Consider the following 1,153,433-nt stretch of genomic DNA (forward strand, 5'->3'; position numbering starts at 1 on the left):
CATCAGGCTTGTTTAGATGTTCCTTTGAACCTTTTGAATAGAACTTTTTAGCCGCAATGAGCAAAGATGTTTGCTCCCCCTCCCACCTCCCCCTCTCCCTCCTCCCCCTCCCTCCTAAGGGAAAAAGAGGTGTCCGCATTTCACAGCAACAGGGGAGACATAACAAAGCAACTTGCTGATTTATGTTGTTAAATGTCTGTTATGTCACTTTTTCCAAGCTCTGTGCCCAAAGAACTCAGGTCTCTGATTGGAGAATCATTAAATCAACATTGTATTTGATGTACATGTGATTACCTAATCTCTCTTTACTGCTTAATCAGGGAGTTGGAGTGAATTCTTTAGTGACATGTAGTGCATCTTTATTGATAAATTCTGAATTTTTAACGGCTTGTAAGGACCTTTCTTGGTCCTTAACTGCATGGCAATCTGCTTTTGTCAGATTCCCTTCATATTTCACAGCAGCTTTCCCCACTTAGCTCATCTTCCTATTATGTAACTATTCTTCATTTCAAATATGACACTCATCTGTTCCAATTTAGTGGGTAGTTCATAATTTAGCCTTTTTTTGTAAAATGCTGGCTTTGATTATCATTATGTACAGTATATTGTACATAATTTGTGTGGCTATCTACAGTATTATTAATGAATACCTGGTATGTTTGATTACAGTTCCTGAACTGTGATCAGTAGCCACACTAAAAGTTCATGCTTGCCTGGAAATATGCTTTTGCTGGACTGAAACCTGGCTGTGTCTAGAACTAGTGTGAAATTGGAGTGGCAGTCAATATATCCCAGGGTTGGCCTGCTCAACTCAGTTGGGATTTTGACAAGCTCAATGAACACTGCTGTTTGTGCACTGTGGCTGCAACTTATTGTGATCTGGCCCAGAAGAGAGAAATTTAACCTGAATTACCTGTCAAAAGTGAATGTGCAGTAGGAATCCATGCATGACATAGAAAACAAAACTGAAACTTATTCCAAAATTAAGTGAAGTTCTTTTTAATAGTGAATATTATGCATTTGCTTTACGTTCTTGCAACACATAGTAATCATGAATGTACATATGCACTATCAAAGGAGGACCTAAAATAATGCAAATCCACACAATTGTATTTCCATAGAGTCCTCTTAAATATTTACTGAGAATCCATGCGATTGGAACCTGTGCAAAATAAGTCCAATAAAATATCAGCCAAGCAGTTTGGAAAAATCTTAAAATAAAAAACATAGCTAGTATTGGAAATAAATTAAAAGTAGCTAGTAGTACAACTAAGTGTTGAGGTCTACAGTCACAAATCATTAGAACACTAACTTGCATTTTGACTGCTTCGTTAATTCAATTGTATAAGAACAAATGACATCTCATGCCTGCTTTCCCATTCAATAACAAAGCTTGATTCTGCTTCATCTCATCTAACCACAATCGTCACTGATTCAATTCATGTTGACAAATCTTTATCAGTCATGAATAATTTCAGTGATGAAATGTTGGTGAAGCTGAGGATTCCAAAGATTTCCAATCTGTTTAAAGAAACTTAATTTCTTCTCAACCCAGTTTTAAATGGCAGCCACCTAATCTGAGATTGTGCCCAACAGTGATGCAAAACCTAAATTAACAATTTTCGCGTCACGTGCTGGTGATAATAAATCTGATTCTGATTCTGACTCTGGAGGTGGACCAAACTGGTAACCCGAAACACTTCTGATGGTAACCTGCACAAGCATGGAATCCCAAGCATCCTGAGAAATCCTCCCTCTGTCCTGTTTTAGGACTAAAGGAGTTCAATAGCAGACTCCCAACATGTCAAATAGTGTAGCGGTTAGCATAATAATGCCATTACAGTACCAGCAACTCGGGTTCAATTCCGCTGCTGTCTGTAAGGAGGTAGTATATTCTCCCTGTGACCACATGAGTTTCCTTGGTTTTCTCACACATTCTAAAAACATACGAGTTATTATGTTAATTAGTCATATGGATGTAATTTGGTGGTGGGGGCTTGTTAGTCCCTAAGGGCCTATTATAGTGCTGTATCATTAAATAAAGCATCCTGTCATTTCCCAGGATCTGGTTAGATCTGTTGCACATTTATTGACGCCACTTTAATAGAAGGGAATGATTCCAAAAATTTTCCCATCTTTTAGAATTTTTCAATGTTAACTTAAATCTACTTATTGCTAAATTAAATTAATATAAATGTGTTTAGTGTTTTCTGTTCTCTTATATTTAGTTGTTTTTTCGAATATATTTTGTTATTAGCATAATTAATTTCTAGTAGCTCTTGAATGCTTGTGCCAGAGACATTCACAATCAAAGACTTTGAAAATTCTATTGCTGAAAGTATTAATTATAATACTACAAGGTCTAACCAATAAGATGGCAGCATTCTAAGTAATTTGAATAGTTCATTAGCCTGTACATCTGTGACAGATGGATTCAAGTAACATTCCAGAGGGACTGAGCACGGAGAAAGTGTTACATTTTGGAGGTGAAATGTTAAACAAAGGCCCATCTGTTCATTCAGGTTAATGATCTTCTGACATCACCTTGAGGAAAAGTTAAATGGGGGATGTCCATCCGGTCTGTTGCCTCCTGGTGCCAAGGTCCGTGATATCTCAGATCAAGTTCTCGGTATTCTCAAAAGGGAGGGTGAGCAGCAGTCATGGTTCATGTAGGGACCAATGACATGGGTAGGAAGAGTGAGGAGGTCCTGAAGGTTGAGTTTAGGAAGTTAGGTGCCAAGTTAAAGGACAGGACTCCCAGGATAGCAATCTCAGGATTGCTACCAGTGCCACGTGCAGGCAGGTTTAGAAATAGTAAGATAGCGCAGATCAACACGTGGCTGAAGACATGGTGCAGGAGGGAGGGCTTCAGATTTATAGATAATTGGGCAGTTTTCCAGGGAAGGTGGGACCTGTTCAGGCGGGACGGTTTACATCTGAACTGGAGGGGGACAAATATTCTTGCAGGTAGGTTTGCTAGACAGGCTCCAGTGGATTTAAACTAGATACAAGGTGGGGAGGGGAACCAGAGTGTAGGAACAGATGTTGGGGAGAAGGAAGAAAAAGAAAATAGTAAAGTTGTTTGCACCGTTAGTGATAAACAGAGAGTAAGAGGTGGAAAATTTCTTGAATGCATTTATTTTAATGCTAGGAGCATTATAAGAAAGGTGGATGAGCTTAAAGCATGGATTGATACCTGGAAGTATGATGTGGTAGCTATTAGTGAAACATGGTTTTCAGGAGGGGTGTGATTGGCAACTAAATATTCCTGGATTTAATTGCTTCAGGTGTGATAGAATCAGAGGAACAAGAGGGGAAGGTGTTGCATTACTTGTCAGAGAAAATATTACAGCGGTGTTCTGGCAGGATAGATTAGAGGGCTCGTCTAGCGAGGCTATTTGGGTGGAATTGAGGAATGGGAAAGGTGCAGTAACACTTATGGGCGGTGTATTATACACCACCAAATAGGGAGCGAGAATTGGAGGAGCAAATTTGTAAGGAGATAGCAGATATTTGTAGTAAGCACAAGGTTGTGATTGTGGGAGATTTAAAGGTGAAATTTTGAGGGTACAGAAGCTTTATGTTCCTGTTAGGTTGAAAGGAAAGGTTAAAAGTTTGAGAGAGCCATGGTTTTCAAAGGATATTGGAAACTTGGTTCGGAAAAAGAGAGGAATCCAAAATATATATAGGCAGCATGGAGTAAATGAGGTGCTCGAGGAATATAAAGAATGTAAAAAGAATCTTAAGAAAGAAATTAGAAAAGCTAAAAGATATGAGGTTGCTTTGGCAAGTAAGGTGAAAATAAATCCAAAGGGTTTCTACAGTTATATTAATAGCAAAAGGATAGTGAGGGATAAAATTGGTCCCTTAGAGAATTAGAGTGGACAGCTATGTGTGGAGTCAAAAGAGATGGGGGAGATTCTGAACAATTTCTTTTCTTCGGTATTCACTAAGGAGAGGGATATTGAATTGTGTAAGATAAGGGAAACAGGTAGGGAAGTTATGGAAACTATGATGTTTAAAGAGGAGGAAGTACTGGCACTTTTAAGGAATATAAAAGTGGATAAGTCTCCGGGTCCTGACAAGATATTCTCTAGGACCTTAAGGGAAGTTAGTATGGAAATAGCGGGGGCTCTGATAGAAATATTTCAAATGTCATTAGAAATGGGGATGGTGCCAGAGGACTGGCGTATTGCTCATATTGTTCCATTGTTTAAAAAGGGTTCTGAGAGTAAACCTTGCAATTATTGGCCTGTGAGTTTGATGTCAGTGGTGGGTAAATTGATGGAAAGTATTCTTAGAGATGGTATATATAATTATCTGGATAGACAGGGTCTGATTAGGAACAGTCAACATGGATTTGTGCGTGGAAGGTCACGTTTGACAAATCTTATTGAATTTTTTGAAGAGGTTACTAGGAAAGTTGACGAGGGTCAAGCAGTGGATGTTGTCTACATGGACTTCAGTAAGGCCTTTGACAAGGTTCCACACGGAAGGTTAGTTAGGAAGGTTCAATCGTTAGGTATTAATATTGAAGTGGTAAAATGGATTCAGCAGTGGCTGGATGGGAGACGCCAGAGAGTAGTGATGGATAACTGTTAGTCAGATTGGAGGCCAGTGACTAGTGGTGTGCCTCAGGGATCTGTACTAGGTCCAATGTTGTTTGTCATATACATTAATGATCTGGATGATGGGGTAGTAAATTAGATGAGTAAGTATACAGATGATACTAAGATAGGTGGAGTTGTGGATAATGAAGTAGGTTTTCAAAGCTTGCAGAGAGATTTAGGCCAGTTAGAAGAGTGGGCTGAAAGATGGCAGATGGAGTTTAATGCTGATAAATGTGAGGTGCTACATTTTGGTAGGACTAATCAAAATAGGACATACCTGGTAAATGCATTGACGAATGCAGTAGAACAGAGAGATCTAGGAATAATGGTGTATAGTTCCCTGAAGGTGGAATCTCATGTGGATAGGGTGGTGAAGAAAGCTTTTGGTAGTATGCTGGCCTATATAAATCAGAGCATTGAGTATAGGAGTTGGGATGTAATGTTGAAATTGTACAAGGCATTGGTAAGGCCAAACTTGGAGTCTTGTGTACAGTTCTGGTCACCGAATTATAGGAAAGATGTCAACAAAATAGAGAGGGTACAGAGAAGATTTACTAGAATGTTACCTGGGTTTCATCACCTAAGTTACAGAGAAAGGTTGAAAAGTTGGGTCTTTATTCTTTGGAGCATAGAAGGCTGAGGGGGGGATTTGATAGAGGTATTTAAAGTTATGAGGGGAATAGATAGAGTTGACGTGGATAGGCTTTTTCCATTGAGAGTGGGGGAGATTCAAACAAGAGGACATGAGTTGAGAGTTAAAGGGCAAAAGTTTAGGGGTAACATGAGGGGGAACTTCCTTACTCAGAGAGTGGCAGCTGTGTGGAACGAGCTTCCAGCAGAAGTGGTTGAGGCAGGTTCGATGTCATTTAAGGTTAAATTGGATAGCTATATGGACAGGAAAGGAATGGAGGGTTATGGGCTGAGTGCAGGTCGGTGGGACTAGGTGAGAGTAAGAGTTCGGCATGGACTAGAAGGGCCGAGATGGCCTGTTTCCGTGCTGTAATTGTTATATGGTTATATGTATTGATTTTGCACTAGCCTACATTTATTCAACCATTAACTTCACCAAAAATAATTACATGGTTATTAAAACATTGTTGTCTGTAGGATTTGCAGTAAGCACTATCTATTTGCATTTCTAATATAACACCAATTACTTCAGTCCAATACAGAACACATATTGGCTGCTCTCACTTTAGGAGTTACGGAAATAATGAAAATACAATATAATTACAAATTATTTCTTATGTTTCATTTGTAATTATGCTTGTAGACTCATAGTCCTAGACTCCAAATGTCTATTAGTGGTATTGGTGAAAGCAATTTTGGTATAATTTACATGTGGAAGTTACTGATATTTACTAAAATAATGAATGATATATAACAAAGATAATGATATAGAAACAGGTTACTTAACCTTACCTGCAATATCATCACCAGAAAAAGCCAGAAACGGAACATGTTAAGTGGTGCTGCAATCAGATACTATGTCAAAAGAAATGTGTAAACATTAAGTCTAGTTACTGCATAAAGGAGAAAATATAAGATATATTTTATTCAGCTCAAAAACACAATTAGAAGAATATTTTTATATTAAAGTCAGCTCTTGCTGGTAATAATAGTAATGCAGAATTTTATTTATAAGAAAATCCTTAATGGTTCATATCACTGCTCTTTTAAAATTTTATTAGAAAAACCTCATTTTCTAGGTTTCTTATACTTGATAGTAAAATACACATTGACAGAGTATTAAGGACCATCACCATCAGGCTGATGCCCTTTTCTCATTACAGTACTAACATCAGGGAAGAAATACAGGAGCCTGAAGACCCACACTCAACACTGTTGGAGCAGCTTCTTCCCCTCTGATCAGATTTCCAAACCACCTATAAACACTACCTTGCTATTCCTCTTTTGCACTGTTTATTCAGTTTATTTTTTATTGTAACTTTTAGTCATTTTTATGCCTTGTTCTGTACTGCTGCTATGAAACAACAAATTTTGTGAAATGTGAATGATAATAAACCTGATTCGGAAGAAATTTGTGTTATGTTTGGCAGATGCATATTTAAAGTGATTTACAGAAGCCAAGCTCTAATGGTGAAGACAAAATGAGCAAGAGTGCTTATTATTTTACATCAGATGATTGTTCTCCATTGTTTAATCAGATACAGGACAGCATGCACTCTTACAAATAGCACTCCCTGTATTTATGACCAAAGTTTTTAACTAAACACATTGATGAAAGTAGTGATGATCAGCGCAGCTTTGTGTGCCGAAGGGCCTGTATTGTGCTGTAGGTTTTCTATGTTTCTATGTTATCTAATATTACTTGCTTGCTTATTTATTGATTGATTGATTGATTGATTGTGATACAATGCAAAATAGGTTCTTTCCTCCCTTTGAGTTGTGCTGCCCAGCAATTCCCCAGTTTAACCCTTGCCTAATCACAGGTCAATTTACAATGACCAATTAACCTACTAACTGGTGGGAGGAAACCCATGCGGTTACAAGGAGAATGAACAAACCCTTTGCAAACAGTGGCTGGTACTGACTGGTACTGTAAAGTGTTGTGCTAACCACTACACTACAGTATAGGTTTCTTAAATTAGTATGTGGACAGTTCAACAAGAGGAGGGGCTGTACTGGACTTGGTGCTGGGTAATGAACCTGGCCAGGTGACTGACCTTTCAGTGGGTGAAGAGTTAGGGAGCAGTGACCATAACTCCATAACTTTCAAGGTACGATAGATAAGGATATAGGTATGGTCCTTGTGGAAGAGTTTTAAATTAGAGTAGGGTAAATTATAAGTGCATTAGGCAAGAACTAAGAAGCGCTAATTGCAAACACCTTTACTCTAGCAAGTACACATCAGACATGTAGAAGGTGTTTAAAGATCAATTGCACAGGGTACAGGAAAGATGGGGATGGAAAGATAAGAGAATCTTGAATGTCCAAAGAGGTGATGAATTAGTCAACAAGTAAAAGAAAAAGTATGTAAAGCTTCAAAAGTCAGGATCAAATGAAGCACATGAGTATAAAGAAACCAGAAAAGAACTAAAGAATGGAATTAGAAAAGCCAGGAGGGGCTGTGAAAAGTCCTTGGCAAGCAGGATTACGGTGAATCCCAAGGCGTTCTATACATATATTAAGGGTAAAAGGATAACTAGGGAGAGGGTGGGACCACTCAACGATAAAGGGGGTAACTTGCAGAGAATGTGAATGAGGTACTTAATGAGTACTTTGCTTCAGTATTTACCAAGGAAAAGGATATGTAGGACCAGAAGATTGGTGCTGAGTGTATAAATATGTTAGGGTGTTTAGAGGTCAAGAAAGAGGAAGTGTTGGGCTTCCTAAGGAGTATGAAGGTGGATGGCCCAAAGACCTGATGGGATTTACCCCAGGTTATCGAAGGAGGCAAGAGATGAGATTGCTGGGCCCTTGACCAGTATTTTTGTGACCTCTACCCACACGCGAGGTCCTGGTGGACTGGCGAGCGGCTAATGTTGTACCTCTATTTAAGAAGGGTACAAGGGAAAATCCTGGGAAATATAGACTTGATGAGTCTCATGTCAGTTGTAGGGAAATTGCTGGAGAAAGTTCTTGGGGTTAGGATATATGAGCATTTGGAAACCTATGGCCTAAATTAGGGAGAGCCAGCATGGCTTTGTGTGGGGCAAGTCATGCCGTAGCAACTTGACTAAGATTTTGACAAGGTAATGTAAGAGGTTGATGATGATAGGCCAGTGGATGTTGTTTCCATGAATTTGAGTAAGGTATTTGACAAAGTCCCTCATGAGAGGCTAATCCAGAAGATTAAGATGCATGGGGTCTGCAGCGAATTGGCTGTTTGGAATCAGAACTGGCTTGTGCATTGAAGACAAGGGGTAGTGGTTGAAAGGGCTTATTTGAGCTGGAGTCTGTAATTAGTGGAATTCCGCAGGGGTTGGGGCTGGGACCTCAGCTGCTTGTAATGTATATAAATGACCTGGATGAAAATGTAAATAGGTGGGTTAGTAAATTTGCAGATGATATTAAGATTGGTGGAGTTGTGAATAGTGTACAAGACAGGAAAAGAATGCAGCACGATATAGACCAGTTGCAGATATGGGCTGAAAAAAGGCAGATGGAGTTTTACCCAGAAAAATGTGAGGTGTTACACCTTGGCTGGGCAATGCAAGGAAACAGTACACTGTTAAGGGAAAGATCCTTAGCAGAGAGATCTTGAGATCCAAGTTCATGGCTCCTTGAAAGTGGTTACACAGGTCAATAACATAGTTAAGAATATTTATGGAATACTTGCTTTTATCTGTCGAAGTATTGAGTTCAAATGTCAAGAGGTTATGTTGCAACTTTATAAAACTCTGGTTAGGCCACATCTGGAGTATTGCATACATTTCTGCTCATCCCATTATAGAAAGGTTGAGGCTTTGGAGATGGTGCAGAAGAGGATTTGCCAGGATGCTGCCTGGTTGAGAGAGCACGTGCTATCACGAGATGCTGGATAAACTTGGGTTGTTTTCTCTGGAGCTTTGGAGGCTGAGGAGGAGATCTGATAGAGGTTTACAAGATTATGAGAGGCATAGAATGAGAGGACAGAGAGTATCTGTTCGCAAGGGTTGAAATGTCTAATAACAGAGAGCATGCATTAAAGGTGAAAGGAGGTAGGTTCAAGTGGAATGTGAGGGGTCAGTTTCTTTTATTCATAGAGTCATGAATGCCTGCAATGTGTTGCCTGGTATGGTGGTGGAGGTAAATGCAATAGAGACTATAGTGCTTGGATGTTTCTGATTTGCTTTTTAGGTGGTCTGGCACAACATTCTGGGCCAAATAGCCTGTTCCTGTGCTGTACTCTTCTATGTTCTATACTCACAATGATTGCCATGTTTCCTATACTAAACAGGAGTTATATTCAAAAGAACTTCATTGATATGAAGTGCTTTGGTATATCCTGAGGTGCTATGTAACTGCAATTGTTAATTCTTTCTAGGTTTTTTTTAAAGAAGGGGACAGCAAGCTTCTCCAGGACTGCTGATGTTGGTACAGGGGAGAAGTAGTCTCATGAGTCTAACATTATAGTCTTTTTGTAGTGGGGAAATGAGAAGAAGTTGGTTTTGAGGCCAAGAGTGGATCAAAAGAAAGGAGGCACAAATATTATGCACCTTCACTGACCCTGTGTGTCTGTTCTCACTTACCTCATGATATAATGCTGATAATAAGAATACTGAGGCTTGGCCTTCCCATTTTGAATAACCCTTCTCAACCAGTGGTCTATAAATATGTCTGTTGAATAATACAGAGAATAAAATAATAATTGTTGTACCAAACTTATTGCTATGTTCATCTAACCACCTTCAACTAAAACTTACAATAATCAGCTTGTTGCTGAAATGTTTTGCTGATTATTTATTTATTTATTTATTGTATTGATCATATACTCCACTTCAACTGTGGATAGAACTTTTCATCCACATAAGGTAAAATTGCATGTTTCTTGTCTAGCTACAAAGCAAATTGTAATTGGCACGATGATAGAGGATGATGATTAAACAACTCCAACCTATGGTTATATTTTATTTATATTTATCTTCTATTTAGAAATACAGCACAAAACCAGACCCTTCTGGCCCAATTACACTCATGTTGACTAATTACATCTTTGGAATGTGGGAAGAAACCAGAGGACCTAGTGGAAACCCACTTGGTCACAGGGAGACCATGCAAACTGCTTATAGACAGTGGTGGAATTCAACCTGAGTTGCTAGCACTGTGATAACGTTGTGCCAACTGCTACACCACCATGCTGTCTTAAAGTGTGAAGTAGGGATTCAAAATATTTGATTGACTATTCACGGTATAGTTTTCCTAATTTCAATAATGTAGTTTGTCATGAACATATAGAAAACTATGGTTCAAAACTTTGAATAATGCCCTTTTAAGCAAGTAATGCTTGGTTTAGCCACAAAAGCCATTAAATTGACAGGAACCCAGAGAGAAAATGGTTGCAAGTAGCAGAAACTGAGCAGAGAAAAAGCAAAGAGGACAATGGAAAAGAATCTGAGATCACCAGGGTTAGTTTCAGGCACGGTATAAGCATTCTATAAAGAAAAATGTTACAGTTCCACAGAGAAGATCAAAGAATCATAGGATGGTTACAGCACAGAAGGGGACAATTCAGCCCAATATGTCCTGACAACTCGTTAGTTCCTCCATTTGGCCCCTACCCCATAGTATGCACATTTTTGTTCATGTATTTGTCCAAATACAGTCTGTTAGGCCACAATGAACCTGCCTTTGTCAAATCTAAAAGGCTGTGCATTCCAGGTTGTCTTTGCTCGTACACTCTTTTAAAAATTATGCTTTATTGTTTGCTGCTTCTCTTCATTTTTCTTAGTAAAATGCTTCACTTCTCATTTTCTACATTAAACTTCATCTGCCATTTGTTTATAGCCTGCTACAGTTTATCACCATCCTCTTCACAGTTTACAGCACTGCAGAAGTGCGTCATCTGCAAATTTAGGAATTGTAGCACCTACTCCCAAGTTTAGAACATTAATATAGCAATGCCCCTAATACTGGTCCCTGGAGAATGCCACTATTCAGTATGACGACTTCTATAGTCATTTTATTCAATGTACTTCAACTTTGCTGATTTGCCACATAGAGATGAAAAGAAGGATTTGAAAAATGTTGCACACTCGAGTCATTTGCCAAGAAAGCTAAAAATGACCTTGATGGTTGTCTTATTGCTTCTTTTCCAAAATGATAGCAAAGTGTGGAAAATCTCATACAATTGGTGAAAGATTAATAAGCCTGCTGTATCAGAAGAGCTCATCACTGTTCTCAAAATGGATACCAGTATTTTAAAATCAATACTCCTGTGTAATAACTCTGTAGCTCGTTGTATGATGAAATGAGTGAAGACATTGAGTATGAATTATGTACAGAGCTACAAAAATTGAATTTGGGATACAACTGGATCAGTCAACTGTGTGAGACAATGAGGCATTGCCAACGGCATATGTACAGTTTATCAAAAATGGAAAAGTTTATTAACAGATTCACATTTGTAAAAAGTTAAAAACAAACATCAACGGGGAAAAAAATCTACAATGAGCTCAAAATGTACATTGAGGACAGAAGTACTCCAATTAGGAATTTGATTTCTTGTGCAACAAATGGAGCACCACAGGTCATTATGCTGGTTCAGTGGCATTTAAGAAAAAATAAATTGTAAGTCTATAATCCATTGTGTAATTCATCATCAACACCTTGGAGCTAAAAACTTCAGCCAGCAACTTTTTTTAAGCATGACTCTTGTAATATCTGCTATCAACAAAATTAAAGCTCATCCATTAAATACGGAGTATTTCACCAGTTAAGTCAAGATAAGGATGATGAGTCTGAATGCTTGCTTCTTCACAGTGAAGTACTTTAGCAGTCAAAAGACTGCTACTTAAAACATTCCTTTGATCTTTTTGACACTGTGGTTGAATTTTTGCTCAAAGTCAACAAGAACTTAGGAAACAAGATTGAACTTCAATGTGGAGATGTGGCATACCTAACTGATCTATATGACAAAATCAACACTTTAAATATCAAACTGCAGGTGAGAATTTCAAGTTAATCCAGGCAAAAGTGCAGTGTCCACGTTTATCAGAAAATTGGAAATATATAAGCAAAACACTGAGAGAAGAATGTTCTCAGTTTCCCGGCATAGAAAGTGTGGCATTCTCTTTCACAGAGAGTGATTTGCAAGAGGACTGCTTACACCTGCAGTCACTGAAGGAGGATTTTCAGAATCGATTCAAGGATTTGAATGATCTGGAAATTTTGGACTGGGTAATTAACCCATTTCTTTGCAAGGCGGAAGAACAGGAAGAGACATTGCAAGAAGAAATTACCAAAATTCAGAATGATGACGGAGAAAAAATGCTTTACAAAAATGTTGTTTTTTGTGGTATGTGGCTACACTGTCATACAAAGTTTCCTGGTCTTTGGAGAAGAGGCAAACTGTCCTTCATTGCATTTCCATCCTCCTATATTGATGAAACAGGCTTCAGTGCAGTGAACCACTGACTAACAGAATATAGAAACCGCTTGTACATTGTTACACGTGGGAACTTGAGGCCTTTGCTGACACAACTTGAACCAGATATTTCAACTCTTGCTAAAAACCATTAAGCTCAAGATTCACATTGACATCGAAGCTGCTGTACAGCACATAGGTACAGAGTAAGCTAGGTTTAAAGACAAATTAAAACATAAAGCAGAATCATTTTTCTCATGTTAGCATCTGGTAGACATGTTTTTACACTACGGGCTGCTGGAAAGTATATTGTGCCTAAGAGGGGCGTTGGCATCTATAAAGGTGCTTTAGGGGTACGTTGAGCTAAAATACATTGGGAAACACTGGTCTATGTGGTCAAAATTACAGTGCCTCTCAGGACCACTGTCAACTGCCCCCGTTCTGAATAGGGAAGGTGAGTGTTAATTCAAGCGAAAAGTTCATCTCCACCAAGTTTTGGAATTCTGAATTTCAGTAGAATAAACACTGTGCTCCAGAGAACTTGCTGTTTTTCAGATGGCATTTGGCTTTTCCTATCCCTTGCCAGGCTGGGATAATGGCTAGGTTGAAGTAGATAGTGTGGCCCAGGGATCTTTTTCAGATGTAATTAAATAATGACAGATACAGAAGATTAGGGAATGGTAAGCTGTTGCCACTGACATAAAAGAACAAAGCTATACAAATGAAGAAGAATGGTAAAAGAGCCAAAAATGACTTGAGATTAGACTTCTTTATGTAGCAAGTAGTTAGGATCAACAATGTACCGATGGAACACTAATGAAAGCAGATTCAATTGTAACATCCAAAAAGGAAATGAATTAGCATTTGACAGAACTTGCAATGCTTTGGTGGAAGTTGAGGAAGTGAATAGGGTGGACCAAATGGTCTTTTTTCATGCTGTAATATTAGAAACATAGAAAACCTACAGCACAATACAGGCCCTTCGGCCCACAAAGCTGGGCCGAACATGTCCTTACCTTAGAAATTACCTAGAGTTACCCATAGCCCTCTATTTTTCTGAGATCCATATACCTGTCCAGGATTCTCTTAAAAGACCCTATCGTATCTGCCTCCACCACCATTGTTGGCAGCCCATTCCATACAATCATCACTTTCTGCGTAAAAAAAACTTACCCCTGAGATCTCCTCTCTATCTACCTCCAAGCACCTTAAAACTGTGCTGTCTTATGCTAGCCATTTTAGTCCTGGGAAAAAGCCTCTGACTATCCATATGATCAATGTCTCTCATCATCTTATACACCTCTATCAGGTTACCTCTCATCCTTCATCGCTCCAAGGAAAAAAGGTCCAGTTCACTCAACCTATTCTCATAAGGCAAGCTCCCCAATCCAGGCAACATCCTTGTAAATCTCCTCTGCACCCTTTCTATAGTTTCCACATCCTTCCTATAGTGAGGCAGCCAGAACTGAGCACAGTATTCCAAGTGGGGTCTGACCAAGGTCCTATATATTCTGTAATTCTATAATTTCTCTACTCTGTCCACCTACCATATCTTCCTGTGGTCATACATTTTTGGACCTCAGCTTTCATGAAGTTTCCAATCTGAGAAAGCCTGGCACTCGTGGTTGATTAGATCTTGGATCTTCTGGTTATTCTCAATAAAAAAAATCCTACTGTTTTCAGGCAGAGAAGCTAATTATTTGACTAATACTGCCTGATTTTGGCCAAGTAACTTTTCCCTTAGTCCAGGTGGCCAATTTATGAAAGAAGACTTGACTTGACTCTTAACCCGTCTGACCACAAGAGGCACAGTTAATTTCAAATGCAGTTCTTTCTGTATGTACATAAGCTGTGTTTTTATATAATTTTCTGTGCAGGTTAACTTGAATTTCAATTTGAAGCACACAGTGGAAAGACATCCACCTCCATCCATTCTTTATTTGCCCTTGAAACAGCAATATCTGTGAGTCTTAAGCTTCATTAATATTTGTGAACTTTTACTAGATATACAGTAGATTCTAGTTAATTGGGCCATCGGTTAATCAGGGCAGCCGCTTATTTGGAACAAATTTGAAAGAAGCAGCATTCAGGCTTCAAACATGAAATCTCACTATTTCAACAAGTTAGGAACTATAAAGAATTTGAAAGTATCAACAATCATCTTTGGTCTCCACCACTCAGCTCTCACAGTGGCTCCAAGTAGACATTTACATGCAACAACAGCCACACCCCGATACACCAATTCCACAGGCGGGCTAAACCAGGTGAGGGTAGCCAGCGGGTCTCATCCTCCCAGTGAGGTAGGGACATGACTATCATAGCATGCAAAGATAGCTCTGGCAGATTGGCTGGATGAAATCTACAGTGAGATCCAATGGCCAGGAAGGTAGTTCTGCAACACTCCATGGAGAGCGAAGAGCATGACGAGGTAGAGAAATCATGGTCATCCACTGCACCAACAAAGACCCCAGTTGTGAAGACTACTTGTACCACTGGAGCTGGACTTCCAAGGTTGAGGGAGCATAACTGCCCCAGTGTAAAAGTTTTTCCACTTTAAAAACACTCCCGCAAAGGTTTCCTGTCATCATTGGATATGATGGGCTATTATGTATTAGTAGTGTCCTAATTTATTCTGTACAGTATTTCATTTAAATATGTAATTTGTTACTCAGCTAAATGGTAGTTTGTCTTTTTTATATCTTTTTAACAATTTCTCTGAGACTTCAGCTAATTGAGACAGGCACTTAAATTGGGCCAAAATGGACTGGTCCTGATATGTCCCAAATAACTGGAATCCACTGTGTTTTGGAGTAAGTACTGTTACGTACCCCGTAACTGGGTTGCCAAACCAGCAGAAATGGATCACTCAGTTGGAGTCTGGAGTACTAGAACTAAGAAAGTTTTATTAAAGAAACAAGCAACACAGTAATCGAAAGGATAATAAATGCAACAGTTCAACGATGATAGACACACATGTGCACAGAATTAAGATAACAGCATCAATCAAGCTCTATCGTTGTCTAGGGGTAAATGACCAAATTTCAAAGTGACTCAAAGTTCAGTCCAGTTCAGTTCGCAGTAATCGTTGCCATGGCGATGGACAATGTGGGGGAAGAGAGAGATAGAACAGGAACAACTGATCATTCAGACACTGCTTCGCTCACTGTCCGGCGAGATGGCTCACAAGCAGCTTTTGGGCGGGTCCTTGGTGATGTCACCTGAGGTCACCGACTGTGACCCCTCCTCCAGATGCGGTCGATCCTCTGCAGTGAACCCGGCACCCAGGCAAGGGCGGACACACACCGGGTTCCCGCTGATCGTACCTTTCCACCCTGGTCGTTGTCTGGTACTTCTCACCCACTCGTGAGAGGCGCACCGCTTCCAGGGTCTTGTTACCTCGGGTGGCATGTCTCTGTCTTAGCGAACCTGTCCCTTTTTATCCCCCTGCTGGGGTATCGCCTGTCCATACTTCAAACAGTTCAAGGTTCAAAGGGGGGGAGCCGCTCCAGACAGCTCTTTCTCCCCCGTCCCTTCATTACACATCTCCAGACGCTGCTCCATTGTTCCTTATCTCTCCTTCCCCTGAGGACAGGTGGCAGACCACTTGCTGATGTCACTGATGCTAACCCAGGCCAGCAAACATCTTAATTTTATGTGTATTCTCGTCACAGTACTATGTTTATCACTTATCACTGTTATAGAATGTTACGTGTATTTATTACTTTGGTTAACACAATAGTGAGAATAATTGACAGTATTAATAAATTCAGGCACAAGACGATTCTGTATAGCTCCTAGGAGGAGGAGAAGATGGCAGCGCGACGCAGCTTGCAGCGGCCACTCCGGTGAATCTGTTATTTGTCAAGTAAGGTGCCGTGCACAATCCTGATTTGATGGAGACAGACGTGAGAGCACGGAGGAACATCTGGTGAAACTTCTGAAATGCCTGTTTCGCTGCCGTTGCTAATGTGTGATCCAGAATCTCCGGAGGGGAAGGCCCCGTGCCCTCGGCTTTGCTTGTTGCTCGGCGGCTGGGGCGGGGTCGAAGCACTCGGCAGAGATGGTGCTCGGTGCTCAGCGTCGGAGGCTTGAAGTTTTCGGACAGACTCAGAGTCAGCTGCGGTCGGGTGCTTCCAATGCATCGGCAAGTTTGCGGCGCTTCCGTCTGCGTGAGATGATGGGGATATCAGGACTTTGAGACCTTTTTTACCGTGCCCATGGTCTGCTCTTTATCAAATTATGGTATTGCTTTGCACTGTTGTAACTATATGTTATAATTATGTGGTTTTGTCAGTTAGTCTTGGTTTGTCCTGTGTTTCTGTGATATCTTTCTGGAGGAAGATTGCATCATTTTTTAATGTATGCATTTCTAAATGACAATAAACGAGGACTGAGTGTCCTCATAATCTAATCTAAAAAAATTAATACATATTTTACTTTCAGCAGTTTCACAAAAAAGATCTCATTTAAAAACCCCGAAGGAAGCTTCCATCTAAGATGATTTTTGAGAAGGTATTTAACTCACAGCATAACTTTGTATATCTGCACTGCAAGGGCAGTAGAGTGAAAGGTAACACATTCTTTAAAGGCATTGCTCGCAGACTGGAGACTCACCTAAACTCTGTACATGCCAGTGTCAGCTTCAGACCCAGACAACATCGAATGCCTAAAACCTGGAAGTCAGTTCAGAACGTGGTACATCAATCGCATTGTGCTGATGCTCAAACAAATCCACAATTAATATAATTGCAACACGAGCTTACGCCAGAGCTAAAGTAGCAAACATGAGAGCAGCTTATGCTAAATGGGAAGTTGAGATGTATTGTAATTGGAGAAAACTTGCATAGACATGGAGAGAGCACATGTAGAAGCTACATTCAGTGTGTTCAAGGAAGAGCGTGAAGCTGAGGCTGCCTCAACAGAGGCAAAGGTGTATGAAGCAGCAGCTGACTTAGACAGTGGTGAGTCTGCAACCAGATTGTCTTGCTTTGTCGTCACAACAGCCAATGCAGCTTACGAAAGAAAATGTCCAAAAACCCTATGGCTATGAAAAAGACCATGTTCCAGCTCTACATGGAGAAGCTGCCCACACCACGCAGCCAACATGCCTTTCACATAGTCCAGGTATAGACAGTCAAGGTCAACAGCAGCAAAGACCCAAAATACCCCTTTCTGCAGATGGTCACAGCAAAGACTTCAGGCTAGAATTGCCACTGATGTCAACCTTATCTAAACAGACATGGACAAACTGAACTTTCAGCCATCCTAGGACACACATTTGGCAAACCACTCTCCACAATGCCCTTCATTCAACAGCCACACGTGCATTGATTTGGTTTGGCATCTGGCTTATTGAGACCTAGTCACAACAGGACAAAAAGGTTTCGACAACTAATCTGTCAGTTATCTGTCCTGAAAGTCAAGCTTTTGCAATGATGTGGAAGGATTAAGTTACAAACCTAGCAGAGCTAGAGCTTCTTTGTAAATGGCTTGATGGGGAATCACTGCAACATGCAAGTAGGGTTAGGTCAGTTCACACAAATAATCCAGCTGCAGGTTTACAAATACGGTGTCAGAAACTGGACAAGTGTTATGGTTCTGCAGAGGAAATGATAGAATCTCTCTTCAGCAGACTCCATAACTTTCCAAAGCTCTAACACAAAGAATCAGAATCAGGTTTAATATCACCAGCATGTCGTGAAATTTGTTTTCTTTGCAGCAGCGGTACAATGCAATGCATAATAATAATAGAGGAAAGAAACATGAATTACAGAGTGTATATATATATATAGGCATCCGTTAGTCTCATGAGACCATGGATTTGCACCTTGGAAGGTTTCCAGGGCACAGGTCTGGGCAAGGTTGTATGGAAGACCAGCAGTTGCCCATGCTGCAAGTCTCCCCTCTCCACGCCACCGATGTTGTCCAAGGGAAGGGCATTAGGACCCATACAGCTTGGCACCGGTGTTGTCGCAGAGCAATGTGTGGTTACGTGCTTTGCTCAAGGACACACACGCTGCCTCAGCCAAGGCTCGAACTAGCGACCTTCAAATCACTAGATGAACGCCTTAACCACTTGGCCATGCACCAACACACAGTATATATAATATATAAGATTTTATATATATAGTTAAATTAAAAAATAGTACTAAATAAAAAGTAGTGAGGTAGTATCATGGGTTCAATGTCCATTCAGAAATCAGATGGCAGAGGGAAAGAAGCTGATCCTGAATTATTGAGTGTGTACCTTCAGGCCCCCATACTTCCTTCCTGATGGTAGCAATGAGAAGAGGGCATGTCCTTAGGTGATGGATGCCACATTTTTGAGGCATCACTCCATGAAGATGTCCTCAATACTACAGAGGCTAGTACCCATGATGGAGCTGACTACATTTACTTGATCCTGTGCAGTAGTCACCTGCCCAACCCCATACCAGACAGTGACGTAGCCAGTTAGAATACTTTCCATGGTACATCTGTAGAAATTTGCCAGCATCTATGGTGACATACCAAATCTCCTCAAACTCCTAATGAAATATAGCTACCTTCGTGACTTCTTTGTAGCTGGATTGACGTGTTAGGCCCAGGATAGATCCTCAGAGATATTAACACACAGGAACTTGAAATTGCTCACTCTAGAACCATGGAAGCTACTAGATCTACAAGGCAAATGAGGGTTACCTTCGAGGATAGAGTTTCTTGGATACAGCAAGAGGAAAAAAACCCTATAGTAGAGAGACTACTGAACAATATCCAATTACAGTGGATAACTGAACGGTTTAAGTATAAAACAAAGGATCCACCATTACATCCACCACTACCCATCCACCATTTTCATTCATTATGGAATTTGTCTGCCACCACACAGAAATGCGAAATGACCCAAGTTACCCAACTTCCGGTAACACGTCATTCAAAGCAAAAGCATGCAAAACCAAAACCCCTATCACGATCAACAAAATCAAAGTAGAAAACTCTGTCATGAATCCCGATATACAATACCATTTCCATAAGAAACGTCACCCCTAAGGGAAATGCAGAGGATTCAGAGAAAACCCACTTGCAGACTGGAGGCGCTTTTTAAAGGAGCACTCAATGTATTTCAAATGTTTTGCTTCAACAGCGCACCAAGCAAGACTGTGAAGCTACCATACTGCACTGAATACAACCATGACCAGCATATATCAGTATTTCATTCAGGGCCAGCACCTTGGGTGACTACTGGTTCCAGCACATTTGTAGTAGTGCATGGCGGGGAGCCACCTGAGCATCTATCAGACGTAGCTACTTCCTCGTCCACAGAGATATGGGAGAAAGGCTTCCAAGACAAATCCTGCTCGAGAATATGTATGTCTAATCAACATATATCCAAAAGGACCTCCTGAGGCATATGTGATATTAGATGATCAGAGCAATGTGTCATTGACAAAATCAACATTCTTTGACACATTCAGTATTCAAAGTTCTGTTTTTCCATATACTCTAAAGAAAAGTTCTGGAACATCAGAAGTTACTGGAAGAAGAGCCAGTGGAATTGTCTTGTAGTCAATTGGAGTGGAGGTCTTCTTATCCTTGCCAACCCTCATTGAGTATGACCATATTCCCAACAGCAGGGATGAAATCCCAACCCCTGAGGCTGTATGTGGTCATTCACATGTCAAGGCAATAGCTGATCCCTTGCACTTGACTCTTCTGCTGAGATTCTCCCGCTTCTTGGCAGAGACACCATCTGTGCATATAAGGAACGTGAACAGGGCAGTGGTCGGCACCAATGCACCTTATGGCCAATGACTGGACCTGGGTTGGGTCATAGTGGGTGAAGTCTGCCTCAAAGGTGCTCATCAGCCCGCTGTCAGCACATTTAAGACAAATATCCTGGAAAGTGAGGCCCATCGTTTCAAACCTTGTGAGAGTAGAATCTGTACAAAAAAAGACTGTAGGCAAGCAAACCAAGTGCCCTGACATACTTACTCCTGCTCAGACTTAGGCAAGCTGGTCTACAGTCTGTTGGAAGATGATTATAAGCTGGCACCTTCCATCAAAGATGAGGTCTTCCTTCGAATCATGAACAAAGAGATTAGCAAATATGAGTCAGTTAGGTAGCTCTCCTTCCTTTTCTGTTGGCATGACAACTCTGATCAAATAACAGAGAGCTGGCACTCAGTTAACATGCCCCTCAGACACACATTAAGAAAGAAATCAAAAGTAAATGATCATTACACAGAGTTCATAGAAAGACTCTTAGGAACAATAATGCTGAGTTAGCACCTCCACCAGATCTCAACAAAGAAAATTGGTATTATCCAATATTGGTGTTTACTACCCCCACAGAAACCTGCACAATCATGAAATGTCTTTGTTTCAAGTGCATAATTCAAAGGTGTATCTCAGAACAAAGTGCTCTTGCAGGGTCCAGACCTCAATAACAGTCTGCTCAGGGTGCTCAGGTGCTTCAGAACTGAGTTGGCTGCAGTGAAGGCAGACATTGAACAAGTGTTCTACAACTTGCTAGTGAAAGAGGATCATCAAGACTATCTCAAATTCTTGTGGTTTAGTGACCACCAAATTAACAACGAAATTCTGGAGTACCACATGAAAGTTCTTGCATTTAGTAAGTATGCCAGCTGTGGCAATCTATGGCCTTCAAAGGGACAGCTGTCAAGGAAGAGAAGGAATTCAGGCCTGAAGCATGGGGGTGCATACAGAGACATTTCTATGTTGATGATGGTCTTAAATAACTTTCTAGTGTGAAGAAGCAGGCAGTGTGCTGAAAGTGCTGTAAGACACATTGGCACAGTCAAATCTCAGACTGCATATTATCCCATACAACAGTGCTGAGGTCATTCATTGATTCCCATCTGAAGATCTAGCCAAAGGTCTATAGAATCTTGATCGTGGACAGGACATCCCTCCTATGCAGTGCAGTCGGGGCCTTTGACGGGACGTCATTACCGGCACCCTTACTTTTCAACTCCCTGATACCAAAAGAGCCTTTACACATTACAGCATGCTATCAACTTAGCCTATTCAATCCCCTTGGATTTGCTCCTCCAGTCAGTATCCAGAGAGGCTTTATGCTAAGAGAGTTGATCTTGGACACTTGTGGATGAGATATCCCACTCCCTAATGAGAAACATGAGCAGTGTTCCTCCCTTCAGGATCATAAAGAATTGAAGATTCCAAGAACCTACACAACAATTTTGCTATCTACAGCTCAGAAGGAGGAGCTCTGCATCTTTTGTGATTCATCAACCAAAATTTATTGTTACTGTTGCATACTTGAAGGCCACAGGTACTGCTGGATATAGCAGTTGGATTCATCTTGGGCAAGGCAAAACTCACTTCAGAGGAAACTCTCCCAACAATCATTCTGGATAAGCACCACGTCACTTCTCTGCTCATTAGACATTATCAAGATTAAGTATGTCATCAAGGCTGACATTTTTGAAACGGGAATGGTTAAACACTGTGCAGTAAGACATTTTTCAAGAACAGTCTATGAGATTGTCTTTCTTTTGCCAAAGATGCAATGAATTGATCACTTGACTTTTGTCTCAAAAGTTAAACCTGGCATCGTATGGATCTGTGAGTCTTATGCTTCGTTAATATCGGTAAATATTTAGTAGATATAGTTTGAACGAAGTATTATGTTCATCATTTATCGCTATTAAGTATTATGTTTATCATTGCGCTACAAGTTACTCTTATGTACACAGTATAGTTATGAAATATTGTGTGTGTGTATTACCTTGGTTGACACCGATTGCAATAATCAATCAATTCAAAGTACATTTATCATCTAAGTATGTATACATTATACAACTTTGAGATTTGTCTCCCAACAGGCAGATATATAAAGGAGTCTGTCTTAGCACCCAATGTGCAGAGAATAAAAACCACATCATGCTGCTTGAAATAAATATAAAAAGTAAAATAAAATAACCCATAAAAACGACCGACAAACACCCTATGTGCAATGAAAAAAAAATCATGCAAACAGTAACCGCAAGAAAATAGCGTTTCTGAAATGAAGTCCACAAAGAGAGTCTTATAATTTAGCGCAAAGTCAAGTAAATATCAGGGAGCAGTGATCTGAACTGGCCTAGTACCTCACCTCAAGCCCCGACACCTTAACTCTCCACCCGAACATCAGGTTTTGGTGCTTTAAGCAGCGATCTGAACCAGCCCATACTTCGCCTCGAGCCTCAACCCTGTGCTTAAATCTCCGTCAATAATTGACAGTATTAGGATATTCAGGTGTGCAACAACTCTTTATTGAATATGTATTTTACTTAACTTTCTAAAGTTTCATAAGTAAGATCTCTTTAAAAGCTCTGAAGGAAGCTTCTGCCTCTAGTGTTTTCTGAGAAGGTGTTTAACTCGCTGCGTAGATTTGCAGTAGACCCCCATGCCATCCTTTAAGACTCTTTGACCAAGTTTTTGCCTTACCCCATCCTATTTCCTTCTTTGAATGGAGTTCCTTCCCCCCCTTGTGTTCTATCTCCCTTAAATCTCTCAATAATACTTATTGTAGGAGCCATGTATCCTGAGCTTTATTATGGGCATTATGGTAACTAGTTACATTAATGGGAGCATGGTAAAAGCAAAGGAAATAAATTACATATTCATACTTGTTTTGTTTTGTGACAGTTGGTAGCTTGGTTCAATGGAGGCCATATCTTTGCTGACCACTGAGATAATGCTTAATAATGCTTAATCGTACATTTCCTAATTGCTAATAAGGATCAAAATAGGGAATTCGACTCTGGAGCAATTACTGGAGCTGTTGACGTGTCACCCAAGTATAACATCTCTGTGGGAGACTGGTAGCAATGGTTTTGTTTTGATTTTGGATCAAGTTTGCCGTTACATTTTGTCAGCAAAGGTTTTGACAGTTAGACCAAATGAATAGCAGCTTGTGGCAAGTACAACCTGTTTTGTTGTTCACACTGTGTGGGTGGTTAGAAACATAGTTTTGAAGTGGTCAAACGTTGTGGTTCAACTGGGTTGGACTGAAAAACTGTAGTGGTGGTTTCCTGAAGTGTTCGACCCTTGGTTCTGTTGAATGTTGAAGAAATGAAATAATTGAATTGCTTCTATTGTTGAAAAGCTGAATTGAACCTGCCATTGTTTTGTCTCATCTGCACACAAGATTAAATGACTTCAGCTCGAAGCAGTGACTTTGAAGGACAGTTCCCTGTGGGAAATGTAAATATTTATGAAGTCAAATAAAAAGTTGTGACGACTGCTAAGTTACAGGATGATATATGTGCTGAAGATGGCGTATCTAACATGTGTGGAGCATGTTCAGTTGCTAGCAGATCAACATCCTGTGACTGAAACCATATCAGTACGCACTAGAACACAGGTTGATTTAGCCGAGTTACATGAAGGACAACAGACATTGAGGCATAAGCATGCCTAGGAGGAAAAGGTGGGAAGGCTATGAAGAGACCAGGAACAGCTTCAGTGGAAGATGGAAGAGCTTAAGTTGCATGAAGAAATTGGAGCCAAGATAGCCAGAGTTAAAGTGCTAAGTGCTTAAGTGCTGTGAGTGCTAAACACGCTACAGCAGAACAGATCTCTGGTGAGAGTTCCTATGTTGATACGGAACAGAAAAAAATTCAGCTTTCTCAATGTCAAAGTGGATACATTTCAGAATCAAATGTGTATGAGCCATGAGTTTGAACCTCAAGGGGTAGTTCATTCTCAGCCTGCACCAAAGAGGTACTCTGAACCTATGCCATATCCAATAGCACAAAGTATGATGATACTCATGTTTGAGATGACAAAGACTACCCTAGAGAGCTTGTTAAAAGTTGCCAGCAGGCCGGACCAGAACAAGGATGTCTAAAGACCCAAATTTTACAACAGGAACATTTTGGTGATGAGCACAAAATTGCTGCAGACTACATAAAAAAGGCTCTTCTTGGCCACCTATCCAATCAGAAGACATAGTAGCTATTCAAAACTACACTCTTTTTCTTAGAAGTTGTTGCAATGCCATGGAAGATGTACAGACCATGCATGAGTTGAAAATGCCTGCTGATATGAAAATTGTCGTAAATAAATTGCCTGATAAACTTTGGACAGAATGGGGATCGGCAATGTATGAACTACAAAAGCGCATAACCATAAGGTTACTTTCACTGACGCTGTTAATTTTATTGAAAGGCAAGTGAAGATTGCTGCACACCCAGTATTTGGGAAAATATACAAGGCTGCATCACTGGCAGTAAGTAAAGGTATGAACAAACCTGAATCACAAATTCATTCTCAAGCTAAAGGAAGTAGCTTCGCCTCTACTGAGGCTACTGTGGAAAGTGAAACTGAACCCAGAGTTGATGAAAAGGGTGGAGATTCAGACAAGCCACGAATGAAGCAAACACAGTAGTAAGTATCGCCCTGGTCTTACAGGTGCTGGTGATCACAATGGTAAACTTCCTATAATTCCAGTTCAGCTCAAGTCTAAGAAGAGTAACAAGACAGTGGTTACTTATGCTTTCCTAGATGAAGAAAGTATAAAAGTGTTCTGCACAGACAGCCTCATGAACAAGCTCAACCTGACATGAAAAGGAACACACATTTTCTTACACACTGTGGGTCAAGAGAATGTTGTGAGTAGCTACATCATTTCAGAATTGGAAGTGGCTGGCTTAGATAGTGAAAGCTATTGTGAACTGTCTAACATCTATATACAGGAAAGTATGCCTGTCCACAAAGGAAACATTCCTTGTCAGAGAGATTTTCAGTAATGGTCTCACCTGAAGCATGTTTATTTGCAGAAAATTGAGCCATTGCAAGTGATTTGTAGTGGTAATGATGGAATCAGTACAAAGCTACGTTGGACTGTTAATTGACTATTGAAAGTAAACTGTAATGATGGAAGGGACTACGCTCAGCCACAGCTAACAGTTAATGGGACTTCAGTTTCGCACTTGGATGAGCTTTGGCAGCAATGTTTCAAGATAGATTTTCCCAAATACAGTCAAGAAAGACAACCTGGTTTGGCAGGAGAAGGTCATAATCCGGTATAGACTGCTAACTAAAAGAGGACATTTGTGCAAATATTGAGATTTCATGTCTCCAGTGTCTTGGTAAAATGTAGTTGTAATTATTACAGTGTAATAATTAGGGGGCTGGAATGTAACAGCCATGTCTCTGTGCTGTGCATTTATCATGTGCATTATGGTAACTAGTCACATTAATGGTGCCATGGTAAAAGCAAAGGAAATAAATTACATACTTATGCTTATTTCGTGTGAGTTTGTAGCTCAGTACCACAGAGGTCATATCTTTGCTCACCACTGAGATAATGCTCAATAATGCTTAATTGTATGTTTGCTAATGACTAATAAAGAATCAAAATAAGGAATTCGACTCTTTGGAGCAATCATTGTAGCTGTGGTCGTGTCGCGCATCTACAACAATTCTGTGGGACCACATGCTGGCGGCAATTGTTTTGTTTTGATTTTGGATTAATTTTGCATCTATACACATTTTTATAGTAATATTAAGACATAATGATTATTACTTGGGTAGAAGCAATAAAGATGTATGTGATTTCCTTCTTATTATGCCTATTTACGCAATACATTATTTATCTTAATACTCATTTACAGTTTGGCCCAGTGTTCAGATGTACCAATACATTATCTCATGACACGTAACTGAATTTTCTAAGCTCTGCTCAAAGTGGTGAGCACATACTCTAGTTTGAAAATGAAAGCAGTATTTTTCTTAGAAGTGCTATCAATTAGATGTAATATTAAACTGAATCCCTGTTCTAGAGAAGGTTTTTATATGGTACTAATAGGAAGTTCTACTAAGGAATTGACCGAAGTTACTTTTTTTAACAGGTTACCCAAAATATGTTGTTAAACCCATTTTCTGCTCAAGGGATCGTGCAATTGTGCTTTATATTATACATTTTATAATACACTGTGACTGAAGTTTTAAAGCAATTCAATGCATGCTTTAAAAAAAGCTGGAACAACCCTAAAGAGATAACACAAAAAAGCTCATTCCTACTTTTACAATAGCTATTTAAAAATGAGTACTGAGCAGGCTTTCAAAATTTCAGACACCAGATGTGATGCTGACAGTAATTGTTAGATCACTTGTAACTGTAGTGGGCAAACTTCAGTTCTAAATCTTACCTCATGCACCACTTGTGAAAAATCATATTTGAATTTGACCAGAAGTAAGTGAGAGTCTCTGAGTTCCTGCATAAAATATAGAAGTTTTGAAATCTTCAGATTTTCCTTGAGTTGAGAATAGTTTCTGCTACTATTCACAAAGGAAGAAATAGAGGTTAGATCATGAGGTAACAGTACATTTCAGAAAATTGCTTACTTAACTGATATGCAACATAATGACTTAAGAATAAAATATTTAAGTAAACCTGTTTAATACCATTATACTGCAAAATATTTTTAGGTTTGTCATTAAGATGTGATTTTTCAATGATCAACACTGATTTCTTGAGGCATGTTTTCATTAGGTTGGGTGATGGATATCATTGGACATCTAGCTATTACAAATGTTGAAGGCATATGGGCATCATACAGAGCCACATAAAAGAGCAGAACACAGAAAACAATGACAAAAAATCACAAACGAGAAAACACGCTTGTATACTAGTTATGAATTTTTCTCTCTTCTACTTTTTACATTGCTAGCTTCTGGAAAATTGGTCCAGTATTTTTGAGGTGACAGAGGAGAAAGATAAGTTTTAGTAAGGAAAAATTGGATACCACTAGAGTCATAGAGCACTACAGCACAGAAACAGGCTCATCAGCCCATCCAGTCCATGCGAAACTGTTATTCTGCCTAGTCCCATCAACCCACACCTGGCTCATTGCCCCCCATTCCATCTACAGTGGCATGCAAAAGTTTGGGTACCCCTGGTCAAAGTTTCTGTTACTGTGAATAGCTAAGCAAGTAAAAGATGAACTGATTTCCAAAAGAGGGTGTACTAAGTACTGCCATGCAGGGTGCCCAAACTTTTGCTTCGGGCCCTTTTTCTTTTTTGTTATTTAGAAACTGTAAAAGAAGGAAATAAAAAAGTTTTCTTGCTTAAAATATTAAAGAAATGTGTCATCTTTAACTTTATGCCTTTTGGAAATCAGTTCATCTTTTACTCGCTTAGCTATTCACAGTAACAGAAGTTTTGACCAGGGGTGCCCAAACTTTTGCATGCCACTGTATGTACTTATCTAAATTTCTGTTAATTGTTGAAATCAAACCCATATCCAGCACTTCCACTGGCAGCTCGTTCCACACTCGCACCACACTCCGAGTGAAGAAGTTTCCCCTCAGGTTTCCCTGAATTATTTCACCTTTCACCCTTAACCTATAAGTTCTAGTTCTAGTCTTGCCCAACCTCAGTGGCAAAAGCCTGCTTTCATTTACTTCATCTATACCCCACATAATTTTTGTTTTTTTTTTCAAATATCCCCTTCATTTTCCTATGTTCCAGGGAATAAAGTCCTCATCTATTCAACCTTTGTCTATAATTCAGGTCCTCAAGTCTCAGAACCATCCTTGTAAATTTTCTCTGCACTCTTTTAATTGTATTGATATTTATCCTGTAGGAAGGTGACTAGAACTGCACACAATATTCCAGATTAGGCCTCACGAACATATTATACAACTGCAAGATAATATTTCAACTCCTGCACTCAGTACTTTGATTTATGAAGGCCAATGTTGCAAAATCTCTCTTCACGACCTACTTTTAACACCACTTTCTAAGAATTATGGATCTGTATTCCCAGATCCTTCTGATCTATCACACTTTCCGTGCCCTACTGTTCACTACGTAAGTCCCACCCTGGTTTGTCCTCCCAATTTGCATTAAAGTCCATCTGCCATTTTCAGTCCATTTTTCCAGCTGATCCAGATCCTGCCACAAACTTTGATAGCCTTTCTCACTGTCCACATTGCCTCCAATCCAGATGTCATCCACAAATTTGCTGATCCAGTTTACCATATTATCATCCAGCTCGCTAACATTGATGACAAACAACAATGGACCCAGCGCTGATCACTGTGGCACACCACTGGTCACAGGTCTCCAGTCAAAGAGGCAACCATCTACTATCACTGTGCCCAGCCATCTAATATACCCAGCCCTCCATAATGCAATTGTCTTAGACCACAAGATATGGGAGCAGAAGTAGGCTATTCGGCCCATCGAGTCTGCTCCGCCATTCAATCATGGGCTGATCCATTTCTTCCAGTCATCCCCACACCCCTGCTTTCACTCTAAACCCTTTGATACCCTGGCTAATCAATAACCTATCTATCTCTGCCTTAAATACACCCAATGATGGCTTCCACAGCTGCTCGTGGCAACAAATTTCACAGATTTACCACCCTCTGACTAAAGTAATTTCTCCGCACCTCAGTTCTAAAAGAATGTCCTTCAACTCTGAAGTCGTGCCCTCTTGTCCTAGAATCCCCTACTATGGGAAATAACTATGCCATATCTAATCTGTTCAGGCCTTTTAACATTCGGAATGTTCTATGAGATCCCCCCCCCCAATTCTCCTGAACTCTAGGGAATACAGCCCAAGAGCTGCCAGATGTTCTTCATACAGTAACCCTTTCATTCCTGGAATCATTCTCGTGAATCTTCTCTGAACCCTCTCCAATGTCAGTATATCCTTTGTAAAATAAAGAGCCCAAAACTGTACACAATACTCCAAGTGTGGTCTCACGAGTGCCTTAAAGAGCCTCAACATCACATCCCTGCTGTTATATTCTATACCTCTAGAAATGAGTGCCAACATTGCATTCGTCTTCTTCACACCCTTCTCAACTTGGAGGTTAACCTTTAGGGTATCTTGCACAAGGACTCCCAAGTCCCTTTGCATCTCTGCATTTTGAATTCTCTCCCCATCAAAATAATAGTCTATCTTCCACCAAAGTGCATGATCCAACATTGTATTTCATTTGCCACTTTTTTGCCCATTCCCCTAAACTACCTAAATCTCTCTGCAGGCCTAACTCAACACTACCCACTCCTCCAACTATCTTTGCATCATTGGCAAATTTAGCCACAGATCCATTAATAATGTAGTCCAAATCATTGACATACATCGTAAAAAGCAGCAGTCCCAACACCGACCCCTGTGGAACTCCACTGGTAACTGGCAGCCAGCCAGAATAGGATCCCTTTATTCCCACTCTCTGTTTTCTGCTGACCAACCAATGCTCCATCCATGCAAGTAACATCCCTGTAATTCCATGGGCACTTATCTTGCTAAGCAGCCTCATGTGCGGCACCTTGTCAAAGGCCTTTTGAAAATCCAAGTACACCACATCTACAACATCTCCTTTGTCTATCCTGCTTGTAATTTCCTCAAAGAATTTCAGGAAACCGTGCTGGCTTTAGCCTATCTTGTCATGTGCCTCCAGGTATTCCGTAATCTCATCCCTAACAATCGATTCCAACAACTTCCCAACCACTGATGTCAGGCTAACAGGTCTATAGTTTCCTTTCTGTCACCTCCCACTCTTCTTAAATAGAGGAGTAACATTTGCAATTTTCTAGTCATCCATTACAATGCCGGAAATATCGATTCTTGAAAGATCATCATCCTCTGGTACGTTGGCAGCGTGCTTGGATACAGTGGTCTCTCTAGGTCCAACCACAGGTGCAATCGTTCGTCCTTTATATCTTCACAATTGTAAGTTACTGCTAGATATTAAGAACACAAAGTATGTCAGATCTACCCTCCTAGTGCGTTGCTGGATAGCGATGAAGCTGGACTTGTTGTGCACCGTGCCTGCTTCAGCCACCCAAGGAAGAAGGTACAAAATAGTGGTGTGTAATCCAAAGAATGGTGCAGTTTGTTTTTTTTTGTGATCACAAGTCCCTGTTGGACATTGGTAATATACAATACCATTAGTCCGATTCACTGGTTCATTGGTGAGACTGATGGTGGGGAGTTGCGAGGCCTCAGTTGTGGCACAGACCAGGCTCTTATTTACGCCTCGGTGTCACCAGTTGCGGCCACCGAAGAAGGAGACGCCAGAGCTGGCTGCGTGCCACTTGATTCCATGTTGGGTTGGAGGTTGGCCCTTCCAGTCACTGAGTGGGAGACAAGCTGAATTGCCTTCATCTGTGGCTGCACTGCATGATATAAGGAATTGCTGGGGGCTGTTAGCTAGTTAGAGATAAAGAGCGGAATGGGCCCTTCAAGCCACACTGCCCAGCAACCCCCGATTTAACCCTAGCCTAACAAGACAATTTACAATGACGAATTAACCTATTAATCTAGAGGAACACTGTTGTGTTTGGCTGTATTCATATGTATGGTTGAATGACAATTAAATTTTAACTTGAAAACTCTGACTTCTCCTTGCATTTAAGGGCTGTGAAACTGGATCACAGAGAACTGGGTGTATTAGATGGTTGGGCACAAGTGAGTTGGAGGGTGGTGGCGCTAGATGATGGTAGCTGGATTTATTATGAAATAGAGAAAGGGTGGAGAATAGTGCCTGCAATAGGTCAGAGAAGCTTGAGCCTGTCAAGGATGGCTTCAACTGCAATAGCTTGATCAGACTGCATTGGTCAGGGCTATTTGGGAGTCTGGCAACAGCTGGGGTACTGGCAACAGATGGGAATAGGTGCAAGAATGCCGTCATCTGAATGGACATAAGCTTCATCTTCCAGGGAACTACTGTAATTTAACTGGCTGGTGCTTCAACAATAGTTCAGCAAGAGTTCAGGAGGACAGACCACTGTAAAGCCCTGGAATTTCTTTTCAAATGTATCCAGAATCACAATGACAGCAATACAAGATTCCCCTGCACCATTCAGTCCTCTGTTGACCATTATTTGTACTGCAATGAAAGCTTTGTGATTGGGCATTAGATCCTGACCAAGCTGAGGACCACAGTTGTACATTTAAGGAATGGGGGTCCAAAGTTGTGTTCAAAGGCCTGTACCGGTTTCGGCAATAGGCTCCACCATGCTTCTTGACTTTTGGCAAGTTTTCCCATAAAAGAAGTTAACTAACTTCTCTGTAGCACATCTAATGCACAATCTCACCCTCCGGCACAATGCATTTACTCAGTCTTTTTATTCTGTACAATTGAAGATGTCTCATTGTGTTGGACCCCTCCTCTAGTGAGATGTTAATCTCTGTGCTAATACCAGCAACTGTAAAATCAGGATATGGTGTCATTTCATGTTCTATTTTTTTCACTTCATTGGCAGAGAAGGTTCCAGTGCTTGTGTAGGAAAAATTAAAAGGAAATGAAAGCTACATTGACATGAGAGGAATGGAGAAATGAGTGTGTACTTATGCCATCAAGGATTCAGAAGACCAATCACTGTCTCTACAACCACAGCAGTGTTCAGTGTTGCTAGTACTCATCATGGTCTTCACTGGAAAGAGAAGTGCATCAGTGAATGTCCTATAATACGTTAAAAATGCAGGGGTACTTGTATCCTATTTATATCTGGCCACCCTGTACATCAAGGGAGAACTGGGCCCATGAATTTCCAGTAGAATGTTTTGCATGATTTCATGGTTGAACTCGCAAATTTGCATGCAAGTGCTACCATGAGACTTTCAACATTGTTAACTTTATTATGGTGAGATAAAAAAGTTGAATACTAATTGACAAATTCTTCAAAGAGGGTAATTGAGTGTGATGAAATGAGCACTGGATAAGTAATGCAGTGCAGTCAGTAGGGATTTGTTATATAATGACAGATCTTATCCTGACAATTCATATTTTACTACACTTTTCTTGGACTGCTTCTCTTTTTTTGGAGTAGCATCTCCGGCATTTACATCTATGGCTCCATATACTCACGGCTTCCTAGGCACAGTCTGAAGACTCTTTTGCCCTTACTTGCTTACAGAGTGTCTTACTTACTGTGTCTTGGACAGAGACCTCTCGCAAACTGTCAAAAACATACACGGTGCATGCTGCCACACATCTACAGCTGTTCTATAAAGCACGGATTAATTTTCCCAATAGTTCTTGCAACTGCAGTGCACCTCCCCCTTTAAGAAATTCATGCTACTCTTAAGTAGTACTTGTTATTTATGATTGCTGGCTTCTGCTGAAGCATGAAAACTATGATCATATAACCACATAACAATTACAGCACAGAAACAGGCCATCTCGGCCCTTCTAGTCCGTGCCAAATGCTTACACTCACCTAGTCCCATCTTCCTGCACTCAGCCCACAACCCTCTATTCCTTTCCTGTCCATATACCTATCCAATTATTTTTTAAATGACAAAATCAAACCTGCCTCAATACTAACAGGGTTGTCACGCGGGAGAATTTAATTCCCCCAATATTCATTGGCGAGGGGTTTAGATGGGATGGAGTTTGTTAAGTGTATTCAGGAAGGTTTCCTGACACAATATGTAAGCAGGCCTACAAGGAGGCTGTACTTGGGAAATGAACTTGGTCAGGTGACAGGTCTCTCAGTGGGAGAGCACTTTGGAGATAGTAATCACAATTCTACCTGCTTTACCATAGCATTGGAGAAGGACAGGAATAGACAAGTTAGGAAAGCATTTAATTGGAGTAAGGGGAAATATGAAGCTATCAGGCAGGAACTTGGAAGCATAAATTGGGAACAGATGTTCTCAGGGAAATGTACAGCAGAAATGCGGCAAATGTTCAGGGGATATTTGTGTGGTTTTCTGCATAGAGTTTCATTGACAGCCTGCAACAATCAGGCCTGACAAAATGACCTCTAATGTCAGTGCAGTTCCATTATGTCCTATTCAAAGGTTCTAAGGTTCATTTTATCAAAGTATGCATGCAGAATACAACTCTTGAGATTTGTCTTCTCCAGACAGCCATAAAATACAGAAAACCAGAGTAGTTGAAAGAAAGGCATCACCCCCATTAAAAGAAAAAGAAACAAAACCTCCCCAAACCCCTCCCTCATACAAAAATTAGCTTATCACCCACATGGAGAAACAACAAGAGCATCAAACCACAAACCCCAGTCCACAGGTCAGCAACAAGGTATTCTCTCTTGCATTCTCTCCATGGTAGTCATTCATCCTGTCAAGATCCTAGAGAAGTTTCAGTGGTAGATTTATCACAGTCTAACATGACCCTGTGACCATCACAGGTATTTTTTTTAAAAAGGTGATTCAAAAATAGTGGCCAATAATGGAATCTCCAGCTTTTTTATTTCCCAGGCTTACAGATGTGAAGCTAGTAGTGCTTCTTTACCAACACTGCAAGCTGAAGAAAATCATACCCAAGACTGGGGATCAAAACTTTCACTACTTTCTAAATGTGGTGAAACTTTCTGCCTTAAACAATTAAACCATCAGAGGCACTAGTTAGCAATACTTAAGCATGGATGGAACAAGATCTTCACTTTAGGCAAACTTGACATTATATTTGGAGGGTTGTCTCCAAGAATGCAATCAAAAAAGCCCCAAAAATGGTCACTAGTGCATATATAATTACAAAAATTTTCTACAAGAAAACATCATATTTAAAAGCATCACAGGTTAGCTATTGTCATTTTTTTCAATTCAAAAAATATTTGGTAAATCCTCTTCATGCAGAATGTATTGTGTAACATGACACTTACCACCAGTCTCGATAAAATGACCGATCTCCAAACCTCATCAGCTCAGCAATAAAGTTCAAAGTTGAATGAAAGAACCCATGGAAAAATATGATCCACATGAAATGATTTGGTATCTGCAAGAGGAACATTCAATATTCCTAAACTGCTAATTGTATAATTTTCACTTTGTAGAGACAATTTTGGTCCAAAAGACAGAGTTGTAATTGTCAATACTTTCTTTTCCAGATCACAAGATATGCTGAATAACTTTTCACTTCCAAATGGGCATTCTTCTGTCTACGTGCTCACTGGTCCCTTGCCATGCCGTTTGGAATGTAGCATTCACTATCATTGTGTATGCTGGCATCGGTTTAGGATCTGCCAAAGTTTTTGTTCCCATCTTGGATTGCTGAATAGTGGGTGGGTGGGGGAGGGGGGAATGTCACGGAATTGATCCCACTGGATGTGTGAGACACAAAAACGATCAGATTCTCTGGCTCAGTCTAGCAGTCCAGAATCTTTATTACAATGTCTAATTTAATGAGGTGTACCAGTTAAGGTATCGCTACCAATTCAAATACTGCACCTACAGAGCTGTGAGACTCAAATTCATAATCAAATCTCTTCTAATTGCCCTATGAAATTTATTTGTAGGCAGCATGAATTTCTATTGTGTGTCTGATAGCTATGACTGAGCATTGTGGCAATTGATAGAGAATTCAGGGTCCAATTAAAATATGGACTTCAGAATCACTACCTTAAGGAAGAGATATTTGGAAAGAACATCTGAGTTCAATATAAAAGTTAACATAATTGAAAAATAACTTCCATGAAATAGATTTATACTGACAGGTACATTTCTTCTACAAGTACTATTATCATTCTATTAAGTAAATACAGAAATATAAAATTATAACTCTATTCAAAGGATTACACTATTAAAATTGATTATGAAAAAGGTGAGAAAGAATTAACTACTTTGTTCTAAATTATAGCCATTCTTGCCAGCAGGCTGAGAGTCCATCCTGCCTAATCAATAACACAACCTAGTTAGATAATTACAGATTAGAAGTGAATGGAGCAAGCTCTAAAACTAATTTTGATATTAGCAGGTACCAGTAAGAAGGTGGGAGGTGTACAAGCTAGAAGGCGATAGGTGAAGCCACCCACCTGGCCCCACCTTCTTATTCTGGCATCTTCTCTTTTCCCTTTAGCACTGATGAAGGGTCTCGGCCCAAAAAGTTGGCAGTTTATTCATTTCCATAGATGCTGCTTGACCTGCTGAGTTTGTCCAGCATTTTGTGTGTGTTGCTCTAGATTTCCAGCATCTGCAGAATCTCTTGTGTTTCTGATAATTTGCACACTATTTTGAGATTCCAATTAGCTCATAGGTTACTTGTGGGGATGAAATGCGTCAGATTTCTTTGTGATGATGGGGTTATATGCACACAGAGAACGTCTGCTTGAAAAATGCATGCAGTGCTAATTTGATGACAGCCTGACAGTCTGGAGCAAAACTATCACCCAATGCAAACTTTGAAAATGGTGTGATTCAATGCACATTTAGCAACAGCAAAGGTCCACTATAGGTATGGGAGAGCCATTTACATGTTAGCTACAGGTTAATTTCTTCTGATTGCTGCTGCACTATGTGTGCTTAACTGTTTCAAGCTACAAGTCTCAGGGAGTGGTGAAGCAGAACCTGCTTCTGCAGAAAGTAATGTGGCAGAATTCTTCAAGATCTCTATCTGAGGGGAAGTCTGATGTGAGATGTCTATGCTTAAATAAGGAGATCCTCACTGAAATCTGCCACTAACTGCAGTTACCATACTCTGCAATTAGAGCAGAACAAGGGGAAGGATAGCAATGACAATCTCTAATTGTGACAATGTGTTTAGCTCTTAAATGGCAGACATCGGAACGGTTTGGTAAGATGGGTCACTGTCACTCTTTAATCAAAGAAGGCAAAACACATTTTGTTCTCCTTTGCCTGAGAGAAGCTGCCTGAATAATCAAACGGCTTATAATAGTTACAGTTCCCCCCCCCCCCGTACAGGGTATCATTGACTTCACCCCCATTGCTTCACATCCATTGCATATCAACTCTGCCCTACACCAGAACAGGAACATATTTCACTGCATCAATGACTAACTGGAATGAAATGATATCAAATTGAAATATCTTTATTGAAATTGCATAGTACAATTTGTCATGCACCAATATAGCGAAAATGAGTTTGCAACTCTCATACTCAATGCTATAAAACAACAAATAAATAATAAATAAATAAATAAAATCACGTAACCAGCCAGTACAAGCAATGTCCAGCAGTACAAAAGTGCAACTCAGAAGCATGACAGCCATAAAACCAGTATTAAAGTAGCAATATAACAAATTTATGGATGATGCTTGATCGATTGGTTCAGAGCAATTATAGCCCTGGGGAAAAAACTATTTTTCAGTCTGGAAGTGCAGGCATAGAAAATCTTATAATGTCTGCCTGATGGAAGAAGTTCAAACAGATGATTGCATGGGTGTGTATTGTCCTTACAGATGCATGTAGCTTTCCTTAGGCAGCAAGAGCTGTAGTTGTCCTCCAGGGCTGGGAGCTGTGCCCCGATGATCTTCTGTGCGCTAGAGACGACCCGCTGAAGTGCTTTCCTATCAGCTGCTGTACAACTGAGATACCACAAAGAGATGCAGTATGTTAAGATACTCTCTATGGTGCAGCGGTAAAAGGTCACCAGCATCTGTTCAGGTGGACCAGCTTTCTTCAGCGTTCTAAGGAAAAACAAGCGTTGCTGTGCTTTCTTAACTATTGTAGTGGTATTAGCGGACCATGTAAGGTCTTTTGAGATATGTATTCCCAGAAACCTGGAACTGGACACTCTTTCTACTATGTTTCCATTAATGTAGACTGGAGCGTACTCGTCATCCTGTGACTTTCCAAAATTGATCATTAGCTCCTTAGTCTTTGCTGTATTAAGAGACAGCTTGTTCTCTGAGCAGCAGCTCATTAAGTTCTGTACCTCCACTCTGTACGCTGATTCGTCTCTGTTGGAGATCAACCCGATCACTGTTGTGTCATCTGTGAATTTGACAATGGTATTGGTGTTAAATGCAGGTACACAGTCATAAGTGAAGCAGGTATCTCTTCTAGCATCCTGCCATTTGTCTTTATTTCTTTACTCTGCATCATGTTGTTGTGTTAGTATTTGAAGTGACAAACTAGAATAGCTGAAAGCTGTCAAGCTCTATCAATGGGTAATGGGGCTCATGGCATTGGGGCAAAACTGCATAGCAAGTGTGCAGAATTCGTACAATGAAAAAAACATGACCCATATAATGTAACAGAGCAGTTTGTACACTGAAACATCTTTGTTGCTCAAATAATCTGGTGTCCTGTGACACTGTAAAAAGTGTAATAGTCATAGTCATACTTTATTGACCCCGGGGCAAATTGGCTTTTGTTACAGTTGCACCATAAATAATTAAATAGTAATAAAACCATAAATAGTTAAATAGTAATATGTAAATTATGCCAGGAAATAAGTCCTGGTCCAGCCTATTGGCTTAGGGTGTCTGACCCTCCAAGGGTGGAGTTGTAAAGTTTGATGGCCACAGGCAGGAATGACTTCCTATGACACTCTGTGTTGCATCTTGGTGGAATGAGTCTCTGGCTCAATGTACTCCTGTGCCCAACCAGTACATTATGTAGTGGATGGGAGACATTGTCCAAGATGGCATGCAACTTGGACAGCATCCTCTTTTCAGACACCACCGTCAGAGAGTCCAGTTCCATCCCCACAACATCACTGGCCTTACGAATAAGTTTGTTGATTCTCTGACCGGGTGCACGACATCCTGGTATGAGAGGGAGAGCAACCAGAAGTCGTGATACATGTTGGGACCAACGACATAGGCAGGAAGAGGAATGAGGTCCTGAAGTGTGAGTTTCAGGAACGAGACAGAAGGCTGAGAACAGGATCTCAAGGGTGGCGTTCTCAGGATTGCTGCCAGTGCTATGTGACAGTAATGGTAAGAATTGGAGGAGATGGCAGTTGAATGAGTGGCTGAGGAGTTGGTGCAGGGAGCAGGGTTTTAGATTTTTAGATCATTGGGATCTCTTCTGGGGAAGGTGGGACCTATACAGATTGGATGGGTTGCACCTGAACTCGAGGGGGAGCAATATCCTTGCAGGTAGGTTTGCTAGCATGGTTCGGGATGGTTTAAACTAATTTACGAGGGGGATGGAACCCAGAGAGATAGAGCAGTGAAAGAAATACATGGAGTAAAGCCAGATCTAACATACAGAGAGGCTTTGAGGAAAGAGAAGCAGAATAAACGGTGTAAAGACAGTAAGGTAGAAGGGCTGAAATGTGTGTACCTCAATGCAAGAAGCATCAGGAACAAAGGTGATGAACTGAGAGCTTGGATACATACATGGAATTATGATGTAGTGGCCATTACAGAGACTTGGCTGGCACCAGGGCAGGAATGGATTCTCAATATTCCTGGATTTCAGTGCTTTAAAAGGGATAGAGAGGGCGGAAAAAGGGGAGGAGGGGTGGCATTACTAGTCAGGGATACTATTTCAGCTACAGAAAAGGTGGGTAATGTAGCAGGATCCTCTTTTGAGTCAATATGGGTGGAAGTCAGGAACAGGAAGGGAGCAGCTACTCTATTGGGGGTATTCTATAGGCCCTCTGGAAGCAGCAGAGATACAGCGGAGCAGATTGGGAGGCAGATTTTGGAAAGGTGCAAAAATAACAGGGTTGTTATCATGGGTGACTTTAACTTCCCTAATATTGATTGGCACCTGATTAATTCCAAGGGTTTAGATGGGACAGAGTTTGTTAAGTGTGTCCAGGACGGATTCCTGTCACAGTATGTGGACAGGCCGACCAAGGGGAATCCCATACTAGATCTAGTACTTAGGTAATGAACGGGGTCAGGTCACAGATTTCTCAGTGGTTGAGCATCTGGGGGACAGTGACCACCTCTCCCTGGCCCTTAGCATTATCATGGAAAAGGATAGAATCAGAGAGGACAGGAAAATTTTTAATTGGGGAAAGGCAAATTATGAGGCTATAAGGCCAGAACTTGCGGGTGTGAATTGGGATGATGTTTTTACGGGGAAATGTACTATGGACATGTGGTCGATATTTAGAGATCTCTTGCAGGATGTTAGGGATAAATTTGTCCCGGTGAGGAAGATAAAGAATGGTAGGGTGAGGGAACCATGGGTGACAAGTGAGGTGGAAAATCTAGTCAGGTGGAAGAAGGCAGCATACATGAGGTTTAGGAAGCAAGGATCAGATGGGTCTATTGAGGAATATAGGGAAGCAAGAAAGGAGCTTAAGAAGGGGCTGAGAAGAGCAAGAAGGGGGCATGAGAAGGTCTTGGCGAGTAGGGTAAAGGAAAACCCCAAGGCATTCTTCAATTATGTGAAGAAAAAGAAGGATGACAGGAGTGAAGGTAGGACTGATTAGAGATAAAGGTGGGAAGATGTGCCTGGAGGCTGTGGAAGTGAGCGAAGTCTTCAATGAATACTTCTGTTCGGTATTCACCAATGAGAGGGAACTTGATGATGGTGAGGGCAATATGAGTGAGGTTGATGTTCTGGAGCATGTTGATATTAAGGGAGAGGAGGTGTTGGAGTTGTTAAAATACATTAAGACAGATAAGTCCCCGGGGTCTGATGGAATATTCCCCAGGCTGCTCCACGAGGCGAGAAAAGAGATTGCTGAGCCTCTGGCTAGGATCTTTATGTCCTCGTTGTCCACGGGAATGGTACCAGAGGATTGGAGGGAGGCGAATGTTGTCCCCTTGTTCAAAAAAGATAGTAGGGATAGTCCGGGTAATTATAGACCAGTGAGCCTTACGTCTGTGGTGGGAAAGCTGTTGGAAAAGATTCTTAGAGATAGGATCTATAGGCATTTAGAGAATCATGGTCTGATCAGGGACAGTCAGCATGGCTTTGTGAAGGGCAGATCGTGTCTAACAAGCCTGATAGAGTTCTTTGAGGAGGTCACCAGGCATATAGATGAGGGTAGTGCAGTGGATGTGATCTATATGGATTTTAGTAAGGTATTTGACAAGGTTCCATATGGTAGGCTTATTCAGAAAGTTAGAAGGCATGGGATCCAGGGAAGTTTGGCCTGGTGGATTCAGAATTGGCTTGGCTTGACTTTTCGTGATTTTTATTAACGACCTGGATGTGGGGGAAGAAGGGTGGGTTGGCAAGTTTGCAGACGACACAAAGGTTGGTGGTGTTGTAGATAGTGTAGAGGATTGTCAAAGATTGCAGAGAGACATTGATGGGATGCAGTAGTGGGCTGAGAAGTGGCAGATGGAGTTCAACATGGAGAAGTGTGAGGTGGTATACTTTGGAAGGACAAACTCCAAGGCAGAGTACAAAGTAAATGGCAGGAGACTTGGTAGTGTGGAGGAGCAGAGGGATCTTGGGGTACATGTCCACAGATCCCTGAAAGTTGCCTCACAGGTGGATAGGGTAGTTAAGAAAGCTTATGGGGTGTTAGCTTTCATAAGTCGAGGGATAGAGTTCAAGAGTCGCGATGTAATGATGCAGCTCTATAAAACTCTGGTTAGGCCACACTTGGAGCACTGTGTCCAGTTCTGGTCACCTCACTATAGGAAGGATGTGGAAGCATTGGAAAGGGTACAGAGGAGATTTACCAGGATGCTGCCTGGCTTAGAAAGTGTGCATTATGATCAGAGATTAAGAGAGCTAGGGCTTTACTCTTTGGAGAGAAAGAGGATGAGAGGAGACATGATAGAGGTGTACAAGATAATAAGAGGAATAGATAGAGTGGATAGCCAGCGCCTCTTCCACAGGGCACCACTGCTCAATAGAAGAGGACATGGCTTTAAGGTGAGGGGTGGGAAGTTCAAGGGGGATATTAGAGGAAGGTTTTTTACTCAGAGAGTGGTTGGTGCGTGGAATGCACTGCCTGAGTCAGTGGTGGAGGCAGATACACTAGTGAAGTTTAAGAGACTACTAGACAGGTATATGGAGGAATTTAAGATGGGGGCTTATATGGGAGGCAGGGTTTGAGGGTCGGCACAACATTGTGGGCCGAAGGGCCTGTACTGTGCTGTACTATTCTGTTCTATTGGTGTCTGCTACCCTCAGCCTGCTGCCCCAGCACACAACAGCAAAGATGATCGCACTGGCCACCACAGACTCGTAGAACATCCTCAGCATCATCCCGCAGATGTTAATGGACCTCAGTCTCCTCAGGAAATAGAGACGGCTCTGACCCTTCTTGTAGACAGCCTCAGTGTTCTTTGACCAGTCCAGTTTATTGTCAATTCGTATCCCCAGGTATTTGTAATCTTCCACCATGTCCACACTGACCCCCTGGATGGAAACAGGGGTCACCGGTACCTTAGCTCTCCTCAGGTCTACCACCAGCTCCCTGGTCTTTTTCACATTAAGCTGCAGATAATTCTGCTCACACCATGTGACAAAGTTTCCTGCCATAGCCCTGTACTCAGCCTCATCTCCCTTGCTGATTAATCCAACTATGGCAGAGTCATCAGAAAACTTCTGAAGATGACAAGATTCTGAGCAGTAGTTGAAGTCCGAGCTGTAAATGGTGAAGAGAAAGGGAGACAAGACAGTCCCCTGTGGAGCCCCAGTGCTGCTGATCACTCTGTCGGACACACAGTGTTGCAAGCACATGTACTGTGGTCTGCCAGTCAGGTAATCAAGAATCCATGACACCAGGAAAGCATCCACCTGTATCGCTGTCAGCTTCTCCCCCAGCAGAGCAGGACAGATGGTGTTGAACACACTGGAGAAGTCAAAAAACATGACCCTAACAGTGCTCGCTGGCTTGTCCAGGTGGGCATAGGCACGGTTCAGCAGGTAGACGATGGCATCCTCAACTCCTAGTCGGGGCTGGTAGGCGAACTGGAGGGGATCTAAGTGTGGCCTGACCATAGGCCGGAGCAGCTGCAGAACAAGTCTCTCTCAATGTAAAGGGTCTTTGTGATGTACAGCCACATCACTGTGAACTGCCAGTTGTACGATGAACAACAGAAATAGGAGCAAGAGGCAAAGGATACAGAAAAGGGGAAGAGTGAATCTAGACAGTCCCTTTTATCCTTGGCTATCTATGAAAAACCTATCTTTGCAATACTACCAAATGCAAACTCAATTCAATATTCACCAACCATTTACATCAAAGCCACTGCCAACTACAGCATCTATTTGACAACAATTCCAAAATAAGGGCAATTGCAAAATCAAGATTTTAAATTGAATTAATCTATGTGTTCTTCTAGTGCCAATTTTCTGTGAAATTTTGCTTACCTTGGTGCAGACTTTCGGAGTAGAATATTATAGGTTTGCTTTGGAGGACTACTTCAACCAACTGAGCTCTGGCTGTGAATTGTACTTTCATAGTGTAAGTAGTGTTAGTTTTACTGGCTGGCTGGCTGATTGATAGGTAGAGTAAGGGCTCCGGCAAACTATCTCTGGAGTTAGCTACCACATCCATGCACGAAAAGATGAGCAACACACTCTGTCCAAAGGCTAATGCTAATTCTTCTATTCTCCTTGATAAACAATATACAATTTTGATAAGATTTCCAATTTTTTTTTATTGTGCATTCTATCATCTCATAGCATTAGGAATCTACCTAGGAGTACAAGTAATAAGGAAGGATTAATAAGAAAGTTTGTGGCTAAGGACCACAACGTGGTGACCACAAAATGACAGAATTTCAGATACAGTTTGAAGGTGAAACACTGGGTCCAAACCAATGGCTTCTACTTAAATGATGACAATTCCAATAGTATGTAGGTGCAGTTGTCCAGAACGAACCAGATGAATAAACCAAGATATAGGTCAAAGACTGAACAATGACAAATGTTGAGCAGCAGCAGATATTTAAAGAGCTAGTTCATAACACATAACAGAAATTTATCCCACTAGAATCAGGGATTCCATGAGAAAGAAGAACCATCTGTGATTAAAAAAGGTCAAGGCTACTGTAAATTAAAAGGTAGCATACACAGTGTAGCAAGGACTAGTGGTAGACAAGAAGTTTGGGAATTTTTCCAGGAATGTGCAATAGACAAAAAGGCTCATTAAGGCAAAGCTGATTTTGTGAAAATACTTGCAAAATGAACAATGTAAGTTTCTATAGATACAGTATGTAATTAAGTAGCTATGGTTCATATTAGATTCAACTTTATTGTCATTGTGCGGAGTACAGATACAAAACCAATGAAATGTATTTAGCATCTGACCAGAAATGCAAAGAATAGTGTTATTTACAAAATAACTGCGAATTAAAGAAGTGCTACAGCACACAAATATAAAAGTACTGAAGCAGTACAAAAAGGATGCAATACTGCTTAGCACTGCGATGGGAGATTCAATAGTGTCACAGCCTCAGGGAAGAACCTCTTTCTGTGCCTGCTGGTGTGGGAGCGGAGGCTCCTGTAGCACCTACCGGATGGGAGGAGAGTAAAAAGTCCATGGTTAGGGTGAGATGCATCCCTGATAATGCTTTTTGCCCTGCCCAGGCAGCATTTATGGTAGATATTCTCAATGGTGGGCAATTGGGTGCTGATAATCCGCTGGGCAGTTTTCACCACACGCTGGAGTGCTTTGCGGTCCGATACGGGACAACTTCCATACCACACTGAGATGCAGTTGGTGAGTATGCTCTCAATGGTACAGTGGTAAAAGTCCGTCAGTATCCTGGGACAGAGGTGAGCTTTCTTCATGCTCCGCAGGAAATAAAGGTGCTGTTGCGCCTTTTTGATCAGGATGGAGGAGTTCAGGGACCAGGTGAGATCCTCGGAAATGTGGACACCAAGGAATTTGAAGCTTGATACATGCTCCACTACAGTTCTGCTGATGTAGGTGGGGATGTGAGTGTGACTCCTGGCATGCCTGAAGTCCACAATGATCTCCTTGGGACCTCTAAAGAATGAAGTCGGGGAATGAAGGCAGAAAATTAACTAGCACCTGAAAGCCTCCACCCAAGGGTTTTAAAGGAAGCAGTTGCAGAGATGGTTCCTTAAGGTTGTAATAGCTAGGGGTGGTAATGGGAACAAGCTCCCACTACCTATTAAATGCTCCTAATGGTGTGCGCATCAAAAAGCCTATGACAACCAAGTGCAGCTCCTGGCCTTCCACATGGCTTAGCTACTAAGCCTGGCGGAACCGATTTTACTGACAGGAGAAGGGGCAAAGGCAGGTTTCTGGTGACTTAAAATCAGTTGCTTCAGGCAGATGGGGCTCGTTAGCCATGGTTGGCAACTCATCCAGGAGAAGGAAAACTCTCCGACTTCAAACCTCTGCTGCCTTGCGGCTATACCCACTCATGGGGAAGGGTTCAGGAGTAAACCCTGAGGGAAAATTCCAGAGCTAGAGTCCCAAAGTAGTCCTGCATTGAGTTCAACGCTGACTGACAACTCCTGCGATGTTGCTGGTACCAAAAAGTCTCTGCTGTTTCTTTGGGTTCATCAGATACGTGGAGAGGTGGCGCTTGCTCTCCATATAGTACTGCCCAGGCTTGTGCATCTAGACAGCTAAGATGCAACATCCATGGGCAACACTGACTGACAGAGGCCCTCATGGTTGCAGCAATAATACATCCGTGGTTTTCAAACCTCAATGAATTGCAGGGGGGTTGCAGAACCACAATTGGTTCCACATGTTCAAGAAGTAAGATCAAAGGTGGTAAACTGCAAGCCAGTTAATTTAACATCTACTTTTGGCAAGATGCTAGTGCCAATAATCAGGGTAGAAATAGATAATTATTTAGGAAAACATAATATGATCAAACTATGGTTTCATGAAATGCAGATCATTTTTCAAGTTCTCTGAAGATGTAACAAGCAGATATGTAGAGGGGTACTTGTAAATGCGATATATGTAAAAGACCGGTGCACAAGTTAAGGGGTCATGTGTCAGAGGAAGTGTGTTAGAATGGATTGAAAATTGATTATCACATTGAAAACAGTTGGAATAAACTGGCCCTTTTCAGGTTGGATGGATATAACTAGTGAAGTATCTCAAAATCAGTTCTTGGCTCCCAAATAGTAACTATTTTCCTCATGACCTGGAGGGGGTGGGGGCCAAGTGTAAGGTATTCAGATTTGCTGATGATATGAAGGTAAGTGCAAGGAAAATTTGTGATGTGGATACTGTGACTCCGCAACTTTTAGGGCAGCATGGTAGTGCAGTGGTTAGTGCAATTGCTTTATAGCTGGAACAATCATTGATCTGAGTTTGATTCCTGCCAACGACTGTAAGTAAACAATAGGAATTCTGCAGATGTTGGAAATTCAAGCAACACACATCAAAGTTGCCGGTGAACGCAGCAGGCCAGGCAGCATCTCTAGGAAGAGGTACAGTCGACGTTTCAGGCCGAGACTCTTCGTCAGGACTAACTGAAGGAAGAGTTAGTAAGAGATTTGAAAGTGGGAGTGGGAGGGGGAGATCCAAAATGATAGGAGAAGACAGGATGGGGGAGGGATGGAGCCAAGAGCTGGACAGGTAATTGGCAAAGGGGATATGAGAGGATCATGGGACAGGAGGTCAGGGGAGAAAGACAAGGGGGGGGGAACCCAGAGGATGGGCAAGGGGTATAGTCAGAGGGATAGAGGGAGAAAAAGAAGAGTGAGAGAAAGAATGTGTGTATAAAAATAAATAACGGATGGGGTACGAGGGGGAGGTGGGGCATTAGCGGAAGTTAGAGAAGTCGATGTTCATGCCATCAGGTTGGAGGCTACTCAGACGGAATATAAGGTGTTGTTCCTCCAACCTGAGTGTGCCCTCATCTTTACAGTAGAGGAGGCCATGGATAGACATGTCAGAATGGGAATGGGATGTGGAATTAAAATGTGTGGCCACTGGGAGATCCTGCTTCCTCTGGCGGACAGAGCATAGGTGTTCAGCAATACGGTCTCCCAGTCTGCGTCAGGTCTCGCCAATATATAGAAGGCCACATCGGGAGCACCGGACACAGTATATCACCCCAGCCGACTCACAGGTGAAGTGTCGCCTCACCTGGAAGGACTGTCTGGGGCCCTGAATGGTGGTAAGGGAGGAAGTGTAAGGGCATGTGTAGCACTTGCTCCGCTTACAAGGATAAGTGCCAGGAGGGAGATCAGTGGGGAGGGATGGGGGGGATGAATGGACAAGGGACTCGCGTAGGGAGCGATCCCTGTGGAAAGCAGAGGTGGGGAGGGAAAGATGTGCTTAGTGGTGGGATCCCGTTGGAAGTGGCGGAAGTTACGGAGAATAATATATTGGACCCGCAGGCTGGTGGGGTGGTAGGTGAGGACCAGGGGAACCCTATTCCCAGTGGGGTGGCGGGAGGATGGAGTGAGAGCAGATGTATGTGAAATGGGGGAGATGCGTTTGAGAGCAGAGTTGATAGTGGAGGAAGGAAAGCCCCTTTCTTTAAAAAAGGAGGACGTCTCCCTCGTCCTGGAATGAAAAGCCTCATCCTGAGAGCAGATGCGGCGGAGACGGAGGAATTGTGAGAAGGGGATGGCATTTTTGCAAGAGACAGGGTGAGAAGAGGAATAGCCCAGATAGCTGTGTGAGTCAGTAGGCTTATAGTAGACATCAGTGGATAAGCTGTCTCCAGAGATAGAGACAGAAAGATCTAGAAAGGGGAGGGAGGTGTCGGAAATGGACCAGGTAAACTTGAGGGCAGGGTGAAAGTTGGAGGCAAAGTTAATAAAATCAACGAGCTCAGCATGCGTGCAGGAAGCAGCGCCAATGCAGTCATCGATGTAGCGAAGGAAAAGAGGGGGACAGATACCAGAATAGGCATGGAACATAGATTGTTCCACAAAGCCAACAAAAAGGCATGCATAGCTAGGACCCATACGGGTGCCCATAGCTACACCTTTAGTTTGGAGGATGTGGGAGGAGCCAAAGGAAAAATTATTAAGAGTAAGGACGAATTCCGCTAGACGGAGCAGAGTGGCGGTAGAGGGGAACTGATTAGGTCTGGAATCCAAAAAGAAGCAGAGAGCTTTGAGACCTTCCTTATGAATGACTGTAAGTAGTTTGTACATTCTCCCATGACTGAATGGGTTTCCTCCAAGTGCTCTGGCCTCCTCTCACATTACACAGACGTACAGTTAGGGTTAGCAAGTTGTAGGCATGCTATGTTGGTGCCAGAAGTGTGGCGACGCTTGCAGGCAGCCCCCAGCATAATAACTTGATGAAAAATGACACATTTCATTGTATTTTGATGCACACGTGACAAATAAAGCAAATTTTTAATCCTTTAACAGAATAGGCAATGACTGCATAGGTGGGCAAAAATGCCTGCAGACTGAGTTTAATGTGGGAAAGTGTAAATTGTTAAGAGAAATCAAAAAGCAGGTTATTATTTATATGTAAAGTTTGCAAGTGAATGAAGTACAAAGGGATCTAGGTTTTTCTATGCATCACTCACTGAAACTTAGCGGACAGGTGCAACATGCAGATAAGAGGACAAATACCATGTTTCCCTTTATTGCCTTTGCCTTTATCTGTCCTTGATAACTACAAGCTGCCCTATGTGTATTCTTCCATTCAGACAAGGTCCAAGTAGAAATTTAAAGTTTTGTTTCAGAAGCTAATTGCACATAAGGTCTTTTTTTCCTTTTAGAATGTACGTATTTTGTTACAGGAACAGAGGGATCATAGTCAAATGAACAGAACTACGCACACTATAAAATGTTTGGAGTTTTGTTGGCCTAAAATATGCCAGACTGAAAATGCTCTGGCTTCCTTCATATTTGCTCATTTTCATCCCTGGTATTGTGGAATATAGGACTGGCCCTGTTACTGCACAATGCCCTATTCAGCTATATATTGCCGCATTGTCTGTTATTTGTTGAAGAGTACTTCTAAGTAAACACTTTTGACCATAAGTCTATCAAAGCAGTGGTCAGTGCTAGAATGTGCCGCAGACAGTGTGGGATCAGGACATTATCGATTTAGTGGGTTTGTGTCCTGAGTAAACAGTCCATACCATCTGGCAGAATTTCACATACCACATAAGACCAATAAGCACCAAGCCCTCTCTTGGATGGAGTGAGAAGTTCCCTTCCAATTCAGAGCTTTCTTCTACAGATGACACATTACCCCCAGTGTTCATTGCCTTTGGGACAGCAGTGGTGGGAAAGAAATGGTCACCCACCTTTTTGCAGACTGTGGATTTGCTAAAAGGGTGTGCAGACAGATTGAAGGATTCACGTCTTAGTTCATCCGCAGCAGCAGTGTAACAGAGGACTCTGATGTACAGCTGTTTCTAGAGACACACTCTGTCACAGACATCAAGTGGTACTGGAAGGTCATCATCTGAGAGAAGGACACTATTTGCTTGTACAGAAATGCAACAGACTGGCTCAGTACAGACTGCATGACTACGTGCTTAGGATGCTTTGAATCTTAGTGCAGCCAATGCTAAGGCTCTGTAGGAATGACCACAGATTAGGCTCTTTCCCCTACTGCACATGGAGGGGCAGGGATGAATGGGGAAACCCTTCAACGAAACATTTGTCTGTGTTTTTCTTTTACTTCAAAAGTTTACACGATTGAGTGTAATGACCATGAATGTAAAAGGTCTTTGCATTGTTTCTACCTTAGTATATTTTTATTATGAATTAATTCTATTTTTAAAAACAGATGAAAGATTATAGAAACAGAAATACTACAAAGTAAAAGCTATGAGCATAATCATGTATCTTATTTACAGTAGAGACACTTTTGACTTGCATCTATTCAGAATAAAAGCACAATTAAGGATGGTATTACCCACCGCAATCATCAGCAGTTGGTCAATTATTTTAGTTAGCTTCATCTCCTAAAATTAGTTTAAATAACAAAGAGTTAATTAATTTTTAAAAGCTATTAACAAATTTATAAAAATAACAAACAAATTTTGAAAGGCTTACTCACAACAAAGGGCAGCATTGAATTTTGAGTCACTGGTAAAACCCACTAGGTGAAAAGACAGTGTACATTTTATGTGTTTGTTGTTAGACAGAATGAAAAACAGCATATTATTATGCTTAAAATTTAGCAATATAAACTGTATTGAAGTTTTAAACTGCTGGATGGGAAACATGACATAATTACCATCAAATACTAATTCGTATAAAGTATTACTTGATACATAATACATGTCACTGATTATGCAACCTTGCATTACCTCTAGAAATCAAAAGCTGCAAGGAAATTTTTTGGTCAACAATTTCATCAATTTGCTAATCTAATTACAAGTACAAATTATTAGATTGTTTCTACTATTACATGTTAAATCATGTCTAATAATTTTTAAATACATGGATTGTATTTCTACCAGCATCGGATAAATTTTCCAATAGCTAAAGATATAGAGCAGTGGCCAAGCACTCAACACACCTGAATGACACTCTTTCATTCAATACTTTAAGTATTAACATGTTTTTTTAAAAAATGGAAAAAAAAAATCAATGGTCATATGCACTAACACCATAATTTAACAAGTGCCTTAAGGTTAATTAAATACATATAGAGACAACATTCATATAACAATTTACTATTTTTGGTGTTAGAGTTAAAATTTCTCCATCGAATTTCTTCCACTTCTCTGCCCTAAAGTCCTGGTTCCACAGGTGCCAGCAATGTCCATTTTGTAAGTGTGTTAACAGTGCATATTCACAGACTATCAATAATACAGGAGATATTAAAGCTAAGCTTAATCAAAGCTTTTTCCAGCAGGGATAACTGGAATTTATCAAATAAAGTGTTCTTGGGTGGAAATGTTTATGAATATTGTTGTCTCCTCTTATAGACTACCTTCTATTGAGGCTCACAGCTGCTTAGAAAGAATGTCCCTTTGTGGCAGTATTTTGTATAATTATTCGGTGCATTAAAAATATTTACACTGTAAATTTTTGATGCACATTGTATAGCCATGGCTGATACAACACGGAACAAGCAAAGGTTTATTTCTAGGCTTGAAGTTTTTTCATAGATTCAAGTGATAAGGTCGTGAGACCATAAGGCATAGGTCAATCGACTCATTCAATCTTCTATGCCATTCCATCATGGTTATTTACTATCCCTTTCAACCCCTTTCCTCTGCCTTATCCCTGTAACCTTTGATGCTCTGACTAATCAAGAATCTATTAACCAACCGTGGGAATGAATTCCACAAATTCAACACCCTCATCTCTCTTCTAATGGACATCCTTCTATTCTGAGGCTGTACCTTCTGGTCCAAGTCTCACTCATCTCCATGTCCACTCTACCCAAGTCTTTCAATATTGAATAGGTTTCAGTGAAGTCCCCTCATTCTTTTACATTCCAGTGAGTACAGGCCCAGAATCAACAAACATTCCTCTACGTTAACCCTTTTATTCCAAGAATTATTCTCATGAACCCTCTGGACTCACCTCCAATGCCAGCACATCTTTTCTTAGATCAGAAAAGGTCTGGGGCTCAAAACTGGTCATAATACTCCAAATGCTGTCTGACCAATGCCTTATAAAGCCTATAATGCATTACATCCTTGCTCTTATATTCGAGCCCTCTCCAAATGAATGTTAATATTGCATTTGCCTTCCTTACCACCAACTCAACCTGAAAGTTAATGCTTAGGAAATCCTGTACAGGGACTCCCAAGGCCTTGATACCTCTGATTTTTAAGTTTTCTCCCTGTTTAGAAAATAGTCTACATCTTTATTCCTTCTGTCAAAGTGCATAACCACACATTTCCTTACACTATATTCCATCTGTCACTTTTTGCCCAATCTGTCTATGTTCTTCTACAGACTCCCTGATTCCTCAACACTGCCTGCTCCTCCTTTGTATCATCTGTAAACATGGCCACAAAGCCATCAATTTCATCATCCAACTTGTTACCATACAACATAAAAAGAAGTGGTTACCATACAACCAGAATTTTCTTTTATATTATGTTAATATAATATTGAAATTATGCTGAGATAATGTTGATATTTATGTTAATATAACTGTGAAATATGTTAATGAATATAATCCATAAATTTTCTAAATAATAAAAATATCACAATCTTTTAGAGCTTCAACATATTTATTCAGTGTTTCAAGTTACAACACTGTTACAAATTGTAACAATAAGCACAGAGCTGAAGTTGGTAGCTCATTGTTAATAAATCACCAGCTTGCTGAACACTGACACTGTTTACAAAAAAAATTTAAGTACCATGCAGTTTTCAGGCCAGGTAGAAAGAATACTTCTTCTTTGGGTGCATCAGTCCTGCACCTTCCAAATTAATCCCAGAAACTCCAGCCATTGCTGTTCTGCAATGCTGCTCTGCTTGTGTCCCCTTCCAATCAATTTTGGCCAGTTCCTCTCTCATGCCTCTTTAATTCCCTTACTCCACTTTAAGACTGATACTTTAGCTTCTCTCTCCCAAACTGCAGGATGAATTTGATTATATTTTGATCACTGGCTCCTACGGGTTCCTTTATCTTAAGCTCCCTAATCAAATCTGGTTCATACACAACACCCATTGACTTTCTTGTAGCAGAACCAACCACAAGTTACTCTAAAAAGTCATCTTGTTAGCATTCTACCAACTCCCTCTCTGGAGATCCAGTACTAAGCTGATTTTTGCAATCTGCATGTTGAAATCTGCCATCACTATTGTAGCATTGCCTTTACTACATGCTTTTTCTAACTCACATTGTAATTTATATCCCACATCCTGGTTACTGTTTCTGATTAAGTTGGTTAGCCATGCTAAGTAAGCATAGCATTAACCACTTCTTTCAAACAAATGCAGGACTACAGTTGAAGTCAAATTGAAAAACAAATTAACTGATTATGCTGTCAACTGAATGATAAAATTTAGAAACCACTTACAAACTATCCCTTTGAGGCCTACTCTTTCTGCTGACAAATAGACTACAGTGCCTAAATTCCTGACATTCAGATGACAAGAAATTAACAAGCCTATGAGTCTGAATCTCATCATAACAGGGGAATATAAATTGAAGTAAATTAAATAAATATGGAATTTAAACTAATACCCTTGACACTATTGAGCTGCTGTAAAATGGAATCACCTTCATTAATATCCTGGAATCAACAAGGAATATATTTTCATAAATAGCTATAGCAAAGTATTAAGCTATAAAAAAGTTTAAACTATTAAACTTACCATATTTCATCAGAAGTTCATAATTAACCTACCTGGAGATAACTCATTCTGCAATAGTACATGGCAAACATTTAAAAATGTGACACATCACACTAATAAGATTAACTTGAATGTTATATAGCTGCATTGGGCAAAGCTATTGAAGTAAGAGTCCACCAGCCAAATTCACTGAACAACAACCCCTCCCCAGATTGCACTAGAGTATTTATAAACAGAGCGAGTCAGGCAATATCTGTGGAAAGAGAAATGGTAATTATTTGGGACTGTGATTCTTTTCAGAACTGAAAGTGCAGCTTTTCTTAGTTTAATCCAGACATAACATTCTTAGGTGGGTCGGGGGGGGGGGGGGTGAAACAGAAAACGGTTAAAAGCATTTGCTTGAACATCCTGTGAATCATTTTCTTGACGTACAGTACATATTTTGAATAATCCCATCATTATAAATCCAAGAGACGATACATCATTTTTCTTAAGAATAAAGATTTTGAAGTGAAAAAAACTATGTGGGGGTCATTGCTAGTTGAGTAGCTTAGTTTCACATTTCTGCACACAAATACAACGTATCATCAGATAGTGGACTTGGGATATATTTGTGCACACACACCTTGTCAGTTGTAGAAATGAACATAGTCTAGTTGTGATTATTATGTACTCAATATTACAGTTTTCAGGTTTGTAATATTTACCACTGAAGTTTTCTGATAGATGATAGTGTTTATTCTTTTCACTTAAGTCTTCAGTACCTTTAATTTTCCCTCCAGGCTACACTTTCAAATTCAATTTATATGCAAGCAAATGCAAAACAGAATACTTACCCTCCTTACGTTAGCAAGTAAGTGCAGGCATATGCTATAAAATGGTTATTACTGTCAGTTGTAATACCTTCCTTACTAACTAGTTTTATATTGAAATTTGTCATAAGATTTAAACATTAGTCTAATGATTGTCTATATATACATGTACCTTTATAGAAAGAACTCCTTAAGCACTGTTTTCATATGAAATAACTAATTATCAAACATAGAATAATAATCATGAACTACTTGATAGATTTTTGCCTTGGTATTTTGATGCAGAAACTGAAATTCATATGACAGCTTCTGCAATGCCAGTTTAGCTCCCAGGTTGCAGAATGATCATATACATCAATTTAAGAACCTATCTGTAAGAACACCTGTCAGACACCTTCATAGCATATACAGTATTTGTAACTTCAATCCTACCTGCTGAATCAGTCCAACAAAAAGATGAATCAAAAAGAACTGTAATACAGGAGAGAGTTTGTTTATCAAATTACTATAATATCTTCTGATGAAAAAAAGATACCAGTAATATTGTACCCATTCACCTCACTAATCTTACTGCTTTTCAGAAGCACACTACTATTAATACAAACTACCTCTTCTCAAAAAGAATAAAGCAATCATTTTGAGTTCAGTGAAGTAACACTTATAAAGCTATTGTAAAACTATTAGAATGTAAAGCATCAGCAATTAGAATAACCTGCAGTATTTTCAAGGTACCTGAACCTTCTCTGGCACTTGGAAGGAGGATTTAAAAAACAGGCCTTGATATTAAGACACAGAAGGAAAAGTAAGGCAGGCAATCATTACTTCGAAGGGACAGGTTTCAAGAAGTATTTTCAAGCAGGAAAGAAGTAGGAGCAAAGCAAAAGCTCAGCGTTTTAATAGCTTGTGGCTGATCTTACTGTGAGTTCACTCATAATATAAACAGCTGATGCTCTGTGTATCATATACGTTCAGTAGTTAACTGGGTTAGTAGAATATTACGAGGCACCAGCAGTTTTGAAATGGTGGTACATCCATTTGAAAAGAATCGATACAAGGAAAATGCTGCATGAAAATCCTCATCCTCAGTAGTGGAGAATCAAGAATTTGAATTCAGAAGGCAAATATTAAAATGGATGTAATCATCTTCAGCTAGTTGAGTCAACTGTTTGATCTAAATCAATTTCTCTTGAAGACAGTCCTGCCAATTTGATTCCCCTCATTTGGAATTGGGAAATGCCCAACTGCAACAGATACAATTAAGGTTTTAGATATTGATAACATTCCTGTAAGAATACTTAATATTTGTGCTACAGAACTATCAGTGCCTCTAGCCAAACTGTTCCAGTACAGGCTCTTAGTTATTATAACACAGGCTATTCAGCCCATCAGATCCATGCCAGCACCCAACAGAGGAAATCCCATCAGTTCCATTTACCCACTCCTCAATACTCTGCTCCAGTATCTTATTCCCTCTTACCCACCCATCACCTCTTTGATTCTTTTTGCTATCTGCTAATGCTACAGAGTATAGTGGCCAATAACCTATTTTGGAATGTGGGAGGAAATAGGAGAACCCAGAGAAGACCCACAGGGCCAAGGAAAGCTTGTGAAAATTCCACTTATAACACCTGATCACATCCATTTCCCTGGAATTAACTGAAAGTCAAAGTCTAAGTAAATTTTTAGAAGTATGTATATGTCACTATATAATACCTTGAGATTAATTTTCATACAGGCACTTACAGGAAAATAAAGGAATACAATAGAATTTATGAAAAACTATACCTAAACAATGTCAAACAACCGATGTGCAAAAATTAGTGCACATGGCTACAAAACTTGGGGGGGGGAGGTGGTGGTGGAGGAGGAAGCAACCTGACAATGTGGATTTGCTGTCCACAAAACACAGAATTAACTAAATTATCAAAACATTAACAGAAGAGCAAATCCAAATAAGTGAAAGTGAGCACTTAAAGTAGTGGGATCATTTCTATTACCACTTCCTTTCCAGTGCAAATCTCACTGATCCTGACAGTGATTTCCATGGTGCAAATATGCAATGAATGTTGGAAGATCTTGTGCTTAGCTTTGTATAAACATGTTAAACAAATGAACAATGCAAGTAAGTGTTTTGAATCACAAACAGTTCCATTACTTCCAAGGTAGATTTTGAGGTGTACATCAGACTCTTCCATAGATGGGGCAGGTGGGATCTTTCTGAGGCAGCACACTCCTTCACTGTTCATTCAAGACTTCTGCATGATTCCCATACATAAACCCAACGTACTCAACATCAGCCCAGATGCTCTTTCTTCACTTTGAAAGGCCATGACTCAAGATTCCACCAAGTCAGAGGGGATATTCCAATCAATGAGGTTTTGAGCACATTCTTGGATCCCGTCCCACTGGTGTTCTCTCCGGTGACAATTCAAGGGGTGTTGGGCATGTGAACAACATGATCTGTCCAATACAGTCACTGAGTATATCTGGAGCTTCAGTGCTGGGAATGTCTGACAGTGAAAGGACTGTGATGTTGATTTGCTTAATTTTCCAATTGTTTTGAAGGATGACATGAGTGTTAACAGTGCCTTAAGGTGACTGCTCAAGTCATATCAAGTGATAGTTCAACAATCAGAAGCAAAAAGCAAGGCCCAATATTCCAAGAGTTTTGTGCCGGGTCTAAGGCTTCATAGCTATAGGTTGACAGTGTCTCATTAGTTCTGAAGACACCCTCTACTCTTGTGGAAAGTTTATCATGGATGCAACATTGTGACAAGAAAGATTGAGAAAAGTGTTGGAGAAATGAAAGGCCTAGAAAAGGGCAGACAGGAGCCTCATTTCTAACAAAATACCAATGTCATTTTCACCTGAGACAGCCAAAGAAAGATTCAGTGCTGGATGAACTGAGTAATACTAAATAACTCCCTAATTCTCTAGTCCAGAGAGTTGTGAAGGCTAAACCATTTGATGTAATTAAAGAGGAAGTAGTTAATTTTTTTGAAAGATCGCAGAATTCAAGGATATTAAAAATTGCTAGAGGAAAGGAACTGAGATGTAGGCAGATCAACTGTGATCATATTGAATGGTTAGATAACCATGAGAGACCATGTGGCCTACTCCCATGATTTCCTTGTGTTCTGGTACAAGCTGGAATCATTTAAGGTACATTTTAAATCGAGTCACCCCAAATCAACTGAATCTATCAAGAAAAGTAAATTTTAATATAGAGACACAAGGGACTGAAAATACATGAATGTATAGCAACAAACAAAATGCTGATCCTAATGAAGGGTCTCAGTCTGAATCGGCTGAATTTGAATTGTTCATTTCCCTCCATAGATTTTGTCTGAGGTGCTACATTCCTCCAGATGAAGGATCTGAACCCAAAACGTGCACAGCCCATTTTCTTCAGCAGATGTTGCCTGATGCACTGAGTTCCTGCAGTATCATGTTTATTGATACCTATGTATTTTTTATGATTGAATATCACTGCATTTTTACCAGAATTTACATCAAATCCTCCAGGAAATGGGTATTTTATTACCAAGGTGATTATTATTTTATTCAGGATATCTTTTTGTCAACTACTTTTTTTCTTTTAACGCTTTTCAAGGATCATAGAATTAGAGTTGTAGAATTGTTACACTGCAGATGGGCTAGTTAGCCCTCAATACTCAAGGTTATCTACACAACTGACAGTCCCATCACTTCCTTCTTTCAACTAAAACTGCTACTGTATCTCAATTTACTTATTACATGAAAACAAAGTTATAACACAAGACAAGCAAACAGTTCACCTGTCACCTCCTTATGCTAAATATTCAAGCGAATGATCTTTGTAACATACCCAATATTTCACACATTAACCAGTGGAAATAACACTGAAATATTTAAATGAGATGAGCTCACATAAATGTACAAAACTAGCTTATTTCTGTTCAGGTGAATAAAAGATGTTGGTCACTGGGCAAAATCTCGGGTATTGTTCTCAATATACTTCCATTTGTGTGGCATGCAATAAAATTCAATTGCAAAGTCAGGTGTATCTTTATAGCTGGGAAGGTAAAGTTAAAGAAAGATTCATCAGGTTGTTCTTGGTTATACTGAATAGCAGCTGGTTACAGTACGTCAGATACATAAACTTGAATGTTAGTCCTTCACTACCCACTTAGCAAGAAGTCTTGAAATGAAATATCTATATTTGTTGTTGCACAGCAGCACATTCAGATTCTCACCATTTCAAGTAGACGTCTCAGAAGGAATCGTATTCGTACTTTTGCAGATCTTGGGAAATTCATCTGGTAACAGAGTGTTGGTGCAAATAAAAAATAGTAGAGATCTAAAAAGAAGATTCACAAAAAATAACATTTCATTAACTAGTGATAACAATTGAAGATATATTACAACTAACTACAGTTTTTCTTCATTATGTCTTTTGAGCACTACAGTACTATATGACAAATTGAGAAATGTACATTTAATAAAATCAATTTACATTGTGATAAATATACCAACTTGGCAGCAAAAAAATTCTTTGTTTACAGTATCAATGAAAGTAATAACTCAAATACTAACATAACAAAAGGCAATAAATATTTTATGCAAATTAAAAGAGCGAAAAGAATAAGTGCCAGGCCTGTTAGAAGAACATCAAGTATTCTAAAATTGCCTTTTATGTGATGAGTTTTGATCTCATTTTTTTTTTAGATTATGAGGACACACAGTCCTCTTTTATTGTCATTTAGTAATGCATGCATTAAGAAATGATACAATATTCCTCCGGTGTGATATCACAGAAACACAGGACAGACCAGGACTGAAAAACTAACAAAACCACATAATTATAACATATAGTTACAACAGTGCAACAATACCAAAACTTGATGAAGAACAGGCCATGGCATAGTAAAAAAGTTCAAAGTTTCTCGAAAGTCCCACATCTCACGCGGACGGGAGAAGGAAGAAGACTCTCCCTGCCATGCCCGATCACAGTCTGACTCTGAGTCGTCCATAAACTTCGAGCACTGATCAGCCCTCCGACACCGAGTACCAAGCACCATCTCTATCCGAACGCTTCGACCTCAGCCTCGGTCACCAGCAGCAGACAAAGCCAGGGATTTTGGGGCCTACCCTTCGGAGATTCTCGATCGCACAGTAACAACAGCAGTGAACCAGGCACTCCAGAAATTTCTCCAGATGTTCCTCTGCTTCTCACATCTGTCCTCATCAAATCAGAATTGTCCATGGCCCTTATTTAACAGACACGATATCATTTCACCGGACAGCTGCGCGCGCTGCGTTGCTATCTTCTCCTCCCGTCTTATGATACAATGATACAATTTACTACAATGATGATGAGGAGAATGGAGTTAAAATTTAAGGCAGAAAGGTCAAGTTGGCATCAGTCTTGTATGAGATGACGACAATTATAGTAATTTTGTTCTCTCAGACATACTCGGGAAAATACTTCTTTTTAAGAGACATCTCAATGTACCCTCTTTCTCTTGGTATGAGCTTTTCTTGTCTCTATTCTGGTAGCACTATGCTGATAACTTACTTGAAACATTATTACTTCAAATATATTCTACTTAGAGTGTGCAGCTCTTTGAGGATCAAACTACTGGTTGAAGTTAGCTCCAATCTCAGCAGCGGGTCCTGTAAAACCCTTCACAAAGATTGTCCAGCTCCATAAAAAACAAACATTGGCACGTAGTAAATAAAAGCCCTAAATAGTACGTGGCACTGGAATTTTCCTCATGTGCTTGACAGCTGTCAAACACATAAGGAAACTCTAGAACCATGTGTCATATCTGGCAAAACACTGCCAATTGAAAATAGCATTTGATGGTCCAGGAAGAGGAGCAAGTTGTCATATAGTGTGAGGTTCTGAAGCAGCAGAAGTCTCGGTAACAGGAGTAACTCGGGCTGCACCAATTCAACATCCACAGCCCTGTCTCCTAAATGAGCAGAGGCAACAGACATGGTTTTCACAGCAGCCTACAAAATCACAATATAAACCAAGAGATTTTCTCCAGCACTGGGGCTCTAGCTACTCTCAGTCAGACTAGGAAACCACATTGTTCGCAAGGCTATGACCAGACTTCAAAAGTAGACAGTTATCTGACTCTGGAGATTTCCATGAAGACTGAGGAAAAGTTTGAAGGATGTGTCCGAGGTTTCCATGAGGAATGCAATATGTCCACTTTCTCCCTCTAAATATACCTAATTTTCACAAGAATAGAGGTAAAAATAATTCCACTTAATTCAAAACTACATTCTATGTGTAGTTTCCACTACACACAGAATGCCAAACATATCAGAAGAATGCTTAATAAAAATAAGTAAGGGTTAGGTTTCAAGATAAAAAGTTATTTCTATCACCTTTTTCTTGACCTTATCATTTTTCATTGGGAAGCAGCTTTTAAGCTAAAATTCCAACTTACTGCTGAAAACAAAATCTAAATCAATATAGATTTAAAAAATGGGAATTGGTAAATAAATTAAACCACTCCTCCTCTTTTCTGTAACAATAGTTACATTATATTGCAGTCTTCACAAAAGGAAAAAATAAAAACTTATACCTCTTACTGTCAGGTTGTCTGGATAATTAATTATTTCATCTATATTGTTCCGATTACCGCTGGTTTCAACATTTCCAAATACACATGACATAATGCCTGTAAAGATGCATTAAGTCAGTATCACAAAATGACAAACAAATATGAAACAACAATTATATGAAACTATTTGCAAATATTTAATATAGATATACCTGGTTGTTTCATGGCTGTCCTTAGACCTAGAGGTCCCCATTCTTCACGAAGCCACCTATTCACCTCGTGATAAGAGTACAACTTCATGAAGATAATGCTGTGCACTGTTAATACCATTCCTGATCCAACTGCATCAATAAATAACCCAAAAGGGAGAAGAAAAAAGCAATGATAAAGTGAGTAATTTTTGAATTAGTTATTTCAGTATTCTGTGCCTGTGATTTGACATTTTAGTTTCTACTGCTCACTTCCACATCATTACATTATTTTCATTAATTCAAATAAGATAGGACCAATATTTATGTATTTTTATCTAAGACCAAATGAAACATTAGTAGACACAGAAATAGAGAAAACCACATGAATGAAGCAATTCTTGATGAAGGGTTCCGGCCCAAAACGTTGACTGTTTACTCTGTTCCACAGATGCTGCGTGGCCTGTTGAGTTCCTCCAGTATTTCGTGTGTCTTACCTTGATTTCCCACATCTGCACATTTTATCTTATTAATGAATGGGGCAACTGCTGGAAGCACCATTTGTGGCTGGTGTAAAGCTGAGGACCAGTATAAAGTGCATCCAGCTTCTCAGCTAAATAGCTTATGGAATGCTCTATAAAATCCCTGGAGTCAATGATGAGTAAAGAGGCAGGATGAGACCATAAGGCATAGGAGCAGAATTAGGCCATTCATCCCATTGAGTCTGCTTTGCCATTGTGGTGGCGTGACTCTGTTGGTAAGAGATGGAATTGCATCTTTAGAAAGAAGTGAGAGGTCAGAGTATGTTGAATCTTTGTGGGTGGAGTTAAGAAACTGCAAGGCTAAAAAAACCATTATGGGAATCATATATAGGCCTCCAAATAGTAGCCAAGATGTGGGATTGAGATTGCAAAGGGAGCTGGAAAGGGCATGTTAGAAGAGTAATGTCACAATATGCAAGGGGATTGGGAAAATAAGTTGGTGCCAAATTGGAAGAGAGGGAATTTGTTGAATGCCTACCAGATGGCTTTTTAGAGCAGCTTGTGCTTGAGTCTACTGGGGAAAGGTTATCTTAGATTGGGTGTTGTGTAATAACCCAGTTCTTATTAGTCAGCTTAACGTAAAGGAACCCTTAGGAAGCAATGATCATAATACGATTGAATTCATTGTGCAATTTGAGAGGAAGATAAAGGGGATAAAGGGAATTACAGAGACATGAGAGAGGAGCTTCCCCAGGTGGATTAGAGGGGATACCAACAGGGATGACAGCAGAACAAAGGTGACTGGAGTTTCTGAGAATAGTTCACAAGGCGCAGGATAGATACGTCCCATAGAAGAACAAGTTCTCAAATGGCAGGGCTAGGCAACAATGGCTGACAAGGGAAGTTAAGGACTGCACAAAAGCCAAGGAAAGGGCACAGAAGGTAGCAAAAGTGAGAGGGAAGTTGGATGATGGGAAGCTTTTAAAATCCAACAAAAGGCAACTAAAAAAGCTATGAGAAGAGAAAAGATTAAATATGCGGGCAAGCTAACCGATAATATAAAGCAGGATACTGTATGTTTTTTCAGTTATAAAGAGTAAAAGGGAGGTGAGAGTTGATATTGGATCACTGGAAAATGATGCTGGGGCAGTAGTAATGGGGGCAAAGAAATGCAGATGAACTTAGTAAATACTTTGCTTATGGAAGACACTAGCTGTATGCCAGAGGTCTATGAGTGTCAGGGAGCAGAAGTGAGTGCCATCGCTATTACACAAGGAAAAAGTGAGAAGCAAACTGAAAGGTCTTAAGGTGAATAAGTCACCTGGAGCAGAAGGACTATATCCCAGAGTCCTGAAGGAGATTGCAGAAGGGATAACGGATGCATTGGTCATGATCTATCAAGAATTGCTTGATTCTGGCATGGTCCTGGAGGACTGGAAAATTGCAAATATCACACCACTGTTTAAGAAGGCAAAAGAGAGCAAATTATAGGCCAGTTAGTCTAACTTCAGTGGTTGGAAAAATGTTGGAGTCTATTATAAAGGATGAGGTTTCAGGGCACTTGGAGACCAACGATAAAATAAGTCAAAGTCAGCATGGTTTCTGTAAAAGGAAATCCTGCCTGCCAAATTTGTTAGAATTCTTCGAGGAAGTAACAAGCAGGATGGACAAAGGAGAGGCGGTGGATGCCATTTACTTAGATTTTCAGAAGGCATTTGGAGAGGGGTTCTTTTCATGAAATTCTGCACCCTTTTTTCTCCAAACATACCTTTGTTCATTGCGGCCAAAAAGCTCTATTTTAACTTCATCAGTCCACAGGACTTGTTTCCAAAATGCATCAGGCTTGTTTAGATGTTCCTTTGAACCTTTTGAATAGAACTTTTTGGCCGCAATGAGCAAAAGTATGTTTGGAGAAAAAAGTGTGCAGAATTTCATGAAAAGAACCCCTTTCCAACTGTTAAGCACAGGGGTGGATCGATCATGCTTTGGGCTTATGTTGCAGCCAGTGGCACAGGGAGTATTTACTGGTAGAGGGAAGAATGAATTCCATTAAGTTCCAGCAAATTCTGGAAGCAAACATCACACTATCTGTAAAAAAGCTGACGATAAAAAGAGAATGGCTTCTACACAGGATAATGATCCCAAACACACTGCAAAATCCATAATGGACTACCTCAAGAGGCGCAAGCTGAAGGTTTTGCCATGGCCCTCACAGGCCCCTGACCTAAACATCATCGAAAATCTGTGGATAGACCTCAAAAGAGCAGTGCATGCAAGATGGCCCAAGAATCTCACAGCACTAGAAGCCTTTTGCAAGGAAGAATGGGCAAAAATAGCCCAAACAAGAGTTGAAAGACTCTTAGCTGGCTACAAAAAGCGTTTACAAGCTGTGATACTTGCCAAAGGGGGTGTTACTAAGTACTGACCAAGCAGGGCGCCCAAACTTTTGCTTCGGGCCCTTTTCCTTTTTTGTTATTTTGAAACTGTAAAAGATGGAAACAAAAAAAGTAATCTTGCTTAAAACATTAAAGAAATGTGTCATCTTTAACTTTATGCCTTTTGGAAATCAGGTCATCTTTTACTTGCTTACCAAATCACAGTAACAGAAATTTTGACCAGGGGTGCCCAAACTTTTGCATACCATTGCAGGGAGAAGCAACAGAGCCTGGTAGAATAGGGGGTGGCCTGTCAAGTATCTTTGACAATTGTGTAGCAATGGTCATGGTTATTTGAGCCACTGATGAGACAGCAGACACGCTGGCAATATTTAGGTTAAATACTCCAGAGGTTGGCTTGTATGAAGATGAATTTTAACAGCTGTGATGAAGAGAGCATGGCTTCCCATTTCAAGCCTGTTGAACATAGCTATATTCAGTGAGTTCAGCCTTTACTTCTGCCTGGGGGGGTGGGGAAAGTGGGGAGTACATAGACTGCCATCAAGAAAGTAACTGAACTCCCATAGTAGGTAGCATGGAAGGCATTTCATTGTTAAATATTCCAGGTTATGTGACCAGAAACTCATCAGGATCGTCAAGTCTGAGCACCATTAAGAGTTGATTAGGAAGCAGACCCTCTGTCTCTTGCTTTGCCCAAGATGCCATATGATCTAACCAGAGAACTGAGAAGCCCTGAGGTTGCATGCGCAGTCAGGTGGAATGGGTGTAAGCCATGTTTCAGTGAAATAAAGCACACAACTGTCTCTCAGTTCCCTTTCATGGGTCAGTTTCACTGTTAGTTCATCAACTCTGCTCTCAGTTGCCTGGATATTAGCTGGTAGTATACTTGCTTGTAGTATACTTGTAGTCATTTACTGCCCTAGCTGCCCTTCTTGAACAATGGAACAACATTAGCCACCCTCCAGTCTTCAATAACTTTGATGATGGCTGATAACAAAGCAAATATCTCTACAAGGGCCTCTGTGATTTCTTTTCTGGCCTCCTATATGGTCAAGGGTGTTCTTGGTCAGGCCCTAGGGATTTGTCTGCCTTAATGCTCTTTAGGGCTTCAAACACCTCTTTCCTCGTATGACGCATATGATCTAAGACCTCGCGACTTAATATACTAATTTCTTTGGGACCTAAGATGTTGTCCTTGCTAAACACAGAGAAGAAATAGACATCAAAAATCGCAACCATCTTCTGGTGATCCTGATGGTCTTTAACAGGACCTAGTTTCTCTCAAGTCGCCTTTTAACTAGAGAACTTATTGAGATTATCTTTAACCCCGCCTGCCAACTCCATCTCATAACCTTATTTTCTCCTTCTGATTTCTCCTTTAAGCCTGGTCTTTTACTTTTTGTATTCATCTAGAGTTTCATTCATACCCAGCTGCCTAAACAAGATCCATCCTTACCGGAGCCTCAACATCTCGTCAGCTAGGGTTCCCCTAACTTGGCATATCTTCTAAATATACCTCTTTGGAACTACTCTCACTGCAATCTACAGCATGTAATTTCCTTTTAAGCAATATACTTTTAAATCAATTTACTGATCTACAAATCTCACAATCTTATGTAGTACTTAGCAGACTTAACTCACAAACAAGCAGGTACAACTACTTGAGTGGATGAAGGTTCATTGCTATAGCCGGGCCAGGCTAAAACACTGAAGGATGAACCCCCCCCCTATCCAGCATTTTGTTAGCAAATGTGCAGTCACAAAAGAATAAAATTGAGGACCTGAGGTCAAAATCGCTGTATCAGAGGGAAATGAGAGATTGTTGTGTTCTATGTTTAAACGAGACCTGGTTTACTCCCAGCACAACAGATACATCAATCAGATTCAAAGACTTCTTGATTCACAGGATGGACTGATCTACTGATTCAGAAAAGGTGAAAAGGTGGAAGTGTGTAACTTATCATAAACTCTTGGCAGTGTTCTGATGTGACGGATTTGTCGAACTCGTGCTCCCACAACCTTGAAAACCTAATGGTCAAATGCCATCCATTCTATTTACCTAGGGAGTTCTCCATAATAATGACCACAGTTTACATACCACTAGCAGCCAACTACACATACCACTAGCAGCCAACTATAATCAAGCACTTGAGATACTGCATGATACCTTCTCCAAACAAGAAACAGTACATCCTGATGCATTTCAAATAAAAGTTGGGAACTTCAACCAGTCTTATTTGGAGAAGACCCTGTTTAATCACTATTAGCATATAACCTGTGCATCACAGGTCCCAACACTGTTATACTAAGATAAGGAATGCCTACCATTCCATGCTCAGACTGCATCTCGGTAAACCTGATCACCTAACTGTCCTTCTCCTACCTGCATACAGGCAAAGGCTACAGAACAAAGTTCTACAGATTAGGACAATAAAGCGATGGTCGGGGGAGGCAGCATTGGAATTGCTTCGAGTCAGTGGACTGGGCCATGTTCAAGGAATCATCTGTGGATCTGAATGTATACACCATAGTTGTCACAGATTTTATTGAAACAGTTGTAGATGAGTGTATCCCCACAAAATCATTCAGAGTCTTCCCAACCAGAATCCTTGGATGAACCATGAGATTCACAAACTGCTGAGGGCCAGATCAGAGGCATTCAAGTCTGGTGAACAAGAAAGTTACAAGAGGTCTACGTATGATCTTTGGAAAACCATCTCACAGGCAAAGTGACAGTTCCAAACTAAACGTGAATCAACAAAAGATGCTTAACAGTTGTGGCAGGGCTTGAATACAATCACCTCTTACAAAGTTAAATCAAGTGACACAGGCTTTGCCTCCAGAGGAGTTCAATGCCTTCTATGCTCACTTTGACTGTCAAAACCTGGAGGAACCATCATGAACTCCCACAGCCCCTGATGATCCTGTAATGTCATTCCCTGAGGCTGACATGAGAGCAGCATTCAGGAAGGTGTACCCACGAAAAGCATACAGCCCAGATGGGGGTATCTGGCAAAGTACTAAAGACATGTCTTGACCAACTGGCTGGAGTGTTCACTGAGATCTTTAAACTCTCGCTTCAGCAGTCTGAGGTACCCAAATGCTTAAAGCAGACTTCACTTATACCTGTGCCTCAGAAGAACGTAGTAACCTGCCTCATTGACTATCGTCCAGTAGCACTTACATCCACAGTGATGAAGTGTTATGAGAAGTTGGTGATGAAACATGTTAACTCTTGCCTGAGAAGAAACTTGGATCTGCTCTAATTTGCCTACCGGAGCAATAGGTCCACAGCAGATGCCATTTCATTGGCTCCTCACTCAGCCCTGGAAAATCTGAACAGAAAAGGTGCATGCATTGGGATGTTCTTTATTGATTAAAGCTCAGCATTTAATACCACTATCCCCTCAAAACTAATCAATAAGCTTCAAGGCCTTGGCCTCAATATTGAGGCCTCTGTAGGTCAGGGCCTCAATACCTCCTTGTGCAATTTCATCCTTGATTTTCTCACTTGTAGACACCAGTCAGTTCAGATTGGTAACATCTCCTCCACAAGGTATGACATGCAGGGGGCTATTTCAAGAGCGAAGAAACAACTGGAGGCAACACCGGATGCACATCAACTCTGGGAGGGTTTGCAAGACATTACTTCCTGCAAAGCGAAACCCAATAGCATTAATGACAGCGATGCTTCACTGCCAGATGAGCTCAACACCTTGAAAGGGAGAAGTAACTACAGCTGTGAAGATCCCTGCTGCATCTGGTGACCCTGTGATCTCTCTCTCGGAGACTAATGTCAAGCTGTCTTTCAGGAGGATGAACCCTCACACGGCAGCAGGCCCTGATGGAGTATCTGGTAGGGCTCTGAAAACTTGTGCGAACAAACTGGCAGGAGTATTCAAGGCCATTTTCAACCTCTCACTACTATGGTCAGAAGTTCCCACCTGCTTCAAAAAGACAATTATATTAGCGCCTAAGAAGAGTAGTGCGAGCTGCCTGAAAAGACAGTAACACTCACATCAACAGCGATGAAATATGTTGAGAGGTTGGTCATGGCTAGAATGAACTCCTTCCTCAGCAAGGACCTGAACCCACTAAAATTTGACAGACATAATCTCAATGGCTCTTCAAACGGCCTTGGATCACCTGAACAATAGAAACTCCTATGTCAGGATGCCGTTTGTTGACTATAGCTCAACATTTAACACCATCATTCCCACGGTCCTGATCGATAAGCTACAGAACCTGGGCCTCTGTACCTCCCTCAGCAATTGGATCGTCGACCTCCAAACGGGAGGACCAGAGTTGGTGGTGAGGAAGGCAAATGCCATATTAGCATTAATTTCAAGAGGTCTAGAATACAAGAGCAAGGACGTGATGCTGAGGCTTTATAAGGCACTGGTGAGGCCCCACCTTGAGTAGTTTAGATAGATAGATAGATATACTTTATTGATCCCGAGGGAAATTGGGTTTCGTTACAGCCGCACCAACCAAGAATAGAGCATAAATATAGCAATACAAATTTGGGCCCTTCATCTTAGAAAAGATGTGCTGGCTTAAGAGAGGATCCAGAGGAGGTTCACAAGGATAATTTCAGGAATGAAAGGGTTATCATACAAGGAACATTTAATGGTTCTAGGTCTGTACTCACTGGAATTCAGAAGGATGAGGGGGGATCTCATTGAAACCTTTAGAATATTGAAAGGCCTAGACAGAATAGATGTGGAAAGGATGTTTTCCCAATGTGGAAGAGTCTAGAACAAGAGGGCACAGCCTTAGGATAGAGGGACACCCTTTCAAAATAGAGATGCGGAGAAATTTCTTTAGCCAAAGGGTGGTGAACTTGTGGAATTTGTTACCACGTGCAGCTGTGGAGGCCAGGTCATTGGGTTCATTTAAGGCAAAGATTGATAGGTTCTTGATTAGTCATGACATCAAAGGCTTTGGGGAGAAGGCTGAGAACTGGGGTTGAGGAGGAGAGAAAAAAAAAATCAGCCACGATTGAATAGCAGAGCAGACTCGATGGGTCAGATGGCCTAATTCTGCTCCTATGCCTTACGGTCTTTACAAACAACGGCAGTGTGTAGTGAGATTCATTGCAAGTAGAGGCTGATGACCGCACAAAATTGCAGTCAACTCGATGAGTTGCAATGTAAAAGGGACACAAAATCAAAAAGGTGATGAATACAGCACTGAAGGCATTATACTTAAATGCACGCAGTATACAGAATAAGGTAGATGAACTTGTAGCATAGCTAGAGGTTGACATGCATGACATTGTGAGTATCACTAAGTCATGCTAAAAGAACATTATTGATTGGAGCTTAATGTCCAATGATACAGATTATATCAAAAGGACAGGTAGGTAAGCAGAGAGGGTGGGGTGGCTCTGTTGGTAGAAAATGAAATCAAATCATTAGAAAGAGGTGACATAGGATCAGAAGGTGTAGAGTCATTGTGGGTAAAGCTGCAAGGGTGAAAAGACCCTGATAGGAGTGATATACTGTACATACCTCTGTACAGTAGCAAAGATGTGGTCTACAAATTACAATGTGAGGTAGAAAATGCATGTGAAAAGGGCAATGTTATGATAGTCATGGAGGATTTCAATATGCAGGCACATTGGAAAAATCAGGTTGGTGCTGGGAGAATCAGTGGGAATTTGTAGAGTGCCTACAAGATGGCTTTTTAGATCAGCTCGTGGCTGAGCCCACTAAGTGATCAACTATTCTGGATTGGGTGTTGTGGAGTGAACCAGAATTGATTAAAGAGCTGAAGGTAAAGGAACCCTTAGGAGATAGTGATCATAATATGATAAAATTCACCCTGCTAAAGTCAGATGTATTAGTATTAAGATGAGTAAAGGGAATTAGAGAGGTGTAAGAGAGGAGCTAGACAAACTTGATTGGAAAGGGACACCAGTAGGAATGATGGCAAGGCAGCAGTGCCTGGAGTTTCAAGGAACAATTTGGAAGGCACGGGATAGATACATCCCAAAGTAGAAATGATATTCTAAAGGCAGGATGATATAATCATGGCCGACAAGAGATATCAAAGTCAACATAAAAGACAAAGAAAGGCCACATAATAGAGCAAAAATTAGTGGGAAGTTAGAGAATTAGGAAACTTTTAAAAACCAACAGAAGGCAACTAAAATGTCATAAAGAAAGAGAAGATGGAATACAAAGGCAAGCTAGCCAATAGTATTAAATAGAATACCAAAAGTTTCTTCAGATACCTAAAGTGTAAGAGAGGTGAGAGAAGGTATCGTACCACTGGAAGTTGATGCTGGAGAGGTAGTAGTGAAGGACAAGGACATGGCAGATGAACTGAACAATTTTTTTACATTAGTCTTCACTGTGGAAGACACTAGCAGTACGTCGGAAGTTCAAGAGTATTAGGAGACAAAAATGAATGAAGCTGCAATTACTAGGGAAAAGGTGTTTGGGAAACTGAAAAGTCTGAAGGTTGATAAGACACCTGACCAGTTGGTCTACACCCCAGGGTTCTGAAAGAGGTGGCTGAGAGATTGTGGAGGCATTAGTAATTATTTTGGTAAGAATCACTAGGTTCTGGCATGGTTCCAGGGGACTGAAAAATTGCAATTCTCACTCTGCTCTTCAAAAAGGGAGAAGCAGAAGAAAGGAAATTACAGAGCAGTTAGGGTGACCTCAGTGGTTGGGAAGGTGTTGGAGTCGATTGTCAAGGATGTGGTTTCAGGGTACTCTGAGGCACATGACAAAATAGGCCAAAGTCAGCAAGGGAAAATCTTGCCCGACAAATCTGTTGCAATTCTTTGAAGAAATAACAAGCAGGATAGACAAAGGAGAATTGGTGGATGTTGTGTACTTGGTTTTTCAGAAGGCCTCCGACAAGGTGCCATACCAGGCTGCTTAACAAATTTAGATCCTATGGTATTACAGGAAAGATACTAGCATGGATAGAACACTGGCTGATTGGCAGGAGGCAAAGAGTGGGAATTTAGGGAGCCTTTTCTGGTTGGCTGCTGGTGACTAGTAGTATTCCACAGGGGCTTGTGGGGACCAATTTGTTTTATGTTATATGTCAATTACTTGGATGACGGCACTGATAGCTTTGAGGCCAAGTTTGCAGATGCCACAAGGATAGCTGGAGGAACAGGTAGTGTTAAGGAAGCAGAGGCTGCAGAAGGACTTAGATTAGGAGAACGATCAAAGAAGTAGTAGATGGAATACACTGCCAGAAAGTGAATGATTATGCACTTTGGTAGAAGAAATGAAAAAGCTGACTATTTTCTAAATGGAGAAAAAAATTCAAAACTCAGAGGTGCAAAGGGACTTGGGCGGCCTTGTGCAGAATTCCCTAAAGGTTAATTTTCAGGTTGCGTTGATGCCAAGGAAGGCATGTTATAGCGCAAAATTGCAGTCAACATGATGAGTTGTAATGTAAAAAGGGGACCAAATTATTTTTAGAGGACTAAAATATAAAAGCATCGATGTAATGTTGAGGCTTTATAAGGCACTGGTGAGGCCTCACTTGGAGTATTGTGAGCAGTTTTGTGCCCCTCATCGAAGAAAGGATATGCTGATATTGGAGAGGGTTTAAATGATTCAGGAATTGAATGGCTTTTCACATGAGGCGTGTTTGATGGCTTTGAGTCTGTACTTACTGGATTCAGAAGAATGGGGGGGGTGGGGGGAATCTCACTGAAACCTACTGAATTTGAAAGTCCTTGACAGAGTGGATGTGAAAGCAATATTTCCTTTGGTGGGAGACCAGAGAACACAGCCTCAGAATAGAGGGACATCCATTTAGAATGGAGATGAGGAGAAATTTCTTTAACCAGAGTGGTGAATCTGTGAAATTAATTGCCCCAGGCAGCTGTGGAGGCCAAGTCATTAAGTATATTTAAGTCAGAGGTTGATAGATTTTTGATTAGTCCGGGCATGAAAGAATACAGAGAGAAGGCAGGAGATTGGGGCTAAAGGGAAAATTGAATCAGCTGTGATGAAATGGCAGAGCAGACTTGATGGGCCAAATGGCCTAATGCTGCTCCTATATCTTATGGTCTTACGATGGATGCTGCTTTCTTGTGACAGTGCTCCGTGTAGCGCATTAACTACAACCTACCAGACAATATTAACACACTTTATCTGCTCCTCTATCTTATGGTTTATTTGCAATGGTTGTAGAGGAAGTAGGAGGATGTAAGAGGTCTTCCTGACTGTGAATGTACATTCAATTATGTTTGATTGAAAAATGAAATTAACCAGTGTTTCTTTCCAAAGCGCTACGCTACGTGTTTTGTCATCGTTATGTCTAATAAGCATATTTACAGTGAACTTGAGCTGTGCATATTCTCATACCCTTACCCACACCCTTGCATCTAGCAACGCCCACATCATGCACACAGCTGTATGTATCAGCCTTCGTTTTGGAATTAAAATGAAATCCACTGTGCCTCAAAAATGAATACTACAGATTCAAATCAGTTTCAGTTCCTTGCTGCTGTAAAGCTCACAAAGTAAACAGTATACATGGTAATAATAGATACAATAAATCCTGCAATAAAACATAGAAACATAGAAAACCTACAGCACAATACAGGCCCTTCGGCCCACAATGCTGTGTCGAACATGTACTTACTTCGAATTATCTAAGGTTACCCATAGTCCTCTATTTTTCTAAGCCCCATGTACCTATCCAGGAGTCCCTATCGTATCTGCCTCCATCACCGTCGCCGGCAGCCCATTCTATGCACTCACCACCCTTTGCGTAAAAAACTTACCCTGCCATCTCCTCTGTACCTACTTCCAAGCATCTTAAAACTCTGCCCTCTTGTGCTAGCTATTTCAGCCCTGGGAAAAAGCCTCTGACTATCCACATAATCAATGCCTCTCATCATCTTATACACCTCTATCAGATCATCCTCCGCTGCTCCAAGGAGAAAAGGCCAAGTTCACTCAACCTATTCTCATAAGGCATGCTCCCCATGTGGAAAACAACTGAATGGTTCAAAGATTATAGCGCAATCAAAAGTAGTATAAAAAGAAATGCTTAGGTGACAATAAGGGAATTAATACAAAGGCAGAATTAAGAGTCCAAGAACATGGGAACACCACCAGAAAAGGATTGTGAAAGATGTGATTAAGAAGTCTTAAACATGTATCTTAAAATTCTGTGGTGCAAATTAATTCTGACTAATACCCTTAATGTCATTGTTGCAGTATGAAATGACTACCAGTTTTCTGGACAATTAACAGTCTCATAGATGTTAAATGTAGCAGGCACAGAGCATATGTTCATTATGAGAACATCATCTGTTCAAATCTAAGCATCCAAAGAAAGATTGATATATAGTGCCCATTGCTTAATCCAGTTTCTGTGCCTTTATCATTTTAAATTGATATAGCTAACGCAAATTTAAGGCCTTACCACAAAACAGGGAGGCACTCGGAGGCAAATGACATTTTGTTAATCTCCAGCTTAGAAGAGGAAGCATTTTCTTTCCTAGACTAGTTTAAAAACACAAACATGACTAGGCTGTTATATGGCTAATTTGAGGTATTATGACTAACTCTGAGCCTCATATCTAGGAAAGGATGTGTCGTCAATAGAGAGGGTCCAGAGCAGGTTTATGAATGAGAATGATCTGTGGAATTAAAGGGTTAATGTCTGTGAAACATTTGAAAGCGTGGGCCTGTACACACTGGAGTTTAGAAGAATGACTGGGGGGGGTGGGGGGGGTCTCTTTGAAACCTACCAAATATTGAAAGGCACAGATTGAGTGGACATGGAGAGGACGTTTACAATAGTTGTAGAATTTGGGACCAGTAGACACAGATAGAACGACATCCCTTTAGAACCAAGATGGGGTGGAATTTCTTTAGCCAGAGGGTGGTGAATTTGTGGAATTTATTACCATAGACAGATTTGAGGCCAAGTCATTGGGTATATTTAAAAAGAAGTTTGATACAGTAGGTACTTAATTAGTAAAGAACAAAGTTAATAGAAATCAAAGGAGAAGACAGGAGAATGGGGTTCAGAGGTAAAATAAATCAGTTATAATGGAATGGTGGAACAGACACGAAGGGCCATTTGGCTTAATTCTGCTCCTATGTCTCCTGGTTTTATTTGTCATGGCTGATGCTTTACCTCAGTCCCACTTTATTGCACTAACTTCAATCGTTTGATTCCCTTAACATCTACAAATCTATTATTCTCCACTTTGAATACATTCAACAAAGCTGTCGATATTAGCATTGATTTTTGAAAGACACTGTTTGACAAATCTACTCAAATATTTTGAGGATGCCACTGGTACAATGGATGCAAGAGAACTAGTAAGTGCGGTATATTTGGATTCTCAGAAAGATTCTGAAAAAGTCCCACACAAAAGGTTACATACAAAATGAAATCACATGGTATTGAATGTAAAGTATTAGAAGGAATTGAAATTAGCTGTTAGACCAGGAAAGCAAGAATAAATGGGTTGTGGCATTTTCAGGTGGCAAGCAGTAACTACCAGGGTACCATTGGGATCAGAGCATAGCCCTCAATCATTCATCTTATTATTAATAATATAGTTGAGGTTACCAAATGCAATATTTCAATGTTCGTAAATAACACAGTACTCGTGTAGATTTTATGAGTAGGTAGATTCAGGTAAAAGTGAAGTTATTCACCGTAGAAGAAAGAACAGCAAGATGGCACATTACTTCACTGATGTTAGATTGGAAATAGGTTAATATACAACAGGAGTTAGATGTCCTTGTACACAAGTCACTAGCAAATCTACCTATGTAGCAGGCAAACAGGAAGGCAGTTGGTTTCGGTGTTCATTGCAAGAGGAATTGACAAAAAGAGCAAAGATGTCTCACAATGTCTATAAAAAGTATTCACCCCCACAGTGGAAGTTTTCATGTTTTATTGTTTTACAACATTGAATCACAGTGGATTTAATTTGGCTTTCTTTGGACCCTGATCAACAGAAAAATACTTCATCCTGTCAAAGTGATCTAAATTAATTACAAATATAAATCACAAAATAATTGACAGCATAAGTATTCACCTCCTTTGAGTCAATATTTAGTAGAGGCACCTTTGGCAGGATTACAGCTTTTGTGTGGATAGGTCTATCGGCCTTGTACATCTGAATACGGCAATTTTTCCCTATTCTTCTTTACAAAGCTACTCAAGCTCTGTCAGATTTCATGGGGATCATTTTTAAGCCATTCTTGTGTAGCTTTGGCTTTATGTTGGAGGTTATTATCTTGCTAGAAAACAAATCTTCTCTCAAGTCGTAGTTCTCTTGCAGTCTGTATCAGGTTTTTCCTCCAGAATTTCCCTGTATTTTGCAGTATTCATTTTACCCTCTACTTTCACAAGCCTTCCAGCCTGCTGCAGTGAAGCATCCCTATAGCATGATGCAGCCACCACCATGCTTCACAGTAGGAATGGTGTATTTCTGATGCTATGCGGTGCTTGGCTTACGCCAAACAGAGTTTAGTCTGATGGTCAGAAAGCTCACCTTTGGTTTCATCAGACCATAGAACCTTCTTCCAGCTGACTTCAAAGTCAGCCACATGCCTTCTGGCAAACTCTAGCCGATATTTCATGAGTTTTTTTTTCCCCCCAACAGTGGGATTCCCTTTGCCACTCTCCCACAAAGCTGCAAATGGTGAAGTGCCCAGGCAACAGGCAGCAGCCTCTCCCATCTCAGCCACTGAAGCTTGCAACTCCTCCAGTGTTGTCACAGGTCTCTTGGTGGCCTCCCTCACTAGTTCCATTCTTGCACAGTCAATTAGTTTTTGAGGACAGCCTGCTCTAGGCAGATTTAAAGCTGTGCCATATTCTTTCCATTTCTCGAAGATTGACTTAACTGTACTCCAAGGGATATTCAGTGACTTGGAAATTTTCTTGTATCATCTTCTGGGTTGTGCTTTTCAATAACCTTTTTGTGGAGTTGCTTGGAGTGTTTTGCTTTTGTATTCATGGTGTCATTTTTGCCAGGATACTGACTCACCAGCAGATGGACCTTCCAGGTACTGGTGCATTTTTGCTACAAACAATTGAAACACCTTGAATGCACACAGTGATCTCCATTTAACTAATTATGTCATTTCTGAAACCATCTGGCTGCACCAGTGATGATCTGGTGTGTCATATTAAAGGGGTTCAATATTTATGCAATCAATTATTTTGTGTTTTATATTTGTAATTAATTTAGATCATTTTGTAGTCTTTTTCTGTTGATCAGTATCAAAAGAGCCAAATTAAATCCACTGTGATTCAATGTTGTAAAACAATAAAACATGAAATCTTCCAAGAGCAGTGAATACTCTTTACAGGCACAGTATATAAGGCCTTGGTGAGAGTACACTTGGAATATTCTGTGCAGTTTTCATCTCTGTACCAAGAAAAGATGCACTTGTCATAGAGGAAGTGCAAAGGTTCACCGGACAGATTGCTAGGATGACAGGACCGCTTGCCATTTAAGAAGTTAAATAAATAACATTTGTATTCATAGAGTATAGAAGAATGGGAATGGATTTAACTGAAACTTCTAACATTGCTATACAGACGGGCTATTTGGAGGATGCTTCTCCTGAATGCAGCTTATGGGGCAAGACTGAGGCAAAGAGAGATATTTAAAATCAAAGGATGGGAAAATGAGGAGCTCACTGCCAGAGACATCTGTAAAGGCCAAGCTGCTAAATAGTTTTAAGAAAGGTAGAGATAATTTCTAGAAGCAACAGGCATCAAATATTATGGTGGAGGGAGTGGGAATACAATATTAGGATAACTGACCAGCTATGGCCATACCAAGTGATACAGCAAACTCAAAGGATCAAATGACCTACTAACAGAACAGTACAACACAGGAACATGTTTCAATGTATGCATGATAAATACATTTGTATCTTGAAAATTGGACCTTCAGCCAACATCTGTGTCAACCATAATGCTAGTCTAATCTAATCTTATCTATTCACACACTGTCCATATTCCATTATTCCCCACCTGCACATAAGTAGTATCTGTCTAAATGCCTCTTAAACACTGTGTCATATCTGTTTCTTCTACCTCTCCCGGCAGTGTGTTCCAGTCACTCACCACTATCTCTAAAAGAAAACTTAACTTTTAAATCTCCTTCAAAATTTACTCACTCACCTTAAACTGTGGCCTCTAGTATTTAACATTTCCACCTTGAGATAAAGACTGTCTATTCTTCTCATCATTTTTAGGTACTTCTACCAGGTCACCACCTCCCTCCCTCAGCCTCTACTGTTCTGGAGAAAACAATCAAAGTTTGTCCAACATCTTCTTATAACTCCAATACACTCCTACTCATTTTTTCAATCTTTCTATATATCCACAACCCTCTGCAAAATTCCAGTGGTTCTATATCCTTAAAGACCTTTCTTCTCACTTCCATCTTCATTTTGAAACTGTGACCCCCCTGGTTACTAGCCAGTTAAAACCAATCCTATATCTATTTTGTCAAATCCCATAAGAAGTCAAGAGTCAGAAACAGAGCAAAACAGCAAGAATCAAGGGATGGAAAGAAAGGAAGGAAAGGAAAAAAACAGCCCTTTGGCTCAACGAGTCCATGCCAACCATGGTACCCACCCAGTTAATACCTATTTTCCGCAGTTGGCTCATTTCCCTTTAAGATCTGCCCCTGCATGTACCTCAACCCCACTTCCTCTAACATCTCATTCAATAGTCACCACCCTCTGCGAGAAAAAAATTGCCCCTCAGATGTCTTTTAAATCTTTTATCTCTCACCCTAAATTTCTGCCCCCTAGTCTTAGGCTTCCCTTCTCTGAGAAAAAAACGGTTATCGTGCACTTTATCTATGCCTCTCATAATTTTGAATATTTCTATAAGGTCACACCTCATTCTGTTACATTCCAAGGAATAATGAGTCAGCCTGCCCAGCTTCTTCCTATAATTCAGGTCTGGCAATATCCTCATAAAAATATTTTCTGCACTCTTTTCAGTTAACCGTGTCTTTCCTATAACTGGTTGACTAAAACTGAATCTCTCCAAAACTATCAAATCTTAAAAATTAATCTGGTGAATTTTTGCTGCACGCTCTCAACTGTATATATATCCTTTCTTAGGTAAGACAACCAGATTTTGCACTGTATTCCAGACGTGGTCACATCAGGGCAAAGTAACACTAGAGCAAGGTATCTGTATCATTGAACTTAAATCCTCATAAGTAAAGACCAACAAAGCATTTGTCTACATAATTGCTTGCTGTACATGCATGTTAACTTTAGAATCAGTTTTATTATCACTGTAATGTCATGAAATTTGTCATTTTATTACCGTGTTATACATAAAATTACTACAAATTACAGTGAGAAATATATTAAAATTAAATAATATAAAAGGAAAACAGAATAGTGAGTTAGTGTTCATGGACCATTCAGAAATCTGATAGCGGAGGGGAAAAAGCTGTTCCTAAAATACTAAGTGTGCGTCTTCAGAATCCTGTACCTCCTCCCTGATGATAGCAATGAGTAGAGGGCTTGTCATGGATGGTGAGGGTCCTAATGAGGAATGGCGCCTTCTTAATGCACCACCTTTTGAAGATGTCTTCAATGGTGGGGAGGCTTGTAACCATGAGGCAGCTGGCAGATTCTACAACTCCCTGCAGTGATTTCTTTTTTCCCAATCCTATGCATTGGAGTCCCCATACCAAGCAGAGATGCAGCCAGTCAAAATGCTTCAGATACAAGGAACCCAGGCCTGTCTAAACACCAACAACTTTTAATCCTTCACGAGTTCATTTTTCTATTTGTTCTACCAAATTGCAAAATCTCACTTTATAATCCACCAACCTTGTCCTTGCCCATTCAGTGAACCAGTTTATATTCCCAAAACCCCTCTGCATCCTCCTCATAGCTACACTGCAACCTAGCTATGTATCAACAGCAAACTTGGACATATGCATGCTTCCCTTATTCAAATCATTAATATAACATATGATGTATCAGCAATGATCCCTGGCACACCTCATTTATCAATTGAAAATTACCTGCTTAATTCTAGTTTTATGATTGTAAAGTATCCTCAATCCACACCAGCCATCTTTCACATGAGTACTGGCTCTCTCACCATTTTTCCTCAATAGTCACCATACACTTTAACACTGTTCATGCTTCAACTGTTAGATTGGGTAATAAGGTCTAAGATCCATTTAAGATATTTCGGGTTTTATCAATCAAGCTGTTGGGAAATTTACCCTCCACCCTACTGGTCCCTAACAATTGAAGCATATGAATTACTAGTCCAATGTTTCAATAAATGATTGTCTCAGTCTCAGATTGTCTCAATGATTGTCTAAGATCTTAAGATTTCTGAAGAAACTTAAGAAATGTTTGAATGTATAAAAACCATGCTCTGCAAACAATTACTATAACATAGATTGTCTCACATACATTGATCTAATTTCCTTTTTAAACCACCCTTGCATAAAGTCAATTCATGATATTGTAAACATTTCTTAATTCCAACAGTAACTGAACCAGTAGTTTTCAAAATGTTCAGCTGGCCCAGAAAAACATTTTTCTCCTAAATTTGCTCAGGATATAATTATCATCTTGGAAAGTAAGATCTTTCTACAGTAAAGCTTTTCCTTTTCACTTGCAACTGAAGAAAGGAAAAAAAGGCAGTTACTACCTACAATGTTAGACACTGGCCCTAATACACTGCACAAGCTTACCTGGGATTCATTAAGATCATGCATCTGACAGACATTCCCCAGAGAAAATTGGCACACAACTATTTTGTAATTATTTCAACAAATTACCTGAGAAACACCAATAAATTCCAACACATGGCATGTTTTAGTGATCATTTGGTTTCATTGCATTAGATCCTTTTGCCCGTTAAAAGTATAACAGCCACATATGAAAAAAATTGGTGTTATTGGGTCATCTGTCTGTCTTCCATTATCATCTAGCTATACCCTATTAAAGAGTTCCCTTACTGTAGTTTTCTTATTGTTGGTTGCCCTCCTACCAATATTACTTTTATTCCCCTGTTGCAACATCACTGATCATATTCTCCAGGTTCCCTATTACCTGTGTAGGTTCCATGCACCATCCAAGCTCCTTACTATCCCGGGATCCCTATTTAACCTTCAACACACACTCATCCCCAACTTTCAATCACTGATCTGACTAAATACCACCACTAACCCAATTACTTGCTCTAAACTATCAGTTCTGATCTTTATTAAACAATTAACTAACTTATGACTAACCTATCAAAGCAACCAGCTCTCTCCAGTTTGATACCTGACCAACCAATATGCCAGCCACCAACCTCCAATCTCTGACATAATGGCCAATTTCTAATCTGAATAATAAAACTTCAGTGTTAGGAAGCCTCATAAAAAACTGGCTCAGCACTCTTTTAATACGGCTTTTTAGACTCTGCGGTTTCGGGCCAAGATATATTGTGGAAGTGTTTCATGTTTTGTTAAGACTTTTTATTGTCTTTAAATCTGAAAGATGAACTGTTTATCTGCTTTAATTACTGAAAATTCCATTACTTTGTCTAAGTATTGACACAATGGTGGAGATTATGTGTTGTGAGCATTTAATAGCACCCTTTTCATGATATCAGTAGTTTCAGAGATAAAGACAATAGTTGTAAAGTACGTATGCAAGTAAAACTGACAGAAAGAAATAAAAGAAAACACAAAAATGAAAGAAATGAGACCAAACAAGAGAAAAAATGGGAAGGAGAGTGAGAATAGAAGCACAAGAAACAATGGAGGAGAAATGAAAAATAGTGAATTTCAACTCTTGGGGAAAAAAAACTATTGTAAAAGAGTTTCTAACCTGCAGTAGGTGTTGTCAACACTTTGAGCACAAATAGTGGTATAAACAGAATAGCTCCAAGATTGATTATCTGGATAGTATATCCTATTTTTTCACTCATTGCAAGCTGCAATATACAAATAAAACCTGTTAAGCTTAACCATATTTCTAACTTTTACCAATCTGCAAACTATAGTTACTTCTAAAGAAATTATTATTCATCAGAAAATCCACTTAAAAAAATGCATAGGTAAACATCTTACAATATATTAGACACATCCTAAAAGAAAAAAATCAGACATTTGCCATTTCTCTTCCATTGAAATAACTGTAATCCATGTAGTCTTTATAGCATAGTACCATAAATATTAGCAAGTTCATTATTTTAGGAAAAACGTGAGTATAATCACTTACCAACAGGACATTAAATTTTCAAATTTTTCAATTATACAGTGGATTCCAGTTAACTGAGACACATTGAGACCAAACACTTCAGTCCAATTTAAACAGCTGCCCCAATTAGACAAAGTTTTATGGAAATAGATTTTAAAGAAGTATAAAATAAAACAAACTATCAATTGAGTAACAAATTATGTATTTAAATGAAATGCATAACAAATTAGAACACTAGCAGAACTACTACAGCACTATAAAACTGTGATAGTACCTAATAGTTATCAATGGAGGAATTCATCCAATATCTACTGTCCTGTTCTTTTGATTAACTATAAATGAACAAAATCAGAACAGACACCTAGTGCAGATAATGGACTGCCTTCAGACAATGCTTTTGACAACTGTATCCTCCAAATCTTCATTTTCATTGTAACAATCACGATGATACTTTCAAATTCTTCATAGTTGCTAACTTTAAATGTAAGATTATTTCACTTTCACTTTTGCCATTTCTGACATCTCCAAGCCCGCATTCTTGAAACTAGTGAGCAAGACAGTTCCAAATTGTCTTACTGCTTATTACTCACCAAATATCAGTGAGAAAAATCACTGTTTTTGAATACACATGCAAGTGACACTTTGGAAAAACTATTCACTCTAAGCACCTAGTAGTATCTAACAGCCACACAAGTTCATGCGACTGACGCGAGCTAGAAACTATTCAGCAAGCCTCCTATCCCAATTAAGCGGCACACTGTCTCAAATATTTCTCCATCTCCTCCCTGCCCCATCTTCTTACTCTGACATCTCATCTTTTTTTCTCCAATCCTGATGAAAGGGTCTCAGCCCAAGATGTTGACTGTTTACTCTTTTCCACAAATGCTGCCTGGTCTGAGAGTTCCTCCAGCATTTTGTGTGTATTGATTAGATTTCCAACATCTGCAGATTTTCTCTTGTTTCTATTACTCTTAAAACATTTACAAAAACGTTACTGCATTAATGGGTGGTGGGGGTGGGGGATGAAGGCTGCACCCATGTGTCCTGGCAATGTTAGTAGAAGGTTTTCTTCTGCACAGTGCATTAATAAACACATATTACTGTGGATATCAACCTCCACTAATTAACACATTGTCAAGTCTCAAAGAAACCTAACAATTTAAATATCATCAAAGTTGCTGGTGAACGCAGCATCTCTAGGAAGAGGTACAGTCAACGTTTCAGGCCGAGACCTTTTGTCAGGACTAACTGAAGAAAGAGCTAGTAAGAGATTTAAAAGTGGGAGGGGGAGGGGAAGATCCAAAATGATAGGAGAAGACAGGAGGGGGAGGGATGGAGCCAAGAGCTGGACAGGTGATTGGCAAAAGGGGTATGAGAGAATCATGGGACAGAAGGCCCAGGGAGAAGGAAAAGGCGGGGGGGGGAAGCCCAGCGGATGGGCAAGGGGTGTAGTCAGAGGGACAGAGGAAGAAAAAGGAGAGAAAGAATGTGTGTATATAAATAACAGATGGGGTACGAGGGGGAGGTGGGGCATTAGTGGAAGTTAGAGAAGTCAATGTTCATGCCATCAGGTTGGAGGCTACCCAGATGGAATATAAGGTGTTGTTCCTCCAACCTGAGTGTGGCTTCATCTTTACAGTAGAGGAGGCCGTGGATAGACATGTCAGAATGGGAATGGGATGTGGAATTAAAATGTGTGGCCACTGGGAGATCCTGCTTTCTCTGGCGGACAGAGAGTAGGCGTTCAGCAAAACGATCTCCCAGTCTGCATCAGGTCTCGCCAATATATAGAAGGCCACATCGGAAGCACCAGACGCAGTATATCACCTCAGCCGACTCACAGGTGAAGTGTCGCCTCACCTGGAAGGACTGTCTGGGGCCCTGAATGGTGGTAAGGGAGGAAGTGTAAGGGCATGTGTAGCACCTGTTCCGCTTACAAGGATAAGTGCCAGGAGGGAGATCAGTGGGGAGGGATGGGGGGGATGAATGGACAAGGGAGTCATGTAGGGAGCGATCCTCGCGGAAAGCAGAGAAAGGGGGGGAGGGAAAGATGTGCCTAGTGGTGGGATCCCGTTGGAGGTGGCGGAAGTTACAGAGAATAATATGTTGGACCCGGAGGCTGGTGGGGTGGTAGGTGAGGACCAGGGGAACCCTATTCCTAGTGGGGTGGCGGGAGGATGGAGTGAGAGCAGATGTGCGTGAAATGGGGGAGATGCGTTTGACAGCAGAGTTGATGGTGGAGGAAGGGAAGCCCCTTTCTTTAATAAAAGGAGGACATCTCCCTCGTCCTGGAATGAAAAACCTCATCCTGAGAGCAGACGCGGCGGAGACGGAGGAATTGCGAGAAGGGGATGGCATTTTTGCAAGAGACAGGGTGAGAAGAGGAATAGTCCAGATAGCTGTGAGAGTCAGTAGGCTTATAGTAGACATCAGTAGATAAGCTGTCTCCAGAGATAGAGACAGAAAGATCTAGAAAGGGGAGGGAGGTGTCGGAAATGGACCAGGGAAACTTGAGGGCAGGGTGAAAGTTGGAGTCAAAGTTAATAAAGTCAACGAGCTCAGCATGCGTGCAGGAAGCAGTGCCAATGCAGTCGTCGATGTAGCGAAGGAAAAGTGGGGGACAGATACCAGAATAGGTTTGGAACGTAGATTGTTCCACAAAGCAAGGCATAGCTCGGACCCATGCGGGTGCCCATAGCTACACCTTTAGTTTGGAGGAAGTGGGAGGAGCCAAAGGAGAAATTATTAAGAGTAAGGACTAATTCTGCTAGACGGATCAGAGTGGTGATAGAGGGGAACTGATTAGGTCTGGAATCCAAAAAGAAGCGGAGAGCTTTGAGACCTTCCAACATATTATTCTCCGTAACTTCCGCCTCCAACATATTACTCTCTGTAACTTCTGCCACCCCACCAGCTTCCGGGTCCAACATATTCTCCGTAACTTCCGCCACCTCCAACGGGATCCCACCACTAAGCACATCTTTCCCTCTCCCCCCCCCACTTTCCGCAAGGATCGCTCCCTACGCGACTCCCTTGTCCATTCGTTTCCCCCCCATCCCTTCCCACTGATCTCCCTGCTGGCACTTATCCCTTGTAAGCAGAACAAGTGCTACACATGCCCTTACACTTCCTCCCTTACCACCATTCAGGGCCCCAGACAGTCCTTCCAGGTGAGGTGACACTTCACCTGTGAGTTGGCTGCGGTGATATACTGCATCCGGTGCTCCCGATGTGGCCTTCTATGTATTGGTGAGACCCGACGCAGACTGGGAGATCGTTTTGCTGAACACCTACGCTCTGTCCGCCAGAGAAAGCAGGATCTCCCAGAGGCCACACATTTTAATTCCACATCCCATTCCCATTCTGACATGTCTATCCACGGCCTCCTCTACTGTAAAGATGAAGCCACACTCAGGTTGGAGGAACAACACCTTATATTCCGTCTGGGTAGCCTCCAACCTGATGGCATGAACACTGACTTCTCTAACTTCCGCTAATGCCCCACCTCCCCCTCGTACCCCATCCGTTATTTATTTTTATACACACATTCTTTCTCTCACTCTCCTTTTTCTCCCTCTGTCCCTCTGACTACACACCTTGCCCATCCTCTGGGCTTTCCCCCCCTCCCCCTTTTCCTTCTCCCTGGGCCTCCTGTCCCATGATCCTCTCATACCCCTTTTGCCAATCACCTGTCCAGCTCTTGGCTCCATCCCTCCCCCTCCTGTCTTCTCCTATCATTTTGGATCTCCCCCTCCCCCTTTTAAATCTCTTACTAGTTCTTTCTTCAGTTAGTCCTGACGAAGAGTTTCAGCCTGAAACGTCGACTGTACCTCTTCCTAGAGATGCTGCCTGGCCTGCTGCGTTCACCAGCAACTTTGATGTGTGTTGCTTGAATTTCCAGCACCTGCAGAATTCCTCATGTTTGCGAATTTAAATATCATTACTGCTGGAAGTCACTGTAAAGAAAGTTTACCACTTCATTTAATGTTGTTGTGCCTAAGATTTATTACAGGGATAGGAGTGGGACCCCAAATTCACATATACCAACCTGGACACCATGTGGAAGAGGTCAACAGGAACAAGGAAGTTCATGTTAGAGGTTCAAAAAGCCGATAAAGGATTAAATAAAACAATTATGAGAAAAGGTAACAAAAGGGCTAAGTATCTGGTCAGGCATTCCCATTCCTCATTGCAAAAGTAAGTTATTAACTGTGTTTCATTTACCAAGATGAAGTGTAGCCAGACATAAAAAGCAAAACAGAAGTGTTGTAGCACTCACACTTTTTTGTACACTACGGCTATTTAGCCACAGTGCCCATGTCATACACACACAAAGTGAAACACATTCACCAGCATTTTTCCCTCTCTTTAGCAGGAAAAGACTACCTACAACTAGTACTCAAAGCACCAAACTGGAAGGAGCCCTTTTCAGTATCAGCAGTTCATCTTTGGAGAGGGGCCCAGCTATCATGGGCTCTCAAATCATACTGTTGATTCTAGTTGGAGGTTCAGAACTCCAGTCAACCTTTTTACCTCCCAACTTCCCTCATCCCACAATATCATAAACCTCTGACAATTAACAAGTTGCTTGACTTTTCCCCTTATCTGTTCCTCTACACACCAGGTGAATACCTTCAGTCATTTTATTGAAGATTCTCATGAGATCCCATCAAGACAAGTAGAAAGGGTGGAACTAGTAAATACTGTCAAAATTAGGCCTATCGATAATATTTTATTTCATCATACATTAAAGCAAACAGTACGATATGGTCCAAAGTACAAAGTAAATTTATTGTCAAAGTATGTAGACCATATACAACATTGAGATTCATCTTCTTGCAGGGAGCCACAAAACAAAGAAACATGATAGAATCCATGCGAAACCCCACACAACCACAAATGACAAAATATCCAATGTGAGAAGAAAATACAAATCGTGCAAACAATAAAAAAGTAAACAAATAATACACGGGATACCATGGATACAAGCATTTACTTATAAAGTTTAAAATTTTAATTTCTGTTAAATGGGGTGATCAATGCACTAAACTTCCTGGAGAGGTGGGCCCAAGATATGCTGTGGCTCATATTATCCAGACCATAAAACCCATGATTTACTGAGCAGCAGTGTTGGCGCGTGGCCAAGTGGTTAAGGCATCGGTTTAGTGATCTGAAGGTGGCTAGTTCGAGCCTTGGCTGAGGCAGCATGTTGTGTCCTTGAGCAAGGCACTTAACCACACAATGCTCTGTGCCAAGCTGTATGGGTTCTAGTACCCTTCCCTTGGACAACATCGGTGGTGTGGAGAGCATGAGCAACTGCCGGTCTTCCATACAACCTTGCCCAGGCCTGTGTCCTGGAAACCTTCCAAGACACAAATCCATGGTCTCACGAGACTAATGGATGTATATGTATATACACACACACATACATATATACACACACACATATATATAGTGATTCTCACCCTCCTTTATGTCTGAGACCTGATCTACCTACTTCAAGCATGTCAAAGCACTGAAGAAACACAACTAATGATGCCTCAGTAAATTCGTAGGCAAGAGAAGCAAAAAAAAGTTTATCTTCGCTAAGGTCACTCAATACTGAGAGCCTAATTACATTTAGTCAATTCTGTTGGGCAAGTCATATTGTTCAAATATTTGACACCAGAATTCCAAAAGCAGACATTCTATTCCCTAGTCTGTTACCTCCTCTGTGCTGATAGAGGAAAGTATCCCCAAAACCTCTTTGGAAGAAAATGTTAACAGCTGCCTAGAATCCTGGGAATCACTGAAAGTGGAAAAACACACAGAAGCCTGACATGAGCAATGAAAGGAACATGCAATTTCACGAACTATGACCATCTTGCCCCCTCCAAGCACTTCCTGCTTTCTCCACTTCTTTGGCCCTCCCGACACCTCAGAATTCACAGAACTGAAGTGAAAGGAAGTCATCCTTAGTCCCAAGGGAAGGTTAACAGGTAGCAAAAGCAACAGTAGCAATGACAAATTAAAAGAATTATTTTTAACTTCCTTTTGTATTAATCAACACATATTTTAACAGAAAAACTATTACACATTTATTACATGCTGAAACTCACAAAGCCATCTTGACTATTCTTGTTCTCACCCTGACTCTCCCCATTGTTGCCTCTGAACAGTACAGAACAGGATCAGGCCCTTTGACCAGAGATGTTGTGCCAAACTAATTAATGATACATAATCCCATATTCTCTGCAATATTCATGTGCCTCTCTAAGATCCCCTTAAACACGTCTAACTCCAGCATCACTCCTGGCAGTGCATTCTAGGCACCCACAACTGAGTAAAAAGAAACTTGCCTCATACATCTACTTTGAATTTTCACTCTCTCCCCTTAAATACATGCTATTATTAGTCATTTTAACCCTGTAAAAAAAGATAAGACATTAGCTATGCCTGTCATAAATCTTACAAACCTATCAAATTTCCCCTTAACCTCTGCTACTCCAGAGAAAATAACCCTACTTTGTCCAGTCTCTTCTCTTAACACATGCCCTCCAATCCAGGCAGCATCCAAGTAAATCTCTCTGTATCCTCTCCATGGCCTACACATTCTTCCTATAATGAACCATAGTTTCCTCTCCAAAGTCCTGATGAAGGGTCTCGGCCCAAAATGTTGACCGCACTCTTTTCCATAGATGTTGCCTGGCCTGCTGAGTTCCTCCAGAATTTTTGTGTGTATTACTTTGATTACAGCATCTGCAGATTTTCTCTTGTTCCTCTCTACCACAGTGGACAGAGGTGTTGACCCCATCTCATCTATTTCCTGTATCTTTGCTCTCACCCACTCTTCACCAAGACCATGCAATAACAGAGTTCCCAAAATCATACCCTTCAATCCCACCTGCTTCTGCATTCAACAGTCATCCATTACAATTTCTACCAACTCCAAAAAAATTCCATCAGAAAGCACATATTTCCATCCCCTCCCTTACTGCAAGCTTAAGCAGTATTTTGAAGAGATCACTCCTTTATCAACACCAAGGTCTGCTCTTCTGTCCCCATCAACTACTCTCAATTTTACAGTACTTATCCATGAAACTAAAGGAATTATAGCACCATATCTGTTCCTTCACCTCTTCCCTACCCAAGATCCAGGGACCCAAACAGATTTGAGTTGAAGCAACATTTTACCAGTGCTTCTCCCAATCTAATGTATCATAATTGGTGTATCCCAATATAGTTTCTTCTACATTGGAGAAAACAAATGAAGATTGGTTGATTGTTTTGCCGAGTATTTTATTCAGTCAACAGGAGTGAACCTGGATTTCTGGTTGCCTACCAATTTGGTTTTCCAACACACTGCTGTACGTGAACTTCTACATTTTTACAATGAAGCCTATTGCAAGCTTAAGCAATTCACCTTCTGTAAAGGAACTCTTTAGCCTTCCAGACTCAATATCATAATGACCAATTTGCTCTTTTCATTCACAACTTTCTCTTTTCATTCTATCTGCAACAGAACTGGCCCCTTCTGCCAGTTATTCAGCTGAGAGTTCAGCTCAGCTTTCCTTTTCCATTAGTGCAGTTTTTTTAGATTTAGATTATAAGGACACACAGTCCTCTTTTATTGTCATTTAGTAATGCATGCATTAAGAAATAATACAGAATGATATCACAGAGACACATGACAAACCAAGACTGAAAAACCGACAAAAACCACATAATTATAACACATAGTTACAACAGTGCAAAGCAATACCGTAATTTGACAAGAACAGACCTTGGGCACGGTAAAATCACAGAATCTCTCGAAAGTCTCATCATCTCACACAGACGGTAAAACCTCCAGCGCCACAAACTTGCCAATGCAGCATCCCGGAAGCATCCAACCACAGTCCGACTCCGAGTCTGTCCAAAAACTCCGAGCCTCCGATCAGCTCCCTGACACCGATGCATCGAGCACCATCTCTGCCAAACGTTCGACCCCAGCCCCAGCAACAGGCAATAGGCAAGGCCGATGATTTGGGGCCTTCCCTCTGGAGATTCTCGATCACACAGTAGCAGCGGCAGCAAAGCAGGCATTTCAGAAGTTACTCCAGATGTTCCTCCATGCTTCTTCACGTCTGTCTCTATCAAATCAGGATTATGCACGGCATCCTACTTCACAGATACGATATCAATTCGGAACGGCCGCACGCGCTGCGTCACGCTACCATCTCCTCCTCCTCCCTACTTGGAATTGTAATTCCCAATTTGGAATTGTAGTCCAAATTGTAGTTTGGACTACAATTCTGCTATGAATAAGATATATAGAATGTAGGATATAAAACAATATAGCGCAGTACACGCCCTTCAGTCCACAATGTTGTGCCACCCTTCTAACCTACTCTAAGATCAATCTAACCCTTCCCTTCCATATAGTCTTCCGTTTTACTTTCTTCCATGTGTCATTCTAAGAGCTTCTTAAATATCCTTAATGTATCTGTCTCTACTGCCACCACTGGCAGCACATTCCACACACCCACCACTCCGTTTAAAAAAAACATACCTCTGACATCCCCCTATCCAATCACTTTAAAATTGTGCCCTCTCAATCTATGCCCCTTATCATCTTGTACACCTGTCGTCATGTTTCATCCTCCTTTGCTTCAAAGAGAAATGCCCCAGCTCACTCATCCACTCATCATAAAACACATTCTTCAATCCAGGCAGCATACTGGTAACCCTCCCCTGTACTCTCTCTAATGCTTCCACAACCTTTCTATATTGAGGAGACCAGAACTGAATACATTATTCCAAGCAAGAGAAAATCTGCAGATGCTGGAAATCAAAGTAATGCACACAAAATGCTGGAGGAACTCAGCAGGCCAGGCAGCACCTATGGGAAAGTGACATCTCATCTCTTCTTTCCCCCCAGTCCTGGTGATGGGTCTCAGCCCAAAACATCAACTGTTTACTCTTTCCCAAAGATACTGCCTGTCCTGCTGAGTTCCTAAAAGCATTTTGTGTGCAACGTTCCAAGTGTGATCTGACCAGAGTTTTGTAGAGCTGCAACATTACCTTGTGGCTCTTGAACTCAATCCCCCAACTAATGAAGGCCAACACATCATATGCCATCTTAAACACTGTATCAACTTGCACAGCAACTTTGAGGGATCTACAGACGTGCACCCCAAGATTCCTCCATTCCTCTAAACTGGTAAGAATTCTGCTATTAACCCTGTCCCCTACCTTCAAGTTTGACCTTCCAAACCCACAGAGGGGATCGCCAGGGTCTCTCTACACAACCACCCCCCCCCCCCCCACAAGCTGGAACACTCACTGGGAGCATTGTTTGGCAACAATAAAGTATAAAATATAAAGCAATGTATATGAAGAGCCCAAAACATCGTTAAGTATCATTACCATCCACCTGCAACCACTGTTTCAATATTGTCAGGAATGAGGTACAGGAGCATCAGGACTCAGATTGCCAGGTGGGTAACAGCTTCTTTCCCTAGGCTGTGAAATTAATAATACCCTGCCACCACTGATGTCTCATCACTCGGATAGTGAGCTGTTTACTGTTCACTATTACTGCTTGCCTGTGCTGGGCACAACATGCATTTTGAATTATATTTTAATAAATTACTGTATTTGTGGGAAGATTTTGTTTTAAGTGTTATGTGTGATACATGTATTGTAGGTGCACCGTGGTCGAGAGGAATGCTGTTTCATTTGGTTGTATACATGTGCAGTCAGATGACAATAAACTTGAACTTTCCTGATTGAATTCCATCTGCCACATTGCAGCCCAACTCTGCATCCTGGTAATGTCATTTTGTAACCTACAACAACCTTCTATACTATCGACAATTCCACTAACCAACTTACTAACCACTTTTTCACTTACTCATCCAAGTCATTTATTTGAAAAAAATCACAAAGAACAGGAGTCCCCCTCCCGAATTTCTGAAGGAGCCTGCCATGGGGAAGCTTGTCAAATGCCTTACCAATATAAAGCACATCAATTTGTTTTCTCACCTCCTCAAAGAATTCAGAATCAGAATGAGAATCAGGTTTATTATCACCGGCATGTGTCATGAAATTTGTTAACTTAGCAGCAGCAGTTCAATGCAATACGTAACATAGAAGAAAAATAAATAAATAAGTACCAATATCCTGGCGGGGAGATTTGCGAGGGCTACTGAGATGACTTTAAGCTAGAATGGTTGGGGTGTGGGAATCAAATTAAAGAGACTAAGAGAGAGGAGGTTAGTTCACAACAGGGGGATGGGAACCAGTGCAGAGAAACAGAGGTGTGTAAAATGAGGGTAGAAGCAAAAAGTAGTAAGGTGAAAAGTAAAAGTGGCAGGCCGGCAAATCCAGGGCAAAAATCAAAAAGGGCCACTTTTCAACATAATTGTATAAGGGCTAAGAGTGTTGTAAAAGCGAGCCTGAAGGCTTTGTGTGTCAATGCAAGGAGCATTCGTAACAAGGTGGATGAATTTAAAGTGCAGATTGTTATTAATGAATATGATATAGTTGGGATCACAGAGACATGGCTCCAGGGTGACCAAGGATGGGAGCTCAACATTCAGGGATATTCAATATTCAGGAGGGATAAACATGAAAGAAAAGGAGGTGGGGTAACATTGCTGGTTAGAGAGGAGATTAACGCAATAGAAAGGAAGGACATTAGACGGGAGGATGTGTAATCGATATGGGTAGAGCTGCATAACACTAAGGGGCAGAAAACACTGGTGGGAGTTGTGTACAGGCCACCTAATAGTAGCAGTGAGGTTGGGGATGGTATTAAACAGGAAATTAGAAATGTGTGCAATAAAGGAACAGCAGTTATAATGGGTGACTTCAATCTACATATATATTTGGTGAACCAAATTGGTAAGGGTGCTGAGGAAGAGGATTTCTTGGAATATATGCGGGATGGTTTTTTGAACCAACATGTCGAGGAACCAACTAGAGAGCAGGCTATTCTAGACTGGGTATTGAGCAATGAGGAAGGGTTAATTAGCAATCTTGTCGTGAGAGGCCCCTTGGGTAAGAGTGACCATAATATGGTGGAATTCTTCATTAAGATGGAGAGTGACATGGTTAATTCAGAAACAGAGGTTCTGAACTTAAAGAAGGGTAACTTTGAAGGTATGAGATGTGAATTAGCTAAGACAGACTGGCAAATGACACTTAAAGGATTGACGGTGGATATGCAATGGCAAGCATTTAAAGATCACATGGATGAACTACAACAATTGTTCATCCCAGTTTGGCAAAAGAATAAATCAAGGAAGGTGGTGCACCCGTGGCTGACAAGGGAAATTAGGGATAGTAGCAATTCCAAAGAAGAAGCATACAAATTAGCCAGAAAAAGTGGCTCACCTGAGGACTGGGAGAAATTCAGAGCCCAGCAGAGGAGGACAAAGGGCTTAATTAGGAAGGGGAAAAAAGATTATGAGAGAAAACGGGCAGGGAACATAAAAACTGACTGTAAAAGTTTTTATAGATATGTGAAAAGAAAAAGATTAGTTAAGACAAATGTAGGTCCCCTACAGACAGAAACAGGTGAATTGATTATGGGGAGCAAGGACATGGCAGACCAATTGAATAACTACTTTGGTTCTATCTTCACCAAGGAGGACATAAATAATCTTCCGGAAATAGTAGGGGACAGAGGGTCCAGTGAGATGGAGGAACTGAGGGAAATGCATGTTAGTAGGGAAGTGGTGTTAGGTAAATTGAAGGGATTAGAGGCAGATAAATCCCCAGGGCTAGATGGTCTGCATCCCAGAGTGCTTAAGGAAGTAGCCCAAGAAATAGTGGATGCATTAGTGATAATTTTTCAAAACTCTTTAGATCCTGGACTAGTTCCTGAGGATTGGAGGGTGGCTAATGTAACCCCGCTTTTTAAAAAAGGAGGGAGAGAGAAACCAGGGAATTATAGACTGGTTAGCCTAACATCAGTGGTGGGGAAAATGCGAGAGTCAGTTATCAAAGATAACTGCACATTTGGAAAGCGGTGAAATCATCGGACAAAGTCAGCATGGGTTTGTGAAAGGAAAATCATGTCTGACGAATCTCATAGAATTTTTTGAGGATGTAACTAGTAGAGTGGATAGGGGAGAACCAGTGGATGTGGTATATTTGGATTTTCAAAAGGCTTTTGACAAGATCCCACACAGGAGATTAGTGTGCAAATTTAAAGCACACGGTATTGGGGGTAAGGTATTGATGTGGATAGAGAATTGGTTGGCAGACAGGAAACAAAGAGTGGGAATAAACGGGACCTTTTCAGAATGGCAGGCAGTGACTAGTGGAGTACCGCAAGGCTCAGTGCTGGGACCCCAGTTGTTTACAATATATATTAATCACTTGGATGAGGGAATTAAATGCAGCATCTCCAAGTTTGCAGATGACACGAAGCTGGGCGGCAGTGTTAGCTGTGAGGAGGATGCTAAGAGGATGCAGGGTGACTTGGATAGGTTAGGTGAGTGGGCAAATTCATGGCAAATGCAATTTAATGTGGATAAATGTGAGGTTATCCACTTTGGTGGCAAAAACAGATTATTATCTGAATGGTGGCCGATTAGGAAAAGGGGAGGCGCAACGAGACCTGGGTGTCATTATACACCAGTCATTGAAAGTGGGCATGCAGGTACAGCAGGCGGTGAAAAAGGCGAATAGTATGCTGGCATTCATAGCAAGAGGATTCGAGTACAAGAGCAGGGAGGTACTACTGCAGTTGTACAAGGCCTTGGTGAGACCACACCTGGAGTATTGTGTGCAGCTTTGGTCCCCTAATCTGAGGAAAGACATCCTTGCCATAGAAGGAGTACAAAGAAGGTTCACCAGATTGATTCCTGGGATGGCAGGACTTTCAGATGATGAAAGACTGGATCAACTAGGCTTATACGCATTGGAATTTAGAAGACTGAGGGGGGATCTTATTGAAGTGTATAAAATCCTAAAAGGATTGGACAAGCTAGATGCAGGAAGATTGTTCCCGATGTTGGGGAAGTCCAGAACGAGGGGTCACAGTTTGAGGATAAAGGGGAAGCCTTTTAGGACCGAGATTAGGAAAAACTTCTTCACACAGAGAGTGGTGAATCTATGGAATTCTCTGCCACAGGAAACAGTTGAGGCCAGTTCATTGGCTATATTTAAGAGGGAGTTAGATATGGCCCTTGTGGCTAAAGGGATCGGTGGTATGGAGGGAAGGCTGGTACAGGGTTCTGAGTTGGATTATCAGCCATGATCATACTGAATGGCGTTGCAGGGTCGAAGGGCCGAATGGCCTACTCCTACACCCATGTTCTATGTTTCTAACAGTATACATATATTGAATAGATTAAAAATTGTGCAAAAAGCAGAAATATATATTTAAAAAGTGAGGTAGTGTTTTCGGGTTCAATGTCTGTTTAGGAATCGGATGGCAGAGGGGAAGAAGTTGTTCCTGAATCGCTGAGTGTGTGCCTTCAGGGTTCTGTACCTGCTACCTGATAACAGTGAGAAAAGGGCATGCCCTGGGTGCTGGAGGTCCTTAATGATGGATGCTGCCTTTCTGAGACACCGCTCCTTGAAGATGTCCTGGGTACTTTGTAGGCAAGTACCCAAGATAGAGCCAACTAAATTTACCACCGTCTGCAGCTTCTTTCAGTCACGTGCAGTAGCCCCCACCCAACTCCCATACCAGACAGTGATGCAGTTCTCCACGGTACATCTATAGAAACTTTTGAGTGTATTTGTTGACAAACCAAATCTCTTCAAACTGCTGATGAAGTGCAGACACTGTCTTGCCTTCTTTATAACTACATCAATATGTTGGGACCAGGTTAGGTCCTCAGAGATCTTGACACCCAGGAACTTGAAATTGCTCATTCTCTCCACTTCTGATCCATGAGGATTGGTATGTGTTCCTTCGTCTTACCCTTCCTGAAGTCCACAATCAGCTCTGTCGCCTTAATGACATTGAGTGCAAGGTTGTTGCTGTGACACCACTCCACTAGTTGGCATATCTCACTCCTGTACGCTCTCTCGTCTCCATCTGAGTTTCTGCCAACAATGGTTGTATCATCAGCAAACTTATAGATGATATTTAAGCTATACCTAGCCACACAGTCATGGGTATAGAGAGAGTGCACACCCTTGAGGTGCACCAGTGTTGATCGCCAGCGAGGAGGAGATATTACCACCAATCTGCACAGATTATGGTCTTCCAGTTGGGAAGTCAAGGATCCAACTGCAGAGGGAGGCCCAGGTTCTGCAACTTCTCAATCAGGATTGTGGGAATGATGGTGTTAAATGCTGAGCTATAGTCGATGAACAGCATCCTGTCATAGGTGTTCGTATTGTTTAGATGGTCTAAAACCTCGTGAAGAACTATTGAGATTGCATCTGCCGTTGATCTATCGTGGCAACAGGCAAATTGCAATGGGTCCAGGTCCTTGCTGAGGCAGGAACTCAATCTAGTCATGACCAATCTCTCAAAGCATTTCATCACTGTCGATGTGAGCGCTACTGGGCAATAGTCATTAAGGTAGATCACATTATTCTTCTTAGGCACTGGTGTAATTGTTGCCTTTTTGAAGCAAGTGGGAATGTCCGCCCGTAGCAGTGAGAAGTTGAAAATGTCCTTGAATACTCCCGCCGCTGGTTGGCACAAGTTTTCAGAACCTTACCGGGTACTCCATCGGGACCTTCTGCCTTGTTCACTCTCTTTAAAGACAGCCTAACATCGGCCTCTGAGACAGAGATCACAGGGTCAGGCTGTTAGGCTGTCTTTAAAGTGAGTGAATCCTTGCAAGGTGGAAGGTCCCGATGGAGTACCTAGTAAGGCTCTTCACAGGGATATCTCACAGATATGCTATGGAGATCTTCACAGCTATAGTTATATTCTCCCTTCCAAAGTGGGCATAGAAGGTGTTGAATTCATCTGGTAGTGAAGCATCGCTGCCATTGGGTTTCGCTTTGCAGGAAGTAAAGTCTTGCCAGAGATGTCGTACATCCAATATCGCTGCCAACTTCATTCAAAATTGTCTCTTTCCTTGATTCCCATAGTAATCTGGGCCATAACATCCCGTCCAGCCCCAGGAACTCATCAATCCTAATGTTTTTCAAAACTTCCAACACATCCACTTGCTTAATGTCAATACGTCCCAGCATATCAGCTGTGTTACACTGCCCTCACATTTATCACGGTTCCTACTAGTGAATACCGAAGCAAAGTATTCATTAATGCCCCCCACCACACCCTCCAACTCCAGGTATACGTTTCCTTTTCTATCCCTTGATCAGTCCTACACTCACTGCTGCCATTCTCCTGTTCTTCACATAGATGTAGAACACCTTGGGATTTTCCTTAAGCCTACCCATCAATGCTTTCTAATCCTTGCTCTTCCAAGTCCATTCTTAAGCTCCTTCCTGGCTACATTTGTAAATCTCTAGAACCATGTCTGTTCCTTGTTTCCTAAACCTTATGTATGCTTCTTTCTTCCTCTTGTCTAGATGTTCCACTTTTTTTGTCACCTTACTGTTCTTTCACTGCCTCAGTGGGACAAACCTATTCAGAACCCCATGCAAGTGCTCCCTAAACAAACTCCACATCTCTGTTGTGCATTTCCCTGAGTGCATGTGTTTCCACTTTATGCTCCCAAGTTTACCTAATAACATCATAATTTGCCCTCCCCCAATTAAATATTTTCTTGTACCTCTGCTCTTTTCCCTGTTAAAGCTAGGTTAAAGGTCAGGGAGTTGAGGCCACTGACTCCAAAATGCTCACCCACAAAGAGATCTGTCAACTGACCAGGTTAATTGCTTAGTGTCAGATCCAGTATGGCCTCTCCTCCAGTTGGCCTGTCTACATATTACGTCAGAAATCCTCCCTGGTTGCACCTAACAAATTCTGCCCCTAAGCCTTTTGCACTGAGAGGGTACTAATCAATATTAGGGAAATTGAAGTCATCCATGACAACCACCTTATTTATGCACATTTCCAAAGTCTGTTTCCCAATATGCTCCCCAGTGTCTCTGTTGCTACGGCAACATCTATAGAATACTCTCAATAGTGATTGCTCCCTTCCTGTTTCTGACTTCCATCCATACTGACTCAGTAGACAATTCCTCCATGACATCCTTCTTTTCTGCAACTGTGATCTGGCCATCAAACTTTACAACTCCTCCCTTGGAGGGTCAGACACACTGAGCCAATAGGTTGGTCCTGGACTTATTTCCTGGCATAATTTACATATTACTATTTAACTATTTATGGTTTTATTACTATTTATTATTTATGGTGCAACTGTAACGAAAACCAATTTCCCCCGGGATCAATAAAGTATGACTATGACACGATCCTTGATTAGCAACGCTACTCCCCAAACAGTTAACTCCCTACCTGTACCTTTTGAAACATCTAAATCCTGGAACATCCAGCAGCCCTTGTGATACCATTGTCCCTGTAATGGTCGTGACATTGTAACTCGATGTAGTGATCCATATCCTAATTTCACCACGCTTGTTCCTGATACTTCCGGCATTAAAAAAGACACACTTCAACACATCCAACTGACTACAATTATGCTGTATCCACTTCCTATCTTTCCTCACAGACTCACAATATACTGCATCAACTGTCCCACCCTCTAACCTATCACTCTGGTTCCCATCCCTCTGCCAAGTTAGTTTAAACCCTCGCCAACTGCTCTATCAGACCCGCCCGCAAGGATATTGGTCCTCCTGAAGCTCAGGTGTAACCCATCTTTTTTATACAGGGCATACATTTCCCAGAAGAGATACCAATGATCCACAAATCTGAAGCCCTGCCCCCTGCACCAATTCTTCAGCCACACATTCTATAATCCTAGTCTTTCTCTCAGCACAATAAATCTAAAAACTGACTTATTTCCTCTCTTCTGAAGTTCTAATAAAGGGTCTGACATCTGACATGTTAACTCCATTTCTTTTTTAATGGATGCTGCCTGATCTTCGAGGAGTACCCATAATTTTCTAATTTTTTTTATTTTCAGATTTCCAGCATCTATACTTATTTCAATTTTCAACACAACTTACTATTCCCAAAAAATATCTTTATAAAATAAAGATGAAATTTAGTAGTGGAGATGCACTTACAGCTGACAGAGATCTTTCAATATGAAGAGCAATGAGGATAAATACATTCGACACTGTTAAGAGAGAAAAATGCTCACATTGATGATTTTGATTCTGGATTTACATTAATGAAACTACTATTTAACTGTGTAGACAGCCTCACACTAACATCTAATAATGTTAATAAATTCAGAAATTGAATATTTAATCTTTCACTATACAAGTGCTTTTACTAAATAAATCTTTTTTTAATCTTTTGCATTTTATTTTGTCTTGTTATCCTGTTAGTGCATTTGTTATGTAATATGCTTGAATATACAACATAATCAAAGTGACGCATCATCAATTCATTAATAGAAATATTTTTGATTTATTCTTTCAATATTTTGAACATATCCTTTCAATATTCCTGTAGCCCTTTGCTTCTGTGTCTGTGCGGCGTCTTACTGAAGAAAATAGTGTCGGAACAACCCTGCATATGATTTAAATAAACAGAAAGACAAGTTACTGAAGTTTTATAGTGACAGTGACTTTCTACATTTATTCCAATAAGTCACTTACCATGTGTTTGATTCGGTTTGTTTGAAGCTGTATATTTTTATGTTTTATTGAATGTTTTTGTTGGAAATAAAATTTCCTCTTGTCATTATTCCCTAAACAATACAGTATAAATTATTTACATAGCATTTACATTGTATTAGGTATTATAAGTAATCTAGAGATGATTTAAAGTATACGGGAGGATGTGCGTAGGTTTGGTGCGCCACTGGGTCCTAAGCTCCAGCACACTGACTTAGGTTAAATAAGCAACTTGAGCATAGGTGTTTTTTGGTATCGGTGGAGGGTCTGAAATCCGAAAAATTCTGAATTCCAAAATGCAACTGGCCCCAAGGATTTCAGATAAGAGATAGTGGACCTGTATTTTTATTATTAATTTTACATATAAGAATACAGAGTACAAGAAAAAATATATCAATACATTATACTAAATCACATATAAAGACTCCTTACCCTATATTCATACAGATTAATTAATAACATTAAAATATAGTAATATTATATAAAAAACATATAACCCACTACCAAGAACGAAGCTGATTAGTAAAGGCAAAAAGGAAACAAAAATATTAGTCGTCATCTGTGCTTTAACAGCAAATCAAAGGTTTTGAAAATAATTCAAAAAAAGGTCCCCACAATGTTTGAAAGTCTTGGCTAGATTCAGAGATTGAACATTGAATCTTCTCTAAATTTAAACATGACATCACATCACGTAACCATTGACCGTGAATAGGAGGGGCCGCAACTTTCCATTTAAGCAAGAGCGTCCTTCTGGCCAGAAGAGAAATAAAAGCCAAAATGTGCAAGTCAGATGACTCCAAAATAATATCATTTCCTCCAACAATACCAAATAAAGCAGTCAAAGGATTAGGCTTAAAGTTTACTTTGAAAAGTATCCTGTCAGTTTTAAACACTTCTTTCCAATATTTTCCAAGAATATTAATAAGTGAAGCTTCTCCATTATTACATTTATCACAATACAGAGGCATATCTAAATAAAAACAAGACAACTTATCCTTGGTCATATGGGCCCTATGGACCACTTTAAATTGAAGGAGAGAGTGACGGGCACATAACAATGAAGTGTTAACCAATTTAAAAATTTGATTCCAAGTTTCCTCAGAAATTGAAGTCTGTAAGTCTTGTTCCCAAAGATTTTTAATTTTATGTAAAGGAACACTTCTCATTCCCAACAGCTTATTATAAATATTAGATATAGATCCATTATAAAAAGGTTTCAAGTTAAAAATCACATCTAGTAGGTTCTTATCAGGACTTTAAGGAAATGTACTTATTTGAGACCGTAAAAAAATCTCTTGTCTGTCTGTCTGTCTAGGTACCATATCCGATGCGGACTTTGGTAACCATGGTTTTCCATATTGACCTATCCTTTGTTTTTTGGATGACTTCCATTTCCTCGATGTGTAGCCACCTGGCTATACTTTTGATGTACATAAGCCAAGGTTTTCCTCTAGGTTTGCTCCCCTCAATCTTTCCAGAGAGTATGAGTTTTTCTAGTTCATCTTTCCACATGATGTGTCCCAGGAATCTGAGTTGTCTTTCTCTTATTGTTGGTATGAGTGATCAGACTGAGAACTTCTTAATTTGATGTGTATGTGGTCCATGATATTTTTAACATTCTCCTGTAGAACCATAATTCAGCTGCTTCTAGTCTCTTTTCCATTGCTGGAGAAATGGTCCAGCATTCACTTCCATAAGTCAGGATAGAATAAATGTAGCACTGCAGTATTCTGTTTTTAGTGTACATGCTCATCTTTCTATCTGTTAATATGGTCTTCATTTTTTGGAAAGCTTCTATTCTCCATTGCTAACCTGTTTTTGATATCTGTGTTGCACCTGCCAATACTTGTTATTAGGCTGCCAAGATATTTGAATTTGTTGACTTGTTTGATGCTTATATTTCTGATCTTGATCACACATTGTGGGATGTTTGTCTTTCTGGAGATGACCATGCTTTCTGTCTTCTTGGTGTTGATTGAGAGGTCTCTGCGATTACTTTCTGCTGCCACTATAGTGAGTAGTTCTTGAAGTTTTGTTTCTGAGTCAGCTATTAATACAATGTCATCAGCTTATCTGATGTTATTTATATTATGGCCTTCCATTGTGAATCCTTTGATGTCTTTGATACTTCTCAAGATATTTTCACTATACAGATTGAATAAGTCTGGCAAAAAGACACAACCTTGCCTGACTCCTCTCATGATATTCACATACTCATTCACTTCTCCTTCTATTCTGATGGATGCTGTCTGCTCCCAGTATAAGTTTCTTAAGAAATGTATATCTTTCCCATCTATGTCAAGATCTTGAAGCATTTCCAAAAGATCTTGCTGTCTGACAGTGTCAAAAGCTTTTGTATAGTCAATGAAACATAGGTAGATGTCTTTATGTACCTGGATGGCTCATTCACAGATCATCCGTAGCATGAAAATTGCATTTCTGGTTCCAGTGTTTTCCACAAGGCCGCATTGTTCTTTACTGATTGCTGGTTTTATACAGCGTCTTGCTCTAATCATGATTATTCTGAGAATAATTTTTGCCACGTGATTCATCAGGCTTATTGTAAGATGTAACTCACATTCTGTTGCTCCCTCTTTCTTTGGAAGTGATGAACGCTGATTTACTTAAATCATCAGGTATCTCCCCGTGATCATAGATTTCATTTGCTATTTTTGTTATTTTCTCTATTCCAAAACCTTCTAAGGCCAGTATCATTTCAACAGCGATGTTGTCTGGACCAGTTGTTCTGTTATGTTTTGTTTTATTTACGGCTGCTCAAATTTCTGATTTTAGAATGCTAGGTCCTTCAAGATTCTTCTTTATGTTCAGGTTTTCTCCTCTTTGGTCTTCAAAAAGTTCTTATATTCTGTCCATCTGTTTAGGATTTCCTCTTTGTTCATAATTAAGCTGCCATCTTTTGCCTTGATGCATCCACTTGCTGAGCAAGGTAAGTTCCCCGTTAGTTCTTTAATTTTATTGTGTATGAACTTTGTTCCTATGGGTTTGTAGCATGTTTGTAACCCATAGTTTGTAACAAACTATGGGTTTGTAGCATTTCTATCTCTGAGCATTTCTCATTTAGCCATCTGTCTTTAGCTTCTGTGCATTTTCTTTTTATTGTCTTATCAAGTTGTTTGTATTCTTCACTGTCTCTTAGTTTGATGGTCTGTTTTTGTTGCATCAATTGTAATATATCTTCTGTTCCAACCAAGACTAAATAATATACAGTAAAAAAAAACAAGCTTAGACAGGTTTATCAAACAGAAAGAGCAATTATTCATACTGAAAAATATTAGTCATTTTTTTAATATATAGTATTTCTGTTTTTACAAGATTTTTAATCTATTCAATATATATATGTCATTTTTTTAGTCTAAAAATTCTTGCGCCTGCTCCTTCGTACAAAACCATTTAAATGATCCATCTTCCATTGTGATTCTCAGTCGAGCCGGAAAACGAAGAGAAGGCTTAACATTTTGGCTGTATAGCTCCACCATAACTTTTTGAAACTTAATACGTTCTGCCATAACTTCTGATGAAAAATCTTCAACAATACAAATCTTCTGATCTTGGTAGTCAATCATACCTTGTCCACGGCATCGTGAATCAGACGGTTCTTTATTTGAAATTCATGGAAACGTAATGACTGATCTTGGTTTTGATTTTGAAGTCGATCTGTAGATAGGCGATCTGTGAGCCGGATCAATCAAAGGCAGAGACTTTATAACATCAGGGAATAATTCCATCAAAAGGTTTCCAAAGAATTCTTTAGGATTATCTCCTTCTGTTTGCTTTTTAAGTCCCAAGATTCTTAAGTTGTTTCTCCTACTCCTGCTTTCCAAATCAATAATCTTCTGACTCAGTATTTTATTGGACTTGGACTGTTTTTCATACAGCTTTTGTAAATCATCCATTCTCTCGTCCAATATAGTAATAACCTATTCATGGACCTTTATCTTCTTATCATGCTCGGTTAGAATTGCTTGAATATCGTCTAATTTCGTACCTATTTGTTTAATTTCAGCGCTGATTTATTGCGAATCAGCCGACGCTTCTTTTCTGAACTGTTGAAACTCCTCAGTAAGCTTTTGAATAGCTTCCAAAGCTGCTTTGATAGTCATAGTAAATATAATAACCCATCTAACAGTAGTATTTCAAAAGGTTGGAGACAAAAGTAAGTAAGTTTGGAGAACCAGCAGAGAGCTGTTACTCCATCAGCGGCAACCAGGCAAATCCCCTATTTTTACAATGCAACTGTGATCAATTCTGGTGAGTCTGCATTGATTCCTTCTCATGGTAAGTACATCTTTCCTGAGAGAAGGTACCTAAAACTGTATTCCATTTGAGTTTTATGAAAGAATCTTGGTCTTGACTGCTGAAACAGAGGGAAAAATAACTTAGCTGCAACAGAAAATGTCTTTTCACTGAACTACAATAACAATTCTCCAATACTGGAGGCAAGAACCTGAAACCAAATCTCCTTAGAACCAGAAAATCCTGGCCCAAAAGGCAAAGATGTGCCACCTGTTAAGTAATCAAAATGATTTTACTTGACTAAGATAATTTCAAATATGAAAGCCTGTGTACAGGTACTGAGTTAGGCTTCTTAGTCATTGGATCCACAGGTAATAAAACAATTCAAAGTAGCTCTTGGAAACACATCAACTTTATTGAAATGAGTGTCACTTTATTCTTCTTCGGGGGCTTCTTTGGTATAATGTAATTACAAACCTCAGTGTTGATAGGCAAAAATGGGTTACGAACTGGAGAATGGGTAATCATGTTGCAATCAGTAATAGAGACAACCTTTTTCAGGAAATACTTTTTTTAACATTTTGTTTATTTATTTTTTGCTCAGCATAACAAAACTTTCAATTTCCAGATACACTTACATTTACATTTGTTCCCTTCACAGATATCAGGTATCCATCAAAATATAGACATCACTACAACATCCTATACAAAAGCCCTTATTAGTATAGCAGACAGGTTTACATCTATATACTGCAGAAAAGGTTGCCATGTTTTATGAAAACTATATGTTTTTGAGTGGACCATACATGTCAAAAAGTCCAAAGGAATGTATTCCATGATTAATTTACGCCAACCAAAAAGTCCAGGGGCCTTATCGGATATCCAACAAAGTAAAATGTTCTTCCTCGCACAAAAAGTCAGGATGTTAAAAAGTTTTTTCTGATGTGCATTAATAATATGATTGCTGGGTAAGCCTAAGAGAAAAGACACTGGGTCCAGTTCAAGCGCTATCTTCAGAATCTTTTCCATTTCACCCAAAGTATCACTCCAGTATGCCTGAAGTTTGGGACAAGTCCAAAATCAATGGGTGAAAGTTCCAGTATTTACCTTACATTTAGAACACATTGGAGAAACCCCTGTCTTAAATTTCGAGAGATGATCTGGAGTCAGCTGGGCTCTATGCAAAATTTTGAGCTGCAATTCTTTAATTCGATTACAAACTGAAATCTTCTTTGCATTATCACAGATGTTTTCCCATGTTTCAGCTGAATTTCTGCTTCCATTCTTCCTCCCAGACCCTTCCCAGCCGCACAGTCTCTCTACAAGAACACGCCCTCAGGATGCTGTAAAAAGTCCTGATGGAGACTTCACCCTTAGAACAAAACACCCTCTTTTCTATGTCAAAACTACAGAAATCAGTTAACAATGATGTTTTTTTTCTGTATATAAACTCTTATCTGAAAGAAACGAAAAAGATCTTTGTTGGGTATGTTAAATTTCTGCACTATTTGACTGAAAGACATCATCGTTCCTTCATCAAACAAATCTCCTAGATGGAAAATACCCTTAGAAATCCAAAGTTTAAATCCAGAATCCATTATGCCAGGCTGAAAATCTGGACTGCCGGTTATTGGAGTGTCGGGTGATATTTTCGCTGCATTGCCCTCCAAGCCCTGACAGTATTAATTGTTATTGGATTGCGACAATATTCCTTAACTAGTTTCATCTTATCAAGGAAAAGCAAAGTAATAAGAGGGCATTTTTCTTGTGAAGCTTCAATGTCTAGCCAAATTGAGGAGTCCCTGCAAACCCAGTCAACCACATAAGATAAAAAGGAACTTAATTGATATTTTTTGATATCTGGAAAATCCAGACCCCCTAGACTACTGGGAAGCTGTAACTTAAGACATTTTAATACAGGGTCTTTTTTTTGTGTAACAAGCCAATTTATGCTCTGTCCCTTTTATAGTAATTCCTCTGATATCCTCATTTTGTCTGATGTATTGAGCTAATGGTTCCAGATATAATGTGAAGAGTAGCGGTGACCACGCACAACCCTGTCTCGTGCCCCTTCCTCGGGTAAAACTACTTGATAAATATCCATTGATTTTAATCCTAGCAGAAAGTTGACATATAGTGTCTGTATAGTTTTAATAATTGTGTCATGGAAACCAAATCTATGTAAAACTCTGGAAGGAAAATTCCAATTAACTGATCAAATGCCTTTTCAGCGTCCACGCTTATCACTATTGCTTCGATATTATTTTTTTGTATATGATCCATAATGTGAAGTGTCCTTCGTATATTGTCTTGTGTTTGACGTTGTTGTATAAAACCTGTCTGATCCTTATGTATTGCTATGGGTAGAAACTCTTCTAATCATTTGGCCATGATGGGGGTAAATAATCTATAATCTACATTAAGAACAGATATTGGTCTAAATGACCCACATTCCATTTTATCCTTGCCTTCTTTTGGTATAGCTGAGATTATTGCTTCCTTCCAGCTGGGTGGCATTTGTGCCTTTCTTAAGAGCCCAGTTCAGTATGGGGAGTAAGACAGGAATTAACTCATATTTAAATTCTTTGTACCACTCTGCCGTATACCCATCTAAACCTGGTGACTTGCTTAATTTAAGCCTTTCAGCTCAACTTCAGTTATGTCAACAGTCATCGTTCTATTTCGTTCTTCGCTTAAAGTGGGTAACTCTAGAGAATTCAGGGAAGTGTCAATTTGGGTTATGCTTCCCCCTGGAATTTTGGAATATAGAGTTTTGTAACACACTCCAAAAGCTTCTTGAATTTCACTTAGCTTATTTTTTATATCATTTTTATTCTTAGATTACTAATTCTATGAATTATATTTTTTGCTATCTTTTTTTTCAGTTTCCACACCAGTATTTTCATAGGCTTAGATCCACTTTCATAATGTCTTTGTTTCAGAAACAGGAAATACTTTTTGATTCCCTGGTTAAGACAACACATGTTTGCAGATATTTAAATAATATATTAAAATTTGCTGAATACGACCTTAAATTTGTTTATCTTTTGCCAAAATACTGCAAGTTTTAAAATATCATTAATATTATTTTCAAATAAATGTAAGACCTATTTAAAATGCAAAAGTATTTAACACATTCAAGTACAATTTAAAACAAATTTTAATTTTAGTCCAAATGTTGTCACTCACCAATAATCAGATATGAACCTGGCCAAGTGTTGGGGTCACTCAAAGCAAATGCAATAATCTGAACTGGATCCACAAGAATTCCATACCTGTATAGATACTTTAGTTGTCATTAATATCACAGCTGAATCTACAAACTAAATAATGTTCATCAAGATAAACTGGGATAAAAATACATATATATATACATACACACACATATATATATATATATATACACACACACACACATACATAAATATATAGACCACATCAACAAAGGCTTCCATATTCTCATTAAAAGTAACAATACAAATTATTAGAAAATTACTGTTCAAATGTTAAAATTAATAGTTACAAAATCCTTACTGTTTACCTCAGTACTATTATAACTGCAGGTGCAATACATACGTGATCAAATTTTCATACACCATATGCGCATGTGTCAAAATCTGTGGAAAAATTAAGGTAATTAACACAAATAATCAGATTTACTTATTAAAATGACTATGGTAAATCTTCTGCAAACTTATAATACTATATACAGTAAGGCAATGTTGACAGTAGGCTTACAGAAATGGTTGTCCCAATTAATATGAAATAAAATTAATCTTGTATTCTTTCAGTGTTAAATATTCTACGGTTTACACTCAATTGTGAATATTTACCCCTTATTTGATGGCGTGATAGTGATATCTAATATCACTTTTAAACAAGTAAATTATTCTGGAATATTACAACACTTAATATCTACAAATTAATGAATTCTTTTTAGAAAAATTCAAACAGTTGAATTACTACTTCGCTGCATCAAAAATAAGTACCCTAAAAAATCTAATGCTTCTTCTACTGCTCTTACAATACACTGTGTACAAAGCTAGGCAGGAAATTAAACATCTTCTCCAAAATCACCCAAGCTGAAGTTTTCTTCAGGGTTTGTAGTGAGTGATAACAACAACTTCTCAATGTCAGCAAGACCAAGGAACTGATCATAGGCTTCAAGAGAGGGAAACCAAAGGTCCATGAGCAAATAATCAGAAGACCAGAGGTGGAGAAGGTCAGTAACTTTAAATTCCTGGCTGTCACTATCTCAAAGGATCTGTATTGGACCTATCTTATAAATACAGTTGCAAAGCAAGCAAAACAGCGCCTCTATTTCCTCAGGAGTCTGTGGAGATTCAGCATGTCATCAAAACCCTAGGCAAACTTCTATAGATGTGTGGTGGAAAGTGTGCTGACCGGCTGCATTATGGCTTGGTATGGGAACACCAATGCCTTTGAGTGGAAAATCCTACCAAAGGTAGTGGATTTGGCCCAGTACATCATGGGTAAAGGCCTCCCAATCATTGAGCACACCTACATGAAATGTTGCCGTAGAAAAGCAACATCCATCATCAAAGAGCCTCACCACCCAAGCTATGCTCTTTTCTCATTGCTGAATCGCACCACCACTTTCAAGAACAGTTACTACCCCTCAACCATCAGGCTCTCGAACAACCAGGGATAAATACACTCATTCGATATCTGGTGTTCCCTCAAGCAATGGACTCACTTTAAAGACTCTTTATCTTGTTAATTCATACTTGTTATTTATTGTTTTTTTAATATTTGCATTTGCACAGTTTGCTGTTCATTGATCCTGCTTACAGTTACCGTTTCATAGATTTACTAAGTACACCTGCAGGGAAAAGAGTCTCAGGGTTGTACGTGGTGACATGTATTTACTCTGATAATAAATTTTATTTTGAACCTTGCTTCACATCCTTCCCTGAGCACACTTAATACAGCCTCTACACGTGCTCTCTCCATGTCTATATGGGATTTATCCATTTGCATCTCAGCTTCGTGCTTAGCATAACCCACTTTCATTCTTGCTGCTTCATCTCTGGTGCAAACTCGTGCTGTGGCTTTCATGGATTCATGGATTCCTTCAAGCATTGTGAAGACACAGGCAAAATGCCACAATTTGACCTCACTTTTAGGTCTTAGTGATCGACACTGCTGGGTTTGGAAACTAACATTATAGAATATGGCATTCAGACACGTCTCCAGTTCACAGGCGATGCCTTTGAAGATGATTTAAGTTTTCACTCTACTGCCCTCACAGTGCATTGTGTACAAAGCTAAGCAAGGACTTAAACACCTTCTCAAAAATCACCCAAACCTAAAGCTTTCTTTGGGGTTTTTAAGAAGTAAACTTTGTGAAAAGATATTGCTGTTTCAAGGGTAAATAAAGAGTGGGTGGAGATAGATGCCTTTCAACCGTGTTTGCTCCAAGTCAATTTTATAAATATATATGAACCTTATATGTCACCTTCAGCTGGCTAGAACTGCAAAGAATTTGAAAGTACACATGCTGCTAAGCTATTGGACTGGATCATTGTGGATTGAGGAACAACTGCGCAGGTGCATGGATGTCAGCCAGTTAGACAGGTAGCAAGAGAATAAAAGGCGATCATTTTTTCTTTGGTGTTTGATTGAGGAACGACTGCGCAGGTGCATGGACATCAGTGAGTTAGACTGGTGGGAAGAGTATAAAAAGAAGACAGATTTATAGAGCGGGCATCAGAGAAGCGGGAGACAGAGTAGGAGGACTTTGACTCAATGGGGCTTCAGCAATTACAGGTCGAAGCAAGGTAAGTTACTTGTGAAGGATAGAAATAGGAAGTATGTCTGTAAGGCCGTTGTTCTGTATGGGTGTCAGATGTGGGAAGCCGGGAGACTCCCAGCCTCCGGAAAGGCCACATCTGCGCCAGGTGTGTTGAACTGCAGCTCCTTAGGGACCAGGTTAGGGAGCTGGAAATGCAGCTCGATGACCTTCATCTGGTCAGGGAAAGTGAGGCGGTGATAGAGAGGAGACATAGGCAAGTAGTCACACCGAGGCCTCGAGAGACAGATAAGTGGGTAACAGTCAGGAGAGGGAAGGGCAAGAGTCAGATACTAGAGAGTATCCTTGTGGCTGTCCCCCTTAACAATAAGTACTCCTGTTTGAGCACTGCTGGCGGGGGACGACCTAACTGGGGGAAGCAACAATGGCCGCGCCTCTGGCACGGAGTCTTGCCCTGTGGCTCAGAAGGGTAGGGAAAGGAAGAGGATGGCAGCAGTGATAGGGAACTCTATAGTTAGGGGTCAGACAGGCGATTCTGTGAATGCAGGGAAGAAATGCTATTTGCTTTCCAGGTGTCAGGGTCCGGGATGTTTCTCATTGCGTCCACGATATCCTGAAGTGGGAAAGTGAACAGCCAGAGGTCGTGGTACATATTGGTTCCAACGACATAGGTAGGAAAAGGGATGAGGTCCTAAAAACAGACTACAGGGAGTTAGGAAGGAAGTTGAGAAGCAGGACCTCAAAGGTAGTAATCTCGAGATTGCTACCTGTGCCACGCGACAGTGAGTATAGGAAAAGAGTGAGGTGGAGGATAAATGCGTAGCTGAGGGTTTGGAGCAGGGGGCAGGGACTCAGTTTCTGGATCATTGGGACCTCTTTTGGGGCAGGAGTGACCTGTACAAAAAGGACAGGTTGCACTTGAATATGAGGGAGACCAGTATAATGGCAGGGAGGTTTGCTAAGGTTATTGGGGAAGAGTTTAAACTAGAATCACTGGGGGGTGGGAACTGGACTGAAGAGACAGAGGAAGGGATGGTTGGCTCACAAATCGAGAAAGCTTGTAGACAGTGTGAGAGGGAGGAAAGACAAGTGATAGAGAAGGGATGCACTCAGACCGACAGTTTGAGATGTGTCTATTTTAATGCAAGAAACATCATGAACAAAGTGGGTAAGCTTAGAGCATGGATCAGTACTTGGAATTATGATGTTATGGCCATTACAGAGACTTGGATGGCTCAGGGGCAGGAATGGCTACTTAGAGTGCCAGGCTTCAGATGTTTCAGGAAGGACAGGGAGGGAGCCAAAATAGGTGGGAGCATGGCACTGCTAATCAGAGATAGTGTCACGGCTGCAAAAAAGGAGGAAGTCATGGAGGGATTGTCTACGGAGTCTCCGTGGGTGTAAGTTAGGAACACAAGGGGTCAATAACTCTACTGGGTGTTTTTTATTGACCACCCAATAGTAACAGGGACATTGAGGAACAGATAGAGGGACAGATTCTGGAAAGATGCAATAACCATATAACAATTACAGCATAGAAACAGGCCATCTCGGCCCTTCTAGTCCGTGCCGAATGCTTTTTTTTTGTAATATAATTTTTATTGAGTTTTCAAAAAGAATACATGAAAAGATAAAATCTACCCTCCCCCCTCCCCTTAACCCTCCCCCTCCCATATATAGTCCTACCTAAAAAGAAAGAAGAGAGAAAAAAAAAAAGAGCCGCCTGGGTATTGGAAGGTTTCGACATGCTCCATGGGATTCAAAATAAATTTGATATAATTATTCGTTACTTTCCCCAAGGGACCAAGATCTTTATCGGAGCACTTAAATATGCCATCCTATCTTTTGCAAATAAGGGCGCCAAATATTCAAAAATGTTACATATTTATCTCTTAAATTATAAGTAATTTTTTCGAGTGGAATAGAACTAGCCATTTCATTATTCCAACGATCCATACTTAAATACGAATCAGATTTCCAAGTAACTGCTATAGTCTTCTTAGCTACTGCCAATGCAATTTTTATAAATTCTTTCTGATATTTATTCAATTTAAGTTTCGGCTTAATCCCTTCAATATCACCTAATAGAAATAACCGTGCCGAATGCTTACACTCACCTAGTCCCATCTACCTGCACTCAGCCCATAACCCTCCGTTCCTTTCCTGTCCATATACCTATCCAATTTTTTTTTTAAATGACAAAATCGAACCTGCCTCTACCTTTACCTCAATAATAACAGGGTTGTCATGGTGGGAGAATTTAATTCCCCCAATATTCATTGGCAAGGGGTTTAGATGGGGTGGCGTTTGTTAAGTGTATTCAGGAAGGTTTCCTGACACAATATGTAAACAGGCCTACAAGGAGGCTGTACTTGGGAAATGAACTTGGTCAGCTGTCAGGTCTCTCAGTGGGAGAGCAGTTTGGAGATAGTAATCACAATTCTATCTGCTTTACCATAGCATTGGAGAAGGACAGGAATAGACAAGTTAGGAAAGCGTTTAATTTGAGTAAGGGGAACTATGAAGCTATCAGGCAGGAACTTGGAAGCATAAATTGGCAACAGATGTTCTCAGGGACATGTACGGCAGAAATGTGGTAAATGTTCAGGGGATATTTGTGTGGTGTTCTGCATAGGTATGTTCCAATGAGACAAGGAAAGTATGGTAGGGTACAGGAACCATGGTGTACAAAAGTTGTTGAAAATCTAGTCAAGAAGAAAAGTTTACAAAAAGTTCAAAAAACTAAGTAATAATAAAGATCTAGAAAATTATAAGACTATCAGGAAGGAGCTTAAGAATGAAATTAGGAGAGCCAGAAGGGGCCATGAGAGGATGATGTGAGAGAATAGGACCAATCAAGTATGACAGTGGAAAAGTGTGGATAGAACCGGAGGAGATAGCAGAGTATTTGCTTCAGTATTCACTACAGAAAAGGATCTTGGCAATCGTAGGGATAATTTACAGCGGACTGAAAAACCCGAGCATATAGACATTAAGAAAGAGGATGTGTTGGAGCTCTTGGAAAGCATCAAGGACCGGACGAGATGTACCCCAGGCTACTGTGGGAGGCATGGGAGGAGATTGCTGAGCCTCTGGCAAAGATCTTTGGTTGCATCAACAATGAGGATGGGAGAGGTTGCGGAGGATTGGAGGGATGCAGATGTTGTTCCCTTATTCAAGAAAGGGAAAAGACAGAGCCCAGAAATGAAAGGCCAGTAAGGCTTACTTCAGTGGTTGGTAAGTTGATGGAGAAGATCCTGAAAGGCAGGATTTATGAACATTTGGAGAGGCATAATATGATTAGGAACAATAAGCATGGCTTTGTCAAAGACAGGTCATGCCTTATGAGCCTGATTGAATTTCTTGAGGATGTGACGAAATACATTAACGAAGGTAGAGCAGTCAATGTAGTGTATATGGATTTCAGCAAGGCATTTGATAAGGTACCCCATGTAAGGCTTATTGAGAAAGTAAGGAGGCATGGGATCCAAGGGGACATTGCTTTGTGGATCCAGAATTCCCTTGCCCACAGAAGAGAAAGAGTGATTGTAGATGGGTCAATTCCACATGGATGGTGGTGACCAGTGGTGTGCCTCAGGGATCTGTTCTGGGACCTCTTCTCTTTGTGATTTTTATAAATGACCTGGATAGATTTAGAACATAGAACAGTACAGCACAGTACAGGCCCTTCGGCCCACAATGTTGTACCAACCCTCAAACCCTGCCTCCCATATAAGCCCCCAACTTAAATTCCTCCATATACCTGTCCAGTAGTCTCTTAAACTTCACTAGTGTATCTGCCTCCACCACTGACTCAGGCAGTGCATTCCACACAGCAACCACTCTATGAGTAAAAAACTTTCCTCTAATATCCCCCTTGAACTTCCCACCCCTTACCTTAAAGCCATGTCCTCTTGTATTGAGCAGTGGTGCCCTGGGGAAGAGGCGCTGGCTATCCACTCTATTCCTCTTATTATCTTGTACACCGCTATCATGTCTCCTCTCATCCTCCTTCTCTCCAAAGAGTAAAGCCCTAGCTCCCTTAATCTCTGATCATAATACATACTTTCTAAACCAGGCCCCACCTGTTACTTATTTTTATATTCCGCTAATGCCCCACCTCCCCCTCGTATCCCATCTGTTAATTATTTTTATACACACATTCTTTCTCTCACTCTCCTTTTTCTCCCTCTGTCCCTCTGAATATACCCCTTGCCTATCCTCTGGGTCCCCCTCCCCCTTGTCTTTCTTCCCAGACCTCCTGTCCCATGATCCTCTCATATTCCTTTTGCCTATCACCTGCCCAGCTCTTGGCTCCATTCCTCCCCCTCCTGTCTTCTCCTATCATTTTGGATCTCCCCCTCCAACTTTCAAATCCCTTACTCACTCTTCCTTCAGTTAGTCCTGACGAAGGATCTCGGCCTGAAACGTCAACTGCACCTCTTCCCAGAGATGCTGCCTGGCCTGCTGCGTTCACCAGCAACTTTTATGTATGTTGCTTGAATTTCCAGCATCTGCCGAATTCCTGTTGTTAGCATCCTGGTAAATCTCCTCTGTACCCTTTCCAATGCTTTCACATCCTTCCTATAGTGAGGCGACCAGAACTGGACACAGTACTCCAAGTGTGGCCTAACCATTGTTTTATAGAGCTGCATCATTACACCACGACTCTTAAACTCTGTCCCTTGACTTATGAAAGCTAACACCCCATAAGCTTTCTTAACTACCTTATCCACCTGTGAGGCAACTTTCAGGGATCTGTGGACATGTACCCCAGATCCCTCTGCTCCTCCGCACTACCACGTATCCTATAAGGAAGTGGAGGGATGGGTTAGTAAGTTCACTGATGACACAAAGGTTGGGGGTGTTCTGGATAGTGTGGAGGGCTGTCAGAGGTTACAGCAGGACATCAATAGGATGCAAAACTGGGCTGAGAAGTGGCAGATGGAGTTCAACCCAGACAAATGTGAGGTGGTTCATTTTGGTAGGTCAAATATGATGGCAGAATATAGTATTAATGGCAATGTGAAGGATCAGAGGGATCTTGGGGTCCGTGTCCATAGGACACTCAATGCTGCTGCACAGGTTGACTGTGTGGTTAAGAAGACACATGGTGCATTGGCCTTCATCAACCATGGGATTGAGTTCAAGAGCCAAGAGGTAATGTTACAGTTGTATAGAACCCTGGTCAGACCTCACTTGGAATACTGTGCTCAGTTCTTGTCACCCCACTGCAGGAAAGATGTGGAAACCACTGAAAGAGTGCAGGGGAGATTTACAAGGATGTTGTCTGGATTGGGGAGCCTGCCTTCCGAGAATAGGTTGAGTGAACTTGGCCTTTTCTCCTTGGAGCAATGGAAGATGAAAGGTGTCGTCCTGATGAAGGGTCCCAGCCCGAAACGTCGACTGTACCTCTTCCTAGAGATGCTGCCTGGCCTGCTGCGTTCACCAGCAACTTTGATGTGTGTTGCTTGAATTTCCAGCATCTGCAGAATTCCTCATGTTGGAGGATGAAAGGTGACCATATAGAAGTATATAAGATGAGAGGCATTGATCGTGTGGATAGTCAGAGGCTTTTTCCCAGGGCTGAAATGGCTAACACGAGAGGGCAGTTTTAAGGTGCTTGAAAGTAGGTACAGAGGGAATGTCAGGGGCAAGTTGTTTTTTTTAAATACGCAGAGAGTGGGGAGTACATGGAATGGGCTGCTGGCGACTATGATGAAGGCAGATGTACTAGGGGTTTTTTTTTAAAAAGAGGCTCCTGGATAGGACATGGAGCTTAGAAAAATACAGGGCTATGGGTAATCCGAAGTAATTTCTAAAGTAAGTACATGTCAAACACAGCATTGTGGGCCGAAGGGCCTGTACTGAGTTGTAGGTTTTCCATGTTTCTGTATTTATTCTTCTCTTAAGGGCCATTAGTGAGCCTATAATACAAATCAGCAAAATGATTATTACCATATTTTTTCTAAGTTCCAAATATATAACCTCACCAGCTGATTCCCCCAACAATTAAGTACTGCCATGATGTTCTTCCTAATCAAAAATACAGCTTCCTTCCTTCTCTTGTGCCTGTAACAGGTGTAATGGAGAGCAGTGAGCTACTAGTCCAGCCCATCCCTCAACTATATTTTTGTTGTGGCTATATGTCCCATGCACCAATCTATACCCTAAGCTCCTCTGCCTTACCTGTCAGACAATAAAATAAATTGAGTACTGTCCATAAGATCTTAATATCTTCCCGTCTAGCCCGTGCCTGTCCTGTTTACTCAGCATGCTTGCTTTAACATTTGTAATTGCTTTAACTATTCCATCTGCCATACTCCTACCAGCCTTGTATAAACACTACAAAATCTAGGATACAGTATTGGTTCTCCTCCAATTTAGTCAGAGGTCACAATCTTACAATAAGGAATTGGCCATTCAGGATAGAGATGAGATGACAATTTTTTTTATTTATAGTGTAGCAAATAATATACAATTCTCAAATAGCTTACTCATGCTTCTTTTTCGTTTGTACTTATGTATGTGACATAAAAATTTGAAACTTCAGGAACTCTAATTCAGAGACATTGAACAAAACAAAGTTGTCACATGAAGGTAGAGCCAAGGTCCGTAACATGAAAGAGGATTAAAAAAAAAGACCGAGATATGACATTTGTAACTACAGTGGAATTCCATTATTGTGCTATCAGTTAATTGGGGCAGCTGCTTATTTGGGACAACTCTTAAAGAAGAAAAACTAATTGAGAAAATAGTCAGGGTTCCCTTAGTTTATTTGGGAAATTATGCCGCCTAATTGGGACAGGAGACTTGCTGAGCAGTTTCTAACTAGCATCAGTTGCATGCACTTGTGTGACCATTAGACACATCATGCTTAGAGCAAACAGATTTAAAAATAGTGTCAGTTGTATGTGTTTGTGTTCAAAAATCAGTGATTTTTGTCACCAATAGTTGGCAAGAAATAAGCAAAATAATTATTCAGAACTCTTTTGCACACTGCAGTTTCAAACATTCAGGCTTGGAGATGCCAGAAACTGCCGGAAGTAAGATAAGTTTACTACTTCAGCAAATTAAGAAACATGTAGAGTTTGAAGGTATTAATCATCTTGAATGTTACAAAGAAAATGAAGATTTGGAGGATGCAATTATTGAAAGCATTGTATGAAGGCAGTCTGTTATCTGTACTAGGTGTCTGTGCTGATTTGTTCATTTACAGTCAATCAAAACATAGCGGCATACACTGGCTGAATTCCTCCACTGATAACTGTTAGAAACTAATACAATTTTATAGTATTGTAATAGCGTTGGTAGTATTCCAACTTATCCTGAATTTCATTTAAATACATAAATTGTTACTCAGTTAAATGGTAGTCTTATACCTTTTTAACTACTTTCATGAAACTTTGGCTAATTCAGGCAGCTGCTTAATTGGGCCAAAATGTACTGGTCCCCATGTGTCCCAATTAACCAGAATACAATGTATATCCATTCTGATGAATTGAAATAGTACATTGTAAATTCACACAATGTGGTATAATTCTCACAAGAGAGAATCTGCAGATGCTGGAAATCCGATCAACATACACAAAACGCTGGAGGAACTCCGCAGGCCGGGAAACATCTATGGAAAAAAAGTAGAGTCAACATTTTGGGCCAAGACTCTTCGGCAGGACTCAGTCCTGCTGAAAGGTCTCAGCCCAAAACATCGACTGTACTTTTTTTCCATAGATGCTGCCTGGCCTGCTGAGTTCCTCTAGCATTTCATGCATAATTCTCACTTTCATTTTCTCAGAAAGACCTCAGCAAAGTACCTACCAGCACAACCACAGCCCAATTCAAAATTCCACGGTAGTTAACAAATCCACTGGAGGAACTAAACAGAGATTCCCGTGCTCTGTGGCAACTGTAATGTGAAAAAAAACACAAAAATCCAATTTACTTAACTGACCTTATAAGAATTCTTACTATCTACGCTAATTTACTGGTATTTAATTGTGATTATCAGCCAGCAAGCTCAAATAATAGTCTTAATAGAGATAGAACATAGAATAGTACAGCACAGTACAGGCCCTTCGGCCCACAATGTTGTGCCGACCCTCAAACCCTGCCTCCCATATAAGCCCCCACCTTAGATTCCTCCATATACCTGTCCAGTAGTCTCTTAAACTTCACTAGTGTATCTGCGTCCACCACTGACTCAGGCAGTGCATTCCACGCACCAACCACTCTCTGAGTAAAAAACCTTCCTCTAATATCCCCCTTGAACTTCCCACCCCTTACCTTAAAGCCATGTCCTCTTGTATTGAACAGTAGTGCCCTGGGGAAGAGGCGCTGGCTATCCACTCCATCTATTCCTCTTATTATCTTGTACACCTCTATCATGTCTCCTCTCATCCTCCTCCTCTCCAAAGAGTAAAGCCCTAGCTCCCTTAATCTCTGATCATAATGCACACTTTCTAAACCAGGCAGCATCCTGGTAAATCTCCTCTGTACCCTTTCCAATGCTTCCACATCCTTTCTATAGCGAGGTGACCAGAAATGGACACAATACTCCAAGTGTGGCCTAACCAGAATTTTTTGAGCTGCATCATTACATCGCAACTCTTAAACTCTATCCTTCGACTTACGAAAGCTAACACCCCATAAGCTTTCTTAACTACCCTATCCACATGTGAGGCAACTTTCAGGGATCTGTGGACATGTACCCTGAGATCCCTCTGCTCCTCCACACTACCAAGTATCCTGCCATTTACTTTGTACTCTGCCTTGGAGTTTGTCCTTCCAAAGTGTACCACCTCACACTTCTCCGGGTTGAACTCCATCTGCCACTTCTCAGCCCACTTCTGCATCCTATCAATGTCTCTCTGCAATCTTTGAAAATCCTCTACACTATCTACAACACCACCAACCTTTGTGTCATTTGCAAACTTGCCAACCCACCCTTCTACCCCCACATCCAGGTCATTAATAAAAATCATGAAAAGTAGAGGTCCCAGAACAGATCCTTGTGGGACACCACTAGTCACAATCCTCCAATCTGAATGTACTCCCTCCACCACCACCCTCTGCCTTCTGCAGGCAAGCCAATTCTGAATCCACCTGGCCAAACTTCTCTGGATCCCATGCCTTCTAACTTTCTGAATAAGCCTACCGTGTGGAACCTTGTCAAATGCCTTACTAAAATCCATGTAGATCACATCCACTGCACTACCCTCATCTATATGCCTGGTCACCTCCTCAAAGAACTCTATCAGGCTTGTTAGACACGATCTGCCCTTCACAAAGCCATGCTGACTGTCCCTGATCAGACCATGATTCTCTAAATGCCTATAGATCCTATCTCTAAGAATCTTTTCCAACAGCTTTCCCACCACAGATGTAAGGCTCACTGGTCTATAATTACCCGGACTATCCCTACTACCTTTTTTGAATAAGGGAACAACATTCACCTCCCTCCAATCCTCCGGTACCATTCCCGTGGACAACGAGGACATAAAGATCCTAGCCAGAGGCTCAGCAATCTCTTCTCTCGCCTCGTGGAGCAGCGTGGGGAATATTCCGTCAGGCCCCGGGGACTTATCTGTCCTAATGTATTTTAACAACTCCAACACCTCCTCCCCCTTAGTATCAGCATGCTCCAGAACATCAACCTCACTCATATTGTCCTCACTATCATCAAGTTCCCTCTCATTGGTGAATACCGAAGAGAAATATTCATTGAGGACCTCGCTCACTTCCACAGCCTCCAGGCACATCTTCCCACCTTTATCTCTAATCGGTCCTACCTTCACTCCTGTCATCCTTTTTTTCTTCACATAATTGAAGAATGCCTTGGGGTTTTCCTTTACCCTACTCGCCAAGGCCTTCTCATGCCCCCTTCTTGTTCTTCTCAGCCCCTTCTTAAGCTCCTTTCTTGCTTCCCTGTATTCCTCAATAGACCCATCTGATCCTTGCTTCCTAAACATCATGTATGCTGCCTTCTTCCTCCTGACTAGATTTTCCACCTCACTTGTCACCCATGGTTCCTTCACCCTACCATTCTTTATCTTCCTCACCGGGACAAATTTATCCCTAACATCCTGCAAGAGATCTCTAAACATCGACCACATGTCCATAGTACATTTCCCTGCAAAAACATCGTCCCAATTCACACCCGCAAGTTATAGCCTTATAGCCTCATAATTTGCCTTTCCCCAATTAAAAATTTTCCTGTCCTCTTTGATTCTATCCTTTTCCATGATAATTATAAAGGCCAGGGAGCGGTGGTCACTGTTCCCGAGATGCTCACCCACTGAGAGATCTGTGACCTGACCCGGTTCATTACCTAATACTAGATCTAGTATGGCATTCCCCCTGGTCGGCCTGTCCACATACTGTGACAGGAATCCATCCTGGACACACTTAACAAATTCTTCCCCATCTAAACCCTTGGAATTAATCAGGTGCCAATCAATATTAGGGAAGTTAAAGAGATAAACTATTTGCAATGGTTTGGAAATCAAGGAAAAGGACACCTAATCTGAAAAAAACAAGTGACAACTCCCCCCCCCCCACCACCCCCAGGGGTGAGAGGTTACCAGAATTTACAGAAATCTAGTACAAGAGGGCATGACTTAAGGATTGAAGGGCACCCATTCAGAACAGAGATGCGAAGAAATTTTTTTAGCCAGAGGGTGGCAAATCTATGGAATTTGTTGCCACGGGCAGCAGTGGAGGCCCAGTCATTGGGTGTTTTTAAGGCAGAGATTGATTGGTATCTGAGTAGCCAGAGCATCAAAGGTTGTGGTGAGAAGGCGGGGGAGTGGGACCAAATGGGAGAATGGATCAACTCATGATAAAATGGCAGAGCAGACTCGATGGGCCGAACAGCTCACGTCTGCTCCTTTGTCTTATGGTCTTATGGTCTAAATGCCATCAGGTTTATAAGTTAGATTTTACTTAAATCTTACATTCATCCCACAATGTGGGAGAGTAAAAATCTTTGCGTTATGACTCCGTCCCAATGTACAGACATGCAAATTTAGAAGTCTAATGGCTTGTAGAAAGAAGCTGTCCCATAGCCTGTTGGTTCTGGCTTTAATACTGCAGTACAGATTGCCAGATGGAAGCAGCTGAAATAGTTCATGGTTGGGGTGATTGGTGTCCCCAATGACCATCCAGGCCTTTTTTTCTGCACCTGCTGCCATAAATTTCCTCAATGGAAGGAAGTTCACATCCACAGATGTCCATACCACTCTCTGCAGTGCCTGTAGCAGGCGGTGATACAGCCAGTCAGGATGCTGTCGATGGTACTCCTATAGAAGGTCTTAAAGATTTGGGGGTCCATGCCAACTTTTTCCAGAGGTGGAAGAGTCACTGTTGTGCTTTTTTTCAGAACCACAAAGCCCGTGTCTACAGTCCAGGTGAGATAATTGGAGATGACCCAGGCAAAATATGAGGAGCTGCTCCTTGAATCTGAGTATGGCCTCATCGTGATAATGGAGGAGGCCATGGGCGGACGTGTCACTGTGGATATGGGAAGTTGATGTGAAATGGCTGACCACCAGGAGACCCTAGCTGTTGCGGCAGACAGGGCAGAGGAGCTTGATGAGTCCTAAAATCTACGGTCTCACACCTTCAGGCCCCAAGCCCCAGTTTAGGATTTGGAGAGTGAGGATAGGGAAAGAGTCAGATGGACATTTTGGCCTGCACAGTCACCCAAGTTACTGATGCCAAAAATAATTTAATGAACACCCAATACTCCAAATTAAATATGGAATAGTTTCAACAAAATAACGTTTTAAAAAGAACTCACTGGCTTTCAAGTTGTAACTAAGGATATTAACCTTCAGTTAAGTGAGTTTGGGCTGTTCCCTTTGAATCAGAAAAAGTAATCCAGTAGAAGTTTAAGATGACGAGAGGTTAGAAATAGGGAAACTATTCCCAATGACTAATAACTAAGATATCATAGAGACTCAAGATCATACATTAAAGAAAACCGTCAGGATGTGAACCCAGAAAAGGTGGAGGAGGCTGACTACACAAATAACTTTAACTATAAATTGTACTGCAGCCTGAAGATAAATATAACACAAAGATTGAACAGTCGAGAAAATGATCTCTTTCAAAAATGCAATGACATCAGATCTTTCTTCCCCACAAGTTTTAATGATCCTCTAGAATCAGAATGACAAATAATTGTAAAGAATTTCTCAATGGAAAAAAAACATTAATGGCTAATTATATGCACGTACACATACAATATAATGCGAAGGATCAATTGGAAAATGTTTTCCGAGGGAAAGGGAAATTATTAAAGGTTATTAAAGGTGTATTATCATCAGATTATCATCTAAGTGATGTTGTTTCTTACTGAAAGTGGGACTTAGGCTATTTTTTGCTAACATTAGTGATGCTGGTTGACAGCTGGGGTCTGGCCCTGTTGAGACTACGCGTGTGTATACTCTCACCACATCTTCCTGCGCATCTCCTCCACCAGGTCCTCGTAGAACTTCGACCGCTCGCTGGTTTGAGGCTTCACCCGAATGTTAGAGTGTCTTTGCGTACTCCTCCTTGCTGTGCTTGACGATACGTTGGGGGTCTCCGTTTTCCTGTTCGTGTCATCCATTTCACCCCCTCTCCTCTCGCTATCCTTCAGTCGCCCTCCACACCTGCCGCCGCCGCTGCCTCCTCGATCTTTCCAAAACCCAACCGGCGCCCCGCCGCGCGCCTCGCGCCTCGCGCACGTGTCCTGACGTCACCAACCGTCCCATGATGTCGCTTATCTCGTAGAGTCCTTGTAACCGGCCCGTACGGAACTATTATTCTGCCTCGTTCCATCGACGTGCACCGGGACCATACCCCTCCCATCCATGTACTTATCCAAACTTCTCTGAAACATTGAAATTGAGCTCATTAGCACCACTTCCGCTGGTAGCTCTTTCCACAGTCCACACTCTCACGACCCTCTGAGTGAAGAAGTTTTCCCTCATGTTCCCCTTAAACTTTTCACCTTTCACTCTTAACCCATGACCATCCCACCAAACCTCTGTGGGAAAAGCCTACTTGCACTTACCCTATCTATAGCCACCATAATTATGGACCTGTATTCCCAGATCCCTTCTGCCACACTTCTCAGTGCCCTACCACTCACTGTGCAAGACCTACCCTAGCTGGCCCTACCAAAGGGCAACTCCTCGCACCTGTCTGCATTATATTCCATCAGCCAATTTTCCCAGCTGGTCCAGATAGTTTTCCTCACTATCCACTACAATCTTGATGTCACCTGCAAATTTGCTGATCCAGTTAACCACATAATTTTTCAAACCATTGAAATAGATGACAAACAACAACAAACCAGCACCGATCCCTACAACACACCCCCAGTCACAAGCCTCCAGTCAGAGAGGCAACCATCCACTACCACTCTCTGTCTTCTCCCACACAACGTCTAATCCAATTTACAAGCAACAACTTTCTTGACCACCCTCCCATTCAGGACCTTGTCAAGTGCCTTGTCCATGTAGACAACATGCCTTGCCTTCATCAACTTTCCTGGTAACTTCCTTGACAAAGTCTGTAAGATTGGTTAGACACAACTTATTAAGCACAAAGCTGTGGTACTATCCCTAATCAGTCCATGTCTATCTAAATAACCATATATCAAGTCCAAATAACTCTCCCACAGCTGATTTCAGGCTCACTGGCCTATAACTTCCTGGTTTATTTTTAGAGTCTTTCTTAAACAGTGGAACATCAGCTATCCTCTAATCCTAGAGTATCTCACCTGCTGAAAAGGATGATTTAAATATCTCTGCTAGGGCCCCTACAGTTTCTGCACCTGCCTCACACAGAGTCTAAGGGAATTCCTTGTCAGGCTCTGGGGATTTACCCACACTGATTTGCTTCAGGACAGCAAACACCTCTTCCTCTGTATAGGGTATGTGGAATTCATGCTGCTTTGCCTCACTTCAATAGACTCTGTGTCTGTCCCCAGGTAAATAAAGATACAAAAAAAAATCTATTTAAGATCTCCCCCATCTCTTTTGGCTCCACATATGGATTATCATTCTGATCTTACAGAGGACTGATTTTGTCCCTTGCAATCCTTTTGCTCTGAACATATCTGTAGAATTAGGATTCTCCTTCACCTTGTCTGATAGGGCAACCTCATGCCTTCTTTCAGCCTCTTGATTTCTGTCTTAAGTGATCTCTTTCATTTCTTATACTCCATAAGTACCTCATTTGATCCTACCTGCCTTTCCCTGCTATGTACTTCTTTTTTTAACTAGGGCCTCTATATCTATTGAAAACCAAGTTTCCCTAAACCTGCCACACATAAACTTTGAACTCACAAAATTGCACTTTTGAAGACTTCTCACTTACGAGTACACCTTTCCCAGAAAACAGCCTGTCCCAATCCACACTTGCCAGATCTTTTCTGATACAATCAAAGTTGGCCTTTCTCCAATTTAGAATCTCAACCAGCAAACTAGACCTATCTTTTTCCATAATTACTTTGAAACTAACGACACTACAATCGCATAATGATCACAATGATTGCCGTACGGAATAAGATCAATGAACTTATAGCACAGTTACAGTTTGCCATGTATAATGTTGTAGACATCACTGAATCATGGCTGATAGAAGAATGTAGCAGAAAGATTAATGTCCAAGGATCAAAAGGATATGCAGGAAGGCAGAGGAGTTGGTTTGGCTCTGTTGGTAAAAATGAAATCAAATCATTAGAAAGAGGATTGGAAGGTGTTTAATTGTTGTGGATAGAGCTAAGGAACTGCAAGGGTACAAAGATCCTGATGGGAGTTATATACAGATCCCCAAACTGTGTTAAGGATATGGTCTACAAGTTATAAATGGAGATTTTTAAAAATGCATAGCAAAGGAGCAATTTTACAATAGTCATGGGGGATTTCAATATACAGGTAGATTACGAAAGTCAGGTTGGTACAGAATTCCAAGTGGGAGAATTTCTAGAATGCCTACAAGAAGGCTTTTTAGAGCAGCTCATGGTTGAGCCCACTAGGGGATCAGCTATTCTGGATTGGGTGTTGTGCAATGAACCGGAATTGATCAGAGAGATTAAGGTAAAAGAAACCTTAGGGGCAAGTATTCATAATATGATCAAATTCACCCTGAAATTTGAGAAGGAGAAGCTAAAGTCAGATATATCAGTGTTTATAGTGGACTAAAGGAAATGTCAAAGGAATGAGAGAGGAGTTGGCCAGAATTGATTGGAAAAGAACACTGGCAGGGATGATGGCAGAGGAGCAATGCCTAGAGTTTCTGAAAGCAATTTGGAAGGCACAGGATATATTCATCCCAAAGAGGAAGAAGTATTCTAAAGGTAAGATGACACAACCATGATTAACAAAAGAAGTCAAAGCCAAAGAGAGGGCATACAATAGAAACAAAATTAGTGGGAAGTTAAAGAATTAGGAAACTTTTAAATACAAACAGAAGGTAACTAAAAACATCATTAAGAAGTTAAAGATGGAATATGAAAATAAGCTAGCCAATAACATTAAAGAGGATGCCAGAAGTTTCTTCAGATACATAAAGTATAAAAGAGGGGTGAGAGTGGATAGTGATCGCTGGAAAACAATGCTGGAGAGGTAATAATGGGGAACAATGAAATGGCAGACAAGCTGAATAAGTATTTTGCATCAGTCTTCACTGTGGAAGCCACTAGCAGTATGGTGAAAGTTCCGGGTGTAATAGGTCATGAAGTGCGTGAAGTTACCATAATTAGCGAGAAGGTTCTTGGGAAACTGAAAGGTCCGAATGTAGATAAGTCTGGACCACCTGGACCAGATGGTGTGCATCCCAGGGTTCTGAAAGAGGTGGCTGAAGAGTTTGTGGAGACATTAGTAATGATCTTTCAAGAATCACTGAATTCTGGAATGCTTCTGCAAGACTGGAAAATTGCAAATGCCACTCCACTCTTCAAGAAGGGAGAGCAGCAAAAAAAAAGGAAATTATAGGCCATTAAGCTGACCTCAGTGGTTGGGGACATTTTGGAGTCGATTGTTGAGGATGTGGTCTCAGGATACTCGGAGGCACGTGACAAAATAGACTGTAGTCAACATGGTTTCATCAAGAAAAAATCTTGCCTGACAAATCTGTTGGAATTCTTTGAAGAAATAACAAGCAGGATAGACAAAGGAGAATCAGTTGATGTTGTGTGCTTGGATTTTCAGAAGGCCTTTGACAAGGTGCCACACATGAGGCTGCTTAACAAGTGGCTGATGGGCAGGAGGCAAAGAGTGGGAATAAATGGAGCCTTTTGTGGCTGGCTGCTGGTAACTAGTGGTGTTCCACAGGGGTGTGTGTTGAGACCAATTCTTTTTATGTTATATGTCAATGGTATGGATGATGGAACTGATTACTTTGTTGCAAAGTTTGCAGATTATATGAAAATAGGTGGAGGGGCAGGCAGTTTTGAGGAAATAGAGAGGCTATAGAAGGACTTAGTCAGATTAGGAGAATGGGCAAAGAAGTGGCAGATGGAATACAGTGTCAGGAAATGTATGGTCATGCACTTTGGTAGAAGAAATGAAATGGTTGACTATTTTCTAAATGGAGAGAAAATACAAAAAAAACCTGAGGTGGAAAGGAATCCGTGTGCAGGATTCCCTATAGTTTAATTTTCACGTTGAGTCTGTGGTGAGGAAGGCAAATGTAATTTTAGCATTCATTTCAAGAGGACTAGAATCTAAAAGTAAGAATGTAATGTTAAGACTTTATAAAACACTGGTGAGGCCTCATTTGGAGTATTGTTAGTAATTTGGGCCCCTTATGAAAGGATGTGCTGAAACTGGAGAGGGTTCAAAGGGGGTTCACAAAAATGATTCCAGGATTGTCATATGAAGATGGCTCTGGGGCTGTATTCACTGGAATTCAGAAGAATGAAAGGATGATCTCATTGAAACTATCGAATGGTGAAAGGCCTTGACAGAGCAGATGTTTCCTATGGTGGGAATGTCTAAGACCAGAGGACACAGTCTCAGAATAGAGGGGCATCCTTTTAGAACAGTGACGAGGAGGAACTGCTTTAGCCAGAGCGTGGTGTATCTGTGGAGTTCTTTGCCACTGGTAGCAGTGGAAGCCAAGTCTTTATGTATATTTAAGGCAGAGGTTGATAATTCTTGATTGCTTTGGGGGGAGAGGCAGGAGAATGGGGTTGAGAGGAAAAATGGATTGGCCATGATGAAAGCCAAAGGGCCAAATGGCCTAAACTGCTCCTTATGGTCTTAGATGCAAAGTGTTCTCCTACACAAACTTCTGTCACCTGCCCTGTCTCATTCCCTAACAGATCAAGTATTGCACACTCTCGTTGGGACTTCTATAAACTGATTAAGGAAACTTTCCAGAACACAGTAGCCAAACTCTATCCAATCTAGTCCTTTCACAGTATGGGAGTTCCAGTCAATATGTGGAAAGTTAAATCCCCCTCTGTAATAACCTTATGTGTCTTGTGGTTATGTAACCTTATGTTATATGGTTATATGGTCTTGCAGCATCAGCGATCTTTCTACAAATTTGTTCCTTTAAATCCCGCGGACTGTTGGTCCATAACACAGCCCCAATTACACGGTCATACCTTTCTCATTCCTCAGTTCCACTCAAAACGCCTCACTAGACGAGTTCTCCAGTCGGTCTTGACAGAGCAGCGCCGAGACATCTTCATTAACTAGTAAAACCATCCCTCATCCTTTAATTCCAATTCCCCCCCCCCCCCGGCGGAACTGAAAGAACGGAACCCCGGAACACACATTTGACAAACTTTCCTCACTAAATTAAGTTAGACAATGTTTTTCGCCGATATTTTGGAATTTAACTGAGATAATTACATATCTAATAATTTAAAGCCAGAAACTAAATCTATCATTGACATAAGAAATTCTGCAAATGCTGATGATCTTGCGCAACACACTCTACGGGTCAGGCAGTATCTGTGGAAGGAAATGAACCACACACACACACACACAGAATGCAGGAAGAACTGATGAAGGGGCTCGGCCCGAAATGTCAGCTTTTCATTTCCCTCCGTAGAAACTCCCTATCCCGCTGTGTTCCACCAGCAGTTTCTGAGTTGCTAAATCGATCGTTCTGCGCCCGACTCTGTCGCTCGCAGTATCGGCTCTCGCTTGCTTTTCCCTAGCGAGAAGCGCGCGACGTTTGAGTGGCGGCGGCGGGTCCTCTACCGGTGGCCCGAGCTGCGCCTGCGAATATCGGATCCCAATGCCGCGCTCCGAATCGTATATTGTGGTGCCTCCGGGAGGGCTGGAGGAAAACTTCCTCAGTCTGGACGACATCCTGATGACCCAGGAGAAGGTCCCATGCCGGACAGAGACGGTGCTGCCACGTCTTGGCTTTCTGGATAAGGGCAGTGAGGCCGATCTCATCCCCGAGGTAAGAGAGGCCTAATGAAGGGTCTCGGCCGGAAACGCCGACTGTACTCTTTTCTGTAGATATTACCTGGCCTGCTGAGTTCCTCCAGCACTTTGTGTGTGTGTGTTGTTTTGGATTTCCAGCATCTGCAGATTTTCTCCGATAAGAGAGAGGGCCTGCCTACTGCTGGATGCGTGTACATCGGCTGGTGTAATGTTTGGCATACGTACAAGTAATTGGTGTGGACTCGGTTTTATTGGATGGATCTTTTAATTAAATACATTGGCATTTCACTCAATATATGGGCAGACACTCTGAAAGCAGGCTGCTATCTTATTTGTATAGGTTAGACTTTATTTTCTGATATATCGCCAGGGGCATCTTCTAATTTGTTTTACCCTTAGATGCTTATTCATAAACTAAAAACATAGGTTGCTGTAAAGTGTTGTACTAGCCACTACGCTTTCACGCCTCCCCATGTGTCTTGGGTTACAAGTCGGTAAGCATGCAGAGGAAGGCAACACGTGGAAAAGGTGGTAAAGCAGGCATATGGCTTCATTTGGAACGTCAGTTTAAAAATCAGGAAGACCTTCAAGCTGTTGGGCTCTATTTGGAATATTGTGTGCAGTTTTGATGCACGCTAAAGCATAGGTCTGTTAAAATGTCCCTTAAATATCTCAATGGTGTCTGCTTCTACCAACTCCCCTGCAGGGCATTCCAGGGCCCTACTGCTCTATTTATATAAAGAAATAACTTGTTTATTTCCTTTAAAAGAATCCCCCCTCCACTATGCCCTCTAGTATTTAACATTTCCATATCAGTAGAAGACTCTCTCTGCCCTATCTATGCCTCTCATAATGTTATATGGTTCAGCATCTGACATTCCAGCAAAAAACTTTCCAAGTTTGTCCAAACTGTTTTTACACTCTAATCCAGCCAGCGTCCTGGTAAAGCTCTATGGCACCTTCTCTGAAGTCTCCCTATCCTTGCTTTAGTGTGTGTCAGAACTGCACACAGTATTCCTAATGTAGCCTAACTAAAGTTCAAACGATGAAAGGGAGCATGTCATATGCCGAATTTACCATCCTTTTTACTTGTGTTGCCTGTCTCTGCATGCTATGGACTTGTACCCTACAATACCTCTCTACATCGATTCACCTAAAGGTCTTGCCATTTTCTGTATACCTTTCTCTTACATTTTGACCTCTCAAAGTTCAACAGTGGATTTATTTAGGCTACGTCCACACTATGCCGGATAATTTTGAAAACGCTGGTTTCGAGTAAAAATGACAGGCGTCCACACTAAGCGTTTTTCAAAATACCTCCGTCCACATTAGGCAGATATTTGGGCGAATCTCCTCCTACTGGGCACGCGCAGGACACACAGAAAACAAGCAAAGAGGGAACGGTATACTTAGTGCGCGTTTGTCAGGTAACAGTAGAAAAACTTTAAAGGAATTGCTCTTGGCTGTCGCACAGGAGGACTTAAAACTTAAAAAAAAACAAATACTGGAGTGTATGGAGGCAACCGACAGGGAGTTCACGGACAGTATGACCCGGCTGACGACGAACATTGAAAAACTGACTAACTCTGTTGCATTAATATAGCACCTTGTTAAATGTATAAAACGACTTCCGGGGTCGAGTATGGAGTGAGTCGGTGCGTGTGAGTGTGGCTCCTGATTTTATTGAAAATCTACCTGTTTATCTTTGCCGTATGCTCGAGATAACTGAATATTTACCATTGTGAACAACGCGGGACATAGCTGGACATTGAAATGGCAAATAGAATGTTCCTTCGAAGTAAAACTGGGGAAAAAGATAGCAAAGCCTCGAGCAAGAAGGCGGATGTTACAGTAATGGCGCCGTTGCACGCTGCTGGAGCTGGACCCGGACCTGCGCTACCCGACGACTTGGAGAGGCTTCGTTTAGTACTTATTACTGACATGACGCAAGCAGTGCATTCTGCCTTAAAAAGAGAACTTGAAGATGCTTTATCACCAGTGACTGCTACCATGGAACAAATTATGTCTGCTTACGAATCACATGACGAACGCATTCATGAGGTTGAAGACGGCCTGAATGATTACAGTGACCGACTGGTGAGCGCCGAAGCCGCCATTGCAGCGTTGCAGAGCGAAAACGCATTTCTGAAGGGAAAGCTAGATGACCTCGAAAATCGGTCGCGGAGATCCAATTTGAGAGTGGTCGGCATTCCTGAAAATTTGGAAGGTTCGGACCCTGTTAAATTTAAGACCGAGTTTTTTGATGAAGTGCTGGGGACAAATTTTTTCCCAAGTCCTCTCGTACTTTCGCGTGCTCACCGAGTCGGACATAAACCATCCGGTGTCTCTGGAGCCAAGCAAACGAGACCAAGAACGTTCCTGGTTTGCTTTCACTCCTTTCAAGATAAGCAACGCGTCATCAATAGATGGAAGCAGGAGCTGTATTTCTGTGGACACCGCGTGTTTTTTTACGAAGATTTTAGTGCGGAGCTGGGTAAAAAACGAGCGGCTTTCAAGGAGGTGAAATCCCTGCTTTACGGGAAAGGGGTCAGGTTCGGCCTCTTGTATCCTGCCCAGCTCTGGGTCATGCATGAAGGTGAAAAGCATTATTTCCATACACCAGAGGCGGCCAAAGAGTTTTACCATTCGCGCTGGGGAGAAGAAGAATGAGAAGAGCAATGACTTTTTTTTAAGGTTATTCATGCAGCATTGAAGGGGCCTCATGCCGAGGCAAACTGTTAATTTTCACAATCCACTTCTTTGTTCATTTTTTTCAGTTTAATTTGTGGAACGCGATCGGGTCGAACTGCTATGCTGCTGAAACTGATTAACAAAAACTTTCAACCTGCAAAATGTAAATATTTGGGATTTGTATCTCAGGCGTTTAAGTTGCCTAGTGTTTTTCTTTTGTTTTTAATGCTTAGCTTGACCTGTGTCATCTTTAGCCTATATGTTATATTAAAGGTAGTATAAGTGATAGGATAAATGTAAAGGAGGGGAGCCACCCTAGATTAGATTGAAAATTGGGTTGTATGAGGAACGCCTTGGAAGTTTTTTGTTGGGTACTGCCTGCGATCATCCTCAATTGGGGAGGTAGATCTAGGTTTCGGGGGTTAATTGGGTTTTTTTGTTGTTTGCGTAAAGGGGTGGGGGGAGTGTTTTGGGGGATTACCATGGCAATTTATTCTTTTGTGTGTTACGGATTGATCAGACTTTCTTTTCATTGTGCGTTATTGTGTGCAACTTATACCCTTGCACTGTTTTGGATTGTAGGCCCTGTGTGCCTTTTGATATGGTTAACGTGAGTGCTGCTGACGGAGGCCACCCTGTGAGGTTTATTTCTTGGAATGTAAAGGGGCTCAATGGTCCGGTTAAAAGAGCTAAAGTTTTCTCTCATCTGAAACAATTAAAAGCAGATATACTATTTTTACAAGAGACACATTTAAGAGTGGAGGACCATAATAGACTTCATAAAGCATGGATTAGTCAGGTTTTTCATTCCAGATTTAATAGTAGGTCCAGGGGGGTGGCAATATTAATCACCAAAAGAATGCAGTTCACACCATCTGATGTAATCAGTGACCCTAATGGTGGCTTTATTATAGTCTCTGGCTCTGTCTTTCAGATACCTGTTATTTTGGTAAATGTTTCTGCTCCTACTTGGGACGATGTCCAATTTGCAAATAAGGTTTTGTCATTAATACCTAACCCGAATACACATAAGCTAATCTTTTCCGGAGATTTGAACTGTGCTATTGACCCACTGCTTGTTAGGTCTTGCCCTAGAGGAACACGTTCTGGTATGGCAAAGGCCTTCTTGATGTTTATGCAACAAAATGGTTATATGGATCCTTGGAGATTTTTGAATCCATCAGTTAGGCAATTCTCTTTCTTCTCTCATGTTCACCACTCCTATTCCAGGCTAGATTATTTCTTTATAGGTAACTCCTTGATACCTATGATTAGACAAATTGAATACACTGCTATAGTTATATCTGATCACTCGCCCGTGAAACTGGACCTACGTTTTCCTTTAAACGTTAGAGAACGGCCTCTGTGGAGACTTAACCCCCTTTTGGATAAATGTGGATAAATGTGAAGTTATCCACTTTGGTGGCAAAAATAGGAAAACAGATTATTATCTGAATGGTGGCCGATTAGGAAAAGGGGATGTGCAACGAGACCTGGGTGTCATTATACACCAGTCATTGAAAGTGGGCATGCAGGTACAGCAGGCGGTGAAAAAGGCGAACGGTATGCTGGCATTTATAGCGAGAGGATTCGAGTACAGGAGCAGGGAGGTACTACTGCAGTTGTACAAGGCCTTGGTGAGACCACACCTGGAGTATTGTGTGCAGTTTTGGTCTCCTAATCTGAGGAAAGACATCTTTGCCATAGAGGGAGTACAAAGAAGGTTCACCAGATTGATTCCTGGGATGGCAGGTCTTTCATATGAAGAAAGACTGGATGAACTGGGCTTGTACTCGTTGGAATTTAGAAGATTGAGGGGGGATCTGATTGAAACGTATAAGATCCTAAAGGGATTGGACAGGCTAGATGCGGGAAGATTGTTCCCGATGTTGGGGAGGTCCAGAACGAGGGGTCACAGTTTGAGGATAGAGGGGAAGCCTTTTAGGACCGAGATTAGGAAAAACTTCTTCACACAGAGAGTGGTGAATCTGTGGAATTCTCTGCCACAGCAAACTGTTGAGGCCAGTTCATTGGCTATGTTTAAGAGGGAGTTAGATATGGCCCTTGTGGCTACAGGGGTCAGGGGGTATGGAGGGAAGGCTGGGTTCTGAGCTGGATGATCAGCCATGATCATAATAAATGGCGGTGCAGGCTCGAAGGGCCGAATGGCCTACTCCTGCACCTATTTTCTATGTTTCTATGTTTTGCTCTCTAATGAGAAATTTTGTAGTTATATATCGGCTAACATTGACACATTCTTCGAGACTAACAAAACTGAGTCGGTATCGTACTCTTTACTTTGGGAAACTTTAAAAGCTTACTTGAGGGGTCAAATAATATCTTATACTTCACATGCCAATAAAGAGCGTAGGAAGGAAATGCAAGTGTTATTGCAATCTATTTGGGACCTGGATAGAAAATACTCTGAGGCACCCACTGCGGAATTATATAAAAGCCGGGTTGATTTGCAAGGGAAGTTTATCAGAACAATTAATTCTTAAGACCCGTGGCCTCTATTATGAATATGGTGACAAGGCGAGCTGGCTTATGGCTCATCAGTTGAAACGTCAAGCTGCATCACGACTTATTCCCCAGATAAGAGACACGCACCAGAACTTGACAAGCAATCCAAAAGAGATTAATAACATCTTTGCAACTTTTTATTCCTCTCTGTATGCCTCAGAGTTCCCCTCAGATAAAACAAATATGGAACGTTTTTTAGATAATTTGGAAATACCAACTCTTGAACCAGAGGAGGTGGAGAACCTAGATCGGGCTCTTGGGCAGGGAGAGATTAATAATGCCATTATGGCTATGCAGAGTGGTAAGTCCCCAGGTCCTGATGGTTATCCAATAGAATGTTATAAGAAATTTAAGGATAGGTTCATACTGGTCCTTCTAGAAGTGTTTCAGGAATCTTTGGAGAATGGCTCCTTACCCCCTTCTCTTTCACAGGCAGCTATTTCACTACTTCTTAAAAAGGACAAGGACCCGACTCAATGCGGATCATATCGCCACATCTCACTTCTGAATGTAGATGTGAAAATTTTGGCTAAAGTGCTTGCATGTCGTTTAGAACGACCCCTTCCCAAGATAATTTCAGATGATCAAACAGGTTTTATTAAAAATCGCTATTCTTTTTTTAATATCCGTCGACTGGCTGATGTGGTTTATTCACCCAGTGATTCTCCAAGTCCAGAGGTTGTTATCTTCTTGGATGCAGAGAAGGCATTTGATAGAGTGGAATGGGTATTCTTGTTTAGTGTTTTGGAGAAATTTGGATTTGGCAGAATATTTATAGCTTGGGTTAAGCTATTATACCACTCGCTTTTAGCATGTATACAGACAAATTATTTTTGATCTGACTATTTCCCATTAACACGTGGCACTCGCCAAGGTTGCCCATTGTCCCCTCTTCTTTTTGCAATTGAGCCTCTTTCTATTGCACTTAAGTCAACTACTTTATTTCAAGGTGTTAGAAGAGGGGACATGGAACACCGTGTTTCCCTATGTGCTGATGACCTCTTACTTTATATTAGCGACCCTATAGGTAGTAGTCCTGCTATTGTGTCATTATTAGGTCAATTTGGAGCCTTCTCTGGCTATAAACTGAACCTTCAAAAAAGCAAATGCTTTCCCATTAATAACTTGGCCCTACAGATCTGACAGGAATCCTTGCCCTTTCCTTTATCTCAAGATGGTTTTGTATACCTAGGAATACATATTACTCGCTCTTTTACATCTCTGTTTGAAGCTAACTACAGGCCTCAGGTTAGCCAAATGAAGGCTGATTTCGAGTGATGGCGCAGTTTACCCCTTACTATAGCTGGATAATTCAGTCAGTGAAAATGACTATACTTCCTAGATTTCTCTATTTGTTTCAGTGTTTGCCAGTTTTCTTGTCTAAGTTATTTTTTAAATCAGTCGATCAAGCTATAACCTCCTTTATTTGGGAAAATAAGGTCCCAAGGGTTAATAAGCACACTCTTCAAAGAGGTCGTGACGTAGGTGGAATGGGTCTTCCTAGCTTTATTCATTATTACTGGGCATCGAACATTCAAAAAGTATTATTTTGGCTTCACCGGCCAGATATAATCTGGTGCCTGCTTGAGTCACGGTCTTGCCACTCCTAGTCTCTCCCAGCTTTGGTGTATTCTTCCTTACCATTGAAATCCTCTCAATTCACATCTAACCCGGTCGTGCTCTCCACCTTCAAAATTTTTAATCAATTTCGCTGCCACTATAAGTTCATATCAGCTTCAGTTTTGGGCCCCATTCATAAAAACCACTTATTTCCTCCCTCCACATTCGATTCAGCTTTTAGACAATGGGGTTTGAACGGTCTTATGCGCATTAAGGAATTGTATACTGATAACATATTTGATAGTTTTGATAACCTGCGCGGTAAGTGTGGCCTTCTGCATAATCATTTTTTTAAATACCTGCAGATTCGCCACTTTGTCAAGGAAGAATTTCCCTCTTTTCCTGTTCTACCGCCTGCTATGTTATGGGAAAAATTCACTCTTAGCTTTAACAATAAGGGGCTGATTTCTGAACTATACTCTCAGCTGATGTCTTTGGGAGTTCGAGATCTAAACAAAACTAAGAGTAGGTGGGGGGACGATCTCGGTATGGATCTTGCGGAGGAATATTGGGCAAAAGTATTGAATAGGGTTCATTTCTCATCATCATGTGCTAGACTGGGGCTCATACAATTTAAAGTTTTACACGGGGTACATTTGAGTAAAGCCAGACTTGCAGACATATACCCTGGGACAGACGCTGGCTGTGACCGGTGTTCCTTCTCTCCGGCTGGTTTAGTACATGCATTTTGGTCATGCCCTCGGCTTGATGACTATTGGGCACTGGTTTTTAAAATTATCAGTGAGGTTTTGGGGGTGACACTGAGACCTTGCCCGCTTATAGCTGTATTTGGTGTGGCAGATGATGATTTGGGTTTAAATGCAAGCCAGTCGGATATCATTGCATTTACATCGCTATTGGCCCGTAGGAGAATTTTGCTGGTTTGGAAATCTGCCACTCCCCCAACTGCTGCTGCTTGGTTAGAAGATGTAATGTTTTTTCTGAAATTAGAAAAGATTAAATTCACTTTGAGGGGGTCTGTGAAAAAGTTCTATTCGAAATGGGGACCTTTCTTATCATATTTTGGGAGTCTTAAGGAATTACCTACTAGTTGAGGGCATTTGGGAAGTTGCCTCCCATTTAACACGCTTATAATTTACCTCACAGGGTGGTTGATGAATTGTAAATATGGGTGTATTTTGGATCATCTGGCATGTTGCAGATGTGTGTGAGCCATCGTCTTGAAGTAGTGTGGGGGTATGGTTGTGAAATGTCCGTACTTGTATTTGTGAATTGTTGTGTTGTAGATATATTAGCTGCCATGATATGTTTGGGGAGGGCGGGTGGGGGGAGGTTTGTTTTGGGGGTAGTAACCCATTATATATTCTGTATTGTGTCATTCCTTCAATAAAAATTTTAAAAAATGTATAAAACGTCTGCATCAGTGTTATCTTGTTATTTCCATACAATGTTACATTAGGCTATTACACATCTATTGTCAGAGAAGTACTTGCATAAGTAGGTAAACCACCTTCATACAAGCAAGGACAGAAAACAGGGCAAAGTGAGTATACTTATTTATTCAGTAAGCTATGGGTCAAAGTATTTCATGCATATTTCTAACCCTTCTGGCTTCAGTCTCGTTGCCGTTTGTTCTGAAATTGTTAGGTGGTTGCGTTCAAGAAAACAACGAACATCTGTTCCGGCATGTCATGATGGCGTTTTTAAACAGTCAAAAAAGCTCACTTTACAATTTAACTCGCGCCGTTCACACCGACTGCGTGTTATAACAGCTTGCGCAGTACCAAGCAGAAGCAGTAAAAAGCATTGTTGTTGTGGTGTTGTCATGACAGCGTTTTTAAATCTCTCCGTTTACCCCGTACACACTATGCCGGTTATATTAAGTGTTTTCAGATTTATTCACTCTGGAGAGTGTTTTCGAAAATCTCCATTTTCGGGGGCTGAAAACGCTGTTTCAGTGTGGACGGGAGATCAAAACGAAGAGAAAAGGCTTCGTTTTCAAAATTATCTGGTGTAGTGTGGACATACCCTTAGATTAAACTGCATATGAAATTTATTTGCCCAAATTTCCAACTGATCTATATCCCATTGTCATTTAACAATCTTCCTCAGCAGCCTACCATGTGGAACAGCCACTCTACTTTCTATAACAGCCTACCATGTGATATGTTTTGTGAATCATGCACTTGAACATCCATGTCCCTGAGCAAATCCATGTTCTCTTTTCTTTGATTAGATTTTGTTAAAAATTAACTGTCCAAATAGACATTTTCACATTTAATTCCAGTTTCTAGATCTTTGCCCACTTGCATAATCTGTAGTCTCTTTCACAATTTACTATCCTACTTAACATGTTAAATCAACAGGTATAGACTTTGGTGCCTTCATTAAAGTCAATGTCCTCATCCAGCCAGTATCCTCAACATCAATGTTCAATTACATTTCATAGACATTCCAAGTTGTCTGTATGCCTGACACTGAGTTCCCAAAGCAAGCCCTCAAGCAACTTTCAGGACGATGTCATCAAAACAGCTTTGAGAAGAGGTTTCATCCTTGTGAGAATTCCAAGCCAAAGATTGGTCAAACTGCCAGAGGCATTGAAGAAGGCACCATGCACTTGGATCCCTTTGGAAGCACATAAAGGCCATGCACAGACAACATGGAATAAATAATCCAGTCAACTTCCCTGGTCATTCTCTCTAGCTCCTACTGCCCCATCTCCAGCAGAGTCTGCAGACATTGTTGAGAACTCTGACTCACTTCAGAACCTATGGTTCTGCAGTGGAAGCAAACCATCCTGAATTCAAGGAGCTCCTGCAGAGGTGGTTGGAGTTGCCAGTGGAAACCACATACTGACACTAAATGGAGCTTCAAGGTGGAGACAACTTTGTGTCAGAGGGAATTACTTGAGTCTATCAGAACAAGCAACAAAATGTGATGAACTGTTATCCTAAATCTCCTTTTGGAGAATATCTTGGGCATAGATACCAGATCCATTTCCAGAAATTATGGCAACAGTATCTAAAGGAACATTTATAGTTATATTAAACCACATGTTTTGGAAGTGCTTTCCCTATTAATTAAAAAAAAGTGACTAAAGATGACTCGGGCAAGAAAAATAAATTCTGGGTTATTTATCTATTTACTTATTATTTCTTCATTTACTGATACAGCGCATAGTAGGCCCTTCCAGCCCTTCAGGCCACATCAACCAAACCCTAACCTAATCACGGGACAATTTAGAATGACCAGTTAGCCTACCTGGTACGCCTTTGGACTGTGTGAGGAAAGCAGAGCAGCCATGGGAAACGCACACATTCCACGGGGAGGATGCACAGAGACTCCTTACGGAATGGTGCTGGAATTGAACTCTGAACTCGGGGAAACACCCTCTCACTGTCAGAGCATTGTGCTAAGTGCTACACTACCACGGCACACAAAGTATTAAGCAATTTAATTTGCATATTCCTGTGAAAAGCTTTATTAATCTGTTTTTTTAGCAGGATTTCTTCATGGGATTAAACAAATTATATTTTATTCCTTAAGCGAAATTTTATTTAAATTCATGGAAAGCTTTCATTTGGTGATGACATTCTCACCTCTGGTATTGGAAGGTTGAAGGTTCTTTGCTGCGCTATCAAAGGTATCATTTTGCATGAAATTCTAAACTGAATCTAGCCCATGCATTTAAATATTTATAGCCATAGATAAGTAAGAGCATGTGAGTTCTGATGTCCTGTCTAACACTTGCCTACAATTCCAATATTACTGCTGTGGATTATCAGATCAATTATCTCCTCCCTACTTGTGAGACAACATTGGTGCCATGTTTACCTAGAAACAGTGATTGTGTTTCTATTTCTAAAGTTTCTCATTGTTTTGGAATACACTAAGGATGTAAAAAGTGTTACCTGCTTTCCTTTTTGCTTATTGTGTCTAGTTTTCACAAGTGATGAACATCCCAAATTTCCATTTTTCCAAGAATTACCAACTGAACTTAGTTTTGGATTGAGTTGCTGCTACCTAATTTTTAGATGAGTTTATTTTTGTTTTAAAAGGGTACGAAGATAGAACTGCCTCTTTGGATGGCTAAAGGATTGTGTGACCCCAAACGCCGCATTGTGTCTGCCAGCATTCCAAAAGTGTATAGAGATGGTTGGCGGACTGTTTTCAGTGCTGATGCAAAGGTAGTGGATTTGCACAAAATGGGGCCGTATTATTATGGGTTTGGAACACAGTTGCTGCATTTTAACAATCCAGAGAATACAGAAATTGCTCAGACTATCCTACAGGTGAGTATTCCATTTTGCTGCATTTTAATATGTCAGTTATTTATTTGAACAATAACAAAATTCTGTGATTAATGAAAATAAAATTGGAATATTCAGCATGTTTAAGAGAAGCAGTGTTAAATATTCAAGCTGGTTTTCACTAGTGGCAAGAAGTTCAATGTGTAACATATTTCAAGCAAAAATTGAGGGAGGGAAAGAAAGTGGAGTATCTGATAGTTTGGAGTATACGGAATAAATGGGAAAAAAATGTCTTCCACATTATCATAGATATTCCCGCTTACTATTTCTTCTTCTCTCTGTCTCTCTCTCTGAGTTTTTGACTTGTTTTGCAATAATTTTAATGAGGTACGGTTGTTTTTCTAACTTTGTTGAGCTGCAGATCAGGTCACTATTCATCCTTTCTTTGCTAGTTTATTATCATGTCCTGTGTTTCTGAGCCAAATGTGCCTGAATATACTGTTCCCCAGCAATTTATGAGTGGGAAGGGGAAGATTTAACATGAAAAGCAACAATATAACTCGATTAGCTGTGTGACAGAAAGAGTTTCTTTAACATAGAATTTATCATATCTCATACTGTCCCAACTGATTTATCAGCAACTTATTATATTTACTCCTAGAACATCTTTGATATTTCTCAATGGCAAGTCCTGGCTTTTAGTGACTCGGGACAACTTGCTAACCAGAGTATTGAGGAAAATATTCTTTGAATAGAGCCATGAGAACTTCTAAAATACAGCTGAGTCATCAGAGTAGGCAGATCTCTTGGAAGGTATCTTATTGAAAAGAGAGCATCTTTGACTATGCAGCACTTCATTGGAGAATTGCTTTCAGCCAATGATTAGAGCTTAAAACCAGTCGTGGACATTAAGCAACAAACTTCCAGCTTAATAATGAGAATAATACCAATTAAATGCATCTTAATTTTCCTGATAATAGAACTTCCTTGCTGGGTCTCACCTGATTATCTACTCTTATCAAAACCATAATTAATAATGAAAGACAAACTTAAAGAATAAAATGATAATGCATGTTTAATAGAGCTGACAGTATATTCTTGACAGGTTGACCACGGTGGCCTGAAATTACTTATCAAGAATTGTATTTTGGGAGTTTGATTTCCTGCTCCTTTAGCATCCATGATAATAAAGCAATTAGCATTAGTAAGGGCTTTCTTTCCCTCCTCTCCCCCCCCACAATAAAAATTTGTTATATTATGCAGCCTGAGTGCAGTAAAACTTGGTTCTTGTCAACTGTTTTGAAAGAATTATCGTCTCCAGTTCTAGTATAGTAGTGAACGAGAAGTGATTTATTTGTATGAGTAGTTACTTTACAGTATAATTATTATTTTCAATTGTCTATTGCAATACTCAATTATTAGTGAAACCACAGCAGAACTGAGAAGCATCACTGCTGTAAAGGGCCCAGTGCCTTTTTGGAAGTTAGTTGCAAGAAAAAGTTTGTGAACCCTTTGTAATTACCTAGTTTTCTGCATTAATTACTCATAAAATGCAGTCTGATCTTCATCTAAGTCACAACAATAGACAAACACAATCTGCTTAAACTAATAACACACAAACAATTGTACTACTTCTCATCAATACTGAGTACACCATTTAAACAATCACAGTCTAGGTTCAAAAAAGAATGTGAACCTCTAGGGTAGTACCTTCTAAAAAAGCTATTTGAAGTCAGGAGTTCCGATCAATGAGATGAGATTGGAGGTGTGGGTTGTAGAGGTGTCCTGCCCTATTTAAAAAAAAGTGCACCATGACGCAATCAAAACAACTTTCAGAGGATCTTAGAAGGAGAATTGTAAAGATGCACAAAGCTGGAAAAGGCTACAAAAGCATTTCTAAAGATGTGAGTGTTCAACAGCCCACAGTAGGAGAAATTCTCTACGAATGGAGGAAACTCAGTACTGTTGCTATTCTCCCTAGAAGTGGATATCTTGCAAAGATCGCACCAAGAGCACAATGTGCAATGATGAAGGAGGTAAAAAAGAACCCAAAGGTAACAGCAAAAGACATGCAGAAATCTCTATCACTTGCTAAAGTCTCTGTTCATGTGTCCACTACAAGAAAAACACTGAACAAGAATGGTTTTCATGGAAGGACATCACGGAGGAAACCACTGCTCTCCAAAAAAAAATATATTGCTGCACATCTCAAATTTGCAAAAGACCACCTGAATGTTCTGCAACACTTCTGAGACAATGGTCTGTGGATAGATAAGACAAAAGTTGAACTTTCTGGGCAGAAATGCACAGCAGTATGTTTGGAGGAAAAAGGGCACTGCACATCAACACCAAAACCTCATCCCAACTGTGAAGCATGGTAGAAGGAGCATCATGGTTTAGGGCTGCTTTGCTGCCTCAGGGCCTGGACAGCTTGCTATCATTGAGGCAGCAATGAATTCAAAATCTTATCAAGGCATTTTACAGGAGAATGTCAGGGTAGCGGTCCGTCACCTGAAGCTTAGTAGAAGTTGCATGGTGCAGCAAGATGATGATTCAAAATGGAAGAGTAAATCAACAACAGAATGGTTTAAAAAGGGGGCCATAAGAAGGCCTTGGAGAGCAGGATTAAGGAAAACCCCAAGGCATTCTACAACTATGTGAAGAGCAAGAGGGTAAGACACGAGAGAATAGGACCAATCAAGTGTGACAGTGGAAAAGTGTGTATGGAACTGGAGGAGATAGCAGAAGTACTTAATGAGTACTTTGCTTCAGTATTCACTATGGAAAATGACCTCGGCAATTGCAAGGATGACTTAGAGTGGATTGAAAAACTTGAGCATATAGACATTAAGAAAGAGGATGTGCTGGAGCTTTTAGAAAGCATCAGTTGGATAAGTCTCCGGGACTGGATGAGATGTACCCCAGGCTACTGTGGGAGGTGAGGGAGGAGATCGCTGAGCTTCTGGCAATGATCTTTGCATCAACAATGGGGACGGGAGAGGTTCCGGAGGATTGAAGGGTTGCAGATGTTGTTCCCCTATTCAAGAAAGAGAGTAGAGATAGCCCAGAAAATTATAGACCAGTGAGTCTTACTTCAGTGGTTGGTAAGTTGATGGAGAAGATCCTGAGAGGCAGGATTTATGAACATTTGGAGAGGCATAATATGATTAGGAATAGTCAGCTTGCCTTGTCAACGGCAGGTCGTGCCTTATGAGCCTGATTGAATTTTTTGAGGATGTGACTAAACAGATTGATGAAGGTTGAGCAGTAGATGTAGTGTATATGGATTTCAGCAAGGCACTTGATAAGGTACCCCATGCGGGGCTTATTGAGAAAGTATGGAAGCATGGAATCCAAGGGGACCTTGCTTTGTGGATCCAGAATTGGTTTGCCCACAGAAGGCAAAGAGGGGTTGTAGATGGGTCATTTTCTGCATGGAGGTCGGTGACCAGTGGTGTGCCTCAGGGATCTGTTCTCCATGATTTTTATAAATGACCTGGATGAGGAAGTCGAGGGATGAGTTACTAACTTTGTTGATGACACAAAGGTTGGGGGTGTTGTGAATAGTGTGGAGGGCTGTCAGAGGTTACAGTGGGACATTGATAGGATGCAGAACTGGGCTGAGAAGTGGCAGATGGAGTTCAACCCAGATAAGTGTGAGGTGGTTCATTTTGGTAGGTCAAATATGATGGCAGAATATAGTATTAGTAGTAAGACTCTTGGTAGTGTGGAGGATTAGAGGGATCTTGGGGTCCAAGTCCAAAAGACACTCAAAGCTGCTGCGCAGGTTGACTGTGTGGTTAAGAGGGCATATGGTGCATTGGCCTTCCATCAACCATGGGATTGAGTTTAAGAGCTGAGAGGTAATGTTACAACTGTATAGGACTCTGGTCAGACCCCACTTGGAGAACTGTGTTCATTTCTGGTCGCCTCACTACAGGAAGGATATGGAAAATATAGAAAGGGTGCAGAGGAGATTTACAAGGATGTTGCCTGGATTGGGGTGTGTGCCTTATGAGAATATGTTGAGTGAACTCGGCCTTTTCTCCTCGGAGTGGCGGACAATGAGAGGTGACCTGATAGAGGTGTACAAGATGATGAGAGGCATTGATCGTGTGGATAGTCAGAGGCTTTTTCCCAGGGCTGAAATGGCTAACACGAGCAGGCACAGTTTTAAGGTGCTTGGAAGTAGGTACAGAGGAGATGTCAGGGGTGAGTTTTTTACACAGAGAGTGGTGAGTGCGTGGAATGGGCTGCCGGCGACAGTGTGGCGGTCTTTTAAGAGACTCCTGGATAGGTACATGGAGCTTAGAAAGATGGCTATGGGTAACCCTAGGTAATTTCTGAAGTAAGTACATATTCAGCACAGAATTGTGGGCCAAAGGGCCTGTATTGTGCTGTAGGTTTTCTATGTTTCTATGTAAAAGAAGAAAATTCGGGATTTGAAATAGTCGTCAGAGTCTAGACCTTAACCCAATTGAGATGATGTTGCGTGACCTGAAGAGGGCCGTTCATGCAAGGTATCCCAGAAATATTGATGAACTGAAACTGTTTCGGATGAAGGAATGCCCTAAAATTCCTCCTTACTAACTTGCAAGTCTGAGCAGCGAGTACAGGAAATGTTTGGTGGAGGTTATTGCTGCTAAAGGAGGTTCTACCAGCTATTAAATACAAGGATTCACATACTTTTTCCAGCCTGAACTGTGAATGATTAAACCATGTGTGCAGTAAAGATATGAAAAGCACAATTGTTTGTGTGTTATTAGTTTAGACCGACTGTGTATGTCTATTATTGTGACTGAGGTGAAGATGAGACCACATTTTATGAGAAAACTAGGTAATTGCAAAGGGTTCACAAACGTTTTCTTGCAACTGTAGGTCTGAGTAGAGGTGCAACTGCCTAAATGTCATATGTGGTAGATAACAACCAGTAAAAAGTTCAAGTTAATGGAGGGTTTTAAAGAATATTAGCCAATAAAATTTGTAACCTAAGCTACAATTAATAGTTACTAGTATAGCAGGTTCATTTTTAAACTACTGCATTCAGCACCATTTTATACTGCAAACTGTGCAAAATCAATGCATTCATTTACAATCTCCTGGAGTGATTAATTTGGGAATAACCTTAGTATTTCCATTCTGGTTGGAATTTGTACTGTCATCATATGCTGGTGTTTAGATGTACTGTTCTGTAAACTCTGACTAAAATTACTCTTGGCACAGACATTTGTCAATCGTTTCCGTCGGATCATGGATTCCTCACAGAATGCATACAATGAGGACATTTCAACACTAGTGGCTCATCTGGATGAACTGGAGCGAGAACTGTTTCGAGCTGGTCAAAAGGGATTGAATGACTTCCAAAAGTGGGAGAAGGGACAAGCTGTCCAAATCACCACTTCCAACCTAGTTCAGAGCTATGGTAAACGGAAATTTTCAGATATGGAAGCCTAAGTTCCTTACATAGCTGATCATAGACATGATAAGGAAACAGTATGAGGATTCTTTTCAAAAAAATGTGGATTTCCTTACTTTAAAAATAACTCATAAGCTGTGACTGGGTTATTCACAGTGATCAAAACAAAATTAAACAGTTGTACTGTAATGAAATGGGACAAAATCCTGTTGATTGAGTGATTCCACTGGTACTGTTCGCCACACACCTACACCTACACGGACACACCTTGTGAAGCTAAATATTGATGCAGACTAATGGTTTGATTTCTGCAGCGTATTGAATGGTTTTGTTAAAGGTCTATCTCTCTTCATTTTGAGCCATGTTAGTATCCATTATGGAAAACCTGAAGCATTGCTGTGAAATCAAATAGAATTTAGTTTTGTACCCATAGCAGCCAGGGAAGGATACAAGGTGAGTACATCCAGTGCCGAGTTTTCCTCCTTCACTTTATTATAGGTTTGACTTGCCCCTTAAAGCCAGAGAAGGAAGGTTTCAATGCACTTGGTGCTTGATAAGGAAGTACAATGTACGTGTCCTCTTGTTTAGATATTTAATGTTGTATCATTGGTTCTCTGCTCTCTGAAACAAACTTATAGGCAATTATTCTCCTATCAGCAGGCCAAAAAATAAAGCGTTGGGCTTTAAGTATCAAAACTTCCAGTTCCAGGCTCTTTGAATTTGACCAGTGTTCATCTCTTAAGAGCATTGTATTGTTTTTTCATTTGAAGAATAGACAGGTGACTGGAATAGCTTGTTTTGCCTTTGTTTTGATTGTTGATGTAATTTGGTTACTATTTGTTTCTTACCTCTGCTGTAGCACAATTTGCTCCTGAATTTCAGAATAATTGCATTTGGTAAATAGAACCATATATTTCTTATAAGACTTTGTAATACTTCTGCCACTAGAGAGGGAATGAAAGATGCAATTTGTAGTGCTGTTGAATGCATGAGAGTGAAATTTACATTCTAGATCACTAGTTTATTCCTCCGGACATTTTTTATTTTCAAGTCTAATTTTATATGGTCTTTGGGTTTAAATTGCTAGGAGTTGGAATGTAGGCTGTATTCTCTAATGCCCTTTATTAATATAATGTGTTTCACAGTAGAGAATGGGTTTGTGTTGCACTGACATCATCGGCTTCTGATGACACTAAAACAAGGGTAAATGATGGCTGCTGCCAAGGGCGGGGGGGAGAGGGAGGGAACGTCAACTCAGACCATGAGAGGCCTGCACTGAGCATTTTCATGCCTTACAAGGCGCAGATTGGAAGTCCGTGTGGGGCGCCACTCCTTGCACAGACAATAGAACAAAGTGTGGTTAAGTGCCTTGCTCAGGGACACAAACACACTGCCACAGCTGAGGCTCGAACTAGCGACTTTCAGATCACTAGACCAACGCCTTAACCACTTGACCATATGCCCAACAATGCCAAGAGATTGTGTTAAAACTTTAATAATGCATCCCTCTGTCATCTAAATATTCCAAGCATTTAATATATTTATTGACTGTTGTGTCTTAGAGCTGTGACTATACCATCTGTTAATCTTTTTGAAATTGTATTTCTTTCAATTCCTCTTTGGTTTTGTACTTTCAAGCTATTTCTGTGTTTTTAACATTAGATGTGAAAAGTTTTTATACTATAAATACTCATATTGATTTCAATGCTCTCATTATTTTATGAACAGAATGTGTGACAGAAAAGGAGAAACTATTTAGCCCATCATACCTGAGTAACTCTTTGAAAGAGGGACCAAATAATCCCACTTACCTGCTTTCATCTATCTCCTGGCCCCACAGCATTGTGAGTTTTGTTCCTATTCAAGTGTATATGAATTTCCCTTTTTGAAGTATGTAATTGAATCATTCCAATCACTTTCAGGAGGTAAATTGAAGTATGTAATTGAATCATTCCAATCACTTTCAGGAGGTAAAGTCCAAAGTACAGTAATTTAATGAGTCTAAAAAGAAATCAACTAATCTTCCTTCAATACTTTTCCATATTTACATACACACAGTTTTGGCAGTTGGGTTCTACTGGTTTCTAACTGAAGTACAGTACTGTGCAAATGTCTCAGAGATATATCTATCTGTCTATTTCTAGGGTGTCTGAGACTGTTGCACAGTACTGTGGTAATTTTATGTATTGCACTGTACTGCTGTCACAAAAAACAAATTTCATGACATACTGTATGTGAGTGATGATCAACCCGAGTCTGACATGGGTCTCTTTTGTGGACTGAGAGTGGGAAGGGGGCAGGGAGAGGGAAGGTATGGTTGGGAAAAGAGGAAGGGAGAGGGGAGGGAGTGGGAAGCACCAGAGAGACATTCTGTAATGATCGATAAACCAATTGTGTGGAATCAAATGAACTTGCTTGGTGTCATTGTGTCTTCGAGATATACAGTATATACACACATTTTGCTTGCCATTTTGACAATGGCCCGATTTTAAGTCTAAGTCAAAGTAAATTTATCAAAATACATATCTGTCACCATAAACTACCTTGAGATTTGTTTTCTTGAAGGTTTTTACAGGAAAATAAATACATTAGAATTTATGACAAACTGTACCTAAACCAAGGCTGACAAACAACCAATGTGAAAAAACACACTGGTTTCTGAGCATCAGTATATTTTATGGAGGTGAGATTTATTGGCATGAGGTTGTGCCATTGAGGGTTTTAAGGTGGTCAAACTGAATTTCTTTTAAGACTGCTTAGACTTTGAGGCTTTCTTTAAATATGCATTTGTCTTGCCATACCAACAATGGATGTCAAGAAATGGCACATTTTTCTTTGTCATTCAAAACATTTGTCAAAGGTAATTTCCAGCCTATACAGTAATGTGAATAATGCTGGTGTAACTGGAGCTGAAATTCTCTACCACAGTATTTAAAGGGAAAATGCTTCATTCGATAACTTTAAAAACATTTTTGACAAGATAAAGTTTTCTTAAAAATGTTGCTTCCTGATCATATTGAATTGTAAGATGAGCTAATTGTTTCACTGTCTCTCTTCACCAACTACGAGGATTCACTCTCTTCACTGTGTCCTGCGAAAGAAAAGGCAGTACCTGAATTCAACCAAGCTACGTGATCAGTATTAAATGGAGTAACCACATCTGTTGTACTGAGAGTTTTGCGTCATCACAAGCTGATTAAAAGGATTTATTTCTTTACTAGCAAGCAATATGATTATGCTTCAGCATAATGTATGCTGTATTTTATATAATTAACTGCAAAGTACTAGATGTTGCTGTGGTACCAATCACATATTGCAGCTTCTGGTTCGTTTCTACCTCTGGAGTACCCTTTCACCTTTGATAGCTGTACTTGTGGTTCCCTTTCTCCTTGATCTACCAAACAAACAACCTTCATATCTACTCCCCTGCATGTTCCCAATCCTTCCCATTTATGAGTTGTTCTCTTTCTGTCTTGTTGCAGCTGACCAAGCTATTAAATTTGGCAGAGCAGGGATTCTGCACCATTTGTACTGAAAAACTATCTGGATAAAGGTCAATTTCCATGTTCATGAAGCAAATAAAGAGGCTCTAATCAATCCTGCTAGGGTGTTTTTACCATACTTTATCTGAATTTTTAATTCTCTTATCCTTTCTCAAAATACAAAGTAAATATATTATCAAAGTACTGTACGCATGTCGCCTTTTACTACCCTGAGATTCATAATGCAGGCATTCACAGTAGAATAAAAGAATACTATAGAATCAGTGAAAAACTAGCAATCAATGTGCAGAAGACTAACCATGTAAATACAAAAAAACCCCCAAATAAATAATAAATAAATATGTGTAGACAATACGGACAACATGGGTTGTAGAGTCATTGAAAGTGAGTCTGCAGGTTCTGGAATCAGTTAAGTGTTGAGTGAAGTTATCTACGCTGCCTGTTCTTCCCATTTTTGAAGTTGGAGTTATTCCCTTTTCTGTATTCTCTATTTTACTTTGTCATCTATTTCTATTTCCTTCACCCTACTGTGCTGCTTTCACCTTGCCCCCACCTGAGTTATGTTCTTCTGTATCTTCATTTCTTCCAGAGTCCTGTTATCTCCTTCCTCTCCATCTTTCCTATCTGTGACGTTGGTATTTTGAACGAATTTCTTTGTAGCTTAGGATCTGCACATTCTCGAAGGTGTCTGAAGTGTCCCAGTTAATTCATTTTGTTTGGATAGAATTTTGTTCTCAGCGTGAAATGTGGGAACATTTGCTTCCACCTCAAATTAATTAGCTTTGACATATGCCTTTGGTTTAATATAAAAAAAATTGACTTTGATCACAATTGCTTTCCAAATATGGGTCACCTTGTTTCAAAGACAATGCAAATATTCAACATTCTTGATTTTCTGACTAACTTTCATTTCCTCAATGATATTCTATCAATAAAACCATTTTTCCTTTTGGGACATTTGTCATTTGACAGTGTGTGCTTCCTGATATTATTTAACAAAAATGTCTCCTGTTACACAAGCAATTAGGTATTTGTTCCGAGATAGATGTTGAGGTGTGTCTTAATGAAGGTTAAAGAGGACAGGTTGGTATAGTGGAGTTTTTGCTGTGACATTACCTAGTATTATTGAGGAAGATTTGAAGAAATTTTGGGTGGATACTCAAATTGCAAAATGATAGAAATAAAATCAAGACAGTGAGATAGCAAAACCAGTAAAATTGGAAAAGCAGGAGGCAAAGTGAGGAAGATTACAACAATGATAAAGTAGATACTAAATTATTCATCAATTATTATAAATATATCTCAATTGAGTGTTGCCAATGTTGGCATAAGCTGCTATATTGAAACCTAGTGTGATTACATTGTTAACCTAGTGTGATTACAATATTAAATGAACAAGTAGTCAGGGATGGGAGAGAAGCAAAATGCAGGTGAGTCCGACAGTATTTATAATGGATGCTATACTATACCAAGTGGAAATAACATTATAGATTGCAGACAACAAAAACATGGATTGCAGAGTAAATTTTGAATGTGGTTACCTCTGATGAAAACTGATGTGGAAGAGTTGTCATTATTCCATTATGTACTATGATATAAGTCTTTTTTTCTGCAATCTCTTATCTTGAGTTGGGGATGGAGACTACGAGGGAGAGAGGAGAGAATAAGGGGATATAAGAGGCAATTGGAATTGCAAAAGAGTAGGTAGGTGGGAGTGAACAATGAGGGAAGTTTTAAAAATACACCAATTTTAATAAGCATTTGCTAGCAGCTTCAGGTTGAGATGTTGAGTAAACATTGGGCACTGATGGTAGACATCAACAGAAATGGATTGTGTTCTACCAGAATCTAATTTTCTGGTCTGACCTGTCCCAGAATAACATTACCAGTAAGCTAGAGGACCTTTCCCAGTGCAATATGTCAGGGATATCTTCAACTGCAGTTAAAAATAAGATGTTAATCCATTTGAAGCAACAATAGATGAAGTCAAATGATTCATAACCAATTAGATCAAAATTTTGCGATTCTGCGATAGTAAATTGTAACTAGTGGTGCATAGTTAATTAGCTACAAAAATTAGACTTTGTGAACTTCCCATCCAGGTTGATGGTGGAACCACACACAAGTGGCAAAGACAAAACTGAAGCATTTGCAATCACCTTCAGTAGTTAAGTAAACTGTCTGTTCTGGATATTTGCTGTGAAACCCACCAATTATGAACCCAGATTTCAGCTAATTTGATTCACTCCTTATGATTGAGGAATGCATGACTATAATTCTGCCTGAAGACCTGTGCTTTGGAAATAACAATACATCCAGTCAAACTGTTACAATGCTGCTGTGTGACCAATGAAGTAAAAAATTATCCAGGTGTGTCTCGTCCAAAAAAAAAAGCGAGAGAAATCCAATAAAACAAATTTGTAGCTCACTGCTTCAGTCCATCTTTGGTAATCAGCAAAATGATGGAAGTTGTTATCAACAGTACTGCCAAGATATCCCTTCTCAGTTTGAGTTCTGTCATGATCAGAATCACTTTGGCCAAAAACATTTCCAGAGTAGGGGAGACTTTTTTTGTGTATAAGAATCACTGACTAAACGTGTATGATCAAGAGATTTGTTGTAGGACATTCTCATCCTTGAAGGTTACTATTTGCCATTGCTTAGCATATCTGGCCGCGAGGATACATGTGCCATGCTGTGAACCATGAAACTTATTGAATCTCGTACTGTTTCTCATTCCCGTTCCCTCTCTCTCCCCTCATCTTCTCCATTCCCCCCCGCTGTGTCTGAGTCCTCTCCCTCCCTCATATTCTCCTTCCCTCCCTCCTTTCACTCCCTCTCTCCATTCCCCCTTCTGCTCTCCTTTCTTTACCCTATCCCACCTTCCCACCCTCGTCTCCTTCCTTCTGCTTCTCCTTTCTTCTCCCCTACCTCCCTTCTCTTCTTTTGATCTTCCTCCTGCCCTCCTTCTCTCCCCCTCACTCCTCTACCCCTCTCCTCTCTCCTTCCTCCCTCCTCCCTTCCCAAACTTCCATCTCCACTCCTACCTCCCACCCACTCCTTTCCTCCCTCTGCCTCTCCCACCTACTTCCTCCCACTTCCTCTCCCTCTCCTTCTCCCCTCCCTACCTCATACACACCCCCTTCTCTCCCTGCCCCACTCTTATCCTTCCTCCCCTCCCGCAGTCCCTCCTTAACCTCCTCCAACCTACACGCTTTCTCCCTCTGCCTATACCTCCCCCTTCTCTCCCACTCCCTTCACTCCACCTCCACATCTTTCCCCTCTCTGCGTCGACCTTCTCCCCCTCGATCTCACACACACACCGTCCGGCCTCACGTGTGCCCCCCCTTTCGTCTCCCGAGCACACGCATGCACACACACCATCTCCCGCGCGCGCGCGCACGCCCACCCACCAGCCCTCTCACGCGCGCATGCAGCCTCTCCATCTAACACGCACACCCCACCGCGATGTCATTTGCGCATGCGCACAATCTCTCTCTCTCTCTCTCTCTCTCTCTCTCTCTCTCTCTCTCTCTCTCTCTCTCTCTCTCTCTCTCTCTCTCTCTCTCTCTCTCTCTCTCTCTCTCTCTCTCTCTCTCTCTCTCTCTCTCTCTCTCTCTCTCTCTCTCTCTCTCTCTCTCTCTCTCTCTCTCTCTCTCTCTCTCTCCCCCCCCCCCCCCACGGCTATACCCGCCGCTCCCTCGCGCCGCCCCCCATTCCCCTCTTCCCACTCTATCCCCATTTACCTCCCTCACACTATCCCCATCTATCTACCTCCCTCGCGCCCCCCTCTATCCCCACCTCTTCCTTCCCTCTCCCCTCTCTCCACACACAACTCCCTTCCCTCCCGCATTCTGCCTCTCTCTTCATTCCCTCCCGCATTCGCCCCTCTCTTCCTTCCCTCCCTCATTCCCCCCTCCCCGTCATTCTGACTCTTCCCCTCCCCCATCATTCTCCCCGTCCACCTCAACCTTCCCCTATACCCTCTTTCCATTTGTCCCACTCACCCCTCCCCTCAATCTCCCTACCCTTATTCCCCTCCCCTCATTCTCCTGTCCACCTCGCCCCTCTTTCTACTTGTCCCCCACAGCCCTCCACTCATTCCCCTCCCCCCTCATTTTCCCTCTGCCCTATTCCCCTCTCTCTCCCCTCCCATCATTCCCATCCCCCTCACCCCTTCCCTCTCACCCCTTGTCTCCCTCCCCACATTCCCCTCACCCCCTCATTTCCCCTCATTCCCCCCTCACATCCCACATTCCCCCTCTCAACCCCACGTTCCCCTTCCCCATCATTCCCCTTCCCCATCATTCCCCTTCCCCCTCATTCCCCCTCTCCCCTCATTCCCCTTCTTCCTCCTCATTCCCCCTCATTCCCCTCACCGCTCCCCCTCTTCCCACCTTATCCCCCCTCTCTCCCCACTCATTCCCCCTTCATTCCCCCTCCCCATTCCCTCCTCTCCCCTCCTCATTACCCCTCTCCCCCACCTCATTACCCCCTCCCGACCCTCCCCCTCATTACCCCTCGCTCCCCCTCATTCCCCTTTCTCCCCACTCTCCCCCACTCATTACCCCTCCTCCCCACTCATTACTCCCACTCATTCTCCCCTCTTTCCACACCTTATTCCCCTCTCTCCCCAATTCCCCTCTCCCCCTCATTCTCCCTCTCCCCCATTCTCCTCCCCATTCCTCTCTCCCCACCTCATTCCCCCATTCCCCTCTCCCCCTCATTTCCCTCTCCCCCACTCATTCCCCCCTCCCCCACACTCCCCCTCCCCACTCATTCCCCCTCCCCTCATTCCCCTCCCCCTCCCCCTCATTCTCCCTCCCATTCCCTCCTCTCCCCTTTTTCCCCTCTCCCCTTTCCCCCTCTCCCCCTCCCCCTCCCCCTCATTACCCCTCTCCCCCTCCCCACCCCTCTCCCCCACCTCATTACCCCCTCCCGACCCTCCCCCCTCATTTCCCTCTCCCCCACCATTCCCCTTTCTCCCCACTCTCCCCCACTCATTACCCCTTCTCCCCACTCATTTCCCCTTCTCCCCACTCATTTCCCCTTCTCCCCACTCATTCCCCCTCCTCCCCACTCATTCCCCCTCCTCCCCACTCATTCCCCCTCCTCCCCACTCATTCTCCCCTCTCTCCCCACCTTATTACCCTCTCTCCCCAATTCCCCTCTCCCCCTCATTCTCCCTCTCCCCCTCATTCTCCCTCTCCCCCATTCTCCTCCCCATTCCCCTCTCCCCACCTCATTCCCCCCTCTTCCCACCTCATTCCCCCCTCTCCCCAACTCATTCCCCCCTCCTCCACACTCCCCCTCTCCCTCTCTCTCCCCACCTCATTCCTCTCTCTCCCCCTCATTACCCTCTCTCGCCACCTCATTACCCTCTCCCCCTCATTACTCTCTCCCCTCCCCCTCATTCCCCCTCCCCCTCATTCCCCCATTCCTCCTCCCCCTCATTCCCCACCTCATTCTGCCCTCTCCCCACCTCATTCCCCCCCTGACCATCCCCCTCATTCCCCCTCACCCCATCCCCCTCTCTCCCCACTCATCACCCCCTCCCCACACATTCCCTCCTCTCTGCCCCTCCTCCTCTCTCCCCACCTCATTCCCCTCTCCCCTCCTTCCCCTCTCCCCCACACTCTCCCCTCCCCCTCTCTCCCCACGTCATTTCCTTCTCTCCCCACTCATTCCCCCTCCCCTGTCTCCCCACCTCATTCCCCTCTCTCCCCCTCATTAACCCCTCCCCACTCCCCTCCCCCTCATGGCCCCTCTCAACCCCCATTCCCCACGCTCCCCCATTCCCCTCTCTTCCCCCTTACCCTCACCTCCCCTCTCTTCCCCTTACCCTCACCTCCCCCTCCCCTTACCCTCACTTCCCCTCACTCCCCCCTCATCCCCCTCTCCCCCTCATTCCCCCTCTACCCCCACATTCCCCCCTCCCCCTCTCTCCCCACCTCATTCTCCTCTCTCCCCCTCATTACCCTCTCCTCACCTCATTCCCCTCTCTCCCCATTCCCCTCTCTCCCCATTCCCCTCTCCCTCTTCATTCCCCCCTCTCCCTCTATTCCCCTCTCTCCCCCTCATTAACCCCCCCCACTCCCCTCCCCCTCATGGCCCCTCTCAACCCCCATTCCCCACGCTCCCCCATTCCCCTCTCTTCCCCCTTACCCTCACCTCCCCTCTCTTCCCCTTACCCTCACCTCCCCCTCCCCTTACCCTCACTTCCCCTCACTCCCCCCTCATCCCCCTCTCCCCCTCATTCCCCCTCTACCCCCACATTCCCCCCTCCCCCTCTCTCCCCACCTCATTCTCCTCTCTCCCCCTCATTACCCTCTCCTCACCTCATTCCCCTCTCTCCCCATTCCCCTCTCCCTCTTCATTCCCCCCTCTCCCTCTATTCCCCTCTCTCCCCCTCATACCCCACTCTCCTCATCCCCAAACTCCTCCCTCACCTCCTCATCCCCGCACATCCCCCTCACTCCCCTCACCTCCTCATCCACCCACATCCCCCCTCATCCCCTGCTCTACCCCCTCTGCCTTCTCTCCCTTCTCTCTGCCCTGTCCCCCTCTCCCCCTCATCCCCACCCCTCCACTCATTCCCCATTCTCTCTCTCCCCTCCCCTCCCATCATTCCCCCTCTCCACTCCGCCTCCCCGATTCCCCTTTTTCCCTCCCCTCCCCTCATTCCCTCTTACCCTGCCCCTCCCTCTCCCACAATTCCCCTGTCCACCTCTCCCCTCTTTCCGGTTGTTCCCCTCACCCCACCCTACTCATTTATCCTCTGTTTCCATCATTCAACCTTTCCCCCTCACTCCTCCCCTCTCTCCCTCCCATCATTCCCCCTGTCCACCTCACCCCTCCCCTCTCTCCCCTTATTCCCCTCCCCTCTCTCCCCTTATTCCCCTCCCCTCTCTCCCCTTATTCCCCTCCCCTCATTCCCCCTCTCCCTCCACTCATATCCCTCTCTCCCCCCTCAGTCCCCTCTCTGCCCCTCATTCCCCTCTCTACCACCCTCGTTCCCCTCTCTACCCCTCATTCCTCCCTCATCCTCCCTGTCCCCCTCTCTCCCCTTACCCCTCCCCTCATCCCCATTCCCTCTCTCCCCCTCTCCCTCCCCCTCATTCCCCCTCTCCCCTCCCCTCATTCCCCCTCTCCCCTCCCCCTCCCGATTCCCCTCTCCCCTCCCCTCGCCTCATTCCCCCTCCCGCTCGCCTCATTCCACCTCCCACTCCCCTTTTTCCCTCTCCCCTCCCCTCATTCCCCTGCCCCTCCACCTCCCATCATTCACCTGTCCACCTCTCCCCTCTTTCCAGTTGTACCCCTCACCCCTCCCCACTCATTTCCCCCGCCTGCCCTATTCCCCCTCTCTCCCTCCCCTCCCATCATTCAACCTGTCCCCCTCATCCCTCCCCTCCCATCATTCCCCCTGTCCACCTCACCCCTCCTCTCTCTCTCCCTTTATTCCCCTCCCCTCTATTCCCCTCTCCCTCACCTTCTCCCTCCCCTCATTCCCCCTCTCCCTCCCCTCTCCCCCCTCATTCCCCTCTCTCCCCCCTATTCCTCTCTCCCCAGTTCCTTCTCCCCACCCCCGTTCCATCTCCACCCTTCGCTCCCCTCTCCCCCTCGCTCTCCTCTCCCCCCACGCTCCCCTCTCCCCCCACGCTCCCCTCTCCCCCTTGTTCCCCTCTCCCCCTCGTTCCCCTCTCTCCCCTCCTTGTTCCTCTCGCTCCCCGTCATTCCCCTCACTCCCCCTCATTCTCCTCTCCCATCCCCTCATTGCCCCTCTCCCCTCTCCCTCCCCTCATTCCCCCACTCCACTCCCCCTCCCATCATTCCCTCTCCCCCTTATAACCCTCCCCTCTCTCCCTTTATCCCCCTCCCCTCTTTCCCTTTATCCTCCTCTCCCTTATCCCCCTCCCTCTCTCCCCTTATCCCCTCCCCTCTCTCCCCTTATCCCCCTCTCCCCCTCCCCCACTCTCCTTATCCCCCTCCCCTCACTCCCCTTATCCCCTCCCACTCTCCCCTTATCCCCTCCCCTCTCTCCCTTTATCCCCCTCCCCTTTCCCTTTATCCCCCTCCCTCTCTCCCCTTATCCCCTCCCCTCTCTCCCCTTATCCCCTCCCCTCTCTCCCCTTATCCCCTCTCTCCCCTTATCCCCTCCCCCTCTCCCCTTATCCCCCTCTCCCTCTCCCCTTATCCCCCTCTCCCTCTCCCCCACTCTCCTTATCCCCCTCCCCTCACTCCCCTTATCCCCCTCCCCTCACTCCCCTTATCCCCTCCCACTCTCCCCTTATCCCCTCCCACTCTCCCCTTATCCCCTCCCCTCATTCCCCTTATCCCCCTCCCCTTATCCCCCTCCCCTTATCCCCCTCCCCTCTCCCCCCTTATCCCCCTCTCCCCTGCCCCTTATCCCCCTCACCCTCATTCCCCCTCTCCCTCCCCTCATCCTCTCTCTCCCCACCCCCACTCCCTCCCCTCATCCCCCCTCTCCCCATCCCACTCTCCCCCACCCTCCTCCTCCCTCCGCCCTCTCCCATCCTCTCCCATCCCCTCCATCCTCGCCCATCCCCCTCTCCCCATCTCCTCCATCCCCATCTCCTCCATCCCCCTCTCCCTCCCCATCCTCTCCCCTCCCCTCCCTCTCCCCCTCCTCCTCTCTCCCCCTCCTCCTCTCTCCCTCTCCCCCTCCCCCTCCCCCCATCTCCCATTCAAGGCTTTGGATGGGGTTAGAAGATCACCAAGGTGTGGCGTGGAATGGAGTGTATTAAGTATATTTGGGGGGTTGATCAAACTGGGATTGTTTTCTCTGGAGTTCAGAGGCTAAGGGGCAACTTAAGAAAAGCATATAAGATTATGATAAGCATAGAGGTCTTTCCCAGGGTAGAAATGTCAAATACAAGAATGTTTAGTTTTGTGGCGAGAAGAGGAAAGTTTAAAGGAGATTTACCTGACAATTTTTTTTAAGCAACACACACAAAACGCTGGAGGAACTCAACAGGCCAGACAGCATCTATGGAAAAAAGTACAGTCGATTTTTCTGGCCAAAGCCCTACTGCAGGACTGGAGAAAAAAATGCTGAGGAGTAGAGACAGAAGGCCATGGAAGAAAGAAAAGGAGAGAGAAGCGCCAGAGGGAGGTGATAGGCAGGCAAGGAGATAAAGTGAGAGAAGGAAAAGGGGATGGGAAATGGTGAAGGGGGGGCTGTGAAGGCATGACTAGAAGTTTGAGAAATTGATGTTCATGCCATTAAGTTGGAGGCTACCCAAATGGAATATAAGGTGTTGATCCTCCATCCTAAGTGTGGCCTTATCCCGACAGTGGAGGAGGCCATGGATGGACATATCGGAATGGGAATGGGAAGTGGAATTAAAATGGGTGGCCACTGGGAGATCCCACTTTTTCTGGCGTAGGTGTTTGGCAAAGTGGTCTCCCAATCTGCATTGGGTCTCACCGATATACAGGAGGCCACACCGGGAGCACTGGACACAGTAGATGGACCCCAACAGACTCACAGGTGAAGTGTTGCCTCATCTGGAAGGACTGTTTAGGGCGCTGAATGGTAGTGAGGGAGGAGGCATAGGGGCAGGTGAAGCATTTGTTCCGTTTGCAAGGATAAGTGCCAGGAAGGAGATCAGTGGGAAGAGATGAATGGACGAGGGAGTTGCATCCCTGTGGAAAGCAGAAAGTTGTGGGGTCGGGGAGGTAAAGATGTGCTTGGTGGTGGGATCTTGTTGAAGATGGCAGAAGTTTTATAGAATTATGTGCCGGATGTGGAGGCTGGTGGGGTGGTAGGTGAGGACAAGAGGAACCCTATCCTTGGTAGAGTGGCGGGAGGATGGGGTAAGAGCAGACGTATGTGAAATGGAAGAGATGCGGTTGAGGGCAGCATTGATGGCGAAGGAAGGGAGGCCCCTTTTGTTGAAAAAGGAGGACATCTCTTTCGTTCTAGAATGAAGAGCCTCATCCTGAGAACAGATGTGGTGGAGACAGAGGAATTGAGAGAATGGGATGGCATTTTTACAAGTAACAGGGTGGGAAGGGGTATAGTCCAGGTAGCAGTGAGAGTCCGTGAGTTTGTAATAGACATCAGTGGATAAGCTGTCTCTGGAGGTAGAGACTGAAATCGAGAAAGGGGAGAGAGGTGTTGAAAATGAGGGCCAGGTGGAAGTTGGAGGCAAAGTGGATGAAGTCAACAGTTCAGCATGGGTGCAGGAAGCAGCACCAACGCAGCCGTCGATGTAGCATAGGAAAAGTGCGGGACGGTCACCAGTATAGACTGGAATCATAGACTGTTCCATGTAGCTAACAAACAGGCAGGCATAGCTGGAACCCATGTGAGTGCCCATAGCTACCCCTTTTGTTTGAAGGAAGTGGGAAGAGCCAAAAGAGAAATCATTTAGAGTGAGGACAACTTCCACCAGGTAGAGGAGAGTGGTGGTGGTGGAGGGGAACTGGTTAAGCCTGTTTTTTTTTAACATGGTGATTGGTAGGTACCTGAAAGACCCTGCTCGGGGAAGTGTTGGAAGGAGTTACCATAACAATTTTAAAGAGGCAAATGAATAGACAGGGAATGGAGGGATACAGACCATGTGCAGATAGATGGGAGTAGATAGGACGAGCTTCCCTACCATCCAATGAGCCACCACATCCTACACATTATTCTCTGCAACATCTGGCAATGGGATATCTTCTCCTTCCCTCCATTTACCTCCCTTCCTCTCCACTTTCCACAGGTATCCCTCTCTTCATGATTCCCTTATCCCCTCATCTCTTCCCACCTATCCCCCTCCAGGCAGTTAATCCTGCAAATGTGCTAATTGTTACTCTGCCCCTACACCACCTCTTTCACCACCATTCAGGATATTAAACAGTCCCTACTGGTGAAGCAGGTTTCACATGTGAACCCATTGGTGTCATTTATTGCTCCCAGTGCAGCCTCCTCTACGTCAGTAGAGAACTAAAGCAGATTGGGGGAACCCTTCGTTCATCACCCATCTTAAAATCCTTATTGCCAACCATTTTAATTTTATGTTCCATTCTCAAACTGACATGTCTGTCCACAGCCTCCTCTACAGCCAAGTAGAGGCTAGACACAGATTAGAGGAACAGTACTTCCTATTCGACTTTCATAGTCTCCAGTAACCACTCCCCTCTGTCCTGTCTCTTCCCTCATCCCACCGCCCATTCCTTTCCCATCCCTTGCCGCCTTGATCTGCCCATCACCCACATATTCTTCACTCTGATTCCTCTCCTCACCACCTTCACTTTATTCTGTGGTCCACTGTCTTCTCCTACCAGATTCCATCTTCTTCAGCTCTTCGTCACTTCCATTTCTTGTGTCCATTCTGGGGCATCACTCTCAGCTTTGGCTTCCACCAGACACTCAACTCTCACCTTTGGTTCCAAGTAGCTGTTTGCATGTGACACCAGCCACACCCGGCACATCCCTTCAACATGTGGGACAAACCAGGGGAGGTTAGCCGGTGGACCTCATTCCCTTGTGAGATGGGGACACGCATGTGAAGTCAGCTCCAGCGGACTGGGCAGATGAGATCAACAGTAAGATCCAACAGTGAGATCCAGGAAGGCAGTTCTGCAACACCTCTTAAAGAGAACGAGCATGACTAGGCACAGAAGAAGTCATGGCCATTCACTGCACCCAAGGAAGACCCCAGTTGTTATAATTCTGGATGGTGAGTCCGTGTCAGTAAAATCCAGATTTGCGATGGAGTCACTGATATAATGTAGGAGTGCACTGGTGAGGGAGGTGGAAAAAGCACCTATCACTACCAGCTGATAGTTGGGTTCAATCCTGAACTTGGGTGCTCTCTTTATGGAGTTTGCATATTCTCCTTGTAGAACATAGTTTTCCTCTGGTTCCGTCCAGGCTGCTAAGAAATGCTGGCTGCTATAATTTGCCACTTGTGTTCATAAGCAGCAGGAGAACCAGTCAGGAGTTAGTACGCATCTGAGGATGAGTAAGTTGCAGGGGAACTCATGGGGCAGTGGGAGTGTTCTGAGAGTTGGCTAGAACTAATAGACTAAATGCTGGTAGAACTCAGAAGGTCAGGCAGCATCTATGGAAATGACTGTTTATTAACAGTCAAAGTTCCGGGCTGAGACCCTTTATCAGGACTGATGAAGGATCTCAGCCCAAAATGTCAACTGAATAGTCTAAATATTCAGCAGACATTATTAATCAGTAAATTGGTAAACAATTTATGGCATCCACACATGTGCAGTTGAATGCTAAACATAGAAACCCAAGTTACACTAATTCTCTGAAAACTGCGCTGTGCTGGATCGCACATTGTGCACACGTTCAAACAAAGGAAGGGCATAAAGTTGTGGCTCTTACCTGTGGGCTACCCACAAACACCAGAAATTGTTGAGTCTGCTAGTTTAAGTGTTTAACCTGTAATAAATCTTAATTACTGCCAATTAAAAAGTTTAAAATCATATTGCATTGGTTAATTATTGGAAAGGAAAGCAAAACAAAAATACCTTGTTTTTTAAAAATTTTATTTCACTTAATTATATTTTCTTTCCCCTTTCGTTCCTATTAGTGCTGTGGTTTTGAACTAAATGTTCTAATTTACAGTTCCTGGTATGTGTAGCTCAAGGTGGATTCTTTAATCTTCATGTTTAAGAAGACAGGTTTCAGATTCCCTGTCCTATTTTGACTTTTAAATTACTGCATATCATGTGTATATGTGAAGGATGATAAGCATCAATCTGTTATCATTGACTATAAAATCTAGAGCGTTGAGTCATGCTACTAATATTTCCCATCTAAACCCCAGCCTCTATCAGAATCAGCCACGTCTATTATCACTATCATGAAATTTGTTCTTTTATGGCAGCAGTACAGAGCAATACATAAAATTACTATAAATTACAATAAGAACTATATTTTAAAATTCAATTAGTGGAAAAAGACGGCAAAATGAGGAAGGTAGTGTTCATGGGTTGTCCATTCAGAAATCTGATGGTAGAGGGGAAGAAGCTATACCTACAACATTGAGTGTGTGTCGTCAGGCTCCTGTTCCTCCTCTCTGATGGTAGTAATGAGAAGAGGGCATATCCTGGGTGATGTTGTTTCTGAAGGACAAATGCCACCTTTTTGAGACATCGCCTTTTGAAGGTGTTCTCGGTGGTAGGAGGCTCGTGCCCTCGATGGAGCATAGGTGGTGTCCATGCGTGGAATCTAGTTTGAGAATAAGTGTGCAAAATTGTTAAATATGTTGCTCTATTAAATTATTATTTTATTCATAATTGCATAATTTTATCGGCAGTTAATGTGGGTAATGTGGTTAAAGTAAAGTAAAACTGCAGGTGGTAGAAATCTGAAATAAAAGCAGGCAACACAGTAAATATGCATCAGGTAGCATTTATGAAGAGAGAAGCGAAGCTAATGTTATCTGACCTGCTGAGTGTATTTAGCATTTTCTGCTTTTTGTACTGCATGTCAGATAGGCGACCAGCAACTATGGCGCATGCACTGTTGATGTTTGCCAATTGTTGATTAAATAATGGTAAAGTGATGCGTTTTGCAGCAGGATGACATCAGTGAAGGAGGAAACACCTGATTTATGCACTGGAACAGAAAATGCCCTTTCACTTCTAAATCCAATTTGTATCAAAGTCTGATGCAAGGCTCTTTCCTTGAATAGCATTAATACTAAAAGGTATTGTTAACAATACACTCAGGTAGCCTCTGCTCTTTTAGCAGTAATAAGTGGATAACATAAATGTGCCCACACTTTTCGTGTTACACTCTCAAGTGGAAATGGCACACTGGCAAGGTTAAGTAATGTTGCTGCTGTGTGCATTAATATTGCAGCAATAACAATAATAGTGTAATCATAAATCATAACAAGTAGTGAGGAAGACTTTCTTGATCCTTCACTTTATTAGGTCTCTTGTATGCAGCATTTCTGGAAAAACTCTACATCATTAGGAGAAATCATCTGATTTTTATATTCCTTAATGTGTGCGCTTCCCTCAATTGAATTGTCTGTAGATTCTGTGGCCAAATGATCCCATGCCACCAGAGACAGAAAAGTGTGCCCATGAATAATAAAACCCATGGCATTTCAGGATGATGTCCTATTATGCATTATGTGTCAATAGCCTTGTGTGCTGTGATACCCTGGGACTGTGCGGGTGATACCCTGGGACTGTGGCTGTGATACCCTGGGACTGTGCTGTGATACCCTGATTCTGCGGCTGTGATACCCTGGGACTGCGGCTGTGATATGCTGGGACCGTATCTGTGACATGCTGGGACCGTGTCTGTGACACCCTGGGACCGTGTCGGTGATACCCTGGGACCGTGGCTGTGATACGCTGGGATTGTGGCTGTGATACCCTGATTCCGCGGCTGTGATACCCTGATTCCGTGTCTGTGACACGCTGGCACCGTGTCTGTGACACCCTGGGATCGCGTCGGTGATACCCTGGGACCGTGGCTGTGATACGCTGGGACTGTGCTGTGATACCCTGATTCTGCGGCTGTGATACCCTGGGACCGTGTCTGTGATACCCTGGGACCGTGTCTGTGACACCCTGGGACTGTGGCTGTGATACCCTGATTCCGCGGCTGTGATACCCTGATTCCGTGTCTGTGACACGCTGGCACCATGTCTGTGACACCCTGGGATCGCGTCGGTGACACCCTGGGACCGCGTCTCTGACACGCTGGGACCGTGCTGGTGACACCCTGGGACAGTGTCTGTGATATCCTGGGACTGTGTCTGTGATATCCTGGGACCGTGGTGGTGACACCCTGGGACTGTGCAGTGATACTCTGGGACTGTGCAGTGATACTGTGGGACTACATCTAATGACCTCTCAATAGTAAAGTCCCAATAACAACACAACCGGATGTGTTAATAGAAGTAAACAACAGGAATTCTGCAGATGCTGGAAATTCAAGCAACACACATCAAAGTTGCTGGTGAACGCAGCAGGCCAGGCAGCATCTATAGGAAGAGGCGCAGTCGATGTTTCAGGCCGAGTCCTGACGAAGGGTCTCGGCCTGAAACGTCGACTGCGCCTCTTCCTATAGATGCTGCCTGGCCTGCTGCGTTCACCAGCAACTTTGATGTGTGTTGGTTGTGTTAATAGAAGTATTTTCTTACCAAATGTTTGCATATGTGACTGTAAATTCCTACAACAATTATGATAACACGCATTGTTGCCCTTGAGAAGTTTGCCTTTTGCAGTAAATTGTCAGGCCAGTTCTGACAAGATTAGATAAACAAAAGGTGGCTGTTTACTGAGAACCATGATGATGTACAGCTAAATCAATTAGAAAAGGCACAGCTTTTACACTGATGAACTGTTTGATATTCATGGAATCAGTGCAGAAAATGAGAGAGCCCGTCAAAGCTGGTCTTTCCTTGCATGTTTCTGATTCATTTTGGATCTTTCCAAACAGAACTGTATTTAATATGAACACTTCTACAGTGACTACATTTCAGATAGATTGAATCAACATGCACAACACGCTGGAGGAACTCAGCAGGTCAGGCAGCATCCGTGGAAAAGATCAGTCGACGTTTCGGGCCAGAACCCTTCGTCAGGACTGAAGAGGGAAGGGGCAGAGGCCCTATAAAGAAGGTGGGGGGAGGGTGGGAAGGAGAAGGCTGGTAGGTTCCAGGTGAAAAACCAGTAAGGGGAAAGATAAAGGGGTGGGGGAGGGGAGGCAGGGAGGTGATAGGCAGGAAATCTGAAGGAGGAATAGGGGAAAACACAATGAGTAGTAGAAGGAGGCGGAACCATGAGGGAGGTGGTAGGCAGCTGGGGGAGGGGGCAGAGTGACATAGGGATAGGGGAAGGAAGGGGAGGGAATTCCCGGAAGTTGGAGAATTCTACGTTCATACCAAGGGGCTGGAGACTACCTAGACGGTATATGACATGTTGCTCCTCCAACCAAAGATAGATTGAATGACACTGCATAGAATGGAAGCGTGTCGGAATTGAAATAATTATAGAGACCCAACGAGACAGCAGCTACTGTAATGCTGAGTAACAGAAAATAATACGGAGGAGTGATCTTTCAGGATGAGACTCTTCATCTGGCCTGATGTAAACCTAAAGTCCAGACAAAGGGTCTTGACCCCAATCTTAAACTGTTCATTTTCCTGTGCTGATACTGCCTGATCCACTGAGATCCCCCCTTGTGTAATTGTAGACACTTGCAGATTAAAGGCTGCAGGGTGTTGCCTCTGTGAATAAATAAAAGTTTGTTCCTCACGACTAGTGAATTCCCCTTTTCTGGTAGTATTCTTGTTTTATGATCTTTCAGGTGCTTTGTTCTTCACTTCTCTTTAAGGAAAATTACTTATCAGGTGTTCCCACTGTAACCTGCAGTACATAATTATTGACTTAATGATCTACAGATTTCACCATCTTATGAAGAACTCAGTGGACTTCACTTTCAGCCAAGCAGGAATGGCATCTTTAAGTGGATGGAGGTCTATCACCATGGCTGGAAGTGAGGCAGGCTGAAACACAGAGGGGACTCCAAGCCAGGCTGAAACACAGAGGAATGAGACCCTCTCTACCCAGCATCTTGTTAGCAAGTGTGCAGCCGCTGGAGAACAAAACTGAGGACCTGAGAGCAGGATTACTGTATCGAAGAGAAATTAAATTTACAAAAGGATCTAGTGCTTTCTCAAATAAGCCCTTCTTGGGCTTCCAGGCAGATACAGATATTGATTTTAGCTAACAACAAGGAGGAACCAGTCTCTATTTCCTGTCTTCCCTCTATTTCCTCGGTTTCTGGAAGGATTGCCAGGATTCTGAAGAAATACTGGATAAGTACCATCCAGAAACCCGTAAGAAAGCTCAAATCACAGTTTATGTGGGTCAAAGATGATCTGAGACTCGGGTCGGCTGGTGTTTACAGGATTCCCTGTGAATGTGGAGCAGCGTATATCGGCCAGATGGAGTGCACAGTGGAAACCCCCATCAAGGAGCACAGGAGGTGTATCTGTTTGGGTTACCTGGAGAAATCGGCTTTTGGGACCGCCTGGCAAAGAACATCATTGAAATAAAGCTGAAGGAAAAGAATTTTAACAAAGAGGAAGGTCTCACTCTAAGTAAGAATTGGAATTCGAAGATAAACAAGGTGGAACAGCAGATGAGTACTAACCGATCAGGAGGGACAGATAACGGGGGCATAAATACCACCAGACTGGACATGCCTTGGCATCATCCCTGATGAAGATGGTGGAGTTCGTTACTGAAACGTTAGTTAAAATCAATACCTGTACTCAGCTGGAAGCCCGAGAAGAGTTTATTCTGAAATGAAATGAATTTGTTATGTTCTATATTTGACCGAGATGTGGCTAACTCCTAGCATGCCAGATACAGCGATCAGACATGAAGGGTTTTGGACCAAAGTGCTGCTTCGGAAAGGCAAATTGTGGAAGTGTGTGTTTCATAATAAACCTCTTGTGGCACTCTGATGTGTCAGTTTTGTCGAACTCATGTTCTCCTGACCTTGAACACCTAATGATCAAATGCCACCCATTCTATTTACCTAGGGAGCTCTCCATGATCCTGACCACATGTTACATACCATCAGCAGCAGACTATAAATAAGCACTTGAGATACTGCATGATGCCGTCTCCAAACAAGAAACAATTCCTCCCGACGCATTTCATAATTATATTTGGGGACTTCAATCAGGCTTGTTTCAAGAAATCCCTGTCCAATTACCATCAGCATATTACCTGAAGCACCAGAGGTCCCAACACACTAAACCATTTCATGTACAGATCGCTCTATGGAAAATCAGATCACTTGAATATCCTAACTGCACACAGGCAGAGGCTAAGTAGCAAGGCTCCAGAGATTTGGACAAACAGGTGGTCACAAGAGGCAGAGGAACAGCTCAGGGATTGCTTCGAGTGAGTGGACTGGACTGTGTTCAAGGAATCACCTGTTGATCTGAATGAATACTCCACAGATGTCATGGATTTTATTAAAACAATTGTAGGCAAGTGTGTCCCCGCAAAATCCTTTAGAGTGTTCCCCAACCAGATGAACCATGAGATCCGCCGTCTGCTGAGGGCCAGATCAAAAGCATCCAAGTCTGGTGGTCAAGAAAGTTACAAGAGGTCCAGGTACAATCTCCAGAAAGCCATCTCACAGTTGAAGTGGCAATTCCAGACCAAACCTGAATCAACGAAGGATGCTTGACAATTGAGGCAGGGCTTGAATACTATCATCTCTTATAAAATTAAATCAAGCAACATGGGTGACAATAGGGCTTCACTTCCAGTTGAGCTCAAAGCCTTCTATGCTCACTTTGACTGTCAAAACATGGAGAAACCATCACAAGTTCCCACAGCCCTCAATAATCCTGTGATTTCAGTCTCTGATGCTGACATGTGAGCAAGCTGCAGGACCCACAAAAAGCATACAGCCCAGACGGAATACCTTGCCAAGTACTAAAGACTTGTGCTGATCAACTGGCTAAAGGGTTCATTGAGATCTTTAACCTCTCGCTTCAGCAGTCTGAGGTAGCCAGCTGCTTTAATAATACTTCACTTATACCGGTGGTTAAGAAGAAAGTAGTAACCTGTCACAATGACTGTCGTCCAGTAGCACAGTGGCAAAGTGTGTAACGCCCTGTAGGTATTTCATTTTAGCAGTTCTGTAAGAGCAGTTTGTTCTGCTTTCAGCCTGTTTGGGTTTGATCTGAGATATGGGGCTTTGTTGTTCAACTTAGGAATGTGGTGTCAGCCAATCAGGATTGAAAAATTTGGAGAAGGTTCTAGAGAACGCTGCAGGGCCGAGGTCTTTGTTGACAGGAAGGTAGATGGTGGAGGATGCCATCCCTGTTGCACGAGGTGCTTTGTGCAGACGAATGACTTCAAGGAGGAAGGACTAATACTCCTGTGGGGGGAGGGGGGGCCATTTGTTCAAGATGGATTTCGAGCGACATTCGGAAGATGGTGTGTGATTTCACACAGACCAGAAGTCCAGCGTATGTTTTACAGACAAGTTCAAGATTTGAGCTCCACCGTGCACGTGACTGTTTAAGTATAATGGGCACTTCTTGTTTTTTTTTCTTTCTTTCCTTTAATAACTGGTTGCTTAAGTTAACATTCTTAAATATACTTATTAATTGTATGCAGTGTACAATCTGTTATTTCTTGCCAATGGGCGATTGCTAGGGGCAGTAAATCACACAGCATTCATGCAAACTGGGGTTTGGGCGGGCAAGACATCCCAGCCTCACAGATTTGGTGGGACCAAAATCATATACACCCTGGACGTACGGAGCCTGAGGAAGGTAGGTTTCTCACTGCGGAATCCCTTAGCTGTTAACGAGAGACTAATGAGTCACATTTCCAGAGGCACTCAGTAAAAGGGGGCTTCAAGTGTTTTCAGAGCCTGGTGATGAAACATATCAGCTCCTGCATGAGAAGCGACTTGGATCTGCTCCAATTTGCCGATCTACCCCAAAGCAATAGGCACAGCAGATGCCATCTCATTGGCTCTTTACTAAACACTGGAACATCTGTACAGCGAAGATGCATATATCAGGATGCTCTTCATCATCTACACCTTGCAATTCAATACCATTGACCCCTCAAAACTAATCAGTAAACTTCAAGACCTTGGCCTAATACCTCCTTGTGCATCATTCAGTTCAGATTGGCAACAACAACCTCTCCACAATCTCCATCAGCACACGTGCTCCAGATGGCTCAATCCTCTGCTCTGCTCGCTTTACAACTATGACTGTGTGGCTAAGCACAGCTCCAATGCCATATTCAAGTTTTCTAACATCACCATTGTTGAAGGCTGAATCAGCAGATAGGAAAGAGATTGAAAATACGACTGAGTGGTGCCATAACAACAACCTCTCACTCAATGTCAACAAGATCAATGAGAAGATTATTGATTTAAGGTGAAGGAAACTGGAGGTCCACAAGACAGTCCTCATCAGAGGATCAAAGGTGGAAAGGGGCAGCAACTTTAATTCCTCAGTGTTATCATTTCAGAGGACCTGTCCTTGGCACAGCTCGAAAAAAGCATGGCAGCACCTCTCTACTTCCTTAGGAGTTTGCGAGGATTCAGCATGACATCTAAAAGGTTGACAAACTGCTATAGAATAATGGTGGAGAGTATATTGACTGGCTGAATCACAGCTTGGTATGGAAACACCAATGCCCTTGAATGGAAAATCCTACAAAAAGTAGTGGATATGGCCCAGTACATCACAGGTAAAGCCTTCTCACCATTGAGCACAACTGCACGGCGTTGTTGCAGGTAGGCAACATCCGTAATCAAGGACACCACCATCCAGGTCATGCTCTCTTCTCACTGCTGCCATCAGGAAGAAAGTACAGGAGCATTAGGACTCACACTGCCAGGTTTAGAAACGGTTATTACCCCACAACCATTTGAACCAAAGAGGATAACTTCACTTGTCCATCGTTGAAATATTCCCTCAACCTATGGACTCACTTTCAAGGACTCTTCATCTCATGTTCTGAATATTCAATGCTTATTTATTTACTGTTATTATTTCTTTCATTTTGTATTTGCACAAATTGTGTCTTTTGCACACTAGTTGAACACCCAAAATGGAGCGGTCTTTCATTGATTCTATTATGGTTATTATTCTGTTATGGATTTATTGAGTATGCCTGCAGGAAAATTAATAATAATTTTCTCAGGAAGAATTCCCGCTTCAAGAAAATTCTGACTCCTTACTCATACGTGCAAATATATAAGGAAACAACATAATCTTGTTTCACATTACCAAAGGCAGGTTGTCATGGCTGTATATGTGCTTAGCCATAGCTATTTTTCCTGATAAACATTTGTTCCCTGTTGTCAGGTGGTAGCTTACCACAAAGTTAGATCAGGATGAGCCAAGAGGAATGTAAATCAGTGTGGCTCAGAGGGGAGAGAAGCTGTGTAGGAGGGAGAAGAACAAGAGCTCAGAGTGGAAAGTAATGAGAAATGGATGTGAGAAAGCAGGACAGTAGAGTGGGGGGAGTGGAATAGGTGATTGGAATAAGGGAGAGGGAAAGAGGTCCAATGGGAGAATCACCAGGTTAATGGGGAAAGGGGACTGGAGAGTGGAGAGGACAGGCATTCAGGAGAGCATATCGGAGCAATGAGGAGACATAGGATCTTAATTAGATATGTGAGATTAGAGCGGGACAGGACAGTTAAGAAGGTGGAAGAATGGGGACATTACACGAGAAATGATCAGAGCAAAGGAGGAAGAGCAGGGTAATGGAGTGAGAGAGAGAAAAGGCAGCTTTCAGAGAGGGCTGAAGACAGAAACAAAGTAACAGTGCATTCAGTATCCATGTGCATAGCAGTAGAGGAGCTCTTTTGTGGCAGAAAGAGTGAAGCAGGAATTTCCAGTGGCTATCCATTCAATTTGGCTTCCAACTCCCATTCTGACATGTCTATCCATGGCCTCCTGTACTGCCTTGATGAAGCCAAACTTAGGTTTGAGGAGAAATACCTCATATTCCATCTGGGTAGCCTCCAACCAGGTGTCATGCACATTGAATTTCTAACTTCTGATAATTTCTGCACCCTCACTCTGTTTTACCATTCCTTATTCTAGTTACCCTCTCATGCTTTCTCTTCTCACCTGGCCATCACCTCCCTCTGGTTCTCTTCTTCCATTTTTTCCATGGTCCACTGTCCACTCCAATGAGATTTCTTCAGCCTTTAACTCTTCCAACTACCCCTCCCAGCCTCTTACTTTATCCCCCCCCCCCACCCAACCATTTTCCCCCTAGCCTGGTCTCACCTATCACCTGACAACTTGTACTCTTTCCCCTTTCCTTCACCTTGTTATTTTGGCTTCCGCTCCCTTCTTTCCAATCCCGTTGGTCTCAACCTGAAACGTCAATTTTTTATTCCCCTCCATAGATGCTGCCTGGCCTGCTGAGTTCCTCCAGCATCTTGTGTGTGTTGCTCAAGATTTCTAGCATCTGCAGAACCTCTTGTGTTTATGGTTCCTATTTTTGTTGGCAGCTAATCATTTCTTGTACGATTCCTTTGCCTCTTTCATGTTAGTTCTCACTTCCCTTTATGTTCTTTTTTTATTTAACTGTTTGGGTTCTTGCTGGTGTTCACAGCCTGACACATGCCATATGCAACACTTCTTTTTTGCCTTATCTTCCCCTCTCTTTCATAAGTCATCCAGCAAGTTCTGGGGTTATTTGCTCTGCATTCCACCCCACGTGGGGAGATTATCTCAAATATCCCTGGACCATCACTTCCTTTATGGCAGCCTGTTGTTTTGTAATGGTTTTCTCTGTCAACCTTTGGTTCCAATTTACCTGGAGTAGACCCACCACACTGACCTTCCTCTAATTAACTACTTTGGATGGCTTCTCTTTTTGTATAGTCATCCATAAGCATAATGATTATTATGCCCTACATTTCCCCTACTGAAATGTTATGCACTTGGCTCATTTCCTTCCTAGAACCAGATCCCAACAATGCCTCCTTCCTCACTGGACTAGAAACATGCTCCATTAGCAAATTATCCTGAACTCATACAGTGTTAGAAAATCTTCATCCTCCTTGTTCTTAACATAGTTAAACCTGCCTGTGCAGATAATGAAAGTCACCTATTAAACTACTGTTCACTTCCTAATGTAGCTGCTCCTCTACATATCTCTCATACAATGTACAATACACTCAGCAGTGTAATGCTATCTCCAATCTTTCTTAACTCTGAAGCAAACAGATTCTGTCTTTGACCTCCCTGCAGCATCTTCTCTCTAGGACTGTCATCTTCAGCTTCATCAATACTGTGTCCCTTCATTTCTTCCCCTCCCTAATCCTTCCTAGTCACTTGGTATACAGGAATATTTAATTTTCAGCCAAGTCCCTTTTTGAACCAAGTTTCTGATACTGCCACCACGTCATATTCTGACACAGTTATCACCATGCTGATTTGCCGCACATTCCGCGTATAGTAAATGAAATGTCATTATTTCACTTTCATTTTCACTGACCTAATCTAGCAAGAACTGTCATAGAGTCTTAGAAAAGTACAGCACAGTACCAGGTCTTTCGGCCCATCTAGTCCATGCTGAACAATTTAAACGGCCTACTCCCATCAATCTGCTCCGGGACTGCAGCCCTCCATGTACCTATCTAAACCCCTCTTAAATATTGAAATCATGCTTGCACACACTACTTGAGCACACTTGAGTTCCACACTCTCATGACCTTCTGAGAGAAGAAGTTTCCCTTCATATTCCCCTTAAACTTTTCACCCTTCACTGATAACCTCAGTGGAAAAAGCCTGCTACATCTACTTTTTTTTTTACAAAGTATCTTTATTACAAATTCAGTGCTGCAATATATACAAACCAGTGACTAACATAATTACTACACTACTAACTTACTAAAATGTTTCCATCTTTGTCAATGATGGCACTAATTCCTCCCCGTCCCCACCCCCTCATGGAGCTATGGTCGCCATGGACAGCACGTGTTCCTTCTCAATATTTAGCTGGGCATGAACATACCCCCTAAACATTGCCAGGCAGTCTGCCCAGGCAGATCCTCCCACCACCCGTTTCCAGGTCCCACAGATAGATGTTTTTGCCAGCCCCAGGAGCAAGTTGACAAGGACATCCTCATCCCTCCATGCCCCCTTCCTTACTGGATGACCGTATATAAATAGGGTGGGACTAAACTGTAACCAGGAGGAGAGAGGCAGCCCATGCAGATACACAAAAAGAGGCTGCAGCCTCACACACTCCATGTACATGTGGTACACGGTCTCTTCCAGCCCACAGAAATGACATGCGGCTGGGAGATCCGTGTACAAACTAAAGAACTTATTGCAGGGCACCGCTCTATGCAGCCGCGTCCACCCCAGATCCCCAAGGTGCATGGGAAGAACTCCCTTGTAAAGGGACTTCCATTGGGGACCCCCCCTCACCTCCAGGTTGAAAGACAGCCCACCATGGCATGTCAGGACGGTGGACAAGGGCTAGGAAAGTGAAGGGTGTGGAGCAGCATTCCATACAGGCACCTCCTACCTGCATCCCTGAATGGGATTGTGGTTGTTGAGGAGAGACGGCTTAAGTTGTGTGGGCTGGGCTCGGCTCTCAGATATGTTTCTAGGGCCCGACAAACAGCTCTGACGGTGCAGAGGTGAGCCCAGCCTGAGTTATTCCACACACCTGTCCCACATTGACATCCATTGAGGTAGGGCAAGGGTCGGCCAGGACTCTGCCCCCGCCAGAGAAGGGGATTCCCAGCCTGAGGCAACCATATTCCAGACTCTCAGTGGGTCCTGATAGAAGCTGGGCAGACTCCATAAAGCAGCACAGCTGATGTCTGCCGGTGGTAGCCACATCTCTTCATGAAGACAGAAGCCCCTCCGGAGGAAGAATGTCGCCAACGCATGCCACCTGGGAGGGTGCTTGGCATACAGGAATCTCTGCAGGGTCCTGAGATGGAGAGCCAAGGGAGACTCAAGACATAAGAAACAGGAGCAGGAGTCGGCCATCTGGCCTGTTGAGCCTGCTCCGCCATTCAATAAGATCATGGCTGATCTGGCCATGGACTCATCTCCACCTACCTGCCTTTTCCCCATAACTTTTAATTCCCCTACTATGCAAAATCTATATACCTCAAAATTTTGTATATTTCTATCAAATCTCTTTTACATTCCAAAGAATAAAGTCCTAACCTATTCAATCTTTCCTTATAACCCAGGTCCTCCAGACCTGGCAATGTTCTTGTAAATTTTGTCTGTACTCTTTCAACTTTATTTACATCTTTCCTATAGGTAGGTGACTAAAACTGCACACAATCCTTCAACTGAGGCTTCATCAATGTCTTATATAACTTCAATATAACATCCCATATCCTGTACTCAGTTCTTTGATTTAAGAAGGCCAATATGGGCTTCACAGCTGAACAGGTGAGAAGACAGCTGAAACGTCTCAACCCAAGCAAAGCTGCAGGACCGGATGGTGTCAGTACCAGGGTGCTCAAAGCCTGTGCCCCTCAGCTATGTGGAGTACTTTGTCATGTATTCAACCTGAGCCTGAGGCTCCGGAGGGTTCCTGTGCTGTGGAAGATGTCCTGCCTTGTCCCTGTGCCAAAGACGCTGCGCCCCAGCGGCCTCAATGACTACAGACCGGTGGCATTGACCTCCCACATCATGAAGACCCTGGAGAGACTTGTTCTGGAACTGCTCCGGCCTATGGTCAGGCCACATTTAGATCCCCTCCAGTTCACCTACCAGCCCTCACTAGGAGTTGATGATGCCATCGTCTACCTGCTGAACCGTGTCTACACCCACCTGGACAAGCCAGCGAGCGCTGTGAGGGTCATGGTTTTTGACCTCTCCAGTGCGTTCAACACCATCCACCCTGCTCTGCTGGGGGAGAAGCTGACAGCGATGCAGGTGGATGCTCCCCTGGTGTCATGGATTCTTGATTACCTGACTGACAGACCACAGTACGTGTGCTTGCAACACTGTGTGTCCGACAGAGTGATCAGCAGCACTGGGGCTCCACAGGGGACTGTCTTGTCTCCCTTTCTCTTCACCATTTACACCTTGGACTTCAACTACTGCACAGAATCTTGTCATCTTCAGAAGTTTTCGGATGACTCTGCCATAGTTGGATGCATCAGCAAGGGAGATGAGGCTGAGTACAGGGCTGCGGTAGGAAACTTTGTCACATGGTGTGAGCAGAATTATCTGCAGCTTAATGTGAAAAAGACTAAGGAGCTGGTGGTAGACCTGAGGAGATCTAAGGTACTGGTGACCCTCTGTTTCCATCCAGGGGGTCAGTGTGGACATGGTGGAGGATTACAAATACCTGGGGATATGAATTGACAATCAACTGGACTGGTCAAAGAATACTGAGGCTATCTACAAAAAGGGTTAGAGCCGTCTCTATTTCCTGAGGAGACTGAGGCCCTTTAACATCTGCCGGACGATGCTGAGGATGTTCTACGAGTCTGTGGTGGCCAGCGCTATCATGTTTGCTGTTGTGTGCTGGGGCAGCAGGCTGAGGGTAGCAGACACCAACAGAATCAACAAACTCATTCGTAAGACTAGTGATGTTGTGGGGATGGAACTGGACTCTCTCACGGTGGTGTCTGAAAAGAGGATGCTGTCTAAGTTGCATGCCATCTTGGTCAATGTCTCCCATCCACTACATAATGTACTGGGTGGGCTCAGGAGTACATTCAGCCAGAGACTCATTCCACCGAGATGCAGCACAGAGCGTCATAGGAAGTCATTCCTGCCTGTGGCCATCAAACTTTACAACTCCTCCCTTGGAGGGTCAGACACCCTGAGCCAATAGGCTGGTCCTGGACTTATTTCATAATTTACTGGCATAATTTACATATTACTATTTAACTATTTATGGTTCTATTACTATTTATTATTTATGGTGCAACTGTAATGAAAACCAATTTCCCCCGGGATCAATAAAGTATGACTATCACTATGACTATGACTATGTGGCAAAAGCTTTCTTTAGGTCCCTATGCACCAGTGATACCACTTTCCATGAATTATGGACCTGTATTCCCAGACCCCTTTGCTTCACCACATCCTCAGTGCTCTACTGTTCACTGTGTGAGACCTACCCTGGCTGGTCTTACCAGAGTGCAAAATCTTGCACTTGTCTGCATTAATTTCCATCTGCCATTTTTCAGTCAATCTTTCCAGCTGGCCCATATCCCACTGCAGCTCTGACAGTCTTCCTCGCTGCCCACTAAAACCCAATCTTGGTATCATTCACAAATCTGCTGGTCCAGTCAACCATATTATCATCCAGATCGTTGATATAGATGACAAACAACAACGGACCCTGCACCAATATATTGGGCATTCCACTAGTCACAGACCTCCAGTCAGAGAGGTAGCCATCTACTATCGATGTCCAGCTTCTCCCACAAAGCCAATGTCTAATCCAATTTATCACCTCATCTGGAATGCCAAGCGACTGAACCTTCTTGAATAACCTCCCATATGGGACGCAAACAACAGGAATTCTGCAGATGCTGGAAATTCAAGCAACACACATCAAAGTTGCTGGTGAACGCAGCAGGCCAGGCAGCATCTCTAGGAAGAGGTACAGTCGATGTTTCAGGCTGAGACCCTTTGTCAGGACTCCCATATGGGACTTTGTCTACCTTACTAAAGTCTATGTTGACAACATCCACTGCTTTGCCTTCATCAACTTCCCTGGTAACATCATCGAAAACTCTATAAGGTTGGTTAGACATGACCTACCATGCATGAAGCCATGTTGACTATCCTTAATCAGTCCTTGTCTATCCAAATACTCATATATCCAGTTCTTCAGAATACCTTCCAATAACTTTCCCACTACTGATGCCAAACTCACGAGCCCATCATTTCCTGGTTTATCTATTGAACCTTTCTTGAAGAGCGGAACAACACTGGCTATCCTCCAATCCTCTGGTACCTCTCCTGTCACTAATAATGATTTAAATATCTCTGCTCAGACCCCGATTTTTTCCCCCCAATTTCTTTGCGTTTATTTCTTTGTCTCTGAATCTTTTCTTGTTTCCTTACTCTGATTCTATTTGCTGGCACACTCTTCCCCTTCCCAATCCACTCTCATTTTCATTATCCCTGCCATCTTCTTTATAAATGAACGGCGAAAACTCAGCTAAGGAAATGGAACAGGATCAGAAGGGAATTGGGTAGCAGAGGGAATGACGGATCAGAGGGGCGGAGGTGGGCTAAGACAGGAAACTAGAGTGGTCAGAGGAAATCAGTCTCTGCAAGAAGACATAATCAACATTTCCAGCTCGAGCTTAAACCATGCACCTAACATCCACTGTGGTTGTCCTACCCAGTTCAAAGCATTCCAGGACTGTGTCTTCTCTCTCTCCTTTGCAGTCATAGATTATTTACTGAAGAACACTTGAATATCTCTGATAATGTGATGTTGGATCTGTTGTCTTAATATATACTTGGAAACATTAAAATATAGGCTGTGACAAATTGTTGCCTTAGCAACTGTATAACTTGTTTTCGCTATCCTGGTGACTTTGCCATTCTCCTACTCGGTAAATCCCTGATTTCAGATTGAAAAACATGGTCAACCTTGCATAATTCCTCCTATTACATTATGATATAAGAGAAGGCTATTTGGCCTAAATAGTCTATGCCAGCACTCCGAACAATACCACCTATCCCATTCTTTCACTTCCCTTAATGTAATTCACTCTTACACCACCCTGAGTCTCTTACCACCCATCTATACTGGGGGCAGTTATTTTAGGATGCACAGCAGAAGGAAATTTGAATAGCCATGAAAAAGCCACTGCAGTTACTGGGAGAATCAAAAGCTCAGCACAGAGGTCAGGTTCGCTGGATTGCTGGAATTCTGAAAGCAGCAGATACGCTACACTAGTTAATGCTAGTAAGAGTGGTGGTAGAATTTCTACCCATTTTATAATGTGAGCACACAATTGAGGATAACATTCCAGTGGAGAGCAGAACAAATTGTATGGGGCTTCAAAGCTTACAGGAATTTAGAAATAATTCCCATGACACTGCTGAAAAGAGAAAATTCAAAAGGATGTTGAAGATAAGTTCTTTTTTATTTCTTTGACTACTTTCATTCGATATTTCAAATATTGGAAATGGAGAAAAATATCTGTTCAACACTATCAGGATTAGTTCAATTGTATTCTAAAGAGTCTAGACCCTCTCCAGTTGAGCGTACAATTACCCCATGAGGACAGACCAGTATCAGGTGTGTGAGAGAGAGCTGGTTCAGTGAAGCCCCCATGCTTCAGGCTGATATTCCTGCACCTGTTAAAGATCCAGGACACTTTCAAAAGAAAAGCCCTTCTGACTACCATTTATCTTTCAATGAACAGTGCCTAATCTGATAAACTGATCAGATGTGTAATTCATTGTTTTTTGAACTTGCAGTGTTCAATTTGGCAGCAATATTCACCAACTCACATCACCTGCACTTCAAATGATAAGTCTGGCTGGAAAGCATTGTGAGACCTTGGGAATTGATCACATCAGTACTAAAGTGAAGCCTAGCGTTTCATGATATGCCATTTTATCAGTGACATCTCTCTAGCCCGACATTCCTCCTTAGAATACCTGGAGAATAAAGACCCATATATAAGGCTCCTTTTCATTGACTACAGCTCTGCCTTTAATACCATCATTCCAAATAAACTAATTCCTAAGCTCTGGAACCTGGGCCTTAGCACTCAGATCTGTAGCTGGATCTTCAACTTCCTCACAGACAGGACCCAGGCTGTAAAAATAGGGGACAAGCTCTCCTCTACAATCACTCTGAGCACCGGTGCCCCACAAGGCTGTGTACTCAGCCCCGTGCTGTAGTCACTGTACACCCATGATTGTGTAGCCAAGTTTCCATCGAACTCAATATATAAGTTTGCTGATGACACAACAATTGTAGGCCGTATCTCGGGTAATGATGAGTTTCAGTACAGAGAGGAAATTAAGAACCTGGTGGCATGGTGCGAAGACAATAACCTATCCCTCAACGTCAGCAAGATGAAGGAATTGGTTGTTGACTTCAGAAGGAGTAGTGGACTGCACAACCCAATTTACATCGGAGGTGCGCAAGTGGAACAGGTCAAAAACTTTAAGTTCCTTGGGGTCAATATCACAAATGACCTGACTTGGTCCAACCAAGCAGAGTTCACTGCCAAGAAGGCCCACCAACGCCTTTACTTCCTGAGAAAACTAAAGAAATTTGGCCTGTCCCCTAGAACCCTCACTAATTTTTATAGATGCTCCGTAGAAAGCATTCTTCTAGGGTGCATCACAACCTGGTATGGAAGTTGTCCTGTCCAGGACCAGAAGAAGCTGCAGAAGATCACACAAACCGATCTTCCGTCCTTGGAATCACTTTACACCGCACGCTGTCGGAGCAGTGCTGCCAGGATAATCAAGGACACGACTCACCCAGTCAACACACTTTTCGTCCCTCTTCCCTCCGGGACGAGGCTCAGGAGCTTGAAAACTCATAGGGCCAGATTTGGGAACAGCTTCTTTCCAACTGTGATAAGACTGCTGAACGGATCCGGACCTGCCTCTCGGTTTCTTTGCACTACTTTACTTTCTATTTTCTATTTTCTATTTTCTATTTATGATTTATAATTTAAATTTTTAATATTTACTATCGATTTGTACTCCAGGGAGCGGGAAGCGCAGAATCAAGTATCGCTGTGATGATTGTATGTTCTAGTATCAATTGTTTGGCGACAATAAAGTATAAAGTGTAAATATAAAAACTTTCCCTTCAAAGTCACTCCAACATCCCCCTTTGGTGTTAGAGTGGAATATTTAAAGCAAAGTTTTGATTTGTTCTTCAGAGATGTTGGCTAACTAGAATTCATTACTTTGCACAAGGAACAAGCTTTAAAATAAATACAAATGAATTACCAAAATAAATTACAAAATTTGGAGAATAAGGGCATCTGTATCATAAAGCAAACTGAAATATAGGATAAATTACAAACTATGAAGCTGAATATTTAGAGCAAATCATGGTTGCAAAGCAAGGTTTCCTATTATATAGAGTATTAAAGTGAGCACATTTATTACATTGTACATGATAGGAACACAGAAACTGGTGTGAGCTATTCTGATCTCAAGCCCATACAGGTCAATACCTTTGGATCAGTGTTGACTTCAGTTGACCTAGATCACCAACTCTTTTCCAGAAGATCTATTACCAGCTGTACCCTAAAGTTGCTGTACAGACATACTACTAACGTCTTTGACTCCAAACCCTTTCTCTGAGAACTCATTTCACAAAAACTCAACCCTACTTTATCACTTAATTTGATCAAAAATGATTCGGAGAGAAATCTATCCCATTTGTACTTTGTACTCTTTGACAATCTTTTCCTAACAAACATCTAAAGGCATAATGTCTTTAAGGTTTAAATTGGATTTCCATCTCGAAGGATTTTGGTATGGTCAGGATAAGTCTAAAAAGTTATTTAATACATGATTTTTTGAATGCAGACTTGAAAAGTTTTTTTTCGCAAACAAAATACAAGATTGAGGAGAGAATATTGTCCATATCTTTGCAATAATCAAAGGCATTGATAATGTGGATATAAACTGGTTATTAAGTTGGGATGAAACAATGGAACTATGGGAGGTAGGTAGTCTGCATTGACAATGAGCCTTGCTGCTCTGAAATGCTCAGAACCACATTATGTTGGGCATGCACCCACACAGTTATTCAGAATAAGAATCAGAATTCAGTTTAATATCACAGGCATATGCCGTGAAATTTGTTGCAAGTGGGCAATTACTAGAAGTTCAAGAAATCGATATTTATGCCATCAGGTTGGAGGCTACCTAGATGAAATATAAGATGTTGCTCCTCTAATCTGAGTGTGGCCTCATTGCAGCAGTAGAGAAGGCCATGGATTGACATGTTGGAATGGGAAAGGGAAGTAGAATTGAAATGGGTGGCGACTGGGATTTCCTGCTTTTTCTGGCGGACGGAGGGTAGCTGCTCAGCAAAGAGGTCTCCCAATCTACGTTGGGTCTCATCAATATACAGGAAACCACCCCGGGAGCACCGGATACAGTAGATGACCGGGTCAGACTCAGAGGTGAAATGTCGTCTCACCTGGAAGGACTGTTTGGAGCCCTGAAAGGCAGTGAGGGAGGAGGTGTAGGGGTAGGTGTAGCACTTGTTCTGCTTGCAAGGATAAGTACCAGGAGGGAGATCAGTGGAGAGGGATGAATGGACAAAGGAGTGGGATCCCATTGCAGATGGTGTAAGTTACGGAGAATTATGTGCTGGACACAGAGGCTGGTGGGGTGGTAAGTGAGGACAAGGGGAACCCTATCCCTGGTGGGGTGGTGGGAGGATGGAGTGAGGACAGACATGCATGAAATGATAGAGATGTGAGTGAGGGCAGCATTGATGGTGGAGGAAGGGATGCCCCTTTCATTGAAGGAGGACATCTCATTAGCTTTGGAATGAAAAGCCTCATCCTGAGAGCAGATGTGGCAAAAACAGAGGAACTGAGAGAAGGGGATGGCATTTTTACAAGTGACAGGATGGGAAGAGGTATAATCCAGATACCTGTGAGAATCAGTGGATTTGTAAAAGATATCAGTAGATAAACTGTTTCCAGAGATAGAGACAGAAAGATCATTCAATCATTCATTATAGAACAGATTTGTGTTAGGATAGAATGGTGCTTAGTAACTGTAGAAATGTATGTTAAAATGCATCACCACAGTTAAGAGATGGAGGAGGAGGAGGAAGTGACAAGTACAGAGAAAAATGTAACATAGACAAATAGGATAACATTTAGGAAACAATCTCTGTCAGAGGAGAAAGGAATTGTGAAAAAATTCTCAGTTGATATTTTATGCCAGTGCTGTTCTTTATCTTTTTACTAGGTCAAAGTGTTAAGTATTCATACACGAGTACTACCAGCACTAACCGAAGTTGTCGTAGGTGAATATGCCTCATGGATACCATTATAATGTGTTTGCTGTCAGAATAGAATAGACTACAAACAGACTCGTAAAACATATTTCCAGTACAGTTGGGCTTAGTATGGACTGCTGTGTACCAGTTTGACAAAATAAATTTCCTATTGATTGCAAACTATATATCAGATATATTCAATTGAATAGATTTGCATGGTTAATATTATTCATAATAGCATGGTCCTCTACTCTTCCTGTCTTCATAATAGCATGGTCCTCCACTCTTCCTGTCTTCATAATAGCATGGTCTTCCACTCTTCCTGTCTTCATAATTCTGTCAAGACTGAGATTCACATTCAAACTCAAGCCACTGCTGTGGAGTTTTGACAGGCAGGTTCAGTCAGCGTTATCACCTGGGGTATAGCTGTTGGGTCTGGATAGTCTTTAGACTGGCTTTAGAAAGGTTACCTTTCTTGTGCTATCGTTTTTTCCAAGCACAGACAACTTTTTGACTTAATTTGCATTCTTCAACTCGATGCTGAACAATATCAAATTGCATTCACATGCAAACATGCCAAGATCATCTATGTGAGCCTCTTCTGAAATTATTAGTCAAGTTTACAGTCAAAATAAGCTTGTTGTTGTCTTTATTTGGCATTTGCGCACAGACTTGAGTTGTGAACTTGAATTTACTTACCAGCCAGTGCAAAGACAAAATGGACGGAAAACATTTCATAAAATATTAAAATGCATTTGATATTCCAATTCCTTAGATAACAGATTCAACAAAGACGTCTTCTACCTATATTTGGAAATTGATCTCATGGTCTTATGATATGAAGAAACACTGTGTTGATCCTCATGTAATCCCCCCCCCCCCACTGTGTTCCTCTTGTAATCCCCCACTGTGTTCTTCTTGTAATCCCCCATTGTGTTCCTCTTGTAATCCCCCAAACTGTGTTCTTCTTGTAATTCCCCCCACTGTGTTCCTATTGTAATCTCCTCGCTGTGTTCCTCTTGTAATCCCCCACTGTGTTCCTCTTGTAATCCCCCACTGTGTTCCTCTTGTAATCCTCCACTGTGTTCCTCTTGTAATCTCCTCGCTGTGTTCCTCTTGTAATCCCCCCACTGTGTTCTTCTTGTAATTCCCCCTACTGTGTTCCTCTTGTAATTGCCCCCACTGTGTTCCTCCTGTAATGCCCCCACTGTGTTCCTCCTGTAATCCCCCCACTGTGGTCCTCTTCTAATCTCCCACTGTGTTCCTCTTGTAATCCCCCCACTGTGTTCCTCTTGTAATCGCTCCCCATTGTGCTTAATGTAAGCTTTCATAATGAAAATTAATTCGCTGGAATAAGCTGAATATGAGACCATAAGATAATATATGTGCATAATTAGGGCATTTGGCCCATCAAGTCTGCTCTGCCATTTCATCATGGCTGATCCATTTCCCTCTCAGCCCAGTCTCCTGCTTTCTCCCTGTTACCTTTCATGCTCTGTCAACCCCTACTTGAAATATACACAATGACTTGGCCTCTGCAGCCATCTGTGGCGACGAATTCCATAGATTCACCATTCTCTGGCTAAAGAAATTTCTCTTCATCTCTGTTCATCCTCTATTCTGAGGCTGTTACATCTGGTCTTAGACTCCCCCAACACAGGAGACATCCTCTGCACATCTACTCTGCTGAGGCCTTTCAACATTCAATGGGTTTCAATGGGATTCCTCCCCCCACCCATTCTTCTGAATTCCAGTGAGTACAGGCCCAGAGCCATCAAACGCTCCTCGTATGATAATTCTTTCAATCCTGGAATAATTTGTGAACTTCCTTTGAAACCTCTCCAATGTCAGCATGTAAGAGGCTCAAAACTGCTCACAATACTCCACATGAGACCTCACCAGTGCCTTATAAAGCCTCAACATTACATCATTGTTTTTATATTCTAGCCCTCTCGAAATGAACACTAATATCACTTTGCCTTCCTCATTACTGACTCAGCCTGCAAACTAACTTTTAAGGAATCCTGCACAAGGACTCCCAAGTTCCAATACACTTTAGATTTTTGAATTTTCTTTGCATTTGGAAAAATAGTGTACACTTTTATTTCTCCAACCAAAGTGCAATACTATACACTTACCAAAACTGTATTCTCCATCAGCCACTTCTTTGCCCATTCTCCTAATCTGCTTAAATCCTTCTGTAGCCTCTCTGCCTCCTCAACACTTACATCTGCAAATTTAGCCACAAAGCTATCAACTTCATCATCCAATCATTGACATATAATGTATAAAGGAGTGGTCCCAACACAGACCCCTGTAGAACACCACTAGTTACTGACAGCCAACAAGTAAAAGCTTCCTTTATTCCCACTCTATCTCTATCTTTATATGCTCTATCTTTCCTGTAATACCTTGGGGTTTTAACTTGTTAAGCAGCCTCATGTGTGGCACCTTGTCAAAGGCCTTCTGAAAATCCAAGTACACAACATCCATCAATTCTCCTCTGTCTATCCTGCTTGTTATTTCTTCAGAGAATTCCAACAGATTTGTCAGGCAAGATTTTATCTTAAGGAAACCATGCTGACTTGGGCTTATTTTGCGAAGTGCCTTCAAGTACCTCAAAACCGCATCCTTAACAATTGACTGAAACATCTTCCCATCCTCAGAAGTCAGACTAATTGGCCTATAATTTTATTTCTTCTGCTTCTCTTCATCTTGAAGAGTGGAGTGACATTTGTAATTTTCTAGTCTTCCGGAATCATGCCAGAATCTATTGATTCTTGAAAGATCATTGCTAATGCCTCCACAATCTCTTCAGCCACCTCTTTTAGAACCCTGGGGTGTACATCATCTGCTCCAGGTTCAGTTTTCAGTTTCCCAGGCACCATCTCCCTATGAAAGGCAACTTCACTCACTTCTGTCCCAACACTCTTGAATATCCAGCTGGCTGCTAGTGAAGACTGATGCAAAATACTTACTCAGACCATTTTCCAGTGGTCCGATATCTTTTTTTTTACTCTTTTAACTTTTACTCTTTATATATCCGAAGAAACTTTTGGTATGCTCTTTAATATTATTGGCTAGCTTGCCTTTGTATTCCATCTTTTTCTTCTTTATGACTTTTTAGTTGCTATCTGTTGGTTTTTAAAAGCTTCCCAATCCTTCAACTTCCTACTAATTTTTGCTGTATTATATGCCCTCTCTTTGGCTTTTAAGTTGGCTTTGATTTCCCTTGTCAGCCACGGTTGCATTATCCTGCTTTTAGAATACTTCTTTTTCTTTGGGATGAATCTATCCTGTGCCTTCCGAATTGCTCCCAGAAGCTCCAGCTATTGCTCCTCTGCCGTCGTCCCTACTAGTGTCCCCTTCCAATCTATTTATGGCTGCTCCCCTCTCATGCCTCTATAATGCCCTTTACTCCAATCTAATACTGATATACCTGACTTTCACTTCCCCTTCTCTAATTTCAGGGTGAATTCTATCATATTATGATCACTTTCTCCTAATGGTTCCTTAAGCTCTATAATTAATTCTGGTTCATTGCACAACACCCAGTCCAAAGTAGCTGACCCCTAGTACGCTCAACCACATTGCTGCTCCAAAAAGCTATCTTGTAAGCATTCTACAAATTACCCCTCTTGGGATCCAGTACCAACCTGAACCTGATTTTCCTAATCTACCTGCATATTGAAATCCCCCATGACTATCGTAACATTGCCCTTTTGGCACATTGAAGAGAAAACAAAATGACTCCATAGCCACATCCACTATGTTGTAAAGAACTTTTGAAGTGTCGATATTGTAGTAATGTGGAAAGCAGCCAATTCGTGCACTGCAATTTCCACACATCAATATGATAACCATGCTGTCCTTTTAACCTTTTCAAAGATCAATCTAACCTTTCCCTCCTACATTGTAGCAGAACAGGGTTCCCCTTACTAGTTTTTCACCTGGAACCTACCAGCCTTCTCCTGCCCACCCTCCCCCAACCTTCTTTATAGGGCCTCTGCCCCTTCCCTCTTCAGTCCTGACGAAGGGTTCCGGCCCGAAACATTGACTGATCGTTTCCACGGATGCTGCCCGACCTGCTGAGTTCCTCCAGCGTGTTGTGAGTGTTGCTTTGACCCCAGCATCTGCAGAGTATTTTGTGTTCACAAATTTACACACTGGCTAGAATTTCAGAAATGTGGTGTATTGTTTGGTACCTAAAATGCAATTAAACCTACACCACAAAATCATTTTGGGATAATAAATGCAAAGGTAATAATATAATATAATTGTTCTGAAAGTGGTGAAAGAAGGTGAATGTGAGTGGGAAAGGGGATCAGGAGAAAGCCTTTTGCTGCTCTGCTATTCATCAAGGTCAAGGCTGGCATTCTGTTTCAGTTCCATTCCCTAGAAATTCATTGATTTCTGTTTTGAATTAACTGAGCCTCCACAGCCTTTTCACGGTTAAGAATTCCAAAGATTTGCCATTCTCTGAGTGAAGAAGTTTACCCTCATCTCAGTCCTAAACCTCCCACTTCTTAGTCTCAAGTTTTATCTCCTGTCTTTGACTCTTCAGGCAGAAGCAATGTCATTCAGCTTGGTGAATCCTGTAAGAATTCTGAAAGATCCAATATGATCTCCTGCCATTCTACTAAACAGCCATCTTCCACTCAATCTCTCATCATGTGATAAGCACACCATTCCCAGAACCAACTTTGTGAATCTTTACTCCACTCTTTTGGCAAGGAGAACAAAACTGTACACTATATTCTAAGGTTAGTTACAACAAATCACTCTACAACTTCAATAGGACGTTATTTACTCCTGTATTCAAAACTTCCCATACTAGAGTCTTGCAAACCAGCCATCTGCATGATGGCTTTCAGTAACACAATTGAGAAAACATTTTTGTAACTAGAAACACTGGGTGGGAAACAATGAATTCATGCAACCTCTTTAGATATCATTGGTTAGGTCTCACATGGAGTATTGTATACAGTTCTGGGCATAGCAGCTTAGGAATGTTGTCGTGACCTGGAGAGGGTTACAGAAAGTGCTTACTAAGATGATACAAGCAATTGGGGACTTAACTAACTGGATAGAATGTAGGAAGATTAAGACAAGATGCAATTTCAAATTATGAAGGATTTTTATAGAACAAGTAGGATTGAAGAGTTTCTTCTAACAAATAACTAAAGGTCAGAGATATAAAATTCCCACCATTTATCTCACTATTTTGCTCTCATTTTGCACAAATTTTTTTTTAATATACACTCAGTGACCATTTTATTAGGTACATCTGGTCGTTAATGCAAGTACCTCATCAGCTAATCACGTAGCAATAACTCAATGCATACAAGCATGGTTAATAGAATCAGTTGTTCAGACCAAACATAAGAAATGTGATTAAGTGACTTTGACCATGAAATTATTGTTGGTGCCAGACAGGGTGGTTTGAGTATCTCAGAAACCCCTGGGATTTTCATGCACACCCACCTCTAGAGTTACAGAAATTGCTGTGAAAAATTTAAAAATGCATCCAGCGAGCAGCAGTTCTGTGGGTGAAAATGCCTTGTTAATGAGGGAGGTCAGAGGAGAATGGCCACACAGGTTCAAGCTGACAGGAAGGCACCTAATAAAGTGGCTACTGAGTTTCTAATTGTAATTTATGGTATATTTTATGTATTGCGCTGTACTGGTGTCACAAGACAAAAACTTCACGACCTATTGTATATCACTGATAATAAACCTGATTCTGATTCTGAAATAATTGTGACTGAAAGACTGGAAATGAAGAGGAGTTTCTTCTTTTGAGGTTCAGCAGAATCAGGTTCCATAGGAACCTCTACAGGACAGTTGAACATAGACAGCAAAGCTGGGAGTGTGAGACTAAATTGGGTTGCCCTTCAAAGGACCATTTTAGACATGAATGTGAGACGTCTGAACACCCCACTTTGACCTATTTAGGACAGCACCAGTAGCATTATACTGTTGCATGGTATATTTAACTATACATTGTACATGCAGTTTATGGCAACTTGTACATCTACAGAATATTTTATTGTCTGTTAGTATTATCTTAGTGCTGTATTTGATAGATGTATTGTGTTTTGCACCTTTGTCCCAGCGGAATGTTGTTTTTTTGCGGCTGTATACGTGTGTACAGTTGAATGACGATAAATTTGAGTTTAAACTTGAATGTTCTACCAAACACCATAATTATTAATGTTCATATTCTCATGCAATATAGAAGGGGGCCATTCTACCCCAAGATTTTCCACTGATGCTTGGAGTAATTCTACTAATCACGTTACCTGACTTAAGTTTCCTATAATTTATTCTCTCTCATTCCCTAGTAACTCTATCCCCTCCTACTACTACCCAACTCTTCTAGGGTCTTTTATAGCTGTCAATTAATTAACCTTCCAAAGAGCAAGTGTTTGAAACCAGTCACTGTTTCACCCTCTCCTCTCATATACCGTATATCCAAACTCTTGGTCCTGATGCAGGGTCGAGACCCAAAACATTGATCATCTCTTTGCCTACCCAGTTGACTCCTTCCAATAGTTAATTTTTTTTTGCTCTCTTCGTGATGTTGGTTGGGGGATGGATATTAGAACATAGAACATAGACATCCACAGCACATAACAGGCCCTTTGGTCCAGAATGTTATACCGACCATATAATCTCCTCTAGAAGCTGCCTAGAATTATCCTACCACACAGTCCTCTACCTTTCTAAGTTCCATGTCCCTATCTAAGATGCTCTTAAAAGATCCTATTGTATCCCCCTCCATCACCATTGCTGGCAGCCCATTCCACGCACCCACCACTCTCTGCGTGACATCTCATCTGTGCCTATTTCCAAGCAGCTTAAAACTATGACCCCTCATGTTAGCCATTTCAGCCCTGGGAAAAAGCCTCTGGCTATTCACACAATCAATGCCTCTCATTACATTGGGGAATAATGCTCTGCTCTCCTTGAAAAAGTGTCATCAGATCTTTTACATTTACTCCACAGAAAGAGTAGATGGCATCTTGATTCAGAAACTTATCTGGAACGCATAAGCTCCAACAATGCAGAACTCCTGAATTTCTGCAGAGAAGTATCAGCCTAGAATTATTTTAACTTAATTCTCAACGGAAGCAGGGTAGCAGAATTATTGGGGTGCCATGATAATGGCAGAAACAGGTATTGTACGTATCAATGAGGCAGAAATAGAATCAAAGTGGAAGAAATGCAAAATAGTTTAAGAACAGGCATTTTGATGGGGTTATTTTGAAGATCATGTAATACTAGCAGACAAGTTGAGAAAGAGATATGCAACAAGCTAAAGAAATTAGTAGAAAACTTGCAAAAATCACAGTACGATGAGGCATTTAAGCTATCCTTAAATTAATTAACCAGGAAAGGTGAGTAAGGGGAAATAAAGGCGTGAGATTCTGACTGTTTGTACAAACATTTCTTGTTAATCCTGCATGTAATAAATCCATCAAATAGAGATTTGCTACTAGATTTGGAATAAGGATTGGACTGAGCAATTAGAATAAGTAAAAGTAGGGGAACATCTGGGCAATACTGGCCAATTCAGTTAATAATTGAGAAGGACATACGCACTGCAGTTTTGAGGGGCTGAAGATAACTGGGAAGCTAAATTATTGAAAGAAGATATTGGCTACCTTCGGGAAAAGTTACACCCTACTTGAGAAAACAAAAAGAGCATATCTCTAAAAGGCAAGAACAAACCAAACTCCAGTGAGATATCACAGATGAATAAAGACACGAGGATCAGAAAAGAGACCATTTCTGACTAGTCAGTAATACAGAGCCTAATAAGAGAGAATATCACGATTAGGAGATCAACTGAAAAAGATTCTTTTATGTCAAAGTGAAAACAGATCTCTACAAAGTGATCCAAATTAATTACAAATATAAAACAGAAAATAAGAATTCACCACCTTTAATATAACAAGCCAAATCATCACTGATGCAGCCAATTGGTTTGGGAAGTCACATAATTAGTTAAATGGAGATCACCTGTGTGCTGTCAAGGTTGATTGATTGTAGCAAAAAATACACCTGTATCTGGAAGGTTAACTGCTGATGAGTCAGTATCCTGGCAAAAACTACACCATGAAGACAAAAGAATACTACAACCAACTCTGTGAAAAAGTTATTGAAAAGCACAAGCCAGGAGATGGATGCAAGAAAATTTCCAAGTCACTGAATATCCTTTGGAGTACAGTTAATTCAATAATCAAGAAATGGAAAGAATATGGCACAGCTGTAAATCTGCCCAGAGCAGGCCATCCTCAAAAGCTGAGTGACTGTGCAAGAAGGTGACTCGTGAGGGAAACCATCAAGAGACCTATAACAACTCTGGAGGAGTTACAAGCATTAGTGGTTGAGATGGGAGAGACTGTGCATACAATAACTGTTTACTGGGTGCCTCACCAGTCACAGCTTTATGGGAAAGTGGCAAAGAGAAAGCCACTGTTGAAAATATCTCACATGAAATCTCAGAGGGAGTTTGTCAGAAGGCATGTGGAGACTCTGAAGTCAGCTGGAAGAAGGTTCTATGGTCTGATGAAATCAAAATTGAGCGTTTTGGCCATCAGACTAAATGTTATGTTTGGCATAAGCCAAACATCGCACATCATCAAAAACACACCATCCCTACCGTGAAGCATGGTGGTGGCTGCAGCAGGCCCTGGAAGGCTTGTGAAGGTAGAGGGTAAAATGAATGCAGCAAAATACTGGGAAATCTGGGAGGAAAACCTGATGCAGTTTGCAAGAGAATTGCAACTTGGGAGAAGATTTGTTTTCCACAAGACAATGACCCCAAGCATAAAGGCAAAGCTACACAGAAATGGCTTAAAAACAACAATGTTAATGTCCTGGAGTGGCCAAGTCAAAGTCCAGACCTCAATCCAATTGAGAATTTGTGGCTGGACCTGAAAAGGGGTATTCATTCATGATCCTCATGCAATCTGACAGAGCTTGCAGAGTTTTGTAGAGAAGAATGGGGATATATTACAGTATCCAGATGTGCAAAGCTGATAGAGACCTATCCACACAGACTCAAGGCTGTAATTGCTGCCAAAGGTGCATCTACTAAATACTGACTTGAAGCGGGTAAATAGTCAATCAATTATTTTGTGTTTAATAATTGTAATTAATTTAGACCAATTTGTAGACATTTGTTTTCACTTTGACACAGAACTCTTTTCTGTTGATCAGTGCCAAAAAAGCCAAATTAAATCCACTGTGTTTGATGTTGTAAAGCAATAAAATATGAAAATTTCCAAGGGGAGTGAATACTTCTTATAGGCACTGTATACAGATGCTTTTTACTGGGGAGAAAAAAAAAGCCTTCCTGAGAAAGAACTTGCATTTCCAGGTCCTCTTTCATGGCATCAGGATATCCCGAAGTTAATAGACTAGCACTCAGTTACTCCATTGGACTGTTAGCACTGCATCCTCTGGAGTGGGACTTTAACCCACAGCCTTTTGAACTGGGGCGCTATGGCTATTAACAGGGCTAACGTTTTTACATCTAACATGTTTTGGTTCAGTCACTTCTTGCTTGAAGGCATTGACTTATTAATGAAAATTGTGCACATGTCATTACTGCAACTGGCAAATTTATCGAACGTCTTTTCTGACATGAATCAGTTTTCCTCAGGCTCTTCAGTGATTTGGGCACCGATTTTATTTTAGTGACGGCTTCATGATATTTGCTGAATTCCTTCAAAATAACAACTAGTTGTTTGGAAGTCATCATGATCCCTGCTTTGTTTTGTTTATCAAAAGTATGGTAGCAAAGTGGTTCAGGTGCAGGGGATTTAATGAGTCAGAGAGATGTGTTTTCATCTCACTGGGAAAACATAGAAATATAGAAAACCTACAACACAATACAGGCCCTTCAGCCCACAAAACTGTGCCGAGCATGTCCCTACCTTAGAACTACCTAGGCTTTACCCAGAGCCCTCTATTTTAGAAGCTCCATGTCGCCATCCAGGAGCCTCTTAAAAAACCCTATCATTTCCGCCTCCACCACCGCTGGTGGCAGCCTATTCCACACACTCAGAACTCTCTGCGTAAAGAACTTAACCCTGACATCTCCTCTGTACCTACTTCCAAGCACCTTAAAACCGTGCCCTCTCGTGCGAGCCATTTCAGCCCTGGGGAAAAGCCTCTGACTATACCACACAATCAATGCCTTTCATTATCTTGTACACCTCTATCAGGTCACTTCTCATCCTCCGTCGCTCCAAGGAGAAAAAGCCGAGTTCACTCAACCTATTCTCATAAGGCATGCTCCCCAGTCCAGGCAACATCCTTGTAAATCTCCTCTGCACCCTTTCTATGGTTTCCATGTGCTTCCTGTAGTAAGGCGACCAGAATTCAAGTCAAGTTTATTGTCATTTTGACCATAAGCTGCTGGTACAGTACACAGTAAAAACGAAACAACGTTCCTCCAGGACCCCTGGTGCTACATGAAACAACACAAAACTACACTAGACTAAGTGAGACAGCACAAGGCTACACTAGACTATGTAAACTAGGGGTCGCCAACCCGTCGATCGCGATCGACCGGTCGATCTTTGAGACTTTCCCAGTAGATCTCGAAGAAAAATCAAAAATGAATATACAAATACTGTTGTAATGTGAGCATTATAAAAGTAATACTAATTAGGATAATGGTAATATAGCAATATTTTTGCTAAAAAGCTGTTTGTAAAGAGAGGTTGTTTCAGTCTGAGACAGTCTGTGAGGTGTAGGGTTGCCAACTGTCCCGTATTTCCCCCGCTAAAGGTTCACCTTTCGTGCCAAAATGCTTTACGCCAAAGAAGTAATTACCATTAATTTATATGGAAAAAAATTTTGAGCGTTCCCAGTCCCAAAAAAAACCTACCAAATCATACCAAATAACACATAAAACCTAAAATAACACTAACATATAGTAAAAGCAGGAATAATATGATAAATACACAGCCTATATAAAGTAGAAATAATGAAAATTAAGCCAAAACCGATTTGTGGGGTTTAAAAATCGGCATGTACGCACATGCGGACACAGGTGCCCGCGCAAAGCTTCATGGTCATGGTAGTCTTTCTCGGGGTAAACACAAATGTCCCGGGATTTGACTGCTACTTTTGTCCCTTATTTGGGAGTGAGAAAGTTGGCAACCCTAGTGAGGTGTCTGTCAGTAAGTCAGCTCCTGTGCTTAGATTTAATAATTTTCATTTGTGAAAATGCAATTTCATATAGATAAGTTGACCCGAAGTAGGCACTGACGTTTAGTGGTATAAATCCAATGCGCACACCGTGCATTGCTCGGCCCCATCAGTAGTAATTGCCACCAGTTTATGAATGGGGATGTCATTTTCACGGACATATTTTTAAAAACTCATTGTAAATATCCTCACCTCTCGTTCTTTTCTTTCATTGCAAAAGAGTGAGGAAGTCCTCCTTTGTTGTAAAATCCTGGAAAGCCATTCTGACAAATACAACAAGCTGAGCTGTTTGCATTACATCCAGGGATTCATCGAACTGTAGTGAAAAATATCCACGTCCTCTGACAGTGACTCTACCCTCCTTGTCACTGTTGCAGGGCCAAGTGGTATATTATGTATTGCAGTTGTGATGCCGTTTTTGTTTTTAAAGTCATTAAAAACAGTCTCTGTGGTAATGGCCATTGCTTCCTTGAATAAATCGCCATCTGTAAAAGGCTTCTTGTGTTTAGTCAAAAGGTGACTTACACGAAATGATGCTTCAACAGCAGACTTATTTTGAGCAGCATGTTTTGTGGAAAACGATTGCTGGTCCTTCAACCGCGAATTCAGCTCAACTTTCCAGGCACGAATTGCGCTCTTTGGGGGGTAGGTGTCTTTAAATTCCTAAAACAACAGAAATTCTGCAGATGCTGGAAATTCAAGCAACACACATAAAAGTTGCTGGTGAACGCAGCAGGCCAGGCAGCATCTCTAGGAAGAGGCGCAGTCGACGTTTCAGGCCAAGACCCTTCAGTTAGTCCTGACAAAGGGTCTCGGCCTGAAACGTCGACTGCGCCTCTTCCTAGAGATGCTGCCTGGCCTGCTGCGTTCACCAGCAACTTTTATGTGTCTTTAAATTCCAGGTGGTTGGTTTTGCGGTGCCGCTCCAGATTCCCTCTTTTAGTCAGTGCTTGTGTTTGGTGGCACAATATACATACACACTTGTCTTTCACCAAGTTAATTAGAAATTCCTCTTCCCATTCTGGATGGAATTTGTATGTTTTTGCCTTCTTTCGTGGAGCCTCCGCCACGCTATCAGGATATCACGAGCGATTGCCGATTGTGTCGCCTCTGAGCTGAGTCAACATTTACGTGCCAGGCAGCACCTAATTAATTAGCTTCATACATCAAAGTTGCTGGTGAACGCAGCAGGCCAAGCAGCATCTGTAGGAAGAGGTACAGTCGATGTTTCAGGCCGAGACCCTTCGTCAGGACTAACTGAAGGAAGAGTGAGTAAGGGATTTGAAAGTTGGAGGGGGAGGGGGAGATCCAAAATGATAGGAGAAGACAGGAGGGGGAGGGATGGAGCCAAGAGCTGGACAGGTGATTGGCAAAAGGGGATACGAGAGGATCATGGGACAGGAGGTCCGGGAAGAAAGACGGGGGGGGGTGACCCAGAGGATGGGCAAAAGGTATATTCAGAGGGACAGAGGGAGAAAAAGGAGAGTGAGAGAAAGAATGTGTGCATAAAAATGAGTAACAGATGGGGTACGAGGGGGAGGTGGGGCCTTAGCGGAAGTTAGAGAAGTCGATGTTCATGCCATCAGGTTGGAGGCTACCCAGATGGAATATAAGGTGTTGTTCCTCCAACCTGAGTGTGGCTTCATCTTTACAGTAGAGGAGGCCGTGGATAGACATGTCAGAATGGGAATGGGATGTGGAATTAAAATGTGTGGCCACTGGGAGATCCTGCTTTCTCTGGCGGACAGAGCGTAGATGTTCAGCAAAGCGGTCTCCCAGTCTGCGTCGGGTGTCGCCAATATATAAAAGGCCACATCGGGAGCACCGGACGCAGTATATCACCCCAGTCGACTCACAGGTGAAGTGATGCCTCACCTGGAAGGACTGTTTGGGGCCCTGAATGGTGGTAAGGGAGGAAGTGTAAGGGCATGTGTAGCACTTGTTCCGCTTACACGGATAAGTGCCAGGAGGGATGGGGGGGACGAATGGACAAGGGAGTTGTGTAGGGAACGATCCCTGCGGAATGCAGAGAGAGGGGGGAGGGAAAGATGTGCTTAGTGGTGGGATCCCGTTGGAGGTGGCGGAAGTTACGAAGAATAATATGTTGGACCCGGAGGCTGGTGGGGTGGTAGGTGAGGACCAGGGGAACCCTATTCCTAGTGGGGTGGCGGGAGGATGGAGTGAGAGCAGATGTACGTGAAATGGGGGAGATGCGTTTAAGAGCAGAGTTGATAGTGGAGGAAGGGAAGCCCCTTTCTTTAAAAAAGGAAGACATCTCCCTCATCCTGGAATGAAAAGCCTCATCCTGAGAGCAGATGCGGCGGAGATGGAGGAATTGCAAGAAGAGGATGGCATTTTTGCAAGAGACAGGGTGAGAAGTATCTACTCTAATTGGTCACTTTGATGCAGCACAGGCTACGCTGAAAACGCGGTGCATGGTGGGGGAACTACACACATACGCTCTGGGCAGAAAGAACGGAACTAAACCCCTGCAACCTCTCCTTACAAACAGATTTTAGCGAAAATATTGCTATATTACCATTATCCTAATTAGTATTACTTTTATAATGCTCACATTACAACAGTATTTGTGTATTCATTTTTGATTTTTCTTTGGGACCTACTGGGGAAGTCTCAAAGATCGACCGGTCGATCGCGATCGATGGGTTGGCAACCCCTACTCATGCCAATGATGCCAATCAATATTTGGGAAATTAAGATCTCCCACTGCAACGACCCAGTTATTATTACTCCTTTCCAGAATTTGTCTCCCTATCTGCTCCTCAATGTCCCTGTTACTATTGGGTGGTCTATAAAAAATACCCAGTAGTTATTGACCCCTTCCTATTCCTAACTTCCACCCACAGAAACTCCATAGAAAACAGAGGAACTTTAAATACAAATCTAAAATTTAAATACAGAAGTAGCTGTTATCATGTTCAAAGTTCAGAGTAAATTTATTATCAAAGTACACACGTTACCATAGACCACCTTGAGATTCATTTTCTTATAGGCATTCACAGCAGAACAAAGAAACACAATACAATGAAAAATTGCACACTAGTATAGAGCAAGCATTAAAGATTGATTACTATGATAAATTGATGACTTTCTTTGTCTTCTGTGAAACGATTAGAAAGTTGACGGATAAGATCTTTCCCCTGGAAATTTTCCACATTCCTATGAAATGCACCTGAATATCAGCATCTTTTTGTCATTACAAGTTGTTAAAGCACACTAAAATTTCAGTATTACAGTACAGTAAATAGAATTGTTAGTCCTGAAATTCTAGGTTGTTTTCTCTGCTAGATTTCTACTTGGTGTATACACCGAAGGAACCTACTGGTTCTACTGGTAAAAAGATGTGACATAGGATCGGAAGATGTTGAATCCTTGTGGGTTGAGTTAAGAAACTGCAAGGGTAAAAGGACCCTGAAGGCAGTTATATACAGGCCTCCCAACAGTGGCTGGGAGGTGGACCACATATTATAACAGGAAATTAAAAAGGCATATCAAAAGGGCAATGTTATGATAGTCATGGGAGATTTTAACATCCAAGTCGAGTGGGAAAATCAGGTTGGTAACGGATCTCAACAGAGTGAATTTAATGAATGCCTAAGAGATAGCTTTTTAGAGCAGTTTGTTTTTGAGCCTACTAGGGGATCAGCAATACTGGATTGAGTGTTATGTAATGAACCGGAGGCGATTAGGGAGCTTAAGGTAAAAGAACCCTCAGGAACCAGTGATCACAATATGAATGAGTTCAACTTGAAATCTGATAGGGAGAAAGTAAAATCTGACATAGCAGTATTTAAGTGGAGTAAGGGAAATTACAGTGGTATGAGAGAGGAGTTGGGCAAAGTAAATTGGAAAATTGCAAATGTCACGCCACTTTTCAAGCAAGGAGGAAAGCAGCAGAAAGGAAATTATAGATCAGTTAGCCTGAACTCAGTGGTTGGGAAGCTGTTAGAGTCAATTGATAAGAATGAGGTATGGAGTACTTGGTTGACACAGGACAAGATAGGACAAAGTCAGCATGGTTTCCTTCAGGGAAAATCCTGCCTGACGAACCTGTTGGAATTCTTTGAAGAGATTACACGTAGAACAGATACAGGGGATGCAGTGGATGTTGTATATTTGAACTTTCAGAAGGCATTTGACAAGGTTCCACACATGAGGCTGCTTACCAAGTTAAGAGCCCATGGTACTACAGAAAAGTTACTAACATTGGCTGACTGGAAGAAGACAGCGAGTGGGAATAAAAGGATCCTTTTCTGGTTGGTTGCCAGTGACTAGTGGTGTCCTACAGGGGTCAGTGTTGGGACCACTTCTTTTTATGCTGTATATAAATGATTTAGATGATGAAATAGATTGCTTTGTTGCCAAGTTTGCAGATAATATGAAGATTGGTAGTGGAACAGGTAGTGTTGAGGAAACAGGTAGGATGCAGAAGGACTTAGACAGATTAGGAGAATGCGCAAGAATATGGCAAATGAAATATAATGTTTGAATGGTCATGCACATGGTAGTGGAAATAAATGTGTGGACTATTTTCGAATTGGGGAGAAAATCGAAAAATCTGAGATGCAAAGGGACTTGGGAGTACTTGGGCAGAACACACTGAAAGTTAACTTGCAGGTTGAGTCAGTGGTGAGGAAGGCAAATGCAATGTTCACATTCATTTCAAGAGGTCTAGAATACAAGAGCGGGGATGTGATGCTGAGGCACTGGTGAGGCTTCACCTTGAGTATTGTGAACAGTTTTGGACTCCTCATCTTATAAGAGTTGTGCTGGCATTGGAGAGGGTCCAGAGCAGGTTCACAAAGATGATATGACTCTGGGTCTGTACTCACTGGAATTCAGAAGGATGAGGGGGGATCTCATTGAAACCATTTGAATGTTGAAAGGCCTAGACAGAGTAGATGTGGAAAGGATGTTTCCCATGGTGGGAGAGTCTAGGACAAGAGAGCACAGCCTCAGGATAGAGGGGCACACTTTGAAAACAGAGATGCGGAGAAATTTCTTTAGCCAAAGGGTGGTGAATTTGTGGAATTTGTTGCAACATGCAGCTGTGGAGGCCAGGTCATTGGGTGTATTTGAGGCAGAGGTTGATAGGTTCTTGATTGTACATGACATCAAAGGTTACAGGGAGAAGGCCGAGAACTGGGGTTGAGGAGGAGAAAAACAAAGGATCAGCCGTGATTGAATGGCGAAGCAGACTGGATGGGCCAAATGGCCTAATTCTGCTCCTATGTCTTATGGTCTACCTATTTATGTGGGAAGCCTGTGAGCACTTCAGATCAGCGCCATTAAAGCACACTTGAATGCCTTCTTTGGGATGTCCACCAGAATCCTTTCTGAGATAAAGCAGAAGTAGAAAGAAACAGCAGAATTTCAATGCTACCATCTACATCAGATTTACTTTTATATTGAAGTGGGTGTTTAAGTTTATACTGGCATTAAAGATATCATGGTAGATTACGTGGGATTGCAGAGAATTTTGATGTCACAATTTTAAAAAATCGGGTAGCGGTAGGTGTAGAAAATTAGAATACCCTAAATATTATATGATATCCTACATATTAAATATACTTACAGCATCTGCAGAATCTCTTGTGTTAATAGAATATTTAGTTTTATGTGGTCCTGCACTTGCTGCTTATTACAGATCAAGGCATGAATAATCTTTATATCAAAATAGTTCTAGTAGAGGCAGACCATTTTAACTTACTCATCTAAAAATATCCCTCCATTTCTTCTGGCATCCTTTCTTGTCTCTAAATAATTCAGTTGTTTTTGCCTCTATCATTGCATCTGGAAGTTTTTGACCTGTTAGGTGAAGAAGATCTCCTGCATCAGCATGACATTTCATTTAAGTAGTTTAAAATCGTAACCTCTAGTGGCACTCCTGAAGTACACCCTTCAACAACCTTGTGCCCTTTCATCATGCCACCTCACTGAAAAGTGTGACCTCTTTGTCCTTGTTTACAGCATTAAATACACCTCATGATAGATATCAATAACTTTCCCACAGATAATGTTAATATCAGCTATAATAATGTTTTTATATACTGATGAAGGATCTCAGCCAAAACGTTAATTGTTTATTCCCTCTATAGTTGCTGCCTGACCTGCTGAGTTTCTTCAGAGCTTTGGGATTTCCAGCATTTGCAGAATCTCTCATGTTTATAATGATTTTTTCTTCATGTACTTATCAGTAAAAAAAAGATTATGAATTCTGGAAAATTTGAATATTTAAAAATAGCTTCTTAACCTCTTTCTTTTAATGTCCTGACCACTTCATTTGTCCATCTAAATTCAACTCAGTATAATTTTAAAATAACATTTAAACCTGTATATCTATGTATAATTACCATTAATATACCTCTGAATTTATCGTTTGCCAACACAGATGTACAATTCCCTATTCTTTCACCGGTGTCATTAATGTTTGCTCTGTAAAGTTTGGGCTTTACTCCCTGTGGAGTACTCTGGGCTAAAGTGGAGGAGCAGTGGTTAAATTGCTAGTTAATCTAAAGGTCTGGCCTGAATTCAGATGTGAGCCTGATGGCCGTGGCATGACAATTCAGTTATTAATCTGGATTATTTTAAACAAATTAGATAAAAGTCACGATGGCGCTGAATTATTACAAAACCATATCTAGTTCACTGGAGCACATCTGCCACCTTTACCTGTCCATGACTCCGAATCTCCCAAAGTGTTTGATTCTTAAATGTTTACTGTTCGAAGAGGGTGGACAGTAATTGCTGGCTTTGCCCGGATAATGAATATTTTTTTAAAAATAGTTTACGCAGAACAGGACGAGCCCTTTACCTCAGTAATTGTTATATAAATACTAACTCGAGATTATCAGTGTCAGTACTTTTCATCAACTGTATGCGAGACGGATGGGTCTATTTTTGCCACACTTGTTCCTGAGCATAGCAGGCATACCACTAGTTTGTTAGCAAACTCATAAATACCTCTTTGTTGTCCTTTAACTCTGGTCGACACTAACGTGCCTGATTGCTCTGAATCGTGTGTGTAGGGAACTGGAGACTGGCGAGGAAGCATCAGCGGCGGTGATGCTGTCAGCGTGAGCGGCTGCTTTTTGTGTCTCTGCCGCTTGCATCTCGGGTCAGTGGCGCAGGGCGATCATTCGGGCTGGAGGCCAATCACTGCCTTCCGCTCGGCCCTAATTTCTCCGGTGTCCCTGGGAGCGCCGAGCGGAGTCGAGTCGCCGTGAACGAGCCTCGCGCTTGAGGGCAGTCTCCGCCTGTCGGCGCGCGCCCCCGAACGAGAACAAGTCGGACCGAAGTGAGCGGAAGTTCCCGCGGGGCTGAGGTAGTTGCAATCGAGAGAGTTAGGGTTGGTGATTATTGCTGCAGATTTATTACATTTGACCGGTGAGCTCATTGGCAGGTAAATCTCAACAGCTTTGAATTAAAACCTTCAGTTTTGGTGTGTGGGGGCTGAAAGCCCATTTCTTTTGAATCAGTGTTTTTTTGGAGAATTGATTGAATTCATCAAGTTGAAGGCGATGGAGATGTGATTGAGCGTACGCGCGCGCGCTCATGTATGTGTCTGTGTGTTAACAGGACTTGCAAAGGTCTTGTCTTCCGTGTGAGGAGCGGTGTAACTACGGTCCAAGTACCTGTACCACGTCCATTCGGAGCCTCGGTTGCCCGCAGGCCTGTCGCCAATGACCCCTGTAGATGGGCGGTTGGAGGAAAACAGGATTGGAGTCAACCGTGTGCTTTCTCCGTGATAAAGGATAATCTTTACTGAATACTTCTCACGTTGACAAAGAAAAAAGGAGCTCGTGTAGTCAGAAAAAAGCAGAAAATGCTAGGAATACTCTGAATATCGGCAGAATATAGCTGCACTTGAGCTATAGGGTAAGGGGGGGTGATGGAAATGAAAGGGAAATCAATGGCATGTTTGTGTGTTTTGATTTGGGGGGGTCATTCTGAATAAACATCGCGAGATTATTTTGTGCAGATACTGCCGTTACCGCATCGACCCTTTTGTTATCAAGCAATACCTTTTGCCTGTGGTGGATATTCAGGAGCTAACGGGAAAACAACCGACGCTAATTTGTGGAAGGAAAGTTGTATATGGGCAATTGAACCCTAATGGGGAAGGTTGATCTGGTGTCGTCTAGATGGTCGGCAGAAAGTTGTCAGAGTGTCCACGTGATGGAATGATAAGTGCAATGGTTCCATTTAATGTCAGTGAATGTATGCAATATACAACCTGAAATTCTTACTCTTCACAGGCATCCACAAAACAGCAGAAAACTGCAACGAATAAGTGACAGAAAAACTTAGAACCCCAAAGCCTCCCTCCCCCTCCCATGCACAAACAGCCACAAAGCATCACTCCTCCCCTCCCCCACTTGTTCCAGCTGAAAGCATCAGCTCCCGCCCCCCACACTACCCACCATGCAGGCAAAAGCAAAGCCTCCAAAGAGACCATGATCTAGGGTCCACCAAAGAACACTCTTCATCCCAACAGTTCGACATCTCACAGGCTCTTTCTCTCACTAACGTGGAAGAGAGAGGGATCACTCCTGTTACAGCGAGAGGGGAGGCCAACAGCTCGCTAGCTTGAGTTCCCAGACTTGAGAATCATGGGGAATGGCGAGATTAGAAGCAAATTTTAATCGCTGATCGATACTTTGAAGTTAGAAACTGGAGTTCCACAGCCTCTGTGATACATCACCTGCTTTTTGTGGTATATCACAATGATTTTGACCAGTATCAGGGTTGAAACAACAACCTTACATTCCACATCAGTAAGATTAAGGGACTGTGGACTTCAGGGAAGGGGAGTCGAGGGAACTAGTCCTCATCAATGGTTCAACAATGGAAAGGGTGAGCAGTTTCAAGTTCCTGGGTGTCAACATCTCTGAAGATCCATCCTGGGACCAACATACAGAGAAGGCATGACAGTGGCTATATTTCACCAGGAGTTTGAGGAGATTTGGTATGTCACCAAAGACTCTTACAGGTTTCTACAGACGTACCAGGGAGAGCATTCTGACTGGTTGCATAACCAGTAGTATGGAGGGGCCACTGCAGAGGATCAGAAAAAAGCTGTACAAGCTTGTACACTCAGCCAGCTCCATCATAGACTGTAGCTTCCCCAGGACTGAGTCCACCTTTCAAAAGGTGATGCCTCAAAAGGGCAGCATCCGTCATTGAGGACCCCCATCACTGAGGACCTGCCCTCCTCTCATTGCTACCATCAAGGAGGAGGTACAGGAGCCTGAAGACAAGCACTCAACACTACAGGAACTGCCTCTTCCCCGCTGTCATCAGATTTCTGAATGGACAATGAAGACATGCACCATATCATGATTTTTTCCTTTTTTTTGCACTACTTATTTATTATATATGTATATATTGTAATTTATAGTTTTTTTTATTATGTACTGCTGCAAAACAACATAGTTCACGACATATGCTAGTGATATTAAACATGATTCTGATTCTTCTGCTTCTGAAAATTTAAAAAAAGTGTTTCTCGCACTCACTATCAAAATATAATAATAAGGAAGAAAGTTGTAATCTGGTGAGCAATCTGAAAATGTATGGTAATTTATCTGTAGATATCAGATGAGGCGAGAGCTTAAAAATATGGCTAGTTGGATACTGAAAGAGTAGATTTGTCAATATAGCAGGGTTGATGGAAACTATGCTTAAGAAAGCAGGTGACGTGAAGTTTTTTCCTTTATTGGACAAAGCACAGACTATAAGAGCGTTATTGTACTGAAACTGTGTAAAGCATTTAGACCACAGGTGGAGTACTCAACAGTTTAGTTTACCGCCAGATAGGAACGATGTGATAGCTCCTTCAAGGTTCAGCAAAGATATATAAAAACGTTGTAAGTGCCAGTTTTGAGAAAGGATTCACCAGGTAGATCTTGTTTTCTCTTGAACAGAAAATAAAATTTAATTACAGCATATAAAATAGTGACTAGGAAGTGGCTATTTTACCTTAGCAAATAGGTAATTGGCAAAAAAAAACATAGAATAATGGTTAAGAGGATAACCATGTCGGGTTTTAGCCCATCATACCCGTTCTAGTGATGGAGCCTCTTCAAAGCTTTCACGGCGAGAATAACTTATGGGTGAAGAGATTTCTATTTGCGTGTAAATGTTGAACTCCTCTTTTCTTTGATGTTTGGATCCTGATTCCATGCACCCCAGGAAAAAAACTCTGCATCTGCCATGTCAGGCCCCATAAAGACTTTGTACATTTTAACACATTTAACAAGAGGTGTGTTAAGAAACATGTTTGCATAAAAATAATGCAGGAATTCTGGAGGTGGCTGCATGAATTGCGTGGATTGAGATTGGAAATCCCATTATTTTTTTAAAAACTTACTTGTTTGTGGTGTGTTTTAATTCAAGAGGCCACTGCTAAGATGTTGGAATGGGTTTAGTCTCAATGGTTCTATTTGGACAAAATGGGTTAAAGGCTTCCTCTATGCTGTAAATTTCTGTGATTTTTTATGGAGCATTGAAGTATAAATTGGAAGTGATGTTAACTATAGAAATTGATAAAAGTACAAGCACACTCTGCAGAAGTGTGACTGTTATTTTTAATCTCAGGTACCCATAATGTGGTTAACAGGATGCACACAGGCTTGAAAAGTGGTTGTATATTAGGTCTGAAGCTGGAAGGACAATAATGAGATCGGTGGTTAAATATGAGTCTTAAATTCTTTATTCTAATTCTTTGAAGATGGAAAGAAAAGTTGTTCAGAAATGTCTAGTCTTGGAGCTGAAATGCCAACTTTGGTAGGTGGGCATGCAAATGTAGACATGGAGAACAATAATCTGACTTTAGTTTTATTTTCCTCTGGCTTTGCTTAGAAAGTACAGTTCTTCTTGAAAACACGAGAGATGCTGGAAATCCAGAGCAACACACACAAAATGCTGGAGGAACTCAGCAGGTCAGGCAGCATGTATGGAGAGGGATGAAGAGATGACATTTTAGGCTGAGACCCTTCATCAATCGTTGAAGTTTAAATTGTGCTGTGAGGTGGGCGAATGTGTAAATTTGTCTCTTGGTGTTGATGACAATAGGACAATCCAGCTGTCTCTATTTTGGTTCAAATGTCACAAAAGTGAGGAGGGGAGAGTGTATAACTATCAGAACATTTGAGTAATGATCATGCTTCAGTGAATGCTTAGTGTCAAGTAGAGCCTGAACAGGCTGTGGTAGGAAGAATGACAGCTCGGAGAGAGGAAGGAAAGTGATGTTGACAGATCCAACACAGAGTGCATAGAATGAGATTCCTTTGGAGATGGACAGCTAGTGCTGAAAGGAGAAACAATGATGGTAGGGGCAGTGGGTAGTTGGGGAGTTGGAAGAAAATAGTGCATTAAGTATTTTGGTGAAACTGATAAAGTGGTGGTGGGGGGGGGAGAAAAGCTTGAGCATTGAACACAGGACGGGAAAGTGAAATAGAAAGGGATTTGGTGACGTAAGTTTGCAGGGTATCGAAATAAAGTTTTAAATTCTCTATTCTGTATTCTAATTTGGAACATCTCAAAGTGCTTTATGGCATTTTATACTGTGATTATTGTTGTATTGTGAACACGATCCCAACTAGTTTTTATAGTGCAAACTCTCGCTATCAGCAATGTGATGATGGCCAGATTTTTTTTTAGAATGTAGTTTGAGGTTCTAAATATGGTTCTAAATATCATATCTGTTCTTCAGAACTTCTGTGCCAAGCACAAAGAACTACACAGGAACTGTGAAGCACTGACATAAGCTCAGTGGCTATTTTATTAGGTACACCAGCTCATTAATTCAAATATCTAACTAACCAATCATGTAGCAGCAGCTCTGCATAAAAGCATGCAGACATCAAGAGGTCCAGTTGTTCAGACCAAACATCAGAATGGGGAAGAAATGTGATCTTAGTGACTTTGACCATGGAATGATTGTTGGTGCTGGATGGGGTGGTTTGAGTATCTCAGAAACTGCTGATTTCCTGGGATTTTCACACACAACAGTTTCTAGAGTTAATGGAGAATTGTGTGAAAAACAAAATATCCAGTGAGCGACAATTCTTTGGGTGAAAACATCTTGGTAATGAGAGAGGTAAGCGGAAGATGACCAGACTGGTTCACACTGACCGGAAGGTGGCAGTAACTCAAATAGCAACACATTACAACAGATAACACACATCAAAGTTGCTGGTGAACGCAGCAGGCCAGGCAGCATATCTAGGAAGAGGTACAGTCGACGTTTCAAACAGAGACCCTTCATCAGGACTAACTGAAGGAAGAGTTAATATTTTCCTTCAGTTAGTCCTGAGGAAGGGTCTCGGCCTGAAACGTTGACTGTACCTCTTCCTAGAGATGCTGCCTGGCCTGCTGCGTTCACCAGCAACTTTGATGTGTGTTGCTTGAATTTCCAGCATCTGCAGAATCCTGTTGTTTACATTACAACAGATAAAACAGATAAAAGCATCTCTGAATGCACAACACATTGAACTTTGAAGTGGATGGGCTGTAGCAGCAGAAGACTATGAACATGAGATTATGTACAGGAGATGCCTAATAAAGTGGTCACTAAGTGTAGTTGACAGACAAAAAGAAGAATTGAGAGACATGCGTTAAAGAAACTATACATTGAAATTGCAAAATTCTTTTATAGCATTAGAACCTGACCCAGAAACCAGAGCAACATTCCAAATGAGATTCGATAGGTGAGTGAAAAGAAAGAGGGAGGAAATATAAGTAGAATACGCTGAGTAAATGTGTTTGGAGCTATTGGTAAGTCAGAAAGGTAAATGCCAGCAAAGAATAATTTAAGGTGAAAGGAATTTTTCTAGTTGTAATTTGCAAACACATAGTTAAGGGATGGTATTTAATGTATATATTTTTTAAACTTGTAAAGCCTTGGTTTAAGATGAACCCCCTCTCCCCAATTTTATTATACAAGCAAGGATTGGAAGAAGAATTGCAGCTTGGCATCCTTGATTTATATAGGAACATGGAAAACTAGCAGTTAAAGCTGTAATCCAATCAATAAATTGAGATTGTGAAGACAGAACAGTGGATATTGAGAGATTTGCAATGGGCTGGAAACTCACTAAGGGGCTTTAGTGATATGGTGAACCATAATGCAAAGCTCCAGTGATTTTAATTTCCATTTAAATTCTGATATTAGATGATTACCTTAAAATCTTCTTAGTATCTGTTGTTTAAATGTATAATTGGGCTTAGTCGTGTTTTGTGTTCATGCCACTTTTTTGCTGGTGTTCTCAAAATGGTATAAATTATTAATTTGTTCTAATGATAGGTAAACGTTACTGTGCAGGGTAAGGAGAAAGTTAGAACATCATCATCTGTTCATTATAGAATTTGAATCTCAAAATGTTTTTAATTGTCCCCATTCTGCCTTGTCCTACTGCCATGTACAGATGATAGGGATTATCACCCATTCTCTGCCCTCCAATTTGAGCAACTTGACTAAATTGACAGATGAATGTTACGTGAAGGGAAAACTTGTGCATAATTTTTCCTTTCTGTTGGGGACAGCCATACTGGGAACAGTGTGGCTGGAATTGAGAGATGAAGGGATCAATAAAGTTGCTGCTCCTTGCTGCCAATCCACTACTATTTATTGACTTGCATCTAAGAATACATTGCAAATAGCAAAGAAAATTTGCTAAAAATAATTTTAATGGGATTAAACTGGTAACTGTGGGCGCAGATCAAGCAGGGGGATTGTGGTCTAATGTATTCGATGACTGCAGTGGGAGAATACAGAGCTGCATATTTGCGCTTTCCTGTTGTGAAGTGCGACAATATCAGAGTGGTTTTTATCCTGTATCTAATCTTCCTACCTGTCCCTGAACAAGATTACAAGACAATGATGGTAATTTAGACTGTTCTATGAATGCTTTTTTTGGCTCTGATTCAGAAGTTCTGGATTCTAGTCCCATTTAAAAATTTACAACCTAATACATTGACTGTTCTATTTGGAATAGTTCCGCATCATATTCAGGGTATTTCATTTTCAAACCAATATGTAATTGCATTTGTTACATTGTTGGCAAGAGGGGCTATTTTATCAAAGTCGAAAGAGACCTCTGCTCCGACACTAATTCAATGGTTTTTCCAAGTAATGTTATGTCTTAGTTTGGAAAAAATTAGTAGAACTTTTGATCCTCGATTCGATTTTGAGAGAAGGTGGGGCTCTTTTGCCAAATATTATCATTTAATTTGAATTAATTTATATGGCTTCCTTCCCAGTTTATGTTATATAAATGTGATTTGGTTGTTGTTTTCTTTTTCTTCTGTTTTTTGTGTGTGTGTGTGTGTATATATATATATATATCTATATATATATATATAATATATATAATTGTAAGTCGTATTGCTCTGGGAGTTGGTTCCTAATGTTTTTTTTAATTTTTTTTAATTTTGTAGTTAGTGGGGTTTTTTTCAGTTAGTTGGGGTGCTCTTTTTTCCTTCTTATATAATTTTTTTCATTAGCATATATAAGTTTTTTTTCTTCAGCTTTATTAATTATAAAGGCAGGAGGAGAGAGAGCAGCGCGCCGCGTGTGCGCAGCCCTCCGGTGAAAAATGATATCGTATCTGTTAAATAGGGGCCGTGGACAATTCTGATTTGTTGGAGACAGAGGTGAAAGCACAGAGGAACATCTGGAGAAATTTCTGAAACGCCAGTTCGCTGCTGTTGTTACTGCATGATCGGGAATCTTCTGGAGGGAAGGCCTCAAAATCCCTGGCTTTGCCTTTTGTTGGCGACTGAGATTGAGGTCGAATCGTTCGGACAGAGATGGCGCTCAGTACTCGGTGTCAGAGAGCTGATCGGAGGCTCTGAGTTTTCGGATGACTCGGAGTCGGACTGTGGTCAGGTATGGCAGGGAGAATTTTTCTTCCTTCTCCTGTCTGCGTGGGATGTGGGACATTTGAGAGACTTTGAACTTTTTACTGTGCTCATGGACGACTTCAAGTTATGGTATTGTTGCACTGTTGTAACTATATGTTATAGTTATGTGGTTTTGTTAGTTTTTTCAGTCTTGGTCTGTCCTGTGTTTTGTGATATCACACCGGAGGAAATATTGTATCACTTCTTAATGCATGGATTACTAAATGACAATAAAAGAGGACTGCGTGTCTTCATAATCTTAAAAAAAATTATATATATACTAATTTGTTGAACTTCTGTATTTTATAGCTGTAGAAGATTATATATCAATAAAAAGATTTTGAAAATGAAATGAATAACCTGTAGCCAATATTTATTCCTTAACCAATACCTAATCTATTCTAATCTACCTACATCTATTCAATCTAAGATTGAGTGAGCTAGGGCTGGAGGTATGAGGGGCAACTGAGTGGACAGCCATCAACTTTTTCCTAGTGTGGCAGTAGGCAACACCAGAGGATGTTGGTTTAGGGGAGATGTCAGGGGTAGGTTTTTACAGAGTGGTGGGTGGCTATGGATGGTTGTAGAGAACATTTTAGAGACTATTAGATAGGCACACGTAGATGGTGGAAAAAGGGGTTATGGACTGTTTATGGTGGACGGGTTAGATTGATCGTGGTTTATAAGGTCAGCAGAGCATTGTGGGTTGGAGGACCTGTACTGTGCTGTGCAGTTCTATGTTCTATTCCTTTATCTTGATTTTATCATTGTTGTATGTGGAATCCAGCTATGTGCAAATTGGCTGTTGCTTTTCCCAACATAGTGTGACCTATATTTCATAAAAATTCTACTTTGTAAAGAGCTTTGAACTTGTTTCCTGGAACTTCCTATATTTAGCTCATTGGGTCAAAGTCTGAAACACATGATTTACAAAACATCAATGGCATAACCGTCTGTGCTTTTCCCCTGTCAAACACTTGAGCTTAACTTCAGCTTTACTATTCATCTCCATTTCTTTCACTAGGGTTTCACCAAGTCTACCATGCCTTATGGTTGGTCCAAACATGAACAAGTGAGTTAACTTCATGTAGTAAAGTGGAAGTGGACAAAGAGCATAAAGAAAATGTAGGACTAGTAGATCTGATATGTTAGAATACAAGAAATAGAAGTGACAGTTGAACACGAACCCCTGATCCACCATTTAATGTCATAGCTGATCTTGTGTTTCAAGTTCACACTTCTGCACGTTCAATCTCTTATTCCCAATAGTATTCCTGGTATATTCAACCCTGCCTTCAGTATAATGCCTGACTGATCAGCCATGGTACACTGAGCTGAAGAATAATCATGGTTTAGAATGATGAAGTAGAATCACTATGGGTGAGAGTGTAACAACTAGGGCCAAAAAAATGAGTAGATTCAATTTACTGGAGAGAGAGGGTAGTACAATAGTTGTAAAGAGCTATAAAATTTGTATAAACCAGGCACAGTTAGGAGGGTGTATTTGGGAAAGCTCCCTAGGAAAGCCAGAAAGCAAACTATTTGATCGATAATGCGACATAGTCAATTATTTCATTAAAATTAAGGGATCCTAGAGGAAAAATGGTATCAGTATTTATAGTGCTTTGTGTTGACTTTGAAAAGGGCATAATTTAGTTGCAAACAAGAGTTTTGAAATTAAGTAAAACTATTTATATAGGTCTTGAAGGGTACATGGCTAGGACGATTGGGAAATAGTTTTGTCTGTCCTTAATGGTAAAGGATCTAATTCTAACAAATCTATCCTATAATTTGGAATCTTGGGATAAAGTAATTTGGCAGGGGAATGGGAACTGGAGTGATAAAGCTGTTGGTTTACAAGAAGAGGCAATGTGTAGTAAGATGTTTAGGAAGGTCGGGCTGGTGATAGGGCAGAATTGCAGTCAGTGGAGACAGTTGCAGTGTAAAAGGGGGGACAGAATCAAAAAGGGTGTGAAGTGAGGGCCTCCGTCAGTCAGAGTGGACCATGGGTATTGCATCCTAGCTGTCCATCTTTACAAACCTGGGCAGTACGATATGGAGAGCAAGCTGTTGCCGATACAGCAAGCTCCCCCTCTTCACACATCTGATGAACCTAAAGGAATGGCAGAGACCGATACAGTTTGGTACCAGCAGCATCACAGGAGTTGCCAGTCAACATTGAACTCAATGTAGGACTGCCTTAGGGACTCTGGCTCTGGATTTTTCCCTTGGGGGTTTACTCCTGAAGCTTTCCCCATGAGTGGGTAGAGCTACAAGGCAGTGGAGGTTTGAGATCAGAGTTTCTCTTCTTCTGGATGAGCTACAAACCACAGCTGATGAGCCCCATCAGCGCCAGTAACCTGCCTTTGCCCCTTCTCCTGTCAGTAGAAATGGTTCTGCTGGGCTTAGTATCTAAGCCACATGTGACAACCAGGATCTGGACTTGATTGTCAGAGGCTATTTGAGGCGTACGCCATTGGGAGCATTTAATAGGTAATGGGAGTTTGTCCCCACTACCATCCCTAGCTATAACAACCCTAAGGAACCAGATATAGCACTGAAGGTGTTATAAGTGAATACACACAGTATATGGAATAAAGTAGATGATCTTATAGTACAGTTAGAAATTGGCAGGGATGACATTTGTGGGCATCACTGAGTGGTGGCTGAAAGAAGTGTAACCCTCAGGTTCTGTCGACTGCGTAAATCTAGGGAACACAATCTCTGGCCCCACCCAACGTGAGAGATTGAAGTGTACAACCTCCTGTTTGAGTGGATGCTGCATGATTTGTTCCCCTGTGACAAATCAGTACCATGAAATAACAGACAGTACACCATATACAATTAAACAATTTAGCTTTATAATTCTTAATTTGACTAAAGGACTAGTAAAGAAAAACAAAAAGAAAAGAGCCCATTTTAATGAAACAGTCTAATGTGCAAGTTGGAGCTCACGGTTTCCTTTCACCGATCCTCCATCGATTTCCCCGGGCTTCGTCAACTCCCGGCCCCACTCCAAGTCCACTCCTTTGTGGTGTCTACGACCTCTCCTTTCTGGCATCTTCTGTCTCCATCTTCCGCCGAACAAAAGACCTTGGGGTCAGGCACACAGCACAAAAACACACTCCCCTCATTGGATGCCTCACATTCCAAAGCACCTATTATTTTTAACCATAACCCAAACACTGCTTCTGCAGAAAGACCATTACATTAGCAGTGAAACTTTCCCCAGCGTGTTACAGAAGATTATAGTTGGAAGCTTAACATCTAAGGATACACGTATCGAAAGAACAGGCAGATAAGTGTAGGGGGTGATGTGACTGGTTTAAAAAAAATGAAATCAAATCCTTAGGAAGGGGAGGCTGTAGAATCCTTGTGGGTAGAGTTAAGAACCTGCTCGGGTAAAAATACAGACTGATGGGAGGTTTATATACAGGCCTCCAAATAGTAGCCAGGATGTGTGCTGCAGATTACAATGGGATATACAAAATGCATGTCAAAAGGGCAATATTACAATAGTCATGGGGAATTTCAATATGAAGGTAGATTTGGAAAATCAGGTTGATGCTGGATCCTAAGAGAGGGAATTTTTAGAATGCCTACAAGATGACCTTTTAGGGCAGCTTGTGGTTGAGTGCATTAGGGAATCAGCTATTTGTATCGGGTGTTGTGTGATGAACCAAATTTGATTAGGGAGCTTAAGGTAAAGGAACCCTTAGGAGCCAGTGATCATAAAATGACAGATTTCACCCTGCAATTTGAGAGGGAGAAGCTAAAATCAGCTATCAGCATTACAGTGGATTAAAGGGAATTCAAAGCCAACATAAAAGCCAAAGAGATGGCATATAATAGAGCAAAAAATTAGTGGGAAGTTAAAGGATTGGGAAGCTTATTTTGAAACCAACAGAAGACAACAAAAAAAAAGCCATAAGGGGGTACAAGATGAAATATAGAAGCTAAGTTAGCCGACAATATCAAAAAGGATGCTAGGAGTTTCTTTTTCCAGCTATATAAAGAGTAAAAGAGAGATGAGAGTAGATATTGGACTGCTGGAAAATGAAATAAAGGATAAGGAAATGGCAGACGAACAGAATTTTGCGTCAACCTTCACTAGAATACATGAGCAGTATGCCATAAGTTCAAGAGTGTCAGGGAACAGAAGTGATTGCAGTTGTTAGTAATGATCTTTTGAGCGTCACTAGATTCTGTAATAGCTCCAGAGGACTGTAAAATTGTAAATGTCACTCCACACTCCAAGAAGGGAGGGAGGAAGAGGGAAAGAAATTATAGGCCAGTTAGACTGACTTCAGAGGTTGTGAAGATGTTGGAGTCGATTGTTAAGGATGTGTTTTTAGGGTACTTGGAAGCATATGATAAAATACATAATAGTCAGCATGGTTCCCTCAAAAGAAAATCCTGCCTGACAAATTTATTGGAGTTCTTTGAGGAAATAACATTCAGGATAGACAAAGGAGAATTGGTAGAGATTGTGTACTTGGATTTTCAGAAGATTTTTGACAAAGTGCCACACATGAGGCTGTTTAACAGGCTAAGAGCCCATGGTATTACAGGAAAGATACAAGCATAGATAGAGCATTGGTTGAATTAGCAGGAGGCAAATAGAGGGAATAAAGGGAGCCTCTTCTGATATGGCTACCGGTGACTAGCGGTGACTGCAGGGGTCGGTGTTGGTACCACTTCTTTTTATGTTGTATGTTAATAATTTGGATGATGCAATTAATGGCTTTGTGGCAAAGTCTGTGGACAATATGAAGGTAGGTGGAGGGCAGGGAAGCTGCAGAAGGTCTTGGACAAATTTAGAGAGTGAGCAAAGTAGTGGCAAATGGAATACAGTGTCAGGAAGTCTATGGTCATGCACATTGGTATAAGGAATAAAACCATATACTATTTCTAAACAGGGAGAAAATTAAAATATCTGAGGTGCAAAGGGCTTGGGAGTCCTCGTGTAGGATTCCCTATAGGTTCATTTGCAGGTTCAGTCGATGGTGAAGAAGACTAATGCGATCTTATCATTCATCTTGAGAGGGCTGGAATATAAAAGTAAAGATATGCTGCTGAGGCTTTCTCAGGCACTGGTGAGGCCTCACTTGGAATATTGCGAATGGTTTTGGGCCCCTTATTTAACAAAGGATATGCTGTTATTGGTGAGTGTTCAGAGGAGGTTCACAAAACTGATTCCAGGAATGAAAGACTTATTGTGTGAGGAGAGATTGATGACTCTGGGCCTTTATTTGCTGGAATTTGAAAGAATGAGGTGTTGGGGGGGGGGCGGTGGGTGGGGATCTCATTGAAACCTACTGAATGTTGAAAGGCCTAGACAGAGTAGATGTGAACAGGCTGCTTCCTACGGTGGGGAGTCTACGACCAGAGGGCACAGCCTCAGAACAGAGGGACCTCCATTTAGAATGGAGATGAGGAATTTCTTTAGCCAGAGGTTAGTGGATTTGTGGGATTCTTTGCTATAGGCGGATTTGGAGACCTGTTCATTGGGTGTATTTAAGGCAGAAGTTGATACCAGGAGAAGGAAAGAGATTGGGGTTGAGAGGGAAATGGTTCTGCCATGATGAAATGGCAGAGCAGACTTGATGGGCTGAATGGACTAATTCTCCTATGCCTTATTTTCTTATGGTCTAACAAATGGAAAAGTGATCTCTTTACAGCTCTCTATGAAGAATAAGGAGAATTTTAGTTTAAAAGGGATATTTAAGGGGAAGATCAGCAAGACTGATGGTTGGGAAAACAAGACGATTCATCAACAGGTGACCAAAACATTGATCACGGGACAAGTTAAAGTATGAAGGTAAATTAGCGTAAAATATAAAAGATAGTAAAAGCCTTTACAACCATGTAAAAAGCAAAATAAATATGAATTCCTTGTAGGGAAAGTTAGGAGAAATTATAACAAGGATTTAAAAAAAAGGTGAGTCATCATAACTTCATGAAGAAGTTACTATGAACATGTTGGAAATGACGGGAAACCAAGAGGTGAATAATGCAGAGAGACGATGCAATCAGTATTATTAAAGGGATAGTACTGAGGAATTTCATCATCATCATTATGTGCTGTGTCGTATGACATAGGTGATCATGGTCTATGACCACGATTGTTCTTGGCAAATATTTCCACCAAAGTGCTTTGCCATTGCCACCTTCTGGGCAGTGTCTTCACGAGATGGATGACCCCAGCCATTATCAATGCTCTTCAGAGATTATCTACATGGTGTTAGTGGTTACATAACCAGGACTTGTGATATGCATCAGCTGCTCATGCAACCATCCACCACCTGCTCCCCTGGCTTCACGTGATCCTGATCGGAGAATTAAATGGCTGCTACAACTTGCCTACGGGTGACTTGCAGGCTAGTGGAGGAAACTCATGCCTCACACTTCCTTTGGTAGAGACATGTCTCCACCCTACCACCCACACTAAAGAATTTAAGGACTCTTTCAAAAGCAGACTGATTGTAGGCTACAGTGCCATAAATAGATTTGTGGAATTGGAAGTAGCATGTCAGAATGGTTACAGAACTGTTTATAGAATAGAAATGTGTAGGAATAAATGTGGTGTTCAAGTTAACGTACAATCACTAGTAAGATCCTGTGTGGATCAGTACTAGGTACTCTGCTTTCATAATCTGGGCCAATGACTTGGATGAAAAGAGTAATATATTGAAGTTTGCTGACTACTGAGCTGCATCTGAGGACACCATCTGCAAAGAGATAGAGGTACAAATGTTAAATGAGTGGGCAAGAAAATAGCAAAGAGACCTTGATGTGAGATTACATACTTTAATGAAGTTACAAATTTTAAATGATAGAAAATGATCAAGCATTGTCATACAAAAGGGTTCTTGATATTCTGACTCGTGGAACTGAAAGTATACATGTAGCAAACAATGAGGATGGCAAATGGTTTGCTGAACTCAATTGTAAGCAACTGAATTTGTTGTTGAAGTTGCTCAGATGCAAAATTAAATCCAAATCCAACCCATGTTATTTTTTTTCCATAACTGATTTTCAGGCGTTTGCAGGGAAGCAAAAAAGACTTCCAATCCTGCATATATACTGGTATTGAGGAAAATAAGTGGATGCCTGTGGTAATAATAGCTCAATCATACTGACTTTGATAAGGCTTGACTTGGGTTAGATGCTTCATTTGAATGCATGCTCAAATTGGGTAAATATAGTTGGGACTTTAGGCTCTGATCAAACTCCAGTTTTCAGTACAAAAGGATATTTTACCAATGTTTTGTGAGACTATATTTGGAACATTGTGTGCACATATCCTTTATGACAGATATCTTTGCTAGTGTGACATAGATTCACTGGAATGAGTTTGAGATGAGGGCCGTGGATTGACACGTGGAATTATGATGTTATAGCAATTAGTGAAACTTGGCTGCAGGAGGGATAGGACTGGCAGCTTAATATTCCAGGTTTCCGATGTTTCAGATGTGATAGAGGCAGAGGAATGAAAGTTGGGGGGGCGGGTGGTAGCATTGCTTGTCAGGGAAAATGTTACAGCAGTGCTTAGGCAGGACAGATTAGAGGGCTTGTCAACTGAGTCCTTATGGGTGGAGCTGAGAAACAGGAAAGGTATGGCCACATTAGTGGGGTTGTATTATAGACCACCCAATAATCAGCGAGAATTGGAGGAGCAAATCTGCAGAGAGATAGCAGGCAACTGCAGGAAACATAAAGTTGTGGTGGTAGGGAATTTTAATTTTCCACATATTGATTGGAACTCCCATACTGTTAGGGGTCTAGATGGTTTAGAGTTTGTAAAATGTGTTCAGGAAAGTTTTCTAAATCAATATATAGAGGTACCAACTAGAGGGGATGCAATATTGGATGTCTTGTTAGGAAACGAGTTAGGACAAGTGACAGAAGTCTGTGTAGGGAAGCACTTTGGTTCCAGTGATCATAACACCATTAGTTTCAACTTGATCATGGACAAGGATAGATCTGGTCCTAGGGCTGAGGTTCTGAACTGGAAGAAGGCCAAATTTGAAGAAATGAGAAAGGATCTAAAAAGCGTGGATTGGGACAGGTTGTTCTCTGGCAAGGATGTGATCAGTAAGTAGGAAGCCTTCAAAGGAGAAATTTTTAGAATGCAGAGCTTGTATGTTCCTGTCAGGATTAAAGGCAAAGTGAATAGGAATAAAGAACCTTGGTTCTCAAGGGATATTGCAACTCTGATAAAGAAGAAGAGAGAATTGTATGACATGTATAGGAAACAGAGAGTAAATAAGGTGCTTGAGTATAAAAAGTGCAAGAAAGTACTTAAGAAGGAAATCAGGAGGGCTAAAAGAAGGCTAAAAGAGGGCTTGGTAGTCAAAGTGAAGGATAATCCAAAGAGCTTTTACAGGTATATTAAGAGTAAAAGGATTGTAAGGGATAAAATTGGTCTTCTTGAAGATCAGAGTGGTCGGCTATGTGCGGAACCAAAAGAAATGGGGGAGATCTTAAATAGGCTTTTTGCGTCTGTGTTTACTAAGGAAACTAGCATGAAGTCTATGGAATTAAGGGAAACAAGTAGTGAGATCATGGAAACTGTACAGATTGAAAGGGAGGAGGTGCTTGCTGTCTTGAGGCAAATTAAAGTGGATAAATCCCCAGGACTTGACAGGGTATTCCCTTGGGCCTTGAAGGAGACTAGTGTTGAAATTGCAGGGGCCCTGGCAGATATATTTAAAATGTCGGTGTCTACGGCTGAGGTGCCAGAGGATTAGAGAATGGCTCATGTTGTTCCGTTGTTTAAAAAAGGATCGAAAAGTAATCCGGGAAATTATAGGCCAGTAAATTTGACGTCGGTAGCGGATAAGTTATTGGAGGGAGTACTAAGGGACAGAATCTACAAGCATTTGGATAGACAGGGACTTATTAGGGAGAGTCAACATGACTTTGTGCGTGGTAGGTCATGTTTGACCAATCTATTGGAGTTTTTCGAGGAGGTTACCAGGAAAGTGGATGAAGGGAATGCAGTGGATGTTGTCTACATGGACTTCAGTAAGGCCTTTGACAAGGTCCCGCATGGGGGGTTAGTTAGGAAAATTCAGTGCTAGGTATACATGGAGAGGTGGTAAATTGGATTTGACATTGGCTCAATGGAAGAAACCAAAGAGTGGTAGTAGAGAATTGCTTCTCAGAGTGGAGGCCTATGACTGGTGGTGTGCCACAGGGATCAGTGCTGGGTCCATTGTTATTTGTCATCTATATCAATGATCTGGATGATAATGTGGTAAATTGGATCAGCAAATTTGCTGATGATACAAAGCTTGGAGGTGTAGTGGACAGTGAGGAAGGTTTTCAAGGCTTGCAGAGGGACTTGGACCAGCTGGAAAAATGGGCTGAAAAATGGCAGATGGAGTTTAATACAGACAAGTGTGAGGTATTGCACTTTGGAAGGACAAACCAAGGTAGAATATACAGGGTAAATGGTAAGGCACTGAGGAGTGCAGTAGAACAGAGGGATCTGGGAATACAGATACAAAATTCCCTAAAAATGGCGTCACAGGTAGATAGGGTCATAAAGAGAGCTTTTGGTACATTGGCCTTTATTAATCAAAGTATTGAGTATAAGAGCTTGAATGTTATGATGAGGTTGTATAAGGCGTTGGTGAGGCCGAATCTCGAGTATTGTGTTCAGTTTTGGTCACCAAATTACAGGAAGGATATTAATAAGGTTGAAAGAGTGCAGAGAAGGTTTACAAGGATGTTGCCGGGACTTGAGAAACTCAGTTACAGAGAAAGGTTGAATAGATTAGGACTTTATTCCCTGGAGCGTAGAAGAATGAGGGGAGATTTGCTGGAGGTATATAAAATTATGATGGTATAGATAGAGTGAATGCAAGCAGGCTTTTTCCACTGAAGGGGAGAAAAAAACCAGAGGACATGGGTTAAGGGTGAGGGGGGAAAAGTTTAAAGGGAACATTGGGGGGGGCTTCTTCACACAGAGAGTGGTGGGAGTGTGGAATGAGCTGCCGGATGAGGTGGTAAATGTGGGTTCTTTTTTAACATTTAATAATAAATTGGACAGATACATGGATGGGAGGCGTATGGAGGGATATGGTCCGTGTGCAGGTCAGTGGGACTCGGCAAAAAATGGTTTGGCACATCCAAGAAGGGCCAAAAGGCCTGTTTCTGTGCTGTAGTTTTTCTGTGGTTTCTATGGTTTGTACTCCTAGGAGAGAGTAAGTAATGATGGAGCATAGGAGAATGAGAAATACAATACTCTTGGGAGATGGATGTTGTGAGCCAATTCTCTCAGGCTGTAGAAGCCGAGGCTAGAGGGATAGAGACAAAGACTTACTTCTTACAAGGTGGTAAATGTTTGGAATCCTTCAATTGAACTCTCACAGTTCTTTGAATTTATTGATTACATTCAAAACTGAAATTAGTAGATGCTTAGAATCCAACAGGATCTAGGGATATTGGAATTGGATATGAAGTAGACTTGATATGAAGATCAGTCATAATTTGTTGATGGGCTCACAATGACCTGAAAGCTTCTAATTTGTTCTTTTGTGAGGGTAGAGGGCATCTCTTAAAAATACTAAAAGAATCCCAGATCTATCTCAAAGTAACTTGGTTGGTTGTCAGTTTTAGCATTCATTCCGTCCACCGGTATATACTGTGTACACCTATCCACAGGCGAACAGCAGTAATGGTCTAACTATTTTCAGCAGACCTCCCAGACCAGTAACCTCTGTGATCTAGACTTGTGTGGCATTTGTTATTGGAGAACTTGGTTATTTGCAAATTTATTTCAAAATCACATGCCACTCTGACTTATCAATGATTCTTCATTGATCAAGGTCTTGCAGGTCCAACTCATTCTAGGTCTTCATTTCATGGACTGCAGTTATTCAAGAAATTCTGTTATCACCCTGTTTAAGGGTAGTTTCATTTGGTAATAAGTAGTGCTGTTGCTGATCATTCATGAATGAGAAGACTATTGTAGTATGTTTCTTGTTCCCAATTTGGGTAAATTTTTATTTTATTTGACATGATGGTGACCCTTTAATATTTTTGATCCCTGGTATTGGATTTTCCACCATGGATGATTCCTTACTTTGAATCTACCAAACTCCTGAGTAATAATTAAACATATTTTTTAAAAATAGGTCACAATTAATTATCCTTTTTAGTGCTGAGAGAGCCCAAAGGCTTTTTCAAACTGGAAGAAATGTTATCTTATCCTCTGTCCCTATTGATATGACTTCAAAGGAACTTTCTGTTGAAAGAGTTTGATATTATTGGATTATGAAATTATACTACCTACTAGGCTGAAGAAATATCTAATTCTTTGCATTTAGGGGATGGCTCCTGGACACTGCCATATTCAAAAGAAATTAAATGGAATAATGTGGTAATGTATTTCAAAGAACTGTAGTATTGGAACACAGGACACAGCCACTCTAACTTGCTGTTCCCATGTTAGTTCTAACAGGGCTATCCATTTGGTCTGACTCTTCTTGGTGGATAGTCTTGGTGGTGTACCAATGGTTGGAGGTGATTGTCTAACTATATAGACTTTATTTGCAATGACTAACACTGGTGGACTGCACTGGTGTATTACCCACATTGTAGGAAAAATGTCTCTGCCAGAGAGAATGCGGAGGAGATTTGCAAGAATATTGCCTGGAGGACTTGAGTTATTGAGAGAGTGTGATTGGATAACATCAACATAATATGCTGGAGGAACTCAACAGGCTAGGCAGCATTTATGGAGGTCTCAGCCTGAGCACACACCCCTCAGCATCAGCGGCTCCACAGTGGAGAGAGTGGAAAACATCAAGTTCCTTGGAGTGCAGATCTCGGACGATCTCACTCGGTCCAGGAACACCACTGGGATTGCGAAACGGGCCCAGCAGAGATTGCACTTTCTGAGGAAGCTTAAACAAGCATCACTCCCCACTAACATCTTAACTACATTCTACAGAGGCGTGGTTGACAGTGTGCTGACCTTTTGCATCACAACCTGGTACTCCAGCTGCAGTGCTGTCGACAAAAAAGCCTTGCAGAGGGTGGTTAGGGGAGCAGAGAAGGTTATTAGGGTCTCCCTACCTTCTGTCCAAGACCTCTTTCAGAGTTGATGCCTCCAGAAGACACGGTACATCATTAAAGACCCCTCACACCCTCTCCATGAACTGTTTGTTCTTCTGCCATCAGGCAAACGTTATAGGAGCATCAAAACTAAAACCACAAGGCTACTAAACAGCTTCCTCCCACAGGCAGTCAGCTGCTCTACCTGACTCTGCTTTGGACACTTTTAACTTGCACTGGACACTTATAACTTGATTTTAACTGACATGTGGCTGTTGTGTTTTACTATTTATTGTTATGTTTATTATTTAGTGTTGCGTTTGTTATGTTATGATTGCACTGCTCCTGGGAAACGCTGTCTCATTCTGCCCTGCAGAGCTGATGTACGGTTAGAATGACAATAAAGTTCTTTGAATCTTTTGAATCTTGAATCTTGAGTAAATGGTCGACATCTTGGGCTGAGACCCTTCATCAGGACTGGAGAAAAATAGATGAGAAGTCAGAGTAAGAAAGTGATGGGAGGGGAGGAAGAAGTACAAGGGAGTAGGTGATAGGTGAAACCGGGAAAGGGAGAGGGGTGAAATAAACAGCTGGGAAGTGGATTGGTGAAAGAGATACAGGGCTGCAGAAGGGGGAATCTGATAGGAGAGGACAGAAGGCCATGGAAGAAAGGGAAGGGGAGGAGCACTAGAGGGAGGTGATGGGCAAATAAGGAGATAAGGTTAGAGAGGGAAATCAGAATGGTGAAGGGGGTGGGGCAATTGCTAGAAGTTTGAGAAATTAATGTTCGTGCCATCAGGTTAGAGGCTAGCCTGACAAACTATAAAGTGTTGCTCCTCCCACCTGAGTGTGGCCTCATCGTGACAGTAGAGGAGGCTATGGACTGACATCGGAATGGGAAGTAGAATTTCAGTTGCCTGTTTTTTGCCTTTTTCAAGTCCAATAAGGATCAGAAGATCTCCAGTCCACAGACTACAGAACCTGCAGTCTCCAATGCCGGCAGCCACAGATGTCCCTAGACAGTTATTTCTGTTGCTGACCTCAGTGGTTCTATCAACCCCAAGCAGCTTCAGAACTCGGATTCTATTGCCATCAATGCAGGTTCCAGTGACCTCGGACATCTCCAAAATACCGATTGCATAACCTCCAACTCCAGCCTTGACCTCCGGGCTGGGTCTTCATGCACAGCTGCTGGGACTCCTGTCTCCCCTTTTCCCACCACCACTCTGCAATTCTGTCTCCCTCAGGTCCCACTGCCAGCTCTTGGGCCTTCGGAGACTCCACCTTCCTCTCACCCCACCATCCCTGAACACTGAAAACCTCCTTTCCCCTCAGACACTACCAACCCCTTTCCTCCCTCCGATCCTAGCTCTCATCCATGCCGGGTCTTCACCATTCCCTCCAACCTTCCCCTCCCTGAGGAAGAAGATTCAGTCCTCAGTAAGGGCCTCACCTTTATCAACCATTCCTTCTGACCCTACCTCTCTGAGGAAGAACATTCAGTCCTCAGTAAGGGCCTCACTTTTGTGCCCACACCTCAGTGAGTTCTGTGCCTGCCACAACACTGATCTCTTCTTCTGCCGCCTCCGTCTCTGAGCCTGTTTCTTTGGCAAGGAATCTCCAGCCCACACCGATAACCCTTTCTCCTTCAACCCTCCTCTTCTTGCACACCCCACCCTGGTCTTCTGCCTGCCCTGGACCTTTTCATTGACAACTGCCAAAGGAACATTGACTTTAATAGTCCTCTCTCCTATTCCAATCTCACCCTTCCGATCGCTCTGCTCTCCATTCCCTCTGCACTAATCTTAACCTCACCATCAAACCCGCTGATAAGGTTGATGCTGTAGTCATCTGGCGTACTGACCTCTACCTTGCTGAGGCCCAGTGCCAACTCTCAGGCACCTCCTCTAACTTACCCCTAGAACAGAACCCCACTAAGGAACACCAGGTCATCGTCTTCCACACCGTCACCAACCTTATTGACTCTGGGGATCCCCTATCCACTGCCACCAACCTCATTGTTCCCGAACCCTGCACCTCCCGTTTCTACCTCCTACCCAAGATCCACAAACCTGCCTCTCTAGGTAGACCAATATTTTCAGTTTGTTCCTGTCCCAGTGCACTTGTATCTGCATACCTGGACTCTGTTTTATCCTCCTGGTTCAGTCCCTGCCTACCTACATCTGCGACACTTCACACACTCTGGATCTTTTCAATGATTTCAAGCTCCCTGGCCCCGATTGTCTTATTTTCACTGTGGATATCCAACCCCTATATCCAAGCCTCCATCCCCATCAGGACAGCCTCAAAGCTCTCTGCTTTTTTCTGAGACGATAACATTGATGAATTTAAAGTTGCTGACCTCTCCATCTCTGATTCCCAATGAGGTCTGTGTCATGGACCTCCTGTTTTCTCCTGAAGTCAATAACAGTGGACAACAAATTTTTTTCAGAAGTGTTGCTTCGTTAGAATTGTTATTTGTTTATTTGTTGACCACTTGAAGCTGAACACAACTATAATTTTGGACTACTTGTATCGTGTAGGATTTGGAGAAGTAAGAAATAAACTTTTATTCAATATAATATGTTTAATTGAATAATGTTGCTGACGCTTTGCAATAATTGATTAATGTTGCTGATGCTTTGCAATAGTTCACCTAAGCTAAAAATGTTTTATTGATGATTTTCATTTGTGCTCAGTGTCTGGGGCTTCTCCTTAAGTGTCCAACAGTAGTCAGCTAGTATTGATGGATTCCAGTTGTCCTGATACCATTTCTCGATGACTGTAATGTTCTGGTGAAGCCTTTCACCCTGCTCGTCACTGACAGTGCCAAGATTTGCAGGGAAGAAGTCTAAATGGGAATGCAGAAAATGAACCTTTAGTGGCGTGTTGCACTTCATGGTTTTGTATGCTTAAAACATGTTGACAACCAGCTGCATGTAGTTTGGTGCTCTGTAGTTGCCAAGAAAAATTTCAACAACATCCTTAAATGGCTTCCATGTGATTTTCTCCGGTCCCGCTGGAAGTTCTTCAAATTGTCTGTCACTGATGACCTGTTTGATTTGTGGGCCAACAAAAATGGCATCCTTAGTTTTGGCATCAGTTATTCTGACTTAAGTTATGAATTGAAGTAACAAATATAGGTGATTTTGAAACAATAGTGCATAATAGGGGAATTTCATGGTGACTTTCACGGTCAGCAGCCCAAAATCCACAAGATGTAGCCAAAAGTATTCAGGAAGCAAAATCTTTGTTGTCCTGTGCAATCAGTTCCTTGGTCTTGCTGACATTGAGTGAGAGGTTGTTGTTCTGGCACCACTCAGCCAAATTTTCAATCTCCCTCCTTTGTGCTGATTCGTCACCACCTTTGATTCAGCCAACGACAGTGGTGTTGTCTCAGCAAACTTAAGACCATAAGACAAAGGAGCAGAAATAGGTCATTCGGCCGATCGAGTCTGCGCTGCCATTTTATCATGAGCTGATCCATTCTCCCATTTAGTCCCACTCCCCCGCCTTCTCACCATAACCTTTGATGCCCTGGCTACTCAGATACCTATCAATCTCTGCCTTAAATACACCCAACGACTTGGCCTCCACTGCTGCCCGTGGCAACAAATTCCATAGATTCACCACCCTCTGACTAAATAAACTTCTTCACATTTCTGTTCTGAATGGGTGCCCTTCAATCCTTAAGTCATGCCCTCTCGTACTACACTCCCCCATCATGGGAAACAACTTTGCCACATCCACTCTGTCCATGCCTTTCAACATTTGAAATGTTTCTATGAGGTCTCCTCTCATTCTTCTAAACTCCAAGGAATGCAGTCCAAGAGCAGACAAATGTTTCTCATATGTTAACCCTCTCATTCCCAGAATCATTCCGGTGAATCTTCTCTGTACCCTCTCTAGCGTCAGCACATCTTTTCTTAAATAAGGAGACCAAAACTGCTCACAGTACTCCAAGTGAGGTCTCACCAGCGCCTTATGGAGTCTCAACATCACATCCCTGCACCTGTACTGTATTCCTCCAGAAATGAATGCCAACATTGCATTCGCCTTCTTCACCACCGACTCAACCTGGAGGTTAACCTTAAGGGTATCCTGTACGAGGACTCCCAAGTCTCGTTGCATCTCAGAACTTTGAATTTTTTCCCCATTTAGATAATAGTCTGCCTGTTTATTTCTTCCACCAAAGTGCATAACCATACACTTTCCAAAATTGTATTTCATTTGCCACTTCTTTGCCCATTCTTCCAATCTATCCAAGTCTCTCTGCAGACTCTCCATTTCCTCAGCACTACCGGCCCTCCACCTATCTTCGTATCGTCAGCAAACTTAGCCACAAAGCCATCTATTCCATAATCCAAATCGTTGATGTACAATGTAACGAATATTGCATTGGAACTGTACTTAGCGTAAATGTAGAGCAGGATGCTAAGCACACAGCCTTGTAATGCAACTGTGCTGATAGAAATTGTGGAGGAGATGTTGTCAGTCTGAATTGATTGGGCTCTGCAAGTGAGGAAATCAATGATCCAACTGCATGAGGGGGTATTAAGGCCAGGGTCTTGGAGCTTATTGATTAGTTTTTAGAGGATAATGGTATTGAAGGCTGAGCTGTAGTTGATAAAGAGCATACTATGATTTGCATCTTAGCTGTCCAGATGTTCCAGGTTGAATGAAATGTCATTTGCTGTGGACCTGTTGTGACGGTAGGTAAATTGGAGTGGATCCAATTCACTTCTTGGGCAGGAGTTGATGTGTTTCATCACCAACCTCTCAAAACACTTCATCACAGTGCATGTAAGTGCAACTGGATGATGGTTGTTAAGGCAGATTAGCATGTTCTTCTTATTCATCGGTGCAATTGAAGCCTACTTGAAGCAGGTATGTACCTCAGACTGCTGAAGCAAGAGGTATGGTGAAAATGGATAAAATCCTTTCAGACACGTGCAGTCAGACACTTAACTAGACAAGGTATAGCAGGATACGGATCTAGTGCAGGTAAAAAAGGATTAGGGCAGCACAGTAGTTTAGTGGTTAACACAACACTTTACAGTACTGGCAGCCCGGGTTTACTACCTGCCGCTGCCTGTGAGGAGTTTGTATGTTCTACTTGTGACCGTATGAATGCTGAGTGCCGCCATTTCCTCCCACAGTCCTCGTACAGGATACACAGTCCAGTTTACCAACTCGTACAGGATACACAGTCCTCGTACAGGATACACAGTCCAGTTTACCAACTCGTACAGGATACACAGTCCTCGTACAGGATACACAGTCCAGTTTACCAACTCGTACAGGATACACAGTCCTCGTACAGGATACACAGTCCAGTTTACCAACTCGTACAGGATACACAGTCCTCGTACAGGATACACAGTCCAGTTTACCAACTTGTACAGGATACACAGTCCAGTTTACCAACTCGTACAGGATACACAGTCCTCGTACAGGATACACAGTCCAGTTTACCAACTCGTACAGGATACACAGTCCAGTTTACCAACTCGTACAGGATACACAGTCCTCGTACAGGATACACAGTCCAGTTTACCAACTTGTACAGGATACACAGTCCAGTTTACCAACTCGTACAGGATACACAGTCCTCGTACAGGATACACAGTCCAGTTTACCAACTCGTACAGGATACACAGTCCTCGTACAGGATACACAGTCCAGTTTACCAACCCGTACAGGATACACAGTCCTCGTACGGGATACACAGTCCTCGTATAGGATACACAGTCCTCGTACAGGATACACAGTCCAGTTTACCAATTCGTACAGGATACACAGTCCAGTTTACCAACTCGTACAGGATACACAGTCCTCGTACAGGATACACAGTCCAGTTTACCAACTCGTATAGGATACACAGTCCTCGTATAGGATACACAGTCCAGTTTACCAACTCGTACAGGATACACAGTCCAGTTTACCAACTCGTACAGGATACACAGTCCAGTTTACCAACCCGTACAGGATACACAGTCCTCGTACAGGATACACAGTCCAGTTTACCAACTCGTATAGGATACACAGTCCTCGTACAGGATACACAGTCCAGTTTACCAACCCGTACAGGATACACAGTCCTCGTACAGGATACACAGTCCAGTTTACCAACTTGTACAGGATACACAGTCCAGTTTACCAACTCGTACAGGACACACAGTCCTCGTACAGGATACACAGTCCAGTTTACCAACTCGTATAGGATACACAGTCCTCGTACAGGATACACAGTCCAGTTTACCAACCCGTACAAGATACACAGTCCTCGTACAGGATACACAGTCCAGTTTACCAACTTGTACAGGATACACAGTCCAGTTTACCAACTCGTACAGGATACACAGTCCTCGTACAGGATACACAGTCCAGTTTACCAACTCGTACAGGATACACAGTCCTCGTACAGGATACACAGTCCAGTTTACCAACTTGTACAGGATACACAGTCCAGTTTACCAACTCGTACAGGATACGCAGTCCTCGTACAGGATACACAGTCCAGTTTACCAACTCGTATAGGATACACAGTCCTTGTACAGGATACACAGTCCAGTTTACCAACTCGTACAGGATACACAGTCCAGTTTACCAACTCGTACAGGATACACAGTCCTGTTTACCAACTCGTACAGGATACACAGTCCAGTTTACCAACTCGTACAGGATACACAGTCCAGTTTACCAACCCGTACAGGATACACAGTCCTCGTACAGGATACACAGTCCAGTTTACCAACTCGTATAGGATACACAGTCCTCGTACAGGATACACAGTCCTCGTACAGGATACACAGTCCTCGTACAGGATACACAGTCCAGTTTACCGACTCGTACAGGATACACAGTCCTCGTACAGGATACACAGTCCAGTTTACCAACTCGTACAGGATACACAGTCCTCGTACAGGATACCCTTAAGGTTAATTGGCTGTCCTGTGGGATTAAATCGGGTGATAGCAGGACAGCGCAGCTCAAAGGGCCGAGAGAGCCTATTCTGTCTTGTAACTCATAAATAATGAGCAATAAAAATGCCAGCATGGACATGGACGGCCACAGGGCTCATTTTCGTGCTGTATGCCACTATGGCATTTGTGAAAGCTGTAAGAATTGAATTAGTATACAGAGAGATGATTAAGTGTTGTATAATTTACGGGACTTGATAAATAACCAGGCAGATGAAAATTGTTCACCAATTTATCGATCAGAAATAGAATGTTAGACCATAAGACATTGTTCACTGACTTCTTGCCATTATTTTTCCGATAAACTGCATGATGAGTTCATGTATTGCCTTTGACTTTAACTCTGTGTTTTTACTGCTTTTTCAGTGAGGTAAGGCCTGCTTGCCATTTTTCTCCAAGTTTTTGTTCTTTGAGCCATTAAGTAAAGGCATCCGTTAGTCTCCAGGGCGTAGGCCTGGGCAAGGTTGTATGGAAGACCAGCAGCTTCCCATGCTGCAAGTCTCCACGACACCAATGTTGTCCAAGGGAAGGGCATTAGGACCCATCGAGCTTGGCACCAGTGTCGTCGCAGAGCAATGTGTGATTAAGTGCCTTGCTCAAGGACACAACACGTTGCCTCGGCTGGGGCTCAAACTCACGTCCTTCAGGTCGCTAATCCAATGCCTTAACCACTTGGCCACGTGCCCACACCGGTTAAAGGTTGTGCAAAAACACTCTGGGTTAAACTTTGAGTTTGGCATTTCCACTGAGAAGTGTTTATTTCCCTATTCAAACAAATGCATTGATTGACTACCAAATCAAGGGATACAGAACATCACTGATATTTTGCATTGGTATACATTGATGATCTTCAACTTCTTGACTTAACTTTTAGACTTAAGGATTGATGTGATGGTGTATTTGGGATGGAAGTGTATGAGAGGCAAAAAATTCAAATAGAAGTGCCTTTAAAGATGGGTGTGATTTGTTCAGTTTTAAAGGAGACGTTCCTTTGTGCGTTGAACCTGATCTGATTTGTTTATGCACAGACTACCATGAGAGAGGTTAAACTGCTCAGTTAGTCATTGCACCTTACTGATTGCTTTGCAAAAAATGTAGAACTGTAATAATACCGGTCTCGAAGTCCAGAATGCTTTTTCCTGAGCATTTACCTAAATAAGCAATGAAAGAACCTCTGGAGTGACTGGTCAGTGAGGGATCACCATGGGGAGCAGCATAGTTCACTCATTCTCTAGCTGTACTGCTGCTAGTGTCCTGAAACTAGTCACTGGGAGATGTGAGAGAGCTCTCCAGTGACACCCTTCTCCTTGACTTGAAACAAGGGGCTTAATTTTTGCAGTGCCTTCTGTTGGCTCCTGTCAGATCTCCTGTTTCTAAGCTTCATACTTGCAATATGTGGCTCTACGTTACTTCAACTGACACCTACCCCTCTTGTTGATATGGATTGTCATGTCTGGAATGGTTATAACAACATCTAGCCTCTTGCAGTGGAAACTCTAAAGTGTTTATCCGGGCTGCTCCGGAGTTTGGATCTGAGCAATCAGTTTTGCTTTGGAATGCTGTTGCTGTTGTTCATGTCAAATGTTTGCATGATTTTGAATTTTTTTCTCTTTCTCTTGCGCATCACGTGTGGGTCTTTTATTTTTAATCTTTTTTTTTCTTTAATTGTGTCCTCTCACGTTTCTTGCCTCGTGGCTACCTGTGAGCAAGCAAATCTCGAGGTTGTATAATTGATACATTGTTTGATCATAACTGAATCTTGAATCAAGTAAGTAGGTCAGGCATGTAGCTAGGGTTAAATCTTGACTTTTTTTTCAACCCTCCAAACTGAGGAACCAAATTGACGAGAGCTCTAAGAGAAGCATTCACAAAATGAGTGGGGGAGGAAAAACACAAACTCAATTTACTAGACCACTTTCACGCCAATGAAAGTTAGCTGTTGCTATGGTGATGGTTCACACATCATTCAGTTTGTCAGCAGCACATTGCTGCAATTGCTAAGGTGTAAAAATGCTCTTTAATTTGTTCCCATATAATTTTGGTGACACATAAAACTCCTCCACTGCTTTGCCACTTTGATGTGAATTACTTGTACACTTTCCATCCCATACTCACTAAATCTTCCAAGTCACTGGAAGTAAAACGTTCTACTACTGGTGGATTTCATTGTACTTCAGGTATGATTAACTCCACAATGCACCAGTGTGTTAAATTGAAAATAGAACAGCTTGGTATTTGTTTACATCAGATTCATTTTCTGACGGTATTACTTCCTCCATATGAACTGTAAGATAAAAGCGGGATCTCCCAGTGGCTCACCCACTTCAATTCTACTTCCCATTCCCTTTCCAACACATCAGTCCATGGCCCCCTCTTCTGGGTTGGTTACTCACATTCAGGTTGGTGGAGCAACACCTTATATTCCATCTGGGTAGCCTCCAACCTGATGGCATGAACATTGATTTCTAAAACTCGGTAATTACCCCTCACCCCCTTCACCATTCCCATTCCCATTTCCCTCCTTCACCTGACCTGTCCATCACCTTCCTCTGGTGCTCCTCCCCCTTCCCTTTCTTCCATGGTCATCTTCCCGCTCCTGTCAGATTCCCTCTTCTCCAACCTTTTATTTCTTTCAACTATCAGCTTATTTACTTCCCTTCTCCCAGTATTACCAAACACCTACAAGAGAAAATCTGCAGATGCGGAAACAAAAGTACAGTTGACGTTTCAGGCTGAAACCCTTCAGCAGGATTGAGTCTCAGCCCGAAGTGTTGACTGTACTTTTTCCATAGATGCTGCCTAGCCTGCTGAGTTCCTCCAGCATTTTGTGTGTGTTGCTTCACATATCACCTACCACCTTGCAGTTCTTCCTCCCCTACCCCTTCCTTCTTGCTCTAACTTCACATCTTTTTTTTCCAGTCCTGATGAAAGTTTTTGGCCCAAATCATCAATTGTTTACTCTTTTCCATAGATGCTGCCTGACCTGCTGAGTTCCTTCAGCCTTTTGTGTGTGTTGCTTGGATTTCCAGCATCTGCATGCTTTCTTGTCGTTTTACACTAAAGCCTTGTTTTTACTACCAGAAGAATGTACAGTAAATGCTTGTAAGTATGGATGCCCATTTAGTTGACTTGAAAGCTCTGAAGATGATATCTATAGGCCCATAAATAGTTCACCTTCAAATTAATTGTTATTCAATGGTATAAATGTCTTCTGCCAAATGTATTCTGTTCTTCGAGACCAGAGTGCACAACACAGTACATATAACTCTCACAACAACATATAAGCTAATATTACCCCAAATGCATTAAAAAATAATAAACATATATTCCAGACGATTGACCATTACCATAAAGTGCATTTACTTCACAAGTTTAAAAGTAAGCGGTATAACACTACTGGCGCTTCATATGTGATGAGAACTGGGAGGGGGTTCAGTAGTCTTGTGGCCTGGGGGAAGAAGCTGTTTCCGATTCTAACGGACCTTGTTCTAATGCTTGCTCACCTCTCAGGATGCAGTTTTGGAATTGAGTTTTCTTTTGCAATAGTAGAATGGTGTATCGTATTTTTTTTATCGTATTTGATGTACATCAAATGGGCAGTATAAATTAACTTGCCACATAAATCATTTTGACATGAAGCTTTGACCTTCCCTTTAAATATTATTTGCCTTAATCTTGGGATGATTTTCCCCTTTAAGGCATGGACAGTGTATCAGTCTAGCTGCCCTGTCACTGTAACACATTGCAGGTTCCACCTATTGGTTAACTGGGCAGGCACTCCAGAGTTGGAGCCGTGGAGAAACTGTTCCCTAGCTTCCTCTTTCTCCTTAACAATTCTGCAATTCATTCACAAGTGAGAAATATGGGAAAGCACCACATTTTAAAGGGTTAGTCTTGTAGGGATCCTGATTTTCTGTTGATTTTCAAAAAGGAAGGGGCCTGCTAAATAATCAGCAAGTATCCTAGTTTGTGTCTGGTAATGTTGCTCTGTTGTTGCAGGATTTGACTGGCACCGATTGGAAATGGCTGGCCTGCAAGAGATCCGAATGACAGAGGAAAAGCCTCTGCTCCGGGAGCAGATGTCAATGGTGAGTCATTGTAGGATATGATTTTAAAAACAAATATTTCAATAGCTGTAAGATGGGCCGCTTTGCTGAGAGTCGTCAGTGCTTGCAAGTGTTGTCAATAACTGATTTATGATATTGAATCCTTTCCCTAGAGCTTTTTAGAGCTTGTCTGTTAATTATAATCCTCATCCATCCTAATTAATGCAAGTCCACATCTGTCTGACCGATTGTTTTAAGAATGCTTGCTTTATTCTTGCCCTAGTTTCCATCAATACAGCTCCAGACTGCTGTACTGGTGAACTTGAGAATTTAAATTCGTTTTGTTAAAGGAGGCAAGGAATTTTAATCTGTTGTCAGTTTTTAAAAATGATATTGTAAAAATCCATTTGGCTTACTTCAGTCTTTCTGACCCACCCTGTCTATTTTGGTACGCAGGTAACTTCATTCTTTTTTATATTGTGCCTGAACCTTAATTGTTCTCTGGGCCAGCCTATCAATTTTGCTCATTTACAGGGCAATGTTAGATTAATCCTGACCTTGCTCCTTCTGTGGTGGAAATGTTACCTGCCACTCATCAACAGTGACCTTTAGATCATGTTCTGTGTTGACACTGTCTGCTTTATTATGAGACCCAGTTTGGGGTGGTACTGATTTCTTTGGAATCCCACTGAATAGCAGGACAAGGCCATTAGTAAAGCAGCTGAATATTGTTGGATTGAAGACCCATGGAGAATTCCTGTCATAATGCTTAAAACTTTTACTTCTTTCCCACAATCACTTTTTCCTGCGTCTTGCCTGACTTCAGTTAGTGCATTGATTTACCGTTACAACTTTTGTTTTCTGTTTTTGTCCCCATTCGTTGTAATGCTGCCTTTGTGTCAAGGGCAACAATTACTCCCTATTTTTTATATATGTGATGGCTGAATCAAGGCCTGAGAAGAGAAATTAGTATGAATGTTTGCAATTAAGGAGAAGAGTTAGTGCCCCCACATAGGCACAATGGACCAAGTAGGCTCTTTATGATTGCTGTAATTAGTTTTGGGTTAGAGCTTCAGACCAACTGTGGTGAGGGATTTCTTGGAGCCAGTGGCCTCATTGGTGGAGAAAAGTAGGTGACGGAACAGGTGTTGGTGAGATGTGATGGAAATAGAAAATTTCAGGAAGCAGTGAATCATTTCAATGAGATTTTTCAAGCATTTAATTTTAGTTGTATTTCTTTTTATCAGTAGAGTACATGAAATTACTCTTTAACTGCAATTAGTCTTTAACTGCAACATTAGTAATATTGCTAAGGATATGTCATTGAATCCAAGAAAATAGAGGTGCAGATGATGCCGTGAGTATCTATTTAACAGCCAAGCTCGTTCTGTTCTTTGTCCTTTGGTCCTAAGATCTTCATTATCCTCTCCCACACATTCCTTTCTAAAATATAAATACCATGTTCTTTTTAATCACAAAGATTAAAGCAATTCCTTTCCATTTGTAAATATCTTCTTAAGCAACTGTAAATGCTGAAGTCAAATCCCAGGATGTTGTGTTTGGTCAGTATGTGTTGACCCTCACCAAGAGATAAAATTTCCAATATAATAATTGTAAAATAAATCTAGAGAGCTGCTCTGTCTATCTGTGTAAAAATATTGGCTCAGAGTTTCTTGGGTTCCTGTGCCAAGAATGCAGTATGAACTGAGGTATTGAGTGTACAAATGGGTGAGAGAGCTGTTGTGCTAACTTCTGGTTTCTTTCTTTCTTTCTTTTCTTTTTCAATCTTTTTATTAATTTCAAAGTATAGAAACAAAACATAGTAATAATACAAATAGTAGGAGAAATATTGTTACATTTGGGAAAAGTAATTATAAAATCAAATAGTGTAAGTTAACAAAGCTCCCAATCATGTGGAACTGACAACGGATAATACAAATCAAAAAAAACTGAAAAAAAAACATGAAAAAGAAAAAAACAAAACCAAAAAAAAAGCAAACCCCATCCCCAAAGAAAAACAGAATTAATCAACTAATCTAAAAGACTTGGGCAAAACTAACAACTTAAAAATGGAAAAGAAGAAAACCTCAGCGTCGACGACTCCATTCCCCTCCAACAACAATACAGAGAGATAAAACAAGTTTGGAAATGATCAAATTACATCAAGTGAAAATGCTGACTGAATGGCCTCTAAGTTTTTTCAAACTTAATGGAAGGGTCATAAACTGCACTTCTAATTTTCTCCAAATTCAAACACAATATAGTTTGTGAAAACCAATGAAATACCTTAGGAGGGTTAATCTCTTTCCAATTCAACAAAATGGACCTTCTAGCCATTAAAGTAAGAAATGCAATCATCCTTCGTGATGAAGAGGTTAAATTATTTAAGTCTATCATTGGTAGTCCAAAGATAGCAGTAATTGGATGAGGTTGTAAGTCTATGTTTAGGACCGTTGAAATAATATCAAAAATATCTTTCCAATATTTCTCCAACAAGGGACATGACCAAAACATGTGGGTTAAAGAAGCTATCTCGGAATGACATCTGTCACATATTGGATTAATATAAGAGTAATAACGAGATAGTTTATCTTTGGACATATGAGTCCTGTGCACTACTTTAAATTGTATCAACCTATGCTTAGCACATACAGAGGATGAATTCACCAACTGAAGAATTTTTTCCCATTTTTCAGTCGGTATATTAATCTCAAGTTCTCTTTCCCAGTCAGCTTTAATTTTATTAGAAGCATCAGGACATAGATTCATAATTATATTATATATAATTGCTACTACACTTTTCTGAGAGAGATTTAAATCTAAGATTTTTTCCAAAGTGTCCATTGGATATGGGTGTGGAAAATTAGGGGAAACAGTAATTAAAAAGTTTCTAATCTGTAGATATCTAAAAAAGTGAGATCTGGGTAAGTTATATTTATTAGAGAGTTGATCAAAAGACATAAAACAGTTATCCAAGAATAAATCGCGAAAAGATATTATACCTTTGGTTTTCCAATCAAAGTAAGCTTGATCCATAGTGGAAGGTTTTTAAAGAAAATTTGATATAATGGGACTTGCTAGAATAAATTGATTAAACCCAAAAAATCTTCGGAATTGAAACCATATATGTAAAGTATGCTTAACTATTGGGTTATTCATTTGTTTATATAATCTAAAAGAAGTAAAAGGAAGTGAAGTTCCTAAAACCGAACCCAAGGAAAACCCTTGTAATGAATTAGGTTCAAGATTTACCCAATGAGGGTTTAAAGATACGTCCAAATCTCGTAACCAAAATTTTAAATATCGAATATTAATTGCCCAGTAATAAAATCTAAAACTTGGAAGGGCAAGCCCCCCCTCCTTTCTAGATTTCTGTAGATACCTTTTACCTAACCTAGGATTTTTATTCTGCCAAATATATGAGGAAATTTTTGAATCTACGTTATCAAAAAAAGATTTTGGGATGAAAATTGGAACCAATTGGAATATATACAAAAATTTGGGCAAAATGATCATCTTAATAGCATTAATCCGACCAATCAAAGACAAAGAGATTGGCGACCATTTGGTAAATAAAAGTTTAAGCTGATCAATTAAAGGTAAAAAATTAGCTTTAAATAAATCTTCATATTTTTTCGTAATTGTTATCCCTAAATATATAAATGAATCAGTAACCAATTTAAATGGTAAACATCCATAAATAGGTACATGCTTATTTAAGGGGAATAATTCACTCTTATTAAGATTCAATTTGTAACCAGAGAAGTTACTAAATTGAGCTAACAGATCTAAGATAGCAGGAATTGACTTCTCCGGGTTAGAGATGTATAACAACAAATCATCTGCATATAATGATAATTTATGTATTTCGTTTCCACGGGTAATACCAACAATATTTGGCGAGTCACGAATAGCAATTGCTAAAGGTTCAAGAGCAATATTAAATAGTAAAGGACTAAGAGGGCAACCTCGCCTAGTGCCACAAAAAAGACGAAAAAAAGGAGATCTATAATTATTTGTACAAACCGAGGCTACCGGGGAGTAATATAACAATTTAATCCAAGATATAAATGTCAAATTAAAATTAAATTTCTCAAGAATATTAAATAAATAAGGCCAATCAATTCTGTCAAAGGCTTTCTCAGCATCTAAAGAGATAATTCATTCTGGGGTAGTAAATGAGGGGGTGTAAACAATATTCATTAACCTCCTAATATTAAAGGATGAATAGCGATTTTTAATAAATCCGGTTTGATCCATAGAAATAATTTGAGGTAACACCTTCTCCAGTCTAGTTGCTAGAATTTTTGAAAAAATTTTAGAGTCTACATTCAGAAGAGATATCGGTCTGTATGATGCACAATCAGTAGGATCTTTATTCTTCTTAAGAATTAAGGAAATAGAGGCTTCGTAAAACGATTGTGGTAATTTACCTAAACTGATTGCTTCCTTGAATATTCTAGACAACTTAGAAGAAAGAATGGAGGAAAAAAATTTTTAAAATTCCACTGTAAACCCATCCGGACCGGGTGCTTTACCGAAATTCAATGATGAGATTGCAGTTATTATTTCTTCCTCTGAAATGGAAGTTTCTAATGATAGGGACTCTTCGGTTGATAATTTCGGAAAACTCAATTTACCTAAAAAATCATGCATGAAATTAGAATCATGAGGAGAATCAGAGTGATATAGAAAGGTATAAAATTCTTGAAAGGTTTGGTTTATCCCAACATGATCAACTGTGAAAGTATCATCCTGTTTGCAAATCTTAGTAATTTGACGTTTAACTGAATCAAATTTCAATTGGTTGGCCAGTAATTTACACGATTTATCGCTATGAATATAAAAATCACTTCTAGTTCTCATTAATTGATTTTCGATCGAGGATGTTAATAATAAGCTATGTTCCAATTGGTGTTCAACTCTGTGTTTGTACAGCTCCTTACTGGGAGAAATAGCATATTTTTTATCGACTTCTTTAATTTTATCAACCAACAAAAGTATTTAATTGTTAACACGTCTTTTCAAACCGGCCGAATAGGAAATAATCTGACCACGGATATAAGCTTTAAAGGCGTCCCAAACAGTTCCATTGGAAACTTCTTCCGTAGTATTAGTTGAAAAGAAGAAATCAGTCTGCTCCTTTATAAATTTGACAAAGTCCTGATCTTGAAGCAAAATAGGGTTAAATCGCCATTGTCTGCTAGTACAAGAGGTGTCCATTAACTTGATGGAAAGTTTCATTGGAGCATGATCTGAAATAACAATACTGTCATAATTACAATCAACTACATATGGAATCAAATGAGAGTCAATCAAGAAATAATCAATTCGAGAAAAAGAACGATGAACATGTGAAAAAAAGGAGAATTCCTTATCATTTGGATGTAGAATTCTCCAAATTTCTGAAATCCCAGAATCCAACATAAAAGAGTTAATAATAGTAGCCGACTTATTCGGTAAGGCCGGACTACCTATGGATCTGTCCAACATGGGATTCAAACATAAATTAAAATCACAGCCCATTATCAACATATACTCGTTTAAATTAGGAAAGGAAGTGAATAAATGTTTAAAAAATTCAGGATAATCCACATTCGGAGCGTAAACATTAAGCATAGCGACCTTTTTATTAAAAAGTACCCCAGTAATTAACAGAAATCTGCCATTAGGATCTGAAATAATGTCTTGATGAATAAATGTAATTGAAGGATCAATAAAAATTGAAACGCCTTTAATTTTGGCCTGAGCATTTGAGTGGTATTGTTCTCTTTCCAAAACTTAAAGAAGCGTTGATTGTCCTCTTTCCTTACGTGAGTCTCTTGTGCAAAAATAATATGAGCATTCAGTCTTTGGAACACTTTGAAAACCTTTTTCCGTTTTATTGGATGATTTAAACCATTTGTATTCCAAGAGACAAAATTAATAGTATGAGCCATAATTGAGAATTAACCCTTTGGTGAGTAAGGGGTTAACCATAATGTGAGCTCATGAAATCGGAAGAGGAATACATGATTAGAGAGGAACCGGAAATCTCGACACTGCGGACATCTTTGTAGTTCTGAATCAGCCCAATAGAAAAAATTAGAAAAGAAAAAGACTATCCCCTCCCCCAACCCCAAGAACCCCGAACTAAGCCAAAAAAGGCTGAAGAAAGCTCTAACTAAAACTAATTCTAACCCCATTTCTGCAGGGGGCAACTCCAAAAATATATGTTAAATAGGTGACCTCCCAGAGACTAATATATGTAAAAAATAACCAGTATAATAATTAGTCTACATAGTAAAAATTACTAAACTATATGAAATAAAATACTTAGTCAATACGTATAATTAGTTATAGACGAGTAAATAAAAAATCACTTCCAAAAGGAAAAAAAGGATTATGGGAAAAAGAAGCATAAGAACATGGCGTCCCGAAAAAAAACAAAGGAGGTTATACAAAAAGAAAGACAAGTTGCCATTTTAATTATGCAAAAACCAAAAATAGGAAACATATAACTAAAAATGATCGTCGAATCAAATCATTAATGATAACGAAAAAGGAAAAGTTAAAACAAAAGGTTAACTAAAGGAAAATGATGTTATTCACAGGAGATAAGTATTCTATATAAGTTATAGAATAACAACTATAGTAATAAACAAAGAACAAAAATCTTGGACTTATAAAAAACCTTCATTGCACGGTAGTAAAAGGTTTATTTTAAAGAAACACCAGAAAGGGAAAAAAAATTGGTGCTGGAAGCACCAGACACAAATTAAGAGAGGGTGTCTGTATCAGATGGGAAGTTATCATCCAAAAAGCTTCGAGCGGCAGTTGTAGAATGGAAGACACGACGATTTCCATCGGGAAGAGAGATTCTGAGACGTGCAGGATACAATAGTGCCGGTTTGAGATTTTTTTGATAGCATTCCGACATTAGAGGTTTAAAAGTCAGTCGTTCCTTCATCACTTCAGGACTGTAGTCTTGAACTATCCTGAAGGAATGCTGACGATACTTGATCATCCCTTGTCGACGAGCAGTCTGGAGAAGTTGTTCTTCAACATTAACATAATGGAAACGAAGAATAACTGGTCTGGGTTTGGAAACAGCCGCTGCCGACTTTATCCACGGTATACGATGGGCGCGGTCGAGTAATGGAGGATCGTTGGGAAAAACTGAACCGAACGAATCCTTTAAAAGTTGAGCAAAGAATATTGCAGGATCTCCAACCTCAACATCCTCGGGTAAGCCAATTAAACGTAAATTTTGTCTTCTCGATCGATTCTCAAGATCAATAACTTTGGATTTAAGTTGTTGGAGCTGTTTAGTAGTCGAAGCTAGATTCTTCTCTAAAATCTCAACTTTTGTATCCGTCTTCTGAGATTTAGTATCCAGCTCAGAAATTTTTGCATCGTGTTTTTGAACATCAGAATCCAGGGATTTCAAAGAATCCATGATTGATTTTAAATCTTCATTGAGGCTTTGACGATGTTGTTCAAATTGAGCAGTTAAACTTTCAGATAGTTTTATCCGATGCTGCTCAAACATTTCCTCCATAAATTTGTAAGTTAATTCCGTTTGTTTGGAATCGCCTTTCTTCTTTCCTCCGTTCCCATCGGCATCTTTCCCATCTTTAGTTCTAGATCTCGTACTCATTTCTCTAAGCTCGAAAGTTACAGTTGACAAAAAGAAATTAATTAATCAGTAAATCAAGAAGATAAAGTAAATCTTCTGGTGTACTTAAAGTTGATTAGATCAAGGAGATCATAGGTTAAAAAAAGAATAACGGGAATGGAGCAAAACCAAAGAGACGACCTCACTCCATGAGCGCTCCCTGCAGAATCCAACTTCTGGTTTCTTTCAGGGCAACACTCACACCATGCTGGAGGAACTCAGCAGGTCGGGCAGCATCCGTGGAAACGATGAGTCGAAGTTTCGGGCCAGAACCCTTCGTCAGAGGCCCTACCTCTGCCCCTTCCCTCTACAGTCCTGACGAAGGGTTCCGGCCCGAAACGTCGGCTCGTCATTTCCACGGATGCTGCCCGACCTGCTGAGTTCCTCCAGCGTGTTGTGAGTGTTGCTTTGACCCCAGCATCTGCAGAGTACTTAGTGTTTTTAGTTTCGTTCAGGGATTGCACTTTCTGAAGGGTGGGGGTGGTTGCAGAAAATGCCTGCATTTTCAACTCTTCCTTCCCCTTCCCTCCCTGCATCATTATTTTATGCGTATCTCTGTATGGATCCTAACTGGCCAACAGTTGCAAGTTAATACTGCTATTTGCAATTAACAAATGGATTATTTTCTAACAGTGTCAGTTCATAAATTTGAAGGTGAAATCTGAAGTATTTGCTTTGAATTTGATTTTCTTCCTGTTCAAGAGCAGTTGATTGTTCTTGCACCTCTCATATCTGAAGGTTATTTTGGATGGATAGGGGGATGCAGCAATTTGCAAATTTGCTTAAATCCATTGGAAAAAGCAAGAAGTTTGCCTTGTCGATCCAAGTCCTCCAATTAATTGGATGATAAAATATGTGGATGTGAGTATCAGACATCCCTGTACTTTTGAGGTAAGATGAGACTTTCTTGTAGTCCTCAACAAGAATGTGCAGACTTTTTTGCCAATAACTACATCACATCAAAAAAAAATACTCACTTGCAAAATGCGGAAGAACTCAGCAGGTCGGGCAGCATCAATGGAAAGGAATAAAGGGTTAGCGTTTCAGCCTTCATTAAGATGCGAAAGGAAGGGCAACAAAGCCAGAATAAGGAGGTTGGGGGGGAGGGGAAGGAGTACAAGATAGAAGGTGATAGGTCAAGCTAGGTGAGGGGGAAGGTAGGTGACTGTGGGGAGGAATGAAGTGAGAAGCTAGGAGGTACAGGTTTCCCCCGCCATCCGAAGGTAGAGTGTTCCTATGAAACGGTTCATAAGCCGAAATGTCGTAAAGCGAAGAAGCAATTACCATTTATTTTTATGGGAAAATTTTGTGAGCATTCGCAGACCCAAAAATAACCTACCAAATCATGCCAAATAACACATAAAACCTAAAATAGCAGTAACATATAGTAAAAGCAGGAATGATATGATAAATACACAGCCTATATAAAGTAGAAATACTTCTCTACAATGATTGCCTGCACAGATCTCCGTAGCGAAAATCTCACGCAAGCGCTCTCGGCAGCAAATCTTATGCAAGCACTGTTGGCGTAAACGTGCTCTCCAGTAACCTTTAAACTATGAAGCTGCCAAATCTACAAAATAACACGTAAAAATACACAGCCTATATAAAGTAGAAATAATGTATGTACAGTGTAGTATCACTTACGGGAATTGGGAAGACATCGAGCACACTGATGATGGTGTGTTAGACTGAGTCGTCGCAGGCTGGGTGGTACAGTGGCACCCACCCTCCAGGCCGCCGACCCGATACATTGCCTCGAAGAACGCAGCAGTAGCCGGGAGGCACACAGCACATCATTAAGAAAAAAGCCAAGATAAACATGCTAATTAATTAGGTGCTGCCTGGCACGTAAATGTTGGCGCAGATCAGAGGCGACTGTTGATTGTATCTGAAAGGAGAGAAGAGTAGACCATGGCAGAAGGAGAAGGAGGAGGGACACAGGGAAGTGATAGGCGAGTGAGAAGAAGTGAAGAACTGGAATGAGAAATAAAGAGGGGGGGAGGGGGAAGAAATTAATTGAAGTTAGAGAAAATGTTTTGTATGTTACTTTAGATTTCAAATGTCTGCAAAACCTCTTGTGCTAATAGTCGCTTCCTTTTGAACTTAACATGCACTGCCGTAGGTGCAATGTGATTTCTGCTTTCTGCAGAGATCGCTCCCTACGTGACTCCCTTGTCCATTCGTACCCCCCATCCCCTCCCACCGATCTCCCTCCTGGCACTTATCCGTGTAAGCAGAACAAGTGCTACACATACCCTTACACTTCCTCCCTCACCACCATTCAGGGCCCCAGACAGTTCTTCCAGGTGAGGCGACACTTCACCTGTGAGTCGGCTGAGGTGATATGCTGCGTCCGGTGCTCCCGGTGCCGCCTTCTATATATTGGCGAGACCCGATGCAGACTGGGAGACCGTTTTGCTGTCCGCCAGAGAAAGCAGGATCTCCCAGTGGCCACACATTTTAATTCCACGTCCGATTCCCATTCTGATACACTATGTCTATCCATGGCCTCCTCTACTGTCAAGATGAAGCCACACTCAGGTTGGAGGAACAACACCTTATATTCCGTCTGGGTAGCCTCCAACCTAATGGCATGAATATTGACTTCTCTAACTTCTGTTAATGCCCCTCCTGCCCTTCACACCCCATCCCTTATTTATTTATTTAATGTATTTTTTAATATATTTTTTATTTTCCCCCCTTTTTTTCTCTCTTTTTTCTCCTGTCCCTCTCACTATAATTTCTTGCCTGCTCTCCACCCTCTGGGCTCCCCTCCCCCCTTCTCTTTTTCCCCAGGCTTCCCATCCCATGATCCTCTCCCTTCTCCAGCTCTTAGATCCACCCCTCCCCTCCTGTCTTCTCCTATCATTTTGGATCTCCCCCTCCCCCTCCCACTTTCAAATCTCTTACTAGCTCTTCTTTCAGTTAGTCCTGACGAAGGGTCCCGGCCCGAAATGTTGACAGTACCTCTTCCTATAAATGCTGCCTGGCCTGCTGCATTCACCAGCATTTTATGTGTATGTTGCTTGAAATCCCAGCATCTGCAGATTTCCTCATGTTTGCGTTTTAAAATTCATTCTTGGATTTTGTTTTATTAGACAAAGGAGAAATGAAGCATAAAATTATATCTGAAATAACCTTGTAAAACAGTGTAATCAGTTAAAGCCAAGGACTTTTGAAGGTACATCATACAAGATGAAACCTGCCAGATCCACTATCTTCCATGCATCACTTCAGTTCTGAACCTTGACCATAAGACAAAGGAGCAGAATTGGGGCATTCTGCCCATCAAATTTGCTCTGCCATTCCATCATGACTGATTTATTTTTCCATTGATGTCCTGACCAATCAAGACCTCATCAACCTCTACTTTAAGTATACCCAATGACTTGGCCTCCACAACTGTCAGTGGCAATGAATTCCATCAAATTCATCCTCATCTCTATTCTAAAGAGATGTGCTTCTATTTTTAGGCTGTGCCCTCAGGTCCTGGACTTTGAAACATTTTTTTCACCTCCACTCTATCTAGGACCTTCAATATTGAATAGGTTTCAATGAAATCCCCTCCATTCTTCTAAATTCCAGTGAGTACAGACCCAGAGCTATAAAATACTACTCGTATATAAACCCTTCCATTCCCAGGATGATTCTCCTAAGCCTCCTCTTGACCCTCTCCAATGTCAGCACATCCTTTCTTGGATACAGGGACTAAACTGAGAAAGCTAAAGAAATTTGGCCTGTCCCCTAAAACCCTCACTAATTTTTATAAATGCACCATAGAAAGCATTCTTCTAGGGTGCATCACAACCTGGTCTGGAAGTTGTCCTGTCCAAGACCGGAAGAAGCTGCAGAAGATCGTGAACACAGCCCAGCACATCACACGAACCAATCTTCCGTCCCTGGACTCACTTTACACCGCATGCTGTCGGAGCAGTGCTGCCAGGATAATCAAGGACACGACCCACCCAGCCAACACACTTTTCATTCCTCTTACTTCCGGGAGAAGGCTCAGGAGCTTGAAGACTTGTACGGCCAGATTTGGGAACAGCTCCTTTCCAACCGTGATAAGACTGCTGAACGGATCCTGACCCGGATCTGGGCCGTACCCTCCAAATATTCAGACCTGCCTCTCGGTTTTTTGCACTACCTTACTTTCCCTTTTCTATTTTCAATTTATGACTTATAATTTAAATTTTTACTATTTACTATCGATTTGTACTCTTGGGAGCGCGAAGCGCAGAATCAAATATCGCTGTGATGATTGTACACTCTAGTATCAATTGTTTGGCGATGATAATAATTGTTGAAGATTGCAGAGAGATATTGATAGGTTGCAGAAGTGGGCTGAGAAGTGGCAGATGGAGTTCAACCCAGAGAAGTGTGAGGTGGTACACTTTGGAAGGACAAACTCCAAGGCAGAGTACAAATTAAATGGCAGGATATTTGGCAGTGTGGAGGAGCAGAGGGATCTGGGGGTACATGTGCACAGATTCCTGAAAGTTGCCTCACAAGTAGACAGGGTAGTTAAGAAAGCTTATGGGGTGTTAGCTTTCATAAGTCGAGGGATAGAGTTTAAGAGTTGCGAGATAATGATGTAGCTCTATAAAACTCTGGTGAGGCCACACTTGGTGTACTGTGTCCAGTTCTGGTCACCTCACTATAGGAAGGATGTGGAAGCATTGGAAAGGGTACAGAGGAGATTTACCAGGATGCTGCCTGGTTTAGAGAGTGCAGATTATGAAAGAAGATTAAGGGAGCTTGGGACTCTTTGGAGAGAAGGAAGATGAAAGGAGACATGATAGAGGTAATCAAGATATTAAGAGGAATAGATAGAGTGGATAGCCAGCGCCTCCTTCCCCAGGGCACCACTGCTCAATACAAGGGGGCATGGCTTTAAGGTAAGGGGTGGGAAGTTCAAAGGGGATATTAGAGGAAGGTTTTTTACTCAGAGAGTGGTTGGTGCGTGGAATGCACTGCCTGAGTCAGTGGTGGAGGCAGGTACATTCGTGAAGTTTAAGAGACTACTAGACAGGTATATGGAGGAATTTAAGGTGGGGGGGTTATATGGGAGGCAGGGTTTGAGGGTCAGCAGAACAATGTGGGCTGAAAGGTCTGTACTATGCTGTACTATTCTGTGTTCTATAAAGTAAAAGAAAAAAGTAAAGTTATCTGCTCATGTACTCCAAATGTGGTCTGACCAATGCTTTATGAAGTCTCAGCATCACATCCTTGCTTTTATATTCTTATTCTCTTGAAATCAATGCTAAATGAATTTGCCTTTCTTACTGCTGACTCAACCTGCAAGTTAATATTTACGGAATCCTGCCCTAGGACTCCCAGGTCACTTTGCATGTTTGATTTTTGATTTTTCTCCCTGTTTAGAAAATAGTCTGTGACTTTATTCATTCTACCAAATTATATGATGATACACTTCCCTACACTGTATGTCATCTGCCAGTTCTTTTCCCACTCTCCCAATCTGTACAAATCCGTCTTCAGATTCCCAACATCCTCTAAACTACCTGCCCCTCTACCTAACTTTACCATCAGCCAACTTGCCTCAATGCTATTAATTTTGTCATCCAGATCTTTTAACATTTAGCTTGAAAATGAATAGACCCAACACTGATCCACTCGGAACATGACTGGTCACCAGCAGCCAACCAAAAAAGCACTCCCTTTTTTCCTTCTGTTTCCTTTCTGCCAGTCTGTCAATCTTCTGTCCATTCTAACATTTTCCTGTAATACACTACATCTTTTTCCTGTAATACATTACATCTTTTTCAGCAACTTCACGTGTGACACCTTGTCAAGAGCTTTCTGAAAATCTAAGAAATCAACATCCACTGACTCTCTTTTGTCTATCCTACCTGTTATTTCTTCAAAGAATTCCAACAGATTTGTCAGGTAAGAGCTCTCCTAAAGGAAACTATGCTGACTTCAGCCTATTTTTTCTTGTGCCTCCAAATATCCTGAAACTTCATTCTTAATAATGAATTAAAATCTTGCCAACGACTGAAGTCAGGCTAACTGGCCTATAATTTCTCTTCTTTTGAGAGTGGAATGACATTTACAATTTCTCCAGTCCTCTGGAACCATTCCAGAATCTCATGATTATTGAAAGATCATTGTTAATGCCTCCACAATCTCTTCAGCTGCCTCTTTCAGACCCCTGGATTGTAGTCAATCTGGTTCAGGTGACTTAACTGCCTTCAGACCTTTTGGTTTCCCAAGCGCTTCTCCTTAGTAATAGCAGCTACACTGGCTTCTGCCCCTTGACACTGTCAAATTTCTGGCATGCTGCTGGTGGCTTCCACAGCAAAGACTGACACAAAATACTTAGTTCGTCCATCATTTCTTTGTTCCCCATTTTTACCTCTTCAGTGTCATTTTCCAGTGGTCTGCTGCTGCCCACTCTTGCCTCTCTTTTACTATATATATATATAAAAATTGATATCTGCTTTTATATTATTTGCTAGCTTACCTTCACATTTCATCTTTTCTGTCCTTGTGGCTTTTTAGTTGTCTTCTGTTTGTTTTTAAAAGCTTCCCAATCCTATACCTTCCAACTGATTTTTGCTGAATTGTATGCCCCCTGCTTTGCTTTTATGCTGTCTTTGATGTACCTAGCAGACCACACTTGCCTCATCCTCCCTTTAGAATTGTGCTCCTTTGGGATGAGTCAACCCTGTATCTTCTGAATGACTCCCAGAAACTGTAGCCATTGCTGCTCTACAACCTAGCTCTGCCTGTTCGTGTCCCCTTCCAAAAAACTTTGAACAGCTCTCCTCTCATGCCTCTGTAGTTACGTTTAATCAATTGTAATATCATAGGTCTGATTTCATTAGTAAAATGTCAGTCCAGAGTTGCCTTTCCCCACTGGGCTTGATCACAAGCTGCTCTAAAAAGTCATCAACATTCTACAATTTCCTTCTCTTGGGATCCAGAACAGCCTGTTTTTTTTCCCCCTTATCTATTGAAATCCCATGTGATCATCGTAACATTGCCCTTTTTGCATTCTTTTTTCAAATCTCCTGTTATAATATGTACCCTGCATCCTAGCTGTTGTTTGAAGGCCTGTATATAACTTGCATTGACCCTGATCCCACTCCATCTTAAACTGGTCTAGTTCCCACCCAGCCTCTGTAGTGCTTCCACTTTAGCATTCAGTTCTAGAATTGTCTCCGAATCAGACTCGCATATTCTTCCTTTCTTGATTTGCCCTTTCTAATTCCTTCACAGTCCAAACACAACAGTCCTTTTCCTCATACTTATTTCCCACAAAACTACTACTGCACTGTTTCACTCTTGGTTTCACGCATTGGATTACTGTATCTTTGTGCAGCATCATGAAAATCCCCAAATACTTTTACAATTAAATATGTTGTCAACAAAATTCACTTTGTGCTTCTGTAGTTTGAGTGCTAAGGTTATTGATTTTTGTTCTTAATTGTCTGACTGAGACGTGCACATATATTGGATTGTTTCTTTCAAAAATCATTCAACTCCGGCATGGTACCAGAGGACTGGAAAATTGCAAATGTCACGCCGCTCTTTAAGAAAGGAGGAAGGCAGCAGAAAGGAAATTGTAGACCATTAGCCTGACCTCAGTGGTTGGGAAGATGTTGGAGTCAACTGTTAAGGATGAAGTTATAGAGTACTTGGCGACACAGGACAAGACAGGACAAAGTCAGCATGGTTTCCTTCAAGGAAAATCTTGCTTAACAAACCTGTTGGAATTCTTTGTGGAGACTACAAGTAGAATAGATAAAGGGGATGCAGTGGATGTTATACATTTGGACTTTCAGAAGACCTTTGACAAGGTGCCACACATGAAGCTGCTGACTGTGGTAGGAGCCCATGGTGTTACAGGAAAGTTACTAACATGGTTAGAACACTGGTTGATTGGAAGGAGGCAGTGAGTGGGAATAAAAGGATCTTTTTTCTGGTTGGCTGCCAGTAACTAGTGGTGTTCTGCAGGGGTTGGGTTGGGACCAATTCTTTTTATGCTGTATATCGGTGATTTAGATGATGGAATAGATAGCTTGTTGCCAAGTTTGTAGATGATATGATGATTGGTGGAGGGGCGGGCAATGTTGAGGAAATGGGAAGGTTGCAGAAGAACTTAAGACAGATTAGGAGAATGGGCAAGAAAATGGCAAATGAAATACAATGTTGGAAATTGCATGGTCATGCACTTTGTTGGTAGAAATTAATGTGCAGACTATTTTCTAAATGGGGAGAAAATCCAAAAATCTGAGATGTAAAGGGACTTGGAAATCCTTGTGCAGAATACCCTGAAGGTTATCTTGCAGGTAGAGTCAGTGGTGAGGAAGGCAAATGCAGTGTCAACATTCATTTCAAGAGGTCTAGAATACAAGAGCAGGAATGTGATGATGAGGTTTTATAAGGCAGTGGTGAGGCCTCACCTTGAGTATTGTGAACAGTTCTGGGCTCTTCATCTGAGAAAGATGTGCTGGCTTTGGAGAGGATTCAGAGGAGGTTCACAAGGATAATTTCAGGAATGAAAGGGTTATCATACGAGGGATGTTTAATAGGTCTGGGACTGTACTCGCTGGAATTTAGAAGGATGAGGGGGGGGGATCTCATTGAAACCTTTCGAATGTTGAAAGGCCGAGACAGAATAGATGTGGAAAGGATGTTTCCCATGGTGGGGGAGTCTAGGAGAAGAGAGCACAGCCTCACGATAGAGGGGTGTCCATTTAAAACAGAGATGCAGAGAAATAGTGGAATTTATTACTACAGGCAGATGTGGAGGCCAGGTCGTTGGGTGTATTCAAGGCAGAGCATGATAGGTTTTTGTTTGGACACAGCATCAAAGGTTATGGGCAGAAGGCCGGGGAGTGGGGCTGAGGAGGGAACAAAAAGGATCAGCCATGATAGAATAGCAGAGCAGACTCAATGGGCCAGATGGCCTAATTCTACTCCTTTGTCTTATGATTTGATGTGAGGTGATGTCTGTGTGGAGGATATTCTGATGCATTGCTGATTTGATGTGATATTGCCAATGATGACCTCAATATCAGAGCTACTGCTGCATTTTCAACTGTGATGTTACAGCTTGGCATTTAATATCAGGAAGCCTGCTTCATAATTGATTCATTAATTGATTGGAAGTTTGTTGGAAATACATTTTAAGCAGTGCTAATACGAGGAAATCTGCAGATGCTGGAAATTCAAGCAACACACATAAAAATTGCTGGTGAACGCAGCAGGCCAGGCAGCATCTATAGGAAGAGGTACAGTCGAAGTTTTGGGGTCCTGACGAAGGGTCTCGGCCCGAAACGTCGACTGTACCTCTTCCTATAGATGCTGCCTGGCCTGCTGCGTTCACCAGCAGTTTTTATGTGTTAAGCAGTGCTGGTTTGTAGACCACATCATAGTTTACTAATTATAATGTACATTTTGTAAGAGACACTGCACAGGGTTGAAAAAACTGGCAAAAAGTCACAAACTCAGCCAGTGCTATCCTGGGCACTCACCTCCCCAGCATCAAGGACATCTTCAAAAGGTGGCATCCATCATTAAAGTTACCCATCACCCAGGACATGCCCTCTTCTCATTGTTGCAATCAAGGAGGTGGTACAGGAGTGTGAAGACACACACTCAGTATATAAAGAACAGCTTCTGCTCCTCTGCCATCAGATTTCTGAATGGTCAATGAACCCATGTGCACTACCTCACTGTTTTCCACTGGCTGCCACAAAGCAACAAATCTCAGGATGTCTACCAGTGATATTAAATCTGATTCTTATTCTGAAACGAGGTGTGGCAGGTGTTAGAATTGCAGCCAATATTTTGGTTTTCATGCAAATACTGTTGTTCCTAGACATGGAGACCTTTGAATGTTGGTCTTCAGCGTGATGCGGAGAAGAGGAAGTGTAGGGCAGTCTATTGAAAGACTGAGTTAGAAGGAGGCCAAGATTTTCTAGCATTCTTCTCAATAAGGAGCAACGCTTGAAGTAGCTATGCTTTTCCAGAAGTGCTGACAGAAGTAGTGCCTTTTTAACTGCAGTTACTGATCAAAACCTGTCTACTGTGTCCTCATTTTTAAGCTACCATGTGAGAGGAAGATTTAGTTATACGAAGTGAATTCTTTTTTAATACCTGTCTTCTGACTTCAGACTGAAGCCCATACATGGAAGGAGAATGCAGGCAGAGTGGGAATTGTTTCATCACTGTGAGGGCAGCCACCTTCAGCTGCCCTGTTGATGCCTTCCACTGCTTTGATGGTTTGTAGTTTCTTGGACCCAGCTCAGTTCAGTATGAATATGCAGTCTCTCTGCTCCTCCATCCTACATCAGGATGGCCTAAGGTCTCTTTGCTGCTTCAATGAACAGAGGACCAGTGGACCCCCTCTACCATTGTTTTCTTCAGCTAGCTGAACTTGCTTTAAGATCACTCGCTTTCTGAAAATTAAAGATGTAGCTATGGAAACTTGCATTGGTCCAAATTGTCCCTATGGAACAATTGGTCCCCTTCCTGTCCTTTTTTTGGGTACATACAGTGGGGCTACAAAGTTTGTGAACCCTGCAGAATTTTCTCTTATTTCTGCATAAATATGACCTAAAATATGATCGCAAGTCCTAAAACTAGATAAAGAGAACTGCATTAAATAACTACCACAAAAACTTGATGCTTGTTTATTTATTTATTGAGAAAAATGATCCAATATTATGTGTATTTGTTAGAAAAGGTATGTGTACCTTTGCTTTCAGTAACTGGTATAACCCCCTCGTACAGCAATAACTTCAAGCAAACAGTTCTACACATCGGCTTGGAAGAATTTTAGGCCATTCCTCCTTATAAAACTGCTTCAACTCTGGGATGTTGGTGGGCTTCCTTACATGAACTGCTTGCTTCAGGGTCTCCCACACATTTCTATAGGATTAAGGTCAGGACTTTGACTCAGCCATGCCAAAACACGAATTTTCTTCTTGTTAAACTATTCTGTTGTTGATTTACTCGTCTCTCAGATCATTGTCTTGTTGCGTTATCCAACTTCTATTAAGCTTCACATGATGGACTGCTACCCTGACATTCTCCTGTAAAATGTCTTGATACAATTTAAAATTTATTGTTCCCTCAACAATTACAAATTGTTTAGGCTCTGAGGCAGCAAAGCAGCCCCCAAACCATGATGCTCCTTCCATCATGCTTCACAGTTGACATGATGCACATAAACAGACCTTTCTTGAGAAGTGTAGGCTCTATCAGTAACCTGACTTTGTGCGTCTTTTCTTATAGGGCAAAACACCTCTTCAACCCACACCCAATTTCAACTCATTGATTGGGACACCTGACTCTAAATAGCTTTTATGGAGGGCATTACCCCAGTGGTTCACATACTTTCTCCAACAAATACATGTAATATTGGATAATTTTTCTCAATAACCAAATTAACAAGTATAATTATTTTTGTTATTTATTCAATTGGGTTTTCTTTATCTAGTTTTAGATCTGATCACATTTTAGGTCATATTTATGCAGAAGTAGAGAAAATTCTACAGTGTTCACAAACTTCCTCTCACTACTGTATGTTGACTCACTGATGCTGCTCCCTGCTCCTGTATGAATGTTTCATCACAGTTTGTTCTTTTCTCACATATTTTACATGGTCCATCAGAGTATTTCCTTTGTTTTTTTTGATCTCTACCTCCTTCTCCGGGGATGAATTAGCTATCAATATTCATTACAGGTGTGCAGACTACCACAACTATTATAGAAACATAGAAAACCTACAGCACAATACAAGCCCTTCGGCCCACAATGCTGTGCCGAACATGTACTTACTTTAGAAATTACCTAGGATTACCCATAGCCCTCTATTTTTCCAAGCTCCATTTACCTATTCAGGAGTCTCCTAAAAGTCCCTATCGTATCTGCCTCCACCACCGTCACTGGCAGCCCATTCCACTCACTCACCATTCTCTGCTTAAAAAAAACAACAACTACTACTTACCCCTGACATCTCCTCTGAACCTACTTCCAAGCAGTTAAAACTGTGCCCTCTTGTGTTAGCCATTTCAGCTCTGGGAAAAATCCTCTGATTATCCACACGATCAAAACCTCTCAATATTTTATACACCTCTATCAGGTCACCTCTCGTCCTCCGCCGCTCCACGGAGAAAAGGCCGAGTTCACTCAACCTATTCTCATAAGGCATGCTCCCCAATCCAGACAACATCCTTGTAGATCTCCTCTACACCCTTTCTATAGTTTCTGCATCCTTCCTGTAGTGAGGTGACCAGAACTGAGCACGGTTCCCCAAGTGGGGTCTGACCAGGGTCCTATATAGCTGTAAAATTACCTTTCGGCTCTTAATCTTATGGTTGATGAAGGCCAATGCACCGTATGCCTTCTTAACCACAGAGTTAACCTGCACAGCAGCTTTAAGTTCCTATGGACTTGGACCCAAGATTCCTCTGATCCTCCACACTGCCAAAAGTCTTGCCATTAATGCTATATTCTGCCATCATATTTGACCTACCAAAATGAACCACCTCACACTTATCTGGGTTGAACTCCATCTGCCACTTCTCAGCCCAGTTTTGTATCCTATCGATGTCCTGCTATAACCTCTGACAGTCCTCCTCACTATCCACAACACATCCAACCTTTGTGTCATCAGCAAATTTACTAACCCATCCCCCTACTTCCTCATCCAGGTCACTTATAAAAATTATGAAGAGAAGGGGTGCCAGAACAGATCCCTGAGGTACACCATTGGTCACCGACCTCCATGCAGAATATGACCCGTCTACAACCACTGTTTGTCTTCTGTGGACAAGCCAGTTCTGCGTCCACAAAGCAAGGTCCTCTTGGATCCCATGGCTCCTTACTTTCGCATGGGGTACCTTATCAAATGCCTTGCTGAAATCCATATACACTATATCAACTGCTCTACCTTCATCAATGTGTTCAATCATGTCCTCAAAAAAAAATTCAATCAGGCTTGTAAGGCACAACCTGCCTTTGACAAAGCCATGCTGACTATTCCTAATCATATTATGCCTCTCCAAATGTTCATAAATCCTGCCTCTCAGGATCTTTTCCATCAACTTGCCAACCACTGAAGTAAGACTCACTGGTCTATAATTTTCTGGGCTATCTCTACTTCCTTTCTTGAATAAAGGAACAACATCTGCAACCCTCCAATCCTCCAGAACCTCTCCCATCCCCATATGATGTATATTCTTGACTGCATCTCTTCCTACTCCATTGCTTTCTCCCAATTTCTCTGGCTGTAGTTTATCTGTTCTGAGACCTTTCCTTCTGAAATGTTTCCTTTTTATCCTTCCTCTCCTCCATTATTCTCTCAGTTGTGTTCTATTTCCTGAATTTCACTCTTGCCCTTTTTTTCCTTCTATAAAGTAAGGGTAGGATTCCACATCCCTCACCTTCCACCCCCAGCCCCATTCAGTGGATCATTCTCCATAGTGTCTGACACCTTTTAACAAAGTGCCACCACGGACTCATCTCTCCTTCCCCTGTCCTTTTAACATTTCAGAGGGACTGTTCTCTCTTTGACTGCACCACATGCAGTTCCCTTCTCTCAAAACTCGAAGTAAATTTATTATCAAAGTACATACGTGTCACCATATCGCTAAATGAGATTCATTTTCTTGTGGGCATTCACAGCAGTTACAAAGAAATAAATAAAATCAATGAAAAGCTACACACAGCAAGATGGACAAGGAACCAATATAAACTAAGAATACAAAAAAAGGAAAATAATAATAATAAATACAGTATTGAGAACAGGCATTGTAGAGTCCTTAAGAGTGAACCAATAGATTGTGGAATCAGTTCAGTGTTGATGTGAGTAAAGTTATCCTCTCTGGTTCAAGAGCCGCATGGTTGAATATATTTCCCAAGCAATTTGTTCCTTTTTTCCCTCTTCCCTTCTCCCATGCAAGAGACCCAAACAATCCTTCCAGGCAAAGCAGTGATTCACCCGATTGCTTAGAGTACTGCATAAGGTGCTCTCAGTATAATCTGTTCTGTACTGAAAAATCTGAAGGGATGACAACTCCCTCTCGTCTCCATCTTTGGCCTCTTGCAATAGAGACTAATACAAGCTCAGGGAACAACACCTCTGCTTCAGAGTAAACTGAAATTTATTATCAGAGTACATGTATCTCACCACATACAACCCTGAGATTCTTTTTCCTGCAGGCATACTCAGCAAATTGTAGAGTGAAAAATCAAGTAGAGCATAGAAGACAACAACTGTGCAAATGCAACTATAAATAAATAGCAATAAATAACACGAGCATGAAATAACAAGATAAAAATAGTCCTTTGTGAGATCATTGCTTGTGGGAACATCTCAATAGATAAGTGTAGTTATCTTCTTTTGTTCAAGAGCTTGATGGTTGAGGGTAATAACTGTTCTTGAACCTGGTGGTGCGAGTCCTTAGGCTGTTGTACCTTCTACCTGATGGCAGCTGTGAGAAAAGAGCCTGGGTGGTGAGGATCTTTGATGATGGATGTTGCTTTTTGACAGCAATGTTTCATGTAGATGTGCTGAATGGTTGCCACGGTTTTGCCCGTGGTGTACTGGGCCAAATTCTTTACTTTTTGTAAGACTGTCTGTTCAAGGGCAGTGGTCCCCAACCACTGGGCCGCGGATTGGTACTGGGCCGCAAAGTGCATCTGGCTGCAGCTCCTTGAAGACAGTGTTAGGGATCTGGAGGATCAACTGGATGACCTTCAACTTGTATGGGAGAGTGAGGATATAATTGATGAAAGTTACAGGGAAGTAGTTACTCTTGAAGTTGCAGGAGGCGAGTAGCTGGGTGACTGTCAGGAGAAATAGAAATAGGCAGTTAGAGCAAAGCACCCCTGTGGCCATTCCCCTCAAAAACAAGTATACGGCTTTGGATACTTTTGTGGAGGATGACCTCCTGGGAGGATGCCACGGCGACCAGGTTATAGGCACTGAGCACGGGATCGTGATGCAGAAGGGAAAGAGAGCAAAGAAGGGAGTGGTAGTGATGGGGACTCGATAGTGAGGGAAACAGACAGGAGGTTCTGTGGATGTGAACGGGACACCCATATGTTATGTTGCCTCCCAAGTGCCAGGATCGGGCATGTCTCAGATCGCATCCACAACATTTTGGAGGGGGAGGGAGAGCAGCCAGATGTCTTGGTACATATTGGTACCAATAACATAGGAAGGAAAAGCAATGAGATTCTGAAAAGAGAATTTAGAGAGCTAGGTAGAAAACTGAGAAGCAGGACCTCTCAGGTAGTAATTCCTGGATTGCTGCCTGTGCCACGTGTCAGTGAGGGTAGAAACAGGATGATCTGGCAGATAAATGTGGGGCTGAGAAGCTGGTGCAGGGGGCAGGGCTTCAGGTTCTTGGATAATTGGGATCTCTTCTGGGGGAGGTATGACCTGTTCAAAAGTGACGGGTTGCAGCTGAACCTGAGGGGGACCAATATTCTTGTGGGCAGGTTTCTTAGAGCTGCTGGGGAGGGTTTAAACTAACTTGGCAGGCGGGGGGGGGGAACCCGAGTGAGGGGTCTCAGGATAAGATGGATGGTAAAAAAGTAAAGATAGTGTGCAGTCAGACTGTCAGGAAGGGCAGGCAGGTGATGGGACATAGTCACAGCCAACAGGCTGAGTATCAAATCATTAGGGATGCAGAGACAGAAAGGATAGGAAAATACAGTACTCAAGGTGTTGTATCTCAATTCACGTAGTATAAGAAATAAGGTGGATGATCTTGTTGCACTATTACAGATTGCCAGGTATGATGTTGTGGCCATCACTGAATCATGACTGGAGGATGGTTGTAGTTGGGAGCTGAATGTCCAAGGTTACATGTTATATTGGAGGGATAGGAAGGTAGGCAGAGGGGGTGGTGCGGCTCTACTGGTAAAGAATGGCATCAAATCAGTAGAAAGATGTGACACAGGATCAAAAGATGTTGAATCCTTGTGGGTTGAGTTAAGAAACTGCACGGCTAAAAGGACGTTGATGGCAGTTATATACAGGCCTCCCAACAGTGGCTGGGAGGTGGACCACAGGTTACAACAGGAAATAGAAAAGACGTGTCAAAAGGGCAATGTTATGGTAGTCATGGGAGATTTTAACATGGAGGTTGATTGGGAAAATCAGGTTGGTAATGGATCTCAAGACAGTAAGTTTGTTGAATGCCTACAAGATGGCTTTTTAGAGCAGTTTGTTGCTAAGCCTACTAGGGGTACAGCTACACTGAATTGGGTGTTATGTAATGAACCAGAGGTGATTAGGGAGATTAAGGTGAAAGAACCCTTAGGAGCCAGTCTATGTTCCCTTTAAGCTGTGCGTGTGTGCATGCGCACACACCATTTTTGAACCAGCGCACAAAGGAAATTAATGTGCGCACAAAAGGTTAGTTACCTAAAATAATGTAGTAATTAATAATCATACTTATTGAAAATAATCTTTTAGCTAAATGTTTTCTGTTAACTAGTCAGTCGGTTTTTCAAATACCACAATGCACGTCACTAATTTACATCATCTCACCTTTCCTGTTCCGGTTTGTACAGCTGCATCACGGGGGCAGCCTTCTTTGGCAGACTGTTCATATAGTAAAGATTACAAAGATCTGTTTCAAATCCTGTAGATAGCTTACTAAGTTTTTATTGAAAAAAATACTGATTCACTATGTCAAATTCAAAAGAAGTGAAGGGCGTGAAGCGCAAAAGAACTGCAAATTTGTTTAAAGTAGAATGGCTTAACAAAATAGTAGAAACTGCTACACCGAAAGCTCATGAGGTCATGAACGTTCAGCTACGAGAAATATTTATGTACGATTCGGAAACTGGAGTTATCTGTTTGTATTGTCGTGATGCGAAAGTTACTGGAGAATTTCCTAGTTGAAAGAAGTAGGATGATATTTGGAAACTTGACTTTTTGAAGCGTCATTTGGCAATAAATCGCATTTGGACGGTGTACAAAATCTCAGGCAACAGAACCCATCATTACCTGTTACAGGAGTGCTACGCATGTTACGGTTGAGTGCAGGTGAGCAATAACGAAAATTATCAAACCTAGAGGAGATCAAAGTTCTTATTGACAGTGTGTTGTTAGCTGTTAAAATGAATAACTCTTTACATTCAGTTTAACACATTAATGAACATATGGAAAAGTATGTTCGACTCCCAGACAGCTGGCAAAGCAAAAATTATGCGTTCAAATTTCTGGAGACTATCAAATATATTGTTCAGAAAAAAATGTTTGAAGAATTAGCATCAGCAGATTTTCGCACGTTAGCAGTTGATGAAACCACAGACATATCTGTCAACAAATGTCTCATTCTGTAGTTCAAATTCAGATCTAAAGATTGTACTATTTATGAATCGTTTTTTGGCAGAATAGTTCAGCTGCAGGCATGTGATGCTCCTTCTGTTGTTTCAGCGATCAAGCAGTTTAATGAAGAGAAGAAACTTGACCTCCATAAAATGGTGATGTTTACGTCTGAAGGAGCGTCAGTAATGTTGGGCAGAGTTAATGGTGTTGCAGCAAGACTTAAACCGGACATTCCACACTTAATTCAGCCACATCGTGTAGCACACCGAGAAGATCTGGGGATTTGTGATGCATGGAAAGAAGTCAAGTTCATCAGAGACTTTGAAACTTTGAACAATCTACAAGGGGTGATTGATATGTTCGTGGCCTAAGGTAGAAGGAGTCAATTTTAGAAAACCTAGTCCCCTCCTACATTTACACACTTAGTCCAAAGGTCGTGTAGCATATGGATCTTGGACCTCCAGAAAGTGTCCACAGATGGGTGATTGATAAGCTTGTAGCCTAAGGTAGAAGGAGATGAGTTATACAGCTCTTGTTACATGCACATGCAGTTTAACTCTTTGAGTGATTATGCAGAAAGTTTGAAGTTAATAACTTACCTCCTTCTACCTTAGGCCACGAACTTATCAATCACCCCTGATGAGTTAACTTCAAACTTTATGCATAATCACTCAGAGTTGACCTGCATGTGCATGTAACGAGAGCTGTATAACTCAGCTCCTTCTGCCTTAGGTCACAAACTTATCAATCACCCCTGCTATGGACACTTTCTGGAGGTCCAAGATCCGTATGCTCCACGACTGCTGGACTAAGTGTGTAAATGTAGGAGGGGACTATGTTGAAAAATAAATGTGCTAGGTTTTCTAAAATTGACTCCTCCTACCTGAGGCCACGAACATATCAATCACCCCTCATACACCCTATCCTTGTTATATGCGTCTTCAGACAATGTGGATTCATAGTTATGTGAGGAACCTATTTCTACCAACGTCTCCTTATATGCGTCCAAAACTCACAGTTATGCGAGGAGCACTGCTTTCCCACCAATACAAGTCACGTGCGCACGCCTCACAGTCTCACTGTTGGGACGAGAAGCACCGCTTTCCCGCCAATACAGGTCACGTGCGCACGCCTCACAGTCTCACTCCCGCCAGTCTCGCATTGGTTTTGGCAACGCGTGGATGTGCAATCTTGCGCTCTTAAACTTTTGTTGTTTTTACCTACGGTGCACTGATTTTGTGCTTGAAATATTCAACTATGCTTCCTAAGCGTCCAATGTCAAGTCTTGGGTCATCAGCCAAGCGGCAGAGAACTGCTTTAACTCTTGGGGAAAAAAAATTGGAAATTATAAACAGGGCGGCTTTGGGTGAAGGTAACACAGCTCTGGGAAGCCACTTCGGCCTGGGTGAGTCCATGATCAGAAACATAAAGAAAAATGCTGAGAAAATAAGAAGTGCAGTGATTGATTCATCACAAGTGTCTTCAAAGATTGTTACCAAAGTGCGTAACCTGATTAGGACAAAAATGGAGAAAATGTTGAGTTTGTACATTGAGCATGAAACAAAGAAAAAAACAACACTTAGTTCCGATCATCTTTGTGCGAAAGCTTTGGAAATTTATGGTCGCCTTTGTTCAGAGGCTAATGAGGGAAGTGTCAAGTGATATTGTTAGCTTTAATTCAAGTAGGGGGTGGTTTTCTAAGTTTGTTAATCATCACAGGCTTCACAACTTAGCTGTGTGTGGTGAGCAAGCTAGTGCTGACCACGAAGCTGCTGAACGCTCCCCTGTGCAGTTGCGGGCTTTGATAGCTGAGTTCGGCATCACACCAAAGCAGGTGTTTAATGTAGACGAGACTGGGCTTTTTGGTAGCGTATGCCGAAACACACTTACTTAAGTAAGGATGGAAAAAACTGCGTCAGGTTTCAAGGCAGCAAAGGGTAGATTGACTTTGCTTATGTGTTGCAATGCCTAAGGAGACTGTAAGATGAAGCCTCTCTTAGTTTACCATTCACTGAACTCCCCGTGCTCTTAAGGATTTGAGTAAGAATATGCTTCCTGTCCACTGGGTAGCTAACAAGAAAGCATAGGTCACTGGTCAAATCTTTGAAGATTGGTTTGCTAATCATTTTGGTGTTGAGGCTGAACGCTACTGCCGGGAACAGAATCTTACCTTTAAAGTTCTTTTGTTGCTTGACAATGTGCCAGCCCATCCTAAACATTTGGACAGCATTCATCCTAACATAATAGTGCATTTCCTGCTGCCTAACACAACATCGCTGATTCAACCACTTGACCAAGGTGTGATATCCTCATTCAAGGCATATTTTTTGTGGCGAACTATCTCTCAGATGCTGCAAGCAACAGACAATTTTGAAAATCCTGGGAGTTTACCAAAAATGAGCGAATGGTGGAAGTCCTTCAACATCAGACATGCCATCAACAACATTGATGAATCCTGGAAAGAGGTCAAGTCTTCCACTCTCCATGGAGCGTGGAAATCAGTTTGGGCGGAGTGTGTGCACACCCTCAAGGGGTTTCCTGCCTTCACTGCAGCTGTCCAGGATTGTGTGGCCCTGAGCCGTAAAATTGGTGGGGAAGGATTCTCAGATCCCGAGACTGCTGATGTGGTAGAACTCCTGGATTCTCATGATGAAGAATTAAGTGTGGATGATCTTCTGCGTTTAACTCAGACTGAAGGTGATAACGATGAAGTAGAAAGTGTCGAGTTGCGGGTGAAGGATTTTACGGTGAAGCGACTGGCAGAATTTTTTAAGGCTGCGGAACACTTGGCACAAATGGCGATGGACATGGACCCAAGTTTAGAACGGAGTCAGCATTTCAGTTGTTCCCTGCGGTCAAGCCTTCTTCCCTAAAAACAAATTTATGCTGAGAAACAAAATGCTGCCAAGCAAACAACCCTCACCACTTTCTTCAAACCGGTGTTATCTCCTGCTTCCGGCAGTACTGAGAGTTCTGTGAGTATTCCTTCACCCCTTGCTGTCCTTGATGATCCTGACAACACACAACCATCCACCGCATCCAGGTAAAGCTACCCAACACCACAACAACCACTCATCTCCCAGAGCGAACACACCTGCCACTCTTGTTGAGTACTGTACACCCTAGTATGTTAACTTTCTATAATTTATTACGTTGGATATTACCTTAAATTGATGAAATATAATACAAATGTTGCCTTGTGGTACTGCTTTTGTGTCGTATTGGTATGAAAATGTGAATAAATTACAGATAAAACATACTTAGGAAGTCCTCCAGAGTGCATCCCTATTTTCTCCATTTAAATAATTATTCGCATTATGCGTTTTCATATTATGCATTGACTTCGAGGAACGTATCCCCCGCATATAACGAGGATAGGGTGTATACAATGTTTTCTCGATCTCTAGTTAAGAGATGCGAATTTAAAGAAATTGCAGAGGCCTCTGAAAATGAAGCTGTTGCTTTCAGACCGTTTAATGAAGTCAGATGGTTATCTAGACACTTTGCATTGCAGGCAATAATAAAAGATTATGAAGCACTGATCACATACTTTGAAGAAGATCAGTCAAATGACCCTGTGGCTAAATACTGTCACAAGAAATTGATAAAAGTCACATACGAAGTAGCTTTACAGGTTTTAAGTGATGTATTTGATGAACTGGCTGCACTGTGCAAGATTCTGCAAAAGAGTGGCCTGACACCAATTGATTCACTTCATTTTGCGCTTGGCAAAATTAACAAGATAAGAAAGCAGTATCTGGGAGACAATGTTTCGTGGAGTGACAAAGTTTTGCTAAGCCAACAACGTGAAGAAAACATCACAGTAGATACAAATTCGCTGTTGACTTTTTTAAATAGTCTTTGTGTTCATTTAGAAGAAAGGTTTGCTGAAGATGAGGTACAAGAATGATTTTGATTTCTCTGCAATTGCAGATTGTGACTTCACATTTGGTGATGAACAAGTTAATGCCTTATGTCTAAAATATCATGATTTTCTAGCTGAAAATACTGTAATAGTTAGACAGTTTAATGGTATCAAATTTTCCGTGCAAGAAAAAATTAAACCCAAATTGATTTCAAACTTTGCTCAAATGGTGGTATTTGTACTTCAAAATGAACAGTTTTGCAACCTTGCATAGTTGATGGACATTGGGGGAACCTTTCTTGTGTCTAGTGCGGACTATGAACGAGGTTTTAGCCTAATGAATCAACTCAAAAACAAGCTGAGAAACCGTTCAGGTGAATGTTATTTGGATATGTTAATGAGAATCAAAAGCTATCAATTGGATGGAAGTTCTATTAGTCCAGATAGAGTTTACAAAGAATGGGTAAATGCCAAAGACAGGAGAGAGAAAAAAATAACTGAGTGACTTAAATATGTATGTTATTTTGTTGTTATTCTGTGCAGTTTAATGTCAAATATTTTGTAAACCTACATAAACTGTGCCATGTGTGCATTCAGTACACACATACTTTTGTCACAGGAAAAAAATTTGCACAACATAAGATTTTTGCACACACTGACTACTAAAAAATTGGAGGGAACATTGGAGCCACTGATCATAATATGATTGTGTTCAACTTGAAGTTTGATAGGGAGAAAGTAAAGTCTGATGTAGCAGTATTTCAGTGGAGTAAGGGAAATTACAGTGGCATGAGAGAGGAGTTGGCCACAGTAAATTGGAAGGAGCTGCTGGCAGGATTGTCAGCAGAGCAGCGATGCGTGCGTTTCTGGGAAAAATGAGGAAGGTCCAGGACATGTGTATTCCAAATGTGACGAAAGAGGGTTACAAAGAGTACACATAGACTAAGATGTTAACTGTCCTGTGCTGGCACCAGTGGGATCAGCAGTTGATGTGCCACCTGTCTTCAGGAGAAAGTGAGATAAGGAAGACAATGGAGCAGCATTTGGAAATGTTAATGAAGAGACGAGAGAGTTTAACGGAAGGAGACACCGGTCTGAGAACTGTCAAGATCGGCTCCTTTTTGAACCCTGAACTGTTTGAAGTGTGATGGATGGGTGATACCCCAGCAGGGGGATAAAAAGGGACAGGTTCGCTAAGGCAGGACACACACAACACCACGAGGTAATGAGACCCTGGAAGCGGTGCGCCTCCCACAAGTCGGTGGGAGTTTTTGGAGGGCTGATCTCGTGGGACCAAACCATAGACGCACAGGGTGGAAACGTACGATCGGTGGGAACCTGGTGTGTGTCTGCCCTTGCCTGGGTGCCAGGTTCACTGCAGAGGAACGATCGTATCTGAAATGGAAGGGTCACAGTTAGTGACCTCAGAAGACATTACAAAGTGCTCGCCGGAAAGCTGACTGTGAGGAATATCGAAGGTCTGTTTGGAATCCGATTTTGAATATTCATTCGCTGTCTCTCTCTCTCTCTCTCTCTCTCTCTCTCCCTCCCACGGCACGGCAGTGATTACTGTGAACTGAACTGAACTCAATTGAACTGAACTTTGCGTCACTTTGAAACTGGTCATTTACCCCTAGACGACGATAGAGCTTGATTGATCCTATTATCCTAGTTCTGTGGACATGTGTGTTTATCATTGTTGAACTGTTGCATTTATTTTTCTTTCGATCAGAGTACTGTGTTGCTTATTTCTTTAATAAAACTTTCTTAGTTCCAGTAATCCAGACTCCAACTGAGTGATCCATTTCTGCTGGTTTGGCAACCCAGTTACGGGGTACGTAACATAAGTGGGGTTCTCATCCGGGATTTTAAACGCTAAATTTGGGACGGAGTAAATTGATTGGGTTAAAATTCCCGAAAGAAAGAAAGAAAAGGCAAACAGCAGAAATGGAGATTAAGGAATTTCTAAAGGCGCCGACCTTGGAGGTATTAGAGGATGCCAGGAAAGCGGAATTGGCAGATGTGGCCAAACGGTTGAATCTTGTTAAGGGGAAGTCGATGATGAGGAGAGAGGAGATACACAGAGCTATCGTAGAGCACTATGTATCTAAAGGTGTGTTTCCCCAAGGGGAGCTGGAGGTGGTGTCTATTGAAAAACCTGCTGGAGACGCGGTACAGGTGCAGCTTGAAAAACTGAGACTCAAGCACGAGTTCCGGGTACGGCAGCCAGAACATGAAGAGAGAGAGAGACAGTTAGAACGAGAAGAGAGGGACAGACAGTTGGAGCGAGACGAGGAAACAGCTCGCTGTGAAACAGAGTTAGGAAGAGAGGAAGAGAGCCAGTAGGCTATGGTGTGAAGGGGGAGGTGCTAAGGAAGGAAGGGAGACCAGGTACCGCAGATGAGGAATGGGGGATGGTGCCAAAAATCTCTGGGGATGAGATTTTTAACCTGGCCCACAAGGTACCCCTCGGTGGACATTTTGAGGTGCTGAAGGAAACAGTCGGTGGAATCATGAAGAGGTTTACTGGCTGCACAGGAGAAAGGATGTTATTGATTATGGCAGACGCGAACTGAGACAGTCACAGGCTTTTGATATGCTGACAAACCTAGTCGGTGTTAGCGCGGAAATCAATGAAGCTAGGGTCCCCCTGATAAGAAAGAAAAAACATTTTGAAAAGATGAGTCTGGTATCGACCAGGTGGGAGAAGGCTATTGTTTTGGCCAGCTCTGCTGATAAGGTCTCTCCCTTATTCCCCAAACAAAGTGACTCTTTAGGAGAATTAATTAAATGGCTCGCACATGTGTGTTTGATTGTCCCGAGGCGATGCAAAGAACTGGGACGTTGGGTGGTGTTTGTCACGCTAGGTCAGCCTAGTGAGCAACACCCCTATAGAATGAGTAATTCAGTGACGAAAGGGCTAACGAACACAGAAGTGTATATTGGCGATGTAATACGGCTGTCTGAAGCCAGCTTGATAGTGAACCTTGAAAAAAATGAGTTTGGTCACACGAAGGTCACTTATCTGGGAATTGTGGTGACACAGGGGCAGCTGGCAGCGATGCAAGCTAAGGTGCGGTCTATCTCTGACATCTCAACCCCGACAGACAAGAGGGCCCTCAGAAGGCTCTTGGAGATGGTGGAGTACTGTAGGAAGTTTTGCAATAACTCTGCGGTTACTACCCCTCCCCCTCCTACTAAGCCCTTGTGAGAGAAAACTAAGTTGGGATGGGACGACCCTTGTTATCGTGGTCCGGGACGAAACCCAATGAGAGGTTACACTGATCGCAATTCATCAGTGTTTTCGGCCACTATGAAGTTTGCTAAGTTGGATCCTGGTTTAGGGGATTATTAATAACACATATAAAAGGAACAGAAATCAGGTGTTGACAACTTAAAATTATCTGTATTAGCCAAATAGCTGATGAAGATGTATATTTGTGTGTATCTAATAATGTATTCATGTTTGTAATTTTTACCCTGGTAAAAATCCTTAAAGGTAAGGGGTGTGATGAAAGAGGGTTACAAAAAGCACACATAGACTAAGATGTTAACTGTCCTGTGCTAGCACCAGTGGGATCAGCAGTTGATCTGCCACCTGTCTTCAGGAGAAAGAGAGATAAGGAAGACAATGGAGCAGCATTTGGAAATGTTAATGAAGAGACGAGAGAGTTTAACGGAAGGAGACACCGGTCTGAGAACTGTCAAGATCGGCTCCTTTTTGAACCCTGAACTGTTTGAAGTGTGATGGACGGGCGATACCCCAGCAGGGGGATAAAAAGGGACAGGTTCACTAAGGCAGGACACACACGACACCACGAGGTAACGAGACCCTGGAAGCGGTGCGCCTCCCACAAGTCGGTGGGAGTTTTTGGAGGGCTGATCTCGTGGGACCAAGCCATAGACGCACAGGGTGGAAAGGTACGATCGGCGGGAACTTGGTGTGTGTCCGCCCTTGCCTGAAGTTTTTAAAAACCTATAGAGAGCAACTAAAAAAATTATTAGAAAGGAAAAGATGAAATATGAAAGCAAGCTAGCAAATAATATCAAAGTGGATTTTCAAGTATGTAAAAAAAAAAGTGAGAGAGATGAGAGTGGATATAGGACCGCTAGAAAATGAGGCAGGAGAAATAATAACGGGGAACAAGGAGATGGCTGATGAACTAAATGAGTGTTTTGCATCAGCCTTCACTGTGGAAGACACTAGCAGTGTGCCTGATGTTGTAGTGTGTGAAGGAAGAGAAGTGGGTGCAGTTACTGTTACAAGAGAGAAGGTGCTCAAAAAGCTGAAAGACTTTTAAATAAGTCACCGAGACTAGAGGAACTGCATCCTAGGGTTCTGAAAGTGTTAGTGTCAGAGATTGTGATGGCATTAGAAATGATCTTTCAAAAATCTTTGGACTCTGGCATAGTGCCAGAGGACTAGAAAATTGCAAATGTCACGCCACTCTTTAAGAAAGGAGGAAGGCAGCAGAAAGGAAATTAGAGGCCAGTTAGCTTGACCTCAGTGTTTGGGAGATGTTGGAGTCAATTGTTAAGGATGAGGTGATGGAGTACCTGGTGACACAGGACAAGATAGTACAAAGTCAACATAGTTTCCTTCAGGGAAAATCCTGCCTGACAACCTAGTTGGAATTCTTTGAGGAGATTACAAGTAGGATAGATAAAGGGGATGCAGTGGATGTTGTGTATTTGGACTTTCAGAAGGCATTTGACAAGGTGCCACACATGAGGCTGCTTACCAAGTTAAGAGCCCATGCTATTATAAGAAAGCTACCGACATGGTTAGAGTATTGGCTGATTGGTAGGAGGCAGTGAGTAGGAATAAAAGGATCCTTTTCTGGTTGGTTTTCAGTGACTAGTGGTGTTCTGCAGGGTTGGTGTTGGGACCAGTTCTTTTTATGCTGAATATAAATGATTTAGATGATGGAATAGATGGCTTTGTTGACAAGTTTGCAGATGATATGAAGATTGGTGGAGGGGTAGGTAGAGTTGAGGAAACAGGTAGGATGCAGAAGGACTTAGACAGATTAGGAGAATGGCCAAGAAAGTGGCAAATGAAATATAATGTTGGAAAATGCACGGTCATGCACATTGGTAGAAGAAATAAATATGTGGACTATTTTCTAAAATCAAAAAATCTGCGATGCAAAGGGACTTGGGAATCCTTGTGCAGAACACCCTGAAGGTTAACTTGCAGGTTGAGTCAGTGGTGAGGAAGGCAAATGCCATATTAGCTTTACTTTCAAGAGGTCTAGAATACAAGAGCAGGGATGTAATGCTGAGGCTTTTTAAGGCACTCACCTTGAGTATTGTGAGCAGTTCTGGGCTTCTCATCTTAGAAAAGTGCTGGCATTGGAGAGGGTCTGGAGAAGATTCACAAGGATGATTCCAGGAAAAAAAGGGTTATCATACGAGGAACGTTTGATGGCTCTGGGTCTGTACTCACTGGAATTCAGAAGGATGAGGGGGGATCTCATTGAAACCTTTTGTATGTTGAAAAGCCTAGACAGAGTAGATGTGGAAAGGATGTTTCCCATTGTGGGAGAGTCTAGGACAAGAGGGCACAGCCCCAGGACAGAGGGGCACCGTTTCATAGAAACATAGAAAATAGGTGCAGGAGTAGGCCATTCAGCCCTTCAAGCCTGCACCGCCATTCAGTATGATCATGGCTGATCATCCAACTCAGAACCCTGTACCAGCCTTCCCTCCATACCCGCTGATCCCTTTAGCCACAAGGGCCATATCTGTTTCAAAACAGATGTGGAGAAATTTCTTTAGCCAAAGGGTGGTGAATTTGTGGAATTTGTTGTCACTTGCATCTGTGGAGGCCAGGTTGTTGGGTGTATTTAAGGCAGATTGATAGGTTCCTGATTGGACACGGCATCAAAGGTTATGGGGAGAAGGCTGGGAAGAGATTACAAAAACAGGATCATCCATGATTGAATGGCAGAGCAGACGTGATGGACCAGATGGCCTAATTCTGCTCCCATGTCTTATATCTTATGGTCTTATTTTCGCCGGGATCAATAAAGTATGACTATGACTATTATAACAGTGGTGTCATCAGCAAACTTGCATATGGCGTTGGAGCTGTAGTTATTAACACAGTTCTAGGTGTAAATCCAGAATCCAATTTCATCAGGAGGTATTTAGGCACAGTTCTTGGAGCTTGCTAATTAGTTTTGAGGGGATGATGGTATTAATTGCTGACCTGTAATCGATAAAGGGCATCCTGATGACATCTTTGCTGTCCAGATGTTCCAGGATTGTGTGAAGGGCCCATGTGATGTCATCTGCTGTGGACCTGTTGTGACAGCAGTTAAATTGGAGCGAATCCAAGTCGTCACTCGGACAGGAGCTGGTATGTTTCATCACCAGCCTCTCGAAGTGGACGTAAGTGCCACTGAGGCAGGTTACCACACGCTTCCTGGGCACCGGTATATGTCCAGTTCTGTTGTTTCATGTCTGACACATAAGATCTTAGCATTGAATTTTGTGATCTCAGATAACTAGCCTTTCCAGTTTGTCAGAGTTTTGATGCGAGAGCAGTGAGTGCTCAGCAGATCAGGCACCATCTGCGGGGAAGGGACAGGTGGTATTTTTGCTTCAATAGCCTGGCTTGCTGGCTCTGGTTCTGTCTCAGATTCTGCAACCCTGCTGAATATTTCTGTTATTTTCTAGTTATTTTCTGCCGCCAGTTTGTTTTCTGTTCCATAGCCAGTGTTCTATCCACTGTCTCTTTTATTGTATAGCCTTGAGTCACAAAGGCAGCCTATAACTTCACTTATCCAGACTGCTGTCCCCACATGCTTCATATCGGACACTATCATCCCTGTTGCAAAGAACTCTACACCTTCATAAGTAAATGGCTACCGCCTGGTGGCACTGGAGCTGATAATAGCCGCACTACTAACCACCTGCTAACCCACCAAGTGTCCTGTCCCTGTTTGTTGTTTCTTTCCACACAATTAAGATTAAATTAACAGATCAGTAGTTACTGAGTTTATTCCCACAGCATTTGTCAAACAAAGATGTAACATTCATAATCTTCTTGTCCTCATGAGCCAACCCTGAATCTGTAGACGTTTGGAGTCTTCTAATCCTTTCAGCAACTGGGCTGTATTCCATCTGTGCCAGATATAATATGAGCACAATTTCTAATCACTGCCCTAGTGGCTGTATTTTATCAATGTGGATGTCAACCACACCTTCCATTGCTGAGATTCAGGCAACATCATCTTCCTGGTGAAGACTAATTTCATTCCTTAACCATGCTCGCTGGATTCTCATGTTTGCTGTTGGTCTTTTTTCATGCTCTCATTGCCCCCCTTTTATTAGCCTTCCGAATTTTTATTATCATCCTGGTTGTGTTACTTGTATGTTCTCTTTCTGCTTTTAATTTTTCCATTTTTTTTTAAACATCCAAGGAGCAGTAACATCAAATATCCTAACCTTTTTCATAGGAAAATGTAGCTGGGTCATAGCTGAAAATAACTGATGATTAAAGCCGTTTCTGGCTGTTCCTTCTATTCTTTTTTCACTGATAATGGCTGGGGAATGAAATGCACTGCTTACACCTTGGTGTCACGTATGGCCAGAGTCAGCGTACCTGTGCCCAAAACATCCCTTTTATAAACTCTTGACTCTACCATACCTCTGCTCATCATTTGCCAAAGCCCTTTTCTCAGCCCTTGTTACTTTTTACACTTTACTGTTCCAGCGTTGTCCTTCCCCCTCCGCCATTCCCTCTGATATATTTCTGAATTCTCTCTGAATCCTGCTTTCACCAAACTTACTGACCTTCAGTGGTTCAATTTTTAAAATTTTCGTCCTCATCTCCAAACTCCTTCCCGGCTTTCCACACTTCTGTCTCTCAACCAAGCAATCTTTCAAAGTGTCCTACCCTTCCCCATTTCTGGCTTGAGTATTCCGGGTTTGATCACTCTGCCATTGTTGGCCACACTTTCCGCCACCACAGTTCTAAATTCTTCAAGTTCCTTCTTTAAATCCCTCTGTTTCGAGATTTTAAAGTGCTCCTTATCATACTAAAGTAGCATTTTAAAACCTCTTTATTCAACTAATTTTTTTGATCATGTCTTCTAAAGATGTGTGGTTTGATCATTTCATGGCAGCATCTTGAGATCTTGTATGGCATGATATGTACTATATTAATATTGTTGTGATTGTTAACTGTAGTTTTTCAAGGAGAAGCATAATGTCCATCAGGAATGTCCTTGAGCTTGAGAATAGGAAAACTTAGAGCACTTGTGTGAGTAATATTGCCGTTTTAGAGAGGAAGCTGGATAAATAAAAGTTGTATTATTAGGTTGAGTGGGGAAGTGCGGGTATGTTACATCAGCACTAGAAGAGATGAGGTTCATTTCTATTGTATAAATTTCGTGTAACATCTTGTCATGGTCTTTGGCCCGTGGCTTTGAATCCTACACTCTGATTGTATATTCTATCATTTGCTATGCATTGAGAGAGATGCAGTTATGCTCCCAAGACACTGGAATTCTGAACTAATTAGTTCCTTTAATTTTAAACTCAATAACTTGTAGTCACTCTGCTAATTCTCTGAGTAAAACAAAGTATTTTGCATTCATTAAAAATTAAAATCCTATTTATTGGGAGTTTGTTTAGCTCAGGCAAGTAATTACAGCACTATTTGTAGATAGTACACATTGCAACCTAGCACACCAGTGATGGTGGAGTGGGAGTGGGGAAGGGATTTTCTCGGGTGGTTGGTGGGGTGCCAATAACACGGGCTCTTTAGTCATGCAAGGTGTAGAGCTTCTAGTGTGGTAGAGGTGTGGGCTCTTCAGCCTAACTCATCCATACCAACCGTGATCCCAATCTATGTCGATATAGTTTTCTCCCTTTTGGCCCATCGTTTTCTACTGCTCCTTTTCTAACCAGGTACTCATCTCAGGGTGTTGGTGGAGCTGCAATTTTCTAGGCAAGTGAGAGTATGACCCATGGTTTATTTACGGTGGAAACGTTAATAGTGTTGGGAGATACACTGATTACCACAAGACCCTCTGATTTCCTGTTGCAGCTGCGGTATTTACCGAACTGATGTGGTTGAGCTTTTGATCAATGGTGTCCTGCCCCTCTATCAGAATATTGATGGTGAGGGACAATAGTAGTGCCATTGAATATGAAGGATAGGTGGTTAGATTTTCCCTTGTTGGAGTTGATCACTGACTTCCACATATGGTGCAAATGTTACCTGTCACTAATCAGTCCATGTCTCGACTGTTATCTATAAGCTCTTCACTTATTTCCTCCATCCATCTATCCACTGACCAACTGCTAACCTGCATCCCAGCCTAGACCACCCCACACCCTATTGGACTCTTGATACTCTATGGGCAAGTTGGTGAGTCTTAATATGGGATCTTGCAACCTGTGGAGATGATACATTCTTTAGGATACTCCGTGACCATCTCTTCCTCAAGTCACAGTGTGGGTTCTATCCATCTAGTGGTGCAGTGGGTATGGTTTTCAGTGTGTAACAACCCCATCAGAAATCCAGAGAGTGATATCAGCAATTGTACTTGGCTTTTTTTGAACTCACTATGTCATTAAAGAGTGTGGCTGCCTGTAAACATGTTTTCATCTTGCATCTGTCCCGTAAGGCATGAAAGCCCAAGATCTTCCTCAGTGAAAGACTGAAGACCCTATCTCCATGTGCACGAGCATCAAGAAAGCCTGTGTCATTGCCCCACCATTTTTTGCTCAGTACAGTAGGATTGGGAAGTGCAGTGGTGCTTTGCTACTCCGGGGGGTGGGGGCGGGCGGTCGCCTGCTAATTTTGGGCTGATCTACTGGACAAATGGGAAACCGTTTAGCCAAGGCCACCCTATTCAAACCCTCACTGCAGAGTGCAGATGGTGGTGCTTGCATCTGCTTACGTTCTGAGTTGGAGATCCAAGTTTCTGTAGGTCTGGGCGGCTTTGAGCATGGATATTGAGAAACAATGCTTTTAATAGAATTGGCTTCAAACATGGACTTAACAACAGAAGAGTCAGTGTGTGGAATAAAGTTGTAACAAACACAATTGATACTGTTCCATTTAATTTATCAGAAAGGAGCTTGACAAATGTGTAGCCATGAATAGAATTGAGGTGACATCAATATAATCAATTTTCCCTTTGTAAAGATAAATAATCTCCTGAAAATGGGACAAATAGTTGACCATGCAATCATAATTTTACTTCATACCATTATAGCCAATTGTGTCCATTAACAAATGTAAAAGTGTTGCCTGTATCCATCTCACCTTCCAGATCCCAAGTCACAGATGTTCATTTTACAGCACTTGAAATACTTATCCAAGAGAGATTTTTAAATGCAACAAGGCTTTCGGCTGTAACACACACAAAAAATGCTGGAGGAACTCAGCGGGCCAGGCAGCGTCTGCAGAGAGTAATGAGCGGTTTGGGCCAAGACTCTTCATTGGGACTTTTCTGCTGCCTTCTGATTTGGCAGAGAATTCTGACCTCAAATTGCTCTCATCTCACATTCATCCACCAATTATTTAAAATCTTTGTTGTGTCTTTATTCATCTCACAGGTAAAGGATTCTAGTGCTTCCCAGTGTGATTCCTTGTAATCTTACACACCAGCTTTTCTTTCTGTCTCCTTTATGTCAAAGAGAACAGCCCAGGCTAACCAGTTCTTTTCTGAAAGCTTGCTGTTTTCTGGAGATAATTGAATACAAGAGATTTGGAAACCATTTTTTGAAAGTTAAAATAAATGGACAAGAATACATGATGCATAGCTGGATCTTGGATGTACTGTATGTAGCAGAGTTCCATGTCAAAGCATTGCCATTTGTTTGACGCTATGAAAGACAAACTTATCTGGCAGCTTTCAGACAGTAAATCCATTAACACGCTCCACTGCTGGACTGCAAGCAATCGACTGGGAGGGTGCAAGGATTTTCTGATTCCTCAGAAGGATTTGCAAGCTCATTCAATTTGGTGGAATTTGATCCCTGTATAAATACAAGAACAGGGAATGTTATAGGTTTTACTGTATTGTGCCTATAAATTACAGTTTTTTTCTTGAATTGTTTAAAAGCTGTTACATTCAAAAAAGAACATTTCCAAAGTTTGAAAACTCCAACAGATTGTAGCGCCTCACACTTTGTTTTACTGAGGCAGCTCTGTGTGAGCAGAGTTTGTTCTGGCCTGTCCACTGTTGTGGTTATACAGCATTAAGTCTTCCTCCACCCAGGACCTTGCTGATTTCACGATGCATTCTTCTTGTATTTTTGAGCTTGTAGATGTGTACAAGATGATTATGAAACCATTGGCAATACGGGTGGTGATCATCACTCAGCAACATCCAGGCCCATCTAGCCCAGTGTGAACGCAGAGGCATACAAACATTAATCCAATTAAAATGCCCGAATTTAGTATTCATGCATACTAGTTGCCTATTGTGAGGCAATTTCTTATGTACATCACCACTGAATATCAAAACATTAAGTGGAAAAAATTAAACAATTTCCAGATATATAATAATTTCCGTCCTTTGAATGTGACCAGGACTCAGAGGCCAAATGCTCACCTGAACATAGTTACCATATTGACCAGGAATGTGACCAGGACTCAGAGGCCGAATGCTCAGATTGCAGCTCAGGTCATTTCTTTGGCAGTTTGAACGGGGCATGACTACGCAAGCACGTGAAGGTTGGCCTGTGAAACAGCGGCAGACTTTAAAAAGCGAACAGATTGAGAAGGGGAAGGTCATTTCTTCAACACACATTAAAGTTGCAGGTGAACACAGCAGGCCAGGCAGCATCTCTAGGAAGAGGTACAGTTGACGTTTCAGGCCGAGACCCTTCGTCAGGACTAACTGAAGGAAGAGCTAGTAAGAGGTTTGAAAGTGGGAGGGGGAGGGGGAGATCCAAAATGATAGGAGAAGACAGGAGGGGGAGGGATGGAGTCAAGAGCTGGACAGGTGATTGGCAAAGGGGATATGAGAGGATCATGGGACAGGAGGCCCAGGGAGAAGGAAAAGGGGGAGGGGGACCCAGAGGTTGGGCAAGGGGTATAGTGAGGGGGACAGAGGGAGAAAAAGGAGAGAGAGAAGAAGAATGTGTGTATATAAATAAATAACGGATGGGGTACGAGGGAGAGGTGGGGCATTAGTAGAAGTTAGAGAAGTCGATGTTCATGCCATCAGGTTGGAGGCTACCCAGAAGGAATATAAGGTGTTGTTCCTCCAACCTGTGTGGCTTCATCTTTACAGTAGAGGAGGCCGTGGATAGACATATCAGAATGGGAATGGGATGTGGAATTAAAATGTGTGGCCACCGGGAGATCCTGCTTTCTCTGGCGGACAGAGCGTAGATGTTCAGAGAAACGATCTCCCAGTCTGCGTCAGGTCTCGCCAATATATATAGAAGACTACATTGGGAGCACCAGACGCAGTATATCACCCCAGCTGTCTCACAGGTGAAGTGTCGCCTCACCTGGAAGGACTGTCTGGGGCCCTGAATGGTAGTGAGGGAGGTAGTGAGGGAGGAAGTGTAAGGGCATGTGTAGCACTTGTTCTGCTTACAAGGATAAGTGCCAGGAGGGAGATCGGTGGGGAGGGATGGGAACGAATGAACAAGAGAGTTGCGTAGGGAGCGATCCCTGCGGAAAGCGGGGGGGGGGAGGAGGGAAAGATGTGCTTAGTGGTGGGATCCCGTTGGAGGTGGCGGAAGTTACGGAGAATAATATATTGGACCCGGAGGCTGGTGGGGTGGTAGGTGAGGACCAGGGGAACCGTATTCCTAGAGGGGTGGCGGGAAGATGGAGTGAGAGCAGATGTACGTGAAATGGGGGAGATGCGTTTAAGAGCAGAGTTGATAGTGGAGGAAGGGAAGCCCCTTTCTTTAAAAAAGGAGGACATCTCCTTCGTCTTGGAATGAAAAGCCTCCTCCTGAAAGCAGATGCAGCGGAGATGGAGGAATTGCGAGAAGGGGATGGCACTTTTGCAAGAGACAGAGTGAGAAGAGGAATAGTCCAGATAGCTGTGAGAATCAGTAAGCTTATAGTAGACATCAGTAGATAAGCTGTCTCTAGAGGTAGAGACAGAAAGATCTAGAAAGGGGAGGGAGGTGTTGGAAATGGACCAGGTAAACTTGAGGGCAGGGTGAAAGTTGGAGGCAAAGTTAATGAAGTCAACGAAGTCAACATGCGTGCAGGAAGCAGCGCCAATGCAGTCGTCGATGTAGCGAAGGAAAAGTTGGGGACAGTTACCAGAATAGGATTGGAACATAGATTGTTCCACAAAGCCAACAAAAAGGCAGGCATAGCTAGGACCCATACGGGTGCCCATGGCTACACCTTTAGTTTGGAGGAAGTGGGAGGAGCCAAAGGAGAAATTATTAGGAGTAAGGACTAATTCCGCTAGACGGAGCAGAGTGGTGGTAGAGGGGAACTGATTAGGTCTGGAATCCAAAAAGAAGCAGAGAGCTTTGAGACCTTCCTGATGGGGGATGGAAGTATATAGGGACTGGACATCCATGGTGAAAATAAAGCGGTGGGGGCCAGGGAACTTATCGAAATCATCGAAAAGTTTCAGAGTGTGAGAAGTGTCACGAACATAGGTAGGAAGGGATTGAACAAGGGGGGATAAAACAGTGTCGAGGTATGCAGAAATGAGTTCGGTGGGGCAGGAGCAAGCTGAGACAATAGGTCTACCAGGACAGGCAGGTTTGTGGATCTTGGGTAGGAGGTAGAAACAGGAAGTGTGGGGTGTGGGAACTATAAGGTTGGTAGCAGTGGATGGGAGATCCCCTGAGCGGATAAAGTCGGTGATGGTGTGGGAGACAATGGCCTGGTGCTCCTTAGTGGGGTTACGATCGAGGGATAAATAAGAGGAGGTATCCACGAGTTGTCGCTGTGCCTCGGCAAGGTAGAGGTCAGTATGCCAGACTACAACAGCACCCCCCTTATCGGCGGGTTTTATAGTAAGGTTAGAATTAGTGTAGAGGGAGTGGAGAGCAGAGCGTTCGGAAGGAGTGAGGTTGGAATGGGAACAAGGTGCGGTGAAGTTGAGACGTTGATGTCCCGTTGGCAGTTAGCAATAAAGAGATCCAGAGCAGGCAGAAGACCGGAGCGGGGTGTCCATGAAGAGGAGGGTTGAAGACGGGAGAAGGGGTCATCGGTGGGGGTGGAAGAGGCCTTGCCGAAGAAGTAGGCTCAGAGACGGAGACGGCGGAAGAAGAGTTCTGCGTCATGGCAAAGGCGGAACTCGCTGAGGTGTGGGCGAAGGGGGACAAAGGTGAGGCCCTTACTGAGGACAGAGCGTTCTGCCTCAGAGAGTTGAAGGTCAGAGGGGATGGTAAAGACCCAGCACGGATGAGAGCTGGGATCAGAGGAGGGAGGGGGGAGGGAGGTTGGAGGTAATTTCTTCGGCAGTTTGAACGGGGCACGTCTGTGCAAGCACGTGAAGGTGGGCCTGTGAGACAGCGAGAGTCTTTAAAAAGCAAACAGATTAACAGAGTGGGCGATGGAGTAGTGGGAGACAGAGTAGGAAGGCTTTGGCTCAAGAGGCTTCGACGAGCAGAGGCTAAGGACGAGCTTCACTCCAAGTGAGGTAAGGCCGGGTAAGTTCCTTTAATTAATCTAATTAACTTAGAAGTGGGTAATGGAGGCAGCAGTTAGGGCAGTCAAGTGCTCCATTTGTAGTATGTGGGAAGTCTGGGACAGCACAACTGTCCCTGATGACTACACCTGTAAAAGGTGCATCCAGCTGCAGCTTGTGACAAACCGAGTTAGGGAACTGGAACTGGAGCTGGAGCTGGGTGAACTTTGGATCATTCGTGAGGCAGAGGCAGAAATAGACAGGAGTTACAGGGAGATGGTCACCCCTAAGGGTCAGGAGACAGATAGCTGGGTGACTGTCAGAAGAGGGAAGGGGGATAGGCAGAATGAGCAGAGCACCCCTGTGGCCGTTCCCATCAATAATAAGTATACTGTTTTGGATACTGTTGGTGGGGACGACCTACCAGGGACAAGTTACAGTGGTTGCGTCTCTGGCTCCAAGACTGGACCCTCAGCTCAGAAGGGAAGGAGGGAAAAGAGGAGAGCAGTAGTGATAGGGGATTCGATAGTTAGGGGGACGGATAAAACATTCTGTGGAAGAGATCGAGAATCCCGGATGGTCTATTGCCTCCCTGGTGCCAGGGTCCGTGATATCTTGGATCGAGTTCTCAGTATTCTCAAGAGGGAGGGTGAGCAGCCAGATGTCGTGGTCCATGTAGGGACCAATGACGTGGATAAGAAGAAGGAGGAGGTCCTGCAAAGAGGATTTCGGGAGTTAGGTGCAAAGTTGAAGGACAGGACCTCCAAGGTTGCAATCTCAGGATTGCTACCCGTGCCACGTGCTAGTGAGGCTAGAAATAGGAAGATAATGCAGCTAAGTACGTGGCTAAGGAGTTGGTGCAGGAGGGAGGACTTCATGTTTCTGGACAATTGGGCCTTGTTCCAGGGAAGATGGGATCTGTTCCGACGGGACGGGTTGCACTTGAACTGGAGGGAACTAACATCCTTGCAGGAAGGTTTGTTGTGCTGCTCCAGGGGGCTTAAACTAGATTTGCAGGGCGGGGGGAACTAGAGTGTTAGAGCAGATAGTGAGGTGGAGGAGGATAAATGTCATTCAAGAACTGCATGTATAGTGCATGGAGTAAAGCCAGATCTAACATATAAAGAGGTTTTGAGGAAAGAGAAACAGATTAAAGGGTTGTAAAGGTAGTAAGGTAGAAGGGCTAAAGTGCATGTACTTCAGTGCAAGAAGCATCAGGAACAAAGGTGATGAACTGAGAGCCTGGATACATACATGGAATTATGATGTAGTGGCCATGACAGAGACTTGGCTGGCACCAGGGCAGGAATGGATTCTCAATATTCCTGGACTTCAGTGCTTTAAAAGAGATAGAGAGGGGGGGAAGGGGAGGAGGGGTGGCGTTACTGGTCAGGGATACTATTACAGTTACAGAAAGGGTGCGTAATGTAGCAGGATCCTCTTTTGAGTCAGTATGGGTGGAAGTCAAAAACAGGAAGGGAGCAGTTACTCTATTGGGAGTATTCTATAGGCCCCCTGGTAGCAGCAGAGATACCGAGGAGCAGATTAGGAGGCAGATTTTGGAAAGGTGCAAAAATAACAGGGTTGTTATTATGGGTGACTTTAACTTCCCTAATATTATGATTATGAAGACACGTAGTCCTCTTTTATTGTCATTTAGTAACGCATGCATTAAGAAATGATATATTATTTCCTCCGGTGTGATATCACAAAACACAGGACAAACCAAGACTGGAAAAACTGACAAAACCACATAATTATAACATATGGTTACAAACAGTGTAACAATACCATAACTTGATGAAGAAGTCCGTGAGCACAGTAAAGTTCAAAGTTTCTCAAATGTCCCACATCTCACGCAGACGGGAGAAGGAAGAAAAAGTCTCCCTGCCATGCCGACCACAATGCGACTCTGAGTCATCCGAAAACTTCGAGCTCTGATCACCTCTCCGTCACCGAGCACTGAGCGCCATCTCTGTCCGAATGACTCGACCTCCTTCTCGTTCGCCAAAAGCAGGCAAGGCTGGGGATTTTAAGGCCTACCCTCCGAAAGATTCACGACCACACAGTAACGACAGCAGTGGATGAGCGTTTCAGAAATTTCTCCAGATGTTCCTCTGTGCTTTCACGTCCATTCTCCATCAAATCAGAATTGTCCACGGCCCCTATTTAACAGATACAATATCATTTTTCACCGGAGGGCTGTGCACGTGTGGCGCGCTGCCATCTTCTCCCGCCTATTGATTGATTGGGACCTGATTAGTTCCAATGGTTTAGATGGGGTAGAGTTTGTTAAGTGTGTCCAGGACGGATTTCTGTCACAGTATGTGGACAGGCCGACCAGGGGGAATGCCATACTAGATCTAGTATTAGGTAACGAACCAGGTCAGGTCACAGATCTCTCAGTGGGTGAGCATCTGGGGGGCAGTGACCACTGCTCCCTGGCCTTTTACATTCTCAATGAAAAGGATAGAATCAGAGAGGACAGGAAAATTTTTAATTGGGGAAGGGCAAATTATGAGGTTATAAGGCTAGAACTTGTGGGTGTGAATTGGGATAATGTTTTTGCAGGGAAATGTACTATGGGCATGTGGTCGATGTTTAGAGATCTCTTGCAGGATGTTAGGGATAAATTTGTCCTGGTATGGAAGATAAAGAATGGTAGGGTGAAAGAACCATGGGTGACAAGTGAGGTAGAGAATCTAGTAATGTGAAAGAAGGCAGCATACATGAGGTTTAGGAAGCAAGGATCAGTTGGGTCTATTGAGGAATATAGGGAAGCAAGAAAGGAGCTTAAGGAGGGGCTGAGGAGAGCAAGAAGGGGGCGAGAGAAGGCCTTGGCAAGTAGGGTAAAGAAAAACCCCAAGGCATTCTTCAATTATGTGAAGAACAAAAGGATGACAGGAGTGAAGATAGGACCGATTAGAGATAAAGGTGGGAAGATATGCCTGGAGGCTATGGAAGTGAGCGAGGTCCTCAATGAATACTTCTCTTCGGTATTCACCAATGAGAGGGAACGATGACAGTGCGGACAATATGAGTGAGGTTGATGTTCTGGAGCATGTTTGATATTAAGAGAGAGGAGGTGTTGGAGTTGTTAAAATACATTAGGTCGGATAAGTCCCCGGGGCCTGACGGAATATTCCCTAGGCTGCTCCACGAGGTGAGGGAAGAGATTGCTGAGCCTCGGGCTAGGATCTTTATTGTCCACCGGAATGGTACCGGAGGATTGGAGGGAGGTGAATGTTGTCCCCTTGTTCAGAAAAGGTAGTAGGGATAGTCCAGGTAATTATAGACCAGTGAGCCTTATGTCTGTGGTGGGAAAGCTGTTGAAAAAGATTCTTCGAGGTAGGATCTGTGGGCATTTAGAGAATCATGGTCTGATCAGGGACAGTCAGCATGGCTTTGTGAAGGGCAGATCGTGTCTAACAAGCCTGATAGAGTTCTTTGAGGAGGTGACCAGGCATATAGATGAGGGTAGTGCAGTGGATGTGATCTATATGGATTTTAGTAAGGCATTTGACAAGGTTCCACATGGTAGGCTTATTCAGAAAGTTAGAAGGCATGGGATCCAGGGAAGTTTGGCCAGGTGGATTCAGAATTGGATTGCCTGCAGAAAGCAGAGGGTTGTGGTGGAGGGAGTACATTCGGATTGAAATGTTGTGACTAGTGGTGTCCCACAAGGATCTGTTCTTGGACCTCTACTTTTTGTGATTTTTATTAACAACCTGGATGTTGGGGTAGAAGGGTGGATTCGCAAGTTTGCAGACGACACAAAGGTCGGTGGTGTTGTGGATAGTGCAGAGGATTGTCGAAGATTGCAGAGAGACATTGATAGGATGCAGAAGTGGGCTGAGAAGTGGCAGATGGAGTTCAACCCGGAGAAGTGTGAGGTGGTACACTTTGGAAGGACAAACTCCAAGGCAGAGTACAAAGTAAATGGCAGGATACTTGATAGTGTGGAGGAGCAGAGGGATTTGGGGGTATATGTCCACAGATCCCTGAAAGTTGCCTCACAGGTAGATAGGGTAGTTAAGAAAGCTTATGGAGTGTTAACTTTCATAAGTCGAGGTATAGAGTTTAAGAGTCGCGGGGTAATGATGCAGGTCTATAAAACTCTGGTTAGGCCACACTTGGAGTACTGTGTCCAGTTCTGGTCGCCTCACTATAGAAAGAATGTGGAAGCACTGGAAAGGGTACAGAGGAGATTTACCAGGATGCTGCCTGGTTTAGAGAGTATGCATTATGATCAGAGATTAAGGGAGCTAGGGCTTTACTCTCTAGAGAGAAGGAGGATGAGAGGAGACGTGATAGAGGTATACAAGAGGAATAGATAGAGTGGACAGCCAGTGCCTCTTCCCCAGCACTGCTGAATACAAAAGGACATGGCTTTAAGGTAAGGGGTGGGAAGTTCAAGGGGGATATTAGAGGAAGCATTTTTACTCAGAGAGTGGTTGGTGCATGGAATGCACTGCCTGAGTCAGTGGTGGAGGCAGGTACAGAAGTGAAATGTAATAGACTACTAGACAGGTATTTGGAGGAATTTAAGGTGGGGGCTTATATGGGACGCAGTGGTATAAGGGTCGACACAACATTGTGGGCTGAAGAGCCTGTACTGTGCTGTACTATTTTATGTTCTATGATAATTACCATATTGACCAGGAATCGGAGGCTGACTGCTCATATTGCAGCTCAGCACAGAAACAGGACTTTTGGCCCATCTAGTCCATGCTGAACTGTCATTCTACCTAGTCCCATCTACCCACACCTGTAACATAGTCCTCCATATCCCTCCCATCCATATACTGATCCAAATTTCTCTTTTATTGAATCCACATTCACCATTTCAGCTGGTAGCCCGTTCTACACTTGTACCACTCTCTGAGTGAAGAAGTTCCCCTTCATGTTTCCCTTAAATATTTCACCTTTTTCCCATAATATATGACCTCTAGTTCTAGTCTCACCCAGCCTTTGTGGAAAAAGCCTGCCCCTACCTATACCCAAATGATTTTGTATACCTCTATCTAATCTCCCCTCATTTGCCTATACTCCAAGGAATAAAGTCCTAATCTATTTAACCTATCCCTATAACTCAGGACCTCAAGTCCCAACAACATGCTTGTAAATTTTCTCTCTACTCTTTCAATCCTATTGATGTCATTCTTGTACATACAGTAGGTGACTAATATTGCACACAATACTCCAAATTTGGCCTCACCAACATTTTATACAAATTCAACATAACATCCCACCTTCTGTACTCATTTTCCAATGAGGCCTCACCACCAAGCACAGATTGGGACCTTCACTCTGTCCACCAGCAAAAGCTGATCTCCCATTGGCCACTCGTTTTTATTCTACATCCCATTCCCATTCTAACATGTCAGTCCATGGCGTCCTCTACTACTGTGATGAGGCCACATTCATTAGAGGAGCAACACCTTGTATTCTTGTCTGAGTATCCTCCAATGTGATGGCATGAACATCGATTTCTTGAACTTCTGGTAATGGCTCCCCCCCCCACCATTCCTCATTCCCCATTTCCCATTCCCATTCCCCATTCTAGCCTTATCTCCTGAACCGCCGATAATCTCTCTCTTGGTGCTTCTCCCCCTTTCCTTTCTTTCATGGCCTTCTGTCCCCTCCTATCAGATTCCCCCTTCTCCAGCCCTTTATCTTGTTCACCAATTGTCTTCCCAGCTCTTTACTTTACCCATTCCCCCTCCCCGGTTTCACCTATCATCTACTTCCTTGTACTTCTTCCTCCCCTCCCCCACCTTCTTACTCTAACTTCTTTTCTCTCCAGTCTTTGTAAAGGGTTTCGGCCCAAAACATCATCTGTTTACTCTTTTCCATAGATGCTGCCTGGTCTTCTAAGTTCCTCCAACATTTTGTGTGTGTTTCCTGTACTCAGTACTTTGATTTATGAAGGCCAATGTGCCAAAAGTTCTCCTTGAGACCCTATCTACCTGTGAAGTCACTTTCAAGGAATTGTGAATCTGCATTCACAGATCTCTCAGTTCCATAGTACTCTTCAGTGCTCCACCGTTCACTGTGCAAGACCTACCCTGGTTTGTCCTCCCACAGTGTAATACCTCACACTTGTCTGCATTAAATTCCATCTGTTATTTTTAGCCCACCTTTCTAACTGGTTGAGGTCCTGCTACAAGCTTTGATAGTCTTCTTTGCTGTCCACTGTGCAAATTTGCTGATCCAGTTTACTGCATTATCATCCAAATCATTAACGTACTATAGATGAGAAGCGACAATGGACCCAGCACCGATACTTTCTGGACACCACTAGTCACAGAGAGGCAACCAACAACCACTCTCGGTGTTGTCCCTCTAAGGCTAAGCCAATGTTGAATTCAGTTGACTACTTCATCCTGAAAGCCAGGCGATTGGCCTTCTGGACCAGCCTCCCATGTGGGAATTTGTTGAAGGCCTTGCTGAAGTCCATATAGACCACGGCTACTGCCTTCCCTTCCTCTCTTTGAAAATGTAAATCTGCCTGTCAGCTTAAAGAATAATTTTGGCTTTGGAAAGGTACTGATAGTGGTGCAGTTTGTGTGGTGTTCAGTTGGCCAGGTGAGGGGACACTTGCCTTTTGTTTGTGGGGGGAATATTCCCAGGTCTGTGTCAGTGCCCTATAATGTAATATAGTAAATCACAGAAACACTCAAACCACTGGACCAGTATTGTTATTTTCCACCCTGGCCTCTAGCTGGCGACCCACGAACTGGAAGATCATTTGTTCTGTAGATTTATCAGGAGTTGCATTATCCCACATCAAATTAATCCGGTACAGTTATGACACCCAATGTGTGGATTAGTGTGACCAGACATTCCCATTTTCTCTGATGCCCGGATGAGGTCCCACTGTTGTGGCTGGAAATATCCTCTGAAGACAACTAGTCCCTAATTCACAACATGGGAGCAGGAGTGTTGTTGAGTTGATTGGTGTTAGTGGTGAATGCTGGCACAATGGATTTTGAAACCTTCTGCAGGTTTCTGAAGTTTTGGACAATGTTCTTCCACCATCATCCAGTAGAACCATATCCAATGTTGTCCACGTGAGACCTCCATGTTTTCTCCAACTTCATGTCCTTGTGGCTAAAGGGATCAGGGGATATGGAGGGAAGGCTGGTACAGGGTTCTGAGTTGGAAGATCAGCCGTGATCATACTGAATGGCGGTGCAGGCTCGAAGGGCTGAATGGCCTACTCCTGCACCTATTTTCTATATTTCTATGTTTCTATGTCATGTATATTTCCTTGGATTAGGTAATAGTGAAGTAAAAGTGGAGCAAACTCTTTTGATTACTATGAAATAAACAACTAGAAATTATCATGTCATGTTAAGGTAGCTGCTGGGAATGATTCCATTTTAATAATTGGCTCGTGCATTCAGTTACGAACTGTTCTAGCACATCTGTCACATCTCCATCAACCTAACTTGTTAACATTTCCTTTGGGATCTCCTTCAAATAGAAAAGATTTCATATGGATCAGGGACCTATTGGAAATTCAGAAATGTTTGAATTATAATTGAGTCAAATGCTACTGAGAAATGGAAAAGTTTTAAATCTGCTGACCTTAGCTATCAATTGATAGCAGCTTGAACTGAAAATGCCGGATTACGCTGTAGCAGAAGAGCTAAACAAGTGCTCTGCTCTCTGAAGTGCCATTTTTTGAATACGATGCTAATTTGAAACCTCATTGACTCTCCTTTAAATTTAAAAAGATCTGCAGCTTTATTCTGAAGAAGAGCAGGCCTACCTGTTTCCTGAAATACTTTTGATATGAAAGTGTTTTGGGATACTGAGGTCATATAAAGCACAACTTGGGACCTGTGGGCCCTCCCGCCTGTCTTCCTCCTGTGACACCCCAGTATACAGTGTTATTCTGTTATCCCAGGGAGCGCTTCAGGCTGGGATGTTTAGTCAAATTGCAAACATTTTACCATCTTATGTTGTTAATGGGTCCTTGTTAAACCCAAGTATACTGAAGTATGTTGACAAACCAGACAGGTCTGAGTTTTGTTTCCCTTGATGATCAATAATTTTTATTTGTTTTTCTAGTAAATGTTTGGGAAATATTAAGCCTTACTTCAGTAGATTCAAGTGATCCTTTTTATCATTTTACCACTGGTGCAAATTCACAGCACTGCTACAGGGGAGTCTCCTTGATGAAGGGTACAGGGAAGCCCATTTCCCTGGTGCTCCTCAACTACCTCCCAGTCACCAAGTCTGATCCTTGGACTGTTGTGCAGATTCTTTCAAGCTAGAGACACAATGAATAATGTTTTCACCATGCTCAAGGTCTAAGAAAAATTCCGTTGGAGAACTGTGAGCTTTTCTCAAACGCCCCTGCCACAGAAACTCTATTCCCTCTCGCACTTGCTTCAAGATGGCATTCAAGCCATGAATGGAGCCATCTGATGTCAACAAGGCTCTGTCATCGCTCAGCCATTCTCACTGCAACATTGCACTTTGCCTCCAAGAAACCTCCTGTGGAAGTGGTGCTCATCTTGAGAACGCATGGAAAATTATTCAACCTATGAAACAGTACTCTAGAACCAAGGACACAATCCTTGATGGTCGAGCTTTAGTACACTGATGATGTTTATGCTTGCATATGTTCTAGCGCAGTGCACCAAGCTGCCATCTCTAAGGCCTGTGAGAGAGTAGACTGTGGCATTCAAACACAAGACCAAGACCCTGAGCAACTGACCCTGAATGTATGACACTACCCCCAACAATAAAAATTCACAGTAAAACCTCCAACCATCACTTGGTAAATTTTGGCGGGGAGATTCACCATCCATTTCAATGTGATAGCACAACCTTCAGCTGATCTGAGGAACAAGATGGCTGAAATTCAACTCTTTGGATCTGGCACAACAATTGTGGTCTATTGGCCACTGATTATCCCTGCCCTTTCTAACAGAAGGCTAGAAAGACACAGTTGCTAGAAAAATATCTCTTTCCGCAAAATCCTCTTAAATTCACAGACCGATGTTGGTGTCCTGCCCCAGGCATTACTGGCATCTGAATCTCTGATTGCACTCAGTCTGCCACATTGTTCTCAGAATCAGAACTTGGCTTGATATCACTGGCATATGTTGTGAAATTTGTTGTCGTTGCAGCAGCGGTAAAATGCAATACGTAATAATAGAAAAAAACATGAATTATAGTAAGTATGTGTGTATATAATATATATATCAAAAATAGAAATTAAAAAAGTAGTGAGATAGTGTTCATGGTTCAATGTCCATTCAGAATTTGGATGGCAGAGTGGAAGAAGCTGATGCTGAATTGTTGAGTGTGTGCCTTCAGGCTTCTGTACCTCCTCCCTGATGGTAACATTGAGAACAGGACATGAACACAGATTCCCAGAACAGAGCATCTGTACTTGGAGGAAATTGCTAGGAGGAAAGGAATTAAAGATGCATTCAAATATTCCTTTGAAATGTAACATGGAATCCATGGCCATGACTGTCATGGTAGTGGAAGAGAATGCAAAAGGTATTCAGAATCTTGAATCCTTGTATCATGAGCATAGAAGACTGGCGTAAATGATGAAATGAGCAAACTGCTTCCCGATCTACCTGCCCATATTGGCCGAATCAGTTACATCATAACCCACAAAATCAGAGTGGAAGCAAAGTTCTTGATCAAAAGAGGATTTCTAAAAAGTTGGTGTTATCCAGTCACTTGGTGCCAATGTTAGGGGTAGTTATCATTAAGACCAGTACAAACAGATTTTAATTGAGGGGGGAGAATGAGGAACAGTGTTGTAAATTGTAAGATTCTACCAGTACAATTTGCAATGACCAGGAGATAATTTTAATTCCTCTTTCTGAGTATGTTCTGTACATGGCCTATCACTTTGCTGTTGAAAATTCATTCAGGAGAGTGAGCAAGTTAAAACCTGAACAAAAAAAAACCTGCCTATCTTGTTGATTACCATGTAAATCAGAACCATAAATTGGTTTCAGAAGTATAAGGAGATTTCAAAAGCATAAAGGTGGATACAGTTGAGATGAGATAATTGATAATCTAGATCAACCCAGGTTTAAAATGAGCTTAGTTTATGAATTGGCTGTCTAAAGATTGCAACAACATAAATCAATTGTCAAAGATCCAAATTTGATATTTATGAAAGAGCAACTGAAACTGGATAGATAATGAACCCCTCATGCCTTCTCTGCCATTCAATTAGATCATAACAGAAATCAACTCCATTTACTGGTGTTACTGCATTCCCTTATCCAATGTAAGTCTTTCTGATCCCCAATATACGAGCTTTTGGAATTCGATATTTCAAATTTCTATCCTTTTTTTGTGTAAAACAGGGCATATGTCTCTGGGAAGAGGTCTTCTGGTAGGTAGATTAAGGATTAGGGGAACCATCTTCAAGGTAGGTCATTTAGGAGCAAAATGGGGAAGTTCTTCATACCAGAATAGAAGACATATCTACTTCTGTCCCATCAAGCAATGTTAACATTTGGCAGCTTTTTTTTTGTTATACACATCTTCCAATTTTATTTAATGCAAGCACCATTATTTTCACCAGGTCACAAAACACAAAAAAATGCAGGCCAGAAAGGGAGCCATCTTCCCAATACATTGTTTGTAGAGTTTGTTCTGAATACTGATGAGCAGTGGAAGGATATTTTTCTTGAATATTTGCCATGCCAAGATGCCACTGGAATCAGGAATCTTAAGTTGTGAGTGAAAGCAAACACTCATGGAAATGCCCTTGCTAGAAGAACACTTGTGATCTAAAATAATATTTCTAATTTACTACGACAATTGAAGTTCTCAGTAACTATTTAAAAATAGATAAACTTTGAAATAAAGAAGTGTGGTTTCTGTAAAACTATTTGATACACAGCAGAATTACTACATGGAATCTGTAAGGAGGAAGCTTTGAAGCAGATGGAATTGGGTGACATTGAGATATCCGATGGAGTCCAGAAGGTTTCAGAGAGACTTTCTAAAATGTGTCATTGGGATCAAAATCGGAAAGCAGTATGTTGTCCAGTCCTTAAGCAGTTTTAATGATCTCTGAGAGGATTGGGTTTATTGCAATGACATTGTTGAGGAGTGCTGCACATTATCTGAAGGCACAGACACAGTTCATCATGGTAAAACTATAGCATTATTTACTGAGGAAAGAAGATCCCTGTATGTAGAAAGTAACCTGCTGGAAGAACTCAGTAGATCAAGTAGCATCTGTGGAGGTAAAAGGGATATAATGATGCTTTGGCTGAGATACTGTATCAAGACTGGAGATTGGGATAGGGAGGAAAGATAATCGATATGTGTGGGAGAGGATCCAAAAAGAAACACGTAAAACCTGATGAGGACAAGAATGATGAACTAAGTTGATGATAGGTCAAATATGATGGCAGAATATAGCGTTTAATGGTAAGACTCCTGTCGGTGTGGAGGATCGGAGGGATCTCGGGGTCTGAGTCCATAGGACACTCAAAACTGCTGTGCAGGTTGACTCTGTGGTTAAGAAGTCATATATCATTGGCCTTCATCAGTCGTGGGATTGAGTTCAGGAGCCGAGAGGTAATGTTGTAGCTATATAGGACCCTGGTCAAACCCCACTTGGAGTACTGTGCTCAGTTCTGGTCGCCTCACTACAAGAAGGATGTGGAAACTATAGAAAGGGTGCAGAGGAGATTTACAAGGATGTTGGCTGGATTGGGGGGCATGCCATATGAGAATAGGTTGAGTGAACTTGGCCTTTTCTCCTTGGAGCGATGGAGGATGAGAGGTGACCTGATAGAGGTGTATAAGATAATGAGAGGCGTTGATCATGTGGATAGTCAGAGGCTTTTTCCCAAAGCTGAAATGGCTAGCACAAGAGGGCACAGTTTTAAGGTGCTTGGAAGTAGGTACAGAGGAGATGTCAGGGGTAACTTTTTTAAAGTATAGAGTGATGAGTGTGTGGAATGGCAGACATCCCACCTCTCCCGGAACTTCCGGGAGTCTCCCGCATATTAATAGTGGTTCCCTGATGTCCGCAAATTATATACAATATCACGGAAATCAATTTTTTTGAGAGCGAGCGAGAGAAAAGCAAGAGAGAGCACGAGAGCGACCATGAGAGAAAGCAAGCAAGACCGTGAGAGCGAGCGAGAGAGCAAGTGAGAGAGGGAGAGAGAGCAAGCGAGAGCACTTGAGAGCACGTGAGCAACTGAGAGGGAGAGAGAGAGCCATTGCAGACTGTTCCAAAAAAAATAAAACGTACGTCACCCAAGACTACACTAAAGTGTACCCCTGCCTAATAGGGGTCAAAATAATGACAGTGTTGCTCGCTGCACTGTTTGCAACAATGAATTTTCTGTTGCCCATGGTGGGTTAAGACTGTAAAAGACATGTTGAGGTGAGTTTAACAGGTGTCATTCATTCATTAGCATAGCTAACGTTATTTAAACTAGCTGGCTAGCTGCTAAGGAGCTACTCTATTGCAGACATCCCACCTCTCCTGGAAGTCTCCCGCAAATTGATGATGCTACCTCCCTGAAATGAGTTTTTTGCAGAGTGGGCTGTCTGGAATAGGCTGCCGGCAACGTTAGTGGAGGCGGATACAATAGGGTCTTTTAAGAGACTCATGGATAGGTACATGAAGCTTAGAAAAATAGAGGGCTGTGGGTAAGCCTAGGTAATTTCTAAGGTAAGGATATGTTCGGCACAGCTTTGTGGACCAAAGGGCCTGTATTGTGTTGTAGGTTTTCTATGTTTCTAATGTGGATCAAAAAATGAAATTAATTAAAAAATAACTTTATAAATGTCAAATAAGATGGCTACCTCATCCATTAGAATATGTGTGTTTTTGGTAATTGGATAACTTGAATAAAAGGAAAGTGCTTTTGGTTGCTTGACAGGCCAATCCCTGACTATGTGATAGTCTGTAGTGTGACTTTTTTCTTTAAAATCATAATATCACATGAAACTATTTTTTCTTCTATTTACAGGATAATTGTGATATATTCCTGCCTCCCGTGGACTCAAACTGGCAGGTACAGTGAACTTATTATTTAGAAAATTATAATACATGAGTATCCTATGCTATTGGGATTCTTTTCCTCAGAATTACAGTAAGAGCTGTAAAAGGTCCTGGCAACAACCATCAGTGACAGTGCAACCCCCTACTATTGTGTGTCCATTTCAAAACAATGATATGTTACATGGTAATAAGGAAATGATTAATATATTGAATAATCCTTTACTTTGAAATTAGAATATATTCCAGTTAAGTATGGGAAGCTAATATTGCATCAGGAATTGGGAATGAAATACGAGGAGATGGATGACAGGAAAATTTTCAGTTGATCGCTTTAGGGACCTTTCTGTTATTATTTCGATGAGATGGCTAATATATTAGACACCAGAATGTCATTGGATACTTTTTCATCTGGAAGAAGTTTGGATGTATGACGAATTTTTTTAAGCTGTAGAGATATACTGCACAGAAACAGTCCCTTCACTGAGTTGCAACCATTTTTGAAGCTTACCTTGTACTTAACCACTCATGCAGTTAATTACTAGAAATGATTCCTTACCAATACTGTTTAAAGAGATTGACAATATATGAATGGTGGTTAGTTGATTTTTTGACAATAATTTTGAGTCTGTTTAGGTCTGCTGCTTTTTTGAATTTGCGTTAAGAAGTCTACAGGGAGGGTTGTTGTCTGAAATCTCACGCCTTGTGCTCCTACAGTAAACAGTAACTCTCAGATGGTACTGGTGGGCAAACAAAAGACTACAGATGCTGGGATCTAGAGTAAAATAATTAATTGCTGTAGATAAAGCTGTAGTTAAAGTGAAATTATTGATTGCGCATGGAAATTGGATAAGCAGGAACTCAAGTTAATGGGATGTGACTAGTGGTAGCTCATGTCAATGTGTGAATTTAATTCAAGTTTAGATGAGGACATAATTATTGAAGCCAACGCTTGTTGGCCACATCATTATTGCCCATTAGAACGTGGTACTGAGTCATTTTGGCAAAGGTAATTCCAGAGTGTTGTTGAGTAGAGAGTGGATTTTGATCCATTGGTGATGCTATAGAATTAAGTCAGAGTGGTATGTGATATGGAGGTGCCATATGCCAGTTGCCCTTTTCTGTCTGGGTAGTAGAAGGTTTTAAGAGTAGCCTTCAGTAAATTGCTGAAGTATGTTTCGGTACTGTGATATTTTTCAATGTACTGTAACAACCATTTTGATGATACAGTGATGATAAATGGTTGGCGTGGTAGCATGGCAGTTAGTGCAACACTTTACAGCAGCAGCTGCAAGATCAGGTTCAGCTACCACCACTGTCTTTCAGGAGTTTGCACGTTCCATGTGGGTTTCCTCCGGTTGCTCTGGTTACCTCCCACATTCCAATGACGCACGGTTAGAGGTAGTGAGTTGTAGGCGTGCTATGTTGCCGCTCAAAGTATAGCGACACTTGCAGGCTGCCCAGCACAATCCTTGCTGAGTTGATTTGACACAAAGTGACAAATAAAGTTAACCTTTAAAAAAATAGCATCATAAGAAGTGTAGGCAGGAGCATTAAAGTACAAAGAGAAAATAATTTAAGTGCAGAGGTAAAATTGTTGCAAATGGAGTTAAATGTAGCAACACTGAGCTCATGATCTAAACAGGATAGTACATTTTAAATTATGAAATAATAAAAGCAATGGAGATCCGGAGGTGCTTATAAGTCCATATACATAGATCAATAAAAAGTTATTAATGTATAGACAATGAAACAGCAAATGGAATTCACACCTTGATATGTTCGAAGACTGGAATATTGAAGGATTAATTTTTATGTTATGGCTCAACAAAGAATTGATTAGGCAACACTTCTATTAGAGTAGTTTAGAACACCACAGCTTAAGGATATATTGTATTAGTCTCGATAGAAGGATAAATAGATTTTTTAATGACACTTGACTCTGGTGATAAGCTTATGAGAGGAGACTGTATAGACCAAGAATTTGGAAATACTTGACAAGCTATTTCCCATGGGACCACTGAAAAGTCTTTGACCTGAACTTTTAAATGTTTCTCTTCAACAGATATTGACTGACCTACAAAGTAATTCCTGCTGTTATTTTAAATTTCCAGCATCAACCACATTTGGTTCTTGTATTCCATGGAATTTAAAAGAGCATGTCTTTAAATTGTACTCTTAAAGAGAAGCTATTTCTGTTAATTGGGTCTGTTAAGTTTTTGAGAAATAAAGTTAGGAATCTTATGTACACAAAGGTAGAGGACATTTGAGATTTGTTTGCAACTGGCAACCAGTTATTTCCCTGTAATTTTTTAACTTTAAATTTGATATTTGGTAATTTTTTGTTAGAAAGGAATCTAGTGCTTTCCTGGCATATATGACGAATAAACTCTTCTTTGGCCGGTATCCAGCCGGAAGTCCAAGAACAGTTTGTCAAATTTTTGTTAGTCAAAGATATTAAGAGAGATATAAGTTAGCCATGATTTTGTTGAATATCAGGATAGGGTCAGTTACTGTTCCTTTGCTTCCATGTTTCTAAATGTATGGAATGCCTCAGGAACGCTGTCAGATTCAGATTCATTTATCACAGGCACATTGAAACATACACTAAAATGTGTCATTTGCATTAACAACCAACACACCTGAGGATGTGCTGGGAACAGCCCACAAGTGTTGCACATTCTGTTAGCCTTTCTTAATCCCAAATATAATTTATTATGTATGTTTCCATACTTTTTCAAGGTTGGTTTTGCTGGCATCTCACCAAATGTCAAAAGCCAATGAAAATTTCACACCTGTGGAAAGATAACTAATTGTCAGTGCACCCATACTTAAAGATATTCTTGGAGGAGTTGACCATCTCAAGACTGATTAATTAGTTTTTAAAGTTGATTTTAGAAGCTTTTGAGTCAAAAATATATCTATGATATTCATCCCCATCTTAGTTTCTGATTTGTCCTATTTTTACACTCCAAAAATAGCTGCTTCACCATGCTCAAATAAAAACTGAGTTTTTAACAAACATAACTCAATCCCTACTACTACATGGCCATTAGCCATATGCATAGACCCAAAGACATTTACTCCTTGATAAGCAGGAGAATGTGTTTATTTCCAGCTTGACATTTGGCTTTTGAAAATGGTCAGGGAAGTTCCTGAACATGTTCCTGGAAGAGATTTTTTTTTACCCCTTCCCGCATGTTTGCGATCTTGCTCCTTAGTATCTTTAGACTGTAGGTGTGTATGTTAGCTCAATTGGAAGCCTTGCTGTGCCAGCATTTTCTTGGGACATATTGGAATCTTTACATGTAGATGCTTGGCAGATCGTTATCCATCAGGACGTCTCACTGTAGTAGATAATAAATTAATACTGATACATTGTCACCTCAAATTATGAGCCAGAACTTAATAGAAAACAATAAGCTGAACATTCAGTCTGACAATCTAAAAATAATTCTGATGCAAGTGGCCACTGGTCTTAATTGGTAAGACCAGTGGCTTTCCTTACTGGAAACAAGCATTATTTTGAATTTCAATTCTATTTGAATGTAGGCTCATAAGTTAACATCCGCCTTTGATGTTGATATAACTTTGTCCCCGTTTACAGGTGCTAATAGGATCTTTTTATTTGGGTGGCACAAAGGGTACAAACAAATAATAATAATAAAATCAGTTGAAAAGTAACAGTGTTTTTTCTAGATAAGGAAATTGCCTGTGTTTATTTGAAATCTTGCAAGACTTCAGGAAAATATTTTAGTTAATGGAAACAACAGGGAATTCTGCAGATGCTGGAAATTCAAGCAACATACATCAAAGTTGCTGGTGAACGCAGCAGGCCAAGCAGCATCTATAGGAAGAGGCGCAGCCGACGTTTCAGGCCGAGACCCTTCGTCAGGACTAACTGAAGGAAGAGTGAGTAAGGGATTTGAAAGCTGGAGGGGGAGGGGGAGATGCAAAATGATAGGAGAAGACAGGAGGGGGAGGGATAGAGCCGAGAGCTGGACAGGTGATAGGCAAAAGGGGATACGAGAGGATCATGGGACAGGAGGTCAGGGAAGAAAGACAAGGGGGGAGGGTGACCCAGAGGATGGGCAAGAGGTATATTCAGAGGGACAGAGGGAGAAAAAGGAGAGTGAGAGAAAGAATGTGTGCATAAAAATGAGTAACAGATGGGGTACGAGGGGGAGGTGGGGCCTTAGCGGAAGTTAGAGAAGTCAATGTTCATGCCATCTCTAACTTCCGCTAAGGCCCCACCTCCCCCTCGTACCCCATCTGTTACTCATTTTTATGCACACATTCTTTCTCTCACTCTCCTTTTTCTCCCTCTGTCCCTCTGAATATACCTCTTGCCCATCCTCTGGGTCATCCCCCCCCCTTGTCTTTCTTCCCGGACCTCCTGTCCCATGATCCTCTCGTATTCCCTTTTGCCAATCACCTGTCCAGCTCTCGGCTCTATCCCTCCCCCTCCTGTCTTCTCCTATCATTTTGCATCTCCCCCTCCCCCTCCAGCTTTCAAATCCCTTACTCACTCTTCTTTCAGTTAGTCCTGACGAAGGGTCTCGGCCTGAAACGTCGACTGCGCCTCTTCCTATAGATGCTGCTTGGCCTGCTGCGTTCACCAGCAACTTTGATGTATGTTGTTAGAGTTAATGGACTTGTTTAAAAGTGTAGGCAACATGTATCCCAGTAAAAGCAGCGGCTGAGTTGGATACACATAATTCCCACATACAGCAAAGTATTAATGACTAGACAATCGATTTGATATAGAATTTAGAGATGCAACACTTCAGTGAGTTAAGAGGATTGTTTGGGCACAAAATGCCTTGCCACACACTGCAGTGGAAGCTGAAGTTTTAAAGGCTTTTACTCAGGAGGCAGACTGATTTAGGACAAATATATTTTTGCAAGAAATATCTTTGCAAGAGACTAACTGGACAGATTTCAACAGTCCGATACATCCCTACCAAAATTGATTGAGCTGCCAGGTTCATGAAAGCAGAGCTTCACGTGATGAATTGTTTTGTCTTTTGGCATCACTGAATGTTTCCTTCGCTTGTTGTTGAAGTATTATATCCAATTCTGCACAACACAGTTAAGGAAGGATGTGAAGTCTTTGGTGAGGTTGTGTAAGAGATTTACTGGAATAGTTCCATGAATTGGGGTTGGACTTGAGACATGTCCTCCTTCCAGCACGAAAGAGTAGGAAAGAGAAGGAAATTTCATATGCACTTAAAATCATGAAGAGTAAATAAAGGGAATCTGTTAATTGTGGCTGGGGGTTGTCACTAGCAAACGGACTAAAAATCAGGATTACCTGTAAATGAACCAGAGCTGATAGGAAGAAAAACTTCTCTCACACTAGATGGGTTAAGTAAGATTTATAATGCTCTTCCCTGCAGGCTGGCAGTAGTACATTTTCACAGGCAACACGTTTAGTGATTGGTGGAGAGGAGGGCCAGGAAGTTAAATAAACCAAATTTGTTCTTGAAAGGGCCAATGTTCACAATGGACTGAATAGCCTTCTCACTTCTGTGCTGATTCAATGGTGCGCACAAGGACAGTTTAATAATCACTGATAGTCTTCCAGTAGTTTTCAGAAAAAAATATAATTTGGGAAGGCTGTTTAAACTTTGAGTACTTTTACAATGCTCTCTTCAATTTTGCCCAATTTGACCACCCTTTAACCCCAGGATAGTTTATACTTCTGTACAGCTGTGCATTATGTTTCTGTTAAATCTTTGAGTAACACAGAGAGTATCTCCAGTGTTTAGAGCAGGGGCTCCCAACCTGGTTAATGATAAGGGGTCCATGGCATAAAAAAAAGTTGAGAATTCCTGGTTTAGAGACACATGGCTAGAATATGCAAATAAGATGCACTTGCTCCTTCAGATATTCAATGAAGCAATAATTTTTTTCCCAACCTTTGAACTAAGTGAATGCATTCCAATTGCCTTGTGAATCAAAAGCTTGTTTTTATTATTGAAATTATGGACAATAATTGAGGTTTTATGTCTTTGTTTACACGGTGTTCAGATCAATCATCATCATCATCATCAGGTGCCATGCCCAGTTTGAGCTTTGACTGCCATGGCCCACACACTCCTGGTTCGGGTCTAGTGGATCAATTCATTGGTATTCATTTCCAGTTCTCTGGCTCCTGTCTCCATCATCATTTGACTTTGTCTTCCTCTTGCTTTCTTCCCTTCAATCTTTCCCATAATTGCCGTGCATTCTAACTCCTCTTTCCTAATTACGTGTCCAATGAAGTTACGTTGCCTTTTCATGATCTCATACATTATTTCTCTTTTTGTGTTTGCTCTGTTCATGACATCCTCGTTAGATATTCATTTCGTCCATGATATTCTTTGCATCCTCCTCAAAAACCACATTTCTGCTGCTACAATTCGTTTCCTCATGTTACTAGATATTGTCCAACATTCTGAGCCATATAACATATCTGGATAAACGTAACATTTCAGTACTCTGAGGCGGGTTGTCATGCCTAGTTTAGTGTTGGTCAGTATACTCTTCATTCTCGTAAAGGTGTCTTTTGCCATCCCTATTCTTCTTTTGATGTCACTCAGCTTCCTAAGTAGCAAAAGTTCTTTACTTGTTTTATGTCTTCCCCGTTTATTCTCAGCCTGCAGATAGGATTCTCCTTTTTTTTGGATATCACCATACATTCTGTCTTTTTGCAATTGATAGATAGACCCATTTTTGTACTTTCTTCAACAACTATGTCAATTAAGTTTTGTAGTTCTTCCTCTGTACATGCAATTAACACAGTGTCATCTGCATATCTGAAATTATTGATGTTTTCACTGCCAACTTGATTCCCAAGATGTCTCTTATTTTTTGTGATATTGTTTCACTGTACACATTAAGTAAATCAGGGGAGAAAACACACCCTCGTCTAACGCCTGTCTTGATTTTCGTAAACTGACTCTCTTCTCCATCTATTCTTACAGCGGCAGTTTGTTCCCAGTACAGATTTCTGATTAGGCGGAGGTCTTTCGAATCTGGATCTGGAGTTTTCTGTAATATTTCAAATAACTTATTGTGCTTCACTTTATCAAATGCTTTTGTGTAGTCGATAAAATAAACAAATCTTTTTGCACTTGAATAGCTCGTTCTGATAATATCCTTCACATCAGTATTGCGTTTCTTGTACCTTTGTCTTTCACAAAACTATATTTCAGCTTGTATCTTACTTTTAGCTCTTGTCATCAAAATTCTTCGAAGTATCTTGGTGATATGACTCATTAAACTTATGGTCCTATGTAATTCACATTCTGTTGCTCCAGCTTTCTTAGGAAGAGTGATAAATACTAATTTTTTCATCTCTTCTGGTATTATTCCAGTCTCATAAATGTTATTGATTAAATCAGTAAGTTTTTCAGTTCCATAATCTTCAAGGGCAATAATTTGTTCTATTACTAATTCATCAGGACCTGCTGCCTTTCCTTTCTTCATCCTTTTTATTCCATTATGAACTTCAGATTTTAAAATACTTGGACCTTCAACGTTTTTCTTAATTTCTGGTTTTCCGCCTCGATCATCTTCAAACAATTCCTGAATATACTCAGTCTAATTTAGATCAATAGACTTTAAAAAAAAAAGTAAATTATTCTGTATATTCCAAATTGTAATGCATTTTTTAAGGCATTGCAGGGTTTCTGTAATACAAAAGGAAAATGCTATAGATAGCAAAGATGTACTTATGCAAACAGTTAAAAGTTTTATCTCTCCAGCAGCAAGGACTGGAAATTAAATTATTTCTGGCAGCTGGCATTTCTGGTATTTAACAGTATTTTGCTTTTATTTTTGTTTTTGTGATGGTCGCTTGTGTGCTGATAAAGAACTCTGTCTATCCATCTTTGGATCCATATTATATAATATCCATCCATATTCAAAAGCAGTTCACAGTCAGTTATTTAGTTCAATGTATGTAAAGAAAGCAACCAACTTTCACCAGTGGTAGTTACAGTGCCTTGAAAAAGTATTCAGCTCCCACAGCTATTTTCACATTTTACTGTCATATTTTCTGAATTTAAAATTTATTGAAGTAGGATTATTTGAGCTAATTTACAAATATTGTGCATTGTCAAGTCAAAAGAAAAATTCCAAAACCTGTCAAAACTTTACTCCAAGTTAAAAACCAAAATTGTGAGACTGAAGAAATATTCATTCTCTTTACAATTACTATACTAACTTGCATCAGGTGCAATACTGTATATTACCTTAACAAGTCACCCAGCTTGTTGATGTGGAAAATTGGGTGTCACTAACTTTCAATGAATTCATATGAATCAAATACTCCCTCTTTCTGTAAGGTCTGACAGTATGGTAGATTTTCAACAGACCAAACCAAAGTGAAAATAAAAGAGCATTTAAGACAAGTCAGGGAAATGGTAATAGAGTAGAACAAATCCGGGGAACCTCTCAAGACACTCTCAAAGACACCGTACATACCTTGGAGCTCAGTACAGTTCATCGTAAAGAATATGAATCCGCAGCCAAAGTGTCAGTTAGAAAATGCTGTAAAGAAGTGGAAGAAAGTTATGTGGCCAGATGAGACTAAAGTGAAACTTCTTGGCCTCAACATTAAGTGGTATGTTTGGCACAAATCTAATACTGTGCATCAGCCAGGTAACACCATCCCTACTATGAAGAGAAACCATGGAGTGGCTTCAAATGAAGAAAATTGATGTCCTTGAGTGGCCCAGTCAGAGTCCTGACCTTAACCCGATTGAACATCTCAAAATTGTTGTTCATGCACCCCCCCCCACCCACCCAGTAACCTGGCACAGTTTCAGCAATTTATTAAGGAATGGGCAATCCTTAGTCCATCACATTGTGCAAAACTAGTAGAGACTACTGACTGTAGTACCTGCAAGTAGTGGTTCAACTAGGTACTGAACAAAGGAGGATGAATACCTTTGAACTGGTGACATTTCAGTTTTTTGAATATTTGGTTCTTCATGCTTTAATTTTTTCCCTTTTATTTGGCTCTACTGTAGGGGGAAAAAAGGAGCAATTAACAAGGGCATGTTCCCCTGGAGAGGATGCTGACATTATTCTTACAATGAATTTGGGGGATTTTGCAGAAACAGTATATAAAGCATTTTTCCAGTGCTTTAAGATACCTACTGTTAGTAGTCCATGTCTCAGTAGCGCATGGGAGGAGAGAAATCATTAATCATGACTCTGGTGTTTTAAATTTCATGATACTCATTTTCTCATTCACCAAAGGATGCACTGGTGCATTGAAGGGGGTATTCGATCTCATTGTCAATGTCTTGTCTTTGCTCAGAAACAGCTCCCATGATCAAGTGGCCCACATTTCCCACAAATCCTTATTTTCAGAGCAGTGGGGACAGATAGGTAGGGGACCTCAATTGTACAACTGCTGAGTGCAAGGTCTCTCCTTTTGGATGCTTTAGTGAATGAGATGATGATGTCTTCGATATCAGCTTCTGAGCCTAGAGATTAGGACCAAGGAGGTGTCATGAAAACTGGAGGTTTGTGGGCTCTGGGTGGTTTTATCAGGATCTGTACTTCGGTGGCCTTGGGGGCTTTTAATCCATACAGTTTTCACAGGGGTGGGCACCATTCCAAAGATGGAAAGCGTTTTTGTAGGGTAGGTCCTTAAAAAAATCCATCGAACGAGTGGAGCACATACATTACTTGTGTTTACACTTCAAATGCGCAAGTATGTTAGACATCAGGGTAGCCATGTACTGTAATTTCTGTATTGATGAAAACTAAACTATATGACCCAATTTCCAGGCAATGATGGTTCTAAAAGGGAAACATGGAGCCCTTTCTTAACTCAGATGATGGTTAATAAATGGAACTTGAAAACACTGGAAGAGGTTGAATCAAATGATTTGGAAGCCTTCAAGAAAAAATTAGATGGATGCATAAGAGAAAAGGAAACCTCAAGGCATGCTAAAAGGTTGAGATAAAGCCAACAGGATGGGAGAGGGCTCGGGTTTAAATATGTGTATAGACTAGGTCGGCCAAGTGACCAATTCTATGCTATACATCCCATGTAATTACGTGGACAATGATTGACAAAAGGGAATGAATACTGATGAGAACACAAATATTCACACACAAGATGCACTCCCACCCTGAAATGCAGATATGCGATGTGACAAACTGCGTAAACTTACAGCTATCTAACAAGATGCAATAGATTGGATGTCTGTTTTAAAACTCCAATGTTATTTTTCTGCAGATTTCAGTGGAGGTGAAAATAATGCAGTTGCTATAGTGGGCAATGCCAGCTTAACAAATTTTAAATGTTCCTAACAACTCTGACAATTTTCATAGCTATGTGTACAGTGGCATGTAAAAGTTTGGGCACCCCGGTCAAAATTTCTGTTACTGTGAATAGCTAAGCGAGTAAAAGATGAACTGATTTCCAAAAGGCATGAAGTTTAAGATGACACATTTCTTTAATATTTTAAGCAAGATTACTTTTTTATTTCCATCTTTTACAGTTTCAAAATAACAAAAAAGGAAAAGGGCCTGAAGCAAAAGTTTGGGCACCCTGCATGGTCAGTACTTAGTAACACCCCCTTTGGCAAGTATCAGAGCTTTAAAACGCTTTTTGTAGCCAGCTAAGGGTCTTTCAATTCTTGTTTGGGGGATTTTCGCCCATTCTTCCTTGCAAAAGGCTTTTAGTTCTGTGAGATTCTTGAGCCGTCTTGCATGCAATGCTCTTTTGAGGTCTATCCACAGATTTTCTTTTTTTTTGCCGTGTGCCTGTGTGCATGCCAGTCTCTGCGTGTGCGTGCGCGTCTCTGTGTGTGCGTTTGCGTGTCCGTGCGTGTATCCATGATGATGGAGTTTTCATGGCTTTTACAAGGTGCTGAGCGAGAGAGAGACTGTGTGGGGCGCTACTCCTCACACAGACATTTTTTGCAGTGTTTTCCCTTTGTCTTACGAGGTCGAGTTGCGATCTCGACACTCAACCCGGCACGCTGAATGCTGAATTTTGTGGTGAGGATGCAGGAAAGGTTTTCTTCTGATGACTCTTCCATGAAGGTTGTATTTGTGCAGGTGTCACTGCACAGTAGAAGAGTACACCACCACTCCAGAGTCTGCTAAATCTTCCTGAAGGTCTTTTGCAGTCAAACACAGGTTTTGATTTGCCTTTCTAGCAATCCTACGAGCAGTTCTCTCGGAAAGTTTTCTTGGTCTTCCAGACCTCAACTTGACCTCCACCGTTTCTGTTAACTGCCATTTCTTAATTAAATTATGAACTGAGGAAACAGCTACCTGAAAACGCTTTGCTATCTTCTTATCGCCTTCTCCTGCTTTGTGGGCATCAATTCTTTTAATTTTCGGAGTGCTAGGCAGCTGCTTAGAGGAGCCCATGACTGCTGATTTTTGGGGCAAAGTTTGAGAAGTCAGGGTATTTATAAAGCTTTGAAATTTGCATAACCTGGCCTTTCCTAATGATGATTGTGAACAATCCATAGCCCTAACAAACTAATTCAGGTCTGAGACCTTGGTAAAAGTTATCTGAGAGCTCAAATCCTTTGGGGTGCCCAAACTTTTGCATGGTGCTCCTTTCCTTTTTTTCACTCTAAAATTGTACAAAACAAAAATAATACACTAATCTTGCAAAAATGTTGAAAAGAATGTTTCATCTTTAACTTTATGACTTTTGGAGATCAGTTCATCTTCTACTCACTTAACTATTCACAGTAACAGAAATTTTGACCATGGGTGCCCAAACTTTTGTATGCCACTGTATGTGAGCTTGGTTAAATACAAACGTAGACAAAATGGCATTCAATTTTAAACAAAATACCAACAGACTTTTAACATAGACTTGGTTAGAAGAAGAGGCATAGATTTAGCATTACAATGATAGCAGGGCCTATGGAACAAACACGAGATTCTGCAGATGAAGGAAATCCAGAGCAACACACACAAAATGCTGGAGGAACTCTGCTGGTCAGGCAGCGTCTATGGAGAGGAATAAATAGTTGCCGTTACAAGCCAAAGCACTTCCATCAAGTCTGGAAAGGAAGGGGGAAGAAGCCAGAACTAGAAGGTGGAGGAATGGGAAGGAGTACAAGTTGGCAGGTGATAGATGAAGCCAGGTGAGGATGAAAGTGTGTGGGTAGAATAAGCTACCGTATCCATTGGGGCCTTCAACCCTGAACACACAATTGCCTCAGTTGATAGCTACTGTAATGCCAACTAAGGGTTCAAATAATTGGGTCAATTGCCTGGCAGCACTAAAGTTGCTTTGAATGAAGTCTGAGAGAGAGCATCGATATGAGCATTTGTTCAATTCAATTTGCATCAAATAAAACCATAAGACACAGGAGCAGAATTAGGCCATCTGGCACATCGAGTCTACTCCGCCATTCAATCATGGCTGATCCTCTTTTTTTTTCCTTCTTCTCCTCCACCCCAGTTCCCGGCGTTCTCCCTGTAACCTTTGATGCCATGTCCAATCAAGCACCTATCAATCTCTGCCTTAAATACACCCAGTGACCTGGCCTCCACAGCTGCCTGTGGTAACAAATTCCACTAATTCATCTTCCTCTGTCAAAAGAAATTTCTTCGCATCTCTGCTTTGAAAGGGCGCCCCTTGAACCTGAGGCTGTACCCTCTTGTCGTAGACACTCCTACCATGGGAAACATCCTTTCCACATCTACTCTGTCTAGGCCTTTCCACATTTGTAAAGTTTCAGTGAGATGCCCCCTCATCCTTCTGAATTCCAGTAAGTACAGACCCAGAGCCATCAAATGTTTCTTGTATAATAACCCTTTCATTCCTCGAATCATCCTTGTGAACCTCCTCTGGACCCTCTCCAATGCCAACACATTTTTAAGATGAGTCCAAAACTGTTCACAATACTCAAGGTGAGGCCTCACCAGTGCCTTATAAAGCCTCAGCATCACATCCTTGCTCTTGTATTCTTGACCTCTTGAAGTTAATGCTAACATGGCATTTGCCTTCCTCAGCACCAATTCAACCTGTAAGTTAACCTTCAGGTTGTTCTGCACAAGGATTCCCAAGTCCCTCTGCATCTCAGATTCCTGGATTTTCTCCCCGTTTAGAAAATAATCCACTAGGAAACAACATCTCTGCAAGAATAAGACTAGTGGGGGGCTGGCACTACCCAACTTTATTTTTTATTACTGGGCTGCTATCATTAGCCATATAACATACTGGATAGATGATACAGTTGTACTTCCCGGATGGTTGGAGATGGAGCGTGAGGATTGCCTACCATATTCCATAGGGACCATCATTATGTCCCCTATTCGGGTAAATAAAGCCTGTTATAGAGGCAATCCCATTATCCATAGCACCATACAGATGTGGAGACAAATGGGGAAGCATTTGAAACTCAGAACATTATGTTTTCTTGTACCTATATCAGCGAACTCCTCTTTTATCCCCTCATGTATAGATGGGATCTTTTATGCATGGCCCCATCTATATTAGGGATTAGGGATACGCAGCTTTGGAGACTTAGACATGCAAGGGATTTTTGCATCATTTCGGCAGCTCCAGGACAAATTCAGATTGCAAAAGAGTCATATTTTCAGTTATCTCCAGCTAAGACACTATATAAGATCATGACTTTTTGGTTTTGAGACAGCAGAACCTAATAAATTAGATAATCATTTAAGATCATGTTTAGGGTCAGAACGCATCATCACCTATCTGTATGATGCCATATAAAACGAGTGTCATACAACAATGCATAATATTAAAAAAGAGTGGGAAAAGGAGTTGGGGACAGAGATAGAGGAGGTTGTATGGAATGAGGCTTTGGAGTATGTTAACTCCTGTTCCATCAATGCCAGGCATTGTTTAATACAATTTAAAATCCTACATAGACTACATTACTCAAAAGTAAGGATTCATAGAATATTCCCAGAGGTGTCCCCAATGTGCGAGAAATGCAAGTCCTCGGAGGCAAATTTGTTACATAGTTATGCTTTATGTCCCAGGATACAACAGTATTGGAAGCAAATATTTGAGGTCCTATCGAAGGTACTAAAGGTTCAGTTAATGCCAGACCCCATTTTAATAATTTCTGGAACTTCTGCGAGGTGAAATAAATTCCAGGCTACCCAGCAACAACTCCTGACCTGTGGCATACTTAATGGAAAGAAACTCATACTGATGCTCTGGAAAAAGGAGGAAAATTCTTCACTCAGACAATGGCTGGCTGCATTAATGGATACTCTGCATTTAGAGAGGATAAGATACGTTATCAAGGACAGACTCAAGGAATTTGAAAAAATCTGGCAACCGTTACTGTTGTATTCAGAAGAGACTGACAGTTGAACTAAATGTGGGGGGCGGTAGGACCTAAACAGCACATACGGGAGGGGTGAGGGGAGGGGAGGGCTGGGAAGGGGAAAGGAGATGGGATGGTAGGGTTTTCTTTGCTTTTTGCTTGTTTACTATACATACATTCATTTGACTTTCATTATGTTGTTAAAAGAAAGAAAATAAAAAAAGAAGCATTGTACTTTAAGACATTGTCGGTTGTGGTTAAGCTGATGTTGCTTCACAATAAAAACATTTGAAAACAGAAAATAGTCCACGCATTTACAACCAGTGTGCATGACCAAGCATTTTCCAACATTGTATTTCATTTGCCACTTTCTTGTCCATTCTCCTAATCTGTCTTAAATCCTTTTGCATCCTACCTGTTTCCTCAACACTACCTGCCCTTCCACCAATCTTCGTATCATCTGCAAACTTGGCAACAAAGCCATCTATTCCATCATCTAAATCAGTGGTTCCCAACCTCTGGGCCGCAGACTGATACCGGGCCGTGAAGAATACAGTGGTGCAGCGGTAGCCGGAACGCATCCAGCACATCTTTAAGAAGGGGCATCGCCTCTGAACTGGGCAGACGTTTACATGCCGGGCGGCACCTAATTAATTAGCTTGTTTATTTTGACTTTTTTCTTAAAGATGTGCTGGGTGCGTTCCGGCTACCACTGCATCGCTGCATTCTTCGTGGCCCGGTGTCGGTCCGCAGCCCGGAGGTTGGGGACCACTGATCTAAATCATTTATATACAGCATAAAAGAAGTGGTCCCAACACCGACCCCTGCAGATCACCACTAGTCACTAGCAGCCAACCAGGAAAGGATCCTTTTATTCTCACTCACTGCCTCCTACCTATCAGCCAATGCTCTAACCAAGTTAGTAACTTTCCTGTAATACCACGGGCTCTTAACTTGGTAAGCAGCCTCATGTGTGGCACCTTGTCAAAGGCTCTGAAAGTCCAAATATACAACATCAACTGCATCTCCTTTATCTATCCTACTTGTAATCTCCTCAAAGAATTCCAACAGGTTCATCAGGCAGGATTTTCCCTGATGGAAACCATGCTGACTTTGTCCTATCTTGTCCTCTGTCACCAAGTACTCCATCACTTCATCCTTAACTATTGACTCTAACACCTTCCCAACCACTGAGATCAGGCTAACTGGTCTATAATTTCCTTTCTGCTGCCTTCCTACGTTCTTAAAGAGTAATGACATTTGCAATTTTCCAGTCCTCTGGCACCATGCCAGAGTCTAAATGTGTACAAGCTCTCAGCTCCTAGTTTGTGTGAGGCTGGAGGTGGGTATGGAGGGAGTAGCCTGGAGGCATGATTTGTGTTGACTTTTTCAGTTAATTATTATGGTTATTCTGTCAACGGTCTAGCTAATTAATGTGAGAGTTTCCAATTGGTTAGTTTTCTAAAAGCACAGCTGCTAATCAGAGCAGTGAAACAATAACGTCTTCCAGAATCAGATGGATTCTGGCAGGTTGAGTCAGCACCAGACAAGCCAACTGCTGTTGTTATTAGGGGGAGAGAAGATGTGATGAAGACCAAATATTCTTGTCTGGTCTGTAATTGTTCCTTTTACTTAAAGCAAACAATATATTATTCTACCTTAACAACACGCTGGAGGAACTCAGCAGGTCAGGCAGCATCCGTGGAAACGATCAGTTGACGTTTCGGGCCGGAATCCTTCGTCAGGACTGTAGAGGGAAGGGGCAGAGGCCCTATACAGAAGGTGGGGGGAGGGTGGGAGGGAGAAGGCTGGTAGGTTCCAGGTGAAAAACCAGTAAGGGGAAAGATAAAGGGGTTGGGGGAGGGGAAGCAGGGAGGGGATAGGCAGGAAAGGTAAAGGAGGAATAGGGGAAAGCACAATGGGTAGTAGAAGGAGGCAGAACCATGAGGGAGGTGGTAGGCAGCTGGGGGAAGGGGCAGAGTGAAATAGGGATAGGGGAAGGGAGGGGGGAGGGAATTAACTGGAAGTTGGAGAATTCAATGTTCATACCAAGGGGCTGGAGACTACCTGGATGGTATATGAGGTGTTGCTCCTCCAACCTGAGTTTAGCCTCATCATGCCAGTAGAGCAGGCCATGTATGGACATATCTGAATGGGAATGTGCAGCAGAGTTGAAGTGGGTGGCAACCGGGAGATCATGTCTGTCGTGGAGGTGCTAGATGAAGCGGTACCCAAATATGCGTTGGGTTTCACTAATGTAGAGGAGGCCGCACCGGGAGCACCAGATGCAATAGATGACTCCAACAGACTCACAAGTGAAGTGTTGACTCACCTGGAAGGACTGTTTGGGGGCCCTGAATGGTGGCAAGAGAGGAGGTGTAGGGACAGGTGTAGCACTTACGCTTACAGGGATAAGTGCCGGGTGGGAGATCTGTGGGGAGGGCGTGTGGATCAGGGAGTTGTGGAGGGACCGATCCCTGCGGAAAGCGGAGAGGGGCGGAGAGGGAAAGATGTGCTCAGTGGTGGGGTCCTGTTGAAGGTGGCGGAAGTTGCAGAGGATAACGTGCTGGATCCGGAAGCTGGCGGGGTGGTAGGTGAGATCAAGGGGAACTTTGTCCCTGTTGTGGTGGTGGGAGAATGGGGTGAGAGCCGAAGTGCGGGAAATGGAGGAGATGTGGGTGAGGGCATCATTGACGACGGCAGAAGGGAAACCATGGTCCTTAAAGAAAGAGGACATTTGAGATGTCCTGGAACGGAAAGCCTCATCCTGGGAGCAGATGCGGCGGAGGTGGAGGAACTGGGAATAGGGAATGGTATTTTTGCATGTGGCAGGATGGGAAGAGGTGTAGTTGAGGTAGTTATGAGAGTCAGTGGGCTTGTAGAAGATGTCAGTGGACAGTCTGTTTCCACAGATAGAGACCGAGACATTGAGAAAGGGGAGAGAAGTGTCCGAGATAGACCAAGTGAATTTGAGGGCTGGGTGGAAGTTTGAAGTAAAGTCGATGAAATTGACGAGCTCAGCATGGGTGCAGGAAGCAGCACCAATGTAGTTGTCAATGTAGCGAAGGAAAAGTTGGAAAACTCTGCTTCATTCCCATTCGGATATGTCCATACATGGCCTTCTCTACCGCCATGATGAGGCTAAACTCAGGTTGGAGGAGCAACACCTCATCTACTGTCTAGGTAGTCTCCAGCCCCTTGGTATGACTATTGAATTCTCCAACTTCCGGTAATTCCCTCCCCCGCCCTTCCCCTATCCCTATTTCACTCTGCCCCCTCCCTCAGCTGTCTACCACCTCCCTCATGGTTCTGCCTCCTTCTACTACCCATTGTGTTTTCCCCTTTTCCTCTTTCACCTTTCCTGCCTATCACCTCCCTGCCTCCCCTCACCCACCCCTTTATTTTTCCCCTTACTGGTTTTTCACCTGGAACTGACCAGCCTTCTCCTTCCCACCCTCCCCCTACCTTCTTTATAGGGCCTCTGCCCCTTCTCTCTTAAGTCCTGACGAAGGGTTCCGGCCCGAAACGTCGACTGATCTTTTCCACGGATGCTGCCCGACCTGCTGAGTTCCTCCAGCGTGTTGTGAGTGTTGCTTTGATCCCAGCATCTGCAGAGTATTTTGTGTTTATGATTCTACCTTTCTTTCTCCCATATAAATTTCTAATCAAATCAGATAACCCTCCGTCACTCAGTGATCCTATTTGTTGGATGATACCTGTATGTGACTGTTTGTTAAATTTGCTGAATAAAATATTTATTTGAAAAGGTATTCCATTCAACTATGGTGAATAACTATTTCAGACTGCAGTTAAATATACGGCAGAAGTTGCCTGGTATTCTATTGGAACCTGCACTTGGTTCCATGGTATAAAAGTATGAGATGATATAAAATGTACCAAATAAAAGGGTACTGAAAAACTTCAGGAATACCTGGTCAGATTGGTCAAATGAGCAGAAGAACAGGGCTGGAACTTGCTGGAGAATATTAGCAGTAACAATTGCTCCCCCTCCGAAGTATGATGAGACTGGGATCTCCGCATTAACACAGAAACCTCAGAGAAATTGGTCAAGGTCCGCTGGTGATTTTGCCAACACCTTTGATGGTTGAGTCCTGTAATGGAGCACAGAACTTGCTGAATTTGGGGAGTTTGCTAATAGAATTTTTGCCTGTTTTGTTCAGAAAATAGTAATAATATATCAAAGTACTAGTCATGATTTTGCACACAGTTGACGGGATAGGGGCAGTAGAGTAACAGTGGTGAGACAAAACAGCGAGGCTATTAATTGGAGAGCAATAGCTGTGAGAGGACGTGGTTCAATTTGAAATTAAATTTGCTCTTAACTTTATCAGTTTGTTTCTAGAGTAATATCTTATTTTCAATAAACAAATTTGAGCAATTCATGAATGTTTCATCAACGCTGGTGCATTCAAAGCTTTCAGAGTCCTTGACAACCTGGTTAGCAGACAAGGCCATGGGTGTGACTTCACTGGTTGCCACCTTTATGCCTTTGCAGCTACTTTGTCATTCTGGTTTGTTCTGGCTTATCTATGTGATGCCATTGGGTTGCTTATGGTATTTAGAATTGGGACCTTATTTTCCCAAAAACTAACGTGAAAAATCCACAAAAAGTACGTTCATATTTTTTCCATATGTCAGTAGCAAGCATTGTGGGTCCGATAAAGTTATGCCCTTTGGAAATGACAATGAGGAGAGGCAGTAGTCAGTAAGTCATAAATACAAGTGATTCTGCAGACGCTGGAAATCCAGGGCAACACACACACAGAATGATAGAGGTCATGCAGCATCTATGGAAGTGAATAAACAGCTAATGTTTCAGGCTGAGACCCTTCACCAGTCCTTATGAAGGATCTCAGCCCAAAATGTCGACTGTTTATTCTCTTCCAGAGAGGCTGTCTGACCTGCTGAGTTTCTCCAGCATTTTGTGTGTGTTGCCACAGTCATCAAGTTGTAATCCTTTGACAGATTTTGCAGAGGCTCCCATGTCAGATTTGTGTCAATCCCGAGAAGAGATCATCTGTCACAAATGAGTAAAAAGGAAACTTACCGTGTAGTAGAATAGGTGTTGAATGTGTTGAGAGGAATGTGCTAAGACAGCAAGGAGAGAGCATTAAGCATGGGGGGGTGGGTGGGATGGGGATAAAGTTAGGGTGGTGGAATGAAACTGTTTGGTGGGAAGCAGGATTCCAGAGTTTAGTCAAATTGATAGGGTGCCTAGTGGTGAAGTTGTCAGGGAGCCATTGAGTGTGGGGATCCGGGCAAATGATGGGTATTAAGATGGAGTCAAAAGAGGTGTGATTAAAGATTTGGGCAGGGACAAATTTATCCTTGGGTGGTAGCCCAGGTAATGTCAGGTCTCTAAGTATTGAGGTAAAGGACGAGTTGTGTTTCAGTGCCTGAAAATCTTGCTATTTCGGGACCTAGCACAAATAATATACTCAGGCAAAGGAGCATCTGATAGGGTTATATGGAATAATGAGGGGCACAGAGGTGGTGACAGCTTTCCTCATTGGAGTAGTCTGAAACCAGAGAGCACAGGTTTAAAGTGAGGAATAAAAAGTTGAGGAGGTTTGGGGATTTGTTTCTTTTTACCCAGAAGTTTAATCCGGAGGTAATGGAGACAGTTATTCTGACAACATTTAAAATGTTTTGGGATGGGCACTTGAATCAATAAGGTTTAGCAACACCTTCTATTCCATCTGGGTAGCCTCCAGTATGATGACATAAGTATCAATATCTCCCTCTGGAAAACGCACCCCCCCTTCCCCACACTGACCTTTTCCCTCTTTTCATCTGCCTATCACCTCCTCCTGCATCCCCTCCTCTTTCCCTTTCTCCTATGGTCCATTCTCATTTCCTATCAGATTCCTTATTCTGCAGCCTTTGACCTTTCCCACCCACCTGGTTTCACCTTTCACCTTCCAGCCAGCCTCCTCCCCTTCACCTCACCTTTTTATTCTGCCGCTTCTCCCTTCCTTCTCAGTCCTGAAGAAGGGTCTCAGCCCGAAATGTCGACTGTTTCCTTAGATGCTGCCTGACCTGCTGAGTTCCTCCGGTAATTTGTGTGTGGATTTCCAGCATCTACAGACTTTACTGTGTTTATAATAAGGTCTTGAAGACTTCAGCTAAATTCTGGTAAATGGGATTAGTACAAATGTGTACTTAATGGTCATTCATTGGACATGGTGGGCCAAAGACTTGTGTCTATGTTGATTAATACTTATGACTCGGAGAGAGAGTTTGAGAGCTGATGGATCTGAGGGTATGTGAACACAATTCTATAAATTGCAGGGCAAGATAATTACAGCCATTAAGAAAGCACAGTGGATATATAGCTTTGTAAACGTGGACATTGACATAAACATTTCGAAGTCCCTTACAAACACTGCATTCTGCACAGTGCAGCAAGTGATGAACATAACATTCAGCCCTTACAGTGTAATCCTCCTCACTAAACACTGTAGATAATACAATACAGCCTTAATAAATAAAGATTTGCAGGCTAGAGTCTCTGATAAACCCTTGTGTGCACCTGGGTCATTACAACACACTGCATTGTATAGCCATTCATAATTGCTAGCTTCTGTCCAGGTAAGCATTCCCAGTTGCATTCAACACCTTGTGGTAAGCCCCACACAAACATGAGAAAATCTGTGATACTGGAAATCCAGAGCAACACGCATAAAATGCTGGAGGAACTCAGCAGACCAGGCAGTATCTTTTGAAATGAGTAGACAGTCTGCGTTTCTGGCCGAGACCCTTCTTCAGGACTAGGAAGGAAGGGGCGAGGTCAGAGTAAGAAGGTGGGGGGAAGGGAGGAAGAAGTACAAGGTGGCAGGTGATGGGGGAAACTGGGAGGGGGGAAGGGGTGAAGTAAAGAGCTGGGAAGTTGGTTGGTGAAAGAAATAAAGGGCTGGAAGAGAAGGAATCTGATCGGAGAGGGTAGAAGACCATGTGTTACGTACCCCGTAACTGGGTTGCCAAACCAGCAGAAATGGATCACTCAGTTGGAGTCTGGAGTACTAGAACTAAGAAAGTTTTATTAAAGAAACAAGCAACACAGTAATCGAAAGGATAATAAATGCAACAGTTTAGCAATGATAAACACACTTGTGCACAGAATTAAGATAACAGCATCAATCAAGCTCTATCGTTGTCTAGGGGTGAATGACCAAATTTCAAAGTGACTCAAAGTTCAGTCCAGTTTAGTAGTTCAGTTCGCAGTAATCGTTGCCATGGCGATGGACAACGTGGGGGAAGAGAGAGAGAGGGAACAGGAACAACTGATCATTCAGACACGGCTTCACTCACAGACCGGCGAGATGGCTCACAAGCAGCTTTTGGGCGGGTCCTTGGTGATGTCACCTGAGGTCACCGACTGTGACCCCTCCTCCAGATGCGGTCGATCCTCTGCAGTGAACCCGGCACCCAGGCAAGGGCGGACACACACCGGGTTCCCGCTGATCGTACCTTTCCACCCTGGCTGTTGTCTGGTACTTCCCACCGACTCGTGAGAAGCGTACCGCTTCCAGGGTCTCGTTACCTCGGGTGTCGTGTGTCCTGCCTTAGCGAACCGGTCCCTTTTTATCCCCCTGCTGGGGTATCGCCTGTCCATCACTTCAAACAGTTCAAGGTTCAAAGGGGGGGAGCCGCTCCAGACAGCTCTCTCTCCCCCGTCCCTTCATTACACATCTCCAGACGCTGCTCCATTGTTCCTTATCTCTCCTTCCCCTGAGGGCAGGTGGCAGACCACTTGCTGATGTCACTGATGCTAACCCAGGCCAGCAAACATCTTAATTTTATGTGTATTCTCGTCACACATGGAAGAAAGAGAAGAAGGGCGGAGCAATAGAGAGAGCCTTTGGGCAGGTAAGGAAATGTGGTTAAAGAAGGAAACGGGAATGGGCAATGGTGAAGGGAGGGGTGGTCGTCATTACTGGAATTTCGAGAAATCAACGTTGGAGGCTACACAGGTGGAATATAAGGTGTTGCTTCTCCAACCTGAGTGTGGCCTCATTGTGGCAGTAGAGGAGGCCATGGGCTGACATGTTGGAATGGGAATGAGAAGTGGAAATGAAGTGGGTGGCTGCAGGGAGATCTCGTTCTTTGAGGCGGATGGAGCATAGGTGCTTGGCGAAGCGGTCTCCCAATCTGCGTCACTGATATGCAGATGGCCAGAGTGTGAGGACCAGAGGGAGTAGATGACCCCAACAGATGAAGAGCCAGGTGAATAGGCGAAGTAAGGCCGCATCTGGAATTGTTTCGCTTGCAAGGATAAGGCCGGGAAGGAGGTTAGTAGGGAGGGACGAGTGGTCAAGGGAGTCCTGTAGGGAGTGACCCCTGCTAAGAGTGGGGGGAAGGGAAAGATTTGTTTGGTGGCAGGATCCCGTTGAATTTGGCGGAACTTACACGAGTTGTATGCTGGATGCACCAGGGAATGTCCTTTTCTCACTGTTGCCATTGGGTAGGAGGTACCCAATGCCTGAAGACACTCACTCAGCGATTCAGGAACAGCTTCTTCCCCTCTGCCATCCGGTTCCTAAACGGATATTGAACCCATGAATACTACCTCACTTTTTACATAGAACATAGAATAGTACAGCACATTACAGGCCCTTTGGCCCAGAATGTTGTGCCGACCCTCAAACCCTGACTCCCATATAATCCCCCACCTTAAATTCCTCCATATACCTGTCTAGTAGTCTCTTAAACTTCACGAGTGTATCTGCCTCCACCACTGACTCAGGGAGTGCATTCCACGCACCAACCACTCTCTGAGTAATAAATCTTCCTCTAATATCCCCCTTGAACTTCCCACCCCTTACCTTAAAGCCATGTCCTCTTGTATTGAGCAGTGGTGCCCTGGGGAGAGGTGCAGGCTATCCACTCTATCTATTCCTCTTATTATCTTGTACACCTCTATCATGTCTCTTCTCATCATCCTTCTCTCCAAAGAGTAAAGCCCTAACTCCCATAATCATTATGATTCTCTGATCATAATGCATTCTCTCCAAACCAGGCAGCATCCTGGTAAATCTCCTCTGTACCCTTTCCATTGCTTCCACATCCTTCCTATAGTGAGGCGACCAGAACTGGACACAGTACTCCAAGTGTGGCCTAAAACAGAAAGCTAGTGGACAGTGTGTGAGGGAGGATAGGCAGGGGACAGAGAATGGGAGCACACAGACTGAAGATGTAGGGGAGAAGGAAGAAAAAGATAACAAAGTGCGCTCCATCAGGAGTAAACAGAGAGTAAGAGGTGGAGAGTTTCTTAAACGCATCTATTTTAATGCTAGGAGCATTGTAAGAAAGGTGGATGAGCTTAGAGCATGGATTGATACCTGGAAATATGATGTTGTAGCTATTAGTGAAAGATGGTTGCAGGAGGGGTGTGATTGGCAACTAAATATTCCTGGATTTCGTTGCTTCAGGTGTGATAGAATCGGAGGGGCAAGAGGGGGAGGTGTTGCATTGCTTGTCAGAGAAAATATAACAGCGGTGCTTTGGCAGGATAGATTAGAGGACTCGTCTAGGGAGGCTATTTGGGTGGAATTGAGGAATGGGAAAGGTGTAGTGATGCTTATAGGGGTGTATTATAGACCACCTAATGGGGAGTGAGAATTTTGACTGGGAAGCCCATACTGTAAAAGGGCTGGATGGTTTAGAGTTTGTAAAATGTGTGCAAGATAGTTTTCTGCAGCAATACATAGAGGTACCAACTAGAGAATGGGCAGTGTTGGATCTCATGTTAGAGAAAGAGATAGGTCAGGTGACGGAGGTATGTGTTGGGGAGCACTTCGGGTCCAGTGATCACAATACCATTAGTTTCAATATAATTATGGAGAAGGATAGGACTGGACCTACGGTTGAGATTTTTGATTGGAGAAAGGCTAACTTTTAGGAGATGCGAAAGGACTTAGAAGGAGTGGATTGGGACAATTTGTTTTATGGGAAGGACGTAATAGAAACATGGAGGTCATTTAAAGGTGAAATTTTGAGGGTACAGGATCTTTATGTTCCTGTTAGGTTGAAAGGAAAGGTTAAAAGTTTGAGAGGGCCGTGGTTTTCAAGGGATATTGGAAATTTGGTTTGGAAAAAGAGAGGGATCTACAATAAATACAGGCAACTTGGAGTAAATGAGGTGCTCGAGGAATATAAATAATGTAAAAAGAATTTGAAGAAAGAAATTAGAAAATCTAAAAGAAGATACGAGGCTGCTTTGGCAAGTAAGGTGAAAATAAATCCAAAGGGTTTCTACAGTTATATTAGTCGCAAAAGGATAGTGAGGGATAAAATTGGTCCCTTAGAGAATCAGAGTGGACAGCTATGTGCGGAGCCAAAAGAGATGGGAGAGATTCTGAACATAGAACATAGAAAAGTAGAGCACAATACAGGCCCTTCAGCCCACAATGTTGTGCTGACCCTCAAACCCTCCCTCCCATATAAGCCCCCACCTTAAATTCCTCCATATACCTATCTAGTAGTCTCTTAAACTTCACCAGTGTATCCGGCTCCACCACTGACTCAGGCAGTGCATTCCACGCACCAACGACTCTCTGAGTAAAAAACTTTCCTCTAATATCCCCCTTGAACTTCCCACCCTTTACCTTAAAGCCATGTCCTCTTGTATTGAGCAGTGGTGCCCTGGGGAAGAGGCACTGGCTATCCACTCTATCTATTCCTCTTATTATCTTGTACACCTCTATCATGTCTCCTCTCATCCTCCTTCTCTCCAAAGAGTAAAGCCCTAGCTCCCTTAATCTCTGATCATAATGCATACTCTCTAAATCAGGCAGCATCCTGGTAAATCTGCTCTGTACCCTTTCCAATGCTTCCACATCCTTCCTATAGTGAGGTGACCAGAACTGGACACAGTACTCCAAGTGTGGCCAAACCAGAGTTTGAAAGAGCTGCATCATTACATCGCGACTCTTAAACTCTATACCTCGACTTATGAAAGCTAACACCCCATAAGCTTTCTTAACTACCCTATCCACCTGTGAGGCAACTTTCAGGGATCTGTGGACATGTACCCCCAGATCCCTCTGCTCCTCCACACTACCAAGTATCCCGCCATTTGCTTTGTACTCTGCCTTGGAGTTTGTCCTTCCAAAGAGTACCACATCACACTTCTCCAGGTTGAACTCCATCTGCCACTTCTCAGCCCACTTCTGCATCCTATCAATGTCTCTCTGCAATCTTTGACAATCTATCTCTACACTACCACCAACCTTTGTGTCGTCTGCAAACTTGCCAACCCACCCTTCTACCCCCACATCCAGGTCGTTAATGAAAATCACAAAAAGTAGAGGTCCCAGAACAGATCCTTGTGGGACACCACTAGTCACAATCCTCCAATCTGAATGTACTCCCTCCACCACGACCCTCTGCCTTCTACAGGCAAGCCAATTCTGAATCCACCTGGCCAAACCTCCCTGGATCCCATGCCTTCTGACTTTCTAAATAAGCCTACCGTGTGGAACCTTCTCAAATATCTTACTAAAATCCATATAGATCACATCCACTATACTACCCTCATCTATATGCCTGGTTACCTCCTCAAAGAACTCCTATCAGGCTTGTTAGACACGATCTGCCCTTCACAAAGCCATGCTGACTGTCCCTGATCAAACCATGATTCTCTAAATGCCCAGAGATCCTATCTCTAAGAATCTTTTCCAACAGCTTTCCCACCACAGACATAAGGCTCACTGGTCTATAACTACCCGGACTATCCCTACTACCTTTTTTGAACAAGGGGACAACATTCACCTCCCTCCAATCCTCCGGTACCATTCTCGTGGACAACGAGGACATAAAAATCCCAGCCAGAGGCTCAGCAATCTCTTCCCTCGCCTCGTAGAGCAGCCTGGGGAATATTTCGTCAGGCCCCGCGGACTTATCTGTCCTAATGTATTTTAACAACTCCAACACCTCCTCTCCCTTAATATCAACGTGCTCCAGAACATCAACCTCACTCATATTGTCCTCACTATCATCAAGTTCCCTCTCATTGGTGAATACCGAAGCGAAGTATTCATTGAGGACCTCTCTCACTTCCACAGCCTCCAGGCACATCTTCCCACCTTTATCTCTAATCGGTCCTACCTTCACTCCTGTCATCCTTTTTTTTCTTCACATAATTGAAGAATGCCTTGGGGTTTTCCTTTATCCTACTCGCCAAGGCCTTCTCATGCCCCCTTCTTGCTCTTCTTAAGCAACTTTCTTGCTTCCCTATATTCCTCAATAGACCCATCTGATCCCTGTTTCCTAAACCTCATGTATGCTGCCTTCTTCCACCTGACTAGATTTTCCACCTCACTTGTCACCCATGGTTCCTTCACCCCACCATTCTTTATCTTCCTCACTGGGACAAATATATCCCTAACATCCTGCAAGAGATCTCTAAACATCGACCACATGTCCATAGTACATTTCCCTGCAAAAACATCATCCCAATTCACACCCGCAAGTTCTAGCCTTCTCGCCTCATAATTTGCCCTTCCCCAATTAAAAATTTTCCTGTCCTCTCTGATTCTCTCCTTTTCCATGATAATGCTAAAGGCCAGGGAGAGGTGGTCACTGTCCCCCAGATGCTCACCCACTGAGAGATCTGTGACCTGACCCGGTTCAATACCTAGTACTAGATTTAGTATGGCATTCCCCCTGGTCGGCCTGTCCACATACTGTGACAGGAATCCGTCCTGGACACACTTAACAAAGTCTGCCCCATCTAAGCCCTTGGAACTAATCAGGTGCCAATCGATATTAGGGAAGTTAAAGTCACCCATGATAAAAACCCTATTATTTTGGCACCTTTCCAAAATCTGCCTCCCAATCTGCTCCTCTCTATCTCTGCTGCTTCCAGGGGGCCTGTAGAATACCCCCAATAGAGTAACTGCTTCCTTCCTGTTCCTGACTTCCACCCATATTGACTCAAAAGAGGATCCTGCTACATTACCCACCCCTTCTGTAGCTGTAATAGTATCCCTGACCAGTAATGCCACCCCTCTTCCCCTTTTTCCCCCCTCTCTATCCCTTTTAAAGCACTGAAATCCAGGAATATTGAGAATCCATTCCTGCCCTGGTGCCAGCCAAGTCTCTGTAATGGCCACTACATCATAATTCCATGTATGTATCCAAGCTGTCAGTTCATCACCTTTGTTCTTGATACTTCTTGCATTGAGGTACACACATTTCAGCCCTTCTACCTTACTGTGTTTACACTGTTTATTCTGCTTTTCTTTCCTCAAAGCCTCTCTATGTTAGATCTGGCTTTATTCCATGTACTTCTTTCACTGCTCTATCGCTCCGGGTCCCATCCCCCTTGCAAATTAGTTTACACCCTCCCGAGCCATGCTAGCAAACCTACCTGCAAGGATATTGCTCCCCCTCGAGTTCAGGTGCAACCCATCCAATCTGTACAGGTCCCACCTTCCCCAGAAGCGTTCCCAATGATCCAAAAATCTAAAACCCTGCTCCCTGCACCAACTCCTCAGCCACACATTCAACTGCCATCTCCTCCAATTCTTACCATCACTGTCACGTAGCACTGGCAGCAATCCTGAGAACGCCACCCTTGAGGTCCTGTTCTTCAGCCTTCTGTCTCGTTCCCGAAACTCACACTTCAGGACCTCATCCCTCTTCCTGCCTGTGTCATTGGTCCGAACATGTATCACGACTTCTGGTTGCTTTCCCTCTCGTACCAGGATGTCGTGCACCCGGTCAGAGACATCCTGGACCCTGGCACCCGGGAGGCAACAAACCACACAGGTGTCCTTCTCACGTCCACAAAATCTCCTGTCTGCTCCCCTAACTATAGAGTCCCCAATGACAACAGCTGTCCTCTTCTCCGTCCCACGCTTCTGCACCACCGGGTCAGACTCAGCACCGGAGGCCCTGCCACCATGGCTCACACCTGGTCGGTCGTCCCCGCCAACAGTATCCAGGACTTTAAACGTATTCAGGGGAATGGCTACAGGTGTGCTCTGCACTACCTGTCTGCTCACCTTCGCTTTCCCCCCAATTTCTTTTCTTCGGTATTCACTAAGGAGAAGGATATTGAATTGTGTAAGGTAAGGGAAACAAGAAGGGTAGTTATGGAAAGTATGATGATTAAAGAAGAGGAAGTACTGGCTCTCTTAAGGAATATAAAAGTGGACAAGTCTCCGGGTCCTGACAGGATATTCCCTGGGACCTTGCGGGAAGTTAGTGTGGAAATAGCAGGGGCTCTGACAGAAATATCTAAAATGTCATTAGAAATGGGGATGGTGCTGGAGGATTGGTATATTGCTCATGTTGTTCCATTGTTTAAAATGGGTTCTAAGAGTAAACCTAGCAATTATTATCGCCCTGTGAGTTTGATGTCGGTGGTGGGTAAATTGATGGAAAGTATTCTTAGAGATGGCATATATAATTATCTGGATAGACAGGGTCTGATTAAGAACAGTCAACATGGATTTGTGTGTGGAAGGTCATGTTGACAAATCTTATTGAAGTTTTTTGATGAGGTTACTAGGAAAGTTGACGAGGGTAATGCAGTGGATGTTGTTGATATAGACTTCAGTAAGGTCTTTGACAAGGTTCCACATGGAAGGTTAGTTAGGGTTCAGTTGAAGTAGTAAAATGGATTCAGCAGTGGCTGGATGGGAGATGCTAGAGGGTAGTGGTGGATAACTGTGTGTCAGATTGGAGGACGGTGTGTAACGGTGTGCCTCAGGGATCTGTACTGGGTCCAGTGTTGTTTGTCATATATATTAATGATCTGGATGATGGGGTGGTAAATTGGATGAGTAAGTATGCAGATGATACTAAGATAGATGGAGTTGTGGATAATGAAGTAGGTTTTCAAAGCTTGCAGAGAGATTTAGGACCGTTAGAAGAGTGGGCTGAAAGGTGGCAGATGGAGTTTAATGCTGAAAAATGTGAGGTGCTACATTTTGGTAGGACTAATCAATATAGGACATACATGGTAAATGGTAGGGCATTGAAGAATGCTGTAGAACAGAGGGATCTAGGAGTAATGGTGCATAGTTCCCTGAAGGTGGAATCTCATGTGGATAGGGTGGTGAAGAAAGCTTTTGGTATGCTGGCTGTTATTAATCAGAGTATTGAGTATAGGAGTTGGGATATAATGTTGAAATTGTATAAGGCATTGGTAAGGCCAAATTTGGAGTATTGTGTACAGTTCTGGTCACCGAATTATAGGAAAGATGTCAATAAAATTGAGAGAGTACAGAGGAGATTTACGAGAATGTTGCCTGGGTTTCATCTCCTAAGTTACGGAGAAAGGTTGAACAAGTTGGGTCTTTATTCCTTGGAGCGTAGAAGGTTGAGGGGGGATTTGATAGAGGTATTTAAAATTATAAGGGGAATAGATAGAGTTGACGTGCATAGGCTTTTTCCATTGAGAGCGGGGGAGATTCAAACAAGAAGACATGAGTTGAGAGTTAAAGGGCAAAAGTTTAGGGGTAACATGAGGGGGAACTTCTTTACTCAGAGAGTGGTAGCTGTGTGGAACGAGCTTCTAGCAGAAGTGGTTGAGGCAGGTTCGATGTTGTCATTTAAAGTTAAATTGGATAGATATATGGACAGGAAAGGAATGGAAGGTTATGGGCTGAGTGCAGGTCGGTGGGATAGGTGAGAGTAAGAGTTCGGCACAGACTAGAAGGGCCGAGATGACCTGTTTCCGTGCTGTAATTGTTATATGGCTATAGATTAGGCTAATCAATGTAGTGTTGTCATAAATTTAATTAGCAGATTAGAGCTGTGGGATTGGTCAAACAGCAAACATAGCATGCTGGACTAAATAGCTTCCTCCTATATCATTAGAAAGGTCATAGAAGCATGGCCTTTTAAAACTGAGTGATCATTGCGTCCATATAGAATCTAGAGGTTATGTGGTGATGCATGGTGCAGCTTGTGTTCATTAGCATGAGTCCTTGCGGCGATATTGGGCAATGCACCACAAATACCAGATGACTGTCAGTGGTGGTCTGTAAAATGCTTATCAGCAGGCTGTAAAGTGGAGTGTTGAGCTTCAAGAGCAATACCAAATATAACTCAGTGCTATCTACTGATATCATTTACAAACCCACTGATTCTCACAGCTACACACATCAAAGTTGCTGGTGAACGCAGCAGGCCAGGCAGCATCTCTAGGAAGAGGTACAGTCGATGTTTCAGGCCAAGACCCTTCGTCAGGACTAACTGAAGGAAGAGTTGGTAAGAGATTTGAAAGGGGGAGGGGGAGATCCAAAATGATAGGAGAAGACAGGAGGGGGAGGGATGGAGCCAAGAGCTGGACAGGTGATTGGCAAAAGGGATATGAGAGGATCATGGGACAGGAGGTCCGGGGAGAAAGACAAGGCGGAGGGGAAACCAGAGGATGGGCAAGGGGTATAGTCAGAGGGAAACTCGCAAACTTCCGCTAATGCCCCACCTCCCCCTCGTACCCCATCCATTATTTATTTTTATACACACATTCTTTCTCTCACTCTCCTTTTTCTCCCTCTGTCCCTCTGACTATAACTTTGATGTGTGTTGCTTGAATTTCCAGCATCTGCAGAATTCCTGTTGTTGCGATTCTCACAGCTACCTGGATTTTACCTCTTCCCATCCTGTCACTTGTAAAAATGTCATCCTGTTCTCTCAGTTCCTCCATCTTCTCCGCATCTGCTGTCAGGATGAGGCTTTTCATTCCAGGACTAGGGAGATGTCGTCCTCCTTCAAAAGAAAGGGGCTTCCCCTCCTCCACTATCAACACTGCCCTCACCCACATCTCTTCCATTTCATGCATGTCTGCCCTCAACCTGTCCTCCCACTGTCACACCAGGGATAGGGTTCCTGTTGTCCTCACCTACCACCCCCTGATAAGCAGAACATTTGTTTCTTGTTGCACCCCTCCACCCCAGTCTTGTGCTGTACTGTGCAATGGTTGCATTCTACTTGCTACATTTTCTTGACCCCTTCTCCATTACACAGGTTGCAGTTTCCTGACAGACACTACAGAAGTTTGATCCCACCACTCCTTATAGAGAATTTCAATTCAGTTAATTAATCTATATGTAGTTCGGATAAGGAGCTATTCTCAGTATCGATGGCCGACGATATATTAGATTGTCACAAAAACCCAACTGCTGCATTAATTCCTTTGGGGGTGGAATCTGCTGGTATTGTGTAATCTGATCTTGACATGACTCGGCCGCACAGGTTGACTCCTCTGTCCCTGGAATTGGCTAGCCAGTCACTTTTTTAATCAAATCCTTTTAAGATCTGAGATTAAATCTCTCTGTTTTGCTCCTCAGATGTGAAGCTGTTTCTTTCAATTAACTTGGTAGTTTCCCATTTAGATATTTTAGTCTGCTCATCCATGAGACATGGTGGGTGTTGTTTCATCCATGAGGGACTTCTAGTTTACTGAAGCACAAAGACCTTGACAACACTTAGATCATGGCTGAGTGTAACAATGGCCGTTGTTAAATGATGTCTGGTGCCTATAAAAAGTATTCAACCTCCCCCCCTCCGGGAAATTTTCATGTTTTATTGTTTTACAACATTGAATCACACTGGATTTAATTTGGCGTTTTTGACACAGAAAAAGACTTTTTCGTGTCAAAGTGAAAACAGATCTCTACAAAGAGATCTAAATTTTGTACAAATAAAACACAAAATCATCGATTGCATAAGTATTCACCCCCTTCAAGTCAGTTTTTAATAGATGCACATTAGGCAGCAATTAAAGCCTCACGTCTGTGCGGATAGGTCTCTATCAGCTTTGCACATCTGGGCACTACATTTTCCCCCCATTCTTCTTTATAAAACTGCTCAAACTTTGTCAGATTGCATGGGGATCATGAGTGAACATCTCTTTTCAACTTTAGCCTCAAATTCTCAGTTGGATTGAGGTCTGGACTCTGACTTGGCCACTCCAAATGTAGCTTTCTGTGCAGCCTTGGCTTTATGCTTGGAGTCATTGTCTCACTGCAAAACAAATCTTCTCGCAAGTTACAGTTCTCTTACAGACTCCATCAGGTTTTCCTCCAGGATTTCTCTGTATTTTGCCGTATTCATTTTACCCCCTACCTTCACAAGCATCCCCACAGCATGATGCAGCCATCACCATGCTTCATGGTGGGGATGGTATGTTTTTGATAATGTGCAATGTTTGTTTACACCAAACATAGTGTTTAGTCTATGGCCAAAAAGCTCAATTTTGGTTTCATCAGACCATGGAACCTTCTTCCAGCTGCCTTCAGAGTCTCCCACATGCCTTCTGGCAAACTCTAGCTGAGATTTCATAAGGTTTTCTTCAACACTGGCTTTCTCTTTGCCACTCTCCCATAAAGCTGTGCCTGGTGTAGCACCTAGGCAACAGTTGTTGTATGCGCAGTCTCTCCCATCTCAGCCGCTGAAGCTTTTAACTCCTCCAGAGTTGTTATAGCCTCCCTCGCTAGTCCCCTTCTTGCACAGTCACTCAGTTTTTGAGGACGGCCTGCTCTAGGTAGATTTACAGCTGTGCCATATTCTTTCCATTTCTTGATGATTGACGTAACCGTATTCCAAGGGATATTCAGTAACTTGGAAATTTTCTTGTATCCATCTCTTGACTTGTGCTTTTCAATAACCTTTTTGTGGAGTTGTTTGGAGTGTTGTTTTGTCTTCATGGTATAGTTTTTGCCAGGATACTGTCTTACCAGCTGATGGACCTTCCAGATACAGGTGAATTTTTACTACAATCAATTGAAACACTTTGACTGCACACTAGTGTCAAAAAACAGATCTCTGTTTAACTAATTATGTGACTTCTAAAACCAACTGGCTGCACCAATAGTGATTTGATCTGTCATATTAAAGGGGGGAATACTTATGCAATAAATTATTTTGTGTTTTATATTTGTAATTAATTTAGATCACTTTGTAGAGATCTGTTTTCACTTTGACACAAAAGAGTCTTTTTCTGTTGATCAGTATCAAAAAAGCCAAATTAAGTCCGCTGTGATTCAATGTTGTAAAGCAATAAGACATGAAAATTTCCAAGAGGGGTGAATACTTTCTATAGGCACTGTAAAGATTTCTGTCTTAATCCCACCTGCACCTTGTCAAGTTTATTCATTATTGACCGTCCACATGTTATATGTCAATGATTTGGATGATGAATGGCTTTGTGGCCATGTTTGTGAATGATATGAAGATAGTTTGCTGGGACAGGGGGTAGAGTTGAAGATGCAGGGAGCTGGCAGAAGGATGTAGACAGATGAAGGGAATGAGCAAAGAAGTGGCAGATGGAATGCAGTGTAGGGAAGTGTGTGGTCATGCTCTTTGAGAGAAGGAGTAAAGGCCTATACTATTTTCTAATTGGGAAGACAATTTAAAGATCAGAAGTGCAAAGAGATTTGGGAGTCTTCATGCAGGATTCCCTAAAGGTTAATATGCAGGTTGAGTTGGCGGTGAGGAAAAGAAATGCGTTTGTTGGCATTAATTTCGAGAGGACTAGAATATAAAAGCAATGACGTAATGCAGAGGCTTTATAAGCCATTGGTCAGAATGCTCTTGGAGCAGTTTTGTGCCCTTTGTCTCAGAAAGGATGTGCTGGCTTTAGAGAGGGTCCAGCAGAGGTTCATGAGATTTATCCCAGGAATGAAAGGGTTAAGGTCTGAGGAGCGTATCAAGGCTCTGTACTCACTGGAGTTTAGAAGCATGGGGTGCGGTTGGGGATTTCATTGAAACCTATTGACACTGAAAGGCCTAGATAGGGTAAATTTGGAGAGGATGTTTCCTATAGTGGAGGAGTCTAGGACCAAAGAGCTCAGAGTAGAAGGACTTCCCTTTAGAACAGAGATGTGGAAGAATTTCTTCAGCCAGAAGGTTGTGAATCTGTGGAATTCATTGTCACGTGCAGCTATGGAGGCCAAGTCATTGGGTATACTGTATATAAAGTGGAAGTCGTTACTTTCTTGATTAGTAAGAATGTCAAAGGTTATAGGGAAAAGGCAGGAGAATGGGGTTGAGAAGGATAATAAATCAGCTATGATGGAATGGTGAAGCACTCTTGATGAGCTGAATGGCCTAATTCTGTTCCTGTTCCTATTGTCTTATGGTCTTGCATGTTTAATTTCTTAGCCTGCCAGTAGTGTATTGGCATCAGCACTGGACTTCAAGGCAAATGGTCCTGGGTTCAAATCCAGCCGGCTCCTTACACTCTTTCCATCTGTGCTGGATTGAGCATTGAGCTGGCAAATCAGCCTTGTTTTAAAGTAAAATAGACAAATGCTAAGGTAACAGCAAAAAATGTCACCTGATGCATCACAGGGCACGAAAAGGAACAACAACACTGTTCAATTTCATAGACATCAGCAGTTTTCCAGTGCCTTATGCAATTCTGAACCTGGATAGGGTAGATTACACAGCTAATTTGCCATTGGGGTGTTTTGTAACACCAAAACATAAAACTAATTGAAAGAAAAACACGAATAACGTGTCTACTCTCAGATTTGTTTTTACTTTTAGTGAAGCTCGCATATGTGACGTGGTAGTGTAATAATGTATGCCATTCATGTTCTGTTACATATAACCTGCAACGCATTATATAAACAAAGAATGCTTACTCAAACAATATATTTACATTATCACACAAATATTACTGAAATATTAAACACACAACATTCCTCCCTGCTTAGCTATAAACAACCCAAACAGAATGCATCTCAACATTATGTAATCAAACAGAATCAAAGAAAATCCCAAGGCATTTTATACATGTGGTGAAAATAAGAAGGTACTGTAACTCAGGAAAGGATTGGACCACTCAGGGACAAAAGAAAGTGCTTCGATCTTCAGACAAAGTGGAGATATTAAACAAGTACTTCACGTTGGTATTCACCAAGGAGGAGACTGTTGAGAGTAGCAAGATCAGGAAGGGATCTGCTGATGTTCCAGGGCATGTTGATATTCTGTTTTTGGGGTTGCTAAACATTAAGATGGATTAGTCTGCAAGTTCTGATGGGATCCTTGATGGATTATTGAGTAAGGCAAGAAAGATCTTCATATTCTCTTTAGTCACAATGACGTCCCAGAGGACTAGGAATAGCCAATGTTTACCCCTGTCTAAGAAGGACAATAAAAATCTAGTCAGGAAGTTATAAACTGGTGAGTTTTATATGACTAATAAAGATATTGTTGGAGAAAATTCTGGAAGACGGGCTTGGATCTGGAAAAGACCAGATTTATTAAGGTAGTCTGCATGGCTTTGTGCAGAGAAAATTATATTGATGGTAGGATGGTGGATGTTGATTACAATGACTTGAGGAAATCTTTTAAGAATTCCCTCAACCAGTTGGAAATGTGGGCAGAGAAATGACTAATTAGAGTTTGATCCAGACTCTGTTGATCCAGGGTGCAGACAGCCCAGCACATCTGTGGATGCAAACTTCCCTCTGTTCAGGGCATCTGCAGCAGCAGGTGTGTAAAAAGGGCCCGGAGGATCATTGGGGACTCTAGCCACCCCAACTACAGACTGTTTCAGCTGCTACTGTGTGGCAAATGGTATCACAGCATTAAGGCTAGAACCAACAGGCTGCGGAACAACTTGTTTCACCAGGCCATCAGATTTATCAATGCACATTGATCTGATTGTGTGTCTGACTGTACATTGTATCTGATTGTGTATCTGACTGTACATTGTATCTGATTGCGTATCTGACTGTACATTGATCTGATTGTGTATCTGACTGTACATTGTATTTGACTGTGTATCTGACTGTACATTGTATCTGACTGTGCATTGATCTGATTGTGAATCTGACTACAGTGTATCTGACTGTACAGTGTATCTGACTGCATTGATCTGATTGTGAATCTGACTGTACATACATGTATACAAAACACTTATGTATACAATCTTAGTGTTTGGGCAACATTTCCCCTCTTTATTGCTTGTACATAGTGATGGAGATGCAACATAAAAAGTTTTACTCCCTTGGATTTAAGAAATAAAATAAATAAATAAATACTATGAGGTGTTGCGCTTTGGGAGATCAATAGACAACGGACAATAGACAATAGGTGCAGGAGTAGGCCATTCAGCCCTTTGAGCCAGCACCACCATTCACTATGATCATGGCTGATCATCCACAATCAGTACCCTTTTCCTGCCTTCTCCCCATATCCCTTCACTCCACTATCTTTAAGAGCTCTATCTAACTCCTTTTTGAAAGAATCCAGAGAATTGGCCTCCACTGCCTTCTGAGGCAGAGCATTCCACAGAACCACAACCCTCTGTGTGAAAAAGTTTTTCCTCAATTCCATTCTAAATTGTCTACCCCTTATTCTTAAACTGTGGCCTCTGGTTCTGGACTCTCCCAACATCGGGAACATGTTTCCTGCCTCTAGCGTGTCCAATCCCTTAATAATCTTATATGTTTCAATCAGATCCCCTCTCATCCTTCTAGATTCCAGTGTATACAACCACAGTTGCTCCAATCTTTCAACATATGACAGTCCTGCCATCCCGGAAATTAACCTCGTGGACCTACGCTGCATTCCCTCAATAGCTAGAACGTCCTTCCTCAAATTTGGAGAACAAAACTGTACACAATATTCCAGGTGTGGTCTCACCGGGGCCCTGTACAACTGCAGAAGGACCTCTTTGCTCCTATACCCAGTTCTCCTTGTTATGAAGGCCAGCATGCCATTAGCTTTCTTCACTGCCTGCTGTACCTGGAGTCCACGTCGGATCCCAAGCAGACCTTCCCCTGTTAAAGAGACTCCAAGTCGCGCACAGACCAAGCGACGTTTGTTGCCCTGCATGCAATATATCGTGCAAATGCTTATTTTTTTAAAAAGATGATGTTATGACAGATTCACATGGCTGAGCAGAATAAGTGTATCGTGCACAAGCACAAACAGCCCGGGTCGTACTCTCACTGACACAACGTCGACTGCGCCTCTTCCTATAGATGCTGCTTGGCCTGCTGCGTTCACCAGCAACTTTGATGTATGTTGCTTGAATTTCCAGCATCTGCAGAATTCCTGTTGTTTGCTTACTTTCAGTGACTGATGAACAAGGACACCTAGATCTCGTTGTACTTCCCCTTTTCCTAACTTGACACCATTCAGATAGTAATCTGCCTTCCTGTTCTTGCCACCAAAGTGGATAACCTCACATTTATCCACATTAAACTGCATCTGCCCACTCACCCAACCTGTCCAAGTCACCCAGCATTCTCATAACATCCTCCTCACATTTCACACTGCCACCCAGCTTTGTGTCATCTGCAAATTTGCTAATGTTACTTTTAATCCCTTCATCTAAATCATTAATGTATATTATTAATAGCTGCAGTCGCAGCACTGAGCCTTGCGGTACCCCACTAGTCACTGCCTGCCATTCTGAAAAGGAGCCATTAATCCCTACTCTTTGTTTTCTGTCTGTCAACCAATTTTCTGTCCATCTCAGTACCCTACCCCCAATACCATTTGCTCTAATTTTGCACACTAACCTCCTATATGGGACCTTATCAAAGGCTGTCTGAAAGTCCAGGTACACTATATCCACTGGCTTTGCCATATCCATTTTCATAGTTACATCCTCAAAAAATTCCAGAAGATTACTCAAGCATGATTTCCCCTTTGTAAATCCATGCTGACTCGGACCTATCCTGCCACTGCTATCCAAATATGCCGCTATTACATCTTTTATAATTGATTCCAGCATCTTCCCCACCACTGATGTCAGACTAACTGGTCTATAATTGCCTGTTTTCTCTCCCTCCTTTCTTAAAAAGTGGGATAACATGAGCTACCCTCCAATCCGCAGGAACTGATCCTGAATCTATAGAACATTGGAAAATGATAACCAATGCATCCACGATTTCTAGAGCCACTTCCTTAAGTACCCTGGGATGCAGACCGTCAGGCCCTGGGGATTTATCAACCTTCAGTCCTATCAGTTTACCCAACACCATTTTGTACCTGATGCGAATTTCCTTCAGTTCCTCTGTTACCCTAGGTCCTCTGGCCACTATTACATGTAGGAGATTGTTTGTGTCTTCCCTAGTGAAGATAGATCCAAAGTACCTGTTCAGCTCGTCTGCCGTTTCCTTGTTCCCCATAATAATTTCACCCGTTTCTGTGTTCAAGGGCCCAACTTTGGTCTTAACTAATTTTTTCTTCTTCACATACCTAAAGAAGCTTTTACTATCCTCCTTTATATTTTTGGCTAGCTTACCTTCGTACCTAACAACAGGAATTCTGCAGATGCTGGAAATTCAAGCAACACACATCGAAGTTGCTGGTGAACGCAGCAGGCCAGGCAGCATCTGTAGGAAGAGGTGCAGTCGACGTTTCAGGCCGAGACCCTTTGTCAGGACTAACTGAAGGAAGAGTGAGTAAGGGATCCCTTACTCACTCTTCCTTCAGTTAGTCCTGACGAAGGGTCTCGGCCTGAAACGTCGACTGCACCTCTTCCTACAGATGCTGCCTGGCCTGCTGCGTTCACCAGCAACTTTGATGTGCTTTACCTTCGTACCTCATCTTTTCCCCCCATATTGCCTTTTTAGTTATCTTCTGTTGCTCCTTGAAAGTCTCCTAATCCTCTAGCTTCTCACTCATCCTTGCTATGTTATACGTCCTCTCCTTTATTTTTATACTGTCCTTGACTTCCCTTGTCATCCACGGCCGCCCCTTACTCCCCTTAGAACCTTTCTTCCTCTTTGGAATGAACTGATCCTAGACCTTCTGTATTATTCCCAGAAATTCCTGCCATTATTGTTCCACTAGGGACCCTGCTAGGGTATCTTTCCAGTCAATTTTTGCCAGCTCCTCCCTCATGTGTCCATAGTCCCCTTTGTTCAACTGTAATACTGACACTTCCAATCTTCCCTTCTCCCTCTGAAATTGTAGATTAAAACTTATCATATTATGGTCACTACCTCCTAATGGCTCCTTTACTTCGAGTTCCCTTATCAAATCTGGCTCATTACACAACACTAAATCCAGAATTGCCTTCTCCCTAGTAGGCCCTAATACAAGCTGCTTTAAGAATCCATCTCTGAGGCATTCCACAAACTCTCTTTCTTGGGGTCCAGTACCAACCTGATTTTCCCAGTCTACCTGCATGTTGAAATCCCCCATAACAACTGTAGAATTACCTTTGCGACATGCCAATTTTAACTCTTGACTTAACTTGCACCCTATATCCAGGCTACTGTTTGGGGGCCTGTAGATAACTGCCATCAGGGTCTCTTTGCCCTTACAGTTTCTCAGTTCTATCCATACTGACTCTACATCTCCTGATTCTGTGTCCCCCCTTCGCAAGGGACTGAATTTCATCCCTCACCAGCAGAGCCACCCCACCCCCTCTGCCAACCTGTCTGTCCTTTCGATAGGATGTATATTCCTGAATATTCATTTCCCAGCCCTGGTCCTCTTGCAGCCATGTCTCTGTTATTCCCATAACATCATACTTGCCAATTTCCAACTGAGCCTCAAGCTCATCCACTTTATTTCTTATACTCTGTGCATTCATATATAATACTTTTAATCCTTTTAAAGTAATACTTTTACTCCCCTCACCTTTCACATCGATTCCTATTGCATTCGCCCATACTCTCCGATCCCTTCCTGATCTTTCTGCCCCTTTAATTCTGTTGTCTTTCTTAACTTTTCTTATTCTCTCTTTCCCTTTAACTCCACCTTATATTTCCAGTTCATCCCCTCCCGCCTCCCCCCCCCAACTACTCAGTTTACACACACCCGTGTAGCAGTGGCAAACCTGCCTGCCAGAATGCTGATTCCCCGTCTGTTAAGGTGCAACCCGTCTCTTCTGTACAATTCATCCTTACCCCAAAACAGATCCCAGTGGTCCAAGAATCTAAATCCCTGCTTCCCGCACCAGCTCCTCAGCCACACATTCAGATCCCCGATTTCCCTGTTCCTGTCCTCTCCTGCACAAGGAACTGGAAGCAAACCCGAGATAACCACCCTGGAGGTCCTGCTTTTCAGCCTTCTTCCGAGTTCTCTGAAGTCACGCTGCAAAATGTCTCTCATCTTCTTCCTGACGTCATTTGCGCCGACATGCACCACCACCTCTGGCTGATCATCTTCACCCTTGAGGATGCCCTGCAATCGATCTGTGATGTCCTGGATCCTGGCACCAGGGAGGCAACACACCATCCTTAAATCTCGCTTGTTGCCGCAGAAACCCCTATCTGTACCTCTCACTATGGAGTCCCCTACTACCACGGCTCTGCCTGACGTCTGTCTCCTCGGCTTTATTTCAGCACCAATTTTTGACTCGCAGACCCGTCCGCCTCTCAGACTGGCACTGACTTCTGTCCCGACGGCTTCCAAGTAGGTGAACCTGTTTTCAAGAGGTACATCCCCCGTGGTGTCCTGTACTCCAAGCGTCCATCCCTTCCTCATCGTCACCCCCCCTTCTCTCTTCCGGTATCTTCGGTGTAACGATCTCGCTGCAGGTCTTGTCCACAAAAATCTCTGTTTCCCGGATGAACCTGAGGTCATCCAGTTGCCTCTCCAGTGCCTCAACACGGTCCTTCAGGAGCTGAAGATCACAAATGAAAGGAAAGTATACAGCAAATAAAGTGCCTGTAAAAAGTATTCACTCCTTGGAGGTTTGCATGGTTTATTGTTTTACAGCATTGAATCACAGTGGATTTAATTTGGATTTATTGACACTAATCAACAGAAAAAGACTCTCTTCTGTCAAAGAGAAAACAGATCTCTAGAAACCGATATAAATTATTTACAAATTAAACACAAAATAATTGATTGCTTAAGTATTCACCCCCTTCAAGTCAGTATTTAGTAGTTGCACCTTTGGCAGCAATTACAACCTTGAGTCTGTGTGGACAGGTCTCTGTCAGCTTTGCACATCTGGACACTGCAATGTATCTCCATTCTTCTTTACAAAACTGTGCAAGCTCTGTCAGATTGCATGGGGATCGTGAGTGAACAGCCCTTTTCAAATCCAGCCAGAAATTCTCAATTGGATTGAGGTCTGGACTCTGACTTGGCCACTCCAGGACATTAGCTTTGTTGTTTTTAAGCCATTCCTGTGTAGCTTTGGCTTTATGCTTGGGGTCATTGTCTTGCTGGAAAACAAATCTTGTCCCAAGTCGCAGTTCTCTTGCAGACTGCATCAAGTTTTTGTCCAGGATTTCCCTGTATTTTGCTGCGTTCATTTTACCCTCTACCTTCACAGTCCTTCCAGGGCCTGCTGCAGTGAAGCATCTCCAATGCATGATGCAGCTACCACAGTAGGAATGGTGTGTTTTTGATGATGTGCAGTGTTTGGCTTACACCAAACATAACATTTAGTCTGATGGCCAAAAAATTCAATTTTGGTTTCATCAGACCATAGAACCTTTTTCCAGCTGAGTTCTGAGTCTTCCACATGCCTTCTGGTAAGCTCTAGCTGAGATTTCATGTGAGTTTTTTTCAATAGTGGCTTTCTCTTTGTCACTCTCCTATAAAGCTGCAACTGGTGAAAAACCTGGGCAACAGCCGTTGTATGTGCACTCTCTCCCATCTCAGCCACTGAAGCTTGTAACTCCTCCAGAGTTGTCATAGGTCTCTTGGTGGCCTCCCTCACTAGTTCCCTTCTTGTATGGTCACTCAGTTTTTGAGAATGTCCTGCTGAAGGCAGATTTACAGCTATATTCTTTCCATTTCTTGATGATTGAATTAACTGCACTCCAGGGGATATTCAGTGACTTGGAAATCGTCTTGTATCCATCTCCTGACTTGTGCTTTTCAACAACCTTTTTGCAGAGTTGCTTGGAGTGTTCTTTTGTCTTCAAGGTGTAGTTTGCCAGGATACGGACTCGCGGCAATTGGGCCTTCCATACACAGGTGTATTTTTATTACAGTCAATTGAAACACCTTGACTGCACACAGGTCTATAAAAACAGATCTCCATTTAGCTAATTATGTGACTTCTAAAACCAAATGGCTGCACCTGTGACGATATGGTGCGCCATATTAAATGGTGGGGGGTGGGGGTGAATACTTATACAATCAATTATTTTCTCTTTTATATTTGTAGTTAATTTAGATCACTTTGTAGACATCTGTTTTCACTTTGACATGAAAGATTCTTTTTCTGTTGATGAGCGTCAAAAAGCCAAATTAAATCCATAGTGACTCGATGCTGTAAAACAATAAAACATGTGAGCTTCTGGGGTGGGGGGGGAGTGGTAGTGAATACATTTTGCAGGCACTGTGGCGGGGCCCTTAGATGCATTGATATACCGAGTAATCTTGGGGTTGCGAGACCATAAGTTTCCTGAAAGTGGTAACGTGTTGCATTTTAAGGAAGGTGTAAGGCATTTTTACATTCAGAGATCAGTATTTTGAGTATAAAACATCAGGAAGTCATGTTACAACTGTACAAAACTTTGGTTAGGTCAAATGTAGAGTATTGTGTGCATTTCTGATTTAGAGTACGAATGTGCAGGCTTTGGAGATGGTGCAGAAGAGGTTCACCAGGATTAGAGGATATTGGCTGTCAGGAGAGGTAGAACAAACTAGAAATGTTTTCTCTGGAGAGCCAGAACCTTTGGAGTAACTTGGTAGAAGTATATAAAATTAAGACATTAGATTAGATGGATGATCAGAGTCTTTCTCTCCAGGATGGAAATGTGAAATACTCAAGGACTTTCAGGTGGGGCGGGGGGTGCAGAGAGAGCTTAAAGGAGAGTTATGAGACAAGATTTTTTTTACACAGAGTGGTAAGTGCCTCGAACAAACTGCTGAGGAACTGGTAGAAGCAGAGCAGATACAATATCAATCATTAAAAGGCATTTATACAGGCACATGAGCAGTGGAAGGAAACGGGCCATGTTCAGGCAGATGGGATTAATTGGAGTTGGCTGAATGGTTAGCACAGACATTGTGGGCCAAAGAACCTGTTTCTGTGCCACACTGTTCCGTTAACCTACACCAAGGGATCATTTATGAACCTATTCAAAAAGAGAAGTGAAGTGGCAGGAGGAGTTCAACCCAGACAAGTGTGAAGAGATTCGCTTTGGACGGTCCAATTTGAAGACAGAGTGCAGGGTTAATGGCAAGATTCTTAGCAGTGTGGAGGAACAGAAGAAACTTAGGCTCCACCTCCATGGATCCACCTAAGTTGTCATTCAAGTTGCTAGGGTGGGTAAGAAGGTGTATGGTGTGTTGGCTTTCATTAGTTGGTGGATTGAGTTCAAGAGCTGTGAGGTAAGTTTGCTCTACAGGAAACTGGCTAGACCACACTTAGAATAGTGTGTTCAGTTCTGGTCGCCTCATTATGGGAAGGAAAAGGAAGCTTTATTGAGGCTGCAGAGGAGACTTACCAGAATAATACCTAGAGTAGAGAGTGAGTGTTATGAGGCTATGTTGGCTGAGTTAGGGCTTTTCTTTTTGGAGCGAACGAGGATGAGAAGTGCAAACAACAGGAATTCTGCAGATGCTGGAAATTCAAAGTTGCTGGTGAACGCAGCAGGCCAGGCAGCATCTATAGGAAGAGGCGCAGTCGACGTTTCAGGCCGAGACCCTTCGTCAGGATGAGAAGTGACTTGGCAGACATTTACAAGAGGATAAGAGCATAGATCGAGTGGATTAGCCAGGGCAGTAATAGCTAATGTGAGGAGGAATAATTTCAAGATGATTAAAAGAAAGTATAGACAGATGTCAAAGCTAATTTCATTTTGCACAGAGTGTTGGGTGCATGGAACACCTTGCCAGGCGTGGTGATAGAGGCAGATATATTAGGGGCATTTAAGAAACTATTAGATAGGCACATAATGACAGAAAAATGGAAGGTTATGTAGGAAGAAGGGTTAGATTGATCTTAGAATAGATTAAAAGGCTGGTACAGCATAATGGGCTGAAGGGCCTGTACTGTATTGTCATTTTCTCTTCTGTAGGGAGCATGTAGACTCTTAACGACAGCACTTGAGGTCAGGATTGAATCTACTTTTTTGGAGCTGTGAGAGAATAGAATTAACTACTGCACCATTATGTTGTTTACCCTCTTCGCCATCATCATCAGGTACTGTGCCCAGTTTGAGCTTTGGCTGCCATGGCCCACACACTCCTGTTTCGGGTCAAGTGGATCAGTTCATTGGTATTCATTTCCAGTTCTCTGGCTGCTGTCTCCATCATCATTTGTCTTTGCCTTCCTCTTGCTTTCTTCCCTTCAATCTTTCCCATAATCACCGTGCATTTTAACTCCTCTTTCCTAATCACATGTCCAATGAAGTTAAGTTGCCTTTTCATGATCTCATACATTATTTCTCATTTTGTGTTTGCTTCGTTCATGACATCCTCGTTACATTATTCGTTTTGTCCAGGATATTCTTTGCAACCTCCTCAAAAACAACATCTCTGCTGCTACAATTCATTTCCTCATGTTACTAGATATTGTCATACATTCTAAGCCATATAACATAACTGGATAAACATAACATTTCAGAACTCTGAGGTGGGTTGTCATGCCTAGTTTAGTATTGGTCAGTATACTCTTCATTCTCGTAAAGGTGTCTTTTACCATTCCTATTCTTCTTCTGATGTCCATGTCGCACCTGCCATCTGTACTTATTTTATGTCTTCCCCGTTTTTTCTCAGCCTGCAGATAGGATTCTCTTCTTTTTGGATATCACCATACATTCTGTCTTTTTGCAATTGATAGATAGACCCATTTTTGTACTTTCTTCAACAATTATATCAATTAAGTTTTGTAGTTCTTCCTCTGTACTTGCAATTAACACAGTGTCATCTGCATATCTGAAATTATTGATGTTTTCACCATCAACTTTGATTCCCAATATGTCTCTTATTTTTGTAATATTGTTTCACTGTACACTTTAAATAAATCAGGGGAGAAAACACACCCTTGTCTAACGCCTCTCTAGATTTTCGTAAACTGACTCACTTCTCCATCTATTGTTACAGCGGCAGTTTGTTCCCAGTATGGATTTCCGATTAGGTGGAGGTCTTTCGAATCTAGATCTAGAGGTTTCTGTAATATTTCAAATAACTCATTGTGCTTCACTTTATCAAATGCTTTGTGTAGTTGATAAGACAAACAAACAAATCTTTTTGCACTTGAATAGCTCATTCTGATAGTATCCTTAACATCAATATGCGTTTCTTGTACCTTTGTCTTTCATAAAACCACATTGTTCTTTACCTATTTCAGCTTGTATCTTACTTTTAGCTCTTGTCATCAAAATTCTTAGAAGTATCTTGGTGATATGACTCATTAAACTTATGGTCCTATGTAATTCACATTCTATTGCTCCAGCTTTCTTAGGAAGAGTGATAAATAATGATTTTTTCATTTCTTCTGGTGCGCAGCCCTCCGGTGAAAAATGATATCGTATCTGTTAAATAGGGGCCGTGGACAATTCTGATTTGATGGAGATGGACATGAAAGCACAGAGGAACATCTGGAAAAATTTCTGAAATGCTTGTTCGCTGCTGTCGTTACTGCGCGGTTGGGAATCTTTCGGAGGGTAGGCCTCAAAATCCCCGGCTTTGCCTGCTGTTGGCGACCGAGATGGAGGTCGAATTGTTGGGATAGAGATGGCGCTCAGTACTCGGTGTTGGAGAGCTGATCAGAGCTTGAAGTTTTCGGATGACTCAGAGTCGGACTGTGGTCGGGTATGGCAGGGAGAGTTTTTCTTCCTTCTCCCGTCTGCATGAGATGTGGGACATTTGAGAGACTTTGAACTTTTACTGTGCTCATGGACTTCTTCATCAAGTTATGGTATTGTTGCACTGTTGTAACTATATGTTATAATTGTGTGGTTTTGTTAGTTTTTTTTCAATCTTGGTCTGTCCTGTGTTTTGTGATATCACACCGGAGGAGATATTGTATCATTTCTTAACGCATGCATTACTAAATGACAATAAAAGAGGACTGCGTGTCTTCATAATCTAATCTAATCTAATTATTCCAGTGTCATAAATGTCATTGATTAAATCAGTAAGTTTTTCAATTCCATGATCTTCAAGGGCAATAATTTGTTCTATTACTAACTCATCAGGACCTGCTGCCTTACCTTTCTTCATCTTATTTATTGCATTACGAACTTCAGATTTTAAAATACTTGGACCTTCAATGTTTTTCTTAATTTCTGGTTTTTCTCCTTGATCGTCTTCAAACAATTCCTGAATATACTCAGTCCATCTGTTCATAATCTCATCTTTTTCCATGATAATGGTACCGTCCTTTGCTTTCAAACATCCACGTAAAGAACAGAGGAGCTTTTTACCGGTGATATTCTTGATTTGTTGATGTAACCTTTTTGTATCAGTAATAGGGATTCTTTCTATTTGCTCACATTCCTGGTTTAACCATTCTTCTTTGACTTTTTGACATAAGCTTTTAACTTTTTGCTCTAAGGACTTATATTCTATAGGATTTGCTTTCTTCCATCTCCTTTCTTCCATTAGATTTTTGATTTCATCTGTCATCCATTTATTCTTTGTTCTTTTTCATTTTTAGGAATTACTGACTTTGCTGATTCGACCAAGGCATCCTTTAGGGAGTTAAATTTCATTTCTACATGATTGCTATCATCTTCAACAGATTCTATTTCTAGACTTGGAAATCTATTCCTTACTTCAATTGTAAATTTTTGTCTTAAGTTTTCTTCTTTAATTAATTGCAATTAGTCAAGGGATTGTTCGGGTTTTTGCTTCTTTAGTTTTTTAAGTTTTACTTTTACATGACATACTACTGGGTTATGGTCACTATTGCAGTCTGCTCCTGGATATGTTTTGCATTGAGTCACTGAGTTTCTAAATCTTTGGTTTATAGTAATAAAGTCAATTTGATTTCTAGTGTTATCACCTGGACTTTTCCAGGTCCACAAGCGTCTTGGATGATTTTTAAAGTAGGTATTCATAATGACCTGATTATTCATCTTGTACCATTCTACCCATTTCTCACCTCTTTCATTTCTTTCCCATAGTCCAAATTTTCCTATGCTATTTCCATCAGCACCTTGTCCTACTTTAGCATTTAGATTTCCCGTGACAATAACAATATCTTGAGATTTGCATCCATTCTTTGCTTGTTCAAGCTCTTCATAGAATTTATCTATATCCTCATTTGTTACATCTGTTGTTGGTGCATATACCTGTATAATTGCTAAATCAAATGGTTGTCCTCTGAATCTAACAAAGAGCACTCTTTCTGATATTGCTCAATGTCCTAAAACACTTTTTGCCATGTTTTCATCCATAAGAATTCGTACTCCATTAGTATGGGATATTTCACAAGAATAAATTAGTGTTTTATTTCTATTCTCACATGTTCCAGCACCTATCCAACGAACTTCGCTAATTCCCATGATGTTAATCTTTAGTCTTTCCATTTCATTTATCACATTGTCCAATCTTCCTGCTTGATATAGGGTTCTTACATCCAAGTGGCAATAATCTTCTTTTGTGTTACTTGAATTTTGTGAGCACTACCTTGATGACGGTCGGGGATCCCCATCTGACCAGAATAAACCCTATCAAGCAAAGCGTCTTCAGAATTGTCTTGAAGATCCTCTTGACGCTGTTGTTGTGTGATACATTTTGTGAGTTTGACCATGGTTTTCTCAGCAAATCGATTCTAGAAAACCTAGTATCTAGCAACGGTGGTTTGCTATTGCCTACCGTTGGGCGAACTAAAGAGATCACCATTTCTCTTCCCATATGTTCATCTACCTGTACTATAGCGTTGACATTTGAGGTCCTAGCTCATCTGCCTTCTCTGTCATAAGTTCAGTTACTGAACCTGCCGGATCTGCCGTTGGCCTTCGCTCGTACCCTGAGCAGGAACCCTTGCAGGTGCTACCGTTCCGGGTCAGAGTGGCCCTGGGAGCAATGAATGACTAAGGGGTAACTTCACTTTCCCCAAAGCTCTGGAAGTCCCCAATCAGAGCCTCATCACCGGTTGCAGTTTAAAGTCATACGCAGGACATTCTTCACCATATTCAATACAATAATGGAGTTATTTACTACTGATTACTATCAATTTGTATCAGTTTAGTCTTGCCATCACTGAGCTCTTCCTTGTGTGACACCAGAGTCTATTGTGAACCAAACTGACCAGGTATTAGCTTGTTTAGACTCAAAGCATCTGCTAAATCACTTAATTTTGCAGCCCATGTTTCTGGAAGACTTTTGCTGAAAAACTGTGGGCTTTGTGCCTCAGTGTAAATACAAAAATATAGCCTCCAAATTAGCAGCAACCTGTGAAATCAGAAGAGTTAAGGTTGATAATTCACCTTAGGATCTCATTTGGGCTTCAGTTCCACCAAACTGCAAACTGCAGCATCTGACCTCACTAAACGTGATGGCCTACTTTTTTACTGAAGCTGCTGTGTTTTCAAAGTGTGATGGGAATCTGAATTCATTGTTGTGGAGCAGACGTTATGCAACTGTTATTTTGTCAGGACGTTTGTGTTGTTTACTCCCAGATCTTTTTAAGCATCCAGTTTTCCTGAACTTTTCTGCAGTGGATTCATTGTTATTTAGTTGCATTTCTAACTCCTCAGAAAACGAAGTAGCCCCTGTATGCTTGCAGCAAGACAGAGACATTCAAGCATGGAAACTATTAAGTGGCAGGCAGCAGCTGCATTGTACATTTGTCTGGTAAAGACCATATTTAACAAGAGGTTCTGTCCACTTACTCTTGACAACTAAAGGTATTACCTTTGCTGAGGTAATCATGATCAATATCCTGAGGCGTCAACTGACAAGCTCCATTAATACTGTGAATACAAGGATAGAACAGAGAATGGACGTATGTATTCTGCATCGGGTGGCTTGCTCAGGCCTTTCCTTTAAGGCAAGCTCGGGAGTGTCAGGGATCACTTCCACTTGTCAGAGTGACTGCAGCTTCACAATACTCAGGAAGCTGGGCACCAGATAAACACAAAGCAGAGTCAGTTTGACATCTTGCTCACCGTTGCTGTGTCCTGGGGCTACTGTGTGTTCTACCTACAAAGTGCACTGCACAGCTTGTCCTGGATTCAGAATCAGAATTGGGTTTATTATCACTGACCTATGTTGTGAAATTTGTTGTTTTGCGACAGCAGTATGGTACAGTACATAAAGTATACTACAAAACTACAATAAGAAATAGGTTTAAAAAATTAATTAAGTAATGCAAAAAGAGAGCAAAAATATTGAGTTAGTGTTCATGGGTTCAATGTCCATTCAGAAATCTGCTGGCAGAGAGGAAGAATTGATTTGAATTGACTTTCTTACTTACATCCTTCATATACATGAAGAGTAAAAACCTTTATGTTATGTCTCCATCTAAATGTGCAATATGTAATTTATAGTAATTTGTAATAAATAGTATATACAGCAGGACAGTCAATATAACATAGAAATATAGCTGTATCAGCACGAGTTAAGCAGCCTGATGGCCTGGTGGAAGAAGCTGTCCTGGAGCCGTTGGTCCTATCAGTGCTGCGGTACCGTTTCCTGGATGGTAGCAGCTGGAACAGTTTGTGGTTGGGGTGACTCGGGTGTCCCAATGATCCTTCAGGCCTTTTTTACACACCTGTCTTTGTAAGTGTCTTGAATAGTGGCAAGTTCACATCTACAGATGCGCTGTGCTGTCTGCACCTCTCTCTGCAGAGTCCTGCGATTGAGGGAAGCACAATTCCCATCCCAGGCAGTGATGCAGCCGATCAGGATGCTCTCAATTGTGCCCCTGTAGAAAATTCTTAAGATTTGCGGGCCCGTACCAAACTTCTTCAACCGTCTGAGATGAAAGAGGTACTGTTGTGCCTTTTACACCACACAGCCGGTATGTACAGACCACATGAGATCCTCGGTGATGCGTATGTTGAGGAACTTAAAGCTGTTCACCCTCTCAACCTCAGATCCATTGATGTCAATAGGGGTTAGCCTGTCTCCATTCTTCCTGTAGTTCACAACCAGCTCCTTTGTTTTTGCGATACTGAGGGAGAGGTTATTTTCTTGACACCACTGTGTCAGGGTGGTGACTTCTTCCCTGTAGGCTGCCTTGTAAAAACAAGGAGATCAGGCCAATCAATGTAGTGCTGTCAGCAAATTTAATTAGCAGATTGGAGCTGTGGGTGGTGACACAGTCATGGGTTTGCAGAGAGTAAAGGAGAGGACTTAGGACACAGCCTGAGGGGCAGAGGTGAGGGAGCCCACTCTTACCACCTGCCAGCGATCTGACAGGAAGTCCAGGATCCAGCTACACAAGGCAGGGTGAAGGCCGAGGTCTTCGAGCTTCTTGTCAAGCCTGGATGGAGCTATGGTGTTGAATGCTGAACTGTAGTCCAAGAACTGCATTCTCACAAGCATCCTTCTTCTCCAGATGTGTAAGAAGCTATTCCTAAAATGTTGAAATGTGTTGCTTCAGGCTCCTCTACCTCCTCTGTGATGGAAGTAAGGAACAGAAAGCATGTCCTGGGTGCTGGCGGCCCTTAATGATGGATGCCACCTTTTTGAGGCACTGCTTTTTGAAGGTGTCCTTGATGGAGGAGAGACTGGTGCCCATGATGGAGCTGGCTGGGTTTACAACCCTCTGCAGTTTTTTCCAATCCTGTGCGATACCAGGCGGCGATGCAAGCAGGCAGAATGCTCTCCATGGTGCATATGAAGAAATTTTCTGGAGTCATACCAAATCTCCTCTCGCTCCTGCTGGAGTATGGCCACTGGTGTGCTTTCTTTGTTGGGCCCAGGATAGATCTTCAGAGGTGTTGACACCCAGGAACTAGAAACTGTCCACTCTTCTCACTGCTGGGACCCCCTCAATGAGAAATGGTCTGTGTTGCCTTGATTTCCTCTCCCTGAAGTCCCCAATCAATTCCCTAGTCTCAAAGGCATTGATTGTAAGGTTATTGTTGTGACACCGCTCATCCAGCTGACCCACTCCTGTATACCTCCTCATGTTTGTCAGTACTTTCTAAACCAGAGAGCTATACTACTGGATGGGCATGACTGGGAAAACACAACCTGCTCATTCCCCTCTAAATTTGTTTCCAAATTATGGAAACAAAAGGCTGACCAGTGACTAAGAGCAGGGCCAAAGCCTGGAATTCTCTAACCTTCTTGCTTTTTCACAGATATACTATGGTTTTTCAAGAAGGTGACACCAAACATCCCGGCCCCATAAAATATCATAAAGTAAAGGTGATATAACTTCTGTCTGTAAATTGGTTACTTTGGCACTCTTGTGCAGTATCCTCTCTCATAATTGACTAATCCTGCGTTTAAACAATGTCACTTTTGATTCATGAAGGAAAAGGTAACTGTTGCCAATACTATCTTGGGTTTTGGGAGAATCTTATTGATGGGGAAACAATACAATCCCTTCTGCTTCAGCTGTACTGTATGTCCATGGACTAAATAGTAAATTCATTACACAGGTAAACTCTCTTCATGTATGGGGAAAATAAAATCATGGCCTTGGGAACAAGCAACCATTATTCCTTCTCCAGCAGTACTGGATAGGTGATTGTGTACACAGAAAATAATTGATTCTCTGGAACAAGTGAGCTGTTAAACCTCCAGGACCACACAAAGGGGTCAATGCAAAAATTTCATTGCATATCTTCTTGTTCTAGGCACTTTCTGCTGTATTCCTTGTTCTAGGCACTCCCTGCTGTATTCATTATCCCAGCATCTCTTTCATGATTTAGCCTTGTTCAAGTGTATCAGGGTGAAGCTTTGCCCAGTTCAATGTTGTGAAGTTGTCAGCCACTGTAAAGCCATTTCCTGATCCTAATTAGGCATTATTTTCCAGATCCCAGCACACTCCATGCTGTCCTAACACTTAAGTTCTTGTTTGAACAGAGCAAGTATCTGGTTAGTGATTGGTCTGACACTTCTGTATTCCTCTGCCATACTTCATCACCCACAGCTGCACCTCATGAAGAGATTAATGAGGGCCACTGTTCTGGTCAACACTTGCTTTCGCTCCTTCAACTTTTTAGACAGGTTTGTGCTAAATTCCCAAGCAATAGTTTAATGTGTACGATTTGTATTCTTTAGTTATAGCCCTCTTGTAGATTATTGAAATTAGTTCTCTTCCTATTGACACAGGGCTGTGAAACATACTTTTATAATTCAAATTTGGAAGTAAGTCATCCAACAAGGAAAGTTATGTTCTGCCTATTAAAGAAAGTATTGATTGTGGATAGCTCTCCCTCAGTTGCCTCTGAAATGATGAAATGATTCTTTGATGGAATTTTTCAGCTGTCCTGGTGCCATTCTTTGGCAATGATACTAAGGGAAGATTAATCTCAAACTGCAGCCAGATGACCTCTCACACTGGTTTGATTTTCAGCATTGCTTTCTCTCTGTTGTCCCAGTCCTACTGGTTTCTGTGATACGTGCCATTCCTTTGCTGTTGAGCTGAGTACTGATTGAGCATCTTCCCGTTCAGATGGTGCTGGAAATGTTAACTAAAAATAAAGTGCTGAAAACACTCAGGTCAGACAACATTTGTGGAAAGAGGTTCAATTAATTTAGCAGATTATAGATCTAATGAAGGGATGAGTGTCTCCAGCATTTTTGTTTTATTTCATGAATTAATTAATTTTGGGGGTAAGGTGGAACAAGTAGCAAATTCTTCAAACCTGGCGGGTTTCCTGAAGGCAGTTGGGACTAAATTGTGCGGCATGGTAGTGTAGCTGTAAGTGTAAGACTATTACAGGGCCACAGACCCAGGTTCAATTCCCGCTGTTGTTTGTAAGGAGCTTGCATGTTCTCCTCATGACCATGTAGATTTTCTCCAATTTTCTCACATGTTCCAAAGACTTGTGGCTTAGGAGGGTAATTGGTCACATGGGTGTACTCTAGTGCGGGGGTCCCCAACCTTTTTTGCACTGCGGACCAGTTTATTATCGACAATATTCTTGCGGACCGGCCGACCGGGGGGGGTGGGGTAGGGTTGACAACGGACAAGAATAGCAGTCAAATATATTGTTTACTCAGCGAAAGACTACAATGACCATGAAGCCTTGCGCGGGCACCAGTGCGCATGCGTGTACCTGCTGATTTTTTTTTTGCTGCAAATTGTTTTTGGCGATTCTGTTCGGGATGTGGGGGTGGGGTGGTGTTAATCAAGACCGGAATATAGGTGATAAGTGGCTAATACACTCAATTTCGTTTCTAAAAGGGTTTATCTAACAAATTTAATATTAAACACACAGCGCATATTTTCCTCGCATGAATATAGTGATAAGTCAATTATCAGGGAAGCTTGAAGTAAACGTTGAATGAACTTCCAGTAGAAATGGCAGAAGCAGGTTCAATATTATCATTTAAAGAAAAATTGAATAGGTATATGGACAGGAAAGGAATGGAGGGTTGTGGGCTGAGTGCAAGTCGGTGGGACTAGGTGAGAGTAGCGTTCGACACGGACTAGAAGGGCAGAGATTGCCTGTTTCCGTGCTGTAATTGTTACATGGTTATATAATTAAGTCGATAGCATCATAACATTTTAAGTAACATTTGGATATTAAACACACAGCGCATATTTTCCTTGTATGAACATATAAAATCATTGCAACGCACCAATATTGCTGAATCAGTGGGAGCCCTGGGCTTGTTTTCCTGCAACAACGCAGTGCCATCGAGGGGTGATGGGAGACAGTGATACTCGAAGGGGGTTCCTTATGTCCAGTCTATTCTGCAATTTAGTTTTCGTTGCATTAATTGCAGAAAACTCCACTTCGCAGAAAAATGTTGGAAATGGAAGCAACGTTTTCAGTGCTTTCGTGGCTATCTCAAGATATTTAGTCTTGACTTTGATCCAGAATGCCGGTAGAGATGTTATGTCAAACATGCTTTTCAACCCGCCGTCATTTGCAAGCTCGAGGAGTTGATCTCCTTCCCGCGCTGACATGGATGACGCGCGAGTAATGACCTTGCATGCGTTCAAGCTCAACAGTGGGCTTGACAGGGAATGAGGAAAGGTGCAGCTGACTCGTATCGTTTCCTCGCGGCCCGGTAGCACATGCTTTGCGGCCCGGTGGTTGGGGACCGCTGCTGTAGTGTGGGCTCACTGGGCTGGAAGGGCCTGTTACTGTGCTGTGCTAAATAAGATAAAATAAATTGATGTTTAGAAGGTTTAGAAGGTTTAGAAGGTCCATCCCACCACCACCTTACTGGGCGCATGGTATTACAGAATTAACCCCCAAGTGTGCAGAGGTTAAAAAAAAAGTTCATTTGACTTGAACAGTAATGTGAGTGAACTGGCTTTGAAACGTTGTGGATGAATAGCTTTTTTTTCATTTTTTTCAGGATCTGTATAAGGCTGGCAAGACCAGCATTTATTGCCCAACCCTAATGACCCTTGAGAAATTAGTGGCAAGATGACTGGCTTGCTAGGTCATTTAACAGTCAAGCAGCTGGGGTGGATCTTGGGAGATACAGAAGCCAGGCCTGGTCAGGGTAACCAGATTTCATTCCACGAAGGGCATGAGTGAACCAGATGGATTTTTACAACAACGCATTCTTCATGGCCTTCATTAGTAAGTCAAGGTTATTATGTAAACACTTTCGACTTTTAAAAAAAAAACTGAACTCCGTAGATGCCATTTGGGATTTTACTCCAGTCTCCGGATTGCCAGTCCAGGCTTCTGGAAAACCAGTCCTGTAACGTACCAGAGGTCCACATCATACTCCAGTGATCAGATGAACTGGGATCTGTACATTCAGATCACAAACACAAGAGATTTTGCAGATGCTGGAAATCTTAAGTGTAACACTCAGCTCTATCAACTCACATTCGTCCAGGGGAAACTGCCATCTGCCCGCCAAACTGTGTCTACGTTTGCGGAGATGCTGTGTAATGCACCCCGGTACAAACCCACAATGTAAAATATCAGACAGTACACAATGATTACACTTTATAACTCTTTTAGGTGGTGTGGTTAGTAGAAACAAATAACACAAAGGCGCCACTCAGTAAGTTTATTAGTCTTGTGCACAAAATATAATTCGTTGGAGCTCACGCCTTCCCGATCAATCCACAATCGACCTCTGAACCTCCGACAGCATCCGAACCGTCGAATTTCGGTATCCACCGTCCGGGAACCGCCAGCCGCTCCCACACTCGCCCTTTCTCTTCACTTGCCTCGCCGAAAAGCCCGCTGACTCTCTCTCGGTTCCCCCCCCCATACCAGATAGCATAACACAGCGGTCCCCAACCACCGGGCCGCGGATCAGTACTGGGCTGCAGAGCGTGTGCTACTGGGCCGCGAGGAAGCGATATGATTTGGCGATATGAGTCAGCTGCACCTTTCCTCATTCCCTGTCATGGCCACTGATCAGCCGTTGCGCATGTGAGGTCATGACCCGCGCATCATCCGAGTCAGGGTGGGAAGGAGATCAACTCCTCGAGCTTGCAAATGACGACGGGCTGAAAAGTATGTTTGACATAACATCTCTGTCGGCATTTTGGATCAAAGTCAAGGCTAAATATCCTGAGATAGCCACGAAAGCACTGAAAACGTTGCTTTCATTTCCAACTTTTTTCTGCGAAGCGGAGTTTTCTGCAATGAATGCAACGAAAACTAAACCGCGGAATAGACTGGACATCAGGAACCCCCTTCGAGTATCGCTGCCTCCCACCACCCCTCAATAGGACCGTGTTGTTGCAGGGACACAAGCCCAGGGCTCCCACTGGTTCAGTGATATTGGTGTGTTGCAATGATTTTATATATTTATACGGGGAAAATATGTGCTGTGTGTTTAATATCCAAATGTTACTTAAAATGTTATGATGCTATTGACTTATAAGTGACCGTATAACTATTACAGTACGGAAACAGGCCATCTTGGCCCTTCTCGTCCGTGCCGAACGCTACTCTCACCAAGTCCCGCCGACCTGCACATAACCTTCCATTCCTTTCCTGTCCATATGCCTATCCAATTTTTCTTTAAATGATAATATCAAACCTGCTTCTACCGCTTCTACTGGAAGTTTGTTCAACACTTACTTCAAGCTCCCCTGTCCTCCCCTAATAATTGACTTATCGCTATATTCATGCGAGGAAAATATGCGCTATGTGTTTAATATTAAATTCGTTAGATAAACCCTTTTAGATACAAAATTGAGTGTACTACCCACTTATCGCCTATATTCCAGTAGTGATTAACACCCACCCCCATGAACAAAATTGCCAAAAAGGATTTGCTGGGGCGGGGGGGGGGGAGAAATTGGCAGGTCACAATGTGCATGCGCACTGGTGCCTGTGCAAGGCTTCATGGTCATGGTAGTCTTTTTGGGTAAACAACGCATTTGACTGCTACTCTTGTCCGTTGGCAACCCTACCCCCCCCCCCCCGGTCGGCCAGTCCGCAATGCAAAAAAGGTTGGGGACCCCTCGCGTAACAGGTCATCATTGGTTTGTTCCCTGTTATCTGTAACTTTAACCTAAGCATTGCAGCTACAGAGAAACATTACCTCATCACCTAACATTACAGAGAGCCATTTCATATAACACTATAGAGAAGCTGTTTTGTTAACTATTAACATTACAGTTAATATTACTGAGAACCCTACATTCTCCCCCCACCGAATTTAGTCATGCCCTCATGACGTTCAGATAATTCGCCAAACCCTCCTGCAAAACACAGAGCCCAGTCCAAGTGCAGAAAGCAGTACCGTAACTCCCCAAACCAGTAGAGATCACACCCTGCTCCCCAGGCACTACATAGGCCAACCTATCCAGGGGGTTCCTAACCCTCTGAGACCTCCGCACCCCCTCTTCTAGCTCCTCTGGCTCAGACACTACTGGAGACACTTTGGGGCTACCTGGCGAAACCTCCTGCGATCTGTCACTCAAACCCCTCTGCAACTCGGAGCCCCCTGTCTTGGGTTCAGACCCCACTTCCTCCCCTCCAGAGTCCTGCTGTACTCCCTGTTACCTACCAATAGCCCCCTTCACCTCACCTGACGCAGTGGGAGAAGGGCGTGGAGTCTCTTCCTCCGTCATGGGGAAGCTTGCGAATAGCAGCATGTACCACACATCCGAATCATCATCCTCCGAATCAGTATCCCTTTCAGGGGCTAGGCCTGGCCCAGTCTCTTTCGCGGTGGGCTGTTCCATCGCCCCTCGCTTCCGCAAAGTCCTCGTACTAGGTGTAGACTCCAAGTTGGGCTCTTGGTCTACCTGCACCTCTTGTCCCACGGGAAACTGGTGGTTCCGATAGAGAATCTAGACAGGCCCCTTTCCCTCCCTGTGCCTCACCCGGAAAACTGGTAGGTTTGGCATCTGACTTTCCACCACATAGGGTGTGGCCGCCCAGCAGTCAGCCAACTTGTGCTTTCCAGGTAATCCCAAATTCCTTATGAAGACTTGGTCTCTCGGCAGGAGTTGTGACAACTTCACTTTCTGGTCATACCTTCTCTTATTTCCCTGATTCTGCCTGAATTTGTGAGCCCTTTTCAGCTCTCTCCTCATATCAGACACATACTTCAGATAGTGCTTCGGCGGTACGTCACCTGCGTCAGTACCGAAACAGAGGTCAATGTGCAACCTCGCCTCGCGCCCAAACATCAGATAATAGGGCGAATACCCAGTAGCTTCATTGCGTGTACAGTTGTAACAGTGAACTAGATGCCCAATATATTGACTCCATCTGCTCTTTTTGCTCAGGCTGGGGATCACACTGCAGATGATAGGGTGTGGTCCTCAATTTCTCAACTCCCAGCTTGCCCAGTAACTCATAGATAATTTTACTCTCAAAGTCCCGTCCCTGGTCACTATGTATCTGCTGGGGAAGGCCATAATGCACAAAATACTTCTCCCTTAACACTCTTTTGCCACCGTAGATGCCCTCTGGTCCTTGGTAGGAAAAGCCTGAGCATATCTGGTGTAGTGGTCCGTGATGACTAAGACATTCGCCGTGTTGCTGGCATCGGGTTCTATAGACAGAAAATCCATACACACCAGGTCCAGGGGCCCTGCACTCTGCAAGTGTGACAGGAGCGACCTGCAAAGGCAGTTTCTTCCGGTGTATGCAGCAAATGCATAACCTGCAGTATTCTTCAACCTCCGACTTCATTCTGGGCCAGTAAAACTGGTCTATGAGCAATCCATAGGTCTTTTCCACCCCCAAATGTCAGGAACCATCATGCAGTGACTTCAACGCAGTCTTCCGATACTTCTCAGGCAAAGCCAATTGCCTGAAATGCGGTCCGGGGGTGACGTTACCCGGTATAAAAATTTGTGCTTCAACTTCAACTGAGGCCATTCCCTCAGTAATGGAGGCACCGAAACATGCTTCATCTACTCCGCCCGCGCCATATCCCCCTTTTCCACTGCGTACCAAATAGTGCCAATGCCTGGGTCATCTCGCTGAGCAGCTGCCACTTCCCCAGAACTCAATTCTGGCAGCTGTTTGGTCTTCAGAGCAGTCAGGTCACAGTAAACTGGGGGTAGGGCATCATCAGAAGCCCCCAGTGGGTCCACTGTGCAATCTGGCCTCTCCTTTTCCTCGGCCTTCATGGTGATAGCAAACTGACACATGGCCTTCACCCCAGGGGCAGGAATGCTCTCCCACTCCTCGTCCCTCTCCAGTTCCTCATGCATCCGTCGGGATAAAGTGTCCGCATCGACATTCCAGCTCCCCAGCCGGTACTTCAGGCTGAAATCATATACTGACAATGCCGCCAACCACCGATGGCCGGTAGTATCCAGTTTCGCCAAGGTCAGGATGTAAGTGAGTGGGTTGTTGTCTGTCCTCACCTCAAACTTGGCCCTGTAGAGATAGTCACTCAGCTTATCCACCACCGCCCATTTCAATGCCAGGAACTCCAACTTGTAGGTGGGATAGTTTCTCTTGGAGGGCGACAAACTCCGGATGACAAACACTACAGGCCTCAACCGGGTGCCCTGATCCTGATACAGGACGGCCCCTAATCCCTTTCGGCTGGCATTGGTGTGCAGTCCATAGGGCAATCGGGGGTCCGCAAAAGCCAGCACCGGTGCCTGGGTCAGCAACTTTTTCAGTGATTTAAGAGCCTCCTCACATTTTGTATCCCACCTCTGTCCGAAGGACTCTGATGGGTCCAGATATTCTCCAACGTCTCATCCCCTTTTCCCTTTCCCTTTCTTTCCCAAGGGAGGGTAACCACACAGAAGCTTGTTCAAGTGGTGACTCACTTTGGCATAGTCCTTCTCGAATCTCCGATAATAACCACAGAATCCCAAGAGCGAGCGCAGAGCGCTCAGAGACTGGGGCCTCGGCCAGATAGAAGTGGTCACCGCCTTCTATCTTAGCCAGGTCTGTAGCTACTCCATACCGTGAGATTATGTGCCCAACATTGCTACAGACGTCTTGCAGAACTGGCACTTGTCCAGGGAAAGTTTTAACCCTTCTTCCTTCATCCGCCAGTGACTCAGCTCGCTGAGCTCCGGCCCCTCCCTCCCTCCCCAACAGCTTGCAGACAGCATGGTCCCGCCTCCCCTGGGACGCCAATCTCCTCTGGCAACTCCGCCCCTTGGATGTCCTTGCTTGTCTGCACTAACACTAGGCCTGTGCTCATCTCAAAATCAAAGTTTCATGATACAATTTCCACTTTGCCAACAGCTTTAACCGTACTCAAACCTCGAAGTAACACTTCATCCAGTAGACTAGTCTCCACCCCCTTCAACACGCACACATTGCTCACTGGCACCCCCGCAGCCGCACACCATCGCTGGCATCTGCTGTCGCCATCACAACTGAATTTTAAACAAAGTGATCACACAGCATCCACAGAATTCAGTCGCCGGATGAGTGCCCACAAATGTAACGCTCAGTTCTGTCGACTCACGGTCGTCTATGGGGAACTGCCATCTGCCCACCAAATTGTGTCTACGTTTGCGTAGATGCTGTGTAATGCACCCCGGTACAAACCCACAACGTAAAATATCAGACAGTACACAAGATACGATTAAATGATTACATTTTATAACTCTTTTACGTGGTGTGGTTAGTAGAAACAAATAACACAAAGGCGCCACTCAGTAAGTTTATTAGTCTTGTGCACAAAATATAATTCGTTGGAGCTCACACCTTTCTGATCAATCCACAATTGACCTCTGAACTTCCGACAGCATCCGAACCGTCGAATTTCGGTAACCACCGTCCGGGATCCACCAGCCGCTTCCGCACTCGCCCTTTCTCTTCGCTTACCTCGCTGAAAAGCCCGCTGACTCTCTCTCGGTTCCCCCCATACCAGATAGCATAACAGGTCATCATTGGTTAGTTACCTGTTATCTGTAACTTTAACCCAAACGTCGCAGCTACAGAGAAACATTACCTCATCATTTAACATTACAGAGAACTATTTCATATATCACTACAGAGAAGCCATTTTGTTAGCCTTAACTGTTAACATTACAGTTAATGTTACTGAGAACCCTACATAAGCAACACACCCAAAATGCCAGGGGACTTCAGCAGGTCAGGCAGCATCTATGGAGGGAAACGAACAATCGACAGTTTCGGCCGGGCCCCTTCATCAGTTTGGGTCAACTGTGCCGTGTCTCTAAATGAAAATAAAATAAAGACATAGGAGGTGCATTCTTCCAAATGACACATGAAAATGAAGCTCTGTCTACACTCTTGGGAGATGTAAAAGATTTCATGGCACTGTTTTACACATTTAGAGAATTTTCCTGGCCAATCTTTATCCATCAGCCAGTGTCATAGAAACAGAAAATCTGCCTATAACATACTGCTGTTGGTACTTTAGTCTGCATATATTGGTTGGGTTTTCTACAATGCAACAGTGGTTATATTAGACTTCAAAGGATAAATTTCACAAGATCACAAGACAAAGGAGCAGAAGTAGGCCATTCGGCCCATCAAGTCTGCGCCATCACTCCACCATGAGCTAAACTATTCTCCCATCTAGTTCCTATTTCTGGCTTTCTTCCCATATCCCTTGATACCCTGACTAATTAGATACCTATCAATTTCTTCTTAAACACCCTCAATGATCGGGCCTCCACAGCTGTATGTGGCAATGAATTCCATAAATCCACGACCCTCTGGCTCAAAAAATTTCTCTCTCTATTTTCCTCCCTCTCCCCACCCTCTCTCCTTTCCTCTTTCACCCCACCCCTTCCCTTCCCTCTCCCTCCATCTTTCTTTTCCCCCTTCCTGCCTCTCTCTCTCTCTCTCTCATCCACCTCTCCCTTTTCTCTCTCTTTCTCCTTTCTCTCTCTTTCCAGCTCCCTCCATTTCCTCTTTCCCATTTTACCCCTTCTTCTCTCCCTCCCCTCCCTCTCCCCGTCCTCCCCTCTCTCTCCCTCCCCTCTCCTCTCTCTCCCTCCCCTCCTCTCTCTCCCTCCCCTCTCTTCCTCCCCCTCTCTTCCTCCCCTCTCTCTTCCTCCCCTCTCTCTCCCTCCCCCTCTCTCTCCCTCCCCCTCTCTTCCTCCCCTCTCTTTCTCCCCTCTCTCTTCCTCCCCTCTCTCTTCCTCCCCTCTCTCTCCCTCCCCCTCTCTCTCCCTCCCCTTCTCTCTCCCTCCCCCCCTCTCTCTCCCTCCCTCCTCTCTCTCCCTCCCTCCCCTCTCTCTCTCCCCCCCTTCTCACACATATACACATGTTATATGTAATTCCTCACTATGTTGCAGGGAAGGTGACAATTTACAGTGGAGTGCTGAGCGGAATAGAGGATTAGTTCGGTGGATTGTTGTGGTTGATGCTTTAGAACAAATTTTCAAGCAGTGTGGGGTTCAGTGAGAACTGCTGCACAGAGAGAGATGATGAGCATTGCTGTAACATTGTGTGCCTCTGAAAGCAATATAAATTCACATCAGCCGCAGGAGCTACACAAATGAGAAGGACTGGATTTGCAGGGCAAACGTGAGAGGGGCAGTGCACAACACACACACACACACACACGCACACACACACACACAGAGTGAACAAGGAGATGAGCGGTCTCAGAACCAATCAGAGCACTCAGCCTTGCAAAGCTACCAATGGCTGAGTTTTGCACACTGCCCATTGACTGCAGAACCCTGGGCTCCTATAAAAGGCATGGCTTCTGAGTGACAGGCTGTAAGACTGTGATAGAGCCTGAGCTTTTCTTTCGCTGCATTCGGGACATTTCTGTGGCTGCTGAACTGGAACAGTGCCCTTAATCTGATCTCAAGATGCCTGAGTGCTGGGATGGGGTAAGTGGATCTCCACAAGGAGGGGATGTGGGTAGGAGGTGTGCCCAGACGTGGACATGGAGTGTATCCATCTATCCATCCTCCGTTAGTGATTAAAGACTGGCATTCGGGAACTGGTCAAGCTGTGCAGGCAAACAGCCTTTGTTACTAGCTTTGAATGCTCTAGTAGATTGTGGGAAAGGGGGTGAGGTGCAAAGAGGTTTTTTATTTGCACTGAAAGCGTGAACCTGCTGTGATGTCAATTTTTTTGAATTAGTAAGCAAAAATCTGGAACAGGCTGCAGATCTTTGTGTGTGGAATAGAGAGCCTCGTGTGGCAGCTGTACTCTACCCCTCTTTAATTGGTTAGATGTGAGAAAAGCTAAACTGATTTAATTTTCAGCGTTTATAGCTTGCCTGCAGTGTTTGTACAGGAACAGCTCTTTGACCAGTCTGTGCAAAGTCAGTTTGCCATGAGGTTTGCATGCCCACACAGCACCAGTCACAGTACAAGGACATTCTGCAAATGGCTTTGCCTTTTATCCGCTGAGTGTGTGTTGCAGGGACTGTATGGTCCAATGAGATTGAACAGTTTGTCACACGAACATTGGTGTTTTGGAATTTATGTACTTTGTGTACAGATTGATGTGTATGGGTTTCTACATGTAGCTGTTTGTCAGCGAGTGTTCATTTGAAGAGGATGTTAATCTTTATAGGTGAATGCGTTACATGTAATTGTGCGTGTGTGTGGCTGTATGATTATGCATATCTGAGAAGGCAAGCATTTGTGCTGATATACATGGATTTGAAGGTGGTCTTTAAAACTTAACTCAATGTTTGAACCTGTCCTCATTTCCTTCATTGGCTCTGTCAAGTTTTGTTTGATAGCATTCTGATTAAATACCTGGAATCTTCCTGTCAAATTTTGTTTGATGGCATTCTGAAATCTGTTACTTTATTAAAGGTGCCATAAAATACAAATGTCTTTTGCATGCATACCCATGGGAGCTCTTGTCAAAGGAAGAGATCATCATGCTGATAGGAAAATATTCAAGGATGTGGAAATGCAACATTTCTACTGACTTCTAGCCCACCACATGGCTCAAAGTGGGAAGAAACACTTGGGAGCTTCAGGACCATGCATTTGAAGCACAGAGAGGCCCTGGGTATGTGGCAGAAGGAATGCGCCTACTCACAAATTATCCATCTGTGCATCTTCTTGGCTGCCACTTGCCCCTTTCTTGGAAATGTCTGGGGATCCCAAATTGACTTCATTAGCCACTCAAAACCCACAGCAGCCAATGGAAGTTAGTCATCCTTAATCTATACAGCTGCCTAAAAAAGCATGGCAATAACAATCAGTATGTAATAATGTGCATGCACGTTGCTATTGGCATATACATGTTTACCTATGGACAGATATAGATTGTGTATCTCTTGACGTGTGTGTATTGGAATGTGCTTTTCTATGACTGCATGTTAGATGTCTTAGCATATTTATCCCTTGAAGTTTGTAGCTAGCTGTATGTACATACAAGAATTTGCGTGTGTAAAATGTGAGAAATGCATTTAATTGTGACAAGTGCAATAGATGCGACCATGGGAAAATTTGTATTGAGTTGGGTTTTTTTTTCAATGTCCTCGTAATGCATACATTTATGTAAGTATGTGTACATATGACCCGATGTCTTGACGTTGATTCACCAATGGACTGTCAGACCCTTCAGAAATGATTGTCACAATGGATCTATTTTACGTGTTTCCTTATTGTCTCGTAATGCAAGACAGAGATAAGTTAGTTAAACGTAGGATGTTTCAATGAACCTTCAGTTTCTAGCTCCACTCAGTTTGCCTAGCATTGATTTTATGCCCGAATTCTACAACCTGACAACCCAAATACTTCCTATTAAGCCACAGTGGCTACAGGAGCAGGTCAGAAGTTGGGTATCCTTCGATGAGTGGCATGTCCCGTATCACCCTAAAGCCTAACAACTTGAGTTCATGCTTATTGTCTTGGGCAAATACCCAGGGTATAAATGCCATGGAAGTCATCATCTTACAGCAACACAGTACACTCCAAACATAACAAACACAAAGCAGCATACAGTTAAAAATTAACATAAATTATACATAACATGCAACAAAGTAAATAGAAATAATTACAATGACATTAGAGCAAGTTGAGGGAGAGGAAAAGGAGAAATATTGATGGAGGTAATGTTATGGCATTTCACATCAACCCATGGACCTTATGGCACGGGCAGAAGCTGTTGTTGAACCTTAAAGTGAGGGTCTTCAGCATCTTCTACCTCCTGCCTGATAGCAGAAGCAGGAAGGTGGCATGGCCCCTTTCTGAGAGATTACCTCTTGTACATGTCATCTGTGGTGAGGAGAGCTGTACCCACGATGTAACTGGCTGAGTCCACTATCCTTTGTTGTCTCTTGCACTCGTATGCATTAAACTATCCATACCAGTCAGAGTACTTTCCACTGGGCATATATTGAAGCTTGTCCGAGTCTTTGATGACATGCCAAACCTCCTAAATGTCTAAGAAAGTAGAGACATTGGGGTGCCTTCTTAATGGTTGCATCTGTATACTGGGCCCAGGATAGATCTCCTGAGAAGCTGACACATTGGATAACTTGGTGTTCCTGAAATAGGAGACCTACACACAGGCAAGTTGTAAGTAGCTGGCCTGATCTCCTGTTTACCTCTTCTACCAGATAAAAGATGTGCAGAATGCCACCATCAATTTCACTGAGGTACATCACTGTAGTCTCTGTAGACAGTGAATCCTATGAAAAAAATGAAAACCAGAGGGGAAAACAATCTGGGAAAAGCATCTGGGAAAAGCCTCCTGGCTCACTGAAAGGAGAATGCCTGGTTGTTACCCACTGAACTTATGCAGTGAGCTGCACTGTATCTCCAGGAATGGTCAATGTATTTATTTGCAGAAATGACTGATAAACACAAGCAAAGACACTTATAAGGATAACAACAAAAAATGTTTATCTTTGACAATGTTTAACAAAAAATGTTAAAATTAAAACTCTTCAGGGAACTTCACGAATGTATTACCAAACAAAATTTTAAACTGAGCGTGAAAGAGTTTTCAGACCTGCCGAATAAATGCTGATGTAAGGGGTATGGTTTAGGGCAGCAGTCCCCAACCACTGGGTCGCGGACTGGTACCGGGCTGCAGAGCATTTGCTACCGGGCCGCGAGGAAACGATATGATTTGGCGATATGAGTCAGCTGCACCTTTCCTCATTCCCTGTTCACACCCACTGTTGAGCTTGAACACACGCGAGGTCATTAACAGCGCGTCATCCATGTCAGCGCGGGAAGAAGATCAACTCCTCGAGCTTGCAAATGACGGCGGGCTGAAAAGTTTGACTTAATATCTCTGCCAGCATTCTGGATCAAAGTCAAGGCTAAATATCCTGAGATAGCCGCGAAAGCACTGAAAACGTTGCTTCCATTTCCAACATATCTCTGCAATGAATGCAACGAAAACTAAATTGCGGAATAGACTGGACATAAGGAACCCCCTTCGAGTATCGCTGTCGCACATCACCCCTCGCTAGGACCGTCTTGTTGCAGGAAAACAAGCCCAGGGCTCCCACTGATTCAACGATATTCCTATGTTGCAATGATTTTATATGTTCATACAGGGAAAATATGTGCCATGTGTTTAATATCCAAACATTACTTAAAATGTTATGATGCTATTGACTGATAAGTGACTTATATAACCATATAACAATTACAGCACGGAAATAGGCGATCTCGGCCCTTCTAGTCCGTGCCGAAAGTTACTCTCACCTATAGTCCCACCGACCTGCACTCAGCCCATAACCCTCCATTCCTTTCCTGTCCATATACCTATCCAATTTTTCTTTAAATAATATCGAACCTGCCTCTACCACTTCTACTGGAAGTTCTTTCAACACTTACTTCAAGCTCCCCGTCCTCCCCTGATGATTGACTTATCACTATATTCATGCGAGGAAAATATGTGCTGTGTGTTTAATATTAAATTCGTTAGATAAACCCTTTTAGAAACGAAATTGAGTGTATTAGCCCCTTATTATCAATATTCTGGTCGTGATCAACCCCTCCCCCCCAAACAGAATCGCCAAAAACGATTTGCAGAGAATAATATTCGCAGGTACACACATGCGCCAATCACGCATGTGCACTGGTGCCCGCGCAAGGCTTCATGGTCATTGTAGTCTTTCTCGGGGTAAACACAACATATTTTTTGATTGCTACTCTTGTCCGTTGGCAACCCTACCCCCCCCCACCCCCCCGCCCACCGCCGGGTCGGCCAGTCCGCAAGAATATTGTCAATATTAAACCGGTCCGCAGCGCAAAAAAGGTTGGGGACCCCTGTTCTAGACTGGGTATTGAGCAATGAGGAAGGGTTAATTAGCAATCTTGTCGTGAGAGGCCCCTTGGGTAAGAGTGACCATAATATGGTGGAATTCTTCATTAAGATGGAGAGTGACGTAGTTAATTCAGAAACAAAGGTTCTGAACTTAAAGAAGGGTAACTTTGAAGGTATGAGACGTGAATTAGCTAAGATAGACTGGCAAATGACACTTAAAGGGTTGACGGTGGATATGCAATGGCAAGCATTTAAAGATCGCATGGATGAACTACAACAATTGTTCATCCCAGTTTGGCAAAAGAATAAATCAAGGAAGGTAGTGCACCCGTGGCTGACAAGGAATATTAGGGATAATCTCAAAGAAGAAGCATACAAATTAACCAGAAAAAGTGGCTCACCTGAGGACTGGGAAAAATTCAGAGTCCAGCAGAGGAGGACAAAGGGCTTAATTAGGAAAGGGAAAAAAGATTATGAGAGAAAACTGGCAGGGAACATAAAAACTGACTGTAAAAGCTTTTATAGATTGTGAAAAGAAAAAGATTGGTTAAGACAAATGTAGGTCCCCTACAGACACAAACAGGTGAATTGATTATGGGGAGCAAGGACATGGCAGACCAATTGAATAACTACTTTGATTCTGTCTTCACTACGGAGGACATAAATAATCTTCCGGAAATAGTAGGGGACATAGGGTCCAGTGAGATGGAGGAACTGAGGGAAATGCATGTTAGTAGGGAAGTGGTGTTAGGTAAATTGAAGGGATTAGAGGCAGATAAATCCCCAGGGCCAGATGGTCTGCATCCCAGAGTGCCCAAGAAATAGTGGATGCATTAATGATAATTTTTCAAAACTCTTTAGATTCTGGACTAGTTCCTGAGGATTGGAGGGTGGCTAATGTAACCCCACTTTTTAAAAAAGGAGGGACAGAGAAACCGGGGAATTATAGACCGGTTAGCCTGACATCGGTGTTGGGGAAAATGCTAGAATCAGTTATCAAAGATGTGATAACAGCACATTTGGAAAGTGGTGAAATCATCGGACAAAGTCAGCATGGATTTGTGAAAGGAAAATCATGTCTGACGAATCTCATAGAATTTTTTTGAGGGTGTAACTAGTAGAGTGGATAGAGGAGAACCAGTGGATGTGGTATATTTGGATTTTGAAAAGGCTTTTGACAAGGTCCCCCACAGGAGATTAGTGTGCAAACTTAAAGCACACGGTATTGGGGGTAAGGTATTGATGTGGATAGAGAATTGGTTGGCAGACGGAAAGCAAAGAGTGGGAATAAATGGGACCTTTTCAGAAAGGCAGGCAGTGACTAGTGGGGTACTGCAAGGCTCAGTGCTGGGGCCCCAGTTGTTTACAATATATATTAGTGACTTAGATAAGGGAATTAAATGCAGCATCTCCAAGTTTGCGGATGACACGAAGCTGGGCGGCAGTGTTAGCTGTGAGGAGGATGCTAAGAGGATGCAGGGTGACTTGGATAGGTTAGGTGAGTGGGCAAATTCATGGCAGATGCAATTTAATGTGGATAAATGTGAGGTTATCCACTTTGGTGGCAAAAACAGGAAAACAGATTATTATCTGAATGGTGGCTGATTAGGAAAAGGGGAGGTGCAACGAGACCTGGCTGTCATTATACACCAGTCATTGAAAGTGGGCATGCAGGTACAGCAGGTGGTGAAAAAGGCGAATGGTATGCTGGCATTCATAGCAAGAGGATTCGAGTACAGGAGCGGGGAGGTACTACTGCAGTTGTACAAGGCCTTGGTGAGACCACACCTGGAGTATTGTGTGCAGTTTTGGTCCCCTAATCTGAGGAGAGACATCCTTGCCATAGAGGGAGTACAAAGAAGGTTCACCAGATTGATTCCTGGGATGGCAGGACTTTCATATGATGAAAGACTGGATCAACTAGGCTTATACTCCTTGGAATTTAGAAGATGAGGGGGTATCTTATAGAAACGTATAAAATCCTAAAGGGATTAGACAGGCTAGATGCAGGAAGATTGTTCCCGATGTTGGGGAAGTCCAGAACGAGGGGTCACAGTTTGAGAATAAAGGGGAAGCCTTTTAGGACCGAGATTAGGAAAAACTTCTTCACACACAGAGAGTGGTGAATCTGCGGAATTCTCTGCCACAGGAAACAGTTGAGGCCAGTTCATTTATAGGAAGAGGCGCAGTCGAGGTTTCAGGCCGAGACCCTTCGTCAGGACTAACTGAAGGAAGAGTGAGTAAGGGATTTGAAAGCTGGAGGGGGAGGGGGAGATGCAAGATGATAGGAGAAGACAGGAGGGGGAGGGATAGAGCCGAGAGCTGGACAGGTGATAGGCAAAAGGGGATACGAGAGGATCATGGGACAGGAGGTCTAGGGAGAAAGACGGGGGGAGGTGACCCAGAGGATGGGCAAGAGGTATATTCAGAGGGACAGAGGGAGAAAAAGGAGAGTGAGAGAAAGAATGTGTGCATAAAAATGAGTAACAGCTGGGGTACGAGGGGGAGGTGGGGCCTAGTGGAAGTTAGAGAAGTCAATGTTCATGCCATCAGGTTGGAGGCTACCCAGACGGAATATAAGGTGTTGTTCCTCCAACCTGAGTGTGGCTTCATCTTTACAGTAGAGGAGGCCGTGGATAGATATGTTCATGCCATCCCTCCCCCTCCTGTCTTCTATCATCTTGCATCTCCCCCTCCCCCTCCAGCTTTCTAATCCCTTACTCACTCTTCCTTCAGTTAGTCCTGACGAAGGGTCTCGGCCTGAAACGTCGACTGCACCTCTTCCTATAGATGCTGCTTGGCCTGCTGCGTTCACCAGCAACTTTGATGTATGCTGCTTGAATTTCCAGCATCTGCAGAATTCCTGTTGTTTGAGGCCAGTTCATTGGCTATATTTAAGAGGGAGTTAAATATGGCCCTTGTGGCTAAAGGGATCGGGGGTATGGAGCGAAGGCTGGTACAGGGTTTTGAGTTGGATGATCAGCCATGGTCATACTGAATGGCGGTGGAGGCTCGAAGGGCCGAATGGCCTACTCCTGCACCTATTTTCTATGTCTATATCTAAACATTGTTGATACCTCAGAACTATTAAAATAAGGGGGAAATGTGTCTGACCCTTGGTCTGTAGCAGGTTGAGTTAAGTGTGAAGCCTGGTTCCTGAGGATTGCTATGCAGAGACCTGCAAGTTTAAGTGCTATGACACAGCAAGCTGTTCATTTCCCTCAGACTAACATGTGAACCATTTTGTTTGTCGTTGTGCCAAAATCTTCATCACATTAGCTATGGAAGTGTTTGACGGTGGAGATTTCTCACACCATGAACGGGTGTATCTACCGCATTGTGTATACTTGTCACATTCTGTGAGAAAGATGGGAGCAGTCTTGTGTGGAGTTTTTAAACTAGCCTGATCTTATTGGCTTGAATGATGTATTTCTGTAAAGTAAATGATTTTTGTGTGACTGTGAATAGTAAGAGTTTGTGTTTGTCTTGGTGTGATAGTTTTTATTTCTGTGTGTCTGCAGGATTATGGTATGCATTTATGCCAATGTGACTATTGAGATTTAGGGTAGCGTGTCTGTTTAGTGTAAATGCTACTGTTCAAGATAGTAAGTAAATTTATTTTTGGAAAATCTCATCTCAATGATGACCAGACAGTCGGGTAGCCACACAATAAAATAAATGGTAGAATTTAATTCATGGCCATGTGATTAAGTGGATCAGCCAATTTGATGTTTTAATGTCTGAGTGGCTAATAATTCTGAAGCCTGTGTGATTTCTTTGGTTTTATATTGCTGTAAAACAAGGAGGAGATTAGGGTGATAGTAAGAGAAGATATAAGATCTAAAGAGCAGAATGTTGAGTCCATCTGGGTTGAGATTAGGAATAGTAAAGGGAAAACAAAATCACTGGTGGGAGTTGTCTATAGGCTATCGAATAATAACATTATAGTGACGTGGAAAAAAACCCAAGAAATGTCTGATATATGTAAGAATAGAATGGCCATTGTCATGGGGAGCTTTAACTTGCACATAGATTGGGCAAATCAAGTTGGTTAAGGCAGTCTTGAGAAGAACTTCATAGAATGCATTCATGATAGTTTTCTTGAACTGCATGTTAGTGAACCTACTGGGGATCTGGTCCTGTGCAATGAGACGTGAATTAATTAAAGTTCAGAGTACATTTGTTATCAAAGTATGTATAAATTATACAGCCCTGAGATTTGTCTGCTTACAGGCAGCCATAAAACAAGAAACACAGAATAACCCATTTTTAAAAAAAGGGCAGCAAGCACCCAGTGCGGAGAGAGAAAAAAAGAGCATATTGTGCAAACAACAAAAACAAGCAACAGCAATCAGAACAAAACTGAGTCATTAGACGCAAAGCCTGGAGCAGCCCAAAGCCTCAGCTTCGGCTCATCACACAGCGGAGCAGCGAGCAAAACCAGCCCGACCCTCGTCTCCAGTCCTGACACCTGGCCTTTTCAATCCATCCAGATCAGGGTTTAAATTGTGTAAATGCCCCGTCATTCCCCTCACTAGGACCCAGGCCTTGCTGCTTCAATGTGCTCGTAATGATCTTGTGGTTAGTTAGGGATCCTCTTGGAAAGAGTGACCACAGTATGATTGAATTTCTCATACAAATGGAAGGTGCAATAGTTAGACCTAAAGCCAGTGTATTATGTCAAAACAAGGGAGGCTACAATGGGAAGAGAGAGGTGCTGAGTAGTGTAGACTGGGTATACAGACTGGGATGGAACAGTTAAGCAGTAGCAGAAGACTTTCCAAGAGATTTTTCAGAGTACTCATCAAAAGTGTATTGCATCTAAAAGCCAGGGCAGTGAGGGCAGGGAATGTCAGCCTTGGATAACTAAAGAAATAAAATAAGGCATGAAACTAAAAGCATATGCCAGGAGTAGTGGCAAATTGGATGTTTGCGAACACATTAAAAGGCAACAAACACCCAATTAAGCAAGCACTAAGGAAAGGGAAGATAGATTATGAAAATAAACTAGCTCAAACGTAACATAGTAGAAGTTTTTATAATTATATAAAGCAGAAAAGGGTAAATAAAGTGATGGGAGGTCCCTTGCAAGATGAGGAAGGGGAATGAATATTAGGTCATGTGGAAATAGTGTAGGTGTTGAACAACTGTTTATAGTGGTCTTGAAGGTGAAAGACATGTTTAACATGCCAAAAAGAGAGATGTTATAGATCTGGTGGGAGGCGAGGACCTTGATGCAAAATGCTGTCACTAAAGAGGTAGTGATGAGCAAACCAGTGCCCTAAAGACAGACGAGTCCCCTGGTCTTGATGGGATGCAAATCCATGTACTGTAAGAAAAAAATGGCAGAAGTTACAGTGGACATAATTGTGATGATTTACCACATTTCTCTGGACTTTGGACAAATCCCAACAGATTGGAAAACAGTGAATGTCACCCCACTGTTTGAAAAAGGTGGGTCAATTAGCTTATCATCTGTAGTAAGGAAAAATGTTTGAAGATATCATGAAGGAAGAAATAGTGAGACATCTGGATAGAAGTAGTTCCATCAGGATGACACAGCATGGATTCATGAAGGGCAGGTTCTGTTTGACAACCTTACTGGAGTTCTTTGCACATATAATGAATGCAATGGATAGAGGGCAACGGGTGAATGTTGTGTACTTGAATTTCTAGAAGGCATTCAATAAGGTCCACATAAAAGACTTATCCATAAGATAACAATGTATGGAGTTGGGGATAAGATATTAGCATGGATAGTAGATCAGTTAACCAATAGAAAGCAGACAACTGGGATAAATGGATAATTCTTTGGTTGGCAATCAGTGGTGAGTGGGGTGTCACATGGATCAGTGTTGGGCCTTCATACGTTTACGATATAACAATTTGGAAGAGGGGACAAGGTGTTGTGTCTAAGTTTGCTGATGACACTATACTGAATAGAAAAACAAATTGTGCAGAAGATAAGGAGAATTTAAAGAGAATTATAGATAAGTTAAGAGAATGGCCAATGTTCTGGAAGATGGAGTACAACATTGGGAAATGTAAGGTCATCCATTTTGGAAGGGAAAAATTAAAGATCAGATTATTGTATAAATCATGAAAGATTGTTGTCCAGGGGGAGTACTTGTGCATGAATTGCAAAAAGTTGGTTTGCAGGTACATCAGGTTATCAAGAAGGCAAATGGAATGCTGATCCTCATTGCTAGAAGGATTTAATTTAAGAGCAGGGGGGTTATGTTGCAACTAGGTACTAGTGAGCCCACTCCTGGAATACTGCATGCAATTCTGGTACCATTACTTTAGCAAAGATGTACTGTCTTTTGAGGTGGTGCAGAGGAAGTTCACCAGGTTGATTCCTGGAGATAGTAGGAGTTAGTCTATGGGAAGAAATTGAGTCACCAGGGTCTTTAATGGCTGGAATTCAGAAGAATGAGAGTGTATCTTATAGAAGGGTATAACATTATGAAAGGGATAGATAAGAGAAGGGCAGGAAAGTTATTTTTACTTTTAGGGTGGCACACTAGCTCAGTGGTTAGAGTAATGATGCAGGTTCAATACCCACCACTATCTGTAAGACCATATGACCAAAGATATAGGAGCAGAAGTTTGCCATTTGACCCATCAAGTCTGCTTCAATCACAGGCTGATCCAGTTCTTCCAGTCATCCCTATTCCACTGCCATCTCCCCATACTCTTTTGATGTCCTGGCTAATCAAGAACCTATCTATCTCTGCCTTAAATATACCCAGCGACTTGGCCTCCACACCCACTCGTGGCAACAAATTCCACAGATTTACCACCTTCTGACTAAAGTAATTTCTCTGCATCTCTGTTCTAAATGGACATCCTTCAATCCTGAAGTTGTGCCCCCTTGTCCTCGACTCCCCTACCATGGGAAATAACTTTGCCATATCTAATTTGTTCAGGACTTTTAACATTTGGAATGTTTCATTGAGATCTTCCCTCATTCTTCTGAACTCCAGGGAATATAGCCCAAGAGCTGGCAGACTTTCCTCATATGGTCACCCTTTCATTTCAGGAATCATTCTTGTGACTGCACGCAATACTCCAAGTGTGGTTTCACGAGTGTCTTATAGAGCCTCAACATCACATCCCTGCTCTAATACTCTATACCTCTAGAAATGAATGCCAACATTGCATTTGCCTTCTTCACCACCAACTCAATCTGGAGGTTAATCTTGAGGGTATCCTACACAAATGCCAAGTCCCTTTGCACCTCTGCATTTTGAATTCTCTCCCCATCTAAATAATAGTCTGTCCGTTTATTTTTTCCACCAAAGTGCATGACCATACACTTTCCAACATTGTATTTCATTTGCCACTTTGCCCATTCCCCTAAACTATCTTAGTCTCTTTACAGGCTCTGTGTTTCCTCAACACTATCCACTCTCCACCTATCTTTGTATCATTGGCAAATCTTTGACATACAGTACATTGTAAAAAGCAGTGGTTCCAAAACCAATCCCTGTGGAACTCCACTGGTAACTGGCAGCCAGCTAGAATAGGATCTTTTTATTCCCACTCCCTGTTTTCTGCCAATCAGCTAATGCTTCACCCATGCTAATAACTTCCCTGTAATTCCATGGGCTCTTATCTTTCTAAGCAGCCTCATATGTGACACCTTGTCAAACACCTTCTGAAAATCCAAGTACACCACATCTACTATATCTCCTTTGTCTACCCTGCCTGTAAATTTCTCAAAAAATTGCAGTAGGTTAGTCGGGCAGGATTTTCCTTTCAGGAAACCATGCTGGCTTTGGCCTATCTCGTCATGTGCCTCCAGGTACCCCGTCATCTCATCCCTAACAATTGATTCTAACAACTTCCCAACCACTGATGTCAGGCTAACAAGTCCATAGTTTCCTTTCTGCTGCCTCCCACCCTTCTTAAATAGCAGAGTAACATTTGCCATTTTCCAATCATCCGGTACAAAGCCAGAAACTATCGATTTTTGAAAGATCATTGTTAATAACTTTGTAATTTCTCCCGCTACTTCCTTCAGATCCTGAGGGTACATTCCATCAGTTCCAAACCATTAAGCTTCCATAATTTTCACTGCACATACTTAACTTCCTTGACTCTCTTGAATGAATAGTATACTGCAGATGTCTTCCACTGTGAAGACTGATGCAAAATACGGATTCATTTCCTCTACCATCTCTGAGTCTCTCATTACAATATCTCCAGCGTCATTTTCTATTGGTCCTGTATCTACCCTCAACTCTCGTTTACCCTTTATATACTTAAAAAAGCTTCTTTGATAATAGTCACCAACTTTCTTTCAAAGTTCATCTTTCCCTTTCTAATGACCTTCTTAGTTTCTTTCTGTAAGTTTTTAAAAGCTTCCCAATCATCTCTCTACCCACTAGCTTTGGCTTCCTTGTATGCCCTCTCTTTTGCTTTTACTTTGGCTCTGACTTCACTTGTCAGCCACAGTAGTGTCCTCCTTCCACTCGAAAATTCCTTCTTATTTGGAATATATCTGTCGTGCACTTCCCTCATTTTTCGCAGTAACTCCAGCCATTGCTGCTGTGCTGTCCTTCCTGCTAGTGTCCCTTTCCAGTCAAATTTGGCCAGTTCCCCTCTCATGCCATTGTAATTTCCTTTATTCCACTGAAATACCAACACTTTGGAATTCAGTTTCTCCTTCTCAAATTGCAAAGTAAATTTGATCATATTGTGATCACTGTTCCCTAAGGGTTCCTTAACCTTAAGTTCTCTTATCACCTCCGGATCATTGCACAACACCCAATCCAGCACAGTCAATTCCCTAGAGGACTCAACAACAAGCTGTTCTAAAAAGCCATCCCTTAGACATTCTACAAATTTTCTCTCTTGAGGTCCAGTACTGGCCTGGTTTTCCCAATCCACTTTCATGTTAAAATCCCCAACAATTATGACATTGCCCTTCTGACACAACTTTTCTATCTCCTGCTGTAATTTGTAATCCACATCCTGGCTGCTGTGCTGGTACATTCTCCACGTGACCATGTGGATTTCCTCTGGGTGTTCTGGTTTCCTCCCATATTCCAAAGACATATGTTTAGCAGGTTCATTGGTCACATGGGCATAATTGGGCAGTCTGGGCTCATTGGCTCAGAAGGGTTTGTTGCCGTACTGTAACGCTAAAATTAAAAAAAAATAAAAGTTAGTTAGACTAAAACTAAGGGACGTAGCCTCAAGATTTGGGGGAATAGATTTAGGACAGAGAAGAGAAGAAATTGCTTTTCCCAGAAGGTAGTGAACCTGTGGAATTTTGTACCTCATTAAATATACTTAAGACACAGTTCGATGGATTTCTACACAGTAGGGGAATTAAGGGTTATGGGGGGAAAGGCAGGTAGGTGGAATTGAGTCCATGGCCAGATCAGCCGTGATCTTATTGAATATTAGAGTAGTCTGGATGGGCAAATGGCCAACTCCCGCTCCTATACCCCATGTTCTTATGTTTATGTTAGGGTAGTTTTCAATTGTCCATATGAATGCAAAATGAATGTTTTAACAATAATCCTGCCTTTGCTGATGGTAATAGAACATAGAACACTACAGCACAGTAAAGACCCTTCTGCCCACAATATTCTGCTGACTTTTTAACCTACTCCAAGATCAATCTAATGCTTCCCTCCCACATAGCATTCCATTTTTCTTTCATCCGTGTGCCTGTTTGAGAGTCTATCATGCTCAGCAGTGTTTTCCAAGATCATGTCACTCTCTATGTAAGCAATAAAACATACCTCTGATAGAACCCCCCCCCCCATACTTTCCTCCAAATATCTTAAAATTATGCCCTCCCATATTAGCCATTTACACCCTGGAAAAAGTTGCAGGCTGACCACTTTATCCGTGTTTCTCATCTCTCATCCTCCTTCACTCCAAAAAGAAAAGCCGAGGCTTGCTCAACCATTCCTCATAAGGTTTGTTCTCTAATCCAGGCAGCATCCTGGTAATCTCCTCTGCACCATCTCTAAATATTCCACACCCTTCCTATAATGACGTGACCAAAACTGAACACAATATTCCAACTGTAGTCCAACCTGAGTTTTATCGAGGAGCTCTTGAACTCAGTCCTCTGACTAATGAAGACCAACACATCATATGCCATTGTAATTACTGTAAATGCTTGCACAGCAACTTTGAGATATCTATAGGCATGGGCCCCAAGATCCCGTTGTTCCTCCATGCTGCTGCGAATCCTGTGATTAATCCTGACTATTACCTTCAAGTATCACTACGCACCTTTCCAGATTAAAATCCATCTGCCAGTGCTCAGCCCAGCTTTGCATCCTGTCAGGGTCCTGTTGTAACCTTCTACACTATCCACACCACCAACCATCTGCAAACTTACTATCTCACAAATATCTCACCTTTCCACTTCCTCATCCAAAAATGTTTTTGAAAAATCACAAGAGCAGGGGTGCCAGAGCAGATCTCTGTGGAACATCACTAGTCGTCAACCTCTGGGCAGAGTATACTCCATCCATTACTGCCCTCTGTTTTCTGTGGGCTGGCCAGTTCTGGATCCACACAGCCAAGTTTTCCTTAATCCAGTGCCTCCTGATTTTCTGAATGACCCTACCATGATGAGCCCTGTTAAATGCTTTATTAAAATCCATATACAAACATCCACTGCTCTACCTTCATCAAATTGTTTTGTCACTACCTTGGAGAATTCAGTCAGGCTCGTGAGACATAATATGCCCCTCACAAATCATGCTGGTTATCCCTAATCAGACTATCCTTCTCCAAATCCTGTCTCTAGGAATCCTGTCCGATAGTTTGCCCACTCACTGGGATACAAATCCGAAGATTATTCTTATTACCTTGAGCAAAAGAATAATGTTTGCCAACCTCCAATCTTCTGGTACTTCACCTGTGGCCAGTGAGGATGCAAAAATCATTGCTATGGGTGCAGCAGTTATCTAGGATATATTCCATTCAGCCCCAGTACATTTCTATCCCAATGTTTTTCAAATGTTCCAGCACATTCTCGTTCTTAATGTTGACATGTTCCAGCATGTTAGCCTTTTCTACACCGTTCTCACATTCATTAAGGACACCCTCACTGGTAAATGCTGAAGCAAGTTTTTCATTGAGGACCTTAATACTGGGAAATTATAGGCCGGTGAGTCTGATACGAGAAATGGGCATTTTATTGGAAAATATTCTAAGGAACTGGATATACAAGTATTTGGATAGATATGGATTGATTGGGGATCGTCAGCATGGGTCTGTGCATGATAGGTTGTGTCTAACCAATTTTATAGTTTTACGAGGAAGTTACCAGGAAGAATGATGAAGGCATGACAGTGGATGCTGTTTACATGGACTTGACCAAGGCCTTTGATAAGGTCTCACATGTGATGTTGGTCAAGAATGTTCATTCACTGGGCATTCAGGATGAGGTAGTAAATTGGGTTAGACATTGGCTTTGTAGGAGAAGTCAGAGAGTGGTAGTAGATGGTTGCCTGTCTGACAGGAGGCCTGTGACTAGTGGAGTGCCGCAGGTATCGGTGCTGGGTCCATTGCTGTTTGTCATCTATATCAACAATGTGGATGATAATGTGGTAAATTGGATCAGCAAATTTGCCGATGACACCATGATTTGGGCTGTAGTGGTCAATGAGGAAGGCTATCAAAGCTTGCAGCAGGATCTGGACCAGCTGGAAAAATAGGCTGAAAAATGGCAGATGGAATTTAATGCAGACAGGTGTGAGGTGTTGCACATTGGGAGGACAAACCAGGGGAGGACTTGCACAGTGAACGGTGGAGCACTGAGGAGTGCAGTAGAAGAGGGGGATATGGGCTTACAGATCCATATTTCCTTGAAAGTAGCATCACGGGTAGATACGGTCACAAAGAGAGCTTTGGCATGTTGGCCATAAATAAAAAAAAATTGAGTACAGGAGCTGGGATGTTATGTTGGAGTTGTATAAGATAATGGTGACTCCCAATTTGGACTATTGTGTGAAGCTACCTACCTACAGAAAAAATATCAATAAGATTGAAAGAATGCAGAGAAAATTTACAAGACTGTTGCCAGGACTTGAGGACCTGAGTTATAGGGAAAGGTTGAAGAGGTTAGGACTTCATTCCCTGGAGCGTAGGAGAATGAGGGAAGATTTGATAAAGGTATGCAAAATTATGAGGCGTATAGCTAGGGTAAGTGCAAGCAGACTTTTTCCAGTAACTAGAAGAAAAAGTCTAAAGGTCATGGGTCGAGGGTGAAATGTGAAATGTTTAAGGGTAACACTGTGGGGAACAACTTCACTCAGAGGCTGGAATGAGCTGCCAGCAGAAGTGGTGGATGCGGGTACAATTTCAATATTTAAGAGAAATTTGGATGGTAGTTTGCCTCCCTGGTGCCAGGGTCCGGGATATTTCTGATCGTGTCCAAGATATCCTGAAGTAGGAGGGTGAGGAGCCAGAGGTCGTGGTACATATAGGTACCAATGACATAGGTAGGAAAAGGGATGAGGTCCTGAAAGGAGAATATAGGGAGCTAGGAAGGGAGTTGAGAAAAAGGACCGCAAAGGTAGTAATCTCGGGATTACTGCCTGTGCCACGCGACAGTGAGAGTAGGAATGCGATGAGGTGGAGGATAAATGCGTGGCTGAGGGATTGGAGCAGGGGGGAGGATTAAAGTTTTTGGATCATTGGGACCTCTTTTGGCGCAGGCGTGACCTGTACAAAAAGGACGGGTTACACTTGAATCCCAGGGGGACCAATATCCTGGCAGGGAGATTAGCGGGGGCTACTGAGGTGACTTTAAACTAGAATGGTTGGGGGGTGGGAATCAAATTAAAGAGGCTAGGCGTGAGGAGGTTAGTTCACAACAGGGAGATGGGAACCAGTGCAGAGAGACAGAGGGGTGTAAAGTGAGGGTAGAAGCAAAAAGTACAAAGGAGAAAAGTAAAAGTTGCAGGCTGACAAATCCAGGGCAAGCATTAAAAAGGGCCACTTTTCAACATAATTGTATAAGGGCTAAGAGAGTTGTAAAAGAGCGCCTGAAGGCTTTGTGTGTCAATGCAAGGAGCATTCATAATAAGGTGGATGAATTGAAAGTGCAGATTGTTATTAATGATTATGATATAGTTGTGATCACAGAGGCATGGCTCCAGGGTGACCAGGGATGGGAGCTCAACGTTCAGGGATATTCAATATTCAGGAGGGATAGACATGAAGGAAGGGGAGATGGGGTGGCGTTGCTGGTTAAAGAAGAGATTAACGCAACAGAAAGGAAGGACATAAGCCGGGAAGATGTGGAATCGATATGGGTAGAGCTGTGTAACACTAAGGGGCAGAAGACGCTGGTGGGAGTTGTGTACAGGCCACCTAACGGTAGTAGTGAGGTTGGAGATGGTATTAAACAGGAAGTTAGAAATGTGTGCAATAAAGGAACAGCAGTTATAACGGGTGACTTCAATCTACATGTAGATTGGGTGAACCAAATTGGTAAAGGTGCTGAGGAAGAGGATTTCTTGGAATGTATGCGGGATGGTTTTTTGAACCAACATGTCCAGGAACCAACTAGAGAGCAGGCTATTCTGGACTGGGTTTTGAGCAATGAGGAAGGGTTAATTAGCAATCTTGTCGTGAGAGGCCCCTTGGGTAAGAGTGACCATAATATGGTGGAATTCTTCATTAAGATGGAGAGTGACATAGTTAATTCAGAAACAAAGGTTCTGAACTTAAAGAGGGGTAACTTTGAAGGTATGAGACGTGAATTAGCTAAGATAGACTGGCAAATGACACTTCAAGGATTGACGGTGGATATGCAATGGCAAGCATTTAAAGGTTGCATGGATGAACTACAACAATTGTTCATCCCAGTTTGGCAAAAGAATAAATCAAGGAAGGTAGTGCACCCGTGGCTGACAAGAGAAATTAGGGATAGTATCAATTTCAAAGAAGAAGCATACAAATTAGCCAGAGAAAGTGGCTCACCTGAGGACTGGGAGAAATTCAGAGTTCAGCAGAGGAGGACAAAGGGCTTAATTAGGAAGGGGAAAAAAGATTATGAGAGAAAACTGGCAGGGAACATAAAAACGGACTGTAAAAGCTTTTATAGATATGTAAAAAGGAAAAGACTGGTAAAGACAAATGTAGGTCCCCTGCAGACAGAAACAGGTAAATTGATTATGGGGAGCAAGGACATGGCAGACCAATTGAATAATTACTTTGGTTCTGTCTTCACTAAGGAGGACATAAATAATCTTCCAGAAATAGTAGGGGACAGAGGATCCAGTGAGATGGAGGAACTGAGTGAAATACATGTTAGTAGGGAAGTGGTGTTAGGTAAATTGAAGAGATTGAAGGCAGATAAATCCCCAGGGCCAGATGGTCTGCATCCTAGAGTGCTTAAGGAAGTAGCCCAAGAAATAGTGGATGCATTAGTGATAATTTTTCAAAACTCGTTAGATTCTGGACTAGTTCCTGAGGATTGGAGAGTGACTAATGTAACCCCACTTTTTAAAAAAGGAGGGAGAGAGAAACCGGGGAATTATAGACCGGTTAGCCTAACGTCGGTGGTGGGGAAACTGCTGGAGTCAGTTATCAAGGATGTGATAACAGCACATTTGGAAAGTGGTGAAATCATCGGACAAAGTCAGCATGGATTTGTGAAAGGAAAATCATGTCTGACGAATCTCATAGAATTTTTTGAGGATGTAACTAGTAGAGTGGATAGGGGAGAACCAGTGGATGTGGTATATTTGGATTTTCAAAAGGCTTTTGACAAGGTCCCACACAGGAGATTAGTGTGCAAACTTAAAGCACACGGTATTGGGGGTAAGGTATTGGTGTGGGTGGAGAATTGGTTAGCAGACAGGAAGCAAAGAGTGGGAATAAACGGGACCTTTTCAGAATGGCAGGCGGTGACTAGTGGGGTACCGCAAGGCTCAGTGCTGGGACCCCAGTTGTTTACAATATATATTAATGACTTGGATGAGGGAATTAAATGCAGCATCTCCAAGTTTGCGGATGACCCAAAGCTGGGTGGCAGTGTTAGCTGTGAGGAGGATGCTAAGAGGATGCAGGGTGACTTGGATAGGTTGGGTGAGTGGGCAAATTCATGGCAGATGCAATTTAATGTGGATAAATGTGAAGTTATCCACTTTGGTGGCAAAAATAGGAAAACAGATTATTATCTGAATGGTGGCCGATTAGGAAAAGGGGAGGTGCAACGAGACCTGGGTGTCATTATACACCAGTCATTGAAAGTGGGCATGCAGGTACAGCAGGCGGTGAAAAAGGCGAATGGTATGCTGGCATTTATAGCGAGAGGATTCGAGTACAGGAGCAGGGAGGTACTACTGCAGTTGTACAAGGCCTTGGTGAGACCACACCTGGAGTATTGTGTGCAGCTTTGGTCCCCTAATCTGAGGAAAGACATCCTTGCCATAGAGGGAGTACAAAGAAGGTTCACCAGATTGATTCCTGGGATGGCAGGACTTTCATATGAAGAAAAACTGGATGAACTGGGCTTGTACTCATTGGAATTTAGAAGATTGAGGGGGAATCTGATTGAAACGTATAAAATCCTAAAGGGATTGGACAGGCTAGATGCAGGAAGATTGTTCCCAATGTTGGGGAAGTCCAGAACGAGGGGCCACAGTTTGAGGATAGAGGGGAAGCCTTTTAGGACCGAGATTAGGAAAAACTTCTTCACACAGAGAGTGGTGAATCTGTGGAATTCTCTGCCACAGGAAACAGTTGAGGCCAGTTCATTGGCTATATTTAAGAGGGAGTTAGGTATGGCCCTTGTGGCTACGGGAGTCAGGGGGTATGGAGGGAAGGCTGGGGCAGGGTTCTGAGTTGGATGATCAGCCATGATCATAATAAATGGCGGTGCAGGCTCGAAGGGCCGAATGGCCTACTCCTGCACCTATTTTCTATGTTTCTATGTACATGGATGGGAGGCATATGGTGGGCTATGGTCCAGGTGCAGGTCAATGGGTCTAGACAGTAATAGTTCAGAACGTACTAGATGGGCCAAAAGGCCTATTTCTGTATAGTAGTGTTCTTTGACTCTATGATCTCCCCTAATTTCACAGACTCCAGGCACACATTTCCTCTTTAATCCCTGATCTGTCCTACCTTCACTCTAGTCATCCTTCTAATCTTCACATACGTGTAGAATGCCTTGGGATTTTCCTTAATCCTACTCACCAAGGCCTTCTCATTGTCTCTTCTAGCTCTCCTAAGTCTCTTCTTAAGCTCTTCCCTAGTTATCTTACAACTGTCAAGAGCCTGTCTGATCCTTGCTTTCTTAACTTAGGTATACTTCCTTTTCCCTCTTGACTAGATGTCCCACTTCTTTTATCAGCCATGGTTTCTTCACCTTGCCAACCTTTCCCTACCTCAAAGGGACAAACCTATCCAGAATGCCATGCATGTGCTCCTGAAACAAACTCCATATTTCCATTGTACATTTCCCTGAGTACATCTGTTCCCATTTATGTTCTCAAGTTCCTGCCAAATAGCTTCATAATTTGCCCTTCCCCAATTAAATATTTTGCCATACAGTATGCTCCCAAACCTATCCAAGGTTATGGTAATAGTCAAGGAGTTGTGGTCACTGTCTCTAAAATGCTCACCCAGAGAGAGATTGTTCTCTTGACCAGGCTCACTGCTTTGTACTATATCCAGCATGGCCTCTCCTCTGGATGGCCTGTCCACATATTGTGTTAGGAGTCCTTCCTGGACAATCCTTCTGGAAGATGTCTACAGAGTAGGTTTACAGTGCAATTACAGAATCACTACTTTAGATAAACGAAAAAGAGAAATGTTATGGTCACCGATTTATAATGACATATTGATTATAAACTGGTGCAGTGCTATGTTACAACTAAGAGGAGGCAGGGATGTTGAGACTATGCAATCGCTGTATTTACTAAGATATGGAGATGAAATTATGCATTAAGTACTGATTTAACAGGCTTCTAAATGGTGGGGCTCTGTAATGGTGTCCCCCGCTTTTCGAATGTTCGTTTTATGAAACCTCACTGTTACGAAAGACCTTCATTAGTACCCTGTTTTTGCTTTCAGAAGGTGTTTTCACTGTTACAAAGAAAGGCAGCGCGCGAAAAATCAGTGCGTGATAAAAGGCAGCGCGCGCCCCGAGCAGCCGCTCTCCCCCGGATTCGGAACGGTATTGCCTTAACACGTTGCATTGAGCAGCCGTTAGCAAGATGAGTTCTAAGGTGTCGGAAAAGCCTGAAAGAGTAAGGGTGTTACATTTAGCTTAAAACTAGACATAATTAAACATTTCGATCGTGGTGAACGAAGTAAGGACAAAGTGAGTTTGGCTTGTGGAAGTTGACGAAGATGATGTTGAAGAGGTTTTGGCATCCCATGACCAAGAACTGATAGATGAAAAGCTGATGTAATTGGAAGAGGAAAGGATAACAATCAAAACCGAATGCAACCGAATGCAGAAAGTGAAGCAACTGCGTGAGATTTTCTCTGCAATGATAAAGTATGACTTTAATTTTGAAAGGGTACATAGGTTTAGGGGATATTTGCAGGATGGTTTGAGTCCTTACAAACAACTGTATGATAGAAAAATGCACGAGGCTCAGCAGTCAAGCAAGCCTTCCACATCAGCCACAGCAGATGACGAACCTCGACCTTCGACATCGAGGCGGACAGTCATAGGAGAAGATGAGCTGCCTGCCCTGATCGACGATGAGATGACACCCCCGTGTCCCACTACCCCAACACCTGTGCCCCGGACAGATACTGTACCGATTTGCGAAGAACGCAGCGGTAGCCAGGAGGCGCACAGCACATCTTTAAGAAAAAAGCCGAAATAAACATGCTAATTAATTAGGTGCCACCTAGCACGTAATTGTCAGCCCAGATCAGAGGCGATGTAATGGGCAATCGCCTCTGATCCGCGCCAACATTTACGTGCCGGGCAGCACCTAATTAATTAGCATGTTTATTTTGGCTTTTTTCTTAAAGATGTGCTGAGTACCTCCTGGCTACCGCTGCGTTCTTTGCGGCAATGTATCGGGACGGCGGCCCGGAGGGTGGGGGCCACTGCATCACCCAGCTTGCAACGACTCAGTCTAATACACCATCATCAGTCTGCTTGGCGCTGTTTTCCCAATTCCGGTAAGTGATACTATACTGTACGTACATTATTTCTACTTTATATAGGCTGTGTATTTTTACGTGTTATTTGGTAGATTTGGCAGCTTCATAGTTTAAAGGTTACTGGAGAGCGCGTTTATGCCAACAGCGCTTGCGTGAGATTTTCTGCCGAGAGTGCTTGCGTGAGATTTTCGCTTCGGAGATCTGTGCAGGCAATTGTTGTAGAGAAGTATTTCTACTTTATATAGGCTGTGTATTTATCATATCATTCCTGCTTTTACTATATGTTACTGTTATTTTAGGATTTATGTGTTATTTGGCATGATTTGGTAGGTTATTTTTGGGTCTGCGAACGCTCACAAGATTTTCCCATATAAATAAATGGTAATTGCTTCTTCGCTTTACGACATTTTGGCTTACGAACCGTTTCATAGGAACGCTCTACCTTCGGATGGCGGGGTAAACCTGTATTATACAAGGAATATAATGCAAGGTAATACAATCACTAATTTAATGAGAGAGGGATTGTAAGGAGTACAATATCAAATAGATTGAACAAGGATCCATTAATGAGGAATAATGTCTACACTTGTGTGTATAATGGATAAGAAGGTGACCATATGTAATGCCTGAGTTTATCATATAATGTGCGGATGTGTGCAATCAAGAATCTTGGTAAATAAAAATGAGATTTCCAGTAACTGATTGTTGTTGTTGTCAATCTCTCTAGGAGCATGACATTGAAACCCCCTATGGGATGTTGCATGTTGTTATCCGTGGTGCTCCTAAAGGAAACCGCCCAGCAATCCTGACCTACCATGATGTTGGAATGAACCGTAAGTACTGCATTGCCTATCATGGAAGAAACACGTGGCTCAGATTTGGAAATAAGATTTTTTATACAATGGCAATGAAAGGGAAGGAAGTTAACATTGAATTATTATACACATCAGGAGTTAGTGGAAAACTGGTTAATTCCACATAATAAGAATGAACAGGAAAGAGTTTTTCCTATCGAAGCATAAACAATACGAGCAGTTGAATAAGAAAGGGTTTAGTATATTGTGGCATGCAACTGGAAGGCATCGGATCTTTTGGAATTCTTTGTAAAGAGGTTGAGTGAGAAGGAGTTGGATCCCTTGGAGCTCTATGCAGGTTGATGTGGAAATGTCCTGGTCCTTTGGCATTCTGTATAATAGAATTGGATGTCCATTTTGATACTGTACAAAGAGTTTAGTCTGTTGGAAATCCATACAAGTGATTCATGGACATAATTTTGGGTGAGTAATATACTTGCAATATTAAACACTGTTTAATTATGCTTGAAGATATGCAGACCAGAGATGCAGACCAGTGTTTGTTTGCTGGTCCACCCTGACTTGCAGGTATTAGTCAGGTGAGGTATATTGGTGTTGATATTGACCTTTTCTGCCCTGGATAGGAGAGAGGAATATACAGTCAGGGTTAGTTATTCTGTGGTGCCTGTAGATAACTTAAGAGTCAACTTTAATTCTAATTCTTGCCTTTTAATGTAGAGTCAAAAACTGCTGATCTTTGGTGTCCAAACTCATGGAAACATTTGAACTTTGCTATATGATAAAGGAGACCAAGCAGCATTTAGTTTTCCTTCTGCCTTCATGATGCAGTGGTAATGGATTTGCTGGCTAGTTGGAGTCTCTGTCAAATTGACTACAACAGTCCAGGCTGAAAGTGAAAACAATTGAGGTTAAGAGGTTTGGGCAGCTGTAAATCTAGTCTTTTTCCCCCTTCTCAACCATGATGCTTTTACAGTGTCAAATTACTCATGTTTTGTGCATTCCAAATTGAATTTTAAATAAGAAATCTGTTTTTAGACAGCATCTAGGAAGGGGAATAAACAGTTGATGTTTTGCGCGAGACACTTAATATTGACCCACACTTAATATTGACCCAAAAAGGGTTTTAGTCCGAAACGTCAGCCGTTTATTATCCTGTCCATAGATGCTCTCTAATATGCTGAGCTCCTCCAGCATTTTGTATGTGTTGTTCAAGATTTTCAATATCTGCAGAATCTCTTGTGTTTATGAATTGCTAATTACTAAGTCCATTTGCTGAAGCAGTCTATTCTAGAGGTTGATTATAGGCCTACTTAAATATCATGCTGAGTATTAGTTTTAAGTTTACCTTCCATATTAAATGCAGCCTGTAATATGATTTGAATTTTTGGGACAAGGTTAAACTGTTTGTGCTATATTGTGCTGTATCAAATCTGTTAATAAACTTGAAAAGAAGATTATATCATCCACGTGGAACTATTATTTTAAGCAATAGATTGAGTGGCAAATTAAAAGAGCAGTACTTCAGAAAATAGCTGTCCATCCAGTTCCCAGGTAGACTACTGTCCTCTACACCATATCATTGGCATCACAGACTGGATACTAGTTATGATGTCTGCTTGAAGGAACAGCCTTTATTGAAAGCCATTAAAAGTGGACATTATGGGATCGTTGTTAAGGAGTGTGTTCATGCACCATGCACAACATCATTATACTTTTATAGTTGGATGTTATCTGAATGCAACAGTGATTTTTATTGGTGGGGCCCCTCTTTCCTGCTGAAATTGACCTTTTTGAAAACTGCTTGTGATCCAAGAAAAGTTGAAGGGTCTCGGCCCGAAACGTCGACTGTACCTCTTCCTATAGATGCTGCCTGGCCTGCTGCATTCACCAGCATTTTTTGTGTGTGTTGCCTGTGATCTAAGATAAAGTTTTATCTGTGGGTATTACAAATTTATGGTTCAGAGTTTTGCTTTCCTTGATTGCGATTCATAGTTGGATGCAAGGGAAATAGAGTTGCTCAAGACGGATGACAAATTTCCTATAGAGACACAAGCCCGCCCTGATTAAAGGTCATGGCCCAAGACATCAACTGATCATTTCCTTCCATTAGTGCTGCCTGACTTGCTGTTTCTTCCAGCATTTTGTGTTGTGTTAGGTACGGATTTCCAATGGTTTAGATATTAAGCCTAACTAAAGCTTGATTTCCATAGATGAAAACTTATTGGAAGATGCTTTATTTTTGAAGCTGACTAAATCTAGTATACATATAATAGTTTTTAATCACACTTTGAGAAAGAATTGTGCAAACACTAAATGATCAAGGAATTCATTTGAAGATCTAGGCATAATACTGTTATTTTAATATAGGAAAATGGACTGAAGTATCACTGTAAAAGTATCATATTGTATTTTCTCAGTTTATTTATTTTTTTTAAACCGTGGAAAACTTGCAAGTAGCACAAAGGCCATTTAGCTCATTGTGCCTGTGCTAGTCCAATAAGGACTCTGTAGCCTTTTTACCCTTCCATATTTGATTTATAACCCTGCAGGGACTCTTCAAGAACACATCCAAGTATTGCCTAAATGCAGTAAAAGTTTCTGATGCAAACACTTTCACATGGCATATATCAAATCCTTACCACCCTCTGAATGAACTCTTTTTCCTCATCCCTCTCTCTAATTGGTCCAATTATTTTAGTTTCATGTCCTCGGCTTTTCAACATTTTGCTAAGAGGAAAGGTATCATTGTCATAAGGAGGTGGCTGGGAACAGACCCAAGTGCAAGACACAGATACTGAAGTACTAGGGACAGGACAAGGATACAGGGTGAGGGCAAGGACATGGACACGAAAACCGGGAACCCGGAACAGGACTGGACAAGAGAGCTTAGGAGCCTGGGCTTGGACTCCGAGCCAGAGACTGGACAAGGACCCAGAACCTGGGTCTTGCCTCTGGCTCGGACCCCAGAACTAGGCAAGGACATGACTTGGCTGGCAGGCAGGACAAGGTTGAAGTCTTCAGACTTGAGGCGAGGCTGGAGACCCGAACTTGAGGCGAGGCTGGTGACCTGAGACTGGAGGTGAGGCTTGAGACTTGGGGTCTTGAAGCTTGGCTTGGGGCGAGGCTCAAAGCTTGGGGTCTTGAGCTCCTCCTGGGCAGGGTGCGGATCTCCACCCGACAGAGGCGAGGGACAGGAAGGGACAGAACCCACCGTAGGGTAACGGTAATCTGGCCTGATTTACCTGATGGCGGAAAGGGACAGGAAGGGACAGAACCCACCACAGGGTAACGGCAATCCGGCCTGGCTTACCCGATGGAGGCAAGGGACAGGACCCACCGCAGGGTAACGACAATCTGGCCTGGCCTACCCGATGGAGGCAAGGGACAGGACCCACCGCAGGGTAATGGCAATCTGGCCTGGCTTACCCGACGGAAGCAAGGGACAGGAAGGGAGCTAGGTTCAGGGTGGCTCCAAGACAAGACTTCAGGCGAGACGAGGCGAGAGTTACCAGCAAGACAAGCAAGGCTTCAGACAATGCAAGGCGAGACAAGAACTTCAGGTGAGGCAAGAGTTACCGGCAAGACAAAGCAAGGCTTCAGGCGAGGAAACAGAAGGCAGGGGAAGGGATACAAGGACAAGAACAATGCAGCAGCCGTGCCCTGGTCTCTGGAGGTATTTATGCAGCCAGCCCCAACGAGAATCAGCTGCTTTAAGTAGTGCTCAACAGGAACAGAAACAGGGTAGACAGGAAAACCTGCAGCAAGGGTCGATGGACCGGACCGTGAATCGGAATGCGGACTTCACGGACCAGACCATGACAATCTTCTCATTTACTGAACAAAACAAAAACAACAATTGTTGGAAATCCAAAACAAAGACACAAATTCTGGAGGTACTTAGCGGGTCAGGCAGCATCAGTGGGGAGAGGAATAAAATCAACTCCTCAGGTCAAAAATGTCTTCATTCCAAACTGGAAAAGTGAGAAAGCTGATGTGTTTCAAGTTGCAGAGAGCAGTGGGGGTAGAGGGAGCGGAGGAAATCTCCACAACAAAATGTCACTAAAGTTATCAAGGTAATAAGTATTTTAAGAATTGGCAGTTAGAAATGGAAAAGAAATCAGGAGGAAATTATTACCTTGAGTGATCTCTTAAATTAACTGTTTAATCAGTCTGTGTGGATGTGGCTGTACTTTACTGCTCTATCTCTACTGGTTTTTAACCTTTTATACTTTATACTTTATTGTCGCTAAACAATTGATACTAGAACGTACAATCATCACAGCGATATTTGATTCTGTGCTTTCCACTCCCTGGAGTACAAATATTAAATATTAAAAATATTAAAAATTAGTTAATATTAAAATTTTAAATTATAAATCATAACTAGAAAATACAAAAATGGAAAGTAAGGTAGTGCAAAAAAAACGAGAGGCAGGTCCAGATATTTGGAGGGTGCGGCCCAGATCCAGGTCAGGATCCGTTCAGCAGTCTTATCACAGTTGGAAAGAAGTTGTTCCCAAATCTGGCCGTATGGGTCTCCAAGCTCCTGAGCCTTCTCCTGGAGAGAAGAGGGACGAAAAGTATGTTGGCTGGGTGGGTCGTGTCCTTGATTATCCTGGCAGCACTGCTCCGACAGCGTGCGGTGTAAAGTGAGTCCAAGGACGGAAGATTGGTTTGTGTGATGTGCTGCGCCGTGTTCACGAGCTTCTGCAGTTTCTTTCGGTCTTGGACAGAGCAACTTGTGATGCACCCTAGAAGAATGCTTTCTACGGTGCATCTATAAAAATTAGTGAGGGTTTTAGAGAACAGGCTAAATTTATTTAGTTTTCTCAGGAAGTAAAGGTGCTCTTGGGCCTTCTTAGCAGTGAACTCTGCTTGGTTGGACCAAGTCAGTTCATTTGTGATATTGACCCCGAGGAACTTAAAGCTTTTGACCTGTTCCACTTGCGCACCACTGATGTAAATTGGGTCGTGCGGTCTGCTGAAGTCAACAATCAATTCCTTCATCTTGCTGACGTTGAGGGATAGGTTATTGCCTTAGAAACATAGAAAATAGGTGCAGGAGTAGGCCATTCGGCCCTTCAAGCTTGCACCGCCATTCGGTATGATCATGGCTGATCATCCAACTCAGAATCCTGTACCAGCCTTCCCTTCATACCCCCTGATCCCTTTAGCTACGAGGGCCATATCTAACTCCCTCTTAAATATAGCCAATGAACTGGCCTCAACTGTTTCCTGTGGCAGAGAATTCCACAGATTCACCACTCTCTGTGTGAAGAAGCTTTTCCTAATCTCGGTCCTAAAAGGCTTCCCCTTTATCCTCAAACTTTGACCCCTTGTTCTGGACTTCCCCAACATCGGGAACAATCTTCCTGCATCTAGCCTGTCCAATCCCTTTAGGATTTTATACGTTTCAATAAGATCCCTCCATAGCTTCTAAATTCCAGAGAGTATAAGCCTAGTTGATCCAGTCTTTCATCATATGAAAGTCCTGCCATCCCAGGAATCAATCTGGTGAACTTTCTTTGTACTCCTCTATGGCAAGGATGTCTCTCCATAGATTAGGGGACCAAAACTGCACACAATACTCCAGGTGTGGTCTTACCAAGGCCTTGTACAACTGCAGTAGTATCTCCCTGCTCCTGTATTTGAATCCTCTCGCTATAAGTGCCAGCATACCATTCGCCTTTTTCACTGCCTGCTGTACCTGCATGCCCACTTTCAATGACTGGTGTATAATGACACCCAGGTCTCGTTGCACCTCCCCTTTTCCTAATCGGCCACCATTCAGATAATAATCTGTTTTCCTGTTTTTGCCACCAAAGTGGATAACCTCACATTTATCCACATTAAATTGCATCTGCCATGAATTTGCCCACTCACCTAACCTATCCAAGTCACCCTGCATCCTCTTAACATCCTCCTCACAGCTAACACTGCCGCCCAGCTTCGTGTCATCCGCAAACTTGGAGATGCTGCATTTAATTCCCTTATCCAAGTCATTAATATATATTGTAAACAACTGGGGTCCTAGCACTGAGCCTTGTGGTACCCCACTAGTCTCCGCAGCATGCCACCAGGTTCTTAATTTCCTCTCTGTACTCAGCTTTGTAAATCTCTTTTCCACCCTTTCTGATGCAATTGCATTCATTCTATAAAAGAGTGACTTGAATTGCATTTAATTCTTAGGCCTTGACCAGCTAGGAAAGCAAATAGAATGGCAGATGCTGAAATCTGAAACAAGAACAAAAAGGCCGGAAGATCTCAGCCAGTCAAGCAGCATCTGTGTAAAGAGAAACCAGTTACTATTTCAGCTTCTAGATCCTTCCTTGGGGTCCTTTCTTGTCCTCTGTGTTGACAAGTACTGTGATTAATTTGCCCAATTGAAGAGAAGACTACCATGTACATGTTCAACAAGTACTCAGGTTGGAACTCCTCCAGTACCTCGATGCTATGGTCACATACTTCTGTCCCTCTGGTCTGCTTATCTCTATAGTATTTAAACTAAGGGGTGGGAATGCCTTCTGGAATCAAGTACCAGCTAGCCTGTCTCCTCCATAATGCATACCAGTGTCATAATCACAGACTTCAGCTCATCAGTTCAGAGCCAAACTTTCTTAGACTGTAGGTACTTACTGAATACATGGTTGCCTTAGATCCCAGTGGTTTCCATCAATTTCCAGATACTGCTGCTGCAACACATCATCATCTGCTATGCTTGTCTGAAAATAATTCCTTTATTTGATTTAATCAGCTCATTTAATTCTGCCACCACCAGCTTAACATCAACGAGTCCGTACTCTGTGGATGCTGCACTCGAGAACATTGAACTAAATGCACACTGTACTTGGAGTTCTCACCCAGCTCTTGAGGGCTTCCAACATGACTGTGAGTGATTGTGACAGCAGAGAACATACAAATTATCATGGCCTATAAGTACAAGGAAAGGATAAAACTCAGTTTATGTTGTTTAAGATTTTAAATAAAAAATCAAACTAATAGTGTTATTTGGGAGGGGAGAGCCAGGATACTGATGTTGGCACTAGTACTGTGAGCTGTTGGCTCTATGGTTAGTTGGTCACCTGGTTAGCCAGAGACAATGAAAGGAGCATGAATCCATTGCAAAGTAAGAAAGTGGGAGAAGAAAATAATCTTTATAATTACAATATGTTAATAAATTCTATTTATTATTTATTGTGCAACTGTAACAAAAACCAATTTCCCCCGGGATCAATAAAGTATGACTATGACTATGACTAACTATTGCCACCATTTCTCCCCACTGAACACCTGTGGCTATATGTGTTTCTGTCCTTTAAAGCCTGGTTTAACAGCCAGGGAATATTGTTTGTATCTGTTCCTGGATGAGCAGAAATTTCTTTCAACTGAGCATTAGGAAGAGTGAAGCCTTTATGTTAATTCTCAGCAACTGTTCAAGCTTGAACCAAGTTCTCTACACCTAACTTATCATATTTGACTAGAGTTGAGTTTCTAACTTGGTATCTTCTCCATCATTGAGGCCGCTTCCTTCCAGAAAAATAGATTTTCTAGCTCTTCCCCTGCCCCAGTTCACCTGGTTTGATGTATTTGTATCTGTCATCTCTGCAGAATCCCTGACTAGTCTGCCTGCTTCCAGCCTCCATAAACCTTGAGTTTTCTAAAACTCAGCTTTAAATATTCTCTTATATTAAACCGCATGCACTCATCAGCCTGGATTTGCTGATCTACATTGACCAACTGTGCAGCAAAGTTATAGATTCACACCTTGCTTACAAAGCCTGTCGTCGTTCTGTCTTGTGTATGTATTTACTAGCATTCTTGCAACTCCTGGAGATGTCTCTACCGTTCCTATTCTGGCCTCTTGCACACCCTTGATTCATTTTAGTTACACCATTATTAATGGCTGTACCTTCAGCTGTTGAGCCATTAAGCTGTGTAATTCCCTGCCTTTGCCTGCCCTTCTGTCATTTTGTTTCCTCCTTAAAACCTACTCCTTTGACCAAACTGTTCCAGCATCTCATTATCTTGGAAAGTGTCAAATGTTGTTTAGTAACATGCCTTTGGTGATCGCTGGTATATTTTGCACTGTGTGAGGTGGTACGTCAATCCAGTTAGTCATTGTGAAGAGGAGCAAGGGAGAGAAGAATAATTGAATAAAGCACTTGTATCTTAAGCAATTACTACGAATATCCTGTGGGCAGTGGCACACAGAAGTAAACGCTCTGTGTCATTCCCACCTCCCAGTCAGTAAGTGCTTCAGCAGAGTTAAGTATGACCCTGCCAAGATGGACATTAGAGAATCTCCTCTGGGTTCAAGATGAACTGTGGACAATGGTGATAGGGTTCTGTTGCCAGCAGTATAAACTTTGGTGACATATGCCATATGTTTATGGGATGGCTACATCATTCATCTGGGCAGGGAAATAATTTCAGGGGCTGAGGCTGGCAGCTAGATTTGAGAATGGATAAATGCAAGCAGAGTCAGTATCAGGTTTAACATCACTGACCTATGTTGGGAAAGTTCTTCCGTGGCAGCAGTACATTGCAAAACATCATTAAAAAAACTATCAGTTACAATAAAAGACATTCAGTATATGAAATTAAATTAAATAAATAAGATAGTGAGGTAGTGTTCATGGGTCAGTGGACCATTCCGAAATCTGATGACGGAGGGGAAGGAGCTGTCCCTGAACATTGTGTTTCAACTCTTGTACCTCTTCCTTGATGGTAGCACCAAGAAGACAGCATGGCCTGGGTGATGGGGCCTCAATGTTGGGGTTGCTAGTGCCCATGATGGAGCTGGCTGAGTTTACAGCTTTTTCCAATCCAGTGCAATGGCCCTTTCATTCAGCTGGCGATGCAATCAAGTAGAATGCTCTCCACACTACATCTGTAGACATTTATGAGAGTCTTTGAAGTGTCCTCAAACTCCTGTGAAATATAGCTGCTATCTTCTTTGCTGCCTTTTTAATCACATCAAAGTGTTGGGCCCAGGCTAGATCTTCAGAGATGTTGACACCCACAAACTTGAAACTGCTCACTCTTTCCACTGCTGATCCCTCAATGAGGACTGGTGTGTGCTCCCTCGACTCCCCCTTCCTGAACTTCACAATCAATCCCTTGGTTTTACCGATGTTGAGTGCAACATTGTTGCTATGACACCATTCAACCAGCTGGTCTGTCTCGCTCCTGTACGCCTCCTCTTCACCATTCTGCCAACAATAGTTGTGTCATTGGCAAATTTATATATGGTGTTTGAGCTGTGCCCAGCCACATAGTCATGGGCGTGGGGAGAGTAGAGCAGTGCGCTAAGCATGCATCCTTGAGGTGCAGCCGTATTGATTGCCAGCGAGGAGGAGATGTTATTTCCAATCCACACTGACTGCGGTCTCCCACTGAGGAAGTCAAGGATCCAGTTGCAGAGGGAGGAACAGAGGCCCAGATTTTGGAGCTTGTTGATTAGAACTGAGGGTATGATTGTGTTGAACAGCAGAATGACGTAGATATTACTATTGTCCAGGTGATCTAAGGCCGAGTGGAGAGCCAGTAAGATTGTATCTGGGAAAGAGATAACGGGGTCACTGGATGCAGGTGTAGTTTTATTCTCCCTTTCAAGTACAACTGGAATTGGAACAGAATGCATTTGAATGCACAGCTATTAATAAACTTGGATAACCATTCAGTTGTAGCACCCAGCCATTGTGGGACTATTTATGGACAAATAGTGTGCCTCATTCGGTCCACATTGCATTAACAGCTGGCCTGGTGTCTCTGAGAAATCAACTAGTCTGGCCTACTATTAGAATATGTATGTCTCTGAACAGCTATAGCCATGTGTGTTTCCACCCTTTTAAACCTGGTTTACCAGCCAGAAGATATTGCCGGAAGCTGCTTTGGTGCAGAAGGTTATTAAGATGCAGAACACACAGCTGCTGCTGTTTGTGACTGGTTGCTACCGTGAGAAATTTAACGCAGAAAAATTATGGAAATGGGGCTGTGGGGCAGAAAAAATTATGGAAATGGGGCTGTGGGTCTGCGGGGTGTTGAAGCTAGTCCTTTGAAGTTGTCTGTAATTGATCATTTCTGCAGATAATAGGTTTGTGTTTGATTTTTAATGGTGCAGCCATGTTGTGTGTGGTGCAGTGTAGGTCACCTTGAGAACTCTGCAGATGAATCTGGAAGATCATGAGTGCAATGCTCAGCCACAGTCATGAATATAAAACTCAAGGGCTGATAGAACTCACTAAAGCTCGTCTTGTATCTAGTGCAATTTGCAAAAGGGGGAGGGGGCAAATTTAACATCTGCAATCAGACATGCTTTTGTTGCAGGCAGCTTTGCTGTTTGCTATGTTTCCAAACTAAAGAGGCTTTGGGGCATTCTGCACTGGTAAAGGCTCATGTGCAGACTACAAACAAAGACAAGGATGATTTAACAGAGTGGATGCAGACACAGAGTGAGGTTTCACGTACTGAAATAGGTACAGAATTTATATTGTAGCAGAGCAGGGTACAGATAGGGTACAGACAGGCGCAACTTGTACACTGGTTCAGGCCAGCGTGATCAGATAATGTAGTGGGTAACGGATAAGCTATTATATCGCACTACAGCACCCAGTGATAGACACAGACCTGACTGAAGCATGGTGGAAAGGTGACTGACAGCTCAACAATTTTATTCGGCTTTGTCACAAGGGTAAGCTGGAAACCATCCACGGCAATTTGATGACCCTTTAGTACTACATGTGAGCTTTATTCTGCCATAGACTCCTACGTTGTCCTTTGACCTTCAGCACTTGATCAGGCAGTTGAGTGAGTGTGAAAGGACTGTTACTGTGAGGAGCATTGAGGCTCTGCCCCACCCTCCTTGTCAGGGCATCTTCCCACTATATTTGCTTATTAATGGGGATCTTGAGAGAGTAACATCTTAGGGAATAGTCATTTGTTCTAAATGTGCTTGAGAGTATTAGCTGTTGATTGTATTCACCAACTAGCTCCATTGAATTCAGTGGAACTAGAGCGGTGACCGTGTCTTAGTCATAGTCATAGTCATACTTTATTGATCCCGGGGAAAATTGGTTTTATGGCCGTGTGATACTGTTCCATGCCTTTAACACTGGTAACTATATCAGATTTATATCCTGACACTGAAAACGCCTATGCTGCTTCATTAATAGATTTGTTTTAAGGAAAGAAAGGACAAAGGAGATTAGGCTTTAGTTGGATAATTAGGCTGTTCCTTTTAGTCACCCACATAAATCAAACCTCATTACCCGGTTCACAAAGGTATTGTACCACATTCAACTTGTATCTCTTTCACAGAGGCGCTGTGCAATATTCCACTCCCTGCCCTAGTTTTGGAGTCTCTGCATTCTGTTCTGTTCCACGTGCTATTAAAGAAACACCTCTCCCTTGTGCTATGGAGGGGGAATGAACTGATCTTTTTGAGAGTCGATATAGGGTTGTAATTCCATCTTTTCCGAGACAGTGCTTGAGGATGGACTGCTCGATCAGTGGTGAGGAACTTATGACACTAGCCAAAACTTCCAAACAGCTCTTTTAGGGTCGTCATTGTGGCTATCCCTCGAGGTCGAAGATGATGGTCTTCATTCTGAAGAAGTGGCCCACAGAGCGAAGACGCCTGTGCGTGTATTTGTTTAACGTGTACTTGATGTTGCACTCCAAGAAGCACACGATACTTCACAAATCAGCCAACTGATTCCAATGGCTTGGAAACCACGACGATTGGAGCTGGTGGACTTGTTGCAGCCTTCATCCGCCTTCACAGCCGTTGAGTTCGAAGTAACTTCATCAGCCTGTTCCATCGTTGAGGTCTTGGTTGGATTGTTCTTTGTCAGGGACCTCACCCTTGACCTTAACGCCATGGGGAACCCTACCAAGAGCATAGCTCCAGACGGTATCGCTCTCGGGAACACAGGACCACACAAGCTTCTCCACTGCGACAAGGTGACAATCCACGGAGAAATCTTTTAGGGTAATGACAGACAAAAAGGCTTTTCAGATAATAAAGTTTTCTGCATTGAGTCACTGAAAAAGCTAATAAGCAATTAGATTTTGGCTGATACATGAGGTAATAATCACACAGTACAATTGTAATCAGCTTTAACACTTTGCCTCAATATTCAATAGAGGTCCAGGGTCTGTGTTGTGTAGTAGCTCGTTCAGTCAGGATGGCTCCAGTATCTGTATTGTGTACAGATAGTTCAGCGAGGGTGGGTCCAGGGTCTGTGTTGTACATGTAGCTAGTTCAGTGTGGATGGCTCCAGGGCCTGTGTTGTGTAGTAACCAGTTCAGTGACGATGGCTTCGGGGTCTGTGTTGTGCAGTAGCCAGTTCGATGAGGATGGCTTTGGGGTCTGTGTTGTACATGTAAATGTTCAGTGAGGATGGCTCCAGGGTCTGTGTTGTGTATGTAGCCAGTTCAGTGAGGATGGCTTTGGGGTCTGTGTTGTGTATGCGGCCAATTCAGTGAGGGTGGCTTCAGGGTCTGTGTTGTGTATGTAGCTAGTTAGATGAGTGTGGGTCCAGGGTCTGTGTTGTGTAGTAGGTAGTTCAGTGAGGGTGGCTCCAGGTTCTGTGTTGTGTATGTAGCTAGTTCACTGAGGACGGCTCCAGGGTCTGAGTTGTGCATGTACCTAGTTCTGTGAGGATGGCTCCAGGGTCTGAGTTGTGTATGTAGCTAGTTCAGTGAGGATGACTCCAGGGGCAGTGTTGTGTAGGTAGCTAGTTTAGTGAGGGTGGCTCCAGAGTCTCTGTTGTGCAGTAGCTAATTCCGTGAGGATGGCCCCAGAGTCTGTGTTGTACATGTAGTCAATTCAGTGAAGATGGCTCCACGGTCAGTGTTGTGTAGTAGGTAGTTCAGTGAGGGTGTCTCCAGGGTCTGTGTTGTGTATGTTGTTAATTCAGTGAGGATGGCTCCAGGGTCTGTGTTGTGTATGTAGGTAGATCAGTGAGGGTGGCTCGTGGGTGTGTGTTGTGTAGTAGCTAGTTCAGTGAGGATAGCTCCAGCAACTGTGTTGTGTATGTAAATAGTTCAGTGAGGATGGCTCCAGGGACTGTGTTGTGTATGTAGCTAGATCAGTGAGGGTGGCTCGTGGGTGTGTGTTGTGTAGTAGCTAGTTCAGTGAGGATGGCTCCAGGGTCTGTGTTGTTGTATGTAGCTAGTTCAGTGAGGGTGTCTCCAGGGTCTGTGTTGTGTATGTAGCTAGTTCAATGAGGGTGTCTCCAGGGTCTGTGTTGTGTATGTAGCTAGTTCAATGAGGATGGCTCCAGGGTCTGTGTTTTTATGCAGTTAGTTCAGTGAGGGTGGCTCCAGGGTCTGTGTTGTATTTCTGTAGCTACTTCAGTGAGGGTGGCTCCAGGGTCTGTGTTGTGTATGTACCTAGTTCAGTGAGGATGGCTCCAGGGTTTGTGTTGAGTATGTAGCTAGTTCAGTGAGGTTGACTCCTGGGTCTGTGTTGTGCATGTAGCTAGTTCAGTGAGGGTGGCTCCAGAGTCTGTGTTCTGTAGTTGCTAGTTCAGTGAGGATAGCTCCAGCTACTGTGTTGTATATGTAGCTAGTTCAGTCAGGATGGCTCCAGGGTCTGTGTTGTTGTATGTAGCTAGTTCAGTTAGGGTGTCTCCAGGGTCTGTGTTGTGTTTGTAGCTAGTTCAGTGAAGATGGCTCCAGTGTCTGTATTCTGTAGTAGCTAGTTCAGTGAGGATGCCTCCAGGGTCTGTGTTGTGTGTATAGGTAGTTCACTGAGGGTGGATCCAGGGTCTCTGCTGTGTTTGTAGCTAGTTCAGTGAGGATGGCTCCAGGGTTTGTGTTGTGAATGTAGCTAGTTCAATGAAGGTTTCCCCAGGATCTGTGTTGTGCAGCAGCTGGTTCAGTGAGGATGACTTCAGGGTCTGTGTTGTGTATATAGCTGGTTCAGTGAGGGTGGCTTCAAGGTCTGTGTTGTGTAGTAGCTAGTTCACTGAAGATGGCTCCAAGGTCTGTGTTCTGTAGTCGCTAATTCAGTGAGGATAGCTCCAGAGAATGTGTTGTGTATGTAGCTAGTTTAATGAGGCTGGCTCCAGGGTCTGTGTTGTGCACGTAGCTAGTTCAGTGATGGTGGCTCCCGGTTCTGTATTGTGTATGTGCTACTTCAGTGAGGGTGGCTCCAGGGGCTGTGTTGTGTAGTATCTAGTTCATTGTGGATGGCTCCAGGGTCTGTGTTGTGTATGTGGCTAGTTCAGTGAGGATGTCTGCAGTGTCTGTGTTGTGTCGTAGCTGGTTCAGTGAGGGTGGCTCCAGGGTCTGTGTGGTATAATATCTAGTTCAGTGAGGATGGCTCCAGCGTCTGTGTTGTGTAGGTAGCTGGTTCAGTGAGGGTGGCTCCAGGGACTGTGTTGTGTATGTAGCTGGTTCACTGAGGATAGCTCCAGGGACTGTGTTGTGTAGTAGCTAGTTCACTGAAGATGGCTCCAAGGTCTGTGTTCTGTAGTCGCTAGTTCAGTGAGGATAGCTCCACGGAATGTGTTGTGTATGTAGCTAGTTGAATGAGGCTGGCTCCAGGGTCTGTGTTGTGTAGTAGCTGGTTCAGTGAGGATGGCTTCAGGGTCTGTATTGTGCAAGTAGTTAGTTTAGTGAGGGTGGCTCCCAGGTCTGTATTGTGTATGTAGCTAGTTCAGTGAGAGTGGCTCCATGGGCTGTGTTGTGCAGTATCTAACTCATTGTGGATGGCTCCAGGGTCTGTGTTCTTTATGTAGCTGGTTCAGTGAGGATAGCTCCAGGGTCTCTGTTGTGTATGTAGCTAGTTCAGTGAGGGTGGCTCCAGGGTCTGTGTTGTTTATGTAGCTAGTTTAGTTAGGATACCTCCAGGGTCTGTGTTGTTTATGTAGCTGGTTCAGTGAGGATCGCTCCAGGGTCTGTGTTGTGTATGTAGCTAGTTCAGTGAGGATGGCTTCAGGGTCTGTGTTGTGTATGTAGCTAGTTCAGTGCGGATAGCTCCAGGGTCTGTGTTCTGTAGTTGCTAGTTCAGTGAGGATAGCTCCAGCTACTGTGTTGTGTATGTACCTAGTTCAGTGAGGAGGGCTTCAGGGTCTGTGTTGTATAGTAGCTAGTTCACTGAAGATGGCTCCAAGGTCTGAGTTCTGTAGTCGCTAGTTCAGTGAGGATGGCTCCAGGGTCTGTGTTGTGAACGTAGCTAGTTCAGTGAGGGTGGCTCCAGGGGCTGTGTTGTGTAGTATCTAATTCATTGGGGATGGCTCCAGGGTCTGTGTTGTGTTTGTAGCTGGTTCAGTGAGGATAGCTCCAGGGTCTGTGTTGTGTATGTAGCTGGTTCAGTGAGGATGGCTCCAGGGTCTGTGTTGTTCACGTAGCTAGTTCAGTGATGGTGGCTCCCGGGTCTGTGTTGTTTGTTGTATGTAGCTACTTCAGTGAGGGTTTCTCCAGGGTCTGTGTTGTGTCTGTATCTAGTTCAGTGAGGATGGCTTCAGGGTCTGTGTTGTGTTTATAGCTGGTTCAGTGAGGATGCCTCCAGGGTCTGTGTTGTGTATGGAGCTAGTCCTGTGAGGATGGCCCCAGGGTCTGTGTTGTGTATGTAGCTGGTTCAGTGAGGGTGGCTTCAGGGTCTGTGTTGTATAGGAGCTAGTTCAGTGAAGATGGCTCCAAGGTCTGTGTTCTGTAGTTGCTAGTTCAGTAAGGATAGCTCCAGGGAATGTGTTGTGTATGTAGCTAGTTTAATTAGGCTGTCTCCAGGGTCTGTGTTGTGTAGTCGCTAGTTCAGTGAGGATGGCTCCAGGGTCTGTGTTGTGCATGTAGCTAGTTCAGTCATGGTGGCTCCCGGGTCTGTATTGTGTATGTGCTACTTCAGTGAGGGTGGCTCCAGGGGCTGTGTTGTGTAGTACCTAATTCATTGTGTATGGCTCCCAAGTCTGTATTGTGTATGCAGCTGGTTCAGTGAGGGTGCTCCAGGGTCTGTGTGGTGTATGGAGCTAGTTCAGTAAGGATGGCTCCAGGGTCTATGTTGTTGTATGTAGCTACTTCAGTGAGGGTTTCTCCACGGGCTGTGTTGTGTAGTATCTAACTCATTGTGGATGGCTCCAGGGTCTGTGTTGTTTATGTAGCTGGTTCAGTGAGGATAGCTCCAGGGTCGGTGTTGTGTATGTAGCTGGTTCAGTGAGGATGGCTCCAGGGTCTGTGTTGTTGTATGTAGCTACTTCAGTGAGCGATTCTCCAGGGTCTGTGTTGTGTCTGTATTTAGTTCAGTGAGGATGGCTTCATGGTCTGTGTTGTGCTTATAGCTGGTTCAGTGAGGATGGCTCCAGGGAATGTGTTGTGTATGTAGCTAGTTCAGTGAGGATAGCTCCAGCTACTGTGTTGTGTATGTAGCTAGATCAGTGAGGGTGACTCCATGATCTTTTTTGTGTATGTAGCTAGATCAGTGAGGATGACTCCTGGGTCTGTGTTGTGCATGTAGCTAGTTCAGTGAGGGTGGCTCCTGGGTCTGTGTTGTGTAGTAGCTAGTTCACTGAAGATGGATCCAAGGTCTGTGTTCTGTAGTCGCTAGTTCAGTGAGGATAGCTCCACGGAATGTGTTGTGTACATAGCTAGTTTAATGAGGCTGGATCCAGGGTCAGTGTTGTGTAGTAGCTGGTTCAGTGAGGATGGCTTCAGGGTCTGTGTTGTGCAAGTAGCTAGTTTAGTGAGGGTGGCTCCCAGGTCTGTATTGTGTATGTAGCTAGTTCAGTGAGGGTGGCTCCACGGGCTGTGTTGTGTAGTATCTAACATTGTGGATGGCTCCAGGGTCTGTGTTGTTTATGTAGCTGGTTCAGTGAGGATAGCTCCAGGGTCTGTGTTGTGCATGTAGCTAGTTCAGTGAGGGTGGCTTCAGGGTCTGTGTTGTATAGTAGCTAGTTCACTGAAGATGGCTCCAAGGTCTGTGTTCTGTAGTCGCTAGTTCACTGAAGATGGCTCCAAGGTCTGTGTTGTGTAGTATCTAATTCATTGGGGATGGCTCCAGGGTCTGTGTTGTTTATGTAGCTGGTTCAGTGAGGATAGCTCCAGGGTCTGTGTTGTTTATGTAGCTGGTTCAGTGAGGATAGCTCCAGGGTCTGTGTTGTGTATGTAGCTGGTTCAGTGAGGATGGCTCCAGGGTCTATGTTGTGCATGTAGCTAGTTCAGTGAGGGTGCCTCCTGGGTCTGTGTTGTGAATGTAGCTAGTTCAATGAAGGTGACTCCAGGGTCTGTGTTGTGTAGTAGCTAGTTCAGTGAGGATGACTCCTGGGTCTGTGTTGTGTTGTAGCTAGTTCACTGAAGATGGCTCCAGGGTCTGTGTTCTGTAGTTGCTAGTTCAGTGAGGATAGCTCCAGCTGCTGTGTTGTGTATGTAGCTAGTCCATTGAGGATGGCTCCAGGGTCTGTGTTGTTGTATGTAGCTAGTTCAGTGAGGATGTCTTCAGGGTCTATGTTGTGTCTATATCTGGTTCAGTGAGGATGGCTTTAGGGTTTGTGTTGTGTTTATAGCTGGTTCAGTGAGGATGGCTTCAGGGTCTGTGTTGTTTATGTATCTAGTTCAGTTAGGATAGCTCCAGGGTCTGTGTTGTGTATGTAGATAGTTCAGTGAGGGTGGCTCCAGGGTCCGTGTTGTGTATTTGGCTAGTTCAGTGAGGATGACTCCTGGGTGTGTGTTGTGTATGTAGCTAGTTCAGTGAGGATGGCTCCAGGGTCTGTGTTGTGAATGTAGCTGGTTCAATGAAGGTGGCTCCAGGGTCTGTGTTGTGTAGTAGCTAGTTCACTGAAGATGGCTCCAAGGTCTGTGTTCTGTAGTCGCTAGTTCAGTGAGGATAGCTCCAGGGTCTGTGTTGTGTATTCAGCTAGTTCAGTGAGGATGGCTCCAGGATCTGTGTTGTGCATGCAGCTAGTTCAGTGAGGATGGCTTCAGGGTCTGTGTTGTGTGGTAGCTAGTTCACTGAAGATGGCTCCAGGGTATGTGTTCTGTAGTCGCCAGTTCAGTGAGGATAGCTCCAGGGACTGTGTTGTGTATGTAGCTAGTTCAGTGATGGTGGCTCCAGGGGCTGTGTTGTGTAGTATCTAATTCATTGTGGATGGCTCCAGGGTCTGTGTTGTGTATGTAGCTAGTTCAGTGAGCATGTCTTCAGGGTCTATGTTGTGTCTGTATCTAGTTCAGTGAGGATGGCATTAAGGTCTGTGTTGTGTTTATAGCTGGTTCAGTGACGATGGCTCCAGGGTCTGTGTTCTGTATGTAGCTAGTTCAGTGATGATGGCTTCAGGGTCTGTGTTGTGTTTCTGTAGCTACTTCAGTGAGGGTGGCTCCAGGGTCTATTTCGTGTATGTAGCTAGTTCAGTGAGGATGAGTCCTGGGTCTGTGTTGTGCATGTAGCCAGTTCAGTGAGGGTCGCTCTTGGGTCTGTGTTGTGTTGCTGTTAGTTCACTGAAGATGGCTCCAGGGTCTGTGTTCTGTAGTTGCCAGTTCGGTGAGGATAGCTCCAGCTACTGTGTTGTGTAGTAGCTGGTTCAGTGAGGATGGCTCCAAGGTCTGTGATCTGCAGTCGCTAGTTCGGTGAGGATAGCTCCAGGGAATGTGTTGTGTATGTAGCTAGTTCAGTGATGGTGGCTCCAGGGGCTGTGTTGTGTAGTATCTAATTCATTGTGGATGGCTCCAGTGTCTGTGTTGTGTATGTAGCTGGTTCAGTGATGATAGCTCCAGGGAAAGTGTTGTGTATGTAACTAGTTTAATGAGGGTGGCTCCAGGGTCTGTGTTGTGCACGTAGCTAGTTCAGTGGTGGTGGCTCCTGGGTCTGTATTGTGTATGTAGCTCGTTCAGTGAGGATGGCTCCAGGGTCTGTGTTGTGTAGTCGCTAGTTCAGTGAGGATGGCTCCAGGGTTTGTGTTGTGTAGTAGGTAGTTCACTGAGGATGGCTCCAGGGTCTCTGTTCTGTGGTCGCTAGTTCACTGAAGATGGCTCCAGGGTCTGTATTGTGTATGTCGCTAGTTCAGTGAGAATGGCTCCAGGGTCTGTGTTGTGCATGTAGCTAGTTCAGTGATGATGGCTCCAGCGTCTGTGTTGTGTATGTAGCTAGTTCAGTGAGGATGGCTCCAGCGTCTGTGTTCTCTATGTTGCTAGTTTATTGAAGATGGCTTCAGGATCTGTGCTGTGTATTTTGCTAGTTCAGTGAGGATGGCTCCAGGGTCTGTGTTGTTTATGTAGCTAGTTCAGTTAGGATAGCTCCAGGGTCTGTGTTGTGTTTCTGTAGCTACTTCAGTGAGGGTGGCTCCAGGGTCTGTGTTGTGTATGTAGCTAGTTCAGTGAGAATGGCTCCAGGGACTGTGTTGTGTTTGTAGCCAGTTCAGTGAGGATGGCTTCAGGGTCTGTGTTGTGCAGTACCTAGTTCAGTGAGCGTGGCTCCATGTTTTGTGTTGTGTATGTAGCTGGTTTAGTGAGGATGGCACCAGGGGCTGTGTTGTGTATGCAGATCGTTCAGTGATGATGGCTCCACGTTCTGTTTTCTGTATGTAGCTAGTTCAGTGAGGATGGCTCCAGGGATTTGTGTTGTGAATGTAGCTAGTTAAATGAAGATTTCTCCAGGGTCCGTGTTGTGTAGTAGCTGGTTCAGTGAGGATGGCACCAGGGGCTGTGTTGTGTATGTAGCTCGTTCAGTGATGATGAATCCACGTTCTCTTTTGTGCATGTAGCTAGTTCAGTGAGCATGGCTCCAGGTTCTGTTTTGTATTCATAGCTAGTTCAGTGATGATCGTTCCAGGGTCTGTGTTGTGCATGTAGCTAGTTCAGTGATGATGGCTCCAGGGTCTGTGTTGTGTATGTAGCTAGTTCACTGAGGATGGCTCCAGGGTCTGTGTTGTGTATGTAGCTAGTTCACTGAGGATGGCTCCAGGGTCTGTGTTGTGTTTCTGTAGCTACTTCAGTGAGGGTGGCTCCAGGGTCTGTGTTGTGTATGTAGCTAGATCAGTGATGGTGACTCCAGGGTCTATGTTGTGCATGTAGCTAGTTCAGTGAGGGTCGCTCTTGGGTCTGTGTTGTGTAGCAGTTAGTTCACTGAAGATGGCTCCAGGGTTTGTGTTCTGTAGTTGCCAGTTCAGTGAGGATAGCTCCAGATACTGTGTTGTGTATGTAGCTAGTTCAGTGAGGATGGCTCCAGGGATTTCTGTTGTGAATGTAGCTAGTTCATTGAAGGTTTCTCCAGGGTCCGTGTTGTGTAGTAGCTGGTTCAGTGAGGATGGCTTCAGGGTCTGTGTTGTGTATGTCGCTGGTTCAGTGAGGGTGGCTTCAGAGTCTGTGTTGTATCGTAGCTAGTTCAGTGAAGATGGCTCCAAGGTCTGTGTTCTGTAGTTGCTAGTTCAGTAAGGATAGCTCCAGGGAATGTTTTGTGTATGCAGCTAGTTTAATGAGGCTGGCTCCAGGGTCTGTGTTGTGTAGTCGCTAGTTCAGTGAGGATGGCTCCAGGGTCTGTGTTGTGCACGTAGCTAGTTCAGTGATGGTGTCTCCAGGGTCTGTGTTGTATATGTAGCTAGTTTAGTGAGGATGATTCCTGGGTCTGTGTTGTGCATGTAGCTAGTTCAGTGAGGGTGTCTTCTGGGTGTGTGTTGTGTAGTCGATAGTTCACTGAAGATGGCTCCAGGGTCTGAGTTACGTATGTAGCTAGTTCAGTGAGGATGGCTCCAGGGTCTGTGTTGCGTATGTAGCTAGTTCAGTGAGGATGGCTCCAGGGTCTGTATTGTTGTATGTAGCTACTTCTGTGAGGGTTTCTCCAGGGTCTGTGTTGTGTCTGTATCTAGTTCAGTGAGGATGGCTTCAGGGTCTGTGTTGTGTATGTATCTAGTTCAGTGAGGATGGCTTCAGGGTCTATGTTGTCCCTGTATCTATTTCAGTGAGGATGGCTTCAGGGTCTGTGTTGTGTATGTATCTAGTTCAGTGAGGATGGCTTCAGGGTCTGTGTTGCGTATGTAGCTAGTTCAGTGAGGATGGCTCCAGGGTCTGTATTGTTGTATGTAGCTACTTCTGTGAGGGTTTCTCCAGGGTCTGTGTTGTGTCTGTATCTAGTTCACTGAGGATGGCTTCAGGGTCTGTGTTGTGTATGTATCTAGTTCAGTGAGGATGGCTTCAGGGTCTATGTTGTCCCTGTATCTATTTCAGTGAGGATGGCTTCAGGGTCTGTGTTGTGTATGTAGCTAGTTCAGTGAGGATGGCTCCAGGGTCTGTGTTGCGTATGTAGCTAGTTCAGTGAGGATGGCTCCAGGGTCTGTATTGTTGTATGTAGCTACTTCTGTGAGGGTTTCTCCAGGGTCTGTGTTGTGTCTGTATCTAGTTCAGTGAGGATGGCTTCAGGGTCTGTGTTGTGTATGTATCTAGTTCAGTGAGGATGGCTTCAGGGTCTATGTTGTCCCTGTATCTATTTCAGTGAGGACGGCTTCAGGGTCTGTGTTGTGTATGTATCTAGTTCAGTGAGGATGGCTTCAGGGTCTGTGTTGCGTATGTAGCTACTTCAGTGAGGATGGCTCCAGGGTCTGTATTGTTGTATGTAGCTACTTCTGTGAGGGTTTCTCCAGGGTCTGTGTTGTGTCTGTATCTAGTTCAGTGAGGATGGCTTCAGGGTCTATGTTGTCCCTGTATCTAGTTCAGTGAGGATGGCTTCAGGGTCTGTGTTGCGTATGTAGCTAGTTCAGTGAGGATGGCTCCAGGGTCTGTTTTGTATTCGTAGCAAGTTCAGTGATGATGGCTCCAGGGTCTGTGTTGTGTATGTAGCTAGATCAGTGAGGGTGACTCCAGGGTCTATGTTGTGCATGTAGCTAGTTCAGTGAGGGTCGCTCTTGGGTCTGTGTTGTGTAGCAGTTAGTTCACTGAAGATGGCTCCAGGGTCTGTGTTCTGTAGTTGCCAGTTCAGTGAGGATAGCTCCAGATACTGTGTTGTGTATGTAGCTAGTTCAGTGAGGATGGCTCCAGGGATTTCTGTTGTGAATGTAGCTAGTTCATTGAAGGTTTCTCCAGGGTCCGTGTTGTGTAGTAGCTGGTTCAGTGAGGATGGCTTCAGGGTCTGTGTTGTGTATGTAGCTGGTTCAGTGAGGGTGGCTTCAGGGTCTGTGTTGTATCGTAGCTAGTTCAGTGAAGATGGCTCCAAGGTCTGTGTTCTGTAGTTGCTAGTTCAGTAAGGATAGCTCCAGGGACTGTTTTGTGTATGCAGCTAGTTTAATGAGGCTGGCTCCAGGGTCTGTGTTGAGTAGTCGCTAGTTCAGTGAGGATGGCTCCAGGGTCTGTGTTGTGCACGTAGCTAGTTCAGTGATGGTGGCTCCTGGGTCTGTATTGTGTATGTAGCTAGTTGAGTGAGGATGGCTCCAGGGTCTGTTTTGTATTCGTAGCAAGTTCAGTGATGATGGCTCCAGGGTCTGTGTTGTGTATGTAGCTAGATCAGTGAGGGTGACTCCAGGGTCTATGTTGTGCATGTAGCTAGTTCAGTGAGGGTCGCTCTTGGGTCTGTGTTGTGTAGCAGTTAGTTCACTGAAGATGGCTCCAGGGTCTGTGTTCTGTAGTTGCCAGTTCAGTGAGGATAGCTCCAGATACTGTGTTGTGTATGTAGCTAGTTCAGTGAGGATGGCTCCAGGGATTTCTGTTGTGAATGTAGCTAGTTCATTGAAGGTTTCTCCAGGGTCCGTGTTGTGTAGTAGCTGGTTCAGTGAGGATGGCTTCAGGGTCTGTGTTGTGTATGTAGCTGGTTCAGTGAGGGTGGCTTCAGGGTCTGTGTTGTATCGTAGCTAGTTCAGTGAAGATGGCTCCAAGGTCTGTGTTCTGTAGTTGCTAGTTCAGTAAGGATAGCTCCAGGGACTGTTTTGTGTATGCAGCTAGTTTAATGAGGCTGGCTCCAGGGTCTGTGTTGAGTAGTCGCTAGTTCAGTGAGGATGGCTCCAGGGTCTGTGTTGTGCACGTAGCTAGTTCAGTGATGGTGGCTCCTGGGTCTGTATTGTGTATGTAGCTAGTTGAGTGAGGATGGCTCCAGGGTCTGTTTTGTATTCGTAGCAAGTTCAGTGATGATGGCTCCAGGGTCTGTGTTGTGTATGTAGCTAGATCAGTGAGGGTGACTCCAGGGTCTATGTTGTGCATGTAGCTAGTTCAGTGAGGGTCGCTCTTGGGTCTGTGTTGTGTAGCAGTTAGTTCACTGAAGATGGCTCCAGGGTCTGTGTTCTGTAGTTGCCAGTTCAGTGAGGATAGCTCCAGATACTGTGTTGTGTATGTAGCTAGTTCAGTGAGGATGGCTCCAGGGATTTCTGTTGTGAATGTAGCTAGTTCATTGAAGGTTTCTCCAGGGTCCGTGTTGTGTAGTAGCTGGTTCAGTGAGGATGGCTTCAGGGTCTGTGTTGTGTATGTAGCTGGTTCAGTGAGGGTGGCTTCAGGGTCTGTGTTGTATCGTAGCTAGTTCAGTGAAGATGGCTCCAAGGTCTGTGTTCTGTAGTTGCTAGTTCAGTAAGGATAGCTCCAGGGACTGTTTTGTGTATGCAGCTAGTTTAATGAGGCTGGCTCCAGGGTCTGTGTTGAGTAGTCGCTAGTTCAGTGAGGATGGCTCCAGGGTCTGTGTTGTGCACGTAGCTAGTTCAGTGATGGTGGCTCCTGGGTCTGTATTGTGTATGTAGCTAGTTGAGTGAGGGTGGCTCCAGGGGCTGTGTTGTGTAGTATCTAATTCATTGTGGATGGCTCCAGGGTCTGTGTTGAGTATGCAGCTGGTTCAGTGAGGATAGCTCCAGGGAATGTGTTGTGTATGTAACTAGTTTAATGAGGGTGGCTGCAGGGTCTGTGTTGTGTAGTCGCTAGTTCAGTGAGGATGGCTCCAGGGTCTGTGTTGTTCGCGTAGCTAGTTCAGTGATCGTGGCTCCCGGGTCTGTATTGTGTATGTAGCTGGTTCACTGAGGATGGCTCCAGGGTCTGTGTTCTGTGGTCGCTAGTTCACTGAAGATGGCTCCAGGGTCTGTGTTGTGTTTGTACCCAGTTCAGTGAGGATGGCTTCAGGGTCTGTGTTGTGCAGTACCTAGTCCAGTGAGCGTGGCTCCATGTCTTGTGTTGTGTATGTAGCTGGTTTAGTGAGGATGGCACCAGGGGCTGTGTTGTGTATGTAGCTCGTTCAGTGATGATGAATCCACGTTCTGTTTTGTGCATGTAGCTAGTTCAGTGAGCATGGCTCCAGGTTCTGTTTTGTATTCGTAGCTAGTTCAGTGATGATGGCTCCAGGGTCTGTGTTGTGTATGTAGCTAGTTCACTGAGGATGACTCCAGGGTCTGTTTTGTGTATGTAGCTAGTTAACTGAGGATGGCTCCAGGGTCTGTGTTGAGTTTCTGTAGCTACTTCAGTGAGGATGACTCCAGGGTCTGTGTTGTGTATGTAGCTAGATCAGTGAGGATGACTCCAGGGACTGTGTTGTGTATGTTGCTAGTTCAGTGAGTGTGGCTCCAGGGTTTGTGTTGTATATGTAGCTGGTTTAGTGAGGATGATTCCTGGGTCTGTGTTGTGCATGTAGCTAGTTCAGTGAGGGTGTCTTCTGGGTGTGTGTTGTGTAGTAGCTAGTTCACTGAAGATGGCTCCAGGGTGTGTGTTCTGTAGTTGCTAGTTCAGTGAGGATACCTCCAGCTACTGTGTTGTGTATGTAGCTAGTTCAGTGAGGATGGCTCCAGGGTCTGTGTTGCGTATGTAGCTAGTTCAGTGAGGATGGCTCCAGGGTCTGTATTGTTGTATGTAGCTACTTCTGTGAGGGTTTCTGCAGGGTCTGTGTTGTGTCTGTATCTAGTACAGTGAGGATGGCTTCAGGGTCTGTGTTGTGTTTATAGCTGGTTCAGTGAGAATGTTTCCAGGGTCTGCGTTGTGTATGGAGATAGTTCTGTGAGGATGGCCCCAGGGTCTGTGTTGTGTATGTAGCTAGTTTAGTGAGGATGTCTGCAGGGTCTATGTTGTGTCTGTATCTAGTTCAGTGAGGATGGCTTCAGGGTCTGTGTTGTGTATGTAGCTAGTTCAGTTAGGATAGCTTCAGGGTCTGTGTTGTATTTATAGCTGGTTCCGTAAAGATGGCTCCAGGGTCTGTGTTGCGTATGTAGCTAGTTCAGTGAGGATGGCTCCAGGGTCTGTTTTGTATTCGTAGCTAGTTCAGTGATGATGGCTCCAGGGTCTGTGTTGTGTGTGTAGCTAGTTCACTGAGGATGGCTCCAGGGTTTGTGTTGTCTATGTTGCTAGTTTATTGAAGATGGCTCCAGGTTCTGTGCTGTGTATTTAGCTAGTTCAATTAGGATAGCTCCAGGGTCTGTGTTGTGTATGTAGCTAGTTCAGTCAGGGTGACTCCAGGGTCTGTGTTGTGCATGTAGCTTGTTCAGTAACGGTGGCTCCTGGGTGTGTGTTGTGTAGTAGCTAGTTCACTGAAGATGGCTCCAGGGTCTGTGTTCCGTAGTTGCTAGTTCAGTGAGGATAGCTCCAGCTACTGTGTTGTGTATGTAGCTTGTTCAGTGTGGATGGCTCCAGGGTCTGTGTTGTTGTATGCAGCTAGTTCAGTGAAGGTTTCTCCAGGGTCTGTGTTGTGTATGTAGCTACTTCAGTGAGGATGGCTCCAGGGACTGTGTTGTGTATGTAGCTAGTTCAGTGAGGTTGGCTCCAGGGTCTGTGTTGTGTATGTAGGTAGTTCATTGAGGGTGGATCCAGGCTCTCTGTTCTGTTTGTAGCTATTTCAGTGAGGATAGCTCCAGGGTCTGTGTTGTGCACGTAGCTAGGTAAGTGAGGGTGCCTCCCGGGTCTGTGTTATGTGTGTAGGTAGTTCATTGAGGGTGGCTCCAGGGTCACTCTTGTGTTTGTTGCTAGTTCAGTGAGGATGGCTCCAGGGTCTCTTTGTATATGTAGCTACTTCAGTGAGGCTTGTTCCTGGGTCTGTGTTGTGTAATAGCTAGTTCACTGAATATTGCTCCAGGTTCTGTGTTCTGTAGTCGCCAGTTCAGTGAGGGTGGCTCCAGGGTCTGTGTTGTGTGTGTGTTGGTAGTTCACTGAGGGTGGCTCCAGGGTCTCTGTTGTATTTGTAGCTAGTTCAGTGAGGATTCCTCCAGGGTCTGTGTTGTGTATGTATCTAGTTCAGTGAGGATGGCTCCAGGGTCTGTGTTGTGAATGTAGCTAGTTCAATGAAGGTGGCTCCTGGGTCTGTGTTGTGTAGTAGCTAGTTCGCTGAAGATGGCTCCAAGGTCTGTGCTGTGTATTTAGCTAGTTCAATTAGGATAGCTCAAGGGTCTGTGTTGTGTATGTAGCTAGTTCAGTCAGGGTGACTCCAGGGTCTGTGTTGTGTATGTAGCTAGTTCAGTGAGGATGACTCCAGGGTCTGTGTTGTGCATGTAGCTTGTTCAGTAACGGTGGCTCCTGGGTGTGTGTTGTGTAGTAGCTAGTTCACTGAAGATGGCTCCAGGGTCTGTGTTCCATAGTTGCTAGTTCAGTGAGGATAGCTCCAGCTACTGTGTTGTGTATGTAGCTAGTTCAGTGTGGATGGCTCCAGGGTCTGTGTTGTTGTATGCAGCTAGTTCAGTGAAGGTTTCTCCAGGGTCTGTGTTGTGTATGTAGCTAGTTCAGTGTGGATGGCTCCAGGGTCTGAGTTATGTATGTAGCTACTTCAGTGAGGATGGCTCCAGGGACTGTGTTGTGTATGTAGCTAGTTCAGTGAGGTTGGCTCCAGGGTCTGTGTTGTGTATGTAGCTCGTTCAGTCAGGATGGCTCTGGGCTCTGTGTTGTGTGTGCAGGTAGTTCATTGAGGGTGGATCCAGGCTCTCTGTTCTGTTTGTAGCTATTTCAGTGAGGATAGCTCCAGGGTCTGTGTTGTGCACGTAGCTAGGTAAGTGAGGGTGGCTCCCGGGTCTGTGTTATGTGTGTAGGTAGTTCATTGAGGGTGGCTCCAGGGTCACTCTTGTGTTTGTTGCTAGTTCAGTGAGGATGGCTCCAGGGTCTCTTTGTATATGTAGCTACTTCAGTGAGGCTTGTTCCTGGGTCTGTGTTGTGTAATAGCTAGTTCACTGAATATTGCTCCAGGTTCTGTGTTCTGTAGTCGCCAGTTCAGTGAGGGTGGCTCCAGCGTCTGTGTTGTGTGTGTGTTGGTAGTTCACTGAGGGTGGCTCCAGGGTCTCTGTTGTTTTTGTAGCTAGTTCAGTGAGGATTCCTCCAGGGTCTGTGTTGTGTATGTATCTAGTTCAGTGAGGATGGCTCCAGGGTCTGTGTTGTGAATGTAGCTAGTTCAATGAAGGTGGCTCCTGGGTCTGTGTTGTGTGGTAGCTAGTTCACTGAAGATGGCTCCAGGGTATGTGTTCTGTAGTCGCCAGTTCAGTGAGGATGGCTCCAGGGACTGTGTTGTGTATGTAGCTGGTTCACTGAGTATAGCTCCAGGGTCTGGGTTGTGTATGTAGCTAGTTCAGTGAGGATGTCTTCAGGGTCTATGTTGTGTCTGTATCTGGTTCAGTGAGGATGGCTTTAGGGTTTGTGTTGTGTTTATAGCTGGTTCAGTGAGGATGGCTTCAGGGTCTGTGTCGTGTATGTAGCTAGTTCAGTGAGGGTGGCTCCAGGGTCTGTGTCGTGTATGTAGCTAGTTCAGTGAGGGTGCCTCCTGGGTCTGTGTTGTGTTGTAGCTAGTTCACTGAAGATGGCTCCAGGGTCTGTGTTCTGTAGGTGCTAGTTCAGTGAGGATAGCTCCAGCTACTGTGTTGTGTATGTAGCTAGTTCAGTGAGGATGATTCCTGGGTCTGTGTTGTGCATGTAGCAAGTTCAGTGAGGATGGCTCCAGGATCTGTGTTGTGTAGGTAGCTAGATTAGTGAGGGTGACTCCAGGGTCTGTGTTGTTTATGGAGCTTGTTCAGTGAGGATGGCTCCAGGGTCTCTGTTGTGTATGGAGCTAGTTCAGTGAGGATGGCTCCAGGATCTGTGTTGTGCACGTTGCTAGTTTAGTGAGGGTGTCTCCTGTGCCTGTGTTTTGTACCAGCTAGTTGACTGAAGATGTCTCTAGGGTCTGTGTTCTGTAGTCGCTAGTCAGTGAGTATGGCTCCAGGGACTGTGTTGTGTATGTAGCTGGTTCAGTGAGGATAGCTCCAGGGTCTGGGATGTGTATGTAGCTCGTTCAGTGTGGATGGCTCCAGGTTCTGAGTTATGTATGTATCTAGTTCAGTGAGGATGGCTTCAGGGTCTGTGTTGCGTATGTAGCTAGTTCAGTGAGGATGGCTCCAGGGTCTGTTTTGTATTCGTAGCTAGTTCAGTGATGATGGCTCCAGGGTCTGTGTTGTGTGTGTAGCTAGTTCACTGAGGATGGCTCCAGGGTTTGTGTTGTCGATGTTGCTAGTTTATTGAAGATGGCTCCAGGTTCTGTGCTGTGTATTTAGCTAGTTCAATTAGGATAGCTCCAGGGTCTGTGTTGTGTATGTAGCTAGTTCAGTCAGGGTGACTCCAGGGTCTGTGTTGTGTATGTAGCTAGTTCAGTGAGGATGACTCCAGGGTCTGTGTTGTGCATGTAGCTTGTTCTGTAACGGTGGCTCCTGGGTGTGTGTTGTGTAGTAGCTAGTTCACTGAAGATGGCTCCAGGGTCTGTGTTCCGTAGTTGCTAGTTCAGTGAGGATAGCTCCAGCTACTGTGTTGTGTATGTAGCTAGTTCAGTGTGGATGGCTCCAGGGTCTGTGTTGTTGTATGCAGCTAGTTCAGTGAAGGTTTCTCCAGGGTCTGTGTTGTGTATGTAGCTAGTTCAGTGTGGATGGCTCCAGGGTCTGAGTTATGTATGTAGCTACTTCAGTGAGGATGGCTCCAGGGACTGTGTTGTGTATGTAGCTAGTTCAGTGAGGATGGCTCCAGGGTCTGTGTTGTGCACGTTGCTAGTTTAGTGAGGGTGTCTCCTGTGCCTGTGTTTTGTACCAGCTAGTTGACTGAAGATGTCTCTAGGGTCTGTGTTCTGTAGTCGCTAGTCAGTGAGTATGGCTCCAGGGACTGTGTTGTGTATGTAGCTGGTTCAGTGAGGATAGCTCCAGGGTCTGGGATGTGTATGTAGCTCGTTCAGTGTGGATGGCTCCAGGTTCTGAGTTATGTATGTATCTGGTTCAGTGAGGATGGCTCCAGGGACTGTGTTGTGTATGTAGCTAGTTCAGTGAGGATGGCTCCAGGGTTTGTGTTGTGCACGTTGCTAGTTTAGTGAGGGTGTCTCCTGTGCCTGTGTTTTGTACCAGCTAGTTGACTGAAGATGTCTCTAGGGTCTGTGTTCTGTAGTCGCTAGTCAGTGAGTATGGCTCCAGGGACTGTGTTGTGTATGTAGCTGGTTCAGTGAGGATAGCTCCAGGGTCTGGGATGTGTATGTAGCTCGTTCAGTGTGGATGGCTCCAGGTTCTGAGTTATGTATGTATCTGGTTCAGTGAGGATGGCTCCAGGGTCTTTGTTGTGTATGTAGCTACTTCAGTGATGATGGCTCCAGGGTCTGTGTTGTATATGTAGCTACTTCAGTGATGATGGCTCCATGGTCTGTTTTGTGTTTGTAGCTAGTTTACTGTGGATGGCTTCAGGGTCTGTGTTGTGTTTCTGTAGCTACTTCAGTGAGGGTGGCTCCAGGGTCTGTGTTGTGTATGTAGCTAGATCAGTGAGGGTGACTCCAGGGTCTATTTCGTGTATGTAGCTAGTTCAGTGAGGATGAGTCCTGGGCCTGTGTTGTGCATGTAGCTAGTTCCGTGAGGGTCGCTCTTGGGTCTGTGTTGTGTTGCTGTTTGTTCACTGAAGATGGCTCCAGGGTCTGTGTTCTGTAGTTGCCAGTTCAGTGAGGATAGCTCCAGCTACTGTGTTGTGTATGTAGCTCGTTCAGTGAGGATGGCTCCAGGGTTTGTGTTGCGAATGTAGCTAGTTCAATGAAGGTTTCTCCAGGGTCCGTGTTGTGTAGTAGCTGGTTCAGTGAGGATGGCTCCAAGGTCTGTGTTCTGCAGTCGCTAGTTCAGGGAGGATAGCTCCAGGGAATGTGTTGTGTATATAGCTAGTTCAGTGATGGTGGCTCCAGCGTCTGTGTTGCGTATGTAGCTAGTTCACTGAGGATGGCTCCAGCGTCTGTGTTCTCTATGTTGCTAGTTTATTGAAGATGGCTCCAAGATCTGTGCTGTGTATTTTGCTAGTTCAGTGAGGATGGCTCCAGGGTCTGTGTTGTTTATGTAGCTAGTTCAGTTAGGATAGCTCCAGGGTCTGTGTTGTGTTTCTGTAGCTACTTCAGTGAGGGTGGCTCCAGGGTCTGTGTTGTGTATGTAGCTAGTTCAGTGAGAATGGCTCCAGGGACTGTGTTGTGTTTGTAGCCAGTTCAGTGAGGATGGCTCCAGGGTCTGTGTTGTGCAGTACCTAGTTCAGTGAGCGTGGCTCCATGTTTTGTGTTGTGTATGTAGCTGGTTTAGTGAGGATGGCACCAGGGGCTGTGTTGTGTATGTAGCTAGTTCACTGAGGATGGCTCCAGGGTCTGTGTTGTGTATGTAGCTAGTTCACTGAGGATGGCTCCAGGGTCTGTTTTGTGTATGTAGCTAGTTCAGTGAGGGTGGCTCCAGGGTCTACGTTGTGCATGTAGCTGGTTCAGTGAGGGTCGCTCTTGGGTCTGTGTTGTGTAGCAGTTAGTTCACTGAAGATGGCTCCAGGGTCTGTGTTCTGTAGTTGCCAGTTCAGTGAAGATAGCTCCAGATACTGTGTTGTGTATGCAGCTAGTTCAGTGAGGATGGCTCCAGGGATTTGTGTTGTGAATGTAGCTAGTTCAATGAAGGTTTCTCCAGGGTCCGTGTTGTGTAGTAGCTGGTTCAGTGAGGATGGCTTCAGGGTCTGTGTTGTGTATGTAGCTGGTTCAGTGAGGGTGGCTTCAGGGTCTGTGTTGTATCATAGCTAGTTCACTGAAGATGGCTCCAAGGTCTGTGTTCTGTAGTCGCTCGTTCAGTGAGGATAGCTCCAGGGAATGTTTTGTGAATGTAGCTAGTTTAATGAGGATGGCTCCAGGGTCTGTGTTGTGCACGTAGCTAGTTCAGTGATGGTGGCTCCTGGGTCTGTATTGTGTATGTAGCTAGTTGAGTGAGGGTGGATCCAGGGGCTGTGTTGTGTAGTATCTAATTCATTGTGGATGGCTCCAGGGTCTCTGTTGTGTATGCAGCTGGTTCAGTGAGGGTGGCTGCAGGGTCTGTGTTGTGTAGTCGCTAGTTCAGTGAGGATGGCTCCAGGGTCTGTGTTGTTCGCGTAGCTAGTTCAATGATCGTGGCTCCCGGGTCTGTATTGTGTATGTAGCTGGTTCACTGAGGATGGCTCCAGGGTCTGTGTTCTGTGGTCGCTAGTTCACTGAAGATAGCTCCAGGGTCAGTATTGTGTATGTAGCTAGTTCAGTGAGAATGGCTCCAGGGTATGGATTGTGTATGTAGCTTGTTCAGTGTGGATGGCTCCAGGGACTGTGTTGTGCATGTTGCTAGTTCAGTGAGTGTGGCTCCAGGGTTTGTGTTGTATATGTAGCTGGTTTAGTGAGGATGATTCCTGGGTCTGTGTTGTGCATGTAGCTAGTTCAGTGAGGGTGTCTTCTGGGTGTGTGTTGTGTAGTAGCTAGTTCACTGAATATGGCTCCAGGGTGTGTGTTCTGTAGTTGCTAGTTCAGTGAGGATACCTCCAGCTACTGTGTTGCGTATGTAGCTAGTTCAGTGAGGATGGCTCCAGGGTCTGTATTGTTGTATGTAGCTACTTCTGTGAGGGTTTCTGCAGGGTCTGTGTTGTGTCTGTATCTAGTACAGTGAGGATGGCTTCAGGGTCTGTGTTGTGTTTATAGCTGGTTCAGTGAGAATGGCTCCAGGGTCTGCGTTGTGTATGGAGATAGTTCTGTGAGGATGGCCCCAGGGTCTGTGTTGTGTATGTAGCTAGTTTAGTGAGGATGTCTGCAGGGTCTATGTTGTGTCTGTATCTAGTTCAGTGAGGATGGCTTCAGGGTCTGTGTTGTGTATGTATCTAGTTCAGTGAGGATGGCTTCAGGGTCTGTGTTGCGTATGTAGCTAGTTCAGTGAGGATGGCTCCAGGGTCTGTTTTGTATTCGTAGCTAGTTCAGTGATGATGGCTCCAGGGTCTGTGTTGTGTGTGTAGCTAGTTCACTGAGGATGGCTCCAGGGTTTGTGTTGTCTATGTTGCTAGTTAATTGAAGATGGCTCCAGGTTCTGTGCTGTGTATTTAGCTAGTTCAATTAGGATAGCTCCAGGGTCTGTGTTGTGTATGTAGCTAGTTCAGTCAGGGTGACTCCAGGGTCTGTGTTGTGCATGTAGCTTGTTCAATAACGGTGGCTCCTGGGTGTGTGTTGTGTAGTAGCTAGTTCACTGAAGATGGCTCCAGGGTCTGTGTTCTGTAGTTGCTAGTTCAGTGAGGATAGCTCCAGGGTCTGTGTTGTGTAGTAGCTAGTTCAGTGAGGATAGCTTCAGGGTCTGTGTTGTATTTATAGCTGGTTCCGTGAGGATGGCTCCAGGGTCTGTGTTGTGTATGTATCTAGTTCAGTGAGGATGGCTCCAGGGTCTGTGTTGTGTTTATAGCTGGTTCAGTGAGGATGGCTTCAGGGTCTGTGTTGTGTATGTATCTAGTTGAGTGAGCATGGCTTCAGGGTCTGTGTTGTGTATGTAGCTAGTTCAGTTCGGATAGCTTCAGGGTCTGTGTTGTAATTATAGCTGGTTCCGGGAGGATGGCTCCAGGGTCTGTGTTGTGTATGTATCTAGTTCAGTGAGGATAGCTCCAGCTACTGTGTTGTGTATGTAGTTAGTTCAGTCAGGGTGACTCCAGGGTCTGTGTTGTGCATGTAGCTTGTTCAATAACGGTGGCTCCTGGGTGTGTGTTGTGTAGTAGCTAGTTCACTGAAGATGGCTCCAGGGTCTGTGTTCCGTAGTTGCTAGTTCAGTGAGGATAGCTCCAGCTACTGTGTTGTGTATGTAGCTAGTTTAGTGTGGATGGCTCCAGGGTCTGTGTTGTTGTATGCAGCTAGTTCAGTGAAGGTTTCTCCAGGGTCTGTGTTGTGTATGTAGCTACTTCAGTGAGGATGGCTCCAGGGACTGTGTTGTGTATTTAACTAGTTCAGTGAGGTTGGCTCCAGGGTCTGTGTTGTGTATGTAGGTAGTTCATTGAGGGTGGATCCAGGCTCTCTGTTCTGTTTGTAGCTATTTCAGTGAGGATAGCTCCAGGGTCTGTGTTGTGCACGTAGCTAGGTAAGTGAGGGTGCGTCCCGGGTCTGTGTTATGTGTGTAGGTAGTTCATTGAGGGTGGCTCCAGGGTCACTCTTGTGTTTGTTGCTAGTTCAGTGAGGATGGCTCCAGGGTCTCTTTGTATATGTAGCTACTTCAGTGAGGCTTGTTCCTGGGTCTGTGTTGTGTAATAGCTAGTTCACTGAATATTGCTCCAGGTTCTGTGTTCTGTAGTCGCCAGTTCAGTGAGGGTGGCTCCAGGGTCTGTGTTGTGTGTGTGTTGGTAGTTCACTGAGGGTGGCTCCAGGGTCTCTGTTGTTTTTGTAGCTAGTTCAGTGAGGATTCCTCCAGGGTCTGTGTTGTGTATGTATCTAGTTCAGTGAGGATGGCTCCAGGGTCTGTGTTGTGAATGTAGCTAGTTCAATGAAGGTGGCTCCTGGGTCTGTGTTGTGTAGTAGCTAGTTCACTGAAGATGGCTCCAAGGTCTGTGTTCTGTAGTTGCTAGTTCAGTGAGGATGGCTCCAGGGTCTGTGTTGTGTATGTATCTAGTTCAGTGAGGATGGCTTCAGGGTCTGTGTTGCGTATGTAGCTAGTTCAGTGAGGATGGCTCCAGGGTCTGTTTTGTATTCGTAGCTAGTTCAGTGATGATGGCTCCAGGGTCTGTGTTGTGTGTGTAGCCAGTTCACTGAGGATGGCTCCAGGGCTTGTGTTGTCTATGTTGCTAGTTTATTGAAGATGGCTCCAGGTTCTGTGCTGTGTATTTAGCTAGTTCAATTAGGATAGCTCCAGGGTATGTGTTCTGTAGTCGCCAGTTCAGTGAGGATGGCTCCAGGGTCTGTGTTCCGTAGTTGCTAGTTCAGTGAGGATAGCTCCAGCTACAGTGTTGTGTATGTAGCTAGTTCAGTGTGGATGGCTCCAGGGTCTGTGTTGTTGTATGCAGCTAGTTCAGTGAAGGTTTCTCCAGGGTCTGTGTTGTGTATGTAGCTAGTTCAGTTCGGATAGCTTCAGGGTCTGTGTTGTAATTATAGCTGGTTCCGTGAGGATGGCTCCAGGGTCTGTGTTGTGTATGTATCTAGTTCAGTGAGGATAGCTCCAGCTACTGTGTTGTGTATGTAGCTAGTTCAGTGAGGGTGGCTCCTGGGTCTGTGTTGTGTACTAGCTAGTTCACTGAAGATGGCTCCAGGGTATGTGTTCTGTAGTCGCCAGTTCAGTGAGGATGGCTCCAGGGACTGTGTTGTGTATGTAGCTGGTTCAGTGAGTATAGCTCCAGGTTCTGGGTTGTGTATGTAGCTCGTTCAGTGTGGATGGCTTCAGGGTCTGAGTTATGTAGTTCAGTGAGTATGGCTCCAGGGACTGTGTTGTATATGTAGCTAGTTCAGTGAGTGTGGCTCCAGTGTCTGTGTTGTATATGTAGCTAGTTCAGTGAGGATGTCTTCAGGGTCTATGTTGTGTTTGTACCTGGTTCAGTGAGGATGGCTATAGGGTTTGTGTTGTGTTTATAGCTGGTTCAGTGAGCATGGCTTCAGGGTCTGTGTTGTGTATGTAGCTTGTTCAGTGAGTATGGCTCCAGGGTCTGTGTTATGTATGTAGCTTGTTCACTGAGGATGGCTCCAGGGTCTGTGTTGTTTATGTTGCTAGTTTATTGAAGATGCCTCCAGAATCTGTGCTGTGTATTTAGCTAGTTCAGTGAGGATGACTCCAGTGTCTGTGTTGTTTATGTATCTAGTTCAGTTAGGATAACTCCAGGGTCTGTGTTGTATATGTAGATAGTTCAGTGAGGGTGGCTCCAGGGTCTGTGTTGTGTATGTAGCTAGTTCAGTGAGGATGACTCCTGGGTCTGTGTTGTGTTGTAGCTAGTTCACTGAAGATGGCTCCAGGGTCTGTGTTTTGTCGTTGCTAGTTCAGTGAGGATAGCTACAGCTACTGTGTTATGTATGTAGCTAGTTCAGTGAGGATGGCTCCAGGGTCTGTGTTGTTGTATGCAGCTAGTTCAGTGAGGGTATCTCCAGGGTCTGTGTTGTGTATGTAGCTATTTTAATCAGGGTGACTCCAGGGTCTGTATTGTGCATGTAGCTAGTTCAGTGAGGATGGCTCCAGGGTCTGTTTTGTATTCGTAGCTAGTTCAGTGATGATGGCTCCAGGGTCTGTGTTGTGTATGTAGCTCGTTCACTGAGGATGGCTCCAGGGTTTGTGTTGTCTATGTTGCCAGTTTATTGAAGATGGCTCCAGGTTCTGTGCTGTGTATTTAGCTAGTTCAATTAGGATAGCTCCAGGGTCTGTGTTGTGTTTGTAGCTAGTTCAGTCAGGGTGACTCCAGGGTCTGTGTTGTGTATGTAGCTAGTTCAGTGAGGATGACTCCAGGGTCTGTGTTGTGTTTGTAGCTAGTTCAGTCAGGGTGACTCCAGGGTCTGTGTTGTGTATGTAGCTAGTTCACTGAAGATGGCTCCAGGGTCTGTGTTCCGTAGTTGCTAGTTCAGTGAGGATAGCTCCCGCTACTGTGTTGTGTATGTAGCTAGTTCAGTGTGGATGGCTCCAGGGTCTGTGTTGTTGTATGCAGCTAGTTCAGTGAAGGTTTCTCCAGGGTCTGTGTTGTGTATGTAGCTAGTTCAGTGTGGATGGCTCCAGGGTCTGAGTTATGTATGTAGCTACTTCAGTGAGGATGGCTCCAGGGACTGTGTTGTGTATGTAGCTAGTTCAGTGAGGTTGGCTCCAGCGTCTGTGTTGTGTGTGTGTTGGTAGTTCACTGAGGGTGGCTCCAGGGTCTCTGTTGTTTTTGTAGCTAGTTCAGTGAGGATTCCTCCAGGGTCTGTGTTGTGTATGTATCTAGTTCAGTGAGGATGGCTCCAGGGTCTGTGTTGTGAATGTAGCTAGTTCAATGAAGGTGGCTCCTGGGTCTGTGTTGTGTAGTAGCTAGTTCACTGAAGATGGCTCCAAGGTCTGTGTTCTGTAGTTGCTAGTTCAGTGAAGATAGCTCCAGGGTCTGTGTTGTGTAGTAGCTAGTTCAGTGAGGATAGCTTCAGGGTCTGTGTTGTATTTATAGCTGGTTCCGTGAGGATGGCTCCAGGGTCTGTGTTGTGTATGTATCTAGTTCAGTGAGGATGGCTCCAGGGTCTGTGTTGTGTTTATAGCTGGTTCAGTGAGGATGGCTCCAGGGTCTGTGTTGTGTATGTATCTAGTTCAGTGAGGATAGCTCCAGCTACTGTGTTGTGTATGTAGCTAGTTCAGTGAGGGTGGCTCCTGGGTCTGTGTTGTGTACTAGCTAGTTCACTGAAGATGGCTCCAGGGTATGTGTTCTGTAGTCGCCAGTTCAGTGAGGATGGCTCCAGGGACTGTGTTGTGTATGTAGCTGGTTCAGTGAGTATAGCTCCAGGTTCTGGGTTGTGTATGTAGCTCGTTCAGTGTGGATGGCTTCAGGGTCTGAGTTATGTAGTTCAGTGAGTATGGCTGCAGGGACTGTGTTGTGTATGTAGCTAGTTCAGTGAGTGTGGCTCCAGTGTCTGTGTTGTATATGTAGCTAGTTCAGTGAGGATGTCTTCAGGGTCTATGTTGTGTTTGTACCTGGTTCAGTGAGGATGGCTTTAGGGTTTGTGTTGTGTTTATAGCTGGTTCAGTGAGCATGGCTTCAGGGTCTGTTTTGTGTATGTAGCTTGTTCAGTGAGTATGGCTAAGGGTCTGTGTTATGTATGTAGCTTGTTCTGTGAGGATGGCTCCAGGGTCTGTGTTGTTTATGTTGCTAGTTTATTGAAGATGGCTCCAGAATCTGTGCTGTGTATTTGGCTAGTTCAGTGAGGATGACTCCAGGGTCTGTGTTGTTTATGTATCTAGTTCAGTTAGGATAACTCCAGGGTCTGTGTTGTGTATGTAGCTAGTTCAGTGAGGATGACTCCTGGATCTGTGTTGTGTTGTAGCTAGTTCACTGAAGATGGCTCCAGGGTCTGTGTTTTGTCGTTGCTCGTTCAGTGAGGATAGCTCCAGCTACTGTGTTATGTATGTAGCTAGTTCAGTGAGGATGGCTCCAGGGTCTGTGTTGTTGTATGCAGCTAGTTCAGTGAGGGTATCTCCTAGGTCTGTGTTGTGTATGTAGCTATTTTAATCAGGGTGACTCCAGGGTCTGTGTTGTGCATGTAGCTAGTTCAGTGAAGGTGGCTCCAGTGTCTTTGTTCTGTAGTAGCTAGTTTAGTGAGGATTCCTCCAGGGTCTGTGTTGTGAATGCAGCTAGTTCAATGAAGGTGGCTCCTGGATCTGTGTTGTGTAGTAGCTAGTTCACTGAAGATGGCTCCAAGGTCTGTGTTCTGTAGTTGCTAGTTCAGTGAGGATAGCTCCAGGGTCTGTGTTGTGTAGTAGCTATTTCAGTGAGGATAGCTTCAGGGTCTGTGTTGTATTTATAGCTGGTTCCGTGAGGATGGCTCCAGGGTCTGTGTTGTGTATGTATCTAGTTCAGTGAGGATGGCTCCAGGGTCTGTGTTGTGTATGTAGCTGGTTCAGTGAGGATGGCTTCAGGGTCTGTGTTGTGTTTATAGCTGGTTCAGTGAGGATGGCTTCAGGGTCTGTGTTGTGTATGTATCTAGTTCAGTGAGGATGGCTTCAGGGTCTGTGTTGTGTATGTAGCTAGTTCAGTTCGGCTAGCTTCAGGGTCTGTGTTGTATTTATAGCTGGTTCCGTGAGGATGGCTCCAGGGTCTGTGTTGTGTATGTATCTAGTTCAGTGAGGATGGCTCCAGGGTCTGTGTTGTTAATGTATCTAGTTCAGTGAGGATGGCTTCGGGGTCTGTGTTGCGTATGTAGCTAGTTCAGTGAGGATGGCTCCAGGGTCTGTTTTGTATTCGTAGCTAGTTCAGTGATGATGGCTCCAGGGTCTGTGTTGTGTATGTAGCTAGTTCACTGAGGATGGCTCCAGGGTTTGTGTTGTCTGTGTTGCTAGTTTATTGAAGATGGCTCCCGGTTCTGTGCTGTGTATTTAGCGAGTTCAATTAGGATAGATCCAGGGTCTGTGTTGTGTATGTAGCTAGTTCAGTCAGGGTGACTCCAGGGTCTGTGTTGTGTATGTAGCTAGTTCAGTGAGGATGACTCCAGGGTCTGTGTTGTGCATGTAGCTTGTTGAGTGACGGCGGCTCCTGGGTGTGTGTTGTGTAGCAGCTAATTAACTGAAGATGGCTCCAGGGTCTGTGTTCTGTAAGTGCTAGTTCAGTGAGGATAGCTCCACCTACTGTGTTGTGTATGTAGCTAGTTCAGTGAGGGTGGCTCCTGGGTCTGTGTTGTGTACTAGCTAGTTCACTGAAGATGGCTCCAGGGTATGTGTTCTGTAGTCGCCAGTTCAGTGAGGATGGCTCCAGGGTCTGTGTTGTGTTTATAGCTGGTTCAGTGAGGATGGCTTCAGGGTCTGTGTTGTGTATGTAGCTAGTTCAGTTCGGATAGCTTCAGGGTCTGTGTTGTATTTATAGCTGGTTCCATGAGGATGGCTCCAGGGTCTGTGTTGTGTATGTATCTAGTTCAGTGAGGATGGCTTCAGGGTCTGTGTTGCGTATGTAGCTAGTTCAGTGAGGATGGCTCCAGGGTCTGTTTTGTATTCGTAGCTAGTTCAGTGATGATGGCTCCAGGGTCTGTGTTGTGTATGTAGCTAGTTCACTGAGGATGGCTCCAGGGTTTGTGTTGTCTGTGTTGCTAGTTTATTGAAGATTGCTCCAGGTTCTGTGCTGTGTATTTAGCGAGTTCATTCAGGGTGACTCCAGGGTCTGTGTTGTGTATGTAGCTTGTTGAGTGACGGTGGCTCCTGGGTGTGTGTTGTGTAGCAGCTAGTTCACTGAAGATGGCTCCAGGGTCTGTGTTCTGTAAGTACTAGTTCAGTGAGGATAGCTCCAGCTACTGTGTTGTGTCTGTAGCTAGTTCAGTGAGGGTGGCTCCTGGGTCTGTGTTGTGTACTAGCTAGTTCACTGAAGATGGCTCCAGGGTATGTGTTCTGTAGTTGCCAGTTCAGTGAGGATGGCTCCAGGGACTGTGTTGTGTATGTAGCTGGTTCAGTGAGTATAGCTCCAGGTTCTGGGTTGTGTATGTAGCTCGTTCAGTGTGGATGGCTTCAGGGTCTGAGTTATGTAGTTCAGTGAGTATGGCTCCAGGGACTGTGTTGTGTATGTAGCTAGTTCAGTGAGTGTGGCTCCAGTGTCTGTGTTGTATATGTAGCTAGTTCAGTGAGGATGACTCCTGGGTCTGTGTTGTGTTGTAGCTAGTTCACTGAAGATGGCTCCAGGGTCTGTGTTTTGTAGTTGCTAGTTCAGTGAGGATAGCTCCAGCTACTGTGTTATGTATGTAGCTAGTTCAGTGAAGGTGGCTCCAGTGTCTTTGTTCTGTAGTAGCTAGTTCAGTGAGGATTCTTCCAGGGTCTGTGTTGTGAATGTAGCTAGTTCAATGAGGGTGGCTCCAGGGTCTGTGTTGTTTAGTAGCTAGTTCACTGAGGATGGCTCCAGGGTCTGTGTTCTGTAGTCGCTGGTTTACTGAAGATGGCTCCAGGGTCTGTGTTGTGTCGTAGCTAGTTTAGTGAGGGTGTCTCCAGTGTCTTTGTTGAGTACATCGCTAGTTCAGTGAGGATGGCTCCAGGGACTGTGTTGTGTATGTAGCTGGTTCAGTGAGTATAGCTCCAGGGTCTGGGTTGTGTATGTAGCTCGTTCAGTGTGGATGGCTCCAGGGTCTGAGTTATGTACTTCAGTGAGTGTGGCTCCAGGGTCTGTGTTGTATATGTAGCTAGTTCAGTGAGGATGTCTTCAGGGTCTATGTTGTGTCTGTATCTGGTTCAGTGAGGATGGCTTTAGGGTTTGTGTTGTGTTTATAGCTGGTTCAGTGAGGGTGGCTTCAGGGTCTGTGTTGTTTGTGTATCTAGTTCAGTTAGGATAGCTCCAGGGTCTGTGTTGTGTATGTAGATAGTTCAGTGAGGGTGGCTCCAGGGTCTGTGTTGTGCATGTAGCTAGTTCACTGAGGATGGCTCCGGGGTCTGTGTTCTGTAGTTGCTAGTTCAGTGAGGATAGCTCCAGCTACTGTGTTGTGTATGTAGCTAGTTCAGTGAGGATGCCTCCAGGGTCTGTGTTGTGAATGTAGCTAGTTCAGTGAGGATGTCTTCAGGGTCTATGTTGTGTCTATATCTGGTTCAGTGAGGATGGCTTTAGGGTCTGTGTTGTTTAGTAGCTCGTTCACTGAGGATGGCTCCAGGGTCTGTGTTCTGTAGTCGCTAGTTCACTGTAGTTGACTCCAGGGTCTGTGTTGTGTTTGTAGCTAGTTCAGTGAGGATGGCTCCAGGGTCTGTGTTGTGTCGTAGCTGGTTCACTGAGGATGGCTCCGGGGTCTGTGTTCTGTAGTCGCTGGTTTACTGAAGATGGCTCCAGGGTCTGTGTTGTGTCGTAGCTTGTTCAGTGAGGGTGGCTCCAGGGTATGTGTTGAGTACGTCGCTAGTTCAGTGAGGGTGGCTCCAGGGTCTGTGTTGTTAATGTAGTTAGTTCACTGAGGATGGCTCCAGCATCTGTTGTTTATGTAGCTAGTTCAGTGAGGGTGGCACCAGGGTCTGTGTTGTGTAGTAGCGATTTCAGTGAGGATGGCTCCAGGGTCTGTGTTGTTTATGTAGCTAGTTCAGTGAGGGTGGCTCCAGGGTCTGTGTTGTGTGTGTCGCTGGTTCACTGAGGATGGCTCCAGGGCATTTATTCTGGCACTTTGGATTCTGATGGTTTGCTATATATTGGCAGTCTGACAAAGTTCGGAAATCGGAGGAGGTCCTGAAGCGTGAATTGAGGGAGCTAGATAGAATCCTGAAAAGCAGGACTTCCAGGGTAGTAATCCCTGGATTGCTGCCTGTGGCATGTGCCTGTGAGGGTATCAGTAGGCTGATTTAGCAGATGAGTGCGTGGCTGAGAAGCTGATGGAGGGTGCAGGGTTTCAGCTTTCTGGATCACCTGTACAGCAGGGATAAATTACACCTGAACTAGAACGGAGCAATATCCTTGTGTGCTGGCTTGCTCGAACTGTTGTGGAGGGTTTAAACTGATTCGGAAGATCAGGTTGGTGCTGATTTTGGATCCCGACAGAGACAATTTGTAGAATGCCTATAAGATTCCTTTTTAGAGCAGCTTCTGATTGAGTCTATTTGGGGATCAGCTATTCTGGATTGAGCATTGTGTAATGAATTGTATTTGATTAGGGAGCTTAAGTTAAAGTAACCCTTAGGAGGCAGTGACCGTAATATGATTGAATTTGCCCTGAAATTTTTGAGAGAGAAGCTAAAGTCAGATGTATCAGTGTTACAGTGGAGTAAAGGGAACTACCGAGGCATGAGTGAGGAGCTGGCCAAAGTTGATTGGAAAAGGACACTAGCAGGGATGGTGGCAGAGCAGCAGTGGCTGGAGTTTCTGGGAGCAATTAGGAAGGCACAGGATAGATGCCTTCCAAAGGCAAAGAAATATTCAGAAGCCAGAATGACAGCCATGGCTGACAACGGAAATCAAAACCAACATAAAAGCAAAAGTGTGGGCATATAATAGAGCAAAAATTAGTGGGAGGTTAGAGGATTGGGAAGCTATTAAAATCCAACAGAAGGCAACTGAAAAATCCATAAGGAATGAAAAGATGAAATGTGAAAGTAAGCTTGCCAATAATATCAAGAAGGATACCAAAAGTTTTTCAGATATATAAAGAGTAAAAGAGAGATGAGAGTGGATATCAGACCACTGTAAATTAATGCTGGAGAGGTAGTAATGGAGGAGAAGGAAATGGTGTATGAACTGAGTTAGTACTTTGCACCAGTCTTCACTCTGGAAGACATAGTGATAGTCATACTTTATTAATTCCAGGGGAAATTGGTTTTCGTTACAGTTGCAAAAAACATGAGAGGCATGCTGGATGTTTGAGATTGTTGAACCAGAAATGAGGGCAGTTGCTATTACTGGAGAGAATATGATTGTGAAGCTGAAAGGTCTGAAGGTAGATACGTCACCTAGACCAGATGCACTTACCCCCGAGGGGTCTGAATGAGGTAGCTGAAGAGGTTGTGGAGGCATTAGGGTTCTGGAAGACACAAAAATTACAAATGCCTCTTCACGAAGGGAGGGAGACAGTAGAAAAGAAATTATAGGCCAATTAGCCTGACCTCGGTGGTTGGGATGATGTTGGAGTTGAGTGTTAAGGATGAGGTTTTGGGGTACTTGGGGACACGGTTTAAAATAGGCCAAAGTCAGCATGGTTTCCTTAACAGAAAACCTTGCCTGACAAATCTATTGGAATTCTATGAGGAAATAACAAACAGGATAGACAAATTGGTGATATTGTGTACTTGGATTTTCAAAAGTCTTTTTGAAAGCCACGCACGAGACTGTTTAGCAAGATAAGAGCGAAAAAAGATACTAGCGTGGACAGAGATTTGGCTGATTGTCAGGAAACAAAGAGTGAGAACAAATATAGTCTTTTCTGATTGGCTGCTGGTGACTAGTGGTGTTCCGCAAGGGTCAATATTGGAACCGCTTCTTTTTACACTGTGAGTCAATGACATGGATCACAGAATTGATGGCTTTGTGCCCAAGTTTGCGGATGATATGAAAATAAGTGGAGGGGGAGAGAGTTTTGAGGAAATAGAGAAGCTACAGAAGGACTTCGACAAATTATGAGAATGGGCAAAGAAGTGGCAGATAGATTAGTGTATGGTCGTCCACTTTGGTAGAAGGAAGAAAAGCATAGACTGTTTTCTAAACGAGGAGAAAATTTAAAAATCTGCGGTGCAAGGAAGCTTGGATCGGTGGTGAGGAAGGCAAATACAATGTTAGTATTCATTTTGAAAGGACTAGAATATAAAAACAAGGACAAAATGCTGAGGCTTTATAAGGCACTGGTAAGACGTTACCTGGAGCATTGTGAGCGGTTTTGAGCCCCTCATCTAAGAAAGGATGTGCTGACATTGGAGAGGGTTCAAAGGAGGTTCACGAAAATTATTCCGGGATTGTAAGGCTCATCATATGAAGCGTCTTTCATGGCTCTGGAGCTGTATTACTGGAATTTAGAAGAATATGGGGATATTTCACTGAAGCCTTTTGAATGTTAAAAGGCCTTGATAGAGTGGTTGTGGAGAAGATGTTTCCATAGTAGGGAAGTCTAGGACCAGAGTGTACCACCTCAAAATAGAGGGACATTAATTTTGAATGGAGTTGAGAAATTTCTTTAGCCAGAGGATGGTGAATCTGTGTAATTCCTTCCTACAGGTGGGTGTGGAAACCAGGTCATTAAGTGTACTTAAGTCCAAGGTTGATAGATTCTTGATGAGTCAGGCCATGAAGGGTTAATGGGAGAAGGCTGGAGAATGGGGTTGAGAGGAAAATGGATGAGCTATGATCAAATGGTGGAGCAGATTGGATGGCCTAATTCTGCTTCAATGTCTTGTGGGTTGTTAGCCCCCCGCCCACCCCTCCCCCATCACAGCTGACCTTGGGACTGCCCATGGCGGAGTTGCATCCCGTGAAAGACAGAATTAAAAGAGAGTAACATGGGGTATTTAAGGGATTGCAAGACATGTTTAAGTAGTACTGGGTGTTGCCATATACCATTAAGTCAGGTGATATTTCAAAAGGGTGATGTGGAAAAGTAGAGACTGATGATAGATGATTGAAAGAAGGCAGTAGATGTGTTCATGGGCAGGTAGATACTCCAGTCACCCTCACATTAGAGCCAAACAAAAGAGGATGTTGCGGCCTGTTTTGTCAAAGGCTTCATGGAATCTGAAAAGGGTAATTGCCCCGATACTTCACCTGGTGCGCTTTCACTTTGAATTTGATGTTGGTCACTTCGGCTTCATCAAGCCATAGAACCGATGTACGTGCTGAAGGGTTTGTTTGGCCAGTAATAAGCGCTGCCAGACCAGTTCTCTCAGTCCCTTTAACTTACTCTTTCCCCAAACCCCTGCAAGTTCATTTGCTTAATTCGCCTTTCGAGGCAATGACTGGTACTGCTCCCACTAACCATACAGGCAGCAAATTCCAATTCAAAAGGGCCAAATAGCTAAAAGATTTCCCTCACGTTATCTTTGTATCTTTTGCCCAAAATATTAAATCCTTGCTTCTGTCCTGAACTGTCTACAAATGCAAACAACTTCTCTCCTTCAACCCAGTCTAATCCTTCATGCTTTCTCCAGCTTTATCAAATTTTACCTTTATTCTGAGGGTCTTTTATTTCCAGTCTAACTGGAATTTCTCACCCGTGGAATCATTTTGGGGAAACTGCTTTTGTGCAATGCCATGTACAGTACCAGTTCTGGAGTAAAGCTAATCTGTATGTGATAGGGGAGCAAAAATATGTTTCTGAGATTTGGAGAGGAAATGAAGATAACTGGTATTTAGTATGTATGGAGAGAGAGGATGGATTTTAAAAGAAAGCGATGATGAGTATAGTAATTTCAAAGGAAGAATCACAAGTAATGTGAGAGCCATAAAGGTAAGGTTGAGTCTTAACAGATTTATGGAACAAATGTCATGGGTGCAGGAGACCAGTCTCATGCCTGCACCTTGGGACCACTTTTCCAGTGGAGGCGGTAAAATACATTTATCTTAGTACCCCCTTGTTTGAAAGCGTTGGCAACCACTTCACAACTGTGCCTGCTGCTGCACCTCCAGCTGCTGAATGGCTAGTACAAAGAGGGGGACATGAAGGAAGGACAGCAACCGTGGGGCTAGGAAGGGGTAGGTCTGGCCCCACAGAGGTGAACCTCTTGGGAAGTGTGATTTGCTGGGCAAGGACATGGAGTGCTGGAATAAGACACACACCTGCCAACTGATCAAAAGGGATTAAGTGTTGATGGAAGGATGAATTTATGTGCTTCCACCCTGATGGTGAGATACTATGAGTGCTGCTGTTGTACAGCAAGGAGAACAAGTTTCTGGTTTCACTGTTTTCTGGAAACTTGTGGTTCAGTGTTATCTTGGTACGCTGAACCACCAACAGGCCTGTTGCTGCTCCCACACTTCTGAGTGGAGCTGCCAATGGTAAAGCTCCTGCTGGGTCTAATGGAGCACCCATCTTCCTTTCTTTTCCTAGATAAGCTGTGCTTCAACACGTTCTTCAACTTTGAGGACATGCAGGAAATCACCAAACACTTCGTTGTGTGCCACGTGGATGCCCCTGGCCAGCAGACAAATGCCTCACAATTCCCTGCAGGGTGAGTCCCACTGACATTTGCCATCAACTGAAAGGTCCTAGTATTCTCTCCATATTTAATATCATTCAAACTTTTGGCTTAATTCTAACCAATGAGTCCCGTTATAAGTGAATGTGTATGGAAATCATTTGATTGATATCGGTCAGTAACCCACTCCCCAGCATCCTGCTTTATGCATTAATTAATCAGTTTGTTTCCCATGCTTTATTGTCCCTGAGCAAAAGGTTGTAGCTGCTTCTCTAGTTGGTTACAGCTTATAGAATCCCACGGTGCTGTCAGATTGAGATCAAGAATTTTTACTCCGTTGCAAAGAAGAATGACAATATTTGTAGACGCCAGATAAGGCATTATTTATTCGCTTGTTTGTTTTTAAAGATACAGCACGGTAACAGGCCCTTCCAGCCCAAGGAGCCTACACCGCACAATTACACCCATGTGAACAATTAATCTACTAACCCGTACGCCTTTGGAATGTGGGAAGAAACTGGAGCACCCGGAGAAAATCCACGTGATCACAGGGAGAGCATATAAACTCCTTACAGATAGCAGTGGAATTAAACCTGGGTCACTAGCACTGTAATATCATTATGCTAACTGCTACTTTGTCACCCCATTACTTTATGCTGGTTTCCCATGTAGCACCCTTTCCTATCTGAAAATGCTTGGAATTCTGTTCCTTATACAAACATATTTTGGCACACGGAAGGTCAATTGACTGGAGTTTTTAGCATTCTTTATTCATTAGGAAAAATATTGCTGCCAAATGCCTGGGGAAAGAGGTTATACTCGTGGCAGTTCATAACTTTGGTCTGCAGCCCAGTGTTTGTTTAAGCTATTTTTCCAATCTTCAAGATTTAAGATTAAAGTTCACACATTTAAATTCAAGATTTAAATTCATGTGTTTCATTTAAGATCACATATTCATTGAAACATACAGTGCAATGCATTGTTTGCGTTAACAACCAACACACCTGAGGGTATGCGGGAGCAGCTAGCAAACGTCTCTGCATATTCCAGCACTAAAATAGCATGCCCACAATGCTTGGCAAAACAATACAGAACAGAGCAAAGTAGAAAACAACAACAGCAAAACAAGCCCTCCTCCTCCCTCCTCCCTCCCACCCACACACATGCACAGTCCTCTGACTCCAAGACAGGCTGTCTCCTTCAGCATTCAGCTTCGAACAGACTGATTCGAACTCAGCATGCAGATAATAGACAATAGGCAATAGGCGCAGGAGTAGGCCATTTGGCCCTTCGAGCCAGCACCGCCATTCACTGTGATCATGGCTGATCATCCACTATCAGTATCCATTTCCTGCCTTATCCCTATAACCTTTGATTCCGCTATCTTTAAGAGCTCTATCCATCTCTTTCTTGAAAGCATCCAGAGACTTGGCCTCCACAGCCTTCTGGGGCAGAGCATTCCACATATCCACCACTCTCTGGGTGAAAAAGTTTTTCCTCAACTCCGTTCTAAATGGCCTACCCCTAATTCTTAAACTGTGGCCTCTGGTTCTGGACTCACCCATCAGCGAGAACATGCTTCCTGCCTGCAGCGTGTCCAATCCCTTAATAATCTTATATGTTTCAATAAGATCCCCTCTCAGCCTTCTAAATTCCAGTGTATACAAGCCCAGTTGCTCCAATCTTTCGACATATGACAGTCCCGCCATCCCGGGAATTAACCTTGTGAACCTACGCTGCACTCCCTCAATAGCAAGAACGTCCTTCCTCAAATTTGGAGACCAAAACTGCACACAGTACTCCAGGTGTGGTCTCACCAGGGCCCTGTACAGCTGCAGAAGGACCTCTTTTCTCTTATACTCAATTCCCCTTGTTATGAAGGCCAGCATGCCATTAGCTTTTTTCACTGCCTGCTGTACTTGCATGCTTGCTTTCAGTGACTGATATTGGGCCTTTGATTACCCGAACAAACTCGCAGAGATTCGGAGACCCAGTGTTCTGGCCAGTGGAGCTCAACTTCCAGCATTCTGACTCAACCTTGGGCCTCGAATCTTATTCTTATCAAAGTGCCATCATAAACTAGAATTACCAAAGGACATACCACAATTTATGAACATCTTCCCTGTCCCATTCAAGAACTCTCAAAACACATCCCTGTACATTAAATCACAACCAACATAGACACAACAATGGTTAATTCATCTGTTTGAGTGGTGTTGATTGAAGGATGAATATTGACCAGAACAATAGACATAGTTCACCTTCTGCTCTTCAAAATAGGATCATGAGTTGTTTCATCTACTTTGGAAGTCAGATAAGGTATCGGTTTGACATCTCACCCATAACCTGCTCCTCTACTAGTAACAGTCTCACAGTACTACACTGGAGGTCAGCCAAGAATTTTGTGCTTACTGGAGTTGAATTTCAGCAATATTTCTACTCCCTCGCACTCAATTTTGTCATGTTTTTGTGACCCAGCACTTGTAAGTTTTGTGGTATGTCAGTGTTTGTATTATTGTTTCCAGAGACCACTTCTCTGCTATCTGATACAAAGAGGGGCTGAGCTCGCACCAACTGTTTTCAGTGCTCTGTTCTTCCTTCAGGTACCAGTTTCCAACCATGGACCAGCTTGCTGCCATGTTGCCAAGTGTAGTTCAGCATTTCGGGTGAGTTGCCATGCATGTTGTTAAGCACCTAACATTTCTAATGAACATCTGATAACTCTAATATATAAGTTATAAGGAGAGACTGGAAGGGCTGGGACTGGAGCAAAGGAGGACGAGAGTTCATCTTCAAGAACAGGGGTTCCCAACTTTTTAATGGACCCCTATCATTAACCGGGGGGTCATGGACCCCAGGTTGGAAATCACTGTTCAAGAGAGTTATAAAATCATGGATGGTATACATAAGACGGATGTTCAGATTTTTTCCCCCCAGGGTAGAATTGAAATAAGATGAAGAAAGGAAAGACAGCAGGTCCTGATGAATTAGTAATAGAACAAGTTATCGCCCTTGGATTATGGAATTGAAAACCTTACTGATTTAATCAATTACATTTATGAGACTGGAATAATACCAGAAGAGATGAAAAAAATCATTATTTATCATTCTTCCTAAGAAAGCTGGAGCAATAGAATGTGACTTACATAGGGCCATAAGTTTAATGAGTCATATCACTAAGCTACTTCTAAGAATTTTGATGACAAGAGCTAAAAGTAAGATACAAGCTGAAATAGGTAAAGAACAATGTGGTTTTGTGAAAGACAAAGGTACAAGAAACGTGATATTGATGTTAGGGATATTATCAGAACGAACTATTCATGTGCAAAAAGATTTGTTTGTTTGTTTTATCCACTACACAAAAGTATTTGATAAAGTGAAGCACAATACTTTATTTGAAATATTACAGGAAACTCTAGATCTAGATTCGAAAGACCTCCGCCTAATCAGAAATCTGTACTGGGAACAAACTGCCGCTGTAAGGATAGATGGAGGAGTGAGTCAGTTTACAAAAATCAAGAGAGGTGTTAGACAAGAGTATGTTTTCTCCCCTGATTTGTTTAATGTGTACAGTGAAACAATATTACAAAAAATAAGAGATGTCTTGGGAATCAAAGTTGGCAGTGAAAACATCAATAATTTTAGATATGTGGATGACACTGTGTTAATTGCAAGTACGGAGGAAGAACTACAAAACTTAATTGACATAGTTGTTGAAGAAAGTACAGAAATGGGTCTATCTATGAATTGCAAAAAGACAGAATGTACGGTGATATCCAAAAAGAAGGAGAATCCTATCTGCAGGCTGAGAATAAATGGGGAAGACATAAAACGAGTACAGAACTTTTGCTACTTAGGAAGCTGGGTGACATCAGATGGCAGGTGTGACATGGACATCAAAAGAAGAATAGGGATGGCAAAAGACACCTTCACGAGAATGAAGAGTATACTGACCAACACTAAACTAGGCATGACAACCTGCCTCAGAGCACTGAAATGTTATGTTTATACAGTTATGTTATTTGGCTCAGAATGTTGGACAATATCTAGTAACATGAGGAAACGAATTGAAGCAGCAGAGGTGTGGTTTTTGAGGAGGATGCAAAGAATAGCATGGACAAAATAAATATCTAATGAGGGTGTCATGAACAGAGCAAGCACTAAAAGAGAAATAATGTATGAGATCATGAAAACAATGTAACTTCATTGGACATGGGATTAGGAAAGAGGAGTTAGAATGCATGGTAATTATGGGAAAGATTGAAGGGAAGAAATCAAGAGGAAGGCAAAGACAAATGATGATGGAGACAGCAGCCAGAGAACTGGAAATGAATACCAATGAATTGATCCACTTGACCCGAAACAGGAGTGTATGGGCCATGGCAGGCAAAGCTCAAACTGGGCATGGCACATGATGATGATGACGTGAGTCGAAAGCTGGAAGTCATAAATTTAAGGTGAGGGGAGAGTGGTTTAAAGGAGGCCTGAGGGGCCAGTCTTTCACACAGAGGGCGGGGTTATATAAAACAAGATATCAGGTTAGATGATGCAATTTCAGTATTTAAAAGACATTTGGACAGTTAGATGGGTTGGAAAGCATTAGAGGAATATGGGCCAAATGCAGGCAGTTGGGATGAGCTCAGATGGATATGGTGGTCAGCATAGACAAATTGGGCTGAAAGGAATATTTCTATGCTCTGTCCTCAGTGGCCACTTTATTAGGTGCCCCTTTCATTAACAAGGCATTTTGGCCCACAGAACTGCCACTCACTGGTTTTTGTGTTTCACATCATTCTCTGTAAATCCTAGAGACTGGGTTGTGCATGAACATCCCAGGAGATCAGCAGTTTCTGAGATTCAAACCACCCATCTTGCACCAACAATCAACACAGTCAAAGTCACTTAGGTCACATTTCTTCAGTTGGTCTGAACAACAACTGAACCTCTGTTCTGAATACTTTTAAGCATTGAGTTGCTGGCGTATGGTTGGCTGATTAGATACTCGCATTGTGGAGCAGGTGTACCTAGAAACCATAGGAAGTGTTCACTGAATGTGTAGCTCTATGATTGACTGTAAATGAGTGATGTAGAATAGGCATATCTCTGGTTTGAGCACTAATGGCACAATAATTTGGTATGTCTGCTTTGAGCATTATTTCTGAAATTCTGTTTCATTAGTATTAATCAGAACAAGTTATCGGAAGTGCATTTAGTGCCTACATTCATGAGTTGTTAAACTCCAAGGATCTCTGAAGAATATTGTAACATAAAAGTTCCAACATATTGCAGAACATCTTGTGTCCAATGTGGGTGAAGCCCCATGCTCTTGTGCACGAATTGCACCAGGTGAGGAAACCACACTTTGCACAGCATACAAACATTTAGGTCACCGTGTTGTCTGTTATTCACAAAGAACCTGCTTAAATGACATCAACTTGGTGCAGTACTTGTCTTGGACCCACCCCATTCGGCTTTTGTACATGTGATTGATAAATGATGTGGGGCACTTGCAGAGAACTGGTGATGCCCCATTCAGAACGGCTGCAATTTTTAAAGGTCTGCACTGTCACTGTTCAGTGACACCAAGTACCACAGGAATAGAGTCCAAGCTGAATTGACTACTTTTGGTACCTTTGCTATGTGTGCTTCAGTGATGGTTCAGCAGGGTATACTACAGGAATTGGGGTTACAGGACAGGGAATATAGGCTGGACAAGACCTGCTGGAGAATCCTAGGGGTGAACTGAAACAGGAACTTGTAGACACTCATCTCCCATGATTAACCATGTTCCTACCTATAGTTGTCTGAGCAGCTATATTTCTGGATGCTAAGGAAGGGGTTACATATATATGGAACCTTCTGCAGACCGAACACCAACCATGGTCTGCTCTGACTGTAGACTATGGTCACTGTCACCCCTACCTATTTACCTACTACATCACAGCCACATGCCTATCTACCTTTGAGGACATCTTCATAAGGCAGCACCTCAGGAAGGTGGCATCCATCATTAAGGAGCCTTACCATCTGGGACATGCTGTCCTCTCATTGCTGCCATCAGGGAGGAGAACCACACACAATATTTTAAGAACAACTTCTGCCTTCTGATTTTTAAAAGGTCGATGAACACTGCCTTGCTATTCCTTTTTCGCATTACTTATTTATTTTTTATTGTGATTTGTAATTTTCAATGCCTTACGCTGTACTGTTACCACAAAGCAATAAATTTCATGATGTAGAGGATGTTAGTGATAATAAATCTGATTCTGATTACTCACTGGATCATTCAAACTGTGGCAGCACATGATCAATGGTGCTCATCAGTAACTGCTGCACATCGCTGCAATTAATGAATTGCTATTTCTTCCTAGTGCTGCTACAGAAAGAGCATTACACTACCAGTGAAACCTTTCCCAAGGTGTTACACCCATAATGTATCAGGCTCCTTATGTGATCTCTGCAAAAATTACATAGACTCCCTGAATGTGCAGCTTGTTTGTGTTATGTTTCTGGGGAGCCCGTACTTCACCCCAAGCTGTACACAGAGGGCTGTACTTTTGGATAGCAAGGCTATCCTTTTCTTCCTTTACTTGGTACTTCACCATTCTGGATTGCTTTTGGTGCCGGTGCCTGATGGCAATGGTCAGTAGTGTACTCAAGATGATCTGGGATTCCCCGCAGAGTTCTGGACCTAATGAAGGCTCAGCTCTTGCCTGGTCCACCAGGGCAACGGCAGTGACAATGATGAAGAGGAGGAGGATGATGATGAGACGGCAGAGAACCAGACTGAGAAGGAGAATATCACCAGAGCGCAACAAAAGGAAGCCCCTCTCTGAAAGTCTGCCAGGATGTATCTTGTAGCCTGGAGATCCTCTTGTTAACCCCACACAGCTAGCTCCAGACACATTTAGGGAGACAATTGCTCGGCCATGGGCATTCAGCTTTGGATTAACCAGCTGTGGTACACTGTGACAGTGGTGTGGCAATGGAATAATTACATCTGATTTGAACCTCAAATCATAAACTGGGAAGGCCAAGGAATCTGTATGTTATCTATAGTAACACACATGAAAAATGCTGGTGAATGCAGCAGGCCAGGCAGCATCTATAGGAAGAAGTACAGTTGACGTTTCAGGCCGAGACCCTTTGTCAGGACTAACTTAATTAAGAGGTAGTAAGAGATTTGAAAGGGGGAGGGGGAGATCACAAATGATAGGAGAAGACAGGAGGGGGAGGGATGGAGCTAAGATCTGGAAAGTTGACTGGCAAAAGGGATACAAGGCTGCAGAAGGGAGAGGATCATGGGACAGGAGGCCTATGGAGAAAGAAAGGGGGAGGGGAGCCCAGAGGATGGGCAAGGAGTTATAGTGAGAGGGACAGAGGGAGAAAAGAGAAAGAGAGAGATAAGTAAATAAATAAATGGGGTATGAAGGGGAGGTGGGGCATTAACGGAAGTTAGAGAAGTCAATGTTCATGCCATCAGGTTGGAGCCTACCCAGACGGAATATAAGGTGCTGTTCCTCCAACCTGAGCGTGGCTTCATCTTGACAGTAGAGGAGACCATGGATAGACAATCCCTTTTGCCAATCAACTTTCCAGCTCTTAGCTCCATCCCTCCCCCTCCTGTCTTCTCCTATCATTTCGGATCTCCCCTCCCCCTCCCACTTTCAAATCTGTTACTACCTCTTCTTTCAGTTCGTCCTAACAAAAGGTCTCGGCCTGAAACGTTGACTATGCTGTGTTCGCCAGTATTTTCTATGTGTGTTGCTTGAATTTCCAGCATCTGCAGAATTCCTCGTGTTTGCGTATTATCTGTTGTGCCACTTTTCATCCTTTCACTCTGAAAGCCCCTAAAATCAAAATTATTTCTATCTGGACCAAAACTGGTAAATTCCATGATCTAAAATTTGGATTTAGAAGCTAAGGTTGGGAGTATCTCTGTCAAATATCACACCAGTAATTGGTGTCCTTATGTATATCCAGTGCAGCTATCCAAGTTGTTTTGCTCGGTTATAGTGCTCACTTCTGGCTGCAAGTATCCTGGTAGAATTCTGCTCCATTGAATTACCGAGGCATCAGATGCAAGGTGCTGTGTAGCCACCTTCTGATCTACGTGGCTGGGCTTGAACCTGCGTTGTCATGTTAGGAATGACAGGAACCTGGGCTGTCTAGCTGTTGGCCATGGGTGAGAGCACTGCAGAGAGCAGATCCTGGTGCACAGAGTCGTGACGATTCTTGTGTGATTAGATGTCCTTGTCCCCTGGTGAAATGCAAGTTGCTCTGTAACCATCACTGCCAGCTTCCTCATGACTTTGTCACACAGACTTAGGGTAGGCCCTGCCTCTGTTAGCATGGAAGCTAAAAGGCAAGGATTAAAGCTTAGCTTTATTAGTCACATGTGGAAACATACAGTGAAATACAGCAAGGGTTGTGCTGGGCAGCCCACAATGTCACTGTAGCTTACCTACTGTAATCGTTAGTCTTTGAGATATGGGAGAAGACCAGAGTACCCAGAGGAAACCTGTGCAGTCATGGGAAGAGCATACAAACTCCTTACACACGGTGGTAGGAATGGAATCCTGTTCTCACAGCTGGCGCTGTGAAGCCATGTGCTAACTGCTACACTACTCAAACAAGCTCCATCAACTGCTACATCATGGGTGCTGGCACATAGCTGCCCTTTACTGAGAACCTGGGAGAGAGATGCTGATAAGCCCTGTGGTACCTCTTTCAAGTGATGTGGCAAACATGCCAAGTATAACTATACACATTCCTAACATCTTTTAATGTAGGTTTCCCTCTGATCTTGTCCAAGCCCTCACAGGTAGATCAGTAGGTGAACATATCCTTATAGATCCCACACACCAGCTTCTATGTTCCTCTAGCCTTCCCATAGCCTTCCAGTTACAGGTGTTTCACTATGCATACCCTTAGCCAAGCCTCTCAGTTCTCAGCATGAGGATATGGCCTTGGCCAAATGTGATTTCCTATGAATCTACAATGATACAAGACCAAATCGCTACCAACAACGATGAGATGACCTACAGATAAGTATTAGAAGAGATCTGATAAAGTTGACTCTAAAATTTCTTCATTTATTTGGCAGAATAAAAATCCGAGACTGGGTAAAATACATTTACAGAAAGCTAAGAGAGATGGAGGTTTAGCATTACCTAACTTTAGATTCTATTATTGGGCAATTAATATTCGACATTTGAAATTTTGGTTACTTGACCAGGATATACTATCTATTCCTAAATGGGTAGCATTGGAACTACAATCTGTTCAGGGCTATACACTTGGCTCTATTTTAGGTTCCTCTCTCCCTTTTGATTCGAAACGCCTTAAGCAGGTTTGTAACCCGATAGTTAAATATGCTTTGCGTATTTGGTTTCAATTCAGAAAATTTTTTGATCTTAATCAATTCGGGTTAGCGATTCCTATTTTAGGTAACATATTTTTTCCTCCCTCTTTTACGGATCGCGCTTTTCAAACTTGGAAGACTAAGGGTATTTTACGGTTTTTGGATTTATTTTTAGATGGTTCCCTTATGTCTTTTGAACAACTATCTAATAAATATAATTTATCAAGAATACATTTTTTTAGATATTTGCAAGTTAGAAATTTCCTAAGTACTATACTTTCTTCCTTTCCAATGCTTCCTCCTACATATATTTTAGATTCGATAATTAACCTTAATCCATGTCAGAAAGGTGCATCGGCTATGATTTATAATATTATTATGAAACTTAGGAAAGCTCCATTTGATAAGATTAGGGTAGATTGGGAACAGGAATTGGGGCTTACCATTTCTGTGGATGATTGGGGGCAGATTTTACAATTAGTTAATACTTCCTCTATTTGTGCTAAACATTCCCTAATTCAATTTAAAGTTGTTCATAGAGCACATATGTCCAAAGATAAGTTAGCGCGTTTTTACTTGCATATTAATCCTTTTTGCGATAGATGTTCGGGGCAGATAGCCTCTTTAACTCATATGTTTTGGTCTTGCCCTACTTTGGAAACTTTTTGGAGAGACATTTTTAATATTATTTCTAAGGTATTAAATATAGATATCTCTCCTCACCCTATTACTGCTATCTTTGGACTACCTAAAATTTCTAGTAATCTTTCCCCTTCAGCCCGTAGAATGATTGCATTTCTTACTTTAATGGCGAAAAGATGTATTTTACAACATTGGAAAGAGCTTAATGCTCCAACTACCTTTTTTTGGTTCTCCCAGACGATATTATGTTTGAATCTGGAGAAAATTAGAAGTAACCTTTATGATTCTTCATTTAAATTAGATTTGGGGATCTTTTATTCGATATTTTCACTTAATGTAATATATACCCTTCTTGTTTTTTTTCACTGTTTTTAATGGAGGTCGGGATTGAGGACCTGATTTTAAGTTTAACTCTGTTTGGTTTCAAGTTAGCCCATTGCTTTGCTTTGCTTTTAGTTAGTTGCACGGTGGGTTTTTTTGGGGGTTTTTTTTTCTTTTTTTCTATTGATATATATATAAAATTTAGTATACTATTATGTTATCTTGGTTTCTTATGTTTAAATTACATTGTTTGTAGTATTTTTTTTGGTATTGATACCTCCTGTAATTTTATTATATTTTAACGTTGTATTAATGTTTATATGGCTTACCTTTTGGTATACTTATTCAATAAAAAGATTTAAAAAGAAAGAAAGAAGAGATCGAGGCCTGGTGCCATTCAAGTAACTTCTTCATCAAGTCAAGACAAAGGAGACAGTTATCGCCTTCAGGAGAACTTGCACCACTGACGCCCCTCTTTACTTTGGCAGCACAGCTGTGGAAACGGCGAGCAGTTTCAAATCCATGTGAGCGCACATCTTGCACAACCCCTCATGGTCCCATAACATATCCTACACAATCTGGAAGACTCACCAATGCCTCTACTCTCTGAGGAGTTGCAGAGAGCTGGACTATGCACAGCTATATTCATGCTATCCTACAGATGCGCAGTAAAGAGCATAGTAACATACATCATGGCAAGGTATGGAAACTGCACTGTGGCGGACAGGAAGGCTCAACAACAGATAGTCAAAACTGCCCAATGTATCACCGGCACCCCAGCCTGTCAGCCAGCAAGGACATTTCAAAATTCAAAGTTCAAAGAAAATTTAGGATCAAAGTTGCCATAATCAACCCTGAAATTCATTTTCTTGCAGGCATACTCAAAAATCCAGTAGCCATAATCGATTCAATGAAAGACCGCACTAACAGAGCAGACAACCAATGTGCAAAAGACAACAAACTGTGCAAATACAAAAAGAAAGAAAGAAGAAAGGAGAAATAATAATCACTAAATAAGCTTATAACCCCCCTCACCGGGCTTGCCTTGATAGCGAACTCTACTAACAGCCATGTGACTCAGCAGTGAGAAGACCACCTTTTACACACACTATACGTCTAGGGTCGGTAATGATTTAGGGTTCAAGCAAATAGGAACATAGTGATGTTCTGATGAAAGAAACTTTGATTTGAGTGTATGCTGTGTAAATGCTGCCCATGCAGTATTGTTGGTTAGCCAGAAATAACGGGTCATACACCGCATAAAATTATAAAGGAAGTATACTTACAAGTTCCAGTTTTATCAAACAGTTAATAGGAAAAAGGAAAGGAAAAGAAAAGAAAAGGGCCCATTACAGTTAAGCCAGTCCAATGTGCACAAGACTGTTGGAGCTCACACTGGAGTTGCCTTTTACTCACACGCTGGACCCACGGTCTGTGTGAAAGCACGCAATGCGTTCTGAACTTCCCTCAAAGTCCAACTCCAGCAAAATGGCTCTCCCTCAGGAGTGTTGGCCCTTCCTCCTTGGAGCCATTCATCTGCACAAAGCAGTTTGTGGAACGGGGACTCTCCTTCCAATGGCGTTGTGTGGCATCTTCCCTTCTGTCCCGCTCTGCAGCTTCCACCAAAAGCCCCTGTCCTTCATAAAACTCTTCCCACAATGCTGATTGGCTCACTCACATTCCCAAGTTGAACAGCAGGGCTTCTTTTCTTAGCTGAAACCAAAACCTTCTACCGGCAGGATGCACTGCTTTTCACAACAACTGCTGAAATTAAATACCTACAGCATAGCAGCTGAAATCTTAACTCGGGCATTACAAGCAATAACATGAGATGAAGAGTCCACAGGTTGTGGGAACAGCTCAGTGATGGGCAAGTGAAGTTGAGTGAAGTTATCCTGTCTGGTTCAGGAGCCTGAGGGTTGAGGGTTAATAACTGTTCCTGAATTTGGTGGTGTGAGTCCTGAGGCTCTTGTACCTTCTTCCAGATGGCAGCAGTGAGAAGAAAGCATGACCTGAGTGGTGGTGGGTCCCTGATGATGGGTACTACTTTCCTGTGACACTGCTCAAAGTAGATGTGCTCAGTGGTGGGGAGGCCTTTACATGCGGAGGACTGAGCTATATCCTCCACTTTTTGTAGAAGTTTCCTGTCAAGGGCATTAGTGTTTCCATACCAGGCTGTGATGCAGCCAGTCATTATAGTCTCCACCACACATCTACAGAAGTTAGTCGAAGTTACAGATGTCATGCTAAATCTTTGCAAACTCCTAAGGAAGTAGAGGCACTGCTGTGCTTTCTCCATAATTGCACTTATGTGCTAAACCCAGGCCAGATTTTCTGAAATGATAACACCAAGGAATTTAAAGTTGTTGACCCTCTTCTCCTCTGATCTCCCAATTAGGACTGGCTCATAGACTTACAGTTTCCTCCTTTGATTTGGGCTACGACAGTGATATCATCAGCAAACTTAAATATGGCGTTGGAGCAGTACTTAGTCACGCAGTCATAAGTGTAAAGCAAGTAGAGGAGGGGCTAAGCACACAGCCTTGAGGTGCCCCTATGCTGATGTATATTGTAGAGATGATATTATTGCCAATCCAACTGGGGTCTGTGAGTAAGGAAATTGAGGATCCAATTGCACAAGGAGGTATTGAGACCAATGTCAAGTAAGTCAAGTGAAGTTTATTGTCATTTAACTACTTCGTGACATATATCTTGAAGCTTATGAATTAGTTTTGAGGGTATGATTGTATTGAATGCCAGGCTGTAGTTCATTAAGAGTATCCCAATGTGTGCATCATTGCTGTCCAGATGTTCCAGGCTTGAGTGAAGAACCAATGAAATGACTTCGGCTCTGGACTTGTTCTGATGGTAGGCAAATTGGAGCAGTTGTTTCTTAGGCAGGAGTTGATACGTTTCATCACCAACCTCTCAAAGCATTTCATTACTGTGGATATAAGTGTATGATGAAAATTATAGTCATTGAGCCAGGTTACCAAGCTCTTCTTAGGCTCCAGAATAATTGAAGCCTGCTTAAAGCAGGTGGTACCTCAGACTGCTGAAGCAAGAGGTTCAAGATCTCAATGAACAATCCAACCAGTTGATCAGCACGGTACTCGGCCAGGTACCCTAGCCTACCCAGATGCTTTCCGTGTGTTCACCCTTCTGAAGGATTCTCTCACATCACCCTCAGAGACTGAAACCATCAGGTCATTGGGGCTGTGGGAATTTGTGAAGACCCCTCCAATATTTTGACAGTCAAAGCGAGCATAGAAGGCACTGAGCTCATCTGGAAACAAAGCCCTGATGTCACCTGTTGTGTGATTTCACTTTGTATGAGGTGATACTATTCAAACGCTGCCACAGCTGTTGCATCCTTCATTGATTCAAGTTTAGTCTGGAATTGCCAATTCGTCCAGGAGGTGGCTTTCTGGAGATCATACCTGGACCTCTTGTAACTTTCTAGGTCGCCAGACTTGAATGCCCTCAGCAGACTGCAGATCTCATAGTTCATCTATAGCTTCTGGTTGGGGAGGACTCTGAATGATTTTGTGGGGACACACTTGTCTATGACTGTTTTTATAAAGTCAGTGACAACTGTGGTGTATTCATTGAGATCCACAGATGAGTCCTTGAACACAGCCCACTTCACTGACTTGAATCAATCCTGTAGCCTCTCCTCTCCTCCTGTAACCACCTCCTTGTTGTCCTAATCTCTGGAACCTCGCTCTTTAGCTTCTGCCTGTACGCAGGTAGGAGAAGGAAAGCCGTGATCAGACTTCCCAAAGGGCAGTCTGTGCATGAAATGGTAGGCATTCCTTGTCTTAATAGAACAGTGGTCTAGCGTGTTGGGGCCTCTGGTGCTACAGGTTATATGCGTGTTGGGGCCTCTGGTGCTACAGGTTATAATTGGACAGGGATTTCTTCAAACAAGCCTGAATGAAATCCCTGACTATGATTTGAAATGTGTCGGGTTCCTTGCTTGGTGACAGCATTATGCAGTATCTCAAGCACTAGATTACAGTTGGCTGATGATGGTAGGTAAACTGCAGCCAGGATCATGGAGGAGAACTCTCTTGGCAAATAGAACAGTGACTATTTGATCATTAGGTGTTCAAGTCTGGGGAAAGAAGAGGACAACGGAACCACCACATCAGAGCACCACAGAGGGTTTAATGAAACACACACTTCCACATTTATCTTTTTCGAATGAACAATTTGGTCCATCCTGTGTATCAAGAAGCCTTCAGGTCTCATTGCCATATTTGATATACTCTGAGTAAGCCACATCTCGGTAAAATACAGAATACAATAATTTCTAGGTTCCCTTTAATACAGCAATCTTGACTTCAGGCCCTCAGTTTTGTTGTCCAGTGACTGCACATTTACTAACAAGATGCTGGGTAGAGGGAGCCTCATCCCTCAGTATTTCTGCCTGGCTTCGAGACCTTCGTCTGCTTGAAGGTGCTGTATCTGCTTGCTCGAGGTCAAGTCTGTCGAATCCTTCAGAAGATTGTGGAATCTAGTTCATTAAGTCGATTTAAAAGTACGTTGCTTAACGGGAAATTACATGCCATAGACTGCAGTGAGAGTAATACGAATAAGATAGAAGTATTGTACATAGCCTGCAGTACGTCGCTGTGAATCGCTAGTGGCATCTTATTCCATATATAACATATGTTCAGAAAGGTACTGGAACAGGTCCAATAATATCATGAAGGATCCTACCCACTCTGCACATAGACCGTTTGTCCCACTCCCATCAGAGAGGAGGCCACATAGCATCTACAACAGGACCACCAGACTCAAAAACAGATACTTTCCCCAAGCGGTAAGGCTGATCAACATCTCCACCCACCAATCCTCTCTTCCACACCCCCAACCACCATTACTTTGTCGTTTCCTGTCAGTCACTTTATGTCCAGACACTTCTGTGCCTAGTATCACTTTATGGACATACGGTCAATGCATATAAGCTATTTTATGTATTTATATTTATTAGTGTTTATTATTATTGTTCATTTCCTTATTGTGAGTTTTATGCTGCATCAAATCCGGAGTAACAATTATTTCATTCTCCTTTACACTTGCCTACTGAAAACGACGTTAAGCTATCTTGGATCTGGTAATGAGAGGTGGAGGAATCAGAAAGGACAGATGAGAGACTTGTCTATCCATTATATCCTCTGTTCCTTCTGGGGCTACAGGCTCCTCCACATTCAAGTCTTCAGGTCAGGGTGTCCGTTCCTCCATCCAGAGGATGGCCTTTGATACCTGTCATTCTTATCCTGACAGACAAAGGAGACCGTCAATGTACTAGAAACACTGAGTAAGATTAAACATTCTGCAATGCTGACTAAGCAGGATGGGCAGCGTCCATGCAGAGGAAAGGTGATGATTGGGCTGAGACCCTTTGTCAGGGCACAAAAGGATGTGGGAGGAGTACAAACTGGCAGGTGAAGCCAGGTGAGGGGGAGGGTGGATGGGTAGGGGAGAAGGGACGAAGTGAGAATCCGGGAAGTGATAGATGGATAAGGTAAAGGGCTGAAGAAGGAACCTGATAGGAGAAGAGAGTGGGCCATGGGAGAAAAGGGACAAAGGAGGGGAACCAGTGGGAGGTGATGGGCAGGTGAGGAGAGAAGAGAAGGGGTAAGAGTGGAGCCAGAATGGAGAATTGAAAAAGAGAGAAGGGGAAGAGAGGGGAAATTAATGGAAGTTAGAGAAGTCGATGTTTATGCCATTAGGTTGGAGGCTACCCAGGTGGAAGTGAGGTGTTCTGCAACCTGAGAGTGGCCTGACTGTGGCAGTAACGAAGCCCAAGGAGCAAGTTGTCGGAATATAAAATGGGAAATAGAATTAAAATTAGTGGTCAGGGAGAAATACCACCTCCGTTTGTGTGCATGTGTGTGTACCCCACTATACAGAGGGTTCGTCAGCCAGGCAAAGTAATGATAAGGTTATGCTATAGAAGGAGATAGTTCTGTAAATATTCAGCAGGTCAGGTGGAATCGTGTTCGATGTTAACCCACCAGTAAAACTGTTCCAACAATTCAAAATAGGGTTTTGTTCAGAAAGATTCATTAATTTACCAATGTTCACAATCTTGCAACCAGGCATTTCCACAGAATTCTTCCTGTTGTACAGTGCATATAAAAAGTATTCACACCCCTCCCCAGCTTGGAAGTTTTCATGTTTTACAACATTGACTCACAGTAGATTTAATTTGGCTGTTTTGGCTTTTCAGCAGAAAAAGACTGAATACAGGCCCAGAGTTATCAAATGCACTTCATGTGATAAGCCATTCAATCCTGGAGTAATTTTCATGAACCTCCATTGAACCCTCTCCAGTTTCAGCACATTCTTTCTAAGATAAGGGGCCCAAACTGCTCACAATTCTCCTTGTGCAGCCTCGCCAGTGCTTTATAAAGTCCAAACATTACATCCTTGCTTTTATATTCTAGTCCTCTTGAAATGAACGAAAAATGTTGCATTTTCCTTCCTCATCACAGACTCAAGCTGAAAATTAACCTTTCGGAAATCCTGAACATAGAAAGATAGAAACATAGAAAACCTACAGCGCAATACAGGCCCTTCGGCCCAAAATGCTGTCCCGATCATGTCCTTATCTTAGAAATTACTAAGGGTTGACACTATGAAAGTGGATCTAAATCTATGAAAATACTGGCGTGGAAACTGAAAAAGAAGATAGCAGAAGATACGATTCATAGAATTAGGGATCCAAGGATAAAAGTGATAAAAAAAATAGCTAAGTGAAATTCAAGAAGATTTTGAAATGCTTTACAAAACTCTATACTCCAAAGTTCCAGGGGGAAGCATAACCCAAATTGACACCTTCCTGAATTCTTTACAATTACCCACTTTAAGCATAGAACAAAATAGAACGATGACTGCTGACATAACTGAAGCTGAGCCAAAAACTGTAATTAGTGGGCTTAAATTAAGCAAGTCACCAGGATCAGATGGATATACAGCAGAGTGGTATAAAGAGTTTAGAAGTGAGTTAGTTCCTGTTTTACTCCCCACACTGAACTGGGCTCTAAGAAAGGTGCAAATGCCACCCATCTGGAAGGAGGCGATAATCTCAGCTACACCGAAAGAAGGCAAGGAACGTGGAATGGAATGGAATGTGGGTCACTAAGACCAATATCTGTTCTTAATGTGGATTATTGGATATTTACCTCCATCATGGCCAACCAATTAGAAGAGTTTCTACCAACACTGATACATAATGATCAGACAGGTTTTATAGAACAACACCAAACACAAGGCAATATACAAAGGACACTTCACATTATGGATCATATAAAAAAATGAAGTTGAAGCAATAGTGAGAAACGTGGACGCTGAAAAGGCATTTGATACAGTTAATTGAAATTTTCTTTACAGAGTTTTACATAGATTTGGACTACATGACACAATTACTAAAACTATACAGGCACTACATGATAATCCTACTGCCAGGATTAAAATCAATGGATATTTATCTACGCAAAGACGAGGAAATCTACAGATGCTGGAATTTCAAGCAACACACATAAAAATTGCTGGTGAACACAGCAGGTCAGGCAGCGTCTATAGGAAGAGGTACAGTTGACGTTTCAGGCTGACCCCTGACAAAGGGTCTCGGCCCGAAACGTCAACTGTACCTCTTCCTATAGATGCTGCCTGACCTGCTGTGTTCACTAACAATTTTTATGGATATTTATCTAAGAGTTTTACCCTAGAAAGGGGCATGAGACAGGGTTGTGCGTGGTCACCACTACTCTTCGCATTATATCTGGAACTATTAGCTCAATACATCAGACAAAATGAAGATATCATGGGAATTACTATTAAAGGAACAGAGCATAAATTGGCCTGTTACGCAGATGACATTTTGATCTATCTAGGGCAACCAACATACTGTTTACCTAAATTGATGCAATCCTTTGAACAATATGGCCAATTATCAGGATACAAGATCAAACATAGATAAAACCCAACTATAGCCCACCAAGAGAAATTGAAAGTAGATATCCTTGGGCATGGCAAACAGAGTCCGTCAAATGTTTGGGCATCATTATGCCAGAAGATTAGGCAAAATTATCAGAATGCAATTATCAGCCTATATATAAAAAATTAAGGAAGATACAACAAGATGGAACCTAATTCCTTTTCTTGGTCTCAGTTCAAGGATTGAATCAATTAAAATGAATGTACTACCCAGACTACTATATCTCTTTCAGACCCTACCAATAGAGATTAACCAAAATCAATTCAATGAATGGAACAAAAACAACAGGAATTCTGCAGATGCTGGAAATTCAAGCAACACACATCAAAGTTGCTGGTGAACGCAACAGGCCAGGCAGCATCTCTAGGAAGAGGTACAGTCGACGTTTCAGGCCGAGACCCTTCGTCAGGACTAACTGAAGGAAGAAATAGTAAGAGATTTGAAAGTGGGAGGGGGAGGGAACAAGATGCTATCAAGATATATATGGCAAGGTAAAAGGCCTAGGGTTCATCTCAAAACTTTTCAATTAGCCAAGGAAAAGAGGGGATGGGGACTACCTTCTCTTAGAGATTATTATTTTGCAGCACAGTTGAGAGCCGTGATATGCTGGTGCAACCCATCATATGGTGCTCAATGGAAAAACATTGAGGAGAGGATACTTTCCATCCCCATACAGGCAATTTTGGCTGATAACAACTGACAAAGTTACATAAATAATACTGACAACCCGTGGGTGAAATGGACTCTTAAAATATGGAAAACTATTATAAAAGAATATAAACTAGAGAGAGGGACATTGCAATTATTAAATGGTGTGCATATGAATCGGATCTTATACCGAATAAACTGGATGCTAGATTTAAGGACTGGACAGCTAAAGGAATAACAGCTATTTGCAATATAATGAAAGAAGGAACACTGTTCAGTTTTGAAATGCTCAAAGAGAAACACTTATAAGAAAAACAAGACTTTTACCAGTATTTACAGATGTGACAGTATGTTAATAGGACGGTTAACAATCTAACCAAGACAAGTACATGTCTGATAGAGCTAATTAGAAAAGCATATAATTCAGACGATGGTAGTAAAATAATTTCAAGCGTGTATAAGGTTTTGTCAACACATTCGACTTCATACATTAAAACAAAATGGGAGAAGGAAGGAGGCATAATAATATCTGAGGAAGACTGGACAATAATATGGAGGTATCAATGGAAGTGTACCAGTTCACAGAAATGGAGGGAGTTCAGGTGGAAAAACATGATATGATATTTTATTACACCCTGTCAGAAATCCCATTATGATAGTAACCCTCCTGTTTGCTGGAGAAATTGTGGAAATCAAAATGCAAACCATTATCATATTTTCTGGGAATGCCCCGTTATCAAAGACTATTGGAGTGGGATACATAATGCCCTACAAGACATCTTTAAATGTGAGATACCCTTAGAGAGTAACACCATGTATTTTGGGTTTATACCTCAAGAATGGTTGAAAAGAGATAAATATTTTATGAATATACTGCTGGTAGCTGGTAGCTGGTAAAAAGACCCTTACCAGGAAATGGTTATCATAGGAGAGCCCAACTTTAAATGTATGGATGGAAATTACAATGGACATTTACAAAATGGGGAAGATAACAGCGTCTGTTAATCATAAGTTGGAACAATTTTATTCATACTGGAAAAAATGGTTTAACTACATAACACCTCATAGGCCTGATTATATTCTCACAAGTCAATGAATATGTTGTAAAAAAAAGATCACTCCCTACTCTGTACATAGTTTTCTTTTTTCGATTGTTCTTTCTTTTCTCTCCTTTCTGTAAGTGTATATCTCAGATAAATATTATGTGGAGATTTGTGACAAATATGATTATATGATATATATGTACAGTATCTGAAATACATCTTATGAAAATATTTGTTTAATGATGAAATTCGATAAAAAATAAATTACAAAAACAAAATTACCAAGGGTTACCCATAGCCTCTATTTTCCTAAGCTCCATGTACCTATCCAGGAATATCTTAACAGACCCTATCGTATCTGCCTCCACCACCATCGCCGGCAGGCCATTCCATGCACTCACCACTCTCTGCGTAAACATTTACCCTTGACATCTTCTCCGTACCTACTTCCAAGCACCTTTAAAACTGTGCCCTCTCGTGTTAGCCATTTCAGCCCTGGGAAAAAGCCTCCAACTATCCACATGATCAATGCCTCTCATCATCTTGTACATCTCTGTCAGGTCACCCCTCATCCTCTGTCGCTCCAAGGAGAAAAGGCCAAGTTCACTCAACCTATTCTCATAAGGCACGCTCCTCAATCCAGGCAATATCCTTGTAAATCTCCTCTGCACCCTTTCTATAGTTTCCACATCCTTCCAATAGTGAGGCGACCAGAAATGAGCACAGTACTCCAAGTGGGGTCTGACCAGGGTCCTGTATAGCTGCAAAATTACCTCTCAGCTCCTAAACTCAATCCCACAATTGATAAAGGCCAATGCACTGTAGGCCTTCTTAACCACAGAGTCAACTTGCACAGCAGCTTTGAGTGCCCTATGGACTCGGAGCCCAAGATCCCTCTGATCCTCCACACTGCCAAGAGTCTTACCATTAATACTATATTCTGCCATCATATTTGACCTACCAAAATGAACCATCGCACACTTATCTGGATTGATGAAGAGAAGGGGCCCCAGAACAGATCCCTGAGGCACACCACTGAGCACCAACCTCCATGCAGAATATGACCTGTCTACAACCACTCTTTGCCTTCTGTGGGCAAGCCAATTCTGGATCCACAAAGCAATATCCTCTTGGATCTCATGCCACCTTACTTTCTCAATAAGCCTTGCATGGGGTACCTTGTCAAAGGACTTCTGAACAAGAACTTCTCTTTGCACCTGTTTTTTGTATTTCTCTCCATTTAGAAAATAGAACATAGAATAGTACAGCACAGTAAAGGCCCTTTGGCCCACAATGTTGTGCTGACCCTTAAACCCTGCCTCCCATATAGCCCCCCACCTTAAATTCCTCCATATAGCTGTCTAGTAGTCTCTTAAACTTCACTAGTGTTTCTGCCTCCACCGCTGACTCAGGCAGTGCATTCCATGCACCAACCACTCTCTGAGTAAATAAACCTTCCTCTAATATCCCCCTTGAACTTCCCACCCCTTACCTTAAAGCCATGTCCTCTTGTATTGAGCAGTGGTACCCTGGGGAAGAGGCGCTGGCTGTCCACTCTATCTATTCCTCTTAATATCTTGTATACCTCTATCATGTCTCCTCTCATCCTCCTTCTCTCCAGAGAGTAAAGCCCTAGCTTCCTTAATCTCTGATCATAATGCGTACTCTCTAAACCAGGCAGCATCCTGGTAAATCTCCTCTGTACCCTTTCCAAGGCTTCCACATCCTTTCTATAGTGAGGCGACCAGAACTGGACACAGTACTCCAAGTATGGCCTAACCAGAGTTTTATAGAGCTGCATCATTACCCCGCAACTCTTAAACTCTATCCCTCAACTTATGAAAGCTAACACTCCATAAGCTTTCTTAACTACCCTATCTACCTGTGAGGCAACTTTCTGTGGACATGTACCCCCGGATCCCTCTGCTCCTCCACACGTCCAAGTAGCCTGCTATTCACTTTGTACTCTGCCTTGGAGTTTGTCCTTCCAAAGTGTACCACCTCACACTTCTCCGGGTTGAACTCTATTTGTCACTCCTCAGCTCACTTCTGCATCCTATCAATGTCTCTCTGCAATTTTCGACAAGCCTCGACACAATTCACTAAAATAGTCAATTGTTTCAGTTCTTCTACCAAAGTACATGACCATATGCTTCCTGACACTGTATTCCATCTGTATTGCCCATTCTCCTAATCTGTCTAAGTCCTTCTGTAGCTGATCTGTTTACTCAAAACTACATGCCCTCCACTTGTCTTCATATCATCTGCAAACTTTGCAAGAAAACCATCAATTCTATCTTCCAAGTCATTACCATATAACATAAAAAGAATCAGTCCCAACACAGACCCCTGTGGAACACCACTCGTCACCGGCAGCCAACCAGAAAAGGTACCCATTTTACCCACTCTTTTCCTCCTGGCAATCAGCCACTGCTTTATCCATACTAAAATCTTTCCTTGTAATACCATGTAGCTTGTTAAGCAACCTTATGTGTGACACCTTGTCAAAAGTCCTTCTGAAAATCCAAATACACAATATCAACAAATTCTGCTTTGTCTATCCTTCTTGTTATTTCTTCAAAGAATATCAACAGATTTGTCAGGCAAGATTTTCCTTTGAGGAAACCATGCTGACTACGGCCTTTTTTATCATGTGCCTTCAAGTATCCCGAGTCCTCATCCTTAATAATTGACTCCAACATCTTCCCAACCACTGAGGTCTGACTAACTGGCCTACAGCTTCCTTTCTTTTGTTTTCTCCCTTTCTCACTTGCGATGAAGGATCTTTGATTTGAATCATTCATTGGTTTCTTTTCCACAGATGCTACCTAGGTGCTGAGATTTTCTAGTGTCTTCTGTTTTTATTACTGATTTTCAGTATCTGTCAATTATGTTTGTGTTTTCCACCTATGGGAATAAGATGAATTGTTTTTGGTCATGAAAATTATTGCTGAGTTGACAGCTTTTCTGAAATTGACAATCTTTGTAATTTTTCTAGCTTGTCAAATGTGATGATAGTTAACTACCAATGAAGAGAATCCAAAGTCATTGGTTAAAATAAATCTCCTATCAAAGTACATATATGTTACTGTAAACAACCCTGAGAATCATTTTCTTGCGGGCATACTCAATAAATCCAATAACCATAATTGAATCAACTTAATTACCTACATGTCACACATTATTAATGGGAATTAAGTACATGCTACAAAACTCTGCAGCTTGAGGTCATAGAGTTTTGTCAACCCCAGATGGAAAGGCAGTGAATTATTTATGCTTCAATGGAGACAGAACTTGTGGATATCTATACAGTTCAGAAAGGAACAATACCATTTGTTTCTCCTTGTCTTTGCAGACCATTGTGATAAAATATATATACATTGCCCACTCTTCTGGAGTTCTTAGACTGAAACTCTGCAGAGGGTATGTGGTGGACAGGGTGAGCTGGATAATCCAGCAAGATAGATTTGTTAGTACGATGCAAACCTTTGTGGTCCGCACTTTAGATTAAACCTTTTGCGGACAAGGTAGACCATGCTGACCAACTATTTCATCTGGTTGACTCAAATCTTAACATGAAGTCTTATTTTCTTCCAGATTTAAGAGTATTGTTGGAATCGGAGTGGGGGCTGGGGCCTACATCCTGGCCAAGTTTGCTGTGAGTGTCTAAGCGTAGCTTTATCCTTATATTTGCAAACTGTACTTAACTTTAAATTATTTATGTAGTATCTGATGATCACAATTCTATCTCCTTTACCATAGCATTGGAGAAGGATAGGAACAGACAATTTAGGAAAGTGTTAAATTGGAGTAAGGGGAAATATGAAGCAATCAGGCAGAAATTTGGGAGCATAAATTGGAAACAGATGTACTTAGGGAAATGTACGGCAGAAATGTAGCAAGTGTGGAAATATTTATGTGGGGTTCTGCATAGGTACGTTCCAATGAGACAAGGAAAGGATGGTATGGTATAATCATGGTGTACAAAGGCTGTTGAAAATCTTGTCAAGAAGAAAAGCAAAGCTTACGAATGGTTAAAAAAACTAGATAATGATAGATATCTAGTAGATTATAAGGCCAGCAGGAAGGAGCTTAAGAATGAAATTCGGAGAGCCAGAAGGGGCCATGAGAAGGCCTTGGTGAACAGGATTAGGGAAAACCCCAACTACGAGTATGTGAAGAGCAAGAGGATAAGATGTGAGAGAATAGGGCCAATCAAGTGTGACAGTGGAAAAGTGTGTATGGAACCGGAGCAGATAGCAGAGATACATAATGAGTACTGAAATTTGCTTCAGTATTCACTACGGAAAAGGATCTTGGCGATTGTAGGGATGACTTACATCCCTACAATGACTGAAAAGCTTGAGCATACAGACATTAAGAAGAAGATGTGCTGGAGCTTTTGGAAAGCATCAAGTTGAATAAGTCTCCAGGACCAAATGAGATGTACCCCAAGCTACTGTGGAAGGTGAGGGAGGAGATTGCTGAACCTCTTGCAATGATCTTTGCATGATAATTGGGGATGGGAGAGGTTCTGGAGGAATGGAGGGTTGCACATATTGTTCCCTTATTCAAAGAACGAAGTAGAGGTAATCCAGGAAATTATAGACCAGTGAGTCTTACTTCAGTGGTTGGTGTTGATGGAAAAGATCCTGAGAGGTAGGATTTATGAACATTTGGAGAGGCATAATATGATTAGGAATAGTCAGCATGGCTTTGTCAAAGGCAGGTCATGCCTTACGAGCCTGCTTGAATTTTTTGAAGATGTGAGTAAACACATTGATGAAGGTAGAGCAGTAGATGTAGTGTATATGGATTTCAGCAAGCATTTGATAAAGGTAACCCATGCAAGACTTACTGAGAAAGTAAGGAGGCATGAGATCCAGGGGGACCTTGTTTTGTGGATCCAGAATTGGCTTGCGCACAGAAGGCAAAGAGTGGTGTAGACAGGTCATATTCAGCATGGAAGTTGGTGACCAGTGGTGTGCCTCAGGGATCAGTTCTGTGACCCCTTCTCTTCGTGATTTTTATGAATGACCTGGATGAGGAAGTGGAGGGATGGGTTAGTAAATTTGCTGATGACACAAAGGTTGGGGGTGTTGTGGATAGTGTGGAGGGCTGACAGAGGTTACAGCGGGACATTGATAGGATGCAAAACTGGGCTGAGAAGTGGCAGATGGAGTTTAACCCAGATATGTGTGAGGTGGTTCATTTTGGAAGGTCAAATATGATGGCAGAATATAGTATTAATGGTAAGATTCTTGGCAGTGTGAAGGATCAGAGGGATCTGGGGCTCCGAGTCCATAGGACACTCAAAGCAGCTGTGGTTAAGAAGGCATACGGTTCATTAGTCTTCATCTAATCTACATGGGATTGAGTTTAAGAGCTGAGGGGCAATGTTATAGCTATATCAGACACTGGTCAGACCCACTTGGAGTACTGTGCTCAGTTCTGGTCACCTCACTACAGGAAGGATGTGGAAACTATAGAAAGGGTTCAGAGGAGATTTACAAGAATGCTGCCTGGATTGGGGATATGTTCAATGAACTCGGCCTTTTTTCCTTGGAGCGGCAGAGGATGAGAGGTGACCTGATAGAGGTGTATAAGATGATGAGAGGCATTGATTGTGTGGATAGTCAGAGGCTTTCTCCCAGGGTTGAAATGGCTAACACAAGAGGGCACAGTTTTAAGGTGCTTCGAAGTAGGTACAGAGGAGATGTCAGGGGTAAGTTTATTACACAGAGAGTGGTGAGGATGTGGAATGGGCTGCCGGCGACGGTGGTGGAGGCGGATACGATAGGGTCTTTTAAGAGACTCCTGGATAGATACGTGGAGCTTAGAAAAATAGAGGACTGTGCAACCCTAGGTAACTTCTAAAGTAAGTTTGGCACAGCATTGTGGGCCGAAAGGCCTGTATTGTGCTGTAGGTTTTCTGTGTTTCTATGCTTCTATGTTTCTATTTAGTATCCACTCTGAACCTCCAACCTTACCCTCTCTTCCCCAACTGCCCTCAACACTTTCCACAAACTTGTGGTGTTGTGGTTCTTCATTAAAGGCACCATTATTGCTGTGGGACTTGATTGGTCAGTCAGTTGGGGAGTGGGTGCAGAAGATTACAGAGGTAGTATGTAGGCATTGAATAGGCCCTGTTTTTTTATCTCACTTCCTGTAAACTGTGCAAAAAGTTTCTAAAATTTGAAGTGTCTGTCTTGTGCAAGACTCTTTCAATCTATTATTCCTATCACTGGTTATGCTGGACTGACAGCTGTGTGTTCTTTCAGTTAATTTTCCCAGATCTGGTGGAGGGATTGGTCCTTGTCAACATTGATCCCTGTGGAAAGGGTTGGATTGATTGGGCAGCAACTAAGGTCAGTGCACACAGCTATTCAATTGCAATATGTAGCAGAATGCCACACCATCTTGTTCTTTGACTATTTTAAGCTGAATGACAGAAATGACCCATTACTAATGTTGTTTTCAAAGCAAATTAAATGCTTGTAATAAAGTCAGGAGTCAAAATCAGGAATTTAAAAGAGTTACTGAATTGGTTTATATTTCGATAGGATGCTTAAATCTGACCTATTTCAACTCTTAACTTGGGCCATGGAGAGGAAGTGCAACTAAAGAGGAAGCTTTAGTAATCAATGCACTAGATTGAAAGACCTCTGCTCTGCCTCTGCTTCTACTGCATCCTAAACGTGGCCCTTTCACATCTCAAATATTTTGGACCCATGAAGTGTAGAATGATTACTAGCTGGGAATGGCTTGTGGACCAGAACCTATTCATGAATTTAAATTATGACCTATATCCCTTGACTTTTCAGTTTTAATGAATAAAACTCCAATGATTAGGCATGCAGTATCCACGTTTTTATTCACTTGATTTAAAAATGTCAATTTTTGCTTTCAAGTAGCCATCATTCTGGTAGGTTAACTGGCTACTGAGGTAGAATCAGAAGGGAAATGATGGATGGATTGTAGAAGGATACACAGGACAATGGAGCGGGGATAGACTCAATGATCTGATTGCCACATCCCACCCCATGTCGCAAGGAAATTCTTGTGTCATTCCCTGATCAGTTCTTGCTGTGGGATGAGCAGGTCAGTAGTGTGTCTGTTCTGGAAAAGGCCAGTCCATAAAAACTGCGTTGAAAAACACAAAGAGTTTGCAATTGGAAGAATGTAAAGATTTAGTCAAAGAAATAATGAATGAGTTGGTGATTATTCTGTTTACTTGCACTTGATAAATACTCTTGAATGTTCTTTGAAGTACTGAAATATCTAATTCTGCTGAATAGAATTGAAAATGGAAAAATAATATTCAAAAGTGGATTAACATAAAACTGAAATACTAAAGTCCTAATTAGGGCAATGGTACCATAACAACTTAACTACATTGTCTTTTATTTCAGAGTTGAAAGTGGAATTGTATGAATCCATATTCATGGTTCCTCTGCAGGTTTAGTTTAGATAGTGGATTGGTGTAGAGAAATGTTGTCGTCTGGAGACTGGAGAATGCAGAGAGTGAAGCTCATTGCTCTTCTGTTTGTTGACAGCTCTCGGGTCTGACCAGCTCACTCCCTGACACTGTCCTGTCACACCTCTGCAGCCAGGTAAGCTGATACTACTTGAGCAGCAAAGGCTTGGCTTCCTGCTTTAGATTAGATTAAGCTTATTTGACGTATGTGCATCAAAAGATACAGTGAAATGCATCATTTATGTCAAATCAAGTCAACGAGGATTGTGCTGGCAGCCCACAAGTGCTTCCAGCTTCAACGTCGCATACCCACAACTTATGAACTCTAACCATGTGTCTTTGGAATGTGAGAGGAATCCAGAGCACTCAGAGGAAGCGTGTGGTCTCAAGGAGAGCATACAAACTTATTACTGACGGCAGTGGGAATTGAACCCCGATCCTCCAGCTGACTGCTTAAAGCATTGCACTGATTGTGATTGCCATCTAATAGGAACACTTTGCCAGCTAGTCCCAGATTGGTCAACTCTTGCTCACTGGAGTGAGATTTGCTGATCTTAGTTTTAAAAAATAATTACTCTTGAATGTTTCACTTTGATTTTAAATTGGGAAGGCACTCTCAGTCCCAGCTGACATTTAATTCCAGACCTCTTCTACCCATTTTGAGACCAGCTACCTATTCCCCCGACCTGTGGCCTGCTGAGCGGGGTGGGGGGGGGGGGGATTGGTTAGGCTGGTGTCAAATAAAAGTTCCCACCAATGTCATGTTGAAAAGGGGCTTTAGAAAGGCTCTCACTGGAGGGGGACCTGTGGGTGAAACCCAAGTACAAATAACCCTAGTCATGTGCAGGATGCGATGGGGTGGGCAGAATACTGTGTGGCATTTAAAATGTACATGTTAATAAACAGTGTAATTAATTATCTTACACTGCAGAAGTTGGGTTTGGAAGTGACTGAAGCGGTAATTATTTTTTTCTAAGCTATTTGAAAGGAAAACTGAATTTTCCTTCAACATGATGTCCGATGGGTGGAAAGCTAGCCTATTTGTACAGCGCACACCCTGGAGAATCAGCTGTGCTCACTTCGAAATATTAGAGTGCAAGATTTAAACATACTCAGAGGATTTTAACAAAGCAAAATCAGCACGTTTCCCCTCAGTGAATAAAGATCAGGATGCAGTAGACCATTTCAGTAAAAATTGCTATTTGCCATTACCTTTTTTTCTGCCATGCATGTCATCCTATTCCAAACTTTTGAGTGTCAAATTCATTGGAAATTGAAGCAACACACATCAAAGTTGCTGGTGAACGTATCAGGCCAGGCAGCAACTTTGATGTGTGTTGCTTGAATTTCCAGCATCTGCAGAATTCCTTGTGTTTACCTTGGAAATTGAGAGTGGATTTGTACGAAGATAGGATTGATAACAGTAGACCATTGTTTGCATATTCACTGAGCTAATTCATAGGATGAAAGAACTTTCCTTTCATAAGCAGCTAAAAATGTTAAGTCTTCAATCTTTAGGATTTAGAAGAATAAGTAATCTTATTGAGAGATTATAGATCCTATGTGACATGCTAGGGAGATACTGAGATGCTCCTTTTGTGGAAGAGTCTCAAACAAGGGGATATAGTTATAAGATGGACTGAGGTGCATAGAAATTTTGTCTCTTATAGGTTGGCGAATCTCTGGCGTTCACTATAGAGGATTGTGAAGGCTAGGTCACTGAAGGTATTTAAAGAGGAGGTAGATAAATTTTTGGAAGACTGCGGAACTGAGAGCTTTGAGTAGCTGGCGCAGAAGAGGAGTTGAGCCCTGGGGTAAATTGTCTGTGGTCATATTGAATGGTGGGCTAGGCTTGTGGGGTTGGCGGGGTGGGGGGGGGGGCTACTGCTACTCCTGTTGTGTCTGTGGGTGGATGCCAATTGCCAAACCGATAGGCGTCATTATTGCATATTGCTGCCAAGTGTCTATGGTAACAGGCAGATATGAAGCATTCTGAGATGTGTATGATAGTGTGGATGGGCTTTCTTTGTTGAATCGGCTGATGACAGTTAGAAAAATCGATTTAAGGACAACAGCTGGCTGTCAGAACTTTGCCCCCTCCCCTTCCCTCATGCCATTCCAAGAACAATCAGTTTGTAATAAAAAGCTAACAATGAAGCTCCTCGGTGTATTTCCATGGGTGAGCTACCACGGTAAAACGTACCCAGCTAGTAATGCCCAGCACTGACTCACTGCCTTCTGAGAAATGTTTTTCTGGTCAAAGCCTAGTGCAGTGTGTGTAATTGCATTTCCATCCCTCGTCACAGGAGGAATTAATGAACAGTACGGAGCTCGTGCAGAGCCTGCGACAGCAGATAGGAGCTAACGTTAACCAAACCAATCTGCAGCTATTCTGGAACATGTACAACAGGTAACCATCACTGGCAGTACTCAGTACAACCATCAATTTAGAAACACTTTTCATATGTACTATAAATTAAATATGAAAGTATATTTGAAAAAGATAAGTAATTCAAAAAGAAAGCAAAAGTAGTGAGGTAGTATTCATGGGTTCATCATATATTTAGAAATCTAATGGCGGAGGGGAAGAAGCTGTTTCTAAAATGTTAAGCATGTGTCTTCACCTCCTGTTTCATGGTAGTAATGAGAAGAGGCCATGTTCTGGGTGGTGAAGGTCCTTAATAATGGATGTTGCTTTTTTGAGGCATTGCCTGTTTGAAGATGTCCTCAGTGCTCGGGGGGCTAGTGCCCTTGATGGAGCTGGCTGAGTTAGGCACCCTCTGCAACCTTTTCTGATCCTGTGCAGAGGCCCTGCCATACCAGGCAGTGATGCAGCCAGTTAGAATGCTCTCCACAGTGGGACGTACTGTGCCTACACTTCAGTTTCAGTGTGCTGTCATACAAGTTCATCTGGGCAGTGTCTCAGGTACCCCCAACCATCATTAACTTCTTCACCTGAATCCCACTTCCAGCGATAAGATCGGAAGTGTGAATGTTCATTGATGCTATTGATTACAGTTCACAGCCTCTCAGATAGCAAGTGAGTTGCTGTGTGGTGTGCATGCAGGAAACCTAAGTAATTGAAGTCAGGGCCTGATAAGTGGTAGGAGGGTGTTCAGCCAACCATTCAATTGTATTTGTGTTGGTAATACACCTCCCCCCCACTTCTGTCCCCCACCATTCCACAGCGTGTTGACCATAAATTAAACGAAGCCAGCAGTGTAAGTACAGTGGTGAAATGAGCAGATCAGAGGCTAATAAGAAGTAGCTCATTTCCGGCCTTCCCAAGGTATCCACGATCTATAGTGTAGAACTCAAGTCTGCAAAGTAATGCTCCCCCAGTTGGGGGAGTGGTTCCCTAACAGTGTCGGGAAATTTGACACAATCCGGACAAAGGACTGTCATCCACCCACATGCACCGTGGCTGCCAATGTATAGCTTCTATAAAATCCTCTGCAGCAATTTGCCAAGGTTTCTTTGCCAACTTCAAATTGCAACCTCTATCACTTGGGTGGGGTGTGCAGAGGGGGACATGGAGAGGAATCATTATCAGCGTGTTTCCTTCCAAACCACATGATAATCTGGAAATATCTCAGATTTCTGAAAGGACAATGAAGCCCTGTTAACTACCATACACACATTCATCCATTCTCATTCTCTTTCTCTCTCTCTCTCTCCCTCCCTCTCTCTCTATTTCTCTCTCTCTCTCACACACACACACACACATACACACACACACACACACACACACACACACACACACACACACACACACAGCCTGTAGTCCATTTGGTCCGGGTGATTTATCTACCTTCAGACCTTTCAGTTTCCCAAGCACCATCTCCCTAGTAATAGCAACTGCACTCATTTCTGTCCCTTGACGCACTCCAACTTGCAGCATAATGCTGGCACCTTCCACAGTGAAGGCTGATGCAAACTACTTATTCAATTTTTCCACTGTTCCCTTGTCTCCATTTTCCAGTGGTTCAATATCTACTCTCGCCTCTCTTTTACTCTTTCTATATATGAAAAACACTTTTGGTAACACTTTTGATATTTTTGGCTAACTTGCCTTCATGTTTCATCTTACCCCCCCCACCCATGTTTTTTTTCAGTTGTAAATTCCCACTAATTTTTGCTCTATTATATGCCCTCTCATTTGCTTTAATGTTGGCTTTGCCTGCCTTTAGAATACTACTTCTTTGGGATGTATCTATCCTGCACTACCAAATTGCTTCCAGAAACTCTAGCCATTGCTTCTCAGTCGTCATCCCTGCTAGTGTCCCCTTCCAATCAACTTTGGCCAGTTCCTCTCTCATGTCGCTGTAATTTCCTTTACTGCAGTGTAATACTGATGCATCTGATTTTAACTTCTCCGTTTCAAATTACAGGGTGAATTCTTTTCTTTCTTTTCTTTTTCAATCTTTTTATTAAGTTTCAAAATTAATAAACATAATCAGGATTACAATAATAACAGTTAACATGTAAAAGCACAGATTCCAAGTAACAAATATAGTTTAGCCTCCCAATCTCATAGTAACTGACCATGAAAAAGATATTTTATAAAGAGAGAGACAAAAAAACCACAAACTAAAAAAAAACTAAACTAAAAAAAAGCAAACAAAGCATCGGCTAAAATTATTATTTGTCGTTAACTCCGCTCCTCTTTACATGAACAGAAAAATTACTGCAACGGATTCAGAAAGGGATTTATGTGGCAGTAAAAATGAGCTAACTTATCCTTGGATTATGAGCTCTATGAACCACTTTAAATTGTATCAAGGTGTGTCTGGCACACAATGAGGAAGTATTAACTAATTGAAGAATTTTCTCCCATTTCTCTGTAGATAAAGATATTTGAAGTTCTCTTTCCCACTCATTCTTAATTTTATCAGATGTACCTAGACGTATTTTCATAATCAGATCAAAAATAATTGCTATTAAACTCTTCTGATAGGGGTTTAAACCTAAAATTTTTTCTGTAACTTCAATTTGATGCAATATCAGAAAGGTGGATAAAGTAGCGTTCAGAAAGTTTCTAATCTGTAAATATCTGAAAAAGTGTGATCTAGGCAAATTATATTTATTAGACAACTGTTCAAAAGACAGAAAACAATCATCCATGAATAAATCACGAAAACATATTATTCCCTTTGTTTTCCATAGAACAAAAGCTTGATCAATTCTAGATGGTCGAAAGAAAAAATTAGATATAATAGAACTTGACAGGATAAATTTATTCAATCCAAAAAAGTTATGAAATTGAAACCGTATTCGTATTGTATGTTTAATTATTGGATTTATCATTTGTTTATTCAATTTAGTAAGTGCAAAGGGAAGTGCAACTCCTGGAATAGAAGCCAGTGAAAATCCCTGTACAGACTCCGGCTCGAGGTTCATCCATTGTGGACACTGAGTTTCATCCAACTCTTGTGTCCAAAACATTAAATATCGAATGTTAATTGTCCAGTAGTAAAATCTAAGATTCGGCAAAGCCAAACCGCATTCCTTTTTTGATTTCTGTAAATATTTCTTACTTAACTTGGGATTTCTATTCTGCCATATATACTGTATGAAGAAATTTTAGAATCAATATCAAAAAAGGATTTAGGGATAAAAATTGATATTGCCTGAAATAGATACAGAAATTTAGGTAAAATAATCATCTTAATAGTATTAATTTGACCAATCAAAGATAAGGACAATGGGGACTATTTAGTAAACAGTTGTTTAACATGATCAATTAAGGGTAAAAAATTATCTTTAAATAGATCCTTATGTTTCTTAGTAAATTTAACACCCAAATAAATAAAATAATCAGTAACCAATCTAAATGGTGATTGTCTATAAATTGGAACTTGCATATTTAATTGGAAAAGCACACTCTTATCAAGATTCAGTTTGTAACCAGAAAAACTACAGAACTGAGCAAATAGTGTTATTACTGCAGGAATGGATTTCTCTGGGTTAGAGATATATAGTACAGGTCATCTGTATATAGTGATACTTTATGCGTCCCATCCCCATGAATAATGCCAAATATATTAGGTGAATCATGAATAGCAATTGCCAAGGGCTCCAGGGCAATATCAGATAGTAAAGGGCTTAAAGGACAGCCCTGTCTAGTACCTCAGAAAAGCCTAAAAAAAAAATGGGATTTCTGATTCTTGGTAAATTTGGCAGCCAGAGGTGTACAATATATCAGTTGAATCCAAGATATAAATTTTGAGCTGAAATTAAATTTCTCAAGTATATTAAATAAATATTCCCATTCAAGTCTACCAAATACCTTCTCGGCGTCAAGCAAAATAACGCATTTTGGAGTTTTAACTGAAGTAGTGTATACAATGTTCATTAACCTCCTAACATTAAGATGTAAGTAACAATTTTTAATAAATCCTGTCTGATCTTTGGAGACAATTTGTGGTAGTACCTTCTCTATTCTAATTGCTAATATTTTGGAAAAGATTTTAGAATCCACATTCAACAAAGATATAGGTCTATATGATGCACATTCAGTGGGATCTTTATCTTTTTTAGGAATTTTAGGCAGAAAATGGTTCGGCACAGCCAAGAAGGGCCAAAAGGCCTGTTTTGTGCTGTAGTTTCTATGGTTCTATGGAATTAAAGAGATAGATGCTTCATAAAAGGATTGTGGTAATGCATCTTTAAAAACTCTATGTAACCAGGGAGAAAGTAAGTCTGAAAAAGATTTATAAAATTCAATTGTATACCCATCCGGGCCAGGTGCTTTACCAGAATTCATCGAAAAAATTGCTTTCTTTATTTCCTCCTCAGTAATGGGTGCATCTAATGCTAAACGTTCATCAGCTGGTAATTTTGGAATATTTAGTTTCCTTAAAAATTCATGCATTAAGGTAGGATCATCAGGAAATTCTGATTGATATAAATTGGTATAAAATTTTTGAGAAGATTTATTAATTTCATCATGGTCAACCATCAAATTACATTCCATCTATGAACTTTATTAATCTGATGTTTCACCAAAGCAGCTTTCAATTGATTAGCCAGTAATTTACCTGATTTATCACCATGTATGTAAAATTGACTCTTAATTTTAACTATTTGATTTTTAATCGGGGATGTTAATAACAAACTATGTTGCATCTGAAGTTCAACTCTCTCTTTATAATGCTCCAGATTAGGAGCAATAGAATATTTTTTATCAATTTCTTTAATCTTATTAGCCAATGTACGTATTTCACTATTAATACGTTTTTTCACTCCACAGAGTATGAAATAATTTGCCCACGGATATATACTTTAAAGGTATCCCATAATATCCCACTGGAAGTTTCTTCCGTTGAGTTAGATGAAAAGAAAAATGTAATCTTTTCTTTAATGAAATTATCAGAATTTAAATCCTGAAGCAAAATAGAATTGAACCACCATTGTCTAGTACTAAAAATTGCATCCCTGAATTTAACTGATAATTTCAAAGGCGCATGGTCGGAAATGGCGATTGTGTCATACTCACAGGTAGTGACAAATGAAACTAATCGAGAATCAATAAAGAAGTAATCGGTTCTAGAGTAATTATGATATATATGAGAAAAGAAAGAGAACTCTTTATCATTAGGATGCAAAAACCTCCAAACATCTAAAATTCCGGAGTCAACTAAAAAAGAATTAATAAAAATAGCAGATTTGTTTGTAAGTACCTGATTGGGCACAGACCTATCCATCATAGGATTCAAACAACAATTAAAATCACCGCTCATTATTAACATATATTCATTTAAATTGGGAAGATATACAAATAAATGCTTAAAGAGTTCAGGATAATCAATATTTGGTGCATAAACATTAACCAAAATTACTTTTTGGTTATAAAGTAAACCAGTAATTAATAGAAATCTACCATATGGGTCTGAGATTATATCATAATTATAACATAATGAACGTAATGAAGGATCTATAAAAATGGAAACACCTTCACTTTGGTCGATGAGTTTGAGTGAAACTGTTTTCCAAAACCTAAAAAAACACTGATTATCCTCCTTCCTCACGAGTCTCCTGCGCAAAAATAATCTGAGCATTCAATCTATGAAAAACTTAAAAAATCTTCTTCCATTTAATTGGATGATTCAAACCATACGTGTTCCATGAAATAAAGTTATTAATATTATCCATTTTCCTTAAATAAACCATATACTAAGTAAAGTATTAACCAAATTGCATAGGAAATTCATGAATCAGGAAGAGGAACAAAAGTTTAAAGGGGAACAGGAAGTTACGACAATACAGACATTTTTGTCGTTTCAAATTAGCCCAAGTGTAAAATACTGAACTAAAAGTAACCCCCTCCCCCTCCCACAAAGCCCCGAAACCTGGCCAATAGGCAGCCAGTAAACTATCTAAGAACCATCCCATCTCTCATGACAGCAAGTCTCCAAATTCTAAAAAATAAAAAAAAAGACACCCATAGTCTAAACATTGCAAAAGGCATGCCAAACACAGTTAGATGGAAAAAAAAACAACCCTTTGCCAACCATTTTAAAAGACCTGGTTTTAAGAAATAAAACAGAGTACAATCTTAATAATATTTCAAGAAAAATCAAATAATCACCAAGTCAGAGTCTTAATAATTTTCTAAAACGGACAACTAAAAATTAAAAAAAAAATAATCAAGGAAAAGGAAAGGGACATTAACATAGAGCAGGCATAAGCCAAAACAAAGTACCACAGGACTCAGCCCAAGGGCAAAGCTCTACGAACTTAAAATGTCCAAATCTATAAGCTGGTTATTAACTAATAAACTAGGTGTATACAAACTTAAAGGAACGGTAAATTTATTAAACATCCGAGCTCAAGGAATGTGCTTCGAGAAATGGTTGTGCGTCATCCATGGATTTAAGCTATTTAATCGAATTATCGGGTAAAGCAACTCTTAAGCGAGCGGGGTATAGCAGAGTCAGTCAAAAATTCCTTTGATATAATTCCGACATACCGATTTAAAACACGATCTTTCTTGCAATACCTCAGGTCAATAATCTTCAACCAAACAAGACTTAAGATCTTGATGTACAATAATTCCTTTCCGACGAGCAATTCAAATTAAGTGCTCCTTAATACTCACATAGTGAAATCGAAGAATTACAGGACGCGGATTTAACTCTTTCGATGGTTTGGGTCCTAGTGATTGATGCATGCGATTGAGAACCGGAGGAGAGAAGAAGACCTCCGAGCCAAAGACTTCCATTAAGAATTGAGAAAAAAATTTAGTAAGGTCCCTGCTCTCAACGTCTTCACTAAGTCCTATTATTCGCAAATTCTGTCTGTGGTTATGACTCTCCAAATCAATAATCCTGTCTTTATACTGCTCCAATGTACGAGTAGTCAAATTTAATTTCTTTTCCAAAGAATTCATTCTGGAATCTCTCTGTTTCCCCGCTTCAGTAAGCTCTGAAATTTGCCTTTGCTGTTTTTCGCTCTCTTTTCCAAGTGCTATCAATTTACTTTGATGCTCCTTCAACATTACTTCCAATATAGTGAATCTCTTGTCGAGTTTTTCATCCAATAAATTCGAGATAGCTTGCAAAGTAAGTTGAGGCTGTTTAGGTTGATCGAAAGTATGTCCTTTCTTCCCGTTTCCATTACCGAATTCTTTGCCTTCGGCTAATGCCTTTCTTAGTCTGGAGGTCATTTCCGTCGATTAGAATTCAGAATTCAAACATGTAAAAGTGTTAAAGACTCTTTGATATGTATATAATAGAAGGGTGATAAGAAAATTGAAATATGTCCAGAGCTCAGCCAAAGTATGACCACCTCCATCTAGCGCTGCCAAGAGAGTCATAAATTCTATCATACTATGATTACTTACCTAAGGTTTCCAGTCCCTTAAGCTCCCTAATCATATCTGGTTCATTATACAACACCCAGTCCAGAATTGTTGATCCTGCAGTGGTCTCAACCACAAGCTCCTCAAAAGTGCCATGTCAGAGGCAGTCCACAAATTCTCTCTTCGGATCTAGCATCAACCTGATTTTCCCAATCTATCTGCATATTGAAATCCCCCATGACAAACATAACATTGCCTTTTTGACATGCTCTTTTTATCTCCTGCTGTAATTTGTAGACCACATCCTGTCTACTGTTCTGAGGCTTGTAAATAACCCCCATCAAGATCTTTGGATCAAACTGAGAAACCGCAATGTGGTCATCACTGTTATGAGTGCCCTCCGTGCAGGGTATAACATCGCAACTTCACCTCTGTCTTAGATACACCCCACACAGATAAAGCTACCACCGATATATACCAATAAAGACAACATTATGCCAGACACATCTCCAAGCAAGCAAAACAATACAATAATTCAAGGGAATTAAAGTATGGAATTATCCATATTGAATAAAACTTAATCAACAAACTGTAGTTGTTCAAGAGAGCAGCTAGCCATCACCTTACATAAGATAATTTAGGAGGATGGTAAATACTGGCCTTCCCAGTGAAGTTTGTGTCCTTTTAAATTAAACTTTAAAAATACTGCTATCAATACACCTCAATTGAGATAACACTGCATGGATAGATATGGGCAGGGAGTATGCTTCTACTATTGCAGATTGATTCAGGTAGCTGTAAAGATGGGGCTGTAGTGGATCTTATGTTTAATTGGACCAAAATAAGGTTATTTAAAAATAATTTTCTCCGCAAATTTTTCTCTACAGTCGCAGAGATTTGGAAATGAACAGACCTGGAAGTGTAGCCAATGCCAAGACTCTGCAGTAAGTCTTCATTCTTCCATACATTATTAGATTAGCGTCGCCTTCAACTCCACAGCCTGACCACAGTCACTTATTCCTGCACTTCACTATTTTGTCTGAAATCCTAAAATACTTAATTGTTGTTCATTGTTATATTCTTCTTCATTTATCCATAGTTTGAATATGCCCCTCACTACACATAATCTAAGGGAGATTATATACTGCCCAACAGTAGTGGCTGATCCTTCTCAAAGCTGACAGTGCAAGGGATATGCCAGATTTACATGCCCGTCATTGGTCGCATTGCAAGGGGGTTATATCCCCATTACTGTGAACAATTTAAGGTATCGATAGGTTTTTGAACTCCCCAGCTACTCTGTCCCTTCTCCCAGTTGACAAAGCTCTTCACTTAAGTACAACCTGTGCAGATGAATGAGCATTTGGGAGACCAGCAGGATGGATTTCCCAGCTGCTGGGGGGTGGGGGAAAGGGGTAGCTGCAGGCATATTCTGCCATGTGAGAACCCAGTTTATGGCCATGTTTCTGACTTTTAAGCTGACCAAGTTACAAGCTGTTTACAGGAGTGAAGCCCTGCTGTAACCTTGGGAAGCGGGTGTACTTTATTTCTTATTGATTGCCATTTCAATGGCCTCCTGTAGTTCGTTACCCCATCCTTTGTTTGGTTCTCATCCATATGGTTGGGTAAATGGCAGAATTTTAAGGCCTGTCTCGTACTGCATCTCTGCCTAATTCGGAGTTGTGTACTCCTGCCTCACATCTGTCCAAGGATGAATCATTGCCAAACAAATAGGTTTGACTACCTCCTTAGTTCAAATGTTCAAATAACTCTGAGCTGAAGTTCCTCAGATTGCAGACACTGCAGACGGGGTAATCTGGGATAAAATTTAATTTCAATGACTCCCGTGCAGTACACACCACCAGTACTGCCATTATTACCTATCCCAGATTTACAAATTGAAGCAAGTAAATCAGTTTATTTGTAATCTTTGTGTGCAATGGAACAGCAACCTGTGCTTTCAATCCCATATACACTGCAACACTTCTGAGTGTCATCAGTGGCCGAGATACTCACAAACTAATGTCAAGGGTCAGAAATCCAGTATCTCCCTTGCTGCAGCATGTTCATAGACAACACATTCTGAATCAGTCAAGGTGCCAATTGAAATGCTTTGAGGAAACACAGAAATGTGATCAGTGAAGGTAGTGCCTACTTAAAACTGAGCAGTCAGTCATGGTGGGGCGCATAAGCAAGTACCTTGTGATTGAATTATTGACAGAGTTCCTATAAGATGACAGCTTAGAGAGAGCAACTTTCCCACTTTAATGTTATTAACCTTCTCAAGCCACTGTACTATCATTGACTGCAGGAATGAGTTGCTTCCCAATCCTTTGATATCCTACATGAGGGTGTCCTAAAATTACCCGAATAAGACCCTCTGATTATCCCTTGTTGTTGTGAGAACTTGATCCCCATGGCCCCCAAGGGTTAAGTTTGAGTAGGAGCCCTCACATGTTACTTGAAGCTCTTTGCTTGTGTTTTACAATATGAGAAATTGCAGGGGAACGGTCGATGCCCTGCTCTTTCGAAGGTGCCTGCAAATATAAGAGAGTGAACCGATAGTCTGGTGTATTTCAGGTGTCCAGTGATGCTGGTGGTAGGGGACAATTCCCCAGCAGAGGAAGGAGTGGTGAGTATGAACTGCAGTATCCCACTCAGTCTTTGGGGGTCAACACGAGTGCATTTGTCTGTATTGGAGTCCTATGAGAAGGAAAGTAATTGCTAATTGTGCTGGCTAATCATGAAGAACTTGCAGAGCTGGGAGCACTGGACTCATAAGTTAACTCTGGAGAGTTGATATAAACATAGGACACTACAGCACAATACAGGAACTTGGGCCCACAATGTTATGCCATTCTTTAAACCGACTCTAAGGTTAATCTAATCTTTTCCTCTTACATGTATCTCCATTTTTCTTTCATCCATGTGCCTATCTAAGAGCTCCTTAAATGTCCCTAATGTATCTGCCTGTTCCACCACCCCTGGCAGTTCATTCCATGTACCCACAACTCTGAGGCGAAAAATATACCTCTGCCATCCCTCCTATACTTTCCCCAAACACCTTAAAGTTGCACCCCCTTTTATTAGCCATTTCCGTAGTCTGAAAAATTTTCTTACTCTATCTATACATCTTGTACACCCTTAACAAATCACCTCTTATCCTCTTCTCCAAAGCAAAAAGCCTAAGCTAACTTAACCTATACTCATAAGATATGCTCGAGATATGCTCGCTAGTCCATAAGACCATGAGACATAGGAGCAGAATTAGGCCATCTGGCCCACTGAGTCTGCTGCGCCATTCAATCATGGCTGATCCTTGTTGTCCAACCCCAGTTCCTAGCCCTCTCCCCGTAACCTTTGATGCCATGTCCAATAAAGAACCTATCAATTTCGGCCTTAAATACACCCAACGACCTGGCCTCCAGAGCTGCGTACGGCAACAAATTCCACAAATTCAACACTCTTTGGAGAAAGAAATTTTTGCGCATCTCTGTTTTGAAAGGGTGCCCCTCTATCCTGAGGCTGTGCCCTCTTGTCCTAGACTCTCCCACCATGGGAAACATCCTTTACACATCTACTCTGTCTAGGCCTTTCAACATTCGAAAGGTTTCAATGAGATCCCCCCTCATCCTAATGAATTCCAGTGACTACAGACCCAGAACCATCAAACTTTCTTCGTAAGATAATCCTTTCATTCCTGGGATCATCCTTGTGAACCTCCTCTGGACCCTCTGTAATGCCACCACATCTTTTCTACCCAAAACTATTTACAGTACTGAAGGTGAGGCCTCACCAGAGCTTTATAAAGCCTCAGCATCACATCCTTGCTCTTGTATTCTAGACCTCTTGAAATGAATGCTAACATGGCATTTGCCTTCCTCCTCACCAACTCAACCTGCAAGTTAACCTTTAGGGTGTTCTGTACAAGGTCTCCCAAGTCCCTCTGCATCTCAGATTCTTGGATTTTTTCCCCATTTAAAAAATGGTCCGCACATTTATTTCTACCACCAAAGTGCATGACCATGTATTTTCCAACATTGTATTTCATTTGCCACTTCCTTGCCCATTCTGTCTAAGTCCTTCTGCATCCTATCTGTTTCCTTAACACTACCTGCCCCTCCACCAATCTTCATATCATCTGCAAACTTGGCAACAAAGCCACCTATTCCATTATCTAAATCATTTATATATAGTATAAAAAGAAGTGCTCCCAACATCGACCCCTGTGGAACACCAGGCAGCATCCTGATAAATCTCTTCTGCACCCTCTCTAAAGCTTCCATATCCTTCCCTGACATGTGCGGGATGGTCACTCTCATATTTTCCTTTTGCCTAAACTAATTTGGCAGGCGGATGGGAACCGGAGGGATAGGGCTGAGGATAAGGTGTTTGGTTTACAAGCGGAGGCAGTGTGTAGTGAGACTGTCAGGAAAGACAGAGAGATGAGAGGGCAAAATTGCAGCAAGTGGGATGAGTTGCTGAGTAAAAGGGGAAAAATCGAAAATAGTGGATTCAGGACAGAAAGTGTTAAATTTCAATGTACGCAGTAAACAGAATAAGGTAAATGGTCTTATAGCAGTTAGAAATTGGCAGGTATGACTTTGTGGGCATCACTGAGTCGTGGCTGAAAGATTATAGTTGGGAGCTTAATGTCCAAGGATACACATTATATTGAAAGGACAGGCAGGTCACTGAGGGAGTGTGTAAAAGGAGCTATCTTTCAGTCAGGTCTGCAATCAACATTGAAAAGGTCAGATGGTCCTGAAGAGAGATTTTAGGGAGCTAGGTAGAAAGCTGATAAACAGGATCTCCAGGGTAGTAATCGCTGGCTGTGCCACGTGCCAGTGAGGGTAAGACTCGGATGATTTGGCAGGTGGATGTATGGCTGAGGAACTGGTGCAGGGCACAAGGATCATTCGGATCTCTCTGGGGAAGGTGCGACCTGTACACCAGGGACAGGTTGCCCAAGTTTTCTGTATTTTGGATATGGACTTGGACTATAGACTTTTCATCAGTCTTACAGTTTTTCTATATTACTGTGTTTTTTGCCCGATCTTTCTTGATTTTTCATGTGCGGGTTTGGGGGGGCGGTGTTGATGTTCGTGCTGCCGTTTTTTTCCTGGTTTCGCGGCTATCTGGAGAAGAAGAATTTCAGAGTTGAATACTTTGATAATAAATGAACCTCTGAACCTGAGGGGGTCCTATATCCTTGTGGGCTGGTGCGCTGTTCGGGAAGTTTTAAACTAGATTGGTACGGGGCTGGGAACCAGAGTGATAATGCTGAGGATGATGTAGTTGTTTTATAAATAGAGGCAATGTATAGTGAGATTCCTTGCAAGGAGAGGCTGATGACAGGGCAAAATTGCAGTCAACAGGATGAGATACAATGTAAAAGGCGGACAAAATCAAAAAGGTGAATACGGGACTGAAGGTGTTAGTTTTGAATATATGCAGTATACGGAATAAGGTAGAGGAACTTGTAGCACAGTTACAGATTGGCATGTGTGATGCTGTAGGCATCATGGCTGTAAGAAGTTTGTAGCTGGGCGCTTAACGTCCATGGATACACATTGTATTGAAAGGACAGGCAGGTAGGCAGAGGTTGTAACATGGCTCTGTTGGTAAAAAAAGAAATCAAATTATTAGAAAGAGGTGACAAAGGGTCAGAAAATGTTGAATCATTATGGGTAGAACTAAGGAACTGCAAAGGTAAAAATACCTTGATGGGAGTTGTATACGGACCCTCCCCAAACATTAGTAAGGATGTGGTCTACAAATTACAACAGACGATAGAAAATACAAAAGGGCAATGTTACAATAGTCACGGGGAATTTCAATATGCAAGTAGATTGGGAAAATCAGGTTGCTGCTAGATTCCAGGAGGGGATTTCTAGAGTGCCTACAAGATGACTTTTTAGGGCAGCTTGTGGTTGAGCCCACTAGGGGATCAGCTGGTCTGGATTGGGAGTTCTGCAATGAACCAGAATTGATTAGAGAGCTTAAGCTAAAAGAACCCTTGGGGAAAGTGATCATAATATGATTGAAATTTTGAGAAAGAGAAGCTGAAGTCAGATGTATCAGTATTACAGTGGAGTAAAGGGAATTACAGAGGCATGAGAGGGGAGTTGGCCAGTATTGATCGGAAAAGAACACTGGCAGGGATGATGGCAGAGCAACACTGGTTGGAATTTCTGGGACCAATTTGGAAGCTGTAGGATAAGTACATCCCAAAGAAGAAGTAGTATGCTAAAGGCAGGATGAGGCAACTGTGGCTGACAAGGGAAGTCAAGGCCAACATAAAAGTGAAAGAGAGAGCATATAAAAGAGCAAAAATTAGGATGAAGTTAGCAGATTTGGGAAACTCTGAAAAACCAACAGAAGGCAATCAAAAAAGACATAAGGCAGAAAAGATGAGATATGAAGATATGTTAGTAAATAATATCAAGAGGATACTTAAAAGGGTTTTTTCCAGATATATAAAGAGTAAAAGAGAGGCTAGTGCAAATATGAGACCACTGGAAAATGATGCGAAGAGGTAGTAATGGATAAGGAAATGGCAGACGAAATGAATAAGTATTTTGCATCAGTCTTCACTGTGAAAGACACTAGCGGTATGCCGGAAGTTCAAGTGTGTCAAGGGGCAGAAGTAACTGCAGTTGCTATAAGTAGGGAGAAGGTGCTTGGGGAAACTGAAAGGTCTGAAGGTGGATAAGTCAACTGGACCAGATGGACTACACACCAAAGTTCTGAAAGTGGGAGCTGAAGAGATTGTGGAGGCATTAGTAATGATCTTTCAAGAATTATTAGGTTCTGACATGGTTCTGGAGATCTGGAAAATTGCAAATGTCACTCCACTCCTCAAAGAGGGAGGGAGGCACAAGAAAATAAATTATAGGCCCGTTAGCCTGACATCAGTGGTTGGGAAGATGTTGGAGTTGATGATTAAGGACGTGGTTTCGGGGTAGTTTGAGGCACATGATAAAAGAGGCCAAAGCCAGCATGGTTTTCTCAAGGGGAAATCTTGACTGACAAATCTCCTGGAATTCTTTGAGGAAACAACAAGCAGGATAGAGAAAGAAGAGTTGGCGGATGTTGTGTACTTGGATTTCCAGAAGGCCTTTGACAAGGTGCCGCACAGGAAACTGATAACAGGATAAGAGTCCAGAATATTACAGGAAAGGATTTAGCAGTGGCTGATTGACAGGAGGCAAAGGGTGGGAATAAAGGCAGTCTTTTCTGATTGGCTACCAGTGTCTAGTGGTGTTCCATGGGGTCAGTGTTGGAATTGTTCCTTTTTACGTTGTATGTCAATGTTTTGGACGATCAAATTGATATCATTGTGGTCAAGTTTGCTGATGATGCAAAGGTAGGTTGAGAGGCAGGTAGTGATGAGGTAGCAGGGGGACTACAGGTTAGGAAAATGGGCAATGAAGAGGCAGATGGAATACAGTGTTGGGAAGTGGATGGTAATGCACTTTGATAGAAGGAATAAAGGTATGGACTATATTCGAAACAGGTAGAAAATTCAATCATCAGAGCTGCAAAGGGACTTGGGAGTCCTTGTGCAGGATTCCTTAAGAGTTAATTTGCAGGTTGAATTGGTGATAAAGAAGGTAAGTGGAATGTTAGCATTCATTTCACGAGGACTAGAGTATAAAAGTAAGGATGTAATGCTAAGGATTTATAAGGTACTGGAATATTGTGAGCAGTTTTGGGCCCCTCATCTAAGGAAGGATATGCTGACATTGGAGAGGATTCAAAGGAGGTTCACGAAAATGATTCCAGGGTTGAAAGGGTTGTCATATGAGGAGAGTTTGATGGCTCTGAGCCTCTACTTACTGGAATTGAGAAGAATGAGGGGGAATCTCATTGAAATGTATCGAATGTTTAAAGGCCTTGATAAAGCGGATGTGGAGAGGATGTTCTTATGGTGGAGAAAGTCTAGGACCAGAGGGAACAGCTTCACATTAGAGGAACATCCATTTAGAATGGAGATAAGGAGAAATTCCTTTAGCCAGAGGCTGGTGAATCTGTGGAATTCATTGCTGTAAGCTACTGTACAGACCAGGTCATTGAGTGTATTTAAGGCGGAGGTTGGTTGGTTCTTGATTAGACAGGGCGTGAAAGGTTACAGGGAGAAGGCAGAATGGGTTTGAGGGGAACTGGATTAGCCATGATAAAATGTTGGAGCAGACTTGATGGACCAAATGGCATTATTCTGCTCCTATGCCTTATGGTCCTATGAACTAAACGTCTCAGCATTGCTATGGATGGCACTTTCACTCATCTTGTTTGAGCTCTACATTAACTGAGCTACTTGTTATGAATTGAAATAAATCTCCTATTAAAATATTTCTGAGAGACCATCTGCCAGCAATGCCATATTGTTTAGAAGTTCCAAAATAACATTCAAGTTACAGATAAATATGTGGAATGTTTCAGTCAGGAAGCTCAGTTAAATGCTATCCTGGTTATATAAATGTACATGTATCAACATCTATATATATCCTCCATGGCATTACTGTGAGATGGAGGCAGTATTCAGTAACAATAGACATGTTATCAACAAAGCAAGATGAGAAAGTGTCACATGATGTAGGTTTGACATTTGGCAGAAATACATGATGCTTGCAATGTTTTATTAATATTTTATGCATGGCTGCTAATTGATAATAAGCAGAGACCAGTGAAAGCCAACTAAAGCAAGGACCGTGCTGCTTGATACATAGAGAAGCACAGTTACCTGTATGTGAAGATTTCATCCAGCTGACATTTGTAGGAATTTTGGAAATGTTGTTGGGAGGGAACGTTTATGAATACATGGATGATGTGCTACGTTTACTGACGAGTAAGTTTTCTCTAATTTTAGGAAATGTGATTATTATTCTCTATGTAAATATCAACTCATTTCATTGTTCACTGTTCTTTCTTCTAACTAACACAGGCTTTTCATTCTAGGTGGAATGCAATTCCAAACTGGACCCAACTCAGACAACTTTCCTAAAGGTAGTAAATGACCTTGACTGGTTGTAGTATCATGAGGATCATTTAGGGAGCAGCAATCCCTTCACAGTTGATTTAAATTAAGCTAATTGCAGCTAAATTAGGGAGTGAATGGGATTACTTTCCAGAGTAAAGAACCAAGATAATGGGGTGCAGCAGCTAAAGACACTGGAATTCTCGTGTTCACTGATGAATTAAGGTTGAACAAGTGAGGTCTTTATTCTTTGGAGCATAGAAGGTTGAGGGGGGACTTGATAGAGGTATTTAAAATTATGAGGGGGATAGATAGAGTTGACGTGGATAGGCTTTTTCCATTGAAATCGGGGAGATTCAAACAAGAGGACATGAGTTGAGAGTTAAAGGGCAAAAGTTTAGGGGTAACATGAGGGGGAACTTCTTTACTCAGAGAGTGGTAGCTGTGTGGAACGAGCTTCCAGCAGAAGTGGTTGAGGTAGGTTCGATGTTGTCATTTAAAGTTAAATTGGACAGCTATATGGACAGGAAAGGAATGGAGGGTTATGGGCTGAGTGCAGGTCGGTGGGACTAGGTGAGAGTAAGAGTTCGGCATGGACTAGAAGGGCCGAGATGGCCTGTTTCCGTGCTGTAATTGTTATATGGTTATATGTACATTCAGCCTGGTGAAGAGGTTCCCTCCTGAAATGAATGTTAGATCATTTACTGATTCAGGTTTTGCCGATTGACACCTTACATGCCTACATTTTCACAGGAAAAGGAGGAGGAGCCGTGAGACAAATGGCCCTCATGCCCTGAATAAGAACATCCTGAGATGTTCTTGATCTTGGCTCGACATTACTGCCTGTTCCACAGCACTACCCCGGAGACCAAAAATTTATCTGATTTGGCCTCTGATATAGTCAGTGATTCAGCCTCCATTCCTGTCGGCTCTTTGGATTCCAAAGACTTACAGACTTTTGAGGATTACTTCATCATCTATCCTAGCTGAGCAACACCTTATTCTGAAACTATGTGGCCCAATTCCAGATTCCCCTGCAAGAGGAAAGATCCTCTCAGCTTCTACCCTGTCAAGTACCCTCTGAGTACTTGAAAAACTTTTGTTTTTAAGTAAGTTAACTTCTCATTCTCAGCTCAATCTGCTTAACATGGTGAGGTACCTTGAGATTGTTATAGCTGGGGGTGATAGTGGGGATAAGCTCCCAATGGTGTGCATTTCAAATAGCCTCTGACGACCAAGTCCAACTCCTGACCTTCACGTGTGGCTTAGCTACTAAGATTGGTGGGACCGTTTCTACTGACAGCAGAAGAGGCAAAGGCGGGTTACGGCACTTTAAAACCAGTTGCTTCGGGCAGTTGGGGCTCATCAGCCGTGGTTGGCAGCTCATCTAGGAGAAGGAAAACTCTGATCTCAAACCTCCGCTGCCTTACAACTATACCCACTCAAAGCTTCAGAAGTAAACCCTGAGAAGAAAGGCAGTCCAATGTTGAGTTCAATGCTGACTGGCAACTCCTGCAACACTGCTGGTGCCAGACTGTATTGGTCTGTGTCGTTCCTTTGGGTTCATGAGCTGTGTGGAGAGGGGGATCCTGCTACATGGGCAATAGCTTGTTCTCCATATCGTACTGCCCAGGCTTGTGTACTGGTTCGCGTGTCATGTAGACAGCTAGGACACAATATCCATGATTAATTCTGACCAATGAAGGGCCTCAGTAACGGTGAATCTTCACTCAACTGTTTCCAGTGCAGATATATCTGTCCTCAATAAGGAGGCCAAAACTGTAGGAAGTACACCAGTTGTGATCTCACAGGAAATCGGCATTTGGAGCAAACCTTCCCTACTCCATCTCCTGTACAACAAAGTCCAAACTGGCTGTCATCTCCTTACGCTCTAGCCCTGATGCCAGTTGTAGATGTTCGCTGACCTGCTGAGTTCCTCCAGCTACTTGTTATCATGCTCCTTCCATTCCTACCATAATTATTTTCTCTACCTACTTACTAACTTCCAGTGTTTCATGCACATGGACTCCCAGATCCCTCTGCCCCAGCTGTGTTTTGTGGTCACGCTTCACTTCAAACAATTTTGAAAACGGGGACATTTTTTCAAATATCTGACGAGAAGTATATAATAGAAAGTTCTTCATGAAAGGAGAGGAGAATCTCTGGAATTTTTTTGTCCAAGAGAGTTGTGGAGTTTAGCTCATTGTGAGATAAATAAAATTCTGAAAGATCTGGGGTATTGAAGGCTATGGGGATTTGGCATAAAGGAGGGGGTGAGGCCTGGGGTAGATCAGCCATGATTCAGTGGCAGGGCAGACTTGAGGGGCCAGGAGGCTTCCTCCTCCTATTTTCTTTAGTTGTGCATTTGATGGATTTTAATGAGGATATTGATGATGGACTGGGTATGAGAATAAAAAGCTGATGGTGCAAGAGAACATGGCAAATTGGATCCAAAATTTGGTTTAGTGATGGCAAAGGGCAATAGTTGATGGGTGTTTTGTGGTTGTTCCCACTGGTAATCTATCAGGTTCAATGTTCAGTCCCCTGCATAAAGGTGGGGCATGGCACAGCAGTTTTCAGAAGATACAAACATCGACTGAGTGAATGACATTTAATTTGCAGTGGGATGTGAATGGCACATCTCCCGAGTTGAGAGGTAGCAAATGGAATTTAGTCCAGAGAAGTGGAGAACTGCAACTAAGGAAGAGAAAACGTTGAAGGATATTGAGTGGTGTGGAGAAACAAAGATAGCAAGACTGGTCACTAAAATGTACATGGGCTGCTTTTCCATATCAGTGAAGGCACAGAATATAAGAGCAGGGAGGATCTCCTACAAAGAGATACAGACCTAGTGTTGGAAGCCATTAAGTCGTTTTCTCAGCTGACATGGGTGTGATGGGCTACACTGAATTTACTAGGTTTTCTGTAATTATCTGATTCTGTTAATAATTAGTTTTACTGTCTTGGTTTAGGAATAGCAGAGGAATATACTCACAAAAGAGCCTACTTTGAGCAGCTTGTACCTGCACTGAATACTTTCTCAATATTAATATTCACTGCATTTTCATCTTGGTTTAATATTTTGCTGATTGTTGAAGTATTCATTTCAGCAGTTTATCTGACGTATTGATCACATTGGCCCTGCTGTGGTTAAACCGATTAGCTCCTTTTGCTCTATGATGAGAAACCTCTTCCCTTCTAACAATGAAAATGGACCACCCATCCTTGCTTCTTTGGCACCTTATATTGAACTGAGAATACCTGCTCTTTATCAGGCTGTCTTTAATGTGGCTGACTTAAACTAAGGGAGAAATTCATGCTTCTGAGAGAAAGCCAATAATTTCAGTCCAGTCCACTGAACTGTTGAATCATGGTCCTCCATCGTACATAGGAGGACGATCAACATCCTCATTAATTTGACAAAATTAAACATTTATGAACCTTATTCATCCAGTAGATCCAGGAAATGATCTGCCACCTTCATTCATTCACCAGGAGCAGACAATTGCAGGCTTCATTCAGTCCAGACAGCACAGTGATGGGCGAAATTTGTCCAGCAGAGCTACGGACCTTATTCATCAAACAACTTAACAATCATCAACACATTCACACAGAACTTCCAACTGACAATGTGGAGCCTTTGTGGGCACGAAGAAAACAAATTCCTATTGGACGATTATCCAGTAGATCTGAATTGCAATCGGAGACTGAGCCTATTATCTCTTGTGCATTCAGCCAAGCCAAGGCTGCTACGAGGCACTGAGTCAACTCTGTAATGAATGGGACATTGACCTGCTGGAGCTAGGCTACGATGGGACGCATCTTAACCATGGGATTTCTGTCCAATTTAGACTCGCCCTGCGGAATGTAGATTGGAGAAATAAACGGACATTTGCTTTATTTGACTGAATCTGCTAAATCCTGGCTCCAGCTCTTCCAAAATTAAACAAATTAGTTTAATCAAATATGGATAGGAATTGCTAGAATATGAAATGTTAGAGTTACTCCAATCCCAATAAATAAGAATTAGATATGGTTATCCTTGTAACTTGCAGGTGATATAACATAGCTGCTAAATAAGTACGGGATATGTCTGTTACTTTCTTATCCACAGAGGTAATGGCAACCTGTGCTTTATGTTTTCAGATGGCTGACTGTGGTGGCTTGCCCCAGATCACTCAGGTGGGTAGCTCTGGCTCTGCGTCTAGCTTCCTCAACTTCTTCCAAGCTTGTGTCTTTCACTTTGGAACAGAGGACCAAGGTTTCGAGCTCCTAGCAAGGAGAAAGTAATTGAAAATGGGGAAGTGTTTAAGTTAGGGTGGGAAGGCATGAGGTGCTCTGAGGTAATTCTTGTGGACCGTCAATGTATCACGTTTGGGACATTGCTTCTAGCTCTAGTGCTAAAGGTGGGTGTTTAAAACTGGCAATGTTTGACCGCTGCAGATTTCTCCCAGTATCCTCATTCCATCAGTCAAAGTGGGAATTAGCAGACAGCATCAGGTGTTCATTTCTGTTTGTTCTGTTATCATGCTGTGTATCCTCAGGCTGATAATCATTTTTTAGTTTGTACATTTTCTTCTAACAGCCTGGAAAGCTGACAGAGGCCTTCAAATACTTTCTGCAGGGCATGGGCTACAGTAAGTATCAGAAGAGTTGTATCTCTAAGTGTGAATGTGTTTTGTTTTCACTTTAGTTTTATTCACAGAAAGTACCTAAATTTGGACAGTGCCCATTCCACACATACTGGCTTGAGGATTTTTGCTTACTGGTGTCACTGACCATTGGGAGATCTCTTGGTGAGGTTGTTATTCTTTCTGTGGAACTGTTTGCTGTAGGGTGTTCTTGCAAAGAGACTATGACCTGGGTTGGTCTCATGGTGAAACTGCCCAGTGTAGGATTCGTTTTACTGAACGCCTACGCTCTGTCTGCCAGAGAAAGCAGGATCTCCCCAGTGGCCACACATTTTAATTCCACATCCCATTCCCATTCTGATATGTCTATCCACGGCCTCCTCTACTGTAAAGATGAAGCCACACTCAGGTTAGAGGAACAACACCTTATATTCCTTCTGGGTAGCCTCCAACCTGATGGCATGAACATTGACTTCTCAAACTTCCGCTAATGCCCCACCTCCGCCTCGTACCCCATCCGTTATTTATTTATATATACACATTCTTTCTCTCTCTCTCTCTCCTTTTTCTCCCTCTGTCCCTCTGAATATACCCCTTGCCCATCCTCTGGGTTTTTCCCCCCCTCCCCCTTTTCCTTCTCCCTGGGCCTCCTGTCCCTTGATCCTCTCATATCCCTTTTGCCAATCACCTGTCCAGCTCTTGGCTCCATTCCTCCCCCTCCTGTCTTCTCCTATCATTTTGGATCTCCCCCTCCCCCTCCCACTTTCAAATCCCTTACTCACTCTTCCTTCAGTTAGTCCTGACGAAGGGTCTCGGCCTGAAATGTCGACTGTACCTCTTCCTAGAGATGCTGCCCGGCCTGCTGCGTTCACCAGCAACTTTGATGTGTGTTGCTTGAATTTCCAGCATCTGCAGAATTCCTCGTGTTTCCATTTATCATAAGTTGTTTTCAAGGCAGGAGGCTTGGTGTGGGTAATATAGCAATGAGGCTGTTCACTGTGGGATTTGATACAGTGAGGCTGTTCTGCAGTGGCACGTTGTCATGTTGAAGCTATTCTACAGTGGCACGTTGCCTGGCAATGCTGTCCTACAGTGGCACGTTGCCATGGTGAGGCTGTCCTACAGTGGCACGTTGCCATGGTGAGGCTGTCCTACAGTGGCACGTTGCCATGGTGAGGCTGTTCTACTGTGGCACGTTGCCATGGTGAGGCTGTTCTACTGTGGAGCATTGCCATGCAATCAATCATGTTGTACCTTATAAACACAAGAGATTCTGCAGATGCTGGAAATCCAGAGCAACACACACAAAATGCTGGAGGAATTCAGCAGATCAGGCAGCATCTATGGAAAGGAATAAGCAGTCAACGTTTCAGATGGAAACACTTCATCAGGACTGAAAAGAATTAAAAGGTGTGGGGAGGAGAAGGAGGATTAGCTAACAGGTCATAGGTAAAGCCAGGTGGGTGGGAAAGGTAAATGACTGGGGAAGAAGGAATCTGATAGGAGAGGAGAGTGGACCATGGGAGAAAGGGAAAGAGGAGGGGCACCAGGGGGAGATGATAGGCAGGTGAGGAGAAGAGGCAAGAGGCCAGAGTGGGGAATAGAAGAAGGGAGAAGGCAGAGGGGAAAAGAATTACCAGAAGAAGGAAGTGATGTTCGAGGTGAAGCAATTCTTGAGGTGAAGCAATGCTTCATCTGCGGATCAGTTGGGGTAGTCTTTTGTACCGGTGCTCCTGATGTGCCCTCTCTGCATTGCTGAAACTCGGCGTAAACTAAGTGACCACTTTGTTGAGCACCTCCCTTCCATCTGCCAAAAGCGGATTTTCCCAGTGGCCGGCCATTTTAATTCCTGTCCCATTTTGATTCACGGACTTCTCTTTTGCCACGATGAAGCCACTCTTGGTGCAGGATCAGCACCTCATCTGGGTAGCCTCCAACCTGATGATATGAACCAATTTCTTCTTCCAGTATCTTTTCCTGTCCTCCTTCCCTCTTCTTCTATTCCCCACTCTGGCCTCTTATCTGTTCTCCTCACCTGGCTATCACCTCCCCCGGTGACCCTTCTCCTTCCTTTTCTCCCATGATCCATTTGCCTCTCCTATCAGATTCCTTTTCCTCCAGCCATTTAACTTTCCCACCCACTTGGCTTCACTTATCACCTTCTAGCTAATCTTCCTTCCCCTCTTCCTGCTGTTTTTTCTGGCATCTTCACCCCTTCCATTCCTGAAGCAGGGTCTTGAAACAGACTTGAAACATCGGCTGTTTATTCATTTCTATAGATGCTGCCTGAAACCTGCTGAGTTCCTCCAGCATTTTGTGTGTGTTGTTCTGCAATGTTTACTGCCAGTAAAACCACATTGGATGATCAGATTACTCTGGGTGGAAGCGTGACTCCTTGTGTGGACCACTTGTGGTGAAACTGGATGCTGTTCATACGTATATATTAAGAGGCTGAGATGGTGTTTTATACTGAACCAAGCTAGAGCATGGAAGTAACGAGGAAAAAGTGTAGAAAGCTAATTGGGAATAGTTGTGACATTAATGCGTAGTTCTGTCTTGCAGGGTCTTTAATATTCACAAATGATTCCATTACCGATGGTCCAAAGCATACAACTACATTCGTTCTTTCTTTGTGTGCATAGTCTCCCTCCATATAAACTGTTTTTTTCAGTCTGCGTTTCTGTACCTGTTTCACTGTACTGAGGTGAACTCGCCAATTTTTGGTAATAATTCATGTTTCTGTAACTAGAGTGTGTTTTTGATACACCCAAAAGATCAGTCAATATTAGTGAAGAGCATTTTTGTTTGCTAATGATGCGTTGGACTTTGAAAGTGTGAAGGTTATGGTGTGGTTTATAAGCACACTGTGTAGTGTTTCCAAATCTAAAGATTAAAAACTGGACTTCACAAATCAACAATGCAGTATAGCATGTGGCCCTTTTATACTTCATAAAGGGTTAGAACTTCCAAGGATAAGTATTTGGTCCAAAGTGTTTTAAAGGCCAATATACTAGTTCCAGTTTTTCTTTGTGCTTGCACTTTGTAGTTTAAAGCAACTGCAGGGAATTGTTGAGGAGTCTTTGCTGTTAGAGATTACTCATCATTGAACCAGCAAGATCCAGGGTCCCATTGTTGATACATCTGGTGAAATTGCTACTTAGTTGACAGTATTATGGGTCTTCAAACTGGTTCATGCAGCATTTCTATGTTTCTTCCTGTCTGTTATTCAAGAATTTGTCTTTGATCACAGTTCATTAAGACTTAAATTTTTTTTAATGGTTTGGCATAAATTTAGCCAAGTAATTGGCCTTTCTGCACATCTTTCCTGTTTCTCATGTGTTAAGATACTTAGTAGCAATTGTAATTCCAAATGAGCACTGGTCATAAGGTTTAAGGTTGATTAATTCTAAATGCTCTGGATGAGTCCTGCCCAGGTTTGTGTTCATAATTGCAGAAGTAGAAATTATATCAACAAGAAGCCAAGTTGCATTCTAATCTGGGTATTGAATTTATGTTATCATGTTCCCCTAACTTGCTGAGATAACACCGATAACTGTGTTGTAGCTGGATGTAAAATGATTCTCCAATTATTATTATTATTATGGTGACTTGTTCAACTGGCATGAATTATTCAGTTTGATATCAGAATCACGGTTAATATCACTGACATATGTTGTGAAATTTCTGAACATATTTGTAGTGACTGCAATATGATACTGCACAGTGTGTTATTGGAGTTGTTTCTTCTGATCCTTGCATTGTTGTTTAAAGGACTAATACTCTGTGTGCTTTAGCATATGCTTACTGTGATATTATTTATAATGGTCTTGACATGGGCTCTTAACATGGGAGAATATGTGGTGCAGATTGACATTTCACTGGCTTGACTGTTTCTACGAGCTGTTTTCTAGATTTTGACATCAACTCCAGAGGATATACCCAGAATTGGCCAGTTTTTTGTTGCAGCTTGCCCTTGGAGCATACTCATTTGGAGTAGTCTCGCAACACAAGTGTTAAGTCTTGCCCAACAGTGACTTTGACTGAAGCTGAGACTCCATCCTGGATCCACCAATAATCAAAAGTGAAATTACCTTTAATAACAATTCAGAAAGACCTACATTCCATCCAAAATAAATGTGGTATTTTAAAGCAGATTAAAAATATTACAAAACACGGTGTGTGTGTGTGTTTTTGCACACGAAAACAATCAACTGTGCTTAATCAATTTACAAATTCTCACAATCCCTGGACAGTGTTTCTTCCAATGGATTTCAATGGGCTCAATGGATTTGTACCAAGTTAAGCAGGCACTGGTCAAGTGGGTGGGTCTCTCAGAAAAAGTGGGAAGAAAAGGCAATAGACAATAGACATTAATCTCCTTTTTATTTAACTTAATTCATTAATATAAATGTATTTTAATTGTTTGTGTGCAAAGTGTTACTCAGTGTTAAAATAAATTTCTGTTTAGCAATGATGCTCACAAGGCAAGGCATTTAAGCTTTCAGAGTCAGTAAGCCCGAGATCAGGAGATAAATGGCTGTCATTGTGGGGATGGACCCTACAACAGACAGACTACTATGCTGGACTTGTTTCATCAGCTAAGGGCCACCTTTCTAGTGGACGACTATGCCTGCAAGCACACTGTAAGAAAGAGCATACTGCAAGGGCGGGAGACCAGTAGGCTCAAAATTTACCCTTACCTCCAAGTAATCCATTAAAGCAATGCAGAATTGTACTGGAGACTCAGGACAGACTTGTAGTTGCCATATAAGTAGAGGTTGAGCTGACCATTTTTAAATAGAAGGGTGGGAGTGATAACTTGTACTCCACCGCAAATGGAAAATGTCCAAGGTATTTTAGAAGAATGGAGTACATTTTGCTGGGAGGACTGTAAATTTGAATTACTCTTTTAAAAAAACACTATCCAAAGATTGGTGAACAACAGCCAGCAAAGTTTAAGGAATAAGTGGGGCCAAGGGCTGAGAATGCTCAGGAGATGAGAGATGGAAATCTGAGAAACATGGGATGGAATATGCATGCTGGGCCAGTTGATCACAATACTTCCAACTACATTGTGTACTGTTTTGTAACAGAAAGTAAATGGTCCAAATTGTGAATTCATTTAGCAAATTAATTCAGTAAGTGTTTCTTTATAAGCAGTAATACTTTCACTTGGAATTGTTAGAAATTTATCCAGTATTGTAGATTGGAACTAGTAATTGCAATCTGACACCAAAGGTCTCTTGGGTTAGGTGCCTGAAATGCACTTGAATGTTGGGAAAGCAACTACTCCTCTCTGGCAGGACTTCAAGAAAGAGCTATTTGACTAGGCATGTACTGCTGTTCGGATGACACTTTCAGAAGTTCCATGTTGTGTGACTGTAGTGATAATATTGACAACTTAGTTGATACCTTCAACAAAATGGGGTTTTGATCACTGTGACCCTGATACAGGACACCAGATTAAAGACCATACACATCTTAGAGATGCCTTAGTTGGTGGAGAGCATATGTACTCGTGTGTGTTCCTGTATGAGTTGGATGTGAGTCTGTTTTCCTCTTGATGTAGACTGTAACGCTGTGTTTCCTACCTCCTTATTTCACGCTCAGTTGCATATTTAGTGGATAGACGACTGAGTGGTGGAGCAGGTACCCATTTCCTGTTTCTTCGTAAACTATTCCATTGCTTGTGCTACAGCCTGTCTTTAATGTTCCAGCCCCATTCCTTTGCCATTGCATGCTCTCATTGACCTGTGCTCTCTACTCCATCTACAATTGTTCTCTTTCTCACTACGGCTTCCAACGGCCAATGCACATTTTTTTGCAATATTTGGCTGTAACTATATATTGACCTGCAAATGAAATTTACTCACAATTGAGTTCTGGAAGGCATAAATACTCTTGTGTTTTCTTGCATTGTAATAAGTTTTTGATGTGTGTCTGGCATTACCCAGAACGCAGGATCCAACACCATGTTCCATGTATTCCATGACAATGACTAATAGATCTGTTGGAAATGAGGTAAAGAACCAATTGATTTTAGTGTGTCTCGTATAGTGAAGTCAGATGGGAGGGTGGGCATTGAAAACACATTTAATAAGTATCCTATTTCATTATCTTTACGTAGTTATTAAAACAGGAAATTACAAAATATCCATTATAGTGAAAAAATTTCCTGTGGGCCACCACAGTAGTATGGCATTTAGCGTGATCTTGGTTCAATTCTGATGTCCTCTGTATGTCCTTTCCATGAGTGCGTGGGTTTCCTCCCACCGTCCAAAGACGTTCTGGTTGGAAGGTTAATTGGTCATTGTAAATTGTCCTGTGAGTTAAATAGGTGGGTTGCTGGATGGTGCTGATTGTTGGGCTAGTGCTCTGTAACGCTAAATAAATAAGTTTAATAAGATTTGGCATCTCCTTCATATTGCACCAACGCCTTACAGTGGGCGTGTTTTGAGATTTTTTTTAAAAATGGCAACCAAAGAAAGCTTCACATTTTAGAAATGCAGTTGTACATTTCCTTGCCTCAGAATCTTCAAGTGAGCAGATTTTAAAATCTGCAAGTTGAGCCCTGACTTCTGTGCCCTGCCCAAAATTTCAATTTCTAATTGACAAAAGGTACCAAAGTGTTAATCGGTATTCTGTGCACCTTTTTAATATGGAAGTCCGATGTCTAAAGAATACACTATGTCAAAAAAAGCACAGCAAGTTAGAAGAAGAGAGTCTAATTTTTCAGGACCTAGCTTGAAGTAATTTCTGATGATTTCTATGCAGAGCAGGTTTCTGTATTCTTGCTCAGATACTGATAAGTATTGGTTGATGTTATGCTGGAGCTGGGTAGAATTTACAACCTTTGCAGGCTTTGACCTCAATCAGTGCTGCAGCAGCAGAAGCTGATTTGCTTCTCAGAGAGCAGTGTTTACTTGCTCTATTTGCATTTGCTTCAGGAACCTATAATTAAAACCATACTCAATGCTAGTTATTTGACAATAAATATAAGGGTAATAACTTGATGGATTGTCCTCTGTGGCAAATTTAAGAAGCAAAATTTACAGTGAAATTTAAACTACGTATCTAACTGATTACACCACAGAAGATGAGCATCTCACTGTAGGTCAATGTTCAGCTGTGATGGTCCTCAGCTTCCTTATCACTTGGGAGCATTTTAGTGACAGTATATGACAATTTGAATTGAATGAGAACATACACAGCAGACAGCCTTTACCTCTAAAATTGTTCGTTTATTAGAAATTGAATTGTCAACATTTATAATATTCTGCCTTTGTTTTTGCGTGAATTTTCTCCTTGGTGAATTTGATTGACGAAGGTTAAGCTGTGAGAAGAGATCATGTTACACTTTGAAATGTTACAGAGAACAGGTCTAGACAAGACAGAGCTAATGAAGTATAATGGGTATATGAGGGGATCAATGTATTCACTTAAAGTAACTTGGTCCGCAAGATCAGAAATTAAAAGTAATTATAAAAAACACCATGTGATTTGTGGAATCAAAAATGGGTTCAAGCCACATGGACTTTAGCTTGTAAATCAAATGTCAGAAAGAAAGAATTGCCTTTCAAATTTCACCCTTTCTTATAGTCAGCCTGAAGCCATGGAAAAGATCCTGATTGAATTTCTTATTGTCTGACATGCTTGGGAGAAGTAATTCTTATTAAATTGTACTGTACTTCAACTATCTTGACATATAGTGACATATTGACACAATAGTGACATATTGTGCTAATAATACCGAAGTCAAGGATTATACTACCAAGATTCAGAAGTTCTACTTATCCAGAGCTGAAAAGCAGGTGGAAAGTGTGAGAAATGTGAAATATTCAGGGCAGATCTGCTGGGCTGGGCTTGATGCAAGATAACAGCTCCGTCCTTTGTTTTGCTTTGATCACAAGAAAGATGGAAACCCGAGACAATTTCAGCTGCTCATAGGATCATCTAGTCAAGTTGGTTACAAACAGGGAACCGAGGCAGTGAATAGAAAACTTCCCTCTCTGCCCTAGTGGGAAATAGGAAAGGGTTGGAGAGCTGTAACAGCTATTCCAGTTGTTACATAGATACTAGAGGCGAAGGTAGGTGTCACTGCTTGCTTGCTGGCTGGCTAATAACATGCACATAGCCACCCTGGCCGCTCCCTGCTCTCAGCCGAGGAATGGACTTGGATATGAGCCTAGATCTGAAATTGCATGTGAAAGCTGTGAAAGAGCATCATCTTCCGCATGATGGACCATGAGAAGTCAAATGCATGACTATTTCATACCATTCCAAATGGCATGTCATAATTGTGCTTTCCTATAGGCAGATTATGTAAAGTATGATATCAGTGCTCACAGGGGATACACATTATTTCCTACTAACCACTGAACAAACCCCCTCCCCCTGTGACTGTCCTTGGTATCAGAGCATCAGTAAAAATTGTTCCAGACTGCTGCTTCAGAAACATTTTGCAATTAAAATGGCTTTGCTGATTTTGGTTGAACTCGTGGATTGATTAAGTAAGGTAATGAATTATACTGTCTCTGTTTTTCCCTCTAACACAGTGGCCTCTGCAAGTATGACACGACTGGCTCGTTCACGCACAGCCTCGCTGACCAGTGCCAGCTCAGTAGATGGGCAACGTCCACGTATCTGCACCCAAACCAACAGCAGTGACAGCATGGGCCAGGTCACTCAGAATATGTCGCACACCATGGAGGTGTCATGCTAAAAGGTGATGGGAGGTTAGAAAAAGCAGCATGGCTGACCCCTACCCACTCTGTAGGATGATTATTCCTTACTAGTTTTGGTATGGGGCAGTGTAAACAAAGCCTAGAGATTGCTCCATTACTTGGCTGTAGCAGTCTGCAGTTTCCTAGCCTAACAAATAAAGGCTGCCCACTGCTTTTTTTTCTTGCATGAGTTGCAATCATCGTGAAAATTTACTTTGGTAAATGTAGCTACCCGAACCTTTCCGATCTGTTAGCAGGCTTTTACGCGATTGGTTTTATTTTTGCTGGTCAGTCAGTGCCATGGTCCATATTAGGGGACTGTGCCGATGCAATAGTAATCTTGTGTTCAATTATTTTAACGTGTGCTAAGGGAAAGCATCAATTTTTATGTTGTTTTAAATGTGAAGGCATTTCCAAACATTGGTGTGTTAAATAATTGTCCTAGATAGCCTGTTCTTTATGCTTTCTGTAACACAGGATACAAAAGAGCTGCTCTGGTTACCGTAGATATAGTGAATCTGGTTCCACTACTTAATGTTTTGTAGATAATTCTGTTTCCATCCCCAACTTCAACTGCAGTTTGGGCAATGATAAAATGAAGAGTCGAAAAATTGCTGGGAGTCTCTTTCAGGTCTTGTGACAAACGTACCATTATCGAAACTTTTTTTTGTATAACAGATCCTTCGATGTTGCTGTTATTGATCTGATACCTGACTGCAGCTGTGGCTACCCAATTAATAATTCATTCACTTAATGTAACTAATAAATGTTTATTGAAAATAAAGTCGGTGTTAAAACCTGCCTTGTTTTGGTAGATGATTCACATATTCTGCTATGATTTAATCTTATTGGCATTGTTACATATGTTGGACTGACAACAGCACACTCTGTTAGCTTTTGTGATATTTATTCAAATAAAATTTGCATGCCGATTTCCAGTTCTATTCTACTGAGAGTACATCACGACGACTTCTACCATGTATTATCACTGATATAGTGGCCTGGGTTCAATTCTGACCTGCAGTTGCTGCCACTGTGGAGTCTGTTTTCTTCCTGTGACCATCCAGATTTTTTCCATGTACTTTGGTTTCTCCCATATCCTAAAGACAGGCAGGTCATTAGGTTAATTGATCATTGCACATTTACCCCGGGTGTGTTAGTGTTTTGAGAAAACTGATAGGAATGTGGAAAGAATAAAATGGATGTTTGATGGTCAGTGCAGGCTAGTTTCATGCTCTATGACTAACTGCAAACTTCCATTAAAACGACCCTGTAAAAATTATATTGTGACATACTGTATAATGAGTGTCGCAGAGAGTCTGATGGCACCTTGACATTTTATGTGATGATGTAAAAGTCACGGGTTTGAAGCGCTCAATGATGCAATGTGCCATAATCACTACTACTGAACATGCGAAGTATCTTACAACTCCCATGACTTCTTTCCCCACCGAACTGTCTTTGTCATATGAAGAATCCGGTTAATCTTTCAAAAAAAAAAGCCAGAAGGAATAGTATTGCACAAAATTACTTACGATGAATGCTATTTTTAGCAAAATGTTTCTCCATTGTTCATGTATAAATAACTTAACCCTGGGTCTGCTGATTAGTTTTAGGGTTAACTCAAAGTTTTTTTAATTCATCAGTTGGCCCTAAGTCATCTCAAAGGTTGTCTAGATACAGACTATTGAATGTTCATCCCATAATTGAAGTATTGGTCTTCATTAAGCTTAAGTATTCAAATATGAGGGTTAGTAAGGGTATCAAAGATTATGGGGTTGAGCCCTGATCAATGGCAGAGCAGATGCAGTGGGCTAAATAGCATAATTCTGCTCCAATGGTCTTATAGACAAGAAAATCTTTGACTTTAGCCTATTTATAAATTGCCTTCCCTGTATGGATAATGTTCCAAAGCACCTTCCTAGCAAGCTGGTGCCTTTGAGTATGAACAGTTCTCTCCTTTGTAATTTGAAGTAATAGGTATTCTTGTGCAAATCTGTTGAGGGATAAACATTGGGAAATAAGAATACCCTTGCTCTTCATTTAAATTGTGCCAGGGCATCTTCAGTCCATCTGTCATGGAAACATGGTCTTGGATTAATCCAGAGGTTTAAACTGCTCCTCAGAACTTCACTAAAGTATCAGCATGGGTTATTGGCGAACTTGAGCTTATGAATTGAGAACAGGAGACCCAGATATGGCAATAGCACAGCCACAAACTCTACAGTAGAAGCTATACATAACATTATTGACCACTGCTTGACTAAGAGTTAAATTACAAATGTATCTAGCCATGATTACTTTTATCTTTATATTATTCTTTATCTAGGACTGTTTTGCTTGGTGCAGCCTAGACTCTTAATCATTTACAATCCTATTTTCCATATTTTATCTGCAGCCTCCCAAGTTCACCTTCCACAAACTTTAAACATTACTAATATCTGCCCATTACCTTTATATTAGCTCTCAATTCTTGATTAATTGATTAAACCCTCACGCATGTTTATACCTCTTACACAGTCCAATTCTAAGATTAACTTTATTTATCACACATATCAAAACATACAGTGAAATGTGTTGTTTGCATCAAATCAAATCAGTAAGTATTGTGCTGGGCAACCTGCAGGTGTTTCCATGCTTTTGGAGCCAACATAGTATGCCCACAATTCACTAACCGTAACATATGTCTTTGGATTGTGGGAGGAAATTGGAGCACACAGTGGAAACCCATGTGATCACAGGCAGAATGTATAATCTCCTTACAGGCAGCCGCAGGAATTGACCTACTGGCTGGCATTGTGAATCGAGTGCTAACAACAATGGTACCATGACACCTCATTTATCTTCTGAGCTGCTTGATCAACCAAATGTGGAGTCCTCCCTCAATTCTAAAATGGGTGGCAACAAGTTCTCCTCCTGCCCTTGACCTTGATGCTAGCTATTCCTAAAGTAATATTCAAGTTTATAGTGTTTTAGTTTCAACATGATGAATGTGTTGTGCCAATCTTAAATGCAAAGTCTGTTACCCCAATTACTTCTATGTGGCACCATAATAGCAGGCAAAGACTTGAGACTTTTACCTCATGTTCACTATTAGACAAGCTGTAAATACATTGAGGGAAATACCCATTGTAGTTTAAGGTTGAGCAGATAATTATCTGCATTATAAGTATATTATTAACTAGTGAGGGGAAGAGGGGCAAATTCTTCAGTCATTCCTTCTTGAACCTCAGTGCTAAATATTTAGGGAACAAATTAACAGGAGACAGAAAATTAGGTCACTTGAATTTGAAGTCCTCCTACAATGCAATTCATTCCTTCAAAGTCTTTAATTATAATTTAGTACAAGATAATATTTACAAAACTGCAAAGTAACAATAAAATGACGTGTATTCAGCTGCCCTGTTAAGATCTAGGAATGCTTGTTGGCCATTTGGCCCCTGCTTCTCCATGCCATAAGATCATCAGTGATCCTTGACAGCAACTTGAATTTCCTTTCATTTTTCATAATTATTGATGTCATTCAAGTGGCCAAATATTCACAACTTTTCATGTGCAGGCATTTTTCCTCATCTCAGTTCTAAATAAGAAATCCAAAATTGTGTGTTTATAACCCTGACAGCTAGATTCTCAAGACAGACATTCAACTTCTCAATATCTATTGTCAAATCTTCTTAAAATATACAGGTTGAAAAAAATGAAAAGTACAAATAAGGGTCCATCCTAAACATCCTACATGGTCATACCACACAAGTAAGTTCTTTCATTCTGGGGAATTATCTCCAAATCAAGTCCTTCCTTTGACAGGGATCAAAACTAAAGAGGGCAGTTAAAATTAGGTAGGAATATAGTGAGGAAGCTCGGTTGATCCAGGAATTTGTTATAAATTAACAAGTTCAGATAAATATGGGCTGTTAAAGGGTAATATAATGCAATAGGTTAATGGCCTGGGAGAATTCAAAAAGCATCATGGAATAGAGGAGTATTTTAGCTGATGGGCAAGACCATTGAAATTACAGGTGAATGTTGGACATACCGAAATCAACACTAATCGATTTGAATTATGAGAATTTCTGTAAAGGAGGTTTAAGGTATGGTATTTGGGATTCTGCAGGCCAATACAAAATACTCGTAGTATTAGTTTACTTCAATTCAAAATGCTTCAAAGAGTTTGTACAAAGAATATGACTAATTCAGAAACAAAATGACTAACTTCAGTAATTCTGGAAAGATCTGATGTTTTGTAACTCTATCAATATAATTTCTTCCTGAAAAGCAATATACTTCATCTTCACAAGAGCTGTATATCAGTGTTGCCATCTACTGTTTCAGAAGCATATAACATAAAGGTCATACTTAGCTAGAATTTTTAGGTTAAAAGCTGGTCCACTGACACTGATCACAGGAGTCCTCTACTCTTGATTTATCCGCAGTTAGCTCATTAGTGGTAAAAGATGTACAAAGTAAATCTACATTTAGTGATACATCTTAAATCTTAGTACTCTTTTGAGACAGTTCACTTACATACTTTGCTCACTGATCTAGTGATATCTGAAACTATGGACAATCCTGGACATCCAGCTGGATCTGCCCACGCTGGCTCAGAGATGATACACGCTCAATTCAGCACATTTGTGTGGCCTCTGTGTTGTTCCTCTTCATGAACGAACTCTTGCTCTTCTGTCTGCTTGGTCATTGGCTTCTGACCTTTTCAGGATAAGGTGCTACCAGCACGAATGATTTTGAAAAGTGCATTGACATTATTATTTTTTATGGCATCTCTGCATGCAGAGACCACCTGGGTCTTGGGCTTCCCAACTAAAAGACAAGATAGAAAAATAGAAAATTCAGTGTCATCAATCTACAAAGCTCCATCTTGGGCAGTAGCTTACAAAGAACCCAGGACATTTTCAGGGAGCGGTGTCTCAAAAAGCCAGCGTCCATTACTAAAGACCTCCAGCACCCAGGGCATGCCCTTTTCTCACTGTTACTATCAGGTAGGAGATACAGAAGCCTGAAGGCACACTCTCAGTGATTCAGGAACAGCTTCTTCCCCTCTGCCATCTGATTCCTAAATGGACTTTGAAGCTTCAGACACTACCTCACTTTTTAAAAAATATACAGTATTGCTGTTTTTGCACATTTTTAATAACTTATTCAATATACATAATTGATTTACTTGTTTATTATGTTTTATTTTTATTATTTTTTCTCTCTGCTAGATTATGTACTGCATTGAACTGCTGCTAAGTTAACAAATTTCATGTCACATGCCAGTGATAATAAACCTGATTCTGATTAATTGTAACCAATTTAATAATTTCACAGAAAGGAGTCCGAGGATTTAAAAAAAATTATACAGAGGCATCAGTGGAAAGTCTAGCATTTTTGTCTGATCTTATTTACTTATCATCAAAGGGATAATATGGTGGTATTCGTACTGTTGAACTATTCTGGTTAAGGCACTCTCACAGTGTTCCAGGATTTGAAGCCAACAATAATGGAGGAACATTCATCTATTTCCAAGTTAGGATTGTGTGATATGAAACCTGGTGATGTTTCTGAGCCCTAGGTGGTATCGATCATGAATTTCAGGGGTACTACTGAAGTAGTTTTAAAATTTTTCATCTGAAAAGCAAAATTAACAGCCACCTTCTTTAACTCCCTCAATACCTTCTCCATCTTCATGTCAAACACAAGTATGGACTTCTCAGTCACTGATAATGACATAAACTGCTCTGCTGCATCATATATCCAAAGGTACTTAGAGGTCTGTGATTATATATACAAACCCCTAACATTGATGGTAGACTCATCACTATCAACATCTAGACAATGCACAGAAGTGATTAGGAAGGCTAATAGAATGTTGGGCTATATAATCCATTCAGTGAAGCTTAAGTCTACAGATGTTCTCTTTAAGCTATATAATGCACTTGTGAGGCCACACCTTGAGTACTGTGTACAATTTGGGTCTCCATATTTTGCGAGGGATGTGAAGGCACTGAGAGAGTTCAGAGAAGGGTGATGAAACTCATTCCAGGTCTGCAGGGTATGAACTTTGAAAAAAGATGGAAAGAATTAAATCTTTCTAGCTTAAGTAGATGTAGAATACGAGGAGACATGATAGAAGTGATCAAAATTATTAGAGATATAAGTAAAGTGGATGTCAGCTGCAACTTCAAAATTAATCCATCAACGAGGACATGGGGCCATAGGTGCAGACTGGTTTAAGGAAGATTTCAGACTAACATCAGAAAGCATTTCTTTACACAGCAAGCTGTGAACACATGGAACAAACTACCTAATTGTGTAGTTGAGAGTAGTACCTTAGAGACTTTAAAATCTAAACTCGATAGTTATTTCAACGCACTATAGCAATTTGATAAACTTCGTTGGGCTGAATGGCCTGTTCTTGTCAAAAAAAAACTATTGAATGCCCTAATTTGTTTCCATCCTTTTCCCACCAAGGTTCGAACTCCTGCCACCCAGCCAAGTAAGAATCAATCTTTCCACAACTTGCCTCTTGCAGAATCAGAATCAGGTTTATTACCACAGTCATGCGTTGTGAAATCTGTTAACTTAGCAGCAACAGTACAACACAATACATAATATAGGGAAAAAATGACAGTAGGATATCTATGTATATTGAATGGATTAAAAATAGTGCAGAAACAGACATAATATATATTTTAAAAGGGGGAAAAAAGTTAGGTAGTGTTCACCGGTTGAATATCCATTTAGGAATAGTATGGCAGAGGGGAAGAAGCTGTTCCTGAATCGCTGAGTTCAGGAACTCAGCGAATCCTTGAATCCTTCAAGGCTTCTGTGCCTCATTGCTAATGGTAGCAATGAGAAGAGGCATTCCCCTGGGTGGTGGGAGTCCTTAATAATGGACATCTTCTTTCTGAGGCACCACTCCTTGAAGATGTCTTGGATACTACAGATGCTAACTCCCTTTCCACCAATGACCAACTTCCAGAGATTCAACGAGCGTTGGGAGCAGACCACGTCGACGAAGTTACTTGCAGGTCAGCGAAGTTTGTATAAAAGGAGAGCTTCATGGGCATTCAGACATTCCAGAGGTCTAATCAGTGGCGGGACCAGAGCACTACGAATTAAATAAAAGTACAGAAGGGACAAGTGGGGCAGCCATTGTTGGGAATAGGTCAGCGGCATTAGGCTTTGACTTGAAACTTCAACGAGAAGAGACTGAGCTCAAAGAAACAGGTTAGAAGATTTGGTCTTGGTTGCTCATTGTACAGTGCAGGCAGGATTCCAGATATGGCAGTGGAATGCTCCTCCTGTAGGTTGTGGGAATTCATGAAACCTGTTAGTCTGCCTGATGAATACACCTGAGGGAAGTGCAGCCAACTCCAGCTCATGAAAAATCACATTAAGGAGCTGGAATTGAAGTTAGATGAATTTAGGATCATCCGGGAGGCACAGCAATCGATAGATATGACTTTTGAACAGGTGGTTACACCCAGAGTGCAGATGGGTGAACACCGAGAGAGGTAAAGGGAGAAGGAAGTCAGTGTAAGGTCCCCCTGTGGCCATTCCCCTCAGCAACAGGTATACCCCTTTGGATACTTCTGAGGGGGATGACCTAACTGGGCAAGGAAGCAGCAGCCAGACCAATTGCACTGTGGTGGGTTCTGAGACTCAGAAGGGTAGAGTGAAATCAGATGGAACAATAGTCATAGGGGACTCGATAGTTAGGGGGAACAGTTAGGTGATTCTGCGGTAGCAAAAGAGACGCCAGGATAGCGTGTTGCCTCCCGGGTGCTAGGGTCCAGGATTTCTCTGAGCGTTTGCAGGATATTCCTGAAGGGGAGGGTGAGCAGCTGGAGGTCATGAGACATGTAACAAGATGACCCCCTTACTATTGAGTCCCCTATCACAACTGCCCTCCTCTTCCTTTCCCTATCCTTCTGAGCTACAGGGCCGGACTCTGTGCCGGAGGCATGGCCACTGTCGCTTCCCCTGGGTAAGCTGTCCCCCCCAACAGTACTCAAACAGGAGTACCTATTGTTAAGGGGCACAGCCAACAAGGTACTCTCTATTACCTGACTCTTCCCCTTACCCCTCCTAACCGTGACCCACTTGTCTGCCTCCCGTGGCCCCGGTGTGACCATCTGCCTGTAACTCCTCTCTATCAACTCCTCACTCTCCCTCACCAGACGAAGGTCATCGAGCTGCAGCTCCAGTTCCGTAACGCGGTCCCTTAGGAGCTGCATCTCGATGCACTTGGCGCAGATGTAGACGTCCGGGAGGCTTGGAGACTCCAGGGCCTCCCACATCCGACACCGAGAACAACAAACTGCCCTGATACTCATACTGCCCCTCTCCTCAAATAACAACAGAAAATGAATACCAAACCTTCCTCGCCTCGCCCGTTTCCACCTAAGCCCGTTGAGCCTTCACTTTGCTCCCGGCTCACTCTGCCGCCCGCAAACTCCGCTACCCGCTGTATGAGGCTCTGTTCCTTTTAAGTCTGCCGCGCTGCACTGCCCGACGTCACACGCCTGCGCAGTCCCGTAACAAGGTGGATGAATTGAAAGTGCAGATTGTTATTAATGATTATGATATAGTTGGGATCACAGAGACATGGCTCCAGGGTGACCAAGGATGGGAGCTCAACGTTCAGGGATATTCAATATTCAGGAGGGAGACATGAAAGAAAAAGAGGTGGGGTGGCGTTGCTGGTTAAAGATGAGATTAACGCAATAGAAAGGAAGGACATAAGCCGGGAAGATGTGGAATCGATATGGGTAGAGCTGCATAACACTAAGGGGCAGAAAACGCTGCTGGGAGTTGTGTACAGGCTACCTAACAGTAGTAGTGAGGTCGGAGATGGTATTAAACAGGAAATTAGAAATGTGTGCAATAAAGGAACAGCAGTTATAATGGGTGACTTCAATCTACATGTAGATTGGGTGAACCAAATTGGTAAAGGTGCTGAGGAAGAGGATTTCTTGGAATGTATGCGGAATGGTTTTTTGAACCAACATGTCGAGGAACCAACTAGAGAGCAGGCTATTCTAGACTGGGTTTTGAGCAATGAGGAAGGGTTAATTAGCAATCTTGTCGTGAGAGGCCCCTTGGGTAAGAGTGACCATACTATGGTGGAATTCTTCATTAAGATGGAGAGTGACATAGTTAATTCAGAAACAAAGGTTCTGAACTTAAAGAGGGGTAACTTTGAAGGTATGAGATGTGAATTAGCTAAGATAGACTGGCAAATGACACTTCAAGGATTGACGGCGGATATGCAATGGCAAGCATTTAAAGATCGCATGGATGAACTACAACAATTGTTCATCCCAGTTTGGCAAAAGAATAAATCAAGGAAGGTAGTGCACCCGTGGCTGACAAGAGAAATTAGAGATAGTATCAATTCCAAAGAAGCAGCATACAAATTAGCCAGAGAAAGTGGCTCACCTGAAGACTGGGAGAAATTCAGAGTTCAGCAGAGGAGGACAAAGGGCTTAATTAGGAAGGGGAAAAAAGATTATGAGAGAAAACTGGCAGGGAACATAAAAACTGACTGTAAAAGCTTTTATAGATATGTAAAAAGGAAAAGACTGGTAAAGACAAATGTAGGTGCCCTACAGACAGAAACAGGTGAATTGATTATGGGGAGCAAGGACATGGCAGACCAATTGAATAATTACTTTGGTTCTGTCTTCACTAAGGAGGACATAAATAATCTTCCAGAAATAGTAGGGGACAGAGGGTCCAGTGAGATGGAGGAACTGAGCAAAATACATGTTAGTAGGGAAGTGGTGTTAGGTAAATTGAAGGGATTAAAGGCAGATAAATCCCCAGGGCCAGATGGTCTGCATCCCAGAGTGCTTAAGGAAGTAGCCCAAGAAATAGTGGATGCATTAGTGATAATTTTTTAAAACTCGTTAGATTCTGGACTAGTTCCTGAGGATTGGAGGGTGGCTAATGTAACCCCACTTTTTGAAAAAGGAGGGAGAGAGAAACCGGGGAATTATAGACCGGTTAGCCCAACGTTGGTGGTGGGGAAACTGCTGGAGTCAGTTATCAAAGATGTGATAACAGCACATTTGGAAAGCGGTGAAATCATCGGACAAAGTCAGCATGGATTTGTGAAAGGAAAATCATGTCTGACGAATCTCACAGAATTTTTTGAGGATGTAACTAGTAGAGTGGATAGGGGAGAACCAGTGGATGTGGTATATTTGGATTTTCAAAAGGCTTTTGACAAGGTCCCACACAGGAGATTAGTGTGCAAACTTAAAGCACACAGTATTGGGGGTAAGGTATTGATGTGGATAGAGAATTGGCTAGCAGACAGGAAGCAAAGAGTGGGAATAAACGGGAACTTTTCAGAATGGCAGGCAGTGACTAGTGGGGTGCCGCAAGGCTCAGTGCTGGGACTCCAGTTGTTTACAATATATATTAATGACTTGGATGAGGGAATTAAATGCAGCATCTCCAAATTTGCGGATGACACGAAGCTGGGCGGCAGTGTTAGCTATGAGGAGGATGCTAAGAGGATGCAGGGTGAGTTGAATAGGTTGGGGAGTGGGCAAATTCATGGCAGATGCAATTTAATGTGGATAAATGTGAAGTTATCCACTTTGGTGGCAAAAATAGGAAAACAGATTATTAGCTGAATGGTGGTCGATTAGGAAAAGGGGAGGTGCAACGAGACCTGGGTGTCATTATACACCAGTCATTGAAAGTGGGCATGCAGGTACAGCAGGCGGTGAAAAAGGCAAATGGTATGCTGGCATTTATAGCGAGAGGATTCGAGTACAGGAGCAGGGAGGTACTACTGCAGTTGTATAAGGCCTTGGTGAGACCACACCTGGAGTATTGTGTGCAGTTTTGGTCCCCTAATCTGAGGAAAGACATCCTTGCCATAGGGGAAGTACAAAGAAGGTTCACCAGATTGATTCCTGGGATGGCAGGACTTTCATATGAAGAAAGACTGGATGAACTGGGCTTGTACTCATTGGAATTTAGAAGATTGAGGGGGGATCTGATTGAAATCTATAAAATCCTAAAGGGATTGGATAGGCTAGATGCAGGAAGATTGTTCCCGATGTTGGGGAAGTCCAGAACGAGGGGTCACAGTTTGAGGATAAGGGGGAAGCCTTTTAGGACTGAGATTAGGAAAAACTTCTTCACACAAAGAGTGGTGAATCTGTGGAATTCTCTGCCACAGGAAACAGTTGAGGCCAGTTCATTGGCTATGCTTAAGAGGGAGTTAGATATGGCCCTTGTGGCTACGGGGATCAGGGGGTACGGAGGGAAGACTGGTGCAGGTTCTGAGTTGGATGATCAGCCATGATCATAATAAATGGCGGTGCAGGCTCGAAGGGCCGAATAGCCTACTCCTGCACCTATTTTCTATGTTTCTATGTTTCTATGTTGGTACCAATGACATGGCAGGAGAGGGGTAGAGGTCCTGCAGAGTAAATATAGCGAGTTAGGAAGGAGACTGAAGAGCAGGATCTCCAAGGTGGAAATCCTCCAGAATACTCCCAGTGCCACGAAGTAGTCAAGGTCAGAACAGGAAGATAGTACAGATGAATGAGTGGCTGAGGAGATGGTGCAGGGGGCAGGGCTTCAAGTTCTTGGATCAATGGAACCTTTTCTGGGGAAGGGGTGACCCGTACAAGTGAGATGGGTTGCACCTGAACTGGAGGGGAACCAACATCCTGGGAGGGAGGTTTGCTAATGCTATTGGGGAGAGTTTAAACTAGATTTGCGGATTTGCGGGGGGGGGGGGGAACCGAAGTGAAGAGGCAGAGGATGGAGTGGTTGACACACAAGTGATGACAGCTTGTAGGGAGTTTCTGAGGAAGGATAGGCAGATGTTAGAACAAAGATGTATTCAGTCAGATGGTTTGAGATGTGTCTATTTTAATGCAAGGAGTATCATAAACAAGGTGGATGAACTTGGAGCATGGATCAATACGTGGAACTATGACGTTGTGGCCATTACAGAGACTTAGATGTCTCAGGAGCAGAAATGGCTGTTGAGTGTGCCAGGCTTTAGACATTTCAAAAAGGACAGGGAACGAGGCAAAAAAGTTGGGGGAGCGGCACTGCTAATCAGGGATAGTATCACGGCTGCAGAAAAGGAGAAAGTCACAGAGGGATTATCTACTGAGTCAGTGTGGAAGTCAGAAACAGAAAGGGGGCAATAACTCTATTGGGTGCTTTTTACAGACCCCCCCAGGAGTAAAAGAGACATCAAGGAGCAGATAGGGAGGCAGATTCTGGAATGGTGCAATAATAATAATAGGGTTGTGATGGATCATTTTAACTTTCCTAATATTGCCTGGCATCTCCTTAGAGCAAGGGGTTTAGATGGGGTGGAATTTGTTAGGTGTGTTCAAGAAGGTTTCCTGATGCAATAAGTAGATAAGCCAACTACAGGAGAGGCTGTACTTCATCTGATATTGGGAAATGAACCTAATCAGGTGTCATATCTCTTGGTGAGAGAGCATTTTGGAGGTAGTGATCACAATTCTTATCTTCTTTACCATGGCACTAGAGAGGGGTAGGAGCAGACAATTTGGGAAAACATTTAATTGGGGTAGGAGGAATATGATGCTATTACGCAGGAACTTGGGAACATAAATTGGGAGCAGATGTTCTTAGGGAAATGCACGGCAGAAATGTAGCAAATGTTCCGGAAACATTTGCATGGTGTTTTGCATAGGTATGTTCCATTGAGGCAGGGAAACTATGGTAGGGTTAAAGAAGAAGAAATGCTTAGGAAAGGTTCAAAAAACTAGGTGCTGTTAGAGCTCTAGAAAATTACAAGGGTGCCAGGTACAGTTTTGGTCACCTCACTACAGGAAGGATGTGGATACTATAGACAGAGTGCAGAGGAGATTTACAAGGACGTTGCCTGGATTGGAGAGCATACCTTGTGAGAAAAGGTTGAGTGAACTTGGCCTTTTCTCCTTGGAGCGATGGAGAATGAGAATTGACCTGATAAGAGCTGTATATGATGACGAGAGGTGTATATGATGATGACATAATTTAAGGTGCTTGGAAACAAGTACAAGGGGGTAAGTTTTTCACACAGATGGTGGTGGGTGTGTGGAATGCACTGCCAGTGACGGTGGTAGAGGAAGATACATTAGGGTCTTTTAAGAGACTCAAATGGGTACATGGAGCTTAGGAAAATAGAGGGCTATGCGGTAGGGAAATTCTAGGCAGTTTCTAGTTTATTGATTAGCACTTCAATAATGCAAAATACTTAGATGGGGTGGAATTGATAGATGTGCCCAGTAAGGATTCTTGACACAGTATATGGACAGGCCAACTAGAGTACCACTGGATGTGGTACTTGGCAATCAACCTGGTCAGGTGACAGATCTTTCAGTGGGTGGGACAGTGACCACAAACCCCTGATCTTTACCATAGCCTTGGACAGAGAAGAAGTAGGCAGTATGGTAAAGCATTTAATTGGGAGATGGTGAAATATGATGTTATTGGACGGGAACTTGGGAGCATAAATTGGGAATGGATCTATTCAGGGAAATGCACTATGGAAATATGGAGATTGTTTAGGGAGCACTTCCATGGGATTCCAGATCGATTTGCCCCATTAAGGCAGGGAAAGGATGATAGGGTGATGAAACCATGGTTGACAAGAGATGTGGCACATCTAGGCAAGAAGAAAAAAGCATACTTAAGATTTAGGAATCAAGGATCAAACAGGCTATTGACAGTTACTAGGTAGCCAGGAAGGACCTTAGGAGTGGACTTAGGTGAACAAGAAGGGGATGTGAGAAGGCCTTGGTGAGTAGAATTAAGGAAAACCTCAAAGCATTCAACACGTACGCAAAGAACAAGTGGATGACTGGAGTCAGGGTAGGATCAATCAGGGATAAAAGAGGAAACATGCCTGGACTTGGAGAAGGCAAGGAAGGTCCTTAATGAATACTTTGCTTCAGTAGTCACCAGTGAGAGAGATCTTGACAAACCTGAGGTCAGTATAGAACAGGTTGATATGCAGGACCATATCAATGTTAAGAAAGACAACGTGCTAGAACCTTGTAGAACTTACGATAGATAAGTCCCTGGGGCTGGACGTGTTATACCGCAAATTACTACTGGAAGTGAGGGAAAAGATTTCTGCACCTTTGACGACGATCTTTGCATCCTGACAAGCTACAGTAGTGCCATAGGATTGGAGCTTGGCAAATGTTATTCCTTTGTTCAAGAAAGATAACAAAAATAATTCTGGGAATCATTGATCAGTCTTATGTCTGTTGTGGGCAAACTATTGGAGAGGATTCTTAGAGACATTTGGAGAAGCATATTCTTTTTAGATGTAGAAGAAAGCTTTGTGAGGGGCAGGTCATGCCTCATGATCCTGATTGAATTCTTTGAGAAAGTGACAAAACATATTAATGACAACAGAGCAGTGAATGTGTTGTATGTGGATTTTAGTAAGGCATTACTTGAAATATTCTGAAGATGGAATCTAGTCTCCATCAAAAGTCTCCATTTTCTGACCATCAAGCCATCCTTCCCTCTGGTAAGAGTTCAAAACTGAAGAGGCATTTTAGACCTTGGTGTTGATCCTGAGCTGAGGTTACACTGGCACTACTAAAACTCTCCGTACCTGATGATGAAACTTAATCCATGGACTTGCTATCAATATCCCTGACCATTTAAATACAATCCTTCAAGAGTATGGAGTCAAAGAGCAATGCAAATCTGTCGGCCTCAATAAGTCCATGCCGTCCCAGCTAGCCCCAATTTCCTGTGTTTGACTTATATCCCTTTAAGCCTGGCTTCTCAACGTATCTATCCAAGTGCATCTTAAACGATATCATTGTACCTGCCACAACAGTTCTTCTGGTTGCTCATTCCATACACTCACCACTCTGTGCATGGAAAAAGTTACCCCTCAGATCCCTTTTAAATCTTTTCTCTCTCACCTTAAAAACAATGCGCCCTTGTTTTGGTTTGTCTTCCTTAGTTGTAGAGAAAAGACTCTTTACCATCCATCTTAACTATGCCTCTCATAATTTTAAATTCTCCCATAAGGACACCCCTCATTCTCCTATGTTCCAAGGAATAAAGACTTAGCCTGACCAACATTTGTATATAAATCAGGCCATCTTGTCCTAACAACATCCTTGTAAATCTTTCTTGCACTCTCTCCAGTTTAACCACATCTTTTCTATGTTAGGGTGACCAAAACTGCACACGATACTCCAAACCTTAGCAATTCTTATACAATATAATGTCCCAACTCCTATTCACTCAACACAGTTATTCAATTCTTTATTGAAATGTTTAAAAATGACAAAAATTCATTCTAAACAACACTTAAAACTTCTCACAAGCAATCGCCATTACAGTAAATGTTCAGTCAGTCAATAAGAGCACTTTACATACGCTCTGAGCCACTCACTGCCGATCATGCTCTCTGCCTCCCCCATGTGTGTAAACATTTTTGCTCCCTCACCAATTTATTCCTTTTCATCCAGTTAGAGTTACAAAATACACGTGGAATAAGATGTTAACTGTCCTGTGCTATCACCAGTGGGATCATCAGTTGATCTGCCACCTGTCTTCAGGAGTTTCGGCCCGCTTATGATCAAGACTCCCTCGAGGTGGTGGGCCAGCAGTGCTAAAGCACCACCTCCCACTGGTGAGCTTAAAAACTTGGCATCTGCCTCTATCCGAGTTGTTGGTCACTTCCAACCAACAGATAGACACCTGAAGAGCAGACTATGCAACTACTGAAGGGTTTGCAAAAGATGTATACACTGTCTGACTATCCGCCCCTCTGGACATACTTGGTTCACACCCACGCTGATCCTTTCTCTGCTGCCTCAGCTACAGCCCTGCTGGTTGACTTGATCTCTCTTCTAGTGAAGCCAAGGTCATGCAGCCACTTCTGGGGAGTGAACGCAATAAACCCACGGCAGCCTACTTTGAATGGATAGCATGAGACCTTCCACCCTCTGTCCCTGCACTCTGATCTTAATTCTGCAAACTTGGTTAACTTGTGCTTCATCGATGTTGTCTTCCCAGGGGACTGTGAGTTCACCAATAACCACTTCTCTACTGGTGTCAGACCATACGATTATATCTGGATGCAATGTTGTGAAAGCTATTTGCTCTGGGAAACTGCCTTTCCCGTCCAGGTCAGCCTTGACACACCAATCATTGGCTGAAGAAAGTATGCTTGATTGTGGGCCTGCACTGTACACCCTTGACTTGGAGCCTTCTTTCACAAATGATATGTGATGTTCTGTGCAGCATGGGGCATGAGATAAGTTGTGTTGCAGTACTCTCTGCTCAACCACTTCTGTCACAACTTTGAGAACATTGTTATGTCTCCAAGTGTTCATGCCGCTGGAAAGATTGACTCTGCATGCACTCAAGATATGTTGAAGTGTTCCCTTCTCGCCACAAGCAGCACACCTGTCTGTCTTATCTTCATACCAGGTGCTGAGGTTGGCAGGTGTTGGGAGCAGATCGTACGCTGCTCTGCATAGAAAAGAAATGCGGAGCGGTTCCATCTGCCACAGAATATTCCAAGATAGATGTCGTTGTTCAACACTTTCCCGCCGGGTCCAAGCCCCTTGTTTGGCCAGGCCAGCTGTTTTAGTTAACCTCTTCTCCTCTTCTACCTCTCATATTCCTTGTGTTACAAGCTCACGGTGCTCCTTACCTGTAGAAGATGACCACCACTTGTGGGTTGTCCATCCAAGTCCCTGGCGGCCTAGCTGGATAGCCCCAACCGTCTCCTTGTGGTTCAATCTAGACTCTGCCTCATCAACTGCTACACGGGCTGACCACTTCCTGCCTGATCTCACATCCGGCTGGGTGTTCTTGATGACGGGGTCTTTTGAGTCTCGAAGCATCAAGAATGATCTTACCTTGGCTACCTTGACCTCCTCAACAAGGGATAATATCTGAAGAACAACCTGCAACTTCCAGTGAGGGTAGTACATCGAAGATGTCTAGGAAAAGCATTAGCGTGGCTGTGAAACTGCAAGTGATATGGCATTCGAAAGCTGGTGAGCGTCAGGTTGATGTTAAAGGGTTCCTGCATTCTCATAGTGAAAGCCTTAATGACGAAGAGCTATGAGAATTGGCAGAGCAACGCATTCTGGGTGAATCTGACGACATGGATGAAGAGGAAACACCAGCAAGAAACCTCAGCACAAAATCCCTCAGCACTAGCATCACCACGATCACACAAATCATGGACCAGTCATCGATAATGACCCTGACTGGGAGCAAAGCAATAAGGCAAACAGAGGAGTTCTCAGCATGATTTCCTGCTTCCGAGAACTGCTTCATGAGAGGAAACTTAAGAAAAGGCACTCAGATCTCGACACCTACTTGAAGAAGAAGCCAAAGTTAGAGGAGGACCCCCAGCCTGCTGCCTCCTCTAAGGTGTAACCACCACCCGCTTCCCTCTGCTGCTGCTGCGATGTGTTGCTGCTCCACTGATGTTCAGGTTAGGCCTATTTGCATGTTTGTTACTCAATGAATTATTGTTTATATATAACATATCATACATCTCAAGTTTGATTTTTTTTTAAATCAGGCAACATGTCCATTTACGTAATGTTATAATGACCCTGCATAGCACTGATTTATATAGCACTCCACCTCCGAGGAACACATTCTCAGCGTTAATCAGGGTCTGAGTGTACTCAGCACCCTAACTGATGAAGAATTGCGTGCTCAGTGTCTTGTTTATCCATCAGTTATTTTTATGATCACGTCAAAGACAAAGTCAAATTGATTATCAAAGTACTTAATAATCAAAGTATGTCACTATATACCACCTTGAGATTTATTCACTGTAAACCTCATCGTACCATGCTCTAACCCACCTCGTAGGTGTCCAGCCCTCTGGATCGCCTGATTTACTGCTCGTAGACAGCTTAGAAGCTCTGTGTGATTGTTACAGCGAATCTTGTAACCATTTATCAAATCTCGATTTAAGTCATTTAGTTCCATGTATCCCTTCTTCATGTTCGTCCTAAATGGAGAAAAGAGAAAAAAATTATGAAAATAACATGTTTCAGAATTGAAAAGGATCAGCATGATTTGAAAGGCATTCTCCTTTGGTTATTTCTAAGAAAGCTCACTCTTTCCCTTCTTCTTTCTATCCTCAATAATTTTTCCTCTTGCTTTATATTCTGATTCCATGTCCTCATTTTTTAAAATGTTGAATACACTGAATTCAATTTCCCTCTGCGACCCTTAGATTGTATGATCTGCATATTACCCATGTCCGGGATTAATAATTTAGTAAAGGGCATCTCATTACACTTCTGGAGCATGGACATTAAGCGGTGTGGCTGCCTTTACTACCCTTTTTAAACTCTTGCTACTGTTTGGTGAAAATATACTGTAAGTGGTATTAAGTAGGGTGTACCACATTCCAGAATTTGGACAAAACAGCAAGCACTCTAGAATAAAGCGAAACAAAAGGCTGGCATATTTCTGTGACACCGGGGTATAACTGATCAGCAGTTAAGGTAGATATTTATGTCATAAACAAATTGAAGAAATATGATATGCCCCATATCAAATCGTTGTTTCTTTTCATCCCTATGTAAAAACAAATTTCAAACAATATGAATGCAGGGAAATGAGTACAGTGGAAAACATTATTTGTTTTAGGAATTTAATTAGGTAATCTGTTTAAAGAAAAAAACAATTGCAGATTCAATTTAATTCTCCCAAATGTAAAGAAATATTTAGTGTGCATAAAGTACTGACAGAATCATGTAATGAAGCATGTCGCAAAAGAGTCCTGAGCAGCAACAGATTTGCCACTTTATTGTTAAGTAAAGGTTTGAACAATGAATTAAGGATGATGATACAAACCCAGAACATAGACAAATCAGTTTACCAAGGTTGAAACTTCGAAATATATACAGCACATATACAGTCTATTTTTCTCTCATATTATTTGAAGAAATTAAGGAGAATGAAATGATTGAAAATGATTCATCGTGTAAAGGGTAAAAGATTAAGAAACTCAAATGCTGAAATTTAGATTTCCATTTATATAGTGCCTTTAACAGAGGATTGTTCCACAATTCAATGGCTCAAATGCTTTTTGACTTTCATACTTGATCAAAAACAACTCTTATTTTAAGTGTTTCCTGTTCCTGCAGGAATGGCTAGGATAAAGGGAATATCTCTTACTCAGTGAGGCAGGGTTACGCAGATGATCCCAATGTTTACAGCACATGTCCTTTGGCCTATGATTCTGTACCATCTCTAAGATCAATCAAACCATTCCCTCTTACATAGCCCTCCATTTTTTTGTATCATCCCTGTGCCTATTTAAGACCTTTGACAGGATATTCCATACATGTACTATCCTCTGCACAAAAAAAACTTAACTCTAACATCCTCTCGCCACCATACCTTCCATCAATTAACTTAAAATTATACTCCCTTGCAATGGCTATTTTCAGCCTGGGATAAGTCTCTAGCATCCAATCAATCTATACCTCTTACCATCACCTGTCATCCTTCTTTGCTCCAAAGTTCACTCAACCTATCCTCATAAAACATGCTCTCCATTCCAGGCAGCATATAGGTAAATCTCCTCTGCACCTCCCTAAAGCTCCCACATCCTTCCTACAATGATGAAACCAGAACTGAACACAATATGCCAAAAAGTCTTACAAGGGCTTATATAGCTCCATCATTACCTTAGGCTCTTGAACTCAATCCCACGACTAATGCATGCCAATACACCTAATGCCTTCTTAACAATCCTATTAACCTGCAATCAACTTTGAGGGATCTATGGACGTGCATCCCAAAAATCCTTTCTTCCTCCACATTCAGAATTCTGCATTAAGTCTGAATTCAAATTCAACCTATCAAAGTGAATCATTTACACTTTGCTGGGTTGTACTCCATCTGCTGCTTCTCAGCATAGTTCTGCATCTTATCAATGTCCCATTATAAACTACACTATCCATGAAACCACCAACTTTCATGTCACCTACAAAGTTATTAACCCACCATTCCACTTCTTCATCCAAGCCATTTATAAAAATCACAAAGTGAAGAGGTCCCAAAACAGATTCCTGTGGAATACCATTGGTTACCATCCTTCAGGTAGAGTACACTCCATCTACAACCACCTTCTGCCTTCGATGGACAAGACAATACTGTAACCACGCAGTCAAGTTTCACTAGATCCCATGCCTCCTGCCTTTCAGAATGAATCTACTATGGGGAACTTGATCAAATGCCTTATCAAAATCCATAAACACCACATCCACTGCTTTAATTTCAGTATGCTTTGTCACATCCTCATACAGCTTGATCAGGCTCGTGAGGCATGACCTGACCCTCAAAAAGCCATGCTGACTATCCCTAATTTGACTAAACTTCTCAAAATGCTCTTCAATAATTTGTCCACAACTGAAGTAAGACTCACTGATCTACAATCCCTAGGGTTATCTGTGCTTCCGTTCATGAACAAAGGAATAACACCTGCCCCCCCACCCCCACAATCATCTGCTACTGCTCCTAGGACCAGTAAGGATCATCACTAAAGCAGCAGCAATCACTCCCCTTGCTTGCCATAGTAACCTGGGATGTATCATATCTGGCCCCGGGGACCTACCAATCCTAAAGTTTTTCAAAAAATTCAACACATCCTCTTTCTTAACATTGACAAGTTCCAACATATCAGTCTGTTTTACACTCTCCTCACAATCATCAAGGTCCCTCTCACTGATGAATTCTGAAGCAAAGTATTCATTAGCAACCTGCCCTACTCCTCTACCTCTCTTCTATCCCTGATTGGTCCTACCCTCACTCTAGTCAAACTCCTGATCTTCACATAGGTGTAGGACGCTTTGGTGTTTTCTGTAATCCTATTCAAACTCTTCTAGCTCACCTGTCCATTTTTAAGCTCCTTCCTGGCTACCTTGCAACTCTCAAAACCCCTAACTGATCCTTGCTTCCTACAGTATGTTTCCTTCTTTTTCTTGACCAGGTGTTCCACACCTCTGTCAACCAGGCAACCGTGTATGGCACTTGTTCCACTTGCAATGATAAGTAACAGGAGGGAGACCAACCTGATGATATGAACATCGATTTCTCAAGCTTCCGATAACTGCCTCTTCACTATTCCCCATTCGCATTTCCCCTTCTCACCTCACCTCCTTACCTACCCATCACCTCCCTCTGCTGCTCCTCCCCCTACCCTTTCTTCCACAGTCTTCTAGCCTCTCCTATCAGATTCCCCCTTCTTCAGCCCTTTATCTCTTTCACCAATCATCTTCTCAGCTTCTTACCTCCCCCTCCCCCTCTCCTGCTTTCACCTCTCACCGGCATGTGACATGAAGTTTGTTAACTTCAGCAGCAGCAGTTCAATGCAATACATAATATAGAAGAGAAAAATAAATAAATATAATAATAATAATTTTAAAAATCAATTACAGTACACATATATTGAATAGATTAAAAATGTGCAAAAAACAGAAATACTGTATATTTAAAAAGTGAGGTAGTGTCCAAGGGTTCAATGTCCACTTAGGAATCAGATAGCAGAGGGGAAGAAGCTGTTCCTGAATCACTGAGTGTGTGCCTTCAGGCTTCTGTACCACCTACCTGATGGTAACAGTGAGAAAAAGGCATGCCCTGAGTGCTGGAGGTCCTTAATAATGGACGCTGCTCTGAGACACCGCTCCCTGAAGATGTCCTGGGTACTTTGTAAGCTAGTACCCAAGAAGGTGCTGACTAGATTTATATCCCTCTGCAGCTCTTTTCGGTCCTGTGCAGTAGCAGCCCCCCCCCCACCAGACAGTGATGCAGCCTGTCAGAATGCTCTCCACAGTACATCTATATAACTTTTTGAGTGTATTTGTTGACATGCCAAATCTCTTCAAACTCCTAATGAAGTATAGCCACCATCTTGCCTTCTTTATAACTGCATCGATATGTTGGGACCAGGTTAGATCCTCAGAGATCTTGACACCCAGGAACTTGAAGCTGCTCCCCTCTCCACTTCTGATCCCTCTATGAGGACTGCTATGTGTTCCTTCATCTTACCTTTCCTGAAGTCCACAATCAGCTCTTCGTCTTACTGATGTTGAGTGCCAGGTTGTTGCTGTGGCACCACTCCACTAGTTGGCATATCTCACTCCAGTGTACGGCCTCTCGTCGCTACCTGAGATTCTACCAACAGTGGTTGCATCATCAGCAAATTTATAGATGGTATTTGAGCTATGCTTAGCCACACAGACATGTGTATATACAGAGTAGAGCAGTGGGCTAAGCACACACCCCTGAGGTGCGTTAGTGTTGATCGTCAATGAGGAGGATCTCTTATCATCAACCTGAACAGACTGTGGTCTTCCAGTTAGGAAGCTGAGGATCTAATTGCAGAGGGAGGTACAGAGGCCCAGGTTCTGCAACTTCTTAATCAGGATTATGGGAATTATGGTATTAAATGCTGAGCTACAGTTGATGAATAGCATCCTGACATAGGTGTTTGTGCTGTCCAGAGATTGCGTCTGCCGTTGACCTATTGTGACGATAGGCAAATTGCAATGGATCCAGGTCCTTGCTGAGGCAGGAGTCCAGTCTAGTCTCTCAAAGCATTTCATCACTGTAGATGTGAGTGCTAGCGGGTGATAAGTCATTAAGGCATTATTCTTCTTAGGCACTGGTATAATTGTTGCCTTTTTGAAGCAAGTGGGAAATTCTGCCCATAGCAGTGAGAGGTTGAAAATGTCCTTTAATACTCCCACTAGTTGGTTGGCACAAGTTTTCAGAGCCTTATCAGGTACTCCATCAGGATCTTCTGCCTTGCGAGGGTTCTCTCTCTTTAAAGACAGTCTAACATCGGCCTCTGAGACAGAGATCACAGGGTCATCAGGTGCAGCAGGGATCTTCACAGCTGTAGTTATATTCTCCCTTTCAAAGTGGGCATAAGAGGCATTGAGTTCATCTGATAGTGAAGCATCGCTGCCATTCATGCTGTTGGGTTTCGCTTTGTAGGAAGTAATGTCTTGCAAACCCTGCCAGAGTTGCTGTGCATCCAATGTTGCCTCCAACCTCGTTCGAAATTGTCTCTTTGCCCTTGAAATAGCCCTCTGCATATTATACCCGGTTTTCTGGTACAGGCCTGGGTCGCCAGACTTGAATGCCACAGATCTAGCCTTCAGCAGACGACATACGTACTGGTACGTCCACGGCTTTTGGTTTGAGAATGTACAGTAAGTCTTTGTAGGCAATGAAGTCGGTAACAACTGCAGCATACTCATCCAGGTTTGAAGATGATTCCCAGAATACAGTCCAGTCTACTGATTCAAAGCAGTCCTGTAGGTGCTCCTTGCTTCCCTTATCCATACCTTCTTGGTCCTCACTACTGGTGCTGCAGTCTTCAGTCTCTGCCTATACTCAGGGAGTAGAAGTACAGCCAGGTGATCAGACTTCCCAAAGCGAGGGCGTGGAATAGCACGGTAAGCATTCTTGATGGTGGTATAGCAATGGTCCAGTGTGTTGTTTCCTCTGGTATTGCAAGTGATCTATTGATGGTAACTGCTTAGTGATTTTTTTCAGACTGGCCTGGCTAAAATCTCCCAAAACGACGGTGAAGGCATTAGGATGTGCTGTTTTGTGCATGTTAGTCCCATTGCTCAGATCATCTAAAGCCTGATTGACATTGGCCTGAGGTGGAATGTATATTGCTACCAGATTTCCAGCATATGCAGATTTGCTCATCTTTGTGTTACATTCATTGTGTTTCCTTCTATAGATGTTGCCTGACCCACTGATCATTTTCACTAATTTCTGTCTTGATTTCAGATTTTCAGCATCTAAAATGTTCTTCAGCTGCTTCTTCACAGGGATGACTTAATGATTGAATAATGCTCAGCTCCTTTTACCTCCTCGAAAAAAAAGTAACTTAGGGCTGCATGTAGGGTAGCATTAGCAGAGAAGTAAACTCCAGAGATTCTGCAGACACAAAATGCTAGAGGAATTCTACAGGTCTGGCAGCATCCATGAAGGTTTATATACATTTTGGGCCAAGACTCTTCATCAGGACAGAGAAGAATTTAGCAGAGGAGTTTCATGTCACAAAACTGCATTACCACCTTGCCTTTACATGAAATGGCATGGCCTTGTATTTCTCATAGTGACAATCTGGATCACCAACACTGAGCAGAAACTTGATTGGATCAGCTTCAGAAATCCTGTGGACAGAGAGCAGATCCAATGCTGAGTGTCAGAAAGCCCTAACCAGGAGTGTAGTGAAATATTCTGTTCAGCCAGAGGCAGCGGGTGATAACAGAAGGATTACTTGACTGACATTCCATTTACCACCTGAAACATTGCTCCATCATAATGTATAATTCACAGGATGCTCTGAACAACTTGCCAAGGTTTCTTCCACGTTGGGTACATGGGATCATGTACCCCATAACGGGTTAAAGAACCAGCAGAAATGGAAAACATCTGGAGTCCGGTATTGCTGTTAACTAAAGCTAGTTTATTAGTAACTACGTGAATAAAGTAATATAAAATCAGATAAGTCAAACAGGTTAGCAGAGATTATGCACATATATAGGTGTGGAAATATAAAACCCAAGCTTCTTCAAGCTTAGGTGGTAAGGGATAACAGTCTTAGGGTGGAATGTAAGATAGTTCAGTTCAGATGCACGGGTTAATTAATGCCAAATGTTTGTAATCCAAAGGCAAATGTTGTGAGAAGGCAATTACGTCGATATTCCAGATTCCACAACAGCAGTACAAAATAACATTAGTAATAGGTTTTACCTCCGAAGTTGTTCCACTCCACACACAAAATATCACCGAGTCCTTTCAACACAAGTGGTTACCACACCTGAATTCAGCTACGGGTTATCCCAAGGTGGTGGCCACAGGATATTCAAACAGAATCCATGTATGGATTATCACCAACAGTAGTTTATCACTGAGGTACCGTCTTCAAGTGGGAAAACTATCAAGCCAGGCAAGGATTATCACACACAGGTAGTTTCCACACAAGGTTACCCCAAACACACAACTGTGATAGCCACTTATCCAGTTCCACAATATAAGAAATAACTCCAACAGTGATTTGCCACAGGGGTGCTTTTCTTCAGTGAACTACCACACCCAGACAAGGGTAAATACACACGTGGTATTCTCAAAGGTTTTCCCCTCACCAGAGACCCACTCCTGTGGATTAACTAAGTGACAGTCACACCTTCGTATTCAAATAGAACTCAAACTCACCGTTATGGGCTACTTAGGAAATAGTCCAAACAGTGACCTCTTTGTCACTAGGTTTCCTCTGTTTCAAACTTTCCTCTCCCCTCTGCAAACTTCTTCTATTTGCAGTACTTGTGAGAGTCATTTATCAATACTCTGGATCGATCTCAACTCACCCCTTTCCGGGTTACTGAAAGTTTAAACCAGCATCTCACTCACATTGATCTTTCATTGATCGAATCCATCTTGACTCTGAGCATGTGTTTCTCTGTGTCTGTAACTGTCCTTGTAGAAAATAAATATGTTGCAGAGAAACCATAATATTGATTGTCCATCAAATAACTCCACCTCTCTCTCTCTCTCTGGAGCAGCTCAAACAGTAGCCAAAAGTCAGTCTCATTCCCCCAACGTTTTAAAGTGACAGTCCACAGAAAATATGAACCCTAGGGGTACATAGCACTTCAAATTGCCCTCCAACTCATACAGCATACTGTTTCAGAAGCTGTTACAGTCTCTCTAACCACAGGGACTGTAACAGCTTAGGATAACAGCTGAATAGAACTACTTGGGAAAACTTGGCCTCACTTCCAGCCAGGCTCCTCACATTCCAGCTGCTAGAGGTGCAGGGATATTGTTTCCAGCAATTTACCAAGGACAGGTGGCCAAGGCATAAGCAGGTGAATGTGGTAAGCTACCGGTGATCATCTCGGGTGCAAAAGCAGACAATAGTGGCAAAGTTTGGGAATGCCTGCACCAGCAGTGCAGCCTTTGATTGGCCGTGAAGAAGCATATTTGAAGTTCAACATGCCCAGTCAGAGATGAGCCTTATCCTCCAAAAATTCTGACGGCACTGACCACCAACAGCAGGCATGTAAAGGTTCAACACTGTAGAAAATTCCCCAAAAGTGACAAAAAGGGACAAGTGATCCAGCATTAGCTTCCCACTTGAGCCAAGCTCCCGAATGCCCTGATTACAACCCACTGGCTCTGTTGGGTTGGCTACATTGCTCACAAGCATGATACCAGACTTTCTGTTCTATGCTGTCACAGGAAGACATTACGCAACAAACAAGAATTCCACATATTCACCACGCTGTAGCTAAAGAAACTCCTCCACATCTCCATTCTTAAAGGACACCCCTCTATTCTGAGGCTGTGTCCTTTGGTCTTAGACTCTCCCACCATAGGAAACATCCTCTCCATATCCACACTATCAAGGTCTTTCACCATTTGATAGGTTTCAATGACGTCACCCCTCATTCTTCTGAATTCTAGTGAATACAGGCCCAGAGCCATCAAACGCTCTTCATATGAAAAGCCATTCAATCCTGCAATCATTGGAATCCAAATAATATGAAAAGCTCTAAGCTCAGATGCTGGAAATTAAAATGGAAAATGGAAAATTCAACAAGTCAGGCAGAATGTATAAGGGTGGGGGTGAAAGACAGTTAACATTTTTGGCTGATAATCTTTCAATTGATGAGCTATTATGCAGGACCGCAGCATCCAGTACTTACATGTCACCCATTAAACGTGCATCTTCTGCCCGAATCAACAAGCTACGGACCAGGTTAGAGTGATCGGCCATCTCAGCAGTGAGTTTTTGATGCACGGAATGATAACCATCCACCTGTTCGAAATGAAGCAGTTCAAATCAGCATATCTGTGCAAACAAATACTCAATAGGTTTACTACTGCAATGAGATACAATTTGATTAGAAGCAATGCATCTCTACTACAAGAAGTACATTGAATTAAAATTAGAACCATCAAACACTGATTTCCCCTTTCTCAATTGGCATTTAACGTCTATCTGGTTGACCAGTATTACATGCACATGTAATGAGTTTTAGTGTTGTGTATCATATTGCAGAAAAAATAATCTTCATCATCTGTCTAAAGTGAAAATAAAATCAAAAAATGCAAGTGCGAATTAATGTAAAGCATGACAGTCAGCACGGGAGAAACAGAGTCATCAGCAAGCAAAGTGCAAACAGCGTTCCTGCAGCATTTCAGTGCATGATCACAGCTCTGGGATGGAGTTAGTGTGTTTGGGATTGAGGGAGGAAGAGGTGTTAGAAGATGAAAACAGTGGATAAATGTAATAGGAAAACATTAAAACAAAGTAAATGTTAGTAAATTTCAGGTATGCCAAAAAATGAAACAAAATGCTGGTAATGCTCAGCAGGTTAGGCAGCAACTGTGGAGCAAGAAATAGTTATCATTTCCCGTTGGAATGATCCTGGGTAATCTTTAAATTCTTACTTGCCATGTGGGACCACTTGTACCCTTTAAGAGTATATATATTTGTCAAAAACTATGCATTTCTTCATTAAAATAATGTAATTAGATTGTACATTTTTATTTCGGTTTGTGCCATTTCTGTATGAATACAACCATTCCGCTGAAGAACCTTCAATTTTATCTGTTTTTCTTACCCTGGCTCTAACTAGAGGCATGTTACCATTTTTTAAAAATTCTCTGCCTTGTTGATGTTCTTCTGATTATTATTATTTATTTCACTATCCTATATCTTATCCTTTCTCATTAACTTTCTTAAATTCCCTTCAGCTGAACACACCCCTTTGGATGTTTAGTTTATGGCTTAATTTACAGCCGAAGCTATTAGATTTGCAAGAAACAGCTTGTTTAAGGAAAGCCATCCCAATGGAGCAGGACCCTTTTCCTACAGTACTGGTGGCTGTGCCATGTGAGCTGATATTGTTCTGTCCCACAGCAGTCTCTAACTCCCTGCCTATCTAGCATATATATTACTTTCCATTGATGCTGCCTGACTTGCTGAGTTTCTCAGGCATTTTGAGAGCATTTCAACCTCTCTTCCTGTAGGGTACAGTCTTTCATTAATTCTACTGTGTTATGCCTGCAAGAAAATGAATTTGATGATTATATATGGTAACATAAACAGTATGTACTGTGCTAATAAATTTACTTTGAACTGTGAACAAAAGACAACAGAATAACGAATGCTGGAGAGTGAAAAAAAGATCTGCTGATGCTGGAAGTCTGAAAAACAGAAATCAGTAGGTCAGGCAGCATCTATGAAAAGAGTATGAGTCAGCATTTCAAATCAACATTTCATTAATAGAAGTGAAAAAACAAGTATAGTATGTGTTTAAATTGCAGAGGAGGAGGAGAGGTGGAGAGTACTGTAGGAGCATCTGAAACAAGTTGAGGATCAAGAAAGAATGACAATAAAGGTGGCAGTGGTGCCACTGGGAATGGATGGTGAAGGCTTATTAATCTCAGTGACATTTCACTCAATGGCTACTTTATTAGATACACCTGTATACCTGCTCATTTATGGAAATATCCATAACCAATCATGTGGCAGGAACTCAATGCATAAAAGCATACAGATATGGACAACAGATTCAGTTGTTGTTCAGACCAAGCATCAGAAAGGGAAAGAAATGTTATGGAAGTGACTTTGAAGTGGAATGATTGTTGGTGCAGACAGTGTAGTGTGAGTATCTCAGAAACTGCTGATCTCCTAGGGTTTTTGCACACAGCAGTCGCTAGAGTTTACAGAGTGGGGGAAAAATACACCTGGTGAGCACAAACGCCTTAATGAAAGGTCAGTGGAGAATGGTTCAAGCTGACAGGCATCTCTGAACACACAACACATTGAACCTCAATGGGCTACAGCAGCAGAAGACCACATGGGGTTGAAGAGTATACCTAATATAGTAGTCACTGAGTGTAGAAACTAATGACAATAGCATTGCACTGACTTTGTCTTTAACACATTTTCTTGCTGCAGTGCAGCACCTCACTTCCAACAAATGTCCAAGGGCGTGTAGTCAATCTTCAGAAATCATAGGAATCTACTGAACCTTTGATGATACCTTTCAAAGCCATAATGATTCCAAACCAAGGTCACTCTAATCTCTGTGGCTGAGCTACAATATACATTTGCACACACTAGCAGGCTAAGCTCCAACTCATTCATTGATGCACAAGAAAATGGGTCTTAATAGTCAATTCTCCTTTCCCAACCTGTCACTATTATAGAATATCAACAACCCCAAACAATAGTGATTTTCAGCATGGAGGAGAGCTTGAGCAGGTACCTCAAAAAATGAGATACAACCTAATCAAAATAAAGTATGTACGACTCTAGGGTGGAGTGAGAGGCTAGTTGCTGAAAGACTGATTACTTGGTAGCCTGACCAATCACAGACATCCCACCCTGCAAAAACTCATTTCAGGGAGGTAGCAGCCCCACCCCCCGCAACCCCATACCACCCCCCCCACCCCCAGTTGACCTCCAAGGGTGTATGTAATACTTTTTTTAGTGATTTTGTCTAATCTGAAAACCAAGTTGGGTATATGCAGAAAATGTGACATTGCAATATGTACATACATTATATTATTATGTTTATTCTATTACAACTTTAAGCAAGTCTACAGCGAGTTTGGCGTTATCACGTAGGACATCAATAGAGTAGCTCCTTAGCAGCCAGCCAGCTAGTTTAAACAACGTTAGCTACGCTAATGAAAGAATGACATCTGTTAAACTCACCTCAACATGTCTTTTACATTTTAACCCACCACGGGCAATAGAAAAGTCACTGTTGCAAACAGTGCAGAGAGCAACACTGTCATTATTTTTGAGGTCGACTGTAAAGCCCACCCACAAAGAAAACTGATAGGTCTCTCTTCGTGCTAAGCAGACTTATCAGGATGCTCGCTCTCACTCTCCCTCTCCCAAAAATCGATTTGCGGGATATTGTATATAACTTCCGGGCATCAGAGAGCCACTATCAATATGCGGGAGACTCCCAGAACTTCCGGCAGAGGTGAGATGTCTGCGATCATAATAAAGTATATATGACTCTGGCATGGAATGAGAGGGGATTTGCTGAAAGACCTGGTAACCTGACCTGAGGAATATTTCCAGCATTTTCTGCTTTTATCTTTAAGATGGAAAATACCTTTATAAAGCTATAGAGTTGATACCCGATATATGCATTTCCTCTGTAGATAAGCAAACACACTATGACTGTGATTTCTAGAGACCTCCTGCTCAGATTACTACTACTAACAGCAGGAGAAAGAAACACCTGTTTTATTAATTCTAACATATTTTTAATATAAGCAGCCTCTTTGGTTCCCTCCTGGAATCTCATACGTTGAATAGAAATGAAATAAACTTTCATGGACATGTTAATGAACTGACTCATGTTCAAACACTGATAATTGGCATTCATAATTGTGAGACTTGCTAGATGAGTAACACATACCTGGACAAGCACTTGGCGCAGTTCTTCAAAGTAGGCAGGGAAGTCTGCTTCTACTTGGAGGTCTTCAATAGCTAGAAATGACGTCAAGGACTGGATTATTTCACCAGCAAGGTCAATGTCTTCTGTTCTAATGGCAACCTGTAGGAAAAATTAACTACAGAAGTAATCAAAAACATGACAGCAGGGAAATCCTTTTATAGCAGGCTTTAATTTATAACACTAAGGAAATTTAGCTGGATGCATAGAATTCTAGTGAAATAATTCCTTGCTGAGTATATTTGAGATTAATTCAATTGTGTTCTGCTTTGAGGTGTTGCCTGAGGAAGTGTTAGTTGAGCAGGTGTTTAGAATAATGAAATGTAATCTGATCACAATACATCCGACTCTGAGGTGAATTGACTGGGTAGATGCTGAAAGACTGCTTGCCTCCAGGTTCTAGATTCTGGAGGCAGAAGAACCTCTCAGGGTAAAGAAGACTATCATGAAGTGAAATCTATTCAGAGATGTGAATCCCTCAAGGTCTTTGGGTACCTATTTACATGCTTCATGTACTCAAGCCTGATTCCTTCTCTCTAAAGAAATCAAGAGATATGGGGAATAGAAACAAAGTGGAAGTAGTACTGGATTAATTATTAAATGACAGCAGGATTAAGAATTTAGATAACAAAGCTCACACCTATTTCTGATGCTATTGTGAAAAGTTATTTGACAAAATCCTATAGTCAATGTAAACACCACCTTGCCCTCTATCAGAAGACCTTCATTTTCTAGTGCAGCTTCAGATGCAAAGTCAGGTTCCATGAATGCAAAAGAAAGCAAGAACTATTTTAGAAACATAGAAAACCTACAGCACAATACAGGCCCTTCAGCCCACAATGCTGTGCCGAACATGTCCTCACCTTAGAAATTACCTAGTGCTACCCACACCCCTCTATTTTTCTGAGCTCCATGTACCTGTCCAGGAATCTCTTGAAAGGCCCTATTGTTTCCACCTCCACCATTGTGCCGGCAGCCCATTCCATGCACTCACCCCTCTCTGCATAAAAAACTTACCCCTGACATCTCCTCTGTACCTGCTTCCAAGCACCTTAAAACTGTACCCACTTGTGCTAGCCATTTCAGCCCTGGGAAAAAGCCTCTGACTATCCACACGATCAATGCCTCTATCAGGTCACCTCTCATCTTCTATTGCTCCAAGGAAGAAAGGCCGAGTTCACTCAACCTATCCTCATAAGGCATGCTCCCCAATCCAGGCAACATCCTTGTAAATCTCTGCACCCTTTCTATGGTTTCCACATCCTTCCTATAGTGAGGGGACTAGAACTGAGCACAGTAATCCAAGTGGGTCTGACCAGGGTCCTATAGAGCTGCAACATTACCTCTTGGCTCCTCAACTCAATCCCACTATTGATGAAGGCCAACATACCATATGCTTTCTTAACCACAGAGGCAACCTGCGCAGCAGCCTTGAGTGTCCTATGGACTCAGACCCCAAGATCCCTCTGATACTCCACACTGACAATTAATACTATATTTTGTCATCACATTTCACCTACCAAAATGAACCATCTCACACTTACCTGGGTTGAACTCCATCTGCCACTTCTCAGCCCAGTTTTGCATCCTATCAATGTCCCACTGTAACCTCTGACAGCCCTCCACACTATCCACAACACTTCCAACCTTTATGTCACCAGTAAATTTACTAACCCATCCCTCCACTGCTTCATCCAGGTCATTTATAAAAATCATGAAGAGTAGGGGTCCCAGAACAGATCCCTGAGGCACACCTCCATGCAGAGTATGACCCCTCTACAACTACTCTTTGCCTTCTGTGGGCAAGCCAGTTCTGGATCCACAAAGCAATGTCCCCTTGGATCCCATGCTTCCTTACTTTCTCAATAAGACTTGCATGAGGTACCTTGCCAAATGCCTAGCTGAAATCCATATACACTACATCTACTGCTCTACCTTCATCAATGTATTTAGTAACATCCTCAAAAAATTCAATCAGGCTCGTAAGGCACGACCTGCTTTTAACAAAGCCATGCTGACTATTACTAGTCATATTATATCTCTCCAAATGTTCATAAGTCCTGCCTTTCATGATCTTCTCCATCAACTTACCAACCACTGAAGTAAGAATTGAAATGAAACTGACTGTTATATAATAAGCGAGGAATTAATAGATCTTTTTCAGAGCAGAGGGGGTTAACTAGTGCAGCACCCCAGCTATTGTGGCCTTATTTATTTCATCATCATCATCGTCATGTGCTGTGTCAAATGACATGGGCAATCATGGTCTTTCTGTGACCATGATTGTTCTTAGCGAATTTTTCTACAGAAGTGGTTTGGCATTGCCTTCTTCTGGGCAGTGCTTTTACACCCCAACCATCTTCAACACACTTCAGAGATTGTCTGCCTGGCATCAATGGTCACTTAATCAGGACTTGTGAAATGCAACAGCTGCTCATACTATCTGCTCCCATGGTTTCACATGACCCTAATCAGGAAGTGGGGGCTAAGCAGGAGCTACACCTTGCTCAAGGGTGACCTGCAGAGGGGAGGAGCGCCTTACACCTCCTTTTGGAGAGACATATCTCCACCCCATCACGCAAATCTATTTAATACCTACATTAATGACCTAGAGGAGGGAATAAATTACAAACGTTCCCAATTTGCTGGTGAAAGGAAAAAAGGTAGAAAGAATAGACACTAATTCTGCAATGGAATACAGGCAGACTGAGAGACTGGATGAAAGTCTGACTGAGAGATGAATATGGTGAAGTGCAAGTCATCACTTCAGAAAGACAAATTAAAAGATTGATTATTATCTAAATGGACAGTCTGAAAATGAGTGAAGTACAGAGGGATCGATGTGTTCTAGTGCATGAATCACAAAGAAAGGTCAAATAGTAAAAAAGGCAAAAAAAAACCACACTGACATTTATTATAAGGGGGTTGAAATTTAAAGATAGAGAGGCTCTATTACAGCATTACAACTGTACTGGGAGTTAGTGGGCATGGGCCATAGCTGGAATACTGTGCACAGTTTTGGGCACTTTACCTGAAAACAAGTAGCACTGAAGGTATTCCAAAGGAGATTCGCTGGGCTAATTCTTGGGATGAGAGGTTTGTTCTATCAAGGGTAACTGGGCAGTTTTGGGTCTATATTCCTTGCAGCTTAGAATAATGAGAATTTACCTTATTCAGACATAACAGATGTTAACAGGCAACACACACAAGATGCTGGTGGAACGCAGCAGGCCAGGCAGCATCTATAGGAAGAAGTACATAAGAGATACTAAGAGATTAGAAAGTGGGAGGGGGAGGGGGAGATCCGAAAGTAGAGGAGGCCATGGATTGACATGTCAGAATGGGAATAGGACGTAGAATTAAAATGTGCGACCACTGGGAGATCCTGCTTTCTCTGGCGGACAGAGCTTCCCTCTACTGTCAAGATGAAGCCACACTCAGGTTTGAGGAACAACACCTTATATTCCGTCCGGGTAGCCTCCAGCCTGATGGCATGAACATTGATTTCTCTAACTTCTGTTAATGCCACTCCTGCCCTTCTTACCCTATCCCTTATTTATTTGTTTGTTTGTTTGTTCATTTATTTATTTTCCCTTTTATTTCTCTCTCTTTTTTCTCTCTCTGTCCCCCTCACAATAACTCCTTGCCTGCTCTCCATCTTCCTCTGGTGCTCCCCTCCCCCTTTCTTTCTCCCTAGGCCTCCCGTCTCATGATCCTCTCCCTTCTCCAGCCTTGTATCCCTTTTTCCAATCAACTTTCCAGCTCCTAGCTTTACTCCTCCCCCTCCTGTCTTCTCCTATCATTTCGGATCTCCCCTCCCACTCCCACCTTCAAATCTCTTACTATCTCTTCCTTCAGTTAGTCCTGACGAAGGGTCTTGGCCCGAAACATTGATTGTACTTCTTCCCATAGATGTTGCCTGGCCTGCTGCATTCCACCAGCATTTTGTGTGTGTTGCTTGAATTTCCAGCATCTGCAGATTTCCTCATGTTTGAGATGTTAACAGGGCTTGACGGATGGATGCCAAGATTTTTCACCAGTGGGAGAGCCATGAACAAGGGGGCATAGCCGTAAAATAAGTGGCTAGTCATGTAAACTGCAGTGACCAGAAGGGAAGAGGGGTGAAGAACTGAAAGAGAACTTGATTTAGAGAGGGGTGGCTTGGAGTATTCCCTTTGTACGGGGGACAGATCAGGGAGGAGAAGGTTGTTGGTCTTGAAGGAATTACTTTGAACTTTTGACTTCAGTTAACTTTTTGAAATTCTTATTGAGCTGTTCTATTACCCTGCAAGTTTGAGACGCAGAGAAGACCAATCCAGTTTAAAAACCTGACAATGATATAAGGAACATTTGAAGTGGAGGAAAACAAAGTTAAAGAGAAAAGTGTAAGATTTATTTGGATAACTCTAGCATGGAGGCAGTACAGATATATGGCATCTGTGTAAAATTTTTGTTAATTTGTATTTGTAAAATCATTTTTAAGGTCAGTTTTGTTTTCAGTTTAGTAAAACAACATTACCTCTCCATTAATATTCATTTTAATAATCAGCTTCCCACCGTCTCTCAGGGATATGAAGCAGACTTCCAATGGTGCAGATGGGCACTCAATATCTTCAGGTAAGAGGAAGTTCTGATTTATCCACATCACAACCTATAAAGGGAACAGCAAATAATATAAAGTGAAGTCAATATGGCAACCAAATTCAAACAATTCCATAAACATCACATCTTATTCAATCACAGTCAGGTAGTGGTCCAAATAGCACCTGGGAGTGGTGGCCTTAGTAATTGTAATTGGACAAAAACATATCAGAGCCCACTTATCACAACTGGACAGTTCTTTATCCATTATGAAGGATGTAAGTCAGGGGTTTCCAACATTAACCCAGGGATCCGTGAACCCCAGGTTGGGAGCCTCTGATGTAAGTTATCACTGACATCAATATAAATAACTGTGCAGTAACAGAAAATGTATTTCTTATCAGAAGTCATCTCTCCATTCAAATGGAAAGCTAAAGGATCTTTATTGCCCTTTTTTCTTCTAGATACTACAATTATTAACTAGGGGTAATATTGAATAGCAATTCTACAGTTCAGTGCTATTGTTGGAACTGTATAATAACTTAATGAAAAAAGCAGTAATTTAAGTCTCTTTAAGGAAAGGAAATTGGCTGGGACCAGGTGGAATGACTAAGAGAGTAATTGTGAACTAGTTTTATGACAGTACTTCATAATGCAGTAGTGCTAACTGTACATTAGTTATTACCATAGATATCAGTAAAATAAAACAAAATGTTAATGACAGCACTGTTATAAACAGGACACTGCAGCGAGGACTGAATTACTGGAGTGGAATTGGTGTAGAACTCCATACACAAAAATGAGAGGATGTGACCATCTTCACAAGAGAGGGGCTAATCACTTCTTCTTAGAACTCAATAGCACATCTATTACCCAACTCCCATCAATACCTTGAGTGTCACTGCTGATCGGAAACTTAATTAAATTAGCTTCATAAGTATTGCCACAAGCTGTGTGAAATATAGCGGGTGACTAATTTCTCAACTTGTCAAAGCCTTTCCACCATCTGCAAGAAACAAGTCAGATGCGTAATGAAATACATCCTATTTGTCTGTATAAGTTAAGCTTGACTGTATCCAAGCCAGACTTCTTGATTGGCTGCTTATCCCTCCAAGATTTGCACATCAAATATGAAAATGGTTAGCAATGTGTTCCATGGCTTCATCCAGATTGTCCAGAGGAAGGGTCCCGACCTGAAACATCTACCGTCCACGTCCGCTTCTCTCCATAGATGCTGCCTGACCCACTGAATTTATCCTGCATCTAGTGTTTTGCTCCATGTTTTTGCAGTGTCTTGTGTCCAAGACTTCTTTAGAATTACCTTTCAAACTTGCATATAGAAGAACATGGCAGCAGGTGAATGGAGATACCACCACTCCCTCAGATCCTTCTCCAAGCTGGATATCATCATGACTTGAAAGTACATCACCAATCTTTCATCGTGGTTAAAAAAAAAATCCTAGAACCCTTGCCTAACTGTGCTACAGGGATGCATGGCTTTAGAAGGCAGTTTAGACACTTTCTCAAGGGCCTTTTGGATGTGCATTACATACTGGTCTCGCCATTGACAGCTGCATTTCTTCAAAGAATGTTTAAATGTTTTAAGACAATGTAAGTTAGACAGAATATCTGTAACATGCATCATTCTTGACCTTTTCACTAGTGAGAACAGTTTCTCTCTGAGAACTGTTTATACACCTGATGATTTTAAATATCTCTCAAAACTCCTCTGTTCCAAGGGGTACAGGGTCAGCTTCTCCAATTCACATAACTCAAACCCTTTTTCCCTGAAATCTCTTCTATACCCTTTCTAATGTCTTCATAAAATAATGGCACACAGAAAGCCCCAAATTCCACATACATTTTACACTTTCTCAATCTGTCCCAACACTTTCAATGAACAATTCAGATAAACCACCAGATTTTGTTGCTTCTGTACTGTTATAAATGTGTCCTCCAGTCTTTGTCATTCTTCCTAAGCAAATCTAACAATTTTGCATTTCTCTACAATGCATTCCATCTGCCTCCTAACTTGTCATTTCACCCACCTGCCCATATCTCCTTGAAGTCTATTGTAATCCCATTCACCGTTCACTTGGTTTCAAGTTTCATGTCAATAAATTACAAGTCACCACTGCATTGTTCAATTGTTTTCTTCAACTTTATCTCTTACTTCATTACTTTAATTCTAATGTCTTTAACTCATTCTTCTGAAAGAACTGGAAACTTTCTGACACCACATCCAATTCAGTCTTTCCCTCTCCCTCCATCATTCAGGATCACATTTTGATGACACTATCCTAACTAACTTTATAAAACATGATGTAGGTCAGTGCTTCAACTTACCCTCTGCATACGATCACTGATTGTGAAGGTGACATAACTCTGAGGTTCAGCACCAGTTCCGGGAGTGCATTGTGCATACATTGAAAATCGTGGCAGCTGTCTTGTCAGTTCAAACACATGAAACTGCATGCTGAGCACAAATATCACAATATCATTCCCAATTTTATTGAACAAAACTGTCTACAGTAATGTTTCCTCACATCGAATTACTTCTATAATTCAAGACATTATGAAGGTACTGAACACCTAGTGTGGTTTCACAGTACTTCAGCTTATTTGTCTGGGGTTTCTCACAGTTCCCTTTTCATATTTTTACTCAGATCTTTCAAAGTGTTCCTCTGAATGCACTTGTTGGGGCTTTTTCAGTGTTGTGACAAGTTTATGCTTTGTACCTTTGAGTACAGATAAGGCAATTTTGCAGTTTGCCATCATAACATTGTCAACCGTCAGAAATTGGATAAGATAATGAATTACTTAATAACACACATCTGTGTTAGATGCATCTTCTTTCAAATAGGGAAAAAAAAACAAGCATCTTATATTCAGCTTCAACATACACTGTTCATGTGCAATTAACTACACACACTGAAAGGCACTAACTGTAATATAAACAAGCACTACAGGAAATTTTGCACACTAGATCCCATTAAAATGACAAGATTAATAAGAACACAGGAACACAAAAAGCTATTCAACCCCTTGACCTTACCATTTTGTTAATTAGAACATCTCCATTCTTTAAATCCCAATTCACTGCCCTTTCCAGCAGTTCTTTAGATTCAAATGTCAACCTTTTTTTAATTGGAATTTACAGTTAATAAACTGAGAAATATTAATAAGGCTATCTCCAGTCTTCTCTTTAAATACATCATGCTTTCTGAACATGTTTCTAATATGGGGTCAGTTTGACATTTTCACATCATTAAGTTTGCCAATGACACGACCGTGGTGGGTCTCATCAGCAAAAACGGCGAGTCAGCATACAGAGAGGAGGTGCAGCAGCTAACAGACTGGTGCAGAGCCACCAACCTGTCTCTGAATGTGAACAAAACAAAAGAGATGGTTGTTGACTTCAGTAGAGCACGGAGCGACCACTCTCCGCTGAACATTGATGGCTCCTCCGTTGAGATCGTTAAGAGCACCAAATTTCTTGGTGTTCACCTGGCGGAGAATCTCACCTGGTCCCTCAACACCAGCTCCATAACCAAGAAAGCCCAGCACCGTCTCTACTTTCTGCAAAGGCTGAGAGAAGTCCATCTATGCCCCCCCGCCCCATCCTCACCATATGCTACAGAGGATGTATCAAGAGCATCCTGAGCAGCTACATCACTGCCTGGTTCAGGAATTGCACCGTCTTGGATAGCAAGACCCTGCAGCGGATAGTGAGGTCAGCTGAGAAGATCATCGGGGTCTCTCTTCCCACTATTACAGACATCGACACCACACGCTGCACCCACAAAGCAAACAGCATTGTGAAGGACCTCACTTACCCCTCACACAAATTCTTCTCCCTCCTGCCATCTGTCAAAAGGTACCGAAGCATTTGGGCTCTCACGACCAGACTGTGCAACAGTTTCTTCCCCCAAGCCATCAGACTCCTCAATACCCATGAGTCAAGACTGACATCTACATCATTTATTATTATATTGTAATTTGTCCTGTACTGTGCCTATTGTCTTGTTTATTGATTATTGTACTGCTCTGCACTGTTTTGTGCACTTTATGTAGTCCTGAGCAGGTCTGTAGTCTAGTGCCGTTTTTATGTTGTTTTACGTAGTCCAGTGTAGCCTTGTGTTGTCTCACATAGTCTAGTGTAGTTTTGTGTTGTTTCATGTAGCACCATGGTCCTGGAGGAACGTCGTTTCGTTTTTACTGTGTACTGTACCAGCAGCTTATGGTCGAAATGACAATAAACTTGACTTGACTTCAAAAGACAGAAATCTTCTTCAAAGCTGAATTTTCCACAAATGCACTTAAGCATATTGTATATTCCATAATTATGTTTATGCCCTCCAGCCGAACCTCAAATAATGAGTCTCAAGTGGAGGACTTAAGCATAGTAGTTCAGTGTAAGCGAGTCAATCTGACATTCAAAACCAAGGCTTCATGTTCAAAGCACTGTGTTGACTTATAGTACCTTGTTACATCTTGAGCATAACTATATAACCCAGATACTGTAAGTAAGACAAATGCTTGGACAACTTTCAAATTAAAACAGAGAATGGCAGAAAACCTACACAGGTAAGGCCACATCTATGCAAACAGAAACAAGAGTTTCCAAGTACAGGTTGAAGCCTTTCATCATAACATGACACTACAACATGGTTCAAGTTGTTTGTAGTCAAAATAAAAGGGCATCTGCAAGTTACATTTCAATTAATCTACACAGTGCTCATCCAGTTTCCTCTCCCACTGCTCACCTGTTTCTGTAGCCCACAAAAGCCTTGATGTGTAGATCCACTTGTACATCTTTTGGTGGAACAATGGGAACCTGGATATGTCCAGAGAGATTGTGTGCACTGGGATGAACGACATGAGACTCTCCATTAAATATACCCTCGGCGAAGATAAGTACAGCCCGAATGATTGTGTCTATATGGAAACACAGACTTGCAGTAAAACGAGGGAAATGCAAATAAATAATGTATAATTGACCAAACAAGTTTGCTAACTATACAAAGTAGTTTGCATAAATGATTGATTACATCTACCAAAAGATGAACATGTTGGTTTGACCCAGCTTTTTATGATGATAAGATAGTGCAATCACAAACACATGCCTTGCTGAATATGGGTACTAGATGCAGTTTCATGGGTATGCCCTTCAGATAGTGAAGCACAAAATAAACTTGTGAATATCAACTATGGAACTTCAAGTACAGTGCCTTCAAAAAGTTTTCAGCTCCCACAATCACAGATAAGATTAATGTACTCCTTGACAATTGCTGTTGAGGCTAGTAGAATCAATGGCTGTAAAAATTACTGTCAGAGCCAATATCACTAATGCTCTTTGCCCACTAAGAAAATATTAAATATCATTAATGGTCTCCAGTCAGATTTTTTTTAAATGGTTGGCATGTAAAAAGGTAAATATATAGCTGGAAATGAAGTTATAATTCTGTGGCTTTCACAAGGAACTTCAGAAAAAGGGAAAGATTTGGAATTATGTACTTTTTCCACTTTCTTGGCACATCCCCAAGTGCTCTACAGCCTCAGAAATACTCATGAAAAACAAGAAAAATGACAGCCAAATTGCACACAACAAAGTCATTCAATCAAGCCAGTGTTGTGAAAATAACCAAATAATCAACTTAAGCAAGTTGATTATTAAGGGCTACATTTTGGCCAGGATGTCTGAAAGAACTCCAATGCCCTTTCTCCAAAATAACCATACAATCAATTGTCCTATTCATTTGTGTTGCCTGGATTTCCATCATCTGCAGATTTTCTTCTCAGTTATGTAGATTTTGTTCCCAACATTAGGTTTGCTGTATATGGATTAATAGTGAATCCATGTTCAAAACTAACTAATCAGCCAAGTTTGAAAACACCAGTACATTAAAAAAAAAGATTCAAATAATAAACCTTGGAAATAATTTTTAAATCTAAAAGTTAGCAATTTTAATAATGGCAACAACTATAAAAAGGTTTAATTTCTTTGATACATCTCCTGGAATGTATAACTCAACATATCTTAAGGTAAATTTACCATTGAATGTAGAAATGTTCAGCTCCACATGTGGACTCTGGTTGTTAGTGCCCAAGTTAACAGACAGGCTTGTCTGCAGTTGTGTATTGGCTGGAATGATGCCCATCTGTCCATCCCCTTCCCCTCCAAGGGCATTCAAGGCAATCTGACACAAGTGAAACATGTACATAATTAACAGTTACTCATGCATCTATGACCTACAGTATATTTGGATTCTGAAAATCCCAGCCAAACATGAACATTAATTTCACACTTAGAAAAGCTCTCTGCAACTCTCTGAAACTTTTAGACCAGGGGTCGGCAACCTTTTTGCTTCTGTGGGCTGGATTGCGTATTAATGAGTGGACGGCGGGCCAGATAAATGCCATAAAAAACTTGAAATATGGGAATTATCCATTTAAACACATCTAGTTATGCTTTGCCTTAAATTAATGAATAACGCATGCTAGAAAATCATTTGTGCTTAACCAAAGATGCCAATTAGTAATCAAAGAACTCAGTTTAGTTGCAATTTATTTCAATCAAGGCATCTTTTGAATCTGTTAAAGGACACAATCTTTAAACATAAAACGTATGAACATGATGCATTGAATGGTGGTAAATTAAGTATAATAAAAAGAAAATTTTAATGCAAACAGTCAATAAATCAATGTGAAATTTGATACTGTTTGTTGCTTGGAAGCTTCTCAATATTGGGTGTCAGACTTGTTGATGCCAAGAGCAAGACATTATCCAGATGGGCATCAGTCAATCTTGTTCTCAAATGGTTCTTGGCATGCTTCATTTTTGAAAATAATTGCTCACACAGATTAGTGCTGCCAAACAATGATGCCATCTTTTTTGCATGGTCCACTAAGTTAGGATACTTCCCAGTTGGATGAATATATTTTCTATAGAAGTCAAGCATTGACACACCTTCAGAATGAAATATCAATCTCAATGCCGTCACACTGCATCTCAATCAATTCCATTTGAAAAATTTCTGATGCAGTGTCCACTTCCACATCAAATGGAGTAGCAAACAGCTTGAACTCATTTGCATGCAAGCAAAAATCAGCAAAACAAGATGAAAACTCTTCTCTCAATTCCTGGAGCATATTCACAAAAATGCCTGGATCTGCGCTTCACTTTTTTGAAAAGTGGAAAAATGTGTACAATTTCCTTTTTGAAGCCGGTACTCCCACAATTGCAGCTTTCTTTCAAAGGTCACAATATGACCATACATCTCATGTATTAGCTGATTTTTTCCTTGAAGTTGTAAATTCAAGTTATTTAAATAAGATGTAATGTCCACAAGAAATGCCAAGGTTGCAAGCCAATCAGGATCACGAAAATGTGAAGCATCCTCAATTTTGCTTTCAAGGAATATTGCCACCTCTTCATACAATGCAAATATTCAATCCGGCATTGACCCTCGGCTAAGTCAGCGTACAATGCAGAAATAAGCCAGGTCCCTATACTCTGCCTCCGTATCCAACAAAAACTGCTGAAATTGGTGATGATTCAATCCACGAGATAGAATCAAATTCACTGCTTTCACAACAATGTCCATAACATCCTTTAATTGGTGGGAGGAGAAGATGGCAGCGCGCTGCGCGAGCGCAGCTCTCGGTTGAAAAATGATATCGTATCTGTTAGATAGGAGCTGTGGACAATTCTGATTTGATGGAGAATGGACGTGAAAGCGCAGAGGAACATCTGGAGAAATTTCTGAAACGCCCATTCACTGCTGTCGTTACTGTGTGGTCAAGAATCTTTTGGAGGATAGGCCTCAAAGCCCCTGGCCTTGCCTGCTTTTGGCAACCGAGAAGGAGGTCGAATCGTTTGGACAGAGATGGCGCTCGGTACTCAGTGTCGGAGAGCTGATCAGAGCTCAAAGTTTTCGGATGACTCAGAGTCGGATTGTGGTCAGCATGGCAGGGAGAGCTTTTCTTCCCTCTCCCGTCTGCGTGAGATGTGGGACATTTGAGAAACTTTGAACTTTACTGTGCTCACGGACTTCTTCATCAAGTTATGGTATTTGTAACTATATGTTATAGTTATGTGGTTTTGTCAGTTTTTTCAGTCTTGGTTTGTCCTGTGTTTTGTGATATCACACCGGAGGAAATAATGTATCATTTCTTAATGCATGTATTACTAAATGACAATAAAAGAGGACTATGTGTCTTCATAATCATATAATTTCAAAGACTTGGCATATAATGCCTCTTGATGGATAATGCAATGAATTTTAACCAGTTTATGTGCGATTCCAAGGTTTTCCATTTGTCCTTGCAGCAATGCGATGAATGAAGCCTTTTTTCTGTCCCACCATTACTGGTGCCCCATCAGTTGTGATGTTAATTAGCTTCGATGCATTAAGTTTCATTTCTGACATCATTTTCAACAAAGCTTCAAAAATGTCTGTTCTAGTAACTGTGTCCTTCATAGGAATTAATTGAATAAACTCTTCAAAAATTTGAAAAGTTGAGGTCACTCCTCGCACAAACACTGCGAGCTGAGCAGTTTCTCTCAAGTCTGTGCTCTCATCAAGCGCAATTGTAACAAAATTGCAATTTGCTGCAGGCATCCCTTAAACAACTTTTAACATCTGCTGACATTTCTTCAATTCACCATGTGATCGTTCTTGCTGACAGGCTGATAGATGCAAATAAAGATTTCTTTTCAGGACAAACAATATCCACCACTGCCAGTAAACATTCTTTGACAAACTCTCCATCTGTAAAAGGCTTCATCTTTTCTGCAATACGTTTTGAGACTTCGTAGCTGGCACAGGTATTTCCTTCATTTTCACTGTTTTTCTTGGCAAAAAAATGACACTTGTTTTCTGAAACACACATAAAAGTTGCTGGTGAACGCAGCAGGCCAGGCAGCATCTCTAGGAAAAGGTACAGTCGACGTTTCAGGACTGTACCTCTTCCTAGAGATGCTGCCTGGCCTGCTGCGTTCACCAGCAACTTTTATGTGTGTTGCTTGAATTTCCAGCATCTGCAGAATTCCTGTTGTTTACTTGTTTTCTGAAACTAGCCTTCATTCGCTCAACTTCATCTTTCCTTGTAAACTTGTTAAAATTTCCACTATGGCAGGTCTCGTAATGTCACCTGATATTTGCCACCTTCAGCAACATTTTCTAGGCAAATGAGACAAACTGGTTTCTTTCTTTTTCAATCTTTCTATTAATTTCAAAATACAGAAACGAAACATAGCAATAATACAAATAGTAGGAGATATATTGTTATACTTAAAAAAAGTAATTGCAAAACCAAGTAGTGTAAATTAACAAAGCTCCCAAACATGTAGAACTAACCACGGATAATACAAAGCAAAAAAAAAACTGGAAAAAAAATCATGAAAAAAAGAAAAAAAAACAAAACAAAAAAAAGCAAACCCCATCCCCAAAGAAAAACAAAATTAATCAACTAAACTAAAAGACTTGGGCAAAACTAACAACTTAAAAATGGAAAAGAAGAAAACCTCAGCGTCGACAACTCCATTCCCCTCCAACAACAGTACAGAGAGATAAAACAAGTTTGGAAATGATCAAATTACATCAAATGAAAATGCTGAATGAATGGCCTCCAAGTTTTTTCAAACTTAATGGAAGGGTCATAAACTGCACTTCTAATTTTCTCCAAATTCAAACACACCATAGTTTGTGAAAACCAAAGAAATACAGTAGGAGGATTAATCTCTTTCCAATTCAACAAAATGGACCTTCTAGCCATTAAAGTAAGAAATGCAATCATCCTTCGTGATGAAGAGGTTAAATTATTTAAGTCTATCATTGGTAGTCCAAAGATAGCAGTAATTGGATGAGGTTGTAAGTCTATATTTAGGACCGTTGAAGTAATATCAAAAATATCTTTCCAATATTTCTCCAACAAGGGACATGACCAAAACATGTGGGTTAAAGAAGCTATCTCGGAATGACATCTGTCACATATTGGATTAATATAAGAGTAATAATGAGATAGTTTATCTTTGGACATATGAGTCCTGTGCACTACTTTAAATTGTATCAACCTATGCTTAGCACATACAGAGGATGAATTCACCAACTGAAGATTTTTTTCCCATTTTTCAGTCGGTATATTAATCTCAAGTTCTCTTTCCCAGTCAGCTTTAATTTTATTAGAAGCATCAGGACATAGATTCATAATTATATTATATATAATTACTACTACACTTTTCTGAGAGAGATTTAAATCTAAGATTTTTTCCAAAGTGTCCATTGGATATGGGTGTGGAAAATTAGGAGAGACAGTAATTAAAAAGTTTTTCATCTGTAGATATCTAAAAAAGTGAGATCTGGGTAAGTTATATTTATTAGAGAGTTGATCAAAAGACATAAAACAGTTATCCAAGAATAAATCGTGAAAAGATATTATACCTTTGGTTTTCCAATCAAAGTAAGCTTGATCCATCGTGGAAGGTTGAAAAAGAAAATTCGATATAATGAGACTTGCTAGAATAAATTGATTAAACCCAAAAAATCTTCGGAATTGAAACCATATATGTAAAGTATGCTTAACTATTGGGTTGTTCATTTGTTTATATGATTTAAAAGAAGTAAAAGGAAGTAAAGTTCCTAAAACCGAACCCAAGGAAAACCCTTGTAATGAATTAGATTCAAGATTTACCCAATGAGGGTTTAAAGATGCGTCCAAATCTTGTAACCAAAATTTTAAATATCGAATATTAATTGCCCAATAATAGAATCTAAAATTCGGGAGGGCGAGCCCCCCCCCCTTTTTAGATTTCTGTAGATACCTTTTACCTAACCTAGGATTTTTATTCTGCCAAATATATGAGGAAATTTTTGAATCTACATTATCAAAAAAAGATTTTGGGATAAAAATTGGAACCGATTGGAATATATACAAAAATTTGGGCAAAATGATCATCTTAATAGCATTAATCCGACCAATCAAAGATAAAGAGATTGGGGACCATTTGGTAAATAAAAGCTTAATCTGATCAATTAAAGGTAAAAAATTAGCTTTAAATAAATCTTTATATTTTTTCGTAATTGTTATCCCTAAATATATATATGAATCAGTAACCAATTTAAATGGTAAACGTCCATAAATAGGTACATGCTTATTTAAAGGGAATAATTCACTCTTACTAAGATTCAATTTGTAACCAGGGAAGTTACTAAATTGAGCTAACAGATCTAGGATAGCAGGAATTGACTTCTCCGGGTTAGAGATGTATAACAACAAATCATCTGCATATAATGATAATTTATGTATTTCGTTTCCACGGGTAATACCAACAATATTTGGCGAGTCACGAATAGCAATTGCTAAAGGTTCAAGAGCAATATTAAATAGTAAAGGACTAAAAGGGCAACCTTGCCTAGTACCACGAAAAAGACGAAAAAAAGGAGATCTATAATTATTTGTACAAACCGAGGCTACCGGGGAGTAATATAATAATTTAATCCAAGATATAAATGTCAAATTAAAATTAAATTTCTCAAGAACATTAAATAAATAAGGCCATTCAACTCTGTCAAAGGCTTTCTCAGCATCTAATGAGATAATACATTCCGGGGTAGTAAATGAGGGGGTGTAAAGAATATTCATTAACCTCCTAATATTAAAGGATGAATAGTGATTTTTAATAAATCCGGTTTGATCCATGGAAATAATTTGAGGTAACACCTTCTCCAGTCTAGTTGCTAGAATTTTTGAAAAAATTTTAGAGTCTACATTCAGAAGAGATATCGGTCTGTATGATGCACAATCAGTAGGATCTTTATTCTTTTTAAGAATTAAGGAAATAGAGGCTTCATAAAACGATTGTGGTAATTTACCTAAACTGATTGCTTCCTTGAATATTCTAGACAACTTAGAAGAAAGAATGGAGAAAAAAAAAATTTTAAATTCCACTGTAAACCCATCCGGATCGGGTGCTTTACCGGAATTCAATGATGAGATTGCAGTTATTATTTCTTCCTCTGAAATGGAAGTTTCTAATGATAGGCAATCTTCGGGTGATAGTTTCGGAAAACTCAATTTACTTAAAAAATCATGCATGATATTAGAATCATGAGGAAAATCAGAGTGATATAGAGAGGTATAAAATTCTTGAAAGGTTTGGTTTATCCCAACATGATCAACTGTGAAAGTATCATCCTGTTTGCAAATCTTAGTAATTTGATGTTTAACCGAATCAAATTTCAATTGTTTAGCCAGTAATTTACCCAATTTATCGCTATGAATATAAAAATCACTTCTAGTTTCATTAATTGCTTTTTGATCGAGGATGTTAATAATAAGCTATGTTCCAATTGGAGTTCAACTCTGTGTTTGTACAGTTCCTTACTGGGAGAAATAGCATATTTTTTATCGACTTCTTTAATTTTATCAACCAACAGAAGTATTTCATTGTTAATACGTCTTTTCAAACCAGCCGAATAGGAAATAATCTGACCACGGATATAAGCTTTAAAGGCGTCCCAAACAGTTCCGTTGGAAACTTCTTCCGTAGTATTAGTTGAAAAGAAGAAATCAATCTGCTCCTTTATAAATTTGACAAAGTCCTGATCTTGAAGCAAAATAGGGTTAAATCGCTATTGTCTGCTAGTACAAAAGGTATTCATTAACTTGATGGAAAATTTCATTGGAGCATGATCTGAAATAGCAATAACGTCATAATTACAATCAACTACATATGGAATCAAACGAGGGTCAATCAGGAAATAATCAATTCGGGAAAAAGAACGATGTACATGTGAAAAAAAGGAGAATTCCTTATCATTTGGATTAAGAAATCTCCAAATTTCTGAAATCCCAGAATCCAACATAAAAGAGTTAATAATAGTAGCCGACTTATTCGGTAAAGCCGGACTACCTATGGATCTGTCCAACATGGGATTCAAACATAAATTAAAATCACCGCCCATTATCAACATATACTCATTTAAATTAGGAAAGGAAGTGAGTAAGTGTTTAACGAATTCAGGATAATCCACATTCGGAGCGTAAACATTAACCATAGCGACCTTTTTATTAAAAAGTACCCCAGTAATTAACAGAAATCTGCCATTACGATCTGAAATAATGTCTTGATGAATAAATGTAATTGAAGGATCAATAAAAATTGAAAAGCCTTTAATTTTGGCCTGAGCATTTGAGTGGTATTGTTTTCCTTCCAAAACTTAAAGAAGCGTTGATTGTCCTCTTTCCTTACGAGTCTCTTGTGCAAAAATAATATGAGCATTCAGTCTTTGGAACACTTTGAAAATCTTTTTCTGTTTTATTGGATGGTTTAAACCATTTGTATTCCAAGAGACAAAATTAATAGTATGAGCCATAACTGAAAATTAACCCTGTGGTAAGTAAGGGGTTAACTATAACGTGTGCTCATGAAATTGGAAGAGGAATACATGATTAGAGAGAACCGGAAATCTCGACACTGCGAACATCTTTGTAGTTCTGAATCAGCCCAATAGAAAAAATTAGAAAAGAAAAAGACAACCCCCTCCACCAACCCCAAGCAGAACCCCGAACTTAACCAGATAAGGCTGAAGAAAGCACTAACTAATACTAACTTTAACCCCATTTTTGCAGGGGGCAACTCCAAAAATATATGTTAAATAGGTGACCGCCCGAAGACTAATATATGTGAAAAATAAACAGTATAGTAACAGTCCTGACGAAGGGTCTCGGCCTGAAACGTCGACTGCACCTCTTCCTATAGATGCTGCCTGGCCTGCTGCGTTCACCAGCAACTTTGATGTATGTTGTTAGTAAATTAGTCCACATAGTAAAAATTACTAAAATATATGAAATAAAAAAAATAGTATCAGTACATATAATTAGTTAATTATAAGCAAGTAAATAAAAAATCGCTTCCAAAAGAAGAAAAATAGGTTATGGGAAGAAGAAGCATAACAGCATGGCGTCCCGAAAAAAAACAAAGGAGATTATACAAAAAGAAAGAGAAGTCGCCATTTTAATTATGCGAAAACCAAAAATAGGAAACATATAACTACAAATGACCGTCGGATCGGATCATTAGTAATAACGAAAAAGGAAAAGTTAAAACAAAAGGTTAACTAAGGGAAAATGATGTTATTCACAGGAGATAAATATTCTATATAAGTTATAGAATAATCACTATAGTAATAAACAAAGAACAAAAATCTTAGACTGAAAAAAACCTTCATCGCACAGTAGTAGAAGGTTTATTTTGAAGAAAATCAACAGAGAGAAAAAAAATTGGTGCTGGAAGCACCAGACACAAATTAAGAGAGGGTGTCTGTATCAGATGGGAAGTTATCATCCAAAAAGCTTCGAGCGGCAGTTGTAGAATGGAAGACACGACGATTTCCATCGGGAAGAGAGATTCTGAGTCGTGCAGGGTACAATAGTGCCGGTTTGAGATTTTTTTGATAGCATTCCGACATTAAAGGCTTAAAAGTCAGTCGTTCCTTCATCACTTCAGGACTGTAGTCTTGAACTATCCTGAAGGAATGCTAACGATACTTGATCATCCCTTGTCGACGAGCAGTCTGGAGAAGTTGTTCTTTAACATTAACATAATGGAAACGAAGAATAACTGGTCTGGGTTTGGAAACAGCCGCTGCCGACTTTATCCACGGTATACGATGGGCGCGGTCGAGTAATGGAGGATCGTTGGGAAAAACTGAACCGAACAAATCCTTTAAAAGTTGAGCAAAGAATATTGCAGGATCTCCAACCTCAACGTCCTCGGGTAAGCCAATTAAACGTAAATTTTGTCTTCTCGATCGATTCTCAAGATCAATAACTTTGGATTTAAGTTGTTGGAGCTGTTTAGTAGTCGAAGCTAGATTCTTCTCTAAGATCTCAACTTTTGTATCCGTCTTCTGAGATTTAGTATCCAGCTCAGAAATTTTTGCATCGTGTTTTTGAACATCAGATTTCAGGAATCTCAAAGAATCCGTGATTGATTTTAAATCTTCATTGAGGCTTTGATGATGTTGTTCAAATTGAGCAGTTAAACTTTCAGATAATTTTATCCGATGCTGCTCAAACATTTCCTCCAAACACTTCATCATAACTTCGTAAGTTAATTCCGTTTGTTTAGAGTCACCTTTCTTCTTTCCTCCGTTCCCATCAGCGTCTTTCCCATCTTTGGTTTTAGATCTCGTACTCATTTCTTTAAGCTCAAAAGTTGCAGTTGACAAAAGGAAATCAATTAATCAGTAAGTGAGAGAGATAAAGTAAGTCTTCTGGTGTACTTAAAGTTGATTAAATCAAGGAGATCATAGGTTAAAAAGGATAACGGGAATGGAGCGAAGCCAGAGAGACGACCTCACTCCATGAGCGCTCCCTGCAGAATCGACAAACTGGTTTCCCAGCTTGCTCGATGAAGAAGTAATCTAGTGTCCAAGCACCTTGGAAATTTCGGCACTCAGTGTCTACCTTCCTGCATTTTGCATTCATTGCCATTGGAATTATTTTGACTCTGGAAAAGGGTGCAAATAGTCCCAGATCAGGGCAACTATTGCAAAGAGGCAGGAGATTGTGCATATGAGAAGGCGACCATCTATGAGACCATAATTCTCATCATATCCGTACTTTTCCAGAAGAACCTTTTTGGCAGTGTCATCCAGGGCATTTTTCACAGCCGCACCATCCCACTTGTCAATCTTAATTGGTTTGTCATCAATCTTCCATTTGGACAGGAAGCCATTGTTAGTTCCCCGCGACGCCATCTTCTCGCTCGAGCTGCGTCCCTGATTTTATTTCGAAATGCAAGTTATTCAACACGTATCATAGCACATGTAAATATCTGGATACTTAGCATGGATTTCTTGTTAAAACACAGTGACGCAGTTTCTGTTTACAAATTTGAACGATCCCATCTGAAAACCTGCACATGCACGGAGAGTATCTAATACATAATAATAAGGTAGTCTGCTTTCCCGTCATTCATATATACCAGTGTTTGGTTTGGAATAAAACGGAACCTGGGGCCAGTGTAACAAAACGCCATGCATGTCCATTAGTGTGGTCGCGTGAAACACTCAGAATAAGGAAAAAAATCGCTCGCGGGCCGGATAAGCATAGTATACCAATATTTGCTCACGGGCCGGATGTGGCCCGCAGGCCATAGGTTGCCTACCCCTGTTTTAGACCATGATTTTAATATTACCATACACTTCATTGGCAGGGATAAATGCTTTATATATTGCAACCTGGAAATAAGCAAAATGAAAATCAAAGACAAGCTTATTTTTCTACCATGTTCATAACTTGAGTGAAGTTAGCAGACCAGTAGCACTGATGTGGGCAGCACAGTGTTCTGCTGACACCGAGCTCTCAGTGAGCCTGGTTCATTCCTGACTTCACTAGCTATCAGTGTGGAGTCTGTGTGTTTGCCCCATGACACATAGATTTGCCCTGGATGCTGTTGTTTCCTCCAACACCTAAAAACATACAGGTTAATTAGTTCCTGTAAATTATGCCTGGTGCAAATGGATGGCAGTTAAATCAATGAAGGGTGTGTGTGTGTGGGTGGGGGGGGATTGTAGTGGAGAATTGATGTGTGAATTATTGGGATATAAATGAGGAAAAGAAATGGATCAGAATGCACAACAGTCAACTTAGACTCGGCAAAATGATTGACCTTGTATGATGCAAGAAAATATTATCAGTCCACGATCCTAACAATTTACAACAGTTATTAGATACCTGAGGAATTGGCACCATCAACTACTATAACCACATTTGCTGACAAACCAACCTTTGAATTTTCCTCATAGTTACGCAGCTCAAGCAATAGATTCTGTTTGCGTTGGCTCAGTTCACGAATTAAATCTTGTTCTGCATTGCTGTCCATCAGATTTCCTTTCATCTCCCGGCTGGCAGGCAGGTAGCCTCGAACTACAGAACAGAGGACAAATAATTTACACAGCGATTCCATTGCTCTAGAAATGCAGATCTCACCCATGGGTATTCTTCATATATAACCATACAACAATTACAGCACAGAAACAGCCCTTCTAGTCCGTGCCGAACTCTTACTCTCACCTCGTCCCACCAACCTGCACTCAGCCCATAACCCTCCATTCCTTTCCTGTCCATATATCTATCCAATTTAATTGTAAAAACAATTGGCATCCACACCAGGCATTTTTGAAAATACCTCTGTCCACATTAAAACAGGTATTTGGGCTATCATGTTTGCTGTTGTGTGCTGGGGCAGCAGGCTGAGGGTAGCAGATGCCAACAGAAACAACAAACTCATTCGTAAGGCCAGTGATGGTGTGGGGATGGAACTGGACTCTCTGATGGTGGTGTCTGAAAAGAGAACAACGTGAGAGAGGTCTGGAGGGGGATGAGGACCATCACTGGGTTCCGGCAAACTTGCAACAGAGGAGCGGAAGGCAGTGTGGACAGGGCCAATGAACTTAACCTGTTCTTTAACAGATTTGACATTGTGGCCCCTGCCCATCACCCACATGAGCCATCTGTTGTCGGCTCCCAACCAACACTCTCCCCTCCTACCCCTCCTCACAGTCCCCCACCCTGCTCTCATGACTATACTCCTTCCCCACACGAAACCAACATGGTGGGCTTCATAGCTGAACAGGTGAGAAGACAGCTGAAACGTCTCAACCCAAGCAAGGCTGCAGGACCGGATGGTGTCAGTACCAGGGTGCTCAAAGCCTGTGCCCCTCAGCTATGTGGAGTACTTTGCCATGTATTCACCCTGAGCCTGAGGCTCCGGAGGGTTCCTGTACTGTGGAAGATGTCCTGCCTCGTCCCTGTGCCGAAGACGCCGGGCCCCAGTGGCCTCAATGACTACAGACCGGTGGCATTGACCTCCCACATCATGAAGACCCTGGAGAGACTTGTTCTGGAGCTGCTCCGGCCTATGGTCAGGCCACATTTAGATCCCCTCCAGTTCGCCTACCAGCCCCGACTAGGAGTTGAGGATGCCATTGTCTACCTGCTGAACCGTATCTACGCCCACCTGGACAAGCCAGCGAGCACTGTGAGGGTCATGGTTTTTGACCTCCAGTGCGTTCAACACCATCCGCCCTGCTCTGCTGGAGGAGAAGCTAACAGCGATGCAGGTGGATGCTTCCCTGGTATCATGGATTCTTGATTACCTGACTGGCAGGCCACAGTACGTGTGCTTGCAACACTGTGTGTCCGACAGAATGATCAGCAGCACTGGGGCTCCACAGGGTACTGTCTTGTCTCCCTTTCTCTTCACCACTTACACCTCGGACTTCAACTACTGCACAGAGTCTTGTCATCTTCAGAAGTTTTCAGATGACTCTGTCATAGTTGGATGCATCAGCAAGGGAGATGAGGCTGAGTACAGGGCTACGGTAGGAAACTTTGTCACATGGTGTGAGCAGAATTATCTGCAGCTTAATGTGAAAAAGAGTAAGGAGCTGGTGGTAGATCTGAGGAGAGCTAAAGTACCGGTGACCCCTGTTTCCATCCAGGGGGTCAGTGTGGACATGGTGGAGGATTACAAATACCTGGGGATACGAATTGACAATTAACTGGACTGGTCAAAGAACAGTGAAGCTGTCTACAAGAAGGGTCAGAGCCGTCTCTATTTCCTGAGGAGACTGAGGTCCTTTAACATCTGCCGGACGATGCTGAGGATGTTCTACGAGTCTGTGGTGGCCAGTGCTATCATGTTTGCTGTTGTGTGCTGGGGCAGCAGGCTGAGGGTAACTGAGGGTAAAGAATCAACAAACTCATCCGTAAGGCCAGTGATGTTGTGGGGATGGAACTGGACTCTCTCACGGTGGTGTCTGAAAAGAGGATGCTGTCCAAGTTGCATGCCATCTTGGTCAATGTCTCCCATCCACTACATAATGTACTGGGTGGGCACATTCAGCCAGAGACTCATTCCACTGAGATGCAGCACAGAGCGTCATAGGAAGTCATTCCTGCCTGTGGCCATCAAACTTTACAACTCCTCCCTTGGAGGGTCAGACACCCTGAGCCAATAGGCTGGTCCTGGACTTATTTCCTGGCATAATTTACATATTACTATTTAATTATGTATGGTTTTATATTGCTATATTTATACTCTATTCTTGGTTGGTGCAAGTGTAACGAAAACCAATTTCCCTCAGGATCAATAAAGTATGACTATGACTATCTCCTCCTACTGGGCATGCGCAGGACACGTCTACAGAAAACAACCGAAGAGAAGGCGGTATTCTATTTCCGTTCCCACCACGCACTGGTTCAGCCAGGTTGTCTCCAAAACCGCCGGTCTTTATACAGTTGATACCGACGTTGACGTTGTGCAGATCCATTGCACAGCAACTGTGAGCACAAACAACGCCTTTTTGTATGTAGATATGCTGCCTGTACGTGGTAGGTAGCTATGTTTAACTCCAAACCAGCTATTAATGTAGACAATAAAGTAAACAACACACGCATGAAGCCGTCTACCGTTGTTGTTGTGGTGTTGGAGGTTGCGTTCAAGAAAACAATGAAATGCTGCGCTGCCACCACCATCTGTTCCGGCACGTCATGACAGCGTTTTTAGAAATAGCCGGTTACCCCATACACACTACGCCGGCTATTAGGCGTTTTCAGATTTATTCACTCTGGAGAGCGTTTCTGTAAAGCTCCGTTTTTGGGGGAGGAAAATGCTGTTTCAGTGTGGACGGAGGGTCAAAACGAAGACAAAAAGCTTCAGTTATGGATTTACCCGGTCTAGTGTGGACGTAGCCTAAGTCAAAAGTAAATAAATCATTGGCCTGGTTAAAAGGAACAAACTGAATAATCACAGCCCATTGTGTCTAACATTGGAATTGGGCACCTTTGTAGAGAAAAACACATTTTGAGAATATTATAACATGTTAAAAGGGGCAGGTTAAAAAATACACAGATTTAGTAAAGGAACATCATGTCAGATTAATTAGAATTTTTGAAACAATTGCAGGTAAGATAAATGAAGTTACTGCATTAGGTTAAGTTTCTATGGTTTTAGGAAGCCTTTGATAGGATACCACAAGGCAGACTGAAGAGCAATGTGAATCTCTGAGAACACAAAGACAAGCAGCATATTCAATTGGTACATGAGTAGTAAACAAAAAGGAAATTATTAACAGTGTTATCTGAGTTTTCTACGCAATTGGAATCTGCAGGAGTCTGTATAGGACTCCTCATCTTTTCCTTATGATTACACTAATTTAGACTTGTATATAGGGGTTATGATAACAATTCTAATGAAGTGTTTTGACCAGAAATGTTGACTTTTTATTCCTTTGCATTGATGCTGCCTGACCTTCTGAGTTCCTTCAGCATTCTGTGTATGTTATGATAACAATGTTTGTAAATGATACAGAAATAGGTCGTGGTAATTGATAGCAAGAAAAGAAGATGCAACTTGCAGGAAACGATTAATGAAGTGTCATGTGAGCATAAAGATGACAAACAGGATTCATTCTGAAAATATAAACACAAGATATACAGATGCTAGAAACTTAGAACAACACACACACACACACACACACACACACACACACACACACACACACAAAATGCTGGAGAAACTCAGCAGATCAGGCAACATCAATGGAAATCAATAAACAGTTGATGTTTCAGGCTGAGATTTTTCTGCAGGAATCATTCTGAAAAAGCATGAGGTAATGCATTTGGAGAGACTGAACTGGCAAGTGTACCAATAAACTGTACACTGAAGTGTAAAACTGAAGAACGACCTTAGAGTGTAGGTCCACTTCTTCTTGCAAGCATGATAGGTAATGTTAGGAAAGTATACATGACATGCTTCATCACCTGAGAACATGGAGGACTTACTTGAACTGTATAAAACACACAGCTAGAGTACTGTTTACTGTATTTGGTCATCACAGTACACAAAAGGTTTGGGGCAGACAGGAAAGCCTTTCCCTCAGACAAGATCATAAACTACACAGCATCAGTTTAAAGTAGAAGGACTGACAGAATAATTATATGGAAGTTGAAGAAAATAATTTTTACACAGGAATGGCAAGAATATGAAAGTTTCCACATGAAAGGATGGCAGACTTTCAAGTTAACTATAACCAAAAAGGGCAATGGATTGAGAGATGGAAAATGGATTTATTCCAAACAGCTCTTTTTAAGACTACAACAATTAAAAGGGAAAGAAACTCTTTCTGTACCATACAGTTCCCTCATTCACTGCTGTCCTAGAATCAGCAGTACTTTGGAACGAACAAACTCAGGACAGTTTGGGAATTCAAATGCACTCCTTCTGATCTACCAGGGAGACCCAACTTTTTGCTCTTAAACAATTACTTTTCTCTTTCAGTTACTCCCTTTCAAAACTTACATTATGATTCATGCCAAATCACTGGTCCAAAGACATACTACAGGAAAAAAAAGTAAGCTTTATTTACCTTCTCCTTCTGTTGAGCAGCAGATTAGCTGTGTCTGTCCATCCATCCTGTAATCTTCCTCCACAATTCCAGCAATAGAGGAGCTAAAGTTATCTTTAAAGATGACTTCACCAGTACGGTCACTGCGTGCATCAATCTATCAAATACACATTTGGTTAATGATCACAATTATCATAGAAACATAGAAAATAGGTGCAGGAGTAGGCCATTCGGCCCTTCGAGCCTGCACCGCCATTTATTATGATCATGGCTGATCATCCAACTCAGAACCCAGCCTTCCCTCCATACCCCCTGACCCCTGTAGCCACAAGGGCCATATCTAACTCCCTCTTAAACATAGCCAATGAACTGGCCTCAACAGTTTGCTGTGGCAGAGAATTCCACAGATTCACCACCCTCTGTGTGAAGAAGTTTTTCCTAATCTCGGTCCTAAAAGGCTTCCCCTTTATCCTCAAACTGTGACCCCTCGTTCTGGACCTCCCCAACATCGGGAACAATCTTCCCGCATCTAGCCTGTCCAATCCCTTAGGATCATGAATGGCAATGACACATTTGCAGCTCTTTGACACATTTACTCTTACTTAGCACAATGAACTCCTTTTCTCCTGAAATAAAACAATCCAATAAATACAACACAAGACCAAGGAGATATAAAAATCAGTTATCACAATCAATACTTGTACCATGTAGAGTAGTGTAAAGCACAGTTGCAAAGAACATTACATGTAGTTAATGAATTAATATGAAATGAGAGCAACAAAGCTAATTGCCAAGGCAGTGGAGGAAATAAAACTGCTAAATTAATCACCTCAAAGATACTTTCAGGGGTTCTGTAGGGTTAGAACAGAGAACATTAAAGCATAGTACAAGCCCTTTGGCCCATGCTGATGTTCTGACCTTAAAATTATGCCCCCTCGTATAAGTGATTTCTGCCCTGGGAAGAAGTCTCTGGCTATCCACTTGATGAATGCCTCTTTATCATCTTCTACACTTTTATCAAGTAACTACTTGCTCATGCCACCTATCCTCATAACGTTACTGAGTTATACCAAGTTACTAGCCATTCTGCTCATGGACAATACAGGAATAAATAAGAATGTGAAATTGTGTAATAGATCCGACTGCTGGGCTACCTTATTTCCAATCAAAGCAACAACTACCTCCTAAATCTACAATCCTAATCAACACCAAGCAACAGCTACCTACATTCTATCATTGCTATCCATGCAGTTCTCAGATACATTCTTGAACTTTTGTTACAAATCTTTTGAGATTGCAAAACCAGTAACAATCCTTATCCAGTCACTGTACTTCTCACACTTTGGAACAGGGTTGTCTGAGACCATAAGAACATAAGGTATAGGAGCAGAAGTAGATCATTTGGTCCATCGAGTCTGCTCCACCATTCAATCATGGGCTGATCCAATTTTTCCAGTCATCTCCACTCCCCTGCCTTCTCCCCATACCCTTTGATGCCCTGCATAATCAAGAACTTATCTATCTCTGCCTTAAATACACCCAATAAAATGCCTCCACAGCCGCTCGTGGCAACAAATTCCACAAATTTACTAAAGTAATTTCTCCACATCTCTGTTCTAAATAGACGTCCTTCAATCCTGAAGTCGTGCCCTCTTGCCCTAGACTCCCCTACCATGGGAAATAACTTTGCCATATCTAATCTGTTCAGGCCTTTTAACATTTGGAATGTTTCTGTAAGATTCCCCTGTCATTCTCCTGAACTCCGGGGAATTCAGCCCAAGAACTGCCAGAAGTTCCTCATATGATAACCCTTTCATTCCTGGAATCATTCTCGTGAATCTTCTCTGAACCCTCTCCAATGTCAGTATATCCTTTCTAAAACAAGCAGCCTAAAACTGCACACAATACTCCATGTGTGGTCTCACAAGTGCCTTATAGAGCCTCAACATCACTTCTCTGCTCTTATATTCTATACCTCTAGAAATTAATGCTAACATTGCTTTTGCCTTCTTCACCACCGACTCAATCTAGAGGTTTAACCTTTCGGGTATCTTGCACAAGGATTCCCAAGTCCCTTTATCTCTGCATTTTGAATTCTCTCCTCCATCTAAATAATAGTCTTCCCATTTATTTCTTCCACCAAAGTGCATGACCATATACTTTCCAATATTGTATTTCATTTTCCACTTCTTTGCCCATTTCCCTAAACTATCTAAATCTCTCTGCAAGCTCTCTGTTTCCTCAACACTACCTGCTCCTCCACTTATCTTTGTATCATCGGCAAAGTTAGCCCCAAATCCATTAATACCGTAGTCCAAATCATTGACATACATCGTAAAAAGCAGCAGTCCCAACACCAACCCCTGAGGAACTCCACTGGTAACTGGCAGCCAGCCAGAATAGGATCCCTTTCTTCCCACCCTCTGTTTTCAGCCAATCAGCCAATGCTCCACCCACACTAGTAATTTCCCTGCAATTCCATGGGCGCTTATCTTGCTAAACAGCCTCATGTGCAGCACCTTGTCAAAGGCCTTCTGAAAATCCAAGTACACCACATCTATTCCATCTCCTTTGTCTGCTCTGCTTGTAACTTCTTCAAAAAATTGTAGTAGATTAGTCAGGCAGGATTTTCCTTTCAGGAAACCATGCTAGCTTTGGCCTAGCTGTTATGTGCCTCCAGGTAAGCCATAATCTCATCCCTAACAATCAGATCCAACAACTTCCCAATCACTGATGTCAGGCTAACAGGTCTATAGTTTCCTTTCTGCTCCCTCCCACCCTTCTTAAATAGCAGAATAACATTTGCAGTTTTCCAGTCATCTGGTACAATGCCAGAATCTATTGATTCTTGAAAGATCATTGTTAATGCCTCTGCAATCTCTCCAGCTACTTTCTTCAGAACTCGAGGGTGCATTCCATCAGGTCCAGCAGATTCATCCACCCTTAGACCATTAAGCTTCCTGAGTACCTTCTCAGTCGTAATTTTCACTGCACATACTTCTCTTCCCTGACACTCTTGAATATCCAGTATACTGCAGATGTCTTCCACTGTGAAGACTGATGCAAAATACGTATTCAGCTCCTCTGCCATCTCTGCACCTCTCAATACAATATCTCCAGCGTCATTTTCTATGAGTCCTTTATCTACCCTCAACTCTCTTTTACCCTTTATATACTTAAAGAAGCTTTAGTACTTCTTTGATATTAGTTGCCAGCTTCCTTTCATAATTCATCTTTTCCTTCCTAATGGCCTTCTTAGTTTCCTTCTGCAAGTTTTTAAAAGCTTCCCAATCCTCCATCTTCCCACTAGCTTTGGCTTCCTTGTATGCCCTCTCTTTTGCTTTTAGTTTGGCTCTGGCTTCACTTGTTAATCACGGTACTGTCCTTCCATTCGAAAATTTCTTATTTGGAATATATCTGTCTTGCACTTCCCTCATTTTTTGCAGAAACTCCAGCCATTGTTACTCTGCTATCCTTTCTGCTGGTATTGGCCAGTTGCCATCTCATGCCATTGTAATTTCTTTTATTCCACTGAAATACCAAAAATATCTTTCCAAAACTTTTCCAAGAGAGGGCAGGACCAGAACATATGAGTCAAAGAAGCCACCTCAGAGTGACATCTGTCACAAACAGAATTTATATGGGAGTAAAAACGAGCTAGTTTATCTTTAGACACGTGGGCCCTATGCACTACTTTAAATTGTATCAGCGTATGTTTAGCACACATAGAGGAAGAGCTAACTAACCGAAAAATTTTCTTCCATTTCTCTATAGGCAAGTGAACTTGAAGTTTCCTTTCCCATTCATTTTTAATTTTATCAGATATACCTGGCTGTATTTTCATAATTATATCATAAATAATTGCTATTAATCCCTTCTGATAAGGATTTAAGCCTAAAATGTTTTCCGTAATATCAGTTGGGTATGAAATCAGAAATGTAGGCAGCAAGGTATTTAAAAAGTTTCTTATTTGTAAATATCTAAAAAAAAAGGGATCTGGGTAAGTTATATTTATTAGACAACTGTTCAAAAGACATGAAACAGTTATTCAAAAATAAATCACGGCAACATGTTATATCCTTCATTTTCCATATCAAAAAGGCTTGATCCATAACAGAGGGTTGGAAAAAAAATTAGATACTTGATAATATAAATTTATTCAAACCAAAAACTTTACGGAATTGGAACCATATTAGTAATGTGTGCTTAATTATTGGATTAACCATTTGTTTATTCAATTTAGAAAACACAAAGGGCAGTGAAGATCCTAAAATAGAAACTGATGAAAACCCTTGTACAGAGTAACTTTCGAGATTTACCCATTGTGGACTTGGAATTATATCCCAATCTTGAGTCCAAAATATTAAATATCAAATATTAATTGCCCAATAATAGAATTTTAAATTTGGCAATGCTAAACCACCATCTTTCTTGGACTTCTGTAGATATTTTCTACTTAACCTAGGATTTTTATTCTGCCATATCCAAGAGGAAATTTTAGAATCAATAGTAACAAAAAATTTAGGAATAAAAATTGGTACCACTTGAAACAGATATAAAAATTTAGGTAGAATAATCATTTTAATAGCATTAATTCGGCCAATCAGTGATAGAGACAATTTGGACCATTTAGTAAGCAATTGTTCAATCTGACTAATTAACAGTAAAAAATCGAGCTTGAATAAGTCCTTATGCCTCTTAGCACTCTTAACCCCCAAATTGTCAGTAATCAATCTAAATGGTGAACATCTGTAAATGGAAGCCTGCACATTTAATGGAAAAAGTTCACTCTTGCTAAGATTCCATTTATAACCAGAAAAACTACTAAACTGAGCAAGTAAAGATAATACTGCCGGAATGGATTTCCAAGGGTTAGAAAAATATAATAGTAAATCATCTGCAAATAGTGATAACTTATGTATCTCATTCCCACGGGTAATACCAAATATATTAGGAGAGTCACGAATAGCAATAACTAGCAGTTCCAGGAAAATATCAAATAATAATGGACTAAGAGGGCAACCCTGCCTAGTACCACAGAATAACTGAAAAAAGGGAGATCTTTAATTATTGGTAAATTGGCCAAAGGAGTAAGGCATATCAATTTAATCCAAGATATAAATATCGGACTAAAATTGAATTTCTCAAACGTATTAAACAGATATGTCCATTTGACTCTATCAAAAGCTTTCTCATCATCCAATGAGATGATGCATTCTGGAGTTCTAGGTGAAGAAGTATAAACAATATTCATTACTGCTTCTTTAATATTAGGAGATTAACGATTTTTAACAAATCCAGTCTGATCAACAGAAATAATTTGAGGCAATACATTCTCCAGTCTTGTTGCCAATATTTTAGAAAACATCTTAGAATCCACATTCAGCAAAGATATAGGCCTATAAGATGCATATTAAGTAGGATCCTTATCTTTTTTAAGAATTAGGGAAATAGAAGCTCGATAAAAGGATTGTGGTAATTTACCTATAAATACTGCATCCTTAAAGATTCTACATAACCAAGGAGAAAGTATAGTAGAAAAGGATTTTAAAAATTCTACTGTATAACCGTCTGGACCAGGTGCTTTACCTAAATTCATCGAGGAAATAGAATTCTTTATTTCTTCTACCATAATAGGTACATCTAATTTTAAACGTTCATTGGGTGGTAATTTTGGAATATTCAATTTCTTTAAAAATTCGTGCATTATAGTGGAATCATCAAGAAGTATAAAATTCTTGAAAGGATTTATTTATCTTATCATGATCAATTGTCAGAGTACCATCTTTTTTACGAATCTTAACAATCTGGTCTTTAACCGAAGCCGATTTCAGTTGAATAGCCAGTAGTTTCCCAGTTTTATCACCATACATACAGAATTTACTCCTAGTTTTAATTAATTGATTTTCAATCGAAGACGATAGTAATAGACTATGTTCCATTTTACTATTACTATTTAACTATTTATGGTTTTATTACTATTTATTATTTATGGTGCAACTGTAACGAAAACCAATTTCCCCCGGGATCAATAAAGTATGACTATGACTATGAAGTTCGACTCTCTCTTTATAAAGCTCCTGATTAGGAGCAATAGAATATTTCTTGTCCATTTCTTTAATCTTGTCAACCAGCTTAAGTATTTCATTATTAGTTCGCTTTTTCAATCCAGCAGAATATGAAATAATTTGTCCACGAATATATGCTTTAAAAGTATCCCATAGTACCCCGCTGGAAATTTCCTCTGTAAAATTCGTTTTGAAAAATAAATCAATCTGCTCCTCACTAAAATTAACAAAGTCTCAGTTCTGAAGCAAAGTGGTATTAAATCGTCATTGTCTAGTAATAGAAGATGTATCCATTGACTTAATAGATAGCTTCAATGGAGCATGATCAGAAACAGCAATGGAGTCATATTTGCAATCAACAACAAGTGGAATTAATCGAGAGTCAATAAGAAAGTAATCAATTCTGGAATAATGATGATATACACGTGAAAAGAATGAAAATTCTTTATCGTTGGTGTGTAAGAATCTCCAAATTTCTGAAGTTCCAGAGTAAACCATAGAAGAGTTAATAAAGAGTAGCTGATTTGTTCGGAAGTGCCTGATTAGACATAGATCTATCCATCAAAGGATTTAAACAACAGTTAACATCTCCATCCATAATCATCATATAATTTTTTTTAAGTTAGGAAGGGTCGTAAAAATATGTTTAAAAAATTCAGGAGAATCAACATTTGGACCATAAACATTAACCATAACAACTTTTTTTGTTAAATAACAAACCAGTAATTAGCAAAAATCTACCATTCGGATCTGAAATAGTCTCATGATGCACAAATGAAATTGAAGGATTTATAAAAATAGAAACGTCTTTCACTTTGCCCTGTGAATTAGAATGGTACTGTTGGCCATTCCAAAACCTAAAAAAAAACGCTGATTATCCTCCTTCCGTACAAAAATCATATGAGCATTCATCCTTTGGAATACTTTAAACATTTTCTTCTATTTAATCGGGTGGTTTAAACCATTTGTATTCCAGGAGACCAAATTAGTAATCTTATCCATAGTACTGAAATCGAACACAAGGTATGTAAAGGGTAAACCAGAACTCATGATCCCAGAAGAGGAAAAAAGGTTCAAAGAGGAACCGGAAGTTATGACATTTGGGACATTTTGGTAGTTTCAAGTCAGCTCATTTAGAGAAAAAATCTAAGTTAAGAATAAGAACAAAAATATCACCCCCCCCCACAAAAACCCGGAAAAAAGCCAAAAAATGGCCAATGCTAAATCTAACCCCATCTCTCCAGAAGGCAACCCAAAAGAAATATGTTTTTCTTAAAAAACACCATCCGTGGTCAAAAGAGTAAAAAAGCAATTACTATAAATGTAAAGAAAAGATTACAATTACAAACATAAAATAGTTTCTTCTTACTCATATGTCAAAAAAGACCAAGCGCCGATTCATATTATTAGTTTCTTTTCATATATAAATGATCAAAAATGACACAGCAAGAAAAAATAAATTCTTAGGGGAAGAACAGAGCAATCCGCTATCTTAAGATATAATACTTCTCCAATAAATTTTCAAAAAGGAAAATCAAAGACTGAATCTACTACTTAATTAACCTCAAAAGCAAAAAGATAAAGGTGAAAAATACAAAATCACTATCAAAAGAAAGAAAAAAATACTTTAATTCAAAAATACGAAAAATACCTACACTAGAAAACCAAGGCAAGAACCACCAAAATATAAAAGTCTAAATCTGTAAGCTTTCCAAAAAAAAAGAAAAGCAAGTTAGAAAAAAGAAAAAAAGAAAACAGCACGTTAATTAGTCCTTAGCAGAGGAAGGCATGTTGTCGAGAAAATGTTGAGCCTCATCCAGAGTCTTAAACAGATGATGAGATTTAGCCACCAGACAATTCTCAGACCCGCTGGGTAGAGCAACGCTAATTTGAAGCCCTTACGATAAAATTCTAACATCTGTGGTTCAAAAGCCATCCGTTCCTTCAAAACCTCCGGGCTGGCTGAAATCTTGAACGATGCGAAATCTGAAACTTTGAAATTCAATCATACCTTTACACCGAGCAGCTCATATCACTTGATCCTTAATGAGAACATAGTGGAACCGAATAATAATAGGTCTCGGTTTAAAATTTTTGGAAGGTTTTGGGCGTAAGGTACGATGCACACTATCAAGCAATGGGGAGGGAGGGGGTCTCTAAAACTTCTGGACCAAACGCACCCATTAAAAATTTAGAGAAATATTTAGTAGGATCGCACGTCTCAATATCTTCGGGAAGCCCGATTATTCACAGATTCTGACGCCGAGATCGATAATCTTTGATTTAAAATGTTCCAACTGCTGAGATGTCAAAGCTAGATTTTTCTCCAGAGATTCAATTTTTCGGTCTCTCTTCCGAACGCCTTCATCTATTTCTGAAATTCTAATCTGTTGTTGGTCGATTTCACGTCTAAATGATTTAACATTATCTTGAATCGTCTTCAAAACTTCTTCAAACACAGCAAATCTTTGATTAAGTTTATCCTCTAGAAGTTTTGACATTGTTTCAAAAATTAATGGAATGTGCTTAGATGCTTTAGGATCTTTTTTCCCCGTTTCCATCAGAATCTTTCCCATTTTTAACTTCTCGTCCTCTGGTCAGCAGTTTCAACAAGTTAAAATTGAAGTTCAAAGGTATACCTGTAGTATAAACCCTTTAGTGTAGGTATAGATAAAGTAAATAACAGCAGTTACAGGTAAAAGTAGTAAAGGGAATGGAGCGAAGCCAAAGTGAATCTCACGCCATGAGCACCTCCAGGAGAGTCCCTATTCCACTGAAATACCGACACATTGGAATTTAGCTTCTCCTTCTCAAATTTCAAAGTGAACTCGATCATATTGTGATCAGTGTTCCCTAAGGGTTCCTTAACCATAAGCTCTCTTATCATCTCTGGGTCATCGCACGACACCCAATCCAGAACAGCCGATCCCTTCGTGGGCTCAACAACCAGCTGTTCTAAAAAGTCATCCCTTAGACATTCTACAAATTCTCTCTTAAGGTCCAGTACTGGCCTGGTTTTCCCAATCCACTTTCATGTTAAAATCCCCAACGATTATCATGACATTGCCCTTCTGACATGCCTTTTCTATCCCTGTTGTAATTTGTAATCCACATCCCAGCTGCTGTTTGGAGGTCTGTATACAATTGCCATTAGGGTCCTTTTATCCTTGCCATTTCTTAACTCAACATATAGAAACTCTACACCTTCCAATTCCATGTCATCCCTTTCTAATGATTTAATATTATTTCTTATACACAGGGCCACACCAACCCCACTGCCTCCTAACCTTTCTTTCTTTTTCTAGTATTTTTATTAAATATCATATACAGAACAGAATTCATAAGCTTGCTTATTATAAATCAAAATAAGGTAGCACAAAATACACCATATATAAATCACACCGATACAATCATGGTATCCCATATTCATGATCAATCAAATAAAATAAATTGAATTATGAAATACAATAATATGGTTAATTATATTATTAAAAAATCTACACCCACTACCAAGACAAAGCTGGTTGGTAAAAAAAAAACAAAAAAAAAAGAGTACTTTACCATAGTGCTTTATAATAATAGCCCAAATCTATATTTTAATAACAAAAACAATTCAAAGATTTTCAAAATAGTTCAGAAAGGGTCCCCATAATGTTTGAAAATCTTGATTAGAATCAGAAATCGAACAACAAATCTTCTCTAAATTTAAACATAACATAACATTGCATAACGATGGAGCATGTGTAGGGGGGCAATCTCCTTCCATTTAAGCAAGATCGCCCTCCTAGCCATAAGAGAAATAAAAGCCAGTACTCGCAAATGAGAAGGCTCCAAAATTATAGCTCTTTCCTCAACAATACCAAATAAGGCAGTCAAAGGATTGGGCTTAATGTATTATTACCATTTTTCTTAACAACTAATTTCATTACTTAGCCTAATAGGTTAGATTTACCACAGTACATAATTATCTATTTAAATGTTTATTTTCCTTTTATATCATCTCAATGTGTACTTAAGAATGTATAAATAATTGTAGTTTTATACATATAAAAAAATGGAAAAGATTATATGTGTGAAAAAAGTACATGATAATTGTGAATTCCTTATCCAAATAAAAATAAAATTAAAAAAAAATTAACTTTAAAAAGTACAGAAAAAGGTTGTAAACATATGAATTAATGAAGCCTCTCCGTTATTACATCTGTCACAATAAGGAGATATATCTGCAAAAAAACGAGACAGCTTGTCTTTAGACATATGAGCCCTATAGAACCATAAAACGTTACAGCACAGAAACAACAGGAATTCTGCAGATGCTGGAAATTCAAGCAACACACATAAAAGTTGCTGGTGAACGCAGCAGGCCAGGCAGCACCTCTTCTTAGAGATGCTGCCTGGCCTGCTGCGTTCAACAGCACAGAAACAGGCCTTTTGGCCCTTCTTGGCTGTGCCGAACCATTTTTCTGCCTAGTCCCGCTGACCTGCACCTGGACCATATCCCTCCATACACCTCTCATCCATAAGCCTGTCCAAGTTTTTCTTAAATGTTAAAAGTGAGCCCGCATTTACTTCATCTGGCAGCTCATTCCACACTCCCACCACTCTCAGTGTGAAGAAGCCCCCCACTAATATTCCCTTTAAACTTTTCCCCCTTCACCCTTAACCCAAGTCTTCTGTTTTTTTTCTCCCCTAGCCTCAGTAGAAAAAGCCTGCTTGCATTCACTCTATCTATATCCATCATAATTTTATATACCTCTATCAAATCTCCCCTCATTCTTCTACGCTCCAGGGAATAAAGTCCTAACCTATTCAACTTTTCTCTGTAACTCAGTTTCTCAAGTCCCGGCAACATCCTTGTAAACTTTTCTGCACTCTTTCAACCTTATTAAAATCCTTCCTGTAATTTGGTGACCAAAACTGCACACAATACTCCAAATTCGGCCTCACCAACGCCTTATACAACCTTACCATAACATTCCAACTCTTATACTTAATACTTTGATTTATAAAGGTCAATGTACCAAAAGCTCTCTTTACGACCCTATCTACCGGTGACGCCACTTTTAGGGAATTTTGTATCTGTATTCCCAGATCCCTCTGTTCTACTGCACTCCTCAGTGCCCTATTTACCTTGTATGTTCTACCTTGGTTTGTCCTTCCAAAGTGCAATACCTCACACTTGTCTGTAATAAATTCCATCTGCCATTTTTCAGCCCATTTTTCCAGCTGGTCCAAATCCTTCTGCAAGCTTTGAAAACCTTCCTCACTGTCCACTACATCTCCAATCTCTGTACCATCATCAAATTTGCTGATCCAATTTACCACATTATCATCCAGATCATTGATATAGATGACAAATAACAATAGACCCAGCACTGATCCTTGTGGCACACCACAAGTCACAGGCCTCCACTCAGAGAAGCAATCCTCCACTACCACTCTCTGGCTTCTTCCATTGAGCCAATGTCTAATCCAATTTACTACCTCTCCACGTATACCTAGCAACTGAATCTTCCCAAACTAACCTCCCATGCGGGACCTTGTCAAAGGCCTTACTGAAGTCCATGTAGACAACATCCACTGCCTTCCTTTCATCCACTTTCCTGGTAACCTCCTCGAAAAACTCTAACAGACTGGTTAAACATGACCTATCACGCACAAAGCCATGTTGACTCTCCCTAATAAGTTCCTGTCTATCCAAATACTTGTAGATCCTATCTCTCAGTACTCCTTCCAATAATTTACCTGCTACCAAGGTCAAACTTACTGGCCTATAATTTCCCGGATTACTCTTACAGCCTTTTTTAAATAACGGAACAACATGAGCTATCCTCCAATCCTCCGGCACCTCACCTGTAGATACCGACATTTTAAATGTATCTGCCAGGGCCCCTGCAATTTCAACACTAGTCTCCTTCAAGGTCCGAGGGAATACCCTGTCGGGTCCTGGGGATTTATCTACTCTGATTTGCCTCAAGATAGCAAGCACCACCTCCTGCTCCTCAATCTGTATAGGTTCTATGACCTCACTACTTGTTTGCCTTATTTCCATTGACTCCATGCCAGTTTCCTTAGTAAATACAGACGAGAAAAAAACAAAGATCTCCCCCATTTCTTTTGGTTCCATACATAGCCGACCACTCTGATCTTCAAGAGGACCAATTTTATCCCTTACTATCCTTTTGCTCTTGATATACCTGTAGAAGCTCTTTGGATTATCCTTCACCTTGACTGCCAAAGCAACCTCATGTTTTCTTTTAGCCCTCCTGATTTCTTTCTTAAGTATTTTCTGCACTTTCTATACTCAAGCACCTTATTTACTCCATTTCCTATGCATGTCATACATCTCTCTCTTCTTCTTTATCAGAGTTCCAATATCCCTTGAGAACCAAGGTTCCTTATTCTTATTCACTTTGCCTTTAATCCTGAACACATTTTACAAACTCTAACCCGTCTAGACCTTTAATAGTATGGGAATCCCAATCAATATGTGGAAAATTAAAATCCCCTACTATCATAACCTTATGTTTCCTGCAGTTGTCTGCTCTTTCTCTGCAAATTTGCTCCTCCAATTCTCGCTGACTATTTGGAGGTCCATAATACAACCTCATTAATGTGGTCATACTTTTCCTGTTTCTCAGCTCCACCATATGGCCTCAGTAGACAAGCCCTCTAATCTGTCCTGCCTGAGCACTGCAGTAACCTTTTCCCTGACGAGCAATGCCACCCCCTCCACCCTTCATTCCTCTGCCTCTATCACATCTGAAACATCGGAACTCTGGAATATTAAGCTGCCAGTCCTGCCCCTCCTGCGGCCAAGTTTCACTAATGGCTATAATGTCTTAATCCCATGTGACAATCCACACCCTCAGGTCATCAGCCTTCCCCACAATACTCTTTGCATTGAAATAGACACACCTCAGAAGATTCTTACCACCACACACAACCCTTCTATTTGTGACTTTGCATGAACTTTTAACATCACTTATTTCACTATGCACCACTCTAAATTGCAGGAGGGAATGACGAGCACATAATGATGAAGAAGCAACCATCTTGAAAATAGCCCTCCAGGTCTCATCAGATATTGAAGTCTGTAAATCCTCTTCCCAATCTTTTTTAATTTTGTCTAAAGGAGCCATTCTCAGTCCCAACAACAGACCATAAATATAAGATATTGAGTCATTGTCAAAAGGTTTCAAATTAAAAATTACATCTATTATGTTCTTATCCGGGTTGGTAAGAAATATATGTAGTTTAGATCTTACAAAATCTCAGATCTGTAGATATCGAAAAAAAGTGGGTATTTGATAGGTTATAATTCACTGAGAAGAATAGAAGAACAGAAGCTCAACAGAAGAAAGATCCCTCCAACAAACAGATTCTGAAATCGTTTAATGTCTAATCTATCCCATTCTCTAAAAAACAGATTGGTCATAGATTATTTTTTTTAAAAATTAGAAAAAATAGGACTAGAAAGGGAAAATTTCAATAAACCAAAATGTTTTCTGAACTGTAGCCAGATCCTCAAAGTGTGTTTAACCACCAAACTGTCAGTTAATTTATTTAAAGATAAAAGAAGAGAGGATCCAAGAAGAGAAATAATAGAAAATTCCATAACAGAGTTGGCTTCCAAAAAGACCCATATTGCACAATCCTCACAATTAATATTATATAACCAGAACGTAAGATTTCGTATGTTAATTGCCCAATAATATAACCTAAAATTGGGTAGAGCAAGGCCTCCATTCTTTTTAATTTTTTGAAGGTGAGCTTTATTTAATTGGGGTTTTCTGTTCTTCCATATATAGGAAGAAAGAATCGAATCTAGAGAATCAAAACAAGACTTAGGAATAAAAACAGGTATAGCTTGAAAAAGGTATATAAATTTAGGTAAAATATTCATATTAATAGAATTAATTCGACCAATCAATGATAAAGAGAGAGGCGACCAATTAGAAAGTGTCTTTTTCACATAATTCATGAATGTTAGAAAATTTGCTTTGAATAGATCTTTATAATTCTTAGTGATTGTTACACCCAAATATGTAAATTGTTTCCTTACAATTTTAAAAGGAAGGTTAATATCAGTTGGTATCAAATTATTTAAAGGAAACAAGTCAATCTTATGTAAATTCAATTTATATCCTGAAAACTGACTAAAATTAGTCAGTAAAAGAAACATAGAGGGTAAAGAAGTTGTATCATTAGATATAAAAAGCAATAGGTCATCAGCATAAAGCAAGACTTTATGAATAATACCTTTCCTTCAGATACCGGTGATACCTTTAGAGTCTTGAAAGGCAATTGCTAAAGGTTCTAATACCAAATCAAAAAGCAAAGGGCTCAACGGACATCCTTGTCTGGTTCCAAGTTGTAGTTTAATTGGCTTAGAATTCTGAAAGTTAGTAAGGACCAGAGTGGAGGGAGATAAGTAGAGTAATGCAATCCAATGAATAAAATTGGGCCCAAAATTAAACTTTTCTAAGGTTTTAAATAGGTAATTCCATTCAACTCGGTCAAAAGCCTTCTCCGTGTCCAGAGAAATCACACATTCCGATATTTCCTTGGATGGAGAATGCATAACATTTAACAATCGCCGTATATTAAAATGGGAATATCGATTTTTAATAAATCCTGTCTGATCATCAGATATTATAGAAGATATAATATTTTCCAGTCTACAGGCCAAAACTTTAGATAGGATCTTAGCATCAACATTGAGTAAAGAGATTGGTCTATATGAAGAGCATTCAGTGGGATTCTTATTCTTTTTAAGAATAAGCGAAATGGAAGCTTCATAAAAAGACTGTGGCAACCTACCCACCTTGAGGGAATCAGTAAAGGTAGAACATAAATAAGGTATAAGCAAAGAAGAAAAAGCCTTAAAAAATTCTCCAGTGAATCCGTCAGGTCCTGAAGATTTCTCAGAATGCAAACAACGTACAGCCTCAGTGATTTCCTCCTGAGAAATAGGTTGATCCAACTGCTTTCGATTATCAACCGGAAATCCAGGAATATTTAATTGATCTAAAAAAAATTGTTCATTGCAGTGTTATCTTTAACAAAATCAGTACTATACAGTTTAGAATAAAATTCTCTTGAAGTGTCATTTATTTCAAAATAGTTTTCATATCACCATTGGTTCTGCGAATTTCTTTAATTTGCCGTTTAGCTATAAAGGTCTTCAATTGATTAGCCAATAGTTTACCAGTTTTTTCTCCATGTATATAAAATTGGCTTCTATCTTTTAAAAGTTGGCTTTCAATTGCATACGTTATGAGAAGATCATAATTGGTTTTAATTTCAATATGTCTTTTGTATAGTTCAGGGTCTGGTGCCAAAGCATATTTCTGGTCTAATTGTTTAATTGATTAACCAAATCAGTTCTCTCTTTATTAGCTTCTTTCTTAATATATGCAGTATAGCAGATAATTTGTCCTCTAATATATGCCTTGAAGGCGTCCCAAATGATAAGACTAGAAGTCTCTTCCAACGCATTTTCTTCGAAAAAAAGAGTAATTTGATTCTCCAGAAATTTTAGAAAGTGCTAACCAGATAACAAAGTAAAATTAGAGTGCCAGGATCTGTTCATATGAGTGAAACCAGGAAGATTTAAAGATAGAAATACAGGGGAATGGTCAGATACAGTTATTTCTTTATATTCAATGGATCAAACTAATGGAATCATTTGACTATCAATAAAAAAATCAATCCTGGTATAGGAATGATGGACATGAGAGAAGAATGAATACTCCCTTACTGCTGGGTGAAAAAAATCAGATGTCAACAATATCACATTTCATTAGAAAGGATTGAATAAATAAAGCTGATTTATTAGGTGTGGCTGATTTAAGAGAAGAACGATCTAATACTGGGTCTAGACAACAATTAAAATCTCCTCCCATCACTAAAGAATAAAGACTCAAATCTGGCAGGAAGAAAAGAAACACTCAAAAGATTCTGGGTCATCCACATTAGCAAATACAATTAATTTATTATCTAGTTTCCTTGAAACTATGACAAATCTCCCATTAGGGTCAGAGACAACTTTATTTTCAACAAAAGAGATGGTATTGTCTATAAAAATCGAGACCCCTCGAGATTTTGCTCTGAATGAAGAATAAACTTGTAGACCCCTCCACCGATTAAAAAGGCGTGCGTTGTCACAACTACTTACCGGGCACAAAGAAAAGGCTAGGAATATTAATCTGTGGTGCTCCTCTTCCTGACGAACTTAATGTATTCTACGCAGGATTCGAACAGAAGAGGAGCATCCCACTCCCTCTGGATGAACCAGAACTGGTGGCATCGAGATTCATTGTCACCAAGGTGGACATTAGAAGGGCCTTCCTGAAGATAAATCCAAGGAAGGCGACGGGCCCAGATGGCGTCCCAGGACGGGTTCTCCGGGCCTGTACAAGCGAGCTAGCTGGCATGTTTGCTGACATCTTCAACTGCTTCTTGCTTCAGTCAAGATCCCCTCGTGTTTTAAGAAGGCAACGATAATCCCAGTGCCGAAGAAGAGCAAGGTGGCATGCCTGAATGACTATCGACCTGTGGCTCTGACATCAATTGCTATGAAATGCTTTGAGAGATTGGTTATGGCACACATCAACCACAGCCTACCGGTCAACCTCGACGCTTTGCAATTTGCCTACCGGAGCAACAGGTCAACGGCAGATGCCACCTCTCTGGCCCTACATTCCTCCTTAGAACACCTGGAGAATAAAGACGCATACGTAAGGCTCTTTTTCATTGACTACAGCTCTGCCTTTAATTCCATCATTCCAAATAAACTGTTTCCTAAGCTCCAGAACCTGGGCCTTAGCACTCAGATCTGCAGCTGGATCTTCAACTTCCTCACAGATAGGACCCAGGCTGTAAAAATAGGGGACAAGCTCTCCTCTACAACCACTCCGAGCACCAGTGCCCCACAAGGCTGTGTACTCAGCCCCCTGCTGTACTCACTGTACACCCATGATTGTGTAGCCAAGTTTCCATCAAACTCAATATATAAGTTTGCTGATGACACAACAATTGTAGGCCATATCTCGGGTAATGATGAGTTTGATCACAAGGAGGAAATAAAGAACCTGGTGGCATGGTGCGAAGACAATAACCTATCCCTCAATGTCAGCAAGATGAAGGAATTGGTTGTTGACTTCAGAAGGAGTAGCGGACCGCACAACTCAATTTATATCGGTGGTGCGCAAGTGGAACAGGTCAAAAGCTTTAAATTCCTCGGGGTCAATATCACAAATGAACTGACTTGGTCCAACCAAGCAGAGTTCATTGCCAAGAAGGCCCAACAGCGCCTTTACTACCTGAGAAAACTAAAGAAATTTGGCCTGTCCCCTAAAACCCTCACTAATTTTTATAGATGCACCGTAGAAAGCATTCTTCTAGGGTGCATCACAACCTGGTATGGAAGCTGTCCTGTTCCAGACCGAAAGAACCTGCAGAAGATCGTGAACACGGCGCAGCACATCACACAAATCAATCTTCCGTCCGTGGACTCACTTTACACCACACGCTGTCGGAACAGTGCTGCCAGGATAATCAAGGACACGACCCACCCAGCCAACACACTTTTCGTCCCTCTTCCCTCTGGGAGAAGGCTCAGGAGCTTGAAGACTCGTATGGCCAGATTTGGGAACAGCTTCTTTCCAACTGTGATAAGACTGCTGAACGGATCCTGACCCGGATCTGGGACATACCCTCCAAATATCTGGACCTGCCTCTTGGTTTTTTTGCACTACCTTACTTTCCATTTTTCTATTTTCTATTTATGATTTATAATTTAAGTTTTTAGTATTTACTAATTTTTATTATTTTTAATATTTAATATTTGTAATCCAGGGAGTGGGAAGCGCAGAATCAAATATCGCTGTGATGATTGTACGTTCTAGTACCAATTGTTTGGCGATAATAAAGTATAAGTATGAAGTACATGCGTTTCTTGTAGAAAAATAATGGGGGCCCTTAACTTTTTAATACAAGCAAAAGTCTTATTCTATTTCACTGGATGATTTAACAGACGGCAATAAATCAAGGAATAGCTGCTTCAGAAAACTTGCAAAGAACTCCGTGGGGTGGGCACCTGCAATTTTTTAATACTTCAAGATGCAGAACACGTAGATTGTTTCTTCTGTTTCTGCCTTCCAGGTTGGTAATCTTCTTTGTTAATTTTTCATTAGATAATGATAATTTTCTGCAGAGCTTACTCATGTCTTCTAAGTCCGCTTCGCTTCCAGTATCGACAAAGTTTCTTTATTCTCTTCAATTCGCTTTTCATGTTCAATTAGAGTTTGTTGAATAGTGTCCAACTTGACATTAAGATGTTGAAATTCCTCAGAGAGATCTGTTCTTTGCTTTTTAAGGAAATCTCCAACGGATTCCAAAGTGGTTGGAGAATCATCATCTTATTCTTTTGCAGAAGCTTTAGTCGTTCTCATAGACATAATAGAGCAATATTTAGATTTATAATAAGGTTTCAAAAAATTGGTAGGAAACAAAAAGATACATAAGGTAGGAGCAAATTCAAAAAGATGTTACCCCATCAGCTCCCATCTCATGCCATTGTAATTTCCTATATTCCACTGAAACACCGACACATTGGAATTTAGCTTCTCCTTCTCAAATTTCAAAGTGAACTCAATCATATTGTGATCACTGTTCCCTAAGGGTTCCTTAACCTTAAGCTCTCTTACCATCTCCAGGTCATTGCACAACACCCAATCCAGAAACAGCCAATCCCTTCGTGGGCTCAACAACAAGCTGTTCCAAAAAGTCATCCCTTAGACATTGTACAAATTCTCTCTTGAGGTCCAGTACTGGCCTGGTTCTCCCAATCCACTTTCATGTTAAAATCCCCAACAATTATCATGACATTGCCCTTCTGACATGCCTTTTCTATCTCCTGTTGTAATTTGTAATCCACATCCCGGCTGCTGTTTGGAGGCCTGTATACAACTGCCATTAGGATCCTTTTATCCTTGCCAATTCTTAACTCAACATATAGAGACTCTACACCTTCCGATTCCATGTCATCCCTTTCTAATGATTTAATATTATTTCTTGTACACAGGACAACACCACCCCCATTGCCTACTAACCTATCTTTGCGATACACCGCATATCCTTGGGCGTTCAGTTCCCAATGGCAGCCATCCTTTAGCCAAGTTTTAGAGATGGCCACAACGTCATCTTTGCCAACCTATAGCTGAATTTCAAGATCGTCCATTGTATTTCTTATGCTGTGTGCATTCAAATATAACACTTTCAGTCCAGTATTTGTTGCTTACTGTTTTAACTGCACCATGCCTCTATTGCCCTGTAAATCACCCCATCAGCTGTGATTTTGCCTCATCTCCTGTCTGTCCTTTCTATCATCTCTGTGGCATGCTATCTTTGATTTGTCCTGATGAAGGGTCTCGGCCTGAAACGTCGACTGTACCTCTTCCTAGAGGTGCTGCCTGGCCTGCTGCGTTCACCAGCAACTTTGATGTGCGTTGCTTGAATTTCCAGCATCTGCAGAATTCCTCGTGTTTGCCATCTTTGATTTATTTCTGTTTCCCCCTTACTCAGCCCTATCACTGCGGTTCCCATCTTCCTGCCATATCAGTTTAAACACCCCTTGACAGCGCTATTAAACTTGTCTGCCAGGATAGTGGACCCCTTTAGGTTCAGGTGTAACCATTCCTTTTTGTACAGGTCGCACTTCCTCCAGAAGAGGCCCCAGTGATCTGGGAACCCAACGCCCTGCCCCCTACACCAGTCTCTCAGCCACACATTAATATGCCTGATCATGCTATTCTTGCGCTCGTTGGCACGTAGCACAGGCGGCAATCCTGAGATTACTATCCAGGAGGTCCTGATTTTCAGCTTCCTACCCAACTCCCTCTATTCTCTCTTCAGGACCTCCTCCCTTTTTCTATCTATGTTATCAGTACAAATGTCTTCTGGAGACACCTGAGAAAGCTAAACAGGTTTTTAACACTTGTTAAAGTGACAATTGCTTCATGAGATGGCAATGTATTCAATTAAGATAAAAGGCAGAGAGAAAAATAACATGCTAAACGAGCAAACTAGTCATCTTCCAAGACTGTGTGTCTGTGAGTGTGGGGAGTAATGGAGTGGTTCAGTAATTCATCAGTTAAAGGTTATAAAAAGCAACTACCAGGGATCCCTGTGTTAGACATCACGTGACTTTATAGAAATCCAAATGTTGCAAACGTTCCTGTACACTTATCAAGCAAGAACCAATAATGAAGTATTTTCTGGTATTCATTAATGACTAAATAGATTTTCTTAAATGCATCTATTTTAATGCTAGGAGCATTGTAAGAAAGGTGGATGAGCTTAGACCATGGATTGATACCTGGAAATATGATGTAGCTATTAGTGAAACGTGGTTGCAGGAGGGGTGTGATTGGCAACTAAATATTCCAGGATTTCGTTGCTTCAGGTGTGATAGAATAGGAGGGGCAAGAAGGGGAGATGTTGCATTACTTGTCAGAGATTATATAACAGTGGTGCTCTGGCAGGATAGATTAGTGGACTCATCTAGAGACGCTATTTGGGTGGAATTGAGGAATAGGAAAGGTGTTGTGACGCTTACAGGGGTGTATCATAGACCACCTAATGGGGACCGAGAACTGGAGGAGCAAATTTGTAAGGAAATAGCAGATATTTGTAGTAAGCACAAGGTTGTGATTGTGGGAGATTTTAATTTTCCACACATAGACTGGGAAGCCAATTCTGTAAAAGGGCTGGATGGTTTGGAGTTTGTAAAATGTGTGCAGGATAGTTTTTTGAAGCAATACCTAGAGGTACCAACTAGAGAAGGAGCAGTGTTGGATCTCCTGTTAGGGAATGAGACAGGGCAGGTGATGGAGGTCTGTGTTGGGGAGCACTTCCGGTCCAGTGCTCACAATACAATTAGTTTCAGTGTAATTATGGAGAAGGATAGAACTGGACCTAGGATTGAGATTTTTGATTGGAGAAAGGCTAACTTTGAGGAGATGCGAAAGGATTTAGAAGGAGTGGATTGGGAAAATTTGTTTTATGGGAAGGATGTAATAGAGAAATGGAGGTCATTTAAAGGTGAAATTTTGAGGGTTCAGAATCTTTATGTTCCTGTTAGGTTGAAAGGAAAGGTTAGAAGTTTGAGAGAGCCATGGTTTTCAAGAGATATTAGAAACTTGGTTCAGAAAAAGAGAGAGATCTTCAATAAATATAGGCAGCTTGGAGTTAATGAGATACTCGAGGAATATAAAGAATGTAAAAAGAATCTTAAGAAAGAAATTAGAAAAGCTAAAGGAAGATACGAGGCTGCTTTGGCAAGTAAGGTAAATCCAAAGGGTTTCTACAGTTATGTTAGCAGCAAAAGGATAGTGAGGGATAAAATTGGTCCCTCAGAGAATCAGAGTGGATGGCTATGTGTGGAGCCAAAAGAGATGGGGGAGATTTTGAACAATTTCTCTTCTTCGGTATTCACTAAGGAGAAGGATATTGAATTGTGTAAGGTAAAGGAAACAAGTAGGGTAGTTATGGAAAGTATAACAATTAAAGAAGAGGAAGTACTGACACTTTTAAGGAATATAAAAGGGTGGATAAGTCTCTGGGTCTGGACAAGATATTCCCTGGGACTTTGAGGGAAGTTAGTGTAGAAATAACAGGGACTCTGACAGAAATATTTCAAATGTCATTAGAAACCGGGATGATGCCGGAGGATGGCGTATTGCTCATGTGGTTCCATTGTTTAAAATGGGTTCTAAGAGTAAACCTGGCAATTATCGGCCTGTGAGTTTGACATCAGTGGTGGGTAAATTGATGGAAAGTATTCTTAGAGATGGTATATATAATTTTCTGGATAGACAGGGTCTGATTAGGAACAGTCAACATGGATTTGTGTGTGGAAGGTCATGTCTGACAAATCTTATTAAATTTTTTGATGAGGTTACTAAGAAAATTGACAAGTGTAAAACAGTGGATGTTGTCTATATGGACTTTAGTACAAGGCTCCACATGGAAGGTTAGTTAGGAAGGTTCAATCGTTAGGTATTAATATGGAAGAAGTAAAATGGATTTAGCAGTGGCTAGATGGGAGACGCCAGAGAATAGTGGTGGATAACTGTGTCATATTGGAGGACGGTGTGTAGTGGTGTGCTTCAAGGATCTGTACTGGGTCCAATGTTGTTTGTAATATGTATTAATGATCTAGATGATGGGGTGGTAAATTGGATTAGTAAGTATGCAGATGATACTAAGATAGATGGAGTTGTGGATAATGAAGCAGGTTTTCAAAGCCTGTAGAGAAATTTAGGACAGTTAGAAGAGTGGGCTGAAAGATGTGTTTAATGCTGAAAAATGTGAGGTGCTACATTTTGGTAGAACTAATCAAAATAGGACATACATGGTAAATGGTAGGGCATTAAAGGATGCTTTAGAACAGAGGGATCTAGGAATAATGGTGCATAGTTCCCTGAAGATGGAATCTCCTGTGGATAGGGTGGTGAAGAAAGCTTTTGGTTTGCTGGCCTTTATTAATCAGAGCAGTGAGTATAGGAGTTGGGATGTAATGTTGAAATTGTATAAGGCATTGGTAAGGCCAAATCTGGAGTATTGTGTACAGTTCTGGTCACCGAATTATAGGAAGGATGACAATAAAATTGAAAGAGTACAGAGGAGGTTTACTAAAATGTTGCCTGGGTTTCATCTCCTAAGTTACAGAGAAAGGTTGAACAAGTTAGATCTTTATTCTTTGGAGCGTAGAAGGTTGAGGGGAGACTTGATAGAGGCGTTTAAAATTATGAGGGGGATTGATAGAGTTGAGGTGGTTAGACTTTTTCCATTGAGAGTGGGGAAGATTCAAACAAAAGGGCATGGGTTGAGAATTAGAGGACAAAAGTTTAGGGGTAACATAAGGGGGAACATTTTTACTCAGAGTGGTAGCTGTGTGGAACGAGCTTCCAGCAGAAGTGGTTGAGGCAGGTTCTATGTTGTCATTTAAAGTTAAATTGGACAGCTATATGGACAGGAAAGGAATGGAGGGTTATGGGCTCAGTGCAGGTCAGTGGGAATAGGATAGGGTAAGAGTTCGGCATGGACTAGAAGGGCTGAGATGGCCTGTTTCCGTGCTGTAATTGTTATATGGTTATATGGTTAAATAGAGGACATATTCCATTAGTTTTATTGTGGTAGTGTTAGGGTGAGTATCAATGCAATGAAATTAATTTTTGCGAATGTCGGTAAAACAATGTGATACAAGTTACTTTGGAAAACAGACCTTTCTCAGTTATGGAAAAACTCGGGAACTGCTAGTAAACCAGAATCAAACTAGGTCAGTGCGCTCAGCCATCAAAAATCTGTGCAAGGTTGGCTCAAGTAGTACTGCACCAATCCAAACTTACATCAGATCCTGAGGTATTAGCTATATCCCTTCATAAATGCCGTAAGTTATATCACAGTCCCAATATATCACATTTCTCAGTTTGATAATCTCAAGTTGTATAGTTTAGATATCAATACAACAGTTTTTTAACAAGTCCTCCGTCAAATTCTAATTAAATCCGCAGACAGTAAACCACTGATCATAACTTTCAGGTAGCCCTTGAATTAATGTATTGTTTTATCACAAAATCCACAGCTGCTCCCCTGTTTTATCATAAGGCACTAAATCATAAGGCACTTCAAAAGACTCTGAACAACAGCTCTGTTTACCATATATAGCAGTCTGATTCATGTACCAATAGACAATAAAGCTAGACAAAAATCCTACATAATAATAACTGTATAGACATTCAACAAATCCAATCCTGGGCTGAGCAAATCTTTTTGTTCTGTGATTTCCCTTGTGGTTTCTGATATGATGCAAAACAATATGAACTGTAAAAGTGATTTGCCATCTTCAAACAAGCAACTTTACCTTTTGCATTCCCACTTTTAACCGTGACACACATACAACCATGACTCACCTTCCCATTTGACCAGCCTGTGATCAACTCACAAACACCATCCGAGTTCAAGTCAAAAGCATGAATGCTCATGGCATGATTTTTAGACTGCAGAAGTAAATGAAAAGCATAGATAAGTCAAGTTAACTAAATCAGAGAAAAGTTGTCTGATTAAAAAACATGGAACTGGAATTCTGCCCTTGTGACTTGGCTTTATTGCTTTCATTTGAAGAACAATCTTAATACCAAACCTGATCAAGATTATTACTAAATAACATGCTTTCTTTTCCAGTTTGCTATAGAGCAATTTATCATAAGAACCCAGACCGCAGGGTAGCATTTAAAATTCTAAATTTGAGATTGTATTCCTCCCACCACAATTACTTTGATTTGCTTTTCTGCTCCCTTGTCCACAGCAACAAATTCACATTAACATTTGCAGTTAATCTCTGATACTCCATTACTTAAGTGGCGAACCAAGTTCCTGCCACTAGATGCTACCTTAGCATGTGGAGCTTTGCTATCACACGCAGTAGTTGAGATGAATAGTGCAGCTGCCTTTAAAGGAGAAATGCAGCCATGGTTGCCACCATTACCACCACTACCACATATATATGTCGCACCTGCAATAGAGCTTGTGGGTCCAGGAGAGGACTGTATAGTCATCAAAGATCTCACCGTTAAAGGAGTGGACGTCGTCATCGGATTTCGATGGACAACCGAAGAAAGTAGTCAGGTAAGTACAAGATAAATAAATGTGTAGCAGGGAGATCATTAGATAAACCGAAGCATAAAACAATTTCTCTCTTGTGTAGTATAATAAATAATTACTATGAGTCACACCAGATAGCCACACCTGGCTTTTGAAGTGCTCTTCAATCTCTTGAGACTAAATTCAAATGAGAATTCATAAGAAAGCTAATCTTGAGGAAGCTATTTCAGCTGTTAGTATTTTTTGGGAGTTCCAACAAGAAAAGATTCAGCATTACACTTGCAACACACATAAAAGTTGCTGGTGAATGCAGCAAACCAGGCAGCATCTCTAGGAAGAGGTACAGTTGACATTTCGGGCCGAGACCCTTCGTCAGGACTAACTGAAAGAAGAGCTAATAAAAGATTTGAAAATGGGGGGGGGGCGAGGGAGATTCAAAATGATAGGAGAAGACAGGAGGGGGAGGAATAGAGCCAAGAGCTGGACAGTTGATTGGCAAAAGGGATATGAGAGGATCATGGGACAGGAGGCCCAGGGAGAAAGAAAAGGGGGGGGGACCCAAAGGATGGGCAAGGGATATAGTGAGAGGTACAGAGGGAGAAAAGGGAGACAGAGAAAATAAGAATGTGTGTATATAAGTAAATAACGGATGGGGTACGAGGGGGAGGTACAAGCCTCCAACCTGATGGCACGAACATTGACTTCTCAAACTTCCGCTAATGCTCCACCTCCCCCTCGTACCCCATCCACTATTTAATGGGAGCATGTGTTGTCATATTCAAGTGTGCCGTGGGGAAAGAATTAAACATGAATAATGTTACTTTATAGGAAAAGAATAGCTCAGGGAACAAATTATTGAATGAGACTGCTTATGAAAACATTTAGGTTAAATAAAAAATAAATGCTGAAATATTAATTGTTAAGCAGTCCACATGAAGTAGAGGCAAAATAAAACTCACCCTAATATGTCCCAACAAAGTCCTTAGATTTAACCTTGTATCTGTCATGCCCCCTCTACTCTCATACTAGCTATTCTGTTTAGGCAGAATATTACTCTTGAATAATATGTTTAATAAAACAAAATTAGTTATAAGCTGGGAGTCATGATGTGGATCAGAACTTATTACTGCTTATAACAGTCAGGATATGGGAAAGCACTGTTCCCAAAGAAACGATCTTCTCCATTTAACCCTCTAAATCAACGAGACTCCAAGACACATTTTGAAAAGCATTACGTTGTCCACACTGCTCATTGAATAATTCTCATGATTAGTTTGATACCCCCAATACATTTATTCACTTTTAACATTTGGAGAGTAAAAAACTCGGCCATTACAAAGCAACATTACATCATGCACCTTAATTCTCCAGTAGCGTGTAGCTTGATCATACACTCCTACTGTGCCATTTGCCAGGGCATATCCAAATCGACTTCCACGCATGTGACACAGTGCTGTGATAACCTGTAAAGGGAAAATACAGACATGAAATACCTTGCTGAAGATAAACACTATTTATAAATACTGGCATATCAGAAAAGCCCAACATTGTGGAAAAGGGTAAAAAAATATATTTAGTTAATTAAGACAAGGCTTCCTTTGTAAACCTTCTGTTTAAGATAGCGCTACTGAAGGTGTACGACAGCTTACTGCTAGTTCAAAAGGCAAGAGATTCCATTATAAACATCAGCTATAACATCTTTTCTGAAGCAAATTGTGGTGAACTATTGTAAGAAGGCAGGTGGAGGTGAGGCTGGTTCAGGAGATGAACCATGCTGGGACATTGCGAGATGCAATGTGTTCGAGCCAGGGTCACAGACAGAGTTTGTATCACTGCAAGAGATGAAGCAAACGATTTGGAGAGCAGCTGATGCGGACGAGTTTTGATGCCAAATGTGCGAGGCTGGATCACTTCAAGCTCCCAACCAATTTGATCGAGAATGGCTTTGGACTGGGAGGCCCAAGCAAATTGTGGTGCTGGGGTTCGGGACCTAGAGTGAGGTACTACCCTGTGCTTGGATAATTTAAACACCGGCACAGATAGACTGGAAGCCCGAATGTCAGGAACAGAGGTGAAGGTCGGGCTGATTTGTTTGTTCTCATGAATGTTCATTCCTTTCTCTGTGAACTGAGACAATGAGTATTTTTGCCCCATTGGTGTGATGAACGGGCACTGAGGCTTGGGCCTACTTCGACTGCTCCAGGAGTGAATCTTGGAACTCAGTCTGGTTCGGAATGTTGATGGCTTGGTTCTTTTGTTTGCGTGATTTTTTTTCTCTCTCTTTCTCTGCGCAGTGGTTTTGGTCTTTTTTTAAAAAATTGGGTTATTCAGGTCCCTTGCTTTGTGGCTATCTGTAAGCAAACAAATCTCAAGGTGTACAAATTATATATTTTTTGATAATAAATATGATTTGAATCTTCAAATCTTGATGAAATCCAAAATGATAGAACTCTAAGAAAATAGTCATCTTCTGACACTAGAGGATTCTATTATCCACTGGATCTCATTACTGTCCCTTCTAAGTACTGCCTTAGTGTGGAACTCCACATATTAATAAACAGAAACATATTACTAGGTGTAAATAGAAACTATACTTATATCAATAATCAAACAGTTAACATTGATCTATGTTATCCAGTGTCATCTGAGATGTACTGCACCTGTTAATAATGTGACAAAAACACTTTCAACAAGGTTCACAGAATTTGTCAAACTATCAGCAGCTGCACAAATAGCATGCAACAGGAAATTGCATTTTCCTATATGTCCTTGGAAAGGTAATGCTGAGCCATCTTCTTGAATTGCTGCAGTCCTTTAATGAATGTACTCCTACTATGTAGTTGGAAGAGTTCCAAGTTTAGGACCAGTGATATACTTTCAAGTGAGGACTGTGGAGGGGAACCTGCAGCTGATGGTATTTCAAAGCACTTTTTGCTTTTGCCATTCCTGATGAAGGTAGGGTACAGACTTGGGAGGTGTTTTTAGGATTTATAGATGGCAGCCAATGTGCACGTGTTGGATGGAATGTTTAGGATGGTGAATAGGAAGCTAAAAAGTGGACTGCTGTCCTGGATGGTGTCAAGCTTCTTGCGAAATGTTGGAGCTGCACTTATTTGAGCACATGGAGGGTCTTGAATCATGTTCCTCACTTCAGCCTTATGGATTATGAAAGAATTCATGCAATTATGGGATGACTGATCTTTAACAACCACAATCATCTTCTTTTAACTTCAATTACTGGATTCGTTTCCCCTTGGCTGCCATTAATTTCAGTTTACTGGGGCATGCTGTAGCAGACCTGATCAATATATGGAAAGATGAGAAAATAACTGTGATACCCATGTGCATCCAATTGAAGAAAAGCTCAACATTGCTGCAGAATTCACTGAACTATTTAAGTTTTCAATACTAATTATTGATTCAGATCTATTGTTAAGAACACTGAAGACAGATTGCTTCTTACTTCTGTCTCTGACATTTCTGCCATAATTTCATCATCTTTGAAAACTCTGATGTCAAAGTCTTCTGAGCCAGCCAGAAGCTGTTAAAAAAAACAAAAACAACATTAAATACACTGTTATGAAGTAATATATTTATCAATCTATTTTTTATCATGCTGGAAAACAAACCAGTTGTTCTAACTTGAGCTTGCATTGGTAAAGTTTAAGGGAATTGGGGGATTCTCAGACTCCTGTAAATAATGGGTTAAATACCAACTATGTCTGTGTATTTTGTGAGTAACTGCAGTGTGTTTGAATAATGTCTCACAGCTGCTTCTTTGGAGCAAGATAAGGATAAAGTTCACACAGATCCACATCTCCTGATTTTTCATACCTTTTGGTTTCAACAAAAGATGGTACCTGATGGAAATTAGACAGGACATTCCTTTCTTAGTTAAGGCATAAATTGGTGGATGTTCTTATCTTTGTAATTAAGTTTTGGCTCCAACAAACCAAGTAGGACATTCCTTTCTTTAATTAAAGTGGCTAGAGTGTCTATCAAACTGATTGTTCTTTTGTATCAGTAGTCCCAAGACCTCCCAAAACTATGGTCAACACGCTCCTAGAAGACAGCGGCGCAGCTAATGTAGATGAACTGAACACACTGATGAGGGAAAGGGAGAAGTGGAGAGTCCGTCATCATGCCTGACGCCGGCCCCCTAGGCCTGATCGACGTAGTAGTAGTAATAATAGTATCAATAGTCCATTGACTTGGCTGGAATGGTTATCAAACTGATTGTTCTTTTGTATCGGTGGCCTTATAAATTGTAACAGTTCTGGAAGGCGAACAGTGAACTTGTTGAACTGCCGGCAGCATGAGAACACTTCTCCCCTGATGTCGGGACCAAGTTCACTCGCTGGCTGAGCTCGAAGAAATAAACTGGTGAAAAGATAAGTAACGATCTTTTTGTGCTGTTGTTGTTTGGTCCGGCGTTTTTTCAAGTTTACATTTGGTGCCATGACTCAGATCCCAACATAGGGAACATCTCTCTGGGCTGAGTAAGTGACAGGGGCCTTGAATCGAACACAATTGAGTGGCAGGCCCCCCGAGGTAGTTTACCTCCGGCTACTCCTTGAGTCCAACCGAGCATTTTTGCCCCTTGCCCACTGAGACCAGTACCTTGACGGGATCAGACGACCCCTTTGAATACAAGATTTAAGCTAAGCAGTTGTCTCTTTTACGTTGCTGCGGGTGACAGGGTATGGCCAGGTGAAATTTGATGATTCGGAAAAGGGGTTGCGCATGTCTCAAGATATGGCCGGTTGAAATTTGAAAACAACACAAGACTGGCAGCCCGGTAAAATTCTCACCTTGGCAGCAGAAATATGGCCGGTTGAAATTAAATGAGACAAGTTCAGGATAAAGGAGGAAAGGCCTCCAGAGTACGTGAGAGTTGTTTTTCTTTTAGCGAGTATTAACAGAAAATAGGCTAGCTGATTTTGTGAGAATTAAAGGCTGCGGGTGACATTGGGTATTCTGTATTGTTCCTAAGTAAAGAGTCGGGACTGGGGACCCCGGTCAGGAGAGGCGGCCACTGCTACCTGACGGATTTGACCATATCAGCTACCTCCTGATAATATGGCCAGTTGAAATTGATTAAGGGGGTGGCAGGCTGGGTAAATTTCTCACCCAGTGGAATAAACAGTGACTGTTTTTTTTGGCTTGGCCCTTGTGTTGTGTATTTTGTGCCTATAAGCTGTTTGCCTCGTTGGTTTGTCTGTGCTTCGTGTATTTGTGATTTTAGCTACTTGCTCTGCTTTGTACAGCACTTTGGCTAACGTGGGTTGTTTTTAAATGTGCTATATAAATAAACTTAAATTGACTTGACTTGATAAATAAGAGTAACTGGTAATATAAGGGCAATAATGGGACAGGCCCTTGATGCAGCTGGAAAGGGAACTCCCCTCTGAAGCATGTGTGAAAAATTACCTAAAACAGAGGACGATTTACGAAGATTAAGTTTTGCACTTACTAAGTGTTTGGGATCTGATATTTGGCCCCTGGTGGGGGTGGGGGAAGAACTTGGGATATAGAGTCATGTGAACAAGCGGTTAATTTAATCTGGAAAAAGAACTGTGGAAAGGAATGGAAATTCCTGATTAAGGAATGGAAAGATAAAGCGGATGTAAAATGGAATAATACTTTACTGGCCAGTTGGAGGAATAATGCTTGTGATAAAGGGATAGAGGTATGTACGGCAGAAAGGACTCCCAAGAGGTGGGAGACACTGAAAGCAGAGTGTGAGTGGGTGGATGGGCGACAAAAGGGAGAGCAGGAAAGGCAGTGTAAGCAGGCAAAGGCTGATATGGACAGACAGAAAGGATTAGAACGACAGCTCTGTGGGAAAACTCTGAGGCCTGATCGGGATCCCAAGCCCATGTCTGGCATACTGTCTCTTTTTGATGATTCGGAAGATACTGATAGGGATAAGGAGTGGGGATGTTACCCTAGACTACCACCACCCCCCTTACCACTCTCACAAACAACCACACCACCCCCACCACCATACCAGGACCCTGAAGGATTGAATGTGGCAGAGCGAGTAAAGATAAATCCCAGAAAACAAACCCGGAGGGGATCCTGGCCAGGAGATTCTGGAGAGGGGCAGTCTAAACTTTGTGATAAGCTTGGAGGAATCCAACTGAATCCCCAACAGCAGTGCCCTATTAGGCAGTTGCCCAGTCCCCGAGCGGGTGAGGGGGGCAACCAACCACCAACAATTGCAGTATACAACCCGTGGAAGCCTCAGGAAATGATAATGATCATGAATCAGGCCCCAGATAGAAAAGAAAAACCAACATAGTTTGCTCAGTAGGTCTGCAGTATTATATAAATGTATAATGTGACACTGCAAAATTTATTCGGTCTCTGGTGCATGATGAGGGGCAGAAATGGAAGGCAGAATCAAGATACCAAATCTATCAGGTGCTACAGGTGGGAATCCATAATAAGAATGAACAGACAGACCAGGTTACAGACAACCGGGAGTGATTTGTTGCCTACGATGGCACTTTCGCAGGAGACCAAGCCTCTAATAATGGGAAACCGTTTCCACCCCCCACCTCCCCCCGCAGTTTAATGCCTTACTGCTCCAATACTTACCAGTTAAGTTAGCCAACATGATTAAAACAAATGATATGGATTGGCCTGACAATGATCAAAATCGAATACGATGAGCTTTGACATATTGTTGGGACCCCGCTTTCGAATCCCGATCAACCCCGGAGGGAACTTATAATAAAGGAGAAAATGTTCAGTGGGAAGGACGCCAGCGGGCTACGTCTGGGGGGATCAGAAACGGGAACCGAAGCAAAGACATATTCACGTCCCCAGCCACTGGGTTGTAATCTAGCAGAATGAGACTTGCTCTGTCCATTGGAAGTCGAGATTCTATGCACGAACAAGGGTGTCACCCTGGGACTAGTGAACAACCGACAGCTTCCCCAATTACCACCCCCCCCGCCCCCAGTGGTGGGCGCTTAATTTGGACTCCACTTCGTTTGAACCCACTCTGCCAGAGGCAGACCCTCATGTAACTCTGTGCTATGATCCTACAGGGTGCTCAACTGAGGAAAGCTGGTATTATGCACCCATCGAGGGACAGAAGTTCCCAGTCACGGTGACTGGAGAGGTTAAAGGAAGAGAGGGCAGTACATTACTGGCCGAAGTTCCGGACTTCCTTTGGTGTCAGACAGGACTGGTGGTTCCCCATACTACCATTAGGCTTTGCCCTGGGTTCAAGCCAAAGAGCCTGGGTTCCTTGCCTACATCCTGACGAAACAAACCTCCAGCGCCGAGGGAGACTGGCAAGACTTGGCCACGGGCCAACTCCGATACTGGAAGGAGTCAAAGGTGGGGATGGGACATCTGGTAAGACACTCTTTTAATATTGACCGAGCCCAAGACATTGTACCCCATTCTCTGGGCAATTTCAGGCCACAAACAGCTGCACCAACTGTCCCCCTGTCCGGATCACCGTGAAAGAGTGACAGACTGTCCCATCCCTTCCGCAATACCCCCTCAAGCCCAAGGCAATGTTTTATGAGGATGGAAGCTCTTTTGTGGATCCAGCTGGGAAACAATGCGATAGTGTCAGACAGTGAAGCAATTGAGCAGACCTCTTTTGAAACAGCTGTCCCTGCCCAGAAAGCTGAGCTGTTTGCTGTGACTCGTGCCTGTATCCTAGCAACAGACAAAAGTGCGAATTTACAGACTCCCAGTACGCACTGACTACGGTACTTTGAGAATATCCTGATTTCTTTTGGCTACCCCATTACAATGCTACCTTTGTGAACAAGTTACTCACCGTTCTACAGCTACCTTGAGTTTTGGCTGTTATCGAATGTGCAGCCCATACTGGGAATCTGATGAGATATCTAAGGGCAATGCTAGGGCTGATGCAGCAGCTAGACAGACAGTCTTGGACCCCACACTTTTAGTCCCCTCGGGAACCTAGCAAGCTCCTATTAGACAAGATCTAAAGACAGGTATGCCAAACATGGGGGAAATAAGTAAATAACAGGGGGACATCCTTGAAGGGGAGCCAAAGCTATGGTCCTAAATGGGTTGCCACCTTGAACCTCAGACCAATTTATGGTTGACCCCTGCAAGACAGGTTTGTGTTCCCTCTGTGTTCTTATCTATCTTGATAGATTATGTAACTTGTTACATACACCTGTTAGGGTGCATTCTCCAGATACCTTTCTAGGTAACCGTAGCCTTCAGCCAGGAGCAGATGTCATCAGGTGGTTCCCAACCTTCACAGAGTGTTTCAACCCTTAACCAGTTGGTGGGCCGGCAGTGGTGGCCAAATCACTGCCCATCTGCTCCTGGCTTCCAGCTTCCCTCCTCTCGCCTATTCCAAATCCAACAAGAGGCTCGTTCTGCCTTTTCCCCCATCCTACGAGCTGCTTGTTTTTTGATCCTTTCGTCCATGCCCAGAGCTAACAACAACCGCCATGCTGATTTGGTTGGGAAACCTCTGCAGCCGATCTCCACAGGGAACAACCATGCCTACCATCCCTTGTCTTTACACTCCTGCACTAAGGGCTGGTACTTCAAGGCCTTTCTCTCATGGGCCTCTTCCCATCCCTCCTCCCACAGCACAGTCACCTCAACCAGAATTATTTTTCCTGTCTTCAGTTGACCACAGTAGAATGTCTGGGCATAGGGTTGTGTGCACCACATCTGGGAACTGTAGCCTCCTTCCCACATCGACCCTCATCTCCCAGGACCTGGCCGGTTAGCAGCAGATTGGGCTTTGGTTGTTTGGTTACCCTGGCTCCCTCTTTGATGAAGGTGATGGCCTTCCTCAAATCTGTGCCAGCCATCTTCTTCTTGCATCTCTCTCGCTCTAGTGCGTCAGCAAGAGCTAGAAGCACCTTATCATGGCGCCACCTATACCGTCCTTGAGTTAGAGCTGCTTTGCACCCAGACAGTATATGAGCCAGTGTCCCCTTTTGACCACAGAGCTTACAGTTCAGGTCCTCTCTCATCCCCCATGTGTACAGATGTAATAGCGAAGGAAGATGTCATACACGGATCGCAAGAGGAAGGAAATACGGAAGGGCTCCAGTCTCCATAACTCTACCCATGAGATCTTATGCTTAAGCAGATCTCATTTTGTCCAAGCACTCTGGGACCCTTGTTCCACTGCCTTTAACATCCACTTCTCTTCCTCACGGATCCATACTTCTGCCTGTATCATGTCTCACCTGTCCATTATGCTTGCATTTCCTCACTGCTGAAAGTGAACTGAGCCGAGGCCTTGCCGCCCGACACAGGGGTTGCCGATGATATCTCGCAGCTTCAGAGAACACACTGCCTGCTCCACAGCTTTGCCGGCTGCCCACTTGCACCCAAATCTGGTTGTAATGCCTGCTTGCTTTACCAAGACGTCATTGGAATCTCTCAAGCTTAATAAGGCTCTGCATTTTGCCACCTTGAATTCCTCCACAACAGATGACAGGGGAAGCTGCAGTTGCCCAGATCGACTACAGAGGCCCATTGAAGAGAAGCTTGGGGGAATTTCCAACCATCTCTGCAGGTGCTTGTTGGTTTTCCTCTCGATGCCCCCTATGACAGTCATGGGGAACTCATAAAGTGTGAAGAGCCAGAGAAGCCTGGGCAGAATGCTGTATTGGTACAGCCAGGTCTTGAATTTACCGGGAAGTCCGAATTTCTCTATCTTCTTCAGCCATTCATCTGTCTGCTTCACAGCATTGGTGACATTGGCCCCATCTGTCAGTGACACATTAAACCCCAAGCATTTTATTGGGTTATCTTTGATGGAAGGGATGATCTCACCTTGAACTTTGAGGCTAAACTTGCTAGTAACTTTGCCCTTTCTGATCACCATACACCTGGGCTTTTTGGCCTTGAAGGGCATCCTCGCCCAAGTGGCTACATTGTCCAGAGTTTCCAATACCCATCTTGTTAGGACATGTGACACAGTCATTATAGTGATGTCGTCCATGAACCCTCATAGAGCCGGCTGAACAATGCCCGACTCCAGCGTTGGGCCGCGGGTTAACATGTTCTGCTGCTGATAACAGGAGGTTCATTCCCATAATAAATAGGGTGGGGGAGATGGTGCACCCTGTTGGAATCCCCTTCTGGAGGTCCTGCCACCTAGTTGTGAAATGGGCTGATGTAAATCTGAGTTTGAATCCACGGGAGGCGGGAGGAGAAGATAGCAGCGCACCGCACATGTGCAGCCCTCCGGTGAAAATGATATCGTATCCGTTAAATAGGGGCCGTGGACAATTCTGATTTGATGGTGACAGACGTGAAAGCACAGAGGAACATCTGGAGAAATTTCTGAAACGCGGGTTCGCTGCCGCTGTTACTGGGCGATCGAGAATCTTCCGGAGGGAAGGCCCCAAAATACCCGGCTTAGCCTGCTGCTGGCGACCGAAATTGAGGTCGAATCGTTCGGATAGAGATGGTGCTCGGTACTCGGTGTCGGAGGGCTGATCGGAGGCTCGAAGTTTTCGGACGACTCAGAATCGGACTGTGGTCGGACATGGCAGGGTGAGTTTTCTTCCTTCTCCTGTCTGCGTGAGGTGTGGGACATTTGAGAGACTTTGAACTTTTTACTGTGTCATGGACTGTGCTTCATCAAGTTATGGTATTGTTGCACTGTTGTAACTATATGTTATAATTATGTGGCTTTGTTAGTTTCTTCAGTCTTGGTCTGTTCTGTGTTTTTGTGATATCACACCACATGCATGCATTACTAAATTACTAAATGACAATAAAAGAGGACTGCATGTCCTCATAATCTAATCTAATCTAGATAGTTGGTGATCATGTCTCGAATAGCCACTGGGATGTAGTACTGGTCAAGTCCTTCTATGATGAGGTCAAGTGGAATAAATCCGTAGGCTTTCGCCAGGTCTAACCAGACAACTGTAAAGTCGCCTTTTTTCTGCTTGGCCTCACGGATCAAATGGCTAGTCATTAAGGTGTGTTCCAGACACCCTGAAAAGCCTGGAATACTGCCTTTCTGAATGGGTGTGTTGATATAGTGGTTCTGCATCATGTAAGAAGTCAGTCTTCTTGCGAGCACAGGAAAGAAAATCTTACATTCCACATCTAGGAGAGAAATTGTCCTAAACTGGGCAATTGTGGAAGAATCCTCTTCCTTTGGAATAAAGCATCCCTCTGCCAATTTCCAATTTGATGGAATAGTACCTTTGGCCCAGATCTTTCTCATGACCTTCCACAGCCTCCAAAGAAGTTTTGGGCATTTCTTATACACCATATAAGGTATGCCGCTTGGGCCTGGGGCAGCTGATGCTTTAGCTTTCCAAATGATGTCCTGGATTTCTGTCCTGTCCTGTAGCTCCTTCACATTCAGCTCAATTGATGGTTTTTCCAGTCTTTGCACAGCCCTATTAGTTCCTAGTTCCTGACCCCTCTGGTCAGGAGACTGTGTGCCTCCTGAAGGAACTCCTCTACCTCTGGCTTTAAGCTGGATTGTATACCAGATTTTTGTTGGCCGAGAAGAGTCCTGGTGAAGCTGAATGGATTTCTCACAAACTGCGCTCACCTTTTCTCCTTCTTCCTTCTTTGCTGTCGTAGATGTTCCGCCCTCCAGAGTTTGCACAGCTTTTCCCGCAACATACTGGTTAAGTCCTTAATACCCTCTTTTTCGGATGGTGGGCTGGTTTTAAACCTCAAATCGTTCCTGAGCTAGATTGTACGCTGTGGCTATGAGTGAGTCGATCTTTCTGTGTACTGGACCTGCTAAGGCAACTTCCAGGATGCCGTCTAGATCACCATCGAATTGCATCCAGGCGACGTTGTCTGATGATCTAGGCCATTTGATCCTGTATTTCCTTGACGAATGGACTGGGGTAGCCGAAGAGGAACTCACTTGGTCTGTTCTTTGGTGCTGAGGTGACTCAAGTGTGGAGAGATCTTCAGCTCTGTGAGGTGCTTCCTGGCTGGAATTCTCCTTCGTCTCACCGGACACCAAGTCCGTGAGCTGCACTTGGGTCACATCTAGACTTTCTCTGATGTGTCTTGAGCACTCTGATGTTTTTGCAGACTTTCCCACAATGACACCTTACCGTGAATTTCTCTCTGGTCAGTGTCATTTGCTTTAGCTTCCTCGTAGTCGTGTTTCCTGTCTTGGCCATTATGACCGTCCTGTTGAGTCTCTCATCCTCCCCCTCCTCTCGGGAGACTCTGGGGGTATTGTTCTTCATGTTCAATCGTAGCCTGAGTGGTGCCCTCTTGCGCATGCTGCCTACAAGGATGCTAGCCTTGTGAGCTCGTCCCAGTCTTTCCTGGGGGTCAGCTGTCTCTCCAGCGTCACTGACCTGTACGCACTTGAGCAAGGAGGGAATGGTTAATATCTTGGTGGCGCCCTGATTTCCAGCAAGCCACAGCATGTAAAAAAAAAATCAATGCTGGAAAGGGAATGCCTTATGTTTCCGAACTCCCCCTTGCCTGGTGGACCTTTTTCTTTTTTTACAACTTGATTTTATAGAACTACCTACAGTACACTGTTGTAAATATTGCTTGGTAATAGTAGATGTATTTAGCAGATAGATAGAGGCTATACCCACTACTGATAATACTGTTGTAAAAATATTACTAAGAGAAGTGATTCCCCGTTATGGATTACCTGAATCAATAAGCTCAGACAATGGACCTCATTTTATTGCTAAGATAAATGAGAAAATCTGTAAAGAACTGGCAATAAAACAGCAATTTCACTGTGCTCACCATCCAAGAACAGCTGGTAGAGTGGAACGAGCAAATGGAACCTTAAGGAATAAGCTAACTAAACTTATGCAAGAAACTGAGCTAACCTGGCTTAAGGTTTTACCTCTGGCATCGTTCCATATGAGAGTTACACCCTCGACTAGAACTGGATTATCCCCAGCAGAAGTCATCCATGGAAAGCCCATGCGAACCCCGTGGGGGTCAGAACCGGCCCAACCTCCCCTTCCTGAAAGGATGGACATGCATACCTTGGGGGAGGAGATGGGAAAATATTTATGCAAGTTAACTAAAACTCTCGAAAGCTTGCATTCACAGGTACAACAGGCCTATTGAGAGGATGACACCCAGCCTAAGGGTGACTACCCCACCATCGAGCCTGGAGATTTTGTCTTGATTAAGAACTGATATCCTGGGAAGTTGGAACCGAGGTGGAGAGGACCGTACCAAGTGCTGCTGACAACACCTACTGCAGTGAAGGTGGAAGGACAGCTCCGCTGCATACATCGACACGTTACAGGCGGAACTGATAAGAACTGAAAAATGTATTGGCTAATGATGATTTTAATGAACCTAAGGGACCTGCCCCTGTTTCAGGAGGCCCCCAGGTTCACACTTTTCGGTCCCTCTGCCATACCTATGTTAAGCAAGTAGAACAGGGAGCACGTTGGGTATGTTTTGTATCATGTTGTAGAAGTGACAATCTGTTCAGATAACTTTATCATATAATGATAAAAAGGAGGGAATGATAAAGTTTATGGGAATTGGGGGATTCTCAGACACCTGTAAATAATGGGTTAAGTACCGACTATGTCTGTGTATTTTGGGAGTAACTGCAGTGTGTTTGAATAGAAACATAGAAACATAGAAAATAGGTGCAGGAGTAGGCCATTCGGCCCTTTGAGCCTGCACCGCCATTCAGTATGATCATGGCTGATCATCCAACTCAGAACCCTGTACCAGCCTTCCCTCCATACCCCCTGATCCCTTTAGCAACAAGGGCCATATCTAACTCCCTCTTAAATATAGCCAATGAACTGGCCTCAACTGTTTCCTGTGGCAGAGAATTCCACAGATTCACCACTCTCTGTGTGAAGAAGTTTTTCCTAATCTCGGTCCTAAAAGGCTTCCCCTCTATCCTCAAACTGTGAGCCCTCGTTCTGGACTTCCCCAACATCAGGAACAATCTTCCTGCATCTAGCCTGTCCAATCCCTTTAGGATTTTATACGTTTCAATCAGATCCCCCCTCAATCTTCTAAATTCCAATGAGTATAAGCCTAGTTCATCCAGTCTTTCATCATATGAAAGTCCTGCCATCCCAGGAATCAATCTGGTGAACCTTCTTTGTACTCCCTCTATGGCAAGGATGTCTTTCCTCAGATTAGGGGACCAAAACAGCACACAATACTCCAGGTGTGGTCTCACCAAGGCCATGTACAACTGCAGTAGTACCTCCCTGCTCCTGTACTCGAATCCTCTCGCTATAAATGCCAGCATACCATTCGCCTTTTTCACTGCCTGCTGTACCTGCATGCCCACTTTCAATGACTGGTGTATAATGACACCCAGGTCTCGTTACACCTCCCCTTTTCCTAATCGGTCACCATTCAGATAATAATCTGTTTCCTGTTTTTGCCACCAAAGTGGATAACTTCACATTTATCCACATTAAATTGCATCTGCCATGAATTTGCCCACTCACCCAACCTATCCAAGTCACCCTGCATCCTCTTAGCATCCTCCTCACAGCTAACACTGCCGCCCAGCTTCGTGTCATCCACAAACTTGGAGATGCTGCATTTAATTCCCTCATCCAAGTCATTAATATATATTGTAAACAACTGGGGTCCCAGCACTGAGCCTTGCGGTACCCCACTAGTCACTGCCTGCCATTCTGAAAAGGTCCCGTTTATTCACACTCTTTGCTTCCGGTCTGCCAACCAATTCTCTATCCACATCAATACCTTACCCCCAATACCGTGTGCTTTAAGTTTGCACCCTAATCTCCTGTGTGGGACCTTGTCAAAAGCCTTTTGAAAATCCAAATATACCACATCCACTGGTTCTCCCCTATCCATTCTACTAGTTAAATCCTCAAAAAATTCTACGAGATTCGTCAGACATGATTTTCCTTTCACAAATCCATGCTGACTTTGTCCGATGATTTCACCGCTTTCCAAATGTGCTGTTATCACATCTTTGATAACTGACTCTAGCAGTTTCTCCACCACCAATGTTAGGCTAACCGGTCTATAATTCCCTGGTTTCTCTCTCCCTCCTTTTTTAAAAAGTGGGGTTATATTAGCCACCCTCCAATCCTCAGGAACTCGTCCAGGATCTAAAGAGTTTTGAAAAATTATCACTAATGCATCCACTATTTCCTGGGCTACTTCCTTAAGCACTCTGGGATGCAGACCATCTGGCCCTGGGGATTTATCTGCCTTTAATCCCTTCAATTTACCTAACACTACTTCCCTACTAACATGTATTTCCCTCAGTTCCTCCATTTCACTGGACCCTCTGTCCCCTACTATTTCCGGAAGATTATTTATGTCCTCCTTAGTGAAGACAGAACCAAAGTAATTATTCAATTGGTCTGCCATGTCCTTGTTCCCCATAATCAATTCACCTGTTTCTGCCTGTAGGGGACCTACATTTGTCTTAACCAATCTTTTTCTTTTCACATATCTATAAAAGCTTTAATAATGTCTCACATCTGCTTCTTTGAAACAAGATAAGGGAAAAGTTCACACAGATCCATATGTCTCCTGATTTTTCATACCTTTTGTTTTCAACAAAAGATGGTACCTATAGACAGGACATTCCTTTCTTAATTAAAGCATTGTTAATTAAAGCTTTTTAATTAAGTTTTGGCTCCAACAAACCAGGTAGGATATTCCTTTCTTTAATTAAAGTGGCTGGAGTGTCTATCAAACTGATTGTTCTTTTGTATCAATAGTCCACTGACTTGGCTGGAATGTTTATCAAACTGATTGTTCTTTTGTCTCGTGGTCTTATAAATCGAAACAGTTCTGGAAGGTGAACAGTGAACCTGTTGAACTGCCGGAGGGATGAGAACACTTCTCCCTTGATATCGGGACCAAGCTCACTCGCCAGCTGAGCTCGAAGAAATAAACTGGTGAAAAGATAAGTAACGATCTTTTTGTGCTGTCGTTATTTGGTCTGGCGTTTTTTAAAGTTTACAGCATGATCATACTGTTTATTTGGGTGCCAAGATAGCATAGTGCTTAGCAGCTCTGGACGTCCAGAGTTCAGAGTTCAATTCTGGTGCCACTCTGTAAGGAGTCTCTGTACGTCCTCCCCATGGAATACACGGGTATTTGCCGGGTGCTCCGCTTTCCTCCTGTAGTTCAAAGCTGTACCAGATAGGTTAATTGGGCATTGTAAATTATCCCGTGATTTGGTTGGGCTTAACCAGAGTTGTAGGGTTTTGGGGGCGGCCATGGCTCTAAGGGCTGGAAGGGCCAACCTGGTGCTGTATCAATAAATAATCAAAGGCTCTGTTGAGGTTTGGGACAACCAGGAATAATTGAAAGCTAACATAAGCACTCATACATACGAGGGGTGATTGATAAGTTCGTAGCCTAAGGTAGAAGATGAGCTATACAGCTCTCGTTACATGCACATGCAGTTCAACTCATTGAGTGATTATGAAGAAAGTTTGAAGTTAATAACTCATTAGTTAATAACTCATCAGGGCAATTGATTGATAAGTTCGTGGCCTAAGGTAGAAGGAGATGAGTTATTAACTTCAAACTTTCTGCATAAACACTCAAAGAGTTGAACTGCATGTGCATGTAATGAGAGCTGTATAACTCATCCCCTTCTACCTTAGGCCACAAACATATCAATCACCCCTGCTGTGGACACTTTCTGAAGGTCCAAAATCCGTATGCTCTACGACCGCTGGACTAAGCGTGTAAATGTAGGCGGGGACTATGTTGAAAAATAAATGTGCTAGGTTTTCTAAAATTGACTCCTTCTACCTTAGGCGAACTTATCAATCACCCCTCGTAAATATATCCAAAGTGAATAATATACACACATCTTCAGTCTTTAAGCAATAAATTCTGATTAAGATTCGGAATATTCTACAAATTTTTATTTTTTTCCCCTCAGTTGAGGATTATATTTTTGAAAGATGATACAGGCTCACCTCCTTCTTCCCGTCACCATCAAAATCACAGAGAGCCAGCGATCGTACATTATCCCCAGTGACCTGTGTAAAATACAAGCATTTTAATCTGTACTGTTTCAAGAATTATGCTAACTTTCAATTTAATTAATACTTGAGACTTGCAGTCTGCAATTTTGGCAAGTATTATATGGACATGGTTTTCATGCATTTCACTCTCTGAGGCACAGAACATTGGCAATCTACAAGGACCATTACTTCCAATTTTACCAGCAATGCAACGAAGACTGAAAATTTCAACAGTAAAAAAATTACACCTCAGACTAATTGTATGTGCTCTGTGGGTGGACTCATTTTCATTTAACGTGCAATGTGGTGACTATGCATGTATAAATTCCAATGAGTCTCCTCTTTGAATTCACACTGGGGGAGGTCATTCCCCTGCTGTGTGTAGAGAATTATTCACTCAACGAAAATTATTCATTTTAGCACATCAATGGATTTACAAGAGATCACTTGTGTGTTTGTTGGTGAGAAGAGCTTCAAAAATCTCCACAAGCAGACAACACTCAGGGTCTTTGGGAAAGGACTGGTTACTGCATCAAATGAAGAAAGAGATTCATAATTCATAGAAACAGAATTCTTACAGTGATGAAGGAGCTCAAATACCACATCCAAGTGAAGTAATACAGTCAGTCCCATTCCCCAGTTTAAATTTCCATAAGACCATAAGATCATAAGACAAAGGAGCAGAAGCAGGCCATTCGGCCCATCGAGTCTGCTCTGCCATTTTATCATGAGCTGATCCATTTTATCCTATTTAGTCCCACTGCCCCACCTTCTCACCATAACCTTTGATGCCCTGGCTACTCAGATACCTATCAATCTCTGCCTTAAATACACCCAATGACTTGGCCTCCACTGCTGCCCATGGCAACAAATTCCATAGATTCACCACCCTCTGACTAAAAAAATTTCTTCGCATTTCTGTTCTGAAAGGGCGCCCTTCAATCCTGAAGTCATGCCCTCTAGTACTAGACTCCCCCATCATGGGAAACAACTTTGCCACATCCACTTTGTCCATGCCTTTTAACATTCAAAATGTTTCTATGAGGTCTCCCCTTGTTCTTCTAAACTCCAAGGAATACAGTCCAAGAGCGGACAAACGTTCCTCATACATTAACCCTCTCATTCCCGGAATTATTCTCGTGAATCTTCTCTGCACCCTCTCCAACGTCAGCACATCCTTTCTTAAATAAGGAGACCAAAACTGCCCACAGTACTCAAGTGAGGTCTCACCAGCGCCTTATAGAGCCTCAACATCACATCCCTGCTCCTATACTCTATTCCTCTAGAAATGAATGCCAACATTGCATTCGCCTTCTTCACTACTGACTCAACCTGGAGGTTAACTTTAAGGGAATCCTGTACGAGGACTCCCAAGTCCCGTTGCATCTCAGAACTTTGAATTCTTTCCCCATTTAAATAATAGTCTGCCCGTTTATTTTTTCTGCTAAAGTGCATAATCATACACTTTCCAACATTGTACTTCATTTGCCCATTCTTCCAATCTATCCAATGTCTCTCTGCAGACTCTCCATTTCCTCAGTACTACCGGCCCTCCACCTATCTTCGTATCGTCAGCAAACTTAGCCATAAAGCCATCTATTCCATAATCCAGATCATTGATGTACAACGTAAAAAGAAGCGGCCCCAACACTGATCCCTGTGGAACACCACTGGTAACCGGCAGCCAACCAGAATAGCATCCCTTTATTCCCACTCTCTGTTTCCTGCCAATCAGCCAACGCTCTATCCACGTATGTAACTTTCCCGTAATTCCATGGGCTCTTATCTTGTTAAGTAGCCTCATGTGTGGCACCTTGTCAAAGGCCTTCTGAAAATCCAAATATACAACATCCACTGCATCTCCCTTGTCTAGCCTACTGGTAATTTCCTCAAAAAATTGTAATAGGTTTGTCAGGCAGGATTTTCCTTTAAGGAATCCATGCTGAGTTCTGCCTATCTTGTCATATGCCTCCAGGTACTCTGTAACCTCATCCTTGACAATCGACTCCAACAACTTCCCAACCACCGACGTCAAGCTAACAGGTCTATAATTTCCTTTTTGCTTCCTTGCCCCCTTCTTAAATAGCGGAGTGACATTTGCAATCTTCCAGTCTTCCGGAACCATTTCTTTTTGAAGAATGTCAGGACCGGCAGCGAGGGACAGGTCAATGTTCAGCTCACTGCTCAGTGAGATTTACTCATCTCTACATTGAACTGAGGCTGTGCCCTGCAACCAACAGGCTCCTGAATTGGCCATGACTGGCTTCGTGGCTGTGAACTTCAGTTCTGAACATGACTTGCTTACTTTTATTGTTTGCATGATTTCTTTTTTTTCCTGCACACTGGTGTATAATGCTCATTTTTTAATGTGTTCTATTGGGATTATTCGATTTGTGGCAGCCTGTAAAGAGATGAATCTCAATCTCAAGGTTGTATATAGTAAACATACTTTAGTAATAAATGTACTTTGAACTTTAAGCACTGAATTCGAGGTCCAAAAGTAACTTGCAGCTTTTATCCAAAATTTTAAAATGTCTCCCTTCTTCTCTAACTATTAACAAATGGAAACAGCTTCTATCCACCTTTTCCAAAACCAGACACAAACTTGAACAATTCTATCACCTCTTCTCTCAATGGATTTTCTTCAAGGGAAGAAACAGCAGCTTCACATATTTAATTTTCCAGAGAATTCTATCACCCTTAAATCACCACAGTTACTCTTTTTATGCTTCTCAGAACTTGTACAATGATTCTACAGTTGGATGGCCACAATTGGATGCAATACTCCAACTAGGGCTAATTTAAATATTCTACAAAGGTCCAATATAACTTCAGTAGAATATGGAAGAAATACTCAAAAGCACAACAGATTCTACAGATGCTGGAAATTCTGAACAACACACAAAATGCTGGAGGAATTCTGCAAGTCAGGCAGCATCTATGGAGGGGAATAAACAGTTAACTTATGGAGCTGAAACTCTTCATCAAGATTAAAGATTCAAAATTATTCAGTGTCATTTCCAGTAGCCATGTAAAGGAGAATGAAATAATTTTTACTCCAGATCTGATGCAGCACAAAAACAATATGATAAGAACACAGTAATAAAAAATTCACAGTAAGTGTAGATATATAAGATAGCTTATATACATAGACTGATTGTATGTCCATAAAGTGACAGTAGGCATAGGAGTGTCTGTACGCAAGGTGACTCTGACAGGAAATGATAAAGCAGTGGTGGCTGGGTGTGTGGAGTGGATCAGTGGGTGGAGGTGTTGATCAGCCTTACTGCTTGGGGAAAGTAACTGTTTACAAGTCTGGTGGTCCCAGTATGGCTGCTACATAGCCTCCTTCCTGATCGGAGTAGGACAAACAGTCCATGGAAAAGGTGGGTGGGATCCTTCATGATGCTACTGGCCCTTTTTTGACACCTCTCTGTATGTACACGTGTCTTGATGGTGGGTAGGCTAGTGCACGTAATCCATTGGGTCGTTTTGACTACCCATTGTAAAGCTTTCTCATCCCCCACAGTGCAGATTCTGTACCATGCAGGGATGCAGCATGTTAGGATACTCTCTACTGCCCATCTGTGGAAGGATGCGAGTAGTGTAGATGTGCATAGTCCTGCTCTCTGCAGTTCCTCAGAAAGTAGAGGCTTTGGTGAGTTTTCCAGATTGTGTAGGATGTGTTATGGGACCATGAGGGGTTGTGCAAAATGTGGATCATTATGTGCAACATGGATTTGAAACTGCTCGCCGTTTCCTCAGCTGTGCTGCCAAAGTAAAGAGGGGCGTCAGTGGTGTGAGTTCTCCTGAAGTCCGCAGCCTCTCCTTTGCCTTGCTGACATTAAGAGGTTATTTGCTTGGCACCAGACCTCGAGCTCTTCCACCTCTTTTTATAGGCCATCGTATCATTGTTGATGATGGCTAGAATCAACTTCTGCCTAAGCAAGGACCTGCAGTTGCTGCATTTTGCCTATCAGTCTACAGCAGACGCAATCTCACTGGCTACTCACTCGGCCTTGGATCACCTGGACAAGAGTAATATCTACAACACACATCAAAGTTGCTGGTGAACACAGAACGCAAACGTCGACTGTACCTCTTCCTAGAGATGCTGCCTGGCCTGCTGCGTTCACCAGCAACTTTGATGTGTGTTGCTTGAATTTCCAGCATCTGCAGAATTCCTCGTGTTTGAGTAATATCTACATCAGGCTGCTGTTTATTGATTACAGCTCAGCGTTCAATACAATCATACCTTCAGTTCTAATCAACAAGCTCCAAAACATGGCCCTCTGTACCTCCCTTTGCAACGGGATTAACTTCCTCACTGGAAGACCACAGTCTGTGTGGATTGGAAATAACATCTTCTCCTCACTGCCACACCTTAAGGGTGCGTGCTTAGCCCACTACTCTATTCTCTCTACAGCCACGATTGTGTAGCTAGGCACAGCTCAAGTGCCGTCTATAAATTTGCCGACAACACAACTATTTTTGGCAGAATTTCAGATGGTGACAAGCAGGCAGGCAGGAGCTAGATAGGTCAGCTGGCTGAGTGATGTTGCAGCAACAACTCTGCACTTAATGCCAGTAAGATCAAGGAATTAATTGTGGACTTCAGGAAGGGGAAGTTGAGGAAACACACACCAGTCCTCGTCAAGGGATCAGAAGTGGTAAGGGTGAGCAGTTTCAAGTTCCTGGATGTCAATATCTCTTAGGATCTACCCTGGACCCAACATATTGATGCAATTACAAAGAAGGCAAAACAGAGGCTATACTTCATCAGGAGTTTCAGAATTAGTATGTCACCAAAGACACTTGCAAATTTCTACAGATGTACTGTGGAAAGCATTATAACTGGTTGTATCACGATCAGGTATGGAGGAGCCACTGCATGGGCCTGGAAAAAGCTGCTAAAAGTTGTATTCAGCCAGCTGCATTATGGCCACTAGCCTCCCCACCATCCAGGACACCTTCAGAAGGCACTGCATTAAAAAGGCAGCATCCATCCTCAAGGAGCCCCATCACTCAGGACGTGCCCTCTTCTCATTGCTACCATCAAGGAGGTGGTAAAGGAGTCTAAAGGCACACAGCCAATGTTTCACGAATAGCTTTTCCCCTCAATTTCTGAACCCATGAACAGCACCTCAGTGTTTTTCCTCTTTGCAATATGTAAAAAACAAATAAGTAATTTAATGTAATTTATAGTCTTTATTATTATCCATTGCAATGAGCTGCTGCCGCAAAACAACTAATTTCACAAAATATGCCAGTGATATTAAACTTGGTTCTCATTCTGAGCCCTACCACTGTCATGTCATAGGCGAACTTGGCAATGTGAGTTTTGGCTGTGCAGTCATGCATGAGCAATGGCTCAGCACACAGACCTGGGGAGCAGCTGTGTTGAGGGTGATGGGGAGGGAGGAGCACATGTAAACCCTGACTATCTGAGGTATGTTCGTCAGGAAGTCCAACATCCAGTTTTGCACATCGGTGTATTTAGACTGAGGAGTTTGTTCACCAAGGTCTGTGGGACACCTTAGAAGATTTGACTCTGCATAGTCCTTCTCACTCTGCTGCTGTTAGAGACAGTGGCTGCTTACCTGGAAGGGGAAGGGGGAAATTTTCAAGGCTGGCATTGTGTTGCATGCCTCACAGTAAGTGTAAAGTTTGCTTAGATCTTTGGAGAGAGAGGCATCACTGGTATAGTCAAAGCTGTTTTTCCTTGCATAGTCCGTAACTTCCTTGATGCCCAGCCACATACACCGGGATTGCTGTGTCCTGCAAACACTCCTGCAACTACAAAGAGATCACCAACTGGATGCTTGTTTTGTAGAGGGTTGATGGTACGGTAAAGCTCTCCCCCTGCATCCTTGGCATCCACACCTCCGGGGGGGCGGGGGGGGGGGAGGCGGAGATGAAGATAGTGGTGATGAACACAACAGCAAACGTCCTGAGTTTACTGTTGTGTTCAGAAGCCAGAATAAGAAGGTGGAGGAGGGGAAGAGTTCAAAATGGCAAGTGATAGGTGAAACCAGGTGAGGGGAAAAGGTGGATGAGTGGGGGAGGGGGAATGAAGTAATAAGCTGGGAGGTGATAAGCAGAAGAGGTAAAGGGCTGAAGAAGGAATATATTGGAGAGGACTGAATTATGGAAGAAAGGGAGGGAGGAGGGAGGTGATGGGGAGGAGAAGGGAAGGGCTGAGAGGGTAACGACGAGGGGGATTGGAAGGGGGAGTACTTACTGGGTTACAGAAATCAATGTTCATGCCATCAGGTCAGAGGCTATCCAGACAGAATATGAGGAGTTACTCCTCCAACTCAAGTATGGCCTCATCGTGGCAGTAGAGGAGGCCACTGACAGACATATGAGTATGGGAATGGGAGGTTGAATTGAAATGAGCAGCCACTGGGACACAGACAGAATTAAGGTGCTTGATGAAGCGCCTTCTATGTCTGGTCACACGGATGTAGAGGAAGCCGTGGCTGGAGCACTGGATACAACAGATAACCCTGAAACACTCACAGGTGAAGTGTCGCCTTACCTGAAAGGACTGTTTAGGGCCCTGAATGATGGTGCAGGAGGTGGTGTAGGGAAGTGTAACACTTGTCCCGCTTGCAGGGATACATGCCAAGGAGGAAGATTAGTGCAGAGATGAAGAGTGCTTAGGGGTATCTTATAGAGAGCGATCCTCATGGAAAGCGGGCAGGGGTGTGGGGGAAGAGAAAGATGTGCTTAGTGGTAGGATCTCATTGTAAGTGGCAGAGGTTATAGAAAATGATATGCCGGTAGAAATACTCAGCAGGTCAAGCAGCAACCTGATCCACTAAGTACTTCCAGCATGTTCTTTTTTCGTTTCAGACTTCCAGTATCTGTAATTTTTATTTTCATTTGACATAACTTCTCTCATTTGTACACTCACGTCTAAAATCATCAACATGCAAAAAGTGTCCAAGCATCATCTACAAGAAAATCTTCCAATCTGAAAAATTACTGTTTTCTACCACCCTCTGTGTTTAAGCCAATTTCCTATTCGTTATTAATTCTCTTATAATTTGATAGGCATCAATTTTGCTAACCAGTCTTACATGTGGGACTTTATTAGTCAACGTGTGCAACATCGACATTTCTATCAATCTTCTCTGTTCACAATTTTTTTAAAAATCAGGTGAGCTACCACTGATTTGCTTTTAATAATTCCATGCAAACTTCATCAACTCAAACTTTTCCATGTGCCTGTTATTGTCTTCTCCAATTATTGTTTCAAGAAATTACCCATGACTGAGATTAAACTAACAGTTCTGTAGTTTCCTGGCATCTCTATACATGCCTTTTCAAACAACATTATTCCTTTACATGAGGAAATTTGCATTTGCTGGAATTTCAAGCAACACACATAAAAGTTGCTGGTGAACGCAGCAGGCCAGGCAGCATCTCTAGGAAGAGGTACAGTCGACATTTCGGGCCGAGACCCTTTGTCAGGACTAACTGGAAGAAGAGCTAGTAAGAGATTTGAAAGTGTGAGGGGAGGGGAAGATCCAAAATGATAGGAGAAGACAGGAGGGGGAGGGATGGAGCCAAGAGCTGGACAGGTGATTGGCAAAAGGGATATCAGATGATCATGGGACAGGAGGCCTAGGTAGAAAGAAAAGGGGGGGGGGAAGCCCACAGGATGGGCAAGGGGTATAGTGAGAGGGACAGAGGGAGAAAAAGGAGAGAGAGAAAAAGAATGTGTGTACATAAATAAATAACGGTTGGGGTACAAGGGGGAGGTGGGGCATTAGTGGAAGTTTGAGAAGTCAATGTTCATGCGATGAGGTTGGAGGCTACCCATTCCCATTCTCATATGTTAATTCCAAGTCCCATTCCCATTCTGATATGTCTATCCACGGCCTTCTCTACTGTAAAGTTGAAGCCACACTCAGGTTGGAGGAACAACACCTTATATTCTGTCTGGGTAGCCTCCAACCTGATGGCATGAACACTGACTTCTCAAACTTCTGCTAATGCCCCACTTCCCCCTCGTAACCCATCCATTATTTATTTATATACACACATTCTTTTTCTCTCTCTCCTTTTTCTCCATCTGTCCCTCACACTATATCCCTTGCCCATCCTCTGGGTATTTCCCCCCCCCTTTTCTTTCTCCCTGGGCCTCCTGTCCCATGATCCTCTCATATCCCTTTTGCCAATCACCCGTCCAGCTCTTGGCTCCATCCCTCCCCCTCCTGTCTTCTCCTATCATTTTGGATCTGCCCCTCCCCCTGCCACTTTCAAATCTCTTACTAGCTCTTCTTTCAGTTAGTCCTGACGAAGGGTCTCGGCCCGAAACGTCGACTGTACCTCTTCCTAGAGATGCTGCCTGGCCTGCTGTGTTCACCAGCAACTTTTATGAACATTATTATAACTATATAACAATTACAGCATGGAAACAGGCCATCTCAGCCCTTCTAGTCCGTGCCGAACTCCTACTCTCACCTAGTCCCACCGACCTGCACTCGGTCCATAACCCTCCATTCCATTCCTGTCCATATATCTATCCAATTTAACTTTAAATGTCAACATCAAACCTATCTCAACCACTTCTGCTGGAAGCTCGTTCCACACAGCTACCACTCTCTGAGTAAAAAAGTTCCCCCGCATGTTACCTCTAAACTTTTGCCCTTTAACTCTCAACTCATGTCCTGTTTGAATCTCCCCCACTCTCAATGGAAAAAGCCTATCCACATCAACTCTATCAATCCCCCTCATAATTTTAAACACCTCTATCAAGTCCCCTCTCAACCTTCTACACTCCAAAGAATAAAGACTTATCTTGTTCAACCTTTCTTTGTAAATTAGGAGATGAAACCCAGGCAACATTTTAGTAAACCTCCTCTGTACTCTCTCAACTTTATTGACATTTTTCCTATAATTCAGTGACCAGAACTGCACACAATACTCCAAATTTGGCCTAAACATCACCGAAAATCTGTGAATAGACCTCAAAAGAGCAGTGCGTGCAAGATGGCCCAAGAATCTCACAGAACTAGGAGTCTTTTGCAAGGAAGAATGGGCGAAAATCCCCCAAACAAGAATTGAAAGACTCTCAGCTGGCTACAGAAAGTGCTTACAAGCTGTGATACTTGCCAAGGGGTGGGGGGTGTTACTAAGTACTGACCATGCAGGGTGCCCAAACTTTTTTTTCGGGCCCTTCTTTTTTTGTTATTTTGAAACTGTAAAAGATGGAAATAAAAAAGTAACCTTGCTTAAGATATTAAAGAAATGTGTCATCTTTAACTTTATGCCTTTTGGAAATCAAGTCATCTTTTACTTGCTTAGCTATTCACAGTACAGAAATTTTGACCAGGGGTGCCTAAACGTTTGCATGCCACTGTACCTGCCCAGCGAAGACTTTCTGATTCTCTATATTAATCACCATTATCTGCAGTCATCTTCTTTTCCCACTTACTTTTCTCAGGTTTGCCATATTCAGCTCTGGAATTACTCGCCTAATACATCAAATACCTTTACTGTTTTCTTTTATCATCTTCCATATCCCAGGTCTTCAATTCTGTGGCACAGCGCAGTCATTTAGATATTCTTAATTCAGGGAGTATATTTAGTGACTCACAGGAGCTGATGGAACACCAGCAGAGCAGTTACCTTGATTTTTGCACAGGAAGCAATAGGCCTAATCACCAGGCCAGTCCATAAGCATGTACACATTGTCAGAGTCATGGTGGAAAGGTCACAGGAGAGCCAGTTGGGGGAAAAGAAAGGTCAAGACGTTCTTCAAAAGGAAAGATAATTTTGTTATAAGGCAACAATTGCTTGATTTTGTCAGCCCAAACTTGACTGGCAGCTAAATAAATTTTGAAGCAAATTTAGTATATTTCAATGCAAACATATAACTGTAGAATCCACTTTATGAAAACATTTCCATGCCAAGCAAAATTCCTTGGTGTAATATCCTTTATAACTACATTTATAAGCAAAAAAATCTCACCATTACTTCTGGGGAATGCATTATGCTGCTACTTAGATATCAATATTTTCATTGTCTCTGTGTCTTTTAAAAAATTTAAAAAAACAATGTGTTCAGGCAATAACTAACACATTTAAGTATGGAAATAAGCAAAGTTCCTCACTATACTGTGGTGATGCAAAAACCTGCTTAACCTTCAGCAGGAAAAAAAACTCATATCATCAGTAATGCTTTTGGCACAGACAGCAAAAAAATTACACATATTTCATCTGGCTATAAAATTTTACCATATAAATGCTTTTATTTGAAAAATACACCTGCTTGTATGTCAGTTAATTTATAGAATCTGTTAAGGAATCAAGTTTGATCCTCCATGAAGCTTTAAATCATTTCCCGAAGTGGAATACAACCAGACATGTTTTGCATGTCAATCCATTTACTTTACATCTACAAAGATTTTTCAACTGTTTTAATCTCTGCAACTCCTGCTTCATGAAGGATAATGAAAAATGGATACATCTAAAACAGCACACAATATGCTGGAAGAACTCAAGTGAGTCAGGCATCATAAATTGAGGGAAATGAACAGTCGATATTTTAGGTCAAGACCCTTTACAAGGACTTTTTTTTTAGAAAAGGGAAGAAGCCAAAAATAAAAAGATGGGTGGAAATGGTAGAACAAGGTGAAAGGTGGAATTGATAAAGGGCTGAAGAAAGTGAAATCTGACAGGAGAGGATAGTGGACCAAGGAAAGGAGGTGAGGAGGAGAACCAGAGGGAGGAATGTGTAGGTGATGACCTGATAGGGCAAGGGAGGGGAAAGAGTGATAGGGTCGGTGGGATAAGGGAATAACAGGGGAGTGGTTACCAGAAGTTAGAGATTATGTTCATGCCTTCAGATTGGAATATGAGGTGCTGGTTCCCTAATCTGTGTGTAGCAGCATCTTGGCAGTACAAGAGGCCATGGCCAGACATGTTGCTGTGGAAATGGGAAGCGAAATTAAAATGGCTGGCTACTGGGAGACCCTAGCTGTCATGGCAGACTGAGCAATCTTTCAATCTGCAATGGGTCTCACTGATAAATGAGGCTACAACAGGAGAACTGAATGCGATAAGTTCACACATGAAGGGTTTCACATGTGAAGAACTGCTTCACCTGGAAGGACTGTTTAGGTGAGCATGGTGCAGCTCTATTGTATGTTCATAGGTGGCTGCTAAATCCAAGTTGCGAGAGACATATAAGTCCACCACAAGGACATGAAAACTGTGTTAGATCTGGAAGTGGAGCCACTGCTGTTGCTTTCCTTCTTTGTCGGACAGTGACTAGTATTGCTTGGCGTCTCTCCTCTAGGTTGTTGTGAGCTGTTCTAACCAAGGCTCGCCCGTCACTTCAGTCTTAGTCTTACGCACTCTGTTCCAGCCATTTTGGTATAAGCTCAGCATGTGTAATGTTAGCTTTCACATAGCCTTTGGACCTCTCATGAGACCCGTCTCAATTCCTTTCACCCAGCCAAAACTCACCATATAGTAGCTGTTCAGGGATTTAGGAATCCTTCAGACGCATGACATACTCTGGCCACTGACGCAGTGCTTTTACGATCATGGTCTCAACACTCGAGGTCCCTGCCCTGTTGAGGACCTCCAGATTTGTGACTCGGTCCTGCCAACGGATGCCAATGATTGACCTCAGACTACGCATACGGAATCCTTCTAGATTGAGGTGTCTTCTGTATATGGTCCAGGTTTCACACCAATACAGGAGACTGCTGAAGACAACAGCTTAGTTTTATAGACAGACAGATGTTGTGCTGGTTCAACACGTGATCGCAGTCGACCAAGGCTCTGGCTGGCCTTGCAAATCCTGGCGCCGATTTTGGTCTAGTGAGCCATCACTACAAATGACACTGCTGAGATACTTGAATTCTTCCACAGTTCTCAGTTTTGTTCCCTCGATAGAGATGGAGGGGGTGGTAGCAGCTGATCTAAGGCAATGTTGAAATAGGACTTCTGTATTGCTTAGCCTTATATATACACACACACTATATATATATAGATAGATAAGTGGAAAGGGAATCATGGAGAGAGAGAGAGAGAGATCCACTGCAGAAAGCAAAGAGGGAGGGAAGGACAAAATGTGCCTATTGGTAGGATCCCTTTGGAGATAGCAGAAAAGGCAGAGGATGATATGTTGGATACATAAGCTTGTGGAATAGTAGGTGAGAATAGGAGAATTGTTATAATCGAGGAAGTACGAGGTAAGAGCAGACGTGGGATATAGAAGGGATGTAGGTGGGGTGGGGGAAACCCCATTTCCACAGATGTTCTAGAGTGAAAAGCCAAATCACAAGAACAGATGTGGTGGAGACAAATGAACTGCTGGAAGAATTACATCCTTGTAATTGACAGGGTGAGAAATGGTGTAATCGAAGTAACCATGGGAATCAGTGTTTTAGAAGATGTCAGTGAATAATCTGTCTCCTGAGATGGAGACAGCGATGAGGAGTGGGGAGAGAGGTGTCAGAGTTGAACCAAATGAATTTGAGCGCAGGGTGGAAGCTCACAGTGAATTTGATGAATTTGACGAGCTACACATAGGTGCAGGAAGCAGCATCAATACAGTCGCCAAAGTAGTGGAGAAAGAGTTGGAGAGCACTGCCAGTTAAAGATGGGAACAAGGATTGCTCCATGTAGTCAACTAAACGACAGGCATAACCAGGTAACACCTGAATGCCCATGGCTACACCATTGGTCCAGAGAAAATGGGAGAAGCCAAAAGAGAAATTGTTGGGTAACAGTGGAGGGGAACTTGTTGGGTGTTATCAAAATCGCAACAGATAGCCCCAAAGTCTTCCTGATGGGGACAGAGGTGTATATTGATTGGACATCCATCGATATATCTTAAATCTCTTAAAGAAAATTCAACTGATCAAGTCAAGTCACTTTTTATTGTCACTTCGACCATAACTGCTGGTACAGTACACAGTAAAAACGAGACAATATTTTTCAGGACCATGGTGCTACATGAAACAGTACAAAAACTACACTGAACACAAAAACCACACTAGACTACAGACCTACCCAGACTGCATTAAGTGCACAAAACAGTGCAGGCATGACAATAAATAATAAACAAGACAATAGGCACAGTAGAGGGCAGTAAGTTGGTGTCAGTCCAGGCTCTGGGTATTGAGGAATCTGATGGCTTGGGGGAAGAAACTGTTACATAGCCTTGTCGTGAGAGCCCAAATGCTTCGGTACCTTTTGCCAGATGGCAGGAGCGAGAAGAGTTTGTATGAGGGGTGCGTGGGGTCCTTCATAATGCTGTTTGTTTTACGGATGCAGTGTGTAGTGTAAATGCCTGTAATGACGAGAAGGGAGACCCCAATGATCTTCTCAGCTGACCTCACTATCCGCTGCAGGGTCTTGCGATCTGAGATGGTGCAATTTCTGAACCAGGCAGTGATGCAGCTGCTCAGGGTGTTCTCAATACAACCTCTGTAGAATGTGGTGAGGATGGGGGGTAGGAGATGGATTTTTCTCAGCCTTCGCAGGAAGTAGAGACGCTGCTGGGCTTTCTTTGCTATGGAGCTGGTGTTGACGGACCAGGTGAGATTCTCCAGCAGGTGAACACCAAGAAATTTGGTGCTCTTAACAATCTCTACAGAGGAGTTGTCGATGTTCAGCAGAGAGTGGTCGCTCCGTGTCCTCCTGAAGTCAACAACCATCTCTTTTGTTTTGTTCACATTCAGAGACAGGTTGTTGGCTCTGCACCAGTCCATTAGCCACTGCACCTCCTCTCTGTATATTGTCTCATCGTTCTTGCTGATGAGACCCACCACGGTCGTGTCATCGGCGAACTCGATGATGTGGTTCGAGCTACGTGTTGCAGCACATTGTAAGGTCAATTTATTTCCTGGGTGCAATCTCCAATCATTCTTCTCTCCATTGCCCTACCTCCTAACTTTTATCCAGAATCAAATGAGTCCAAATGGACTTCATTTCTTTGCCAATCTCCCAATTGCATTTTAGTTAGGCTCTGTGATGAATGACAGTTCTTACGGCATTTTGCACATTTCCTGTACTGAGTACAGGAAGTTGAGAATCATGGTGCACCTATCAAAGTTGTTGGCGAGGCCACACATGGAACATTGTACTCAGTTTTGGTCACTCATTTATAGGAAGGATACTTTTAAACTGGCAAGAGTGCAAAAAAGATAGCAAGGATGTTACTGGGATTGGAGGGCTTGAGGTATAAGAGAGGCTGGATACTGGGGTCTTTATCCTGGCAGTGTAGGAAGCAAAAGAGTGACCTTAGAGGGGGTGTATAAATCATTAGGGGCCTGGATAGAGAACTCAACAACTAGAACACGCAGATTTAAGGTGATAGGAGGAATATTGAAAAGGAGGGTGAAAGGAGCTAGAAGCCGCCAGATGTTTTTGCAGACCCAGGCGACTTCTTCCAGTTCATCCATGAAACAGCTTATTCTTCCTTTCTTGTGTCTTTCTTTTCTTTTCAAGGTGGCTGTGGTTCTATCAGAGTCCGTGATCTACAGCTACAGCTCAAACTATGGTTCTCCATGAGCGGTGGGTTGTCATACTGGCCATGCGGCCTGGCGTTTCAATATCTCCAGGAGCAGCCTGGATGATGTGCGCTTTCAGGGTGCAGACCTGTAGACAACCCGGTTCCTCAATGATGTCACCAAGTACCTACACTCCATTTGCCAGAAAAAGCTGGACCCCCCAGTGGCCACTCATAAAAATTCTACTTCCCGTTTCCATGTGTCAGCCTAAGGCTCCTCTATTGCCACGATGAAGCCACACTCACGGTAGAGGAATTATCCAACTTCCGGTAATTGCCCACCCCCACCTCTCCTTCACTATTTCCCTCTCTCACCTTACCTGCCCCTCACCTCCTTCTGGTGTTCCTCCCAATTCCCTTTCTTCCATGGCCTTCAATCCTCTCCTATTAGATTCCCTCTTCTTCAGTTCTATCTCTTTCACCAATCCACCTCCCAGCTCTTTACTTCACTTCTCCTTCTCCAGTTTCACCAATCACCTTCTATTTTGTACTTCTTCCTCTCCTCCCCCCAGTTTCTTACTTTGACTTCTCATCTCTGTTTTTCCAGTCCTGATGAAGCCTGATGGCCTGAAACGTCAATTGTTTACTCTTTTCCACAGATGTTGCCTGGCCTACCGAGTTCCTCCAGCATTTGGTGTGTATTACTCTCTCCCCCATGCTGGTGAGAGAGAGCCTGTCTGAGATACCCAAGTGCTGGGTTATGGACTGTAGTTTTTGATGGACTCTAGATCAAGATCTCTTTGGGGATTTTGCTGTTGCTTGTATAGTAAGGTGGAGGGGGTTGGTACTTTCGCTGGTGAAAGTGGGGGGGGAGAGGGTCATTGCTTCTGCTGCTGCTTGTCTGGGGGGGGGCTCTTTGGGGAACTGATGCTTTTGTCACGCATACCTTGGTGTTTCTTGGATGTCTACAAAGAGCACGAATTTCAGGTAGTATACTGTATACATTCTCTGATATTAAATTGAACCATTTAATTTGAACTTGAGGGACAACTCTCCCCCCGCCCCCACAGAGAATAGTGGGTATATAGAACAACGTGCTAAAGGAAAAGATAAAGGTAGTCACACTTATGATGTTTAAAAGACATGGACAGGTACATAGATAATAAAAAAAAGTTTAGAGAGATTGGAGGCAAATGCAGACAAATGAGACTGGCCCAGATAGACATCTTGGACAAATTGAACAAAATGGACCAAAGTTTCTTCTGTGCCTAGAAACTCAGTATATTTATTAAACCATAGAGTCATAAATTTAATAACACACTGAGGTACTTTCCTTTGTGGAGGAACCACAAGAATAGGCTGACGTACTGCTACTATGCCTGTTCCATAACTAATGCCTAATGTAGCCAGGTAATTTACTGTTCAATTTTATCATTTTTCGTACATGCCTCTCAGAATAAAATGCCAAAAATTGGCAAAATACTGAGAAAAATATCCAAAATACTTCTTTTACGTTGTTGCTCTGCAAACTAATGAAGAGGAAGCTCTCTTTGCTTGCGTGTCCCATTCATGTAGATACAAATATGAGAAAAGAATATTGGTGCAACACACACAAAATGGAGGAACTCAGCAGGTGAGGCAGGATCTATGGAAATGAATAAACAATCAACATTTCAGGCCAAGACCCTTCACTAGAACTGCAAAACAAAGGGGGAAGAAGCCAGAATAAGGAGGGAGAAGGGGAAGAGTACAAGGTAGAAGCTGATAGTGAAGAGTGGGGAGGTGGAAATTAAGTAAGCCTAGGTGGTGATAGCTGGAAAAGTTAAAGGGCTGGAGAAAGAGAAATCTGATAGGAGTGGGGAACGGATCGTGAGAGAAAAAGAAGGAGAAGGGGCACCAGGAGGAGGTGATAGGCAGGTGAGGAGAAGAGAAGAGGTAAGAGGGTGGCCAGAGTGGGGCATTGAAGAGTGAAGGTGGGAGGAGGAAAAAGTACTGGAAGTTAGAAAATTTGATGTTCTTCAGGTTGGAGGCTACTCAGGTGGAATATGAGGTGCTGCTTCTCTAGCCTGTGGGTGGCCTCATCGTGGCAGTAGAGACAGTCATAGATGATATGTCGGAATGGGAATGGAGAATGGAATTAAAATGGTTGGCCACCAGGAAATGCTGATTTTTGTGGATGGAGCAAAGGTGTTCAACAAAGGTGCTACCCAATCTACACTGGTTCTCACCAACGTCAAGGAGCCGTATTGGGAGCACCGGATACAGTAAACAATCCTAAGAGATTCACAGGTAAAGTGTTGCTTCATCTGGAAAGACTGTTTGGACCAGGGAGGAGGAGAATGAACAGGTCTAGTTTTTTCACTTGCAGTGGTAAATGCCAGGAGTGAGATTAGTGGGGAGGGACAAATGGACAAGGTAATCTCAGAGGGATCAACCATGATGGAATGGCAGAGCAGACTCAAAGGGCTGAATGGCCTAATACTGCTCCCATGTCTCATGGTCTTATAGAGAGATCTGTGTGGAAAGCGGAGAGTAGGGGATGTAAGGATGTGATTGGCGGTAGGGTCCCATTCCAGATGGCGGACACTGCAGAGAATGATGTGATGGATGTGGAGGCTCATAGGGTGGTAGGCAAGGACAAGAGGAAACTATCCCTGTTGCGGCTGCAGGAAGATGGCGTGAGGGCAGATATCTTGGAAATGGAGGGCAGCATCAATGGTGGAGGAAGGGAAACCTCATTCTTTGAAGGAGGACATCTCTGATATCTCGCAAAGGAAAGCCTCATCCTAGGAACAGAGGCAGAAGTGATGAAGAAACTGCAAAAAAGGAATGGCAGATTTATAGGAGACGGGGTGAGAAAAAGTATAGTCAAGATAGTTGTGGGAGTTGGTGAGATTATAACAGATATCAGTAGATAGTTTGCCAGAAATGGAGACAGCCAGATATCAAGAAAGGGGAGAGAGGTGTCTGAAATGGACCAAGTGAACTTAAGGGGAGGATGGAAGCTGGAGCGAAAGGATATTGGTTCTTTGTTCTATCCAGTATTGCTTCCACATTTTACAGTACTTGGCACTACCTTCTCACCCTACAAAAACTGGTAATCAGTCCTGGCATAATTCTGTATTTCCATACCGTCCAGAAAAGATCATTTCCTTCCTGATCGAAACCTTGGAGTGTACAGTTCCCTCCAATAATTGCCAGTGGAGAGGGTATGTCCCCCAGCTGCCCCAGCACTACTGCATTGGCTCCATCTGCCACCTACAAAAAGAGAAACCGCAAATCAGGATCTCTTCACAGGCCTTTAACTCTAGCAATTCTTGAAACTTATTTTGCCACGTCAGGGGTCACACAAGGAGAAAATGTTACTTGTATAAAATGTCTCATCACACATAAGCAGTTTCTGAATGGAAAAAAAAAGGGCATTTATACCAGGATATTGATACCAAATTTCCAAGCATTGAGAAATTATAGGAATAGTCAGTAAAATAAATTTATTTCATTATTCAACAAGTTCTTCTAAATTGGAATAAGTTAAAAGTTTTAACATAAAAGTACTTGAAATTCTAAATTGGCCTCTATAGAATTTCCATATTTGGAACAAGGTGCGTTAAATTGGAGGTCATTTTGCATGAATCAAGTACTTTAAACAACAATGGACCAAGACTCCTATCGTGGTCAATTACATTGCAAAGGTGTCATGACATACACTGGATTTCAATCTAATGCACAGTGTTTATTTGGAGCAAGCTACCTCTAAAATGAGTTGCAAAGAGCCACAACCCAATTAGCTTAGGCCCTAAATGGTAAAGAGTAAAAGGTAAATGACACACAAACCATATTACAATCAGCTCGAGTTGTTTTTTTATTAAAAGGTCAGGTTGCAGGAGGAAGACAGACCTTAATTTCAAAGTAAGGCAGAAATCCTGACCTCAACTTTGAAAAACATGGACTTGAAAATATTTGGGGCTTAAAAGATGGAAAAAGGAATAAACAGAAGATAGTTAACCAAGATGATATGAATAAAAGTAAACACAAGATTCACAATGGTAAAAGTGAGAAGCTTGAAGTGACAAGGTCCATCAGGTCAGCTGACTTGGGGTTCCTGGCTGTCCCATGATCTAAATTAAGTTCAGGGGTGATCGCGCCTAGACTGTGAAACAGCACTCCCCTCCCTATCAGATCTGCCCCCTCCATTGACTCTTTTAAGTCTAGGCTCAAAACGTACCTTTATTCACTAGCGTTTGAATCTTCTTGATGTGGCTGATTTTTGGCTTGTGCCTAGACTCATGTGTGGTTTATTTTGTGCCTATAAGCTGTGTGCCTTGTATTTGTGATTTTAGTTACCTGTTATGGTTTGTATAGCACTTTGGTCAACATGGGTTGGTTTTAAATGTGCTTTATCAATAAATTTGACTTGACAAAATCCAAACAACTAAGTTTTGTTTTCTGTTGAAATGACTAGACAGAATTTTTCTAAAGAAACAGTTTTGTCTTTGATGGACTTCCATTTTACAAAGATTCCTTTGACACATGTTGGGTTACAAAGCTACCAATATAAAAGGATCAAGGATCAAAGATGAGAAGATCCATTTGAGGTTGGAAGAGAGCGAACTAGAAAATGTTACTGTCCCTCTCTTTGCCCATTTAAGCACACTCAGTGGCCACTTTACATCTGCTTGTTCATGTAAATATCCAATCAGCAATCATGTGGCAGCAACTCAATGCATAAAGGTATGCAGACATGGTCAAGATGTTCAGTTGTTGTTCAGATCAAACATCAGAATAAGGAAGAAATGCAGTCTTAGAGGCTTTTGCAGTAGAATGATTGTTGGTGCCAGATGGAATGATTCAGGTTGCCCAGAAACTGCAGGTCTCCTGGGATTTTCACGTAAAGTCTCTGGAGTCTATAGAGAATGGTGCAAAAAAATAAAAAGGTTGCTGCTGACTGTACACACAACAGCTACAGTGCACAGGTTTGGATGAAATGCATATGTAACATGACAAGCAGGTGTAAATCAAGCAGGCTGCTTTGCCTTATGTCGAGCTTCTCAAATGCTATTAGAGTTGTACTTATCCAACCAAGCAGACAGTTTTCATCATACTCTTGTGCCTACACTATTTTTTGTGAATCTTCAACAATGGTCCCCCCAGAAGGCTTGGGGGATTTGGTGCTGTTAATATGGTTATGTACCCTACTCAAGTGACAGGATTTCCTTCAGCCAGAGATGGATATTGCCTGGTATATACTGAACATTCCCATTGCTTATCAGGGAATTGCCTAAATGCTGTTTCAGTTTTGCTGCTTGCAGCCATAGCTGTTTCATTTTTTGGGGGGACCAAATAAAAATAAACACTGGGCAACAAATCAGTGAATATTACTAATTCCAACTTTATCATGAATAGGCAGCTGAAATTGTTTAGATTTAAGACACTGAGAAACTTCTGCAGTAACAGATTGGGCCTGAGATGATTGACCTATATTTGAACCACCCTTACATGCATTATGATTGAAATGACCAACAGAAAAAGTTTCTGTTCGTTTCCCACTGAGGAGTTATAACTTCTCCAAGCTGAAGTAAAATAAAGAACAAAATTATAAAACTAATTGAAGACTATCAAGAGGTATGAAGAGCTTGTCTTTTGTGAATGTAATCTACATTAACCAATTGAAAATGAGATGACTGGGTAATTTTACTGGAGATTGTGAACACCAAAGATAGGTGGTCTGCCCAAGAATGGGAATTATATCAAAAGCCCCCTGGTGATGGATAATTTAAGTTAGAAAAATAAGTTACTAATTAATAGTAAAGGAAAATGTTTAGGTTTAAGAGTGGGAGATACTGTCGTTAGGGGTATTAAAATTGATGAATATACAATAGAAATAGTGGTAAATTCTAAATTAAGTATATTTTGGATAGTTAGGGCATGACAGACAAGGAAGCAGTTACCTTAATAAAGTGGGAGATACCATCAAGGACAAAAGCTCTTACTAGGATCTAGTAATAGGATACCAGAACATTTATTTTGATTATTCTAGAACAAGAACAAAGCAATGAAGAGAAATTAACAAATTAGCATTAAAAGACATGGAGTTGTGCAGGCTTATTAAGAAATGCAACTCGGTGGCTTTTTGAGGTTTGGATGCCGTTGTAAGTATCCCAAGATACGCCTGCCAATTTTCTGCCACTGCAGCAGAAAAGTGCATGGCCTATAAATGGCCAAGAAAGATGGACAAAACTCAAAGCAGTGAGGGGGAGAACAAAAGATCAGAGAGAAGAGGGAGCCAGAACATGAATTCTTAAATGAAAAATATACTTCTCATTTATACCAAACTACCATTATATTTTATTCTGGATAAAGGATGAATAAAGTAAGACTACCACCAAGACCATTTCTGAAAAGCTAATCAGATAATAATCTCATTGTGAAACATTGACAGGGAGAAATACCAAATTCATCAAGTGGTGATATGAATTTTCAATAAGCGCACAATGCATTAGAATCAGATAAAATTATCCTATCAAAATTTCTAAAAAAAAATTACATTATCACATCATTAGCAGCTTGGTTCATTAGAGTTTGCTGTGCACAAAATGACTAACATCTAAAATACACCATTAAAGACATTTTTTTTAAATGACTGGAAATATCTTGGGATGCGCCTTTAAAAAAGTCCCCTCATTGTTCATTGATGAATTAAAATCTTACCTCCTTATAGAAAACATCAGTGTTGTTATGTACATCATAGGCCAGTAGATTAGTCTGTGTGCCTACGAGCAAAGAGTCATAGCCAAGTGTGGGATTAAGTACTCCTGCAGTTAGACAGCTGACATTCTGGTTTATATTTAGAAGGTAGGTATCAGAATCCAGGCCACCTTGTAATAAATGGTTAGCTACAACACGCTGGCTACGAATATGTGGGTTGTGTATAAAGACCTAAGGAGAACATATCAACAATATTTATTAATTACAGTAAATCAAATACTTAAGGCAAAGGAAATAAATTATCTTGTGAAATTTCACTAAAGTCACAGTAGAAAACAGATGTGTGATATCCGACTTCTGAATTAATAACGTTTTTCACTTCACCATTCTCGAACTGTTAATTCTACTTCTTTCATTATTGTCACTTTAGCATATCATTACATACTGATTTCTTTTCATGGTAATAATGAAATGGTGCACATATAGCTCTGAAATATTGTTCACATTTACTCCAAAACTACTACATAATGGCACACTTAAATTGCTTTAGCAGCTTAACTCATACAATTTTCATTACCAATGGAACTAAAATCTTAACTCCAGCTAAGACTTAATGTTAACTATGCAAATCAGGATTAAATAATATTCTGCAAGCGTCTTTGTCCTTTTATTAAGTGAAAGAGTATTTTCTTATTGGTTAATTTTAGGGAGGAGTTTCCTGGACCCAGCAAAGGTGAATTAAAGGTATTTATTTCAATATATTTATGTGTATAGGCAGGGTCAGCAAGGCAGGTTTTGCCATTTTCATTTCTGTTGTCCAGGTCAGTTGTGTTTTTTGTTTCCTTGTGGGTTTTGAACAGTTTTGAACAACTGAATGGTTCATTATGTAATTTCTTAGGACAGTTAAGAGTCAGCCATATTGCTGTGGGTCTAAAATCATGTGTCAGACCACATACGAACCACAGATTTCCTGCCTTACGGGATATTAGATAATCAGATGAGACCTGTCAACAATTGTCAATGGTTTTCATGGTCAACATAAGACTTTTTAATTCCAGAATTCAAACTCAAATGTATCATCATTTGCCATGAAGGGTTTCAAACTCATGACCCCAGGACTTTGCCCTGGGATCTAGACTACAAATCCACTACAGTATCACCTCCCCTTTTCTTTTCTTTTTAAATCTTTTTATTGAGTAAGTATACAAAAAAGGTAAGCCATATAAACATTAATACAATGTTAAAGTACAATAAAATTCCAAAAGATAACAATACCAAAAAGAAAATACTACAAACAATGTAATTTAAGCATAAGAAACCAAGATAACATAATAGTATACTAGATTTTATATATATCAATGGAAAAAAAAAAGAAAAAAAAAACCCCCAAAAAAAACCCACCGTGCAACTACCTAAAAGCAAAGCAAAGCAATGGGCTAACTTGAAACCAAACAGAGTTAAACTTAAAATCACGTCCTCAATCCCGACCTCCATTAAAACAGTGAAAAAAAAACAAGAAGGGTAAATATTACATTAAATGAAAATATCGAATAAAAGGTCCCCAAATCTGTTCAAATTTAAATGAAGAATCATAAAGGTTACTTCTAATTTTCTCCAGATTCAAACATAAAATCGTCTGAGAAAACCAAAAAAAGGTAGTTGGAGCATTAAGCTCTTTCCAATGTTGTAAAATACATCTTTTCGCCATTAAAGTAAGAAATGCAATCATTCTACGGGCTGAAGGGGAAAGATTACTAGAAATTTTAGGTAGTCCAAAGATAGCAGTAATAGGGTGAGGAGAGATATCTATATTTAATACCTTAGAAATAATATTGAAAATATCTCTCCAAAAAGTTTCCAAAGTAGGGCAAGACCAAAACATATGAGTTAAAGAGGCTATCTGCCCCGAACATCTATCACAGAAAGGATTAATATGCGAGTAAAAACACGCTAACTTATCTTTGGACATATGTGCTCTATGAACCACTTTAAATTGAATTAGGGAATGTTTAGCACAAATAGAGGAAGTATTAACTAATTGTAAAATCTGCCCCCAATCATCCACAGAAATGGTAAGCCCCAATTCCTGTTCCCAATCTACCCTAATCTTATCAAATGGAGCTTTCCTAAGTTTCATAATAATATTATAAATCATAGCCGATGCACCTTTCTGACATGGATTAAGGTTAATTATCGAATCTAAAATATATATAGGAGGAAGCATTGGAAAGGAAGAAAGTATAGTACTTAGGAAATTTCTAACTTGTAAATATCTAAAAAAATGTATTCTTGATAAGTTATATTTATTAGATAATTGTTCAAAAGACATAAGGGAACCATCTAAAAATAAATCCAAAAACCGTAAAATACCCTTAGTCTTCCAAGTTTGAAAAGCGCGATCCGTAAAAGAGGGAGGAAAAAATATGTTGCCTAAAATAGGAATCGCTAACCCGAATTGATTAAGATCAAAAAATTTTCTGAATTGAAACCAAATGCGCAAAGCATATTTAACTATCGGGTTAGAGACCTGCTTAAGGCGTTTCGAATCAAAAGGAAGAGAGGAACCTAAAATAGAACCAAGTGTATAACCCTGAACAGATTGTAATTCCAATGCTACCCATTTAGGAATAGATAGTATGTCCCGGTCAAGTAACCAAAATTTCATATGTCGAATATTAATAGCCCAATAATAAAATCTAAAGTTAGGTAATGCTAAACCTCCATCTCTCTTAGCTTTCTGTAAATGTATTTTACCCAGTCTCGGATTCTTATTCTGCCAAATAAATGAAGAAATTTTAGAGTCAACTTTATCAAAAAAAGATTTAGGAACGAAAATTGGTAATGCCTGAAACACATATAAAAATTTTGGCAAAAAAAACATCTTAACTGCATTAATACGACCAATCAAAGTTAAATATAAGGGAAACCATTTAGATGAAAGTTGAGTAATATGGTCTATTAATGGTAAAAAGTTAGTCTTAAATAAATCTTTATGTTTACAAGTAATTTTAATCCCAAGATATGAAAAGTAATTATTAATCAATTTAAATGGAAATTTATAATATAAGGGAAGATGTTTATTAATCGGAAAAAGTTCACTCTTACTAAGATTTAATTTATAACCTGAGAAAAGACCAAATTGTGCTAATAACTCTAAAACAGCAGGAATGGATCTCTCAGGATTAGAAATATATAAAAGTAAATCATCAGCATAGAGTGATAATTTATGGGACTTTAATCCCCGAGTTATCCCAGTAATATTTGAAGATTCTCGAATAGCAATTGCAAGAGGTTCTAATGCAATATCAAATAATAGGGGACTAAGAGGACAGCCTTGTCGAGTACCACGAAAGAGAGGAAAAAAAGGTGAGTTTAAGGAGTTAGTACGAACCGAGGCTACAGGGGAGTGATATAACAGTTTAATCCAGGATATAAATTTCAAGCTAAAATTAAACATTTCAAGCACCTTAAATAAATAAGGCCATTCTACTCTATCAAAAGCTTTCTCGGCATCTAAAGAAATAACACACTCAGGAACATTTTGTGAGGGAGTATAAACGATATTTAACAATGTACGAATATTATAAAAAGAGTAACGACCTTTAATAAAACCCGTTTGGTCTTCCGAAATAATAGAAGGAAGTACTTTTTCTAGTCTATTTGCTAATAACTTAGAAAAAACTTTAGAATCAACATTTAATAAAGATATTGGTCTATAAGATGCACATTGAGCAGGGTCTTTATCCTTCTTTAGTATTAAAGAAATTGATGCTCTATTAAAAGATTCCGGAAGTTTACCAAGTTTCAAAGAAGCCTCAAAAACCTTATAGAGCCAAGGAATCAATAAAGAAGCAAAACATTTATAAAATTCAACGGTAAACCCATCAGGGCCAGGAGCTTTCCCCAGATTCATAGAAAAAATAACATTCTTAATCTCATCCATTGTAATGGAAGTATCTAATAAAGAAGACATATCCTGTGAAATCTGAGGGAAGTCTAACTTATCTAAAAAATCATTCATATATTTAGAATCTCGAGGAGACTCTGATTGATATAAAGAAGAATAAAAATCACAAAAGGTTTGATTAATCCCCACATGATCCAATATCAATCGATCATTTTGGTTATAAATCTGATTGATTTGAGATTTAACATAATTAGATTTCAATTGATTAGCCAGCAGCTTGCCAATTTTATCACTGTGAACATAAAAATCACTTCTTGTTTTCTTTAATTGGTTTACAATCGAGGACCAGAGTAGTAAACTGTGTTCCATTTGAAGTTCAGTTCTTTGTTTGTATAGCTCCTCAGAAGGAGCCATAACATATTTCTTATCAATTTCTTTAATCTTGTCCACAATTGCCATCTCCTCCTGCTTCTGTTTCTTCCTCAAAGCAACGGAATACGAAATAATCTGACCCCGAATATAGGCTTTAAAAGTATCCCAAAGAGTGTTAACCGAAATATCTTCTGTATGGTTAATTGTAAAAAAAAGCTCAATCTGTTCATTCATAAAATTAACAAAGTCCGAGTCCTGAAGCAACAGCGAATTAAAACGCCATTGTCTATTGTTTGGTATATTGGCCATAATTTTAATAGAAAGCTTAAGTGGAGCATGATCCGAAATGGTTATAGAATCATAATCACATTTAATCACTGAAGGAATGAGACGAGAATCAATGAAAAAATAATCAATTCTTGAATAGGAATGATGAACATGTGAAAAGAAGGAAAAATCTTTTTCCTGAGGATGCAGAAAACGCCAAATGTCCGTCGACCCAGAATCAGAAAGGAAAAAATTAATCAAATTTGCAGATTTATTAGGTAAAGTCCGTAAAGGAGCCGAACGGTCCAAAGCTGGAGATAAACAGGTATTAAGATCTCCGCCCCAAATCAATGAAAACTCGTTCAAATTCGGAAACTGATCAAACAATGATTTATAAAATTCCGGACAATCCATATTAGGAGCATAAACATTAACCAAAACTACTTTTTTATTAAATAGTAAACCACTAACCAGTAAAAATCTACCATTCGGATCAGAGATAATATCCTGTTGTATAAAAGTAACTGAGGAGTCTATAAAAATAGAGACGCCTCGAATCTTAGCATTGGAGTTCGAATGAAATTGTTGTCCCTTCCAGAATTTGAAAAAACGTAGTCTGTCCCCCCTCCGTACATGGGTCTCTTGTAAAAATAAAATTTGTGCTTTAAGTCTCCGGAACACTTTAAAAACTTTTTTCCTTTTAATAGGATGATTAAGACCATTAGTATTCCAGGAGACAAAATTAATAATAGACTCCATAAATCCTAAAGTCAACCCATAACAAGGAGGATTGACAATAGGCGCGACCCACAAACCCGGAGAGGAAACAGAACATACAAAAGATACCGGGGAAAAGGACGCAACCAATACTTCAATAATGTATATAGCCCAAAGAGAAACAAACTAAAACGTGAAGCCCCTCCCACCACCCCCCACCCCAAGACCCCAAGGCGAAATCTAAAGCAGACCCGCCAGAAAGAAGCAAGCGCTAAAACTACCCCCATGACTTCCGGTATACGCTCCCTAAAAAAAAGGTATAAATATGAAAAGGGTCAGCTAATTGTAAAACAGTAAAAAAATAAGTAAAAAAAAGTTAGCTCAATTAAAATACACACAGAACAGAACAAAAGCCGGAAAGTATATATTAAAAAAAAACCACAATAAACCTCAAACTCATGAATAGACACAGCAACAAAAAAAAATAGGATTATTAACATAAAATGATTATAAAAAGCAAAACAGAATAAAATTTAAAAAAAACTACAAAATTTAAGGCCGCACAGGAAATACGTAAGATGACAAAAGGGAAGTAACCACTCAGAATCCCCTGGGAAAAGAAAGAAATGACGCAGTTAAAAAGAAAGTTTAGCAGCCATATTAAGAAATCGAAAGTAAACTTTTCTGCCCAAATAGGGCACAGAAAAGTTAAAACCAACCAATTCACAGCCTCCGATCAACGGAGAAAATTTAAAAAAAGGCAATTAAGATGTTGAAGATGAAAGTTGATCCAGATAACTCTGGGCATCCGATGGAGAATCAAAAAAACGAAGGGCTCCATCTAACATGCGAATCCTTAGACGTGCAGGGTACAGCAGCGCTGGTCTTAAATCCATCTTATAGAATTCCGACATCACGGATCTGTAACGGACCCGTTGGTCCCAGATTGGTTTACTGAAATCTTCCACGAATCGGAACTTAAGATCCGAAAAATCAATGAAACCTTTAGATCGAGCGAATCGAAACAGTCTCTCCTTGTCTTGAAAGTAATGAAAACGTAAGATAACATGCCTCGGTCTATCTGACCTAGACGAGTATGATGGGATTCTGTGAACACGATCCAGTAGCGGTGGTTGGTCAGGAAATACAGTAGGGAATGCATCTTTTAAAAGTTGGGAGAAATATTTCATAGGGTTGTTAGCTTCCACGGCTTCCCTGACGCCAATCATTCGTAAATTCTGCCGTCGCATTCTAGATTCCAAGTCAGAGTTTTTAAAAGTCAAAAAGTCAAGTTTCTTCTTCATTACATTAATTGTTTCTTCGACTTTCCCCATCTTAAGCTCACTTTGTTGCGCGGATTTTTGAAGATCAGATATAGCCGACTGATGTTCCGCAATACATGTTTGCATCTTATCAATTAAATCGGCAATTTTCTGGAACTTAGTTGAGATTTCCGTATGAATCAGGTCTTTAACAAAGCCCATAATTTCTGTACGAATCATCTCCCTAACAGAGGTTGAAATTTCCCTCTGAATTAACTCCGATATCGCTTTCAAAGTCACCGGTGATTCAGTCGGAGGGAGATCCGTAGCTTTCGGTTTAACCGGAGGTTTACCATCCTTGCCGTCTTTCCCGTTCTTAGACATAGCCGATCTCAGTATCATCCAATTGTCAGAGAATTCAGTTTAATTCAAAGTATTGTAAAAATTGATGCCTTAATAGTTAATTAAAGTATAGCTGACCATAGAGAGAAAAAACTCAGAGGTAATGGAGCGAGTCAAGAACGCGACTTCACTCCATGAGCGCTACCGGAAGTCTCCCACCTCCCCTTTTCAACAGGATCCTCAAACATCCACTATTCAGTCTGTTAACAGTTATAAACTCTCACTCCCCCCACTAATTATTGTACCTGGTCATTTAGCAACAATTTTTAAGAAGCAATACCTTTCCAGCCTGCGTTGCTGCAGTCAGACAGGGATGTATACCATCATATTTTCCAACAGACACCATTCGAGGGTTAATTCTGTGGTTCAGCTTGAGGCTGAATACTGGAACAAGCATGGTTATCACCCAGAGCTACAAATGGAAACAAAAATGATAAATCACCATGGAAATGATCAAAATGCATGCAGGGAGAAAGCTGTGGGAGGAAGGGAAGGAAGGTATCAGAAAATGTAAATCACAAAACTAGAAATTCAGCTTAAAATATACAGAATAAAAGGAACTACTTAAGATAAACATTAAGGATTAAGAAAAAAATATAAAAATTATGAAGAGAATGCTGGAAATAGTTGTTCCAGCAGCGAGTGTAAACTGAGAAACAAAGTTAGTATTTCCAGGATTTTTCAGGACAAAGCTTTTGTTAGCCTACCTATGTAACCTGATTTAACTGCAAAGGCCCTGACACTGATTGATTTAGCCCAGGATACTGTACTTAACAGTTTCAAGTCTGATACCGTTAACAGAATCCAGGTAAACGTGGGTACTAGGGAAACTGATCAGTAATTAAAAGTGAAAATCTCTACTCAACAAAATCCAGGACGAAATCATATAAGTTGAATGAAACACTGTCTGCTACCATCTACATTTTTTTAAATACCATTACTAGGTTTAGGAGCAGAAGATTACGGTGCCAATGAAAAATACACGACCTGAAATGTTTATTCTCCCTCTGGCATCTGTGGGTTTTGTTTTGCGCTTCCTATGGTAATAAAGACACCTTGGTACTAAGTAAAAAGCCGTCGAATACTGTCGTCATATTGTAAACACGGGCACAAGGGAAATTGACGTCCACCAAGCTGCTTGGGAGTATTAAACTCGTCAAGCCCAGCTCCCTCGCAATGACTGTAGTAGTGACCACGTCAAATCCTACATTTATTTATACATTCCCACTCCCCTGTACAATATCCCAGCCAACGCTATCCATACCGGTGCTGAACTGTTTGCAGCCCGCTTAGTAATCGGGGCCCGAGTTGCACAGGCCCAACTTCACGCAAACAGAACCGCTCGCTCGCCTCGGCCTCCGTTCGTGTCCCGGCCTTCTCGCTTAGTTTGCGGCTTCGAGCAGGCTCTCAGGCTGCCGACTTCGCTCCGGCCTCGGGTGGGCGCTCCGGCTAGACCGCCCGCACGCCGCGTCTCTCCGTTGCTACCCGATGACATCAAGCAAGCATCACGCATGTTAATTGCGGGCGGGACTTAAGTCCCATTGCCCGCTGGTTCGGTGACGGGAGGTGAGCTCAAACTCAGACCGTGACCTGAAATACTTTGTTTCAGAATGCTTGCTCCGAACGTGAGTTTCTTCCACTCTTCCCACTGCCGGGCTAAACTGACCGTTGTACTTGAGATATTGGGAGGTACCACGGTCCCAGATTGGCCACCTTATAGGTGTGGTGGGTCTATTCAGGGGCAGAGCTTTGCTAAATATATCAAAAGCCCCGTAAGCCTTTCACATAGTCCAGTGCAATGCGACAATATTTTCAGTAAATAACGACGCGAGTGTACTTAAAAAAAGCCTTTTACTTGCACCACACCGAATGCTGGAGGAACTCAGCAAGCCAGGCAGTATCATAGAAAAGAGTTAAACAGTCGACGTTTCGGGCCAAGACCCTTCAACAAGTAAAAGCTTTTTACTTGTTCCTTTTTGTAATGAGATGTTTAATTATTTTTACATGGCTTATAACCATGAATAAAGGAGTATAAATAGATACTTTACCAGAAGGAAAACCTAAAATAGATGAAAAATAACATTAACTACTTATTTTTCTTGTATTGTACTTTAGCTGATTCTTTTTCTCCAACATGCTCAAGGAGCTCGAATTTGGACTCAGCTGCTTTAAAAGACAGTACTGGCCTTCCACTGACCTCTAACTCAACTTTCCCTTTGTGAATTGGGCCTAATTTTTTTCTGTAAATTTTAGTAAATGTTCAGCAAGCAGATACAAACCTCAAGCTCTAGAAGTCAAGTTTTGAAATTTCATTATGAAGAAAACTAGCAGTAGGCTAGAGAGCTTCAAACCTGTTTCAACAAAAAATTATGGTGAATCAGATATAAGAAATTCTGCAGATGCTGGAAATTCAAGCAACACACATCAAAGTTGCTGGTGAACGCAGCAGGCCAGGCTGCATCTCTGGGAAGAGGTACAGTCGACGTTTCAGGCCGAGACACTTCAAAGGGTCTCGGCCTGAAACGTCGACTGTACCTCTTCCCAGAGATGCTGCCTGGCCTACTGCGCTCACCAGCAACTTTGATGTGTGTTGGTGAATCAGATGTTGACTTCTATTTATATCTGTTCTTCATAATTAACTCACCTACGAAAACCTGTCCTTATTGCCCCAGCTTTGTATATATGCAACTGACCATCTATACAGCTTGTTAAGTAGGAGGATTACAAAAGATGCAATACTCCAAAACGAAAGTGCAGTTGTCTTATTACTATAGCTTGCTTTTCTGGAACTATGTTCTCTGGTGATAAGCCATAACACATCTCAGCAGTTACTTTGTCAAAGAGCTGAATTCATGATTTCCACACAATCACTTTGTTCTGAACAATACATCTATTTTGCAAAACCTTCCCCCTCAATATTTCTTTATTGACATAACTCAACCCAGCAAATCTTTTCTGAATCAGGTCCAATTCACTCCTTAAAAACCAAGATCAATTTAATAGAATACGTAAGATATGGTCTTGCCAACATAGTGTGTAGTTTGGAAAATCCATAATAATTCATCTATCTTGCTAATTGGGTCTAGGACATATGGCCAGCAGGATTGACCTGAATCCACAGTAGAGCAAGCAGTAGTTGCATGCTCCAATCAGCAAACTCCAGGTCAATATTTTCACCAATTTAAAAAGAAACTTACAAAAAAAAGTTTGTTGCTGGTAAAATCCCAGAATTTGACTGATAACTTGGTGGGATCTAGTATGAAATTCTTGTTACCTTACAATTTACTGCAGACTGATATTGAAGGTTAAACTGCAAGTTTACCTGGACTGAAGGAACTCCAAAACAGTTTTGGTCTGAGGGAGACTGTTATGTGTAGTGAATCTGCTGATAGATAAGGAAACTGCACCAGAATGCATTCTAAAAAAAATGTTCTGTATTGAATATAACTAGGGAAAACATTCAAATTAAGGGAAAAGATAAACTCAGTGTGATGGTGGGATTATGGAGGCTGTGGCTGGAAGAACTTTTTTTTTTAAAAAGTAGTATCAGAAGCAAAATTAACATTTATTGATCATCTCACTGAGTGTACAGGGAAATTAATAAGTAGGAAGTAGTTTGTTCAGTGTGGGATACTGAAATTGCCACTGAATCACCAAGTTAAAATCACTTACCTATATATCACCTCCCAAATCATCCGACTCCATTTTCTTGAGTATAGATCAAGACTTTCAATACCTTCCAACCTAAACAATCAAGCAAAAGAGCAAATAGGATATTGATAGTCATTGTGAAATACAGCAGATACAGGCCCTTCAGCTCAACAAGTCCACCCAGCTGGTCCCAGTTTCCTGCATTCACCTCTAAGACTTGCCCCTCAAGTGCTATCCTGCTTACCTATCCAAGTGCTTCTTAAATTATACTAAGAACCTGCCTCAACTACTACTACTGGCAGCTAATTCCATATATTCACCACACTCTGCATGAAAAATTGCCCTTCAAGTCCCTTTTAAATCTTTCCCCTCTTACAGTAAGATGTGGACTCCCCGATCATGGGGAAAAGTCTTAACATCCACCTTATCCATGCCTCTCTTTCCAATTTAACTACATATTTCCTATAAACAGGCTGACCAAAACTGTACATAGTATTCAAGTGCACACTCACAAATGACTTATACAATTGCACCATAATGCCCCTACTCCCGATACTTAGTGCCATGACTGATTAAAGCCAGAGTGCTAAGTGCCTTTTTTGCCATGTGGTCGGGCCTTGTATTCCTCTCTTCAATTACACTCCCTAGAACCCTACCATAGTACAAGTGCAATGCTGGTTTGATTTTCCAAACTGCATCACTTCTCAGCCCACTTCCCTAACTGACCAAGATCTCATCATCTACAATACCCTCATTATCTCCTAGTTTTGTCAGCAAACTTACTAATCAAGCCTTGTGCATTCACATCCAAATTGTTTATTATTAGATTAGATTATAAGGACATGCAGTCCTCTTTTATTGTCATTCAGTAATGCATGCATTAAGAAATGATACAATGTTTTTCCAGAATGATATCACAGAAACACATGACAAACCGACTTAAAAACTGACAAAAACCACATAATTATAACATATAGTTACACAGTGCAAAGCAATACTGTATTTTGATAAGAAGACCATGGGCATGGTAAAAGTCTCAAAGTCTCTCGAAAGTCCCATCATCTCACGCAGACGGTGAACTTCCAGCGCTGCAAACTTGCCGATGCAGCATCCTGGAAGCATCCGACCACAGTTCGACTCCGAGTCCGTCGGAAAACTCCGAGCCTCCGACCAGATCTCCGACACCGAGCACCATCTCTGCCGATCGCTTCGACCCTGGCCCCGGCAACAGGCAATAGGCAATAGGCAAAGCCAAGGATTTGGGGCCTTCCCCTCCAGAGATTCTCGATTGCACAGTAGCAGCGGCAGCGAAGCGGGCATTTCGGAAGTTTCTCCAGGTGTTCCTTCGTGCTTCTCACGGCTGTCTCCATCAAATCAGGATTGCGCACGGCCCCCTAGTTAACACATATCGATATCATTCAGAACGGCCGAGCGCTGTGTCGCGCCACCATCTTCTCCCTCCCGCCCATTATTATAAATAATAGATAACAACCCCTGCAGCACACGACTAGTCAATCCTTCATTCTGAGTAACAACCTTCAACCACCTCCCTCTACTTCCTACCTTCGAGCCAGTTGTGAAACCACTTAACTCTCCCTGGAGACCACAGGACCTAACCTTCCAGACCAGCCTACTGTGCAAGATCTTGAAGGTCTTACTAAAGTACATAATATTGACTGCCTGCCCTCATCTACGTTTTTGGTTATTTTTTCAAAATAAAACTCTGAAAGGTTCATTAAGCACAATTTCCAACTCACAATGCCATGTTGATTACTCCTAATCATGCTCTAATTATCCAAATGCCGGTAGATCCAGTCACTTAGAATTCCCTCCAGTATCTTCCAGACTACCATGGCAGGCGAACTGCCCTTTATCTCTTTGGTTTCTCCTTGCCTGCCCATTTTTTTTTTTTTAAAAAGAGAGCAAAAGAACAGAACTCAAATGTGTTACTTAAATGTTAAGACATCTTTCACAATGCCTGCATTCTCCAATGACATTTTAACACATTTTAACAGTAGTGATCATCAGAAAATTATTTAAGAGTTGTGTGCATCACATCCAAGTTCAATTTAACACTCAATTTTACCAATGCATTTCCAAGTAGATACATGACTGATGTATCTTACCGGCACCACAAATATCCAAAGGTAGCACCTCTTGTTCAATGGCACACAATTCAGCACTGTCCAGAAATCAAATTGGCCAGGATGGTACATTTTGGTTTAGATATTCCTGATATAATTAATATCTTCCACTTCAGGATAAAGTATCATGGTAAATCATTGCAGGGTTCTAAGTACATTCAGATCATTGGGTGAGAATGTGAAGATCCCTATCAAAATTTTTGAAATAGGTACTGAACTGCATTACAGAAGAGTTTACATGTGGCTTTAAGTAATTCTCCAAGGGCAGGTTAAGGCTAATTGCACATGATCAATACATTTCTGCTGGAAGTTTACATGCAAAAGCCTGAGAAGCATACCAAAGGCAAAAAGGATTCTAACAATATTCATTTTGAGCAAACCAAAAATGCATTTTATTTAAATATTTGTAAAAAATGAAAAAGTGGTAATAGTGCTTAATATGCAAAACAAACTACAGTCAAATCCTCCCAGAGTAAAGCGTCACAAGGCATTTTACAAATTCCTACACATTCACTCATTCTTCAGTTTGGTACATTTAGGATTCAATAGATTCTTCCTTAAAAGGAGTTCCTATTTCAACTTACAGCAGTTGAGTTCTGAAAGTAAGAAAGTAACAATTGTGCACTGATATTTGAAGATCTTCCCTCCCAAAATTTATCTACAGAAGCTCAACAGCAAGCAGTTGCATTCCTGCCTAATCATTGTTTTGTGCAGAATCTGGAAGTAAAACTACTGTTCCTTTGAGTATGATGGAGAAAAATTAAAATCAATTTCAAATTTTATGTATTATTGGTTGTTGAACTAATTAACTAGGATGCTATTTCAATTATAAAGAACAGAAACAGAAACTAGGATTTATTCTTTTATTTTCTCTTCCCAAAAAAGGTTTTTGGAAAAAAGATGTTGTGCTGAAACACGTTTGTCACTGCTGCAGTGATTGTGGTAAAACATCCAAACAATAGTCAAAACAGGAACCAACAACTGTTGTTTCATGTTGTTTTTCAGTATACAGTCGCCTATTATGTTACCCAACTGTCTACACTGAAATGCTCAGTTCAACTTAGGTCAGTATTAGTTACTTGAAATATTGCATAAAATTGTGAAAATCAGCACATTCAAAAGTTGGGGAACAGAATATTAAATAAATCTGTAATTTGCATGTGGCCAATTCTAGACATTATGCTAAATGCAAAAGTGAACATGCAATACAAATCATGCATAAAACACCATAGAGCTGGATAAAACATGTCTAACCACCTCAAAAAGTTTTAGAACTATGAATGGAGATTCGGATAGCCAAATTTTCTGGACACCAGATACATCCTGAAAGGACAGAATGAAGGCTCTCGAGGCCTTTCACATGTTACTTCTATATTACACACAGTTCTTAAACTTTCATGTCAAACTGATGAGAGAAAAATATTGTTATAGAAGATGGTGCATCGCATGTGCTTAAAGTAACAAGTTCTGGGAAGTAGGACTGAAATTGTTCAAACCTATTAAAACATTTTTGGCTTAAAATCTTAAATATGGAATGTCACTTTGTAACTTTCCATCACATCATTTCAAATCTCCACACTACTTTTCCAGAAGTAGCAGCAACCCATCAGGCAGCAAAATATCAATCCACTCTAATGCCAATTATACAAGCTGAAACTACCATATCATACCTGACATGAACTATTTGGAGTTAATGAATGATGACAGTACAATTCAGTTTACCTGGAGCAATTTGAAACAAGACAATTAAGGATTCAAATAAAACTTAACAGAATTAAGTTCTATACAGACAGGGAAGCCATCGAAGTAGCAAAGGCAATATAATATAATCTGGAAAAAAAAGGTAGAATGAGGGACTGGTGAGAAATGTGTAAAATTGTTCAGTTTCTTGTATGATGGAAAAAAAATGACCAACATTACCATCAAGCAGCACTACATGGCAGCTTAGTTGACTAATTCCAAAAGAACCATCTTGCACTGCCCAATGAGTTCAAGAGAACTAGGTGGCCTTTCACAGTCCAACACAACAAACCTGTATACTATGTATATTTCCTTTGAGTTTAGATAGCTTCCGGACACTTGTAGCTATTTAAGTTTCTCTTTTGCAGGTACAAAGCCATTTATTGTTTCCACAAAAGCTGTATATATATAAAAATCACCCATGCCACTTCCCACCCCAAATACTGTTAACGCTGGCTCCTTTCGTGCAGCTACAGTATATATATGTGACAGTACAACGTCCCAGCTCAATGGCTTGACTTTGCAGAGTGGTTTGGGATGATGCTTGTCCTGCTCTTACTGTTGCAAGCGAAGTAGAGGCAAACAAGCAATTCAGGAAGTGTCAAGATTCCAGGTTCTCAGTCTTGCATCATCAAAACCAGAGTTCTGCTGTTGTTGCAGGTGTCGTCGTTCGGCTTTGCGCCGTAAAGAAATACTGTTCAATGATGATCCAGAGGATGCGTCATCATTTGATAAACTGTCTGCTTCATTCTGGCTTCTACTTGCATATCGTCTGAGAGAGAATAAAATGTTCACATTGTTATAAACTTGTTCTTTTTTCATCTTTCCCTCCCTGTGAGTCTTTCCATACTGATAAACCACATACTCAAGCACATATGGCTGTATCGGGTGTGTGTGCATGTGAGGAGTAGAGGAGGGTCAATAGGCTCAGAGTGGAGGGGTTGATGTGGCCAGGGCTGGGTGAGAATGTAGCTTGATTGCATTCTTTGAACTGAATAGCATCCATGCATTTATGGAGAAGCTACTTAGGTATAAAGGGGATGGTGTTACATCAATAGATTAATAGAAAAGAAAGTCCAAACTCCCATACCCTGCTCCCCCTCTGATTAACCAAAAACAGTCAAAGCTTTCAAGTACATTTTTAGTTGTAGACCCCACTTCCTGAAAAGAATTTTACTCAATAAAAGTAAATAAGGACATTTAAAGCCCTGAGTGGGACAAACCTAGGTCCTGAGAATGTGTCATTAATTCTTACTGTCAGTATTTTCTTCTTTGCCACTACTTTCCTCATATCAATTTTGGCAACTTCCTGATTTGGTATTTCCTCAAGATATCAGGCATGCAGCTTTGTGCCTCCACTTTAAAGGCCTGACAAATTATTCAAAATGCATGCCATTTTCTCATTCATTTTCTGTTGTGTTTAATGGGCCCTTCAATTTTTACATTTTCTCCCATCAGATGATAGTAATGTTGATTTTGAAATCCCGTTTATTCCTTTACGTAGCTATCAGTTTCATTAATTTTTACTGAAATATATGCAGTAACTTTGTCAAATAATTATAGTTTAGCAATTCTCAATCTTTTGTCACCCATATTCAAGGCTCTAAGCAAATTTTAGAGTTCAGAAATAAAATGCTACAAATCTGAAATACAACAAAAGATATCTGCAAAAAATCATCAGCATAGGCAGCATTTGTGTAGTGTGAAACAGAATTAATGTTTAACTTGATGGTCTTTCCTCAAAAATAGGAAGCCCAGTCTATTCATGCCCTATTGATTAGCGAATCCTAAATGAAAGCTCTTTACCAATCCTCAGCCTACCTCCGTGCTTGAAGAAGTAATTCCTCTTTGCGCTGCACTAACATTTGTTGTCTCTCATCTGTTGACTTTGAAAAGCGACTTCCCCGTGCTTCAAAGTCCTCAGCTGGAACATCGACCAGTGCAGTTCTGGTTGCAAATGTCTCTTCCAAACTGTGGGTAGGTTCAAGGGCTGGATGCTCAGGCTGAAGATACAAAGGCATATTGTTTAGGCATTTATACAGACTCAATAGGTACACCTTCTTAGAAGCTCAAACCTTTTAACTCAACACCTAATGCTGTAGCAACTAATTTAATTTAATTAATTTAAAGTTTTAATTTACTCATTCCAGTAGAAAGAAATATTAACAAGTTGGTTTTAAGAATCTTTCTTGCATTATGAGATAAATAATCAGATTTGCAGTTACTTGTTAATAAAGATGCAAAGACTAGAGCATCTCCATCAAGGAATGAAGGAAATAAAAAGCAATCTATAAGAGTTAATGTAATCCTTCTGAAGGGTATCAATCTAATTTTAGCAATGATTTTCAGCTTTAAAGAGTTTCACTTTCTCATTTCATGGAATATGGTAATTTCTAAACTTTAGAACCTAAACTAATTGAACTGCATTTGGATGATTTAATGAAAATAATCACAAACTTGAAAGAAAACAATCAAAAACCTGCCACTTTATAATGCATCTAAGTAATTTATTACAACACCTAAAATTTGGGAACTGCAAAAGGGAAATATTTTCATTGCCTTTTCCATAGAAAGTTAACATTTGCTGGTACTAGGTGGTGCTAGACTATGTGGCAACAGTTGCAGACTGCTCCCAGCACACCCTCGGGTGTGTCGTTAATGCAAACGATGTATTCATTTCACAGTATGTTTCAATGTACACGATAAATAAACCTGAATCTTGACTGAGAAGGGTGGGAGGAGAAGATGGCAGTGCAACGCAGCTCACAGTGACCACTCCGGTGGTGATATCTGTTATTTGTCAAGTAGGGTGCCGTGCACAATCCTGATTTGATGGAGGCAGACGTGAGGGCACGGAGGAACTTCTGGTGAAACTTCTGAAATGCCTGTTTCGCTGCCGCTGCTACAGTGTGATCCAGAATCTCCAGAGGGAAAGGCCCTGAGTCCTCAGCTTTGCTTGTTGCTCGGCGGCCGGGGCGGGGTCGAAGCGCTTGGCAGAGGATGGCGCTCGGTGTCGGAGGGCTGGTTGGAGGCTCGAAGTTTTTGAACGGACTCAGAGTCCGCTGTGGTCGGGTGCTTCCAATGGTGCTGCGTTGGCAAGTTTGCGGCGCTTGGAGGTTCATGGCAGGCAGAGTTTCTCCCTTCTACTGTCTGCGTGAGATGATGAGGCTATCGAAACTTTGAGACTTTTTTTTTACCATGCCCATGGTCTGCTCTTTATCAAATTACGGTATTGCTTTGCACTGTTGTAACTATATGTTATAATTATGTGGTTTTGTCAGTTTTAATCTTGGTTTGTCCTGTGTTTCTGTGATATCACTCTCGAGGAACGTTGCATCATTTTTTAATGCATGCATTTCTAAATGACAATAAATGAGGACTGAGTGTCCTCATAAATCTAAAAAAATTTAAATGAAACAGACTGTAAACTTTATATTTAATTTTTTTTAATTACATGAAGCAAGCAACATTTCCAATTATTCCAGAGATAAGACTGCTCAATGGAAAGATAGCTTTATGAAACTAGCAGTTTAAAAGATGAAAATAATATTAATGAAGAAGTCATTGGGTCATGAAAAAAAAAAGAAAGCAACAGTAAGAAATAGAACCATGATGAGAGCTGTAACTTGTCTCCTGAGTGGCAATATTTTTGCATCTAGCTTATCAAACACTTCTGCAAAAATCTCCAGAACATTCGAAGTCTCCTGCATTTTAAAAAAAAACTTCAGCCTATTTAAGTCTTCCCAATAGCATTAACCTCAATTCATGTAGATTAACCGTCACAGAATACAAAACTTAGTCTAGCCAGGATGTTAACATTTCTTCTTCATTTTCACCCATTGAGAAACGCAGCCCAGTGTCAGATTTTACTTCTCCCCTTTACAAAGGCCATAAACATTTAATAATTTGTGTGGCTGTGTTCCCAAATGCCACACCTGCCAACACTTCTAATTGTATACCAGCATTACTGCCAAAAACATAGCAACTTGCAAGACTATAATTATATGCCCACCTTGTATTTTGTCTTCCTCAGGATTTGTCAAACCTACAGATTCTTTCCAATTTACTGTAATCTGCAGATTTCAAAATAAGCCAAGGGCATAAGTGAGGAGAAGATGGCGGCACGACACAGCGCGCGCGGCCGTTCCGAATGATATCGATATGTGTTAACTAGGGGGCCGTACACAATCCTGATTTGATGGAGACAGCCATGAGAAGCACGGAGGAACACCTGGAGAAACTTCTGAAATGCCCACTTCGCTGCCGCTGCTACTGTGCGATCGAGAATCTCCGGAGGGGAAGGCCCCAGATCCTCGGCTTTGCCTACTGCCTGTTACTGGGGCTGGGGTCGAAGCGATCGGCAGAGATGGTGCTCGGTGTCGGAGATCTGGTCGGAGGCTCGGAGTTTTCCGACTGACTCGGAGTCGGACTGTGGTCGGATGCTTCCAGGATGCTGCATCGGCAAGTTTGCAGCGCTGGAGGTTCACTGAATGCGTGAGATGATGGGACTTTCGAGAGACTTTGAGACTTTTACCATGCCCATGGTCTGTTCTTATAAAATTACGGTATTGCTTTGCACTGTTGTAACTATATGTTACAATTATGTGGTTTTTATCAGTTTTTAAAGTCGGTTTGTCATGTGTTTCTGTGATATCATTCTGGAAAAACATTGTATCATTTCTTAATGTATGCATTACTTAATGACAATAAAAGAGGACTGCGTGTCCTCATAATCTATAAAAAAAATTCTCAGCTTCAACGTGGGACACATCCTTGCATTTGCCACTAAGTTACCAACACCTGCACTGTTTCGAGACCAGTATATTATTTATTTTGTCTGTTTGCTTTTAAATTCCTTATATTCCAATATACATAACAGCACCATCCAGTAGCCTGCAAGTCTTCTTGGTAACCCAAGTATATTGTTTTTGAGTTTTGGTATCACAGACGTGCATAAATCCCAAACTTACTGGCTGAGCTTTGCCAGCAATGTTACAACTGTGCTCCATTGCTGGAGTGAACATGGTCCACACAGAACCTCTTGCATTTAAAACCTCAGATCCTGCAAGGCTGAGGAATTTCACAGTTTTGATGAACAAAGCATAAAGCAAATTTTTATTGGAAATATTAAAACAGATATGACAATTTGAAAGTATGTTTTAATTGTTTTATTTTTTAATTTTTCAAAAGGCTTTTGACAAGGTCCCAACTTAAAGCACACGGTATTGGGGGTAAGGTATTGATGTGGATAGAGAATTGGTTGGCAGACAGAAAGCAAAGAGTGGGAATAAACGGGACCTTTTCAGAATAGCAGGCAGTGACTAGTGGGGTACCGCAAGGCTCAGTGCTGGGACCCCAGTTGTTTACAATATATATTATTGACTTGGATGAGGGAATTAAATGCAGCATCTCCAAGTTTGCGGATGACACGAAGCTGGGCGGCAGTGTTAGCTGTGAGGAGGATGCTAAGAGGATGCAGGGTGACTTGGATAGGTTAGGTGAGTGGGCAAATTCATGGCAGATGCAATTTAATGTGGATAAATGTGAAGTTATCCACTTTGGTGGTAAAAACAGGAAAACAGATTATTATCTGAATGGTGGCCGATTAGGAAAAGATGAGATGCAACGAGACCTGGGTGTCATTATACATCAGTCATTGAAAGTGGGCATGCAGGTACAGCAGACGGTGAAAAAGGTGAATGGTATGCTGGCATTTATAGCGAGAGGATTCGAGTACAGGAGCAGGGAGGTACTACTGCAGTTGTACATGGCCTTGGTGAGACCACACCTGGAGTATTGTGTGCAGTTTTGGTCCCCTAATCTGAGGAAAGACATCCTTGCCATAGAGAGAGTACAAAGAAGGTTCACCAGATTGATTCCTGGGATGGCAGGACTTTCATATGATGAAAGACTGGATGAACTGGGCTTGTACTCGTTGGAATTTAGAAGATTGAGGGGGGATCTGATTGAAACGTATAAAATCCTGAAGGGATTAGACAGGCTAGATGCAGGAAGATTGTTCCCGATGTTGGGGAAGTCCAGAATGAGGTGTCACAGTTTGAGGATAAAGGGGAAGCCTTTTAGGACTGAGCTTAGGAAAAACTTCTTCACACAGAGAGTGGTAAATCTGTGGAATTCCCTGCCACAGGAAACAGTTGAGGCCAGTTCATTGGCTATATTTAAGAGAGAGTTAGATATGGCCCTTGTGGCTAAAGGGATCAGGGGGTATGGAGGGAAGGCTGGTACAGGGTTCCGAGTTGGATGATCAGCCATGATCATACTGAATGGCGGTGCAGCCTCGAAGGGCCGATGGCCTACTCCTGCACCTATTTTCTATGTTTCTATTAAAAGACAAAGTTGAATAATTTTTACTTTAAGTACTTCTGGACATCAGAATGTGAAGCAATGAAGACACCAAACAGCTTTGGCAGGACAGGGTTTTGCTGATAATATTTTCACAATTACTTGTTCCGGCCCACATCACCAAGTTACTAAATTTGAGGCTCTGGTATTGCTTCAGCTTCTAAGAGAATTCAGGTAAATAAGCCGTTTTGATCTGGCAACGGCAAGTTCAGGAGAATAGGAAACACCAGCAGCAAGTGGTGGCAGCAGGCCACTCAGCAAAGTCTGGGCCATTGTACCTATTGTACTATCCTCAACTATATTCTTACTGAAAGAATTTGTTGAGATTGATGAAATGTTATGAATCCATTCTGAGTATTCAGAAAGGCAACAAAAAATAATGAGTGCATATTAACCCATAATTCAGCGAGCGAGATTCACTACCAGCATTTAGTCTACATAGATATTACAGTTAACTTCTCTGCATCCAGAAAACTAATCTTGCTGCCCAGCACTTTTGGATATTCAGAAACAAACTTTGACAGCTTTGTCAGATAAATAGTTGGTGTTTCTGAAATGCCCAACATTCAAAACTATTTTCAATTAAAAAACAATTAAGTTTAACTTTGACAATGTACAAATCTCCAAAATAATTGGGATCACAGACTTACTCCAGGTAAAACTTTCTCTGGGTTCCCGTATAGGGAGAAGTCCAAGTGAATTGGTACATTATCATGAAGAATTTACTGGCAACAACAGCTGGGAAAATGAGGCGCAAAATGAACTGGATCTTCCATGGTATCTAGCGTCCAAATTCAAAAGTCACAAAGTCATGTGCATAAATGTATGTTTCAGAAAATAAGCAAAGGCAGTGACAGAGACAGATTTCACAGAAATGGAAACAGGTAGAGTTTGCCATATCAACGATTAGAAAACATAGAAAAACTACAGCACAGAAACAGGCTTTTTGGCCCTTCTTGGCTCTGCCGAACCATTTTCTGCCTAGTCCCACTGACCTGCACACGGACCATATCCCTCCATACACCTCCCATCCATGTATCTGTCCAATTTATTCTTAAATGTTAAAAAAGAACCCGCATTTACCATCTCGTCTGGCAGCTCATTCCAAACTCCCACCACTCTCTGTGTGAAGAAGCCCCCCTAATGTTCCCTTTAAACTTTTCCCCACTCACCCTTAACCCATGTCCTCTGGTTTTTTTCTCCCCTTGCCTCAGTGGAAAAAATCTGCTTGCATTCACTCTATCTATACCCATAATTTTATATACCTCTATCAAATCTCCCCTCATTCTGTGATTAGTGGTTTGAAGTTCATCTTGGTCACACACAACAAGCGTATAAGCAGCCTGACTTAATTACTAGAGAAATATGGGGACTGAGAAATAGAAGTTTACAGTGGGGCCCAAAAAAGTTTTTTTTCCAAATATTTGGTTTGGGAAAATTTTGCACATACAGTATTAAATGTCACAATTCCTAAATGATGATTTTAAAATCTTGGAAGGGAGACACAAATATAAAAAAAATTGCGCCTTTTTTTTAGTCACCAATGTGAAAAATGCTACAACCGTTTTGTGTATTGCAATTACCACACAAAAAAATACGAAAATAACCAGATTACTGGTGTCCCCCGCTTTTCGAACGTTCACTTTACAAAACCTCACTGTTACAAAAGACCTACACTAGTACCCTGTTTTCGCCAACAGAAGGTGTTTTCACTGTTACGAAAAAAGCAGTGTGCGAAAAAAATCAGCGCGCGCCCCGAGCAGCCGCTCTCCCCCGGATTCAGAACGGCATTCTCGGCGGCACTGCTTAAACACGTGCCTGTGAGCAGCCGTTAGCAAGATGAGTTCTATGGTATCAGAAAAGCCTGAAAGAGCTCGTAAGGGTGTTACACAGCATAAAACTAGACATAATTAAGCGTTTTGATTGTGGTGAACGAAGTAAGGACTAAGAGAGTTTGGCTTGAGGAAGCTGACAAAGATGATGTTGAAGAGGTTTTAGCATCCCATGACCAAGAACTGATAGATGAAGAGCTGATGCAATTGGAAGAGGAAAGGATAACAATGGAAACTGAATGAGTACTGATAAAGTACGACTTTAATTATGAAGGGGTATGTCGGTTTGGGGGATACTTGCAGGATGGTTTGAGTGCTTATAAAGAACTGTATGATAGAAAAATGCGCGAGGCTCAGCAGTCAAGCAAGCCTTCCACATCAGACACAGCAGACGACGAACCTCGACCTTGAGGTGGGCAGTCATAGGAGAAGATGAGCTGCCTGCTCTAATGGAAACAGACGACGAGTTGACATCCCAGCGTCCCACCACCCCAAAACCCAGGCCGCGGACAGATACCGATTCGCGGAGAATGCAGCAGTAGCCAGGAGGCACACAGCACATCTTTAAGAAAAAAGCCGAAATAAACATGCTAATCAGGTGCCGCCCAACACGTAATTGTTGACCCAGCTCAGAGGCGATGCAATCGGCACTGATCTGGGCCGACAATTACGTGCTAATTAATTAGCATGTTTATTTTGGCTTTTTTCTTAAAAGATGTTCTGGATGCCTCCCGGCTACCGTTGTGTTCTTCGCAGATCGGTATCGGTCGCTGCCTGGAGGGTGGGGGCCACTGCACCACCCCAACCTCTGACTCAGCCTGACACACCACCATCAGTGTGCTCCGCGCTTTCCCAATTCTCGTAAGTGATACTACACTGTACATACATTATTTCTACTTTATATCGGCTGTGTATTTTTACATGTTATTTGGTATGATTTGGCAGCTTCATAGCTTAAAGGTTACTGGAGAGCTCTTGCACAGTGCTTTTGCCGATGGTGCTTGCGTGATATTTTCGCTGTGGAGAACAGTTCAGGCAATTATTGTGGAAAAGTATTTCTACTTTATAAGCTGTGTATTGATCATATCATTCCTGCTTTTACTAGATGTTACTGTTATTTTAGGTTTTATATGTTATTTGGCATGATTTGGTAGGTTATTTTTGGGTCTGCGAATGCTCACAAAATTTTCCCATATAAATAAATGGTAATTGCTTCTTTGCTTTACGACATTCCGGCTTACGAACCGTTTCATAGGAACGCTCTACCTTCAGATGGCGGGGGAAACCTGTATCTGACTTTCCGTTGAAAACTGATGACTCACCTGACTTAGACAAAAGTGAACCCTCCTTTAACAATCAAGGCTGTCTGACTGGAATTGCTCGGTTACAAAATTTAGGGTGGAAGTTAACTTTCTGGATGTTTGAAACACCAAGATGAAGGACTAAACTCCACAATGAGACCACTACCTATGGTGAAAAGTTCATTCAAGCAGAACTGAGCAACAGTTTTTTTGCACAAGGAGGATGTATATATTAAATATAAAAAAAAACTCAAGGACAGTAAGGTCCTACTTATCAAGTAAGAGCTTTTTAAATACCTAAACAAGATGCAATTAGTGTAGATTCCACCTGCAGTACAGCAATATTCCACAAGATGGATAATCAAATTATATCATGGAATATGAATTACCTGCTGTTCACTACTTGAATCAGCTGGATTACCATTGTCCTCATCCAAAACTGTACCATTTAATGCTGGTCTACTATCTTGTCGCTGTTGAAGAGAGCAGAGATAGGAATAATAGATATTAGATTTAATTAATCTTAGACACAAGAACGCTTATGGCGCAGGACACCACTTGATCCATCTCTTCCATGCCCGCCCTTTACCATAACAACTCTGCTTCCACCATCATCTCCTCTAATGCCACAAATCTTTCATTGCACATTTATATAGTATGTTAATGCAAATGGCACATTTCACTATGTTTTGATGTACATGTGATAAATAAATCACAAACTAAATACAATGCTTTCTTGAAGACCATATGAAATCTGCTTGACCACAACTGCAGACAACACATTACAGATTTCAACCAGGCTTCAATTATACCGGGACCCAAGAACAGAGTGGTGACCTGCCTCAATGATTATCACCCAGGAGCACTTATATCCACAGTGATGAAGTGCTTTGAGAGGTTGGTGATGAAACACATCAATTCCTGCCTGAAACGAGACCTAAATCCACTCCAATTTCCCTTCTAGAACAACAGGTCCACAGTAGATGCCATCTCATTAGCTCTTCATTCAAGCCTGGAACATCTGGATAGCAAGGATGCATACATCAGAATGCTCTTTATCGACTATAGCTGAGCATTCAATGCCATCATCCTCTCAATAAGCACCGAGACCTTAGCCTCAATACCTCCTTGTGCAATCGGATTCTCAATTTCCTCACTTGCAGATCCCAGTCAGTTTGGATTGGCAACCACATCTCCTGCATGATCTTCAGCACCAAAAGGCTATGTGCTTAGTCCCCTGCTCTACTGGCTTTACACTTGACTGTGTGGCTAAGCACAGCTCCAATACCATATTCAAGTTTGCTGATAACACCACTGTTGAAGGCCGAATCAAAGGTGGTGATGAATCAGCATATAGGAGGGAAATTGAAAATCTTGCTGAGTGGTGTTATAATAACAACCTCTCACTCAATGTTAGCAGGACCAAGGAGAAGGAGAACCCAGGTCCCTGACCCAGTCCTCATTGGAGGATCAGAGGTGGAGAGGGTTAGCAGCTTTAAATTCCTAGGTGTTATTATTTTGGAGGACCTGTCCTGGGTACAGATCACAAGTGCAATTGCAAAGAAAGCATGGCAGTACGTCTACTTCCTTAGGTACAAGGGCCTCAGGACTCGCACCACAGGTTCATAGAAACATAGAAAATAGGTGCAGGAGTAGGCCATTCGGCCCTTCGAGCCTGCACCGCCATTCAGTATGATCATGGCTGATCATCCAACTCAGAACCCTGTCTGTACCTGCCTTCTCTCCATACCTCCTGATCCCTTTAGCCACAAAGGCCATATCTAACTCCCTCTTAAATATAGCCAATGAACTGGCCTCAACTGTTTCCTGTGGAGGGAATTCCACAGATTCACCACTCTCTGTGTGAAGAAGTTTTTCCTAATCTCGGTCCTAAAAGGCTTCCCCTCTATCCTCAACCTGTGAGCCCTCGTTCTGGACTTCCCCAACATCCAGAACAATCTTCCTGCATCTAGCCTGTCCAATCCTTTCAGGATTTTATACGTTTCAATCAGATCCCCCCTCAATCTTCTAAATTCCAACAAGTATAAACCTAGTCAATCCAGTCTTTCATCATATGAAAGTCCTGCCATCCCAGGAATCAATCTGGTGAACCTTCTTTGTACTCCCTCCATGGCAAGAATGTCTTTCCTCAGATTAGGGAACCAAAACTGCACACAGTACTCCAGGTGTGGTCTCACCAAGGCCTTGTACAATGGCAGTATTGGCTCAGGGTGTCTGACCCTCCAAGGGAGGAGTTGTAAAGTTTGATGGCCACAGGCAGGAATGACTTCCTATGACGCTTTGTGTTGCATCTCGGTGGAATGAGTCTGGCTGAATGTACTCCTGTGCCCAACCAGTACAATATGTAGTGGATGGGAGACATTGACGAAGATGGCATGCAACTTGGACAGCATCCTCTTTTCAGACACCACCGTGAGAGAGTCCAGTTCCATCCCCACAACATCACTGGCCTTACGAACGAGTTTGTTGATTCTGTTGGTGTCTGCTACCCTCAGCCTGCTGCCCCAGCACACAAAAGCAAACATGATAGTACTGGCCACCACAGACTTGTAGAACATCCTCAGCATAGTCCGGCAGATGTTAAAGGACCTCAGTCTCCTCAGGAAATAGAGATGGCTCTGACCCTTCTTGTAGACAGCCTCAGTGTTCTTTGACCAGTCCAGTTGATTGTCAATTCGTATCCGCAGGTATTTGTAATCCTCCACGTCCTCCGCAGTCTCTCCTGCGCAGCCATATCCTTTATATCGTGTTTCAAACAGAACTGTAGACATTACTCCACGTGCAGTCTAATCAGTGTTTTGTAAAGTTGCAGCATAACTTTCCAATTTTTATATTCTATACCTTGATCTATCAAGGCAAGCATGCCATATAATCTCTTCATTACCCCAGTGTTACCACTTAGTGAATTACGGGCTTGAAACCCAAGGTCCCTCTGCTCAATGTTCCTTAGCACCCTGCTATTTACTGTACACATCCTATCCCTATTTGATTTCATAAAATGCATCACCTCACACTTGACATTAAGTTCCTTCTGCTTATGTTCCACCCATCTTTCCATCTGATCGATCGATATAATGCTATACCCTTACACAATGCTCTGTAACACTACCAACCTGTTTCATACCTGTGCCTACATCTAACAAATGTAGGTATGACAATTACAAGCAAATCATTAACTTGTATTGAATCGCCTTTCAACCTTCTTGAATGAAAGCAATCCTAACTTGTCAAATCTCTGTGTAATATTAGTTCCACATCCCAGGAACCTTTCTTGTAAAAAGAAGCCTTCCGAAGGCTTCACATCCTTCCTATAATTTGTCAACTGGAATTGACCACAATATTTGAGTTAAGGTCAAACCAGTGTTCAACACAATTTTCCCTATACTTAAGCAAAAAGGAACATTGACCTGCTGGGGAAAGGGAACTTGAAGTCTCCCTTCAAGTATGTTATCAGTGGTGATTTCCATCGAACGTGTTAGCTGCAGATCCTGGAGAACGAGATGATATGGAACTTGGGGAAACATTTCCTGGATCTGATGAGCCTGTGAGGTACAAGAAAGCAAGATTACACCAAATGCTGTGCAAGTTTGTCTTATTCTACATGAACCTATCATAGGAGGAACAAAAATGTACCGTTCCAAACAAATACATCCATGAATAAAATTTGAACAGTACGAAATTATACTTTGTATTTTTAATTAATCATGCCAATAGGAAAAATGCAAAGCCAGTTTTTAAAGCCAAAAATTAGTAGGCTTCATCTGACTGTTCCAATATAAATAGGATAGGAGATTAGTGTGCAAACTTAAAGCACACGGTATTGGGGGTAAGGTATTGATGTGGATAGAGAATTGGTTGGCAGACAGGAAGCAAAGAGTGGGAATAAACGGGACCTTTTTAGAATGGCAGGCAGTGATAGTGGGGTACCGCAAGGCTCAGTGCTGGGACCCCAGTTGTTTACAATATATATTAATGACTTGAATGAGGGAATTAAATGCAGAATCTCCAAGTTTGCAGATGACACGAAGCTGGGCAGCAGCGCTAGCTGTGAGGAGGATGCTAAGAGGATGCAGGGTGACTTGGATAGGTTAGGTGAGTGGGCAAATTCATGGCAGATGCAATTTAATGTGGATAAATGTGAAGTTATCCACTTTGGTGGCAAAAACAGGAAAACAGATTATTATCTGAATGGTGGCCGATTAGGAAAAGGGGAGGTGAAACGAGACCTGGGTGTCGTTATACACCAGTCATTGAAAGTGGGCATGCAGGTACAGCAGGTGGTGAAAAAGGCGAATGGTATGCTGGCATTTATAGCAAGAGGATTCGAGTACAGGAGCAGGGAGGTACTACTGCAGTTGTACAAGGCCTTGGTGAGACCACACCTGGTGTATTGTGTGCAGTTTTGGTCCCCTAATCTGAGGAAAGACATCCTTGCCATAGAGAGAGTACAAAGGAAGTTCACTAGATTGATTTCTGGGATGGCAGGACTTTCATATGATGAAAGACTGGATGAACTAGGCTTATACTCGTTGGAATTTAGAAGATGGAGGGGGGATCTGATTGAAACGTATAAAATACTAAACGGATTGGACAGGCTAGATGCAGGAAGATTGTTCCCAATGTTGGGGAAGTCCAGAACGAGGGGTCACAGTTTGAGGATAAAGGGGAAGCCTTTTTGGACCGAGATTAGGAAAAACTTCTTCACACAGAGAGTGGTGAATCTGTGGAATTCTCTGCCACAGGAAACAGTTGACGCCAGTTCATTGGCTATAGTTAAGAGGCAGTTAGATATGGCCCTTGTGGCTAAAGGGATCGGGGGTATGGAGGGAAGGCTGGTACAGGGTTCTGAGTTGGATGATCAGCCATGATCATACTGAATGGCGGTGCAGGCTCGAAGGGCCGAATGGCCTACTCCTGCACCTATTTTCTATGTTTCTATGTTTCTATAACCCATATCAATTCATCCCCTATTGATCACTACAAATTAGTACAAAATTGCAAATGTGAATATATAAACTTCACCATTTAGTTGACCAACAATATAATTACAGCAAACATATTCGAGAAATAAACTAAATAATTAAGGATACTTCAGGAGGATCTACAAATATTACATTTCTGTTAGCTTCAAGGAGCAGTTGGAGCTAAATTTCAAATAGAATAAATGGCTGACAGGAAGACACCCCTCTATGTATAGACACTTGCACATTTATATTCAAAATAGACCAATTCAGTAGATAAACAACACACATCAAAGTTGCTGGTGAACACAGCAGGCCAGGCAGCATCTCTAGGAAGAGGTACAGTCGACGTTTCCGGCCGAGACCCTTGATACTTTTCTTTCAATACCATGTATCAATTCAAAACCCAAAAGTTTACATTATATGATGGAGAAAGAGTAGGCAGCAAATGGAAAGACACTTTTCTGACTAAAATGGAGAGCAGAGAAAGGGAGGCCTTGTTTAGGTCTAATTTTTAAGTTGTTATCCCCTAAAATAGAGAGTGGCTAAAGAAAACAACCCTGGGGTACACTCAGGAACACAAATACATTTACGGAAAATCTGCACTTTATGGCTCTGCATTTAAATGATGTTCTTAAATAAAACTGCTTTTTGTTACAAGCCATATTGGCAACTCAGGTTATGTTATTACTGGTTTGCTTAACAGACAAAGACACAGACAAACAGAATGCACCATGGATTCCCCTGCTAAACTCACCATAGCATTGAGTTGAGAATTGTTAGCCTGTGTGATGCCAAGGATATTTGTTGTATGCATCACCTCCACTGAGAAACTAGGCAGCCAGCTAGCAATACGAGATCCTGTAATGATTGAAAATTGTAGCATTGAGCTTAAAGTCATATTTTGAAACAAAGATCAGCAGAAATTGATCAACAAAGTCACTGTGACACAAATATACAGCCGGAAAATATGGTTTGGGGAGGGATTGAAAATGCTTTTGTTACAACTTGCAGTTTATTTTTTGTAAACGCATACATATCTGTGTAAACCATATTTGTGAAGTGTTGAAACCAATCCACATTCAATGGCAGTTTCTAAATCCAATGCTACTGGCAATTACCAACATCTGGTCTGGTCACAGGTTACATTAACCAAATGCGTGCATAATTCTGACATGGGTCTCATTTTAAATGAAGATAGGATGTTCTATAATCTGTCCAAAACTACATACATCAAATTAAAATCAGAATACTCAAATCACATTGTCTTAATCTTTCTGAAAAGACAGAGCTGATGCATCTCAAATCACTCTCTCAGAGAGATGATTCAAATTGGGAAGGATCGAGGAGCGTTATCTGCTCCCACAGCTCTGTAATGATTTACGTTGGTTGACAATTCAGGAAGAGGCACAGCCTATAATATCAAGTTATTTATAATCTGAAAAGTACCTGGCTGTTCCTCTGCATCATTCATAATTTCTACTAATCTTTCAATATTTCCAGATCACTAAGGATTCCCACCACCACCCAAGACGTGCCCTCTTCACATTGTTACCGTCGGGAAGGAGGTACAGAAGCCTGAAGGCACACACTCAGCGATTCAGGAACAGCTTCTTTCCCTCTGCCATCAGATTTCTAAATTGACACTGAACCCATGAACACCACCTCACTATTTCTTTATTTCTGTTCTTTTTGCACTACTTACTTTAACTTAACTATTTAATAGACAAATATATACTTAATGTAACTCAGCTTTTTCTCTACATTTATCATGTATTTCATTGTACTGTTGCTGTAAAGTTAACAAATTTCATGACATATGCCGGTGATATTAAATGTGATTCTTATTGAATCAGTCTTGCCTCTAGCGAAGCAGGTGCTCCCATCAATTACCAATTTCTACAAAAAAGACACACATGACTCCCCTTAAGATTCACTTTTCTTCACAGTTGGCGAATGAAATACTACTTTTATGGGACGTAGCAATTCAGGAGATAAAAACTAATAACTTTTGCAGACATTTTAAAATCTAAATACAAGAGCATAATAAATGATTACAAAACACACACAGATTACCATCAAAATGGAAGAAATGATTGTGATGATTAAGATGTGGCCTGCCATCTACAACTGGCACAGGCCCTATGTTCTCATCCAAGTTGTCTCGTTGGTGAGGTTCGCCAACACGGTCATCTTCAGTGATGTTGAGTGACATTCTGCAGGTAGGACAAGAGGTGTCCTGCTCAAGCCAGGAACGAAGGCATGAACTAGTGATACAGACAGATGCCAAAATCAGTTGTTGCTTCCTATAAAAATATATCCTTTATAAAATTAACCAATGTATTGATCAGTAACCCCAAAATTATTAACAAGCTTCTAATAATTAATAAACATTAATCACTCCAACCAGTAAAATCCAAGCCATTTTCAAATGAGGGCATTTTCAGAGTAACCCAAGGTAGCCACAAGGCACAGAGGTCACTGAACAGTGAAACAGAAGGGTCCTTGGCTTCATCATCATCATCAAGTGCCATGCCCAGTTTGAGCTTTGACTGCCATGGCCCACACACTCCTGTTTCGGGTCAAGTGGATCAATTCATTGGTATTCATTTCCAATTCTCTGGCTGCTGTCTCCATCATCATTTGTCTTTGTCTTCCTCTTGCTTTCTTCCCTTCAATCTTTCCCATAATTACCGTACTCCTCTTTCCTAATCACATGTTCAATGAAGTTACGTTGCCTTTTCATGATCTCATACATTATTTCTCTTTTTGTGTTTGCTCTGTTCATGACATCCTCGTCAGATATTCGTTTTGTCCATGATATTCTTTGCATCCTCCTCAAAACCCACATTTCTGCTGCTACAATTCGTTTCATGTTACTAAATATTGTCCAACATTCTGAGCCATATAACATAACTGAATAAACATAACATTTCAGTACTCTGAGGCGGGTTGTCATGCCTAGTTTAGTATTGGTCAGTATACTCTTCATTCTCGTAAAGGTTTTGCCATCCCTATTCTTCTTTTTATGTCCAAGTCGCACCTGCCATCTGATGTCACCCAGCTTCCTAAGTAGCAAAAGTTCTGTACTTGTTTTATGTCTTCCCCATTTATTCTCAGCCTGCAGATAGGATTCTCTTTCTTTTTGGATATCACCATACATTGTCTTTTTGCAATTAATAGATAGACCCATTTTTGCACTTTCTTCAACAATTGTATCAATTAAGTTTTGTTGTTCTTCCTCCGTACTTGCAATTAACACAGTGTCATCCGCATATCTGAAATTATTGATGTTTTCACTGCCAACTTTGATTCCCAAGATCTCTTATTTTTAGTAATATTGTTTCACTGTACATATTAAATAAATCAGGGGAGAAAACACACCCTTGTCTAACGCCTCTCTTGATTTTCGTAAACTGACTCACTTCTCTATCTATCCTTACAGCGGCAATTTGTTCCCAGTACAGATTTCTGATTAGGCGGAGGTCTTTCGAATCTAGATCTAGAGTTTCCTGTAATATTTCAAATAACTTATTGTGCTTCACTTTATCAAATGCTTTTGTGTAGTCGATAAAACAAATAAACAAATCTTTTTGCACTTGAATAGCTCATTCTGATAGTATCCTTAACATCAATATTGCGTTTCTTGTACCTTTGTCTTTCACAAAACCACATTGTTCTTTGCCTATTTCAGCTTGTCCCTTGGCTTCATTCCACCAAATAACATTAATCCCAGTTTCAGTCAGTTCACTGCTACTCTAATTCCGTAAACACAGGATCCATTTAAAAAGCCACCCAGGAAACTAATAGGTTTTAAACTGCAGCAATTAATACAATGAAGAGATGGGATACTTGACAGCTGAACACACAGACATGTTTCAAAATATAATGCTGGCTAAACGCCACGAAGAAAGGAAGTAAAGCTTCTCCTCATAAGTAAACACATATCATCTTTTGAGCCATATTATGTTATGGTTTCTGTAGCTGTAATGTACAAGCAAATCAAACAACTTTGTAATTTTTGTGAAATATGAGGGCTCAAGAAAAAAATACTGAGAATATGAAAATGAAGTGCTTCTCAAGAGAACTTTTTGCATTTCTGTTGTGATTAAAACATCATCCAGTATAATCTATGATAAATATTCTTTCACATACTTGTGGAAGAGATGTCCACAGGGGAGCTTGCGGGCAGACTGCATAGAGTCCCAGCAAATGGCACAATCATCATCATTGGAAGCCAGTTCCTCAGGAGTGGCAGCTGCAAATCTGTTAATTAAAGATTCATGCACTTAATATTATAAATCACATTTAAATATTGTTGCTACTGCATGTCACTCACTATATTTGTTAAATTTGGAAAAGTTCAAATTCGCCAAATTACTCTTTTTTTAAAAAAACAAACAAGTCAGAGCAACATTAAGGACACTCAGTGCTACTCTAGCCTCAGAACAGTTCATCAAGAATAATATTGCTCAATAAGTTGATCTAACGGTCTGTTACCCAGGTCCACTAGAGAGTTTACTCAGACCAACTGAAAATAATTTTCTGGATTGCCTTGGAAATATATGAAGAGTGCTTTCCAGTCTTTGAGAAGATGTGTTATTAAAGATTAAAGTCTGTTACAAGCCTTGTGGCCCATCATAAGCTGGTGCTTATGCCAAATTCTGTGGTGTTAGCGACTGAGAGTACGAGACTCCACCCCCCCACCCCCACTCCTGGATAGGACGCCAGTCTATCGGAAGGTTAACCCCCAGCATTTTTTGTCAGTACCCATTCTCAGCTGGGTGGACTGGAGCATTGTGTGGTTAAGTGCCTTGCTCAAGGACACACACGCTGCCCAGGCCGAGACTCGAACGAACGACCTTCAGTCCCTAGTCCAATATCCTAACCACTTGGCCACGCGCCACAAAAGATGTGTAATGTAACACCCAAAATGCTGGAGGAACTCAGCAGGTCAGGCAGGGGGTGGTGGCAGAGAGAGAATGGCCTAAGTGAGTTTAAAGGCAGTGTGGAAGTTGGGGATAAAGTTGGCGAAATTGATGAGCTCAGCATAGTTGCATGAAACTTTAAATATGAACCTATTAAATATCATTGTGTTCTTCCTTGCCATTAATGATGTGGCAAGTTCTAATTAAAATGTTAAATATTCACCTTGCTTCCATGTTGCCCACCACACGCAAGTAGTTCTTATGACGCTTCAGCCGACGCTGGACTTCATGGAAAAGATAGCGGAGCTGCATGAATATGACCAGGCTCGCCATTGACAGCCAAATATTTCCAAACAACTACAGACAAGAAAATTAAGTTAATTTACAAATAAGAACACAATAGTGCAAACCTTTCAAAACAAAAAAAATCTTAACAAGGAAAAGATGGGAAAGGACTGCCTGCAATAGCATTACCATTGCAGATCTATCCCAAGCCCAACAAGGTTTATTTTAAAACAGTCAAGTTATATCAAATGCATTCAAAACCACTGATTTATTTGAATACAGAGACTGCAAGCTTTTCATTCTCTGGAGCTTGCTTTGTAATCAGTGAATGAACGATCTTCTACCTAAAGTCTAAGAGCTTGTATAACAATCAAACCTTTTCTCCTTGGAGCAACGGATGTTGAGAGGTGACCAGATAGAGGTGTATAAGATGATGAGATGCATTGATCGTGTGGACAGTCAGAGGCTTCTTCCCAGGGCTCAAATGGCTAGCACGAGAGGGCACAGTTTTAAGGTGCTTGGAAGTAGGTACAGAGGTGATGTCAGGGGCAAGCTGTTTTTTTTTTAAAACGCAGAGAGTGTTGAATGAGTGGAATGGGCTGCCGGTGATGGCAGTAGAGGCGGATACGATAGGGTCTTTTAAGAGACTCCTGGATAGGTGCATGGAGCTGAGAAAAATAGAGGGCTATGGGTAATCCTAGGTAATTTCTAACGTAAGGACATTTTTGGCACAGCTTTGTGGGCCAAAGGGTATGTATTGTGCTGTAGGTTCTCTCTGTTTCTAAACCGATGTTAGTAGTAAACTGGAGTGTCATAATATTGAAGTTAAGCACCTGGTCAGCCATGCATTTTATCTTGCTATCTTTGGTTAATAGAACTTTAATCAATCGTGCTCAGTTTTAGAAATACACAAGTACAGCACAGGACCAGGTCCTTCCAGAAACACACCCTTCAAACCCATCTGACCCTGAATTAATCCCATCTAACTGCACATGGCCTGTATCCTTCTTTCTCTGCCTGTTCATGTGCCTGTCTCATCGCTTAATTGTACTATTAAGGATTATATTTTGTGAGAATTTCACGCAAGTGTTTACAAACTTCACTCCTGAAATAACCGGCTTGGATATTAAAATCCAACTAGCAGATTCAGTTCCAAGAAATGCAAGTGGCTTTACATAGCCATCAATGTCTTGTCCCTTTATCCAAAACCCCTCCCAACAGGCAAAAGTATCAATGTACCATTTCAAAATCCTACCCAACCTGAGATCAACAATCCACAATGAGTCAGACCGATAACTACAGAAATTATTGAGAGTTAATTTGCAAATGTGGGAAAACCCTTGGTGGGCAGACGGTGTTGGGATTAAAAGTGAAAAGGCAGACTCCAAATGGCAAAGCAACCTACCCCAAAGAGAAAGCACTTCGAAGAACACATTCACAATGTTACATGATCCCAGGGTTCAATTCCCAGGGTTTTTATGTTCTCCTTGTGACTGTATGTATTTCCTTCAGATGCTCCATTTCAAAGACACACAGGTTAGGTTTAGAACATCGAAATTTACAGCACATTACAGGCCCTTCAGTTCACAATGTTGTGCCCACCATGTAACCTACAATTTCCCTAGCACATAGCCCTCTATTTTTCTAAGCTCCAAGTACTTATCTAAGGGGTTCTTAAAAGACCCTATTGTATCCACTTCCACCACCGCCGCTGGCAGTGCATTCCACGCACACACCACTCTGTGTGAAAAACTTACCCTTGACATTTCCAAGCACCCTAAAACTATGCCCCCTCGTGTTAGCCATTTCAGCTCTGGAAAAAAGCCTCTGGCTATCCACATGATCAATGCCCCTCATCATCTTATATACCTTGACTGGGTCACCTTTCATCCTCTGTCCCTCCAAGGAGGAAAGGCCAAGTACATTCAACCTATTCTCATAAGGTACGCCCTCCAAATCAGGCAACATCCTTGTAAAATCTCATCTGCACTCTCTCTATAGTATCCACATTCTTCCTGTAGTAAGGTGACCAGAACTGAACACAGCACTCGAAGTGGGGTCTGACCAAGGTCTTATATAGCTGTAACATTACCTCACGGCTCTTGAACTCAATTCCACAGTTGATGAATGCCAACACACCATATGCTTTCTTAACAACACTGTCAATCTGTGCAGCAGCTTTGAGTGTCCTATCAACACGGACCCAAAGATCTCTCAGATCCTCCACACTGCCAAGAGTCTTACCATTTACATTACATTGTCTTCAAATTGGACCTCCCAAAATGAACTACTTCACACTTATCTGGGTTGAAGTCCATCTGCCACTTCTCAGCCCAGTTCTGCATCCTATCGATGTCCTGCTGTAACCTCTGACAATCCTCCAGACTATCCACAACACTCCCAACCTTCGTGCCATCAGCAAACTTACTTCTTTCTACTTCTTCATCCAGGTCATTTATAAAAATCACAAAGAAGAGGGGTCCCAGAACAGATCCTTGCGGAACACCACTGGTCACCAACCTCCATGCAGAATATGAACAATAATTATTATGTTTGTGCAAACTATTTTGATGTTGGAAGATTGGAACATTGTTTGACTGAAGTAAAGATACTTACTATGGATGGATATGGGTGATCTGCCATTGCTCGTGTGGATGGAGGATTTCCCTTTTAATATGCATTATACAGTATATTGATTAAACAATGCTTCTTATGATGATTTCATTGTGTTCAGATGGTCTACTTTTCTGACCTTTTTTCAATCATGGTGAAAAAATAAGAATGCTACTGCAGGCTACTACTCAGGTTACAAATGACACCATATAGATGCTCCACACATACAAACAAGTGTTCAGAAGACTAGAGGGATGGATTTGCTTTGCTGCAGGCACCTTCTCACATGTAGGAACTTGATTTGTTGTACCTTGCAAAGGAATCTGAATGGTTGAGTTAAAATTCCTACTTTAACTAAATTCCCTAGTTTAACTAAACACTACCTTTGATTGACTTATATTTTTATTTTAGCATAGTCATACAGTATATCCCCAATATGACAATTGCTTCGTCTATGTTCAGTTCTCAGGAATAGAGCAAGACCTGCATGTTATCTCATTTGCTGTACTGGCTGTGAAAACTGCTGTCTGGAACTCAGGGTATTTTCTGGGACTCTTATCAACAGCTTACAGTCATGACCTTTATTCTTTAATTCCAAAAACTCCTTACATTCAAAAAAAATGTGATGTGCCACTCTAATTACTGAATAGCCCATTGAGAGCTTCCTGTTTATGCTTGGCAATGGATGGTAAAAGTCCAGGCAGAGTTCCACAGTTTTGAATGGGCATGGAATCAAGTCTAAAACATTAAGGTTCAATTCAAATTCCAGAATTATGAACAGAACTATCTTGAACACGACTAATGTTTAGCACATCCATTGGAAAGAGAACGCTACCATTTACTTAGTAGCAGAATCTTGGAAGATTGTCGGCAACCCAATGTTGTTGAGCTATAAACCAATATGGCTAACCAGTTTACCCCAAATCCGGAGAGTCATGTGCAGTTAAATACAACTTACCAGCATGTGAATGTGATGCATTAGATCCACTGAGAGAAGATTCAATTCCATGACAAAATCAGTGTAATAAACATAGGTGCCTTTACTCTCCCAAGTGCCCTCATGATTCAGGTCCCAGAGATGAATAAAGTACCTATAAACAGGACCAACCACAGCTCAAAAGGAAAATTGTGAAGGCAGTCTTAAAATGTTTAACAAATTTCAGTAATTTCATTAATTAAACCATCTCCTCAGTATGCTAGTGTGCTACAAGAATAAACGTAGCTCTACAGCTTGGTTCTTGCAACTTTATTCAAGTGACAGTAAAAAGGGGGAAAAACAAAAACACACCTTGGAAATGAAAGGACAGTATTCTAACTTGTTGTATGACCAGGTGACCAATAAACATTTAACATTATGAATTGCTAACTGAACACTGTCACCATGCCATCCACAATTCTTCAAACACCTTGAAAATCATATACTATAGTTACCTCAGAATAACATGCGCTGTCCGTACAGTCACCACCAAACACTGGAACAGAAGAAATTAAGAAATCTCATAATATAGTTCCTTGCAAGTAATTGTGTACAAAAATGGAAATTACTGAAATGAATTTTCTGTTTGCACAACACTGACCAAAAAATGCATCTATATATTAACAATCTAGCATGGGAGATATATTTAAAAAAAGAGAAATCTGTAAAATATCTTTTATTGCAAAGTCTCCATTTCCATACAGAGTGATCACACAATCAGCTACTGCCATACACATTAGTTATCTTACCTCAGCTGCCATGAAAGAGAGAGTATGCATTCCGTGTGAAAATCCAACCAGCACACAAACCACAGCCAGACTACAACAGGACAGTAACATCGAAACCAGCAGTGCCAAGACTCTGATATGGCTACTCATTGGAGTAGTTGGTGAGAAAGATAACTGGAAGCAAAGAAAGAACAATGTAATAAGTAGAGCAAAAAGAGACAAAAATTAAAGGAAAGTAAAATGCGCCAGGAATAAGATTACATCAGGAGCTACTAATTAATTCCATTCAAAGGACAAAAGAAAAATTAGCTGGATTCAAAACAATCTGTTTGCCCTGCTTAGTTTTTGTTTTGTAAAGACTTTTACACAACTTGCAAATCTCAATCTAACCTGTTAAACTCTGTTTCTGTTACAGGAAAATATGGAATAGTTAGATTGTTAAAATGGCAGATACAGTTTTGGATTAGAGTATCACAAGATTATAAAACCATAAGATACAGGAGCAGCATTAGGCTATTCAGCCGATTGAGTCTGACCCACCATTCCATCATATCTAATTTATTATCCCTCTCAATCCCATTCTCCTGCCTACTCCCAGTAACCTTTGACACCCTTACTATTCAAGAACTTATCAACTTCCGCTTTAAATAATACCCAATGACTTGGCCATCACATCTGTCTGTGGCAACAAAGTCCAGATTCACCACTCTCTGGCTAAAGAAATGCCTCCACATCTCCTTTCTAAAGGGAAGTCCTTCTATTCAGAGGCCATGCCTTTGGGTCCTAGACTCCCCCACTATAAGAAACATCTCTCCACATCCACTAGGTCTTTCAATATTCGATAGTTTTTAGGATCAGAATCATGTTTATTATGTGACGTGAAATTTGTTAACTTAGCAGCAGCAGTTCAATGCAATATATAATACAGAAGAAAAAATATATAATAATAAATAAATTACAGTGTATGTATATTGAATAGATTAAAAATTGTACAAAAAGACAGAAATAGTATTTTTTTAAATGAGGTAGTGTCCATTTAGGAATGTTCAATGTCCATTTAGGAATCGGATGGCAGAGGGGAAGAAGCTGTTCCTGAATCACTGAGTGTGTGTCTTCAAGCTTCTATACCTCCTACCTGATGGTTTAAGTTAAAGGCATCCGTTAGTCTTGCGAGACCATGGATCTGTGCCTGGAAAGTCTTCACTCTCCAGGGTGCAGGCCTGGGCAAGGTTGTATGGAAGACCGGCAGTTGACCATGCTGCAAGTCTCCCCTCTCCACGACACCGATGTTGTCCAAGGGAAGGGCATTAGGACTCATACAGCTTGTCACCAGTGTCGTCGCACAGCACTGTGATTAAGTGCCTTGCTCAAGGACACAACACACTACCTCGGGCTGGGGCTCGAACTCACGATCGCTAGTAGAACACCTTAACCACTTGGCCATGTGCCCACATACCATCCTACCTGATGGTAACAGTGAGAAAAGGGCATGCCCTGGGTGCTGGGGGTCCTTAATAATGGACGCTGCCTTTCTGAGACACCGATCCTTGAAGATGTCCTGGGTACTTTGTAGGCTAGTACCCAAGATGGAGCCAACAATGAGATCCCTCCTCAATCTTCTAAGTTTCAGTGAGTACAGACCAATTTTCTCCAAGTTTTGAATTTTTAAGTTCTTTATATGTCACCATTCAAATCATCCCAACTTATAAGAGCATGATACAGCAATATAAAATAACAAATTTGTGAACATTCAATACCACACCTATACCTGCAACTTGCATCACAGGGCAGAGCTTTCATAATATCTTCAATAATTAAACCACCATTTTTTTTAAACCATCAGGGAGCTAGTACAAATCTGATTGATAATAATGGTTCAATATAATCAAAGCTTTGAGAAATTATGTCAGGAGGATCATCTGAGGTTCTATGGACTGAACTGGAGGGTGGAGGAAAATATAATCACATTGTTGGAAAAGTATATCTAAAGTGCAAATTTACAAGCAAACTTTGAGAAATGTAAAGGTAGTGAATTTTAGGCAGAATTTAATTATCCAGATATTAGTTGGGATCCAGTCTAAAAGGGTAGAGGAGCAAGTTATTACAATTCATAAAACAAATTCAGCCAGTATGCAGTAAGCACAAGAGGATTGGGGGTCAAGGGTTGGGGAAAGAGAAGACAGCAGTTGAAAACTTAAGTTTTAAGGGAATGAGACAGAGCAGGGGAAGGAATAAAATCAGTGAGAGAACACCTTTGTGATGAGAATTCAAATTCCAGTTAGAATTCATATTGTTAAGGAAAAAGGACAACGATAAAACAGGATTGAAACAATACACAGCCAATTTTATTTGGCTGGGAAAGGAAGAATAAAAATATGGACAGTAACCAGTTACTTCGTGCTATAGCTGTTTCAAAGCAATTGGAGGCATTTAAAAAGATTCAAATGATACAGAAAAGAACTGCCAAACGTGGAACACCCAGACTGGGCAAAGTTTGTACAGGGTAGAAGGCAAAAAGGGCAAGCCTGTGAAACACCTTGGCTGCACAAATCTAGGGAAGACAACCTCCAGCCCCACCAAACCCGTGAGATTGAGGCGCGCTTGATCCTACCCCAAACCCCGGTTTGTTTAGATGCTGTGTCATTTGCTACCCTGTTACAAACTGATGCCACGAAATAACAGACAGTACACTGCATATGATTAACGGAATTATATTTATGAGTCTTAACTAAAGGGTTAGTAAAGAATAACTAAAAGAAAAGGGCCCATTCTAATTAAGTAGTGAAATGTGCACAAGTTGGAGCTCATCTTGAACTTCTCTGTCATTGACTCGCTGTGCCCTCGGTCAACGTGAAAGCACACACCACCTTCCGAACTTCACTCACAATCCATCTCGAACAAACTGGTCTCCCACTGGATCCTATGCTACGACCGGTTCTCCCCAGCATCTTCTCTCTTCATCTCCTCTCAAACAAAAACTCCAAGCCCAACCTTAGTGTTCCTCACCAAAGAAACCTCCCCTTAATCCGACCATCCTAATTGGATGGCACACATTTCTCCTCTCACTTATCTTCAACAGTAACCCAAACATAAGCTGAAAAAAAACAGCTTGCTCAGAGCAGCACAATTTGAAATACATACAGCGCACAGGTAAAAAAAATATAAACCAGGGCATTACATCTGTATCAAAGAGAAATAACACTATAAAAAGTCAAGAATGGAGGCACAGGGTGAAAATTAATAAGGAACAGAAGAAAGCAAAGAGCTGTCACAAAAATAAGCAAGTGGAACGTTTTAGGATTTTCTTCATTTTAAGTAGACAGTAAACAAGACAAATAAAAGGGAACAAAAGAGGTGAAGGATATGGTTTGAGTCTATTTTTCTAAGAGTCCTGAAAATGGCATGGTGTATGTGTGTAGAAAGAGGAATATTGGAAAACAGCAGAACAGGCTGTTGAGAAAGTAGATGAAATATGGACAGGACGGAGGAGTATATGGAATTGGAAGGGGATAAACCTAGCAGGACCAAATGAAACATATCCCAGGGAGTTAAAAGCACCAAAGGAATGAATTGCAGCTACTCTTCATTTTTCCTCATCATTGCAAAAGTCCTAATGGAGAACAGAAATATTGTAATATTAATGCCATAGTTTACCTCCTTTTCAATCATAATTAAAAAGGTCAATTTCTTTAATTTCAGTGGTAGGCAAATTATTTATATCAATTTAAACATTCATTCAGAAGTAAAGTTCAGCAGTGAGTCAAGGAAAACCATTTTATGGGAAAGTTGTATTTGATTAATTTGAAGGAAACATAATGAGTCCACAAAGACAGCGCATTTGTGGAAGTCTATGTAGATTTCAGCAAGATTTTAAACAAATTTGTCTATGGTAAACTAGTTAAAATATGATGCTGCACAGGATCCAAGAGGGTTGCAATTTGGTTCAACCCAGTAGCAAAGAGCAGATAATAATATTAAACTAGTATTTTTGTGACATACACAGAATTAACATTTTAGAATTAAATGTAGGGATCTGTAAGATATTTGCAGATGATACGCAAGTTGGCCAGACTTTCAACTTCATAATTGTATGGCCAATCAGGCTGAAAAGTGACAAATGGAATTTAATCCAAAAGTACAAGATAATGTATTTTACTTAAAGTAAGCAATAAATTGTGCAATGTCGAATAACAAATTGACCTTGCAGTGTTTGTCCACAGATTCTTCAAAACACAAACGTCTGTTAGAAAGAGAAATCATAGGAGCACGAGGCTTGTTACCCATTGAGGCCAAAGAGGAGGGGGCATAAAATAAAAGAAACCTAAAAACATTAAATAATGCTAGAAACATTTAGATCATACAGCTTCCGTAGAAAGAGGAACAGTCAATGACATTTCATTCTCAGTTCTGATGAAATATTGTTAACTTGAAACACTATTTCTCTCTCCATAAATTTTGTTTAATCTATGAATTATTCCCATCAATATTTATTTTCATTTCCATTTTCTAACATCTGCAGGTTTTGTTTTAATAGATTTAAGTTAGTTGATAGCAGGGAGAGATACAAGATGAATGCAGAATAAAAGTCACTCAGAGTGATTGAGATCTTTAATCCAACATCTGGAAGGGTAATCACAGCTCCATCAGCAATTTATAAAGTGAATGTGAATTTAAAAGGACTCTATACTATAGGGTAGGGGTCGTCAACCCGTCGATCTTTAAGACTTTCCCAATAGATCCCGAAGAAAAATCAAAAATAAATACACAAATACTGTTGTAATGTGAGCATTATAAAAGTAAGTAATACTGATTAGGCTAATATAGCAATATTTTCACTAAAAAGCTGTTTGTAAAGAGAGATTGTTTCCGGGTTGCGGGGGTTTAGTTCCGTTCTTACTGCCCAGTGCGTATGTGTGTACTTCCCCCGCCATGCACCGCGTTTTCGGCGTAGCCTGTGCTGCATCAAAGTGACCAATCAGATTAGGTAAGAGTACAGACTGTCACAAACATCAATATATGGCAGCGTCCCCAACCTCCGGGCCACGAAGCATACAGGGGTACAGCGGTAGTCGGGATGCACACAGCACATTTTTAAGAAAAAAAGCCCAAATAAACAAGGTAATTAATTAGGTGCCACCCAGCACGTGAATGTCAGCCCAGATCAGAGACGACGCAATCGGCAATCGCTTGTGATATCCTGACAGCATAGTGGAGGCTCCATGAAAGAAGGTGAAAACATACAAATTCCATCCAGAATGGGAAGAGGAATTTCTATTTACCTTGGTAAAAGACAAGTGTGTATGGTTGTGCCACCAAACACAAGCACTGACTAAAAGGGGGAATGTGGAGCGGCACCACAACACCAACCACCAGGAATTTAAAGATACCTACCCCCCCAAAGAGCGCAATTCGTGCCTGGAAAGTTGAGGAGCTGAAATCGGGGTTGAAGGCCCAGCAATCGTTTTCCACAAAACATGTTGCTCAAAATAAGGCTGCTATTGAAGCATAATTTCGTGCAAGTCACCTTTTGGCTAAACACAAGAAGCCTTTTACAGATGGCGATTTATTCAAGGAAGCAATGGCCATTACCGCAGAGACTGTTTTTAATGACTTTAAAAACAAAAACGGCATCACAACCGCAATACATAATATACTGCTTGGCCCTGCAACAGTAACAAGGAGGGTAGAGTCACCGTCAGAGGACGTGAATATTTTTCACTACAGTTCAATGAATCCCTGGATGTAATGCAAACAGCTCAGCTTGTTGTATTTGTCAGAATGGCTTTCCAGGATTTTACAACAAAGGAAGACTTCCTCACTCTTTTGCAATTAAAGGAAAGAATGAGAGGTGAGGATATTTACAATGAGCTTTTAAAAATATGTCCATGAAAATGACATCCCCATTCATAAACTGGTGGCAATTACTACTGATGGGGACCCAACAATGTGCAATGTGTGCGTTGGTTTTATAGCTCTAAAAGTCAGTGCCTACTTCAGGTCAACTTATCTATGTGAAATTGCATTTTCACAGATGAAAATTACTAAATCTAAATACAGGAGCTGACTTACTGACAGACACCTCACTAGGGTTGTCAACTTTCTCACTCCCATATAAGGGACAAAAGTAAGCAGTCAAATCCCGGACATTTGTGTTTACCCCGAGAAAGACTACCATGACCATCAAGCTTTGCGCGGGCACCTGTGTCCGCATGTGCGTACGTGCCGATTTTTAAACCCCACTAATCGGTTTTGGCATATTTTCATTATTTCTACTTTATATAGGCTGTGTATTTATCATATCATTCCTGCTTTTACTATATGTTAGTGTTATTTTAGGTTTTATGTGTTATTTGGTATGATTTGGTAGGTTTTTTTTGGGTCTGGGAACGCTCAAAATTTTTTCCCATATAAATTGCTTCTTCGATATAAAGCATTTCGGCACGAACGGTTTCATAGGAACGCTCTACCTTAGCAGGGGGAATACGTGACAGTTGGCAACCCTGCACCTCACAGACTGTCTCAGACTGGCTGTCTGTAGTTATGAGCCAAATTTCAGGGAACTAGCAGAAGGTATTCAGCCCCAGTCTTCACACTGAGTGCAACAGTCAATATTTATTCATATATTTTTCGTGTTGAAATAAAATTAAATAATGAAACTTAGAATTAAAAGTGTGAAGTATTGTAATGTTCTTAAAGAAAGACAGCTACGGCCTGTTTGATATGCTAGTTATAGTGTTTTCTTGTTTGAATTAATTTGAAAGTTTGACAAAAGTATTTTGTGTAATTCAAATACAATTTGGCCAAATAATAGGCCTCAAATTGGAAGTACAATCTGAGCTGTTTTTTCTCTAAACGATTTAGTAGGTAGATCTTGACTTTCACTGAGGTCGAGGTAGGGGATCTTGGGCTTAAAAAGGTTGGTGACCACTACTATAGGGCTACAGATCAAATGCTGTAAGATGAAATCAAGTTATACGTCACTTTGTTGACTAGTGGGCACAAAGGGACAAGAAGCTTCCTTCTGTCGTCAACTTTCTGATTCTATAAAGTCAGTTGAGATTATACAAGATGCACCTTTATTGCCGAGTTCTTTACTTATGAGTGCTTTGAAGCTCAGAAATTAAATCCTGATGTATTTGCTCATGTTTAGTCTACCAGGATCAAAAGGCAATCTTGTGGAACTGAGCAATGGTTTACTTAGCTGTAAAGGTGACAAGACAAAAGTTCATTATTTGCGCCCTCACAGTAATACTAAAACAATTCATTTGTTTAGTACACAAGATGAGGTCTGCGTAAACACTAGAGCCAGTATAACACCAAATATTGTCAGAAATTGCAACATTGCTAAATAGTAGCTGTAATAGAAGTGATACAAGGCAGAGAACTTTTTAAGTTTCTAATTGAAACTGTTTCCATTTAAACTGTGCTAAAATTAAACTACAATTGTTTTGTCTAAATGTGTTGATCCAAATCATGTTTATAAAATAGTAAATGGAAGAAAATAAGCAAGTTCATAAAAATATTTTAAATTTGAGCGGGATAATCTTTCCTTTATAACTTGCTGTGGGTTTGTAAGTGAAGTTAAATAATCTACAATACAAACCTGTTTAGGTACAATACACAAGTTAAATTTACGGACTTAAGTCCATGACTTACGTATTCAAAGCGGTCTTTACATAGCTGGACAATGAGGTGAAGGAAGACAAGAACAGCAAACCAAAGGCACCACATCACCACCTCCTCGACAGTTTGAACATTTAGCACACCAAATATGAAGATAAACTTGTAGAAAACGAAATTCCAAAATTTATCCTTCAGGTGCTATAGAGAGGAAACAAGAGTCAGGAAGTTCATCATAAAAGGTTCTGCTTGGGTCAGATTAACACATCATAATAAGCAGTACAAATTTCCACAAGCAACAGGAATTCTGCAGATGCTGGAAATTCAAGCAACACACATAAAAGTTGCTGGTGAACGCAGCAGTCCTGACGAAGGGTCTCGGCCTGAAACGTCGACTGCACCTCTTCCTAGAGATGCTGCCTGGCCTGCTGCGTTCACCAGCAACTTTTATGTGTGTTGCTTAAATTTCCACAAGTTCCTGATTGCGTGACATTTTGCTTTGTGTCTAACATAAATCTGGACATTACACCATAGTGCTGGAGCACTATCCTTGCCTCTTCAGTGGCTGAAAACAGATCCTATTTGTATAGAAAAGCTAGCTTTTCAAATTGTACTTGCCCAAATATTATCCTTGCACAACAATTTCACCAGATCAATTTTTATCCACTCTATGGAATTGCTCTATTTTAATTCAAGAGGTTTGGTACAAATGTTTACTATCTCTGCAAATTAAAATCACAGTGTACATCATCCTACATCTGTAGTATGTCATTATTTAAGAAAGACTAGCAATGATTGGCAATTGAAAGCCCTGGACATTGTACACTGCAAAGAGCAGCTGAACGTTCCACAGTCTGAACCTGAGAACTATAAAAGGCTGCCTTCAATTATTTCTTTCACAACATCTGAAGTCATTTGACTAGTGTGCCAAAGTAAGGAGGAACAGCTTACAAAGCGATATGGCTATGAGAAGAAAAAGAGTTGTATAATCATCAGGTAAAGGAATAGGGTCAAGGGATGAAGGTTGGATGCTAAAATAACAGGAATTTAAATAATACAAGTTACTAAGTAAGGGCAGAAGCATGGCTTCTAAACCTCTATAAACATTCAGTATTCTCTCTCTTAAAGGGCTTTTTTGGCAAAAGATGGCAAAACTACCTGTTTAAAAGCTTTTTCCCCTTAGAATTTGTACCTTTTTTTTTAGTTACACTAAAATATCTTGAGTTCAGTTTGAAAAACTATATTCAGATTTCCAAGAAATTCCAGTGCACAATTTAAGATTAATACAAAAGGTATAAATATAATGCTCGAGCCTTACTTCCTGACCTCAGCTCGAGAAGAACTAACTGTAGGACTTTACCACTAATCTCAGTAACTATGCATGTAAGGTAACTTGGGAACAGTGGGAATAAAGTGAAGCTGATATTTTTGATTGCAATGGAGTACTGGAAGAATACAAGGGAACTTCCCTAAAGCACATGCTCATTTTTAAAATCTTTTTTCAAATTGACACAAACAAACACAAACACTAAGCTTCAGAAGACTAATCTTCTAAAGACATTGCAAATAGGAGATAAAATATAATTGCAATATTTTAAAGAGTTTTACTCCTTCCAGTCTTAAAAATTGACCCTTACCTGTCTTTCACTGACCCGCAGAGTTCCAAAGACCACGTACTGGATCAGTTTTCCAATTAACATCAGAAGACAACATGCTGTGTTCACCAGCACCTGGAAAACAAATTAACAACACAGCTTCAGCAACTGGATCATTGCCATCAACAGTTACAAAAACTTCACTTTTCAATGGATGTCCAAAACTGAAATTAGCTTCACCCCTCCCCTACCACCACTACCAATAAATTGACAAATAGAGCTAAGACACTGCTAACTCTAAAAGTAGATTACATTTGGGTTAATGAGCAGAGAGAGATGTGTTCTTCCAAATCACCTACACAAGACAGTGAACTGCAGGAGGAGTAATACAAATTCAGAGTAATACTTTAAAGAGCAAGTGGAATAAAGCCCACAAAAATAGTCATTTAAGTCATGAGCTTAATGCAGCATCTTGGAGTATTTTGCTCACAGAAACAATGTTAAACAAAAGTTTGAAAAGTGAGCCATGAGAGCAGTTGGCCAAACACTCAAACAGGTAACATCTTAGAAAAAAAACAGAGGGAACTGATGGTAAGGGAAACAAATTGCAGGGCTTAAAGTCTTGGGAGTTGAAGTCTGGAGTGCCAATGTTGGAGCTATTAAATTACGGTTAGGAGAATGGAGAAAATTACAGAAATAGGAGTGATTCCAAAAATGAGAATTCAAGTTAAAGGATCATAGATAAACTGGATAGTGTAAGTTAGGTGAAAGGTCACCCAAAACTATTCTGCCTTAATCTTGCCAAGTCTAAATCAAGACCAGCATAATATACATAAAATTGATGCTCATCAACACTGCTTCGGACAATTGTGGTTGACAGTTGGGATTAGCTTCCAAGTAGGATGGCAGGAAAATGCTGTAGCTATTAAATTCTGACAAGTTCAATGTGCACAAATATCTGACACCATGAGACAAATTACTGTAATAGGAATAGAAATAGAATCAAGGCTCAGATTTCAAAGTTATACTTAATCAGGAACCAGTTACCAAACAGAACAAGATTGAAGATCTATTTCCCTGCAGGAACTACATTACCTTTCTCCCCAGATACAGGAGCAATACAAGTCAAACATCTGTAAGAGTTAAGAAAATACACACATACACAATCACTTTGCAATCAGATTCTGTAATCTGCTAAACTGCAAACAAGCTGCCTAATGGTCTGCGCTCTGCTATATTATGAACGAACATTTATTGCTATGGTCAGGGAACAGAGTCCATCACAAACAAAAAGCAAACTGAACATCACATATTTTAAAGGAATCCAGGCCAAAATAACAGCATGACAACATTTATTTTGCCTTTTGTGTTTGAAAAATCCACATGCATTTTCAGAAATATTTAACTTTATTTTAAAATGAAGATTTAAAATTTAAAATAAAATTGTTAAAGTACACATGATTTTAGCTATGGTTCCACTGACAAAATCACGAGGTTTCTTTGCTTCATTAATGATTAACTGTTCTATTTCTACTAAAAACATCTTGATTTAGCTATTAGGAATTTCTAAAGCAGCACAAAGTAAACTTTCTACCTGAAGTCAATTCCCTCACATGAGCATCCAAAATGGAAAAATAAAACTGAACTCACAAAATAGGAACATGATTTCCTGGAGCCCAGCAACTTTGATTTTTTTTTGGAAAAACTAGTTACATTGCAGGCAAATAAATAAAATCACATCTAGGAACTTAGTGCCTTAGTTGCTAGTTTTCCATCGCATTAAAACAACACTGAGAGTCACATTGAAGTTATTTACTGGAGTTACCTGAAAAGCAACAACTTTAATTGCAAGGCCAAGGAACAGAATTTTTGGCTTAACTGCATCATGCCACTCTGAAAGCAGCCACTATCAGCAATAGCATTCCTAAATAATGCCCTGTGAGTTCTCAGAATTCAGAGCATGTGGCCCAACAGAGACAATCCCTGGAACAAGTGCTACACATGCCCTTACACTTCCTCCCTTACCACTATTCAGGGCCCCAAACAGTCCTTCCAGGTGAGGCATCACTTCACCTGTGAGTCGACTGGAGTGATATACTGCGTCCGGTGCTCCCGACGTGGGCTTTTATATATTGGTGAGACCCGACGCAGACTGGGAGACCGCTTTGCTGAACATCTACGCTCTGTCCGCCAGAGAAAGCAGGATCTCCCAGTGGCCACACATTTTAATTCCACATCCCATTCCCATTCTGACATGTCTATCCACGGCCTCCTCTACTGTAAAGATGAAGCCACACTCAGGCTGGAGGAACAACACCTTATATTCCGCCTGGGTAGCCTCTAACCTGATGGCATGAACATCGACTTCTCTAACTTCCGCTAAGGCCCCACCTCCCCCTCGTACCCCATCTGTTACTCATTTTTATGCACACATTCTTTCTCTCACTCTCCTTTTTCTCCCTCTGTCCCTCTGGATATACCTCTTGCCCATCCTCTGGGTCACCCCCCCCCTTGTCTTTCTTCCCGGACCTCCTGTCCCATGATCCTCTCGTATCCCCTTTTGCCTATCACCTGTCCAGCTCTCGGCTCCATCCCTCCCCCTCCTGTCTTCTATCATTTTGGATCTCCCCCTCCCCCTCCAGCTTTCAAACCCCTTACTCACTCTTCCTTCAGTTAGTCCTGACGAAGGGTCTCGGCCTGAAACGTCGACTGCGCCTCTTCCTATAGGTGCTGCTTGGCCTGCTGCGTTCACCAGCAACTTTGATGTATGTTGTCTGAAGGGGATATATGGTCCCCAACCCCCGACCCTCCCCAACCCAGCCCCCAATAATATACGGAGCACCCATCTAACTTTAGGGATGGATACTTAATGAAAGTATGCCACAATCTGAGAATGTCTCTCAAAGGAACAGAGGGCCCTGGAAGGTTACCTGTTCAAGTTATGGTGGTAAAAAGGCTCATCAGGGTCATGGGCAGGCAGCCCTGACTGGATATCTTCAGCTAGTCTCCAAGCAGATTGCATTACGTTGGAGATTTCAATGCAAACAACTGGCCAAGCTGGCTGCTACTGAGACCAGCAGCAGCCACAACTGCCTAGTATGACATTAAAGCTCCTAAATGTGACTATGATCCCACCTCCATGGGCAATGGAATGAATCTGTATTGAATGTGATCAGAAATTTCAGTCAGAAAAAGAATGCAATTTGAGTGTTGCCCAATAAAAAACCATTGTTTGTGTGTAAATTGAATTGTTAAAACCAAAGTCTTCTGCAAGTGATCCTGTCCCCATAATAAAAGTCAGGTATCACACTGCATACAAGCATTTTCCATGTATCAGAGGGAGGTTTTACACCAGACAAATGCAGTGCCAGAGCCAATCAAAATGCCACTTAAAGAGAAATTCATGGGACCCAAGACAGTCAGTTTGAGCAAAAATTTTCTAAACTAGTTTCCATGCATTGTCAACAGCAGAGTTTTAGTTTTATGAAATTATGAAAAAAAAATTCAAGTTTATCACCATGGAAGTACATACATAACCAGGGTATGCCATGGAAATTAGCTTTTTGAAATAGTAGCATAACACATTACAAACACAAATTAACAAATTGACATCAATATAAATTATACATAACATAAACAACATTTTTAAAACTTAACACTGAAGAGTTCATTACATTTGCACTAGGCCAAAAATGATGAAATATTGGTCAACAAAGTTTCAGATCATCTGGCTGCTCTCAACCCATAAAAACACTCCAAACCTTAGAGCTATTTTCATATTCCTTTTTACCCAAATATGCCATAATATTCCCACTTTTAACCCCTCCTCAACTACAATGTTGGAGCAATGACAACTACATTTTCTCACTTTATTGGTAATGCTGTTGTTCCAATCATAATCTAAAAAAAACATTCCCAGTACTCAAACCTTTCCACCACTGCCCAGCATCAAACTTCAGTGGAATTCAGTCTGCAGCCTCCTTTTGTGCCACCCTTTACATCAAAGATAGGAGGCATTCAACGCTCCCTCAAGCTGAAGCTCTTTCCCATCTATTTGCTCTTAACCACTTTCTCATCCTTGCATTGGTGGACTATCCACCTCACCAAGTGTTAGCCCATGCCATCTGCCAATACAGCAGCTAACACTGATATCTGCTTCTTGCACTCAAAAGCATGTTCACTGGTAAACAAGTCCTGACGAAGAGTCTCGGCCTGAAACATCGACTGTACCTCTTCCCAGAGATGCTGCCTGGCCTGCTGCGTTCACCAGCAACTTTGATGTGTGCTCATTGGTAAACAAGTTATTTTCCATCAATATTCCATCAACTACTGCACAGAGTCTTGTCATCTTCAGAAATTTTCGGATGACTCTGCCATAGTTGGATGCATCAGCAAGGGAGATGAGGTTGAGTACAGGGCTATGGTAGGAAACTTTGTCACATGGTGTGAGCAGCATTATCTGCAGCTTAATGTGAAAAAGACTAAGGAGCTGGTGGTAGACCTGAGGAGAACTAAGGTACCGGTGACCCCTGTTTCCATCCAGGGGGTCAGTGTGGACATGGTGGAGGATTACAAATACCTGGGGATACGAATTGACAATAAACTGGACTGGTCTAAGAACACTGAGGCTGTCTACAAGAAGGGTCAGAGCCATCTCTATTTGCTGAGGAGACTGAGGTCCTTTAACATCTGCCAGACGATGCTGAGGATGTTCTACGAGTCTGTGGTGGCCAGTACTATCGTGTTTGCTGTTGTGTGCTGGGGCAGCAGGCTGAGGGTAGCAGACACCAACAGAATCAACAAACTCATTTGTAAGGCCAGTGATATTGTAGGGATGGAACTGGACTCTCTGACGGTGGTGTCTGAGAAGAGGATGCTGTCTAAGTTGCATGCCATCTTGGTCAATGTCTCCCATCCACTACATAATGTACTGGGTGGGCACATTCAGCCAGAGACTCATTCCTCTGAGATGCAGCACAGAGCGTCATAGGAAGTCATTCTTGCCTGTGGCCATCAAACTTTACAACTCCTCCCTTGGAGGGTCAGACACCCTGAGCCAATAGGCTGGTCCTGGACTTACTTCATAATTTACTGGCATAATTTACATATTACTATTTAACTATTTATGGTTCTATTACTATTTATTATTTATGGTGCAACTGTAACGAAAACCAGATTCCCCCGGGATCAATAAAGTATGACTATGACTATTATTATAGATGATCATGTCACAATCTTGAAAGACACCCAAATGCTGATGCTATTTACTCTGAAATAAGGCTACATACAAATTGGAACAAACACTGCAATAATGTGGCCAACGTTAGTTATTTAGTACAAATAAATTGTCTTCTCAAAGCACTCATAAAGTGGCAATTCCAGACCAAACTTGAATTACTGAAGGATGCTTGACAGCTGTGCCACACCTTGAATACTATCACTACTTAAGAAATGAAATCAAGCAACATAAGTGAAAACAAGGCTTTGCTCCTGGATGAGTTCGATGCCTTCTATGCTCGCTTTCACCTTCAAAACATGGAAGAGCATTCAAGAACTCCCACAGCCCCTGATGACCCTGTGACTTCAGTCTCCGAGGCTGACTTGAGAATAGCCTTCAGAAGGGTGAACTCATGGAAAGCATCCCGGCCGGATGGGGTACTGTACCTGGCTGAGTGCTAAGGACCTGTGCTGATCAAACCGCTGGAGTGCTCAACAATATCTTTAACCTCTTGCATCAGCAATCTGAGGTACCTGCCTGCTTCAAGCAAGCTTCACTTATAGTGGTGCCTAAGAAAAACATGGTAATCTGTCTCAATGACTATTGTCCAGTAGCATTTACATCCACTGTGATGAAGTGCTTTGAGAAGTTGATGATGAAACATCAAATCCTGCCTGAGAAGATACTTGGATCTCCTCTAATTCGCCTACTGTCACAACAGATCCACAGTTGCTGCCATTTCATTGGTTTTTCACTCAACCCTGGAATATCTAGACAGTAAAGATGCATCAATCAGGATGTTCTTTATCAACTGCAGCTCAGCATTCAATACTATCATCCCCTCAAAGCTAATCAATAAGCTTCAATACCTAGGCCTTAATACCTCCTTGTGCAATTGGATTTTCCTCACTTGAAGACCCCAGTCAGTTCAGATTGGTAATGTCACGTACTCCGTGACGGGAATAAAGAACCAGCAGAAATAAAAAACACTTTGGAGTCCGGTATTGCTACTAATTAATGATATTTATTAGTAACTATGCAATACAGTAATATAAATGTAGATAAATCAAACAGGTTAGCAATGATTATATACAAGTAAATCAGTAAGTGTGGAAATATATGTGAAAAACCAAGCTTCTTTAAGTCTAGGGGTAAAAAGATACAGTCACAATGATGAGTAAAGTTCAGTTCATGGTATTGAGTTGAGTAGTGATGGATGGATGGATGGATGGATGGATGGATGGATGAGAGGGAGAGGGAGAGGGAGAGGGAGAGGGAGAGGGAGAGGGAGAGGGAGAGGGAGAGGGAGAGGGAGAGGGAGAGGGAGAGGGAGAGGGAGAGGGAGAGGGAGAGGGAGAGGGAGAGGGAGAGGGAGAGGGAGAGGGAGAGGGAGAGGGAGAGGGAGAGGGAGAGGGAGAGGGAGAGGGAGAGGGAGAGGGAGAGGGAGAGGGAGAGGGAGAGGGAGAGGGAGAGGGAGAGGGAGAGGGAGAGGGAGAGGGAGAGGGAGAGGGAGAGGGAGAGGGAGAGGGAGAGGGAGAGGGAGAGGGAGAGGGAGAGGGAGAGGGAGAGGGAGAGGGAGAGGGAGAGGGAGAGGGAGAGGGAGAGGGAGAGGGAGAGGGAGAGGGAGAGGGAGAGGGAGAGGGAGAGGGAGAGGGAGAGGGAGAGGGAGAGGGAGAGGGAGAGGGAGAGGGAGAGGGAGAGGGAGAGGGAGAGGGAGAGGGAGAGGGAGAGGGAGAGGGAGAGGGAGAGGGAGAGGGAGAGGGAGAGGGAGAGGGAGAGGGAGAGGGAGAGGGAGAGGGAGAGGGAGAGGGAGAGGGAGAGGGAGAGGGAGAGGGAGAGGGAGAGGGAGAGGGAGAGGGAGAGGGAGAGGGAGAGGGAGAGGGAGAGGGAGAGGGAGAGAGGGAGAGGGAGATAGATAGATAGATAGATAGATATATTGAGATTGAGATTTGAGTCTTCAGGTGAGCTGACACCGTCGATCTTCTCGTTGTCCTCCGAAATCCTTTAAAAGGCACTGACTGTGACCACAACAAAGGGGACCAGTTTTCTGTGGTGGAGCTATCACCCAGGGAAGGGTGGACACATGGAAAACTACCCACCAGTCACTGCCTTTTGTTTTCACTGCAAGAGCCACTGATCAATCCTCCTGATTGATCCTCCAAAAACCACTTTGCCTGCGGCCACAACAAAGGTCATTCAGTGTCCAAACATGTGTTTGGATTACTGCCTGTGCTACGCGACCCTGAGAGTAGGAATGCAATGAGGTGGAGGATAAATGCGTGGCTGAGGGATTGGAGCAGGGGGCAGGGATTCAAGTTTTTCGATCATTGGGACCTCTTTTAGTGCGGATGTGACCTGTACAAAAAGGACGGGTTACACTTGAATACTAGGGGGACCAATATCCTGGCGGGGAGATTTGCGAGGGCTACTGAGGTGACTTTAAACTAGAATGGTTAGGGGGTGGGAATCAAATTAAAGAGACTAGGAGAGAGGAGGTTACTTCACAAATAGAAAAAGCAAGTAGACAGTCTGTGAGGGAGGATAGGCAGGGGTCAGAGATCAGGAGCTCTCAGACCAAAGATGTAGGGGCCAAGGACGAAAAAGATAACAAAACAACAGGAATTCTGCAGATGCTGGAAATTCAAGCAACACACATCAAAGTTGCTGGTGAACGCAGCAGGCCAGGCAGCATCTCTAGGAAGAGGTACAGTCGATATTTCGGGCAGAGACCCTTCGTCAGGACTCCATTAAGGATAAAAAGAGAGTAAGAGGTGGAGATATTCTTAAATGCATCTATTTTAATGCTAGGAGCATTGTAAGAAAGGTAGATGAGCTTAGAGCATGGATTGATACCTGGAAATATGATGTTGTAGGTATTTGAAACATGGTTGCAGGAGGAGTGTGATTGGCAACTAAATACTCCAGGATTTCGTTGCTTCAGGTGTGATAGAATACGAGGGGCAAGAGGGGGAGGTGTTGCATTGCTTGTCAGAGAAAATATAACAGCGGTCCTCTGGCAGGATAGCTTAGTGGACTCGTCCAGGGAGGGTAGTTGGGTGGAATTCAGGAATAGGAAAGGTGTTGTGACGCTTATAGGGGTGTATTATAGACCACCTAATGGGGACCGAGAACTGGAGGAGCAAATTTGTAAGGAGATAGCAAATATTTGTAGTAAGCACAAGGTTGTGATTGTGGGAAATTTTAATTTTCCTCACGTAGACTAGGAAGCTCATTCTGTAAAAGAGCTGGATGGTTTGGAGTTTGTCAAATGTGTGCAAGATAGTTTTTTGCAGCAATACATAGACGTACCAACTAGAGAAGGGGCAGTGTTGGATCTCCTGTTAGGGAATGAGATAGGGCAGGTGACGGAGGTATGTGTTGGGGAGCACTTTGGGTCCAGTGATCACAATACCATTAGCTTCAATATAATTATGGAGAAGGATAGCACTGGACCCAGGGTTCAGATTTTTGATTGGAGAAAGGCTAACTTTGAGGAGATGCGAAAGGATTTAGAAGGAGTGGATTGGGACAATTATTTTATGGGGATGATGTAATAAGACCATAAGACAAAGGAACAGAAGTCGGCCATTCGGCCCATCGAATCTGCTCCGCCATTTTATCATGAGCTGATCCATTCTCCCATTTAGTCCCACTCCCCCACCTTCTCACCATAACCTTTGATGTCCTGGCTACTCAGATACCTATCAATCTCTGCCTTAAATACACCCAATGACTTGGCCTCCACTGCTGCCCGTGGCAACAAATTCCATAGATTCACCACCCTCTGATTAAAAAAATGTCTTCGCATTTCTGTTCTGAATGGGCGCCCTTCAATCCTTAAGCCATGCCCTCTTGTACTAGACACCCCCCATCATGGGAAACAACTTTGCCACATCCACTCTGTCCATGCCTTTCAACATTCGAAATGTTTCTATGAGGTCTCCCCTCATTCTTCTAAACTCCAAGGAATACAGACCACAAGCGGACAAATATTCCTCATATGTTAACCCTCTCATTCCCGGAATCATTCTAGTGAATCTCCTCTGTACCCTCTCCAACGTCAGCATATCCTTTCTTAAATAAGGAGACCAAAACTGCCCACAGTACTCCAAGTGAGGTCTCACCAGCGCCTTATAGAGCCTCAACAGCACATCCCTGCTCCTACACTCTATTCCTCTAGAAATGAATGCCAACATTGCATTCGCCTTCTTCACTACTGACTTAACCTGGAGGTTAACTTTATGGATATCCTGTACGAGGACTCCCAAGTCCGGTTGCATCTCAGAACTTTGAATTCTTTCCCCATTTAGATAATAGTCTGCCCATTTATTTCTTCTGCCAAAGTGCATAACCATACACTTTCCAACATTGTATTTCATTTGCCACTTCCTTGCCCATTCTTCCAGTCTATCCAAGTCTCTCTGCAGACTCTGCTTCCTCAGCACTACCGGCCCCTCCACCTACCTTCGTATCGTCAGCAAACTTAGCCACAAAGCCATCTATTCCATAATCCAAATCGTTGATGTACAATGTAAAAAGAAACGGCCCCAACACAGACCCCTGTGGAACACCACTGGTAACCGGCAGCCAACCAGAATAGGATCCCCTTATTCTCATTCTGTTTCCTGCCAATCAGCCAAAGCTCTATCCACATATGTAACTTTCCCGTAATTCCATGGGCTCTCATCTTGTTAAGTAGCCTCATGTGTGGCACCTTGTCAAAGGCCTTCTGAAAATTCAAATATACAACATCCACTGCATCTCCCTTGTCTAGCCTACTTGTAACTTCCTCAAAAAATTGTAATAGGTTTGTCAGGCAGGATTTTCCTTTAAGGAATCCATGCTGAGTTCTGCCTATCTTGTCATATGCCTCCAGGTACTCTGTAACCTCATCCTTGACAATCGACTCCAACAACTTCCCAACCACTGATGTCAAGCTAACAGGTCTATCATTTCCTTTTTGCTTCCTTGCCCTCACCTTAAATAGCAGAGTGACATTTGCAATCTTCCAGTCCTCCGGAACCATGCCAGAATCTATCCATCGCTAATGCCTCCGCAATCTCCACAGCTACTTCCTTCAGAACACACGGGTGCATTCCATCTGGTCCGGGTGATTTATCTACCTTTAGACTATTCAGCTTCCGGAGTACTTTCTCTGTCGTAATTGTGACTGCGCACACTTCTCTTCCCTGCCACCCTTGAGTGTCCAGTATACTGCTGATGTCTTCCTCAGTGAAGACTGATGCAAAATACTCATTCAGTTCCTCCGCCACCTCCTTATCTCCCATTACAATTTCTCCAGCATCATTTTCTATTTGTCCTACCTCCACTCTCACCTGTCTTTTACTCTTTATATACTTGAAAAAGCTTTTAGTATCTTCCTTAATATTATTTGCTAGCTTCCTTTCATAGTTAATCTTTTCTCTCTTAATGACCTTCTTAGTTTCCTCTTGTAAGCTTTTAAAAACTTCCCAATTCCCTGTCTTCCCACTAATTTTTGCTTCCTTGAATGCCCTCTCCTTTGCTTTAACTTTGGCTTTGACTTCTCTTGTCAACCACGGTTGCAACCTTTTTCCATTTGAAAATTTCTCCTTTTTTGGAATATACCTGTCTTGCAGCTTCTTCACTTCTCGCATAAACTCCAGCCACTGCTGCTCTGCCGTCTTTCCCGCCAGTGTCCCTTTTCAGTCAACTTTGGCCAGTTCCTCTCTCATGCCACTGTAATTCCGACACATCAGATTTCTGCTTCTCTTTTTCAAATTTCACAGTGAACTTAATCATGTTATGATCACTGCCTCCTGAAGGTTCCTTCACCTCAATCTCTCTAATCACCTCTGGTTCATTACGCAATACCCAATCCAGTACAGCCGATCTCCTAGTGGGCTCAACAACAAGCTGTAATAAAGAAATGGAGATCACTTAAAAGTGAAATTTTGAGGGTACAGGATCTTTATGTTCCTGTTAGTTTGAAAGGAAAGGATAAAAGTTTGAGAGAGCCATGGTTTTCAAGGGATATAGGAAACTTGGTTCAGAAAAAGAGAGGGATTTACAATAAATATAGGCAGGCTGGAGTTAATGAGGTGCTCGAGGAATATAAAGAATGTAAAAAGAATCTTAAGAAAGAAATTAGAAAAGCTAAAAGAAGATACGAGGCAGCTTTAGCAAGTAAGGTGAAAATAAATCCAAAGGGTTTCTACAGTTATATAAATAGGAAAAGGATAGTGAGGGATAAAATTGATCCCTTAGAGAATCAGAGTGGACGGCTATGTGCGGAGCCAGAAGAGATGGGGGAGATTTTGAACAATTTTTTTTTCTTCGGTATTCACTAAGGAGAAGGATATTGACTTGAGTAAGGTAAAGGAAACCAGAAGAGTAGTTATGGGAAGTACAAGAATTAAACAAGAGGAAGTACTGGCACTTTTAAGGAATATAAAAGTGGATAAGTCTCCAGGTACAGACAAAATATTCCCTAGGACCTTGAGGGAAGTTAGTGTGGAAATAGCAGGGGCTCTGACAGAAATATTTCAAATGTCATTAGAAACCGGGATGGTGCCGGAGGATTGGCGTATTGCTCATGTGGTTCTATTGTTTAAAAAGGGTTCTAAGAGTAAACCTAGCAATTATCGGCCTGTGAGTTTGACGTCAGTGGTGGGTAAATTGATGGAAAATATTCTTAGAGATGGTATATATAATTTTCTGGATAGACAGGGTCTGATTAGGAACAGTCAACATGGATTTGTGTGTGGAAGGTCATGTTTGACAAATCTTATTGAATTTTTTGATGAGGTTACCAGGAAAGTTGATGAGGGTAAAGCGGTGGGTGTTGTCTATATGAACTTCAGTAAAGCCTTTGACAAGGTTCCACACAGAAGGTTAGTTAGGAAGGTTCAATCATTAGGCATTAATATCGAAGTAGTAAAATAGATTCAACAGTGGCTGGATGGGAGACGCCAGAGAGTAGTGGTGGATAACCGTGTGTCAGATTGGAGGACGGTGTGTAGCGGTGTGCCTCAGGGATCTATACTGGGTCCAATGTTGTTCGTGATATATATTAATGATCTGGATGATAGGGTAGTAAATTGGATTATTAAGTATGCAGATGATACTACGATAGGTGGTGCTGTGGATAATGAAGTAGGTTTTCAAAGCTTGCAGAGAGATTTAGCCCAGTTAGAAGAGTGGGCTAAAAGATGGCAGATGGAGTTTAATGCTGAAAAATGTGAGGTGCTACATTTTGGTAGGAATAATCAAAATAGGACATACATGGTAAATGGTAGGGCACTGAAGAATGCTGTAGAACAGAGGGATCTAGGAATAATGGTGCATAGTTCCCTGAAGGTGGAATCTCCTGTGTATAGGGTGGAGAAGAAATCTTTTGGTATGCTGGCCTTTATTAATCAGAGCAGTGAGTATAGGAGTTGGGATGTAATGTTGAAACTGTATAAGGCATTGGTAAGGCCAAATTTGGAGTATTGTGTACAGTTCTGGTCACCGAATTATAGGAAAGACGTCAATAAATTTGAGAGAGTACAGAGGAGGTTTACTAAAATGTTGCCTAGGTTTCATCTCCTAACTTACAGAGAAAGGTTGAACAAGTTAGGTCTTTATTCTTTGGAGCATAGTAGGTTGAGAGGGGACTTGATAGAGGTGTTTAAAATTATGAGGGGGATTGATAGAGTTGACGTGGATAGGCTTTTTCAATTGAGAGTGGGGGAGATTCAAACAAGAGGACATGAGTTGAGAGTTAAAGGGCAAAAGTTTAGGGGTAACATGAGGGGGAACTTCTTTACTCAGACAGTGGTGGCTGTGTGGAACGAGCTTCCAGCAGAAGTGATTGAGGCAGGTTTGATGTTGACGTTTAAAGTTAAATTGGATAGCTATATGGACAGGAATGGAATGGAGGGTTATGGACCGAGTGCAGGTCGGTGGGACTAGGTGAGAGTAGGAGTTCGGCATGGACTAGAAGGGCCAAGATGGCCTGTTTCCGTGCTGTAATTGTTATACGGTTATACGTGTCTGAGCTCTATATCATCTGACCTATTTATCCTACCGTACTGGATACCAGCTGTTATTCAAATAACTCCTCCTTCCTCTCTCTGTGTAAGAAATGAAAAGGCAGGCAAATATCCTTGAAGAAAGTATAAACAACCTGTGAGCAGTCTTCATCACTCTCTCTTTTAAAAACAAGTTGTTGGTGTTAAATAACTCTCTCTTTTCAAAAGCACAGTTAATAGAGGTAAACGAGCACAGTTCATAGGGGTAATTCAGGACCCCGTCACAGTAACAACATCTCTTCCTCAATCTCCATTGACACTAGTGCACCACAAAGCTGCGTGCTTAGCCCCCTGCTCTACTCGCTTTATACTTATGACTGAGGCTAAGCACAGCTTCAACGCCATACTTAAGTTTGTTGACGACACCACTCTCGTTGGTTGAATCAAGGATGGTGACAAATCAGCTTAAAGGAGGGAGGTTGAAAATCTGGCTGAGAGACGCAATAACAACAACCTCTTATTCAACATCAGTAAGACCAAGGAGCTGAATATTGAGGTCAGGAGAAGGAATCACAAGCCAGTCCTCATCAGAGGATTAGTGATGCAGAAAGTCAGCATCTTTAAATTCCTTGGTGTTATCATTTTGGAGGCCCTGTCCTGGGCCTAGCACATAAATGCAATTATGAAAAAACACAGCAGTGCCTCTATTTCCTTAGAAGTTTGAGAGGATTTGGCATGACATCTAAAACTTTGATAAAACTTCTCTCGATGTGTGGTGGAGAGTATACTGACTGATTGCATCATGGCTGGGTATGGAAATACCAATGCCCTTGATAAAATCCTACAAATAGTCGTGAACACGGCTCAGTCCATCATGGGTAAAGCCCTCCCCACCATTGAAGACATCCACACTGTGCTTTTGTAGGAAAACAGCATCTATTAAACAAACCCCACCACCCACGCCATGCTCTCTTCTCACTGCACATTGTCTTTATTGTCTTTTGCACATTGGTTGTTTGTCTGTTCTGTTGGATGCGGTCTTTCATTGATTCTGTTATGTTTCTTGGATTTACTAAGTATGCCTGCAAGAAAACTAATCTCAGTTTTGTATTTGGTGACATATATAGTTTGATAATAAATTTACATTGAACTCTGAACCCGAGTAATGCAACATTTTCACTGCTTTCTTTCCACTGCTTTTACCATGAGTGACATTTTTAATAAAGTTGTGAAACCAATCCATATTAAATCATTACACCTTCCATAAAAATAAACAAGTTACTTAGTCAGAAATCTCCACCTCTGCCTGACAATCGTGGTGTTAGTAGACAATCCATAACTTAGTTACATATTTAACCCATAGAGGAGCTTTCAATCACAAACAAAAAACAGTACTTTCACCTCTAGCTGACTTCTTTACTGCCTCAACTCTTGCAGCCACGAACCCACACACTTAATTATTTTTAGATGTGACCTTTCCAATGCATGCATACCTACCCTATGCCCCACCCCAAGCAAACTTCAGATCATTCTAAACACTGTCACCTGTGTCCCAACATGAACAAAGTTCAATTAACCAATCACTCCTGGGATTGCCAAACAGATGAGTAAGCATTAGCACAATGTCCACTTATTCATCCTGGTCATCAGATCTCTCCTCATCTCACTTCTCCCTATTACTGACCTCCAATGTTATCTTGTCCACCCTTGAATGATGCTAAAATGCCTGCATGTTTCCAATTCACGTCTTAAACATCCAGCTTTCACTTATCCCATTGATAATCATGCCAAGGCCATGCCATACCTCCATAGCCCCAGTAAATTTTATTTCAAGATTATCTTTAACGCTAGCCTTTGATCAAGTATTTTGTCCACTGGCTTTACGACTCATAGCCGTTCCGTCAATTTTTTAAAGCATTCCAGTGAAATAACCTGAGGCCATATTCTTTGACATCACTGTAGTTATTGTTTGCTTCCACAGGTTACCTTGCAGTTATACTTCAGCGAACACAATTGCAAGTCACCAAATAGTAAATCAAAAAAAAGATAAAACATGCATTTATTTTATTACTTCACTAGCTATGATGATGACAACTGTGACCGCTGCTTCATATGGAAATAATAAATCAAATCCACATACCTATTCACCACATAATGTCAAGACATTCTTCTCACCCAAGTTGTCTGCAGCAAATCCAACAATTACACTTATGTTTTATAACCCTTACTCTCTGGAGAAATAGTGACAGAAAAAAGATGAAACAATAAAACTGGAAATCCTCAAGAAATCTCCGATGATTTTCTTTGTTCCATCCTTGCCAGAACTTTCGGTTTAACAAGAAATATGTATCCTAGCCGCTAGTATTTTCTGGCAATATCATTATGATAAGTGGGATTGGATTGAAACAGATCTACCAGCAGCTAAACATCATATCCCTGACTCTACCTCAACTACTCAGAAGAGAAAGCCAACCCTTGTACAATGTTGATTTATGTATCAGAAGTAGTGATGCATGGTAGCACAGTGGTAGTGTAACTCTTTAGAGCACCAGCTCCCACCAAACTGGGTTCAATTCCCACCACCGTTTGGAAGGAACTTGTACGCTCTCCCCGTGACCATGTGGGTTCTCCCACCCCCGCCACCAAGTGTACCAGTTTCCTCCCATATTCCAAAGACATACAGCTAGGGTTAGCTATGTCGGTGCCAAGAAGCATGGTGACACAAGCAAGCTGGCCCCCGTACAATCTTCAGACTGTATTGGTTGTTGATGCAGATGATGCACTTCACTGTATGTTTTGATGCTTTCAATATCTGTATGACAAATAAAGCTAAAGCGCTACATGAAAAAAGTTGTCAATAAGAATCTACATTATGCAATCAAACAAATACTGCTAAACATTAAATGCAGTATTCGTTAAACAGGGGTGTGATCTTACAACACAGGCAACCAATTCATACGGTCATATTAGAAACATAGAAACATAGAAAATAGGTGCAGGAGTAGGCCATTCGGCCCTTCGAGCCTGCACCGCCATTTATTATGATCATGGCTGATCATCCAACTCAGAACCCCGCCCCAGCCTTCCCTCCATACCCCCTGACCCCCGTAGCCACAAGGGCCATATCTAACTCCCTCTTAAATATAGCCAATGAACTGGCACCAACAGTTTCCTGTGGCAGAGAATTCCACAGATTCACCACTCTCTGTGTGAAGAAGTTTTTCCTAATATCGGTCCTAAAAGGCTTCCCCTCTATCCTCAAACGGTGGCCCCTCGTTCTGGACTTCCCCAACATCGGTAACAATCTTCCTGCATCTAGCCTGTCCAATCCCTTTAGGATCTTATACGTTTCAATCAGATCCCCCCTCAATCTTCTAAATTCCATCGAGTACAAGCCCAGTTCATCCAGTCTTTCTTCATATGAAAGTCCTGCCATCCCAGGAATCAATCTGGTGAACCTTCTTTGTACTCCCTCTATGGCAAAGATGTCTTTCCTCAGATTAGGGGACCAAAACTGCACTCCAGGTGTGGTCTCACCAAGGCCTTGTACAACTGCAGTAGTACTTCCCTGCTCCTGTACTCGAATCCTCTCGCTATAAATGCCAGCATACCATTCGCCTTTTTCAGGATATTTCAGGATATTCGAATATTTAGGCACAAACTGTGGTAATTATATAAAGTGGTAGCTGCTAGCAGCTATGTAAATAGGGAGATCATGACTAAAGGTTTAAGTGTTTTACATCAATTTTAGTCAGATGTGTGAAACAGGTGTTCCACTCTCATCCCGAATAGCCATATTATTACAGAAATCAATTTTTATTCAATATACAATTTAAGGAACAGTTAACCATGTTGGAATTAGTAAAGGTTATGGATCCCAAAAAGATTCCAACTGTGACAATGAAGTGGAAGTCTTCAGAACTACCTCTCAATTTAGTCCAACTTCCAGTATGCAACACTGAAATTTAACCAAGAGAAAGGGAAGAATGATTCAGGTACGACCCACCCAGAAAATGCAATCTATCACCCAAGAGACAGGGTAGGAATGAACATCAGAGGAGCAGAAGACCTTACACCTTTGCAAACTTGGCTCCGCCATATATCAACACCCTTGCTGATCTAACCTTTGCCTCTTCACCTTGACTCTCTTAAAGAAAAAAAACTATACATCATTGATTTCCCCCAATTAATCTATTCAAGTGACTCAGTCACCATAACATTTTTACAAAAGAGTTCCTGATATTTATGGATCTCATAAAAAAAATCTCTATTTTAAATGCAAGATTCCATTGCTCAAAACTTTGTCCCTACAGGCCTCTCCAAGTACATATTCCACTCAAGAAGAGAATATATCTTCTTTGGATTTACCCTGGTGAGCTTTCACAATATTTTATGCTTCACTACAATTTTTCCTCATGTTAATTCCTCCATGTCATGAATCAACCTAGGTACCTTCTCTGTACTGTGCCTCCAAAGCATACATTTCATCCGTAAATAAGGAGATCAAATTCTAAGGCTGATCTCAATACCCCACACAGTATTGGGGAAATCTACTATTATGCTACATCTGCAATAAAGATCGATACTCTATTTGACTATGATTACTTTTATATCTACATCCTTTTCTTCTTTTTTTACAAGGCCGTCCAGATGTCTTAACTTAAAATATCTTCTGCTCGTCTATTCTTCTTGTCAAAGTGATAAATAAGTAATAAATCTGCCATTTTTTTTAAAACTTAGTACAGATTGTAATCTCCTCAATCTCATTTCCCACCTACTTTTGGACTGTCAGTAAATTTGACAATAGGCGCAACTCCTTCATTCAAATCACTGATATTGGTTACAAGTAGCGGAGACCTAAACACTTGTCACTGTGACATATTATTAGTTATACCTTTCCACTCTAAAATGATCTATTAATCACCGATCGTTAGACAATTCTTAATTATTTCAATATTACCTACAATATCGTAAGCTTTTACTGTGTGCAATTAATAATTACAGTATTTTATTAAAGTGGTTTCTGGAAATCCAAACATAGCATATTGGCAATTCATACTAAAAACTCCAAAAGATTTTTTTATATTTCTTGCTAGTTTACTGCCGGGTTATTTTCTCTTGCTTTAAAAAAATGATCCTTTGCTGTTCTTTTTTGGAAAAAAAAGTTATGACAGTTACCAGCTAAATACCTTCTTGCAGCATCACTTTCTCTTTTTCTTCCACATTAGTGACCAATATTTTCCAGTTATTGAAATGGGTACTCATAATAAAATTCCAGCTTTTCTTTTAAAATTTCAGCATAGTACTTTCTTCGCCCTGCTTCACTCAATTCTAACTTTTGCATTCTACTAAGAAACCAAGAAAATGCATCAAATTTTTTCTGCACAGAAGGCATTGCCAAAGCTACAAATTGGCATTTAGTAGTTATTGCTCCCCCTATCAATCCAAAATTGACAATACACAAATTTAATGAAGAACAGCAAGGGCTACAGACAAGAAAGTCAATGGACAACCACAAAGATTTTGGTTAAGATATTTCCTCTGGCAAATTTGAATATTCATAAATGTAATGCAAAGAATGTTAAAATAGGTTTTGAAAGAGGAAAGAATTTCATGGCTTTAAAATCTTAGGGTTTAAGTAATGAAACCGGAGGAAAAAAAATCTCCATTTACAAGAATATGTTTTGTTAAGAAGTCATTTCCAGGTGTGCACAAAACCTAACTCAAATAAAAGAGTACTGGGTGCAGAATCAGCACTTGAAATTCCAAGCCAAGAACAGATTGCTCATGAGATGGAAAGATTAAACATTTGACTTGATCAGCTGAAGAGATCCATTTAAAATGGTGCCACGTACGGCGGCCGTGTTGCGAGCTCCGTTCCAAATCTACAGTATACTACTAATTTCTACGATTTTCTTAGTATTTTCTGTTCAAGTAGCTAATAGTCACATCAGATACGATAGACTGACCCTTCTGAATACCGGAAAGACAACATTTACCCACTATGTGCCGCCTTTTCTAAACTGTGATCCTCTGCTTGCATGATCCATGGGAGACTCATCTCTTACACTGCCATTACCTTGGAAGAAGCACCGGAGGCGAGGGAGAAGGGCCGGAATCCTGGTGAGGCGGAGACGGCATGCAAATAGACCACCGCTCCCTAGCATACTCCTGGCTAACATTCAGTCCCTGGATAACAAGCTTTGTGAACTGAGAGCCAGAATCTCCTATCAGTGGGAAACAAAGGAGTGCAACGTTTTGTGCTTCGTGTTGATGTGGCTGACAGAGAAGATACCGGATCATGCCATCGAGCCCTCTGGGCTCTCCCTGTTCCAGGCAGACAGATTGAAAAACCTATTTGGGAAGAGTAAAGGAGGAGGGGTATGCTTCATGGTCAATGCTTAGGGCGACCTCCAGAACGTGCATGCACTCAAATCCTTTTGTTCCTCAGACCTAGAATACTTGGTGCTGTTTTGCAGACACTACTGGCTGCCTAGGGAGTTCATGGCTGTTATCATCACAGCAGTATATATTCTGCCGCAGGCTGATACTGACCTGGCTCTCAAGGAACTGTACGAGACCATCAACACACTGGAGACCGCACACCCAGAGGCTGCCTTCATCGTCACCGGTGACTGTAATTGAGCGTCGCTGACGCAAGTCTCTCCAAAGTTTTGTTAGCACATCCATATGAGCACTTGTGGAGATAACACAGTTGACCACTGCTACAGTCCCTTCTGCAACACTTACAAAGCTCTCCTTCAACCAGCTTTTGAAAAATTAGATCACTCTTTGATCCTGTTTCTGCTGACATACAAGCAGAAGCTGAATCAAGAGGCAGCCATAGTTAACTAGAATGTCTTCCATGATGAGGACGTCTCCAAGTTCACTGCTGGAGTCACATGCTTCATCCGGAAGTACACCGACGACATTGTCCCCCAGAAGTCGGTCAGGGTCTTCCCGAACTAGAAACACTGGATCAATAGTTCCGTGCAAGCAGCACTTACAGCGTGACATCGAGCTTACATCACTGGCAATCAGCTAGAGCTCAAAAAAAGTAGCTATGATCTGCGCAAAGCTATCAAGGCTGCAAAATAACAAAATAGGGAGAAGACTGAGTCAGGATTCACAACGAATAGCACATGTGACATCGCAGACTTCAAAGCAAAATGTTGTGGTGCCACCAACATCACAGCCTCTCTCCCAGCTGAGCTCAATCCCTTTTATGCTGGGTTCGATGTCACTAACTCTGAGCCTCTGAGGAAAGCCACCACTACAACCTGCAACCTGGTCATCTCTGAGGCTGAGGTATGCAGATGTTTCCAACAAGTGGACAGTCGCAAGGCTGCAGGACCGAATGGCATCCCAGGGCGAATACTTAGGATGTGCGCAGCACAACTAGCAGGGTGTGTTTACAGACATTCTGAATCTCTCCCTCTCCCAGTGTGGAGTGCCCTCCTGCTTCAAATTATCCACCATTGTCCCTGTACCAAAAAAGACCAAGGTAACATGCCTGAATGACTAGCGTCCTGTCGCACTCACCTTAATAATAAGCAAATGCTTTGAGACGCTGGTCAAGGATTACATCTGCAGCTTGCCTCCACCCAAACTGGACCCCCTACAATTCGCCTACCGACACAACCAATAGCCACTGCTCTACATACTGTCCTTACACATCTGGAGAAGAAAGATGCTTGTGAGAATGCTGTTCTTGGACTACAGTTCAGCATTCAACATCATAGTTCCATCCAGGCTCGACAAGAAGCTTAGCCCTGACCCTGCCTTGTGCAGCTGGATCCTGGACTTCTTGCCAGATTGCCAGCAGATTTTATGAGTGGGCTCCCTCACCTCCAACCCTCTGACTCTCAATACAGGAGCCCCTCAGGGCTGTGTATTGAGTCCCCTCCTTTACTCCCTGTATACCCATGACTATATCGCCACCCACAGCTCCAATCTGCTAATTAAATTTGCTGATGACACTACATTGATCGGCCTTATCTCAAACAACAACGAGGTGGCCTACAGGGAAGTCATCTCTCTGACACAGTGGTGTCAAGAAAACAACCTCTCCCTCAATGTCACAAAAACAAAGGGGCTGGTTGTGGATTACAGGAGGAATGGAGTCGGGTGAACTCCTATTGACATCAATGGATCTAGGGTTGAGAGGGTAAACAGCTTCAAGTTCCTCGGCATCCACATCACCAAAGACCTCACATGGTCTGTGCACAACAGCGCCTCTTTCACCTCAGACGGTTGAGGAAGTTTGGTATGGGCCCCCAAACCCTAAGAACTTTCTACAGGGGTACAATTGAGAGCATCCTGACTGGCTGCATCACTGCCTGGTATGGGAACTGTACCTCCCTTCATCGCATGATTCTGCAGAGAGTGGTGCAGACAGCCCAGCGCATCTGTAGCTGTGAACTTCCCATGATTCAGGACATTTACAAGGATCATTGGGGACCCAAGCTAACCCAACCACAATCTATTCTAGCTGCTACCATCCAGGAAGCAGTACCACAGCATAAAAGCCAGGCCCAACAGGCTCCGGGACAGCTTCTTCCACCAGGCCATCAGACTGATGAACTCACGCTGATTTAAGTGTAGTCTATATCAGATTGACTGTTCTATTGATTATAAATTACTATGATTGCACAGTGCACATTTGGACGGAGACAAAGATTTTTACTCCTCATGCAAAGGATGTAAGAAATAAAGTCAATTCATTCAAAAAGTCAAATGTGCTGTATTTAGACAGATGTCACAAAATAACTCCGAAGATCAGGAGCAATCACCTAAAATATAATGCACTATAGCCCCAAACTTTGACACTGCAAGTAAAAGAGAGTTTGTCAATATTGTACAGCTAACTAATTTGGAATCTACTTTGGCAATAGTCCTTTGACAATCCTGATAAACTGCTGTAGACAATTTGACTGAACGTCAATGTCACAAGCAGTAAGAAACTCAAGCTCATACACTAAAATCGAAAATCAGAATCAGGTTTATTATCACTGGCACGTGTCGTGAAATCTGTTAACTGAGCAGCAGCCATTCAATACAACACATAATATAGAAAGGAATAGTAATAAATAACCAATTACAGTATATGTATATTGAATAGATTAAAAATCATGCAAAACACAGAGATAATATATATTAAAAAGTGAGATAGTGTTCAAGGGTTCAATGTCCATTTAGGAGTTGGATGAGAGAGGGAAGAAGCCGTTCCTGAATTGCTGAGTGTGTGCCTTCAGGCTCATGTTACCTCCTACCTGATGATAACAGTGAAAAAAGGGCATGCCCTGGGTGGTGGAGGTCCTTAATAATAGACACTGCCTTTCTGAAACACCGCTCCCTGAAGATGTCCTGGGTACTTTGTAGGTTAGTACCCAAGATGGAGCCGACTAAATTTACAACCCTCTGCAGCTTCTTCAACCTCTTCAACCTCCTAATGAAGTATTGTCGCTGTCTTGTCTTTTTTATAACTGCATCGATATGTTGGGACCAGGCTAGATCCTCAGAGAGATCTTGAAACTGCTCATATTCTCCACCTCTGATCCCTCTATGAGGATCGATATGTCTTCCTTCGTCTTACCCTTCTTGAATTCCTCAACGAGCTCCTTCGTCTTACTGACGTTGTGTGCCAGGTTGTTGCTGTGACACCACTCCACTAATTGGCATACCTCACTCCCATATGCCCTCTCCTCACCATCTGAGATTCTACCAACAATGGTTGTATCATCAGCAAATTTACAAATGGTATTTGAGCTATGCCTAGCCGCACAGTAATGGGTATATAGAGAGTAGAGTGGTGGGCTAAGCACACACCCCTGAGGTGCACTAGTGTTGATCGTCAGCGAGGAGGAGATGTTATCACCAATCCACACAAATTGTAGTCTTCCGGTTAGGAAGTGGAGGATCCAGTTGCAGAGGGAGGCCAAGGTTCTGTACCTTCTCAATCAGGATTGTGAGAATGATGGTATTAAATACTGAGCTACAGTCGATGAACAGCATCCTGACATAGGCATTTGTGTTGTCCAGGTGGTTTAAAGCCGTGTGTAGAGCCATTGAGATTGCATCTGCCATTGGCTTATTGTGGCAATAGGCAAACTGCAGCACTTCCAAGTCCTTGCTGAGGAAGGAGTTAAGTCTAGTCATGACCAACCTCTCAAAGCATTTCATCACTGTCGGCGCAAACACGAGGAAATCTGCAGATGCCGGAATTTCAAGCAACACACATACAAGTTGCTGGTGAACGCAACAGGCCAGGCAGCATCTCTAGGAAGAGGTACAGTTGATGTTTTGGGCCGAGACCCTTCATCAGGACTAGCTGAAAGAAGAGCTAGTAAGAGATTTCTAGGCTTTGAAGGGGAGAATAGAACTACAGCTGTGAAGATCCCATGCTGCACCTGATGACCCTGTGATCTCTGTCTCAGAGGTCAACGTTAAGCTGTCTTTAAAGAGGGTGAACCCTCACAAGGCAGAAGGTCCAAATAGTGTACCTGGTAAGGCTCTGAAAACCTGTGCTAGCCAACTGGCTGGTGTATTCAAGGACATTTTCAACCTCTCACTGCTACCAGTGGAAGTTCCCACTTGCTTCAAAGAGGCAACAATTATACTAGTGCCTATGAAGAATAATGTGAGCTGCCCTAATGACTATCACCCGGTCACGCTCACATTGACAGTGATGAAGCAACACACATAAAAGTTGCTGGTGAACGCAGCAGGCCAGGCAGCATCTCCAGGAAGAGGTACAGTCGACATTTCAGGCCGAAACCCTTCGTCATGACTAACTGAAGGAAGAGATAGTAAGAGATTTGAAAGTGGCAGGGGGAGATCCGAAATGATAGGAGAAGACAGGAGGGGGAGGGATGGAGCTAAGAGCTGGAAATTTGATTGGCAAAAGGGATACAAGGCTGGAGAAGGGACAGGATCATGGGACGGGAGGAGAGGAGCACCAGAGGAAGATGGAAAGCAGGCAAGGAGTTGAAGTGAGAGGGACAGAGGGAGAAAAAAAGAGAGAAGGGAAAAAAATAAATAATAATAAATAAGGGATGGGGTAAGAAGGGGAGAAGGGGCATTAACAGAAGTTAGAGAAGTCAATGTTCATGCCATCAGGTTGGAGGCTATCCAGACAGAATATAAGGTGTTGTTCATGCTATTGGGTTTCGCTTTGTAGGAAGTAAGCACCTGCAAACCTTGCCAAAGTTGCCGTGCATCCGATATCACCTCTAACCTCATTCAAAATTGTCCCTTCACCGTTGAAATAGCCCTCCGCAAACCATACCTGATTTTGTGATACAGACCTGGGTCGCCAGACTTGAAATCCAAATTTGTTAAACTGGCGATCATGTAAACTTCCTCAATTCTTTTCAGATGGCCTCCGAATATGTAGAACACACATCAGGGACTCTTGTGTTACGTAAAGTAGAACAGTCATGTGACAGTATTGAAAGAACTCAATTCTGTAGCACCTGAATCTTGCAGTAAGTGCCACTGCAGTTTATTGTTTGTAAAATACTCCCTAGAGTACATATAATCAAAACATGCAATACAAAAGATTTTTTTATGTGTATTTTGTTGACACCTCTCATTGCCACTTAAATATTATTACATCACTTCTCCATCTTCTTGTATCCAGTTATCAATCTCCCTTGGAGGAGTTCATGTACAATCAACAATTATGGACAAGAGGAATGAGAGAGAAACAACCAAGGAGCTGTAAGTGTATCTAATTTTCTTCCTATTTTTATAGATATTATTGTGGCTTCTCTCCAAAAATGATTAAGATCAGGTAAGTCACTACTGTGGAAATCTAAACTGAAGTCTGCCTGAGCTGGATGGCTGAACACTGCCAAAACCCACGAATAAAATTATTTTTCTGCTCTTTTTCCAAAAATCATGGAAGCACCTAACACAAATTTATGAAGTCGATAGTAACCTAAGTGATGATTCAAAACATACCTTTCAGTGGTTAAAATAAATAAAAGCAACGAATTTTAAAACATTATGATATCAGAAGGGAGAATTTTTGAAGGTGAAGAATCAATAAGCAACAACTTGCATCAGCACTGATGATTATTGAGAGATAAATGAAAATCTAAATACAACTAATCCTGGGCACTGGAAATAGACACAGAAAATTCTAGAAGACCCTTCAATAAAACAGGTAAAGAGAACGAGGGCTTTACAGTACAGCAGGCAGGAGAAAAAAAATAAACAACCTAAAATTGTGACACACAAGTCAATGCAGTAGGAAATGACCAGATCAGGTAGTATCTGAGGAAAGAAAAAAAAACTAAGTTTTAAATGAAAGATGGATAACCTACAGCTGAAATTGCTAATACCCAAGAAAACAAATTATCTAAAAATCTCTAATTTAATAAGAGTTCAAAAAGCCTCAGCTTGGGACAGTATATAAATTACTGCTTCTCAAGTCTGTTTCAAGCATCATTAAGCGGGAAGGGTTAAAGCAGAGGGGTGGCGTTACTAATCGAGGAAAATGTCATGGCAATGCTGTGTTGGGACAGACTGGAGAACTCATCTAGTGAGCTGTTATGGATGGAACTGAGAAATAAGAAAGCTATGACCACATTAAAGGGGCTATATTACAGACCACCAAACAGTCCGAGGGATTTTGAGAAACAAATTGGTAAAGAGATTGCAGACTGTTGCAAGAAACGTACGGTTGTTATAGTAGGTGATTCCAACATTGAACATTTTGATTGGGAATCCCATACTGCAAATGGACTGGATGGGATAGAGTATGTCAAACCTGTTCTGGAAAGTTTCCTTCATCACTACATGCAAGCCCTAATGAGAGAGCGTGCAAAACTATTCTGGAATGAGACAAGGTAGGTGACAGAAGTTTGTGTACAGGAACACTTTGCGTCTAGTGACCACAATATATTTATACTTTATTGTCGCCAATTGATACTAAAACGTACAGTCATAGCAAAATTTGATTCTGCGCTTCCTGCTCCCTGGATTACAAATCGATAGTAAATATTAAAAATTTAAATTATAAATCATAAATAGAAAATATAAAAATGGGAAGTAAGGTACTGCAAAAAAAATCGAGATGCAGGTCCGGATATTTAGAGGGTACAGCCCAGATCCGGGTCAGGATCCGTTCAACAGTCTTATCACAGTTGGAAAGAAGCTGTTCCCAAATCTGGCCGTACGAGTCTTCAAGCTCCTGAGCCTTCTCCCGGAGGGAAGAGGGACGAAAAGTGTGTTGGCTGGGTGGGTCGTGTCCTTGATTATCCTGGCAGCACTGCTCCAACAGTGTGCGGTGTAAAGTGAGTCCAAGGACAGAAGATTGGTTTGTGTGATGTGCTGCGTCGTGTTCACGATCTTCTGCAGCTTCTTTCGGTCTTGGACAGGACAACTTCCATACCAGGTTGTGATGCACCCTAGAAGAATGCTTTCTATGGTGCATCTATAAAAATTAGTGAGGGTTTTAGGGGACAGGCCAAATTTCTTTAGTTTTCTCAGGAAATAAAGGCGTTGGTGGGCCTTCTTGGCAGTGGACTCTGCTTGGTTGGAACAAGTCAGGTCATTTGTGATATTGACCCCGAGGAACTTAAAGCTTTTGACCTGTTCCACTTATGCACCACCAATGTACATTGGGTCGTGCGGTCCGCTATTCCTTCTGAAGTCAACAACCAATTCCTTCGTCTTGCTGACGTTGAGGGATAGGTTATTGTCTTCGCACCATGCCACCAGGTTCTTAATTTCCTCTCTGTACTCAAACTCATCATTACCCGAGATACGGCCTACAATTGTTGTGTCATCAGCAAACTTATATATTGAGTTCGATGGAAACTCGGCTACACAATCATGGGTGTACAGTGAGTACAGCAGGGGGCTGAGTACATAGCCTTGTGGGGCACTGGTGCTCAGAGTGATTGTACAGGACAGCTTATCCCCTATTTTTTTTTTACAGCCTGGGTCCTGGCTGTGAGGAAGTTGAAGATCCAGCTGCAGATCTGAGTGCTAAGGCCCACGTTCTGGAGCTTAGGAATCAATCTATCTGGAATGGTGGTATTAAAGGCAATCCCTTTGCAACACCCTGGTTGGTTAGCAAATTAAAACGACCAGCAAAAAAAAAACTTTACTACCATTAGTTTCAAAGTAAATATGCAAAAAGACTCATTAGGTTCACGGGTTGAGATTCTAAATTGGAGAAAGGCCTATTTTGATGGTATCAGAAATGATCTGGCAAGTATGGATTGGGACAGGCTGTTTTCTGGCAAAGGTATACACGGAAAATGGGAGGCCATCAAAAGCAGGAAACTTTGAGAGTACAAAGCTTGTATGTGCTGTCAGAATAAAAGGCAAAGATAACAAGTGTAGCGAACCTTGACTTTCAAGAGATATTGAGGCCCTGGTTAAGAGAAAAAGGGAGTTGCATAGCAGGTATAGGCAGATGGGAACTAATGAGGTGCTTATGGAGAAAGAAATCAAGAGGGCTAGAAGGCGGCATGAAGTTGCTCCAGCAGACGAAGTGAAGGAGAATCCTAAGGGATTCTACAGATATGTTAAGAGCAAAAGGATTGCAAAGGATAAAATTGGTCCTCTGGAAGACCAGAACGGTAATCTATTTGCAGAGCCAAAACAGTTGGGGGAAGAACTTAAATAATTTTTTTGTATCTGTACTTACTCAGGAGATGGACACAGAGTCTCTAGAAGTGAGGCAAAGCAGCATCAACTTCATAAACCCTGTACAGATTACAGAGAGGTACCAGAGGGTTGGAGGATAGCCAATGTTATGCTGCTGCTTAAAAAACTCAAAACATAAACCAGGAAATTATAGGTCAGAGAGTCTAATATCAGCTGTGGAAACAAAACATCCTATTACTGATGATCAGGGCCAGGTCTGACCATATGTGGTTTTAAAGGCCTTATGTGAATTATTTGATAAACAACAAATTAAATCAACTGGGAAAGGTGCACCTTTGGATATGTCAGGACTGCAGATTTTATTTGACACCAGCGAAGAAACCGACAATGAGGATGTAATAGTTCCTTCAGCCCCTGCAGAAATCCCACTCCCTCCCCCACCCGGTTTACCAGATTCTTCAGGTCAGGTCTGGAAACCACCCCCCCTATTCTCCTATCCCCACATCAACCCCCGTTACGGCCCCCGTCCCGGCATCCTCCATAATTCCCAGGACTATTACTAATGGCGGATCAGGTACCCCACAATTTTTTGACTATGTTGCTACCCGAACTCGCTCGCAGACCACACAGCACTCCCAGATTCCAGTCCCAAAGTCCCGGCCGAAGCGCAACGCGGTGGCTCGCCAACTGAAGGGCTGTTGGGCAATGGTCCACCTTGGACCCCCAGGGCCCTGATGATCCAGACCCCAACTCTAATTTTGATCATGATTCCGGGAATGACTGGCCTCCGTTGACCCACCAATTCCCACTTAGGACTGTGCAACAGCGGTTTTGGCACAAACACACGGAGACCAACGCCATCCAGTTGCCTACTATTCCGTAGCCTTGGACCCTGTGGCCCAGGGCTTTCCCCCATGTACTAAAGCATTACCCGCTGTCTACAGCATGGTCACGGCAGCTGCTAATATCACCCTTCAGCAGCCAGTAACAGTTTATACCTCTCATGATTACAGCGCTGCTCACTACACACAGTACCCAACATCTTACTCAGGCCCGCCTTAATCGATACGAGATTGCCCTCCTTCAGAACCCTCTCCTTACTTTTGAATATTGCTCTGCTATGAATCCAGCGTCCTTTTTACACGAGCCACCGACACTCCTAACCAAACCCCCTCACTCTTGCATAGAACTTAACTACTTTCTTACCTCTCCCCGACCTGACCTTTCTGACCATGCACTACCCAACCCTGACCTTACTCTTTTCGTGGACAGATCCTCTTCAATCTCCCCTGCAGGCAACTATGTGGCTGGCTACGCTGTGACATACCCCTCCCAGGCCTTAGAAGCAGCGGCCCTTAAACCTCCCGCTTCGGCCCAGAAGGCAGAATTGTTCGCCCTTACTAGGGCTTGCATTTTAGCCTCAGGAGTCAGCGCAAATATATATATGGATGCCCGCTACACCTTTGGCGTTGCCCATGACTTTGGGTCCCTCTGGGCGCAGCGCGGATTCCAGACCTCGACGGGCAAACCTATTGCCAATTCTGATTATATCTCCAACTTACTTAAAGCCATACTGTTGCCCTCCAAATTGGCAATTATCAAATGCGCTGCCCATTTAACAGATGCCTCCTCGGTGCCCCAGGGTAACTCCCGCGCCAACGAGGCAGCGAAAGAGGCGTCCCTACTTGGCCCCTGGGAAGTGAGCACAGAACAGCGTGCATTGCTATCACACAGGCCCCCTAAGATTCACCTGTGGCGCGACCACAATTGCATTCAAGACTCTGTAACGTGTCTCTGGCAGACACCAGCGGGACAAATATGTGCCCCAGATGCATGGTTACCCCTTCTTGTCGATAAACTGCACACTGATACACATCCGGGTAAGGAGGGAATGTGTGTGATATTGCTAAGAACCTGGTGGAGCCCTAACATGCAGGAGACAGCAAAGGATAGAGCCAGGTGATGCCTAACCTGCCAGAAGGTAAACCCTGGAAAATCTTTCAAATGCAAAAGAGGCCGGACTCCACTTCCGGGAGGGCCTTTTGAAGTGATACAAATGGACTTTATTGAGCTGCCTCCAGTACACTGTTACAAATATTGCTTGGTGATAGTAGATGTGTTTAGCAGGTGGATAGAGGCTTTTCCGACCACCAATAACAAAGCAAGTACGGTGGTTAAGATACTAGTAAAGGACATCATCCCACGATTTGGAATCCCCTGTCGCTTGTCTTCAGACAATGGGCTGCACTTCACTGGAAAGATCAATAAGGAACTCTGTGAATTACTAAAGATAGGCCAGCAGTTCCATTGCTCCCACCACCCTGCAGCAGCAGGACTGGTGGAACGGGCTAATGGGATACTAAAGGACAAATTAACTAAACTAACCCTAGAGACCGGACAGAACTGGTTGAAAGTGCTTCCGGTGGCGTTATATCATATGCGGATCACTCCCCAGATTGGGACAGGACTAACCGCAGCAGAGATAGTTTATGGACGACCTGGCAGGACTCCCTGGGACAGTGACAGACCTCCCCCTCCCATAGTGGACTTACAAGTAATGGGACAAGAATTACAGGGCTATTGTAGGCAATTAACTCCCTCTTTGAAGTTCCTCCATACTCAGGTTGTGGAAGCCTATAAGGAGAGAGCAAACGACAGCGACTGGCCTAACCCCGAACCTGGCGACGGGGTGCTGATCCGAGACTAGGAAAGACCAAAGTTGGGACCTTGGTGGAAGGGAGGACCAGGTCCTCCTGCAGACTATTTTAGCAGTCAAGGTGGAAGGACAAGAGCACTGGATCCATCTGAGCGACAGCAAACACTGGGACCCAGAATTACCAGGACTATGAAGGACTAAAGAGTACTGATAATTGTACTAAGATTGTCCCCTGTGTATGATTGAACTTTGACTTTTTGGAGTGCCACAGCCCTAAAACCGTGGCTGGGGGGATGGAAGGTAGGATAACTTTGATTGCTTGTATTCTTTTAGGGATAGTAGGAATTGTGGGTAGGATCAGGGGACGAGTACATACCTGCGACACAGAGCGGGAAAATAGGGTATATCATCTCTGCAGTCAGGTTCTTCTGATGTGTGAGGGTGACAGGGATGATGAACCAGGGGAACGGAACATTACCAAGATCAACTACTGTACTAGCAGGCTTGAGGAACCAGACTGCTGTCTGGTCCTGGATGGAAGGAACTCTTGGGTCCTCCCTTGTCGGTACCGAAACTGCAGGTTTGATTTTGAATGCAGAAGGAACCGAATGGAGAACCAACTAGAAAACAAGTCCTATAAAGGAAGGTGTTCCCAGGGAGCCCTAAAAGTGACCTCAACATCTTTAGTGGGCTCAAAGAGGGGCACCTTGATAAAAAAAAAAAGGAATTGGGGTTTCACCGAAAGCTCCACGCTTGGAAGGCCCCCCCCTTGGGATATATCAGGTGAAAATTACTTTCAAAAGGTACATAGATGATTATTTGGAACCACTATCATCTGTTATCCTCCCCCGACTGTCTCCTCCCTATTCACTATCTTCCTGCACTGGAACCGCATCTACCAACCTTTCCAGTGCGCCCCACGCGACAGTACCCTGCCTAAGGAAAGGACCCCACCAAGGCCCCTGTGGCAGACTATTTCCTCCGGCTAACATTACATGGACAAGTAGTGACCACCGTTACAGTACGGAATAGTTAAAGGGAGACCTCTGGTGGGAGGGCAACCCCGAACCCCCGCAGGGAGGGCCAGGCTATGAGAACTGTTACACCAGGACAGGATGGGGATGCTCTGATATTTTTGCCTGCACACCCCCGCCTGCCTATATGATGTCTGCAAAAGAAGGCAATGTCGCCCCTCGATCAAAGGGCAGAGCGTCACCTGTACCTGTAGTAAGTCGAATTGTGTGCCCGTCCTGGGGAACACACCTTCTATGCGGAGAAGGAAACCGTACACACCTCCGAATCTACAACCACCTGTTCCCCCGCCCGGACTACATCGAGGGGACCAAGTGGGCCTCCTGTCCTCCTGGTAAAAGCCCAAGTGCCTGGAAGGACCATGGGTATCTGATGACAGCCAAGGGATGTACACTTCTCAGGGGTATTTCTTCTTCCACAATGGCACGGCCACCAATTTCCTGGAATACCCCTATCCTTCCTAAGTGGCCTATGGCACTTTCTTCCCCACTGCGGTTCCCTGCCCAGGGGCCTGGGGGCCCCTGGCACCGCCACCTGCAAGACTTAAGAGAGAGGTTTCTCAAGAGTTCTGTGCGGACTACCGGAAACTGACTATCTTCACCCCGGGACAAGTGGCTGGGTATGGGGCAGCCGGCTTTTTCTCCCTAGGGGCTTCTGGAGCAGTCATGGCAGCCCACAATAGGAACTAGTTAGCTTGCGGCCTCACAAATGCTACCCGGGGGCATTAAAGCTCATAACAGACAATCTTAGCCAACTACGCCTCTTCTCCATGCAGAACCGTTATGCCCTTGATTATCTCCTTGCGAGGGAAGGTGGGGTATGTGTTATCGTAAAAGACCAATGCATAATGGGCCTGGACAATGCCACTGCAAACATAACACGCTATGTGAACCAAATAGATGAACAATTAGGATCAATTAAGGAAGGAACAGACTGGGGAGGATGGGAAAACTGGGGATTAGGAGCATGGAAGGACTGGTTGATTAATGGTGCCACCTATGCACTAACAGCTATCATAGGAATCTTGGTCTGTATTGCCGTAGTAAAGTGTGTTCTGAACCGAATGATGGCCTCCCTAGGGACTTAATGCCGGCAAAACCAATGATGGTAGTGAAGAACCCTGTAGAAGCCGGTGAGCTGCTTGAACCGATACCTGAGGATTTCCATGATATTGGTGGTTATCACTGAGATGATAAAAGGAGGGAATGTGTAAGTGAAAAGGGGTTTTGAGTATGGGATAGGAAGGGTTAAATGGTGTATGTGACCTGGAAAATATAGCAGGGGCGGGAACTAGACAACAGAACCGGGCACAGTTAGGATGTTGAAACCGCATGCTCATTTCTTAGAATAGAGGTGCTTACTGACCTGTACCTCTGCACGTGAAGCTATTGTGACCATGATGAAATTGCTAACCACAAACCTCACAAGTGTGGACAGGGGAAACAGGTGCTAACTGAAACCTTTTTCTCTGGATATAAATGTAACTTTGTATTTGTGCAAGGCAGAGTTGATTGCCAGACGCTGTAGATGCGTATGGTGGTTACCTCTCCTCGTATCAAACTAAACAAAGAATTGATCGAGCGAAAACGTGGCCTCTGAGTGTTTTCTCCAATTGAATAACAAATCGGTAAGGACAATGATATAAATAATAAATGAGTGGCCAATAAATATATCCAATCATGATCAAAGAAAATGGTTAGGTCTACGAAACAAAATTGGGTAGCTTGCTCAAACAAAAGGAAACAAATAACCTTGTGTGTTTAGGTTACCCAACTATATTTGCAGATTTAAAATGAACTAATAACTAACAAACTTTCTCCACAACAATCCTTCATTTTTTTTTGCTGAATGTAAATTCCTTACATTGTTGTTATTACATCCAAATTGTCCCGGAATAAAATACTTGAAGATTTTTTTCAACTACACAGCAAATGTATATTCACAAGCAAATGAAAAACAACTGCTTGTTCCAAGAGTTTACTTCTTATGAAACTCTCTCACAGGACGAGACAAGACTCAGCCAAATGTGATCAATTTTTAATGTTTTTTTCCTCATATCCCATACTTTCCTTTCCACAATTAACAGAAATATGTTTTTTTAAAAAAACATTAATACTTAACTTCCATTGGAACAGTTGAATGCTTTTTAGAACTACTTCATTGGCACAAATTACAGCTAGGCACTAAACATTTTTGGGAAACCTAGTTAGAAATATTGTTCACCAATTCCTTTCTGCTAACTGATGGTCAATAAAATTGTGTCTTAATATTCACAGACCTAAATGTTTCCAAAGCTTGATGAGTGGAAATTATTTAAGAGCCAAAGAATGCACTTACGCAAGTTTTTTCTATTCAAGCAAGATATTTTTGTTTATCATGAAGACTAGGCTTACAGATCTAATTTCCAGCACAAATCCTACTGATCGTTAAATATCCATTACTCATTTCTTTTAATTAAAAGTAACAGGAGGTTAGTGTTAACAGAATATTGACCTCTCCACCTTGCAAAATGGCAAATATCATCCTTGAAGTAGAGACCAAGAAAAAATAAGTGAGTTAATTCCAATTAGTCAAGAACCAAGATGTACTTATTCATTCAAGTATTTTAAAATAGTAACTATGAGTTCTGGTCAATTACTGATTTACATATTTGCTGACCTTGGCAAAGGAAGAATTAGAATTTGCATACAAAAGGAAGGATGGATTAACTGCAAGGGAGATTTGCAACTGGTGTCTTGTGACTCTCCACTGAACTGTGTGAGCAAAGGTAACAGTTAAGCTCAATTGTGGTACTCCAAGTTATATGAACTGCTTTCAACATCTAGGTTTAGATACCCAACAACAGATATCAAAATATTCTCATGACAGCCTTTAAGTAGGAAGGGGAAAAGCAACAACGGTGGCGTAGTTTGGTTACTTTGTAACACAGTCTATGCTGACTTCAAATTCCATCATCTAATACAATGGACACGCGTCTTTGGCACTCACTGCCTATAAAGCATAATGCAGTCAAGCTTAAAAAGTTTCATGAGAAAATAACTCTTCAAATGTTTACTGAAAATACCTTCAACAGGTCAAGAGTTTGCAAGCTATATTTGACAGACTGAAGTAACCAGAAGGGCATTTCTAGTTGGTAACTCACTGCAATACAGGGTACACCTATTTTCTATTTATAAAAATCCGATCTTTTACGTTATGTTTTTTTGAGTCGACTATATATCCACCCTTTGACAAAACTACTTCGAGATTTTTTTTAAAACTTTGGACGCGTTTCAACTAAATACAACGGAACTTCCTAAACCCGTACACTATAGAATCCAAAGCCATTGGCAAAGTTTAAAACACATAAAATTTAGAATGTCGTAATCCAAAGTGCATGATCCATTCCAGCAAATGGTTTGAGGATTCACACATTAATTCTTAAAAAGGAAACAACGCGGTGTTTAAATGGCATGTAAAATTAAAGTTTTATTTTCAGAATATTAGATTCCTCGCGACAGAGAAAGGTAGCTCGTTAAGAGAGTATTATGATTATTGCCACTTTTACTTCTAATTAAACACCGTACTACCACCAGAAAGTTCACTATTAACTCCAATATTAAACATAAAATCATTTGTTATTTGTTTCAAATTTCACAGATCTGGAAGATTCAGGGAGAAAATCAACTCCTTGTAATGTTTTGCTCCGTGAAATCGTGAAGTTTGGACAGAAACCCCTCAGCGTTCAGGTTTCCGGAGTCGGGGCGGGGGCGGGCTGAAGGGGAGGAAACACAAACACTCACCCAAATGCACCAGCCGTCTGACACCAGGTACCAGGCCATCTCCAGGACAAAACCGTGGCCTTCAGCCCACTCCGGTCTGCCCAATAATCCCAGATCGGCTTCACCTAGATCGGCGGGGCTGCCGTGCTGCGCGGCTAGTCCTCCGGTATCACCTTCTTCCGCCGCCGGCGGCTGGTCGGCACTCATAGCGTCAGTACGGGCGGCAGGGCCGAGGTTGGGGGGCTGCTGACGGGGGACAGAGATCGGGACGGGCACCGGCGGCAGGCTGAGGTGGGAGTAGGCGCTGAACAGGCTGGCGGACAGCAGCACGACGCTAAGAGCAGTGTAGGTCCTCAGACTGGGCCAAGGGAAGCGCTCGAGGAAAAGCAGCGGCATATTCGGGCCGAAACTGGTGTCCGGCAACGGAGAACAGTCCACGCCGCCGTCACGATGGCGTACTCGTCCCACTGTCTCTTCCGCCCCCGGTTTCTAGCGGCGGTGGTGATTCAGCGACGTCGCCATCAACCGAAGGGTCGGGCGGCGGATGTGTTGGAAACGCCCGGAAGTGAAACGCAGGAGCTGTCTTCATAATTCAGAGATCGTGCTGAAGGGGGCGAGGTCACGTTGTCATGGACACGGTCTCCTTCAGCCTGCAAGTTATTCTTATTTGTACTTAGAACTATGAACGTTAGTGATTGCAGACGATAATCTACTGGTAAAACGCTGAGCAGAGATTTGTATAAATTACGCTGATGTTATTAAAAGCAACAAGGAAAATGCTGGAGAGGAACTCAGCGGTCAGGAAGCATCCAAAGAGGGAAATAAACAATGGACGCTTCGGGCCGAGGCCCTTTATCAACACCGAGTTTTGTTAAAAAAGTTAAAGTTGCATCGTCTTGCAGAGCACCCGTGTGAATGAATATGCTGTGTGCAATTTATTTGTGTGGACAAGCAGTGTTGCTTGGATTTCCAGCATCTGCCGATTTTCTCTGGTTCCCGACAAACAGAGAAGCTTTGTGATGTACGTACCTGGTTTATAACACATGATATTCATATAGGACCTAAGACATGGGAAATAAACATTTGATCCAAGAGTTTGAACCAATAATATTTCCTCTGTCGATGCTGCCTGACATGCTCCGGATCCCTGCAACAGAAATCTCTGCAGTCTCCACTGCGTTGTCACTTTTACCCTTCTCTTTCCTCTCTCACCTAAAGCAACAATTTAGCCATCTCTTCTCTTCCCTCTTTTATAGATATCTAGCCCCCCTTTAAATCAATCTATAGAATTCATTTCAACCACTGCCTTCAATCTGAACATTGGGAAGTTTTTGACAAGAACTTTCAGCCCAGCAAAGCTTACCAAATCCCTATTCACGTAGTGTGTGAAATAACTATCAAGTTTAGATTTGAACATCTCCAAGGTCCTAGTCTCAACTACACAGCTAGGTTCCAAGTGTCCACAACTCACCGTGTAAAGAAATGCTTCCTGATGTTAGTCTGAAATCTCCCTTTAACCAGTCTCCACCTATTGGCCTCGTGTCCTCACTGATGGATTAATTTTGAAGTAGCCGCTGGCATCCACCTTACTTATATCCTTAATGATTTTGAACACTTCTATCATCTCTCATTCTACGTCTACTTAGACTAAAGATTTAATTATTTCAGTCTTTCTTCATAGCTCATACCCTGCAGGCCTGGAATGAGTCTAATCACCATTCTCTGGACTCTCTCCAGTGCCTTCACATTCCTCACACAATATGGAGACCAAAATTGTACACAGTACTCAAGGTGTGGCCTCACAAGTGCATTACACAGCTTAAGGAGAACATCTGTAGACTTGAACTCCACTGAGCAGATTATATAGCCCAACATTCTATTAGCCTTCCTAATCACTTCTGTGCATTGTCGAAATGTTGATGGTGATGAGTTTACCAGGATGCCTAAATCCTTCTCGTACAGTGCACTTTTTAAATCAAGACCCCCGTTGTATATTTATATTTAATATTTCTACTTCCTATGCGTAATATTTTACATTTACTTAGATTAAATTTCATCTGGCTTTTATCTGCCCACATCTGGATTTTGTTCAGATCTAACTGTATTGATTCTGCTGCCTGAATGTTATCAGCCCGTCTCCCCAATTTTGTGTCATCGGCAAACTTGACTGGTTTATTTGTTACGTGTTTATCCAAATCATTAATGTAAATTAAAAACAGCAGCGGCCCCAAAATTGATCCTTGCGGAACCCCACTTTCAACATCTTCTAAGTGTGAAAATGAGCCTCTCACCATAGCTTGTCATTTTCTGTTTTTGAGCCAATTCTGTACCCATTCCCACACCTTACCCTGCATCCATACCTCCTGTAATTTGATTATTAACCTCTTGTGGGGTACCTTGTCAAAAGTCTTCTGAAAATCCAAGTAAATGATATCAACTGCTCTATTGTCATCATAAATTTTAGTTGCCTAAAAAGTTTAATCGTAAAGCCAGCATATTAGTAAAACATGATTTCCCCTTTCTGATTCCATGCTGGCTTTCTGCTAACATGCCTGTTCTTATCGGCTACTTTTCCATCTCATTCTTTATTAATGCTTCCATTATCTTACCTACGATACGTGTTAAGCTCTCTAGTCTATAGTTACCAGGGTCAGTGTGGTCATCCTTCTTACATACCGGAACAATGTTAGCCCTTTTCCAGGCCTTGGGGATTTCTCCAGTCCTCACTGACTTTTGAAAAATACATATTAGGGTTTGTATGTATAATCACAGACCTCTTTCAGTACCTTGGATATATGTTGTCTGGCCCTGAAGATTTATTAACTTTCAGCCTTTTAAGCTGAAGCAGGACCTCACTTTCTAAGATCTCTAAGTCACTGTAAAACAACCTCATTTTTCTCTACATTTAGTGGTATATAGCTAACATCTTCGCAGGTGAATACTTTGGCAATATATGAGTTAAGAGTGTCTGCTATGTCCTCTATATAATTTATCATCCCACTATTATTCTTATACATTTAACTTCCTCCTTGACATTTCTTTTACTACTAAAGTGTTGAAAAAATCTCTTGAAGTCAATCTTAGCATGATCAGCAATATCCTTCTCAACCTGCCTTTTGGCAATCTGAATTTCCCTCTTGACTATAGCTCTCATATTTTCACATGCTCTGTGGTTGACGTAATTACTATTTTTTCAGTATTCCTTATATAGCTGTCTTTATTCAAAAATTTTATGTATATTTTTATTCATCCTTGTTGCTGATCTATTGTTTTATTGCTTGTCCCGAACCTTGGGTATGAACATTTCCTGCACTACATGTTCTTTAAAATGGCCCCATTGTTCCTCAACTGACTCAAAGTCAAGCAAATCATTCCAGTTTACCGTCTGAAGTCTTTGCTGCATCTGCACAAACTTTGCCTTTCTGAACTTCAATTTAATGGCTTTGGTTTTTACTGATATACGTTCCCAAAAAAACTTTGGGAAAAATTTGTGTCTAACAATGATCGCTTGTTTCTAACCACTCAACAACCTCCATATTCAAAATTCTATCCTGATTGTTACAGAATATCAAATCTCAACAGGCCTCTCCTCTTGTTGTACATTTATATACAGTACCGGGCCAAAAGGCAATCATTCAATAACTCAATGAATTCACTGAAGTTGTTGGACATACCTATAGTTTTGAACAAGGAAGTAGAGGGGGAGGGGAAAGAAATGTAATGGGTAGATTATTTCATTAAAAAATATTCATGCTTTGCAATTTATTTGTAGCTTCTGGGTCTTTAAGTTCATGCTTTACACTGTAGTTCTGGGTGTATTCATTAAGATAAACAAATTCAGTCAATGTTGAGCTTGCAAAACCTGACATTCAAACTTGACTATAATTATAATGCTGATAGAAGTAGCATCTAACTAAGCTAAATAACATTGTCCACCACAAATGACTGGTATGGCTACAGTCTACAATCCACAGCTGTTGCCATAGCAGCATCCATCTTTGCAAAACTGAATGTAAAATGTCCATATAAGACCAGTTCAATTACAGCCGTAACTTTCAACAGTCTTAACAATTTAAAACAGTCTGCTTTTTCAGCAACAACTGAGACTGTGCTTTAGGCAGACAAACTGGTGCAATTGCATGGAGACAAAGTACACAAAATCATGCTCCAAATAAGGAATGATATTCATTACCCAGTTTACAAATCATCCTCGAAAGCTGAATCTTAACTAAGACTTTCTAAGCCATAGAAAGCCATACTGCATACTACACTCTACAGTACTATAATGCTGTGATTCCAAACAAACACATCTCCAAACTCCTAGACCTGAGACTCCACACCTCCCTTTGCAGCTAGATCCTTAACTTCATGACCACAGACCACAATCAAAAGGCAGCAATACCTCCACTCCAATTATCCTCCATATTAATGCCCTACAGGGCTGTGTCCTCAGCCTCCCTACTCTACCCCCTATACACTCACGGCTGTGTGGCCAGATTCTGCTCTATCTCCATCTATGTTTGCAGTTGATACTACCATAGTGGACCGTACCTTAAGTGGCAATGAGATTGACAGCCTGGTGGCATGGTCTCATGACATTTCCCTCAACATCGGCAAAATAAAAGAGCTTGTATTTTGTCCATAACAACAGATCCATCTGCAGGACAGTGGGGCAGTGCACATGTTCCTGTTTATACTATCGGTGCCTAGGCCAAGTGGGTTGAGAGCTTCAAGATGTTAGGACTGAACATCACTACTAATCTGTCCTGGTCCAACCGAGTTGACACCACAGTCAAGAAAGCTCACCAACACCTCTACTTCTTCAGGAGACTAAAGAAGTTTGGTATGCTCTCTTTGACCCTCCCCTATCTTCTTTGATGCATCATAGAAAGCACCTGATATAGGTGCAGCATGGCTTGGTATAGCAGCTGCTCTGCCTGTGATCACAAGAGACTGCAGAGAGTTCTGAACAAAGCTTAGCACATCATGGAAACCGGCCTCTCCACCATGGATTCTGTCTACACCTCTTGCTGCCTTGGTAAAGCAGGCAGCACAATCAAAGATCCCACCCACACCAAACATTCTCTCTTCTCCTCCCTCCCCACTCTCCATCGGCCAGAAGACACAAAAGCCTGAAAGCACTACTGCCAGGCTCTAGGACAGCATCTATTATGCTGTTGTGAGGCTATTGGCAATCTTTAATATGATAAGTTTGACTCTTGAACTCAAAGTCTACCTCATTATGACTTTGCGTTTTATTATGTACCTGCACTGCACCTTCTCTGTAACTCTCACATTTAATTCTGCATTCTGTTATTGTTTTATTTTGTACTATCTCAATGCACCGCTGTCATGGATTGATCTGCATGAATGCTATCCAAGACAAGATTTTCACTGTACTTTGGTGCAGTGGCAATAATAAACCACTTCATTAATTTAATAAACTTACCAATTTGCCAATTTGAAATCCAACAAGCATAATTGCTTGTATAATTATGCCGATAACATCTAGCAAGAGGGGATCATCTTTTGTGTAACAAAACTAACCTGCCAAGTTACCGTGTTGATCAAAATAGCATCTAATAATGTGAAATAAAAACAAAGTACAAACACCTACAATTAGTGAAGGAAAACATAGAAGTCATTAATGAAAAGGCAGTCAAGCTCATATCCTTCATACGGGGTGGTGCAGTTGGACATGGTGTAGGTGTAGTGCTATCGCGCAGAATAGATGAAGGACAAAAGAAGGCCAGTTTTAACTGGAAATAGAACTGAAACCATTCCACATTTTGTGCAGAGGGCTGTCATGTGAGCAGGAGTGCATATAGTATGTTAATATGTAATAGTTTAAAAGAAAAGATTTGGACCAACCTTTTTACTGAACAAATAGGAATAATCAGTAATAAAGTGATCCGAACTAATTTTGTTTACCTGGCTGTATTTGGATAGCGTCCTTGAACCACTGGTAAGTAAATACAGCATTTGCCAAGGATGCAGGAACAGGTGATTAAAAGCTCATGGTCGGAGTTTCTATGACCTCATCAGAAGGTACATGTGTACTTTTTTTTAAACAAACAACAATTTCATTATACTGATGGATAGTTATTTAACTTGGACTGAAATGAAAACATGAGCATCAACTCAACTTTTCGTGAATTTTCCTATGGCAGCTTCCAGTTCAGTAACAATTATTTATTCTATCAGTCTACCTACCATTAGATTTTCCTGTTCCTGATAGTTCAAATGAAGTTTGGCTATAACCTGCATTACATTAGAGATAATGGCAGCTGTTTGAAAGCATATGTTGTTTAGGCGGAAGAAGAAGAAGAGTCATACAGTAATGTAGCATGGAAACAGGCCCTTCAGTCCAACTGGTCCATGCCGACCACAACATCTTCCCTGCTAGTCCCTGTTGCCTGTGTTTGGCTCATAGCTCTCCAACCTCTTCCCCTCTATGTGTCTATCTAAATGCCTCTTACTTATTGCAATTGCACCCACCTCAATCACTTCTTCTGGCATCTCATTGTAGGTACTCATTACCTTCTGTACAAAGAAAGTACCTCCCAGGTCTCTTTTAAATCTCTTCCCTCTTATCTTGTATCTGTGGCCCCTAGTTTTGGACTCCCTAATCCCGGGGAAGAGACTGTGACCGTTCACCTTATCTATACCTCTTGTGATTTTATAAACTTCTATGAGGTCACCTCTCTCTCTCGTGCTCTAAAGAATAAAGACCATAAAATTACTTCCTTATAAGTGAATGGACCAGCAGTACTGATGGGAACTGCTCCATAACTGTAGCTCTGGAATTACCGTCTGAGGTCAGCCCAAAGTTTATTTTATTCCATCCTCTGTAGCCTCCCTACACAAGAGATGCTGAATACTACAGTGAAAGTGATAGAAAGGTTGAATATGGTCTGCTTTAGGTGGGGAATGTGACAGCAAACTTCAAATATACACTGAGAAAACGTGCCAAAATAATATAGAAAAGTACAGCACAGTACGGGCCCTTTGGCCCACAATGTTGTGCCGACCCTCAAACCCTGCCTCCCATATAAGCCCCCACCTTAAATTCCTCCATATACCTGTCTAGTAGTCTCTTAAACTTCACTAGTGTATCTACCTCCACCACTGACTCAGGCAGTGCATTCCACGCACCAACCACTCTCTGAGTTAAAAACCTTCCTCTAATATCCCCCTTGAACTTCCCACCCCTTACCTTAAAGCCATGTCCTCTTGTATTGAGCAGTGGTGCCCTCGAGAAGAGGCACTGGCTATTCACTCTATCTATTCCTCTTATTATCTTGTACACCTCTATCATGTCTCCTCTCATCCTCCTTCTCTCCAAAGAGTAAAGCCCTAGCTCCCTTAATCTCTGATCATAATGCATACTCTCTAAACCAGGCAGCATCTTGGTAAATCTCCTCTGTACCCTTTCCAATGCTTCCACATTCTTCCTACAGTGAGGCGACCAGAACTGGACACAGTACTCCAAGTGTGGCCTAACCAGAGTTTTATAGAGCTGCATCATTACGTCGCGACTCTTAAACTCTATCCCTCGACTTATGAAAGCTAACACCCAATAAGCTTTCTTAACTACCCTATCCACCTGTGAGGCAACCTTCGGGGATCTGTGGACATGTACCCCCAGATCCCTCTGCTCCTCCACACTACCAAGTATCCTGCCATTTACTTTGTACTCTGCCTTGGAGTTTGTCCTTCCAAAGTGTACCACCTCACACTTCTCCGGATTGAACTCCATCTGCCACATCTCAGCCCACTTCTGAATCCTATCAATGTCTCTCTGCAATCTTTGACAATCCTCTACCTATCTACAACACCACCAACCTTTGTGTCATCTGCAAACTTGCCAACCCACCCTTCGACCCCCACATCCAGGTCGTTGATAAAAACGACGAAAAATCTGAATGTACTCCCTCCACCACGACCCTCTGCCTTCTGCAGGCAAGCCAATTCTGAATCCACTTGGTCAAACTTCCCTGGATCCCATGCCTTCTAACTTTCTGAATAAGCCTACCATGTGGAACCTTGTCAAATGCCTTACTAAAATCCATATAGATCACATCCACTGCACTACCCTCATCTATATGCCTGGTCATCTCCTCAAAGAACTCTATCAGGCTTGTTGGACATGATCTGCCCTTCACAAAGTCATGCTGACTGTCCCTGATCAGACTATGATTCTCTAAATGCCATAGATCCTATCCCTAAGAATCTTTTCCAACAGCTTTCCCACCACAGACATAAAGCTCACTGGTCTATAATTACCCGGACTATCCCTACTACCTTTTTTGAACAAGGGGACAACATTCAGCTCCCTCCAATCCTCCGGTACCATTCCCGTGGACAACGAGGACATAAAGATCCTAGCCAGAGGCTCAGCAATCTCTTCCCTTGCCTCATGGAGCAGCCTGGGGAATATTCCATCAGGCCCCGGGGACTTATCCTTCCTAATGTATTTTAACAATTCCAACATCTCCTCTCCCTTAATATCAACATGCTCCAGAACATCAACCTCATATGATAATGGATAATATGATCCATTGGTGCTTTTCACTGAGTAAATGTGGTATTAATTATAATTCTGGAAAGGGGCAAAGATAGAATAGGAATAAAGATTTTAACCTGAGCAAAGGCCAATTATTACTAGACTGAGAAGTGATAATGCATTAGAGGAATGAAAAATGCTCCTTGATATCTATATATGACTAGACAGCAATAAGTTACTTACTGAGTTGAGTTGTATTCCATATTGAGTTGGAGGTTATAGCTAAGCTGGGAGAAGTATGTGCATTTAATATTTTGGTAATATTTGACAACAACAACATCAATATTTGAGTAATATTGTAAATATATTGTTTGATTAAACATACTTTGTTGTTTACATAATGCATTGCAGATTATATATAAAACTATGTGAATGGCGTACGTCATCACGCCACCACATCATATGTGTGTACCTTGCTTAAAGTAAAAGACAAAGTAGGCATGCATTTACTCCTAACTCTATGTTTTTCTTTCAATTAGTTTTATGTTTTAGAGTTACAAAACATACCATTCTCCCAGTACTTTTTTTTTCTCTTTCCAATTTTTTATTAATTTATATATACGGTATAAGAATACAGAGTAAAGGGAAAAAAATATATATGTCAATACATTAAACTAAATTGCGTGTAAAGACTCCTTACCCTATATTCGTACAAGTCAATTAGTTCGTAACATTAAAAAATAATAATTTTATTATTAAAAAAATCTAACCCAGTACCAAGACCGACGCTGATTAGTAGAAGAAAAAAGAAAAAATGATTGTTAGTCATCATCTGTGCTTTAACAGCAAATCAAAGGTTTTGAAAATAGTTCAAAGAAGGTCCCCACAATGTTTGAAAGTCTTGATTAGATTCAAAGATTGAACATTGAATCTTCTCTAAATTTAAACATGACATCACCACATCATGTAACCATTGGGCATGAATAGGAGGGACCACATCTTTCCATTTAAGCAAAAATGTCCTTATGGCCATAAAAGACATAAAAGCCAAAATGTGCAAATCAGATAGCTCCAAAATAATATCCTTTCCTCCAACAATACCAAATAAAGCAGTCAAAGGATTAGACTTGAAATTTACTTTAAAAAGTATCGAAAAGGTTTGAAATACTTCTTTCCAATATTTTCCAAGACTCGAATATGTCCAAAACATATGAATGAGTGAAGCTTCTCCATTCTTACATTTATCACAATACGGATATATATCTGAATAAAAACGAGACCACTTATCCTTAGTCATATGGGCCCTATGGACCACATTAAATTGAAGGAGAGAGTGACGGGCACATAACGATGAAGAGTTGACCAATTTAAAAATTTGATTCCAAGTTTCCTCAGAAATTGAAGTCTGTAAATCTTGTTCCTAAAGATTTTTAATTTTATCTAAAGGAACACTTCTCATTCCCAACAGCATATTAAAAATATTAGATACAGATCCATTATAAAAAGGTTTCAGATTAAAGATTACATCTGGTAGATTCTTATCAGGACTTTAAGGAAATGTATTTATTTGGGGCCGTAAAAAATCTCTTATTTGTAGATATCAAAAAAATGCATTTTGGGTAATCTATATTTAGTTGACGATTGTTCAAACAAAAAAAGACTTTCCTCTACAGACACGTCCTGAAAGCATTTAATACCTAATCTATCCCATTCTTTAAAAGCCACATCATTCATAAAGGGTTTAAAAATAATTAGAAAAAATGGGACTCGAAAGAGAAAATCTCAATAAGTCAAAATATTTTCAGAATTGTATCCAAATCCTCTTAGTGTGTTTTACTACCAGATTATCAGTTAACTTACTCAAAGACAAAGGAAGTGAGGATCCAAGAAGAGAAATAATAGAGAATTTATTAACAGAATTAGCTTCTAAAAAAACCCACATCGGGCAATCCTCATGATTAATATAATATAACCAAAATATAAGATTTCTTATATTAACTGCCCAATAATTAAATCTAAAGTTTGGTAAGGCTAATCCTCCATTCTTTTTATCTTTCTGAAGATGAATTTTATTTAATCTAAAATGCTTATTCTTCCATATATAAGAAGATATAATAGAGTCAAGAGAATCAAAAAAGGATTTAGGCATGAAAACTGGCAATGCCTGAAAAAGATATATGAACTTAGGTAATATATTCATTTTGATAGAGTTAATTCGACCAATTAACGATAACGAAAGAGGTGACCCATTTGATAGTATTCTTTTTACATGATTCAATAGAGTAAGAAATTTTTCTTTAAATAGACACTTATAATTTTTAGTGATTGTTCCACCTAAATAGGTAAATTGGTTTCTTACAATTTTAAAAAGGAAGTTAGTATTTTTTGGCATCAAATTGTTCAAAGGGAAAATATCACTTTTATGTAGGTTTAATTTATAACCAGAAAACTGGCTAAAACAGGAGAGAAAAGAAAGCACATGGGGTAATGAAGTTTCAACATTAGAAATAAATAGCAGCAAATCATCAGCATACAATGAGACTTTATGAATTCTCTGCCACAGCAAACTGTTGAGGCCGGTTCATTGGCTGTGTTTAAGAGGAAGTTAGATATGGCCCTTGTGGCTACAGGGGTCAGGGGGTATGGAGGGAAGGCTGGGTTCTGAGTTGGATGATCAGCCATGATCATAATAAATGGCGGTGCAGGCTCGAAGGGCCGAATGGCCTACTCCTGCACCTATTTTCTATGTTTCTATGTTTCTATGTATCTCTTCTTAAAATACCGGTGATATCATTAGATTCTCGAAAAGCAATGGCTAAAGGTTCTAAGGCCAGATCAAAAAGCAAAGGGCTCAATGGACAACCTTGTCTAGTGCCATGTTGAAGCTTAAATGGTTTGGAGTTATGAAAATTAGCGATAACCCCAGCAGAAGGGACTAAATAAAGTAATTTAACACATTGAATGAAAACAGGTCCAAAATTAAATTCTTCTAAAGTTTTAGATAAATAATTCCATTCAATTCTGTCGAAAGCTTTCTCAGCATCTAGGGATACCACACATTCCAATACCATGTTAGAAGGAGAATAAATAACATTTAATAACCGGCGAATGTTAAAGTGAGAATATCGATTTTTGATAAATCCGATTTGGTTATCAGAAATGACAGATGGTAAAAGATTTTCAATCCTATGGGCCAAAACTTTAGATAAGATCTTAGCATCAACATTAAGTAAAGAAATTGGTCTATAAGAAGAGCATTCAGCTGGATCCTTATTCTTTTTAAGAACGTGCGAAATGGAAGCCTCATAAAAAGATTGAGGAAGTCTGCCCGACTTAAATGAATCTGAAAAAACTGAACATAAATGAGGTGTAAGCAGTGAGGAAAAGGTCTTGTAAAATTCTCCAGAAAATCCATCTGAACCCAGAGCTTTCCTCAAACATAATGAGCGCATAGCCTCAACAATTTCCTCAAAAAGAATAGGTTGTTGCAACAATTTTCTGTTGTTGGCAGAAATTGTAGGAATATTTAGTTGATCTAAAAAATTGTTCATTACAGTATCACCCTTAGAAGATTCAGAACTATAAAGTTTAGAGTAAAATTCTCTGAAAGTATCATTTATTTCAAAATAATCAGTTGTCCTATCACCATTAGCTTTGCATATTTCTTTAATCTGTTGTTTAGCTCTAAAGGTTTTAATTTGATTACCCAATAGTTTACCTGTTTTATCTCCATGAATATAAAATTGACTTTTATCTTTTAGGAGTTAGGTTTCAATTGGATGGGTTAAAAGAAGATCATATTTAGTTTTAATTTCAACACGTCTTTTATATAAGGCAAGTTCTGGAGCCAAGGCATACTCTTGGTCTAACTGTTTCAGCTGATTAGCTAAATCACTTCTCTCTTTATTAGCTTTCCTCTTAATACTTGCAATATAAGAAATAATTTGCCCCTAATATACGCTTTAAAGGCATCCCATCTGATTAAGACTAGAAGTCTCCTCTAATGTATTTTCTTCAAAAAAAAGGTAATTTGTCTCTCCATAAACTTTAGAAAATCTTTATCAGATAACAAAGTTAGATTAAATCATCAAAATCTATTTGTTTGAAGAAGACCAGGAAGATTTAAAGATAGAAACACAGGAGTGTGATCTGAAACAGCAATCTCTTTATATTCACAGGATTGAACTAATGCAATCATTTGGATATCAATTAAAAATAATCAATCCTGGAATATGTATGATGAACATGAGAAAAAAAATGAATATTCCTTATCTAGTGGATGAAAAAAAAACGCCACGCATCCACAATGCCACATTGCATTCAAAAAGATTTAATAAATACAGCCGTTTTATTTGGTATCATTGGTTTAAAAGATGAATGATCTAAAACTGGATCTAAGCAACAATTAAAGTCTCCACCCATCACCAATGAGTACAGACGTAGATCTAGCAAAAATGAAAAAAAACACTCAAAGAAACCTGGGTCATCTACATTCGGAGCATATACATTGGCAAATACCATTAATTTGTTATTTAATTTCCCTAATACTATAACAAAACGCCCATTAGTATCGGAAATTACTTTATGTTGAACAAAGGGAACTTTATTATCTATGAGGATCGAAACCTCTCTTACTTTGGCCTGAAGTGAAGAATGAAAATGAGATCCTCTCCATCGATAAAAAAAAGCGTGAATTGTCACACTTACGTACATGTGTTTCTTGAAGAAAAACAACGGGTACCTTAAGTTTTTTAATATAGGCAAAAATCTTATTTCTTTTAATGGGGTGATTTAGTCCTTTTATGGTAAAACTAAGTAAATTAATACTTTGATCCCTTTTAAGGCTGTTTGTAAGAAAGATTAAAATAGCAATCGGAAAAATGTACAGTATATCAAGCCCAAATAATAAACCTTGAATTAACTAAGCAACAGAATTGACTAGATTCCCAAATCAGCTTCAAGAAAAAAAGACTCCCCAACCCTCCTCCCCCTCCCAAAGAGAGAAACTCAGTCATAGATTAACCGATATCTACTTCCCCTAAACACATTCCCTTAGGAAGCCTGTTGGAACCGCTCCAAGAATTCAAGGTTATTTACTATTCTAACCAAGACTAAATAAAATACAGTGAGAAACAAGCTTAGATGGGTTCATCAAACAGAAATAACAATTATTCATACTAAAAATATTAAACAGTCATTTTTAAATATGTAATATTTCTGTTTTAGTCTATTCAATGTATATATATAGTCATGCATATTTTTTAAACTCTAAAAATTCTTGCGCCTGTTCCTTCATATAAAACCATTTAAGTGATCCGTCTTCCAATGTAATCCTCAGCTGAGCTGGAGAATGAAGAGAGGGTTTAAAATTTTGACTGTATAACTCCGTCATAACTTTTTTGAACATAGCACGTTCTGCCATAACTTCTGATGAAAAATCTTGAACAATACGTATCGTTTGATCTTGGTAGTCAATCATACCTTTTCCACGGGCAGCTCGAATCAGATGATCCTTTATTTGAAATTCATGGAAACATATAATGATCGATCTTGGTTTAGATTTTGATGCTGATCCATAGATAGGTGACCTGTGAGCACGATCAATCAAAGGCAGAGACATTATAATATCAGGGAATAGTTCCATCAAAAGATTTGCAAAGAATTCTTTAGGATTATCTCCTTCCATTTGTTCTTTTAAGTCCCAAGATTCATAAATTGTTCCTCCTACTTCTGTTTTCCAAATCAATAATCTTCTGTCTCATTTCGTTGGTCTTAAATTGTTTTCCATATAGCTTTTGCATATCATCCATTCTCCCGTCCAGTAAAGTAATAACATCTTCATGTTCCTTTATCTTCTTATCATGTTTGGTTAGAATTGCTTGAATATCTTCTAGTTTCGTACCTATTTGTTTAATTTCAGTGCTGATTTATTTTCTAAACTGTTGAAACTCCTCAGTAGGCTTTTGAATTCAACTCGTAATAGCTTCCAAAGCTGCTTTAGTAGTCATATTAAAATAATATCCTGTCTAACAATAGTATTTCAAAAGGTTGGAGAGAAAAGTAAGTAAATTAGGAGCAGCAGTAGAGAGCTGTTACTCCATCAGCGGCCAACAGACAGTCTGTACTTTATATTGCAAAAGAATCATGTCCTTCAGGATTGATTAGTGTAAACATCGCCATTTGTGTTTGTTACTTCGCTGTCATGGTTATTCCATTTTAGATCCATACACCATAACACAGTTAGCCCTGTTGCATCAATTTTCACAGAAAGGTTGTTTCTATGGGGCACAGTTCCCAGCTTATCAACACACTGAAAAGTTCTTATTATACTGGAGCTCTTCATATGCTCAGACGGTTGAGAAAACATATAACATAAATCATGCAAATATTGGTTTGTGAGTGGAACAAGCATTTCCTTACGGCTTCTTCTAGCATAATGTTCCATTTCATCAAACATGATCAGCCATAGCATATTGTGCAAAATTTTCACATTTTCCTGAAGAGATTGCTGTCAGGAGTCCTCCCACCTGTGACTGATGTCTTGACCCTTCAGGCTTTTGGTCACTTTAAAAAGGTTTTTCTATTCTTAATCAGGCAGAACCTCATGTGTTGACTTTAGATACAGTGCTGCCTATGGCAGGACACCAGCTGTCGTCAACCTCACCAAGTACTCACAAGGTGCCACTTGGCATGGGCTTTGTTGAAACCGTGCCTAGGGAAGACAGGGGTACAGTATGTAGTTCATCTTCAGACTCTGGTTCTAATTGTTTCTTTTCAAGCACTGAGGTAAACACATTATGATCTAGATAATAATGTGGTAAATTGGATCAGCAAGTTTGTTGATGACACTAAGATTGGAGGTATTGTGGACGGCGAGGAAGGCTTTCAAAGCTTGCAGAGGGATCTGGACCAACTGGAGGGATGGGCCAGAAAGTGGCAGATGGAATTTAATGCAGACAAGTGTGTGGTGTTGCATTTTGGAAGGACAAATCAAGGTAGGACATGCACAGTAAATGGTAGGGCACTGAGGAGTACTGAGGAGCAAAGAGATCTGGGAGTTCAGATACATAATTCCCTGAAAGTGGTGTCACAGGGAGATAGGGTTGTAAAGAAGGCTTCTGGCATCCTGACATTCATAAATCAAAGTATTGAGTATAGGAGTTGAGATGTTATGGGGAGGTTGTGTAAGACATTGGTGAGGCCAATTTGGAGTATTGTGTACAGTTCTGGTCACCTGGAAGGATATCAATAAGATTGAAAGAGTGCAGAGAAGATTTACTAGGATGTTGCCGGGTCTTCAGGAGTTGAGTTACAGGGAAAGATTGAACAGGTTAGGACTTCATTCCTTGGCGTGTAGGAGAATGAGGGGAGATTTGATAGAGGTTTACAAAATTATGAGGGGTATAGATAGAGTAAATGTGAATAGGCTCTTTCCACTTAGATTAGGACAGATAAATACAAGAGGACATGGCTTTAGGGTGAAAGGGCAAAAGTTTAGGGGGAACATTAGGAGGAACTTCTTCACTCAGAGAGTGGTGGGAGTGTGGAACAGGCTGCCATCTGACGTGGTAAGTATGGGCTCACTCTTAAGTTTTAAGAATAAATGGGATAAGTACATGGATAGGAGAGGTCTGGAGGGTTATGGACTGGATGCAGGTCAATGGGACTAGCGGAATAATGTTTCGGCACAGACTAGAAGGACCGAATAGCCTGTTTTCTGTGCTGTAGTGTTCTATGGTTCTATTATCCTTAGTCTGTTCTTTGCCAGTCTCTCCTCCCTTTTTAATTAAGCGGACAGATATCCATATTATGAGTGAAAGCATGTTGCAGTATTGTATAGCACTGACAGACGCTCTTAAAGGTTTCCATCAATAGGTACTTGAAGCCCAGGAGAGTAAGCTGGCTGCAGAGTACCACACCTACCAGCTGGGAGATTGGGTACTGGTGAGAACCTAGCAATCAACGAATTGCCTGGAGCCCCACTGGGAAGATCCATTCCAAGAGTTGCTAACCACATAAACTGTTTTAAATGCTGAAAAGAATCTGAGTATAACAGGTGTTATGTGGGAAACTGTAAATGAAGCTCTGATGGGTGGGGTATCTGTATTTCAGTCTCCTTGTGAAGGTACATAATAGGAATAAGAATATTGCAGTGGAATGCAAGAAGCCTGATTTCCAATGGTCAAGACTTTAAGAAGTTTATTTCTGATTTATCAAATCCACCTGATATTATATGTATTCAGGAAACCTAGTTGTTACCATATTTAAATTTTTCTTTGCAGGATTATATAGTAATTAGCTGTGACAGATTAGTTGGTGGAGGTGGTGGTGTTGCAAGTTTTATAAGGAAAGGAATAGGACATAGAGTTGTGGATGTAAATGTGGTATATGAGACACTTATAGCTGAAGTATTTGATTCAATAAGTAAGGTGGTAAATTTTTATAACCCTTGTGGAAAGATCTCGATAGATTTTTGGATAGCATATGTAGCTCTAGCTCAGTAAGGGTCATATGGTGTGGGGATTTTAATACACACAGTTCTCTGTGGAGTTGTCACAGAATGATGGTAATGGTTTGATTGTAGAAGAAGTTTTAGATATTTCACATCTTATATGTCTTAATGATGAGAGGGACATGAGATTTAATGTTCATAACAGTTCTGAAACTGCTAGAAATTTTAATTTTGAACATTCTGGCTGGTGGGATGTAATGGGAGATGAAACATTGGGAAGTGATCATGTTCCTATATTTATAAGCTTGGGTTTCAATCTATATAGGGGACAGAAGGCCACTCTTAGGAGGTGGAATTTTGGTAAAGCAAATTGGGAGAGGTTTAAGGTTTTGTGTGATGAACGTCTGTCAGGGCTGAATGTTGAGGATGATGTGGATTTCTGCAATGAAAGGTTATGTCACATTACTCATCAAACTGCAGTGGAAGTGATTCCTATTAAAAAGGGCATTAGTAGGAGAAAGGCTGTACCATTGTGGACTGAGGTGTGTGCAGATGCAATTAGGGAGAGAAATAAGGCATTTAGGAAAGTTAAGAAGTATCACTCTCTGAGTGACCTTTTTAAGTATAAAAGAACACAGGCCGTGGTGAGGAAGGTTGAAACAAAGTTTTACTGGAGGTCATATTATGATAGTATTGTAAGGGATATTAAACTTGGGGATGTTTGAGGAGTGATTAAAAAAATGGGGTGGATTCATAGGGCTAATAACATTCCAGTATTGATTAAAGAAGATAATACGACTGTTACTGAAACAGAGAAAGTTGAGTTACTGGCTTGGTCATTTTCTGCAATTCATAATCAAGATAATTTAAGTGAAGAGGCTAAACACTGTAGGAATAAGGCTCTAAGTGAATATTCTGATGTGCTGGATCCAGCTGTAGCAATGACAGTATTAGTGATGTAGAGTTTTCTTTGTGTGAATTTAAGAAAGCTATTAATAGTACAGGTCAGATGGCTCCAGGAAAGGAAGATGTATGTTATTCTATGTTTAAACATATGGCCGACAATTGTCTTAAGACAATATTAAAATTTCTGAATCATATTTGGAATTTAGACCATCTTCTCTCCTCATGGAAAATGGCAGTAGTAGTGCCTATTCTAAGACCTGGAAAACCCCCCATCGGATCCTTCTAGTTATAGATCAATATCATTAACGTCCCATTTACACAAATGGAATGTATGGTAATAGAGTGGTTGAATTATATTTTGGAAAGAAAGAGGTGATATAGCGTTTTATCAGAGCAGATTTCGGAAGGGTAGAATGACATTGGATTCAGTTTTATGTTTGGAAGATGATATTAGGAAAGCCCAGGTAAATAAAGAAGTTGTAATGCAGTATTTTTTGATTTAGAAAAAGCATATATGTTATGGAGGGAGGGTCTTTTGATTAAATTATGGAAGTTGGGAGTAAGAGGAAGGCTATAATTTTTTCTGAGTTTTTTATTTGTAAGTTCTAAGCAGGTAAGGATAGGGACGGTATATTTGGGTTTCTTTGAGATAGAGAATGGGACTCCACAAGGAAGTATTTGTAACCCTTTATTAATTAACATTATGATTAATGATATTTTTGCTAGGATAGGTACGGGGTAGGTAAATTACTTTTTGCAGATGATGGAGCTTGAAGGATCAGAGGGAAAACTTTCAATTTAACTGTATATAGGATGCAATTAGCAATTAATAAGGTCGAGCAGTGGGTATATAGATGGGGTTTTAAGCTTTCAATAGCTAAAACACAAGTTACATGTTTTACAAAGCGAATCAATATACATACACCTAATTTGAAATTACAAAGTCAAACTCTTGAAGTGTCAGTAGTAAGATTTCATGGCATATGGCTGGATAATAAGCTGACATGGAAGCACCATATCAATAAGATAATTGACAAATTAAAGGGGCATTAAATATCCTTAAATGTCTATGTGGTATTCTTGGGGAGCTACATGAAAATCTCTGTTGACCATATTTATTTGTTTAATTAGACTGGTACTTGATTTTGGCTGTGTGGCTTATGGATCAGCTTCATCTTCAAATTTAACATGTTTGATGTGATACAAGCTTATGCTTTAAGACTATGTTGCAGTGCAGTAAGGAATATGTGTTTGCTGTATTATGTAATTTGTCCCACTGGTGCTTTTTTGGTAACCCCACTGTGGTTTTTTGCAATGACTTTAGTTGATTTTAGGTTGCCTGATTTAATGAAATCCAAGGATCCTGATATACCTAAGGGTCTGTTGGTTCATCAGTATGTTAAGGAAAATTATTGTGATATGTTAACTATTTTTACTGATGGATCAATAAATAATCTAACAGGGAATGACAGAGTGGCTGTTTTTGTACCTGAATTACAGGTAACAATAAAGAAACATCTTACTAACTATTTATCAGTGTATACTGCAGAACTAGTTGGGCTTAAAGTGGGTGGAGGAAATCTGTCCTTGCAAAGTTAGGATTTGTTCAGATTCTTTTTCAGTTTTGACTAGTCTTAAAGCAGGTCATTCTAGCAATAGGTCAGATTTACTGCCGGAAGCTCTTCAAACTTTATTTCACATTCGAAGTATTGGTCTACATGTCTGCTTCTTATAGGTCCCTGCATGTGGAGGTGTTGAGGGGAATGAGCAGGTTGATTGTTCGGCCAAAAAAGCTGTTAAAAGTTCATCTGTGGATACAGACCTTCCACTTAGCAAATCAGAAGCTAAGGGGTTGGTGGGGCTAAAAATCAGGAGATTATGGTAATACATGTGAGATAACACAGCGGTCCCCAACCACCGGGCCGCAGACCGGTATCGGGCTGCAAAGCATGCGCTACCGGGCCGTGAGGAAGCGATATGATTTGGCGATAGGAGTCAGCTGCACCTTTCCTCATTCCTTGTCATGCCCACTGTTGAGCCATTACGCATGCGAGGTCTTTACCCGTGCATCATCCATGTCAGCACGGGAAGGAGATCAACTCCTCGAGCTTGCAAATGACGACGGGCTGGAGAGTCTGTTTGACATAACATCTCTGCCGGTATTCTGGATCAAAGTCAAGGCTAAAAATCCTGAGATAGCCACGAAGGCACTGAAAACGTTGCTTCCATTTCCAACATATCTCTGCAATGAATGCAACGAAAACTAAATTGCGGAATAGACTGGACATAAGGAACCCCCTTCAGGTATCGCTGTCTCCCATCACCCCTCGATGGGACCGTCTTGTTGCAGGAAAACAAGCCCAGGGCTCCCACTGATTCAGCGATATTGGTGTGTTGCAATGATTTTATCTGTTCATACGGGGAAAATATGTGCTGTGTGTTTAATATCCAAACGTTACTTAAAATGTTATGATGCTATTGACTTATATAACCATTTAACAATTACAGCACGGAAACAGGCCATCTCTGCCCTTCTAGTCCGTGCCGAACGCTACTCTCACCTAGTCCCATCAACCTGCACTCAGCCCATACCCCTCCATTTCTTTCCTGTCCATATAGCTATCCAATTTTTCTTTAAATGATAATATCGAACCTGCCTCTACCACTCCTACTGGAAGTTCGTTCAAAACTTACTTCAAGCTCCCCTGACAATTGACTTATCACTATATTCATGCAAGGAAAATATGCACTGTGTGTTTAATATTAAATTCGTTAGATAAACCCTTTTAGAAAGGAAATTGAGTGTATTAGCCACTTATCACCGATATTCCGGTCGTGATATAGACCCTCCCCCCCCGAACAGAATCGCCAAAAACGATTTGTAGAAAAAACCCGTACACGCATGCGCGCTAGTGCCCGCGCAAGGCTTCATGGTTATTGTAGTCTTTCTCGGGTAAACCCAGCGTATTTGACTGCTACTCTTGTCCGTTGGCAACCCTACCGCCCCCCACCCCCCCCGGTCGGCTTGTCCGCCGGTCCGCAAGAATATTGTCAATATGAAACCGGTCCGCAGTGCGAAAAAGGTTGGGGACCCCTGAGATAACAGGCATAAGGGGAGACCCCTTTACAGAATACATAAAACAATAATAAAAGAATAATAAACAAGACAATAGGCACAGTAGAGGGCAGTAGGTTGGTGTCAGTCCAGGCTCTGGGTATTGAGGAGTCTGATGGCTTGGGGGAAGAAACTGTTACATAGTCTGGTGGTGAAAGCCCAAATGCTTCAGTGCCTTTTGCCAGATGGCAGGAGGGAGAAGAGTTTGTATGAGGGATGCGTGGGGTCCTTCATAATGCTGTTTCCTTTATGGATGCAGTGTGTGATGTAAGTGTCTGTAACAGCGGGAAGATGGTCTTCTCAGCTGACCTCACTATCCGCTGCGGGGTCTTGCGATCCAAGATGGTGCAATTTCCGAACCAGGCAGTGATGCAGCTGCTCAGGGTGCTCTCAATACAACCTCTGTAGAATGTGGTGAAGATGTGGGATGGGAGTTGGACTTTTCTCAGCCTTCGCAGAGAGACGCTGCTGGGCTTTCTTTGCTATGGAGCTGGTGTTGAGGGACCAGGTGAGATTCTCCAGCAGGTGAACACCAAGAAGTTTGGTGCTCTTAACAATCTCTATGGAGGAGTCGTCAATGTTCAGTGGAGAGTGGTCGTTCCGTGTCCTCCTGAAGTCAACAACCATCTCTTTTGTTTTGTTCACATTCAGACACAGGTTGTTGGCTCTGCACCAGTCCGTTAGCTGCTGTACCTCCTCTCTGTATGCTGACTCATCACTCTTGCTGATGAGACCTACCATGGTCATGTCATTGGCGAACTTGATAATGTGGTTCGAGCTGTGTGTTGCAGCACAGTCGTGGGTAGGCAGAGTGAACAGCAGTGGACTGAGCACACAGCCCTGGGGGACCCTCATGCTCAGTGTGATGGTGTTGGAGATGCTGCTTCCAATCCGGACAGACTGAGGTATCCCAGTCAGGAAGTCTAGGATCCAGTTGCAGAGGGAGGTGTTCAGGCCCAGTAGGCTCAGCTTTCCAATCAGTTTCTGAGGAATAATTGTGTTGAATGCTGAACTGAAGTCTATGAAGAGCATTCGAACGTACAGGTCTTTTTTGTCCAGGTGGGTTAGGGCCAGGTGGAGGGTGATGGCAATGGTGTCATCTGTTAACGGTTGGGACGGTACGCGAACTGCAGGGGGTCCAGTGAGGGGGGCAGCAGGGTCTTGATGTGCCTCATGACGAGCCTCTTGATACACTTCATGATGATGGATGCGAGTGCAACAGGACGGTAGTCGTTGAGGCAAGACACTTAAGACTTCTTCGGCACAGGGACAATGGTGGTGGCCTTGAAGCACGTAGGAACGACGCCGCTGCTCAGGGAGATGTTGAAGATGTCAGTGAGAATCTCTGCTAGCTGGTCTGCGCATCCTCTAAGCACTCTGCCAAGAATATTGTCTGGTCCAGCAGCCTTCCGAAGGTTGACCCTGCACAGGGTTCTTCTCACATTGGCCATGGTAAGACACAGCACCTGGTCATTTGGAGGAGGGGTGGTCTTCCTTGCCACCATGTCATTTTCCGCCTCAAAACGAGCATAGAGGTTGTTCAACACATCTGGGAGGGAGGCCTCACCAGCACAGGCAGTTGGTGTTGTCTTGTAGTTAGTGATGTCCTGAACGTCCTTCCACATGCGCCATGTGTCACCGCTGTCCTGAAGTGGCTGTGGATTCACTGGGCGTGTGTACGCTTTGCCTTTCTGATGACCTGGGACAGTTTGGCCCTCACTGTTGTCAGGGCTGCCTTGTCGCCTGCTCTGAAGGCGGAGTCATGGGTCCTCAGCAGTGCACACACCTCCGTGGTCATCCATGGCTTCTGGTTAGCGCGTCTTGGCCACAGTGTTGTCATCAATGCACTTGCTGATGTAGCTAGTCACTGATGCCGTGTACTCCTCTAAGTTGGTAGAGTCACCATCGGTTGCAGCCTCCCTGAACATGTACCAGTCAATGTGCTCAAAGCAGTCTTGAACAGCAGAGATGGCTCCTGCTGGCCAGGTTTTCACCTGCTTCTGAGCTGGTCTGGAGCGTCTGATCAGCGGTCTGTATGCTGGGATTAGCATAACAGAGATGTGGTCTGAGTAACCGAGGTGGGGGCGGGGATCCGCTCGGTACGCGTCGGGAATGTTTGTGTAAACAAGATCCAACGCGTTCTCCCCTCTCGTGGCAAAGTCCACGTTCTGATGGAATTTGGGGAGCACTGACTTAAGGTTCGCGTGGTTAAAATCTCCGGCGACAATAAACAGTCCATTAGGGTGTGTGTTCTGCAGTTCGCTAATAGCCCCATACAGTTCACAGAGCGCCTCCTTAGCGTTAACGCTGGGGAGAATGTAGACACTGACTATAAGGACAGTGGTGAATTCCCGTGGCAAATAAAATGGTCTGCATCTAACAGTCACAAACTCCACTAGTGATGAGCAGTATCTGGAAACCAGCAGAGAGTTCTTGCACCATTCTGTATTGATGTAAACACACAAGCCACCGCTGCGAGTCTTACCGGAAAGAGCTGCATCTCTGTCTGCTCGAAACAAGACGAGCCCATCCAGCTGTATGGCGGCGTCCAGAATTCCGTCGGTGAGCCACATTTCCCTGAAAACATATGCACAGCAGACTCTGTACTCCTGCCGAGTATTTCGTTGGAGTCGGATGTAGTCCAATTTATTGTCCAGGGAGCGGACATTGGAGAGCAGAATGGACGGACAGCCGGTCGGCTAGGGTTTGCTTTTTGCCTGGCACGGACTCCTGCCCGCTTGCCTCGCTTCCACTTCCTCACACCTCTTACGACGTCCCCACCTCTGGCCACCAGCATCAGGCGTCTCCGAGGACTGTAGGCCCAATCCCCTCAGCAAGCCGAGGTCACATAATTTAATCAGCAGATCTTCATGAAGGTTTGTTTTTGGGCAACCTCTGTATTGTAGCAATATCTGGCGATGGTAGATAGTCGCTCCGTTATCCATGTGCCCTAATCACAGATTGTGTCTCAAAATTAAACTAAAAAATTAAATTAAAGTAACACTAGATCTGAAAGGCCACTATTGCCGTGCTATGCCACCTTTTAAGATAGGCCTAAGATAGAAGGAGATGAGCTGTATAACTCTCGTTACGTGCATGTGCAGTTCAACTCTTTGAGTGATTATGCAGAAAGTTTGAAGTTAATAACTTTTGCCGTATTTCTGTTTCAAATAATTGAAAATTGCAGGTAAGCACTGTCTGACTCTTTCTACCCTAGGCCACGAATTTATCAATCACCCCTCGTACCTCTTACCACGTTGATGTTAGCCTTCCCGGAATTTTAGGTTTTTTCTCTCAATTTCTCTTTGTTCTTGTCAATTATTAATCAAAACTTTATGTTTGCTTGATTATAACTCCACAAGTGTTGCCCCTCTGATAATCAGTCCAATCCATCCACTTTAATCCTAGAACAAGATCCAAAATTGCCTCCTTCCTTTTCGGGCTGAAATCATGCACATTTTGAAAACTTTTTTTTAGCCCTTTACCCTAAAACTATTCTATTCAAAATTAGGAAAATTAAAATCATCCAACATCATACTTTAAAACACCTGTGCGTTTCAGTCATTTTCCCGCAGTTGTCCTCTCTCATTTTTTGGATGGAATGTAGCAAACTGCCACAGTTTAGAGAGCTCCCATCTTCTTTCTCAAATGGTTTCTATGTCTAACCTTGCAAGGATTTGCTCTCCAGTGCTACAATGTCTTTCTTGACTAGTACTACAATCTTCCTTTATTTTTTGTCCTTCCTAGTGCATATATCTTGTGTTTTTTGAGTTGGGTTTCAGTTATTGCAATTGCATCTATAACCAAGCCCAGCTCCTGGCCTTCTCATGTGGCTTAGCTACTAAAGTTCAAAGTTCAAAGCCCAGCAGAACAGTTTCTAATGACAGGAGAAGGGGCAAAGGCAAGTTACTGGCACCTTAAAATTAGTTGCTTCCGGCGAATGGGGTCCGTCAGCCATGGTCGGCAGCTCATCCAGGAGAAGGGAACCTCTGATCTTAAACCTCCACTGCCTTATAGCTACACTCATGGGTAAACCCCGAGGAGAAATGAAGAGCTGGAGTCTTTAAGGTAGTCCTGTGTTGAGTTCAACACTGACTGGCAACTCCTGCGATGCCGCTGGTGCCACACTGCATTGGTCTCTGCCGTTCATCAGCTGCAAGGAAAGGGGGAGCCAGCTACATGGGCTTTCTCTCCATATCATACTGCCCTGGCCTGTGTATCATGTACACAGCTGGGATGCAACATCCATGGTCGTCCCAACCAACGGAGGGCCTCAGGATCCTAATCTCAGACAGCCTCCTGTATTTGCTGTCACTAACCTTATTCATCACATTTTGTGCATGCTTTCTAAATCGATTTTTTCATTAATTAGGAGAGGTGATAATTTATTTTTTTTTGCTGGGGGATTTGAATACAAATGTAGGGAGAAGAAAAATTCTATGGGGCATTGTGGCACCGGATCTAGAACTATATTGGTCTCTTTCATTAGGGAAGGACAAAAGTACATTGGAAACAATTCACAAAAACTTTATAGAACTTGAGAAGCGTGGATTGACATGTGAGAAAAAAATTGGACAGTCTTGGCGTTTTAGATTAATGACTTTCTTGAAACATTATTCCAAGTACATTTATTATCAAAGTAGGTATGCTGTATACAACTCTTGAGATTTGTCTTCCCCACAGCCACAAAACAAAGAAACACCATGGAACCTGATCAAAGAAAACATCAAACACCCAACATGCAAAATTAATGAAAAATCATGCCAAAAGCAAAAAACGAATGTAAATAAAACAACAAAACATAGATCTATAGTCATTGAAACAGTCTAGGAATGATACAGTCTAATCACAAACAAGAGAAAATCTGCAGATGCTGGAAATCCAAGCAACATGCACAAAATGCTGGAGGAACTCAGCATCTAGGAATAAGAGTGCAGTTGACGTTTTGGGCCAAGACCCTTCACTAGGCCTGGAAAAAAAAATGAGAAGCCAAAGTAAGAAGTGGAGGGGGGGGGGAGAAATACATAATAGCAAGTGATAGGTGAAACTGGGAGGGGTGAAGTACAGAGCAGGAAAGATAATTGGTGAAAGAGATAAAGGGCTGGTGAAAGGGGAACCTGACGGGAGAGGGCAGAAAGCCATGGAAGAATGAAAGGGGGGACCAGCACCACAGGGAGGTGATGGGCAGGTAAGGAGATAAGGTGAGAAAGGGAAATGTCCCCCCCACCCCGTTCACCATTCCCTCTCTTACCTTATCTCCTTATACAGTATTTTGACTGTTTGTGGAGAACATGAATCTTAAGATTGTATTCTGCAGACAGAGTTTGATAATACATGTACTTTGAATCATTTTGACCTTCCCATTGGTTTCAGCAACCATGAGCCAGCCGCCTCCCCGGACTAGCCAATCATATGAGACTCCCTCCTCGCGCCCTTCTATCACCCGGATGTGGTGCACTCTTCCGGAAGTGAATCTGCCCGGTTAAAGCGCCAAGGCTTTTGAGGATCCGAGCTCTTGCGGTTGTAGTTTTTGGTTGTTTTCTTCAATCTCTGCGGCTTCTGCCACCTAGGTGTCCACTCGTGCACCCGGGAATCTGCTGCTATGTCTGTAGTTCCACCGAGCCGCTCGCAGGCTGGCTGGCCTCGCGGTGTATCCCAGTACGGGAACAAATACCTGCAGGCCAAGCCGCTGACCCTAGAGAGGACCATCAATCTGTGAGTAGCCGGGACCTTCCTCTTTACCAGATGTTGATGTGCAGGCTATGTTTTGCAAAGGAATACAAGTGACTAAACACCCCAGGTTTTTTTCTGTTTGACTGCACTCGGACACGAACGACTGATGGTTGCTAGCGCCTAACACGACTTGTAGTGTAGTTTGGGTGCAATTCTAATAATTTTTTCACTCATCATCTTCGTACCAGCTAGTTCATAAGTATTTCGAGCGTTAGCATCTGCAAATGTATTTCCAGTTTGAAGAGTTTGTATGCAAATATTTGTATATGAGCCTGTACCCCTCTCTCTAACTTTGGAGGAGTTCTAAGTGCTTGTAGATTTGAACTTGTGTCACTTTATCAAATTTGAAGTGTGTATAAGTGTTATATCTAATCATAAAGTAATAAATTGTGATATTAAAATTGCTATTGTATAGTTAGCAATCAAAGAAGTCTGCGGTAATGACTTAAGCATGTATTTTAGTTGAACTATGTTGGGTGAGATGTTTTAATTTTATTAATTTAATCAGGATTAATGATCATAAAAGTAAGCTAGCCTTGGAAAACAGTCTGGTGGTTTTTGCTGATGTGTTTCTACTCGTGTTCACACTCTTAAAGCAATGTGGTTGATTCACAGACCTAGCCAGTCACTTAGTTCAAGTGTATTCAGAAATGAGTGTTACTTGCTGCTTTTCCAGTATGCTTTTTAAAAATTTCTGGTATGCATGTAAGGGATGTTAGAAATTTAAGTGCAAGTAAAAGTGAACTAAAGAAATTTAGAATCCTTTTTAATGCACTAAATGTAGTTTAACATTGAAGTCCCTTTTATAAAATACTAAATATGATGGCCTGTGATTATTTTCATTTTCCTCTTTTAATACTAATCTACCCCTGTTGCCATTTCCATTGATACAGCCAGGTTCCCCATTAACATTTCATTGTAAACATTAGACATTGTATTGCAAAACTGATATTGTAGCTGAATTAAAGTATAATATCTAACACTAGCAATCTTGGGTATTGTGTTTATTGCGGATATGAGCCATCCTGGTTTTCGCTTTCCTCCCTTGTCCTGAGGTCTATGCACTCTACACTTAAAGCATTTGCTAAAAAATCATGTAGAAATTTATTCATGAAATCTATGAGATGCATTTAGTCTTTTTAAAAATGCACTGTGTAGCTATATCTGAAGAAAAGGGTTGAGGAAAATGATTTTGTTCCAAGAAAACAAGCTAATCTGTAGTTTTGACTAAGAGTTGATCTCGGTTGGGTATTTACAAGCAGCCTCAGTGGCTAAATTACTTTCTGGCTGACACAGAGATGTGGTTATCCATGTGGGGTACTCATAAACACCAGATAACTCTAACTGCCCATCCTCTGCTTTTGGGAGTGGAAATGATAGAAGAGTAACCCATTGTCCATGTTAAATGAGCTAATTCTGACATACTTTCACCACTTGGGTTGTTCTGCGCTTTATAGTTTACATTTTCGGAAGTTGTTTTAACCCATGATGTAGTAGAAGCTAACAATGAATTCATGGGTATTTTTGGAAGATTGTGCAAAACATCATACTTCTGTCATCTCTTATAAGAGTTATTTGCCTGGCAAATATATAAAGTGCCCCTTTTGAATTTTCTCCATTCTGCTTACTGATTCCACTTTTACTGTTTTGGAAAAACATGGGTTGTTCTTGTGCTTATTATTTTATTTCTGTTTTCTTGGATTGTCATCCTTGCTTGTTATTGAATATTTTCTGTATTTGTTCTAAAACCAACCACGATTTTATTGCCTTCATGAAATCTTCCCATCATTTCCCTTCATCTGAGAAGGCCTTGTCTTCTGTCTACATAAGTGAAGTGCTCAAACCCTGGAATTAAAATTCTGTACGTCCTTTAAAATCTTTATTATTGTTCCTGAAATGCATGGCAGGATGTACATTGAACAAAATCAGAACAGTATGATTTGTTTCTGAGGTGCATATTTCAGATCACCAGTGGTAGGAATAAGAGGTCATGTCCAAGATGGTGAGGGTCCTCAGTGATGGATGCTTTCTTCTTGAGGTACAGCCTCTTGAAGATGTCCCAGATGGTATGAAGTGTTTTTATGCTGAAGCTGCTGGCAGTCTTGTGTACTTAGAGCCTCCATGCCAGGATGTGATGCAACCAGTCAGAATGCTCCCCACAGTGCATCCATAGAGCAAAATCTAAACCTTTACTTCCGTGATCCTATATAGGTTTTGCATTTTCTTGCATCTAGTTATAGTATTCTCCTGTTTTGAGTGATGGTGAAATAAAGATCAGGTTTTTAATTTTTCACTGGTTTTGAGATTCAAAAATGTCAAGGGGCTGATGAAGCAATGACTTAAACATTTCTGATATCAAGGTGTTTTTGTATGTCAATCAAAGTTTTTCTCTTTTGATAAATTTAATTTCTGAGTCCTATGCTTTTTAATGGGATATGCTTTTACTTCCTGTTCCTAAACTAGGTTTTAAATGGCTACTTGCTGATTGGCACAATCTTTCTATCACCTTGCTTTATTTGATTTCAGTCTTGACCAATGAGTATATACTAGAATTGACTTTATTCCTGTCTTGAAAATTTTACGAGGTATAAATCTGTCATGGAAATTATTTCTTCAGATATCCACTGACCAACTACACTTTTGGTACAAAGGAGCCCTTGTATGAAAAAGATTGCTCTGTTGCTGCCCGATTTCAGCGCATGCGGGAGGAGTTTGAGAAGATCGGCATGAGGCGCACAGTGGAGGGTGTCCTGATTGTGCATGAGCACAGGCTACCTCATGTGTTATTACTGCAACTCGGGACAACGTTCTTTAAGTTGTGAGTGCATTAGCCTGTGAGTTAGAATATGAATTATTAAACCCTTAAGCAAAGTTTCACAAGTGCACTTGGTAGAGTTATGTTTGAGCCGTGTGCTCACTGACGATTAACATGTCATTTCATTTTTAAAATCTTTTTATTCACATCTCATAGTTAAGCTGTATTTTCATTTTACATTCAGTTTCTGGGGAATGGTAAAAACTGAATTTTGATTGTTTCCACGGGATGAACAAATCTGTAGTTCATGAATCGGGGTTAGTGGAATATCTTTCTTTTGACTGTCAGCTGCTTGAATTCAATACCTAGTAAGAAGATGCAGATATCCTGTGCAATAGACAAAGTACTGTATAGCCAAGGATTGAGTAAATAGACCAACCTAAAGTCTCTGGATTATTTCAATGCAGTAAGAGACACTTGTTTGCTAAGCAGCTTTTTCCCTCTTGGTCAGTTTCCTGTTCTAGAGCAATTGATTTCTACCTCAGATCTGTTAACAGATGTATCTAATGTATGCCTAACTTGCAGTGTCACAAGCGGGCTATTTCTGTGCAATATGCCCCACAGCTGAATCCAAAACTTGTGTACCTTATGTGCACAGTATCTCTAGCAGTAGGTGGTTAATGGAGTTTTTAAATTTTTCTCCATGCCTAATGAGTTAAAGTTGCTGTTTCTGAACTACAAAGTGACAGTCCAGCAGCAAATTGGGTAATATCTACTGAGTTTCTGGTGAACCTGAGCACATTGCATTGTAACTGTTTTTTGCTTTATTCGTGTAGACCCGGTGGAGAGCTAAATCCTGGGGAGGATGAAGTAGAGGGCTTGAAGCGTCTCATGACTGAGGTGTGTAATCTATTTGTATGAGAATTCTTCAAGCTTGCTAAAGGGTCATCTGGTTGGATTCAGAACTCTTTCATTTTGTACATTTTTGAGATTGTTGTAGATGTTTTGAATATCAGGCTTGATTTGGTTTGATTTTTGTAAATCATGTCAATTAGCCAATGGGTACATGAAGCCTATGGAATCGTAGAATAGTAGAACTCAAACATTTAGTAAATGATTCAACATTACACCTCCTAAAGAACAACCCTGTTTCTTGACTCTTTCCCGTAATCTTGGTAATTTTGCCTGATTTATTTAATTCTTTCAAAAAAAGATTTGTGCTCAATGTTCCATACCCTTTGCATTGATCTCCCTACTGTTTCATATAAGCTGCAAAGGTGTCTGCCAATAAAGACATGTATTGGTCTATTTAATAGGGATAGTTCATTTGTATAAATTCTTGAAATGAATTAGAAGAAAAATATAATGGAAATTTTAATTAAGTAACAACCAGTGTAAAGCCAGCATCCTTCAGATAACTCATAGCTGATGTCTTTTCTCCCAAAAAAAATCTGTTATTTTTTTTTGATGGAGCAGAAACTTGTATTCAACTACACATTCTTTTTAAAACAGATTCTGGGCCGTCAGGATGGTGTGCAGCAAGACTGGGTAATTGATGACTGCATTGGAAACTGGTGGAGGCCAAATTTTGAGCCCCCTCAGGTATATTGTGTTAACTTTATTATTGACTCTGCTAGTATGTTTCAGAGATCAGTATGAAATTGTTCCCTTTCTGCCATGGCAATATCCCTAATAATTTTCAACCTCTCAGGTCATCCCTCATTGTTCTATGCTCCAGGCAGTAAAGTGTCCTCTACCATCCAACCTCTCTTCATAATTTAAATGCAAACAACAGGAATTCTGCAGATGCTGGAAATTCAAACAACACACATCAAAGTTGCTGGTGAACACAGCAGGCCAAGCAGCATCTGTAGGAAGAGGTGCAGTCGACGTTTCAGGCCGAGACCCTTCGTCAGGACTAACTTTCCTTCAGTTAGTCCTGACGAAGGGTCTCGGCCTGAAACGTCGACTGCACTTCTTCCTACAGATGCTGCTTAGCCTGCTGTGTTCACCAGCAACTTTGATGTGTGTTGCTCTCTTCATAATTCACTGTTCTAAAATGGTGTAGGACCAAGACTTCTAAAGTTTGTAATTGCCTGAAATTATAAAGTGTACCCTGAGGAATGAAAATTGCCTGACAGGAATGATTGTAAATATTTAATCTTGCTCTTTGTAATGATTTTTATACATTATGATGTCATAGCTGTAGAGCCAAAGTAATTCCTGGAAGAAATTGTGTGATTTCTGCCAGCTCCAATAAAAGAAAGTCTCAGTATTGTTCGGAATTGATGAGTCTGAAATCTTGATTAGTATATCAACGACCGTGCTTGTGAGTTTTGTTTTGGTATTTGGAATGTTTTCACCCACTGAATTTTCATGTGTCGTACTGTGCAATAAATGTGTATTACATCAAAATGCCTATGAAATATCCTTGTTATATAAATGTTATTTTTCCTTCCAGTATCCCTACATTCCAGCTCATATCACTAAACCCAAAGAGCATAAGAAGCTATTCTTAGTACAACTTCAAGAAAAAGGTATGAAGTGGAGAACGGTTGTGTAAATATGACATTTACATCCTGTAGTCTTAAGATAAAAATGCTGAACAGCAAAAGTCTTTCTCCTGCATATCTTAAGCTCTTTAGTGAACACTTTGGCTAATTTATCATGCAAGATTTGATAAACATCAGTTGGATGAATGCTTTATGTATTTTCCTTTTGCTTGAGGATTTAATTAGTTATCAATTCCTGAAGTTAAGGGTAATGACATCAAATCAACAAACAATTTTCTGCAGGAACTCAACAGTTCTACCAGCATCTGTGGGTGGAAAGGAATTGTCAACCCACTGGTTTCTGCCAGAAAGTTGTTGCTCCAGATTCTCTTTTGAACATTTTGTATTCATTTAGCAAGCGCATATGTGGTTAACAGTGACCTTTATGAAAAGCAGCCCTAATGCCGGGCTGCCTCATTTACTTGGATTTCACCTCTATTTGTGACCAAGGCACATGTTGACAGTCACTGAAGACTTGCACCACAAAGTCAACTGGTTGAATATTTTATGGCTGTTGCATTTCCCCCTCACTGCCCCATCACCATCATCAAACAATCTTCTGTATGGAAGTTGGTGCGTTATTTATTTCTACTTTTGTTTTATCCTTGAATTTGGATGTTGTTGTCAAGTTCAGTTAGATTCTGTTATATTACTGGATCTGCCTTATGCAGCAAATGTTTGTTGGGAAGCCATTGGTTCAGATCAGTGGTCCCCAACCATGTGCTACCGGGCCACGAGGAAATGATATGATTTGGCGATATGAACTGATATGAGCCAGCTGCACCTTTCCTTATTCTCTGTCACGCACTGTTGAACTTGAATACCACCCCCAGTTGGCTGGTCCGTGAGAATATCGTCAATATTAAACCAGTCCATGGTGCGCAAAAGGTTGGGGACCCCTGGCTGAGATGATTGAGTGGTCCCAGAAGTTGGCACAGCTATAAATCAGGACTTGCATACCTAGTATATCCATGCACTTGGGTGGCAGCTGCAGGTTTGAGAGGTATTGTTGCTGAAGTGTATTTTGCAAATGATGTATATTGCAGTCACCATGTACTGATTTATGGGATGAACATTCAGGTTTTGTCCTGGATGTCTTTGAACCAGGTGGTTTTGTTGCAACTGCATTTATTCAATACATTTCATTAAATTCTGCAACTTGTCTTGTTGGTTATACAAAGGTGTGTATCTCTTGGCACAGATTACTCAGTGGCCAATAAGTATCTAGTCTTGAAGATTGTGATTGTGGGATCTGGTGTTGGTTAGCTCATGCCAAGTTGTTGTTAGACCTTGCTAAATATGATCATTGCATGGTATCACGACTTGACAGCCTGTGCTTGAGCATTATCAGAACATTGCTACTGATGACTAATAATCAAACTATTCTATTGGAAAGTAATTATAAAGCTATAGGGCATTCAGCCCAACAACCTTTCCTTCAAACTCCTTGAGCTGAAGTTGTGACCTCCAACCACTTGGTATTCATTTGTTCTTGGCATAAATCTAGCAGAAGCAGTTTCTTATGTAATGTCGACAACCTCATGGCCACATGAAGTCAAGAGAAATCACTTTCCCTTGCTGCAGTTCTCATTCATGTTTTTGGACTGAGGTGGCAATGAACTTTGGATTTGAACTAATGTTTGTGAGAATTACTGCTTGAATGATGGTCAAGTGTGCCTTCCATTGCTTTGATTGGTACTCTGGTAATTTTTCTAGGTTGTGTTTTCTTTTTTTATCGATGAGGCCAGTAAAGTCATTATAGCTGTACTGGATCAGCTTTGTGGACCTAGAGCATAAGTCTTCATATCTGGGTTGTTGTCTAGGTCTCTAGCCTTTGCTTCAACCATTGTATGTCATGAAACATTGGCTGAAGGCAAGCTGCCATGATTGTGAAACTCTTGGTAGAAATCCACAATTCTTTACTCTACACTTCTAGCTAATGTTGATCATCAGTGCTTCAGCCTTGGGTTATGGTAACATCTGAAATTACTGTCAAATTTTGTGGGTAGACACATAGTTTAATTGAATGCATCCAGCTCCTCCAGGTAGATTCTGTGATGCTTCTTCTTGCACAGTACTTGGATATTTAATTTGCAATTTTTTGTTGTAATGTAACTGATACTTTGGGGTTTGGCTTTGGTTTGTAAAGTAGCTTATTTACTTGATGAACTTTTTGACAAAAGCGGTGCATTCCTGGAAATCAAATGATTTGTCAATGTCAATTTTGGAAAAACTAAATATTTTTGAAGTCTTTGCTATTGTGAATCCTGATAGGAACGGCTGAAGATTATTTATTTTTGTAGGCCATCGTGGCTAAGTCTGATCCTAATATTGTTCATGTGCAGTTGCAAGAAAAAGTGTGTGAATCCTTTGCAATTACCTGGTGTTCTGCATTAATTACTCATAAAATGTGCTCTGATCTTCATCTAAGTCATAATAGACAGACACAATCTGCCTAAGCTAATAACACACAAACAATTGTAGTACTTGTCAATACTGAGTATACCATTTAAACAATCACAGTCTAGGTTCAAAAGTATGTGAACTTCTCGGGTAATGCCTTCTACAAAACCTATTTGGAGTCAGATGTTCCGATCGATGAGATGAGATTGGAGGTGTGGGTTATAGATGTGCCCTGCCCGGTTTTTAAAAAAAGGCACATAGTTTGGTTACTGACAAAGCTTGCTCTTATGAAAGGTCTGTTTATGTGCCCCATGCTTCAATAAAGTAACTTTCAGAGGACCTTGGATGAAGAATTGTAGAGATGCATGAAGCAGAAAAGACTACAAAAACATCTCTAAAGACCTGAGTGTTCATCAGTCCGCAGTAAGAGAAATTGTCTACAAATGGAGGAAATCCAGTATTGTTGCTACTCTCCTTGGGGGTGAACATCCTGCAAAGATCACACCAAGAGCACAACGTGCAATACTGAAGGAGGTGATAAAGAACCCAAGGGTAACAGCAAAAGACCTGTAGAAATCGCTAGAGCATGCTAAAGTCCCTGTTCATGTGTCCACTAAGAAAAACACTGAACAACACTGTTCATGGAAGGAAACCACTGATCTCCAAAAAAGAAATATATTGATGCACATCTCAAGTTTGCAAAAGATCGCCTGGTTGTTCCACAATGCTTCTGGAACAATGGTCTCTGGACAGATGAGACAAAAGTTGATCTTGTACAGAAATGCACACCACTATGTTTGGAGGAAAAAGGGCACTGCGCTCTGACACCAAAACCTCATCCCAACTGTGAAGCATGGTGGAAGGAGCATCATAGTTTGGGGCTGCTTTCGTGCCTGAGACTGAACAGCTTGCAGTTGTTGAGGGAACGATGAATTCAAAATTGTATCAAGACACTTTATAGGTGAATGTCAGGGTAGCAATCTGTCACGTGAAGCTTAATAGAAATTGGATGATGCAACAAGACAATAATCCAAAACATGAGTAAATCAACATCAGAATGGTTTACAAAGAAGAAAATTCATGTTTTGGAATGGCCAAGACCGAGTCCAGACCAGATGCTGTGGCATAACTGTTCATGCAAGGCATCCCTGAAATGTTGATGAACGATTGCAGTTTTATATAGAGAAATGGTTTAAAATTCTTCCTTACCATTGTGCAAGTCTGATCAGCATCTACAGGAAATGTTTGGTGGAGGTTATTGCTAATGAAGAGGTTCTACCAGTTATTAAATTCAAGGGTTCACATGCTTTTTCCAATCTGGACTGTGAATGATTAAACAATGTGTTCAATAAAGATATGAAAAGTACAGTTTGTGTTATTAGTTTAGGAAGATTTTGTCTATTATTGTGACTTAGATGAAGATCAGATCACATTTTGAGTAATTAATGCAGAATACCAGATAATTGCAAAGGTTTCACAAACTTTTTCTTGCAACTGTATGTGTACCTTCCCTACTGCAAGTGTGGGAATATCTAGAAAGTGACAACAGCAGTGATAGCTTTGGAAAAGGTTTGTAGGCCACTCTAAGATTAAGAAAAAGGGAACTGTAGAAAGGAAAATTTGAGTTTGAGAGCCAGTCTGGCCCAGATTAATTGGGATCAAAACTTGGTCAACGAAGCTATCATTAAACAACCACAGGTCTAAGGTGAGATGGTCAGCAATATATACCGCCTTGCCGACTGAGTCTGTGCCAATCATCCATCACCAATTAAAGTAAACCCATTTTGCTTTCTGCACATTCTCCTTTTCTCCCACTCCCCCAAATTTGGCCAGTCAGTACACTAGAGGGAATTACTCGGTAACTCACCAACTTAAACCATTTTTTTGGGAGGTGGGATGGAATCATATTGTCATAAGAATGTGAAAATTACAAAATGGCATTGGAGATCAGGATTGAACCTGGATAGCTGGAGATGTGAGGTTGCAACTCTTCTAGTTGCCCATCAGTGCTACCAGTGTTTGGACTGTGATCAATGTATGTTCACATGAAGGAACCAAGATATAATTTCCCTACCTAATTCCTTAGATAACAAATAGAGCAGAATTGTATGGCACATAATGGGTTGTTAATGAGGAAGTACCAGATTTATTACAAAGTTCAGGGAGAAAGTAGAATGAGAATGAAAGACAGCGTGGAGGAAAAAAGAACTAGTAAAACATAAAAGGGAATACAAAAATATTCAACAGGTTCATTAATAGAAAATAGGTTGTAAGATAAAATGTAGTGCTGATCAGAGTCAGGTGTGCTCGTGGAGGTTCTGGACTTGACTGAGGCAGTAAGAGTATCTGCATGGGCTTTCCTGAGGCAGCATTTGCTGCTTGAGACTGGGTAAAGGAGGGTATAGTTAAGATTCTGAGTGGGCTGAAAATTGAGAGGTACTTGCTGAGTAAATTATGAGATTTGTTTTTGAGTTGCTTAAGGAAGTGAGGAAGGAAGTTGCAGATGCCCTTTCTTGATCTTTCACAGCTGATCTCACCCAGCTATTTGTGTTTTCCGGGTAGAACTTGACTAGAAAACTACACAAGTATGAAGATTATGGTTAAAGCCGTTAACTGTGGAGGAGTTGGTATACTTTCCAGTGGAGAATGTTCTGGAGACAGTCTTGGATAAGTGTATGTTTTTCTTTTGGAATAAATCAAGAATATGTTTGCTAAACACCGTGTTAAATTTGGCTGTTTCTTAGTTGGGGGAAATGTTATTGTGGTATAAATGGACTTCAAAAAGCGTTTGAGGAAGATGCAAAATCTTTGAAGGGTGTGGTATAACAAGGAATGTTGGCATGGTAAGAACATTTTGGAATAGGAAATAGAGTAATGGACTGGGGTAAAGTAATAAATGGCAGTGCGTGACAATTAATACTGGATTTGTAGAGTTAAATCACTTGAGCAGAGCTCAATTTCCAACTTTGCAGGTGACAAAAAACATCGGGGGTATTTGTAATCTGTGAGGAAGATGTCGGTATTTCAAGGGCATAGAGACAACTGGTGGGGTGGGGGGAGGTAGATTTGCATTTTGGTTGAAGGGCAAATTCAAATTGAAGTGTATAATTTTGGATCCCTTCAGGAGCAGGTTCATGTGTATGCAATGTTTGTTTAAAATAGGCTCATCTGACAGTTGGGGGTAGGGGGGTGTGGTTTTTGGTTTGGTCATAACCAAAGTATTGTCTAGTTTTTGGTCTTGCACTACAGCAAATTTATAAAAATTTTGGAAGATATGGAAGGAATTTACTAAAGTACAAAGGTTGGGACCTTTTAATCATGGACGGACTGGAGAAGCCGGGATTGTTCTTCAAGTGCAGGAGATTGAGAAAGTATCTGATTGAGGTATTTAAGATCATGAAGGGTATCGAGAGAAACTCATTCCATTGATGGAAAGTTGAGCCAAGGAAGCTGGGATGAAGTTAATCAGCATTGGATCCAAAAGTGACATGAAGCAAACCTTGAGCATGTTGAGATTTGAAATCGACCATAATGCCTATTGACGTAGGTAGATATTGTTGTGCAACAGGCGGCTGAAGAGTTTGCTGGACGATGGAGCAAAGATAAGGAAGTGGGTCTACATGGATTCCGTGAAACTGGTTTGAATTTCTGAGGGCCGAGTAATAGTTGCCTTTACTTGTAACCATTTTATAATTAGTTCCATAAGTTCCTGTTTCCTCAGAAATGATGTAGCTGAAATAATAAGGCAGAATGTGCATGTACCCTGCCTTGATTTTATTCTTGAAAAATAATTTTGGAGCCGATTCTTTTTTTAGTATGCCATTTGAGTTTTGTGCTGTGCATTCAAATAGATTTGTTCAAATTGCACCACATTACTTACTTGGGTGATGGTCATTGAGCCAAGAGAATCTTCATTTTTTTTGTTCTTCCTTTTCCCAAGGCTGTTGTTTAACTTCCCAAAAGCTATTAGTTTAATGTGGTGTGTGTAATTGGTTATTAAATTTATTTGGTGGAATTCTTAATAATGCAAATTATCTTGTGGTATGTGCAATTAAATTTCTTCCTGAATCTTTGAGCTTTGATTTTATCATTTGCAGGTTCTTGATGTATTGTGGGCATTAGAATTGTTGTATATGATAGGACCAGCAGTCTTTCATAACCAGTGGTAATTAAGCTGAAAAAATCAAAATGGAATAAAAACTGAAATGCTCAATATGCAACAGATCCGACACAATCTGTGGAGAAGGAAGTCCTGGACCTGAAATATTAACTTCCCACAGATACTAACTGGCCTGAGTGCTTTCAATATTTCTCATTTTCTAAAGAGAGGCTGTCCACATTGTTTAAAATGCAATGCTAAGAGCACTTGTATTGAGATTTATACTTAATTGCAAGCCTTTAAAGTTATTTGGCCAAAGTGTCCATTGTAATAGGTGTATGTACGTGAGCGTGTGTGCGCGCGCGCGCACACACACACACGCACAAGTATATGTATGCTTGGGTGCAATGAAAAACTTACTTGCAACAGCATCACAAGCACATAGCGTCCGTATAATCAGCAATCAAAAGAAAAGCTATTTTATGAGAAAACAAATTACAGTAAAAAACAATTAGTGGTTCTGGTGATCTCTGATGGCCTCTTCTTCTTCAGCTCTTTTTGCAGTTCCGAAGAACTACAAGCTGGTTGCTGCACCATTATTTGAGCTTTATGACAATGCTCCTGGTTATGGACCCATCATCTCCAGCCTTCCCCAACTTTTGAGCAGGTATCAAATTAATCCTTTAATACCTTTTAAGTAATCCTCTTTGAAATAATTGTAATGCATCTAGGTTGGAGTTGGTTCCTTTTTGTCATGTTTTTCTCCACTAGTTTTATACTAGAAACAAAATGTAGTCCCTAATTTTAGAGCTGCCATCCTAACCACCCAAGAAAATGATTTGTTCTTTGTTTTGCATGGTGTCTTTTTACTATTTATATCTTAGTCACTTTGATTATCAGTGAGCCCAAGTTGAAGTAATTTCCTCTCCCCATCCATTATCCAGACTTCGTTGCATGTCTCACCAATGTGGGGTTTTCTTCAACCCTCTGATCAAATTTTAATTTTTCCTTGGAGCAAACTTTTAAAGAGGAGCATTAGACAAAGCAGAATCTTAATGAGATTCACTCACAACACGCTGGAGGAACTCAGCAGGTCAGGCAGCATCCGTGGAAAAGATCGGTCGACGTTTCGGGCCGGAACCCTTCTTCAGGACTGCAGAGGGAAGGGGCAGAGGCCCTATAAAGAAGGTGGGGGGAGGGTGGGAAGGAGAAGGCTGGTAGGTCCCAGGTGAAAAACCAGTAAGGGGATAGATAAAGGGGTGGGGGACAGGAGGCAGGGTGGTGATAGGCAGGAAAGGTGAAGAAAGAATAGGGGAACTTTCTTCACCTTTCCTGCCTATCACCTCCCTGCCTACCGTCCCCCACCCCTTTCAGAATTACAAGTCTGGGCTAGTTAATACACAACTGCAGGAGCTTGATAAAATAAGAGTAAAAATTGTTGCCCTTTGCCCCTGAACTGTCTCCTTATTTTTGGATTGCTTGACCCCAACTTTCACTGGTCGGTTAATCCTCCATCCCAACTGTCAGATGCAAGACAATTGAACCAGCAAAATAAGTTTTCAGTTCACATTTGTTTCCCTTGACCTTTTAAGTTGTGATTAAAATAAAATAGTACTTCTGTTCTGGGGTTAGACCTAGTTTGTATAACCTTCTACTTGTACCCAGATTTGAGAGTTAAATTATCCTGATATTTTCAGCAAACTCTGCTTCAGTTAAGCTGAAGGAAGGACTTTTGTTTTTGCACCACTTGTACTGGCCTAGGATGATGCTTTAGAGGGGCCTGCTACCACCACCAGTTGTTTTGTAATGGCTTGGAATTGTTCTAAATATTCCTTGGGTAAGGTGCAACTTTATGGTTTTATTTCTTTGTTCAGGTTTGTATTTTTACTATGGATCCAGCTCATTTTAATTGTAACTAAAGTTGTTCCCTTTTAATTTTAGGTTTAATTTTATTTATAACTGAAGGTTATGGAATCGTGTTCAAAAATCCTAATGGAGATATGACTCCAGTTTTTTGTGAACATCTGAGGCAGTAGTGTGGCTTCTCAGACAGAGACTAAATCAGTTCTTCAAGCCAAACCCAGTGACATCTGCAGAACCTGACCTGCCTCTGCTGACACTCAAGTGGGATTTTGTTCAACTCTCCACCAATTATAAAGCCAAGAAGCTTTAATTGGTGCATTTGTTTTTTTAAAAATATTGTCTGCTTATGTAATTGTTTGCATTTTCTACTTTATTAAATGGAAAATACCTCTTTTTTGAGGGTTTTAATGAATTGTAGTTTGTGTACTTTGTGTATCATCATTTATTTTGTAATTGGATATGACAGAAACTTAGTATATAGATTAATTAAAAAGAACACTGACCTGATTTCCTCTGGTTTGGTTTGTATGGCAGAAATGAGTTTTTAATCATGGGCCTGTCATTGTTTACGCCAGTTCCACTATTTGCCTTTTTAAAGGCTATTGTGTAATTGGCTAGATTTGGGATAATACATTTTAAGATGTATTCGTTTGAGTGACTGAGCATGACCTGAGCTTATTCAGAATGTGAATGATCAAATCTGAGCAAATTGGCAATTCCAGGTATACGTGGCTCTTCGGAGGTCCTATCATTATGTATCCCAATTACAGATGAGTGGGGAATACTTAATCACAAAAGGGGCAAACTGAATTGGGCTATGGTTATTATTGAAGAAGATTTTTTTTTAAAAAGAAGTCACTTGCATGTGAATTTCACTTGCTCTTTAATGACTCTGATCTTAGTTTGTCCTTCTAATTTTGGTTCTTTCAAAATGCAGTTTTAGCCTAATTTGGAAGTTTTGAGAGGAAATGTCTAATGCCAGGCAACTCTACTGCAATTTGAAGTGTTCCTTTCTGAGCTTGGTGCATTCCAAATGATGTTACTTATTTTCAGCAATTTGTTTTGGAACATGGGAGTATAGTCATCAAATGTAGAAATTTTGAGAAGGTCTACCGTGACCAAATCAATAAATGTGCTCTTGACTAGTTCCTACATTTGAAGAAACGTTCAAAGAACCTTGTCATCTGTTGTTAAAACTTAATGGAGATTTAAGTCCTGACCCTTTATGATTGTATATTGTGTTGTTCATTTAGGTATCATTTCAGCTTTGTAAGATGTTGTGCATGATGTATTTTTGCAGATGGCTTGGGTGTTTGCCTGTACTGCTCATTTCATCTCCATGTACTGTTTTGCTCCCTTAAATTAAGCAAAAGGGCAGAAGGATTGTTTAGGGGAATGTATTGAAGAAGCAATACATACACTTTGGATAGTACCTTTGGAGAGATAGCAAACTGCTGCTTGTTTGCCCATAACGGTTGACTGTGGCCACCTAATGTTATACCAGGGAAATTGTAGTTCTCAAGGTTGAGTGGTGGATTTTCTTTTCTCCACATTGTACAGCAGTGCGAAAAAAAGCTAATACTGCATCACTCCCTGGCCAATGTGGGTATCTTTTTTTTTAAGCTCAATAACAGTTTAATCCTTATCTCTCCTTTTAAACTGTAAGCTCTACTGCTAATTGGTACCCTGTGTCTGTGTTTTCCTCCAGGTGCTTCCACTTTAAAAAGTTTGTTGGTTGGCTGCTGTAAGTTATCCCTAGAAAGGGAGAATGTGTTGGTGAACTGAAGTGAATGGCACTGCTGAGAGGTGGCACAGGTTAAATATGCATTAGTGCAAGAAAACCTGTATGAAATACCTGCATGAATCCATTACACCTTTCCCCTGCATTCTGTAAATCGTGGTCAAAATACACAATTGTTCTCAGGTGCAGCAGGTCTCCAAACCAGATATTGGTGATTGTGGCTGTTACCTTCCTGTGGTTTGAAACTCCTTTAAAATCTATCAATGGCTCTTCAAGTCTTTCTGTGCATATACTTGAAGCTGGTGAGGAAGACAGCATTTCAGTTATAGGTACAGACGGTACCACCTAATTCTGTGCTGCTTCAGTACAGCCTATGTTAACTTAGGAAATGGTGCCTTACTCTCATGTGGCAGTGGTTTGCAATTCCTTGTTTTGTTTTAATGCAGATGCCAGTCGCTGCAAATGATGGACATCAAGTCGTGGGTGAATTTGAAAAAGTTTTAATTAAATGAAAATAAAATTATTTTTATAAAGTTTGAATTAATGGCTATTTTCTTAGACAGCGTAAGTTATTGCAGTCTGAGCTTGCCCAGTGTATTGTAGACTTCCAGAACACAGCATAAGAGGGTGAGGGTATATTTTCAATTTGCACTTGGTTTGGACATTAAATCACCAGTTATCGATGGGTTACTACCAATCTCTTCAATGTTCAAAGTAACTTTATGATATACACACATTGATAATAGAAGTTTTCATGTTTTATTGTTTTAGAACATTGAATCACAGTGCATTTAATTTGGCTTTTTTGTCACTGATTAACAGAAAAATACTCTTTCATGTCAAAGTGATATCGGATCTATACAAAGTGATTTAAATTAACTACAAATAAAACACAAAATAATTGATTGCATAAGTATCCACCTCACCAATATGACACATCTAATCTGTTTTTGGAGACCTGTGTGCAGTCAAGGTATTTTCATTGATTGTAGTAAAAACGCACCTGTATGTGGAAGGTCCAACTGCTGGTGAGTCAGTATCATGGCAAAAACTACACTAGGAGCACAAAGGAACACTAAGCAACTCCATGAAAAGGTTATTACAAAGCACAAGTCAATTAACTAAATACAGGTAAGTCAATATCAAGAGATGGAAAGGATATGGCACAGCTGTAAATCCGCTGAGGGTAGGCCATCCTTAAAAAGTGAATGACCATCCTTGGGCCATCCTTAAAAACTGAAAGAAAGGGGACTAGTGAGGAAGGCCATCCTGGAGCATTTACAAGCTTCAGTAGCTGATATGGGAGAGACTGCACATACAAAAACTGTTGCCTGTGTACTTCCATCAGTCATAGCTTTATAGGAGAGTGGCATAGAGAAAGCCACTGCTGGTTCACTTCCCGTGCCTGCTTTGTGCAACTATTTTCAATGTTCTCACTTATTTTGTAGCAGCTGTTGATGTGACTTCGAGTATAGTGGACAAATTTCCCGAAGACCTGACCCCGGAGTGGGGGGAAGGAACTTGCATGAAATCGCAGCTGGAGTTTGCCAGAAGGCATGTGGGAGACTCAGAAGTCAGCTAGAAGTAGGTTCTATGGTCTGATGAGACCAAAATTGAACTTCTTGCATCAGACTAAATGCTATGTTTGGTGTAAGCCAAAAGCCGCACATCATCAGAAACACGCCATCCCTGCTGTGAAGCGTGGTGGTGACTGCATGATGCTGTGGGGATGCTTCACTGCAGCAGGCCCTGGAAGGTTTGTGAGGGTAGAGGGTAAAAGAAATGCAGCAAAGTACTGAGAAATCCTGGAGGAAAACCGGATGCAATCTTCAAGAGAACTGTGACTTGAGATTTGTTTTCCAGCATGACAATGACCCCAAGCATAAAGCCAAAACCACACAGGAATGGCTTAAAAACAACAAAGTTAATGTCCTGGAGTGGCCTCAATTGAATTGAAAAGAACTGTTCTCTCATGATTCCCCATGCAATTTGACAGCTTGAACAGTTTTGTAAAGAAGAAAGGGGAAGATTGCAGTGTTCAGATGTGCAAAGCTGATACAGAGACCTATCCACACAGACTCAAGGTTGTAATTGCTACCAAAGGTGCATCTGCTAAATACTGACGTGAAGGGGTTGAATACTTATGCAATCAATTATTTTGTGTTTTATATTTGTACTTAATCTATCTCACCTTGTAGAAAGCTGTACACACCCAAACCATATACAACCCTCAAGCAACACACATCAAAGTTGCTGGTTGAACGCAGCAGGCCAAGCAGCATCTATAGGAAGAGGCGCAGTCGACGTTTCAGGCCGAGACCCTTCGTCAGGACCCTCTTCCTATAGATGCTGCTTGGCCTGCTGCGTTCAACCAGCAACTTTGATGTGTGTTGCTTGAATTTCCAGCATCTGCAGAATTCCTGTTGTTTACAACCCTCAAATTTGTTTTATTGCAGGCATACTCAGTAAATCTAAGAAACATAATAGAATCAGTTAAAGACTGCACCCAACAGGACAGACACAAGATGGCAAACCATACAAATACAGATGAAATAATGAATAAGTAAGCAATAAATATTGAAAACATGAGATGAAGAGTCCTTGAAAGTGAGTCCATAGGTTGTGGAAACACTTCAGTGATGAGGTGAGTGAATCCCAGTGGTTCAAGAGCCCAAAAGTTGAGGGGTAATAACTGTTCCTGAACCTGGTGTGTGGATTCTGAGACCACCTTCCTCATGGCAGCAGTGAGAAGAGCACTGCCTTGCTGGTAGGGATGGATGCTGTTTTCCTGCGACAGAGTTCTGTCTAGCTGTGCTCTAGATTGTCAGGTCTGTTGAAGGTGGAAATAGCCACTTTGCTTCTCACCTTGATATGCATTATCTCTTGTTGGCAGCAATAAATAACTTGTGATGACACCCTTCCTGAAACACGAACGTCTCCATATATGTTGCCTGACCTGAGTTCCTTTAGTATTTTGTTTTTGTCCCTTAATAATACTTCTTATCAGTATTCACCAAGGAGGAGGAAATGTACATGGATAATGTGTAGGGACACGTGTCCTCAGAACCACAGGAATGTCTCAGGAGCTATTGAAATCGAGGGGGGGTTAGATGGGGGCCTGATGGAAATGTTAACATCTTCATTCACCACAGGTAATACTGAAAGTTAACCAATTTAATAATTTATTAAATAACTGTATTTTGAAGTAAAACTTCACTTAGTAACTGTAGCAGGAATTATCCAAGTAATAGGCCAGTGAGACTCATTATCAAGTGAAGAAAGTCCAAAGAGAAAAGTTTTATAACAGCAGAAGTATGATATACTAAATAGGTGTGTAGGTGGTATATCTGTCTTGTATGTGGCAAGGCGGTGGAAGTCTGTATGACTGTGTGGTGGAAGTTGCGTCTTATCAATTTGATTGAGCTTTTGGAGGGAGCAACTAAGACAATTGCTGAACATAGAATGATACACATTGTTTATATGGATTTTAGTAAAGCATTTCACAGGGTCCCGCATGATATGTCAGACTAGAAAGTTAAGACAGGAGCTGGAAGGTGAGCTGGTTAATTGGATCTGGTATTGACTAAGTGATTAGGAGGCAGGGTACATTGGTGGGAGGATGTTCTCTTTACTGGTGATGAGTGGTGTATTGCAGGGATCTGTGCTGGGAGCCGTGTTTGTGATGTATTTTAATAACTTGGGGTGAATGCAGGAACTGTGCTTTGTGGATGAATCAATGTTGGTGGTGTGGATGATGGGGAAGGCTTTTCAGGCTAAAACAGGCTAAAATTTGGGCCTTATTTAAGCAAAGTGTTTGGTGAAACTATGAGCCAAAAGGCCTGTTTCTGAAATGTACAACTCTAAGAGGATTCTAGTATCTTCAAACGAGTTTAGATTTTGAGCCTCATAAGATTGTATTGGATTGACAAAACCAAAAAAAACACGCATCATATTTGAGAAGACGCAAGAAGCTTGGCAGCGTAGGGGAAATTCCAGGGATAAGGTTTGGCGTGGACATCAGCAGCACAGAGCCGAAAATCGTGCCCCTCCAAAGAAAAACATCGAAGGAGAGTGGAAAATTGTAGGCCTAAAGTGGGATAGGAGATTGGTAAGTGCGAGAATGGGGGAAAAATCCAGGCCCCATTGAACTGAGAGAGGGGTGACTGAGTTGTGCGTTGTGTGACTGATAAACTGTACATGCTGTCTTCTCACTGCTGCTATCAGGAAGGTGCAACAGGGCCCTCAGAATCCACGCACCAGATTCAGGAACAGTTATTACCCCTCAACCATCAGGCTCTTGAACTAGCGGGCAAAACTTCACAGAAATACATACAGACGTGCTTATGTGGGATTGTTCTTTTACGATCCCATTGTGTTGATGGAACTCGATTAACTTATTCTTTTCCTTCCAGTCCTTTTTTGACTAGATGGTGGAATACGCTCCACTTACCCGCATAAATCCAGCTCTAACAAAACCCAAGAAGCTCTATATCATCCAGGAACAAGCAGCACCAATGCAGGGGTTGCCAACCTGCTGACCTGCTGTCTGCAGTCCATGGATCGCTTGTTTAATGATAGGGGTGCATTGCAAAATAAAAGTTGGGAGCCCTGTTCTAGAGCATGACTGCGCTTTTACATTGCTTCCCTGTGGCTGTAGAGCATGAAAATTATACACAAATGGAATAAATATTGCCATTCCATGATCATGCCAGGGTTTATATCCCATTACTCTCTGTATAACAGCATTGTCCATGTATCGTCACTTAAAAGCCAGTGGCCAGTTCAAACAGATGGGTCTGCATCTCTTTGTCAGTTCGAGACTTCTTTAATAATAGATCACAGCATTCTACTTTCTCTATTTGTTAATATTTAGTTACATACATGATATTTAGACTTGAACATAGAACATAAAATAATACAGCACAGTACAGTCCCTTCAGCCCACAACGTGTGCCGACCCTTAAACCCTGCCTCCCATATAACCCCGCCACCTTAAATTCCTCCATATACCTGTCTAGTAGTCTCTTAAATTTCACTAGTGTATCTGCCTCCACCACTGACTCAGGTAGTGCATTCCACGCACCAACCACTCTCTGAGCAAAAAACCTTCCTCTAATATCCCCCTTGAACTTCCCACCCCTTACCTTAAAGCCATGTCCTCTTGTATTGAGCAGTGGTGCCCTGGGGAAGAGGTGCTGGCTATCCACTCTATCTATTCCTCTTAATATCTTGTACACCTCTATCATATCTCCTCTCATCCTCCTTCTCTCCAAAGAGTAAAGCCCTAGCTGCCTTAATCTCTGATCATAATGCATACTCTCTAAACCAGGCAGCATCCTGGTAAATCTCCTCTGTACCCTTTCCAATGCTTCCACATCCTTCCTATAGTGAGGTGACCAGAACTGGACACAGTACTCCAAGTGTGGACTAACCCAAGTTTTATAGAGCTGCATCATTGCCATGGACTTGGACCAATCCACACATAAACATTTTCTTTATCAAACCTTACGAGATGTGATGATGAGGAACCGCTTCTGAAGCAAGTCCCTTGCTCTTTCAGGTAAGCCTTTCGTTCCTGAAGGGGTTATAACCTCAAACACGGCACACTCACAATGGACGAAGTTTATGATGGATGGGGCAATGTGCTGGGTCATCTTTAAGTACAGGTTTATTCCGAGCTGTAGTTTTGGAGACATTGGTCTTATGGAATGACACTGGAGTTCTAATGTTTGTGTGCCTTAGGGGAGCCATCTCACTCCAAGAGGTACTGCGGCTGGTGGAAGTTAAGCTGGGTAATTTCTCATTTTAATGGCAGAGGAAATCAGTGAAGAAAGAAAGGGGGCTCCACACTCCTTTTTATACTCTGATCCTTGATAAATTCACTTCTCTTGCAAAGAATATGGCAGCTTTTCAACAACAGGACTAACGCCACAAGAAGAAATGTTCCTACTACATTCATTCATTCCAACTTGAAATTTTCAAGCCAAGGGTTTCAACATCTTGCTTGTAAAATTACTTTAACAACTATTCCAATTTAGTCATTGGACTTTAAACAATCTAGTACAGCCTCTCTCAACCTTTTTGCTCTGGAGGAACCCTTGAAATAATTTTCATGTCTCAGAGAAGCCCTGTGTAAAAATTATTATGTCTACAGCTCACTGCATGTTAGCGTGATCAGTAAGTTGTAGCAATAACAATCCAAAAATAATTGTCAATGGTCTTGAAGCACTTTGATTTCCTCTGCTGCCTAAGTCTAGGAGAGACAATCTCTGGCCTCGCCAAACGAGTGAGATTGAGGTGCGAGTATCCCCCCCAACCCCAAAACCCCCTGTTTGTGTGGATGCTGTGTAATTCACTACCCTGTTACAAATTAATGCCATGAAATAATGCACAGTACACTGCATACTAATAAAGGAATTATATTTATGAATCTTAACTAAAGGGTTAGTAAATAATAACAAAAAGAAATGGGCCCATTTTAAATAAACAGTCAAATATTCACAAGTTGGAGGTCATCTTGAACTTCTCTGTCACTCACGCACTGGGCCCTCAGTCAGTGTGAATGCCCACACCACCTTCCAAACATTGCTCGCAATCCATCTCAAACAAACTGGTCTCCCATCGGATCGTGTGCTACAACCAGTTCTCCCCAGCATCTTCTCTCTTCACTTCCTATCGATCAAAAGCCCAAGACCAACCCTATTGTCCCTCACCAAGAAAACCCTCGCGCTACTTGGATGGCACATATTCCACATCATCCCTTATCTTCAACAAGGCTGAAAGTAGAACAAACAGCTCTTGCAGATCTGCTGAATGAAATACCTACAGAACAATAGTAAAGTTGTGAATCAGGGCACCACAATCTTTTAGGTGGAGAATAATCTTTTAGCTAGCCTTTCTTGAAAAAAAGGTAGTTAAGCTTAGCTTACCTTTCTTGAAATTAATATCTTTCTTTCTCTATCTATCATAAATTTTTAAAACTCATAAGGCAAACATAATACATATCTGTTAAATAACTGGCTTAAGCCAAATGGGATCTAATTTTTCTAAAGGTAGGCTTGGTAGATTTAATTTAAATAAAGATTGTAAATTGATTTTAATTAATGCTACTTGCAACATGAAAAATTATTTATAATGTTTATTGGTAAAGTTATTAAAAACCATAAACTAATGCGATATGAATAAAATAGTATCAATAAGACACAATGTTTGCAAGACTTTGAAAATCTACTTTCTTATTAACTGACATAATCAGGCTTAAATATAGGCCGAGCACATGAAACCTCTGGCAACACACATCAAAGTTGCTGGTGAATGTAGCAGACCAGGCAGCATCTCTAGGAAGTGGTACAGTCGACGTTTCGGGCCAAGACCCTTTGTCAGGACTAACTGAAGGAAGAGCTAGTGAGAGATTTGAAAGTGGGAGGGGGAGGGGGAAATCCAAAATGATAGGAGAAGACAGGAGGGGGAGGGATGGAGCCAAGAGCTGGACAGGTGATTGGCAAAAGGGATATGAGGGGATCATGGGACGGGAGGCCTCAGGTGAAAGAAAGGGGGAGGGGGGAAACCCAGAGTATGGGCAAGGAGTACAGAGAGAGGGACAGAGGGAGTAAAAGGAGAGAGAGGAAAAGAATATATATGGATGAGGTACGAGGGGGAGGTGGGGCATTAATAGAAGTTGGAGAAGTCAATGTTCATGCCATCAGGTTGGAGGCTACCCAGATGGAATATAAGGTGTTGTTCCTCCAACCTGAGTGTGGCTTCATCTTGACAGTAGAGGAGGCCGTGGATAGACATATCAGAATGGGAATGGGATGTGGAATTAAAATGCGTGGCCACTGGGAAATTCTGCTTTCTCTGGTGGACAGAGCATAGGTGTTCAGCGAGATGGTCTCCCAGTCTGCGTTGGGTGTCGCCAATATATAGAAGGCCTCATTGGGAGCACTGGACGCAGTATATCACCCCAGCCGACTCACAGCTGAAGTGCAACCTCACCTAGAAAGACTAGGGGCCTTGAATGGTAGTGAGGGAGGAAGTGTATGGGCATGTGTAGCACTTGTTCTGCTTACAAGGATAAGTGCCAGGAGGGAGATCGGTGGGGAGGGATGGCGGGGGGGATCGAATAGACAAGGGAGTCACGTAGGGAGCGATCCCTGTGGAAAGCGGGGGAGCAGGGAAGAAAGATGTGCTTAGTGGTGGGATCCCGTTGGAGGTGGCAGAAGTTACAGAGAGTTATATGTTGGACCCGGAGGCTGGTGGGGTGGTAGGTGAGGACAAGGGGAACCCTATTCCTAGTGGGGTGGCAGGAGGACGGGGTGAAAGCAGATGTGCGTGAAATGGGAGAGATAGGTTTGAGAGCAGAGTTGATAGTGGAGGAAGGGAAGCCCCTTTCTTTAAAAAAGGACATCTCCTTCGTCCTGGAATGAAAAGCCTCATCCTGAGAGCAGATGCGGCAAAGACGGAGGAATTGCGAGAAGGGGATGGCGTATTTGCAAGAGACAGGGTGAGAAGAGGAATAGTCCAGATAGCTGTGAGAGTCCGTAGGCTTATAGTCGACATCAGTAGATAAGCTGTCTCCAGAGACAGAGACAGAACGATCTAGAAAGGGGAGGGAGGTGTTGGAAATGGACCAGGTAAACTTGAGGTCAGGGTGAAAGTTGGAGGCAAAGTTAATAAAGCCAATGAGCTCAGCATACGTGCATGGAGCAGCGCCAATGCAGTCATCAATGTAACAAAGGAAAAGTGGGGGACAGATACCAGTATAGGTTCGGAACATAGATTGTTCCACAAAGCCAACAAAAAGGCAGGCACAGCTGGGACCCATACAGTTTCCCATGGTGATACCTTTAGTTTGGATGAAGTGGGAGGAGCCAAAGGAGAAATTATTAAGAGTAGGGACTAATTCCGCTAGACGGAGCAGAGTGGTGGTAGAGGGGAACTGGTTAGGTCTATTAAGTTAGTTTTTTTCCGACTGGGCAGTCCTGAGGGGATTTTCTTTGTCAATCATTTTGCTTCTCTTTCTGATCAAGTCATGTTTTGCCCTTTCTTCTGATTTAGGCTGCGCCTGCGCATTAGATTACTTTATAAAATTTTTAAATTAAACTTTAAATATGGATCTTAATAAAATTAATATAATATCTCGGAATTTAAATGGTATGAACCAACCTATCAAGCGCAGAAAGATTTTTAAGAAATTAAAAACACTTCATGCAGGATGAAAATTGCTTTTTTAAATTTTGGAAGGGACCCTTATTTCATTCCTTATCAGTACATAAAATAAGAGGGATATCTATTTTTATTAATTCTAAAATTCCCTTTGTTCATTTTCATACTGTTACTGATTTAATTGGAAGATATTTAATTGTTACTGGTTTACTATGTGGTCAAAAGGTGGCTTTGATGTGTGTATATGCACCTAATATAGATAGCCCTGAATTTTTTAAGAAGCTATTTTCTGTATTGCCAAATTTAAATGAATTTAAGTTGATTATGGGCAGTGACTTTAACTGCTGTCTCAATCCATCGATTGACAGATCGTCCGCTAATCCGTCACATCCTAATAAAGCTGCAACTTGTATTAATTCTTTTTTATTAGAATACGGTCTGGTCGACATTTGGAGATTTAAATAACCTAAAGAAAAAGATTTTTCTTTTTTTTCACATGTACAGTATACTATAAATAATCAAGAATTGATTATTTTTTGTTGGATACGCGATTGGTGCCCTCTGTTGTTGAATATGTGTATGATGTGATTGCGTTGTCAGATTATGCACCTATGAAACTGACTTTGGAGCTCTCTGATAATAATCACATACCTCAGTGGAGATTTAGTATTTAATTGTTACAAGATTCAACTTCTGTAAATTTTATTAAAGAGCAAATTTCTCTATTTTTTGAATTAAATACAGCTGAAGGAATGTCAAATTTGGTTATCTGGGATGCGATGAAATCTTTTCTTACAGGACAGATAACCATATTCGGTAGGTTCAAGAAGGAAAACTAAGGCGGAACTTTTACTGATTACTAATATGATTTAAAAAATAGATAAGGTTTATTCAGTAATGCCTGGTGAAGATCTCTTTAAGGAAAGGGTGGAACTGCAAACACAGTATGATTTGCTTTTGACATTTCCCATTGAACAGCAACTTCTTAAATCCAAAAGCCAATCCTATATACATGGAGACAAGTCAGGCAAATTATTAGCTGGTCAGTTAAAAGCAAATATGGCTAGAAGACAGATCCTGAAAATATGAAGACCTGATAGAACTGAAACGGCAGATCCTTATGAAATTAATAAGATATTTATGGATTTCTACTCTAATCTTTATAAATCTGAATTTTCAGATAATATTAACTTCACAAATGGTTTTTTGCAAAAATTGAATATACCTAAAATCTCTATTCGAGATATGAATACATTAGATGCACCTATTGAACAAGAAAAATAGCAAGGGCTATATCCTCTCTTCAATCAGCTAAGCCTCCGAAACCTGACGGATATACAGTGGAATTTTATAAGACTTTTACTGATATACTTATATCTCATTTATGTCAAAATTTCACTGATTCTATATCCTCTGGGACTCTCCCAAAAACTTTCTATGAAACTTCAATCTCTTTAATTCCTGAATAAGATAAAGATTTATCTGAATGCGCCTCTTATAGACCAATTTCTCTGTTGAATGTGGATTTTAAAATTCTCTCTGAGATTTTGGCTAATAGACTTGAGAATATTTTACCCACTGTTATTTCCAGTGACCAAACTGGATTTATTAAAAATAGATATTCACATTTAAACATTCGACAATTATTAAATATCATTCACTCTTCTCCATCTAAAGAATCTGAATGTGTTGTTTCTCTTGATGCAGAGAAAGCCTTTGATAGGGTGGAGTGGTCTTACTTATTTGAGGTTTTGGAAAGATTTAATCTTGGTCCGGGATTTATTTCCTGGATTAAATTGATCTATCATTTTCCTATGGCTGCTGTTATAACTAATAATTAAAAATCTCCCTATTTTAGATTAGATTTAGATTATGAGGACACGCAGTCCTCTTTTATTCTCATTTAGTAATGCATGCATTAAGAAATGATACAATATTCCTCTGGTGTGATATCACAGAAACACAGGACAGACCAAGACTGAAAAATTAACAAAAACCAAATAATTATAACATATAGTTACAATCGTGCAACAATACCATAACTTGATGAAGAACAGGCCATGGCACAGTAAAAAAGCTCAAAGTCTCTTGAATGTCCCACATCTCACACAGACGGGAGAGGAAGAAAACCCTTCCTGCCATGCCCGACCACAGTCCGACTTTGAGTCGTCCGAAAACTTCGAGCCTCTGATCAGCCCTCCGACACCGAGTACCGAGCACCATCTCCATCCGAACACTTCGATCTCAGTCTCAGTCGCCAGCAGCAGGGGCCTTCCCTCCGGAAGATTCTTGATTGCACAGAAACAGCAGCAGCGAACCGGCATTTCGGAAATTCTCCGGATGTTCCTCTGTGCTTTCACGTCTGTCTCCATCAAATCAGAATTGTCCATGGCCCCTATTTAACGGATACGATATCATTTCACCAGAGAGCTGCGCTCGCTGCGTCGTGCTGCCATCTTCTCCTCCCGCTATACATAGGGGTACTCGACAGGGATGCCCGCTTAGCCCTTTATTATTTAACTTGGCCTTTGAACCCCTTGCGATTGCTCTTAGAGATTCTAACACTGTTCAGGGTATTAAGAGAAGGGACAAAATACACAAGGTTTTGTTATATGCAGATGACCTGTTAGTTTATATTTCAGACCCTAGGAAATCTATTCCTTCTATGTTATCTATATTTTCTGTATTCAGTAGTTTTTCTGGGTATAAATTAAGTTTATATAAAGGTGAGTTATTTCCTATTAATAATTACTCGGATCCAAATTAACAAGCACCTTTTAATATTGCTAAAAATATTTTACCTATCTTGGTATTAAAATTACTAAAAATTTTAAGGATCTCTATACATATAATTTTTTCCATTAATTGGCTACACCAAACAAATGCTTTCTAAATGCTCACCTATGACATTATCATTAATAGGTGGAATTAATGCTATTAAAATGATAGTTTTACCGAAATTTATATATATATTTCAGGCAGTTCCTTCCTTCGATCCTAAAAAGTTCTTTGACAGAATAGAATCCATAATCTTATTTTATATTTGGATCGATAAAAATCCTAGGTTGAGTAAACCCTTATTGCAGAAATTTTAAAAAGATGGTGGTACGGCTTTGCCTAACTTTAGAATGTACTATTGGGCAATTAATATTCGATATATTACTTTTTGGATTCAATATTCTGATATACATGAATGTCCTTCATGGTTGGATTTGGAGGTAAACTCAGTGAAAGGATTCTCTTTGGCCTCTTTACTGGGAGCTCCTCTTTCCTTTTTGTTTTCTAAGATTAGTAGACAAGGTTTTAATCCCATTATTAAACATGCATTAAGAATTTGGTTTCAGTTTCATAGATTTTTTGAGTTAAATAATTTTATTCTTTCTAGTAATATCCATCTCAATTATTTTTTTTAAACCATCAATTTTGGATAAGGCCTTTTTAATTTGGAAAACCAAGGGAATATTAACTTTTTCAGATTTGTTTTTAGGGGACTGTTTAATGTCTTTTTCTCAGTTGGTGGATAAATATGATTTATTTAAAAATACCTTTTCTGTTTAAACACAGAGAACTTTCAAATTGCAGTACTTGCAAGCCATTTGTAAAAGGATCTCTTTAACGATCATGATTGATGGGAAAAGCTTTTATGTGATAAAGCCATGCACTTGGTTTTACATGGATTTCAGCAAAGTATTTGACAAGGTTCCACATGGGAGGTTAGTCAAGAAGGTTCAATTGCTTCGCATTCTAGATGAGGTAGTATATTGGATTAGACATTGCCTATTCGGACGAAGCCAGAGAGTGTTAGTAGATGGTTGCCTATCTGTCTGGAGAACTGTGACGAGTGGACTGCTGTAGGTCCTGGGTCTGTTGTTGTTTGTAATCTATATCAACGATCTGGATGATAATGTGATGAACTTGATCAGCAAGTATGTGGATGAAACCAAGATTGGGGTTGTAGTGGACAAAGAGGGAGACTATTAAAGCTTGCAGCGGAATTTGGACCAGCAGTTGGAATTTAGTGCAAACAAATATGAGGTGTTGTACTTTGGGAGGACCAAACAGGGTAAGTTTTACACAGTGAGCGGCCAGGAACTGAGGAGTGTGGTAGAACAAAGGAATCTGGGAATACACGTCCATATTCATTACAAGTGGCATCACAGATAGTAAAGAAAGATTTGGCACAATGGTCTTATAGATCAAAGTATTGAATGCAGGAGTTGGGATGTTACGTTGAAGTCGTGTAAGACGTGGGTGAGGTGTAATTTGGAGCATTGTGTGCAGATTTGGTCACCTAACTACAGGAAAGATGTACAGTAAATAAGTTTGAAGGAGTACAGAAAAAAATTACAAGGACTTTGTCTGGGTTGCCAATCAGAACCTGAGTTAACCTGAATTACAAGTAAAGATTGAATAAGTTAGAAACTTATTCCTTACAATGTAGAAGATGGAGGGGAGATTTGATAGAGGCATATAAAATTATGAGGCGTATAGATAGGTTAAATGCTTGCAGACTTTTCCCATTGAGGTTGGGTGGGACGACAATCAGAGGCCATAGGTTAAGGGTGAAAGGTGAAAAGTTTAAGGGGGAATTTCTGCACTCAGAGGGTATGAGAATGTGGAACAAGCTGCCAGTGCAAGTGATGGATGCGATACCGATTTCAACCTTTAAGAGAAGTTTGTATAGGTACATGGATGGGATGGGCATGGAGGCCCATGGTCTGGGTGCAGGTCGACAGGACATCGCTTGTTCATTATGTACTGTGTCCTATGACGTGGGCGATCATTGTCTTTCTATAACCATGATTGTTGTTGGCACGTTTTTCCACAGAAGTGGTTTGCCATAGCCTTTTTCTGGACAGTGTAAGGGTGATCCCAGCAAATATCAATGCTCTTCAGAGAGTGTATGACTGGCGACTGCATTGGACCGGACGGCTTAAATGGTTTGACTCAGATTAGATGGCCGAAGGGCTTGTTTCTGGGCTATAGTTCTCAATGTAGTCCCCCGGCCAACCTCGGGGTCACTCGGCTCGCTGACGTCTAGGGAAATAGCCCTCGGCCCCACCAGACTGGCTCTCGCTTTAATTCGGTACTGGCTCAAGGCTGCTACACACGTCCTCAGAAGCAACTCGACACGCTGGATGCCCAGACAATGCCCCCATGAACTCCAGGGTCATTAACCAATCATCGACTTCTGGATAACTACTGGCACTGGTACCCAAAATCTCTGGTGCCCTTGCAGTTGTCAAGGGTAAATGCTTCAGACACCAGCTGTAAAACGAACTGTACAACAACTTGACCTGTGCCCTGGGGTTGAGGATGGCTTAGCATCGCTTCCCTCTATCCATAACGACACCCTGGGGGGTGGTCCCTCTAAGTCTTCAGGAATAGGGTCTTTTCCTTTCAGAAGTTCATTGGTACATTGCTGGGAACATGCTTCCCCCGAGACCCCAAGCCGTTCCCCCACGGGGCCTCCATGAAGTTTCCCGACACCTCTCTGACCAGCTGAACAACTGAAGGAAGGGCTGACCCCTTGAAATGATCTCCCTGGCCTTGCAAGTAATTTAGCTGCCCTCCTAGCCAGAGAAGACACACTGAAAACTTTCCCCCCTCTTTCAAATTACTGACAGCCATCACTACGGTGTAAGTGAACCTGACAGCTCTAACACCGTCACCAGCCCGCCTACTTAAACTTTCAACCAATCCCTGTCGCTCTCTCTCAGCCAAGCACTGCCACTCATCTAACAACTGAGAGATCTGCTCCACCCACGTCTCGCACGCCTCTGCCCCTCTTGGGGTGGACACTATCCCAAACGCCAGGCGGAGCCTGCCAGAGCTAGAACATTTATTCGGACACACTACCGCCAAATCAGACCACTCTTTCCTCTCTCTCCCAACAGCATGGACAACCCCGAGTGCCACCTCCAACTCATCAATGCCAGCCTGAACTCGAACAAAGACCGCACCCACCACGCATACAGCAATAACCAGCAAATAACCCACAGAGACACACATTACAGATTTAAACAGGGCACCCACACAGCATACCAGTAGACCCAATCCCGGACAAAAGTCCACACTTATCAAAGTTCAATCTTTTCGTGCACAAACAGTTGGAGCTCAGAACCCTTCTTCTTCACCCTGCGACCCCTCGGACTACCTCGACCGGCCGCCTGGGACCAACTACGGTGGTTGACCAGACGCTCCACACGAGTCAATTTCCGTCTCCTCGCCGAATGCCTGCCTCGGGATCCGACCCTGTTAGTGGACATCACAGTACCTGGTCCATCCTCTGTCTCTCCCTCCCGCCTTCTGCCCCAAAACACCGCGCATACAGTATCTTCAAATACACCAAAAACATAACAACTATCCCAATTGGTTCATAATATATTCTTATCACTGCCTAACCCAAAACAAGCTGCTAGTGCAAAAACTTTCTCAGCGTTTAACATAACAAAGAAGCATTCTCAAGTATAACATAACAAAGAAGCCATTTTAATTGGCCTACGCAGTAACATAAGAGATGAAACCCCCCCTACATCTATGATACCATTGATACATGGATAGCAAAAAGTTTATTGTGATACACTTCAAACGCAGGTAAATAGGACTAGCTGGAATAGATTTGTTGGTACATGGACGGGCAGGGCAGATGGACCTGTTGTGTGCTGTATGACTCTGTTTTGTTCTATCTGGAGGAATTTTCATTGGAATGCCAGGGATAGTAGACTGGCGTGTGAACAATGCAGAATTAATGTGATATATATATATTTATATAAAATTGGTGCATGATGGTAGCCGTGGATATTGTACACTGAATGAGATCTGTGCATGTACAGTCTATTCCAATAAGCCAGCAGAGTAGTGTATTTTCGAATTGGGGCCTTGTATTGGTGTCTATGTTAGGATCCAGGAAAGAAGAAAGGACTGCAAACAAATGTCTCACACCAATGAAATGAAGTTGCGTGAAAAAATATCTCCCTGGCTTTTGGAGGTGCCAGGTATATTCTCCTACTGATCAATAGAAAGAAATGATGGGAAGGATAGTCAAGGGTAAAACAAAGTGCAGATGTCGTATCGGTTTACAGGACATGTTACAAACATTGGCCAGAATGTATTTAAACCACCAGATTTTTGTTAAATGAAACTTGTTGTCAGCTTAAAAAAAAGGCATTCAAACTGTTGAAAGTACTGATAACTGTGGGCTGGAGTGGTGAAGGTGTTGCAAGCGGAGCGAAAATAACCTTTTAATTAACGGCTTCTCCCTGCATTAAAACAACTTTATCTCGCCAATAGCGGCGAATCTCTGGATGCTGTTTTTTTTCAGCGTCTAAGGAATGTTGAAATAAAATCATTGGGGTGTATTAACTGGAAAGTACAGTAGTTCCTTTTTCTTGGAATAATTGGAGAGTGTGCGATGGATCAGAAGAGGACCAGATTATGAATGAGCATATCAGACATTATCACGGTGAATGGCCGGCCGGGCAGTAGAGAGAGAGACGGAATGGCTGACTCTGGCTTACAGTATTCCCGATCCTTTCCTTCAGTTTCTTACCTTTATTTTTTTTCAGTGACAATTGGCTCGAATGCATCAAAAAATATCGAAGAGAAGACGAAAATGACCTCTTACCTTCCCAACTCATATATATATGATACCGATTGTCATTCTTTGTCTGGATGCAAGGAATGAAACGAAGCAATGCCTTGGGTCTGCGGTCATTGGTGGTCTACAGCTCTGAACTACAACTGGATTCTCAGCTTCACAGCTTCCTTGATGTGTTTACTGTATATCTGCGCTCAGTGTATGTTTGCTTTGAAGTTTGGATGGTGATGTGTTCATGGAATTGTGAAGCTGGCGAGCTGCGCAAGTCAGTCTGTCAGCACCATTTTTTTAGTCTATGAAAGTAATTGAAAATCCAGCATCCAGTGACTCATTGAATCAAACGATTGTAACATAAACTAGTGATGTATTCATCAGTTATCAATTTTCGATTGCTACCGCTTTTCACAAGGTTTATGTCAACGTCCTTCAAGATTTCCCTTTTTGATTCATATAGAATTTGAACGGCAAGAGCCTATCTTGTCCCACAGAAGAATTAACGTTTCTTTCCTTACTTAAAATGAAATTTAGCAAAATTTAATCAGGAGAGTAGAGAAATTATTGAAGTAGACTAAATGTTTGGCTAACTCACAATACAAGCGCATTTTTCTGTTATTTCTGTCTGATTTCCGCAACCTGATTCATCTATTGATCTCACCGGTGGTTACTTCGCTTCGTAAGAGCTCATTACGCAATAGTTTTGTAAGCTGATATTTATGAGGGGAGAGAGGGAACGTCGACTCAGACCATGAGAGGCCTGCGTCGGGCATTTACATGTCTTACAAGGCGCAGATTTGAAGTCTGTGTGGGGCGTCACTCTTCGCACAGACACTAAGCAAGTGCTTTGCTCAAGGACACAAACACGCTGCCACAGCTGAGGCTCGAACTAGCAACCTTTAGATCAATAGACGAACACCTTAACCACTCGGCCACGAAAAGATCAAAGATAAAATTTTTGACTCTTTTTAAATTGGCACCGCTGCCCTTGCTTTTGCAAATGAAAATATGTTTATCGATAGGGTCAGAAAGAAATTCCACCCGTCTATCACAATGTCCACTATTCTTATACTTAAATTTCAGTATTATTTCAGCCGTCGCTACTTAGTCTACCCTGCAGCACATAAGGGGAAACAATCCGTTGGCCATGTATTCCTTCAGATTTTCAGCTTCTCCTTTATTGTGAAAGCTTGACATCTGCCTACACTGAATCCTTGTTGCTGTGCTTAATGCCGATGGTGCAGAGCGGACACTGTCAACATTTCACCTCCGCCACGTCGAGTCTGTGGAAGTAATTCAATATCAGTTCTTCGTCAATTGTTCAGCAAAAAAAGCGAAGCGATAGATTTTAAGATACAATTGTACTGTATTTAATAATTTTCATTATCAGATTACAGCCATTTTATACAGTTTGTACTGAAAGAGAGAAACGGGAAACCGCTGTTTCTTTGTTCTTCACCGAAGTTTCGTTGCCATGTTTTACATTATTAGATAATGTATAATTTTACATGGAAACTAAACTGCTTTCGGATGACGGGGAGGAGGTCTGGCCCCTGCACATGTAGCACGCAGGCACCTTGGTGTGTGGACAATCCCTGGCGCTCGTAAACCAGATCCCCAGCTAGGGGTAAATACCTCCACTGCCTTGGGGGCTGCCTCGGGAGAGACGAAATTCACGGGAGTAAACGCAGACAGCAAATCTGGAGCAGAGCTCCCAAGGCGACTGAACGTTATTGAACATCCCTCTGGCAGCTCCTGCAGCCCAGCTGTTGCCAAACGCATTGTCTCATAAGCTTTCCTTTGGAGTACACCAGTGAGGCCGAGAGGGCGATTTTGACGAATGGAGATCCCAGGATCTCCATACCTTTCGCCCTGGCTTGTGATGATCATCCTCAGCCATTGTCCTTCGAGACAAACAGATGACCACCACCAACCACCATAAGGTCAAAATTAGACCCATGCGTTTTTACAGCTTAAGACATCAATTTTAATTGTTTTTTTATACAATGCTTGTTTTATATCTCCCCGTCCCTAAGTGTGTGCAGGATGGATTCCTGTCACAGTATGTTGACAGGCCGACTAGGGGGAATGCCATACTAGATCTAGTATTAGGTAAAGAACCGGGTCAGGTCACAGATTTCTCAGTGGGTGAGCATCTGGGGGACAATGACCACCGCTCCCTGGCCTTTAGCATTATCATGGAAAAGGATAGAATCAGAGAGGACAGGAAAATTATTAATTGGGGAAGGGCAAATTATGAGGCAATTAGGCTAGAACTTGCGGGTGTGAAATGGGATGATGTTTTTTCTCGGAAATATACTATGGACATGTGGTCGATATTTAGAGATCTCTTGCAGGATGTTAGGGATAAATTTGTCCCGGTGAGGAAGATAAAGAATGGTAGGGTGAAGGAACCATGGGTGACAAGTGAGGTGGAAAATCTAGTCAGGTGGAAGAAGGCAGCATATATGAGGTTTAGGAAGCAAGGATCACATGGGTCTATTGAGGAAAGGAGGTTAAGAAGGGGCTGAGAAGAGCAAGAAGGGGGCATGAGAAGGCCTTGGCGAGTAGGGTAAAGGAAAACCCCAAGGCATTCTTCCATTATGTGAAGAACAAAAGGATGACAGGAGTGAAGGTAGGACCGATTAGAGATAAAGGTGGGAAGATGTGTCTGGAGGCTGTGGAAGTGAGCGAGGTCTTCAATGAATACTTCTCTTCGGTATTCATCAATGAGAGGGAACTTGATGACGGTGAGGACAATATGAGTGAGGTTGATGTTCTGGAGTATGTTGATATTAAGGGACAGAGGGTGTTGGAGATATTAAAATACATTAGGACGGATAGGTCCCCGGGGTCTGACAGAATATTCCCCAGGATGCTCCATGAGGCAAGGGAAGAGATTGCTGAGCCTCTGGCTAGGATCTTTATGTCCTCGTTGTCTACGGGAATGGTACCAGAGGATTGGAGGGAGGCGAATGTTGTCCCCTTGTTCAAAAAAAGGTAGTAGGGATAGTCCGGGTAATTATAGACCAGTGAGCCTTACGTCTGTGGTGGGAAAGCTGTTGGAAAAGATTCTTAGAGATAGGATCTCTGGGCATTTAGAGAATTATGGTCTGATCGGGGCAGACAGCATGGTTTTCTGAAGGGCAGATCGTGTCTAACAAGTTTGATGGAGTTCTTTCAGGAGGTGACCAGGCATATAGATGAGGGTAGTGCAGTGGATGTGATCTGTATGGATTTTAGTAAGGCATTTAACAAGATTCCACATGGTAGGGTTATTCAGAAAGTCAGAAGGCATGGGCTGGAGGGAAGTTTGGCCAGGTGGATTCAGAAATGGCTTGCCTGGAGAAGGCAGAGGGTCATGGTGGAGGGAGTACATTCGGATTGGAGATTTGTGACTAGTCGTGTCCCACGAGGATCAGTTCTGGGACCTCTACCTTTCGTGATTTTTATTAATCACCTGGATGTTGGGGTAGAAGGGTGGGTTGGCAAGTTTGCAGGCGACACAAAGGTTGGTGGTGTTGTAGATAGTGTAGAGGATTGTCGAAGGTTGCAGAGAGACATTGATAGATTGCAGAAGTGGGCTGAGAAGTGGCGGATGGACTTCAACCCAGAGAAGTGTGAGGTGGTACACTTTGGAAGGACAAACTCCAAGGCAGAGTACAAAGTAAATGGCAGGATACTTGCAAGTGTGGAGGAGCAGAGGGATCTGGGGGTACATGTCCACAGATCCCCGAAAGTTGCCTCACAGGTAGATAGGGTAGTTAAGAAAGCTTATGGGGTGTTAGCTTTCATAAGTCGAGGCATAGAGTTTAAGAGTCGTGAGGTAATGATGCAGCCTATAAAACTCTGATTAGGCCACACTTGGAGTACGGTGTCCAATTCTGGTCACCTCAATATAAGAAGGATGTGGAAGCATTGGAAAGGGTACAGAGGAGATTTACCAGGATGCTGCCTGGTTCAGAGAGTGTGGATTATGATCAGAGATTAAGGGAGCTAGGGCTTTACTCTTTGGAGAGAAGGGGGATGAGAGGAGACATGATAGAGGTGTACAAGCTATTAAGAGGAATAGACAGAGTGGATAGCAAACGCCTCTTCCCCAGGGCACGACTGCTCAATACAGGGGGATATGGCTTTAAGGTAAGGGGTGGGAAGTTCAAGGGGGATATTAGAGGAAGGCTTTTAACTCAGAGAGTGGTTGGTGCGTGGAATGCACTGCCTGAGTCAGTGGTGGAGGCAGATACACTAGTGAAGTTTAAGAGACTACCAGACAGGTATATGGAGGAATTTAAGGTGGGGGGTTATATGGGAGGCAGGGTTTGAGGGCCGGCACAATAATGTCGGCCGAAGGGCCTGTACTGTGCTGTACTATTCTATGTTCTCTGTTCGAATCCCTTGGTTTTACCTTTGCATAGACAACATGTTCGTCCTGGCGCCTGACCTGGTCAATAACTTAGTTTTCTCTCGTGTTTGGTGTAGCATAGGCAAGGTTATGTTCAACTGGCGCTAGTCCAGCCTGTTAAAAAGATATAGTTAACTCTATTCGTGGCGAGTCAAATGCAATTCAAATTCCATAATGAGAAAATGAGTATTAAAACATAAGCGTAAATGAGTAAAATGCGGCATAATAACATTCTAACATCAGTAAATGATATTGCCATGTACAAACGTTTTATGTTATTTCAGAAACGGTAGGAAATGTGTTTTCCCTAGCGCTGAAAGTCTTTATGATCTTTTAAGACCGAAATTGATTTTCAAGCACCATTTATTCTACGAGTAGGGTGAGTTTCTCATCTGCTGTCATCTTTTTTCTTTCGCAGTTATTTCCTTCTCCCTCCATTCCCCAACAGCTTACGCAGGGACAACTGTCACCTTTCTTTTCCTCGGACACTATGGACTATTGAAGCAGCGTTGTGCAGGTCAGTTCGTCATCGGTTCTCATACACTCACAGACATATCCTTTCTGCGGTCGTAATTGATCATAATATTCCTCTATCAATTCCTCTCAGAAGCAAAAAGTAAAACCTGTATCACCAACCGGTTCTCCGCTCTGACGTGCTTCCTCGGAGGTTGTTTTAATACCTAATGGATTAAAAAATACAACACCTTAAATAATAGTGGTAACGTTGGAAAAGTTGAAGTTGCGCAGTGGATTGCAATCAAATTTCTTGCCTAAAGGTGTAACTCCTGACAGCTGTCCAAAATATTATCGGCGCACACTGTGGCCATGAAATGTGTTGTGCATGACCCTTCATGAATGTAGTGGATCTAGATTTTGATTGAAAGAGTAGATGGGCAGTAGCTTGTGGCTACGGGGGTCAGGGGGTATGGAGGGAAGGCTGGGGCGGGGTTCTGAGTTGGATGATCAGCCATGATCATAATAAATGGCGGTGCAGGCTCGAAGGGCCGAATGGCCTACTCCTGCACCTATTTTCTATGTTTCTATGTTATATCTCAAAAGAACGAAAATATGACAGTAAAAGTATTATTACTTGTGTAAAATCGCCGCAGGAAGTCACAGCCTGAAAACCCCAGGTGTCTGAAAATCGTAGGTACAAGGGATGATTGGAGAACTTGAGCGAGAATGTAAAATTATCCTGTTATTTATAATTAGTATTGTCGAATGTGAATCCGATAATGCCTTGGAAATCTTGATTCTCTCATTATCATTTCCTCTTTCAATCTGCAGAGGTAATAAATGGAAATACTTGTCAAATCATTCATGTTCTTACCACGTTTTGCCTTAACTCCGATTCTTATCAAAATTATAATCAGCGTTACAATTGCCAGTCCGCCCAATGCACTTCGAAAAATCAAGATTTTATTGCTGTCTTCCGGATCTGTTAAAAAAAAACCAACCGTGAAACATATATAAATGTATAGAGACCGTGAGACAAGAAAGTAGAGCTTTTTAATAGGTAATTCAAGCCTGAACAAATAAAGATTGCAAGAGACGCAGTATGACACGGGTTTTAAGGTGATGATGGGACTTATGGAGCGAACAGATAATCTTACATAGTGGTTCTTTACAGACAGTACTTTTTATTTGCATTAAGAGAATTTTTCTTTTTACGATGCCTTTGCAAATAGTTTAATCGCAACTTCGAAATGACATCGTTTCTGTTTCTGAACTTTCACTCGAAAACTCTCAACAGATTCCATTAGCAAACAAGAGAAAATGACTTTTTACCATGTGGAATTTCTCACTGTAAGACAACACAAGAAGCATTAATAGAATATCAAATGTCGACTTTTCAGGCCGAGATCCAACATCATGACTTCATCGAGACACCATCTTACCTTGCTCCTGGATGTAGCTGAAATTGGCAGGCACCGTGAGGGAGACATGCGACACCAGACAGGTGTAAGTATCTTTTCCCAAAGTAGACTGCGTGATTTCCAATAAACTAAATGCTTCGTACAAGCCGTCCACGTTCCGGTTTGTCACACTTTCTATTCCAGTGCGAATTTGCTTGTTATTTCTTTGCCAAACGATTTCTAATTTCTCCGGGTAGAAACAAGCCGTTTTACAAAGGAGCTTTCGAGGAGACGAAAACCCTCCAACAGGAACAATTTCCACTGGAGTTGGAGGAGCTTGAGTAAAAACATAGTTATATTGAGTATTTTCAATCCATATCAGTACAGGTAGATTCCTTTATCTCCCCGCCAACTAGCATGACGTTCAACTATCAAATTAGTTACCCGCTAGTATTAACCAGTATTTAATAAATTCTTTCAACTTCACGTTCTGTTTATTGTTGCTCATCCATACACACACACTCCGAAGCGAACCTTTGTTCTTCTGGGGCCAAGTTGCAAAATAGAGTATATATAGTCACACACATATAGTCACCATCCAGCACTGACAGTCACAAAATAAGCAAAATAAAATATAGTCAGTTTGGGAGAAGGATGAAAGGAGAAGTTCAGCGAATGCACCTCGATGGCGAAGCTAAGAGATCCGAAGTGAGGAAGACGTTCTCTTTTGAATGGCGTTTGAGCTTCATTGCACAGTTGGGCTTGCGGCGGGCGTTAGCTTTGGAAACCAGACTACCTTTGGATTTTTCATTTCGTATCAAAACTGAGCTACAAATCCCAAACTATCACAGATTTCTATAGTATGAATGCACATGAAGTTTAATATTCTGGCAGCTCAACTGCTTCGGGAGTGTTTCAAGTCCTGGGGTTGAGCTTTCTAGTCATAAACATTCAGTAATAGAGCTTTTCCCGGAATGTGAACCATTCCTGGAACTGTTACCCCGTATTGATTGTGACAAATCATCTCTTCCGTGAAACAACCAGGAATACAAATGCAAATTGATATTAAGTTCTTTGATTCTATAGTTGTTTTCTTTCTAAAGTCTGAAGACATGCAGCAAACTGGTCGACAGTGACTTGGCACTGCTATAGGATCGTTTATGAAAACGATGCCTTGTAGAGGGTCAATCAGGAATTGAACAACTTCAATTTCACCATGCACCGTGTTTACTAAAACGTGAGACCAATTTTAAGATTTTGTAAACGTGGACCACTTCCGCGACAGCTATGGTCGGTGTCTGACAGGGGAGATTCAATAGTTAGATTGTTTTATCTGTTTATCACAGCAGTTAGGGTTTCGCTGTGCCTACAATAGTCATCCTGAGCGTTGCCTGACTCCACTTCCCACGCCTATACCGACGTCAACGTTCTTGGCCTTCTCAAATTCTAGGTGAAGGACAATTCTAAGGTGAAAAAAAATGAAGGGATTCTACAGATACATTAAGCATAAAGGGATAGCGACAGACAAAGTTGATCCATTTGAAGATCAGCGGGTTCAACAATACCTGGAACCGAAAGAACATGAACCTTATATATTTCCATTCGTATTTATTCGGGAGACGTACACAGAGACTAAGGCAAAACAGAAGCAATGTCATGGCCCATATACCGATTACAGTCTTGAGGCAGATTAGGGTGTAGCAGTCCCCAGGACATGGCAAAGATTCCCATCGGACCTTTTCGGAAGCTAGTGCAGAAAGTGAAAGGGCCCCGATAGAGGTATTCAAAACGTTCTTACCCGTGGGTGAAGTGCCGGAGGACTAGATTATAACTAATGTTTTAATACCATATAACTATAGGATATAGGAGCCTAAGCCCACCAAGTTTGCTCTGCAATTTCATCATAGATAATATTTTCTGCTCAGCCCCAATCTCCTGCCTTCTCCCCATAGCTCGTCATGCTCTATCCGATCAAGAATCTATCAACCTCTGCTTGAAATATCCATAAAGGCTTGGTCTCCATACCTGCCTGTGGCAAAAAAAAAAATTCCACAGGTTCTGCACTCTCTGGCCATAGGCTGTCCTCTTCATCTCCTCTGGACTCTTCCACCATAGGAAGCATCCTCTCCACATCCACGCGATCAAGTACTTTCACCTTTCTTTAGGGTTCAATGCCGTCGCCCCTGTTTTGTTTCTGAATTCCAGTGAAGTCAGGCCCAGAGCCATAAAACGTTCTTCATATGACTAGCTATTGAATTCTGGAATCATTGTCATGAACCTCCTTTGAATCTTCTCCAGTTTCAGCATATTCTTTCCAAGATAGGGGGCCTAAAACTGCTCACAATACGCTGTGACGCCTCACCAGTGCTTTATAAAGTCTGAATATTACATCCTTGCTTTTATATTCTAGTCCTCTTGAAATGAATGCGATCATTGGATTTGCCTTCCTGACCACAGACCCAACCTGTATGGAATACAGCACACGGACTCGCAAGTCCCTTACCACCTCAATGTTTTTTTGTGTTTTCTCTCCAGTTGGAAAATATTCAAAACTTTCACACCCTCCACCAAACTGCATGACCACACACTTCTCGATACTGTATTCTATCTGCCATTTCTTTGCCTGTCCTCCTAATCTGTCTCAGTCTTTCTGTAGCCTCTCTATTTCCTAAAACTACCTACCCGTCCACCTCTCTTCATATCGTCAGCAAACTTTGCAACAAAGCCATCAATTCCACCATCCTTATCATTGACATATAACCTTAAACGAATCGGTCACTGCACAGACCTCTGTGGAACACCGTTAGTCACGGGCAGCCAACCAGAAAATGCTCCCTTTATTCCCATTCTTTGTCTCTTACAAACCAGCCACTGCTTTATCCACCCTAGAATCTTTCCTGTTATACTTTCGGCTCGTAGCTTGTTTAACAGCCTTGTGTGTGGTACCTTGTCAAAGTCCTTCTGAAAATCCAAGTACACAGCAATCGATTCTGCCTATCTTTATCTATCCTGCTTTTATTCCGTCAAATAATTCAATCAGATTTGTCTGGCGAGAGTTTCCTTTGAAGAAATCATGCTGACAATGGCGTGTTTTATTATGTGTCTCCAAGTAACCTAACACCTGATCCTTAATGATGGACTCCAACATCTTGACAACCAGTGAGGTCAGACTGACTGGCCTATAGTTTCCACTTTCTGCCTCTCTACCTTCTTGAAGACTGGAGTGACATTTGCAATTTTCCAGTCTTCCAGAACCATTCCAGAATCTAGTAATTCTCGGAAGACCTTTACTGATGCCTCCAGAATCTCTCAGCAACTTCTATCAGAATCATGATATGTACATAATCTGGTCTCGGTGAATTACCTTCTTTCAGACCTTTCAGTTTCCCAGGAACTTGCTCTCCAATTATGTCCCTAGTTTTGCTGTTGTTCTAGATAGACTCTCGGAAGAAACCAGCTAGTCTATAATATAGTTGGTATTACAGTGAAGTGGGTAAATTATTGGAAGATAATTCCAAAGATTGGGATACATAAATATTTAGATAGACTGGGCTTGTTTGGGAATAAGCAACATTATTTTGTGCAATGTAGGATCTGTCTAACCAATCTTAATGAGCTTTTCGAGCTGGTTACCATGGATCTTGATGAAGGATAACAGTGGATATGGTCAACATGGATTTTAGCAAGAACTTTGGAAAAGTTCTGCAGCGGGGTGGTGGGCTGATCAAGTACGTTCGCTTGGCATTCAGGATGAAGGAGTAAGTTGTGTCTAACGTTGGGTTCGCGGGAGAAGCCAGAGTATGGTAGTAGATGGTTGGTTTTTGATCGTAGGCCTTTGACTGGTGGTGTGCCGCATGGCGACCAAAGCTTGCAGCGGGTTAAGGACCAGGTGTAAAAATGCGCTGAAAATGGCAGATAGGATTTAATGAAGGTAATTGTAAGCTGTTGTTCTTTGAGAAGACAAACCATTCTTTGATATACACAGTGAACGAGACTGGCATTGACGAGTGCGGTAAAAATAAATCTTGGAATTATAGATCGATAATTCAATGAAAATGGAGTCAAAGGCGGATGGTATCGTAAAGATAACCTTTGTCATATCGGCCTTCATATATCAGCGTATTGAGTGTAGAAGTTGGGATGCCATGCTGAAGATGTATTAGACGTCAGTGAGAACAAATTTGGAGTATTGTTCGCAGTTCTCGTTACTTATCTGCAGGAAAGTTATCAATATGTTTGAATGAGTAGAAAGAAAACTTACAACATGTGGCAGGAATTTGAGGACATGAATTATGAGGAAAGTTTAACAGGTAAAGATTTTTTTCCATGATTCTTAACAGAACGAGCGAACATTTGATAGAGGTATACAAAATTATGAGGGATGTAGATATGATGCATCTAAGCCTGCATTATCCACTGAGGTTGGGTGAGAATGTAATTGGAATTCATAGCTTCAGAGTGAAATGAGAAGTATTAAAGGCGAACCTGAGGGGAAATGTCTTCACTCTGACGGTGATGCTATTGTGGAGTGAGCTGACAGCGGAGGTGTTTGCGCTCGACTCCCTGCGCTTTACTATTCAACCGTATCAAAATTCATCTCAATCTTGAGAGGTCGATATTTCTGCCCGTTTTGTATGGTGAAAGAAGTATAGATTTTGCTAATCCTGCATGATAAAAGTTGGAATGACATTTTGCAGTGCATGCGATAAATTGTTACTTGATGTTAGAATTAACTCATTTGGAGCTGGGTATTATTCCTGTCTACTTGTTGATGGGGAAATGGAGCATTGTGCTGCTACAGGCAGATTCTTTGATAGAGATTACTCTATTTAAGTATTAATATTCTGCGTCCTCTGTGATGCGGAATCGAGTTATCCAACTCCAGCCATTCACATTAATATTAATATTATTTCAGCCTCTTGCTTGCAACACAATCCTAACCTTACTTGAAAAGTAATTCGTTATATTCAAAGTACCTTCGCGATAATGAGGGTAACGTCCTAAGCTATCACTACCCTTGGACATTCGGTTTAATTGGGAGATAGCTGATGAGCAGGGCTGGACGAACAGCAGTGGGGAAGGAGCCGGGGAAGTACGATACGATTAACGGAATCAACTCCACTATGCGCCTAATAGTTGCTACATGAAATGTGATTAATTTTTCTGCTCTTTATAATTCTGAATTTAAAATCACTGGACTGGGGTATATTTTAACACGGAAATCAAATGTATTCTCACCGTTTGTTTTATCAAGTAGAAATATTTCGTTTTATCCCCATCACTAAGTTTGATGTAAAATGCACAGAGCCGAAAATCTCGAAACGGCCACACTCACCGAACACAGTGAACTTGGTGCCACCTCCAGTCCCTAAGTATTGTTCCTGAAACTTTACTGCACAGTAATACAGCCCAGAGTCGCTGAATTTGACATTCCAGAGTACAAGTGTTCCTCTTCCCCTTTCTACAGTAAATTGTCTTCTGCTGTCCCTTTCTAAAAACCCCTTCTCGCCTTTCCTCCACCAACGAACGTCAACGGTATCGTTTGTCAGTAGTAATTTGCAGAACATCGTAACATTCGCACCAACCGGGACGTTCAGGTCCCGAGGGAATTGAGATACTTCGTTCGCCGTTAATTTGACGACTGCCGGATAAATAAGCAAGAGTATTAATAACAGTTAAACACAGTGAATTAACAAAAACTGATGACGTAAGTCACTGGATATCTAAGAGTGAAAGACGGCCGAATAGATGAAAAACTGTAACCGAATATGCCGCAGGCACCCAGAGTTAAATATTATTAAATAGAATATTCAATTCGGAAACGGCGTTTATAAATCAGCATACTTAGCCAAGTAATAGCCAGAAGTGCTATGTACGAAACCGTAAACTTCTCCGCCATCTTACAGAAACCAAATCGACCAATTCTTGCAATGCAAGTGGTATTTTAAACAATTTTCTGGAGGAAAAGGACTTCGTGAGGAAATGTATTAATCATGCAAACATGACGTAGGATGACGCCACCGCACGGCAGTATAATGTGGTTCAGATTTAAACCCTGTCTCGGCTGGGAGGAAAATAAGAACTCTTACAATTCTAATTTTTACATGGCCTACCTAATGCTTCCGTGATTATGTTGGAAATCTTGCCCTCTTGTTGATTACAAGAATTATCCACATCTTTATTGAGATATAAATTCAAATCTGTACTCTGCGCATTTTGATGGAAATCCGCTTAGGAGTTGAAAAATGTCTAATAAGATAGGCGGATAAAAATAATAACAATATTTCTTCATTCCAATTTACCTTTGCAGCTTTGCTCCATTTCAATCATATACCTTCAGTCAAATGGAACCCTGCGGGTTTCTCTAGTAAAGCAGTTGCGCTCATGCGGCCAAAAGTCTTTAAGCTGCGACGGGTGCGGACGGTGTTACATAAATGAAAAATTTGCTTCTCTTGATAATTTCATTTAGGGTTTGGTTATAACGGTTCGACTAATGAACTACTGCTTAATGTCTGGCAAAACAAAAAGGAAATGATGAACGAGCCTCGTTTGAACAGCAGTACATTCCTCCGGAAGGCTTCATGCACATGTCTCCTGCACAATGTATGATTTTGGATTTTGAGCATTGATGACAAAGAGAAATGACATATAGCCGCGTATTCTGTCTATTACTCCAGCAATTTTCATGTAATTTAAATGTTTAAGTTTCATGAAACAAAAGCATATAATGTGAAACCTTTATAAATTAATTCCAGTGACAAATTTCAATCTGTTTTCTCAAAGTAGGCCGCATATTATTCAGTTCCTTACTCGCTGCTGTGATCAGTTCGCACGTAGAACTCAGTGGACAGCAGCAGCAAATGTTGTCTGTGATAGAAATAGATTCGGCGTATAGGATGTTGATCACATAAGGAGTGAGCGTAGAGTTCAAACAGCAAGTTATTCAGTTTAATGATGACAGAGATTGAAGAGGTACTGCGATAGAATCTATAAAGGGCGCATCGAGGAAGCCTCAAATGATTGATTGCAGCTCCGAGGCTCCATTTTAAACCCAATAAACACGAGCAGTTCTATTGGGAGAAATGCTGCTCTTTCAAATATCTCCTACAGTTCCACAAGGTAAACGGGAGACAACAGGATAGTCAATCGAGCAAAAATTTTAACCGGATACAGAAAAAAAAAGGTCCACTCGCACCCAGGTGTCTAACGAACGGAGATAAGATTCTGATTACCATGTCAAACACCTTGCCATTTTGAACAGTTATGTTTCCGATTTTCCACGAAGCGGTGGGGATGTTATGCCTTTTTCATAGAAGCTTTGTCACCATTATTAAATTGTATCTCCTGTCTTCTTAGATCTGAAATTATGTAGCTGCTTGGGGCGTAAAGTTGTTCATAGGTAACACAAATTTTGTCAATTGGATCCCACGGGATGTAATTGAGGTATGTTTGTTGAGGAGTTTATTCGGGAGAGGATATGGACGTTGTGAACCTTATCCTGCTGTGGATCTGATGAATCGTAAGAGACAATTCTAATGAGGGAGAGCTTAGTTTTACGTTACAGGTAACTTGTGATGCCGAATACAAAAATGTGTCTGCGGCAGAAAACACTATTTCCAGAAGGTAAGTTTTCTGTCGGAATTTCTGCCTTGATCTTCAGATATTCCTTTTTCTCGACAGATAAATACCAAAGATGAGAGTACTCTGTTTAGTTCCCCATGAACCACTCTCTGTTCTCCATTAGTCCATTCTTCATGTGGTGTAAGAATAGAGCAGTAACTTGGACCAATTACTAAGCACTTCAAAACAAGTTTGCTGATAAAAATTGGCCTCGAGTGAGCACGGTTGGGATTATCATGGTAGCTCTTAGGTGACAAATTGAATAACGACGCTGATCATTTTCAGTTTTAAATGCTTTAGAGATAAATCCTACATCTCTATGTTTTCACTAGCATAAATTTGTTCAGCATTAACTGGGCCGGAAAAGCACAGGTAAGTAGAAGACATTTTGTTCTCTTCAATTTATTGGTTTTTTTGATTTCAAATGCTTGAATACATGACAATCTCAGAAAAATCGAGATCGTTTTAAATGTTAAGCACAGCTCTGGTTAGGCCAAAGGATTGACTGTAAATCTGGATTTCTAATTTGTGAGACAATTTTGTCCACCCGACGAGATATCCTTTATAATATTGCGCCTTTAAATGTCTCTGCCTTCATTACAAACATATTCCGAAATGTTTTCAACAATGTTCTTCTAGGATAAATGTTGCAACTGAGTGTTGATTATTCTTTAATAGATAATAGGGAGCTTAATTGAAGTTAGTTGACTGCAAAATTAAAGCTACTGTTTGATACTACTGTGTGGAAGTCACAGGAAACAATCAGGAAGCCAGGTAGTGTCTGCTGAGAGAAATAGAGTGAACACTTCAAGTTGATAATTTTTCACTAGCTCATGAAGAGAAATGATTTGTATTTTCCCCTTTTCATAGAAGGTTCCCGATGTTTTCTGCTTAATTTCGGATTGCAAACATCTGCAACCTGTTTTCCATTAATTACCCTGCTTTCCAATAAATGATCAAACTTGATGTGAGCCGAATACAAAAGCGACATGACCTTACTTCCCCTTCCACTCAAAAGTATCGTGGAAAACCTTAGATTAAGAAGCAACTCTCGCATTGGCTGCGCCAGAGACTTTTTGTTGCTGGTGCTACAGTGGAGCTGAATTATTCTGTGATGGTGCTGAGGGATGTACAATATGGTAATATGTATTCGCAAGGCCAGACACGTGGCGTTCAAAAGTCAGTTTCAAGCATTATGTGCCTACTATAAATGCCTCTGTTGATTCACAAGCAAAAGCAATTGATAGATCTAATATAGAAATGAACTGTGACAGGATCGACAGCATCGGAGACACCCCGGGCTACACAGAGCATAAACAAACAAACCAACAGAGCATCCGACCCACAGCGCACAACGTGAATCACGCACCAATCCCGCAATCAGCGTCAAATGCATGCTTTTCAACTGAAAAACACAACACTAACCCACAATGTCCAATGCTATTCGCATTTCATAGACAGACAATGCCAAAAGATACACTGTTACTAAAGTCAAATAAGGCAAACAACAGATGCAAGGCCTTACCAGGAGTTGGACAAATCATACTCTGACCATGCAATACCTCAATTAATTCGGCTATTGAATTTGAAACAAAAATCAACAGAATCACCGCTCGGAAGTCGAAGTAGGCATAATAGCAGTAAATGTAATATTTTAGGATTTGCGGGAAACATAAGGACTATGGGGTATCCACCACAAAATAATAATAATAATAGTAATAATAATAATAATAATAATCAGCATTAGTCTTAGCCGAAATTTTAAAAAAAGTCAACTGCACTTACCATTGATGTTTTCAGAGAAGCACAATCCGTCTGTTGTTGTGATTGGCGGTGAAATCGTCAATGATTTTCTGGATGTCAAGTGCTTTGGTCCACCGGCTGTTTATGGCCAACAGGGCCATGTTGCTGTTCTGAACATCGCCGCTGCTATTCCTTAGGTAGTTTTTGAGGCGTCGGAGGCAAGAGAAACTCCGTTCGCATGAGGCAGATGTCGCAGGTAGAGACAGTGATATGCAGATTAGTTTGTATAAGTCTATAAATGCATCGCGGTAGGGTCTCATTAGAGCTAGAAATTCCACTGTCCTTGCTAGAGACTCAACCACTGCTCTCATATACTCACGATTTTCTTGGACAATCTTTGCATGTCCTTTGTCAAGCATATTTCCTAATCTTGAACCATCTTGTTTTCTCAAACTGAATTCGGCCCGTGCCTCCATAACAAACTTATGAGCTGCACTTGAATGGTGGGTTTTGAAAGCTATTATAGCTTTCCGCGAGTTGTGGTAATCGGTGACAGTGAAGGTAGACTCAGAATGGAACCCATGTTCTCCACACAGGAAATGCCTGCATGCGAAGCAGAATGTAATATCTTTCGTGATCGAATATTCCAGTCAGTCAAACCAGCCACGAATAAAACTCCTTTGCTGATTGTCAAACTGTTGCGAGTAGCGAAGGTTCCTTTCTCAATGCTGACCGACGGGGTCCTTCCTCAGGCTGCTGGCTAACATCGCTAACATTATTCCCGCTCGCACTAAGAGCAGTTTCATCCACGTTCTCTTCGGAATCCCGCTCCATTTCTTGTTCCTCTACTTCGCCCTCACACTCCTTCGATGAACTGCTGTCGCCCTCATCCCCACTTACTTCTTTCTGCATGTCACTTTCAATTCAGACAGGCTCAGGCTGAGACACCACTGATCCCTCTGGATGAGGTCGTTTTCTCCCTAAAAATCGATCCATTTTTCACTCCGGCCAAAATAATGCACGTGCCAGGCCCACAATAGCTTGTAAAAGCACAATGTGTGTGTGTGTGTGTGTGTGTGGGGGGGGGTGCACCCGTTAGTCTCGCGAGACCATGGATCTGCGCCTGGATGTATACTGTCAATCTCTCGCGTGAGTGAGAGAGAGTGACATCACCACCTTAAGTGATCTTAGATCAGTTTAACTGATCTGAGGACAGTAACGACAAGACATTGACAACGAACGAATAAGCAGAAGTGTAGGGTGGATCTTACAGAGCTTATAACTTTATTGCTGCGTGGGTGCTATGGTAGTTGGGGGCACTGTTTCACTATATCAACTGGAGAAACAAGCTGTATTCAAAACTATACAGAGAAAGCAAAGCAGCTGCAATTTGTATGTGAAATTTCAGTTAATTTCTTGGTGGTGCTACGGTGGTGCTATTGTAATTTCTGTTGGGGCTAGAGCACCAGCTAGCACCACCTTAGCGCCGCCCCTGAAACCTCGACATTACCACTTCATGTAATGTTGTCTACCTGTTCCTTGTTCCCTTAACACTGCTTTTAACATAACAACGGACCAGTACAGCACAGGAGTAGTACCTTCAGCTAAGCTGTCCGTCGCGAACACGATGCCAAATTAAACTAAATATCTACTAGTTGCAGTCCCTCATTTAATTAATCAGAAAGGAGAATGTTTTCCTCATGAAATCCGTTTACAATGTCTTTAATCTTCAAAGTAGTTGGTTCTCCATTCAATGCTCTCAGAGAATGGCTCACACATATATATCAAGTATTTAGTTGTTTTTAAGAATTCTTTCGCGTATTTATTTCCAGAATGAACATAGCACAGAAACAGAAAATAGAGACGTTGCAGCACAGCTTGAGAAACATTTAGCTGACAGGAGCAAAATATCAAATGTTGCTTAAATTAAACTTATTGACCTACTCTTAAACGTCAAGTGTGATAACACGAGCTGTCCGCTACATAGAGGTTTCAGAGAGGAGTAATCTTTGACCACAAATTTTCCATGATGTTACCAGCAGACTCACGAGTGCAATTATATTCTCAGGAAGCGTATTAGGTCCCATAGACACAAAGTTCAAATGCATTCTTGGTAAACTGACAGATGAATTAAAATTCTATTCCGAGCATCTTTTTCACAGAAAACTTGCAGAAGCTCGCATGCAAATATTCGCATTTGTGAATAATAAGCAGGATGTGAAAATATATCTATTTTAAGAGGATATGAAACTTCGTCGGAATTGAACAAAAGCAGCTGGCCTTTTAAACGGGCAGATAAAATAGGAAAGGAAACACAGGAATGTACTCACTTCTTTCGAAGTTAATTGAAATACTTGGATTCATAATTCACGAATGTAGAGTTAGCAGTCCAGAAACACAATTCTGTGAAAAGAAGGTAAATTGAAGAGTGAATTCTATTGATCTGCCTGCACATTCTAACCTGATCTGCTGAATATTCCGTGCATTCCATATTCAAGAGTCCAACGAGTTGGACCATTCGTCTTTTTTGTTATCTATTCTATTAGGCCACTTAGTATTCCCTGAATATGGAATTTTATTCAGTTTCTTATGCTACCATAGTCCGTAAAAGTCCTGATTCCCGCATGTGTAACTGATCCGCGATATGAGTATGCCATTTGGAACAATTTCCAACTGCTGAGGCAGCTGGCATGAAAGGAGGGTTAGGGAGGTATAGATTCTGGAAGGTGATGAGCAGAAAGGCAAAGGCTACCAGTTCTGGAATCTAACAAATAAAGGAGAGAGATAATGGGGACCATTAGAGGAGAGGTGAAGGGCAGATGGAGCCAAGACAAGATGGGGGAAGGGAAAGGCTTTGTGTGAAATGTGTGCGTTGTGGATGGATGCAACCACTGGGTAGCAAAGTTTTTTGGAAAGTGTTGCTTCTTCACATGTGGATGAGATAGACTGCCTGAAGCTGAATAGAATGACAATTTCACATTACTTGTATCAGGAAGAAAATTGGAGAAACAAGGCATAAACTTTTATTGATTATAAAGCGTTTAAGAGTATAATGGTAATGATGCCTGACAATAATTCAAATAAGCTAAAATATTCTGTGAGGATTTCCGTTTGTATTCAATGCCGAAGGCTTCTTGCGTAAGTGTCCAACAATAATCCTCCAACATTAATGGACACCAGCTGCCTTGATACTATTTTTTTCATGACCGCAATCTCCTTGTGAATCCTTTCACCATGCTCGTTACGAACAGCACCGAGATCTGTATGGAAGAAGTCTAAATGGGAATGCAGAAAATGAATTTTTACTGACATGCTGCACTTCATGGATTTGTATGCTTGAATTATGTTGTCAAGTAGCTGCACGTAGTTTGATGCTCTGTGGTTGCTAATAAAATTTTCAACGACATCCTTGAATGCCTTCCACGGGATTTTCTCTGGTCCCTTTAGACATTCTTCGAATGGCCTGCCATTGATGACCTGTTTGATATGCGGACCAACAGAAAAAGCCTTCCTTAATTTTGGTATCAGTTATTCTGGGAAATATCTCACTCAAATATCGAAATCATCCACAGAAATTCTTGTACCTGGAGACAGCAGATTTCCTCCTTGTAGTTTTGAACCCAGTCATTCTGCTTTTGCCTTTGACAAACCCAAGTCTCTGACAAAGTCATTTAACTCAGACTGTGTTTCACAAAAGGCTCACTCGACATAAAGAGTTCAAAATCTGCATCGGTATCAGTGTCGTTTTTCTATTCCTGCCTCTTACACATTGTCATCTTCCTCTGCCTCCTCTAGACTCCATGTCTCTGGTGGCTTCAGTACTGCAAGACTATCATCATGCGACACAGGTGTCGATGCTGAAAGGAGATCGCAGTGTTCAATCGATTTCTTGTTTATAACAGAGAAACCAGACACACTGGTCAGATAGAACTAGCTCTCGCCATATCATCGGTACCACGAATGCTTGTCTTCCGAACATCTCTGAGCCACACTCCCAGATCAATAACTCCCGTTGAGCAACAGATGTGAAGAGCCCAGGCATTGTTTTGGTCGCCAATCATAAACTCAAAGTAGAACTCATAGGCTTTCTTAAAAAGAAGAGTTATGCTCCGTGCTTGAAATTTAAGCTTATACTCGCCACAAGTATAACGGAAAATATCGCGGTTGATGCAACATTGGCGAGACATCTTGTTTTCGCAAATACCACTGAAAATAATATTACTTGACGAGAATGAATACACACAATATGCTATGCCCGCCGAACATGCGCCTGAACATGATCACTAAACGCAACGCAAAGAAGAGAGTGTGCATGATGCTTTTATAGTCTTTCTAAAACCTGACCTGCCAAGCAGCATCCGCCCTGCCTAATGCTCGGACAAGATGAACACTTTTCAACTTACATAATGGGCAACCATTAAATTGACTTGAATTATGAATTGAAATAACAAATATAGGCGATTTCAAAATGCTATGCGATAGGGAAACTTCATGGTGACTTTCATGATCAGCAGCACAAAATCTCTAAGACAAACCGAAAGGTATCAAGGATGTAAACTCTTTGTTGTCCTGTGAACTCGGAGGGGTGGTGGTGAACACATGTGCCTTGGAGCTGAGGGGTGCAAGAAGATGGGGCAGAGCGAGACACAGTATACTAGGGTTCATCTACAACTGCCGAGCGTGGTATCTAAGATCCTGGGTTATGGAATATGAAAGTGGAATACTCAGAGACAGGCCACAGAATGTTAACCTTTGATGCAAGCTCTTGAGGAATATTGTATCATTTCTTAATGCATGCATTACTAAATGACAATAAAAGAGGACTGCGGGTCCTCATAATCTAAGGGACAAGAAAGCTGTACTGCACCAAGGCAAAATGACTCGGTTTAGCCGCAATTGCGAACCATTTTGATCTTTTTAAATGGTATGTTTTTCTTAGAGGAAGTACAATGACGTTTCTCTAAATTGGGTCAAGCGGCATCTATGGAGAGAAGTGAACGGTCGAAGTTTCGTGTCCAGACTCTTCATCAGGACTGGAAGAACGGAAAGGGGGAGGACAGTTAGCCAGTATTAAAAGGTCAGGAAAAGGTTGGAGCAAGAGTTGGAGAGTAATAACTGGATCCAGGTGAGGAAGTGATTAACATCACTCTCCTAAATCACTTGATCCTCCCTTGCATTCCTCACAAACTACCTCGATGTTTAATCAGACTAAATTCCTCGCTCACGATCATGGCTGATCCAATTAGAAACTTTGATTCGGCTTTCCTTTTCGTCTTCAACACACATCGGAATCAGTCAGCTTTACTTTGTTGCTATTCGGTTGCTTTTTAAAATTCTCCGGCAAACTACTGATATGATTTACGCCATGTAATCTAAAAGGCTGGAACAATGAAGAAAATCATATTTCAATTCTCGTTCTGGCAGCGTGCGAGTTTGCGTTCAGCTAATGAATTAACGAATCGTATGAATAATGGTGCCCACGACTGAGGTACAGCACCGATCTCTCTAATATTCCCTCTCATTGGATTCCCAATTGTTGATGTCGATGTTACATTTCTTCATGTTGGCTTTAAAGTCGTCTTTGAATTTCTTATGTTGTCCGCCTTTTATGTTTGCCTTCTTTAAGCTGGGAGTAGAAGATTTCTGTCGGCAGACGTTCGTCTTTCATCCGAACAACATGACCACTCCATCTTGGTTGGTTCTTGATGACGTGGGCTTCAAAGTTTGTTGTTTTTGCTTCATTTAGCACACTGACGTTTGTCCTTCTACCTACCCAGCTGACAGTTAAGATGTTTCGAAGACAACATTGATAGAATTTTTCAAGTGTCTTCAGATGTCGTCGGTATGTTGTCCAGGTTTCTGATGCATACAGTAGCGTTGGAATTACCACTGCTATGTACACTAACATTTTGGTGTCTGTTCGGATGTCACGATCACGAAAGATTCTTGTTCGGAGACGTCCAAAAGCTGTTCCAGCGCATGTTGGATCTCGTCATTAAGGTCGACATTGGAGGAGAGGTGACTTTCAAGATACGGAAAGTGGTCCACATTTTCCAGGGTTGTTTCGCCAAGTCTCCTGGCAGCATCCACGCTCCAAACACTGACACCTCTCGACTACATCATCGTACGATCTCGGGACAAACAAGATGTACTGATAACAAGAGCGGTTACTGGTGCTGACGAGGGCTGGACAGACCATCGACTCATCTTGTCCACCATGAGAATGAAGATTCGGCCCAAAAGGAAACACCAAAATCAGAACACTATTAAGAAATTTAATGTTGACATCCTTCAAGACAATCAGCCATGTACAGAGGTTCCAACAAACTCTTCAAGAACAACTGGCTGAACAAATCCCAGCAGCTGTAGAAGAACACTGGAATCCATTGATGAACGCTGCCAACACCTCCTGCGAAGAAACAATTGGGTTCAAGACGAAAAAAAGATCAGGATTGGTTCGATGATAACGACAAACTACTCCAACAATTTATCGACGGAAAGAGAAAAGCTTTCAAGAATTGTATTTCAAGTAATCAATTTATACTGACATTTTAACTGTCAAACACGACAGTTGTAAATCTTCCATTGTATCATTTATCATTTCTATCATTAGAACTAAAAAAAATAAACGAGAAAATGTAAGATTCTTACCATGTTATGCGTTTACGATCAATCTTGAGACAATTATAACCAGACCTAAAATTACCAGTCTGCCCAACGCCCACACTATAATCAGTCTTTTCTGCGTTCTGTCTAGGTGAGATGCAAAATAAGGAACCGTGAAACAAATACACTTATACAGGGGTTGCGAATGTCTAAGGTCGAGCACTTTAAATGTGTCGCAACTGGAGGAGCTCAGCAAGTTAGGCAACATTTATGGAGGGGAATGAACAGTGCACGTTTCGGACGGAGATGCTTCAAAAGTACTGTAAAGGAAGGGCCCGGAAACCTGCATGTCTGTTGGGGTCATCTATTGTATACGGTGCTCCTAGCGCGACATCGCTGAGACCCCACCGCAGATTAAGGTACCTCTTTGACGAGCGCACTCGCTCTGTCCACCGCAAAGGTCAGGTTCCCCCGGTGCCTACCCATTCAAATTCGACTTCCCATTCCCATTTGAACATGCCTGTCGATGGCCTCCTTTACTGCTGAGGCCAAACTCAGGCTGGAGGAGTAAAACTATTTATTTTGTTTGGTTCGCTTTTAAACTGATGGCAAGAATATCGATTTCTGTAACTTCCCGTTATTTGTCTCCCCTCTTTCTTTTTTCCATGAATTCCAAGTCCACTGTCCTCTGCTATTAGATTCTTTCTTCTTCTTCTTCTTCTTCTTCTTCAGCCTTTTACCACTATCTCCTCCCAGTTTTGTACCTCGTTCCCATTCCAACACCCACCCACTTTCCCCCTCATCTGGTCTCATCAATTTTCTGTCAGTGTGTACTCCTTCACTCTCCTACGTATTCTGTATTCTGCCCCCTTCCTTTAGAGTCCTGATGAAGGATCTGGGCCCGAAATATCGACCGTTTGTTCACCTCCATAGATGTAGCCTGACTTGATGAGTTCCTTCAGCATTCTGTGTGCATCAAGATTTACACCATCGGCAGAATCCGTTCTGTTTATATTTTAAATGAGTCTTTCAATCTTCTGTGTACAGCAATTGGAATAATAAAATATACAAGTCCAATAGCAAGTTAATGATGGAATTTATAGGGCAAACGGATTACAATACCCAGACACAAGAAACTGCAGATGCTGCAATCTGGAGCAACAATCCATCTGCTCGAAAAACCCGACGGTTCAAGCAGCATTTGTTGGAGGAACGCAATTATAAGGTTTCGGGTCAAAACCCTGCATCGTGACAATATTGACCATATTGCCTCTCATTCTCAATCCTTTGACATTCTGCATACCAACCACGATGCCTGGTCAAGCTAGTCCCACTTGCCTTATTTTGGTCCATTAACTTCTGAACCCTTACTAGCTACAGACCCGTGGAAATGTTTTGTAAACGTTGCTATTGCATCGACTTCAACAATATCCTCTGGCAGGTCATTCCATATCACCCTCCACGAAAAAAAGTTGCACTCAAGTTCCTGCTGAATCTTTCCACTTGCACCCTTAATCTATGTCGTCAAGTTCTTGATTCGTTAACTTTGGGAAAAAAAGGCTTGAGTGCATTTATTTTATCCATGCCACTCATGATTTCATACACTTCTAAACTGTGAGGAAAGAAACCCTAGCCGGGTCAACCAGTCCCAACAATCAGACCTTCAAGGCCTGTCAACATCACTGTAAATCGTTTCAGCATTCTTTTCAGTTTTATAATATCTTCCCTCCAGGAGGTTGCCCAAAACTGAACACGATACTCTAAACGTGGTCTCACCAGTGTCTTGTTTTAACCACAACATAATCTCCTCCTCACTCTACTGAATGCCCTGATTGATAAAAGCCAGCATGTCAAAATGTCATGGTCCGGTCCGTCAAGTCCTTATTCCAGTTCACGGTCCGGTCCATCGACCCTTGCTCCAGGTTTTCCTGTCTACCCTGTGACTGTTCTTGAGCTCCAATTGAGGCACCTGATGCCAGTTGGGGCTGGCTGCATAAATACCCTCAGAGACCAGGGCGTGGCTGCTGGATTGTTCTTGTCCTATTCCTTGTATCCCTTCCTCTGCCTTCTGTTTCCTCGCCGGTAGCCCTGCCTTGTCTTGCCGGTAACTCTCGCCTTGCCTTGCTTTGCCAGAAGCCTTGCTTTGTCTTGCCGGTAACTCTCGCCTCACCTGAATTTCTCGTCTCCCCTTGCATTGCCTGAAGCCTTGCCTTGTCTTGCTGGTAACTCTCGCTTCGTCTCGCCTGCAGTCTTGTACTGGAGCCACTCTTTACCTAGCTCCCTTCCTGTCCCTTGCTTCCGCCCAGGTAAGCCAGGCCATCTTACCATTGCCTGCGGTTGGTTCTGTCCCTTCCTGTACCTTGCCTCCGTCGGGTAAGTCAGGCCGTCTTGCCATTACCTGCGGTTGGTTCTGTCCCTTCCTGTCCCTTGCCTCTGTCGGGTGGTAATCCACGCCCTGCCCAGGAGAACTGCGCCCTGACCAGGAGGAGGCTGCCTGGCCTCAAGCCTGAAGACCCCATCCTCCTGCCTGGCCTCAAGCCTGAAGACCCCAGCCTCTTGCCTGGCCTCAAGCCTGAAGACCCCATCCTCCTGCCTGGCCTCAAGCCTGAAGACCCCAGCCTCCTGCCTGGCCTCAAGCCTGAAGACCCCAGCCTCCTGCCTGGCCTCAAGCCTGAAGACCACAGCCTCCTGCCTGGCCTCAAGCCTGAAGACCCCAGCCTCCTGCCTGGCCTCAAGCCTGAAGAGTCCCGCCTCCTGCCTGGCCTCAAGCCTGAAGAGTCCCGCCTCCTGCCTGGCCTCAAACCTGAAGAGTCCCGCCTCCTGCCTGGCCTCAAGCCTGAAGAGTCCCGCCTCCTGCCTGGCCTCAAGCCTGAAGAGTCCCGCCTCCTGCCTGGCCTCAAGCCTGAAGAGTCCCGCCTGCTGCCTGGCCTCAAGCCTGAAGACCCCAGCATCCTGCCTGGCCTCAAGCCTGAAGAGTCCCGCCTCCTGCCTGGCCTCAAGCCTGAGGAGTCCCGCCTCCTGCCTGGCCTCAAGCCTGAGGAGTCCCGCCTCCTGCCTGGCCTCAAGCCTGAGGAGTCCCGCCTCCTGCCTGGCCTCAAGCCTGAAGACCCCAGCCTCCTGCCTGGCCTCAAGCCTGAAGAGTCCCGCCTCCTGCCTGGCCTCAAGCCTGAAGAGTCCCGCCTCCTGCCTGGCCTCAAGCCTGAAGAGTCCCGCCTCCTGCCTGGCCTCAAGCCTGAAGAGTCCCGCCTCCTGCCTGGCCTCAAGCCTGAAGAGTCCCGCCTCCTGCCTGGCCTCAAGTCTGAAGAGTCCCGCCTCCTGCCTGGCCTCAAGCATGAAGAGTCCAACCTCCTGCCTGGCCTCAAGCCTGAAGAGTAAAGCCTCCTGCCTGGCCTCAAGCCTGAAGAGTCCCGCCTCCTGCCTGGCCTCAAGCCTGTAGCCTCTAGCCTCCTGCCAAGCCTCGGCTCAAGTCCGTAGCCTCTAGCCTCCTGCCAAGCCTCGGCTCAAGTCTCTAGCGTCAAGCCTCAAGCTTCAAGACTACAGCCTCCTGCCTCCTGCCCAGCCTCAGTTCAAGTCTCTAGCCTCAAGCCTGAAGACTCCAGCCTCCTGCATCCTGCCAAGCCTCGCCTCTAGCCTCAAGCCTCTAGCCTGAAGACTCCAGCCTCCTGCCTCCTGCCAAGCCTCGCCTCTAGCCTCAATCCTCAAGCCTGAAGACTCCAGCCTCCTGTCTCCTGCCAAGCTTCGCCTCTAGCCTCTAGCCTCAAGTTTCAAGCCTGAAGACTCCAACCTCCTGCCTCCTGTCAAGCCTCGCCTCTAGCCTCAAGCCTCAAGCCTGAAGACTCCAGCCTCCTGCCTCCTGCCACATCTCTCCTCTAGCCTCAAGCCTGAAGACTCCATCCTCCTGCCTCCTGCCAAGCCTCGCCTCTAGCCTCGAGCCTCAAGCCTGAAGACTCCAGCCTCCTGCCTCCTGCCAAGCCTCGCCTCTAGCCTCAAGCCCCAAGCCTGAAGACTCCAGCCTCCTTCCTCCTGCCAAGCCTCTCCTCTAGCCTCAAGCATGGACTCCAGCCTCCTGCCTCCTGCCAAGCCTCGCCTCTAGCCTCAAGCCTCAAGCCTGAAGATTCCAGCCTCCTGCCTCCTGCCAAGCCTCGGCTCAAGTCTCTAGCGTCAAGCCTCAAGCTTCAAGACTACAGCCTCCTGCCTCCTACCAAACCTCGGCTCAAGTCTCTAGCCTCAAGCCTCAAGCCTGAAGACTCCAGCCTGCTGCCTCCTGCCAACCCTCGCCTCTAGCCTCAAGCCTCAAGCCTCAAGCCTGAAGACTCCAGCCTCCTGCCTCCTGCCAAACCTCGCCTCTAGCCTCTGGCCTCAAGCCTGGACTCCAGCCTCCTGCCTCCTGCTAAGCCTCGCCTCTAGCCTCAAGCCTGGACTCCAGCCTCCTGCCTCCTGCCAAGCCTCGCCTCCAGCCTCAAGCCTCAAGCCTGAAGACCCCAGCCTCCTGCCTCCTGCCAAGCATCGCCTCTAGCCTCAAGCCTCGAGGCTGAAGACTCCAGCCTCCTGCCAAGCCTCACTTCTAGCCTCTAGCCTGACGACTCCAGCCTCCTGCCTCCTGCCAAGCCTCGTCTCTAGCCTCAAGCCTGACGACTCCAGCCTCCTGCCTCTTGCCTAGGCTCGCCTCAAGCCTGAAGCCTGAAGACTCTAGCCTCGTCCTGCCTGCCTGCCAAGCCTCGTCCTGTCTAGTTCTGGGGTTCGAGCCAGAGGCAAGACCCAGATACTGGGTCCTTGTCCAGTCTCTGGCTCGGAGTCCAAGCCGGAGCTCCTAGCTCTCTTGTCCAGCGCTGTTCCAAGTTCCCGGATTCCATGTCCATGTCCTTGCCCTCAGCCTGTATCCTAGTCCTGTCCCTAGTACTTAAGTGTATGTATCTTGCACTTGGGTCCGTTCCCAGCCACCGCCGTATGACACAAAATTCTTTTTCACCAACTTTTCGAACACCATTCTTAACTTTTCCAACTCCATTCGTACTCCATTTTCAGCGAACCCTGAATCACATCCATGATTGACATCCATTGTGAAAACTCTTCTAAATTGTTTATGTACTGTAGATCTCCGAGGCACATAAATAGTCACAGTCGTGGCTTGACCATTCACGGGTCGAGGCGGCGGAAGTGGAAGGCGCTGCTTGGGCCGACTGCCTGCCCCTCTTCCAAGGGAACGCTCGTGTCCGCCTGTTCTTGGAGAGGGAGCATGCGGTCGCAAAAGACACTTCGGGGGACTTCCGGGAGCGGCGCCCCCCCCCGCCCACCGGAATATTGATTGTCTATTAGGCAGCAGTAACCATATTTTAATTTCTGTGTACTCACGGTCTTGTAAATATTGAATGTCTGTACCTTGTGTATTTGCAATGTAAATACACTTTTATAGTTAAAAAAATCCAGCTTCCATCATCACGCCCTGCTTCTTATAATCAAACCACCTCTTTATGGATTGCACGCGAGCTATCCCTCCGGGCAGATTATCGCATGGAATCTTCTTTGAAAAAGTCATGTCTTTAAATCTTCATTATACCCTCAGTATCTCTTCAAGTGTTCTGATATCTCCTTGTTTTCAAAATGCATGTTAATGCTTTTGCGATTTTGCATTGGAACGTTTAATAAGAGCACATACATTCAAGTTTTCTGTTTGTAGACTTTAAAATGGCAATGATGTATCAGAGCTGAACAGATTGCACATTGAGTTTAAGCTATCAATAATTGCATTCACATTTCTCTCCATTGCGTTTGGACAGCCGACTAGCTCCTCATCCGAGTTAGAACCTATTCAAAAAAAAAATTCCAGCCTTGGCGGATTTAGGTTTTCAAACACGAGAAAGTCTGCAGATGCTGGATATCTAAAGCAATACACACAAAATGTTGCGGAACTCCGCAGACCAGGCAGCATCTATGGAATAGAGTCGATGTTTCGGGCAGAAACCTTTCATCAGGATTTCGTTTTAAAATGGTACTGTCGACTGTCAATCGGAAAATGCTGTCGAAGTCTTATTTCACTACTGAATGCAATATAGCTATCAACTGCAGAGCAAACTCGGAGCACTTCACAAATCTTTTAATATTCTTACCATGTTTTGCCTTTAATCCGATTGTTGTCGCACTTATTATCGGAGCTACAATTATCATTCCGGCCACTGCATATCCGAGAATAAGTCTTTCATCAGTGCTTTCTAGATCAGGTGAAAAATAAGAAACAAACTCAAGGAATGAGACTCAGGAAGACAGAGGAGTTATAATGTATCATTCAATCCGTAGTCTGCAATAAATGCAAAAAAAAAACCCAAATAAATCAAGTTTCATAATGGTTATTTGCACAAAAGATATTTAAAGCAAGAAATATTTTATTTTCTTTTTTGTTACAGTATACCGGGCAGTTTGACATCAGCTTGAAAATTTCAAAATCTCTAGTATGTTCTGGAAATATTGACACGCATCTAAACAGTTTCTAGACGAGAACAAGAGGAACTGGCTTTTATAAGATTGTGCATTTAGCATAGTAGAACTATCAAAGGAACTGCATTGAAGCTTAAGTTAAATCCATGATTAAGTACAAGTGACTAGATACTGGACGAAGACAAGTAGAGAGAAAGTAGCATTTTGGGATTAAGACAAAAGTGGTTGCAGAGAAAATTCCAGATTTAAGGGAACAGACCGCTGAGATATAATTTGCAGCAAATAGAGGAACACAACTAAAAGTAACTACGGAATCAATAGATCTAAATAGCAGGTATGAAAACAAGAAAACATGACTATGATTTGGCTTTGTATCCTTGAATCATGTTTTCAGCATTGTAGTTGATGCTATGTTGTAAATCCACTTTCGTGTCTGATGTTTAGATCCTTAAATTTCCACGTGTTTAAAGTCCTACCAATTTTAGCCTCTAATATACACAGTGACTTTAAATCCACAATACTCTGAGGTAGACTACAAACCGCACGGTGCAAAATTTATACTCATTTACAACTTGAAAAGCAGGCTGGTATCGCGGCTCTGATCTTATATGTGGCTGGTGGAGCTGCGTATTTAGTATATTGCCAGGTGGCTCTCTCACTGAAACATAGCTATTTCAGCAAGGTACTTTATTCATTTATTTCAGCGATATTAGATTCATCCATTTCAATATCTACCAACAAGAGATCCCACTTATTGTGGGTGTTAGCTTTTGAAACTCTGCTTTTTAACTTTCAGGCAAAGCACATTTTTTGCATATGCATGGAAAGAAAACTGTACATTCAGAGTTATCTCAACAGCCTCCCAAGCAATTCTCCCTCTTGCCGCTTTATAGCTCCCCGACAGCATATTTCCACGTCTTATATGCCTTCCTAATAACACACTGTAGTTACACATCAGCCTTCGTGTTTCCTTCAGAATGCTGTCTGACCCCTTTACTGGTCACAGAGTTTTGTTTCCCAATCATTGGAACAAATAAGTACAGATTTTCTCACATTATACTCCTCTTCCATCCTGGCTACGATCAGGGTTTGTTACTTTAATAAATTTGCGAATTTTGCCCTTTCATCACTTCGTCTTGTATGAACATCCTTATTTCATGCCCTTGGCATTTATGAATCTATTTATTCCAATGCGTTTCCCCGCGTTCTATCGTCATAATCTAGATGATACACGAAACTTTACACACAAAGCTCACATCTTTTCCTCTTGGGAAACAAATGTTCCTGAAATCCAACTCATTGGTCCATCATCTGGTTATCTACCCTGATATCTTCTTGTGTACTTTCGAGATCTATGCTTACATTTTAATGCTTTTGTGTAATGTCCAGGTATGTGTCCAAGCAGCAGATGCATTTAAGGATTTTGTTTTAACATAAATTAAACTGCAATAAATTAAACTGGCTTGTTAGCAGTTTAAACATAACTTCTCAATATGAATAAATACAGTTCACATTTCTCGCTTGTGTTTGGACAGCGGCTCAGCCACATTTCTCAGCTGGGTTGCTTCTTTTTTTTAGAAAAATCAAGCCTTACCTTCGCAAAGATGAGGAAATCTGCAGATGCTGGAATTTCAAGCAACGCACATCAAAGTTGCTGGTGAACGCAGCAGGCCAGGTAGCATCTATAGGAAGAGGTACAGTCGACGTTTCGGGCCAAGACCCTTCGTCAGGACTAATTGAAAGAAGAGCTAGTAAGAGATTTGAAAGTGGAAGGGGCGGGAGAGATCCAAAATGATAGGAGAAGACAGGAGGGGGAGGGATAGAGCCAAGAGCTGGACAGCTGATTGGCAAAAGGTATATGAGAGGATCATGGGACAGGATGCCTTGGGAGAAAGAAATGCGGGAGGGGAGAAGCCCAGAGGATGGGCAAGGGGTATAGTGAGAGGGACAGAGGGAGAAAAAGGAGAGAGAAAAATAGAATGTGTGTATATAAATAAATAAATAAACAAACAAACAAATAAATAAATAACGGATGGGGTACAAGGGGTAAGTGGGGCATTAGAGGAAGTTTGAGAAGTCAATGTTCATGCCATCAGGTCGGAGGCTACCCAGACGCAATATAATGTGTTGTTCCTCTAAGCTGAGTGTGGCTTCATCTTTACAGTAGAGGAGGCCGTGGATGGACATATCAGAATGGGAATGGGACGTGGAATTAAAATGTGTGGCCACTGGGAGATCCTGCTTTCTCTGGCAGACAGAGCGCAGGTGTTCGTCGAAACTATCTCCCAGTTTGCGTCGGGTTTCACCAATATATAGAAGGCCGCATCGGGAGCAGCGAACGCAGTATATCACCCCAGCCGACTCACAAGTGAAGTGTCGCCTCACCTGGAAGGACTGTCTGGGGCCCTGAATGGTAGTGAGGGAGGAAGTGTAAGGGCATGTGTAGCACTTGATCCGCTTACAAGGATAAGTGCCAGGAGGGAGATCGGTAAAGCGTGGAGGTTTCTGGTGTGTTATTGTTAGTAACGGAAAATAGACTGCAGTGAAAATGATAGAACAATACCGACGTCAATGAGAATTCTATTCTGGCTAAACACAAAACGAGAACTCGATCAAGGTCTGTTTCTGAGTTTGCTCAAAAGTCGAATAATGCATATTAACGACCGTGGTTCTGTTTTGCGCTGGAGACACATTTAGTACTCCTTGTAAGAAGAATCGATTGTTCTTTTTATCAATTTTTCTTAACGTTTCGATCGTGGCAATGATTCCCAGTCGCGCAAAAGCCACTGTCTACCAACGCCTTTGAATTGTTCAATGATAACTTAGAAATTACTAGTTTATGTTTAATTTAACTTATTTAATTAGTTTAAGAATTTGAAGTGATGGAGGCAAAAATCACTTTGTTTGCCAGTTAATAGGGACGACAGCGAATTTCCATGGTTGTGAATGGACAAATTCTTCCGAAGAAGAACGAAATGAACTGTAGAAACTCCATTTCTGGTTGCACCAGCCTGTTTGTTACTTTTAGAACTTGCTGTCTTACATTTCCGCCTCTGAAGTTGTTTTTAAGGTATACTGAGGTTTGGTGAGCGCAGTTTCTAGTCCAGTATAAACACTTTATATAATTGCAATCAAAATTTACAAAATTGAAAAGAGCTTAAAATTCCCTGCTTCCAGGAAGAAAGATACTTACTTAACACAATAAGCTGGGAGCCACTTCCGTTTTCGAAAATTTATTGCTGACCTTTCACTTGACAGTGATAAACTCCGAAGTGAGCGGCACTCGCATTCAGGAGGGTAAATGTCCCCCTGCCCCTCTTTAAGTAGAATTGTTTTCTGCTGTCTGGTACTAGAAATGCCTTTTCGCCCTTCCTCCACCACGAAACTTCAGCCGGATCTTGTAATATTGGAAACCTGCAGGACATGGAAGTGGTTCCGCCTCTGGAGACCTTTAAAATTGGAGGGAATTGTTGCACTTTGCTCGAAGTTGCTTTTACAGCTGTCAAAACATAAGCAAGAACGATACAAACGGTTGCATACACGGTTAAAGAAGAAAAAAGAAACAACAGACTAAAAAAAATAACAATTATGAAACACCGGGAATCGAATTGGAGAAGATAGAATTTCAGCTGATACCCGACGTAGAAAATTGTAAATTAGGGTTACTATTCAAAAACAGCACATAAACTGCACCGTGCCAAACTACTGGCAGATGAACCATGTACCAAAGAGCCGCGTTCACCGACATATTGCAACTGAGAGTATTTTACGTAAAAGTAGTATTTCATAGAATGCCTGAAACATGTGACCCCGATGAGATATATCACATGACAAAGGCAACTTGATATATTTTCAGTACAGCTCTGGTTGGAAAGTTACAATATAGAAATCTGATTTCTCAATTAGACGTTTCGCTATCTCCCAGCCATTCTCGGGGCACTGCTTTTAAATAAAATACATAGACCTACGTTATTGAAGTTCAACCCTGCGCGAGGTTCTGAAAATGACAAACCAGGCCAGAGTTGCCGTGTTTCAATCAACATTCAATCGAAGAGATTATATTCTGCAGCAGCACAATCTGAGGGTTATCAAATATTCTATTCCGGATACTCGGTTCTTAATGCATTTCTCGTTTTTCTCAGCTGGCGTGCAGAAAAACACGACATCACATAAGTTGCAGTTTCAGTTTGTACTTTATTTCTTTCTATCTTAGAGCTCTGGGCCCAAGCTGGAGTATTGAAGTGAGACGCAACCAAAGCCTGCCTGACACTACTGAAGAATTGTACTTGTCAACTGATTGACGTTTGCAGGTTGTTCCACGAAAGGATTTTTATTCATAATTGGGGGTCACCTAATTTCAAAGACAAGCAATTAAAAACTGAAAACTACATTCGACTGAATATTGACAATGACCAGTATCAAAGAGATTGAACTCTCTTTCCGCTCACAATATATTGCGCATTCTTCTGTTTATTTTCTTCCATATGTTGTTATCAGTAAACAATTCACAACCTCCTTCCATTGTTGCTTAGGAATTAACCCGATTTTAGCCCCTAAATATCAATCTGTTCCCTCCCTTCACGGATGTTTCCAAGAGCTACTTCTTCACAAAAGCTCACGAAGGCCAGACCTGCTATAAAGAACTTACGAGTCAGCATGAGATCGATAACTTACAGAAAGCATAAAAGATTACCCGAATCGATTAAGGTAAGTGTCCAGTATTTCGGAAATGAAATCACATATCAAATTATAGATCAACAACATAAAGAGACGTGAGGGGCTAAAAGGAGACAAAATTATTAACAGTAGGACCGATAACCGCAGTTTGCTGTATCCTGGGAGACCTGACCATTTGGATCTGCTCATGTGATGCTTAATCTGAAACGAATAGCGGCAAGAATAGGACGTATTATTCTTGACCCTTCATCCTATGCAATGATATCTGAGACCTAACTCTGTAAACGGAATAATTGATCATGCAACATTCACCTTTCATTGTAAACGTTCTTCCTTTTTGATAATGATTTTTCATAATAGCATTACACCCAGAACAAAACTTTTGTCAAAAGTAATTACGATGTGTTGCATACTAGAACATGATTAAACACCGTGACTTGGGTGAAGGACTCAAGGTCGTCTTTACAATTTACTACATGCTGGGTGGCACGTGCAACAAATGGGCAGGAAATCGAAATTTCGAGGTGTACCTTCAATAAAATTTAGAAAGAATATATGTGGTTTCGTGATGTTCATAAAATATCGCTTGTCAAGCAACGTTAAATGCAGCTCAATCAACAAATAGTTGATCCATATAAATATCTTATAATTTCTTTCATATGATTGCATAATCATTTTCAATAATTTTGGCAGTATGTAGAAATAAGACCACAACTATTTCTATTTATTTCTCAGAGCTGCAGGAAATTCTGTCTGGCGTCTCAACAGGGCCCCACACCACAGTGGTAATAATGGGACGGTACACATCACAATTTGATGTGATTCTTCCCTCCCTTCAATTCGATAGTTTTTTCTTCTCTTTTCGTTCAACCACTAATTTGTATGCCGCCATAACTTTCAGCATCCTTTCCTCAGCGCATGTTTTCTTCTGTCCTTCCCTTCTTAGCTTATTTTTCTTTCGTCGTTTTCAAGGAGAATTCCGGACGCCTGGTTGATTGTTAGTCCTGATTTCTTTTACGCAAGTATTTAGCAACGCCGACGTATTTGTACGAAGCGGAATAACTAAGAACAACTGTATAAAACGATTAACTTGTAGGACTTTAAACGTACAGTACAATCGCATTATAGCGTTTCCGGACTGTGTATTAAGCAGCTAGCGTCTAGGGCACCAATCCTCCATCTCCGGTGGTGTTTAGGGCTTCCTTCATGATGTCAGTGGCTTCCTCTCGGTTTTCACTACTGTCAGTCATGCAAGTCACGGGTGGAGTCTCGGGAATATCGTGGCACTCAGATGTAGAAGGATTTTCCATTGCTTCTTCCGTAACGATTTTATTTTTCCAGTCAGGGTTGTTAGACCTGAGATGAACTCTCGAAATTGGAGGACCGGTTAAACACTCTTTGTCTGGCCTCTACCCTTTGACTTACTCGGCATGGGTGACCCTTCCAAGAGTCAAAACATAACACCCTGACTCCAGTCAACACAACCCACTGGGTCATTAAAGCACCCACGCCTTCAAACCACGACAAGGTCGTGGTTCCCTTGCAGGAGCGCATCAACTGCTTTTCATTAAAAGAAATGATCACCATTCTTGGAAGACGTATCAGTGATTCCTGCTGGTGTTCAGAAAAAGAGTCATGCAGCTGAGAAGCAGAGCCACCTAGTCACATTGCACAGAAACGAGCCATTCGACCGGCTATCGAAAATCAATTTGTAGCAATCCTATTTATAATCACTTAATCTACCGTCTTCAACGTCATAGGAAATCGAATGCTCGTGTTAAATTTTATGAGGGTTTCTGCCTTCCCGGAATCCCCAGATTGCCATCGCCCTGAGGCGATAAAACCTAAAGCTTCTCCAGATCCCTTCTAACCTCCTCCCCCTTCATGATAGCCATAGAGCCTATAAATTTAGATAACGTGTTATTTACAACCTACGGTGTGCCCACCTGAATTTCGCATACTTCAATGATAACCCCGCCGACTCATTTCCAAGGAAAACAACCCCAGCTTTACCTGCGTTTCCTCATAACTGAACATCCCGTTGCAGGCAATGTTCTGGCGAATCTCCTCTGCACCGTCTACACAATCGTATCCTATAAACATAGAAACATTGAAAACCTAGAGCAGAATACAGGCCCTTTGGCCCACAATGCCGTGCCGAACATGTATCCTTCATTAAGTGTGATGATGAGAATGCGCACAATACTCCAGCTATAACCCAACTAACGTTTTACAAAGTTTAGCATAGTCTCACTGCTTTTACATCGTATACTCCGTCGAATGAAGTTAATTATTCCGTCAACACGAGGAAATCTGCAGATGCTGGAATTTCAAGCAACACACATAAAAATTGCTGGTGAACGCAGCAGGCAAGGCAGCATCTATAGGAAGAGGTACAGTTGACGTTTCGGGCCGAGACCTGGGCTTCCCCCCTCCCTCTTTCTTTCTCCCTTGGCCTCCCGTGCCACGTTCCTCTCGTATCCCTTTTACCAATCAACTTTCCAGCTCTTAGCTCCATCCCTTCCCCCCTCCTGTCTTTTTCTATCATTTCGGATCTCCCCCTCCCTCTCCTACTTTCAAACCTCTTACTATCTCTTCTTTCAGTTAGTCCTGACGATGGAGACCCTAAACGTCGACTCTGCCTCTTCCTATAGATGCTGCCTGAGCTGCTGCGTTCACCAGTAATTTTTAAGTGTGTTGCTTAATTATTCCGTCTGCCGTTTTCTATACCTTTTCAATCTGTATCGCCGCCTTCGGTGAATTGTACAATGAGCTTCACTGTTTGTTTAAGCGTGTCGCACACCAGAAAGAACGAGAGTAACGCCTACTATAATTCTGCACGCGATTGCTTAAAATTTGGAATTAACTAGCGATTGAATTAATCGCTGTTGGACGGCAGATTAGAAACCGTCGTGATCGAGGCTGGTTTCGAAGGATTTAAATATTCTGTAGACTGCCGTTTTCCTACCGGTCTACTGACTATGTGATGGTCCATGCTTTTAGATTTTTAACGCACGGAAATACACGCAAAGAAATCGCACATGGTGGAGCTGCGTGCTTATCAGCACAGAGATAGTTTAATTGTTTCTCATGCACATAGTAGCAGTACGTGCTTATCTGCTCAGCAATAATTTAAATTATTATGTCTCTCATTTGGAGACTGTAAACACTTCCTACAATGAAAGAGTGATCAGCTGCAACTCTGCATGCCCATTTCTTTATGAATGGATATGTAAATAGAATCATAGAGTCATAGAAAACTACAATAGAGAAACATGCCTTCGACCCCATTCCGTTTGTGCCGAATCATTTAAACTAGTCCCATCGACCTACACCTGCCCATACCCCTGAAATCCATGCACCTTTCGAAACGTCTCTTAAAAGTTGAAATCGAAATCCAATCCACCATTTCTACTGGCAGCTCGTTCCACATTCTCACTCACGCTCGTAGTGAAGATGTTTCCCCACATGTTCCCCTTAAGCATTGCCCTTTCATCCTTAACCCATGATGGGCCTCTATCAGGAGTGCTACGTACGCAGACCCCTCAGTATTATCAAGGATCCAATCCATTCATCCAGCATCCTCTTTGACATTCTACTATCAGGGAGGAACATCTGTTGCATAAAGACAAGAACGGTGGGTGAGAAACAGCTTCTATTCGGCTTCTGAACTCCCCGCTGCGTTGCATTCGTAGTGTCACCGTACTCCACAATTTTAATTTATACACTTTACTTTGTCTGTCAAGAATTTGTAGATCTAATTCTTACTTTCTTAAATTATTGTATGTTACATGTGCCTAATGTGTACTATTGTATCCGGAGAAAAGTTGCCTCGTTTGGTGGTATAGTTATATGACAATAAACTTCAATTGACTGGAATTCACTTGTATCCCCAGATCCCATTGTTCCACCGCACTCCTCAGTATCCTCCCGCTAACTGTGTAAAACCTACCCTGGCTGGTCCTCTCAAGGTGCAACACCTCACACTCGTCTGCGTTAAATTCCATCCGCCAGTCTCTAACTCATTTTTTTCCAGCTGGTACAGCTCCCACTGTATGCTTCGATAATCATCTTCGCTATCCTCTACACCCCCAAACTTGGTGTCATCCGTAAATTTGCTAATCCCATTAACGATATTATCACCCAGATCGTTAAATAGATGGCAAATAACAATCGGCCCAGCACCGATCCCTGTGGCACACCACTAGTCACGGGGTTTCAATCAGAAAGGCAACAATCTGCTTCCATCTGTCTTCTCCCATAAAGCCAATGCGCAATCCAATTTACTACGTCATCTTGAATGCCGAGAGACCGAACCTTCTTGATCGACCTTCCATGCAGGATCTTGTGAAATGCCTTGCTAAAATTCAAATGGGCAATATCCACTACCTAATCAGCCCATATCTGTCCAAATACTCATATATTCGGTCCCTTAGAATATCTTCCAATAACGTTCCCACTACCGATGCCCTGCTCACCAGCCTATAATTTTCTGGTTTATATTTAAAGCCTTTTTTTTTCAACAGCGGAATATCACTAGCTATCCTCCAATCCTCCGGTACCTCACCTGCCGAAAAGGATGATTTAAATATCTCTGCTAGTGCCGCTGGAAACTCTGCACTTGCACTTTGTCAGGCCCTGGGGATTCTTCCATCATAATTTGCCTCAAGACAGCAAGCACTTGCTCCTCCGTAACCTCTAGAGGACCCATGACCCCGTTGTTGCTTTGCCTCACTTCTGTAGATTCTGCGCCTGCCTTCCAAGTAACCACAGATGCAAAACAGTCCGCTTAAGATCCCCTCTCTTTTAGGCTCCACGTATAGATTACCAATCTGATCTTCTAGAGTTCCAAGTTTGTCCCTTGCAACCCTTTTGCTCTGAACATTCCTGTAGAATCCCCTAGGACTCTCTGTCAACTTGTCTGCAAGAGCCTCCTCATGTCTTCTTTAATCCCTCCTGATTTCTGTCTTAAGTGCTCTCTTGCATTTACTACACTCATCAAGGACCCTATTAGTTCCTATCTGCCTATACATGCTATGCACCTCCTCTTCTCTTAGCCAGGGCCTCAATATTTCTCGAAATCCAAGGTTACCTTGACCTGCTATCCTTGCCCTTTATTCTCACAGGCACACACAGGCCTGGTACTCTCTAAAATTTGCTTTGAAGGCCTTTCACTTACCAAGTACACTTTTAGCCAGAAAGCGACATGTACGAACCCACATTAGCTAGATACTTTCTGATACCATAACATTAGCCTTTCCCCAATTTAGAATCTCAACTCGAGGACCAGCCCTATCTCTTTCCATAATTTCCTTGAAACTAATGGCATTATCATCACTGGATGCAAAGTCTTCCCCTACACAAACTTCTGTCACCTGTCAGTCAGTAACAGGAGATGAAGTATTGCTCAATCTCTCGATGTGAGTGTATGTATTCTATGTATTGATTAACACAAATTTCCTGAACATATCTGACGAACTCCATCCTATCTCGTCTATTTACAGTATGGGAATCCCAGTCGGTATGTGGAAAGTTAAAATCACATACTATCGCAGCCTTATGTTTACTGCAACAGTCTGTAGTCTCTCCTCTAAATCCCACGGACGATTGGATGGTCTATAATATAGCTCCGTTAAATTAGTCATACTTTTCTTATTCCTCAGTTCCATCCATAAAACCTCACTAGACGAGTTCACCAGTCTGGCCAGACTGAGCACTGCCGTGACATTATTTAACTAGTAATGTCACTCTTCTCCCTTTAATCTCTTCCGTTCTGTCATGTCTAAAACAACCGGACCCCGGAATATTGAGCTGCCAATTCTGTCGCTCCTGCAACCACGTCTCACTAATATTTAGAATATCAGAATTCCATGCGTTGATCCATGCCCTCAGCTCACCCGCATTTCCTAAAACACTCCTCGCAAATCAGAGCATTAATGCCTCCATGTTCAATCACGTGATTTCTGACTTTGTCTGGGGCCTTAACAACATCTGTCTCCACAACCCCTCCTCTATCTGTTCTGGAACCCTGGTTCCCATTCTCTTGCAACTTCATTTCGAACTCCTTCCCTCCAGTGTATAGTCCTAGCAAACCTTCCCGCTAGGATACTAGTACCCTCCAGGTTAGGTTCAAACAGTCTCTTCTGTTCAGGTCCCACCTTCCCTGGAAGAGAGCCCAATGATCCAAAAATCTGAAGCCCTCCTCCCTACACTAGCTCCATAGCCATGTGTTAAACTGTATGACCTTCACATTTCTGGCCTCACTAGCAGGTGAGATCACAACTTTGCTGGCTTTGAGAAAATCCTTTCCTGGTCCCTCTCTAGTATTTCCAGGTGCCTATTGTGGGTAGTCCATGTCTCAGACGGGTACACACGACGACAGCCACTACTGCCTAGTAAGCAACAGATATGCTCTGTTGGGCAGAGTGGGCAAAATTTGGCAGATGGCGTTTAATGTGAATAAGTGTGAGGTTATTCACTTTGGGAGCAAGAACAGGAAGGGAGATTATTATCTGAACCGTGTGGAGTTAGGTAAAGGAGAAATACAAAGAGATCTAGGAGTACTTGTTCATCAGTCTCTGAAGGTGAATTAGCAAGTGCAGCAGGCAGTGAAGAAGGCCAATGGAATGTTGGCCTTTATTACAAAGGGAATTGAGTACAAGAGCAAGGAAATCCTTTTGCATTTGTACAGGGCCCCGGTGAGACCACACCTGGAGTATTGTGTGCAGTTTTGGTCTCCAGGGTTAAGGAAGGACATCCTGGCTGTGGAAGAGGTGCGGCGTAGGTTCACTAGGTTAATTCCTGGGATGTCCGGACTATCTTATGTAGAGAGGTTAGGGAGACTGGGCTTGTACACGCTGGAATTAAGGAAATGAAGGGGGGATCTGATTGAGACATATAAGATTATTAAGGGATTGGGCAAGATAGAGGCAGGAAATATGTTCCAGATGCTGGGAGAGTCCAATACCAGAGGGTATGGTTTAAGAATAAGGGGTAGGTCATTTAGGACAGAGTTGAGGAGGAAATTCTTCTCCCAGAGAGTTGTGGAGGTGTGGAACGCGCTGCCTCAGAAGGCAGTGGAGGCCAATTCTCTGGATGCTTTCAGGAAGGAGCTGGATAGGTATCTTATGGATAGGGGAATCAAGGGTTATGTGGACCGGGTATTGATAGTAGATGATCAGCCATGATCTCAGAATGGCGGTGCAGGCTCGAAGGACCGAATGGTCTACTTCTGCACCTATTGTCTATTGTCTATTGTCTATTGCTCTGGGCTGAGACACTGATCTTTCTTCTTTTATTGACTGCAAGGCAGAGCAGCTGATACAGATGGTCTATGCGGAATTTCAGTGTTTTCCCTATTACATCGGAGTCCTGACGAAGGGTCTCGGCCTGAAACGTCGACTGCGCCTCTTCCTATAGATGCTGCCTGGCCTGCTGCGTTCACCATCAACTTTGATGTATGTTACTTCTCCTGGTTTCCGTTTTCCTCACAGGACTTGCGGATACACGAGAAAGCACAAGGGATTGCATCTGCTGGAATCTGGTGCAGAGCTGGGTTCTGAGTTGGATGATCAGCCATGATCATAATAAATGGCGGTGCAGGCTCGAAGGGCCGAATGGCCTACTCCTGCACCTATTTTCTATGTTTCTATGTTTCTATGTATCCACTTTTTCGATGCAAAAGATACAAAAAATCGCTCTCAAGCAATAGGAATTACGAACTACAAACATAAAGTGTCCGTCCATCTAAATGGAATGAAAAAGGACACAGAGGACATTTGAAATGGACGGAGCAAATAAAAGCATAAAAGCTTGGGTGTACTACATTGATATGACATGAATATTAATTGTAAATGTCACTCTGCTCTTTTAAGAACGGAGGGAGGCAGCCGAAAGGAAGTTATAGACTAGTTACCATAACCTCAGTGGATGGAGAGATGTTGGAGTCAATTGTTAGGACTAAAGATATAGAGTACTTGGTGACATAGGACAAAGTTTTGCCTGACTTTCCTTACAGAAAATCCTGCTTGACGAACCTGTTGGAATTCTTTGAGGAGACTACAACGGGGATGCGATATATGTTGCATGCTTAGATTTTCAGAACGCCATATATTCCACCAAGGAGCCACACGTGAGGCTGCTTACCAAGTTAAGAGCCCATGGTATTACAGGAAAGTTACTAACATGATTAGCACTTTGGCTGATTGGTAGGAGGCAGTGAGTGGGATTAAAAGGATCCTTTTCTGGTACTTTGGTGGAAGAAGTACATGTGCAGACTATTTTTTAATCGGGGAGAAGATCCAGAAATCTGAGATGCAGAGGTAATTGGGAGTCCTTGAGCAGGCCATCCTGCAAGTTAACTTGCAGGTAGAGTCGAGGTTAGAAACCATAGAAAAACTACGGCACAGAAACAGGCCTTTTGGACCTTCTTGGCTGTGCCGAACCATTTTCTGCCTAGTCCCACTGACCTGCACACGGGCCATATCCCTACATACACCTCCCATCCATGTATCTGTCCAATTTATTCTTAAATGTTAAAAAAGAATCCGCATTTACTACCTCGTCTGGCAGCTCATTCCATACTCCCACCACTCTCTGTGTGAAGAAGCCCCCCCTAATGTTCCCTTTAAACTTTTCCCCCCTCACCCTTCGCCCATGTCCTCTGGTTTTTTTCTCCCCTTGCCTCAGTGGAAAAAGCCTGCTTGCATTCACTCCATCTATACCCATCATAATTTTATATACCTCGATCAAATCTCCTCTCATTCTTCTACTACCACTCTTTGGCTTCTTCGATTGAGCCAATGTCTAATCCAATTTACCACCTCTCCATGTATACCGAGCGACTGAATTTTCCTAACTAACCTCCCATGTGGGACCTTGTCAAAGGCCTTACTGAAGTCCATGTAGACAATATCCACTGCCTTCCCTTCATCCACTTTCCTGGTAACCTCCTTGAAATACTCCAATAGATTGGTCAAACATGACCTACCACGCACAAAGCCAGGTTGACTCTCCCTAATAGGTCACTGTCTATCCAAATGCTTGTAGATTCTGTCTCTTAGTACTCCCTCCAATAACTTACCTACTACCGACGTTAAACTTACTGGCCTATAATTTCCCGGATTACTTTTCGATCCTTTTTTAAACAATGGAACAACATGAGCCACTCTCTAATCCTCCGGCACCTCACCTGTAGACCTGTAGATTTTAAGTATTTCTGCCAGGGCCCCTGCAATTTCAACACTAGTCTCCTTCAAGGTCCGAGGGTACACCCTGTCAGGTCCCGGGGATTTATCCACTTTAATTTTCCTGAAGACAGGAAACACCTCCGCCTTTTCAATCTGTACAGTTTCCATGATCTCACTACTTGTTTCCCTTAATTCCACAGACCATGCCAGTTTCCTTAGTAAATACAGACGCAAAAAATCTATTTAAGATCTCCCCCATTTCCTTTGGTTCCGCACATAGCCAACCACTCTGATCTTCAAGAGGACCAATTTTGTCCCTTACAATCCTTTTGCTCTTAATATACCAGTAAAAGCTTTTTGGATTATCCTTCACTTTGACTGCCAAAGCAACCTCATGTCTTCTTTTAGCCCTCCTGATTTCTTTCTTAAGTATTTTCTTGCACTTCTTGTACTCCTCAAGCACCTTATTTACACCCTGTTTCCTATACATGTCATACAGCTCCCTCTTTTTCTTTATTAGAGTTGCAATATACTTTGAGAACCAAGGTTCCTTATTCCTAATCACTTTGCCTTTAATCCTGACAGGAACATACAAACTCTGCACTCTCAAAATTTCTCCTTTGAAGGCTTCCCACCTACCAATCACATTTTTGCCAGAGAACAACCTGTCCCAATCCACACGTTTTAGATCCTTTCTCATTTCTTCAAATTTGGCCTTCTTCCATTTCAGAACCTCAACCCTAGCACCAGATCTATCCTTGTCCATGATCAAGTTGAAACTAATGGTGTTATGATCACTGGAACCAAAGTGCTCCCCTACACAGACTTCCGTCACTTGTCCTAACTCGTTTCCTAACAGGAGATCCAATATTGCATCCCCTCTAGTTGGTCCCTCTATATATTGATTTAGAAAATTTTCCTGAACACATTTTACAAACTCTAAACTATCTAGAGCCCTAACAGTATGCGAGTCCCAATCAATATATGGAAAATTAAAATCCCCTACCACCACAACTTTATGTTTCCTGCAGTTGTCTGCTATCTCTCTGCAGATTTGCTCTTCCAATTCTCGTTGACTATTGGGTGGTCTGTAATACAATCCCACTAATGTGGCCATACCTTTCCTGTTTCTCAGCTCCACCCATAAGGACTCAGTAGACAAGCCCTCTAATCAGTCCTGCCTGAGCACTGCTGTAATATTTTCCCTAACAAGCAATGCTACTCCGCCACCTTTCATTCCTCTGCCTTGATCACATCTGAAACATCGGAACCCTGCAATATTAAGCTGCCAGTCCTGCCCCTCCTGTAGCCAAGTTTCACTAATTGTTATAACGTATTAATTCCACGTGTCAATCCACGCCCTCAACTCATCCGCCTTCCCCGCAATACTCCTAGCATTGAAATATATACACCTCAGAAGATTTTTACCACCACTTGCAACCTTTCTATTAGCGGATTTGCTTGAACTTTTAACATCATTTATTTTCACCCCAGCCATACTGTCAGCTTTGGCACTCTGGCTCCCATCCCCCTGCAAATCTAGTTTAAAGCCTCCCCAATAGCACTAACAAACCTTCCTGAAAGAATATTGGTCCCCCTGTAGTTCAAATATAACCTGTCTCTCTTGTACAGGTCCCACCTGCCCCAGAAGAGGTCCCAATGATCCTGAAATCTGAACCCTGCCCCCTACATCAGTTCCTCAGCCACTTGTTCATCCTCCAGAGCATCCTATTCCTACCCTCACTGGCATGTAGCACAGGTAGCAATCCTGAGATTACCACTCTTGAGGTCATGCGTTTCAACTTCCTACCAAGCTCTCTATACTCACTCTCCTGGACCTCCTCACTCTTCCTTTCTATGTCATTGGTACCGATGTGCACCACGACATCTGGCTGATCACCCTACCACTTCAGAATGTCATGCAATCGATCAGAGACATCCTTGACCCTGGCACCCGGGAGGCAACAAACCATCCTGGATTCTCTGTCACGACCACAGAACCTCCTCTCTGCAGCTCTAACTATCGAGTCCCCTATCACTACTGCTCTTTTTCCACCCACCCTTCTGCACTGCAGAGCCAGACTCAGTGCCAGAGATCCGGCTACTGCAGCTTGTCCCAGGTAAGTCATCCCCCCACAACAATATCCAATGCGGTATACTTGTTGTTGAGGGGAATGGCCACAGGGGAACCCTGCTCTGCCTGCCCTTTCCTCTTCTCTCGCCTTACAGTGACCCAATTTCCTGTCCTCTGCTCCTTTGGCGTAACTACCTCCCTGTAGCTACTATAGGAAGGTAAATGCAATGTTGTTATTTATTTCAAGAAGTCTAGAATATAAGAGCAAGGACATGATGCCGAGGCTTTATAAGGCACTGGTGCTTTGAGTACTGTAAACGTTTGGGGCCCCGTATCTCGGAAAAGATGTGCTGACATTGGAGAGGGTTCACAAGGTTGATTCCGGGAATGGAAAAGTTATCATATGAGGAAAGCCTGATGGCTCTGGGGCCTGTACTCGCCAGAAGGATGGGCGGAGTCTCATTGAAACCTTTTGAATGTTGAAAGGCCTAGGCAGAGCAGATATGGAAAGGATGTTACCCTGGTTGGGGAGTCTAGGAGAAGAGGGCACATCCCCAGGATAGAGGGCGTCCATTTAAAATAGAGAGGCGGAGAAATTTATTTAGCCAGAGGGTGGTGATTTTGTGGTATTTGTTACCACAGGCAGCTGTGGAGGCCAGGTCGTTGGGTGTATTTAAGGCGGAGAATAATAGGCTCTTGATTGGCCACGGCATCAAAGTTTACGGGGAGAAGGCCGGGGAGTGGGGCTGAGGAGGGGAAAAACGCTCAGCTATGATTGGATGGCGGATCGAACACCATGGGCCAAATGGCCCAATTCTGCTCCTGTGTTTTATGGTCTCATGGACATGATTGAGCAATTTCCACGAGCACTGGAATAAGTTTCAGTGTGGCATAAATTTCAATATTTTTAAAAATTTTAAATCGTCTTTGTACATCAACGATTTGGATTATGGAATAGATGGCTTTGTGGCTAAGTTTGCTGACGATACGAAGATAGGTGGAGGGGCCGGTAGTGCTGAGGAAACGGAGAGTCTGCAGAGAGACTTGGATAGATTGGAAGAATGGGCAGAGAAGTGGCAAATGAAATACAATGTTGGAATGTGTATGGTTGTGCACTTTGGCAGAAAAAATAAACGGGCAGAATATTATTTAAATGGGGAAAGAATTCAAAGTTCGGAGATGCAACGGGACTTGGGAGTCCTCGTACAGGATACCCTTAAGGTTAACCTCCAGGCTGAGTCGGTAGTGAAGAAGGCGAATACCATGTTGGCATTCATTTCTTGAGGAGTAGAGTATAGGAGCAGGGATGTGATGTTGAGGCTCTATAAGGCACTGGTGAGACCTCACTTGGAGTACTGTGGGCAGTTTTGGTCTCCCTATTTAAGAAAGGATGTGCTGACATTGGAGAGGGTACAGAGAAGATTCACTGGAATGATTCCGGGAATGAGAGGGTTAACATATGAGGAGCTTTTGTCCGCTCTTGGACTGTATTCCTTGGAGTTTAGAAGAATGAGGGGAGACCTCATAGAAACATTTCGAATGTTGAAAGGCATGTACCGTGTGGATGTGGCAAAGTTGTTTCCCATGATGGGGGAGTCTAGTACGAGAAGGCATGACTTAAGGATTGAAGGGCGCCCATTCAAAACAGAAATGCGAAGAAATTTTTTTAGTCGGAGGGTGGTGAATCTATGGAATTTGTTGCCACGGGCAACAGTGGAGGCCAAGTCATTGGGTGTATTTAAGGCAGAGATTGATAGGTATCTGAGTAGCCAGGGCATCAAAGGTTATGGTGAGAAGGCGGTGGAGTGGGACTAAATGGGAGAATGGATCAGCTCATGATAAAATGGCTGAGCAGACTCGATGGGCCGAATGGCCGACTTCTGCTCCTTTGTCGTATGGTCTTATGGTCTTATGGTCTCTATGGCGCTTTGAAAACATAATTTCAAGAACACTTTGACACCGAGGTAAGATCAGGTCATCTTGAAAACAATCGATCAAAATGGCTTGCATTTTAGGCACACTACATAGGTCCAAAGAGTTGAAAATCAAAGATGACAAAAATGCAGTCTTTCGATCACGGAGAATTGTAAGTGTGAAAAAGGAGTCGGGTGGAGGGTATTGAGTTGCGGCGCAGTGGGTCAGGAGCGTGGACATGCAAGAATTTTAAAAGAACGTTTGTCGGCGATGAAGTTAGAAACTTCATGGACTTGATGAGAAATTAATTCAGCCGGGCTCAGAGAGGTATATGAATGGGATGGCTAGGGCACATGCAAATATCATGCGCACGAACGTAAACATGTGCAGGGTAGGATAACTCCCTTATATGAGCATTTCTTCCCGCACGTACATTGTCAAGAATGCAGTACTTCTCATTCCTACTCCTCCTGGACAGAGCAAGAAGAGATCCCCAGGTATTAGCATTCATCCTACATCCTACAGTATCTTAATCCATCAGATTATTCTTCGCATTTTCCGACAACTTCAACAATATTTCAGCAGCAGAAAAATAATTCCTTTCCCCTTTTCAGCATTTCGGAAGGATCATTTGATTTCATTATTCTTCTATTCCCAACCTGTCAGTACCTGTCTCTACCCGTCCCACTTTCACATGCACCCATTTCCCGCTCAGCCTTTCATTTCTCACATTAAGATGAAGCAGCGATTTTCTCCATTTTTCCCCATCTATATACAATGTTCACAAAGTGGTCTGTCAGTGAAGATTGCATGATGACCACTGGAGCTCCAGTCTACGGGAGTGACCACGAGCCTTTGGTTGCCTATCAGGTTACTCCAATCCGAACTCTTGCGCTGTGGCTTTTCTTTGCCCAGATCCTGTGAGAGTGAGAGCTCAAGGAGCAGCACCTTATCTTCCGGGCTTTTTCCAGCATTCTGGTCTCATTATGCAGTTCTTCACCTTCAGATGACTGGCTCTTTACACTGGCATTCGGTTTTCTTTTCCTCGCTGTCTCAGTAGGGCTTAATCACATTGGCAAAATATTACACAGACCTTGCAGTTTCGTAGGTACATGGTTTTATTAAAGGAATTCGCCGCCCTCCACCCGTTTTCCCCCTGCAGCTTCTCTAATAGTTCGGTTAGATTATTTTTTCTTTTGTCAATTCTGCAGTTTAACCAGTACTTTTTTTTAATCTGCTGTGTTTACATTCTTTCTGCTAACCTTATTTTATCCCATTTAATAATCTGACCGTCTGGGCAGATGTTTAATGCGATTAACACTGCATTAAACAGGCGGAGACGCCTAATATACTGTTAGGCACTCCTATTCAGTCCTGCGACTCACCATCTCAGAAATAATGCTTTTGTTTTTCATGCATCTGCCCTGCTATCCTATCCCCGCCCCACGCACAGTAAAATATTATTATTTATTATTATGTATCATCTCGTATCACGGTCTATCCAAGACCATGATGTTTTCTTGGCTAATGTTTCTACAGAAATAAATCTTCTGGGCAGTGTCTGTACAAAACGGGTGACCCCAACTGTAATCAGTATTCTTCAGAGAATGTCTGCTTAGTGTCAGTGGTCGCATAACCAGGGCTTGTGATATGCACCAGCTGCTCATACGACCACCCACTACCTGCTCCCATGACTTCACATAACAACACTCACAACACACTGGAGGAACTCAGCAGGTTGGGCAGCATCCGTGGAAATGATCAGTCAACGTTTCGGGACGGAACCCTTGGTCAGGACTGAAGAGGGAAGGGGCAGAGGCCCTATAAAGAAGGTGGGGGGAGGGTGGGACGGAGAAGGCCTCTCCACACTGCCACCCAACAGCAAAATAATCCTTTTTAAAACCTTTTCCTGTGAATATGAACCCACCAGAAGCCGCAGAGGGTGCATCCAGTCCAGAGTTTAGATGATGCATTCTATCCGCCCACATCGCGATAGATGTCAATGGAATATCTTTTTCACTGTAGCTCACCATTGAGATGAGCTGCTTTGTCCAGGCAGGGGATAGCAGTTGCTGAAATCTGGAGCAAATATAAACGAGCTGCTGTAGGAATTTAGCAGGCCCATCTGTGGCCGGCCGGTAGTGTGTGCCGAGTGGTCCCAGCTTCGAATGCAGCCGGCTGCTTGCACGCTTTCCATCCATGCTGCGCTAAGCGTCGAGGTAGCAACTCAGCCTTGTCAGAAACAGACAAGATGCCAAAGAAAAAGCAAGGTTGCCGCCCCATGTGCCACAAGGCGCGGAGAGGAATAACAACAATCTAGTATCTGTGGAGGGAAATGGCTTGAGCAATTTCGGGTCAGGACACTGCGTTTGGAGTGAGTGAATAGAGGCAATATGGCCATTATAAAGAGGGTTGGGGTGAAGAGAGATCTGGCAAGCGATAGCTGGATCCAGGTGAAGGGGGAATTGGTAGGTAGATTGGGTCGGGTGGGAGAGAGCAAGGTGGAGGTAGCAACTAAGGCTGGGATAGATAGATTAATTCGAGGAGGCAAAAGGTTGCAGTTGATGTGATATGAAAGGAAGTTGAAACATGCTTGTATGCTCGTTTAATACCATCCCTAATTTTACTGAATCCCAAGGAATTCAAGAATAATCTGTTCAGTCTCTCTTGATAGGCCAGTCCTTTCTTCCTAGGAATTAGCCTGGTAAATTTCCTTTGGAATTGATCACATAGTCATAGTCATAATCATAGTCATAGTCATACTTCATTAATCACGGGGGAAATTGGTTTTCATTACAGTTGCTCCATAAATAATAAATAGTAATAGAACCATAAATAGTTAAATAGTAATATGTAAATTATGCCAGTAAATTATGAAATAAGTCCAGGACCAGCCTATCGGCACAGGATGTCTGACCCTCCAAGGGAGGAGTTGTAAAGTTTGATGGCCACAGGCAGGAATGACTTCCTATGACGCTCTGTGCTGCATCTCGGTGGAATGAGTCTCTGGCTGAATGTACTCCTGTGCCCACCCAGTACATTACGTAGTGGATGGGAGACATTGACCAAGATGGCATGCAACTTAGACATCATCCTCTTTTCAGACACCACCGTGAGAGAGTCCAGTTCCACCCCACAACATCACTGGCCTTACGAATGAGTTTGTTGATTCTGTTTGTGTCTGCCATCCTCAGCCTGCTGCCCCAGCACACAACATCAAACATGATAGCACTGGCCACCACAGACTCGTAGAACATCTTCAGCATCGGCCGGCAGATGTTAAAGGACCTCAGTCTCCTCAGGAAATAAAGACGACTCTGACCCTTCTTGTAGACAGCCTCAGTGTTCTTTGACCAGTCCAGTTTATTGTCGATTCATATCCCCAGGTATTTGTAATCCTCCACCATGTCCACACTGAACCCCTGGGGAAACAGGGGTCACTGGTACCTTCGCTCTCCTCAGGTCTACCACCAGCTCCTTAGTCTTTTTCACATTAAGCTGCAGATAATTCTGCTCACACCATGTGACAAGGTTTCCTACCATAGCCGTGTACTCAGCCTCATCTCCCTTGCTAATGCATCCAACTATGGCAGAGTCATCCAAAAACTTCTAAAGATGACAAGACTGTGCGCAGTAGTTGAAGTCAGATGTGTAAATGGTGAAGAGAAAGGGAGACAAGACAGTCCCCTGTGGAGCCCCAGTGCTGCCGATCACTCTGTTGGACACACAGTGTTGCAAGCACACGTACTGTGGTCTGCCAGTCAGATAATCAAGAATCCATGATACCAGAGAAGCATCCACCTGAATCGCTGTCAGCTTCTCCCCCAGCAAAGCAGGGCGGATGGTGTTGAATGCACTGGAGAAGTCAAAAAACCATGACCCTCACAGTGCTCGCTGGTTTGTCCAGGTGGGCGTAGACACGGTTCAGCAGGAAGACAATGGCATCCTCAACTCCTAGTCGGGGCTGGTAGGCGAACTGGAGGGGATCTAAGTGTGGCCTGACCATAGGCCGGAGCAGCTCCAGAACAAGTCTCTCCAGGGTCTTCATGATATGGGAGGTCAATGCCACCGGTCTGTAGTCATTGAGGCCGCTGGGGCGCGGCATCTTCGGCACAGGGACGAGGCAGGACGTCTTCCACAACACAGGAACCTCCGGAGCCTCAGGCTCAGGTTGAATACATGGCAAAGTACTCCACATAGCTGAGGGGCACAGGCTTTGAGCACCCTGGTACTGACAACATCCGGTCCTGCAGCCTTGCTTGGGTTGAGACGTTTCAGCTGTCTTCTCAACTGTTCAGCTGTGAAGACCACCGTGGTGGTTTCGTGTGGGGAAGGGGTATAGTCATGAGAGCAGGCTGAGGGACTGTGAGGAGGGGTAGGAGGGGAGAGTGGAATATGTGTTGGTTGGGGGCCGACAACAGATGGCTCATTTGTGGGATGGGCAGGGGCCACTCTGTCAAATCTGTTAAAGAACAGGTTAAGTTCATTGGCCCTGTCCACACTGCCTTCCGCTCCTCTGTTGCTAGTTTGCCGGAACCCAGTGATGGTCGTCATCCCCCTCCAGACCTCTCTCATGTTGTTCTGCTGGAGTTTCTACTCAAGCTTCCTTCTGTACCTGTCTTTAGCCTCCCTGATCCTGGCTTTCAGGTCACTCTGTATTGTCCTCAGCTCCTCCCTATTTCCATCTCTAAACGCCGTCTTTTTAGCGTTCAGGATGTCCTTAATGTCCTTTGTCACCCATGGCTTGTTATTTGAATAACCAAGGACAGTTCTTGTCGGAACATTGCAGTCCACACAGAAGTTGATGTAATCAGTGATGCACTCTGTGAGCCCATCAATATCCTCTCCATGTGGCTCACAGAGTGCCTGCCAGTCTGTCACCTCAAAACAACCCTGGAGCGCCTCATAAGCCTCCTCCGACCATTTTCTCACTGTCCTCGAGGTTGCAGGTTTACTCTTCACGAGAGGCACGTAGCATGGTTTTAGATGCACCAGGTTGTGATCTGACCTTCCCAGTGGGGGGAGGGGAGAGGAGCTGTATGCATCCTTAACGTTAGCGTACATCAAATCCAGAGTCCTCTCCCCTCTGGTTGTACAGCTCACATGCTGCGTGAAGTTCGGCAGCGTTCTAGCCATGGTAACCTGGTTGAAGTCACCCGTGATGGTAATGAGGGCACTCGGGTGCTGGGTTTGGAGTCTGGTTAAGACGGCGTAAATGATGTTATACGCCGACGTCGGGTTGGCAGAGGGAGGGCTGTACACAACAACGACAATTGCATGCGAGATTTCCCTTGGCAAATAATATGACCGGAGTCCAACAGCAAAAAGTTCAATATCCGGGCTACAGACCCGTTCCTTGATCATAATATGCCCAGGATTGTACCATCTGTTATTTACCAGAACCGCCAGCTCCCCTCCATTAAGCTTACCGCTCTCAGTACAATTCCGGTCAGCTCGAACGGTCTGGAAGCCCTCTATGGAAACGCTTTGATCGGGTATATCCTCGTGCACCCACGTCTCAATGAAGCACATGACACTGCTCTCCCGAAATGTTCTCTGTCTCCTGGCAAGCGCCGTCAGTCCGTCTATTTTATTCCCCAGCGATCTCACATTTCCCATGATGAGAGAGGGGAGACACGGCTTATTACTTATCTTCTCCAAAAGCCGCTGTTGTCTCGACCCGGTCCTCTTCCCTAGCCTTTTTGATCCCCTTCTGCATCCTCTGTGTGTTTTCCTCCAGATTTCAGCCGGTATGTCCGCTGCTCTGTTCGCTAAACCGGCCGGCATGAGCGCCATCAATTGTTCCCTGGAATAAACAATGCGGCCATCCTGCTGCCACGCTAACAAGACGTGTCCGAATGTAACTAATTCCAGCGCTAAAAAAACAAGTAAAACTCTCTCCACCAGCATGTTAGAGAGGATGCAGCTTCAACGTGTTACCGTGAGAAAAAAATACAACAAATAACTAAGTTAAAAAGTTTAAAAGTAAGAAACTGCGGAGCAACTGTAACAGGCTGCATGCACGACCGGCGCATGCGCACCTTGATCATACTGCTCTTTATGAACTTGATATGACAAAAGGCCTCACACCTTCCAATGTTAAGCTGAATTTGCTGGTGTATCGGCCAATGCCTTAATCTATCTACACCACGTTACGGAATTAAAGCATCCTCAGCTATTTTCTTCACTTCTGGAAGTCAGCCCTTTGGACAATGCTTGGATCAGAGCTGTGATGTGCTCGGTAGTATAATAGTTCCTGCGAAACTCATACTGGGCATCCTCGTGTTGGTTTATGGTGAATCAATGCTGGTTAATTGGAGTTTCAGTGACAGCTTCTAACGCCTTATTGATGATTGAGTGATCGGATGGAAATATGTTGATTGGATTTGTTCTCTCCTAAATGAGGGAACTCATCGTGTTCCCCCCCTTTATTCATAGCATCCACCTCCCTTACGATTCATTCAACCTTCATCTCACCCTTTGCTTTCCAAGTCCACAATGCTACAGTTTGGAAGCACCCTAAATTGGTGTAGGGCATCTTAACTTGGTTGCCATTTAGTTACCTTCCAAAACACTTCAGCAAATTACAATAATTCGGTCATATACTGATAACTCGTGGGCTGTTTTATTTTCCAAATAATGTAAAAACTCAAAATCAATGAAGCAAGAGGAAAATTATAGAACTATCAGGATGTGTGATCACAGGCAAAAAAAAACTACCCATCTTTGTCAGCTATCATTTAAGTGCATCCTTCAGACGAAGTGTGGTAAGGGGGTGGATGAGTAGGCGAATGGTTATAGAAAGGTGAGAATTCAAAGCTATGATTACAACTGGATCATTTGCGAATTTAATGAGCGGGAAATGAGACTTGAAAAACCTTTCATTCACATAATCTTTCAATTTTTCATCGTTTTCTCTGGAGTGCTAAGTTTGTTTCAAGGAATTAGTGTGGTCGTGAGTTGTCAGACATCGAATTTCTTTCTTTCCCGACATCTCCCCAAAGTCGTGCTGCACCTAATCCTGCACCATCTACTTCCAGTAGTCCAATCCATTTTATAACGACAGGAAAATGTATAACTAATTGATATCCATGCTGCTCTAATAATCAGACTCAACATTCTGCACCAGTGTTAATACTTTTAACTTCATGAGCACAGACTATTCAATATTGGGAAGTTACTAAAAAGAAAGACTACTTTGGTTCCTAAAGGCGAATTTTCTAAGCAATGATAGATGAGTAAGCGTGACTCTACTATATGGTTCTACTTTCAAATCACGTGTACATATGACTCTTTTTTTGTTACTGTGGTTAAATTAGCCCAAATATATCGCTGTAATGGGACCAAAAACTGCCTTTTCTATTTACCCTGCTCTGCTTCAACCTAGGTTGTGACACATCGATGAAAATGCGCATTTCGTTCAGCTTCTGGATGCCAGGAATTTCCCTTTGTTTTAATATAGATACAGTATATTTTACAGCAAAGGGATCGAAATCAAGTTCAGGAATGATTTGAACGATATGCTTTTATTTAAAATAAAAATAATTAATTGATATATTGAATCTGTAGTTACAGCAATATCCTTTATGTACGGGTCATCACGAGAGGCAGTGAGAAATTTGTTTACATCATCTTTATTGATTTAATTTAAAGCTGACGGAAGTGAACTAGACTAGTTTTGTTATTGAATTGGGGACTTGTGTTTGTTTTCCAAGATGAAAGTCACATTTAAAAGCGAGAAGAACAGAACTTCCTTCTTGCAGGCAGTATTGCTTTTCCGGTTCTCCTGGAGGATTGTGAATGTTGATTGACTGGGGTTACCAAAGGAGAAAGTCGATAAATCGTATGTGGAGGGAATTGATGACTATGAAGTCTTAGTACAGAACATGAGATTAGACGGTGCAAATCAGCATTTATTATATTGAATAGCGCAGCAAATTCGGCACAGCCTTTGTATTCTGAAATTCGTAGTACAAAGATCAAAGTTCAAAGCTCTGCTTCTTTGAGTCTGTTGAAGTACCGGTAATTCAAAATCAGCGAGTCATCCATCCTCCAGTGAATACGCAAAATAATCATTTAAAAATAATATTTACTAGCCCACAATTTAAAACTGATGCCAGTTGAAACTGATTTAGTATTTTTTCCATACTTTTCCTTTTCTGCTTCAAATTGAATGTTAATGCCAGGGGCGTTTTTTTGCCGGATAAAACAACAAAAGTTTATCTCCTTTTAAACGCAGTCGGATTAAGAGTGGAAGTTACTGCTTATAGTAGCATTGACAGTGCTAATTATTTGCAATACGTTTATAGCAAAGCTTCGCTTTGAGCTACTTGTGTAGGATCGCTGATGACAAAGTTGACCTGCCAAGAATATGGGGTTTGTTCCAAAGTTGAAGTTGCCTACACGCCTATGACTTTTAATTGGCCGATGGAATACTGTACTGCACTTCGGCGGAGCACAGATAATACCGCACATGATAACTATGTAAAAGTATCTTTTATTCTATATGATAAAAATGAAGTACTTCGTTCTATGATGCAGGAGCTGCTTCCCTTTGTCACGAGTTCAGAAATCCGTGAATACTCTGGTCTCAGGGAGCGTTAACTAATACTATGTTTTCATGGGTCCTGTATTGATTGCAGGAGAGCACACCGGAACAAAGATAGGGGAAAACATCGGCAGTGTAGTAACATTCCGGAGACTACAAATCGATTTATCAAATCGACCACAATGTCGATTTATTTCCATTAATAAAGAACCATTACGACGGTACAAAGTCAAAATTGCGCTCATGTTTCTACATAGTTTCTAAGAGTACATTTCATTACAACAGTGCTTTTTTTATTATTATTTACACCAGTTCTTCGGCTCTGCTTGTGAATTGACGGCGTGTTTTTCCTCAAAGGCGTCGGCCTTTTGTAAAAACTTTGTGGTCTCTGAAGTTACCGTGTCATAGGCAAAGGTATGTTCAAATGGTGATTGAGCAAATTATCTTTTCAATTTTGATTTTAATTTAAAAGAAACTTAAGGCAGTGTGTGACGTGGCTCATACAGTTTCAAAACGAAGAGCCAAGCCTGAAATTCCAACAAGCAACATGATGGAAAAAGGTACTCTCACGGTCTTATAGGTTTTTCCACCACAGAATGTCTGGGCTTGCACGAAGTTGCTTTGCTTAAAATCTTGAGAAGCGTTTCGTTAAAAAATTCAGACATAGATAATTCCAGGGACGCTGCACTGACGTAATCTTCTTCTGTTTCATTTATCCAACCCTTCGCCTGTTATTATATTAATCATTAACGTCAGAGCCACGAGAATCGTGGAGACATTTTAAAATAGGAGCTCAATAAAGGATAGTTCACGGCACGAGTTAAGCATAAAATAAATAACCATTTTTCAGCTGTGTTTTCCATGGAGAAAGGCATGGAACCTTAAACAAAGGGAAATGAATAGTGACCTATTAGATCTTTTACACATAGCAAGGGAAGAGGTGCTAGCGGGGTTGAGGGACATCAAAGTGGTTAAATCGCCGAGGTGTGATCATAGGATTTGTGGGAAGCTATGAAAGAAATCGTTGGGGCGTTAGCGGAGGTACTTACATAATTTTTAGCCAGGTGTGTGAGACAGGGGGAGGGGACGATGGCCGATACTATGCATTTCTTAAAGAAGGGCTACCAAGACAGACCAAATAATTGCAGGCCAGTGAATCTATTTGGTGGGAGAGTTACTGGAGGGGATTCTGATAGACAGCATGTAGTGGAATTTCAGAAGGTAAGGACTGAAAAGCAATTGTTAACATGCCTTAGTGTGAGAAAAATAACATCATACTAATTTGAATTTTTTTTTGACAAATGGCGAAAATGATTCACGAGACCAGCGCAGTAGGCGTTGTCGTGATGGGCTTTCGCAAGGCTTTTGATAAGGTCCCATGTAGTCTGTATGACAGGTTACTTGGAATCCTGGATGGGATAGCCCACTGGATGCAAAGTTTAATTAATGGAAGAAGGTACACGGTGGGAGTGGAGGAATTTTATTTCGATTGGAGGCCTGTGACTAGCTGTATGTGACAGGGATCGGTGTTGTAATTAGCATTAATGATTTGAATGACGGTGTGATTAATGACGTTAGCAAGTTTGCAGATGACACCTAAGTTGTAGGCAGAGGTGGACGATGAAGAACTCAAGACGTGGGCCAAGCTATGTCAATGGCAATTTAACTCTAACAAATGTGAAAAAAGGCCTACATGTGGAGACAATGATTCCTATACTGGGGAAGTCCCGGTCCAGGACAAACGCAGGATAGCAGGACGTTCCTTTAGAACAGAGATGACGAGGAATTCCTTGAGCTAGAGGGTGGAGAATCTATGAAATTCATTGCCCCAGATGGCTATGGAGTCCAAGGCATTGGAGAGAGGGAGAAGAAAGGGAATCAGCCGCTATTTTGCCTGCCCTTAGAGGCTGGGAAAATATTAGAGTCTATTGTTAAGGATGTGGCTTCCCACTTTGGGGGATAGGCCCTTCTTCCCGGACGGGCAATAGACCTAAGCTCTGTCCTCGGCAGTTACATGAGAAAATAGGCCGCAGTCAGCATGGTTTCATTTAGGGAATATCTTATCTGACAAATCTGTTGGAATTCTTTGAAGAAAAAACAAGCAGTATAGACAAAGGAGAATCGGTGTATATTGTGTACTTAGATTTTTCACAAGGCCTTTGATAAGGTGCCAGACGTAAAACAGTTTAATAAATTAAGAGCCTTTGGTATTATAGGAAAAATACTAGGATGGTTGTTTGGCCGAAGATAAAGTGTAGATAAAGATAAAAGCGCCTTTCCTGGTTGGCTGCCGGTGACTAGTGGTGTTCCAACATGATCTGTGTTGGGCCCACTTCCTTTTACGTTACATGTCAATGGTTTGGATGACAGAATTGATGGATTTATGGACAATTTTCCAAAGCGTACAAAGATAAAGTAGTAAAGTAGTTTTAAGGAAGTGGAGAGACTACAGAAGGACAGCTTAGGAGAATGGGCAAAGGAATGGCCGATAGAAAACAATGTGGTGGGGTATATGGTCATGCGTTTTGGTAGCAGAAATAAAAGTGTAATCTATTTACTAAATGGAGGGAAATTTCAAACATCCGAGGGGCAAAGGGACTTCGGAGTCCTCGTGCAGGATTCCATAAAGGTTAATTTGCAGGTTGAGTCGGTGGTAAGGAAGGCAAAGATTGGCGGTGTAGTAAACAGTGAGGCAGGTTCTCAGAGCCTGCAGAGGGACTTGGACCAGCTGGAAAAATGGGCTGAAAAATGGCAGATGGAATTTAATACAGACAAGTGTGAGGTATTGCACGTTGGAAGGACAAACCAAGGTAGAACATACAGGGTTACTGGTTCGGCACAGCCAAGAAGGGCCAAAAGGTCTGTTTCTGTGCTGTAGTTTCTATATTGGAACTCAGAAGAATGAGGGGTGGCCTCACTGAGACGTTTCGAATGTTGAAAGTCCTTGATTGATTGGATCCAGAGAGGATGTTTTTACGGCGGGGAGTCTAAGACCAAGGAAACAACTTCAGAATAGAGAGGCATCCTTTTAGAATGGAGATAAGGAATTTCTTGAGCTAGAGGTAGGTGAATCCGTGGAATTCGTTCTCACAGGCGGCTTTGGAGGCCAAGTCGGTGGGTATATTTAAGACAGAGGTTGACAGATTCTTGATTAGTCAGGGCATGGAAGGATACGAGGGAAATGCAGGAGATTGGGGCTGAGAGGGAATCTGGAATAACAACGATGAAATGGCGGAGCAGACTGGATGGGCCAAATTGCCTAATTCTGCTCCTGTATCTTATCGTCTTATGGTGTTATTATGTCGTCAATTGATATAAAATATCAACTAGAAACCGATTTTTCGAGACTCAATCTGATCAGCCAAGCTTGAATATTTTACGACGTATTAGAACAAATTCTTGTGGTCTGTATCTTTCACCACAGTAGCCCCAATCGTTGTGAATAGCGAATTATGTTCACATGAAAGGAATGGAAACGAATGGATTTCAGAGACACCAGCGAGACATTGGTGGCCTGGGTTTGGGAAGCAGTACAGGCTGGGCGATGCTTATGTTAACGTTGCAGAGGGTACTACTGGAAGCTCGGGATGTAGAAGTTGTCGAGTTAGGAACAGCTGGAGCGACAATATACCCGCACCAAAAAGCTCTGCTCTGTCTACTAGGAATTAGCCGAGTTACGCTCACACTTTTTTTCCAACAGAAAACCAGTTCGATATTCTTGGGTTAAGATTAGTTTCTAGGTTCGCTCCCTTCGCTGAATTTAATTAAGTATTATAAATTAAAGAATGTGAAGTCAGCGCAATGAATATCAACGAAACAAGGCAGCAGGATGGCGTTGCACTGGAATTTGTTACATCTGTTACTCACAGCGATCCAGGGATCAGCGTTCTCCCGTGGTAATTTGTGGTAACGTGTGTGTGTGTGTAAGACAGAGAGAGAGAGAGAGAGAGAGAGAGAGAGAGAGAGAGAGAGTTGGCACTGTGGGAAGAGGAGGAATTTGATCGTATATGGGAAACATAAAATGTAGTGAACAAATGGATTTGATTATCGACGTGGACGTTGGTCGAGCTGACACTTTCCGCGCTCTCCTTTGATTCTTAGCTTTGCTGAGATTTGGGCTGTACATATGCTCACTGTGTCCGACCGCAACCCCACCTGAACAGGTCACGCGTCACCAAGTGCAGGTGACATGGATCTCTGCGCGGATTTCCAACGACTTTGCAAATATAAATTACCTGGCACCATGGTTAAAAACAGAAACAAGGTACTTTCTGACGAAACGATTAGTTTGAATGTCTGAAATTCAAATACACTACTCCAGATTTGGTGATGAGCAAGTAAATACATCGAGATCGGGGAGGTTCAGAGACAGAAAGGCGTTCGCCTGAATTTATGCGGAAAATCAGACAGTCCATGCAGACGTTTGCAACCCTATTTAACAAGGAGTTTCAACTGGAATATCAACCTTACATCCTCTTGAGTTTTTTGTCTTAACACAAGCGAGATTTTCCCTAATGCTGTCTACCAATGCAATAAAGAAATTATTCAGCTGAGCGGATGCAGTAAAGTTTATTTCCTCTTGCATCCGAAATCGTACTGAAGACACCACAGTTCGTTGCAGTTAGGTCTCTGACCAATTAGCTCCGGAATAGCACCATTCTGGATCTTGATGACAAACTGGAGTTTATTTTTACAAGCATCATAAATATTCTTACTACCCACTAGGTGGCTCATTTGTCCACTGTCACGCGTCACCAAAATGACAGAAGATAACCGGAGTTCCATTTAGTGATAATAATTCACCAGAGATCTTCGCGCTAATGCTTGGTTTGGGTTTTACCGATGGTATTTTGCTTAAGTTTGCATTTGAATGTCAGATCAAACCGGGTTGAAAGTCCTGACGAAGGGTCTCGCCCGAAACATTAACTGTTCGTTTCCACGGATGCTGCCCGACCTGCTGAGTTCCTCTAGCGTGTTGCGCGTGTTGCTTTGACCCCAGCATCCGCAGAGTATTTTGTGTTTAGGGGTTGAAAGTGTTAACTCCATACCTGAAGAGCGAGAGACCTTTATTGGATCAAGGAAACATTTTGAAAAAACATGCGCATTGAAACTATTGGAAAACAAAGGATAAATTCGCAGAATGGGAACTTCCAAAATACAGTGGAAGATAGGAGACACACGTGACTACAGTCATTAGAATCTGAATTAAATAAAACCCAACGGGCCAAGCAGCATCTGTGGAGGCAAGGGATTGTTGACATTTCGGGTCGCGAGTTTGCGTCAAGATTAAGGAGGGAGGTCTTGGATGCCGACACGTGGGTTGAGAACTTGTCTCCGGCTCCTCAATACAATGATTTAGGTGTAGCCGGACGTAGCACCACATCGACAACATTACCTTTCAGATAAAACGACAAAAGACCACCTGCACCGATGATTACTCGGCGAATTAGAAACATAGATAGATAGAACACCTACAGCATAATACAGACCCTTCGGCCCAAAACATGTGCCGGACATGACCCTACCTTAGAACCACCTCGACTTTACTCATAGCCTCTATTTTTCTAAGGTCCATGTAGCCATCCAGGACACTCTTTAAAGACCCTGTCGTTTCCGCCTCCACCATCGCCGCCAGCAGACCTTTCCACGCACTCACCACTCTCTGCGTTAAAAACCTTACTCCTGACATCTATCTGTACCTACTTCCAAGTACCTTAAAACTCTTCCCTCTCGTGATAGCCAATTCAGCCCTGGGGAAAAGCCTCTGACTATCCACACGATCAATGCCTCTCATTATCTTGTATACCTCTATCAGGGCACCTCTCATCCTCCGTTGCTCCAAGGAGAAAAAGACAGAGTTCACTCAACTATTCTCATAAGGCATGATCCCCAATCCAGGCAACTTCCTTGTAAATCTCCTCTGCATCCTTTCTATGGTTTCCACGTCCTTCCCGTAGCGAGGCGACCAGAATTGAGCACAATACTCCGAGTCGGGTCTGACCAGTGTCCTATACAGTTGCAGCATTACCTCTCGGCTCCTAAACTCAATCCCACGATTGATGAAGGCCATTGCACCGTCTGCCTTCTTAACCGCAGAGTTAACCTGTCCTTACGAAGGGGCTCGGCCTGAAACGTCGACTGCGCTTCTTCCTATGGATGCTGCCTGGCCTGCTGCGTTCACCAGCAACTTTGATGTATGTTGCTTGAATTTCCAGCATCTGCAGAATTCCTGTTGTTTGAGTTAACCTGTATAGCAGCTTTGAGTGTCCTTTGGATTTGCACCCCAAGATCCCGCTGATCCTCCACACTGCCAAGAGTCTTACCATTAATCCTATATTCTGCCATCATATTTGACCTACCAAAATGAACCACCTCACACTTATCCGGGTAGAACTCCATTTACCACTTCTCAGCCTAGTTTTGCATCCTATCAATGTCCGGTTAAAACTCTGACAGGCCGCCATACTATCCACAAGACCCCCAGCCTTTGTGTCATCAGCAAATTTACGAACCCGTCCCTTTACTTTCTCATCCAGGTGATTTTGTTACGACTTCATTACGTAACAGCAGCAAGAGTTGACAAATTGATTCGGGTTTTAATATAAAAACCACTATATTTATTTACATCTACTCAATAATATAGAAAATTAAAGAAGCTGCTTTCTTCAACAGAAGTTAACAGTGTTATGCGCCTATAGCACCCTTACAGTCAAACTTAGAACCAGTTCTTAACAAATCTTACTCAAGCACCGTCTTAACGTGGCAGTTCAGAGAGTGTCAGTAATTCACGAAATAGGTGAGAGGAGAGACTTGTGGATTCACAATGCAGCGACAAGGCGATCAGGACGAATTCCAAAGATTCCACAGCTAGCGAACAAAGAAACGGATACCGAAGATCCCAGCCGAGGAATACTGTCCCGAGTTCACGAGGAGCGATTTCATAAAGTGAATGTCACGAAATCCACACCCATGGATCATACGAAGGACAGACACGTCTCTACAATGCACAGTGTGCCGCTGATTAACCCAGTCCCCTGGGTATGGGTAAGCATTAGACTTTACCCTTCTCGATCTTGAGCTGTTCCCGGTTAGTTTGAACTCTGCAATCTTCACTCTCTGTCTTTCCTTCGACTCCTTCGACTCCTCTTCAGCACTATGCCCACTCTTCTTTAATACCGTCGGCATACGTCATAAAGTAATGCTCACAGAAACGAAACTGTGGACCCCCAATGAAACGAAACTGTGGACCCCCAATGAAACGAAACTGGGGACAGGTGACGCCCACAGTAAACGAAACTATGGACTCCCCGGAAAACGGAACTGTGGACACGTAACAGTTTATAAAAATCACAAAGAGTAGGGATCTCAGAACAGATCCCTGAGGCACATCACTGGTCACCGGCCTCCATGCAGAACTACTCACCCGTCTACAACCACTCTTGCTGCGTTCACAAGCATTTTGTTTCTGAGCGTGTTGCACTCTTTGCCTTCTATTTTGGTAAATTCCAAACTACTGCAAGCAAAAGGAAGCATTTCCAGCGAGAAAAAACGTGCTCACCTCATCCTGTTAATAAACTGCATTAACATTACGGGATTCCTAAAGGTGCACTTCCTTGGTATTAACATTTCCCGGGCAATTAACTATGCCTTTGGTAATGCCCCACCTCCCCCTCGTACCCCATCTGTTACTTATTTTTATACACACATTCTTTCTCTCACTCTCCTTTTTCTCTCCCTGTCCCTCTGAATATACCTCTTGCCCATCCTCTGGGTCCCCCCCGCCCCTCGTCTTTCTTCCCGGACCTCCTGTCCCATGATCCTCTCGTATCCCTTTTGCCTATCACCTGTCCAGCTCTTGGCTCCATCCCTCCACCTCCTGTCTTCTTCTATCATTTTGGATCTCCCCCTCCCCTTCCAACTTTCAAATCCCTTACTCACTCTTCCTTCAGTTAGTCATGACGAAGGGTCTCGGCCTGAAACGTCGACTGCACCTCTTCCTAGAGATGCTGCCTGGCCTGCTGCGTTCACCAGCAACTTTTATGTGTGTTGCTTGAATTTCCAGCATCTGCAGAATTCCTGTTGTATCGCTTTAAGAACTGTTTTCGCATTTAACGCTTTAAGAACCAGAGCCGAGTGGAGTTGATGAACTGCTGCGTACCTATTTAACCTCCGGTCAAAGTTTTCCTTTTTTTTTCCCTTATCGTTTATACGTGTTTAATAAATGCTGGGTTGTTTTTATAAAACCTGTCTCGATTAATATTCATTGTTGCTGGTTGCATAACAATGTTCTTATTGTCGTCCCAAGGCCCCCTCTTGTGCCACCATGAGGCCACTCTCAGGTTGAAGGAGCAACACCACATATTCCATCTGGGTAGCCTCCAACCTGATGACATGAACATTGAATTCTTCTTCTGATAAACGTATTTTCCCCTCCCGTTTACCTCTTTTTCTATTCCCCACGCTGGCCCCTTGCTCCTTCTCACCTCCCTATCCGCTCCCCCTAGTGTTCCTCCTTCTTCTCTTTCTCCCATGATCCACTCTCCTCCCCTATCAGATTCCTTCCTCTCCAGCCCTTTACCTTTCCTATCCACCTAGCTTCACGTATCATCTTCTACCTAATCGCCTTCTCCTTCCTGCAACTTTTTATTCTGGCTTCTTCTCCCTTCCTATTCAGACTTGTGGAAGGATCTTCACCCACAACGTCGACTGCTTATTCACCTGCTAAGTCCCTCCAAATTTTTGCATGTGTTACTTTGGATTTCCAGAATCTGTAGAACTTCTTGTGTTTATAGGTATAGCTGTGTCCTAATTGAAATTTCCATTCTTCCATGTTCATTGACGGCCAACCTTATTCCAACAGGCTTCTTAAGATGACCACAAATCTGTGTAACCAGAAATCCTATTGGAGCTTATGTATATTTCCATTACTCGAACGCTACAAAGGAGGGGAAGAGTAGATGTGACCCATGGTCTCTGAATTTCACTCTATTATTCATTAAGCCTACTTTAAGGGATGCAGTTACTGACACTCACACTTATCTCAGATTCTGAGTAGAGAAAGTTGGGATATAATTTATCTGTTGCAACTTTTGCGTTTCTTTAATATCTTCCCATTTTCTGTCATACCCCATCTTTCACATTCAACGGGGGAGCTGATGATGTGTAACTTCCGTTGCAAAATGTCACCTTGTTTATTGTGTTCATTCTTCCAGTGAGCATACTATCTATTTATTCAGCCTCTCCTACTTTCAACTCTCCCTTCTGATAATTTCCTCTGGAATAATTGCACTTCCTTTAACTATTTGTGAGACAACTCTTCTATTCTTCTCTTTGGACGTGCACCTTAGGCTCTCTTGCATCTTTCTTCCATATCGCTGAACTACCTTAAGAGCAATGGAATGACCTAATGGACCTATTGCCTTAACAGTGCATATATCAGGCCTTTAATATCTGTGGAATTGTATCTCATGAGCTTCTCCTACCATTGGTAAATGTCACCGAACCCGTTCCCGAAACTGGGGCACATATATTGGCTTCCATGTTTTGCTTTAGCTGTTATACTGCTGTTCCTTTATTTTTTTTTTCCTCTCTTCCAACGATCCTCTTTGGTGCCCAGAGAAGTTGGACATAAATCCCCGTTTCATCTGCTGGAACTCCGATTTTCCGTTACAAAGACTTAATATATATTGGACTTACTGTCCTCTGCACATTAGAATTTTAAAATCCTTCGCTGCAGCGAATCAAACAGATGGTGTGCAAGTTCTGCCCTCCACATTTTCCACTTCCTCCTAGGCAGTTCCTGTTGCCTCTATTAATTGAACACGCGAAATCTGGAGCTAAATATTCTCTTTGCTTTCAGCATATGAATTAATTTGTAAAGGACTTTTTTTTATTCTAAAGCTCCAAAGCACTTAGATTATTCCACTTAAAACATGAATGCTATTAAATTATTTCAATGTCAGGGTAATTTCTCTGGATCGTCATAAGGGTATTTCTTATAAATCTAAGGTGTCAACTTTGTTTCTCATTCATTGATTCTCTATAGTCTATCGATTATCGAAAACCTTTTTCCGTTTAAACTCAAAGTACTTTGGAAATTGCAGTACTTGCAAGCCGTTTGTGAAAGCATCTCTTTAACTTGGACAACGAGCCTGTTTGATTGGAAAAGATTTTATGTGATAAGGCCATGGACATGGTTTTACATGGATTTCAGCAAAGTATTTGACAAGGTCCCATATGGGAGTTTGGTCAAGAAGGTTCAATCCCTTCGCATTCTAGATGAGGTAGTATATTGGATTAGACATTGCCTATTCGGACGAAGCCAGAGAGTGCTAGTAGATGGATGCCTCTTTGTCTGGAGACCTGTGACGAACTTGATCAGCAAATATGTGGATGAAACTAAGATTGGCAGTGTAGTGGACAAAGAGGGAGACTATCAAAGTTCGCAGCGGAATTTGGACCAGCAGTTATAATTTAGTGCAATAAAAATTCCTGTTGTACCAACCAGGGTAAGTTTTGCACAGTGAGTGGCCAGGAACTGAGGAGTGTCGTAGAACAAAGGAATCTGGGAATACCCGCCCATATTCATTAAAAGTGGCGTCACAAATAGTAAAGAAAGATTTGGCAAATTGACCTTTACAGATCAAAGTATGGAATGCAGGAGTTGGGATTTTACGTTGAAGTCGTGTAAGAGGTGGGTGAGGCGTAATTTCGAGCATTGTGTGCAGTTTTGGTCACCTAACTACAGGAAAGATGTACATAAGTTTGAAAGAGTACAGAGAAAATTCATAAGAACGTTGTCTGTTTTGCCAATCAGAACCTGAGTTAACCTGAGTTACAAGTAAAGATTGAATAAGTTTGAAATTTATTGCTTACAACGAAGAAGATGTAGGGGAGTTTTGATAGAGGCATATATGAGGGGTATAGATAGGTTAATTGCAAGCAGACTTTTCCCATTGAGGTTGGGTGGGACGACAACCAGAGGCCATAGGTTAAAGGGTGAAAGGTGAAAAGTTTAAGGGGGACATGAGTAGAAGTTTCTTCACTCAGAGGGTATGAGAATGTGGAACAAGCTGCCAGTGAAAGTGATGGATGCGATACCAATTTCAACCTTTAAGAGAAGTTTGTATAGGTACATGGATGGGATGGGCATGGAGGCCCATGGTCTGGGTGCAGGTCGACAGGACATCGTTTGTTCATTTTGTACTGTGTCGTCTGTCGTCTTTCCATAACTGTGATTGTTGTTGGCAAATTTTCCACAGGAGTGGTTTGCCACAGCCTTCTTCTGGACAGTGTAAGGGTGAACCCAGCAAATATCAATGCTCTTCAGAGAGTGTATGCTTGGCGACTGCATTGGACTGTGCGGCTTAAATGGTTTGACTCGGATTAAATGGCCGAAGGGCGTGTTTCTGAGCTGTAGTTGTCTATGATACCATTGGTAGATGGATAGAAAATAGTTTATTGTGATACGTTTCATACACAGGCAAATGGGACTAGCTGGAATAGATTTGTTGGTACATGGACGTGCAGGGCCGGTGGACCTGTTGTGTACTGTATGACTCTGTTTTTTTCTATCTGGAGGAGTTTTCCTTGGAATGCCAGTGATAGTAGAGTGGCGTGAGAACAATGCAGAATTAATGTGATATATACACATGCATACATACATACATCTGGTAGGGGAAAGAGGGTCCAGTGAGATGGAGGAACTGAGCGAAATACATGTTAGTAGGGAAGTGGTGTTAGGTAAATTGAAGGGATTAAAGGCAGATAAATCCCCAGGGCCAGATGGTCTGCATCCCAGAGTGCTTAAGGAAGTAGCCCAAGAAATAGTGGATGCATTAGTGAAAATTTTTCAAAACTCGTTAGATTCTGGACTAGTTCCTGAGGATTGGAGGGTAGCTAATGTAACCCCACTATTTAAAAAAGGAGGAAGAGAGAAACCGGGAAATTATAGACCGGTTAGACTAACGTCGGTGGTGGGGAAACTGCTGGAGTCAGTTATCAAAGATGTGATAACAGCACATTTGGAAAGCGGTGAAATCATCGGACAAAGTCAGCATGGATTTGTGAAAGAAAAATCATGTCTGACGAATCTCATAGAATTTTTTGAGGCTGTAACTAGTAGAATGGATAGGGGAGAACCACTGGATGTGGTATATTTGGATTTTCAAAAGGATTTTGACAAGGTCCCACACAGGAGATTAGTGTGCAAACTTAAAGCACACCGTATTGGGCGTAAGGTATTGATGTGGATAGAGAATTGGTTAGCAGACAGGAAGCAAAGAGTGGGAATAAACGGGACCTATTCAGAATGGCAGGCAGTGACTAGTGGGGTACCGCAAGGCTCAGTGCTGGGACCCCAGTTGTTTACAATATATATTAATGACTTGGATGAGGGAAATAAATGCAGCATCTCCAAGTTTGCGGATGACACGAATCTGGGTGGCAGTGTTAGCTGTGAGGAGGATGCTAAGAGGATGCAGAGTGACTTGGATAGGTTGGGTGAGTGGGCAAATTCATGGCAGATTCAATTTAATGTGGATAAATGTGAAGTTATCCACTTTGGTGGCAAAAATAGGAAAACAGATTATTATCTGAATGGAGGCCGATTAGGAAAAGGGGAGGTGAAACAAGACCTGGGTGTCATTATACACCAGTCATTGAAAGTGGGCATGCAGGGACAGCAGAAGGTGAAAAAGGCGAATGGTATGCTGGCACTTATAGCGAGAGGATTGGAGTACAGGAACAGGGAGGTACTACTGCAGTTGTACAAGGCCTTGGTGAGACCACACCTGGAGTACTGTGTGCAGTTCTGGACCCCTAATCTGAGGAAAGACATCCTTGCCATAGAGGGAGTACAAAGAAGGTTCACCAGATTGATTCCTGGGATGGCAGGACTTTCATATGAAGAAAGACTGGATGAACTGGGCTTGTACCTGTTGCCATTTAGAGGATTGAGGGGGGATCTGATTGAAACGTATAAAATCCTAAAGGGATTGGACAGGCGAGATGCAGGAAGATTGTTCCCGATGTTGGGGAAGTCCAGAACGAGGGGTCACAGTTTGAGGATAAAGGGGAAGCCTTTTCGGACCGAGATTAGGAAAAACTTCTTCACATAGAGAGTGGTGAATCTGTGGAATTCTCTGCCACAGGAAACAGTTGAGACCAGTTCATTGGCTATATTCAACAGGGAGTTAGATATGGCCCTTGTGGCTACGGGGATCAGGGGGTATGGAGGGAAGGCTGGGGCAGGGTTCTGAGTTGGATGATCAGCCATGATCATAATAAATGGCGGTGCAGGCTCGAAGGGCCGAAAGGCCTACTCCTGCACCTATTTTCTATGTTTCTATGTTTCTATATGTGTGTGTGGGTTATATAATAGGCCGGATCAGATGTGTGCATGTACGGTCTATTCCCGTAAGCCAGCAGAATATTCTCGAACTGGGGCCTCGTATTTGTGTCCATGTTCGAATCCAGGAAAGAAGAAAGGACTGCAAACAAATGTCCCACACCTATGAAATGAAGTTGCATGAAAAAATATCCCCCTGGCTTTTGGAGGTGCCAGGTATATTCTCCTACTGATCAATAGAATGAAATGATGGGATGGACAGTCAAGGGTAAAACAAAGTGCGGATGTCGTATCGGTTTACTGGACATGTTACAAACATTCACCAGATTGTACTTAAACCACCAGATGTTTGTTAAATGAAACTTGTTGTCTGCTTAAAAAAAAACATTCAAACTGTTGAAAGTACTGATAACTGAGGAAAAAATATTCGGAATTTTAAGATTTTTAAATCTTTAATTTTGGTTTTTGTTTTGCAGGATTTCAGAAGTTGTAAATTCTCTGTGAAATCAAGATGGTTAAAACGATATTGATTCGACAGTGCCAGTTTTCTCTGGGGACTGTTGGATTGATTTTCGCAATAGACGGGTCGGAATATTTATGAAATATTGTGTGATATCTGACCTATAACCAGGTACATGGCTTTATCACATAAAATCATCCCCATCAACCAGGATCGTTGTCATAGCTAAAGAGATTCTTTCACAAACGTCTTGCAAGTACTAACATTCCAAAGCCTGGGTGATAGCTCCACCACAGAAAACCGGTCCCCTTTGTTGTGGTCACAGTCGGTGACTTTTAAAGGACTTCGGAGGACAACGAGAAGGTTGACGGCGTCAGCTCACAGGAAGACTCAAATCTCTGCCTCTCTCTCTCTCTCTCCATCACTACTCAACTAAATACCACGAACTGAACTGAACTTTACTCATCATCGTAAGACTGTATCTTTTTACCCCTAGACTGAAGAGCTTGGTTTTCACATATATTTCCACACTTACAGATTTAATCATATATATATATAATCATTGTTAACCTGGTTGATTTATCTACATTTATATCACTGTATTGCGTAGTTACTAATAAATATTATTCGTTAATAGCAATACTGGACTCCAAAGTGTTTTCCATCTCTGCTGGTTCTTTATTCCCTTCACGGGGTACGTGACACACGGGATTAGAGTTTAGAGGTAAGATACACAATAAATAAATGTGAGAAGGAGGTGTGCGACCGAAGCTGTCAGGTGACAGGTGGAACCAAACTGTGGGCTGGAGTGATGGATGTGTTGCAACGGAGCGAAAATAACTTTTTAATTAACGTCTTCTCCCTGCATTAAAACAACTTTATCTCGCCAATAGCGGCGAATCTCTGGATGCTGTTTTTTTTTTATCAGCGTCTAAGGAATGTTGAAATAAAAGCGTTGGGGTGTATGAACTGGAAAGTACAGTAGTTCCCTTCGCTTGGAATGATTGGAGAATGTGCGATGGACCAGAAGAGGACCAGATTGTGAATGAGCATATCAGACATTATCACGTTGAATGGCCGGCCGGACAGTAGAGAGACAGACGGAATGGCTGAGTCTGGCTCACAGTATTCCCGATCCTTTTCTTCAGTTACTTACTTTTATTTTTTCAGAGACAATTGGCTCGAATGCATCAAAAAATATCGAAGAGAAGACGAAAATGACCTCTTACCTTCCCAACTCATATATATATGATACCGATTGTCATTCTTTGTCTGGATGTAAGGAATGAAACGAAGCAATGCCTTGGGTCTGCGGTCATTGGTGGTCTACAGCTCTGAACTACAACTGGATTCTCAGCTTCACAGCTTCCTTGATGTGTTTACTGTATATCTGCGCTCAGTGTATGTTTGCTTTGAAGTTTGGATGGTGATGTGTTCATGGAATTGTGAAGCTGGCGAGCTGCGCAAGTCAGACGGTCAGCTTCATTTTTTTAGTCTATGAAAGTAATTGAAAATCCAGCATTCAGTGACTCATTGAATCAAACGATAGTAAAATAAACTAGTGATGTACTCATCAGTTATCAATTTTAGATTGCTACCGCTTTACACAAGGTTAATGTCAGCGTCCTTCAAGATTTCATTTTTTGATTAACATAGAATTTGAACGGCAAGAGCCTATTTTGTCCCACAGAAGAATGAACGTTTCTTTCCTTAATTAAAATGAATTTTAGCAAAATCTAATTAGGAGAGTAGAGAAATCGTTGAAGTCGTACTAAATGTTTGGCGTACTCACAATACAAGCGCATTTTTTCTGTTATTTCTGTCTGATTTCCGTAACCTGATTCATCTATTGATCTCACCGGTGGTTGCATCGTGTCGCAAGAGTTCATTACGAAATTGTGAAACTCGCCAGCGATATAGTTGTTTTGCAGGCTGATATATATGAGGGGAGGGAGGGAACGTACACTAAGACCATGAGAGGCTTGCGTTGGGCATTTTCATGCCTTAGAAGGCGCAGGTTGGAAGTCTGTGTGGGGCGCCACTCCTCGCACAGACACTAAGCAAATGCCTTGCTCAAGGACACAAACACGCTGCCACAGCTGAGGCTCGAACTTGGCAACTTTAGATCACTAGACGAACACCTTAATCACTTGGCCACGCGCCCAACAAATAGAACAAGATCAGATTTTTGACACTATTTAAATTGGCACCGCTGCCCTTGCTTTTGCAGTTGAAAATATGTTTATTGATAGAGTCAGAAAGAAATTCCACCCGTTTATCACAATGTCCACTTTTCTTATTCTTAACTTTCAGTATTATTTCAGCCGCCGCTACTTAGTCTCCCCGGCAGCACATAAGGGGAAACAATCCGTTGGCCATGCATTCCTTCAGATTTTCAGCTTCTCCCTTATTGTGAAAGCTTGACATCTGCCTACACTGAATCCTTGTTGCTCTGCTTAAATGCCGATGGTGCAGAGCGGACACTGTCAACATTTCACCTCAGCCACGTCGAGTCTGTGGAAGTAATTCAATATCAGTTCTTTGTCAATTGTTCAGCAAAAAAAAGCAAAGCGATAGAATTTAAGATACAATTGTACTGTATTTAATAATTTTCATTTTCAGATTACAGCCATTTTATACAGTTTGTACTGAAGAGAGAAAAGGGAAATCGCTGTTTCTTTGTTCTTCACCAAAGTTTCGTTGTCATGTTTTACATTTATTGCATAAAGCATTATCTTACACGGAAGCCTAACTGCTTTCGGATGACGGGGAGGAGGTCTGGCCCCTGCACATGTAGCACGCGGGCCCCTTGGTGTGCGGGCAAGCCCTGGTGCTCGTAAGCCAGATCCCCAGCTATGGGTAAATACCTCCACTGCCTTGGGGGCAGCCTTGGTAGAGACGAAAATCACGGGAGTAAACGCAGGCAGCAAATCCGGAGTGGTTCTCCCAAGGCGTCTGAACGTTATTGACTGCAGCCCAGCTGTTGCCAAACGTATTTTTTCATGAGCTTTCCTTTGGAGTAGACCGGTGAGGCCGAGAGGGGGATTTTGACGAATGGAGATCCCAGGATCTCCATACTTTTCGCCCTGGCTTATGATGATCATCCTCAGCCATTGTCCTTCGAGACAAACAGATGACCATCACCAACCACCATAAGGTCAAAATTAGACCCATGCGTTTTTACAGCTTAAGACATTAATTTAATTTTTTTTTAAACAATGTTTGTTTTATATCTCCCCCGCCCCTAATCCCTTGGTTTTACCTTTGCCTAGACAACATGTTCCTCCTGGCGCCTGACCTGGTGAATAACTTTGTTTTCTCTCGCGTTTGGTGCAGCATAGGGAAGGTTATGTTCAACTGCCACGAATCCAGCCTGTTACAAAAATATAGTTAACTCTGTTAGTGGCGAGTCAAATGCAATTCCAATTCCATAAAGAGAAAATGAGTATTAAAACATAAGCGTAAATGAGTGAAATGCGGCATAATAACATTCTAACACCAGTAAATGATATTGCCATGTACGTTATTTCAGAAACGGTACGAAATGTGTTTTCCCTAGCGTTGAAAGTCTTTATGATCTTTTAAGACTGAAATTGATTTTCAAGCACCATTTATTCTACGAGTCGGGTGAGTTTCTCATCTGCTGTCATCTTTTTCCTTCCGCAGCTATTTCCTTCTCCCTCCTTTCCCCAACAGCTTACGCAGGGACAACTGTCACCTTTCTTTTCCTCGGACACTATGGACTATTGAAGCAGCGTTGTGCAGGTCAGTTCGTCATCGGTTCTCATACACTCACAGACATATCCATTCTGCGGTCGTAATTGATCATAATATTCCCCTATAAATATACACTCGCAGAAGCAAAAAGTAAAAGCTATATCACCAACCCGTTCTCCGCTCGGACTTGCTTCCTCGAAGGTTGTTTTAATACTTAATGGATTAAAAATACAACACCCTAAATAATAATGGTAATGTAAGAAAAGTTGAAGTTGCGCGGTGGATTGCAATCAAATTTCTTGCCTAAAGGTGCAACTCCTGACAGCTGTCCAAAATAATATCTGCACACACTGTGGCCATGAAATGTGTTGTGCATGGGGAGGGAACGTCGATCGGGCATTTTCATGCCTTACAAGGCGCACATTGGAAGTCTGTGTGGGGCGCCACTCCTCGCACACACTAGAGCAATGTGTGATTAAGTGCCTTGCTCAAGGGAACAAACACGCTGCCACAGCTGAGGCCTCGAACTAGCGATCCTGAGAACACTGGACGAACGCCTTAACCACTTGGCCACGTGCCGAACACAACCTTTCATGAATCTAGACTTTCATGGATCTGGATTTTGATTGAAAGAGTAGAGTGGTGGTAGCACAACATCAGTCATGTTAAAAGAACGAAACTATGACAGTAAAAGTATCATACATCAAAGTTGCTGGTGAACGCAGCAGGCCACGCAGCAGGCCAAGCAGCATCTATAGGAAGAGGCGCAGTCGACGTTTCAGGCCGAGACCCTTCGTCAGGACTAACTGAAGGAAGAGTGAGTAAGGGATTTTAAATTTTAAATCCCTTACTCACTCTTCCTTCAGTTAGTCCTGACGAATGGTCTCGGCCTGAAACGTCGACTGCGCCTCTTCCTATAGATGCTGCTTGGCCTACTGCGTTCACCAGTAACTTTGATGTATGTTGCTTGAATTTCCAGCATCTGCAGAATTCCTGTTGTTTACAGTAAAAGTATGATTACTTGCGTATAATCGCCGCAGGAAGTCACAGCCTGAAAACTCCAGGTGTCTGAAAATCGTAGGTACAAGGGATGATTCGATAACTTGAACGGGAATATAAAATACCTCCCGGGCGGGGGGAGAAGATGGCGGCGCGATGACAGCTCGCGCGGCCACTTCGGTGATGAATATCTATTACTGTATCTGTCAAGTAGGGGACCATGCATAATCCTGATTTGTTGGAGACAGACGTGAGAGCACAGCGGAACATCTGGAAAACTTCTGAAATGCATGCTTTGCTACCGCTGCTACTGTGTGGTAAGCGGAAGCTCCGGAGCTGAAGGCCCCGAAATCCTCGGTTTTGCGTGTTTCAGCGGCCGGGGAAAGGTCGAAGGCGCTCGGCAGAGGATGGCTCTCCGGAAGCTGTATCGGAGGATGGCTCTCCGGAAGCTGTATCGGAGAGGCTGCTCGGAAGCTCGGAGTTTTCGGACGGATGGACTCAGGGTCGGCTGGGGTTGGCTGCTTCCAAGGTATCGGCAAGTTGACGGCGCCTGGAGATTTATGGCAGAGAGTTTCTCCCTGTCGCCGCCTGCTATCGGGGACTCGGGAGTCGATCTACTGGGGACTTCGATACTTTTCTTTATTGTGCCTATGGTCTGTTCTTTATCAAAATATGGTATTGCTTTGCACTGCTGTAACTGTATGTTATAATTATGTGGTTCTGTCAGTGTTAGTCTTTGATCTGTCTTGTTTTCTGTGACATCACTCCGGAGAAACGTTGTATCATTTCTTAATGCATACATGCATTTCTAAATGACAATCAAAGAGGACTGAGTGTTCTCATAATCTAAAAAAAAATCCTGTTATTTCTGATTAGTATTGTCGATTGTGGATTATCGGATAGTATCCGATAATGCCTTGAAAATCTTGATTCTCACATTATCATTTCCCCCTTCTTTCTGCAGAGGTAATAAATGGAAATACTTGTCAAACCATTCATGATCTTACCACGTTTTGACTTAACTCCGATTCTTATCAAAATTGTAATCAGCATTACAATTGCCAGTCCGCCCAATGCGCATCGAACAATCAGGATGCTATTGTAGTCCTCTGGATCTGTTAAAAAAAGGAGAAACCGCGAAACATATATAAATGTATTGAGACCGCGAGACAAGAAAGTAGAGCATTTTAATAGGGAACTCAGGCCTGAACAAATAAAGATTACAAGAGACGCAGTATGACACGGGTTTTAAGGTGATGATGGGACTTATGGAGCGAACAGATAATCTTACATAGTGGCTCTTTACAAACAGTATTTTTACTTGCATTAAGAGAGTTTTTCTTTTTACGATGCCTTTGCAAATAGTGTAATCGCAATTTCGAAATGACATCGTTTCTGTTTCTGAACTTTCACTCGAAAACTGTCTCAACAGATTCAATTAGCTAAGAAGAGAAAATAACTTTTTACCATGTGCATTTCTCACTGTAAGACATCACAAAAAGCATTAATAGAATATTAAAAAGCATAATCCGAACGATATATGAGAAGTGACTAGGTACTTGTGAAATCCCGAGAGACCAACGAGCAGGTTTAGATTAAGTCATGAAACAAAGTCACTTGCAGAGAGAATTCCAGCTTTAAACGCAGAGGTAGCTAGAGGCAGAGAACTGCGCAAAGAGCAAAATATGGAACAATGAACGTACTTAAATATCATTTATGAATATTTGATACAAAAATATGATTTGATTATTTATAAACATGACCAACTTTCAAAATTGTGCTTGATCCTCTCTCACTTCCCTGTATGGTTCAGATGCTTAGATTCTCAACTGGTATGAAATATAACAATATCATTCTCGGATGTTTCCAATAAATACACATGCACAATAGTAGGAGGTAGAGATTACAATACTAGGAAATAAAAACCTCTCAATGAAGAAACCTCTCAGTACCGACTCGATCACGACAAGGAATCTATCTCTGGCTGAAGGAAACTGCCACTTAATATTCTCAGCCGGAATCTTATCTACGTTTGTAGATCGTGCTCTCAACTTACGGAGCAACTTTCATCCAACAAATGCCTATCTCATGGTCCGGTCCGACGATTCACTATTCTGGGTTTTCCAGTTCCACTGAGTGCCTTAATTGAGGCACCCGATTCTCGTTTTGGGTTGGCACATAAATACCTCTCAAACCAAGGATTCCCCGCTGGACTGTTCCCTCCCCTTCCTTCTGTAACCTTCGCCTGACACCTCATCAGTATCCCCGTCAAGTTCAACCGCCGGAGTGAGACCGGAACCTTGCCACGCCAAGAGAAGGAACTACCTGTAGTTGAGTTTGGAACTGTCCCTTTGTGTCCTCGTGTTTAGTTTCTGTGCTCTGTGTACCAGTCCCTGCCCTACGTCCTGTTCCCAAGGAGGGGTCCTGACTCTGTGTTCCGTGTTCCTGTGCTTCAGTCCAAGGCTCTGTGTTCCTGTGCTTCAGTCCAAGGCTCTGTGTTCCTGTGTTCCACGACCAAGTCCAGCCGCTCGTGTTCCAGCCCTGTCCAAGTCTGAGCCTCGTGTCCTCATCCAGTTCTGGTACCTCGCCCAGCCCAGGAGAACCTCGTCCAGTCCAGGAGTACCTCGCCCAGCCCAGGAGTACCTCGCCCAGCCCAGGTGTACCTCGCCCAGCCGGTGCTGGAGATTCCTCCTCCTGTGCTGTATCGTCCCAATCCGAATCCTCGGCAGTCATTATGACCCTGCGTCCAAGAAAGGGTCCCGGCCCTGTGTTCTGGTAAGGGTCCCGGCTCTGCACTTGAAGGAGGAATCCCGGCTCCGTATCCAAGAGCCTAACCAAGCGGAATCCAAGAGCCGAGCCAAAATCTAGTCCAAGAGCCACTCGCAGCCCAGGAGTACCTCGTCCAGCCCGGTGCTGGAGACTCGTCCTCTGTGCTGGAGTACCTCGTACTGTCCTGTAGCAACGTCCTGTCCTTGACAAGATCCTAGTCCCTAGTCCTTGCCAAGATCTTAGTCCCGAGGCCTAGCCTAAACCCGGGTTCCGGTTCCGAGTCAAGACCCAGGTTCCGGGTCCTTGTCCAGACTCCGGTTCCGGAGTTCCGAGTTCCTAGTACCGGCTCCGTGTTCCTAGTTCCACGTCCGGCCCCGTGCTTCTAGCCCAGGCCCTGAATCCTATTCCCGTCCAGGGCCTGTGTCAATGTCCAGAATCGTTTCCTCCCTTGCTTTCTTGACAAACTTAGTCCTGTTCCTAGTACTTCAGTGTCTGTGACTTGCATTTCGGTCCGCTCCCAACGCCCCGCTTGTAACAGCCTAAAGGTTAACGGCGAAGTGAACGAAGGAAAATGATTGACTTTCCACAAACGTATGCAATCGTCAATTGGATAGAGGGAGTACTGGAAATGATTTGCATTAGATATATCACATCCATGTTATATGCTTTCTGTTGTCCTAATATAACCTGCAATTAAAAGTGATGGCAATTACAAAGAGATATTCCGACCACAGCATTTATTAGTAAAATTTCAGGTAGAAAAGATTCTCAAACTGCAGGAAAATAGAACTCGGTGGGTCTAATAGGAAAAAAAATGGTATTGCATTGTATTCCAGCATACATAGGCATCCCATTACCATAGGTTATTATTTCAGTAATTCTGCTGTACTATATTCTTTATATTACCCCACTTTCTTTTGAAACCATTATTTTACGATATAAACTTTGCCACAAAGCGATCAATTCTATCAGCAAAATCATTAACATATAACGTTAGAAGAAATAGTTCCAACACAAAATCCTGCGGAACACAATTGGACAACCAGAACATCATAATCCCGTAGAATTCCACACGCAAGATCTAACCCTACTTCACTTTTCCTCCTGGAACAAAGTAATGATATAATTTACTTAATTATCCTTGTACCTGGATATCTGCCGAAATACCTCTGTTTGCATCTTAGTTTTTTTTTCATTTAATTTTTTTGAATCGGAATGTTTGCTATGTAATAGGCTATGCATAAGTTCAGGAATTTCATAAGAACACAAGAAATAAGAAATAGGAGCAGGAACCCACATCAAAGTTGCTGGTGAACGCAGCACGCCAGGCAGCAACTCCAGGAAGAGATACAGTCGACGTTTCGGGCCGAGAGCCTTCATCAGGACATGATCAGGATCTGACGAAGGATCTCTACCTGAAACGTCGACTGTACCTCTTCCTTGAGATGCTGCCTGACCTGCAGAATTCCTCGTGTTTGCGTTTTTAAATAGGAGCAGGAGTAGGAGTAGGCCATCCGGCCCGTCGAGTCTGCTCTGCCATTCAATAAGATCATGGCTGATCTGACCAGGGACTCATCTCCACCGATCTGCCTTTTCGCCGGAACCCTCAATTCTCACACTATGCAAAAATCAATCCAACCTTGTCTTAAATATACTTGTTGATGTAACCTCCACTGCTTAATTAGGCAGAGAATTCCACAGATTCACCACTCTTTACGAGTGGATCACGGGACAGGAGGTCCGGGAAGAAAGACGGGGGGGGGGGTGATCCAGAGGATGGGCAAGAGGTATATTCAGAGGGACAGAGGGAGAAAAAGGAGAGTGAGAGAAAGAATGTGTGCATAAAAATGAGTAACAGATGGGGTACGAGGGGGAGGTGGGGCCTAGCGGAAGTTAGAGAAGTCAATGTTCATGCCATCTCGTATCCCCTTTTGCCTATCACCTGTCCAGCTCTCGGCTCTATCCCTCCCCCTCCTGTCTTCTCCTATCATTTTGCATCTCCCCCTCCCCCTCCAGCTTTCAAATCCCTTACTCACTCTTCCTTCAGTTAGTCCTGACGAAGGGTCTCGGCCTGAAACGTCGACTGCGCCTCTTCCTATAGATGCTGCTTGGCCTGCTGCGTTCACCAGCAACTTTGATGTGTGTTGCTTGAATTTCCAGCATCTGCAGAATTCCTGTTGTTTGATATTGAAAAGCAGCTTGGTTGGCAATGAAACAATACTGAGCTTCCATATGTTTCCTACGAACGGAGTTAATATTCTGATTACCATGTCAAACACCTCGCCATTTTGAGCAGTTATGTTTCCGAATTCCCACGAAGCGGTGGGGATGTTATGCCATTTTCATAGAAGCTTTGTCACCATTTTTAAATTGTATCTCCTGTCTTCTTAGATCTGAAATTATGTGGCTGCTTGGGGCGTACAGTTGTTCATGGGTAACACAAATTTTGACTATTCGATCCCACGGGATGTAATTGAGGTCTGTTTGTTGAGGAGTTTATCCGGGAGAGTATACAGTTGAAACACTTATCCTAGAAGAACCTTGCTGAAACACCTGGAGTGCAGTTTTGGTCCCCTAATCTGAGGAAAGACATCTTTGCCATAGAGGGAGTACAAAGAAGGTTCACCAGATTGATTCCTGGGATGGCAGGTCTTTCATATGAAGAAAGACTGGATGAACTGGGCTTGTACTCGTTGGAATTTAGAAGATTGAGGGGGGATCTGATTGAAACGTATAAGATCCTAAAGGGATTGGACAGGCTAGATGCGGGAAGATTGTTCCCGATGTTGGGGAGGTCTAGAACGAGGGGTCACAGTTTGAGGATAGAGGGGAAGCCTTTTAGGACCGAGGTTAGGAAAAACTTCTTCACACAGAGAGTGGTGAATCTGTGGAATTCTCTGCCACAGCAAACTGTTGAGGCCAGTTCATTAGCTATGTTTAAAAGGAAGTTAGATATGGCCCTTGTGGCTACAGGGGTCAGGGGGTATGGAGGGAAGGCTGGGTTCTGAGTTGGATGATCAGCCATGATCATAATAAATGGCGGTGCAGGCTCGAAGGGTCGAATGGCCTACCCCTGCACCTATTTTCTATGTTTCTATGTTTCTATGAAAACAATTTAATATATTTGTAATGAAGGCAGAGACATTTAAAGACGCAATATTATAAAGGATTATCTCGTCCCGTGTGCAAAGTTGTCTCACAAATTAGAAATCTAGATTTACACTCAATCCTTTGGCCTAACCAGAGCTGTGCTTGCTTACCCTTGCTTTTCCGCCCTAGTTAAGGGTGAACAAATTTATGCTGGTGAAAACATAGAGATGTAAGTTCATCTCTAAAGCATTTAAAACTGAAAATAATCGGCAGCGTTATTCAGTTTGGCACCTAAGAGCTACCATGATAATCCCAACCGAGGCCAATTTTTATCAGCAAACTTCTTTTGAAGTGCTTAGTAATTGCTCCAAGTTACTGCTCTATTCTTAAACCACATGAAGAATGGACTAATGGAGAACAGAGAGTGGTTCATGGGGAACTAAACAGAGTACTCTCATCTTTGGTATTTATCTGTCGAGAAAAAGGAATATCTGAAGATCAAGGCAGAAATCTTGACAGAAAACTTACCTTCTGGAAATAGTGTTTTCTGCCGCAGACACATTTTTGTATTCGGCATCACATGTTACCTGTAACGTAAAACTAAGCTCTCTCTCATTAGAATTAAAGATACGGTTGGCTGTGCAAAGGGGCACAATGGGTGATCGAGTGAAACCTGTTTATATTTCTAGGTATGTAGGCAATCTTTATAATGAGTGAAATTTTGTAAACTATAATAGGATATACATTGTCGTACCAGGTTAACATGATTGTTTTCACAATGTCAAGTATTAAAAAAAATCTCATATTCCTAACAATATAGGAGGAGGATAAGATGGCGGCGCGACGCAGCGTGCGCGACCTTTCTGGTGAATGGTATCTGTTATCTGTCAAGTAGGGTACCGTGCACAATTGTGATTTGATGGGGACAGACGTAACAGACGTGAGAGTATGGAGGAACATCTGGAGAAACTTCTGAAATGCCCGCTTCTCTGCCGCTGCTGCTGTCTGGTAACCAGAATCTCCGGAGCAGAAGGCCCCGAATCCTCGGCTTTGCTTGTTTCATCGGCCGGGTCGAGGTCGAAGGCGCTAGGCAGTGAATGGCGCTCGGGAGGCTGTATCTGAGGGGCTGATCGGAGACTAGAAGTATTCGGCTGGACGGACTCGGTGTAGGCTGAGTTCGGGTACTTCCAATGCATCGGCAAGACGTCGGTGCCTGGTGGTTTATGGCAGGGAGTTTCCCCCTTTTGCCGCCTGCTATCGGGGACTCGGAGTCGATTGGGCTTTGAGACTTCGTTTTTACCGTGCCCATGGTCTACTCTTTATCAAATTATTGTATTGCTTTGCACTGCTGTAACTATATGTTACAATTATGTGGTTCTGTCAGTGTTAGTCCTTCGTTTGTCCTGTTTTTCTGTGACGTCACTCTGGAGGAATATTGTATCATTTCTTAATGCAAGTATGCATTTGTAAATGTCAATAAAAGAGGACTACAAATATTCCCACATTAAGATCAATACTCCATAGTTTTGCACAGTCTCTTCAAGCTGAGGAGCGATATGTATTCCCGCCAAATGTTTAAAGCAGATTCCGGAGGAAAGCAAAAATGTTCATTGTAAATATTTTGCAAATGAGTATGTAATGCAGTCAGAATGGCTTCTTTCTGTTCAGCAGAGTTCTAAGATTCTATAGAATTAACGTTAATTGCTTCGCTTACTGCAGTACTTGTGCTCTAATTCAACAATTATAGAAACTAAAGAAAGGGTTTCATCTCACCAAATTGTTTTGATTCTCACCTCCGATCAAAGAATTATGCTTACATTTAAAGGAAAGGGGGGCAAATCCATGAGCCTACCGCCGAATATTGTATCATAATGCAAATCGATTTTGTCACCCAAAGTAAGATCGCCTGAAGATACTTTCTGAACGTGTGTAGCAGTACCTGTTATTCCAATATTGTGTTTTGTGTACTACATTCACCTTCATCTCTTTTGAATCTCATCCAAAGTATGCTTTTTTCCAGTCTAAGTTACATTGTGCTTTCAGCTACCTCAGAGGTACTGGTTCCAAAATCTACCTCAAACTATTTACTTACTTTTCGATCTGCACTCGATTCGGAAGATAACCATTCGACTCAGTACCATGGTTCGACCTCGACCTCCAGCATAGTATCAGTGAAGGAATTTCTTCATACCTGAGTAGGTATCGTGTGTATCGCTATATGGGGTACCTTGCTGACAGTTAGAATCAAATCGGAATTGATTTACTTTGCTTCTGTTCGTCATAATGAAGCAATAACACCTATCGAGCATTCAGTCGGGGAAAAATATTTCCTTCTTATTGATGTGACTCCATAATAGCGATCAATGAATATGTTCTTTTGTTAATTTCGATTCAGATTCGCAATGTTATGAAAGCCATGAATTTATTCATACAGTATGTACACATGATGTCGATCACAACACGTTTCTACGTTTGCTGTTAATATTGGGTTAGGTGCCAGATAATCCGATGAATGGTGAAGTTTTGAAATACAAATATCGTATCATTTAAATCAAAGTTAATTCTGTCATTTATCTTGTAAGATCCAAAACAAAGGTACGTGTGGCTTCGAATCAACAAATGCATTACAAATAGAATCAACTTATACTTGAACGTTTCTGCAGAATTGTATTACTCAGCTTGTATGCTTCACAGTATTGTTTGAAGTAAAGCCCAATATAATTCAGTTCTACGACTCATTCATATCATTTAATTGTTAAAGGAACATCAGGTTGATAGTTGAAGAGGTGTTTTATCAATCTGGTTAAGACCAGAAATTGTCTCTGGAAGCGGACTCAAATGCAAGACACAGACACTGCAGAACTAGGAACAGGACTAGGTTTATCAAGAAAGCAAGGGATGAAACAAAGCTGGACATTGACACAGGCCCTGTACGAGACTGGGATTCAGGGCCTGGGCTAGGGCTTGGGCTAGAAGCAGGGGAAGCGGCCGTGGAACTAGGAACAAGGAGCCTGGACAGAGACCCGGAGCCTGGAGAGGGACCCGGAACCTGGGTCTTGACTCGCTTTCGGACACCAGGACCTCGGCGAGGACAAGACGTGTCTACAGGAGTGGACATGGCTAGGCTACAGGACTGGACGTGGTACAACCCTGCACAGGCCGAAGCACATGGACAGGACGAGAACACAAAGCCTTGACTTGGACAGGACGAGGTTCTTGGACTAGGCTTGGACTAGACAAGAAACTCCTGGACAGGACGAGGGATCTCCAGCACAGGACGAGGGATCTCCAGCACCGTGCTGGGCGAGGTACTGGAACTAGATGAGGACGCGAAGCTCAGATTTGGTCAGGGCTGGAACACGGTTCCTGGACTTGGTCTTGGAACACGGAGCCTTAGACGTGGACTGGACGCTCAGAGCCTTGGACGTAGGCAGGATGAGGCTGTCGGACTAGTTTTGGCTCGGCTCTTGGATTTGGCTTAGTTTGGCTCTTGAGTACGGGGCCGGGACCCCTCCTTGGGGACAGGACCTAAGGCCCGAACACTTCTTTGACACGGACACTAAACACAAGGACACAGAGAGACAGTTCCAAACTCAACTTCAGATAGTTCCTTATCTTGGAGTGGTAAGGCTGCGGTCTCACTCCGGCGTTTGAACTAGAGGGTCAAGTAGGCGAGGTTGCAGGCAAGGTAGCAGGCGAAGGTAACAGACGAAGGTTACAGACGAAAGTTAGTGACGAAGTAACTGTTGAGATAAACTGCAAAGTAGCTGCCAGGGATTCAGATGAGAAGGATAAGGGATCAGTCTAACAGAGGAACCTTGGTTTGAGAGGTATTTATGTGCCAGCCCATAATGAGAATCAGATGCTTCAATTAAGGCACCCAAGAGAACAAGGTAAAAAACAGGAAAATCTGGAACAAGGATCGATGGACCGGACCATGAACCGGATTCAGACTTCATGGACCAGACCATGACACTCAAGTTACTTCACCGTTTTATATCTGTGGGTCATTTATACACTCCAATCCCCTAGATATTATCCTATAAAGGAATGGTAAACTCTTATAATGTACATGGCCTTGCCCTGTAGAACTTCCCAAATATTTCCATGATCTCGAATGCGGAGAGTTGCAGATAATATTGTTCTGATATCTTCCCATGATTACTAATGGTTTCTGCTGGGTTACAGCTCACCACATAATTAACACAAATTGAACAACATGGAAGAAAAGTAAGTGTAGTAGGTTTTGGAAATACCCTATTAGTTTGGCACCGTCTGTGTAGACAAAAGTAGGCCGTGGAGCTTTCAACACGTAATAAAATCTGGCATTTTGCACAGTTGCTTCCTGAGTTGGTGTGGACTCTAAATTTCCAATATCTAAGGCATTTGCTTCCACTGACACTCAGCTCATGTACACCAAATACTACCCAGGTTATTTGCTACCTTGTTTATTTGTATTTGTCATTTATAAATATCATGAAACTTCGTGATCCTAGAACATACTGCAAATGGTCGCCAATTAGCCCATTAGTACAATATAAGTATATTTTTTCTTATCGCATCTCTCAAGCCTTCATGCTTGAACCATTTCAACATTCAACTCAAAAATTATCTTCAATTCTCATTTTGTTCATCGACTCTGTTGTGGAACATTTCTGATACACTTTGACAATGCCGTATTAAATAAATGTACTATGTTAAAATGTCAGTTTTCATAAATTCAATATAGGCTTTGTTTTAACTGAGATTAAGAAGATTTTTTCCGTATTTAAAGAGAAATATTTCAAAACTTTTATCCGCGTTCCATTTCGCTGTGTATTAGTATACACATGATAACGCAGCAAAACATACTTCATTCGCCATTTAACAGTCTGCGAATTTAAAAGGACAAAAATACTAGGTATATATAAGCAATACTTCTCTAGCATTTTTTAGGATTTGTGCTTACATTCATACAAGGCAATTTGTCCTTCTCAATATTTTATCATAACCTCAAGTGATATTATCTAAATTCCGAGAGGCAACTGCTTCAGCTGGAAATTATCGACAATTTTTCCAACTGGACGTTTTCACAATGCATTTGTTCGGCGGATTATAAGAGAGTTTTTCCCTTGGCATTGACTTTAATTTGTCTATTTCAGTTCGTAAGAAGGGTCTCGGTCTGAACCGTCGCCTGTTTATTCCTTTTCATAGATGCTGCCTAAACATAGAAACATAGAAACTAGGTGCAGGAGTAGGCCATTCGGCCCTTCGAGCCTGCACCGCTAATCAGTATGATCATGGCTGATCATCCAACTCAGAACCCTGTACCAGCCTTCCCTCCATACCCACTGATCCCTTTAGCCGCAAGGGCCATATCTAACTCCCTCTTAAATATAGCCAATGAACTGGCCTCAACTGTTTCCTGTGGTAGAGAATTCCACCAAGTGCTTCAGCATTTGCTGTACTGTAGCTTTGGATTTTTAGCATCAGTCGAATACCTTGTATTTATACAGTTCATCCTGCCAAGGATTACAAATTGCAATTATTCGACGTTCTTAGAAAAATATTCGAATATTTAAAACAGGTATTTAACTGATATAAAATGGTGGACATACATTTTTTGCTTTTGAATGACATATCGTGAGTACAGGAACACATACTTTTCAGAAATAGCTTTAGAAGTAATTTACTTAAGTTAATTTTCTTACTTTTCACTTAAGCTTTTAACGCGATAACGTGGGTATCTGCAACTTACTCGCTTGAGGCGGTGAAACTTCTGACCGCATAGAGTTTCCATGACGTCACCAGCTAATCGTGAGTGCAGTTACTTTGCTCTGTGTGTTGTCTCATTTAGCAAATAAATCTGTACTGGGTGCATGTTGTCATTGCAAATGTAGAAAACTTCGCACTTGAGGATTTAAAATCGCGTTTCACATGCAGAATATGTGCCTCTTTCGACAAATGATTTACATTTCCATCAAGTCAGATAGAGGAAAGCACAACCACCCACACACACACCCACACACACAATATTGCACAGTAGGTTCAATACATGTAGCATGAACGTTTATTTAGATATAGTTTTAAAATCGTTACCATATCTTGATGGAGCATAGCAAAAAGAATAATTTTAAACACGTTCTGATTCTGAGCACTTCAGATAATACGACTCGTGAGTGAGCCGTTAAAAACACAAAAAAGTTAGGTTACCAAAAGGAGTACAAAAGAGAAGAAAAACAATGAATTTCAGAGTTAAGGTTTGGCATTGCTCGGCGTGGAAAAGAACGATCATTTGGTGTTGGGGAATGGGGTATATCGCAAATAAGCCGAGGTATACTTTCAGCTCTGGGCCTGGAAAAGGGGATAGAATCTCGATGAACAAAATCAAAGAGGGATTTGAATGGATGGATGACAATTATAAAATTCGTGTTTTGCTTCGCTAAATGGCAGAGTGGTTTCAGACAAACGGGTCTCATGCACAAATCACGCAATCACGCAGTGACGTAGACTAACTCTTAGAATTAATCATCCACATTGGCCCGGATATATAGTCCTACAGTAATGTCCTCTCGCCCAGAAGTGCGCAAAGAAGCACAAAGGCAAACATTGGTCTGCATCTACTCGGACTGCAATACTCTGTTTGAAACTGTTCAATCCGATTGCTTTCCCAGCACCATAGGCAGGAAAGTCGACCAATCATTGCACATTCTTAGTGACAGTGACCCGAAATATTCTGAATTATAAAGACACTTTAATTGCTAGGACACAGCATGTCCGCACATCTAGATTTCATAACAGTACCATCTTCATACTGATGCACCCGTTGTTGACGATACACTTTTTCACTCATCTTGCATTCACTTACGTTCCTCCAAAACTATGTGGTGTCGAACGGGGCATGTCCTCGTGACCTATCGTCTAGGGCTCAGGACCTACCTTTATTCAGGTGCCCCTTGAAATTTACGATCGCCAAGCTCAGACACAGTATGCTGTTGTTGATGATGATGATTATTATTGTTGTTATTATTATTGTTTCGAGCTGGTAAAGCCTGAAGTACGAGCATAGGCAAGCAAGCTAATTTCTCAACTGCCAGCAAAATTCGGACTGGTGTTTAATATTGTGGCTTTCTGGAGATTGCTATACATACTGCTGTGTTGACCGAATTGTTCAATGCTTTTGTGCAATGCCTTTGGGATGATATCAGTTGTGGATATCACTATTTGGACAAGGTATACCCTGTTCATGTTCTATAGTCCTTAAATATTCTCTTTTAATTTCGGGTGATTTTTACTCATTGATTTCTGTATATTTGTTGTGCTTGGACTAGCTATAATCTATTAGGTAAGTTGTTTTTGTTTGTTTATCCTGTAATATTAATATTCGGACTGTTATTATAAATGGACCTATCTGAAATAATGGATTAGTTGTGATATAGCTTGTGCGACTCTGACTATAAAACTGAACCAAACTAGTATTTATCGTAAGGTATGCTTCCATTTCTGAGATTGAAATTTAAAGCAAGATTTTGGTAAAGAACGTTTGTCGCTCGATTGCCCCATGTAAGTAATCCGACTGACTTCAACTGCTGCAAGATCCTGTAATGTGTTGGATTGTTTCTGGTTTCTCTTGACATTTTCTGCATGAATCGTCTAACTCTTGTTGGTTTTCCTATTCTGTATTTTTAGTATTTTTATGTGTTAACCACCTGATTATGTTTTGTCACGAGGAAGTACTTTGTTCTGAGAAGAGGTCTCCAACTCTGATCCAGGCATTCGGCCCTTCCTTGATGACATCTAATCTACTCAGATCCCGGGTATGTCTCCGAGACGGTCATATTGTTCCATTGTCTAAGTTTTTTTTTTCTTCTAGAGTGATAATTTCTTCATTTTTCAGGTTTGTGCTTTAATTTCAGTTTAAGTGGTGTTTTTCTTATCAGAATTGCAGGTGCTCGCCTGGAATGCTGAATCCTGTTTTCAGTGATGAAAATATATCCTTAGAAGTTTTATCTGTCTACTGTACTGTCAGGTACCCCGTGACGGGGATAAAGAAGCAGCAGAAATAGAAACCACTTTGGAGTTTCGTATTGCTATAAACTAATAATATTTATTAGTAATTACGCAATACAGTCATATCAAAGTAAATAAATCACATAGGTTAGCAATGATTATATATAAAAGTAAGTGTGAAATATATATGTATGAAAAAAACAAGCTTCCTTAAGTCTAGGGGTAAAAAGATACAGTCTTACGATGTCGAGTAAAATTCAGTTCAGTTCAGTTAGTGGTATTTAGTTGAGTAGTGATGGACAGAGAGAGAGAGACAGAGAGAGAGAGAGAGAGAGAGTTGAGTCTTCAGGTGAGCTGTTGCTGTCGATCTTCTCGTCGTACTCCGAAATCCTTTGCAAGTCACCGACTGTGACTTTAACCAGGGGGACCGGTCTTCTGTGGTGGAGCTATCACTCAGGCGAGGGTGGACACATAGACAACTCCCACCAGTCAATCCCTTCTTGACCGGTGGAATAGCAATTTGGATCGATCCGCATGATCGATTCTCCAAAACCCACTGTCTCTGCGGGCACAACAATGGTCATTCAGTGTCTATATCATGTGTCTGAGGTCTGTGTCATCTGGCCTCCCATTTAATTCACCAGGCTGAGCATCACCTGTCATTCAAAGAGTCCCTGCTTCCTTTGTCTGTAAAGGAGTGCACAAGTAGGCAACAAGTCCTTGAAGAAATATCAACAATCTGCCTTTGGTCACCATAGCACCCTTCGAGCTGCTCGGTGCTGTCTCCAACTCCAAACTCAGTAGAAATCCAAACCTACTTCCGATGCCTTAAAGTGACAGTCCAACTGTTCATCTTCGTCTCTCTCTCTCTCTCTTTTGAAAAGTAACACATCGGTGGCAAATAACTCTACTCTCTCTCCTTTCCAAGCAAACCATCTATAATAAATGTCTCTCTCCAAACAGTTTATAGGGGCACTCCTGGATCCCCTCACACTCCCCTTCCTCAGGGAAAAAAAATTGTCGAAGACGATTTTTTAAAAAAGGTCTATCACAGGGTTTTAAACAATACAGTGAAAAAACATCAGTTGACAAAGCAAAAATGGTTACAGGTTTCAACGAAACATTGGGATAAGCAATCAGCTATGATGTTATCAGTACGTTTTACATGTTTGATTTTTAAGTCACCTTCCTGCAATATCGGACTCCAATTTAACAATCTTCTATTCTTATCCTTCATCTCAGTTAGAAACACCAATGGATTATAACCCATGCAAACCAGAAGTGGTCTCCGAGCAACAGAAAGGTTTGGAGGTCTCTGATCATAGGCCTCAAAATGTTGTCAAGCCAGAATAAGTGCTAGTAATTCCTTTTCAACAGTTGAATAATTTTCTGGTGTACATTAAAGTTCTTTGAGAAATAAGCTATTGGGTGTTCAATGTCATTCACTCCCTTATGTAACAGTTCTGCCCCAGCAGCTTCGTCACTAACACCTGTTGTTATAGAAACTGGCTTTGAAAAATCAAGTACTTTGAGCACAGGATGATAACACAGGATGGTTTCCACATGTTGAAATGCCTCCTGGCAAAGGTCACTCCATTCAAACCTTTCACTCTTCCCTACGAGCTTTGTTAGGGGGAGAACAACGTCGGCAAAGTTCTCAGAGAATTTTCTATAATACCCAACCATCCCTAAAAACCTTCTCAAAGCTTTCTTGCTGGTTGGAACAGGAAATACATCAATCACTTAAACCTTGGCCTGTACAGGAGCCAACTGGCCTTGGCCCACCAGATACCCCAGGTACGTGACTGTGGCATGGCCAAATTCACTTTTAGCAAGTTTCACCGTAAGAATGGTCTTAGAAAGTCTGTCAAGCAGTTTCTCTACCGCTGCAATATGTTCTTCCCATGTGTCACTCCAGACCACTAGGTCATCAATATAGGCCTCAGTGTGTTCTAACCCTTTAATCACCGAATTGCTCATTCTCTGAAAAGTCCCTGGTGCATTTTTCATCCCGAAGGGCAACACATTGTATTCATAGAGCCCTGAGGGTGTAACAAACGCTGAGATTTCTCTGGCCTTGTCAGTCAATGGAACACACCAGTATCCCTTCAGCAGATCAATCTTCGTGAGGTACTTAGCCTTTCCCACTTTATCAACGCAGTCATCCACTCTGGGGATAGGATAAGTATTCGTCTTGGTTATGGCATTAATTTTCCGGTAGTCAGTACAGAGTCTCATGCTACCGTCTGGTTTAGGCACAAGGACGCATGGTGACTCCCAGTCTGAGGTAGATGGCCTAATAATACCAGTTGTTAGCATGTACCCGATCTCCTTTTCAACTTTATTTTTCTCGAAGCTCATTCTGTAAGGATGCTGTTTAATGGGTGGAGATGAATTCAGAATGACATAATACAATGCCCCGGTGCATCGTCTTGGTGTGTCCAGAAATAAATCTTTGTGCTTCCTAATTAGCTCCTGCAATTGCTGTCTTTGTGGAGGCCCCAAATGACAAACCTTATCAGTAAGGTCTTTTAAGATAAGAGAATTTGTAAGTCTTGCAGACACAGTACTCAGTTTAGTGAAATGATTTTTTTCCCTCATTATCAAATTCTTCAGCCCCCTTTGTTTTAATGGTCATACCTACTGGCACCGCCTCAGAATCATGATATGGTTTCAACATATTAACGTGAGCCAGCTGCGTGGCCTTCCTCCTATCAGGAGTTTCAATAACATAATTAAAGAATCAATTTTCTTCACTATGTGGTATGGCCCATGGAATTTTGCTTGGAGGGGGTTGGCCACAAGAGGGAACAGCACCAGCTCTTTGTTTCCAACTTCAAACACTTGCTCCCTCGCTCTCTTATCAAACCAGTGTTTCATTTTAATTTGGGAGTGCTGCAGATTCTTCCTGGCAAGGTCGCAGGCCTTGTTAAGCCTTTCTCGGAATTTTAAATCATAGTCTAACACGTGGACACAGACATCTGGGTTAGACCATTGCTCCCTGAGCAGGGTCAAAGGTCCTTTGGGCCTATGGCCAAAAATGAGTTCAAACGGGCTGAACCCCAGGGACTCTTGAATGGTGTCGCTCACAGCAAAAAGTATCACCTCATCCCAATCCTTGTCATTCTCATGGCAGTAGGTCTTAATTGTAGTTTTAAAAGTGGAATGAAACCTCTCCAGAGCCCCTTGAGACTCGGGGTGGTAGGCAGATGACACAATCTGCTGAGCTACTAGCTCAGACACTACTTGCTGGAACATTTTTTAAGTGAAGTTGCTACCATGGTCAGATTGAACTTCTTTGGGTAACCCTACCAGCGCGAAAAACTTGCTGAGTGCCTTTACCACAGTCTTGGCCTGGATGTTTCTGAGAGGCACAGCTTCCGGGAACCCAGATGCAGCACACATTATTGTTAACAAATACTGATGACCAGCTGCAGTCTTTAGCAACGGGCCTACACAATCCACTATGACCCTGGAAGAAGGGTCACCAAAAGCAGGGATTGGCCGAAGAGGTGCTTTTGGAATGGCCTGGTTAGGTTTTCCCATCACCTGACAAGTATGACACCCTCTACAGTAATTGACAATATCTCTCCTCACGTTAGCCCAATAAAACTCCCTCAGGATCCTGTGCACCGTCTTTTTTATTCCAAAATCTCCCCCGAAAGGCAACTTATGGGCCAGGCTTAAATTTCAACCTTATAAACCTTTGGAACCACCACCTGGTGCACAATAGCCCAGTCCTCACTCGCAGGCACAGAGGTTGGTCTCCACTTCCTCATTAACACCCCATCCTTGAGATAATACCCCACTGTTTTTTTCTGAATCTCCTCCTCAGAGAGAGCTGTCTCTTTTAAAGCCACAATTTCTGGATCTTTATTCTGCTCCTCTATAAACTCCTTCCTTGACAAGGACAGGTCTTTCCTCTCCACCTTGCTCTCCTCAGCCTTACTACCCCCTAAATCCTGTTGATATAGGGACGGTAGGATAGTCTCAGATAAATCAATATTAGCAGCAGCCTTTCTGGACATGCTTCGTGTCACTGCATATGCGGGATACACATCAGCATCTTTGGGCGGGTCCTCAGCAGCAGCAGGCTTGGTTGTGAGGTCAACTGCTGGGTAAACATCCCCACCTGCAAGGTCATTACCGAGTAAGACATCAACGTGGTCTATCAGTAGCTCAGATCGGACCACTATTATGACTGCTTTCGACACCAAGTCGCATTTCAAGATTATCTTATGCAAGGGCACGGCCTCTGTTCCCTTTCCAATGCCCTTAATGATGTTTACTTCTCGAGTGTCTGTCTCCGCACCAAATTCCAAAACATTCCTTAATATGAGTGACTGGAACGCTCCAGTATCTCTCCATATTCTAACTGGGACTGAGTTTGACACCTCCTTCACAGACACAAACCCTTCTGAAGTAAACCTATCGAGTTCTTCCTGAACTCGATTCGACCCCCTTTTCTTCAGCGGTATTTTAGCCGTCTGAACACAGCCAGTTGGGGTTTTCTCTTTTTCTGTTCCTTTCCCCCTTTTCGTAGCAAAACAATTCGACGCCACATGGCCAGGTTTTCCACAAGAGTAAAATTTAAAACTGGGAAATTTTTCCCCCGGCTGTTTCCCTTCCTCCTTACTTTTATCACTAATCCCTGGTTTACTCTCTGGTTTAGCCGGTGGATTATCTCTACTCCCTTGTGGGTTACTCTTAGTGGGGAAAAAATACTTTATGTGTTAGGGATTATTTCGTCTGCTAATTTAGCAGCATCTGACAGTGTCGCCGCCCCTTTTTCATGTAAGTGCGTTCTTATCTGAGCCGATGTCCCGCAACTCATATTTCCTAGCCTTCTTCAAGGACACAGGGTCTGGCGATTCCAGAAATCCAGCAGCCTCCATTTCTGTTGTTTTTCCACACAAACAAATTAAAAGGGATTTCCCCCCAGTCCATTCAAACCAGCCTTCCAACCAATTTTTTTCATATCGTGGACGTAGGCCCCAATTTTGTCACGTACCCCGTGATGGGGATAAAGAACCAACGGAAATAGAAACCACTTTGGAGTCTCGTGTTGATATAAACTAATAATATTCATCAGTAACTACGCAATACAGTAATATCAAAGTAAATAAATCACACAGGTTAGCAATGATTATATATATAAGTAAGTGTGGATTATATATGTATGAAAAAACCAAGCTTCCTTAAGTCTACGGGTAAAAAGATACAGTCTTACGGTGCTGAGTAAAGTTCAGTTCAGATCAGTTCATGGTATTTAGTTGAGTAGTGATGGAGAGAGAGAGAGAGAGAGAGAGAGAGAGAGAGAGAGAGAGAGAAAGAGAGAGAGAGAGAGAGAGTGTTGATTCTTCAGGTGAGCTGGTGCCGTCGATCTTCTCGATCTTTAACCAGAGGGACTGGTCTTCCGTGGTGGAGCTATCACCCAGGCGATGGTGGACATATAGACAATTCCCCACCAGTCAACCCCTTCTTCACCGTTGGAATAGCAATTTGGATCGATCCGCCTGAGCGATCTTCCAAAACCCACTTTCTCTGCGGGCACAACAATGCTCATTCAGTGTCCAGATCATGTATCCGAGGTCTGTATCATCTGACCTCTCACTTATTTCACCAGGCAGAACATCAAGTGTCATTCAAAGAGTCCCCCCTTCCTTTGTCTGTAAAGGAGTGCACAAGCAGGCAACAAGTCCTTGAAGAAATATCAACAATCTGCCTTTGGTCACCAGAGCAACCCTTCGAGCTGCTCGGTGCTGTCTCCAACTCCAAACTCAGTAGAAATCCGAAGTTACTTCCCAGTGCCTTAAAGTGACAGTCCAACGGTTAATCTTCATCTCTCTCTCTCTCTTTTCAAAAGCAACACATCGGTGGTAAATAACTCTGTTTCTCTCTCCTTTCCAAACAAACCATCTATAATAAATGTCTCTCTCCAAACAGTTTATAGCGGCACTCCTGGATCCCCTCACAGTACAATGTTCATTTATGAATGTTATTCCTCTTCCCCATTCTGTCCTAAGTAGTGATAATCTAAGCGCGTTCGAATGTATATTGTTTTTTTCTAAAATTGATAATTTTAATTCTTACTTTTCCTTGTAAGTTTTCCAACTGGGCTGCGACCGAAAATGTTATGCCAGAAGAATACGTTAATGGGTATTATTGTTAATATTATTAGTATTATATAAGTACCATAGTTTCCACCTCATTCGTGTATCCAGGTATCCTGTGCCGAGGATTTTCCCTCTTAAGATAGCCTTCAGTGTATCCCACAGAACGTCAAGTGAAACCTCTCCATTATCATTGAATTCCAAGTTAAGACCAATCTCTTTTTCAATTTGTTCCTTAAAATATGAATCATTGAGTAGACTTGAATTTAGTTTTGAAATATCATTCTTTGGAAGTAGGTCAAAATCAACATATAAATATATAGGTGCATGGTCACTTACATCTATTGTCCCAATTCCACAGGTGATTATTTTGTCTCTATCCTTTCCAAATGTTATGAAATAGCCTATTCTTTTCTATAAGGAGTGGGGGGGGGGGCAGAAAAATGAGTGTAATCCCTTCTGTCGGGGGATAAGGTCCCTCCATATATCAATTAGACCAACATCCTCAAAAAGAGTGTTAACTTTCTTATGTAAGGACTTTGTGTCATAAGGTTTCAGATTGGAGGAGTTCAACATTGGCTGTAATTGTAAATTTAAGTCTCCCCCACATATCACGAGACATTCTGTTTCCGTTACCATAATATTAGTAATTTTCTGGAAGAAACTAATATCACTTCCTGGGAGTGCGAGTATATTTAATAAAGTAACTGGATTTCATCCATATTCCTACGGTCGTGTCAGGTTTTGCGCTGATTACAGAAAGGTGAATGGGAGAACAAAAACAGGTGCTTATCGCATCCATAGAGTAGATGATTGTGCAGACAAGTTTGGAAAAAATGAGTTTCTTACAAAGATCGATCTGTTAAAAGGGTATTGCTATGTTCTATTAACGGATAGAGGTAAAAAACATTTCTGCATTTGTAACGCCTTCTGGGTTGTATAAATACAATGCTCTGCCATTTGGAATGAAAAATGTTCCGGGAACATTCAAGAGAATGATTATTTCTGCAATTCAAGGGTTAGAACATAGAGTATAGAACATAGAATAGTACAGCACAGTACAGGCCCTTCGGCCCACAATGTTGTGCCGACCGTCAAACCCTGCCTCCCATATAAGCCCCCACCTTAGATTCCTCCATATACTTGTCTAGTAGTCTCTTAAACTTCACTAGTGTATCTGCCTCCCCCACTGACTCAGGCAGTGCATTCCACGCACCAACCACTCTCTGAGTAAAAAACCTTCCTCTAATATCCCCCTTGAACATCCTACTCCTTATCTTAAAGCCATGTCCTCTTGTATTGTGAAGTGGTGCCCTGGGGAAGAGGCGCTGGCTATCCACTCCATCTATTCCTATTATTATCTTTTACACCTCTGTCATGCCTCCTCTCATCCTCCTTCTCTCCAAAGAGCAAAGCCCTAGCTCCCTTAATCTCTGATCATAATGCATACTTTCTAAACCAGGCAGCATCCTGGTAAATCTCCTCTGTACCCTTTCCAATGCTTCCACATCCTTCCAATAGTGATATGAACACACAAATGCCTATATTGATGATTTGGTCACAGGGAATGATACCTGGGAAGCCTATGTCTCTGCAGTGGAAAAGCTGTTTGACAGGCTCTCAAAGGCTAACCTTACAGTCAACTTGGCTAAGAGTGAATTTGGCCTTGCCACTGTGACCTTATCTTGCTTATGTTGTAGGTCGAGGCAGGTTGGCTCCCGTTCAGGAAAAAGTTCCGGCAATTTCTGAGGTTCCCATTCCAACCGGTAAAAAAAGCTATTAGAAGATTCCTGGGAATGGTCGGATATTATTGAAAGTTCTGTCAGAACTTTGCTGTCACTGGACCTTTCTAGTTTGCCATCTAAGAATTTAAGAACTGTTCCCAAGCTTGACAGTTTGGGAGCTACACACGCACATAAAACTGTTAACTGCTGTTTAGTTCGTTAATTTTCTATATTTTGAGTAGATACTAATAAATATAGTGCTTTTAACATTAAAACCTGACTCAATTTGTGATCTAAATCTGCTGGTACGTAACACATTCACAAAGTTTCATGCAGCGACAAACCACTTCTTTGACAATGTCGATAAAAACAGAAACTTTTAATAGCATTTCAACGAGGGCCGGTGGGGACCCATTGCCCTAACTCCCACATGACACCATCCATTCAAATTTGTAAATATGTCACAGTTCCCGTATTGACGTACAGTTACTGGAAGTCCGAGCCAACAGGATAGTCAAATGCTATCTTCTCAGTCGAACGCGACAGAAGTATTAAATTTCGCCTCACGAGGTACTAACTTTATTTGTTGTTATTTTACTTAAGTTACATACTGCATTACCATGAAATTTTACCACTGAATTAAATGCCCCTATCATCGGTTTCCCTGTGGGTTGGGACACAATTCAGTGAATGTTTATTAGATGCCAAGATCACTTATTTGTTGTTTTCTTTTTATATTGCCATCGAGTCACCGAATTATTTGGCGGGAAATAAAAGGAAGCTGCTCGATGAATGCAATGGGCCATACAATGTGTGTGAGTTGTTAATGATTTGCGATCGATACTCGGGATTAGACTGCAGAGGCAAGATACTCAATAAATAAATACGAGAAGGAGGTGTGTGACCGAAGCTGTCTGTCACAAAGGGGGGCGTTGATAGCGGACCCAAATGTAAGTCATAGACACTGAAGTACTAGGAACAGGACTTGACTAGATTAGGGACGTGACAGGATACAGACAAGGAGCAGGACAAGAACGCAGACTTGGGCTAGGACACGGACGAGACAGGGGACTGGGACAAGGGATTATGCACTTGGAGCCTTGGCTTGGGCTCCGAGACAGACTCTGGACAAGGACCCAGAACGTGGGTCTTGCCTCAGGCTGGGGCCCCAGAACAAGGCAAAGACATGACATTGGCTACAGGACAGGACGTTTCAGGGGTCTAGATGCTTGGGGCTGCAGGCTGCGGTCTTGGGTCTTGAGGCTTGAGGTTGGGATCCTGGTCTTGAGTGTTGAGGCTGGGGTCTTGGTCTTGAGGCTTAAGGCTGGGGTCTTGGTCTTGACGTTTGAGCTTGGAGACAAGTTCGGGTTTTGAGGGTTGAGCTTCGAGATAGGCTGGGGTCTTGAGGCTTGGGTCTTGAGGCTTGAGGCTTGGGTCTTGAGGCTTGGGGCTGGGGTCTTGGTCTTGAGGCTTGAGGCTGGGGTCTTGGTCTTGAGGCTTGAGCTTGGAGACGGGTTGGAGTCTTGAGGCTTGAGCTTGGAGACAGGCTGGGGTCTTGAGGCCTGGGTCTTGAGGCTTGAGGCTTGGGTTTTGAAGTCTGGGGCTGATAACTCGTAGGCTGGAGCTCGGAGACAGACCGGGAACAGTACATCAACATAGAGCCGGGACTATCCTTCGAAAAGCCGGGACTCATCCTTAACATGACATTAACATCAGACTGGACAGTACATAGACATAGAGCCGGGACTCATCCTTAGACAAGCCGGGAATCAACTTTATCTCCACACCAAGGTGGGACAGGTCCACCTGTTGGGTAACGGTAAAACGGCCGGACTTACCCAACAGAGGCAAAGACAAGACAAGACAAGTCCCCCCGCAGGGCAACGGCAGAACGGCCTGACTTACCCCCAGAGGCAAGGAAAAGACAAGACAGATCCCCCCGCAGGGCAAAGGCAGAATGGCCTGGCCACCCCACGGAGGCGAGGACAAGGAGAGACAAACACCGAAGAACAACAGACAGTTCCATCTCCACATCGGGTTGCTCCTAGTCGCAGTTACGGCCAGTAACCTCGGCTGGCTACGTAAATAGCCGGATCCCTACCCAGCTCGGAGTGGCTGAGGTCCACTCAGCTGGCCCGAGAAACGGCCGGATCCATACCGCAAAGACAGCTCAGACTACTGACAGCAAGGCTCCATGAGACAATCGTTCACCAATGCAGCCTAAAGATGGCAAGTGGCTGCTCGAGCCTTCCACCAGGAGATTGCTCCCTGAGAATCTTGACAAGACAAACCAGCAACCCACAGTCGTCCTCAAGGCTACTTATGTTCCAAGCATAGGATGGGAATCAGGTGCCTATGATTAACTCGACCAAAACAAGGGACAGCTGGAAGACCCGGAGTCCTGAGTCCATGGACCGGACCGTGAACCAGAATTCAGACCTCACGGACTGGACCATGACAATGTCAATTGGCAGGTGGAACAAAACTGTGAGCTGGAGTGACGGAGTGGTTGCAAGCAGAGCGAGAAGAGCTTTTTATAATTGGCGGCTTTTACCTGTATTTAAAAAAAAAAGTTTGTCTCGCTGATGACGGAGATTATCTGGATGTTTTTTTTCATCGTATGAGGAATGTTGAGGTAAAATCATCGGGGCATACTTAAGGGAAATGTTTGGGGAATGTGCAATGGACCAGAAGAGGAGATTATGACTGAGCATATAAGACATTATCACATTAAATGTCGGGGCAGTAGAGAGAGGTGGAATAGCGGATCCTGATTCATAAGTGTCTTACATTTTTCAGTGGCAATTTGCTGCAATGAATCAGAAAAATGTCGAAGACGAAAATGACCTCTGATCTTCTCAACTTATCTATATGATATCGATTGTCATTCTTTGTCTGCTTGTAAGGAATGAAACGAAGCAATGCCTTGAGTCTGCACTCATTGGTGGTCTACAGCTCTGAACTACGACTGGATTCTCAGCTTCCCAGTTGCCTTGATCTGTTTACTGTATATCTGCGTTCAATGTATGTTTGCTTTGAAGTTTGGATGCTGATGCATTAATGGAATTGTGACGCTGCAGAGCTGCGGAAGTCAGTTTTTCAGCTCCATTTTTAGACTGTGAAAGTAATATAAAAATCGAGCATACAATGACTAATTGAATCAAATGATTGTAAAATAAATTAGTGATATACTCAGCAGATATTAGTTTTAGATTGCTACCGCTCTACACAAAGTTTATGTCAGCGTTCTTCCAAATTTCCCCTTTTCATTCATATACAATATGAACGGCAACAGCCTGTCTTGTCCGGGAACAAGTCCGGGTAATTATAGACCAGTGAGCCTTACGTCTGTGCGGGGAAAGCTGTTGGAAAAGATTCTTAGAGATAGGATCTATTGGCATTTAAAAAAATCATGGTCTGATCATGGACAGTCAGCATGGCTTTGTGAAGGGCAAATCGTGTCTAACAAGCCTGATAGAGTTCTTTGAGGAGGTGACCAGGCATATAGATGAGGGTAGTGCAGTGGATGTGATCTATATGGATTTTAGTAAGGCATTTAAGACCATAAGACCTTAAGACCTTAAGACAAAGGAGCAGAAGTCGGCCATTCGGCCCATCGAGTCTGCTCCGCCACTTTATCATGAGCTGATCCATTCTCCCATTTAGTCCCACTCCCCCGCCTTCTCAGCACAACCTTTGATGCCCTGGCTACCCAGATAACTATCAATCTCTGCCTTAAATACACCCAATGACTGGACCTCCACTGCTGCCCGTGGCAACAAATTCTATAGATTCACCACCCTCTGACTGAGCAAATTTCTTCGCATTTCTGTTCTGAATGGTCGCCCTTCAATGCTTAAGTCATGTCCTCTCGTATTAGACTCCCCCATCATGGGAATCGACTTTGTCACATCCACTCTGTCCATGCCTTTCAACATTCGAAATGTTGCTATGAGGTCTTCCCTCATTAAATTACAAGCCTACTTGGAATTTCCACAAAAAAAATTGTAATAGGTTTGTCAGACAGGATTTTCCTTTAAGGAGTCCATGCTGAGTTCTGCCTATCTTGTCATATGCCTCCAGGTAGTCTGTAACCTCATCCTTGACAATCGACTCCAACAACTTCCCAACCTCCGATGTCAAACTAACAGGTCTATCATTTCCTTTTTGCTTCCTTGCCCCCTTCTTAAATAGCGGAGTGACATTTGCAATCTTCCTCTCCTCCGGAACCATGCCATAATCTATCGACGTTGAAAGATCATCGCTAATGCCTCCGCAGTCTCCACAGCTACATCCTTCAGAACACGAGGATGCATTCCATCTGGCCCGGGAGATTTATCTATTTAGACTATTCAGCCTCCTGAGTACTTTCTCTGTCGTAATTGTGACTGCGCACACTTCTCTTCCCTGCCACCCTTGAGTGCTCGGTAAACTGCTGATGTCTTCCTCAGTGAAGATTGATGCAAAACACTCGTTCAGTTCCTCCTCCATCTCCTTATCTCCCATTACAATTTCTCCAGCAGCATTTTCTATCGGTCCTATATCTACTCTCACCTGTCTTTTACTCTTTATATACTTGAAAAAGCTTTTAGTATCCTCTTTGATATTATTTGCTAGCTTCCTTTCATAGTTAATCGTTTCCCTCTTAACGACCTTCTTAGTTTCCTTTTGTAAGCTTTTAAAAAATTCCGAATCGTCTGTCCTCCCACTAAGTTTTGCTTCCTTGTATGCCCTCTCCTTTGCTTTAAGTCTGGCTTTGACTTCTCTTGTCAACCACGGTTGCATCCTGTTTCCATTCGAAACTTTCTTTGTTTTTGGAATATACCTGTCTTGCACCTTTCTCACTTCTCGCATGAACTCCAGCCACTGCTACTCTGCCGTCTTTCCCGCCAGTCTCCCTTTCCAGTCAACTTTGGCCAGTTCCCCTCTCATGTCACTGTAATTTCCTTTACTCCACTGAAATACCGACACATCAGATTTCGGCTTCTCTTTTTCAAATTTCACAGTGAACTCAATCATGTTATGATCACTGCCTCCTAAGGGTTCCTTCACCTCAATCTCTCTAATCACCTCTGGTTCATTACACAATACCCAATCCAGTACAGCCGATCCCCTAGTGGGCTCAACAACAAGCTGTTCTAAGAAGCTATCTCGCAGACATTCTACAAATTCTCTCTCTTGAGATCCAGTGCCGACCTGATTATCCCAATCCACCCGCATGTTAAAATCCCCCACAATTACAATAACACTGCCCTTCTGACAAGCCTTTTCTATTTCCTGTTGTAATTTGTAGTCCATATCACTGCAGCTCTTTGGAGGCCTATAAATAACTGCCATCAGGGTCCTTTTACCCCTGTGATTTCTTAGCTCAACCCATAAAGGCTCTGCACCTTCTGATCCTGTATCACCTCTTTTTAATGATTTAATATAGTTTCTTACCAATAAAGCCACGCCTCCCACTCTGCCTACCTTCCTATCCATCCGATACACTGTGTATCCTTGGACGTTCAGCTCCCAGAGACATGCATCCTTTAGCCACGTCTCAGTGATGGCCACAATATCATACCTGCCCATCTGCAGCTGTACGACAAGATCATCCACTTTATTCCTTATTCTGCGTGCATTTAAGTATAACACCTTCAGACCAATATTTGGTACTTCTCGCTTTGATTTCACTGCAAATTTAGTGCACTGCAACTCATCCCAATGGCTACAGATTTGCCCCATCACCTGCCTGTCTTTCCTGACATCCTTACTGCTCACTGTCTTAGATTTATTTCTGTTTTCCCCTTCCTCCGCTCTATCATTCCGTTTCCCACCCCCCTGCCAAATTAGATTAAACCCTCCCTCACAGCTCTATGAAACTATCCCGCTAGGATATTGGTCCCCATCGGGTTCAGGTGTAACCTTTCCATTTTGATGAGGTCATACTTTCCCCAGAAGAGATCTCAGTTATCCAAGAATCTGAAGCCCTGCCCCCTGCACCAGTCTCTCCGCCACGCATTCATCTGCCTGATCCTAGTATTCTTGCCCTCGCTAGCACGTGGCACAGGTAGCAATCCCGAGATTACCACCCTGGACGTCCTGCTTCTCAGCTTCCTTCCTAACTCCCAGAAATATCTCTCCAGGACCTCCTCCTTTGTCCTATCTATGTCGACTTTGAAAAGGTTCCACACGGTATGCTTATTCCGAAAGTCAGAAGGTCCAGGGAAGTTTGGCCAGGTGGATTCAGAATTGGCTTGCCTGCCGAAGGCAGAGGTTCGTGGTGGAGGAAGTACATTCAGATTGGAGGATTGCTACTAGTGGTGTCCCACAAGGATCTGTTCTGGGACTTCTACTTTTCGTGATTTTTATTAACGACCTAGATGTGGGAGTAGAAGGGTGGGTTGGCAAGTTTGCAAAGCTGGTGTTGTTCATAGTGTACAGGATTGTCAAAGATTGTAGAGAGACATTGATAGGATGGAGAAGTGTGTTCAGAAGTGGCAGATGGAGTTCAAGCCGGAGAAGTGTGAGGTGGTACACTTTGGAAGGACAAACTCCAAGGCAGAGTATGAAGTAAATGACAGGATACTTGGTAGTGTGGAGGAGCAGAGGGTGCTGGGGAGAAAATGTCCACAGATCCCTGAAAGTTGACTCACAGGTAGATAGGGTAGTTACGAAAGCTTATGGGGTGTTCGTTTTCATAAGTCGAGGGATAGAGTTTAAGAGTCGTGATGTAATGATATAGCTCTATAAAACTCTGGTGAGGCCACACTTGGAGTACTGTGTCCAGTTCTGGTACCTCACTATAGGAAAGATGTAGAAGCATTGGAAAGGGTACAGAGGAGATTTACCAGGATGCTGCCTGGTTTAGAGAGTATGCATTATGATCAGAGATTAAGAGAGCAACGGCTTTACTCTTCGGAGTGAAGGAGGATGAGAGGGGACATGGTAGAGCTATGCAAGATATTAAGACGAATAGATAGAGTGGACAGCCAGTGTCTCTTCCCCAGGGCACCACTGCTCAATACAAGGGGAGATAGCTTTAAGTTTAGCAGTGGGGAGTTCAAGGGGATATTAGAGGAACGTTTTTTACTCAGAGAGTGGTTGGTGCGTGGAATGTACTGCTTGAGTCAGTGGTGGAGGCAGATACACTAGTGAAATTTAAGAGACTACAAGACAGGTATATGGAGGGATTTAAGATGGGGGTTGTATGGGAGGCTGGGGTTAAGGGTGGGCACAACATTGTTGGACGAAGGGCCTGTACTGTGCCGTACTGTGCTATGTTCTATGTAGATAACAGAGGTACTTAATGAGTACTTTGCTTCATTATTCACTATGTAAAAGGATCTTGACGATTGTAGGGATGACTTAAAGCAGACTGAGAAGCTTGAGCATATAGATATTTAGGAAGAGGATGTCCTGGAGCTTTGGGAAAACATCAGGTTGGATAAGTCACCGGGACTGGATGAGATGTAACCCAGTCTACTATGGGAGGCGAGGGATGGAATTTCTGAGCCTCTGGTGATGATCATTGCATCATCAATGGGGAAGAGAGAGATTCCAGAGGATTGAAGTATTGCGGAGGTTGTTTCCTTATTCAAGAAAGGGAGTACAGATAGCCCAGGAAATGATAGACCAGTGGGTCTTATTTCAGTGGGTGGTAAGTTGATGGAGAAGATCCTGAGCGGCAGGATTTATGGATATTTTGAGAAGAATAATATGATTAGAAATAGTCAGCATGGCTTTGTGAATGGCAGGTTGTGACTTACAAGCCTGATTGAATTTTTTGAAAATGCGACTAAACACATTGATGAAGGTAGAGCAGTGGATGTAATGTATATGGATTTCAGAAAGGTATTTAGCAAGGTACTCCCTGTAAGGGTTATTGATAAATTAAGGAGGCATGGGATCCAAAGGGTCATTGCTTTGTGGATCGAGAGCTGGCTTGCCCACAGAAGGCAGAGAGTTGTTGTAGATGGGTATACTGTGGATGGAGGCCGGTGATCAGTAATGTGCCTCAGGGATCTGTTATGGGACCCCTACTCTTCCTGATTTTTATGGTTTACCTGGATGACGAAATAGAGGGATGGATTAGTAAATCTGATGATGACACAAAAGTTGGGGGTGTTGTGGATAATGTGGAGAGCCGTCAAAGTTTATAGCGGGACATGTGTAGGATGCTAAACTGGGCTGAGAAGTGGCAGATGCAGTTTAACCCAGATAAGTGTCAGGTGGTTCAATTTGGTAGGTCAAATGTGACGACAGAATACAATATCAATGGTTAGACTTCTGGCAGTGTGGAGGATGAGAGGGATCTTGGGGTCCGAGTCCATAGGACACTGAAAGCTGCTGCTCAGGTTGACTCTGTGGTCAAGAAAGCATGCGGTATTGGCCTTCGTGAATCGTGGGATTCAGTTTAGGAACCGAGTTGTCATGTTGCAGCTATATAAGACCCTGCTGGTCAGACCGCACTTGAAGTACTGTGCTCAGTTCCGGTCACGTCACAATGGGAAGGATGTAGAAACCAGCCAAACGGTGCAGAGAAGATTTACAAGGATGTTTCCTGGATTAGGGAGCATGCCTTATAAGAGGAGGTTGAGTGAACGCGCCCTTCTTTATTTGGAGCGACGGAGGATGAGAGGTGACCTGATGGAGATGTATAAGATGATGAATGGTATTGATCGTCTGGATAGTGAGAGGCTTTTTCCCAGGGATGAAATAGTAAGCACGAGAGAACACAGTTTTAAGGTGCTTGGAAGTAGGTACAGAGGCGATGTCAGTGGTAGGTTTTTTACTCAGAGAGTCGTGAGTGCGTGCAATAGGCTGCCAGCGACAGTTGTGGAGGGGCATACGATAGGGTCTTTTTAGAGACTCCTGGACAGATATATGGAGCTTAGAAAAGTAGAGGGTTATGGGTGACGCTAGGTAATTTCTTTCTTTCTTTCTTTCTTTTTTCTTTTCCTATCTTTTTATTAATTTCTACATCATAAACATTGCAAAAAAAAGTACAGAGCAATTGGGATTATATTGATAATATTTAGTTGATACAAGTATAAACTGAAATCACACATACTTAATAACCCTCCCAAAATCTCGCTAAATTACCAATAAAATATAGAAAAAATATACATGGAAATACAAAAATATCATTAAAAAAGAAAAGGAAAAGAATCCCATCAAAAAAAAACTAATCTAACCAAACTGGAAGAAAACTACAGAGAGAAAAAAAGAAAGGGCTATTATGATATGTCAGATAAAACCAATAGTGTCGCTGCTTCCGCTCCTCTCCCCATATATAGAAGTAACAGAATAGAATTGGAAAGGATCAAAGTACATCAAGTGAAAATATTGAATAAATGGTCTCCAAATCTCATCAAGTTTAATAAATCGGTCATAAGTGACACTTCTATTTTTTTTTCTAAATTTAAACAAGACATAGCTTGAGTAAACCAGTGAAATGTAGTAGGCGGATTAATATCTTTCCAATTCAATGGTATAGCTCTTCTAGCCAATAGAGTAACCAAAGCAATCTTCCAACAAGCTGAGGAGGTCAGATGACGTTGTTCTATCATTGGTAATGCAAAGATAGCAGTAATAGGATGAGGTTGTAGATCAATATTCAAAACAGTTGAAATAATATCAAAGATGTCGTCCCAATATTTCTTCAATAAAGGGCAAGACCAAAACATATGAGTTAATGAGGCTATCTCAGAATAACACCTATCACATATAGGGTTTATATGAGAGTAATAATGAGCTAATTTATCCTTAGACATATGAGCACTATGGACAACTTTAAACTGCATCAACGCATGTTTGGCACATATAGAGGAAGAATTAACTAATTGGAATTTTTTTTTGCCATTTCTCAGTAGGTAAAGTAAGCTTAAGTTGCCAAAAGACGAATCTTGAAGTAAATTGGAATTAAAACACCATTGTCTAGTATTAGAAGGTACATCCATTAACTTGAATGGTGCATGTTCAGAGATGGCAATAATATCATAGTTACACTCAATTACAGATGGAATTAAACGACAGTCTATAAAAACAGTCAATCCTGGAATAAGTATGATGTACATGTGAAATAAAAAAATCTTTATGCTTAGGATGTATTAATCTCCAGATATCTGAGATTCATGAGTCAGTCAAAAACAAGTGTAATGATAGATAGATAGATAGATAGATATACTTTTTTAATCCAGAGGGAAATTTGGTTTTGTTACAGCATCACCAACCAAGAATAGAGTGTAAATACAGCAATACAAAAACCCCAACAATCAAACGCCAAAATGCAAACTATGCCACATGGAAAATAGGTCCAGGACCAGTCTATTGGCTCAGGGTGTCTGATCCTCCAGGGGAGGAGCTGCACGTTCGATGGCCACAGGCAGGAACGACCTCCCCTGCCGCCAAGTGTTGTACTACGGTGGAATGTGGCTGAAGTCCAACAGTAAAAAGTTCAATATCCAGTCTGTAAACACGTTCCTCGATGGTAATATACCCCGGATTGCACCAGCCGCTGTTAGCCGGAACAGTAGACACCCAACTCCTAGCACTTACCGCTCTCAGTGCACTTCCGGTCAGCCGGAACGGTATTACCCACCGAACTCCTCTTCTCCAAAAGACTCTGTTGTCTCGACCCGGTCCTCTTTCCTCGGCTTTGTGATCCCCCTCTGTGTGTTTTCCTCCGGATTTCAGCAGGGGTGTCCACCGCTCTGTTCGCTAAGCCGGCCGGTCTTTGCTGGTCCGTGGAATACACAATGCGGCCTTGCTTCTATTCCGCGTGTCGGGATGTAACCATTTCCAGCGCTAAAGATAATCCAAATACAACTCTCTCAAGCAGCATGTTAGAGAGGGTGCAACTTCGACGTGTTACCGTGAGAAAAAAATACAAAAAATAACGTCAATTAAAAAGTAAGAAGAAGAAAGTAAGAATCGATCGGAACGGCTGCACCAGGCTGCATGCACGACCGGCGCATGCGCACGGAGTAAATGCCAGTGCAGATACAGATTTATCCATCGGCGAATTTAAACAGCAAATAAAGTCACCACCCATTATCAACATGTAATCACTTAAATTAGGAAAGGAAGTAAATAATTATTTAAAAATTCAAGGTAGTCCACATTTGGGGCATAAACATTAACCATAACAACTTTTTTATGAAGCAATTTCCTCCGGGATCAATAAAGTATGACTTTGGCTATGACTATTAAAAAGTAAACCGGTAATTAACAGGAATCTACCATTTGAGTTAGAGAAAGTATCCTGATGTACAAATGCAATTGAAGAATCTATAAAAATTGAAACTCGTTTCACTTTTGCACTGGACTTTTAGTGACACTGTTATTCCATCCAAAACTTTAAAAAACGCTGATTATCCTCTTTCCTCACATGAGTTTCTTGTGCAAAAATAATATGAGAATTCATACTATGGAATACTTTAACATTCTTTTATCTTTTAATCTGATAGTTTAATCCATTTGTATATCAAGAAACAAAATTAATTCTCTGAGCCATCTTCACCTAGAATCGACCCTTTGGTGTGTTAACCAGACTGTAAACTCATGAAATCGGAAGAGGAACCAACATTTAGAAATGAAACGGAAGTTACAACACTGCAGACATTTTTGTAGTTCTAATTTAACCCCTTTGAAAAACAAACTAATAGTAAAAGTCCACCCCGCCATCCACCACCCAAGAAAACCCAGAACTAAGCCAAGAAAAGGCCAGAAAACTAACCTACACTAAATGCACCCCCATTTCTCCAGAAGGCGGCTCCAAAATATTTGTTGGTAAGAAGACGACCTAAAAAGAGACCACACTATAACAACGAAAAAGATAAAATAATAACAAATACAGTAAAATAAAATACCTTTGTGTTATAATTACTGACATAATAATAAAATAAAAAATGAAAAAAAAGAGATACCAATACGTATTATTAAATATTGAATACTTGTAAGGGAGAACAGTTGAATGAAAAAAATACTCATCCTGAAAAAGAGAAGTTCTATGGGAAGAAGAACTCGAAAAGGTGGCGCGGTGAAATAGAACAAAAGGTATTGTGGGAAGAAGAAGACAAAACGCCATCGTGGTTCGACAACAAGGATAAAAATATGACATTCCCCCTCATACAATGAAAGATATAGGATCCAACCGATAACAAGAGTTTCAAATCATAAATTTATAAGCTAACAAAATGAAAGGAAAGAAAAAAAATGAATCCGTCGATAAAAAAATTAAGTAAAATATAAAATATACCAACGCTACCAATCAAAACCAGAAATCTTAAACTTACAAAGGTCAATCTTCGAAAATGAATTATATGAATAATAGGGTTTAAGAAAAGACGAAAAATCGAAACCAATATTAGAAGAATCGTATGTTAATTAGACCATGGCATCTGATTCAAGTTCATCCAAGAAACTTCAAGCTGCACTTGAAGAGTTGAAGAAACATCGCTGGCTGTTCGGAGGAGAAATTCATAAACGAGCAGGATACAATAACACTGGTTTGAGACCTTTTTGGTAACATTCCATCATCAGAGGTTTGAAAGCCAGTCGCACTCTCATTACTTCGGGGCTGAAATCCTCATACAACTGGAACTGATGGTCTTGAAATTTAATTATTCCCTGTCGTCGGGCTACTTGTGTGAGTTGCTCTTTGATATGAACATAATGACATCGGATAATGTTTGGTCTCGGTTTAGATTGGGAATCCGGTTATCGACGTAAAATACGATGAGCACGATCGAGCAATGGAGGATCATCGGGAAATTCAGAGCTGAACGCATTCTTTAAAAGTTCAGAAAATAATACAGAAGGATCTCCTTTCTCGACACCCTCAGGGAGACGAATTAAACGGAAGTTCTTTCTTCTGGATCGATTTACAAGATCAGTAATTTTAGATTTATGACTCTCCAGCTGTTTATCTATGGAAGAAACTTTTAGTTGCAAACTCTGAATTTTCTGATCTCTCTTTCGCGCTTCCTCCTTCAATTCGGCAATTTTGCTTTGTTGCTGTTGAACTTCATGGTCGACCAAATTAATTGAACCCATAATTGACATAATCTCTTCTCTAACACTTCGGCGTAATTCTTCAGATTGTTCATGGAACAAATCCAACATTATATCTGAAGTTAATTCAGGTTGTTTAGGATCAGTTTTCCTTCTCCTGTTGCCATCGGCTTCTTTTGCAGGTTTACTGTCACGGACTTTAAGTCTTGTTGTTGTATCTTTACTCATATCTTCAAAGTTCAAAATCCAAACTTAAAAGTAAATTAAATAAAGGTGGTCATAGATATCAAATGAAACGGTAATGGAGCGAAGCCGAGAAGTGTCTTCACTCCATGAACGTCAACTGGAGAATATCCGAGGTAATTTCTAAGGTAAAGGTATGTATTAGGTATGGATTTGTGGGCCGAAGGGCCTGCATTGCGGTGTTGGTTTTCTAACTTTCTATGGTTCTTATATATACCTCTCAGAAGTAAAAAGCAAAGTTGTTTCAAATACCGGTTCTCCGCTCTGACTTGCTTCCTCAGAAGTTGTCTTAATATCTAATTGGTTTAGAAAAAAGGCAATGTTAGAAAAATTGAAGTTGTGCATTGGATGGTAATCAAATTTCTTGCCGAAAGCTGAAACTCCTGGCAGTTATTCAAAATAGTAGAGGCGCACATTGTGGCCATGTAATGTGTTCTGAATGTGGCGGAACTAGATTTTGATTGAACGAGTGCCGGTAGCATAACATCATTCATGGTATATCTCAAAACAACGAAAATATAACAGTGAGAGTATTATTACTTGTGAAAAAATAACTTCACGAAATCACAGCCTTAAAACGTCAGGTGTCTGAAAATCATAGGTACAAGGGAGGACTGGTTGCCTTGAACGGGAATGTAAAATTATCCCGCAACACACATAAAAATTGCTGGTGAACGCAGCAGGCCAGGCAGCATCTCAAGGAAGAGGTACGGCCGAAGTTTCGGGCCGAGACCCTTCGTCAGGACTAACTGAAAAAGAGCTAGTAAGAGATTTGAAAGTGGGAGGGGGAGGGGAGTTAAGAAATGATAGGAGAAGACAGGATGGGAGGGATGGAGCCAAGAGCTGGACAGTTGATTGGCAAAAGGGATATGAGAAGATCATGGGACAGGAGGCCTAGGGAGAAAGGAAACGGAGAGGGGGGAATCCCAGATGATGGGCAAGGGGTATAGTCAGAGGGACAGAGGGAGAAAAAGGAGAGAGAGAAAAAGATTGTGTGTATATAAATAAATAACGGAAGGGGTACAAGGGGAAGGTGGGGTATTAGCAGAAGTCAGAGAAGTCAATGTTCATGCCATCAGGTTGGAGGCAACCCAAACGGAATATAAGGTGTTGTTCCTCCAACCTGAGCGTGCTTCATCTTTACAGTAGACGAGGCCGTGGATAGACACTTGTTCCGATTACAAGGATAAGTGCCAGGAGGGAGATCAGTGGGGAGGGATGGGGGGGGGGGGACGAATGGACAAAGGAGTCGCGTAGGGAGCGATCCCTGCGGAATACAGAGGAGGTGGGGGGGTGGAGGGAAAGATGTGCTTAGTGGTGGGATCCCGTTGGAGGTGGCGGAAGTTACGGAGAATAATATGTTGGACGCGGAGGCTGGTGAGATGGTAGGTGAGGACAAGGGGAACCGTATTCCTAGTGGGGTGGCGGGAGGAAGGTGTGAGAGCAGATGGGCGTGAAATGGGGGAGATGCGTTTGAGAGCAGAGTTGATGGTGGAGGAAGGAAAACCCGTTTCTTTAAAAAAGGAGGTCATCTCCCTCTTCCTGGAATGAAAAGCCTCAGATGCAGCGGAGACGGAGGAACTGCGAGAAGCGGATGGCATTTTTGCAATAGACAGGGTGAGAAGAGGAATAGTCCAGATAGCTGTGAGAGTCAGTAACCTTATAGTAGACATCAGTAGATAAGTTGTCTCCAGGGAAAGAGACAAAAAGATGTAGAAAAGGGAGGGTGGTGTCGGAAATGGACCAGGTAAACTTGAGGGCAGGGTGAAAGTTGGAGGCAAAAGTTGAAGTCAACGAGCTCAACATGCATGCAGGAAGCAGCGCCAATGCAGTCGTCAATGTAGCAAAGTAAAAGTGGGGGACAGATCCCAGAATAGGTTTAGAACATAGATTGTTCCACAAAGCCAACAAAAAGGCAAGCAAAGCTAGGACCCATATAGGTGCCCATGGCGACAGCTTTAGTTTGGTGGAAGTGACAGGAGCCAAAGGAAAAATTATTAAGAGTAAGGAGTAATTCTGCTGGACGTGGGAGAGTGATAGTAGAGGAGAACTGGTTAGGTGTGGAATACAAAAAGAAGCGTAGAGCATTGAGAACTTCCTGATGGGGGATGGAAGTATATAGGGACAGGATATCCATGGTGAATATAAAGCAGTGGGGGCCAGGGAACTTAAAATTATCGAAAAGTTTCAGAGCGTGAGAAATGTCACGAACATAGGTAGGAAGGGATTGAACAAGGGGGGATAACACCTTGTCGAGGTATGCAGAAATGATTTCGGTGGGGCACGAACAAGCTGAGACAATAGGTCCACCAGGACAGGCGGGTTTGTGGATCTTGGGTAGGAGGTAGAAAAGGGAAGTGCGAGGAGTGTGAACTGTAAGGCTGGTAGCAGTGGATGGGAGATCCCCTGAGCGGATAAAGTCGGTGTTGGTGTGGGAGACAATGGCCTAGTACACCTAAGCACATGTTTCCCTCCCCCACTTGTCTCTGCTTTCTGCGTGGATCCCTCCCTCCGCGACTCCATGGTCCATTCTTCACCTCCGCCCCATCCCACCCCACCGATGTCCCTCCTAGCACTTATCCTTGTAAGCGGAACAAGTGCTACACATGCCCTTACACTTCCTCCCTCATCACAATTCAGGGCCCCAGACAGTTTCCAGGTGAGGCGACACTTTACCCGTGAGTCGGCTGGGATGATATACTGCGTCCCGTACTCTCGATGTGGCCTTCTATATATCGGCGAGACCCGACGCAGACTGGGAGATCGTTTCGCTGAAAACCTATGCTCTGTCCGCCAGAGGAAGCAGGATCTCCCAGTGTCCACACATTTTAATTCCACGTCCCATTCCCATTCTGACAAGTCCATCCACGGCCTCCTCTACTGTAAAGATGAAGCCACACTCGGTTTGAAGGAACAACACCTTATATTCCGTCTGGGTAGCCTCCAATCTGATGGCATGAACATTGACTTCTCAAATTTTCGCTAATGCCCCACCGCCCCCTCGTACCCCATCCGTTATTTATTTATATACACACACTCTTTTTCTCTCTATCTTTTTTTTCTCCCTCTGTCACTCTCACTATATCCTTTGCCCAACCTCTGGGCTTCCCCCCTCTCCCTTTTTTTTCTCCCTGGCCTTCCTGTCCGATGATCCTCTCATATCCCTTTTGCCAATCACCGTCCAGCTCTCGGCTCCATCCCTCCCCGTCCTGCCTTCTCCTATGATTTCTTTTTTTCCCCTCTTCCAACTTTCAAATCTCTTACTAGCTCTTTTTCCAGCTAGTCCTGACGTAGGGTCTCGGCCGGAAACGTCGACTGTACCTCTTCCTTGAGATGTTGCCTGGCCTGCTGCAACAGGCCATTCGACCCATAATGCTGCAGCAAACCAGCGAAAAAGCAAATCAAAACACAAAAACACCAATCACATCTACCTGACCCATGTCCTTCGCTACATCCATATGCCTGTCCAAATGTCTATTAAAAGCCTCTGCTGTACTTGCCGCTATCACCATACCAGGCAGGGTATGCCAGGCAACCTCAACTCTCTATGCAATAGACTTGTCCCCAACAACCCCCTTGAACCTATCCAATGTCATCGTCAATGTATGTCCTCTGGTATTAGACATTTCAACTCAGGGTAACAGATCAACTCAATCTATGCCTCTCTTGCAAATCTGTATCAGATATCTCCTCAGCCTCCGATGCGCCAAAGAAAACAACCCAAGTTTATCCAGCCTCTCCTGATAGCATAAATAGTTCAAAGGAATTTTCATTATTATTTTGGTAAAATAATAGAGAGCTGTGTTGGAGTTACTGTGACTGCAAAATTAAAGCTATCGTTTACACTATTGGGCAGAAGGACGGGAATATCCCAGAACGCTAGGCTCCATCGGCTGAGAGAGAAATCGTGATAACATGTCGTTGATAGTTTTCCCCTCTTCAGAGAAGGTTCCTGACGGGCCTAGGATTCCCAAAGTTTTCTGCTTAAATTCGGCTTACAAACATCGGCAGTGCTAGTTTCTGTTATTACCCTTCTTTCCATGAACGACCTAACTAGATATGAGCTGAACACATGAAGGCATGACCTTCCATCCCCTTGCATTCGTCTTTAAAAGCATCGTGGAAATATTTTGGTTAAAGGATAACTCTCGACATTGTCTCATCAGGCCATTTTCCTACCTGCTCCTTACCCCATTAACACTGCTTTCAATATAAGATGGACGGGTACAGCACAGGATTAGGACCTTCGGCAAAGCTGTCTGTCACGAACACGATGACAAATCAAAGTAAATGTTTACTAGCTGCGTATGATCTGTATCTCACAAGTCACTGCACATTCCTGTGTCCATTCAAAAGCCTCTTTACCAAAGTATCATCTTCTGATTTCACCTTCTGTAATGTACAAGGATTTTTGTTCAGTTCCTGCGAGTAAGGTACATCTAATTCCCGGCGCTCCTGCATTTTTTGCGAATCGAAGTCCTTGTAACAATTTGTCACGTGTTTCTGCGAGTCTGTATAAAAGAAAAATCATTCTGGTTAAGTGAAGGGGCAGGACTTTCAACTAATTCTCAAATGTATTTTCCAACTCGTCTTATTCTGGAACACGTTAAAGTCACCAAATCACAATCTAATATTTAGTGACCCGAAACGGATATTATTTCTTGTAATATACAAATTCTGACATGATTTACAACACCATCACTTTGTGTTTCTTTTTGTAATTTATTTTTTATTGAATTTCACCATCAAACAAACATTTCCACAATATGTATTTCAGACACTGTACATATATATCATATAATCATATTTGTCGCAGATCTCCACATAATGCTTATCTGAGATGTACACTTACAGAAAGGAGTGGAAAGAAAGAACACTCGAAAGTAGAAAACTATGCACAGAGCAGGGAGTGATCTTTATTTTTACAACATATTGACTGATTGTGAGAATAAAATCACGCCCATGAGGTGTTATGTAGTTCAACCATTTTTTCCAGTATGAATAAATTTGTTCCAACTTATGATTAACAGATGCTATTATCTTCTCCATTTTGTAAATGTGCATTGCAATTTCCATCCATACATTTAAAGTTGGGCTTTCCTGTGATAACAATTTCCTGTTAAGGGTCTTCTTACCATCCACCAGCAGTATATTCATTAAAGCAGAGAAGTGTTATCACGAGGACAAGTTGCGAAAGTTCAACAATATCGTGCGCTTTCTCTTTCCCTCGGTTGAACGTTGACTTGCCGTTAATGGCAAATCTCTGGATTTTTTATAGTTATCATCTGAGGTCTGTAGAGGCAAAATTATTGGGACGTATTTAAGCCGGAGTAAATCCCTGTTGTTTGGATTTCCAGCATCTACAGATTTTCTTTTGTTTTTAAGGGGAAGTAAGTTTTGTTTTCTTGGAAAGATCGCGGACTGTGGAATGGAGCAGAAGACTGAGCTTATCAGACATTACCACCTTGAATGGCCAGGCAGTAGAGAGGTGCAGAATGGCTTATTACTGTTTGCATTCTCAATTTTCTTTTCGGATTTTTTTTTTAGTGAGATTTGCCTCCAACGAATCCGAAAAACGTTGAAAACGAAGATGATCACTTAACTTCCAAAGTCATACATGTGATATTGATTATCAATCTTTGTCTGGACTCAAAAAAATGAAACGAACTAAAGCCTCGGGCCTGCACTCATTGACAGTCCATAGCTCTTCACTGTAGTTGGATTATTAGCCTCACAGCTTCTATGATGTATTTACATCTGCGTGCAATGTATCCTTGTTTTGATGTTTGGATGCTGAGGTGTTCTTGGAATTGGGAGACTGCAGAGTGGCGTAAGTCAGTTTGTCATCTCCATTTCCTTTAGTCTGTGAAAGTAGTTCAAGATCAATGGTTAGTCTAGCATTTAGTAACTAATTGAATAAAAGGATTGTAAAATAAATTAGCGATGTACCCAAAAGTTATAAACTTTCGATTCATACAAATTTTATGTCAACGTTCCTTTAAGATTTCCCTTTTTGATTTCATTATAGGGGTTTCTTTCCTTACTTGAAAAGAACTTTAACAAAATTAAGTTAGGAGAGTAGCGAAATCCTTGAAGTAACAGTTATGGTACAAAATATTTGGATAACTCAGAATACAAGCGCATTTTGTGTTATCTGTGTCTGATTGCCGCATCCTGTTTCGTCAAAAGAGGTCACAGGTGTTTGCTCAGCCGCACCTGCCAACACAGTTCCAAATGCACATGGACATTGTCGTCAGTGGACAGCGCATAACTGATAGAATGAACGTTGGAACTTCGGTCATTCAGGCTGTCTGATTAAAGGTTTGTCACAACTGGGTATTTCCGCTGGTTCAGTTCTCTGCGGTTATTATCAGACATTAAGAAGGAATCTGATAGGAGCGGACAGTGAACCCTGGAAGACATGGAAGGAGGAGGAGTACCAAGGGGAGGCGATGGGAAAATGTGGAGAAGAGAAGAGGTGAAAGGGAAACAGAATGAGGAATGGAAAAAAAGGGAGAATGGAATGGTGGAGAGAACCAGCAACTGGAGAAATCGATGCTCACGCCATCGGTTTTCCCACATTCCAAAGACGCACGGGTTAGGAGGTCAATTATATTTATATTTCGGTACAGTGGTAACGTATGCTGAAGTTTGTAAAAATAACTTCCTTTGGGATTTTAGATATATACTAACCCCCGGGGTACTCCAATTTCCCCACATTCCAAAGAGGTCGGCGTTAGGAGGTCAATTGGTCACGTGGGTGTGTCTGAGCGGCATACACTAGTTGCACCGGAAGGGTTTGTTAGTGCAATATCTCTTATGCAAATCCATATCATATTCACGCTAATCTCTGCTTTACCTCTAAATATATAACGCACTCCTCCGTTGTCGATCTTTGCGAAATCGTTTGCTCTCGCTGCAGTTTAGTGAAGCATAGGCAGTGGTGTGCTCAACCAGTGCTTGTCAGCCTGTTAGAAAAACATATTTAATACAGCTAACTGAGACAAAGGTCAATGTCATCATAAACTTCATTTGATTTGGAAAAGCAAATCACAGAGAAGGTTTAAAAAACGGTTGGAATAGCATTTTGTCTGCGCACAATGATACATCATACCGGAGGCGGGACCTCAACCATTTCAGGCTGGAGGTCGCTATGTTTTCTTTAGATTTTCAAACGATCGCTTATAGCAATCCTATAAATAGGATGGGATTCTCATTTCTAGCCATCTCTTTTTTCATCTCCCAAGTGCTATCATTTACGTTCCGATAGGTATTTGTTTGCATGGGCACCATCCGATGTTCCACCTCTTATGAATGCGTCCGATTATTTAAATAATCGGCGTGACCATACATAAACTGTGTCCCTTATATTAGCTAAGTTAAGGATATTGGAGCAAATAGAAAGTCCTGATGCTAAGTCTCGCTTAACTGAGGCCACAAACACGGGAGCAGCATTCCTGGGATTATGTTGATTTGCTTGGTTTTGGTGATATACCACTTAAATTACACAGAGCAAATAGACGTACTAGTTACAGTAAATATTAAATGGCATTTGTTTTGACTCATATAACGGCATAACATTTCACAGTAATAAAGCAATAGCAAAAGATTAATCATGAATACTTCAGCAACTTAGATATTTCTCTAAAAATCAGCCCTACATTTCTGGAAACGTTACGAACGCTGGTAGAAGTTTTAAAGCAGCTCTACTATAGTGAAATCAGTGATGTATGACTACGTTAACTTGGTGAACTCAAAAGCTGCTGCCGTCGCTTTCTTTGGACTGAGCCTGCTTCCTAGTATGAGTGGAACATTGACTGTTCGACAGAATACAGAGATTGGGAAGAAAGGGATCCTACTGTGGTTGGATGCGGTTACCAGTGGAGTTCCACAGGGATCGATGTTGAGACGTTGCTTTTTACGATGTATGTCAATGATTTGGACTACGGGATTAATCGATTAGTGTCTAAATTTGCCGATGATACAAAGATAGGTGGAGGAGTGGGAAGTGTTGAGGAAACAGAGAGACCCCAGACAGACTTAGATAGTTCACGGGAATGAGCAAAGAAGTGGTAAATGAAATACAATATTGGAAAGTGTATGGTCATGCACTTTGGTAGAAGAAATAAACGGGCAGACTATTATTTAGATGGGGAGAGAATTCAAAATGCAGGGATGCAGACGGACTTAGGAGTCCTTGTGCAGGATACCCTGAAGGTTAACCTTCACGTTGAGTCGGTGGTGGCGAAAGTGAATGCAATGTGGGCATTCATTTCGAGAGCTATGGAATATAAGAGCAGGGATGTGATGTTGAAAACAAAACCGAAAAGAGATTGATGAACTAGACTGGTTTGAACAGTAAGTCAATTCCCTCGATCGCCTTCATTCACACGTCTCCGGTACAATGTGTAATTTTGGATTCTGAGCATTCATGAAACTGCACAAGGGAAGCGACATATGGTCGAGCAGTAGGCCTGTTACTTCAGCAAATTTCATCTAATTTAAATGCTTGATCACTTGGAGGCTGTATACATTTTATGAAATAAAGCATAGCAATTTGAAAACTTCATAAATTTATTCTATCGATAGAGTTCAGTCTGTATTTTAGTACAAAGTCGGCCCATAGCGCTCAAGTTCCTCACTCTGGCCAGTTCGCACGAAGAACTCGGCGAGAAGCAACAACAAGTGTTGTTCCTGATAGAAAATGATTCCGGTTATAGGAAGCTGATCACAATGTGGAGAGAGCGTAGAGTTGAATCTGTACGTTATTCAGTTTAATGATGATGGTAACACAGAGATTCAGGAAGTATTATGACAAAATCTATAAAGGGCCTCAACTGATTGACTACAATTCCGAGGCTCTATTTTGATGCAATCAGCACGAGCGGAACTGGTGGTAATGCTGCTATTTCAAACATCTGTTAAATTTCCTCAGAGTAAAAGAGAGACAATAGTAGAATACTTCGGAGCCAATATTTTACCTGATACAGACAAAAGAACATTCGAATGACTATCACACACCATGTGTCTGACCTGGCAGCATCGTTCCCCAACCCTAAACTGACAATACTGAGTATACTTCAAAGCATCGTGGTTGGCGGGTTAACTATGCTGAGCTTCCTGCGAAAGGAGTCAAGACTCTGATTTCCATGTCGATCGCCTCCATATTTTGAGCCGTTACGTATCCGGAATTGCGACGAACGGCGGGGACCGTATGCTGCTTTCACCGACACGTTATCGCCACCATTCAATTGCATCTGCTCTCCTCATAGAAATAAAATCGTGCAGGTGCTTCGAGTGTGAATTTGTTCATAGTAACACATATTTTGTCCATTGAATCCCACTGGATGTAATTAAGGTCCGGTTGTTGAGGAATTTGTTCTGGAGAAGATGAATCAATACCGGGCTTCCACGTGTTTCCTACGAACAGAGTCAAGATTCTGTATACCGTCCCTATCCCCACGCCATTTTACCCAGTTATGGACCCGGAATTCCCACGAGTCTTTGGGGATGTTAAGCTGCTTTCATAGACATTTTATCGCCATCATTGAATTCCATCTTCTGTCCTCTCGGAATTGAATTCGTTCATAGTAACATATAATTTGTCCATTGGATCCAGCTGGATGTCATCGAGGTGGGGATGTTGATTTCGGCCGGAAGTGGACACCAACATTGTTGATCTTATCCTGCTCTGGATCTGGATGAATTGTAAGAGAATGTTCAAACGAGAGACAGCTCTTCTTTACCTTTCAGGTCATTTAAGTTGTCTGATCTAGAAATGTCACTGTGGCAGAATACACCGGCTGCAGTGGATAAGTTTTCTGCCGAGACCGGAGATCCTGAGCTTCAGATGCTCCTTTCCTCGATACATAAGTACCAAAGATGACAGTACTGTGACTTATTCCCCATGAACCACTGTCTGTTCTCCATTAGACGATTCTTCATGGCGTGTAGTAATGGATCGGTAACTTGGACCGATGACTGAGCAATTAAAAAGAAACTGGCTGAAAAAATTGCCTCGATCAAGGACTTGTGAGGTTGTCGTGGCTGTTTTTAGGCGACAATTAAATAAGACTGCACATGCATCATTAATTGTAAATTCTTTGGAGATAGTCCCTGGATCTCTATAGTTTCACCGGCATAGATTTTGTTCATTGTTAGCTGGCGTGGAAAAGCACAGAAAGTATAAGAAAATTCATGATTTTAAGTATTTAATTTATCGGTATATGAATTCAAATGCTTGAATATTACTGAGAACGTCAGAAATATCAAGATGTTTCCAACTGTTAAGCACAAATGTCGTTAGGTCTACGGACTGACTGTGAATCTAGATTTCTAATTTGTGAGACATTTTGGTCCAGTCCACGAGATTATTCATTGAAACTTCGCGCCTTTAACTGTCTCTACCTTTACTGGAAACATATTCCCAGATGTTTTCAACAATGTCTTTCTATGAGTGAACGGCACAGGAACAGGCCTTCCGACGAACAATGCTGCGCCAAACCATTTAAAAAGCAAGCCAAAACACCCAAACACTAATCGCACCCACCTATTCCTTCATCATCCTTATATCCAGCTGCCTATCCAAGCCTTTATTAAAAGCCCCTATTGTACTTGTCGTTATCACCATGCCCGGCATGGCATTCCAGGCATCCACGACTCTCTGAGTAAAAAAGCTTTCCTCTCAAACATCTCCTTTAAACCCACCTCCTCTCACCTTCATTTCATTTCACGTTTCGTCTGGTCACAGATCTCCTTGAGGCATGTAATATTTTATTTTACTGTATTGCGTAGTTACTAGAAAGTAGCATTATGTATTAGCAATACCGGACTCCAAATTGTTTCCCATTTCTGCTAGTTCTTGAACCCGTCACGGGGTACGAGACAAAGTGGAGTTTTACTTTCTATTGTAAGTCTAGTATTGGAGAGTGAAGACCTTACTCAAGTACGGGAACCTGATGGATTGCGGAAAGCTGGTGTCGTTCGGGGGTTTCATAAAGGATTGGAGTGAGCCAGGAGCAGAGTGAAGGCTGTAGGGCTTTGGCTCAACGGGCTTAGTCGGAAACGGGCGAAGCAAAGTTGGTTTAGTTTTTATTTTTTCCTGTTATTTGAGGAAAGAGAGAAGTATGGGTGTGAGGGCAGCTTGTTGTTCTCGGTGTCGGATGTGGGAGGTCCTGGAGTCTGCTAGCCTCCCGGACGTCCACATCTGCTCCAAATGCGCCAAGCTGCAGCTCCTAAGGAACCGTGTTAGGGAACTGGAGCTTCAGCTCGATGACCTTCGTCTGGTCAGGGAGAGTGAGGAGTTGATAGAGAGGAGTTACAGGCAGGTGGTCACACCGGGGCCACGGGAGGCAGACAAGTGTGTCACGGTTAGGAAGGGGAAGGGGAAGAGTCAGGTAATAGAGAGTACCCCTGTGGCTGTACTCCTTGACAATAAGTACTCCTCTTTGAGTACTGCTGGGGGGGGGCGGGGGGGAAGCTTACATGGGGGAAGCGACAGTGGCCGTGCCTCTGGCACAGAGTCCGGCCCTGTAGCTCAGAAGGGTAGGGAAAGGAAGAGAAGGGAAGTAGTATTAGGGGACTCGATAGTAAGGGGGTCAGATAGGCGATTCTGTGGACGCAGTCCAGAGAGCCGGATGGTAGTTTGCCTTCCTTGTGCCAGGGTCCGGGATATTTCTGATTGCGTCCAAGATATCCTGAAGTGGGAGGGTGAGGAGCCAGAGGTCGTGGTACATATAGGTACCAATGACATAGGTAGGGAAAGGGAAGAGGTCCTAAAAGGAGAATATAGGGAGGTAGGAAGGGAGTTGAGAAAAAGGACCACAAAGGTAGTAATCTCGGGATTATTGCCTGCGCTACGTTACAGTGAGAGTAGGAATGCAATGAGGTGGATGATAAATGCGTGGCTGAGGGATTGGAACAGGGGCCAGGTATTCAAGGTTTTGGATCATTGGGACCTCTTTTGCCGCAGATGTGACCTGTACAAAAAAGACGGGTTACACTTGAATCCCAGGGGGACCAATATCCTCGCGGGGAGATTTGTGAGGGCTATTGAGGTGACTTTAAACTAGAATGCTTGGCGGGTGGGAATCAAATTAAAGAGACGAGGAGAGACGAGGTTAGTTCACAACAGGTGGATGGGAACAAGTGCAGAGAGACAGAGGGGTGTAAAATGAGGGTAGAAGCAAAAAGTAATAGGGTGAAAAGTAAAAATGGCAGACCGGCATATCCAGGGCAAAAATCAAAAAGGGCCACTTTTGAACATAATTGTATAAGAATTAGGAGTGTTGTAAAAGCAGGCCTGAAGGCTTTGTGCGCCAATGCGAGGAGCATTCGTAACAAGCTGGATGAATTAAAAGTTCAGATTGTTATTAATGAATATGATATAGTTGGGATCACAGAGACATGGCTTCAGGGTGACCAAGGATAGAAGCTCAACATCCAGGGATATTCAATATTCAGAAGGGATAGACATGAATGAAAAGGAGGTGGGGTAGCATTGCTGGTTAGAGAGGAGATTAACCCAATAGAAAGGAAGGACATTAGCCGGGAGGATGTGGAATCGATAGGGGTAGAGCTGCATAACACTAAGGGGCAGAAAACGCAGCTGGGAGTTGTGTACAGGCCACCTAAGAGTAATAGTGAGGTTGGGGATGGCATTAAACAGGAAATTAGAAATGCGTGGAATAAAGGAACAGCAGTTATAATGGGTGACTTCAATCTACATATAGATTGGGTGAACCAAATTGGTAAGGGTGCTGAGGAAGAGGATTTCTTGGACTGTATGCGGGATAGTTTTTTGAACCAACATGTCGAGGAACCAACTAGATAGCAGGCCATTCTAGACTGGGTATTGAGCAATGAGGAAGGGTTAATTAGCAATCTTGTCGTGAGAGGCCCCTTGGGTAAGAGTGACCATAATATGGTGGAATTCTTCATTAAGATGCAGAGTGACATAGTTAATTCAGAAACAATGGTTCTGAACTTAAAGAAGGGTAACTTTGAAGGTATGTGACGTGAATTAGCTAAGATAGACTGGCAAATGATACTTGAAGGGTTGACGGTGGATGTGCAAAGGCAAGCATTTAAAGATTGCATGGATGAACTACAACAATTGTTCATCCTAGTTTGGCAAAAGAATAAATCAGGGAAGGTCGTGCACCCGCGGCTGACAAGGGAAATTAGGGATACTATCAATTCCAAAGAAGAAGCACACAAACTAGCCAGAAAAAGCGGTTCACTTGAGGACTGGGAGAAATTCAGAGTCCAGCAGAGGAGCAGAAAGGACTTAATTAGGAAAGGGGAAAAAGATTATGAGAGAAAAATGGCAGGGATCATAAAAACTGACTGCAAAAGCTATTATAGACATGTGAAAAGAAAAAAAAATTGGTTAAGACAAATGTAGGTCCCCTACAGACAGAAACAGGTGAATTGATTATGTGGAACAAGGACAAAGCAGACCAATTGAATAACTACTTTGGTTCTGACTTCACTAAGAACGACATAAATAATCTTCCAGAAATAGCAGGGGACAGAGGGTCCAGTGAGATGGAGGAACTGAGGGAAATACATGTTAGTAGGGAAGTGGTATTAGGTAAATTAATGGGATTAAAGGCAGATTGATCCCCAGGGCCAGATGGCCTGCATCCCAAATGCTTAAGGAAGTAGCCCAAGAAATAATGGACGCATTAGTGATAATTTTTTCTAAACTCTTTAGATTCTGGACTAGTTCCTGAGGATTGGAGGGTGGCTAATGTAACCCCGCTTTTTAAAAAATGAGGGACAGTGAAACCGGGGAATCATAGACCAGTTAGCCTGACATCGGTGGTTGGGAAAATGCTAGAGTCAGTTATCAAAGATGTGATAACATTACATTTGGAAGGCGGTGAACTCATCGGACAAAGTCAGCAGGTATTTGTGAACGGATAATCAGGTGTGACGAATCTAATAGAATGTTTTGAAGATGTAACTAGTAGAGTGGATAGGGGAGAACCAGTAGATGTGTTATATTTGGATTTTCAAAAGTCTTTTGACAAGGTCCCACACAAGAGATTATTGTGCAAACCTAAAGTACACGGTACTGGGGGTAAGGTATTGATGTGGATAGAGAATTCGTTGGCAGACAGGAAGGAAAGAGTGGGAATAAACGGGACTTTTTCAGAATGGATGGCAGTGACTAGTGGGGTACCGCAAGGCTCAGTGCTGGGACCCCAGTTGTTTACAATATGTATTGATTACTTAGATGAGGCAATTAAATGCAGCATCTCCAAGTTTGCGGATGACACGAAGCTGGCCGCCAGTGTTAGCTGTGAGGAGTATGCTGAGACAATGCAGAGTGACCTGGATAGGTTAGGTGAGTGGGCGAATTCATGGCAGATGCAATTTAACGTGGATAAATATGAGGTTAACCACATTGGTGGCAAAAACAGGAAAACAGATTATTATCTGAATGGTGGCCGATTAGGAAAAGGGGAGGTACAACGAGACCTGGGTTTCATTGTACACCAGTCATTGAAAGTGGGCATGCAGGTACAGCAGGCGGTGGAAAAGGCGAATGGTATGCTCGCATTTATAGCAAGAGGATTCGAGTACCGGAGTAGGAAGGTACTACTGCAGTTGAACAAAGACTTGGTGAGACCACACCTGGGGTACTGTGTGCAGTTTTGGTCCCCTAATCTGAGGAAAGACATTCTTGCCATAGTGGGTGTACAAAGAAGGTTCACCAGATTGATTCCTGGGATGGCAGGACGTTTATATGATGAACGACTGGATTGAGCAGGCTTATACTCTCCGGAATTTAGAAGATTGAGGGAGGATCTTATCGAAATGTATAAAATCCTAAAGGGATTGGACAGGCTAGATGGAGGAAGATTGTTCCCGATGTTGGGGAAGTCCAGAACGAGGGGTCACAGTTTGAGGATAAAGGGGAAGCCTTTTAGGATCGAGATTTGGAAACACTTCTTCACACAGAGAGTGGTGAATTGTGGAATTCTCTGCCACAGGAAACAATTGAGGCCAGTTCATTGGCTATATTTAAGAGGGAGTTAGATATGGCCCTTCTGGCTAAAGGGATCAGGGAGTATGAAGGGCAGGCTGGTACAGGGTTCTGAATTGGATGATCAGCCATGATCATACGGAATGGCGGTGCCGGCTCGAAAGGCCGAATGGCCTACTCCTGCACCTATTTTCTATGTTTTTCTATGTTTCTATGTTTCAAACTTGGGCAACCGATACTGTTTGTGCAGTATCTATGCCTCTGACATTCTTGTAAACCTCTCTCAGATCAGCCCTCAGCCTTCGACGCCCCAATGGAAACAACCCAAGTTTATCCAGCCTCTCGTTATAGTATAAACGTTTCAACTGAATTTTCGTTATTCTTTTGCTGAGATAATAGGAAGCTGTGTTGGACTTAGTTCGACTGCAAAATGAATGCTACTGTTCGATACCGTTGGGCAAGAGTGATTGGCTTATCCCAGCAGGCTCTGCTCCATCGGCTGAGAGAGAAATCGTCTTAACACTTCAAATTGATAGTTTTTCACTCGGCCATGAACAGCAACGTTTCGTAATTTCCCCTCTTTGTTAGAAGTTCCTGACGGGCCAAGGCTTCCTCATGTTTTTCGTTTGCTTAATTTCGCCTTACAGACATCCGCAGTGCTGTTTTCCATTAAATACCCTGCTTTACATTAACCACCTAACGTGATATGCGATAAACACCTCTATGCATCATTTCAATGCATCGCGGAAATATTTTGGTTAAAGGCATCATGTCTCATCATGCCACTTTTCTATCTGCTCCTTACCCCATTAACACTGCTTTTAATATAAGATGGATGAGTACAGCACAGGAATAGGACCTTAGTCAAAGTTGTCTGTCGCGAACACGATGTCATATTAAATTAAATCTTTGCGAGCTGATTGTGCTCTATATCCCAAAATCTACTGCATATTCGAGTGTCCATTCATAAGCCACTTTCCAACAGTATCTTTTTCTGCTTTCACCTGCTTTAATATATAAAGATTTTTGTTTAATTCCTGCAAATAAGGTACGTCGAGTTCCCGGCGCTCCTACATTTTATGCGAATTGAAATTTTTGTAACAATTTGTCACGTGTTTCTGCGAGTCCGTATGAAGGAAATGTATACCGTTTAAATGAAAGGGCAGGACTTTCAACTAATTCTCAAATGTATTTTCTAACTCGTCTTAGTCTGGAACACATTAAAGTAATCAAATGGCAATCTAGTTCTCAGTGACCTGAAGCAGATATTATTTCATGTAATCTATGAATTCTGTTATGACTCGCAACATCTGAAAAAAATTACACGGCTGCCAGGAAGGAGCTCAAGAATGAAATTAGGAGAGCTAGAGGGGGGGCATGAGAACGCATTGGCGAGCAGGATAAAGGAAAATCCCAAGGCATTCTACAAGTATGTGAAGAGCAGGAGGTTGAGCCGTGACGGAATGGGACCAAAGGAGAATGAGTAGAAACATGTGCATGGAGCCGGAGGAGATAGCGGAGGTAATTAACGTATACTTTGCTTCAGAATTCGCTAGTGAAAAGGACCTTGGCAATTGTGGGGATGACTTACAGTGGCTTGGAACGCTTGAGACATTAAGAATGAGGACGTGCTTTTGATACTGTTGAAAGGTATTATGAATAGGTAGGGAAGGAACACCAGAGGATTGGAAGGTTGCAAATGTTGTTTCCTTTTTCGATAAAGGGAGTAGAGATAACCCAGGAAATTATAAACCAGCGAATCCTACTTCTGGGGTGGACCAGTTGTTGGAGAAGATCCAAGAAGGCAGGATATGTGAGCATTTGGAGAGACATAATTTGATTAGGGATAGTCAGCATGGCTTTGGCTTTGTCAAGGGCGTGACATGCTTTACGAACCTGATTAAATTCTTTGAGGATATAACAAAACACATTGATGAAGGTAGAATTGAATGGAATTGAATTGAATTTAACTTAATACTTAAATACATGCTCATCTCCGTCTAAATGTGCAATATGCAATTTATAGTCATTTATAATAAATAGTATGTACAGCAGGATAGTCCATATAACATAGAAATAAAGCTGTGTCAACATGAGTTAAGCAGTTTAATGACCTGGTGGAAGAAGCTTTTAGATGAGATCAGATTAGATTCAACTTTATTGTCATTGTGCCGAGTACAGATACAAAGCCAAGGAAACGTAGTTAGAATCTGACCAGAAATGCAAAGAATAGTGTTATTTACAAAATAACTTCGAATTAAAAGTAAGTGCTACAGCACACAAATATAAAAGTACTGAGACAGTACAATATGGGTGCAATACTGCTTAGCGCTGTGATGTGAGATTCAGCAGGGTCACAGCCTCAGGGAAGAAGCTCTTACTGTGCCTGCTGGGAGGAGAATAAAAAGTCCATGGTTAGGGTGAGATGCATCCTTGATAATGCTTTTCACCCCGCCAAGGCAGCGTTTATTATAGATGTTCTCAATGGTGGGCAATTGGGTGCCGATAATCAGCTGGAAAGTGTTCACCACACGCTGTAGTGTTTTGCGGTCCGATACGGGACAATTGCCATAGCAAGCTGAGATGCAGTTGGTGAGTATGCTCTGAATGGTACAGCGGTAAAAGTCCGTCAGTATCCTGGGACAGAGGTGAGCTTTCGTCATGCTCCGCAAGAAATAAAGGGGCTGTTACGCCTTTTTGATCAGGATGGAGGAGTTCAGGGAGCAGGTGAGATCCTCGGAAATGTGGACACCAGGGAATTTTGAAGGTTGGTACACGCTCCGTTGATGTAGATGGGGACGGGAGTGTGGCTCCTAACATGCCTGAAATCCACAATGATCTCCTTGGTCTTCCGGACGTTACGGGCCAGCTTGTTGTCGGCACACCACGCGGCCAGGTACTGGACCTCGTCCCTGTAGGCCGAATCTTCATCCCCTCTGATCAGGCCAACCACCGTTGTGTCGTCTGCGAACTTGACTGTGCAGTTAGAACCACGTACAGGAACGCCGTCATAGGTGAAAATGGAGTACAGAAGAAGGCTCAGCAAACTGCCGTGAGGCACGCTGGTGTTTAGGGTGAGAGGTGTAACTTAACTGATTAGAGTCTGTTAGTCAGAAAGCTGCGGCACCATTTCTCGGATGGTAGCAGCTGGAAGAGTATTTGCCAAAGCTCTGTACGACCCTATCTACCCGTGACGCCACTTGCAACATATTATGCAGCTTTATTCCCAGATCCTTTTGTCCTATCACACTCCTCAGTGCCCTGCGATTCACCGTGTAAGACGTACCTAACCGAAATGCACTATCTCGTACATGTCAAATGTAAGTTCCAACTGCCATTTTTAGCCTAATTTTTCCTACTGATCCAGATCCCTCTGCAGCCAGGAGAGCTTCCCTTGCTGTCCACTACACCCACAATCCTGTTGTAAACCGCAAATTTGCTGATCTGGTTATCGACATCATCATCCAGATCGGTAATATAGATGACAGACAGCAACGGACCCTGCGCAGATTCCTGCGGAATGCCCGATCAGAGAGGCAACCATACAACGTTATTTCTTGTCTTCTCCCACAAAGTCTGTGTCGAACCCAATTTACTACCTCATCTTGAATGCCAAGCGACTGAACCTTCTTGACCAATTTTCCATGATGGCCTTGTCAAATGCCTTACTAAAGTCGATGTTGGCAACATGCGCTGTCTTGTCTTCATCCACTTCCCTGGTAACCTCCTCGGAAAACTCTATCAAATTGGTTAGATATGACGTACAATGCGCTTGTTCAGTCGTTAAGTCGAGACCGAATCTTCGTGACCAAGAAGACTTCTGTACACCAAGCCTTCTTGTTGGAAACTGCCTCTCTAAGATCCCCCAAGGTTATACGCATTGTCTGAGTAATATTATCCTCTGTCATTGTAGCCTCTGTCGCCCTCTACTTCTTTTACCTCCTGTTTTACCGAACATGACAGTCTTCTCCAAGGAATCCTGTCTACTCATGATTGGTCAAAATATTTCAAATTCTGTCTCATAATCAAGCCTCCTAATGATCAGTCTGGCGGTATTTGTTCAATTATTGTCTTGTTGGGTCTTCTTGCTCTCTAACGAACTCTTAACACTTTTCTCCAGCATCCAAGTTCAAAGGTGTTGATTCTTTTGTATTCAGTCCAGCTCTCACAGCCATGCGTTGCAAATGGAAATACTATAGACTTGACTATACGGATTTTGGTAGACAATGTTATATCTCTGCTCTTTAGTATTTTATCTAAATTTGCCATTGCTGCCCTCCCCAGATGTAAGCGGCGTTTAATTTTGTGGTTGCAGTTACCATTTATAGCAATCTTTGAACGGAGGAAGACAAAATCCGTCACTGTTTCCACTTCCTTTCCATTTATTACCATGGAGTTGATAGGGATGGTCGACATAATCTTGGTTTTCTTCACATTGAGCACAAGCCAGCTTTTGCACTTTTTAATTTCACTTTGATGAGAAATTTCCTCAGATCCTCCTTACTTTCAGCCATTGGAGTACCATCATCTGCACATCTGAGTTTCGTCCGGCACCACATTCCTCATAATGTGATCAGAATATAGATTAAATAAATAGGCAGTGTCACATCCTGCAGCCTTATTATTGGCAATGCGTTTTTTTAATCACCCATTCGACTTCAGTTGCCAGAATGTCTGGCTCTAGATCGATGAGGGAGTGATTGCAGATGTCTTCACCGTTGGGATCGTCCCTGTACAATTTTTGTATGTATTCCTGTCATTTCTTTCTGATTGAATGGCGGAGCAGACCTGTACCTGAACCTGGACCCTAGCACCTGGGAGGCAACATCATCGGAAAATGTTGTTCTCATTCATGGAACCTCCTTTCTGTTCTCCTAAAGAATCCCCTATATCCACAGCTCGCCTCTTCTTTCCTCACCCCGGCAAACTTCCTTTTCTAGTCGCAGGGTGAGGCTTAGTGCCAAAGACCTGACGCCGTGACTTTCTCCTGATAGCTCATTGTCTCGAACAGTATTCAAAGTGGTATACCTGCTGTTGAGGGGAATGGCCACAGGGTACTCTATGCTGGCTGCTTAGATCCTTCCCCTTCCTGACGGTCACCCACATATAAACTGCAAATACATTATTCTGTCAGAACAAAAATATTACTTGATTAGTGCTTTCAATGAGAACAACGCAATGAAAGACACACCTTCAGCACTACACAAACATACATGATATGCAGACCACAAGGCTGTGCTAGTGGGAAAAGACATGAATGGCAAGTCCATAACCCATGTGCAATAAAGCCTGAAATAAAAACTCGATGGATATCCTGGTTAGAATGCACAACTGAAAAAATGGACGGTAACAAGAGACATAGCATAACAATCAAAGCACAAGTAAAGTAGATTAATGAGCAATTTGGATATTTAACTGAAATTCTTGTTTTTATGCAATAATGTGTCATGGTCCGGTCCGTGAAATCCGCATTCCAGTTCACTGTCCAGTCCATCGATCCCTTATTCTAGGTTTCCCCGTTTTCCCTTGTCCAGCGTGTACCTTAATTGAGGCATATGATTCTCATCTTGGGCTGGATACATAAACAGCTCCTGGGTTCAGCTTCAGTTGCTGGTCTGTTCCCTACCCTTCCGTTCAACTTCTGCCTGAAGCCTTTCCTGCAAACTATGCCTGAAGCCTTGTCCTGAAGACTTGCCTGGAACCTCGCCTGCTTCCTCGCCTGTATCGCTGTCAGGTTCTACCGCCGGAGCAAGACCGGAGCGTTGCTCTGTCTAGATAAGAAACTGTCTATCGTTGTTTGGAACTGTCTCTGTGTCCACGACTTCGCTCTGTAGGTCTGGCCGTTTGCCACTACTTTGTGTTCGGTACCGTCTCAGTGTCCACGAGTTTGCTAGGTAAGTCGGGCCGTTTGCTGCTATCTTATTTTGGGAGCTGTCTCACTCTGTTCTGTGTACTAGTCCCGGCTATACGTCCTGCTCCCTAGGAGGGGTCCTGGCTCTGTGTAGAGCCCCGGCCCCAAGTCCTGTTCCCAAGGAGGTGTCCCGGCACTGTGGTCCGTGCTCCTGTCTCTCAAGACCTAGGCTCTGTATTCTGCATTCCTGTCTCCCAAGAGCAAGGCTCTGAGTTCTACGTTCCCGTCTCCCAAGACCAAGTCAAGGCTTTGGGGTCCCGTCCTGTCCTAACGCCTCTCCCAGCCCAGGAGTACTGCGTCTAGTCCAAGCCACGTCCAAGTACCTCGTCTAGTTCAGGCCACGTCCAAGCACCTTGTCTAGTCCCAGCCACGTCCATGTACCTTGTCTAGTCCAAGCCTGGTCCAAGCACCTTGTCTAGTCCAAGCAACGTCCAAGTACCTCGTCTACTCCAAGCCACGTCCAAGTACCTCGTCTAGTCCAAGCCACAGCTTTGTGTTCTCTTTCCTTTCCTAGCCAAAGTCCCAACCCAAGATTGTGTTCTTGTCCCAGCTCCTAGTCTACATCCTGTCACGTCCCTAACTCTAGTTCTAGTCCTGTTTCTAGTACTTCATTGTCTGTGCCTTGCATTTGGGTCCGGGACCAGCGCCCTCCTTATGACAGAATGAGCACTATTATTTTAAAATAACACGATCTTAACATGTTATTTAAACATATGCACGTAAAGCTTTAGAGTAAAAGATACTGTGTTTGCATGGAATTACTAATCAATTCCGCTGTTCCTCGGAATATTTACAAGAATCCTTGAAAATGTGAAATAATAATTGAAATAAAAGGAAACTACTCGGCTAATTCGGTGCGCCAGGCAGTGCGGGTTAAGGCATGCGGGTGTTTAATGTTTTGATCTGGAGGCTCGGGATTGGGAGTGTAGAGGGAAAATGCGCTCTATATAAATGTGAAAAGGAAGTGTACGACCGGTGATAGATGGAACCAAGCTCGTTGGATGGAGTGGTGGAGTGTTTGCATGTGGAGCGAGAAAAATTTGATCCAATTTGCTCATTGCGGAATCCTGTAAAAACATGTAATAACGGGTCGAGTTAAACATGTTTTATGAAGCTTGATTAAAGGATATATATTGGACAGTTAATGGGAGATATCGCTATCATCCAAGAAAACGATACCATGCGAGTAATGCTGCTCAGTCGGCAGTGCCAAGCGACCTTTATTTGAGATGTTTAGTGAAACGCATTTTGAGCGTAATTCATCCTCAGTGATTTGCCGAAGCATTTTTAACCGAGATTTCGTCCTCTAATCCAGAAATTAACCAAAGTGAGAAGCTAAGGTTCAAATTTACGTCTGGTGTTTAGAGAACGAGATATTGTTTATCGACAAAACTACAGCTTATCAGTTATTGGATTGTTTGTTAGTGGAGGAGTGTTTCTAAATAGATTATAACAACTCAAAGCAATAGAACTGCGGGGTGGGGGTCGGTGTGGAGGTGTCGTCGTAACAGCGTAGCAATTAGAGATGGCGCCCTCTCCAGGTCGTGACAGAACGCACTTGATTGGGATGATTCAGAGGAATTTACAAATTTACAGATATTTAAAATCCCTGAAACCGTTATCATTTATATTATTATTGTATTTATTTTCTATCTTCATTCGACTGTACTGAAATATTTTTTTCTGATAAATATAGTGCACAGGATTAGAGAGGGCTTTTCTTTTGCGCAGGGCATTCTCCAGTGCGAGCAAATAATGATATATTTGAAATGACGTTGAGCTGAGCTGAAACTGAATATGTCCTTAAAAGCACTTTGGAAAATATCACCAGCGCCTCGCAGTTGCTTGAGGAATTAGTCGACTCTTGTGACTGCCCTTCAGAGTAATAACAAACGGCTATTTGTGTTTTTTTATGAGTAGATGAAGAAATGAATAAGAAAGATAAGAGTACAAAGTTCCTGTCAACTACGAACAAGATATAACTGTGCATTTTTAATTGAAAGTAAATACAGAACAATATTAAAAAGTGGAGAAATCGACGAGATTTGAGATGTGAAGGGAAATCTATCCCAGCCAGCATATCCAGCAGAACAGGTCTGAGCGGCCCACTCTTTTTTCCAGGCGTGTACGTTCTTATTATTTTTGCCAATTTCTCTGCATTACCGAAACTCTTTCCGAGAATAGGTTGTTGTTTGCATTATCAGACAGAGGATTTATTTCACTGCCTATGTTCCCTGTACCTACTCCCCACCTTCCTTAGTCCCTCACCTTATCCCCCAACCACGTTGACCTGATGAGCAACAATAAAGTATTACTATAACAGGATACTCACCCTGTTGTGTCACATGTACATCTACCTGAACCGGAATTAATGCGTCAATTTACTGACCATTGCCCAAATAAATGCTGGGCATATTGCAGACTTATTTCGCTCCATCAGGCAATTGGGAAGTTATTAATCGCCGTGGAGCTCTGTCCAAAGCACCATATTCTTCGAGGGTACACATCTAGACACGTGATTCCTGTAAATCTACTTTCCAACGTCTACAATTTTCAGTCAGATGTTATGATTAGACTAAACCTGATTTCCTTTAATGTGACCAGGTGCGTATCTCCTTGTTTGCGGGCTAGGACAGGTACACAGGTGGTGGTGCATTTCTCTCGCCTTTTGGGTGCCCTGGGATTTCTGTTACTATCATGTGGTAGTGCAGTTGCATTTTACAGCTAATTTTGAGCAACAATCCATGAATGTATACGAAACAGAAGAATACTGATTTTTTTTATCATATGACATTTACTGATCAATATTCAAACACAGAGGTGTTATCGTGAGAACATGTTCCGATTTTTTTCACATCTTCTAATCTATATTTCCCTCGGTTGAACGTTGACATAAGTGAGCAAGAATAACTCTGCAGTTGACGGTATTTACCTTGAAAACAAAGTACTCTCGCTGGTGGTGACGAATCTCTCATTTTTTTTTTCATATCTGAGGACTGTAGAGGGTGGGGCGGTACTTTAGGCCAAGTAGTTTTATTTCCTGGAATGATCGGGGAATGTTCAATGGAGATTCTGACCGGGTAGGAGAGACAGGCGGAACGGCTTATTCCTAATCTTATTCTTAATTTTTTTACTTTTATTCTTTCCAGTGATAATCGCTTCCAACAAATCGAAGACGAAATTGATCCCTTATCTTCCTAACTTATCCATGTGATCGATTAACAATCTTTGTCTGGAGGCAAGAAATGAAACGAATAAATGCCTCGGGTCTGCACTCATTGATGGTCTATAGCTCTAAGCTGCAGTTGGATTCTCAGCTTCACAGTTTCTTTGATGTATTGACATCGGCGTACAATGCATGTTTGTTTTGATGTTTGGATGCTGGCGTGTTCTTAGAATCGGGAAACTGCAGAGCAGCGTAGGTCAGTTTGTCAGCTCCATTTCCTGTTGTCTGCGAAAATATTTCAAAATCAGGGGTTAATACAGAATCAATTGAGTTGAACAAATTGAATCAAGAATTGTAAAATAAATTAGTAATGCACTCATATGTTATCAATTTTAGATTTCAGCCGTTTTACACAAACGTTATGTCAACATTGTTTCAAAATGTTCCTTTTTGATTTAGTTGGCATTTCAACTCCAGGAGCCTGTGCTGTCCCACTGAACAATGAGCGTTTCTTTCCTTACTGAAAATGAACTTCAACAATATCGAGTTGGGAGAGTAGATAACTCCTTGCAGCAGCAGGTACAGTACAAAATATTTCCCTAACTCAATATACAAGAGCATTGTTGTGTTATATTTGTCTGATTACCGCAAATCTTTAGTCTACAGATCTTATGGTGTTTCCTCAGTCACACCTGCCAACAGAATTCCAAATACACACAGACACTGTCATCAGTGGAGACCGCACAACTGATAGAATGAACGCTGGCAATTTGTTCATTCATGCCGTATGGTTACTGTTTTGTCACAGTTCGGTATTTCCATCAATGACACCAATGTTCGGTTGGTTCAGTGTTTCTCGGTTATTATCAGATATTCGAGTTCATTGTGGAGCTGATAATGAGCATTGGATAGGATGGCTATTCCTAGCTTCATGCTTTTTAGTGTTTCCACATTACATATGAAATTAAATTCATAAAAGCGAGGGTAAAAAAGATAATCTCAATGGATTCTGCAGATGCTGGAAATCTTGAGGAATGCAAAAGAAATGTTATGTAATTCATTCGGTAAGGCAACATGCATGAAGGTAAATAAACTGCTGACGTTTCTGTCCGAAACGCTTTAGCAGGACACAGAAAGAAGGGGGTCAGAAGCTAGAATAGGAAGGTGGGGAATGAATACAAGATGACTAGTGATATGAGAAACCAGGTGGGAAAGAACGTGTGTTGATGATGGGGATGGAATGACTTAGAAGCTGGGAGGTGATGAGCGGAAAAGGAAAAGGGTGCAAGAAGGAATCTGATAGAAGGAGACAGTGGACCCCGGAAGAAATGGAAGAGGGAAGGGTACCAGTGGAGGTGAAGGGCAGATGAGGAGAAGAAATGAGGTGAAAGGGAGCCAGAATTGGGAATGGAGAAAAAAATAGAAAGGGAACGATGAAATAAGCATTAAAAATTAGAGAGATCAATGTTCATGCCTTCAGGTTGGAGTCCATCCAGATGGAAGAAAAAAGTGATGATATTTCGAGGGTATTTAGTCGTAAATGGTACAATGACAAAGGTCATATCAGGTCTGTAAAATTAATCACCTTTGGAATATCGTTTATATATATGTTGGAATCGATTGTTAGGAATGAGATTACGGAGTACCTGGAGGTACATGACAAGTTAGGCCAAAGGCAGCATGGCTTTCTGATAGGAAAATCCTGCCAGTCTAACCTACCGCAACTTTTCGAGGAAATTGCTAGCAGAGTAGACAAAGGAGATGCAGTAGATGTGGTGCACTTGGATTTTCAGAAGGCCTTTGTCAAGGTGCCGCACATGAAGCTGCTTAGCAAGATAAGAGCCTATGGAATTACAGAAGCGTTACTAACATGGGTGGACATAGCTGATTGGCAGAAAACAGAGAGTGGAATAAAGGGATCCTATTCTGGCTGTCTACCCGTTACCAGCGGAGTTGCACAGGGGTTGGTGTTGCGACCCCTCCTTTTTATGATGCATGTCATTAAATTGGAAGATGGGATTAATGGATTTTGGCTAAATTTGCCGATGATACAAAAATAGGTGGAGGGGCGGGTAAGTGCTGAGGAAACAGAGCCTGTAGAGAGACTTAGATAGTTAAAGGGAAAGGGCAAAGAAGTGGCAAATAAAATACAATGTTGGAAAGTGTATGGTCATGCACATTGGTGGAGGAAATAAACGTGCAGACTATGATTTAGATGGGAAAAGAATTCAAAATGCCGAGATGCAAAGGGAATTGTGATTCCTTATGAAGGATATCTGAAAGGTCTCCAGGTTAAGTCGGTTGTGAAGAAGGCGAATGCAACGTTGGAATTCATTTCTCGAGGTATAGAATATAAGAACAGCGATGCGATGTTGAGGCTCTATGAGACACTCGTGAGACCACACTAGGAGTATTGTTTGCAGTTTTGGGGCTCCTTATTTTTGAAGGGATATGCTGACATCGGAGAGGGTTTAGAGAAGATTCACGAGAATGATTCCAGGAACGAAAGGGTTACCGTATGAGGAACGCCTGGCAGCTCTTGGGCTGTATTCCTTGGAGTTCAGGAGAATTGGGGCGGTGGGGGGGCGGGGGGGGGGTGGTGGGGATCTCATAGAAAGATTCCGAATATTAAAAGGCTTGAACGGATTAGATGTGGCAAATTTATTTCCATGCTAGAGGAGTCTATGAGAAGAGGGCACAGCTTCAGGATTGAAGGATGTCCATTTAGAAAGAGGTGAGGAGGAATTACTTTAGTCAGAGGGTAGTAAATATGTGGAATTTGTTGCAATGAGCGACTGTGGAGGCCAAGTCATTGGGTGCTTTTAAGGCAGGGATAGAGCGATAGATACATTCTTGATTAGCCAGGGCATTAAAGGGTATGGGGAGAAGGCAGCGGATGTGGAGATGACTGGAAGAATTGGATCAGCCCATGATTGAATGACGGAGCAGACACGATGGGCCGAATGGCCTACTTCTGCTTCTATATTTTATGGTCTTGTATATCTGTTTTGCGTGGCTCGGTACCGTAGCGGCTAGGTTAACACTATTACAGCAGCGGTGATCCAGGTTTAATTCCCGTAACCGACGAAATGGTGTGTTTCTATGTTTTCCCATGACCGTACGACTTTTTCTGGGCGCTCGGGTTACCTCCCACGTTCCAAAGACATACGGGTGAGTCGGCTAATAAGTCAGATGGGTGTAATTGGGTGGCACGAACTAGTTGAGCCGGACGGCTCTGTTACAGTGGCGTGCAAATTTTAGGTACCCCGGCCAAAATTTCTGTTACTGTGGATAGTTAAGTGAGTAGAAGAGGAACTGATCTCCAATAGTCATAAAATTAAAGGTGAAACATTCTTTTCAACATTTTAAGCAAGATTAGTGTGTTTTATTGTGCAATTTTAGCGTGAAAGAAAAGGAAATGAGCATCATGCAAATGTTTACGCACCCCAAGAGGTTTGAGCTCTCAGATAACTTTTACCAAGGTCTCAGACCTTAATTAGCATAAGGGCTATGGCTCGTTCACAGTTATCGTTAGGAAAGACAGGGTAATGCAAATTTTAAAGCTTTATTAGTACCCTGATTGTTCAAACCTTGTCCCAACAATCAGAAGCCATGGGCTCCTCTAAGCGGCTGCCTAGCACTCTGAAAATTAAAATAAATGATGCGCACAAAGCAGGAGAAAGCCATAAGAAGATCGCAAAGCGTCTTCAGGTAGCCGTTTCCTCAGTTCGTAATGTAATTAAGAAATGGCAGTTAACAGGAACGGTGGAGGTCAAGTTGAGGCCTGGAAGACCAAGAAAACTTTCCGAGAGAACTGCTTGTAGGATTGCGAGAAAGGCAAATCAAAACCCCATTTGACTGCAAAAGACCTTCAGGAAGAATGAGCAGACTCTGGAGTGGCGGTGCACTGTTCTACCGTGCAGCGACACCTGCACAAATATGACCTTCATGGAAGAATCATCAGAAGAAAACCTTTCCTGCATCCTCATCACAAAATTCAGCGTCAGAAATTTGCAGAGGAACATCTAAACAAGCCTGATGCATTTTGGAAACAAGTCCCGTGGATTAATGAAGTTAAAATAGAACTTTTTGGCCGCAATGTACAAAGGAATGTTGGAGAAGAAAGTCTGCAGAATTTCATGAAATAAAAACACCTCTCCAACTGTTAAGCATGGGGGTGGATCGATCATTATGCTTTGGGCTTGTGTTGCAGCCAGTGGCACGAGGAGCAATTCACTGGTAGAGGGAAGAATGAATTCAATTAAATACCAGCAAATTCTGGAAGCAAACATCACACCGTCTGTAAAAAAGCTGAAGATGACAAGAGGATGGATGATGATGCTGAACACACCTCAAAATCCACAATGGACTACCTTAAGAGGCGCAAGCTGACGGTTTTGCCATGGCCCTCACAGTCCCCCGACCTGAATATCATCGAAAATCAGTGGATAGACCTGAAAAGAGCAGTGCATGCAAGACGGCCCAGAAATCTCACAGAACCAGAAGCCTTTTGCAAGGAAATATGGGCGAAGATCCCTCAAACAAGAATTGAAAGGCTCTTAGCTGGCTACAGAAAGCATTTACAAGCTGTGATACTTGCCAAAGGGGGTGTTACTATGTACTGACCATGCAGTGTGCCCAAAATTTTGCTTCGGGCCCTTTTCCTTTTTTTGTTATTTTAAAACTGTAAAAGAAGGAAATAAAAAAAGTAATCCTGCTTAAAATATTAAAGAAATGTGTGGACCTTTAACTTTATGCCTTTTGGAAATCAGGTCATCTTTTACTCGATCACAGTAACAGAAATTTTGTACAGTAGTGCCCAAACACGTGCATGCCACTGTATATCTTTAAAGCAAATCCAGATGTTATTCATGGCAATCTCTCTGCTTTACCTGAGAATAGATAATGCATTCTTCTTGTTGTCGATCTTTGCGAAATCCTTTACTCTCCCTCATATTTAGTGAAACATGGGGAGTGGTGTGATCAACCGCAGCTTGGTCAGCCTGTTGGAAAAACACACTGAATACTGATAACTGATACAAGGTCAGTGATCATGAACTGTTTGGTTTGGAATATCTAATAATAGAAAAGGATTTTATAAATGTTCGGGATAACATTTTGTCCGCGTATTATGATATTGCCCGTATATCATACCGGAGGTGGGATACCAAACCCATTTCAGGCTGGGAGTCACTACGTTTACTTTAGATTTCCAAACAACCACTTAAAACCATCCTATCAATCGTATGGGTTTCTCAGGTCTGGCCATCTCTTTTGTTTTCATCTCTTCTGTCATATCCCTTACGCGCTTCCAAGTTTTGTGGACGGGCTTTATCCGATGCGTTTCTCTTAGCACCCCGTCAAATTATTATATTCATTGGGATGACGCGATTTCGTCCCCACAGTGCATTTAGAACCTGTGACCCTTCAAACTCGCATTACCTAGGTTAAGGACATTGGAAAAAATGACAAGACCTGATGTACGGTTCCCGCCTGGCTTAACTGAAGTAGCGAATACGGGAGGGGCATCTTGCCAGCTGTTGAGCTGAGTGGTGTTGCTGGTGTATCAATTAAATTACAATCGAAATAAGTAGAGCAGTTGGACATGCCCGTTACAGTAAATGGTTTAAAAAGCATTTGTTTTGGCTGAAATAATGACACAGCATTCCAGAGCAATAAAACGACGGTAAAAAAAAATCTTAAACGTTGCAGCTTCAGCTTAGATATTACTCTCAGAAGCGGTCCTTCATTTCGGGAAGTGCTGCAAATGCTGATAGAAGTTTCAACAGAGTTCTACTATAATGAAACCAGTGGTATATGACAACCTTGTTTTGGTGAAATGTTGCTGCAGCGAATATCGTAACGTAAAAGTAAAAATATGCGCTAAAATTGGGAAGGTAATTAATGAACACAACAAGTTTTTTCCCGTGTAGACAGATGGGTATATAACCGATAAAGGTTTAGTATATGCTGTTAGGAGGATCCAGGTGGGACACATTTAATAACATTGAACTGCTGGAACTGTGAAGTGAAACAGACAAATAAGACACACAGTAGATCAGGAAACACGAGTGGAAAGAGAAACAGTTAACGTTTACGTTACTTTCCGGGGAGAGGTGTTCAATCCGAAAGGACAACGTTTTCTCTTTCCCAAGATGTCGTTGGAGATTTTAAATTTCTGGATTAAATCCAAAATGGGAGATGACAATACATTTAGATGCTGCAGGCATTTCTTTCAAAAGTAGCCTCGTGGAGTAGAAGGCGCCTGGTGAAATTTCCTTAACATGTGGGCATCATTGTGCACCAGATACTACACGGTTTATTGGAAGCATATTCGATTCCATTGCAGGTCATGCACTGTTCTGTGGATCTTTGTTGGGAATCGGTGTTAAAAACTCCCTATGACTTTCCAAAGCAAGATTTCGTTGCATTTTCAATTTTGCTTGCTGTGCGTTCAAATCAGATGTAACATATATTGCGAAATGCGAGTACTGTATTTTTCCATTGTGCACGACACAGCGATTCTCGTAAGCCGACATTTGACATCTAAAACATCTCAGTCTGAGACTTGTATTTAATTATTCATCAAACGAAGCGTGATTATCAGCATAACTTCCATTAGTATATATTACTGTTCATCTTAATGCAACCGGTAATGAACTGATGTGGAATCCTGAAAGACTATAGATTCAGATTCAATAGGACTATTCAAATCTATCTTGGATAAAACTGCAAAATAAAGAGTTGTCAGGTAGTTTTATTGTTCCCTACTGCGTTCCAAATCTTAGAACAAAATAAATCTTAGGCGGGAGGACAAGATGGAGGCGCGCCGTGCGTACGCAGCTCTCCAGTGAAAAATGATATCGTATCTGCTAAAAAGGGGTCGTGGACAATTCTGATTTCATGGAGAATGGACGTGAAAGCACAGAGGAACATTCGCTGCTGTCGTTACTGTGAGGTCGTGGGTAAGCCTCAAAATCCCCGGCCTTGCCTGCTTTTGGCGACCGAGAAAGAGGTCGAATCGTTCGGACAGATATGGCACTCAGTACTCGTTATCGTAGAGCTGATCAGAGCTCGAAGTTTTCGGATTGCTCAGAGTCGGATTGCGGTCGGCATGGCAGGGAGAGTTTTTCTTCCGTCTCCCGTCTGCGTGAGATGTGGGACATTTGAGAAAGTTTGAACTTTACAGTGCTCACGGACTTCTTCATCACGTTATGGTATTGTTGCACTGTTTATAACTATATGCTATAATTATGTTATTTTGTCAGTTTTTTCAGTCTTGGTTTGTCCTGTGTTTTGTGATATCACACCGGAGGAAATAATGTATCATTTCTTAATGCATGCATTACTAAATGACAATAAAAGAGGACTACTTGTCTTCATAATCATAAATTTGAAATATTTAAGGTACGTTTGACGTTAGGCCGGTAATTTTGACGTCGGTAGTGGGTAAGTTATTGAAGGGAGTACTAAGAGACAGAATCTACAAGCATTTGGATAGACAGGGACTACTTAGGGAGAGTCAACATGGCTTTGTGCGTGGTAGGTCATGTTTGACCAATCTATTGGAGTTTTTCTAGGAGTTTACCAGGAAAGTGGATGAAGGGAAGGCAGTGGATGTTGTCTGCATGGACTTAAGTAAAGCCTTTGCATGGGAGGTTAGTTCGGAAAATTCAGTCGCTAGGTATACATGGAGAGGTGGTAAATTGGATTAGACATTGGCTCAATGGAAGAAGCCAAAGAGTGGTAGTAGAGCACTGCTTCTCAGAATGGAGACCTGTGACTAGTGGTGTGCCACAGGGAACAGTGCTGGGTCCATTGTTATTTGTCATCTATATCAATGATCTGGATGATAATGGGGTAAATTGGATCAACGAATTTCCTGAATATACAAAGATTGGAGGTGTACTGGACAGTGAGGAAGGTTTTCGGAGCCCGCAGAAGGACTTGGACCAGCTGGAAAAATGGGCTGAAAAATGGCAGATAGGGTTTAATATAGACAAGTGTCAGGTATTGCACTTCGGGAGGACAAACCAAGGTAGAACATACAGGGTAAATGGTAAGGCACTGAGGAGTGCAGTAGAACAGAGGGATCTGGGAATACAGATATAAAATTCCCTAAAAGTGGCGTCACAGGTAGATAGGGTCGTAAAGAGAGCTATTGGTACATTGGACTTTATTAATCAAAGTATTGAGTATAAGAGCTGGAATGTTATGATGTGGTTGTATAAGGCACTGGTGAGGCCGAATTTGGAGTATTGTGTTCAGGTTTGGTTACCAAATTACATGAAGAATATTAATAAGGTTGAAAGAGCTCAGAGAAGGTTTACAAGGATGTTGCAGGGACTTGAGAAACTGAGTTACAGAGAAAGGTTGAATAGGTTAGGACTTTATTCCCTGGAGCGTAGAAGAACGAGGGGAGATTTGATAGATGTAAATAAAATTATGATGGGTATAGATAGAGTGAATGTAAGCAGGCTTTTTCCACTGAGGCAAGGGGAGAAAAAAAACAGAGGACATGGTTTAAGGTTGAAGGGGGAAAAGTTTAAAAGAGGCTTCTTCACACTCAGAGTGGTGGGAGTGTGGAATGTGCTGCCAGACGAGGTGGTAAATGTGGGTTCTTTTTGAACATTTAAGAATAAATTGGACAGATACATGGGTGGGAGGTGTATTGAGGGATGTGGTCCGTGTGCAGGTCAGTGGGACTAGGCAGAAAATAATTCGGCGGAGCCAAGAAGGGCCAAAGGCCTGTTTCTGTGCTGTAGTTTTTCTATGGTTTCTATGGTTTTCTAGATCTCTGCTATACCTATACGCCGATCTCAAAGAAGTCAAGCCACTTCACTTACCAGCTCTTCACTCTGACATCTGTCCAAAGAACTTGTGTTAATCCCTTAAGAAAAATAAAAGAAATTATTTACATTGTAAAAGTTGGGCATTATTCGTTTGATACAAATAGAATTCATGGCGTAAGAGGAACTGCTGAAGGTGCGGATCTTTCAGAAAGCATTTTGTGGTATTAGTTGTCTTAATACAGTGCATCAACATCATGGCACTATGCTCAAGAGTCTACGACATTTAAAGAAGTCGTAAAGTGATAATAGTATATGAGTGACTGTACAACATCTAAATTCTGTCGTTAAAATGGAAATTAAAATCAATGAGACATGCATGAGTTCGTCAATGTTCTTTAAACAGTGACAGTAAGCATAGACCTACGCCAAACGTCTTACGCTTCCAAGTATAGACCTGCCATTGTATCCAAAACGACATTTACATTATTCCAAAGGGATATAACGGCATTTATGAACAAGATACAGCCTGTAAATACAGCGAGCGGACTGGTGATATTATTGTATTTTAAATCCAGCTTGTGTTGTGCCTGATGATTATCAATGTAATCAGGTTCGACCATGTCAATCCCTGTATAATCATGCCGTAATGACATTTATTCTTTTTGAAGTTAAATATCTTTAGCGCATCTATTTTGCACGAATAGAGGTAATATATCTCAGTGATCAGGGTTCTTACCGTGCAATCTCTTTAACTTGACATTCACCAAAACTATTATCAGAGCTAAAATTGCCGATCCGCCCAGTGCACATGCCAGAATGAATTTAGTATCAGCGCCTTGTGGATCAACTGGGGGAAAACAAGAAACTGTGAAGTACTTATACATTTAAAAAAATGCGCACATGAGAATCAATAATGCAAAATATCTAATAGGCTCCTTTCAAATCTCACTGCACAGTATCGGAAAATATGTCATAAGACAGGAAATGCAAATGCCCACCTTTGTTATATTTCGATGAGATATAGAGCTTACGTTTTGCTTTCCACAATTTTGGCAAATGTTCAGATACTTACAAATACTGCACAAATTGAATTTCTTAATTCGTCCTACACGATTTAAACTAACGGAATAACACAAGTTTTTGAACACCTTTCACGTTCAATACTCACTATCAATTACTAAGCTTTAAAGTTAGTCAGTCTTCCGTGTTTGGGTAGCTGTTCAGTTACTGTTCTTAACAAGGTCACATTGACCCCACCACAATGACTTGTAAGCGCTTTCATCTTACATTGAGCACAAAAGATTCTGAACATGCTGAAATTCAGAATAACACATAAAATCCTGGAAGAACTCAGCCGATCAGACAGATCTAAAATGTCGACGTTTAAGGCCGAGATCCAACATCATGACTTCATCAAAACACCATCTTACCTTCGATGTAGCTGAAACTGGCAGACAACGTGAGGGAGCCATGCGACACCAGGCAGGTGTAAATATCTTTTCCCCAAGTAGACTGCGTAATTTCCAATAAACTAAGTACCTCATACAAGCCGTCCACGCTCCGGTTTGACACATTTTCTATTCCAGTGTGAATTTGCTTGTTATTTCTTTGCCAAACGATTTTTAATTTCTCCGGGTAGAAGGCAGCCGTTTTACAAAGGAGCTTTCGAGGAGACGAAAACCCTCCAACAGGAACAATTTCCAGTAGAGTTGGAGGAGCTTGAGTCAAAACAGAGTTATATTGAGTATTTTCGATCCATTTGAGTACAGGTAATTTCACTTATCTCCTCTCCAACTAGGATGACGCTGAACTATCAAATCAGTTACCCGCCAGTATTAACCAGTATTTAATAAATTCTTCCAATTTCACGTTCTGTTTATTGTTGCTCAACCATACACACTCACACTCTGATGCAAAATACGGCATGACGCCTCACCAGTGCTTTATAAAGCCTGAATATTACATCCTTGCTTTTATATTCTAGTCCTCTTGAAATGAATGCGATAATCGGATTTGCCTTCCTGACCACAGACGCAACCTGCAAATTAACCTGTATGGAATACAGCACACGGACTCCCAAGTCCCTTACCACCTGAATGTTTTTTTGTGTTTTCTCTCCAGTTGGAAAATATTCAAAACTTTCACACCCTCCACCAAACTGCATGCCCACACACTTCTCGACACTGTATTCCATCTGCCGTTTCTTTGCCTGTCCTCCTAATCTGTGTCAGTCTTTCTGTAGCCTCTCTATATTTCCTAAAACTACCTGCCCGTCCACCTCTCTTCATATCGTCTGCAAACTTTGCAACAAAGCCATCAATTCCACCATCCATATCATTGACATATAACCTTAAACGAATCGGTCACTTCACAGACCCCTGTCGAACACCGTTAGTCACGGGCAGCCAACCAGAAAATGCTCCCTTTATTCCAATTCTTTGTCACTTTCCAACCAGCCACTGCTTTATCCACCCTAAAATCTTCCTTGTTACACTTTGGGCTCGTAGTTTGTTTAACAGCCTTGTGTGTGGTACCTTGTCAAAGGCCTTCTGAAAATCCAAGTACGCAACAACCGATTCTGCTTATCTTTATCTATCCTGCTTTTCATTCCTTCAAATAATTCAATCAAATTTGTCTGGCGAGAGTTTCCTTTGAGGATATCATGCTGACAATGGCGTGTTTTATTATGTGTCTCCAAGTAACCTAACACCTGATCCTTAATGATGAACTCCAACATCTTGTCAACCAGTGAGGTCAGACTGACTGGCCTACAGTTTCCCTTTTCTGTTTCTCTGCTTTCTTGAAGAGTGGAGTGACATTTGTAATTTTCCAGTCTTCCAGAACCATTCCAGACTCTAGTAATTCTTGAAAGACCTTTACTAATGCCTCCAGAATCTATCAACAACTTTTATCAGAATCATGGTATGTACATCATCTGGTCCAGGTGAATTACCTAACCAGAACTTTCAGTTTCCCAAGAACTTGCACTCCAATTATGTCTCTAGTTTTGCCGTTGTTCAAGATAGACTCTCGGAATAAACCGGGATAATATAGACCAGTTGATATTACAGTGAAGTGGGTAATTTATTGGAAGATATTCGAAAGAATAGGATAGATAAATATTGAGATAGACTGGGCTTGTTTGGGAATAAGCAACGTTATTTTGTGCAATGTAGGCTCTGTCTAACCATCTTAATGAACTTTTCGAGCGGGTTCCCATAGATCTTGATGAAGGATAACAGTGGATATGGTCAATATGGATTTTAGCAAGAGCTTTGGAAAAGTTCTGCATGGGGACGGTGGGCTGATCAAATACGTTCGCTTGGCATTCAGGATGAAGGAGGAAATGGAATCTAACTTTGGCTTCGCGGGAGAAGCCAGAGTCTGGTAATAGATGGTTGTTCTTTGAACGTAGGCCTTTGACTGGTGGTGTGCCGCATGGCGACCAAAGAATGCAGCGGGTTATGGACCAGGTATAAAAATGCGTTGAAAATGGCAGATAAAATTTAATGACGGTAACTGTAAGCTGTTGTTCTTTGAGAAGACAAACCATCTCGGATATACACAGTGAACGAAACTGGCATTGTGGAGTGCGGTAAAAAATGATCTTGGAATATAGATTGATAATTCATTGAAACTGGAGCAAAAGGCGGTGGTATCGTAAAGATAACCTTTGTCATATTGGACCTCATATATCAGAGTATTGAGTGTAAAAGTTGGAATGCTATGATGAAGTTGCATTGGACGTTAGTGAGAACAAATTTGGAGTATTGTTCACAGTTCTGGTTAATTATCTGCAGGAAAGTTATCAATATGATTGAATGAGTACAGAACAACTTACAAGATGTGGCATGAATTTGAGGACATGGATTATGAGGAAAGGTTTAACAGGTAAGGATTGTTTGAATGGTTCATAAGAGCACGAGCGAACATTTGATAGAGGTATACAAAATTATGAGGGATGTAGATCTGGTACATGTCAGCCTGCATCATCCACTGAGGTTGGGTGAGAATGTAACTGGAATTCATAGCTTCATAGTGAAAGGAAAAGTATTAAAGCCGAACCTGATGGGAAATGTCTTCACTCTGATGGTGATGCTATTGTGGAACGAGCTGCCAGCGGAGGTGTTTGCACTCGACTCCCTGCGCTTTACTATCCAACCCTATCAAAATTCACCTTAACCCTGAGAGGTCTATATTTCTCACAATTTGTATGGTGAAAGAAGTATAGATTTTGCTAACCCTGCATGACAAAAGTTGGAATGACAATTTGCAGTGCAGGCGATAAATTGTTACTTGATGTTGGAATTAACTCATTTGGAGCTGGGTATTATTTCTGTCTACTTGTTGATGGGGAAATGGAGCATTGTGCTGCTGCAGGCAGATCCTTTGATAGAGATTACTCTATTTAAGTATTAATATTTTGCGTCCTCTGTGATGCGGAATCGAGTTATCCAACTCCAGCCATTCACATTAATATTAATATTATTTCAGCCTCTTGCTTGCAACAAAATCCTAACCTTACTTGAAAAGTAATTCGTTATATTCAAAGTACCTTCGCGATAGTGAGGGTGAAGTCCTAAGATATCACTAACCTTGGAAATTCGGTTTATTTGGGAGATAGCTGATGAGCAGGGCTCGACGAACAGCAGTGGGAAAGAGCCGAGGAAGTACGATATGATAAACATAATCAACTCCATTATGCGCCTAATAGTTGCTACATGAAATGTGATTAATTCTTCTGTTCTTTATAATTCTGAATTGAGAATCCCTGAACTGGGTATATTTTCCGCGGGAAAAAAATGTATTCTCGCCGTTTGTTTAATCAACCAGAAACATTTCGTTTTATCCTCATCACTAAGTTGGATGTAAAATGCACAGAGCCGAAAATCTCCAAACAGCCACACTCACCGAACACAGTGAGGCTGGTGCCACAGCTACTCTCGAAAAATTGCTCCTGAAACCTTCCGCCACAGTAATATAGTCCAGAGTCGCTGAAGGTGACATTCCAGAGTACAAGCGTTCCTCTTCTCTTTTCTACAGTGAATTGTCTTCTGCTGTCCCTTTCTAAAAACCCCTTCTCGCCTTTCCTCCACCAACGAACGTCAACGGTATCGTGTGTTAGTGGTAATTTGCAGAACATCGTAACATTCGCACCAACCGGGACGTTCAGGTCCCGAGGGAATTGAGATACTTCCTTCGCCGTTACTTTGACGACTGCCGGAAAAGTAAGCAAGGGTATTAACAACAGTTAAACACAGTGAATTAACAAAAACCAATGACATAAGTCACTGGGCAACTAAGAGCGAAAGACGGCCGAATAGATGAAAAAATATAACTGAGTATGCTGCAGGCACCCAGAGTTAAATATTAATAAATAGAATATTCAATTCGGAAACGGCGTGTATAAATCAGCATACTTAGCCAAGTAATAGCCAGAAGTGCCATGTACGAAACCGTAAACTTCTCCGCCATCTTACAGAAACCAAATCGACCAATTCTTGCAATGCAAGTGGTATTTTAAAGAATTTGCTGGAGGAAAAGGACTTCGTGAGGAAATGTATTAATCATGCAAACATGACGCAGGATGACGCCACCGCAAGGCAGAATAATGTGGTTCAGATTTAAACCCTGTCTCGGCTGGGAGGAAAATAAGAACTCTTACAATTCTAATCTTTACATGGCCTACCTAGTGCTTTCGTGATTATGTTGGAAATCTTGCCTTCTTGCTGAATAAAGGAATTATCCAAATCTTTATTGAGACATAAATTTAACTCTGCACTCTGCGCATTTTGATGGCAGAGATGGAAATCCGCTTAGGAGTTGAAAAATGTCTAATAAAATAAGCGGACAAAAATAATAACGGTATTTCTTCATTCCAATTTACCTTTGCAGCTTTGCTCCATTTCAATCATATACCTTCGGTCAAATAGCACCCTGCTTGTTTCTCTAGTAAAGCAGTTACGCTCATGCGGCCAAAAGAATTTAAGCTGCGACGGGTGCGGACGGTGTTACATAAATGAAAAATTTGCTTCTCTTGATAAATTCCTTTACGGTTTGGTTATAACGGTTCGACTAATGAACGACTGCTTAATGTCTGGATTGCAAAACAAAAAGGAAATGATGAACGAGCCTGGTTTGAACAGCAAGTACATTGCCCCGGACGTCGAAATGCACATATCTCCTGCACAATGTATGATCTTGGGTTCTGAGCATTGATGACAAAGAGAAACGACATATAGCCGCGTATTCAAAAACGAATTAATAATGAAATATGCTGTTTGACAAGATTAAAGAAATTGTCAAGAAATATTCTATTGCTCCCAGTAAGGAGCTTTATAAAGAGAGGGTCGAACTTCAAGCAATTTTCATGTAATTTAAATGCTTAACTTTCATGAAACAAAAGCAGAAAATGTGAAACCTTCAGAAATTAATTCCACTGACAGATTTCAATCTGTTTTCTCAAAGTAGGCCGCAGAGTACTCAGGTTTCTTACCCGCTGCTGTGACCAGCTCGCACGTAGAACTCACTGAAAAGCAGCAGCAAATGCTGTCTGTGATAGAAATAGATTTCGGGTATAGGATGTTGATCACATAAGGAGAGAGCTTAGATTTGAAACAGTAACTTATTCAGTTGAATGATAACAGAGATTCGATAAAATCTATAAAGAGCGCATCGAGGAAGCCTCAGATGATTGATTGCAGTTCCGAGGCTCCATTTTAAATCCAATAAACACGAGCAGTTCCATGAGGGGAAATGCTGCTATTTCCAATGTCTCCTACAGTTCCACAAAGTATATGACAGACAACAGGATAGTCAATCGAGCAAAAATTTTAACCCGATACAGAAAAAAAGGGTTAGCACGCACCCTTGTGTCTAAGCTATCGGGGCATAAATTGTTATCCATTTATAAAATAACAACACGGAATATTGAAAAGCAGCTTGGTTGGCAATGAAACAATACTGAGCTTCCATATATTTCCTACGAACGGAGTTAAGATCCTGATTACCATGTCAAACACCTCGCCATTTTGAGCAGTTATGTTTCCGAATTTCCACGAAGCGATGGGGATGTTTTGCCATTTTCATCGAAGCTTTGTCACCATTTTTAAATTGTATCTCCTGTCTTCTTAGATCTGAAATTATGTGGCTGCTTGGGGCGTAAAGTTGTTCCTGGGTAACACAATTTTTGACTATTCGATCCCACGGGATGTAATTGAGGTCTGTTTGTTGAGGAGTTTATCCGGGAGAGGATATGGACGTTGTGAACCTTATCCTGCTGTGGAGCTGTGAACCGTAAGAGGCAATTCTAATGAGGGAGAGCTTAGTTTTACGTTACAGGTAACTTGTGATGCCGAATACAAAAATGTGTCTGCGGCAGAAAACACTATTTCCAGAAGGTAAGTTTTCTGTCGAGATTTCTGCCTTGATCTTCAGATATTCCTTTTTCTCGACAGATAAATACCAAGGATGAGAGTACTCTGTTTAGTTCCCCATGAACCACTCTCTGTTCTCCATTAGTCCATTCTTCATGTGGTGTAAGAATAGAGCAGTAACTTGGAGCAATTACTACGCACTTCAAAATAAGTTTGCTGATAAAAATTGGCCTCGGTTGAGCACGGTTGGGATTATCATGGTAGCTCTTAGATGCCAAAGTGAATAACGCTGCCGATCATTTTCGGTTTTAAATGCTTTAGAGATGAACTTACGTCTCTATGTTTTCACCAGCATAAATTTGCTCAGCATTAACTTGCGCGGAAAAGCAAGCACAGCTCTGGTTAGGCCAAAGGATTGAGTGTAAATCTAGATTTCTAATTTGCGAGACCTTACTTCCCCTTTCATTCAAAAGCATAATGGAAAACTTTAGATCCAGAAGCAACTCTCGACATTGCCACTTCATGTAATGTTGTCTACCTGTTCCTTGTTCCCTTAACACTGCTTTTAACATAGCAACGGACCAGTACAGCGCAGGATTCGGACATTCGGCTAAGCTGTCTGTCGCGAACATGATGCCAAACTAACCAAATATCTACTAGCTGCAGTCCCTCATTTAATTAAACAGAAAGGAGAATGTTTTCCCCATGAAATCGGCTTATCATGTCTTTTAATCTTCAAAGTAATTGGTTCCCCATTCAATGGTGTCAGAGAATGACCCACACATAAATATCATGGATTTAGCTAATTTAAGAATTCTTTCGTACACTTATTTCCAGAATGAACATAGCACAGAAACAGAAAATATAGACGTTGCAGCACAGCTTGAGAAACAGTTAGCTGACAGGAGCAAAATATCAAATATTGCTTAAATTAAACTTATTGACCTACTCTTAAACGTCAAGTGTGGTAACACGAGCTGTCTGCTACATAGAGGTTTCAGAGAGGAGCAACCTTCGACCACAAATTTTCCATGATGTTACCAGCAGGCTCACGAGTGCAATTCTATTCTCAGGTAGCATATTAGGTCCCATTGACACAAGGTACAAATGCAATGTTGGTAAACTGACAGATGAATTAAAGTTCTATTCCGAACATCTTTGTTACAGACAACTTGCAGAAGTTTGCATGCAAATATTCGCATTTGTGAATAATAAACAGGATGTGAAAATATATCTATTTTAAGAGGATATGAAACTTCGTCGGAATTGAACAAAAGCAGCTGGCCTTTCAAATGGGCAGATAAAATAGGAAAGGAAACACAAGAATGTACTCACTTCTTTCAAAGTTAATTGAAATACTTTGATTCATAATTCACGAATTTAGAGTTAGCAGTCCAGAAACACAATTCTGTGAAAAGCAGGTAAATGGAAGTGTTAATTCTGTTGATCTGCCTGCACATTCTAAGCTGATCTGCTGAACATTCCGTGCATTCCATATTCAATAGTCCAGCAAGTTGGGCCATTGTTCTTTTTTGTTATCTATTCTATTAGGCCACTTTATATTCCTTGAATATGGAAGTTTATTCAGTTTCTTATGCTACCATAATCTGTAAATATCCTGATTCCCACAGGTGTAAATGATCGGCGAGATGAGTATGCCATTTGGAACAATTTCCAACTGCTGAGGCAGCTGGCATGAAAGGAGGGTTAGGGAGGTATAGATTCTGGATGGTGATATGCAGAATGGCAAAAGCTACCAGTTCTGGAATCTAACAAATAAAGGAGAGAGATAATGGGGGATCATTAGGGGAGAGGTGAAGGGCAGATGGAGCCAGGGCAAGTTGGGGGAAGGGGAAGGCTTTGTTTGAATTGTGTGTGTTGTGGATGGCTGCAACCACTGGGTAGAAAAGTTTTTTGGAAAATGGTGCTTCTTCAGATGTGGATGGGATATTCTGCCTGAAGCTGAATGGAATGATAATTTCACATTACTTGTATCAGGAAGAAAATTGGAGAAGCAAGGCATAAACTTTTATTGCTTATAAAGCGTTTAATTTTATAATGGTAATGTTGCCTGGCAATAATTCAACTAAGCTAAAGTATTTTGTGAAGATTTCCGTTTGTATTCAATGCCGAAGGCTTCTTGCATAAGTGTCCAACAACAATTCGCCAACATTAATGGATTCCTGCTGCCTTGATTCAATTTTTTTCATGACCTCAATCTTCTTCTGAATCCTTTCACCATGCTCGTTACGAACGGCACCAAGATTTGCATGAAAGAAGTCTAAATGGGAATGCAGAAAATGATTTTTTCTGACATACTGCACTTCATGGTTTTGTATGCTTGAAGTATGTTGTCAAGCAGTTGCATGCAGTTGTATTCTCTGTGGTTGCCAATAATTTTTTTCAACGACATCCTTGAATGCCTTCCACTGGATTTTCTCTGGTCCCTCTAGACATTCTTCGAATGGCCTGCCATTGATGACCTGTTTGATATTCGGACCAACAGGAAAAGCCTTCCTTAATTTTGGCATCACTTATTCTGGGAAACATCTCTCTCAAATATCGAAATCATCCACAGAAGTTCTTATACCCGGAGACAGCAGATTTCATCCTTGTAGTTTTGAACCCAGTAATTCTGATTTTGCCTTTGACAAACCCAAGTCGCTGACAAAGTCATTTAACTCAGACTGAGTATCACAAGAGGCTCACTCGACATAAAGAGTCCAAAATCTGTATCGGTATCAGTGTCGTTTTTCTATTCCTGCCTCTTACACATTGTAATCTTCGCCTTCCTCCTCTAGACTCTATGTCCCTGGTGTCTTCAGTACTGTAGGACTATCATCATGCGGCTGAAGTCTCGCTGCTGAAAGGAGATTGCAGTGTTCAATCGATTTCTTGTGTATAACAGAGAAACCAGACACACTGGTCAGATGGAACTAGCTCTCGCCATGTCATCGGTACCACGATTGCTGTTGTCTTCCGAATATCTCTGAGCCAAAGTCTCAGATCAATAACGCCTGTTGAGCAACAAATGTGAAGAGCCCAGGCATTGTTTTGGTCGCCAATTTTACACTCAAGGTAGAACTCATAGGCTTTCTTAAAAAGAAGAGCTATGCTTCGTGGTTGAGGTTTAAGCTGATACTCGCCACTGGTATAACGGAAAATACCCAGGTTGATGCAACATTGGCGAGACATCTTGCTTTCACAAATACTACTGAAAATAAAATTACTTGACTATAATGAATACACACAATATGCTATGCCCGCCGAGCATGCGCATGAACATGACCAATGTACACTTAAACGCAACGGAAAGAACAGAGTGTGCATGATGCTTTTATAATCTTTCTAAAACCTGTCCTGCCATGCAGTATCCGCCCTGCCTAATGCCCCAACAAGAAGAAAACTTCTCAGCTTACATCGTGGGCAACCATTAAATTGACTTGAATTATGAATTGAAATAACAAATATAGGCGATTTAAAAATGGTATGTGATAGGGAAACTTCATGGTGACTTTCATGATCAGCAGCACAAAATCTCTAAGACAAACCGAAAGGTACCAAGGATGTAATTTCTTTGTTGTCCAGTGAACTCGAAGGGGTGGTGGCGAACACATGTGCCTTGGAGCTGAGGGGTGGAAGCAGATGGGGCGGGCGAGACACAGTATACCAGGGTTTATCTACAGCTGCCGAACGTGGTATCCAAGCTCTTGGGTTATGGAATATGAAAGCAGAATACCCAGAGACAGGCAACAGAATGTTATCTTTTGATGCAAAGGACCTGGTAAGGGATAAGAAAGCCGTGCTGCAGCAAGGGAAAATGACTCGGTTCAGCCACAACGGCGAACCATTCTGATCTTTTTAAATGGTATGTTTTTCTTAGAGGAAGTACAATGAAGTTTCTCTAAATTGGATCAAACAACATCGATGGAGAGAAGTGAGCAGTCAAAGTTTCGTATTCAGACTCTTCATCAGGACTGGAAGAACGGAAAGGAGCAGGACAGGTAGCTGGTATTAAAGGTCAGGAAAAGGTTGGAGCAAGAGATGGAGAGTAATAACTGGGTCCAGGTGAGGAAGTGATTAGCATCACTCTCCGAAATCACTTGATCCTCCCTTACATTCCTCACAAACTACCTCGATGTTTAATCAGACTTAAGTCCTCACTCACGATCATGGCGGATCCAATCAGAAACTTTGATTCTGCTTTCCTTTTCGTCTTCAACTCACATCGGTATCAGTCAGCAGTACTTTGTAGCTAATTGGTTGCTTTCTAAAGTTCTCTGGAAAACTAATGATATGATTTACGCCATGTAATCTAAAAGGTTGGAACAATGAAGAAAATCATATTTCAAATCTCGTTTTGCCAGAGAGCGCGTTTGCGTTCAGCTAATGAACTAACGATTCGTATGAATAATGGTGCCCACGACTGAGGTACAAAACTGTCCTCTCTAATACTCCCTCTAATTTTCATTTAGCATAACCGAGAAGGTCATCTGCTTGAGTTATAACAGTTTTCTATTATTGGCCTAGCAAGTCGGCCAGTGTTTAAACAGGACTCCGGCGAAATATTATAAGAATCGAACAGACCGATTGCTTCCCGATGCACAGGATGGACCGAAGTAGTGATTCGGAAAAGGTCAAAGGTGGAGGTATCTGTTTCAGGATAAACTGTACTTCTCCGATGTAGCAGTTTTCTCATGATCTTGTTCGTCCGAACTTGAACATCTGGGGATCAAACACCGGCCGTTCTATTTACCAAGAGAGTTCTCTTTCATGATCCTGACCGCAGTTTACATAGCACCATCATCCGAATGAGTTACTATATGATGCCATCGCCAAGTAGGTAACAGTCCATCTCGATGCATTTCAGACCATAGTCGGGGAATTCAATGAGACTTGTTTGAAGAAATTCCTGCCCAATTACCCTCAGCACATAACGTGCAGCACCAGAAGACCAAGAAGAACTCAGCAGGCCAAGCAGAATTTATGGAACAGAATGAACAGTCAACGACTCGGGCCGAGATCCTTCATCAGAACTGGAAAGGAAGGGGAAGAAGTCAGAATAAGAGGGAGAGGAGGAATCTTGGTTCAGAACACATCTTTAACAATTTCTTGTTGGGATCCTTTGACTTCCTTCAAACCCAAGGTGCAGCTATGGGCAATCGCATGAGTCCTAGCTATGCTTGATGTTTCGTTAGACATGTGGAACAGACAATGTCCCAATATTACACTGGCATCGGCCCCTGACACTTCCAACATTACATTGACGACTGCTTTGGTGCTGCTTCCTGCACCCATACAAGGCTCTTCAATTTCAGCGAAGTTGTTTCCAATTCCGAACCTTGCCACAATTTTTTTGTTCAATTTCTGAAATATGTCTCCCCTTTCTCGATAGCTGTCTCAATCGCAGAAGACAGTCTAACTACAGATATATTTTATGAACCCATTGACTCTCAGAGCTATCTGGACTATACTTCTATCCACACTGTCACTTCTAAAAATGCCAGTCCCATCCAGATGAGTTTCTCCATCTCCACCGCATCTGCTCGCATGATGAAGCTTTCATTCCAGAACTATTGAGATGTTCTCCTTCTTCAAGGAAAGGAACTTTCTTTCCTCCACTATCCACACTGCCCTCACCCTCGTCTCTTCAATTTCGTGCCATCCTCCCACTGCCATACAGTGATAGGATACCTCTTGCCCTCAGGTACCACACCACTACCTCCGCGTCCAGCATATCATTCTATGTAACTACCACGATTTCCTACAGGAACTCACCACCATGCGTATCTTCTCCTACCCCTCCCCCCACCTTCCGCTCTCCATAGGTCATCCCTATGCAACCTCTTAGTCCACTCGTCTCACCCAATTCATCACACTCCGGGCACTTAGTCTTCCAAGCAGAACAAGTGCCACAGTTGCCCATACAACCTCCTCGCTTACCACCATTCAGGGCACGAAACAGTGAAGCGACACTTCAGCTGCGATTCTACTGCGGTTACTTACTGTATCCACAGCTCCGTGCGTGGCATCCTGGTTTTTGGTGAGACCTGACGTAGACCGGGAGAACGCTTCAACGAGCACGTTCTCTCCGTCTGCAACAAAAAGTGAGATTTCCCGGTGGCCACTCATTTCAATTCCACTTCCCATTTCAATTCCAACATGTCAGACCTCTACTGCCGCGATCAGGCCACACTCTGGTTGGAAGTGCAACACCTTACATCCTCTCTGGGTAGACTCCAACCCGATGTGATCAACTTCCGGTAATTCCTCCCCTTCCCCTCCCCATCACTTCCCATTCTAGTTTCAGTCTCTCACTTTACCTCCCCATCACCTCCCTCTTGTAATCCTCCTCCTCCTTCCCTTTCTTCCGACCTCTCATATTGGGCTCCCCCTTCTCCAACCCTTCAGTTCTTTCAACAATCAGCATCCCAGCTCTTCAGTTCTCCCCCTCCCTGTCTCCGGGTTCCATCTGTCACCTGCCACCTTGAACGTTGACTATTTATTCTCTTTGATAGATGCTACTTGCCCTGCTGAGTTCCTGCAGAATTTTGTGTGTGTTGATTTGAAACCAGGCGACATAGGTAACAATAATGCTTACCGGCCAGATGAACTAAATATCTTCTGTGCTTGCCGTGATCGGAAAAACATGAAGGAACCGTCACGAACTCCCACAGATCCCGATGATTCCGTGATTTCAAGCTCTGAGACGACTTAACAGCACTCTTTAAGACAGAGAACCCACGGAAAGCATTTGGCCCAGATGGGATACCTGCCGAGAACTAAAGAAGTGTGCTGATCTAAGGTGCTCACCTGCTTTAAGCAGGCTCCGATTATACCGGTGCTTCAGAAGAACGTAGTACCTGCTATCGTCCTGTAGCACTTCGATCCAGAGTGACAAAGTGTTTTGAGAGATTGGTAATGTAACAGATGAACTGCTGCCTAAAACGTGACTTCGATCCACTCTACTTTGCCTACCTTTACGACAGATCTACAGTAGGTGCTATTTCATTGGCTCATCGATTACCCTGGAATATCTGGATACATCAGGATGCTTTTTATCGACTCATCTTGGAATAGAATACTATCAGTTCCTCAAAACTAATCAACGAGCTTGACGATTTTAGCTTCAATACCCGTTTGAGCAATTTATTCTGCGATTTCCTCACTTGTAGACCCCAGTGATTACAGACTGGCAACAGCATCTCCTCCACAAGCTGCACCTGCATAGGTGCCCCACAACGCTGTGTGATCACCATCCTGCTCTGATCGAGTTACACCTATAACCGTGTGGCTAAGCACAGCTCCAAGTTTTCTGAGGACACCACTGTCGTAGACGGAATCAAAGGTGAAAACCAATTAGTATATAGGAGGTAGATTAAAAATCTCTCTGCGTGGTGCCACAGCAAAAAAAAAAACGAAAACAAACAAACAAACAAACAAAAACTTTTATTCTTTGTCAGCAAGAGCAACGAGCTGATTATTCACTTCAGGAAGAAGAAACCGGAGGTCTATGAGCCAGTCCTCATCGGGGGATCAGAGTTAGAGAGGGTTACCCATTTTTAAATGCTCAATGTTATCATTTCAGAGGACCTTTCCTGGTTATGATGACAGCATGGCAGGGCATCTACTTCCATAGCAGTTTGCGAAGAAATAGCTTTGACAAACTGCTGTAGATGTGCAGTGGATATTAGATTGAAACTCCTAAGCCCCAGAACTGAAATACCTTCAAAATGTGGTGGATACGGCGCAGCCCAATACAGGTAAAGTCCTGCTCACCACTGAGCCCACCTACATGCAGAGATATCGCAAGCAGCATCATCCGTCATCACAGACCCCCACCAGCCAGGTCATACTTTTTTCTCGATACTGCCCTCAGAAGAAGATACAGGAGACTCTGAACTTATACCACCAAGATCAGGATTTTTTTTTTTCCCTCAACAATCAGGCTCCTGAACTAGAGGGATTAACTGTGCCGATTTTCACATGATCTATCACTGAACTGTTCCCACAACCTATGTCCTCACTTTCAAGGACTTTTCGTTTCATGCTCTCGATTGTTACTGCTTATATATTATTATTATTATTGATATTATTACATTTTATTATATCTTTTCTCAGCTGAAGCTGGTGAAAGCTGAAGTATGGCCTGAGCCAAACACACTCAGTTCACAATTGATAGGAATATTCAGACAATTCCAGTGATGTTTAGTATGTGGTTTCTGAAGATCTACATCAATTTTACTGTGTACACCGAATTGTTTGATGATACTGTAGAGTGACTTTGGGATGATACCAGTTGTAGATTTTACTATTTGGACAGTACATCTGGTTCATGTTCCACAGTCGTTCAATTTTCTTTTTCCATCAAGAATATTTTCGGTGTTTTTCACTTATTTATTTCTGTATGTTTTGTGCGCTTGGAATGTTTATACCTATTAAGGATGTTGTCCTTGCTGATTCATCCTGTAATCTATTCGCACAGTTATTATGGATTGTCCTGTCTCTTATTCGTTTGCCTCTGCCACTGTGAGCACTGTTCTATGATGTTAGACCGTGTGAAGGTCTAGTTAACTCAGCCTCTGTTTATCCTGAAGCCTCCTTGCTCTTTCTTCAAGCACGCATCTACAACACCTGAATCCGTTGGATAACGACTAAATTTTACACAACAGGCAGATAAAGCTTCGAAGGATGTACGTTCTGTAATGATACTTTGGTTTTGTCTTCACTAAGGAGGACATAAATAATCTTCCGGAAATAGTAGGGGACAGAGGGTCCAGGGAAATGGAGGAACTGAGGGAAATACATGTTAGTAGGGAAGTGGTGTTAGGTAAATTGTAGGGATTAAAGGCAGATAAATCACCAGGACCAGATGGTCTGCATCCCAGAGTGCTTAAGGAAGTAGCACAAGAAATAGTGGATGCATTAGTGATAATTTTTCAAAACTCTTTAGATTCTGGACAAGTTCCTGAGGATTGGAAGGTGGCTAATGTAACCCCACTTTTTAAAAAAAAGGAGGGAGAGAGAAACCAGGGAATTATAGACCGGTTAGCCTAATATCGGCGGTGGGGAAACTGCTAGAGTCAGTTATCAAAGATGTGATACAGCACAGTTGGAAAGTGGTGAAATCATCGGAGAAAGTCAGCATGGATTTATGAAAGGAAAATCATGTCTGACGAATGTAACTAGTAGAGTGGATAGGGGAGAACCAGTGGATGTGGTATACTTGGATTTTCAAAAGGCTTTTGCAAGGTCCCACACAGGAGATTAGTGTGCAAACTTAAAGTACACGGTATTGGGGGTAAGGTGTTGATGTGGATAGAGAATTGGTTGGAAGACAGGAAGAAAAGAGTGGGAATAAATGGGACTTTTTCAGAATGGCAGGCAGTGACCAGTGGGGTACCGGAAAGCTCAGTGCTGGGACCCCAGTTGTTTACAATATATATTAATGACTTGGATGAGGGAAATAAATGCAGCATCTCCAAGTTTGCGGATGACACGAAGCTGGGCGGTAGTGTTAGCTGTGAGGAGGATGTTAAGAGGATGCAGGGTGACTTGGATAGGTTAGGTGAGTGGACAAAGTCACGGCAGATGCAATTTAATGTGGATAAATGTGAAGTTATCCACTTTGGTGGCAAAAGGAGGGAAACAGATTATTATCTGAATAGTGGCCGATTAGGAAAAGGGCAGGTGCAACGAGACCTGGGTGTCATTATACACAAGTCATTGAAACTGGGCATGCAGGTACAGCAGGCGGTGAAAAAGGCGAATGGTATGCTGGCATTTAAAGCAAGAGGATTCGAGTACAGGAGTAGGGAGGTACTACTGCAGTTGAACAAAGCCTTGGTGAGACCACACCTGGAGTATTGTGTGCTGTTTTGGTCCCCTAATCTGAGGAAAGACATCCTTGCCATAGAGGGAGTACAAAGAAGGTTCACCAGATTGATTTCTGGGATAGCAGGACTTTCATAGGCTGAAAGAGTGGATGAACTAGGCTTATACTCGTTGGAATTCAGAAGATTGAGGGGGGATCTGATTGAAACGTATAAAATCCTAAAGGGATTGGACAGGCTAGATGCAGGAAGATTGTTCCCGATGTTGGGGAAGTCCAGAACGAGGGGTCACAGTTTGAGGATAAAGGGGAAGCCTTTTAGGACCGAGATTAGGAAAAACTTCTTCACACAGAGAGTGGTGAATCTGTGGAATTCTCTGCCACAGGAAACAGTTGAGGTCAGTTCATTGGCTATATTTAAGAGGGAGTTAGATATGGCCCTTGTGGCTAAAGGGTTCAGTGGCTATGGAGGGTAGGCTGGTACAGGGTTCTGAGTTGGGTGATCAGCCATGATCATACTGAATGGCGGTGCAGGCTCGAGGGGCCGAATGGCCTACTCCTGCACCAATTTTCTATGTTTCTATGTTTCTATGTCTAAGTAACATTATTTGTGTGACTCTGATTCTGACACTGGACCAGTCTTGTATTTATAGCAATGTATGATTTCTTTTATCAGGTTGTATTTTAAAGCAAGGTTTTGGTGAATAGTGTTTGCTATGTCATAGTGCCGGTGCAAGTAATAAGATTGAGTTAAACTGCTGCAGGATCCTGTAATGTTTTCGATCTATCTTTTCTTTTCTTTTGAAATGTTCTACAATTATCATCTTGAATTTGTTAGTTTTTAATATATTTTTGCTAATTACTGCTGTGTGAACCATCAGGTCCTGTATGTTATATGAATATGAATGGTAACGATTGCGGGACTATGACACGTGTATATCCGGATGCCTGATTCGCAGGAGGCTACCATGAACCCGCGTCAATAAAGTTACAAAATGTCCAGATGCGATCCCCGGAATGCAGACTGCAAACAAACTATGCAAATGCAGATGTAAATAAATAGCAATAAATAACAAGTGTGAATTAACAATGTAGCAGAGACCTTAAATGAGTGTAGATATCCCTTTTGTTGAAGAGCCTGATGTTTGAGAGGTAAGAACTGTCCTTGAACCCGGTGGTATGAGTCCTGAGGCAACTGTACCTTCAACCTGATGGCGGGAGCGAGAAAGGAGTATGGCCTTGGTGGTGAGGATCTTTGATGATGGATGCTGCTTTTCTATGGCAGCGTTTCATGCAGATGTGCTTAATGGTCAGGAGGGTTTTACCTTGCTGTACTGGACCGAATCCACTACTTCTGTATGATTTTCCGCTCAAAGGCATTGGTGTTCCCTTACCAGGCTGGAATACAGCCAGTCAGCACACTTTCTACCACGCATCTATAGAGATTTGCCAAAGTTTTCGATGACATGCAGAACCTCCTTAGGAAGTAGAGGCGCTGTCGTGCTATCTCCGCTATAATATTTATATAATGAGTCCAGGACATGTCCTCTGAGATAGTGACACCTAGGACGTTAAAGTAACTGACCCTATCGAACTCTGATCCTCCGATGATTACTGGCTCTGGACCTCCAGTTTCCCTTTCCTGAAGTCTACAATCAGTTTCTTGGTCTTATTGACATCGAATGAGAGGCTGTTGTTATTGCACCACTCAGCCAAGTTTTCAATATCTCTCCTGTATGCTGAATCATCATCCCTTTTGATACAGCCGTCCATCGTGGTGGCGTTAGCAAATTTGTATATGGTGATGGAGTGTACATAGCTACACAGATATAGGTGTAAAGCGAGTGGAGCAGGGAGTAAAGTACGCAACTCTCCGGTGCTCCTGTGCTGATGGAGATTGTGGAGGAGATTTTTTTGCAATCCGAACTAACCCTAATGCTGGCGAGCACAAGTGAGCAAATCCAGGATCCAATTGCACAAGGGCGTATTGCCGGCCAGTGTTTAGAGTTTACTGTTTGGTTTTGCCCAGTTGATGGTATTAAATGCCGATCTGTAATATAAATCTCCGGAAAATAAATATAAAGGAGGGAGGTAAGACTGTAGATGAATAGACTCGGGGCATCACATCTGGTGGACTGAGCACAGTATTAGTGAGCTAATTCACAGTATTGTTCTCTAATCAGGAAGGAAATACACCAGCCTTAGGGCCCAGACCACCAGTTTAGGAACAATGATTACCTTCAACCATCAGGCTTCGGAAACAACGTGGATAATTTCACTCTTCTCAAAACTGAACTGATTCAACAAACGATGGACTTGTTTTCAATTACCTTAGAAGTCATGTTCTCAGCATGTGTCCTGACCAAATTATTTATGATTATTACAATATTTTGTAATTACACAGTTGCCTTCTTTTGCTCATTGGTTGTTCGTCAGTCTTTGTATGCAATTTTTCATTGATTTGATTGCATTTCTTTGTTGCGCTGCGAATGCCCGCAAGAAAATGAGTTTCGGGGTAATAAATGGTGATATATACCTACTTTGATATTTAGTTTACTTTGACGGCTGAACTTTAAGGAATTGTGCAAATACATTGGAAACAGTTCTGCGTGATAGTATATAAGAATGATCCGCAGATTGGCGAGCAGTCAGATAAAGCATGTTGGCCCGGCTGTATTTGCATCAGCTGAAGTTTAGAAAAGTAAAAGTGGTATCGATTGATATGTATTTGATCTTGAAGCCTCTAAAAGGGGTAGCTATGAAAGGCTTATATGCCCAAGTGAGGAAAAATAAATTATTCTCAGTGTTTCGAGTCTTTGGATCTCGCTTCCTGAAGCAAAACATTGAAAGCTATATTTTGTGTCATTTTAAGGCAGGTGATAAAATCTGCTCAAGATGCAAGAAGTCGAAAATTTCTGTGAGTGGGCGGCGTAGAAATTTGATGTTACCGTCAGATCAGATTCAATTTTATTGAATGGCGAAGCATGTCGAGTTGCCAAGTGCCCTACTTCTGCCATGTTGTTTTCCCAGTAATCAGCAGACTTTTAAAATTCCAGATATATCTTTTAAATCGCCGTATTATTAGAAGGTAAGCTGCCTTCTCTTTTGAATCACCGCCAACATTTCACTGCAGCGAGGTGCATTGAACAGCCCCGAATTTTGTCTCAATTTCAAAACTGCATGGTATTCTATAAACACACATAAAAATTGCTGGTGAACGCAGCAGGCCAGGCAGCATCTATAGGAAGAGGTACAGTCGACGTTCGGGCCAAGACCCTTCGACAGGACTAACTGAAAGAAGAGATAGTATGAGATTTGAAAGTGGGAGGGGTACGGGGATATCCGAAAAGATTGGAGATGACAGGAGGGGGAAGGATGGAGCTAAGATCCGGAAAGTAAATTGGCAAACGGGATATGAGATGATCATGGGACAGGAGGCCAAGGGAGAAAGAAAGGGGGAGGGGGAAGCTCAGAGGATAGGCAAAGAGTATATTGAAATAGACAGATGGAGTAAAAGGAGAAAGAGAAAAAAATTAATAATAATCACAAAAAATAAATAAATAAATAAACTGATGGGGTGCGAAGGGGAGGTGGGGCATTAACGGCAGTTTGAAAAGTCAATGTTCATGCCATCAGGTTGGAATCCACCCAGACGGAATATAAAGTTTTGTTCTTTCGACCTGAGTGCGGCTTCATCTCGACAGTGGAGGAGGCCATGGATAGACATATCCCCGTCCCCAACTTTATCCGCTCAGGGGATCTTGTATCCACTGCTACGAACCTTATTTTTCCCACATCCCGCACTTCCTGTTTCTACCGCCTACCCATTCATCCACAAACCTGCCTGTCCTGGCAGACCTATTGTCTCAGCTTGCTCCTGCCTCACCGAACTAACTTCTGCATACCTCGACACGGTTTTATCCCCCCTTGTTTAATCCCTTCCTACCGATGTTCGTGACACTTCTCACGCTCTGAATTTTTTCGATGATTTTTAGCTCCCGGCCCCCACCGGTTTATTTTCACCATGGATGTCCAGTCCTTATATACTTCCATCCCCCACCAGCAAGGTCTCAAAGCTCTCCGCTTCTTTTTGGATTCCAGACCTAACCAGTTCCCCTCTACCACCACTCTGCTCCGTCCAGCGAAAATAGTCCTTACACTTTTTAATTTCTCTTTTAGCTCCTCCCACTTCCCCCAAACTAAAGGTGCAGCCATGGGCACCCGTAGGGGTCCTATTTATGCCTGCCTTTTTGTTGGCTTTGTGGAACAATCCATGTGTCAAACCTATTCTGATATCTGTCCCCCATGTTTCCTTCGCTGCATCTACGATTGCATTGGCGCTGCTTCCTGCACGCATGCTGAGCTCTTTGACTTCATTAACTTTGCCTCCAACTTTCACCCTGCCCTCAAGTTTACTTGGTCCATTTCCGATACATCTCTCCCCTTTCCAGATCTTTCTGTCTCTATCTCTGGAGACAGCTTATCTACTGATGTCTACTATAAGCCTACGGACTCTCACAGATACCTGGACTATTCGTCTGCTCACCCTGTTTCTTGCAAAAACGCCATCCCCCTCTCGCAATTCCTCCGACTCCGCCGCATCTGCTCTGAGGATGAGGCTTTTCATTCCAGGACGAAGGAGATGTCCTCCTTTTTTAAGGCAAGGGGCTTCCCTTCCTCCACTATCAACTTTGCTCTCAAAAGCATCTCTCCCATTTCACGCACATCTGGTCTCACCCCATCCTCCTGCCACCCCACTAGGAAGAGAGTTCCCCTTGTCCTCACCTAACACCCCACCTGCATCCGGTTCCAATATATAATTCTCCGTAGCTTCCGCCACCTCCAACGGGATCCTACTACTAAACGCATCTTTCCCTCCCCCGCTCTCTGTTTTCCGCAGGAATCGCTCCCTACGCGACTCCCTTGTCCATTCGTCCCCCCTGTCCATTCCCACCGATCTCCCTCCTGGAACTGATCCTTGTAAGCGGAACAAGCTCTACTCATGCCCTTACATTTCCTCCCTCACCACCATTCAGGGCCCCAGACAACTTTCCAGGTGAAGCGACACTTCACCTGTGAGTCGGCCGGGGTGATATACTGCGTCCGGTGCTCCCGATGCGGCCTTCTATAGAATGGCGAGATCCGACGCAGACTGGGAGACCGTTTTGCTGAACACCTACGCTCTGTCCGCCAGAGAAAGTCGGATCTCCCAGTGGCCACACATTTTAATTCCACGTCCCATTTTCATTCCGATATGTCTGTCCACGGCCTCCTTTACTGTAAAGATGAAGCCACACTCAGGTTGGAGGAACAGCGCCTTATATTCCGTCACGGTAGCCTCCAACCTGATGGCATGATCAGTGACTTCTCTACCTTCCATTAATGTCCTACCTCCCCTTCGTACCCCATCCGTTATTTATTTATTTATTTATTTATTAATCATCTTTTTCTCCCTCTCCTTTTCTCCCCTCTGTCACTTTCACTACACTCCTTGCCCATGCTCTGGGATTCCCCCCTCCCCTTTTCTTTCTCCCTAGGCCTCCCGTCCCATAATCCTCCCATATCCCTTTTGCCAATCAAGTCTCCAGCTCTTTGCTCCACCCCTCCACCTCCTGTCTTCTCCTATCATTTCGGATCTCCCCCTCCCCTCTCACTTTCAAATCTCTTACTATCTCTTCCTTCAGTTAGTCCTACCGGAAGGTCTGGGCCCGAAACGTCGACTGTACCTCTGCCGATAGATGCTGCCTGGCCTGCTGCGTTCACCAGCAATTTTTATCTGTGTTCCTTGAAATTCCAGCATCTGCAGGTTTCCTCGTGTTTTGGTATTCTTTTGCCGTCATCGTTCGAATACTTAGATATATACTCATTGGCTATTTTATAAAGTGCACCTGCATACCCGCTCGTCAATGCAAGTATCTTGTCAGACATATACAGTATGTGGCAGCAAAGCAATGCATAATAGCATACAGTCATGGCTAAAAAGTACAGTTGTTGTTCGGACCAAACATCAAAATGGGGAAGAAATGCGAGCTAACAGACTTTCACCGTGGAATGATTCTTGGTGCCAGACGGGGTGATTTGGTATCTCAGAAACTGTTGATCGGCTGAGAATTTCATGTACAACAGTCTCCAAAGTTTAAAGAGAATGGTGCGAAAAAACACGAAGAAACATCAAGTGAGTGACAGTTCTTTCAGCGAAAACTCATTATTAATGAGAGAGACCAGAGGAGACTGGCTGGTTCACGCTGACAGGAAGGCGACAGTAAACACCTGTTAAAGCAGTGATGCGCAGACGAGTATCTCTGACAGCACAAAACATCGAACCTTGAAGTAGGTGGGCTGCAACAGCAAAAGATCACGAAAATACAGAAATAAACTCAGTGGCCACTTTATTGGATACGTCATGTAGTTAATAAATTTGTCACTGCGATTATCATGTTTATGGATGCGAATTCATTTTCTCTACTGCTAGCAGTTCATCTAAATGTTGGGCAGACTTCACCGGGGGAACGAATTTCCTACGCATGCTATTGAGTTACTCATTGGTCAGCTGGTACCTGAAGACCATTTATTTTTAACAATAATGGATATGAACAACTTACTTCCACTTTCCAATTCTAGATTAGGAATCGTGGTCCTTGATTTTATTTTCACAACACTTGGACAATATAATTTACTAATGGAACCAGGGAGGCAACGTGACTTTTTCTGCATGTGTCGATTATTCAAGGACAGTGCATGTTCCTCACAGTTTGGTTGGCTCGATTTTGTTCTTCAGTTTGTGCTACCGTAGTGCAGTTCGTAGCAAAACTGCACTAACAGCGACTCATTTGCTTGCATCTTCGGAAACTGCTCTATTTCCATCCTAAGTATCTCTTTTTCCCCTTTTCAGAGTTCTTTTGAAGACCCTGACTTGGAGTTACACGGGGACTTCGATTCTTTGCGGAAATGGGACCCACTCTCTGGGCCTCACGACCTGTCACTTTTAGATATGGCAGAGACGCGGTACAGGATTTTCGTGGCTCTTGGGACGAGCTAACTGGAGGCTAATGTCGCCGCCTGATGTTTCGTGGGAGTTCACGAAATATCGAAAGCAGCAAGCTGGCTGTTGGCTATATACCCAGAGACCTAAATTCTTTGGGCACAGTAATCTGAAAAAGCGAGGCAACAGACTTTTAACACCATGAATCAGTGAGTGGTTTTGTTATGTCTCCCCTCTCGCTGTGAAACGTGGACATCACTTTTTCCCTTATTAGCGAGAGAGAGAGAGAGAGAGGGAGAGAGAGAGAGAGAGAGAGAGAGAGAGAGCATGTGGTATGTCGAAAACCGGGTGAACGAGTAGTCTTTGGCGTATGTCTCCGTTTTGATGCTTTGCTGCACGCTTGAGTGCTCGGTGGAGAATGCAGATGCTTTTTTTGCTGGTGTGAGAGGGCCGGTCGTTGCTTTGCTACTGCTTATGCGTGGGTGGGGTGCTTTGGGGTTCCAACATTTAACTGTCACTCATTCTTTGAGGCACTCCTCTGTTTTTGTGGATGCTACTGAGGAAAAAGAATTTCAGGATGTATATTTTATACATTTCTCTGACATTAAATGTACCTTTTAAAAATATTGAAATAAAGTGAAGGTTGAGATACACTTGAAAAGTTACAGCTCTTTAATTAAGTGGAAAGAATTTACTTCAAAATTTGAATTAATTGCCGTTTTGAGGTCATCATTATGAGATTATTTACAGTGTCATGAAAAAGTTCGGGCACCCCAGTCAAAATTTCTGGTTAAGTGAGTCGAAGATGAGCTGATCTCCAAAAGTCATAAAGTTAAAGATAAATCATTCTTTTCAACATTTTGAGCAATATTAATGTATTATTTCTGTTTGGTACAATTTCAGATTCAAAAAAAAGGGAAAGGAGCACCAGGCAAATGTTTGGGAACCCCAAAAGAATTGAGCTGTCAGATAACTTTTACGAAGGTCTCTGACCTTAATTAGCTTGTTAGGGCTATGGGTAGTTCACAGTCATCGTTAGGGAAGGCCAGCTGATGCAAATTTCAAAGGTTTATAAATACCCTGACTCCTGAAACCTTGTCCCAACAATCAGCAGGCATGGGATCCTCTAAGCAGCTGCCCAGCAGTCTGAAAGTTAAAACAAACATGTTCACAAAGCAGGAGAAGGCTATAAGAAGATAGTAAAGCGTTCTCAGGTAGCCGTTTCATCAGTTCGTAATGTAATTAAGAAATGGCAGTTAACAGGAACGGTGGAGGTCAAGTTAAGGGCTGGAAGACCAAGAAAACTTTCCGAGAGAACTGCTCGTCGGATTGCTAGAAAGGCAAATCAAAACCCCCGTTTGACTGCAAAAAGACCTTCAGGAAAATTTAGCAGACTCTGGAGCGGTGGTGCACTGTTCTACTGTGCAGCGACACCTGCACAAATATGACCTTCATGGAAGAGTCATTGGAAGAAAACCTTTCTTGCGTCCTCACAACAAAATTCAACGTCATAAATTTGCAAAGGAACATCTAAACAAGTCTGATGCATTTTGGATACAAGGCCTGTGGACTATTGAATTTGGAATAGAACTTTTTGGCCGCAATGAGCAAAGGTATGTTTCGAGAAAAAAAGTGTGCAGAATTTTATGAAAAGAACACCTCTCCGACTGTTAAGCACGGGGGTGGATCGATCATGCTTAGGGCTTGCGTCGTAGCCAGTGGCACGGGGAACATTTCACTGGTAGAGGGAAGAAAGAATTCAATATATTACCAGCAAATCCTGGAAGTGAACATCACACCATTTGTAAAAAAAATCTGAAGATGACATGCCAGTGAGGGTAGGAATAGGATGCTCTGGAGGATGAACACGTGGCTGAGGAACTGGTGTAGGGAGCAGGGTTTCAGATTTCAGGATAATTGGGACCCCTTCTGGGGCAGATGGGACTTTTACAAGAGAGATGGGTTACACTTGAACTACAGGGGGACCAATATCCTTTCAGGGAGGTTTGTTAATGCTATTGGGGAGGCTTTAAACTAGATTTTCAAGGGGATGGGAACCAGAGTGCCAGAGCTGACAGTGTGGCTGGGGTGAAAATTAATGATGTTAAAAAGTTCAAGCAAATCCGCTAATAGAAAGGTAGTGAGTGGTGGTAAAAATCTTCTGAGGTGCATATATATCAATGCTAGGAGTATTGCGGGGAAGGCGGATGAGTTGAGGGCGTGGATTGACACGTGGAATTATGACGTTATAGCAATTAGTGAAACTTGGCTACAGGAAGGGCAGGACTGGCAGCTTAATATTCCAGGGTTCTGATGTTTCAGATTTGATCGAGGCAGAGGAATGAAAGGTGGGGCAGTAGCATTGCTTGTTAGTGAAAATATTACAGCAGTGTTCAGGCAGGACAGATTAGAGGGCTTGTCTACTGAGTGGAGATGAGAAACAGGAAAGGTTAGTGGGATTGTATTACAGACCACCCAATAGTCAACGAGAATTGGAAGAGCAAATCTGCAAAGAGATAGCAGGCAACTGCTGGAAACATAAAGTTGTGGTCGTAGGGGATTTTAATTTTCCATATATTGATTGGAACTCCCATACTGTTAGCGGTCTAGATGGTTTAGAGTTTGTAAAATGTGTTCAGGAAAGTTTTCTAAATCAATATATAGAGGGACTAACTACAGGGGATGCAATTTTGGATCTCCTGTTAGGAAACGAGTTAGGACAATTGACTGAAGTCTGTGCAGGGGAGCACTTTGTTTCCAGTGATCATAACACCATTAGTTTCAGCTTGATCATGGACAAGGATAGATCTGGTCCGAGGGTTGAGGTTCTTAACTGGAAAAAGGCCAAATATGAAGAAACGAGAAAGGATCTAAAAAGCGTGGACTGGGACAGGTTGTTCTCTGGCAAGGATGAGATCGGTAGGTGGGAAGCCTTCAAAGGAGAAATTTTGAGAGTGCAGAATTTGTATGTTCCTGTCAGGATTAAAGGCAAAGTAAATAGGAATAAGGAATCTTGAATCTCAAGGGATATTGCAACTCTGATAAAGAAGAAGAGGGAGTTGTATAACATGTATAGGAAGCAGGGAGTAAGTAAGGTGCTTGAGGAGTATAAGAAGTGCAAGAAAATACTAAAGAAATAAATCAGGAGGCCTGAAAAAAGACATGAGGTTGACCTGGCAGTCAAAGTGAAGGATAATCCAAAGAACTTTTACAGGTATATTAAGAGAAAAAGGATTGTAAGGGATAAAATTGGTACTCTTGAAGATCAGAGTGGTCGGCTATGTGCGGAACCAAAGGAAATGGAGGAGATCTTAAATAGTTTTTTTGCGTCTATATTTACTAAGGAAACTGGCATGAAGTCTATGGAATTAAGAGAAACAAGCGGGGGCTACTGAGGTGACTTTAAACTAGAATGGTTGGGGGGTGGGAATCAAATTAAAGCGGCTAGGTGTGAGGAGGTTAGTTCACAACAGAGGGATGGGAACCAGTGCAGAGAGGCAGAGGGGTGTAAAGTGAGCGTAGAAGCAAAAAGTACAAAGGGGAAAAGTAAAAGTGGCAGGCCGACAAATCCAGGGCAAGCATTAAAAAGGGCTAAGAGAGTTGTAAAAGAGCGCCTGAAGGCTTTATGTGTCAATGCAAGGAGCATTCGTAATATGGTGGATGAATTGAAAGTGCAGATTGTTATTAATGATTATGATATAGTTGGGATCACAGAGACATGGCTCCAGGGTGACCAGGGATGGGAGCTCAACGTTCAGGGATATTCAATATTCAGGAGGGATAGACACGAAGGAAGGGGAGGTGGGGTGGCGTTGCTGGTTAAAAAAGAGATTAACGCAATAGAAAGGAAGGACATAAGCCGGGAAGATGTGGAATCGATATGGGTAGAGCTGCGTAACACTAAGGGGCAGAAGACGCTGGTGGGAGTTGTGTACAGGCCACCTAACAGTAGTAGTGAGGTCGGAGATGGTATTAAACAGGAAATTAGAAATGTGTGCAATAAAGGAACAGCAGTTATAATGGGTGACTTCAATCTACATGTAGACTGGGTGAACCAAATTGGTAAAGGTGCTGAGGAAGAGGATTTCTTGGAATGTATGCGGGATGGTTTTTTGAACCAACATGTCGAGGAGCCGACTAGAGAGCAGGCTATTCTGGACTGGGTTTTGAGCAATGAGGAAGGGTTAATTAGCGATCTTGTCGTGAGAGGCCCCTTGGGTAAGAGTGACCATAATATGGTGGAATTCTTCATTAACATGGAGAGTGACGTAGTTAATTCAGAAACAAAGGTTCTGAACTTAAAGAGGGGTAACTTTGAAGGTATGAGACATGAATTAGCTAAGATAGACTGGCAAATGACACTTCAAGGATTGACGGTTGATATGCAATGGCAGGCATTTAAAGGTTGCATGGATGAACTACAACAATTGTTCATCCCAGTTTGGCAAAAGAATAAATCAAGGAAGGTAGTGCACCCGTGGCTGACAAGAGAAATTAGGGATAGTATCAATTCCAAAGAAGTAGCATACAAATTAGCCAGAGAAAGTGGCTCACCTGAGGACTGGGAGAAATTCAGAGTTCAGCAGAGGAGGACAAAGGGCTTAATTAGGAAGGGGGAAAAAGATTATGAGAGAAAACTGGCAGAGAACATAAAAACGGACTGTAAAAGCTTTTATAGATATGTAAAAAGGAAAAGACTGATAAAGACAAATGTAGGTCCCCTGCAAACAGAAACAGGTGAATTGATTATGGGGAGCAAGGACATGGCAGACCAATTGAATAATTACTTTGGTTCTGTCTTCACTAAGGAGGACATAAATAATCTTCCAGAAATAGTAACGGACAGAGGGTCCAGTGAGATGGAGGAACTGAGCGAAATACATGTTAGTAGGGAAGTGGTGTTAGGTAAATTGAAGGGATTGAAGGCAGATAAATCCCCAGGGCCAGATGGTCTGCATCCCAGAGTGCTTAAGGAAGTGGCCCAAGAAATAGTGGATGCATTAGTAATAATTTTTCAAAACTCGTTAGATTCTGGACTAGTTCCTGAGGATTGGAGGGTGGCTAATGTAACCCCACTTTTTAAAAAAGGAGGGAGAGAGAAACCGGGGAATTATAGGCCGGTTAGCCTAACGTCGGTGGTGGGGAAACTGCTGGAGTCAGTTATCAAGGATGTGATAACAGCACATTTGGAAAGCGGTGAAATGATCGGACAAAGTCAGCATGGATTTGTGAAAGGAAAATCATGTCTGACGAATCTCATAGAATTTTTTGAGGATGTAACTAGTAGAGTGGATAGGGGAGAACCAGTGGATGTGGTATATTTGGATTTTCAAAAGGCTTTTGACAAGGTCCCACATAGGAGATTAGTGTGCAAACTTAAAGCACACGGTATTGGGGGTAAGGTATTGGTGTGGGTGGAGAATTGGTTAGCAGACAGGAAGCAAAGAGTGGGAATAAACGGGACCTTTTCAGAATGGCAGGCGGTGACTAGTGGGGTACCACAAGGCTCAGTGCTGGGACCCCAGTTGTTTACAATATATATTAATGAGTTGGATGAGGGAATTAAATGCAGCATCTCCAAGTTTGCGGATGACACAAAGCTGGGTGGCAGTGTTAGCAGTGAGGAGGATGCTAAGAGGATGCAGGGTGACTTGGATAGGTTGGCTGAGTGGGCAAACTCATGGCAGATGCAATTTAATGTGGATAAATGTGAAGTTATCCACTTTGGTGGCAAAAATAGGAAAACAGATTATTATCTGAATGGTGGCCGATTAGGAAAAGGGAAGGTGCAACGAGACCTGGGTGTCATTATACACCAGTCATTGAAAGTGGGCATGCAGGTACAGCAGGCGGTGAAAAAGGCGAACGGTATGCTGGCATTTATAGCGAGAGTATTCGAGTACAGGAGCAGGGAGGTACTACTGCAGTTGTACAAGGCCTTGGTGAGACCACACCTGGAGTATTGTGTGCAGTTTTGGTTCCCTAATCTGAGGAAAGACATCTTTGCTATAGAGGGAGTACAAAGAAGGTTCACCAGATTGATTCCTGGGATGGCAGGTCTTTCATATGAAGAAAGACTGGATGAACTGGGCTTGTACTCGTTGGAATTTAGAAGATTGAGGGGGGATCTGATTGAAACGTATAAGATCCTAAAGGGATTGGACAGGCTAGATGCGGGAAGATTGTTCCCGATGTTGGGGAGGTCTAGAACGAGGGGTCACAGTTTGAGGATAGAGGGGAAGCCTTTTAGGACCGAGGTTAGGAAAAACTTCTTCACACAGAGAGTGGTGAATGTGTGGAATTCTCTGCCACAGCAAACTATTGAGGCCAGTTCATTAGCTATGTTTAAAAGGAAGTTAGATATGGCCCTTGTGGCTACAGGGGTCAGGGGGTATGGAGGGAAGGCTGGGTTCTGAGTTGGATGATCAGCCATGATCATAATAAATGGCGGTGCAGGCTCGAAGGGCCGAATGGCCTACTCCTGCACCTATTTTCTATGTTTCTATGTTTCTAAGTAGTGAGATCATGGAAACTGTGCAGATCGAAAAGGAGGAGGTCCTTGCTGTGTTGAGGAAAATTAAAGTGCATAAATCCCCAAGACCTGACAGGGTGTTCCCTCGGACCTTGAAGGAGACTAGTGTTGAAATTGCAGGGGCCCTGGCAGAAATATTTAAAATGTCGCTGTCAACAGGTGAGGTGCCGGAGGATTGGAGAGTGGCTCATGTTGTTCCGTTGTTTAAAAAAGGATCGAAAAGTAATCCGGGAAATTGTAGGCCAGTAAGTTTAACTTCGGTAGTAGGTAAGTTATTGGAGGGAGTACTAAGAGACAGAATCTAAAAGCATTTGTATAGACAGGGACTTATTAGGGAGAGTCAACATGGTTTTATGCGTGGTAGTTCGTGTTTGACCAATCTATTGGAGTTTTTCGAGGAGGTTACCAGGAAAGTGGATGAAGGGAAGGCAGTGGATATTGTCTACATGGACTTCAGTAAGGCCTTTGACAAGGTCCCGCATGGGAGGTTAGTTAGGAAAATTCAGTCGCTAGGTATACATGGAGAGGTGGTAAATTGGATTAGACATTGGCTCAATGGAAGGAGCCGAAGAGTGGTAGTAGAGAATTGCTTCTCCGAGTGGAGGCCTGTGACTAGTGGTATGCCACAGGCATCAGTGCTGGGTCCATTGTTATTTGTCATCTATATCAATGATCTGGATGATAATGTGGTAAATTGGATCAGCAAATTTGCTGATGATACAAAGATTGGAGGTGCAGTAGACAGTGAGGAAAGTTTTCAGAGCCTGCAGAGGGACTTGGACCAGCTGGAAAAATGGGCTGAAAAATGGCAGATGGAGTTTAATACAGACAAGTGTGAGGTATTGCACGTTGGAAAGACAAACCAAGGTAGAACATATAGGGTTAATGTTAAGGTACTGAGGAGTGCAGTGGAACAGAGGGATCTGGGAATACAGATACAAAATTCCTCACAAGTGGCGTCACAGGTAGATAGGGTCGTAAAGAGAGCTTTTGGTACATTGGCCTTTATTAACCAGAGTATTGAGTATAAGTGCTGGAATGTAATGATGAGGTTGTATAAGGCATTGGTGAGGCCGAATCTGGAGTATTGTGTTCAGGTTTGGTCCCCAAATTACAGGAAGGATATAAATAAGGTTGAAAGAGTGCAGCGAAGGTTTACAAGGATGTTGGCGGGACTTGAGAAACTCAGTTACAGAGAAAGGTTGAATAGGTTCGGACTTCATTCCCTGCAGCATAGAAGAATGAGGGGACATTTGATAGAGGTATATAAAATTATGATGGGTATAGATAGAGTGAATGCAAGCAGGCTTTTTCCACTGAGGCAAGGGGAGAAAAAAAGCAGAGGACATGGGTTAAGTGTGAGGGAGGAATAGTTTAAGGGGAAAGTTGGGGGGGGGGGCTTCTTCACATAGAGAGTGGTGGGAGTATGGAATGAGCTGCCAGGCGACGTGGTAAATGCGGGTTCTTTTTTTAACATTTAAGAATAAATTGGACAGATACATGGATGGGAGGTATATGGAGGGATATGGTCCGTGTGCAGGTCAGTGGGACTAGGCAGAAAATGGTTCGGCACAGCTAAGAAGGGGCAAAAGGCCTGTTTCTGTGCTGTAGTTTCTATGGTTTCTATGAAAAGAGGATGGTCTCTATAACAGGACCTTGATCCTAAACGCACCTGAAAATCCACAATGAACTACCTTAAGAGGCGCAAGCTGAAGGTTTTGCCATGGCCCTCACAGTCCCCCGACCTAAACATCACGGAAAATCTGTGGATAGACTTCAACAGAGCAGTGCATGCAAGACGGCTCAAGCATCTCACAGAACTGGAAGTCTTTTGCAAGCAAAATGGGCGAAAATCCCCCAAACTAGAATTGAAAGATGCTTCGCTGGCTATAGGAAGCGTTTACAAGCTGTGCTACTTGCCAAAGAAGGTGTTACTAAGTACTGACCATGCAGGGTGCCCAAACGTTTGCTCCGGGCCCTTTTCCCTTTTTGTTATTTTGAAACTGTAAAAGATGGAAATAAAAAGTAATCTTGCTTAGCATATTAAAGAAATGTGTCAACTTTAACTTTATGCCTTTTGGAAATCAGGTCCTCTCTTACTCGCTTAGCTATTCACAGCAGCACAAATTTTGACCATTGGTGGCCAGAATTTTGCATGCCACTGTAAGTGAAGAGAATGTGGCGATATTTAGACAACACTACAGCAGCGATAACGTTCACATTTGAAACAATGCAAATGGAATAAATAGAGTTTTGCTTTTCACCATGAGTAAGCTAGCATTTTTGTTCGCACTTTTAACACTAAAAGCAGTCGATTACTTGTGTTTACGATTATTCGTTGGCGGAGGCATTTCCGACTAACGGTCGGATGAAAGAAGGTGTAAAGGACACTTCAAAATTCAGCATCGTCTGTCCTAAATCCAACTACGTTTAAATCGAACGAACAGAATATTGGACCTATATTTAGTCATAGCTCTCGTTGTGGAAGTTTGCTTCAATTGACAGCTTCTCATCTTCTTCAAAACATGTACACCTGCGTACGTTGCAAGTTCCTGTTTCTGACTAAATGCAGATGCAATTTTAATACCGAGAAGGTGCGGAGCGGCCGAGACCAACTTGTTATTCTCGTAACTTGTGATCTGTGAAAGTAAATCATATTGACCATTAGTTCATCATCCTGCGGCTGCAGAGGCTCTCGAGTCTGAAGCAGAGTGGTCACGTGTATCTGCATCTCATTGATTATCAGCGGTAGGCTGTAACCGTAATGTTTGTCTTTTAAAATAAACTTTCTTTTTCTGATTTTCCATTCGGACTGAAATCTCGTGCTACGGCCCATCTCTCGCGCACAGAGCAATGTTTGTGCTCAGTTTGACATCCAATCTTTCATCTGAATGTTAAAGCAATCTGAATGCAAAGATCAAAGCAGCCTTTCTGCAATCGACGCATTACGATACTGATGTTGCAAATGATCATTTTAAGGGTCACCGATGGTCAAATTGACTGCTGTTTCTGTGGGTTGTAGATTCAGGCTGTCTGAATAATTATAAAAAAATATGGGAAATAAAGTTCGATCAAAAAGTGTCATGGTCCCTTCTGGCAATCGCCCAGCTTGCTATTTGCCTCAAGAATTGGGCTTCAATCACCTCATTTAGATTCCAATCATTCGCAGGTTCCAGTAACTACACGCATCTGCTTCCCATCACTAACGGCAGGATAAAAACCCTGTGACCACAGCAAGAAGCCGCCAGTTCGTTGGTCGACTCTTGTGAGAGCAAACCTTGATTCCTATTCTTGAGAACTGTTAGTTCTAAGCTTCGCATCGTCTCCTGGATATCGGCTCCCCGTTCACGGTGGTGCTACGCCTATCGACTCTACCTCTGCCTCTGTGTCCTGCACTTGGGTTCGTCCCCAGCCACGTCCTTGCAACAAAAAGCTGCCACCTCATGCTTAGAAGAGTGAAAGGTGGACCATTATCCCTGTGTCTCAGTGTCTTCCGGCTTTGCAGTAATTTCGGTTATTATTGGAATAACCTGAAGGCCAGGTACTCTTGCAACTTTCGAGGCATTATCCGGCTATAACATTTTTTGTGACGCTATTATGAAGTTGAGTAGATTTTCCCGGTTTTTCTTCCTTTAAAATTTAAAACTTAGTTTCAAAGAAATACCAACCATTGTCTAACACAGACCCCGAACGTAAACCAAAGATACGGTTGGCTGTGCAAAAGGGCACAATGGGTGATCGAGTGAAACCTGTTTATATTTTTAGATATGTAGGCAATGTTTATAATGAGTGAAATTTTGTAAACTATCATAGGATATACATTGTCGTACCAGGTTAACATGATTGTTTTCACAATGTCAAGTATTAAAAAATCTCTCATATTCCTAACAATATAGGAGGATAAGATGGCGGCGCGACGCAGCGTGCGCGGCCTTTCTGGTGAATGATATCTGTTATCTGTCAAGTAGGGTACCGTGCACAATTGTGATTTGATGGGGACAGACGTGAGATTACGGAGGAACATCTGGAGAAATCTCTGAAATGCCCGCTTCTCTGCCGCTGCTGCTGTCTGGTAACCAGAATCTCCGGAGCAGAAGGCCCCGAATCCTCGGCTTTGCTTGTTTCATCGGCCGGGTCGAGGTCGAAGGCGCTTGGCAGAGAATGGCGCTCGGGAGGCTGATCGGAGACTAGAAGTATTCGGCTGGACGGACTCGGTGTGGGCTGAGTTCGGGTGCTTCCAATGCATCGGCAAGACGTCGGTGCCTGGTGGTTTATGGCAGGGAGTTTCTCCCTTTTGCCGCCTGCTATCGGGGACTCAGAGTCGATTGGGACTTGAGACTTCGTTTTTACCGTGCCCATGGTCTGCTCTTTATCAAATTATTGTATTGCTTTGCACTGCTGTAACTATATGTTACAATTATGTGGTTCTGTCAGTGTTAGTCTTTCGTTTGTCCTGTTTTTCTGTGACGTCACTCTGGAGGAATATTGTATCATTTCTTAATGGAAGTATGCATTTGTAAATGTCAATAAAAGAGGACTACAAATATTCCCACATTAAGATCAATACTCCAAAGTTTTGCACAGTCTCTTCAAGCTGAGGATCAATATGTATTCCCGCCAAATGTTGAAAGCAGATTCCGGAGGAAAGCAAAAATGTTCAATGTAAATATTTTGCAAATGAGCATGTAATGCAGTCAGAATGGCTTCTTTCTGTTCAGCAGAGTTCTAAGATTCTATAGAATTAACGTTATTTGCTTCGCTTACTGCAGTACTTGTGCTCTAATTCAACAATTTTAGAAACTAAAGAAAACGTTTCATCTCACCAAATTGTTTTGATTCTCACCTCCTATCAAGGAATTATGCTTGCACTTAAAGGAAAGGAGGGCAAATCCATGAGCCTACCGATGAATATTGTATCAAATGCAAATCGACTTTGTTACCCAAAGTAAGATCGCCTGAAGATACTTTCTGAACGTGTGTTGCAGTACCTGTTATTCCAATATTGTGTTTTGTGTACTACATTCACCTTCATCTCTTTTGAATCTCATCCAAAGTATGCTTTTTTCCAGTCTAAGTTACATTGTGCTTTCAGCTACCTCAGAGGTACTGGTTACAAAATCTACCTCAAACTATTTACTTACTTTTCGCTCTGCACTCGATTCGGAGGATAACCATTCGACTCAGTACCATGGTTCGACCTCCAGCATAGTATCAGTGAAGGAATTTCTTCATACCTGAGTAGGTATCGTGTGTATCGCTATATGGGGTACCTTGCTGACAGTTAGAATCAAATCGGAATTGATTTACTTTGCTTCTGTTCGTCATAATGAAGCAATAACACCTATCGAGCATTCAGTCGGAGGAAAATATTTCCTTTTTATTGACGTGACTCCATAATAGCGATCAATAAATATGTTCTTTTGTTAATTTCGATTCAGATTCGCAATGTTATGAAAGCCATGAATTTATTCATACAGTATGTACACATGATGTCGATCAGAACACGTTTCTACGTTTGCTGTTAATATTGGGTTAGGTGCCAGATAATCCGATGAATGGTGAAGTTTTGAAATACAAATATCGTATCATTTAAATCAAAGTTAATTCTGTGATTTATCTTGTAAGATCCAACACAAAGGTACGTGTAGCTTCGAATCAACAAATGCATTACAAATAGAATCAACTTATACTTGAAAGTTTCTGTGGAATTGTATTACTCAGCTTGTATGCTTCACAGTAATGTTTGAAGTAAAGCCCAATATAATTCAGTTCTACGACTCATTCATATCATTTAATTGTTAAAGGAACATCAGGTTGATAGTTGAAGAGAACCTTAACAGTGCGAAGTTTTCTTGAAGCTACATTTTCTCTTTTGCCTCCACCTACATTTTCGCATTATGCTAATCTTTTTTCCTTTTCTCTCTCTCTCTGTTTTTCAGATATTTGTCAGATAATTTCTGTTCTACTTGCTCCTCTTCTGTTCACTTGTGAACTCTGGTGAAACTCCGGAATACTGTGAGTATCCAAGGTGATATTTCCTGTTAGTTTATTTCTCCCTCGTATTTCCAATGAAGCAATGCTTTTGAATAAAAAAGCACGGGAAATTGATACAGCATGCATTACCTTTAAGCCTCCGTATCAGAGAACTGAAAATGATTTTTTTCTTCAGCAGTGATCAGGAAACTATCCAGTTACCTCTTTTGATATTTGCGAAAAGACGAAGAATTTGTGAATGGTCAAAATTTGAAAGAAGAGAGAAAGCAAGTAACCAACCTGATGAGTTTCTGTATTGGAACAGCGATTGATTTTATTTGTGAACCAAAGTATTTTGATTATTAACCCTGATTTAAATGCATACAGGCCGGTATGACAATGAAATATGAAGAATTTGCTGACCTTTGAAATGTTTGTTAAAAATCTGTAGTTGTGAAATAATAAGCAAAACATTTAAATTCCCTCGAACATCAAGATAATTTGACAACTGCAACTAATGGGTGTTGGCTGAACACAATACTTTAAGTAAATGGGAGGACAGTACTTTGCAAGAACGACTCATTTGGTAATAAAATGGAGACAATAGACTTCTGACGCTGGAACATGGAGCAACACAATAAGCGTTGGCGGAACTCAGCGCGCCAGGCGGTATCAATCATCGGAGGGAAACAGGCAGTCGACGGCTGGGGCCGAGGATCTTCATCTGCACTTCATCGTCTAGCCAGGAAATTGGGTAGTGAAGAACATCAAAATTAAACCTTCTAATCTTCATCCCTGGCCTTCTCCTTTCCCTTATATAACTGTGGAAAGTTTGAAATATTTTTTAAAAAGATTTTAATTTTTGTTATTTAAATCATTCTTATTTGCATACCTGAAACTTTATAAATATTTTAAATACCTTAAGAAGAAATGTTTTATCAATCTGGTTAAGAGCAGAAATTGTCTCTGGAAGCGGACTCAAATGCAAGACACAGACACTGCCGTACTAGGAACAGGACTAGGTTTATCAAGAAAGCAAGGGATGAAACAAAGCTGGACATTGACACAGGCCCTGAACGAGACTGGGATTCAGGGCCTGGGCTAGGGCTTGGGCTAGAAGCAGGGGAACCGGCTGTGGAACTAGGAACAAGGAGCCTGGACAGGGACCCGGAATCTGGGTCTTGACTCGCTTTCGGACACCCGGACCTCGGCGAGGACAAGACGTGGCTACAGGAGTAGACGTGGCTAGGCTACAGGACTGGACGGGGTACAACCCTGCACAGGCCGAGGCACATGTACAGGACGAGAACACAAAGCCTTGACTTGGACAGCACGAGGTTCTTGGACTAGATGAGAAACTCCTGGACAGGACGGGGGATCTCCAGCACCGGACGAGGGATTTCCGGCACCGTGCTGGGCGAGGTACTGGAACTAGATGAGGACACGAAGCTCAGATTTGGACAGGGCTGGAAGGACCTGGTCTTGAAACACAGGAACACGGAGCCTTAGACGTGGACTGGACGCTCAGAGCCTTGGACGTAGGCAGGGCGAGGCTGTTGGACTAGTTTTGGCTCGGCTCTTGGATTCGGCTTAGTTTGGCTCTTGGGTACGGGGCCGGGACCCCTCCTTGGGGACAGGACCTAGGGCCGGAACACTTCTTTGACACGGACACTAAACACAAGGACACAAAGAGACAGTTCCAAACTCAACGACAGATAGGTCCTTATGTTGGCGTGGTAAGGTGCCGGTCTCACTCCGGCGGTTGAACTAGAGGGTCATACAGGCGAGGACGCAGGCGAGGTTGCAGGCAAGGTAGCAGGCGAAGGTAACAGACGAAGGTTACAGACGAAAGTTAGTGCCGAAGTAACTGTTGAGATAAACTGCCAAAGTAGCTGCCAGGGATTCAGATGAGGAGGGGAAGGGATCAGTCCAGCAGGGGAACTTTGGTTTGAGAGGTATTTATGTGCCAGCCCACAATGAGAATCAGGCACCCAAGAGAACAAGTTAAAAAAACAGGAAAATCTGGAACAAGGATCGATGGACCGGACCATGAACCGGAATTCAGACTTCACGGACCAGACCATGACACTCAAGTTACTTCACCGTTTTATACACCCCAACCCCCTAGATATTATCCTATAATGGAATGGTAAACTCTTATAATGTACATGGCCTTGCCCTGTAGAACTTCCCAAATATTTCCATGATCTAGAATACGGAGAGTTGCTACAGATAATATTGTTCTGATATCTTCCCAAGATTACTAATGGGTTCTGCTGGGTTACGGCTCACCACATAATTAACACAAATTGAACAACATGGAAGAAAAGTAAGTGTAGCAGGTTTTGGAAATACCCGATTAGTTTGGCACCTTCTGTGGAGACAAAAGTAGGCCGTGGAGCTTTCACCACGCAATAAAATCTGGCATTTTGCACAGTTGCTTCCTGAGTTGGTGTGGACTCTAAATTTTCAACATCTAAGGCATTTGCTTTCACTCCCACTCAGCTCATGCACACCAAATACTACCCAGGTTATTTGCTACCTTGTTTATTTGTATTTGTCATTTATAAATATCATGAAACTTCGTGATCCTGGAACATACTCCAAATGGTCGCCAATTAGCCCATTAGTACAATATAAGTATATTTTTTTCTGAATCGCATCTCTCAAGCCTTCACGCTTGAACCATTTCAACATTCAACTCAAAAATTATCTTCAATTCTCATTTTGTTCATCGACTCTGCTGTGGAACATTTCTGATACACTTTGACAATGCGGTATTAAATAAATGTACCATGATAAAATGGCAGTTTTCATAAATTCAATATAGGCTTTGTTTTAACTGAGATTAAGAATATTTTTTCTGTATTTAAAGTGAAATATTTCAAAACTTTTATCCGCGTTCCATATCGCTGTGTATTAGTATACACATGATAACACGGCAAAACATACATCATTCGCCATTTAGCATTCTGAGAATTTAAAAGGACAAAAATACTAGGTATATATAAGCAATACTTCTCTAGCATTTTTTAGGATTTGTGCTTACATTCATACAAGGCAATTTGTCCTTCTCAATATTTTATCATAACCTCGAGTGATATCATCTAAATTCCGAGAGGCAACTGCTTCAGCTGGAAATTTTCGACAATTTTTCCAACTGGACGTTTTCACAATACATTTGTTCGGCGGATTAAAAGAGAGGTTTTCCCCTGGCATTGACTTTAATTTGTCTATTTCAGTTCGGAAGAAGGGTCTCGGTCTGAAATGTCGCCAGTTTATTCCTTTTCATAGATGCTGCCTAAACATAGAAACATAGAAACATGGAAAATAGGTGCAGGAGTAGGCTATTCGGCCCTTCGAGCCTGCACCGCCATTCAGTATGATCATGGCTGATCATCCAACTCAGAACCCTGTACCAGCCTTCCCTCCATACCCCGATCCCTTTAGCCGCAAGGGCCATATCTAACTCCCTCTTAAATATAGCCAATGAACTGGCCTCAACTGTTTCCTGTGGCAGAGAATTCCACCAAGTGCTTCAGCATTTGCTGTACTGTAGCTTTGGATTTTTAGCATCAGCCGAATACCTTGTATTTATAAAGTTTATCCTGCCTAGTATTACAAATTGCAATTATTCGACTTTCTTAGAAAAATATTCGAATATTTAAAACAGGTATTTAACTGATATAAAAGGGTGGACATACATTTGTTGGTTTTGAATGACACATCGTGAGTACAGGAACACATACTTTTCAGAAATAGCTTTAGAAGTAATTTACTTAAGTTAATTTTCTTACTTTTCACTTAAGCTTTTAACGCGATAACGTGGGTATCTGCAACTTACTCGCTTGAGGCGGTGAAACTTCTGACCGCATAGAGTTTCCATGACGTCACCAGCTAATCGTGAGTGCAGTTACTTTGCTCTGTGTGTTGTCTCATTTAGCAAATAAATCTGTACTGGGTGCATGTTGTCATTGCAAATGTAGAAAACTTCGCACTTGAGGATTTAAAATCGCGTTTCACATGCAGAATATGTGCCGCTTTCGACAAATGATTTACATTTCCATCAAGTCAGATAGAGGAAAGCACAACCACCCACACACACACCCACACACACAATATTGCACAGTAGGTTCAATACATGTAGCATGAACGTTTATTTAGATATAGTTTTAAAATCGTTACCATATCTTGATGGAGCATAGCAAAAAGAATAATTTTAAACACGTTCTGATTCTGAGCACTTCAGATAATACGACTCGTGAGTGAGCCGTTAGAAACACAAAAAAAGTTAGGTTACGAAAAGGAGTACAAAAGAGAAGAAAAACAATGGATTTCAGAGTTAAAGTTTGGCATTGCTCGGCGTGGAAAAGAAACGATTATTTGGGGTTGGGGAATGGGGTATATCGCAAATAAGCCGAGGTATACTTTTAGCTCTGGGCCTAGAAAAGGGGATAGAATCTCGATGAACAAAATCAAAGAGGGATTTGAATGGATGGATGGCAATTATAAAATTCGTGTTTTGCTTCGCTAAATGGCAGAGTGGTTTCAGACAAACGGGTCTCAGGCACAAATCACGCAATCACGCAGTGATGTAGACCAACTCTTAGAAATAATCATCCACATTGGCCCAGATATATAGTCCCACAGTGATGTCCTCTCGTTCAGAAGTGCACAAAGAAGCACAAAGACAGACATTGGTCTGCATCTACTCGGACTGCAATACTTTGTTTGAAACTGTTCAATACGATTGCTTTCCCAGCACCATAGCCAGGAAAGTCGACCAATCATTGCACATTCTCAGTGACAGTGACCCGAAATATTCTGAGTTATAAAGACACTTTAATTGCTAGGACACAGCATGTCCACACATCTACATTTCTTAACAGTACCATCCTCATACTGATGCACCCGTTGTTGACGATACACTTTTTCACTCATCTTGCATTAACTTCCATTCCTCCAAAACCATGTGGTGTCGAACGGGGCATGTCCTCGTGACCTATCGTCCAGGGCTCAGGACCTACCTTTATTCAGCTGCCCCAGTGCTTGAAATTTACGATCGCCAAGCTCAGACACAGTATGCTATTGTTGATGATGATGATTATTATTGTTGTTATTATTATTGTTTCGAGCTGGTAAAGCCTGAAGTACGAGCATAGGCAAGCAAGCTATTTTCTCAACTGCCAGCAAAATTCGGACTGGTGTTTAGTATTGTGGCTTTCTGGAGATTGCTATACATACTGTTGTGTTGACCGAATTGTTCAATGCTTTTGTGCAATGCCTTTGGGATGATATCAGTTGTGGATATCACTATTTGGACAAGGTATACCCTGTTCATGTTCTATCGTCCTTTAATATTCTCTTTTAATTTCAGGTGATTTTTACTCATTGATTTCTGTATATTGTTTGTGCTTGGACTGGATATAATCTATTAGGAAAGTTGTTTTTGTTTGTTTATCCTGTAATATTAATATTCGGACTGCTATTATAAATGGACCTATCTGAAATAATGGATTAGTTGTAATATAGCTTGTGCGACTCTGACTATAAAACTGAACCAAACTAGTATTTATCATAAGGTATGGCTCCATTTCTGAGATTGAAATTTAAAGCAAGATTTTGGTAAAGAACGTTTGTCGCTCGATTGCCCCATGTAAGTAATCGGACTGACTTCAACTGCTGCAAGATCCTGTAATGTGTTGGATTGTTTCTGGTTTCTCTTGACATTTTCTGCATGAATCGTCTAACTCTTGTTGGTTTTCCTATTCTGTATTTTTGGTATTTTTATGTGTTCACCACCTGATTATGTTTTGTCACGAGGAAGTACTTTGTTCTGAGAAGAGGTCACCAACTCTGATCCAGGCATTCGGCGCTTCCTTGATGACATCTAATCTGCTCAGATCCCGGGTATGTCTCCGAGAACGGTCATATTGTTCCATTGACTAAGTTTTTTTTGTCTTCTATAGTGATAATTTCTTCATTTTTCAGGCTTGTGCTTTAATTTCAGTTTAGAGTGGTGTTTTTCTTATCAGAATTGCAGGTGCTCGCCTGGAATGCTGAATCCTGTTTTCAGTGATGAAAATATTTCATTAGAAATTTTATCTGTCTACTGTACTGTCAGTTACCCTGTGACGGGGATAAAGAAGCAGCAGAAATAGAAACCACTTTGGAGTCTCGTATTGGTATAAACTAATAATATTTATAAGTAACTACGCAATACAGTAATATCAAAGTAAATACATCACAAAGGTTAGCAATGGTTATATATAAAATTAAGTGTGAAATATATATGTATGAAAAAACCAAGCTTCCTTAAGTCTAGGGGTAAAAAGATACAGTCTTACGATGTTGAGTAAAATTCAGTTCAGTTAGTGGTATTCAGGAGAGAGAGAGAGAGATTGAGAGAGAGAGAGAGAGAGAGAGAGAGAGAGAGAGAGAGATCTTGAGATCTTGAGATCTTGTCTTCAAATGAGCTGTTGCCGTCGATCTTCTCGTCGCCCTCCGAAATCCTTTCCAAGTCACCAACTGTGACTTTAACCAGGGGGACCGGTCTTCTGTGGTGGAGCTATCACTCAGGCGAGGGTGGACACATAGACAACTCCCACCAGTCAATCCCTTCTTGACCGGTGAAATAGCAATTTGGATCGATCCGCATGATCGATCCTCCAAAACCCACTTTCTCTGCGGGCACAACAATGCTCATTCAGTGTCCAGATGATGTGTCTGAGGTCTGTGTCATCTGGCCTCCCATTTAATTCACCAGGCTGAGCATCACCTGTCATTCAAAGAGTCCCTCCTTCCTTTGTCTGTAAAGGAGTGCACAAGTAGGCAACAAGTCCTTGATGAAATATCAACAATCTGCCTTTGGTCAGCATATCACCCTTCGAGCTGCTCGGTGCTGTCTCCAACTCCAAACTCAGTAGAAATCCGAAGTTACTTCCGGTGCCTTAAAGTGACAGTCCAACCGTTAATCTTCGTCTCTCTCTCTCTGTTGAAAAGTAACACATCGGTGGCAAATAACTCTACTCTTTCTCCTTTCCAAGCAAACCATTTATAATAAATGTCTCTCTCCAAACAGTTTATAGGGGCACTCCTGGATCCCCTCACACTCCCCTTCCTCAGGGAAAAAAAATTGTCGAAGACGATTTTTTAAAAAAGGTCCATCACAGGGATTTAAACCAATACAGTGAAAAAACATCAGATGACAAAGCAAAAATGGTTACAGGTTTCAACTAAACATCGGGATAAGCAATCAGCAATGATGTTATCAGTACGTTTTACATGTCTGATTTTTAAGTCACCTTCCTGCAATATCGGAGTCCAATTTAACAATCTCATATTCTTATACTTCATCTTAGTTAGAAACACCAACGGATTATAACCCATGTCAACCAGAAGTGGTCTGTGAGCAACAGAAAGGTTTTGAGGTCTCTGAACATAGGCCTGAAAATATTGTCAAGCCAGAATAAGTGATAGTAATTCCTTTTCAACAGTTGAATAATTTTTCTGGTGTACATTAAAGTTCTTTGAGAAATAAGCTACTGGGTGTTCAATGTCATTCATTCCGTTCTGTAACAGTTCTGCTCCAGCAGCTTCGTCACTAACAACACCTGTTGTTATAGAAACTGGCTTTGAAAAATCAGGTACTTTGAGCACAGGATGATAACACAGGATGGTTTCCAGATGTTGAAATGCCTCCTGGCAAAGGTCACTCCATTCAAACCTTTCACTCTTCCCTACGAGCTCTGTTAGGGGGAGAGCGACGTCAGCAAAGTTCTTACAGAATTTTCTATTATACCCAACCATCCCAAAAACCTTCTCCAAGCTTTCTTGCTGGTTGGAACAGGAACTTCAGCAATCGCTTAAACCTTGGCCTGTACAGGAGCCAGCTGGCCTTGGCCCACCAGATACCCCAGGTACGCGACTGTGGCATGGCCAAATTCACTTTTAGCAAGGTTCACCGTAAGAATAGTCTTAGAAAGTCTGTCAAACAGTTTCTCTACCGCTGCAATAAGTTCTTCCCATGTGTCACTCCAGACCACTAGGTCATCAATATAGGCCTCTGTGTGTTCTAACCCTTTAATCATCGAATTGATGATTCTCTGAAATGTACCTGGTGCATTTTTCATCCCGAAGGGTAACACATTGTATTCATACAGCCCTGAGGGTGTAACAATCGCTGAGATCTCTCTGGCGCTGTCAGTCAATGGAACACACCAGTGTCCCTTCAACAGATCAATCTTCGTGAGCTACTTAGCCTTTCCCACTTTATCAATGCAGTCATCCACTCTGGGGATAGGATAAGCATTCGTCTTGGTTATGGCATTAATTTTCCGGTAGTCAGTACAGAATCTCATGCTACCGTTCGTCTTAGGCACAAGGACGCATGGTGACGCCCAGTCTGAGGTAGATGGCCTAATAATACCAGTTGTTAGCATGTACCCGATCTCCTTTTCAACTTTATTTTTCTCGAAGCTCATTCTGTAAGGATGCTGTTTAATGGGTGGAGATGAATTCAGAATGACATCATGCACTAACCCAGTGCATCGTCTTGGTGTGTCAGGAAATAAATCGTTGTGCTTCCTAATTAGCTCCTGCAATTGCTCTCTTTGTGCAGGCCCCAAATGACAAACCTTAACAGTAACGTCCTTTAAGATAAGAGAATTTGTAAGTCTTGCAGACACAGTACTCAGTTTAGTGAAATGATTTTTTTTCCCTCATTATCAAATTCCTCAGCCCCCTTTGTTTTCATGGTCATACCTACTGGCACCGCCTCAGAATCATGATACGGTTTCAACATATTAACGTGAACCAGCTGCGTGGCCATCCTCCTATCAGGAATTTCAATAAGATAATTCAAAGAATCAATTTTCTTCACTATGCTGTATGGCCCATGGAATTTTGCTTGGAGGAGGTTGGCCACAAGAGGGAACAGCACCAGTACTTTGTTTCCAACTTCAAACACTTGCTCCCTCGCTGTCATATCAAACCACTGTTTCATTTTAATTTGGGAGTGCTGCAGATTCTTTCTGGTAAGGTCGCAGGCCTTGTTAAGCCTTTCTCGGAATTGTAAAACATAGTCTAACACACGGACACCGACATCTGGGTTAGACCATTGCTCCCTGAGCAGGGTCAAAGGTCCTTTGGGCCTATGGCCAAAAATGAGTTCAAACGGGCTGAACCCCAGGGACTCTTGAATGGTGTCGCTCACAGCAAAAAATAGTAAGTGTATCCTTTCATCCCAATCCTTGTCATTCTCATGGCAGTAGGTCTTAATCATAGTTTTTAAAGTGGAATGAAACCTCTCCAGAGCCCCTTGAGACTCGGGGTGGTAGGCATATGACACAATCTGCTGAGCTCCCAGCTCAGGCACTACTTGCTGGAACATTTTTGAAGTGAAGTTGCTACCCTGGTCAGATTGAACTTTTTTGGGTAACCGTACCAGCGTGAAAAAACTTGCTGAGTGCCTTTACCACAGTCTTGGCCTGGATGTTTCTGAGAGGCACAGCTTCCGGGAACCTAGATGCAGCACACATTATTGTTAACAAATACTGATGAACATCTGCAGTCTTTTGCAACGGGCCTACACGATCCACTAAGACCCTGGAAGAAGGTTCACCAAAAGCAGGGATTAGCCGAAGAGGTGCTTTTGGATTTGCCTGGTTAGGTTTTCCCATCACCTGACAAGTATGACACCCTCTGCAGTAATTGACAATATCTCTCTTCACTTTAGGCCAATAAAACTCCCTCAGGATCCTGTGCACCGTCTTTTTTATTCCAAAATCTCCCCCTAAAGGCAATTTATGGGCCAGGTTTAAATTTCAACCGTATAAACCTTTGGAACCTCCACCTGGTGCACAATAGCCCAATCCTCACTCGCAGGCACAGTGGCTGGTCTCCACTTCCTCATTAACACCCCTTCCTTGAGATAATACCCCACTGTTTCTTTCTGAATCTCCTCCTCAGAGAGAGCTGTCTCTTTTAAAGCCACAATTTCTGGATCTTCATTCTGCTCCTCTATAAACTCCTTCCTTGACAAGGACAGGTCTTTCCTCTCCTCCTTGCTCTCCTCAGCCTTACTACCCCCTAAATCCTGTTGATATAGGGACGGTAGGATAATCTCAGATAAATCAATTTTAGCAGCAGCCTTTCTGGACATGCTTCGTGTCACTGCATATGCGGGATACACATCAGCATTTTTGGGCGGGTCCTCAGCAGCAGCAGGTTTGGTTGTGAGCTCAACTGCTGGGTAAACATCCCCACCTGCAGGGTCATTACCGAGTAAGACATCAACGTGGTCTATCAGTAGCTCAGATCGGACCCCTATTATGACTGGTTTCGACACCAAGTCGCATTTCAAGTTTATCTTATGCAAGGGCACGGCCTCTGTTCCCTTTCCAATGCCCTTAATGATGTTTACTTCTCGAGTGTCTGTCTCTGCACCAAATTCCAAAACATTCTTTAATATGAGTGACTGGAACGCTCCAGTATCTCTCCATATTCTAACTGGGACTGAGTTTGACACCTCCTTCACAGACACAAACCCAACTGAAATAAACCTATCGAGTCCTTCCTGAACTCGATTCGACCCCCTTTTCTTCAGCGGTATTTTAGCCGTCTGCACACAGCCAGTTGGGGGTTTTCTCTTTTTCTGTTCCTTTCCCCCTTTTCGTAGCAAAACAATTTGACGCCACATGCCAGGTTTTCCACAAGAGTAACACTTAAAACTGGGAAATTTTTCCCCCGACTGTTTCCCTTCCTCCTTACTTTTATCACTAATCCCTGGTTTACTCTCTGGTTTAGCCGGTGGATTATCTCTACTCCCTTGTGGGTTACTCTTAGTTGGGGAAAAAATACTTTAGGAGTTAGAGATTATTCGTCTGCTAACTTAGCAGCATCTGACAGTGTCGCTGCCCCTTTTTCATGTAAGTGCGTTCTTATCTCAGCCCTAGACGCAGTTTTTAAACTCTTCAATCAACATTTACTCTCTCCATACATTTGGTTCCAGGACTTTCTCAAACCTCGAAACCTTTGTCTGTAAGCCTCCGGCACTAACTCATAAGCCTTAAACACAGCATCCTTCACTTTATCATAATCCTTTGCGTCTTCGAGAGACAGGGCTGCATATGTTTGCTGAGTCTTTCCCTCCGCCCACTGCTCCCGCGCCCACTCCCGATTATGGGCCACTCCCTCGAAATGTAAGAAGTACCTGTCAATTTCTGCTTCATCAAATGGAGGTACTAACTTAATTTCTCGACTGACACTAAAAACCTCCTCACGGTTCATCATCTGAGCGTTCTGTTGACATCTCTCCCTTACAAATGCTCTCTGCCTCTCTGCCTCTTCTCTCTGTTTCTGTGCTTCCTCTCTCTGTTTCTCTCTATCTTTAACTGTTCCAGGTGGACCTCGACCTCCTCTTTCAATACAGGAAACCTCTTTAACTCCCTCTCCTCAAATGTCCACATAGAGACATTATATTCAGCTATTTTTCTCTGAATTTCTGCTTTCGTCATACCTCTCTTTACCGCAACATTCGCTTACTTAGCAATGTCCCGCAATTCATATTTCCTAGCCTTCTTCAAGGACACGGGGTCTGGTGATTCCAGAAATCCTGCAACCTCCATTTCTGTTGTTTTTCCACACAAACAAATCAAAAGGGATTTTCCCCCAATGAATTCAAACCAGCCTTCCAACCAATTTTTTCATATCGCAACCGTAGGCCCCAATTTTGTCATGTACCCCGTGACGGGGATAAAGAACCAGCGGAAATAGAAACCACTTTGAGGTCTCGTGTTGCTATAAACTAATAATACTTATCAGTAACTACGCAATACAGTAATATCAAAGTAAATAAATCACACAGGTTAGCAATGATTATATATATAAGTAAGTGTGGAATATATATGTATGAAAAAACCAAGCTTCCTTAAGTCTGGAGATACAAAGATACAGTCTTACGATGCTGAGTAAAGTTCAGTTCAGATCAGTTCGTGGTATTTAGTTGAGTAGTGTTGAGAGAGAGAGAGAGAGAGAGAGAGAGAGAGAGAGAGAGAGAGAGAGAGAGAGAGTGTTGAGTCTTCAGGTGAGCTGGTGCCGTCGATCTTCTCTTCGTCCTAATCCTTTACAAGGCACCGACTGTGACTTTAACCAGAGGGTCCGGTCTTCTGTGGTGGAGCTATGGAGCTATCACGCAGGCGATGGTGGACACATAGACAAATCCCCACCAGTAAACCTCTTATTCACCGTTGGAATAGGAATTTGGATCGATCCGCCTGAGCGATCTTCCAAAACCCACTTTCTCTGCGGGCACAACATTGCTCATTCAGTGTCCAGATCATGTATCTGAGGTCTGTATCATCTGACCTCTCATTTATTTCACCAGACCGAACATCAAGTGTCATTCAAAGAGTCCCTCCTTCCTTTGTCTGTAAAGGAGTGCTCAAGCAGGCAACAAGTCCTTGAAGAAATATCAACAATATGTCTTTGGTCACCATAGCACCCTTCGAGCTGCTCGGTGCTGTCTTCAACTCCAAACTCAGTAGAAATCCGAAGTTACTTCCCAGTGCCTTAAAGTGACAGTCCAACCGTTAATCTTCGTCTCTCTCTCTCTCTCTCTCTCTCTCTCTCTTTTGAAAAGCAGCACATCGGTGGTAAATAACTCTGTTTCTCTCTCCTTTCCAAACAAACCATCTATAATAAATGTCTCTCTCCAAACAGTTTATAGCGGCATTCCTGGATCCCCTCACAGTACAATGTGCATTTATGAATGTTATTCCTCTTCCCCATTCTCTCCTAGGTAGTGTTAATCTACCACATTGTTTTTTTCTAAAATTGATCATTTAAATTCTTACTTTTCTTTGTAAGTTTTCCAACTGGGCTGCGACCGAAAATGTTATGCCAGAAGAATACGTTAATGGGTATTATTGTTAATATTATTAGTATTATATAAGTACCATAGTTGCCACCTCATGCAGTTATCCAGGTATCCTGTGGCGAGGATTTTCCCTCTTAAGATAGCCTTCAGAGTATCCCATAGAGTGGGAGGTGAAACCTCTCCATTAGCATTGAATTCCAAGTAAAGACCAATCTATTTTTAAATTTGTTCCTTAAACTATGAATCATTGAGTAGAGTTGAATTTAGTTTTGAAACATCATTCTTTGGAAGTAGGTCAAAATCAACATATAAATATATAGGTGCATGGTCACTTACATCTATTGTCCCAATTCCACAGGTGGTTATTTTGTCTCTATCTTTTCCAAATGTTATGAAATAGCCTATTCATTTCTATAAGGAATGGGGGTGGGCGGGGGCAGAAAAATGAGTGTAATCCCTTCTGACGGGGGATAAGGTCCCTCCATATATCAATTAGACCAACATCATCAAAAGGAGTGTTAACTTTCTTATGTAAGGACTTTGTGTCATAAGGTTTCAGATTGGAGGAGTCCAACTTTTGCTGTAATTGTAAATTTAAGTCTCCCCCACATATCACGAGACATTCTGTTTCCGTTACCATAATATTAGTAATTTTCTGGAAGAAACTAATATCACTTCCTGGGGGTGCGAGTATATTCAATAAAGAAACTGGATTTCATCCATATTCCTACGGTAGTGTCAGGTTTTGCATTGATTACAGAAAGGTGAATGCGAGAACAAAAACAGGTGTTTATCGCATCCATAGATTAGATGATTATGTAGACAAGGTTGGAAAAAATGAGTTTCTTATAAAGATCGATCTGTTAAAAGGGTATTGCTATGTTCTATTAACGGATAGAGGTAAAAAACATTTCTGCATTGGTAACGCCTTCTGGCTTGTGTAAATACAATGTTCTGCTATTTGGAATGAAAAATGTTCCGGGAACATTCAAGAGAATGATTAATTCTGCAATTCAAGGGTTAGAACATAGAATATAGAACATAGAATAGTACAGCACAGTACAGGCTCTTCGGCCCACAATGTTGGGCCGACCGTCAAACCCTGCCTCCCATATAAGCCCCTACCTTAGATTCCTCCATATACTTGTCTAGTAGTCTCTTATACTGCACTAGTGTATCTGCCTCCCCCACTGAGTTAGGCAGTGCATTCCACGCACCAACCACACTCTGAGTAAAAAACCTTCCTCTAATATCCCCCTTGAACTTCCCACTCCTTACCTTAAAGCCATGTCCTCTTGTATTGAGCAGTGGTGCCCTGGGGAAGAGGCGCTGGCTATCCACTCCATCTATTCCTATTATTATCTTTTACACCTCTATCATGCCTCCTCTCATCCTCCTTCTCTCCAAAGAGCAAAACCCTAGCTTCCTTAATCTCTGATCATAATGCATACTTTCTAAACCAGGCAGCATCCTGGTAAATCTCCTCTGTACCATTTCCAATGCTTCCACATCCTTCCTATAGTGATGTGAACACACAAATGCCTATATTGATGATTTGATCACAGGGAATGACACCTGGGAAGCCCCTGTCTCTGCAGTGGAAAATCTGTTTGACAGGCTCTCAAAGGCTAACCTTACAGTCAACTTAGCTAAGAGTGAATTTGACCATGCCACTGTGACCTTATCTTGCTTATGTTGTAGGTCGAGGCAGGTTGGTTCCCGTTCAGGAAAAAGTTCAGGCAATTTCTGAGGTTCCCATTCCAACCAGTAAAAAAAGCTATTAGAAGATTCCTGGGAATGGTCGGATATTATTGAAAGTTCTGTTCGAACTTTGCTGATATTGCTCTACCCTTGACCAATCTCATGAAGAAGGATGAAAAGTTTGTTTGGACAGAGCCTTGTCAGGAGGCATTTGATAAATTGAAAGCCATCTTATGTCACCAAACTGGACTCCGGTCACCTGACAGAGCCGTAGATGCCAGTGATGAAGCTGTAGGAGCAGTGTTACTGCAAAGGGATGATTATGATGATGTTGACTATCCTGTGGCTTACTTCTCAAAGAAATTCAATGAGCATCAGATAAATTATTCCACCATCCAGAGGGAATTATTATCACTTATTTTAGCTTTGCAGCATTTTGATGTGTATGTTTGCCCAGCTCAGAAACCACTTGTGGTTTATACAGATCATAATCCATTGGTGTTCTTGAGTAAGGTGAAAAACAAAAATAGACGGTTGTTGAATTGGAGTTTGATTTTGCAGGAGTCAGATCTCATGACAACTCACATTAAAGGCAAGGATAATATAAATGCCGATTTTCTTTCCAGATGTTAAGATTGCTATGTACTTTTAATAGTGGAGTGGAGTTTACTATCTGTATACGCTTCTGTAATATGTTATATTAATCTGTAGTATGCTATATGGTAACCGTGAATGTGTTTCACATATTGTAGTTTCCCTTTCTGGGAGCGGGTGTTACGTGACCAGGGTTTTCGTTTACTGTTGGTGTCACTTTAAAACGCCTAGATGAAGCGGGACTATGACGACAGTATACCAAGCTGCGACAGACCGCTGGGACTTCCGGAAAGAAGGAAGGAGAGAGACAGAGAGAGAGTGGTAGCTTTGCACCAGAAGCTGCCCGCAGCCGCTTACTGCAACAATGGGTAAAGTCCGATACTTTCCCATGCTCAGAGGATTGGGTTGATCAGCGGCACACAGTACACATTGGATGTGTGACTGTCACTTCGAATGATCCATACGTGGAATTTGTTGGAGTACGCTGTGGCGACCACCATGTTAACCCTTACCTGGTTTCGGGCATTTTAAGTGGTAACAACTCGTGCCAAGGAATATTCCGTGACTGTCACCTTGTGATATTTCTACGTGGATTTCGGGACGACTCGAAGGATAAGATCTTCAGCGACTGTTACTTCGTTTTCCCACCGTGGACTTGTGGAATTCTTCGTGATTGCCTCCTCTCAACTTTAATGTGGATATAAATTTTCTCCCTTCATTTATTCCGTGGATTACTGGACCTTTCTAGTTTGCCATCTAAGAATTTAAGAACTGTTCCCAAGCTTGACAGTTTGGGAGCCACACACGCACATAAAACTGTTAACTGCTGTTTATTTCGTTAATTTTCTATATTTTGAGTAGATACTAATAAATATAGTGCTTTTAACATTAAAACCTGACTCAATTTGTGATCTAAATCTGCTGGTACGTAACACATTCACAAAGTTTCATGCAACGACAAAACCACTTCTTTGACAATGTCGATAAAAACAGAAACTTTTAATAGCATTTCAACGAGGGCCGGTGGGGACCCATTGCCCTAACTCCCACATGACACTATCCATTCAAATTTGTAAGTATGTCACAGTTCTGTATTGACGTACAGTTACTGGATGTCCGAGCCAACAGGATAGCCAAATGCTAGCTCCTCAGTCGAACGCGACAGAAGTATTAAATTTCGCCTCACGAGATACTAACTTTATTGGTTATTATTTTACTTAAGTTACATACTGTATTACCATGAAACTTTACCACCAAATGTAAGTCATAGACACTGAAGTACTACGAACAGGACTTGACTAGATTCGGGACGTGACAAGATACAGACAAGGAGCAGGACAAGAACACACACTCGGGCTAGGACACGGACGAGACAGGGAACTGGGACAAGGGAGTATGCACTAGGAGCATTGGCTTGGGCTCCGAGACAGACTCTGGACAAGGACCCAGAACGTGGGTCTTGCCTCAGGCTGGGGCCCCAGAACAAGGCAAGGACATGGCATTGACTACAGGACAGGACGTCTCAGGGGTCTGGAGGCTTGGGCCTGCAGGCTGCAGTCTTGGGTCCTGAGGCTTGAGGCTGGGATCTTGGTCTTGAGGGTTGAGGCTGGGGTCTTGGTCTTGAGGCTTAAGGCTGGGGTCTTGGTCTTGATGTTTGAGCTTGGAGACAAGCTGGGGTCTTGAGGGTTGACCTTCGAGATAGGCTGGGGTCTTGAAGCTTAGGTCTTGAGGCTTGGGGCTGGGGTTTTGGTCTTGAGGCTTGAGGCTGGGGTCTTGGTCTTGAGGCTTGAACTTGGAGACGGATTGGGGTCTTGAGGCTTGAGCTTGGAGACGGTTTGGGGTCTTGATGCCTGTGTCTTGAGGCTTGAGGCTTGGGTTTTGAAGTCTGGGGCTGCTAACTCGGAGGCTGGAGCTCGGAGACAGACCGGGAACAGTACATCAACATAGAGCCGGGACTATCCTTCGAAAAGCCGGGACTCATCTTTAACACGACACTAACATCAGACTGGAGAGTACATATACATAGAGCCGGGACTCATCCTTAGACAAGCCTGGAATCAACTTTATCTCCACACCAAGGTGGGACAGGTCCACCTGTTGGGTAATGGTAAAACGGCCGGACTTACCCAACAGAGGCAAAGACAAGACAAGACAAGTCCCCCCGCAGGGCAACGGCAGACTCCAACAACTTCCCACCCTCCGATGTCAAACTAACAGGTCTATCATTTCCTTTTTGCTTCCTTGCCCCCTTCTTAAATAGCGGAGTGACATTTACAATCTTCCTCTCCTCCGGAACCATGCCATAATCTATCGACGTTGAAAGATCATCGCTAATGCCTCCGCAATCTCCACAGCTACATCCTTCAGAACACGAGGGTGCATTCCATCTGGTCCGGGAGATTTATCTACTTTTAGACTATTCATCTTCCTGAGTACTTTCTCTGTCGTAATTGTGACTGCGCACACTTCTCTTCCCTGCCACCCTTGAGTGCTCGGTAAACTGCTGATGTCTTCCTCCGTGAAGACTGATGCAAAATACTCGTTCAGTTCCTCCTTATCTCCTTATCTCCGATCACAATTTCTCCAGCATCGTTTTCTATCGGTCCGATATCTACTCTCACCTGTCTTTTACTCTTTATATACTTGAAAAAGCTTTTAGTATCCTCTTTGATATTATTTGCTAGCTTCCTTTCATAGTTAATCTTTTCCCTCTTAATGACCTTCTTAGTTTCCTTTTGTAAGTTTCTAAAAAATTCCGAATCGTCTGTCCTCCCACTAAATTTTGCTTCCTTGTATGCCCTCTCCTTTGCTTTAAGTTTGGCTTTGACTTCTCTTGTCAACCACGGTTGCATCCTGTTTCCATTCGAAACTTTCTTCGTTTTTGGAATATACCTGTCTTGCACCTTTCTCACTTCTCGCATAAACTCCAGCCACTGCTGCTCTGCCGTCTTTCCCGCCAGTGTCCATTTCCAGTCAACTTTGGCCAGTTCCTCTCTCATGTCACTGTAATTTCCTTTACTCCACTGAAATACCGACACATCAGATTTCGGCTTCTCTTTTTCAAATTTCACAGTGAACTCAATCATGTTATGATCACTGCCTCCTAAGGGTTCCTTCACCTCAGTCTCTCTAATCACCTCTGGTTCATTACACAATACCCAATCCAGTACAGCCGATCCCCTAGTGGGCTCAACAACAAGCTGTTCTAAAAAGCTATCTCGCAGGAATTCTACAAATTCTCTCTCTTGAGATCCAGTGCCGACCTGATTTTCCCAATCCACCCGAATGTTAAAATCCCCGACAATTACCATAACACTGCCCTTCCGACAAGCCTTTTTCTATTTCCTGTTGTAATTTGTAGTCCACATCACTGCAGCTCTTTGGAGGCCTATAAATAACTGCCATCAGGGTCCTTTTACCCCTGCGATTTCTTAGCTCAACCCATAAAGGCTCTGCACCTTCTGATCCTATATCACCTCTTTCTAATGATTTAATATCGTTTCTTACCAATAAAGCCACGCCTCCCACTCTGCCTACCTTCCTATCCTTCCAATACACTGTGTATCCTTGGACGTTCAGCTCCCAGAGACACGCATCCTTTAGCCACGTGGTGGCCACAATATCATACCTGCCCATCTGTAGCTGTACGACAAGATCATCCACTTTATTCCTTATGCTGCGTGCATTTAAGTATAACACCTTCAGACCAATATTTGGTACTTCTCGCTTTGATTTCACTGCAAATTTAGTGCACTGCAACTCATCCCAATAGCTACAGATTTGCCCCATCACCTGCCTGTCTTCCTGACATCCTTACTGCTCACTGTCTTAGATTTATTTCTATTTTCCCCTTCCTCCGCTCCATCATTCCGTTCCCCACCCCCCTGCCAAATTAGTTTAAACCCTCCCTAACAGCTCTATTAAACTAGCCCGAGAGGATATTGGTCCCCTTCGGGTTCAGGTGTAACCTTTCCATTCTGATGAGGTCATACTTTCCCCAGAAGAGATCTCAATTATCCAAGAATCTGTAGCCCTGCACCCTGCACCAGTCTCTCCGCCACGCATTCATCTGCCTGATCCTAGTATTCTTGCCCTCGCTAGCAAGTGGCAGAGGTAGCAATCCCGAGATTACCACCCTGGAGGTCCTGCTTCTCAGCTTCCTTCCTAACTCTAAGAAATCTCTCTCCAGGACCTCCTCCTTTGTCCTATGTATGTCGACTTTGAAAAGGTTCCACACGGTATGCTTATTCCGAAAGTCAGAAGGTCCAGGGAAGTTTGGCCAGGTGGATTCAGAATTGGCTTGTCTGCCGAAGGCAGAGGGTCGTGGTGGAGGGAGTACATTCAGATTGGAGGATTGCTACTAGTGGTATCCCACAAGGATCTGTTCTGGGACTTCTACTTTTCGTGATTTTTATTAACGACCTGGATGTGGGGGTAGAAGGGTGGGTTGGCAAGTTTGCAAAGCTGGTTTTGTTCATAGTGTAGAGGATTGTCGAAGATTGTAGAGAGACATTGATAGGATGGAGAAGTGTGTTGAGAAGTAGCAGATGGAGTTCAAGCCGGAGAAGTGTGAGGTGGTACACTTTGGAAGGACAAACTCCAAGGCAGAGTATGAAGTAAATGACAGGATACTTGGTAGTGTGGAGGAGCAGAGGGATCTGGGGAGAAAATGTCCACAGATCCCTGAAAGTTGACTCACAGGTAGATAGGGTAGTTAAGAAAGCTTATGGGGTGTTCGTTTTCATAAGTCGAGGGATAGAGTTTAAGAGTCGTGGTGTAATGATATAGCTCTATAAAACTCTGGTTAGGCCACACTTGGAGTACTGTGTCCAGTTCTGGTACCTCACTATAGGAAAGATGTAGAAGCATTGGAAAGGGTACAAAGGAGATTTACCAGGATGCTGCCTGGTTTAGAAAGTATGCATTATGATCAGAGATTAAGAGAGCAACGGCTTTACTCTCTGGAGTGAAGGAGGATGAGAGGGAACATGGTAGAGCTATGCAAGATATTAAGACGAATAACTAGAGTGGACAGCCAGCGTCCCTTCCCCAGGGCACCACTGCTCAATACAAGGGGACATGGCTTTAAGTTTAGCAGTGGGGTGTTCAAGGGGATATTAGAGAAACGTTTTTACTCAGAGAGTGGTTGGTGCGTGGAATGCACTGCTTGAGTCAGTGGTGGAGGCAGATACACTAGTGAAATTTAAGAGACTACAAGACAGGTATATGGAGGGATTTAAGGTGGGGGTTGTATGGGAGGCTGGGGTTAAGCACGGGCACAACATAGTTGGACGAAGGGCCTGTACTGTGCCGTACTGTGCTATGTTCTATGTAGATAGCAGAGGTACTTAATGAGTACTTTGCTTCATTATTCACTATGAAAAAGGATGTTGACGATTGTTGGGATGACTTAAAACCGACTGAGAAGCTTGAGCATATAGATATTAAGGAAGAGGATGCCCTGGAGCTTTGGGAAAACATCAGGTTGGATAAATCACCGGGACTGGATGAGATGTACCCCAGTCTACTATGGGAGGCGAGGGATGAAATTTCTGAGCCTCTGGTGATGATCATTGCATCATCAATGGGGAAGGGAGAGATTTCAGAGGATTGAAGGATTGCAGAGGTTGTTTCCTTATTCAAGAAAGGGAGTAGAGATAGCCCAGGAAATGATAGACCAGTGGGTCTGATTTCAGTGGGTGGTAAGTTGATAGAGAAGATCCTGAGAGGCCGGATTTATGGACATTTTGAGAAGAATAATATGATTAGAAATAGTCAGCATGGCTTTCTGAATGGCAGGTTGTGAGTTAGAAGCCTGATTGAATTTTTTGAAAATGCGACTAAACACATCGATGAAGGTAGAGCAGTGGATGTAATGTATGTGGATTTCAGAAAGGCATTTAGCAAGGTACCCCCTGTAAGGGTTATTGATAACTTAAGGAGGCATGGGATCAAAAGGGTTATTGCTTTGTGGATCGAGAGCTGGCTTGCCCACAGAAGGCAGAGAGTTGTTACAGATGGGTATATTGTGGATGGAGGCCGGCGATCAGTAATTTGCCTCAGCGACCCCTACTCTTCCTGATTTTTATGGTTTACCTGGATGACGAAATAGAGGGATGGATTAGTAAATCTGATGATGAGACAAAAGTAGGGGGTGTTGTGGATAATGTGGAGAGCTGTCAAAGTTTATAGCGGGACATTTGTAGGATGCTAATCTGGGCTGAGAAGTGGCAGATGCAGTTCAACCCAGGTAAGTGTCAGGTGGTTCAATTTGGTAGGTCAAATGTGATGACAGAATACAATATTAATGGTAAGACTTCTGGCAGTGTGGAGGATGAGAGGGATCTTGGGGTCCGAGTCCATAGGACACTGAAAGCTGCTGCTCAGGTTGACTCTGTGGTCAAGAAAGCATGCGGTATTGGCCTTCGTGAATCGTGGGATTCAGTTTAGGAACCCAGTTGTCATGTTGCAGCTATATAGGACCCTGGTCAGACCGCACTTGAAGTACTGTGCTCAGTTCCGGTCACGTCACAATGGGAAGGATGTAGAAACCATCCAAACGGTGCAGAGGAGATTTACAAGGATGTTTCCTGGATTAGGGAGCATGCCTTATAGGAAGAGGTTGAGTGAAAGGCGCCCTTCTTTATTTGGAGCGACGGAGGATGAGAGGTGACCTGATGGAGATGTATAAGATGATGAAAGGTATTGATCGTGTGGATAGTCAGAGGCTTTTTCCCAGGGATGAAATAGTTAGCACGAGAGAACACAGTTTTAAGGTGCTTGGAAGTAGGTACAGAGGAGACGTCAGGGGTAGGTTTTTCACTCAGAGAGTCGTGAGTGCGTGCAATGGGCTGCCAGCGACAGTTGTGGAGGGGGATACGATAGGGTCTTTTTAGAGACTCCTGGACAGATATATGGAGCTTAGAAAAGTAGAGGGTTATGGGTGACGCTAGGTAATTTCTTTCTTTGTTTCTTTCTTTTTTCTTTTCCAATCTTTTTATTAATTTCAACATCATAAACATTGCAAAAAAGTACAGAGCAATTGGGATTATATTGATAATAGTTAGTTGATACAAGTATAAACTGAAATCACACATACTTAATAACCCTCCCAAAATCTCGCTAAATTACCAATAAAATATAGAAAAAATATACATGGAAATACAAAAATATCATTAAAAAAGAAAAGGAAAAGAATCCCATAAAAAAAACTAATCTAACCAAACTAGAAGAAAACTACAGAGAGAAAAAAAGAAAGGGCTATTATGATATCTCAGATAAAACCAACAGTGTCGCTACTTCCGCTCCTCTCCCCATATATAGAAGTAACAGAATAGAATTGGAAAGGGTCAAATTACATCAAGTGAAAATATTGAATAAATTGTCTCCAAATCACATCAAGTTTAATAAATCGGACATAAGTGACACTTCTATTTTTGTTTCCTAAATTTAAACAAGACATAGAAACATAGAAACATAGAAAATAGGTGCAGGAGTAGGCCATTCGGCCCTTCGAGCCTGCACCGCCATTTATTATGATCATGGCTGATCATCCAACTCAGAACCCAGCCTTCCCTCCATACCCCCTGACCCCTGTAGCCACAAGGGCCATATCTAACTTCCTTTTAAACATAGCTAATGAACTGGCCTCAACAGTTTGCTGTGGCAGAGAATTCCACAGATTCACCACTCTCTGTGTGAAGAAGTTTTTCCTAACCTCGGTCCTAAAAGGCTTCCCCTCTATCCTCAAACTGTGACCCCTCGTTCTAGACCTCCCCAACATCGGGAACAATCTTCCCGCATCTAGCCTGTCCAATCCCTTTAGGATCTTATACGTTTCAATCAGATCCCCCCTCAATCTTCTAAATTCCAACGAGTACAAGCCCAGTTTATCCAGTCTTTCTTCATATGAAAGACCTGCCATCCCAGGAATCAATCTGGTGAACCTTCTTTGTACTCCCTCTATGGCAAAGATGTCTTTCCTCAGATTAGGGGACCAAAACTGCACACAATACTCCAGGTGTGGTCTCACCAAGGCCTTGTACAACTGCAGTAGTACCTCCCTGCTCCTGTACTCGAATCCTCTCGCTATAAATGCCAGCATACCGTTCGCCTTTTTCACCGCCTGCTGTACCTGCATGCCCACTTTCAATGACTGGTGTATAATGAGTAAACCAGTGAAATGTATTAGGAGGATTAATATCTTTCCAATTCAATGGTATAGCTCTTCTAGCCAATAGAGTAACCAAAGCAATCATCCGACAAGCTGAGGGGGTCGGATGACGTTGTTCTATCATTGGTAATCCAAAGATGGCAGTAATAGGATGAGGTTGTAGATCAATATTCAAAACAGTTGAAATAATATCAAAGATATCGTCCCAATATTTCTTCAATAAAGGACAAGACCAAAACATATGAGTTAATGAGGCTATTTCAGAATAACACCTATCATATATAGGGTTTATATGAGAGTAATAACGAGCTAATTTATCCTTAGACATATGAGCCCTATGTACAACTTTAAACTCTATCAACGCATGTTTGGCACATATAGAGGAAGAATTAACTAATTGGATTTTTTTTTGCCATTTCTCAGTAGGCAAAGTAAGCTTAAGTTGCCTTTCCCAATCGTTCGTAATTGCATTCGAAACATCTGGTTTTATTTTCAATATCATATTATAAATAATGCCTATTGAACCTTTCTGTAAGGGATTTAAATCTAAAATTCTTTCTACTATATCAGTAGAATATAAAATTGGAAATGTAGTAAGAACAGTGTTTAAAAAGTTTCTGATCTGTAAATATCTGAAAAGTGGGATCTAGGTATATTTATTAGATAATTGTTCAAAAGACATAAAACAGTAATCCAAAAATAAATTAGAATATCGTATTATACCTTTTGTTTTCCAGACTAGATAGGGTTGGTCCAAAAAAGAGGGTTGAAAAGGAAAATTGGATCGAATAGTGCTTGCTAAAAGAAATTGACTCAATCCAAAAAATTTTCGAAACTGAAACCATATTCGAAGAGTATATTTAACTATTGGGTTATCCATTTGTTTGTCCAATTTAGAAAAATCAAAGGGGAGAGGGGGGATCCCTAAAATAGAAAAGACAAAATAATCTGCAGATGCTATTGTCAAAGAAACACTCACAATGCGCTGGAGGAATTCAGCAGGTCAGTCAGCATCAGTTGAAAGATTAGTCGACGTTTCGGGCCGAAGCCCTTAGTCAGGACGAAAGGAAGAACTTTGGGGAGGGTTTGAAGAATGCCGGTAGTTGAAAAAAGCTGTAATTTGAAAGACAAATTGGTGGGGGAGGGGAAACAGGGAAGTGATTGACAGGCGAACAATGCGCAGTAGTAGAAGGAGGCGGAACTATGAGGGAGGTTATGTGAAATAGGGATAGAGGAAGGGAGGGGAAGGGAATTACCGGAAGTTGGAGAATTCTATGTTCATACCAAGGGGCTGGAGACTACCTTGATGGTATATGAGGTGTTGCTCCTCCAACCTGAGTTTAGCCTCATCATGGCAGTAGAGGAGGCCATATAAGGACATATCTGCATGGGAATGGGAAGTAGAGTTGAAGTGGGTGGTTACCGGGAGATCCTGTCTGTTGTGCCGGGTGGAGTGCAGGTGCTCGACGAAGCGGGCCCCCACTCTGCGTCCGGTTTCACCGTTATACAGGAGGCCGCACCGGGAGCACCGGATGCAATAGATGACCCCAACAGATTCCCAAGTGAAGTATTGCCTCACCTGGAAGAACTGTTTGGGGCCCTGAATGGTGGCTAGAGAGGAGGTGTAGGGACAGGTGTAGCACATGCACGTACGTCCATACGTGCCCTCCTCTACTGCCATGCTGAGGCTAAACTTAGGTTGGAGGAGCAACACCTCATATACCATCTAGGTAGTCTCCAGCCCCTTGGTATGAACATAGAATTCTCCAACTTCCGGTAATTCCCTCCCCCTCCCTTCCTCTATTACTATTTCACATCACCTCCCTCATAGATCCGTCTCCTTCTACTACTGCGCATTGTTCTCTTGCCAATCACCTCCCTGCTTCCCCTCCCCCACCCCTTTGTCTTTCAAATTACTTTTTTTTCAACTACCAGCATTCTTCAAACCCTTCGCAAAGTTCTTCTTTCAGTCCTGACGAAGGGTTTCGGCCCGAAACGTCGACTAATCTTTTGAACTGATGCCGGCTGACCTGCTGAGTTCCTCCAGCGCATTGCGAGTGTCCCTAAAGTAGAACCCAATGAAAATCCTGAAACAGAATTACATTCAAGATTAACCCATTGTGGATTTGAAACTGTGCCCAAATTCCATGTCCAAAATTTTAAGTAACGAATATTAATTGCCCAATAATAAAATCTAAAGTTCGGCAATGTTAAAAAGCCCTCCTTTTTGGGCTTCTGTAAGTATCTTTTACCTAGTCTAGGATTTTTATTCTGCCATATGTATGAGGCAATGGTTGAATCAACATTATCAAAAAAAGATTTCGGAATAAAAATTGGCAGTGCTTGAAATAAATATAAAAACTTAGGTAAAATAGTCATCTTAACCGCGTTTGATCCGACCAATTAATGAGAAAGACATTGGTGACCATTTAGTAAACAAACCTATAATCTGATCAAATAAAGGTAAAAAATTAACCTGTAATAAATCCTTATGTTTCTTGGCGATTTTTACTCCTAAATAGGTAAAGTGATCAGTAACTAATCTAAATCGTAAACGTTTATAATTTGGAACCTGCATATTTAACGGAAAAAGTTCACTCTTATTAAGATTCAGTTTGTAGCCAGAAAATTTACTAAACTTAGCCAACAAAGATAAAATTGCAGGAATGGATTTCTCTGGGTCAGAAATATATAGTAATAAATCATCTGCATATAATGATAACTTATGTATCTCTACCCATGTTTAATACCAAAAATATTTGGTGAATCTCGAATAGCAATTGCCAAAGGTTCTAAAGCAATATTAAATAATAAAGGACTTAGAGGACAACCCTGACTAGTACCACGAAATAATCGAAAAAAGGGAGCTCTTTGATTATTAGTCAAAACCGAAGCTAGAGGGGTATGACATATCAATTTAATCCAGAATATAAATATCAGACTGAAATTAAACTTCTCAAGCGTACAAAATAAATATGGCCATTCAACTCTGCTAAAAGCTTCCTCAACATCTAATGAAATTACACATTCTGGAGTACTACGTGAAGGGGTATAAACAATATTCATTAATCTCCTAATATTGAAGGATGAATGACGATTTTTAATAAATCCAGTTTGGTCCGCAGAAATAATTTGAGGTAATACTTTTTCTAACCTAGATGTTAATATTTTAGAAAAAAATATGGAATCTACATTCAATAAGGATCTTGATCGGTATGATGCACATTCAATAGGATCCTTTATTTTAAATTAAGGAAATAGAGGCTCCACTGTGGTAGTTTACCTGCAATAATTGCATCTTTAAAAACTCTGCACAACTGGGGAGAAAGGATAGAAGAGAAAAACATAAAACATTCTACTGTATAGCCATCTGGACCAAGTGATTTGCCAGAATTCATTGAAGAAATATCACCCTTTATTTTTTCATCCGTAATAGGTGTTTGAAACTTTAGACGTTCTTCGGGCGTCAATTTCGGAAAATTTACTTTCCTTAAAAAGTCATACATCTCATTGGGATCATGTAGAAATTCTGACTGATATAAAGATATATAAAATTCTTGAAAAGATTTATTAATCTCATCATGATCAACGGTTAAAGTATCATAAGATTTACGAATCTTAATAATTTGACGTTTAACCGAAGCTGTTTTTAATTGATTGGCTAATAATTTACCAGATATTTCTCTATGTATATAAAACTCACTTTTTGTGTTCATTAGTTGGTTTTGAATTGACGACCTTAAGAGTAAACTATGCACCATTTGAATTTAACTCTGTGTTTGTAAAGCTCCTCATTAGGAGCAATGGCATTTTTTTATCAATGTATTTCATCTTATCAATCAACACAAGTATGTCATTCTTAATACGTTTTTACAGTCCAGCAGAGTAGGAAATAATCTGACCACGGATATTTGCTTTAATAGTCTCCCATATAATCCCAGTGGAAGTTTCTTCCGTAGCATTAGTTGAAAAAAAAGAAGTCAATCTGATCCTTAATAAATTTTACAAAAGTCGAATCTTGAAGTAAATTGGAATTAAAACGCCATTGTCTAGTATTAGAAGGTACATCCATTAACTTGAATGGTGCATGTTCAGAGATGGCAATAATGTCATAGTTACACTCAATTACAGATGGAATTAAACGACCGTCTATAAAAACAGTCAATCCTAGAATAAGTATGATGTACATGTGAAAGAAAAAATCTTTATGCTTAGGATGTATTAATCTCCCGATATCTGAGATTCCTGAGTCAGTCAAAAACGAGTGTAATGATAGATAGATATACATTTTAATCCCTACGGAAATTTGGTTTTGTTACAGCCGCACCAACCAAGAATAGCGTGTAAATACAGCAATACAAAAACCCCAACAATCAAACGCCAAAATGCAAACTATGCCACATGGAAAATAGGTCCAGGACCAGTCTATTGGCTCAGGGTGTCTGATCCTCCAGGGGAGGAGCTGCACGTTCGATGGCCACAGGCAGGAACGACCTCCCCTGCCGCCAAGTGTTGTATTACGGTGGAATGTTTCTGAAGTTCAACAGTAAAAAGTTCAATATCCAGTCTGTAAACACGTTCCTCTATGGTAATATACCCCGGATTGCACCATCCGCTGTTAGCCGGAACAGTAGGCACCCAACTCCTAGCACCTACCGCTCTCAGTGCACTTCCGGTCAGCCGGAACGGTATTACCCACCGAACTCCTCTTCTCCAAAAGACTCTGTTGTCTCGACCCGGTCCTGTTTCCTCGGCTTTGTGATTCCCTCTGTGTGTTTTCCTCCAGATTTCAGCAGGGGTGTCCACCGCTCTGTTCGCTGAGCCGGCCGGTCTTTGCTGGTCCGTGGAATACACAATGCGGCCTTGCTTCTGTCCCGCGTGTCGGGATGTAACCATTTCCAGCGCTAAAGATAATCCAAATACAACTCTCTCAAGCAGCATGTTAGAGAGGGTGCAACTTCGACGTGTTACCGTGCGAAAAAAATACAAAAAATAACGTAAATTAAAAAGTAAGAACAAGAAAGTAAGAATAGATCGGAACGGCTGCACCAGGCTGCATGCACGACCGGCGCATGCGCACGGAGTAAATGCCGGTGTAGATACAGATTTATCCATCGAAGAATTTAAACAGCAAATAAAGTCGCCACCCATTATCAACATGTAATCACTTAAATTAGGAAAGGAAGTAAATAATCATTTAAAAATTCAAGGTAGTCCACATTTGGGGCATAAACATTAACCATAACAACTTTTTTATGAACCAATTTCCTCCGGGATCAATAAAGTATGACTTTGGCTATGACTATTAAAAAGTAAACCGGTAATTAACAGGAATCTACCATTCGGTTCAGAGAAAGTATCCTGATGTACAAATGGAATTGAAGAATCTATAAAAATTGAAACTCGTTTCACTTTAGCACTGGACTTTTAGTGACACTGTTATTCCATCCAAAACTTAAAAAAACGCTGATTATCCTCTTTCCTCACATGAGTTCCTTGTGCAAAAATAATGTGAGAATTCATACTATGGAATACTTTAAAATTCTTTTATCTTTTAATCTGATAGTTTAATCCATTTGTATACCAAGAAACAAAATTAATTCTCTGAGCCATCTTCACCTGGAATCGACCCTTTGGTGTGTAAAGAGTTAACCAGACTGTAAACTCATGAAATCGGAAGAGGAACCAACATGTAGAAATGAAACGGAAGTTACGACATGCAGACATTTTTGTAGTTCTAATTTAACCCCTTTGAAAAACAAACTAATAGTAAAAGTCCACCCCGCCATCCACCACCCAAGAAAACCCAGAACTAAGCCAAGAAAAGGCCAGAAAACTAACCTACACTAAATGCACCCCCATTTCTCCAGAAGGCGGCTCCAAAATATATGTTGGTAAGAAGACGACCTAAAAAGAGACTACACTATAACAACGAAAAAGATAAAATAATAACAAATACAGTAAAATAAAATACCTTTGTGTTATAATTACTGACATAATAATAAAATAAAAAGGAAAAAAAAAGAAATACCAATTGTATTATTAAATATTGAATACTTGTAAGGGAGAACAGTTGAATGAAAAAAAGACTCATCCGGAAAAAAGAGAACTTCTATGGGAAGAAGAACTCGAAAAGGTGGCGCGATGAAATAGAACAAAAGGTATTGTGGGAAGAAGAAGACAAAACGCCATCGTGGTTCGACAACAAGGATAAAAACATGACATTCCCCCTCAAACAATGAAAGATATAGGATCCAACCGATAACAACAGTTTCAAATCATAAATTTATAAGCTAACAAAATGAAAGGAAAGAAAAAAAAGAATCCGTCTATAAAAAATTAAGTAAAATATAAAATATACCAACGCTACCAATCAAAACCAGAAATCTTAAACTTACAAAGTCAATCTTCGAAAATGAATTATATGAATAATAGGGTTTAAGAAAAGACGAAAAATCGAAACCAATATTAGAAGAATCGTATGTTATTTAGACCATGGCATCTGATTCAAGTTCATCCAAGAAACTTGAAGCTGCACTTGAAGAATTGAAGAAACATCGCTGGCTGTTCGGAGGAGAAATTCATAAACGAGCAGGATACAATAACGCTGGTTTGAGACCTTTTTGGTAACATTCCATCATCAGAGGTTTGAAAGCCAGTCGCATTCTCATTACTTCGGGGCTGAAATCCTCATACAACTGGAACTGATGGCCTTGAAATTTAATCTTTCCCTGTCGTCGGGCTACTCGTGTGAGTTGCTCTTTGACATGAACATAATGAAATCGGATAATGTTTGGTCTCGGTTTAGATTGGGAATCCGGTTATCGACGTAAAATACGATGAGCACGATCGAGCAATGGAGGATCATCGGGAAATTCAGAGCTGAACGCATTCTTTAAAAGTTCAGAAAATAATACAGAAGGATCTCCTTTCTCGACACCCTCAGGGAGACGAATTAAACGGAAGTTCTTTCTTCTGGATCGATTTTCAAGATCAGTAATCTTAGATTTGGGACTCTCCAGCTGTTTATCTGTGGAAGAAACTTTTAGTTGCAAACTCTGAATTTTCTGATCTCTCTTTCGCGCTTCCTCCTTCAATTCGGCAATTTTGCTTTGTTGCTGTTGAACTTCATGGTCGACCAAATTAATTGAACCCCTAATTGACATAATCTCTTCTCTAATACTTCGGCGTAATTCTTCAGATTGTTCATGGAACAAATTCAACATTATATCTGAAGTTAATTCAGGTTGTTTAGGATCAGTTTTCTTTCTCCTGTTGCCATCGGCTTCTTTTGCAGGTTTAGTGTCCCGGACTTTAAGTCTTGTTGTTGTATCTTTACTCATATCTTCAAAGTTCAAAATCCAAGTTTAAAAGTAAATTAAATAAAGGTGGTCATAGATATCAAAGGAAACGGTAATGGAGCGAAGCCGAGAAGTGTCTTCACTCCATGAACGTCACCTGGAGAATATCCGAGGTAATTTCTAAGGTAAAGATATGTATTAGGTATGGATTTGTGGGCCGAAGCGCCTGCATTGCGGTGTTGGTTTTCTAACTTCTATGGTTCTTATATACCCCTCTCAGAAGTATAAAGAAAAGTTGTTTCAAATACCGGTTCTCCGCTCTGACTTGCTTCCTCAGAGGTTGTCTTAATATCTAATTGGTTTAGAAAAAAAGAACACCTTAAATAATAGAGGCAATGTTAGAAAATTTGAAGTTGTGCATTGGATGGTAATCAAATTTCTTGCCGAAAGTTAAACCTCCTGGCAGTTATTCAAAATAGTAGAGGCGCACATTGTGGCCATGTAATGTGTTCTGAATGTGGCGGAACTAGATTTTGATTGAAAGAGTGCCGGTAGCAGAACATCATTCATGGTATATCTCAAAACAACGAAAATATAACAGTGAGAGTATTATTACTTGTGAAAAAATAACTTTACGAAATCACAGCCTTAAAACGTCAGGTGTCTGTAAATCATAGGTACAAGGGAGGACTGGTTGCCTTGAACGGGAATGTAAAATTATCCCGCAACACACATAAAAATTGCTGGCGAACGCAGCAGGCCAGGCAGCATCTCAAGGAAGAGGTACGGCCGAAGCTTCGGGCCGAGACCCTTCGTCAGGACTAACTGAAAAAGAGCTAGTAAGAAATTTGGAAGTGGGAGGGGGAAGGGAGATAAGAAATGATAGGAGAAGACAGGACGGGGAGGGATGGAGCCAAGAGCTGGACAGTTGGTTGTCAAAAGGGATATGAGAAGATCATGGGACAGGAGGCCTAGGGAGAAAGAAAATGGAGAGGGGGGAATCCCAGAGGATGGGCAAGGGGTATAGTCAGAGGGACCGAGGGAGAAAAAGGAGAGAGAGAAAAAGAGTGTGTGTATATAAATAAATAACGGAAGGGGTACAAGGGGAAGGTGGGGTATTAGCGGAAGTCAGAGAAGTCAATGTTCATGCCTTCAGATTGGAGGCGACCTAGACGGAATATAAGATGTTGTTCCTACAACCTGAGCGTGCTTCGACTTTACAGTAGAGAAGGCCGTGGATAGACACTTGTTCCGATTACAAGGATAAGTGCCAGGAGGGAGATCAGTGGGGAGGGATGGGGGGGAGGGTACGAATGGACAAGGGAGTCGCGTAGGGAGCGATCCCTGCGGAATACAGAGGGGGGGGGGGAGGGAAAGATGTGCTTAGTGGTGGGATCCCGTTGGAGGTGGCGGAAGTTACGGAGAATAATATGTTGGACGCGGAGGCTGGTGGGATGGTAGTTGAGGACAAGGGGAACCGTATTCCTAGTGGGGTGGCGGGAGGAAGGTGTGAGAGCAGATGTGCGTGAAATGGGGGAGATGCATTTGAGAGCAGAGTTGATGGTGGAGGAAGGAAAGCCCGTTTCTTTAAAAAAGGAGGTCATCTCCCTCTTCCTGGAATGAAAAGCCTCAGATGCAGCGGAGACGGAGGAATTGTGAGAAGGGGGTGGCATTTTTGCAAGAGACAGGGTGAGAAGAGGAATAGTCCAGATAGCTGTGAGAGTCAGTAACCTTATAGTAGACATCAGTAGATAAGTTGTCTCCAGAGATAGAGACAGAAAGATGTAGAAAAGGGAGGGTGGTGTCGGAAATGGACCAGATAAACTTGAGGGCAGGGTGAAAGTTGGAGGCAACAGTTGAAGTCAACGAGCTCAACATGCATGCAGGAAGCAGCGCCAAGGCAGTCGTCGATGTAGCGAAGGAAAAGTGGGGGACAGATACCAGAATAGGTTTAGAACATAGATTGTTCCACAAAGCCAACAAAAAGGCAAGCAAAGCTAGGACCCATACAGGTGCCCATGGCGACACCTTTAGTTTGGTGGAAGTGGCAGGAGCCAAAGGAAAAATTATTAAGAGTAAGGACTAATTCCGCTCGACGGAGGAGAGTGATGAGAGAGGGGAACTGGTTAGGCGTGGAATACAAAAAGAAGCGGAGAGCTTTGAGAACTTCCTGATGGGGGATGGAAGTATATAGGGACAGGACATCCATGGTGAATATAAAGCAGTGGGGGGCAGGGAACTTAAAATTATCGAAAAGTTTCAGAGCGTGAGAAATGTCACGAACATAGGTAGGAAGGGATTGAACAAGGGGGGATAACACCTTGTCGAGGTATGCAGAAATGATTTCGGTGGGGCAGGAACAAGCTGAGACAATAGGTCCACCAGGACAGGCGGGTTTGTGGATCTTGGGTAGGAGGTAGAAACGGGAAGTGCGAGGAGTGTGAACTGTAAGGCTGGTAGCGGTGGATGGGAGATCCCCTCAGCGGATACAGTCGGTGTTGGTGTGGGAAAAAATGGCCTAGTACACCTAAGCACATGTTTCCCTCCCCCACCTGTCTCTGCTTTCTGCATGGATCGCTCCCTACGCGACTCCATTGTCCATTCTTCCCCCCCCGCCCCATCCCACCCCACAGATGTCCCTCCTAGCACTTATCCTTGTAAGCGGAACAAGTGCTGCACATGCCCTTACACTTCCTCCCTCATCACAATTCAGGGCCCCAGACAGTTTCCAGGTGAGGCGACACTTCACCCGTGAGTCGGCTGGGATGATATACTGCGTCCGGTACTCTCGATGTGGCCTTCTATATATTGGCGAGACCCGACGCAGACTGGGAGATCGGTTCGCTGAAAACCTATGCTCTGTCCGCCAGAGTGACCACACATTTTAATTCCACGGCCCATTCCCATTCTGACATGTCTACCCACGGCCTCCTCTACTGTAAAGATGAAGCCACACTCGGTTTGATGGAACAACACCTTATATTCCGTCTGAGTAGCCTCCAATCTGATGGCATGAACATTGACTTCTCAAATTTTCGCTAATGCCCCACCGCCCCCTCGTACCCCTTCCGTTATTTATTTATATACACACATTCTTTTTCTCTCTATCTTTTTTTCTCCCTCTGTCACTCTCACTATATCCTTTGCCCAACCTCTGGGCTTCCCCCCTCCCCCTTTTTTTCTCCCTAGCCTTCCTGTCCGATGATCCTCTCATATCCCTTTTGCCAATCCACCGTCCAGCTCTCGGCTCCATCCCTCCCCCTCCTGCCTTCTCCTAAGATTTCTTATTTCCCCCTCCTCCAACTTTCAAATCTCTTACTAGCTCTTTTTTCAGTTAGTCCTGACGAAGGGTCTCGGCCGGAAACGTCGACTGTACCTCTTCCTTGAGATGTTGCCTGGCCTGCTGCGTTCACCAGCAACTTTCATATGTGCTGCTTGAAATTCTAGCATCTGCAGAGTTCCTCGTGTTTGCGTAAAGTTATCCTGTTATTTATAATTAATATTATCGAATGTGAATCCGATAATGCCTTGGAAATCTTGATTCTCTGATTTTCATTTCTCTTTTCAATTTGAAGAAGTAATAAATGGAAATTCTTGTGAAATCATTCATGTTCTTACCACGTTTTTCCTTAACACCGATTCATATCAAAATTATAATCAGAATTACAATAGATTATCCGCCTCCGAGAATGCACCTCCGAGAATTAGGGGCTTATTTCTGTCTTCTAGATATGGTAAAAAGAAGAAGAAACTGTGAAGCATACATTAATATATAGAGACTGTGAGACAGGAAAGTAGAGTATTTTAATGGGTAATTCAGGCCTGAACATATAAAGATTGCAAGAGACGCAGTATGACGCGTGTTTTAAGGTGATGATGGGACTTGTGGTGGAGCGACAAGATCATCTTACGCAATGGTTCTTCACAATGCAAATCACACAATATACCAGAGGAACTCAGCAGGCCATGTAGCATCTGTGGGGAAAAGTACAGTCGACATTTCCGTCCGAGGCCCTTCGGCAGGATTAGTGCTGCCTGGCCTGCTGACTTAACCTCAGCATTTTGTGTGCGTTGCTTGGAGTTCCAGCATCTACAGATATTCTCTTGTCCGTGATTTGGTTCTTTACAGTGAGCATTTCTTTTTATTTGGGAAAAGATAAATTCTTTTTACGATGCCTTTGCAAATAGCTTGATCGGAGCTTCGAAATAACATGGATTCTGTTTGAACACTCGAAAACTCTCTCAATAGATTCCATTAGCAAACAAGGTAAAATGAAATTTTACTTTCATAAGACTTCACAACATGCATTCATAGAATATTGAAACGCACAATCCGAGCCATGTATGAGAGAAGTGACTAGGAATTTGGTGAAAATCGGAGAGACCAACGAGTAGGTTTAGATTAAGTAATGAAACAAAGACACCAGCAGAGAGAATTCCAGCTTTAAGTGCAGAGCTGACTGAAGGCGTAGAACTGCGCAAATAGTTTAAAAGGAACAGAATATGGAACAAACAACAGGAATTCTGCAGATGCTGGAAATTCAAGCAACACACATCAAAGTTGCTGGTGAACGCAGCAGGCCAGGCAGTATCTCTAGGAAGAGGTACAGTCGACGTTTTGAGCTGAGAGCCTTCGTCAGGACTAACTGAAGGAAGAGCTAGTAAGAGATTTGAAAGTGGGAGGGCAAGGGGGAGATCCAAAATGATAGGAGAAAACAGGAGGAGGAGGGATGGAGCCAAGAGCTGGACAGGTGATTGGCAAAGCGGATGTGAGAGGATCATGGGACAGGAGGTCCGGGGAGAAAGACAAAGGGGGGGGGGGACCCAGAGGATGGGCAAGGGGTATAGTCAGAGGGACAGAGGGAGAAAAAGGAGAGTGAGAGAAAGAATGTGTGTATAAAAATAAATAACGGATGGGGTACGAGGGGGAGGTGGGGCATTAGCAGAAGTTAGAGAAGTCGATATTTATGCCATCAGGTTGGAGGCCATCCAGACGGACTATAAGGTGTTGTTCCTCCAACCTGAGTGTGGCTTCATCTTTACAGTAGAGGAGGCCGTGGATAGACATGTCAGAATGGGAATGGGATGTGGAATTAAAATGTGTGGAATTAAATGTGGAATTAAAACTGGGAGATCCTGCTTTCTCTGGTGGACAGAGTGTAGGTGTCAGCAAAGTGGTCTCCCAGTCTGCGTCGGGTCTCGCCAATATATAAAAGGCCACATCGGGAGCACCGGACGCAGTATATCACCCCAGCCGACTCACAGATGAAGTGTTACCTCACCTAGAAGGACTGTTTGGGGCCCTGAATGGTGGTGAGGGAGGAAGTGTAACGGCATGTGTAGCACTTGTTCCACTTACAAGGATAAGTGCCGGGAAAGAGATCGGTGGGGAGGGATGCGGGGGACGAATAGACAAGGGAGTCACGTAGGGAGCGATCCCTGCGGAATGCAGAGAGAGTGGGGAGGGGGGGGGGCAGGGAAAGATGTGCTCAGTGGTGGGATCCTGTTGGAGGTGTCGGAAGTTACGGAGAATAATATGTTGGACCCGGAGGCTGGTGGGGTCCCCCCGCTTGTCTTTCTCCCCGGACCTCCTGTCCCATGATCCTCTCGTATCCCTTTTGCTAATCACTTGTCCAGCTCTAGGCTCCATCCCTCCCCCTCCTGTCTTCTCCTATCATTTTGGATCTCCCCCTCCCCCTCCCACTTTCAAATCTCTTACTAACTCTTCCTTCAGTTACTCCTGACGAAGGGTCTCGGCCTGAAACGTCGACTGTACCTCTTCCTAGAGATGCTGCCTGGCCTGCTGCGTTCACCAGCAACTTTGATAAGAATATGGAACAATGGAAGTATTTAAATATCATTTATGAATATTTGATATGTAAAATAATTTGACAATTTATAAAAGTGACCAACTTCAAAATTGTGCCAGATCCTCTCTCACTTTCCTGTACGGTTCAGATGCTTAGATTCTCAACTGGTATGAAATATAACAATATCATTCTTAGATGTCTCCAATGAATGCACATGCCTAATATTAGGAGGTAGAAATTACAAAGATTTACCAACGTTTCAGTGAAGAAACTCCACCGTACTGACTCTTATCAGGACAGGGAATCTTCCTCTGGCCAAAGGAAATTGCTACTTAATATTCTCAGCCGGAATCTTATCTACGTATTGTAGTTAGATCGTACTCTCAACTCACAGAGCCATTTGAACAACCTTACATAAAATTGTCTTTCTGTCACGCTGATATAACCGTGGAAAATGTAATATTCACATCATTTCTGATCTTCTAATTACATATTTTATTTCTCGGTTGAGATTTTGGTTTGTGCAAACATACTGTATGTCCTTTACACACAATTTACCAAAGTAAAACATATTTTTCAAATCCTTTCACCCAAAGTTATTATATACACATTTCTTCACGATCTTCCGTTTGTAAATCTCGACTTTTATCTAACAACTGCCTGAAGATTAATGGTAACGTGAAGGAAAGAAAATGATTGACTTTCGACAAATGCATGCAATGGTCAGTTGGATAGACAGAGAGTAATGGAACTGGAACATTTAGAACATAGAACATAGAATAGTACAGCACAGTGCAGGCCCTTCGGCCCACATTGCTGTGCCGACCCTCAAACCCTGCCTCCCATATAAACCCCCACCTTAGATTCCTCTATATACCTGTCTAGTAGTCTCTTAAACTTCACTAGTGTATCTGCCTCCGCCACTGACTCAGGTAGTGCATTCCACGCACTGAGTAAAACACCTTCCTCTAATATCCCCCTTGAACTTCCCACTCCTTACCTTAAAGCCATGTCCTCTTGTATTGAGCAGTGGTGCCCTGGGGAAGAGGCGCTGGCTATCCACTCTATCTAATCCTCTTATTACCTTGTATACCTCTATCATGTCTCCTCTCATCCTCCTTCTCTCCAAAGAGTAAAGCCCTAGCTCCCTTAATCTCTGATCATAATGCATACTTTCTAAACCAGGCAGCATCCTGGTAAATCTCCTCTGTACCCTTTCCAATGCTTCCACATCCTTCCTATAGTGAGGTGACCAGAACTGGACACAATACTCCAAGTGTGGCCTAACCAGAGTTTTATAGAGCTCATCATTACATCGCGACGCTTAAACTCCATCCCTCGACTGAATGGCATTGGATATGATATCACATCCATGTCATTTCCTTTCTGTTGTACTATATAACGTAGAATTAAATGTGATGGCTGTTAAAAAGAGATGTTTCATCCACACAATTTATTGGTGAATCTTCCGGCAGAAAAAATAAATCTCAATCTGCAGGAAACTAGACCCTGGTTGGACTAATGGGAAAATAAATGGAATTGCATTGTTGTAAATATTCATGCCATTACCACAGGTCGTTATTTCAGTAATTCTGCTGGAGTATATAATTTATATTATCCCACCTTCTTTTGAAACTACTGCCACAAAGCGATCAATTCAGTCATCCAAAGCACTGACAGTAACATGAAAAGAAGTAGTTCCAACACGAACCAGAACTAAACAAGCTACTAAAGCTACCAGCTACTAAACAACCAGAAAATCATAATCCCGATGATATGTAGAACTCCACGCAAGACTCAACCTTTCTTCACTTTTCCTCCTTGAAAAAGTAATGATAAAATCTACTTAATCGGTCTTGTACGTCGACATCTGTCTACATATATTCTTTGGCATCTTAGTGTTTTTCTTTAAAATTTAAAGCTCTTTGAAATATACCGGAATGTTTGCTATGTAATAGGCTATTCAAAGATTCAGGAATTTCATAAAAAAATAAGAAATAGAAGCAGCAGTAGGCTATCTGGCCCATTGAGACTATAAGATCTTGGCCAAGCTGACAAGAAACTCGCCGCAATCGACCTGCCTTTCCCCATAACGCTGAATTTCCCTGCTATGCAAAAATATATCCAACCTTGCCTTAAGTATATTTACTAAGGAGGCCTCCACTGCTTCATTGGGCAGAGATTTCCACAGATTCACCGCTCTTTGTGAAACGCAGCTCCTCCTCATCTTCGTCCTAAATTTACTCCACCGAATCTTGAGGCCATGTCCCCTATTTCTAGTCTTACCAGTGGAAACAACTTCCCTGCCTCTGTCATATCTATCTCTTCTATAATTTTATATGTTTCTAAAGCTCTCTTATTATTCTTCTGAATTGCATCGAGTACATTCCCAGGTGACTCAATCTCTCCTCATAGTCTAACCCGCTCATCTATGAAATCAACCTGATGAACCTCATCTACGCTACCTCCAAAGCCACTTTAACCTTCTCTAGTAAGGAGACCAGAATTGCATGCAGTACTCCAGATGCGGCCTCACTAGTACCCTATCCAGTTTCAGCGTAACCTCCCTGAACTTAAATTCAATCCCCCTCAGCAATGAAGGCCAGCATTTCATTTGTCTTCTTGACAGCTTGTTGCACCTCTAAACGAACCTTTTGCGATTCATGCACAAACACTACCAAGACCTTCTTCTCAGCAGCATGCTGCAATCTTTTACCATCTAAATAAGTAAACTGATCTTCCATTTTCCCTTCCAAAGTAGATGACCTCGCATTTATCAATATTGTACTCCATCTGCCAGACCCCTGCCCACTCACTTAACATATCTATATCTCTCTGCAGACTCTCCGTATCCCTTGCACAATTTGTTTTCCCACTAAATTTAGTGTCATCAGCAAACTTAGATACACTGCATTCAACCCCCTCTTCCAGATCGTTAATGTTTATGGTGAACAGTTGAGATGATTGTCCACCAGAGGAACACCCATGTATCCCAGCTTTCTGCTTTCTAATAGTTAACTAATTCTCTATCCATGCTAAATGGTCACCTCAACTCTATGCATCCTTATCATATGGATAAATCTTTTATGTGGCACCTTATCGAACGCCTTCTGGAAATCCAGGTAAGTAACGTCCATCTGTTCCCCTCTATCCACTGCACTCGTTATATCCTTAAAGAACTCCAGTAGTTGTCAAGCTACCTGCCTTTGATGATTCCATGCTGCGTCTGCCTGATGGACCTCCTCCTTAGTGATGGGTTTTTATCGAGGTCCTCACCTCCATCGTATCCATATCATAATTGACAGTCCATATGGAGATAGACGTTAAAGCACAGAGGAACATCTGGAGAAATGTTTGAAAGCTGGTTCGCTGCTGCTGTTACTGGGCGATCGAGAATCTTTCGGAGGGTAGGCCCCAAAATCCCCGGCTTTGCCTGCTGCTGGCGACCGAGATTGAGGTCGAATCGTTCGGATAGGGATAGTGCTCGGTACTCGGTGTCGGAGGGCTGATCGGAGGCTCGAAGTTTTTGGACGACTCAACAGTCGGACTGTGGTCGAGCATGGCCAGGAGAGTTCTCTTCCTTCTCCCGTCTGCATGAGATGTGGGACATTCGAAGAGATTTTGAACTGTTTTACTTTGCTCACGGCCTGTTCTTCATCAAGTTATGGTATTGTTGCATTGTTGTAACTATATGTTATAATTATGTGGTTATGTTAAATTTTTCAGTCTTGGTCAGTCCTGTGTTTTGTGATACCACACCGGAGGAATATTGTACCATTTCTTAGGGCATGCATTACTAAATGACAATAAAAGAGGACTGTGTGTCCTCATAATCTAATCTAATCTAATCTTCCCTGTCTTTATTGCTCACTTAGTGGTTCGCTTAGTGCTTGCTTTTGAAAGTTTTCTCAATCTTCCAGTTTTCCACTACTCTTGGCGACTTTATATGCACGAGCTTTTAGTTTGATGCCTTCCTTTATTTCCTTTGTTATCCATGGTTGGCTCTCTTCACCCTTACCGTCCTTGTTTTTAACTGGAATATACTTTTATTGAGCACCATAAAAAATCTCTTTGAAAGTTTTCTACTGTTCCTCAACAGTCTCACCATATAGCCTATGTTACCAGTTTAACCTATCCACTACTCCTTCATCCCATTGCGCCCTCCATTTGTAGAAGAAAATCAGTCATACTGTGATCACTCTTTCCAAGATGAGCCATAAATACAAGATGCCTAATTGTACATGTCTCATCGTAGAGGACCAGATCCAAAATATCAAATTCCCTTGTAGGTTCAGTGACATGTTCAAGAAAACTATCACGGAAGCATTCTATGAAGTCCTCTTCAAGACCGTCTCGAAGACGTGATTCATTTAATCAATGTGCAAGTTAAAGTCCCCCACGCGAACAGCTGTGCTATTATTACATTTCTCAGATGTGCTATTATTACATTTCTCAGATATTTCTCTGTTTATTACCTGTGCCATTGTAGTGTTATTTCCCTCGGGATTAATAAAGTATATCTATCTATCTATCTATCTATCTACCTATCTATCTATCTATCTATCTATCTATCTATCTATTTGTCTATCTATCTATCTATTATTCGGTGGCCGATAAACAACTCCCATGAGTGATTTTTTCCCCTTTACTATTACTAACCTCCACCTAGATGGAGTCAGGATTCTGCTCGTTAGATCTTATATCGTCTCTCAATATTGTCCTGCTCTCATCCTTAATTAAGAATGCTACCCGACCTCCCTTACCTTCTTCCCTATCCTTCCATATTACCTGATGTCCTTGGATATTGAATTCCCATTCCTCTCCACCGTGCAACCACGTCTCTGTAATGACCGCTGTAGCATACCCCTTTTACTGCTTTGTGCCATAAGTTCATTGACCATGTTACGAATACTAATGGATTTCAGATACACTCACTGTGCCTTTAAAATCTAATAATTGTTGTCTCTTATGTACTTGTTGCTTTCTGCACACCACGCTTGCTTTTCTCTGTTTTTTAAATTTTGCTTTTCCGGTAGCTTTATCCACACTTTTCTCCTTTACATTATCCATACTTCTACAATCTGTTGAACCCACCCCCATGTATTTCGTTTAAAGCCCTATCCATAACTCCTATGCGATTCGCCAGGATCAAGGTCCCATCACGTTTAAGGTGTATCCCATCCGAATGGAACAGCTCCCTCTTTCCTCAATATTGGGGATGGTTTCCATGGGTTCAAACCCACTTCTCCCACACCTATCCTTGAGCCACCCCTTTAACTCTTTAATTTTCTTAACCCTGTGTCAGTTTGCACATGGTTCGGGTAGTAATCCAGGCATTAACACCTGTTTGGTTCTGCTTTTTAATCTAGCCCCTAACTGCTCGAATTCCCTCAGCAGCACCTCTTTCCTCGTTCTACCTATGTCGTTGATACCTACATTTCCTTGCACGTGTAAGATTGTAAATAATGTAAGAACAGTACGCACGTTAACTTTTCCCCGTTGAAAAAAAAGATTTCACATTTTCTTTCTCCTGTTTGTACAACTGTCCAGGCATATTCTTATTCCGGCTGAAGCTTGCTTCAAATTCATCCGGTCTTACCTTATTCAATAATATAACTGAAATTGGCAGGTATTTTGAGCGTTTCGTGAGACACCAGACAGGTGTAAACCACTTAACCCTGAGCAGGCTGCGCATCTTCCAAAGTACTGGAAGCCTCATAAGATCCTTCTGAAGTCTTACTTATTGCTGTTTCTATTTTGGTTAGAATCTGCATACTATTGCTTTTCCAAAACTTTTCTAATTTGTTAGGACTAAATGTTGCAGTTTTACACATCAGTTTCCGGGATTTTGGTGAAGATTCTTCAACACGAATGATTTTCAGCGGAGTTGGAGGACCTACAACAGAATAAAAGGCGACGTAGAATTTTTAACCATTATCGAACGCATGCATTCTCCGTCTCACGCTATCTCTCTCTATCACTATTATTGCGGTCGTTTGAAATCGCCTGAATTTGTTAGTTATTAATTGTTTCAGTGGGCAAATAAACATGACAAAACAGATGTGCTGGTGACAGGTGGGGAATGCACGCCTGTTTGGAATAAACGTAGCAGACTTAGCTCGCGCTAGGATTGACTTTATTTCTTCTTCAAACTGACCATTTTTGGTCCGACCTGTCCCTTCCTTGCTCGATTTTGTATTCACGCAAAATGAGTGTCAGTCAATCTGCATACCTATGCTGGTTTCAATGGGATCGGCATCGTGGAGCAGCACACGGAACAAGCTGTGTTTCTCACTGTACAGGTTTTACACAATTGACATTAATGAAGTTCCTTTGTTTGCCTTTGGGCTTTAGATGCAAGGGGCATATATTCCTCTGTGAATTTATTGAACTGTTGATTACGGTGTTTCGAAGTTCCCCGTTCCCCAAAAGCTCATCGAGTGTTTGGCAGAGTGAACGATGCTAATTAATTACTTATAAATATTTGTAGCTATGTGTTTAAGCAACTGCAGGATCGAAATAGGCAAAATACTTCGGGATGTGGTTGAAAAAGGCAGGCTGACCAATGGGCGAATGTCGTTTAACCTCGACAACACTTCGCTTTGAATTAGATGACTTGTGATTTGCCCTTCAACACAATTTGTCTACAGTTCCCTATCTCCAATTAGCTAACCCAAATCAAATTCTTCGTCTAAAAATGAGGTGGTTCAGTTCATCCGCTGTTTAAAGCTTTTGATTGTTGAAAGTTGTCGGGCTGGTTGAGGAATAGGTCAAGGCGGGGAGAGGGCGTGGTCCTTGAGCAGGAGTATAGTTATAACAAATACAGTATATGGTTGGAAATATCAACGGTCCAAATAATAGGTGGAGCAAAAGTCAATCGCCAGGTTCACATCGAAATAATAAACGGGATAATCCGAACAGTAAAATAGTAAATGATATTTTCCTTTTTGTTAAAAAGGTGTAAAGCGAATTAGTGACACAAATTATTATCCAAGTATACCGTGTCACAACATTTCTGCAATCTTGACTTTACCTAAATTGCAGAGTTGAAAATTTTCCACTTTGAGGAACGAAGGCTTTTACTTAACACAATAAGCTGAGAGCCACTTCCATTTCCGAATACATGTTGCTGACTTTTGGCTTGACAGTATTACACGTCGACATCTGCGTATGTCACATTCAGGAGGGTAAATGTGCCCCTGCCTTTCTTTACATTGAACTGATTTCTGCTGTCTGATTCTATAAATGCCTTCTGACCCTCCTTCCACCACGAAATTTCAGCAGTATCTTGTAATATTGGATATTTGCAGAACATTGGTTCACTTCCGCCGATTGACACTTTTAAGGTTGGTGGGATTTATTCCACTCTGGCCGAAGTGGCTTTGGCGGCTACAAAGCATAAGTGAAAATGATGAAAACAGTTGCACACACTGAACAAAGAATCAACAGACAAAACAGGCAGAACAATGGTGTGACGAGAATCACAATCGAGGGTAAACCAAAGTACAGATGTGTTAACAGTTGAATCGACAGCTTACAAATATTGGCCAGTCTGTCTTTAAACGCTTGTTAATTGAAATTTCCTCACAGCTAAAAAAATGGTATTTATACTGCTTCAAAGTAAGACTACTAAGAAAAATTGTTTTTTGGAGGTTTAAGATTTTAAAATCATTAATTTTTGTCTTCATTTTGGAAGATTCATTTTAAAGGACGGGTTACACCTGAACCCGAAGGAGACCAATACCCTGGCGGGAATGTTAATAGAGTTGTTAGGGAGGGTTTGAACTAATTTGGCAGGGGGATGGGAACCGGAATAACAGAACGGAGGAGGGGGAAAATAGAAATAAATCAAAGATAGTGAGCAGTAAAGATGTCAAGAAAGACATGCAGGTGATGGGGCAAATTTGTACCCATTGGAATGAGTTGCAGTGCAATATAGTTGCAGTGAAATCAAAGCGAAAAATAACAAATACTGGTCTTAAGGTGTTATACTTAAATGCACGCAGCATAAGGAATAAGGTGGATGATCTTGTCGTACAACTACAGATTGGCAGGTATGATATTGTGGACATCACTGAGACGTGGCTAAAGGATGCATGTCCCTGGGAGCTGAACGTCCAAGAATGCACGGTGTATCGGAAGGATAGGAAGGTAGGCAGAGTGGGAGGCATGGCTTTATTGGTAAGAAACGATATTAAATCATTAGAAAGAGGTGATATAGGATCAGAACGTGCAGAGCCTTTATGGGTTGAGCTAAGAAATCGCAGGGGTAAAAGAACCCTGATGGCAGTTATTTATAGGCCTCCAAACAGCTGCAGGGACGTGGACTACAAATTACAACAGGAAATAGAAAATGCTTTTCAGAAGTGCAGTGTTATGACAATTGTTGGGGATTTTAACATGCGAGTAGATTGGGAAAATCAGGTCGGCACTGTATCTCAAGAGAGAAAATTTGGAGAATGTCTGCGAGATGGCTTTTTAGAATAGCTTGTTGTTGACCCCACTAGGGGACCGGCTGTACTGGATTGGGTATTGTGTAATGAACCGGAGGTGATTAGACAGATTGAGGTGAAGGAACCCTTAGGAGGCAGTTATCATAACATGATTGAGTTCACTGTGAAATTTAAAAAGAGAAGCCGAAATGTGATGTGTCGGTATTTCAGTGGAGTAAAGGAAATTACAGTTACATGAGAGAGGACCTGGCCAAAGTTGACTGGAAAGGGATTCTGTCGGGAAAGACGGCAGAGCAGCAGTGGCTGGAGTATATGTGAGAAGAGAGGAAGGTGCAAGACAAGTATATTCCAGAAAAGAAGAAGTTTTCGAATGGAAAAAGGATGCAACCGTAGTTGACAAGAGAAGTCAAAGCCAAAGTTAAAGCAAATGAGAAGGCATACAAGGAAGCAAAAATTAGTGGGAAGACAGAGGATTGGGAAGTTTTTAAAGTTATTGAGCGAAATACACATTAGTAGGGAAGTGGTGTTAGGTAAATTGAAGGGATTGAAGGCAGAAAAATCCCCAGGGCCAGAAGGTCTGCATCCTCGAGTGCTTAAGGAAATAGCCCAAGATAGTGGATGCATTAGTGATAATTTTTCAAAACTCGTTAGATTCTGGACTAGTTCCTGAGGATTGGAGGGTGGCTAATGTAACCCCACTTTTTAAAAAAAGAGGGAGAGAGAAACCGGGGAATTATAGACCGGTTAGCCTAACGTCGCTGGTGGAGAAACTGCTGGAGCCAGTTATCAAGGATGTGATAACAGCGCATTTGGAAAACGGTGAAATCATCGGACAAAGTCAGCATGGATTTGTGAAAGGAAAATTATGTCTGACGAATCTCATAGAATTTTTTGAGGATGTAACTAGGAGAGTGGATAGGGGAGAACCAGTGGATGTGGTATATTTGGATTTTCAAAAGGCTTTTGACAAGGTCCCACACAGGAGATTAGTGTGCCAACCTAAAGCACACGGTATTGGGGGTAAGGTATTGATGTGGATGGAGAATTGGTTAGCAGACAGGAAGCAAAGAGTGGGAATAAACGGGACCTTATCAGAATGGCAAGCGGTGACTAGTGGGGTACCGCAAGGCTCAGTGCTGGGACCCCAGTTGCTTACAATATATATTAATGACTTGGATGAGGGAATTAAATGCAGCATCTCCAAGTTTGCGGATGACACGAAGCTGGGTGGCAGTGTTAGCTGTGAGGAGGATGGTAAGAGGATGCAGGGTGACTTGGACAGGTTAAGTGAGTGGGCAAATTCATGGCAGATGCAATTTAATGTGGATAAATGTGAAGTTATCCACTTTGGTGAAGAAAATAGAAAAACAGATTATTATCTGAATGGTGGCCGATTAGGAAAAGGGAAGGTGCAACGAGACCTGGGTGTCATTATACACCAGTCATTGAAAGTGGGCATGCAGGTACAGCAGGCGGTGAAAAAGGCGAATGATATGCTGGCATTTATAGGGAGAGGATTCGAGTACAGGAGCAGGGGGGTACTACTGCAGTTGTACAAGGCTTTGGTGAGACCACACCTGGAGTATTGTGTGCAGTTTTGGTCCCCTAATCTGAGGAAAGACATCCTTGCCATAGAGGGAGTACAAAGAACGTTCACCAGATTGATTCCTGGGATGGCAGGACTTTCATATGAAGAAAGACTGGATGAACTGGGCTTGTTCTCGTTGGAATTTAGAAGATTGAGGGAGGATCTGATTGAAACGTATAAAATCATAAAGGGATTGGACAGGCTAGATGCAGGAAGATTGTTCCCGATGTTGGCGAATACCAGAACGAGGGGCCACAGTTTGAGGATAAAGGGGAAGCCTTTTAGGACCGAGATTAGGAAAAACTTCTTCACACAGAGAGTGGTGAATCTGTGGAATTCTCCGCCACAGGAAACAGTTGAGGCCAGTTCATTGGCTATACTTAAGAGGGAGTTAGATATGGCCGTTGTGGCTACGGGGGTCACGGGGTATGGAGGGAAGGCTGGGGCGGCGTTCTGAGTTGGATGATCAGCCATGATCATAATAAATGGCAGTGCAAGCTCGAAGGGCCGAATGGCCTACTCCTGCACCTATTTTCTATGTTCCTATATTTAAAACCTTATAAAAGGAAACTAGGAAGGTCATTAAGATAGAAAAGATTAACTGTGAAAGGAAGCTAGCAACTACTATCAAAGAGGATACTAAAAGCTTCTTCAAGTATATAATGAGTAAAAGACAGGTGAAAGTAAATATAGGACCGATAGAAAATGATGCTGGAGAAATTGTAATGGGAGATAAGGAGATGGCAGAGGAACTGAACGAGTATTTTGCATGAGTCTTCATGAGGAAGACATCAGCAGTATACCAGGCACTCAAGGGTGGCAGGGAAGAGAAGTGTGCGCAGTCACAATTACGACAGAGAAAGTACTCAGGAAGCTGAATAGTCTAAATAGATTAATCTCCTGTACCAGATGAAATGCATCCTCGTGTTCTGAAGGAAGTAGCTGCGGAGATTGCAGAGGCATTAGCGATGATCATTCAAAAGTCGATAGATTCTAGCATGGTTCTGGAGGACTGGAAGATTGCAAATGTCACTCCGCTATTTAAGAAGCGGGCAAAGAAGCAAAAAGGAAATTATAGACATGTTAACCTGACATCGGTGGTCGGGAATTTGTTGGCGTCCATTGTCAAGATGAGGTTACAGAGTACCTGGAGGCATATGACAAGATAGACAGAACTCAGCATGGATTCCTTAAAGGAAAATCCTGCCTGACAAGCCTATTACAATTTTTTGAGGAAATTACCAGTAGGCTAGACAAGGGAGATGCAGTGGATGTTGTATATTTGGAGTTTCACAAGGCCTTTGAGAAAGTGCCACAGATGAGGCTACTTAACAAGACAGGAGTGCATGGAATTATGTGAAAGTTACATATGTGGATAGAGCATTGGCTGATTGGCAGGAAACAGAGAGTGGGAATAAAGGGATCTTATTCTGGTTGGCTGTCGGTTACCAGTGGTGGTCCACAGGGGTCCGTGTTGGGGCCGCTTCTTTTTACATTGTACATCAACGATTTGGATTGTGGAATGGATGGTTTTGTGGCTAAGTTTGCTGATGATACGAAGATAGGTGGAGAGGCTGGTAGTGCTGAGGAAACGGAGAGTCTGCAGAGAGACTTGGATAGATTGGAAAAATGGGCAAAGAACTGGCAAATGAAGTACAATGTTGGAAAGTGTATGGCTATGCACTTTGGCAGAAGAAATAAACGGGCAGACTATTATTTAAATGGTAAAGAATTCAAAGATCCGAGAGGACTTGGGAGTCCTCGTACAGGATACCCTTAAGGTTAACCACCAGGTTGAGTCGGTAGTGAAGAAGGCGAATGCAATGTTGGCATTCATTTCTAGAGGAATAGAGTATAGGAGAAGGGATGTGATGTTGCGGATCTATAAGGCGCTGGTGAGACCTCACTTGGAGTACTGCGGGCAGTTTTGGTCTCCTTATTTAAGAAAGGATATGCTGACGTTGGGGAGGGTACACAGAAGATTCACCAGAATGATTCCGGGAATGAGAGGGTTATAATATGAGGAAAGTTTCTCCGTTCTTGGACTGTATTCCTTGGAGTTTAAAAGAATGAGGGGAGACCTTATAGAAACATTTCGAATGTTGAAAGGTATGAAGAGAGTGGATGTGGCAAAGTTGTTTCCCATGATGGGGGAGTCTAGTACGAGAGGGCGTGACTTAAGTATTGAAGGGCCATTCAGAACAGAAATGCGAAGACATTTGTTTAGCCAGAGGGTGGTGAATGTATGGAATTTGTTGCCACGGGCAGCAGTGGAGTCCAAGTCAAGGGTGTATTTAAGGCAGAGATTGATATGTATCTGAGTAGCGAGGCCATCAAAGGTTATGGTGAAAAGGCGGGGGAGTGGGACTAAATGGAGGAATGGATCAGCTGATGATAAAATGGTGGAGCAGACTAGATAAGCCGAATGGCCGACTTCTGCTCCTTTGTCTTATGGTCTTATGGAACTGTGCTCGTTTAGCCCTATTAACTGTGCTTTTGAAAAGAGAGAGAGAGAGTTATTTAACACAAACAACTGGTTTTTAACAGAGAGAGTGATGAAGACTGCTCTCAGGTGGTTTATACTTTCATCAAGGATATTTGCCTGCTTGTTCATTTCTTACACAGAGAGAGGAAGGAGGAGTAATTTGAATGACAGCTGGTATCCAGTACGGTAGGATAAATAGGTTAGATGATATAGACCTCAGACACATATAACCATATAACCATTTTACAATTACAGCACGGAAACATGCCATCTCGGCTCTTCTAGTCCATTCTGAACTCTTACTCTCACCTAGTCGCACCGACCTGCACTCGGTCCATAACCCTCCATTCCCTTCCTGTCCATATATCTACCCAATTTAACTTTAAACGACAATATCGAAGATTTCGGATGGTTTGAATTTGACAAACAAAAATCAGATGTTAAGAAGGATTGTATTTGACAGTCCCACTGAACTCTGAAAGCCATTGTATTAATTTTCTCAAGAAACGTGTCGGACTATTCTGGCAACCCGACGGATTGTGCAATATCTGACTATTACCATGTGCATGTCTTTATCACATCCATGTACATGTCTTTTTCACATCCATGTGCATGCCTTTATCACATAAAATCTTTCCTCAGCTATCAGAAACATTGTCACAGATTAAAAAAGTACTTAAAGGCATATTGCCGGATTTGGAAATTCCACTGTACTTGTACTTTAACGTGTAAGATTCTCGGTTCAGTAGGGAAAATCAAACACTGGGAAACTAAATCAAACCCTTAATTTGCAACCATTCATCGGGAGATCGATCAAAAATCTTATATCTGTTTCACTCTCCCTTACGCTCTATGATCAGCTGTTCGTAAACACAAAATACTCGGCAGATGCTGGGGTCAAAACAACATTCACAACACACTGGAGGAACTCCGCAGGTCGGGCAGCATCCGTGGAGACGATCAGTCAACGATCAGGAACGGAGGAGGGAAGATGCCAGAATAAAAAGTCGGTGAGAAGGAGGACAAATTAGAAGGTGGCAGGTGAAGCTAGGCGAGTATGTTTTTGGGGTGTGGGGGATGAAGTAAAAAATTGGGAGATGAGGGCTGGAAAATGCAAAGGAAAATGGAGAATAAGGAATGTGATCGGTAATGAGAGTAGACCATGCGGGAAAGGGAAGGAGGTGGGTCACAAAGAGAAGGTTATAGGCATGTGAGGAGAAAAGATAAGGCAGAGGTGGAAACAGAAAAAGAGAGATGGGGAGGGAATAAATACAGAAAGGAAAGTCGATGCTCATACCATTAGATTGGAGGCTACCAAGACTGTGTATGTGGTATTGCTCCTCCACCCTGACAGTGGTCTCACGGTGGCATAACCATATAACCATATGCAACCATATAACAGTTACAGCACAGAAACAGGCCATCTCGGCCCTTCTATCGTGCCGAACTCTTACTCTCATCTAGTCCCACCGACCTGCACGCAGCCCATAACCCTCCATTTGTTTCCTGTCCATATATCTATCCAATTTAACTTTAAATGACAACATCGAACCTACCTCAATCACTTCTGCAGTTTATCGTCTCCCCAGAATCTTGAACGCCCCCGACGACTTCTAATTCCCCTAACGCCCCCTTCGGACACGTAACCGTCCATTTGTGCGGCGGTATCGCCCACGCTGGAAATCACTGCTTTAGAGTAAAGGAGGCCATGATTACATGGATTTACTTATCATCTTAGATGTACCTCGGGTTATTTACCAGCATTTTTAAACGTGTCAAATACTTATTGAAACGAATTCAATGGTCAGGCAGTGCATGTGAGGACGACTGGATCCTCAATGTTTTGATTTCGAGTTTTGGAACTTGGAGTTCAGAGGGAAAATGCGCAATATATATAAATGTGTAAATGAGGTATGCGTCAGGTGATGGGTAGAACCAAACTCATGAGATGGAATGGTGGAATGTTTGTAAGCGTAGAGAAAAATGTTTTATCCAATTTGCTCATTGCAAAATCCTTCAAAGCATGTGATTAAGGTCGAGACTAACATGTATTATTAGGATGGATTGAAGGATAGATATAGGACAGTTAATGGGTTGACATTGTTGTCATCCAAGAAAAAGATACCGCGGGATCAAAGCCGCTCCGTCGGTAGTGCCAATCGATCTTGATTTAAGATGGTTAATGAACGCACTTTGCGTGTAAACGCACTTTTCCTGATTTGCCAAAACATTTTAACTGGGATTTAGTCCTCAAATCCTGAAATGAGAATTTCAGTTCTGTATGAACCAAAGCGATAAGCCAAGCTTCAAAATTATGTCTGGTGTTTAGCGAATAGAACATTGTTCTTCAACAAATAGACATCAGGAAGTGGAAATTGTTTGTTTGTAGTGGTGTTTCTAAATACCTTGCAGCAACGCCAAGCGATAGAATTTAGTAATACCGTGGTTACAGAGGAGCAATTAGAAATGGCGCCATCTCCAGGCAGTTGCGATGACAGAACACACTTGATTGGGATGATTCAGAGGGAATTACAATTTGTACAGAACATTCTGTAGCTCTGAAAAATAAGGATAAAGAGTTGAAACAGCGTTGGGAGTGAGCGGAAAATAAATAAGTCGTAGAAAGAATTATCGAAAGTAAGACTGGTCATTGGTCAGCGGTTGTGGCTTTGTTAGCCAGACAAATGACTGGTTGTGTTTTTTTTTAATGGATAGGTTAAGAAATGAGCAAAGAAGGTAAGAGTGCAAAGATCCTTTCAATTAAGAATAAGATAGGATATGGTGGACCTTTACTTGAAAATGGGCACGGAAACAGTATTTAACAGTGAATAAATCGATAAGATTGGAGATGGGAGGTGACCTAGTGAACGAAGTAAATTAATCATTGGCAGAGTTAAATCTATCGCAGTCATCCGTCTGATAGACAAATCTTCCAGAAACAGCACTCACAACACGCTGGAGGAACTCAGCAGGTCGGGCAGCATCCGTGGAAACGATCATTCAATGTTTAGAGCCGGAACCCTTCGTCAGGACTGAAGAGAGAAGGGGCAGAGCCCCTATAAATAAGGTGGGGGGAGGGTGGGAAGGAGAAGGTTGGTAGGTTCCAGGTGAAAAACCAGGAAGGGGAAAGATAAAGGGGTGGGAGAGGGGAAGCCGGGAGGTGATAGGCAGGAAAGGTGAAGAAGCAATAGAGGAAAACAAAATGGATAGTAGAAGGAGGCAGAACGATGAAGGAGGTGATAGACAGCTGGGGGGTGGGGCAGAGTGAAATAGGGATAGGGGAAGGGAGTGGGAGGGAATTACCGGAAATTGGATAATTCTATGTTCATACCAAGGGGCTGGAGACTACCCAGTGGTGTTGCTCCTTCAACCTGAGTTTAGCCTCATCATGGAAGTAGAGGACGCCATGTATTGACATATCCGAATGGGAATGTGAAGTAGAGTTGAAGTGGGTGGCAACCGGGAGATCCTGTCTGTTGTGGCGGACGGAGCGGAGGTGTTCGACGAAGCGGTCCCCCAATCTGCGCCAGATTTCACCGATGTAGAGGCGGCCGCACCGGGAGCACCGGCTGCAATAGGTGACCCCAACAGACTCACAAGGGAAGTGTTGCCTCACCTGCAAGGACTGTTTAGTGCCCTGGATGATGGCAAGAGAGGAGGTGTAAGCACAGGTGTAGCACTTACACTTACAGGGATAAGTGCCGAGTGGGAGATCCGTGGGGAGGGACGTGTGGACCAGGGAGTCGCGGAGGGACCAGTCCCCGCGGAAAGCAGAGAGGGAAAGATGTGCTTAGTGGTGGGGTCCTGTTGAGGGTGGCAGAAGTTGCGGAGGATAATGTGCTGGATCTGGAGGCTGGTAGGGTGGTAGGTGAGGACAAGGGGTACACTGTCCCTGTTGCAGTGGCGGGAGGATAGGGTGAGGGCCGAAGTGCGGGAAATGGAGGTTATGTGGGTGACGGCATCATTGATGACGACAGATGGGAAACCACGATCCTTAAAGAAGGAGGACATTTGAGATATCCTGGAATGGAAAGCCTCATCCAAGGAGCAGGTGCGGCGGAGACAGAGGAACTAGGAATAGGGAATGGGATTTTTGAATGTGGCAGAGTGAGAAGAGGTATAGTCGAGGTAGTTATGAGAGTCTGTGGGCTTGTAGAAGATGTCAGTGGACAGTCTGTCTCTCGAGATGGAGACCAAGAGATCGAGAAAGACGAGAGAAGTGTCCGAGTTAGACCAAGCGAATTTGAGGGCTGGCTGGAAGTTTGAAGTAAAGTCGATGAAATTGACGAGCTCAGCATGGGTGCAGGAAGCAGCACCAATGTAATCGTCAATGTAGTGAAGGAAACCTTGGGGAGCAGTACCATAATAAGCTTGGAGCACAGACTGTTCCACATAACCAGCGAAGAGGCAGGCATAGCTGGGGCCCTTGCAAGTGCCCACAGCTACAACCTTGGTCTGAAGGGAATCTTCTGTCTGAAGGATTTCTGTTACTGCCATATGATACTGAAGTTGTATTTTACAGCTAATTATGAACATTAAGCCGTGAATGAATATGAAAAGCCAGAGTTTCAAATAACTGAATAAATGATTAGGGTAAACTTTCATCATACGACTTTTACTTATCAAAATTGAAGCAGAAAAGTGTTATCACGAGGACAAGTTGCGAAAGTTCAACAATATCGTGCGCTTTCTATTTCCCTCGGTTGAACGTTGACTTAAGTGAGCAAATATAGCTTTTTAATCGGTGGATTTTCCTGCCTAAAAATTTCCCTCGCCGTTGATGGCAAATCTCTGTAATTTTATATTTATCATCTGAGGTCTGTGGAGGCAAAATTATTGGGACGCATTTAAGCGGGAGTAAATCCGTTTGCTTAAATTTCCAGAATCTACAGATTTTCTTTTGTTTTTAAGGGGAAGTAAGTTTTTTTTTCTTGGAAAGATCGCGGACTGTGGAATGGAGCAGAAAACTGAGCTTATCAGAAATTACCACCTTGAATGGCCAGGCAGTAGAGAGGCGCAGAATGGCTTATTACTGTTTCTATTCTCAATTTTCCTTTTTGGAATTTTTTTTTTTTTTTTTGTGAGATTTGCCTCTAACGAATCCGAAAAACGTTGAAAACGAAAATGACCACTTAACTTCCAAACTCATACATATGATATCGATTATTATTCTTTGTCTGGACGCAAAAAAATGAAACGAACCAAAGCCTCGTGCCTGCACGCATTGACAGTCCATAGCTCTTCACTGTAGTTGGATTATTAGCCTCACAGCTTCTATGATGTATTTACATCTGCTTGCAATGTATCATTGTTTTGATGTTTGGATGCTGAGGTGTTCTTGGAATTGGGAGACTGCAGACTGGCGTAAGTCAGTTTGTCATCTCCATTTCCTTTAGTCTGTGAAAGTAGTTCAATGTCAATGCTTAGTCTAGCATTTAGTAAGTAATTGAATCAAAGGATTGTAAAATAGATTAGCGATGTACCCATAAGTTAGAAACTCTAGATTCATACAAATTTTATGTCAACATTCCTTCAAGATTTCCCTTTTTGATTTCATTATAGGCGTTTCTTTCCTTACTTAAAAAGAACTTTAACAAAATTAAGTTAGGAGTTTAGCGAAATCCTTGAAGTAACAGTTATGGTACAAAATATTTGGATAACTCATAATACAAGCGCATTTTGTGTTATCTGTGTCTGATTGCCGCATCCTGTTTCGTCAAAAGAGGTCACAGGTGTTTGCTCAGCCGCACCTGCCAACACAGTTCCAAATGCACATGGACATTGTCGTCAGTGGACAGCGCATAACTGATAGGACGATCGTTGACACTTCGTTCATTCAAGTTCTCTTATTACAAGTTTGGCACAATCCGGTATTTCCGCTAGTTCAGTTCTCTGCGGTTATTATCAGACAGTAAGAAGGAATCTGATGGGAGCGGACAGTGAATCCTGGAAGACATGGAAGGAGGAGGAGTACCAAGGGGAGGCGATGGGGAAATGAGGTGAAGAGAAGAGGTGAAAGGGAAACAGAATGAGGAATGGAAAAAAAAAAGAGAGAATGGAATTGTAGAGAGATCACCAACAGCTGGAGAAACCGATGCTCATGCCTCCGGTTTTCCCACATTCCAAAGACGCATGGGTTAGGAGGTCAATTATATTTATAGTTCAGTATAGTGTCAATGTATGCTCAAGTTTGTAAAATTAACGTCCGTTGGGATTTTAGATATATACGAACCCCCGGGGTACTCCGATTTTCCCACTTTCCAAAGAGGTCGGCGTTAGGAGGTCAATTGGTCACGTGGGCTTGACTGAGCGGCATGGACTAGTTGCACCGGAAGGGTTTGTTAGTGCTATATCTCTTATGCAAATCCATATCATATTCACGCTAATCTCTGCTTTACCTCTAAATAGATAACGCTCTCCTCCGTTGTCGATCTTTGCGAAATCGTCTGCTCTCGCTGCAGTTTAGTGAAGCATAGGCAGTGGGGTGCTCTACCGGTGCTTGTTCAGCCTGTTAGAAATACATATTTAATACAGCTAACTGAGACAGAGGTCAGTGTCATCATAAACTTAATTTGATTTGGAAAATCAAATCACAGAGAAGGTTTTAACGAACGGTTGGAGTAGCATTTTGTCTGCGCACAATGATACATCATACCGGAGGCGGGATCTCAACCATTTCAGGCTGGAAGTCGCTATGTTTTCTTTAGATTTTCAAACGACCGCTTATAACAATCCTATGAGTAGGATGGAATTCTCATTTCGAGCCATCTCTTTTTTCATCTCCCAAGTCCTATCCCTTCCGTTTCTATAGGTTTTTTTTTGTATGGGCATCGACCGATGTTCCACCTCTTATGAATGCGTCCGAATATTTAAAACATTGGCGTGACCATACAGAAACTGCGTCCCTTATGTTAGCTAAGTTAAGGGTATTGGAGCAAATGGGAAGTCCTGATGCTAAGTCTCGCTTAACTCAGGCAACAAACACGGGAACAGCATTCCTGGGGCTCTGTTGATTTGATTGGTTTTGGTGGTATATCAGTTAAATTACACAGAGCAAATAGACGTACTAGTTACAGTAAACATTAAAATGGCATTTTTTTTGGCTCATATAACGGCATAACATTTCAGAGTAATAAAGCAATAGCAAAAGTTTAATCATGAATACTTCAGCAACTCAGATATATCTCTGAAAAGCAGCCCTACATTCTGGAAACGTTACGAACGCTGGTAAGAGTTTTAACGCAGTTCTACTATAGTGAAATCAGTAATGTATGACTACGTTAACTTGGTGAACTCAAAAGCTGCTTCAGTCGCATCCTTTGCACTTAGCCTCCTTCCTAGTATGGGTGGAACATTGGCTGTTCGACAGAAAACAGAGACTGGGAAGAAAGGGATCCTACTGTGGTTGGATGCCGGTTACCAGTGTAGTTCCACAGGGATCGATGTTGAGACGTTGATTTTTACGATGTATGTCAATGATTTGGACTATGGGATTAATCGATTAGTGTCTAAATTTGCCGATGATACAAAGATAGATGGAGGAGCGGGAAGTGTTGAGGAAACAGGGAGTCCGCAGACAGACTTAGATAGTGCACCGGAATGAGCAAAGAAATGGTAAACGAAATACAATGTTGGAAAGTGTATGGTCATGCACTTTGGTAGAAGAAATAAACGGGTAGACTATTATTTAGATGGGAAGCTAATTCAAAATGCAGGGATGCAGACGGGCTTAGGACTCCTTGTGCAGGATACCCTGAAGGTTAACCTTCACGTTGAGTCGGTGGTGAAGAAGGTGAATGCAATGTGGGCATTCATTTCGAGGGGTATAGAATATAAGAGCAGGGATGTGATGCTGAGGCTCTATAAGGTACTCGTGAAAACATATTTGGAATATTGTGTGCACTTTTGGGCTCCTGATTTTAGAACGGATATACTGATATTGGAGAGGGTTCAGAGAAGATTCACGAGAATGATTCCAGGAATGAAAGGGTTACCATATGAGAAAAGTCTGGCAGCTCTTCGGCTGTATTCCCTGAAGTTCAGGAGAATGACAGAGGATCTCATAGAAATATTGCAAATGTTAAAAGGCCTGAACAGATTAGATATGGCAAAGTTTTTTCCCATGTTAGGGAAGTCTAGGACAAGAGGGCACAACTTCAGGTTTGAAGGACGTCCATTTAGAAAGAGATGCGGAGAAATTACTTTGGTCAGAGGATGGTAAATCTGTGGAGTTTGTTGCCATGAGTAGCTGTGGAGGCCAAGTCGTTGGGTGTATTTAAAGGGGTATGGGAAGAAGGCAGAGGAGCAGAGATGACTGGAAGAATTGGTTCAGCCCATGATTGAATGTTGCAGCAAACTGGATGGGCCGAATGGACTACTACTGCTTCTATATCTTATGGTCTGACGCACGACATATCGTTGCGTAAAATTAGATCAAAATGCGTTAAAATGGACAAAGTGATTAATGAAACATGTTATGTTATCAAGAGAAACCAGGTGGGAAGATTAATCACACCGAAGAGCTGGAAACATGAAACAAAACAAATAGTAGGCCATAGTAATCTTAGTCGGTCAGGAATGCATGGAAAACAAAACCGAATAGAGATTGATGAACTAGACTGGTTTGAACAGTCAGTCAATTCCCTCGATCGCCGTCATTCACACGTCTCCGGTACAACGTGTGATTTTGGATTCTGAGCATTCATGAAACTGCACAAGGGAAGCGACATATGGTCGAGCAGTAGGCCTGTTACTTCAGCAAATTTCATCTAATTTAAATGCTTGATCACTGGGAGGCTGTATACATTTTATGAAATAAAGCATAGCAATTTGAAAACTTCATAAATTTATTCTATCGATAGAGTTCAGTCTGTAGTTTAATACAAAGTCGGCCCCATAGCGCTCAGGTTGCTCACTCTGGCCAGTTCGCACGAAGAACTCGGTGAGAAGCAACAGCAAGTGATATTTCTGATAGAAATAGATTCCGGTTATAGGATGCTGATCACAATGAAGAGAGAGCTTAGACATGAATCTCAAACAACAGGAATTCTGCAGATGCTGGAAATTCAAGCAACATAAATCAAAGTTGCTGGTGGACGCAGCAGGCCAAGCAGCATCTATAGGAAGAGGCGCAGTCGACGTTTCAGGCCGAGACCCTTCGTCAGGACTAACTGAAGGAAGAGTGAGTAAGAGATTTGAAAGTGGGAGCGGGAGGGGGAGATCCAAAATGATAGGAGAAGACAGGAGGGGGAGGGGTAGAGCCGAGAGCTGGACAGGTGATAGGCAAAAGGGGATACGAGAGGATCATGGGACAGGAGCTCCGGGAAGAAAGACAAGGGGGGGGGGGGTGACCCAGAGGATGGGCAAGAGGTATATTCAGAGGGACAGAGGGAGAAAAAGGAGAGTGAGAGAAAGAATGTGTGCATAAAAATGAGTAACAGATGGGGTACGAGGGGGAGGTGGGGCCTTAGCGGAAGATAGAGAAGTCGATGCTCATGCCATCAGGTTGGAGGCTACCCAAACGGAATATAAGTGTTGTTCCTCTAACCTGAGTGTGGCTTCATCTTTACAGTAGAGGAGGCCGTGGATAGACATGTCAGAATGGGAATGGGATGTGGAATTAAAATGTGTGGCCACTGGGAGATCCTGCTTTCTCTGGCGGACAGAGCGTAGATGTTCAGCAAAACGGTCTCCCAGTCTGCGTCGGGTCTCACCAATATATAAAAGGCCACATCGGGAGCACATCGGAAGAAGAGGGAGTTGTATGAAATGTACAGGAAACAGGGAGTTAATCAGGTGCTTGAGGAGTATAAGAAGTGCAAGAAAATACTTAAGAAAGTAATCAGGAGGGCTAAAAGAAGACATGAGGTTGCCTTGGCAGTCGAAGTGAAGGATAATCCAAAGAGCTTTTACAGGTATATTAAGAGCAAAACGATTGTAAGGGATAAAGTTGGACCTCTTGAAGATCAGAGTGGTCGGCTATGTGCAGAACCAAAAGAAATGGGGGTGAGCTTAAATAGGTTTTTTGCGTCTGTATTTACTAAGGAAACTGTCATGAAGTCTATGGAATTGAGGGAATCAAGTAGTGAGATCATGGAAACTGTACAGATTGAAAAGGAGGAGGTGCTTGCTGTCTTGAGGGAAATTAAAGTGGATAAATCCCCGGGACCTGATAGAGTGTTCCCTCGGACCTTGAAGGAGACTAGTGTTGAAATTGCGGGGGCCCTGGCAGAAATATTTAAAATGTCACTGTCTACGGGTGAGGTGCCGGAGGATTGTAGAGTGGCTCATGTTGTTCCGTTGTTTAAAAAAGGATCGGAAAGTAGTCCGGGAAATTATAGGTCGGTGAGTTTAACGTCGGTAGTAGGTAAGCTATTGGAGGGAGTACTAAGAGACAGAATCTACAAGCATTTGGATAGACAGGGACTCATTAGGGAGAGTCAACATTGGTTTGTGCGTGGTAGGTCATGTGTGACCAAACTATTGGAATTTTTCGAGGAGGTTACAGGAAAGTGGATGAAGGGAAGGCAGTGGATATTGTCTACATGGATTTCAGTAAGGCCTTTGACAAGGTCCCGCAGAGGAGGTTAGTTAGGAAAATTCAGTCGCTAGGTATACATGGAGAGGTGGTAAATTGGATTAGACGTTGGCTCGATGGAAGAATCCAGAGAGTGGTGGTAGAGAATTGCTTCTCTGAGTGGAGGCCTGTGACTAGTGGTGTGCTACAGGGATCAGTGCTGGGCCCATTGTTATTTGTCATCTATATCAATGATCCGGATGATAATATGGTAAATTGGATCAGCAAGTTTGCTGATGATACAAAGATTGGAGGTGTAGTAGACAGTGACGAAGGTTTTCAGAGCCTGCAGTGGGACTTGGACCAGCTGGAAAAATGGGCTGAAAAATGGCAGATGGAGTTTAATACTGACAAGTGTGAGGTATTGCACGTTGGAAGGACAACCCAAGGTAGAACATACAGGGTTAATGGTAAGGCACTGAGGAGTGCAGTGGAACAGAGGGATCTGGGATTACAGATACAAAATTCCCTAAAAGTGTCGTCACAGGTAGATAGGGTCGTAAAGAGAGCTTTTGGTACATTGGCCTTTATTAATCAAAGTATTGAGTATAAGAGCTGGAATGTAATAATGAGGTTGTAGAAGGCATTGGTGAGGCCGAATCTGGAGTATTGTGTTCAGTTTTGGTCACCAAATTGCAGGAAGTATATAAATAAGGTTCAAAGAGTGAAGAGATGGTTTACAAGGATGTTGTCAGGACCTGAGAAATTCAAATACAGAGACAGGTTGAATAGGTTAAGACATTATACCCTGGAGCGTAGAAGAATGAGGGGAGATTTGATAGAGGTATATAAAAGTATGATGGGTATAGATAGAGTGAATGCAAGCAGGCTTTTTCCACTGAGGCAAGGGGAGAAAAAAACCAGAGGACACGGGTTAAGGGTGGGGGGGGGGGAGTTTAAAGGGAACCTTAAGGGGGACTTCTTCACACACAGAGTGGTGGGAGTATGGAATGAGCTGCCAGATGAGGTGGTAAATGCAGGTTATTTTTTAACATTTAAGAATAAATTGGACAGATACATGGATGAGAGGTGTATGGAGGGATATGGTCCGTGTGCAGGTCAGTGGGACTAGGCAGAAAATCGTTCGGCACAGCCAAGAAGGGCCAAAAGGCCTGTTTCTGTGCTGTAGTTGCTATTGTTTCTATGGTAAAATCTATAAAGGGCGCATCGAGGAAGCCTCAACTGATTGACTGCAGGCTCCATTTGAATTCAATTAGCATGAGCAGAACTGGTGGTAATGCTGCTATTTCAAACATCTCTTAAATTTCCACAAGAGTAAAAGGGAGACAATAGGAGAATCCTTCGGAGCTAATATTTTACCTGATACAGACAAAAAAAACATTCGAATGACTGTCACACACCATGTGTCTGACCTGGCAGCATCGTTCCCCAATCCTAAACTGACAATACTGAATATACTTCAAAGCATCGTGGCTGGCGGTTAACTATGCCGAGCTTCCTGCGAAAGGAGTCAAGACTCTGATTACCATGCCAATCGTCTCCACATTTTGAGAAGTTATGTATCCGGAATTGCCACGAATCGGCGGGGATCTTATGCTGCTTTCACCGACACGTTATCGTCATCATTGAATTGTATCTCCTCGCCTCATAGAAATAAAATCGCACAGGTGCTCCGAGCGTGAATTTTTTCATAGTAACACATGTTTTGTCCATTGAATCCTACTGGATGTAAATAAGGTCCGGTTGTTGAGGGGTTTGTTCTGGAGAAGATGAATCAATACCGGGCTTCCACGTGTTTCCTACGAACAGAGTCAAGATTCTGATTACCGTCCCGATCCCCACGCCATTTTCCCAGTTATGGACCCGAAATTCCCACGAGTCTTTGGGGATGTTAAGCTGCTTTCATAGACATTTTATCGCCATCATTGAATTCCATCTTCTGTCCTCTCGGAATTGAAATCTTTCGTAGTAACCTGTAGTTTCTCCATTGGATCCAGCTGGATGTCATCGAGGTGGGGATGTTGAGTTCGGCCGGAAGTGGACACCAACATTGTTGATCTTATCCTGCTCTGGATCTGGATGAATTTTAAGAGAATGTTCAAACGAGAGACAGCTCTTCTTTACCTTTCAGGTCATTTAAGTTGTCTGATCTAGAAATGTCACTGTGGCAGAATACACCGGCTGCAGTGGATAAGTTTTCTGCCAAGACTGGAGATCCTGAGCTTCATATGCTCCTTTCCTCGATACATAAGTACCAAAGATGGCAGTACTGTGATTTATTCCCCATGAACCACTGTCTGTTCTCCATTAGACGATTCTTCATGGCGTGTAGTAATGGATCGGTAACTTGGACCGATGACTGAGCAATTAAAAAGAAACTGGCTGAAAAAATTGCCTCGTTCAAGCACTTGTGAGGTTGTCGTGGCTGCTTTTAGGCGACAATTAAATAAGACTGCACATGCATCATTAATTGTAAATGCTTTGGAGCGAGTCCCTGTATCTCTATAGTTTCACCGGCATAGATTTTGTTCATTGTTAGCTGGCGTGCAAAAGCACAGAAAGTATAAGAAAATTCGTGATTTTAAGTATTTAATTTATTGGTTTATGAATTAAAATGCTTGAATATTTCTGAGAACGTCAGAAATATCAAGATGTTTCCAACTGTTAAGCCGAAATGTCGTTAGGTCTGCGGACTGACTGTGAATTTAGATTTCTAATTTGTGAGACATTGCGGTCCACTCCACGAGATAATTCATTGAAACGTCGCGCCTTTAACTGTCTTTACCTTCATTGGAAACATATTCCCAGATGTTTTCAGCAATGTCTTTCTATGAGAGAACGGCACAGGAACAGGCCTTCCGACAAACAATGGTGCCGCAAACCAGTTAAAAAGCAAACCAAAACACCCAAACACTAATCGCACCCACCTAAGTCATTTCCATATTCCTTCATCGTCTTTATATCCAGCTGCCTATCCAAGCCTTTATTAAAAGCCCCTATTGTACTTGTCGTTACAACCATGCCCGGCATGGCATTCCAGGCATCCAAGACTCTCTGAGTGAAAAAGCTTTCCTCTCACATCTCCTTTAAACCCACCTCCTCTCACTTTCAATTTCATTTCACGGTTCGTCTGGTCACCTATCTCCTTGAGGCATGTAATATTTTATTTTACTGTATCGTGTAGTTAATAAAAAGTACCATTATGTATTAGCAATACCGGGCTCCAAATTGTTTCCCATTTCTGCTGGTTCTTGAACCCGTCACGAGGTAGGAGACAAAGTGGAGTTTTACTTTCTATTGTAAGACTAGTATTGGAGAGTGAAGACCTTATTCAAGTACGGGAATCTGATGGATTGCGGAAAGCTGGTGTCATTCGGCGGTTTCATAAAGGATTGGAGTGAGCCGGGAGGAGAGTGAAGGTTGTAGGACTTTGGCTCATTGGGCTTAGTCCGAGACGGGCGAGGCAAAGTAGGTTTAGTTTTTATTTTTTCCTGTTATTTGAGGAAAGAGAGAAGTATGAGTGTGAGGGCAGCTTGTTGTTCTCCGTGTCGGATGTGGAAGGTCCTGGAGTCTGCTAGCCTCCCGGACGTCTACATTTGCTCCAGGTGAGCCGAGCTGCAGCTCCTAAGGGACAGTGTTAGGGAAATGGAGCTGCAGCTCGATGACCTTCGTCTGGTCAGGGAGAGTGAGGAGTTGATAGAGAGGAGTTACAGGCAGGTGGTCACACCGGGGCCACGGGAGGCAGACAAGTGGGTCACAGTTAGGAAGGGGAAGGGGAAGAGTCAGGTAATAGAGAGTACCCCTGTAGCTGTGCCCCTTGACAATAAGTACTCCTCTTTGCGTACTGTTGGGTGGGACAGCTGACATGGGGGAAGCGACAGTGGCCGTGATTCCGGCACAAAGTCCGGCCCTGTAGCTCAGAAGGGAAGGGAAAGGCAGAGGAGGGCAGTAGTAATAGGGGACTCGATAGTAAGGTGGTCAGATAGGCGATTCTGTGGACGCAGTCCAGAGACCCGGATGGTAGTTTGCCTCCCTGGTGTCGGGGTCCGGAATATTTCTGTCGATTCCAAGATATCCTGAAGTGAGAGTGTGAGGAGCCAGTGGTCATGGTGCAATTAGGTACAAATGACATAGGTCGGAAAAGGGAAGAGGTCCTGAAGGAGAATATAGGGAGTTAGGAAGGGAGTTGACAAAAAACAAGGACTACAAAGGTAATAATTCGCGATTGCTGCCTGTGCTACGCGACAGTGTGAGTAGGAATGCAATGACGTGGATGATAAATGCGTGGCTGAGGGATTGGAGCAGGGGGCAGGGATTCAAGTTTTTGGATTATTGGGACCTCTTTTGGGCCAGATGTGACCTGTACAAAAAGGACGGGTTACACTTGAATCCTTGGGGGACCAATATCCTGGCTGGGAGATTTGCGAGGGCTATTGAGTTGACTGTGAACTAGAATGTTTGGGGGGTGGGAATCAAATTAAAGAGACTAGGACAGAGGAGGTTAGTTCACAACAGGGGGATGGGGACAAGTGCAGAGAGACAGAGAGGTGTAAAATGAGGGTAGAAGCAAAAAGTAGTAAGGTGAAAAGTAAAAGTGGCAGGCCGGCAAATTCAGGGCAAAAATCAAAAAGGGCCACTTTTGTACATAATTGTATAAGGGTTAGGAGTTTTGTAAAAGCAAGCCTGAAAGCTTTGTGTGTCAATGCGAGGAGCATTCGTAACAAGGTGGATGGATTAAAAGTGCAGATTGTTATTAATGAATATGATATAGTTGGAATCACAGAGACATGGCTCCAGGGTGACCAAGGATGGGAGCTCAACATCCAGGGATATTCAATATTCAGGAGGTATAGACATAAAATAAAAGGAGGTTGGGTAGAATTGCTGGTTAGAGAGCAGATTAACGCAATAGAACGGAAGGACCTTAGCCGGGAGGATGTGGAATCGATATTGGTAGAGCTGCATAACACTAAGGGGCAGAAAAGGCTGGTGGGAGTTTTGTACAGGCCACCTAACAGTAGTAGTGAGGTTGGGGATGGCATTAAACAGGAAATTAGAAATGCGTGCAATAAAAGAACAGCAGTTATAATGGGTGTCTTCAATCTACATATAGATTGGGTGTACCAAATTGGTAAGGGTGCTGAGGAAGAGGGTTTCTTGGAATGTATGCGGGATGGTTTTTGAACCAACATGTCGAGGAACCAACTAGAGAGCAGGCCATTCTAGACTGGGTATTGAGTAATGAGGAAGGGTTAATTAGCAATCTTGTCGTGAGAGGCCCCTTGGGTAAGAGTGACCATAACATGGTGGAATTCTTCATTAAGATGGAGAGTGACATAGTTAATTCAGAAACAAGGGTTCTGAACTTAAAGAGGGGTAACTTTGAAGGTATGAGACATGTATTAGTTAAGATAGACTGGCAAATGATACTTAAAGAGTTGACGGTGGATATTCAATGGCAAGCATTTAAAGATTGCATGGATGAACTACAACAATTGTTCATCCCAGTTTGGCAAAAGAATAAATCAGGGAAGGTAGTGCACCCGTGGCTTACAAGGGAAATTAGGGATAGTATCAATTTCAAAGAAGAAGCATACAACTTAGCCGGAAAAAGCGGCTCACCTGAGGACTGGGAGAAATTCAGAGTCCAGCAGAGTAGGAGAAAGGGCTTAATTAGGAAAGGATAAAAGATTATGTGAGAAAACTTGCAGGGAACATAAAAACTGACTGTAAAAGCTTTTATAGACAAGTGAAAAGAAAAAAAAAAAGATTGGTTGAGAGAAATGTAGGTCCCCTACAGACAGAAACAGGTGAATTGATTATGGGGAACAAGGACATACAGACCAATTGAATAACTACTTTGGTTCTGTCTTCACCAAGAAGGACATAAATAATCTTCCGGAAATAGTAGGGGACAGAGGGTCCAGTGAGATGGAGGAACTGAGGGATATACATGTTAGTAGGGAAGTGGTGTTAGGTAAATTGAAGGGATTAAAGGCAGATTAATCCCCAGGGCCAGATGGCCTGCATCCCAGAGTGCTTAAGGAAGTCGCCCATGAAATGATGGATGCATTAGTGATAATTTTTCAAAACTCTTTAGATTCTGGACTAGTTCCTGAGGATTGGGGGGCGGGGGGGTCTAATGGAACCCCGCTTTTTAAAAAAGGAGGGAGAGAGAAACCGAGGAATTATAGACCGGTTAGCCTAACATCGGTGGTGGGGAAAATGCTAGAGTCAGTTATCAAAGATGTGATAACATCACATTTGGAAAGCGGTGAAATCATCGGACAAAGTCAGCATGGATTTGTGAAAGACTAATCATATTTAACGAAACTAACAGATTTTCTTGAGGATGTAACTAGTAGAGTGGATAGGAGAGAACCAGTGGATGTAGTATATTTGGATTTTCAAAATACTTTTGACAAGGTCCCGCAAAAGAGATTATTGTGCTATCTTAAAGTACACGGTATTGGGGGTAAGGTATTGATGTGGATAGAGAATTTGTTGGCAGACAGGAAGCAAAGAGTGGGAATAAACGGGACCTTTTCAGAATGGCAGGCAGTGACTAGTGGGGTACCGCAAGGCTCAGTGCTGGGACCCCAGTTGTTTACAATATATATTAATGACTTAGATGAGTGAATAAATGCAACATCTCCACGTTTGCGGATGACACGAGGCTGGCCGGTAGTGTTAGCTGTGAGGGGTATGCTGAGACGGTGCAGGGTGACCTGGATAGGTTAGGTGACTGGGTGAATTCATGGCAGATGCAATTTAACGTGGATAAATGTGAGGTTATCCGATTTGGTGGCAAAAACAGGAAAATGGATTATTATCTGAATGGTGGCCGATTAGGAAAAGGGGAGGTGCAACGAGACATGGGTGTCATTGCACATTGAAAGTGGGCATGCAGGTACAGCAGGCGGTTGCAAAGGCGAATGGTATGCTCGCATTCATAGAAAGAGGATTCAAGTACCGGAGTAGGAAGGTACTACTGCAGTTGAAAAAAGCGTGGGTGAGACCACACCTGGAGTATTGCATGCAGTTTTGGTCCACTAATCTGAGGAAAGACTTCTTGCCATAGAGAGAGTACAAAGAACTTTCACCAGATTGATTCCTGGGATGGCAGGACTTTGATATGATGAAAGACTGGATCGACTAGGCTTATATTCACTGGAATTTAGAAGATTGAGGGGGTATCTTATTGAAATGTATAAAATTCTAAAGGGATTGGACAGGCTAGATGGAGGAAGATTGTTCCCGATGTTGGGGAAGTCCAGAACGAGGGGTCACAGGGGTCACAACTTGAGGATAAAGGGGAAGCCTTTTAGGACCGAGCTTAGGAAGAATTTCTTCACACAGCGAGTGGTGAATCTGTAGAATTCTCTGCCACAGGAAACAGTTGAGGCCAGTTCATTGGCCATATTTAAGAAGGAGTTAGGTATGGCCCTTGTAGCTAAAGGGATCAGGGGGTATGGAGGGAAGGCTGGTACAGGGTTCTGAATTGGATGATCAGCCATGGCCATACTAAATGGCGGTGTAGGCTCGAAGGGCCGAATGGCCTACTCCTGCACCTATTTTCTATGTTTTTCTTTGTGTCTATGTTTCAAACTTGGGCACCGATGCTTTTTGTGAAGTATCTATGCCTCTGATATTCTTGTAAACCTCTCTCAGATCAGCCCTCAGCCTTCGATGCCGCAATGGAAACAACCCAAGTTTTCTCATCCTCTCCTTATAGTATAAACGTTTCAACTGAATTTTCGTTATTCTTTTGGTGAGATAATAGGAAGCTGTGTTGGACTTAGTTCGACTGCAAAATTAATGCTACTGTTCGATACCATTCGGTAGAAATGACAGGCTTATCATCGCAGGCTCGGCTCCATCGGCTGAGAGAGAAATCGTCTTAACACTTCAAATTGATAGTTTTTCACTCGGCCATGAACAGCAATGTTTCGTATTTTCTCCTGTTTGTTAAAAGTTCCTGACCGGCCAAGGCTTCCTCATGTTTTTTGTTTGCTTCATTTCGCCTTACAGACATCCGCAATGCTGTTTTCCATTAATTACCCTGCTTTTAATTAACCACAAAACGTGATATGCTATAAACACCTATAAACACCTCGTCTTTAAATGCATCGTGGAAATATTTTGTTTAAAGGCATCATGTCTCATCATGCCATTTTTCTGTCTGTTCCTTACCCCATTAACACTGCTTTTAATATAAGATGGATGAGTACAGCACAGGAATAGGACCTTAGTCAAAGCTCTCTGTCGCGTTCACGATGTCATATTAAATTAAATCTTTGCGAGCTTATTGTGCTCTATATCCAAAAATCCACTGCATATTCGAGTGTCCAATCATAAGCCTCTTTCCTACAGTATCTTCTTCTGCTTTCACCTGCTTTAATATATAGAGATTTTTATTTAATTCCTGCAAGTAAGCTACGTCGAGTTCCCGGCGCTCCTACATTTTATGCGAGTTGAAATTTTTGTAACAATTTGTCACATGTTTCTGCGAGTCCGTATGAAGGAAATCTCATGTAATCTATGAATCCTGTTATGACTTGCACCATCTGAAAAATTACACGGCTGGCAGGAAGGAGCTCAAGAATGAAATTAGCAGAGCTAGAAGGGGGCATGAGAACGCCTTGGCGAGCAGGATTAAGGAAAATCCCAAGGCATTCTACAAGTATGTGAAGAGTAGGAGGTTGAGCCGTGAGGGAATGGGACCAAAGGAGAATGAATAGAAACATGTGCATGGAGCCGGAGGAGATAGCGGAGGTACTTAACGAATACTTTGCTTCAGAATTCGCTGGTGAAAAGGACCTTGGCAATTGTGGAGATGACTTCCAGTGGCTTGGAACGCTTGAGACATTAAGAATGAAGATGTGCTTTTGATACTTTTGAAAGGTATTATGAATAGGTAGGGAAGGAATACCAGAGGAATGGAAGGTTGCAAATGTTGTTTCATTTTTCTATAAGGGGAGCAGAGATAACCCAGGAAATTGTGGACCAGCGAATCCTACTTCCGGGGTGGGCCAGTTGTAGAGAAGATCCAGAAAGGCAGGATATGTGAGCATTTGGAGAGACATAATTTGATTAGGGATAGTCAGCATGGCTTTGGCTTTGTCAAGGGCGTGACATGCTTTACGAAACTGAGTAAATTCTTTGAGGATATAACAAAACACATTACTGAAGGTAGAATTGAATCGAATTGGATGAATTTAACTTAATACTTAAATACATGCTCATCTCCGTCTAAATGTGCAATATGCAATTTATAGTCGTTTATAATAAATAGTATGTACAGCAGGGTAGTCAATATAACATAGAAATAAAGCTGTGTCAACATGAGTTAAGCAGTTTAATGACCTGGTGGAAGAAGCTGCCCTGGAGCCTGCTGGTCGCGGCTTTTAGATGAGATCAGATTACATTCAACTTTATTGTCTTTGTGCCGAGTACAGATACAAAGCCAACGAAATGTAGTTAGAATCTGACCAGAAATGCAAAGAATAGTGTTATTTACAAAATAACTTCGAATAAAAAGCAAGTGCTACAGCACACAAATATAAAAGTACTGAGACAGTACAGTATGGGTGCAATACCTCTTTGCGCTGTGATATGAGGTTCAGCAGGGTCACAGCGTCAAGGAAGAAGCTCTTCCTGTGCCTGCTGGGAGGAGAGTAAAAAGTCCATGGTTAGGGTGAGATGCATCCTTGATAATGCTTTTCGCCCTGCCTTGGCAGCGTTTATGGTAGATGTTCTCAATGGTGGGCAATTGGGTGGCGATAATCAGCTGGAAAGTTTTTACCACAGGCTGGAGTGCTTTGCTGTCCGATACGGGGCAATTGCCATACCACACTGAGATGCAGTTGGTGAGTATGCTCTCAATGGTACAGCGGTAAAAGTCAGTCAGTATCCTGGGATAGATTTAAGCTTTCTTGATGCTCTGCAGGAAATAAAGGGGTTGTTGTGCCTTTTTGATCAGGATGGAGGTGTTCAGGGAGTAGGTGAGATCCTCGGAAATGTGGACACCAAGGAATTTGAAGCTTCATACACGCTCCACTGCAGCTCCGTTGATGTAGATGGGGACGGGAGTGTGTCTCCTAACATTTCTGAAATCCACAATGATCTTCTTGGTCTTCTGGGCGTTAAGGACCTGGTTGTTGTCGGCACACCACGCGGCCAGGTACTGGACCTCGTCCCTGTAGGCCGAATCTTCATCCCCTCTGATCAGGCCAACTACCGCTGTGTCGTCTGCGAACTTTATTATGGAGTTAGAACCATGTACAGGAACGCAGTCATAGGTGAAAATGGAGTACAGAAAAGGGCTCAGCAGACAGCCGTGAGGCACGCTGGTGTTCAGGGTGAGAGGTGTAACTTAACTGATTGGGGTCTGTTAGTCAGAAAGCTGCGGTACCATTTCTCGTATGGTAGCAGCTGGAAGAGAATTTGCCAAAGCTCTGTACGACCCTATCTACCCGTGACGCCACTTTCAACAAATTATGCAGCTTTATTCCCAGATCCTTTTGTCCTATCACACTCCTCAGTGCCCTGCCATTCACCGTGTAAGATCTACCCTGGCTGGCTGCACCGAAATGCAAAATCTCGTACTTGCCAAATGTAAGTTACAACAGCCACTTTTAGCCTTTTTTTCCCTGCTGATCCAGATGCCTCTGCAGCCAGGAGAGCTTCCCTTGCTGTCCACTGCACCCACAATCCTGTTGTAAACCGCAAATTTGCTGATCTGGTCATCGACATCATCATCCAGATCGGTAATGTAGAAGACAGGCAGCGACGGACCCTGCGCAGACCCCTGCGGAATGCCCGATCAGAGAGGCAACCATACAAAGCTATTTCTTGGCTTCTCCCACAAAGTCTGTGTCGAACCCAATTGACTACTTCATCTTGAATGCCAAGTGACTGAACCTTCTTGACCAACTTTCCATGTTCGCCTTGTCAAATGCCTTACTAAAGTCGATGTTGGCAACATGCGCTGATTTGTCTTCATCCACTTCCCTGGTAAGCTCCTCGGAAAACTCTATCAGATTGGTTAGATATGACGTACAATGCGAGAAGCCATGCTGACTCTCCTTAATCAGTTTATGTCTATCCAAATACTTCTATATCAGGTCCCTTAGAACATTGTCCAACAACTTTCACCCTACCGCTGTCAAGCTCATTGTTGTTGTTCAGTCGTTAAGTCGAGACCGAATCTTCATGACCTCATGGACTTCTGTACACCAAGCCTTCTTGTTGGAAACAGCCTCTCTAAGATCCCCCAAGGTTATACGCATTGTCTGAGTAATATTATCCTCTGTCATTGTAGTCTCAGTCGCCCTCTACTTCTTTTACCTTCTGTTTTACCGAACATGGCAGTCTTCTCCAAGGAGTCCTGTCTACTCATGATTGGTCAAAACATTTGAACTTCTGTCTCATAATCAAGCCTCCTAATGAGCAGTCTGGCGGTATTTGTTCAATTATTGTCTTGCTGGATCTTCTTGCTCTCTAACGAACTCTTAACACTTTTCTCCAGCATCCAAGTTCAAAGGTGTTGATCCTTTTGTATTCAGTCCAGCTCTCACAGCCATATGTTGCAACTGGAAATACTATAGACTTGACTATACGGAATTTCGTAGACTATGTTATATCTCTACTCTTTAGTATTTTATCTAAATTTGCCATTGCCGCCCTCCCCAGAAGTAAGCGGCGTTTAATTTTGTGGCTGCAGTTAGCATTTATGGAAATCTTTGAACGAAGGAAGACAGAATCCGTCATTGTTTCCACTTCCTTTCCATTTATTACCATGGAGTTGATAGGAATGGACGACATAATCTTTGTTTTCTTCACATTGAGCACAAGCCAGCTTTTGCACTTTCTTACTTCACTTTGAGGAGAAATTTCCTCAGATCCTCCTTACTTTCAGCCATTGGAGGACTATCATCTGCACATCTGAGTTTCGTCCGGCAACTTTGAATCCAACATTTGAATCGCCTAGACCAGCATTCCTCATAATGTGTTCAGCGTATAGATTAAATAAATAAGGAGTGTCACATCCTGCAGCCTTATTATTGTCAATGCGTTTTTTTTGATCACCCATTCGAGTTCAGTTTCCAGAATATCTGGCTCTAGATCGATGAGGGAGTCATTGCAGTTGTCTTCACCGTTGGGATCGTCCCTGTACAATTTTTGTATGTATTCCTGTCATTTCTTTCTGATTGAATAGCGGAGCAGACCTGGACCTGAACCTGGACCCTAGCACCTGGGAGGCAACATAATCGGAAAATGTCGTTCTCGTTCATAGAACCTCCTTTCTGTTCTGCTAAAGAATCTCCTATATCCACAGCTCGCCTCTTCTCTCCTCACCCCCGCAAACTTCGTTTTCTAGTCGCAGAGTGAGGCTTAGTGCCAAAGACATGACCGCCGTGACTCTTTCCTGATAGCTCATTGTCTCGAACAGTATCCAAAGTGGTATACCTGCTGTTGAGGGGGATGGCCACAGGGTACTCTGCGCTGGCTGCTTAGATACTTCCTTTTCCTGACTGTCACCCACATATAAACTGCAAATACGCATTCTGCCGGAACAAAAATATTACTTTATTCGTGCTTTCAATGGGAACAACGCAATGAAGGACAGACCTTCAGCACTACACAAACATACATGATATGCAGAGCCTCAAGGCTGTGCTAGTGGGAAAAGACATGAATGGCCAGTCCATAACTCATGTGAAATAAAGCCTGAAATAAACACTCGATGGATATCCTGGTTAGAATGCACAACTGAAAAAATGGAAGGAAACAAGAGACATAGCATAACAATCAAAGCGCAAGTAACGTAGATTAATAAGCAGTCTGGGTATTTAACTGAAATTCTCGTTTTTATGCAATAATATGTCATGGTCCGGTCCGTGACGTCCGCATTAAAGTTCATGGTCAAGTCCATCGATCCCTTATTCCAGTTTTTCCGGTTTTCCCTTGTCCAGCGTGTGCCTTAATTGAGGCACATGATTCTCATCTTGGGCTGGCTACATAAACAACTCCTGGGTTCAGCTTCAGTTGCTGGTCTGTTCCCTTCCTTTCCGTTCACCTTCTGCCTGAAGCCTTGCCTGCAACCTCTGCCTGAAGCCTTGACCTGAAGACTTGCCTGCAACCTTGCCTGTATCGCTGTCAGGTTCTACCGCCGGAGCAAGACTGGAGCCTTGCTATGTCTAGATAAGAAACTGTCTATCGTTGTTTGGAACTGTCTCTGTGTCCACGACTTCGCTCGGTAGGTCCGGCCGTTTGCCGCTACCTTGAGTTGGGAATCGTATCTGTGTCCATGCCTTCGTTAGGTAGGTCCGGCCGTTTGCCACTACTTTGTGTTCCGTACCGTCTCTGTGTCCTCGCCTTCGCTAGGTAGGTGCGGCCTTTTGCCACTACCTTGTGCTAGGTTCCGTCTCTGCCTCCACGCCTTCGCCAGGTAGGTCCTACCATTTGCTACTACTTTGTGTTCGGTACCGTCTCTGTGTCCACGAGTTTGCTAGGCAGGTTCGGCCGTTTGCTGCTATCTTGTTTTGGGAGCTGTCTCACTGTGTTCCGTGTACGAGTCCAGGCTATACGTCCAAGCACCTTGTCTAGTCCAATCCACGTCCGAGCACCTTGACTAGTCCAAGCAATGTCCAAGTACCTCGTCTAGTCCAGTTCACGACCAAACACATCGTCTAGTCCAAGCCACGTCCAAGCACCTTGTCTAGTCCAATCCACTTCCAAGCACCTTGTCTAGTCCAACGACCTCGTCTATTCCAAGCCACGGCTTTGTGTTCTCGTCCTGTGCAGGTGTAGCCACACCACGTCCTGTAGCCACGTCTTGTCCTCGCCTAGATCCAGTGTCCGAGCCCGAGTCAAGACACATGTTCCGGGCTCATGTCCAGTCACTGGCTCGGAGTCTAAGTCCAGGCTCCTAGTTCCTAGTTCCATGTTCTGCTTTCCCTTTCCTAGCCAAAGTCCCAACCCAAGACTGTGTACATGTCCCAGCTCCTAGTCTAAATCCTGTCACGTCTCTAACTCTAGTTCTAGTCCTGTTTCTAGTACTTCATTGTCTGTGCCTTGCATTTGGGTCCGGGACCAGCGCCCTCCTTATGACAGAATGAGCACTATTATTTTAAAATAACACGATCTTAGCATGTTATTTAAATGTATGCACGTAAAGCTTTAGAGTAAAAGATCCTGTGTTTGCATCGAATTACTAAACAATTCCGTTGTTCCTCGGAATATTTACAAGAATCCTTGAACATGTGAAATAATAATTGAAATAAAAGGAAACTACTCGGCTAATTCGGTGGGCTAGGCAGTGCGGGTGAAGGCATGCGGGTGTTTAATGTTTTGAGCTGGAGACTCGGGATTGAGAGTGTAGAGGGAAGATGTGCAATATATAACTTTGAAAAGGAGGTGTACGACCGGTGATAGATGGAACCAATCTCTTTGGATGGAGTGGTGGAGTGTTTGCAAGTCGAGCGAGAAAAGTTTGATCCAATTTGCTCATTGCGGAATCCTGTAAAAACATATAATAACGGGTCGAGTCAAACATGTTTTATGAAGCTTGATTAAAGGATATATATTGGACAGTTACTGGGAGATATCACTATCATCCAAGAAAACGATACCATGCGAGTAATGCTGCTCAGTCGGCAGTGCCAAGCGACCTTTATTTAAGATGTTTAGTGAAACGCATTTTGAGTGTAATTCATCCTCAGTGATTTGCCGAAGCATTTCTAACCGAGATTTCGTCCTCTAATCCAGAAATAAACCGAAGTGAGAAGCTAAGGTTCAAACTTACGTCTGGTATTCAGAGAATGAGATATTGTTTATCGACTAACGAATAGCATATCATTTATTGGATTGTTTGTTAGTGGAGGAGTGTTTCTAAATAGATTATAACAACTCAAAGCGATAGAACTGGAGGGTGGGTGGCGGTGTGGCGGTGTCGTCGTAACATCGTAGCAATTAGAGATGGCGCCCTCTCCGGGCCGTGACAGAACGCACTTGATTGGGATGATTCAGAGGAATTTACAAATTTACAGATATTTAAAATCCCTGAAACCATTATCATTTATATTATTATTGTATTCATTTTCTATCTTCATTCGATTGTACTGAAATATTTTTCTGATAAATATAGTACACAGTATTAGAGGGGGCTTTTTTTGCGCAGGGCATTCTCCAGTGCGAGCAATAAAATGATATATTTGAAACGACATTGATCTGAGCTGAAACTGGATACGTCCTGAAAAGCACTTTGGAAAACATTACCAGCGCCTCGAACTTGCTTGAGGAATTAGTCGACTCTTGTGACTGCCCTTCAGAGAAATAACAGACGGCTATTTATGTTTTTTTATGAGTAGATGAAGAAATGAATAAGAAAGATAAGAGTACAAAGATCCTGTCAACTACGAACAAGATATAACTGTGCATTTTTAATTGAAAGTAAATATCAGAGCAATATTAAAAAGTGGAGAAATCGACGAGATTGAGATGTGAAGGAAAATCTGTCCCAGCCAGCATATCCAGCAGAACAGGTCTGAGCAGCCCACTCAGTCTCCAGGCGTGTACGTTTTTATTATTTTTGCCAATTTCTCTGCATTACCGAAACTCTTTCAGAAATTAGGCTGTTGTTTGCATTATCAGACAGAGGATTTATTTATCTGCCGTGTTCCGTGTACCTACTCCCCACCTTCCTTAGTCCCGCACCTTATCCACCAAACACGCTGACCTGATGAGCAACAATAATATATTACTATAATAGGATGCTCACCCTGTTGTCACATGTACATCTACCTGAACCGGAATTAATGCGTCAATTTACTCACTATTGCCCAAATAAATGCTGGGCCTATCGCAGACTTATTTTGCTCCATCGGGCAATTGGAAAGTTATTAACCGCTGAGGGGCTCTGTCCAAAGCACCATATTCTTCGAGAGTACACATCGAAACACGTGATTCCTATAAATCTACTTTCCAACGTCTACAATTTTCAGTCAGATGTTACGATTAGGCTAAACCTGATTTCCTTTAATGTGACCAGGTGCATATCTGCTTGTTTCAATGCGGGCTGGGACAGGTACACAGGTGGCGATGCATTTCTCTCGCCTTTTGGATGCCCTGGGATTTCTGTTACGACCATGTGGTAGTTGAGTTGCATTTTACAGTTAATGTTGAGCAACAATCCGTGAATGTATACGAAACAGAAGAATACTGATTTTTTTTTATCATTCGACATTTACTGATCAATATTCAAACACAGAGGTGTTATCGTGAGAAAATGTTGCGATTTTTTCACATCTTCTAATCTATGTTCCCTCGGTTGAACTTTGACATAAGTGAGCAAGAATAACTGTTCAGTTGGCGGTTTTTACCCTGAAAACAAAGTTCTCTGCCTGATGGTGACAAACCTCTTTTTTTTCATCGTCTGAGGACTGTAGAGGGTGGGGCGGTACTTTGGGCAAAGTAGTTTTATTTCCTGGAATGATCGGGGAATGTTCAATGGAGATAATGACTGGGCAGGAGAGACAGGTGGAACTGCTTATTCCTAATCTTATTCTTAAATTTCTTACTTTTATTCTTACCAGTCATAATCGCTTCCAACAAATCGAAGATGAAATTGATCCCTTATCTTCCTAATTTATACATGTGATAGATTAACAATCTTTGTCTGGAGGCAAGAAATGCAACGAATAAATGCCTCGGGTCTCCACTCATTGATAGTCTATAGCTCTAAACTGCAGTTGGATTCTCAGCTTCACAGTTTCTTTGATGTATTTACGTCTGCGTACAATGCATGTTTGTTTTGATGTTTGGGTGCTGGCGTGTTCTTGGAATCGGGAAGCTGCAGAGCAGCGTAAGTCAGTTTGTCAGCTCCATTTCCTGCAGTCTGCGAAAATATTTGAAGATCAGGGGTTAATTGAGAATCCATTGAGTTGAACAAATTTAATCAAGAATTGTAATATAAATTAGTGATGCACACATAAGTTATCAATTTTAGATTTCTGCCGTTTTACACAAAGTTTATGTCAACATTGTTTCAAAATTTCCCTTTTTGATTTATTTGGTATTTCAACTCCAAGAGCCTGTGCTGTCGCACTGAACAATGAGCGTTTCTTTCCTTACTGAAAATGAACTTCAACAACATCGAGATCGGAGAGCAGATAACTCCTTGAAGAGCAGGTATAGTACAAAATATTTCGCTAACTCAATATACAACAGCATTGTTGTGTTATGTTTGTCTGATTGCCGCAAACTGTTTAGTCCACAGATCGTACGGTGTTTCCTCAGTCACACCTGCCAACAGAACTCCAAATATACACAGACACTGTCATCAGTGGATACCGCACAACTGATAGATTGAACGCTGGCACTTTGTTCATTCATGCCACATAGTTACTGTTTTGTCACAGTTCGGCATTTCCATGAATAATAACAATGTTCGGTTGGTTCAGTGTTTCTCGGTTATTATCAGATATTCGAGTTCATTGTGGAGCTGATAATGAGCATTGGAAAGTATGGCTATTCCTAGCTTCATGCTTTTTAGTGTTTCCACATTACATATGAAATTAAATTCATAAAAGCGAGGGTAAAAAAGATAATCTCAATGGATTCTGCAGATGCTGGAAATCTTGAGGAATGCAAAAGAAATGCTGATGTAATTCATTCGGTAAGGCAACATGTATGAAGGTAAATAAACTGCTGACGTTTCTGTCCGAAACGCTTTAGCAGGACACCAAAAGAAGGGGGTCGGAAGCTAGAAAAGGAAGGTGGGGAATGAATACAAGATGACAGGTGATATGAGAAACCAGGTGGGAAAGAACTTGTGTTGATGATGGGGATGGAATGACTTAGAAGCTGGGAGGTGATGAGTGGAAAAGGAAAACGGTGCAAGAAGGAATCTGATAGAAGGAGACAGTGGACCCCGGAGGAAATGGAAGAAGGAAGGGTACCAGTGGAGGTGAAGGGCAGATGAGGAGAAGAGAAGAGGTGAAAGGGAGCCATAGTTGGGAATGGAGAAAAAAATAGAAAGGGAATGATGAAATAAGCATTAAAAATTAGAGAGATCAATGTTCATGCTTTCAGGTTGGAGTCCACCCAGATGGAAGAAAAATGTGATGATATTTCGAGTGTGTTTAGTCGTAAATGGTACAGTGACAAAGGTCAGATCAGGTCCGTAAAATTTATCTCCTTTGGAATATCGTTTATATATATGTTGGAATCGATTGTTAGGAATGAGATTACGGAGTACCTGGAGGTACATGACAAGTTAGGCCAAAGGCTGCATGGTTTTCTGAAAGGAAAATCCTGCCTGTGTAACCTACCGCATTTTTTTGAGGAAATTGCAAGCAGGGTAGACAAAGGAGATTGAGTAGATGTGGTGCACTTGGATTTTCAGAAGGCCTTTGTCAAGGTGCTGCACATGAAGCTGCTTAGCAAGATAAGAGCCTATGGAATTACAGAGGCGTTACTAACATGAGTGAACATTGCTGATTGGAAGAAAACAGAGAGTGGAATAAAGGGATCCTATTTTGGCTGACTACCGGTTACCAGCGGAGTTGCACAGGGGTTGGTGTTGCGACCGCTCCTTTTTATGATGTATATCAATGATTTTGACTATGGGATTAATGGATTTTGGCTAAATTTGCCGATGAAACAAAGATAGGTGGAGGGGTGGATAGTGCTGAGGAAACAGAGCTGCAGAGAGACTGAGATAGTTTAGGGGAAAGGGCAAAGAAGTGGCAAATAAAATACAATGTTGGAAAGTGTATGGTCATGCACATCGGTGGAAGAAATAAACGTGCAGACGATTATTTAGATGGGAAAATAATTCAAAATGCCGAGGTGCAAAGGGAATTGCGAGTCCTTATGCAGGATATCTGAAAGGTTAACCTCCATGTTAAGTCGGTTGTGAAGAAGGCGAATGTAATGTTGGAATTCATTTCTCGAGGTATAGAATATAAGAACAGGGTGTGATGTTGAGGCTCTATAAGGTACTCGTGAGACCACACTTGGAGTATTGTTTGCAGTTTTGGGCTCCTTATTTTGGAAGGGATATGCTGACATCGGAGAGGGTTTAGAGAAGATTCATGAGAATGATTCAAGGAACGAAAGGGTTACCGTATGAGGAACACCTGGCAGCTCTTGGGATGTATTCCTTGGAGTTCAGGAGAATTGGGGGCGGGGGTGGGGATCACATAGAAACATTCCGAATATTAAAAGGCTTGAACAGATTAGATGTGGAAAATTTATTTCCATGCTAGGGGAGTCTAGGACAAGAGGGCACGACTTCAGGATTGAAGGACGTCCATTTGGAAAGAGATGCGGAGAAATTACTTTACTCAGAGGGTAGTAAATATGTGGAATTTGTTGCAATGGGCGACTGTGGAGGCCAAGTCATTAGGTGCATTTAAGGCAGGGATAGAGGGATAGATACATTTTTGATTAGTCAGGGCATCAAAGGGTATGGGGAGAAGGCAGCGGAGTGGGGATGACTGGAAGAATTGGATCAGCCCATGATTGAATGACGGAGCAGACACGATGTGCCGAATGGCCTACTTCTGCTCCTATATTTTATGGTATTGTATATCTGTTGTGCGTGGTTCGGTAGAGTAGCGGCTAGGTTAACACTATTACAGCAGCGGTGATCCAGGTTTAATTCCCGTAACCGACGAAATGGTGTGTTTATATGTTTTCCCATGACCGTATGACTTTTTCTGGGCGCTCAGGTTACCTCCCACGTTCCAAAAACGTACTGGTGAGTCGGCTAATTAGTCACATGGCTGTAATTGGGTTGCACGAACTAGTTGGGTCGTATGGCTCTGTTACAGTGGCGTGCAAATTTTGGGCACCCCGGTCAAATTTTCTGTTACTGTGAATAGTTAAGTGAGTAGAAGTGGAACTGATTTCCAAAAGTCATAAAGTTAAAGATGAAACATTCTTTTCAACATTTTAAGCAAAATTAGTGCATTTTTGGTCCAATTTTAGAGTGAAAGAAATGGAAAGGTGCACCATGCAAATGTTTACGGACCCCAAGAGATTTGAGCTCTCAGGTAACTTTTACCAAGGTCTCAGACCTGAATTAGCATGTTAGGGCTATGGCTTCTTCACAGTTATCGTTAGGAAAGACCAGGTGATGCAAATTTTAAAGCTTTATTAATATCCTGATTGCTGAAACCTTGTCCCAACAATCAGAAGACATGAGCTCCTCTAAGCGGCTGCCTAGCACTCTGAAAATTAAAATAAATGATGCGCACAAAGCAGGAGAAAGCCAGCAAAGCGTTTTCCGGTAGCCGTTTCCTCAGTTCGTAATGTAATTAAGAAATGGCAGTTAACAGGAACGGTGGAGGTCAAGTTGAGGTCTGGAAGACCAAGAAAACTTTCCTAGAGAACTGCTCGTCGGATTGCAAGAAAGGCAAATCAAAACCCCCGTTTGACTGTAAAAGACCTTCAGGAAGAATTAGCAGACTCTGGAGTGGTGGTGCACTGTTCTACCGTGCAGCGACACCTGCACAAATATGACCTTCATGGAAGAGTCATCGGAAGAAAACCTTTCCTGCATCCTCATCACAAAATTCAGCGTCAGAAGTTTGCAGAGGAACATCTAAACAAGCCTGATGCATTTTGCAAACAGGTCCTGTGGACTAATGAAGTTAAAATAGAACTTTTTGGCCGCAATGAACAAAAGTATGTTTGGAGAAGAAAGTGTGCAGAATTTCATGAAATAAAAACACCTCTCCAACTGTTAAGCACGGGGGTGGATCGATCATTATGCTTTGGGCTTGTGTTGCAGCCAGTGGCACGAGGAGCAGTTCACTGTTAGAGGGAAGAATGAATTCAATTAAATACCAGCAAATTCTGGAAGCAAACATCACACCGTCTGTAAAAAAACTGAAGGTGAAAAGAGGATGGATAATGATCCTAAACACACCTCAAAATCCACAATGGACTACCTTAAGAGGCGCAAGCTGAAGGTTTTGCCATGGCCCACACAGTCCCCCGACCTGAATATCATCGAAAATATGTGGATAGACCGGAAAAGAGCAATGCATGCAAGACGGCCCAGAAATCTCACAGAACTAGAAGCCTTTTGCAAGGAAGAATGGGCGAAAATTCCTCAAACAAGAATTGAAAGGCTCTTAGCTGGCTACAGAAAGCATTTACTAGCTGTGATACTTGCCAAAGGGGGTGTTACTATGTACTGACCATGCAGGATGCCCAAAATTTTGCTTCAGGCCCTGTTCCTTTTTTTGTTAATTTGAAATTGTAAAAGAAGGAAATAAAAAAAGTAATCCTGCTTAAAATATTAAAGAAATGTGTGGACCTTTAACTTTATGCCTTTTGGAAATCAGGTCATCATTTACTCGATCACAGTAACAGACATTTTGTACAGTAGTGCCCAAACACGTGCATGCCACTGTATATCTTCAAAGCAAATTCATATATTATTCATGGCAATCTCTCTGCTTTACCTGAGAATAGATAATGCATTCTTCTTGTTGTCGATCTTTGCGAAATCCTTTATTCTCCCTTATATTTAGTGAAACATGGGGAGTGGTGTGATCAACCGCAGCTTGGTCAGCCTGTTGGAAAAACACACTTAATACTGATAACTGGTACAAGGTCAGTGATCATGAACTATTTGGTTTGGAATATCTAATAATAGAAAAGGATTTTATAAATGTTTGGAATAATATTTTGTCCGCGTATTATGATATTGTCCGTATATCATACCGGAGGTGGGATGCCAAACCCATTTCAGGCTGGAAGTCACTAGGTTTACTTTAGATTTCCAAACAGCCACTTAAAACCATCCTTTCAATCGGATCGGTTTCTCAGGTCTGGCCATCATTTTTGTTTTCATCTCTTCTGTCATATCCCTTACGCGCTTCTAAGTTTTGTGGACGGGCTTTATCCGATGCGTTTCTCTTAGCACCCATTCAAATTACTATAATTATTGGCATGACGCGATTTCGTCCCCACGGTGCATTTAGAGGCTGTGACTCTTGAAACTCGCATTATCTAGGTTAAGGATATTGGAACAAGTGACAAGACCTGTTGTACGGTTCCAGCCTGGCTTAACTGAGGTAGCGAATACGGGAGGGGCATCTTGCCAGCTGTTGAGCTGATTGTTGTTGCTGGTGTATCAATTAAATTTCAATCGAAATAAGTAGAGCTGTTGGACATGCCCGTTACAGTAAATGGTTAAAATAGCATTCGTTCTGGCTGAAATAATGGCAGAGCATTCCAGAGCAATAAAGCGACGGTAAAAAAAATCTTAAACGTTATAGCTTCAGCTTATATATTACTCCCAGAAGCGGTTCTACATTTCGGGAAGTGCTACAAATGCTGATAGAAGTTTCAACGGAGTTCTACTATAATGAAGCCAGTGGGATATGACAACCTTGCTTTGGTGATGCGAAAAGTTGTTGCAGCAAATATCGTTAGGTAAAAGTAAATATATGCGCTACAATTGGGAAGGTAATTAATGAACACAAAAAAGTTGTTTCCCGTGTAGACAGATGGGTATATAACCGATAAAGGTTTAATATATGCTATCAGGAGGATCCAGGTGGGACACATTTATTAACATTGAACTGCTGGAACTTTGAAGTGAAACAGACAAATAAGACACACAGTAGATCAGGAAACACGAGAGGAAAGAGAAATAATCAACGGTTACGTTGCTTTCCGGGGAGAGGTGTTCAATCTGAAACGACAACATTTTCTCTTTCCCAAAATGTCGTTGGAGATTTTTAATTTCTGGATTAAATCCAAAATGGGAGATGACAATACATTTAAATGTAGCAGGCATTTCTTTCAAAATTGAGGATGATAATCCTTCAGCGTAGCCTCGTGGAGTAGAAGGCGCCTGGTGGAATTTCCTTAACATGTGGGTATCATTGTGCACCAGATACTACACGTTTTATTGGAAGCATATTCGATTCCATTGCAGGTCATGCACTGTTCTGTGGATCTTTGTTGGGAATCGGTGTTAAAAACTCCATATGACTTTCCAAAGCAAGATTTCGTTGCATTTTCAATTTTGCTTGCTGTGCGTTCAGATCAGATGTAACATATATTGCGAAATGCGTGTACTGTATTTTTCCATTGTGCACGACACAGCGATTCTCGTAAGCCGACATTTGACATCTAAAACATCTCAGTCTTAAACTTGTATTTAATTATTCGTCAAACGAAGCGTGATTAACAGCATAACTTCCATTAGTATACACTACCGTTCATCTTAATGCAACCGGTTATGAACTGATGTAGAATCCTGAAAGACGATAGATTCAGATTCAATAGGAATATTCAAATCTATCTTGGATAAAACTGCAAAATAAAGAGTTGTCAGGTAGTTTTATTGTTCTCTACTGCGTTTCAAATGTTAGAACCAAGTAAATCTTCGGCGGGAGGACAAGATGGCGGCATGCAGTGCGTGCGCAGCTCTCTGGTGAAAAATGATATCGTATCTGTCAAATAGGGGCCATGGACAATTCTGATTTGATGGAGAATGGACGTGAAAGCACAGAGGAACATTCGCTGCTGTCGTTACTGTGTGGTCGTGAATCTTTCGGAGGGTAGGCCTCAAAATCCCCGACCTTGCCTGCTTTTGGCGACCGAGAAGGTGGTCGAAACGTTCGGGCAGATGTGGCGCTCAGTACTTGGTATCGTAGAGCTGATCAGAGCTCGAAGGTTTCGGATGACTCAGAGTCGGATTGTGGTCGGCATGGCAGGGAGAGTTTTTCTTCGTTCTCCCGTCTACGTGACATGTGGGACATTTGAGAAACCTTGAACTTTACTGTGCTCACGGACTTCATCAAGTTATGGTATTGTTGCACTGTTTGTAACTATATGCTATAATTATGTGGTTTTCTCAGTTTTTTCAGTCTTGGTTTGTCCTGTGTTTTGTAATATCACACCGGAGGAAATAATGTATCATTTCTTAATGCATGCATTACTAAATGACAATAAAAGAGGACTACTTGTCTTCATAATCATAAATTTGTCATATTTAAGGTACGTTTGATGTTAGGCCGGTAATTTTGACATCGGGAGTGGGTAAGTTATTAGAGGGAGTACTAAGAGACAGAATCTACAAGCATTTGGATAGACGGGGGCATATTTGGGAGAGTCAACATGGCTTTGTGCGTGGTAGGTCATGTTTGACCAATCTATTGGAGTTTTTCGAGGAGTTTACCAGGAAAGTGGATGAAGCGAAGGCAGTGGATGTTGTCTAAAGCCTCTGACAGGGTCCCGCATGGGAGGTTAGTTCGGAAAATTCAGTCGCTAAGTATACATGGAGAGGTGGTAAATTGGATTAGATATTGGCTCAATGGCAGAAGCCAAAGAGCAGTAGTAGAAAATTGCTTCTCAGAGTGGAGACCTGTGACTCGTGGTGCGCCACAGGGATCAGTGCTGGGTCCATTGTTATTTGTCATCTGTATCAATTATCTGGATGATAATGTGGTAAATTGGATTAGCAAATTTACTGATTATACAAAGATTTGAGATGTACTAGACAGTGAGGAAGGTTTTCGGAGCCTGCAGAGGGACTTGGACCAGCCGGAAAAATGGGCTGAAAAATGGCAGATAGAGTTTAATACAGACAAGTGTGAGGTATTGCACTTTGGAAGGACAAACCAAGGTAGAACATACAGGGTTAATGGTAAGGCACTGAGGCGTGCAGTAGAACAGAGGGATCTTGGAATACAGATACAAAATTCCCTAAAAGTGGCGTCACAGGTAGATAGGGTCGTAAAGAGAGCTTTTGGTACATTGGCCTTTATTAATCAAAGTATTGAGTATAAGAGCTGGAATGCTATGATGAGGTTGTATAAGGCACTGGTAAGGCTGAATTTGGAGTATTGTGTTCAGTTTTGGTTACCAAATTACAGGAAGGATATTAATAAGGTTGAAAGAGTGCAGAAAAGGTTTACAAGGATGTTGCCGGGACTTGAGAAACTGAGTTACAGACAAAGGTTGAATAGATTAGGACTTTATTACCGAGAGCGTAGAAGAATGAGGGGAGATTTGATAGAGGTATATAAAATTATGATGGGTATAGATAGAGTGAATGCAAGCAGGCTTTTCCCACTGAGGCTAGGGGAGAAAAAAAAAACAGAGGACATGTGTCAAGGTTGAAGGGGGAAAAGTTTAAAGGGGGGCTTCTTCACACAGAGAGTGGTGGGAGTGTGGAATGAGCTGCCAGACGAGGTAGTAAATGCGGGTTATTTTTGAACATTTAAGAATAAATTGGACAGATACATGGGTGGGAGGTGTATGGAGGGATGTTGTCCGTGCGCAGGTCAGTGGGACTAGGCAGAAAATAATTCGGCAGAGCCAAGAAGGGCCAAAGGCCTGTTTCTGTGCTGTAGTTTTTCTATGGTTTCTGAGGTTTTCTATATCTCTGCTATACCTATATGCCGATCTCAAAGAAGTCAAGCCACTTCACTTACCAGCTCTTCACTCTGACATCTGTCCAAAGAACTTGTGTTAATCCCTTAAGAAAAATAAAAGAAATTATTTACATTGTAAAAGTTGGACATTATTCGTTTGATACAAATAGAATTCATCGCGTAAGAGGAACTGCTGAAGGTATGGATCTTTCAGAAAACGTTTTGTGGTATTAGTTGTCTTAATACAGTGCATCAACATCATGGCACTATGCTCAAGAGTCTACGACATTTAAAGAAGTCGTAAAGTGATAATAGTATATGAGTGGCTGTACTACATCTAAATACTGTCGTTAAAATGAAAATTAAAATCAATGAGACATGCATGAGCTCGTCAATGTTCTTTAAACAGTGACAGTAAACATAGACCTACGCCAAACTTCTTACGCTTCAAAGTATAGACCTGCCATTGTACCCAAAACGACATTTGAAGTACTTCAAAGGATATAACGGCATTTATGAACAAGATACAGCATATATATACAGCGAGTGGATTGGTGGAATTATTGTATATTAAGATCCAGCTTGTGTTGTGCCTGATGATTCTCAATGTAATCAGGTTCGACCATGTCAATCCCTGTCTAATCATGCTGTAATGACATTTATTCTTTTTGACGTGAAGTATCTTTCACACATCTATTTTGCACGAATAGAGGTGATATTTCTCAGCGATCAGGTTTCTTACCGTGCAATCTCTTTAACTTGACATTCACCAAAACAATTATTAGAGCTAAAATTGCCGATCCGCCCAGTGCACATGCCAGAATGAATTTAGTATCAGCGCCTTGTGGATCAACAGGGGGAAAACAAGAAACTGTGAAGCACTTATACATCTAAAAAAATGCACTCATGAGAATCAATAATGCAAAATATCTCATGGGCTCCTTTCAAATCTCACTGCACAATATCGGAAAATATGTCATAAGACAGGAAATGCAAATGCCCACCTTTGTTATATTTCGATGAGATATAGAGTTTACGTTTTGCTTTCCACAATTTTGGCAAATGTTCAGATACTTACAAATACTGCACAAATTGAATTTCTTAATTCGTCCTACACGATTTAAACTAACGGAATAACACAAGTTTTTGAACACCTTTCACGTTCAATACTCACTATCAATTACTAAGCTTTAAAGTTAGTCAGTCTTCCGTGTTTGGGTAGCTGTTCAGTTACTGTTCTTAACAAGGTCACATTGACCCCACCACAATGACTTGTAAGCGCTTTCATCTTACATTGAGCACAAAAGATTCTGAACATGCTGAAATTCAGAATAACACATAAAATCCTGGAAGAACTCAGCCGATCAGGCAGATCTAATATGTCGACGTTTACCGCCGAGATCCAACATCATGACTTCATCAAAACACCATCTTACCTTGGATGTAGCTGAAACTGGCAGACAACGTGAGGGAGCCATGCGACACCAGGCAGGTGTAAATATCTTTTCCCCAAGTAGACTGCGTAATTTCCAATAAACTAAGTACCTCATACAAGCCGTCCACGTTCCGGTTTGTCACATTTTCTATTCCAGTGTGAATTTGCTTGTTATTTCTTTGCCAAATGATTTCTAATTTCTCCGGGTAGAAGGCAGCCGTTTTACAAAGGAGCTTTCGAGGAGACGAAAACCCTCCAACAGGAACAATTTCCACTGGAGTTGGAGGAGCTTGAATCAAAAGATAGTTATATTGAGTATTTTCGATCCATTTCAGTACAGATAATTTCACTTATCTCCCCTCCAACTAGCATGACGCTCAACTATCAAATCAGTTACCCGCCAGTATTAACCAGTATTTAATAAATTCTTCCAATTTCACGTTCTGCTTATTGTTGCTCAACCATACACACACACACTCCGATGCAAAATACGCCATGACGCCTCACCATTGCTTTATAAAGTCTGAATATTACATCCTTACTTTTATATTCTGGTCCTCTTGAAATGAATGCGATCATCGGATTTGCCTTCCTGGCCACAGACCCAACCTGCAAATTAACCTGTATGGAATACTGCACACGGACTCCCAAGTCCCTTTGCACCTGAATGTTATTTTTTTTGTGTTTTCTCTCCAGTTGGAAAATATTCAAAACTTTCACACCCTCCACCAAACTGCATGCCCGCACACCTCTCGATACTGTATTCCATCTGCCATTTCTTTGCCTGTCCTCCTAATCTGTCTCAGTCTTTCTGTAGTCTCTCTATTTCCTAAAACTACCTGCCCGTCCACCTCTCTTCAAATCGTCTGCAAGCTTTGCAACAAAGCCATCAATTCCACCATCCATATCATTGACTAATCACATTAAACGAATCAGTCACTGCACAGACCCCTGTGGAACACAGTTCGCACGGGAAGCCAACCAGAAAATGCTCCCTTTATTTCCATTCTTTGTCACTTACCAACCAGCCACTGCTTTATCCACCCTAGTATCTTTCTTGTTATACTTTGGGCTCGTAGCTTGTTTAACAGCCTTGTGTGTGGTACCTTGTCAAAGGCTTTCTGTAAATCCAAGTACACAGCAATCGATTCTGCTTATCTTTATCTATCCTGCTTTTTATTCCTTCAAATAATTCAATCAGATTTGTCTGGCGAGAGTTTCCTTTGAGGATATCATGCTGACAATGGCGTGTTTTGTTATGTGTCTCCAAGTAATCTAATACCTGATCCTTAATGATGGATTCCAACATCTTGACAACCAGTGAGGTCAGACTGACTGGTCTATAGTTTCCCTTTTCTGCCTCTCTGCTTTCTTGAAGAGTGGAGTGACATTTGTAATTTTCCAGTCTTCCAGAACCATTCCAGAATCGTAATTCTTGAAAGACCTTTACTAATGCCTCCACAATCTATCAGCAACTTTTATCAGAATCATGGTATGTACATCATCTGGTCTAGGTGAATTACCTACTTTCAGAACTTTCAGTTTCCCAAGAACTTGCACTCCAATTATGTCTCTAGTTTTGCTGTTGTTCAAGATAGACTCTCGGAATAAACCGGAATAATATAGACTAGTTGGTATTACAGTGAAGTGGGTAATTTATTGGAAGATATTCGAAAGAATAGGATAGATAAATATTGAGATAGACTGGGCTTGTTTGGGAATAAGCAACATTATTTTGTGCAATGTAGGCTCTGTCTAACCAATCTTAATGAACTTTTCGAGCGGGTTACCATGGACCTTGATGAAGGATAACAGTGTATATGGTCAATATGGATTTTAGCAAGAGCTTTGGAAAAGTTCTGCATGGGGGTGGTGGGCTGATCAAGTACGTTCGCTTGGAATTCAGGATGAAGGAGTAAGTTGTGTCTAACTTTGGCTTCGCGGGAGAAGCCAGTGTATGGTAGTAGATGTTTGTTCTTTGAACGAAGGCCTTTTACTGGTGGTGTGCCGCATGGCGATCAAAGCTTGCAGCGGGTTATGGACCAGGTCTAAAAATGCGTTGAAAATGGCAGATAGGATTTAATGAAGGTAATTGTAAGCTGTTGTACTTTGAGAAGACAAACCATTCTCCGATACACATCGTCAACGAGACTGGGATTGACGAATGCGGTAAAAAATGATCTTGGAATACAGATAGATAATTCATTGGAAATGGAGAAAAAGGCAGTGCTTTCGTAAAGATAACCTTTGTCATATTGGACTTCACATATCAGAGTATTGAGTGTAAAAGTTGGAATGTTATGCTGAAGTTGCATTAGACGGCAGTGAGAACAAATCTGGTGTATTGTTCACAGTTCTGGTTAATTATCTGCTGGAAAGTTATAAATATGATTGAATGAGTACAAAACAACTTACAAGATGTGGCATGAATTTGAGGACATGGATTATGAGGAAAGGTTTAACAGGTAAGGATTTTTTGAATGATTCGTAAGAGAAATAGCGAACATTTGATCGAAGTATACAAAATTATGAGGGTGTATACAAGCCTGCATCATCCACTGAGGTTGGGTGAGAATGTAATTGGAATTCATAGGTTCAGAGTGAAATGAAAAGTATTAAAGGCGAACCTGGTGGGAAACGTCTTTACTCGGCCGGTGATGCTATTGTGGAGTGAGCTGCCAGAGGAGGTGTTTGCGATCGACTCTCTACCCGTTACAGTACTATCCAATCCTATCAAAATTCGCCTTAACCCTGAGAGGTCTATATTTCTCACAATTTATATGGTGAAAGAAGTATAGATTTTGCTAACCCTGCATAACAAAAGTTGGAATGACATTTTGCAGTGCATGTGATAGATGTTGGAATTAACTCATTTGGTGCTGGGTATTATTCCTGTCTACTTGTTGATGGGGAAATGGAGCATTGTGCTGCTGCATACAGACCCTTTGATCGAGATTACTCTATTTAAGTATTAATATTCTGCGTCCTCTGTGCTGAGCAATCGAGTTATCCAACTCCAGCCATTCACATTAATATTAATATTATTTCAGCCTCTTGCTTGCAACACAATCCTAACCTTGCTGGAAAAGTAAAGTAATTCGTTGTATTCAAAGTACCTTCGTGATAATGAGGGTGAAGTCCTAAGGTATCACTAACCTTGGAAATTCGGTTTATTTGGGAGATAGCTGATGAGCAGCGCTCGACGAACAGCGGTGGGAAAGAGCCGAGGAAGTACGATATGATAAACAGAATCAACTCCGTTATCCGCCTAATAGTTGCTACATGAAATGTGATTAAGTCTTCAGTTCTTTATAATTCTGAATTGACAATCCCTGGACTGGGGTATATTTTAACGCGGGGAACAAATGTATTCTCGCCGCTTGTTTAGTCAAGTAGAAACATTTATTTTCATCCTCATCACTAAGTTTGATGTAAAATGCACAGAGCCGAAAATCTCCAAACAACCACACTTACCGAACACAGTGAGGCTGGTGCCACAGCTACTCACGAAAAATTGCTCCTGAAACTTTACTTCACAGTAATATAGTCCAGAGTCGCTGAATTTGACATTTCGGAGTACAAGCGTTCCTCTTCCCCTTTCTACTGTAAATTGTCTTCTGCTGTCCCCTTCTAAAAATGCCTTCTCGCCTTGCCTCCGCCAACGAATGTCAACAGTATCTTGTGATAGTGGAAATTTGCAGAACATCGTGACATTCGCACCACCCGGGACGTTCAGGTCCCGAGGGAATTGAGATACTTCGTTCGCCGTTACTTTGACGACTGCCGGAAAAGTAAGCAAGTGTATTAATAACAGTTAAACACAGTGAATTAATAAAAAACGGATGACGTAAGTCACTGGATATCTAAGAGCGAAAGACGGCCGAATAGATGAAAAAATATAACCGAGTATGCTGCAGGCACCCAGAGTTAAATATTATTAAATAGAATATTCAATTCGGAAACGGCGTTTATAAATCAGCATACTTAGCCAAGTAATAGCCAGAAGTGTCATGTACGAAACCGTAAACTTCTCCGCCATCTTACAGAAACCAAATCGACCAAATCTTGCAATGCAAGTGGTATTTTAAAGAGTTTGCCGGAGGAAAAGGACTTCGTGAGGAAATGTATTAATCATGTAAACATGACGCAGGATGACACCACCGCCAGGGAGAAAAATGTGGTTCAGATTTAAACCCTGTCTCGGCTGGGAGGAAAATAAGAACTCTTACAATTCTAATTTTTACATGGCCTACCTAGTGCTTTCGTGATTATGTTGGAAATCTTGCCTTCTTGCTGAATACAGGAATTATTTAAATCTTTATTGAGATATAAATTCAAATCTGTACTCTGCGCATTTTGATGGTAAAGATGGAAATCCGCTTCGGAGTTGAAAAATGTCTAATAAGTTAGGCGGACAAAAGCAATAACAGTATTTCTTCATTCCAATTTACCTTTGCAGCTTTGCTCCATTTCAATCATATACCTTCGTTCAAATGTCACCCTGCTGCTTTCTCTAGTAAAACATTTGCGTTCGTGCGGCCAAAAGACTTTAAGCTCCGACGGGTGCGGACGGTGTTATATAAATGAAAAATTTGCTTCTCTTGATAAACTTCTTTACGGTTTGGTTATAACAGTTCGACTAATGAACTACTGCTTAATGTCTGGATTGCAAAACAACTTGAAATGCTGAACGAGCCTGGTTTGAACAGCAAATACATTGCCCCAGACGTCGAAATGCACATATCTCCTGCGCAATGTATGATTTTGGGTTCTGAGCATTGATGACAAAAAGAAACAACATATCATATGGTCGCGTATTCAAAAACGAATTAATAATGAAATACTTATGCTGTTTGACAAGATTAAAGAAATTGTCAAGAAATATTCTATTGCTCCCAGTGAGGAGCTTTATAAAGGGAGAGTCGAACTTCAAGCAATTTTCATGAAACAAAAGCATATAATATGAAACCTTCATAAATTAATTCCAGTAACAGATTGCAATCTGTTTTATCAAAGTAGGCCGCATAGTACTCAGGTTTCTTACTCGCTGCTGTGACCAGTTCACAAGTAGAACTCACTGAGAAGCAGCTGCAAATACTGTCTGTGATAGAAATAGATTTTGGGTATAGGTTGTTGATCACATAAGGAGTGAGCATAGATTTCAAACAGCAAGTTACTCAGTTTAATGATAACAGAGATTCAAAAGGTACTGCGATAAAATCTATAAAGGGCGCATCGAGGAATCCTCAGATGATTGATTGCAGTTCCGAGGCTCTATTTTAAATCCAATAAACACGAGCAGTTCCATTGGGGGAAATACTGTTCTTTCAAATATCTCCTACAGTTCCACAAAGTAAATGAGAGACAACAGGATAGTCAATCGAGCAAAAAATTTAACCCGATACAGAAAAAAAGGGTTAGCACGCACCCTTGTGTCTAAGCTAGCAGGGCATAAATTGTTATCCATTTATAAAATAACAACACGGAATATTCAAAAGCATCTTGGTTGGCAATGAAACAATACTGAGCTTCCACGTGCTTCCTACGAAAGGAGTTAAGATTCTGATTACCATGTCAGACACCTCGCCATTTTGAGCAGTTATGTTTCCGATTTTCCACGAAGCGGTGGGAATGTTATGCCTTTTTCATAGAAGCTTTGTCACCATTATTAAATTGTATCTCCTGTCTTCTTAGATCTGAAATTATGTAGCTGCTTGGGGCTTAAAGTTGTTCACAGGTAACACAAATTTTGTCAATTGGATCCCACGGGATGTGATTGAGGTCAGTTTGTAGAGGAGTTTAGCTGGGAGAGGATATGGACGTTGTGAACCTTATCCTGCTGTAGATCTGATGAACCGTAAGAGACAGTTCTAATGAGGGTCAGCTTAGTTTTACGTTACAGGTAACTTGTGATGCCGAATACTTAAATGTGTCTGCGGCAGAAACTACTATTTCCAGAATGTAAGTTTTCTGTCGAGATTTCTGCCTTGATCTTCAGATGTTCCTTTTTCTCGACAGATAAATACCAAAGATGAGAGTACTCTGATTAGTTCCCCATGAACCACTCTCTGTTCTCCATTAGTCCATTCTTCATTTGGCGTAAGAATAGAGCAGTAACTTGGACCAATTACTAAGCACTTCAAAACAAGCTTGCTAATAAAAATTGGCCTCGGTTGAGCACGGTTGGGATTATCATGGTAGCTCTTTGGTGCCAAACTGAATAACGCTGCCCATCATTTTCAGTTTTAAATGCTTTAGAGATAAACTTTACATCTCTATGTTTTTACCAGCATAAATTTGTTCAGCGTTAACTGGGGCGGATGGCAAGGGTAAGTAGAAGGCATTTTGTTCTTTTCAATTTATTGGTTTTTTGATTTCAAATGCTTGAATACATGACAATCTCAGAAAAATCGAGATCGTTTTAAATGTTAAGCACAGCTCTGGTTAGGCCAAAGGATTGAGTGTAAATCTAGATTTCTAATTTGTGAGACAATTTTGTACACCGGACGAGATAATCCTTTATATTATTGCGACTTTAAATGTCTCTGCCTTCATTACAAACATATTCCGAATTGTTTTCAGCAAGGTTCTTCTAGGATAAGTGTTTCAACTGAATTTGATTATAGTTTAATAGATAATAGAGAGCTTAATTGAATTTAGTTGACTGCAAAATTAAAGCTACTGTTTGATACTACTTTGTAGAAGTCACAGGAAACAATCAGCAAGCCAGGCAGCGTCTGCTGAGAGAAATAATGTGAACACTTCAAGTTGATAATTTTTCACTAGGTCATGAAGAGGAATGATTTGTATTTTCCACTTTTTATAGTAGGTTCCCAATGTTTTCTGCATAATTTCGGATTGCAAACACCTGCAATCCTTTTTTCCATTAATTTCCCAGCTTTCCAATAAATGATCAAACTTGATATAAGCTGAACACAAAACAACCTGACCTTACTTCCCCTTTCATTCAAAAGTATAGTGGAAAACTTTAGATCAAGAAGCACCTTTCGACATTGCCACTTCATGTAATGTTGTCTACCTGTTCCTTGTTCCCTTAACACTGCTTTTAACATAACAACGGACCAGTACAGCGCAGGATTCGGACATTCGGCTAAGCTGTCTGTCGCGAACATGATGCCAAATTAAACTAAATATCTACTGCTTGCAGTCCCTCATTTAATTAATCAGAAAGGAGAATGTTTTCTCCATGAAATCGGCTTATAATGTCTTTTAATCTTCAAAGTAATTGGTTCTCCATTCAATGCTCTCAGAGAATGACTCACACATAAATATCATGTATTTAGCTAATTTAAGAATTCTTTCGTATACTTATTTCCAGAATGAACATAGCACAGAAACAGAAAATATAGACGTTGCAGCACAATTTGAGAAACATTTAGCTGACAGGAGCATAATATCAAATGTTGCTTAAATTAAACTTATTGACCTACTTTTAAACGTCAAGTGTGATAACACGAGCTGTCTGCTACATAGAGGTTTCAGAGAGGAGCAATCTTTGACCACAAATTTTCCATGATGTTACCAGCAGGCTCACGAGTGCAATTCTATTCTCAGGTAGCGTATTAGGTCCCATTAACACAAGATACAAATGCAATCTTAGTAAACTGACAGATGAATTGAAGTTCTATTCCGGACATCTTTTTTACAGAAAACACGCAGAAGGTCGCATGCAAATATTCGCATTTGTGAATAATAAACAGGATGTGAAAATATATCTATTTTAATAGGATGCAAAACTTCATCGGAATTGAACAAAAGCAGCTGGCCTTTCAAATGGCAGAAAAAATAGGAAAGGGAAAAAAAGAATGTACTCACTTCTTTCGAAGTTAATTGAAATACTTGGATTCATAATTCACGAACGTAGAGTTAGCAGTCCAGAAACACAATTCTGTGAAAAGAAGGTAAATGGAAGTTTTAATTCTGTTGATCTCCCTGCACATTCTAACCTGATCTGTTGAATATTCCGTGCATTCCACATTCAAGAGCCCAGCAAGTTGGACCAATCGTCTTTTTTGTTATCTATTCTATTAGGACACTTTATATGCCTTGAATATGGAAGTTTATTCAGTTTCTTATGCTAACATAATCTGTAAAATTCGAGATTCCCACAGGTGTAAATGATCCGCGAGATGAGTATGCCATTTGGAACAATTTTCAACTGCTGAGGCAGCTGGCATGAAAGGAGGGTTAGGGAGGTATAGATTCTGGATGTTGTTAAGCAGATGGCAAAAGCTACCAGTTCTGTAATCTATCAAATAAAGGCGAGAAATAATGGGGACTATTACAGGAGAGGTGAAGGGCAGATGGAGCCAGGGCAAGATGGGGGAAGGGGAAGGCTTTGTTTGAATTGTGTGTGTTGTGGATGGATGCAACCACTGGGTAGCAACGTTTTTTTGGAAAATGGTGCTCCGTCAGATGTGGATGAGATATTCTGCCTGAAGCTGAATGGAATGGTAATTTCACATTACTTGTATCAGGAAGAAAATTGGAGAAACAAGGCATAAACTTTTATTGATTATAAAGCGTTTATATTTATAACAGTAATGTCGCCTGGCAATAATTCAACTAAGCTAAAATATTTTGTGAAGATTTCCGTTTGTATTCAATGCCGAAGGCTTCCTCAATAAATGTCCAACAACAATCCGCCAGCATTAATGGATTCCAGCTGCCTTGATTCAATTTTTTCATGACCTCAATCTTCTTCTGAATCCTTTCGCCATGCTCGTTACGAACAGCACCAAGATTTGCATGGAAGAAGTCTAAATGGGAATGCAGAAAATGATTTTTTTCTGACATGCTGCACTTCATGGTTTTGTGTGCTTGAAGTATGTTGTCAAGCAGCTGCATGTAGTTTGATGCTCTGTGGTTGCCAATAATTTTTTTTTCAACGACATCCTTGAATGCCTTCCACGGGATTTTCTCTGGTCCCTCTAGACATTCTTCGAATGGCCTGCCATTTATGACCTGTTTGATATGCGGACCAATAGAAAAAAACCTTCCTTAATTTTGGCATCAGTTATTCCGGGAAACTTCTCTCTCAAATATCGAAATCATCCACAGAAATTCTTGTACCCGGAGATAGCAGATTTCATCCTTGTAGTTTTGAATCCAGTAATTCTGCTTTTGCCTTTGACAAACCCAAGTTGCTGACAAAGTCATTTAACTCAGACTGAGTATCACAAGAGGCTCACTCGACATAAAGAATCCAAAATCTGTATCGGTATCAGTGTCGGTTTTCTATTCCTGCCACTCACCCATTGTCATCTTCCTCTTCCTCCTCTAGACTCTATGTCCCTGGTGTCTTCAGTACTGCAAGACTATCATCATGCAGCTGAAGTCTCGATGCTGAAAGGAGATTGCAGTGTTCAATCCATTTCTTGTTTATAACAGAGAAACCAGACACGCTGGTCAGATAGAACTAGCTCTCGCCATATCATCGGTACCACGAATGCTGTTGTCTTCCGAACATCTCTGAGGCAAAGTCTCAGATCAATAACGCCTGTTGAGCAACAAATGTGAAGGACCCAGGCATTGAGTTGGTCGCCAATCTTACACTCAAAGTAGAACTCTTAGGCTTTCTTAAAAAGAAGAGTTATGCTTCGTGGTTGAGATTAAAGCTTATACTCTCCACACAGAAAATATAACAGAAAATATCGCGCTTGATACAACATTGGCGAGACATCTTGCTTTCACAAATACTACTGAAAATAAAATAACTTGACTATAATGAATACACACAATATGCTATGCCCGCCGAGCATGCGCATGAACATGACCAATGTACACTTAAACGCAACGCAAAGAACAGAGTGTGCATGATGCTTTTATAATCTTTCTAAAACCTGTCCTGCCATGCAGTATCCGCCCTGCCTAATACCCGAACAAGGTGGAAACCTTTCAGCTTACATCGTGGGCAACCATTTAATTGACTTGAAGTATGAATTGAAATAACAAATATAGGCGATTTAAAAATGGTATGTGATAGGGAAACTTCATGTTGACTTTCATGATCAGCAGCACAAAATCCCTGAGACAAACCGAAAGGTATCAAAGATGTAAATTCTTTGCTGTCCGGTGAACTCGAAGGGGTGGTGGCGAACACATGTGCCTTGGAGCTGAGCGGTGGAAGAAGATGGGGCGGGGCGAGACACAGTATACTAGGGTTTATCTACAGCTGCCGAACGTAGCATCCAAGCTCTTGGGTTAATGAATATGAAAGCAGAATACCCAGAGACAGGCCACAGAATGTTAACCTTTGATGCAAAGGACCTGGTAAGGGACAAGAAAGCCGTGCTGCAGCAAGGGAAAATGACTCGGTTCAGCCACAATTGAGAACCATTCTGATCTTTTTAAATGGTATGTTTTTCTTAGAGGAAGTACAGTGAAGTTTCTCTAAATTGGATCAAACAACATCGATGGAGAGAAGTGAGCAGTCAAAGTTTCGTATTCAGACTCTTCATCAGGACTGGAAGAACGGAAAGGAGCAGGACAGGTAGCCAGCATTAAAGGTCAGGGAAAGGTTGGAGCAACAGATGGAGAGTAATAACTGGGTCCAGGTGAGGAAGTGATTAGCATCACTCTCCGAAGTCACTTGATCCTCCCTTGCATTCCTCACAAACTACCCCGATGTTTAATCAGACTAAATTCCTCGCTCACGATCATGGCTGATCCAATCAGAAACTCTGATTCTGGTTTTCTTTTCGTCTGCAACTCACATCGGTATCAGTCAGCAGTACTTTGTAGCTACTCGGTTGCTTTCTAAAATTCTCTAGAAAACTAATGATATGATTTACGCCATGTAATCTAAATGTCTGGAACAATGAAGAAAATCATTTTTCAAATCTCGTTCTGCCAGAGAGCGCGTTTGTGTTCAGCTGATGAACTGACGAATCGCATGAATAATGGTGCCCACGACTGAGGTACAACACTGTCCTCTCTAATATTCCCTCTAAATTTCGTTTAGCATAACCGAGAAGTTCATCTGCTTGAGTTATAACAGTTTTCTATTATTGGCCTAGCACGTCGGCCAGTGTTTAAACAGGACTCCGGCGAAATATTATAAGAATCGAACAGACCGATAACTCGCCGATACACGGGATGGACCGAAGTAGTGATTCGGAAAAGGTCAAAGGTGGAGGTATCTGTTTCAGGATAAACTGTACTTCTCCGATGTGGCAGTTTTCTCGTGATCTTGTTCGTCCGATCTTGAACATCTGGGGATCAAACGCCGGCCGTTCTATTTACCAAGAGAGTTCTCTTTCATGATCCTGACCGCAGTTTACATACCACCATCGTCCGACTGAGACACTACATGATGCCATCGCCAAGGAGGTAACAGTCCATCTCGATGCATTTCAGATCATAGTCGGGGAATTCAATGAGGCTTGTTTGAAGAAATCCCTGCCCAATGACCCTCAGAACATAACGTGCTGCACCAGAACACCGAGCACACTAGACCTCTGCTACTGTACAAAATATAAGAAATGTCGACACGTCCATGCTCAAAGGGCACATCTGATCGCTTGACTGTCCTTCTTGTACCTGCATAGAGATAAAAGGAAACGAGCAAGAGTCCGCAGATTAGGACAACAAAAGGGTGGTCGCGGGAGGCAGAGGAGCGGCTACGGGATTGCTTCAAGTTGGTGGACTGGGCTGTGTTCAAGGTCTCGTCTGTGAATGAACACACTACGGTTATCACGGACGTGAGAAAAAAAAACAGTTGTAGATAAGTGAGTCTAAGATTCCTGGGTGAACCATTGCATCTGAAGTCTGCTGAGGTCAGATCTCAGGCAATCAAGATTGGCGACCAATAAAGTCATAAAAGGTTCAAAAAGGCATATCACGAGCGAATTGGCAATTCCAGATTAAACTTGAATGAATGAATGATGCCCAGCAGTTGCGACAGGGCGTGAATGCTATGAAAGTGCAACAAACCAGAAAGTCAGCAGATAGATCCCGGAAATCCGAAGCCACACACAGTATGTGCTGGGGGAACTCAGCAGGCCAAGCAGAATTTATGGAACAGAATAAGCAGTCAACGTCTCGGGCCGAGATCCTACATCAGAACTGGAAAGGAAGGGGAAGAAGTCAGAATAAGAGGGAGAGGAGGAATCCTGGTTCAGACCCATCCATGACGCTTCACATGCCCTCGATCTCGTCTATGAATTTCGGTTCCCTGGCCCAGATTGTTTTTTTCACTATGAATGTCCAGTCTCTGTACACTTCTAGTCACCATCAGGATGGTCTTAACGCTCTCCACTTATTTCTGGACAACAGACTCAACCAGTTGGCACTGTCCTCTGTCTGGCAGATCTGGAACCCATCTCCAACAATTTCTCGTTGGGATCCTTTGACTTTCTTCAAACCCAAGGTGCAGCTATGGGCAATCGCATGAGTCCTAGCTATGCTTGATCTTTCGTTGGCCATGTGGAACAGACAATGTCCCAATATTACACCAGCATCGCCCCCCAACCCTTCCAACATTACATTGACGACTGTGTTGGTGCTGCTTCCTGCACTCATACAAGGCTCGTCAATTTCAGCAAAGTTGTTTCCAACGTCCACCCTCGTCACAATTTTTTTATTCAATTTCTGAAATATGTCTCCCCTTTCTCGATATCTGTCTCAATTGCAGAAGACAGTCTAACTACAGATATATTTTATGAACCCATTGACTCTCAGAGCTATCTGGACTATACTTCTATCCACACTGTCACTTGTAAAAATGCCATTCCAATCCAGAGGAGTTTCTCAATCTCCACCGCTTCTGCTCTTATGATGAGGCTTGCATTCCAGAACTATTGAGATGTTCACCTTCTTCAGGGAAAGAAGCTTTCTTCCCTTCACCATCTACACTGCGCTCACCCTCATCTCTTCCATTTCGTGCCATCCTCCCACTGCCATACAGCAATAGGATTCCTCTTGCCCTCAGGTACCACTCCAATGCCTCCGCATCCAGCATATCATTCTATGTAACTACCACCATTTCCTACAGGAATCCACCACCATGCATATCTTTTCCTATCCGCCCCCCCCCACCCTTCCCACACCTTCTGCTCTCCATAGGTCATCGCTATGCAACCTCTTAGTCCACTCGTCGCACCCAGTTGATCACACTCCCGGCACTTAGTCTTCCAAGCAGAACAAGTGCCGCAGTTGCCCATACAACCTCCTCGTTTACCACCATTCAGAGCCCGAAATAGTGAGGCGACACTTCATCTGCGATTCTACTGCGATTACCTAATGTATCCGGTGCTCCGGGCGTGGCATCCTGGTTTTTCGTGAGACCTGATGTAGATTGGGAGAGCCCTTCATCGAGCAACTTCTCTCCGTCTGCAACAAAAAGTGAGATTTCCCGGTGGCTACTCATTTCGATTCCACTTCCCATTCCAATTTGAACATGTTACCCTGGAATATCTGGATACATCAGGATGCTATTTATCGACTCATCTTTGAATACGATACTATCAGTTCCTCAAAACTAATCAATGAGCTTGACGATTTTAGCTTCAATACCGGTTTGAGCAATTTATTCTGCGATTTCCTCACTTGTAGACCCCAGTGCTAACAGACTGGCAACAGCATCTCCTCCACAAGCTGCATCTGCATAGGTGCCCCACAACGCTGTGTGATCACCATCCTGCTCTGATCGAGTTACACCTATAACCGTGTGGCTAAGCACAGCTCCAAGTTTTCTGAGGACACCACTGTCGTAGACGGAATCAAAGGTGAAAACCAATTAGTATATAGGAGGTAGATTAAAAATCTCTCTGCGTGGTGCCACAGCAAAAAAAAGAACAAAAACAAACAAACAAACAAACAAAAACTCTAATTCAATGTCAGCAAGAGCAACGAGCTGATTATTCACTTCAGGAAGAAGAAACCGGAGGTCTATGAGCCAGTCCTCATCGGGGGATCAGAGTTAGAGAGGGTTACCCATTTTTAATTACTCAATGTTCACATTTCAGAGGACCTTTCCTGGTTATGGTGATAGCATGGCTGCGCATCTACTTCCATAGCAGTTGTGAAGAGATATCTTTGACAAACTGCTGGAGAGGTGCAGTGGATATTAGATTGAAACACCTAAGCCCCAGAACGAAGATATCTTAAAAATGTAGTGGATACGGCCCAGCCCAACACAGATAACGCCCTACTCACCATTGAGCACATCTACATGCAGAGATATCACAAGCAGCAGCATCCGTCATCACAGACCCCCACCAGCAAGGTCATGTTTTTTTTCTCGATACTGCCCTCAGAAAAAGATACATGAGACTCTGAACTTATACCACCAAGTTCAGGAAAAGTTATCACCCCTCAACAATCAGGCTCCTGAACTAGAGGGATTAACTGTGCCGATTTTCACATGATCTATCACTAAACTGTTCCCACAACCTATGTCCTCACTTTCAAGGACTTTTCCTTTCATGTCCTCGATTGTTACTGCTTATATATTATTATCATTATTATTGATATTATTACATTTTATTATATTTTTTGTCAGCTCAAGCTTCTGAAACCTGAAGTATGGCCGTAGCCAAACACACTCAGTTCTCAATTTGTGGGAATATTCAGACTATTCCAGTGAATTTTAGTATTGTGGTTTCTGAAGATCTACATCAATTTTACTTTATACATCGAATTGTTTGATGATACTGTGTAATGACTTTGGGATGATACCAGTTGTAGATATTACTATTTGGACAGTACATCTATTTCATGTTCCATAGTCGTTTAATTTTCTTTTTTCATCTAGCATATTTTCGGTGTTTTTCATTTATTGGTTTCTATATGTTTTGTGCGCTTGGAATGGTTATGCCTATTAAGGACGTTGTCCTTGCTTATTCATTCTGCAATCTATCCACACAGTTATTATGGATTGCCCTGTCTCTTATACATTTGCCTCTGCCACTTTATGCAATGTTCTATGCTGTTAGACAGTGTGAAGGTCTACTTAACACAGCCTCTGTTTATACTGAAGCCTCCTTGCTCTTTCTTGAAGCACACATCTCCAACACCTGAATCCGTTGGATAACGACTAAAATTTACACAACGGTCAGACAAAGCTTCGAAGGATATACGTTCTGTAATGATAGATCAGTAGTAACATTATTTGCGTGACTCTGACTCGGAAACTGGACCAGTCTTGTATTTATATCAATGTATGATTTCTTTTATCATTTTAAAGCAAGGTTTTGGTGAATAGTGTTTGCTATGTCATTGTGCCGGTGCAAGTAATCAGATTGAGTTAAACTGCTGCAGGATCCTGTAATGTGTTCGATCGTTTCTTTTCTTTTCTCTTGAAATGTTCTACAATTATCATCTTGTATGTGTTAGTTTTTAATATATTTTTGCTAATTACTGCTGTGTGAACCACCAGGTCCTGCATGTTATATGAATATGAATGGTAAAGATTGCGGGACTATGACACGTGTATATCCGGATGCCTGATTCGCAGGAGGCTACTATGAACGCGCGTCAATAAGGTTACAAAAAGTCCAGATGCGATCCACGGAAAGCTGACTTCAAACAAACTATGCAAATATAGATGTAAATAAATAGCAAAATATAACAAGTGTGAAATAACAATGTAGCAGAGACCTTAAATGAGTGTAGCACTCTCCTTTGTTGAAGAGCCTGATGTTTGAGAGGTAGGAACTGTCCCTGAACCCGGTGGTATGAGTCCTGAGGCATCTGTACCTTCACCGTGATGGCAGGAGCGAGAAAGGAGTATGGCATAAGTGGTGAGGATCTTTGATGATGGATGCTGCTTTTCTATGGCAGCGTTTCATGTCGATGTGCTCAATGGTCAGGAGGGTTTTACCTTGCTGTACTGGACCGAATCCACTACTTCTGTAGGATTTTCCCCTCAAAGGCATTTGTTTTCCCTTACCAGGCTGCACTACAGCCAGTCAGCACACTTTCTACCACGCATCATTAGAGGTTTGCCAAAGTTTTCGATGACATGCCGAACCTCCTTAGGAAGTAGAGGCGCTGTCGTGCTTTCTTCGCTATAATATTTATGTAATGAGTCCAGGGCAGGTCCTCTGAGATAGTGACACCTAGGACGTTAACGTAACTGACCCTATCCAGCTCGGATCCTCCGATAATTTCTGGCTCTGGACCTCCAGTTTCCCTTTCCTGAAGTTTAAAATCAATTTCTTGGTCTTAATGACATTGAGTGAGAGGCTGTTGTTATTACATTACTCAGCCAAGTTTCCAATATCACTCCTTGATTCATCATCCCTTTTGATACAGCCGACAATCGTGGTGGCGTCAGCAAATTTGTATATGGTGTTGGAGTGTACATAGCTACACAGATATAGGTGTAAAGCGAGTGGAGCAGTGAGCTAAGTACGCATCTCTGCGGTGCTCCTGTGCTGATGGAGATTGTGGAGGAGATTTTTTTACAATCCGAACTAACCCTAATGCTCGCATCCACAAGTGAGTCAATCCAGGATCCAATTGCACACGGGCGTATTGAGGGCCAGTTTTTAGAGTTTACTGTTTGGTTTTGCCCAGGTGATGGTGTTAAATGCCGAGCTGTAATATAAATCTCCAGAAAATAAATTTAAAGGAGGCAGGTAAGACTGCAGATGAGTAGACCCGAGGCATCACATCTGGTGGACTGAGCGCAGTATTAGTGAGCTAATTCACAGTATTGTTCTCTAATCAGGAAGGAAATACACCAGCCTTAGGGCCCAGACCACCAGTTTAGGAACAGTGATTACCTTCAAACATCAGGCTTCGGAAACAACGTGGATAATTTCACTCTTCCCAGTACTGAACTGATTCAACAAACGATGGATTGATTTTGAATTACCATTGTCTCAGGATATTTTCTGACCTAATTATTTATGATTATTACAATATTTTGTATTTGCACAGTTTGTCTTCTTTTGCACATTGGTTGTTCGTCAGTCTTTGTATGTAATTTTTCATTGATTTGATTGCATTTCTTTGTTGCGCTGCGAATGCCCGCGAGAAAATGAGTTTCTGGGTAATAAATGGTGATATATACCTACGTTGATATTATGTTTACTTTGAAGGCTGAACTTTAAGGAATTGTGCAAATACATTGGAAACAGTTCTGCGTGATGGTATATAAGAATGATCCGTAGATTGGCGAGTAATCAGATAAAGCATATTGGCCCGGCTGTATTTGCATCCGCTGAAGTTTAGAAAGGTAAAAGTGGTATCGATTGATATGTATTTGATCTTGAGGGCTCTAAAAGGGGTAGCTGTGAAAGGCATATATGTCCAAGTGAGGAAAAATAAATTATTCTCAGTGTTTCGAGTCTTTGGATCTCCCTTCCTGAAACAAAATATTGAAAGCCATATTTTTGTGTCATTTTAAGGCAGACGATAAAATTTGCTCAAGAAACAAGAAGTCGAAATTTTCTGTGAGTGGGCGGGGTAGAATTTGGATGTTACCGTCAGATCAGTCGCAATTTTATTGAATGGTGAAGCATGTCGAGTTGCCAAATGCCCTACTTCTGCCAAGTTGTTTTCCCAGTAATCAGCAGACTATTAAAATTCCAGATATATCTTTGAAATCGCCGTATTGTTAGAAGGTAAACTGCCTTCTCTTTCGAATCACCGCCAACATTTCACTGCAGAGAGGTACATTAAACAGCCCCGAATTTGCCTCAATGCCAAAACTGCATGGTATTCTATAATCACACATAAAAACTGCTGGTGAACGCAACAGGCCAGGCAGCATCTATGAAGAGGTACAGTCGACGTTCGGGCCAAGACCCATTCGACAAGACTAACTGAAAGAAGAGATAGTAAGACATTTGAAAGTGAGAGGGGGGCGGGGATATCCGAAATGATAGGAGAAGACACGAGGGGGAAAGATGGAGCTAAGATCTGGAAAGTTAATTGGCAAAAGGGATATGAATGATCATGGGACAGGAGGCCTAGGGAGAAAGAAATGGGGAGGGGGGAAGCCCAGAGGATAGGCAAGGAGTATAGTAAGAGAGACAGAGGGAGTAAAAGGAGAGAGAGAGAAAAAAAAAATAATAATAAATAAATAAATAAATAAATAATTTTTTTGAAAAAAATGATGGGGTACGAAGGGGAGGAGGGGCATTTACGGCGGTTAGAAAAGTCAATGTTCATGCCATCAGGCTGGAGGCTACCCACACTGAATATAAAGTGGTGTTCTTTCAACCTGAGTGCGGCTTTATCTCGACAGTGGAGGAGGCCGTGGATAGACATAGAAAATAGGTGCAGGAGTAGGCCATTTGGCCCTTCGAGCCTGCACCGCCATTTATTAAGACCATGGCTGATCATCCAACTCAGAACCCTGCACCAGCCTTCGCTCCATACCCCCTGATCCTCGTAGCCACAAGGGCCATATCTAACTCCCTCTTAAATATAGCCAATGAACTGGCCTAAACTGTTTCCTGTGGCAGAGAATTCCACAGATTCACCACTCTCTATGTGAAGAAGTTTTTCCTAATCTCGGTCCTAAAAGGCTTCCCCTTTATCCTCAAACTGTGAACCCTCGTTCTGGACTTTCCCAACATCGGTAACAATCTTCCTGCATCTAGCCTGTCCAATCCCTTTAGGATTTTATACGTTTCAATCAGATCTCCCCTCAGTCTTCTAAATTCCAACAAGTACAAGCCCAGTTCATCCAGTGTTTCTTCATATGAAAGTCCTGCCATCCCAGGAATCAATCTGGTGAACCTTCTTTGTACTCCCTCTATGGCAAGGATGTCGTTCGTCAGACTAGGGGACCAAAACTGCACACAATACTCCAGGTGTGGTCTCACCAAGGCCTTGTTCAACTGCAGTAGCACCTCCCTACTCCTCTACTCGAATCCTCTCGCTATAAATGCCAGCATACCATTCGCCCCTTTCACCGCCTGCTCTACCTGCATGCCCACTTTCAATGACTGGTGTATAATGACACCCAGGTCTCGTTGCACCTCCCCTTTTCCTAATCAGCCACCATTCAGATAATAATCTGTTTTCCTATTTTTGACACCAACGTGGATAACTTCATATTTATCCACATTAAATTCCATCTGCCATGAATTTGCCCACTCACCCAACCTATCCAAAGTCACCCTGCATCCTCTTAGCATCCCCCTCACAGCTAACACTGCCACCCAGCTTCGTGTCATCCGCAAACTTGGAGATGCTGCATTTAATTCCCTCATCCAAGTCATTAATATATATTGTAAACAACTGGAGTCCCAGAACTGAGCCTTGTGGTACCCCACTAGTCACTGCCTGCCATTCTGAAAAGGTCCCGTTTATTCCCACTCTTTGCTTCCTGTCTGCTAACCAATTCTCTATCTACATCAATACCTTACCCCCAATACCGTGTGCTTTAAGTTTGCACACTAATCTCCTGTGTGGGACCTTGTCGAAAGCCTTTTGAAAATCCAAATATACCACATCCACTGGTTCTCCCCTATCCACTCTACTAGTTACAGCCTCAAAAAATTCTATGAGATTCGTCAGACATGATTTTCCTTTCACAAATCCATGCTGACTTTGTCCGATGATTTCACTGCTTTCCAAATGTGCTGTTATCACATCTTTGATAACTGACTCCAGCAGTTTCCCCACCACCGACGTTGGGCTAACCGGTCTATAATTCCCCGGTTTCTCTCTCCCTCATTTTTAAAAAAGTGGGGTTACATTAGCCACCCTCCAATCCTCAGGAACTAGTCCAGAATCTAACGAGTTTTGAAAAATTATCACTAATGCATCCACTATTTCTCGGGGCTACTTCCTTAAGAACTCTGGGATGCAGACCATCTGGCCCTGGGGATTTATCTGCCTTTAATCCCTTCAATTTACCCAGCACCACTTCCAAATTAACATGTATTTCGCTCAGTTCCTCCATCTCACTGGACCCTCTGTCCCCTACTATTTCTGGAAGATTATTTATGTCCTCCTTAGTGAAGACAGAACCAAAGTAATTATTCAATTGTTCTGCCATGTCCTTGCTCTCCATAATCAATTCACCTGTTTCTGTCAGTAGGGGAACTATATTTGCCTTTACCAGTCTTTACCTTTTTACATATCTATAAAAGCTTTTACAGTCAGTTTTTATGTTCCCTGCCAGTTTTCTCTCTTAATCTTTTTTCCCCTTCCTAATTAAGCCCTTTGCCCTCCTCTGCTGAACTCTGAATTTCTCACAGTCCTCAGTTGAGCCACTTTCTCTGGCTAATTTGTATGCTTCTTCTTTGGAATTGATACTATCCCTAATTTCTCTTGTCAGCCACGGGTGCACTACCTTCCTTGATTTATTCTTTTGCCAAACTGGGATGAACAATTGTTGTAGTTCATCCATGCAATCCTTAAAAGCTTGCCATTGCATATCCACCGTCAAGCCTTTAAGTGTCATTTGCCAACCTATCTTAGCTAATTCACGTCTCATATCTTCAAAGTTACCGCTCTTTAAGTTCAGAACCTTTGTTTCTGAATTAACTATGTCACTCTCCATATTAATGAAGAATTCCACCATATTATGGTCACTCTTACCCAAGGGGCGTCTCACGACAAGATTGCTAATTAACCCTTCCTCATTGCTCAATACCCAGTCTAGAATAGCCTGCTCTCTCGTTGGTTCCTCGACATGTTGGTTCAAAAAACCATCCCGCATACATTCCAAGAAACCCTCTTCCTCAGCACCTTTACCAATTTGGTTCACCCAATCTACATGTAGATTGAAGTCACCCATTATAACTGCTGTTCCTTTATTGCACACATTTCTAATTTCCTGTTTAATACCATCTCCGACCTCACTACTACTGTTAGGTGGCCTGTACACAACTCCCACCAGCGTTTTCTGCCCATTAGTGTTACGCAGCTCTACCCATATCGATTCCACATCTTCCCGGCTTATGTCCTTCCTTTCTATTGCGTTAATCTCATCTTTAACCAGCAACGCCACCCCACCTCCCTTTCTTTCATGTCTATCCCTCCTGAATATTGAATATCCCTGAACGTTGAGCTCCCATCCTTGGTCACCCTGGAACCATGTCTCTGTGATCCCAACTATATCATAATCATTAATAACAATCTGCAATTACAATTCATCCACCTTGTTACAAATGCTCCTTGCATTGACACACAAAGCCTTCAGGCGCTCTTTTACAACTCTCTTAGCCCTTATACAATTATGTTGAAAAGTGGCCCTTTTTGATGCTTGCCCTGGATTTGTCGGCCTGCAACTTTTACTTTTCTCCTTACTGCTTTTTGCTTCTACCCTCACTTTACACCCCTCTGTCTCTCTGCACTGGTTCCCATCCCCCTGTTGTGAACTAACCTCCTCTCGCCTAGCCTCTTTAATTTGATTCCCACCCCCCAACCATTCTAGTTTAAAGTCACCTCAGTAGCCCTCGCTAATCTCCCTGCCAGGATATTGGTCCCCCTAGGATTCAAGTGTAACCTGTCCTTTTTGTACAGGTCACGCCTGCGCCAAAAGTGGTCCCAATGATCCAAAAACTTAAATCCCTGCCTCTTGCTCCAATCCCTCAGCCACGAATTTATCCTCCACCTCATCGCATTCCTATTCTCACTGTCGCGTGGCACAGGCAGTAATCCCGAGATTACTACCTTTGCGGTCCTTTTTTCTCAACTCCCTTCTTAGCTCCCTATATTCTCCTTTCAGGACCTCTTCCCTTTTCCCTTCTTACCTATATGTACCACGACCTCTGGCTCCTCACCCTTCGACTTCAGGATATCTTGAACACGATCAGAAATATCCCGGACCCTGGCACCAGAATGGCGCATAACAGAATGGAAATGGGACGGGACATCAACCATCTCGATTTCACTGCACTTTGTTCCCAATCCTACCTCACTCCTTCCGAACGCTCTGCCTTCCACTTCCTCCGCACTTATCCTAACTTTACGATAAAACCCGCCGATAAGCGGGGTGCTGTTGTAGTCTGACGTACTGACCTCTACCTTGCCAAGGCACAGCGACAACTCGCGGATACGTCCTCTTACTTACCCCTCGATCATGACCCCACTAAGGAGCACCAGGGCATTGGCTCCCACACCATCCCCAACTTTATCCGCTCAGGGGATCTTCCATCCACTGCTTACCGACCTTATAGTTCCCACATCCTGCACTTCCTGTTTCTACCTCCTACCCAAGAACCACAAACCTGCCTGACCAGGTAGACCCATTGTCTCAGCTTGCTCCTGCCCCACCGAACTCATTTCTGCATACCTCGACCCTTGCTCAATTCCTTCCTACCTATGATCGTGACACTTTTCACGCTCTAAATTTTTTCGATAATTTTAAGTTCCCGGCCCCCACCGCTTTATTTTCACCATGGATGTCCAGTCCCTATATACTTCCATACCCCACCAGCAAGGTCTCAAAGCTCTCCGCTTCTTTTTGGATTCCAGACCTAACCAGTTCCCCTCTACCACCACTCTGCTCCGTCTAGAGGAATTGGTCCTTACTCTTAATAATTTCGCCTTTAGCTCCTCCCACTTCCCCCAAACTAAAGGTGTAGCCATGGGCACCGGTATGGCTCCTAGCTATGCCTGCCTTTTTGTTGGTTTTGTGGAACAATCCATGTGTCAAACCTATACTGGTATCTGTCCCCCAATTTTCCTTCGCTACATCTACGGTTGCATTGGTGCTGCTTCCTGCATGCATGCTGAGATCGTTGGCTTCATTAACCTTCCCTCCAACTTTCACCCTGCCCTCAAGTTTCCTTAGTCCATTTCCTATATCTCCCGCCCCTTCCTTGATCTTTCTGTCTCTATCTCTGGAAACAGCTTCTCTGCTGATGTCTACTACAAGCCTACGGACTCTCACAGATACCTGGACTATTCCCCTTCTCACCCTGTCTCTTACAAAAATGACATCCCCTTCTCGGAATTCCTCCGTCTCCGCCGCATCTGCTCTGAGGATGTGGCTATTCATTCCAGGACGAAGGAGATGTCCTCCTTTTTTAAGGAAAGGGGCTTCCCTTCCTCCACCATCAACTTTGTTCACAAACGTATCTCTCCTATTTCACGCACATCTGGTCTCACCCCATCCGCCCGCCACTCCACTAGGAACAGGGTTCCCCTTTTCCTCACCTAACACCCCACCTGCCTCCTGTCCAACATATAATTCTCCGAGGCTTCCGCCACCTCCAACAGGATCCCACCACTAAGCACATCTTTCCCTTCCCCCCTCTCTCTGCATTCCGCAGGGATCGCTCCCTACGCGACTCCCTTGTCCATTCGTCCCCCCTGTCCATTCCCACCGATCTCCCTCCTGGCACTTATCCTTGTAAGCGGCACAAGTGCTACACATGCCCTTAAACTTCCTCCCTCACCACCATTCAGGGCCCCAGACAACCTTCCAGGTGAGGCGACACTTCACCTGGGAGTCGGCTGGTGTGATATACTGCGCCCGGTGCTCCCAATGCGGCCTTCTATGTATTGGCGAGACCCGACGCAGACTGGGAGACTGTTTTGCTGCACACCTACGCTCTGTCCGCCAGAAAAAAATAGGATCTCCGAGTGGCCACACATTTTAATTCCACGTCCCATTCCGATTCTGATATGTCTATCCACGGCCTCCTCTACTGTAAAGATGAAGCCACACTCAGGTTGGAGGAACAGCGCCTTATATTCCTTTTGGGTAACCTCCAACCTAATGGCATGGACATTGACTTCTCCAACTGCCGTTAATGCCCCACCTACCTTTCGTACCCCATCCGTTATTTATTTATGAAATATTATTATTGATCTTTTTCTCTCTGTCCTCCCCCCCCCCCCCCCCGTCCCTCTCACTATACTCCTTGCCCATGCTCTGGGCTTCCCCCCTCCCCTTTTCTTTCTCCTTAGGCCTCCTGTCCCATGATCCTCTCATATCCATTTTGCCAATCACCTGTCCAGCTCTTTGCTTCACCCCTCCACCTCCTGTTTTCTCCTGTCATTTCGGATAGTTTAATAGAGCTGTTAGGGAGGGTTTAAACTAATTTGGCAGGGGGATGGGAACCGGAATGACAGAGCGGAGGAAAGGGAAAACAGAAATAAATTTAAGATAGTGAGCAGTAAAGATGTCAGGAAAGACAGGCAGGTGATGGGGCAAATATGTAGCCATTGGGATGAGTTGCAGGGTAATAAAGTTGCAGTAAAATCAAAGCGAAAAGTATCAAATACTGGTGTTAAGGTGTTGTACTTAAAGGCACGCAGCATAAGGAATAAGGTGGATGATTCTGTCGTACAGCTACAGATTGGCAAGTATGATATTGTGGCCATCACTGAGACCTGGCTGTCGGAAGGATAGGAAGGTAGGCAGAGTGGAGACGTGGCTTTATTGGTAGGAAATGATATTAAATCATTAGAAAGAGGTGATATAGGATCGGAAGGTGCAGAATCTTTATGGGTTGAACTAAGAAATAGCAAGGGTGAACGGACCCTGATGGCAGTTATTTATAGGCCCCCAAACAGCTGCAGGGATATGGACTACAAATTACAACAGGAAATAGAAAAGGCTTGTCAGAAGGGCAGTGTTATGATAATTGTGGGGGATTTTAACATGCGAGTGGACTGGGAAAATTTGGTCGGCACTGGATCTCAAGAGAGAGAGAATTTGTAGAATGTCTGCGAGATAGCTTTTTAGAACAGCTTGTTGTTGAGCCTACTAGGGGATCGGCTGTACTGGATTGGGTATTGTGTAATGAACGGGAGGTGATTAGAGAGATTCAGGTGAAGGAATCCTCAGGAGGCAGTAATCATAACATGATTGAGTTCACTGTGAAATTTGAAAAAGAGAAGCCGAAATCGGATGTGTCGGTATTTCAGTGGAATAAAGGAAATTACAGTGGCGTGTGAGAGGAGCTGGCCAAAGTTGAGTGTAAACGGATACTGGCGGGAAAGACAGCAGAGCAGCAGTGGCTGGAGTTTATGCGAGAAATGAGGAAGGTGCAAGACAGGTATTTTCCAAAAAAGACGAAACTTTCGAGTGGAAAAAGGATGCAACCGTGGTTGACAAGAGAAATCAAAGCCAAAGTTAAAGCAAAGGAGACGGCATGCAAGGAAGCAAAAATTAGTGGGAAGACAGAGGATTGGGAAGTTTTTAAAACCTTACAAAAGGAAAACAAGAAGGTGATTAAAAGGGAAAAGATTAACTATGAAAGGAAGCTAGCAAAATAATATCAAAGAGGATACTAAAAGCTTTTTCGAGTATATAAAAAGTAAAAGACAGGTGAGAGTAGATATAGGACCGATAGAAAATGATGCTGGAGAAATTGTAATGGGATAAGGAGATGGCAGAGGAACTGAACGAGTATTTTGCATCAGTCTTCACTGAGGAAGACATCAGCAGTATACCCGACACTCAAGGGTGGCAGGGAAGAAAAGTGTGCGCAGTCACAATTACGACAGAGAAAGTACTCAGGAAGCTGAATAGTCTAAAGGTAGACAAATCTACTGGACCAGGTGGAATGCACCCGCGTGTTCTGTAGGAAGTAGCTGTGGAGATTGTGGAGGCATTAGCGATGATCTTTCAAAAGTCAATAGATTCTGGCATGATTCCGGAGGACTGTAAGATTGCAAACGTCACTCTGCTATTTAAGAAGGGGGCAAGGCAGCAAAAATGAAATGATAGACCTGTTAGCTTGACATCGGTGGTTGGGAAGTTGTTGGAGTCAATTGTCAAGGATGAGGTTACAGAGTAGCTGGAGGCATATGACAAGATAGGCAGAACTCAGCATGGATTCCTTAAAGGAAAATCCTGCCTCACAAACCTATTACCATTGTTTGAGGAAATTACCAGTAGGCTCGACAAGGGCGATGTAGTGAATGTTGTATATTTGGATTTTCAGAAGGCCTTTGACAAGGTGCTACACATGAGGCTACTTAACAAGATAAGAGCCCATGGAATTACGGGAAAGTTACATACGTGGATAGAGCTTTGGCTGATTGGCAGGAAACAGAGAGTGGGAATAAAGGGATCCTATTTTGGTTGGCTGCCGGTTACAAGTGGTGTTCCACAGGGGTCCATGTTGGGGCCGCTTTTTTTTACATTGTATATCAACGATTTGGATAATGGAATAGATGGATTTGTGGCTAAGTTTGCTGACGATACGAAGATAGGTGGAGGGGCCGGTAGTGCTGAGGAAACGGAGAGTCTGCAGAGAGACTTGGATAGATTGGAAGAACAGGCAGAGAAGTGGCAAATGAAGTGTAATGTTGGGAAGTGTATGGTTGTGCACATTGGCAGAAAATATAAACGGGCAGACTATTATTTAAATGGGGAAAGAACTCAGTGTTCTGAGATGCAACGGGACTTGGAAGTCCTCGTACAGGATACCATTAAAGTTAACCTCCAGTTCGAGCCAGTAGTGAAGAAGGCGATTGCAATATTGGCATTCATTTCTTGAGGAATAGAGGATAGGGGCAGGGATGTGATGCTGCGGCTCTATAAGACGCTGGTGAGACCTCACTTGGAGTACTGTGGGCAGTTTTGGGTTCCTTATTTAAGAAAGGATGTGCTGACGTTGGAGAGGGTACAGAGAAGATTCACTGGAATGATTCCGGAAATGAGAGGATTAACATATGAGGAACGTTTGTCCGCTTTTGGACTGTATTCCTTGGAGTTTAGAAGAATGAGGGGAGACCTCATAGAAGCATTTCGAATGTTGGAAGGAATGGACAGAGTGGAAGTGGCAAAGTTCTTTCCCATGATGGGGTATTCTAGTACGAAAGGGCATGACTTAAGGATTGAAGGGCGCCCATTCAGAACAGAAATGTGAAGAAATTTTTTTAGTCAGAGGGTGGTGAATCTATGGAATTTGTTGCCACGGGCAGCGGTGGAGGCCAAGTCATTGGGTGTATTTAAGGCAGAGATTGATAGGTATCTGAGTAGCCAGGGCATCAAAGGTTATGGTGAGAAGGCGGGGGAGTAAGACTAAAGGGGAGAAATGATCAGCTCATGATAAAATGGCGGAGCAGACTCGATGGGCCGAATGGCAGTCTTCTGTCCTTTGTCTTATAGATCTCCCCGTCCCCTCCCACTTCCAAATCTCTGACTACCTCTTCTTTCAGTTAGTCTTGACGAAGGGTCTGGGCCCGAAACCTCGACTGTACTTCTTCCGATAGATGCTGCCAGGCCTGCTGCGTTCATCAGCAATTTTTATCTGTGTTGCTTGAAATTCCAGCATATGCACGTTTCCTCGTGTTTTGGTATTCTATTTCCGCCATCGTTCGAATACTTAGATATATACTCATTGGCTATTTTATAAGGTGCACCTACATACCTGCTCGTCAATGCAATTATCTTGTCAGACATATACAGTATGTGGCAGCAAAGCAATGCATGATAGCATATAGTCATGGCTAAAAAGTACAGTTGTTGTTCGGACCAAACATCATAGAAACATAGAAACATAGAAAATATGTGCAGGAGTAGACCATTCGGCCCCTCGAGCCTGCACCGCTATTCATACGATCATGGCTGATCATCCAACTCAGAACCCTGTGCCAGCCTTCCCCCCATTGCCCCTGATCCCTTTAGCCACAAGGGCCATATCGAACTCCCTCTTAAATATAGCCAATGAACTAGCCTGAACTGTTTCCTGTGGCAAAGAATTCCACAGATTCACCACTCTCTGTGTGAAGAAGTGTTTCCTAATCTCGGTCCTAAAAGGCTTCCCCTTTATCCTCAAACTGTGACCCCTCGTTCTGGACCTCCCCAACATCGGGAACAATCTTCCTGCATCTAGACTATCCAATCCCTTTAGGATTTTATATGTTTCAATAAGATCCCCCCTCAATCTTCTAAATCCCAACAAGTATAAGCCTAGTCGATCCAGTCTTTCCAGGTAAGTCATTAATATATATTGTAAACAACTGGGGTCCCAGCACTGAGCCTTGCGGTACCCCACTAGTGACTGCCTGCCATTCTGAAAAGGTCCTGTTTATTCCCACACTTTGCTTCCTCTCTGCCAACCAATTCTCTATCCACATCAATACCATACCCCCAAAACCCTGTGCTTTAAGTTTGCACACTAATCTCCTGTATGGGACCTTGTCAAAAGCCATTGGAAAATCCAAATATACCACATCCACTGGTTCTCCCCTATCCACTCTACTAGTTATATCCTCAAAATATTCTATGAGATTCGACAGACATGATTTTCCTTTCACAAATCCATGCTGACTTTGTCCGATGATTTCACCGCTTTCCAAATTTGCTGTTATCACATCTTTGATAACTGACTCTAGCATTTTCCCCACCACCGACGTTAGGCTAACCGGCCTATAATTGCCTGGTTTATCTCTCCCTCCTTTTTTAAAAAGCGGAGTTACATTAGCCACCCTCCAATCCTCAGAAACTAATCCAGAATCTAAAGAGTTTTGAAAAATCATAACTAATGCATCCACTATTTCTTGGGCTACTTCCTTGGGCCACTCTGGGATGCAGACCATCTGGCCCTAGAGATTTATCTGCCTTTAATCCCTTCAATTTACCAAACACCACTTCGCTACTAACATGTATTTCCCTCAGTTCCTCCATCTCACAAGACCCTCTGTCCCCTACTATTTCCGGAAGATTATTTATGTTCTCCTTAGTGAAGACATAACCAAAGCAGTTATTCAATTGGTCTGCCATGTCCCTGCTCCCCATAATCAATTCACCTGTGTCTGTCTGTAGGGGACCTACATTTGTCTTAACCAATCTTTTTCTTTTCACATATCTATAAAAGCTTTTACAGTCAGTTTTTATGCTCCCTGCCAGTTTTCTCTCGTAATCTTTTTTTCCCCTTCGTAATTAAGCCCTTTGTCCTCCTCTACTGGACTCTGAATTTCTCCCAGTCCTCAGGTGAGTCACTTTCTCTGGTTAATTTGTATGCTTCTTCTTTGGAATTGATACTATCCCTAATTTCCCTTGTCAGCCACGGGTGTACTACCTTCCTTGATTTATTCTTTTGCCAAACTGGGATGAACAATTGTTGTAGTTCATCCATGCGATCTTTAAATTCTTGCCATTGCAAATCCACCGTCAACGCTTTAAGTGTCATTTGCCAGTCTATCTTAGCTAATTCACGTCTCATATCTTCAAATTTACCCTTCTTTAAGTTCAGAACCTTTGTTTCTGAATTAACTATGTCACTCTGCATCTTAATGAATAGTTCCTCCATATTATGGTCACTGTTAACCAAGGGGCCTCTCACGACAAGATTGCTAATTAACCCTTCCTCATTGCTCAATACCCAGTCTAGAACAGCCTGCTCTCTAGTTGGTTCCTCGACATGTTGGTTCAAAAATTGTCCCGCATACATTCCAAGAAATCTTCTTCCTCAGCACCCTTACCAATTTGGTTCACCCAATCTATATGTAGATTGAAGTCACCCATTATAACTGCTGTTCCTTTATTGCACACATTTCTAATTTCCTGTTTAATACCATCCCCAACCTCACTACTACTGTTAGGTCGCCTGTGACCTTAAAGCACACGGTATTGGGGGTAAGGTATTGGTGTGGGTGGAGAATTGGTTAACAGACAGGAAGCAAAGAGTGGGAATAAACGGGACCTTTTCAGAATGGCAGGCGGTGACTAGTGGGGTACCGCAAGGCTCAGTGCTGGGACCCCAGTTGTTTACAATATATATTAATGACTTGGATGAGGGAATTAAATGCAGCATCTCCAAGTTTGCGGATGACACGAAGCTGGGTGGCAGTGTTAGCAGTGAGGAGGATGCTAAGAGGGTGCAGAGTGACTTGGATAGGTTGGGTGAGTGGGCAAATTCATGGCAGATGCAATTTAATGTGGATAAATGTGAAGTTATCCACTTTGGTGGCAAAAATAGGAAAACAGATTATTATCTGAATGGTGGCCGATTAGGAAAAGGGGAGGTGCAACGAGACCTGGGTATCATTATACACCAGTCATTGAAAGTGGGCATGCAGGTACAGCAGGTGGTGAAAAAGGCGAATGATATGCTGGCATTTATAGCGAGAGGATTCGAGTACAGGAGCAGGGACGTACTACTGCAGTTGTACAAGGCCTTGGTGAGACCACACCTGGAGTATTGTGTGCATTTGTGATCCCCTAATCTGAGGAAAGACAACTTTGCCATAGAGGGAGTACAAAGAAGGTTCACCAGATTGATTCCTGGGATGGCGGGACTTTCATATGAAGAAAGACTGGATGAACTGGGCTTGTACTCGTTGGAATTTAGAAGATTGAGGGGGGATCTGATTGAAACGTATAAGATCCTAAAGGGATTGGACAGGCTAGATTCAGGAAGATTGTTCCCGATGTCGGGGAAGTCCAGAACGAGGGGTCACAGTTTCAGGATAGAGGGGAAGCCTTTTAGGACGGAGATTAGGAAAAATTTCTTCACACAGAGAGTGGTGAAACTGTGGAATTCTCTGCCACAGGAAAATGTTGAGGCCAGTTCATTGGCTATATTTAAGGGGGAGTTAGATATGGCCCTTGTGGCTACGGGGATCAGGGGGTATGGAGGAAAGGCTGGGGCGGGGTTCTGAGTTGGATGATCAGCCATGATCATAATAAATGGCGGTGCAGGCTCGAAAGGCCGAATGGCCTACTCTTGCACCTATTTTCTATGTTTCTATGTTTCTATGTACACAACTCCCACCAGCGTTTTCTGCGCCTTAGTGTTGTGCATATCGATTCCACATCCTCCTGACTAATGTCCTTCCTTTCTATTGCGTTAATCTCCTCCCTAACCAGCAATGCTACCCCACTTCCTTTTCTTTCATGTCTATCCCTCCTGAATATTGAATATCCCTGAATGCTGAGCTCCCATCCCTCGTCACCTTGGAGCCATATCTCTGTGATCCCAATTATATCATATTCATTAATGAAACTCTGCACTTCTAATTCATCCACCTTGTTACGAATGCTGCATGCATTGACACACAAAGCCTTCAGGCTCGCTTTTACAACACTCTTAGCCCTTTTACAATTATGGTGGAAAGTGGCCCTTTTTGATATTTGCCCTGGATTTGCCGGCCTGCCACTTTTACATTTCAACTTACTACTTTTTGCTTCTACCCCCATTTTACACTCCTCTGTCTCTTTGTACTTGTTCCCATCCCACTGTTGTGAACTAACTTCCTCTTTCCTCGTCTCTTTAATTTGATTCCCACCCCCCAACCGTTCTAGTTTAAAGTCACCTCAGTAGCCCTCGTAAATCTCCCGGCCAGGATATTGGTCCACCTCGGATTCAAGTGGGGAAAAATTGCAAGCTAAGAGACTTTGACCGTGGAATGATTCTTGGTGCCAGACGGGGTGATTTGGTATCTCAGAAACTGTTGATCGGCTGAGATCTTCATGTACAACAGTCTCTAAAGTTTAAAGAGAATGGTGCGAAAAAACACGAGGAAACATCAAGTGAGTGACAGTTCTTTCAGCGAAAACTCATTGTTAATGAGAGAGACCAGAGGAGACTGGCTGGTTCACGCTGACAGGAAGGCGACAGTAAACACCTGTTAAAGCAGTGATGCGCAGACGAGTATCTCTGAAAGCACAAAACATCGAACCTTGAAGTAGGTGGGCTGCAACAGCAAAAGATCACGAAAATACAGAAATACACTCGGTGGCCACTTTTTTGGATACGTCATGTAGCTAATAAATTTGTCACTGCGATTATCATGTTTATGGATGCGAGTTCATTTTCTCTACTGATAGCAGTTCATCTAAATGAACTGTCTGCATCTGTGTCCTGTACTTGGGTTCGTCCGCAGCCACGTTCTTGCAACAAAAAGCTGCCACCTCATGCCTGGAAGACTGAAAGGTGGACCATTTTCCCTGTGTCTCAGTGTCTTCCTGCTTTGCAGTAATTTCGGTCATTATTGGAATGACCTGAAGGCGAGGTACTCTTGCAACTTTCGAAGCATTATCCGGCTGTAACATTTTTTGTGACGCTATTACGGAATTGAGTAGGTTTTCCCGGATTTTCTTCCTTTAAAATTTAAAACTTAGTTTCAAAGAAATCGTCTAACACAGACCCCGAACGTGAACCAAAGATATTGTTGGCTGTGCAAAAGGGCACAATGGGTTATCGGGTGAAACCTGTTCATATTTCCAGATATGTAGGAAATCTTTATAATGAGTGAAATTTCGTAAAGTATCATTGGATATACATCGTCGTACCAGGTTAAAATGATTGTTTTCTCAATGTCAAGTATTTTTTTTATATATCTCATATTTCTAACAATATAGGAGTAGGAGAAGATGGCGGCGCGACGCAGCGTGCGCGGCCTTTCTGGTGAATGATATCTGTTATCTGTCAAGTAGGGTACCGTGCACAATTCTGATTTGATGGGGACAGACGTGAGAGTAGAGAGGAACATCTGGAGAAACTTCTGAAATGCCCGCTTCTCCGCCGCTGCTGCTGCCTGGTAACCAGAATCTCTGTAACAGAAGGCAACGAATCCTCTGCTTTGCTTGTTTCATCGGCCGGGTCGATGTTGAAGGCGCTTGGCAGAGAATCGCGCTCGGGAAGCTGTATCGGAGGGGCTGATCGGAGACTAGAAGTTTTCGGATGGACGGGCTCAGTGTGGGCTGCAGTCGGGTGCTTCCAATGCACCGGCAAGACGTCGGTGCCTGGTGGTTTATGGCAGGGAGTTTCTCCCTTTTGCCGCCTGCTATCGGGGACTCGGAGTCGATTGGGACTTGAAACTTCTTTTTTCCCGTGCCCATGGTCTGCTCTTTATCAAATTATTGTATTGCTTTGCACTGCTATAACTATATGTTACAATTATGTGGTTCTCTCAGTGTTAGTCTTTCGTTTGTCCTGTTTTTCTGTGACGTCACTCTGGAGGAATATTGTATCAGTTCTTAATGCATTTCTAAATGTCAATAAAAGAGCACTGCGAAAATTCCCACATTAAGATCCGTGCTCCACAGTTTTGCACACTCTTCAAGCTGAGGAGTGATTTGTATTCCCGCCAAATATTGAAAGCAGATTCCGGAGGAAAGCTAAAATGTTCATTCTAAATAATTTGCGAATGAGTATGTAATGCAGTCAGAATGGCTGCTTTCTGTTCAGCAGAGTTCTAAGATTCTATAGAATTAACGTTATTTGTTTCGCTTACTGCAGTACGTGCTCTAATTCAACAATTTTAGAAACTAAAGAAAGCGTTTCATCTCACCAAATTGTTTTGATTCTCACCTCCGATCAAGGAATTATGCTTACACTTAAAGGAAAGGGGGGCATATCCATGAGCCTACCGATGAATATTGTATCAAATGCAAATCGACTTTGTTACCCAAAGTAAGATCGCCTGAAGATACTTTCTGAACGTGTGTAGCAGTACCTGTTATTCCAATATTGTGTTTTGTGTACTACATTCACCTTCATCTCTTTTGAATCTCATCCAAAGTATGCTTTTTTTCCAGTCTAAGTTACATTGTGCTTTCAGCTACCTCAGAGGTACTGGTTACAAAATCTACCTCAAACTATTTACTTACTTTTCGCTCTGCACTCGATTCGGAAGATAACCATTCGACTCAGTACCATGGTTCGACCTCCAGCATAGTATCAGTGAAGGAATTTCTTCATACCTGAGTAGGTATCGTGTGTATCGCGATATGCGGTGCCTTGATGACGGTTAGAATCAAATCGGAATTGATTTACTTTGCTTCTGTTCGTCATAATGAAGCAATAACACCTACCGAGCATTTAGTCGGAGAAAAGTATTTCCTTCTTATTGATGTGACTCCATAATAGCGATCATTGAATCCGTTCTTTTGTTAATTGCAATTCAGATTCGCAATGTTATGAAAACCATGAATTTATTCATACAGTATGTACTCATGATGTCGATCACAACACGTTTCTACGTCTGCTGTCGTAATATTGTGTTAGTTGCCAGATAATCCGATGAATGGTGAAGTTTTGAAATGGAAATATCGTATCATTTAAATCAAAGTTATTTGGCGATTTATCTTGTAAGATCCAACACAAAGGTACGTGTGGCTTCGAATCAACAAATGCATTACAAATAGAATCAACTTATACTTGAACGTTTCTGTAGAATTGTATTACTCGGCTTGTATGCTTCACAGTATTGTTTGAAGTAAAGCCCAATATAATTCAGTTCTACGACTCATTCATATAATTTAATTGTTAAAGGAACATCAGGTTTATAGTTGAAGAGAACCTTAACAGTACAAAGTTTTCTTGAAGCTAAATTTTCTCTTTTGCCTCCACCTACAGTGTCTGTGTGTCTGTGTGTCTGTGTGTCTGTGTGTCTGATCAGAAAACTATCCAGTTATCTCTTTTGATGTTTGCGAAAAGTCAAAGAATTTGGGAATGGTCAAAATTTGAAGGAAGATAGAAAATAAGTAACCAACCTCTTGAGTTTCTGCATTGGAACAGCGATTGATTTTGTTTGCCAACCAAAGTATTTTGATTATCAACCCTGATTTGAATGCTTGCATACAGGTCGATATGGCAATAAAATATGAAGAATTAGCCGACCTTGTGAAATTTTTGTTAAAAATCTGTAGTTGTGAAATAACAAGCACAACATTTAAATTCCCGCGAACATCAAGACAATTTGACAACTACAACTAATGGGTGTTGGCTGAACACAAAACATTAAGTCAATGGGAGGACAGTATTTTGCAAGAACAGCTCATTTGGTAATAAAATGGAGACAATAGACTTCCGAAGCTGGAACATGGAGCAACACAATAAGTGTTGGCGGAACTCAGCGCGCCAGGCAGAATCATGGGAGGGAAACAGGCAGTCGACGGCTGGGGCCGAGGCTCTTCATCTGCACTTCATCGTCTAGCCAGGAAATTAGGTAGTGAAGAACATCAAAATTAAACTTCCTAATCTTCATCCCTGGCCTTCTCCTATCCCTGATATAACTGTGGAAAGTTTGAAATAATTTTTAAAAAGATTTAAATTTTTTTTTATTTGGAGAAAAAAAACGGAAGACATGGGTTAAGGGTGGGGGGGAAGTTTAAAGGGAACATTAGGGGGGGCTTCTTCACACAGAGAGTGGTGGGAGTATGGAATGAGCTGCCAGACGAGGTGGTAAATGCGTGTTCTTTTTTAACATTTAAGAATAAATTGGACAGACACATGGATGGGAGGTGTATGGAGGGATATGGTCCGTGTGCAGGTCACTGGGACTAGGCAGAAAATGGTTCGGCACAGCCAAGAAGGGCCGAAAGGCCTGTTTCTGTGCTGTAGTTTCTATGGTTTCATTCTTATTTGCACACTTGAAACGTTATAAATGTTTTAGATACTTAAGAAGAAATGCTTTGTCAGTCTGGTTAAGACCAGAAATTGTCTCTGGAAGCGGACTCAAATGCAAGACACAAACACTGCAGTACTAGGAACAGGACTAGGTTTATCAAGAAAGCAAGGGAAGAAACAAAGCTGGACATTGACACAGGCCCTGAACGAGACTGGGATTCAGGGCCTGGGCTAGGACTCGAGCAGGGGAACCGGCCATGGAACTAGGAACAAGGAACCTGGACAGGGACACGGAACCTGGGTCTTGACTCGCTCTCGGACACCCGGACCAAGGCGAGGCCTAGACGTGGCTACAGGAGTGGACGTGGTAAAACCCTGCACAGGACGAGGCACATGGACAGGACGAGAACACAAAGCCTTGACTTGGACAGGACGAGGTTCTTGGACTAGGCTTGGACTAGACGAGAGACTCCTGGACAGGACGTGCGATCTCCAGCACAGGACGTGGGATCTCCAGCACAGGACGAGGGATCTCCAGCACCGTGCTGGGCGAGGTACTGGAACTAGATGAAGACACGAACCTCAGATTTGTACAGGGCTGGAACACGGCGCCTGGACTTGGTCTTGAAACACAGGAACACGGAGCCTTAGACGTGGACTGGACGCTCAGATCCTTGGACGTCGACTGGACGAGGTAGTCCAAGGCAGGACGAGGCTGTTGGACTCGTTTTGGCTCGGGTCTTTGATTCGGCTAGCTTTGGCTCTTGGGTACGGGGCCGGGACCACTCCTTGGGGACAGGACCTAGGACCGGGGACACTTCTTTGACACGGACACTAAACACAAGGACACAAAGAGACAGTTCCAAACTCAACGATAGATAGTTCCTTATGTTGGCGTGGCGAGGCTCAGCTCTCGCTCCGGCGGTTGAACTAGACGGTGATACAGGCGAGGACGCAGGCGAGGTTGCAGGCAAGGTAGCAGGCGAAGGTAACAGACGAAGGTTACAGGCGAAAGTTAGTGCCGAAGTACCTGTTGAGCTAAACTGCTAAAGTAGCTGCCAGGGATTCAGATGAGGAAGGGAACGGATCAGTCCAGCAGGGGATCCTTGGTTTGAGAGGTAATTATGTGCCAGCCCACAATGGGAATCAGGTGCCTGAATTAAGGCACCCAAGAGAGCAAGGGAGAAAAACAGGAAAATCTGGAACAAGGATCGATGGACCGGACCATGAATCAGAATTTTCACTTCACGGACCAGACCATGACACTCAAGTTATCTTCACCGTTTTATATGTGTAGGTCATTTATACACCTCAACCCCCTAGGTATCATCCTACAATGGAATGGTAAACTCTTACAATGTACATGGCCTTGTCCTGTAGAACTTCCCAAATATTTCCATGATCTCGAATACGGAGAGTTGCTACAGATAATATTGTTCTGATATCTTCCCAAGATGTCAATGGGTTCTGCTGGGTTTGACTCAGCACATAATTAACACAAATTGAACAACATGGAAGAAAAGTAAGTGTAGTAGGTTTTGGAAATACCCGATTAGTTTGGCACCGTCTGTGGAGACAAAAGTACGCCGTGGAACTTTCACCACGTAATAAAATCTGGCATTTTGCACAGTTGCTTCCTGAGTTGGTGTGGACTCTAAATTTCCAACATCTAAGGCATTTGCTTCCACTCACACTCAGCTCATGCACACCAAATACTACCCAGATTATTTGCTACTTTGTTTATTTGTATTTGTCATTTATAAATATCATGAAACTTCGTGATCCTAGAACGTACTCCAAATGGTCGCCAATTAGCCCATTAGTACACTATAAGTATAGTTTTTCGGAATCGCATCTCTCAAGCCTTCACGCTTGAACCATTTCAACATTCAACTCAAAAATTATCTTCAATTCTCATTTTGTTCATCGACTCTGCTGTGGAACATTTCTGATACAGTTTGACAATGCAGTATTAAATAAATGCACCATGATAAAATGTCAGTGTCCATAATTTAAATATTGGCTTGTTTTAACTGAGACTAAGAAGATTTTTTCCGTATTTAAAGTGAAATATTTCAAAACTTTTATCCACGTTTCATATCTTTGTGTATTAGTATACACATGATAACACGGCACAACATACTTCATTCGCCATTTAGCATTCTGAGAATTTGAAGGACAGAAAATACAAGGCATATTTAAGCAATACTTCTCTAGCATTTTTTAGGATTTGTGCTTACATTCATACAAGGGAATTTGTCCTTCTCAATATCTTATCATAACCTCAAATAATATCACCTAAATTCCGAGAGGCAACTGCTTTAGCTGGAAATTACCGACAATTTTTCCAACTGGACGTTTTCACAATACATTTGTTTGGCCGATTAAAAGAGAGTTTTTCCCTTGGTATTGACTTTATTTTGTCTATTTCAGTTCGGAAGACGGGTCTCGGTCTGAAACGTCGCCTGCTTATTCCTTTTTATAGATGCTTCCTAAACATAGAAACATAGAAAATAGGTGCAGGAGTAGGCTATTCGGCCCTTCGAGCCTGCACCGACATTCAGTATGATCATGACTGATCATCCAACTCAGAACCCTGTACCACCCTTCCCTCCATACCTCCTGATCCCTTTTAAATATAGCCAATGAACTGGCCTCAACTGTTTCCTGTGCAGAGAATTTGTAGCTGTAGCTTTGGATTTTTAACATCAGCTGAATATCTTGTATTTATAAAGTTTATGCTGCCTAGGATTACAAATTGCAATTATTCGATGTTCTTAGAAAAATATTCGAATATTTTAAACAGGTATTTAACTGATATAAAATGGTGGACATACATTTTTTGTTTTTGAATGACATATCATGAGTACAGGAACACATACTTTTCAGAAATAGCTTTACAAGTAACTTACTTAAGTTAATTTTCTTACTTTTCACTTAAGCGTTAAACGCGATAACGGGGGTATCTACAACTACTCGCTTGAGGCGGTGAAACTTCTGACCGCATAGAGTTTCCATGATGTCACCAGCCAACCGTGAGTGCAGTTACTTTGCTCTGTGTGTTGTCTCATTTAGCTAATACATCTGTACTTGGTGCATGTTGTCATTGCAAATGCAGGAAACTTCGCACTTGAGAATTTAAAATCGCTTTTCGCACGCAGAATATGTGCCTCTTTCGACAAATGATTTATATTGCCATCAAGTCAGAAGAGAGGAAAGCACAACCACACACACACACACACACACACAATATTGCACAATAGGTTCTTTACATGTAGCATGAACATTTATTTAGATATAGTTTTAAAATCGTTACCATATCTTGATGGAGCATAGCAAAAAGAATAATTTAAAACACATTCTGATAGGTTACCAAAACGAGTACAAAAGTGAAGAAAAACAATAAATTCCAGAGTTAACGTTTGGCATTTTTCGGCGTGGAAAAGAAACGATTATTTGGGGTTGGGGAATGGGGTACACCGCAATTCAGCCGAAGTAAACTTTTAGCTCTGGCCCTTGAAAAGGGGATAGAATCTCGAGGAACAAAATCAAAGAGGGATTTGAATGGATGGATGACAATTATAAAATCCGTGTTTAACTTCGCTAACTGGCAGAGTGGGTCGGTTTCAGACAAACCGGTCTCATGCGCAAATCACGCAATCACGCAGTGATGTAGACCAACTCTTAGAATTAGTCATCCACATTGGCCCGGATATATATAGTCCCACAGTGATGTTCTCTCGCCCAGGAGTGCACAAAGAAGCACAAAGTCAGACATTATAAGTCAGATAAGTCAGATCAGTACTGGGTCCATTGTTATTTGTCATCTATATCAATGATCTGAATGATAATGTGGTAAATTGGATCAGCAAGTTTGCTGATGATACAAAAATTGGAGGTGTAGTAGACAGTGAGGAAGGTTTTCAGAGCCTGCAGAGGGACTTGGACCAGCTGGAAAAATGGGCTGAAAAATGACAGATGGAGTTTAATACTGACAAGTGTGAGGTATTGCACGTTGGAAGGAGAAACCAAGGTAGAACATACAGGGTTAATGGTAAGGCACTGAGGAGTGCAGTGGAACAGAGGCATCTGGGAATACAGATACAAAATTCTCTAAAAGTGTCGTCACAGGTAGATAGGGTCGTAAAGAGAGCTTTTGGTACATTGGCCTTTATTAATCGAAGTATTGAGTATAAGAGCTGGAATGTTATGATGAGGTTGTATAAGGCATTGGTGAGGCCGAATCTGGAGTATTGTGTTCAGTTTTGGTCACCAAATTACAGGAAGGATATAAATAAGGTTGAAAGAGTGCAGAGAAGGTTGACAAGGATGTTGCCGGGACTTGAGAAACTCAGTTACAGAGAAAGGTTGAATAGGTTAGGACTTTATTCCCTGGAGCGTAGAAGAATGAGGGGAGATTTGATAGAGGTATATAAAATTATGATGGGTACAGATAGAGTGAATGCAAGCAGGCTTTTTCCACTGAGGCAAGGGGAGAAAAAAAAACAGAGGACATGGGTTAAGGGTGAGGGGGGGGGGAAGTTTCAAGGGAACATGGGGGGGGGCTTCTTCACACAGAGAGTGGTGGGAGTATGGAATGTGCTACCAGACGAGGTGGTAAATGCGGGTTCTTTTTTAACATTTAAGAATAAATTGGACAGATACATGGATGGAAGGTGTATGGAGGGATATGGTCCGTGTGCAGGTCAGTGGGACTAGGCAGAAAATGGTTCGGCACAGCCAAGAAGGGCCAAAGGGCCTGTTTCTGTGCTGTAGTTTCTATGGTTCTATGGTTCTATTAGTCTCCATCTACTCGGACGGCAATACTCTGTTTGAAACTGTTCAATACGATTGCTTTCCCAGCTCCATAGCCAGGAAAGTCGACCAATCATTGCACAGTCTCAGTGACAGTGACCCGAAATATTCTGAATTATAAAGACACTTTAATTGCTAGGACACAGCATGTCCGCACATCTAAATTTCTTAACAGTACCATCTTCATACTGATGCACCCGTTGTTCACGATACACTTTTTCACTCATCTTGCATTCACTTACGTTCCTCCAAAACTATGTGGTGTCGTACGGGGCATGTTCTAGTGATCTATCGTCCAGGGCTCAGGACCCACCTTTATTCAGGTGCCTCAGTGCTTGAAATTTACGATCGCCAAGCTCAGACACAGTATGCTGTTGTTGATGATGATGATTATTATTGTTATTATTGTTATTGTTTCAAGCTAGTAAAGCTTGAAGTACGAGCATAGGCAAGCAAGCTAATTTCTCAACTGCCAGCAAAGTTCGGACTGGTGTTTAGTATTGTGGCTTTCTGGAGATTGCTATAAATACTGCTGTGTAGACCGAGTTGTTATGACTTTGGGATGATATCAGTTATGGATATCACTATTTGGACAAGGTATACCCTGTTCATGTTCCATAGTCTTTTAATTTTCTCTTTTAATTTCAGGTGATTTTTACTCATTGATTTCTGTATATTGTTTGTGCTTGGACTAGCTATATCTATTAGGTAAGTTGTTTTTGTTTGTTTATCCTGTAATATTTATATTCGGACTGTTATTATAAATGGACCTAACTGTAATAACGGATTAGCTGTAATATAGCTTGTGCGACTCTGACTATAAAATTGAACCAAACTCGTATTTATCGTAAGGTATGGTTCCACTTCTGATTTGAAATTTAAAGCAAGATTTTGGTCAAGAACGTTTGTCGCTCGATTGCCCCATGTGAGTAATCGGATTGACTTCAACTGCTGCAAGATCCTGCAATGTGTTGGATTGTTTCTGGTTTCTCTTGGCATTTTCTGCATGAATCGTCTTACTTTTGTTGGTTTTCCTATTCTGTATCTTTGGTATTTTTTTCTGTTAACCAGCTGATTATGTTTTGTCACGAGGAAGTACTTTGTTCTGAGAAGATGTCTCCAACTCTGAGCCAGGCATTCGACGCTTCCTTGATGACATCTAATCTGCCCAGATCCCGGGGATGGCTCCAAGGACGGTCATATTTTTCCATTAGCTAAGTTTTATATTTCTTCTAGAGTGATCATTTTTTCATTTTTCTGGTCTGTGCTTTAATTTCAGTTTAGAATGGGGTTTTTCTTATCAGAATCGTACGTGCTCGCCTGGAATACTGAATCCTGTTTTCAGTGATGGAAAAACATCCTTAGAAGTTTTATCTGACTACTGTGCTGTCAGGTACCCCGTGACGGGGATACAGAACCAGCAGAAATAGAAACCACTTTGGATTCTCGTATTGTCGTAGACTAATAATATTCATTAGTAACTACACAATACAGGTAATATCAAAGTAAATAAATCACACAGGTTAGCAATGATTATATATAAAAGTAAGTGTGAAATATATATGTATGAAAAATAACAAGCTTCCTTAAGTCTAGGGGTAAAAAGATACAGCCTTACGATGTTGATTAAAGTTCAGTTCAGTTCGTGGTATTTAGTTGAGTAGTGATGGAGTGAGAGAAAGAGAGAGAGAGAGAGAGAGAGAGAGAGAGAAAGGGGGGAGAGAGAGAGAGAGAGAGGGAGAGAGAGAGAGAGAGAGAGAGAGAGAGAGAGAGAGAGAGAGAGAGAGTTGAGTCTTCAGGTGAGCTGATGCCGTCGATCTTCTCGTCGTCCTTCGAAATCCTTTACAAGTCTTCGACTGTGACTTTAACCAGGGGGACCCGTCTTCTGCGGTGGAGCTATCACCCAGGCGAGGGTGGACACATAGACAACTCCCACCTGCCAACCCCTTCTTCGGCGGTGGAATAGCAATTTGGATCGATCGGCATGATCGATCCTCCAAAACCCCCTTTCTCTGCGGGCACAACAATGCCCATTCAGTGTCCAGATGATGTTTCTGAGGTCTGTATCATCTGACCTCTCATTTATTTCACCAGGCTGAGCATCACCTGTCATTCAATGAGTCCCTCTTTCCTTTGTCTGTAAAGGAGTGCACAAGCAGACAACAAGTCCTTGAAGAAATATCAACAATCTGCCTTTCGTCGCCATAGCACCCTTCGAGCTGCTCTGTGTTGTCTCCAACTCCAAACTCAGTAGAAATCCAAAGTTACTTCCAATGCCTTAAAGTGACAGTCCAACCGTTATTCTTTGTCTCTCTCTCTCTCTTTTTCAAAAGCAACACATCGGTAGTAAATAACTCTGTCTCTCCCTCCTTTCGAAACAAACCATCTATAATAAATGTCTCTCTCCAAACAGTTTATAGGGGCTCTCCTGGATCCCCTCACACTCCCCTTCCTCAGGGAAAAAAAATTGTCGAAGACGATTTTTTTTAAAAGGTCCATCACAGGGTTTTAAACAATACAGGGAAAAACCATCAGATGAAAGAGCAAAAATGGTTACAGGTTTCAACTTAACATCGGGCTAAGCAATCAGCTATGATGTTATCAGTACCATTTACATGTTTGATTTTTAATTTACCCTCCTGCAAAATCGGACTCCACTTTAACAATCTTAGACCATAATACCATAAGACAAGGAAGCAGAAGTAGGCCATTCGGCCCATCTAGTCTGCTCCGCATTTTAGCATGAGCTGATCCATTTTCTCCCATTTAGTCCCACTCCCCCGCCTTCTAACCATAACCTTTGATGACCTGGCTACTCAGATACCTATCAATCTCTACCTTAAATACACCCAATGACTTGGCCTCCACTGCTGCCCGTGGCAAAAAAATTCCATAGATTCACCACCCTCTCACTAAAAATTTTTTTTCACATTTCTGTTCTGAAAGGGCGCCCTTCAATCCTTAAATCATGCCCTCTCGTACTGGACTCCCCCATCATGGGAAACAACTTTGCCACATCCACTCTGTCCATGCCTTCTAACATTCGAAATGTTTCTATGAGGTCTCCCCTCATTCTTCTAAACCCCAAGGAATACAGTCCAAGAGCGGACAAACGTTCCTCATATGTTAACCCTCTCATTCCCAGAATCATTCTAGTGAATCTTCTCTGTACGCTCTCCAACGTCAGCACATCCTTTCTTAAATAAGGAGACCAAAACTGCCCACAGTACTCCAAATGCGGTTTCACAAGCCCCTTATAGAGCCTCAACACCACATCCCTGCTCATAATCCCTATTCCTCTAGAAATGAATGCCAACATTGCATTCGCCTTCTTCACTACTGACTCAACCTGGAGGTTAACTTTAAGGTTATCCTGTACGAGGACTCCCAAGTCCCGTTGCATCTCAGAACTTTGAATTCTTTCCCCATTTAAATAATAGTCTGCTCGTTTATTTTTTCTGCCAAAGTGCATAACCATACACTTTCCAACATTGTAATCTTCTATTCTTATCCTTCATCTTAGTTAGAAAAATCAACGGATTATAACCCATCTAAACCAGAAGTGGTCGCTGAGCAGCAGAAAGGTTTTGAGGTCGCTGATCATAGGCCTCAAAATATTGTCAAGCCAGAATAAGTGCTAGTAATTCCTTTTGAATCGTTGAATATTTTTTCTGGTGTACATTAAAGTTCTTTGAGACATAAGCTACTGGGTGTTCAATGTCATTCACTCCCTTCTGTAACAGTTCTGCCCCTGCAGCTTCGTCACTAACACCTGTTGTTATAGAAACTGGCTTTGAAAAATCAGGTTCTTTGAACACAGGATGATAACACAGGATGGTGTCCAGACGTTCAAAATGCTTCCTGGCAAATGTCACTCCATTCAAACCTTTCACTCTTCCCTAGGAGCTTTGTTAAGGGGAGAGCGATGTCAGCAAAGTTCTTACATATTTTTTTATAATACCCAACCATCCCTAAAAACCTTCTCAAAACTTTCTTGCTCGTTGGAACAGGAACTTCAGGAATTGCTTGAACCTTGGCCTGCACAGGAGCCAGCTGGCCTTGGCCCACCACATACCCCAGGTATGTGACTGTGGCATGGCCAAATTCACTTTTAACAAGGTTCACCGTAAGAATGGTCTTAGAAAGTCTGTCAAACAGTTTCTCTGCCGCTGCAATATGTCCATCCCATGTGTTACTCCAGACCACTAGGTCATTAATATAAGCCTCTGTGTTTTCTAACACTTTAATCACCGAATTGATCATTCTCTGAAATGTCCCTGGTGCATTTTTCATCCCGAAGGGCAACACATTGTATTCATACAGCCCTGACGGTGTAACAAACGCTGAGTTCTCTCTGGCTCTGTCAGTCAATGGAACACACCAGTATCCCTTCAGCAGATCAATCTTCGTGAGGTACTTAGCCTTTCCCACTTTATCAACACAGTCATCCACTCTGGGGATAGGATAAGCATCCATCTTGGTTATGGCATTAATTTTCCGGTAGTCAGTACAGATTCTCATGCTACCATCCCGTTTAGACACAAGGATGCATGGTGTCGCCCAGTCTGAGGTAGCTGGCCAAAAAATTGCGGTTGCTAGCATGTACCCGATCTCTTTTTCAACTTCTTTATTTTTCTCGAAGTTCATTCTGTAAGGATGCTGTTTAATGGGTTCAGCTGAATTAAGAATGACATCATGCACTACCCTAGTGCATCGTTTTGGTGTGTCTGGAAATAAATCTTTGTGCTTCCGAATTAGCTCCTGCAATTGCTCTGTTTGTGCTGGCCCCAAATGACAAACCTTATCAGTAAGGTCCTTTAAGATAAGAGAATTTGTAAGTCTCGTGGACACAGTACTCAGTTTAGTGAAATATTTTTTTTTCCTCATTATCAAATTCCTCAGCCCCCTTTGTTTTCGTGGTCATACCTACTGGCACCGCCTCAGAATGATGATACGGGTTCAACATATTAATGTGAACCAGCTGCGTGGCCTTCCTCTTATCAGGAGTTTCAATAACATAATTCAAAGAATCAATTTTCTTCACTATGTGGTATGGCCCATGGAATTTTGCTTGGAGGAGACTGGTCACAAGAGAGAACAGCACCAGTACTTTGTTTCCAACTTCAAACACTTGGTCCCTCGCTCCCGTATCAAACCACTGTTTCATTTTAATTTGGGAGTGCTGCAGATTCTACCTGGCAAGGTCGCAGGCCTTGTTAAGCCTTTCTCAGAATTTTAAAACACACACATCTGGGTTAGACCATTGCTCCCTAAACAGGGTCAAAGGTCCTTTGGGCCTATGGCCAAAAATGAGTTCGAACGGGCTGAACCCCAGGGACTCTTGAATGGTGTCGGTCACAGCAAAAAGTAGTAAGTGTATCCCCTCATCCCAATCCTTATCATTCTCATGGCAGTAGGTCTTAATCATAGTTTTTAAAGTGGAATGAAACCTCTCCAGAGCCCCTTGAGACGCGGGGTGGTAGGCAAATGACACAATCTGTTGAGCACCCAGCTCAGACACTACTTGCTGGAATATTTTTGAAGTGAAGTTGCTGCCCTGGTCAGATTGAATTTATTTGGGTAACCCTACCAGCGCGAAATAATTGCTGAGTGCTATTACCACAGTCTTGGCCTGGATGCTTCTGGGAGGCACAGCTTCCGGGAATCTAAAGGCATCACACATTATTGTTAACAAATACTGATGACCAGCTGCAGTCTTTGGCAAAGGGCCTACACAATCCACTATGACCCTGGAAAAAGGTTCACCAAAAGCAGGGATTGGGCTAAGTGGTGCTTTTGGAATGGCCTGGTTAGGTTTTCCCACTGCCTTACACATATGACATCCTCTGCAGTAATTGACAATATCTCTCCTCATGTTAGGCCAATAAAACTCCCTCAGGATCCTGTGCACAGTCTTTTTTATTCCAAAATCTCCCCCTAAAGGCAACTTATGGGCCAGGTTTAAAATTTCAACCCTATAAACCTTTGGAACCACCACCTGGTGCACAATAGCCCAATCCTCACTCGCAGGCACAGTGGCTGGTCTCCACTTCCTCATTAACATCCCCTCCTTAATTAATACCCCACTGTTTCTTTCTGAATCTCCTCCTCAGGGAGAGCTGTCTCTTTTAAAGCCACAACTTCTGGATCTTTATTCTGCTCCTCTATAAGCTCCTTCCTTGACAAGGACAGGTCTTTCCTCTCCTCCTTGCTCTCCTCAGCCTTACTACCCCCTAAATCCTGTTGATATAAGGACGGTAGGAAAGTCTCAGATAAATCAATATTAGCAGCAGCCTTTCTGGACATTGTTCGTGTCACTGCACATGCGGGATACACATCAGCATCTTTGGGCGGGTCCTCAGCAGCAGCAGGCTTGCTTGTCAGCTGAATTGCTGGGTAAACTTCCCCACCTGCAAGGTCATTACCGAGTAAGACATCAACATGGTCTATCGGTATCTCAGATCGGACCCCTATTATGACTGGTTTCGACACCAAGTCACATTTCAAGATTATCTTATGCAAGGGCACGTCCTCTGCTCCATTTCCAATGCCATTAATGATGTTTACTTCTCGAGTGTCTGTCTCCGCACCAAATTCCAAAACATTCTTTAATATCAGTGACTGGAAAGCTCCATTATCTCTCCATATTTTAACTGGGACTGGGTTTGACCCCTCCTTCACAGACTCAAACCCTTCTAAAATAAACCTATCGAGTCCTTCCTGAACTCGATTCGACGCCTTTTTCCTCAGCGGTATTTTAGCCATCTGAACACAGCCAGTTGGGGTTTTCTCTTTCTCCTTTCCTTTCCCCCTTTTCGTAGCAAAACAATTCGACGCCACATGGCCAGGTTTTCCACAAGAATAACACTTAAAACTGGGAAATTTTTCCCCCAACTGTTTCCCTTCCTCCTTACTTTTAACACTAATCCCTGGTTTACTTTCTGGTTTAGCCGGTGGATTATCTCTACTCCATTGTGGGTTACTCTTAGTTGGGAAAAAAATTACTTTATGAGTTAGGGATTATTCATCTGCTAACTTAGCAACTTCTGACAGTGTCGTCGCCCCTTTTATATTTAAGTGCGTCCCTATCTCAGCCGAGACGCAGTTTTTCAACTCTTCAATCAACATTAACTCTCTCATGTTGCCAACACTCTCAACCGCCCCTTACGAAGCCCACCACCGATCGAAGTGCACCTATTTCTCATGGGCAAACTCTACATACGTTTGGTTCCAGGACTTTCTCAAACCTCGAAACCTTTGTCTGCACGCCTCCGGGACTAACTCATAAGCCTTAAACACAGGATCCTTCACTTTATCATAATCATTTGCGTCTTTGAGAGACAGGGCTGCATATGCTTGCTGGGCCTTTCCCTTTACAACACTCTGTAATAACACCTCCACTGGCCCCGCGGCCACTCCCGATTACGGGCCACTCTCTCGAAATGCAAGAAATGCCTATCAATTTCCGCTTCATCAAACGGAGGTACTAACTTAATTTCTCGACTGACACTAAACCCCACCTCACGGTTCACCATCTGAGCGTTCTGCTGCTATCTCTCCCTTTCAAATGCTCTCTGCCTCTCTGCCTTTTCTCTCTGTTTCTGTGCCTCCTCTCTCTGTTTCTCTGCCTGCTCTCTCTCTAATTTCAATCTCTCTATCTTTAATTGTTCCAGGTGGACCTCGACCTCCACTTTCACTACAGGAAACCTCTTTAACTCCCCCTCCTCAAATGTCCGTATGGAGGCATAATATTCAGCTATTTTTCTCTGAATTTCTGCTTTCGTCATACCTCTCTTTACCGCAACATTCACTTTCTTAGCAATGTCCCGCAACTCATATTTCCTGGCCTTCTTCAAGGACACGGGGTCTGGCGATTCCTGAAATCTCGCAACATCCATTTCTGCTGTTTTTCCACACAAACAAATCAAAAATGGATTTTCCCCCAATCAATTCAAACCAGCCTCCCGACCAACTTGATATCGCGAACGCAGGCCCCAATTTTTTCACGTACCCCGTGACGGGGATAAAGAAACAGCGGAAATAGAAACCACTTTGGAGTCTCGTATTGCTATAAACTAATAGTACTTATCAGTAACTACGCAATACAGTAATATAAAAGTAAATAAATTACACAGGTTAGCAATGATTATATATAAAAGTAAGTGTGGAATATATAGGTATGATAAAACCAAGCTTCCTTAAGTCTAGGGGTAAAAAGATACAGTCTTATGATGTTGAGTAAAGTTCAGTTCAGATCAGTTCGTGGTATTTAGTTGAATAGTGATGAAGAAAGAGAGGTCTTCTGTGGTGGAGCTATCACCCAGGCGAGGTAGACACATAGACAACTCCCACCAGACAACCCCTTCTTAACCGGTGGAATAACAATTTGGATCAATCCGCATGATCAATCCTCCAAAACCCCCTTTCTCTGCGGGCACATCAATGCTCATTCAGTGTGCAGATCATGTGTCTGATGTCTGTTTCATCTGACTTATCATTTATTTCACCAGGCTGAGCATCAGCTGTCATTCAAAGACTCCCTCCTTCCTTTGTCTGTAAAGGAGTGCTCAAGCAGGCAACAAGTCCTTGAAGAAATATCAACAATCTGCCTTTGGTCACCATAGCAACCCTTTGAGCTGCTCAGTGTTGTATCCAACTGCAAACTCAGTAGAAATCCAAAGTTACTTCCAGTGCCTTAAAGAGATAGTCCAACCGTTAATCTAGGTCTCTCTCTTTCTCTCTCTCTCTCTCTCTTTTCAAAAGCAACATATCGGTGGTAAATAACTCTGTTTCTCTCTCCTTTCCAAACAAACCATCTATAATAAATGTCTCTCTCCAAACAGTTTATAGCGGCACTCCTGGAACCCCTCACAGTACAAAGTTCATTTATGAATGTTATTCCTCTTCCCTATTCTGTCCTAGGTAGTGTGAATCTAAGTGCGTTCGAATGGACATTGTTTTTTTCTAAAATTTATAATTTTAATTCTTACTTTTCCTTGTAAATTTTCCAGATGGGCTTCGACCGAAAATGTTATGCCAGAAGAATACTTTAATGGGTATTATTATTAATATGATTAGTATTATATAAGTACCATAGTTGCCAGCTCATGCGGATATCCAGGTATCCCGTGCCGAGTGATCAGGGACAGTTCCTGCGAACAATTGACGTTGCCATTGCAGTACTCTTCAGCCTTTCTACTAACTGATCAATTATATTCCCCGTTGGCATCCGATTTTTATGTAAAATTCTTTTAAATCTTTGCCTGAACATTGCTGGAAAGCTTAGAGAAGGTTACTGTTGTTGGTCCTGCTTTTCCTAACCTCGTATCAGCAAATTTGCACACCAATCTTCCATAAGTTAAGTACTCCCTTTCAAATAATCTATTTGCACGATGGTAGTTTGTCTGGATATTTTCACTTTCCAGATGCATCTTTTAAGCAAACTCCCGTTCTTGAAGTGTTCCTCATGATTTGATCGGAGGAACAGCAATTTTGGTAGCTGCAATATTAAGCTAAAATTCACAGCGGTAAGAATAGTACTCAGACTCCTCCTACTGGCATTGCATGGAGTAGACGGGTTACTCGAAGGGCTCCGGTTTTTTTTTAAATTACTGAATCCAATCTGCTTTGAAATACTTACTTTTGGAATATTATGATGTCTCGTGCTGAAACTTCAAAAATAAGAAGATCCCTCTGTGACTATGTAAACTATTGCGGAGTTAATTTGGAAAGCTCGGAACTCTTGTTTAGCTCTTTGGAATAATATTTAGTCTATCAACTCCAGAATTTTAAATGTTTATTTTTGCTTCATCTAACCTTGTTCCCTCAGTTTGACTAATTAATTCGTTGCAATTGTGTAGTTTATTTGTTTATTACTTTTCTCTTTGAACAGTTCTTTTTCTCCGATATATTTTCATAAATAATTCTTCTTTTTCTTCTCTTTCTTATTTTTTCTGTTTAGGAAATTTATAGACTTAACTTCAGTAACTTTTCTTTGTAATTATTTTTTGCAAATATTATGATTTGATTTTTTTTGGTTCTTTTGAAGGTTGCTTGCCTTGGTCACATTTTTAACCGTCCTATTAATATACTGTCGCATCTGTGAATACCAGTAAAAGTCTTGTTTTTCTGATAAGTGTTTCTCTTTGAGCATTTGAAAACGGAACAGTGTTCTTTCTTTCATTATATTGTAAATAGCTGTTATTCCTTTAGCTGTACGGACCTTAAATCGAGAATCCAGTTTATTCGGTGTAAAATCGGAGTCATATGCACACTTATAAGATCTGCAATGTCTCTCTTTAGTTTATATTCTTTTTTAATAGTTTTCCATATTTTAAGAGTCAATTTCACCTACGGGTTGTCAATATTATCCATGCAACCTTGTAGGTTATTATCAGCCAAAATTGCCTGTATGAGGATGGAAAGTATCCTCTACTCAATGTTTTTCCATTGAGCGTCATATGTTGGGTTGCACCAGCATATCACAGCTCTCAACTGTGCTGCAAAATAATAATCTTTAAGAGAGGGTAAGCCCCATATCCTCTCTTCCTTGGCTAATTGCAAAGTTTTGAGACGAACTCTAAGCCTTTTACATTGCCATATATATTTTGATAGCATCTTGGCCCATTCATTGAATTGATTTTGTTAATCTCTATTCGCAGGGTCTGAAGCAGATATAGTAGTCTGGGCAGTATATTAATTTTAATAGATTCAATCCTTCAACTGAGACCAAGAAAAGGAATTAGTTTCCATCCTGTAAAACCTTCCTTTTATATATATATATATATAGATCAAAATGTCATTTGCATAACAGGCCAATTTAAGCTCTGTCTGTTTAATTGTGATTCCCCTGATATCTTCACTTTGTCTGATGGTTCCCGATATAATGCGAAGAGTAGCGGTGACCATGTACAACACTGTCTCGTGCCCCTTTCTAGGTTAACACTATTCGATAAATATCCGTCGATTTTAATCCTGGCGTTAGGATTGTCGTATAGTGCCTGTGTAGTTTTAATAACTGTGTCATGTAGACAAAATGCATGTAAAACTCTGTAAAGAAAATTCCAATTAATTGAATCAAATGCCTTTTCAGCATCCAGGCTTATCACTATTGCTTCAATTTCATTTTTTTTATATGATCCATAATGTGAAGGGCCCTTCGTATTTTGTCTTGTGCTTGGCATTGTTGTATAAAACCTGACTGATCATTATGTATCAGTGTGGGTAGGAACTCTTCTTATCGTTTGGCCAGGATGGAGGTAAATATTCTATAATCCACATTAAGAACAGACATTGGTCTAAATGACTCATTTTCCATTTTATACTTGCCTTCTTTCGGTATAGCTGAGATTATCACCACCTTCAAGCTGGGTAGCATTTGCGCCTTTCTTAGGGCCACGTTCAGTGTGGGGAGTAAAACAGGAATTAATTAACCTTTAAACCCTTTATTCCAGTCTGTCGTATATCCATCTGATCCTGGTGACTTGCTTAATTTAAGCCTTCTAATTGTAGTTCTCAGTTCAGCTTCAGTTATGTCAGCAGTCATCGTTCTATTTTGTTCTTTGCTTAAAGTGGGTAACTCAAAAGAATCCAGAAAGGTGTAATTTTGGGTTATGCTTCCCCCTGGAGCTTTGGAATATGGAGTTTCGTAAAACATTTCAAATCTTCTTGTATTTAATTTAGCTTACTTTTTTTTTATCATATTTGTTCTTGGATCCCTAATTCATTGAATTGTATTTTCTGCTATCATTTGCTTTCAGTTTCCGCGCCAGTATTTTCATAGATTTAGATCCACTGTCATGGTTCGGTCCATGATGTCTGCATTTCGGTTCACGGTCCGGTCCGTGGACTCAGGACTCCGTGTCTTCCAGCTGTCCCTTGTTTTGGTTGAGTTAAGCATAGGCACCTGATTCCCATCTTGAGGCTTGGGATATAAGTAGCCTTGGGGTCGAGTGCGGGCTGTCGGTTTGTCTTGTCAAGATTTCCTGGGAGCAACCTACCGGCTTGGGTGGCCACTTGCCATCTTTGGGCGGCACTGGAGAACTATCGCTTCATAGAGCCTTGCTGTCGGTAGTTGCATATGTCTTTGCGGTATAGATTCGGCAGTTTCCCGGGCCAGCTGAGTGGCCCTCAGCCACTCCGAGCCAGGTAGGGATCCGGCTGTTTCCGTAGCTAGCCGAGGTTACTGTCCGTAACTGCGACTCGGAGCAACCCCGATGCGGAAATGGAACTGCCTGTCGTTCTTAGATGTTTGTCTGCTCTTGTCCTTGCCTCCGTGGTGTAAGCCAGGCCGTTCTGCCGTCGCCCTGCGGGGTATCTGTCTTGTCTTGTCCTTGCCTCCGTGGGGTATGTCAGGCCGTTCTGCCGGTGTCCTGTGGTGGGATCCGTCTTGTCTTCTCTTTGCCTCTGTTGCGTAAGTCAGACCGTTCTGCCGTTACCCGAACGAGGGACCTTTCCCACCTTGGTGTGGAGTTGAAGTTGAGTCCCTGCTTGTCTAAGTATAAGTCCTGGCTCTATGTCTATTTTCTGTCCAGTATCATGTTGGTGTCGTGTTAAAGATGACTCCCGGCTTTTCGAAGGATAAGTCCCTGCTCTATGTTGATGTACAGTTCCCAGCCTGACTTCAAGCTCAAGCCTCGAGACCCCAGAGAGTCTCCAAGCTCAAGCCTCAAGACCCCAGCCTGCCTCCAGGCTCAAGCCTCGAGACCCCAGACTGTCTCTAAGTTCAAGCCTCGAGACCCCAGCCTGCCTCCAGGCTCAAGCCTCGAGACCCCAGACTGTCTCTAAGTTCAAGCCTCGAGACCGCAGCCTGCCTGCAGGCTCAAGCCTCGAGTCCCCAGCCTGCCTGCAGGCTCAAGCCTCGAGACCCCAGCCTGCCTCAAGGCTCAAGCCTCGAGACCCCAGCCTGCCTGCAGGCTCAAGCCTCGAGACTCCAGCCTGCCTGCAGGCTCAAGCCTCGAGACCCCAGCCTGCCTCCAGGCTCAAGCCACGAGACCCCAGCCTGCCTGCAGGCTCAAGCATCGAGACTCAAGCCTGCCTGCAGGCTCAAGGCTCGAGACCCCAGACTGCCTGCAGGCTCAAGCCTCGAGACCCCAGCCTGCCTGCAGGCTCAAGCCTCGAGACCCCAGCCTGCCTCAAGGCTCAAGCCTCGAGACCCCAGCCTGCCTGCAGGCTCAGGCCTCGAGACTCCAGCCTGCCTGCAGGCTCAAGCCTCGAGACCCCAGCCTGCCTCCAGGCTCAAGCCTCGAGGCCCCAGCCTGCCCCCAGGCTCAAGCCTCGAGACCCCAGCCTGCCCGCAGGCTCAAGCCTCGAGACCCCAGCCTGCCTGCAGGCTCAAGCCTCGAGACCCCAGCCTGCCTGCAGGCTCAAGCCTCGAGACCCCAGCCTGCCTGCAGGCTCAAGCCTCGAGACCCCAGCCTGCCTGCAGGCTCAAGGCTCGAGACCCCAGCCTGCCTGCAGGCTCAAGCCTCGAGACCCCAGCCTGCCTGCAGGCTCAAGCCTCGAGACCACAGCCTGCCTGCAGGCTCAAGACTCGAGACCACAGCCTGCCTCCAGGCTCAGACCTCGAGACCGCAGCCTGCCTCCAGGCTCAAGCCTCGAGACCCCAGCCTGCCTCCAGGCTCAAGCCTCGAGACCCCAGCCTGCATCCAGGCTCAGGCCTCGAGTTCCCAGCCTGCCTCCAGGCTGAGGCCTCGAGACCCCAGCCTGCCTCCAGGCTCAAGCCTCGAGAACCCAGCCTGCCTCTGGGCTGAAGCCTCGACACCCCAGCCTGCCTCTAAGTTCAAGCCTGGAGACCGCAGCCTTCCTGCAGGCTCAAGCCTCGAGTCCCCAGCCTGCCTGCAGGCTCAGGCCTCGAGGCCCCAGCCTGCCTCCAGGCTAAAGCCTCGAGTCCACAGCCTGCCTGCAGGCTCAAGCCTCCAGACCCTAGCCTGCCTCCAGGCTCAAGCCTCGAGACCCCAGCCTTCCTGCAGGCTCAAGCCTCGAGACTCCAGCCTGCCTCCAGGCTCAAGCCTCGAGACCCAAGCCTGCCTGCATGCTCAAGCCTCGAGACCCCAGCCTGCCTGCAGGATCAAGCCTCGAGACCCCAGCCTGCCTGCAGGCTCAAGCCTCGAGACCCCAGCCTGCCTGCAGGCTCAAGCCTCGAGACCCCAGCCTGCCTGCAGGCTCAAGCCTCGAGACCCCAGCCTGCCTGCAGGCTCAAGCCTCGAGATCCCAGCCTGCCTGCAGGCTCAAGCCTCGAGACCCCAGCCTGCCTGCAGGCTCAAGCCTCGAGACCCCAGCCTGCCTGCAGGCTCAAGCCTCGAGACCCCAGCCTGCCTCCAGGCTCAAGCCTCGTGACCCCAGCCTGCCTGCAGGCTCAAGCCTCGAGAACCCAGCCTGCCTCGAGGCTCAAGCCTCGAGACCCCAGCCTGCCTCCAGGCTCAGGCCTCGAGACCCCTGCCTGCCTCCAGGCTCATGCCTCGAGACCCCAGCCTGCCTGCAGACTCAAGCCTCGAGACCCCAGCCTGCCTCCAGGCTCAAGCCTCGAGACCCCAGCCTGCCTGCAGGCTCAAGGCTCGAGACCCCAGCCTGCCTGCAGGCTCAAGCCTCGAGACCCCAGCCTGCCTCCAGGCTCAAGCCTCGAGGCCCCAGCCTGCCCCCAGGCTCAAGCCTCGAGACCCCAGCCTGCCTGCAGGCTCAAGCCTCGAGACCCCAGCCTGCCTGCAGGCTCAAGCCTCGAGACCCCAGCCTGCCTGCAGGCTCAAGCCTCGAGACCCCAGCCTGCCTGCAGGCTCAAGCCTCGAGACCCCAGCCTGCCTGCAGGCTCAAGCCTCGAGACCCCAGCCTGCCTCCAGGCTCAGGCGTCGAGACCCCAGCCTGCCTCCAGGCTCAAGCCTCGAGACCACAGCCTGCCTCCAAGCTCAGGCCTCGAGACCGCAGCCTGCCTCCAAGCTCAGGCCTCGAGACCGCAGCCTTCCTCCAGGCTCAAGCCTCGAGACCCCAGCCTGCCTCCAGGCTCAGGCCTCGAGACGCCAGCCTGCCTCCAGGCTCAAGCCTCGAGACCCCAGCCTGCATCCAGGCTCAGGCCTTTCCCAGCCTGCCTCCAGGCTGAGGCCTCGAGACCCCAGTCTGCCTCCAGGCTCAAGCCTCGAGAACCCAGCCTGCCTCTGGGCTGAAGCCTCGAGAACCCAGCCTGCCTCTAAGTTCAATCCTCGAGACCGCAGCCTTCCTGCAGGCTCAAGCCTCGAGTCCCCAGCCTGCCTGCATGCTCAAGCCTCGAGTCCCCAGCCTGCCTCCAGGCTAAAGCCTCGAGTCCCCAGCCTGCCTGCAGGCTCAAGCCTCGAGACCACAGCCTGCCTCCAGGCTCAGACCTCGAGACCGCAGCCTGCCTCCAGGCTCAGGCCTCGAGACCCCAGCCTGCCTCCAGGCTCAAGCCTCGAGACCCCAGCCTGCATCCAGGCTCAGGCCTCGAGTTCCCAGCCTGCCTCCAGGCTGAGGCCTCGAGACCCCAGCCTGCCTCCAGGCTCAAGCCTCGAGAACCCAGCCTGCCTCTGGGCTGAAGCCTCGAGACCCCAGCCTGCCTCTAAGTTCAAGCCTCGAGACCGCAGCCTTCCTGCAGGCTCAAGCCTCGAGTCCCCAGCCTGCCTGCAGGCTCAAGCCTCGAGTCCCCAGCCTGCCTCCAGGCTAAAGCCTCGAGTCCCCAGCCTGCCTGCAGGCTCAAGCCTCGAGACCCTAGCCTGCCTCCAGGCTCAAGCCTCGAGACCCCAGCCTTCCTGCAGGCTCAAGCCTCGAGACTCCAGCCTGCCTCCAGGCTCAAGCCTCGAGACCCCAGCCTGCCTGCATGCTCAAGCCTCGAGACCCCAGCCTGCCTGCAGGATCAAGCCTCGAGACCCCAGCCTGCCTGCAGGCTCAAGCCTCGAGACCCCAGCCTGCCTGCAGGCTCAAGCCTCGAGACCCCAGCCTGCCTGCAGGCTCAAGCCTCGAGACCCCAGCCTGCCTGCAGGCTCAAGCCTCGAGACCCCAGCCTGCCTGCAGGCTCAAGCCTCGAGACCCCAGCCTGCCTGCAGGCTCAAGCCTCGAGACCCCAGCCTGCCTGCAGGCTCAAGCCTCGAGACCCCAGCCTGCCTCCAGGCTCAAGCCTCGTGACCCCAGCCTGCCTGCAGGCTCAAGCCTCGAGACCCCAGCCTGCCTCGAGGCTCAAGCCTCGAGTCCCCAGCCTGCCTCCAGGCTCAGGCCTCGAGACCCCTGCCTGCCTCCAGGCTCATGCCTCGAGACCCCAGCCTGCCTGCAGACTCAAGCCTCGAGACCCCAGCCTGCCTCCAGGCTCAAGCCTCGAGACCCCAGCCTGCCTGCAGGCTCAAGCCTCGAGACCCCAGCCTGCCTCCAGGCTCAAGCCTCGAGACCCCAGCCTGCCTCCAGGCTCAAGCCTCGAGACCCCAGCCTGCCTGCAGGCTCAAGCCTCGAGACCCCAGCCTGCCTGCAGGCTCAAGCCTCGAGACCCCAGCCTGCCTGCAGGCTCAAGCCTCGAGACCCCAGCCTGCCTGCAGGCTCAAGCCTCGAGACCCCAGCCTGCCTGCAGGCTCAAGCCTCGAGACCCCAGCCTGCCTCCAGGCTCAAGCCTCGAGACCCCAGCCTGCCTCCAGGCTCAAGCCTCGAGACCCCAGCCTGCCTCCAGGCTCAAGCCTCGAGACCCCAGCCTGCCTGCAGGCTCAAGCCTCGAGACCCCAGCCTGCCTCCAGGCTCAAGCCTCGAGACCCCAGCCTGCCTCCAGGCTCAAGCCTCGAGACCCCAGCCTGCCTCCAGGCTCAGGCCTCGAGACCCCAGCCTGCCTCCAGGCTCAAGCCTCGAGACCCCAGCCTGCCTCCAGGCTCAAGCCTCGAGACCCCAGCCTGCCTGCAGGCTCAAGCCTCGAGTCCCCAGCCTGCCTGCAGGCTCAAGCCTCGAGACCCCAGCCTGCCTCCAGGCTCAAGCCTCGAGACCCCAGCCTGCCTGCAGGCTCAAGCCTCGAGACCCCAGCCTGCCTGCAGGCTCAAGCCTCGAGACCCCAGCCTGCCTGCAGGCTCAAGCCTCGAGACCCCAGCCTGCCTCAGGCTCAAGCCTCGAGACCCCAGCCTGCCTGCAGGCTCAAGCCTCGAGACCCCAGCCTGCCTGCAGCTCAAGCCCTCCAGCCTGCCTCCAGGCTCAAGCCTCGAGACCCCAGCCTGCCTGCAGGCTCAAGCCTCGAGACCCCAGCCTGCCTCCAGGCTCAAGCCTCGAGACCCCAGCCTGCCTGCAGGCTCAAGCCTCGAGACCCCAGCCTGCCTCCAGGCTCAAGCCTCGAGACCCCAGCCTGCCTCCAGGCTCAGGCCTCGAGACCCCAGCCTGCCTCCAGGCTCAAGCCTCGAGACCCCAGCCTGCCTCCAGGCTCAGGCCTCGAGACCCCAGCCTGCCTCCAGGCTCAAGCCTCGAGACCCCAGCCTGCCTCCAGGCTCAGGCCTCGAGACCCCAGCCTGCCTCCAGGCTCAAGCCTCGAGACCCCAGCCTGCCTGCAGGCTCAAGCCTCGAGACCCCAGCCTGCCTGCAGGCTCAAGCCTCGAGACCCCAGCCTGCCTGCAGGCTCAAGCCTCGAGACCCCAGCCTGCCTGCAGGCTCAAGCCTCGAGACCCCAGCCTGCCTCCAGGCTCAAGCCTCGAGACCCCAGCCTGCCTGCAGGCTCAAGCCTCGAGACCCCAGCCTGCCTCCAGGCTCAGGCCTCGAGACCCCAGCCTGCCTCCAGGCTCAGGCCTCGAGTCCCCAGTCTGCCTCCAGGCTCAGTCCTCGAGACCCCAGCCTGTCTCCAGGCTCACGCCTCGAGACCCCAGCCTGCCTCCAGGCTCAGTCCTCGAGACCCCAGCCTGCCTCCAGGCTCAAGCCTCGAGACCCCAGCCTGCCTGCAGGCTCAAGCCTCGAGACCCCAGCCTGCCTGCAGGCTCAAGCCTCGAGACCCCAGCCTGCCTGCAGGCTCAAGCCTCGAGACCCCAGCCTGCCTCCAGGCTCAAGCCTCGAGACCCCAGCCTGCCTGCAGGCTCAAGCCTCGAGACCCCAGCCTGCCTGCAGGCTCAAGCCTCGAGACCCCAGCCTGCCTCCAGGCTCAAGCCTCGAGACCCCAGCCTGCCTGCAGGCTCAAGCCTCGAGACCACAGCCTGCCTCCAGGCTCAAGCCTCGGACCCCAGCCTGCCTCCGGCTCAGCCTGCCAGGCTCAAGCCTCGAGCCTCACCCCAGCAGCCTGCCTCAGCTAGCCTCGAGCCCCAGCCTGCCTCAGGCTCAGGCCTCGAGACCCCAGCCTGCCTCCAGCTCAAGCCTCGAGACCCCAGCCTGCCTCCAGGCTCAAGCCTCGAGACCCCAGCCTGCCTCCAGGCTCAGGCCTCGAGCCCCAGCCTGCCTCCAGGCTCAGGCCCCCGAGACCCCAGCCTCCCTCCAGGCTCAAGCCTCGAGAGTCCTCAGAGACTCGAACCCAGCCTGCCTGCAGGCTCAAGCCTCGAGACCCCAGCCTGCCTGCAGGCTCAAGCCTCGAGACCCCAGCCTGCCTCCAGGCTCAAGCCTCGAGACCCCAGCCTGCCTGCAGGCTCAAGCCTCGAGACCCCAGCCTGCCTCCAGGCTCAGGCCTCGAGACCCCAGCCTGCCTGCAGGCTCAAGCCTCGAGACCCCAGCCTGCCTCCAGGCTCAGGCCTCGAGACCCCAGCCTGCCTCCAGGCTCAGGCCTCGAGACCCCAGCCTGCCTCCAGGCTCAAGCCTCGAGACCCCAGCCTGCCTCCAGGCTCAAGCCTCGAGACCCCAGCCTGCCTCCAGGCTCAAGCCTCGAGACCCCAGCCTGCCTCCAGGCTCAAGCCTCGAGACCCCAGCCTGCCTCCAGGCTCAAGCCTCGAGACCCCAGCCTGCCTCCAGGCTCACGCCTCGAGACCCCAGCCTGCCTGCAGGCTCAAGCCTCGAGACCACAGCCTGCCTCCAGGCTCAAGCCTCGAGCCCCAGCCTGCCTCCAGGCTCAAGCCTCGAGTCCCCAGCCTGCCTCCAGGCTCAAGCCTCGAGACCCCAGCCTGCCTCCAGGCTCAGCCTCGAGACCCCAGCCTGCCTCCAGGCTCAAGCCTCGAGACCCCAGCCTGCCTCCAGGCTCAAGCCTCGAGACCCCAGCCTGCCTCCAGGCTCAAGCCTCGAGACCCCAGCCTGCCTCCAGGCTCAAGCCTCGAGACCCCAGCCTGCCTGCAGGCTCAAGCCTCGAGACCCCAGCCTGCCTGCAGGCTCAAGCCTCGAGACCCCAGCCTGCCTGCAGGCTCAAGCCTCGAGACCCCAGCCTGCCTGCAGGCTCAAGCCTCGAGACCCCAGCCTGCCTGCAGGCTCAAGCCTCGAGACCCCAGCCTGCCTGCAGGCTCAAGCCTCGAGACCCCAGCCTGCCTCCAGGCTCAAGCCTCGAGACCCCAGCCTGCCTGCAGGCTCAAGCCTCGAGACCCCAGCCTGCCTCCAGGCTCAAGCCTCGAGACCCCAGCCTGCCTCCAGGCTCAAGCCTCGAGACCCCAGCCTGCCTCCAGGCTCAAGCCTCGAGACCCCAGCCTGCCTCCAGGCTCAGGCCTCGAGACCCCAGCCTGCCTCCAGGCTCAGGCCTCGAGACCCCAGCCTGCCTCCAGGCTCAAGCCTCGAGACCCCAGCCTGCCTCCAGGCTCAAGCCTCGAGACCCCAGCCTGCCTGCAGGCTCAAGCCTCGAGACCCCAGCCTGCCACAAGGCTCAAGCCTCGAGACCCCAGCCTGCCTGCAGGCTCAAGCCTCGATACCCCAGCCTGCCTCTAGGCTCAGGCCTTGAGACCCCAGCCTGCCTGCAGGCTCAAGCCTCGAGTCCCCAGCCTGCCTCTAGGCTCAGGCCTCGAGACCCCAGCCTGCCTGCAGGCTCAAGCCTCGAGTCCCCAGCCTGCCTCCAGGCTCAGGCCTCGAGACCCCAGCCTGCCTCCAGGCTCAAGCCTCGAGACCCCAGCCTGCCTCCAGGCTCAAGCCTCGAGACCCCAGCCTGCCTCCAGGCTCAAGCCTCGAGACCCCAGCCTGCCTCCAGGCTCAAGCCTCGAGACCCCAGCCTGCCTCCAGGCTCAGCCTCGAGACCCCAGCCTGCCTCCAGGCTCAAGCCTCGAGACCCCAGCCTGCCTGCAGGCTCAAGCCTCGAGACCCCAGCCTGCCTGCAGGCTCAAGCCTCGAGACCCCAGCCTGCCTGCAGGCTCAAGCCTCGAGACCCCAGCCTGCCTGCAGGCTCAAGCCTCGAGACCCCAGCCTGCCTGCAGGCTCAAGCCTCGAGACCCCAGCCTGCCTCCAGGCTCAAGCCTCGAGACCCCAGCCTGCCTCCAGGCTCAGGCCTCGAGACCCCAGCCTGCCTCCAGGCTCAAGCCTCGAGACCCCAGCCTGCCTCCAGGCTCAAGCCTCGAGACCCCAGCCTGCCTCCAGGCTCAAGCCTCGAGACCCCAGCCTGCCTCCAGGCTCAAGCCTCGAGACCCCAGCCTGCCTCCAGGCTCAAGCCTCGAGACCCCAGCCTGCCTCCAGGCTCAAGCCTCGAGACCCCAGCCTGCCTCCAGGCTCAAGCCTCGAGACCCCAGCCTGCCTCCAGGCTCAAGCCTCGAGACCCCAGCCTGCCTGCAGGCTCAAGCCTCGAGACCCCAGCCTGCCTCCAGGCTCAAGCCTCGAGACCCCAGCCTGCCTCCAGGCTCAAGCCTCGAGACCCCAGCCTGCCTCCAGGCTCAAGCCTCGAGACCCCAGCCTGCCTCCAGGCTCAGCCTCGAGACCCCAGCCTGCCTCCAGGCTCAAGCCTCGAGACCCCAGCCTGCCTGCAGGCTCAAGCCTCGAGACCCCAGCCTGCCTCCAGGCTCAAGCCTCGAGACCCCAGCCTGCCTGCAGGCTCAAGCCTCGAGACCCCAGCCTGCCTCAAGCCTCGAGACCCCAGCCTGCCTGCAGGCTCAAGCCTCGAGAGCCTGCCCCAGCCTGCCTCCAGGCTCAAGCCTCGAGACCCCAGCCTGCCTGCAGGCTCAAGCCTCGAGACCCCAGCCTGCCTCCAGGCTCAAGCCTCGAGACCCCAGCCTGCCTGCAGGCTCAAGCCTCGAGACCCCAGCCTGCCTCCAGGCTCAAGCCTCGAGACCCCAGCCTGCCTCCAGGCTCAAGCCTCGAGACCCCAGCCTGCCTCCAGGCTCAAGCCTCGAGACCCCAGCCTGCCTGCAGGCTCAAGCCTCGAGACCCCAGCCTGCCTGCAGGCTCAAGCCTCGAGACCCCAGCCTGCCTCCAGGCTAAGCCTCGAGACCCCAGCCTGCCTGCAGGCTCAAGCCTCGAGACCCCAGCCTGCCTCCAGGCTCAAGCCTCGAGACCCCAGCCTGCCTCCAGGCTCAAGCCTCGAGACCCAGCCGCCCAGGCTCAAGCCTCGAGACCCCAGCCTGCCTGCAGGCTCAAGCCTCGAGACCCCAGCCTGCCTGCAGGCTCAAGCCTCGAGACCCCAGCCTGCCTGCAGGCTCAAGCCTCGAGACCCCAGCCTGCCTGCAGGCTCAAGCCTCGAGACCCCAGCCTGCCTGCAGGCTCAAGCCTCGAGACCCCAGCCTGCCTCCAGGCTCAAGCCTCGAGACCCCAGCCTGCCTCCAGGCTCAAGCCTCGAGACCCCAGCCTGCCTCCAGGCTCAGCCTCGAGACCCCAGCCTGCCTCCAGGCTCAAGCCTCGAGACCCCAGCCTGCCTCCAGGCTCAAGCCTCGAGACCCCAGCCTGCCTCCAGGCTCAAGCCTCGAGACCCCAGCCTGCCTCCAGGCTCAAGCCTCGAGACCCCAGCCTGCCTCCAGGCTCAAGCCTCGAGACCCCAGCCTGCCTCCAGGCTCAAGCCTCGAGACCCCAGCCTGCCTGCAGGCTCAAGCCTCGAGACCCCAGCCTGCCTGCAGGCTCAAGCCTCGAGACCCCAGCCTGCCTGCAGGCTCAAGCCTCGAGACCCCAGCCTGCCTGCAGGCTCAAGCCTCGAAACCCCAGCCTGCCTCCAGGCTCAAGCCTCGAGACCCCAGCCTGCCTCCAGGCTCAAGCCTCGAGACCCCAGCCTGCCTGCAGGCTCAAGCCTCGAGACCCCAGCCTGCCTCAAGGCTCAGGCCTCGAGACCCCAGCCTGCCTCCAGGCTCAAGCCTCGAGACCCCAGCCTGCCTCCAGGCTCAAGCCTCGAGACCCCAGCCTGCCTCTCAAGCCTCGAGACCCCAGCCTGCCTCCAGGCTCAAGCCTCGAGACCCCAGCCTGCCTGCAGGCTCAAGCCTCGAGACCCCAGCCTGCCTCAAGGCTCAGGCCTCAAACCCCAGCCTCCAGTCCTTTAGTCATGTTATGTCCTTGCCTGGTTCTGGGACCCGAGCACAAGGCAAGACCCAGGTTCAGGGTCCTTGTCCAGTCTCTGGCTCGGGGTCCAGGCCCAACTCTGCGTTCTTGTCCCTGCTCCTTGTCTGTATTCTGTCACGTCACTACTCTAGTCAAGTCATGTTCCCTGTACTTCAGTGTCTGTGTCTTGAATTTGGGTCCGCTACCAGAGCCTCCATTGTGACATCCACTTTCATAGTATCTCTGTTTCAGAAACATTATTTTTATTCTAATGACTTGTGTAACCAAACTATTAACTTTATTCCTAATTTTTAAAATTTCCTGTGGTGTATCCTCTGCCAAACTCAATTCGTGTTTTTTACTAGTTCCATCAGCTTATTTTGTAATTCCTCTAATGTTTTATTTTTTTTTCTTAGATGAAGATAACGCTATAATTTTCCCTCTTAAGATAGCCTTTAGAATATCCCATAGAATGGGAGGTGAAACATCTCCATTATCATCGAATTCTAAGTAAAGACCGATCTCTTTTTTTAATTTGTTCCTTAAAATATGAATCTTTGAGTTGACTTGAATTTAGTTTCCAAATAATATTCTTTGGTTGTAGGTCAAAATCAGCATACAAATATATAGGTGCATGGTCACTTACATCTATTGTCCCAATTCCACAGGTGACTATTTTCACTCTATTTTTTCCAAACGTTATGAAATAGCCTGTTCTTTTATATACGGAATGGGGGGCAATGGGGGGAATGGGGGGAATGAGTCTAATCCCTTCTGTCGGGAATAAGGTCCCTCCATATATCAATTAGACTAACATCCTCAAAAACAGTGTTAACTTTCTTATGTAAGGATTTTGTGTCATAAGGTTTTAGATTGGAAGAGTCCAACTTTGGTTGAAATTGTAAATTTAAGTCTCCCCCACATATCACGAGGCCTTCTGTTTCTGTTACAATAACATTAGTAATTTTCTGGAAGAAACTAATATCACTTCCTGGGGGTGCGAGTATATTCAATAAAATAACTGGATTTCCATCTATATTCCGATGGTAGTGACAGGTTTTGCACTGATTACAGAAAGGTGAATGCGAGAACAAAAACAGGTGGTTATTCCATCCGTAAAGTGGATGATTGTGTAGACAAGGTTGGAAAAATGAGTTTCTTACAAAGATCGATCTGTTAAAAGGGTATTGATATTTTCTATTAACGGATAGAGGTAAAAACATTTCTGCATTTGTAACGCCTTCTGGGTTGTATAAATACAATGTTCTGCCATTTGGAATGAAAAATGTTCCGGGAAAGTGCCTATATTGATGATTTTGTCACAGGCAATGATACCTGGGAAGCCTATGTCTCTGCAGTGGAAAAGCTGTTTGACAGGCTCTCAAAGGCTAACCTTACAGTCAACGTAGCTAAGAGTGAATTTGGCCATGCCACTGTGACCTATCTTGCTTATGTTGTAGGTCGAGACAGGTTGGCTCCCGTTCAGGCAAAAGTTCAGGCAATTTCTGAGGTTCCCATTCCAACCGGTAAAAAAAGTTATTAGAAGATTCCTGGGAATGGTCGGATATTATTGGAAGTTCTGTTAGAACCATGCTGATATTGCTCCCCCATTGATTAATCTCCTGAAGAAGGGTGAAAAGTTTGTTTGGACAGAGCCTTGTCAGGAGGCATTTGATAAATTGAAAGCCATCTTCTGTCACCAAACTGGACTCTGGTCACCTGACATAGCCGTAGATGCCAGTGATGAAGCTATAGGAGCAGTGTTACTGCAAAGGGATGATTATGATGATGTTGACCATCCTGTGGCTTACTTTTCAAAGAAATTCAATTAGCATCTAATAAATTATTCTACCATCGAGAGGGAATTATTATCACTTATTTTAGCTTTGTAGCATTTTGATGTGTATGTTTGCCCAGCTCAGAGACCACGTGTGGTTTATACAGATCATAATCCATTGGTGTTCTTGAGTAAGGTGAAAAACAAAAATAGACGGTTGTTGAATTGGAGTTTGATTTTGCAGGAGTATGACCTCCTGATAACTCACATTAAAGGCAAGGATAATATAAATGCCGATTGTCTTTCCAGATGTTAAGTTTGCGATGTACTTTTAATAGTGGAGTGGATTTACTATTTGTATACGCTTCTGTAATATGTTATATTAATCTGTAGTATGCTATATGGTAACCGTGAATGTGTTTCACATATTGTAGTTTCCCTTTTTGGCAGCAGGTATTACGTGCCCACGGTTTTCTTTTACTGTGGGTGTCACTTTAAAACGCCTAGATGAGGCGGGACTATGACGTTAGTACAACAAGCTGCGACAGACCGCTGGGACTTCCGGAAAGAAGGAAGGAGAGAGACAGAGAGAGAGTGGTAGCTTTGCACAGCAAGCTGCCCGCAGCCGCTTACTGCAACAATGGGTAAAGTCTGATACTTTCCCATGCTCAGAGGATTGGGTTGATCAGCGGCACACAGTACACATTGGATGTGTGACTGTCACTTCGAATGATCCATACGTGGAATTTGTTGGAGTACACTGTGGCGACCACGATGTTAGCCCTTACCTGGTTTCGGGCATGTTATGTGGTAACCACTCGTGCCAGGGAATATTCCGTGACTGTCACCTTGTGATATTTCTACGTGGATTTCGGGACGACTTGAAGGATAAGATCTTCGGCGACTGTTACTTCGTTTTCCCGGCGTGGAACCTGTGGAATTCTTCGTGATTGCCTCCTCTCAACACTTTAATGTGGATATCAAAGTTTCTCCCTTCATTTATTCCGTGGATTACTGGACCTTTCTAGTTTACCATCTTAAGAATTTCAGAACTGTTCCCAAGCCTGACAGTTTGGGAGCCACACATGCAGATAACACTGTTAACTGCTGTTTATTTCGTTAATTTTCTATGTTTTTAGTAGATACTAATAAATATAGTGGTTCTAACATTAAAACCTGACTCAATTTGTGTTCTAATGCTGCTGGTAGGTAACACATTCGCAGAGTTTCATGCAGCGACAAACCACTTCTTTGACAATGTCGATAAAAACAGGAACTTTTAATAGCATTTCAACGAGGGCCGGTGGGGACCCATTACCCTAACTCCCACATGACACTATCGACTCAAATTTGTAAATATGTCACAGTTCCCGTATTGACGTACAGTTACTGGAAGTCCGAGCCAACAGGATAGCCAAATGCTATCTTCTCAGTCGAACACGACGGAAGTATTAAATTTTGCCTCATGAGGTACTAACTTTATTTGTTGTTATTTGACTTAAGTTACATACTGCATTACCATGAAACTTTACACTGAATTCAATACCCCTATTATCGGTTTCCCTGTGGGTTGGAGCACAATTCAGTGAGTGTTTATTAGATGCCAATATCACTTATTTGTTGTTTTCTTTTTATATTACCATCGAGCCACCGAATTATTTGGCCGGAAATAAAAAGAAGCTGCTCGATGAATGCAATGGGCCATACAATGTGTGTGAATTGTCAACGATTTGCGATCGAGACTCGGGATTAGAGTGTAGAGGCAAGATACTCAATAAATACATGAGAGAAGGAGGTGCGTGACCGAAGCTGTCCGTTGATGGCGGGCCCAAATGTAAGACACAGACACTGAAGGACAGGACTTGACTAGATTAGGGACGTGACAGGATACAGACAAGGAGCAGGGACAAGAACGCAGACTTGGGCAAGGACATGGACAAGACAGGGAACCCGGACAAGGAACTCTGTAATCCTAAATGGAGAAGGAATGAGCATATCTGGTGTATTGATCCGTGATGACCAAGACATTTGCAGTGTTACTGGAATCAGGCTCTATGGAGAGGAATTCCATATACACGAAGTCAAATGGTCCAGTTCTTTGTAAATGAGATAGTGGCAACGTCTAATAGACGTCTATTAGGCAGCATCTTCCTCCGAATACATTGGATGCACGACGTCAGGCTTCACTCGTGTCCAATAAAACCGATCTTCGACCAATCCGTAGTTCTTGTGAAATCCCAAATGACCTGAAGTGACTTCAGTACAATCTTCGGATACTTTTTTCAGGGAACGCCGAAGTCTATCTGGGGGAGATGGAAAACTGCGTGAATCTTTGTTCCTCAACTCCAGTTTTTCATAATTCTTCATGGGTAGGGGTATGGCAGGGTATTTTGTCTTCAAAAATGGGTTCATAACCGCTCTGACAACAGATGACCAGATGGCACCTTTACAAGGATCGACTTCCTGAGCTGCTACCAATTCCGAAGTACCCAAGTAGGCAGCGTCTTCGTATTTTGCGCGGTGAAGTTGCAATATGCTTGGGGAATGGCATGGCCCGAAGTTGGCAAATAATCAACAGCTCTGTCAGGCTAACGTCTGTGCTCTGATTTCCCAGCTGTGGAAAACTAGCGTATTGCTTTAACACCAGAGGCAGGAACGTCCTCCCACTCTCAGTCTGTTGCCGGCACTTCAGGAGAACTTCGTGACAACGCACCCGCATCATTGCTCACTTCCAGGCCGATATGCAAGGGAAAAATCATAAGCAGACAACGCCGCCAACCAGCGATGACCTGTAGCATCCAATTTCGCCGAAGTGAGAATATAAATCATTGGATTATTGTTGGTCATCACCTAGGATTTGGCACCAGATAGTAACTTAATTTACCCACCACTTCCCACTTCAATGTCAGAAACTCCAATTTGTGTGCAGGGTAGTTTCGTTCGTTTGGTGTCAGACAGCAGCTAACGAAACCGAAAGCCCGTTTATCTTGCTATGGAACACTGCCTAATCCATCACGGCTGGCGTCTGTGTGCAACAAATACGGTAACTGCTGCTTTGCAAAGGCAGGCAAGGGTGATTTAGTCAATAACTCTACAGTGGCTAAAATGCCTCTTCACACTTTGCATCCCATCTTTCCTCCAAAGGCTCCGAATAGCGAAGATAAACCTTGCCTTCTCTGCCTTTGTTCCATACCTTCTTCACTCAGGGAGGGTATCCACACAGAAGTTCATTCAGTTGATGGATTGCTCTGGAGTGGCCCTTCAGAAATCTCCGGTAGTACCCACAGAATCCAAGGAATGAACGTACGGCCCTCATATTCTTGGGCCTTGGCCATGTGGTTCCCGCCTGGACCTCCGACGAATCCGTAGCCGCTCCATCCGAGGCGACTATGTGAATGCCATTGTTAACTGTCATCTTAAGAACAGGAACTTGTCCAGTGAGAGTGTTTACCCTTCCGCTTTCAGGCGGTCTGACACATAAATCGTCACGTCTCATGCTGCTCCAATGTTGATCCAAACAAGATGAGATTATGCAAGTAAACCAGTGCATCAAGCAGCATTCATGTCCCCGTGACACGTTATAAAGTAGCCGATGCTCCTGATACCATTTTATCTTTCCACTGCACTCATGGGTATTTGAGAATGCCCGCTTGTTGGATCCAACACACTGAACTGTTTGGCTCCACTAAGGCAGACGAGAGTAACCTCGATCCGTGGAACAGGACGGCTGTTCAGTGTTTGATAATCAACACATATTCGTACTTTCCCATTCTTCCTCCTCACCGCCACCATAGACGACGCATATGGAAAGTTCGAATGTTCGGTCTGAGGGAACGGAAATTATGGAGAATGCTGTATCAATACTGCCCTATCCAAATTTATTGTTCGCCAGGAAATAACAGACCTTCCACCGGCATAAAATTAAAGTGGCAGCATATTTGCAGATATTTCAACATTGACGAACAGTTACTAGAAAGATAAAGAAAAGGGGCCCAATTACATTGAAACTAGACAAAACGTGAGCTGGAGCTCATTTCTGGATAGTCGGTACTCACAGCGCTAAACCCACGTCCCCAGCCACAGTTCGGACTTCCCTTGAAGACTTTTACAAACGAACTGGCAAACTCAGAAGCATTTCCACTTCCTCCCTGGACCCATTCGTTTCCTTGAGCGTTTTCCCTTGTGCTCCTCTGTGCACCTTCTTCCACTTCCCACATCTACCAGCAAACCGAAAAATAACCCATTGTCCCTCAGAAATCCGATCGCACCCAGCTCTCTCGAATGTTCCGAGGCATCCCACTAAGCCAAATCTGTCTGGATGACGCAACATTCCTAAACCAACCAAACGGCCCCTTATTTTAGCAGACACCAAAACACTGCTCTATGAAGCTCATTTCTTTTTTCTTTCTTTTTTTTTTTAATTTTATTTTTATTTGGATAAGGAGTTCACAATTATCATGTACTTTTTTCACACATATAAACTTTTCCATTTTTTTATATGTATAAAACTACAATTATTTATACATTCTTAAGTACACATTGAGATGATATAAAAGCAAAATAAACATTTAAATAGATAATTATGTACTGTGGTAAATCTAACCTATTAGGCTAAGTAATGAAATTAGTTGTTAAGAAAAATGGTAATAATAGTTTCCATACAACCCTTCTGGACCATTTCCACTGGTCCAAAATGTTGTATACAAGCCTATATACCAACCATTGTAGGTGTTTATATCCCAATTTGTTCGTGCTTGTTCCTGCCCGCAGACATAATTATCCAATCCCTATGTACTTATTTACTTAATTTTTTCTTTTTTTTTATCCCTTTCCCAATTTTTTCCCTTTACTTCAGAGAATACCTGCGCTTTGCAGAAAAGCTGATGAAATAAAATACCTAACAGCATGGAAGTTTGAATGCAATAGAGCATGTTCTTAACCAGGGCATTACACTACGCTGGTTTAAAATTTGTGTTACTATTTGCTTTGCACTTTTGTAAAAAAAAATGGAAACCAGGTTCTTTTCATCGTTTCGTCCATGTTCGATATTACTTTCAAGACTAGTTGCTTAATTTGTTCGACCTTTGAAACTACCATCCAAAAATTTTATGCCTTTATTCCTACAGCCCGAAACTCACCCCAACACCCCGACTATAGCTATTCAGAGCTATTCATCACCCTGTCCCAATTCCGTGAAAAATCGGCGGGTAGGATATTCACTCAACTTCTAGACGCATCGTTTCATTAGAGCCAGCTATTAAGGGATTGGAAGCTGCAGAACAGTTGTATTGAAGCACAAGTCACACGCATCTAACTGAACGCGAAACATGATCGAGGTTAAACGATATCCTCGTGTTCTTCGGCCTTCTTTCAGACAAGCACACCTGCCCGTATTTTAGCGATGTCGGTTATTTAGCAAGTTGTTTAAATACCTAGCTACCAATATTTATAACTGATGAATATCGCTTGCACTGCCAAGCTCTAGAAGAACTTTTAGGGAAAGGGGAAAATGCGTACGCAACATTTCAATAAATTCACGGAATATGTTGTCCTTCGATCTAAAACCTTCTGTGGCCCAAAGACGAACAAAGTCACTTCACTGATGTCAATTATGCGACGTATGAGTGGAATCTATACAAATGAGAAACACGGCTTGATCTATGTGCTGCTCCACAGTATCGATACAATTGAAGCCAGCACAGTTGTGCAGATTCACTGCCACTGATTTTGCGTCAATACAAAATGAACCTCTGAAAGGGCAGAGATGTTGATGAAATGGCCAGTTTAAAGGAGATATAACGGCTACTGTCCATTCTAACAGGCGCGAAATCGTCCAGGTCCATTCCAAATAGTCCCGCGTTCCCCGCCTGTCAGAATACTTTCTGAATGAGCCTCACATGGGGAACCTTATCAAATGCCTTACTGAAATCAGTATCTACTACATCCACTGCTATACTTCATCAATGTGTTTTGTTACATCCTCAAAGGACTCAATCAAGCTCGAAAGGTACAATCTTCCCTTGACAAACCCATACTGACTATCCCTAATCAGATTATGCCTCTCTAAATTCTCTTAAATCTTGCTTTTCAGGATCTTCTCCAACAAATTTCCCACTACTGAATTAATACTCACTTGTCTATAAATTCCTGGGTTGTCTCTTCTCCCTTTCCTCAACAAGGGAACAACATTTGCAATCCTCCAATTATCCAGGACGTCTCTTACCCCTATTGATGATGCAAGGATCATTATCAGAGGCTCAGCAATCTCGTCCCTTACTTCCCACGGTAACCTGGGCTATATCTCATCTCGTCCCGGTGTTCAGACGGAGATATCGGTGAAGTCTACTTTTACATAGATTTGCAATCATCTTCCGCTTAATAGCGTCATATTAATGACCAAAACATACAGAAAATAATATGAGGAAATGACTTCCACTGAAATCTCTAAATCTTTGAGTGTTTCATGTTAATAGCTAACCTTCAGTTCCATTAGAAAGCTACAGTTTAGCGGATTGCAGGTTTCCCGGCATTGATTCCAGGGATGTTATGTACTAAGCTGAGAAGCCAGTACTCTTTGTAGGATATAGATCAATTTTACATGAGCCGCAACTGGTACAGTCATTGCTCCCCATTTACCTAAATATGGTTGCCAATCATCATTAAGTGAACAGGTATTAAATCTTTATTGGTACAGTATTTATTGATGTTTTGTTGTGTTCTATATTTTGAATTTTGTGTTTGGACAGTGTTACGTACCCCGTAACTGGGTTGCCAAACCAGCAGAAATGGATCACTCGGTTGGAGTCTGGTTTACTAGAACTAAGAAAGTTTTATTAAAGAAACAAGCAACACAGTAATCGAAAGGATAATAAATGCAACAGTTCAGTAATGATAAATACACATGTGCACAGAATTAAGATAACAGCATCAATCAAGCTCTATCGTTGTCCAGGGATAATGACCAATTTCAAAGTGACACAAAGTTCAGTCCAATTTAGTAGTTCAGTTCGCAGTAATCGTTGCCATGGCAATGGACAACGTGGGGGGAGAGAGAGAGGGAACAGGAACAACTGATCATTCAGACACGGCTTCACTCACAGACCGGCGATAAGGCTCACAAGCAGCTTTTGGGCAGGTCCTTGGTGATGTCACCTGAGGTCACCAACTGTGACCCCTCCTCCAGATGCGGTCGATCCTCTGCAGTGAACCCGGCACCCAGGCAAGGGCGGACACACACCGGGTTCCCGCTGATCGTACCTTTCCACCCTGGCTGTTGTCTGGTACTGCCCACCGACTCGTGAGAGGCGTACCGCTTCCAGGGTCTCTTTACCTCGGGTGGCGTGTGTGTGTCCTGCCTTAGCGAACCGGTCCCTTTTTATCCCCCTGCTGGGGTATCGCCTGTCCATCACTTCAAACAGTTCAAGGTTCAAAGGGGGGAGCCGCTCCAGACAGCTCTCTCTCCCCCGTCCCTTCATTACAGATCTCCAGACGCTGCTCCATTGTTCCTTATCTCTCCTTCCCCTGGGGACAGGTGGCAGACCACTTGCTGATGTCACTGATGCTAACCCAGGCCAGCAAACATCTTAATTTTATGTGTATTCGTCACACTTCCCCCCTTTAAGGATTTTTACCGGGAGGTAAAAATTACAAACATGAATACATTATTTGATACACGCACAATTATACGTTTTTATCAGCTATTTGGCTAACACAGCGAGTTTGAAGTTGTCAACACCTTGACAGACAGTCATCGCATTTTCTGTTCCTTTTACACGTGTTATTAATAATCCCTTAGACCAGGCTCCAACTCAGCAAACTTCATAGTGGCCAAAAACACTGATGAATTGCGACCAATGTAACCTCTCATTTGGTTTTGTCCCGGACCACAATAACAAGGGTCGTCCCATTCCGACTCAGTTTTCTCGTGCAAGGGCTTAATAGGAGGGTGACGGGTATTGACTGCAGAGTTATTGCAAAACTTCCTGCGGTACCCCACCATCTCCAAGAGCCTTCTGAGGGCCCTCTTGTCTGTCGGGGTTGGGAGGTCAGCGATAGCCTGCACTGTAGCTTGCATCGCTGCCAGCTGCCCCTGTGTCACCACAATTCCCAGGTAAGTGACCCTCGTGTGGCCGAATTCATTTTTTTCAAGGTTCACTGTCAAGCTGGCTTCAGACAGCCGTATTAAATTGCCAATACACACCTCTATGTTCATCAGCCCTTCAGTCACTGAATTACTCATTATATATGACTGTTGTTTACTAGGCTACGCCTATTGTAACAGACATCACCCAACGTCCCAGTTCTTTGCATTGCCTCGGGACAATCAAACACACGGGTGCGAGTCGTTTCATTACTTCTTCTAAAGATTCGCTTTGTTCGGGGATTAAGGGAGCGACCTTATCAGTAGACCTGGCCAAAACAGTAGCCTTCTCCCATCTGATCGAACCCATACTAATCTTTTCAAAATGTTTTTTTTCTCTTATCAGGGGGCCCCTAGCGTCATTGATTTCCACGCTAACACCGACTGGGTTTGTTAGCATATCAAAAGCCTGTGACCGTCTCAGTTCGCGTCGGTCATGATCAATAACATTCTTCCCCCTGGGCAGCCGGTACATCTCTTTCATGATTCCACCAACTGTTTCCTCCAGCACCGCAAAATGTCCACCGGGGGGTACCTCGTGGGCCATGTGAAGAACCTCATCCCCATAACTCTTTTGCACCACCCCCCACTCCTCATCTGCGGGTACTGTACTTCATTTCCCTTTTTTTCCTTAGCACTTCGTCCTCCGCACAATAGCCTACTAGTTCCCTTGTTAAAGGTGTGTCAGAGAGAGCTGTCTCTGCCGAAACCCTCAGCCCCTCGTCTCGCTGCTGCGTCTGCACAAATTCTTTCCTGGCTACTGCTACGTCTGTCCCAGCTCCCTCACTGCCTCTTGTCTCACTACCCTCTTTCTTTCCATTTTCTACCCTCTTCTTGTACAAGGCTGGCAGAAATGTCTTTGCTAAATTTACTACTGCGGTCCCGTGATGAACCTGTGAGTCCATGGGCGGGGCCTCACTGCTGGCAGGCTGACCTTTCAAACTCACGACAGGGTTCACGATTCCCACGGCGATGTCATTATCGAGCAAGACTTCCACGCCTTTCATCGGTAATTCGGACCTCACCCCGATCTTGACTAGTCCAGAGACCAGGTTGCTTTGTAAGTGTATCTGGTGCAAAGGGACTGACTCTGTCCCTTCCCCAACACCTTTGACCTCTACCTCCCCAGTCTGGGTCTCTGAGCTAAACTCTAATACACTCTTCAGTATTAGTGACTGACACGCTCCTGTGTCTCTCCAGATCCGCACTGGAACTGGTTTTAACCCCTCCTTCACTGACACCAGTCCGGCCGAGATAAACCTCTCGCGCCCTTCCTGGACTTTTTCAGACCTGTCCTTCCCTAGCGGTTCGCTTAACAGCTCGATACAGCCATTCAAAATTTCCGCTTTTCCTTTCCCCGTCTCCTTCCTTGGGGCAAAGCACCTGGACGCAAAGTGTCCGGCTTTCCCACAATTATAACAGACGACCCCAGGAGACTTCCTACCAGACTGCTCCCGGTCTACCTTATCCTTTTCACTAGTCCCCGGCTTACTTTCTGACTTTTCCGGCGGACTCTCCCCGCCGTCCTGACTACCCTTCTGGTAGCCTTTACTCGGGGCAAACTTCATTTTATGCGTCAACGCATACTCATCCGCTAACTTAGCAGTTGCGGCTAACGTGGCTGCCTCTTTCTCATCGAGGTAGGGTCTCATACCCTCAGGGACACAACCTTTAAACTGCTCAATCAGGATCAGTTGTAGCAGTCTGTCATAATCCCCCTCTACCCCCTTCGAGGCGCACCAACGCTCACAATATGTCTGCATCTCACGGGCAAACTCCAAATACGTGCGGTCCCACTGTTTCCTCGCATTCCGGAACCTCTGCCGGTATGCCTCCGGGACCAACTCATAAATCCTGAGGATGGCCTCTTTCACCACCTCATACCTCTGGGCATTTCCGCGGACAAAGCGGAGTAAGCTTCTTGGGCTTTCCCTTTCAGTACACTCTGAAGTAACACAGCCCACTTGTCCCTCGGCCATTCCTGACTTACAGCCACTTTTTCGAAGTGGAGAAAGTACCGATCCACGTCGGTATCGTCAAATGGGGGAACCAGCCTAACCTCCTGGGTCGCCCGGAACCCTCCACCTTGGTTCAGCACGAGCCCCTGCTCGGCCCTTATCCTTAACTTCTCCAGCTCAAATTCCCTTTTCCTCTGTTTCTCCTCTCTCTCCAACTGTCTTTCTCTCTCTTGCCTTTCTACCTATTTCTCTCTCTCCTGCCTTTCTAACTGCTTCTCTTCGTGGTCTAACTGCCGTACCCGGAACTCGTGCTCGAGTCTCAGTTTGAGAAGCTGTACCTGTACCGCGTCTCCAGCAGGTTTTTCAATAGACACCACCCCCAGCTCACCTTGGGCAAACACACCTTTAGATACATAGTGCTCTACAATAGCTCTGTGTATCTCCTCTCTCCTCATTGTCGACTTCACCTTAGCAAGATTCAACCGTTTGGCCACAGCTATCAATTCCGATTTCCTGGCATCCTCTAATGCCTCCAAGGTCGGCGCCTTTATAAATTCCTCAGCCTCCATTTCTGCTGTTTGTCTTTTTTTTCTTTCGGGAATTTTAACCCAATCAATTTACTCCGTCCCAAATTTAGCGTTCAAAATCCCGGACGAGAAGCCCACTTATGTTACGTACCCCGTAACTGGGTTGCCAAACCAGCAGAAATGGATCACTCAGTTGGAGTCTAGTTTACTAGAACTAAGAAAGTTTTATTAAAGAAACAAGCAACACAGTAATCGAAAGGATAATAAATGCCACAGTTCAGTAATGATAAACAAACATGTGCACAGAATTAAGATAACAGCATCAATCAAGCTCTATCGTTGTCCAGGGATAAATGACCAATTTCAAAGTGACACAAAGTTCAGTCAAATTTAGTAGTTCAGTTCGCAGTAATCGTTGCCATGGCAATGGACAACGTGGGGGGAGAGAGAGAGGGAACAGGAACAACTGATCATTCAGACACGGCTTCACCACCTTGCGGCGATATGGCTCACAAGCAGCTTTTGGGCAGGTCCTTGGTGATGTCACCTGAGGTCACCGACTGTGACCCCTCCTCCAGATGCGGTCGATCTTCTGCAGTGAACCCGGCACTCAGGCAAGGGCGGACACACACCGGGTTCCCGCTGATCGTACCTTTCCACCCTGGCCGTTGTCTGATACTTCCCACCGACTCGTGAGAGGAGTACCGCTTCCAGGGTCTCGTTACCTCCGGTGGCGTGTGTGTGTCCTGCCTTAGCGAACCGGTCCCTTTTTATCCCCCTGCTGGGGTATCGCCTGTTCATCACTTCAAACAGTTCAAGGTTCAAAGGGGGGAGCCGCTCCAGACAGCTGTCTCTCCCCCATCCCTTCATTACACATCTCCAGATGCTGCTCTATTGTTCCTTATCTCTCCTTCCCCTGGGGACAGGTGGCAGACCATTTGCTGATGTCACTGATGCTAACCCAGGCCAGCAAACATCTTAATTTTATGTGCATTCGTCACAACAGAAACCCCTGCAGTAAAAAAATCTTGTTAGATTTATTTTTGATTGGATTTTATTTTCGGTAAACCAGAATCCAACAGCATCATCTATAATTTAAGAACGAGGGTTCAGGATTTTATATTGAGCTAAGATTAAAAACTGAAGTTGCAGATATCTAGAATGGCGATGGGAACCAGTCAGCAAATATAGGTGTTAAAACTAACCAGTGACATCGCATAATAATACTACTCACAAGTCAACTTCAGCTTGGTGATTGGATCCAATGGGCAAAACATGATGGGAAATGGAAGCGAGTTGATACTGAATTGCTACTATTATACCGCGCTGAGCATTCTAACAGGCAACTTCACTGTCTGGTAAGGAGTTGGTCTACTGCACAGGATCAAAAGAATCGACAGAAAGTTGTAAAAGTAGTCAGCTCCATGATTGATGCTAGCTTCCGTACTATCCAAGACATCTTCAAGAACGGTGCCTCAGAAAGTTGTCATCAATTATTAAGGATCTCCATCATCCAAAACATGGCCTCTTCTCATTATTACCATCTGGAAGAAGGGAAAAAATACTGATTGGACACACTCAGTGATTCAGGAACAGCTTCTTCCTTCCCCTCCGCCACCAGATTTCGAAATGGAAATTGAACCCATAAACACTACCCCACTTTTTATTATTTCTCTTCTTTCATTGTTTTTAATTTAACTAAAACACACACACACACACACACACACACACACACACACACACACACACACCCTTTGGCAGGTATCACAGCTTCTAAACGCTTTCTGTAGCCAGCTAAGAGTCTTTCAATTTTTGTTTGGGAGTTTTTTCCCCATTCTTCCTTGCAAAAAAAGCTTCTAGTCCTATTACATGATTGGGCCGTCTTGCATGCACTGCTCTTTTGAGGGCTATCCACAGATTTTCGATGATATTTAGGTCGGGGGACTGTGAGGGCCATGGCAAAACCGTCAGCTTACTCCTCTTGAGGTAGTCCATTGTGGATTTTGAGGTGTGTTTATCCTGTTGAAGAAGCCATCCTCCATCATCTTAAGCTTTTTTACAGACGGTGTGATGTTTACTTCCAGAATTTGCTGGTATTTAATTGAATTCATTCTTCCCTCTACCAGTGAAATGTTCCCCGTGCCACTGGCTGCAACAGAAGCCAGTGGCATGATCGAACCACCCTCATGCTTAACAATTGTAGAAGTGTTCTTTTCATGAAATTCTTCACCCTTTTGTCTCCAAACATACCTTTGCTCAATGCAGCCAACACGTTCTTTTTTTTTAACTTTATCAGTCCACAGGACTTGTTTCCAAATTGCATAAGGCATGCTTAGATGTTCCTTTGCAAACTTCTGACGCTGAATTTTGTGGTGAGGACGAAGGTAAAGTTTTCTTCGAAGACTGTTCCACTAAGGTCATATTTGTGCAGGTGTAGCTCCATTGTCTGCTAATTCTTCCTGAAGGCCTTCCGCAGTCAAAAGGGGGTTTTCAGTTGCTTTTCAAGCAATCTCACGAGCAGATCTCTTTGAAAGTTTTCTTGGTCCTCCAGACCTCAACTTGACTTCCACTGGTCCTGTTAACTGCCATTTCTTAATTACATTAGGAAGTGAGGAAACGGCTACCCGAAAAGACTTTGCTATCTTCTTATAGACTTCTGCTGCTTTGTGGGCATCATTTAGTTTAATTTTCAGAGTGCCTGGCAGCTGCGTAGAGGAGCCTATGGCCGCTGATCGTTGGGACAAGGTTTGAGGAGTCGGGGTATTTATAAAGCTTCGAAATTTGCTTCGTCTGGCCTTTCCTAACGAGGATTCTCAACAGGCCATGGCCCTAAAAAGCTAATTAAGGTCTGAGACCTTGGTAAAAGTTATCTGAGTGATCAAATCTTTTGGGGTGCTTAAACATTTGCATGGCGTTCTATCACTGTCCTGATCGGTTATTCTCCGGGTACCTTCAAATTTACTTGTGTCACGATCAGGACTGTTGACTCCTTGTTTCCCTTAATTCATTCTTTCTCCGTGTTTCTTGGGCTCTGTAATTAAAAGCACTTGCGTCTCAGCTGAACGAGCAGTATTTAGTGTCGGGCTCATAGCTACTCGGTGCTAGATCGTCATCGGACGTCACGGAAGCAAATGCGAGCATGTCACCCTGCCGGAACGAGCCAAGTTACATCGCTGGAGCTACTCAAGTCTTTTCCCGGCAGCGAGTGCCTGTAAGTCGCCTCTCCTCGCCGGAACCAGCCTGTTAAGCTACCTTGCCTGATCGAGCCGATATGCTACCTCGCCGGAGCGGGTCCCTTGAGTTAAACCGCCGGAGTGAGACTACAGCCTCTGTCCAAGGGCCGCGTCAAGGGCTGGCTACTACTTGGAGTTATTTCGTGTCAAGGTATGAAGTGTCTATCGTTGTGTGGTACCGTCTCTTCACCTCCTCGTCTCCACTGAGTAGTTCCGGCCAATTGCGGCTACTCTGAGTTGGAGATTCCTGTCTCTGTTTTCTGCGTCCTGTGTCTAAAGAAGAGTTCCGGCTCCATGTCTTGTGTCCAAGGACACATCCCGGCTGAGTGATCCGTGCCCTGTGTCTGAAAAGGAATCCCGCCTCTATGTCCTGTACCCAAGGAAGAGCCCCAGCTCAGTGTTCTGTGTCCTGTGTCTAAGAAAGGTCCGCGTCTCTGGTGCTCCGAGCTCCCAGTCCGCGTCTCTGGTGCTCCGAGCTCCCAGTCCGCGTCTCTGGTGCTCCGAGCTCCCAGTCCGCGTCTCTGGTGCTCCGAGGTCGGCCTTCGGGAAGAAAAGAGGGGAGACATAGGACTGGTTTGAAGCGAGCTCAAGTCAGCTTACCGCTGTCACTGAGGTGAAGCGTGTTGCACTACTAGAGCAAAACGTCACCGCACCCAGGCAACACTACAAGCGCTAAGGACAGCAAGAAGCAAGGCCCAGGAAACAGCCAGACCCTGTGCAAATGACTACTGGCTACAACTATGCGTAAGGATTCAGTCATCAGTTGACACAGGTAACGTCCGTGGAATGTACAAGGGTATCAAGAAAACCATCGGGCCAACCCAGAGCAAGGCAGCACCATTTAGAACCTTAACAGGCAAGACCATCTATGACAAAGGCAAGCAAATGGAGAGAAAGGTGGAGCATTACTCTGAACTCTTCTCCGGAGAAAGCAGCATCTCCGACAACGCGCTAGACGACGTGGAATGCCTGCCTGTCATGAGGAACTTGATGCATTGCCGACTGCCGAAGAGCTGAGTAAAGCTATTGACAACCTTCCCACTGGGAAGGCACCAAGTTTGGATGGCAGTCCACCAGATGCCATCAAATAGGCAAAGGTCATCCTGCTAAATCACCTGCACCAACCACTGTGCCAGTGCTGGATAGAGGGAGCAGTGCCAGAAGACATGAGAGACTGCAACATTGTGATGATATATAAGAACAAAAGGGATAGAAGCGACTGCGATAACTTCAGGGGGATCTCCTTGCTGAGCATTGTTGGGACGATCTTCGCCCGCGTGCTCCTGTACAGACTGCAGAAAATAGCCGTAAGGGTATATCCCGAGTCTCAGTGCGATTTCAGGTGAGAACGCTCCACAATCGATATGATCTTCTCCCTTCGACAGCTACAAGAGAAATGCAGAGAGCAAAGACTCTACGTCGCTTTCATTGACCTTACGAAGGCCTTCGACCGGTGAACAGAGACGGCTTGCTGAAAATCCTCGCCAGGATTGGTTATCCTCCGCGGCTCCTCAGGATAGTTAAGTCATTCCGCATGGTCATGAAGGGCGTCGTTCTGTTCGACGGCTCTTCTTCGGAGGCCTTCAACATCCGCAGCAGTGTGAAGCAGGGCTGTGTGCTTGCCCCCACCTTGTTCGGCATCTTCTTCGTAGTAATCCTGAAGCACGCCTTTTTTGGAACATCAACTGCTGGTGTCTACCTCCACACCAGTTCGGATAGGAGGCTGTTCACTCTGTCTCGTGCTGAGGGCGAAAACCAAGTTTCGAGAAGTACTCATCAGGGACATGTTGTTGGCAGACGACATGGCACTGGCGACGCACTCTGAAGGGCAACTGCAACGCCTCATGGACAGCTTCTCAAGAGCCTGCCAGGATATCCGCTTGACCATCAGCCTGAAGAAGACCAACGTGTTGGGCCAGGGCGTTGAGCAACCCCCTGTCATTACCATCAACAACTACGAGCTGGAGGTAGTTCACGAGTTTACGTACCCTGGCTCCACGATCACGGACATCCTCCCTAGACCCCGAGACCAACAGACCTATCGGACGAGCAGCCTCAACATTCGCCAGGCTCACAAAAAGAGTATTGGAGAATAGAAAGCTGACGACGCACACCAAGGTTGCAATTTACCGGGCCTGCTTCCTCAGTACACTGCTTTACGGCACTGAACTCCATACAAGAGTGGCGTCTCAATGCCTTCCACCTTCGCAGCCTGAGACGCATCCTCGACATTAAGTGGCTTGACCGAGTTACCAACAATGTGGTCCTGGCCCGCACCCAGATACCCAGCCTCTTCATCCTGCTCCAAAAACACCGTCTCCGCTGGCTGGGTCACGTACACCGCATGTCAGACAGGAGGATCCCGAAAGATCTGCTGTACGGGGAACTGGCATCCGGCAAAAGAGCACAAGGGCGGACCCATCTTCGTTTGAAGGATGTCTGCAAGAGAGACATGAAGTCACTGAACATGAACCTCGAGAGGTGGGAGGACATTGCAAGCGATCGATCTGGCTGGAAGCTGGAACTACGCAGAGGTCTAAAAAGAGGAGAAGAGAAGCTTAAGCTTGCTGCTGAAGAAAAGTGGACTCATCGCGAAAAAACAGCACCAAGACAACACTGGAGGACAGCGCCTTCAAGTGCAGTCGCTGCAGCCGAGACCGTCACTCGCGTGTGGGCCTCTACAGCCACAACAAACGCTGCTCAATCAACACAGTCTCAAGCAAGGCTCTCCAGGCGCAGATCCATGCTCTCGCGAGACTAATGGATACCACAACATCTTCCTGTTATATGAATGGTTGAAAAGTTTAAAGCTCAAAAGTTCGAAGTTAGAATTAATTTTATTTTCAAAGTATGCTGTGACGCTTAACCAAGCTATTGGACCATTGATGCTAATGAGAGAGATAAGAGAGACAATGGAGAAACATTCAAAATGTTAATAAGAGAGCAGAGACGGATGAACGGAAAAGAAACACAATTCAGAATTTTGACAGACCAGTTGCTTTGAAGTTTGATGGACAGGTGATACCCCAGCAAGGAGATAAAAACAGCACGTTCGCTGAGGCACGGGACACCACGAGACCACGAGACAACGAGACCCTGGAAAGAGCGGTGTGCCCCGACAAGTGGTGCGATTTTGGAGGTCCGGTTCGCGTAAACCGACCATAGACTCACAGTGTGTAAACGTACGATCGGTGGTACCCTGGTGTGTGTGTCCGCCCTTGCCTGGGTGCCGGGTTCACTCAGTGGGAATTATGACAGACTGCTGCAGCTAATACAGATTAAGCAATTAAAGGTTGTGTCCCTGAAGGTATGAAGCCCTATCTAGATGAGAAAGAGGCAGAAACCTTAGCCGCAACTGTTAACACACAAAGCAGAATTTACCCCGAGTAAAAACTACCAGAAGGGTAGTCGAGAGGGCGAAGAGAGTTCGCCGGAAAAACCAAAAAGTAAGCCGGGGACTAGTGAGAAGGATAAGGAAGACAGGAAGCTGTTTGGTAGGAAGTCTCATGGAGTCGTATGCTATAATTGTGGGAAAGCCGATCACTCTGCGTCCAGCTGCTTTGCCCCAAAGAAGGAGACGGGGAAAGGAAAATCATCGGTTCCGACTGGCTGTATTGAGCCGGCAAACAAACCGCTAGGGGAGAAGAGGTCTCATAGAGTTCAGGAAGGGCGCGAGAATTCATTTCGGCCGGATTGGTGTCGGTGAAGGAGGAGTCAAAACCAGTTCCCGTACCGATCTGGAGAGACACTGGGGCTTGTCAGTCATTGATCTTAAGGAGTGTGTTAGCCTTCAGTTCAGAGACCGAGACTGGGGAGGTCAGTGTGATAAAAGGCATTTTGAAAAGGACTGAAGCAGCACCTTTGCACCAGATACAGCTAAAAAGCGACTTGGTCTCCGGACCGGTCACGATAGGGGTGAGGCCCGAACTACCGATCGAAGACGTGGAGGTCTTACTCGGTAATGACCTTGCAGGCGGAGAGGTGTACCCAGCCGTAAAGCTGACAAGCAAGCCTGCCAGGATTTAGACCCGCCCATGGGCTCACAGGTTTATCCCGTTTGCGCAGTAACTCAGCGCATGTCCACAAAGGCTGCCGAAGCGAATATAGATTTAGCTGAGATGTTTTTACCAGCCTTGTACCAAGAGGGGTTAGAAAGTGAGAAGAAGGAGTATAGTGGAGCGGAATGAAGTGAGGGAGTTGAGGTAGACTTATCATTAGCAAGGGAAGAATTTATACAGGCACATGAACGAGACGAGGAGCTGATGGTTTTGATGGAGACAGCTCTCTCCGAAGCAGAATTTAAAAAAGAGCCAGTGGGCTATTATGTGAAGGAGGGAGTACTAATGAGGAAATGGAGACCAAGTACCGTGCCCGCAGATTAGGAATGGGGGGTGGTGCACCCGGTGGTAGTGCCGAAAATTTATAGGGACGGGATTTTTAACCTGACCAACAAGATACCCCTCGGTGGACATTTTGGGGTGAGGAAGACAGTCGATAGAATTATGAAAGAGATTTACTGGGCGAGCATGAGGGAGGATATTATTGAGTATTGCAGACGTGAGCCGACACAGTTAGAGCCTATTTATATGTTAACAGCTTACCACGATAAGAAAGCAGACCTCGTCAGTGTTATCACGAAAATTAATGAGGCTACGGTGCCACCTGATAAGGGGAAAACCCATCTTGAAATGATAAATATGGTGCCGACCAGATTGGAGAACTCTATTGTTTTGGCCAACTTTGCTGATAAGGTCTCTCACTTAACCCCCGAACAGAGCGAGCAGCTGTTAAAGCTAATTAACCGACACGCAGACGTATATCTAGATGTCCCGAGGCGAATCAAGGGGACGGGACATGATGTTGTTGTCACATTAGGTCAGCCTAGTAAGTAAAACCCCTATAGGATGATTAATTCAGTGATAAAAGGAATAAAGAACGCAGAAGCGTATATTGAAGACTTAGTGGTCTGGAGTGACACGTGGGAGGAGCACATTTTGACAGTAGAGGAACTGTTTAAACGGCTGTCTGAAGCCAACCTGACGGTGAACCTCACAAAAAGTGAATTCGGCCACGCGAAGGTCACTTATCTGGGATTTGTAGTCGGACCTGGCACCGATGCAGGCTAAGGCGCAGGCTATCTCTGAAGTCCCTATCCCGACAGACAAGAGACCCCTTAGAAGGTTCTTGGGGATGGTGGGGTACTATCAGAAGTTTTGCACAATCTTTCCGGATATTACCCTCCCTCTTACTAAGCTCTTGCCAAAGAGGGCGCCGTTTGTGTGGGACAAGCTTTGTCAACAGGCCTTCGAAAGTCTGAAGGCGATTCTGTGTCACCATCCTGTGCTGAATGCGTCTGACTTTTCAAAACCCTTCTCCCTAGCAACAGATGCTAGCGACGAAGCAACTGGGGCGGTGCTGTTGCAGACGGACAAAGAGGAGATTGACCACGCAGTGGCTTATTTTTCTAAGAAATTTAATGTCCATCAGAGAAATTATTCCACTGTAGAGAAGGGATTACTGGCAATCATACTAGCATTGCAATATTTTGAGGTTTATATTTGTCCGGCACGAAAACCACTGATAATTTACACTGATCACAACCCATTAGTGTTTTTGGCCATTACGAAGGATAAAAACAAAAGGTTACTAAGCTGCAGCCTGGTCGTACAGGAATTTGATGTTAAAATAAAACATATAAAAGGAACGGACAATGTGATTTCTGACTGTCTGTCAAGGTGTTGAAACTTAAAGTTCTCTGTATTAGCAGAATAGCTGATGACTACCTGTATATTAGATTGTATCTAATAAGGGCATTCATGCCCATGATTTTTACCCCGGTAAAAATACTTTGAACGGTAGGGGCGTGACGCCAAACCCAGCCAACGGACGATTGATGCTAATGAGAGAGATAAGAGAGACAATGGAGAAACATACAAAATTCTAATAAGAGAGGAGAGAGGGATTAACGGAAAAGAAACACAATTCAGAATATTGACAGAACGGTTGCTTTGAACCTGCACTGTTTGAAGTTTGATGGACAGGTGATACCCCAGCAGGGGGATAAAAACAGCAGGTTCGCTAAGGCACGGGACACCACGAGACCACGAGACAACGAGACCCTGGAAAGAGCGGTGTACCCCCACAAGTGGTGATATTTTGGAGGTCCGGTTCGCGGAAACCGACCATTGGCTCACAGGGTGTAAAGGTACGATCGGTGGGAACCTGGTGTGTGTGTCCGCCCTTGCCTGGGTGCCGGGATCGCCGCGGAAGAACGATCGTATACGGAACGGAGGGGTCACAGTCGGTGACCACAGCGGGATAGAAGACATCAAAGGTCGGCCGGAACCAAATTGCATCCCCCCTACCCCCCACCTCCAACGGTATAACAGCAATTACTGCGAGCTGCACTAAGCTGAAATAAACTCTTCGTCACTGTAAGACTGAGCATTTTACCCCTAGACTGCGATAGAGCTTGGCTGATTCCTATTACCCTAGTTCTGTGTATATGTGTGTATTCTCATTGCTAACCTGTCACATTTATATCCTTACGATTAGAGTACTGTATTACTTATTTCTTTAATAAATCTTTATTAGTACCTAGTACTGCAGACTCCAACGAGTGTTCCATTTCTGTTAATTTGGCAACCCCGTTACGGGGTACGTAACAATGCATATAATCACGGTATACAACCGTGAGGTTCATTTCCTTGCAGACATTCACAGTAGAACAGAGAAGTACAATAGAATCAATGTAAATCTGTAGAAAATATTGACAAACAACCAATGTGCAACAAAATACAATTAAAATTAAAAATAAATAAATGGTAAACGAATTGCTAAATAGACTCCATTTGAAGCTACATATGCGTGCATTTGAATAGTTTAACTGACTTTAGGGAGAGCAGTGCTCAAATACAGAAGAGAAAAAGAAGTGAATCATTTTGGATACATTCCATTTTGAGCAATCTACAAAAGAGAAATAAAATTCCAGTCGTTGACATTTGATCCAACAAATTTTTTACGCCTTACTATAATCCCTTCAAAGGCTTTTCATAAGAAAGGTTAATCAGTTTAATAACACTTTAAGAGTTCTTCAGTGACTCTAAGACTATGAGAACAGGAGCAGAATTAGGAAATTTAGCTCACCCATTGGGCTCTGCCATTGAATCGAGGATATGGCAGCGAATTCTACAGTTTCAGCAGCCTCTGCCGGAAAATATTCTTGCTAATTCCAAGGAATATCCCTTCAACGTACATCTGCAACCTTTGATCTTAGGCTCTGCTACAACAGGGAAACACCTCTCCACGTCTACTCCCCATGGGCATCTCAGTATCCGGCATGTTTCATTGAGATCACTCATGCCATTCCCCACCCTCATATGAAGAGCGTTTGATGGCTGTCGGGCTACATTAACTAGAATTTAAAAGAATGAGGGGTAACTTTATTGAAACCTCTCAGATAGTGAAAGGTCTTGATAGATTGTATACGGAGAAAATGTCTCCTATGTTGGGAGAGTCTGCGACGAGAGGACGCAGCCTCAGAACAGAGGGGCATTCTTTTAGAGAGGAGATGAGGAGACATTTCTACAACCAGACAGTGGTGAATCTGGAGAAACATTCACAACAGACAGCTATGAAGGCGAAGTCTTTATATATATTTTAAATAGAGGTTGATAGATCCTTAATTGGTCAGGTCGTGAGGGGATACGGGGTGAAGGCAGGATATTGGAACTCAGAGAAAAATTGAATGATCCGATGAAACGGCAAAGCAGGCTTAATGGGACAAATGGCCTAATTCAGCTCCTATCTCTTATGGTCTTAACATCTGACGCCTGCGCTGTTAATCGTTTTATGTCAGGGATCATGTTCATGAAACTCCTGTGGACATTCTCCAGGCCCAGGACATCTTTCCTTCCATACCAAACAACATAACTCACAATATTTCAAAAGTGTACTGATCTACACCTTATAAGGCGTCAGCAGTGAACTTGCATGCAACAGGCTACATTGTTAATTTAAAATTTTAGGTAAGGCATCATAATCACTAAATGAAGGGGGAGATACTTGGATAGCAAATAGAAAGAATTGGGAAGATATTATCTTCGATATGAAGAAATGTATTAAAACTATTGTAGCCAAGAATTAATAGTATTTCTCGAGCTGAAGGCTATGGTGCACACCATTTGTAATTTGATTAAAGATTATCCACATGAGTTCAAATTCAGAGGCAGACTGGCTTATACAGCATGCAATTCATATTAAATTCCTGTAAAACATCCTCTTGAAATTCGATAAACTCCAGCAGAGAGAACATCCGGTGAATACCAGTCACCATGTTGTAAGTCACAGATCACGTGCAAATATAGCTGAAAGAAAATTATGTAAAAAAAAAACGACTTATTTTGAGACAAATTAGTGTGATTTCGAAATTGTGGGCGCCAGGGCAGGTTAGCGCGACACTGTCACATTTCAGGGCGTTGCGGAGTTTGGAGTTCAATTCTGTCGCCATTTTTAAAGGAATTTGTAATTTCTCCCCGTGAATTGCGCGTGTTCCCTCCGTGTCTCCGGTTTTCTCCGACAGTTTGAAGACGTGCCGGTTAGTAGATGCATCCGTCATTGTAAATTCTACTGTGATTAGACTGGATTTAAGTAATATGTGGCTAGCTGGGCTGCTTATTGGACCGGAGGGCTCTGTTCTGTGCTGAATCTTTCAGCAAATAATTTGAATACAGAACAAATATCCTTCTTCTGCCTTTATAATGGTGCAAAAGGTATTTATGGAGAAAATATGCTGTTACATGTTTTACGCCAACCAAGTGGCTAATATTTATAAATCAATCCGACGTATCGGGGGAGGAGGCAGAAATAAAACATTAGCAACAGAATTGCTGTGTAATCCACACTTCGCAAAAAGTAATACAAAGGAAAATGTGAGCAGGTAAATTAACAATCTCGGAGCAATCTGTCTGATGTCATTCCACTGCACATTGTTTTTGATTTCATATTATCAAACTGGATGTGTCTTCTATAAACTTGCTCCCGTATGAAAATATATTTCCAGGATTATGTACCTCAAATTAAACTTTAGATGATTTACGTCTCTGTTTAATTGTTGATGCTAAAATATTGGTAATTGTTAATGTGGACAATTCTGTCAATGTTAATAACTATTACACAGTTACCTTTAATTTAAAAGGTTCTTCGGAAGATATTAATTCAGGTTTTGTTGAGAAATATTCTTACCGCTGTGAATTTTAGCTTAATATTGCTGCTACCAAAATTACAGTTCCTCTGATCAAATCAGACGGAACAATTCAAGAACGGGAGTTTGCTTAAAAAAGATGAATCTCGAACGTGAAAAAAATCCAGACAAACTATCATCGTGCAAAATGGACTATTTGAAAGGGAGCACTTAACTTATAGAAGATGGGGGTGCAAAATTACCTGATACCAGGTTTGGAGGAGCAGTACCAAGAACAGTAAGATTATGCAAGCTTTCCAGCGATGTTCAAGCAAAAGTGACTGGATGCTAACGGGGAATAAAATTGAACAGTCAGCAGAAAGGCCGCGGAGTACTGCAATGGTAACATTAATTATTCGAAGGACCCATCTCTGATCACTTGTCGAGCGATCTCTGGCTACCCACATGAGGTGGCAACTATGGTACTTATACAATACTAATAATAGTAATAATAATACAGATTAACGTATTCTTCTGGCATTATAACTTGGGTCGAAGCCCATCTGGAAAATTTACAAGGAAACGAAAAATTTAAAATAAATTTTGGAAAGCACAACGTACATTCCATCGCGCTTAGATTAATACTACCCCTATGGAGATTGAAATTGAGAGGGCGCACAGTTCGCTCGTTCCGCGGCTCTACGGAGGCAGAGAAAGTAAACGGCGCTCAATAGTACTTAAATTCCTTCGAGTCAAGAACAAGACGGATATTCTACGGAGGGCCTGGGGTAAGAAGAGGGTTTTTTGGAACGGAAAGTCAATATACTTCGATCATGATTAGCACCCGGCGGTCCTACAGAAACGGAAAGATTATTCCGAAGCAAAACGACTATTAAAGCAAGAAAAGATGAAATTCCAAATCCCATACCCTGCTAAACTGAGGGTATTTTACCAAGAAGGGATACGACTATACCAGACTGTGGAAGAGGCGACTACAGACATGAACAACAGAGGACTGTCCATTATCGCGGTCAAACCAAGGGAAAGTCTGGCTGAGCAATTATCCCGAACTACTTGGGAAATAGTAAGAGAACCTAGAAAACAGGGGACGGGAGCAGGACGAGAGAAGGATATTAGGAAGAGACTGTCAGTTCTCCTAGGGCAGCCCTCACCTCCTCCAGAGAGCCATAAGCTTTGGCTAACTTTAAAAGTGCTGATAACATAAACGGAAGCAAAAATAGACGGTGATATACCTATCTTGAGAAATACATGTTATAATGTGGATTTTATATTACTTCATTTTTTAAAAATCATTTATTCATTCATTTTTCCCCCACCTAAATGAGAATATATATGCATGGGAGGAATACACAGGGAAATTATTTCTGTGTAATGGACATGGGTTTTTTTTTACTTACGTTTATAGGTACTGCAACGGGGGCCCTCAACCCACAGGTAGGTGGGGCTATTCCTCACGGCTAGACATTTCTTCTAGCCCAACCCAGGGTCATCCAGAGAACCCAGCCTTGGAATCACATCTTCGTTACCTTTTTTTTTTATTATTCGAGTTTCTTGCTCTTATTTGTTCAGGGAGTAGATCGATTAAGTTATATTCTGCAAATTTCAATGATATACTAACAGATGAATACACATGGTAAGGACAAAGTAAAATTCATTTCTTTTAATGTCAATGCACTGTTGATTCCAGCCAGGCGCAGTAAAATTCTATCAAAAATGAAAAAAAAGAACAAGCCCCTGTAGATAATTTACAGGAAACTCGCTTAAGTGATAATGAGCATGGAAAATTAAAGAGAATGGGCTTCACTAATTTGTTTTTCTCCTCATATAGATCAGGACATTGAAGAGGAATTGCTATTCTCATCTCAAATACGCTAAATTTAGAAAAAAAGTATTCGAAATGGGAGATAAGGAGGGTAGATATATTCTGGTAAGGGGGAATATCGATGGAAATCCCGTTACTTTATTGAATATACACGCACCCCAAAGAAGTGATAATAGTTTCTTCCAGAAAGTTACTGATATTATGGTAACGGGAAACAGAGGTCCCTTGATATGTGTGTGTGTGTGTGGGAGGGGGGAATAAAATTGACAATTGCAACCAAAGTTAGACTATTCCAATAGAAAAACTTATGGAACAAAGTCCTTACATAAGGAAGTTGACAGACTTTTTGAGGATGTTGGTCTAATTGATATATGGAGGGATCCTTTCCCCGACAGAAGGGATTACACTTATTATTCCGCATATACAAGAATAGACTATTTCATAACATTTATAAAAGATAGAGACAAAATAATCACCTGTGGAAATGAGACAATAGATGTAAGTGACCATGCATCTCAACGTGTATTTGTTGATTTTGACCTACAATTAAAGAATACTATTTGGAAAGTAAATTCAAGTCTACCCAATGATCCCTATTTTAAGGAATAAAGTAAAAAAAGAAATTGGTCTTTACTTAGAATTCAGTGATAATGGAGAAGTTCCACCTTCCATTCTATGGGATACACGGAAGGCTCTCTTAAGAGGGAAAGTTACAGCGATATCTTTATATCAGAAAAAAAAAGAAATAGAACATTAGAGGAATTACAGAATAAGCTGAAGGAACCAGAAGAAAAGCGCAAATTCAGTTTGGCACAGGATACACAAGAGGAAATTAAAAAATTAGGAATGAAATTAATAGTTTGGCGACGCAAGAAGTTAGAAAGAAAATTAATGTTTCTGAAAAAGAGATACTATGAAAGTAGATCTAAATCTATGAAAATACTGGTGTGGAAACTGGAAAAAAAGATATCAGAAAATGCAATTCACAGAATAAGGGATCCAAGAACAAAAGTGATAAAAAAAATAAGCTGAGTGAAATTCAAGAAGCTTCTGAAATGTTTTACAAAACCCTATATTCTAAAGTCCCAGGGGGAAGCATACCCAAATTGACACCGTCCTGAATTCTCTAGAGTTACCCATTTTATGCAAAGAACAAAATAGAACGTTGACTGCTGACATAACTGAAGCTGAACTAAAAACTGCAATTAGTAGGCTTAAAGCAAGCAAGTCATCAGGATCAGATGGATATACGGCAGAGTGGTATAAAGAGTTTAGAAGTGAGTTAATTTATATTTCACTTCCCTCACTGAAATAGACCCTAAGAAAGGCGTAATGGTATTGGGGGTAAGGTATTGGTGTGGGTGGAGAATTGGTTAGCAGACAGGAAACAAAGTGTGGGAATAAACGGGACCTTTTCAGAATGGCAGGCGGTGACTAGTGGGGTACCGCAACGCTGAGTGCTGGGACCCCAGTTGTTTACAATATATGTTAATGACTTGGATGAGGGAATTAAATGCAGCATCTCCAAGTTTGCGGATGACACGAAGCTGGGTGGCAGTGTTAGCAGTGAGGAGGATGCTAAGAGGATGCAGGGTGACTTGGATAGGTTGGGTGAGTGGGCAAACTCATGGCAGATGCAATTTAATGTGGATAAATGTGAAGTTATCCACTTTGGTGGCAAAAATAGGAAAACAGATTATTATCTGAATGGTGGCCGATTAGGAAAAGGGGAGGTGCAACGAGACCTGGGTGTCATTATACACCAGTCATTCAAAGTGGGCATGCAGGTACAGCAGGCGGTGAAAAAGGCGAATGGTATGCTGGCATTTATAGCGAGAGGATTCGAGTACAGGAGCAGGGAGGTACTACTGCAGTTGTACAAGGCCTTGGTGAGACCACACCTGGAGTATTGTGTGCAGTTTTGGTCCCCTAATCTGAGGAAAGACATCCTTGCCATAGAGGGAGTACAAAGAAGGTTCACCAGATTGATTCCTGGGATGGCAGGACTTTCATATGAAGAAAGACTGGATGAACTGGGCTTGTACTCGTTGGAATTTAGAAGATTGAGGGGGGATCTGATTGAAACGTATAAGATCCTAAAGGGATTGGACAGGCTAGATGCAGGAAGATTGTTCCCGATGTTGGGGAAGTCCAGAACGAGGGGTCACAGTTTGAGGATAGAGGGGAAGCCTTTTAGGACCGAGATTAGGAAAAACTTCTTCACACAGAGAGTGGTGAATCTGTGAAATTCTCTGCCACAGGAAACTGTTGAGGCCAGTTCATTGACTATGTTTAAGAGGGAGTTAGATATGGCCTTGTGGCTACAGGGGTCAAGGGGTATGGAGGGAAGGCTGGGGCGGGGTTCTGAGTTGGATGATCAGCCATGATCATAATAAATGGCGGTGCAGGCTCGAAGTGCCGAATGGCCTACTCCTGCACCTATTTTCTATGTTTCTATGTTTCTATACCGAAAGAAGGCAAGGATAAAATGGAATTTGCGTCATTTGGACCAATATCTTTCCTTAATGTGGATTACAGAATATTTTCCTCCGTCATGGCCAAACGATTAGAAGAGTTTCTACCAGTTCATTGGCTATATTTAAGAGGGAGTTAGATATGGCCCTTGTGGCTAAAGGGATCAGGTGGTATGGAGCGAAGGCAGGGACAGGGTTCTGAGTTGGATGATCAGATATGATCATGCTGAATGGCGGTGCAGGCTCGAAAGCCCGAATGGCCTATTCATGCACCTATTTTCTATGTTTCTACCCACACTGATAAATAATGATCAGACAGGCTTTATACAACAAAGCCAAACACAAGACAATATACGAAGGACACTTCACATTATGCATTAACGTAAAACAATGAAATTGAAGCAATACTGATAAGCGTGGACGGTGAAACGGCATTTGATTTAGTTAATTGGAATTTTCTTCACAGAGTTTGACATAGATTTGGTCTACATGACACAATTATTAAAACTGTAAAGGCACTACACGGCAATCCCACTGCCAGGATTAAAATCAATGGATATTTATCTAATAGTTTTATCTTAGAAAAGGGCATGAGACAGGGTTGTGCATGGTCATCGCTACTCTTCGTATTATATCTGGAACCATTAGCTCAATACATCAGACAGAATGCAGCTATCAGGGGATTTACTATTAAAGGGGCAGAGCATAAATTGACCTGTTACGTGGATGACATTTCAATTTGTCTAGGGCAACTAACATACTCTTTACCTAAATTAATGCAATCCTTTGAAAAATATGGCCAATTATCAGGATACAAGATCAACGTAGATAAAATCCAACTACCTTCATATAACTATAGCCCACCAAGAGAAATTGAAAGTCAACATGCTTCGGCATGGCAAACAGAGTCTGTCAAAAATTTTTGGACATCATTATGCCAAAAGATTTGGCAAAATTATCAGAATGCAATTATCAGCCTATATATAAAAAATTAAGGAAGATATAAAAAGATGGAACCTAATTCCTTTCCTTGGTCTCAGTTCAAGGTTTGAATCTTTTAAAATGCATATACTACCCAGGCTACTAATTCTCTTTCAGACCCTGGCAATAAAGATTAACAAAAATCAATGCAATGAATGGAACAAGATGCTATGAATTATATATATGGCAAGGTAAAAAGGCCTAGGGTTCGTCTCAAAACTTTTCAATTAGCCAAGGAAAAGGGGGAATGGGGCCTACCTTCTCTTAAAGATTATTATTTTGCAGCACAGTTGAGAACTGTGATATGCTGGTGCAACCCATCATATGGTGCTCAATGGAAAAACATTCAGGAGAGGATACTTTCCATCCCCATACAGGCTATTTTGGCTGATAATAACCTATAAAGTTACATATATAATATTGACAACCCGTGGGTGAAATAGACTCTTAAAACATGGAAAACTATTATAAAAGAATGTAAACTAGAGAGAGGCATTGCAATTCTTAAATGGTGTGCATATGACTGGGATTTTATACCGAATAAACTGGATGCTAGATTTAGAGACTGGACAGCTAAAAGAATAACAGCGATTTTGCAATATAATGAAATAAGGAACACTGTTCAGTTTTGAAATGCTCATAGAGAAACACTTATTAGAAAAACAAGACTTTTCCCGGTATTTGCAAATGCGACAGTATGTTAATAGGAAAGGTAAAAATGTATCCAAGCCAAGTACGTGTCTGATAGAGCTATTTAGAAAAGCGTATAATTCAGACAACGGCAGTAGAATAATTTCAAGCGTTTATATGGGTTTGTTAAATCTTAAAACGCATTCGACTTCATACATAAAAACAAAATGGGAGAAGGAAGGAGCGATAATAATATATGAGGAAGACTGGGCAATAATATGGAGGTATCAATGGAAGTATACCAGTTCACAGAAATGGAGTGAGTTCGGGTAGAAAAACTTGATAAGATATTTTATTACACCCTCTCAGAAATCCCATTTTGATAGTAACCCCCCTGCATGCTGGAGAAATTGTGAAAATCAAAATGCAATCTATTATCATATTTTCTGGTAATGCCCCGTTATCAAAGACTATTGGAGTGGGATACATAATGCCTTACAAGTCATCTTTAAAAGTGAAATACCCTTAGATAGTAAGACCATTTCTTTTGAGTAGATACCTCAAGAATGGTTGAAAGGAGATAAATATTTAATGAATGTGCTTGTGCTGCTGGTGGTTGGTAAAAAGACCCTTACCAGGAAATGGTTATTTCAGCAGAATACAACTTTAAATGTATGGAAGAAATTTACAATGGGCGTTTATAAAATGGAGAAGATAACAACATCTGTTAATCAAAAGTTGGAACAATGTTATTCATACTGGAGAAAATGGTTTAACTACATAACACCTCATAGGCCTGATTTTATTCTCACAAAACAATGAATATGTTGTAAAAAAAATCACTCCCTACTCTGCACATAGTTTTCTTCCTTCGATTGTTCTTTTTTTCCTCTCCTTTCTATAAGTGTATACCTCAGATAAATATTATGTGGAGATTTGTGATACTTATGATTATATGATATATATCTACAGTATCTGAAATACATCTTATGGAAATGTTTGTTTGATGATGAAATTCATTAAAAAATAAATTACAAAAAAAAGATTAATACTACCTAGGACAGAAGGGGTAAGAGGAATACGATTCATAAAAAAACTTTGTACAACATTCAGATAACAGTTCTAAGGATATACCTCCATCAACGAAAACAGGTTTCAGCGTTCCAGGCGAGCAGGTGCAATTCTGATATGAAGAACACACCAATAAACTGAATTTAAAGCGCAAACCAGAAAAATGAAGAAATTAGCTTGACATCGGTGGTTGGCATGTTGTTGGAGTCGATTGCGTAGGATGATGTTACAGAGTACCTGGAGGCATATGACAGAATAGGCAGAACTCAGCATAGATTCCCTAAAGGAAAATCCTGCCTGACAAACCTATTGCAATTTTTTGAGGAAATCACTATTAGGCTAGACAAGGGAGATGCAGTGGATGTTGTATATTTGGATTTTCAGAAGGCCTTTGACAAGGTGCCACACATGAGGCTACTTAACAAGTTAAGAGCCCATGGAATTACGGGAAAGTTACATACGTGGATAGAGCGTTGGCTGATTGGCAGGAAACAGAGAGTGGGAATAAAGGGATCCTATTCTGGTTGGCTACGGGTTACCAGTGGTGTTCCACAGGGGTCCATGTTGGGGCCGTTTCTTTTTACATTGTACATCAACCATTTGGGTTATGGGATAGATGGCTTTGTGGCTAAGTTTGCTGACGATACGAAGATAGGTGGAGGGGCTGGTAGTGCTAAGGATACGGAGAGTCTGCAGAGAGACTTGGATAGATTTGAAGAATGTGCAGAGAAGTGGCAAATGAAGTACAATGCTGGAAAGTGTATGGTTCTGCACTTTGGCAGAAAAAAATAAACGGGCAGACTATTACTTAAATGGGGAAAGAATTCAAAGTTAGGAGATGCACGGGACTTGGGAGTCCTGGTACAGGATACCCTTAAAGCTAACCTCCAGGTTCAGTTAGTAGTGAAGAAGGCGAATGCAATGTTGGCAGTCATTTCTAAAGGAATGGAGTATAGGAGCAGAGATGTGATGTTGAGGCTCTATAAGGCGCTGGTAAGACCTTACTTGGAGTACTGTGGGCAGTTTTGGTCTCCTTATTTAAGAAAGGCTGTGCTAACGTTGGAGAGGGTACAGAGAAGATTCACTGGAATGATTCCGGGAATGAGAGGGTTAACATATGAGGAACGGTTGTCCGCTCTTGGACTGTATTGCTTGGAGTTTAGAAGAATGAGGGGAGACCTCATAGAAACATTTCGAATGTTGAAAGGCATGGACAGAGTGGATGTGGCTAAGTTATTTCGCATGATGGGGGAGTCTTGTACGAGAGCGCATGACATAAGGATTGAAGGGCGCCCATTCAGAACAGAAATGCGAAGAAATTTTTCTAGTCAGAGGGTGGTGAATCTATGGAATTTCTTGCCACGGGCAGCAGTGGAGGCCAATTCATTGGGTGTATTTAAGGCAGAGATTGATAGGTATCTGAGCAGCCAGGGCATCAAAGGTTATGGTAAGAAGGCGGGGGAGTGGGACTGAATGGGAGAATGGATCAGCTCATGATAAAATGGTGGAGCACACTCGATGGGCCGAATGACCGACTTCTGCTCCTTTGTCTTATGGTCTTATGGTCTTATTATCACTCTAGAAGAAAGAAAAACTTAACCAGTGGAAGAATATGACTGCCCTTGGAGACATTCCCAGGATCTGGGCAGATCAGATGTCATCAATGACAGACCTCTTCTCAGAACAAAGAGGTTCCTCGTGACAATACATGACTCGGTGGTTAACACAAAAAGTACCAAAAATACAGAATAAGAAAATCAACAAAGGTAAGACTATTCATGTAGAAAATTCCAAGTGAAACCAGAAACAATCCAACATATTATAGGATCTTGCAGCAGTTGAAGTCAGTCCGATTACTTGCACGGGATAACGAAGCGGAAAACATTCTTTACCGGCATCTTGCTTTAAATTTCAAACTCAGAAGTGTAACCGTACTTACGATAAATACAAGTCTGGTTCAGTTTTATAGTCAGAGTCGCACAACCTATATTACCACTAATCCATTATTACCGATGGGACAATTTATAATAACCTTCCACGTGTAAATATTACAGGATAAACAAACAAAAATAACTAACTTAATAGATATAACCAGTCCAAACACACACAATATACAGAAATCAATGACTAAAAATCACCTGAAATTAAAAGAGAAAATTAAAAGACCTTGGAACATGAACAGGGTATACCTTGTCCCAATAGTAATATCTACAACTGATATCATCCCAAAGTCCTTACACAAAAGCATTAAATAATTAGTTCGACAGAGCAGTATTTACAGAAATCTCCAGAAAGCCACAATACTAAACATCAGTCTGAAATTTGCTAACAGTTGAGAAATAAGCTTGCTTGGCTATGCTCATACTTCAGGCTTTAGCAGCTCGAAAGAATAATAATAATAATAATAATAATAAAGGGCTTTTGACAAGGTCCCACACAGGAGATTAGTGTGCAAACTTAAAGCATACGGTATTGGGGGTAAGGTATTGGTGTGGGTGGAGAATTGGTTAGCAGACAGGAAGCAAAGAGTGGGAATAAACGGGACCTTTTCAGAATGGCAGGTGGTGACTAGTGGGGTACCGCAAGGCTCAGTGCTGGGACCCCAGTTGTTTACAATATATATTAATGACTTGGATGAGGGAATTAAATGCAGCATCTCCAAGTTTGCGGATGACACGAAGCTGGGTGGCAGTGTTAGCAGTGAGGAGGATGCTAAGAGGATGCAGGGTGACTTGGATAGGTTGGGTGAGTGGGCAAACTCGTGGCAGATGCAATTTAATGTGGATAAATGTGAAGTTATCCACATTGGTGGCAAAAATAGGAAAACAGATTATTATCTGAATGGTGGCCGATTAGGAAAAGGGGAGGTGCAACGAGACCTGGGTGTCATTATACACCAGTCATTGAAAGTGGGCATGCAGGTACAGCAGGCGGTTAAAAAGGCGAACGGTATGCTGGCATTTATAGCGAGAGGATTCGAGTACAGGAGCAGGGAGGTACTACTGCAGTTGTACAAGGCCTTGGTGAGACCACACCTGGAGTATTGTGTGCAGTTTTGGTCCCCTAATCTGAGGAAAGACATCTTTGCCATAGAGGGAGTACAAAGAAGGTTCACCAGATTGATTCCTGGGATGGCAGGTCTTTCATATGAAGAAAGACTGGATGAACTGGGCTTGTACTCGTTGGAATTTAGAAGATTGAGGGGGGATTTGATTGAAACGTATAAGATCCTAAAGGGATTGGACAGGCTAGATGCGGGAAGATTGTTCCCGATGTTGGTGAGGTCCAGAACGAGGGGTCACAGTTTGAGGATAGAGGGGAAGCCTTTTAGGACCGAGATTAGGAAAAACTTCTTCACACAGAGAGTGGTGAATCTGTGGAATTCTCTGCCGCAGCAAACTGTTGAGGCCAGTTCATTAGCTATGTTTAAAAGGAAGTTAGATATGGCCCTTGTGGCTACAGGGGTCGGGGGTATGGAGGGAAGGCTGGGGCGGGGTTCTGAGTTGGATGATCAGCCATGATCATAATAAATGGCGGTGCAGGCTCGAAGGGCCGAATGGCCTACTCCTGCACCTATTTTCTATGTTTCTATGTTTCTATGTAATAATATAATAATAATATAATAATAATAATAATAATAATAATAATAATAATAATAATAATAATAATAATAATAATAATACTTTGCGATTGTAACTTTCAAGCACTGGGGCACCTGAATGAAGGTAGGTCCTGAGCCCTGGACGATAGGTCACGAGGACATGCCCCATACGACACCACGTAGTTTTGGACGAACGTAAGTTAATGCAAGATGAGTGAAACAGTGTATAGTCAACAATGGATGCATTAGTATGAACATGGTAATGTTACAGAAATCTAGATGTGTGGACATGCTGTGTCCTAGCAAATAAAGTGCTTTGATAATTCAGAAAATTTCGGGTCACTGTCACTAATGTGCGATGATTAGTCGACGTTCCTTGCTATTGTTCTGGGAAAGCAATCCGATGGAACAGTTTCAAGCAGAGTATTGCAGTCCGAGTAGATAGAAAAGAAATGTCTGCTTTTGTGCTTCCTTGTGCACTCCTGGGCGTGAGGAAATTACTGGGGGACTATATATGCGTGCCAATGTGGATGACTAAATCTAACAGTTGGCCTACATCACTGCGTGACTGGTTATGATTTGTGTATGCGACCCGCTTATCTGAAATCCACACGCTCACCGACCAACTCTTCCGTTTAGTGAAACAGTAAACGGATTTAATAATTGTCATCAATCCTTCCAAATCTCTCTGTGCTTTTGTGCCTCCAGATTCTAACCCCTTTTTCAGGCCCACCCCAGAGCTATAAGTATACCTCGGCTGATTTGCCGTATACCCCATGCACCCCATGCTCTAACCCGCAATGATCCTCTCTTTTCCACAATGAACAATGCCGAACCTTAACCATGGAATTCAGTGTTTTTCTTCTCTTTTGTATTCCTTTTGCTAACCTAACTCTTTTGTTTGTTTAACAGCTCACTCACGAGTCATATTATCTGAAGTGCTCAGAAACAGAGCTTGTTTAAAATGATTCTTTTTGCTGTGCTCCATCAAGATATGGTAACGATTTTGAAACTGTATCTAAATAGACGTTCATGCCGCATGTATAGAACCTATTGTGTGCGTGTGTGTGTGTGTGCAGTTGTGTTTTCCATTGTTCTGATTTGATGGAAGTGTAAATCCTTTGTCGAAAGAGGCACATATTCTGCATGTGAAACGCGATTTTACATCCTCAAGTGCGAACTTTTCTACATTTGCAATGACAAGATGCAACCAGTGCAGATGTATTTGCTAAACGAGACAGCACACACAGCAAAGTAACTGCACTCGCGGTTATCTAGTTTCATCATGGAAACTCCATGCGGTCAGAAGTTTCACCGCCTCCGGCGAGTAATTTGCAGATGATCACGTTATCGTGTTTAACGCTTAAATGTAAAGTAAGAAAGTTAATTTAAGCAAATTACGTCTAAAGCTATTTCTGAAAAGTATGTGTTTCTGTACTCACGATATGTCATTCAAAAAGAACAAACATTCATCAATCATTTTATATCAGTTAAAAACCTGTTTCAAATATTCAAATATTTTTCTGAGAACATGGGTTAATTGCAATGTGTGATCCTAGGCATGATAAAGTGTATAAACAGACTATATTCTGCTTATTCGGAGAATCCAGAGATACAGTACACCAAATATTGAAGCAACTCAGTACGTTAGGCAGCATCTATGGAAATGAATAAACAGTCGACGTTTCAGGACGAGACCGTTCTTCAGAACACGAATAGACAAAATAAAGTCAGTATCAGAAGAAAAAATCTCTTTTAATCCGCCGAACAATTGTATCCTGAAAACTTCCAGTTGGAAAAATTGTCGATTACTTTTAGCTGAAGCAGTTGCCTCTCGAAATTTAGGTGATAACACTTAAGGTTTAGTTAAGATATTGAGAAGGACAAATTGCCTTGTACGAATCTAAGCACAAATCCTAAAAAAAATGCTGGGGAAGCATTGTTTATATGTACAAAGTGTTTTCTGTCCTTTCCGTTCTCAGATTGCTGAATGGCGAATTAAATATGATTTACCGTGTTGTCATGTGCGTACTAACAAGAGCAGAGATCTGGAACGAATACGAAAGTTTTGAAATATTTCGCTTTAAATACGGAAGAAATACTTGCAATCTCAGTTTAAAGAAAGGCTCTATTGAAATCGTGGACATTGACATTTTATGATGGTACATTTATTTAATATACCATTGTCAAAGCGTATCAGAAATGTTCCACAGCAGAGTCGATTAACAAAATGAGAATTGAAGATAATTTTTTGAGTTGTATGTTGAAACGGTTCGAGCATGAAGGCTGGGAAGATGCGATTTGGGGGGAAAAATTACTCACATTGTACTAATGGGCTAATTGGCGACAATTTGAAGTTTGTTCTAGGATCACGAAGTTTCATTATTATATTAATAAATGACAAATACAAAGAAACAAGGCAGCAAATAAGCTGGGTAGTATTTGGTGTGCGTGAGTTGAGTATGGATGGAAGCAAACGCCCTAGATGTTGTAAATTTAGAGTCCACACCAACTCAGGAAGCAACTGCGGAAAATGCTAGATTAAGATTTTTTCGAGTTTATTGCGTTGTGAAAGCTCTCCAGCCTACCTTTCTCTCCACAGAAGGTGCCAAGCTAATCGGATATTTCCAAAACCTACTACACTTACTTTTCTTTCATGTTGTTCAATTTGTGTTAATATGTGGTGAGTCGTAACCCAGTAGAACCCATTAGTAATCTTGGGAAGATATCAGAACAATATTATCTGTAGCAACTCTCCGTAATCGAGATCATGGAAATATTTTGGAAGTCCTACAGGATGAGGCCATGTACGTTATAAGAGTTTACCATTCCATTTTAGGACGATATCTAGGGGGTCGAGGTGTATAATTGACCCGCACATATAAAACGGAGAACTAACTTGAGAGACAATTTCTGCTCTTCACCAGATTGACAAAATGTTTCTTCTTGAAGTATTTAAATAATCTTTAAAATTTCAAGTATGCAAATATGAATGATTTAAATAATAAAAAAATAAAACCTTTAAAATTATCTCAAATTTTCAACAGTTACAGAAACGGAAAGGAGAAGGCCAGGGATGAATATTAGAAAGTTTAATTTCGCTGATCCTCACTATCTAATATCCCGGCGCGGCTAGACAATGAAGTGCAGATGAAGAGCCTCGGCCCCAGCCGTCGACTGTCTGTTTCCTTCCCATGATGCTGCCAGGCACCCTGAGTTCCGCCAACACTTATTATGTTGCTCGATGTTCCACCGTCGGAACTCCCTTATTTCCATTTTATTGCCAAATGAGTCATCCTTGGAAAGTACTTTCCTGCTATTTACTTAATGTTTTGTGTTCAGCCAACCCCAATTAGTGTAGTTGTCAAACTATCTTGATGTTTGCGGGAATTCAAATGCTGTGCTTACTATTTCACAACGACAGATTTTTAAAAATCATTTGAAAGATCAGTAAATTATTCATATTTTATTGCCATATCGGCCTATATACAAGCATTTAAAACAGGGTTAATAATCACAATACTTCGGTTCACAAATAAAAACAATCGCTGTTCCAATACAGAAACTCACGAGGGCAGTTACTTATTTTCTATCTCCCTTCAATTTTTGACCATTTCCATAGAGCTGACTTTTCAAATTCTTCGTCTTTTCGCAAATATCAAAAGAGGAAACTGTATAGTTTTCTTATCATTATGAAGAAAAATGATTTTCAGTTCTTCGATACGGAGGCTTGAAGATAATGCATGCTTTCTCAGTTGCCTGTAATTTTATTCAGAAGTATTGCTTCTTTTGAGATATGAGTGAGGAATAAATTGCCAACGGGAAATATCACCTTGGATACACACAGTATTCCGGAGGTTCACCAGAGTTCACATGTGAACAGAAGAGAAGCAAGTAGAACAGAAATTATCTGGCAAGTAGCTGAAAAACATAGAGAGAAATAAGGAAAAAAAGAGATTAGCCTAATGCGAAAAAGTCATATCGCTTTGTATTCGGCTCATATCCAGTTCGATCATTAATTGGAAAGCAGGGTAATTAATGGACATGAGGATTGCGGATGTTTGCAATCCAAAATTAAGCAGAAGACATCGGGAACCTTTTATGAAAAGGGGAAAATACAACTCATTTCTCTTCATGGCCTGGTGAAAAATTATCAACTTGAAGTGTTCACACTATTTATCTCAGGAGATGTTGCCTGGCTTGCTGGATTTTTTCCTATGACTTCCACAGAATATTATCAAACAGTAGCTTTAATTTTGCAGTCAACTAACTTCAATTCAGCTCCCTATTATCTAATAAAGAAGAATCAACATTCAGTTGAAACATTTATCCTAAAATAACCCTGTCAAAAGCATTTCTGAATATGTTTGTAATGAAAGCAGAGACGTTTAAAGGTGCGACATTATCCGGTGGACAAAATTGTCTCACAATTTAGAAACCCAGATTTACAGTCAGTCCTATGGCCAAACCAGAGCTGTGCTTGACACTGAAAAACGTATTCATCTTTCTGAGATCGTCATGTATTCAAGCACTTGAAATCGAAAAAACAATAAATTGAATACTTAGAAACAGAACAAAATGTCTTCTGTGCTTTTCCGCCCCAGTTAACGCTGAACAAACTTATGCTGGTGAAAACATAGAGATGTAGGATTTGTCTCTAAAGTATTTAAAACTGAAAATGTATCGGCAGTCTTATTCAATTGGCAGCTAAGAGCTACCACGACAATCCCAACCGTGCACAAACAAAGCCAATTTTTATCAGTCAATTTGTTTTAAGTGTTTAGTAATTGGTCCGAGTTACTGCTGTATTATTTCGCACCATGAAGAATGGACTAATGGAGAACAGAGATAGTTTCACGGGGAACTAATCACAGTACTCTCATCTTTGGTATTTAGGTGTCGAGAAAAAGGAATATTTGAAGATCAAGGCAGAAATTCCGACAGAAAACTTACCTTCTGGAAATAATGGTTTCTGCCGCAGACACATTTTTGTATTCGGCATCACAAGTTACCTGTAACGTAAAACTAAGCTGTCCCTCGTTAGGATTGTCTCTTACGATTCATCAGATCCACAGCAGGATAAGGTTCACAACGTCCATATCCACTCCCGGATAAACTCCTCAACAAACATACCTCAATTACATGCCGTGGGATCGAATAGACAAAATTTGTTTTACCTATGAACACCTTTACGCCCCAAGCAGCTACATAATTTCAGAACAGAGAAGACAGGAGATACAATTTAATAATGGTGACAAAGTTTCTTATGAAAAAGGCATAACATCCCCACCGCTTCGTGGAAATTCGGAAACATAACTGCTCAAACTGGCGAGGTGTTTGACATGGTAATCAGGATCTTAACTCCGTTCTTAGGAAGCACATGGAAGCTCAGCATTGTTTCATTGCCAACCAAGATGCTTTTGACTACTTAGTGTTGTCATTTTATAAATGGATAACAATTTATGCCCTGCCAGTTTAGACTCAAGTGTGCGTGCTAACCTTTTTTTTCTGTATCGGGTTAAAATGTTTGCTCGATTGACTTTCCTGTTGTCTCCCGTTTACTTTGTGGAACTGTAGGAGATATTTGAAATAGCAGCATTTCCCCAATGGAACTGCTCGTGTTTATTAGATTTGAAATGGAGCCTCGGAACTGCAATCAATGATCTGAGGCTTCCTCGTTGCGTCCTTTATGGATTTTATCGCAGTACCTTTTGAATCTCTGTTATCATTAAACTGAATAAATTGCTGTTTGAAGTCTAAGCTCTCTCCTTATGTGATCAACATCCTATATGCAGAATCTATTTCTATCACAGACAGCATTTGCTGCTGCTTTTCAGTGAGTTCTACGTGCGAACTGGTCACAGCAGCGAGTAGGAAACCTGAGTACTATGCGGCCTACTTGTGAGAAAACAGACTGAAATCTGTCGATGGAATTAATTTATGAATGTTTCACGTTATATGCTTTTGTTTCATGAAACTTAAGCATTTAAATTACATGAAAATTGCTTGAAGTTCGACTCTCTCTTTATAAAGCTCCTTACTGGGAGCAATAAAATATTTCTTGATAATTTATTTAATCTTGTCAAACAGCATAAATATTTCATTATTAATTCGTTTTTGCATACGCGACCATATGTCGTTTCTCTTTATCATCAATGCTTAGAATCCAAAATCATACATTGTGTAGGAGATATGTGCATTTCGACGTCCGGGGCAGTGTACTTGCTGTTCAAACCAGGCTCGTTCATCATTTCCTTAATGTTTTGCAATCCAGACATTAAGCAGTGGTTCATTAGTCGAACCGTTATAAACAAACCCTGAAGGAAATTATCAAGAGAAGCAAATTTTTTATTTATGTAACACCGTCCCCACCCGTCGCATCTTAAAGTCTTTTGGCCGCATGAGCGCAACTACCCTATTGGTAGAAACCAATAGGGTGCTACTTGACCGAAGGTATATGATTCAAATGGAGCAAAACTGCAAAGGTAAATTGGAATGAAAAAATATTGTTACTATTTTTGTCCGCCTATCTTATTAGACTTTTTTTTAACTCTTAAGCAGATTTCCATCGTTAACATCAAAATGTGCAGAGTACAGATTTGAATTTATATCTCAATAAAGATTTGGATAATTCCTGTATTCAGCAAGAGGGCAAGATTTCCAACATAATCACGAAAGCACTAGGTAGGCCATGTAAAAATTAGAATTGTAAGAGTTCTTATTTTCGTCCCAGCCGATACAGGGTTTAAATCTGACCTACATTATTCTGTCTTGCGGTAGCGTCATCCTGCGTCATGTTTACATAATTAATACATTTCCTCACGAAGTCCTTTTCCTTCAGCAAATTGTTTAAAATACCACATGTATTGCAAGAATTGGTCGATTTGGTTTCTGTAAAATGGCGGAGAAGTTTACGGTTTCGTACATGGTACTTCTGGCTATTACTTGGCTAAGTATGCTGATTTATACACGCCGTTTCCGAATTGAATATTCTATTTAATAATATTTAACCCTGGGTGCCTGCAGCATATTCGGTTACCGTTTCTCGTCTATTCGGCCGTTTTTCGCTCTTAGATGTCCAGTGACTTACGTCATCAGTTTTTGTTAATTCACTGTGTTTAACTGTTATTAATACTCTTGCTTACTTTTCCGGCAGTCGTCAAAGTAACTGCGAACGAAGTATCTCAATTCCCTCGGGACTTGGATGTCCTGGGTGGTGCGAATGTTACCATGTTCTGCAAATTTCCACTAACACAAGATACCGTTGACGTTCGTTGGTGGAGGGAAGGCGAGAAGTCATTTTAGAAAGGAACAGCAGAAGACAATTTACTGTAGAAAGGGGAAGAGGAACGCTTGTACTCTGGAATGTCAAATTCAACGACTCTGGACTGTACTACTGTGAAGTAAAGTTTCAGGAGCAATCTTTCGGGAGAAGCTGTAGCACCAAGCTCACTGTGTTCGGTAAGTGTGGCTGTTTGGAGATTTTCGGCTCTGTGCATTTTACATCAAACTTAGTGATGAGGACAAAACAAAATGTTTCTACTTGATAATACAAACGGCGAAAATGCATTTGTTTCCCGCGTTAAAATATACCCCAGTCCAGGGATTCTAAATTCAGAATTGCAAAGAACAGAAAAACTTCATGTAGCAACTATTAGGCGCATACTGGAGTTCATTCTGTTTATCGTATCGTACTTCCTCGGCTCTTTCTTACTGCTGTTTGTCCAGCCTGGTTCATCAGCTATCTCCCAGTTAAACCTAATGATTAAGGTCAGTGATACCTTAGGACTTTACCGTCATTATCGCGAAGGTACTGTGAATACAACCAATGACTTTTCAAGCAAGGTTAGGATTGTTTTGCAAGCAAGGGGCTGAACTAATATCAATATTAATATGAATGGCTGGCGTTGGATAACTCGATTCCGCATCACAGAGGACGCAAAATATTAATACTTAAATAGAGTAATCTCTATCAAAGGATCTGCCTGTAGCAGCACAATGCTCCATTTCCCCATCAACAAGTAGACAGGAATAATACCCAGCTCCAAATGAGTTAATTCCAACATCAAGTAACAATTTATCGCCTGCACTGCAAATTGTCATCCCAACTTTTTTCATGCAGGATTAGCAAAATCTAAACTTCTTTCACCATACAAAATGGGGAGTAATAGAGACCTCTCGAGTTCGAGGTGAATATTGCTGGGTTAGATCGTAAAGGGTTGAAAGTCCAGCGCAAACCCACATTCAACATGTCCGCTGGCAGCTCATTCCACAATAGCAATACCGTCTGAGTGAAAACGTTTCCGCTGATGTTCGCCTTTAATACTTCTCATTTTACGCTTAAGCTATGACTTCTAATTACATTCTCACCCAACCTCAGTGGATGAAGCAGGCTTACATGCATCAGATCTACATCCCTCATAATTTTGTATACCTCTATTAAATGTTTGCTTGTTCTGTTACGAATCGTGGGCAAAAATCCTAACCTGTTAAACCTTTGCTCGTCATTGATGTCCTCAAATTCATGCCACATCTGTGTAAGTTTTCTTTGTATTTATTCAATCGTATTTAAACTTTACTGAAGATAGGTAACCAGAATTGCGAACAATACTCCAGATTTGTTCTGAATAACGTCTAATACAACTTCAGCATGGCATCCCAACTTCTACACTCAATACTCTCATATATGGAGGCCGATATGACAAAGGTTATCTTTATGATACCATCCGCCTTTGACTCCATTTTCAATGAATTATCAATCTATATTCCAAGATAACTTTTTACCACACTTCCTAATGCGAGTCTCGTACATCCCAGATTGGTTTGTCTTCCCAAAGTAACAGCATACAATTACCTTCATTAAATTATATCTGCCATTTTCAGTCCACCTGGTCTATAACCTGCTGCAAGCTTTGATAGGCATGCGGCCCAGCACTAGTCAAAGGCCTTCGTTCAAAGAACAACCATCTACTACCATACTCTGGCTGCTCCCGCGAAGCCTACGTTAGACACAACTTACTCTTTCATCCTGAATGCGAAGCGAACGTACTTGATTAGCCACCCCACCCCCATGCAGAACTTTTCTAAAGTAATTGCTAAAATCCATGTTGACTATATCCACTGTTATCCTTCATCAAGATCAATGGTAACCGGCTCGAAGAGCTCATTAAGATTGGTTTTACACAGTCTGCCTTGCAAAAAACATGTTGTGTAATCAAAATCAAGCCCAGTCTATTTATTTCTCCTATTGTTTAGAATATCTTCTAATACATTACCCAGTTATCTGTAATACCAACTAGTCCATAATATCTCGGCTTATTCCGAGAGTCCATCTTGAACAACGGCAAACTAGATACAAAATTGGAGCAACACACATAAAAATTGCTGGTGAACGCAGCAGGCCAGGCAGCATCAACAGGAAGAGGTACGGTCAGCGTTTCCGGCCGAGACCAATTGGAAAGCAAGTTCATGGGAAACTGAAAGATCTGAGGGTAAGTAATTCACCTGGATCAGATGATGAACATCCCAGGATTCTGAAAAATGTTGCTCATAAGATTGTGGATGTTTTAATAAGGTCTTTCAATAATAACTAAATTCTTGAGTGGTTTCGATAGACAAGAAAATTGTAAATGTCACTCCACTCTTCAAGAAGCCTGAAGGCGGAAAAGGGAAACTGTAGGCCAGTCAGTCTGACCTCACTGGTTGACAAGATGTTGGAGTCCATCATTAAGGATCAGGTCTTAGGTTAGCTGGAGACACATAATAAAACACGCACTATTCAGCATAATTTCCTGAAAGGAAACTCTCGCCAGACAAATCTGATTGAATTATTTGAAGGAATAAAAAGTAGGATAGATAACGATAGGCAGAATCGGTTGTTGTGCACTTGGATTTTCAGAAGGCCTTTGACAAGGTACCACACACAATGCTGTTAAACAAGCTACGAGCCCAAAGTATTACAAGAAAGATATAGGGTGGATAAAGCAGTGGCTGGTTGGTAAGTGACAAAGAATGGGAATAAAGTGAGCATTTTCTGGTTGGCTGCCCGTGACTAACGGAGTTCCACAGGGATCTGCGCCGTGACCGATTCGTTCAATGTTATCTGTCAATGATATGGATGGTGGAATTGATGGCTTTGTTGCAAAGTTTGCAGACGATATGAAGAGAGGTGGAGAGGCAGGTAGTTTTAGGAAATAGAGAGGCTACAGAAGGACTGAGACAGATTAGGAGGGCAGGCAAAGAAACGGCAGATGGAATGCAGTGTCGAGAAGTGTGTGAGCATGCAGTTTGGTGGAGGGTGTGAACGGTTTGTATATTTTCTAACTGGAGAGAAAACACAAAAAGAAACATTCAGGTGGAAAGGGACTTGGGAGTCCGTGTGCTGTATTCCATACAGGTTAATTTGCAGGTTGGGTCTGTGGTCAGGAAGGCAAATCCAATGATCGCATTCATTGCAAAAGGACTAGAATATAAGGGCAAGGATGTAATGTTCAGACTTCATAAAGCACTGGTGAGGCGTGAGGTGTCACGGCGTATTTCGCATCTTGGCCCCCGAAGAACAATGTTTCTATTCGAAGTGTGTGTGTATGGTTGAGCAACAATAAACAGAACATGAAACTGAAAGGATTTATTAAATACTGGTTAATACTGGCGGGTAACTAATTTGATAGTTGAACGTCATGCTAGTTGGAGGGGAGATAAGGGAAGTTACCTGTACTGATATGGATTGAAAATACTCAATATAACTATGATTTTACTCAAGCTCCTCCAACTCCATTGGAAATTGTTCCTGTTGGAGGGTTTTCGTTTCCTCGAAAGCTCCTTTGTAAAACGGCTGCCTTCTACCCGGAGGAACTAGAAATCGTTTGGCAAAGAAATAACAAGCAAATTCGCACTGGAATAGAGAGTGTGAAAAACCGAAGCGTGGATGGCTTGTTCGAAGCTTTTCGTTTATTGGAATTCACGCAGTCTACTTGGGAAAAAGATGTTTACACCTGCCTGGTGTCGCATGGCTCCCTCACGGTGCCTGCCAGTTTCCGCTTCGTCCAGGACCAAGGTAAGATAGTGTCTTGATGAAGTCATGATGTTGGATCTCGGCCTTAAACGTCGACATTTTAGATCTGCCTGATCGGCTGAATTCCTCCATTTTATGTGTTATTCTGAATTTCAGCATGTCCAGAATCTTCTGTGCTCAATGTAAATGGAAGTCTTTACAAGTCATAGTTTGTGGGTTAAATGTGACCTTGTTAAGAACAGTAACTGAACAGCTACCCAAACACGGAAGAATGACTAATTTTGAAGTTTAGTAATTGACAGGGAATATTAAACGTGAACGGTGTTCAAAAGTTAAAGTGTTATTCCCGTCGGTGTTAATCGTGTAGGAAGAATCAAGAAATTGAATTCCTGCAATATTTGTAAGATAGCAAACGTTTGAACATTTGCTAAAAATATGACAAAGCAAAACTTAAACTCTAAAAGACATAGTAATATAACAAAGGTGAGAATATGCATTTCGTATCTTACGATATATTTCCCGATCGTGTGTACTGAGATTTGAAACGAGCCTGTAAAATATTTTGGATTGTTGATTCTCATGTGTGCATTTGTTTTTAGATGAAGAAATGCTTCATAGTTTCTTGTTTTTCCCCCTATTGATCCACAAGGCGCTGATACTAAATTGATTCTCTCATATACACTGAAGGGATTGGCAATTTTAGCACTGATAATGGTTTTGGTGACAGTCAACTTCAAGAGATCGCACGGTAAGAACGATGATCGCTGAGAAACATCACCACTATTCGTCCAAACAGATGCGTTAATGATATTTAACTGCAAAAGAGTAAATGCCCTTTACAAAATGACTGGACATGGATTGCGATTTTCGAAGTCAGACTCAGTGATAATACTCAGTTACAATAGAAGGTAGATCTTAAAATTCAACTATTTCATCAGTCCACTCGAAGTATTACACATCTCATTCACAAATGCTTTTCTATGATTTTGGAGTTCTTCAACTGTTTTAAGTGCAATGGCAGATCTATACTTTGAAGCGTAAAGAACACTGTCGAGCTCGTGCATGTCTCATTGATTTTAATTTCCATTTGAGCGACAGTATTTAAGTGTAGTACGGCCACTGATATACTATTATCACTTTATAGCTTCGTTAAAAGTCAAAGTTTATTGAGCATAATGCCATGAGGTTGACGCGGAACACACTGTATTCGGACAATTGATATCACCAAATGCTTTCTGAAATATCCGTACCTTGCGCAGTTCGTCTTACACAATGAATTCGATTCGTATCAAACGAATAAAGTCCAATTTTTACAATACAAATAATTTATTTTATTTTTCTTAAGGGATTAACAGAAGTTCTTCGAACAGATGTCAGAATGAGGAGCCGGTAGGTGAACTGGATCGTCTTCTTTCAGAGCCATGTATACGCATAGTAGAGATATTATAAATTTATTTTGTTCCACAACATTTTGGAATGCAGTAGGGAAGAATGAAACCATTCTGTCTGACGACTTTTTTTATTTTGAAGTATATATCCAAGATGTATTTGAATATTCCTGTTGAATATGCTTCAAATCGTCTTTGAGGATTTAACACCAGTTCATAACCGGTTGCATTAAGGTGCACGGTAATAGTAACTAATGGAAGTTAAGCTGTTACTCATACTTCGTGTGACGAATAATTAAATACAAATCTAAGACTAGGATGTTTTAGATGTAAAATGTCGGTTTACGAGAATTGCGATGTAGTGGCAATCGGAAAATACAGTACACGCACGAATCATTTCGCAATATATGTTACATTTGATTTGAACGCACAGTAAGCAAGATTAAAAATGCAATGAAATCTTGCTTTGGAACGTAATATGCAGTTTTTAACCCCGATTCCCAACAAAGATTCACACAGCAGTGCATAACCTGCAATGTAATCGAATATGCTTCCAATTAAATCTTGTACTATCTGGTGCACAATGATACCCAAGCGAAACTCCACAATACACCTTCTACTCCACGGGGCTACGCTGAACGATGATCATCCTCAATTTGGAAAGAAATGCCTGAAACATATAAATGTATTGTCATCTCCCATTTTGGATTCAAACCAGATATTAAAAACCTATAACGACATCTTTGGAGGGAGAAATAGTTGTTCCTTCAGATTGAACCCCCTTCCCCAGAAAGCAACGTAAATGTTAGCTGTTTCTCTTTGCTCTCGTGTTTCCTGATCCACCGTAAGTTTTATTTATTGATAAATAAAGCATATTCAAATTTCAAATTTACAGCAGTTTAATGTTATTAAATTTGTCCCACCGGGATTCTCCTAACAGCATATATTAAATATTTATCGGTTGTATACCCATCTGTCTATAACTGGAAACGTCTTCTTGTGTTCCATTAATCGCCTTCCCAATTTTAGCACATATTTTTACTTTTACGTAACAATAGCTGCTGCAGCAACTTTTCACATCACCAAAACAAGAATGTCATATATAATACTGGTTTTATTATAGTAGAATTCCGTAAGTACTTTCATCAGTGTTCGTAGCACTTCCTGGAATGAAGGACTGCTAATGCGAGTAATACCTAAGTTGAAGCTAGAACATTCAAGATAACATTTTTACTGTTGTTGTATTGCTCTGGTATGCTATGTCATTGTTTCAGCCAAAACAAATGCTATTTTAACTATTTACTTTAACGGGCATGTCCAACTGCTCTAATTATTTCAATCGTAGTTTAATTGATGCATTAGTAAAACCAATCACCTCAACAGCGGGCAAGATGCCTCTCCCATATTTGCTGCCTTAATTACGTAAGTACATCAGGTCTTGCCATTTGTTTCAAGGTTCATAACTTAAATAATGCGAGCTTTAAGGGTCAGAGGTTCGAATTGCACCGAGGGGACGAAATCTGGTCATGCCAATCATTACAATTATTTGACGGGGTGTGTAAGGGAAACGGATCGGATAAAACCCATGCAAAAAAAAACTTAGAGGATCGTAACTACAGATATGACAAAAAAAAAAGAAACAAAAGAGATGGCCAGAACTGAGAAACGCCTCGATAGATAGGAAGGTTTTAACTGGTTTGGAAATCTAATGTACACATAGCGATTTCCCGCCTGAAATGGATTTGGTATCCCACTCCTATAAGATATGCGGACAATATTTTTGTGCGCAGCCAAAATGTTACTCCAACCATTTAAAATGCTTTTCTATGATTACATGTTCCGAATCGAACTTAGTTCATGGTCACTGACCTCTGTAATCGTTAGCAGTATTAAATGTGTTTTCTCTAGCAGGCTGAACAAGGAGCGGTTGAGCACGCCACTGCTTATAATTCACTAAATATGAGGGAGAGCACAGGATTTCGCAAAGATCGACAACAAGAAGTGCGCATTATCTAATCTCAGGTAACGCCGACAGATTAGCTTGAATAACATGAATTTGGTTTTGAAATATAGCACTGTAACAGAGCCATCCGGCAGAACTAGTTCGTCCCGCCCAATTACACCCATGTGACCAATTAGCATACTCAACAGTTCGTCTTTGGAATGTGAGAGGAAGTCAGAGCGCCCGAAGAAAACCGTACGGTCATGGGGAGACGAACAAACACACTATTTAGGGGCGGAAATTCAACCTGGATCACTGCTGCTGTAATACCGTTACGCTAGCCTCTACGCCATCGTGCCACCCAAAATGTATATAAGACCAACATATATTTGAACATTATTAGATTATGAGAACGCTCAGTCCCTTTTTATTAACATTTAGAAATGCATACATGCATTAAGAAATGATAAAATGTTTCTCTGGAGTGATATCACAGAAAACAAGACAGACCAAAGAACACTGACACAACCACATAATTATAATATATAGTTACAGCAGTGGAAAGCAATACCATAATTTGATAAAGAATAGACCATGGGCACAGTAAAATAAAGTCTCAAAGTCCCGAGTCGATCAACTCCTCAGTCCCCGATAGCAGGCGGCAAAAGGGAGAAACTCCCTGCCATAAAACTCCAGGCACCGTCATCTTGCCGATTTCTTGGAAGCAGCCGATCCTAGCCGACACTGAGTCCATCCGTTCGAAAACTCCGAGCTTCCGACCAGCCTTTCCGATACAGCCTCCCGAGAGCCATCCTCTGCCGAGCGGCTTCGACCTCTCCCCAGCCGCTGAAACACGGAAAGCCGAGGATTTCCGGGCCTTCTGCTCCGGAGATATCCGGTTACCACACAGCACCAACGGCAGCGAAGCAGGCATTTCAGAAGCTTTCCAGGTGTTCCGCTGTTATCTCACGTCTGTCTCCATCAAATCAGAATTGCTCACGGTCCCCTACTTGACAGATAACAGTTTTTCTTCACCGAAGTGGCCGCGGGCGCTGTCGTCACGACGCCATCTTCTCCCCCTCCCGGGGGGCTCATTTTACAAAACTGAGCAGACATTTGGCACTTTAACAAAATGTAGACTGCACCAGAGCTCACCCTCTTTCACCGAAAATGAACCTGGTACCATTTACAACTGAACGCTCTCGAAATATAATCACCTTTTACTTCAGTCCGGGTCGACTCCAACCTGAAGGCATGAACATTGATCTCTCGAACTTTTGAACTATTTCATCATCCCCCTTCTCTTTTTTCCCTATTCCTAATTCTGGCTTCCTTTCACCTTTTCTCTTCTCCCCATCTGCCCATCACTTCCACTGGTGAGCCTCCTCCTTCCATTTCATCCAGGGTCCACTGTCACCTTCTAAAAGATTCCTTCTTGCACCCTTTTCCTTTTCCACCTATCACCGTCCAGCTTCTACGTCATTCCATCCCCGATCATTCACACAGTTTCTTACTCACCCGGTTTCTCCTATCACCTGCCATCTTGTACTCTTTCCACACCCTGTTATTCTAGCTTCTGACCACTTCTTTTGCTGTCCTGATGAAGCGCTTCGGACAGAAACGTCGACAGTAAGCCTTCATACATGCTGCCTTACCTAATGAATTACATCGGCATTTTCTTGCATTTCTCAAGATTTTCAGCATCTACAGGAACCCTCGAGATTATCTTTTTTCCATTGCTTTTACGAATTTAATTTCATATGTTATGTGCAAACGAGGAAACACTAAAAAGCATGAAACTAGATATAGCCATCCTTTCCAACGCCTATTACCAGCTCCATAATGGACATGAATAACTGATCCAACCGAACTTTGGTGTTATTCATGGAAATATCGAACAGTGACAAAACAGTAACCATACGGCATGGATCATGACAGTGTCTGTGAGCATTTGGAGTTCTGCAGGAAACACCCGGAAGATCTCTTGACTGAAACGTTTGCGGCAATCAGACACATATAACACAAAAAAATGCGCTTGCATTTTGAGGTAGAGAAATATTTTGTACTATACCTGTTTAAGGAGTTACCTACTCTCCCAAGTCGATTTTGTTAAAATTTATTTCAAGTAAGGAAAGAAACGCTTATATTTCAGTGGGACGACACAGGTTCTTGGAGTTGAAATACCACATGAATCAAAAAGCAAAATTTTGAAAAAAAAGGCATAAACTTTGTGTAAAGTGGCAGACACCTAAAATTGAAAACTTATTAGTGCATAACTAATTTATTTTATAATTTTTGTTTCAATTTGTCAACTCGATGATTGTCGATTAACCACTAATTTCAAATTATTTTCACAGACTAAAAGAAATGGAGCTGACGATCTGGCTTACGCCGCTCTGCAGCTTCCCGATTCCAAGAACACCTCAGCAGCCGAACATCAAAACCAACATATATTGTATACAGATGTAAATGCATCAAGGAAACTGTGAAGATGAGAACCAACTGGAGTTCAGAACTATAGTTTGTAAAGGACTGCAGGCACCAGGCATTGCTTCGTTCCATTTCTTGCATTCAGACAAAAGCTTGTTACTCGATATCACATGTATAAGTTGACAAGATAAGCGATCATTTTAGTCATCGAAGTTCCTGTGATTTATTTGGGGCGATTATCACTGGAAAAATAATAAAAGTAAGAAATGTAAGAATAAGATTGTGAATAAGCCAATCTGCCTCTCTCTACTGCCCGGTCATTCAAGAGGATAATGTTCAACCATAATCTCCATTGAACAGTCTCCGATCATTCCATGAAATAAGCCTACTTTGGCTTATGTACCCCCACCCCAGGATATTCCCTCCAAAATCCTCAAAGGATGAAGGATGAAGAGAAATCAGAGATTAGTCACCGCCGGCGAGAGAAACTTGATTTGCAGGGTAAAAATCGCTAATGGAACAGTCATTCTTGCTCACTTACGTCAACGTTCAACCGAGGGATATATAGATTTGAAGATATGAAAAAAACCGCAAAGTATTCTCGCGATAATACCTCTGTGCCTAAGTATTGATCAGTAAATGTCGTATGATAAAAAAAAATCAGTACTCTTCTGTTTCATATACATTCACAGATTGTTGCTCAATATTAGTTGTAAAATGCAACTGCACTATCACATGGTAGTAACCGGAATCTCAGGGCACCCAAAGGCAATAGAAATGCATTGTAACCTGTGGGCCTGTACCAGCCCACACTGAAGTAGAGGAGATACGCACATGGTCACATTAAAGGAGGTCAGGTTTAGACTAGTCATAACATTGGACCGAAAAACGTGGACATTGGAAAGTAGATTTATATAGAAATCACGTGTCTGGATGTGTACTCTCCAAGAATATGGTGCTTTGCACAGAGCTCCTCACCGATTAATAACTGCCCAATTGCCCAGTAGAGCAAAATAAACCTGAAATGTGCCCAGCATTTATTTGGCCAATAGTCAGCAAATTGACGTATTAATTTCGGTTCAGGTAGATGTATGTGTGACATAACAGGGTGAGCATCCTGTTATAATAATACATTATTGTTGCTAATCACGTCAGCGTGGTTGGTGGATAAGGTGCGGAACGAAGGATGGCGGGGAGTAGGTACAGGGAACATCGACAGTGAAATAATTCCCCTGTCTGATAATGCAAACAACAATCTATTCCTGAAAGAGTTTCGGTATTCCAGATAAATTGGCAAAAAAATAATAGAAACGTACATGCTTCGAAATGAGAGTGGGCCGCTCAGACCTGTTCTGCTGGATATGCTGGCTGAGATAGATTTCCCGATGAGAATCATTCATTCACTTCATTCTCCTAGGTCACTTCACATTTCAAATCTCGTCGATTTCTCCACTTTCAAATATTGTTTTGATATTTACTTTCAGGTAAAAATGCACAGTTATATCTTGTTCGTAGTTGACATATCGTTGTACTCTTATCTTTCTTACTCATTTCTTCAATTACTCATTAAAAACACAAATAGCCGTTTGTCATTTCTCTGAAGGGCAAAGTCACAAGAATAGACCATTTTCACAAGCGTGCGCAATGCTGGTGATATGTTCTAAAGTCCTTTTCTGGACTTATTCAGTTTCAGCTCAGATCAACATCGTTTCAAACTTATATCATTATTTGCTCGCAGTGGAGAATGCCCTGTGCAAAAAGAAAAGTAGTGCTGTCTAATACTGATGCAAAAGGACATGTGCACCATATTTATTGCGAAAAAGATCAGTACAGTCTAATGAAGAAAGTAAATAAGCACAATATATAAACGATAATCGGTTCAGGGATTTTAAATATTTATAAACTTGCAAATTCCTCTGAATCATCCCAATCAAGTGCATCCGGTCATTGCGGTGGCCTGAGAGACGGCGCCCTCTCTGATTGCTGCGCTGTTACGACGTTAACTTCATACTGCCCCTCCCCCAAGTCTATCGCTTTGCGCTGTTACAATCTGTTTAGAAACACTCTTCTCACTCCTAGCAAACAATACAATAAACGATAAACTCTATCTTATTCGCGAAACACCCGACGTGATTTTGAACCTTGGCTTCTCACTTCGGTTCATTTCAGAATTAGAAAGCGAAATCTCGGTTAAAAAATGTTTCGGAGAATCACTGAGGATGCATTATACGCAAAATGCGTTTATTAAGCATCTAAAGTAAAGATCGCTTTGCACTGCCGACTGAGCAGCATTAATCCCATGATATTGTTTTCTTGTGTGATCACGATTTCCCCCATTAACTGTCCAATATATATCCTTTAATCAATCTTAATAAAACATCTTTGACTCGACAGTTATTATATGTCTTTGCAGGAATCTGCAACGAGCAAATTGGATCAAAGCTTTGTTGTTACGCTTCCAAACACTGCACTATTCCATCCCACTGCCACCAGGTTCGGTTATGGCCCAAGTGCGGAGCGAGAGACACTGAAGTGGGTCGAGAGTTCACAAAACTTTATTGCGAGCAGTGTTAAACGGAAAATAAAACTATAAACGCCAGGCCAAACAGGGCCGTTAACTAAAAAACTCAGCGGGAGGAGAGGCCAACACTACTGCTGAAAAGAACATTTAAGAATTAAAAGAAGATCATGAGTCTTCAGAATCAGTTGAAACGTAAGTCCAATTTCTCGGGGAAGACCGAATGCAAACAGGCAGCGAAGCATTGCTGTGTTCTGTCCAATTCTCGACAAGCACTTGGACGACAAGTATGGAGTTAAATACTATCACGATTACATAATAATTAGCTGAAACGTGCATATTCACAAGCGCAATTGTATATCTACTGTGCTGCCGAATCCGTGGGTGTGACACCCACGAGCTTGGTTCCTCCTGTCACCGGTCGTACACTTCTTTTTCACATTTATATATTGCGCATCTTCCCTTTACACACTAAACCCCGAGTCCTCAACTCAAAACATTAAACACCCGCATTGCCCGGCCCACCAAATCCGTCGAGTAATTTCCTTTTATTTCAATTATTATTTGACATTTTCAAAGATGCTTGTGAATATTCCGAGGAACAATGAAGTTGAACCGTAATTCCATGCAAGCACGGTATATTTTACCCTAAAGCTTTATGATTATATACAGTGCCATGCAAAAGTTTAGGCACCCCTGGTCAATATTTCTGTTACTGCAAATAGCTAAGCGAGTAAATATGAACTGATTTCCAAACGGCATAAAGTTAAAGATGACACGTTTCTTTACTATTTTAAGGAAGATTACTTTTTTTTTTATTTCTATCGTTTACACTTGCAAAATAACAAAAAAAGGAAAAGGGCCCGATGTAATAGTTTGGACACCCAGCATGGTCAGTACTTGGTAACACCCCCTTGGACAAGTATCACAGCTTGTAAATACTTCCTGTAGCCAGCTAAGGGTCTTTCAATTATTGTTTTGGGGATGTTCGCCCATTCTTCCTTGCAAAATGCACCTACCTCTGTGTGATTCTTGGGCCGTCTTGCATGCACTGCTCTTTTGAGGTCTATCCACAGATGTTCGATGATGTTTTGGTCGGGAGACTGTGAGGGCAATAGCAAAACCTTCAGATTGCGCCTCTTGAGGTAGTCCATTGTGGATTTTGACGTGTGTTTAGGATCAACATCCTGTTGTAGAAGCCATCTTCTTTTCACCTTCAGTTGTTTTTTTACAGACAGTGTAATGTTTACTTCAAGAATTTGCAGGTACTTAATTTAATACATTCTTCCATCTACTAGTGAAATGTTCCCCTTGGCACTGGCTGCAACACAAGCCCAAAGAATGATCGATCCACCCCCGTGCTTAACATTAGGAGAGGTGCTCTTTTCATGAAATTCTGCACCCTTTAATCTCCAAACATAACTTTGCTTATTGCAGCCAAAAAGCTCTATTTTAACTTTATCAGTCCACAGAGCTTTTTACCAAAATTCATCAGGCTTGTTCAGATGTTCCTTTGCAAACCTCTGATGCTGAATTTTGTGGTGAGGACGCAGGAAAGATTTTCTTCTGATGACTCTTCCATGAAGGTCATAGTTGTGCAGCTGTCGCTGCACAGTAGAACAGTGCATCGCCACTCCAGAGACTGCTAAATCTTCCTGAAGGTCTTTTGCAGCCAAACGTTGAGTTTGATTTGCCTTTCTCACAATCCTACGAGCAGTTCTATCGGAAAGTTTTCTTGGTCTTCCAGACCTCAGCTTGACCTCCACCATTTCTGCTAACTGCCATTTCTTAATTACATTACTGTTACATACCTTGTGTGTATCTTGTGACTGTTTAATGACCATGATGTAACTGAGTATCATGTGACCATGATGTAACGGTCTTGTGATGGTGGGGTGATGTAGTTTTCCCGCCAGTGTGAGGTCAGGTGATGACATGTTCTCAACAGGTTTATAACGGGGAACCCCTGTAGTTACGCAGTTGACTCGTTATTTAATTCGTCAGTTACTCCGTTATGATGCGTATTCGTCTCATGACGCAGTTTCGTTTTAAAGTAGTGTTTTACTAACTATTGTAAGTCTAGTATTGGAAAGGGAAGACCTTAGTAATGTACGGGAAATGAATATCTGAAGAGGCATAATATGATTAACAATTGGCAGCATGGCTTTGTCAATGGCAGGTGGTGCCTTACCAGCCTGATTGAATTTTTTGAGGATGCAGGTAGAGTCGTAGATGTAGCGTATATGCCATTTAGCAAGATGTTTGATAAGGTACCTAGTGCAAATCTAATTTAGAAAGTATGGAGGCATGGGATCCAAGGGGACATTGCTTTGTGGATCCTGAACTGGCTTGCCCACGGAAGGCAAAGAGTAGTCGCAGACGGGTCATATTCAGCTTGGAGGCCGGTGACTAGTGGTATGCCTCAGAGATCTGTTCTGGGAACCCTACTCTTTGTGATTTTTTATAAATGACCTGGATGAGGAAGTGTATGTTTTCTATGTTTCTATGTTTTAAACGTGGTTACCACAGCCGTTTTGGGAATATCCTCAGAGCACACAAGCACCTGATGGGAGCACAGAACTAAGGCACTTTTGGCAAAATTTTACTTTCGGTTAAACGTGCCCGAATGTCTGTGACCGGATAACGATCTTCGGTGGTCACCTTATTAAGGCGTCGGTAATCGCCACATGGGCGGCAACCACCATCGGACGTGGGTACCATATGGACAGGCAAGGCCCAAGGGCTATCCGACCGGCGTACAATGCCAACTCTTTCCACTTTGGCATATTCAGCCTTCGGGGTTGCCAGCCAGCTTTACTGGGTCCAGTCTACACACGCGGACGTGGGCTGGAGGGCCAGTTGTGGAAATGTGCTGCTTTACCCAATGTTTTGTAACTGTAATAGAAACATAGAAAACCTACAGCACAATACAGGCTCTTCGGCCTACAATGCTGTGCCGATCATGTACTTCTGAAATTACCTGGGGTTACCCATAGCCCTCTATTGTTCTAAGCTCTATGTACCTATCCAGGAGTCTCTTAAAATATATTATCTTATCCGTCTCCACCACCGTCGCCGGCAGTCTATTCCACACACTCACCACTCCACTCTCTGCGTAAAAGGTTTACCGCTGACGTCTCCTCTGTACCTACTTCTAGGCATCTAAAACTGAGCCCCCTCGAGCCATTTCAGCTCTGGGATAAATCCTCTAACTATCCACACGATTAATGCCTCTCATCAACTTATACATCTGTATCAGGTCACCTCTCATCATCCGGCGCTCCAAGGAGAAACGGCCGAGTTCACTCAACCTATTCTCATAAGGAATTCTCCCCAATCCAGGCAACATCCTTTTGAATCTCTTCTGCACCCTTTCTATAGTTTCTACAATCTTCCTGCAGTGAGGTGACCAGAACTCAGCACAGTACACCAAGTGGAGTCTGACCAGGGTCCTATATAACTGTAACATTACCTTTCGCTCTTAAACTCAATCTCATTGTTGATGACGACCAATGCACTGTATGCCTTCTTATCAACAGCAGCAGCATTGAGTGTCCAATGGACTCTTACCACAACATTCGTCTGAACCTCCACACTGCCAACAGTCTTACCATTAATACCTGTCATTATATTTGACCTTCCAAAATAAATCACCTCACATTTATCTGTGTTGAATCCATCTGCCACTTCTCGGCCAAGTTTTGTATCCTATCGATGTCCCGCTGTAACCTCTGATAGCCCTCCACATTATCCAGAGCACTCCCAATCTTTGTGTCATCAGCAACTTTATTAAAGCATCCTTCCACTTCCTCATCCATGTCATTTATAAACATTACGAAGAGCAGGGGTCCCAGAACAGATCCCTGAGGCACACCACTGGTCACGGACCCCCATGCAGGATATGACCTTTGCACAGCTACTCTGCCTTCTGTGGGCAAGCCAATTCCTGATCCACAAAACAAGGTACCATTTGATCCTAGGCCTCCTTCCTTTCTCAGTAAGGCTTGCATGCGATACCTTATCAAAGAGGCAGGGAGGAGAAGATGGCGGCGCGACGCAGCTCGCAGCGGCCACTCTGGTGGTAATGCCTGCTTTTGTCAGATAGGGTGCCGTACACAATCCTGACTTTGATGGAGACGGACGTGAGACACGGAGGAACATCTGGTGAAACTTCTGAAATGCATGATTTGCTGTTGTTCCTACTGTGTGGTCCAAAATCTCAGGACGGGAAGGGCCCGAGTCCTCGGCTTTGCTTGTTGTTCGGCGACCGGGGCGGTGTCGAATCACTCGGTAGAGGATGGTGCTCGGAGCGGCTGTGTCGGAGAAGCTGGTCGGAGGCTCGAAGTTTTCGGACCGGGTCAGAGTCTATTGCGGTCGGGTGCTTCCAATGGTGCTGCAGCGGCAAGTTTGCGGCGCTTGGAGGTTCACAGGAGGGAGAGGTTCTCCCTTCTGCTGCCTGTGCGACATGATGAGGCTTTCGGGACTTTTAGGCTTTTTTGCCGTGCCCATGGTCTGCTCTTTATCAAATTATGGTATTGCTTTGCACTGTTGTAATTATATGTTATAATTATGTGGTTTTGTCAATTTTAGTCTTGGTTTGTCCTGTGTTTTCTTGTGATATCATTCTGGAGGAACGTTGTATAATTTTTTGGTGCATGCATTTCTAAATGACAATAAACGAAGACAGAGTGTCCTCATTATCTCAATGCCTTGCTGAAATACATACAGACTACATCTATTGCTCTACCTTCATAAGCGTTTAGTCACATCCTCCAGAAAATTAAATCTGGCTCGTAAGTCACGACTTGCCTTTGGGCAAGCCATACTGATTATTTCTAATCATATTATGCCTCTCCAAATATTCATAAATCATGCCTCTCAGGATCGTTCCCATTAATTTACCAACCACTGTCGTAAGACTGACTGGTCTACTCCATTTCTTCAATAATACAACAACATCTGCAACCCTCGAATGCTCTGGAAACTCTCCAGTCCCCATCGACGATGCAACGATCATTGCCAGAGGCTCGGCAATCTCTTACTTCGCCTCCCACAGTACCCTGGGGTACATCACGTCCGCTTCCGGAGACTTACCTGACTTGATGCTTTCCAAAAGTTCCAGCTCATCCTTTTTCTTAATGTCTATATGCTCAAGCTTTTCAATCCACTGTAAGTCATCCCTGTAATCGTCATGATACTTTTTCGTAGTAAATACTAAAGCAAAGTATTCATTAAGAACCTCCGCTTTCTGCACCAGTTCCATACACACTTCTCCACTGTCACACTTGGTTGGTCCAATTCTCCTCCGTCTTATCCTCTTGCTCTTCACATACTTGTAGAATGCCTTGGGATTTTCTTTAATCTTGCTCACCAAGGCCATCTCATGGCCACTTCTGGCTATCGTAATTTGATTCCCAAGGTCCTTCTTGCTAGCCTCACAATCTTCTAGATCTCTATCATTAGGATTAGGTAATAGGTTTTTTGAACTTATTGAGACGGTGTCCTGAATTACTCCGATGAACTGTGCTTTTTAAAACAGAGAGAGAGGGAGAGAGAGAGAGAGAGAGAGAGAGAGAGAGAGAGAGAGGGATAGATAGATAGAGAGAGAGAGACAGAGACAGAGGCGAAGACAGCTCAGAGTTTGTTTATACTTTCTACAAGGACGTTCCCTGCTTGTAAGTTCTTACAGAGAGAGAAGGGAAGGAGATACTTGAGACACAGTTGCTATTCAGAAAGGTGAGATAAATAAAAGGTCAAAAGATAGACCGACAGTCACATGGTTTTGGACACTGAATGAGCTTTGTTGTGCCCACAGAAAAGGCGGGCTTTGGAGAATCGATCAGGCGGGTCGCCAGTGGCTCTCGCAGTAAAAAGAACGGTCCCTTTGTTTCTGGTCGCAGTCGGTGACTTCTAAAAGAATTCGGAGGTCAACGGGAAGATTGACGGCGTCAGCTTACTTGAAGACTCAAATCTCTCCCTCTCTCAATACCATGAACTGACCTGAACTTTACTCATCATCGTAAGACTATCTATTTACCCCTAGACTTGAAGAAGCTTGGTTTTCATATATTTGAACCCTTACTAATATATGTAATCATTGCTAACCTATTTGATATATCTGCATTTAAATTACTGTATTGTGTAGTTACTAATAAATGCCATTAGTTAATAGCAATAATGGACTCCAAATGTTTTCTATTTCTGCTGGTTCTTTATCCCGCACCGGGTACATGACAAAATTGGGGGCTGCGTCCGTGATACGAACAAATTGGTTGGGGGCCTGTTTGGTTTGATTGGGGAAAATTCGTTTTGATTTGGGTGTGTGGAAAAAGAGCAGAAATGGATGTTAGGAAGTTTCTGAGATCGCCAGACCCAGTGACTTTGAAGGAAGCTGAAAAGGATGATGTGCGGGAAGTTGCTAACAAATTGAGAATTGAGGTAAAGAAGGGCATGACGAAGGTAGAAATTCAAAGGAAAATAGCTGAATGTTATGTCTCTATACAGGAATTTGATGGAGTTAAAGAGGTTTCCTATAGGGAAAGAGGAGGTCCAGGTACAATTGGAACAGATGTAGTTCGAGAGATTTAAATTAGAGATCGAGGAAGCAAAGAAACAGAGAGAAGAGGCAGACAAACAGAGAGCGTTCGAGAAGGAGAAATGGCAACGTGAAGATCAAGTGGTAAACCGTGGTGAGGGGTTTAGCGTCAGAGAGGAATTAAGTTAGTACCTCCATTTGATGAAGCAGAAATTGATAGGTTATTTCCCACATTTCGAGAAAGTGACCCATAATCGGAATTGGCCGAGGGATCAGCGGGCTTTTCTACTACAGAGTGTGATTAGGGGGAAGGCTCAGCAAGCATATACTGCCCTGTCTCTTGAAGACGCAGATGATTATGATGCAGTGAAAGACGATGTGCTTAATGTTCATGAGCTAGCTCCAGAGGCGTACCGACAAATGTTTCGAGGTTTGAGGAAGCCTTGGAACCAAACGTGTGTGGAGTGTGCCGAATGAGAAACGTGTGCACTTTCATCGTTGGTGTGCTTCAAAAGAAGCGGATGAGGATATTGACAACTCGAAAGAGTTGATGTTGATTGAAGAGTTTAAGAACTGCGTCTTGGCTGAAATAAGGATGCACTTAGATGAGAAAACGGCAGCGACACTATCAGAGTCTGCTTGTGATTTCCACACTTACTTATATATATATAATCATCGCTAACCTATTCGATATATCTGCAATTATATTATTGTATTGCGTAGTTACTAATAAATACCATTAGTTAATAGCAATACTGGACTCCAAATTGTTTTCCATTTCTGCTGGTTCTTTAACCCGTCACGGGGTAGGTGACATTATCGTAAGTAATAATTTGAAGTAATGATTTTCTTCATTGATTCAGCCTTTTAACTTAGAAGACCAAACTCATAACAGCAATTCGCTGGAGATTTCTCGAAAGCAACTGAATAGTTACATTGTAAATCTGACTAATACCGATATGAAGAAAAGAAAATCTACAGATGCTAGAAATTGAAGCAATGCAGACAAAATGATGTAGAAATTCAGCTTACTGATATGAGCTGAAGACGAAAAAGAAAGTATGGCCTGAAAATGTGATTGGATCAGCCATGATCGATAGGGAGGTTCTTAGTCCCGTTAAGCTTCCCTGTTATTTGTGGATATGCAGAGGAACGAATGGAAAACAGAAAATGACGATCATAGCGATCCAGGAGAGAGTTGAATCAAAAAAAAGCAGTATTATGGTAGTCTCTAAACTGCTTCGAGTAGTCGATATTGTGCACTGTACCATTCTCAGTTCGTGATCTTGGAGTATACGTGCAAATAACATTCTAAATATTTATGAGTGGGCTGCGGACGCGGGAAGCATCTGGTGAAATGCTGGGGACACTAGTAATATCTCACAGGAACGAGAGTTGTTTGTTCATGTGTGTAAAAGAATTGGATTCCCCACTGGTGAAATAATCTGACTTCTTCAGTCTTTGCTGCTTCAATCTGTCACGTACAACCGCATGGATCGCAGTAAATCTTTCCCCTTTAACTGCCTATCACTTCCTTACCAGGATCCACCGAGAACTCTCCAACTCTTACTCCACTGTTTCACGACCTTTTAATACTGGCTAACTCTCCTCTTTCTTTTCATTCCTGAAGGAGTCTAGACCAGAAAAGTCGACCTTCCACTTCGCTCCATAGATGCTGCTAGACCCAATTTAGGCAGGCTTCGCTGTACTCCTTCCAAGAAAATGTTCAAAATAGTTCGCAAGTGTGGCTAAACCAATTCATTGCACCTTGCTGCAGCATGTCTTTCTGGTCATACACCAAGTTCTTTTCAATCGACGTTAGCATTTTGCGGCATATATCTAGCTTCATATTCTACCTATATCTTTTGCAAACCACAAAATTACATACCGAGTTTGTTGTTGTAGGTGAAACCATATTCACACTTTCTCTCCTCAGTTCCGACGTACTCGTGTTCGTTATCGCCCCCTCCTGCTTCCATCCATTCAGCGCACACACATTTCACACAAGGTCTTCCCCACCCACACCTGCCGCTAGTTTCATCTGCCTTTCACTTTATTCTAATGGCTCGCTTTCATTTATATGTTGGATTGCAGCACTGATAGCCTTGGTGTTCCTGTTTATCGCCCTCCAGAATCTGTATCTAGCATCACCACCCAACCATCGTTGCACCCGATGTGCCTCAGCAGATGAATGTTCTTCGAAAAGGCGTACTCATCTCGCGGATCATTTAAACCTCCGGAGATCAGGAGCTTTATGGATTATGGTAGAGTAAGAAACAGATTAAAATTCCATATTCGATTAGTATTAAGTGGCCTAACAAAATAGATATGTAAATAGGATAACGGTTCAGCTTGCTGACAATTGAATATGGCATGCTAGAAATATGTGCAAGGAGTTATGTTTCTGGAGACGCAAGTTGAAACCCCACATCCGTGAATCATGAATCCAAGTATTTAAATTAACATATTAAAATTTTAAATGAGTGTATTCGTGTGCACCTGGATATTTTCCTTTTTTATTCCCACTGCCCATTTGAAACGCAACCAGTTTATATCATTATGTTCCATTCTTTTGAATTTTCACATCCTTTCAAAGCTGATATCTGTCAACTTTCTGTCTGCAATTCGGAAATGCGAATGATTGCATGCGAGCTTTTGCAAGTTTTCTATAAAAAGATGATCGGTATAGAACATAGAATAGTACAGCACATTACAGGGCCTTCAGCCCACATTGTTGTGCCGATGCTCAAACCCTGCCTCCCATATAACGCCCCACCTTAAATTCCTCCATATACTGTCTAGTAGTCTCTTAAACTTCAGTAGTGTATCTGCCTCCACCACTGACTCAGGCAGTGCATTCCACGCACCAACCACTCTCTGAGTAAAAAACCTTCCTCTAATATCCCCCTTGAACTTCCCACCTCTTACCTTAAAGGCATGTCATCTTGTATTCAGCAGTAGTGCCCTGGGGAAGAGGCGCTGGCTATCCACTCTATCTATTCCTCTTAATATCTTGTACACCTCTATAATGTCTCTTCTCATCCTCCTTCTCTCCGAAGTGTAAAGCCCTAGCTCCCTTACTCTCTGATCATAATGCATACTCTCTAAACCAGGCAGCATCTTGGTAAACCTTCTCTGTACCCTTTCCAATGCTTCCACATCCTTCCTATAGTGAGGCGATAGGAACTGGACACAGTACTCCAAGTGTGGCCTAACCAGAGTTAGGCCTTTCTGCTTACTTAAATGAGGAACTACTTGTAAAAAAAAATGAACGATGATTTCCGCTTATCCTGATAATTCAGCCCTCGGGATTTTGGTATCACTTTTAAATGTATTAGACTACATCTTCCAAAGTGATGGTAGTATAAATCATGTCAAAATTCGCAGATTACATGAAACAGTATCCGTTTCGGGTCACTGAGTATTAGTTTGTTATTTGATGACTTTAACGTGTTCCTAACGAAGACGAGTTGGAAAATACATCTGAGAATTTGTTGAAAGTCCTGCCCCATCGCTGAACCAGAATAATTTTTCTTTCATACGGACTCGCAGAAAGACGTGACAAATTTGTACAAGGGCTTTAATTCTCAAAAAGAAAGTGCAGGAGCACCTGGAATTAGACGTACCTTACTCGCAGGAACTGAACAAAAATCATTGTACATTACAGAAGGTGAAATGAGAAGAAGATACTGCAGTGAAGAGGTTTTTGAATGGACACAGGAATGTGCAGTGACTTGTGAGATACAGATCATACGCAGCTAGTAAAGAGTTAGTTTGATTTGTCATCGTGTTCGTGACAGACAGCTTTGCCGAAGGTCGAAATCGTGTGCTGTACCCGTCCATCGTACATTGAAAGCAGTGTTAATGGGGTAAGGAGCAGGTAGGAAAATGGCATGATGAGACATTATGAGCTATCTTTTAACCAAAATATTTCCAGACGAATGAAAGGGGAAGGGAGGTCATGCCTTCATTTGTTTAGCTCATATGTAGCGAGGTCGTTCATGGAAAGAAGGGTAATAACCGAAACTAGCACTGCCGATGTTTGTAAGTCGAAATTAAGCAGAAAACTTTGGGAATCCTAGGCCAGTCAGGGACCTTCTGTGAACAGGCGAAAATTATCAACGAAGTGTTATCACGATTACTCTCTCAGCCAATGGTGCCTGGCGTTCTGGGATATTCCCGTCACTTCTGCCCAATAGTATAAACAATAGCTTTAATTTTGCAGTCAGGGTAACTCCAACACAGCTCCCTATTATTTTAATAAAATAATAATCAAAATTTCGTTGAAATATTTATGCTATCACGAGAGGCTGGATACATTTGGGTTGTTTTCTTTGGCGCTTCGGAGGCTGAGGGGAGATCTGATAGAGATTTATAAGATTATGAAAGGCATAGATTGAGTTGATCTGTTACCCAGAGTTGAAATGTCTAATACAAGAGGACATACATTGACGGTGACATTGAAAAGGTTCAAGGGGGTTGTTAGGGGCAAGTCTTTTGCTTAGAGAGTTGAGGTTACCTGGCATACCCTGCCTGGTATGGTGATAGCGGCAAGTACAATACAATCTTTTAATAGACATTTGGATAGGCATATGGATGTAACGAAGGACATGGATCAGGTGGGTGTGGTTAGTGATTGTGTGTTTTGATTTGCTTTTTAGCTGGTTTGGTGCAGCATTATGGGTCGAATGGCCTGTTGCTGTGCTGTTCTCTTTTAGAAAGACATTGTTGAAAACATTTGGGAATAGCCATCCAATGAAGGTCGGGACGTAGAATGGCGCGACGTTTCAATGGATTATCTCGTGGAATGGACAAAAGTTTCTAACAAATTACAAATCTGGATTCACAGTCAGCCCGTATGCCTAACCAGAGCTGTGCTTAACAGTTGGAAACATCTTGATTTTTCGGACATTATCAGAAATATTCAAGTATTTGAAAATTATAAACCGATAAATTAAATACCTAAAAAACACAAATTCATCTGACGGACAGTAACCAAGTTAAAAATGTAATTAAATCTTGTTTTGTTGAAATGGTCTTTACAATATTAAATGCAGTTTAATCCCGATCCGCAACAAAGATCCACACAGCAGTGCATAACCTGCAATGGAATCGAATATAATTGTAATCAAACCTTGTAGTACTGTATGTGGTGAACAATGATAACCACATGTTAAACGAAACTCCACAAGGCACCTTCTTGTCCACGATGCTACACTGAATAGATATCATCATGAATTTGGGAAGCCGAGCCTAAAACGGATAAAAGTATTGTCGACTCCCATTTGGATTCAAACCAGAAAATAATCTGTAGTCACTGACGGATTTTGGAAATGGAACCAGTTGACATTCCATACTGAAGACCCTTCCGCAGATTGCAACGTAAACGTTAATTATTTCTCTTTAACTGGTGGTTCCTGATCTACTAAAAATTTGTGTGTTCTATGTCACTGTTTTGTTTCATGTTTCCTGCACTACAGTGTTATTATTTTTTTTCCCTACCTGGATTCATTCTCCTGATAACATTTGTCTTCTTGGGTTTCATTAATCACTTTCCCCAGTTTAACGCATTTAGTTTTAATTTTACCTAACGACCTTAGGTGCAAATGAAGCGATAGCAGCAACTAGACTAAGGTAGTCATACATACATCACTGATTTCATTATAGTAGAGAGCCGCTGAAACTTCTACCAGTGCTCATAACACCTCCAGAAATGTAAGGCTACTTCTTCGAGTAATATCTAAGTTAAAGTTGAAGCGTTCATGATTAAATTTTTACTATTATTTTATTACTCTGGAATGCTATGCCATTATTTCAGCAAAACAAACGCCATTTTTACCATTTACTGTAGCGACTACGTCCATGTTCTCTACCTACTTCGATCGTAATTTAAATGATTTTCCAGCAAAACCAATCAAATCAACGGAGGCCCAGGATGCCGCTCCCGTGTTTCGGGTTGAGTTAAGCGAGACTTAGTATCGGGACTTGCCAGTTGCTCCAATATCCTTAACTTAAATAATGTGAGTGGTAAGGGGCACAGGCTCAGTATGCACCGTAGGGACAAACTCTGGTCGCGACAATGATTATAATAACAGAGAACCTCATCCTATTCATAGGACTGTTATAAGCGGTGATTTGAAAATCACCGCAACTTTTCGCAACTCGCCACATTCAACATGACCCCACCACTAAGCACATCTTTCCCTCTCCACCCTCTCTGCTTTCCGCCGGGACCACTCCCTCCGCGACTCCCTGGTCCACACGTCCCTCTCCATGGATTTCCCACCCGGCACTTATCCCTGGAAGCCGACGTGCTACACCTGTCCTTACACCTCCCCTCTTGCCGCAATTCAGGGCCCCAAACAGTCCTTCCAGGTGAGGCAACACTTCACTTGTGAGTCTGTTGTGGTCATCTATTGCATCCGGTGCTCCTGGTGCGGCCTCTCTACATTGGTGAAACCCGACGCAGACTGCGGGACCGCTTTGTCGAGCACCTCCGCTCCATCCGCCACAACAGACAGTATCTCAGTTGCCAGCCACTTCAACTCTGCTTCACGTTGCCATTCGGTTATGTCCATACATGGCCTTCTCCACTGCCGTGATGAGGCTAAACTCAGACTGGAGGAGCAACACCTCAGATACCGCCTGGGTAGTCTCCAGCCCCTTGGTATGAACATTGAATTCTCCAACTTCCGGCAATTCCCTCCCCCTTCTGTCCCCCATCCCAGTTTCACTCTGACCCCTCCCCCAGCTGCCTATCAGCTCCCTCATGGTTCCTTCTCCTTCTACTACCTATTGTGCATTCCCTTATACCTTCGTTACCTTTCCTACCTATTCCCTCCCTGCTTCGCCTCCCCAACCCCTTTATCTTTCCCCTTACTGGTTTATCGCCTGGCACCTAGCAGCCTTCTCCTTCCCACTTTCCACCTTCCCACCTTATTTAGAGGGCCTCTGCCCCTTCCCTCTTCAGTCCTGATGAAGAGTTCCGTTGTGAAACTTTGACTGATCCTTTCCACGGATGCTGCCCGACCTGCTGAGTTCATCCAGCGTTGCTTTGCTTTGAAAATCTAAACATAAAGACTTCCAGCCTGAAACCGTCGAGATCCCATCTCCGGTATAATGTATGGACTTTTTTATTGTGCGCAGACAAAATGTTAATCCAACAATTTGTTTATCCTTGTTGTCCTCTGACCCCTGTTTCCATCCAGGGGGTCAGTGTGGACATGGTGGAGGACTGCAAATACCTGGAGATACGAATTGACAATAAACTGGACTGGTCAAAGAACACTGAGGCTGTCTACAAGAAGGGTCAGAGCCGTCTCTATTTCCTGAGGAAACGGAGGTCCTTTAACATCTGTCGGACGATGCTGAGGATGTTCTACGAGTCTGTGGTGGCCAGTGTTATCATGTTTGCTGTTGTGTGCTGGGGCAGCAGACTGAGGATAGCAGACACCAACAGAATCAACAAACTCATTCATAAGGCCAGGGATGTTGTGGGGATGGAACTGGACTCTCTCGCGGTGGTATCTGAAAAGCCGATGCTGTCTAAGTTGCATGACATCTTGGTCATAGTCTCCCATCCGCTACATAATGTACTAGGTGGACACAGGAGTACATTCAGCCAGATACTCATTCCACCGAGATGCAATACAGAGCGTCATAGGAAGTCATTCCTGCCTGTGGCCATCAAACTTTAAAACTTCTCCCTGGCACGGTCAGGCACCCTGAGCCAATAGGTTGGTCCTGGACTTATTTCATAATTTACTGGCATAATTTACATATTACTATTTAACTATTTATGGTTCTATTACTATTTATTATTTATGGTGCAACTGTAACGAAAACCAGTTTCCGCCGGGATCAATGACGTATGAATATGACTATGACTATGGTTTAGGTTTTACAACTCTAAGTTAGTTTATGATCACTTCGCTAACCTGAACCACAGGGAGAGCAAACCATTTCGCAAAGATCGACAACAGGTGGACCGCGTTATCTATTCCCAGATAAAGCAGAGAGATTAGGGTGAATATGATACAGATTTTAATTAGAGATATACCACGGTAACAGACCCTTCCGGTGCATCTAGTCCTTGCCGCTCAGTCACACCCATGTGACTAATTGACCTCCTAACCTGAACGTCTATTGAATGTGGGAGGAAATCGGAGTACCCCAGGAGGCTCATGTTTATATATATAATCATCATCCAAGAGGAAATTAGTTTTACAAAATTGAGGATACCGAACGTGAGGAGAAGATGGCGACACGACGCAGCTCGCAGCGGCTTCTATGGTGGTGATGTCTGTTATTTATCAAGTAGGGTGCCGTGCACAATCTTGATTTGATAGAGAGGGACATGAAAGCACGGAGGAACATCTGGTGAGACTTCTGAAATGTCTGCTTCGCTGCTGCTGCTACTGCGTGGTCCGAAATCTTCGGAGGGGAGGGCCCCGAGTCCTCGGCTTTCCTTGTTGCTTCGTGGCTGGTGTGCGGTCGAAGGGCTCGGCAGAGAATTGTGCTTCGTGCTCAGTGCTCGGTGTCGAAGGGCTGGTCGGAGGCTCGAAGTTTTCGGACGGACTCCTGAGTCCGCTGCGGTCGGGTGCATCTAATGGTGCTGCATCGGCAAGTTTGCGGCGCCTGGAGGTTCATGGCCGTGAGAGTTTCTCCCTTCTACCGTCTGCGTGAGATGGTGAGGCTGTCGGGACTTTGAGACTTCTTTTTTTTTACCGTGCCCATGGTCTACTCTTTATCAAATTACCGTATTGCTTTGCACTGTTGTAACTATATGTTGTAATTATGTGGTTTTGTCAGTTTTATTCTTGGTTTGTCCTGTGTTTCTTGTGATATCATTCTGGAGGTACATTGTGTCATTTTTTAATTAATGCATTTCTACACGACAATAAACGAGGACTGAATGTCCTCATAATCTAATGTAATCTAATACCATTGACACTGTAACAAACTATAAAGTGCGTCATATCTAATCTCCTTTCAGTGAAAAGTAGCCAATCACCACATACAACTTCACATTCTGGTACAAGCATAATATTCTCTTCTATCTGGGGACACTCCAACCTGAAGGCATAAAGGTCGATTTCTCTAGCTTTTGGGAATTTTCCCATCATTCCGTTCTGTCATTTTCCTTTCTCAGTTCTGGTTCCCTTTCACCTTTTCTCTGCTCGTCATTTGTCCATCAGGCTGCTCCCACCCTCTGGCTCCACCTTCTACCATGTTGCAGGGTCCACTGTCCTCCCGTATTCGAGTGCTTCATACACCGTTTACCTTTTCCATCCGTCACCACCCAGCTTCTCACTTCATTCCCACCCCAATCATCCACATACCTTCGCATTCACCTGGTTTCACCTGTCACCTGCTACCTTCCCCGCACCCCGTCCACACCTTTCATATTCCGGATTCTGATGCCTCTTTTCCAGTCCCGATAAAGCATCTCTGCCAGAAACAATCGATAGTTTATTTACCTTCTTGCAAGCTGCCTTACATAATGAGTTCCTTCAGTATTTTGTTTGCATTCTTCAGGATTTCCAGCATCGGCAGAATCTATAGAGATTGTTTTTTCGTTGCTTTTACGGATTTAATTTGATAGGCAATCTTCACGTGAGGAAACACCAAAAGGCACGGAACTGGGAATGCTATTCTTCCCAAAAGCCCATTATCAGCTCCATAATAAAGACGAGTGTCTGGATAATAACCGAGGAGAACTGAACTAGCGGAAATACCGAACTGTGACAAAACTGTAATGTGAGAGCCTGACTGAATAAAATACCAACGTTCATTCTATGCGTTATGCGCTGTCCACTGACGACAACGTCCATGTGCATGTAGAGCTGTGTTGGCAGGTGCAGCTGAGCAAACAGCAGTGAGCTTTACAGCCGAAACGGGATGCGGCAATCAGGCACAGATGATGCAAAATGCGATTTTATTATAAGTTAGCCAATTAGTTTGTACTATAACTGCTACTTCAAGGATTTCTCTACTCTCTTAACCTGATATTGTTAAAGTTCTTTTTTAAGTAAGGAAAAAAAAACGCTAATATATAAATCATAAAGGCATATCTTGAAACAACGTTGACATAAATTGTATACAAAGTGAAAGCAACCTGAAGTTCATTACTTATGAGTACATCTCTAAATTATGTTACAATCCTGTAATTCATCCAGTCACTAAATGCTCGATTATAGGCCACATCTACAATGTCTCCCATCCACTATATAATGTACTGTCTGGGCACAGGAGTACATTCAGCCAGACACTCAATCCCTTGAGATGCAACACAGAGCCTCACAGGGACTCATTCCGGCTTGTGGCCATCAAACTTTACAACTCCTCTCCTGGAGGGTCCTGGAGGGACACCCTGAGCCAATAGGCTGGCCCTGGACTTATTTCATGGCATAATTCACATATTCCTATTTAATTATTTATGGTTTTATTACTATTTAATTATTTATGGTTCAACTGTAACGAAAACCAATTTCCACCCGGATCAATAAAGTATGCCGATGACTATGACTACGCCACGTGCACCGAGCTGCAGCTCCTGACAGACTCTGTTAGGGATCTAAAGCTGTGGCTCGATGACCTACTGTTTATTAGGCAGAGTGAAGAGGAGATAGAGAGGAGCTACAGGGAGTTAGTCACCCCAAGGCTGCAAGAGTTACATAAGCGGGTGACGGTCAGACAGCGAAGGGAAGAGGTCAGATAGTAGAGAGCACCCCTGTAGCCGTCCCCCTCAGCAATCGTTATCTCGTTTTGGAAGTGGTTGTGGAGGATTACTTGACAGAGTACGACCCCAGCGATCGGTTCTGCGGCACTGTGTCCGGTTCCGTGGTGCACAAGGGAAAGAGGAAGATGAGGAATGCAGTAATCAAAGGTGATTCTATAGCGAGGGGATCAGCCAGGAGGTTCTGTCAGCCTGATAGAGATACCTGCATAGCGCGTTGTCTCCCAGGTGCCAGGGTACGGGCTGTCTTGGATCGTGTGCAGAGTATTCTGAAGGGAGAGGGTGAACAGCCAGAAACCCTGGTGCACTTTGGTAATAATGACAAAGATAGAAAAAGGGAGGAGGTCCTGAAGTGAAAATTCAGAGAGATAGGTAGGAAGCTGAAAAGGAGGATCTCGAGGGTACTAATCTCAGGATTGCTGCCTGTGCCACCTGCTAGCGAGTGCAAGAATAGCATGATCAGGCGTATTAACGTGTGGCTGAGAGACTGATGTAGGGGGCAGGGCTTCATATTCCTGGATCATTGGGGCCTCTTCTGGGGGAGGTACGACCTGTACAAAACGGACGGATTACACCTGAACCCAATGGGGTCAACTGTGCCAGCGGACACATTTAATAGAGCTGTCAGGGGGCGCTTAAACTAATTTAACAAGGGGTTGGGAACCGGAGTGACAGGGTCGAGGAAGGGGAGAACAGAAGTAAATCAAATATAGAGTGCAACAGAGATTACAGAAAGAACAGGCAGGAAAGGAGGCTTAATCACAGCCACTAAATGATTTACAATGCAATACAGGTGTGGTGCAGTTAAACCAGAAAACAACAAATACTGAACTGAAAGTGTGATTTTTTAATGCACGCAGCATAAAGAATTAAATGGACGAACTTGAAATTCAGCTACAGATTGGCAAATATGACGTTGTGTCCATCACTGAAACTTGGCTAAACGATAGCTGCCATTGGGAGCCTAACGTCCCAGGTAACACAGTGTATTGGAAAGATAGGTTAGTAAGGGATGGTTTGGCTCTGTGTATAAGAAATCATATTAAATCATTATAAAGAGATGGCATAGTGTGGAGACACTATGAGTTGAGTTAAGGTAAAGGGACCCTAAAAGCAGTTTTATACGGGCCCCCAAAGGGCAGCCGGGATGTGTATTTCAAATTACAGCAGGAGGTAGAAAAGGCGTGTCGACAGACAATGTCATGATAATCGTTGGGGATTTTAACATGGAACTGTATTGGAAAAACCAGGTCAGTACTGAACCTCAAGAGAGAGAATTTGTAGAATGTTCAAGGGAGAACTTCTTAGAACAGCTTGTTGTTGAACCCACCAGGGCCCGGTTGTGCTGGATTGGGTGTTGTGCAATGATCCGGGGGTGTCAGATAGTTTAATGTTAAAGAACCCTTAGGGAACAGAGATCACAATATAATCGAGTTCACATTGAAATTTAAGAGGGAGAAATAAAATTCAGTGTGTCAGTATTTTACTGCAATAAAGGAAAGTACAATGGCATGAGATAAAAACTGGTCGAAGCTGACTGGAAAGGAAAGACAGCAGAGCCGCAATGGCTGGAATTCCTGCAAAAAAATGAGGGAAGTGCAAGACAGATATATTCGAAATATTAAGAAATTTTCAAAGGGAAGAACGGTACCACTATGGCTGTCAAGTGAAGCAACAGCCAAAGTAAAAGCAAAAGAGAGGGCAAACAAGGACGCCAGAGCTAGTGCGAAGATAGAGGACTGGGAAGCTTTCAAAAACTTGAGGAAGGAAACTAAGAAGGTCATTCGGAAGGAAGACTTAAATTATTAAAAGAAGCCAGTGACTGATGCTAAGAAAATACCAAAACCGTTTCTTTAAGTGTATAAAGGGTAAACGAGAGTCGAGGGTAGGTATAGGTGCAATACAAAGTGAGGCTGAAAATATTGTAATGAGAGATGCACAGATGGCAGAGGAACTGAATGCATATTTTGCATCAGTCTTCACAGAGGAATACATCTGCAGAACACCGGACATTCAAGTGTGTCGAGGAAGTGAAGTTTATGTAGTGCAAATTACGACTGAGAAGGTTCTCAGTAATTTTAAGCGGCTGTGCGTGGATAAATCTTCTGGGCCTGATAGAATGTACCCTCAGGTTGTGAAGGAAGACGCTGATTGCGGAGGCATTAACATTAACATTAACACTGATGTTTGAAGAATCGATAGATTATGGCATTGTACCGGATGACTGGAAAATTGTAAATGTTACTCCGCTATTTCAAAAGGGTGGGAGACAGCAGAAAGTAAACTATAGACCAGTTAGCCTGACATCAGTGGTTGGGAAGTTGTTGGAATCGATTGTTAGTGATGAGATTAAGGCGTACATGCAGATACATGACAAGATAGGTCAAAGCCAGCATGATTTCCTGAAAGGAAAATCCTGCCTGACAAGCCCACTGCAATTCTTTTAGGAAATTACAAGCAGCGTAGACAAAGCAGATGCAGTAGACGTTGTCTAATTTGAATTTCAGAAGGCCTTTGACAAGGTGCCGCACATGCGGCTGCTTAGCAAGATCAGAGCCCATGGAGTTACAGGGAAGTTACTAGCATGGGTGGAGCATTGGCTGGTCGGCAAGAAACAGAGAATGGGAAGAAAGGGATCCTATTCTGGCTGTCTGCCGGTTACTAGTGGAGTTCCACAGGAGTTGGTGTTGGGACAGCTGCTTTTTGTGATGTAATTTGTGGCTAAATTTGCCGATGATAGGTGGAGGAGCGGGTCGTGTTCAGGTAATATCGAGCCTGCGGAGAGACTTAGATAGTTTAGGGGAATGGGCAAATGAAATACCATAAACAACAGGAATTCTGCAGATGCTGGAAATTCAAGCAACACACATCAAAGTTGCTGGTGAACGCAGCAGGCCAAGCAGCATCTATAGGAAGAGGCGCGGTCGACGTTTCAGGCCGAAACCCTTCGTCATACCATGAAATACCATGTTGGAATGTGTGTGGTCATGCACTTTGGTGGAAGAAGTATACAAGCAGACTAGTATTTAGATGGTCAGATAATTCAAAATGAAGAGGTGCAAAGGGACATGGGAGTCCTTGTGCAAGATACCCCAACGGTTAACCTCCAGGTTGAGACGGTTGTGAGGAAGGCGAAAGCATTGTTGGCATTCATTTCTAGAAATACTGTATAGAATATAAGAGCAGGGATGTGATGTTGAGGTTCTACAAGGCACTCGTGAGATCAGATGGAATTTTGTGTGCAGCTTCGGGCTCCTTATTTTAAAAATGATATGCTGACATTGTAGATGGTGCAGAGAAGATTCAGAAGAATGGTTCCAGGAATGAAAGGGTTACCGTATGAGTTACGTCTTGTAGCTTTTGGGCTGTATTCCCTGCAATTCAGGGCGATCTCATAGAAACTTTCCGAATATTAAAAGGCCTGAACAGTTTAGATATGGCAATGTTATTTCTCATGCTAGGGGATTCTAGTACAAGAGGGCACGTCTTCAGAATTGAAGGACGTCCATTTGCAACTGAGATGTGGATAAATTACTTCAGTCAGAGGGTGGTATATCTGTGGAATTTGTTACCACGAGCGCCTGTGGAGCCATACTGATCGGGTGGACTTAAGGCAGAGATAGGTAGTTTCTTGATTAGCCAGGACATCAAAGGGTATGGGGAGAAGGCAGGGGAGTGAGGATGAATGGAAGAATTGCATCAGCCCATGATGGTAAGGCGGAGTAGACCGAATGGGCCGAATGGCCTACTTCTGTTCCTATATCTTATGGCTTTATGGTCTTACGGTCTCAGCAAGAAGTGGTGGAGCAGACCCTATCGGCAAAATGGCCAGAATCTGCTCCTATAACTTATGGACTTATGGTTTTACGGCTGATTTGCTTCATCTGCATCCTCGTTTTCCCACCTACCTGTCACCCATTCTGCCCACTTGCTGATTGAGGATTGGCCTGAATGGCGGGTGGCTGGGGTCGATTTCCCATCATTCATTGACTTCGTTCATCCAGGTCACTTTGCATCTGAAATCTCTTCGACCTTTCCACTCATCCATACAGTTTCTATTTCTACATTCAAATAAAAGTACCGAATGTGATTTCTTATTATTAATTGACAGGATCTTTGTACTCCCATCTTTCTTATTCATTTTTCATCCATTGATGAACAAAACACACAAACAGCCGATTGTCAGTTCCTTGAATCGCAAAGTCACAAGAGCAGACCCATTCAGCAAGCAAATGTGAAGTGCTAGAACATAAAAACGGACTGTAAAAGCTTTTATAGATATGTAAAAAGGAAAAGACTGGTAAAGACAAATGTAGGTCCCCTGCAGACAGAAACAGGTGAATTGATTATGGGGAGCAAGGACATGGCAGACCAATTGAATAATTACTTTGGTTCTGTCTTCACTAAGGAGGACATAAATAAACTTCCAGAAATAGTAAGGGACAGAAGGTCCAGTGAGATGGAGGAACTGAGTGAAATACATGTTAGTAGGGAAGTGGTGTTAGGTAAATTGAAGGGATTGAAGGCAGATAAATCCCCAGTGCCAGATGGTCTGCATCCTAGAGTGCTTACGGAAGTAGCCCAAGAAATAGTGGATGCATTAGTGATAATTTTTTTCAAAACTCGTTAGATTCTGGACTAGTTCCTGAGGATTGGAGGGTGGCTAATGTAACCCCACTTTTTAAAAAAGGAGGGAAAGAGGCACCGGGGAATTATAGACCGGTTAGCCTAACGTCGGTGGTGGGGAAACTGCTGGAGTCAGTTATCAAGGATGTGATAACAGCACATTTGGAAAGCGGTGAAAAGATTGGACAAAGTCAGCATGGATTTGTGAAAGGAAAATCATGTCTGACGAATCTCATAGAATTTTTTGAGGATGTAACTAGTAGAGTGGATAGGGGAGAACCAGTGGATGTGGTATATTTGGATTTTCAAAAGGCTTTTGACAAGGTCCCACATAGGAGATTAGTGTGCAAACTTAAAGCACACGGTATTGGGGGTAAGGTATTGTGTGGATGGAGAATTGGTTAGCAGACAGGAAGCAAAGAGTGGGAATAAACTGGACCTTTTCAGAATGGCAGGCGGTGACTAGTGGGGTACCGCAAGGCTCAGTGCTGGGACCCCAGTTGTTTACAATAAATATTAATGACTTGGATGAGGGAATTAAATGCAGCATCTCCAAGTTTGCGGATGACACGAAGCTGGGTGGCAGTGTTAGCAGTGAGGAGGATGCTAAGAGGATGCAGAGTGACTTGGATAGGTTGGGTGAGTGGGCAAACTCATGGCAGATGCAATTTAATGTGGATAAATGTGAAGTTATCCACTTTGGTGGCAAAAATAGGAAAACAGATTATTATCTGAATGGTGGCCGATTAGGAAAAGGGGAGGTGCAACGAGACCTGGGTGTCATTATACACCAGTCATTGAAAGTGGGCATGCAGATACAGCAGGCGGTGAAAAAGGCGAATGGTATGCTGGCATTTATAGCGAGAGGATTCGAGTACAGGAGCAGGGAGGTACTACTGCAGTTGTACAAGGCCTTGGTGAGACCACACCTGGAGTATTGTGTGCAGTTTTGGTCCCCTAATCTGAGGAAAGACATCTTTGCCATAGAGGGAGTACAAAGAAGGTTCACCAGATTGATTCCTGGGATGGCAGGACTTTCATATGAAGAAAGACTGGATGAACTGGGCTTGTACTCGTTGGAATTTAGAAGATTGAGGGGGGATCTGATTGAAACGTATAAGTTCCTAAAGGGATTGGACAGGCCAGATGTAGGAAGATTGTTCCCGATGTTGGGGAAGTCCAGAACGAGGGGTCACAGTTTGAGGATAGAGGGGAAGCCATTTAGGACCGAGATTAGGAAAAACTTCTTCACACAGAGAGTGGTGAATCTGTGGAATTCTCTGCCACAGGAAACCGTTGAGGCCAGTTCATTGGCTATGTTTAAGAGGGAGTTAGATATGGCCCTTGTGGCTACAGGGGTCAGGGGGTATGGAGGGAAGGCTGGGGCGGGGTTCTGAGTTGGATGATCAGCCATGATCATAATAAATGGCGGTGCAGGCTCGGAGGGCCGAATGGCCTACTCCTGCACCTATTTTCTATGTTTCTATGTTTCTATAACGTATTCATTGTCAGCTCACTTAACTGTCGTTTCATCCCCGTAGCAATATTTGCTGGCATTGTAGAATACCCTGCATACAAAATGAATAGAGCTTTCTAAAAATGATAGAAAAGCACGAGCGTGCACGACATTGCCAAAACCTCATTTGGCAATTGTTTCTTAATGAACTCAATGGAAAACACATTTCAGAAGCGGTGGATACAATAACTGTATACATCAATATGTATGCCTATTGGAGCTCTCATTCGCGAATGAATATTACACATTTTAATAAATATCATGTTGAAATTTATGCTTACAATTGTTTAAACCGGTAATCCTATCAATGTCTTAGGAGTTACTTAATAGTTTCAAAAGGAGAAAAAATTTCGGGTCATAGAATGATGTGAAATAAATATTATTCTGTAATTGCGCAGCTAAATAACTAATTTGACTCAATGTAAATATAAGAACACAACAAATAACTGATCTTAGCATCTCGTAAGCATTCACTGAATTGTGGTCTAACTCACATGGAAACAGATATATACAGGTATTGAATTCACTTGTTAAAGCTTCATGGCAACGCAGTGTGCAACTTAAAAATATTTACAGCGACTAAAGTTGGTACCTCGAAAGGTAAGATTTAACTGTTCCGACCGGCTGGACTGCGAAGGTAGGATTTGATTTTCCTGTAGGGTAGGGACGTCCGGCATGGTAACTCAATGAAGATACCGGGACCGTACCATATTTACAAATCGGAATGCAGGTGGGAGGGCATTGAGTCCCTGGTGGCCATCGTTGTACTTTGCACTTTGTGGATGGAACGTACAGATAGCAGATTGAAATAACATTGTTTATTCACAGAGTATCCTTTCTGCATGATGATGAGAGGCATTTTTTCCCAATTAAAGTAGTACATCCACCACTGGACGAATCTATGTCGACGATTCTATATGGAGACGTTTTCTCCAGAGAAGTATAGTACTCGTCTGTAATGAACGCAACGTGAAATTTTTGTACAGGAAGATGCAGCTTTACTATGATTCAAAGCTGTATGTAAGTTTCGAATCAACGGTGATACCTAAAATGTTGACAGTGATAGGTTGCCAAAGACAGCAAAAATGAGGAAGGTTATGTACACAGCTCAATTCATCAGGAAACCAACCTCCCTTCTATGTAGTCTGCATGTACTTCCCATCACTGTCCCCTGGAATATGCGTGGGTGCGCCCCGCGTGGTAACTGAAGGACTCCCGTAGACGTTGCTAATATAACTTTTAAATCTATGTAAATATAATTATAAAATGCCATGCAATTAATTGTGTTGGTGTATATAATCCATATGTATTCTAAATAATACACATACCACAACCATTACAGTGTAAAATTTTAGAGCTTCAACCTATTACATTGTCAGTTTTTTCAAGTTGAAACGCTGTTAGAAATTGTAACAGTAAGCTCAGAATGGAACTCGGTAGATCATTGTTAATAAACCGTCAGTCCGTACATAATCCTTTCACACACCATGGCAAAATTTCCTGCTTGGAGCAATTGGTGGTCCGTGCTGCTGTTAAAAATTAAGTACTGGGAACGTTGTTTCCCTCGCCCAAAGAAAAGCAACCAGGCTAATCAAGGGCATATCCTCTTCAAAGACTGATGGAGGGTTGATTGGTTATACCTCTCTATATATCAGGGGTTTTCAACCTTTATACGCCATCGACCCTCAGCATTAACGGAGGTTGGGAACGCCTGTCAGAGATGGCGCTTGACGTGCTGATTTCCTCCAGCATTTTGTGTTTGTTATTCTGGATTTCAGACTCGTGTGATTTGCTCTGCCGTTAGTACTGACAGGACATACTGGAGGTATATTAGAAGCGTTGATGCACAAAGGGATTTTAGGGTGCACGTAACAACGACCCATCACGATCCATTGAGAAGGCGTTTAGCCTCCTTGCCCTCTTGGTAGTATACTGACATGAGCTGGGACAACATGCTGTACCAATAGATAACGGCCAGGCAGGTCATGGATTGTTGTGTGCTCTTCTGGTCACCACAGATAGCACGTAATAGAGTTAGAACGATTGCAAAAGAGATTCTCTGGGACATTGCCTGGAATGGAAGGTTTTACTGGCAAGGAGAGATTGGATAGACTCTGGAGTACTGGTGACTGAGGGATAACCTTATGAATTTGAAAAAAAATAACAGTTGTTACGGACATTAATATAGAAAATACTCATAGCTCTTTTTTTCAATACAGGTGATCTAAAGCTGGAAGCCATAGTTGTGAACTGACAGAGAAAATATTTAAAGGGGATCTGGGCACGGCATGGTTTTCTAACGGAGAGAAAACGGCAGGGATATAGAACAAGCTGTTAGAGGAAGTGGTACCGTGCTGGAGGCAGGTAAGAACGGCTACGTAAATATTTTCGTTCTGAATGGATGAAACGGGTGGAAGAGCCCTCTGCCATGATGCACGCCAGGATTCAATGTTTTCTTTCAGCTAAAGATCTACAACAAACCACTCGTGCAGGTTAACAGGAAATTACAAGTGGCAGAGAATAGAAATACGCTAACGGTCCCGCTGATAATATTATGAAGAGCCTTTGTGGTTACAATTTACATGTGTTTCAAAAACCGATTCGCGGACTGTTGTTTTTTTTTAAAATGCTCGACGTTTAGTTTACAGCCAATGGATGTTTTTTTTTTAACATAGAGTGATTTCAAGGCCTCTTCCTCGCAACCAAAAGTTTCTACTGTTTTTCTGCGAAATCCGTGTTTCGATTCTAGAAAGAGAATTCTGGAAAGAGAATAATGAGATGTTTCATCGCAATGTTAATAAAACAGAATTTTAAGTGTCACAAAGGGGGGCGTTGGAAACGGACCCAAATGCAAGACACAGACACTGAAGTACAAGGAACAGGGCATGACTAGAGTAGGGACGTGACAGGATACAGACAAGGAGCAGGGACAAGAGCGCACACAAAGCTAGGTCATGGACCAGACAGGGAACCCGGACAAGGAACTAAGATTTAGGAGCCTGGGCTAGGGAAAGCTGGACCAGGACTAGAAATTATGGACTAGGAGACAAGGCTTATAATCCGAGCCAGAGACAGGACAAGGACCCAGAAGCTGGGTGTTGCTTCGGGCTCGAACCCCAGAAACAGGCAAGGACATGACATGGCTTCAGGACAGGACGTGTCTAGAGGCATGAGCTTGGAAACAGGCTGGGGATTTGGCTCTTGAGGCTTGAGAATGGGGTCTTGCCTCTTGAGGCTTGAGGCTTGAGGCTGGGGTCTTGCCTCTTGAGGCTTGAGGCTGGGGTCTTGCCTCTTGAGGCTTGAGATTGGGGACTTGGCTCTTGAGGCTTGAGGCTGGGGTCTTGGCTCTTGAAACTTCAGATTGGGGTCTTGGCTCTTGGGGCTGGAGGCTGGGAGCTGGGGTCTTGGAATTTGAAGGTTGATAACTCGGAGGCTGGAGCTCGGAGACAGACTGCTAACTGTACATCAACATCGAGCAGGGATTTATTCTTCGAAAAGCCGGGACTCATCTTTAACATGGCAACAACATGGGACAGGTCAGTACATAGCCATAGAGCCGGGACTTATACTTAGACAAGCCGGGACTCAACTTCTTGTCCACACCAAAGTGGGACAGGACATTCCGTCGGATAAAGGCAGAACGGCCTTACCCAACAGAGGCAAAGACAAGACAAGACAGGTCCCCCCAGAAGGGCAACGGCAGAACGGCCTGACTTACCCCCCCGGAGGCGAGGACAAGATGAGACAACCACCGAGAACGACAGACAGTTCCATCTCTGCATCGTGGTTGCTCCGAGTCGCAGTTCGGCCAGCAACCTCAGCTGGTAGAGGAACAGCCGGATCCCTACCTAGCTCGGAGTGGCTGGCAGCCAATCAGCTGGCCCGGGAAACAGCCAAATCCATACAGCAAAGACAGCTCCGACTACTGACAGCATGGCTCCATGAGCGGATGTTTCCCCAACGCGGTCTAAAGCTGGCAAGTGGCCGCCCTAGCCTTCCACTGGCAGGTTGCTCCCAGGGAATCTTGACAAGAGAAACCAGCAGCTCACACTCGACAGCAAGGCCACTTAAATTTCAAGCCCTAAGATGGGAATCAGGTGACTATGATTAACTCAAACAGACGAGGGACAGCTGGAAGACCCGCAGTCCAGAGTTCACGGACCGGACCGTGAACCGGAATGCGGATTTCACGGACCGGACCATGACATTAAGTTTTAACCTTTAACCGTATCGAATACTGACAGCCTTCCAAGCGTGAACCGTTACACCATGAGCGACTATTTGGAGAATGATTGCTGTTTATTATCATTTAAGGCAGAAAATAATGAAATGTGGTCGGTTATAGACGTCAGATCGCACAGTGAAACAAAGAAGTGACCGTTCTATGAATAAACGGATATTATTTGTGCAATTTATTTCACAACTGAGCTGGATTCTAGACTGACATAGCAATGTAAATAACTTTGAAATGTTGCCAAACTTGTACTAAGATGGGTGAAGACGTCAATTCGTTTCGAATCAAAAAATGTAAATCTAAATGAAATGAAGACATCTTAAAAATTATGGCTTCATCACATCCATCCAGGGCCACCAACAGTGAGGCAAAACCTCCCCTGCGAATCGGCTAGGGTAGTATTCTGTAGCCAGAGCTACCGATGCGGCCTTCTCTACATGGGTGGGACTCGGCGTAAACTGGGGACAAGTTTTTCAAGCCCCTCCAGTTCATCCCAAATTGCGGAATTTGCTAGTGGCCAATTGTTTTTATTCCTACCCATTCAAGTTCTGACATGTCCGTTCATGTCCTCTTCTACGTCTTCATGAGGTTACCCTCTGGGTGCGCGAGCAACACTTCCGGATTCAGTTTAGGTAGCCTCCAACCTGACGACATGAACATCGACTTCTCCTTCAGGTATTTTTCCCTCCCATGTCTCTCTTCTGTTCCCACCTCTGTGCTCTTATCTTCTCTGCTCTCCTGCCTATAACTTTCACTTCTGTCCCACTTCCATCCCTTTCTCCAGTAGTCTACTCTCTTCTCCTAATAGATTCCTTACTCTCCAGCTCTTTGCATTTTCAGCCTCTTAGCTCCCAGCTTCTTACTTCATCCCACCGCTCAACTGCACACGCTCCACTCCGCCTCCTCTAAGCACACTCAAACTCGCTTCACCTATCACCTTTTAATTTACCTTTCTTCTCACCGCCTTTTTATTCTGGATTCTTCCCTCCTCCTTTCCTGTCCTAATGTAGCGTCTCGGACCGAAACGTGGACCGTTGATTAATTTCCATAGATGCTGCCTGATCCGCAAAGTTCACCTTGTGTGTGTTATCCTGGATTTCCAGTGTTTGCAGAATCTTTTGTGCTACTGATATGAATGTTCTTTTATCATTCATTTGAGAAAATATTTGGCATTAGCAGAAAATGGAAACACTGGGAGCGAAAGATAATGTGCTGTATCTGACGGAGAAGTTCTTCGATAGCTGCCGCTGAGAGAAGGGTAGAAGTAGCCTACAGCATGCTGAAGACCCTTTGGTCTTGGGCCCGCTCTTCTCACTATGTTATCAAAAACTTGAATGAAGGAACACAAGACCATGGGGATGAATGTCAGGTTAGATAGCACAGTAATTTCTGGACAACAGCAGCAAAATTATCACAGAAAAAAACGATGTACACAAAAATAGAGGAAACATGGAGATTAACATTTGATCATAGAGCGTCAGGGACAGCAAAGCAATTCTAAGATTTCTGATCGATCGCCCGGTGTATGGTTGCAAATTAAGGGATTGATTTTGTTTCCGACTCTTTCATTCTCCCGACTCTACCAAGCACCCTTCACGTTATAGTGCAAGTGCAGTGGAATTTGCAATCCTTGCATTATGCCTGTAGTACTTTTAAACTATGACAGCGTTCCTGATGGCTGCGGAAAGATTTTATGTGAGAACGACATGCTCATGGTAATAGTCAGATATTGCACAATTCGTGGGGTTTTCCGATTAGTCCGACATGCCTCTTGAGAAAATTAATTCTAATAGCCTTGAGAGTTAAGTGGGACTGTCAAATCCAAAACGTTTTTGAACATCTGATTTATTTGTTTTGGTAGAATTAAAAACTTCCCAAATTCTCCAAAAATGAAAACAGAAATTACAGCAAACAGCAGAATTCTGCAGATGCTGGAAATTCAAGCAACTTACATCAAAGTTGCTGGTGAACGCAGCAGGCCAGGCAGCATCTATAGGAAGAAGCGCAGTCGACGTTTCAGGCCGAGACCCTTCGTCAGGACTAACTGAAGGAAGAGTGAGTAAGGGATTTGAAAGCTGGAGGGGGAGGGGGAGATGCAAAATGATAGGAGAAGACCGGAGGGGGAGGGATGGAGCCGAGAGCTGGACAGGTGATAGGCAGAAGGGGATACGAGAGGATCATGGGACAGGAGGTCCGGGAAGAAAGACGGGGGGGGGTGACCCAGAGGATGGGCAAGAGTTATATTCAGAGGGACAGAGGGAGAAAAAGGAGAGTGAGAGAAAGAATGTGTGCATTAAAAAGAGTAACAGATGGGGTACGAGGGGGAGGTGGGGCCTAGCGGAAGTTAGAGAAGTCAATGTTCATGCCATCAGGTTGGAGGCTACCCATACGGAATATAAGGTGTTGTTCCTCCAACCTGAGTGTGGCTTCATCTTTACAGTAGAGGAGGCCGTGGATAGACATGTCAGAATGGGAATGGGATGTGGAATTAAAATGTGTGGCCACTGGGAGATCCTGCTTTCTCTGGCGGACAGAGCGTAGATGTTCAGCAAAGCGGTCTCCCAGTCTGCGTCGGGTCTCACCAATATATAAAACGCCACATCGGGAGCACCGGACGCAGTATATCACCCCAGTCGACGCACAGGTGAAGTGATGCCTCACCTGGAAGGACTGCTTGGGGCCCTGAATGGTGGTAAGGGAGGAAGTGTAAGGGCATGTGTAGCACTTGTTCCGCTTACACGGATAAGTGCCAGGAGGGAGATCAGTGGGGAGGGATGGGGGGGACGAATGGACAAGGGAGTTGTGTAGGGAGCGATCCCTGCGGAATGCAGAGAGAGGGGGGGGGGGAGGGAAAGATATGCTTAGTGGTGGGATCCCGTTGGAGGTGGCGGAAGTTACGGAGAATAATATGTTGGACCCGGAGGCTGGTGGGGTGGTAGGTGAGGACCAGGGGAACCCTATTCCTAGTGGGGTGGTGGGAGGATGGAGTGAGAGCAGATGTACGTGAAATGGGGGAGATGCGTTTAAGAGCAGAGTTGATAGTGGAGGAAGGGAAGCCCCTTTCTTTAAAAAATGAAGACATCTCCCTCGTCCTAGAATGAAAAGCCTCATCCTGAGAGCAGATGCGGCGGAGACGGAGGAATTGCGAGACGGGGGTGGCGTTTTTCTTCCCGGACCTCCTGTCCCATGATCCTCTCGTATCCCCTTCTGCCTATCACCTGTCCAGCTCTCGGCTCCATCCCTCCCCCTCCGGTCTTCTCCTATCATTTTGCATCTCCCCCTCCCCCTCCAGCTTTCAAATCCCTTACTCACTCTTCCTTCAGTTAGTCCTGACGAAGGGTCTCGGCCTGAAACGTCGACTGCGCTTCTTCCTATAGATGCTGCCTGGCCTGCTGCGTTCACCAGCAACTTTGATGTAAGTTGCTTGAATTTCCAGCATCTGCAGAATTCCTGTTATTTGCTGTAATTTCTGTTTTCGTTTTTGGAGAATTTGGGAAGTTTTTAATTCTACCAAAACAAATAAATCAGAGACAGGGTGAGAAGAGGAATAGTCCAGATAGTTGTGAGAGTCAGTAGGCTTATAGTAGACATCAGTGGATAAGCTGTCTCCAGAGACAGAGACAGAAAGATCTAGAAAGGGGAGGGAGGTGTCAGAAATGGACCAGGTAAACCTGAGGGCAGGGTGAAAGTTGGAGGCAAAGTTAATAAAGTCAACGAGTTCTGCATGCGTGCAGGAAGCAGCGCCAATGCAGTCGTCGATGTAGCGAAGGAAAAGTGGGGGACAGATACCAGAATAGGCACGGAACATAGATTGTTCCACAAACCCAACAAAAAGGCAGGCATAGCTAGGACCCATACGGGTGCCCATAGCTACACCTTTAGTTTGGAGGAAATGGGAGGAGCAAAAGGAGAAATTATTAAGAGTAAGGACTAATTCTGCTAGACGGAGCAGAGTGGTGGTAGAGGGGAACTGATTAGGTCTGGAATCCAAAAAGAAGCGTAGAGCTTTGAGACCTTCCTGATGGGGGATGGAAGTATATAGGGACTGGACATCCATGGTGAAAATAAAGCGGTGGGGGCCAGGGAACTTAAAATCATCGAAAAGTTTAAGAGCGTGAGAAGTGTCACGAACATAGGTCGGAAGGGATTGAACAAGGGGTGATAAAACAGTGTCGAGGTATGCAGAAACGAGTTCGGTGGGGCAGGAGCAAGCTGAGACAATAGGTCGGCCAGGACAGGCAGGTTTGTGGATCTTGGGTAGGAGGTAGAAACGGGAAGTGCGGGGTGTGGGAACTATAAGGTTGGTAGCAGTGGATGGGAGATCCCCTGAGCGGATAAAGTCGTTGATAGTGTGGGAGACAATGGCCTGGTGCTCCTTAGTGGGGTCACGATCGAGGGGTAAATAAGAGGAGGTATCCGCGAGTTGTCGCTGTGCCTCGGCAAGGTAGAGGTCAGTACGCCAGACTACAACAGCACAGAAATTACAGATTACCTTTTTTTTTAACTCCAAAGTAATGTTTTTTCTTAGTTATTGGCACTTTGAAACAGATCAAACACCGGTTTTAGCAGTGATTACATTTCAATTAACAAGCATTTGAGGATTTAAATACAGTCTGGCCAATATCTGTAAGGTGTATTTTAAACTGATAACACATCTGTACTTTGTTTTACCCTAGAGTGTGATTCTCATTATTCCCTTCTATTAACCAATACGAGAATATTGCTCTCACCTCCAAAAATCAGGTTGGTATTTTTTCACATTTTTTTACTTCAATGCTTGGTCAATCTACTGTGCAATTCCTGCCCTGGTTTAACTAACCAAAGCACAACTCTTCGCAAATGTCCGAGTTATATTCTATCTGCAATTGCTTGCCCTACTTTCGCAGTTTATTGTCGCAGTTATCTTTCAGTCTAATATACCACCAATTTCGTTGCACTCCGAAATATATTACCGAAGTTAAAAGATATTTTCATCTGAATATTTTGGAGATGACAAACAATACTAGAACTGGAACCTACCTGTTCAGTACACCACTAGTTGCAAGCGGTCATTCTTGATATCAAATTTCCACTGTCACCGTCTGACTCCCTCTACAAAACCAACGTTGTGTTCTTGTGCTCAGGTGGCTGGTTCACCCTGGCTCCCGTGTCATCTAGTTTTCTATGGAGGCCTGCCAGACGGGACCTTGCAATTCCAGTTGCTGCACTCAGCAATTTTCTTCATCGCCTCTTCAAAACAACGCAATCAACTTTGTGAGTTGAGATTCCAAATTATATATCCATTTTACGGTCACTATTTCAACCTTTGTCTTTCCAAATTGTGATAGATTCTCTCTCTCCAATCCCCTGCAGTATCTTTTCACGCACCGATGTTGGGATCGCCAACTTCAACTCTCCTCTTGTCCTTGCAAATCTTCTTAAATAAATGCACATTTGTCACTCTCCAATGCTGCCGTAATACAGTCCTAGTTAATGACGATACTGATATCTTTGAAGTAGGCCTTACAATTTCTCCTCTAGCTTCTCACAATGTCAAAAGATACACTTGATTAGGTGCCGTCTGTTCATCACATGGACTGTATTTTTACACCGCGAGCACCCCGTTCCCCCCACGCTTCCGTTTTTTTCATGTGCATCTGTTAGAAAATAATCCCCCCCCCCCCCACCTTAATCCCTTACGATCCCTGATTTTTAACACAGTGATGGGAAATAATAATTTACAGCCGGGTAATTGCGATTTCTCGGTGGCTATTTCCCCATTTCCTCTTGCTTTATATTCAGAAGTTGTATCATGCTAGCTGTGTGCTCTCATGATTTCATTCAGGTGCACTATAATAGAGCTTAATCTCGGGAATTGCTTGAACCCGTTTCCTATGGATGAGGCAGATGTCCTTTCTTCGAAACATTGTTTCAATGTCCTCGTGAACCGCAATTCTCTAATCCTGTTTGCCTTGCCATTCTCTCCACCAGTATCACTTATGCATATTAGCGGCATTTAATAGAGGGCATCGCCTTGAAATAACAGAGCAAGAATAAATGAGGTTTTCGAAGCAGGTACATCACGCAGTGCTACAAGAGAGTGTTGATTTAATCACAAGAGTAAAGGGCATTCAAACATGCCCACTAAGAGGCAAAAAAGTGCGGTGTAGTCCACGTCCGATCATATAGAATTATGATCAATACAGACATTATTGGTTGGAAGGCATTTTCCAGTGCTGTACTTGAATTACTTAACGGTTATGATTAAACAACTTGCTCTAGCTTATATCGTTTATAAGCAGTGAATCGGGAAGGACTAGAATATAGAAAACGCCCCTTGCGAATTCGGAACGGTCGTAGGGCGACATGTGGAAGTGGTAAAGGACTGAATGAGAAGGAATCTGACAGGGGAGGATATTGGATCATTGGAGAAAATGAAGGAGGAGCAGCATCAAAGCGAGGTGAGGCGAAGAGAAGGGATAAAAAGGGACCCAGAATGGGAAATAGAAAACGATGAAAAGTGTACGAGAGAAATTACTGAAAGTTGGAGAAATCAATGCTCATGTCAGCAGGTTGGAGGCTGTAGAGAAGGAATATAAATCCACCTATCAAGTGCCATCTCTTTACCTCCCCCTCCCCCCACTAATCACCTGCCAGTTTATGCGCCTTTCCCTCCCCTATTTCCTTTTTGTGACTTCATCCCCCTTTCTTTCCTGTCATGAAGAAGGATCTTACTCCGAAACATCGACTGTTTGTTTTTCACTATTGATGCTGCCTGACCCACTGAGCTCCGGTAGCACATTTTGGGCTTTCCTCGGGATTTCTGCAGAATTTCTTGTATCCAAGGCATCGACATAGCCTTGACCATGTGACTTCATAAATAATGATCACTTGCTTATAATATCCTATGAATTCCTAACTTTCAGGTAAACCACTCTCATTGGCAATGTCGTTGGATGCAAACGTTTGGTGTTTGGCTCTTCTCGCCGCGTTTTGGCCAGGTACGCTTAATGTTTTGTGCCCAATCTACGAATCAAATATGCTATAACATTATACATTTGATACCCCCAGCAAATTTAGCTGTTGCAAATATCCATTTTTCTGCCTATTTTGTCTGTTGATTCTTTGTACAGTGTGTGCAACTGTCTTCATCATTTTCACTTATGCTTTCTCAGCCGCAAAAGTGACTTCGGCCAAAGTGGAACAATTCCCTCCAATCTTAAACGTCCCAATCGGTGGAAATGAATCCATGTTCTGCAAATTTCCAATATTACAAGATACTGCTGAAGTTTCGTGGTGGAAGTCGGGTCAGAAGGCACTTATAGAACCAGACAGCAGAAATCAGTTCAATGTGAAGAAAGGCAGGGGGACATTTACCCTCCTGAATGTGAGATATGCGGACGCCGGCTTGTATTACTGTCAAGTGAAAAGTCAACAACAAATATTCGGAAATGGAAATGGCTCTCAGCTTATTGTGTTAAGTAAGTGTCTTTATTCCTGGAAGTAGAAAATTTTCATCGCTTTGCATTTTAGCAAAAGCAAGATTGCGGAAATGTTGTGAAATGGTATTAAGATTAATGCTGGTTTAGGATTTGTGCAACTAGTATGCTTTATACCTTTCAAAAAAGAAAAAAAATATCATTTTGGCCTTTTTTTCGGATTGTTCTGTTTATTACTTCGATGTGCTTCTGGAGATTGGTTTTTGCTCCACTTATTATTTGGACCGTTACTATTTCCAACCATATCTTTGTTATGCCTATATTCCTACACAACGCCCCACCCTGTGCCGCCTTGACCTATTGCTCAACGAGCCCTAACAACTTTAAACAATCAAAAGCTTTAAACAGCGGATGAACTGAACCACTGAATTTTTAGACGACGAGTTTGATTCGGGTTAGCTCATTCGATATAGGGAGCTGTGGACAAGTTGCGTTGAAAGCAAATCACAAGCCAACGAAGTCAAAGCGAAGCATTGTCGAGGTTAAACGACATTCGCCCATTCTTCATCCCGCT

The 1,153,433-nt window shown here is 42.4% G+C and overlaps 10 protein-coding genes, 1 long non-coding RNA gene and 1 pseudogene across 23 annotated transcripts in view; 5 read left to right on the forward strand and 7 right to left on the reverse strand.

Moving 5' to 3' along the window:
* Positions 1–1,001: 1,001 nt before the first annotated feature.
* LOC134356440 (diacylglycerol O-acyltransferase 1-like) lies at positions 1,002–120,426 on the reverse strand. 4 transcript variants are annotated; one of them, XM_063067386.1, is made up of 16 exons: positions 120,181–120,426; positions 115,547–115,634; positions 105,532–105,572; positions 105,145–105,230; positions 97,144–97,196; positions 79,669–79,774; positions 59,971–60,099; positions 59,780–59,875; positions 57,434–57,537; positions 49,175–49,216; positions 49,035–49,079; positions 34,238–34,350; positions 26,799–26,864; positions 9,806–9,893; positions 6,033–6,095; positions 1,002–1,162 (listed from the first exon to the last, which is right to left on the reverse strand). In XM_063067386.1, the coding sequence occupies exons 1-16, from the start codon at positions 120,336–120,338 to the stop codon at positions 1,013–1,015; spliced, it is 1,428 nt and encodes a 475-aa protein (XP_062923456.1). In that variant the 5' UTR covers positions 120,339–120,426; the 3' UTR covers positions 1,002–1,012. The 4 variants fall into 4 exon arrangements, with proteins under 4 accessions (XP_062923456.1, XP_062923458.1, XP_062923457.1 ...); XM_063067388.1 differs by lacking the exon at positions 59,780–59,875; XM_063067387.1 differs by lacking the exons at positions 49,035–49,079; positions 49,175–49,216.
* A 5,439-nt stretch (positions 120,427–125,865) lies between these two features.
* Positions 125,866–144,492, forward strand: gins3 (GINS complex subunit 3). The gene is made up of 3 exons (XM_063066697.1): positions 125,866–126,145; positions 136,983–137,216; positions 142,398–144,492. The coding sequence occupies exons 1-3, from the start codon at positions 125,975–125,977 to the stop codon at positions 142,626–142,628; spliced, it is 636 nt and encodes a 211-aa protein (XP_062922767.1). The 5' UTR covers positions 125,866–125,974; the 3' UTR covers positions 142,629–144,492.
* Positions 144,493–196,846: 52,354 nt separating this feature from the next.
* Positions 196,847–475,856, forward strand: ndrg4 (NDRG family member 4). 10 transcript variants are annotated; one of them, XM_063066691.1, is made up of 18 exons: positions 196,865–197,235; positions 226,764–226,894; positions 227,792–227,880; positions 284,279–284,323; positions 370,008–370,113; positions 415,322–415,442; positions 418,013–418,075; positions 439,036–439,096; positions 441,720–441,806; positions 442,995–443,051; positions 445,222–445,325; positions 453,605–453,661; positions 455,298–455,349; positions 461,679–461,726; positions 465,844–465,879; positions 466,283–466,334; positions 471,939–471,977; positions 474,884–475,856. In XM_063066691.1, exons 3-18 carry the CDS (start codon positions 227,815–227,817, stop codon positions 475,048–475,050), a joined length of 1,161 nt encoding a protein of 386 aa, XP_062922761.1. In that variant the 5' UTR covers positions 196,865–197,235; positions 226,764–226,894; positions 227,792–227,814; the 3' UTR covers positions 475,051–475,856. The 10 variants fall into 10 exon arrangements, with proteins under 10 accessions (XP_062922762.1, XP_062922765.1, XP_062922761.1 ...); XM_063066692.1 differs by lacking the exon at positions 226,764–226,894 and having other exon boundaries at positions 196,847–196,950; XM_063066689.1 differs by lacking the exon at positions 226,764–226,894.
* Positions 475,857–476,122: 266 nt separating this feature from the next.
* On the reverse strand, positions 476,123–602,909 carry bbs2 (Bardet-Biedl syndrome 2). Its single transcript, XM_063066684.1, has 18 exons — positions 602,682–602,909; positions 601,698–601,829; positions 594,494–594,721; positions 590,918–591,043; positions 573,256–573,318; positions 559,806–559,883; positions 557,701–557,805; positions 555,652–555,738; positions 531,624–531,759; positions 526,979–527,118; positions 516,236–516,380; positions 514,947–515,118; positions 512,527–512,656; positions 510,119–510,250; positions 505,564–505,701; positions 501,817–501,929; positions 492,925–493,073; positions 476,123–479,869 (listed from the first exon to the last, which is right to left on the reverse strand). The coding sequence occupies exons 2-18, from the start codon at positions 601,812–601,814 to the stop codon at positions 479,763–479,765; spliced, it is 2,166 nt and encodes a 721-aa protein (XP_062922754.1). The 5' UTR covers positions 601,815–601,829; positions 602,682–602,909; the 3' UTR covers positions 476,123–479,762.
* A 4,659-nt stretch (positions 602,910–607,568) lies between these two features.
* Positions 607,569–679,325, reverse strand: amfra (autocrine motility factor receptor a). The gene is made up of 14 exons (XM_063066685.1): positions 677,483–679,325; positions 642,218–642,310; positions 640,617–640,781; positions 632,982–633,134; positions 632,688–632,728; positions 632,215–632,347; positions 628,582–628,715; positions 627,586–627,696; positions 625,507–625,697; positions 624,188–624,291; positions 621,877–622,011; positions 618,838–618,921; positions 610,774–610,955; positions 607,569–609,724 (listed from the first exon to the last, which is right to left on the reverse strand). Exons 1-14 carry the CDS (start codon positions 677,855–677,857, stop codon positions 609,544–609,546), a joined length of 2,082 nt encoding a protein of 693 aa, XP_062922755.1. The 5' UTR covers positions 677,858–679,325; the 3' UTR covers positions 607,569–609,543.
* Positions 679,326–703,898: 24,573 nt separating this feature from the next.
* On the forward strand, positions 703,899–720,066 carry nudt21 (nudix hydrolase 21). The gene is made up of 7 exons (XM_063066698.1): positions 703,899–704,155; positions 706,791–706,991; positions 707,765–707,828; positions 708,441–708,530; positions 709,390–709,465; positions 716,535–716,649; positions 717,924–720,066. The coding sequence occupies exons 1-7, from the start codon at positions 704,043–704,045 to the stop codon at positions 717,943–717,945; spliced, it is 681 nt and encodes a 226-aa protein (XP_062922768.1). The 5' UTR covers positions 703,899–704,042; the 3' UTR covers positions 717,946–720,066.
* Positions 720,067–741,955: 21,889 nt separating this feature from the next.
* On the reverse strand, positions 741,956–748,502 carry LOC134356581 (natural cytotoxicity triggering receptor 3 ligand 1-like). Its single transcript, XM_063067544.1, has 4 exons — positions 748,448–748,502; positions 747,939–748,244; positions 742,646–742,939; positions 741,956–742,176 (listed from the first exon to the last, which is right to left on the reverse strand). Exons 1-4 carry the CDS (start codon positions 748,500–748,502, stop codon positions 741,956–741,958), a joined length of 876 nt encoding a protein of 291 aa, XP_062923614.1.
* Positions 748,503–807,487: 58,985 nt separating this feature from the next.
* LOC134356441 (uncharacterized) lies at positions 807,488–842,566 on the reverse strand. Its single transcript, XR_010020352.1, has 4 exons — positions 842,157–842,566; positions 809,952–811,044; positions 808,476–808,586; positions 807,488–807,727 (listed from the first exon to the last, which is right to left on the reverse strand). It is a non-coding gene; the product is annotated as an uncharacterized LOC134356441 (long non-coding RNA).
* A 26,004-nt stretch (positions 842,567–868,570) lies between these two features.
* On the reverse strand, positions 868,571–883,195 carry LOC134356442 (natural cytotoxicity triggering receptor 3 ligand 1-like). The gene is made up of 7 exons (XM_063067391.1): positions 883,141–883,195; positions 882,632–882,937; positions 879,151–879,438; positions 878,457–878,555; positions 877,775–877,818; positions 873,821–873,931; positions 868,571–869,213 (listed from the first exon to the last, which is right to left on the reverse strand). The coding sequence occupies exons 1-7, from the start codon at positions 883,193–883,195 to the stop codon at positions 869,082–869,084; spliced, it is 1,035 nt and encodes a 344-aa protein (XP_062923461.1). The 3' UTR covers positions 868,571–869,081.
* A 107,507-nt stretch (positions 883,196–990,702) lies between these two features.
* LOC134356582 (natural cytotoxicity triggering receptor 3 ligand 1-like) lies at positions 990,703–1,004,820 on the reverse strand. Its single transcript, XM_063067545.1, has 7 exons — positions 1,004,766–1,004,820; positions 1,004,256–1,004,561; positions 1,000,783–1,001,070; positions 1,000,089–1,000,187; positions 999,407–999,450; positions 995,417–995,527; positions 990,703–990,834 (listed from the first exon to the last, which is right to left on the reverse strand). The coding sequence occupies exons 1-7, from the start codon at positions 1,004,818–1,004,820 to the stop codon at positions 990,703–990,705; spliced, it is 1,035 nt and encodes a 344-aa protein (XP_062923615.1).
* A 100,578-nt stretch (positions 1,004,821–1,105,398) lies between these two features.
* Positions 1,105,399–1,123,699, forward strand: LOC134356583 (RLA class II histocompatibility antigen, DP alpha-1 chain-like; annotated as a pseudogene).
* A 26,889-nt stretch (positions 1,123,700–1,150,588) lies between these two features.
* LOC134356584 (natural cytotoxicity triggering receptor 3 ligand 1-like) overlaps positions 1,150,589–1,153,433 on the forward strand; it is an 18,147-nt gene continuing 15,302 nt past the window's right edge. The window contains exons 1-3 of the mRNA XM_063067546.1: positions 1,150,589–1,150,694; positions 1,152,347–1,152,421; positions 1,152,596–1,152,901. Of these exons, the coding sequence (XP_062923616.1) occupies positions 1,152,367–1,152,421; positions 1,152,596–1,152,901 (361 nt within the window). The 5' untranslated portion in view covers positions 1,150,589–1,150,694; positions 1,152,347–1,152,366. The remainder of the gene's footprint in view (positions 1,150,695–1,152,346; positions 1,152,422–1,152,595; positions 1,152,902–1,153,433) is intronic.

The sequence above is a fragment of the Mobula hypostoma genome, chromosome 14 (genome assembly GCF_963921235.1).
Source record: "Mobula hypostoma chromosome 14, sMobHyp1.1, whole genome shotgun sequence".
Taxonomy (NCBI): domain Eukaryota; kingdom Metazoa; phylum Chordata; class Chondrichthyes; order Myliobatiformes; family Myliobatidae; genus Mobula; species Mobula hypostoma.

Bases quoted from the DNA above. Each gene is read 5' to 3' on its own strand.
- LOC134356440 (XM_063067386.1), bottom strand. From the start codon at position 120,338: ATGGATGACACGAACAGGAAAACGGAGACCCCCAACGTATCGTCAAGC. The intron at 60,100-79,668 runs GTTAGAAACTCT...TTATTGATGCAG, and splicing joins GTTGACAACACCTACTGCAG to TTGGATCAGGAATGGTATTA. The intron at 6,096-9,805 runs GTAAGTGAGAAC...CTTTTGACATAG, and splicing joins TATCAGCATTATATCATGAG to TATCTGATTGCAGCACCACT.
- gins3 (XM_063066697.1), top strand. From the start codon at position 125,975: ATGCCGCGCTCCGAATCGTATATTGTGGTGCCTCCGGGAGGGCTGGAG. The intron at 126,146-136,982 runs GTAAGAGAGGCC...TTGTTTTAAAAG, and splicing joins AGGCCGATCTCATCCCCGAG to GGTACGAAGATAGAACTGCC. The intron at 137,217-142,397 runs GTGAGTATTCCA...CTCTTGGCACAG, and splicing joins TTGCTCAGACTATCCTACAG to ACATTTGTCAATCGTTTCCG.
- ndrg4 (XM_063066686.1), top strand. From the start codon at position 227,655: ATGGGAAAGCACCACATTTTAAAGG. The intron at 284,324-370,007 runs GTACAGTGAACT...CAATCTCTCTAG, and splicing joins CCGTGGACTCAAACTGGCAG to GAGCATGACATTGAAACCCC. The intron at 445,326-453,604 runs GTAACCATCACT...TTTTCTCTACAG, and splicing joins TTCTGGAACATGTACAACAG to TCGCAGAGATTTGGAAATGA.
- bbs2 (XM_063066684.1), bottom strand. From the start codon at position 601,814: ATGCTTGTTCCAGTATTCAGCCTCAAGCTGAACCACAGAATTAACCCT. The intron at 594,722-601,697 runs GTATTGCTTCTT...TGTTCTCCTTAG, and splicing joins CAGCAACGCAGGCTGGAAAG to GTCTTTATACACAACCCACA. The intron at 557,806-559,805 runs GTAAGAAGCAAT...TTCCCTTTACAG, and splicing joins CAGAAATGTCAGAGACAGAA to GTTATCACAGCACTGTGTCA.
- amfra (XM_063066685.1), bottom strand. From the start codon at position 677,857: ATGCCGCTGCTTTTCCTCGAGCGCTTCCCTTGGCCCAGTCTGAGGACC. The intron at 633,135-640,616 runs GTAAGTCATGGA...CTTTGCTTCCAG, and splicing joins GTAAAGACCGCTTTGAATAC to TTATCTTTCTCACCAACTAC. The intron at 632,729-632,981 runs GTAAGATAACTA...CTTCTGTTCCAG, and splicing joins TCTCTTTCATGGCAGCTGAG to TGTTTGGTGGTGACTGTACG.
- nudt21 (XM_063066698.1), top strand. From the start codon at position 704,043: ATGTCTGTAGTTCCACCGAGCCGCTCGCAGGCTGGCTGGCCTCGCGGT. The intron at 704,156-706,790 runs GTGAGTAGCCGG...TTATTTCTTCAG, and splicing joins CTAGAGAGGACCATCAATCT to ATATCCACTGACCAACTACA. The intron at 709,466-716,534 runs GTATGAAGTGGA...CTTCTTCTTCAG, and splicing joins AGTACAACTTCAAGAAAAAG to CTCTTTTTGCAGTTCCGAAG.
- LOC134356581 (XM_063067544.1), bottom strand. From the start codon at position 748,502: ATGGCGGAGAAGTTTACGGTTTCGTACATAGCACTTCTGGCTATTACT. The intron at 748,245-748,447 runs GTATGCTGATTT...TTTATCCGGCAG, and splicing joins TCTGGCTATTACTTGGCTAA to TCGTCAAATTAACGGCGAAC. The intron at 742,940-747,938 runs GTGAGTGTGGCC...TTTTTACTCAAG, and splicing joins CACCAAGTTCACTGTGTTCG to CTCCTCCAACTCCAGTGGAA.
- LOC134356442 (XM_063067391.1), bottom strand. From the start codon at position 883,195: ATGGCGGAGAAGTTTACGGTTTCGTACATGGCACTTCTGGCTATTACT. The intron at 878,556-879,150 runs GTAAGATGGTGT...TTGATCCACAAG, and splicing joins CAGTTTCAGCTACATCGAAG to GCGCTGATACTAAATTCATT. The intron at 869,214-873,820 runs GTAAAGCAGAGA...ATATTTTCGCAG, and splicing joins AATGCATTATCTATTCTCAG to ACAACAGGAAATGGAGCTGA.
- LOC134356582 (XM_063067545.1), bottom strand. From the start codon at position 1,004,820: ATGGCGGAGAAGTTTACGGTTTCGTACATGACACTTCTGGCTATTACT. The intron at 1,000,188-1,000,782 runs GTAAGATGGTGT...TTGATCCACAAG, and splicing joins CAGTTTCAGCTACATCCAAG to GCGCTGATACTAAATTCATT. The intron at 990,835-995,416 runs GTAAAGCAGAGA...ATATTTTCGCAG, and splicing joins AATGCATTATCTATTCTCAG to ACTGCAGGAAATGGAGCTGA.